At 37.0% G+C, this 1015623-nt stretch overlaps 2 protein-coding genes and 2 pseudogenes across 5 annotated transcripts; 1 reads left to right on the top strand and 3 right to left on the bottom strand.

Annotated features, from left to right (window-relative positions):
* Window positions 1-61522: 61522 nt before the first annotated feature.
* On the top strand, window positions 61523-201278 carry PAWR (pro-apoptotic WT1 regulator). Its single transcript, XM_043561585.1, has 7 exons — window positions 61523-62344; window positions 145728-145859; window positions 160116-160150; window positions 181306-181453; window positions 183750-183854; window positions 185962-186044; window positions 200237-201278. The coding sequence occupies exons 1-7, from the start codon at window positions 61820-61822 to the stop codon at window positions 200250-200252; spliced, it is 1044 nt and encodes a 347-aa protein (XP_043417520.1). The 5' UTR covers window positions 61523-61819; the 3' UTR covers window positions 200253-201278.
* LOC122472246 lies at window positions 150159-151121 on the bottom strand (annotated as a pseudogene).
* A 58182-nt stretch (window positions 201279-259460) lies between the features above and the next one.
* Window positions 259461-816848, bottom strand: SYT1 (synaptotagmin 1). Of its 4 annotated transcripts, XM_043561579.1 has the most exons (12): window positions 816453-816848; window positions 704444-704528; window positions 692166-692286; window positions 621956-622008; window positions 476483-476665; window positions 424212-424396; window positions 418113-418235; window positions 413972-414139; window positions 410616-410783; window positions 365790-365907; window positions 266989-267122; window positions 259461-262546 (listed from the first exon to the last, which is right to left on the bottom strand). In XM_043561579.1, exons 5-12 carry the CDS (start codon window positions 476646-476648, stop codon window positions 262340-262342), a joined length of 1269 nt encoding a protein of 422 aa, XP_043417514.1. In that variant the 5' UTR covers window positions 476649-476665; window positions 621956-622008; window positions 692166-692286; window positions 704444-704528; window positions 816453-816848; the 3' UTR covers window positions 259461-262339. The 4 variants fall into 4 exon arrangements, with proteins under 4 accessions (XP_043417514.1, XP_043417513.1, XP_043417515.1 ...); XM_043561578.1 differs by lacking the exon at window positions 704444-704528; XM_043561580.1 differs by lacking the exons at window positions 621956-622008; window positions 704444-704528.
* Window positions 816849-845493: 28645 nt separating this feature from the next.
* LOC122473267 lies at window positions 845494-846550 on the bottom strand (annotated as a pseudogene).
* Window positions 846551-1015623: the final 169073 nt, after the last annotated feature.

The following is a 1015623-nucleotide window of genomic DNA, read 5'->3' as shown; positions in this document are numbered from 1 at the left end:
AGTGTCTTATTTCTGTTCTTTGCCTACAAAATGACCAGATTACAAAGCAATAAATTTAGGGCTCCTGGGTGGCTCAGTTAAGCATCTGACTTCGGCTCAGGTCATGATCTCACAGTTGGTGAGTTCGAGCCCCGCTTATCTCTCTTTTGTTCCTTGTTCACTTGCACCCTCTCTCTCTCAAAAAAATAAAAAATGAAAATAAATAAAAATAGAAGCATCGAGGAGTCAGGAGTTTAAGATTTTATAATAAGGTAACATAATTTGCTTACTACCATAACTTGAAATTTTATTACAAGATGTTTTTATTTTTGGTTTTGTTTTTTAAGGGACTGAGGAGGAACAGAGAGGGAGAGAGAATCCCAAACAGGCTCCGCATTTATCAGCACTGAGCCCAACACAGGACTTGAACTCATGGACCTTGGGATGACCTAAGCCAGGACCCAAGAGTCAGACAGACACTTACCCAACTGAGCCACCCAGGTGCCCTTATTATAAGTTGTTTAAAGTTTATTATAAGTGAGCTTTTCTGAGCAGGTCTGTCACAACTTGCCACTGCTTGAATTCCAATAAATATATAGGTCACAAAAATTAACTAGGTTTTCATTTTAAAAGGTAAATGAGGGGCGCCTGGGTGGCGCAGTCGGTTAAGCGTCCGACTTCAGCCAGGTCACGATCTCGCGGTCCGTGAGTTCGAGCCCCGCGTCGGGCTCTGGGCTGATGGCTCAGAGCCTGGAGCCTGTTTCCGATTCTGTGTCTCCCTCTCTCTCTGCCCCTCCCCTGTTCATGCTCTGTCTCTCTCTGTCCCAAAAATAAATAAACGTTGAAAAAAAATTTTTTTTAATAAAAAATAAAAAAAATAAAAGGTAAATGAAAGGGATGCCTGAGTGGCTCAGTCAGTCAAGCATCCAACTCTTGGTTTCGGCTCAGGTTCTGATCTCACAGTTCATGAGTTCTAGCCCCAAGTCATGGGGCTCTGTGCTGACAACACAGACCTTGCCTGGGATTCTGTCTGTCCCTCCTCTGCTTGCGTTTCTTTCTCTCTCTCTCTCTCTCAATAAGTAAATAAACTTAAAAAAATAATAAAAGGCTAATGAAAAGGAGGGAGTGTTTAAGAAATTATCACTATTAGTAGATTTTGTTTTGAATAATATACAGCTAATAGGGCCTGTCCTTTGTGCTTCTATTTCTGGGAGACTGAAAGTAGAAAAGAAGAAATTTATCTCCTTTCCCTTTCTCACACAGTATTTTTCACAGGTCTGATTCAATACAAATCTATTTCAATAGGATACCTACAACAGGCTGGGTAAATAAAGTCCATCTCCATCTTAGTGAGAAACCAGAGATAACTGATCTAGCATTCCAAGCTAATACAAAGCAGAGCTCTTACCCAACCTTTGTTGTGGTTGTCCTTGTTCTTCCCAACTCAATGCAGGACTTTATCTGCTATATCAGTCGGTTGGATGGTTTATTTGCATTAAATTGCATAAATTACCTGTGGGTCTATTTTATATGTCTAGGCTTAAAATACTTCAGGGGTAGTGTTTCTTGATTTTTTTTTTTTTTCACATTCTTATTCTAATTCCACATCTTTACCCCGCATTCACTAAATTTCTCTGTCTTGCCTTAGAACTTGTTATTACTAAACCATTTTGTCCTATAGTGGGATTTTTTTAGACTTTTAGGCTTTCATGCTCAAGCAGCTGGTTGATTTCCTGACACGAATTCTGTGTCCAATAGACCATCATAGTTTTAAAAATATTTTCACACACCCACGTGCAAAAGAACTTCTGCATTCTTAAAAAATAGACATTTTTAGACGCACCTGGGTGGTCTAGTCAGTTAAACGTCTGATTTCAGCTCAGGTCAAGATCTTGCAGTTTGTGGGTTCAAACCCCACATTGAGCTCTGTGCTGACAGCTCAGAGCCTGGAGCCTGCTTTGGATTCTGTGACTCCGTGTCTCTCCCTCTCTGCTCATACTTTCTGTCTTTCAAAAATAAACGTTAAAAAAAACTTTTTTTAACGTTTATTTTTGACAGAGCATGAGTGGGGGAGGGGCAGAGAGAGAGGAAGACACACAATCCGAAACAAGCTCCAGGCTCAAAGCTGTCAGCATGGAGCCCGATGCGGGGCTCCAACTCACTGACCGCAAGATCATGACCTGAGCCAAAGTTGGACGCTCAACTGACTGAGCCACCCAGGCGCCCCCCCCCCCCCCAAAAAATTTTTTTTAATACACATTTTTAACTTATGATTAGAGCTTAATTTCCAAGAACCTTTTTATTTCCAAATAAGATAGGTGATATTGATAGTGCTATGGTTTTAGCAGCAAATTTTTCTCTCCCAATGAAAATGTGGACTGTCGATATATAACAGGTAAAAATTGTGTTTATGTTAACTCAATAGATATGACCTCACCCCAAAAGAAGTTACTCAAGACTTAATAATAAGCCTAAGACAGTAGCATGACAGCAGCATGATTTTCTCACTTGCTGCTTATTAATTCTATATTTTTAAACATGATGAGGAAAGAGCTTTGGATTCAGTCAGATCTAGATGTAAATCTCAGCTTTGTGTGTGCCATTAGTCCAACTACTTAACCATTTGGGCTCAATGTTTTCAGGTAAACGACATATTTGTATAAAATGCCTTGAATGCTTAGAGTTCTGTGGATGCTCAAAATTGCAATTACATTATTGCTTTGAAGAAGTTACATTAATTTGTGATTTTTTTTAAGTACTAATTTACTTAGGAATATAATTTATTTTTGTCAATATAATTTCCAAAGAAGCTTGTGGTGTTTATTTTAAAAGTTTGTTTCTTTTTAAAATACATTAAAACAAAATTTTGGAATAATTTATCCAGTTCCCATGAACACCTCATTTTTTACTCTAGGATCAGGAAGGGAGAAAGAGAAATAGGTGGATTTCAGAGGACTTCGCTTCCACCATTGCAAAGAAGGAAAAGGTACACGTGTATAACCATGTCACATCTGTGCCAACAGATTCCAGGGACACTGACTCTGGCGGTGTGACTAATCCACTTTTGGACCCCAGTTGCTGTTACCAGAGGAAAGATGGGGAAAGTGGCAGAGAATTTATATATGTGACATAGAATTTATTTGCCATACAGAAGAGGCAAGTGGTAAGTATGGGCTAGTAAATGTTTTCACACTTATACGTGGTAATTATTACTCAGTATTTCTTGTTTTCATTAAAATTTATGCCTGTTGGAATGTCAGGATTATCACTAGCTTTGGACGCTTTTAAAGGTTACATGATGCTTCTCATAAAATATCCTCAGGTCATCTGGGTTATTTACCAGCCTTCAGTTCGGACTAACCTTGTGACTAATGGTTTTCTGCAGAAGAGCTTTATTATCTTCCCTGTTCTTTTGTCTGAAATTTACAGTCCTGCCTCTCACTCTTGCTCCCTGTCTAGACTGCACCTCTTGTGTCAAGTACCTGCTTTACTGCAATCAGCAGTAGAAAAACCAGACAGAAGGCAGCTAAATTTCACTATTTCCTGTGTACCACATCCTATACATATCTTGGTTTTCTGGTTTAAAAAAAATTTTTTTAAGCTGTTTGTTTTACTGAGCTCCTTGAAAGAACAGGGTCTTTGTCATTTTTGTTCTCAGCACTTAGCACAGTGCCTTGCACATAGTAGATGTTTGCTGAATATTTTAAAAAGGAAAGAATAAACCCAAATAACTACATTGTGATATATTCATTTTGTGGAAGAAGAAATCTCAGCTGGCTTCTAGATTTTTTTAAGTCTGTTAAGCTATTGAACATAAACATTATGATTCCTGCAGACTTGGTCACTCAACAAGTTCCTGTTAGCCCTTACAAGCCAGACACTGCCCTGCCTGGTAGGTATACACTGAGAAGCAAAGCAGGCAGCAATAAAACCCCTGTCTTGGGGCGCCTGGGTGTCTCAGTCGGGCCAACTTGTCTCAGGTCATGATCTCACGGTTCATGGGTTCAAGCCTCACATCAGGCTCTGTGCTGACAGCTCAGAGCCTGGAGCCTGCTTCAGATTCTGTGTCTCCCTCTCTGCTCCTCCCCCACTTGCACTCTGTCTCTCTCAAAAATAAACATGAAAACAGAATTTAAAAATAAAAGCTGTATATTAAAAAAAAAAGCCTGCCTTGTGGAGGTTACATTCAAATAGTGAAAAGATTGAAAGTAGGCAAATACACTATTGTAGAAGATAAAGTTCTCTGGAAAAAAAAGTAGAGTAGGACAAGAGATTTCAGGGATGAGGGCGAGTTAGAGAAGGCCTCACTGAGAAGGTAACATTTGAGGAGTGTCTAGCTGACTCAGAATGTGTGACTTTTGATCTCTGCATTGTAAGTTCGAGCCCCATATTGGGTGTAGAGACTACTTAAAAAATAAAATCTTTAAAAAATAACATTTGAGCCACAACTGGAAGAAGGAGAAGGGAAAAATACTGCAGGTATCTGGAGAAGAGCTTTTTCAGAGGGAGCTAGGAAAGCAAAGGACTTGAGATGCAGGTATTCTCGAGTGTCTGACAAACCAGAAGGTTAATGTTACAGCCATGTGAACAAGAAGATTAGGAGAGATCAGAGAAGCAACAGAGAGCTAAATTAGGGACTTCGTTTAGACACGTCCTGACCACATACCATGCACTAGCCTTCCTCCTGAGTGATAGACTTGCTTCTTCAACAACCTTACTGTTTTTAAGTATGTATGTATGTACGTATGTATTTTGAGATAGAGAGAGAAAGTGCAAGCAGGAAAGGGGCAGAGAGAGGGAGAGAGCGAATCCCAAGCAGGCTGCACACTGTCAGTGAGGAGCCCGATGTGAGGCTCGATCTCACAAATGGTGAGATCATGACCTGAGCCGAAATCAAGAGTCAGATGCTTAACCGACTAAGCCACCCAGGTGCCCCAGCAACCTTACTATTTTTATCTATGCCCTTTCCCAATAATAATTTGTAGCTCTTTATAATAAAAACTACAAATACTATTTATTTAAAAATAAGAATTAGATTGTAAATTTTGAATTGAGAAGAATAGGAAACAAGTCTCCTCAGGGGAAAATTAATTAAATGCAAAACATTTGCTAAGACTCCTGACAGCCAAGTTAGAAATGGAAAAATGGGTTATTATACACATCAATACTACCTAAAAGAAGCACACTGGTTCTTTGGGCAAAATTGATATTTTAGATCAGTTCTCAAAAGAATTTTCCCATTGGTTTTGCAGTTGGTCTGTACACCTAATGCATTGCCTTCATTTATGTCTCTTTTTTGTAGCATTTGTTCAGATGGTCATTTTTTATTTCTGCTTTCAAAAGTAAAATCGAGAATGTAAAATGTGCTTCTATAGTTGCTAAGCTGTAGTTCCAAGAAGGATCAGATTACTTTAATCCCGCTGACTAGTAGTATCCACCATCTTTCTTGTCCTAGGAATGTCCCAGGAATAGTTAACTTAATCATTCCTCTAAAACAGTGGTTCTCAGATATGAGTCACCTGGAGATCTTGGGCTTCACTCCTATTCCTAATTCAGTATTTAGGTCTGGAGTGGGACAGTGAATTTGCATTCCTATCAGGTTAACAGGTGATGCTGATACTGCTGGTTGAGGGATATATGTATTTTGAGACATGCAGCATTATAATATCAGTTGTCCATCTCCTGACTGGAAATAGAGAATTTGAAAATGAAATCTCTTCTGAGAACCCCGAATGTGGGTATCCTGTATTAACAGTTAAAAGAGATAATATAGGGGTGCCTGGGTGGCTCAATCAGTTGGGTGTCTGCTCTTGATTTGAGCTCAGGGGGCTAATTGGGGTCTTTTGTGGTTCCATTAGCCAACGCAAAATTGAGAAAGGAAAACAAAGCCTGAAGCCTCACACTCTCTGATTTCAAACTATATTACAAAGTTATAGTAATCAAAACAGTATGGTACTGGGGCGCCTGGGTGGCTCAGTCGGTTAAGCGTCCGACTTCAGCTCAGGTCATGATCTCGCGGTCCGTGAGTTCAAGCCCCGCGTCAGGCTCTGTGCTGACAGCTCGGAGCCTGGAGCCTGTTTCAGATTCTGTGTCTCCCTCTCTCTCTGGCCCTCCCCCGTTCATGCTCTGTCTCTCTCTGTCTCAAAAATAAAATAAACATTAAAAAAAAAGGAAAAAAAAACAGTATGGTACTGACATAAAACCAGACACATACATCAATAGAACAGAACAGAAATCCCAGAAATAGGGGCACCTGAGTGGCTCAGTCATTTAAGTGTTTGACTCTTGGTTTCAGCTCAGGTCGTGAGATCTGACCCTGTGGTGGGCTCTATGCTAGCAATACAGAGCCTGCTTGGGATTCTGTCTCTTTTTCTGCCCCTCCTCCATTCACACTGTCTCTGTCTCTCTCAAATAAATAAACTTAAAAAAAAAGAAAAGAAAAAAGAAAAGGAATCTCAGAAATAAGCCCACATACATATGGTCAGTCAATTTATGAAAATTATGAAAAAATTTATGAAAAATACAGAAAGAACAGTTTCTTCAATAAATAATGTGGGAAAACTGAACAGCCACACGCAAAAGAATGAAATTAGAACACTCTATTACACCAACTGCAAATAATAACTCGAAATGTATTAAAGGGTTTTTAAAAAAATATGTTAAAGAGTTGAATGCAAGACCTGAAACTGTAAAACCCCCAGAACATAGGCGGGTGCCCGGGTGGCTGAGTAGGTTAGGTGGCAAGTGGCAGCTCCTTGTTTTGGCACAGGTCATGATCTCACAGTTTGTGATTCAAGCCCCTCATCGGGGATTCTCTATGCCCATTCCCCTGCCCCCCCAAAATAAATAAGCCTTTTAAAAAATGTTTTTAAAAGAAGAAAAAAAACGTAGGCAATAAACTCCTTCACACCAGTCTCAGCAATGATTTTTTTTTTTTTTTTGCATCTGACCTCCAAAAGCAAAGGCAACAAAAGCCAAAATAAAATAAGTGGATTATATCAAGCTAAAAAGCTTCTGCACAGCAAAGGAAACCAACAAAATTAAAAGGCAATGTACTGAATGGGAGAAAATATTTGTAAACCACTTATCCAAAATGTATAACATATATATAACTCAGCACCAAAAAAGTCACCAAACTCCAGTTAAAAAATTAGAGAATCTGAATAGACAGTTTCTTTCTTTCTTTTCTTTTTTTAAGCAAGCTCTACACCCAATGTGGGGCTTGGACTCACAACCCTGAGACGAAGAGTCTCATGCTCTACTGACTGAGTCAGCCTGGCACTCCAAATAGACATTTTTCTACCGAAAACTTACAGATGGCCATCAGATGCATGAGAAGATGCTCCACATCACTAATCATCAAGGAAATACAAATCAAAATCACAATGAGATACCACCTCACACCTACCTGTAGAATGGCTAGTGTAAAAAAAAGGAAGAAGTATTAGCAAGGATGTGGAGAAAAGGAGGCCTTCGTGCACTGTTGGTGAGAATGGAAAACAGTATGAAGTTTTCTCAAAAACTTAAGTATAACTGCCATATGATCCAGCAATTCCACTACCAGGTATTTATCCAAAGAAAACAAAAACACGAATTCAAAAAAATACATGCAACCCTATGTTTATTTTAGCATGACAACCAAGCTATGAAAACAACCTAAGTCTCCACTGATGAATAACTGGCTAAAGAACATGTAGTGTAGTGTAGTGTGTGTGTGTGTGTGTGTGTGTGTGTGTGTGTGTTTGTGTGTGTATACACACACACATATGCAATGGAATATACATAAATGTATATACACGTGTGTGTATATATATATGCACAATATATATTCAATGGAATCCTGCTCAGCCATGAAAAAGAGCAAAATCTTGCCATTTGCAACAACACTGATGGATCTTGAGGGAATTTTGCTTGGTGAAATAAGTCAGACAGAAAAATACAAATACCACTTACATGTGGAATCTAAAGAACAAAATAAAACTCAAAGATACAGAGAATAGAACTGTGTTTGCTAGAGGAGAGTTTGGTTTGGAGGTGTGCAAAATGGGTGAAGAGGGTCAAGAGTACAAACTTCCAATTACAAAATAAGTAAGTCAGGAGGGTGTAATGCACAGCATGGTGACTATAGTCAAAAATATCATAGTGCATACTTGAAAGTTGCCAGGAGAATAAATCCTAAGAGTTCTCATCATATGAAAAAAATTATGACTCTGTATCATGATGAATGGTAAGTAAACTTACTGTGGTGATCATTTCAACAGAGTATACAAATGTTGAATCATTATGCTGTATGCTTGGAAATATTATAATGTTATATGTCAACTATACTTCAATTAAAAAAAATAAATTAAAAATGAACACTGGAGGGGCACCTGGGTGGCTCAGTTGGTTAAGCATCCAACTACAGCTCAGGTCATGATCTCATGGTTTGTGAGTTTGAGCCCTGCATCGGGCTCTGTGCTGACAGCTCAGAGCCTGGAGCCTGCTTCGGATTCTGTGACTCCCTCTCTCTGCCCCTCCCTCACTTGTGCTCTGTCTCTATCAAAAATAAATAAACGTATAAAAATTAAAAAAAAAATAAAAAATAAAAAAATAAAAATGAACACTGGGGCACCTGGCTGGCTCAGTCAGCAGAACACGCAACTCCCAATCTTGGCGTCATGAGTTCAAGCCTCATGTTGGGCATAGAGCTTATTTAAAACACAAATAAATGTAGGGCACCTGGTGGCTCAGCCAGTTAAGCATCCAACGCTTGATTTCAGCTCAGGTCATGATCTCATGGTTTGTGAGTTTGAGCCCTGAATGGGGCTCCAAGCTGACAGTGCAGAGCTTGCTTGGGATTCTCTCTCCCTCTGCCCCTCCCCTGCTCACTCTCTCTGTCTCTCTCTCAAAATAAAAAAACTTTAAAAAAACAAACTTTAACCTGAAAAAATAAAAGTTTAAATGGAAATAATAATGAACAATTATGGTAATGGATAGGAAGAATGCCTTCTAAAGTCATATCAGTAGATTTGACATAGTCAAAGAAAGAAAGAGTGAATTGAAGACAGGTCAATAATTACCCACAGTGAAACTCAAAAAAAAAAAAAAAAAAGAGAGAAAGAAAAGAAAGAAAAAGAAAACAGCACAACACACAAGAGCTATGGAACAATATCATATAGTCTCCTATCTGTGTAATTTTAATCCCAGGAGGAAAAGAGAGATAAATGGGACAGAAGAGATAATGGTCAAGAATTTTTCAAAATTAATGAACCACATCAAACCACAGTTGCAAAATGGCAAGGTTTTGTTTGTTTGTTTTTGTTTTTGTTTTTTTTAACCTAGATACACAATCTTTCCAAATTTCAACTCTAGGAGTTTTTGACACAAGAGTCTCTGTAAAGAAAACAGATGCTGTGTCATTAACACCTGGATCTTTTTTTCTTAACAGGAGGGTGCAGCCAGCTGTTGATAGGGCATCATCAGTTCAGATGCCAACACAAGTTCCTTTAAGGTAGACCTTTTGTTGTGGCGCCTGGGTGGCTCAGTTGAGTGTCCAACTTCGGCTCAGGTCATGATCTCACCATCCATGAGTTAGAGCCCCGCGTCAGGCTCTATGCTGACAGCTCAGAGCCTGGAGACTGCTTCAGATTCTGTATCTCCCTCTCTCTCTGCCCCTTCCCCCTCATGCTCTGTCTCTCTCTGTCAAAAATAAATAAACGTTAAAAAAAATTTTTTTAAAGACAGACCTTTTGTTTCCAGATATGAAGACAAACATTTAACACATCTTGGCCTTTGCTTGTTTCAGGCAGTTCATCAAACCATGATCTCCAACAAAACTCTGAGCCACATCTTGTAGAAACCTGGGTTCCACGGAGCCGCAGTGAAGAAACTCTAGGAATTGCAATACGCATCTTTAATTTGTCATAGTCCACTACAAGTTAGTATTATAACACTTTATGTAAAACGGCAGAAACTTGCAACAGTTTATGTCATTTACCACCCTCTATTCCTTGTGCTATTGTTATCATACATTTTATATCTACTTATGTATAAATACCACAGGACTATGTGATAATTTTTACAATAATAATCAGTTGTCCTTTAAATAAGGGGAAAGAGTTGATGTGGTCAGCAGAATGATGGTCTCCAAAATATGTCCATGTCCTAATCCCCAGAATTTGTGAATATGTTAGCTTACATGTCAAAGGGGAATTATGGTAGTAGATGGAATTAATGATGCTAATCAATTGACTTTAAGAAAGGGATATTATCTTTGATTACCCAATTAGGCTCAGAGTAATTACAAGGATCCCTAAAATGGGGAAAGAGAGGCAGAAAAAAAAAATAGAAATGGCAGCATGAGAAGGACTCAGCTTGACATTGATGACTTTGAAAATGGTGAAGTGGGTCACAAGCCAAGGAATGCAGGTGGCCTCTAGAAGGTAGAAAAGCAAGGAAATGGATTCTACTCTAAAGCCTCCTTAGGAGAACTGTTAACCCCTTAATTTTAGCTCGGTGAAGCCCATTTCAGACCTCTGACCTCCCGGTTTAAGACAATCCATTTATCTTATTCAACCCACTTTGTGGTAATTTGTTATAGCAGCAATAGGAAACCAATATAGATAGTATTTTGTATTTACTTTTTCAGGTGCTCTTTATTTCTTCCTGTAGATTGAAATTGTCATATCATGTCATTTACTTTTAAAGAACATCTTTCTGCATTCTTTGCAGTGGGGGCCAGCTAGTGATGAATTCTCTCAATTTTTCTTTTATCTTTATTTCTGTATTTACCTTTCATTTATGGAGATTATTTTCATTAGATATAGAATTCTTGTTCAACTTATATTTCCTTCTCTTCAGCTCTTTAAAGTTGTCATACAATTGTCTTCTGGTCCTCATTGTTTCTCGTGAGAGAAATATTCATTTCATTTTCCCCCTACATAATTTTTTCCCTTTGGTTGTTTTAAGATTTTCTCTCTTTTTTTGTTTTTCAGCAGTTTGGTGGTACATAGGTGTGATTTTCTTTGTGCTTTTGCTGCAAGGGGTTCACTGAAAGTTTTGGAACTGTAAATTGATGTTTTCACCAAATTTGGGAAATTTTCAGCTATTATTTCTTCTTCCTCATTACATATTTTCCCTCTTTTCCTTTTGGTTTACAATTGCATGCATGTTAGGCTGCTTGATATTGTCTAATAACTTACTAAGGCTTTGTTTTATTCATCTTTTTTCTCTTTTTCTTCAGATTGGACACTTTTGTTGATCTTTCTTCAAATTCACTGATACTTTTGCTATCTCCAATCTGATGTTAGACCCATCCAAAGAATCTTCATGTCAAATGTTATACTTTTCAGTGCTAGAATTTCATTTTTTTTGGTAGTTTTCATTTTTTTCCTGAAATTCCTCTATCTGCTCACTCACTATGGTTATATTTTCTATAAGTCTTTGAAAATATTTATAACATTTTTAAAGTCCTTTAAAGTCATATGGATCATCGCAGGGTCTGTTTCTATTGACAACTTTTTCTCTAACCTTAGTCATGTTTTCCTAAGTCTTTACAGGTCTAACTTAAAAAAAAATTTTTTTTTAATGTTTATTTTTGAGACAGAGAGTGTGAGTGGGGAAAGGGAAGAGAAAGAAGAAGACACAGAATCCAAAGCAGGTTCCAGGCTCTGAGCTGTCAGCATAGAGCCCAACACAGGGCTTAAACCCATGGTCTGTGAGATCATGACCTGAGTCAAAGTTGGACATTAACTGGTTAAGCCACCCAGGCACCCCTAATTTTTAAATTTTTTTTAATTTTTAATTTTTTTAGTAAGCTCCACACCCAAAATGGGGCTTGAATTCATGACCCTGAGATCAAGAGTCACATGCTGTACTGACTGAGCCAGCCAGGTGCCCCACATGTTTGATTCTTTTTTTTCTCTTAAAAATTTAATTTTTTAATTTTTTTTATTTTTTGAGAGATGGCACATACACGCACAAGTTGGGAAGGGAAAGAGATAGAATCCCAAGCAGGGCTCAATCTCACGAACCTGTGAGATCATGACCTGAGCCGAAATCAAGAGTCGGACACTTAACCAACTGAGCCACCAGGCACCCCTAATTATTTTTTTAAGATTTTATTTTTAAGTAATCTCTACACCCAACATGGGGCTCGAACTCACAACCCTGAGATCCAGAATCACATGCTCCATGAACTGAGCCAGCCAGGCACTCTACATGTTTAATATTTTTTATCCTAGACATTGTGGATAACACATGAATTTATCTTCCTCTGAAGGGTTCTAATTTCTGTTCTAGCAGGGAGCTAAGTTATTGGTGACTTTAGTGGCTTATGACTTGAACTTGTGTAACCTTACTCTTTATAGTTTTAGAATGGCTCTATTTCAATTTTACTCTTAGTCTTAGAGCAAATCTTTAGTCCCAGGAAATACTTCAAAAAGGTGTAGCCCCTTTTGAGTTTTGATTAAAAGCTTGAAATGTTTACCAAGCCCCACTGACTTGGTAGGTCTGTTGTCTGAATGTCTGTTTCCCCTACATTCACATGTTGTAATCCTAACACCAAATGTAATGGTGTTAGGAGGGGAGGCCTTTCGGAGATGGTGATTAGGTCATGAGGATAGGACACTTATGAATGGATTAGTGCTTTTATAAAAGAGACCCCACAGAGCTCCTTAGCCCTTTCCATCAGATGTGGATACAAGAAGCCTGGAAGAGGGTCCTCACCCACCATGCTGGCCCTTCAATCTTGGACTTCTAGCTTCAGAACTGTGAGAAATAGGGGCACCTGGGTGGCTCCGTCGGTTAAGCATCTGACTGTTGATTTCGGCTCAGGTCATGATCTCAAGGTTCATGAAATTGAGCCTGGCGTCAGACTCCCTATAGACAGCCCGCTTGGGATTCTGTGTCTCCCCCTCTCTCTGGCCCTACCCCCCCAACCTCAAAATAAATAACTAAACATTAAAAAAGAAAGAAAGAAAGAAAGAAAAAGAACTGTGAGAACTGTGATATTTTTGTTACAGTAGGCCAAATTGGACTAACACAGTAGGATTCAATATCCAAACTCTGCCTCTTTTATGTTGACAACAATTGAAATCTCTGCTCCATTTTTTCTAACTGTTCCTTCCTTGGTGGTTTGTTTTGTTTTGTTGTTTTTTTTTTTTTTTTTTTTTTTTTTTTTTTTTTTTTTTTTTAGACCAGGTGTATGCAATTCATCCAAATATTTGAAGGAAATTTGTTCATAGATTTTGGGACTCCCATCTCTATGACTCTCATTTCCGGAATTTCCCCACCTTAATTTCAGATCTTCTGGTAGCCCGAAACTCTGTTCTCTGTTGCCTTAATCCAGTAAGATTAATTCAGTTTAAGTTCTAGCTACCCTCTATTGCACTCACTGGGCAATGCCCTCAGAGGGGTGAAACTGTTTAAACATGGCTCTCACCAAGTGTGGTTTCCTTTTTCCAGGGTTGAGTCCTCTGTAGTTTTGGCCCGCTTTTGGTTGCTTTCCAGCTATTTTTACATTTTGTCCAGAGCCCAGAAATGTTATCTGTGGGAGGCTTAGTCCAATATAAACTACTCTGCCTTTATTGGAAGCAAAACCTCCATATAGCTTTTATAATTTAAAAAGTAACTTTTAAAAAGGCTGGAACCAGGGCACCTGGCTGGCTCAGTCAGTAGAGCATTTGACTCTTGATCTTAGGATTGTGAGTCTGAGCCCCATGGTGGGTGTAGAGATTACTAAAAAATAAAGAAATAGACTTTAAAAATACATAAAAATAATAAAATCTTAAGAAAAATAGATTTTGCCTCGTTCTCTCTGAACCAAACACGTGCACCCACTGGCCCCTGGTGGGTGCACGCTCTCGTACCATACACACGTGGGAGCACACTCACCAGTAGTCCCACACCGAGGGCAGTGGTGGGGGCAGCAGGTACCTGCTCGGATGCCAGTGCAACCCTCCAACCTTGTAATTCATTTGCAGTCCAACCCCCAAACCTACTCCTCTCAGACACCCCCCTCAGAAAACAGTGCCTCCCCCCAAAGCACATCCACAGTGTAAAAGTTAATTAATTAATGGGTAGTATGGAAAAAAAATAAAAATTAAGATGACGCTGATATTATTCTAAATAAATAGTACATTAGTTTTAGGCTCAAAGATAATAAGACCTGATCTGGATTACGTAACATTTGTGTTTGCCTTGTCAGTCAGACCTTGTTGATAACTTCGGAACAGTTGTTGGCTCTTCTGTATACCTATTAACTTGGAAATCAAGTCAGACAGTAACATATGGGTAATATCTCTGATATTAAATACAATTTTCCCAATTAGAAGTCAGAAATACATGTTATAGTGTCAAGTGTTAGAGTGTCTGTAATATCGCTCTGTATGTAGGAAGTCATAGGAAGAGAATGCAGAAATGTCATCAATCACTATTGAATTTTGCCAATTGACTTGTATTCACAACAGGACCTGTGAAGGTGTGGGACCCAAGACACAAAGATGATCCTGTTGCTAATATGGAACCTGTACAAGGTGAAAATAAGAGTGGACTGTGGAATTTGGTAAATTATTGAAGAACACTTGCATTTGATGTATCAGATGGTAAAAAGCACAGTCAGACTGTGCTTCAAGACGTCCCTAATAGTCTCATTAATAATCTGTGGATTATTCTAATAGATTATTGAGGCAAATAGAGATGGTGGTTAATGTCAGCCTCTGGCTCCTAGGTTTGAATCCTCACTTTGTTATTTCTTGGCTGAGTGAGGTGGGCTTCTCTGTTTCTTAGTTTCTTCATTTATAAAATGCAACTGATAATAAAATTTACCTAATAGTATTATGAGGATTCAATGAATTAGTACATGTAAAGTATTAAATTATTAAGTGATCAAAAATATTATATACTACTATTATATACTTGGGTTTAATGAGATAATGTGGACCTAGTTAGAGTCAAGTGCCATTAATGGAGCTAAGCCAGGTCTCAAACCTAACAAATCTGACATTACACTCTACACAGAGGATGTTTATTTTCTACAACATCGTTATGCCATTGCAGAATTATTTGTTGTAATTTGACAACTGTATTCCTCTGTTACTGTACTTAAAATGAATATTGATTTTGTAGGACTAATTAATGTGTACCCTAGTATCTCTTTTTTTTTTTTTAATTTTTTTTTCAACGTTTTTTATTTATTTTTGGGACAGAGAGAGACAGAGCATGAACGGGGGAGGGGCAGAGAGAGAGGGAGACACAGAATTGGAAACAGGCTCCAGGCTCGGAGCCATCAGCCCAGAGCCCGATGCGGGGCTCGAACTCCCGGACCGCGAGATCGTGACCTGGCTGAAGTCGGACGCTCAACCGACTGCGCCACCCAGGCGCCCTCCTAGTATCTCTTACTGAGAGCCAAAATTAAAGTAATTTTTGCTACTAAAAAAATTAATTAAAAAATAAAAAGACTAGAACCAGTGGACCAAACTATAGCATTTTGTACTAGAGATTAGTTTGATAGATAATATTTATCTTCTATTTTCTAAATTTTCTGTAATGTGATTTTTTTTAATTAAAAAAATTTTTTTAATGGATACAACTTGCATGGAGAAGGAGAGGTATTCCAAATAGTAGGAAGTACATAGAGTAAAAGGTGTGTTTATGTGAAGAACATGAGTCATCTTTGGGTCAGCTGTTGAGTGGGAGCAGGATGGTTTTGCAAGGGCGGAGAAGTGTAAAGAAACAAAACTCTGCCATATCAAAGGCAATTCTCTCAACTCATTGCCAAAGAGCCTGAGTTGTAAACCTGCTGGATTACCTTCTGTAGTAGAAGAATAACTGAATCTGCCATAGAGAGCCTTAAACACTTTATTGAAAATTTCCAGAGGGGCCTGAGTGGCTCAGTTGATTAAGCATCCAACTCCTGATTCGGCTCAGGCCAGTATCTCATGGTCATGAGATTGAGCCCTGAGATTCTCTCTCTCCTTCTCCCTCCGCCCCTCCCCTGCTCCCACTCACACCCTCTCTCTCTCTTTCAAAAATAAAATTAAATTAAAATTAAAAAATAAAATTCCCAACTTAATATTACATAAAATAATTAACAGACATATACAACAAATTTGTATGCATCTTCATGCAAATCATAAAGGGTTATTGAAAAAGGAAAACAACTAACTTGTAGAGTAATGAAATTTGGAGGTGATTTTTTAATGCAGCAGATCTCAATTTTTTCCCCGCAGGACACACAAAATGGGTGACTTTCACATTCCCATGGAATTCCTAGATAGTGGCCTCTGGCACAAGTAAGAACACACTAGAGATTATGGGAAACTCTTTTTTGGCCTGCAGTAAGACATTCCCCTCCGCCACTTTTCCTCTTCCACTCAGGAATGCACACACATTAGAATTCAAGTAAGTGAGAATGTTATTATCCAGAAAACCTTGATTCTGTTCTAACTTAAATAATTAGAAAATATTCAGTCATTTAACCGGTATTTACTAAACACCTACCACGTACAATGTACTGGTTCTATTTCAACTATTAATTACTACAACTTACTGATCACACAGTTCATGACTGGTTTAGGTAAGACACCCATGTAAGGCAACAGAGAGATTTCTTGTTTTAAATCACTTAAATTGTCATAAAGTTGTTTGTAAAATAAATTAAGGTATTTTTAAACTTTTTTTTTTTTTTTTTTTTTTAGAGACAGAGAAAGAGCATGAGCAGGGGAGGCGCAGAGTGAGAGAGGGAGTCACAGAATCCGAAGCAGGCTCCAGGCTCTGAGCTGTCAGCACAGAGCCTGACACAGGGCTCAAACTCACAAGCCATGAGATCATGACCTGAGCCAAAGTCAGATGCTTAACAACTGAGCCACCCAGGCACCCCAATAAATTGAGATTTTTTTTAAAATTTTTTTTTTTCAACGTTTATTTATTTTTGGGACAGAGAGAGACAGAGCATGAACGGGGGAGGGGCAGAGAGAGAGGGAGACACAGAATCAGAAACAGGCTCCAGGCTCTGAGCCATCAGCCCAGAGCCCGACGCGGGGCTCGAACTCACGGACCGCGAGATCATGACCTGGCTGAAGTCGGACGCTTAACCGACTGCGCCACCCAGGCGCCCCTTTTTAAATTTTTTTTTTTCAACGTTTTATTTATTTTTGGGACAGAGAGAGACAGAGCATGAACAGGGGAGGGGCAGAGAGAGAGGGAGACACAGAATCGGAAACAGGCTCCAGGCTCTGAGCCATCAGCCCAGAGCCTGACGTGGGGCTCGAACTCACGGACCGCGAGATCGTGACCTGGCTGAAGTCGGACGCTTAACCGACTGCGCCACCCAGGCGCCCCAATTCTCAGTTTTTAAAATATACTCGTATTTAATGAAGAAAAGGACAAGGAGAACGTATTCATCAGAGATAAATAAGTATGGCCTCTGAGAGTGTGCCTGCAGAATAATTAGAAATGCTATTCAAAGCCTTTCACCGATTGGCCCCTTGCTCTCTCCTTTCCTTCCTCAAATAATATTGAGACCTACTATGTAGAGACACTGGAGATATGGTGGTCAACAAAATGAAGTCCCAGTCCTCAGTGACTAAGTTTATAACCTAGTAGGGAAGAAAGAATATTAACAAGTAAGCAAAGGAAGCACTCCCAGGCAGTAGTGTGCACCACATGGAGAAACCACAATAGAGTAAGTAGATAGTAACTGAGCATGGGATGACTATTCCAGGTAAGGTGGCCGAGGAAGGCATCTCTGAGGAAGGACCTGAGGAAAGTGACCGATGAGCCGTGTGCATATGTGGAAGGAGAGTGGTATTTGTAGAGGGAACTGCAGATGTCAATCCTGAGCCAGAAACAGATCTAGCATGCTTGAGGAAGGGAAAAAAGTAAGAGTAGAAGGACGCAGGATAGGTAACAAATAGGGTGGGGGAGTTAAGGAGGCAGGAAACGTAGGGCTTCGTGAACCACAGTAAGGTCCCAGGGTTGTATTACAAGTAAGACGGGAAGATTTGGAGCATGAGAGTGGCATAATCCATCTTCATTCCTTCCATCGTTGACTGAGCGCCTGCTGTATTCCACGCACAGTGCCAGGCCCGCTTCTCTGACCGCACGCTGACTTGCCCCTCGCCATGCTCCACCCGCACTAGGCATATTTGCACTCTTGGAACAGGCCTCAGACTTTCCATGCCTTCGCTCACGACCTATACTGTTTGCTACGCAGCTGTCAAGACTCAGCTAACACAGCCACCCTCTGGTGAAGCCCGATTTTCTTGGGCTCCCACGGCGCTCCTTTCTGCCTCTGCCACAGTAGTTATAATTGGCTGTGAGTACATCAATTCCTCCCACCAGACCAGAAGTCAGCCGCACATCTTATTTTTGTCTAAGGCCCTGATATGAGTCATTTCTTCCCCTTACACTTGTATAAATTGAATCCATTTTCGAGGCTATTTTCAGCATAAAAGAACAATATGTATGCTATGCTAGGAGATAAAACTAGCTCCGTGACGCGGAAGAAAAAAAAAAAAAAAAGATGCTCCTTGAGTCTAATGAAAAAATAGCCCAGCAATATGTAAGTTTAATGAAGCATTGTATCATTCATAAAACTGAATACAAAGATTTCGTGAACATCACAGAATGGCAGACTTAGGATTGATCTTGTAGCCTTGCAGTGGGCTTCTCCTTGTCAGGCCAGAGAATCCTCGGGCGAGTGGGCTAGGGCGCCTCAGAGCAGAAGTAAGGACGAGCAAGAGCGGAGGGTCGTGAGCGAGCTAGGATCACAGGCGTAGCGAGGCCTCTCCATCCGCGCCCCACAGGAGCCTCCTTGTGTACGCTCGTGGCCGTACGTGGGGAGCTCACACGTACACGTCCCCTACACGTGCGCTCCTTCTTTTACGTCTGGATCGCAGGCGTTGGAACGTTTGGCAACTCCTGTCCCCAACTGCCGTGCTTCTTCCCCTGAGACAGGAAGAGAGAGAGAAGTACAAGACGACGCTAAAGGCAAGTTCCGGTGACTGCTGACAGTACACTTGAAAAATGCACTTCTGTGGCGCCTGGGTGGCTCAGTCGGTTAAGTGTCTGACTCTTAGTTTGGGCTCAGGTTATGACCTCGCGGTCGGTGAGTTCGAGCCTGTGCTGATGCTGTGGAGCCTGCTTGGGATTCTCTTTCCCCCCCCTCTCTCTGCCCCTCCCCCACTTGAGCTTTCTCGCACTCTCTCTCAAAATAAATAAACTTTAAAGAAAGAAAGGAAAAGGAAAGAATGAAATGCACTTCTAAGTGCTTCTCCTGCTCCCTTGGCTAGAATATATGCATTAGGAGCAGAGGCAAAGCCAGACACACCCGGAATTGAGGGAACGAATGAATGATCAAAGATCTAGGTAGAATAATAGTAGAGGTAACTGAAGAGACAACAGTATAAATTTGAAAAAGCAAAGAAAAATATTGAGGTGCTTTAAGATTTTAAATTATCTAGTTGGAAAAAAATGAGACAAAATACGTTGAGTGGCTAAGTAAGGGAAATGTTAAGGAATGTTTCAAATGGCAAACGTCTATACCTAGGTGTACTTAAGGATTATTTCTTACATATAACTAATGGTCAAAGTTTTAAAAGTTTATTTTAAATTTTCATTATAATTTCACTTCAAATATTGCCAGGTTTTCTTAAAAGGGTTGAATTTGCCCTTTACCAATATGCCAACCTTTGCTTTTGCTAAGTCCATCTGTAAACCTCTGAGTTAAAAATGTACTTATCTATAAGGACAGTGATTAATGTGAGAGCGTGTTAATATTAAACAGTTGTTAAGGGTCCCTGCATCTCAATCGTGACATTTTATCAATTACAGCATGTTTATGTTCTGGGTATTGGATAGTAATAATATTGGAAGGGGTAGTGAATCTTGAATAACATCCTTAAAATTACAATCTGTTCATTTACACATCTTTGCAAATGTTAATAGAAACAAGAGTATTTTCGCAAACCTTGGTGCAAAAATCTCTTTTGACACCAGCACCATTTCACATTTGGTTGATCCTGATCCTAAATATAGAAGTGTTCTTATTGTAGTCTACATACTTAGTATTCCCTTATTCTTTAAAAAGCTACATGTTGGCTCTAAACTAAGAAATTTGTAATCTCAAGTTAAAATGGAACAAGTGAGTTTCACTATCTTGTAATTATTAGAAAATTAAAAAATATGTATCCCCAGGCACAGAATCTATTTGTTATAATTGTGTGTATTAATAGATTCTTAGGGTATTAAGAATTTTATGTGAAACCTATTAAAAACAGCTCATGACTTCTTTGCCAGTGCAAGTCTGTGCGGCCAGTGAAACCAAAGACCGTGGGAAAAAACTTTGAATTCTTTGCTGATTGCTTTACTAAATATTGTCTAGTTTATTTAGTCTCAAAGAAAAAAGAAATTAACGTTTCTTGATCACCTACTGCGTGCCAAGTGTTCATAAGTACCATATGCACAATATATCTATGATTACGGCAGTTTGATTCCCAGTTTACAAGAAACTGGCCATGAACTCCGGGCATCGACGATGAAGCCAGGATCTGAACAGTATTCCACTTCATGTACCTTTAAGAAGTCAACGTAAAAGGCCCTGGGGGGCACCTGGCTGGCCCAGTCAGAAGAGTGTATGAATCTTGATCTCAGGGTTGTGAGTTTGAGCCCCACATTGGGTGCACAGATTACTTTAAAATCTTTAAAAAAATTTAAAAAAAACCTTAAAGGCCTCCCGGACTTTTCTTCAAAACCTATTTTGTTCCATCAGTCTGAACTGTTTTAACTGCAAAGATCTGAAGGTATCCCGAAAGCGTTCAGATTTTTGGTTTTTTTAAGGAGGAAATAGCTTCAGGACGCCTGAGTGGCTCAGTTGGTTAAACTTCTGACTTTTGATTTTGGCTCAGGTCACGATCTCATGGTTCGTGGATTTGAGCTCCGCATCAGGCTCTGCACTTGGCATAGAGCCTGCTTGGGATTCTCTCTCTTCCTTTGTTTCTGCCCCTCCGTCTGCTCTCTCTCTCTCTCTCAAAAATAAATTAATTAATTAAAAAAAAAAAGGAAATAGCTTCAATTTGTCAGTGGGTGACTTACATGAAAAACTTAATATTGCCTGATATAACTAATGAGAGCTACCCATGAAGTTCATCTGTGATCCTAGCCCTTGGGAATGGGCTACATTAACACCATGTTTTCTTAATCTTTTTTGTATTGTCATATGAAAATATACCTCTAGTCAGTGGTTAAAAAATATTCAGTTATTAAAATAAATCTGGAGGGGCTCCTGGGTGGCTCAGTCTGTTAAGTGTCTGACTTCAGCTCAGGTTATGATCTCACAGTTCATGGGTTTAAGCGGGCGTCGGGCTCTGTGCTGACAGCCCGGAGCCTGGAAGCTGCTTCAGATTCTGTGTTTCCATCTCTCTCTGCCTCTCCCCCACTTGTGCTCTCTCTCGCTCTCTCTCTCTCTCTCTCAAAAATAAATAAAACATGTTTTTAAAAATTAAAAAAAAATTGGGGCTCCTGGGTGGCTCAAGTCAGTTAAGCGTCCAACTTTGGCTCAGGTCATGATCTCACGGTTCATGAGTTCGAGCCCCTCATCGGGCTCTGTGCTGACAGCTCAGAGCCTGGAGCCTGCTTTGGATTCTGTGTCTCCCTCTGTCTCTGCTCCTGCCCTGCTCACACTCTGTCTATGTCTCTCAAAAAGGGAATAAATGTTAAAAAAAAATTTTTTTAAGTTAAAAAAATTAAAATAAAATAAATCTGGAACAATGGAAAGCATAATTTGCGCAGGTTGAAACTTTTAAACTTAAATTTGTTTTTCAAACTTACCCTGTTAGTTAACTTTTCAGTCCCTTCAAGCATTATTGGAGACCTTCTTTGCTTTTGCCATGGTGGAACCTCACCTCTGTTCCTAACACTTTCTTCTCTGTCACTGACCCCATTCCTCCCAATGGCTGCTTTGTGTCCTGCTAGTCTTTATTTATTTAGGTTCCCTCCCTCCGAAGACTTGTTAACAACTTCCCTTATCCTGTCTACCAAATATCTTTCGTGTACTTGAGTTTAGTCATTATTGTCATTGTTGTTCTAAAAACAACTTTGTTAAGTGGACCAACCCAGAAGACCAGCAATTTCTAAAGTTAGTAACACCTTGAGCAAACAAATTATTTTATGATTCATTCCTTTCATGACCCCTTATATATATAAAAGAAGAGAATTGTTTTATGGTGATACTAGAAACAAGTAAGTGTTTTAAACATCCAGTAGTTGTTGATATGGGTTTGGTCTGCTCAAATTATTACTTTGGTGTCAGGACAAGGGTCGTATCTAAGTTTTCACTGAAAGAAATGTATGTTCGTTAGAAAACTTCAAAGAGTTAAATCCCTTCTAATGTTTAAATTGTGCACTTAATTCTAACTGTAGCCCTTATGATATTAATCTTTAACATGGTCACAGACTTTTTTTTTTACACGGAGTAATACTTGATTTCATAAAAAGCCTGAATTGTTAAAAAGAAGATGTTAAATTTTTTAAAAAGAATTTGATTTTTTTAAAAGATTTTTTAAAAAGAAGATGTTAGTACTTTTTCAGCCCCTACTATAACCTGACTATTGACTTTGCAAGAATACTAAGATATGTGCTAAGAATTCACTGTTCTAATTTGAAAATTAGTTGCAGTTAACAAGTAATGTGGGCTTGAAAATAATTCATCTTGGAGCACCTGGCTGGCTGTGTTGGTGGAGCATCTGACTCTTGATCTTGGGGTCATGAGTTCAAGCCGCACACTGAGTGTAGAGATTACATAAAAATAAAACCTTTAAAGAGAGAGACAGAGAGAGAGAGAGAGAGAGAGACAGAGAGAGAGACAGAGAGAGAGACAGAGAGAGAGAAAAGTTCATCTAAGTAATTTTCTCTATGAAGAGGAAAGGTTTTAATTGGCAGAGATAAACTGGATAACTAAACCAAAAATGAGCCTCTTCCTTTGTATTCTGAAAAGCATTTTCACCTAAAACATCAAAGAAATACAGTGGCTGAGGAAGTTGGCAGTGAGTACCAGTATATTCATTGAAATAGCATTAACAAAACGGGGGATCTAAAATGTCTTCTCACTTACTACCACAGTATAATATCTATCCCTCAAACCACCAGGTGGCACCAACAAGCTTTTTCCAAATATGTACAGTAATGGATGTGCGCTGAAGATACTTGAATTCCATCCACCCATGAACAATATCTGATACGATCACTACCAACACGTCTACAAACTCAACCTATCTGTTTAAGGAAGACTGTATAAAGTTATAGCTCTAGACGACCTTAAATGTTATTACTTTAGCAAATTACTAGCTGCTTAAGAGACTGCTCTTTTGACAAAAATATTGAGCAATCAATCAAAATACCATGCTTTAGTAACACAATGGTGGACTGAGGGTCAGTAGCCCTGGTTCCTGTCTCATCTCCACCACCAAGTAACTTAACGTCTTCTGTAAGTCACTAAACCTCTCTGGTTACCAGCTTCCAGTTAGTAAAATGAAAGATTAGGACCAGAGAGTTGATATCAAAATGGCTTAAGTAAAAAATACTTCTGCAGAATCTCTCAGAATTGTTTGGAAACAAATGAAAACAAGGCTGGGGCGGGGGAATGGGTGGAGTGTGAGAAGGAGAAAGATGTTTGGGAAGCACATCCTGCTCTGCTTCTCATCGCTCTGCAGTGTCCAACTCATGGATGCTATGTCCAGAAAAAAAATTACTTGGAAACCAATGAAGCAGGAAATTTACTAAGGTTCCCTCTGTTCCAGAAGTCTGATTCAAGTATATAGCTAGGTGCAATTTCTTAAACATTTATTTTTTAATTATATTTGCTCAATTTCAGGATATAGTGGAGATATTATTAACTCCATTTTACAAATGAATAAACTGAGACTGAGCAATTAATGTGTTTCCAAAATCACCTGGACAACATAGAGTCAGCATCCAGGACTTCTGTTTTTTGGGGTTTTTTAAAGTGTGTGTGTGTGTGTGTGTGTGTGTTTTATTTAAGTACTCTCTGTACCCCATGTGGGACTTGAACTCATGACCCTGAGATCAAGAGCCACATGATCCTCTGACTGAACCAGCCAGCGCCCCTGTTTCTTTTTTTAATTAAACTTTTTTGTTTTGATAAAAGTAAGGATTCACATGCAGTTATAAAAAATACACAGAGAAGTCCCATGTACTGTTTACCCAGTTTTTCCTAATGGTAACATTTTACAAAATTAAAGTACCATATCACAACCAGGATATTGACACTAACACAGTCAAGAAACAGAACAATTACACCACCACAGAAATTCCTGTGCGTGCGTTTATAGCTACACACACTTCCCTCTGTAGTCCCCTGGGAACCACTAATTTGTTGTCCATTTCTTTAATTCTGTCATTTCAAGAATGTTATAGGGGCGCATGGATGGCTCAGTTGGTTGAGCGTCTGACTCTTGACTTCAGCTCAGGTCATGATCTCACAGTCGTGAGATAGATCCCTGTGTTGGGCTCCACGCTGAACATGGAGCCTGCTTGGGATTCTCTCTCTCCCTCTTCCTCTGCCCCTCCCCCCACCTCAAAATACATACATAAACATTAAAAAAAGAAGAATGATTTATAAATGAAATTGTACCGTATATAATCTCTTAGGATTTAGTTTTTCACTCATACTAATTCTCTGTAGATTTATCCGTACTGTTGCATGTATCAAGTGTTCATTCGTTTGTATTTCTGAAGAATATTCCATGTTATGGATGTACCACAGATTTTTAACCATTCACTCATTGAAGAATATCTGGGTTGTTTCAGTTTTTGGCTCTTAGGAGGAAAGCTGCTATAAGCATTTGTGTACAGATTTTATATGAACATAAGTTTTTGTTTCTATGGGATAAATGCCCAGGAGTGCAATTGTTGAGTCACTGTGTAGTTGCATGTTTAGTTTTTTTAAGAATCTGCTAAACTGTTTTCCAGAACAGGTATACCATTGTCCATTCCCAACAGCAATGTATGAGGGATCCAGTTTGTCCCCATCCTCACCAGAATTTAGTGTTTTCATTACTTTTTAAAAAAATTTAGCCATTCTGGTAAGTATGTAGTGATATGTCATTGTGGTTTTAATTTGCATTTTCCTAATGGCTAATAATGTTAAACATCTTCCTATGTGCTTATTTGCCATCTGTGTATTCTTTTTGGTGAAATGTCTCTTCATGCCTTTTGTTCATTTTCCAATAGAATTGTTTTTTAAGTGTTGAGTTTTAGGACATCTTTATATATTCCAAAAATTAGTCTTTGTCTTTTCATCCTCTTAACAGAATCATTCACAGAGCAAAAGTTTTAATTTTAATGAAATCCAGTTTATCCATTTTTGCTTTTATGGATCATGTCTTTGGTGTAAGGTCTAAGAACTCTTATCTCTAGATTTCAAAGATTTTTCACGTATTTTCTTCTAAAATTTTTATAATTTTTTATTTTACATATATGTCCATGATCCATTTTGAGTTAACTTTTGGGTAAGGTCTGAGGGTTAGGTCACTTCAGCACTGTTTTTTTATTTATTATTTATTTTTTTAAATGTTTATTATTTTTGGGGAACAGAGGAGAGAGTGTGAGCAGGGAGAGGCAGAGAGAGAGAGATGGAGACAGAGGATCTGAAGCGGGCTCTGTGCTGATAGCAGGGAGCCTGATATGGGTGTAGAACGCACGAACCATGAGATCATGACCTGAGCCAAAGTCGGACACTCAACCCATTGAGCTACCCAAGTGCCCCAGCACTGGTTTTTGTTTTTGTTTTTGTTTAAAAAAAAAAAAAAACATCTTTCTTCCACTGAATTGCATTGGTAGCTTTGTCAAAAATTAGTTAGGCATATTTATGTGGGTCTATTTCTGGCTCTCTATTCTATTCCATTGATTTGTGTGTCTGTCTCTTCACCCCTACCACACTGTCTTGATTAGTAAAGTATACAAAAAAATATATTGAAATGGAAAAGACTGATTCCTCCTACTTAATTCTTTATCAAGAATTTTTTTTAATTATTCTTTTTTTTTTCCTTTCCATATACAGTTTAGAATGGTCTTGTTTAGGGGCGCCTGGGTGGCGCAGTCGGTTGAGCGTCCAACTTCAGCCAGGTCACGATCTCGCGGTCCATGAGTTTGAGCCCCGCGTCAGGCTCTGGGCTGATGGCTCGGAGCCTGGAGCCTGTTTCCGATTCTGTGTCTCCCTCTCTCTCTGCCCCTCCCCCGTTCATGCTCTGTCTCTCTCTGTCCCAAAAATAAATTAAAAAAAAAAAAAAAAAAAAAGAATGGTCTTGTTTATATCTACAGAAATCTTGCTTGGATTTTGATAGAAATTGCATTAAACTTTCATATAAGATCAGGGGAAATTGCTATCTTTACTATGTTGAGTCTTCTAATCCATGAACACAGTTTGTCTCTCCATTTATTTAGATCTTATATTTCTTTCACCAGTGTTTTGTAGTTTTTAACATGTAAGTCCTGTACCTGTTTTTGTGATGTTTACACCTAAATATTTCAATTTTTTGAGTGATTATAAATGGTAGCTTTTAAAATTTATTTTGAGAGAGAGAGAGCATGTGAATGAGCAGAGAGAGAGGGGAGAGAGAATCCCAATCAGGCTTCCCCAACAAGGGGCTCCACCTCATGACTGTGAGATCATGACCTGAGCTGAAGTCAAGAGTAGACACTTAACCCAGGCATCCCAATGGTATTTTATTTTATTTTACTATTATTATTTTTAAATTTTATTTATTTTTGAGAGAGAGAGGGAACACAAGCAAGGGAAGGGCAGAGAGAGAGGAAGACAGAGGATACAAAGCAGGCTCTGTGCTGACAGCAGACAGACCATTGTGGGGCTTGTACTCAAAAACCTCAAGATCATGACCTGAGCCAAAGTCAGATGCTTAAATGACTGAGCCACCCAGGTGCCCCATGTTGGAATCCACATGTTAATTGATAGTAGATAGAAACAGTTGACTTTAATATGCTGATTTTGTATCCTATGACCTAAAGGAACCCACTTATTAGTTGTAGGAGGTTTTTTGTACATTCCTTAGGATTTTCTATGTAGACAATTATGTCATCTGCAGATAGGGACAGTTTTATTTATTCATTTTTTTTCTTGATCTGTATGCTTTTTTCTTTTCTTGCTTTATTGCTCTGGCTAGAAACTCTAGCACTGTGTTGCATGAGAATGGTGAGAATGGATGTTTTTACCTTGTTCCTGATCTTAGGTGAAAAGCATTATCATTCACCATTAAGTTTAATTTTATCTAGGGGCAGCTGGGGGGCTCAGTCAGGTAAGCATCTGACTCTTGATTTCGCATCAGGTCATGATCTCACAGTTTGTGAGATCGAGGCCTGCATCAGGCTCTGTACTAACAGAGCTTGGGATTCTCTCTCCCTCTCTCTCTGCCAGTCCCTGCTCACGAGCACACATGCATATACTCTCTGTCTCAGAATAAATAAACATAAAAAAAAAGTATAATGTTATCTGTAGGTTTTTTGTAGAGGCTCTTGATCAAATGAAGGAAGTTCCATTCTAGTCATGTTTTTCTGAGCATTTTTATCATAAATGTGTACTAAATTTTGTCAAATGATTTTTCTGCATCAATTGATGCTGTCATGCATTTTTCCTCATTTTTACCCTGTTAATATGGCAAATTACATTGATTTTCAAATATTAAACCAATCATGCATCCTCCCAAGAATAAACCCCACTGGTATGGTCTGTAATTCTCTATGTATGTCTATATGTATGTATGCATATATGTGTGCAGATGTATGCTTACATGTGTATATATGTGGATGTCTGAATTTTGTCAATATTTTGTTCAGGATCTTTATATCTGCATTCATGAAGTATATTGTTCTGTAGTTACCTTTTTATGTAATGTTTTTGTCTGGTCTGGTGTCAGGGTAATAGCTTCATAAAATGACTTAGAAAGCATTCCTTCTTCTATTTTCTGAAAGAAACAAGAATTTATGTCTAATTGGCATTAGTTCTTCTGGTAGTTGGCACCTGTTTTTTAGTTCAGTTTGAGATCTTCCTGGTTCTTGGTATGTTGACTGAATTTCAGTCGAAATGGAGACATTTGAAGTATTATGAGACTGTGAGGGGCACCTGGGTGGCTCAGTCAGTTGAGTGTCCAATTCATGGTTTCAGCCCAGGTCCCAATCTTCTGGTTTGTGAATTTGAGCCCTGTGTCAGGTCCCAAGCTGACAGTGCAGAGCCTGCTTGGGATTCTCTCTCTCACTCTTTCTCTGCCCCTCCCCTGCTCACTTTCTCTGTCTATCTAAATAAGTAAATAAACTTTAAAAAGAAAAAGACTCTGAATCTTATTTAAACCTTCTGATTTAGCTGGCTTCTTCTGATAGCACTCCAGCAAGGAAGAGGTGCAGATGGGAATGCTACCTCATTATTCTCAGGTGGGGGTAGGAGTTCTCTATTTACAGCTCTGTGGCGCTCCTTGTTATTGCTAGGCAGGGGTATGTGTTCTGGCTTCCTGCTAGACCTCCACTGAAATCTCCATGGCTGGGGTGAGGAGCAGTGCCCTATTACTGCTCTCCATGTGACTTCCGTTGACACCAAGGTGGGGTGGAGAAAGTGACCTTGTAGCTATTGTCCCTGTGCAATGGTGAAGTTCTTGTATTTCCACTAGGTCTCCCATGACACCACCGTAACGGAAATGGGAAAAACATCACATTACTGCGGGATGGAAGTCCAGGCTCCCCACATGATTCATACGGTCATTGTGGAGCACGTCATTTCCTAATGTGGGTAAAGTTCCAGCTCCCTCCTTCACTTTCTTTTTTATCACACTGTTGGAGCAGTTGGGGTGTTTTATTTCAGCCTGAAGAGGATGGAAATCTAGACTCCCCATTTTGCTTTTCCTGGTGTAGGTAGAGGTGGAGAGAGATTTTTCTCTGGTGTTTGGCTGGGATAGAGTGGTTTTCTCAAAGTTTTCTTTTTTTTTAATATTTTTTTATTTCTTGAGAGGTGGGGTAGGGGCAGGGGAAGACAGAGAGGGAGAGAGAGAGAGAGAGAGAGAGAGAGAGAGAGAGAGAGAATCCCAAGCAGGCTCCACCCTCAGCACAGAGCCTGACATGGGGCTTGATCTCACGACCTGACCTAAGCTGAAATCAAGAGTTGAATGCTCAAGTGACTGAGCCACCCAGGCGCCCCCTCAAAGTTTTCTATCTTACTGTGTTCCTATTTTCTTGGTTCTTTGGTTAGAGAGAGCAGGTGTTTTTGTTTTCGGTCTGTGCCTATTGATGTATCTAGTTTTGTGGGCTTCTCTAGCACCCAGTCCAGGATAAACGAGACAAAAAAGAAACCCAGGGGATTCACCACCAGGTCATTCCTTGGGCTCCGGGTTCCTAGTTTGTCTGTCTTCTCTCCACCCTTCAGAGTCATTTATATTTGTGCAGTCATAAGTTGTATTTAATGGCAGAAGTAGGGAAAAGTATATTTACTCCCTCTCTCCAGCAGTAGAAGTCTTATTTCTAGTCTTTTTATTTCATACGTGGAGGCAATAATCTCTACCTTACTATAGAAAATAATAATAAAGGTATCTCAAAATGTGCAATTAGTGTCAAACACAGAAGAGATTGTTACAGCTTAAGGACACTTCGTGAAGCAAAAACGACTTGAGTTCCCATCCTAATAAGTAAATGCCATCGCTTAAGTCCTATAATTCTCCAAACATTCTCTAATAAAGAGCTCAAAAATAATTATCATGCCTTTAGCTTTTACCATGCGCCAGGCACTATGTTGGTTGTCTTATATGCAATTAATGCTCTCAACAACCAAATGCTGTAAGCATTATTACAGCCATAAGTTTTACCATTGAGGAAAAGTGAGGTTTAGAGACTTGAATAAGCCACGTCTTGCATCCGAGCTGAGTCTATCCAAAATCAAATACTGTTATTTAACTGCTCTGCCATACAGAAGACTCATTACTCAGAATCAAAATAAATGCATGCAGAAGGGACCTCTGGACACCATCTGCCTAGTTGAAACCAAAATGAAACTATTGTAGACTACTGAAATATTGAAAAAATAAGGGAGCAAACAATGATTGGAATCAGACACTCCAAAGTGAGGTGTGGAGACACCAAACCAGAAATGAATAAAAATATTTAATCTAAAGGTGAACATGGTATGCCTGGCAATTTCACTTGCCTTAGTGATCCTCAGTTTCTCTATGGGAAGATGATGTGGGGAAGGACACACTGTTCTTTAATTTAATGTGATATAAGATGTGCCAGCATTATGAATCACAGGAAAAATGAAATATTTTATGTGGCTTTAAAGCTCTTGAGTCTCAGGGGGAAAATACATTCCTGGTCAATGAAGTTGTGTATCAGTTCTACCTTTTCAAGTTTTATAAAAGTACTTTTCCTTTAACGATTGATGTCATCGTTTTCGTTAATCAGTTGCATTGCAATGATACCATCTTTGAATTCATTTTTTCTCTTTGAACATATGGATCCCTAGGAGTGTCTTTCTAAACAAACACCTCTTGTAATTTTTTGAGTTGATCTTTTCTTGTTCATATTCTGTCTGCTTATCTCCTAAATTGTCTGAGTCCACTTCAGCAAATGATCTTGATCTTTCTTCCTGGCCTTTTAAATGGTTATCACTTCTAAGAGCATCTGGTTGGAAGAATATCTCCATAGAGTTGAAGTCTATGACAACACCACGATGTCAGAGCTGTATAGGGATTTGATAAAGGAAGATAGAACCTGAGCTATCTCTTAAGATATAGGCGCCCCTCTACTAGTCTGTCAGCACTTTCCTTGCCTTCCATTCATTACAGTGATCAATGAAATAGGCCTTTGTTTACCAAAACCCAAACAGCATCTTTCTTTCATTCTATTTTTTTTGTTTTTGTCACATAGAAGTTTACAGCTATGGGGGCGCCTGGGTGGCGCAGTCGGTTAAGCGTCCGACTTCAGCCAGGTCACGATCTCGCAGTCCGGGAGTTCGAGCCCCGCGTCGGGCTCTGGGCTGATGGCTCAGAGCCTGGAGCCTGTTTCCGATTCTGTGTCTCCCTCTCTCTCTGCCCCTCCCCCGTTCATGCTCTGTCTCTCTCTGTCCCAAAAAAAATAAATAAACGTTGAAAAAAAAAATAAAAAAAAAAAAAAAGAAGTTTACAGCTATGATTTTATGCTACATTGAGTAATATTTTTGATGTTATTATGTGGTACGCATTTTGAAATTACAACATTCTACTCCAAAACCCGGTGAAGTGTTACTACTTTTTCCTTTTACAGGTGAAGAAACTGAGGCGGAAGTAATTAAGTGACTTGACCAAGTTCACACAGTAAGTGGTATAAGCAGGATTCAATGAAAGGAAGTCTGACTTTGAAATGCCTATCTTGGGGGTACCTGGGTGGCTGAGTCAGTTGAGCCTTCAACTTTGGCTCAGGTCATGATCTCTCACAGTACGTGAGTTTGAGCCCCACATCCGGCTCGCTGCTGTCAGCGCAGAGCCTGCTTTGGATCCTCTGTCTCTCTGTCTCTGTCCCTCCCTCCCTCATACTCTCTCTCTCAAAAATAAATAAACATAAAAAAAAGAAATTCATATCTTAACCAATATGCTACACAGCTCCCGGCTGATTCTGATACTGAAAAGTCATCTTCATTTTTGTTGAGTTCTTCAAGACATTAACATGGCATCAACATATCTTTTACTTTAAAAAAAAAAAACAAAAAACTTTCCCTCCATTTTCCCTTCCTTTTTGCTATTAGGTAGAACCATATGATATTGATAATATTCAACCATTCACAAAAATGGCAATGTCATATGTACATAATATAATATATATTTTTAATATACTTGTCTTTCTCAATATAGCTCTTTTGTTTCATGTTCCTTGACTTCTTAAATATCCATGTACTCCCTCTTAATGTTCAATCCTTTTACAAGTCTGTAGACCATACAACCAGAATGATACTATATAAGAATAAGAAATTTGGGCCACACCTTCCTTGCAATACAGGCCTATTGCCTTCTGACTTGCTACTTTTGGACATGATTTTGTATATTTACTGTAACATTTATGTTGAGTAACATAGGACAATAGGGATACCAGTCATAATTTTAGTGGTTTACACTAGTGAGTATGTTTTCTCTGTTATTTATCTGGGTTTGAAAAAACAAGAGAAGTCAAAATAAAGTTGCAAAAATTTTCAAAGTCAGTTTCTCTTTTAAACATTTTTCAATCAACATGTATTAAATCCACACAAGGTACTGCCACTCTATATGACATTAAGGTATAGAAAGATATAAAATTAAAAAATATATATATATCATATTGGTCCTTCAAGAATTTATTTTTTTTATTATTATTTTTTTAATGTTTATTTTATTTTTGAGAGAGAGACAGAGACAGAGCATGAGCTGGGGAGGGGTACACAGATAGGGAGACACAAAATCTGAAGCAAGCTCCAGGCTCTGAGCTGTCAGCACAGAGCCCAGCGTGGGGCTCAAACTCATGAACTGTGAGATCATGATCTGAGCTGAAGTCAGACACTTAACCAGACTGAGCCCCCCAGATGCCCCTGGTCCTGCATGAATTTAAAGGAGAGCCTATATACTTAGACATTAAGGTTTTCTTAGACTTTTCTGGTTTCTGACCATATGTCCTTGAGGGAGAGTTCTAGAGAAAAATCTGCCAGGGGCTATTGCTTTCTCACCTTATTGTTGACTAACTTTGCAAATTACCAATTATGATTTTTTTTGAAATATTGGTTGATAGTTCTGCAAAATGTTTTTTTTTTGCAAAATAATTTCTGATGATAAGCCGTATAGATAAACAGACCATCAATCTAGCTTCCTTTTTCTTAAATATGGAGATGGCTAACAAAAAGACATTCCACATTCTTTGGTCACCTGGGTTGCTAGGCCTCACAAACATGGGTTCAAGGAACACTATAGACACAAAGGGTCCCAAGATCAGGGTTCCATCATGCTCCTGGGACTCCATGCAACACCAGTGGACTTTATATTGGGGGCTGAGGAAGGCAAGAGAGTGAAGCCTTTTCTTTGGCCCCCTTTTTCAAAGCTGGAGTGATGGATATTTCATACCTCTGAGATCTCATATTATTTAGTAAGGGTGGTTCTTTTTCAGGTTCACATTTGCTTATTCATTTGGAAAACATTTGCTAAGGGCCTGCTTGTATGCCAGGATTAATGCTAAAGGATATGAAAATGGATAAAATATGGTGGTTGACCTTGAGGGGCTCATAATCCAGAAGTACAAACAATTACAAAATATGATGATAGCTAAAGTAGGGGCCTGTGAGTCATCTATTACAGAGGAATAAGCACTTTAGCTTCCTCAAGAATGGACACAGAGGAAATCCAAGGGAGTTTACTGAGGAGGTGACATTTCAGCTGATTCATGAAGAATAAGCAGGTGTTTCAAGGCAGAAAGGGAGCAAAGGAAGCCACTACAGAAGGAGAGAATAAACTTTGTTTATGCTAGTTTGTTTGTATGTACCTGAACTTACTTGAAAAGGAGTCAGAGACAAGATTCCAAAGTATGTTTAGGCTATGCTAAGATTAGACTTTACCTTGAAGCACAGTAGAGACAAACAAAGGATTTTAATCTAACAGTGTAATCATCAGATTTATGTTTTAAAATGTTATTCTTGGGGGCTCCAGGATGACTTAGTCAGTTGGGTGTCTGACTCTTGATTTTTGCTCAGGTCCTGATCCTAGGGTCTTGGGATCAAGCCCTCCACCCCCCTACACTGGGTGTGAGACCTGCTTAAGCTTCTCTCTCTCTCCCTCTGCCCTCCCTCTGGCCTGCCCCCCTCCTGCCTGCACAGGCTCATGCTTGCTCTTTCTTTCTCTCTCTCTCTCTCTCTCTCAAAAAAAAAAAAAAAAAAAGAATAAAATGTCATTCTGCTTTTATTGTGAAGAATGACTTAGTAGTTAAATAAGTCATCCAGTTTAAAACAGGTAAGAGTTTCCAAAATGGGTGCCAGGGTAGGAATTTAAGAGATTTGGGAGGTAGAATCCAGGGAGTGGTTACTGATAGAATGTGGACGTTGAGAGAGGTGAGCACAATTACCTCCAGGTAACTGACTGGATGGATGATGGTAATAACAACATGTATTTCATTAATTGTAAAAAGCACAATTTTTTTTCACATATAAACATCACTGAAATTCAGACCCATCTTGTATTCGATTATATGTCTACTTAATGTTTTTAGTATTTTTGTTCTTACTCCATGATACAATAAATAATGGTGCATTGGCCACATGATGACATCTTCCGCTTGGTATAATATGGGAAATAAGGTCAGGAATACAGCAGAAAGGTCAGATTTGGGCAGGAGGGCTAAGAGGGAAAAGGTCATCACCTATGAGAGATGAGGGAGATGGTACTTTTAACCATTATACATTTACCTCATTATTTTCAACAAAAGCCACATTCTGGTTCTGCACCTGGGATGCTTGGTTAGTCTAGGCAGGTGAATTGTTCTGGTAGCTGGACATGGAGGGGTTCAGGTGATGGTGTGCAGGGCGGAGCTCACCTGGAAAGCTGGGTTTATGGAAGGATGGAGCAAAAAAGATTGTAATTTTTCACTGACTTATCTTTTGTTGAATTTGGTATCTTGCGTTATTAGGTATCACATATCAACCAAAGCTCATAGTATAAATGCACATCTCTGTATTTTCAGTTGTGTATCACTTCAGCAAACTGCCTGAATCTGTCTCCTGTTCTAAAAAAATAAATGGGTGGGGCACCTGGGCGGCTCAGTCAGTTAAGCATCCGACTTCAGCTCAGGTCGTGATCTCACGGTTTTAGGTTTGAGTCCCGCATCCAGCTCTGCACTGACAGTGTGGAGATGGGGTGTTTAGACAGTGCCTGACCGGGTTGGTGACACTTGACAGAGACATGGAAGAAGGGAGAAAGCTAAGGGGAGATCTAGAGGAAGGACCGCAGGGGCAGAGCAAACGAGGGCACAGATCCTGAGGGGAAAGTAGTTGGTAGTATGTCCGGGGTTGGCATGAAGGCAGCGAGGCACACCCTTCCTAGAGGGGAGTAAGAAAGGAGAGTCAACGATCAAGTCAGTTAGGTAGGTGGCACTGTACGGGATATGGTTGGCTGAGGTAAATTTGGATTTCGTTCTAAGGGTGATGGGCTCCATTGGAGAGTTTTGAGCAGGGAAATGACATGAAATTCCAGTGTGAGAGGACCACACCGCTAGATATGTGGTAATCCACTACAGACGGCAAGAGTAGGGTATGGAGACTGGCCAGGACATGACAGCCATGGCTTGCTGTTTCCACCGATAGGATTGTGCCCATTTATTGTTTTATTTTATTTTATTTTATTTTATTTTATTTTATTTTATTTTATTTTATTGTCCATTTGTTTTTTTGAAGTTTATTTTGAGAAAGAGAGCACGAGTGGGGGAGGGGCAGAGAGAGAGGGAGAGATGCCCCACACCGCCATTATCTTTCCTTCACACGGTTCATTTGTCTTCATGGCATTTATCACAACCTGAAATTAATACATTTACCGCTCACCTAATAAAACGTGAGATACAAAAAGAAGCACTTTAGCTTGTCTTAGAATTGGTCCTGGCACATAGTAAGTATAAAATAAATAAGTGTTCATTAAACACATGCTATAGACTTTAATATCTGAACTGAATATCGCTGTACTAGATAAGAGTCTATGCTGCTGGACCCACCGTGGCCACAGCTCTCTCTCAACTAAGCAGCCAAAGATCCTTGTTGCATAGTTTCTGTGCTTTAGACTAAGAGCCTAAGACCCTTGCCTTGGCCAATTAAACCAGAGGTGGTGGGTCTGTGTGACCCACAGACCAGCAGCAGCAGCAGCACCTGAAAATTTCTTTAAAATGCAGCTTCTCAGGGGCGCCTGGGTGGCTCAGTCGGTTAAGGGGCCGACTTTGGCTCAGGTCCATGAACTCACGGTCCATGAGTTCGAGCCCCATGTCGGGCTCTGTGCTGACAGCTTACAGCCTGGATCCTGTTTCAGATTCTGTGTCTCCCTCTCTCTGACCCTCCCCCGTTCATGCTGTGTCTCTGTCTCAAAAATAAATAAACGTTAAAAAAAAACTTTTTTAAATAAAATAAAATACAGCTTCTCAGACCCTATTGAATCAGAATCTGCATTTTTTTTAAAGACTAACAATTTTGTTATGATTTTATTTTTTATTTCTTATGTATTTTAATTTTATTTTTTAAATTTACACCCAAGTTAGTTAGCATTTAGTGCCACAATGATTTCAGGAATAGATTCCTTAATGCCCCTTACCCTTTTAGCCCATCCCCCCTCCCAGAACGCCTCCAGTAACCCTCTGTTTGTTCTCCATATTTAAGTCTCTTATGTTTTGTCCCCCTCCCTGTTTTTATATTATTTTTGCTTCCCTTCCCTTATGTTCATCTGTTCTGTGTCTTAAAGTCCTCATATGAGTGAAGTCCTATGAGAATCTGCATTTTTAACAAGATCCCTATGTGATTTGGATGAGCATTGCAATTGGAGGAGCCCTGATTTATAGCATTGTTTTTCAAATTGTAGAGTTATGAAATCAATTTAGCAAGTCACAGCTAGCAAACTTTTAAATGAACAGAGCAGAATGGCATAGGAGAAACTAGATTAAAAACTGAAAAGATCAGACCATAAAACATGCAGATGGCTTAAGTGGTATCTTAAGAAGCCATAAGCGTATATGCACGTATGCATAGGATCACGATGCAATACATTTATTACAGTGGATCGTGGTCAAAATGCTTGAGAGCTGCTGACCCACAGGACAGCCAGGAACTTGAGGTAAGAATTAACCCATACAGGACAGTGATCCCGTATTGTGACAACTGAACCAATTAGATGTTCCAAAAAAACTTAGAGACTTAAAACAAAGGGGTTGTTTTGACAAACCTCTTCCAGACTATGAAAATTTTCCTGATTTCAGCTTATCCCATGTAGAGTAGTACATACATTATTCAACTCTTAACTCCTACATTGCCACTTAAAAATAATCAATGTCTGAAAGTTCTAAAAAGACAGCACTTGGGGGCTTTAGAAATGTCCTTACCTTAACATGCATGTTGTTAATTAACATCCGATTTACAGAGTTACAATGGCTTTTGGGTGTTTTAAAGAAAAACAAAATAAAATAGCAAAAGATAGGGTAAATTTTAACCATAATGATTGATAAAGTCTCAGTAAAAATCCAGTTAGCAATCCATAAACATATTTGCATAGCAATATGACATTTTCAAACTATCTACATTCATCATCTTTTAAAAGCTGATGCCGGGGCACCTGGGTGGCTCAGTGGTTGAGCATCTGATTCTTGGTTTTGGCTCAGGTCCTGATCTGACGCTGTGCTGACATTGAGGGGCCTGCTTGGGATTCTCTCTGTCTCTCCCTCTCTCTGCCCTTTCCCTGCTCTCTCTCTCTCTCTCAAAATAAATAAATAAACTTAAAAAAAAAACTTTTGGGGTGCCTCTGGGTGGCGCAGTCGGTTAAGCGTCCAACTTCAGCCAGGTCACGATCTCGCGGTCCGTGAGTTCGAGCCCCGCGTCAGGCTCTGGGGTGATGGCTCAGAGCCTGGAGCCTGTTTCCGATTCTGTGTCTCCCTCTCTCTCTGCCCCTCCCCCGTTCATGCTCTGTCTCTCTCTGTCCCCCCAAAAATAAATAAACGTTGAAAAAAAATTAAAAAAAAAAACTTAAAAAAATTTTTTTTTTCTTCAGCGTTTATTTTTATTTTTGGGACAGAGAGAGACAGAGCATGAACGGGGGAGGGGCAGAGAGAGAGGGAGACACAGAATCGGAAACAGGCTCCAGGCTCTGAGCCATCACCCCAGAGCCTGACGCGGGGCTCGAACTCACGGACCGCGAGATCGTGACCTGGCTGAAGTTGGACGCTTAACCGACTGCGCCACCCAGAGGCACCCCCCAAAAAAATTTTTTAAAAAGCTGATGCCTATGTCAGACTAAAGCCTTTCCTTTGCTTAACAGACATTACATTATATCACTAGTATAAAACCACACAGAGTGTGTTGATTACCTAACATTCACTCATTCAACACATCTTTTTAAACATCTGTTATATTTAAGGCATTGTGGAGGACAAATGAAAGCCTTTGAACAATTTCAAGGCAATTTTTGTAAATGGGAAAATTTGAGTATTGATTAGATAAGCAGAAGCCAAGATTTTTTTTACCTTTGAGGGGAAAAAAAAAAAGAAATAGTCTCTAATTTAAGGCCAAGTTTTGGCTAATTAGAGGCTGATGAGTTAGCATCCTGTTGGGTTATTTGGATCTCATACTCCCTTCCTACTCTTTTTCTTTGGCAATTTTATTCTCCTCCGGTACATCCATTAAAGAATTACCAATTTCAGAGCAAGACACTGAAGCTTGTATCACTCAGGTTTTCTTTTGGGGCATTTTGCCTCTGCACGTAGCCTGTGACCCCTGAGGAGGTTACTTTCAAACAACCTCATGTGTTTAAACATGTTAGCATAGTGTTAGGTTAGCAAAAAAAGAATGAAGCAAAGAGTAATTAGCAATTGTGCTGACATGGTTTCTTATATCCCTTGTTTTCTCAAATATCCTTATGATAAATCCCCATCACTAGAAAGAATGTATACACAAACCTCTTCCCTTTCCAAAAGTTTGATCTCTGGAAATAAACTTAAAAAGTGTGTGTGTGGGGGGGGGACCTGGGTGGCTCAGTAGGTTAAGTGGCTGACTTCGGCTCAGGTCATGATCTCACAATTTGTGAATTCGAGCCCCACGTCGGGCTCTGTGCTGACAGCTTGGAGCCTGGAGCCTGTTTCGGATTCTGTCTCTTCCCATGTCTGTCTCTGCCCCTCCCCCCCTTGTTCTCTCTCTCTCTCTCTCTCTCTCTCTCTCCCTCTGTGTGTGTGTGTGTGTGTGTCTCTCTGTGTCTCTCTCAAGATGAATAAATAAACTTAAAAGTTTGATCTCTGGTAAGCACCCCAGAGTTTTATGATTAAAACCTTCTGAATGGAGACTTCTGCTTCTAGCTATGACAAAGAAGCTTATCTTAGACTAACATTCCCATTAATATCAGGAATAAGTTAAGAGTCTTCTTTTTCACCACTGTTATTTAGCCAACGTAAGCAGATAACAAACAAAAATAAAAATTGGAAAAAGTGAAGTAAAATCATCATTCTTTGCTGATGGTATGATTGCTTACTAGAAAGAGCAAGAGAATCCTATGAAAAACTGTTAGAAACAATAAGAGAGTTCAAAATTCATAAAAGCTTTTATATAGCCAGTTAGAAGGAAAGAAACTGAAAAAAGTTAAAATATACAGAAAGTGTGAACAATTTATATGAAGAAAACTAAAACACTAATGAGGGACACACACAAAAATGTACCAAATGACATGCTATGTTCTTGTTCAGAAAATTTTAGCATGACAAAGATGTCAATTTGCCCTAAATTAATCTGTAAATTCAGTGTAATCCCAATAAAAACATCAAGATAATTTATTTTGGAACTAGACAGACTGATTCTAAAGTTCAAGTGGAAAATAAGCAAATAAAAAGAGCCTGGGAAAGTCTAAAAAGAATAAGAAAAATAAGATAGGTTGTAAAATCTATTTCATAAGCTCTAACATTTAAAAATGTTATTAATGCCTGCATAGAACAGTGCCTGGCATGTAAATAGACCATCGTTGAAAAGATGAACAGTGAAATCAATGGGCTTGTCTGGAAAACCCAAATTGGACCCATATTCTTATTGGAATTTATCACATGCAAAAGTGGGATTTAAAAGTCATGGAGTGGGGCGCCTGGGTGGTTCGGTCATTTGACTCTTGATTTTGGCTCAGGTCATGATCCTAGGGTCATAAGATCAAGCCACACATTGAGCTCTGGGCTGAGACTGGAGCCTGTTTAAGAGCCTTTCTCTCTCTCCCTTTCCCTCTGCGCCTCATCCGCGCTCACTCGCACACTTGTGCTCTCTCTCCCTCTCTCTCAAGAAATAAAAAGAAAAGTCATGAAGGGACGCCTGGCTGGCTCAGTCCGTAGAACATGCGACTCCTGATCTCTGGGTTGGAAATTCGAGCCCCATGTTGGGTGTAAAGATTACTTAAAAAAAATTAAAATCTTAAAAAAAAAAAAGTCATGGAGAAAGGAGGAGTGGGATACCTGGGTGTCTCAGTCGGTTAAGTGTCTGACTTCAGCTCAGGTCATGATCTCACGGTTCGCGGGTTCGAGCCCTGCGTCAGGCTCCATGCTGACAGCTCAGAGCCTGGAGCCTGCTTCAGATTCTGCTTCAGATTCTTCAGATTCCCTCTCTCTCTGCCCCTCCCCTGCTCATGCTCTGTCTCTCTCTCTGTCTCTCTCAGAAATAAACATTAAAAAATTTTAAAAAAAAGAAAGGAGGAGTTATTCTATAAATGGTTTTAGGACAACTTGGTAACCAGTTGGAAAAAAATTAACTGGATCTGTGCCTCACACCTTACGTAGTATGAATTCCAAATGAATCAAATATTTAAAAGTTAAAAAACAAACTGTTAAAATACTAGAAGAAAAACAGGAAATTAAAAAAAATAATTTCTGAAACCATAAAAAGGTAGTTTAATTGGGCTATATAATGGTAAAAGTTTCTGCATTATAAAAGCCATTTACTATAAACACAATCAAAGAGAACTGACAAATCGGATAAAACATTTGCTACCCACATCCCCAAAGGCTGTAAATTCTTTACTAAGAAGAGTTCTACAAATCAGAAATAAGCAAAACAAAGTGACCACTACCCCTACTCCTCACACACATAGAAAATTTGGCAAAGGACATGGATAATTTACAAGAAATACAAAAGGCCTTTAGACACAGGGGACATTTAACTTCAATCGTAAAAAGTAAAATGCAAATTAGACTTCTAAAAATATTTCATGGCTTTCTCCTCAGATAAGCAAACATCACAGATCTTAACAACACAGGATTGGTGAAGGTGTGGGCCTCCCATTCATTGCTGAAAGAACTGTCAATTGGCACTTTCCAGAAAGTAATCTAGCGATATCTGTTGAAATTATAAAACCGCACAGACACTTAAAATGACAACCCCACTTCTAGGAATTTAGCTTACAAATATACTTTTAGGGGCGCCCGGGTGGCTCAGTCGGTGAAGTATCTGACTCTTGGTATCAGCTCAGGTCATGACCTCATGGCTTCATGGGTTTGAACCCCACATCGGGCTCTGCACTGTGGAGCCTGCTTGGGATCCTGTCTCTCCCTCTCTCTGCCCCTCCCCTGCTTGCACTGTCTCTGTCTCTCTCAAAATAAATAAATAAACTTAAAAAAAACAAATATACTGTTAGATGTGTCAAATGGCCTATGTGTAAGATTTGCAGTAGTGTAACAGCAAAATATTAGAAACAAAGTAAATGTCAGTAGGAGACTGATTAAAGGAACTATGGTGTATTCATCTGACAGAATGCTATTGTACCAACAAAAGAACCAGACCTCTCTCTCTCTCTCTTTCTTTCTCTCTCTCTCTCTCTCCTTTAGATGGCTGCAGCCACTCTCCAACTTCTAGCATGCCAGCACTCTGCATCTATGCATTTATTTTTCTGCACAGCACTCATCACCATCTGGCATATTATACATATTTCATTGCTTGTTTGCCATTTGTCTGTCTTTCCTGTTTCCCTCTACTAGAATGTAAGTTCCATGAAGCTAGAGATTTTGCCCACTGCCAAGTCTTTATCATCTAAGAGTGCCTGGCACAAGGTAGACACTGAATAAATACTTGTCAGGTGAATGAATAAAAGAATGAAAAGATATGGAAAGATCTCTAAAATCCATTTTGTTTTATTTTAGAAAGAGAGCACGCACACACGTGAATGGCGGAGAGAGGCAGAGAGAGAGAGAATCTCAAGCAGACTCCATGCTCAGCATGGAGCCCCACACAAGGCTCAGTCCCACAACCCTGGAATCATGACCTGAGCCGAAATCAGAAGTTGGACACTCAACCCACTGAGCCACCCAGGCACCCCTAAAATCCATTTTAAAGTGAAGAAAGCAGGGGGCGCCTAGAGGCTCAGTTGGTTGAGCATCTGGCTTCAGCTCAGGTCATGATGTCACAGTTTGTGAGTTCAAGCCCTGCGTCGGGCTCTCTGCTGATGGCCCAGAGCCTGGAGCCTGCTTTGGATTCTGTGTCTCCCTCTTTCTCTGTCCCTCCCCTGCTCATGCTCTCGCTCTCTCTCAAAAATAAATAAACATTGGGGCGCCTGGGTGGCGCAGTCGGTTAAGCGTCCGACTTCAGCCAGGTCACCATCTCGCGGTCCGTGAGTTCGAGCCCCGCGTCGGGCTCTGGGCTGATGGCTCAGAGCTTGGAGCCTGTTTCCGATTCTGTGTCTCCCTCTCTCTCTGCCCCTCCCCCGTTCATGCTCTGTCTCTCTCTGTCCCAAAAATAAATAAACGTTGAAAAAAAAAATTAAAAAAAAAAAATAAATAAACATTAAAAAAATAAAGTGAAGAAAGCAGAATGCAGTAGTATTCTATTCTTGGTGTAAAAAATTATATACTTACACAAATGTATACACACACACACACACACACACACACACAAATGCTTGCCTATCCAGGGACTTTCTGGAAGGATATGTAGGAATCTGGTGCCAGTGGTTGTCCCTGGGAGCAGAGAGCAGAGTTGTGTGTATGGTCATTGTAGGTGGGAGAGAAACTAGATTTTTCATACTTTGCCCTTACAGTTCTTGGATATTATTCCACAAACATGTATTACATAATTAAAAAACTCATTTTAAAAAAATTACTGGGGTACAGGGGTGCCTGGGTGGCTCGGTTGGGCGTCCGACTTCAGCTCAGGTCATGATCTCACAGTCCATGTGTTTGAGCCCCACATTGGGTTCTGTGCTGACAGCTCAGAGCCTGGAGCCTGCTTCGGATTCTGTGTCTCCCTCTCTCTCTCTGCCCCTCCCCTGCTCATGCTCTATCTCTCTCTGTCTCAAAAATAAATAAAAACATTAAAAAAATTTGTTTTAAATTACTGGGGTGCATAAGTGGCTCAGTGGGGCACTTGGGTAGCTCAGTCTTAAGCGTCCTACTCTCAGTTTCAGCTCAGGTCATGATCTCAGGGTTCGTGAGTTCGACCCCCATGTAAATATTTACCTGCTAATGCAGAGCCTGCTTGGGATCCTCTCTCTCTCCCTCTGTCTCTGCCTCTCCCCTGCTTGCTTGCTCTCTCTTTCAAAATAAATAAACTTAAAAAAATTCTTTTATTTATTTATGTATTTAAAGCAATCTCTACTCCCAACATGGGACTAAAACTCATGACCCTGAGATCCAGAGTCACATGCTCTCCTGACTGAGCCAGCCACGTGCCTCAAGTTTTAAAAATTACTGATTTAAAGAATGAACTGAGAAAACAAAAGCTTCTGAAAGAGACAGACAATAACCAGAGGTGCAAGAGTCAGGGATGAGGGAAGGAGTGTTGGAGAGGGAGGAAATGTCTCCTGCACCTTTGGCCCTGAAGAGCTCAAGCAGCCTCATCCCTACACCTCTGTCCCCTCGATCTCCACTTGTCTCCACTCCCAACCTTCCATTCCCTGTGGGCACCTGACATGTCTGTGCTCTAGCTTAGGTGGTTCCAGCTGTTGGAATGCACTTTTCTCCCTTGTCTACTTAAAAAACCTATTCATTCTTGGTGAAGCCATCTCTTCCCTGTTTGTGTTTCCACAACAATTGGTTCTTGTTTCTATTTAGAACTAAACACCGTTGTTTTGTTTACAAGTTTGTTTGTTTGCTTGTTTTTAAGTAGGGTCCATGCCCAACATGGAGCTTCAACTCACAACCCTGAGATCAAGAGTCGCATGCTCTCTGGATTGAGCCAGCCAGGTGCCCTGTTTACAAGTCTTTTTACTCTTTTATGGTATCTGGTTTTGTTTACATGTATGTTTACACGCCTGCATGCTCCTTGAAGGCAAGAGCTGTCATTCATCGTTGTTCTCCATTGTTTACACAGTAACTTACATGGAACAAGCCTGACACACAGTAGGTACATCCCCAAAATGTTCATGAATGACCACAATCCTTTTCTTCATGTAGCTTGCATATTCACCTTAAAATTAGCAACAGTTTCTATTGGAAGATCTAAGGACTCAGACTTTTATTGAGTGGCCTGAGAGAATGTTAGTCATTAGCCCACTCAGGTTATAGTAGAATGCCCACCAATAACATTCCCCGGGGAGAATTAAACTCTTAAAAAGTTCAATAAATGGATTTTGTGGAGATATGCAAATTCACCTGAAAGAGGTCTCACCAATAAAAGGTGACCATAACCGGATTAAACGTTAGTATATACAAAGAAAGAATGTGTCCATCACCAGCCAATTTAACAACTTCCTTAACCAACAAGAGATGGAATGCAAAGGTCCTGGGGAGAGTCATTCTGTTCTCTTCAGTTTGGCAAGACTCTCCTTGTTTGTGGGGATGAGTGCTCTGGCTCTCCTACCAGAGGCCAATAAACGCTGGATTCCTCTAATTAACCTCCATTGTTCCTTTTCCATATTTACCAAGTAAACCTTCAGTTATGCGCTCACTCCCATGTAGGTCGGCCTTCTTGGAGAACACATGCTGTTGGTGATGACTTTAACATTCCTGTTTCTGACCTTCATAGTTTTCATTATAAATCAATGAGTTACTTGGCGCTTAGACATCAGGCTACGTTAGTGTGAATGTGTTGTTGAAAATTAATATGCTCTTTAATTGCTGATAAAAGCGGAGTTTGGAATCTGCAAAGCTGAGGATCAAAGGCTGGTTATGGTACGTACACCAAGGAATACTTTGCCAACCAGAACTGTCCCCACCTCCCAAGTAAGCCCTGGGACACAGCTTACTTCCAGGGCAACCTCAGGATAGCCAACCTGCCTACATGCCTTTGACAAATATTTATACATAGAACCCCTACTGTATGCCAGACACTATGATGCAAAGACAGAGAGGGAAGGGCCTGTGCAGGCATCCCAAGCTCTGTGGTTTCTCTAGTCCAGTTGTTCTGAGCTCTAAGAATCACTGATCATGAAGTCCTAAAATGTTGATGAAATTGAAACAAATCTTTCATGGAAAAATGCACAGACACTGGGCTGTTTGCATTTAGTTTACTTTATAGCATTGAAAATGAATTCCTTTGCCATGTAATATAAGATGGGCTCTGGAATCACACAGATATGTGCTGAAATATTTGGCTTTATCATGTACCATCTGTGTGACACTGGACAAATTACTTATTCTCTCTAGGCTTCAGTTTTCTGATCTGTGAAAGGGAATATTAGTGCTCCCCTCATAGGACTGTTTAGAATTGTTAGACATTATATATGAAGTCATAGTACAGTCCCTAATGTGTGGAAACCAATGAATTACTGCTATAAATGTAAGTAAGCAAAATATTGTCTTCATTATTTGAATGCCAATAAAATAAACGGCAACCTTAACTTTACCCAATAGTAAACTCCACTGAAAGGATGCTTTTGATATGAATAAGAAGTTGGGTTATGTTAAAAAAAAAATGAGTTGTGTCATACATGTCATCCACTTGATTTCAGTTTTTTTTTAATGGCAATAAATACTGAAAACATTGGCTCGTATAGGTCACAGGACATACCCCGAGACTAAGTTGAATTCATGGTTCATCATCACCACTGTAAAACAATGGAACCATCTTTTGTTAGGTATATCACTGAAGCTTTCTGTGGGCAAAAAAGGATGATAAATTCGTGTCTTAATTTTTTTTTAATGTTTGTTCATTTATTTTTGAAAGAGAGAGATAGAGAAAAATTGCACAAGCAGGGGGGCGGGGCAGACAGAGAGGGAGAGAGAGAATGCTAAGCAGGCTCTGTGCCCTCAGCCCCAGAGCCCCACACAGGCTCAAATTCACTAACCATGAGATCATGACCTGAGCTGAAACCAGGAGTTGGATGCTTAACCGACTGAGCCACCCAGGCATCCCAGTTCATGTTTTAATTTTAAAGTCATCTAAGCAGAAGCAACATTCAAAAGAATTCTCTGGTGTTTTGGGGTCTTGAAAATTCCTGCTTGTAGAGAAATTAATAAGACTTTCTCAATGGGCTTTAGACCACAGAAAGTCCTTATCCTCACTGAAAAGTTTACATCGTTACTTGCATTCTGTCTTCGCTTCATGAAATGGCACAGGGCCTTAAGAGTTGGGGGGTTCCTTTCAGCAGTACCCATAATACCCTAGGTAGAACCATAAATTAAAATATTTGTTTTAGGGGCATCTGGGTGGCTCAGTTAAGTGTCTGACTCTTGATATTGGCTCAGGTCATGATCTCAAAGTCATGGGATCAAGCACCAAGTCAGCTCTGTGCTGACCATGGAGCCTGTTTGGGTTCTCTCCCTCTCTCTCTGCCCTTCTGCTGCTCTTTCTCTGTCCTTCTCTCTCTCTCTCTCTCTCTCTCTCTCTCTCTCTCTCCCAAAAATAAATAAATAAACTTAAAAAAATTTTTGCTTCAGTCTCATGGTCAAAAATACCTATGTAACACAACCAGGAATGAACTCTCAATTAAATTGTTCTGAAAAGTCTTGTCTCTGTCTCCTTTTCTGTCTCTCTCTCTCCCTCTTTCTCTGTCTCTATCTTCTCTCTTTAGAGCACACATACAACTTAAGCTTGAAGTTCAATCACATACTTTTTTTTTTCATTAAAAAAAATTTTTTTTTTAACGTTTTATTTATTTTTGAGACAGAGAGAGACAGAGCATGAACGGGGGAGGGGCAGAGAGAGAGGGAGACACAGAATCGGAAACAGGCTCCAGGCTCTGAGCCATCAGCCTAGAGCCTGACACGGGGCTCGAACTCACGGACCCGCAAGATCATGACCTGAGCTGAAGTTGGACGCTCAACCGACTGAGCCACCCAGGGGCCCCACAATCACAAAGTTAGTGGACTGGGTATAACAGAGATAGCTTCCTACTCTGATCTCTTCTCTAGTCAAAATTTCTTGAAAAGGCCGAGGTCAAGACCAGGCTCTGATGAAGTCGATGACTCTCACAGCAGTAAACAAGACTCCTTTGAGAATTGCTGGCACATATCAATTCCTGTTGATGCTGAGGGCAATGAGTCATGACGACGCATGGTGCACCTTCGGCAGAGCCGCCTGGCCAGGTATGTTACTGAGTCCAGAGAACCAAACGCTCTGTCCTTGGAGACAAAGTTTTCCTTGACGAAGACATTTTTCACCATTTGGCAAATGATGATGGCTTGTCAAGTTGCCAAAAGGGGATCCGAAAAATTGGAATATTTCTTGAGTGGTACCGGTGTGCAAATAAAGAATGACAGAGCTGGTTGAAAGGAGAGGCGTCAGCAGTTTCATCCAGTTGTTTGCCTATTGAAGGAAAGCAGTTGAGGAGCCGGTTTACGGACTTGTTTCCAGATATTAGAAGAAAGATCAGTGATTCTAAAGGGGATCCTGCCTTTTGAAATTGTCATGTCTTCAGTTTTCGTCCTTTGCCCCAAGCAATAAACCATTTCAAATATTTCCAGGGTACATGGCCTCATTCAGTTTTCTACAATTTTGTGTGTTTTTGCTTGGCATAAAAAACCAGGGATGTTTTAAGGTTGCCCCAAGACATGATGTGCAAGTCCAATTTTGTTAAAGTTTTGGCCCTTTAAAATGAAGCATTTTCTTATGAAACAATTTATCCAAGTCCAAGAATTTTCCTTTAAAAATTACTTTATTTTTATTTTATTTATTTATTTTTTTAACGTTTATTTAAAAAAAATTTTTTTTCAACGTTTATTTATTTTTGGGACAGAGAGAGACAGAGCGTGAACGGGGGAGGGGCAGAGAGAGAGAGGGAGACACAGAATCGGAAACAGGCTCCAGGCTCTGAGCCATCAGCCCAGAGCCCGACGCGGGGCTCGAACTCCCGGACCGCGAGATCGTGACCTGGCTGAAGTCGGACACTTAACCGACTGCGCCACCCAGGCGCCCCTAACGTTTATTTTAGAGACAGAGATACACAGAGCGTGAGCAGGGAAGGGGGGGGGCGGGGGGAGACACAGAATCCAAAGCAGGCTCCGGGCTCTGAGCTGTCAGCACAGAGCCCGATATGAGGCTCAAACTCACAACCACGAGATCATGACCCGAGCTGAAGTTGGACGCTTAACCAACTGAGCCACCCAGGCACCCCTATTTATTTATTTTTAATGTCTATTTATGTGAGAGATAGAGAGAGAAGGTGCAGGGGAGTAGTAGAGAGAGAGACAGAGGATCTGAAGCAGACCCTGTACTGACAGCACAGAGCCCAATGTGGGACTTGAACTCAGAAGCCGTCAAATCATGACCTGAGCCAAAGTCAGATGCTTAACCGACTGAGCCTCCCAGGCATCCCCCAAATTACTTTAAATTCTAGCATATTTTAAACATGTGAAAGTACAGAAAATAATAGAACAAAGAGCCTACCACCCCCACTGAGATTTAACAAATGTTAATGATTTGCAAAATTTATCTTAGATTTTCTTTTATTTTTAAAGAAATAAAACATAAAGCAAATTACAGTTCGTCTATGTTTTCCTCCCATCTGTCGTCAGGAGTAACTAATGAACTGAATTTGGTGTGTTTGTGTTTATATTATGAAATTATAGTAAAACCTTGGATTGTGAGTAACTTGTTCTGCGAGTGTTCTGTAAGATGAGCAAACATTTCTAATAAATTTTAACTTGCTAGATGAGTGATGTCTTGCAATATGAGTAGTATGTGATGGCAAATGTCATGTGATCACAACTGAGCCAATGGTTCTTTTCTCTCTCTCTTTCTCTTTCTCTCTCTTTCTCTCGCTGCAGGATTGTGGGGATTGTCTCCCATGCTCAGATGCTCGTTCTCAGGCTGTGGTGTTTGGCAGAAATCAATGATTTTTCAGAACATTGGCAAGTGTCCACAACTGGCACTAGTGTATTTTTTTGTCACTTCAAAGCATGTATGGACAGTTCTTTGCTTTTCCATACAAGGGGAAGCTTAGGAATGCCTTGCTTCATTCTAGGTCAGGCTGCCTGCAGATATAGACCCTTTCCTCTGGTGCCTTATTGCCAGTTACATTAAATACAGTATAGGACAAGAGTTTATTAATACTGTACTGTAGTCAACATCTGTGAAAACATATACAATGGCCCCCATGCTGAAAAAGGTTGAAAAGAAAGGTGGTAAGAAGGAGATGATTATGGCGGACATTAAGAAGGAAATCATTGAAAAATACGAATGAGGTGTGCAAGTGGCCGAAATTGCAAGATTTTATAAGAAGTCTACTTCTGCATCTCATCTGCAGAGGAGGAGGAGACGAAAAAGGCAGAGGAATCCGCCAATTCAAATGAGATTAGGGATATGTGTAAATGTGGGAAACACATTTGGAAATTTGGAGAAAAGCACCACCTGAATAAGGCTGTAGCAGTGCGAGTGATGAATCTGTTTAATGACAACGCATTGTCACATTTCTGCAAAATCCTCAAAAGGAGGCAAAAGCAAGTGTCATTGGATAGGTTCCTTGTTAAATTTGCACGAAAAGAAAAAGATTCCACTGAGCCAATAGATAGCAGTAATTCTGTCAGTGATAGTGGAAGTTGTCCTACACAATAACCCTCCTCTCTCTTGTCTCCCTCACACCAGCCATGAAAGTTTTCCAAGGTAAGTTCAGGTTAATTTGTTTAGTTTTCTTTATATTTTGTATTTTTCATTATTTTGTATTATAGTACAGTATTGTAATCACTTTTATATGAATATTTTTGGATTGTGGAACGAATCATCTGAGCTTCAATTATTTCTTATGGGAAAATTCACTTTGATATACAAGTGCTTTGGATTACAAGCATGTTTCCGGAACGAATTATGCTCACAAACCAAGGCTTTACTGTATGCATTTGTCAAATATATACATACATTTACTTCTTATACATTTTAGAAATGTATATGACTGGTATACTTCACATATTCATTTGAAACTGTTTTTTATTATTTTTTTTTAGCTTTAGAGAGAGAGCAAGCAAGCAGGGGAGAGGGGCAGAGAGAGAGAGAGAGAGAGAGAGAGAGAATCTTAAGCAGGCTCCATGCTCATCATGGATGCCACCACTGTGATATCATGACTGTCAAGAGTCAGACACTTAACCGACTAAGCCACCCAGGCACCCCTGAAACTGGTTTTAATTTTTTTTAAGTTTATTTATTTTGTTTTTGAGAGAGGGGGGCAGAGAGAGTGGGTGAGGGGCAGAGAGAGGGGAGAGAGAGAGAGAATCCCAAGCAGGCTGTGCACTGTCAGCATAGAGCCCAATGTGGGGTTCAAACTCACAAACTGCGAGATCATGACCTGAGCCGAAATCAAGAGTCAGATGCTCAACCAAATGAGCCACCCAGGCACCCCTGAATCTGTTTTTAATGACGTTTCTAGGATGTTATAAATGTTCCATTGCACTAATAAACTGTATATATCCACCATCCTGCTAACTATAGGTACATTTCCACTTTTTCACTATTACAATAAGTGCTGCAGTGAATAAACATTTACGTCCATGTGTCCCTGTGTTCATGTCAGTTTCTCTAGGGTAGGTACCTAAGAGTACAATCACTGGATTGTCAGGAAATCACATCTTCAACTTAACTGGATAAAAGGGGAAATAGTGTATTCCTTTACTCTCAACACTTCTGACACCAAATATGGGGGGGGAAGGGGGTTCTGACACTAACCAGTTCTTCCACTCAGACCCCCACAGGTTAATGACCCAGGCTCACAAGACTGCAACAGTGAGTAAAGGTGACCCTTTCAAGAATTTTGACTAAACACCCAAAAGAGAAATGAGATATTGACCAGATTAGATTCCAGAGTCAAGGGAACTTTTTTTGCTTTAAGAGGGTGTGGTAGTCACAACAATGGTTCCCCTGGGGCGCCTGGGTGGCTCAGTGGGTTCAGGTATAACTCTTGATTTCTGCTCAGGTCATGATCTCACAGTTGGTGAAATCGGGCCCCATGGCAGGCTCTTGTGCTGACAGCCGGGAACCTGCTTGGGGTTCTTGTTGTCTCTCTCTGCCTCCGTCTGCCCTCTCCCCAAGTCTGCTCGTGCCCTCTCTCTCCTCTCTCTCTCAAAATAAATAAATAAACTTAAAGAGAAAAAAAAGAATGATGGTCCCCAAAGAGTTCGTAGGCCCTAATCCCTGGAACCTGTGAAAATACTAAGTTATAGCAAAGGAGAATCAAGGTTGAAGATAGTGTCAAGGTTGCTAATCAGCTGACTTTAAAATAGATTATCCTGGAATATACAAGTGCAATCATAGGATCCTTAAAAGTGGAAAAGGGAGGCAGAAAAGAGAATCCTAAGGATTTGTGATTATGAAAGGCACAGAGAAATACAACATTGCTTATTTTGAAGAGGGGCAAAGAGGACCTGAAGCCAAGGAATGTGGGAGGTTCTAAAGGTTGGAAAGGGCAAGGAAATAGATTGTTCCAGAAATCCTCCTGAAAGGAATGTAGCCCTTCCAGTCCCCTCAATTTTGACCAGTGAGACCCAGGTGGGACATCTGGCACGGAACTATATACAATGATAAAGTTGTGTTGTTTAAGATGCTAAGTCTGTGGCAATTTGCTAGGGTGGTAGAAAAGTCATATAGAAGGGATTATTAGAGTTCATTTATATGTAGAAGGGAATAATCTAATACAGAAGGAAAAATTGATTATGCATGAGGGGAGAGTACAATGGTAGGTACAAAGCCCTTGAAAGGGGAAAGACACAAGCGACAGGACTGCCTTTGGAGGGAGTAGAGAACTTCATCTAAAAGAAGGCAGGGGCGCCTGGCCGGTTCAGTCAGTTGAGCATCTGACTCTGGGTCTCGGCTCAGGTCAAGGTCTCATGGTTGTGAGATTGAGCCCCGCTTCAGGCTCGGTGCTGAGAGTGGAGCCTGCTTAAGACTCTCTCTCTCTCCCCCTCTGCCGCTCCTCTGCTTCTGTGCTTTCTCTCTTTCTAAAATAAAAAATAAAGAAAGAGAAATATAAGTAAGAAGGCACAGGGCCAATCCAGATACAGCAAAGTGGGTAGAGCTGTCTTAGGAGGATGAGGGGCTCCACTCTGATCAGTTTTACTTTAGTCAATGAATATGATGGCAAGTTCATCAACGGAGAGTAAGCGTGGGATGAAGAAGTATTGGAGATTTGAGGGACTGAGGTGAAGAAGTCATTTTGGAGAACAGAAGAGCACATTTGTTAGGACTGCAGGATTGCCAGATTGCCAAACAGTATGGACTGTCCAGTTGAGACTATAGCCATGCATGTATGTATGTAAGTATGTATGTATGTATTTTACATCTGAGTTAGTTAGCATATAGTGCAATATGATTTCAGGAGTAGAATCCAGTGATTCATCCCCTACATATAACACCCAGTGCTCATCCCAACAAGTGCCCTCCTTAATGTCCCTTGCCTATTTAGCCCATTCCCCCCCCAAAGCCCCTCCAGCAACCCTCAGTTTGGTTCTCTGTATTAAAGAGTCTCTAATGTTTGGTCCCCCTCCCTGTTTTTATATTATTTTTGCCTCCCTTCCCTTATGTTCATCTGTTTTGTATCTTAAATTCCACGTATGAATGAAGTCCTATGATATTTGTCTGACTACATAGTCATTCCTTTAAAGTAGAGTTAGAAAGCATGCCCTACAACTTTTTTTTTAATTTATTTTTGAGAGAAAGAGCATGAGCAGGGGAGGGCAGAGAGAAATGGGGACAAAGGATCCGAAGCAGTCTCTGTGCTGACGGCAAAGAGCCCGACGCGGGGTTCTAACTCAGGAACCATGAGATCATGACGTGAACCAAAGTCAGAGGCTCGAGTGACTGAGCCACCTAGGTGCCCCCTTGCTGTTTTTAATTAACCTGATTTAGCTGAGCAGGTGTGGGCACAGAGGAGGCTAATAACAATACATGTTAGAAATGTAAGCTGAGTAAGAAGTTAGGACATGAAAAAACGTGACAATGAAAAATTGGTAAGGTAGGTAGAACAAAAAATGGTTGGAGTGGGGGTACCAGAGTAAGCATGCCAGAGGAGTAGGAGGTAATGGTCAGAAAATGGGATGTTTCAACTGAGACTCTGGAGGTGTACTAGCCGGTGATGACAAAGTCAAGAGACTGACATGGGAGATGTCTGACTAAAGAGGGGTAGAGAGGAAATGATGATTGGAAGTGAAGTCAAGTATCTGAGGTGCCAGGAGACTGGACAGATTATCTTTGCATGTTATCACTAAGAACTGACATAAATAGGAGAAGACGGTCAGCCAGCAGCTAAGATCCTCAGGGAGTCAGAGTGCCTGGGAAGTTGGCCGCTGACCATGACAAGGAAGTTGCTCCTTCTAGGCTCTGGCAAGTCTGGTCAAAACAGAAGCTCTTTCCTATCAGGAGTATAGTCTGTAAGACGAGCTATAAAGATAAAAATTCCTAGTACATTATTTTCCTTTTGATGGGAATAATATGAAATATCAGGGTTCCGGTGTCTGTGGTACACTAGTCTATATATTTGTACTGCAAATAGAAGGTACATCTGTGTGTGAAGTCACCTATTTTAGGCATCAGTAAATAATAATAAAACCAATTATAAAAATGCAGACAAGGGGCACGTGGGTGGTTCAGTTGGCTAAGCATCTGACTCTTGATTTCAGCTCAGGTTCAGGTTCATGATCTCACTGTTCGTGAGATCCAGTCCTGCACTGTCACAGCAAAGAGTCTGCTTAGGATTCTCTCTCTCTCTCTCTCTCTCTCTCTGCCCTTCCCTGGCTCTTCTCTCTCTCAAATAAATAAACATTTAAAAAATGCAGACAAAATAGTATTATAGAAATGTGTCAGAGTAAATTAATGAATAATTTAAGTTGTTTTTCTGGATTTTTGCAATGTTTATGGCATTTTTCAATTTGTTAAAACTTATAATTTTTAAAAATTTCTTGCTTATCCTAAATGTTTTCTCACTCATTCTTTTTTCTTCAGATGAAACACCAGTTTCTTTATTGTACACGTTACATTCAGCCACAAATGAAAACAAAATTAGTCCCAAAAGTCACAAGTCCAGGGCAAAGGACCAAAAGGGAAGGTTTTGGTATGAGCAAGGTGGGTCTCTTACGGGTGGTCTTTCAGTCAGATGGTGATGGATGTAGATCCATTCAACCAAGCTGTAGAGAGTAGGCCTGCAGTCCAACAATTGGTACCAGTCTTCCTGAACTCCGGCTTTCCTCATTTCTGCTGCTGTGGCTCCATGGGTACACAAGCTAGGGGTTTACTTGGACCTCTGCCTCAAGTTTCTTCTTTTTCTTAAATGTTATTCTACATTTTTAAAATGTTTATTTATTTTTGAGAGAGAGAGAGAGCGAGAGAGCAGGGGAGGGGCAGAGAGAGAGACACACACACAGAATCCGAAGCAGGCTCCAGGCTCTGAGCTGTCAGCACAGAACCTGACGTGGGGCTTGAACCCAACAGCCATGAGATCATAAGCTGAGCTGAAGTTCGACGCTTAGCCAACTGAGCCACGCAGGTGTCCCTCCTCTTTCTTCTTTTACCCTTAGGCCTGCACATTCACTTCTTCCTCCACTTGGCTCTCATGGCATGGGGGTTTCCAAGAAGATGGTGCTAAGGCCAAGGACCAGTTCTTTTTCTTAGAGAAGGTTCCCTAAGTTATATAAGCTTCAGGTACCACAAAACCTAGATCTTTCCTGGGGAGGCCACAAGTCTGGCCTAAGATTACCAGCAGTCAATTGAAAAAGGGAAAACTCACTAGCTACATGACACAGTTTTGCGATGGTTAAAAACAAACAAACAAACCCACAAAGCCAGTAACAAAAGGAATATGCAACTATTCCTTTTTTTCTTCCACAGAAAGGAATTATAATGTGCATTTGGTTATGTAAACCTACTCCATATCCTTATTCATTTATTTTTTGCTTATTTATTTTTTCCTACTCTATGTCTTTACATACCTTTTTATAATGTTGGTTTTCATGCTTATTTGACTCAGCCAACCACACGGAATGAACATCACACCCTGACAGTGCCCTCACGTACACAAACCGAATCCAACAGGTCACCAGACAACATGCACCTTTATAAGGAGGGCTTTTCTCTAATATTTTTCTTTTTCTTTCTTTTTTAAAAATTCTAACAGCCCATTAACTCAATCATGGCCCACCAAGGGGTCATGACTGCAGTGTGAAAGGCTCTGTCTGATACCATCATTTTATTTTATTTTATTTTATTTTATGTAAAATTTTAATTTATTTATTGAAGTGTAGTTGATGCATGATGTTACATTAGTTTCAGGTGTACAATGTAATGATTCAACAACTTTATATTTTATGCTGTGCTCACTACAAGTGTAGCTACTGTCTGTCACTGTACAATGCCATTATAAAACCATAAAACTATTTTCATATTGTCAGACATTTTTCCTAGTTTTTTTTAATAATAGGAACACTATGTAATATAATGGGCCACATCTTCATAAACAGTCTACAGAATATACAATACATCTCATAGAATTCTTTCTAATAGTGTCAGTCAATAGGGATTTATGATGTAATTCAATAAGGAAATGTAGAGGTCTCTATCTGGCCTCATCACAGATTAGATTTCAAAGTACCTGGAAATCTGCAAAATGGATAGATTAGGCTTCCTGTTAAACATAACGGGCTGAACACATATGTTTACTTCTATTCCCTCAAGTAATTTCACTAAGACAAAAGTAAAGTAATAAATCAGTCACAAGAAAAAGGATGGGAGATGAGAACAAAATGTGGGAAGATGGAATCTGGAAAACAGACATTAGTAGAGCAGAGCAAGGTGAGACTTTAACCACCCACAAGAGACAAAGCCAACAAGAAGTAATCCTTTTTGTCTGGAAGAAAGCTCAGAAGTTGGAGGCAGATGCGTGTACTTCTGAAAGCAAAAGAAGGTGGTGAAAAGAGAAGAATTAGTTGAAAATCCACATAAGGAACAGTTAGATCCTCAAGTCCCTTCTGTAAGGCCCAGTAGCAAGGAGGCTGTCTGTCTCTGCTGATCCTGGCAGAGGACTGGAAGTTCACGCTTTGCAGTAGTTGAATCACGAAGGTACTGAACTTGAGTCCACCAGGAATACTGAACATAGGTATGGGGCAAAACCTGCATATTGAGTAATGAGACTTCCCAGTCTTCTCTCCCTACTTGGCGCTGGAAATGGCTGACAACTGGTAACACAGGCGGAAAAGCAGTTTCTCTCAGGGAAACTGATCTGGCAGGAGAAAAGCCCCATAGATGCTGACATTTGATACATGTCTCCACAGAATGCCTGGGTCCAAACATCAGCCTTCTAAATGAGGACCGTCAGTCAACAAGCTCTGCCTTGTCACAAAAGAACATCCAGTCAGCTTTTCAGTACTTCTGTCTTCAATATGAATGAACAGTGGACAGATGAGGAAATCCTCTAACACAAAAGATGAAGACTAAAACAATCAAAAAGAAAAAAAAGGAACGTCTAGATAAGAGGCCCATTGCAGGACCAGCAGAAGAAAAGTTAAAGAGATTTCCTTAGGGAGAGAAAAGATGGTGAATCTATGACCCAAGAATAGGCTGATATGGAAAAAGAACATTTAGAGAATAAGAAACATATCTTACAAAAAAAAAAAAAAAAAAAAGGTGGCAGAAACAAAATTCGTAGAAAGGTTGACATACAAGGTGGAGGAAATTTTACGGAAAGTAGAATAACATGCCAAAGAGATGGAAACTGGGAGAGAAAAAGATTAAACACTTATTAGAGAATGTTTAGAAGTCCAACATCTATTTAATAGAAGCTCGAGAGAGAACAGAGAAAACTGAAGAATCACCAAAGGTATAGGACAAAGAAATTTCCCAACTATAGGGCAGATGGCAGACTGAAAGGGCGCACTGAGTCCCTTATATAATAATGAAAAAAGACTAAATCAGGGCAAATCTTCAAGATATTCCAGAAGAACTGGGTAAGAAGTTCCAGAAACTTCCAGAGAGAAAATACAAAGGAATCAGAATGCCATTGGTTTTTTCAACATCAACTCTGGAAACTAGAAGACAATAACAGTGATACCTTTAAAATTATGAAGGAAAGTGATCTCTAACCTAGAATTCCATGTCCCACCAAACAATTGAGTGGAAACATAAAAATGTTTCCAACACACAAGGCCTCCAAGAATGTGTAATCCTGTCTCCAGAATATATTGAAGATGTACTCTACTAAAATGATGGGAAAAAAAGGAGAGAGGACAATATGGGATTCAGGAAACAAAAGATCTGCATAGGAAATGATCCCCAGGATGTTAGGGAAACATAATCCTAGGATGATCACAGAGCCATGAGTCTTAAAATCAGTCCAGACCACAGCAGGGGATGGAGATCTCCAGGAGAGACATCACCAAGAAAAAGAGAAATAGAACTGATAGAGTACCTGATGTGACTAATTGCACCAAGAGGAGGAAAGTCTAGGTTTCAATTTGTGACTGGTATATAGAATATGATGCAATGATTTTTAAAATGCCAAGTTTTAACTGAGAAGGAAAGAGAAACAATTGTGTAACAAGAAAAAAGTTCTTAAAAAATGCAATCTTAGTACACTGCATGCCTTAGTGGTGCATTAACATTTATTTTATTAAATAGACATTTAATGTTTATAACATTAATAAACATTAAAAATAAACATTAAATGTTTAATAAAATTATGATATAAATATATCAGGAGTTTAGGAGTAAGAAAAGTGTATGTGTAGTTAGTATAAGAGGGTTAAATTTTCTTTTTCTGTATTAGAAAGTCAACAAAGTGTGTCTAAAAATGAAGAAATCAAGAAGTAGAATAACTGATAAAGGCATTAAAATAAATATGAAGGGCACCTGGGTTGAGAGTTTGACTCTTAATTTCAGCTCCAGTAATGATCTCATAGTTTGTGGGATCGAGCCCAGCTTTGGGTTCTGTGCTGACGTTGCTGAGCCTGCTTGGGATTCTCTCTCCCTCTCTCTTGCACCACCCCCCCCATACACACACACACACATACACACACACTCTCTCTCTCTCTCTCAAAATAAACACATTAAAAATAAATATGAAGATTCATATTAGCAGAAAGAGATATAAGAATTCAAAATTTTGGGTAGGATTTTGGTAGTGGGAAGGCTAAGTAGGGGATTGCTGCCTTTTGTTATAATTCTTACAGAACTAAAGTATTTACATTTAAAGACTATGTACATGTAATATTTTGATTTTAGAGGATGAATTGCATATGTTCCAGAAATATTTGCTTTGAAGGCATAACGGCTCAATATTCTATTAATTATTTCAACACATATAAAAAGGCTATTTCACACCATAGCTAATCCACTCTTTGAAAAACATTAAGTAAGACTTAACATTTAGAGTAAGTTTCATTCTGACCTATTAATATGAATTTTTTTATTTGTTAGTATCATCATATTTCCCTTTATTATTTAAGGGCAAGTGTATCACCAAAATTAGTTATTTTAGAGCCAGCTCAGAAATTCTCAACTGGGGAAGATTTTTCCCTGCAGGGAACATTTGGCAAAGTCACAACTGGGGGTGAGGGCCAACTATTGGTATCTAGTGGATGCAAGCCAAGAATGCTGCTAAACATCCTACAATGGACAGGACAAACCCTAAAGAATGATCTATTCTTAAATGTCAATAGTGCCATGGTTGAGAAACCAAGCTCTGAGTCTTTGAGGATTATTTCATCAGAATGCTAAACATAAAGATTGATGATATGCAAACATTTTGCAATTTAGGACTGACTCAGCTAAATATCTTGATGCAAGGTTAGAAGCAGTCTGGCTGTAAAATACATCTTTGGAAGTGAGAATGGTAAGGTAAAGACAAAAGGTATAATAAATGATAACAATAATAATACACAGTGCTTTGTACCTCAATAATCTCTTTCATCCATGGTTCCTAGGGCACTTTATAGACTAATAATAACTACTCTGGTACTCATATACTACCTTTTATCCAAGGATCTCAGATACCTTCACAACACTCTCACAATGTAGGAAGTATCATTATCCCCATTTTATATGTAAGTAAACAGAGGCACAAAAGTTAAGCAACTTGCCCAAAGCCACAGGAGTCAGGAGTATCCAATTCCTGACTCAGAGCCTATTAATACTAAGAGAACTAGTCTGAGAGTGCAGTGGTGTTATTCTAGTTCATTCTATGTCTCATTTTCAAATGAATATTGTGTATTCAGTACGTCATCTTTCTGCCTGCCTTCTCCCCTCAACCCCACCCCCCCGCCCCACTTTTAGAGACCAAAGACTAGTTGATATCCGTTTACTAATAAAAGGGATTATATTTACTGAATGCCTTCCTTGAACCAAGTACATAGTGTCAAGTCTTATAACAGCTTAAAAATTTATGCTGTTGTTGCTGATTTTGTAGTAAAGAAAGTGGAGTTTCAGAGAATTCAAACACCACATCCAAGCTCTCTCAGCTACTTATGTATTTATGTTCAGGCACACTGTATCCTCTTTCTGCTATATCCAGCAGCCCTTCCAGGTGAAAATCCTTTGGTAAGTTACAAAGTATATTAATGTGAATCTGCTTAATGCCCAACTCTCCTTCTACCCCCTTAAAACCCAGAAAACAAAATACTGTAGTGACTCTGTAAAGGAGGGATTTCAGGTGGCAAACCCAGGTTGTTAGCAGCTAAGGCTCAGCCTTTTAAACCAATTCCCAAGGAAGGCCTTTGATTTTCTAACAATTTTTTTTTCCAGAGCCCTCTCACTGTTATGCACGTTTCACCCCAAAAGCCAGACCAAAGACCAGAACTCTGTGACTTTCCCTCTGAGAAATAAATAGCATGTGAATCACTGTCTCCCCATCTTATTTTTGTGGCAGGCACGCACTGATTGCCCACCCACCATGTGCCACCTGGGCAAAACAGGAATACTAAGTAGGAATAAAGATTTATGTTAGGTAAGAGTGTGACTCAGGGCTCGCCTACTTTTTTTTTTTTTTTTTTTTTACAAAATGGTGACCTGGCATTTGTAGCCCAGGACAATGATGTGCCCTGACACCACTTGTATGTAGTGAGGTCTGTCCCTTCAGGTGTGGGACAGTGGCAGTCCACGCAGCCCTGATCCAGAAATGTTAAATGACTTGCATCTGAGGATAAGATACACTGCCTGGTATGTTAAGAGAACAGAGAAGTAAGAGTCAATCACGGCACCAGCCCACATGAAATCAGCATCAACGCAGCTTTCATAACTGGGTAGGGAGCTTTGCTGCTAAATTCACGCTCTGTAAAGAGGTGTAGAGACAGGGCTAAAAGGAGAATTCCAAATAGGAATGGGATGCCAATGCAATACACTGGCTAAATGAGTTTTAAGTTTTCTCCGGCAAGCCTAAGATAATTGATAATTCACTGATAATGTAAGCCCCTCTTTCTTTCAGCCGACCCTTTCACCCAGAGACCACAGACTTTTCTCAGAAGGAAGTGTTTGGGTTTGTTTCTTTTTTTTTTTACTGCTCTTCTGCCTGCCACCCTGGTACATCTGAAAAGCGGGCAGCGACCAGGAAAAGTGACGCGCGACTCTTTTCCCATCCTGGCTAGTCAGGCCTGAATCATCACAAGTTGACTGCATTTTCCCCCTCGGCCAGCAGCCTTCGAGATTTTCCCTCGAAGAATATGTCTTGTACTTAAAAGGAAGAGTGGTGGGAGACGGGGAGGCGGAGAAGAGGACCGGGGTGAAGGGCGTGGAGGGCCGTCCCGCCCGGAGTCGGAGCCGCCGCGGGGCCGCGAGCCCAGGAATGTGCGGTCGGACAGGCGGGCGCGGGGCGGGCTGCAGCGGCGGGCTGGACCAGGCGGCGCGCACCTGAGCGACGGGGGCGGGGCGTCGGCGGGCACGACCCCCCCCCCCCCGCCCCTCACTGCGCGCCGCGCCCCTCGCGCGCCGTCTCGGCCCTTTCCGCCCGCGCTTCGGCGCCGCTCGGCTCCCCTCCCGCCCCTCGCTCCCTCCCTCTTTCCCTCCCTCCTGGCCGGGGAGAGTCGCGAGCTCCGGCCGCGAGTTGGCCGCAGCTCCTTCCGCGCCGCCGCGTCGGCTCACCTGGGCGCCGACTCCCAGACCCGCGCCTCGTCCCCCCCAAACTCCCCCCAGGTAAGGGGCTGCCCGCGCTCGACCCGCGCGCCCGTCCTCCCGAAGCGGCTGGACAACTGGTGTGTGTGCGCGTCCAGCCTCCTCTGCGAGCCGCCCAGGGGCTTCGCGCCTCGCCCAGGCTTGAAGGTGTTGGTGGCGGGGACCTTGGGCCGACGGTGGCCGCAGCGAGGGGCAGCAGAGGCGGCGAGCCGACAGGTGGCGGGGTCTGGCCCCGGTCCCCTTACCGCCGCAGGCGCAGACCCCGGTGGGGATGGGGCGGGCGGGCCGGGGGTGGGGACAGTCCCTTTCTCCTCCCCTCGAGGGGCGGCGATCGCCGGGCCCGCCGTGTAGGTGCGTCGGAGAAACTTTGCAGGGTGGGGACTCTGCAGCCACTTGCCGCCGGGGACTGGTCGCCGCGCTGTGCGGGGGCGGGGGGCTCCGAGACGGGTCGCGGGGGCAGCCCCTCAGGCCAGGCGAGGACCTTAACGCTTCCCTTCCCCGCCCCCTTTTGTGTTTCTCCCCAGACCCGCCGGCCGCTGGGGGAGCCGCGGCCGCCCCCGCGCCCGGGGGTCGTTCCCTCGCATCCTCCGGGCCGCGGGAGGGCAGAGGCGGCGGCGGCCGGAGCCGGGCCGGGCGGCCTGAGGTGAGAGCCCGGCCGGCCCCGCTGGGAATATGGCGACCGGTGGCTACCGGACCGGCGGCAGCGGCGGCAGCACCACCGACTTCCTGGAGGAGTGGAAGGCGAAGCGCGAGAAGATGCGCGCCAAGCAGAACCCCCCGGGCCCGGCCGCCCCGGGCGGGGGCAGCAGTGACGCGAGCGGGAAGCCCCCGGCGGGGGCTTTGGGCACCTCGGCCGCCGCCGCGGCCAACGAGCTCAACAACAACCTCCCGGGCGGCGCGGCCGCACCTGCCGCCCCCGGCTCCGGGGGCGTGAACTGCGCCGTGGGCCCCGCGGCGCTGCCCCGCTCCGCCCCCGGCCCCCGGCGGCCCGAGGACGAGCCGCCTCCCACCGCCGCGGCCGCGGTCTCCGCCTCGGGGGCACCGCCGGCCCGGGGCGACGACGAGGAGCGGGACGGCGCCCAGGACAAGGGCAAGAGCTCGGGGCCCAGTGCCAGGAAGGGCAAGGGGCAGATCGAGAAGAGAAAGCTGCGCGAGAAGCGTCGCTCCACCGGAGTGGTCAACATCCCCGCGGCAGAGGTGAGCGGGCGGGGGGCCGCGGAGGGAGTTTCCCGGGGCCCCGGGGCGCAGAGGTTCCCCACTCCAGCTCGTACTTTTATCCTTTCGCTGAGTTATGCAGGCCGAGGGTGATGGAGTTTTACTGTGAGCAAATGCTTCCTGGGAAGTTCCCCAAACGCAAAGTAGGACACGTGCTTTTCAGGCTTCCTGGCTGAGGTCTCCGATTCAGGATCCTTCTTTACATTGGTGGAAAGACTACTCGTGGTTCCAGGACTTGTCCGCTTAGGGTTGTTTGTTTCTGCTTCATCAGTTAGAAAAATTGATTAATGGTGATGACGACATACGCTGTTTAGTTTCCCACGTGCCCCTCGGAAGTTATCAGATTGTTTATCTCTTTTCTCTTGACAGTGTTTAATAGCACCTGTAAAGAAACGTGGCCTTAGCACTATGCGAGACAGCTTTATCTTTCAGTGTATCCAAGATGAGTGTATCTGAATGAGTGTATGCACTGTTTCATATCTAAGCTAGCTTTTGGGAAGAGCGCTCCCCATCACTCACACACACACACGCGCGCGCGCCCGCGCGCGCACAGTTTATTCTGAGTGGTATTTAGGACAATAGGAATGCTGTAGCAACCCACAGTTCTTTTTGCTAAGACGATCTTTCCGTGTATTTAAGTATTTGGCTCTGCGTATTCTGGAAAACATTTGTGGTAGGGTTTTTGTTTTTGTTTTGTATTTTTGAGCAGTCTCAACATTCCTGCAGGCAGCAACGTCTTTCTATTAGAGTGAGTGGTGAAACATTTTTACTTAGTGTGTAACCGCACCTATCTCTACCCTCAAAAATTTTTTTTCTAAGCAAATTTTGGTTACTTGAATAGAAGTGCACGAGTTTTGGGAAGTGATTCCACAACCTTGTTTCACCCAAAGAAGTTGTATCATTTTCCCATTGGCTCATTAGGTTTTACTCTTAAAAAAAAAAATTTTTTTTTTTTTTTTACTCGTGGCCTTGTAATGTATTCAACTTTGATACCTAGTTAATAATTAATAAGAATATGCTAACTTCAGTTGTGGTTCAAATAAAAACATTCAGAGTAAGCTAGGGTATATGTCAAACATACCCAACTTTTTAAGTGTTAATATGATTTCCATACCTGGAAAATCACAGTTTGTCTTTGAAGGGTATATTTTTATATGCATGTTTCAGCGAGATTTTATCAGCCAGCAAAACTGTCCTCTGTGGTTTGCTACTTGCACAAAAGATCTGTTATTCATTAAATTGCTTTAAAAGGAATTCATGAGAGTGGTAATCAAATTTCTAGGGTTTTTTTCTTTTTTGGTTGTTGTTGTTGTTAAAAATATGAAGATTAAGGGGAAACTAAAGACAGGGCTCTGGAAAAGCTACATTCCTCAACTTTATTTTTAAAAGTAGCTGATGGTCCAAATAAAAGAATTAGTCATTTTCAGTCTTTTCCTCATTGTTCATCTGACAGGGGTCTTATTTTGGGAAATATCTTGGCAGATGTTAAATTTTATTTTTTGTCAGGCTGCTTGTACTAGAATTGTTACTTCTCCAGTACCTTTTTTGTTTTGTTTTTAACAAGCATTATGTTTACCGGGGGAAATAAGTGTGGTGTATCATGCGAGATCCTAAGAAACATCCATTGTTAATGCTCCTGCTTTGGGTTAGGGAACATAGTGCTGAGAATGTAGATCACTCCCCACTACAATTGAGTCTAATACTCTGGAATGTTTTTCGTTTGGGTGTTGGCAACTCCTAAATTTAATCTTCCTTAAAAACAAACAACCCAGGGTACCATTTTTTTTTTGTCTGTGGAATTTGAACCTTTTTTATTGAATAGAGAGTTGAGGACTGCTTTCTTTTTGTGGTAACTATGGCTCTGTCTGTTGCTGTAGGACGCAACAAAACATGGTAATGTTTTAACGCAGTACCTAATTAGCAGGCATACTTGTTGAGTGCCTCCTCGTATTTTCGTAAAAACAGCTTAAGTCGTTCAGATTATTTTAATAGTGGTAAATATATGACACAGAACTTTAAAGATGGGCCATCTTTATATTCTTCAGGTTGTATTTTTAGAATTGTGTGCCATTCATTTCTCCTACTAGTTTCAACACTGAGAATGTCAGCTGGTATGGAGTTTCTTGTGTAATGTAGCACTGTTGGTTTAAGAAGTCATATCATATTTTATAAAGTTTTCAGGTGTGTAAATATCAGAAAATCAGAAAATTATTAATCTGTCAACATTCAAAAATAGACTTGTATTATATGTGATGTTGAGAAAGACTCTCTTATTTTCAGACAGTATTCTCAACCAAGTTTCTGTTAGGAAAGTAGCATATAATTCACATGCAAAAGCCGATTTTTGTGGTTGATAAACATTAAGTTCCATCAGGAAGTATTTATTAAACATCTGTTTGACACATTCACTGTGACTTTCATTAACTTATCTTACTAATTACAGAATATTATAAAATTTGTTGTAAAGGCTACCTGACAACAGCTAAAGATATCACAAACAGCAACAAGATAATATTAGCAAGGATGCAGGTCTCAAACTAGATGTGATGGATGGGGATGGGAAGCTGGGTGGGATAGTACTTGTGATGACTGTAATAAAAAGTGCAAATATACAGATGCTTATTAGTGAGACAAACTTTAGTTGTTCTTGATTACTAAGTTAGAGATTAAAAAAATGTTTTTTTTCCCCTAAATTTTTACTTTGTCTACTTTTTTGGGGGAATAGCTCAAATTGGATAATTTGGCTGTTCTTGCCAGTAATTTTGGTATGTTTATTAGATCAGTCAGATCTTTATTACATGTCTGTGTTCAGGCAGTATGGTAAGGGCTGTGGAAAAAAAACAAGAAGAGTAAGGCAGTGTATATTCTCAAGGAGCAGGGCTATAATCCTGGAAGAAGGATAAGGCATAATTATATGAAAAAACTTAAGTACTGAGTTAACAATTGAAAAGCCATCTTAACACAGCAAATTGTTTATTAGAAATATTTTATGTGTAGGGTGCCTGGCTGGCTTAGTCAGTGGAGCATGTGACTCTTGATCTCAGGGCTGTGAGTTAGAGCCCCACATTGGGGTATGGAGATCACTTAAAAATCTGAAAAAAAAAAAAAAAAAGTTTTGTGTTGAGGGGGAAGAGGTGATTGGGGCTGAGAGAAGCTACTGGTAATGAGGCTCTTGGGCTGAGACTTACATTTCTGTACCTATATATTTATACATCCATTCACACATACGTGTATACATACTTACGGTGTTTTAAATCTGAGTGTAGTGGTTCTTAATTGTGGAAGTGCATTAATATCATGTGAGGATCTTAAAAAAATGCTCCTCATGCAGAATACTTGCCCTCTCCCTCCCTGAGCCCCTTTTGATTTAATGGGTCTGGGATGGATCCCAGGCATCAATATTTTGATAAGCTTCTCATGTGATTCTACTGTGAGTCAGGGTTAAGAACTATTGGGCTGCAGTCTGGGGATACAGAAATGAATAGGACACAGGCCTTGCCCACAGGGCCTCTCAAGTAATATAGGGAACTGTGGTAAGTACAGTGTTTAATGCAGGCTGAGCAGGGTACCTAACCTAAGGAAGACGGGGATAGTTGAGGAAGGGTTCCTAGGCAGTACCACCCCTGTTTTCAGAGTGCTTGTGAAGTTATTGCCATTGAATAGGTTTGCATGAGTGGGTTAACGGAGGTGGTTAATAAAATATTTCAATAGGTAAGGTCAAATGATACTGAAATTTTGATTTAAATACAAAGTTAACACGTATTGAAACTTACTATTTTCATAGTGGTTGGCTACAGTACTTTATGTTGTTTTAATTAATACTCACAGCAATCCCATGTGGTAGTTACTGTTTCTCTTTATATCCTCATTTCCAGAGGAGAAAATGGAGGCTTGAAGAACTTAAATGACTCAGGATCACATAGAAAGTGAATAAGTGGTAGAGCAGTATTTTCAGTGTGTGTGTATGCTTGTGTGTGTGTGTGTGCGTGCGCATCTTGGGAGAGCGAGATTTTTAAGAATTCATTTTTAATTAATAAAATATTAAAAGAATTAATTTTTAAGAATTAGCCAATTTTGCAATATGTAGCTTGTTTTCCTATAACTTTTTATTTTTTATATAACTTTTTATTAGAGGTTATCTTAAATAATTTAAACCTCTGAATGGAGAAAAGAGTAAAAGGAACTGATTAGAAATTAAGGTCAAATTTGTAGGCTCAGAGATTGCTTCTGACCCTCTATAGTTTACTTGGCAAAATTTTGAACACCAGGCCATCAGCACAATCTATTTTTGGCTAGATCAGAAAATATGAATCTTTGTTTTTTACATAAGTGATATGTTGTTTTTCTGTCAAGATGGAGTTAAAACACCTACTCCATAGTTTGAAGGAGCATTTAATAAATAGAAAGCATTTTTAAGTGAGCACAATTTTAAGTCATAATTATTCAGCGTATTTGTTGAACATTATATGGGACAAGTTCGACTAAGTAAACCATGTGAATCCAGGTAGATTAAGAAATGCCTTTGGTATGCCCATTATATACCAGACTGTCTACCTTTCTATGTGATGAGTCAGAAGAGGAACTAATAATGACTCAGGGTTGGAGAAAATTGGGCTTGTGAATAGGGTAGATATAGCATAAACACCAAGGCTACTTAGATATTAAGCCCAGTTTTCCTAAATGTGAACTCATTGGTAAGGTAAATTGAAAATGGAATATTATCAGGATTTATAATGAGTTGTCTAAGCTGAGAGGTCTTTTTCCATAAAAATAATTATGTAACTAAGTAGAAGACATTTATGGTGTGCTTATTAAGTGCTAGGCACTGTTCTGAGCACTGTACATGTGTTGGTGCATTTAATTCTCACTACAGCCCTTTGGGAAAATGGGGCAGAGAGAGTAAGTTACTTACTTGCCTGAAGTTACCTACACGGTAAGAAGCAGAGTAGAGATAGTCTGCTTTTAAAGCCTTGTGCTTAATAACTGTTTTATATTTCAGTGTATTATATACTATATACCTAGTTTAAGATTATTTTAGGAGTAAAATGTAAAATTAGTCATTTATATTACTAAGAAATTTGAGAATAGCCCTATAATGAAAGGCAGATAAGGTGGGACCTTATTGGGAAAAATTGGCAGCAAATAAACAGGAACAGTGGCATCAGAATTCTTATTTAAAATCGCTATCAAGTTGGTGGCTTTATTTATGTTCTTTATTATTTCTACATTGGTTTTTACCACCTGTGATATAGGCCAGAAAATAATTATGCTATTTAATAGTAATACTAATACATGTCTTAGAAGTTTGAAATGATTGGCAAATATAGGAGTTTGAAATCTTCTGAGTGCTTTTTTTCTTTTTAAAAAGTAAGATAAAATTCATATACCATAGAATTAATCCTTTAAGATATTCAGTTCAATGGATTTTTGGTATATTCACAAAATTGTGCTCTGAGTGCTTTTATGTTTTCATCTTAATTTTTCATTATGTATTTAGAACCCATGGAACCTAAGTTTTATCTTCCCACCGTATAAAATGCAGCAGAGTCAAATAATTCAGTGTCAGCTTTTCCTGCATTTCACAGAGAACGTGAAATAATTGTAGCATTTTCTCAGTTTTTTGTTTTTTTGTTGTTGTTAAAAGCCTGGGTATTATTTAAATTTATTTTATTAAATTTTTTTTATTGTTTATTTATTTATTTTGGGAGAGAGAGCATGAGCAGGGGAGAGGCAGAGAGAGAGGGAGGGAGAGAATCCCAAGCAGACTCCACTCTGTCAGTGCAGAGCTCCACATGGAGTTTGAAGTCACAAACTGTGAGATCATGACCTAATCTGAAACCAGGAGCTATACACTTAACTGACTGAGCCACCCAGGCACCCCGTATTTTTTTTTTTTTTTTTTTATTTTAGAGAGAGAGAGAGTGAGTGGGGGAGAGGGGCAGAGGAAGAGATTGAGAATCTTTTTTTTTTTTTAATTAAAATTTTTTTTTAATGTTTATTTTTATTTTTGAGAGAGACAGAGTGCGAACCAGGGAGGGGCAGAAAGAGAGAGAGAGAGAGAGAGAGAGAGAGAGAGAGAGAGAGAGAGAGAGAGAGACACAGAATCCTAGGTAGCAGGCTCCAGGCTCCCAGCTGTCAGCACAGATCCCCTTGAGGGGCTCAAACCCATGAACTGTGAGATCATGATCTGAGCTGAAATCGGACCCTTAACTGATTGAGGCACCCAGGTGTGGGGAGAGAGAATCTTAAGCAGGCTCCATGCTCAGCATGGAGCCTGACATGGGGCTCGATCCCACTACCCTGGGATCATGACATGTGCTGAAATTAAGAGTCACATGCTTAACCAATTGAGCCACCCAGGCACCTTGGTTTTATGTTTCTTCAAACTTAGACACCTACTACCACTTGTTTGTGGTATAGGAGTTTAGTATAAGAGGTATTTAATTTAACTTAATGTAAAATTTCTAATTTATTTAAAATTTTACATGTCTTTCATGGAGATCTGCAAAGCTCTGCTATCTAAACATTTGGGAACTTTGATTCAAAGTAAAAATGGAGTATTAAACCACCTAAAACCTTAGTCATGTTACTTAAATCAGTGTCTTAAAAGATGTGGCTGGGGGGGGGTGGGTATGGGGATGGGGACAACCTGTACCAGTATCACCTGCATTGTTTATTTAAAATGCAGATTTCTGGGATCCACTTCAGTCTGGGAACAGGGAGGGGTTACCTGGGACTGCAGAGTTTTAACATTTTCTTGAGTGAGTCTTGTAATTCTGAAGTTTGAGTGTACTTAATGTCCTGTACTGGTTTACTGATCTGTCAAATGAAATTGATACTGATTATCTAACAGGATTGTTACATAAATCAAAATAGTGTTAAAAATGTTCTTAAAATGATAAATTACAGCTACTGTGTAGGTTATAGTGATAACTAATTGTTGATGTCTAATGGAAATTTCTTATTGGGATGTTGAAAATTCATTTTTTTCCTGTTAATTAAAAACTTCATAGACATTTTAACAGAGACAGCTTGAGCTACTTGGAAATTCAAAGCACCCTAAAGATTTAGGTAATATCATATAGTTAGTGCAAAATGTTGTGTTTGCCTTGCTTCTTGTCCTGATTTTGTTAGAAGCCTAGACAACAGAAAAAAAAAAAGAAAAACCTCTAACACTTAATATAGAATTTAAACTTCACTTTCATTCATCTTTCTTTTTTTTTTTTTTAATGTGTATTTGTTTTAGAGAGAGAGAGAGAGAGTGCATGAGCAGAGGAGGGGCAGAGAGAGGGAGACACAGAATCAGAAGCAGGCTCTAGGCTCTGAGCTGTCAGCACAGAGCCCGACATGAGGTTTGAAGCCAGGAACTGTGAGTTCATGACCTGAGCTGAAGTCAGATGCTTAACTGACTGAGCCACCCAGGCACCCCTCATTTTTCATTTTTACATATGTTTAAGAGAAAGTGTATAATTATGTTTTTAAATGTATTTAATAATTAGTTAACACTCTTAAAACAGATTTTTTTCTATCTTATCAAAATATTCCCAAGTGTATGACTTTTTCTCTTTTGTTTACTACTCTCACATATTAAATCCATAGGCATTCTTAGCTAGCTAATTGATTCTTAAAGTATTTGGTTATTGCTGAGGGAGCTTTCAGTTTAAATCTCAGGCATTTGTGTTCATAGCCATACACCTACTGGTATAGAGTCAAGCCTTAGCCATCTATCATGTTCTCCTTGAGTTACTTAAAAATATACTAGGCACCATGTCTGAATGATATTGTAAGAATATTTAATTTCTTAAAGTAACAAAATTGTATACCTCAAAGGTAGAAACTGCTCCAAGTTCAAAACCTCGCATGTGAAAATTGGATAATAAACGTTTATTCTGTGATCATCTTTTTTTAAATAGTTTTTTTTTTTTTAAGTTTATTTATCTAATTTGAGAGAGAGAGAGCACAGCAGTGGAAGGGCAGAGAGAGAGGGAGAGGTTGAGAGAGAGAGAATCCCAAGCAAGCTCTGTTTTGTCAGCTCAGAGCCACACACAGGGCTCAATCCCGGGAACCATGAGATCATGACCTGAGCTGAAACCAAGAGTCAGACACGTCACCGACTGAGCCACCCAGGTGCCCCTGTGTTTCACGTTCTTTTTTTTTTTTTTTTTTTTTAAGAGATCATTTCAATTTGGGGTATTTATTTATTTATTTATTTATTAAAAAAAATTTTTTTTTTCAACGTTTATTTATTTTTGGGACAGAGAGAGACAGAGCATGAACGGGGGAGGGGCAGAGAGAGAGGGAGACACAGAATCGGAAACAGGCTCCAGGCTCTGAGCCATCAGCCCAGAGCCTGACGTGAGGCTCGAACTCACGGACCGCGAGATCGTGACCTGGCTGAAGTTGGATGCTCAACCCACTGCGCCACCCAGGCGCCCCTGTGTTTAACGTTCTTGACAAGACTTCTTGACATCCTATAGTGCAACCAAGCAAAAGTCGATCCACACCAAACTTATATAATCTTTAATTTTTCCTTCTGTTAAAACTAATATGTTTTTCCTTGTGGAAATACAAGAAGAGAAACATCACCTGTTATCTTATTCTTATTTCTGATTTTTTTTTTCTGTATCTACATAAAAATTGGAATCACATCATATAGATTTGTGTATTTAGTATTTAATCATGAGTATTTTTATGGTGTTACTCTTCGAAAATAAGTATGGATTTTTAAATGATTAGTTTCCGGTGTATAATATAGGGATTATTATTATTATTTTTTGTATTGTGGTAAAATGATAAAAATATAAAATCTTAACCATTTTTTTTTTTAAATTTTTTTTTTCAACTTTTTAAATTTATTTTTGGGACAGAGAGAGACAGAGCATGAACGGGGGAGGGGCAGAGAGAGAGGGAGACACAGAATCGGAAACAGGCTCCAGGCTCTGAGCCATCAGCCCAGAGCCTGACGCGGGGCTCGAACCCACGGACCGCGAGATCGTGACCTGGCTGAAGTCGGACGCTTAACCGACTGCGCCACCCAGGCGCCCCAAAAATCTTAACCATTTTTAAGTGTACTTTCATTGGTATTAAATACATTCATATTATTGTGCAACCATCATCACTATCCATTCCATAACTCTGTGTTGTAAAACTGAAACTCTATACCTGTTAAACAGTAACTCCCCATTCAACCCTCCCCCATCCCTTGGCAACTACCGTTATACTTTCTGTCTTTAGGGATGGATATGTTTGTGTTACTTGATATTAAAATACTTAGGCATCACTTCATTGGTAAAGGACTCTACTACTACTTCTTCCTATTATGTACCTGCTGATTGGCAGATAAGTAAGTTGTCTTAAGATAAACAGCAATATAGTTTTTTCTTTTCATGTATTCTGTTTCCTGAAACATTCTTCAAGACAAGCGTTTGGGTCTTTCAAAGTGTCTCATAGGTACTAGGACCTTCAGATAATTGTGAGGGAAGCCCATTTTTCTTTTTTTTTTTTAATCTTCTTTATAGTCTTTGATTTCATTGGGAAATTGGTAATTAGAGCTGCAGTAATTATAAGTGTAAGTTATAACTCAACATAAAAGTTCATAAAACTCATCATATATGCAAAATCACACAAAACTACAGGACATATAGAAAAATGGAGTGTAGGGGCATAACACTCAAAATGTTTTCAGTCACATGTAAAAAGATACAAACTTAAGACTAGCAGCACAATTTTACACATGTTAAATGATTAAGAAATGCATAAATGCTACATTGATTATGACACTTGACCTCAAAACAGACCTGAGTTTGCTTATAGAAGTGGGTGTTAAAAGGGTGGCAATTTGTGAAGTGTTGGAGGAAGGGTTATCTGAAATTGGACTGAAACTGTAACACCACATGTGGATGGGTATGGCTTGTAACACAAGGAGTGAACTGGCAGATGTTTGAGATGTGTGCATTCTGTGTGTTTCTGGGACACTGTTTGTTGCATTATCTGTGCTTAGTGTTTCTTTCAGTTGGACATAATGCAAATGCAACATTAGTATTATGCTCAACTTCCTAATGTATCAGTTGCATTGGAACAAATCCAGTTTTCTCAACAAATATTTTAGTGTATATGTATATACCCACATGGATACATCTATCTGTATGTTTATGTGCACATCCACATTCATCTGTCCAAAATATGTGAAATGGTGGCTTGATAAGATCAAGTAATGAGATGGAAAAGGACTAGGGAGCAGATGTCACTAGAGATGAGAATACTTTCTTAAGAGTGTATTAATACTAAAAAATATACTGATTGCTAGGGCAATGGTAGCAGAAAAGGAAAGGAATGGATGGATTGAGAGGTATTTCACTGATACTAGAAAATTACATAACAATGCTTTGAGCTGGAAAATTTATCCTCAGCCTTCTTCCCTTTAGCTGAGTATAGCACACACCTACCCACTGTCCTCCAGAGCTAACTGTACCCTGCTTACTGTGTAAATCTTGCCTATTTTTTTTTCTTTCTTTCTTAAATACTTGGCCTCTCCCTCTTGGTTCATCTTGCCATGAAGAAATGTTCTCTTAATTCTGGTTTACCTTCCACTTAACTTTTCTTAATTGCTCAATTTAAAGGCCTTGTTTTCATGTGCTCACCCCCATTACCTTGCTCATTTCCTGCTACCTAATTGAAATTGATCTCTTCAAGGTTGCTTGTGACTTCCTAATGGCCAAATGAGATAGCTGCTGCTTTTTTTTCAAATTTTTAAAAATGTTTATTTTTTGAGAGAGTGCAAGTCAGGGAGGTGCAGAGAGAGGGGGACAGAGTATCAGATGTGGGCTTTGTGCTGACAGCAACAAGCCCAATGTGGGGTTCAAACTCACCTCAAGATCACGACCTGAGCTGAACTCTTGATGCTCAACTAACTGAGCCACCTATGTGTCCCTGGCTTTTCTACTTTCAACCTGTTTGACTCCTCTGTAATATTTGCCCCTGTCATTCCTCGCCCTTTGATGCTACAGCAGTTTTGTTAGATTCTCGTTTACTTGGTTTACTCAGAAACATTTGAGTGCCTGCTTTGTGCCCCAGCTTCAGTGCTGGATGATACAAAGATGAATTACATACTCCCCAGTCTTTAATGAACTTTCAGTCTTCTCTAAGAGGAAAAGATAATTTCTTCGCTTAGGCTGCTATAACAGAATACCATAGACTGGGTGGCTTATAAACATCAGAAAGGTATTTTTCACAGTTCTGGAGGTTGAGAAGTCCAGGGCATCAGCAGAATTGATGTCTGGTGAGAGAGCCTGCTTCCTGGTTTACTCTGTCCTCGCATGGTGGAGGGGGTGAGAGAGATATCTGGGATCTCTTTTATCAGGGTACTAATCCCATTTGTGAGGGCCCCATCCTCATGACCTGACTCCACTTTCTAAAGCTGTCACATTGGGGATTAGGATCTCAACATAGGAATTTTGGGGAGACACAAATATTCAGTTCATAACAGATAAATAGAATTTGGTATAATAAGAACTATGATGGATAAAAGAGCAAAGCACTGAACTAGCTAATAAAAGGGAGCCATCAATTACATGAGGGAGTCAAGGAGGGCTTTATATAGGATAAAGCAGTATTAAGCCCTATGACTAGACTGGTATGAAGGATTTCCCAAGGGGAGAGGGAAAACATGGTAACATTCTAGGTAAAGAGAATGGCATGTGTGAGGGCACAAAGCCAGGAAATAATAGCAGTATATATATATATATATATATATATATATATATACACACACACACACACACACACACACACACACACACACACACACCTCCTGTATGCTTAGCACTGAATGGGAAGGTTTCCTTGCATTCTTTTTTTTTATACTTATTTTTTATTTTGGGGGGAGCACAGGTGGGGGAGGGGCAGAGAGAGAGGGACAGAGGATCTGAAGCAGGCTCTGACAAGCTGACAGAGACGAGCCTGATGTGGGGCTCTAACTCATGAACCATGAGATCATGATCTGAGCTGAAGTTGGACGCTCGATCAGCTGAGCCACCCAGGTGCCCCTTCCTTGCATTATTTTTAATCTTCACCTTAACTCACAAGGTAGATTTTAAAAATATATTTCTCGGGGCGCCTGGGTGGCTCAGTCAGTTAAGTGTCCTACTTCGGCTCAGGTCATGATCTCACAGTCTGTGGGTTCGAGCCCTGCATCGGGCTCTGTGCTGACAGCTCAGAGCCCGAAGCCTGCTTCCGATTCTGTGTCTCCCTTCTCTCTGCCCCTCCCCTGCTCATGCTCTGTCTCTCTCTGTAGCAAAAATAAATAAAAACATTAAAAAAATTAAAAAAATATATATATTTCTCATTTTACAAGATGCCTCAAAGAAGTTGTGACTTGCCCAAAGGCCATACTGACAAAACTTGGATTTGACTCCAGATTTGTTTGGGTGCCGATGCACATACATTGGTTATCATTGTTGGAAAGAGGGAGGGATATGTTCTAACAGAGGAAACTTTGATGTGCAGAGAATTCATGGTGGAGAGAGAATGGAGAACAGCTGAAGAAGAATGATATGGACCAATTGGGATGGATTTAAATGCCATGCCAAGGAATTCAGACTTTATTCTGCTGTTCTCTGTTAGTATTGTTGGCTAGGTATTTCCTTCCTCTGTCCATACATGTATACAATAACTCTGACACCTTCTGGAATGAAAAACTTTTGCCTGTCTAGCTTGAAGTCATTAGGAGGATTTTCTTGTTTGAAGGTAGGGATCCAAGGATAGTAAACAATACAAAGTCCTTTAAAAATTATGTGCATATAGTAGAATAAATAAATTCAAGTTTCCATGTGGGTTGAAAAGAGATGAGAGGATAGCCTTTAAACAAAGTTGTACCCAAGTAATTCTCTTTATTATGAAAATAATTCTGTACTGTAGATTTGGGAATGACTTTTTTAGAGGAGCAGGATGGAGTGGAGTTGGGGGCTCTGATGATACTAAATGGCCAGATTCTGTACTGTTACCGTGGAGAAGTTTATAGTTTAATATTGTCCCTGGGTTTAGACTTTGCCCTGTACTTGATTTAAAAGCTGGTGTTTATTCCATTCCCACATTCTTGGAGTTAACCTGCAATATAGATGCTTGGAATACAGGTGCTAAAGGGTGAGCAATGCCTTTGAAACTTTTCTCACATATTATTTGTTCAACTTCCACAGATTTTCCCCTTCCCCTTCATCCCTTCTCTCTGTTATCTTAGAGGAAACCAAGTGCTTCTCTAAACTATGTTTTAGGAATAGTGTTTCTTTATTTTTGATGATATAAATGTAATGCCCACTTATTTTGTAGAAAATTAAAAATAAAATAGCAAAAACAGGACTGTGCAAAGATTAGCTATAGATATATCAATTTGACATGTTTTTCCATTTTTATTTTTAAGCAATAGAATTATATCCTATGTACATTTTTATAAACTTAAATATGACCCTATCATGCATGTTATTTCCTTTTAAACTTTTTGAAAGAGATAAAAAAATTAAACAGCTTTTTGAAAGAGATATTAATTGCTATATATATTTTATTTCATAAACATAATTCCCACTGTCCAGTGGTAACTGTTACTTTATAGTTTTGGTATGCAATTCTTGAGTATATATTTAGGCATACACACACAAAATATATATCCAGAAATTTAATCATTCTACAAATACTGTTAAACCTTTTTGTTTTCAGTATCTTGTGAACATGTTAGTACGCCAGTAGAGATATAGCTGTGTTGTTATTCTTTTTTAAAAAAAGTTTATATTTTTTAGTAATCTCTACACCTATTATGGGACATCCTCTGTGAGCCAACCAGGTGCCCCATTGTGTTTTTATTTTTAATGGCAGCAGAATATTTCACAATTTGGTTTTTTATTAAGTTTATTTATTTATTTATTTATTTTTCAGAGAGAGCATGTGAGCGGGGAAGGGGCAGAGAGAGAGAGAGAGAGAGAGAGAGGGAGAGAGAGAATACCAGGCTGGCTCTGCACTGTCAGCCTAAAGTCCAATGCAGGGCTTGATCCCATGAATGATGAGATCATGACCTGATCCAAAATCAAGAGTTAGAAGCTCAACCTACTGAACCACCCAGGTGCTTCATGATTTGGGTGTTCTGATATAGCTATAATACGTTTACTACAGTCTTAGTACATATTACATGTTAGACACTGAAGTAGGCCTTTGGGGCATTTGAATGGTTACATCTGTTCTGTTTGGAGCACTCTCAGGATTTAGATGAACTCTAGTTCATCGTTTTGTCCTTGAGCAATTTATAATCTGATTTGGAGAAATAAGATTGTGTAAGATAACTTTGAACCATTAAAAAAGAAATGTATAATAAAGTGTTAAATGTTATGCCCCACTGTTAGTAGAGAGAAGTGACTGATCCCTAGAAGACTGGTCTAGGAAGTTTTGTGGAGGGAGTGTAAGATTTGAGCTGATCTTGAAGGACTGTAAGAAACAGACAGATGAAGAGGAGAGTCATGTTTCAGACTAAGAGAGCAGGATGGGTAGAGGTACAATGGTGAGAGTTAGCAAGCTGATTGGAATAAAGGGTTATATTAGGAAGTAATAATAAAGAAATTAGGAAGCAGAATTTTGAAGGGTCTTAAAAACGGGGCTGAAAATTTTAGGCTTGATATGTTAGCCTATAGGAGAACTACCAGGAGGCTGTGTTCATATTTGTGACACCAGGATTTTAACAAGATCAGCTAGCTACTGGGCACTGATGTATAGAATAGGTCACAGGGGAGAACATGGTAAGGGAATGAGTTGGGAGGTTGTCAACCACCAGCTGGGGAGACATTGTATGTGAAACCATTAGAACAGTATGGTAGAATATAGTTCATTAATGTGCTATATGTCTTGTTTAATTTACTGTTACTGTCCTCAGTTGGAATGCTTAGGGGAGGTTATTACCGGTTACATGATAATTTCAATGACAATAACTAAACCAGAAATCACTTACACTGCAAACTGGTTTTTAGAATATCTTACTATTTTGATTGTAGGTAAAGAAAAGAGCATTTGCCTTGCAGGATAAGCAAGCCATGTTAACAAATAGATAACATTTGCATGCTCACTGGACCGGCACTATTCTAAGTCCTTTGTGGGTATTAACTTGGTAAATTTCAGAAAAACTCCGGGGCGGTCAGTGCTATTCCTGTGTTAGATGGGAAAAGTGGAAGTACAGAGATAATATGCCATACTGAATTTCTCATTTGAAGAATTAGTTGCCAACTTTGCCTCTGGATTTTTTTTTTCCTGGGCTTCCAAGTTTATAGTAGGGTTGGTGTCACTTTTTAGTACTAGCCTGAGTACAGTTGACATCCTTATATTTAACTTAACTTTCAGGTTTTTAATTTAAATATTTTGTTTTAAGAGTTTTTTTTTCTCTTTCCTGCTTATTTTGAGCTAAAAGGTACATGCAAGAGTCAGAGGCATAGCAAAAGGTTTGGAAAGATATCCATGCACTGGTTAACAGTGATTATCTCTGGATGGTAGAATTAAGGAGATTTTGTTGTTGGAATGTTCTTTGTGTAGTCTTTCTTGTTGAGATTTTCTCCATGACCTAATGCATAGGAAGTTTCTGTAGATGTCCCAGGAGTATTTGAAAAGATGGTGTATTTTCTGGGTATAGAATTCTAAATATTTTCTATTTAGCCGATCTCCCAAATTGTGTTTCAAATCATTTAACCTTACTTATTTCTGGTTTGTTTGATATGTTGTTTTCTTAGAAGATATACTGATGTTTACTGCTGTTGGCTTGTCAATTTCTCCTTGAACTTTGAAAGAATTACATCTTAATTAATTACGTTAATTAGAAGGTTCATAACTGAAAGTATATACTAGAAAATCTGAATTTTCAAACACTCTGTAGAGGGATACCACCACAATTGGTGGTTTGATTTGATATTACTTTCAAAGTTCTACTCTAGATCATCTGAACGACTCACATTAGTTGCTAGTAACATGTTGGACCAGTTTTACGTTTATAGAGAAATTTGAGTGGAAAGTAGAGAATTCCCATTTCTCTCTCAGTCCCCAGTTTCCCTGTTAACATCTTGCATTGGTGTGGTACATTTGTTACAACTGATGAACCAGTGTTAACTAAAATTCATAGTTGACATTAGAGTTCACTCTTTGTACAGTTTTTTTGGGGGGGTTTGTTGAATGCATAATGTCATGTATCTACCATTAGAGTATCATGGGGAATATTTTCACTGTCCTAAAAATCCTCTGTGCTGCACCTGTTCATATTTCCTTCCTTCCCCTGGCAGCTACTCATGTTTTTACTGTCTCTGTAGTATTGCCTTTTCCAAAATGTCATATAGTTGGAACGCTACAATATAAAGCCTTTTTACACTAGCTACTTTCATTTAATCAACATGCATTTAGGATTCTAACATTTCATTTTTTGATCACATAATAATTATGTTACTTAACCTAATCATCTGAGTTACCCAGATGACCAGGGGTGATTTTTAAAAAAATTATCATCTACCTTCAAGTGACAAACATTTGTTACTATTAAGAAGTTATAACACAAATGAGGTGATGAATAAATGTTTATCAAATGAACCGCTTTTCAGAAGTATGTGCCAAAGCTCTAATGGAAATTCCAAAAGAAAAGCACCAAAAAATACTTTGGTTACTGATGGTATTTTTGCAAAATGGGTACAACTTCATAAGGTGTATGTAAAGCTTTGAGAAGATACTATTGCTTATTTGATGATACCCATTAGAACATGTTTGTGTTAAAATATTAATCATATCACTTTTTTGTCCACGTTTGTGGTTTTTTATGTGGGTTTCCACTATCTGATCAAGTGTTTTCACAAAGAATCAAATCTATCTTTGAGTTTCCAAAGATCCTTAGAAAGGGATGCTCATTTTTTATTGATTCAATGAGATGCCATAGAGTAAACATTAAGTGCTTTCTTTCTGCCTGGCTTCATTGTTTTTAAAAAATTTTTTAAATGTTTTTATTTATTTTTGAAGGAGAGAGAGACAGAGCATGAGCGGGGGAGGAGCAGAGAGAGAGGGAGACATAGAATTTGAAGCAGGCTCCAGGCTCTAAGCTGTCAGCACAGAGCCTGACATGGGGCTCGAACTCACAAACTGTGAGATCATGACCTGAGCCGAAGTCGATGCTTAACTGACTGAACCACCCAGGCGCCCCGGCTTCATTTCTAGATGGCAATAGATTTGAATTCAGAGAAGCCACTTCCACCTTCTAGACACAGAACATAGGTCCTATGTTTCTAGCATATTGATTGCAACCTTTTCTCTGTCAATGAAGTCTATCCACATCATTCTTTCAGAGAAGGGATTCAATTTTGAGATGGGTGAAATATTTTAGATGGTACATTAATTAGAGAAAAGAGACTTCATTTACATTTCTCAGCACTTCATTTTGCTGAATTCAAGTTTAAAAGAGCAAACACAAAACAACTTGAGGCTATAGCTGGTTCTGACATGACTATTTGAATGTAATGTTTTCTTTTTCAACTTAGTTTTCCTTAAGAGTTTACTTATCTTAGTATCATCAACACTTAGCTCATTGCTTGCTGTGTACAATTAAGAATGGTTATTAAGAATGTGGTACATGTCTTGATAAGTGATTTCATATATAAACTGCTTTCTCCTAGATTCTACTCTAACATCACAAAATCTTGAGATAGACTTAAAATTTGGAGTTCAATTTATGATAGCCATTTTTTATTGTGAACTGTAGTTTTTAATATTGTTATTCATTCCAAAGAATATTTGAACATACATGCTAGAAAATAACTGCCAAAAATTTTGTTTAGGTATAAGAGTCAGTCCTAAGTAATTGATGTTATCTTGATGTTTTGTAAATTGCTTCCTTTGCAACATTTGCATCTCAGGAAACTCCCATCTTTTAAAATGTAAAATGGAATTTTTCGGAATGAAATTGAATAAGCTATTTTTTAAACAAAACTTAATTTTGTTTGTTTACTTATTTCTTTAAGTACACTCTACATCCAATGCAGGCCTTGAACTTACGATCCAGAAATCAAGAGTTGTATGCTCTATGGACTGAGCCAGTGAGGTGCTCCTGAATAAGCTGTTTTTGGTATTTTGAAACCCATTGATTTTTTCTATGAAGAATTTTCACTCTTACTAATTGGAATTTTTTTGTTCAAGAAAAAAAATTTGTAATAGTATCACATTAAGATGGACTTTTTTGTTAAAGTTTATTTATTTATTTATTTTGAGAGAGAGAGACAGAGAGACAGAGAACTGGAGAGAGAATCCCAAGCAGGCTCCACAATATCAGTGTGGAGCCCGATGTAGGGCTCAAACCCATGAACAATGAAATTATGACCTGAGCCAAAGTCTAGAGTCTGGCACTTAACTGACTGAGCCACCCAGGCACCCCTCATAAGATAGGCATTTTAGGGGCGCCTGGGTGGCGCAGTCGGTTAAGCGTCCGACTTCAGCCAGGTCACGATCTCGCGGTCCGTGAGTTCGAGCCCCGTGTCAGGCTCTGGGCTGATGGCTAAGAGCCTGGAGCCTGTTTCCGGTTCTGTGTCTCCCTCTCTCTCTGCCCCTCCCCCGTTCATGCTCTGTCTCTCTCTGTCCCAAAAATAAATAAACGTTGAAAAAAAAATTAAAAAAAAAAGATAGGCATTTTAACTTAAAATTAAATACCCATTTAATTATATTTTGGTTTTAGTTTTACAGCAAAATTGAATAGAAGATAAAGAGATACGCAGTATATCTACTTTCTCGACACATGCATAGGCTCTCCCATATTCAGCATCCTCTGCCGGATTGGTATATTTGTTACAATTGATGGACCTACACTGACACATCGATATTACCCCAAGTCTGTATTTTACATTATGGTTCATTCTTGGTGTTGTACTTTCTATGAGTTTGGACAAATGTGTAATGATGTGTATCCATTGTTATAGTATCATACAGAGTAGTTTTACTGCCTTAAGAGTCATCTGTGCCCTATCTATTCAGACCCTCCCCCCCAACACTTGGCAGTCATTAATCTTTTTACTATCCATAGCTTTATCCTTACCAAAATGTCATATAATAGGAATCATACAGTATATAGTCTTTTCACACTGGCTTCTTTCACTTTTAATATGCATTTAAGCATCCTCCATATCTTTTCAGAGCCCTTTTTAGTGTTGAATAATACTTCATTGTCTGGATGTAACACACTTTACCCATTCACTTACTAAAGAGTATCGTGGTTGCTTCCAGGTTGTGGCAATTATAAATAAAGCTGCTATAAATACTCATGTACAGGTTTTTGTGTGGGCATAATTTTTAGTTTCTTTTTTTAATTAATTTTTAAAATTTTTATTATTATTTTTTGAGAGGGAGAGAGACAGTGTATGAGCAGGGGAGGGGCAGCACAGAGCCTGACATGGGGCTAGAATTCACGAACCGTGAGATCATGACCTGAGCCAAAATCGACACTTAACTAACTGACCCACTCAGGTGCCCCAAATTTTCAGTTTCTTTAGGTAAATACCAAGGAGCATGATTGATGGATTGAATGGTAAGAGTATGTATAGTTTTCTTTTTTTTAGTTTATTCATTTATTTTGTATTTTATTCTCTATTTAACTCCACTGTGTGTCACTGGAATATCTTAGGGAAAGACACAGTTTTCCTGGTATTACTTTATTCCCCCCCCACCCCCTTTTAAACGAATTTTTAAAAAATTTACATCCAAGTTAGTTAACATATAGCGTAATAATGATTTCAGGAGTAGAGTTTAGCGATTCACCACTTACATATAACACCCAACAACTGTCCTCCTTAATACCCCTTACCCATTTAGCCCATCCCCCCCCACCCACAACCCCTCCAGCAACTCTCCGTTTGTTCTCTGTATTTAAGAGTCTCTTATGGTTTGTCCCCCTCCCTGTTTTTATATTATTTTTGTTTCCCTTCGCTTATGATCATATGTTTTGCCTGTTAAAGTCCTCATATGAGTGAAGTCATATGATTTTTGTCTTTCTCTGACTAATTTCACTTAGCATAATACCCTCCAGTTCCATCCACGTAGTTGCAAATGGGAAGATTTCATTCTTTTTGATTGCTGAGTAATATACCATTGTATACATATACCACATCTTCTTTATCCATTCATCCATCGATGGACATTTGGGCGCTTTCCATACTTTGACTATTGTTGATAGTGCTGCTATAAACATTGGGGTGCATGTGCCCTTTTGAAATAGCACACCTATATCCTTTGGATAAATAAAATACTAGTGCAATTGCTGGGTCGTAGGGTAGTTCTATTTTTAATTTTTTTGAGGAACCTCCATACTGTTTTCCAGAGTGGCTGCACCAGTATATGTTTAGTTTTCTAAGAAACTGTTAAACTGTCTTCTATTGTGGCTGTACTGTTTTGTGTTTCAACCGGTAATGAATGAGAGTTCCAACTGCTCCGTAACCTTAACACAGTTAGGTATTGTCAGTGTTTCAGATTTTGGCCATTCTGATAGGTGTGTACTGGTATCTTCTTTTTTTTTTTTTTTAATTATTTTGAGAGAGGCAGAGACTGCACAGGTGGGGGCCCAGCAGAGAGAGAGGGAGACAGAGAAGCAGGCTTCTCAATGTCAGCAGAGTCTGATGCCTGATGTGGGGCTCGAGCTCATTAAACCGTGAGATCATTACCTGAGCTGATACCAAGAGTTGGACACTTAATGACTGAGCCACCCAAGCACTCCTCTTTTTTTTTAATGTATTTTTTGTTTTTTAAGTTTATTTATCACGAGAGAGAGAGAGCTGGAGAGCATAGGTACAAGTGGGGAAGTGGAAGAGAGAGAGACTGAGAGGGGAAAGAGAATCCCAAGCAGGCTCCCCACTGTCAGCGCACAGCCCATGCAGAGCTCAAACCAACTAACTGTGAGATTATGACCTGAGCGGAAAGAGTCAGATGCTTAACTGACCGAGTCACCCAAGCACCCCTATAGTGGTGTCTTATTTTCATTGGCTTTTTCCTGATGGCATATGATAAGCATCTTTTCATATGCTTATTTGCTGTCTGTATGTCTTTGGTGAAGTGTCTGTTAAGGTCTTGTTTTTTTGGGTTGTTTTTATATTGCTGCATTTGGAGAGTTTGTATATTTTAGATAAAACAGTCTTTTATATTTTCTTTTGTAAATGTTTTCTCCCAGTCTAGCTTGTCTTTTCTTTCTTTTTTCTTTTTTCTTTTTTTTAACATTTATTTATTTTTGAGACAGAGACAAAGCATGAATGGGGGAGGGGCAGAGAGAGAGGGAGACACAGAATGAGAAGTAGGCTCCAGGCTCTGAGCCATCAGCCCAGAGCCCAACACGGGGCTCGAACTCACAGACCAGGAGATTGTGACCTGAGCTGAAGTCGGACGCTCAACCGAGCCACCCAGGCGCCCCTCTTTTTTCTTTTTTAATTTTTTAAAAAATATTTATTTTTTGAGAGACACAGCATGAGCGGGGGAGGGGCAGAGATAGAGGGAGTTATAGAATCCGAAGCAAGCTCCAGGCTCTGAGCCATCAGCACAGAGCCTGACGTGGAGCTCGAGCCCGTGACTTGTGAGATCATCACAGGATGAACTGTGAGGACGTCCTGAGCCTAAGTGGGATGCTTAACACCTAGGCGCCCTATCTTTACATTTTCTTGACAGTATCTTTCTCAGAGTAGAAATTTTTATTTTAATCTAATTAAAAAATTTTTAAGTTTATTCAGCGAGGGAGAGCATGCATGAGCATGCGTGTGCGGGCGCGCGCGCACACACACACACACACACACATGCATGAACAGGGGATGGACAGAGAGAGAGGGATGGAGAATACTAGGCAGGCTCCATGCTGTCAGTGCAGAGCCCTGTGCAGGGCTCTGTCTCATGAACCCTGAGATATGACCTGAGCAGAAATCAAGAGTCAGATGCTTAACTGACTGAGCCACCCAGGCACCCTGAAATTTTTAATTTAAAAAAAAAATTTTTTTTTTCAACGTTTATTTATTTTTGGGACAGAGAGAGACAGAGCATGAACGGGGGAGGGGCAGAGAGAGAGGGAGACACAGAATCGGAAACAGGCTCCAGGCTCTGAGCCATCAGCCCAGAGCCCGATGCGGGGCTCGAACTCATGGACCGCGAGATCGTGACCTGGCTGAAGTCGGACGCTTAACCGACTGCGCCACCCGGGCGCCCTGAAATTTTTAATTTTAATGAAGTCTTGCTTGTCACTTATTTCTTTCATGAATTGTGGCTTTGGTGTCATATCTAAAAAGTTATTGCAAAATCCAAGGTCATCTAGGTTTTCTCTGTTATTTTCTAGGAGTTTTACAGTTTTATTTCTGTATACTGTGATTCATTTTGAATTAATTTTTTGTGAAAGTTGTAAGGTCTATGTCTAGATTCATTTTATGCATATGGATGTCGAGTAGTTCCAGCACCATTTGTTGAAAAGACTGTCTTTGCTCCATTGTATTGCTTTTGCTCCTTTGCGTGACTGTATTTATGTAGATCTATTTCTGGGCTCACTATTTCATTGCTCCTGTCCATCTGTTCTTTCAACAGTAGCATACTGTCTTGATTACTGTAGCTTTATAGTAAGTCTTGAAGTTGGGTAGTGTCAGTCCTCCAACTTTGTTCTTCTCTTTCAGTATTGTGTTGACTATTTTAGGTCTTTTGTGTCTCCATATAAATTTTATGAAATACTTGCTGGTATGTCATTGAATTTATAGATCATTTGGGAGGAACAGACATCTTGACAGTGATGAGTCTTCCTAACCATGAATGGGGAATATCTCTTCATTATTTAGTTCTTTGACATCTCTCATCAGAGTTTTGTAGTTTTCCTCATATAGATATTATATATATTTTGTTAGATTTGTATTTGGTATCTAGGTTTTTTTTGATGCTAATGTAAATGTATTGTGTGTGTGTTTTTTTTTAATAAAGATGTTCTTTAATTTTTTTTTTTCAACATTTATTTATTTTTGGGACAGAGAGAGACAGAGCATGAACGGGGGAGGGGCAGAGAGAGAGGGAGACACAGAATCGGAAACAGGCTCCAGGCTCTGAGCCATCAGCCCAGAGCCCGACGCAGGGCTTGAACTCACGGACCGCGAGATCGTGACCTGGCTGAAGTTGGACGCTTAACCGACTGCGCCACCCAGGCGCCCCTGTATTGTGTTTTTAATTTCAAATTCCATTTGTTCATTGCTGGCGTATGGGAAATGATGGATTAAAAAAAATTTTTTTAACACTTATTTATTTTTGAGAGATAGAGTGTGAGCGGGGGAGGGGCAGAGAGAGGGAGACAAATTCCAAAGTAAGCTCCAGGCTGTGAGCTGTCAACACACAGCCCAACGTGGAGCTTGAACCCACGAACTGTGAGATCATGACCTGAGCCGAAGTTAGAAGCTTAACTGATTGAGCCACCCAGGCACCCCTGGTTTTTTATATTAATCATGTAGCCTGCAACCTTGCTATATTTTCTGCCATTTTTTGTAGTTTTTGGTTCTTTTCAGGTTTCTACATAGATGATCATGTCCTCTGTGAACAAAGACAGTTTTTCCAATCTGTTACACATTTTCTTTTCTTATTACTTACTACTTTTTAAGTTTAAATTATGTGATTTCATAGTAATCTTTGATGAGAATACAGTCCTAAAAACATACAGAAAAACCCTTTTGTAATTTTCCTTGCGTTTTTCTTTTTTCTTATAGACCTTGGTTACATACTATCAGTTCTTTAAAACTTTTTGCTGTTTTTGTGGCACCTGGGTGGCTCAGTCAGTCAGGCCTCTGATTTTGCCTCAGATCACGGTCTCCTGGTTTGTGAGTTTGAGCCCTGCATCAGGCTCTCTGCTGTCAGTACAGAGACTGCTTCACATCCTCTGTACTCATGTCTTTGCCCCTCCCTTGCTCGCTCGCTCTCTTTCTCTCAAAAATAAATAAACATTAAAAATAGTAAAAAACAAAAACAAACCTTTGTTGTTTTTGTGTAAACTGCTTACACTGCTAAAGTGAGGGAAAAATAATAAAAATTTGCTTTCTTATTTCGAACAAACACCATTCGTTAACTTTTTAATAAACTACATCCATAGTTTAAAAATAGACTTTTTTATTGAAAAGTAATCATTAAAAACAAAGATATATGTATATTTATACCTGTATAGAATAACTTATTTAACAGTTTCAGCTTATTTTTTTCCATTTATTATCTGTTTTTTTTTTTTTTTTTTAAACACTTGAATGACAGTTATTCAACAATCAGGTTAGATTATTAAGGACAGAGTTGCTACTTTCGGAGGTCTTAAAAATTAAACATACTTATGATTATTAGATGATTAGATGGAGAGATGATATTTAAATGTATTTCTTAGTTACTTAAGTAATAAGAGTCTGATGACTGTATTTCCCAAACCAATAATTAGAATGTAAGACCTAATGATAAGATAGGATATTTGAAATGTGGATGATGTTAGAAAAGAGAACATGGCCTTACTCTATGGTTTTCCTTTTCCTTCCATGCAGGGAAAGTTCTGAGGCGTTGGTAATTCATAAATTTGTTATACAAATTACTTTTAAAAACTAGTAATATTGTGTAAGAAACTCTCGATTTAAGATAAGTGATGTTCTATCCTTAATCTTTGCATAGTCTCCTTTGGATGGGTTATCCTATATATAACTAAAGGCAGTAACTTTTAGGGGTCGCTTTTGAACAACTCTAGGACTGAAGCTTTTCAAATCAGAATGTGAAGACTAATCAGTCTTTAATGTGTCTGAAATAGGAAAAAACAGGAGTGAAATTATTTCAAAATGCACTCATTCCTGCCTTTCCCTTGCTCTGTTTTGAACTTTTCCTTCATTTGTTGGCCGTAATGGACAATAAGTGCCTGTGTAAACATGTTGGTATTCTATTGGGAAGAGACTATTTTCTTCTAGTGTGAAGTCCTCAACTTGTCCTGATCTCTTTCTTTATAATTGTTCTCTCTCAGTTGTTTTTTTGTTTTGTTTTAATATTCTTGGAGGTAAAGTGTTCAGAAGTGAGGTGATGGAATAACGAGAGACAGACTGCTCTGGGCTGCCTTGTGAAGCTGAAACGAAACATTACCAAGTAGCTTAATGAGGGGGAAACACTGGTTATAATACTCTTTGGTTTAAGAATAAATGATTGAACTTGTCTATGGAAATAAATTTTCTCCTAACTTGAAACATTAAAAAACAACAACTTTTATTATAGAAAAATCAAAAGAACAAAGGTAAAAAAAATAATATAATGATCCCAATGGACATCCATAGCTATCCATGTTCAGTAATTTTCATTTCCCCTGGTCCTCAGTATCTTGAGACAGTCCTTGAATTCTATCATTTCATTTGTCAATAGTGTAGGTTTATAAAAGATAAAGACCCTAATGATAGCCACAATATTACTATTACATGTAAATAATAATTCTTTAATATCAAATATCAATTGTTTGCATTTCCATGATTACTTATATATGTTTTTAATATTTTGCCTAAATAAGGTTTATACACTGTAGTTGGTTTCTCTGTCTCTCGTGTTTCTTTTAATCTTTATATTCTCTGTCTTTTATTCTTTGGCAGTTTATTCATTGAATAAGTTTATTCATTGAATAAAGTTTGTCCTATAGTGTTTACTGCAGTCTGGATTTTGTTGAATGGCCTGACTTGGGGCTTGAACTCATGAACTGTGAGATCATGACTTGAGCCAAAATCAAGAGTTGGACGCTTAACCCAATGAACCAACCAGGTGCCTCTAGATTTTGATTTAAACTAGAAGCTGATCTGGTTCATGTTCAGGGGAGACCAGGGGCAAGAATACTTCATAGGTGGTATTTGGTGCTTAGGTCAGGAGGAATAAATTGTTTGGTCATCTCTCTTTTTATGATGTTAGCAGTTATTATTGAATTGCTTAGATCAGCTCTCCCAAAACTTTTTAGTTCCAGGACCCCTTTGTATTCCTAAAAGTTATTAAAGACTGTAAAGAGTTTCTGTTGATGTATAAATATCATATCTATTGGTGCTTACTTTATTAGAAATTAAAACTATTTTATTTTTAAAAAAATGTTTATTTTGAGAGAGAGAGCACATGCACATGTGCAGGGGAGGAGCAGAGAGAGGGAGAGAGAACTTTAAGCAGGCTCTGCAGTGCGGACGGAGCCCTACACATGGCTCTGTCTCACAAACTGTGAGATCATGACCCTCTGAGCTGAAATCAAGAATGGACTCGTTTAACCAACTGAGCCACCCAACTGTCCCAAAACTAAGACATTTTAGAAGTATCAGTTATTTATTTTAAAATAACAATTACCCATGTTTACATGAATAACATTTTTGTGAAAACTGTTTTCCAAAACAAACTTAGAAGAGTGGCATTGTTTTACATTTTTGTAAATCTCTTCATTATCTGGCCTAAAAGAAAACTGCTGGATTCTCATATCTACTTTATCATTTACTTTTTGTGATATCTTGTATCAGGTAGCCTCTGGAAACTTCATGTACACCAAAGAGTGTATGAGAGGGGGGAAAAAAGCAGGTAACATTTTAATATTAAAAAAAAATTTAATGTTTATTTATTTTTGAGAGAGAGCACAGGTGGGGGAGGGGCAGAGAGAGAGGGAGACACAGAATCTGAAGCAGGCTCCAGGCTCCGAGCTGTCAGCACTGAGCCAGATGTGGGGCTTGATTGAACTCACGAACTGTTAGATCATGACCTGAGCCGAAGTTGGATGCTTAACCTACTAAGCCACCCGGCACCTTGGTAGCATTTTAGTATTACTGTAAATAGTTTTGACTTTGCAGATTCTCTGAAAAAGTTTTAGGGGGGCGCCTGGGTGGCGCAGTCGGTTAAGCTTCCGACTTCAGCCAGGTCACGATCTCGCAGTCCGTGAGTTCGAGCCCCGCGTCGGGCTCTGGGCTGATGGCTCAGAGCCTGGAGCCTGTTTCCGATTCTGTGACTCCCTCTCTCTCTGCCCCTCCCCTGTTCATGCTCTGTCTCTCTCTGTCCCAAAAATAAATAAACGTTGAAAAAAAAAAAATTTAAAAAAAAAAAAAAATAAAAAAAAAGTTTTAGGGACCCACAGAGGTGCCCAGACCATGCTTTGGGGGACTCTTGGTCAGGATCCATTTTATTAGCGGTTGCAAAATGGTGATATTCAATTTTGTCATTTCCTTATAATTTATTAGCTGGAGTATTTTATAAAGAGAACTTTTCTTTGATCAACTGTTTAGTTATTCTGAGATGTGGTTTGTACCAATAAGGTAGGTTAAATGATTAATTCTTTCTCTTTGGGGAGATGGAAGCTTTATTGCATTTGTTTTAGCACGTGAGAATGAGAAAGGGGATCACAAAACCCCCTCTGTATTAATTAAAACCACTTTTAGTTAGAGTCCTACAAGGGAAAGGAAGCCCTTTGCTAATACATTTGAGGTGCTTTCTTAAATTATTAAGATGCAGTTTGTATCTTACAGGTTGCTTATTTTAGTAGTACATCAAATAACATCTCTAAGAAACTGATTGAGGAGTTTAAAAAGGATTGGAAGCTTCCAAGTTATCTGATGCTTTTACCTATCTGCTCCCTTATAGAAATGTTGTAAAGATTAACAAGATAATGTCTGTGAATAGTTTAAAGCTCTTGGGTATTGTGAGATATATTGCTGTTAGCTCCATAGAAGGAAAAATAGAGGCTCTGTTATGGATGTTAAGTTTTGCTGTGGTTTGATTTTAGAAAACTGAACTGTGTAATCTACTTCCAGAATTGCTTCCAAAATTTGAGCACTCTTGAAGCAAGACTGGGAGTTGTAAACTGTCATAAATGATAAAACCCAGAGACTAAAACTTGGAATGGAATGAAGTCTGGAGAGAGGAGTTGGTGTGTCAGCGCAGTGTGAGCAATAGATTAATTAGGCATAATAAAATTTCAATTCTTGTTCTTAAACACAAATGAAAGAGGGGAGGTCATCTTAATTCCTTACTTGTATATACTTGACGTGAAATATGGAATCAGTTTTCCTGTACTTAACAATTTTTATTTTAATTGACTTTTGGAATTTTTACAATACAATAGAAATATGTTGAGACAAGTTTATTGAGCCAGCTATCTATAGATCTTCAAATATTTGGCAGTTTAAATTGCTATTTAATGTGGGTTAGAAGTGAGAAGGATGTGAGTTGGAGGATGTAAGGAAGCTGAACCACACAGAATAATCTGTCAGCAAAATAAATCTTTTTCAGTTAGACTTATTCTCTTGTTGTTTTTGGACTGATGAAAATTATTTTAGAGATTAGAACTTAATAGCATAGCTGTGATTTAAAGGTATGTATTTTAGTTATGTTTTTGTAGACTATAAGAAGAATTTTAAAAATTAATAATTTTTACATTTATAAAGTTTCTTTGAAAAATACTTTTATTTTGGAGAATCTTAGGAATAGCCACCATCTTTCCATGGAGACCTATCTCGGTTTGGAAAATTAAATCTTTTCTTTCATTGCTTTAATCTGTTTTTTTTTATTTTTTTAAATGTTTATTTTTGAGAGAGAGAGAGAGAGAGAGAGAGAGCGAGCGAGCACAAGCAGGGGCGGGATAGAGAGAGACAGAGACACAGAAACTGAAGCAAGCTCCAGCTGTCAGCACAGAGCCCGACATAGGGCTCGAACTCACGAACTGTGAGATCATGACCTGAGCTGAAGTCGGTTGCTTAACTGACCCAGGTGCCCAGTTTTAACCTGTTTTTTTTTTTTTTTTTTTTTAATTATTTACTGGACGTATATATCAAAGTTGAACCGTCAAATATCAGAATTGAGTTTTGGAAAAGTGTGTGCTGAACTGCCTCTTCTGCCTGGAAATTAAAGAGTTGTTTTCTAGTTGTAAGTGATAAATGCGATGACTGAACGTTCATCACAAAGTTAAAAAATTTTCAATTTACTTAAGTAGTAGATGCATATTGACTACATTTGCACAAATTATTAATATATTTTCTGTTCCCATTCTTCTTTCTAAAGTATAAAATTTGGAGCTTTAAGGAACAAATGTTTTTACTCTGACCTTGAAATAATTTGATGTCCAAATAAATTTGGTATCACATTTAGGACTTTGTCTTTAGTATTACATTTAAACATTGACTTTATGGAATGCTTGGCTGACTCAGTTGGTGGAGCAGATGACTCTTGAATTTGGGGCTTTGAGTTTGGGCTCTCTGTTGAATGTAGAGATTACTTAAAAATAAAATCTTAAAAAAAGATGAAAACATTGACCTAAAAAAAAGCATCATAGGACCCAAAACAGAAACAAAATGAACAAAATATACTTTCAGGCCATGTTCTGGTAAATAGAGATTCAGTGTAAAAACTTGGTAGTGTTTGGTAATTAATAATCTAAAAGCACGACATGATCATATAGTGCCAGAATTTAGACAGGACTCTTAGGACAGAAAGAGACCTCCTTTTTGAGTGTTTAATTTATTGTGTGTGTGTGTGTGTGTATTTAAATTAAATTAAATTATTTTTTATTTATTGAGGGAGGGTTTTGCTGAGGTGTAGTAAAGAAGAGGATCATTTTGATCCTTTTTCTATCTCCAAATCATTTTGAGTAATGAAAACTCACTTAAAAAATTGCTAATTGCTATTCAACCCTTGAAGTGGTACACTCTGGTGACTATTTTAAGGAGATTTGTTTTATACAGCTCTTACGAAAATTATCACTTATGAAAAGTAGGTAAATAGTAAATTTCTCACTAGGTCTGTTTAGTTTCGATGGGCATTTTTTCCAGTTAGAATGTGAAGTGGGCAACTTTATTATAAGCTGCTACAGACTAAATATTTCCCCCCAAATTCATTTGTGATGGTATTTGGAGGTGGTGTCTTTGGGAGGTGATTAGGTCATGAAGGCTCTGCCTTCTTGAATGGGATTAGTGCCTTTATAAAAGAGGTTCCAGGGAGCTACCTTACTTCTTCTGAGGAGAGCAGAAAAGACCTGTCTGTGATGCAAGAAGTGGGCTCTCGCCAGACAGCCAATCTGCCAGCACCTCGATCTTGGATTTCCCAGCCAATAGAACTGTGAGAGAAATAAATTTCTGTTGCTTATAACCCCTTAGTCTATGAGGTTTTCTCATAGCAGCCCAGAGAGACTAAGATGTGAGCTATTACAACAGTTTCATATTTGCCGACACTTAGTACTTTTCTCAGAATGGGTATTTTGTATATGTTTTGCAGTTGGATTTATTTTTGTCAGTGTATCACATTATGAACACATAATCATATTATTCTTAAGTTAATTGGAATGGTAGTAGACCACTACTTGTAGTAAGTATAACTTACTTGCTGTATCAGTTCATTTGAGACTGTTTAAAACAAATGTTACTAAACTTTAGTTGCCATAGAATCACTAAGGGAGATAGTCTAGGATAGGACCTATGAAATCTGTATTTTAAAGATCTTCACCAGATTATTCTGATGAAAGTGGACCATCAGCAATACCTGTGAGAAACATTGATTTACATGATTTATTAATAGCTTCATGTTAACTAAAACATAATTCAATTCAAGTCTGGTTTTTCTTTTTTTTTTCATTTAAAATGTTCTACTTTTTCTTAGATTTCTTGTAGTTAATAAACTTTTGGTGTTTGAAGTATGAAGGTGGAGTAGGGAAGCATTTAGAAAATGATATTTAAAAAATGCTAATCACTGATAAGGAAATAAAAAATGATACTATGTTGTCATTATAAATACAAACAGATACTACTTAACTAGGAGCTGTTACATGGCAGATAGTTTGGATAAGCACTCTTTCTTTCTTTCAATTTAAAAAAATTTAAATCCAAGTTAACATGTAGTGTAATAATGATTTCAGGAACAGAATTTAGTGATTTCATCACTTACGTATGACACCCAGGGCTCATCCCCCACAAGTATCCTCCTTAATGCCCATCGCTGTTTAGCCCTTCCCTCCACCCAACACCCCTCCGGCAACCCTCATTTTGTTCTCTGTATTTAAGAGTCTCTTATGGTTTGTTTCCCTCTGTTTTTATCTCATTTTTGCTTCCCTTATGTTCATCTGTTTTGTATCATAAATTCTATGTGTGAGTGAAATCATAAGATATTGTCTTTCTCTGACTTACTTTGCTTAGCATAATACATTCTAGTTCCATTCATGTTGTTGCAAATGGCAGGAATTCATTCTTTTTGATCACTGAGTAATATTCCATTGTATGTATATATATATATGTGTGTGTGTGTGTGTGTGTGTGTGTGTGTGTGTGTGTGTACATCACACATCTTTATCCATTCATCAGTTGATGGACATTTGGGCTCTTTCCATGTTTTGGCTATTGTTGATAGTGCTGCTATAAATACTGGGGTGCATGTGCCCCTTTGAAACAGCACACCTGTATCGTTTGGATAAATAACCTAGTAGTGCAATTGCTGGGTCATAGGGTAGTTCTATTTTTAATTTTTTGAGGAACCTCCGTACTGTTTTCCAGAATGGCTGTACCAGTTTACATTCCCACCAGCAGTGCAAAAGAGACCCTCTTTCTCCACATCCTTGCCAACATGTTGTTGCCTGAGTTGTTAATTTTAGCCATTCTGACAGGTGTGAGGTGGTGCCTCATTGTGGTTTTGATTTGTATTTCCCTGGCGATGAGTGTGATGTTGAGCATTTTTTCATGTGTTTGTTAGCCATCTCGATGTCTTTGGGAAAATGTCTTCATGTTTTTGCCCATTTCTTCACTGGATTATTTGTTTTTTGTGTGTGTCTGTGTTGAGTTTGCTAAGTTCTTCATAGATTTTGGATACTAACCCTTTACCTGATAATGTCATTTGCAAATATCTTCTCCCATTCCATTGGTTGCCTTTTAGTTTGCTGAGTTTGCTTCATGGTGCAGAAGCTTTTTACCTTAATGAGGTCGTGATAGTTCATTTTTGCTTTCGTTTCCCTTGCCTCCGGAGACATGTCTGGTAAGACGTTGTTGCCACTGAGGTCAAAGAGGTTGTTGCCTGTTTTCTCTTCTATGATTTTGATGGCTTCCTGTCTTACATTGAGGTCTTTCATCCATTTTGAGTTTATTTTTGTGTATGGTGTAAGAAAATGGGGGGCGCCTGGATGGCTCAGTCAGTTAAGCGGCCGACTTCGGCTCAGGTCATGATCTCACGGTCCGTGAGTTCGAGCCCCGCATCGGGCTCTGTGCTGACAGCTCAGAGCCTGGAGCCTGTTTCGGATTCTGTGTCTCCCTCTCTCTGACCCTCCCCTGTTCATGCTCTGTCTCTCCCTGTCTCAAAAATAAATAAAACGTTAAAAAAAAATTAAAAAAAAGAAAAAAGAAAATGGTCCAAGTTCATTCTTCAGCATGTCGCTGTCCAGTTTTCCCAGCACCACTTGCTGAAGAGACAGTCTTTTTTCCATTAGATATTCTTTACTGCTTTGTCAAAGATTACTTGGCCATATGTTTGTGGGTCCATTTCTGGGTTTTTTATTGTGTTCCATTGATCTATGTTTCTGTTTTTGTGCCAGTACCATACTGTCTTGATGATTACAGCTTTGTAATACAGCTTGAAGTCTGAAATTGTGATGCCTCCAGCTTTGGTTTTCTTTTTCAGGATTGCTTTGGCTATTCAGGGTCGTTTCTGGTTCCATACAGATTTTAGGATTGTTTGTTCTAGCTCTGTGAAAAATGCTGGTGTTATTTTGATAGGGATTGCTGGATAAGTAGTTTAAGTTTATTTAATCCTGACACAAAGATGGGTGAATGACTCTCCATTTTTCTAAAGGGCCACCTGTGTCCATGCCCAGTTTTACACAGCTAGTAACTGATGGTGTAAGGATTTAAATTCAGGTTTATCTCACTCCCACGTCCATCTTTCTTAATAATTAACATTGTTAGTAATTAACAATATACAGTAATTATTAAGAATTAATATGAAGGATAAATACTAAGAATAAATCTTAATAGTTAAATTAATGATGAGCGGGTGTTTGATAATGTGAGGATCATTGTTGTCACTTACTCTGTATTTCACATGGTATATGGAGATCTGCTGAGATTCTTGTTGGTATCCTACCCATTTTTCCTATCTTCTGGTTTTAAGTGTTGGCTCACATTTGAGAGCTATTTCTCATATTTATTACTGTCCTCTGTTCTCTAGGAATAGGCCTGATTGGAATGGAATGCCATTTTATTACCATTTGCAGATGCTTAAAAGGACTTTATGTGATTTGGTTTAAGCCTCTGTTGATTTCTTACTCTGGATTCTTAAGAGCTGGGCTCCTACTCTGGCCTTTATGTGTGAATGATGCTTTTTACTTTGTAGAAGCAAGCTGAACTGAATTCTAATTCAACTTGGTAGTGGAGTCCGTTGGTGAATGGGTCAGAAAGAGGATATGAAGGAAGCAAGAGATCAGTAATCCCAGACTATCTATATTTCTCCATATGGAGATACAGTAGAAAGTCACAAGGACTAAAATATTTTTCACTTTTCTGTGGCTGTGTGACTCTGATGTATTTGTTAGAATACATCATAACCTAGTTATTCTAATATCACAGCTTACTTATTAGGGTTTTTGTGAGAGTCAAATGAGAGGTTATCTGTAAAAATTATTTTGTCAAATATGAAGTATTATTCCTACAAATGATTTTTATCACTGTTTCCTATCCCCAATGCCTGGATCTTATAAGCTCTACTATGCTTACTGACTGACATTTTTCTGTAATTCAGGTAACATTTCCTGTATTCCAAATGGGACTTTTTTGAGAAGATTGTTTTCTAACTTGAGAATTCTTTTTCTTTTTCTTTTTCTTTTTCTTTTTCTTTTTCTTTTTCTTTTTCTTTCTCTTTCTCTTTCTCTTTCTCTTTCTCTTTCTCTTTCTCTTTTACAAACACTTGTATACGTAATTAACTTATACAGAGAACTTTTAAAAAATTTAATTATTTTTATAAATTATAGTTGACATACAGTGTTATATTAGTTTCAAGTATACAACTTAGTGATTTCAGTTTGAGAATGTTTCCTAGCATTTTTTTTTGAGTGGTGACATTTGCTCAAGGTACTTTTCTTTTTTACTTTTTCTTTTTCATTTTGCTTTTTGAGTGTGATTATCCAGGCTGTAACCCTCTGATACTATAATTCTCTGAACCCTATGGTCTCTGAGCCCTGCTTACGGTATGACCCTAACTGATTATCTTTTACTGATAACAGATGGGCTTTTCGTAGATTCTTACTGACAGTTTTGGGAGAATAAGGGGAAAGTGGTGGGGGAAGAGGGCTTTGGTTTAATGCATATGATGATGCAAAGGCAGAATCAAACTTTGTAGTTAAATGTTTCTCAGTTTAGTATGTCTTTATTTATTGTTTAATTTTAGAGAGAGATAGTGAGGAAGGAGGCAGAGGGAGAGGGAGGGGATTTTAAGCAGGCTCCATGAGCAGTGCAGAGCCTGACCCAGGGCTCAATCCCATGATTCTGGGTTCATAACCTGAACTGACTGAACCACTCAGGTGCCCCTAATAGGTCTTTAAATTAAAGTGTTACTAATATGAACTTTTAAAAAATGTTTATTTTTGAGAGAGAGGGAGAGAGTGCCAAGTGGGGGAGGGACAGAGAGAAAGGGGAACAGAGGATCTGAGGCAGGCTCCACTCTGACAGCAGAGAGCCCAGTGTGGGGCTCAAAGTCATGAACCGTGAAATCATGATCTGACTGAAGTTGACACTCAGCCAACTGGGTAACCCAGGCACCCCAATATAAAACTTCTTTTTACAAACAAGAAATGTAAGAAAACTATCTTTTTTTTTTTTTTAATTTTTTTTTCAACGTTTATTTATTTTTGGGACAGAGAGAGACAGAGCATGAACGGGGGAGGGGCAGAGAGAGAGGGAGACACAGAATCGGAAACAGGCTCCAGGCTCTGAGCCATCAGCCCAGAGCCTGACGCGGGGCTTGAACTTGCAGACCGCGAGATCGTGACCTGGCTGAAGTCGGACGCTTAACCGACTGCGCCACCCAGGCGCCCCAAGAAAACTATCTTAAAACTAAAATTTTATTGTTGATAACTAATTTTTATAAATAAAATTTTATGAATGAATTTTTAATACTTATAAATATTTAATACTTACAACATACAATCTTATATTATAAAATATATACAATTTTTGTATTGTAAAACATATGCAATAAGTATAAATATTTATAATACAAATTTCATAAAATTTATTTAAAAATTTTAAAGAAAATAAACTGTTTTCTTACAACTAAAAATTTATAACTAATTTTTATAAATATTTTTATAAATGAATTTTAATTATAAATAAAATTTTATTAAAAATTTTAGTAAAGAAAATATAAGAAAACTATCTTCTTATAACTAAAAGTGAAATATTACTTTTAATATAATGTATTAATTTTTATTTTTTATTTTTTTAAAATTCATGTTTATTTTTGAGAGAGAGAGGGAGGGGGAAGAGAGAGAGGGAGACAGTATCTGAAGCAGGCTCCAGGCTCTGAGCTGTCAGCACAGAGCCAGACGTGGGGCTAGAACTCATGAACCATGAGATCATGACCTAACCCGAAGTCGGGTGCTTAACTGACTAAGCCACCCAGATACCCCTATAATGTATTGATTTTTAAAAGTTACATGCCCATGACAAAATTTTAAATGGTATATATAGATAACCACTGTTGTTTTCTTGTGTGCCTTCTAGAGATATTCTTTTACCAACAAATATGTATGGATATCTCCAGAGATTCTTTCTTTCAAGGCTGATAATGAATGAATTTTTTTGTTAGTAAGTTTTCTATCAAGGCTGATAATGGATGAAATTTTTTGTTAGTAAGTTTTCTAGTTAGAAATATTATGGTTAAGAGTTGAAATAGAAGTTCTTAAGGGCAGGTTTTTTTCTTAATTGTAGATATATATTTACTATTTATATTAATTCTCTAGTTTATGTGATTCCATCTTAAAAAAAAACACTGTAAGATGCTTTTTTGGCTGTCCTATTAGATAGGCTGAGTCTGTATTTCAGGGAAGTGGTCTGGCCTAGAGATAAACAATTTGGAGCTAGTAAGTCTGGATGGCAGTGGTTCTCAAACTTTAGCACACTTCAGCATCTCTTAGAGGGCTTGTTCTAAATACACATTGCTGGAGTCCACCCAAACAGTTTCTGATTCAATAGGTCTGGATTGGTGCCCAAGAATTTGCATTTCTGACATGTCCCCATGCTGATTTTACTCTGGGGACCTTTACACCTTGAGAACTAATGATCTGTGTTGTTAAACCATATGAGAGTAGATAGATCATCTAGGGAGGTAGCTTAGATATAAAAGAGCAAAATTCTGAGGGCTGAGCACTGAGCATCTTTAGTTAATGGAGTCAAGGGATGGGGTGAGGTGGGGTGGGATCTTGTCCAGGAGAAGGAGAAAAGTTCTGATATATAAATAAACTTGGAAATTTTTTTGTGTTGCATTGCTCTCTTGGAAGTTTCAGAATACACACAAACATGGTAAAGAATCTAAGAAATTCCTAAGGAAAGAATTATGTGTTTCAAAGAAAAGTTCTGTGTACTTGCCTTGAGGGCAGAAGGAAGGGGCTGCAGTAGAGCCTGTTGCACGTTCAGGCTTCCCCGGGGAAGTGGTTGTGGCATAAAAGTGGGGGGTGTATTGGCAGTTACTGAAAGGAAAGTCATTTGGGTTTATGACAAAAAGAACATGGTACCAGCAAATAACCTGGTGGAGTTTCCTAATTCTGAAGTCAGTTTGCCTGTGTTTGAATTGTAGTCATGTTTGAGAATCACCAACTGATACTCATATTTATGTTTTTATATGTTAGACACGGTAAAGTAATCTTTATACTTTTTGTATTTATTTTGTTGAATTATATCTTTTTGCAGTCAATTTCACAGTTTTACTCTGATATACATTAAAAGAGAGAGTTAAAGGTCTTCTCTTTTAATTCCTTTAGCAGATTAGGTAGGCATGAATGTCAGGAATTTTAGCCTTCAGGTCACTGAAACTTTGTGTCACCATATAGGGTTTCTCTGTCTAGTGTGATAGCCACTGTCGCAGGTGGCTACTGAGCACCTGAAATGTGACTAGTCCGAGTTGAGATGTGCTGGAAGTATAAAATATACACTGGGTTTTGAAGACTGTTTGAAAAACTATTAATATAAAATTATGAAAACTTAACGTTAAAATATTAAACATTTTATATGAATTACATATTAAAATTATACTTTCATCTGTTGGATTAAATAAAATATATTATGAAAATTAATTTTACCTGTTTCTTTTGATTTTTTAAAGTGGCTACTAGAATGTTTAAATATTTTTTTTTAATGTTTATTTTTGAGACAGCGAGAGACAGAGCATGAGCAGGGGAGGGGCAGAGAGAGAGAGACAGACAGAGAGACAGAGACAGACAGACACACAGAATCTGAAGCAGACTCCAGGCTCCAAGCTGTCAGCACAGAGCCTGACGAGGGGCTTGAACTTGTCAGTGGCAAGATCATGACTTGAGCCGGAGTCTGATGCTCAACAGACTGAGCCACCCCAGGCGCCCCTATGGCTACTAGAATGTTTAAAATTACATGCGTGACTTATAGTTTATTTCCATTGGACAATATGGATCTGGGGATGGATAAAATCACAATAGAAACATACAATTTTTAATATTTTTGTATTTGTCCGTGGTTGAAAAAACTTTGTATGGAAGTAAAGACGTGAACCTAGATAATTAATCCTATTATTTTATGAAAAGAACACAGATCTGTTCTCTTTAAATTGCTTGGCAATCACAATTTGCATAGGTATTCTAAAAATATAGTGGTAGAAAATCTTTTATAAATGTTAATTATAAAAATGACTTTGGAGAGGAAAACAACTATTTGTTACATGAACCCTTTCCTCAAGGAGGTGAGTCATAGTTTTTTAAAAATGAAGAGGACATTAATACTGATTTATATAGATAAGTCTTGACAGTTTGAAGAATGATGCACATGCATTATTAGGTTTGATCATATTGACCTTTTTTGGTAATTGTAGAAAAATTGTATTACTGATAGTTTTACTATATAAGTCAGTGCTTCTCAAACTGCCACCAAATGAGTCCTGGGCAGGAGAGAGGATACAGTCCTGTATATCTCAGGTGGCCCAAGTTATTATACTGGTATGAGTCGTCCAGTTCTTTGAAGTGTTTTCTCCTCTACGCACCCCTGCCCCACATCTTTGAATATATTTGGTGCTATAGGAATAGATCATACATGTATTGTTCCTCTGCATGCCAGGGTGTCTTGGTGTATTTCTGGGAAGGGTGTATGTACCCTAAAATGAGAAATACAGCATCTGAGAAAGTAGAAATAGATCAAGTATATCTCAAGAGCCTATTTTATGAGTTCTGGACATAACAAGAGAAGGTGTTGTTGTCTTCTGCTTTCTTTTCTCTTTTTCACTCCCTTTCAGTTCTTACTAAGAGGTTAATTTTGTTACACAGTGTCTTCCCCCCTACCAATCTCATACACAAAATCTTGTCCTATAAATAAGAAGACTCAATTCTCTAAAGTTTATAAACTGTAACTTAAAAAATAATTTAATAGCATTTTGATTATAGATAAAATAACAAAATTTAACAGATACTTAAATTGATACAGTTAATTACAGATTCCAGGCCCTATTCTCTTTTAGCTTCAGTTTTCCCACTTATAAGACTAATTTTCATCTCTGTTGATATGTGAATTAATAGTAATAATGGTAATGATTATAATAATAGATCCTATACACTCTTACTGCTATACACTCTTCTAAGCCCTAGTGGTTGGTGGTATTATTATTATTATTATTACCCCCATTTTATAAGTGATAAAATAGACTTTGTCTGGAATTTAAACCCAGGTAGTATTCAGTTCATTGAGTTTACACCTTGATGCTCCTGACCACCATGTTATTTAGCATGCATTTTAGCATTAAATGGTAAGTTAAAAATAAAACATCTGTAAAAAAAAACAAAACTGACTTAATGGAAAGAATAACAGTTAAGCAAGAGGTTAAAAGGCTAAAATATTTGCCCAAGGCCATTCTGGGGATTCAAGTCTAGGTCCATCTGTCTCTAAAGGCAAATGATTTCATCACTTACAGCTTAGTTCCTTATCTGTAAAATCTAGAGAACAGCTATCTGGAGTGGTTGATTAAATGTAACTGCTTAATGTATTGTCTGACTCCTGGGTACTTAATGAATTTTAGCAATGATGATGATTAGGATCACAGATATAGCAGTATGTCCATAACAAATTCTCTTCTCCACTTGAATTTAATTTACCACTTTTTCTATTTTAAAATATCATCTTTTTTTTTTTCTTTTAATGTTTACTTATGAGACAGAGAGAGAGACAGCATGGAGTTGGGGCAGAAAGAGGTGGGGGTGGGGGGAAAGAGAGGATCTGAAGTGGGCTCTGTGCTGACAACAGAGAGCCCCACGCTGGGTTTGAACTCATGAACCGTGAGATCACGACCTGAGCCGAAGTCGGGTGCTCAACTGACTGAGTCACCAAGGCACCATAAAATATGGTCTTTTCAATGGTATCAAATGCTGTTTGATTTTTCTTCTAACTTTTTTGCTTTTTCTGCCTCATTGTCACATACATTTCTCTGACTTAGGACCTCCCTATGAAATTAGTGTCCAGTTGCCTTGATGCCATTCTCATTAAGACTTGGGCAGTTCTTGTTGTAAATACTTGTAAATTTATATTGTGCTTTTGTGTTTTACATCTTTGTACTTTCATTTCTCTTTTTAGTACATCTACCTCCCTCCACCTGGCTCCCACCCCACATTTATTTCTGTTCTATGTGCATTCCAGGTTTTTCACAGTGGTCTTTATTTGCTGAATAATATTTGGAGACTATGATATGTATACCAATTGTGCTGGGTAATAGGTCTATAGAGATGGATTTAACAGTCTCTCCCTTCCCAGATGACAGATACAAAATAAGTGGTCCTGAGTAGGATGAGTGTTACATACAAAGGTAAGTAAAGAGCAGTGCTTCTTAAAGTGTGATTCTGGGTCTGGCAGCCTCATTAGTTAGGTTCTTCTTAGCAATTAAGATTCTTACACTTCACCCTGGACTTAGGTTTTAACAAGCTCCCTGGATAACTAATACTGATGAGTGCTGGAGCCTGAGAACCTTTGGTGTGGGTTATTACGAAAGTATAGGACAGACAGAAGTATTCTTGTGTTGAGAGGCGATGCTAGTGGTGGTTAGAGTGTGTGTGTATGAAGGTTATTCCCAGGAAGTATTTTTTAAGCTTTGCTTTTTTTTCATTCTCCTCTCCTTCTTTTCTCCTTTTCTCCTTTTCTCAGTGCCTTCCCTTAGCACTTCTGCTGCTTGTTTCAGTCTCTGTCATCTTGAATTGTCTTGTGATACTTAATAACTGTACTTTCATTCTCTGCCTCTTAACATGTTGAGCTAATCAGGAAAGGACCAGATTCCTGTCAATGGCACTTTGAAGTTTACCTTAGGAGAAAGCATTTATCTGTGCTGTTTTCCTGTTTCCCTCACTTCATTTCCCCTGATATTCCTGACCAGGGTAAATTCATCAGAGACTTTGGGCTGCTCACTGTAGGTGATTGTAGGCTCCAGGTACTTGCATTTATAACTCATATGTCTGTGGTAGTTGCTTTTAATGCCTTTTAAAGGGTAGTTATGTCTTCTGAACTGTTAACATGGGCCTAGCACTAAACATAATGAGGAATATATTGTTTTCAGCATTTTCTTTTTACTATTATTTCTTGCAGCTTTGTTTTTGTTTTTTGTTTTTTGTTTTAATTTTTTTTTAACGTTTATTTATTTTTGAGACAGAGAGAGACAGAGCATGAATGGGGGAGGGTCAGAGAGAGAGAGGGAGACACAGAATCTGAAACAGGCTCCAGGCTCTGAGCTGTCAGCACAGAGCCCGACGCGGGGCTCGAACTCACGAACCGCGAGATCATGACCTGAGCCGAAGTCGGCTGCTTAACCGACTGAGTCACCCAGGCGCCCCGCAGCTTTGTTTAATAAAATAGTTGGTTAATAAGAGCTTTTTCTTTCCATGTCTCACCCCTACCTCTCTCTTTAACCTCTCTCCTTTTAAAGTTTACTCATTTGTGTGTGTGTGTGTGTGTGTGTGTGTGTGTGTGTGTGTGTGTGAGAGAGAGAGAGAGAGAGAGAGAGAGAAAGAGAAAGAGAGACAGCATGAGTTGGGGGAGGGGCAGAGAGAGAGGGAGAGAAGAGAATCCTAAGCAGGCTCTGTGCTGACAGAGCTTGAACTCCTCAGGGCTTGAACTCAGGAACCGTGAGATCATGACCCCAGCCAAAGTCAGAGTCGGATGCTCAACTGACTGAGCCACCCGGTTTCCCCTAACCTCTCTACTTTTGAACAGTTCGTAACACTGTGTTTGGGGAGTATGTATGTAGTCTTTTAAACCCAAATATTTTCTTGTGTTAAATATCATAAAAGAAAAAAAAAAAAAGGAAACAGGATGGGCCACAGACAAACCTTTTTAAATATCACAGTAAAAAATTTTTTAAAAACTTTTGATGTTCTTTATCATTGATAAGTTTTTAAATTAATGTGTAATCTCAAGCTACTATAGCTTATTTTTCTCTTCTAGTTACATAGGAATGTGATAAATGTTCTGATTGGCTGCAGCTATAAATGTGCATAGTTGTAAAATGGAATTTACTGTGGAAAAAATTTTTTAACCGTTTAATCTTATTGAGGGATCAGTTGGTCTGGACAATATTTGAACTAGTGGGTTTTCTCCAGTCATGTGTTACTACTGTACAGATGGAGATGACGCTACTAAAATGAGGTAGAGAGGCGGTGTTTTTAAAGACAAGAACAAATAACGCCTGTTTGTGAACGCCTATGGTGTATTTGGCCTTCTGTATTGACTTATTTTATCCAGTATCTAAAATGCTCCTGCTACAAAATCTTACAGATATTAGTAGCTTGAGTTTAGATTAAAAAAAGATATTAATTTATATATGTTAAGAATCAAGAAACTAAAAAAATAGACATTCAAGAGACTGACAACCTTTTTAATAACATTTTCATTTAGTAAGTCGAATCTGTGTAAACATTTAAAAGGAGCAATAAACCATAACTACTTTCTGGTGTTTACTTTGAAGGATGACTAGTTTATTCTCTTGGTATTTTAGTGTTTTATAACATAGATAAATCTGCATTTGTTTTAAAGATTGTTCACTAACTTTAATTTACTGAATTAAATTCTTATGTGTACTGATGATGTGCATTTGTATGTAAACATAAATTTTTATTTTAACAGACAAAAAAATCTTGTTCTGCTTGGCTGGTTGGTTGATAGGAAGAACATAAATAACCCTATTACTCATTAAAAAAGAAAAACTGGAAGAATTTCAAGTATTTAGTTTCCTATTAAATTTAGATGGGAAGATAGACCTCCAAGTTGGATTTTTCCTCACACTTAATGAGAATATGCACTGATAACTCCTAGCTTGATCCTGATTTAATTTCCTTTAAAGGCTCAATTAAGGACAATTAATTAGTGTTGTTTATATTGCATATAACATATCAGTTAGGAGGGTGCTAGTGCCAGATGTTACAGTCTCTTGGCATCTAGGGATCATGATTTTTCTTAACTGTTAACCTGAAATAAAAATTTCACTGTATTTCTTAGTCTTTCTCATTAAAATGATAAATTATTGCATAAAGAATGTGTGTCTTGGTGCTCTTTCTCCTACACCATGTTGCCTACCTCATAATCTTCCTCCCTTTTGCACATTGAACTTTTCTTGGACCTTATCTTACATTTGACGTTATAGACTGCTCTTTCCTTAAGAGCCTCCCTGAGAGAGAACTCTTTTTTCTTTGCTTCAGTGATGCCATACCCTCCATGTTTCTCCTTTATTCTCCGCACACTCCTCCACAATCTCTTTGCTTTATTACTTCTTTAAATGTTGGTATTCTTAATGGTTCTATCCTAGATCTTCTTCTGAATCTATATATGATTGCTCAGTAATCTCAGCCACCCCCGTAGGTTCATTTCTGTGTATATGCTGATAATTTTTAAAAATTTTGAGATACAATAAACATACGTAAACCATATAGATTTGAAGTGTACAGTATGGACAAATTTTTACATTTTTAAAAAAATTATTTATGTTTGAGAGAGAGAGAGAGAGAGTGAGCCCAAGAGAAAGAGCAGGGGAGGGGCTGAGGGAGAGAGACAATTACAAGCAGGCACTGCACTGTGAGTGAGGAACCTGATGTGGGACTTGAACTTACGAACCATGAGATCATGATCTGAGCCAAAGTCGGATGCTTAACTGACTGAGCCACCCAGGCGCCTGACAAATTTTGACATTTGTATACACCCATGAAACCATCACTGCAATTAAGATATTGAACACATCCATCACTCCCAAAAGTTTACCCATTACCCTTTTGTAATTTTTCCCCCCTCCAGGGCAACCACTGATATGTTTTCTGTCACAATAGATTACTTGGCATTTTCTAGGATTTCACATACATGTAATCATACAGTATGTACTCTTTTTTAAATCTGGATTCCTTCAGCACAGTGGTGTTGCCTATTTCAGCTTTGCTGAGATTTGTTCCCTCTAATCCTCACAGATGGTTCTCTCCCCAGCCTTAGGGTGCTTCCTCAGATGCTTGCAATGATCAGTACTTAGCTTAAATCTAGAGAGGGGACAGATCTCTGAAGATCTCTGTGCCTCTCTCTCCTCTTAAGAGTTCACCTTGATCTTCCAGGACTCCCACATCCATTTCTTCAATTCCAGGAGATTGCTGAGCTCTGCCCCGGTTCTTCTTCATTGTGCTGCAGTCTGGAAACTAAGCAGTGCTCGCCTTGTTTGTTTTCTGTCTCAGGGGTCATTATTGTGTGCTTCCTTATGTTCATTGTGTGAAAACCATTATTTCATATGCTTGATCTGTTTTTTGTTGTTGTTTTTTCAGACAGAAAGGTAAATCTGGTTTTTGTTACTCCCAACTTGCTAGAAGTAGATCTCATCGCTGTTAATTTATGACTCTGTATTTCCAGTGTCTATTTTCCTCTTGAGATTGAGACTTGTGTGCCAGTCTGCCTATTAAATATTTCTGCTTTTTTTCCCTAAAAATTTATGATCTTTTCCTGCTGAACTTTATGTTCTTGTGTTCCCTAACTTGTGAGTAGTATGACCATGTACCTAGTTTTTCCAGGTTATTGATGTGAATGCTCTGAATTAACATGAGTATCTTCCTTATTTTCATGCTCTACCTCCATAACACATCCATTCATTTTACCACATGTCGTCAACTTTAGTCCCTGGATATCACTCAGATTCATCTACTTTTTTCCCATCTTCATTATTACTGCAAGCAGTTCAAGCCACCAGTACCATTGAGCTCGGATCAATGTGGTAGCTTCTAATTAGTGTATCTGCCTCCAGTCTGTTCCCCATCTTATAGTCAGAGCTAGATTTCAGAACACAGATTGAACATTCATATGATTTTCCTGTTGGAAAAGGAGTTAGGAAAAGTCTAGACTCTTAGTTTGCAAGATACTTCATGTTTTGGCCTTTGCTCACTTTGCCCCTTCAGTTTCATCTCTCAGATTCTCAGTCCTTCACGTTCTGGACTTTAGACATAGTGAATACTGGATTCCTCAAATGTGATGTGCTCTTCCTCACCTTGAGCCCTTCACATGCACTGTCCTGTGACCCTGAAGGAATTCCATCCTAAATGTGCTCATTTCTGTCATATGGTACTTAAATCTTTTTCCATCATCCCAGGACTAGGTTAGGTATCTCCACCAGCACTATTTTAATTGCTTGTCTCTTTCATGTATTAGATGAAATACTCCATGAGGGTAGGAATTTTATGTATTGTGTTAATTTTTATACTGGTTTTTCTAAAACAGTGTCTAACACAAATGTGAATATTTTGAGTTGGAGATCATTCGTGTTCACACTTGACCATTGAGAAAGAAGAGAGCAAAAACTCGAAATCTGTTTTTGACAACCTGTTCTTGAGTTGTTACACAAAATGGACAGAGGCTGAGCTCTTCCTTCTCAGAATCTTCTTGGAACTGCAGTGTCTCAGGCCTCAATTTGGATTTACTGAATTAAAATCTGCATTTTTACAGATCCACAAATGATAGGTGCATGAAAGTATGAGAAGCCAGGCTCTGGTTTATTGGTTATCCTTTTTTAGCTGTATGTTAAAGCCACCTAGGGGACTGTTGCTCTGTATTTAATCCTGTAGTGTGGGTTCTGGGCATCAGTATTTTTGTGACACTCCCAAAAGGATCCTAAGGAGAGCCAGGAGTAAGAACTTTCATTGAAGTCCTGTCTCATTTTAGTCTGATACTGGAGAAAGTGTCCATTCGTATTCAGATTTTGAGTTGCTTTCACACTTCCATTCTAAAGCTTAAAAATATTAGGAGCGTGGCGGTATGTAATTAGGCCTGGGCTAACTGGGATGTCAGGTTGGCAGGTGTGGCCATTTTAGATCAGTACACATCAGAGTTTAATGTGCAGACAGGTTACCTGTGGCTTTTGTAAAATGCAGATTTTGTTGAAAGAATCTGGGGTGAGGTCTGAGATCTTCATATTTAGCAAGCTTAAATGCATTAGAAAACTAATAGAGATGTTAAGTGACTAATAAAAACAAAGGAACTTCCTTCTGCTTCCTTAGTTTTTTTTCCTCAGTACTGTAGTAATACTTCACAAGTTGAAAGGATTCCTTGATTGTTACAGAAAAGAAAGGGCATTTAAGTGCTGGCACTCCCCATTACCCAAGTGATAATTGCCCTTTCCATGGGGTCATAAAACAGCATTAAAATTAGGCTTTTTAGCAGTTTTCCATGTTAAGAGGGGAAGCAAACTTTTCCGGAGCCTTCCTTGGTCAGTTGATTTATGGGAAGGAGAAGGGCATTGTACAGAGGGATAAGAGGGCTCTCTTTGAGTCATTGTCTTAGAATTGATGCAAAGCTTTGTCTGTTACATGGGAGTGTATTCCCTCTTTTTAATATATCGATCACAGAGACTACCTTGTTATTACTGTTACCATATGTGATCATAGTATAACCAGTGGATTAACTAGTCCATGTCTTTCTGCCCACCCCCCACACTTTGCTGGTGCTTTAGTGAATATTATTTGTGATTAAAATAACTTGTAAATGCAGTCATATTTAAGCAAACATTATTTATGGAAATGATGGGTGCTGCCATTATGGGTAGACTTTCATCCATTTTTCTAATCATTGTTGTGCCAGTAGGATAGTATTTCCCTGAGTCATAGGACTGGAATATTCTTCACAAGGAACGTTTGGTTTTTCCCCTTCGGTTCTTTAAACACTGTCAATTCATTTTTGTTGATCTTTTCATCTTGTTCTCTCAGGTTTACAGCAGCTGTTTGAACATGTTGACTACTTACGTTAATCTGAACTGACAGTTTGGCTCTTTTATAGGAAGATTTCGTATCATTCAGATAGCACCTCCAGTAGTATTTGATGTTCTGCAATTTACCACACTACAAATAAGAATGCTTTAGAGCAATTTCAGTTTTTAGGTGTAAACTAAATGTTGCAGAATTAAATGAGTTTCTGTTGTTTACAATTTATTTGTCAAGTGAACATTAAGAAAAACCCCAAGAATTTGAAATAAAAGATAGGGCGGATTTATTTTTAATAAGCACTGATAATCAAATCACGTGAAGCCTTTGAGGAGATTGAAATTGCACACTTAAGAAAATTATTCCTCTTTCTAGTAGAGAACTTTTGTTCAAAAGTAGGTGAGTTAAGAGTTTTTAAATGATGCAATTGAAGTAGGATTTCCTGTAATTGGAATTTTTAATTTATTCCTTTTTTGCTAAAAATAGGAATGCGATTTCAAACATAGAACTATATTTGGACAGATAAAGTATTGTGTAGTAATGTACAGTAATGTGTAGAAAACTACCAAAAGATAATTTTAATTGAAATTCTGTGTTATTTTCTTTACTAATGATAGAGAACATAAATATGAAAACTCCTGATAGAACATTTTAAGTTCTTCAGAAAAGAAACTCTTTGTCAAATCCTAAATCCCAATTCTTTGCTTTTAAGCCAGGTTTCAGTCTGTCACAAACTAATTTAAATCCTCCCAGGAATTCACAGTGTCCCTGCCAAAGGTTTTCACATGGTGATTGATGAAAAGATTTGCTGCAGAATATGCATTCTTTGCAAATACATTTCAGGAAAATGTTAATATAGAGTTTGGAAATGAAGTAAGTGCATGATGGTCCATATTTTTATCTTATTTTAATTTTGAACTCTTTCCAAAGAGCTTTTGAAATGACATTCTCCATAGAATCACAAATCTGAAGCTTTTTCCATATGAAAGATTTAAGTGACTTGTATTGAAAGCCTTAATCAGCTCAAAACCTCACATTATTTAGGTTGTAGTCTGTATTACGAGGTATATTTAGCCATTGAAGATTCTTGTGTTACTTAGTTAAGAATTTAGATTCCACTAATGCTTTTGAAAGTCTTTCAGGGTCTTTGTAGTTGTGAGCTTAATTGTTTTTATCCTTCCCCACCTTTTTTTTTTCTTATGGTAAAATATACATAAAATTTACCATTCTGTCTTGAAGTGTACAGTTCATTGGCATTAAATACATTGTTGTGCAGCTACTTTATCATCTTCCCAAACTGAAATTCCGTTGGCCAGTAATTCCCCATTTCCCCTTCCTCCCTGCCCCCCACTCCTACTAACCATCATTCTAATTATTATCTATGAGTTTGACTGCTTTGGGTGCCTCATAGAAGTGGAATCATACCGTATTTGCCCTTTTGTTATTACTTATTTCATTTAGCTTAATTTCTTCAAAGGCTTATCCATGTTGTACCGTGTGTCAAAATTTCCCTTTTAAGGCTGTGTGTGTGTGTGTGTGTGTGTGTGTGTGTGTACACATACATATATACACACCACTTTTGTTTATATGTGTGTGTGTGTATGTGTGTATACATACATTTTTTTGTTCACCCATTCATCAGTTCGAATGTGTTAGGTTGCTTTCTTCTCTTTGATAGCATGAATTTTAAATACTGATCATATTAGTCCTTTCTGTTGTTCTAGAACTATGAACAGTGGTTCAGAAATCCACTAGAGAGGGACTAAGGGATTTAAGTCTTGGGACTATTTCTTTCCTCCTTGATTTTCTCATTGTTAACTTGTGTCTTTGTTTTCCTAGTCCAGCCTGGAGGTGAGAATAGTCTGATCCTCTGGCCAGATTCAAGCTGAGATACCAGTTGAGACACCTATATTGAGAGATTGAGCAGGATATGGAAGAGGAAGTTGAGGGATTGAGGATTCAGGCTTGTAAGAGAAAGCTTCAAATGCAAATTGTGTGCAACAGTTTCTTTAACCAGTTCTCTCTCTTTTGGTTGTAATTTGCTTTTCTTTGCCATAGTACATGTTTACTTAATTGGGTGTTGGTATTTTCTAAATTGCTTGTTCATATTTATGGTATATTGCCTATTTAGTCACTTAGAATAAAAATATAAGTCAGAAGAAAGAAAAATACTTTAAGTTTCAGAAGTGTAGTATTTTATTTTTAAAATTTGTATTTATTTCATATGATTATACTTAATGCAACTCCTGGGCACCTAGTTCTTTCTGTTTAAGATCATTTACTCCAGTATCCAGGTAGATTTACTGATTTATTGGATTTATTACTTTAGAATTGTGTAGAATTATTTCTTCCCATCATCATACTGGCCTTATTAGCTGTGTAATACAATGAATGATTGCTATGACATTAAAGCCCTGTTGTGATGCTATGCTGTGACATCTAAGTTCTTCCCTTAGAGCACTTGAATTGTAGCTTGCAAATTGAATGTTTGTACAACGTAAATGGAAAGCATAGACTATAAAAATTAGCTTTCTGTAGTACCCAAAGTAGAGAACTAACATCTAGGCCTGTTGACTAGTTTAGTTAAATCTTTTTTTTAAATTTTTTAATGTTTATCTATTTTTGAGAGAGAGAGAGAGAAAGAGAGTGCGAGTGGGGAGGGGCAGGGAGAGAGGGAGACACAGAATCCAAAGCAGGCTCCAGGCTCTGCGCTGTCAGCACAGAACCCAATGTGGGGCTCAAACACATGGACTGTGAGATCATGACCTGAGCTGAAGTTGGTTGTACAGCTGACTGAGCCACCCAGGTGCCCCTAGTTTAGTTATATCTTGACTCTGGATATGGACTTACTTGGAAACACAGTAAAAAGGAATGAATGTGTTTCTAATGTTTAAAGCATTAATTGAACCCTTGTGTTTTATGTGAAGGGATAATTAAGCTAATATGATCTCTGATTGCTCCATGTAACAAAGATTTTTAAAGTTAAATTGTGATTGGCTTCCAGTTAGGGAAGAATGTTCATCTAGATCCAGTGGTATTTACCAACTGTGCCTGTGAAAACATTCCTTTTTACCCTCAGATGCTCACTCAGCCTTCTGTTTTCCAAGTGACATTATTATAGCCTTTAGTAGTCAGAAAAATTAAAAGCACATTTTTAAAGCATGAATAGCAGAGTCTGCCTTCAATGTCACAAAATTACTACTTTTTATGATAATGCAAATACAGGAGGATTTCTGAAAACTTTGAGAATTTAACTGCTAAACATCCTAAAGACATAGGTCATAGAAATATAAAGCATATGGCCAAGTTTTGTTGTTATTGTTGTTTTGTCGGACTGCTCAATAACTTCTCACTTGTGTAATTTAAAAGTAGATATATGACAATTTAAGTTTTGGACGTTCTTTTTGCTCTGACTCTTAATTGGGTAAACCAGCAATGTAATTAAATCCTCAGCTAGATTAAGATGAACATGATGATCCATTCTATCAAATTGGACGTTTTTCTGGGGATAGTATCTCCTAGGAATGTTGAATGCAGCAAATCTAATTTACTGGCCATTTTGTTTGCCTACTAGTTTTTAGTCATTTACTTTATGGATTTTTATAAGGATTTTTGGATGTTAGGAATGTTACAGGACTATATTGGGAATTTATTTATTTTTTTTCTTTTTCTTTTCTTTTTTTTTTAAACGTTTATTTATTTTTGAGACAGAGAGAAACAGAGCATGAATGGGGGAGGGTCAGAGAGAGAGGGAGACACAGAATCTGAAACAGGCTTCAGGTTTTGAGCTATCAGCACAGAGCCTGACATGGGGCTCGAACTCACAGACCGCGAGATCATGACCTGAGCCGAAGTTGGACGCTTAACCGACTGAGCCACCCAGGCACCCCTGTATTGGGAATTTAATTGTGATACTTGGTTATCCAATAATTTTTCCCTTATGTCTCAATTTTTTCCCCTTTCTCCCCCCCCCCCCCCCTTGGACCATGGTGATATTATTTAGTCTCTGAATCTTAGATTTTTAATCTGTAAAAGGGAGTTTTGTAAAGACTGCCTGTTTTTATTGTCTAACTCAATACATAGTAGAATCTCAATAAATGGTAGTTTCTATTAATATAATTTCTGATTCTCCTCTACCTTTTCTAAGTGCTTCCTTATTCATGAAGGTGTTATTCTGTTTTCAAAACTTTATTTAAAACAATTTTTTTTTAATGTTTATTTTTGAGACAGAGAGAGAGCATGAACTGGGGAGGGTCAGAGAGAGAGGGAGACACAGAATCTAAAGCAGGCTCCAGGCTCTGAGCTGTCAGCACAGAGCCCGACGTGGGGCTCGAACCCACGGACCGTGAGATCATGACCTGAGCCGAAGTCGGACGCTTAACCGACTGAGCCACCCAGGTGCCCCTAAAACTTTAAATTACTGCAGCTCAAAGAATAAATTTTGTCTAATGTTATATCCTATTGTGGGAAAATGTCTGCCAAAGCATCCCTTTGGTCAATATACATTGACCAAATATACATTATGTATATCATACATATGTCAATATACATTATGAGCCAGCCAAGCACCCCTATTAAAAGTGTTTTTAGAATGAGATTGGAAGGAATCCTTGGAGTTTGAAGGTATTTTATCTGGCTTTAACTTTACCACCCACTTAAGTAATTTTCTCTGCAGTAGTGTTGCCTCAAAGTTTAGATGTTTATATATTGCTGCCATTTCTGCAAAGTTAAATTTAGCCTTGGCTAAGCAATGATATCTGTAAGATAATACAGATTCAGTATGCTAGCAATATTTTTTCTAATATATGTTAAAATAGCTACATAACCATTTGTGTATTACTTAAAATTGTATTGATTACCTTTTTACTCACTGCCTAAAGCATCCCTGAAAGGATGGTTATTTAACGTGTAAAAAATAATTCCTTTGGTCCTTTTTCTCTCTTTCTATATAAACTTGAACAAAATAAATATTTTGGTGAATAAGAAGCATTATAAATACTGTATTTAGCAAGTTGAATAAGTCTGAAAATATGGGGAATATTTGTTATACTTTTTTCATTTTAATGTTTTGAGATCCATGTGGTGAAAAGGGGACTGAAAGTGACACTATTTTATTTTTAAATGAAACTATAAAGTGATACTTTTATTTTTATGACACTATTTTATACGTATGTATGTTCACTCCTTATATCAGTGTGATGTGATTCATTCCTCACCTGCACCTTTCACTGTTATTGATGTCTCAGTCAGACACCTCTTTGGTTCAGTTTTTGTGGGGAATAAACCTTGTCTGTGGGGAGAAAATAGTTGCTTCGCTGAGGAAGGTAGGGAGTAGGTTGTCCTAACTTCTTCTTACATAGAATTTTTACCATTCCTCCTTTTTTTTTGCCCAACCCTACCCCTTGCCTTTAGGGGACTTCTGATACTTCTAGTTCCTAAACATTTTCTTCACTTCGTTGGTATACTTTTTCCTTTTTTTGACTGATATGTAGATTTCAGCTTCATCTGCTCTGCCTAATCAGCAATTGTCCATCTGCTTTCCCTAGTCCAAGATTTAGCTGTCATCTCTCTGTTGCCTCATTTTTTTTTTATCATTATGTGCTAATACCTTTTTAACATTTCTTCATTGCCATTTTTAGTGGAAGGAAACAGATTAAATATATTAATTATTTCCCCACCTAGAATCTAAGTTCCATGAGGAGAGGGATTATTTGTTTTGTTTATTTCTCAGTCCCCATTTGCTAACACAGTGCCTTGCATATAAATATTTGCAGGAATGATGTACCCATTAGATTGTGTAACAAGTAACATGAAGTGTATTAATAAATAATTTCATTTGAAAATCACTAGATGTCGTTATATAAAAATGGTCCTTTTATGGTTGAGACTGGGACTCAAGGAGTTAGAGGGACTAGTTTAAAGTTATGTGGTAGCAGAACCTGACTTCAACCCTCTTGTTCCTAATTGGACTTGGTACTGTAAGGGGCTGTCTCTTTGAAATGCTATAAAGCACATCAACATCCAGTGGCTCTATGGGCCTTCAAATTATACAAAGCAATGCTACAGTTGGGATAATGAGGACACTGATATTTCAGGATATGGCTCAGAAAGTATTTTGATAGGCTGACTGGCTGGCTCAGTCAGTTAAGTGCTGACTTCAGCTCAGGTCATGATCTCATGGTTTGCGAGTTCAAGCCCTGCTCAGAGCCTGGAGCTTGCTTCAGATTCTGTGTCTCCCTTCCTCTCTGCCTCTCCCTGTCTTGTGCGTGCATGCAGTCTCTCTCCCTCTCTCTCAAAAATAAACATTAAAAAAAGAAAGTATTTTAATAAAGGGAATAGGAAAACAACTAAGGAGAAATGGAATTTTTATTACCTAGTGACCTGTTTAAATCTTTCACATAAGTGATTTGGTCAATAGGAAATGTGTTCTGAACACTGAAAGAAGGTATGTAAATGAAATACTTCATGTTTGTAATTGTTAGGCATATAATTTGATCTGGACTGTGTAATAGGAAAAGCATATTATTATCATTCTTTGAAAGGCTTTGAGAAGTATGCTACACAGAGCATTTTTCAGTAAATGTCAGAATTAAGACATAGTGAACTTATCATTTTCTGTAGGCATTTTGTTTTCTTCTCATTATAAAAGTCTTGTTCACTTCTGACATGAGATCAAGAACTTTGGATCCTTTTAAAATAAACTAAAACTCAATGATATGGGATTTTGGCAATTTAAACAAATCTTAAATTTCAATTACAAAGACAAGAAACCACATAATAAGCACACTTTTGCTGAAGGAATGTTTTCCTTTCTAAATAACTATTGTGTGTTAATGTTCATTGATTCAAATGTGTCAAATCAAAGTGTTATTACTATTTGCTTTCATATTTAATTGCCTAAATTTATGGAGAAGCATGGACACAAATAGTAAACTAAAAGTGGTCCACCATCGTTCGTGTATTTGTTAATGGTTAAGACGCTAACCAACCAAACATATAGATACTGTTTTATATTTGGTTTGTACATACATTCTGATACTCCTTGACAGTTGAAAAATAGCAGGTAACCAGCACTGAGTATTATATGTAAGTGATGAATCACTAAATTCTACTCATAAAACAAATGCTACATTATATGTTAACTAACTTGAATTTATATTAAAAAAAAAAAGTATGTCTTTTCCCCTATCTCTAGCCTACCTTGTGCTTCCACTTTTCCCCTTGCAGATTCCAGCTTATGGGATAAACTCTGAATGAGCCGATGACTTACTTAATTCAGTGGATGGTTTCTGAATATCTAGGGTTTAGAGTAGGCATTATATATAAATGCTATGTTTTATGAATGCTTTTGGGGGGGGCAAAGCAAATACAATTTTGTAGAAGTTTCCTGTTAAAACAGCAGAATCAGTAGGCTTCAACAACCAGTTTTTAAACTAGTAGACTTATTGGCAATTGAGTAGACCCCATAAGCTTTGAAAAGTCTTTTAAACTATTTCTGTTTTCTGCTTTCAGATAACATTTAAATGCTCATTCAGGGGGAGCTGATGTTTTGTTCATAAGATTTTCTTGCTTTCCACTTTTATGAGTTTTGACATGAAGCTGAGAACCAGCTGAAGTCTATGTTAGACCTTAAATTTGCTGTATGTATTTTTATACCTCCTTTGAGTGTTAAGTATTTTCGTTCAAGTAATCTATGGAGTGCCAAACTAAAAGCTGGCAAGAGTTAAGAGTGCTGTATCCTAAACTGCCAACGTATTTTCTTCCTTCTTCTCTCCCTCCACTATCCCCAACTCTGACATGTATTTATTTATTTATTTACTTACTTATTGAGAGACAGAACAAGCTGGGAAGGGGCAGAGAGAGAGGGAGAGAGAGCTAAGCAGGGTCCTTGCTGTCAGTGCAGAGCCCGATGTGGGGCTTGAACTCACAAACCATGAGATCATGACCTGAGCCCAAATCAAGAGTCAGATGCTTAACTGACTGAGCCACCCAGATGCCTCTATTTATTTGTTTATGAGAACATGTGCAGCGAGAGGGGCAGAGGGAGAGAGAGGGAGAGAGAGGGAGAGAGAGGGAGAGAGAGGGAGAGAGAGGGAGAGGAAGAGAGAGAGAGAGAGGGAGAGGGAGAGAATCTTAAGCAGGCTCTGTGCTCAGCATGGAGCCCAACATGGGGCTCGATCCCGCGAACCCTGAGATCATGACCTGAGCTGAAACCAAGAGTTGGAAGCTCAGCCAACTCAGCCACCCAGGTGCCTCTGCCCTCTGCCTCTGCCCTTAATACTTATTAAGCAGCTACTATATGCCAGACGTTTTGTGAGGTGCTAGTGAATCAAAGGTAAATAGTGATTCTTATTCTTAAGTAATATAGTGTATTCTTAAGTACCTGAAAGCAAGATTTGCCTTTGTAATATATGAAATGTGAATTGATTCTAGTATGAGAATATAGCAAGAGCCAGAGATAAGGAAACTTTCTTGAACCTTAAACAATTTTTAAAAATCCCAGAGTAATTTATTTTAGTCTCAGATGAAGAGCTATTCTGATTTTTTTTCTTTTTTTCTTTTTTGCTGTTGATCCTAATGTAGAAACGACTTTATACTGAATACTATTACCTCAACAGTAGCTTCCTAAAGCAGAAATGATGTTTTGTATTCTAGGAATGGGTTCCACTAAGATCAGCTCTTGTATATTGTTATAGACTGCATTTTATCCTCCCCCCTCTCAAGCCCTAACCCCCAATGTGACTGTATTTGGAGATAGGGCCTTTAAAGAGATAATTAAGGTTAAATGAGATCATAAGAGTGGGACACTAATCCAATATGGTGTCCTTGTAAGAGAGAGAGACACCAGAGAAAAAGGTCCTGTGAAGGTACTGTGAGAAGACAGCTGTCTGCAAGCCAAGGAGAGAGGTTGATAGGAGAAACCAAATCTGTTGGCACCTTGGTCTTGGACTTCCAGCCTTAAGAACTGTGAGTCAATTAAAATTTTCCTCTGTAAGCCACCCAGTATATGGTGTTTTGTTCTGGTAGCCCCAGCTAACTAATACATATGCCCTAATCTAAGCATGTGATTGGTAAACCAATTTCTCATGTAGTCTTGAAGTTCTCTACAACCACAATTTAAACCCCAGTCTTAGGCTGTTTTCAAGTCTTTAATTTCTTCTATATATGTAGATTACCAGAATGACAGCAGATTTCAAGAAAATACTAATTTTCTTTTACATGGTTTCATCTGTTAAGCAACCATATATTGAAGTTTCCTTGATAAATGACTAGTTTACTGACTTAGTTATACCTTTGTTTACTGTTTATTTAAGTTATGTTTTAAAATAACATTGTATTATAGTTTGGCAGGTTTTTTTTTCTTTTGTCAGTGGCATGTAAATAATAAGTTTTCAATCAATGGCATCTTAGATTTAATAAAATATATTTTTCCTGTTATACTCCATCCCCCAACTTCATCTAATAGCATCTCAGATAAATATTTGTGAGTTTTCAAAATGCTCAGGAAAGGAGTTATGTAGTTTCCCTTGGTAAGTCATTAGACTTTCTTTTTTTTCCCTTTTTATTATTTTTTAAATGTGTATTTATTTATTTTGAGAGAGAGAGAGAGAGAGAGAGAGAGAAAGAGTGCGTGCAAGCAGAAGACGGACAGAGAGAGAGAGTGAGACAGAGAATCCCAAGCAGGCTCTGCCCTGTCAGTGTGGAGCCCAGCATGGGGCTTAAACTCATGAACTGTGAGATCATGACCCGAGTCGAAATTAAGAGTCAGATGCTTAACCGACTGAGCCACCCAGGCATCCCATAGACTTTCTTAATCCTGTTAATAAACATTGTATAAAATATTGCTGTATTTGAGACCTGTTTTGTGTTGTTGTTGTTTTTTTTTCTTTGTAAGAATAGAGAATAAGCTAGTCACCACAGAATAGTAAATATGACTTAGTGATTAAGAACATAGGGCTCTGCAGCCAGCCATATTATCTGAATTCAAATCACAATTCCGTCATTTGTTAGCTGTGTGACTTTAGGCAAGTTGCTTAACCGCTTCCAAATTTGTAAAGTGGGGTTAATAGTACTTATTTTATAGGATTGTAAAGGTTAAAAGAGTTATTCTCTGAAAAGCGCTTAGTACAGTGTCTGACACATAAGTGCTATATGATTGTTAACTGTTACTGTTGTTACTATATTTGAGTTAGCATGATCCTGTACTATCTAACAAATTTAAAAAATCAGGTTAACTACTTTGTATAATCAACAAAACCTGAGATTTAAGAGAACAAATAGAGTTTAATGTTATCTAATAAAATTTAAAATAAAACATACACACCATTTAATTATGGGTGTTAAATGGTAACTAGATAGAGAATAAATTTTTAGTTCTCCATTTACTTTCTTTACTATCTAGCCACTGTGAACACAATTTTTGGTTATTCTTCTTGACCTCAGACTCTGAGATGCGCTGATATATATACTCATAAACTCTCTTCCAAGATCCCTACCCATCAAACTATTCTAGGATTGAGTTTCTTTAAGCTGCATCCCTATGCTCCCAAGTAGTCTTTCTACTAGGTCCTTTCTCTTCTTCATACCTTAAGTATGTATATCCAAAGTATTAAAGAGCTTGAGAAGGCAGAATCTCTCTTGGCTATACAGTTTGGATTGCCTTTTTGGGTCACCCTGTGATTGTAGGTCTGCCATAGAAGAATAAGGTACAGCAAGTAAGACTGAACCCTGGAGTCTTGGGGCTGAGTGATGGGAGAGAAATGTCAGATCTAGGAAAGACCCTTGGTGGGTGGGAACGTGCAAGGCTAAAGTAGATTCATCAGTTTGCTTGTTAAGTTGTTCATTCATCTGCTTAATTTTTAAGTACCTGTAGTGTGCCAGCTTCTGTACCAAATGATAGCTTACATTCAAAATCAGTTTGTTTTATATAGACATATACTTTTTATTTTTTTTGTGGGAGAAACCATTCTTAATGAAAGTATACATTAGTATGAATGATTTATATGTTAAGTTTAAATTATTTTCATATGAGGCACCTGGGTGGCTCAGTCGGTTGAGCATCTGACTTTGGCTCAGGTCCTGATCTTGGTTGGTGAGTTTAAGCCCTACCTCAGACTCTCCACTGACAGCTCAGAGCCTGGAGCTTGCTTTGGGTTCTTTGTCTTCCTCTCTCTCTGCCCCTTTCTCGCTTGTGCGCTCTCTCTCTCTCTCTCTCTCCCCCTCTCTCTCTCAAAATAAACAAACTTAAAAAGTTAAAAAAAATAATTTTCAGATGGTCTATATTGGGAATGGGAGAGGATGTATATAGGGGACAAGGAAATTTAAACAGAAGTGGAAAGCTTCCTAAGAGGCGTTATATGAATGTTCCTAAGGGAAAAAAGAAGACTAAAGATGCATTTCTCAAAGAATTGAAAAGGTAGGTTCTCTGTAGAACCTCTACAGAGCTTTGTGCTGTGCAAGTGGAAACCATAGCAAAACTATGACTCTCAACTTACTCTTCTCTAGGATCCCTTTTCCTATAACCTTCCCTTATTCAGTAATTTGTTTTTAGTAGTATTGACCAAATGGTAATGTTCTCTATTGAAAATTCTGGCCAAAGGAGAGAGAGAAGCTATTTGGTTTTGTTTCTCTAAGCATAAAAGAGATTCCAGGATAATTGCTCAGTTCCAAAGGATTCAGTGCTATCATTCCTTTTGTTCAAGTATGTATACAAGTTACTCTGTCATTGTGTTTATCCAAATATTTTTAAATTCTCGGAAAAAATACATTGCATTGGGGAAATCTCAACATGTGGTAGATTGACTTCTGTTCTATAGTCTTTTCCTGCTTCCCCAAATCTCAATAGGTAGTTTATAGGAAATTATGAATGATTTTATAAATAAATATTCCCACAAAAACTAGAAAGATGTAACCTATTTAAAAAATTTCAGAGCTCTGCCTGCAGTCTTTTTATGCTTAATTTTAGATCCTCTGAATTTGTTAATCACTGCTTTTCATTGTTTGGAGGGAGGGGTTTGATGTTGAGAATGACCCATATTAATTGTTTAAGATGTAGGGAAGTTTGGCTTGTTCGGTGCTGAAGAAACAAGGCTTTACTGCATTTGTATAGGGTTTGTTAGAGCATGCTGTGTATGAGAGTTCTTGAAAATCCTGTTTCTCATTAAAATCTGTAATGAAATGGACTGGGATAAAATGGGAAGGGGTTACGAGAAGCTATTTCTGTGTGCATAAGGATTTTTCAAATTGTATTTTTAAGCAGAAGGAATGTCCTTGAATGAGTGCATATTTTTGCTATTAAAAGTATTTTAAAATTTTATAGGAAATTCTTAGTAAATATGCATTTGTATTTATTAAGCTCCCATTATGTAGGTATTACTGACAAGAGACTGAAGGATTCAGAAACAATACTGGATGAGGTCCCTTCCTTTGGGAACCATAAAATCTAATTAAGTAGATAACAGGAAAGAAAGGATCAGTGTAGTGGTATGTAATCAATAAATAGTATGAGGTAAAGATTAAGAATTTCAGAATTTATAGTCTGATTTTTACATTTGAAATAACCAAAGTTTCATTCAGTAAATATATATATATATATACAGTAAATGTATACATACTCATACATATACATATATATATACATATTCTTACTGTGTGAAAGAATTGGATATTTGCAGTTGGAAGCATAGAGAAGTAAGGTGGAGAAGGTGATTCCAGCTGAAGCAGCACTGAGCAAATAAATCTGTAATAGTACCTACCTGTGAGGATTAACAAATAATCCAAGAAAACTATTAAAAAATGCCTAGAACATAGTAACTGTCCAGGAAAAGCTATTATTGTTATCAGCATGTTTAAATGTACATCTGAGTGTTTGATGGGGGTTATAAAAATAATTTACTAAGTGCTGTGTGTGTTATTGTTCTAAGCTTTTTTGCATACATTACTTTCTTTAATCCGTACAGTTCTATGAGGCATAGCCATTGGTGTTTTTCCCATTCTCTGAATGAAAAAAATAAGCATAGAGTAGTTGAGTATATTGCCCAAATATCTTGGAAGTTGAGGAATAACTATCATGGGATTACATAACATCATTGGATGTAACTGAAGAAAGCCTGTGAATACTGGATTGTTTAAATCTGATAATAGTTGAAAACTAAATATAGATAATTTGGATTGTTTTCTTTGATTTTTCATATCATTGCTTCTCTAGGAGTATAATCAATAATGTGTGAACTATTGAGCTGAAGAGTATAATGTTTACTTTTCTGACCTCAGTACTATACTTAAGAGTCATCATTGGTACATTTAAGATAGAATATATTTTGCATATTTGTGTTTTGATAGTTCTTTCTGAAGATGGTTTCTCCCCTTATATTAGTGCCTAGTTTGTTTTCCTAGAATTGTTTGTGTGACTCATGTTGAGGAATTTTTATGTTATAAATACCCAAGCCTATTACTCCCGACTGTTAAGCATTAGAACAAGTCTAATTAGATTGAGACTTGGGTTGTAGATAATAGAAGAAAGTGTATAATATAAAGCTGTGGAAAGAATTTTCACCTAAAACTAGTACAATCCTGGATTTTTTCTTAGCTAAGTTTAATAATTTAAAAAAATTCTGGAATGGAGTCAGATATTGATGGAAGATGATATTAAACAGTTACTATATTCATATATAATTGCATAATTAATATGCTGCTGGCTAAGACTTGCTTCTGAATTACCTGTTTCAAAATTGAGGAATATGGGAAGACCATCCTCCACATTCGTTCCAAAAACTATTTGACAACTTGTTGAAAATACCAATAAATATGTTCATAGTAGAATTGGATTCATAGCACTAAGGAGCTTTAAATTAGTAACAACTGACTGGTACCATTTTGAAGTCTTAGGGTCTTTGTTCTGAGCTGGACCCTCAGCACTTGTCTGAAAATCCTTTACATATTTGTATTTCACTCACTTTTATGTTTCCTAAAATAGCTATTTTAAACTTTTAATCCACTTCACAGCCATTACCTTATTCTAAACTTCTACCCATGATTGTCAGCAGAATAGCACAGTTAACTTTTCAGAGGAACTAGAGAACCCTCAGTCAGAACTCTCTCAATTTTTTTTTTTTTTTGCCTATTTTGTCTAAGCTATCTTTATTTAGATCTATATTGTGAGAGCTGCCTTTGCAGTTTTAGAAGAGGTTTAGCCTTTGATCTGTACCTTGGTCTTTCCTTTCCTCTTATATATCCCACAAATATTTCAGATGCTTAACACCAAACCCCTTCATCATTTCCCTTTAAAATTTTCTGTGTACATGAATGACACTGTGAGCTAAACAACTAAGAGTCATCTTGTTAATGCTGCTTGACTGCTTTTGGCTCTCCCAGTCCAGTCAGAGTCTATTGCCATTGTCCATATCTACTTTCATTTCCTTGGTTTTAACTTACTGCCAGCCTGTATAGCAACAACGCTATAATATGGGCACTGCTCTTGTCCCCATTTTGTAAGGTCATGGAGCTAATAAATGTTGTCAGTAGTTTTCTGCAAATAATTTATACCTAATTCAAATGTGTTGAAATGATTATTCTAGAATACACTGGCTGCGAATGGCCAAGAGAGTTTTAAAAATGAATAATAATAAAGAGATCTGCTATATATTATTAGATGCTATTAACCTATAATGATAAAAGTAATATCGTTTGGATATTAACACAGATCAGTGGAACATAATAGAAAGTTAAAAACATACCCACATATAAAAGTTTGAAACAAAGGTAGCTTTTTGAATCCATGGTGAGGAGATGGGTTGTTTAGAGCCTCTGAGTATAAAATTTGGAGGGCATTGCTAAATTCCTCCAGGAGCCATTACTCATACAACCCATTGCCATTGTTACAGTTCTGGATTATTCCATGTGTATGGCTATAACAGTTGCTTGTTACATTAAAAAAAAAAGTCTCCAGCCTCACTATATGACAAATTAAATGTGAGCTGAGTTCAAAAATTAATACTGAGATTGCAAGAATTAGAAAGTGTATGTGTTTTCAGAATGGGAAAACATTTTCTTAACATAAAAGCACAGGGAGAAAATTTCAAAAGGAAAACTTAAACAGAATTAAAAGGTGAGCTAGAAAAAAACCTGACTATATGATAGACAAAGGTTACCATCTTATTATATTAAGAGTTTTTAGAAATACTAGGGAAATGAATGAACTAATATAGAAATTAGAAGAGGAGGGGTGCCTGGGTGGTTCAGTCGGTTGAGCAGCCCACTTTGGCTCAGGTCACGATGTCATGGTTTGTGAGTTCGAGCCCCATGTTGGGCTCTCTGCTGACAGCTCAGAACCTAGAATCTGCTTTGGATTCTGTGTTTCCCTCTCTCTGCCCCTTCCCCACTCATACTCTGTCTCTCTGTCTCTCTCTTTCTCTCTCAAAAATAAATAAACATTAAAAAAATTTTTTTAATTGAAAGAGGAGATCAGTGAGGAAAATAAAGATACATAAGGAAATATATAAAGTCAATAAAGATAACATGTTCATTCTTCTGACTAGGGTTCAGTCAAACCATTAATTGCCTACGATGCTTGGAAAGAGTTAAAAATATAAGGATAAGACAGCCTTCTTGGCAGAAGACTTGGCAGCGTGTTTAAAAAGCCTTGAAAGTTAGAGATGTACACTAGAATTTATATGAAAGACTATTTAGCTTATATGACCCACAATCATATATGCTTAAACAGATCATGCTGTATTCATGTCATATCATAATGTGCAGCTACTAAAATTTTTGTTGCAAATGAAGAGATGGCACAATTAGGTATCAGCACTATGCCTATAATTACCTGGATTTAAAAAAAAAGTTCTAGTAGAAGAATTTGTATCAAAACGATAACAGTTAAGATTAAGGATGATTTTTTTTATGCTTCCTTCTTTTTTCTATTTTAAAAGTGTATTTTAAAATATACATTTGGTAATGTATATTAAGTAATTTTGTAATTAGGAAAGATGTAATTTTCTGTTTAAATAAAAGTACTCAACTACAGTTTTAAAATTATTAATATTAGTTGAGGGGTGCCTGGGTGGCTCAGTTGGGCATCTGACTTCAGCTCAGGTCATGATCTCACAGTCTGTGAGTTTGAACCTGGTGTTGGGCTCCATGCTGACAGCTCAGAGCCTGGAGCCTGCTTCGGATTCTGTGTCTCCCTGTCTCCCTGCCCTTTCCCCACTTGTGCTCTTTCTATCTCTCAAAAATGAATAAATGTTAAAAAAATTAAAAAAATTAATATTGAAATGGCTGAAAGTGAGATTGCTGCCTCTCTAATCATGAATATTGCTGTTTAGAGAATTTAACACTGCTTAGCCCTGAGGTCTGATGTGATACCAGCACCAGATAGTGTGGTTGGATCAGACTGTGGCTGAGCAATATGTGATAGTATTGGTGTAGATTTTAATGGTGGGGAAGGTGCTTTAAAACTGTGTCGGAATGAAAATCTGATTGCATTTCCTGTTTCTGGAGTGTTACATTCTCAGATTCTTTGCAAATAAGATTTCTTTTTTGTTTAAAATGCCAACTTTTTTGTAAACTGAGCTCTGAAATCCATGAAGTCAGAACACTTCTATTAGATGTTATCAAGTTGTTAGAAAGCATAACTAATTCAGTTATCAAATTATTGTTTAACAATTAGTTTTGGAAATTTCATACATTTTAATTTACTCCATTTATTTCCCATACGTTCTGGCTAGGGCTGTGTAGTAGTAGTAGTAGTAGTAGTAGTAGTAGTAGTAGCAGCAGCAGCAGTTTTTAATCATTGTGTTATAGATCTGTGTCGCTTTTTCAGTCACCTGATGAGAGGAGAGATCATTTGTTCATTTTGCTCAGTTCTTTTCATGTAGAGATGCTTATTAATTTGATCTTATTTCAGTTTTCTTTTTGTCATGTTGGGAAGTTTCTTTTGTTTGACCATTTCAAAATAAACCTCTTGGCTTAGGAGCAGGGAGTGAAGGTAAGGAGTAGCTAGGCAGATGTTGAGTGATGACAAACTGGTATTGGCTAGGTAAAGGACTAATGGAGGATGAAAAGGGGTTTTACCAGAGAGGGAGGCAGATAAAGCAGCAGCAGTACTGATAGGATTGACATGGTCTTATTGAAGAAAATCTCAACTTTCCTAATGCCTTTCATGGATATAGTAACTTTCATCTTGGAACCTACAGCACTTATCCATATTCACGGTTTGTAATTGTGTGATGCTAAGTAGAAACTTTTTTCATTCTCATGGAGTTATATAGCTTTTCTTTCTTTTCCTTAAGAGCTATGCTAGGATTGCTTACCTGATTTTCTTTTATAAGATTTTTTTTAAGTTTATTTATTTTTGAGAGAGAGAGACAGACAGAGACCATGAGCAGGGGAAGGGCAGAGAGAGAGGGAGACAGGATCCCAAGCAGGTGCTGCACTGTCAGCACAGAGCCTGATGTGGGGCTTGAACCCATGGAACTTTGAGATCATGACCTGAGCCAAAATCAGAAGTCCAATGCTTAACCTACTGAGCCACCCAGGTGCCCCTTACTTGATTTTCTTTTAAATGCAAAGGACAATTGGAATGCTTTTAGAGCCACATTTGTATGATTTATTGTAATGCATATAGTTAAATTTACTTGGCTGTTTAAAATTTACATTTCATTTTAGTTCTGTTGTATTTTTTTTCTCATTCTAATTCATATGAAGAGAATGTTGCCCTATTCCCTAGTGTTAGAGCTTTGTAGAGAAGTATTTATACTTAGCAAAAATTCATTGAAAAACCAGAACACCTAAGGAATTTATGTAGATTCTTCATATTAAGATTAGATAAGCACATGTTATATACACTTCAGCATTTGGATAGAAGAGAATAGTAAAATTTGGGGGGAGGGATTCTGAAAATTAAAGGAACTAGCATTTTTTAATGGATTTTTGTGAACTATTCAATATTGTTTGGAGATGAATTGTTTCATTCTTTGTAAGACTCATCGCTTTTGAAAGAGAACAGATGTGAAAAAAAAGAAAGGAATGTGAAGCAGTATGCAGCTGAACTCTTCCAAGAACTAGATAGTATACCACACAATTTATTCTGTCAAAATATCAAAGTCTGAAAATTTGGCTTAAGCATTGATTTTATCAAAAATTAATTTTAACAAATTTTAATATGTTTGAATCAAAAAAAATTTTAATTGTATTTTGCTTTGGTATGCATAGTTCTAGATAAGTAATAGTTGTGAATGATGATTATCTGTTGTGCTTAGGTATACCCTACCAACCGTCCAAGGATTTTTATTAATGTAAGTTAAAAGTTCTTTGGAATATGCTGTTTTCCATATATTGGAAGCATTTAAAAATACATTAATAAAATTTTTATTAATCCATGAAATGGATCCATTTTAGTTATTTCATTCTATCAACTTATTAAATTTTTATTAAAAAATTCTTTTAATGTTTACTTTTGAGAGAGAGAGACACAGAGGGCAAGTGGGGGAGGGGCAGAGAGAGAGGGAGACACAGAATGTGAAGCAGGCTCCAGGCTCCGAACTGTCAGCACAGAGCCTGATGTAGGGCTCGAACCCATGAACCTCAAGATCAAGACCTGAGCCAAAGTCGGATGCTCAACTGACTAGGCCATCCAGGCACCCCTTTATAAATTAAAAAAAAATTTTTTTTACTAAATTTTTGATACATTAAAAACTTTTGGCTTGGACTGTATGCTGTCATCATTAGGGTCGGTGCCCTTCCCAGCCCAGGAGGCCTCCTGTACCCTGCCGTGGGCCCCTGGGCCCCTGGGCCCCCTGGTCCTCTGGCCTTGCTGCCTTAGCTGCTACTCCCGTGGGTCACAGGGGACAGATAAGGAGTTTGATGCTTGCTGGTGACATACTTCATCAAGCCGGATATTGATGCCTGGGAATTTTGTAAAGGGATGAACATGCTTGTTGGCTGTGATCTGGTTCCAGAACCCAAAGTCACTGATACTGCTTTGCTGACGTGCAGGTGGTTAAATTTTTGCTATTGCAGTTTGCATCCTGCAGATTGTTAAGGACAAAGCAGGACCTCGTAAGGAAATCTACCTCTGTGTCATCCAGACACAGTTAGTTAGGCTAACTTTAAATGAACTGGGAATCTCCACTCCAGAGGAATTAGGCAAAGTGTAAACCTCACGGATGGGCTTCTCAGCAATGCTCACGATGCTACTTGAGTGTAAACAATCACCTGGAGATACTGATGATAAAGTTTTACCTTATTTGAACACGTTTTCCTTTATTGAATACCAAACCATGTAGTGGTAACTTGGACTTTAATAAAAGGGAAGACTTTGAACTGAAGGAAAAAAAAAAAAAGGAAAACCAAAAAACCTTTGATCTGTGGTAACAAATTTTAGTAGTGGGAAATTACTGCCTTAAGATTCCCAGCTCAGGTTTATTTGCATATATATCACTCTAAGGTTAGTCTTTCAAAACTAGTATACCTCTCATTTGTTTAAGAAATTAAATGATGATTGGCGGGTCACTTTGTATTTTAGACTTTAAGCCTCAATTTTTTAGTCTCAGTGTCTTTTGTAATTTGGTTCAGTCTAGTCTTGTCTTTCCACTGTGCACCCATTTAGTTCAGCAAACATTGAATACATTCTGTATATGCCATATTTTGTTATAAAAGTGTGATACCCTGTTGTAATGCTGCTATTGTGATAGTGCAGTCTATTGCCTCAAGCAGAGACTTAGAGCTATAAAAACAGTACTGTGGCTTTCAAACTTTCTTTTGGACTGATAAAAGTGTGCTTTATTAATGACTCAAGTAGCATGAATAGTTTTGCTGTTAGTGATATTTTCTGAAATGTCAAGCAATTTTTTCATAAGGTTACTAGCAAAATACCATTTACAAGGTATAGTTGTTTTCCTGGAAAAATCTATGTATATTTTAAAACCTGGCATACCCCCCCCCCATTGTTTTTTAGAGGTAAAATATGTTTAAGCCTAGATCATTATAGATTTTTCACCTTCATGACTGTTCAGTATTACATTCTGTAGTTGAATGGGATGTAGGTCAGTTTTTTCTTGGACTAACTTTTCACATTGCAAGATATTCATTCCATGCTCCTGATCCACAAACCAGTAGCTTCCCTTAGTCATCAATACGACCAAAAATGTCTTCACAAAATTCCAGGCCTTGTAGGGAGTGATATTGACTAAATGAGAATCACTGGGCTAGATAGAGCTTCATGGTCAAAGGAGAGACTTGCTCCAGAATGGTGGTCAGAGAAAGCACTAACCCTACCACCAGGACTGAAGGTATGAGAGAAATTAAAAAACAAATAGCTTTAAGTTGAGACAGCTATAGGGGGAAGGGCTTTTACTGAGAGCCAGCTAGATTTCATTCTGCAGCTGAGGAGAGCAGTTCATGAATCTACAGGAATTCAGAGGATACAGTGTAATGATTAGGAAGGAGAGGAGGAATACATGATTGACTTAGATTATGGAATGTACAAAGCAAGATGGGAATGAGAGTCTGTACAGTGCTGGATGAGACCTGGGGGAAGCTTGGTCTGTTTCAGTGACTGAAGTAGATGTGGGAATGCGACCTGATAGAATTCCTCCAGAAAGTCCCTTTAAAATTAAAAATTAACACACACACACACACACACACACACACACACACACACACACACAACTACAGGGTAGATAAACCCTTCTACAGCTGTCATCCAGCTACGGCTATCGTCAACTCATAGCCGCTCTTTTTTCCCTGCACCTCTAATTCTGTACTATATACTTATACTAAGTGAGCCAGTGTATTCATAGACAGTCTGAAACAAAAGCTTCATTAAAAATGTGTTCTCTGATATTTTCTGTTCTGTTCTTTTTCTTAATGAAAATTCTGGTTGTGAGGTGCTAAGTGAATTTTATGACTGATGAATAGGTTATTCTTGGTCAGAGTTCCAACTGACCCCTCAACAGCTTTGTGTTTTTAAGCCTGTTATGTAATTCTGATCCTCACATTCCTCTTCTGTAAAATAGTACACACCTTCCTAAGGTTTTTGTGAGAATTTATGAAATATTACATGTTAGTGCTTAACAGTGCCCTGCACACCTAGAAAATAGTCAATAGTAGAAACTATTACTATTTTAAGTGACAGACTTGGGATTTGAATCTAGGTCTTTATGATTCCAAATTCTGAGTTCCTATCTTGTAATTTTCTTTAAAAAAAATTTTTTTTTAAATGTTTATTTGTTTTTGAGACAGAGCATGAATGGGGGAGGGTCAGAGAGAGGGAAACACAGAATCCGAAACAGGCTCCAGGCTCTGAGCTGTCAGCCACAGAGCCCGACACGGGGCTCGAACTCACGGACTGTGAGATCATGACCTGAGCCGAAGTCGGCCGCTTAACCGACTGAGCCACTCAGGCGCCCTGTAATTTTCTTTTTAAATTTAAGTTTAATTTGTTTATTTTGAGAGAGAGAGAGAGAGAGGGAGGGAGGAAGGAGCAGAGAGAGAGAGAATCCCAAGCAGGCTTCATGTTGTCAGTGCAGAGCCTGATGGGAGATGAGGGGCCTCGAACTGTGAGATAGATCAGGACCTGAGCCGAAACCAAGAGTCAGATGCTTAACCCACTGAGCCACCCAGGTCCCCTGGAATCTTTTTTTTTTTTTTTAAACAAAAGAAAATATCACTGCACCTGAAAAGGTTAAAAATAGATCCTTAATCTCATGAAACTCCTGAGACTTACTTTTACCATATATGCATTGTTCAAACAGTCTCTTAAATGATAATTTTAAAAAGTTTCCTTTAATAAGGACATAGAGTAGGTCGGTATATTGGTATTAGTTCATATGTCCTTTGAGTTTCAAATTTATTGGTCTTTGTTTTCTCTTTTCCCTTCTCCTGGCAGTTTATTAGTTGTAGAGACTGGCTGTTTGTCTTTTATAGCAGAGATCAGTAGAGGCTTGTTTCTGTATGATGGAGAGCTAAGAATGGTTTTGTGTTTTTAAAGGATTGTTAAAAAAAATAAAGGTAACAGATCTTATGTAGCCCTAGAAGACTAAAATATTGCCTTATTTTTTCACAGTTTTCTGACTTCTGCTTAGAGTTTCCTATAGTTTGGATTTCATGATTGCATCTCCATGGTGGTTATCTGATGAGAGTTTATGTCCCCCCTCTATTTTCTGTAATTAGTAGTTGGATCTAGAAGCTTAATCAGATAAAAGGTTCAGTCTTTGTTTTTTAAACTCATTTCATTTGTTCAATATCTCCACTGTGTTTTTAATGTTATATTTATTTGTCATTTATATATAATAATATGCTACTGTTTTAAGAATACAATTTGATGAATTTTGACAAATGTACAGATCTGAGTAAACCATCATGAGAATCATATAGAACATTTCCATCACTCCTTCTGCCCCTTTCTCATCTGCTCCTTCTTCTCACACCCAGCTCCTGGCAACCACTGATCTGTTTTCTGTCATTATGATTTTGCTTTCTCTGGAATTTTATATACATGGAATCATACAGTATATAGTCTTCATTTTCTGGTATCTTTCACTTAGCATCATGCTTTTGAGATTCCATTCATTTTGTTACTGAGTTAGTTTTCTGCTATATGGCTATACTACTATTTATCTGTTTACTAGTTGGTAGACTTTTGAACTATTTGTAATTTTTGGCTATTATGAAAAAAGTTGATTATTTTTCATACAAGTTTTTGTGCACGTTTTGAGTGAACATGTTTTTATTCCTCTTGGTAAATAACTAGAATTGCTGGGTCATATGGTAAATGTATGTTTAAGTTTATAAGAAATTGTCAAACTGTTTTCTGTGTTTAATTTTTACCAGTGATAGGAGATATTCCTATTCCTATTCCTAGGATGTTTGAAATCCTCAGTAATGCTTGATATTATCAGTCTTTAATTTTAATCATTCTGATTAAAGTACAGAGTCTGCTTAGGATTCTCTGTCTCCCTTTCTTTCTGCCCCTCACCCATGTGCACACTTGCACGTACTCTCTCTCTTTCTTTCTCTCTAAAATATAAACAATAAAAAAAATCCTGATTTCCTTTTTACTTGGTTACTTTTGTCAGATTTGTAGCGATAATCTGAATAATTTTTTAGGACATATATAGAATTTTAAAGTTAGTAATGTGTTGTTAGGAATGAAAATCATATCTTTGTTTTGCTCAGGGGTTTTACTTGCTGAAATATTAGTGCTATAAAATGCAGCTTTGGGAAAAGCAAAGAACTTGATGACAATCAGTGATGCTTATTATTTGTGTTTCAAACTGTCATTTCATAAAATTTGACTTTTTTGGTTTCAATTTAAAATAATTGTTAACCTAGTTCTAATGCATTTCTCTTTTGTAATCTGTGTAAAAGGAGAGAGTAATGTTTACATGATTACATTCATCTAGAAATGAGAGCTGGGAAGAGAGATAAGGAATTCAGTTCCACAGTATTGGTATAAATATAATATAAAATCAGTGTCTTTTTCTTCTTCTCTTTTTCTCTCAGATAAAAAGCTTGTACTTAGTAGAAAGAAACTTTAAAAAATGTTTACGGTTCTTTTTGGTTCTCTTTTGCTAGTACTTATTTAAAAATTACTGTTGGGGGGAGGGGTGCCTGGGCAGCCTATTTGGTTAAGTGTCTGACTGTTGATTTCGGCTCAGGTCCTGATCTTGCAATTTGTGAGCTTGAGCCCTGCATGGGTTCTGCGCTGACAGTGCAGAGCCTCTTTGAGATTCTCTTTCTCCCTTTCTCTGTCCCTCCTCGGCTTGTTCTTTCTCTCTTCCTCCCTCTCTCTCTCTCTCTCTCTCTCTCTCTCTCAAAAATAAGTAAACTTAAACAAAATTTTTTTATGTAACTGTTGGGCTGTTGTGTTTTCATATTCATTGTCTTCCATGTACATTTTAATTTCCTCCTTAATTTATTGGTTAACCCGTTCTTTTAGGATGTTCTTTAATCTCCAAGTATTCATGGTCTTCCTGAATTTTTTCTTGTGGTTAATTTCGAGTTTCATAGTGTTGTGGTCTGAAAATATGCAGGGTATGATCTTGATCTTGTTGAGGTCTGATTTGTGTCGCAGTCTGCGATCTATTCTAGATAATGAATGTTAAATGTGTACTCAAGAAGAATGTGTATTCTGCTGCATTAGGATGAAATGTTCTGAACATACCTGTTAAGTCCATCCGGTCCAGTGTGTCATTCAAAGCCATTGTTTCCTTGTTGGTTTTCTGCTTACATGATCTGTCCATTGTTGTAAGTGGGGTGTTGAAGGTCCCCTACTATTATGGTATTATTATCAATGAGTTTCTTTTATGTTTGTGATTGATTTATATATTTGGGTGCTTTCACATTGGGGGCATAAATATTTACAGTTGTTAGATCTTGGTGGATAAACCCCTTAATTATGATGTAATGCCCTTCTTTATCTCTTGTTACAGTCTTTATTTTAAAATTTAGTTTGTCTGATAGGAGTATGGCTACTACAGCTTTCTTTTGGCAACCACTAGCATGGTAGACAGTTCTTCCTCCCCTTACTTTCAATCTGCAGGTGTCTTTAGGTCTAAAATGGGTCTCTAGTAACCAGCATATAGATGGATCCTGTTTTAGTATACATTCTGATACCCTATGTCTTTTGATTGGAACATTTAATCCATTGACATTTAGAGTGAGTACTGAAAGATATAAACTTAGTGGCATTGTGTTGCCTGTAAAGTTGGTGTTTCTGGTGATATTCTCTGGTCCTTTCTAGTCTTTGTTTCTTTTGGTCTTTTTTGTTTTGTTTTGTGTTTCATCCACTCAAAGGGTCCCTCTTAGAACTTCTTGTGGGGCTGGTTTAATGGTCACGAACTCCTTTAGTTTTTGTTTGGGAACCTCTTTCTCCTTCTATTTTGAATGACAGCCTTGCTGAATGAATAATTCTTGGCTGCATATTTTTCCAGTTCAACACATTGTATATATCCTGCCACTCCTTTCTGGCCTGCCAAATTTCTGTGGATAGGTCTGCTGCAAACCAGATTTGTCTTCCCTTATAGGTTAGGGACTTTTTTTTTCCTTTGCTGCTTTCATAATTCTTTCCTTGTCTGTGTATTTTATGAATTTGATTATGATGTGCCTTGGTGATGGTCAGTTTTTGTTGAATCTAATGGTAGTTCTCTGTGCTTCTTGGATTTTGATGTCTGTGTCCTTCCCCAAATTAGGAAAGTTTTCCACTATAATTTGCTCACATAAACCTTCTGCCCTTCTTCTCTCTCTTCATCTTCTGGGACTGCTATGATTTGGATGTTATTCTTTTTTAATAAGTCATTGATTTCTCTAAGTCTTGTATTGTGATCTTATTGCCTTTGTTTACCTGTTTTTCTGCTTCATTATTATCCAAAATTTTGTCTTCTATATCGCAGATTCACTGCTCTGCTTTGTCCATCCTTGTTGTAGTGGCATTTGAGATGCAGCAAAGGCAGTCATAAGAGGGAAGAAAATAGCAATCCAGGCCTTCCTAAAGAAGGAAGAAAGGTCTCAAATACACAACCCAGCCTTACACCTAAAAGAGCTGGAAAAAGAACAGAAAATAAAGTCCAAAACCAGCAGAAAAAGGGAAATAATAAAGATTAGAGCAGAAATCAGTGATAGTGAAATCAAAAAACCAGTAGAACAGATCAATGACCAGGAGCTGGTTCTTTGAAAAAAATAACAAAATTGATACACCCCCTAGCGAGACTGATCAAAAAGAAAAAGGGAAAGGGCCCAAATAAAATCATGAATTAAAGAGGAGAGAGCACAACCAAACTGCGAAATGCTAACAATAATAAGAGAATATTATGAGCAATTATATGCCAGCAAATTGGGCAATCTGAATGAAATGGACAAATTTCTAGAAACATATAAACTACTAAAACTGAAACAGGAAGAAATAGAAGATTTGAACAGATGCATAACCAATAAAGAAATTGAATCAGTAATCAAAAATCTCCCAACAAACAAGAGTCCAGGGCCAGATGGCTTTCCAGGGGAATTCTACCAAACATTTAAAGAAGAGTTAACTCCTGTTCTTTTGAAGCCATTCCAAAAAATAGAAATGGAGAGAAAACTTCCAAACTCATTCTATGAGGCCAGCATTACTTTGATTCCAAAACCAGACAAAGACCCGACTAAAAAGGAGAACTACACAGCAGTTTCCCTGATGAACATGAATGCAAAAATTCTCAACAAGATACTAGCCAACCAGATTCAACAATACATTAAAAGAATTATTCACCATGATCAAGTGGGATTTATTCTTGGGATACAGGGCTTGTTCAGTATCTACAAATCAATCAATGTGATGCATCACATTATAAAAGAAGGATAAGAACCACATGATCCTCTCAATAGATGCTGAAAAAGCGTTTGACAAAATACAGCATCCTTTCTTGATAAAAACCCTCAAGAAAGTAGATATAGAAACATCATACCTCAAGATCATGAAAGACCTGCCACTAATATCCTCAATGGGGAAAAACTGAGTGCTTTCCCCTAAGGTCAGGAATACAACAAGGATGTCCACTCTCACCACTGTTACCCAACATAGTGTTGGAAGTCCTAGCCTCAGCAATCAGACAACACAAAGAAATAAAAGTCATCCAGATCGGCAAGGAGGAAGTCAAACTTTCACTCTTCACAAATGAAGTGATGCTGTATGTGGAAGATCCAAAAGACTGCTAGAACTGATACATGAATTCAGCAATGTCGCAGGATATAAAATAAATGCACAGAAATTCATTGCATTTCTATACACCAGTTATGAAGCAGCAGAAAGAGAAATCAAGGACTCGATTCCATTTACAATTGCACTCAAAACCATAAAATACCTAGGAATAAACCTAACCAAAGAGGTGAAAAATCTGTACACTGAAAACTGTAGATAAAAAACAGATGAACGTAAGGAAGGGAAGAAAAACAATGTAAAAACAAAGGAGACAAACCATAAGACACTCTTGAATACAGAGAACAAACTGAGGGTTGTTGGAGGGGTGTTGGGTGGGGAAGAGCTAAATGGTTGAGGGGCGTTAAGGAGGACACTTGTTGGGATGAGCACTGGGTGTTATATGTAAGCAGTGAATCACTAAATTCTTTTTTTTTAATTTTTTTTTCAACGTTTATTTATTTTTGGGACAGAGAGAGACAGAGCATGAACGGGGGAGGGGCAGAGAGAGAGGGAGACACAGAATCAGAAACAGGCTCTAGGCTCTGAGCCATCAGCCCAGAGCCTGACGCGGGGCTCGAACTCACGGACCGCGAGATCGTGACCTGGCTGAAGTTGGACGCTTAACCGACTGCGCCACCCAGGCGCCCCGTGAATCACTAAATTCTATTCCTGAAGTCATTATTATAGTATATGTTAACTAACTTGGATTTAGATTTAAGAAAACAATAAAAAAAAGAAGAAAAAAAAAACATTTCAGATAAAAAAAAAAATAACTGTCAGGATACCTGGCTGGCTCAGTAGATGGAGCATATGACTCTTGATCTTGGGGTTGTGAGTTTGAGCCCCATGTTGGATGTAGAGAATACTTAAAAATAAAAAATCTTAAAACATAATTCTGTCTCTCTTAAGGATATCAGTTGGCTGTGCACTTTGAGAAATACTAATGTTTGCAAGAAATAGAAGTAGAAAATGTCTTAACCCACCTTGGTCCATTAACTCAGTTCTTTTTTACTTTCATTCTTATTTCTCACCATTTCTAGCAAAGTGTTCCTCCAGGTGTATTTATCCCAGTTATGTAAGATAGCTTAAAGAATTTTTAGGATGCTTGTTGCCAGAAGAACCTTGGAGGGAAGTTGTGATTCATCAAGTAATCACTTTTCTAGAAGCTGCCTAGAATGTAAGATGCACACACTGTCCACAGAGATAGTATGTGTGATGAGTAGGTTCCCGGGTCAGTAGGTGACAGCATTGCCATGAGAAATGCTGTTTTAAGTTGGGGTACCATTGCCCATCCCCCTAATTTGTCTCATCTTGTTAACTCATTCATTCATTTAACATTTGCTGAATTTTTTTCTTCTTTTTAATTGGCTAGCAAGGGAGTCTACATTTATTGATGTAGTGGAAGGAGGGAAGGTGGTTAGTATCGAGAGACTGGATCTCAGCAAATGAAAACAAGGAGAAATAAAATATTATCCCTGTGCCCAGGGAGTTCATGGCTACTTGCTTCAACTTTTACTTTCTATCTATGCTACTCTAGGATATAAGAGTTCTAGCTTTGTGTGACTGACATTCGATCTTATGGTAAGGCATTTTTGCAGTCCAGGTACTGGAGAATGAGTGATGTTTGCTTTCCTAGAGTAGAAGGCTAGAGATAAGACCACTCTTTATTTTTCCCAGATCTTATTCTTTTGCTTGTCAGCCCGCACTCTGCATTAAATGATTGATCTTTTACTGTATTCTTTTTTCCTAAGGGCCTCAATTGTACAGTTATTATTGTGAATTTATACATTTTAATGTTAACGAGTGAATGTTCTGTCATAACTCTTTTCAGAAAAGTAAGTTTTCTAGATGCATCATGTATTTATACAGATGACCCACTCTACTTTCCAAATAAATTCCCTTAAGATATTGATTGGAATTTTTATTCAACTTACAAATTGATTTTCAGATTATTGATATCTTCACAATATTAGGTTTTTCTCCATTTAAGAATAGGTTTTAGTTTATATTTCTCAGCAAAGTTTTATAGTTCTGTTTCATAAAGGTTATTGTTTTTTATACTTATTATAAAATTATACAATCTGACTATTGATGTTACTTTGGGAAGCTGTTTTTTCATACTTACATAAAAACCATCGTAACAAGCTCTAATAATTCTAAAATATTTTTATGTATTATCTCAATGAAATTATATGATCTGAGGTAAAGGGATTTTGCTTTCTTTCTAAAGTTGAAATTGTTTATTACCTAGTTTAATCAGATAGCACTCCCAGAGTGATGTTAACAGCTATCTTGATAGTGGAATGAATATGAATGTTTTAAGTCTGATTTTGCTTTTAAATTTTGTGGATATTTTGCCATTAAACATGACACTATCTATTGGTCTGAAAAAGTTTTTTAGAGAGTTCTAAGAGAGATTATTTTTCTAATCAGGACTAATTTCTTCAACCTGGGTACCCTTTACAAGATTTCTTTTGTTGTTTCTGTTGCCCTGCTAGGATACATTATTTTTCATAGGATCGAATTGCCTACATTGTTGTCTACTCCACTTTTGACCCCTGTTAATTTCCACTTTGAACAGCTGTATACAGGTTCTGTTCCCAAAATAAGTTTCTTTTATTTGTTTGTTAGAGAATCTTCAAAAAAATTTTTTTTGACATTTATTTATTTTAGAGAGAGAGAAAGAGTGTGAGTGGGGAAGGGGCAGAGAGGGAGACACAGAATGTGAAGCAGGCTTCAGACTCTGAGCTGTCAGCACAGATCCCGATATGGGGCTCCAACTCATGAACCGCGAGATAATGACCTGAGTGGAAGTTGCGAGATAATGACCTGAGTGGAAGTTGGATACTTAAGCGACTGAGCCACCTAGGCATTCCTAGAGAGAGAGAGATTTTTTTTTTAATATAATTTATTGTCAAGTTAGGTAGCATACAGTGTATACACTGTGCTTGTTCTTGGCTTCAGGAGTAGATTCCCATGAATCATCACTTACATATAGCATCCAGTGCTCATCCCAACTCAATGCCCATCACCCATTTTCCTCCCCCCCCCCCCCCATCAACACTCCTCTCTATCTTTAAGAGTCTCTTATGGGTTTGCCTCCCTCTCTGTTTGAAACTGTTTTCTCCCCCTTTCCCTTCTCCCATGGTCTTCTGTTACATTTCTCAAGTTCAACATATGAGTGAAAACATGATAGGTCTTTCTCTGACTGACTTACTTCACTTAGCATAATACCTCCAGTTCTATCCACGTTGTTGCAAATGGCAGGATTTCATTCTTTCTCATTGCCAACTAGTATTCCATTGTATACATAAATCACATCTTTTTTTTTTTAAGTTATTTTTAAGTGTTTCTTTATTTTTGAGAGAGAGGGAGACACAGAATCCAAAGCATGTTCCAGGCTCTGAGCTATCAGCACAGAGCCTGATGCAGGGCTGGAACTCACAGGCTGCAAGTTCATGACCTAAGCCGAAGACAGACACCCAACCGACTGAGCCACCCATGTGCCCCTAAACCACATCTTCTTTATCCATTCATCAGTTGTTGGACATTTGGGCTCTTTTCATAACTTGGCTATTGTTGAAAGCACTGCTGTAAACATTGGGGTACATGTGCCCCTATGAATCAGCACTCCTGTATCCTTTGGATAAATTCTTAGTAGTACTATTGTTGGGTCATAGGGTAATTCTATTTTTAATCTTTTGAAGAACCTTCAAACTGTTTTCCAGATTGGGTACACCATTTTGCATTCCCACCAACAGCGCCGGAGGGTTCCCATTTCTCCACATCCTGACCATTTCTGTTGTTTCCTGAGTTGTTAATTTTAGCCACTCTGACTGGTGTGAGGTGGTATCTCAGTGTGGTTTTGATTTGTGTTTCCCTAATAATGAATGATGTTGAGCATCTTTTCATATGTCTGTTGGCCATCTGGATGTCTTCTTTGGAAAACTGTCAATTTATGTCTTCTGCCCATTTCTTGACTGGATTATTTGTTTTTCGTGTGTTGAGTTAGGCAAGACTCAAGAAGCAAGAAGCTGCTGCAACTGAGGTCAAAGAAATCGTTGCCTGTTTTCTGTAGGGTTTTGGTGGTTTCCTGTGTCACATTTAGGTCTTTCATCCATTTTGAGTTTATTTTTGTGTATGCTGTAAGAAAGTGGTCCAGTTTCATTCTTCTGCATGTTGCTGTGATTCAGTTCTCCCAGCACCATTTACTAAACAGACTGTCTTTTTTCCAGTGGATATTCTTTCCTGCTTTGTTAAAGATTAGTTGGCTATGTATTTGTGAGTCCAGTTCTGGGTTCTCTATTCTATTCCATTGGTCTTTGTATCTGTTTTTGTGCCAATACCATATTGTCTTGATGATTATAGCTTTGTAATACAGCTTGAAGTCCAGGATTGTGATGCCTCCAGCTTTGGTTTTCTTTTTCAATATTACTTTGGCTATTCAGGGTCTTTTGTAGTTCCATACAAATTTTAGGATTGTTTGTTCTAGCTCTGAGAAGAATGCTGGTGCAATTTTGATTGGGATTGCTTTGAATGTCTAGATTGATTCGGGTGGTATTGGCATTTTAACAATATTTGTTCTTCCAATCCATGAGCGTGGAATGTTTTTCCATTTCTTTGTGTCGTCTTCAATTTCTTTCATAATTTTTCTATAGTTTTCAGCATACTTATGTTTTACATCTTTGGTTAGGTATATTCCTAGGTATTTTATGGTTCTTGGTGCAGTTGTAAATGGGATTGATTTCTTAATTTCTCTCTCTGTTGCTTCATTATCAGTGTATAGAAATGCAGCTGATTTCTCTATCAATCTGGTTTTGTATCTGTGACTTTGCTGAATTCATGTATCAGTTCTAGCAGCTTTTTGGTGGCGTCTTTTGGGTTTTCCATGTAGAGTATCATGTTTTCTGCAAAACGTGAAAGTTTGAGTTCTTCTCTGCCAGTTTGGATGCCTTTATTTCATTCTGTTGTCTAATTGTTGAGGCTAGAACTTCTTACCCTGTGTTAAAGAACAGTGGTGAGAGTGGACATCCCTGTTGTGTTCCTGATCTCGGGGGGATCCTCTCAGTTTTTCCCCATTGAGGATGATACTAGCTGTTGACTTTCTATATATGACCTTTTTGATGTTAAGGTATGTTCCTTTTATCCTGACTTTCTTGAGTGTTTTTATTAAGAATGGGTGCTATATTTTGTCCAATGATTTTTTTTCAGCATCTGTTGACAGGATCATATGGTTCTTACCCTTTTTTCTACTAATGTGATGTATGACATTGTTTGATTTACGAATATTGAACCAGCCCTGCAGTCCAGGAATGAACTTCAATTGATCATGGTCAACAATTCTTTTTATGTGCTGTTGAATTTGATTTGTTAATATCTTGTTGAGAATTTTTGCACCCATATTCATCAGAGATATTGGCCTGTAATTCTCCTTTTTAGTGGGGTCTCTGTCTGGTTTGGGAAATCAAGGTAATACTGGCTTCATGGAATGAGTATGGAACCTTTCCTTCTGTTTCTATTTTTGGAACATCTTGAGAAGGATATGTATTAACTCTGCTTTATGTGTCTGGTAGAATTCCCCTGGGAAGCCATGTGGCCCAGGACTTTTATTTGTTGGGACATTTTTGATAACTCATTCAATTTATTTGCTGGTTATGGGTCTGGTCAAATTTTCTATTTCTTCCCCTTTGAGTGTTAGTAGTGTGTGGTCGTCTAGGAATTTGTCCATTTCTTCCAGGTTGTACAGTTCTTTGGCATATAATTTTTTATAGTATTCTCTAATAATTGTGTGTATTTCTGTGGTGGTGTTTGAGATCTCCTCTTTCGTGATTTTATCTATTTGGATTCTCTCTCTTTTCTACATTGTGAGAAGTCTGGCTAGGGGTTTATCAATTTTGTTTATTTTTTCAAAAAACCAGCTGTTAGATTCATTGATCTGTTCTCATGTTGTTGTTTTTGTTTTTGATTCTATATTGTTTATTTCTGCTATAATGTTTATTATTTCTCTTCTGCTGGCTTTGGGTTTGTTTGCTGTTTTGCTTCTAGTTACTTTAGGTGTGAGGTTGGGTTTTGTGTTTGGGATTTTTCTTATTTCTTGAGATAGGCCTGGTTTGCAATGTATTTTCCTCTTATGACTGCCTTTGCTGCATCCCAAAGGGTTTCAACTGTCATGTTTTCACTTTTATTTGTCTCCATGTATTTTTAAATTTCTTCTTTAATTGCCTAGTTGACCCATTCATTCTTTAGTAGGATGTTTTTTAACCTGCATGCATTTGGAGGCTTTCCAATTTTTTTCTCTTTCCAATTTTTTTCAAGTTCATAGCATTGTGATCTGAAAATACACATGGTATGATCTCATTTGTTTCATATTTATTAAGGGCTGTTTTGTGACCCAGTATGTGATCTATCTTGGTGAATGGTCTAGGTGCACTTGTGAAGAATGTGTATTCTGCTGCTTTTGGATGAAAAGTTGTGAATATATCTGTCAAGTCCTTCTGGTCCAGTGTATCATTTAAGGCCATTGTGTCTTTATTGATTTTCTGTTTAGATGATCTGTCCATTGTTGTAAGTGGAGTACTAAAGTCCCCTGCGATTACTGTATTTTTATCAATAAGATTGCTTATGTTTGTGTTAACTGATTTATATACTTGGGTAGCCCCACGTTGGGAGCATAAACATGGTTAGCTCTTCTTGATGGATAGACCACATAATTATGATACAATGACCTTCTTCATCTCTTGTTACAGCCTTTAGTTTAAAATCTAGTTTGTCTGATATAAGTATGGCTACTCCAGCCTTCTTTGACTTCCAGTAGCATGATAGATGGTTCTCCATCTCCCTACTTTCAATCTGAAGGTGTCCTCAGGTCTAAAATGAGGTTCTTGTAGACAGCATATAGATGAATATTGTTTTTTATCCATTCTGACACCCTGTGTCTTTTGATTGGAGGATTTAGCTCATTTACATTCAGAGTTATTATTGAAAGATACGGATTTAGTGTCATTGTGTTACCTGTAGGTTTCATGCTTGTGATGTCTCTGGTCCTTTGTAGTCTTTGTAGCATTCCACTCATAGAGTCCCCCTTAGGATCTCTTGCAGGGCTGGTTTAGTGGTCATGAACTCCTTCAGCTTTTGTTTGGGAAAGTCTCTTCTCTCTCCTTGTGTTCTGAATGACAGCCTTTCTGGATAAAGGATTTTTGCCTGCATATTTTTCCTCTTCAGCACATTGACTATTTCCTGCCACTGTCTTCTGGCCTGCCAATTTTCACTGGACAGGTCTGGAACTACCCTTATGTGTCTACCCTTGTGTGTTAAGGCCCATTTGTCCCTAGCTGCTTTTATAATTCTCTTTATCTTTGTATTTTGCCAGTTTCACTGTCATAGCCATGGTGAAGACCTATTCTTGTCGAATCTGAAGGGAGTGTTCTGTGCCTCCTGGATTTGGATGTCTGCTTCCTTCCCCAGATTATGGAAGTTCTGAGCTATAATTTGTTCAAGTAAACCTTCTGCCCCTTTCTCTCTCTTTTTCTTCTGGAACTCTTATGATACGGATATTATTGTTTCATTGAATCACTTAGCTCTCTAATTCTCCCCGTGGTCTAGTATTTTTTTTTATCTCTCTTTTTCTGGGCTTCATCATTTTCCATAATTTTATCTTCTCTTTCACTTATTCTCCCCTCTGCTTCCTCCATCCTTGCTGTCATTGCATGTAGTTTATTTTGTACCTCATTTACAACATCTCTTAGTTCATTGTGACTATCTCTTAGTTCCTTGATCTCTGCAGCAATAGAGTCTCTACTTTTTAAAGCCTAGCTGTTAATCTTATGACTATTATTCTAAATTATCGATCAGATATATTGTTTATATCTGTTTTGAGCAATTACCTAGCTGTCATTTCTTCCTGGAATTTCTTTTGAGAATTCTGTTTCATCATTTTGGCTAGTTTTCTGTGCCTTATGTGTTTTAATAGCTTATTGTGTGTCCTGCACCTGCAAACACTATTATATTAAAAAAGGGTCATAAACCATCCAGGGCCTGGCCCTTTAGGAGGTGATTTTTGGAGTGTGTTGCATGCTCTTTGTTGTTGTGACTGGTTGCTCTATCTCCCTACTCATGATAGTGGTTTGGACCTGCCACCAGCTGTGATTTGATTTGTTTGTTGAAGTAACAACGAATTTTTTCCTGGAAAAAATTTAAAAAGGGGTGGTGGTGGTGGAAGAAGCCTTATGCCATATAAAGAGAGAAATGATAGGGGTGGGGAAAAAGAAAAGAGAAGAAAAAATTGACTAGGCAGGAATTAGAGAAAGTATACAACTTAATCCAGAGAGAGAGGAAAATGAAGGAGATACAGAAAAGGGGTAAAAAGAATAGATTAAAAACGTCCACTTAAACAAACCAATGACCAGAATATTCAGAATAGGGAAGGGATGAACTAAGAGGAAGAAAGGGGAGGAAAAAAGCCTATCTACATATCTAAAATAAGAATTAACCAAGAATCAATCAGAAAATGCAAAACCGCTGGACTGGTATCTGATTGTGCCTTGGAACCAGTGGTTGCGCTGGTCAAGAGGTGGGGCCCTCTGGTTCAGTCAGTGTGAATCTTGCGTCGATACATATGTAGCTATGAGGCATGGGGAGGCGTGGTTTGGTGTAGGCAGTCCTGCCTCCGCTGGGGGCTGCAGTCCTGTTCCCTGAAGCCCCACTTTGTTGGTGATGGGGAGAAAAATGGCAACACCCCATTCTTTCTTTCCCTGACCAGGTGTCCCAGACCACACTGTTCAGGCCATTTTCACAGTGTTGTGCACGTGCGAGCGGGCTCTTCTGTCCGGCTCCAGTTTGCTGTGCTTTCCAGGTGCTCAGCTGGGATTCAAACCCCAATGTCTTAAAGGATCCTGCTCCGCAGGCCCTGGTTATGGGGTAGTGCCACTCCCCCCAGCCAGCCTACAAAGGGCCTCTGACTGGCTGGTGCCTGCAGGGTCTTTTGTCCTTGGAGCTATCTACCTTCTTCCCACAGCACTCAGGGAGAGGATTTTTCTCTCTGACTGTGCCTCTGACTTAGCTACTGAGCCCAGGGCTAGCTCCTGCCCACCCTCCCATCCCCCGCCAGGTGTATGTACAGGGTGGCCGGCCCCAGTCTGGTAGAAGCCCTGCAACCCTGGATCGAGTTATAAATTGATTACTTCTCCATTTTTTCTATTCCCCGGTCCGTGGTTTTTCTCTTGTCCAAGTACACTTCTACAGCCTCTCTTTCTCTTCCTTTTGTCTCTCCACAGAAGGGGATCCCTCCCCTCCACGCCTACACTGCCCATTTTATCTCCCAATTTGCAATAACGCACCTATGGTCTGTCAGGTTGTCCCTGTGGGCCCCCTGGGGATGTTCCTGTCCTTCTTTCGCCAAGATTCCTAGAATTCCAAGTCTTCTGGCCTCAATAGTGCTGTGTTTGATGGATGAGGGAACTTTGGATCCCTGTATTTCTCCTCTATTTTGATTCCTCTAGAGAGAGAGAATCTTAAGCAGGCTCCGTATTCACCGTAGAGCCTCATGCAGGGCTCAATCCTGTGACCCTGGGATCATGACCTGAGCTGAAATCAAGAGTCGGACACTCAACCGACTTAGCCACCCATGTGCTACCCCCCCAAATCAGTTTTGATCATGTTTTACTTATATTCTGGGGAATTGTGGCAGTGTAACTTCTTTCTGTGTTATGTAGTGGAAAGTCTATACTTCTCAAGCTATTTATGTTCCTTGTGATCAGAGCATATGCCTTTCGAATCCTCACCTCTCTCAAGAACTATGAAGGGTCTGAGGTCTCACCCTGCTTGCAAGTTAACATTTAGCTTCCTGTAGTTTCATGGATCATGGCAGAACATACTAGTCTCCTGTGTCACACACACGCACACATGCACACACGCACAATCTTCCCACTGGTCTAAAAAGTCCACGTCTTGGTTATATCTTTTGTTACTCTCTGAAAAGAGGTAAACATCATTTGTTTACTTGTTGAATGAATGTAAGAAAAGAAGAAATGAATCTTACCTTTAGGCAAACCCTGTAACTGCCATTTGGAGTCTAGAGAAAAGGTGAGTTATCAGGGGTATGAATGTGGAGGTTGGAATTTTAAGCAGATAATTTAGTTTACAGGAATTAAATGTACATATTGCTGTATGCACAGATACTTCTTTAATGTTATCAAATGTGTCTTCACATACTGTCACAACATTCTGTTAATATTATATGGAAATAAAATGGAAACTATTCTTTCTTTCAGTGCTTAGACGAATATGAAGACGATGAAGCAGGGCAGAAAGAGCGGAAACGAGAAGATGCAATTACACAACAGAACACGATGCAGAATGAAGCTGCCAGCTTGTTAGATCCAGGCAGTTCTTATCTGCTACAAGTGAGTATTTATTTAAATTTAATTAAAAAAAATTATCTTGGGGCACCTGGGTGGCTCAGTTGGTTAAGCATCTGACTTTGGCTCAGGTCATGATCTCATGGCTTGTGGGTTCTAGCCCCGTGTTGGGCTCTGTGCTGACAGCATAGAGCCTGGAGCCTGCTTCAGATTCTGTGTCTCTCTGCCCCTTCCCTATTCGTGCTCTGTCTCTCTCTCTTTATAAGATAAGTAAACATTAAAAAAACAATTAAAATTAAAAATTATCTTAAAAATTTATTTTTTAAGTAAATTACTTTTTTAATTAATTTGCTTGTTTTTTTAAAGTAAGCTCTATGCGCAACATGAGGCCTGAACTCACAATTCTGAGATCAGGTTAGGTGTTTACCGACTCAGCCAGGTGTCCCTAAAAATTTCTTGTTTAATTTTTTAATTTTACAAATGAATATTTAAAAATACCAGGATATCAGTTGCTATTTTAACAATAATTTTAAGTAACTCTAATAATTTTTTCCTTCTCCTTTTGGTTGCATCAGCTCCATTTAAGTACTTTCAATGGATTTAACCACTGATTTTCCTTGCATCCAAATACTTTTTGACTGTGTGGTTCTTTGTTCCCAATCAGTGAATATCTGCTGTCTCATTAAGCAGGTTTAAACAGTATCTGTTGTAAAGTAACAGGAAAAATAATTACCTTTTTGCTCTTAATAAAGTTAGAATTAGTAAGTATGAGTGGACACTTCTGCCAGAGGCTGATAATTTCATTAGAATTATGTAGCAAATAAAGAGTTGTATCTAGTTTATACAAAGTCAGATATTTAAAAATTTTTTTTAACGTTTATTTATTTTTGAGACAGAGAGAGACACAGCATGAATGGGGGAGGGGCAGAGAGAGAGGCAGACACAGAATCGGAAGCAGGCTCCAGGCTCTGAGCCATCACCCCAGAGCCCGACGCGGGGCTCAAACTCGCGGACCGCGAGATTGTGACCTGAGCTGAAGTCTGACGCTTAACCGACTGAGCCACCCAGGCGCCCCAAATATTTAAACATAGTAACAAAATACCATATGTAGTGTGAATTGCCAGAAACATCTATACTTCTATGTAATTATACAAATACATTTAAACTCGGTTTCAAATTAGCTGTTATTTTGGGTTTTTGTGGCAAAGAAAATTGGGAGTTGATGGTGTCAGAATGCCTCAGTATAAAGCAGATTACTCTGTTTAAATTGTAATTTGGGATTGGTCTTGATATAATCTAGTATTACATTGATTTGCTGACATTTTGAGATCCTAGGCCACTGTGTCATCTTTTCAGAGTTTAATTTAGACTTTTTATTTAAAAATTTTTTTTTAAGTTTATTTATTTAAGTAGTCTCTACACCTAACTGTGGGGCTTGAACTTACGACCCTGAGATCAAGAGTTGCATGCTCTTCTGACTGAGCTAGTTAGGCACCTCCAGTTTTGACTTTTTTTAAAGTTTTTTATTATGATATCATTTTAATTTACTTTATTTTTTAACGTTTATTTATTTTGAGACAGAGAGAGACAGAGCATGAATGGGGGAGGGTCAGACACAGAATCTGAAACAGGCTCCAGGCTCTGAGCTGTCAGCACAGAGCCCGACGTGGGGCTTGAACTCATGGACCACGAGATCATGACCTGAGCCGAAGTCGTCCGCTTAACTGACTAAGCCACCCAGGTGCTCCTATGGTATCATTTTAAAAGGAGTTTCTGAGCAATACAAACATCTCCCCATTTTACTGATGAACAAAATGAAATATAAACTTCCCTAATCATTGGCAAGGTTATGATAAAAATGCTTTTTTTTTTTTTTTGGCAGAGAGAGGCAAAATATTTTGAAGTAGTTTGGAAACACAGATGCAAAACTGCTCTTTGAGTCAGAGATACTGACAGGAGGGCTGATGAAGTGATCCAGGTTTATCTGCGCCTCCGTATCCAGGTACTAGAAGTACCTACCCTGTTATAACATGGTGTGAGCTGATAAGCAGCACTTCTCTCAGTATCTCTGTAAACAAATTTATCTTTATATGTATGTCTGTATGTCTATACACATATCCCTATATACATACCACTGTTTTGTTCTTTTCCCTTAATATTGTGGTGAGACTTCCACAGTATTACATAAAGAACTTCCCTATTACTTTTTGCAAATGGAGAATGTTCTATGTTATAGATGTACCATAATTTTTCTAATTTCTATTGATGGCTATTTAGGTTATTTATAATCTTTTACTATTACAACCAGTGTGGTGGTGAAAAACTTAAAATACATATTGCTTTGCATATATGTGTATGTAAATCAGTAGGATAAAATCCTAGCAGTGGAATTTCTGGGTGAAAAGGAGTGTGCATTTGTAATTGTGATGCTATTTCCAAAATGTTCTTTGCAGTATGGCCATTTTTTCATGTTATTCAGAGCTCTTCATATATTATTTTCAGTGGCATACAGCTTTCTTTCTTTCTTTCAGAGAGAGAGAGAGGGGGTGGGGGCACAAGTGAGCCAGGGGCAGGCAGAGAGAGGGAGGGGAGGGAAGGGGGAGAGAGAAAGAGAGAGAGAGAGCACACAAGTGAGCAAGGGGCAGAGAGAGAGAGAAAGAAGCAGGGATCACCCAAAGCGGGGCTCCAGCTCACCTGATATGGGATTCCAACTCCTCACAAACCGTGAGATCATGACCTGAGCTGAAGTAAGATGCTTAATGACTGAGCCACCCAGGTGTCCCTAAAGTTTTCTATTTTAATGTATATAGTAGTTAACACAAATTTCTTATTAATGGAAATCCTCAGTGGTTATATATATTTTTTTACTATTGTAAATAATACTGAAGTTTAATCTGTGTAGGTTAAACTTTTGTGTTTTGAATTATTTGTCCAGATTTCCAGAGATGAATTTATTGGGCCAAAAAACAAAGGATTATAAGGACTTAAAAAATTTCTGATACATATTGACTAAATTATTTATGAGAAAAGGTTTATCAGTTTATATAATCAATGGCATTTTGTGGGAGGGCATTTATGAGTTTTATGTTTCTTCTGTGTTTATTTGATTTATTGATTGATTTTCCTTTTAAAACAGTCTCAAGTTTAATGAAAAGTTATAAGGGAGTGGCTGGATGGCTCAGTTGGTTGAGTGTCCGACTCTTGGTTTCAGCTCAGGTCATGATCCCAGGGTCCTGGGATCAAGCCCTGCATTGGGCTCCACGCTGTGTGTGGAGCCTGCTTAAGATTCTCTTTCTCTCCCTCTCCCTCCCTCCCTCCTCCCTCTCCCTCCTTCCCTTCCTCTGCCCTTCTCTCCTGCTCAAGTGCTCTCTCTCTCTCTCTCAAATAAAAAAAAAAAAAAAAGAAAAAATGTTATAAGTACTGTACAGAAACTTTTGCCCCTAAATTGTTTGAGAATAAGTTGCTAATCTCATGTCCTATTACCCTCAATTTTCTTCTCTTTCTTTTCTTTTCTTTTCTTTTCTTTTCTTTTCTTTTCTTTTCTTTTCTTTTTTCTTTCTATGCTGATCAACGCCAACTTTAATTCTTTATCCCCACACTATCTGATAGCCACCAGTTTCCCAATCCTAGCATTGGTTACTAACTTATAAATCTTAAGGTAAATTCTTCTCATTTACCTAATGTTCAGTTTCCATCAGTTTTAATATACCCCAGTATAAATACCATTACTGAGTGCTTTGTATGAAATTCAGTATTCTATGGATGCCATAGAGTTGTGGGATGGAACAGGAGCCTTTGCCTTTTATGTGAACTTCAGCAGTACTGTGGAGACCAAGGCAATTTTGCTTGGGTAAAGCAGGATTTATTTTCATTTGTAAGAGAACCCTCTTGCAGCAGTTTTATTCAGTTCTAAAAATGGTAGCATTCTTTTAAACTATTCTTTCAGAAGCAGCCACTAAGTAAATGGAATATCGGATTAACCCTAAAAATGTGGGCCTTGGTTAACTTCGTTATTCTGCATATAATCATGATAAAAAGATTAGGATATTCTTCATATTTCTAAGCAAAATCTAATTTAAAAAAGCTTGTTCTTACCAAACTCCTAAAAACAGCCATTTGAGAGGAAACCACTAGAGCATTATATCACCTCAATGAAGCTGTTGGTATCGTTACATGCATCAACAAATCTACATAGCTAGCTTCTGCATTCCACTGTTAAACAGAAGTTATTTTACACCTGTTATACCAAACAGCAGTTAAACACTGACCTATAAACTTCCCAATAAGATAAAGCAAAGACAGAAGCGTTTATCTTATTAGATAAAAGATACACCACCACTTACAGTCTTCAAACATTATTGCATTTTAATTTTCATAATTTGACAGTGCATTCATGGAACATTCTGCAGACAATGAATTTTAGCAGACAAATTAAAGGACACTTTTAAGCAGTTATGACTGTCCTAAATTGTGTATCAGCTCAGAATTTTACAAACATCACTTATGTTAGCAGTAATAGTGGAGCTGGAGAGTATTCGTCTTCTCCCTGCTGCATGGCGAGAACCACCAGTAGCATGGTGGACCTTGTTACCCTTTCCAAGGCCACATTCTCATAGCCTGCAGATGTCAGCCCTCACATCTCCCTGTGCTTGTAGACTGGTTTGGTGATTCACTGCGTGTCAGGATTTCTTCTGATAGCTTTATGGAATTGATCAATGAGGATAACTTGACAGAATTTGTATGTGGAATCTTTGCCAACCTAGTAAGAATTCAGGACTCTCAGACCCCCACAGTGGTGTCCAGCTCACTCTTCTGCAAGAGACTGAAGGCTTTGGGAAAGCTTTAGCTGGTTAATGCCATGATGAGCAGGCTTTCTGTAGGCTGCACCCTTAGGCACTTGGTGTTTGTGGCCACCCACACTGCACACAAATCCAATATATGATATAACCTTGCTTGGCCTTGTATCCTTGTGTGTGTGCTTTTTTGGGCCAGTTTGGGCAAGGGCCCTGTCGAGTACAGAGAGCTGCTGGTACTACCAGAAGTGTACCCTGAGAAGAGAGCGTGTTACATTGGACTGCTTCTTCCTCCATAGCTCTTGGATGTACCTGTAAACACCCATCTTGGCTTACCTTTGAGCTGATGGTTGCCACCAGACAGAAAGGAAAGAGCCTTTCTCCTCTTTCCTGTGTATTTTTTACAGAGACTCCTACATAACCACAGGACAGCTTTTAAAAACAGGAAATCAGGGACACCTGGGTGACTCAGTCAGTTGAGTGTCAGACTTCGGCTCAGGTCATTATCTCATAGTTCGTGAACTGAAGCCCCACATTGGACTCTGCTGTCAGCACAGAGGCTGCTTTGGATTTTCTGTCCCCTTCTCTCTCTGCCCCTCATTCTCTCTGTCTCTCTCAAAAAGTAAACATTAAAAAATAAAAATAGAAAATTAAAAATGACACATTCTTGCCATCTGATATTTAGATCTTATTCAGGTTTGACCAGTTGTCCCAATGATGTTCTAAGTATAGCAGAAGGATCTAATTCAGAATCATGTGTTGCATTTAGTTGCTGTTACCTCTTTAGTTTCCTTCACTCTGAAACAGTTCCATAGTGACTCTTTCTTAATCTTAACACTTTAAAAGATTATAGGTCAGTTATTTTATGATATATCCTTCAGTTTGGGTTACCTAATGTTTATGCATAATTAGATTCAAGTTATAGATCTTTGTCAGGAATATCACAGAATTGATGCTATATTCTTCTCATTGTGTATCCTATCAGGTGGCACATAATTGTAATTTGTCCCATTGCTACTGCTGATCATTCTGGTCATGTGATTTTCAGGCTTCACTTTCCCTTTCTTAATAAGTATTTTGTGGATACTTTGAACCATATAGGTACCTTAATTCTTTAAACTTTCTATCACCTTTCTGTATTTATATCTGTATATCTGTATTGACTCACTATTACTTATTTTATCTGATGGGTTATACCCTGTTACTGTCTGTACTAGTTTTCTAGTGCTGTTGTAACAAATTACTACAAACTTATCTTAAAAATAGTACAAATTTATCATCTTACAGCTTTGTAATTGCAAGCCCTACGTGGGTCTCATTGGCCAAAATCAAGGACTAAAATCAGCGACTTCAAGGGCTTAAATTAGGGCTGCATTTCTCTTTGGAGGCTCTAGGGAATCCACTTCCTTGCCTTTTCCAATGTTCTTCCTTCTTCCATCAAAGCCAACAGCGGTGGGTTGAGTACTTCCTACATTTTGTCATTCTGACCTTTCTTCCTTTTTAAAAATATAATATAATCCTGTTTTTATTTAAAAATGTGAATATATACTATGTATGTGTTTACATATATATATATTACACATATATGTGTATGTTAAAAAATCTGCAAGGTATTACAGTAGTTATCTCGGTTGCAAAATTGTAAGTGTAGTTTATTTTATTTTTGCTTATCTTTTTTTTTTTCTTAATTTACATCCAAGTTAGTTAGCAAATATTGCAATAATGATTGCAGGAGTAGAATCCAGTGATTCATCCCCTACATATAACACCTAGTGCTAAAGCACCAAGTGCCCTCCTTAATCCCTCTTTCCCATTCAGCTCATCCTCCCACCCACAACCCCTCCAGCAACCCTCAGTTTGTTCTCCGTATTTAAGAGTCTCTTATGGTTTGGCCCCTTCCCTGTTTTTATATTATTTTTGCTTCCCTTCCTTTCCCTTATGTTCATCTGTTTTATATCTTAAATTCCACATACGAGTGAAGTCATATGATATTTATCTTTCTCTGACTGACTTAGTTTTAATTAGCATAATACTCTCTCATTCTATCCATGTTGTTGCAAATGGCAAGATTTCATTTTCATTGCCGAGTAATGCTCCATTGTATATATATACCACATCTTCTTTTTTTTTTTTTAAATTTTTTTTTCAACGTTTATTTATTTTTGGGACAGAGAGAGACAGAGCATGAACGGGGGAAGGGCGGAGAGAGAGGGAGACACAGAATCGGAAACAGGCTCCAGGCTCTGAGCCATCAGCCCAGAGCCCGACGCGGGTCTCGAACTCACGGACCGCGAGATCGTGACCTGGCTGAAGTCGGACGCTTAACCGACTGCGCCACCCAGGCGCCCCATACCACATCTTCTTTATCCATTCATCCGTCAATGGACGTTTGGGCTCTTTCCATACTTTGGCTATTGTTGATGGTGCTGCTATAAAATACATTGGGGTGCATGTGCCCCTTTGAAACAGCACACCTGTATCCTTTGGATAAATAACCTAGCAGTGCAATTGCTGGGTCATAGGGTAGTTCTATTTTTAGTATATGTGCTGCCGAAGCGAGCACTCTATTTTTAATTCTTTGAGTAACCTCCATACTTTTTTCCAGAGTGGCTGTACCAGTTTGCATTCCCACCAGCAGGGCAAAAGGGTTCCTCTTTCTCCGCATCCTCACCAACATATGTTGTTGCCTGAGTTGTTAACTTTAGCCATTCTGACAGGTGTTAGGTGGTATCTCATTGTGGTTTTTGATTTGTATTTCCCTCATGATGAGTGATGTTGAGCATTTTTTCATGTGTTAGCCATCTGGAGGTCTTCTTTCTGACCATTCTTCTTAGTCGTATCTTCCTCTGACTTTCTTCTGCCTCTGTCTCCCCCTCCCTTTTCTTTTTGAGTGGGGGGGGGCATAAGTGAGCAAGGGGCAGAGAAAAAGAGAATCCCAGGAGAGACAGAGAGAGAGAAAGGGAGAGAAAAAGAGAGAGAGAGAAGCACGGCTCACCCGAAGTGGGACTCGTGTTCATCCAAAGCAGGGCTTGAGCTCACCCGAAGGGGGGCTGTCTTCCACTTTTAATAACCCTTGTGATTACGTTGGGCTATCAGATAATCTAGGATAATCTTCCTATTTAGGGTTGTTGATTAGCAACCTTAATTTCCCTTTGCCATATAACCTAATAGGTTTGAAAGTTACAGGGTTTAAGACATGGTTGGGCCTATCAGATAATCTAGGATAATCTTCCTATTTAGGGTTGTTGATTAGCGGCCTTAATTTCCCTTTGCCATATAACCTAATATGTTTGAAGATTACAAGTTTAAGACCTAGACGTTTTTGAGGGTCGTTATTCTGCCTGTCACACCATCATTTATTTTGATCAAATTATCCCATATTTTGCCACTGGGAGCTCATTTGAACTTTTGTATCCTTTGCCACTTCTCCATTCTTGGAATTGGAATACTTCCTTGGCATAATATGATATTACAGGCTCATCTTTAACTTTCCTACACCAACCTTAGAAGCAGCTATTTCCTTAAGAAGCCAAGGAGCTCTGATTCCTTTTACTGGAAAATATTTTGAAGCCAAGATATGCACTGTAGGTATGTTTATGTTATTGAAGTGTCACCATTCCTGGTCCCTCTCTGAGGATAGACCTACAAAATATGTGTATATCTATATATACATACATATGTGTACATATCTGTTTTGTCTTCTGTCTGCCTACCTACCTACACCTATCTGGGTAGATACTGAAATGAATTTATACTGATAACTTTCAATTCTAATCTCATAGGGTTTTATTCTAGTATTTGTAACTCTCTTTTGTGAGAAACAAACATCGAGAAACTTGCTTCCCATTATCTGTAATGTTTTCTTATTTGTTCAATCCCTTGTATGTAACCTATCTCTCATTGCCACCCTTTGCCTATATTTATGCCCTCCTCACCACAAGTGGGTTCTGCTGATATCCCATGTTGGCTTTCCTTGTGCATGAACACTCTGCTGACACTCTTTAGGCTTGGGCATCCTGGATGCCCTCTCTACCCTGCTTGAGTTGTGACTCGCTGCCCTAGATCACCCCTCCTCTTCCACTCCCCAGGATTCCTTCCTTACCCTGCTTAGCTTCTGTCATCCTGTGATAGGCTGCCCTTCCTAGGGTCTTTCTTTGTTCATGTTCAGACTCTGAGACCTCATGCTGGGTTGCTTCTCCTTGGAGACTGTTCTTCTTCATGTAGGGCTCCAGTCTTCTGATTGCCTGGTTTGGGGCACTGTTTCTTCCCTATCTAGCTCTGCCCTATCTAATGGCTTTAGGACTGAATCATTCAGAAAAAGAAGGGCAGTGATGAGTTTTTCCTGTTTTAATCTTTGTTAATTTGATAAAGTTCTTGTTTTCTCATTTTTCTTACTGTTTTATCAATTATACATTACAGATACTTTGTTCTGCATTCATCCTCAGCAGTGTATCTTGCTACATTACATATACCAGTATAGCTGCTTTAATTTAGTTCTGAGGGCCAGTTAGCATGTTATGCCATAATTTTATTGAGAGCTATGGCTTTGTCATTAATTAGTTTGTTTGAATAACTTTAGTATTATTTTGCTATATTTAGTTGGGCTTGTATTTCTCTGATCATATTTCACACATGCTTTTATATTTGTTTATACTTTACAAGTTCTGATCTGCCAGTGCACCTGTAAAGACAATTCGTGGGATTTCCTTAGTGACCATTCTAAGCTTAACTGAAGCAAGAATGTCTTATTTAAACTTACACAAACAGTTGGTGCCTTGCCAACATTTTCTAAGCTCTATATAGGTCTTTCTCCTTCCCTGTAGTAATATAAACCATCCCATTGCAAGGAAGATTATTTCAGACAAAGTATTATTTTAAATCAGTTGTGTAACAGGCTTTGAGGTTACCGGAAGGTCTAATTACATAGTCTTTGAAACTTTTAAGACCAATGTCAGTCTTAGCAGTTGTTTTTTTACAAGTCATTTCAGTGATACTGGTATTTCTCTTCCACACCCTTCCCCCCATTTAGACTGGAATTGTCAACTTTAATAGGTATAGTAATTATTGAGTTGTTCTTTGTTGCCACAGAAATATAGAGGCTTCTAGTTAACAAATCTGAGGTGAAGTTTACATTTGCGTAGAGTATTAATGTGTAAAAAACATCAAGCATTTTCCTTCTTAAAATTATTATAATTTTAAGGGTGCCTGGGTGGCTCAGTGGTTGAGCATCTGACTTTGGTTCAGGTCATGTTCTCATGGTTCATGAGTTCAAGCCCTGCATTGGGCTCTCTGCTGTCAGTGCAGAGCCCGCTTTGGATCCTCTGTCTCCCTCTCCTTCTCTACCTTTCCCTGGCTTGCACTCTCTCTCTCTCTCTCTGTCTCTCAAAGATAAATAAACATTAAAAAAATTATTGTAATTTTTAAATTATAAAAGAGGATCCCTGCTCTTGATTTTGTTTTTTTCTAATGTTTTCTCTTTTTGGCAAGAGTTTTAGAGATTACTTTAAACTGCATCTGTAATTGTCCGTCTTGAATACACACACGAGAAGCAGGCTACCACTCCTCCCAATTTCTTCTTCTATACCAGTTCTCATACAAATATAGTCTATCCATTTTGAGAAACATTCCATTATGAAGGAATATAATTTGATTGCTAGAATTACTGTGAAGTAACATTTAGCTACAAAATGTGTAATCTAATAAAAGACCCTATTTAAATCTACCAATAAAGAATAAGCTTTGGGTGCTTGGGTGGCTCAGTTGGTTGAGCATCTGATTCTTGATTTTGGCTCAGGTCTTGATCCCAGGGTCGTGGGTTTGAGCCCTGTGTCGGGCTCTGCACTGAGCACGGAGCCTGCCTAAGATTCTCTCTCTCCCTCTGTGTCTCGCTCTCATTCTGTCTCACTGTAACAACATCAACAACAAAAAAGTAATAATGATAAGTTTAAGTGTGTTCTGTCTGTTTCAGAATCTATTGAAAAAATAGATATATAGAAATAAGCTTAAATTCTAATTGTTTACAGATCTTGGACATGAACATGGAACAATTTGATCAGGTTCTGATTTTATCAATTGCACCAAACTAGCTGCATAGAAAATACTGTGTGAGGGGTGCCTGCGTAGCTCAGTCAGTTGAGTGTCCGACTTTGGCTCAGGTTGTCATCCCACGGTTCGTGGGTTCGAAGCCCGCATTGGGCTCTGTGCTGGCAGCTCAGAGCCTGGAGCCTGCTTCGGATTCTGTGTCTCCCTCTCTCTCTGCCCCTCCCCCACTCATGCTCTGTTTCTCTTTGCCTCTCAAAAATAAAGAAACATAAAATAATTTAGAAAATACTGTGTGAAACTTAATTGAGATATGTTTCAAGTGATTAGTTAAAAAAAATGCTGCAAGAAATATAGAAAACCGATATTATACAACTTCTGTTAGTATACTTAACTGGAAACTTGTTTGATCCTGACTTTAAGTCATTTATAATTGGGTCAAAATATAAAATTAGTATAATGCCACCATACTGTTGCTGAAAACAATCTTCATTTCACATTTCTACATTTGTTAAAATTCTACTCTAAATCTGTTATTAGTCAGAGTTTTACCAAAAGTATTAAGGAAAATGATTATGTTAAACTTCAGAAATATTATTTATTGTAATCTTGTTCCTATCATTTCAATCAATCTATCAGTAACCCACAAATCAGTAAATCCAGTAAAGGCTATTCTCATTTAGCAATTCTGCTTACTCCATTTCAGTGAAAGGTAGTCTGGATAATCAAGCTGATGTCATCTTTTAAAATATTTCAATTATAACCAAAATGAGAGAAAGGTGTTGTTTTGGAACCTATGGCATTATTAGCATTTTTTTCCTAATGCATATTTAGACATCATTTAATGTTGTGTGTTAGTTTTAGTTCATGTAGAGTAAGATTAGGGAAATTTATAAATGAAAACCTTTATGAAATGTTAGTTGAGTGAGGTGCCCGAGTGGTATGGTTGGTTAAGCATCTGGCTCTTGATTTTAGCTCAGGTCTCAGTCTTGTGATTCTTGAGTTCGAGCCCTGCATCGGGCTCTGCACTGACAGTGCTGAGCCTGCTTGGGATTCTCTCTCCCTCCCTGTCTGCCCCTCCCCCGCTCATACTTTCTCTCTCCCAAAATAAATAAATAAATAGAAAGATTAATAAAAAATGTTGAATACTGTTTGTGAAACTTTAGGGGTAAAAGTTTCATATGAAATCATTATCATCTACATTCCATAAAAGGTACTTTAAATGGATACACATAAGCTTAGTATTTCTTTTTACTTTATCTAAATAACCAGTGACTAAACATTTTAACCTAGTTATTTTGGTTTCAAAAATAATGTTAAAACTAGGTTTTATAAAGTATATTCTTTGTTGTTATTTGTTAGAGATATTTTCAGAGAAGATTTGTTTTACATGTTTGACGTATAAGGTACAAATACTCTGCCCTGTCTTTAGGAACTGCCACTTTAATGACAAACAGATAAAAGACTCTTTCGAGAAAGTTTACTTGCTAAGCTTTGTTACAGTCCCTTCTTGTAAAAACATCTGATGCCCAAAGGAGAGTTAAAATATCTTTAAACCAACTGTCAAAGCATGGCTTCTCCAGAGGTAATCCTGGTAAGGGGTCAAACTCATGCATATGGACACTTCTAGTATCTGTCTGTCCCCTGGTTATTTTCTGCAACTGGTAAATTCCAAAGAGGTACTTTTCTGTAGTGTCACATTATTAGGGGAGTTATTTCCATACATTGTCCATACATATTGATTGTATATTATTTGAGCTGAGGTTTTGGAGGAAAAAGACTCAAAGGTGGGAATCCCTGTCTTCCAGAAAATAAGACGTATGCCATACATGAAAAGTTGAGGTAAACATATTCAAATAAGCAGTTTAAGCTTTCCTAATGGGAATATACTGACTTGGAATAATTGAGACAGATTTACTGAAATTCCACATAGAAAAGTTAGTAAAGATTTTTTCATATTCCTGCTTAAAAAAAGTCTTAGTTGTGGAATATAAATTGTAAGCTTATTGTAAAGGAGTTGTGCAAATTTTTGTTCATTCATGTCCTTTAATCCCCAATAATCTAATAAAATACACAATGTTATTCCTATTTTAGAGATGAGAAACTGAGACTGATAGAAGTTTAAAAACTTAGCCATAGGGGTGCCTGGATGGCTCAGTCAGTTAAGCCTCTGACTTGAGCTTTGAGCTCCATGTTGGGCTTTGTGCTGACAGCTCAGAGCCTGGAGCCTGCTTCGGATTCTGTGTCTCCCCCTCTCTCTGCCCCTCCCCTGCTCATGCTCTGTCTCTGTCAAAAACGAATAGACATAAAAAAACAAAAAACACACACACACAAAAAAACAACAACACAACTTACCCATAGTCTCATAGCTACTGAAGCCTGTCTGGTTGGAACTTGGATCTAAATCTTACTGTTAACCATATGGTTTGCTGTACTGTATAATGTCCTATTGTACCATGCAATCAGTATTTGCTGTTTTAGTCTGGAATCTAGTCATTTTATAAAGGGAGCTTATTCTCTGATTTTAACATCATTTGTTATTTACTGTAGAGTCTCTCTTGGAGATTTTTAATGATAACTAGAAGAAAAGAATTAACATTTTTTAAAACGACTCATTTCATTTTGACTGGTTTTATTAAAATGAAATTGCAAAAAATATTTGAAGAGCCTGAGTTATTAAAAGATTGAACAGAAAAATGCCTGGTTATTTGCAAGGTAATAATTTCCCCACCTCAATGGTTAATGTTAACTTTCAGCAACCTTTTAGATAGCTTACCATCAGCTTTTATGCTGATTATACTTTCTTACTTTTTATTTTTAGGTGTCTTTGAAAATAGGCATTAATCATTATATGTATGTGGTGAATTTTTTTTTTAATCGAGGGCAAAAAAAAAGTGGAGGGAGATGTATATGATTCTAATTGTGTTCTTTTTTTTTTTAATTTTTTTTTTTGACGTTTATTTATTTTTGAGACAGAGAGAGACAGAGCGTGAACAGGGGAGGGGCAGAGAGAGAGGGAGACACAGAATCCAAAACAGGCTCCAGGCTCTGAGCTGTCAGCACAGAGCCTGACGCGGGGCTCGAACTCACAGACTGTGAGATCCTGACCTGAGCCGAAGTCGGATGCTTAACCGACTGAGTCACCCAGGCGCCCCGCTAATTGTGTTGTTAATGCTTATTGGCTTCCAAAAAAAAGTTGATTGGTTGATGAATGATGCTTACTTTTTCCATTTTCTGAGTTTTAAAAATCTTCTAAATTAAAAGTACACTTAAAAAAGTGAATGGTTTTGTCTGAAAAATCAGATGTAGAGTCTTGTTTAGTCTGACCAGCATTGTGAATTTTTAAAAGTATTGATATTTGTTCCATATTAGTTTCTTTCAAAATTAGACATGATTAACTGATTTATATAATCTGGAATTGTGTTCTTGCACACACACCCAAACTGATGTCATTATTTTTACTTTACAGGAGCCATCCAGAACAGTTTCAGGCAGATATAAAAGGTAAGAATCCTTAAGTTTTAACCTACAACATATAGTTAGACATGGCTTAACTAACTAGAACTGTTTCAAACACCTTGATGAAAAATAAGAAACCTTAATATCATGCTCTTAAGAAATTACATTTGTAGGTGGGAGTATAGTCCTTTCTGTCTGACCATGATTTATTCTGAGATACCCTGCTGTCTTGGAAAACTGTACATACCATGAATTTGTATGGGACTGATGAAATTAGCAAAATGAAAACTTAGAATCAGTTTCCCTTATATATTTGAACATTGAAAATACTTATACTATCTTTATTAGCTTGGACTGCCATAATAAAACACCATAGAAAGGATGGCTTAAACAGAAACTACTTTTCTCATAGTTCCGGAGGCTGGAAGTAAGAGATCAGAGAGCCAGCAAGGCCAGGTTCTGGTGAAGGCCCTCTTCTGGGTTGCAGACTAACAACTACTTGTCTTGTCCTTGGTGTGGTAGAAGGAGCCCAGGAGCTCTCTCAGGTCTCTTTTATCGGAGAACTAATTCCATCCATGGAGTCTCCACCTTTGTGACCTAAGCACTTGCGAAAAGACCCCACTTTCCTAATATTACCATGTGAATGAGAATTTCAACATACGAATTTGGGGGGATCTTAAAACATTCAGACCATACCAAGTCCTCTGCACAATGAGCATTGCTTTTACCAGAAAATGTGTTTGAGTGTATATGTACCTGTATAGGAAGAAAAGCACAATTAGATATGAGAAGTTGTTTAATGGAGATTCTTGGGCTATTAGCTTCCTTTTTCCCTGTTGAAGTCGTAAAGATTACAGAAGATGTGGTCATACGTGTGCAAACAGTCATAGAGTCATGGTAGACCTTATCAAGTGTTTATAATGTCCAAGGTGCTTTACATAGAAATCTCGCGTTCAATTCTGACAATTATCTTAAAAGATAGGTACAGTAGGTACAGTATTTACGTTCGTTTTGTAGATGAGGGAAGTAGGGTTCAAGAGGTAGAATAATTTCACAGGGGTACAAAGCTAGTGAACAGTAGAGTCTAGATTTGAACTCCGACAACCTGACTTCAGAACACACGTGCTTGTACCATCTACTTAAATTCATACATATAAAACCTTTTATTTCCTCTATTTGTATGTTAAAGTTTAAAGTATTTTGTTGAAAGTTTTGGTTATTACATTCCATCTAAAATAAAACATTGATTAAGAGGAACTTTAATTTTAATACATATAAATAAATACACAAATTGAATAAATAAAATTTTTTTTATTTGTTTTGAGAGAGAGAGAGCACGTGAGTGTGATGTGGGGGGTGGCATAGAGAGAGGGAGAGCGAGAGAATCCCAAGCAGGCTTCCGTGTCTGTGCTATCAGCAAGGAGCCTCACACGGGGCTCAAACTCACAAACCGTGAGATCAGGACCAGAGCTGAAATCAAGAGTTCAGTGCTCAACTGACTGAGCCATCTAGGCACCCCTAAAATTTAATTTTTAAGTGTTACTATGGGCCATAATATCTATTAGTGGTAGAAAGGAGTAAGGCCAAGATAATCAGTAATTGAATTAAGTAGGTCTGAAACTGTCTCAGGTGAACTATATTTGTTACTGCTTTTTTAATTTTCATTTCTGAGTAATTTTGATTTAGGTATAATGAAACCTGTGATTCCTTTTAGCTTCTGACATTTAAAAAAAAATATTTATTTTTAGAGAGAGAGCACGCACAAGAGCATGAGCAGGGTAGGGGCAAAAAGAGAGAGGGAGAGAGAGAAAATCCCAAATAGGCTCTGCACTGCTAGCATAGAGCCTGATGCAGGGCCTGAACTCATGAACTGTGAGATCATGACCTGAGCCAAAATCAAGAGTCAGACACTTAACCAACTGAGCCACCCAGGTGCCTCTAAGCTTCTAACATTTATACATGGCTTAATAATTTCTACTTAACATGAATAGCTTAAACTGGAAATCTTTTCTTTTGCCAGAAATTATTGCCAAATAGCTCTGATTTGGTGTATTTTCAGGCTACCTCAAACCAAAAAAAAATTTACCATTAGTTTTTGGTTTGGGGAATAAAGATAAACTTCAGTAACTTAACAAATGTATAAGTATTTATTTATTAAATAATAAACATTGAATTATAATTGATACTTTTCAGATTAGTGTTAAGTAGAATCAACAAGGGAATAATTTTCTTATAAATACTCATCAAAAACTTTATGTATCATTGTGTTAAATCAGGAAGAAAATTGGTTTTCCATCATGTATGTGTTTATTGTAAGCTTTTTAGATCATTTTACTTGGGACCTATTACTGTATTGGTACTTTTGTTATTTTTGTTACCTAGAGCATGTTTTGTTACTTTTCAGCTTTCAAAGGTTTAGCCCTGTTTAATATTGTTATAAAACATACATTCTTAAAAGCTTCTAGTCATTATTCACTGACTTACAGCAACTCGTTGTTTGAATACTGTCTAAAAAGAAAAAAATACTAAAAAAATAAAACTAAACAAAAAACTCAAGATCTGTATCTGAAATTATCAATTCCTTATCTAGAGGAATTTGTTAAATTGTGCATCAATAGTTCGTTACTTTCATTAATTTGTCAGCAAGTTGTAGCAATGACTAGGGAATGGATGTTCCTTGGTGATTTGTGTCTGCCGACTAATGAGGATTTAAAAAAAGGAAGAATGGCTAAAGATTAGAAATTTGACCTCATATGTTAGAAAATATTTTCAGTACATCAAATAACTCATCTGTACACAGCTAGACAAACTCTTAAAAAATCATTACAGGGACGCCTGGGTGGCTCGGTTGTTGGTTAAGCATCCATCTCTTGATTTTAGCTCAGGTCATTATCTCATGGGTTTGTGAGTTCGACCCTCATGTAGGGCTCTGTGATGACAGTGCAGAGCCTGCTTGGGATTCATTCATTCATTCATTCATTCATTCATTCTCTCTCTCTTTTTCAAAATGAATACACTTAGAAAATCATTAGATACAAGAACCCACAAGACTAGTTTGTATGTGTGCTGTTATAAATTATGAATTTAATATGTAACTTTTTCTTACAAATATCAAGAATGTACTTTTTGAGCACTGAGTTTGTTATACACTCAATCTAGTTAGGCTTATTTTACTGAATCAACTTGTTTATCTAGAGCATCTCTTAAAAACTGATACTAATTTCCTTTTTTTTTTTTAAGTGTTTTCCTCACCCCCCCCCTTTTTTTTTGTTCTTAGAGAGAGAGGGAGTGTGACAGAGTACGAGCAGGGGAGGGGGGGGGGAGGGAGAGAGAGAGAGAGAGAGAGAGAGAGAGAGAGAGAGAGAGAGAGAGAGAGAAAGAGAGAAAGAGAAAGAGAAAGATACAGAATCTGAAACAGGCTCCAGACCTTGAGCTGTCAGCACAGAGCCTCAGGAACTGTGAGATCATGACCAGGGCTAAAGTCAGTTGCTTAATCGACCGAGCCACCCAGGTGCCCCCTGACTAATTTCCTTTTTGAAACATGTTTAGAAACTGTTTGGAGATGGAGATAATGAAATTTCTGAAATTCAAGGTTTAGGAAAGATGGATCAGTGTCAGTGCATGTATTTGTAGGCTTTTTTTTTTCTTCAATGTGTGACTTTGTTAATATGCTTACTTGGTTAAGTTCATAGTGCGTTGGTTAAAACAAGGATTTTTTTTCAAAGGCAAGACAGATTATTAGATGTGTGCTTATAGATAGTCTGCTCAATATGATATCTAAATAAAACTGTCATACACTTCAAAAAAAAAGACAGTTCTAAAATGACTTGCAATGTGTAGGATTAATCAGGGTGTATAATTTACCATTTTTATTTAAGTAATTCAACCATCAAGAATGGTTCTGATTAAAAAACATGGGAAACAAGCTAAGACGAATACTAAGTTTTATTCTCACATAGTAATTAACTGGTTGTTTTGTTTTCACAAATATATTTAATTCAGTATTAATTACTTTATTAAGTAATTATGCCAAGTCATAAGTGCTTCTAAGTCATCCTCCTTTCTAGTAACCTTAATTTTAGGTTTCATTTATGTAGCTTTAAAAAAAAATTTTTTTTTAATGTTTATTTTTTACTGAGAGACAGAGACAGAGAATGAGAATGGGAGGGGCAGAGAGAGGGGAGACTCAGAATCCGAAGTAGGTTCCAGGCTCTGAGCTGTCAGCACAGAGCCTGATGTGGGGTTCAAACTCACAAGCTGTGAGATCATGACCTGAGCTGAAGTCGGACGCTTAACCGATTGAGCCACCCAGGTGCCCCTTTAGGCTTTTTATTTGTTTAACTGTAAGCATAATAGACATACAGTTTTGTATTCTGGTGTGCTGCTTAGTTAATATTACTTCAGCTTTTATGTTTTAAAGAGAATGGCTAGTATCAATAGCGTTCTCTGCTTTTCTCCCTTTCAGTGATGTACAGAACTGCTCATTGTAACTGCTTTGGTGACCCATAATTTCTTTATTTTTTATTTTTATTTATTTAAGCACTCTCTGCATCCAACATGGGGCTCAAACTCATAACCCCAGGATCAAGAGTTGCATGTTCCTCTGAGACTACCAGCTGCCCTTATTCTTTATTTGGATTAAATGTGACTATGATTCTTTTCCTTAAGAGCCAACGTTCTCTAACAGTCAGTTCTGCTATAATACTTGTTTTTGAAAACTAAAATTTGTCCCAGTTGATATATTAGGGAATAATTTGACCATAACACAAATTTTATGTTTGCTTATGCACAATTTTGTTCATCAGAAACACTAAGCAAACATAGAAAACTATCCAGCTCAACTGAACCACAGAGGAATACACAAAATATACACGTCACACATCTACCAACTTACCTCCGTATGAGCCACAGCCATTCGTGTGTGGTGTTACAGCTTCCCATCTGATTTCAGATAACTCTCCTTTTTACACTTCACTTACTGTGAAAAAGAGAGGCCTCACTTTTAAAAGATACTATATCTCAAATTCTTATTATCTCAGATCTGTTGTTTTTGAGCTAATATACAGAGAAGTTCAAACCTTTATTTGTCACTTGATTCTTAAACTCTTTCATTGGAAATTGAATAGAACCTATGTAAGTTTAGAAAGTGAATAATTTATTCAGAAACCATTTTCATGCAAGATTTACGATGTCGCAACTTTTTTCTAAATAGAACTTTATAACCATTGTTTTAAAACCAGTAGTTCTTGTTTGATTGCACTTATGTTTTGAGAACCACTGAGTCACCAGAAATTTCTTCGGTTTGTTGGTCAGGGATCAAACCAAAACAATCAGCGAAATTCTTTGTAGGTGAGAATTACAGACTAAAGACGAAAGGTATCTTTTGGTAGTTGAAGAGAAACAAGTCGTCTTGGGACTTGTTTCTAAAGAAATCTATTCCTTCTCAAGATGTCATATTTTTGTATTAGTATATTCTGTATTTTACCAAATGGTGTAAGGCATACAGTATTCTAACTGTGGTTCTTCTGGTTAATGGATCTTGCAAATGACATGAATGTCAAAAAATGATCATTTAAAAGTAATTGAGACACTGGTACATTTTGTGAACTGAATTGTTTCCTTGTGGATTTGTGAACTTTTATCTATGTTGTAAATATTATTAGCTAAAATTTACATAATATTTATTATGTACCATACACTCTTAACAGTACTTTCCTTATATGTTAATTCAGTTAATTTTCCCAACACCCTTATGAGGGAAATGTTTCTTTATACTCATTTTACAAATGAGCAAACTGAGGTACAGTGAAATTTAGTGACTTGTATGAGATAAGACAGATATTAATTGGTTGATTTTATCAACATATGTTGATTTACCTTATGTTAATGTTAATTTGCCTAGTATAGGTAGAATGTAAGATGTTTGATTCAGAGTTTGATTTAGCTTATTTTGACTCCCAAGTAACTGGACAGTACCAGTAACTGGATTTTTTTTGTTTGTTTAACATAGTTCTTTTTGCAAAGTAACTTCCACTTCAGTGGCTTTAGATTTCACAGAATCTCCTCAGCTGTCTTTACTTTGGCTGCAGTATGGGAAAATAACTTTTGTTCTTATAATCTTCAGTTCCAACAAAATCTAAAGTTATCTTTATATTCATGAAAGAGAAATTATGTAACAATATTTTGTGCAGTATCATTTTTAAGTGCATTTTATGTATTATATTTCCTTGCATATTGATCACTAGTCTGAACTTGCTATTCCATATTTAATCTCTTTTTTAGAGAGTTTTGAGATATAGTTCAAATGGTTCATGATGTTTAAAAGTGTACAATTCAGTGGTTCATAGTACTTACTTACACAGTGTTGTATAGCCATGACCACTATCTAGTTCCAGAACTACTCTCCACCAAAAAAAAAAAAAAAAAAAAAAAAAAAGGGAAACCTCATACCCAGGAAACGGCCAGTCCTTATTTTCGCCTTCCCCTTAGCTTTAGCAACCAGTACTCTGCTATGTGTTTTTATAGATTTGCCTATGTTGGGTAATGCATATAAATGAAGTCATACTATATGTGGCCTTTTGGTCTGGCTTCTTTCGTTTAGCATTATGTCTGCAAGATTTATCTGTGTTGTAGCCTGCCTGGATAATATCACAGGATGGACATTTGGGTGTTTCTACTTTTTGGCCTATGTGAACATATTAGGAACATTCATGTGTAAATTTTTTGTGGTTCCTATTTACTCTTAATAAATACATAGACATTTTTCATATTGCTTAGTTGAAGACTTTTCTGAAAAAAATAAAATGGATGTTTTATCAAATACGTTTTGAATAGTTGTGAGATGCAAGGTAGTATGCTTGGCTGTTTGGGTGATACATTTTTTTCTTTTTTTTTTTGAGAGAGAGGGCACAAGTGAGCGAGGGGCAGAGGGAGAATCTAGGATGGGCAGATGGAGAGAGAGAGAGAGAGAGAGAGAGAGAAAGAGAAAGAGAAAGAGAAAGAGAAAGAGAAAGAGAAAAGTGGGGTTCACCCGAAGCGGGGCTCGATCTCATGAATGGTGATATGGAGCCGATATCACAAATGATGACCTGAGCCAAAGTCAGATGCTTAATGACTGAGCCATCCAGGCGCCCACACACATTAAGATAAAAATGAAGCACATATAATTTTAGCTGTTTTTACCAAGTACAGTGACTTACATCTGGAAGAATGTTTTCTGGATTTGTTTTGTCTATCCCTCAGGTAGTAAAATTTGAGCAACTGGGTATATATGGTGAGATAGTTGTCATATTTTATCTCTTTAGGTTAATTCACTCTATTTAATATGCCAAAAATTAATATAGTATAGTTATAATGCAGACATTAAACTGATGATGTAGAAAACTATTAATTATATAGGATAATAATTACCTATTTATGTTAAATGGGGAGAGGGTGAACATATTACAAAGTATGATACAAAACAAAGTCTCATAACATAGATCAGGTGTTTATAACTTGAAATCTATTGATGAACTAATATTTATGTAAAATAATTTATTGTTTATCTGGGACAGATCTTTTCAATAGATTTTCAAAGGGAGCTGAGTATAAAAGGTTAAGAACTACTATGTTGTAAAATGTATTGGCAGTTATCTCTGGGTTGGTGGGATTACTGGAGATAATTGATTTATATTTTTCATTTCCTACAATTAATATATATCATAGTTTGAATAGAGTCTGAGAGCTTTTGATTTTGACCTTTAGTTGTGTGTGTGTGTGTGTGTGTGTGTGTGTGTGTGTGTGTGTATGCACGTGCGCTCGTGTGTAAAGGAAGAGGAAAGAGAAAACCTACACAGAGTAAGGGGCTGTTATGAGGAGTGGGAGTAATGATGGGGGAGAATAAGATAGTGAAACATGGTAAAAATATGGAGGCCAATCATGTACTTGTTGGTTATTTAAGGGTTTCATGGTTTATCCAATACTGCTAAATTCTTGATACCCATTCTAAAAGTGGGATTTTACTCATAAGTCTTGTATTTCTTATAATTGCTAAGCCTTAAAATACCTACTTTAGTGGAAAATTCCTCTAGCTCTAATCTTATAATACTGTGCCAATCTTGTTCTCATGATAGTTTTAGGAAAACAGTGTTTTATTCCCCAACATAACACCTCCCTAGACTTACCACAAAAGATGTGAAAACTCCCAGTGGGGAAAAACTTTCAGAAAATGGAAGTATTTATCTTTGATGATACTTTATTCTTTTCCCTTTTCTGGACATTATAGTTAGTATTTTTTTTATAGCTAAGGACAAAAGAGATTCTTTTTGGAATTATATTAGTTAGAGATTTGTGTTAACATTCCTGAGTAGAGTATTACAGACTTTTTGGAGTTAATGAAACAGTCTTTTATTCTGTGTATTCTGCACTGTACATATATGTCCCTCAAAATAGTTTGAAAGCATTTGTTTTTAAAGTACACAGATCTAAATTTGGCAATAAGATCAAGTAACAATATTCACAGTTTTGACAGTATTTCTTACAGGTCTAGTACATAATGGGGATACAGCACTGATTTTGTTTTCTAATAATTATTCCTTGTTTTGAATTCGTATAATACTATCATTTATGTATTGGCAAGCCTAATATGAAGAATCTTAGAAATTGTTAATTGTTTAAATTTTCTGAAATACTGTTTTAAGCTTGTACCTCAGGCAGATACAGAGTTATTAAGGGATATCCATATTTCTAGGTTTTGATGTTTGTGGTTGTCAGGATTGTAATTTCTACACAAATAATGTTGTTGGTTTAGGTAACTGAATATTTTAAGGGGAAAGTTTTTTAAAAATGATTCTAATGCTCTTCTATAATATGATATGACTTCAGAGATACCTTACTCTCTTGATTTTCTTTCTACCACTTTGCTGCTATTTCCTAGTTTTGTTTGTAGTTCTTCCTTTCCTGTACTTGTTCTTTATGTGGTGGTGTTAGCTCTCTGTATTCAACTTTATTCTCTTTTTGTTCTGTGTATTTGTGCCAGAAATTTCCTTTACTTCAATGACTTCCATTACTACCTGTGCATATACTGATGACTCCCAAGCATTGGCTTTATTACCTGTATAACCAACAACTTTGAATATCTCAGAAGTTTCTCAAAGTCAGCATGTTCAAAAGTAAACTTGTGAAACCTGGTCAATTTCAGTAGTTGGCGTCAGAATCCACTTTCGCTGAAACCAGAAATCTGAGTGTTGCTTATGACCCTTCCTTGTTTTTTTTCCCCCCACTACATCAACTACATCCAGTCATTTATCAAGACTTATTTAGTTTGTATCACTTATATATCTTCAGTGCCAACACACCAATCTAAGACATCAGCATCTCTTAAGTAGTTTATTTTGATGGCCTCCAAACTGACCTCCCTACCTCCAGTTTTTTCTTCAGTGCATTTTATTAAAATGCTTCTTTTCATTTTACCTGGTTTAATGACTTCCTATGATCTTTAAATGAAGTCTAAACTAGACTCCAAGGTGGAGTGATACACAAGATAATGTTGATATGTAGGAAGAAAATATTATAACTTTTATATTTACTTTTTAATCTACAGAACACTATGACATTTCTTCTTCAGAGCTATTACTGTGTACTGTTTGTTTATTATGCCCTTGCTTTATATGTCAGATGGTCATTTGTTACTGGAGATATCCTGAGGGAAGCATGTTTCGTTCACTTTCTGAATACTGCACAATACTGTGATTTGTACGTTAAATGGATACATGAATTATTATCCAGTTTAATGTTTACAAAATAAATCTGGGGGGTAGAATTTTAAAAAAATATCAAACCAAGTATACAAATGCAAAGATGATCACATGATTGTCCAGCTGGCAAAATCTACAAAATCAGATCTTTTCTTACCTGCTTATTTTGGGTTTTAAGTGAAAGGTTTTAAAATTTTTAATTCTTATTTTAAGTTATCTATTTCTGTTATGACAGCTATTAAAGATCAAATATGCAAACTGATCTTAGAGCTAGTGCTTTGAATCTCTGTATCACAAAATGTTAAAATAAGATCCTAAGAAATAATGGAGCATATTCACCTGTACTTTCAGTAAAAATATTATAGTCAGTTTTGGGAAAACAAAAAATTTTGTATCATAAATAATTAAAATGTAAATTTTAAATTCTTTTCATCCCTTTAGGTTCTGTTTTTTGTTGTACAGATGATAATTTAATAGTATGAGTATATTGTAAATCATAATAGTTTACATATATATGTTACAATATTATATATTTGTATAATGATGTATATGTATTATATGATTTTATATAATATGATTATATTAATAGTCAGTATAAAAACAGTAAATAAACACACGTACCAAACATGGTTATGTAATGAATGAAATTTAGAGACCATTAGTTCAAATTCTTCCATAAAACAGCTTTCAGGTTTCCTGCCTGCTTTTCTATCATCATATCTTACCATGCCTATATTTACATTCCATGCCTTAGTCTTAGCCATATGGGACTTTCCTGTTTCTTAAATGGGCCACGTACACTTTGTAGATATTTGCACATTCTTATTCCTCTTTTAAGTCTGAATTTAAATGTTCTCTAGCATACATAGTGCTACTTAAAGTGCTCCTTGAACTGTTTGTCATCAGCCTATGAAAAGATAAGAACAGAACTTGAGAGTAAACACTTAGAAGCTTGAATTGCATTTTGATATTGTCATTATCACATCCAAGTACATAATTAGTGGGCTCCTTTCTGAATAGGATATTGATTAATTAGTTAAAGTGCCATGGTCCTTGTGTGATTTTTTTTTTAACTCAAATTTTTTAGAGCTCTTTTAGATTAACAGCAAAACTGAGGGGAAGGTATAGAGATTTTTAATATATACCTTGCCTCCTCTTATTCATAGCTTCTCCCATTATCAGTATTCCCCAACAGAGAGGCATGGTTGTTAAAGTTGATAAACTTCCATATTACACCATAATCACCCAAAATGCATGGTTTGCGTTATGGCTCACTCTTAGTGTTATACATTCTGTGGGTTTGGACAAATGTATGACATGTATTCATCATTATGGTATAATACAGAGTATTTTCACTGCTCTGAAAGTCCTCTGTACTCCACCTGTTTATCCTTCCCCCTTTTAAATCTCCCCCTAGCCCCTATAAACTACTGATCTTACTCCACAGTTTGACCTTTTCCACAGTGTCATATAATTAAGATCGTACATTATATAGCCTTCTCATATGGCTTCTTTCACTTCTAATATGCACTTAAGGTTCTTTTTAGCACTGAGTAATATTCCAGATCTACCACAGTTTATCTGTCCATTCACCTATGAAAGGATATTGTGTTTGCTTCTAAATTTTGGGAATTATGAATAAAGCTGCTATAAACATCCCTGTGCAGATATTTGTGCAGACCTAAGCTTCCACTTTCTTCAGGTAAATGCCAAGGAGCATGATTGATGGATCATGTGGTTAAGAGTAGATTTAGTTTTATAAGAAGCTGCCAAGTAGCCTCCCAAAGTAGCTGTACAATTTTATATTTCTACCAGCAGTGAATGAGAGTTCCTGTTGCTCTAATCTTCAGTAGTGTTTGGGGTTTTCATTGTTTCTGATTTTAGCCATTCTAATGGGTGTGCATTGTTGTTTTAATTTGGATTTCCCTGATGACATAATATGGAACATCTTTTCATATACTTATTTACCATCTGCATATCTTTGATAAAGTGTCGATTAAGGTCTTTGACTTATTTTTTAATAGCGTTGTTTATTGTTGCGTTTTAAGAGTTCTTTGTAAATTTTGGATAATAGTTCTTTATCAGGTGTGTTTTTTTGTAAGTATTTTCTCTCAGTGTGGCTTGTCTTCCCATTCTCTTAACATTTTCTTTTACAGAGTAGAAAGTTTTAATTTTAATGAAGTCAGGCTATCAACTATTTCTTTAATGGATTATGCCTTTGGTGTTGAATATTAAAAGTCTTTTCCATAACTGAGGTTTTCTAGGTTTTCTCCTATGTTAGTTATCTTCTAGAAGGTTTATATAAGTTTTGCATTTTACATGTATGTCCGTTATCCATTTTGAGTTGATTTTTATAAAAGGCATAAGATCTTTGTCTTAATTTTTCATTTTATGCATGTGGATGTTTAGTTGTTCCAGCAGCATTTGTTGAAAAGACTGTTTTATCTTTGTTCCATTGTACTGCCTTTGATCTTTTGTCAAAGATCAGTCATGGGTTATTTCTATGAGTTTATTTCTAGGCTTTCTATCTGTTCTATTGCTCTATTTATTCTTTCAATAGTACCACACTGCGTTGGTTACTCTAGCTTAATAGTTAAGTATTGAAGTTGGGTATAACCAGTCGTCCAGTTTTGTTTTCTGGTATTGTGTTAGATTCTGGATTTTTGCCTCCCTGTGTAAAATTTAGAATTAGTTTGTCTCTACAAAATAACTTGCTGGGGTTTTGTTTGAGCTTGCATTGACTATAGATCAAGTTGGGAAGAATTGACACTTTGCCAATATTGAATTTTCCTGTTCATTAGCTAAGAATATTTCTCCATTTATTTAGTTTTTCTTTGATCTCTTTCATCAGAGTTTTGTAGTTTCCCTCTTATAGATATAGTACTTTCTTATTAGATTTATGCCTAAGTATTTCATTTTGAGGGGAGCTAATGTAAATATATTGTGTTTTTAATTTCAAATTCCATGTGTTTATTGCTTGTATATAGGAAAGTGATTGATTGACTTTTGTGTATTAAACTTGTATCCTGCAACCCTTCTATAATTGTTTGTTAGGTCCAGGAATTTTTTGTTGATTCTTTTGGGTTTTATATATAAACAGTGATGTCATGTCATCTGTGAACAAATACAGTTTTATTTTTGTGTTCCCAATCTGTATACCTTTTATTTCCTTTTCTTGTTTTGTTGCATTAGCTAGGAGTTCCTCCAAGATGTTGAAAAGGAGTGGTGAAGGGCTCCCAGGTGGCTCAGTCAGTTAAGTGTCCAACTTTGGCCCCACATCTGACTCTTTGCTATCAGCACAGAACCTGCTTTGGATCCTCTGCCCTCCCCTGCCCTACCCCTCTGCTGCTTGTGTTCTCTACCTCTCTCTCAAAAAATAAATAAACATACTTAAAAAAAAAAAAAAGGAGTGGTGAAAGATAGTCTGGCCTTGTTCCTGGTCTTAGCAGGGTAGCTTCAAATGTCTCACCACTTAGTATGATGTAGGTTTTTGTCAGTATCCTTTATCAAGATGAGGAAATTCTCTTCTGTGCTTTATTTGTCTAGAATTTTTTTCATGAATAGATATTGGGTTTTGTCATATACTTTTTCTACATCTATTGGTATGATCATTTGATTTTTCTTTGTCAGCCTTGATGTGATGGGTTACATTTATTGGTTTTTGTTTTTTGTTTTATTTTATCATTTTATTTATTTTTCATCATAAGTGTACTCTTTAATTCCCACCCCCTATTTCTTAAAACACATTTTTAAAAATATTTATTTTTGAAAGAGAGAGAGAGAGAGAGTGCAAGCAGGGGAGAGGCAGAGAGAGTGGGAAACACAGAATCTGAAGCAGACATGTTAGAACAGAGCCTGACACAGGGTTCAAACACACGAACCAAGATCATGACCTAAGCCGAAGTCAGACACTTAACTGACTGAGCCACTCAGGCACGCCCCTCCCCCCCAACCCAGTCTCCTATTTCACCCATCTCCCTACCCACCTCCTTTCTGGTAACCATCAGTTCTCTATATTTAAGAGTCTGTTTCTTGGTTTGTCTCCCCCCTCTCTTTTTTCCTTTGCTTATTTGTTTTGTTTCTTAAATTCCACATGTGAGTGAGATCATATGGTATTTGTCTTTCTCTGACTGACTTACTTTGCCTAACATTATACCCTCCAGCTCTATCCATGTTGTTGCAACTGGCAAGATTTCATTCTTGTTTTGTGGTTGAATAATATTCTATTGTATGTGTCCTCTTTATCCATTCATCTATTGATAGACACCTGATAGGCTTCTGTATCTTGGCTTTTGTAAATAATGCTGCAATAAAAATAGAGGTGCACGTATCCCTTTGAATTAGCGTTTTCATATTTTTTGGGTAAATACCCAGTAGTGTGACTCCTGGGTCATAGGGTAGTTCTAGTTTTAATTCTTTGAGGAACCTCCATTCCATTTTCTACAGTGGCTGCACGAGTTTGCATTCCCACCAATCGTGCAAGAATGTTCCTGTTTATCCACATCCTTGTCAACACTTATAGTTTCTTGCGTTGTTGATTTAAGTCATTCTGACAGGTTTGAGGTGATATTTCATTGTAGTTTTCATTTGCATTTCCCTGATGATGACTGATGTTGAGTATTTTTTATGTGTCTATTGGCCATCTCTATGTCTTCTTTGGAGAAATATCTGTTCATGTCTTCAGCCTATTTTTAATTGGATTGTTTTTGGGGTATTGAGTTGTATCACATCTTTATATATTTATACAAATATTTTATGTATTTTGGTTACTAGCCATTTATCTGATATGCCATTTGCAGATATCTCCTCCCATTCAGTAGACTGTATTTTACTTTTGTTATTTCCTTCACTGTACAGAGGCCTTTTATTTTGATGTAGTCCCAATAGTTTATTTTTGCCTTTATTTCCTTTGCCTTAGGAGACATATCTAGAAAACTATTGCTATGGCTGACGTCTGAGAGACTACTGCCTGTGCTCTCTTCAGGGGTTTTTATGGTTTCAGGTTTCACATTTAGGTGTTTAATCCATTTTGAGTTTATTTTTTGTGTATGGTGAAAGAAAGTGGTCTAGTTTCATTCTTTTGCATGTGGCTGTCCAATTTCCCAACACCATTTGTTGAAGAGATTGTCTTTTTCCCATTGTATGTTCTTTCCTCCTTTGTCAAAGATTAATTGACCATATAATTGTGGGTTTACTTCTGGGTTTTCTATTCTATTCCAATGATCTATGCTTTTTTTTTTTTTTTTTTAATGCTAGTACCATATTGTCTTAATTACCACCGCTTTGTAATATAACTCAAGATTTGGAATTGTGATACCTTCAGTTTAGTTTTTCTTTTTCAAGATTTCTTGGGCTATTTGAGGTCTTTTGTGGTTCCACAAATTTTAGGATTGTTTGTTCTAGTTCTGTGAAAAATGCTGTTGGTATTTTGATAAGGATTGTATTAAGTTTGTAAATTGCTTTGAGCAGTATAGATATTTTAACAATATTTGTTTTTCCAGTTCATGAGCATGGAATGTCTTTCTTTGTGTCACCTTGACTTTCTGTAGTTTTTAGAGTACACATCTTTCACCTCTGGTTAAGTTCATTCCTAGGTGTTTTATTGTTTTTGATGTAGTTGTAAATGGAATTGTCTTAATTTCACTTTCTGCTGCTTCATTACTAGTGTATAGGAATGCAACAGATTTCTGTCCATTTATTTTTGTATCCTGTGACTTTACTCAATTCATTTATCTGTTTGAGTATTTTTTGTGTGTGTGTGGATTCTTAAGGGTTTTCTCTATATAGTATCATATCATCTGCAAATAAGGAGATTTTTACTTCTGATCAATTTGGATGACTTTTATTTATGTTCTCTGATTGCTGTGGCTAAGACCACCAGTACTATGTTGAATAAAAGTGGTGAGAGTAGATATCCTGTTTTGTTCCTGACCTTAGGGGAAAGCTGTCAGTTATATTAATTGATTTTTGAAATGTTGAACCAGCCTTGAATAGCTGGGATAAATTCCACTTAATACAATTTTTTGAGTGTTAAATTTTATTTATAAATATTTTGTTGAGGGTTTTTGCATCTGTATGTTCATAAGAGATATTAATATTAGTCTATAGTTTTTTTGTGATATTTTCATCTGGTTTTGGCATTAGGGTAATGCTGGCCTTACAGAATGAGTTAGGAAGTATTCCTTCTGCGTCTGTCTTCTGGAAGAAATTTGAGAGAATTGGTATAAATCTTCCTTAAATGTTTGGTGTAGGATTCACCAGTGAACCTGCCTGGGCCGGTGCTTTCTGTTTTGGAAAGTTATTAATTATTGATCCAATTTCGTTAAGAGATATAGGCCTATTCACATTGTTTCTTTTTGTGTAAGTTTTAGCAGACTATATCTTTCAAGGAATTGGCTCATTTCACCTAGGTCATCAAATTTGTGGGTAGAGATGTTCACAGTATTCCTTTATTATCCTTTTAATGTCCATGGGCTCTAAAGTGATGTCCCCTTTTTCATTTCTGATATTAATAACCTGTGTCCTCTCTCCTAGCTAGAGACCTATTGAATTTATTGCTCTTTTCAAAGAAATCGTTTTTGGTTTCATTGATTTTCTGTATTGGTTTCCTGTTTTCAATTTCACTGATTTCTGCCTTCATTCTTATTTTATTTCTTCTACCTATTTGGGACTTAATTTGCTCTCCCTTTTCTAGTTATGTAAGGTAGAAACTTAAAGTATTGATTTTAGGTTTTCTTTTCTTTTCTAATATATGCATTCAGTGCTACAAATTTCCGTGTAAGCACTGCTTTCATTGTATCTCACAAATTTTAAGCTGTGGGTTCATTTTTGTTTAGTTTGAAACATTTAAAAATTTCTCTTAAGATTTCTTCTTTGACTCATGTGTTATTTAAAAGTCTGTTAATTAATCTCTACACATTTTACAGTTTTCCAGTGATCTCTCTGCTATTAATTTCATGTTTAATTCTGTTGTGTTCTGAGAGCAGGCATTATATGATTTCTATTCTTTTATTTTTTTAAAAAAATTTTTTTAACGTTTATTTTTGAGACAGAGAGACAGCATGAACGGGGGAGGGTCAGAGAGAGGGAGACACAGAATCCGAAACAGGCTCCAGGCTCTGAGCTGTCAGCACAGAGCCCGACGTGGGGCTCGAACTCATGGACCGCGGGACCTGAGCCGAAGTCGGCCGCTCAACCGACTGAGCCACCCAGGCGCCCCTGATTTCTATTCTTTTAAATTTGTGAAGGTGGGCTTTATAGTCGAGAATATGGTTAGTCTGGGTGAATGTACCATGTGAACTTGAGAAGAATGTATATTTTGCTCCATGTGTGTTATTTTTATGTTAGTCATTTGTAACCCAAAATGTGTAAGAGCTGAAAAAAACAACAAGGATTTATTCACTTTAGAAATCTTTAATTAAAAAAAATCTTTAATTAAATTTAATCAGACTTCTTTCATAAATGAGATAATTAAAAAGTAAATGTATAATAAAACTAAGTTTAAAAATCTTTTTCATTCTTTTCAATTTCTTCTTTTATTTGTATTATCTAAATCTAGGTACTAGACTTTTATAATAAGAAAAGATACACCTTTTCTGAATGTGGCACTAGTAGTAAACCAAATGATGATAATTTTAGAGAGTTACAGACCAAAAGAGTTTGTGCTAGTTTTGTTGGGAAGCATTAGTTCTCTACACAGGCAAACCTTGTTTTATTGCACTTTGCTTATTGTACTTTGTAGTTACTGTGTTGTTTTTTGTTTTTGTTTTTTATAATTTGAAGGTTCAAGACCAGTGGAGGAAGGAAGTAACTGCAGATGTGGTAGAAATAACAAGAGAACTAGAATTAGAAATGAAGCCTGAAGATGTGACTGAGTTGTTGAAATCTCATGATAGAACTTTACTGGATGAGGAGTTGCTTCTTACGGATGAGCAGAGAAAAATGGTTTCTTGAGATGGGTTTTTACGTCTTCACTCCTGGTGAAGATGCTGTGAGGATTGTTGAAAGGACAACAAAGGATTTAGATAGTACATAAACTTAGTTGCTAAAGTGTTGGCCGGGTTTGAGAGCTTAGACTCCCAATTTTGAAAGAAATTCTACTGTGGGTAAAATGCTATTAAACAGCATTGCATGCTACCGAGAAATTGTTCATGAAGGGAAGAGTCCTATCAATGCAGCCGACTTCACTGTTGCCTTATTTTGCTAAATTGCTGCAGCCACCCCAGCCTTTAACAGCCACCACCCTGATCAGTCAGCAGCCATGACACTGAGGTAGGACCCCCCCCCCCCCCACTAGCAAAAAGATTATGACTCCATTAAAAGTTCACATGATGGTTAGCATTTTAAAAATATTTCTAAGTTTAAGTATGAACATTTTTTTTAAACAATGTTATTGTACATTTAATAGGCTACATTATGGTGTAAATACAACTTTATATACACTAGGAAACCAAAAGTTTCATTTGACTCTCTTTATTGTGATACTTGCTTCATTACTGTGGTCTGGAACCAAACCCAAAGTGTCTTTGAGGAATGTCTGTATTGAGTTCAATTTTAGCCATAATTGGTGGGGAAGTGCTAAAACCACAGTGGCCTATTTGTAGCAGTGTACTGGCTTCACAGCCTTAATACCATCAAAACTTAAGTAGCGTTTATATGCATTACATAAATACATTCACAACCACAAATGCATTATTTGAAAGAAATGTTACAGTTAAGAAACTGACACAAGCAGATCTTCGGGTTTTCGTATGGAATCATTGGGCTTTGTTACTTTCTTTTAAAGTCTCATTTCATGTTACTAACATTAAAAAAAAACTACAGACAAATGACAAGACAAAGGTGTTGGCTTGGAGATGTTGGATAAATCTGTAGCAAGGAAGGTAGTTTATGTAATACTTTCTGACAACACCATAGCTTGATATATTTAGGAACAGTTTAGTGATACAGAAGACCAACTCTTGGACAAATAAGGATAGCAAAGTAATTTTTGTTACAATTGGATGACCCATTGATTTTAATATGACAGTGATATGAAGGCAGAATTTACTTTTCAACTTCCTTGCTGACAAACACAACTTACTCTAAACCATGTAAAACTTGGAAGAGTTAACAAATCAACAAATGTGGCTTGGAGTTTTGCTTTGCTTTTGTGGGGAGGGGTATGTTCTGATTAAAGAGAGACAGTGACAAAAAATGTTGGAACTTGTGCCATAATGTAAATCAATGTCCTGCTTCCCTTCATTGAGAAAGCTGTGCTATATCAGCTAAATTAACAGTAGTTCACTTAAAGTATGAATTGTAATTTTTGATATTTAAAAAAACTGATAGTTTGGAAGCTGAACTAGTCAACTGTTACTGTGTGCTAAGGTGTATAATAATTTTCAAAGGGAAATTTTCAGATAAAAGTACTTGAACTTTGGGAAGAATGCTTCATGTTTTTGCAAGATAAGCAACCATTTTGGTCCCCAGCTTTGTAAATATGCAAATTAGACTTATTTGCCTGATAGCTTTTTTAAAAAATGATTCTTTTTTAAAAATGATCTTAGCCTTCCATGCAAGGAAACTTGTCAGATGTTTTTAATGTTATATAATATCATAGGACAAAAATGAAAGTTAGAAATTTTGGGAGAAAGTTTCCACAAATTGTTATGGGTTTTACAGTATAACAATTATCAGTAAAGTAGTGATGAGTTTTGTAGTGCACATTTTATAAAATGTTAAAATCAAATACCTTACAAATTTGGTAAGATGCACTTAAAATTTTTTTATTAAAAGAAAACCCACACATAGGAAATTAATAGATCAGGAATCCATTTTTTTCATCAAAAGCTATTTCAGATTTAACTATAATTTTGATGGATAAATTACTGGTGTTAGCTACCAATGAACGATTAAAGACAGAGTTTAAAAAGCATAATTTTCTGGATTTGGGGTGAAAGTTAAAAATTAGTATCTTGAGCTGAAATCGCTTTAAAGTATCTTCTGTTCCTGTCAACATACATCTATGAAACCAGGTTTCCTGTTATGAGTGCTATTGAAACAAAACACAGAAGTAGTTTAGATATATCCTGTCCCTTGTGGGTAGCATTGTCATCAATTTAACCTAGAACAGGTCAGTTAGCTTCGTGGTAACCAGTTTCTGAGAGAGCTCCCAGGATGCCCTACCTCCTGGTATTTACATCTTTGTAATCCCCTTCCTGCAGTAGAGGGGTGATATGATAGTATGTCACTTCTAAGATTAGGTCATAGCAGATACTGCAGTGTCTGTCTTGCTTGCCATGTTCCTTTCTCTCTGGAAGCCAGCTGCCATGTTGTAAACAGCCCAGTGGAGAGGCCTACCTGCTGAGGAACTGAGGCTTTTGGTCAACAGCCAATAGGAAACTGAGGCCTTTTGCCATCAGCCATGTGAGTGAGCGTAAAGGCAAATTCTCTAGCCCAGTCAGGCCTTCAGATGACTGTAGCCCTGACAGAAACCTCACAAAAGACCTTGAAACATAACCACCCAGCTAAACCGCTTCCAGATTCCTGACCAGCAGATATTAATTGTGAGATTGTTAGTGTGTGTTGTCTTAAGCCATTAGGTTTTGGTATAATTTTTAATGCAGTAATAGATAACTAGTACAAAAAACAAGCAACCTCATATTGCATTAAAAACTTTAAATATTAGCATATATGCTATTAGTTCAGAGACTGTGAATTGGTATTTGATATGAAGAGTTGCAATTTCACGCATCACTTTGGGTTAAATTAGAGTTATGAAATGATGAAAGTTATTAGTGCAATAACTTTTCTACGATTGCCTATGTGCATACTTCAATGAAAATACACGATTTTTTGTGATTCTTTTTTCTGTTCAGTCTAAATATATTATTGAAATTTAATGGGTGTGGCTAATAAAACATTGGACTTGTATTTTATATGGCCTTTTTTTTACTTTTATTTTTCCACTAGTTCATTTTTATTTGATCTTAATGAAAGTATTGGTCCATGATGGTTTGGAATTTAGAAAAAAGAAAGAAAAAAGGAAAAACAAAGTGTTTTTTTTTTTTTTTAACCACAGGTAGTCTTCATTAAGTCTCCTGTCATTGTTCTCCTAGTACCAGACACTTACTGTGTTGGTCATCTTGCTTTATGATAATTGGTTATATTCCCTGCTAAACTGAAAGCTCCCTGAAATTTTGGCAGAGGCCATATCTTTGTTTGCTGTTACATCTTTAGTACCCAGAACAGTGTCTGGTACTTAGCAGCTACTCAGTAGATAGTGGTCAAAAGAATTAACCTTTTTTTTTTTTTCCAATGTGTTGGAATAATGATTAACTTCTTTAGTTATATATGAGTTGGCTACTATGACCACGTATTCTTGGGGAGTGGTAATTATTTATGGTGAATAGAAAATATTCTTGGCATTTTTCTTGCTGAGTGTTAGATTCTTTTATAAAATACAGCTTTTTATTTCCACAGCACAACTACTGCCTCTGAAGAAGATGTCTCAAGTAGATATCCCCGAACAGATAGAAGTGGGTTCAGCAGATATAATAGGGATGCAAATGCTTCAGGTAATTTGGTCTCAAGTAGCATGTTGGAAAAGAAAATTGAAGATCTTGAAAAGGTATGAATTACAAATTATTTAAGATTGATAAAATTAATATGCTATTGAGATTCCTTTTTTTTTTTTTTAACTTTCATAGCATTTGAAAATAATCTGAAATTTGTGTGAGACAGAGTGCCAACAAAGTGAAAAGAATGAGAGGCACTAGTGGAAGATATCATTAGTGTTAATTGGTATTTCCATATATAGTCAAGTAGCAGCATTGAACTACTGTCTTAAATATATATTTTCCAGATGCATTAGTGGTTAGGCATTTTCTGATTCCCTTAATAGTTTCCTATTCAATGCTGTTGATGTTAAAACTTTTAGAAATGGAGCCAATTCTTGTATTCCTTAATATTTAATTGACACTCCCATTCTGCCAAGGGTTACCTCTAATATATTAAAGACAGTCTTTGTCTTTGTCTTCAAAATGTTATGTCTATGCTGACAATATATACTACTGTGTGTATTATATTATCTGTACAGTTTATCATATGTAGACTTTCTTCTGGGTTCTGGTTAAAGCCTAGAACCATTTTTGGTGTTTGAAACAATTGTCAGAATAAACCTGTTCAGAAGTATCTTTGAAAACAAGTCAGATGCACATTGGTATAAATTTATTAACCATATGATCTCAGGTTCTTTCCTGTAGACATGTAGCCCATAAAATTGATAATGGTCCTGAATTACTTTCTGATTGTTGAAAATATGGTTTTTGCTGAGTTGAAATTATTCCCTGTGATATAAAGATTATTTTAAGCAGAAATTTAATGAAGAAAAAATTTTATAGCATTATGATCATTTATAGTTCACATCTTAACTTTGATACCAGTTTCTGTGGGTTTAAGTAAAAAACTTTTAAGGAGTGCCTAGGTGGCTCAGTCAGTTAAACGTCCCACTTCGGCTTGGGTCATGATCTCATGGTTCGTGAGTTTCAGCCCTGCATCGGGTTCTGTGCTGACAGCTCAGAGGCTGGAGCCTGCTTCGATTCTTTGTCTCCCTCACTCTCTTCCCCTCCCCCACTAACACTCTGTCTCTCTCTGTCTCAAAAATACATAAATAAACATTAAAAAAATAACAAATGAAAATTTCAAGGAACACATCTAGTTTCATAGGTTTCAAGGGTTTCTTTAGAAAGGTTTTTAAAGTTCCACAGGAGTTTGGATACAGTTGCTAGTAATTTGGCAGCCTCTGATTAATGAGGCCGGCTGACTGCTTTTTCTAAGGGTTAGTAGGAAAGAAGTTAAATTCTCAGACGTTTTCCAGTTCTGCTTTCCTTTTGCCCCCAAAGTAGTCAACCCAGCCCAAGGACCTGGATTCTAAATTTTTTTTTTTTAATGTTTATTTTTGAGACAGAGAGAGACAGAGCATGAATGGGGGAGGGTCAGAGAGAGAGGGAGACACAGAATCAGAAGCAGGCCCCAGGCTCTGAGCTGTCAGCACAGAGCCCGACGCGGTGCTCCAACCCACAGACCGCGAGATCATGACCTAAGCCGAAGTCGGACGCTTAACTGACTGAGCCACCCAGGTGCCCCCAAGGACCTGGATTCTAAATAGTATTTCTTTGAAAAAGGTGTTACATTTTTTAAAGAAGAAAAATTTAAAAACCAGTCATCTGTTTCAGGTCTTTTATTTTACCCATTAACTGGCAGAGCCACAAGTAAAATTGAAGATGATTATTTTTCTGTTTAGAACTTTCCATGAAACCATCTCCTTTTCCTAAACTTTGTATTTTGGGGGCTCCTGGGTAGCTCATTTGGTTAAGCCTCAGACTTCAGGTCATGATCTCATGGTTCATGAGTTCGAGCCCCGCATCTGCTGGCTCTGTACTGACACCTCAGAGCCTGGAGCCTGCTTTGGAGTCTGTCTCCCTGTCTTTGTGCCCCTCCCCAGCTCACACTCTGTCTGTCTCTCTCTTAAAAATAAAATAAACAATAAAAAAGTTTTGAAATCCCTGTATTTCAAATAAAAAGCTTGAATTTCCTCAAACAGGATGTTATCCATTAAAAAAAAAATAAGGTATTTCATTACTAAGGGTGGTGATAAACTAAAGAGGGTAAGTCATTGGGTTATTAGTATGTGTTAAAGAATTGTGTAAATATAGATTTAATCAGAAATACACAATTCCTGTATTCCTCTCATTCTTTGGGTCTTTCCTGGATGGGTTATTCCCTCCCTTAGCAAGTGACTTAAGAAATGCGTTGGAAATCTTCATATATCTAAGGTACTTCATCAGACATGGCAGATAGGTGTCATTTAAGGTTAAAAGCAACCAGTTACTTCCCAATTAATGCTTTGTAATTATATCTACCAGGAAGTAGTAAGAGAAAGACAAGAAAACTTAAGACTTGTGAGACTAATGCAAGATAAAGAGGAAATGATTGGAAAACTCAAGGAAGAAATTGATTTGTTAAATAGAGTGAGTATTCACATGTTTCACTTGTATGGTTTCTTTTTTATTTTTCCCGGCAATTGGGTGAAAGTACATATATATGAAAAGATTATTTAAATTCATTATTTTGATAATGAAATGGTAATTTGTGGTAATAAGAACCATCATTTCATTCTATAAGTGGATTTCCTCTGGCCAGTTATCAGTTGTATTCAGTTAATACTATTCTTTGGGTGATGGACTGATGAACAGATTTGTTCACTGTTTTGTGGAGGTGAGAGGCTTGGTCACCACCACACATCAAAAAGGGTGTTGGCACATAGTTGCCTCAGTGAAGAATTAAACTTGCTACTTTCTTGACATAGAAACTCCAGATGTCTTTGTGTATATTTTCACCACCTTTTCCCTCCAGTTATATAGAGGTATCTCTTACTTTAGGTTTAGGGTTACCTCAAGGTCTCAATTAGTACTGTTTGTTGCTTTTTCTTGTTTTCAGCCCTAGAATTTACTTTTTGCTTAAGAATCAGGTATTACTGCTAGGCCATACTTAGGTAATGGTGATAAGAAGAGATACCAGTGTTTTGCATTTTGGAAAGCTTTAGGTAAGATGGAGGAAAGAAATAAGTTTGCTTCAGGGAAAAAAGGAATAGATTCCTAATCAGTCTTAACTCTAACAATGAAAGAAGAGAAACTAAAGACGCTTCATTATGTGCAGACCCATTCTAATAAAGCTCTGAGGCATTAACTACAGGTGGTAGATGAGGACACTGAGAAACGTGAGTTTAACTTGCTCAAGGTCATATGTGGTGATCACATAGTAATCAGCTGAGACAGTATTTGACAGCAGGTATCCCATATTCCTAATTCTAAGTAAGCTCTTCCATTCTTGTAGATAGCCTTTCATCTTGGTTTAGAACACAGGCGGTCCTCTGTTGGTTTTGGAATATGACTTAATAAAATGTGAAAATATTTTTGATGTCTGTGTGTATTAGCATTTTCTTAGGCACTATGTACATTAGAAAGAATAATTAAAACACCTGCTCTTCAGAGTTTATAATCTAGTAATAATACAGAAATGTATTTTATTATTTAATTCTAAATTTTAAGCAGGTCTCAGTTGTAGTGATTTTGTGAATCCTGTATATTTATTGTTGTTTTCAACAGTTAAGGTTCCCAATATCATTCATTTAGTTTGTGAGTAAATACAGATTCTGTTTTTGCACATTTTAAAATCATTTACCTAATTGTCCAAAGGCAGTATACTGGATATCAGAGTGCTACTATTCAGTAGCACATTTATAGTTTAAATTGATGGCTCCAAGTTTTAGATTTTTGAATTAGAAGGATAAATCTAAAAATATGTGCCTTTACGACCATCAGTAAACATTCTGCCTTGAAAAAGTTTCTTCTCATTAAAACTTGGAATTATCTTCATATTTACCAAATTTGTTGTATACCTGGGTACTAGGATTAATATAGGGAACATAGACCTGGAATCATATAACTTTAAAACTTGAGAGTGATTAGTTTACTGGCTCTCATTTTTTTTAAGCTCTAAAACCTTTCCTCAAACAAAATATAGAGAAGCCTAAGCTGAATTGAATCAGATCAACTGTATATGCTCCAGAGCTCCTTTTCTGTATGCCTTCCTTCTGTCGCTTCTGTCCCAGATCCCCACCCCACAAGAGACATCCTTGTTAAAGATTGTACAAGATGGTAGGAGTACATTCAGAACTTGTACCTCAATCTTCTTCTACTTCATTTGACACAGGCTGCAGTTTGAAGCCCTGAACCTCATATTGCCCCCACATGTATTTTGTTCAGCCCTCAATTTGGGGGAAGGGGAGATAGGTTAAGATTCACAGCTAAAGAATTCTGATTTTTGGCTTCTCTTGAAAAACTGAAAAATCTGGCAAGAGATGATGCATGTTATCATGATAATAATGAGGAATTGAGTAGTGGGTGCTGCCGTCAGGTGGGGCATATTCCATCTAAAGTGGTTTTCAGAACTTACCCTTCTTTCCAAATTAAATGCTTGTGTGAATTTTCTTTGTATTTGTAAGTGTTTTTATCACTTTAGAATATTTTTAAGTATTTAAAACTCATATTTTATTTTTTTTCTTGTTTCCTTAAGGATCTAGATGACATAGAAGATGAAAATGAACAACTAAAGCAAGAAAATAAAACTCTTTTGAAAGTTGTTGGTCAGCTAACAAGGTAGAAGATTCAAGTCCCAGTGTGGAAAAAATATTTTAGAACTACTGATTGAATGTTATGGTTAATGCTAGGATAATATTCCTATGCTGCAATACATTAAGTATGTATATTTATTTCTAGAAAACAGTGGATGTTTATTTTCAAGATACTTCTTTTTCATTATTTCATAAGAGTATCAACCTTCAATATCACAATTCAGTAACATCTTTCAGTTATTAAAATGGCAGGTTATGCCTCTTTTGGTTTTGTGTGGTATTCAAATAATATATGGTTTAAAGTCACAACCATTTGAAAAATTTTATCTATGGTAGTGTGTTTTCTCCCTGAAGGAATATACATGGTCTTTGTTTACATGAATTCACATACTTTTGGGGAGTTACCTGCAAATGCCTTATTACTGATGTGTGCAAACTTTTATGTGTTGTTGATTCACTCATAAACTCTTTTCTACCGTCATTTGTTCTTTCAACTTATTTTCAGCAATTTAGAGAGTGTCACACCGTTTTGTGTAACCGTCATCTTTAAAAAGGAAAGCTGTTGGGAAAAGTCACTTAATACCATGACTAGTTGGCTAAAGAAAAAATGTTAGAGAATACTTGAATTGTGCTGCAGTACATTAAAATATACAGTTTTGTACCTGAATGTTGAAAACAAATTTAAATCACTTCTGAAAAACATACAATTTTACAATTTCATTATAAAATTTCTTGGGTAGGTCCTACCTTTTTTATTATTTCAAGGTTTATAAGTGAACATGGGATATTAAAAAGTTGTTTATTCATCAGTCCTGGAGAGTGTGTACAATTTCAATGTATAAAAAATAATCCATATTTTTAATTATCATTTGCATTAAATAAAAACCAAAATATTTATCCACAAAAACATTTATACTTATATTTACAAAACAGTACATAAACAAAAATAGTACCAAAATACTTTCCTTATTTCTAACTTGGAGAATAACACTGTGATACAGTGGTCTCATGTGAAAGAATTATTCCCCTACCTCAAATTTAAGGGATTTTCTTCCCAACATTGGATTTTTAAAAACAATTTTTAAAAATTTTGAAGAATTATACAAATTTTCTATTAAATATTATTGTTTAGAGTTGTTTTATATTATATTTTCATGCTGAGTAAGGAAACGCCCTCTTTTAAAATATGTTAACGTTAAGAAATGTCTGTCTGATAGTTGAATTGTAAACCGTATACAGATAATCCTTTTGTCCAGTTAAACATAGTGAAACCCATTTTGGGTACCCTGCTGACTCTTTTTCTTCACTTGCCAATTTCCTTCATTATCGACTATTAGAAAAATAGGGAAGTGAAACAGTTGGACAAAATGTAGAGTAAATTTTGAATTTTAAAACTCCTGTGGTTACTTAGATTGGCTTCTCACTTGAGAAGTTTCAACCTTGGCTAATCATCAGGATCACTTGGGTTGCTTACAAAGAATTCCCTGGCTGTAATTTCTAGCTAGATTTAGGTTGAGAGCCTGGACAGAATTTTTAAAGCTCACCATCTGATGATTCTGATCATAACCTAGGTTTGGAAATAGCTGCTGTCTATATCCTCCTATATCTTCCACTGATACCCTAGAATTAACGTATGTTAGCTACTAGCATTTTGTTTCCTTTTAGTTTATTTAATAATTTATCTGGCCCCTGGGGAAGTTTTCATATATCTATATATATTTACCAAAAAGGTCAATGTTAGATTACCAAACTTGATATAGTTGCAGAATTACTACATAAGGACATCATTTTGGAGAACATTACCCAGCCTGGGAACAGCCACCTGCTGCCCACGTGTCAGAGTGGTACGCCAGGCTCAGTCACTGCCTTGGCTGTGAGGCACGCTCCTCTCCCTTCAGTTACCCTTCGGTATGTGGCGGAAATACTGGTATTACCTAGTTTTGCATCGAAGTTTTGGATGTTGTGAAAATGCTGTCAGTATCACCGTAAAATATATTAGTGTGCTGGTTTTTCAGTAAATTATTTTAAATTTCTATTTAGTCCATATGTAAGTAAAGGAATATTTCATTTTCCTTTTTAAACTTATACCAGTTATTGATGTTTTTAAAGAGTGAGGTATTTTAAAAATTTTCCTTCAGTTTATTAGGAAAAATTTCAACAATGATATTTTACATAATGGTACCTAGTACAGGAGCCTAACAGCTTAGGTGAAGCAATTCACATGCAGTCCTTCCCCCTGTTCTTAAAATGTTTATTTATATCACACATAGATTTTTACACTGAATAGTGAAAAATTAAGTAGGATCTGCTATAATTTCCTTTTAAAATTTATAGAGAGCATTGAGATTAAAAAAAAAAGCTTTGAGATTTTAAAAAGGTTAACTTTAAATACATGTGCACTACTTTAGAAAACTTGGCTGTTGACATAAAGTGCTAGTATTTGTGAAATTATTAGTTCCATTCAGAAATTATATTTCTTCTATTTCCTGGGAATTTATGGCATAATAAAGCATATTCAAAGTTTTAATGTGTTTATGATCTTATTTTCAAAACAGTAAGTTTATTAACTAAAATAAACATGACTTATCTCCCTGATTTCTGACATGTATTAAGGCTTACAAAGTAATCTCCATTTCATTCTTCTAGAATTGTCATTAATTTTATTGCACTACAGTTGCCTTTAGAGGGGAAGAGGGTGGCATTTTGTGTATTTCTAAGGGAATTTACTAAATCTAGAGATTAGCACTGTTACACCAGCTCAAACAGTTTAAAACATAGAAAATTAGGTATGGGGCAGATACATGAATCAATGTATTCTTTTTATTTTAAAGTAACTTTTTAATTGTGGTTATTAAAACAATGTATTCTTAAGGTGAAAAACCTACCTCAATTATAAGTCACTTATAGTTTCACAGTTAATCTGGATTTTTATAATTAGAAATTAAAATGTAACATTTGAGTCCATTAATACTTTGTTGAAAACAATACAAGTCGGTATAATAGACATGCCCATATGTTCAACATTGTAATACGAAACAGGAAAGACTTTGGGTTTGATCATTGATCTGGTGTTCTAGACAATAGTCATATGTACATATGGACTATCTTTTTTATAGTTTTATAATATTGAGTCAGTGCTTAGTAAGTTCCATGCAGTATTGGCCCTTAATAACTGTTCATGGTTTTGTTAATAGCCTGTTACAAGATTCAGGCATATATTTTCATTTTGTAGTAAAAGAAACCAACACACCAGCTTTTCATTGGGAGCAGTAGTAAGTGAGAAAGAACTAGCATTCAGTTACCAGAACTTTAAAATAACATGTCAAAGTCAGTGCTAAACATTCTTCTATTGTATCTGAACCATTCCTAATATGTAACAGTAAGCTTGACTTCCTTTGCTTTGGAACTGTGCTCACTCTCTTAAGGAAAGGGCATCCCATCAACCAGCATTGTAATTTGTGTTACTTGTCTGAGAACTAGTGCCACTTTTGTTGTTCTATTAAACTGAAAGCATAATACCAATAGACAACAAACTTCTTGCTCATCAGGTGCCTTCCCGCCTTTTGTTAAATTTCTCACTGATGTATAGAAGTTAGTTGTTTCATTCTCAGTATTAAGATTTGAAAAACTACCCAAGAAAACCTGAGCCCATATTGGTTTTTTTTTGTTTTTGCTTGTTTTGTTTTTTATTTTACTTAGCTGGACAGTTACAGCATGTTAAAATCATATCCCCATTCTAAAAATAATTATGTGTGAGTATGTGAGAGGACTATGGATGAGGAGTATAAATACATTAAATTTTCATATCTGTTCTTCTGGCAAGTATTTAGTAGTCTACTAGGTATATCATTATAGTTATTATAGAGGTTTTTTAAAAAGGGACATGGACCAGCCTTTCCATTTAGCAGTGTACAATCTATGTAGTATGTGTCAATAGCACAAAATACAATCTTAATTAGCATTAGTTGGTCTAATCTAAATAGTTAATTCAAAAGTGTATTTTTGGTATTAATTATCTAGCCATTGTCTTTTAAGTCTAGTAATAGGTACCATTTACTTTGCTGCAGCATTTACTGAATGGTGGATTGGAAGACCTGATGTATATTGGGAAGTATCTTACCATATGTCATTTAGGTAATTGTGCTTTATGAAAAGAACATTGTTAAGGAATTTATAGCAGTAATAAAGTAGAAACAGTTCAGTGCATTTCAGATACACCAACCTGTTAATGGTATGCTCTCTATACATTATTGATTAGGTTGTTTTAAGACATTTACATCTAACAGTTCACATACAGGCACATACTGCTTCGGTAATAATAGAATGTTAGTGATGATCCCTCGGTGGACACCGATTATGTGCCTGTTTTGTCTTGAATCTCTCTCTGGATGCCTAATAGATGTATATTACCTTTCTTGGTGAAATTTTTTTTGACAGATCTGCCTATTTCATTCAGGGTTTTTATTATGTTTTTCTTCTAAGTTTAAGTATCAGATGGCTGTTATTATCAGCAAAAACCATAAGAAAACTAAAATTTATTGTTTTGTTGAAAAATCAGTTAATTCAGGTAATTAAACATTTGAGGAAAACACCTGGATAATTTATTGACCACATTAATACTGTGTAGGGAGCTTTCATAATTTCCATTGCATAGGTTTTGTTATGGAGTAGTCAACGATATAGATTCATTCTTAATAAATAATGAAAAAATAAATTTTCATTTATTTTTCAACACTAATTATGTTTTTATTCCTGAACTATCAGTAAAACTCTGACCATCAGTTTTATTTTTGAAGTTAAGGGATAATGCAAATATTCTAATTAACTTGTGTACCTCTTACCAAAAGAGTATGCAGTACTTTTAAATCTTTAGTATATATTATTATAGAAAGAATAATGTTTTAAAAAACAAAAATGCAGTGTTGATAAGATCTGTATACATTAATGGTGGGACTTCTTGAATAAGTGAGGAAGTGTACAAATGTTTAATTTGATTGAAAATTTTTAATTGTGTTTTAAAACTACACGAATAATTCCTTAATTCAAAATCGGAGCTGTTCCCAACTAAATCTGATGGTGTTCAAAGAATTTCAGGCCCTTCATAGTTTGAAAAAGATAAGTAGGGGTCTGGGAATGTAAAAATCTGGTCTTTGTTTTTTGAGTAAATGGTTTACATAACCTTTTGCTAATGTGTCATTCTTCATACACCTGCACAAGCTAATCAGTCTTCTTTACTTCTAGAACTCTAAATTAATCTTGTCAGTAATGTCATACATGTCTAACAAGTGAACAAGCATCCTTCAGTCAGACTGTTTAGATAATGTCTCAAGTCCTTATATAAGAACCTACTCCATTAGCAAGCCTATTGAAAAAATTTGCAAGACCTTTTAGTCTTAATTGTATCTGGAAGCCCTTATCTTAGACTTCATCAAATCCCTATTTTTTTTTTCTTCTGGATTCACTCTGTGCATGCACACAATTCTGTCAGTAGCTGTGTACTACCAATATCCTAATCTCATGTGTCTGGTTTTTCTTTTCACCTCTACAATAGGTTAGTTACCTTTTCTTCCTGGCCAACTTCTTGGAAAGAATTTATATGATGTTGGACCTTCATGTTAAAGAGATAGGATTGGTTATAATATCCTTTACAATCCATTTTATTTTGATGTCTAACCAGATAACGTTGAAAAGGAAGCTAGAAGGCAAAACTTCCCTTTTAATACTGGACAAAATGCAAAATGCACAGTTTTATTCTTCACTTTCAAAAAACTTGTGTGGCTGAATAAAGATGCATTTAATAAAGGAAGAAACTACCTACTTGATACCATAGATGAGAAATATGAAAAAATTAATATGAACCAGTTAGTAAAAGTAGATTGGACTTTGACTTTACACATGTGAAAGAAAAGCAAAATAAGAATTTTGTGTTATTCACATTAAAATGTGCAGAATTATTCAGTATAAGTTATAGTCTTAACACATATGTAAGCAGTTGCTTTTCTGTTTAGACATATCATGGGACATGAAATCCACAGCCTTTGTGTTACAGGTTTATATCTAGAGAAATATTTGCGTTCCTTTAAAATGTGAACTATTTACTGTGGTTAAACAAAGGTACATGATGTCATCTGTGGACATCTTAGCTTTATGGAAACAAATTATTAAGAAAAATTAATAGGCATCTGATTTATCATTCTTGTAGTACAGGAGTATAACCAAAGCTATCAGAGCCATAGGAAATTCCATTTTCTTTTAAGAACGTGAAAATCACTTTTGGTAAAAGTGCATTTGTTTGATATGTAGTGTTAAAGAAAGTTGGAAAATTACTAATTTTCCGTAGAAAATTGAAAGACTCATGTGTGGATGATTTGGAACAATGAACAACATCAATAATTTAAAGTAAAATTATGCCAGTAACTGTCACATTAACCTCACTCTTTAAAGTGAATCAGTGAAAATTGTAATGGGATGAGTGAATGGACATTTTGGAAATGCTAAATGATTGTCATAGGGGGCCTAAAAGTGCCTTTTGTTTCTTGCAGCTCCTTTAAGATCAGTGTACGGCTTAAGGCTTAAGAGGTTCTGCTAAGCATAGTGACTCACTTAGTTAACAATTTGAGCACAACTGTAACCCTAATGTAGTATAGCACAAGAACATTAAATAATTAGTAATTCAATAGCTGTGTTTGCCAGGCATTGTGTTAAGTGCTGTGATACTTTTTTATTCACTTCTTTAAAACTTGTGCAAGCTACAGATTGGGAAGAGTAATTTGCTCAAAGCCACAAAGCAGTGCTTTGTGCTTATGCTGTGATATATTCACTTTTATGATGTAATCATTGTCCTATTAAACATTAATAATTCTCAAAGTGTGGTCCCCATACTAGTAGTATTGGCTTCACTTAGAAACCTATTAGAAAGAGAAACTCCCAACACCTGAATGAGGTGAGGCTTGGCAATCTATGTTTTAACAGGCCCTTCAGGTAATTCTGATGCAGGTCAAAGCTTGTAGATTTGCATTGCACATTTCTATTTTTAAATAAAGATCTGGGGGTTTCTTTTTGGACAGTGTATAAATAATATAACATGAACTTGTAAAAAAAAAAAAAGGAATCTTTTCATTGTTGCTTATATTGCAAAAGACTGTATCAGGAAAAGCCCCAGCATGGATACTGGCAGCTTGACATCACTACATTAGTTTAGTGTTATCTCTGGAACTCAAATGGATTCTTAAGTCCAAGAGACTGTGGAATGAAATTTTTGTTTTACTGTGTTAAGCTCGATCTCTGTTATTGTCTAAAGGTTTTTGGTAACAATAATGCATTTTTTTTCAAATTTTAAAACTTTATTGGAATAAATAAATGTATGTCTCATCACTTATAGTTTTGCTTTTGTTGGTTTTGTCTTTTTTTTTTTTTTCCTCCATGTGTGGACCCTATCGAGTGGCATATGGGGAGGTTGAATCTTCAGAGTTTACTCTCTGTGACCTCAGAAAATCAGTAGCATTTCTAGCTAATTGATCAGTGAGGAGAAATCAAGTGTTGCATCCCAACGAGTAAAGAAAAAATTTAAAGTCTATTATGTATTAATTTTGAATCATTTTTTTCTTACATGATGAGATAGTTTATTATTTTTTAATTATTTTCTTCTGCTTTTTAAATACTTTAGAGCAATTTTAGGTTACAGAATTACTATGAAGGTAGTATGGAGAGTACTCAAATATTCCACAGCCAATTTCCCTTGTTACTAATGTTTTACATTAGTATAGTGCATTTGTCACAGTTAATGAACCAATATTGATACATTATTATTAAAATCCATACTTGATTCAGATTTCCTTAGTTTTTCTCTCATATCTTTTCTTTGTTCCAGGATCCAATCGATGATACCCCACTACATTTAGGAGTCATGTCTCTTTATACTCCTCTTAGTTGTGACACTTTCTTAGACTTTTTGTATTTTTGATGACCTTAATAGTTTTGAGGATCACTAGTCAGGTATTTTTCATTTCTTACTATGGACATTTTCAGATATACAAAAAAGTTGAGAAAATGGTTATTCATATCTTACAAATCTTATTTTATCCCCCATTTTTTTCTTTTTTTGCTGGGGTATTTTAAAGTTAAATTTCAGGGGCGCCCGGGTGGCTCAATCGGTTGAGTGTCTTACTTTTGATTTTGGCTCAGGTCATGATCTCAGGGTCTTGGGATCAAGCCCCGCGTTGGGCTCTGCACTTAGCATGGTGCCTGCTTGGGATTCTCTCTCTCCCTTTGCTGCTCTTCCGCTCTGCTTCAACAATAAGTAAAATGAAAAAAAAAATTAAATTTCAATCATCCTATCATTTCACCTATAAATATTTGAGTATCTCTATTAGATAAGGACTTAAAAAACAACCACACTTAAAAAACAACCCACCTAACAATTTCATTGCTATTTGAAAACACGCGTAAGTAAGCAGGAGCTAGGGGAGGTTGGGAAGACGTTGGTACAGGTTTGACTACTACGAAGGAAAACGGGAAGGATGGCTGAGCAGGAAGTCTTAATCCACAGTGCAGTTCAAAAAGAGTTTTAGCAAGGTGTAAAAGTCCTCAAACCAAAGGTGCCTGTTCGTGTTCATAAGAGTAGACCCACATCTTACAGGAGTGGGCTTGACTATATATTCCTGCTCTGCTCCTTTTTTGGCGAGGAGCAGCTGTAGGAAACAGGCCTCTGTTAAACACCATGGTGGATTCAGACCTTAGCAGCCAGGACAGTCAGTTAATTACCCACCCCATATTAAGTGACTAGCAAGGCCCCTTTGCCTGGCTGCCACCATGGGTAGTACTTTGTGTTCACATTTCCCTAGATAGCTCAGAAATGCCTTTTTCCTGTTAGTTCATTCAGATAAAGATCCAGTTGAGAGTCATCCACTGTATTTGATTAGTATGTCTCAAGTCTTTTTTAGCCTATAGATTAGACACACCTCCAATTTTTATGTCGTTTTTCAAATTGAAGAAATTAGATTATTTGCTCTATAGAATTTCCCACATTCTAGATTTGACTAATTGCATCTTTATGATGCTGTTTAACTTGTCCTGTATCCCCTCTTTTTCCTGTAAATTGTTAATTAGGTGCAGAGGCTTTATTAGATTCAATTTATATTCTTTTGGACAATAATTCATAGGTGGTGTGTACTTTCTGTTGAATCACATGAGATACAATGTGTCTTTTCTCACTTTTAATGATGTTAAGATTAACATTCAGATACTATTATTATGTAAAAAAAGTTTTTTTAATGTTTATTTTTGAGAGACAGAGACTGAGTATGAGGTGGGGAGGGGCAGAGAGAGAGGGAGACACAGAATCTGAAGCAGGCTCCAGGGTCTGAGCTGTCAGCACAGAGCCTGACACATAGCTCAAACTCACGTACTGCAAGATCATGAGCTGAGCCGAAGTCAGATGCTGAACCAACTGAGCCACCCAAGTGCCCCTATCATATAGTTTTCTAATTCTATCATTCTATTTACACTAGTAGGAATTCTTAAAAGAGAAACTTTTCATTTATCAATTACTTGATTGCCCTAAAAGATGGGTAAGATCACATTGATTTTTCCCTTCATTTATTTTAATAATGAGCCACAGCTCAGACAATCTCCAAAGGTAAGTCATATGTTTGTTTATATATTTAATGTGTTTTAGTCCACTGCAGTCATTATTTTTGTATCCAGATTATATCATGTGTAGCTGGTAGGAGTTTTCCAGGTTGGCTCTTGTGTCCTTTTGGTCCTTCCTTGTTTTGCAGCATAAAGTGTTCAGTCTCATCTTGTACATTCCCTTTCAGGACCCAGAATCAAGAGCTACCTTTCTTTGTAGAAAACTAAAGCTTTGATAGTCATTGAAATCATCAGATGAGGTTGTGCCTGGGTGGTTCAGTCTGTTGGGCATCTGCCTTCAGCTCAGGTCATGATCTGACGGTTCTTGAATTTGACCCGTATGTCAGGCTTTGTGCTGACAGCCCAGAGCCTGGAGCCTGCTTCGGATTCTGTGTTTCTCTCCCCCCTCCTCTGCTCATGCTCTCTGTTTCTCTGTCAAAATAAATAAACATTGAAAAGATTATCAAATGATACAAAAACCAGAAGGCATTTATAGAGCTCTTCTTAACTGTAAAAGCTATATATGGACATTGAGACATATTCCAACTTCTACTTTTACTGGAAAATTTGAAGGAGGTGACAGAACTATACTTGTTCTTTTGCCATTTTCATTTATTTTTCTTATTTTCTATTCAAATAGGTCTTAAATGTATCTTGATTTTTTTTTTATTTTGGAAATGTAAATCTATTCATGCTTGTTGACAATCTCAGGAGATTGATTATAGAAGTCAAGATTTTCTTTTGAGTAAAGTGTTCATATTAGAATTCAGCCACCAACTGTGTAGAAATGTGTAGATAGATATTCATTAAGTTGGGCTTGAAAAGAGAGCTGATATAATAAGCTAAAATTCATAATAAAAAAAGGTGTGCAAATTGTGGTTTCTGCACCCCACAACATTAAAATTTGACTCAAGCTCATAGTATGGATTTTAGTGGAGACTATACATTTCCATTTCTAGTCATTCTGAATGAGGATCTATGCAGAGGTACTGGCCATTGTCAAGTCTTCACAGCAGGTTGTGAGGCAGTCCTGAGAGGAGGAGTAAGAATGTTGGATGATGGAATGCAAATTGGTACAGCCACTGGAAAATAGTATGGATGTTCTCAAAAAATTAAACATAGAACTACCCCGCAATCCAGTAATCCCACTTGTGAGTATTTACCCAAAGAACACGAAAACACTAATTTGAAAAGATCTATGCAGCCCTATGTTTATTGCAGCATTATTTACAACAGCCAAAATATGGAAGCAGCCCAAGTGTCCATCGATGGATGAATGAATGAAGAAGGTGTGTGTGTGTGTTTGTGTGTGTGTGTGTGTGTGTGTGTGTATGGAAAACACAAGGGAATATTACTCAGCCATAAGAAACTATGAAATCTTGCCATTTTCAGTGACATGGATGGAGATAGGATAATTGAAATAAGAGAAAGACATGCCATATGATTTCAGTCATGGGATTTAAGAAACAAAATGAATGAAGGGGAAAAAAGACAAAAGAAACAGACTCTTTTAACTATAGAGAACAAACTGATGGTTACCAGAGGGGGATGGGTGATATATGTGAAGGGGATTAAGAGTACATTTAATGTTGTTGGGCATTGAGTAACATATGGAATTGTTGAATCACTATTTTATACACTTGAAACTAATATAACACTGTATGTTAACTATACTAGATTTTTTAAAAGGCATCAGGTTGAGTGTTAAGTTACATGTTGCTTAATATAAGCTCCTTTATTTTTTTAAATGAAAAAAAAAAAAGTGTTGGATGATGGCTAGAAGCAGTTGTGAAGTTGCCCCATGACTGACTGAGCTACCAGGAGTCCTTACTAGTGCTTAGAATAAAGCCCAGCTGCTGTCAGCCATCACCTGGGGGACCATGTAATAATACTGGCAAATGATTTTCTCCATTCCTGCCCATGCCTTCATCCAGAAAGAAGGATCCATTCCTTTATTCCAGATTATGGAAACCAACTATAACCTAAATTCTTGCATTTTGTATCTTGCATTGGTTCACAAATACTTAATGCATACTATTTTGTGCTAGTCTTTGTACTAGGTAAAAGGACATTGCAGTGAAAAAAATCGTAGCCTACACCATTCTATTCTTTATTGCCCAATAAAAAAGTTGACACAGGGTTGAAGAGTGCTGCTTTTGGAATGTCCTTTGGACTTTTACAAAAGATGAGAATTGAAATTCACTTATCTTTTGAGCCTCAATACATGTCATGGGGCTATCTAGGTTTATGTTATCAAAATCATGCTTATAAATCTAATTGTTGGGAAAGATTTATTCCCTTAATCTTGAAAAAATTGGGAGTGTGGATATAGAGCATAAATTCATATTTTCATTAATTTGTTAGATGAATTTTAGTTTTGCCCCTAAATCATGTCTTCAGTGGCCGATGATAGTAAGTCTTCAGTGGGAGTCAGGGCCCCACGTTTTCTAGTATCTTCTGGCCATCTGAAGCATTTGTAATTATTCATAGTTTATATGTTAAATCTTATATTGAATTTCAAATATCTGTGTTTTTATAGCTCATAAAATTCCCAAAGTCACCCATGGTTAGATAAAACTTTCTTCCTGGGTTTTACTTTTTTTCTGAGCTTTGTGATTGAGTAAGTACGGTGTACTTTATAGGCTGTTGTTGTCTAGTTACTTGAGAAACACTCCCCCTGTGGTGAAATCATCCATTCACCACCTCCCCCCCCCCCTTTTTTTAATTGGTCAGGACACTTTATCCATTTCCTGTGATTCGTGCCTAAAGATTTATTTCATTTGGAAAGGATATATGTGGGGGGATTAGATCCAGTTTTGAGGATTTACCCCTGGTTGACTTACAGAGTAGCATTAGTCTTTTATAACTGAGATTTTTAAAAAAAACTCTTAAAAATAACATATTGGTAAGAGCTGTTTCTCTTTCCCAGGCTACTTGAGGAGGTTCTCTTACTTGGTCTCAAGTGGGTTTATAACATCTTCCTCACTAACTTTTTGTTTTTTAAAGATTTTAAGTAATCTGTATATCCAGTGTGGGGCTCAAATTTACAACCCCAAGATCAAGAGTCGCATGTTCCACCAACCGAGCCAGCCAGGCGCCCCCTTGCCGAACTTTTAAAAAACGGATTGTCTCTGTGCAGATGAGGAAGTAAGACTGAGAGGAGCATGTTATTTACCCTGATGTGTCATGTGGCAGTAGAAATGGAATCATACTTTGCTAGTACCTGAAAACAGGTGTTTGACTACTGCTAAGATTAGTCTGTGACACAGGTCTGTTTAGGGGGAAGGTTAGAGATTACAAAATACTAATTTCTAAATTAGAAAGTTATAAAACTTATTTTTTGATAGCAGAAATTAACTTTCATTTTATCCTTGCCTCTTTAGAACATGATTTCAAGTCAGTGTTACATTGTTCAGTGAAGCATTGTTTCTTTAAGTGTGATAGTTCCTCTACTCCTACATCAGAGTCACCTGGAGTCTACAGGAATACTCAGATGAATCAGATGTCTCTGTCCTCAAAAAGCTTACGTATGGTTAAAGAATAGAATCTATACAAGCAAAAGAGGAGTGAGAGATTAAATTCTTCAAGGACTAGGATAGACTTCTTTAGGACCTAGCATTTGAAGCAAACTTTGAAGGAGTTGAGGGAGGGTTAGTATTTGTCATAGGAATATTTAGCAATAGTTATTCATCATCTGCTGGATCATGGTACTACAGCCGAGGGCTGCGTCTAATGTTCTTTGTATACACACTAATTTGGAAGTCACAGCTTCCAAATTAGACCCACCTGACCACTAGTTTTCAAGTTCAGATCTACTTGAATTCAGATCCTGGTTGTACCACTATTAGCTGTGTGACCTTGAACGAGTTGCTTTATAATTTCACCATCTGCAACAAGGATAAAATAGTGCCTAACTTAGTTGGGTCATTGTGAAGAATAAATGAGATGATGCATGTAAAATGTGTGATACAACACCCGTTCATAGCTATGATGGGAAAAGAATTAAAATGAAGGTAACTCTTACAGTGTGATTTATACCAGTGAAGAAACACTGTAACAGTTAATCTTTCCTGAAATTGGGGGGGAAAAAAAGGCTATCAGGAAGTTCTGGATAAGCAATAAAACTACCATCTGGTTTTAGATTTCTGCTTTTCTAGGGTGGCTGTCTGTCCTTAGAAGTCCAAATGAGGCAAGTCAGAATTCTGTCCTAAACTAGAATGCAGGATGTGCTGATTCAAATGTAATGTAATCTATATCCCCTGCTAAATGTAACTATTGAAGGAACATTGAACAGTCTTGGGTAAAGAAAAATATCTTTTAGAAATAAAGAGCTTCTTGAGTTAGTTTGTTTGAGAGGCTCTAAGTATTTCTCAGTTAGGTCTCTCTTCTCTTCAAATCCCCAGCCTCAGCTTGGCCTGTTTTCCTACTAAGAATTGTCTCTGCATGGACTCCTGAACAAACATATTCCAGGGCAGTGTCATTAACCAAGCTGATACGGGAACTAAACAAACAGGGTGAATCAGCTTGAATTCATGAAGGTTGGCAACAAGTCAATTTCTTTCTCTACCTCTCCACTTGTTTTTTCAGTGTACCTGATTACTAGTGACCGGTGTGTACTGATAAGAGAGAACAGGAAGCATATCAAAGCAAGAGGTTGTTTATCTACTGACCTGCTCCTGGAGAACAAGAAGCATTTTTTCTTGATTTGGATATGTGTACTATAAGGCAGCAAAACAGAGGATGGCAATTCTAGGTGTTAGCGCTAGGGATGATTTTTTAATCACGGCAGAATGCCACAGAGGTATTTAAAACATTTTTCCTTTTGAATTGCACAAGTTGGAGAGTAATGTTTGTCCTCTGGCCTAAAAAAAGAGTCTTAACTGGAATGTGGATATTTTATTGTCCAATTATATGTATATTAACTTGAAATTGTACACAGTCTAATTCCTTTCGTGTTTTTTAGATATTGGATTTTATACTTGTCTATTCTTAGATCTTACATATCTGATTAATATCTCTCTAGTAAGACAATACCTTGCTCAGCTTAAACATAGGTAATTTACTTGTCATGTGGCATTTGTAGAGTATAAGTAAGTTTAATCTATTTTAATAAAGTTCAGAAGTAGGAACTTTTCTCTCCCATGAGTGAGATTAATGAGAAAAATTAAGGCGGGCAATTACGCTTTTGTCAACTAAAAATATTTGGGACTTCAGTTTAAATTGGTGGGGGTTACCAAAGGTAATATGGTTTTAAGGAGGTGGTTTTGGATTTTCTTAACATCTTAAAAGTGGCCAACTAAGCCATCACACAGAGAAAGATTGAAAGGAATTTCAAAAATATATATTCCCCATTGAAAAAAAGTAAAAAGTCATCCCTAAAATAGTGAAGTGCTGCTATATCTAGAAATAAAACTAGGACGTCCCTTTTCTCTTCTAGATTTGCACCCTTTCCGAGGGCAACTCTGGACTCCACTGGTAGGGGAAGCTTTTCCAGGACTGTCCTCTAACGGTACAGAAATAATTGGCATTTGTTGTCTGTGTGCATTTTCCTTTTGAAAAAGCCCATAGGAGGTTTTCAAATACTTGTTTGAATAAGTAAATAAAAGAAACAACGAAGGAGTGAATGAGAGACCTTGGTTGCTACTTTAGCCTAACCCTGAGTCTTACTTATTACACGTTTTGTGACTGTTAGGAAGTACTTTACCCATGGCTTTGTTTCCTTGTCTACAAAGTGGAGTTAATAACACCTACCACATAAAGTACTTAATAAATGTTTGAGTATCTGAATTAATCACTGGGTCCAGTTCAGATACACTGACTGAGTCCCGTTTTCTGGGGTATGGCGATTTGCCCTTTTAACAAAATCTGTTGGTGATTCTTATGCATCCAAAGTTTGAACACCACTCATTTAAACTGTACTATTTATTGGGTGGGGTACTATGATAGATGCCCAAGGCAGTATTAAAACGAATCAAATGGTCTCTGTCTTCAATAAATTTACATATGGTTAAAGGATAGACATAATGTAAATAAAGCACAGAGGAAGGAGAGATTAATCCTCTTAAAGGATTGGTAAAACTTCTTAAGGATCTAGCATTTGTAAGGATTAAGTAAGAATTTTAAAAATGCCTGGATCAATGTGTGTCACATGGTAAATGCGTAACTATTGGTATTATTATTTCCACATATGCTTTGTCTATATAGTCCATTCCTTTCTTCTAATCTATAAGGACTGTGTCTATATTTTCAATAGATCTCCCCCATTCAATTTATAAATTACTTTGGATGACTATACTGCCTTTTCTGAATGATTTTCATGATTTTTTACTGTTTTTTGACAGGTGTTTTTCTTTCTCTTACTAAAACCACCTTGTGTACTTTCTCATTTCCATTTTATGACCCTATGAAAAAATTTTCACGAAAATGAAATTTAATTGCACTCACATTGTACCTTGCTGTATATCCTGAGACTCATCATATGATTTAAGAAAATTCGAGTTCTAAACTGTAGAAAAGAAATCCATTTAGTTAATTTCATTTAGTCAGGTTTTTCTGGCTTGTGGATTATTCACATTCTTTACCTCTGCACTTACAGGTTTCCTTTTATCTGTTTCTTTGCTTGTTAGGCATGAATAGAGAAAAAGAAAGAAGCAGATCTGGTAAAAAGATTTCGTATGTGAACTGAAAGGAACCAATGGCCAAAATAAGGCTCAGCTTAGAGAATTCTGTTGATATTAGACAGGGTGTCACAGTCTTCCTGTTAGCAGAGGTGTAGCCTAATGGTCCTGGCATGCTTAGGATATTGATCAGAGATTCTGACCTTTGCTCCTGCTACTAACTTACTGTGTAACTTGTGCAAACCAATCAGTCTTTTCATGTAATAGGGAAAATGCCTGCATGATTTTGGATTCACGGTCCAAATGGATGTCAGGAAAAGGAATTTAAAGAATTCACTGAATGTGAACACAGTATTCTAGATATTAAACAAGAAACCTCAAAAATGTACCTTGTCTTTTAAGACATTACAAGAAATGAAACTGGAAATGGACTTTTTTTTCCCTGTACCTTTTCAGAATTCACCTACCAGTAGCACCAGCTACCATATAAACATTTTTGAATGATTTTGTACTGCTTATAAAACTTAAAGGACAATTTTTATACCCATTTAATAGTGTACAAAATTGTGGCATATAACTTGAGAGACCTGCCCAAAGTTAATTAGCTAAATAATGCTGAAATGAGAACTAAAATAGTTTTTCTGATTTCCTGTTTGCCAAAATATTATGCTTCAACCAAGAAGTGAACATTTTTGTTCTATTTATGGAAGTCTAATCTGTCTATAGCCTGCGTTATCACCTATTTAATTTTTGTTTTTAAGCCAAAGGGGGCAGATGCTATGTTGTTAAAGCAAAACAAATATTTAAAACTAAGAAGGAATCTTCTAAATCATAAAGAGGAATTCTCTGGGACGCCTGGGTGGTTCAGTCGGTTAAGTGCCTAACTTCAGCTCAGGTCATGATCTCACAGTCTGTGAGTTCAAGCCCCGCATTGGGCTCTGTGCTGACAGCTCAGAGCCTGGAGCCTGCTTCGGACATGTGTCTCCCTGTCTCTCTGCCTCTCCCCTGCTCATGCTCTGTCTCTCTTTCATGCTCTCAAAAATAAATAAACATTAAAAAAATTAAAAGAAAAAAAGGAATTCTCAGTTAAATATAGAAGTTTGTAACATGAGCTATAACAGTATTAGTGATTTATCACTAGTATAAAACCACCTAAAGTTACTATGTTATTAGCTCTTATATTGTTATCAAACGAAATTGGCTTTATCCTTTAGAGGTCAATCTTGACTTCAAAAGGTTTAAAAAAAAAGTCTAAAATCCTTTGGATTAAAAGAATCCAAAAGCTATTGGCTGCCACAATCAAAAGGGAGGTTTTTAACTCAGCTTCTAAATTATCAAAAGATAAAAGATTAAAAGGAAAGCTTATGGGGTGCCTGGGTGTCTCCATCAGTTAAGCATCTGACTCTTGAGGTCGGTTCAGGTCATGATGTCACAGTTCATGAGACTGAGCCCCATGCTCGGCTCTGTGCTGATAGCACCAAGCCTGCTTGGGATTCTCTCTCTCCCTCTCTCTCTGTCCCTTGCCCGCTTGCATGCGCTCTCTTTCTGTCTCTCAAAATAAAAAAACTATAAAAATTTTTTCTAAAAATAAAAAAGGTAAAGCTTATGTCCACAGATTTCACACATACAGTTCAGGGCAGAAATTGTCACCAAGGGCACCTGGGTGGCTCAGTTAGTTAAGCATCTGACTTTGGCTCAGGTCATGATCTCATGGTCCATGAGTTCAAGCCCCGTGATGGGCTCTGTGCGGACAGCTCAAAGCCTGGAGCCTGCTTAGGATTCTGTGTCTCCCTTTCTCTCTGCCCCTCCCTGACTCGCACTCTTTCTGTCTCTCAAAAATAAATAAACGTTAAGAAAGAAAGAAAGAAAGAAAGAAAGAAAGAAAGAAAGAAAGAAAGAAAGAAAGAAAGAAAGAAAGAAAGAAAAAGAAAACTGGACACCAGAAAAAGCAGATGTTTTCTTGAAGTCTTCTCTACTATTGTAAGGGCCATGAGGATGTGTGGGCTGATTGTATAATAGGTACTCAATAAATATTTGCTGAATGAATGAATGATGTATAAATGCAAATGAATCTATGTTAGCTGCTTTTCCTGTTGGAAGACTTGATCTTTTATCATTTGAATTCCACAAAAAAACATCTTAACCAAGTCATGTCTTTGGGCCAATCTGTTTCCAGGCATGTTTGTGTTTTTCACATTCTTTTTTTGGCCTGCAATAATATTCTGTGACCTCTTTCATGAATTCCAGTAGGTCATTCAGTTGGGACCCAAGGAAGTCAGTAAATTAAACTTGATTTGGAATGGAATACATAGGGTGTGTGGCTTGGATTGGAATCAAATTAGTTCTGGCTAATCTTATTTTGGTTTAATCTATGTGGGAAAGAATAGAAATAGAGGAAAAACAAATAAACAAAAAATAGGGGAAGTTATTCTTGTATCATGGTAAGCAGTTTCTGTAAGAAACAGTTCCAAGGGCAAAAGCCTAAATTATTTTTATTAGAAGTATGGGTATAAGATTGAGCAAAGGAAAGATTAACTTCTCCAGTCATCATAGTTGGTGTTTACTTTTTTAGCTTTCCCAAACCAGAATCTCTAGGCTTTTAAAATGTGGATACTCCATAGACAAGCTTGTTACTCTTGCTTTTTAATCTTCACCAGGGCTCTGGAAATGGATAACCCCAATCGTTGGGAAACCTAACCAATCAGGGAGACAGAAAAAGTTTCTGACACTGAGGTTATATTCAGATCGTCTAGACTCTTGAGTCCCTTATAGAGGCCTAACGAGAAGAAATGTTGAGAAAGTGCAGTAAGTTCCTGCACTAATAATTAATTTCTTTAAGCTGACATTTTCCCCTTTCAACTGTTAACAACTTGCAATTTATTGGATCCTGAAGACTTAACCTTGGTGCTCAGAGGTAAAGAAAACCCTTCTGTGAATGGACTGAGAGTCTTTGAATAAAATGAGAAACTTCTTCAAAGCTACTTGGGAAAGGAGGAGGCTGGGAAGGAGCAAGTGAAGTCATCGAGTGAGAACTTTAGTTTGGAGTTCTGACTGGCGCTGGACGAGTCATGAATGGGATTGATCTTTTCAGAGAATTGCATGTGATTTTCTTGGAAGTTCTTACAAACTAGAAAACCAGGACTCATCGTTCAGGAGTTTCTTGAATGTAATAACATTTGTTCCTGACAACTGAATTTTCCCTCCCTTGGAAGGCAACAATTTGCTCATTTAACAGAGCAAATTATGTTTTCATTTAAAAAGAGGAAATAGTCGGGGCTCCTGGGTGGCTCAGTCAGTTAAGCGTCCAACTCTTGGTTTTGGCTCAGGTCATAATCTCACGGTTTGTGAGATTGAACCCTGCATCGGATTCTGTGCTGACAGTGCAGAGCCTGCTTGGGATTCTCTGTCTCCCTCTTTCTCTGCCCCTCCCCTGCTTGCTCTCTATCTCTCTCTCAAAATAAATAACAAATAAACTTAAAAAAAAATTTTTTTAAGTGGGGGGGGAAGGGGGGAGTCACCACATTATTTCTAATTTCTCAGTTTGACCTGTGTATTAAAGGCATGAATTAAGGTACTGAAACATAAGGAATTTTCCCAGTTGCTACAGAGTTCTAAGTATCTCACCTCCTACTTAGTTGTTTGATGTTGGTGAAGGCTTCACTTGACTGAATAGGGGGGGAGTAATAGTGGGTGACTAGACCAAAGGATTATATATAGTTATTTTCAGAATTCAGATGAATGATTCTAAAGCAGCAATCAATTTTGGCTTTGGTTAATTTTCCAGGAGCAAATCTAATTAGTGTCAATCTTCTAAAGGTATAGATGACTTGGGGCGCCTGGGTGGCTCAGTCAGTTGGATGTCCAACTTTGGCTCAGGTCATGATCTCACGGCTTCATGGGTTTGATCCCTGCATCGAGGTCTGTGCTGACAGCTCAGAGCCTGGAGCCTGCTTTGGATTCTGTGTCTCCCTCTCTCTCTGCCCCTCCCCTGCTCATGCTCTGTCTCTCTCTCTCTCTCTCTCTCAAAAATGAAAAACATTAAAAACATAAATGAGTTTTGGCTACTTCAGCAATAACTTAAGTATTTAAGAAAACACTTTGTTACACAATATTTTATAAATATAAAATACATAAATATACAATTATCCACACACATATAATACGTGTTATATACTGTAGATACAGGTTTGAAAAATAAGAAAAGATCCAATTACATACAGGCCAGTTCAGGAGACAATATATTCTGTGCTTGCTTACTGGAGTTACAAAGGTCTTCAAATAAATGCTGTTTGGACAGAGAGGATACCATCATTTCACTTTCTGTTTTAGAAAAAAAGAAATGGTTACCATTATATTTGTTCAGTTCTGATTCTCTCAGATAACTGGCTTTGTTTTTGGAAATAGCATCTTAAAAATGTAAATTAACTGGCTGAGACATTATTGATAATATTTCACTTAAAGTATTGTTGCTAATAGGAAAATTGCTAGATTAGACAAGCCACCATCTAATAAATTATCTTTTTATTTTTTTATTTTTAATTTATTTTTGAGAGAGAGAACATATGAGTGGGAGAGGGGCAGAGAGAGAGAGGGAGACACAGGATCCAAAGTGGGTTCTGCACTGACAGCAGAGAGCCCGATGTGGGGCTCAAACTCATGAACACGAGATCATGACCTGAGCCGAAGTTGGACACTTAACCAACTGAACCACTCAGGTGCCCCTCTAATAAGTTATCTTTTTAAATGGTTTATAAAAATATGGACACATGAAGATGCCTTAACTCTTTTTTTGAAACAGGGAGATATATGAATAAATAAGGTTTGAAAGTGCTTACCTTGGTAAAGTTTAAAAAGGAAGACATAAAATTGCGTATCTAGTATAATCACAACTATGGAGACAATAGGAAGAAGAATTAAACATCTGTCCGTACCTCTGGGTGATAGAATTCCCTTTCTTCTTTTTACAGTCATATTTCCCAAACTTTATTGAGCATATTTGTTCTTATAATGGAAATCTCTCTTTTATCTTCCTAAAAAATACCTTGATGGTTGCTGCAGTTTCCATGACACCCACACTTATTCCAGTTGCATTTCTAATGTGTTTCTGCCACCTTGTGCTTTCTGAAACCCATTACAGTGGTCAACGGAGAAAGAGACATACTTTGGGAGATTGTTGTTTCTTTGGAGATAAATTTTCATAGTACAGGAAGAGGATGAGAGAGAAACATTTGAAATATATGGAAGATTGTGTGTGTGTGTGTGTGTGTGTGTGTGTGTGTGTGTGTGTGTGAGAGAGAGAGAGAGAGAGAGAGAGAGAGAGAGAGAGAGAGAGAGAAACTTTCCAAAAGTTAAGGGGATTGTTTACTAGTTTACATCAGTATTAAAATTACATTTTATCCCTCGAGCCTGCACCCTGGTAAAGGAGGAGAATAAAGACCTTGGTTTTAGTGCTGATAACAATAAGCTCCTTAAGTAAGGTTTTAAGACATTTTGTGATACTTTCTACTCTTGCCTGTTCTTTAAATGTGTTCCTTTCTGCATAAAAACCTAACCAGACACTTGTGCCTAGAAAGCTCTAGGTGGCTTGTTAAATGTGTTTCTTTAAATTAAATCGCCTGCTGTGTTTACATGAACTGTTTTTCTCTTTCCACATTATCATTCCAGACAGCATTCCATTTGTCCAGTGCCTCAAACTATTTATATGGTCTGCTGCCCTGGAGTTATGTTGAGCGCCAGAAAGGAGAGCCTTTACCTGGAACTTCGGCCTTTCTGTTTGAGCGTAAACAAGCCCTTATTTGATGACTTGTCTGAGGAGCCCTCAGATCTTTCTTTTTAGGAATTAATTTAAATATACTTGATTTTGAAATGGTATTTAAGGAGCCATGGATGCAAATGACTTATGTTTGTCATCTTGGCAAACACCTGTTTCTAGGCCAATAGTGGGACAGTCTTTCCTAGCCTGCTAAAATATTCACAGCACCAGGCCCAAGGCATACTTTTTAGCCTTCAATGTCACGACTGCATCAAAGTAGGACTGTGACTTCAACTACAGAGTTACCATCTGAGAGGGCTTGAATGGTACCGAATCTCATTCATTGAGCATCCACTACAGGACAGGCCTGCTCCAAGACTTTTTTTCTACATATGTAGTCACAAGTAGCCCTCAGTAAAAACTGTGAGATATATATGATCTCATTTCACATTTGAAGAAAATTGAGATCAGAAATTAAATGGCTTACCAAAAGTCACATAGCTTGAAAATGGCAGAGCGGGCATTTGAACCCAAGTGTTTCTGACTCATTTTCATACTCTATGAGCAGACCAGCTTTCCATTGCAAATGGTAAGGATCTTTATGGTCATGGTGGTCTGAAAAGGGAAACCAAGTCTAAAAGGGGTTGAATATAAAGTTTGGAGCAAAAGCAGGTATAGGGCCTGCTCAGTCTCAGCACTACCTCCTTACAAAACCGTCTTCTTGCTTTCCGATGGTGGGAAGGATTGGCAGGGCATTACAGCGAGCTTGGAAAAACTTGCCCAGTACCTTTCCAGTTTTCCCTGTCTGGTCAGTTCTGATTTGTATTAGTGCAGTAACCTCCTAACTAACTAATCTCCCAGCCACTAGCCTTGCTTCCCCTGCAGTCTGTACTTCACGAGGCACTTGGAACCAACCACCTTTCTGAAGAGCAGACCAGATCTCATTGCTCCTGAGCTTTAACTCTTCCAAGGTTTTCTCTTATAATTAGGATAAAGTCCAAATTCTTTAGCAGGGCTTCTTAGCCCCTATATACCTGGCCTCTCCCCTCCCCACTGCCAGCCCTCCTTCAGCCCAGCGGAACCGCATGCCCAGCCCTGGGCATGTTCCACTGTTTGGTATTGATCATTCCTGCTCCTTTGTCCCTCTTACTCCTACTTGTCTTTTTTGGTCTCTGCTTGAGAGCCACTTCTCTCAGAAAGCCTTTCTGAACTCCTTCTCCAGCTCTACTCTAAATATGTCAAACAGCACTCTGTTCTAATGAGGCACTCGTCACATGACATTATAATTAACCTCATTTTATTGAGATATAATTCACATGCCATAAAATTCACCCTTTTATTTTTTTATTTTAAAGTTTATTTAATTTTTTGAGAGAGCGCACAAGCGGGGGAAGAACAGAGAGACTGGGAAACAGAGAATCCCAAGCAGGCTCCACTCTGTCAGCGCAGAGCCGGATGTGGGGCTCAAACTCACACACCGTTCGATCATGACCCGAGCCAAAATCAAGAGTCGGAAGCTTAACCAACTGAGCCACCGAGACACCCCACAATTCACCTTTTTAGAGTATACAATTCAGTGGTTTTTATATTCACAGGGTCATGCAGCCATCCCCACTGTATAAATTCAGAACGTTTTCATCAGCCACAAAAGAAACCACATACCCATTGATAGCCACTCCCCAATCTTCCCTTTCCCCACCCACTGACAACTACTAATTTCTATCCCTGTGTATTTGCCTGTTGTAGGCATATCACATAATTGGAATCATACAGTATTTGTCTTTTTGTGTCTGGTTTCTTTCACTTAGCATAAGGTAAGCTATAACACATGTTACAGCATGTGCCAGTACTCCATTCCTTTTTATGGCTGAATAATATTCCATTGTATGTATATGCCACCTTTTGTTTATGCTTTTATCAGTTTATGGACATTTTGGTTGTTTCCCCTTTGGGGCTATTGAATAATGCTGCTGTGAACATTTATGTACAAGTTTTTGTGTGATCATATGTTTTTAATTGTCTTGGATATACCTAGGAATGGAGGGTCACGTGGTAACTCTTTTCCACAGCAGGTGTACCATTTTATATTCCCATTCTCTAGACTCTACTGTGAAAGCAAAGACTGCTAGATCTTGTTCATTATTGTACTCCAGTACGAACACATTGTGTAGGTGCTCAATTAGTATCTTCAAAATGGGTGCGAAGGCCTAAATCTTTCCTATTTGATTTGATTCTATAAATCCAGGAAATATAGAGGCTGGAATGGGAAAAGATATTCTGGCTGCCAATTCACACACTATTTACCAGAGTGCCATAGGATTTTTAATAACCACACTAAGTGGATGGTTCCATGGCTTTAATAGTCTTACCTGAGAAGTTCCCTGCATGGAGAATGACATGAGTTCTCATTTAACCAGCTCAGAGTAGAGAAGAACATACTCAACTCTGCTGGCATTTTAATCTGTGATTCCAGGGAGTCTCTCTTCCAAACACGTTTTCTGAGGGCATGTGAACACTGCCTAATGAGGAAGCTATTCATTCTGGGTGAAAGTGTAGAAGAAAAAAAAGCAAAACAAAGTTCCTTTCCTGGAAAAAGAGGGGCCACATTGATTATACATTCAGAAAAATACAGACTAAAGCCAAGTTGTTGTGCTTTAAAGCAATTCTATTTAGGCGGTTACAGCTGGGATCTCATCCACTGTTTATCCTTTCCTACCTATCTGTTTTTATTTGTCCCAGCATGCCAAAATCTTGGATTTGTAAAGGGAAGCTGGAAGTAAAGAGGCGCTTGTTCCCTGATTTCCTGGGGCACAGTCCTGTAAAGAAGGTGACTGTGAAAGAAAAGGCTGTGTGATGCCTTCTTGGTAATGTTCTTGGGGTTGTGAGTAGGTGAAGGCCACGGTGCCATCTTCGAGACTCTTGAGTCCACCCCCGCCCTCTGTCAACATTCCACCTGCTCATGTTTTACTCAGGAGTGGTCTTTCATAGCATTTTCTTCTATCTTTGTTTGTTTTTCTGTACTTTTTTCTCTCCTCACCTGCTGTGAAACACGATGTTCGCCCAAATCTGGAAGCCTCTGTTGAAACATAATCTTTAAACCTTGAAACTAATTTTCAGCTCCGTCTTCTCCTCAGTAAATGTGGATTTGCTGAGTTACAGTCCCCACCTGACTAATTTCTATATGCTTTTCCTCTATTTTATTTTTCCCCTCAAAAATACAGCATGTACTCAGGCTCCTTTTGAGAAGAGAGGATAGGAAAGAAAAGAAACCTTTGGGAAAGTCTTAGGTAAATAGTACTGACCTTGTGTAAAGAGTGTTAATGTTATTATATAGCAGGGAAAATACAAAAGATAGAAAAAATAACATAGCAATCTTTGTCCAAATGTGGCCCACTTGAACTCTGGATGGTATTTCAGCACTGTAGGAAAATTCCAGAAATCGCTCTGGCTGTAAATGTTTCCCTCACCTTATCTGCCTCTGCTGATAAACTGAGGACGAGCTTGATGTCAGCAGATATCAGTTGTTTGGAAAAGTATAGCACCAGTGTTGGGGCAGCAATGTCAATGCCCATGTTCTATCCTTTACCTGATGATTTATAATCACACCCAGGTCTTCAGTCAGTAGGTTTGCTTATATGGGTTCTTAAAATACTAGTTTCAGAAAAGTCAGATACTAGGTTGTCCTCATGCAAAGGATGCAAGGTCTATACCTAGGAGCACTAATTGAACTCACAGGAAGGGAATAATGCCAAAAAAAGGGCCCCAAACTTCTAGCAACTTTGCTTTCTTTGGCATACCTAACTAGGACTGAATTTAGTGGGCCCAGTTTATGCTCTCGGTGCCTCTAGTAGAGAGAAACATGTGGCTCTTGGTCCCTGTGTTTGCACACATGACTAACCTCCTAATAGCTTTGGACCAGTTGGGCAACCCTGCTTTTGAGCTAGCCAGACACTTGCAACTGGAATATGGAAACAAAACAGAATCTTGTATAAACAGGTTGTGCCGGATTATTTAACTCTTCGTTTCCTTGAAAAGAAATTTCCTTTTGCTCTTGAGGCTAGCATACGAGAGAAATTCCAAAATTCAGGAAGAGATTTAGAAGGACAAAAAGCAAGGTTAAGCTCTGGATTTGAAGTGTGCCGCAAAATTCGGCAAGACTGTTACAGATATACCAGAAACTTTGGCCTGGGCAATTCATGCTGTGCTGTGATGTGCATCTGGATGTATCCACCCCGGGGTTGTTTATTTACAGTGGGAACTGAAGGAAAAGTTCCGAAACATCCTGTCACAGGATGTGCAGATGGGCCTGCCTGAAATACTGAAGCGGGAGGAAGCCAGGAGAGTTTTCGTGATTAATGATGACACTGCCCTCTAGTGGCCTGTCTGAGGTTTAAATGAATACATTGCAGATGTAGCAACCCAGTTCTCCAAAAAATTTACCCAAGTAAACTCCCAGACTGTGTGTGGGAAAGAGAAAGGGAGGAGGAGGAGGACGATGAGGAGGAGGAGAAGGGGGGGGTGGTGGGGAGAAGGAGGAGGAGAGGGAGGGCAAGAGGAAGAGAAAGGGAGAGGGTTCTTGCCATTGCAGCACGTCTCAGTTTTCAGTGACTGGGCTTTTCTGAACAGGGCTTCTGAGATCCACTTAGGGCCTCAGTGAGAACATTTTTTCCCAGGGTTCCCGCAAGGGATACTAGCTAAAACTCTTTATTAAGGATTTGTACTACAGCCCTGGGTCGCTTTCCAGGTTCCAAAGCATGGTGCCAGCTTCCCCTGGCCCACATTCCATTTCAAGGTAGGTCACTAGCCATGCTTGGGTGATGCAACCATCCGCTGCAGCTGCTCACGTAGACCAAGCTCCTTATCTTGCACCCTCCACTCTTTTCTGTGTTTCCTTTAGGCCTTGCTGTCATTCTCCCAAATACTCTTGCTGTGCTATGCTCTTAACTTCCTGCTGGCTTCCCACGCAAGAACTCGGGGGCCCATTCCTCAGGTGCTTGTGGGCAAGAATGCTTAGAGAGCTGCCTGAGCCTTTAGGGAATGACAGGAATGCTGAGAATTTCAGGCACTACTTTGCAGACCCACAGGAAAGAAAGTTTGGGCCCAGAGGGATGGGAAAGGGCCTTCAAAAACACCTCACATCACAGTTACCTCTGGCTATGGAAATGGCTCCTCTTGGAGTCCCTCCTTGTCTGCTGACCTGGGAACAGAGGCCTCTGGGATAGGTGGTTGTGGTGTAGCAAACTACAAATGTGCAAAATTAATTTGGTTCTAGTCTTGAGATAGGAATTATTTGTTGTAATATTTTAGTTGTATTCAACACAATTGGTAAGCGAAATGAGGCAACTTTGTAGTTCTCGGTCTGGAGTTAACAATCTGTAGTTATCAGGGTGGCGCTGTAAGGCACTGACCCTGGGTTTGCTACATCCTGGAACTTCCCCTGGAGTCTTATTTCATTACAGGAAAGGAGGGGAAAATGGCAAGAGTTTGACTCAGAACTATCATCAGAGTCTCTCTGTCTATCCACGTTAATTTTTTATTTAGCTATTTTTTAAATGTTTTTCACTTCACTCACATCATTATGAGGATGACCATCAAACTCACACACACAGCCAACAACCTTTGTGACAGAAGAATTTCACGTGGGGAGCACCATCTGGTTGGTTGGTTAATAGGAGGCTCCTCTTTTGAACTATTTATTTACCTATTATCTTGAGGCATGTCTGGCTCTTGATGAAGAGTTAATGTCACCCTCAAACACTGCAGCCACCTCATTCCACCACCCTTCTCTCCACCATTGTCTCCATAAGAACCTCTTGGAAACATAAGTGTGTTACTTAAGATAGGCCACACTTCAACTCATATTTAAGGACTATAAACATTGACACATGTCACCAGTTTGTGAGGAGAGCCTTTCCTTGCATTAGGGTTCTTCTCCCATAATTGCTACTAACTCTTCTGTCAAAATCCTTTGCCTGTTAGATAGTGAGCTCCCTTAATGGTGTCTCAGCCCAATTTCGTAACTTGTGTCACTTCCAGTTTATAAAACCGGTGTCCTTGAAATCTCAAGATCCAGGAGTGTTCATTTTAGTTTCAAAGTGAGTTTTTGGGCACCTGGGTGGCTCAGTCAGTTGAGTATCCAACTCTTGGTTTCAGCTCAGGTCAAGATCTCACGGTCACAAGATAGAGTTCCCACATGGGGCTCTACGCTAACAGCGTGGAACCTACTCAGGATTCTCTCCCTCTCTCTCTGCCCCTTCCCTGCTCTCTTGCTCTTGCTCTCTCTCTCAAAAATAAATAAATAAAACTTTAAGCGAAACTGATTTTCTATTCAAAGGACTTCTCTTTCTTTTGCCCACCTCCAGAAAGACCAATAATCTTAAGTGCTGGAGGGTGGGATGGGGGTCTTGGTCTGTTCTTTCCCATCCCAGCTCCCTTTCCTGTGCTTGCCCTCTGATGTAGGAACTGCAGTTGACACTGAGTCCTCTTACCTGCCTACTTCTAGTAAGGGTATCTTGTACTCACCTCTTCTCTCTGGAGGCTGTGGTTGCTTCTCTGGCCAACACTAACTGTCCTTGCTTGACTCTGTGTGGAAGAAGTTTGAATGCCGTTCCTTTCGTGGGGCACATGTGCTGGTTCTTCGTTGGGCTCTACGGGCTACCCTTGGACAAGCTCCAGGTGGAGATCTCTGTCAGGTGCAATATTCTCCTTTACACCATGGGGCCTATAGCTTTGTGCAAAAGCATAATGGCTTAAACCCAGCTCCCTTCCTTAGAGTCTGTCAGAGCCGTGTGAAAGCCTTGTATTCTTGCTACTCCAAAAAGTAGCAGGTAGCCTGCCTTCCAGCATTTCCTGTCAGCTTCAGCATCTCTCTACTGCTCTTCTTTCCACTCTCCTGAGGATCAAATGCTATACCTGACCGGTGATTTGCCAGCTCTTAGACCAGAGCCAACCTCCAATCCTCAACTTAGCCATAGGGGTGGGAAGCAACATTTCTGTCTCAGTCTTGTTGCATGGAGGAGGTTGATTTCTTTCTTTCTTTCTTCCTTCCTTTGTTTCTTTTTTTAGAAATTTCTGTTTTTTTAAAGTGTTTATTTTTCAGAGAGAGAGACAGACAGATAGACAGAGTGTGGGTGGGGGAGGACCAGACAGACAGGGAGACAAAGAATCTGAAGCAGGCTCCAGGCTCTGAGCTGTCAGCACAGAGCCTGATGCAGGGCTCAAACTCATGACCTGTGAGATCATTACCTGAGCTGAAGCTGGACACCAAAGGGACTGAGCCACCCAGGCCAGCCCAGGTTGATTTCAAACCTGAATACAAAAGGGCAATGGGAGGGATAGTTGCCACCCTGCAAGATGCATTCCGCCCCCCTGAGGTAACCCTTGTCTTTCTTCCATTCTTTCTCTTTCATCAAAGAAGTGGGTCTGTTGAAATATTGACTGTCTCCAATTCCTGAGTGAGTCTGACCCCTACATCTGACCCCAGACATGGAATGTGAGATAGAATTTTGTTCTTAGCTCTGAGCCTTCCTCAATAATTCTTTATATTTAGCAACTGACAACAGTTTATTTACAATGGTATTATGGCTCTCAGCCCTGGCTTCATATTAGATTCAATCAGTCTGGAAGTAGAACCTGGGTTTGGTAGTTTTTAAAAAATTCTTCTTGTGATTTTGGTATACAGTGAGGGTAAGAACTTTACATGACCAGTGAAAGGAAGAATGGGACCCTGAAGTGACAGGATTTGGAATTCTTTTTTTTTTCTTCTTTTCTTAAAGTGTTTATTTATTTTGAGAGAGAGAGAAGAGTGAGTGGGAGACGGGAAGAGAGAGAGGGAGAGAGAATCTTAAGCAGGCTCCATGCTTAGCACGGAGCCCAATGAGGGACTTGATCCCACGACTGTGAGACCATGACCTGAGCTGAAATCCAGAATCTGATGCTTAACTGACTGAGCCACTCAGGTGCCCCAGGACTTAGAATTAATTCTGAAGTGAGAAATAGGTTCTTTTAATTTGTTTTTTAAAGCTTATTTATTTTGGGAGAGAGAGAGAGAGAACGAGTGGTGGAGGAGCCGAGAGACAGGGGGACAGAGGATTTGAAGCAAGTGGTCTTCGTGCCAACAGAAGAGAGCCTGATGAGGGGCTTGAAGTCATGAACCACGAGATCATGACCTGAGCTGAAGCCAGATGCCCAACTGACTGAGCCACCCAGGTGCTCCAAGAAATAGGTTCTTGAGATGCAACTGAAGAAAGCAGGCTTCTGTGAATGGCTTAAGGGAGGAAGAATTTGAGGAGGGGATCCTGGAATCGTTTTATTTCCTCCAAAATTCTTTCTGGTGATTTTGTTTTTCGCCCTATCAAATACCCAATCTACCTCCTTGAAAAAGATTTGTTGGAGTTTTTGCTCTTGAACTTTTTCTTACAGCAGCTGATTGGGCAGTACAAGTTTCTGTGTCTGAGGCCTTGTTTCCGACAAGGTCCTTGCCCTATAGGGGGGTAGACAGTAGGGATAAGATGAGACTTCTATAAATCATTATCATACAGAGCAGCTGGTTTCTTAAAAGGCTTACCTCCTGGCTATGAGAAGAGTAACTGTTACTTCTTCCTATGGTACTTAAATCTCTCTACTCAGATACCTTGCTTTTTTGTCTTTCTAAACCTTTTTTCTCACCTGTTGAAATAGTGCCTAGTGCCTTACAGTAAACCCACAGGTGGTTGACCCCTAAATCCAGAGGAAGGGAGGGAGCATCTCTTTTTTTGTCTCTTTTTTTAGGAGTGAGAAAATTTTCCACTTATTTCCATGTCTTGGTGACCAAGATTGGATCCTATGTCTATTTTTAAACCAATGACCAGTAAAGGGAGGGTTCTCATGGGTGGATTAGACTAATCACATGGAATAGAGTTGATATTGGAGGGTCAACCAGCAAGAGCACTCTGCTTATCTCTCTCATAGCACTTTCACACCATCCTATAGTATTGTCTTTGCTTGTCTGTTTTCTGTAGTAGGTCAAGGATCTTGTCTTATTTATCTTTTACTCTCCATGTCCTTCCGGAATTTATAATGTAGTTAGAGATATGGTATCACCCACAAATGAAACATACACATACACATTTTAAGTAGATGCATATCACACTTATTGGTGCAGTTGTGGTCTTGAATTTTGGCACTCTGACTGAATCAGCATTATAAAAGACCCTTATAGCAAAGTCCACTGGAAATGTTCCTGTGAGTAGATATGTCTCAATTATATCTTTCTCTAGCTACTTACTTATGTGATTGTTGATCAATCTTCCCTGGATACAGTAATGTTTATGAGGCTTTTCATAAAGTTAAAGCATGTCTATGAATCTCTTATTGCCTAAGGAACTTCAGTTTCTGTTTCCTTGCAGGTGCTTAGAGCTACAATAAAACAGGCATTCATAGTTTCCTGTGATACTCTTTCTCATTTCTTTTGGCAGGTATAGCATTATCTTTTGAACAGTTTTTGTCAGGCATTATTGATCAGAACTGGTTGACAGAGCATAAAACAAATGGAGAGAGACCGCATTGGAATAAATAAGACACTTAACTCAGGGTAGTACTGTAGAGCTCTTGGGCTGACGGAGTGTTGCATAGTCTACTGCACTGGGGGCATAGGGAAAAATATATCACTTATAGGGAGAATGCATATAAATAATGGCTCTAAAATATTTGTAGAAAATAATTGAGACAAATAGGCTTAAGTTTTTTAAATTTATTTGTGTGTGTGTGTGTGTGTGTGTGTGTGTGTGAGAGAGAGAGAGAGAGAGAGAGAGAGAGAGAGAGAGAGAGACAGAGTTCCAAGCCGGCTCTGCACCATCAGGGTGGAGTCTAACGTGGGGCTCGAACCCACGAACCGTAAGATCATGACCTGAACCGAAATCAAGAATCAGACGCTTAATTGACTAAGCCACCCAGGTGCCCCCAGACAACTAGGCTTAAAGGAAATAGACACTAAATGATATATCTGTGTACTAATATATTAAATGGAAGTATAGTCAACTATACTGTACTATGTATAATATGTATAATATTACTATACTATATATACACTATAGTCAACTATAGTACAGTTTAGGATGACTGCTCCACTCAAATCCTTTTTTTTTTTTTTTTCAAATGTAAACCCACAGCCCCTCCTAAAAGGATGGGTTTAGTTATAGTAGCCAGAGTTTTACCATGGAACCCACACCCTCTTCCCCTTTGTGCCAAGGACCCATAAACTATGATCAGGTTATGTTAAGTTAGGCCCAATGTCTCTAATGGATCTTAGTTAGGATTACATTTGGCTTTGAGGGGTAGAAAGCAAAAGTTATGATACCTGAACAAGATAGAAACCCATTTTGTTTCTCTCACATAAACATAGGCAGTCCAGGGCTTATATGGCAAGCTATTTCATTGCTATCAAGGGCTCAGGATTCTGTCTTATTGCTTTGTCATCTTCAGTGTGTACCTCTATCCAGTGCTATGCTGGTAAATGGACTCTGGCTTGATTTGTAGCATTGCTTGATTTCTGTGGTGGAGATATTCTCACCATACCATGGCCAGTTTCGAGCTATCAATATTTTAATAATCAGTTTTCAAAATTCCACAAAGTTCAGCAATCTGCTGTCCTGAACCTGTATGAACCAGGCCTAGCATAGCACTGCTTCTCCCTCATGGTCCAAAATAGCTGCTCCAGTTCCAGACATTAGAACTGTGTTTCAACTAGCAGGAAGGAAGAAATTGGAAGGGAAGAGCAGTGAGGATACCTCCTCTTTTAAGATATCCTCCAGAAATTGTGCACAGCTCTTTCACTTAAATCCCATTGGACAGAACTTAATCATATGACTCTATCTACTTGCAAAATGTATTCTTTATTCTTAACTTCCATGTGCCCAGCTAAAATGTGGTTATTCTGTTACTAAACAAGAAGAGGGAAATACATTTGGGGGGAAATTAGCAGTCTTTACCACCAATAGTAACACTCAGTTCCACATAAATGCCCAAGTTAATGAAGAGCCAGATACCCAAGTTAGAAAGAAGTTTATTTTCGGAATAAGAGGAATTGGAATAGGTTTAGAGCAGGGTGATAAATAGGCAGCTCCAGAGAAGGAAGGAAGGAAGGAAGGAAGGAAGGAAGGAAGGAAGGAAGAAAGAAAGAAAGAAAGAAAGAAAGAAAGAAAGAAAGAAAGAAAGAAAGAAAGAAAAGCTGCCTATTATTTAAATTTTAGGATGACCAATAGTAATACCCCTTTCTTTTTCTCTTGAGTTAAAACCAATTAAGGGACAAATAAATCAGGCAGATAGAGATAAAAGTGTCACTTTTATTACTGATTAAACTGTTTGGAGAACAACTTTTACCCTGCAGTAACAAGTAACTCACTATCTTCACCTCTAAAATAAACTTACCCACCTAGTCAAAGGCAGAGTTAAAAACTGCAGTGCTGCCCAGTGCCTTGACTCCATTTTTCCCTCCATGAGCTCCTGTCTTGGAATGGTCCCTGTAGAAGTTCCCCAAAAAGAAAAGAGGAAGGAACTACACTCAGCACGTGTTGTTTCTTCTCTCAAATTCACCAATCAGATAATTAATCAGAATTGATTGAAGTAGGGAGAGAGGCCACACGTATTGAAACTTGAGGAATAAATGTTCTTGTCTAATATATGTGACCTTTCAAAACTGTTGAAGTTTAGCTTATTACCCTGTAATTGGGCTACATGAAACCCCTCTGAAAACTTACAACTATGTCCATTTATTTAAATGAGCATGAATGGTTTCTTTACAACAAAAATGGTCCCTGCCTTAAGAAACGTAGTTAAGGGCTGTATGGTATGTGTCAGACATTGAAAGTTGTAGGAATTCACAAAAAAGTTTATAAAACAGGGTTGGAGCAGTCAAAGGATTTTTCAGGGAAGTGGTAAAGCTTGAACTTGCTCTTAAAGCTGGGGCAGGATTTTTGATAGGCTGAGGGTGTGGAAGTGTTTCAGTCCAGGGGAGCTTCGTGGAGGAAATGAGAATGGGGGAATGGGTAAGCTATGGTCAAGGCAGAGGGTTTTGGCCGAGGTGCCTGTTGGAGAGCAGTGGGAAATCAAGCTTGACGGGAAGCTTGGCACTATGGTATGGGCAGCCCTAACTGGGGAATATGTAGTTGATGGAGAAGGACATTTGCAGCCACTGAAGAAAAGCAAAATGTGGTGTTTTTCATAGATTATTCTGAACTTTTTAGTTGCATGGATGAACAGATTCCACTTTTTTGTTTAATCCAGTTAAAATAAATAGACCTGACTAATGCATTCCACTTATAGAGTGTAGGGAAGCGATTCTCAGACTTCTGTGTGCACCAGGATAACTTGGTAGACTTGTTAAGATACACTGATTGCTGGGCTATATCCACCATTTCTGATGCAGTAGATCTTTGATGGGTCTCAACAATTTTCATTGTTAAAACGTCCCAGGTGATGATGCTCTTGAGATCCCCTTGGAGGATCAGTGGGGTGAATGCTGGCCTGGGATGAATCTTGTCCAGTTTAAATGAATGGGTGAATGAATAATAAAATGAATGAGAATGAATGCCCCGAATCATAAAATGAGAGATTAGAGTAGACGGTCTTTGAAGTCTTTTTGAATCTATGCTTCTGTGATTTGAAACTATAGGCTACTCCATTCATATTTTTTTTCTTGTAATAGAAATCTCAGTGTTTACTGAGGTTGCTTTTATCCCATTTGTGCATTCATTTTACATGAGAGTTCATGTCATTACATCGGTGGGAATCTGAAGGCATGTAATTGGACTTGAGATGCTTTCCCAAGACAGAAGGCCATCTTAACATGGGTCTTCCACACTTCTACACTCAAGAAAGCAAACAAGAAAAAAAAAGTAGTTGCTCTTCAGTATTGCCCAAAATGCTTTAAAAGGAAAAAAGAGAAAGGGTAAGTAAGCCTCTTTTCTTTAAAGGAAAATTGCATTTGACCCAACATCTCAGGCTTTGAAGAGCATTCAGTCAGACTGTTAAAAATGTTCAGCCTTAAGAAAATATTTACCTAATTCACATCATCCAAAACAATCAGCTGGACGTCTGGCCAAAGAGATCGGAGGCTTCCTAGTGAGCCCAAACTCAACACAGAGGACCATGATCTCACCACAGGTGGATGGCTATTTGTGGCAGCAACATCTCCCTGCTCTAATTGGCCTACATGCTATTGGCTGAGTGAAGGCTGGCCTCAGCAGGGACAGTTGTGGGCAGCTATATGGACACAACTCTCCCCAGACTGTGAGATTGCCTGATTTTCATTTTGAGTGATCGTTATATGTAGCCCCGCATCGAGGTCAGGCTCAGAGGTGATGTGTCCAAGGCAACCAGATAACAGAGATATGCAGCCCTCAGACACAGAGGCAAGATTTGAGGGATCAGAGAGACATTGAGATTTCATCTTTTTTTCAAGGAAGGTTGGTTTTGTAGTCAGAGCAAACAAGGAAGTGGTCACCCTTTTTGCTGAGAACACTCATGATTTAAGCTGTGGTTGAATTCTCCTGTGATTAGGAATTCTGTGATAAGTTAGTGAATGTGGAAAATGTAAATCCCTTGAGCATCTGTCCTAGGCTGGGATAACCTGATCTTTGTGAGTTGGGTTTATTCAACAAATTGGAAACATTAGGGCGGGACAGAAGGCAGCCACTTCTACCTACACCAGTCTCCTCTACCTCAGGCAGGACTTCGTAACATTGACCTTATTACTCGGTAGGATTTTAAAATAACCTATGCACTATTACTTCCAATTTGGAAGCTAGTGGCAGACTAACTTTATGGCGAGCTGGCTTTTCATCCATTTCATGCTACATTCTCTCTCCCTCCTAGTCAATCTTCACTCTCTTATGTGATATGTGTACATTTCTATCTAAACCCATTATATTGTGAATTGCTTTGTGCTTGAGCTTTGTCTGTCTCATTATTATATCCCACACAGTGAATAGCCATCAATAATATTCTCAGTACATATCTATGTTCTAAAACTGAGCACTGATAGTTATAAGCAGAGTTTGCAATCCTGATGGTCAGGATCTTCTAGAGAGGAGAGACAGGTAAATTAGAAACCATGTTACTAATACAATGCTTTCACTCTACCTTACCTTGTTCATTTTGATCCCATTGCTTAAAAATGTCTTTTAACCTTGACTGCTGAACCAATTCTTTTTCATCCTTGAGAACAAAATTCAGTCACTGGCTCCTGTATGAAACTTTTCCTTTTTGTTCTAATCTATCCTTTATGCTTGTTCTCTTACTCTTGAAAACATAGTGTAATTCAAAGCTTTAATTCCTATTTGTTCCCTTAGCTCCTTGAGAAAAGTCATCCTTGAAGCTTCTAGCAGAGAGTTATTTTAGTGCTAAGGAATTCGGAGCTCTTCATTAGAGGCTGTTTTGATAAGGAAAGAACTTGAGAGGTAAAGAGGGGCAGGAACATGGGGAGGGTAGAGATGAAGGGTTATCTTGGGTCACCAAAGATAAATGTTGCCTAGTTTCTAATTTCACTAAGAGTTGAAGCTTTCGAATGAGTTAGTTCAGTGCAAAGCCCAGTATGAAGGGGAGCTCAAATTCAACTCAATGCAGATGGAGAAGGGAAGATGAATACTGTGTCCATCAATCAGATGTTGAAACTGGGTCCAAGTGGTTTTAAATTCTTAGATGGTCAGGTGGTGGAGAGGGTGTAACTCTTGTGTCGAGTGTTGCTGTGTTACTAGAAACCAGGCTGTGCCTTGATATCTTGGAGACCCCAAACTGCCATGTATTAAATGCGAAGAAAGGTTAAAATATTTCTGGGCTTTTCTGGGAGAGATCATTAACTCCTGTCTGCACCGGATCTCTTAGAAGCTGAACCAGTTGGACATTGATTAGGTCTTGATTCACTGTTAGTCGTAACTATTGGCAGCTTCACGAAGGGTCTTATATTCTGAAGCAAAGTGAAAAATATTCTCTTCCTTTTAAGAAAAGGCAGTGCTGCCTCTGCTAGTCTCCAGGGCTGCACCCCTCTGAAGCGAGACCTAAGAGATCATTTGCTTTTAATTGTCTCATCTCTGGGTCTGACTGAAATGAACTTTGTGTTTGTGATTTTTATCCACGTCGCTGTGTCTACTACCAGAGATGTGCTACTAAAAAGAGAAAGTTGCTGAATAGTTTCAAGCCTGCTATGGAAATAAAGAGAGAGAGAAAAGTGGGAATATGGGAAAGAGAGCAAGTAAATCATCAAACATTTATAGGCCTGGGATTCATATTCAATTTTTAGAGATTACCATATCCAGTACAAATAAGAATAAAAGACTCGTCATCATTTTGATAGTTTGTGCATCTTCTTGCAGACTGTAATCTCTGTACAGCTTCCCAAGTTTTCTTAGTGGTCACATAGGTGACATTACCTGTGTTACATTTGCCTGTTTTCCCTGTTTTTCCACAGAGTGGAGCTGTGACTGCACTAAGATGAGGCAAACACTTCCAAAAACCAAAGATTGAGTAAATGATAGCAAGAATTGACCAGAGGTTTCTGTTTATCAGTTGACAGGAAAGGGGAAATAACTCATCAGGTTTAGTTTGAAGGTCTCGGGATGTTGAAATCAGACTTTTGGATCTTAATCTAAGGAGCATGAAAAATGAACGACTTCTTGTGTCTGCTTATGGCGAGCCATTGCATTTCTTTGGGACACAAATTTTATTCACAGGCGTCTGAAATATTCCTTTCGAAAAGATAAGTTGTAGAATGCTAGCATCTGGTATGTGGGGAAGTAGATCCTTTTGTGTGTGTGTGTGTGTGTGTGTGTGTGTGTGTGTGTGTATGGTACTTAGTTAATTAGCAAATATTTATTATTCATTTGTAGTTTGTGCCAAGAGCTCTTACAATCCATGAGGATAGAGCAGAGAACACACCAGGTAAGTTCCTGCCTTCAAGGAGTTCCCACTTTAGTGAGAGGAAGCAGATAATAAAAGTCGAGCCATGAAAGAAAGAAAATAGGGTAAAGTGCTAGAGATTGACCTATACTGGTCAGGAAAGATTTATCTGAGGAGTGACATCCAAATGGAGGTCTGAATGTTGGGAAGAAAGCAACCATTTGACCATTTTGAGGGTGTAGGGGCTCAGCTCAGAATTTTTGATAGAAACAAGGCCAGGGGATTGGACTGTGGTGGACAGGAGGCAGGGAGGATGAGATGGAAGAGGAAGGCACAGGCTAGGCTACTGAAGTCTGTTATAGGCCACAGTGAGGAGTTTGGAGTTGATTCATGTTGAAATGAGGAGTCATTGAGTGTTTTATGTAGAAAATGGAAGCAGGCTGATATAATTAGAAAGGTTAGGGGTGCCTGTCAGTTAAGCATCTGACTCGATGTTGGCTCAGGTCATGATCTCACGGTTTTTGAGATTATCACCACATCAGGCTCTGTGCTGACAACACGACAGCTTATTGGTTGCAGAGGCTTTTGGACTATTAAGTGAGTGATAGAAATTAACCTTGAGAGTAAGAAAGCAAACACAAGTAAATCCCTCAGTTTCTTCAGTTCAACAACCCCTATTGAAGAGAGCAAACATACCTAAAATGCCTGATTTTGCTGGGCTATCAGATAGAGATGATAGATAGATAGATAGATAGATAGATAGATAGATAGATAGATGATAGATAGATATGTCTTTTTTTTCCCTTGTGAATATGTATTCCCATGGAGGTTCCAGAATGAGAATTTTGTGCCAAATCCTGAAAGGGGATAGACATCATATTAAGGAGGTAAACTTGAGGGCAGTGGGAAGCCATTGGCGAGTTTCACATATGGGAGTGATTTGTTCTAGCTTTCCATAATAGAAAAACCACTACAGCAATAGTATGGAGCTAAAAAGTAAATGAAGAGGAGTACCTCTCACCTGTGCCCAGACCTGTGACCTCCCTCCCAGGTCCTTCCATACACATAGGCTTTGCATAGCCATTGGTGTATTCAGTACCTCTTAGGAAAGACAGATTCATAATATGTGCCTTCTTGAATTCCATAAGCAAATGCTTCCAAATATGAGTAAGGAAGTTGCGAAACCAGGTACTAGTTAATACCAGTGGCTTTTAAGTCTCATTGTAATGTAATTGCTTCATTATATGCTATCACCTGAGTCATTTTTCCAATTCAAGAACATTCAAAGGTGAGATTTCCTCTGATGGTTTAAAGAATCCTTTCCAGTTAACTATAAGTGTACTTTGGTAATGCTTTTTTTGGGGGGGGGATTATTTTGTCTCCTTTCCTTTTACTGGTTCTGAAGGTTTGTTTTCTGAAAATGTCTTAGAAGCAGCCTATTGAATTTTTTCTCTAGTGGGTAGTATCTTTTTATTTGTAGGATATATAGATACTATTATGACTCAGGTAGCAGAGCAGTAAATCCGGGCAGAGAAATTAAAGGTAAGTAAAAAAAGAGAACAGACATAAGTTCCAATTTCGGATCCACGGCACTTGTATAATGTCATCAGGAAAAATAATGAGAATAACTTGCTGTGGTGATTTAGCTTGTCATTCCTCAGCAAATACTTATTGAATGCCTCAATATGCCAGGCAATACCAGATGCTCCTATCCTCATGGTTATTTTGACACAAACTTGGGAAAGGTTTGGTATACTCATTAGGAAAAAGAATTAATTCCGTAGAACTTTAAAGTCATTAGTCATTACTAACACATTCATTTATTAATTCAGTCAGCAAATGTATCTATTTTGATTAATTATTACAGAAAAGACTGTGCTAGGTTTTGAGATTCGTGAAAGAAAGTCAAATAAAGATGCGGCTTTCAAAGAACTATGGAGACCACTGCATTTCAGTGTTTCCTGTGGTTTCAATAAATGCATCAGGCAAGTTAAATCCAATATAATAACCCGCAGTGGTTTGAAACACTCATGTGAAATGTCCTGGGGCTGGAATAAATAATGAATCATTATTATAACGTGCTAGGTCCCTGGGGAATATGATCTTTGCACCAGCCAGAGAGAGGATGAAAGGCATTTCTGGTCACTGAAGCTGTGTGAGAATACAGCATCAGTAATAAATCCAGTCATGTCTCAGGGTACACGAGAGACGACCAAGCTACTGCCTCTCCAGTGTCTATTGTATTTTCCCATTCTTATTTACTATACTTTGCATTGTCTAAATCCTACTGAGTTTTACTCTTTGGCTGTAATGAACATTTCCCTCTCAAAATTGTTGACCATTATCCCTCCCACAGAGTTACTAACAAATATTACAAATTCAAGGCTAAGAATGACAAACTACATGCGAGAAAAGCTAAAAAGGTGTTAATCAAATGACCATGAGTCCATGCTATTTTTGTTAACATACAAAACAACAATGTGCCTGTAGGCTATTGGGATGTATGAGTAAGTTTCTAGCTTTTCGGAGCTGTGAAGTAATCAACATTGAAGGTATCTCTTCAGGTTTCACGTCTGGAGAAATCTAGAGAATTTGGAGAGACTCTATTGGGAGAGTTTTTGAAAAATTGGTTAAAGGTAGCAGATAAGGCTGGAAGAGTATGGCCTGGGATACCAGAGGACATGGTGGTTTGTGAATGACAGTTTCCTTTTTTTTTTTTTTTTAATTTTTTTTTCAATGTTTATTTATTTTTGGGACAGAGAGAGACAGAGCGGGGGAGGGGCAGAGAGAGAGGGAGACACAGAATCCAAAGCAGGCTCCAGGCTCTGAGCCATCAGCCCAGAGCCCGACGCGGGGCTCAAACTCACGGACCGCGAGATCGTGACCTGGCTGAAGTCGGACGCTTAACCGACTGGGCCACCCAGGCGCCCCATGAATGACAGTTTTCTTTAGGAGACTAGCGTAATGAGTAGAAGGGGAGGGAACTGTTGAGATAGATTTCCTTTAACTCTTTTCTAACAATTCTGTGCGCTAAATTTTTGGACTCCCGTAGCATATGCTATTTCCATTTATAAGCGTAATTAAATTTTTAGTAAAGCGAGGATTTAACTTAGAGGCGTGTGTTTAACAGACAGGGTGCAGTCCTATGAAGAACGCAAGCTTTCCAGTTAGATCTGCTTTGGGATCCTGACTAGGCTGCTTGTTGGATTTATGTGATCTTGTTTAAATCATTTCATCTCATCTGTAGAACGGACTTAATAAACCCTGTGCTGTTACTGAAAGATTAAGCTAAGTAACTGTACGAGTAACTGTATAAGTAACATGTACCATTTCAGGTACATGTTAGCCTTTCAATAAATGGAAACTATTATTATGAAAAGTTACAAAAGGTTGCAAAATATTTTCTGAGGATTTTGAAAAATTGGACAGATTTTCATTAAATTGTGATATTAGGTATGGTCCTGAGAGAGATTTGATAACCTTTTCCACACTTCCAACAAATTTTGTTTTGTATTGCATAGTTAATATAATAATGCAAAATATTCACTAGTGTATAAAGTAAAACTCTACTCCCTTCTAATTCTATGACCCCTACTCCCTTCTAATTCTATGACCCCAGGTGATCACCATGAGCAGTTTTATGTATACGTTTTCATATCTTTTTCCAGTTACATGAAAACACAAACACACACACACACACGTGCGTGCACACACATGCACACACACACACACTTACTTTGTAAAAATGGAATTATATTGTGCACATCTTTCTGCAACTTGCTTTTTTCATCTAACAATGTATCATGGACATTTTTTTCTATGAAAATTCATGAAGTTCTGTTTAGTTTTTATCTTATTTTTGTTTAAAAGTATATAATACTATGCAGTGTGGATATGTCATTATTCAATCTCCTGCTGTTTGACACTTAGCGGTTTTTTTAATCTTATTTTATTTTTCCATAACAAATGATGCTGCAATGTACAACCTTGTATGCTTTATTTCTGTAGCATATATTCCTAGAAATACGCATGTCTAGGTCAGTGCATATTTGATGTTTGTAATAGGTTAGTTTTTAGAAACCTTTGCTAGATTCTAAGTTAGGATTTATTTTAGCTGAACTTAAACCTATGTGTATGGCTCGTATTACTAAAAAACAGCTTAAAAGAAATGGGCTATTGACCATGAGTTCAATGGAACATGAAATGAATAGGTTGGAAAACAATGTGTACTTCTCTTGGACTCTGGAAGTTAGAGGATTGTCGCCGTCCTAGAACTTGTTTCAGTAACTCTGATCCCCTGGGAACAAAATTGCAGCTTGGGAAGTTTGGGATTTGTTGGAGAGGAAAGTCCTTAGCTGATATAAAACGATGCTGGTGGCTCAAGTTAGGTCATTAGTACCTTTTAGTCAGCTGTGTCAAAGAGGTGTGGGAGATGCAGTTTGAAATGTGATCTTTGTTCACGTCCCTGAGGAGACTGTCAAGATAACCAAGGCAATTTTCTCGTGAAATCAGCTTGGAGACAATTGGTGCCTTACTTCAGGGGGAGAAATCCAGCATGCTTAGCTGTCCGACTTATATACCTGCTATCTATTTCAACACAATGCAATCTAAGAGTCTGTGTCATTTGCATCATTTGGAGGGAGAGGAAAACTGGTTGCACTGTAGCTGGGGGAGTTTTCTCTCTCTTTGCCCTCCAAGCTCCCTTATCTCCTCCTATTTCAAACACTTGCACTGCCTAAAGCCTAATCCACATCTGCACAAAGGGCACACTCCCACCCTGATCGCAGGAGCAAAGTGCTGGGGCCCCTGGACCTCTTCCTGGTGCTCCTGTAAACTTGCTGATTTGTCTCCGAGAAAGAATCTTACTTTCTCTCTAGAGGCTCCAGAGGATGAAATTAATTTCTAGTCTTGAATTCATTTTCTTCTGTATGTAAATTTTAAAGCTTTTATCAAAAATAACACATGTACGTGGTTTCAAAATAAAATAGTGCAAAAGGACTTATAATGAAAAGAAACATTTACTTAGCCCTCCCCTCCTCAGCTCCAGTCCCGTTTTTAACTTGTGTCTTCTGATGACTACCTCCATCTCTCTAAATAGGATATCCTGCTATTTTTCTTTTTAAAAGATTATATATATATATATATATATATATATATATACACACACACACATATATACACATACATATATATGTATATATATATAAAATACATATATATATGTAATACAATCATATATAAAATATATTGACCTTCTGCTTTTATACATGAGAACTTACTTCACTTACATTCCCTTCTTTCTTCTTTCCTTCTACCCAGTACGGTTAAATTGTCATGTTAAATTCCTCAATGGATTATTGTATGTTAGGTTGCTTTCGCTTCTGGTAAGAAAAAAAAAATCAATTCCAAATATGTGAGTAGTAAGGAAAATGTATTTTCTCACAATAAGACGTTCCAAGACAGGTAGGCTATAAGGTTAATCAGTTCAGATAATGTCACAAAGAATATGAGAGGGTATTTCCTCCTTTATATCTCTCCCGGAAGACCAGTGTAGATTTCTCCTCAGGTCTCTGGCTTGAGCCAGCCACATTCCCACTCCTAAGGACTGATAAGGAGTGTGAGTTACCATGATTTAGATGAATCATGATTTACCCCAGTGGTTCCTCAGCACATGATTCCAAAGATAATGTGGACAAATGAATACAATCCAGCTCTGCAAACAAGCAAAAGGCAGAAGAAAGCAGGAGATAGGAGGGGAGGTGACAATCAGGCTGGCATCAGTTATGTCTACTACAGTTACCCCAGTAGCTTTCATGTGTTTATACCTTTATTTATTCTTCCACAGTCTCTAGAAAGTATCTCTTGATTCCTCAACACTTCCCCTCAGCACTATTCCTTTCCTTCGACTCCCCAGCATTGTCATCTATGTTGTTACATTGTCACTTTGGCCACCATTTACGTTCTGCTCTGTACCTTGAGTAATTCCAAATTTTACGCATAGATCCACTCTAAATGTTGGAAATCAACATTTGAGGTTTGTATCATTGTGATGTATAATTCTCTCTCAAAATCAAAATGCTGTCTTCCTCCAGTGATTTCGATGCCTACCACTATGCCTGGTGCATAACACGCACTTGTGTTTGTTGAACGAGGTATTTATAAGTGGATTCTGCACATAAAGCCAAATCCACTGGGGTGGAGGAAGGCTAAGGAAATGGAAGCAGAAACACGCCTAAATTTAGGAACCTAACCTTCTCATGCTGGGTTCTGATATTTAGGTTGTTGAAGCTACTACAGAAGCAAAGCATTCAGCATAGTGGAAATCTTAGATGGCATATGTAAATTGCAATACTGTATGATTATTCTTCTCCAAGAATTGGAAGAGTCTTTCTCCAAAGACAGTGTTAGGGTATGTAGTGTTGCTGGCTGGTGGGACTTAATCCAGTACTGTACTGGTGTACCTGTATGCAGGGTGCAGAATAACTCCCTTTGCTCAGTGCTGGCATCCAGGTTGAACATACAGGCTTTCAGTTAGGACTTACCTCAACAGGTCACCTCCCTGTGATAAATGACCCATGGGGAAAGACAAATGAAGCCCGGCACTGGGCAAGCTGTTATCTGAGAATAACTCTGCTCTCCAGGTATTGTCATTGAGAATTCCTGGTGAGGTGAAATGGATTTTGTCCCAGGAAGGAAAAAAAAACCCACACAGGAGTGAATATTGTTGGGAGGACTATGGGTAAGGCGACTCCAAGAAGTCCATAACAGATGGATGCAGAGTTAGAAATGTGAAATTTTATATAGGAAATCTTTGTGGCTCTAATTAGAAATAGACTACTGATTCAGCTCAGAAGGCAGATCTGAAAGACTTGCCACTCTTATTTCACTATTCATGCAATTCACATGATTTAGCATATCAGTGGGCAGAAACCCTGGTTACAATGTCGCTAATTAGAGTATCTGTACTCACACCTAGTGGACCATTTCCCTGGCTTTGCATCTCAAGTAGTGAATGGAAGAGGGAATTTTAATGATGCCCTATTAAAGCAACTAAACAGTGCAACAAATAGTTCTCTATTCCTCAGCTGGCATTGTGAAGAACATGATTTGTTCTGGTGGAATCCTAGTTCCTAAACAATTGAAGGTTATTGTCCTCTCAAAAGGCTGCTGATTCAGATACCTTTTTGGATGGATGTAGGGGAAAAGGTGGGTGATATTTCTTTGGCTTGCATGGAGGAGAGGAATTATTCATCTCATTGAAATAATTTTTTTTCTTATGACAATTATTTTGGAATGATTTTCTCCCACCATGGGCCAATTTAAGGAAATTGAGTTACAGAGGAATGGTGAGCCAAAATTCTTGCATCATTAAATTTGATATCGGATAATAACATGGGTTCTGTGAGTGAGTAGCCTTTTAAGCAGCCTGTTGCCATTTTGAACCAAGAATGTTGCCCCAGGTTTGGACTGACCCTTGAGATTCAGGGCCTGTTGAATCTGGGTCTTGGAACTTCTGGGAAATGGTCACAGCTCCCTTCTACACCCTTACCTTTACCTCAGGCTCAGGCCCATAATAACCCTTAGATTGCCAACCTCCACCGGGGCCAGACCTCCTGTCTTTCCTGAATTGGAGACCTGAGACTTGGATAGGCTGTTTCCTGGAATCTAATGGGATTTACTGGTGGAGCAGCAGGGCTGTGGGTGAATAATATGATTGACCCTGATGTCGAATTTTTTTCAGTATCAGATTTTTCACTCTGAAAAGCTGTCTCCCTGTAATTTGTACGTTTCTTCACTCATGTTTTCTTCCTTTTTGTTGGTAGCCTATGCCCTTCACTGTCAGGAATTGTGTCAGAAAGCTCCATGCCAGCCATTAGTGGTGATGGCTGCCGTCTTTCTGAAATGAGTGGGGCAGGGCATGGGCTGGAAGGAGAGGTATAGATTTTGCCCCATCTGACATGAGTTTGAAAGCAGTTTCTTTTGCTTTCTTATTGATGGCTGATTCATCTCTCCTCTTAGGACTCATCCCTGCTATCTGGGATTTTGTTTTTTATTTTTATTTTATTTTATTTTGTTTTGTTTTGTTTTGTTTTGTTTCATTTATTTATTTTTGAGAAAAAGAGAGAGGATGTGTGCACATACGAGCAGGGGAGGGGCAGAGAGAAAGGAGAGAGAGAATCCCAAGCAGGGTCCATGCTGTTAGCGCAAAGCCCAACACAGGGCTCCAGCTCATGAGCCAGGAGATCACTACCTGAGCTGAAATCAAGAGTCAGATGCTTAATCCACTGAGCCACCCAGGTGCCCCAAGGATTTTAATCTACTACCTCTTCTCTTTTACTTTTCAATCTTTCTCCTTCCACTGGCTTTTTCCTTTAGACCTACAAATGTATTTAGATTTCCCTTATAGCCAAACCATGTTTATTTCTGTGTATATCTATGTATCTATCGCTTTAATTAATTAATTAATTAACTTATTTTGAGAAAGAGAGAGAGCATGAATGGGAGAGGGGCAGAGAGAGGGGCAGGGAGAGAAAGAATCCTAAACAGGCTCCACGCTGACAGAGCAGAGCCTGACACAGGGCTTGACCTGAGCTGAAATCAAGAATTGGATACTTAACAGACTGAACCACACAGGCGCCCTGTATTTATCTCTTTCTTATCTTCATTTTCTCAACTTGAACCTCTACTGAGCTTTGGCCAAAATTCTTGAGTCAAGCTATACTCATTGCCTTCATGTCTCATCAGCCATCTGCTCTTTGACCCTTTGCCATCTGTCTTCTCCCTACATTTATCTGAAACAGATTCCTTCAAGGTCACTGGTGACTTTTTTTAATTAGAAATTTTTATTATGGGAAATTCCAAATATATATATAAAAGAAATAAGATTATTCTCATTGAATTCCTGGTAATTTCTTTCTTATGATACTTTCTTTTATAATCATCACCCCCATTCCCATTCCATTTCCCTTGTAGGCCAATCGTGCAAGTTAAGGTAATTTTGCAAATTGAATTTTGCATTTCTAACAGAAAGGCATTAAAAAAATATAACCACCATATCACCTGCAACAAAATGAACAATGCGTTGGTATTATGTGATTCCTGGTATATACTCAAGTTTTTCTGAAACTAGTTCTAATTGCCAAAACCAGTGAACTTTTGCCTTTATCCCTTTGATTTAACAGTCACTGTAGACCATTTTAACATGCAATGTTAATCTCTGAGATAGTAACATCCTTACCTCAACTCCAGTATTATCATTTTTCCTTTCTCAGTGAGGGTTGAGGGCATAGCATGGACATAGACTCCAATTCAACTGTATGTCTCAGAGTATGTGGCATTTCCCCAGGGAAACTTTCTGCCATTGCTTCACTTGGCTAGGCCCAATCCGCGTGTCTCTTCTCCATTCCCATAGCATCATATGTATACATAGCCCTCCATCATTTCTATAGGTTCTTGAATTTGTTTAATTGTCTCTTCCTATTGGACAGTGAGCTCATATTCATTCTTATATGTCTAACACCTAGTTAAGTAGTATCAAACTCAACTATCTAATCCTCAATATTAACATTACTATTACTGATGTATAATAGTTATTGAGTACTTACAACATGCTAGGTTGTATGTAAGTGCTGTATGTACTTTATTTAATCCTGACAACTCTTGGAATAAAACCCCATCATCATCATTATTACTTTAAAGATGAAAATGCTGAGGCTTTGGGAGGTTGTTACCAGACCAAGGTGAGAGAAATGAGTGGCACAGAGAGGATGTATGGTAATGGAGGGTTGAGTCCCAGGTCCAGCATTCATTGACTGTGAGAAACAGGCAAGTTTGTTAGACTGTGTGAGTCTCTGCTTCTCCGTTTGTAATGTGAGGATTGTGAAAATCTTTGTCTCACAGAATGGTGAGGACTAAATGAGATAATGCACTTGAAGTCACTTGGAAAGTGTTGGGTTTTTGAGAAAATCACGTGTAATCTTTCAACCATAATTCACCACTCTCATTTGGGTATAATGGCCTTCCATTCTTTCCCCCCAGTCATGTAATGCACATAGTTGTAATCACAGCATGCATTCAATTTTATGGCCTCCTTTTCCACTTATGAACACTATTATATCACTACATGTTTTCTTTTTATTATGAAGTGCATCACACACATAAAAGTGTATAAAATGCTTATGTATATTTCAAAGAATAATTATAAAATGGAAAGTTGTAAACATACTAACTAGATCAAAACATTGCCAACACTTTAGAAAGAGCTCTCGGTCCCTCCTTTTTACCCTTCTATAGGACCTGTTACTCTAGTTTTGTGTTCATTATGGTGTTTCTCTTTATAGCATTATCACCTATACATGTATCCTTCAATAATACATGGCTTAATTTTGAAACACTGAGTAGCAAGCACAAACCTCACTGTGAAAGGAAAACGCAATATGGCCACTGTTAGATGAAACAGAAAACATAACTTGCAGAGTCACTGGATCATAGCCTGTCCTCAACTTCCCTGAAAGTTTTTAGAAACCCCTTTTGGGCAAGTCAGGAGGCACAGTTAGAAGGTGAATCTTGGCAAGCAAGACTTACCACAGTTGGGGCGTCTGGTGAGAGTATAGATGGACCAGGTAATGGAGGTCCAGTAGGAATAGGATGAAAGGAAGAGACTTCATTGTATTTTCTGTTTTAAGTTTACCATGGCCTACCTCAAACTTTCAGGAATACATCATGCCAAAACATTTTTCTGGAAAGAAATGAGTATTCTCAACTGATTCAAGTCAAGGTGTGGAGTGGAGAAAAAAAGCATCAGCACAAGGTTCATATAAGCCAAGTGCATATGAGAAACTGGGCCAGCCTTTATTTGGGCATTCAGTCCTCAGATTATAAGGTTGGCAAAAGGGCAAGAGGATCTTGCTAATTACAGTCGTCAGTGTGTCAGTCTTTTGAGTAACACTGTTCTGATCGCTCTGAATACTGGTGATATAGCTACCATCTTGGGGTCTTCCTTCACTTTTCTCCTAAAGATTCCATTTGATTCCCTTTTGTGTTGTATGTCCAGTTTCCCTAAATCCCATGTTTTTCTCTTTCTTGGTTTACTTCCTCATTTTGGTGGAACACATTAATCAGTTTCACTTACTAATGGGTTAGTGGGAGATTGATTTTTTATTTCTTTGAGATCGTGAATGTCTGAAAATGCCCATATTCCACTTTCACACTTGTTTGATAGCTTGGTTGAGTGTTGAACTCTAGGTTGGATATCATTTGAAACCCTTTCTCCGTTGTCTTCTAGCTTTAGTGTAGCTCCTGAGATGTCCAGAGTTACATGGACTTCTTCCCCTTCCCTTCTCCCCCTCCTCCTTCTCCCCTTGCCTTCCCTCTCAAAACTGACAGAATCATTTCTTTACTACAGTGTTTTAAAATTTTACAACAACAATTCTAGGCTTATCTTCATCCCCTGTACCAAGGGAGCACTCAGTGGTCCCTTTCAATCCAATGTCTCAGTTTGGGGGAATGTCCCTCAATTATTTTGCTGATAATTTCCTCCTCTTTGTTTCTCTGTTTCTGGAACTCGTACTACTCCGGCACTGGGTTTCCTAGATTGGCTCTTGTATTTTTTATTAATTTTCTCTTATTTCCCAGATCTTTGTCTATATATATATATATATATATATATATACACACACACACACACATATATATATATATATACACACACATATATATATATATATATATATGTGTGTGTGTGTGTGTGTGTGTGTGTGTGAGTATGCTGTTTATGGGAAATTTCCTCAACCCTTCTATTTTTTTTTTAATTTTGTGATCACATTTTTTTTTTTTAATTTTTTTTTTTCAACGTTTATTTATTTTTGGGACAGAGAGAGACAGAGCATGAACAGGGTAGGGGCAGAGAGAGAGGGAGACACAGAATCGGAAACAGGCTCCAGGCTCTGAGCCATCAGCCCAGAGCCTGACGCGGGGCTCGAACTCACGGACCGCGAGATCGTGACCTGGCTGAAGTCGGACGCTTAACCGACTGCGCCACCCAGGCGCCCCCTGTGATCACATTTTTAACTTATGAGAACATTTTTTTGTTCTCTGAAAATCTATTTTATTTTATTTTAAGATTTTATTTTAAGTAGTCTCTACGCCCAGCGTGGGGCTTGAACTTACAACCCCAAGATCAAGAGCACATGCTCTACTGACTGAACCAGCCAGGCGCCCCGAAAAATCTCTTTTAAAAATCAGCATCCTGTTTTTGTTATATGAATGCAATATCTTCTCTGATTAATAACACATTGTTTGATGTTTTCTCTTTTTGCATGGTCTCTATTTCTACTAAATTGGTTTTTTTCCCCAGATTTGTGCTTTGGGTTTCTATATTCTATCCAGGATTAAACATATTTTCATATGTTTAAAGGCATCTGTGTTTCCTATTTTGATTGCTGTCTATCCATATCCAATGTTTTAAGATTGGCCATCATTAGTATTGGTATGAATGCAGGAGAATAGGTATTCTCCCAAACTCTTGGTGGGATATAAATTTTTAACACCTTTTTTGAGAGAGCAAGTAGTATCTCTCATAATTTTGAAATATACATGCTCCTTGATCAAGCACCTAGCATCAGAGAAATGCAAATTAAAGTTACATCAGGAGCTTTCTGTACCAGAAGGAATGAAGGGACAAGATTTACCTTCTCGCTTTAAGTAAAAATCTGGACAAGATATAAAAACAGCAGTTTTCAGACACTGGATAATAAGCAGCAAGAGATACATTGCTAGAGAAGGAAAACAAACAAGATGGGCTCTCTGACTATACCAGCTCACTGCCGAGAGCCAATTTCCAGGCTGCGGCACAAGGAGGGGGAACCCAGATGGAACCCGGCAGTCTCAGTTAATTGTAGAGATTGAGTTTGAGGAGGCCAAGGTGTCAACAGTTTGTAGGTCAGAGAATACACCTGGGGGAGAAGGGCAAGGGAGGGATTTAGGCAGGAGGGCGGGAGAGCAAGCAAGCGAGCTCAGAGCTGTCTTCCTGAGGTTGTGGCTGAGTACTGATCTGTGTGAGAGGTAAAGTCTCTGAGACCAGAAGAGCAACCATCAGAAAGAAGAAGGTAGAACGATTATTGGAATTCAGGTAAGTCTGGGAATAGTTCATGTTTTCATCAGCCATTGTGGAAAGACTTCATTACATACAACACATTGTGTAGACACCTCCAAAGAGTATTGTCTTAGTACTGGAACTAAATTAGCCCTTGACCAATGGCTGCTCTGGACCTACCCTAACAAGGCTTAAAAGTAAGCTTGAAAACATTTATCTGACACCAAATAACTTATCTGTATGCCAGAAAAAAAAATATCCAACCTTATTCAAAGGAATATAACAAATTTGAGAGGATGGAACTAGCAGAAAGTAGCATTGAATCACCTATTATAAATATATTCTATATGTTCAATAAGGTGGAAGAAAATATGAGCATGTGGAAAAGAGAAGTGGAATATATGTATCCAAAAGGAAGTTTTAAAGATGAAAAAATACAGTGTCTGAAATGAAAAACAGACCAGGTGGGATTAACAGCAGATTAAACACCAGAGAAGATCAGTCAGTGTACTTCACGACAATAACAGAAACTATCCAAAAGAAAGCATAGACAGCAAGAAGCCTTAAAAAAATAATAAAAGCTTCACATTCTGTTGGACAATATCAAGCAATCTAAACCATATGTAATTGGGCTCCCAGAGAAAGAGGGGAAAAGGAGAGAAAAATATTCAGGTAGCCCCTGGCATTCTCCCGTCAATGCAGGGAGCTTGGAAAAGGGACTTTTGGTGACCGTGACCCCAATTGGAGCAGGTCCAGACTTGAAGCACGTCTTATGGATGACACAGCTGTCTGCAGGCAGTTCCAGGCACCAGACTTAGAAATTTTCAAGGAAGATGCTCCAAAGCACAGGGACCGACCGTATGCATGACGCAGGACGGGCACCCCACTTGCCTCCAGTCCAAGGGTGTGGCTGCGTCCACCTTCCTTCTTATCCCAGGGAAATACCAAAGCTGTAGTTTGAAGATGGTAGAGCTTCCATCAGTCCAAATGATAGAATGCAGCAACTTCCTTCCCAGAAACTCCCACGCCCATCCCGGCTGCCCGTGGCATGTGATGTGAGCAAAAGAAATCAACTTCTTTTGTGTCAAACCGGTGAGGTTTCAGGGGGTGTCTGTTACAGCAGCTACCCAATAATCCCCCTATTAATCATCCCAGGTCCTTCATGTTTTAATTACCTGTGAACTTGGATAAACTCCAGAATGGCTAGCATCACTGCAGTGATTTTTTTTTTCACACTCTTTTGGGTTTCCTCCATCAATCCTGCGCACTGTGATTTTTATAGTTCAAGAATTTCACAACATTTTTAGTCTGCTGATGGCATTTTGTTCTATTTTCTTTGTATCATTCCTGTCATTTTGGGGATTTGGGGTTAAGAGTAATTAGATTTGTGTGCTTAATCCACCATCTTGTGTCAATTTCCCTTTCATTGTGTTTTAGTTTGCATTTTTTGATTCCTAGTAAGACTGAATATGTTCCTATGTGTTTGCTTACTATTTGCTAACTTTGAATCTCTGCTCATGTCTTTGGCTTTTTGTTAATTTTTAAAAGTGAAGAACCATTGCTCAGCTGCATTCAAATTTATCAAGTTCAAAGCATGTCCTATGCATGCTTGTTTCCCTGTATTTACTCATGTTGGTCCCTGCTTTCATAACATTTTGGACAGACTTCCAGCTCAGCTACAGACTTAGTCTTCAGTTATCATTCTTTCATTAATTAATTATGATGGGTAATATTTATTGGGCACTTACTCTTGCCTGACTATACCAAGGATTTTATATACATATTTAATTCTTAAAACAACTTTGTGCAGTAGTTACAATTATTAACCCTATTTGACAGATGAGGAGACCGAAGCATAGATGGGTTATTTAACATGCCTAGAGTCCCATCAGTGGAGGGTGATGGAAAGGGATGCAAGCCCATTCTGCCTGTTTACAAAGCCCTTACCCATGGCGCTCTGTTTATTTCCCTGCATTTCCGTAGTCCATTTGTCCGTGTCACTTGAATGTAGCATATTTAGTGTATGTATCATTATTTATTTTGCTTTAATAAATGTCCTATATTTACTATTCAATTGTAAACTTTTAAAGGTTACATGGTTTTGCCATGTAAATGCTTTTTGTATTCTCAGTGTGAATCTCAGTGCTAACAACGTTAGTCCCTCACTGAAGTTTGTAAGTGTAACAGTTGTTCAGGATCTCTTTTGGATTCATTAATTCCTTACCTAATGGAGAGTCTTTTTGCATGCAAAAACTGAGAAGCATCTTCTTTGTAGTTTCTCTCTCTCTTTTTTAATGTTCACTTACTTATTTTGAAAGAGAGATCTCAAGCAGGGGAGGGACGGAGAGAGAGAGGGAGAGAGAGAATCCCAAGCAAGCTCCACACTTCCAACACAGAGTCTGACTCAGGGCTTGATCTCACAAACCATGAGGTCATGACCTGAGCCGAAACCCAGTCAGACACTTAACTGACTGAGCCTCCCAGGCACCCCTCTGTACTTTCTCTCAAGTAACTCTTACCACATATTAAATATCATTCCTTTTTGGCATCTTTATTTTTATGGCATGTAATTTAGAAGGTCCTTAAGTGACAGCTTCAGCACTCAATAGAATTCCATTTGTAGTTATGAAGAACTAACATGCATGGAAATTTCCAGAATAGAACTTGATTTCCTTGACTCTTTTTCCATCAGGTGAAACTTCCTAAATGAGCCTGGCTTCTGTGTCATCAGTTTCCCACAGATAAAAATTTCAAATCTTTACAGTTGCCTTTAAAAATTGCAGGGCAATTTGCAATAACGGCCAAGCAGCCCATCTTCAATAGAACCTTAAGAGTGGTTTGGGTTATTACCCTTCCATTCTTGCCTAGACTTACAGAGTTCAATTGTATCTTTCTTCTCAGTCACTAAATCTGTGTCTAAAGAAGAGAAAAAGGCACTGCCATCAAGATGATGATAATACTCAGCAATTTATATCCCCTTCATTTTCTCCCATATTTTAGTGCTGCCCATTTCCCAGCATTCCCAGGACCAGCTGTGATGGGGGAACTGGAGGGGAGTCAGATTTTCTTCATGTGAAGAGAACAAAGTAGAAGTTAAAGATATGTATCTGGATCCTGGCACCCCAACCCAAGACAATAATATGTAAGGGCATGTATAGTTTTACAGAGGCTGAAATAAAATTCTCACCACAGAATTTATTTTCTTTTACTTAAATTATTAATAGAACTATATTGACAAACAGAATTGATAGGAGGCGATTGCTACAAAATTAAGCCAACTAACGGTTTTAGATTCCTTGGTCAATATTCAGGTTTTGGAAAATCTTAACAAAGCACTTGTATATATTTTTTCTTTTTTTCAAGTAGGCTCTATGTCCAAGGTGGGACTTGAACTCAGGACCTTGAGATCAAAAGGTATGTGCTCCACCAACTTAGCCAGACTGGCACCCCAGAAACAACTTGTATTTTTATGTCTCAGTGCTGATCTACAGAGCATTGTAGAGCTTGCAGTAGTTATAAATACATACATTTTTATTGGTTTATATATACTATACCTCCTACCAAGAAGGGTTTGAAGTGAATTACAATGAAAGTCCGAGAATTCTAAGTCTGAAACACAATCAACTCATTGCAAGATAAAAATTATGCAAAATGTGATCATAATTGTGATTCTCAGTGAGGAATGTTAAAAGAAAGGAAATTAATAGAAAACAGACAATGGCTTAAACAAAGAAAGAAGTTAATTTTTCTGAAACAAGCATAGTTCAGGAGCCCATGGCAACCAAATAATGCCATCAGTGACCCAGGCCTCTTCATCTCTCTGTTAGAGCAGAGCTTTAGGTTCCTGGTTACTGTGCTGGCTGCACCTCTGGTGTCTGGGCTGTGTTCCAGCTGGGATAAAGGGACAGAGGCAGAAGGCTTCATGGGAACACCAGCAGTATCCCTCTTAAACGGCTTTCCTAGAAACCAAACCTAGATCTCATTTGCTATAACTTTGTCACAAGGCCACAAAGGGATGCAGATTAGGTATTTTTTAGTTGAGCACATTGCCACATTTAACAAAAATTTGTTCTGTTTTTTAAAGGCAGAGGGGAAAAGGGATATGAGAAATACAACTTGCAATGTTTGCTGCAGTAACTGATTTAAAAATAAGTATGTTTTTCTAACATATGTCCAAGTGCTTTTATTTATTTATTTTTAATTTTTTAAAAGATTTTATTTTTAAATAATCTCTACACCCAATGTGGGGCTTGAACTCACAACCCCGAGATCAAGGGTCTCATGTTGTATGGACTGAGCCAGTCACGTGCCCCTGTTCATGTGTTTTTAGAAAAAAAAATCATTATTTTTTTAACGTTTATTAATTTATTTATTTTGAGAGAGAGCGAGAGCCAGAGCGAGAGCGAGAGCGAGAGAGAGAGAGAGAGAGAGGAGAGTGCAAGTGGGGAAAGGGAAAGAGAGAGAATCACAAACAGGCTCTGCACTTCCAGCACGGAGGCCGATGAGGGGCTCAAACCCATGAAGTCGTGAGGTCACAACTTGAGCCGAAATCAAAGGTTGGATGCCTAACCAACTGAGCCTCCCAGGTGCTCCAAAGAAGATTTTAAATTACACAAGAATGTCATGTGTTACTTTAAAAGAGGCTTTTCTTGTTATTTGTCAATGATATCTCAATTAAAAAAAAAGATTTTCCAATGTGCATTCTAAGAGATATTAATAGGCATTAAAAAAAAAAAGACTTGAGTCAACTTAGTTTGGGAATTCATAGTTAAGCACAACAGCTGATAATATGATAGAAATATGCTTTGTAAATCTCCAAGGGGAGTATAGGTTGAAACAACTTCTAAACTTTCTGGCTGCAGAATTCTTTTGATGGTTTATTTTTAAGACTATTATAAAAGGGATCCCAATTTGAGAAATGTTGAGTAGACTTTTATCTTGTGATTGACCAAAGGAAATTCTTCCTATCTCAGCTGTATCCAAAAGCTTTAGTTAAACCTCTCCCTAGGATATTTTTATGAATACTATTACCAAAAGGAATTCCAAAAATGTTTTGGGCAATAGCAAAATCGGTGGAAATTTCCCCACCTACACACACACACACACACACACACACACATTTGTTTGTTTTTTAAAGAACCAGAATTTCTATCTTCTTGTTCTATATTGTTTTTTAATAGCACATACTCCTTCATTAACTCTTTCATCAAAGATCTCCATGTATTAAGCTCCTACAGGGGTCATAAACAGAGCAGTAACAGCTCTTACTGAAGAGAAGGCAGTGACTTACAGACACATCTAGGATCCCTCCACTCTGCCCCCTCCCACCAACCACCTTCCTATTTTGCAGAGTTGTTAGTGTGGTTTTCATTGTCCTGTCTTACAGAACAGAGTATCTGCAAACGTATAGGTGATATTAAACCACTGAATGGAAGAAGGATGATTGAATAAATAATGCCTTGGGATTTGGGGAGGCTGAAATAAAGGTCCTGGGACCCAAGGCAGTTAGCAGTTAACTAAATCAACATTTATCCAGTGTGCCCTTTATTCCTGGCATTTGTGAGACCCCTGGATATAAAGGAAAAATGCAGAATCTCTTCACCTAAAATTCTTTTTGGAGCAAATTATATTTGCCTAGGTTATAAACTCAGTGTGAAACCTAGTGCCTGGCACTTTGAAGCACTTAATAATTGCTTTTGTTGAATAAAAAAAATGGATAAAAGGAAAAAGTCCCTGCTCTGGAGAAGTTCAGTTTAGAGAATGTGTTTTTTCTGGGCTTGTATTTAGAATGTAGTCCAGTGGACATAAGTATTAAGTCAAGAATAACTTTAATACAGGATAGAAATATAAAAAGAATATTTAAGTAGTAGTGTAAGGATTGCATCTGAGTGATTTTCACTTTTTCTTCCTAATGGGTAGGTTCTTTTTTTACTTTTAAATTTCAAAATGTAGTAATATAAAAAACTAAGAAAAATAATATACCCATTATCCCCTATCTCTAAAAACTAAGAGTAGATTTTTTTTTTTTTTAGTATAGTCAGTAAAAACAATGGAATGTCCTACAGAGGACATTATACAAAAAAATATGGAAAAGGAATTTAGAAACCAAAAGAGAATTGAAACTTTCTAGCAGTTCTGGACTGCACACTAGAAGTATGTTTTTTTGTTTTGTTTTGTTTTTTGTTTTTTTTTATGGGACTAGGCTCAATAGAGGTTATAATAGAGAGGGTAGGTTTTGTTCCTACATCTCACTTCTTGGCGAATGTGAACTAGAAAACTCAAATCCCTTGGGTCTTGCTTCCATCTGCTCTTGCCTCCTTGAACCCCTTGCTAAATGGTTGTCCCACATGAATATTTCTGGGCGGATTTACAAGAGTATTTCACATGACACAAATCGATCTAGGAGCCCAGCTACTGACTTCAGCTGCTCCAAAGCAGGCCTTTCTATCCAGCGTTGTTCTTCATGGTCCTGCACAGAGCTGGCAGGCTCTTTAATGGCTCCCTTCTCGCAGTGTTATGCTCAGTTAAGGCCCAAGGAGCCCTTAACTGTGACAGGGTTTAGTGGGATGGGTCACTTCATTTTCACATACAGACGTTTTGTCTGGTTAGCTTGTATATGCACTGCCAGGGTGGTGGGGTCAGCGAGTGCTCAAATGTCTGCTGCCATTTTGTACTCAGAATCAACTGCTTGCTGTAAATTTCCTGGGCTCTTAAAATGTTATTTTCTTAGACTATAATCCTAGAAGTAGAATTGCAGGGTTGGACATTATAAACAGTTTTTAGCTGTTACCAAACTCCAAATTACCCTTCAGAATGGATCAATACCTCTCTCCTCATTTGTGGTATTTAAAAGTTTCCCTTTACTCTTAACAGCACATTATACTTTGTATTATGTGAAATAAGTTTTTGGTATTTATGTGCATTTATCTTATTATTAATGAAGCTGAACACTTATGTTTATTGACCACCAATATTTTATTGTAGTTTATTTTATTTTACATTATTTTTAATTTTTTCATCATGATAAGTGTACTCTTTAATCTCCAACAGTATTTTTTTTAGTGTTTATTTAACTTTGAGACAGAGAGAGACAGAGTGCGAGCAGCAGAGGGGCAGAGAGAGAGAGAGGGATACAAAGAATCTGAAACAGGATCTAGGCTCTGAGCCGGCAGCACAGAGCCCGATGGCAGGCTTCAACTCACGAACCGTGAGAACCCCCATGAACCGCCACAAACCCCCAATCATCAGTATTTTTTATAGGCATTGCGTTTTTAAACTTTGCATCACTTTTTCTTATAAATCTCAGAAAGGATTTATATATTAGTAACTTTAGCCATTTTCACAGAAACTAAATTCCCTCCAGTTTGCTGATTTTTTTTCTTGACTCATTTCACAAAATGTTCTGTTGTCATTGATTCACAGTTGTTTTAAATTTGTAGGAAGTCAGGGGTGCCTGGGTGGCTCAGTTGGTTAAACGTCTGACTTCAGCCCAGGTCATGACCTTGCAGTCCATGAGTTTGAGCCCCATGTTGGACTCTGTGCTGACAGCTCAGAGCCTGGAGCCTGCTTTGGATTCTGTGCCTCCCTCTCTCTCTGCCCTTCCCCTGATCACACACACTCTCTCTCTCGCTTTCAAAAATTAATTTAATTTAATTAAAAAATTAAATTTGTAGGAAGTCAAATTTAGCATTTTATGGGTACTTTTTAACTTTCAGTGTAAAGCTTAAAATTTTCCACCTATATTTTCTTCTAGCACATTTATATTTTCCGTTTTGCCTTCAAATATTTTAATTAGATAGATTTGTTTTTGTTTTTGTTTTTACTGCCTGATTTTCTCTCGGTTATGGGTCATGTTTTTTCTTCATATATGTTTTAATGATATTTACTTGTATATGAATGTGATGAGTGCTACACAATTGAACATCTGGATTTTTTTTATCCCTTACTTGTGAGTTTTGTTCAGCAGGCAGTTAATGTGCTTGTGAATCTTTTCATGATTCTTTTCAGGTTTGTATTTCAGCTTTGTTGGAGCAGGTCTAGAGTAACATTTACCCTAGGGCTACATTAGCCATACCTTGAGCATAGCCTTTCTGGGAGTCTCCACCAAATTCCCAGGGTGTTGAACAGATCTTTTTACTCTGACAGGCTTTGGTTGTTGTTTGGCTCACAGCATCCTGGTGGTCGTTCTTTCCCTGAGGGTCTTTTTGGCCCAGACTCATGGAGTCTTCATTTTGCACACACACTCTTTACTATGTGGCCAAAGATTCTAGAAGACTCCTAGGCAGAGTTTTGGAGTTCCTTGTCTGCACATCTCCCTTTTTTTGACACCCTGTCCCACATATTCCAGCCATGTTAATAGCTGTGAGCTTCAATCCCTATTTCCTCAATTCAGTAAGACCACCAGACTTTGTGTGGATTCCCCATCCTTCTGCTATGGTCTGAAAGTTTCTCCCGGAAGAAAGCTAGGATGGTCATATGGTCCACCTTATTTGTTTCTCTTTCTCAGTGAGCTCAGTCCTGTTTATTCCGTTATCCAACATCTGAAAACAGTACGGAATTTCACATATTTTTTCTTGTTTTATGGTTGTTTATCTAGGGAGGGCTAGCCCAGTGGCATTTACTTTCATAATTGCCAGAAGCATGTATTTGATATGCATTATTAAGAGTCTGATTGGCTACCCAATAGCCATTTCCAACCCCCACTTCCCTTGCCCACTTCCCAAATGCAGACTAAAAGTCAGATACTGGCTTAACCTGCATCCCCTGCAACAAGGAATGATTCTGGGCCTAGCCTTGCCATGAGACAGAGGAGAAAATCTGGGAGGCTTCTAGAAAGACAATTTAACTCCCTGATAAAAGGAGAGAGACACTAAGGGAGGGCCTGGGCTACTTTTACTTTGGTATATGAGTCCTTGATATCTTGAGTTATGACAGCTATCTTGGATAGTGAGGCAACAAGCCCGAGGACAAAAAGCCAACCCACTAAGGATGGTGAAGAGGAAAGATAAAGCGAGTCCAAGTACTTAAAAACATCCTTAAGTACTGAACCAATCCTGAGACTACCTCCTTTTAGACTTCATGCTCTATGAAACTCAACATCCTTTTATTTTAAGTCTTGTTAGTTTTTGTTATTTTGTTATTTGCAGCTAGAGCTTTCCTACCTGATGTAGGATTGAAATATTGTGTTTTCCATCAAAGAAGACATACAAATGACCAACAGATACATGAAAAGATGATCACCATCACTCATCATCAGAGAAGTGCAAATCAAAACCACTATGCAAGACAAAACCTCACACCTGTCAGAATGGCCAAAATCAAAAACACAAGAAACAAGTATTAGTGAGGCTATAGAGAAAAAGGAACCTTCTTGCAGTGTTGGTGGGAATATGAATTAGTACAGCTACTGTGACAATGGTGTGGAGGTTCCTCAAAAAATTAAAAATAGAACTACCCTACCATCCAGGAATCTTATTACTGGGTATTTACCCAAAGAATACAAAAACACTAACTTAAAGGGACACATGCACCTGTATGTTTATAGCAGCATTATTTACAAAAGCCAAGATATTGGAAGCAGCACAAGTGTCCATGGATAGATAAATGGATACAGAAGAGGTGGTGTATATATACAATGGCGTGTTACTCAGACATAAAAAGGAATGAAATCTGGGGCACCTGGGTGGCTCAGTCAGTTGAACATCTGACTTTGGCTCAGGTCATGATCTCACAGCTCCTGGATTCAAGTCCCACATCGGACTCTGTGCTGACAGTTCAGAGCCTGGAACCCGCTTCAGATTCTGTGTCTCCCTCGATCTCTGCCCCTCCCCCACTCGTACTCTATCCCTCTCTTAAAAATAAATAAAACATTAAAAAAAATTTAAAAAGAATGAAATCTTACCATTTGAAACAACGTGGTTAGATCTAGAGAGTATAATGCTAAATGAAATAAGTCAATCAAAGAAAGACAAATACCATATGATTTCACCCATATGTGAAATTTAAGAAATCAATCAAACAAGCAAACAAAGAAAAAAAGAGACAAACAAACTTATAGAGAACAAACTGATGGTTACCAGAGAAGAGGTAGGTTCAGGAATGAGTGAAATAGATATAGAGGATTAAGAGTATACTTACTATGGGGAACACTGAGTGGTGTATAGAATTGTTGAATCACTATATTGTATACTTGAAACTAATATAACATTGTATGTTAAATGTACTGGAATTAAATTAAAAATTAAAAAATATTTAATGATAAATATATACATCTAATGATAAATATAAAAATATAAAAAATGATAAATATAAATATAAAAAATATTTTGTCCATGATTGGACAATCATGAAACATTCTATTAAAAGTATCTACCAAAGTGGTTTTTCGTATACTAAATTCTTATATATATTTTGGTCTCTACATGGACTTTTCTACTCTCTTCCTTTGGTTTATCTGTATAGTATGGTGACTAAGTATTTAATATGGGGTAGGGTAAAAGTTACCACTACCCTTAACTTATGAATTATGACATTTCTTTTCAACTTTGTGATGCTCTCAGGTCCAATTTTTTGGAAATTTTAAGAACAGTTTAGCAGAACAACTTGTACTTTTTATGTCTTTATGGGTCATGAGACTGGTAAAGACTTGACAAAGTATATAGACATTACCTCAAGGTTTTCTGGAAAGAAGACAAAGACTGTTGGTGGTTTGGAAGTTTCCTTGAAACATAACAGTGTTGCATATAGATAATAACATCAAGGGCAATGTGACGTTAAGAAAAATAAAGCAAAGGAAACATTTACTTCAAAGTCAAACCACTGCTTTCTGTATGGGGTTGAGGGAAAAAAATGCAGCTTGAAAGTTGAGATCAACAGCTTCAAAAATATTAGCCAATAGGGAAATAGAGTTGTATAGTAATGAAAAATAATGCTCCTGTTCCCATTCTGCATGAGTGGTAAGCAATTCGTTTGCTTTCTGAGACTGATGATGTGATAGGGTCCTGAGAGAAGCTGGCCCCTTGGTTTGCTAACTGAAACTGTCAGTCAGGAAGGATGTTTTGTTTGACACTTGATTAGGGGCTAAATGAACTGAAAATATTGGCAGTTTTTGCTGCTTTTCCATTTATTGTAACATCAATTATCTGTATTTTTTCTTCTGCCAGTTCTAAAGGCTAGATTTAAATAATTATCCGTGTAAGAAAAAATGATTTTGAATGGCAAAAGGGCAACTAGGGTTTGAAACCACTAGCTCTTTGAAGGATAAGATTCTTATGTGAAAATTGGCTAGCATGGTTCAGAAGTCTTGAAAGATGCCTTTAAAAATCTGCTAGAACTGAATAATGCAGTTTTGAAAAAATAATATTGAATACATGCTTTTCTAGCTTATTCTTCATTATTCCGCCTAACATTACTAATTCTTTTAGGGTCAATTAGTTTTATATTTACCGACCAGTATTTATGGAGTAAATAATGTGTGCCAGGCACTGTTTTAGATGCTGGAGATACAGGAATGAACGAAGCAGATGACAGGCTTAGTCCTTATGGATACATTTCTTTGAAGAGAAGCACCCAGTATATTTCATATGCCAGATGGTGTATTTTTATGGAGAAAAATAAAGCAGGGAAGGGGAATAGAGGATGATGGCATGGAGATGCTAAAAGTTGATATTTAAGTAAGGACCTAAAGAAAATGAAGCAATAAGATATAGGCTCCCTGGGGAACAACTGTTGAAGTAGAGGGAAGGGACAGCAGGTGCAGCAGGTCCAAAGGCCCTGAGGTGGGAGCATCTTTGACATGTCTGAGGAACAGCAAGGAGGAAGGTATGAATGAATGGCGTAAGTCAAGGAGAGAGTGGTGGATGATGAGGTCAAAGTGATGGCTGGAGGCCAGACCATGGAAGACCTCGTAGAACATGGTAAGGATTCAACTCTTCTTTGAGTGAGATGGAGAACCATTGGAGAATTTTAAGGTGAGGAATGACATGAGCTGCATGTATTAATAGGATCACTTTGGTTTCTCTATTAAAAATAAAGCAAAAGGGAGAAGGATCAAAGCATAAAGACCAGATATGAGGTTGCTATATTAACCATGGTGAAAGATAATGGTGGTTTGGACCAGGTTGGGGAGCTGTTGCGAATAATTAGATACTGGATGTATTTCAAAGGTAGAGCAGGGGAGCCTGGGTTGGCTCAGTTGGTTAAACATCTGACTCCTGATTTTGGCTCAGGTCACGATCTCATGGTTGGTGAGTTCGAGGCCCACATCGGGCTGTGCTGACAGTGTGGAGTCTGCTTGGGATTCTCTCTCTCCCTCTCTCTCTACCCCACCCCTCTAAATAAATAAATAAATAAATAAATAAAATGTAAGTAAGTAAACTTAAAAAAAAGGTAGAGCTGACTGATAAATTGGACTGACATATGTGTATGTATATAATAGAACTTGCTGATATATTGGATGTGGGCCAGGAAGCAAAAAGAGTAGCCAAGACTTTGAGGTCTTGGGTCTTACTGAGATGGGGGAAAACTGTATGGGCAGCAGGTGGTGATGAAGAATGGGATTGGTAAGAGCAAGGGTTCAGTTGGAGACCTATTTCTATTAGACCTACTCCATTAGGCTGGAGATAAAAATTTTGGAGTCATCAGCACATAAATAACATTAAAATCATTAGACAGTATGAGATCACCCAAGATGAGTGTGGAAAAGGAGGAGGTCTGAGGACTGAGGCACTTCAAAATTCTTAGCATCATTATTGACTTGATTAATACCTTCTGATAAGTCTCTTGATCTTTGTATTTCTCAATTTCCAATAAAAATGTAATGTGAGCCATCAAGGAGAGCTACATATATGTAATTAAAAATATTTTAGTAGCCACCTTAAGAAAAGTTTTAAAAAATGAAATTAATAATTTTAATATTTATATGGCACAATGTGAAAGGCAGAATAATGGCCCAAAAGATGTTTGAGGTCCCTAAAATGTGAATGTTCCATACATAGCAAAAGGGGTTTGCAGAAAAGATTAAGGTTCAGGGACCTGATATGAGAAGAGTATTCTGAATTATCCAGGAGTACCCAAGTTAATCATGAGTTCTTGAACATGGAGTTTTCCTGGCTGTGGTCAGAAAGATGGCTCAGAAGGATGAAGGGCAAGAGATGAGATACTCCTGACATTGAGGATGGAGCAAGGGGGCCACCAGCCAGGGAATGTGGGCAACCTCCACCAGCTAGAAGAGGCAAGGATGTGGACTCGCACCTGGAATCTCCAGAAGAAACACAGCTCTGCCGGAATGTCATTTTAGTTTAAAGAGACCTGTGTGAGACTTGGAACTATAGAAAAGTAAGATAATAAATTTGTGTTGCTTTAAGCCAATAAGTTTAATTTGTATGGCAGCCATAGGAAATGAATGTACTCAATATACCCCCTAAATGATCATCTCTTTATATGAAATCAATATAAAAAACTATCGAGACATTCATATTCTTTTTTTATACCTAGTCTTTGAAACCTGATGTGTATTTTACATGTACAGCACATCTCAACTTGGGCTAGACCCATTTCAAATGCAAAATAGCCCCATGTGACTAGTAACTATTATTTTGGACATTGCCCTTCTAACCAGTATGGTGAGGACAGGGCAAAGCAGCCTAGTACAAGCAAGACATGTGCTTAATTGTATGTGTCAAGTTTCTGGGTCATAGAGCTCAGATATTTGGTCAACCATTACTCTGGATATTTCTTTGAAGGTGTTTTTTGGATGAAATTAACAATTAAATCAATGGATTTTGAGTAAAGCAGATGGGCCATAATGTGGATGGTCCTTATCCAATCAGTTGTTAATAAAACAAGGACCGACCTCTACTGAGCAAGAAAGAATTCTGCCAGCAGATTGCCTTTCGACTTGAACTGCAACTCTCTCCTGAGTCTCCACCATCATGTGAGCCATTTCCCTAAAATAAATCTCTCTCTCCCTGTACATACACACACACACACACACACACACACACACACACATCCTATTGGTTCTGTTTCTCTGGAGAGCCCTAATATAGCATGCATCGGAGACAAAGAAAAGACACACACCTTGTCTAAACCTCCTACCCTCCCTGTGTCCAGAATCCAGAGTTTTATAGAATAGCCATCAATCCAGGATTGGGCAAATGGGGCGCTATACTGCCCCAACTGGCAAGAGGAGAGGAATAGGAAGTGTCTGTGTTGGGATAGAGCTTGGAAAGAGAGAGCATATTCTGTTTCAAGTAAGAGAGAGGGCCAGGGACGTTTGATCTATAGCCCTGGGAGGGCTGGTTTCGCTTGAGTTGAAGCATTTTGAATTCTGTCAAGGGCCAAAGGGATGGGCAGCCAGGGCTTCTGTAACACAATGCCACTGATCCGGTGGCTTAAAGAGCACACATTTATTTTCTCACAGTTCTGGGAACTAGTCCAAGATCAAGGTGCCAGCAGAGCTGATCTCCTCTGGGGGCTCTCTCCTTGGCTTGCAGATGGCCGTCCCCTTGCTGTCTCTGCACATTGCCTTCCCTCTGTGTTCACACACCCCTGGTGTGCCCTCATGTATCCTAATCTCCTTTTTAAAATAAGGACACCAGTCAGATTGGATTATGGCCCATCCTAAGGGACTCATTTTAACTTAACCACCACTTTCAAAGCCCTATCTCCAAAAATAGTTACATTCTGAAGTGCTGGACATTATCACTTTAACATGTGACTTTTGGGGAAACAAAGTTCATAATGTGATCCCAGTTCAGTCTCCCTCACAGAGTCCCGATTAATTAGCACTTCCTTCACAGTAAGGATGGAATAAATATGTAGAGAGGATATACCTCTTCCTAAGGAACTCTCGGTGAAGTAGGAGGATGTTTTCAGGATAAAAATGCAGGTCTAGATGAGGCTGAGGTTATGGTGGGTTTTGGGGGTGCCTATGGCTTGATCCTGGCCATGGCATGCATGCGAGCATCTTGGCTGGAGGCAGTGCAAAAGTTAATGAGTCACTCGGCCCATAAATTCCTGTCCTAGGTCTCCCTAATTTGAGTCACCGGGGCTGAGTCCTGGCTGTGAAAAGCCCAGCAGCACATATTTTGGGAATATGTGAGAAAGTGAGGTAACTGTGACACCGACAGGAAATTAGGCACCTATCTTCCAACTCTTTATAATTTATAAATCATCTTAGTATCTCACATTTGCTGGAGGAAGCATTGCTTTAATATTTTGAAATGTGTTCATTTTCTCCTGAATTAAAAAAAAATTCTACCAGATGTTCAAGGAAAGTGGGGAATCTTTCAGGCATTGTTACTTTAAAGAGCACCCTCGTTTGCCTAAGCGTCAGAAGCCTTTGGGGAAAGGAGGAACCATGTGTGGGCTAGAAGGACACAGCAATAATGAACTCAGCCTGACGCCTTAAGTTGTGCTTCACAGAGAGAGCAACGGTGCAGTGCATTTGGAAATAAGTGGCACATCTCTCCTTCCCCAAATTACCTGAGTCTCTTCACACCCTTCCTTCCCAACTTGCTCACCAACCTGTAGGATTTTGTCAGGAAATTTCAGCTGGAGGGGACAGCCTACATGAAGGCATGCATGTATGGAACCCATGGACTGGTTCAGAGAATTGTGTAGCCAGAATCTGGGGCAGGGCTTGAAGGAGAGGGAGGGAGGTTGTTCGTGTCTGGGGGCAGTGTTGATACGACACTGAAGATTTTAAACATTGATCTGTAAAGAAGAGAAAACATGAGAGGTTTTGAAGAACAGTGACATAACTTGAATCCAGTCAGTAGATTACAGCTGTTTATATTTGCATAGACTGTGAGCTACAAATGGCTTTTACATCTTTAAAGGATTGGAAAGAAAGGAAGGAAGCATGGACAAAGAAGATGCAGCAGAGAATGCATTACCCACAAAATCCCAAATAATTGCAATCTGTCTCTTTACAGGTAAAGTTTGCCAAATCCAGGCTAGATTAAAAAAAATAATAACTACCATTTATTAAATGCTCATTTAATGCCAGATTTTAATATCCATTATTTTTAATTTGCAAAATTAAAGGACTTGTCCAGGGTTATGCAGCTAGGGAACAAACCAGGACTGGAGCCCAGGCTGCCTGCTGTCAAGCTGGTGCTCTCAACAGTGAGGGCTCTCCCTCGGTACACCTAGGGAGAGTCGTTGTGGGGGCTCCTTGACCCTGAAAGGGAGATACGATGCAAGTCTGAATGAGACACGTGATGGTGAAAGTAGAGAGCAGGGAGGGAGCTAAGAAATTCCACAGTGCTGACTACTGGATGCAACGTGAAGCTGAGGGAGAGGAAGGAGTCACATCTGAACCCTCCTTTTCCTGAGCCATTCTCTTCCTTAATGTTCTCTCCTGCCACCCTCTCTCCTCAGGCTCTCCACCAATGGTTCGCTCATGCCATTGGTTTTTTAACCAAGCTGCTTGGAGTAGTGAAGAGGACAGTGGTCCCCGAATGGAGAGATTCATATTCCAGCTCTGGACCTGTCATGACCGAGGCGCATGACCCTCCACAGGTGTCAGACATTAAAAGCACAAGGTCCACAGCTGGGGACACTGTGGGAAAACTGGAACACCTAACACCAATGATAGTACATTTTGGTGGAATCTTCCAAGAAACCAAATTGGAAAATTCTGGAAACTTATCCTAAGAAAATAAATAGATAATAAGATCTATTCAATAATAGATATTGATATAGTAATAGAAAAATGAGTAAAATCCCATGAAAGTATCCATTGCAATGTTATTTAGGTAAGAAATAAATTAGTAACAACTTACGTATTTGAAATTAGGGAACTGGTTGAGTTGGTTTTAGTTTATCTACTTGGAAAAAAGTCAAATGGCTATTAAAAATAAAAGTCGTGAAGGGGCACCTGGGTGGCTTAGTTGGTCAAACTTCCAACTTCGGCTCAGGTCATGATCTCTCAGTTTGTGAGTTCAAGCTCTGCATAGGGCTCTGGGCTGTCAGTCCAGAGCCTGGAGCCTGCTTCAGATTCTGTGTCTCCTCCTCTCTCTGCCCCTCCCCTATTCGTGTTCTTTCTCTCTCTCTCTCAAAAATAAATAAACATTAAAAATTAAAAAAAAAAGTTGTAAAGACTATGTGGCAACAAGAGACATGGCTTGTTTTTCACATTTAAGTGAAAGAAATTGATACTAAATTGTTTGTACGCTAATGAGTAAAACTATTTAAAAGATGAATGGATATGGACCAATATGTAAAAACAACAGGGTGTGTAGAGTGATTTTTTTCCTATTTCCCTTCATTCCTGCCAAGTTTCTATAAGATTTTTGTGAATTCAAGAATTTAAAATCATGTTAATATCTCAATGTCTTCAAAAAAAGGCTGCCTAATTCATAGCAGATGATTAGTTTTCTTGACAATAAATTGGAAGGTGAATAGATGTTTTCAGGTGATTGAAAAGTTTGCATACTTTTAAAGTTCTATCCAATAGTATTTTTTTTTTAATTTTTTTTTTCAACGTTTATTTATTTTTGGGACAGAGAGAGACAGAGCATGAACGGGGGAGGGGCAGAGAGAGAGGGAGACACAGAATCGGAAACAGGCTCCAGGCTCTGAGCCATCAGCCCAGAGCCCGACGCGGGGCTCGAACTCACGGACCGCGAGATCGTGACCTGGCTGAAGTCGGACGCTTAACCGACTGCGCCACCCAGGCGCCCCATATCCAGTAGTATTTTTGGTCAAAGGGAAGAATGACCAGGCTGTTGCTGTGGCCTGAGTTTGTGCCTTCAGTGTCCCTCCTCTTCGGGTGGAGGTATACCAGGTGCCAAAGAGTAGACACCTGTTGGTTTTGTCTGCCCAGTGTTCACTTTTCTTTCTAGGTAATAGCATTTTGGTTTGCCTTTGAGGAACTGTCCTTATGCCATCTCTGTGGCTGTAGGGTTGCAGACATAACCTAGGTTTGGCCAAAGCGAACACGGCGTCATCTGGACCCAATGATCATTTTAAGGAGGGCATGTGGTCCATGTATGTCAGGTCTGGGAATTTTGATGATATAACTGTGAAAGTAGCACTCTCTGCGAGCATGCTAAGCTGGAAGAATATAAGCTTGGAGCTGCTAGGGGCCATCTGTGCTGCCACATGGTGACCCTGGAGCTTGATAATGAAGTCAGTACTGAGGACAGTAGAGTTGGGGTAGGGAGGAGACAGAGAGGGACAGGGACAAGGACAGGGAGAATGAATGGGAATGATAACATTGTGTGCGGCCCTTCATCTAGCTGTTCCCTCATGTAATCATACTTTCCTGGTTAGGTGATCTAATAGTTCCTCTCCCTGCCTCTGTCTCTTTCTCTCTTCCTCTCCCCATTTCTTCTTTCCCTCTCTTCTTTACTCCAATTTAAATTGGGTTCCTTCCGCAGACAACTCAAACAATCCTGCCTATATAGGATGTCAATGCTTTGCTGCCTTCCCAGTCCAGAGGCTGTAAGAAAGTGACAGAGGTAAAGTGGGCAGCCAAGAGGGAAGTGGCTTGTTTGGTACGAAATTCTTTTCAACCTGTGTGCACCCAGGCAGCAGCAAGTACATTTTGCACAGAGCAAAAGGCTTTGCTGGAAGGATGGTTATTACTGTCAAAGGAAAGGGATGAGTGTGGGATCTTTAGGAATGTGTATTGGTGGGGGAGGGTAAAATAATCAATATGTCTGAAATGCGGATTTAAAAAATGCAAGTAACTTACAGCCAACCTCGGGACTTAGATCACACAAATCATCAGAAGGTTTGCATGGTGTTTTTATTACTGCTCCCTCTTGATGGTTCCTCCTACATAATTATTACTCTGTATGCTTTGGAAAATCTCTTTGTACATTTAGAATCAGGCTATATCTCATTTTTATTCTCCTGCTCTTTTACCTTCTTATTCCAAAGTCACTGACTGTTTTACAGTAAAAATTTGTGTGCAGCTTAAATCACTTGCTAAACATCAAAGGGTCTTGTGCATTTGTAATAAAGATGTTTTTCAGGGTGGGGATAATGGCAATCATGATTGGAATTTTCAAATCTGTAATAGTAAACTCTCTGCATAAATAGAATAAGAATGTGATTCCTATACTTCTGTTTCATCAAGGGTGGGATGGGTTGTGCGGTTCAGATAGGAACACCTGAATTCTCCAGGGAAGAAACAAGAGTATTTATAAAGTCTATGCAGCTGCTAAAAGGTTTCCTAATGTTATGGACTGAATGTGTGTGTTCCCCTCCCTCAAATTCTTATGTAGAAATCCTAACCACCATTGAGATTGTATTAGGTCATGAGGGTGGAGGCCTCATGAATGGAATTAGTGCCCTGATCAAAGAGACCCCAGAGAGCAACCCCATGGTGAGACACAGCAAGAAGATGGCCTCCCAACAGATGCTGAGTCTGCTGGTGCTTTGGTCTTGGACTTCCCATCCTTCAGAACTGTGAGAGATAAGTATGTGTTGCTTAAACCACCATCTATGGTACTGTTGTTATAGCAGCATGAAGGGATTAAGACTTTTAATGTATTGGTCATTCGCCTCCTTGTTTTCCATCCTAATTTCCACCTCTCTGTGCTCTGCTATGTACTTAGTGAGGGAGAGGGGGTGCTCTAAGACCCAGCAGACTATTCCCTAAACCTTCTTTAGGTTTTCCCAGGGAGAAGCACTGGTTGAACTAGAAGGTAGGAGGAGAAGAGAAAAGATCCTGTTTCTGCTTCTAGCTTCTGTTGGCTTTCCACTAACCACAGTAGGCTGCTACTGGATCAGTTCCAGAACCTCCAGCATGGAGCGTCTTCGTTGGCCCCAGCACCAGCACCTGATACTCTTTGGTGGTCCAGGAGAAAAGGGGCCCCATGGTACCTTCCCTGCATTCTAGCCCCACCTTTAGAGTTCTGGTTCTACGGTAACACTATCTTCTCCATTTTGTTTCCCCTGCCTTTGGTGGTATTTATGGGCTGAATTGTGCCCCACCCTCTGAATTCGTATGTTGAAGTCCTAACCCCCAATACCTCAGAATCTGATTTTATTTGGAGCTAGGGTTCTGAAAGAGGTCATTAAGTTAAAATGAGATGATGAGGGTGGACCCTAATTCAGTATGATTCATGTTCTCGTAGAGAGGGGTGGTTGGATTGCAGACACACGTAGAGGGAAGACCACATGAACACAATGGGACCAGATGGCCATCAACAAGCCAAAGAGAGGCGTCAGAAGAAATCAACTCTGCCAACACCTTTATCTAGGACTTCTGACTTCCAGAACTGTAAGAGAATAAATTTTTGTTGCTTTGGCCACCAGGTCTGTGGTATTCGTTAGGGCAGTCCTAGCATACAAATCACACGTGGCATCTATTAACCTCTGGGTTAACCCACTGTCTGTACTTTGCCTTCTCAGCCCTTTTTATGTGGCCATTTTCTTAAATTCCCTCTTTAAAATACCTGGAATAGTTTAGTTGTCCTGACTAAAACACCTAATAAATATCCTAAGTGTATGTGTCTTTTTAAAAACAATTTTTTAAATGTTCATTTATTTTTGAGAGAGAGAGAGAGAGAGAGACAGAGTGTGTGTGGGGGAGGGGCAGAGAGAGAGAGGGAGACACACAGAATCCGAAGCAGGCTCCAGGCTCTGAGCTGTCAGCATAGAGCCCAACACAGGGCTCCAACTCACGAACCACAAGACCATGACCTGAGACGAAGTCAGATGCTCAACCGAGTCACCCAGTCGCCCCCTAAGTGTATGTGTCTTAAACCTAAAAATCTTTAGGGAAAACAAACATTGACAAAAGGATGAGGTAATGGTTTTTTTTGTTTGTTTGTTTTGTTTTTGTAGTTCATTTAAGAAATATTCTTTACAGGTGCCCCCTGAGTGACTCAGTTGGTTGAACATCTGGCTTTGGCTCAGGTTATGATCTCATGGTTCATGGATTTGAGCCCCACATTGGGCTCTGTGCTGACAGTCCAGAGCCTGGAGCCTGCTTCGGATTCTATGTCTCCGTCTCTCTCTCTCTGCCTCTCCCCCGCCTACGCCCTCTCTCTCTCTTTCTCTCAAAAATGAATAAACATTAAAAGATTTAAAAAAGAAATATTCTTTAAATGGTTTTGTACCTGATTTTGAGGGCTATGTAAGAAGAAGCAAAATGCTCACTCTTGACAACCAAATAATTATATTTATAACGCTGATTTCTTTTTATGTTTTGCTTTGTTTTTGCACCTAATTCTAAGCAGGCCTTAAATTTCCTTTTCTCAACTTACATTTAGAACTCTGTCAACTTCTTCCTTGGAGTGTATATAATTAAATGGTCTTTCCCGTGACTGTGTGGCTCTTTTGCCTCAGTCCCTATCCCTGTTTGCCAGTGGCTAACACAAGCTGGCTGAAGGGAGTATGGTGTAACCAGCTTTGATAATGAGATAAATTTTGCCACAGTCTTGCCTACTCTCTGACTTGGATAACTCCTACCAGTTCCCTTAGGACTTCCCTCTCAAACTTTTCTTGATCTCTCCTCCCCTGAACAATGTGTCCTAGGCTGGGATTCTCAGTGTACACATTCTGTGCCGAAGGGGTTTTATGGTGGAGTGCTCTTGGGAATAACATCTGTAAAGGAGGGAGGAGGGTGGCGTGAGGTGAGGGAGAAAGTGAAGCACACAGCAGTTGCAATAGCCCTTCTCAACAAACCCACGGGGCTGGAAACTGAGATATCGCTTCCAAGAGAGCCTGCATGGGCCCACGGAATGTGGCCAGGGAGGACGCGTGACCTTAGTTAGGCAGCTTCCTCAGTAGAGGGCAGAGGGAATCTCCATGAGCTGCCATCAGGCAAGCTTCTAGCAGCTGCGGGCTGAGTGCCTCAGTGCTGAAGGGGGATCAGGGTGGCACCCCATGGTGTCTACTATGATTGGTCTAGAGAAGGTTCTCAGAGACTCAGACATCATTGTGTACTGTGACAGTGTGTTCACAGGTCTCTGAGACTGTGGAGCGGCTCCCTGGGGCCAGGTGTACCTTATTACATTATTTGTTGCATCTCCGTCATCCAGTAAAAAAATGGTATATGGTAGGCACTAATAAATGTTCAATGTACTGGAGGAAGGATGTTTACTTGTTTTATCTAGTAATTGCAGTAGGCAGGGTATTTCATGTGTCATGCCGTCCTCTGAAAATGGAATTTTAAAAATCTTATTTTCAGTCCCATTTTGGAGAGGCTGTGTGACTTAAGCTGTAGAATGAAAACCCTAGAGGACACATTTTAAGCAAAGCAGAAAGCCTGAAAGTGTGCCGGATGAATCGATCATAAACAGGAAGAGAGAAACACGTGTTGAGAATGAGGAACGCTGGGACGTGATGGCCATGCCATCTGGGCATTGTTGTCCCTTCACCCATGCTATACTCATAGGCATGACTCCGAGACAGGCATTCACTGTAGGCTTTTCTCAGCTGCCTCTGCTTCCAGCAGCCCCCAAAGTCCACAGGCCAGAGTCAAGTAAGGAGAAGAGTTGAAAGGCGGCAACATCAACAGGAAATAAAACATTTTTATTGAGTATCCATGTAATATGTTAAGTCATTTTTAACAACAATCAGAAAACTACTGTGGGGTCACTACACAAAGTGAAACAAAATTTAAACCACCTCATCAAAAATGAAGGTAAATACAGCTAAAGTAGTTGGCTCGCGGGCCACGAGCCATATGGCAGAAGAAAACACCCCAACATTTCTACAAGATACAGAGAAAACCCACACATAGAAACACTCAAGCAGGCAGTAAATATACACAAAGGCAACTAGGATCTTTCTAGAGCATCAGCTTCTAATACTTTACACAGCTTTGTCAGAAAGGTACATGTGGCATATCTGAGGATGAATCTTGGTCTCAAAGCAGGTTCGGTCACTGACTTGTGAAAGATGGCATAGTACCAACTAATTCTATGGTGACAGTCCCATGTCTGGCAGTGTTGCAAGAGAATGCATTAGTAGTAATTTAATGCAAGAAATAATGTATATCCGGCAGCTGAACCTGCTTGCTTTAAAGTGTTGTTTCAGTGTGAACAACTTAAAGCTGAATAGAGTGAAATTAAATGTCAGTTTCTGGTATGGAAGGGATTTTTTGAAGTCCATCAACTCCCTCTCTTTGGCAGGGTTTGGTCTTTTAAATTGGACAGATTCCCATTTGACTCTTCCATTCAAACTGATATTTAATCTCACATCATGACATGTGCATCTTCTATTACCTACGTTTGAAAAAAAGTATGGCCCATCCACAGAAGAGGGAGATGCTATTCTCCTTTGTCCTTTGTGTCTGTCCCAGTTCTAATGAGTTTGCTGTGACTGGGCAGAACGGCCAAGGGCTTGCCTCTTCTTTGATGAGAAAAGAATGACGGGAATTCTAGTTTTATTAGGAAACAACCAGCCCCACGTGTGAAGCCTCCCATGAGCCCTTTTTGAATTCTCTGTAGGTTTTAAAAAACGTGGCATGGTATCCTAACGTCTGAACATGAGGCTCATGCTTGGTTTTCCTCCATCTTGTTTTGGTATTTGCGAAGACAAGCTTCCACTTCCAGGCACCACTGCTGTCTGTGGCCTGGGAGTTACAGTGGGTCACAGGAGCGAGCGGCTGGCAGCGTGAGCTAACGGGCTGCCTCTCCACGAACTGGTTGTCCACCGTAGTGGGGGAAAGTATGGAATATTGCACAGTGCTTGACAAAATGCTGTGTGTTCCACCCCATTCTGTGTGTCTTTCTTGTCCTATGCATAGCTTTTCAGTTCTGAATTGGTCCTTTGTAATGAGAACTGTTTGTGCTACACACACCTTGGGCAGTGCAGTAGGAGGGAATGGCAGTATTGTTACAACATCACTACGGAATAAACTGAGTGCTGTCCACTGAGGAAACTACGTGTCTAAGCACACACGGCAGTCACAGTGCTACACAGAGCAGTCCTTGAAGACTCTTATGGAATGACTAGTAGCTTCGTAATAGTGCCATTTACTACATAATGACATTGGAAACAGTTAAAAACTCCTCCTAAGTCAAGCGTCTAGTATACATAAGAGGTTGCTTCAGTTTGCTGGAACTTGTTCTTGGTATTATTTCACCTTTTTTGTTTTTAAAGGACAAATTAAAACTTATTTAAGTAAAAAGAGCATATAAAAAGATCACTAGCTGTCTGTTTTGGCTTAATTGAAGTGCATTCAGAACTATGGCTAATTGTTTATTTATTTATTTTTTTCATCTTTTGACGGGATCACAATACTGTCTGTTTACCACAAAGTAATTTTGTGTAATAAGCACAGATTGCTGTGTTAAAAATATTCTGCATTCCTTCTAATATGGTTTTGTGTAATAAAATATTTTGTTACAAAGTCTAATGTGCAAACCTTTTGGAATTATTATAGGTATGAAATCTGGAACAGAATTCACCACAGGATGCACATTTTGTATAAAGGTGATAACGGAGAGCTACTTTTTTTTTCTTTTTAAATCATCAGGCAATAATTCAGAAATGCTGACTTCTCCCCTCAGCTTCTTCCCACCCACCCCATCCCCAGACAAATGCACACGCACACACGCATGCACACGCACACACACACACACACCCACGGAACGCCGTCATATTGTTACTCTGTATGCAGTAATATGAAGTCATTGGCTCCTGTTCAGTTGCTTCCTCGAATGTGAGAGTGAAGCCCTTATTTCGGCTTTGTAGCTATGTACAGACAGATGCTATTCTGGTTTGTGGCTATGCTTCCTGGAGGTCAGTCTGGACGCTGCTCAGATCATACTAATTTGCCTGTGAAGAAATTCTACAAAATTGGATTCACCCAGCAAATATGTGGTGTAAGTGTATCTTGGTACTCAAATGATTCAATAGAAAGCTCAGGTTTAAGTTGTCCTTTAAGATGTCAGTTTCACTGTACGAGTGCCTTACAAGTTGATATTTTTGCTGGAATGCAGACAATACTATATTTACCATATAATATATTATCAGCTCTCCTATATCTCAGTCGATTTACATAATTTAAAATAGAACATCTTATTAAAAACATCTAGATATACACAGATTAGGAAACGCTTACAACATACAAATACACAAACTAGAAATAAATCTTTAGCATACTGGTATATACAACGGTGTGATACAATAAATAATTTCAGTCATGCTCTATCTACACATCATATTGCTTAAAAGAAGAGTGGATCTGGAGGGCAGTTGGCATGACGAAGGGCTTAGGGGCTCTCTACGTTTAAATTTGTGCAAATTAAAACAGGATTTGAAGTACCACTGAATTGTCAGGAATGCATGGCTGGAAAAATGAAAGGACCCATATTACTGAGGTATTTACAGATACTGGCTAAAGAGCACTATGTGGGCAGATGCAGAAAGGCTTCTTTCCTTTACTTCTTGACCGCCAGCATGGCGTCAACCTCCTCCTCGACCTGCAGGGTGTGCCACTGGGCGATGGGGCGCCTGGGGTTAGCCAGCATGTCTGACCAGTGTCGCAGCTCCGCCCCGGTGCTATTGTAGCCCACAAAGACTTTGCCGATGGCATCGTTCTTGCCAATCTTGTCATAGTCCAAAACAGTTACCACCACTTGCACTTTCTGAAAGAGGATGCAGAATACACATGAATCATCCAGCCCTGTAGATAAAGCCCTATTGCAAAGCTTCCTTCAGATCTCAGCAATTGGAAGTAAGAACTGATCTCAAAACACCAAACAAGACTGAAAATTACTTGAATACGAAAACCTGCGTCTGATTCGTATCTCGCCATCACTATATCATCATCGTCACCTTCTTCAGTGTCTTCAAAATACTGAAATGAATGCTGATTTTTGTTAGGTATTTGGCACAATTCTGAGTCTTTTACATGAACTACTCACTTACTTCTCACAACAGATCCGATTAATACTGCCGTTATTTAGGTAAGGTGATGTCATGCTCCCTGCCTGGGGTCATACAAGGAATGGGTGGTTTGTTCTCCACAGTCTGCGCTGTGCCCTTGGTGCCATTGTTGTCTTTGTAAACTGTGTCCACCTCTGGGTTCATTCGTTTCAATCGCCTCATCAGCAAGAGTTCTGGCGTTGGTATTCGGTACAATAGTCACATGATTATTGCGAGTATTAAATGTGATAATAGAGCGAAAGGCTTTAAAAAGTCACAACTAAAAATAATTTTTCCATTGAAGCCTTTTCTCAATGAACATTTACGGAGTGACTGTTGTGTATCCAGCACTGATCTCAAATGGAAATAACCTTGCAGGCCACACAAGATTTACTTCAGTGATTCCATTACATCGTGAGAGTTTATTTAATAACTTACGCTTTTGAACTGCCTGAATTGACGAAAGCAAACCCATGCCATTATGATATGAAAGACACACGTTTTCAAAGCACATTTTAGTTCTGCTTCCCAAGTAATGGATTTGCTTAGTCAAAATATGTGATGGCTCGACTCTAGAAACTGAGTGTAGAGATAAAGGGCTTGGAATAAAGTAGAATGCATAGCATTTGATGGCCAGAGTTAAAAGGAACAGAAAATGTAATGATGGAAGCCAGGGCAGGATGGGGCTCCTGCTGAGTTATGGCCCTTTAGTGGACTTTGTGGTCTGAGCACTGCATTATTGTACCAATGTGCTAAGAGGTGGCACCCATGTACAGCTTCACATCAGAGACAACGGCCGCTTTTGAAAATGGAATTTAGAATGTAAAATGCAACACACTGGCAATAAAGGAAACAAACTCCATCTTCCTTTGTGTGGCCTCGGACTGATTACCTTATTAAGGGAATCATCTATCCATTGGATGGTGTTGGGAACAGAATCAGTTTGGTTCTCAGAAAAGTTCTCAGAACTTTGCCCAAGCAAATTCGTCAGGATGAAATCATACTGCAGGGAATGGGGGTGGGGTCAGGCACCAAGGCAATGGGGTTTGTGGAGGTTGGAGTGAATGGCTGGAGTGGGCTTTGACGATTTCACCTAGGAATGCACTCAAGACAAAACATCCTTATGAAAGCCTTGGATTAATTTTTCCAGCTGCATAGATAGTTTATTTATACATTTTTAGGGGAGGGACTATAACATTTACATGGGCTTTTGAAAATCAGCATATTTTGCTCACAGTATATTTCATAGGGATAGAGACAAATAGAAAGCAGATAATCTTGTAACCTGGGAAGAAAGGAAACCTAGACCCTTAGTTTGGTATGGAAAATGCTCAATTGTTTCTCTAGGAAAATGTGAAGACTAGAGCAAACTGCCAAGAAGCAGAGGAGGAGGGATGCAGTCAAAGATGTGCTCATTATTTCCATGCCTAATGTTGTCAGTGATGGGCTCAGGTTCTCTCTGTCCTGACAGAATGTTATCTCCTCTAAAATGCTGCCCCAGAAACCCAGCATATGTCTTGTTTGTAATGTGCTTCATTTTTAATATATTTGCATCTGCTGCAATTTATAGTTGAAGAAAAAACCCATTTATTTTTGTTAAAGGTGTAGAATTGTAGCTCCAAGAAAGTTTACAATAGGATTTTTCATCTCAATACCCTGCTTTATATTGTTTTGTAGAATAAAAAAACCCAAACTCCACGAGGTGTTAGTTTCCATAGGAATGAGTTCTTAGAACTCAAAAAAGGGTTCACTGAACAGATATTGCAAAATAAATTGGAGAAAATTGGATATTTTAGGGATTTGCCAGTGGGCTCAAAGCAGTAGCTTCACTGGTTCAGGCTGGTAAACAAGTGACTGGGGCCAGGGAATCAGTGTCCTCTGGAATGTCATTTACTTATGTAACAACTGTTACAACTGTTGTTATGTAACTGTTTCAACAACTGTTGAAAGTAATTAATTTAAGTATGTGCAATTTGCATATGAGAACAGTTAGAGAAAGACCATGACCTGATGTGAGGATGGTGGGATTCCTGGTGATTTTTAAATAACTGCCCTATACAATACAGTAGTGACTGGCCACATATGGCTATTTAAATTATGAATAAGGTTCCTTTATCACACTGGTGGCTGAGGTGCTCATCACCCACTTGAGGCTGGAGACTACTGTATTGGACCCCACCAGTGATAAAACATGTCTGTCCTCACAGATACTTCTAGTAGAAGGCACTGATTTATATATTGTTTTAATCTTATTGTTAGATCCATTTTCTTTTCTTTTTTAAAATTTTTTTAACATTTATTCATTTTTGAGAGACAGACAGAGTGCCAGTGGGGGAGAAGCAAAGAGAGACAGGGAGACACAGAATCTGAAGCAGGCTCCAGGCTCCGAGCTGTCAGCACAGAGCCTGATGCAGGGCTCGAACTCACAAATTGTGAGATCATGACCTGAGCCGAAGTCCGTTGCCCAACCACTGAGCCACCCAGGTGCCCCTGTTAGATCTATTTTCTAATAAAATGTTAATATGAAAAAAAAGACAAAATTAACATTGTGAATAATAATGATGATGGCAACCATTTTGAATGTTCCTATGTGCTTGGTGCCCTTCCAAGTGCTTTTATATGCATAAGCTCACTTGGATGTGGACTCTATTATTCCTGTTTTACACATGAGGAAATTCTAAGCCTCGGTTTCCTCATATATAAAATTGGGGTAATAACCTCTCTCATAAGGTTATTATAAAGATGCAATAAGGTTATGCATAAAGTGCTTAAATTAGGCACTACAATACATGTAGCTATGATATTAGTTTTCTTCATGGAATAAAGGTGTGATTTATTACATATATATATGTATATATATATATATATATATATATATATATATTCTAAATTATATTTTAGATTGAAAGTAAAAATATACAGGGCACCTGGGTGGCTCAGTCAGTTAAGCCTCCAACTCTTGGTTTCAGCTTAGGTCATGATCTCACAGTTGGTGAGTTCAAACCCCACACAGGGCTTTGCAGTGATGGGGCACAACTTGCTTGGGATTCTCTCTCTCTCCCTCTCTCTCTGCCCCTCCCGTGCTCACAGTCTGTCTGTCTGTCTGTCTCTCTCAAAATAAATAAATAAACTTAAAAAAGGAAAAATATGCAACTAAAGAATATTTGTTGATTTTTTACATTCTGGACTAACTTTAGACATTTCCATGTTGTAGTTTTTTTTTTTTTTTTTTTTTTTTTATGTTGTAGTTTTGATGCCTACTCGTTACTTCTCCTTCATGTTATGGGCAAGTTTTTATATGACTGAAAAGATAGGCCCACATCAATTATTCAATAAAATGTAAAAATAGTGTTGCTTTAAGACATTTGACTCTCTGATATCCATTAAAGATTCCCAAGAAATAGCTGATATTTATTGGATGTGAACTTTGAATTTCAATGGTCTCACTATGGATATGAGGTAAGAAAACCTAAATATACTTAAAAATTGCTAAATAATGAGATCATATACTATTGTGGCTACTTGTAGCATCCTGTTTTGAACATGTTATCCACAGGTTCCTTTAATAGAATACTCCTTATCATAACAATTATTATCTGGCAAGTGAAGGTTTTATCTTTACAAAAATGTCCATCCATTCCAACTCAGAAATAGGAAACTGAATTTAAACAAAATATGACTTAGTTATTTTTTCTATTGTAAATCGCTCTTTAAAAATGAAAGATTAAAGATGCTGCATATTTAGCATCAACCAAAATATTTCTTTTATCTCTATTTTTTTTTTTTTTTTTGCTATAAAGCTGTGATAAGGACAATTACATATTATGGCTTGGGAATAAATAGTGAAAGCTCATTTTTCTCTTGGCCTTTTAACCTTTATGGATGCACTTTTTGAATTAGCAGAGTCATTCTGTTGATTTTCTTTTTCCTACTTTATTTCTGCCCAACAGAATGCCAGCTGTTTTTAGCTGATGAATCAGCACATCCTGTGCTGTATATTTTATCATTTCCTTCTGGATGTAGCTTGATTATCAAATGTGTATGGGAATAAGAATGGCAATTCTAATGAAGGCATGAGCACTGATAATTCAGAAGGTCTGTGTCTTTATGTGATCTGAAGAAATAAAATTGAATGGGAAGACAAAATTATGTTTGACATTACCTGGATTTGTTCAAAGGGTACCTCAAAGCTGAATGACTCATTGTAGTAGGGGTTAAGTGTGTTCTTTTTAATTGTTGTCTTTTTCTTCTTCAGCCTTTTGCCATTCTGCATCAGGTGAATCTTCACATAAGGATCTGAAAAACAGAAACAAAAACTTCAGGAGATCAGAGACACGTTTTTAGATTAAAGTTTAGCTTATTAAAAAACTCAAGTATTCCCAACAAGAAAATCATTGTATAGTAAATATTTGATATTTAAAAAAAAATAAACATTCTCTATTGAAAGATTTTAAGTAATCTATTCTCCAGGTTTATTTCCATGATATCTCAATATTAATAGGTGGATTTAGGGGACAAGAGCCGTAGTATGCCAATAAAGCATCTTTGGGAAAAAAAGAAAGTCTTAACATGTAACATTCGCCACCGTCCGTGGTAGAAATACTCTCAGCATGGCTAATTGCAAGCTACTAAGTAGTTTAACAACTAGCTTACTAAATCCCTGAAATATTAACAATTGGCTCTTTGAGCTGGCAAAGTACTGGTTGCAGCTTACTACTGCTTGGGAATAGAACTCTTGACAGACAAAGGACAAAGGAGCCATTTCATTCATTCATTTATTCATTTACTCAATATTAGTTACGCCCTATGGAGATGGGAGTGAACAAAACGGATCATTGCTGTTTTCATGATGGAACTTCAAACTTGTGGGGGAAACAGGAGGCTTGTAAAGAAGTGAAATACATATGAAAGAGTTAACAAGAGTGCTCTGGAAATAAAGAGCAGAATAGAGATATGATTGAGAATACCAGGGATAGTATGGTGAGTCTAAGGTAGCAACAGAATTCTTATATTTTGATTGCTCAGGTAAGGCCTCTCTGTGGAGGTAACATTTAATTTTTTTTAACGTTTATTTATTTTTGAGAGTGGGAGAGCAAGCGAGCACAAGCAGGGGAGGGGCAGAGAGAGGGAGACACAGAATCCCAAGTAGGCTCCAGCTCTGAGCTGTCAGCACAGAGCCCGACGCGGGGCTCGGACCCATGAACCGGGAGAGAGATCATGACCTGAGCCGAAGTTGGACACTCAACCGACTGAGCCACCCAGGCACCCCCAAATCTCAGTTTAAATGTTAGGGGTGCTCAGAGCCTGGATCCTGCTTGGGATTCTGTGTCTCCCTCTCTCTGCCCCTCCCCCGCTTGTGTTCTGTTTTTCTCTCTCTCAAAAATAAACATTAAAAAATGTTTTAAAAAATAAGCTGAGATTTGAAGGTTAAAGGGAGAGAAGAGGCCACCTCCGTGTGTGTGTGTGTGTGTGTGTGTGTGTGTGTGTGTGTGTGTGTATGATGCCTAAGTGTAGTGATGGGTAGGGTGTGGGTGGAGAGGGAGGGAGAGAAAGAGAGAGAGCCATCTATTGATTCAGGACTTGTGCCCAATCATCCCCAGGTAGAGAATAAGCCAGTACACACAGAAGTAATGAGAAGAGGAGCAGAATTCCCTTATCATTTTCCCCAAAGTCTCATTAGGTAAAGGTAAAGTAATAAGCAAATCACTGGAGGGATAAGACGATTCCCATTTGCAGTTCTCACTACTAATGGATGAAGGACATACATTCAGGTTACTAAGAACCAACATCCAAGTTTGATAGTAAAATCTCTCTACTGTTTTCTTAAACATTTTTCCAGTTCATATGTAATGCATATTCATTACAGAACAAAATTCAGAACACAATGATAAAAAGAAGAAAAAAATTAAAATCATCCACATTTTTACTCCCCTAAAACAATCATGCTAATAAGCCTTCTAAAATACCTCCCCCCACCCCCTTTGCCCCCGCCTTTCAGTATCTGTGGAGATTTGAGTGAAACTTTACAGATTCTCTAGTTTAATGCCCACATATTTTTAGATAACAAGCTTTTCTGGTCTGCAGTTTTTTCAGCACAATAAGATTATGGTTTATTATTGGACAACAGTTTACACATACATCAAACAGGCCCAAACTACAGAAACTTAAGACAAAAAAAAAAAAAAAGACACCTTTTATCTTTGGCCTCTTTAACCGTCTCATACAAACAGCTGTTTAGGAGAGTTGCAGCAAGATGGCGGCTTAGGAGGACGCTGGGCTCACCGCACGTCCTGCTGATCACTTAGATTCCATCTACACCTGCCTAAATAACCCAGAAAACCGCCAGAGGATTAGCAGAACAGAGTCGCCGGAGCCAAACGCAGACGAGAGGCCCACGGAAGAGGGTAGGAAGGGCGGCGAGGCGGTGCGCGCTCCATGGACTGGCGGGAGGGAGCCGGGGCGGAGGGGCGGCTCGCCGGCCAAGCAGAGCCCCCGAGTCTGGCTGGCAAAAGCGGAGGGGCCTGACGGACTGTGTTCCCACAACAAGCGCGACTTAGCGTCTGGGAGGTCATAAATTAACAGCTCTGCTCGGAAAGCGGGAAGGCTAGAGGACAAAGGGAGGGAGAGCTGCTGAGCCCCCTGACAACAGAGCTCAGTTTGGTGGGGAACAAAGGCGCTCGCCAGGGCCATTTCCCCCGCCCATCCCCCAGCCGAAATCCCAAAGGGAACCGGTTCCTGCCAGGGAACTTGCTCGCTCCGCGCAAACACCCAACTCTGCGCTTCTGCGGAGCCAAACCTCCGGCAGCGGATCTGACTCCCTCCCGCTGCCACAGGGCCCCTCCTGAAGTGGATCACCTAAGGAGAAGCGATCTAAGCCTGCCCCTCCTGCCCCCGAGCACCTTGCCTACCCACCCCAGCTAATACGCCAGATCCCCAGCATCACAAGCCTGGCAGTGTGCAAGTAGCCCAGACGAGCCACACCACCCCACAGTGAATCCCGCCCCTAGGAGAGGGGAAGAGAAGGCACACACCAGTCTGACTGTGGCCCCAGCGGTGGGCTGGGGGCAGACATCAGGTCTGACTGCGGCCCCGCCCACCAACTCCAGGTATACACCACAGCACAGGGGAAGTGCCCTGCAGGTCCTCACCACGCCAGGGACTATCCAAAATGACCAAGCGGAAGAACTCCCCTCAGAAGAATCTCCAGGAAATAACAACAGCTAATGAGCTGATCAAAAAGGATTTAAATAATATAACAGAAAGTGAATTTAGAATAATAGTCATAAAATTAATCGCTGGGCTTGAAAACAGTATACAGGACAGCAGAGAATCTCTTGCTACAGAGATCAAGGGACCACCACAGCTCGGCTTGAAGAGGCAGAGGAGAGAATAGGTGAACTAGAAGATAAAGTTATGGAAAAAGAGGAAGCTGAGAAAAAGAGAGATAAAAAAATCCAGGAGTATGAGGGGAAAATTAGAGAACTAAGTGATACACTAAAAAGAAATAATATACGCATAATTGGTATCCCAGAGGAGGAAGAGAGAGGGAAAGGTGCTGAAGGGGTACTTGAAGAAATCATAGCTGAGAACTTCCCTGAACTGGGGAAGGAAAAAGGCATTGAAATCCAAGAGGCACAGAGAACTCCCTTCAGACGTAACTTGAATCGATCTTCTGCACGACATATCATAGTGAAACTGGCAAAATACAAGGATACAGAGAAAATTCTGAAAGCAGCAAGGGGTAAACGTGCCCTCACATATAAAGGGAGACCTATAAGACTCGTGACTGATCTCTCTTTTGAAACTTGGCAGGCCAGAAAGAATTGGCAAGAGATTTTCAGGGTGCTAGACAGAAAAAATATGCAGCCAAGAATCCTTTATCCAGCAAGTCTGTCATTTAGAATAGAAGGAGAGATAAAGGTCTTCCCAAACAAACAAAAACTGAAGGAATTTGTCACCACTAAACCAGCCCTACAAGAGATCTTAAGGGGGACCCTGTGAGACAAAGTCCCAGAGACATCACTATAAGCATAAAACATACAGACATCACAATGACTCTAAACCCGTATCTTTCTATAATAACACTGAATGTAAATGGATTAAATGCGCCAACCAAAAGACATAGGGTATCAGAATGGATAAAAAAACAAGACCCATCTATTTGCTGTCTACAAGAGACTCATTTTAGACCTGAGGACACCTTTAGATTGAGAGTGAGGGGATGGAGAACTATTTATCATGCGACTGGAAGCCAAAAGAAAGCTGGAGTAGCCATACTTATATCAGACAAACTAGACTTTAAATTAAAGGCTGTAACAAGAGATGAAGAAGGACATTATATAATAGTTACAGGGTCTATCCATCAGGAAGAGCTAACAATTATCAATGTCTATGCACCGAATACCGGAGCCCCCAAATATATAAAACAATTACTCATAAACATAAGCAACCTTATTGATAAGAATGTGGTAATTGCAGGGGACTTTAATACACCACTTACAGAAATGGATAGATCATCTAGACACACGGTCAATAAAGAAACAAGGGCCCTGAATGAGACATTGGATCAGATGGACTTGACAGATATATTTAGAACTCTGCATCCCAAAGCAACAGAATATACTTTCTTCTCGAGTGCACATGGAACATTCTCCAAGATAGATCATATACTGGGTCACAAAACAGCCCTTCATAAGTTTACAAGAATTGAAATTATACCATGCTTACTTTCAGACCACAATGCCATGAAGCTTGAAATCAACCACAGAAAAAAGTCTGGAAAACCTCCAAAAGCATGGAGGTTAAAGAACACCCTACTAACGAATGAGTGGGTCAACCAGGCAATTAGAGAAGAAATTAAAAAATATATGGAAACAAACGAAAATGAAAATACAACAATCCAAACGCTTTGGGACGCAGCAAAGGCAGTCCTGAGAGGAAAATACATTGCAATCCAGGCCTATCTCAAGAAACAAGAAAAATCCCAAATACAAAATCTAACAGCACACCTAAAGGAACTAGAAGCAGAACAGCAAAGGCAGCCTAAGCCCAGCAGAAGAAGAGAAATAATAAAGATCAGAGCAGAAATAAACAATATAGAAACTAAAAAAACTGTAGAGCAGATCAACGAAACCAAGAGTTGGTTTTTTGAAAAAATAAACAAAATTGACAAACCTCTAGCCAGGCTTCTCAAAAAGAAAAGGGAGATGACCCAAATAGATAAAATCATGAATGAAAATGGAATTATTACAACCAATCCCTCAGAGATACAAACAATTATCAGGGAATACTATGAAAAATTATATGCCAACAAAGTGGACAACCTGGAAGAAATGGACAAATTCCTGAACACCCACACTCTTCCAAAACTCAATCAGGAGGAAATAGAAAGCTTGAACAGACCCATAACCAGCGAAGAAATTGAATCGGTTATCAAAAATCTCCCAACAAATAAGAGTCCAGGACCAGATGGCTTCCCAGGGGAGTTCTACCAGACGTTTAAAGCAGAGATAATACCTATCCTTCTCAAGCTATTCCAAGAAATAGAAAGGGAAGGAAAACTTCCAGACTCATTCTATGAAGCCAGTATTACTTTGATTCCTAAACCAGACAGAGACCCAGTAAAAAAAGAGAACTACAGGCCAATATCCCTGATGAATATGGATGCAAAAATTCTCAATAAGATACTAGCAAATCGAATTCAACGGCATATAAAAAGAATTATTCACCAGGATCAAGTGGGATTCATTCCTGGGATGCAGGGCTGGTTCAACATTCGCAAATCAATCAACGTGATACATCACATTAACAAAAAAAGAGAGAAGAACCATATGATCCTGTCAATCGATGCAGAAAAGGCCTTCGACAAAATCCAGCACCCTTTCTTAATAAAAACCCTTGAGAAAGTCGGGATAGAAGGAACATACTTAAAGATCATAAAAGCCATTTATGAAAAGCCCACAGCTAACATCATCCTCAATGGGGAAAAACTGAAAGCTTTTTCCCTGAGATCAGGAACACGACAAGGATGCCCACTCTCACCGCTGCTGTTTAACATAGTGCTGGAAGTTCTAGCATCAGCAATCAGACAACAAAAGGAAATCAAAGGCATCAAAATTGGCAAAGATGAAGTCAAGCTTTCGCTTTTTGCAGATGACATGATATTATACATGGAAAATCCGATAGACTCCACCAAAAGTCTGCTAGAACTGATACAGGAATTCAGCAAAGTTGCAGGATACAAAATCAATGTACAGAAATCAGTTGCATTCTTATACACTAACAATGAAGCAACAGAAAGACAAATAAGGAAACTGATCCCATTCACAATTGCACCAAGAAGCATAAAATACCTAGGAATAAATCTAACCAAAGATGTAAAGGATCTGTATGCTGAAAACTATAGAAAGCTTCTGAAGGAAATTGAAGAAGATTTAAAGAAATGGAAAGACATTCCCTGCTCATGGATTGGAAAAATAAATATTGTCAAAATGTCAATACTACCCAAAGCTATCTACACATTCAATGCAATCCCAATCAAAATTGCACCAGCATTCTTCTCGAAACTAGAACAAGCAATCCTAAAATTCATATGGAACCACAAAAGGCCCCGAATCGCCAAAGGAATTTTGAAGAAGAAGACCAAAGCAGGAGGCATCACAATCCCAGACTTTAGCCTCTACTACAAAGCTGTCATCATCAAGACAGCATGGTATTGGCACCAAAACAGACACATAGACCAATGGAATAGAATAGAAACCCCAGAACTAGACCCACAAACGTATGGCCAACTCATCTTTGACAAAGCAGGAAAGAACATCCAATGGAAAAAAGACAGCCTCTTTAACAAATGGTGCTGGGAGAACTGGACAGCAACATGCAGAAGGTTGAAACTAGACCACTTTCTCACACCATTCACAAAAATAAACTCAAAATGGATAAAGGACCTAAATGTGAGACAGGAAACCATCAAAACCTTAGAGGAGAAAGCAGGAAAAGACCTCTCTGACCTCAGCCGTAGCAATCTCTTACTCGACACATCCCCAAAGGCAAGGGAATTAAAAGCAAAATTGAATTACTGGGACCTTATGAAGATAAAAAGCTTCTGCACAGCAAAGGAAACAACCAACAAAACTAAAAGGCAACCAACGGAATGGGAAAAGATATTCGCAAATGACATATCAGACAAAGGGCTAGTATCCAAAATCTATAAAGAGCTCACCAAACTCCACACCCGAAAAACAAATAACCCAGTGAAGAAATGGGCAGAAAACATGAATAGACACTTTTCTAAAGAAGACATCCGGATGGCCAACAGGCACATGAAAAGATGTTCAGCGTCGCTCCTTATCAGGGAAATACAAATCAAAACCACACTCAGGTATCACCTCACGCCAGTCAGAGTGGCCAAAATGAACAAATCAGGAGACTATAGATGCTGGAGAGGATGTGGAGAAACGGGAACCCTCTTGCACTGTTGGTGGGAATGCAAATTGGTGCAGCCGCTCTGGAAAGCAGTGTGGAGGTTCCTCAGAAAATTAAAAATAGACCTACCCTATGACCCAGCAATAGCACTGCTAGGAATTTATCCAAGGGATACAGGAGCACTGATGCATAGGGCCACTTGTACCCCAATGTTCATAGCAGCACTCTCAACAATAGCCAAATTATGGAAAGAGCCTAAATGTCCATCCACTGATGAATGGATAAAGAAATTGTGGTTTATATACACAATGGAATATTACATGGCAATGAGAAAAAATGAAATATGGCCTTTTGTAGCAACGTGGATGGAACTGGAGAGTGTGATGCTAAGTGAAATAAGCCATACAGAGAAAGACAGATACCATATGGTCTCACTCTTATGTGGATCCTGAGAAACTTAACAGGAACCCATGGGGGAGGGGAAGGAAAAAAAAAAAAAAGAGGCTAGAATGGGAGAGAGCCAAAGCATAAGAGACTGTTAAAAACTGAGAACAAACTGAGGGTTGATGGGGGGTGGGAGGGAGGAGAGGGTGGGTGATGGGTATTGAGGAGGGCACCTTTTGGGATGAGCACTGGGTGTTGTATGGAAACCAATTTGTCAATAAATTTCAGAAAAAATAAAAAATAAAAAAAATAAACAACTCACTGATAAAAAAAAAATAAAGTACAGCTAAGTACATACACAAAAAAAATGTTACTGGAGTAAGAGTGTGTGTGTGTGTGTGTGCGCGTGCGCGCATGTTTTACAAGTTGTTTTTTTTTACTCTCCTTTGAGATGTAATGAACATGGTCACACCACAAGTAGGACAGAGACTGCTCCCAAGGCTAGCTTGTTCATCCAAGATTAAAAACGACTGACCCCAACAATATGAGCAAAAATATAAAATGTAAATAAAGATTATAAACACATTTTCCTTTTTAAAGTATGTTTAAGAAAAAAGCAGCGCCTGGGAAATTCTGGCCGTCCTTTCTGCTGCAGATTCAGGTTGTGGTTTGGATTGTGTGGGGGGAGCACGTGTCACTGTGGGGGCGCTGCCAGTGGGTGGGAGGGACTTTCGTTTTGAAGGTGACCACGTTTAGATTCTGAGTCTGGGCGTGGAGGGTGAATGGTCATGGCGGACTTTTTGTTTGTTTTAAAGTTCAGCTTTTCCTTTTATGGTGTCTGGTCATCCTCGTCAGCTTTCTGCTTCTTGGTGTCAACATCATCTCTCTCCCCATCTTCAAATTTTTTTTTTTTTTAATGTTTAAGAGACACAGCGTGAACGGGGGAGGGTCAGAGAGAGAGGGAGACACAGAATCCTAAGCAGGCTCCAGGCTCCGAGCTGTCAGCACAGAGCCCGACGCGGGGCTCGAACTCACGGACTCTGAGATCATGACCTGAGCCAAAGTCAGTCGCTCAATTGACTGAGCCACCCAGGCGCCCCATCTCTCCCCATCTTCAGTTGCCTGTTTGCCTGGAGCCGCCTCCGCCTCCTCATCTTCGTCTCCATCCTCTTCCTTACCATCGTCTTCCTCTTCCTCCTCCTCTTCTTGTCTTCTGCCTTTTCTCCATCTACCTTATTGATGGCGTCCTGCTCCCCATGTTCCTCATTCTCAGCCTTCCCACCGGCAGGCGCATCTCTTCCATCCTCCGCCTTCACCTCCAGGCGGTGATCTGGCAGCAGGTGATCTTGCGCAGCAGGTCCGTGCGGCGGCGCCCCTGGTCCCACGCAGCGGGTCCCAAACAACGCGATAGTTGGAGACGCTGGCACTAGGGCGGCCACAGGCTGTGGCTGCGGTGGTGGCCGCGTGAGCCGGCCAGACCCCTGGGCCGTGTGAAGACGACTTTTCTAGCGGGGCCAGTGGGGCCAGAACAAGTTGCTTTCATCTTCCTCCTCCTGTCCCCCAGTAGAACGGAACTCCCAGAGGACAAAACTTTGCGGTATTCTCTCAGTATTTACTAAACGGTGCCTGGCGCTATTCGATTTTTGCTGAATGAATAAGTGGAATTTACGTAGGCCTTGCGATCTGGATCTTCGTACCCTTAGTGTGGTCACCTCCCATTGTCCTAAATGCCTACATTACTTGGATATGTGTGGCTTGGGGTGTTTGGTTTTGGTTTGAGTGCTACATGCACTCAAGCGGTTTGTAATGAGGATTTTTCATCATAATGAAGAATATATATACATATATATCTATATATATCATATATATATATAAATTTTTATTAAAACATTTTTTAATGTTTATTTTTGAGACACAGAGAGTGGGGGAGGGGCAGAGAGAGGGAGACACAGAATCCCAAGCAGGCTCCAGGCTCTGAGCTGTCAGCACAGAGACAGATGTGGGGCTCAAACCCACGAGCTGTGAGATCATGACCTGAGCTGAAGTCGGCTGCTTAACAAACTGAGCCACCCAGGCACCCCTATTTCATTTTAAGTAGGTTTCACGCAGAGCCCAATGCAGGGCTTGAATTCAGATCAAGAGTTGGGTGCTTAACAGACTGAGCTATCCAGGTGCTCCATAATGAAGAATATCATTAAAAAACACACCTAGAGATGAGGACCCAACTCCCTCAACTAAATAGCTGGTTAATTAAACAGTCTAGTGTAAATACTTGTAAATGAAGGAGGAGGCTTTTTTTCCACTGATAATCCATCTTGCTGTTCACAGCCAATATGGATTTTTGGTTTAGACACCTTGTGTGGTTTTGAAGTTCCCTGGTTCCCCCACCCAAAGCCCCTTTACATTTACAGAGCTGGTCAAGTCTTCAGTTGCTTTTTGGCACTGACTAAATGCCCAAATGCTAAATACCCATAAATCAGTGTTTATGCCTCTTAATGTTCGTGTGTTGAAACTATAAACCCAACTAAAGGTATAGCTTTTCTCAGGAGATGCTCAATGACCATGTATTTATTAATTTAGCACAGTACATGACAAGAAAATTCCTCTGCATCTGCCGTTTGAGTACGCAAATTAAAAACGCAACAAGATAATTTCAGCTTCAGAGACAAGTTCTCGTGTGATGTGATTAGTGCCTTAGGGAGAACAAGGTAATTTGGAAAGGGTGCTCAGCAGAGTCCTCATTGTGGAGGCCAGGTTTGAGCTGAAAATCAAATGACAGGAAGGAACAAGTCACTTGACGGTGTGGTGGAAGCTTGCATCAGTCAGCAGGAGCAGAAACAAAGGCTCCGAGGTGCACATCCTTCTGCATGTTTGTGGAACAAGAAGAAAGCAAGGGGGAGAGAGGTAGCTGGGAGGTCAGAGAGGTCACTGCTGACCTGTCACTTTCCTAAGCAGAAGCTGCCAATTCTGACAGTGATTCAGAGATATTCCATAATGTCATGATACTTACAAGGAAGGGCAGAGGGCTAGAAGCGGAACAGGTTTGGGGCCACCATCAATGGGTAGAGTTAGCCTTTGCCTGTGCAGATCAATCCTGATACAGGTACCAAAGCAACTTACTTTGCGGACAGAATTTCCATCTTAATCAAAATCAAGGCTGGCAGTAACTCAGAGGTCTTATCTCCACCCCTGTACCATCCCGTCCAGCTTTATTGAGATGTAATTGACACATAACACCGTGTAAGTTTAAGATGTGCAATGTGACGATTTCATATACTTACGTATTGTGATCACCACAATAAGGTTAGTTAACGCATCTGTCACCTCACATAATTACGATATATTTATTTTTTTGCAGGGAGAACATTTAAATTCTACTCTAGAATTTTTCAGTTATACAATACAGCATTGCCAGCTGTAGTTACCATGCTGTATACTAGATCTCCAGAACTTACTCATCTTATAAATTTGTAGCCTTTGACCAACATGTCCTCATTTCCCTCACCCCGTAGCTCGGCAACCACCATTCCACTCTCTGTTTCCTATAGGTTTTGATTAAAAAAAAAATAGGTTCCATATATAAGTGAGGTAATGCAGGATTTGTCTTGCTGTCTGACTTTTTTCAGTTAACATAATGCCCTCAAGGTCCGTCAATGTGGTTGCAAATGGCAGGATTTCCTTCTTTTTTTATGGCTAAATAATATTATATATTTATATTTATAATATTTTTATTTTAGGATATTATTTAGAATAATATTAATAATACTTAGAATTAATGGGGTGCCTGGGTGGCTCAGTCGGTTGAGCATCCAATTCTTGGTTTCAGCTCAGGTCATGATCCCAGGGTTGTGGGCTCGAGGCCCGCATTGGGCTCTGTGCTGAGCATGGAGCCTGCTTAAGATTCTGTCTCCCCACGTGCCTTCTCTGCATGTGGGTTCCCTCTCTCTCTCTCTCTCTCTCTCTCTCAAAAAGAAAAAAAATAATTAGAATTGGTAATATTTAAAACATTTTCTTTTTATATAAATGTATACATTGTATATATTCATGCTACATCTTCTTTATCTATTCATCCATCAGTGGGCACTTGGGTTGTTTCCACATCTTGGCTATTGTGAACAATGTTGCGGTGAATGTGGGTATGTAGGTTTCTCTTTGAGACAGTGATATCATTTCCCTTAAGTGTATGTCCAGAAATGGGATTGCTGGATCTTATGGTAGTTCAATTTTTAATTTTTTAAGGAATCTCCATGCTATTTCCATAGTGGCTGTACCAGTTTCCATTCCCACCAACAGGGCACAAAGGTTCCCTTTTCTCCACATCCTAGCGAGCACTTATTATCTTTTATCTTTTTGGTAATAGCGTTTCTAAGAGGTTTGAGGTGATCTCTCAGTATGGCTTTGATTTGCATCTCCCTGATGATTAATAAAGTTGAGCATCTTTTCACGTACCTGTTGGCCATTTGCATGTCTTCTCTTGAAAAACGTTCATTTATGTTCTGTGTCCATTTCTAATCAGATAATTATTATTTTGCTATTAAGATGTATGAGTTCCTTAAATAGTTTGGATATTAGCCCTTATCTAGTGTATAGTTTGCAAATATTTTCTCACATTCCATAGGTTGTTAGAGATCTTCTTTATCACCTTTTGTGCCTGGATAAATCTTGACTAAGTCTGATGCCTTATGTATTCAAGGTGGACACGTTTGATGATCTTCTTGGTTCAGCCTTGTGAAGTCTTCCAGTGCAGCTCCATTTTCTCCAGTCCTCTCCATTGCCATTCACTCCTTGATTGGCTTGATTTCTTAAGTGTCCTCTGATTCTTTCATCGCACGAAAATCCTGTCCTGAATTCTGGTCCCTTTGGAGATGGCCCTAATCTCTTGATTAACTCATTAGTCACTTCTTCTGGGATCTAGACCTTGCTCCTATCTCCCTAACTATGAATGAGTCTTCTAAAGGGAAGGCCATGAGTCACCTAACTATGAGTCACACCCATACTTTAAAGATGCACATATTTTTTTGCAGTAAGGATCACCTGTCCTGCAGAGTAGGACTGTTTATAATTAAATTTGTTCTGTTTTAGGGGCTGTTCCACAAAGCAAATCCTTGTGATTCGGAGTTTCTTGGTGGCTTAGAAGTTCTGGTCATGACACAACAAGACATGGTTTTATGGAAATGATAAAATAGGCTGTAAGGAGATTCACTGATGCTGCTATTGCTTTTTTTGAGTACAACTGCTGGACACCATGTGTGACATCCAAATGTCCATTAGGTTTTTGTAAACATGGAAATGGCATGGAAAAATATGCAAGCTACAAAACTGGGCTACTGTCCTCAGGGACTTCATATCTCTGTGGCTGCACCGCTTTATTCTGTCCCCCAAAACAAGCACTCATGGAACTCAGGACCATCTTTCATCAATAATGCAAACCTTCCTTCAACGCCGTTTAGATAATCCCTGTTACCACTGAAACACGGGCAGGACTTGGGACACTTCACTTGTTTAATTTATCTTTGAAAAACTGGTAGGGCCTCTTTACTTTTCTAACTTTGGTAGAAAGGAAAGTCTCTTTTCTGATGTCGATTTAGTCTCTAATAATATGTGACTGTCAGCTTGCAGTTCTGGAAAATGATAGACTGGGATCAGAAAGAAGGTTTTTCATTCGTAATAATAAACTGCAGGTACAATGAGTGCAGATTCATCACCTCGTTTTGGATAATTTGGAGGTCTGTCATTTGGTTTTGTTATCGGTGTGGCATTGCTATCCTTCACTCGCCACTTGTCAGGCTTTCTTTTCATCGGAAGTCAGCCTAACTGAACTCTATCTCTTTTCTGTCATAATAGCTGTTACAACTTAGAGGTTTTTCAGGACACTGTAATGAAATCACTTTCAAACTTTTACATGTTGACAAGTTTTTTTAATATACGAAACTGGGGTTTTATTTTGTTAAAATTCACCCATTATGATAGGCAGGCCTAATAGCTCCTTCAAAAGATGGCCACATCCTGATCCTCAGAGCCTGGGAACATTTACCTCAGATGGCAAAAGGGACTTGGCAAATGTGGTTAATGCTAAGGATCTTGAGATGAGAAGATTATCCTAGATTATCTAGGAGGGCCCAATCTAATCACACGAGTCCTTAAAAGCAGAGAACCTTTCCTGGTTGTGGTCAGAAAGAAATTCAAGGGTCAGAGGTGTGTGACATAACTCGCTTTGCAGATGGAGGAGGGGTCATAAGCTATGGAATACAGGTGGTCTCTAAAAGCTGGAAAAGGCCAGGAAATGGGTTCTTGCCTGGAGCCTCCAGAAAGGAATGCAACCCTACTGACATTTTGGGTTTATCCCAGTGAGGTCTGTGTCAGGCCTGTAACTTATAGAATTATAAGATAATAATAATATGTCACTTTTTATATATAATAATATATGTATATATATATTATATATATTTGGAATATTTATATATATTAATATATAAAATATATTTTATTTATTATATTAAATTATTAAATAATTATTTTAAATAATTATCAATAATTAATTAAATTATTAAATAATTAGTAATATATTAAATATATTTAATATATATTAAATATATATATTTGGGATATTATATATATTATTATATATAATATATATAATAATATATATAATAATAACCATATGTCACTTTTTAAATGAAGTTTGTTGTGGTTTATCATGGCAGCGGTAGAAGACTAACACAACAACCAAAGTTGTAGAGAGGATTCTATTGTTTATCTAGGAAGGTTTGAGGATAAGACTCAAATTTAAATAGGTCTAAGAAGTGATCTCTTGGGGGAAAATTCATATTTTTTCCAAGCACCTAAAAAGGATTACTCTGTTGTTCAAAGCAAAAGCCTTCAAAAAGTTTAAGTCTTTTTCATTAAAAAAAAAAAAAAGGTTAACCTAGAGCATATAATCAGAAGATTGCTTATTTAGGTATGACTGTTTTAGAATCCATGGTAAATTTGGTTGAAAATGGATGAAATACTAGCTGAGAATGATTTTTAAAGTAAGATACATCACAAAGTTTAATATGATAATGTTCATTTACGTTTGTAAAGCACTTTAAGATTATACATATATATTTAAAAATTATATCATCTCCTTTAAGCCTTACAACAATCCCAGTAAAGAGACTGGGGCTCCTGAAGGCTGATTTGTTTGCCCCCTGAGAACTCAAACCAGGGTCTTCCAACTTAGAATGTGCTGCTTTGTGATATGTTGGAGAGACAATTCAGTGTCATGTTTACAGGTACAAACTCTGGAGCCAGACTGACTTGAATCTTGGCCTTGCTACTGGCTGTATGGTCTTGGACAAGTTATTTAGCCTCTTGGTGTCATATTTTGTTCAATGTAAAGTGGTGGGAATGATGGTACCTGGTTCACAGAGTTGTGAACATTAAATTGAGTCTCTGTGTGGAAAGTGCTTCAACTATGTGCCCAACGCCTCTTAATTCTTATTATAGTTTTGTGGAAGGGCTGACATCTACGTCAGTATTTAGGTGTCAGAGTCCTCACCAGCCTTGCTAACTTGGTGTCGACCATCACCCTACTTGCTGCAGAAGTAAGCCGAGCTGCCCCACGTGCCAGATTTATTTCTCGAAGGAAGCATACCCACTCTGAGCAACTGGTCTATTAGAATTTAATCACATGTGTGGTGAAAGCACAGGGAGAGTTTCTTTTACGACCACCTCTATGAGGTGGTCTTGAGGTGTGAGATGAGGGAACTAATACAACATCCCGTGTGGTTTCCTCCTACTCCTGAAGCCAATAGATCAAATTACACAGAGCTGAAAAGTTAAACTTGAGAGTTGTCAGTGGAAACTATTTATGGAGGCTCTAGGATAGTGTGAGTCAAAACTGTGATTTATGGAGCTTTCTTTCCAGGTAGTGAGGTCAGCTAATGTTGATACACTTGGGCGTATGAAGTATCTTACTTTCCTTATGCTGCTGAAAATGAGGAAATAGGGAAAAGAAAGCCCGCAGCTTTGAGATTCGTTGCTCTTGTTGGGGACGGAGTAATAGTTACAGGTATTACCTGGAGGCGGGGGTGGGGGGTTGGGGGGGGTGGGAGTCTACACCTCCTCCGGTAGTTTTTCTGTTAACTCCTTTCTACCATGAGAGAATTTTATAGTCCTATTTCTTCTTTCTGATTTCCACCGAGACTTAGAACTCCTTCTTTCCTTTTTTCGATCTGTCCTATCCAGAGTGAGGGATAGGAAATCCTTGTGTTAAACCTACAGTGATACAGTCTGCTAAGTTGTTTATTGAACCTCACCACCAAGACAGTGGAGACTTGGAAGCACTGACTCCTATGAAAGGTGGGCAGAGCATCCCAGGATGGTCTCAGTAGCCATTTTCAGGGTATGGATCTTCTTTGATTGGTTTTGTGATCATTTTGTCCTTTCCAGCTCATGAACAACTCTGAATTCGCAACTCTGCCAGTGGGGCAGCCACTTCTGAATATAATTCATGGGGTCAACAGCCTATGGCCTGGTGCCAATCTTTTTCTTCTTTTTGTCCCTATTTGGGCATTAATTTTGAGTGCAAGACTATTTACATTAATTGGTAGGAGTCCTTCAGGCGTTGCATCCCACCCTACTCACCTCCGTCTGCTACACCCTGGATATACTGAATCTCCCATCCTCTCTGGTCAAGGAGTTAAGAAAGATGATGACGACGACACATAAATGCCCCTGTTTTACTGCTGTTCCAACTACTGTCCTTCTCTACCATCCACCATACTGTACCAAGGCTTGGTTGCTTTGATGAATTTATCTATTGAGGGGGTAGAAATGGGCAGGTTGGGTATGGCAATCAAAAGGAAACCCCAGAGGCACCTGGGTGGCTCAGTCGGTTAAGCGTCCAACTTCAGCCCAGGTCATGATCTCACAGTCTGTGAGTTCCAGCCCCATGTCGGGCTCTGTGCTGACAGATCAGAGCCTGGAGCCTGCTTCAGATTCTGTGTCTCCTCTCTCTCTCTCTCTCTCTCTCTCTGCCCCTCCCCTGCTCATGCTCTGTCTCTCAAAAATTAATAAATGTTAAAAAAATTTTTTACAAAGGAAACCCTAGAAGTTCTTTCTCTTCCAGATAATTCTCAATACCATCTTAGTTGACATTGTTAAGGCACTTTTTATGGACTAAGTGCCATATGAGGATACAATGAGAAGAGAGTTGTAAACTCGGAAATGAGCCCCCACCAAGAACTTGGCCATGCTTGACCCTATTCTCAGACTTCCAGCCTCCAAAACTGTGAGAAATAAATGTTTGTTGTTTCAGTGACCCAACCTATGGTATTCTGACTTGGTGCCCTTTCTGTTTCAGCAGTTTGAGCAGACTAAGATAGCATACTTCCCATTAAACTTTCCCCTGTTCCCGCTGTTTTTCCTCTCTGAGCATGAGCTGATCCTTCTTTTTTTCCCCTCTTTTCTTTCCATTTACCCCCAAGACTTTTGAGAACATATTTTATGAGTTTAATCACATTTGATATTATTGTAACACACATTGAATAGGATTTTTCTCTAGACGGCTCATCTCAGACATCCTACAGTGCAATCTTATGCTTCCAGTATTTTTGCTACCTCTTTTTAAGCGAGGTTTCTGGCCACAGATTCTGGCACTGGAATGCAATGTCTTCACCAACACTGGTGTCACTGGCATAGTTTTAGCATGTAGAGGTATGTTCCCCAAAAAGGATATAGAGTAGTCTTGGAGGAAGACTTTGGAAACAAGTATAAAATTCAACAAGTGGCTTTCTTTCAATTATGAGGACATGGTGGACAAGCTTTGCAGAAATGTTAATTGCAGCCTATATGCTGTACTATACGGCCATAACCACCTCAGCTCTTCTCTTATCCTTCAGACAGACACCTGCTGGGCTCATTACCTTCCCTCTAAGCCTGTTCTTGTACTATGATTCCAGACTCGTGGACCAAAAAGTTAGAGAATTTGTGGCTGTCTCTGATTCCTTTTTCTCTACTCCGTATGAACAGTTAGCCACCATATCCTGCCAATTTACCTCACATTGTCTCTCTGTTTGGTTCCCTCTTTCCAATTTGTTGTCACATCTCAAGATCAGAAATCCAATGTCTCTTGTAATCTTGCCCCGATTTTCACAGTATTCATATAATTGTTAAAAGTATATTTGATCACACCATTCCCCTGTTAAAAATCTTTCATGGCTTGGCAACTAAAAAAATCCAAACTCTGTCATGACCTTCACAGCCCCATCCTAACTTATTATTTCCACAAGCTCTATGCTGTACTCATGGTCAATACTCACTATTCCTCACAGAGAATTTAAAATGCCATGTCTTTGAACTGGCTGTCCTTTAGCCTGAAATGCCCTTTCTTTCTCTTCCCATCTTAAGTTTGGTTTAAAAATCACCTCTTCCCTGAAGATTTTACTGATGCTTTTCTTGGTCAGAACCTTCAGACAAACCTTTCTCTGCCCTGCAGCATTTTCTTTTGTAGTTTTGCAAAATACTAATTTCTTTCTTTTCCAGTATCGGAGAACTTCTGTGGTAAGCGAATAACACGAAAACAATATTCTTGTGGGCAAATGTGTTTTGAATTCAGAACTGTTGGCTTCAAGACGCACATTGGGGAGACGTGTAACACAGAAGCTCCTTCCATTACTATTCTGTACTCCACTTCAACACCCTGGTGCATCGTCACCCCCTTCTTCCCTTAGGCAGTCCTAATGTCAAATTATGCCAACTTCATGGAAATATAATTGCAAAACAGCTGGCTGTAAGCAATGATCCTTTTGTGTGAGATATCAAAGAGCCACTGAAGGCTTTTTGTATTTACAATGAGAACTAGAGAGCAGCAGTTCAAAGCCAGATAATGCAAGATGCCTGCAGTTTTCATTTGGAAAATTTTGTGTAATTATACTCTCTTCTTTCCTAACTACCACAGTGACCATGGGCCCTTGTGACTATGGCCTTTCCATTTTAGCCAAAGACTTCTCTTAATAAGAAGTAGCCTCATTTCAGCTGTTTTGTTCAATCCCTCTGAACCAGTACCTGGCTTCTGAGTAACTTGGAGCATTATTCCTTTTATCCTTTTATTCTCTGGATCATCACCAAATTTCAACTTAGATATTGGATGAGGAAAGTAATGCTTGTATCACTTAGGGTTCTGAATTTAAAGTGACTTAAAACCCATTTCAAAATGGTGTAAATTGTAAAGGTAACTTATTGACTTATGTGATGGAAAAGTCCAGAAGTAGGGCTGGGTGGCAAAGATTGTTAATTGTCCCCTAAAATCCATTTCCCCTTACTTGTTAGCAATAGAATTCCTGAAGTTTTACCTGGGCACCAGCTCATCCAGTTGGAAATATTTCTCCCAAACTCTCTTGCAACTCAGTATGACCAAATACCTGACTTCTGGCTATTGGAAGTAAATAGATGTGGTGAGTGTAAACTCCACAGCGTATCCTTAAGATGGTCGTTCTCAATGGGGGGCTGTTTTATCCCTCCGATATTTGGAAATGTCTGAAGACATTTTTGATGGCCATAATTTGGAGGTGAGGTGATACGGGCATTGAGTGGGTAGAGGCCGGGGATTTTATTACACATCCTATAACGTATAGGACAGCCCTCAACAGTAAAGAATTATCAGTTCCCAGATGTCAGTAGAGCTAAAGTTGATAAGCTGTGCCTTAATATAAGCTTCACATCCTCCATTCTTCCATTCTTTTTCTTGCAATTGAAACACGGATGTGATGGGAGGGCAGTGAAGCAGCTTTTACCTTGCAACGTGAAAACAATACTCTAGGGGGACAGAACGACAAGTGAGGAAGATCCTACATTCCTAAAAGAGCCACAGCCCCAGAACTGCCTACCAGTGTTGGCCATTCACCCACATATGCACATGTGGAAGGTAAAGAATTTCAAACAAAAATTCTATGTTTTTGAGCCACTGTATTGTGGAGTCTTTTTGTTACAGCCTGTTCCCTATCTAGCAGATTCAATATCAGCAAGATCCTGGGTTGCCTATATCACTATCCTGTTTTTGGTGAAGTTATCCTCAGATTCCACATGGTGGCCTCCCCAAGACATCCTGGGCTCTTCTCGTAAGGATGTGAATGACTTTACTAGCTATTAAGTCTCACATCATCGCACTATACCATCCGAGGGAAAAGAGAGTCTACATCAGAATTCCCAGGAAAAGTCCAACCTCACTCATCTAACAAAGATGAAATGTCTACTCTGTTAATCCCCGTGGCAAAGAGAATGTGATGGGCTATGTTGGCTTAGTCCTGTGTCACGTATCCATCCCCAAACCAATCAGGAGGGCCAGAAGTCCTTTCCTTGAGTTGGGGGTAGGCTCAACTCTATTCTAAGCACAATGCTAAAAATGGAAGAATATGGTGGTTCCTCAGACAGGAATTAGAAGGCTCTTACCAAAAGAGTGGGAAGTAGAAGTTGGGAGGTGACCAACCAATGATTGTTCAACCTAGGATCTCTAGGATCCCATCTCTGTCTAAATTTGGAAGTGTGCCTACGCTTCTTTGTAGAGAGACATTTCCTTCCCACTTGAGGTCAAATTCCTAGGAATGAGCCATGGAGCACTTGTCCAAGTGGTCCAGCTATAACAGAGACAGCAGAGTTAAACCGTGCAGAATTAAGAGAGTTTCTTTGCCAACTGCAGCTTTTCCTTGTGCGCTTATTGAGTAAGCCTATTTTATCGGTAAGCCAATCATTTAATAGTATACGAATAATTAAATAGTAATAGGGTTCACAGAGCAATTTCCGTCAGTGGCAGTTACTTGAGGGGGTTTTTATAAGTAATTTGCAAGTACTTAGAGAAGACTACACTGAGGAGCTTATGTGCCTTCTAGTTTAAAATGCTCCCTGTAATGTTATGTAAGGATGTAGAATTAAAAATATATTCTGGGAAAATTTTCTATGTGTGCACACAATTTAAAAATGAATTTACATTAGTTAAGTGCAGTGTTTGCTAGACGAAAACAACATTAGATAAGTGACTGCCACAGAGGAAATCAGCTTCATTTTAATGAGACAGACCATAAAATAGCATAGGCTGATTAGTTCATTAATGGTGGCAAAGTGCTTTGAGGAGACAAAAACATAAATGCAAAACTCTATTATATTGTGAATTAAATGGAAAACATTTTTGGTCATGATGGAGGAAGCCACTGAATCCCAGCCATCATTTCTAACATTGCCAAATGGATGTACACGACCGCCAGCCTCTTGATTAAAAATATAGGTGTGTGTGCACCAAAAGTGGGGAATGAGGGTACAATGAAGATAGATTTCACCGATGTGGCATGTATATGGACATGTAAAAGAGCAGAGTGAGGGTTTGAGCTCTGCATTTAGTAGAGGAAGGAGTATATTGTATTTGCAAAATCTGAGTCTTTTCTCTTTGGTTTTTGAGGTGAAGTTCTTCATCTGTAATTCACCCTTCTTTTCCCTGTACTTTCTGGGAAGGGCAAACACATGAGAGCAGGAGCAGTAGTAATTATGTTTGATTCTTTCTGGATGACTACAAAGAGTTTAGTGGAATGACCAAGTATAAACTGTTTGTATGAACTGATGAACAAAAACAGTCAAAGGATGCAGTAAAGCAAACAAAATTGCAAATGGCAAATTCGACCTGACTTTTTTTCTTTTCTGGAGATTTGGACTTTGTCTCTTATTTATGCCGGATGAAAGGTCACACACGACATCTATCGTCCTTCCTTCCTCCCTCCCTCTCTCCCTTCCTTCCTTCCTTCCTTCCTTCCTTCCTTCCTTCCCTCCCTCCCTCCCTCCCCTCTCCTTCCCTCCCTCCTTCATTCCTTCTTACAGTATTAGACATTTGTACTTGACAAGGCAGCATCGATGACATTGTTATTTGGCAACATTGCTAGGACTTTTAAGCACACATAATATGACAAGTGGATGTTACTCCTTCTCCACATAGAGGTAGTTTCCCAGCACTTCAGCATGAGTAGAAAGTGAAAACTATGTGAAAATATCTTATATATAATATGACTAAATAGAGTTAGCGCAATGCAGTGGGGTTACCTCAGGCTCAGTTAGTTCTCAGGTTAGTTTAGCCAGAATCAGTTTTACTCTCATTAACTCCCTATCTCTTGCACATATATGCTTTAAAATGTCTATGTGTCTTATGGGGCACCTGGGTGGCTTAGTCGGTTAAACATCTGACATCAGCTCAGGTCATGATCTCACGGCTTGTGAGTTCGAGCCCTGCGTCGGGCTCTGTGCTGCTGACAGCTCAGAGCCTGGAACCTGCTTCTGATTCTGTGTCTGCCTCTCTCTGTGTCCCTCCCCTGCTCGTGCTCTGTCTCTCTCTCTAAAAAATAAACATAAAAAAATAAAAGATAATGTCTATGTGTCTTCTAGACATTTTGCCATCTGAGCATTAGAAAGTTTATGGACTGAGGCGTCTAGGTGACTCAGTCGGTTAAGTGTCTAATTTTGGCTCAGGTCATGTTTTCATGGTTCATGGGTTTGAGCCCTGAGTTGGGCTCTGTGCTGACAGCTCAGAGCCTGGAGCTTGCTTCGGATTCTGTGTCTCCTTCTCTCTTTGACCCTCCCCCTGGTCACACTCTGTCTCTCTCTCTCTCAAAAATAAATAAACATTAAAAAAAAGAAAGAAAGTTTATGGACCAAGACTGCCTTACAATAATTGAGGGAGAGATTTGGAAATGTTTCCAGATGTAGTAGAAGAATCTCTCTCCATGTCTTCATTTTGAACTGTTTCTAGAACTTGCCAAATGTCTGGGTATATTTCCCAGCGAGTGATGGAACGGCCCTTCTGTGCCTTAGCTGGAAATGTCTCAATGCTTCTTTCTCTGCTTGAAAAAGAAAATACATTAATGTTTCCAGGACGGTTTCTTTCCTCTTGATGTCCTCATTCCTGCCTTTCAGTGACATTGATGAGCTTGTGGTCCTAGAGGAGGGTGAATGATGCTGCTTTGATTCTCCCTTTAGACAAAGAGATGATAATTTTAAGACTCGTAATATTATTGATAACTCATACATCCCACCTTTGGTTTGAGATTTTATGGTATGAATAATGCATGTCCTTTCAAAAAAAACCTTTGAACACCCTGGTTGTCTTGTTATTAAATTTCTCTATTTGAATGTTGGTTTCCCTTTTCCTTCATGAAAGGATTTCATTTTGGTTTATTGATGGCCAAATATGGGTCTCTTTCATAAAGCAGTGAAGCTACTTGAAATCAGCTGGTGCTCTGCACATTAAGAAGGTAGGGAGCTTTACAGGAGAGATCAACTTCTACCTTGGTAATATGTTTTTCATACATTATTGTAAAAAGAAAAGAAAAATAAGCTATGACTTCAATAGTGTATCGCGTATAGCAAAATGTCATGAGGTAATATAATTCTGTGGTGCTTTTACTGCTTTTTATGAAGCAAATTTGTGATTAAAGTCAGTCACCACATGTCAGTATTTCAAATCTCATTAAAAACTCACACTGACATCACCTAAGATACTTCCTTCCTAAATCTGGGAAAAGTGAGAGTTGGGGTATTAGAGTTGGTTAAATTCTTTATATAGAAGATTTGGTTGCAATGAAAGGCTTTAAGTCTCTGCAGGATTTCAGAGACATATACTACATGGCCACAGAGATGGCCCAGAGGGACAAAGAATAGGACTCGTCTTGGTTTTCCCAGTTTTCCATTTCCTTGAACCACAGATATTCCATAGACTGACATCTTTCACCTTGATGACTTTTGGCCTAAGATAAATGGTTATTCCATTTTTCTTGGTATTATTCCTTAGCTCTGGGGTACAGAATGCATTCATTCATTCATTTGTTCATTCATTCCTTCACTCAGTTACTCACGTACTGAGTGCCTATAATGTGCCAGGTATTTTTCTTTCAGTCAGCATCCTGTTCTATCCTGTATCCCATGCTAGACACAGAGCCCAACACACAGTAGGAATCCAGTAAATATTTGCTAAATGACCAAATGAATCAGGAAAGTATAAATATCTATTGAACAGTCCTTAGGGAAGAGAGTGAGGGGATACAGAAAACTATAGAAGCCAGTTTGTTCTTCAGAGAGCTTACAGTTGGGTTGGGAAGAAAAGACATACATTTCTGAGTTAAGTTTAAATAACCCATGTATTTTTGTAGTAGGAAAGATAACATAAAACAGTGTCTGTTTTCTTGCTAAATGATTGGCAGAGCAGTGACAGTAAGAGAACTTCAGAGCAGACAAACACCCTTCACTCAATTGGAAATGCTTAGTTCCTAATTCAAGACTCTACCTTTGAGGAGCCCAAATAAATGTCACACAGAGAGAACTGACCTTTTGTTAATAATAAAAATCATCAGCTCCCATGCCTTCTTCTCCTTCACCTCCATGTATAGATGTACCATTTCATAAAACATAAATCCAATATTTGCATAGCATTAATGCTTACATAGAGAGGGAAAGAGGTCACTAGATGGACTTTCTTTGAACTTGTTTTTCCCTTGGGCCTTTTCCAGTCTTTCTGCAGATAATGGAATTTCATGGTTAACCTAATGTGATTTTCATAAATAGGCAATCCATACATTTTAAGATGGTTTAAATGAAATGGAATTCTGTATGATATTATACAGAATTATATAACTTGTAGGATTAGACCTGCCTGTAACATTTGTAGAGCCCAGGTTCAGACTACAAATGCAAGTCTAAATACTCTATGCCCAAATCGTTAAGAGTTATAATGAAAATACAAACTTAAAAATATGTATTTTCTATTCTGATATTTTAACAAATAGACATTCATAAATGACCAAGAAACCCAGATTTAAATTGAGAATTCTCAGACTCTTGGGGTTCTGCAACAGAAGCTAGGAGGGTGGGAGAGTACGCTCCCGGGCCTGCCCTGTGCCCCTCTTTTGCAGCAACAATGTACATCGTACGATTCACACCCACACATGAGGATGTCCCAGCCTGCATGTCCAGGCTTTATTCACCAGTCCCCCAAACCTGCTCCTTAGCCACTCTTTGGCTATGGGGTATGCACCAGCCTTTAGGTGGTCAGACTTGGGGAAAAAATCTTCAGACATGAATCAACTTGGGGTCATTTTGACAGGGAACCCTGGGTCTCAGGTGCCCAGGGCCTGGTCTAGAATGCACAGTCAGGTGCAGCCTCCAGATGAATATGTTCTCTTGCTCTTGTGGACTCTTCATCCCTTGGAAGTGTAGTTACGTGAGGATCAACCTGGGGCTGTCTACACTCTGGGTTCCAGAAGGGTCTAGAAGAAGGGTCCCTTCTTGCCCACATCAAACGGCTGTGTTGCACATTCTTTTTTTTTTTTTAATTGAAGTGTAGTTGGTACACAATGTTATGTTAGTTTCAGGTGTACAGTATACTGATTTGACAATTCTATGTATTTGCTAATGTTCACCACAGTAAGTGTATTTACCATTTGTTAGCATACAATGTTATTGCAATATTATTGACTACATTCCCTGTGCTATACTTTTCATCCCCATGACTTACTTATTTTATAACTGGAAGTTTGTACCTCTTTTTGTTTAAGTGATCCCTGCACCCATTGTGGCACTTGAACTCCTGATCCTGAGATCAAGAGTCACACGGTCTACTAACTGAGCCGGCCAAGTGCCCCAAGACTTATACCTCTTAATCCCCTTCACCTTTTTCACCCTTCCCCCCGACCCCCTCGTCCCTGGCAACCATCAGTCTGTTCTCTGTATTTATGATTTTGTTTCTGTTTTTTGTTCTTTGTTTGCTTTTTTCTGTACTGCGTATTCCTCCCAATTTTTAAATAGCTCTTAGCAGGCACTGTACCATTTACTGTCTTCAGTTTATTCTTCATGACCACCCTGAGAGGCAAGTCTCTTTTACAGCTGAGGAACCTGAGAGTGATTGACTCATGATCACACAATATTAGGTGTCCTAGAAGTCCTATGACTTCAAACATTCATCTTAATCCAACATTCACAAACGTTACCAATGTGAGACTATGTACAAGACTATATAGAGTGTTAGACTATATTCACTGTACAAGGAGGGCTGATTATATTGTTTTCAGTCCAGGAGTTATATAAAATTTAAATGTTCCTGTTTCTTAACTAGACTGTTAGACCCTGAATGATGTCTCATACCTACCTCTGCAGTTTCATCTCTCAGGATACTCCCCCATGCTGCCTCTGCTCCAGCCACCCTGCCCTTTCGGCACATTGAACATGCTGTGTGCCCTCCTCCCCTTCGGGCTTCATGCCTAGGAAGCCTCCTCTGCATGCCCCTGCTCCACACCTCTTTTGTTTTTATTTTATTAAAAAATCTTTAATGTTTAATTATGTTGAGAGAGAAAGGGGGGTGCAGAGAGAGAGGGGGAAGAGAGAATCCCAAGCACGCTCCTCGCTGTCCACGCAGACCCCAAAGCAGGGCTCATACCCACAAACCATGGGATCATGACCTGAGCCGTAACCAAGAGTCAGATGCTTAACCAACCGAGCCACCCAGGTGCCCCTACTCCACACCTCCTTCATGAAGCTCAGCTCTAACAGCACCTCCTCATGGAAACACTTTGACTCTCCATTTTAAAGCAGCTTCACCTTTTATAATTTTCATAAAGGATGACTATAACCCATAAAAAGAATGGTAAACAGGACTCAGTGAGAACAGCTCACTTACCTCAAACCCTTTCCCCGAGTTTCTCGTCAGAAACACTCTAAGAGGCACTGCTCTAGACTGAATAGACCTTTATAAAAATTACCAGCTGTTATAATTGTAGTCACTTAATAAAATGGTTTGCATTGGATTGCCAGCAGTTAAGGAAATGGGTTTTCTTAGAGCAGAGGGAGTAAAGCCATGGAAACTTTTTGGAGAAAAGCTAGCCCACATCATTCTTCAGAAGATTGTGCCCTATTTGTAAAGCGAGTTTATCTAGGAAAAGGCTATGAGATATGTTTTTTCCCTTGAATAACCGCCTGTGGTATGGATGAGGTTAGAACATTCTGTTCTCATTCTTCCCAGTTTAGCTTCAGGGTGAGAAGGGTTGCTAGTACTAAATTCTAAGTACTGTCATCTCTAGGAGTGAAGATTAGACACAGAGGAATATTCTAAAGCAAGCTCATGATTTGCCTTGAAAAATCCATCCAAGAGAATTCAGAGTGAATTAATTTAGTGGAATTGTTGTACAGAGCCAGAGGTCTGATTTTGAATCTTGTTGGAAATATCCTGGATAATTAAGATTTCAAGTCTAGTTTCAGAAGGGTTAATTCCAAACAGTGTTGGACGTGAATATACTTCAAACAACTCACAACTTATTACTTCATCTGAAGGCTGTTTTAAAAGGACAGTTAAACATCTTATTGACTAAATGAATTAGAGGGCAGACATTAAGGTCTAAGAAAAACTACCATTTATGGGCTCTGAATTAAATGGGGGAAAAAAGCTCTCTGTATTTTCAGTGTCTCTTTCAGGAACCTGTATACGTGAGTTAAAGGCCATATGCCAGTAAGCGACATTAATGCCTTTTAGGTAGATCCTTTTCTGTACACCTCTCTTAGATGGAGAAAAGTCAACATTTGGAAGATCAATTTGGATATATTGTACTAGACTCTTTGGAGTTAAGAGATTGAGCTAGAAATTAATTAAAATATCAGTGCATTTCCCTCCCAAAAATGTTGAAAAATAAATATGTATCATCCAGCATAAATATAAATATAACATATCATTCAGCATAAATACAAATATAACAGATCATCCAGCATAAATATAACATATTTAGTCAAATGACAGAACATTTTCTTACAATGGCTTTTCAGTGTGGCAGTCAGACCAGTGTAAAGAGTTTAGTGAGGTAACTTATATGAATTTGATATTTGCCCTTAGTTTAAAGCAATGTGATTTCATAAGGTTGGGTCTGTGATACTGAAATTGAAAATAGAGCCCAAATGAGTTAACTGATCTTGACTCAAGATGCTCTGTGGACAGCATAGTCACTATATATGGTTTTAAAGAAGGAGATTCCTACATACTTTTTCTGGAAGGCCATTGTGAACATGAACAGATGAACACTGAGTTGGAAAGCATGGCTCAAGAGGTTTTGAAAGTTGTTGGAGGATAAATTATATGACGCGTAAGGTTTGTTAAACTATTATTCTATGTCCAGCATTTTGCTGGATAATATGAGAACATGGTGGAAGATATGGACAATTTCTGTTACCTTGGAGGAAGTTACAATGAGTGAGCAATGAAAGTAGAAAAGGGAGTTCACTTGAAAACCTAACAACAAATGTGAAAATGACATAAAACGTAATTCTGTTGGGTTAGAAGGAGGAAATTAGGTCTGATTGTCCTATTTTGGGTAATGCTTGGCTTTTATTGTTTTGCTGATTCTTCGATCATAATAAGGGTTTAGTATTTATCATTGGAATTTTTACAGGTACATATTAAAGTAGTACCAAAAATTTCTCCACAAAGCCAAGCCAAAACAAAACAAAACAAAAGACAACTGCTGAAACAGCAACGGACAGCATAATAATTAATGAAAAACACTGAAACTTAAAAACTTAAAAATCCGTATTTGCATACAGTCACCAACACAAGTTTCACAGAAAAATGGGAGACCAAATAGAGGTCAGAGTGTAGACTTTGTGGCATAATTCTGAGGAAGTCAAAATATCAAATAGTCACAGTATATTTAGGAACTATTAATGGCCAATCAGTTGTTTTGTAAAAATCAATCTGCACAACCACCTGTCAACTAAACTCCAGCACCCCTAGAAAATCCTCAAAAAGAAGAGGCTGAGCAAGAAAAAGAAACTGTGCAGATGGAAGCTATGTTATCACTGCCGAGAAGTCAACACAACCTTGGGCTTGCACTTGCAATTGTTGGAAGAGGAAAGCTGTCTATATGCTTAAACCTGCTGTTGTCTGTATAACATTTTTACCCTTGGAGTGCTCAAAGACAACTGCTGGTTCACAAAATCCTTTGCAAATGCTAATTATGAGCAAATCTATACCACACAACACACACACACACATACTCACTCTACATCTATGGCATTTGTTTGTAAAGGTACTTTCAGGAAAGAGCATCATTTGTTTGTAAGGCATTCTCAATGGTTGTTTGTTTTCTGGCACTGCAGAAATTCCTCTAAATAGGTCATAATAATACTGATAATCATCTCCACGGTAACCAGCTTTCAAGGCATGAAAGATTACAATTCTGGTTGGGGGAAATCACATTAAAGGCATGGTAGTAACACAAGAAGATGCAATCTGGTGCCATTAAAATTCCCTTATAAGTACAGTATTTATCAAATATCCTTGTCATAATCTAAATTAAGTGTGGTTTGTTTGGGAGACTTTTGTAGGTAATACGTAGTCTTTTACTGTACGTAATAAAAGACCCAAGTTTTTGCTTATTTCTTTTACTCCTTAGGTTAGGCAAATAGATCTAGGAGTTGGCATTTCTTTTTTAAATTTTTTTTTCAACGTTTTATTTATTTTTGAGACAGAGAGAGACAGAGCATGAACGGGGGAGGGGCAGAGAGAGAGGGAGACACAGAATCGGAAACAGGCTCCAGGCTCTGAGCCATCAGCCCAGAGCCCGACGCGGGGCTCGAACTCACGGACCGCGACATCGTGACCTGGCTGAAGTCGGACGCTTAACCGACTGCGCCACCCAGGCGCCCCTAGGAGTTGGCATTTCTAATGCTAACCTGGAAGCCCATAACTTGGTAGAAATCTGGGGATAGGCATTGATTCTCACATTTGTCTCTACCTGCCACTATCTGAATAGGTGTTTGACGTATTCAAGAGAGAGCAAATTCTTATGGGACTGTGCAAAAGCAATTGTGAGTATAAAGTATCATGAAATTGAAGAACTCTTCTGAAAAATTTCTTTCTTTAGATATGAGGGAATCTACTTTTCAGTGTCCAGGGATAAGACTAAATGACTTCTTAGAAGTAGTCCTTGGAATGTTTTTCAGTGAAGAGAACCCAGCACACAAGCCAACAAAACCCTTCAGCTTTCTGCTTTCTTATGTGTGTGTTAAAGTACTTGATTAATTTCCAAAGTCCCTATTTGCAGACCATAGGTAGGATGTTTAGTTAGAGTTAAAAGGACTAATTGAGGCCTTTAGCTAAAGGTGATGGAGTGAAAGCAAATTCATAGGATCTTCTCTGTCTTACAACTAAAAAAGTGAATGCCAGCAAGAAACGCTAGCTTCCTCCCCCCAACCAAATAAGGCAAGGAGTGCAACTTAATATTGTGGACACCCAAACAAAACATGAGCATGTACATACACATACAAAATGTTGACCAAGGAAAGAAAAGAGTCTGGAATGACAGAATACAGCTTCTGACCCTGACTTGCCTCCCTGCCCCTCTGAAGCTTTACTGCTGAATTGATGAATCTTAAGACTTCATTATTGCCCTCAAATCTAGACTGAATTAAACTGAATGATTACCCTTATTTGCCCCCTCCCCTGTCTTTTGACTGAGGAGAAGTTGGAATGGCTATTAGGCAGAAATAGGTGCTTCTTTTGAATGCTACATTGTACCAGTAAAGATACCACAATGAATACAAACTCATGAGAAATGGTATATATATATATATATATATATATATATATATATATATATATAATTTGTTCACACAGCTATATTTCCAGTGTCTTGATTAGAATAGTACCTACTAAAGAATCAGTACTCAGTAAAAATTGGTTGAATGATTGGAACCCCCCTCCCCCCCCCCCAAAAAAACCTTTTGGACTAGATATGAGTCCTGATTAAAGGGAGGGGTTAAAACATAGTTCAAAACACCTATCAAATCCCAGAGGAGAGAGCAGCACCCAGGAGTTCTATGTCAGACACATGTCATATAGATTCCACAGAGCTTTCCCCTTCCCTTTTCTACCCCCCTCCATCAATCTACAGTAAAGTAGATTGTACTCTGTACCATGTTCTCAAACCATAGCACAGGAGGAAAACAAGTTAGAGTCAATGAAAATGGAGTCAAGGAGAATTCATCAACACTAGATCAGAACAAAGAGAAGGTTCAGGTAGAGCTGTTCAGGTATGAACAAGATGGGGTGGGGTGGGGGGCAGTGGCAAATATCCAAATACGCTAAGGCAACGCTCCCTAATAAAAACAAACAAAACCAGTCAACCCTTAAAAGAAAGGAACATAGCATGCAAAAGAATGATAAAACCCCCACTCTTAAGGAAAACATAACCCAAAGAACAAAACAAAATTCCTCAGAAGTGCTTTGTGCTATGAATCAAGTTAATGAGAACATGAACTCAGAAAAATGTGAGCTCAAAGATGAGATGATAGAACAACAAGAAGGTTCCAGAATTAAGGAAGTTGAAGACAAACAGTATTATAGGACAAATAAGTAAGGTGACATAGCAAGGAACAAAATAAACATGGCTGCAAATAAAATTACTGAGCTAGAAGAAAGGCTTGTAAACAGAAGGGCGGCAGAGGAATTAGAAAATAATAGATTTGAGTTCCAAAGCACATGACATCAATAAAATTGATGTCCCTGAAGAAGAGAATCCAATACACGAAACAGGAAAAGTATTCACAAATGTCATATGAGGAAATTTCACTAAAGACAAAGAATAACCACATTTATAGATTGAAAGAGTATACCATGTTCTAGGAGATATTAATAACAGAGTGCTCAACATTACACACATATTCCTGATGGAATAATTGAAATTCAAGAATACCGACATTCTTCAGGCATTGAAGCAGTAGAAAAAGTTACAGACAAGGGAATAAAAATTAGCTTGGCCTCAAATATGTCCACAATAACAGCACAGGAACAATGTGTATACCAACCAGCATGGCACGACAGACATTCTGTCATCAAAGAACTACAGTCAAGGATGCCATATAAATGGGTCTTGTGAATTTCTGGGCTCAATGATCAGGGTGTAGCCAACCTTAGAATACCCATCTTAGCACTTTCAAAGTGTGTCTTTTTAACTCCTATCCTGTCAAGGTGTTCCAGAAAAAGGAGAAGTATGGTCAATTCAGTTAGAAACACAGAATCACTAAAAGTCTCGCCTTATACATTTATAATACACATCAACATATAAATGACTCTAAGACATTTTGTATTAGAGAAACCTGATTTTCTTTTAAAAACATGCTTTAACCCAGCATTTCCACTGAAATGTATTTTGCTCCCCAGAACATCTATTAAAGTCTTGCTGATGGGGTGCCTGGCTGGCTCAGTCAGTAGAGCATGAGACTTTTGATCTTGGGGTCATGAGTTCAAGCCCCACATTGGGTGTAGAACTTACTTAAAAAATAAATAAAAATAAATGTTAAAAAGTCTTGCTGGAAGAGTATTCAACAGATTCTATTTGGAGAATATTTGATCTATGATATTGGAAAGGGAAAAGATTTAATAACTCAACAAAGTAATCAAAAGCAAATTATATTTGTCTACTTTCTGTCTCAAGGGCAGCAGTAAAATTTTACTGTTAATTAATTAATTCATTCATTAAAAAGTATTGAAATCTTAAAACCTTGTTTTGAGAAGGAAAAAGTACTTCTAGCAGAGTGGTGCTTATAGGGCCACTTTGAAAATACTAACAATAAATTTCCTCCTAAAGCATCCATTTTAAATCCTTAAGCACAACTCAATTTCACATCTGCTTTGTTGAAAGGAATTCATCTTTGAAGGCTGCCTTCCCACCATGGAACTCTGGATGGGGCAGGACTTCAACTCAGTGCAAAAAAAGAGAAATTTGAGGAGGTGTCGAGAAACTGAACACTGTTTTTCTTCCTTCGGGAGCCAGGAACAATGTAACTAAGAAGGCAAAGGAGTAAATATCTTCTATTCTAGAAGAAAAACAAAGCCTCCACTGCTTTGCAATACCTTTCCCTACTTCTCAGTATCTGTCCAATTTACATAAGCACTTTCTGACAGTATGCAGTGCCTCCCAATTAGGTTACATACCACGGTTTCAGGATGGTGGAAGACTTTGCTGTCTACTCACATCCTCTCTTATGCTACTTTGAACTGGAAAAAGTATTTTAATTCAAGACTGACTGGCTTGTCTTTCTTTCCCTCCCATCCTGTCAGAGGACAGAAATGTGCCAGCAATGTGGAATCAAAAGCAGGAGGGAGCTTTCAACTTTCAAATAGTGTTATATTTGTCTGTCCTTGTAAAATACTGCCAGGGAGTTGACTGAGGTAAGAGTGGGTTGAGGAGTAGGTCAAGGGATTTCAAGGAGTCAAGAAAGAAGGGACCCATAAACTGGAATGCATCCTAAGAAGTAATACCGGGATATGCTGCCCTCTGCAGGAATTTTAGGGGAAAACGCCCCAATTAAAATGGGCTAACCATTTAAAAGTTAACATCAATGTTGATAACAATGTCAGCAATAGGAACGCTCATCTTCTTCCGGGGCATTTATTAGGGAATGTTCAGAAAAGCTGAAGATGTGCATTCCCTACATCCCAGCAACCCCACGCCCGTGTAAATATCCTGGGGATACTCTTCCACATTTGCATAAGGAGATATGTATAGGAATGCTAATTGTTGCATTGTTTATGACAGCAGGAAATTGGAAACCACCTAAATATCAACAAAAAGCTGTAAACATCAGTTGGGGTATATTCCTACCATGGAATGCCATAGAGCAATTAAAAAGTAACAAGTTTACGTTAATCAGCATGGATACATCTCAAGAATGTAATATGGAGAGACAAGTTGCATAAGGATACACAATATTTACATAAAGTTTGTAAACACATAAAATACATAGAGTGTAATACTATTTACATAACTTAAAACGAAACCAAAACTGTGTATGTACTGAAAACAAACATAGGAATGATGAACATAAAACATGAAAATAGGCTTAGGACTCATATGACATGATAGGGAAGGGCACACAAGGTATTATGATTATATGTTACGCTTGAATTCTTGTGTGTGTTCTGTATATTATACTTAGTATTCTTTATGAATATTCATTATATTACACTTATAAGGCCTGAAATATTTCATTAAAAAAACTTGAGAGGCGCTGATTCAAATTCAACTAAAATTTATAAAGTTCCTGCCATGTATCTAGTGCCGTGCCCTTCCCATCTGGCAGTATGAAAACTAGTACTAGAAGAGTCTGTGCTCCTAAATACAAGTGAATCCCATTATCCTGAAACTTCTGCCTTGTACCTTCAGATCCAGCCAGTGTGACCCTACCTGACCTCCCACCTGATGCTGTGAGCTCAGCAGTCTGACTGATGTACTTGTGGGAGAGGGTATAGGAAGGAGAAGAAGGAAGGCAAGGTACATTATTAAGATTTATTATGAAGAAAAGGTATCAAGTTGATTTGGAATGTTCTTTTCCAAATGAATTCAGCTTCTTTCTATAGGTCACATTCCCTCTGAACATGCCAATTTCTTTTCCTTTTTAAAAAAAAAAATGTTTGTTTTTGAGAGAGAGAAAGTGTGAGCAGGGGAGGGGCAGAGAGAGGGGAACAGAGGATCCGAAGTGGGCTCTGTGCTGACAGCAAAGAGCCCGATGTGGGGTTCGAACTCACAAACTGCGAGATCCTGACTTGAGCTGATGTTGGACGCTTAACTGAATGAGCCACCCAAGTGCCCATCAGTGTACCAATTTATTGATAGAAACTGTGTGATGAGAGATATGGGTGCACATAAAGAAATTCTGTTATAGAATCATTAATGCATGCTGCATGCGGAAAAAGGCAAAATGCCCTGGGCTAGTTTTATGTGACCTAGCATGGATATAAGACTTGGAGGCCACTTGTTGGGTACTTAAGCTGAGGCTAGACATTTACTTTTGAGGCACGCAGAGAGGACTTCAAGCATCCAATGAGGTGATACCCCTATCAGTAGTTGTCAATTCTGGCTTCACATTACAATCACTGGAGAGTTAAAAAAAAACTACTGTCATGCCCCCAGAGATTCTGAATTAGTTGATGTGGGGTGGGGCTGTCCCAGGTGTTCATGTTTTGTAAATATCACTTCCCAGGTGACTCTAATGTACATGCAGCTCGGAGAACCACTGTGCTGCAATTGTTATCTTTGTCCCCCTGATATACCTTCGACCAGGGCCATTGGTTTACTACGGCTGGGATGGTTACTGCTGGCCCATCCTGTCCTGTTTGTGACACGATGGAAGAAACCTCGGGCAGTTGTTGTTTGTTTCTACCAATTCTCTCTACTCAGACCTGCAGATGTCTCTGATGTGCCACTTCTTGCCCAGATGCTCTGGAGACTGTTCATCATGCCTTCACTTTCCTTCATTCTTCTGTGCAAGGCCAAGTGTTTGGAAACAGGTAGGGCTGTGCTATGCAGCAGGAGTAGGGGAGTGGGGGAGTGGTGATGGGGGTGGAGATCTCACCCACAAGGCCAAAAGGATCATCAATTTCTTGTACCGTCCAACAGGTCTGGGCTCTTCAAAGTCTCAGTCAGCCTCTAGACTCACATGCTGGTTAAAAGAATGGAAATCAAGTAGTCCTATGCCTCCCCTTCTCCATCTCACTGGAGACAATGGTAGTAACATAAAAAAAGTGCATGAATTTGAGACCTAAGTAGTTAACCTTCCAATCCAGCAAAGACATCTTTAACAATACCTTGTCGTATGGCCATTCAGGTGCTGCTTGAAAAATCTTTGTTAATTCCTATTCGAAAATACTTTCACAAAATGCCAAAACATTTGGTTCCAATGTTAACGTTGGGAATACAAAGAAGTGAGAGTCACCATTCCAGCCTTTAGATGATCCACAGGAGGTTAGAAGGGCAGACATGTGACTAAAACATTATAGTAGAATGTGAGACATAAAAGACAATGTGGAGGGGCACCTGGGTGGCTTGGTCAGTTAAGTGGCTGACTCTTGATTTCAGCTCAGGTAATGGTCTCGCTATTCATGGGATTGAGCCCTGCGTTGTACTCTGTGCTGACAGCTCAGAGTCTGCCTGGAATTCTCTCTCTCCCTCCCTCTCTGCCCCATCCCTGCTTGTGTGTGCTCTCTTGCTCGCTCAAAATAAATAAATAAACTTTAAAAAAAGAAGATAATCTTCTTTTAAAAAAGAAGACAAGTTATAAAATTAGGAAAGAGTGGGGCGCCTGGATGGTTCAGTTGGTTGAGCTTCCGACATTGGCTCAGGTCATGGTCTCATGGTTTGTGGGTTTGAGCCCTGCATCAGGCTCTCTGCTGTCAGCACGGAGCTTGCTTCAGATCCTCTGTTTCCCTCTCTCTCTGCCCCTTCCCTACTTTTGCTCTCTCTCTCAAAAACAAATAAACATTTAAAAAAATTTTGGAAAGAGGAAGTTTTGTACACATCAGCTTTGTAGGGAAGGGCTTTTTCACAGAGGGAGGGCTGACAGAGTAACATTTTTGAGGCTTGTCAACGTGCATTTAGAACAGCCTCAGCGTTACCTGGGAACTCGTTAGAAGTATGGAACCTCAGGCCCCATCCTAGACCTGTGGAGACAGAATCTCCACTTTAACAAGACCCTCAGGAGAGTCATGTGGACATGAAGCCTTGAGAAGCATCATTTTAGTGGAAGAATTAGAAGTTCTCCAGGTCGGATGCTGAGGGATGATGCTCACAAAAGTGCCCATGTGTGGTGCATAGGGTAAATGAGGAACGGGTAAGTGATGGCATTTGGAGAGGCAGGCCTGGACCTTGTCGTGAAGGGGCTTGTAGAACATCCTAAGGAATTTGGATTTCATCATGAAGTCAGTGAGAAGCTAATTAAAGCCAATTAAAGGTTTACACAGGAGATTCTTGCTTTAGGTGGTTGCCATCAGCAGTAGTGTGTAGAATGGAAGGAAGAAGGTCAAGGCAGGAACCTAGGGGACCCAGTTTCAGGAGGCTGTTGCCATCACTGGAGAAGGTGGAAGGACATAAACCCGGTCCGGCCATGGAAAAGGAGGCAGAGGTGGAGAAAGGGGATTATTTGGGAGATCTGAGCAATAGGACTTACTATGACATGACAGTTCTCATTTCCTTGAAAATCCTTTTAGAAACACTTTGTAGGTCGTTGGAAGAAAGCAGCAACAACAACACATACACAAACAAAACACCCAAATGCTCAAATACTTAATCCTAGATAAAAGGAAAATTTAAGAAAACATGATTAGGGGGAAAACACAGGTAGCCATGACAAACTGTAGAAGAAGGAAAGACTAAATGGAAATGTTTGTTGTTCTATTGTTCTGGTGCTGTCTCAAATTATACTAAACAGAGAATTTGATGATCTATGCTTTGCAGTTTAGATTAAGTTAAAACGTATTACTGTTGTATAATAGCATAGGAAACTTGAAGAACAGAAAGAATACACACACACATATATGTATGTACATTTTAGGATTTTTGTTGTATTTTTGTTATTCATGACTACAGGGGGTCTGTTACTGATAAGCAGAGGAACTATTCTTTTTGTATCTCACTGAAGGTGTAACTCATTCTCTTAGCAAAAAAAATCGTATTCAGTCTTTCATTTCACTTTTAGATTTTAATCAGTAACAAATTATGTCTGAGAAGGCTTAGTATATTAACTGTATTTTAAAAAGATATTTGACAAAAGCTGAAATTGAATTACTAATGCTGTCATTTTTTTAGGTCTTATTTTTTATATTCTTGAAAATATAATGATCATCTGTGTTTTACCACAGATGAATATTAACGTGAATATTAACCCAAACTCTGTTTAGAAGAGGATATACACACGGACACATCAAAATGGCAATGAAGGGGCGCTCAGGTCATGATCTCATGGTTCATGGGTTCGAGCCCTGCGTTGAGCTCTGTGCTGACAGCTCGGAGCCTCAAGCCTGCTTCGGATTCTGTGTCTCCCTCTCTCTCTCTCTGCCCCTCCCCCACTCATGCTCTCTCTCTCTATCTCAAAAATAAACATTAAAAAATTTTTTTTTTGAAAAGGTAATGACAATGAAGTTACATGTTTCTGTGAAGCATTTGAACCTGATGTGAAAACAGCACAGGAGCTGAACTTTCTGTTACAGCCATTCAGCCTTGCTGCCATTGCCTCACTTGGGGAGCAGGGCAGGTTTCAGGCAAATATCTATCGTTATCTTCTCTTTTGTGAGACCAAAATGGTCACGTGACTGTCACACCGTTCCTTATTCAGTTTCCTGAACTTGTCTCTGCCTCGTTTCTTTCTGTCTGCGATCCTGACAGCAGTGGCTCACATTTGGCCTTCATGGCTCCCTCTGTCTTGTTAGTTTGCATTGCTTATAGAATTTTCCCTAGTTCTGCCATGGAAACCCTCTAATCGCTATTTACACTCCAGAAAGCTGAAACAAAAATGCGACTTCATGTGGATGGGCCATGCCACTCCCCAGCTTAGCTGCACTACTAATGCAAACTGTCTGGGGACATCAAAAGCTCAGAGAGCGCTGAACTTGCACGCATGGCTAGAATCCTAGTTACACATAGGTAATTTGATCTGGAGTCTTAAACTTGCAGAACTAGTTCTGTGGCAGCATAGCTCCACAGTTTCTGCAAGGAAATCCTAGATTATACAAGTTGTCTCTCCCATTGACTGTAAATTGGAACAACTTCTTGGGAGAAAAATTTGGCAGCATTTTATCACTCCCTTCCACTCAGGGATTCTACTTGGAGGCATTTTTGTTATAGGTTCCCTTGCCTAAGTATTCAGAGAGGTTCAAAATAGTGTTGTTTATGAAGGCAAAAACCCTATATAGGATCTATATGCTGCTACTGGGGAATGATTAAAAAATTATGATCCAGTCTCACAATGGAATGGTAGGCAACTATTTGTGTGCTCTTATGCAAAGATTCCTAAAGCCAAGGGATTGTTTGGTGGGGCTTTAGTGTTCCCTACTTTCCAGCACTCTCCTTTCTTTAATATAGACAATTCATATTCTAATATTAAGTGTATTACAGTAGAGCTTCAAGAAACTTTTTCGAACAGATTGCCTCTGTCAAGTGCCTCCTATATCAACATTATAGAGCTATCATTATGGTATAGTTACAGAAGAAAGTAAAATAGTATGGTATTTATACATAGTATAGAATCTATGCATATATATGCATGAAATATTTCTGGAAGGGTGTACTTGAAACAGTGGTTATCTCTGGATGGAAGGGTAGGGCACGGGGGTGGAGAAAGAGACTGTATGTATACTTCTGGTCTTTGTTGTGAACAAATATTGCTTTTATAGCTTCAAAAATGAATTTAAACAATTCTACATAAATATGTAAATGAAATGGAGATTAAAGGCCATTGACTTTTTGGGTGCAGGGACCCTAACAAGGCCTGCAAAAAACAGAGGCCCTTCTGTTTTCTATGGTGGACCATGAGACTAGAGACTTGTCTATTTTGCCTCATTTCTCCCCACAGAAGAAATGGTTCTCTGGAGTCCTATTGCTACTCGATCCTGTGGGTTATGGCTCAAGTCTGGCTGGTGTAGCAAACATCACCTCCTCAGAGAAGCTTTCCATGATTCTTGTGGACTTCCCAGGCCTCTGCCTTCTTTCCACTCCTCTTACAAAAAATTCTTTGCTTTAGAGTTGGTGTCTATCTGCCCTTTATTCATACGGATTGTATGCCTTTTATTTCCAGGCCATGGATGGCAGGAAGAGGTCTTCTGTTCAATTACAGTTGCTCCCATCATAATGTTCCCTTTGTTATCATAATGGGGTATGTAACATCATAATGTTCCCTTTGTTACCCTGCAGTTCTGCTGATAAGGAATCAGGTTGTACATCTTTACCAAGATTGCAAGTATAGGACTTCTTTGTATAGTAAAGGGGAGAGGATCACACAGAGTGTGCCAAATTGCATTTAATGGGACCTTCCTGGAGAGTAGCTGCAATTCTTCCGGGAGATTCCCACTTGAGGACAAAGTTCCAACTTCTTAGCATGAAGTGTGAGGTTTTATATGCGACCTCACCCTGCAAACACACACACACACACACACACACACACACACACACACACACTCAGAATCCTCATCCATGGCTACTTCCTGGTATACCACGGTCCTCTAGCCTCACCAAGTTACTTGTCCTCCTGGAATGCACAATGCAATCTTATACCGCAATAATACTTTATACCAACTGTGGCGCGGTGGCATGCAAAATGCAATTAACCCACATTCATTTCTCCCCCCTTTGCATTTTGATTTAATGATGCTTGACTCTAAATAGCTTCTGCCATAGAGGAGAAAAAGAGACTAGCAAGACAGTGGAGTCTTAGCAAACCCCAATGGAGTCTTAAAGTCCTCTGGGTTTGTAGTGTTGCATATTATTGCCCACTGAATTTTCACTGGGGTGTGCTCCATGTGTACAAGGCCAGCCTAAATTCTAAACGAAAATGTGTATTTGCCTTCCCTACATATGTGGAAAAGAATTGTTAGGCTTCTAGAGAAAAATATATAATTGTGGTGCAATGTTTAATTTTTGATTTTGCTGGTAGAAAGATGAAGTTTGTTTTTATTCCTCCTATTTTGAGTTATACCTTAGTATTTAAGCATGAATTTATCTGAAGTTTTGTTCTTAACGGGCTCATTGGGGTTTATCCTACAGTGTTCAAACTTCTCTTACATTAGCTCTTAATTTACGAATTGGCTTTTGGTACAAGGAAAGGATTAAAAAGCTGCAGAGGTAAGCTATTCCAGAGTAATGTATACAATACACAAGCAAGAAAATGTATCAATCCCATTCACAGATAGCATGTGCCTAAGGTATTTGAAGTTCTCTACTCAGCAAACATCAGGAAATGATACAAGCAACTGTTTGACTGGCATGTTGTGATCTGGTACTTTTTGTACATCACCCTGGCTTCACATACACTAAAATGTGACACATCATCAGATATTTAAAGGCACAAAGTTGTTTTCTGCTCACTTACAAATTTAGACTGGAGATTCCTGTTTGAGATGAAAGTGGTTGAGCAGACAGAGCTTGTGGTTCACTGACTACCTGAATTAAAATTGAGTCCCTCTGAATATCTTTACTTGCCACTCTGCTGTGACAAGAGCTTGACAGTCACCTCAAAGGAATAACTGGGATAGGGCAAAACTGATAAATTACACATGAAGCATTGTCCTTCAGACTCAACACAACTCAAACCAAGATCATGGTGGCTTCTTTCTTAAGCAATGGAGGAACAAATTGGGGTACCCTACTTAAAGTGGTCACGTGGCATCTTCATTGAGTGCCACATGGAATGGAAGGATAACCTGTTCTTTTATGTTGCTATTCATGAGTTAGCATACATGACTTCTCTAACAACCGGGGACTTGTTCCATCAAGTCTGAAGTTAGTATTTACAAATTTGAGTCCATCGAACCTTTTTCTCTCTTGCCTTATATTTTCACAATAATAAAGAAGGCTAAATCTAAGGCAGAGGTAAATATTCAACTTTAAAAGTAATCAAAGAAATACAAATAAAAATAGGACTCCATGTTTTGGTCTATCAAATTGGGCAAAGACTTAAAACTATATAATGTTCATTATCGGTCAAAGGATTGTCATGTACTTAGATGAGAGAGTAACAAGGTAAAATGTTAACAGCTTTTCTGGAGGGAAATTTGACATACCAAAGCTTTAAGACTTGTATATTCCTTGATCAGAAAATCTACCTTCTGTGGAGGTAATTGAGGATAAGCGTGAAGATTTAGCAACAGAGATGTTAATTGTGGTGTGTTTCATAGTACAGTAAAACTTGAAATGACCAAAATGCTCATCAATTGGACATTAGTTTAATCAATTATGGTACCGTAATATAATGCAGTCATCTATAGCCTTTTAAAACAACATTGAGGGGCACCTAGGTGGCTCAGTCAGTTGAGTGTCTGACTTTGACTCAGGTCACGATCTTGCATTCACGAGTTTTGAGCCCTGTGTCAGGCTCTGTGCAGACAGCTCAGAGCCTGAAGCCTGCTTTGGATTCTATGTCTCCCTCTCTCTCTGCCCCTCCCCTGCTTGTGCTCTCTCTCTCTCAAAAATAAATTAAAAAAACCATTTAAAACAACATTGAGAATTTATTGATGCAGGAAGATGTTCACAATATTACAAAAGCAGATTAAAAATTAGTATTCTCTGTGTATGCCAACTTTATTATGGAAAGTATATAGGTAACATATGTACATAACGGTAGGCATTATGATTTAATGGAACTATGTACCAAAAAACTAACCCAAGTTATTTCTGGGTGGTGAATTTTAAGGTTGTTTAAATTTATTTTTCTACTTGCAGTTTTACATTTTATATAATTTATAGATAATTACATCAGTGAAACAAAAACACTTCTTCTAATTTAAATAAATAAATATGAATATGCACGGGGAAGCTAAGTCCTTTTATGACCCTGACAATGACAGCAAATCAGGGAACCTGTGAACCTGACTAAGATGGAGATAGTGTATTGCCTAATCCAAATTTCTTTGGTTTTGGCACCGTGATTTGTTTTTTAATGTTTATTTATTTTGAGAGGGAGAGAGAGCATGTTCCCGAGTGGGGGAAGGGCAGAGAGAGATGGGAAGAGAGAATCCTAAGCAGACTCCATGCTGTCAGCACAGAGCCCTACTTGGGGCTTGATACCACAAACTGTAAGATTATGACCAGAGCCCAAATCAAGAGTTGGACGCTTAACCAACTGAGCCACCTCCCTAGGTGCTCCATCATCACAATTTTTAAGTGGGCACATTGTTACCCAGAATAAAAGACTACGTTTCCCAGCAAGTTATTTAGTAAGTAAGGCAGTCAAGACTAGATTCTGGCTATTGAGATATAAGTGGAAATTCTGTGTAGGGCTTAAAGAACTTTTACTAAAGGGCATAGGTTTGCCCTTATTTTCCCTTTTTTCCTTCTCCCTAAACACATTGTGTTTGTGGTTATTGATAACTCATCAGAACCTTTGTTTACAGAAGGGCTTCTTAGAATTTGTTGTCCAGAAAAAGAAAATGTTCGAACATTATAAAAAACATATTTTCAAAGTATCTACACTGGCATATTAAATTTCTTAGATTTCAAGATGAGTCTCTCTTTAGGGCTTTTTAAAAATTTTTTTATTAAAAAAATTTTTTTTAACATTTATTTATTATTGAGAGACAGAGAAACACACAGAGTGAGCAGGGAAGGGGCAGAGAGAGGGGGAGACACTGAATCGGAAGCAGGCTCCAGGCTCTGAGCTGTCAGCACCGAGCCTGACACGGGGCTTGAACTCATGAACTGCAAGATCATGACCTGAGCTGAAGTCTGATGCCTAACGCACGGAAGCACCCAGGTGCCCCAGGGTTTGTTTGTTTGTTTGTTTGTTTGTTTTTTTAATTTTTTTTTCAACGTTTATTTATTTTTGGGACAGAGAGAGACAGAGCATGAACGGGCGAGGGGCAGAGAGAGAGGGAGACACAGAATCGGAAACAGGCTCCAGGCTCCGAGCCATCAGCCCAGAGCCCGACGCGGGGCTCGAACTCCCGGACCGCGAGATCGTGACCTGGCTGAAGTCGGACGCTTAACCGACTGCGCCACCCAGGCGCCCCATGTTTGTTTGTTTTTTAAGAGGTAGCAGATAAGCCTATATAGACACAACCTCAAATGTTGATATAGCCAATTTAGAGGCAATAGCTTCCAAATATAATTCTTAATTATAAAAAAGTTAAACATTAAATGGATGTTAATGATGATGGAAATAATGGCATTTTAACACCAGTGCAAATGTGGCTTATTAAAGTACAGAGCCTTTAATAAATAAATACATTTAGGGAAAATGAGCCCATTATTAAAGGAGAATTCATCATCTGGGATGTATTGTTTAAAGAATTTTTACCAAACGAATATTTCTGTGAATTATGACTTTGAGAGAAAAAACTGTATTAAGTTCTGAGACCAATACACGGATTCTTTAGCATGAGTTCATATTGCTACAAAAATTAAGAGGAATGGTATAATCTGTACCCTGAATAGACAACTTTAGCTGTTACCCTCTGGTGGGGATGTGATACTTTCTCAGATTTCATCATTATGTGGCTAATTTACAGAGTAGTGTAATTGGGTGCTTCAAGGATTTAAACTTTGTTGATGATGGAAAGTTTATTTTAGCGTTGCTTTTGTAAAACCACTCAGACATTTCAAAATGACTTTTGAAATGGTCATGAAAATATAAGCAATTAGAGAGCACAACATCAATTCCTCCAATCTCCCAACTGTAAGACATTATTAGACATGAAAGTGGGCAGAGTAAAAAAAAAAAAAAAGGATTTTTTTTTTTTTAGAGAATCATCCCCTTTTTTCTTTATTTTAGTTTTCTCTTTATCAATGCAAATGTTCATGTTTTCATCTCTGTAGGATTCTTTCCTCACTGCATTCCACAAGCCCAGAGAAACTTGCTGGAACTCATACAAAACCCTCTCCTGCTACCATATTAGGAATCAAAATGTGTAGCAGAACCCACTGCCAAGTAGAGATAATCAACAGGGAATGTCTGTGCCTTCAAGCCAAATGAGTGCAGAAAAATGATCAAGGCAGCAAAATAAATAATAAAACTGAGGACTGGCTTTAGAGTACGGTCTTGTTATATCCCACTTGCTAGTAAAGCGGTGCTGGAAATTTCTATACCTCTTGGCCATTCAGGTACCAGGGCCCAGTTAGGTCTAATTTTACTGTGGCTCTAATTCACTCTGGGGCACAAGTGAAGTAAAGTGAAGTAATATATCTTTGTCTTATTAGCTACATGAAAAATTTCATGTGGTTGCATGCTTCATAAATCTACCATAATACTTAACTAATTCTGTAATACTTTAAGTTTTAGGCTTTTTTTTTTTTTTTAACTTTTGCAAAGTCTGTAAGTGTATGGAAGTTATCAGAAAACTTTCTGGTTATATTGTTTTCACTCTGAGTAAAAGTGCTTAAGATTAGTTATGTTTTTCTTATTTATATACAGCACTTAATCCGTCACATATTTGACTAGAAATAAAATTTTAATTAATACATGTGCCAAATTAATAGATGTTTCAAACCACAACACAGTGGTTCTGAAATCCTAGCGAGGGACAGGATGGGGATTATATAGTGAAGGCTGAGCAATTATCTAGTGGATTAAACAGACTATTGTGGAACTAACTGCCTGCTTTATTAAGACAGTAATGATGATACCTGAGGATGTAATACTGTCATGATGAGAAATTTGACCTTGAAGCCACATTTTATAAGTTTTAAAGGAGGCAGAGGTAAGAAATGAGGAGATCAGAGGACAGAAGCTTTCATAAATCAAGATAACAGATGACAGGAGCCTGGGTGAGAGCATAACTGTAGACTTAGGATGAAGCAAAGCATGTAGAGCTATTACAAAGTAATTTGTGTGCCATAACTCTCTGGGAAATTATAAATATCAGCTAAATAGTAGAACTCAGGGTCAAATTGCTTCTGGACATATTTCCTGGACCAAAAACAAACAAACAAACAAACCCCAACCCCCCCCCCCCCCCAACACACACACAAAAACAGGAACAAACCAACAAAAATGCCTCCCTTGCATGTCATAATTTACAAGGTTTTCCTGGCTATTATCTTATTTGACCCTTAGTAAAATTTATGAGGAAGACTTCTTTACCCTTTCAATCCACATATGGGCGTGAGCTGAGTCACTTCTGTTAAATAACTTGCTCAAAATCTGAGTAAGAATGTACACTAAATCTCAGATCCTTGCTTCCTTTACAAGTATCTCACTAATGCCAATCTAAGTAGGAGTGTCTGTGCTTTCTGGAGGGCTCCTCCTTGCCTTTGAAGTGAGACTTAATAACAGCTTGTTTGGTTGTTTAGTCTTCAATTTGAGCAATATTTAGTTCTTCGATGGTTGTGGGACTCCACAAGGTCTGGGACTTCAGACACATTATTTAGCCACCCTGGCTTTGATGAGACAAAACTATGCCCAGAAGTGACAGTTAACAGACAGGAAATGCCCTTTCTTAGAAGGACTGGGAAAAGGGTGCCCAAATACCTTGGCCGCTACTGCCATCTCCTGTTCAGAGCAGCTTCCCCACAACTGCCCTGACATACATTTGCTTAAAATTCAAATATAATAAATACCCAGGCCAAACTGATTCCAGATGAGTTGGAATATTCCCTAAGCATGTGAGGTTCTCCATTCAACCTGTTCTGGAAGCAACATCTTTTAGTAGTGGCCAGTGTTAGAAGGTGGTATGAACAGGGTTAAAAGAGTGAAGATTATTGTTTGTAGGAGGAGGTATCTGGGAAGAAGAGGTCTCTATGAGGTGGCAATGTGGCCAGAGATGGAGGAAAAGAAGCAGCATTGGACGCTTTCCCTGAGTATACTGGCTGAAAGACAAACACCTCTACTCTGAAACTAAAATCTCTGATGGGCCACGTACAAGAGAAGTGAAGGAAACATAGGAAATCTGATCCTCTTCTGATTTCAGGAAGGGGCATCAAAGGAGTTTTGATGTACCTCAGAGGCACAGCCTGTACTGTAGATAAACCCTGTCCACATGCGAGGCCAAGAACTGAGATGGCAGTGGTACCTAAGAGAACCTCGGATCTTCTCAGAACTTAGTATTGGCATTTCTGCAGTGTGAGAATCAGAGCCATCCCAATGGAGCAGCAAAGGGGCATAGCCATTGCAAGATTCAATCTTTTCTTTCTCTCATGGCTTCTCAGCTACTGGGAGGCAGCCAGGTGACTGTGCTGTGGGAGGGAAAGTAGGACAGAGGTGGTTATACCACCACCTGGTGCTCAAAAGTCATGAGTGGTGAGTGGGCCCTCACATCGTCAGGGCCCTTACCATTCTGGGATGGCCTCTGTTCTTCTCAAAACCATAAGAGCCTACTCTTATGAACCTGTTTTCCTTTCAAGATAGTTCCTGATGCTAAGTTTAGGTTAATTTCACTTCTTATTACCATTAATAAGAGGCCCACACAGTGTGATTAGTCACAGGTAACAAATCACTCCAGGGAAAGTTCTAGTGGTAAACCCAGAGAAGAGTGGGTCTCAGAGGAGTAAAAAAAGAATTCAGATTATAGTACCTGACGATTTGTCTAGAACACTAGCTTCCAGCCATAAGACTGCCCTTTTTCTTGTGGTACCAGATGAACATCAACTTCTCAATGACCTGCTGATGTAATTGCTCAGTGTGAAAATGCTCTCTATTCTGTCTGGACACAGTTAAATACTGCAACTTGCAAGTGGCCCTTAAGCTTACTCATATAGGTCCTGCCCAAATATATTAAGTTCATAGTTGTCATTCTGGGATAGAATGTCATAAAGAGGGTACATGTAGATCTAAGTTCAATCAAAAGGTCTACTTGACAATCATTTCCTTGATAGCCAATATAAAAGTTTAGGCTCCACGAATTATATCTTTTTTTCTGAAGAGCTGGAAAATTCTTGCCACATTAATTACATAAAGAATTATGAGTATTGCAGGGAGCCTGGCTGGTTCAGTCAGTAGAGCATGTGACTCTTAATCTTGGGGTCATGAATTCAAGCCCCATGTTGGCATGGAGAACACTTAAAATGAAAAAAAAAAGAATTATGATTGTTGGATCTAGTTGTATTGTGCGATGTGATTTAGCACCTTATATTCTGAGCACTGTGCTAGGCAGTGAGGAAAGCTTACTGGACATAAGCTCTACCTCTAGTGGCATGTACCCGACCACCACGCAGCAGATATATCTCAGATGAAGCTGACTTCTCCAGATAAACTGGCATGTGTATCCTTGCTTATAGATCTGACCACCACCAAGCCTTGAAAATACCTCACAGGTGAATTCAGTCTTTTTATTCCTAATGCTGTAGTGTAGATTCTCAAAGGGCATGGTGACAATATGGCCAGAAGTTTACCGGCCAGCATATTGGCAAAGGCTAATGGTGTGAGGGTCTAGGACGTGTTTTGGGGCTAGGTGTAGCATAGTATAAATTTGACAATTGCTAAAATATGACCACTTAACAATTCTATTTCTAGTTTTTTTTTTTTTTTTTAAAGAGAGTAGAATGAATTTTACTAAGTCAAATCATTGTAATTTAGTCTGCCATTCATGGGAATTGCATAAAATAATTGAGGCATCCAGGCAGACAGACAGCAATTAGACTGGTCTGTATTTGATAAATAAGCTTTATTGGGTACTCATAGGTTTGCTTTTACCCTGTGAAATCTGTACCCAGAGGCCAAGTTCCTTTGTGGTGTTGTTATCATGCTTATCCTTGGAACTCTGGCTTCACTTCAAATTTATAACAGTAAAATGGATTCCAAGGCCCATTTATAAAATATGACTCAGCCTAATATTTTTAAAGAAACCACACAGATCAAACAATATATAATCCCACCTTTGTTGGAAAATTTCTTAGGTGACATTATTCTTGTAATAAAGCAACTTCTAAGATCTCAACTTTAGACTTCTTTGGAATTGCTGAAGGACTTGTTAAAAACAAATTGCTGGGCAAAAGCTTTTTATTTTGGTGTAGTCCCAATAGTTTATTTTTGCTTTTGTTTCCCTTGCCTCAGGAGACATATTGGGACTACACCAAAATAAATAGCTTTTGCACGGAAAAGGAAACTAACAAAATGGAAAGGCAACCAGTGAATAGGAGAAGATATTTGCAAATGATATATCCACTAAGGGGTTAATATCCAAAATATATAAAGAACTTATAAAACTTAAAAGTCAAAAAACAAATAATCTGATTTAAAATGAACAGAGGGACGCCTGGGTAGCTCAGTCAGTTGAACGCCTGACTCAATTTAGGCTCAGGTCATGATCCCAAGAGTGTGGGATAGAGCGCCGCACTTAGTGTGGAGCCTGCTTAAGATTCTCTTAAGAGAATCTGCTTAAAATTCCTTCTTCCTCTCTCTTTCTGCCCCTCTACCCCACTTGTGTGTGTGCTCTCTCTCTAAAATGAAATTAAAAATATGTGAGCAGAAAACCTGAATTGACATTTTCCTAAAGAAGATGTACAAATGGCCAACAGATACATGAAAAGATGCTGGACATCACTAATCATCAGGGAAATGCAAATCAAAACCACAATGAGATACTCCGAATAGCTAGTATCAAAAAGACAAGAAATAATAAGTGTTAGTGAGGATGTGGAGAAAAGGGAACCCTCACACACTGTTGGTAGGAATGCAAATTGGTGCAACTACTGTGGAAGACAATATGGCGGTTTCTCAAAAAACTACAACGAGAAATACCATATGATCCAGGAATTCCACTACTGAGTATTTACACAAAGAAAACAAAACACTAATTTAAAAAGATATATGCACTACTATGTTTATTATGGCATTATGTACCATAGCCCAGATATGGAAGAAACCCAAGTGTCCATGGATAGATAAATAAAGATGTATGTATATACACAATGGAATACTCAGCTATAAAAAGGAATGAGATCTTGCCATTTGTGACAACATGGATGGACCATTAGATATTATTAGGATATTATGCTAAGTGACAGAGAAAAAAAAGTACCGTATGATTTCACTTGTATGTGGAATCTAGAAAGCAAACAAACAGGACAGAAACAGACCTATCAATACAGAGAAAAAACTGGTGGTTTCTGGGGGAGTGGGGGCGGTGGGAAGATAAGTGAAACAGGTGAAGGGATTAATAGGTACAAAGTTCCAGTAAATAGATCACGGAGATGAAAAGTAAAGCTTAGGGAATATAAATAATATTGTAATCACATTTTATGGTGACAGGTGGTAACTACACTGTCATGGTGAGCATTGAGTAATGTATAGAACTATCAAATCACTATATTGCAGACCAAAACTAATATAACACTATTAACTATTCTTCAATAATAAAAATTTAAAAAGAAATTGCTGTGCCCTGCTCACAGGTGTAGCAGATCTTGGGTGGGGCCTGGGAATTTGGCATTTCTTACAATTACCCAGGTGTTGTTGATGTTGCTGGGCCTGGAACCGCACACTGAGAATCACTGCTCCAAGAAACAGGTTTTTACCAACCTCTGCCCGTGTCTCTTGCTCTTTTTAAGTCTCTAGATCATTAGAGTACCCATTCACGTCTGTAGGGGGCTGAACTGTTGTTTCCCCAGTTCATATGTTGAAATCCTAAGGCCCAGTACCCCAGAATGTGACTGTATTTGGAGGTGGGGTCTTTAAGTAGTTAATTAAGTTAAAATGAGGTGGGGTGAATCCAATTGAAGGCCTTATTAGGAAAAGACTGACCACCACCGAGGAAGAGAAAATGCTGCCAGCAGATTGCCTCTGGATGGTAGTGGCAACGTCAGTGCCTCCTGGGCCTCCAGCCTCTCCACTTAACCCTGCCAACCTCTACAATTTCGTGAGTCAATTGTTGAAAATTCTTCTATTTTTTTTTATACACATATACATCCTGTTGGTTCTGTTTTTCTGGAGGACCCTAATACCGGGTCTGATCCCATTCAGTTTCTGGTTGAAGCCTGAGGATAAACCTTTTCTTATGAATAGTTTCCAATGAGTGAAAGTACTGGGAAAAAGAACCTTACTGGATTTTCTTATATATGTCTATCAATTTAATGTCTTTTATTATTATTTATTCTGATGTCTTGGATATTCGTGGTGTATGGCAACTGCTTTTTGCTCATCAAGAAGGACCTAGCTGGCTTTCTATCCTGGGGACTCTCATGCTTTGAGTTGATTTTTAACTAGTTTTGTTTGTGGTGAGTGTTATAACCAAGGTACCTTCCTCCCAGGTATGTAACTGTTCATCTGGACTTTGGTTTAACTAGAGGAGCTAATTCGGGCCTTTCATATGCAGGGAAGTCACGTGAAATTTCTTTGGTGTATTCTGAATGCTTCACAAATATGTCAGTATGGGTGGATATGGTGTCTTAATATCTTCATTTTGACTTTTCCCTAAGTCCTGCCTCACATACTGAGGACTTAATGAGCTTTCACAGAGATTTCCACATCAAAACAGCTCTTGGGGAGCTATAAGCTTTACTGAGCTTGCTCTCTTTTCATCTTTTGTTGCAGTTTTTTTCTGCCTCTGGCATTGATGTGATTGAACTTAGGGGGCTATTTAGGTTTGCAGCGCAAACACCTGTGAAAACCTGCTTCTCAGGCTGCCCATCTAAAAGGGGTATTTTTCAGACTGCCCTGTTTTAAGTTAGCTTGAAGAACAGAAATTAGAGCCTTCAGAATTGATCAATCCTAGATAACCAGTGTAGAAAAGACTTTATCAAACTTGAAACCCAGCTTTTTTATCTCCCAGAGCTTGAAACCTTGAACCTATGTTCAGACTGCAAAATCACACGTGTTTAGATGGCAGCACCTACTGGCCAAGCGCGGTACTGCAGCGCTAGAAAGGCGCCTACATTTCAGGCAAGAGAGGAGCTAGTCCCACAGGGTTTGTATGTAGCATTATGGTAACTTTTCTCGGGAGAAATTCTTATCTGAGCTTTCGAGGGATGGAGTGTAGATCGACTCAAGCTGGAGGGTCAACTCTAGCGTCAGAAGGTTCTGTGAAGGGCTCTACAGTTCTGAAAAGTGCTAAGGCACTTACTTGGCAAACAGTGTTGTGGGTATATACCAGTGCTATGAGTAAACCCCAGGGACCCTCTAACTTCTTAATATTTTTTCTTGAAAGGTTTGAGATTTAATTGTTACTGTTTTTTCCAAGTGGTTATCTCCTATTGATGAGTGAAACAAATCAAAAAATAAATTTCTTATCATAGAAATCTGCAAGACAACAAAAGCACTCAGAAAGACATTTATTCCAAAGTGGGAAGCCTGGATTTTTGTGAAAGGCTGTATCATGAGGGGCGTTTATATTACTAGCTTCATGAATGCTAAGTGAAAGCATTATGGGAATATTCTGGCACATTCTTGATAATATGGTGTGTGTATATAAGAGCTGATAATTGACTTTACTTAATACAGTTATTTCAACTTAACCACCAGTATTACATTTGCCCTGTTTGACATTTTCACTCTTTGAAGCATTTTGATAAATTGTGCATCATAATGAGAAGTGGATTACCCAGCTGGAGTAATGTCTTACAGATGAGATAATAGACACAAGAAACTGAAGGTTTCTTATTCAAGGTCACATTGCTTATTAAAACTGGCACCCAGGTGACATGTCCCTAACTGCCGCTATAGTGCTTCTCTAACTTGCTGGGCTGATTACTTGAATCCATACGTTATTATTAAATTGTCTAAAACGGTCAATGAAAATATAAGACAGATATTTGTTCCACTTTTGGATTAGAGGGTTGGTTCTGTTAGGTTCATGCATGGACTTCATGGAAACCAAAGGCACTGGTTTGTCCTATGGATTTGGTAATAACACGGAAACAACTGTGAGTTGAAAAAGGTGAACAAAGCCAACGCCTACATCTCAGCAATGTGCCCTTGGTCTGAAGCTTATGCTTAAGCATTGTATGGTTGCATCTGTTGGATTCTGTCAGATGGCCTGGTCACCTGTACCTAAGTCTGTTTAGCCAAAGGTAATCTAAACTGGCCAGAAAATTCTATAGCTCTGATTGCTGGTCCTTGACTTTACTGCCAGTAGCCATCTCTCTGTGTCTCTTGTTTTTCTCTGCCTTCCGAAAAACTGGCGACTCTGCCTGGCTTCTTCTTTCTCTTACCTTCTTCTTGGTACACTCCAGAATATTCAGGAGAGGACAGAGTGTCACAAAGTACAGTGGCAGGGAGATTAATAAAATGACCTGTAGAGGCAGGAAGTTCTAGGAGGATGGAAAGGAAATTGGTTCTGTATGCAGGATAGCAGGCTTCCCATGTGCTGGTCATTATACTCGATTCTGTATGCCTATCCTCTCATTTATTCATCAACGATAGCCAGGAGAAGTAGATATTATTATCTTTGTTTTGATGGAGAAATTGTGGCTCGGCTCTGTAATCTGCCTCCCCTCCCTGTGCCCACTTCTCTCTATTTAGTCACACTATGTAAACCTACAGGGTAAGTTAGACATAGAGGTGTGAGTGGGGAGCTTGGACTCCATGTGGAGGGTACCAATAAGATATTTGGAGGAAAAGCAGAGATCCAAGAATAGGAGAAAGGGTGGGACTGGGTATGTCCTAGTCATCTTGGCTTTAGAGCAAAAGATGCTCAGATAGTCTTTGTTTTTATTTAAGTCCATTTGGTCTGTCCAGCAGAGCTGCAAATGAAAGGCCTATAAACCTTTGTGGTTAAAGATCTATGGAAGCAGTGCTTAAAAGATGTTATTCTTGTGGATAAATGGATTATGTTAAGTTCTATTCCTCAGGAAAAGTAGGAGATAGAAAAGCATCCTTAATTCCAATACCAATGGTATTCCAATTCCAATTCCAGTGGTTCTCAATACCATCCACACCAGCAGCCCCCCCCCCCCCCCCCCCGCCCCCTGCCTCAGGGACTTGGGAGAAATGCAAATTCTTGAGCACCACCCCAGACCTCTGTGAGTGGGATCAGCAATCTCCATTTTCCCAGACCTCCAGATGATTCTGAAGCATGCCCAAGTCTGAGAGCGGCTTCTTTACTCTGTAATAGCTACTATGTGAGGATTTTAGTCTCTTTCCTCATTTATCCATGAAAAAAATGCCTTAAAACCCATCAGCAATCATCATGATAAGACTTAATTTGCCTTCTCCCCTGATATGTTCTGGCAGATGCGATAAATGTAATAATGTCAACTTGTCAACTGTTTCTAGTATAAATAAAGCCAAAGAAGGTTTTGTCCTTCTTGGAAATGTATTGAATAGTTTAATTGACTTCTAGGGGAAATTATATTTAACTTCTAAATACTAGGAACATCACATCTGATTTTTGACCTCATTTTTTGTCACAATATTATTTTCTTTGACATTATCTGCTGAAAACAGTGGTTGAAACTTAAAAGAGGGAAACATTATTCAAGTCACCACTGATGGCTTGTTAGAAGGTCTTTCAACCATCTGCACTTAAATAACAATATCAATAATCCTTTTAAGACTTGGGAAGACCAAAGAAAAGAGTAGTATTCCTTCTCATTCTTTCTCAATCCCGATCCCTTAAGAAAAAAAAAAAAAAAATATCTTGGAACTAATAGGATTCTAAGATTGAAGAATCTCATAGGAGACCAGGCACAATACTGGACTATGTATTAATGTTGCCGACATGTACTAAGTAGGCAGAAATTGAAATTCCATGATTGATTTTCATGGTACTGGTCATGTGTACCATTTTGAGCTGGACAGTGATGTTGAATAGAAGTTTGGGGAGGGAACAGCTAGAAAAGCTGTGGCAAAAATATTGTTAATCACTGTTGAACAGAAAAAAAATTGTTTCTTGCTCCCACTACCAAGTTTTCCTTCTCATATAACTCTTCCATTTCTAAAACATGATGACATTCCATATACCACATCTTTTCTTTTTTTAAATAGTAATGAGTTCTCCCAGAAAACTCGCCTCAAGTCCTGTCTGCAAATGTTTGATATGTATCTATTGTTGACAACATTTTATATATGTTGATTTATATTAGTTAAGATTAATCATGTCTTAAAATCTATTGTATTTTTTGCTTCTGCAGTACAGGGACCATATTCTATAAATGTTTATTTGATCAGCAGACATTTACTGATTTCCTATTACATGTTTTCTACCAAAATGGGCACTGGGACACATGCCAAAAGTAAACACAGGAAAATAAAGTTAGCTGAATGTACAAAGCCAGGATAAGAGAAGAATTCAACATAATAATTCATAAGATTGTTTTTAAGGGGTGCCTGGGTGGCTCAGTCGGTTAAGTATCCAACTTCTGCTCAGGTCATGATCTTACAGTTCGGTTTGTGAGTTCGAGCCACACATCAGACTGTCTGCTGTCAGCACGGAGTTCGCTTCAGATCCTCTGTCCCCCTCTGTTTCTGCCCCTCCCCACCTTGTGCGTGTGTGCTCTTTGTCCCTCTCATAAATAAAAGGATTCTACAAAAAATCTTAAAACACAATACTTGCTTAAAGGCCAAATAAATTATTAAATAAAAGCTAGCAATTGATAGGAATTTAGCATAGTCCTTGGTATTCTATTGACCTAAAGAGTGAAGTTCCCTCAATAGTGTTAGCACAGGTTTCCCTGTAGTTGAGAGGAGCTCAGGCTGTGTGGTAGCAGGGGCCCTCCTACCCCAGTGTTCCCTTGTTCTGTGGGCCAGACTGACCTTGCACACTAATCGTTCTGTTTGAAGTGTTATAAAGGACAAATGGAATATAACTGATAGTAACAAGAAAGATACTTTGTCTTTAGAAATTCACTCAATTAGAAGGTCAACTTTTAGCTTTAAACAGCAATTCAGAATCTAATGTTGGTAACATGAACACAATATAACCTCATTCAGTTACAGGACTGAATTCAAAATGTTCTGAAAAACACAAAACTTCACCAATTTCAATTCTACGTAGTAATACAGAATTTAAAGTTGATTGTAGAAAGCATTATGTAAACTTTTTCCTAGGTTGGAAGTTGTTGGGATTAGAACATCACATATACTTAGAAAAAAATCTATCAGGATTGTTCCTTTTTATGAATCCCATACCCCATGCCCCCTTCTTTAAGGCTTGATGAAGAGAACCCGTTATTTGTGACATTTAGAGGAGCAGTTGGAATCTTCCCTGTATCAAGCCACCGTCGTCTTCTCGCTGAGGTGAGGATCCTGCCTCCATTTTGATTCCCTGCCCATCTTCTACACAACAACCAGAGTAATGTTCCAAAGTGCTGGCAGATCTCCTCATTGTCTTCTTATTTAAAAACCATTTATAGCTCACTTCCCAGTGCAACTGGAATACAAAGTCCTCTATATGCCTTGAAGCCCCTACAAGAGCTGACTTCTGCCTGCCTCTCAGACCTAACTCCCTTCCCTTGCCTACTAGTGTTCCAAGATCTGGCCAGGCCAGCCTGCTAGGCATTCCTCAAAGTACAAGGTTTTGTCTCATTGCAGGCCCTGGCCCTCACTTTTCTTGTTTTTGAAACCGTTTCTCCCAAGTTTTCAAATGTCTTTGTTCTCCAGAGCTAAGTCTACCCTCACATCCACCCTCAACGTGATTGTGTGTGTGTCTTCTTCAGAGCCTTTTTCTCCATTTAGCCTGTGATTGGGCCCCTTAGCCTGATTATCTAATGAAACTTCTATTCTTTGAGCTCAATTTCTTTCTTTCCTTTTTTTTTTAAAATGTTTCTTTATTTTTAAGAGCTGGAGAGACTGAGTGTGAGTGGGGAAGAAGCAGAGGGAGAGAGGGAGATACAGAATCTGAAGCAGGCCCCAGGCTCTGAGCTGTTAGCACAGAGCCCAATTCGGAACTCAAACCCACAAACCATGAGATCATGACCTGAGTCGAAGTCGGACGTTTAACCGACTGAGCCACCCAGGTGCCCCTCTATTTCTTTACTCTTAATCAGAAAAAGAATGACTTAATTTAACCTGGTTTTGTACTAGATTAGTGCCACTTGGGAAACGTTAAAAAATAATTGTTTCCTGTGCCTCGAGATTGAGCCTGGGCATCTGTATTTTAAACATTTCCTGGGGCACCTGGGTGGTGAAGTCAGTTGAGCATCCATCCCACTTCAGCTTAAGTCATGATCTTCTTTATGGTTTGTGAGTTTGAGCCCTGCATTGGGTTCATGCTGTCAGCAGAGCCTGCTTTAGATCCTGTCCCCCCGTCTGCCATTCTCTCTCTCTCTCTCTCCCTCTCTCTCTCTCTCTCTCTCTCTCTCTGCCCCTCACCCACTTGTGTGCATGTGCTCTCTCATGGGCCCCCCTCTCTCTCTCTCTCTCATGCCCTCAAAAATAAATACGAAAAAAATCTAAGGTGACTCTGATGTACTAACAGAGTTGAGAAAGACTGGACTAGGATTAACTATTTCAATATTTTAATATTTAAATATGCTACAAAATTATCAAGTATATTCTCCTAACTTTGTATTTTACTTGAATACACGCATCAATTTAGGGCAGGAACCATACGAACCAGTCATCCTGTGTGGATGATCTCCAATGATAACTAGCCCTCATAAGGATCACTTACTGTTTCCTGGAAATCTGTTCACATACTCTTTGAAACCTATAAAATGGTCAACATAAGAAACACCTCAGTTTCTAAAGTATTAAAACATTTGGTTTAGACATGGTTATAATTTCATATCTGAGGATGAACCAAAAAATTAATGCCTAGGTATAGTAACTAATTTAGTGTGCTAAGTATTACTGAGTATTTGGCAGCCATAATATAATAAAAATAGTCATGACTTTCTCGTGGACTATAAGAATAAGTATCCCTAACTTTATTATAAGGATTAATGTAGGAAAATCTGGATATATTTTTTTTTTCTGTACTGAGTGTGGTATGAAGACATTGTTTACTAGAAATTACTTTTATGTTTATTTTTGAGAGAGAGCGAGGCAGAGCATGAGAGAGGGAGGGGCAGAGAGAGAGAGAGAGAGAGAGAGAGGGAGAGGGGGAGAAACACAAAATCCGAAGCAGGCTCTAGGCTCCGAGCTGTCAGCAAAGAGCCAGATGCAGGGCTCAAACCCACAAACTGCGAGATCATGACCTGAGCCGAAGTCGGACAGTTAATTGAGCCACCCAGGTGCCCCTAGAAATTACTTTTGATATGACATACATCCACTTGTTTTTCTTCCCCTTGATAGTCCTGTACGTTTTGTCCTTTCATTATACTCTTTGTATGGAATAAAGTATATACCATGCATAAACTAGGAGAAGAAATATCTTCATTAATCAAAGATTACTAGTAAGGTCTATAAATGTTGAGCTATTTTGCTAATCTACAACTAAATCATTCAAAATAATTTTTGTAGTGTGGACATGATTGAATGATGTTTTTTCTATAAGCTTCTATAAGCTTTCTATAAGTTTCTTCTTCCTCTACCTGTTTCTTTCCTTTCATTTGACAAATGTGCTTAATGCCTATTATGTATAAGGTCCTTTAAAAATCACTTGTCGGGGTGCCTGGGTGGCTCAGTCGGTTAAGCGTCAGACTTCGGCTCAGGTCATGATCTCGCAGTTCGTGAGTTCAAGCCCCGCGTCGGGCTCTGTACTGATGGCTCAGAGCCTGGAGCCTGTTTCGGATTCTGTGTCTCCCTCTCTCTCTGACCCTCCCCTGTTCATGCTCTGTCTCTCTCTGTCTCAAAAATAAACGTTAAAAAAAAATTAAAAAAAAAATCACTTGTCATTAAAAAATGATATAAAATTTTGTGGTGTATAAAATCTTTTCAGACATGAAATTTCAGATGACTCATTTATTTGATGTTAATTTTGATAGTTGTAGAAGTAATTTTATGTAGATGGGCTAACCCATTTAATGAGTAAATACTAACGACAAGCAAAACAACTGTAGTGTAGATATTCCATTGGTAAGATTAAATTTATGGTCTAGATATTTTAGCATTTGAATGGCAAGAGGGAAAACCTATCATCTGTTTTTTGAAATGATGCCATGGAACTCTTCTTTGATGATTTTAGCTAGGTACTTCCAGTTAGTGGTGTGGGCTGAAACAAGTTTTCCTTAACATAAAATAAGCCAAATAGATCAGTTCCTATCTCCATAGTCAGGCATCCTTAAATGCATGAATTTTGAAATGCGTCAACCTCTAAGATGAGACGTGAGAGTAAAGGGTAGGTTATGTGTCATAAACTTCTGATTGGTATTAATCTTTAGGAGTTTAAGTGGGTTCATATTTGGATACTGAATCATCCTGCGGACTGTTTTATATACTGCTATAGCAATCTGTCTTTATCAGTGTTTATCAATTGCCTGCACAGGTTAAATCTGACACACTGTTTGAGCTTCTTCCTGTAATTTTTTTCTAGCTGCATTTTCACTGTTTTCAATTTTTCCTTTCCAGTAAAAGCAATATTATTTCCATTTTGACAACTGCTTCAGTGAGATCCTAAATTATATTCCTATCTGCCAGTCTACTGCAATTCAAGTTAATACCTAGCTATATACCTCTAGCATTTACCAGGTACTTATCACCCAGCTCTCTGGGCTACGTGAACAGTTTATATATTTGTCTGATTTTAAATAATACATGTGACCAGATGCTAAAGCATTAGAGCAGATTGCAGCCAAATAATGTATTATCTCTTCCATGTGTCTGTGCTGTGGCTTTCAAGTTAGCCAGAGACCAGGTATACATTGAAATGGCAGTCATTTCTTGTTCTCACTTTCCCAGAATGGAACAGCATAGAGATGTTAGGGCTTGGCAGAGGGGTGAATATTGGTGGAGTTGCTCAGTCTTTGTTCTTTTCCAAAGGGCAGGGGAAATCCGAGCGGATGAGGTAGGGAAGATGGAGGGAGGCTGACAGAAGTCTAAAGAAATACTTTCAGGATTGTCTATCCAGACATGGTTGGATGAGATCTCAGATCTCTGTAACTGGACTAGATGAATCTGGATTAAACTGAATCACCTGTGTACATATTATATGTATGTATTTGTCTTTTTAAACTTGGCATCGACTTAATAATTCTGTACTCTTTCTTTGTCCCTTCTACACCAAGTAAATTATATATTACAAGTGGGGAGTAAAGAAGTAACCTTCATTTTCCTGTTATCATTTGCTGTAAGCCAGTATATAGTCTCACTTATGTGTCAATAATCTGTATTTGCTATGTTCTTCATAATCTTTGTACAGCTGATATTATAATTTATAGTAAGTGTCTACACCATTACTTGTTTTTCCTATTACATGCAGGTTTTCACAATGGCAAAACAAATGATGTGGTTTTTGTAGGTACACTAGAAAATGAAAACGTTTCTTAGAAAATCATAGGTAATTATGTTTTAAAAATTGTCCAAAGTATATTCCCGTGGAAACTTGCCTATTTAGGGTATTTCAAACCTATATCTTAAAGATTGAAAACATGGTAGCCACAGATACACTCTCCCAAGACAGTATGTAAACTTCCTCATTTGGAGAAACAAATGATTAATAGGGTGTCATATCTCCTATATCTACTAGTACCCACTCATTCTTCAAAAAACATTGTTTTTGTGGTGATACATGTTCATGTGGTGTGGATATAGCCTATTAGGAATACGAATTTAAAATGTATACAAATTGGAGAGTTCTCAGTAATAAATTGATATTTTCCATGTAGCTTACAAAATTGATGCATTGATGGCCTCATTGTCAGTCGTGACCCCTGGCATTCTGCCCATCGTCTCTCAAACCTCATATGCAGGTTTGCACTCCTTGCTGTTTTAAAATTCCTTGGTTTCTGATCACGACAAATCAGACATCATGAATAAAAGTCACATTTTTCTTTTGATTTCCTAAGGGGTATAATCACGTGTAATTCTGTCTACCATATCTGTTGGGGGATCAACTGAAGATTCTATTACAGTGATTACAAAGGATAGTGTCGTCCAGTCTTTGCTCTTGGCTACATCTTTGCCACATTCAGAAAACAATGAAAACAGGCCACTTTAGCTCTTGGCCATCTTTTTAATACATGTTTTGGAGTTAATGAGCTATGAACTGTGTCATTCTTAGGTTTTTTTCATTCCTGGGGGTTTGTTTCAAAAATCTTAAGCAATACGATTCCAGTATCCCCAGATGTGTGCATTTCAGAACTGGGAAGCAATTTTTGAAAGCTGCTTTAACTGTTGGTTTCAAAAACTCCTGTTGCCTTTTGGTTTTTGTTAAGCTAGTGCTAGTGCTTGCTTTTTATTTTTTATTTTTTTAAGTTTACTTATTTTGAGAGAGAACCAGTAGAGGCAGTGTGGAGAGAGAGGGGGACGGAGGATCCAACGCAGGCTCTGTGCTGACAGCAGTGAGCCTGACGCGGGGCTCAAACCCATGAACCGAACCGTGAGATCACGACCTGAGCTGAAGTTGGACACTTAACCTACTGAGCCATCCAGGTGCCCCTAAGCTAATGTTTCGCAAAGGGTGATTCTTCAGGACTTTGCATCAGAATAACAGAGAGTTATCAATCTGCAGATACTTGAGTCCCTGTCCAAGAAATACTAAGTCAGAATCACTGGGGTGAGTTTGGGTACCTGCATTTTAACCAAGTAATCCAGGAGATTTTAATGCACTCTGCTGATTGAAAACCACTGTTGAACCACTGGGCCCAGTGACTGTGACCGATCTTGAAAGTAACAACTATTGCTGTGCTGCTAATGACATAATTTGCGCAGGGTGGCAAGAGTGAAGCACGTTGAAGAGTTTGAATTCAACTTCAAGAACTTGGACGTGGAGCTAAGTATTTTAGTAACTTAGTAACTGCCAGCATTACTAAGAAGGAGTGGCAGTATTCTATGGTGTGATAGCACAGGAAACCCGCGTGTAAGTAGGGCTGCTAGGGCGCAGTGTAGCTCAGTGATTCAGGAACCAGACAGACCTGAGTCCCAACTCCACCTCTGAATCGTGGACAGTTACCTAAGCCCTTAAAGTTTCAGTTTCCTTCTCTGCAAGATGGTAACAGTACCTATCTCCAGGGTTACTGTGAGGATTAGATGGGCTACCGTGCCTGATTCATATCAAGCACTTAGCAAATGCAGGATCTTAAGTTACTCTAGTTAACTAAACATGTTCTTAGCTTTCATTGGCTGTCTTATAATTGAGGGCTTATGAGGCCTATCAAAGGACACGATAATGGGGAAAAGTATAGACTCCTCATACTGGAGTTTCTACAACGTGATCTAGATTCACTGTCCTGTAAAATCTGTGGTTGACATTTGTGTTACTAAAAGATTTGATTAGTACGATCATCCATCATCTATTAAGAGTGCCTTGAGTCTGAGAACTGCCATTTCCCAGTTTTATTTCTTTTCAGGGCTTGCTAATGTGAAAGAGAATAACATGATTACATACAATTCTGTTGCAAGTAGGTAGGGTACTGGAGAATAATGGCAAGTAGGATAAATCTCCTTATTAAGCATGTTTCTCTAAACATTATGGGATGGCCATTGGCATTGTGGATACACATCCTTAATGGTATTCAAAGATGAGTTCCATTGGGGTTTGGTAAATGGCAGGATTGAAGTGTATCACAGGCTTAGCAAAAGAGGGCTGAAATCATATATGTGTATATCATGTCCTTAAATAATTTTCATAGCACCTCTAGTCCTGGAAATTGGGATTTAACGTACTCGTTTCTTCCATAAAATTTCCTGTGAATAGAACATGGAAACGCTTCTTAGAAATTTCCACCACTGTAAAATTTATACTGTTTCAAGCCTATACTTCCTTCCCTAGAGCCAGTAGTGTTGTGTATTTTGCCTTTTGTATTTCTTTTGTTTTTGAAAGAATACAAAGTGTATGTATATATATTGAAGAGAAAAAGGATACAGTAAAGGCTCTAGTATTAAAAGATGGTACTGAGGAAATGGAAAATTATTACAAGAGCACTGCAGATGTTTTCTGACCCAGTTCTATCTCTAGTCCCCTAGAGCTACATGTATACATGCTTAAATATTTGTATAATATATAGAAGAAAATGCACAGTATGTAGAGGCTCTTTTATTTTAATGTAATAACATGGCTTTGTTTATGAGAACTTAATGATCTTTGTGAGATGTCAAAGATTTTGGATTGACTATATTACCTAATTGATTGATAATATGGTTATATGATATTATCATAAAAAAAGCAACTTTTTAAGGAAAGAGTTAATATATATCTACTTAATATCATGTATCAGTCAAACCATTCTAATTCCCAACAGTTATTTATTTGTGAAGCATAAATAATCTGGATCTATACATAATTAGATATTATAAAAATTTCCAAGACAGGGACCTGTTGGGATGAGCACTAGGTGTTGTATGGAAACCAATTTGATAATAAATTTCATATTAAAAAAATAATAAAAATAAATAATAATAAATGTATTGACATTATAAATAACTTTTAAGATAAACTAAATCTTAATTGGCATCCCCAATAGAATGTATATAAAAAGAATTTTGCACATCATCCTTAACCAAATGCACATAAAAAGAATAGAAATAAGAAAGTTGTGATTATAACTGGCTAGAAATATGTTAAAAATGTCTGCACAGCTGACCTTTAAATAGCTTCATATATGAGCTTATATATGTGAAGCTATTTCACTGCAATTTTTATTCTTTACAGTCATTTCATAGGCCAACTTTCTAAACCTTATTTAATAAAAAAGTAATAGAATCATTGATTGGAAGATAGAAGAGTCCTCAGATGTCAAATAGTTTAATTTTTTCATTTGAGAGATTGCTGTCTGGACAAGCTATGTGACTTGCCCATGGTTATGGTTCTAGTTATGGTGCAATAGTGGCTGTCTCTTCAAGCCAATATGTACGATTATGTCAAAGATATTTCTCTTATGGAGGCTACCAGTTACCTAAAATATTAAAAGATTATAAGGTGGGTAAGAGGGTGGAGGTCACCGAAGTGCTGAAGATGAAGATAAATTGATAGGATAAAGACTGTTTAAGATATTATCTGTGATGGTGATTTGCAGTCATATGCATATCTCTGATCTCAAGCTTATTTCCTTTATCCCCTACAGGCAGGTGACTGGGTGGCCTTCTTGGTGTCAAATGTGTTCAGAATGACTTTGTGAAATGCTGCAATAGTTATTCTTCCCGTAGAATGTCTTTGACACATGTTAAGTTGAAGTTGTGAGAGCAAGCAGGAAGGGTGAAAAGTGTGCAGAACTGTAGAAATGCAGGGTGTGTACCAGACAGCAGGAGAAGGAAGGTAGAAGTGTAGGGAAAGCTGGAGAGTTGGGGGTGGGGGAGGGAGGCTGCAGACCCAGGGAGGCAGGGAGACCCCAGGCAGGGATGCCCAGTAATGATTAACTTCTGGAAAGGGCACTGAGAGTTTTTCTAAATTATGAGGTTAGAGATGATGGTTGTAGAAGATATTTAAAGACCTAAATATCTTTATTTAGCCTGGAGAATCCTAGGCATGTAGGGTAGTTATCAATATTTTAAATAAAACGACAGTGGTCATGGAAGATAGTCTATGCAATAGAAAACAAATAAATACAATGGGAAGAAAAATGTTCCAAAGACTTGTTTGGGGGAAAGTGTGGCTATTGCCAAAGGAATCTTCTGTTTGTGAACTTCTTTGGTTGGAAATTTAACATTTCTAAATAGCTACTCTCTATAAAATAATAGTTTATATGTTAAGAATCACTCTCTTTTCTGGAGAGGGATGTAGTATCTTTATTTGGGAATGGCTTAAAGCAATTTCATCTGATAGGGTGATGGACTGGACAACTCTCACAGGTTAATTCAAGGCGCAGAGATGCCAGTGCTGATTTAAAGTGGCTCTGACAGCACAAGAACAAGATCAGAGACCATGGCAGTGACCTTTGCCGGCACCATCTTTTATCTTGAGCTAGCCTGAGTTTCCATAACAAAGTTTGTTTTCCTTTTGACCGAAGAAGTTTTCCAGCTTGTTCATTTAATGATAGACCACTTTATCCAGCTAAGTGACAAAAAGTGGAAAAGAAGCAATCTTGGGAGAGTTATGAATCACCATGTATTTTCTCACCTAAGCCACTAAAGGCACATTCTATTCATGACTTTATTTCCTTTAGTTACTATATACAACATATTTATGTATTTTGTATGTAACCTAGTTTCCTGAATTAAGAAAAATAGGTAATCAAATGCATACCTACAGTTGATTGCCCCCCTCAAATTGATAACTTTGGCCTAATATACCAATTTATTCTAAAACCCATAATAGCCTGCATATATAGTCTAGCTTTTAATTTTGCTCAGATGCCTTTTTGAATTGTAAATCCTGGCACTCTGACATCTGTAATTTAAGTATCATGACTTTAATTGTGTGGGTGACGTTTCTGGGGGAATGAGCATAAAGATTCAAGTTATGTTTTTTTAAAGTTAATCAGACTTGAAAAAATCAATGAATATACATAAACCTTGATTGAACAGACACAAATAGATAGAAAACATAAAAAACACGAACAATCCTGAGAATTCCTTTCTAATAACTGATTGTATAGTCCTCATCTCTGTAGATTTTGGGGGAAAAGATTCTTGATACCGGCTTATTCCACACTGAAATCCAAGACGTTCCCCCCCCCCACCCCCCCCACCCCGCCCCTGCCTCCATCAGCTGTTCTTATAAATTGGTTGGTGGGAATAACCATTACCAGGAAAGAGCAAACAATCAAACAATAACTCAAAGATCTAGGTATTAAACAGCTATGTATAAACAGATTGGGAATGTAAGGTCTATGTAATTCAGGAGAAGGCCAATTAAACATATCATATAATATGTGATGTTTTCTCACATCTGCCAACAATACTGCATCAACTTTCATTCTTGTTTGCTGATATGTTTCTATCCAAAACTTGAAATGTTGGAATATTAAATCATCATCCTGGCTCTGAGTATACAGTGCTCCAGATATCCCAGGAGAGCGTGTCAAAAATGTTTGCTAAATAGTCCTTCATCTCCATGCCATAGCATTTTTGTCTGTAACCCATGTGGTCCGGCAATGCAAGGCCACTTAGAAAACTGTTCAATTAGTCTTTGCTACCGATGAGTTAAAGAACTGTATATGGAAGAGGCTGTCAGAGAGTTTTGTCAACAAATCTAATCATATAAATTTTGGTTTATACTTTATGAAATACATGCTATAAAGACTTTTACACAAACTTGTATATTAGCAATTGCAATGAGCCTATGTTTAAGAGGTGATTAGGGTAAATAATACTTTAAATCGGCTGGGTATTTTCAAAGCTAGGAACTTTTCTTCTGTTGCTGTGTTGATTTGTACACTTCAGCATTCAATGAAATATAAAAACATGCATATGGAGAATTTGCTTCTAAAACTCAATTTTCCCAAGTTATGAAAAATCTTCTAGATTAAGATGATCACCTCTCAGCCTACCGTTAATATTAAGAACCTTCAGAGGAGAGTAAATACTCTAGTTGAATGACTAGGACACAAATAAGTTCTATATGAGTCTAGTTTCCCCAGAGAATTTCCAAATCACAGGTATCATCCAGAAGAGGTTATATTCCTGGGGCCATTTATCACAATTTCATTTTTAGAGTGTTCTAGAGGTGAATTCATCTCGTGAACTCATCAAAATAATAAAGATAAAGAGGGATTTGTGCCTTTTTAGAAGGGCACAGGTGCTTTACATGATTAAGAAATGAGAAGTACAGTGTAAAAATTCTTCTGTGGTTAAGTTTTATTTTCATGTGTCTGTAATCTAGGGATTCACTCCTTCATAAGAGGAAAGAATTTGAAAGCTGTTGCAATACCAAGTAAACCTAATTAAATTCTGATCATTCCACTGTGTGTTTTGTCTAAATCTTGTCAATTCTGTGAGGAACAACAGCAAAATTTTCATAAAGCATAGTTAGAAAAGCAGAAGGATTTTCTTGTTTTGCTTTTTTAAGAAGCACATTAAAAAAATAAAGGTATCTTGAATAGCCATCTGTCCCATATGAATTTATTTTGCTATTGTACTTAAGTGAACAGGATAAAAGCATGGTTAGAAAATGGGAATATGTATATCTGTACTACAAAGCACATTAAGGCCTCTACAAGGCTAGGAATAAGTGCTCCAACAGATCTATTAAGTATACGTGGATTTCCCTTAGAGGATTCATAGAAAATCCTCTATGTGTATAGTACCTATAGTGTGTATAGTACCAAATACCACAGACTACTTGAGAGAAAATCTTAGTTTTTTCTTTTTTCTTTTTATAATGTTTGTTTTTTGAGAGAGAGAGAGGGAGACAGAATTTCAAGCAGGTTCTGCACTGTCAAGGCAGAGCCTGATGTGGGGCCTGAACTCACGAACCATGAGATCATGACCTGAGCCGAAATCAAGAGTTGGTGCTTAACCGATTGAGCCACGCAGGCACCTTGAGAAAGTCTTAGGTTTTATAAACAGTCTAGAAATGCTTGCATTTCTGCGATATCTGAATTTAAGTAATTCAAAAAGGGGACTGCACTGAGACATTCATACTTGATCAAAACCCAGGAATTTCTATTTGGTGTTGGGAGTACAGGTCATTGCCATAGTCTCAAACCTACTTTTCCCCTCTGAATCCCTATTCTCACAATAGGGCTAAGAGGAAAAGCATTGAAACCATATCATTTTATTAAGCTGGATTATTTCTGGAAGAGTAGCACATGTGTACATCCTCAATTTTGGGGGGTTTATTTTGGAGCCTTCTACTTCTCTGATTTCTCTAATCTTCTGGGTGCTTCTGTAGATTCTTAACTGTCTGAATAAATAACAAGGGGAGAGAATCACCACTGGCAAAGTCCATTAGGGTGTCAGAAAAGGACGAATTTCTCCAGAGATTGTAAGAGGGAGTAAAGCACATGTTTGCGTATTTCTGAAAATTCCGTGAGGTTAGAGTACTTTCTGAACATTATCTACAATTGTAAAGAAACTTGAGCCTGAATTAGCAGGTGGAGGAGAATGTAAGTATAATAAAGAATTTAGCTTGCTCTTTGTACTGGGAGTAACTTTTAGAGCACTCTGGGTAAAGGCATCTTATTTTCAACAAATGCCTTCCACTTCAATCTGCGAACCGACCATCTATTACCACTCAGTCACTTCCCTGAAGTAACAAATTCCCATGACTGAGAGCCACTGATTCATTTCCCTGCAAAACATTTTTCACCAGGGGTGGGTACCTAGACACCTCAACACATCGACTAGAATGGTCTTATAAACCTGCCTCATGACCTTTCTCCCCTGTGGTCTCATCAGCAGGCGATAAAATAGGTTCTTACAGGAGAACTGAGGATAAGGAGGCTATCTGTCAGAGGTAATTACCTAGTCAGATATATGCACCCCTGAGATGAAGCCAGAAATCCTTATACTAATCTGTAATTAGTGTTTATTATTTGATCTGTTCATGTCAGAAGTACAAAAAAAGGCTCCCCTCAGCCGGACAATCCTAGCCTAACAAGACATGGGAAATATTAATGTAAAAGCTTTTCATTGTCTGCGTTTTCTTTGCCATGGCAACTTAAAATCAGCTTGCTTCCAACTAATTTGTAGCTCAGCCACGCTGCCTAACCTGCACACAGCCAACCTGGCATTCCATCCAGAAGCTTCTAAAGCTTTAGCCTGACAACAGGTGTAGGCATTATCTTGACAAAGACCTGCATGATAAGCTCCTCATTTTTCTCTACGGGGACAAGTAGTACATTCAGGACTTATTCTTGGCAGATGTTATTCTAACAGAAATTCAGAATTCAAATCCTTCAAACCCCCTGTCATGCTGTGTGCTAAGATGAGAAATAAGTTTGTAGATATGCTCCTGAATTTCAGTGAAGATCTGTTACCTGGACCTTGGCTTTTGTTGTTCTGTACTTTGTAGCCATGGTGGTCCATTTATGTTCTTCAAGGAGATCTCATTGGAATTATCTGATTTGATGGGAACTCGAGACAGTCTCAACTACAGGGTTTTACAAAGTTGAGGTATACAGTGTTACCTTTGAACAAAGAGATAGGTTCTTTTGGGGAGAGCGAAAGAAATGCATCTCGAATGCTATATAAAAAAATTGACTGTGTTTTAAAGTAGAAATCAGAGAATTCAGAATAACAGTATTGTAACCTAATACGGGCCATTGATCTTCAATTTTTCAAGAACTAGAAAGTATGGTGCAAGAGCTAAGGGCATGGACTTTAGATTCCTTAGGTCTTTAAGCTATAATTATCTTAGCTGTGAAATGTTGATAACGATAGTGTAAATTTCCTAGACTTGTCCTAGGAATAAAACGAGGCAAAGATTGTCCAATGTTGAGAACAGTGCTAGTTCATAGCAAGCTCTGGATAAGGTAGCTGTTATTTCTGTTCTGCCAGACCACAGGGCATAACTACACATTGGTGCAAATATTTTGTGGGTTTGACACTCTGGGACACGTGGTACACTTCTCTAACTTTGGGATTCTACATAGGGGATTGCTCAAGCAGGACCAGGATATCTGGGGTTTCAAGAAGGAAGAAGGCACAAGTTTCTAGGAGATAGTGGGTTTGAGGGGAGAACCTCTTTTTTGCAAAGTTGCATTTGGGGAATTGCAAGGAAAACTTCTTCCATTTCTATAAAACAAGCTGCCTTCACTTTTAGGAGAGCACTTGCTTGGCCCCTGGCACAGACAGAGGGGTGATAGACATTTGCCGGTTGGTGGACTGAATAAGGAATAAATGTGGATAGATAAGCTCTAGGAACACATTTCAAACTTTATCTTTGCCAAAGAGTCTTTCTGAACTCCTAGCTCTGTCTTTCAGGGTATGCTAATTAGTTCCTGCTGTTAATATTTTCTCCAAAGATCTAAATGACAGGTGCTGTTATATCTTCCTTTTTTGAGGGGAGTTGAAGGAATGTTGAGAGACAGGCCAAGATTAGAGTTAAATTTTTAATCTTCCTAGCAAATGGAATTTTTTAGGTAAAATGGGTCAATTCTGAAAGTTTTCCAAAGAAGTCAAATTGTTTCTGGAAAGGCGGTTTAGACTCACACATCAGAAAACGTGATCCAAGGCCACCTGGGTGGCTCAGTAGGTTAGGCGTCTGACTTTGGCTCAGGTCATGATCTTGTGGTTTGTGAGTTTGAGCCCAACATTGGTCTACCTGCTGTCAGTGCAGAGCCTGCTTTGGGTCCTCTGTCTCCCTCTCTCTCTGCCCCTCCCCTACTTGTGCTTTCTCTCCCCAAAATAAATAAACATAGCCCACAAAAAAAACCATGATCCAAGTGGAGGTAGAAGGCATGGTTTAGATTACTGGTTCACTCATTTATTCGCTGGTGTGAACTTGACAAGATATTTAGCTTCCTCAGTCTTATTTTCCTAGCTTTTCAACGGGGTAAATGATACCTATCTCAGCTTTGTTGTGTCTATAAGATGCTATACTTCATGTAAAATGTTAAGCACAGCGAATGGAAGATAGTAAACCCTCAATAGCTACTGTTATGTTTTTTATTGTTTTAGGTAATCTTAGTATTAGTAAACCTGTTTGTCAAGGTTCGAGTTCTATTAGATGATTATTCAGTACACCAACATCTGTGATTACTATATTTAGAGGCAAAAGACACCATAGCAGAGAGGTTTGTTTGAACCCCTGGGTTTCCAGGGGATTGCTACCGAGCTTGGAAATATTTCAACCAATCCAAACACTGGGGCTAACTAAGACTTTCTACAAAACACCAGGAAGCTTTTTGTGGATTTAGTGTATTATTGTGTAGTTTAGACTGCTTTTTGAGATTTTAAGATGATTAACAAAACCCTTAAGTATTTCAGGGTCCTTAGAGGACTCCTTGGAAATGGTACCATAGTTGGCCCCCTTGAGTAGCCTTCAAAAGGCCAGTTTTCTTTATTCCTTGAAAATGTACATGTCATTACCCAGAAATATTTTCAACAGGTTTTACAAAACAACAGAGGTTCCTTTCCTGGTGGTTGTGCTAACCAAATTAAATAAGCGGTTTGTTACTTCAAGCATATCCCATTCTCTTGCCTGAATTTTGATTTACTTGCTAGAAAATTCTCCACTGATATATTTATTGGGTCTGAGGTCCATTTACTAAACCATAGTCTCAGAACTGAAAATGAGGATGTAAGTTGTCAGAGACATAGGACCATTAGAAGTAAATGCATTTGTTTTCTCTGGAGGAAATTCCCATGGAGGGAGTTAGAAGGTAACAGATCCCTGATCTCCCATTTTGAAAAGAAACACTTTGACACAGTCCCTGTCTTCAAACATACTCCTGTTCCCCCTTAACCTTATGCCTTAATAAATCTTCACTAGTTTTGGGATTGGAGTTTGAAGAAGTTACATGTGAAAGTTGGATAGAAAACAGTATTTTGTGTCCAACAATGCAAATTCAGAAATGGAAAGGCAATTCATTTTTATAATATCTTATATAGACATTGTGGTTTTATGCTTCTTGGCAGAGTCATAAAATGGTGCACTCTTGAGTTTCTAAGTTACTATTTTTTAATCCCCAGTCTACTTTTTAAAAGATTTTATTTTATTTTATTTTTATCATGAAAAGTGTACTCCTTAATACTCATCCCTTATTTTCCTCATCTCCCCACTCACCTCTCCTCTGGTAACCATCAGTTTTTTCTCTAAATTAAGAGTCTGTTTCTCTCTTTTCCCTTTGATTGCTTGTTTTGTTTCTTAATTACACATGAGTGACATTATATGGTATTTATCTTTTGGTGACTAACATATCACTTAGCATTATATTGTTTAGCTGTATCCATGTTGTTGCAAATAGCAACATTTCATTCTTTATGGCTGAATAATATTCCCTTGTGTGTGTATGTGTGTACATACATACATACATACATACACACCACTTCTTTATCCATTCATCTATCGATGGACATTGGGGCTGCTTCCATAGTTTGGCTATTGTAAATAATGCTGCAGTAAACATAGTGCATTTATCCCTTTGAATTAGTGTTTGCATACTTTTTGGGTAAATACCCAGTAGTGTGATTTTTGAGTCATAGGATATATCTATTTTTAATTTTTTGAGGAAAGTCCATTCTGTTTTCCATAGTGGCTGCACCAGTTTGCATTCCCACCAAACTGGGATTCCTTTTTCTCCACATCTTTGCCAACACCTCTTGTTTCTTATGCTGATGTTAGCCGTTCTTCCAGATGTGAGCTGGTTTTGATTTGCATTGTTCTGATGAGTGAGGTTGAACATCTTTTCATGTGTCTGTTGGCCATCTGTATGTCTTCTTTGGAGAAATGTCTGTTCATGTCCTCTGCCCATTTTTATTTGGATTATCTGTTTGGGGGTATTGAGTTGTATCAGTTCTTTATATATATATTGGATACTAACCCTTTATTGGATAGGTCATTTGCAAATATCTTCTCCCATTCTGTAGGTTGTCATTTAGCTGATTGTTTCCTTCACTGTGTAGAGGCTTTTTATTTTTATGTGGTCCCTATAGTTTATTTGTGCTTTTATTTCGCTTGCCTCAGGAGACCTATTTAGAAAAATGTTGTTATGGCTGATGTCTGAGAGATTACTGCCTGTGCTGTGTTCAAGGATCTTTATGGTTTCAGGTATCACTTTTAGGTTTAATCCATTTTGAGTTTATTTTGGTGTATGGTGTAAGAAAGTGGTCCAGTTTCATTCTTTTGCATTTTGCTGTCCGGTTTTCCCAGCACCATTTCTTGAAGAGATTGTCTTTTTCCCATTGTATATTCTTTCCTCCTTTGTTAAAGATTAATTGACCATATAATTATGAGTTTATTTCCAGGTTTTCTGTTCTATTCCATGGATCTATGTATCCATTTGTATGCCAGTACCATACTGTCTTAATTACTACTGCTTTGTACTGTAACTTAATCTAGAATTGTGATATCTCCAGTTTAGTTTTTCAAGATTGCTTTGGCTATTTGAAGTCTTTTGTGGTTCCACACAAATTTTAGGATTGTTTGTTCTAGTTCTGTCAAAAATTCTGTAGGTTGGGGCACCTGGGTGGCTCAGTCAGTTAAGCGTCTGACTTTGGCTCAGGTCACAATCTCACAGTTCGTGGGTTCAAGCCCCATGTTGGGCTCTATGCTGACAGCTCAGAGCCTGGAACCTGCTTTGGATTCTGCGTGTCTCTCCCTCTCTGCCCTTCCTCCACTTGTACACTGTCTCTCTGTCTCTCCCTTTCCCTCTCTCTCTCTCTCTCTCTCTCAAATAAACATTAAAAAATGCTGTAGGTGTTTTGTTAGGGATTGCATTAAATCTGTAGGTTGCTTTGCATACTATACACATTCTAACAATATTTGTTCTTCCAATCCATGAGCATGGAATGTCTTTTACTTTCTTTGTGTCATCTTGAGTTTCTTTCATCAATTCAGCGACTTGAGTTTTATAGTTTTTGGAGTAGAGGTCTTTTACCTCTTTGGTTAGGTTTATTCCCTTATATTTTATTGTTTTTGGTGCAGTTATAAGTGGGAATGTTTTCTTAATTTAACTTTCTGCTACTTATTAGTGTATAGGAATGCAACAGATTTACATTGATCTTTGAATCCTGTGACTACTGAATTCACCTACCAATTCTAGTAATTTTTTGGTGGGTTCTTTAGGATTTTCTATATATAATATCATGTCATCTGCATATAGTCAGAGTTTTACTTCTTTCTTACCATTTTGGGGGCCTTTTATTGCTTTGTTGTCTTACTGTTGTGGCTAGGACTTCCAGTACTATGTTGACTAAAAGTGGTGAGCATGGACATCCTTGTCTTGTTCTTGACCTTACAGGAAGTTCTCACTTTTTCACCATTGAGTATGACAAACATACTCATTTTTGTATTAAGTTAGGAAGTCACTCTCATGACTTCCACAAATCTCTTAGGGTCTGTATGCAAGTAATTGATGATGTAAGAGCTTTCCCAATTTGGGCAGTACATTCATCTAATAACCATTTTTAGTTACGATATTTAATAATTTCCCAAGTGAGGCATTTAGTTTGGATCAGCCTGTGGGCAATCCAGCATGTTTCTTGGGTTAGTCACTGTTGATCCAGATTCCAATATTTATGCTTTTGTTCTTGGCATGAGTTCATAATTTAATGCTAGCATCTCATTAAAGGCATTTGCCCAACTCTAAGTCATGTTTTGTTTTTTATACCCACTGGGGTTAGTAAATTGTGCTTTTGACCTTCAAAAGTGGTTCTTTAGAATGGCATGAAAATAACTGACTAATCAGAACTGAGACTTGCCTTTTTTCCCCTCCAGTTTTCTTGAAAAGTAAATGACATAACACTATATAAGTTTAAGGTATGCAGCAGGATGGTTTGATTTACATAAATTGTGAAATGATTAATAGATTCAGCTCACATTTATCTTTTCCTATAGATAAAAAAGAAAGAAGAAAAGAAAGTATTCTTGTTGTGAGAGATCTTAGGATTTACTCTCAACTTTCCTACATATCACATACCAGTATTAGCTACAGTCATCATATTGTATATAATACCACTAGTACTCACCTATTTTATAACTGGAAGTATGTACTGTTTAACAACCCTCCTCCAATTCCCCAGCCCCTATAACAAGTCTGATCTCTTTTTCTAGGAGTTTTGCTGGTGGTGGTGGTGGTGGTGTTTTTGCTGTTGTTATTAAGATTTCATGTACAAGTGAGATAATATCTTTATCTTACTTCACTTAGCATAATGCTTTCAAGCCCCATCTATGTTGTTGCACATGGTGAGATTTCCTCATTTTTATGGCTGTATAATATTCCATTTGTGTGTGTGTTTGTGTGTGTGTGTGTGTGTGTGTGTGTGTGTGTGTCTGTGTGTGTATTCATGCATGTGCACGTATGTGTCTAACAACTTTATCCATTCATCCATACATGGACAGTTAGGTTGTTCTGATGTCTTGGTTATTGTAAATAATGCTGCTATAAGCATGCAGGTGCAAATATCTTTTTGAGTTAATGTTTTCATTTCCTTTGGATATATTTCCAGAAGTGAAATTCCTAGATCATATGGTAGTTATATTTTTTAAGTTTTTGAGGGTCCTCCATACTGTACTCCATAGGGGCTGTGATAATTTACAATTCCACCAATAGCATACAAAGATTCCCTTTTTACCATATGTACACCAACATGTTATCTCTTTTTTATGATGGCTTTTCTAAAAGGCATGAAGTGATACCTCATTGTGGTTTTAATTTGAATTTCCCTAATGACTAGTGATGTTGAGCATCTTTTCATGTACATTTTGGCTTTGTGTATATCTTTGGAGAAATGTCTATTCAGATCCTTTGCCCACTTCTTAAAATTTTGGGTTATGGTTTCTTGATAGTTGTATGAGTTCTTCTTGTGTTTTGGATGTTTTTTTTTATTCTGTAGATTGTCTTTTTACTTCATTCATGGTTTCTTTCACTGTACAGAAGCTTTTTAGTTTGATGTAGATCACTTATTTTTTTATTTATTTTGTTGGTGGTGCTTTAGGTGTCCAATCTAAAAAATTGTTACCAAGACTCAAGGAGCTTTATCCCTATGTTTTGTTCTAGGAGTTTCATGGTTTCAGGTTTATGCTTAAGTCTTTAATCTATTTGGAGTTAATTTTTGCAAATGGTGTGAGACCTCAGTCCAGTTTCATTCTTTTACATGCAAATATCCAATTATCCCAGCACCATTTATTGGAAACCGTCTTTTCTTCATAGAATATTTTTGGCTCCCTTGTCAAATATTAGTTGACCATATATATTTGGGTTTATTTGGGTTAGTCTATTTGTCTGTTTTTAATGCCAGTACCATATTGTTTTGATGATTATAGATTTATAGTGTAGCTTGAAATCAGGTAGAGTGATGCCTCCTCCTTTGTTCTTTCTCTGAATTTCCTTAGCTATTTGGGGTCTTTTGTGGTTCCATATAAATGTTGAGTGTTTTTTTTTCTATTTCTATTTAAAAAATGCCATTGGAATTTTGATACCTATTGCACCAAATCTATGGACGGTTCTTGGTGGTATTGAAATTTTAACAATATTCTTCCAATCCGTGAACATGGGATGACTTTTCATTTATTTGTCCTCTTTGATTTCTTTCATCAGTGTCTTGTAGTTTTCAGAGTAGAGCTCTTTTACTTCCTTAGTTAGGTTTATTCTTAAGTACTTTGTTTTTGATGGTATTATAAGTGGAATTGATTTCTTTTTCAGAAAACTTAGGGTTAGCATATAGAAATGCTACTGATTCTTGTATGTTAATTTTGTATTCTTCAACTTTAATTTATTAATTAGATCTAACAGTTTCTTGATTGTCCTTAGGATTTTCCATATGTGAAATCATGTCCTCTGCAAATAGAATTTTACTTCCTTTCCAATTCTGATACTTTTTACTTCTTGCTTGATTATGCTAGCTAGGACTTCCAATACTAGTTTGAATAGGAATGGTAAGAGTGGGCACTTATTTCTGATCTTAGAGGAAAAGCTTTTATCCTTTTACTACTGAATATGATGTTACCTTTTGGGCTTGAATTTATTATGTTGAGATATGTTCCTTCTGTGCCTAATTTGTGGAGTTTTTACCATGAACAGATGTTGAATTTTGTTAAAAGCTTTTTCTGTGTCTATTGAAATGGTCATACGATTTTCTTTCATTCTATTAATGTGATGTATCATACTGATTTTGTGTATGTTGAACCACCCTTGCATTCCAGGGATAAATCCCACTTGATCATGGTCAATAATCCTTTTAATGTGCTGCTGAATTTGGTTTGCTAGTATTTTATTGAGAACTTCTACATTATATTCATCAGGGCTAATGGCCTGTGGTTTTCTTTTCTACCAGTGTCATTTTCCGGGATGATGCTTATAAAATGAGTCTGGGAGTTTTCTCTCCTCTTGTTTTTGTTTTGTTTTGTTTTTTGGGAAGGATAAAATTTGAGAAGGATTGCTGTTATTCAGACTTGCTTTTAATGTAGAAGTCTATGAGGCCACTAAACTAATAATCATCAATTGATTAAAATTTTTTTTTCTTTACAAATTCATTTCTCTATATTCTGCAAATAGGATATGAAATCCAGCTTGAGTAGGAAGAACCAAAAGAATGATTTTCAATAGACTATTTTTCTTTTGGAGTGTTGAGAGTTTGTAATTTATGTGTCAAATTCTAGAGCAGTAGAAGATTTTACAAACTATGTCATACGTGGGATATTTCTAGACCTGTCCTGGAGAAAGACAGATATCAGTAAATTGGGGTTGGATTAGAAGGATTCTGTAAAGGTATTAAGCCTTGAGTATCTTCTGGTTAGTTGAAGGAAAGGTTTGTAAGAGAGGAAATAGGAGTGTGATAATCTGAGGAGACAAGTATTTTTTGTATGATGTGTAGCATAAAGAAGGAATACAAATCTAAGGTGAGGATTAAAAGTGAGGCTGAGAGTAAATTGCATGGTTTATATCCTGTGTTTTACATAGTTAAGGATTAAATAACATGAAGACTAAATGAGGGAAGGAAAGAAAAAAAGTGAGAAAGGTACCTTAGTCAACAGCTTTCAAATGTACTCGGTATGATGAACACATATACCTCATCATGGCTTAGATGAAGAAAAAAAGGCAATTTTCCATGTTAGGCTAAAAAGTTGAATAAAACAAAGTTTTAAGCTTAGTTAACTAATATACTGGGTATTTCCATTTGTTTTTCTAATTGGTATCATAAATTAAGCATGTTCCAAAGGTAGCCCATACTATCCATTCTCCCCAAACCTGGCATATTGCAGATTTCCCCACCCAGTGTTGAGTGACTCTGTTCTTGCTATTGCTCATGCCAAAACTGATGCACCCATCTTTGGCTCCCTGATCTCTTTCATTGTCAGAGGCAAATCCTGTTGCTTCTCCAAAATATATCCAGAATCTGACCACTCTTCATAAATGTCCTGCTTCATTTTTGTCCTAGACACTTACTATGTAACACACTTTATATTTTACTCACCTTGTTTAGTGTCTTTATGCCCCTCCAGAATATCAGTCCATGTTGGAGGACTGCCTATTTTATTCACTGCTGTATCTTTAGCCTCCAGAACAGCCTAGTACATAGTAGGTGTGCTCTACCTCTTAAATTGATGAACACATAAACATATCAAAGAAAAAAGGGGAAGGGGTAACAAACACTAGATTAGAATTGTTCCTAATGGATTCAACAGCTATCTTTATGTACTATGTGCTTGCTTGAATGTTATGTCTCTAAATCTTGTATGTACTCTGTGGATTTCACTAAAATGCAAAGCCATCCTCAGGTTTTTGGATAAAATCCAGAATACATATCAGAGAATACATATATCATAAACATATTTGAATACGTGTACAATATACATTTATTCATATACTGTATATTTGTGGTCCTAAATAAATATATCCCCTCTTCTTTGAGTGAACAAATTAGTAATTGCAAATTAAAATTTAAAAAATCCCAGAGGATCTCCTCACCTTTGCATAGAGCTTTCCTGGAAAGAACTTTTTCAGAAATATAATTAAACTGTTTTCTCATGTACACTATCTCCTGTTTAATTTTGAGACTGGAGTGGTGACAAAATATGTGTTGGAACGTAATTATAAGCACTCCTTAGAAAATGACAGGGCTTTTCTAAATAACATATTCGGTGTGTTGAGTAAATTGTATATCATTTTAGCATCCTGGATATTCTCAATTTATAATCAGTCTTAAAGGATTGTAGAACCCAAAGGGAGAACAGGAACTAAGTTGTTTATACAACAATGGTAATGTGGCTAACATCTGAACTCTCAAAAGCAATTCTGTCATAAGTGAATGAGGTTAGATTTCAGGAGGCAGATAGGATTTCTTGGAAACTAGAAGGATGACGAAAACTGAAGTTAGTATTTAAAATTCATGATTTAAATATAGTCTTATGAATTGCTCTATTTTTATTCTATCCTTGGCATTGATAGGCTTTCTCCATGGAGGCCATTGTTACCCATACACATCATAAGAAAAATGGGTAAGACTTAAGCTATTTAGATTTAAGTGTGAGGAGAACGTGATAATCACTACACTACGGAAACGAGGCAGGCTAGACTTAAGTGTGTAAAAAAACATGCTACATGAATCTCTCCAAAAGGAAAGATTTAAGAATGCATCACATAGGTGTTCACTAGACATGTATTAAAATGAATGAATGAAATTGAACAATAAGGAGCAATTTGAGCTAAAAATCAACGTGGATTTTGTTGCTTTCTGGTTTGCCCTGGAAAAAGAGTCCTAGAAATCTTGTGATGAGATAATTCATATTTGCACAGTTTATAATGTGATGTGATATTAGATAGTAAAATATGAAGGTCTTTTGGCAATTTACACAGAAAAGAACACAGTCATTTGTGGGCCATTCATGAAATGGCCCATGAAATCCTAGGTCTCGGTTTAAGTTATAAAGTTAGCCTGATGAATTTTTCATTGGAAAGATTTTGCTTCACTTTAAGTTTAGTGCAATATAAACCAGAAATTGCCTATTTTGAGAAAGAAAATTTCTCTTTAGAAAAGTGTTTTATTTATTTTTGAGAGAGAGAGAGAGACAGAGTATGAGCAGGGGAGGGGCAGAGAGAAAGGGAGACATAGAATCCGAAGCAGGCTACAGACTCTGAGCTGTCAGCACAGAGCCTGATGTGGGGCTTGAACTTGTGAACTGCTAGATCATGACCTGAGCTGAAGTGGAATGCCTAATTGACTGAACCACCCAGGCGCCCTAAGAAAAATTTCTTGAGGGGAAATACATCACTGGAAGAAGGGGGAAAAAGCCATGTACCAAAATATAAAGTAATTGTAACGCTTTCAGGAAAATAAAGTTATTATAGATAGTTTCATAGAGATCATTTTTTCTCTTCATGCTTTTGATCCTCGTTTGAAATAATGATGCAGTGTATTTATCTTAGCAAAATAAGCAAGTATGAACACTGATAGAATGATAAAGTGGGAGAATGTTGGCTTTATTTTTTTCATTTCTTCCTTAACTACTTTGGAGTGCCTGCTCCATCAGACTCCATGCTAGGCGCTTGATGTACATAGGTGAGGCTAGGTTCCTGCAAGCTAGAAGGGGCATCAAACGACAAGTCAGTGATGAAACTCATTACTGTTGTGACACTATGTGCAATAAGGGAAGCAAACAGTGCAATAATGAAGAAAAACAAATGCTCAGTAAGGGACTGTCTTTGGTTTCCAGATGAGGGGGACTGAACTCTAGATAGGACAAGACATTGGTTGGAGGTCATATGCTTGATGTGTGGTAGAACTGGGATCCTAACACACGTCAGACTGACTCCACAGCCAGGGCTAGAATTGCCATTCTGGAGACCTCTACCCGTGGACCATTCCAATGAGAACTCCCTGCTTAAACCTCTTAATGGCTACTTCCCGAGTCCAGAGCTTAAAGTTGAGTTTCCTTCATCTGGCCCCACCTGTCTCTGTGACATCCTTGCTCACCCTTTATCACTGTAACTATGTTGCTTGTGGGCCATCTGTACTCCCCAGTCTGCTTCAAAAAGCTGTGCCTTTGTTTATATTGTTCTTCGGCCTGCCCTCTTGAGCTGTATACTCCTTCACTGAGTTATTTCTCCAGCAAGCCTCCATGATCCTCCCCCCACCCCCGCTCCCCGCCCCCCAGCTAGGGTTACCTACCCTGCCTCTGAGTTCCAGCAAATTGCTGTCAGTCTTTATCAGACCTCAGCGGATTACTGACTGCAGACAAAACCTGGCTGCTGCATGTTTATGTGGGCATGGGACAAGGTTTTTAGATTTTAAAAGGTTGAGGGGGGAATCAAAAGAATAATCTATGAGATGTGAAACGATATGAAATTCAAATGTCAGTGTCCATGCATAAAGTTTTATCAGAACAGCCACATTTATTCTTTATGTATTGTCCATGGCTGTTTGCATGTTACAAGGACAGGATTTAATAGTTGTAAGAGACCTTGAGGCCTGCAAAGCCTAAAATATTTACTCTCTGATCCTCTACAGAAAAAAAAGTTGTGAACTCTCAATCTAAATCACATACGGTATTTCTAAGTGGCTCTCCCTGACCTGGCTCTGAGCTTCCTTGAAGGCAGGCATCACATGTTATTCATCTTTCTATCTCCAGCTCCTAGCTGACTAGGATACTTAGCAGGTAGGTGTTTGATACATACTTGGTGAGCACATGACTTCATACTTCTGCCCCTAGGACAGTTCTTGAAATACTTGTAACAGCTTTTTTGCCACCCACAGTCTTCTCTTTTACAGGCTAAACATCCAGCCATTCTTACTCTTTGTGTGACACTGTGAGACCTGGCCAACTGGCTTTACACTCTCTTTACATGTATGATTTTAAATTATGGTGTTATCTCTGGAATTTATGAACAGTTGTAGCATTTATTGGAACATACCATTTTTACATAAAGATCACACACCACATTGGTAAACTACAGTGTGCCATTTTTTTCTGGGTTAATGAAGAATTGACTTTTTTTAAAGGAAGGAAAAGAGAAAATTATATCACGTTTCTTTTTATTTTATTTATTTAAAAATTTTTTTTCAACGTTTATTTATTTTTGAGACATGAACAGGGGAGGGGCAGAGAGAGAGGGAGACACAGAATCTGAAACAGGTTCCAGGCTCTGAGCTGTCAGCACAGAGCCCGACGCAGGGCTCGAACTCACGGACCGTGAGATCATGACCTGAGCCGAAGTCGGACGCTTAACCGACCAAGCCACCCAGGCGCCCCTATGTCATGTTGTTTCAATCTGAGGTAAGACCAAGGAAAATACAGGCTGCCTGGCAGATTTTGATTTACAAACTAGAAAACTTTAGTTCTTTGTGGTCTCCAGTATGGAGTTAGATGCTCCCCATGGAGAAGAAAATATTAGAACTTCTATTTACTTTTAGAAGAACAAAAATAACCAGAGATTTACTAAGATTTGAGGTACAGTGTCAAAGTGCTGTCCTTGTTTGGGCATGATTCATACACTTGGGTTCCGGAGGGAGACATGGGAGCAGCACAGTGGAGGCTGGTGTAGCTGAGGGGCTCTCCCTGCTTTATTTGCTCTGTGTTTTGCTATATACTGCAGTTTATGCGACACAAATTATACGGATGTATGTATTATATTGTTTAATTGTAACCAAACTAATTCCTCATGAAATGAGCATGTTGCTTACTTAGAGTGATTCCTGGAAAACAACAACTGTGGCTTGAAAACTTGATAATGCACATTTATTTCACACAAGTGAAAAATAAGACCATGGCAGAGCTGGCATCTCTCGGACTTCTAGAGTGAGCTCTGGGTCAGTCATGATTTAAGGTAAAATTGATGATCTATTTTAGGCTTCATTTTATTTTATTTTATTTTTTATTTATTTTTACAATGTTTTTTATTTTTGAGAGAGCGAGTGAGCACACCTGAGCAAGTAAGGGAGGGGCAGAGAGAGAGAGGGGGACAGAGGATCCAAAGTGGGCTCTGTGCTGACAGTGCAGAGCCCAATGAAGGGCTTGAGCTCACAAACAATGAGATCATGACCTCAGCTGAAGCTGGATGCTTAACTGACTAAGCTACCCAGGTGCCCCCTTTATTTTTTATTTTTTAAAGATTTTATTTTTAAGTAATCTCTACATACAACATGGGGCTTGAATTTACAACCCCAAGATCAAGAGTCACGTGCTCCACTGACTGAGCCAGCCAGGTGTCCGTAGGCTTCATTTTAAAGATTACTGCCCTTTCTGTGGTAACATAATAAGTAATGCTAGGAGGTATCGATCATTAGACTCACACAACATCATAGCCAGAGTGTGTTAATCAATTTGTCTATAAATATAATCTGGATAATTTTATTGTAACATACTAATGCCTTAATATATTCAGTTCACTTTGTTCTAATTCAATTCAATTTACTTCAGTTCATATGATACGCTCAACATGGGGGATAAATGAAAAGTGTGTTTACATTTAATTTGAACCCCTATGGGGCCTACGGTGTGTTAGGCAATGCTAGGTGATGGCCTTACAAAAATGATCTCTGATATCAGATCTCTGGCAAAAGGAATTCACAGAGAAATGAGCCACAGATACCTACAGTGTGTGATAAATCATGGCAAGGGATAACTTCAGTGTGCCACGGGAACACAGAAAAAGGAGTGCTTGGCAACCCTGATTAAAGAACCCAGTCTTATGAGAAAAGGCATTTATAGGACACAATCAAAGGAAGACAAGTTGGTGAACAAGTGAAATATGTGGACAGTGTAAAGAAACACAGAGTAATGAGGATAGGGCTAGGATATCTGGGGAAGATTCCTGGACAAGCAAATACTTAAATTGCTTCCACACAGGTGTTTGTTTGCTTGCTACTTTCTGCCAAACAGAAAAAGGAAGGGCAAGGAAAAAATGAAAGGCAAGATGCTGTGAAGCTTTTCAGCTCATACCTCTGAGGCACAACTTCTGAAATGATTAAAAGTAAATTAAAACTGCCCAGGAACTCACTGGCTGCATAGGATTGTCTTCCCACTGGGAAGCCACAGCTCACTGTTGCCTGGCCAGTCTTTTTTGTATTATGTAAACATGTAAACACTAACCATTTTTTTTTTTTTTAACTTGTTGAAAAGAACACTGATTCCTTCTGGGCATTATTTTTCAGCAGAAATAAGAAACACTGACAAAAATGAATAAAGAGCAGTTTTTTTTTCTTTTTTTGCTCATTAGGGCATTTGCTGTTTATCTGCGAAGTCACAGGGATTTCATGTGTTGGCATTTGCATGCACAGTTGGATATTGTTACTTTGTCAAAATAATCTATAGAGGGTATTAATTGTGAGTCAACGGACGATCATTCTGCAGCTTAAAAGCATTTATTATCTTCTAGGGTTGAGGTTTCTATGGTTTGGGGATTATGGCCAATTGAAATTACAGTGTGCACAGTCTAGACAGTGGAATGTAGTGGATAAGCAGATAGGCTTAGGTAACAGACACAGCTGGAGTGAGCAGCGGAGACCTGCCATTTATCCACTCTGTGACCTTGATCAAGTCCCTTAACTTTTCCAAGGCTTCGTTTTCTCATTTGCATTTGGGGATAATATTGGCTTCATGGGATTATGATTAGGATTAAATAAGAACTAAAGCATTGACTAGATGAGAGCTATTTATCATCGTGAGTAGTCTTTCACCCTTATTTTTTTTTTAAAGGAATAAGAATAAAATAATGGCTCATAGGGGGATGACTGTGGCTTTGTGCTCTCCCCTGTACTCATATTAGCTTCAAGCTGGGCGTGATCTTTTAGAGTTTCAGTTCTCACCTAGAATGAGACAGTCTTGGGAGATTCCAGGTATTTATCAAGTTGACCGTATAACCTACGGGCTCAGTAGGGCACCATCCCAACCTAGTACATCTGCTAAGCCCGCAGCTAGCCTCTGCTTAGGCACTGAAATTGAAAGAACCCAGTATGGATCTCCATTGCTTATTCCCAATAATCGCAGTTCAGATCTCTGCAGTTAACAAGAGTGAGTTCACTTCTTCCTCCACAAGTTGGCAGGCAGCCATTGTGTCCTCTAAATCTTCTCTTTGGTAGCCTTACCAGCTCCAATTCCTTGAACAGTCCCTCAAGTGACACCATATCTGCCATCTGCATGACCCCGATTTCTCTCAGGATTTGCTTCAGAAAACCAATGTCCTCTTAAGTGTGTTTCCAGAAACGAGTTCGATATTCCAGACTCCTCAGGGTCGGGTATAGAAGCTCTGTTGCCAGAGTGTCATCTTTGAAATGAATAATCTCAGACTTGGTAATAAGATTCCACTGCTGTTTCACATTTCTGATGAAATCATTTTGAAATTTAAATGGGAAGTTGGGCAATGACAAGAACCACCCACACCATAGTAGTGGAACAGAAATACAAAGAAATGTCTTTTTGCTCATTGACCCACGCAAGATATATATATATATATCTAGGATATATATATATATCTAGGATATATATATCTATATATCTAGGATATATATATCTATCTATCTAGGATATATATATCTATCTAGGATATATATATATATCTATCTAGGATATATATATATATCTATCTAGGATATATATATATATCTATCTAGGATATATATATATATCTATCTAGGATATATATATCTATATATCTAGGATATATATATATATCTATCTAGGATATATATATATATCTAGGATATATATATATATCTAGGATATATATATATATCTATCTATCTAGGATATATATATATCTATCTAGGATATATATATATATATATCCTATTCCTGTAGTTTGCTTACAAGTAAATAGTACGTTCTAGTAGTTTGAATTATTAGTTACTCTTACAACATGAAAGATGGCTGAACTAATTTAGATTTTTAAAAAATTCAAGTGGCAGTAATAAGAATCAAAGTCTATGTTATAATTGTGTGTGGGCAAATTGATCTTAAATATACATAGATTGATAGAATTTGGCTTGAGGATAGTATTTTCTTTAGTTTTGAGCTAAACTTCCAATATACTTTAATTTTGTTTTGTTGGATTTTATTGCAGGATAACTGAAGATCCCTTTTATTAAAAAAAAAAAATAGAAGTAGCCCTGGTTGCAATATGTTTATGGAGAGTTTTTTCAACTTGAGAGTCAGGCTGGAATATATGTCCTAGTTTCATACTCATATCTGTCTTAGCATCCTATAAAGCTCTGACATTTTGATCCCTGGTGTCTGGAACGTAGATAGTCTTCAGGTTCATAGCTTCACAGAAAATGTTTCCCAAGCAATTGGTTTAAGTAACCTTGGGTCAGGGTGGCTGGTTGTTTGAGAGAGGCCCAGTTCAACACTACCAGTGTGGACATAGTTAGCACTTACTTAACTAGCAAGCCAGAGTAGCATAGAGGGATCCTCCATGTGTAGGACAATACACAACAGTTTGTTGTTGTTGTTGTTTGTTCATTGTTTTTGTTTTTTGTGTGTGTGTGTTTTTTTTGTTTTTGTTTTTTTGTTTGTTTGTTTTTTTTTTTTTTTTGCATTTCTCACCTAGTTCTGTGAGAGGATTTTAAATGAGCTGTTTTTCATATTGGGTATCGGAGCAACTCACTTGATTTAAGGTGAAGACTGAAGAGTAGATGGATAATCCAACCAGTTTTCCATTTTTTAACATGCCAGGATGGGCATAGTCTGGGGATGTGTTTGAAACAGAAAGGGAAATTTCAGCTGGAGGAAAACAAGCTGAAGAGAGTCCAAGGACTGCAAGGGTTTGGGAGTGCACATGGTTACTTCTCTTGTTTTTGGTGTTGGTATTATTTGTGGAGATTTGAGAATTTATAGAGCAAGAGAAAGTTGGAATCCTCATCATTGAATTAAGCAGCAACAGTGGATGATGAATGCAGACTCCTATTGTATTCAAGTAGGGTATTCATTAGCCAGGTCGCCATTATTTGGAAAGACCAGCGGGGCTGGGGGTGGGGGTTGCTTTGGGGCCAGGCCCTGCCAGTTACAGTCAAATCAGCATAGCAACAGCGGTTTGCATCTTCTGATGTTTCATTTTAGAAAGAAGGAGAGCTTGTCTAGCAACCAGGCATTAACTTGATAATTAGGATGTCTGAGGCCTTGTTCTTCCTCTTTATTCCTATTTGTTGGCCCAATTAGCTGTGTTTGTCTTGGGCCGGGCATGAAGAACCACTTGGAAGACAATTCTGGTATCTTAGAATATTCCAATAAATGACTTAAGGAATTGAAGGTGGTAGCAATATGCTACCTGAGAAATATACTGTTTTATTTCTTATAAAATAAGCTGGGTCTTGTGGCCAAATAACAGAAAGGAGAAGCAGAGTTTTCTGGTTAGCCTTAGGATGTTCTCCTAGGTTAAGTTAGCCTAAGCAGATGACTGCCATCCAAACAATGGGGATGCATTCTTTAAACACATGGAACATTTAGCCATGTAGGAACATATTTTCTAGGAACCAGGATATGGTGAGGAAAATAGTTAACCCAGAACTGTCTTTTGGCTTAGAAATAATCATTGGTACAGTGCTGTCAACTTAGTTTCCATCTGAATATTACTTCATTTGCTTAGGCAACAGCGTTGCTGTCCTTGATACCCCAATTGTGTAGATGAACAGACAAGGATCAGAAAGGTTAGGTTTTCCAACTCTAGTTGCTGTTCCCTGGCTGCTGCATCCTGCTGTTCTCACAGGAGAGGGTCTGTTTATGGCCGAGTTGCAACTCTACTGGAGGCCAAGCAGCCAAGGACAAATACTGGCATTTTCAGATAGGTATTTATTATTAGGCTTTGCCCTGTAATAACGGTTAAATCATGCCTTAGGCATGCCTTTTGGCAAGGTCAGGGCATGTATAAAGCATTTCTATAAAGTTAAATTCCTGTTGGGAGGCTTTTAAGGTTTTTATATTTTAATGAAGTTATTAAAATGAAAGTTCAGACTTGCATAATTCATAAGCATTCGCTGCCTCTTTTAAAATCTCTGCCACTAGACTATTTTTTAAAAAATTTAGTGAAATTCTCCTATAAAACATGAACACATCTTTCAGTTAAGATTAAAATAGATTTCTAATTATAGTAAACTACTGCTTCATTGTAATATAATAAACTCTTTAGGCTAGTTCCATTTATCATGTTTTCACTGCATGCAAAGAAGGTACTACAAAATTCAGGAATATTTTTAAAGATTATTTTCTAAATATACACTTGGAATTGCAACTTTTATATACAGCTCTCAAATTTTAAGTAGTTTTACAAAGTCGAGAAATTCTCTTAAATGTTGGCTTTGACTTTTGTAAAGGTATACATTTTTATTTTCACTTTAGTGACTCTAATACTTTCAACTTAGTATCAAAATAATGCCACTGGATTGAGTATTTTAATGGATTCAAACTCCTGCAAATATAGCTGATGAAAATCTGAAAATCTACAAGCTAATGACCTGATTTACTTTTTGTGCTCTTTGCAATCAATCGAGGTTGTCTTTTTAAGCAACGCATTTTTAGGTTTTGAACTGAGGATAATTGCATCTTACTTTAAAATCCTTTCTTATTTGGAGGCATGATGAGACTGTATAAATGTAATATTTTAGCTTGTGGCAACAGGAGCCAGTAATAGAAGCAGCAACACGAAAATTTCAGGAACATTAAAAAAATGGGAAATTTCCCCCAATTTTCCCCCTCTTTTTGAAGCTCTAGGACTTCTTTGTATTACAGGGATATTAATGCCTTATCTGCTTTCTTCCAAAAAGAAAACAGGTAGTTGTCTTACTTCCATTTATGGCATTTAATAATAACTTGGGAGGAACTGACATCATTATCATATTATATTCCTATCCAGGAATACATCATTCTTCTATTTAGTTCAAGTCCTTTGAAATTTAGTAGCTTTCCTCTTAGAATTGTGTTTATAAGGGGATTATTAAATATATAACAATACATCCAAACCAAGGGGTGCTAAGCACCTAGTAGAAGTAATGGCACATCTCTACGTAGTGTAGTCTCTACGTGGTGTAGTCGTCTGGAAGGATCTGTGTTGTATGTTGTTGGGTGAAAAAATAGTACAGAATATGTTTGATATTATCCCATTTTTTTCAAAATGCACATATTTCTGTGAGTATGATTTATATAAAGCAGAAAAGAAAAATCTATAGATGAAATTTCAAACTGTTTCCTTGAGGCAATTAACTCTTTGTGAATGGGAAGGGATTAGAAGGACTAGTTGGGGGACTTAATTTTACCTTACATATTAAAGGAAGTGGTAGGACTATAGGTTATTTTAACTACTAAAACTTTTCTATAATTTTAAAATGAAAAATACAGGGAAATATTGTAAGAGTACTATTTGTGAAACCATTTGTTTCCTTAATTAGGATACGAAAGTTGTAATATTATGAACAGATGGTAATTGTAGTATTGATAGCTATGAAATCTCACAGTTCCCTGTGTTTAAGTATTCTGCAACTGTACAGTCACTAAATCTGCATTCAGATCTTTTTGGTTCATGGGGGACACTTAATTACACTATCAGATTGTTGGCTGAGGTTAGTTTGAAATCTGTGTGTTTAAGTCCATCAATTGTGTTGCTTTGGTTTTGGGTAAAAGTGGTTACTAAGGATATAAAATAATATTTAATTCATATTTTAAGTTAAAAAGTTAATTTCCTAAGTAAACTCTTAAAATCATTTATTTGTAGAAGAAAAAATTCAAAGCCTCCTAGTTTTCCAGGGATCACTAAGAACGATATATACCAAAGTAAGGTCATTAGCAATTCAAAAAGGCAACCAGCTACTATGGTCTTTGATTTCTTTCATAAAAGTTAGTCTATAAAGCAGTGAACAAGTAAGATGATGAATCATTGCCTTATCTGTTCATGCTGGGCAAAAGATGTGACTAGTGGACCATTTTTGTCTTCACTGCAAAATGTCTTTATGACTGTCATTGAGAAATAACTGTAATAATGTGTACATTGCTGGCATTTCTGGTTCTCCTTTCCTTTCCTTTATCCCCTGGAGATAGTCTGTTTCATTGTGAGTCACCCCCGCCTTTTTTTTTTTTTTTTTTTACTACTGAAGGGGGTGAGGGAAGGACGGAATAAAATTGTGAAAATGACAGTTAAGATAAATTCAATAATTATATTTTATTATTTCTGATTTTGTTTCTTAGTTTGCATACTAGAAATAGCTATGTGATGCCAAGAGGATTTCATTAGTGAAAAAAAAAATAAGTCAGATCAGTTAGAAGATGAAGACATAATAACCAGTTAGACTGGCAGAATTGACAGGTTCATAACGGGTTGTTCAGACAGGGGACAGTGAGGTCTGTTCCCCTAACATAATGTAGGTGGAAACCATCTCTGCTCTCCAAGTAGCTCATGATACAGCAGGTGGAAGGACTGAAGAGGGAGAAAGCAGATTGATAGGTTTATAGTGGAGATCAGGAATACAAGATTATGGGATGACGTACATATGATATATTATAGTCACCTCTACTTTCAAAAAAATCAAGTATAATTTCTTTAATGATTGTTTTCAATGTTAATTTCTCTGAGCATTGTTGCCCCTGTTTAAGACTCAATAGTATTTTCCATTTTTGTCACCTGTTGTAGCCTAAAGGGAATCTTGTAGCCTCATAAAAGAGAAATATGGCAGACGTTTGCTACATGTTTTTAATACCCTTATTAGAAAAACTCTACCAGGTATGGATAATAAAATCTCTTGAAGCTTAGCAAATGTAGTTTTAAAAACCAGGAATACTATGGGACTCTAGTCTTGTCAACACAATCACCTATTAGAAAATCTAACCTTCCCTATTTGTTCCTTGCATAGTGAATGGAGAGCAGAAGCTAGAATGGTCAATTCAAGGACGTGAATATAGTCATTCTGGGTTGGATTATGGGGATATGCAGCTGCAAGACCTGTTTCTGATGGTTACCCATGGAAAGGCATGGGGGTCCTATAACACAACACAAAATAAAGGTTTAGAGATGTCCCCTTTTTAAGCCTATAACTCAAAAACAGGTTTACACATTTATCTCAACCTATTCCATCTTCTAGAGTAACAAGTTTTTACTATCCAACTGCAAAGAAAATTTGACAAAGCATTTTTAGTTGAAAGATGAGATCACTGAGATCATTCTGAATGGCCTTCCTTTTATGTGTTCTCTTTGAAACATCAAGATCCCTTCCTAATTCTAGCATTGTGGGATGGGATAAAAGGTAGGTATTACCCTAGCTCTGTCAGGATATTCAGACTTTAGTCATATGTCTGCTCAGCTTTCCTTTCCTAGACTACAAAGTCCCAATATTCTAAGCCTGTCCTCACAGCCCCTTCATCCCTCTGTTTTAGCCACTTCTTCTGGCAGTTGGTCATCTAACACCATCCATCTTTCTTGAGGTGGGCGGCCATAACTATATGTACTCCACACATGTGTGAGCTTTAGTCTGTGACAAAGGGCATTTCCCCCCTCTTGTATTTATAATAATTCCACGACAGCACCAAGCCTGGTTGGTTGTAGCTGTGTGTTTGGTGAATGTCTTCAGTGGATGGTTCTATGTGACCTTTTTCTTGGTTTATAATTGATCTTACTTTATACTAATTTGATTTTTTTTTTCCTTTCCTTTCACTGCATTATTTCTAAGCTTGCCCACACTGAAGCTCATCTATCCTATTTTGGCTTACTCAGCCTAGCAAGATCTTTTCATTTATCCTCTGAGCTTGGATTTCAATGACTGGAAACATTTCTGTTACTTTCAAAATGGAGAGTTTCAAGGTGATAAGTACAAATGTCTTAGTACAAACCTCTTTGGAACTTACTATTTCCACTTCTCCATCTGTGGATTTCTATTGTTAACATTTTTAAGCCAAGCTCTATTTTCCTGGTAAGTTGTCAGGTGCAGTTCTAATTTCTTCAGTGTTATTTAAATGTGATTTTTGACTCACAGAGCTCCAACGCATTTGACAAAGGGCAATAAGCTTTTGTATTATAAAATCCTGTTGCCCCCTCTTCCCAGTAATAGTACACACTGTCTTCCAGAATCAACCCTTGATAAAATTGAGTAGTAGATAACATTTTTTAGTCTTTCTCTACCACCCGATAGCCATACAAATCCTTAGACTTGGACTTTCTTCCATGATGTTTTAGCAACATCCCTCCACTTCTGCCAGTGATACAGTTGAAACTACAGTTTTGCGCGTCATCCTCTTTAGTGAGCAAAGACTCCATCACTAAAATAACATACCAAAGAAATGGAGACCGTCCTTCAGCCTGGAAATCTATTAATATTTGTTGTCTGATCATAGGGAGTCATTGATCTTGTCTTTGCTGTCTAACCAAAAACTAAACAGTCAACACATTAATTTAGATTAGTGGCTTCCATGATGGAATTTTAGTTTGGGTTTAAAGGAATTATGGAATCAGGTAGAATTTTTGGCCATCTCTGGAACTGTAACATGTACTTAGCCATCTGTTCTCCAGGTTAAGCCTAGTGAGAAAGGATAAGGACTTAGAAGTCCTGTTTTATTCATGGAGTCTGAAGACTGCTTGGGTTGCCATTGTAACTCTGCCAAAAACGAATTCTGTGACCTTGGGAAAGTTATTTACCTCTCCAGTTCCATCTAAAAAAAAATAGCGATAAAAATAGTGTCTACCTCCTAGGGTTGTAATGGGATTAAATCAGTTAACATATACAAAGTGTGGGGAACCGTGTCTGGCTCACATTGTGCTATACAAGTGTCTGCTGTTATTTTTACTTATGTATCCAAGGACTGGCATGCTGCCTGGCGCACAGTGGGTATGCAAATGCTATTTGTTGAATGATTGGATATGTACCTGCTGGCTAAAGGACTTCTTTAGGTGTTTTTGTGCTAAATGTTCTGAACTAATACATTTCAGCCTGTCACTTGCTTCCTGATTTCAAATCTAGCCCACACCCCACGTCTGCTCTTATTTCATTGAAGCCACTATTATTCCTTCAGGCATAGCATCTCTGTCCATCCTGTGGTTACTGTGCGTGGGTCTTAACTTGCATTAAACTTTAACATAGCCCCTTTTAATAACTCAGTTTCTAATATCGAGCTTAAAGATTTGTCATTGTCTTTTTTTTTCAGATCAACTTGTTCACATAATAGAGATTTAGATTATTTTATCAACATTATAACTGAGTGTTTTGAAGTGTCATGGAAATTTATATCACAACATCCAAGCCTAAAATTATGATGAAGACTTCTGACATCACAGCCAGTTTATGCATATTCCTGTCCTGTTAGCTCAAAATGCCAATTTATTTGCATATTGTTTCTTGACCCTGATATCATGGCCAATTAATTTGTATATCCCCATCTAATTGGCTAAAATAAGTTTTTGCCACTTTATTTGTTGGCTTAGCTCCCAGCCTAGTGACTTTTAGCTCAAATAACTTGAAGTTGGAGTGGTTTTCTCTGTCATGCTTTTAGTACGCATGGAAGGACAGATAAGGGTGGTGTCATAAATGTATACAGGAACAATCTACTGCTTTTGTCTTTCAGTAGGAGAGACTGAAAAAGACAATTTAAACATGTGGACAAGGTATTTCTCAAGAAAGAGGATACTAGGCTGATGAAATAAATAGATCTCATTTAAGGAAATTCCATTCTGTGAGGCAAAGGATAGATTCTACATCACTGACAAGAAAAAAATTCCAACTTGGAATTTGGGTGACCTGGACCTCAGCTAAAATTATGATGTAGCATTTAAGCTCCTAAAGTAAAGTTTTCTTTAAAAAAAATTTTATTGTGATACAATTGACATACAACATTTTATAAGTTTAAGTATACAACATGTTGATTTAATACATTTTTATACCGCAATGTTTTCTTCCCTGGCTTCAACTAACACTCTCTTTATACTTTGTATAAAGTATGTCTTCAAATTTAAGAGGCATAAGAATAACATGGGGGGGGGGGACTTGAATACAGCTTCCAGGTTCCCACCCCCTTGATGTTCAGTTATAGTTTGGTCTGAGGTAGTCCCTGAAATCTTAAATTTTAACATGAACAGTGGGGTGATTCTCATATAGGTAGAATATGATGTCTTTACGTGATGTGATACTCTATCTACCTACCTGCCTGTGCCTGAAAGAATGATCTGCCTCTGCTCATGTGCGGTTTCTATGTGGAATCTAGTGGTTCCCAAGGTTGGGTGAGTTGCTTTTTCCTAGGTGACTTCAAATACTTAGATTGGCTCTATTTTCCAAATTATATTTTTAGAACAGTATCTGTAAGAAGACAAATGTATGAACAATTTCAAAATTGTATCTTAAAGGAAGAACAGTGTGTATATAGGTATGAAGGGCTGGGTGGGGCTGGCAGAGTAAATCTTATGGCTTAGGTCTCAGTGGCTCAACCACACACTGGAAGCCTCCCACAAATGGGCAGTGACTCCTCTGCCACCATGAGTCCCCTTTCTTCCTCCTCTCCCGTAAGTAGTTGCTGCAATTTGTGAATTTCCTTGCCCTTTCTCTTGGGGATTTAGATGCTTTGGGGGATCTCTCCTATAGCGCTACCCTTTGCTTTTCACAGTATGAATTCCATAGTAATAGGACAGGACTGAGGATGACCAGGAAGAAGACTGGGGGGGTGGGGTCTGGGTGGAAAGTGAAAGGGAGAAAGATGACCAGGGAGAACACTTTCAACTACATTTCCTCCAGCTATCTGTCAGGATGTCCCTGACTTGATCCCATCTCATGGCCACCTCTCAATTCCTGGACGTTTAGGAGACTGCTGGAATAGGCGCTTATGACTCTGGTCCTTCATCTCTATTTTCCCAGCACCTTCTTGTTGCCATGCTTTATGTGCTTTTGTTGTTCCCCTCACAATTGAGGTGAATACGACCCAATCAAAGAGACAGGAGAGACAAACTTCTGACTTTTAGCTATTTTCCGTGGTTCTCAGCAGTACAAACCATTTGGAAAAATTTCAAAAGGGACTATGTGCTAGCTGCAGGGAAAGAGGGAAATGGAATGGTCTTTGAGACATTTTTGTATTGAGAATCAGAATCTGGGCTTCAGTCCCAGCTATGCCGTCTACAGGTCAGGTGACTTTGAATGTCAGTAACAACAAAAGCAGTTGCCAGTATTGGACACCTCCTATGTGTCAGACGTGGAGCGAGGTGATTTATGGACATTATCTAATGTCTGTAAGCTTCAATTTTCTGAGAATATTACCTTCAGAAACTACCTCACAGGTCCATCTTGAAAACCACATGAGAAAACCAAGTTAGAAAAGGATTTCTAAACTAGACAGTGTTCTGTAACTATGTTATAATGACTTAAGAGTTAAAAAAAATTATCAGATTTAAGATGAAAAATTTCGACCTAATGGAAATTTAAAAGCCATCTTGCTGATTCACAAGTTTGGTGTTTTCTTCAAACAGCTATATCCTTAGGTTAGAAAACCTTCAAAATTCTAACTGGTGCTATAAAGTCCAAATGAACTTAGTCTTGAAATTACTCATTAAAGCTGTACTTAGAAGTCTTAAATTTCTGGTTTGAGAGCTCCCCCCCACAACACTCACTCACTTACACACACACACACACACACACACACACACACACACACACGTGCATGCACTTACATGGATACACACAAACAAAAAACAAGTGAGAAAAGCAGTTGTTGGAATATGAACAGGGACAAGAGATTGTGGTAGGAGAAAGTATTTACTCCTTGAGAGTCTGCACAGGTAAAAATACACAGCTCAGAAATATAAGACATACAACCATATACCTTTGAGAATCTTCAACATTTCTAATGCTTTCAATTTCTTTGACCTCTTTGCAGACTGAATGTTAGTGTCCGCCCTAAAATTCCTATGTTGAAACCGAATCCCTGATGTGATGGTATTTGGAGGTAGGACCTTTGGGAAGTGATTAGGTTGTGAGAGTGGGGCCTTCATGAATGGGATTATTGCCTTATAAAAGAGATCCCAGAAAGCTCCCTTGCTCCTTCTGTCATGTGAAGACCCAAAACTAAGACAGCCACCTATGAACCAGGAAGTAGATTCTCACCACACACTGAATCAGCTGGTGCCTTGATCTTGAACTATGAGAAACAAATTTCCATTGAAGATACCCAGGTTATAGTATTATTATAGCAGCCTAACCGGACTAAGCAGCCTAACCAGACTGTTGAAATTCTTCCTCAGTTTTCACAAAGAGATAACATTTATTTGAAGAGAAATTTACTCCAAGCACACAGATGTATAAAAGACTGTGAAGATATTGAGAAGCAGTTACTAGGCAGAAGGCTAGATTTTTTTTTCTTTCTTTTTTTCCCCCCTCCAAGTACAGGGCAAAAAGCCCAATTCATTTTTTACTTTACCAACTTAATCCTGAAGGATAGTCTTGCAGCTGACAAGATTCAAGATTTCAGTACAAATAGCTAGATTCAGAAACTCTAGGTGTTGCTCACAAATACTCCAGAATTGGAATATTAAATATGCAAGTGTAAAGATCTGCTGTAGACATGTGAATGATCCAGTCAAGTTTGTCACTGTAAGAAGGGTTGGGATTTGCATAAATTGCTATGTGGGTATATGATAGAGGCAAAATCTTTATGCAGTGCATTTTGAGTTTCTACAGTAAGAAAGAAACCATGTAGTAGAATAGGAAGAAAACTTGTTTAAAGTTTTTTTCCTTTTTTCCCCTAATATTTCTTATTTAATTCAATACCTTGTCTTAATTCACTGCTCTGTGCAAAACATGGGTCTACTATCATTTTGCCTTAAATGACCAACCAATCCTATTAAACAAAGAAACCTTTCTTTTTCCCCATTCAATCAAATAATTGGTTAAACTATTAAATGGTTGCTTTCACATTTTGCATATTTAGCCCAGGATTTCATAAAGTTACTAATAGAAATAATTAGAATATTTCGTGAGCACTTGTGTGTGCCAGATACTACGCTTTATTTCTCACAGCACCTTTATAAGAAAGATTTTATTACTCCCACTTTATAGATAATGCAACTGAGGCTCAGAAAGCTAAAGAACTTACCCAGTGTCAAAGTGCCAGTGGTGGTAGAATGGGATTCAAACCCTGGTAAAACAACTCACTTTGGTTCCAATTAACAAGCCATTTCCAGCAAATGTAGTTAAACATTTGAGTTACCTGGAATGATCTTATTATATAATTTTGGTCTCCTCGGACATAGGTCAAATTACTTTGAGACAGACCATCCAAGTGCTTACAGTTATTTTAGTGGTAAGTAGGTTAAACAAATTTGAAATGCAAGACTTGTTTTTTCAGGCCATAGCTCCTTGGTAAATAATTCATGATTCATTCAGCAGCTATGCTCAGTGCTACCAGTCAGTGAGGGCATTGTGGGAGATATAAATACAGAGCACAGTGTAGTGAGAGAGAAGCGTGATGTTTGAAGGGTGTAAACAAACTGCTGTTGGCATTTAAAAAAGGGAAAGATGTGTTCTATTGGAATGGATCAGAAAAGGCATCATGAAGTCCCTGCACCCAAAATGTTCTCTCTCCCAGACACCCCATGGCTCACCTCCTCACCTCTTCCAGGTTGTTGCTGAAATGTTACCTGCTTATCAGGCTTTCTCTGAGCACCCCATTTACAACCACTCCTCATTATTTATTTCCCTGCTTTGCTTTTTCCATAGCACTTAGCACCTATTGGCATACTACATGCTTATTTATTGGTTTCCTGTCTCCCGAAATTAAAATGTAAGCTGTACCAAGGCAGGGTCCTTTGGATGTTTTGTCCACTGATACAAATCTAGTCTAAAAACAATGCCTAACACAAAAGTTAGGGAAACACCATATATTTGTTCAACCGATGAGAACATAAGACTTAAGGTTGGCCTGAGGAATGGATAGCATTTAGGTAGGCATTATTGGGGGGAAGAATTCCAGGTAAAGGAAATGACTTAAGCAAAGAGTGGAAGCAGCAAATTACATGGTCTGTTTGAAGAACGGTGTGCTGGTCAATTTGGATAAGTTATAGAAATACGGTGAGACGTAGTCTGGAAGGACCTATGTTATGTAGATCTGAGTGATTGACTTAATTTCACAGGCAGATGGAGCCCTTGAGATTCAGAGTTTTGAAATATCCTTATTTAATATTTAATAATTAGACAAAACAGTTCCAGGTAATGCAAATGTAGGGGTAGACCCAGGGTGTGTGGGTCCTGAAGCTACTATAATTTTAGACCCTGGCAAAACAGCCTACTTGGATTCAAGTAATTGGCCATTTCTAGCAAATGTAGTTTGGCATTTGAAAAATAAAAAGAACATAAAGAAGTACAGAGAAAATGATGAATGCTAAATTAGATATGAACTCTGGCCTTGCCCCTTTCATGTCACAATGCTGAGTTGGTGCAGTGGTTAGGAGTCCTCCCAGCAGCCCTTTCTTTCCTCAGCAGCTACCAATAACCCAATTACACATGGAAGTGATTACAAGCTACATAAATATATTCTGCCAGACCCAACTTCTGTTCTTCACTAACTCTCAGAAATGCTTGTAGCCACTCAGATGATGCTAAACAAAAAGAGATGGATGGTGGCAGAGAAGTCGGAGACCCAGACTGTGACAAATTGTGGGTGAAATATCAGGGATCATGGGAACTCCTTTTTAGGATCTTGGAAGGAGACAGAACAAATGAGGGACCCTAAAGTTTTATTGGTTTCATGGTTAAGTCGCTTCTGGAACTCTGTGAAAGGGAATGTGATGGATTGGGAGATTGGAGGAGTGCAGGATACAGGCGATGAGGAGATGGTCGGCATGGGAGTTGGAAAAGGAGCACGTGAGGGAGGATACAAGGAAGCCACCTAGCATGGGATTTGGCCATTGACCCAAAGGAAAGAAAGGTCAAAGGTGTTGGAAGTTCTACCTCAGGATAATAAGTAGTTACCTGGGAGTGAACTGTTCTTAAAGCTAAACATTTCTCTGTACATTAAATGCTCTTTTGGTTTAGGTTTGAATACCCTACACTTATTAGATTACTGGTGCCCGAATGACTACATCTTTGGCCAGTGGAAGTGTCTTAGGGGTGGCTTCCAAGTCTTTTGACATGACTCCTGTACTCTCAGACCTTCCTTGATTTCTGGTGAGATGAGATATTCTAGGCTTGTATATTTCCTGCACCATACCTGGAACTACCATTTCCTTAATAAATACCAGGTTCTTTTAATTAGAAACTGTATTTTCATATTTTCAAGCCGTATCTGGTGTGAAGGGTGCTCATTACCAGTGGGTCAGTCTTTGTTTTCTGGGCCATATCAAAGGACAGAGCCAAAGAAAGGTATCTGTGTATAGACATATGCATATATATACATGCATATATTTTTCCATCTTAGGCACATGAGATTTTTTAAACATTTTTAGAGGAAACTGCTTTAAATTTGCTCTATTCTTTAAGCAATGAGAGCAGTAGGTTTTTTTTTTTAATGTTTATTTATTTTTGAGATAGAGACAGAGCATGAATGGGAGAGGGTCAGAGAGAGAAGGAGACACAGAATCTGAAGCAGGCTCCAGGTTCTGAGCTGTCAGCACAGAGCCTGATGCGGGGCTCAAACTCAGGGACTGTGAGATCATGACCTGAGCTGAAGTCAGATGCTTAACTGACTGAGCCACACAGGTGCCCCTGAAAGTAGTAGCTTTTGCAGTGGAGCCTTTGTGGTATGAATTAGTGCAGCTTTCTCAGGCAACTTACTTATAAAGAGAAATAAACTTAAATACCAGGAGAATTTGGTTGACAAATTAGTAGTTCAGTAAGTGGAAACTCAGTGTTAGCATTTTTGAGCTGTTATGCTTTAGAATATAAAATGACCATGCTGCATTGGGATGACCTTTTGAAGTTTGCATTATTTTCATTAGAGATAACACTGGATAACCAGTAATGTTGGTTCTAACCCCACAGTCACAAACAATGACAGCCATAGTCCATTTATGATGACCTTATGGCATATAAAGAAAACTTCTCCTACTTTAATAATTTACTATAAAGTTAAAAATACAATTACACAGAACAGAAAATTAAAAAAAATCCTGTTGTGTAAATCCTTCAGTTGGCTTTGCTTTTGAGGAAGAGTATTCTTAGTTTTTTTTTTTTTTTAAGAAAAAATAAGTTTGGGTTATATAGAACTTCAAATCCAAAGGTCTCTTCCATCCCCAACATTACTGAACATACAAACTGAAACAGCATTAAAAACAAGCAAATCAGTAAACATCACAGCCTTACCAGATAAGCCACCCACATCCATCTTCTTCAGGTTCTTTGCCTCCAGAATGACCACAGTCAGCTTGCCAGCAGTAGGTACATAGCGAAGGGAGAAGCAGATATCACCCAGTTTCTCTTGCTGTGAAAACCAATAAGAGACTATAAGTGACTCTGTGAATGAAGGTGAATATAGTTTGTACACATACATTGCAAATTCCTCAGGAGGAAGATTAGGACAATTAGAATTTGAAAGTGCTCGGGTTCATTGGCATGTACCCAGTGGTCTTTCATTCACTAAGATCTGAAGAGTGATTGTAACCCATTTCAGTTTTAAATAGCTCATCTATACTTTATCATTCATCAAAATATATCCATAATTCAACAGTTCAGGAAATGAGACCGAGATGACATTTTTAGAAATTCCACTCTGAATAGCACCACAATGCTTTTGGCACAATTTCATAACTTTATTAAATGGCTTTGAAAAGAGCCTAGCACTCCTTTAGCAGAATCAATCTGCCTAAATTTTTGTCTTTTTACCTTTCAAATAGGATTATGTCTACTACTTTAGATTTTTGGGAAGAGGACTTGTATTACTGTTAGACTGACTTTTTTAAAGAATTTTTTTAATTTGACATTTTTATTTACAAGTAAGCTCTACACCCAATCTTGAGAGCAAGAGTCACATGATTTACCAAGCGAGCCAGCCAGGAGCCCTTGGACTGAATCGTTAATGAGAAATTCAGAATTCCTAGGAGTGGAAGGGCAACAAGTAGAAGTTTTTGCCCATTCAGTTTTACTCATTTCAAGTGAGATCTGACTATTCCCTTATTCTCCCCTTATTTGTACAAATCTAAGCAGTAGGTTGGAAATTTGAAATGTACAGTCATACAAAGCACCTCCTAGCCCCTCAGGTTATTTCATTGCTTTTCCTACTTTAGGCCTAAGGAACAGTCACCAGTCCTGTACTCTGACATTTCTGAACATTTGATTCAGTTTAAAATGATGGTATATAGAAGTTTTACTTTTTCTCAGAAAGAACTCCTATGGGTTCGCACCCCTTAGTACCTTCTTAGGATAACTAATTCAGAGCCATGATATTGTTCAGCATGAGTAGAATTCTTGCATTCACATGTGTAAGTATGAGAATGGGCAGGAGGCTGAAGGATCTAAACTATATTTTTAAGTTTATTTTGAGAGCAATAAAGTGAGCAGGGAAGGAGCAGGGAGAGAGAGAATCCCAAGCAGGCCCAGCACTATCAGTGCAGAGCCCCATGTGGGGCTTGATCCCGCAAACTGTGAGATCATCACCTGAACCAAAATCAAGAGTCAGACAACTAACTGAGCCACCCAGGTGCCCTAAACTACTGACACAGGAAATTAGGTATTATGGCAAGTCAAGGTTTATTTCTTAGAATACCTTCCTGCCCCCCCTCAAAAAAAAGTGAATTCTGATTCTACAGATGATGGTTGTATCCAACATCTGCAGTTGGACTCAATGTAAGAATAAGGTACAGAAGGCCTTCTCATGTTATGTTCTTATTATGACTGTATTTGGCCTTATTGATAACTTTATGTGCTAAATCAGCCCAAGTCTCCGGTGTAGAAATAACTGCCTAGATGTAATTTAACAACCTCAGGAAATGTAATTCCTTTTACTGGCCATAAAGCCATATTTTAAAAAGGAAAGGGAATCTACCTGTTCTGATTTATCTATAGGTGAAAAATAATGTTCTCTGTGTGTGTATGAGAGAGAGAGAGAGAGAGAGAGAGAGAGAGAGAGAGAGAGGAGTTTGTGCTTAAGTAATGCTTTATTGGAAACATAATATGAGTTTATAATCCCAATTGATTCCTTGAGTCCTCATAGCATCTTATCCATCTCTTATGTCACTAAGGACTCTTTGTTTATTATGCACATGTCTTAATTTTCCTATATGACTGTAAACTCCTTGAAGACTGGTCCTTGTCTGAAATATCACTTTCCATGCATTCTCAAAAAAGTAAATAAATGGAAATTTTAGATAATATCGCTGTTTTGAATTACCTAGGTCATATCTCCCTTCCACTAATGTAGATAATAGTAACTTGTAATGTGCTAAATTCACCCGAGGTGCCTACTTATTCTCTAGGAATTAATTTACACATGAAGAGAATCTGGTAGAATAAATTCCATTTCATAGTCTGAAAATACAGAATGGGAATCAATACCCTAGAAATTAATACAGGGTGTGGACAGATTCATCTGAACCTTATAAGAGAAATATAAATGAACAAAACTGCTGTTCAAAAATACTCATTAGGAGGATTCATTTTGCAGGATTCTATCTTTTTGCCACAGTACCCTTCCTGGGGCACTCACTGTCTTGCAGAACCAGGTGACTCTAACCGTTCTAGTTAGGCGCTTTAGATATGACTGTTCTCTCTTAAACAGCACCTCTTTTATAGTCCAGTCTAAAGATACAATTTATGGCATCTCATTGTTTCAAGAAACATCACAACTTATCTTTGTTCTAATACTTCTTTATTATTCAATCTTATGAAACATAGGGAATTTTTAAGATTTTGCATAATATCTAGTTTGAAAGGGAGTGGTTACAGAGTTTGAACCTCCCATGCCTCAGGTAGGAGAAGTGTGTAGTTACCTGTAATTGTAAAGTTATGGAGTGGAAGAAGAATGAATGTTTGGGGGGGTGGTGGTGAATAAAGATGGATGTTTTGGGAGAAAGGAAATATGGAAAAATGCTTATTTAGCACAAGTTAAGGATTTACATTTAATCCTTAATTTAGGAACTTGAATGTATGAGATTTCACATGCTATAAAACTATAACTGGTATGGCGAATTAGTAACTTAAAAATACATGTTTAATCAATTGAAGTTACTTTTTAGTGAATGAAAATCTTCTTCCTTCTGGATCTGTAGGCCACTTGAAGGCTAATCATTATTTGGGAATTTGTATTCTTTATGGCATCATTTTCTTGAAAAAGGTGAAGGCATCCAATTCATATGAACCTTTATCTTATTAGTTACATTTTTTGAGTTGTAACTATCTGAGTATAAGTATATGCTTTTTCTAATTCCTTAAAAAGCAACTTTAGAGGCACCTGGGTGATTCAGTCGATTGAGCATCCAACTCTTGGTTTCAGCTCAGGTCATGATCTTGAGGTTCATGGGTTTGAGCCCTGCATCAGGCTCTGCACTGATAGGGTAGCCTGCCTGGGATTCTCTCTCTTCCTCTCTTTTTGCCCCTCCCCTGCTCTCTATCCCTCTCCCTCTCCCTCTCTAAGTAAATAAATAAACATTTAAAAAAGTAGCTTTAATAATTCTCTAAAACAAAATTTGAGAATTGGGGTAACTTCTGTTACATGCTGGTTTGACCCTTGGTTTAAGGCATTTCTAAATAGGATCGCAATGTGTTTTTCATATGTTGTGGATGAGGTGGGAACCCTAAGTTCATGTGAAGCAAGAAGAGCCAAGACATGCACCCTAGAGATGCTCTGATGCCACCCCGCTAAGGACATAGCTGTCAGAGCTCTGCATGGAGCTGACCTCTTCCGAAGGTGTGTTCTATTTGGCCATGGCTGAAACAGGCTTATGTCTGAGGCTTACGTTGTAAGCATGTGCTGTTACTTTAGAATCTTAGATTGATGGTCTCGTACCAGTATGACTTGTAGGAAAACAAGTATTTTCTTCTCCTCCATAAAACCTTTCCCTGAACTTCTGTGATTAGATGGAGATGCACTTCTGTTCCTAGAGTCTTGTTCTAGCCTATGAAGGCTTTATCTCTGGTCACTTACACAGAAGAACTGGAATGATCTGATAGTTGTATGTGGACAGTTTTATGTCAACCTCCCTTACTTAATAGTTTTCACATGTCAGTTTGCAAGAAAGATGGTTGGGTAGCAATATGCTCCTTTAAAATTTTTTTTTAAGTTTTATTTATTTATTTTGAGAAGAGAGAGAACAAGCAGGGGAGGAGCAGAGAGAGAGGGAGAGAGAGAATCCCAAGCAAGCTCTGCACTGTCAGTACAGAGACTGATGTGGGTCTTGAAGGCATGAACCATGAGACCATGATCTGAGCTGAAACCAAAAGTTTCAACTGACTGAGTCTCCCAGGTGCCCCAGCAATAGCCTCCTTTGATGGTAAGCCTCATTATGTATCACTTTAAAGTTTGAGAAACCAAGACTTTCTACACTTAAAAAAAAAGTTTTCTTTATTGGGGTTCTGGTGATGAGAAACAAAAGTGGTTCTTGGAAAACTTCCAGAGAAAGATGATCCCCAAACCTACATCTCAGATGCTTATTTGTCCTTGACAATTCTGTGTCTTTTCTCAACAACAGTAGGTACTGTTATGCCTCTTTTATTCATGAAGAGTTTGAGACCCAGAGGTTACATATGGTTACATGGGCATCTCAATGCAGAACTGAACCAAGGTCCTTTGACTCAAAATGATGAGTTTTCTTTATTGTCAGACTGGCATCTGGAATGACAAACTAATGCTCTGACCGACCACCCACTTAGATACTCCACTCTCACTTTAAATTCATTCTAACTAAATGTGTTCATTACCAAATCCTCCCCTTGACTATTATTTCCAATACCCCTTTCTGTTAGGGTCTCTAAGTAATTGGTTTCCAGTGACCAATGTTTCTTCTGTTTTCCTTTAGTCTTTCAGCCCATAAGTCTTGACATTTCTGTCTTTGCCAATGTCTCTCAAATTGGATTAAAAAATGTTTATTTTGAGAGAGAGAGAGAGGGAGGGAGAGAGAGAGAGAGAGAGAGAGAGAGAGCATGCGAGCGCACGTGAGTGCAAGGGAGGGGCAGAGAGAGGGAGAGAGAATCCCAAGCAGGCTCTGCTCTGTCAGCACAGAGCCTGGCATGGGGCTCGAACCCATGAACTGTGAGATCATGACCTGAGCTGGAACCAAGAGTCGGATGTTTAACTGATTGATCCACCCAGGTGCTCCTCAAATTGGATTTTTAAATTTTACTTAATTTTTCCCCATCATGACCCATGCGACCTCTACCCTCATCACCTCTACCTCCAATATGACCTCCGTCTCTGATATTTGTCATTGTCACCATCACTATCACCACCTCCATTACTTCTACCTCTACTGTTTGAGATCAAGTTCTGGACACTTGGGTCATGTTTTTTCTGCAACAGTCTGATGAAAGATCTCATTAGTCAGAGTTTCTCCAAAGACTATTTACCAATGCCATTTTCCTGACTTTCAAGAAACTCTGTACTTTGTCTCTGCACTAACTATCCAAACCTTCTCCTTCTACTTCACTATTTGCTCAACCTTCAGAATCTATTTTGAATCTGACCTCTTCTCCCTACTTAAAGGCCTTCACTCTAGTACAGGTAGGGAGACCACAAGCATTGATTTGCAAAAGACTCTCGGTTTTAGCCTTAAAATTCCTGTATACCCTGGAAAACCTCAGTCCCAGGCAAACTGTTATGATTTATAACCTTAGGCCCAAGTTCTCATTCCTGGCCTACACCTCTCTGATAGCCGCCTAATAGCCTTTCTGCTTCCACTCTTGCTCCTTCCTAGAGTCTTTCTCACCTATGAGGCAAAGGGATCCTTTTAAAATGGAAATCTAATCATGAGACTGTCCCTATTTAGAGCCCTTTCATGTCTTCTCATTTCACCTAGAATCCTCCATATTCCTCAGACAAGAAGGCCCATGTGGTCTGACCCTCTGCTTCCGACAGTGCTCCTGATGTTTCTCTTCTCAACATATGCCAGGCACACTTCTACCTCAGGGCCTTTGGCCTTACTGTTCTTTCTATCTGCAATATTCTTCCCCCAGATACTATCATGGGTTGTTCTATTAGTTTATTCAGCTTTCTGATCCTGTGTCACTTCTTTAGAATTTTTATATGGCCATCCTATATAAGGTCCTATCTGGTCCTAAATATACACACTACTTGTCCTCTTGCCCTGCTTCTTTTTCATCCTACCATATATCCCTTAAAGTTCCTTTATGTTTGTTTAGGTTTTCCCCACTAGAATAGGTTTACAAGAGAATTGTTCTTCTCATGACTATGTTCTAAGCCCTAGAATAGTGGCTGGCACAGAGTCAAGGTCCATATATGCCTCTTGTATGAATAAACTTAGAGTCCCTTCCATCAAATACAGTCAGATTGCTCTCCACATTATCCTTTATTGCTACAGGTCAAGTTATCCAGGGAAACAGACTCAGAGATTTGAAGGCAGGAGATTTATTGTGGTGTGTCCTTTGGGTCAACATGTGTGTGCAAGTGCAGGAAGCAGAATTGCACAGGTGGAAATGTTGGGCTATGATGCAGTCCTATCAAAGGCCTCAGCCAATCCTATGGGGAGCTCTGGAGCTGGGACAGTACTTCAGATACATTATGAATTCTTAAAAGGGGTGAAATTTTTATGCTCCTGAATCCACCAGTCATTCATTGTGGACAGTCCCCACATCTTGGACCAGGGGGTCTTTTCTGCTGAGGGGGATGCTGAGAAGGAGGGACCCAGTTATGAGCCATCGGCCATCAACGCTCTGGGCAGCCAGTGGAGTAAATAACTTGTCCATAAAGATGGTACAAGATTACGGTGTGTGTGGGGGTGGGTGGTGGGTGGGGGGGGCAGCTCACCAAAACAATGACTACATTTCTTCTATTACTTCTTACCACCAAGTTTTTTGCAGTCAGGAAATCCATCTGCAATATCTTTAGGGCTGTTTGCCTAATAAAATTACCCCTGACCTTCAGGCCTTAGTCCAAGTCTGCATCTTTTTAACAAAGTATCTTTTTACTATTCTAGCCTGTATACATTTCTGCTAGTGATCACTTTATGGCCAGCAGCATAGTGCCTAGAGATGATTTCCACCCCCCATTTCATATGTCAGTTTCCCTCATCTTAAACCCCAGAAGGACAGGGATTGTACTTGATAAGCCCTCACGATCTACCTTATTAGGTAGTATAAATAACTGTTGATTGTTTTGAAATGAGAGCCTCATCAAACTTTTTGCTGCATAAACAGCACAGACACTAGTGCTTTATCAACAGTATATCCAGTTTAATCAAAGAGTCAACTAATGACTATATTTGGAGCTCCTTCTTTGTGCCTGCTGCCATAGACATTGCCATGTTAGGCCTTTCATAAAACTAGAAATGAAAACATTTCTGGAAATGTAGTTTTTATAAGATAATTTTGAAATCCTATAGAGTTGCAGCCGACAGATGAGTGCTTTTGCTGGTGTGATTATCTCACGAAGGGGCCTTATTACTATTAGGAATTTCAGCTTTATGTATAATTTATTTTAGTCAATTGCCTTGATCACTAGGTGGAAACTGCCAGTTAGTGTGAGAAAGTTCCAACTGTGAGATTCAGAGAAATTAACCTGCTCTTTTAGAATACGGAGCTGACAATCAGAAAGAACCTTTGTTCTGAGAAGCTTGACAATTCCGTTTTTTTTTTTTTAAAGCAGCCACTGAATAGAGTAGACACAAATTAATGATTTAATAGACAACTACAGCAATGCCTTTACTTTTTGAAAAGCATTACATATAGATATTAGAACAGAGGTCATCTACAATGGATAAATAAAAAGCTTGATTTAAAATGAATATTTATTTGATGGCTTCTGTAGCACCATCCATCATTTTATGTATAAAAAGAAGGGTTCACTTTAGTGACCTTTGCAAGTGGAGCTAAGTTCACAAGCTTGTTGGAAATGCTGTACTTTAGAATGAGTTTTAAAAAGGTACCTGAATTGACTTAATGCTGTGACATTTTACAAGGACATATTCTATTTATGTTAATCTTAAGATTTTTCTGTGTGTCAAGTTGGTGATAGCTTCTCTGAGTTGAGGGTTTTTCTCTGAGGTTGGGAGTCTATTTAAAGGTGACAAATAAAAAATGGCAGCCTAAAATTTTTGAAATGAAAATTCAGATTATTTGCATATTCTTCATTTATGAAAATACTAGGACATTATCCAGTTAAAAAGGGATAATGTCAAGTTTTTCATCTTAATAAGAGTTGCTTTAAATATATCCTTTGGGTGGTGGTAGCTTTCAAATTCATTTTATTCCCACAACTATACTCATATCACTGAAGTATCTGCCAAATCAGTATTTACATCTAATGGTCCAGATGGTCACAGTATGAAATATTGCTATGGATGTATCCAGGCTGAAAAGACTAAATCTGGCCTAGTGTACAAATACACAGTAAATTGCTCAGGTGAATGAGACTGTATGTTGTGTCTTTGAATACTTATTTTATGAAGATAATATATATAACCTATTAATTCTGTACTCATTCAATTACTCCTTCATTCCTTATTTAAAGAAAAATAGGTTGCACTATAGACTCTTCTAGGCTCCATGGATACTTAGATGAGTAGGAGGACTTTATGAACTTGCAAATGTAGTGACCTTCTGTCACTGGAGTGACAGATGTAGATGGAGAATAATAATACAGTTCAACTGCACCAATGCCATGGGAGCAAAGAGGAGAAGGTTGAAACCCTCTAGGATCTAGTAACAGAACTAAGGAGGGGAGGACTTTAATTGGAGATCTTTATCCCTAATAATCACAGTTTCTTGGGCCATGCCAAGTGCATATTCTTTGTAAAACTAATGTGCTTCCCTTGCAAATATAGCTTTAAAACAAATCTCCTAGCTCTCCCCTTTCAATCAGAGCTAGTACATAATGCAGGGCGGGGGGCGGGACTGATAAGTAAATGTCCTACTGAGTGCCTGAGCTGAGATAGAAAGGTCAACAGGAAGATTTGGTGTGAACCATGTGAAGAAGAGGGCAAAAATGTTCTAGACACAAGGATGCACCTACAAAGTCCTGTAACTGCTTAAACCAAATTACTCTAAGTTTAAAATTCATGTAATCAAAGACGGATATCAGCTTTATGATTTAGATCTTCAAAATTTCCTTTTAATTTATTGTGACTAAGAAATACATGGGTAGTCTTATTAGAAATAATGGAAACATAGATATTCTGATGTCAAAACAAGAATGATTAAAGTAGAAAATCAAAATGCCTATTAAAAATAAGTAACAGCACAGTACACTGCAGAGCAGTGAACTGAGGTGGGCATTTACTAGTTGGTCATGCAACGGATATTTATTGGACATCTCCTAGATGTCAGGCACTGTTCCAGACACTGGGACACAATACAGCATGAAAAAATCCAATGGGCAAAATAAACATCGTAAAATATAAGGCAAAGTAGTTACAAGAGTGCCTGACACATACAATAGCAAACACTCATATACTACATTTTAACAAAAATCCTATTTTAACTGCCCTCTTTTCTAGGTAGTACCACATCCCTCTGCTCCTTTTCAGAGCCAAACTTCTTGAATGAATTGGTGATAATCACTGTCCCTATTTATTCATGTTCCACTGATTTTACTCTCCATTTTATTGAAATGGCTTCTGCTAAGGTTTCAAATGATCTTCATTGTAGCCATAAATATTTTTGTAACCCGAGGTCTAGGCAGATTTGTTGACATCCCTCTCTTCCTTGGGTTCTGTAATACAGTGCCTTATTGATTGGTTTATCTGCCCTCTGGCAACTCATATTTGGTCTTGGTCTTTCTCAAGCTTTGGTCTTAGCCCATTTCTTTTCTTCATAAACTAATAGAGGCATACCCTGGAGATCTTGCAAGTTCAGTTCCAGACTGCCACAATAAAGCAGATATCACAAATAAAGTGAATCAAATGAATTTTTTGGTTTCCCAGTGCATCTAAAAGTATATACTATACTGTAGTCGATTCAGTGTGCAGCAACATGCCTAAAAATGTATGTACCTTAATTAAATTCTTTTTTATACCTTAATTAAATTCTTTACTACTAAAAATGCTGACCATCACCTGTGTTCTCTGCAAACTGTAATCACTGACCACAGGGTCACCATAACAAATACAATGAAAAAGTTCAAAATATTACAAGAATTACCAAAATGTGACAGAGATACGAAGTGAGCAAATGCTGTTGGAAAAATGGCATTGATAGACTTGCTTCACAAACCTTCAATTTGTAGGAATCTCGATAAAGTGAAGTGCAGTGAAACGAAATATGCATGTATTACCACAGTCTATGGCTTTAGTAACAATGTAGAAGTGATTGTCAAGTGCCAAGTTTGTATCTTGACTTGAGATATTTTGTCTGAGCTCCAGACTCATATATCCAGCTGCCTACTTGTCATTTCCACATGAGACTATTTCACACACATCTTTGACTCAAGTGCCAAAAATGGAATTCATGATCTTCCTCACAAATCTTTCTCACTCTATTTCAGTAATTGGTACCTGCATGCAGGTAGTTGCTCAGTCCAGAAAAATGGGCATTACCATTGATTTCCTTAGAGTTCAGATTTTTATCTGTTAGAAATCTCTCAGGTGGGTTCACTTGTTTTCATTCCTACCCAATAAATCTCATATTCCAATATGAGAATATTCATCACTCTAATCCAGTAATTGGTCATCTAGATTTTTCCAGTAGTCTTAGTTGGTTTCCTTAAATTTATTCCTGAAATAGAGTGAGCAGAATCACCTTATAAATAACAGATCTCAAAACCCTCAGGTAGGTATCATGTCTCTCCTGAGATAAAGACCCACATCTTTGCCATCAGTTGGAATATTCTCAAAACCATCACATAAACTGTTCCTTTTTCTTGACACACTCTGTCCTCTTGTTATTTTCCCTTTTGCTTAGTTAACTTTTATTCATCTTTCAGACCTCATTTCAAAATTCATTTAGAGAAACCTTGATTCACCAGACTAAATAAGGCTCTTCTTATATATTCTATAGTAGCCTCCCCAATGTTTCCTTTGAAGTACTGACTATAATAATCATATATTATAATCATGTACAATAATTATAATCACATTTTTTGCATTGTATCCCAGTCCCATGAATTTGATCATCTTTGCATAGTGTCCTTTCATCCATATGCATACTGCTTGGCACATAGAAGATGGTTAGTACATATTTATTGAGCCCAAGAATGAATACATGTTTACTGAAGGCTCCACTCTGTCACAGACTACTCACTGCTTGTCAGAATCTATTTAGAAGTAGGATTAGTAATCTATTCCACTTTCTGTGGTTTGTAGAAAATGAGCAACACTTAGTCTTAATCTTAATTCAGTTTACCAAGCCCTTACTTTATATTTTCAGTATGTCAGTCATGGTGCAAGGTGCTGGGGAAAAAAGGGCTGATTAAAACTTGTTCTTGCCCTTAAACTTACTCTGTGCTAGGGAGAATAGGCATAAAACAAAAGTTCAACATAAAATGGTAAATGCCATTACAGAAACATGTTTTAGGAAGAACCACTATGGAGAAGGTAGAGGAACTTGTTGTGGTTAATTTTATATGTGAATTTTGTGTGTAGGGTAAGGGAGTGTGAACAGAACAGAGAATGGAAAGGGAGTACCAGAAATGTCCTTGTCAAAAGATTCTTCATGCTGTCCTATGCTGTGGTGCCTGAAATATCATCATTCGTTCCCTTTTGCTGAAGCTTCAGATCTCTAGAAGCCCTTTAAAGTGATATGAAATGCCGTTTTGCCCCCTAGTGGATGATATAACAATCCATTTTGGTATTAAATTTTGATAGTGTTTTTGGTTATGGAAGATTTATCTAAGTGAGTGGAGATGGGCACAACTGGAGACGATTGTGGTTGTCTATAAGTTGAGATGCTGCTTTAGTTAGAGGAGGGCATAATGGGAATCCAGGTAAATGACCAATTGTAGGAGGACACGTGAAGAAGGGAAATAATGGAAAATAGTTGGGAAGGTATCCAAAGACAAACCTTTACCAAGTTGCCTTGTTTCTTTAATGTTCTCCCTATAGTAACTACATGTCCTTGATTTTTTTTTTTTTTTTTTTTAGGGAGGGCAGGGGTCAGGCCCAATTTTAAATATTCCATTCTTGTCTTAAAGGGACTTTGAGGCTCTTGGGTAAAGTGGACTGTTAACACTAGTTCTGATAATTCAAATAACTATTTTAATCTTCTATAGTAAAATGTAGACACCAAGTAATTATGAAATATGGGCAACATATTTCTAAATAAAAATGCAAATTTTATCTGTGCACTTAATTATTTACAGTGTTTCCTTTTATCTAGAAGGTGGGTCATTGATCTTGGAACATTCATAAAAAACAAAACAAAACAATGCCAGGTAATCCGTGGAAGGCATTGTTTGGCACTTTTGACCCCGAGAAGTGTTACCTCCAGTGGCAGAGATACACATTTGAATGATTTTTACATAGGCTTATGTTAATATTGCAGCATTAAATTTTTACTAGTATACTAAGCAAAACTGCAAAGACTTTGTATCCTGACCTTCTGTCACTTGTAGTTACGTTTACTTGTGTATCCTAACTAACTTGAGAGGATACTATGGGGGAATAGGATCTTGACAGACAAAGCTCAGTAGCGAGGGTGTTGTTTTATCCAAAGAATACTTTCCCCTTTTTAGTTACAGGATGTTGGTGACTAAGAAGAAATCTGGAAGGAAGGGCAGTGCCTCACCAATTCACATCATTGGTGCAGGAAGGTTTTCCTTCTCTTCCTCATAAAGGGGTAAAAGAGGAGAAGGTGAATGAACAGACCCAAGCTGTGCCACTAACCAGCTCAAGGGGGTGCTCTAAGCAAATTCTTCCCTTACCGTTGAATTAGATAAGTAGCGCTTGCCATATCTTTCTGTGAGGATTACATAAGACCTACATGTGAGAGGGGGGCGAACATGAAATCTGGGAGAGAACCAAAGGAAGGTGATAAAAAGAGCGTGGTATAGACAGGCGAGTCAGAGAAACTGGTGAGGGGAGAAAAGCTACTTAAAAGCAAGGTTAGGGAGGTCAGAGGGGGCCAACCCAGCTTCTCCACTCTGGCTTCAGCTGGTTGTGGGTCTGTCCATAGCAAATGGAAGCCTTGGAAAAAAGAGAAGACAGGGAAGAAAAGCTGATGAATTGGGCAGGGGAAAAAACCAGAGAAACGAATAGAATAGAGAGAAAAAAATCCAAGGAAGAGGGTAAAGAAGAAAATGTTCATCTATTTCATTTTCCATTATAAAGAGGGCAGAAGGAAGAGAGAAGATAAGGAAAATAAAACAACTTGGGAACGGTGAGGAAAAGCAGTGGGAGGATTTTGAAAGGTTTTTGTGTGGATTCACTTCATAAGGGATGAGACCTGCCTGGTGAGATGCCATGAGGGTGGGACCTTAATTACTAGTTCAACGGGGAAGAACCCAGGAGACATATTTGCAGTCATTCAAGTTCACAGAAATAAAGAATTGATGTGAACCTCAGATGGCAGAGAAGATGGATATATCTTGTAGACTGTGTCAGAGGGAAAAGCACAAGGCACTGTGGTGATTTCCCTGAGCAAGCTAAAACGCTCTTAGTTCTCTTCAGGATTGAAACGGGAGATACAGGTTACGACAGCCTCATTAGGGGAAAAAAAAATACTGTGATCTATTGAAGCTTCACTAATGGCAGCTGGGAGATTTGACATTAGGATAGGGAAATAGAAAAGTGTAAAGTAGGAAGCCCATTGAGAGGAACGTGGGCACTCTATCTTCCAGTTACTTGTTATCCAGGGCAGAGATGCATTCTGGTGGTGGTGGGAACAGCTAGAGATGTCCTTTACATGTGTGTCAGCAAATCATATGAGAAAAAAATGCCTGAAGATAAAAAGTCTTAGATAAGAACAAGGTAGCACGAGGAGGTTAGCAAGAAGGGAAGGTACGTGTTTTGGGGTAGGTTGCCCCTGAAAGTTGCTTTTGGGGACTTTTGGGGGAGATGTAGGAAACTATTATTGACTGAAAGGGGGAAAATTTATTCTCAATGTCTACAATAAGGCAAGAGGGAAGTTAACGCTCAGAAGGGATTGGTTGTGTGTGTGTGTGTGGGGGGGGGGGGTATTGATACTCATCTATAGGGGGAAGGGTACCACCTAGAGTGGGGGAATGGGTTCTTGGAAAGGGAAAACATGGGTTAGAGGTGGGTGTGAATGTGTAGTGAAAAGGAGAAAAGTTAGAAAAGACCAGCTTTGTGAATGCACCTGGCTCTCGTAATCTTGATGAGCAAAGAGAATTAAGACGGCAGAAATGCAAGAATCCAGGTTAAACACAACCACCCTTTAGATAGACTCTTGGAAATGGTGGTCTCATTTGAAAAGATGTTTGAAAATACAAAGGGCATCCATGAAAATGACGCCAGAATACAAGATAAAGGCCATAGACCTAAAAAGGAAAATTAAAAAAGTACTGTACAAAGTAGTATCAAAGTAGATGTATACAGCAGAGATGTTGCTACATGAAAGCAATTTCATTTGGGGTTGCAAGGAATAGAGCAAGAACTATACTTGCATGTTCTTGACTGCCCTGTTACTGTGCCTTCAGTCTTTGAACATATTGGTTCCTTTGCCCAGTATAACCTTCCTCCCTTTGTTTTTCTACTGCATTCCTACTTACTTTTCAACTGTTATCTCTTTAGGAGTCTTTCCCTGACTACACTCAGAGTTTGGCCCTTCTTCCCTCTTTGTGTTTCCACGATCAACCTTTGCAAACTCAGTATAGACTTGTAATATTATACTCTAGGTGTCTGCTGCTTCTGTCTGCCACTTTCATTAAGTAAGGTCTGGATTTTAATCTGTTTTGACTAACACTGTGTTTGCCATATGGCTAAAGGTCAGTATAAAGTTACAGGTCGAGAAAGACGGTGTCTTACTGTAGAAGGGCACAGGAAAGAGAAAAATGGCAATTCTTAATTTTTGTGCTAGAGTAGAAAAAGTTTGGAATTAGTTGGTCAAGACTGAGGGGGAGTGGAAGTGAAAGGCTATGTTGTAGGCACTAGTGATACAGAAGAAAACCCTACATCTAGCACATAGCTGATAAACTTTCTTTAGAGTTAAGGTATCATTTGGATTTCTGATTAAAAGCAAAAAGTGGAAGTAGGATTTTGGGGATCAAACTTCCTGGGAGAGTAGGCATACTGAAGACAATGGATGAAGATCATTGGGAAAATAACTTGGCAGGGTAAAAATGTAAAAGAGCCAAAGAGAAAACAATTACAAGTTGGGAAGATTGAGTAGGCTTTAAAAATGATACATGAGTAACACTGGAAATTTCTTTAGTTTGATGGTTGGAGAGAAATTGTAACTCGTTTTATATATAATAACTCAGCTACCTTTTATGACATATGGTAAGAATAAAATGAGATCAAGGGTATAAAAGATTTAACTGAAAGGTATTAATATTTTTCTTGCTAGCTTAGTATCATTAGAATAATCATTTTTAAAAAGTTTCCCCTACTTCTTTGCTTCATTATTATCTTTTTTTAGACATCAAATAGCTGGATCTTTTAGAGATGCAAAAGAATCCTCATTACTTGATGACCTAATAGCTGAGGTGGAATATTTGAATTTCTGAATAGGTATAAAAGTCAGTTATGACTCTGGCCATTTTAGTCCTTTTTAGGGGAATAAGGACCCTCTGTAGATGGAACGTTATGGGAGTTGTAAGAATTCTGTACTTGGGATGAAGTTTTTTTTTTTTTTTTTTTTTTGGTGTGTGTGTGTGTGTGTTACAAGCATGTTGCACCTGCTTGGTAGTTTCACTGTGAAATCAGATTGTGGGTAATAGAAACAATCCTTCTCATGCACAGTCCCTATAGATTTTGGGTATAGATGAGATCTGTGGAACAGCATATATCTATCGGCATAGTCTAGGAATTTGAAATTTTTCATCTTGAGTATATATGACTGACTTGAAGCAATGTGAAGTTCACTTAACCTTGGTTACCTCCTTCAGAAAACAGGTCAAAGTGATGAATGCAAAGGTGGTAAGTGAACACCTGACAACGTCCACATTAATCTCCTAGTTTCTTAGTGAAGCTGTCTCACCTGCAGATTACTTGTTTTCAGAGTTTTTGACTTCTATCTCTTCGTTGGTGATATTCTGTTCTCATTCATTTCTGCTTAAAGGTTATGCAGCTAATTAGTGTATTTCTCATGTAGGCCTTAAACACGTTGCATGTTGTGGCAGAGTTACAGAGTAAGTCAAGATCATCTCTAAGCATATTTGGAATTCAATTTGCCAAGATTTCACAAATTGTTCATTTTACAGAAACAATTTAGTTTCCATCTGGTTTGCCTAGGGGAAAGTTCAGTGGTGTTCATTGTTAAGAAAATCAGAACATCATTAGAGAATTCAGTCGTCCCTTGGATGGAAATGTGGATGTCACTAAATCACACAGTGCAAAAATAGTTTATCGGCAAGTGAGCTATGATATAGATTTGAATGGAAGCCACTCTCTGAGACAAAGAAAACACATAGGTACATCTTAGTTGCTGTATTTTGCATGTATTCAGACCAAAAATTGGAGTGACCCTGCTGAGATTTCAGAAATTTTTTAGTTACGTAAAATACATCAGATTTTTATAAGCGATGATTACTAAATGAATGTTTTAAAGCGTGTGTTATGCAATTGTTAAGTCATTTTAAACTATGATAACTTCCCCCTTTATTTGTATTGGCATTCTGGCTTTCACCTTTTGAGCATCATATTTTTATGAAAGACACTTACTACGTTTCTAGGAAATAGAAATGAGAAAACTGACCATACATTTCTGGTCCATTTCACCAGAGGACTTTTATCATTTTATTAAGATTTTTTATCAGTGGTTTTTATCTATTATTATAGTATATCCTGTTAATGGAAATCAGTACTAATTTTTTAAAGGACTTTTTCAAATGTGAAGTCACGTAAAAGCATGTTTACCAACACTGTACCTTAAAAGAGTCTGTAGATTTCCATGAAATCTACGTCAGTAAAGTAGTAACCATTGTTATTCAATAAATTGTGCAAAGGGACAAATTAAGAGCCTGAGGTAATCCTTATTTCCATTGCTTTGAAATGAAAATGGATTCTTGGCAAATAAATGAAGAAAAAATTTTTAAATCACACAAATTTCAGCTGACTTCCCCAAATCATCCAATTAGGAAAAAGAATATGTGAAATCTAACAGATAGCATTTTGAATTTGAGACTGAAAAGAATTGTATGAAATTGTGTTGTCTGAAATAAAAAGTGTTGGTGAAGATGTGGAGAAAAGGAAACCCTTGTACACTGTTCCTGGGAATGCAAATTGATGCAGCCACTGTGGAAACCAATAAACAACAACAACACCAAAAATAGAATTACTGTGTGATCTAGTAATTCCACTATTAGGTATTTACCCAAAGAAAATGAAAACACTAATTTCAAAAGATAAATGTACTCCTATGTATATTGTAGCATTATTTTCAATAGCCAAGACACAGAAGCAATCCAAGTGTCCATCCATAGATAAATGGGTAAGGATGTGGGATAGATGTGTGTATGTGTATGATGGAATAATACTCAGTTATGAACAAGAATGACATCTTGGTATTTGCAGTGTGGATGGACCTAGAGGGTATAATGCTGAGTGAAATCATATGATTTCATTCATATGTGGAATTAATGAAACAAAAAAATGAACAAAGAAAAAGACAAAAATACTCAAATACAGAGAGCAAACTGGAAGTTGCCAGAGGGAAGGTGGGTAGGGGTATGGGTGAAATAAAGGGGATTAAGAGTACACTTCCCATGAGGAGCACTGAGAAATGGATAGAATTGTTTAATCATGCTGTACACCTGAAATTAATATAACATGGTATGTTAATTATACTTAAAGGCTTTTTTTCAGATAACAGAATTTTTTATTTCGGTAGACTTAGTCCTTGAATATTTGAGAACATTTGGCTGGAGAGGGTGAATCCTACATACATATGATTATTTCTATGAGAAGTTACAATAGAGGAATTGTGTTGGGAAAATCACAGGGAAAAAGCAGAGACTGTATATAATATTGTAAAACCATTACTTCAAAATTTATCCAGAATGAATTAAAGGTAGAGAAATGAACTAACAATGTTGCTTATAGGTGAGGATGGTACAGAGTTAGGTAGGGGAATTTTGTGAAGGAAGGTATTTCTATTATAGATTAAGAATACTCTTCCAAGTGTTTATTGACTGAATGGATAAAAAGAGGTGGTACACACACACACACACACACACACACACACACACGTATATATACACACACACAATAGAATACTACTGAGCCATAAAAAAGAATGAAACTTGCCATTTTCAAATATATGGATGGAGCTAGAGAGTATAATGCTAAGCAAAATAAGTCAGAGAAAGACAAACACTGATTTCACTTGTATGTGGACTTTAAGAAACAAACAAGTAAAGGGAATAAACAGGGAGAGACAAACCAAGAAACAGACTCTTAGCTATAGAGAACAAGCTGATGATAACTAGAGGGGAGGTGAGTGAAGGGATGGATAAAATAGGTGATGGGGATTAAAGAGAGAACTTGTGATCAGCACAGGGTGATATGTAAAGTGTTGAATCATTATATTGTACACCTGAGACCAATACAAGACTGTACGTTAACCAGCTGAAATTAAAATAAAAATAACAAGAAGCAAAAAAAAATACTCAATTGTGTGTGAGGGTAAACTTGAACAGCTACAGAAATAAGTTGGGGCAGTTTTTCCTGGGGTCATTGGGAAAATTTCCTATTCTTACAAGTAAGGTATGTCAAGAAAGGAAAATGGACTGCAGTCTAAGTGTGTATCCCTAAAAGATGTTAAGTTCTTAAACTATTATGGAGACAATTGCTGCTGAGTTCAAATCTTGGCTTATCATTTTCCAGCTGTATGATCTGGGAATGTTCTTTTGTGGAATTTTTGTATCCTCATCAGGAAAGTGAGAATGATAATAAATAGTACCCCCTAAATCAAACGACTGTTGTGAGGATTAAAGACTTGGTATGTGTGCAGTATATGCAACAGAACCTGACACTTAGTACTCAACAAATGTTGTTAATTACAAGCCCTCATTTATGGATTTCAGATCTTCACCTGCCATGAAATACAGGTTATCATTCTCTCTGGCAAATGAATAAGTTGAGGCTCAGCCCTGTGGAGTCACTTCTTCAAGGTAACATGGTTCTTAGAACCCAGAATGCAGGTCTCTGAAGCACAAAAGTCCACGTTTGTTCTTCCATGTGGCAAAACTTCTGAAATGTTAATTTTCCTTTTATATTGGATCATTATTCAAAAGTGTTTAACTGTATGCCAGTAAGATAATACTAGCATAAGGTGCTGAACTGGAAAAAAAAAACACATGGCAGGATTTCCCTGGTGTGAGTGTTCACAGCCAGATTCTTCATCCCTAATATTATGCATCGTCTGTTAAGCAATTTGCAATTGCTTTCATGTCTTCCTGAATGTGCAGGAATCGGCAGACTACAATTCCTGAATGACGGTCTCAAGGTCTCGCACAGGTATCTGCAGACTGTTGAGATGAAAGTGTTTCTCAGAGGAGCAGAAGCATGTCCAAACACAAGCTCCCCAATTTCCCTTTACATTTCCGAGGTTGCCTGAGCTAAATACGCTGGACTAAAAGGAGATGTATTACATTGCCTTGATTCAGAAAGGATAATAAAATTTATTCCTCTCTCCTCATAGGAATTTAGGGAGGTCAAATGAGGAAAAAAAAAATGAAAGGATAGGCTCTCTGCAAAAGAGGGGACAAATGCAAGAAAGAGATTATTTTAGGCAGTGAATTAGCAAAATCAAAAAAAGCAATCCACCTTCTCTAAACAAGGGATAAATGCTATCTTCTCGGTTCTCATGCGGCCAAAGGTCAGTGGATACAGTGATGGAGGCACCTGCTGAGCTGCATGTAGGTAGTAGAGGTTAGAGCTGAAGTCTTTAGTCAGATAGACCTAGATTTGAGCCCCTGGTTTGCCACTGACTAGCTGGGTGACCTCAGGCAAACTGTTCGTGTCCCTGAGTTTCTGTTTCCAACTCTATAAAGCGGGGAAAATGATAGTGCCGATCTCAACTAGTTGTGAGAATTCAGTGAGGTGAGCAGTGCCTAGAACATGGTAAATGCATAATGCCTGCTGGTTTAGTATTCTTCTTAGTAATATTTTTATCCATAAGTGATTAAGAATGAGTTTTTAAAATTGATACTTTATCCATCTTTGTGTGCTCACTGCTTTGCTAGTGCCACGTGTAGTGCCTAGCACATAATTAATACGACAAAAATAGGAGTATCTGTTAATGGAAGGATAATGTCATGTGAATGTTCATATAGTCAGCTCTCTCACTCATTTGTTCTTGGATACATTGAAGAGCACACAGCCAGCCAGGAATGGGGCCTGGGAAGATGTCTGTGTGAAGATGTGTATCTCACCAGACTTGGACCCTTCCCTAGGTTCTCCTTCTCCAGGGGGGCACAGGATCTTCTCACAGGGTGGGTCTAACAAAGTTGAAGTCCACTGAATCCCACCCTTGGGTAAAACATAGTTTGGATTTTGCTTCCCCCTTGACTCTTCAGTGGTCCTGAGCTTGGATCAGCACAGTAAAGAGGGAGTGGTTGCAGTGGTTTATTACACCTGGCTGCTTAACTGGGAAGAGTGAAATGGAAATTGGGAAGTTCCTGAGGATGCCTGAAACTGTACCAGCCTAAACTGTAAGAGTGAAGTTCATTTCCTGTTCTTCAGGACATTTTTTCCTTTGGACATTTTTTTTTTTTTGGATGGGGAAGAAAGTATATAGCTTTTGACTTTATGAGCAATAGATTGCTTAATTTCTTATTCCATGGCCTCTTTACCAATGTTAGTTGATTATGGGGTCTGGTACTATTTTGGAGACATTAAATACCATATATAAAGAACTAAGTTATTGGTGGGGGGGAGGAGTAAATATCTTAAGTTGAAATGTACTCTTTTAATCAACATGTCCAAAATAGAACATACTGTTTTTCCTTAAAATTAGTGTGTCTCTTCCTGTAATTTCATTTATTATCCTGTTTGTTCATTTCTCAGTCAGCCAAGTTAGCATTGGAACCATTTTCAATGGTTCTCTGCCCCTTGCCTAATTCAAAACAAAGTTCTGTAAATCTGTTTTTTAAATTTTTTTTTTCAACGTTTATTTATTTTTTTGGGACAGAGAGAGACAGAGCATGAACGGGGGAGGGGCAGAGAGAGAGGGAGACACAGTATCGGAAACAGGTCCAGGCTCTGAGCCATCAGCCCAGAGCCTGATGCGGGGCTCGAACTTCCGGATCGCGAGATCGTGACCTGGCTGAAGTCGGACGCTTAACCGACTGCGCCACCCAGGCGCCCCAGTAAATCTGTTTTTTAAAAACTCTTTGGAGTTTTCTTCACTGCTGTATAGTTTTATACACTTTAGAACAACATCCTGAATGGAGGCCAGAACTCCAATTTATCTTTGCACTGCCAAAGAATTAGCTTTCTAAACCACACAACTGATCCATCCAGTGGCAGCTTTAATATCCTTCTGGTTCCCAACTGTGAAAATAAAATGTTAACTCCCACATTCAAGGCTCTAAAATACTATTATCCTTATTTATTTTTCTGTCTCATTCCCCTTCTCCCCCAACTCCCATTATCTTCCTCTCACATGTACTAGATCCTAGCTGGATCTAGGCATCTTGTTCTTGAAATGTTCCAAATGATCACCCAGCTTCCTCTGTTTGGAAGTCCTTATTCACAACTTATTGAGTTCCTAGTCATCCTTTATAGCCCACTTTTATTTTATTTTATTTAAAAAATTTTTTTTTTTTTACGTTTATTTATTTTTTTTTGAGACAGAGAGAGGCAGAGCATGAACGGGGGAGGGTCAGAGAGAGAGGGAGACACAGAATCGGAAGCAGGCTCCAGGCTCTGGGCCATCATCAGCCCAGAGCCCGACGTGGGGCTCGAACTCACGGACCGTGAGATCGTGACCTGAGCTGAAGTCGGACGCTTAACCGACTGAGCCACCCAGGCGCCCCTATAGCCCACCTTTAATTCACTTACATATCATCCCATGTGAACTCTTCACTGTCAGACAGCAACATCCCTTCCTTGTCACCTATCAACTCCTTAAGGGGAGAAACATGGCTAAATTTCTCTTGATAACACTGGAGTTCAGCATAGAATGATAGGTGTACATTTGCTGAATTGCATCAGATTAATGAAAAAAAAATCTTCCACAAAGGAGCCGTTTCCGTTGCGGATATAATTTCATTTACAGTTAAATGTGAAAGGTACAGAACATGTAGTTATGTAGTTAGGCAGTTGGTAGATATAATGGATTGATGGCTGGGAAGAAACAAGGTAAGGGTCTTTGGGGTTATGTGTCACCTGGAGCATAGGCTTTGGAGTCAGATTGACCTGAGTTAAAATAGAGACTCTGTAGCTTAACAGTCATGATTTGGGGGGAGTCCCTTCACTTTTCCTTTGTATAAAATGATGGGTAACAGTGCTTCCATATCGTATGAGATGGGTGCAGATATCGAACAATAGGTACAGCCAGGAATACAGTGCTCTTAACTCTAATAAAACAGAGGAACTTGTACATACAAATTTAAAAATTGGACGGCATGGCAATAGTACTGCTGAACAGACAGAAAACAAAGTGCTAACAGATACATGAAAGAAATGTAGAGGCTTATTACTACAGGATATACCCTAAATTGTCCACCTTAGGGTCGGTCTGAGCAGGTACGCAGTCTCAAACTATTACATAGTTCTGTCCATACGACATTCTATGTAACACATAATAGTTCTGTGTAATGTACAAATGGTTATATAGCTCCTACCTATAATAACCATCTTGATAGGGAAATCTTCATTTCCCTCATGATTTGATTTCTGGTTGCACTAGCTGAAATATTACAGCTGAAACAGAAAAAAGACAAGCTATTATACCAGCCACTTTGGTCATCTGATCACTGAATCATCTTAAGATATTTTCTTTCTAGTTTCAGCATGTGTCTCTTAACCGTGTACAGATAACATATTTATCGGTGCCATTGGCAGGGTCTGTGTGGGGGAATCTGAAGAAGTCTCTGAAATAAACACAACCATTAGGACTTTAAAAAACCACTTGACGGTCATCCATTTAAAAGCTATTACCAATCAGCTGCCTCTTGCGGGCAGAGAAAAAAAAATCTGTGGGTTGAAGACACTTGAAATCAGAGATTAGCAAAGAGATGCTCTTTCATTTCCAAATAAGAGAGCCAGGATGTCAAACATCTCTAGTTTCTCTAAAGACAAATTCTCTCTTCAGGACTTTTTTTAAAGGGACAAAATGAAATAAAGCAACCCCCACCCCTACATGTGCTGTAAGGATATCCTGGGCTTCTCTTCCTGTGTCCCCAAATGCATGCAGCTGGCTGCTGGGCTCTTGTGAGCGTGTCTCATTCTGCCTTGCCACTTGGCTCTTCCTCGGCTCCTGCCTGATCATATTCCAAAACGTCATTCATGTTTATGCAGGCCAGTGCACAAAACAAAATTAATTTAACTCACAATGGCGTGTTAATATTATTACTTTTGACACCATGGAAAACTTATTAACTATAGCTTGTCACAGGCCTCTCAGACTCAATAGCCCAACCTACACCATGAAGAGGAAACATAATGTGATTGAAAGGGGTCTGGACTGCCAGGCATTGTGAAAAGCCCAAGTAGTTGAGTTTTCCAATAATGATGCTAAAATTGTCTATGAATGGCAAGAAAAGCTTTCTCCTGTTTTGTTGGACTACACTATCAGGAAATGTCTTATGGCACATGATTTTTAAGCTTCGTTTGTTTTTCCTTTATCAATAAATATCCTCTTTTTTTTCTTTAATTTTAGAGAAAGAGAGAATACTAGTCGGGGAGTGGGGTAGAAGGAGAGAGAATCTCAAGCAGGCTCTATGCTCAGTGTAGGGCTCGATCCCATGACTGTGGGATCATGGTCTGAGAAAAAATCAAGAGTCGGACACTCAACTAACTGGGCCACCCAGGTGCCCCTATCATCTTTGTATTTTAAAGTGGTAGTAGGAAATTTAACACACAGTTATTGTGTAAAATATAATTGCCCAAGAGTGTAAAGGAAAAGGAGAAAAGGACGCTGGTATTCATTGCACGGTTACTAGTTCTGGCTGTTCTCACGTTACTGCATCTTATTACAATAGCCTGTGATGAGTTTCTTTTTTAAATTGAGGTGCAGTTGACATTGTGATGAGGTTTTGTATTCTCCATCTGATGCATAAGGAAATTTAAGCAGGAGAGCCTAGATGATTTCTGTTGGCACAGTTCATGAGTGGCAGAGGCACTTTGAACCCAGGTCTACCCAAGTACAAAGACCCTTCTCTGAGTCTTCAGCAGCCACACTAAATCTGAAGGAAATGAGGAAACCGTAAGCTTTACATACAATGGACAATTCTTTCTCTGCTTTTCATAAGCTGTAGGTTTCATGGAAATGATTTTATATAGGCTTTTTAATTACTCAAAGCTGGCATTTACAAATAGACCTGAACTTGAGAGATGATAGTAAGCTCAAAACTAAGTTCTGTTTTTTCTTTTTTTGGTATGAAATTAGGTGCATAACAGTGTTTTTTTTTTTTTTCTGTTCAGTATCTGATGGTCTGTTTTACTGCATCTATCAAGAACACAGCTTTTTCCCACCAAGAGAGTATTCTGTGTCACACCCTGAAGCTGTGATTTAGAAGGTGACATAGTAAGTCCTGGGAAGTCTCACCCCCCGAGCTTCTGGTAGGACAGCAGGAAGTCAAGTCTCCTTAGCTGTCAGAAATAGGCTATAAGTCTTCTGGAAATGAGTGAATAGTTTGGCTTCCCCCAGGTCCCATGCTCCCCTGATATTTAAGCAGGATCCAGATGTTATGGCAGAATATCCAAAGGTTACTGGATTTTATTGCAGTGGAGCAAACCTGCCAACCACCAGAGCAAACCTGCCAACCACCAGAGTTTCCTGTGGTGGCCAGGAGAAGGGAACTTGATGGTGACTTATATTAGTACTTAGCTGGCATTTAAAATGTGTGTTCTGGGATGCCTGGGTGGCACAGTTGGTCGAGCATCCGACTTTGGCTCAGGTCATGATCTCACGGTTTGTGAGTTTGAGCCCCACATAGGGCTCTGTGCTGTCACGACAGAGCCCATTTCAGATCTTTTGTCCCACCCCCCACTCTGCCCCTCTCCTGCTTGCGTGCTGTCTCTCTCTCTCTCTCTCTCTCTCTCTCTCTCTCTCTGTCTTAAAAAAAAATGTGTTTTAACATGCTTCAAAGAAGTATTTTAGTCAATATGATTGTGTGATGGTACCTCAAAGGTGTTGAAAGCCTTTTAACAATATATTTGCTGCTGCTTTAACACAAGATATAAGCCCCATTTTCTTTTTACTTTGCCCCATTCCTTTGTGTGAGGCATTGCAAGATTCACCACAGAAACTTCTCCTTGCCAGTCAAGATTTTATTTCAGCCACACAGCTTTTCTTAGCCTTGCCATATTTCTTCCCTTGTGTGATACAGGACCTGTGCAATGCTGCAATGGGGTCTGAGCTGTATAGTACTGTAGGGGTACTCCAGGTCTCATTTTTAAATGTTGATCTACTTGAGGGGCACCTGGGTGGCTCAGTTGGTTAAGCATTCGACTCTTGGTTTCAGTTCAGGTCGTGATCTCACAGGTCGTGAGTTCAAACCATACCATTGGACTCTGCACTGACAGCACAGAACCTGCTTAGAATTCTCCTCTGAGAATTCACTGTCTTTGTCTCTCTCAAAATAAATAAACTTAAAAAAAATGTTGATCTATTTTGACCTTCCTATTTCCTAATTTCATAAGGGCAAATACGAAATGTTTTTCTGGAATAATTTCTGGGGAAATTTCTGGGGCACACTAACTTGGGGGGGGGGGAAGAAAATCTCATCAGCTGAACAGAAGTTAAAATGGAAACCCATTCACTGTGCATGTATTACAGCTGGCGTCGGAGTATTAGGAGCAGAGAAGGGAATAGAGGAGGCCTTATGTGAGTTTATCCCCATTTTCTTACAACTCATGGTAGAGCACTTAAAAACCTGTTTTGAAATCAGAACATACTAGATTGAATTTTGAAAGAATGGTCATTTGTTATGTCAAATGTGTTGCATGGGTGCATTTATGATATGTATGTTAAAAATGGGAACAAAAATCTCCTTAGCATCCTGATACAAAATTCTCAAATTCTCTCTATCCATATGCAAATATTTTTAAAAATCACAACAAAGGCTTATGTGTATATGTAAAATGTTAGATTTTACATTTTTTCATATAATTATGGCTAATGACCGTCTAATATCCTACTAAGTGGTAGGTATAAATAACCATTTTCTTACTGTTGAACGCTGGGCACATTTTGCTGTGTTGAAATAAGTTAGAGTAGGGTGGCATCAGTGAATATGAGTATCTATGTAGTTTGGATATGATGGCCGGAGTCTGAGCTTGTTAATGCTTCTGTTTGCAAGAACTCTTTACAATGTGAAACCTCCCATCTCAGGACAGAATTCTTTTCATTGCAAGTAACCCTCATTAAGTATAAAGAAGAAAAACATTTTCTTTACCTGGTGGCTTTCTTTACAAGGTACCTGGTAGGAAAGTCACTGTGACATGACTCTTGTTTTTACTGTATTGGTCTGATTTTCCACTGGGGCAGTGGTGCTTATGGGCACTTGCCCAAGAAAGTTAGCCAGGGGCTGATGTATGGAAACCCACTTTGCTAAATCAACTCCCCAAATCTATCACTGCCGTCCAGAGCTTTGGGGATCAGTTTTGGCTATTTTTTATTGTCAAAAATTGATTTACTTTGAAAGAGACTAAAAACCTGAGTACCAATACTGTTGTTTGTCAAAGTAATTGTAGAGGGTATGTCCTACTGTGATAGGTCTTATGAAAATGCAGTGAGAGATTAGAAGTTTGAAAAAAAGAGAAAGTCCATGTAAGCCTTGATTTAGATTGATGCTATAGCTGTTTCTTTTATGGCTTTGCTTTTCAAACACCTTCTTTGATGAATCACCAGGCTGCTAGATCCCATGAGAGATCACCTTGTCTATTCCCTTACCTTGAAGCTGGATTACAAACCTATGTCCCAATTCTTATTTTTCAAAACCCTCCAGAGAGGTAGGCTCTTGTAGATATCTGTTTCAACATTCAGCACTGTCAGGAGGGTCTTTTTTCATTTCCATGCCATGTTTCAACATCTTTCTTTTTATATGGACTTCAGCCGCTTCAGAAGGTCATTCTAAGCTGCCTCAGATGGATATTTTTAAATGGACATGAATTACTCAGTTGTCTCATTCTGAAAGAGATTCTAGTTCTTTTATGAGCGCCCAAATCAGATTGGTGACTACTGCAGGTGCCACAGCCTGAGACTTGAGGGAGTGGGGAATTGGCTTCAGAGACACAGGGCTTGAGTCCCAGTGGCCTCTAGCACACGCGAAAGGGTCATGCAAATGTGAGGCAATAGTAATAATATTCACTGTGACACTCATAAGAACAGAGATCATGTAAATCTTAAACTTATCACTTGTTTAACGATCTTCATTTTGGGGGGTGAATGTGAACTAATACAAGTTGAAGTAAATGCGACATGAAAGATAATCCAAACAGACGCAGGCTTTTAAGTAAGACAGTAATCTCAGAGTTTTTTAACCAGAAGGGTGAGGCATAGACGATGTCAGTAGCAGTTTCTGTTTGGGGATAGATTAGTCTTTAACGGTCACAGTCTCGGAATGTGTTTGAATAACTTAGGTCTTAAACTCTTTGAGAGACTTCAGCTTAACATTTACAGCAGTTTGGTTTAGGTTTGCCAGAGTTTGCATTTAGGATATGGACCATTTCCGTTCTTAGTTCTGAAGTCAAGTGCATACAATTTTCTCCAGAAAGGAGGCAGCCTGAAGCCTTGGAGAATGTTGGCGGGGCTGGGGGTGGGGTGGTGGTGCAAGATGGCGGGTCAGCACGTGGGCTGGAGACAGACAGTGGACTGTATTCTTCTGGTTCTGCTCCCAGCCTCTGCTTCCCACTTTGGGTCCTGGCACTCTAACTAATAGCTGGGCAAGTGGCTCTCTGCTCCACTCAGAGGAGATCACTCTGTGTCTCAAGCATTGTCTTCCTGTAGAAATCATTCATGATGAGCTGTTTTTTGCTTCCAGTTACTTAAATTCTAGCCCAAGGCACTGTATTCATTATGTGTAGAACAGGAAGGTCTGAAAGGAAGTTTGATCCTTGAGATTGTGTACGGGGTTCTGCCATGGAATCTTCCCCTGCTGACTTGTACAACACATCCTGGTAAATACTTCTCTCAGACTCAAACCAAATGCTCCAGACAGCAGCTGTGGCCTAAATCAGCCACGTTAAAATTTTAGCTGTGTCTCAGCTCTTGTCTGTTTTCAGGTTTAGCCCTGTTGTATTTGGAGTAACAGTCACTGAGAGAAACAATTTCCTTTTGTTTACCACAGCAGGAGAGGAAGAACCAGAACTCAAACTTGCATATATGTTACTTAAAATTTTTTCAGTTTATTTTTTGAGAGAGGGAGAGAGCAGGAGAGGGACAGAGAGAGAGGGAGAGAGAGAATCTCAAGCCGGTTCTGGACTGTCAACACAGAGCCCAATGTGGGGCTAAAACTCCAGAAACATGAGCTCGTGACCTGAGTCGAAACCAAGGGTTAGCAGCTTAACCGACTGAGCCACCCAGGAGCCCCTGCATGTTTGTTACGCCCCTGCATGTCCCTCTTGAGGTACCTTTCTGATCCTGATTGCTTCTACAGGAAAAAATTCAGTCCATTTTTTAAAACAGAAAAGGCCAGCAGAGTCACATTCTGCATGTCTTAGGAGTTCATTACCGGGGTCCCTTGTACTTTCCTCTAACTGTTCCTGACTCCCAATGCTAGGAATTTGATGTGGAGTCCTTGGTCTAAGAGAATTTAAAAATAGAATAAACAGTAATTAGTGTGGACTTAGGAACAAGTCAAACCACTGATTTAAATGGTCACTATTTTGTTGTTAGGTGATTTTGGACAATTGTCTTTGCCTCTGTGAGCCTCAGTGTCTTCATTTGCATACCTAGTTAAATATCTATACCATAGTTTGTGAGATTTCACTGAGCTAATGTACTTAATTATTTCACATTTAAGTTGAATTTGTAAGCGATTTTTCCTCCCACAGAAATTGATTAACAATTAGAATCTCCAAATGAGATTTCTAAAGAGGGAACACAGGTGGAAAAGGTTGGGTTTAGGGGTGTGGTGGCAAGAATCCACAATTGGCAGCACCTGATACAGGGCTTTGAAAGTCATGGCTGAGAAGGGCACTACAGCTGCTCTTTAAATTCAGACCTGATGTAAAAAGTACTTACAAATTTGGCTAAGTTGTACATGAGGCTGGTCAAAGGAATTCCTATAAAGATGACATAACAATCCCTAGGTGAGAATGCTACAATGATTTTTTTGAAATAGTCAACATTTGGATTTTAAGAAAGAATGAATCGGATCCTGGATGCCATACGTTTAGTCATGATCTGGTTTTGTGGGAGGTAGCTCAGGCTTTTTCTGTCCTCCTCTCTCTTTTTCTTACAAGACTTGGATTTTGAAAAGGAAATCCAGGAGGATAGTCAGGGCCACATTTCAAATTGCAGTACTTTATAGGGGAATGGTCCATTTTTGGCCAACTGCTCTTTAGAAATGATTTTAGTAATGACAAAAAAAAATTGCATAATTCTGCAGAGCTCTGTATCTGCTCTTCCCCACAGGGTGTTAATAAGGAGCCTCTCCTACTGCTTTATGAAGCACAGGGCCTTAGAGAACTCTAAGCATACAAAGATATCCTGTTTTGAAAAAAAAATCTCATATCCAAGTACATCGAATTAAACATTGTTTGGAGAACATTAAAATGTTTCCTTAACCTTTGGTGTTTTAGACATGAAGGCAAGGTAGGAAGTCCTGCTCCAAGTTCATCATCATACCCACTATAATGAAGGGCAGTGAAAGACTGGGGAGCACTGATTTCCTATTTCCAGGAACTTGTAGTATAATGGAATGGAACAAATTGGAGGAGGGAGGTAGAGAGACTCAGGAACAGAAACATGTGAATCTCCTGTGGGCTCTTTCACAGATCTATGCCACAGAAAAGACTGACCCAGAAAGCTTGGGAGCAGCTCAGAGACTTGGGAATAAGGAGGGTGTCGAATTGAGGCAGGCCATGGTGACCCTCCCTTTGCACAGCATGGGAGTGGCCTGGGAGCTGGGAGAAGAGAGACTGGGAAGCAAAAGTCTAGGGCATGTGTAGTGTGTCTGTGTGTTGGCGGATTAAAATATCCCTAGCACAGGCCCTAGAACCTCTTTCTCCGAGACCTTCTAGCATGATGGAGGAGTTTTTGGAGTCAGACAAAAGTCTGAGTTCCAGCCATCCATTAGTTACCATACTTAGCACAGTGCCTGGCTCATAATCTCAATAGATTTGAATTTCAACACCGTTAAAGAGAAGTTTTACTCTATCTGATTTTTCCAGGTAACAGAGCTTTGACAATATAGTCTACCAAATAGAAACGTGAATAACTTATTCCCCCTAAAATCAGGCAAACCTACGGTGACACTCAGGTTTCACAGCCTTGATGTCATTTTCAAACATGGCCTCACTATAAACAAAATATCAATATGATAGTACTTGGAAAGTGAATGACCTCAAACAGAAGCATCTATCTCTCCTTGGAATCTAAGTTAAACACTGCTGTTGGTTTTATATTAGGCAAGTATTTCAAAGGCTGTCTGGATTTCCTATTGATGACTGAGGCTATTCAAAAATGTGTTCTAAAATCAAAACAGAAAACTCCAGACTCTTGACCTATTTTGAATTCTAATCTCTATTTTTGCTTTTTGACACTGGAATACAATTAAGAACAGACTATTCCTGACATGCTGGTTCCAGAAAGACATTTTTTCCCCTCTGTTTTTAAGACACGAGCAGAAAACAAAACTTCAGGGGAGTACTGTGTCAGAATATTGATGTGCTTCTGTAAAAATAACATCTTAAATCAAAGAGCAGTTGGTTAACTTTTGGTAAACACAACCTCTAGCCACATTCCAGAATGTCTGAAGCTTAGAGAAGGAGAAGGCTTTGCGAGAAGTATTTTCAGAACACATTTCTTCCCTTCTAGCAGCATTGTCTGCAGGGCCTGGTGCTTCACTCCCAGATGCTCATCCCTACCCTCTCGTGCTACCTGAAGTCCGGAAAATTATTCTTGAATATAAACGACGTTCCACATGAAAAGAAATACTGATTTAGAAGTTACTTTTGGAAGGGATGTTGAAAGCAAGGCTCATTCTAGGATGAAAGGCATCACTGCTAAGAACACTGCCCTCGAAGCATTTCAAAGGTATATGTAGGTGGTTTGCCCACAGCTGGATTTGACAGGCCCTAATGCTCCAGGCTTGCCTGTGTTTTCCAAGCTAGAAGTTTGCCAGCTCCTGGAACCCAGGAGAGAGACTCTGACATGCATCCCTGGCCATGTCAGAGAGAAAATAATTTCACCTTATTAGCGACTCGAAGGACATTAAAAGTTGGATAAAAAAGTAAGCTAAATGATTTATGTGTTCCCTGAGTTCTTCTTGTGAAGAGAGAAAGAACAGAGAAGAGAGAAGATAAAGCTGGCAGGAGACAGCAAGTGACAGGAGTTGTTTGGTTTGAAGTAGACCAACAAACAATTCTTCCGTCAGCTTTTCCAAAAGCTTAGGGTGCCATTCCACTTGCCCTCGGGCACTTGAAATCTGGAAAGGGTGGACAGGAGCATCTCTGAGATACTGAGACTATCACTGGCCCTGCAGTGACAGGAAAAATACTCCTGAAACTGCTAAATGGTATTGCAAACAATGGACTTACCCCCAACAAAACAAAGTGATTCATTACTCAGTGTCTATTTATTTTAGGAATTTATTTGGTATTAGACTTTTTAAGGCCACATATTATAGGATTAACACTGATATGCTATGTTTAGAATGGGCAAATCCATAAAGACAGGGAACAGGTTAACAGTGGCCTCAGGATGAGGGGTGAGAATGGGAGTGACTGCAAATGGACGTGAAGTTTCTTCTTGGGGAAATACTCTAAAGTTAGGTTGTTTTAATGGTTGCACGACTATACAGTTATTAAAATCATTGGAAAAAAATTTCAAACATAAAAGTAAATAATTTATTTTACACTTTTCAACAACATTCACATACAAAGAAACGAGGCTCAGAGTTTATGGGATTTGGAATCTGAGTTATGTCCTTATTTGCTCCATGACAAACTTTCTCCGTAGGGCTAACTCCTGTGATCTGCAAAAGTATGAACTACTTTCCTTACTTCCAAGGAGCTCATACTCAACCTATGTGGTCGACAAAGGGTAAACAAGGCATCTTTTCACGTAATAGCATTGTGTGGCCAAGCACGGACACTTGGAGAATAGGGATGTGTGTGATGAGGGTGCCAACTGTGTGGTTCAGCATAGATAATACAATGCTGAGGTCAATGATCGAAGTGAGCTAAGCATCATCAAGGAGGCTCGTGAGGATGAGAAGAAAATATTACTGAATCTCAGATGGGAAATACTATAATGCTTTCCTGTATAGATGATTTAATCTGGCATCCTGGCCACTTTAGTTTAAAAAAGCATGATACATACATTCACATATGAGCAGTGCTTGGGTGAAATGAAAACAGGTGTCCATAGTAAGTTGTACAAGTACCTTTATGACAGCTCTGTTCATAGTAATTCAAAATTGGAAACAACCCCAAGTAAATAACTGGGGACATCTGAGAAGCTATGATATGAAGACAGACTTGAAAAGAATTAGCCTTCATATTGCAGACAGTGTTTTTATGTCAGGAGAATTAAGCCTAATACTTCCTACCCTGAGGGGCATAGACCAGTAGACAACGGCTTTGGAATCAGTGAAACTGGTGTTTTGAAGCCTGAGTTCTCTGGCTAGCCGCATGGCCTAGGTGTAGGCCTGGGTTTTTCACTATCCAAAGGGGTCTTAATATTGACCTTCTTTCAAGAGGCATGTGGTGACAAGCACGATCTGGAAGACAAATGCTGTGGTTTAAAGAGAAACTAGAATATTTTGAGAAAACCTCTGTAAACTTCTCCAACAGTATCAGGAAAGAACTCCCAGCATACCTGAGTGCTGTTTCAAATGAGGCCCTAATCAGCATTAAACATCATGCTTCCATATTGAGGGTTTCAGTACTTAACTCTTTCTAAAGAACCACTTTCCTGAGATATAAATCACATAACATAAAATTCACCCTCTTTTTTAAAAAAATGTTTATTTTTGAGAGAGAGCAAGAGAAAGAGACAGCACAAGCAGGGGAAAGGCAGAGAGAGAGGGAACACAGAATCTGCAGCAGGCTCCAGGCTCTGAGCTGTCAGTACAGAGCCCGACATGGGGCTTGAACTCATGGACTGCAAGATCATGACCTGAGCCAGAGTTGGTTAACCAACAGAGCCACCCAGATGCCCCTAAAATTCACCCTCTTAAAGTGCATGATTCAGTGGACTTTAATATATGCAGAATTGTGTGACCATCACCACTACCTAATTTTAGAATATTTTCATCACCCCACAAAGGAACTCCTAACCATTAGCTGTCATTCTTCCCCCCACCTCACCTTCTCCCCCCCCCCCCCCCCAAGCTTACACAACTGTTAATCTGCTTTCTGTCTGTGGATTTGCCTATTCTGGTTCATCCATGCTATAGCCAAGTATCAGTCCTGTATCCCTTTTTTTATGTGACTGAATAATACTCTGTTATGTGGATATAGCATGTTTTATTTATCAGCTGATGGAATTTTGAGTTCTTCCTACTTTTTGGAAATTTAGAAAAATACTGCTATGAACATTCTTATACAGTTTGTGTGTATATTTACACATGTGTGTATCTGTGTGTGTGTTTGTGTGTGTACATGTGTCTCTATTTTTCTTGAGTATATACCTAGGAGTTGAATTATTAGGTCATATGATAATTATCCATTTAACATTTTGGGAAACTGTTGAACTGTTTTCCAAAGTAGCAACCCCATTTCACTTTGTCACTCTAAATGTTGGAGGGTTTCAATTCTCTACATCCATGCAAGCACTACTTATTGTCAGATTTTTTGGCTTGTAGGATAGCCTGAACTTTGAATTCTTTTTTGTGGTGTCAGAGCATAGAGAAGTACATAGTCACTGGGGCCACATCGTGTTAGTATCACCTTCCCCTCTTTCATGGTGAGCCTCACCCTGTGTTGTCATTTGTGACTTCTTTTCATGCCCCACAGTCTCTCATACATGTGGTTTAAGCTCAGTCCTCCTCCTTTTTATCAAAACCATGCATGACAATGCCTTCTCAACCTGTGGTCTGTCCATGTCTCTTTACAGAATGAAGGATCTAGGTCTACTGGTCAGAGTGATGCTTTTTCTGCTGGTGAGGAGATAAGGGCACCGATCCATGTTCCCAATAATACGAATAACATTTACTGAGGGTTTATTAGGTGCCAAGAATTGTTCTATTTCATGTGAAGTATCTCCTTTAGAATGTATCATAACTCATGCAGGTGGGTAATATCCCATTTTACAGAAGGGTTAAGCAATAAGCCCAAGGACATACCCGTCGTAAGTGGAGTCATGGTTGGGTCCACATAGGTTGAGTCCAGAACCAGAGCTTTAATCTCCCCTGACGGGGCTGTTTCACCACTAAATTATAACTGACTAAGCTGAATGGGCCTGTCTTCTTCACCATTGTATTCGTAAAAACTAGAACAGTCCCTGCTCATAAAAGGGACTTAATAAATACATGTTGAGTAAATAAAAGAATAAATGAATGAAATTAGAATAATTTAAAGACTCTTACTCATAAAATTCATAAAAATCTCTAGGAACAAGTGTGTGTGTGTATGTGCATGCTCCTTCTCTTTCATCTCTTATTTATTTAAGTTTTTGTTTTTCAGCAAGTTCTCATTCTTCTCCTTTATTCCATAGTACACATAGTACTCAATTGCTGACATTTCATCTAATTGCAGAGTAACAGATTGTAATGGATTAAAGCTTTCACAATAAAAACACTTGGCCTGCTCAAAGTGAGGTAGGAGTAAGACAGAAGGTAAAAACATTGAAGAATTCACAAACAAGATAATAAAAAAAAAAAGTGTTCCGAAACATATGATGAACTCCCCAGAAAGGATTACATTGTAAGAGATCCAAATGTGTGGAAGACAGAGGACGCAACAGAACAAGACCTTCCCCTGAATTGATCACATGGCTTCCCACTCAAAACTCTCTTCACTATTTGAATAATAAACTTGATGTAGGCAAGACTGCTCTTATCTATGTCATTTTTCTCATCTTTTTGTTTTCTGTTTATTCCCATTTCAACCCCCACTCCTCATTTGCTGCTCTCCCAATCTATATTCAAAAACCTGTGCTTCCAACCCACTTTGCTCTGTTTTATTCAAAATTCAGCTGGAAACTTATATTCTTTGAGTTAAGAGAAAAACTACCCCCTACATCATTTTCTATTAAAACAGTTAGATTCCTTAGTATTAGATGTGTTAGAACTTTGTTCCCCAATATTTGTTTCCCACAGTGGTCCATTTGAGAGACCATACAATGAGGCTAACACTGATAACATTTCGTTCAGAGTCAGAATATAAATCTTAAAAGAACAGGGGTGCCTGGATGGACTTCAGCTCAGGTCATGATCTCATGGTTGTGGGTTCAAGTCCACATTGGGCTCTCTGCTGTTAGCACAGAGCCTGTTTCAGATCTTCTGCCCCACCCACCTCTCTGTCCCACCTGACTTGCTCTCTGTCTCAAAATAAACATTAAAAAAATAAGTCTTGCAAGAACATAGACCCTATTATATTAATTAGCACAGTAAGTAAAAGTATTTTACTCCATTTGATCATACTCTAAATAGATTATGGCAATTTCAATAAAATTGAACTTGTGAAGACAAGAAGCCACTGTTGAGGAGGAAAGAATGCATTGTACGCTGAAACTTATGGAGAGAGGAAATAGAATTCAAAATATTTTGGGTGTGCCATATAAGCAGTACACAGGGATAATGGAGTACCTTCAAACATGACTTCCTTGAAGGTAGTAAAACTCATAATGTATGTTTGATACAGAAAATTCTCATTTCATTCTAATTTGTTCAATTCACTTGAAAATATTTAATAGTCACTCAAGCACTTTGGAGATTCTAGGCAAAGTGGAAGGCCCTGTAGATGAGAAGGTAAAGGAGATATAGTATCCCTGTGCTCGTGGAGCTTTAGTTAGCTGAGTGGCAATATGGCAGAGTAGACAGAAAATGGGTTTGTGATTCAGGCAGATCTGGGTCTAAATCTTGGCTCTTTTGCTTATTTTCTGGGTGAAACTGGGCCAATCATATTTTATAATATGTGAAATAGGGATATGAAGAGTTATCCCATAGGACTGCCCCAAGAATTACAAGAGCTCATGTGAGAAAAGCAGTTAGTAGAGTATTTGGCACAGATGTGGATCTGGCTTTCATGTTCCAACACTTGTCCTAGGGAAGAACAATTTCTAACAAGCTTCACTTAGTGTCCTGAGTCTCAATTCATCAGTCTGATATTTAAGAGACAAACTGTCACTAAAATACTTCATTCAGTCTTATTTATTCAATATCAGGGTATCTGTTTAAGCCCTCCCTCCACTCTTAGCTAAGCTTGTTATTGGCAGTCTCAGCTCTGCAAACTTGCTCTTGCTTATCTCTTTCACAATTATTTAAAATTTACAGTTTATTTATTTTGAGAGAGCGTGGGTGTGCATATGCATGCATGTGCATGAGAGAGAGAGAGGGAGAGAGAGGATCCGCAGCAAGCTCTGTGCTGTCAACCCAGAGTCCAACATGGGGATCAATCCCAACCATGAACTCATGACCTGAACCGAAATCAAGAGTTGGATGCTTAACTGACTGAGCCATTCAGGTGCCCCTTGCTGATCTTTTAATTTCTTGAAGGCCTTCTGTTTCTTTCTGTCTTTTCAAATTCTCTTGAAAGATGGTTCACTTTTTTCAAGTCTTCAGTGGAGCCTCCCTCTCTATGCCTTTTCTTCTTGCTTTAATAAAACATTTGGTACATTTGAAATTTCTACTTCTTACTTGGTTCTTCCTGAAGCTTTTGTTATTTTGCACTGTAAATTTCTGTTGCTATTATTGCCACTTTCCATGTGTGAGTCTTAATTTTCTGTTTTAAATACTTTATGATATACTTTTATATACTAATTTCACAGATATTCAGTATATTTTAAATGAATGGATGGGAATTTATATTCTATTTAATGAAGAAGTTTTTTTTAATGGAAAGCAAAATCCCTCTGCCTTCATTAAATTCATCAGTACTCATGAGTGAATAACAACATGTTTGTGTTAATGAGTACCTTGGCATTTTAGGGCTTTCTATCTTGGGTAGGAATTCATGCTGACTATTTATGAAATATTAAGAAGAAACAAAATGCCATAGTTGTTTTTTTTGGTATGTTACATATATTTGTAATGTATTATGATATTTGAGAGGGAAAATATATATGCAGACTTTAACCAGTTGCAAGTTGTCAAAGCAAACTGATCAAATGTTAAGATTTTGAAAAAAATAAGCTAAAGTTGAGAAAAACTAGTTTGCATCAATTGGGTTTTTTTTTTTGTTGTTTTTTGATTTTTGCATTTAAATTGTTTTAATCTCCATTTTGAGGCTGAAAAGACTGGGAAAGATTGTTTAACGAAGATGGCATGGTTAAATAGAGTGTGGTTTTCAGACCTGTGTTTGAATTTTAGCTCTGGCCTTCGTTGTATGAACTTTGACAAATTAGACTTTCCTGGCCTTCAGGTTTCTCACTCCTAATAATGCCAATGCTGAGGAGTGTTGTGAAAATTATTTTTGTTGGCACTCAGCAGACACTCAGTAAAAGAAAGCTTTTATTATTTGTGTTTATCGCTTCAGAAGAGAAGTTAAAGTACGTGTTAATGAAGGTGAATTTTGGCTGGGAACACGGGCCTCTGGGTGGTTAGAGCTGTGAAGGAGAGGGGTAACTCAGTAGGTTAAAGTATGTGACAATGGAAGGTCATGAAAGGGTATTGTGAAAATAACCAGAGTCTCTCTCCCCTAATTTAATTCTTTAGACTCTAAATTTAGTTTTCTAGAGAATTTACAATGAAAGTAAAATGATATTAAATTTTCATTTAGGAACTCAGTGAAGTGAGAATTTGGTTTCATCCATTTGCGCATGAAAAGTCTTTTTAACTAGAAAGGCAGCCAAATTATACCCTACACACTAGAGGGATATTTCAAGTTATTTGTTTGCTTTTTTCCTATGATGTTCTTAGAACCCACATCATGAAACAGGCAATACTTACACTGCATAACAATGCAGTTATAATTGGTGATGGGAATTCTGACCAAAGATTGAAAATCAAGTAAACCATAGCTACACCCAAAAACATATCAAAAATCAAAGGCAACTCTATTTCTGTACTAGTTTAGATGGAATTATTATGTTCCAAGTCCCATAAAATGAACATATATATACTAACTGCACTAAATTGTATCATGGTCTTAATGTATTATAAGACAACTAAGTACCACTCTATCATATCTATTACTTATAGACCTGACTAGCAATAAATACTCTATGATAAACATAGGTATTTGTTCATATTCTTGGAATTCTCCTTGAAGCTGATTCTTTTCCACCTCCTTCTGGGTAAATTTCCATGTTGCAAACAGAGACTTACCTTACAGCTTGAACTAAATCCTAACTAGATAAAGTTAGACTAAGCTAAACTGCAAGCTCTCTGTGTGTCATGGAAACCAGGTGAGAAGGTTACAGAGAAAGACACATGAAAAAATGCTAACATTACTCATCAGGAAAAAAGAAATCAAAACTGTGATATCATCTCACACCTGTCAGAATAGCTAAAATTAACAGCACAAGAAACAACAGGTGTTGGCGAAGATGTGGAGAAAGGCGAACCCACTTGCACTGTTGGTGGGAATGCAAACTGGTGCAGCTGTTCTGGAGAGCAGTAAGGAGGTTTCTCAAAAACTAAAAATGGAACTACCCTATGATCCAGCAATTGTGCTGCTAGGTATTTACCCAAAGGATACAAAAATACAGATTCAAAGGGGTACATGCACCCCCATGTTTATAGCAGCATTATCAACAATAGCCAAACTATGGAAAGAGCCCAAATGACTACTGACTGATGAACGGCTAAAGAAGATGTAGTGTATGTACATACATATAATAGAATATTATTCAGCCACCAACAAGAATAAAATCTTGTCATTTGCAACAGTGCGGATAGAGCTAGAAAGTATTATGCTAAGGGAAATAAGTTAATCAGAGAAAGACCAATTCTATTCCTGAAGACAATATTACACTGTATGTTCACTAAGAATTTAAATAAAAAATTGAAAAGCAAAAGTTACAGAGAAGAATGAGATAACTGAATAAGCTTTAACAACAACAAAAACAACTATCACCATTTTCATGTCCATTAACAAACAGTAATAACAGTGGATTTGATAAGCATCTATACTTCCTTTTTTTCAAAGCAACAGACCAAAATACCCCAAAAGATATTAAACCATTTTAATCATTTAATACGAGGATGTTTTGTTGATAGATTTTGAGAATACCTAAGACCTCATTTATAAAATAACACAATTACAATTATTAACATAGACTTTAAAGGGGGAATTTTGAAACCCCCCACAGTTTAATACACACCTTGCCCCATTTCTTCAATCAAAAATATTAAAAAAATTTTTTTTGCACACCTGTGTGCTTGCCTCCTGTGATTAAACTTGGTTTCATGGGGGGGAACAATAAATATGGCTACTGCTGCACTTGAAGCTTACAGTCTAGCCGGGGAAGACAGACAATGAACAAGTAAACAAATAGAAATAAGTGGAACTTCCTGGAATGTGGGGATCGATATAAGTGTCTTTGTTGGATTTCTCTAATGTGAGAGATTGTGAACGACAGGAAGGGTTCTTATTGGCATCTGTTTTTAAAATACCACCAGTTAACCTTTTGTGAGGATTTCCATTTGGGGCATTGATTTGTTGCGCAGAGATTCTCGGAGGGCATGAGTTACCATCTGACTGCTAAGTATACTTAGAAAAAGCATCAGTTCTTTTATGATCTTTGGACATCAAAGATGTCCTAAGGAGTAATGACTTTAACCCATTCCAAAGACGTATCAAGTAATTGACCAGTGGAGGCTGAAAAACTTTTGCCATTTGAATGAATATGTATTCTCCAAATGCTTTTCTGTGAAGTAAATGTTTTCCTAATTAGGCTTAAAAATGTGAAATTTTGTTGCAAAATTGATTTTCTTTTAAGGCACTAAAGTAGTTTCTCTTCCTTTCTGCTTGGGTACTAATTAAATTATGTCCCGACTTGCTTTAATTCAGCAATCAATTTTTTCTCCATTTGCACTGGATTACAGAATCTCATTTAAAAATCACTCGTTAACAAATTCTACACAAAGCAGAAATGATAGACTTATTCTCTAATGGAGACAAAAACAGTACTGGTAAAGTCATAAGACAGACTTACTCAAAAGTCAAAAAAAGATTTAGTTGTTTTCTGGTAGTATATATTTCTTATATAGTATATGCTGTCTTTAGAGATAAAAAGTAGTAGTGGAAGCCATGGGGATTAAAATACATTAAAAAATTAGAACAAAATGCTAAAATAAAAAAGGTCTAAGTGATTTAAAGATGTACCTGATGCTAGGGTGCAGCACTGAGACAATTTATAAAATCATAAAATTTAAAAAAAATGGAATTCTAGCCATTGATTTTAACATTTGAAGTAATTAAGCAGATGTATAAAATTAATGGACTATTCTAAAAGTATGAAGGTTAGTTTCAGGTTTGACTTGTGGCTGGCATAAATATTTTATTGAATAATTAAAAATAAGACAATCTCAGGGCACCTGGGTGGCTCAGTCAGTTAAGTGTCCAACTCTTGATTTTGGTTCAGGTCACGATCTCATGGTTAGTGAAATGGAGCCCTGAGTTGGGCTCTGCACTGACAGCACGAAGCCTGCCCGGGACTTTCTCTCTCCTTCTCTCTCTCTGCCCCTCTCCCGCCTGTGCGCTGTCTCTCCCTCTCTCTCCCTCTTCCCCCCTCCCCTCTCCCCCCCTCCCCCCTCTCTCTCCCCCCTCCTCCTTTGTCTCTCCTCCCCCTCTCCCCCCCCTCTCTCCCCCCTCTCTCTCTCCCCTCCCCCTCAAAATAAGTAAGTTAAAAGAAAAGACTATCTTGAAAACATAGCCTGGGGTTATACATATTAGAAACATTTTGCAAATGGGTAATTGAAAACCTTTTGCCAAAAGCTGATTTTTGAGGCCCTATATCAAAAAGGGAAAATAAGGAAAAGTTTTATATGTTACCATCTCTCAACTCAGAGGATATACATTTCTGATTTAAAGAAACAAAAGGAACACAAAAGTCTAGTAGCCTGTAAAGTCAAATTCCATCTTCCTCTGTTAGGAGGTGGCTATGATTGTGTCAGAGAAAGTTAACAAGTTGGAATGGAAAGTCATCCAGAGATGTTTCTTCAGGGGCTAGAATCTAACAGTGGGAGCTCTGCACTTGTTAGGGCTCTTCCTGCCATAGCTTATCTCTTTCACACACCTTACGTTTTCAACATGCGCTTAGTAACTTTCAGATAAGGCTTCTTCCCTTTCTTCCTTCTAAACTGCTTGCAGATTTAGTTGATCACTAAAATAACATAATTTTTAACTTACATAATTGCTTCATCATCTTATGACTTTTATATTATTCAACTTTTGGGTGACAACGCCCTACCCCATTTGATCGAAATCACAGGGTTGGATCTAAGTGGGTGGGATTTAACCTATTTAAATCCAAGTGTCAACCAAGTGAACAGACGACCATGATTTCAGTTTCTAGATTCCAAAGCTATATCTTGAATTCCTTTTTTCCACTTTCCTTTATGTCTTTCATTCCTTATGACATTAAATATTACACTGTTAGATGAAAAGGAAATAAAAATCATGAACGGAATTGTTCATGTAAAATGGAAAAACAATATCTTTAAAATTGTGAGAAGCAAAGTCAATCTGAGACTTCAATTTATTTACACAACTATAATTTCCTGCAGTTAATGGACAGTAGCATGAAAAACTAGAGCCTATATCAGTGAGAATAAGTAATTCTTCAGATGAAAAATGTAATTGGATCTTCATTTATTATGAGACAGTTTATACCTGGTTCTAGTCATCCAGAGATAGGTTGTAAACTAGACACCTGTTTTATGAGGCTGCTTATATCATGATGAAAGGAAAGAGCCACTCAACTGAAAACTGAAAATTACTATTCCCAAGTAGGTATCCAAGAGGAATGGCTCTAGAGTTTAAGAAGGTAGTTATAGAGTTATTTCCCATTAAAAACTCCAGGGACATTCAGTAAATAGAATGGTGGTGAGGAAAAGAAGAGAGAAGTGGATTTGGATATAGGGAAAAGGCTAGAACAAAGAGGGAGGTAAAAGCATGAAGTGAAAGAGAACCCAAACAAGATTGGCCAAGAAGAGAGAATGGGAGATCTCTTGCTTATTGAACATTTACCACATACCAGGCTCTGTATTAGGTATTTTACACTCTATCCTAGTCAGTCTGTAAGACAAAGGGTAGATAATGTTAAACCACTTTCTAAAGAAGAAAAAAACCCTGAATTTTAGAGAGCTTAAGTGATGTGACCAAGTTCTCTGAGCTAGTGAATGGACTTGTCGGAAATGAAACCCAGGAGTGTTTGATCTTAAAGACGGGACTTTTTCCAGAAACCAGTCTCAGTGACAGTAAGCCAGGCAAAGATTGGTGTGAAGAAGGAGAATTAGACTGCACTGTATGCAATGAAAGCAGAAGCAGTGTCTACCCTTTTTACTTTCTTGAGTACCTACACAGTCCCAGAAATGTAGCAATTTACGGTAAATACTCAAACAGTATTTTTGAATGAGTTGGGCTACAAAGGTTTGAGATAGGGAGAGAAGACCTGGAAGAAGAAGAAAGAAATAGAAGACAGAGATAGGAGAGGGCAAGTAAGGGGGTGAGAAGAAAAAAAATGTGATTCTTTTTGGACAGTCTATCTACTCTTACATTCCAGAGTCAAACCTATCAGCTTACTGTCGACATTCAAACTCTGCCCACATTCAAAGAGTTTTTGAGAAAGGAAAAAGTGCTTGATGGCTTACATTTTCTTAACTCAGGCACAAATACTTGAAAACTTTTCAGAAACCCAGTGAGGTATGAATCCCATACCACTTTATAGTTACCAGATGAAGGTGAGAAGTATGAACCATACACTCTGGGCAGGTAGCCATTGTGAAGCATGAGTGGGTCATATTTTGATACTCAACTAACAAGCTAACGATTAACCAGTCAACTAATAAAAACCTTTCAGTTAATAAATATTTGTCATGGTCCCACTTTGCACCCCAGTTGCAAGGAATTTACAAAGGAAAACATTTCAATAAAACATAAAAATTCAATGAAACAGCTCATTACTTTGTTAAAAATTTAGAAACATGATCATATTATTTTCAGACAGATGTTGGATTTAACATTGATATTCACTCATAAAGAAGAACTACTTACAAAAGTAACAAAATGTAAAAACTCAATATTATCCTCGGATGGGTTTTGAGTATCCACGGTGGGGCTAAATCTGTTTCAGTATCCAAGAGTCTAAGTTTGACTAACGCATTTGGTTAAGTTATGTATATTCTTTCCAAAAGGAAAGGAGAGCTTAACTCGGATAATTTTTATTCCTTTTTTACAGACAAATTTAGAGCACTAGTAAGATTCAATTTCAAAACAGCAATCAACAAATCTGTTCTAAAACCTCACTAAGTTTCACTGGTCAGAGAAAACCATAGGCTGTGAGGATTCCCAGGTGATAGGCTTGATTGAATGTGTTGAAGACTTGGGCCACTCTTTTTGATCTCCTGGGTGGCCCCAAAGTGATCACGCCTTACAGAATCCTAGGGATCCTGAATGATGGAGGCTGTTGGCAATCCCCTGAGTGATTATAAACCCAAGGGATTGTCAGGATCCAAAAAATAGCTAGAAATTGAGCTGCCTTAGGAATTCAGAGAAGCTAGAGTTGTTTGCCTTTGTGATATTGGCCTGTTGAGACATTTGCACAGAAAAACGCCAGTGCCAGGCAGGCATAGCATAATCAAATAGAATTGATTATTATGTAGTTTAAATGCACTAAAGATATTGAACTTTCCTTTTAAATCACAGAAAAGTCCTGTGCTGAACTATTAAAACTGGGGAAAAAACAATGTGAAGAGTACTATAATAATGTGACTTATTTAAAAAATGGATTTAATATCAGCCTTTGTGAATTATATTTGATGTTCCACCCATCATACTCTGATATCTGTAGAAGAAACAATGAACGGTCTGTCATATGCAGAAATAATCAAGGGAAAAGTGCTATTTTATTTCTGTTCAATAGCTACATAACCTATGTAGAAAATGCAAAATTATTGCTGAAAAATACAAAGAATGCGATGATTTTTCACTGTCCTTTTAAAAAAGTAGATATGTACGTGTCTGGCATTTTGTGAGCTTTTCAGAAACAGATAGTGAGTATGTTTGTCTGTCCAGGGAATTATCTATAGACATGGTGCATCAATCTTTCTCGTTTCTTTCAAATGAGACCCAGAAGACCAGTATACTTTGTAATGAGGTTATGCAATCCCTTAAACCTATTTTACCAGCTGTCAGCAGCTGGAGGCCCACGTTATCCTTTGTAGAGAGCATCTCTCAATAGGTTATTATGTGAACAGCAACTGGCGAGCACAGCTTGTCTGATTAGAAATGCTAATGTTTCCCTTACCTCTTCCTTCTCCGCACTTTGCAGGTCACGCCACTCCTCAGTTATGTGACCGAAATCCACTGTGTTCATGGGGACTTTAAATTCCCCAATGATGTCATGCTTGGAGAAACGATCGAAATCATATACAGCCATCACCAAGGTTTTGCCACCCAGTTCTGAGTACGGCACCTTAATAAAAAGAGATGAGGATAAAAATCTGGTCACAAATTTAAAATGTTACTTTTTATAGTGTTTAATTGTAATATATATGTTGGATAAGCAAAACAGGGAGATAATGGTGCCTTTTAAAAATGAATTCATTTGAATCACTGCTTGAGGCTTAAACTGGGAGAAATGAGGGACTTACCATAGTCAGTTATCGCTTTATCCTAAAGTTCTAAAAGCTATTAGTATTATTGATTGACTAATAATTAGTATTATTGATATTGATTGAGACTATTAGTCATGCTATAAACACTTTAAGATTTAGCAGTGTTGGCACATAGTAGGCACTTAAATATGTATCGTTTGAATGATTAGTACCTCCTTCCGGTGGGAATTTGTTTAATACAAGAATAAACTAAGATGTATTGCACTTGACCATGTAGGTTTTACTTGTAGGATATTGTGTTATTGTTATGATCATTTATATTGTAAGAGTATAACTTAGGGTGGAAAACTTGCTTCCAAAGTCCCACTAAGTCTTTCAAGCCATTTGGATGCTACAATTTACTGGAGCAGTGATTTATGTAAAAGATATGCTAGGAGTCAGAAAGGATTTAAATGAAATTCACAAGTTGCCTCGCTCCCTAAAACAATTTACAGATAGACAAGAACTGACTAGAAAATTAATGTTCTGAATATCAGAGATGCATTATAAAGATCTTGAGGTTCATTCTTAGGTATGACACTTGTTAGGATGAATGGTGGCAAAAGGCCAAGAGCTGATGGGTTCTCCAGCTGTTCAGATATATTTGGGACAGATGCTGTGGGCTGGGATTTTTACTGGTGACATTGTTAATATTCAGGGGAAGTAGTGCATTCTAAGGAAGCTACACTTCAGTAACTGGGTAGAAATGCCTAATTAAGAAATTGTTTGGACTTGTATTGAAGGTTTGATCAATTTTTGTCAGTACAAATGGTTGTCTGAGCTCCATCAAACATTTCTCAATGAGCTTTGCATATTAAGGGAAGGAGAAGGAAGTGTATTTGACCATATATGTATAGGAAATTTTAGTTTATCAAAAGTTTGGTTTTTTTTCTCACTTATTTGTCATCTATTTAGCATCTGATTAAAATACTTTGACTAAAATGGAGGAACCATGCCTTTTCCATTTTAGAAGAAAACAAAAAACCCTGCAAAACAGCTGAATTTCAAAGGAAGAAATGAATTTTAGAGTAGGGGTAAATATTTCGTCTTATTTCTGAAATTACTCTGGATTTTTTTGTGATTCTACTGAAATAACATAAAAAAAAAAAACCTAGGCTTGGGGTCAGACAGGCCCAGGCCTGGGTTTTCCCACTTTCCGGCTGAAGGGCCTGGAGCAAGCAAATACACCTCACACATTTCGCCTATCAAATAGTGTTAATACTAAGACCTACTTCACAGAGCAGTGGAAGGCTGAATGAATACATGTTAGGTACAGTCGGCACTTACATACTTATTATTTGAATGATTAGTAACTCCTTCAGGTGGGAGTTTGGACGAAAAGAAGCATTTAGGTCAGGGCATGTCACGTTCATGTGAAGTGGATTTGAACTCAGTTTTAAAGCCTATTCTCTTTAAACTATTATGCTTCGGTTCTTCCATCATCTTGCCTGTTGGCATTTCAAGATGCATAATCTACAATGTCTCCTGGAGAAATTAACCAGTTCTCTGGAAACAACAGCATAGTTCTAAGTGTATCAAAATATATCACACTTTGGATTGATTTATGGCTTTGTCAGCATTCTTGAAATAAAATAGAACCTGATGAAATTTTATAGGCAGTTAAAAAATTTCAGTAATTAAACCTTTTGAAGCCACAGAAATTACTAATAAAATTTTAGAAATACATTTTTTTGAAATAATACACAGATAACTCAGACACCATAGTATTTCAAATAATTTAAGAAATCTTAAATTGTGGTCAGTAACTCCTGACCTAAATGAAAATTAATACATAGCCAAACAGAATGATTGTCATTACCATTTGCAATATTTTATTAGTTTTATCTTCATTCTATGCTTTGTGGTATATTGACCATAGTGATGTTATTCATAGGCTGAGTAGTTCCAGAATCTTTTTATTACTACTCTAAATGAACTATCTGGGTATAAAAAAGTGTAGGTTTTGGATAAGATTACTGACAATACTTTGGAGATTTTTGTCACAAAATCTGAAATTTCAGAGTGAATACAAAGACATTGCTCTCTTACAAAACTGGAAACCAGGCTCGAGAAAATGACTCCTGCCCTTAGTTGCATCCATTTTATTTCGCACCATAGTATTTGCTTGCATGAGGCACATGCTATCGCTAAGGCTGGCTGATAGATGAGTGATGTTGAATCTACCTGCTGGCAAACTCACAGACCTTTCATTTTTCAGAAATGTATTATTTTAAGTAATGCATTTTACAATTTTTTCACATATTAAAGATAGTTACCAAAGAAGTGCTTTTATGCGTGACTTTAAGACATGAGCTACAGAGCTGTATGTGTAGAGATGCCTGAGGCCCGCAGGGTACGTTTTCCTGTCAGTTATTTTATGGCCAGAATCTCTCTTTATTATTGTCAACTGAGGTGTCTCAGCAAGATTCAGAGCGCTAGGGAAGAGCCTAGAGTTAAAGGAAAATGCTAGAAATGCAGAAAAACAATAGGTTTGTATTCTTGTTAGTGATAGGTTCAGAATGGCCTTTAAGTGCTTAGATTGCCCCTGTACACACAGAATTCTGCAATGAGGGTAAAACCTATTTGTATCATTTAAACAGTGGAACACAGCTTACTTTATTCTGTGATTGTAACTTAATTTTGGGAACTTAGAGACTTAGGAAAATAACAATTTCAGTGCTCTTTTGTCTTTATTCAAGAGAGGGGGAAATGTTCAAGTCTATTGGCTCACTTGATGTTGATTTTCCTTTTTTGGATGTGATTGACATCCCCATTATACTCCAGTCTGTATTCTGTTCTGAGATGGCCAAGCTGAATCCTACTTTAACCAAATCTAAACACAGTGCAGAATCCTCACTGGAACGAAGATAAGAATTTTAAATATTCTGAATAGACTCATCCTTGAACCTCTGAATAAGTGGTTATGTGCATTTCTACGTATGTGTCAGGATGAGATGGGTCTTAAAACCACAGAGGAAAAGTTATTAGTAAGTACAAAAAAAAGTACCTTGAAAGTAAATTGCTCGTTGAAGACAGGATTAAGGGTCTTTCGGTGGACTTTTGTCTCAAATTTCTTCTTTTTATCGGGCAGCAGAAACACTTTAACATAGGGGTCAGACGTGCCTCCCATGTCTAAGGCAGGCAGCTCAGCAGCCTGGATAATCCCTACCAGCAGCTGGAAAGAGAGACAGAATAAAGCAAACACAAACATTGGTGGACATTTTAGAAAAGATTGCTCACGATATTGCATATTGTGATCTCTCTCCCTCTTCCTCTTTGCTTTTAATAAACTTTTATTTATTTCTCTTATGAATCTAAACCCAGAAGGCAAATGAAGCAAGCCATATAGACTTCAGAAACCCAATTATGACAGATGCAGGCTCTGGGAAGCCTGGTTTCAAACACAAAAGAGGCTTTTAAAAGGTTGCTGATTACAGTTAAATATGGAATTCATATTTGCAAAAGGGTTGCAATCAAATAACTTTCCAGTTGCTAAAAGCCCTTGTGCATTATTATTTTTTTTTCCAGGGCATGATTTGTAAATGGAAATAAATTGTTAAACAATAACAAGTCTGTAATTATGAAGTAGGAAATTTTTATACTAAACTCAAAGCTTCAGACCAGCGCAGTAGAAATTTCTTAGAAATTGGGTAGCATTTTGAGATAAAAATAAGACGTGCAAGTTTCTATCATATTTGACCTTTATATGTATGCTGCCTACTTTTTATTTTAACTTACAGTAAAATCATTTATTCTGTTTAAATATAGGACATGGAGTCAAAGAATATAATCTCAGCTTCACATAAATGAAAGCAAGATTACAGATATGATTTTTAATGTTTTAAGTGACCAAGTTTCTGATTTTTTTTTCAAATGCAGAGATTTCTCCATGTCTTTTTTTCAGTGATAAATTCTTGTATTACTATGAATGGGAGTGTAGCTGGCATTGTTCATGTTTTTGCAAAGAGAATAAAAGGTGTGAGCGGATGATCCTAGAGGTGTTGTCATCAGACATTTTGTATCAACAGACTGGTTTAGACCCACATGGAAAACAAAAATAGACCCTTGTCCATAAATGCAATTACATTATGGCTTTACACATCAGGCCTGAAAATTTGAGTCTGACTTTTTAGCCAATTCACTTCCTTTAAAAAAAAAAAAAGTCACATTCATTTTCCGTAAAATTGACCCACTGTGTTGGTAAGGACACTTTGGCTAGTTGGCTCAGTTTTTATCTGGGACCCATACTCTGGATGATTGTTGTTTCCGTTTTAGTGCTCAATATATTTGTGACAGCATCATACAACAGTAGCAATAAGAGTGCTGGATTGTACATATGCAAAACATAAACAGATGGTCAAAGAACAGCTAAAATAGACATCAGGTTATAAAGACATGATGAGTAAAGCAAATGGTTTGTCTCTTGGTTTGCCAAGTTGGTATTTGGAATTTGCCTTTAGGTAGCAATGTGAATAAGCAAGATTCTATTTCCTCCTCACTTTGTAAAAAAATTTTGATGTTTATTTATTTAGAGAGCGAGTGAGCCAGGGAGGAACAGAGAAAGAGGGAAATGGAATCTCAAGCAGGCTCTGCATTGGCAGCACAGAGCCCGATGCCGGGCTCGATCCTACGTACCGTGAGATCATGACTTGAGCCAAAATCAGGAGTCAGATGCTTAACTGACTGAGCCACTCAGGTGCCCCTTCTCCTCACTTTTTGAAAGGAATTTTCTTTTGGGAAGGAATGCAGTTGTCCTATAACCTAAACTCTTTAAACCTAGGTGACTTACATTCTAAAGAGTTTTGGAAATTTTTTGACAAGGGGTGGAGTTACTTCTTCCAACTCCCCCCTCTTCTGCTTGGAAGATAAATATCACATTTCTCTCTGCCATGAAAGCCTCTCATTTAGAGTACTTTACAGTTGTGTTTTAGTTTTTGTAAGCAAACATGTATATTTGATTATAGCTTAATATATAAAATTCCTCACACTATATTTCATGACTCATAGATTCATTTTATAAATTAGATTAGCTGAGAACTTTTGGAAAAAAAATCAATGCATACTAATTAAAAAATATTTCATCAGGTGGACTCTCCTAGACCTCAGAATGAAATACCTTTTTAACAATTTGATGTTTGCTAGAAAGGGAACAATAAAAGCACTCATTACATATGAGTAAGAAAAATGCTATTTTCTTAAAAATTCTTTATAAAATGATACTTAAAGAATTTAAGCTGACTTAGAAGTTTCAAAATTATGACTAACCAGGATGAGATACCACTAGATTTCTACTGGGTAATATGAAAGTAGAATAAAGTATTAAAAAATACTGGATACACATATAAAGGAAGGTTAAATTTCTGGAAAAAATGTTACATGTTAAGATAACATGTATTGACCTTCATCTTTGCCAGAATATGTAAATAATAGGAAGTTTTACTCTCAACCAACTCCTGATGACCAAATTTTGGTAGCTGGGATAAAAATGACCACAAATTCCCTATTTTAGTTATAATTAACTATAAATTCCCTATTTTAATTAACTATTAACTATAGTATGCCTATAGATGTGTATAAATCCATACCTATAAACTTGTATCTGTAACCAAAATGCAGCTTTCTAGAATGTATTATGAAATGACTAGCCATGGCTGTAATGAAGCTGATCAAATAAACGTTTTTAGTATGATAGAGCATATCAATACATTCTTCATGAAGAACTCTCTAGAAATTTGGAAAGTGAAGACATTACTTAAACTGTCAATTTCTAAAAATAAATAAATAAATAAATAAATAAATAAATAAATAAATAAATATTCCTAGAATTCTTGCAACTGTGTAGAGCTCTCATAGTGTTACTGACTTTGGACTTCGGTGCTCAAAGTTGAGCATTGGTATTTGTTCTATTTATTCATTCCTCACGAAACTGGAAATAACACAAGCTGTGTTAGTAGTAAATGTATTTATATTATCACTTTTTTTTCCTCTAAAAAGATGAGAGAAGCAAAACAACAGAGACAGTTAAAACTCTGCTTGTCAGATGTGGACACTGTCCTGAAGATTCTTAACAGCCTGATCTCTAATTCCGCTGACTCCACTAATTCTTATCTAGCTTTTGAATTTAACAGTTCAGAAGATAGAGAGACATGGTCAATTTCATGTGTCCTAGAAGGTTTTTTTCTTTTTTTTTAAATGTAGGGATTTTTAACCTTTATCTTTGAGCTACCTCTATAACACGGTTACTAAAAGGTACCTAATACTATCATTTATCTAGGTGTCACTTCGTGGCTTTTTGAGAAATTGAAGCAGGAATGATTGTTATATTACTGTCTTCAGTTCCTTGTCACTTTTTGGGCAGAAGTCACAGGCACTAGAAATGACGTTGCTGGTCTTTCTACTTTTCAAGAACGGTTAGCTTATGCATGCTAGGAATTTTACCTGGTATCATATTATATAAGGCATTTGTGCCTTTGAAATTCATGGAAGGCAATTAATTTTTCATCTTGGATTCCTTATCACACAGTTACATTTTGTTTTACTGTTATTTTTTGAGAGAGGAGAGGGTGGGGTAGAGGGAGAGAGAGAATCGTAAGCAGATTCCACGCCCAGCATGGAGCCCAATATGGGGCTTGATCTCCCAACTGTGAGTGAGATCATGACCTGAGCTGGAATCGAGAGCTGGATGCTTAACTGACTGAGCCACCCAGGTACCCCTACATTTTGTTTGGAAGCTTTGGTTGAATGGTGGTTTACTTCAATGGTTCCTCACCCTGTTTGGATCTAAATTCCATACATTCCAGGAGAGATTGTTCAAGCTCAGGCTGAGGGGCCAGTGGAGGTGACACTGTGGCTGGGAGCTGTCAGAATCAGACTGACTACTCCCAAGTTCATTTGTATTCTGCTTGCCTGCTGTAAGTGCCATAAGCAGATGTAATCGGTTGAATACTGTGAATTCTAATTACCAGAAGTTAAATTAGCAAGTAGGGGACTGCCTGTACTTCGATTTCATCCATAGCTTTGATAATTGCATTTTCCCCTCGCAGCAAACGAAATGTTTTAGGAAGTATCTTGCTTCAATTTCTACTTGGTAATTTCAGAAAATGTAATGGAATTAGAAGTCATTTCCTCCACCCCCCCCCCCCCCATACCTGGTTATTCTGGAAATCGTAATCCAGCGAATATTGAAGTTTCCCCAATTTCTCCTCTTCTTTGGGTTCTTCTTTTTCTTCCCCATCAGTCAGTCCGGTTTCAGCATCATCATCCTTTAGAGCCTATGAGTAGGGAATGGATTATATGTGAGCTCAAGTGAATTCATGGAAACCCATATTCACCTGGGCCTCTGGTTATACTTCCAAGCTGTTAGAAGCAAAAGCACAAAGATGCTGGAAATCCGTTTGTCTGACACACATTCACATTTGCTGCTTAGATAACTTTTAAAATTCCACTTGTGCACGGAATTTTTTTCCCCAACCAGCAAGCAACATGGAAGCAATGGAAGAAGCCCCTCAGAATATTGCAAGCAAAAAATGTAAAGTCGTTGCAAAGAAAATGTCAACTTGGTATCATGTTTGGCTTTGATAAAACTGCTTCTTTCAGAGATATGATAAACATGCTATTAACCAGGCCAGGTTTCACATTCATGTAGTTTAAAGAGATCGAAGCATCATGTAAAACATCATCGTTACATGCAGTGGAGTACTTGTATGAAATGCGTGGCCTTTTCTTGCCTTTTTTCCTATGAGAAAGGTAGCCGAGTAAGTGATTCTCCAAGACTTTTAATTTCCTATGTTTCACATGTACGTTTCTAATGGTTATGGAAAAAGTGGAGATAACATGCCACCAGCAAATGCATGTTTAGAGAAAAATCTATGCCATGTCTAGTTTCAGTTTACCATTTCATTTTTATAACAGCTCCACAGAAAGCTAGGCTGAATTAAATTGATTTATGGGTCTGTTTTATATTAAAAAAAAATAAAAGCAGTTATGTTTGCCATTTTGTCAAACTGAAATCAGTATAAACATTTGTTTTGCATTAGTGAACAAAAATCATGGTACTGAACTCTCAAAACCCAGTTTGGACCAACTGAATATTCTTGATAACCTAAAACTGAAGTGTACTGTAAATTGAAATACTAGAAAGCTCATTATTTGATAAAATACATTCAGATGCTCCTCTCTTTTGAAAGTGTATATTTTCCCATTAAGCACAATAGTTGTGCTGAAATAAAAGAAGTTATAAAGGTAAATATTAGGACTTTTTTTTTTTTTAGGGATATGGATTCTTCTTGCCTTACAGAATTAGAAAAAAAAATTTAAAAAACTTCACATAGTTATTCAGAATTAAAAAGTGATAAAATTACATTTCCCTGACTACTAGTGAGGTTGAAAATTTTTAAAATCTTTAACCGTTTGTATTTTTTCTTCTGGGGACTACTTGTATATATCCTTCGCTAAATTTGCTAGCATTTTGTTCTGCTCTTACTTATTTCTAGAAACTCTGTATTTTACTGGTTTCAACTTTTCTGTGGGTGGGGATATATATATATATATATATATGTATATGTATATATAAATATATATATGTGTGTGTATATATATATATATATACATACATACACACCCACGCACCCACACACACACACATATATTTACTATATATATAGTAAATATTCTTCCCTAGTGTTTGGTTATGGCATTTTCATTGCTGTGTGTGTGTGATAGATTGCTTTATATCTATGACAAGGTAAAGGAATCTTAACTCTTGTCATCGACTTAGATCGGAGAATCCTTGTAGAACTCAAATTCCAGAAGCATACCCAGATTTCAGAAAGGCATGAGTTGTCAAACTACAGCTCCATTACCCAACCTCTCCCCACCTTCCAGATTGTATGATCTTTCTTCTCTGTTAAGAGAAAGCTTTACTATTAACTCATCCACTTATACAAAGGGTCTCTGCTTCAAAAAGGCACTGAATTGACAAGATTGTCCATTTTGGCTCTTTTCACTAACTCCAATTCGATCCTTAAAAAAAAAAAAAAAAGTGGAGATGTGGTGGCATCGTATCACTCATTTGGGTGGGAGGATCATATAGAGTTGAGCTGTAGTTAGAGGTGCCTCCCCTACTCTGTGCTTCTGGAAAATTTTCAGGAGCCTACAATGAGTTTGGAAAATTGAATATTACTGTTATTATGTGTGGGTAGAAACTTTCACAAATCTGGTTAGCCATACACCATTTCATTTGGAAAGTTCATACTTAGATGTTTTCCTGACTGGTAAAATGTTGATGTGCTTACTGATAGTCAAAGGCAGGAAACAATTAATGTAATTACTTAAAAACTTAATCTTTCAACTTGGGTGGGTTGGGGGGGGGGAAGTCATTAAAGGGAACACAGTAGCAAAGTGACCAGAAAAGACTACTGAGTTTAATTAGAGGAACTGAGGCCCTTTCAAAACCTTGGCTGCATGTTAAGTCTTTAACACTCTAATCGATGTGCCTAGGAAACTACAGCTTAGGTAAATTGCCTCCCTGTAAGATTTTTAGTTTTTAAAAAGAATGGCAAACTATTTAATGCATATTTCTGTCTAAAAAATCTACACGTTACTCTATGATTATCAAAAAACTCATGGATTAAAATACTTTCTCAAAAGTCTCTTTCAGAACTGACAATTTACATATCATGTTTCATCCGAGTGCAATTTGAGATAGCGGAGATATTAAATCTCCTTCTTCCTAAGCGGTTTTCGCCCTAATAAAAGGTGCAGGACCATCTCTGCGATTATTCTGCATGAAATAGGGCTAAATTTTTGATAATTTCTCCGTGTCACTGTTCATCACTGAAATGATTAAGTCTATTCTTGTCCTGAGGGCTGAGCTCAAGCAGGACATCTTCTGTACCATCACATTAAACTCAGATTTATTAAATCAGTAGCTATTATAATATCTCAAGAGCAATACCCCTCCACCCCCTACCCCCAACAAAATGCAGAGGAAAAAGCTTGTAAACCCAGCAGTTTTGATGGTTTGCTAAATTGCAGTAGTGAAAGGTATCTTAGGAACATCAGATCTTATTTAAAATTTCAAAGATTTGGTGTACATGCTTCTGGCTTGCTTCGACATTCAAAAAGTGCTTAATTTACAAATCATTAGAAAGAGAAGTTATTCTAAGTTAAATTGTTCAGATTTGGATTTGATAAGGCACACTTAAAAAGTAGCACAAGGGACTGGATTTTCTTTCCATGCCCATCAGTTAAAAACTTGAGCTTTCTAATACTGTTGTATTTAATCAGTTAGGAATGGTTAAAATGAGAATCCTTTATCTTAAGAAAAAGAAATCAATTTAGTTCAGCCTCTTGATGTGTGTCAGAATGGTACACCCTGAGCCGTGGAGCCCCAGCGGCCAGGCCACTAAATGTATCCGAGCGTTGACTAGGGGTTTCTAAAGAGCAGAGGAAACCTACCGCAAGGGACAGTCCAGAACAGTCATGAGACATAACACAGATAAGGAGGACATAGAAGGAAGAAATAAAAATTAAAATATCCACACACATTAGTGAAAACCATGGAGAAATGACCATTCCAGACCTATGACTTTGCAAGTTGGTATTGCCTCTCTGCATTTTCAGTGTTGTCAAGCTTTAAGGAATTAAAAAAAAAAAAAAATAAAAATAAACCCCTTTAATTATAAGTCTCACTCTGTATAAACACATTATTACCAGTTAGTTTGTCATTGCGGGATTTAAAGATTCCTAGTTGGTTGTGAAATTTTAACATAGAGACGGATAGCCATGAGCATGGAAATTTGAATTTCTGTTCATTCCTACACAGATTGAAATGGTAAAAAACTTACTGGTGGCCCTGGAGCCCATGTATCTTAAAAAATCCTATATAAAATGCCTCTTGCATCTGTTCTGTTTGTAAATGAGAGTCATAGACTGTACTTGTTTTTCCCATTTTCACATAAATATTACGTTTAAAATATTCTGAAAATGTAATTATTTAAGAATAATTTTCTTAAGTTTTTTTGTTAAATTTTTCTTTAAGTTTTCTGTTTATACTATTTTGAATTTGGATGACCGACATTTGACATACATCCTAAAACTGTACATTCTATTTTGCTTCATCATCCTTCCTCCTAAAAAATAGAACACATTATTAACTACTGTTGCCTGTCTTAAAAAGAACCTTAAGCTACTGTTACACAACTGGGCCTCTTTTTATTTGTCCAAATTGTATTTCATTCTGTACACTTAGTTATTCATAAAATAAGAGCTCCAAAATCCTGTATGGACAAGTAATATACTTGAAAGGATGAGATCTTTTTGAGTGGTTGAAATCTTGACTACTTTGTTGTAATAGTAGATTATTATAAACTATCACTGACTTCCTACTAGTATTCCTTTTTTACTTTTTTCTCTTCCCCTCCCATCCAAAGGAATAGGTGACCCATGAAAAATGAACCACTATCAATTTTCTGTATTTAGCATTTTGAGATCTTGGTCATTTATCCAGGTCATAACAGGGGTAATAAACACCACTACTATACTATAAATTACAATCTTACATCATACATAACAAATTCCACAAAGAAAAATACAAATTTCTTATGTGAGAAAAGAATGATACAGTTACAATTTAACATTATTTGGTGCTTTTGTTAATTCTAGGATTTGGGAAAATGACATTTGACTTGTAGTTGTGAAAACGATAGGGCTGTATTTTCGTGTTGTTTCATAGATACAGCTGAAATTCATCTACACATTCAGTCCATGTCTGTATAGCACACTGTTTTTATGCTAATCTCACAATACATTGTTCAAAGAAATCTCTATCAAGTTCTGCTTGTTATAGAAAATGTTGAAATAAAGCAAGACATGTTTTCAAATTTCAGTTTCTATGTAGCAAATGAACTACAGAGAAAAATCTTTATTAGACCTCTGTGGTTGAATGTGGGTGCATGGACTTCTGTGGCTGTGATTAGAAACATTCAGAAAAATGTAAATCTTGTTGTTTTGTGCTCAGGACAAAGCTCTCTGAGCAGGAGTACAGGCGCTCCATCGATTCTATAGCTCTGAAACCAAACACAAGTTCAGTGAGTGCAAAAGAGACTTTGCGAAATTGTCAATAGACATTACAGAGTCTTTGAGAAAAAGTGTTTAAAACTCAAGGTGGGGAGTGGGGTTGATGCCCTGAGTGTATGTTTAAGTAGGAAACTGTGCAAATGTACTAGAAATGCCCTCCTTGACTAAATTGTTCTTAATGAGATTCACCTATATAAGAGTTCAATTAATAGTAATTAATACTATGTAAAGAATTTTAAAAACTGTCAATATCTGTTGCTATTTGGGAATAAATAGAACTTTTCAATTTGAAGGGAAACAAAGGTAATTGAGAATGTTATTTCTATGAAAAAGCTCTACATTTACATTTTTAATATGAATTAAGTGTTTGTTTTAGAGATAAACACTATGAATATGATTCCAAAAAATAATGAAGAGGGCTTTAATTTTAATTATTAATAGTAAACTTTATTCTGAACCAAATCATCCAGTTAATTTAGTAAATGTAGACAACACTGTAAAGAACATCCAAAGCCTTGGGAAGATAACCCAGCTGGATGGATTTTATAATCTGTGTTATGGTTTAATTGTCCCTAACTTAATGAAACAAGAATTTTGCCTTAAAATTATACCTTGTTCTTTAGGACTAGCTAATAGTTCTCTCCCTTTACCTGGTTAATTCACTATTCCTGAGCATTAATTATTGAGATATATTTCAATATGATATGTAGAAATGGTAATTTTCATCAAGTATGATCAGTAGCCATAAGTCTCAGTTACTTAACAGAGATTATGAACAGTGATGTTAGAAGGGCGCCTTTCCCAAGAGGGGGAACATTCAGATACCCTTTATTCTGTTTCTCTAACTCTAAATGCAATTAAGACTGGCTGAACAGATGTAGTCAAAATATTCAGGCATCATTCCAGTATGCTGGACCTGTCAAGATGGCCCTGATGGTCATGGATGCCCTTTTCTGGTTCATATGCTTAAGAGACTGGAAAACCCTACCAAATGTTTTCATTGCACTTTGGGATGTTCAGTAGTGACTGAAAGGATTGCAAAGCATTTCTACAGCAGTGACATCTGTCCAGAATTTGTTGATATCTATGCTTATCTGGCATAAAACAATAAACCATTTATTAACTGTCAATGAAGTCATCTAAGAAGTAATGTGGAATGAATACATTACCTGATCTTTCATGGTCTTCCCTAAGTCTTTCACATCTTTCATGTTAATGGCATTCTTGCCTCCCTTTTCTTTTCCCTTCTTCTTGTTTTTCTTTTTGAACAAACATTTCTTACAGATACAAAAGCAGCAGGTCAGGACTAAAAGGACGGCGACTATGGCTATGGCAATTAAGGCCCACGGTGGCACTGAAAGAGGAAAATAGGCAGAGAGCATTAGTAATAAACATTACATATGCAAAGTCTTTTAACTCATGGGCTACAAAGATATTCACTGATTAATTTGCATCTATTGAGTGCTCCAGGCACACTGTTCTGTGCTATGTTACCCGTGTTTCCTCTGGCAGGATGATGGTTTCTATTGTTTCCAATTCACCCTTCCCCACAGGTTCAATATTCTTTCCTCCAAGTTAGAGTTCCATGAATCCATTCCTTCCTTCATTCAGAGCACAGCTTTGGAGTTTGGCCTTTGAGTTTAAATACTGGCTCCACCATTTATTAGCTGTGTGACCTTGAGCAAGTTACCTAACTTCCCTTTGCCCTCCGTCTTCTCACCTCTAAAGTAGAGGTAAATTGGTAGGTATCATAGACTTTTTGAAGATTAAAATAAGATGTATTTCATGGCACATGGTAAATGCTTAATACGTATTAGCTGCTGTTACTCATCTATTACATACTAGAGGTTCTATGAATATGTTTTGGGCATAATGGGAGGGACAGACGTCAATCAAATAACCAGAGAAAATAAATAACATAATGATAATAAAGGTTAGGAAGAAGTACTTGGTGCTCTGCAAGTTACCTACTCTAAAAGTAGGACATTGGCCTGTTCAAGGTCTCCAGAGGCAGGGCAGAGTGTATGTGTTCAACGGCTCTAAAACCAGGCACTGATTCGGGCTTGGCCACTTTCAGGCTGTGTGACTCTGGCTAGATGGCGTAACTGTTCTGAGTTAGTTTCCTTCACGATAAAGTGAAGATAACAGTGGTACCCATTTCATCTCCTTTGAAAATTAAGGGAGTTAATATACTAAAAAATTTAGAGTGGCATCCAGCATATAGCAGAATTCATTGGCTATTTTTAAGGCATGGGGCTAAATATTATGGGTAACACAGAACACTCAGAGTATATGTGGGGACATAAAATACGCACACTAATAAATACACATTGAAAAACGTAGAGTTCAGTGGCTATACCAGGGAGAATCGAGAGGAAGAAGAGGTGATTTTTAGGTAAGAAGAGAGGCTTCAGGTTTGAAGGCTCTTTTTAAAATAATAAAGAATATATAAATAAATATACTCAAACACATAAACATTTTTCTATTACAGTTGTCCATCTACTAAAAGTCAATCCATTTTCTTATTTGGCATATCGTATACCGTGTGCTTATATTAAAAAAAAACAAACTCTTGTGGAAATGTTTAAGATTTCATTTTGCCTGGAAAGGAATTATTCAATTATTGAGATTGATCAGAAGAAATAATTAGATTTGCCTGTTGTAATTAAGAAAAGACACTGGACATTGAAATGGTAAGAAGAGGTACTATTTTCTTCCACCTACATAAACATCATTAGTATCAGTGATTGCTGAATACAAGTCAGGAATGCTTTGATAAAGTAAAAGCACTTAAAAATTAACCTCTTCAAAAAACTGAGAAAACCCACTCTTAGCTGTCCTCCTGTGTTTAGCTTTATAATGTAGAATACTTACCATGCATATTATTATTCTAGCTTACGATTGGCTGATAAATGTTAGACTATATAAAAGCACAACTTCTGAAATTGTGTTTTTAGCCAAAGAAATATTTGAAAGTTATATATAAGCCAACACCAAATGACATGTTTTATGTTCTGTAATCTCATTAAACAATCATATTTTTAAAAATGTAAATGAAACTTATGTAACCAATGAATATCATTCATAACACCTCATTTAAAACCTTCTGCCTCTTTTGATCTAGTTAAAACCCTGCCATGCATGAACGAAAGAGTCTACATATTCATTGCAGGCAGGACAGTATTAATAATGACCCTTCATTTTGAGCCTCGTAAATTATTCTTCTAGTTGGACTTGTATGATAGTCTCTCAGAGAGCTACATAAAAGTCTCTTAAATTACAGAGATCACTTGACAACTTCACAAAAAGAAAATAGACAGTGAAAGCATGGGGACATTATTTAATCAAAAGGAATTAAAGAAATAGGAACATAGGATTATAGGAGGAAATCTTACATACTGCAACCTGAAGGTAAATTATAACCACTGAGAAAATCTTATTTTGTGACTTTTATTTCTTAAAGTGCTACCATACTCTAGGTTGGATCTTCTGAGTAGCTTAATTTTAACTTGGAATATTCTATAATGAATATATGAAATTAACAGGATTTGTCTCACAAGTTACCAGCACCTTGAGATAGAATTTAAAAACCTGAAGGGTATCATTTTGTGTACCCATATGAAAACCTGACTGAATAGATACTTGGAATATAAACCACCATTTATAATTAAATTCAGTTATTTGAATTGAATTACCACCTTAAATGCTCCTGTGGAGAACAGCCAAATATTTGGAATTTGGGAAGTTTAGTAAGAAACACCATCTATAGGATAATTCATTAGTAGTATTTATAGAAATGTTTGAATATTAGTGAAAAAATCTCATGAAATGTATTTTATATTAGGCTAAAAATTGAAAACTAAATAGGGGCTAGCAACTGCTACAACTTTATATGTTATCTCAATATTCATAGCAGGTTTATTCATTATCCCTTTAATTGTATACAGGAAAAACTGTATAAAGAGGAAAAAATATAGATCCAATAGTTTGAGAAATTCAAAATATCTTTACATTAGTAGGTCCAATAGTTTGAAAAGTTCAAAATATCTTTAGTAGGTAAAAAATGTACGTATCTTAAATGTATACAAAGGAAAAATCTTTAGCTTTGAAACCTTTTTAATAAAACATTTTATATTAAAAAAGTGAAAATAAATGACAGCATAAGATGCTGCCAAGTGTGATTTCCATAATAAAGTATAGCTTCAACAAAAAATGGGCTCAGAAAAATACTGCTTTTGGCAGAAAGCTATTAGCTTATTATTATTGCTACCCAACTATCATTAAATGGAATTTCATAACAAGAATTTTAACATTTAACTTAAAGACCTTTCAGCAGAAAATAATAGACTAGTGTAGAAGTTTTCCATTAGAAATGTGATTTTCATTTTCCAGTTAATGAATTAATCGCACATTATTTAACCCAAAGGTAAACTGATGCATAAGAATTAAGTCAAAGTCAATTTTAAACTGCTTCTGGTGTTTTAACTTAGACTTTGTGATAGGAAGAATTATGGTTCTTCTGAAATGTCCACATGATATTCTCTGGGACCTGTGAATATGTTACCTTACAATGGCAAAATGACTTCACATAGATGATTTAGGATCTTGAGATGGGGAGATTACTCTGGGTTACATCCAGATAGAACTGATGTCATTACTAGAGTCCTTATAAGTCAAAGAGGCAGATAGGAATTTCAGAATCAGAAAGTGGAAGATTCTGTGCTTTTGATTTTGACGATGGAGAAAGGGACCATGAACCAAGGAGTGTCCTCTAGAAGCTGGAAAAGACAAGGAAATGCATTCTCCCATACAGTTTTAAGAAGGAATCTATTCATACAACCATTATGGAAAAGAGTATGGAGATTCCTAAAAAAATAAAAAAAATACAACTACCATATGATCTAGCAATCCCATTCTAGGTATATATCTCAAGGAAATAAAAAAAAATTACTATTTTGAAGTGGTATATGCACCTCTATGTTCACTGTAGTATTATTGTTCATAATAGCCAAGATGAAGAAACTGATCCTGGGTGGCTCAGTCGATTAAGAGACCAACTCTTGATGTTGGCTCAGGTCATGTTCTCACTGTTTGTGGGATGGAGCCCCACATTGGGGTCTGTGCTGACATCATGGAGCCTGCTTGGGATTCTCTCTCTTCCTTGTTCTCTGCCCCTCTCCCACTTGTGCTTACTCTCTCTCTCTCACTCTCTCAAAATAAATATATCTTAAAAAACAACAACAACCTAAGGGTCCATTAATGGATGAAGGGATAAAGAAAATGTAATATATATGTATGTTACACACACACACACACACATACACATACACATGTACATATACATACACACATACACAATTGGAGTATTCTTTGGCCATAAAAAAGAAAGAAATCCTGCAACTTGTGGCAACATGGATGGCTCCTCAGGGCATTATGCTGAGTGAGATAAGTCAGTGATAGAAGTTGTACAGACAAGCCCTGTATGATCATGATTAAATGCAAAACCTATAAAAGTGGAGAACTCCAGGAAAGAGAGTAGAATGGTGGTTATCAGGGACTGGGGGTTGGGATAAATGGGAAGATGTAGGTCAAAGGGTACAAACTTTTAATCAGAAGATGAATAAGTTTTGGGGATGTCATGTATAGCACAGTGACTACAGTTAACAATACCGTATTGTGTAGTTGAAATTTGCTGAAAGAGTAAATCTTGTGTTCTTACCACACATGCTTAGTTATGTGAGGTAATAGCTATATTGATGAGCCCTATTGTAATTATTTCAAAATATGTTTATCAAGTCATTCCAATGTACATTTTAAATTTAGACAATGTTATTTGTTAATTCTATCTCAAAGTTGGGGATTAGAAAAGGAATCAGCACTTCTGACAGTTTGATTTTAGCTTGGTGAAACCTATTTTGGACTTCTGATCTCCAGAACTAGAAAATAAGAAATGTGTGTAGTTTTACATCTGTGGAATTCATCATAGCAGGGATAGAAAACTCGAGATACAAAACAGACCTCAAGAGATAGGTGGTATGCGGCACATAGATGATCATACAATTGGAATATTACTGTGGACTATTGCTATATTTTCTGTGATCTTCTGATTTACCCCCTTTGTCTCTTCTGCAACCATTCTCATGACACTAACATTGTACCCAAGATAAGCAATGGCTTTCTTGTGGCCAAACGCAAGCAACACTGTCTGTGGTATGAGATCTTGATCATAAATTCCTTTTTGAAATGTCCTTCTGCTTTTGTTTCTATTGCCCTTACCTTCTTGCATGGGTCTGACATTTTCCCCCTTTCCTTTCCCATTCCCATGTCTTTAAATGGAGTTGTTATTCAAAGTTCTTAGCCCCTTGATCACCTTCACATGGACTCACTGTTGAGCCCATTCTTTCCCATGTCTTAAACTTTTACGTCAGTTATTCCATTCTGTCCCCTCTTGTATATGCTGGGTCTGTGTTTCCCACTGCCTCTAGACTGTTTCCTCTAGATGAATCTGTCGTCTTCTCAAACCAGTTCCCCAAGCTAGCTCTATGGGTCCTCTCAGTGCTTCAATTATTGCTGACCTCTTGACATGGGAACCATGTAGAAAATTTTATCCCAAGTCTGATTGCATGAAAAGTGGTGCCATTTCTTCTTCAATATGTTTTATGTTTCTTTTACATCTATTTCTACTTGTAAAGTAGCGGCCTGATGTTACCCCCATGTGACTGAGTCACCCATTGTTCTTTGTTCAGTTCTACCCCTGTATCTTTCTCAAGTATATTCCTCCTTTCTTGAAATGTTATTCTTCTTCTTCAGTCATTTAAGTGATTTCTGTATCTCAAGGCTCAGCAAAAGTGCCAGTGTTGACAGATTTTTAAATAAAGATATTAAGTATATTTTCTAAAATTTCCCCTCCAACCCAATAAGAAATACTATGTGGTGGAATACATTGGGTGGTTTGTATTAGGCTAGTAAAAAAAAAGGCACATTATTTAAAAATAAAAAAGAATCCAAATCTATACAAAGATATCAAAGGTATTTTAATATGCCCCCTTTCTACACCTGAAATTCACTTCTTAGTAACTCAAAACTCAGATCTTTGTGGATTATTTATGAACTGAAGTCCTGGTATTTAATGAAAACACAATAAAAATAATTTAGAACCACTTAGAAGTAAATTTGCATTAGCAGGTCTTCTTTTGGGGGAGACAAAAACCCAAACAACGATTTCCCCTTATCAGGAGAGGTCTTTCTTTCATGAGGAGTTGGCATAAGTTAAGCAGTCTAAAAAAGTAAGTATTAAAAAAAGTTTGTTTTAATGTTTATTAATTTTTTTGAGAGACAGAGCATGAGTGGGGGAGGGGCAGAGAGAGAGGGAGACACAGAATCCGAAGTAGGCTCCAGGCTCTCAACTGACAGACAATACAGAGCCTGACGCGGGGCTCAAAATCACAAACCACGAGATCATGACCTGAGCCTAGGTCGGACACTTAACTGACTGAGCCACCAGCCACCCCTGAAACAGTTTTGAATCAAACACATATTTATTGAACATCTACTTTCCTGGCATTTTTTACAGGGCTATAATACAGTCCCAAGCATGAAGCTTTCTATTTATTTCCTATGTGATAAAAACTAGGTCTTATTTACTTTTTTAAAAGAAGTAAAATTATATTTGCCAAACTTGGTACTTAGAGCATAATATGGTGTTTTCAGATAGAAGCTACATGCCTTGATGTGCTGTTGTGTACAAATTTAGTGCTCTAGGGGGACATTTATTGATGAAAGCAACTAGGTAAAGAGTCTTTCTACAATAAAAATGTTATTCTCAGATTGAAAAACATCATTTTCCCTGCTAGGGGGTTTTGGCACTAAACAAATATGTAAAAATTATTTACTTAAGGGGCTCTCAACTTTTTTTTTTAAGGTAGACACTCCAGATTTCCTGATCTTTCATAAAACATTGTGAAATAAAAGATGACACTATCACAGAGAACAAGGGTATTGCAGAGGGTACTTTTATGAGAGGAAAAATCTTACTGTTACTGAATAGTAGCCTTGGCTATCTAGTTTATGCCTCCAAATCCAAAGTCTGCTCATCAGACTCATGTTGTACCTCAGTCCTAAGAATTAACAGTTAGGGAGAGAAGCTTTGTAAAATTAACACAAAATGCTCTATGACCAAGAGAAGTCCTACCCTAGATTTCCTGATTCTGAGCTCTCACTTCTAAATAGATGGTTGTTTTGTTTTGTTTTGCATTCTCTACAATGCCAAACTCAGTCCTATCAGCTTAGTGCTCTGTAAATGTTAGGTGGCTTGAAAGAAACCCACAAAGCCATGCTCTTGAGCTCAAGTACAAGTAGAGTGGATGGTCAGTGAGGTACAGCATTCTCTTATATGTGTTTTCCTTAGGTCGGCTCCTCAGTCCTGTTTGCTTAGATCTGATTCTCTCCTCCCACAGTCCCAGTTAGTCAGCTACTGCTGTCTCGTAGGTTGGCAACCTTCTGGTGGATTTACTCACTGGGTTTTTTGATAACATCTAGGGTTTTTGTTTTTGTTTTTGTTTTGTTTGTTTTTTGTATTTCTGCCTTGATTTCACTTTCAATGGCAGCTCTGCATTATCTATTCATTCCATTCCCATTCATCATATTCAAAAACAATCTAAAATCCATATCTCTTTCACAAGATGAGCTGCATTTTCTCCTTGAGAAATGTAAGCTTGTACGTTTACCACAGTGCTAGCTATTTCAGCTGAGAGCTTCAAGATGATATAGGTAATACCGTTGCCATGGCCACTACAAAAATTCAGCAAGAACTTCAGACGTATTCTACCTTTGACGTATCTGTTTTGTCATGAGTGCCTCATCACTGCACTAATGCCTGTATAATTCATCTTATGAATAACTTACATATTTCTTCGTTCTTACATTCACTGAAGCTTTTTGCCAACTTCCAGGTTTACTCCAAACAATCCATCTTTCTAGAGTATCAGACATTGATGCAAGATGCAGGATTGAATATTAAGATAATTTACTGTTGAACAGTAAGAAAAATAATCTATTTCAAAGCTTTGCTTTTAGACTGTTTATGAACAATTTTATTTCTGAGAGAGAGAGAGAGAGAGCAGGAGAGAGAGAGAGGGAGAGAGGAAGACGCAGAATCCAAAGCAGGCTCCAGGCTCTGAGCTGTCAGCACAGAGCCCGATGTGGGGCTCGAACCCACAGACTGTGAGATCATGACCTGGGCCCAATTTAGACACTTAACCAACTGACCCACCCAGGTGCCCCTGTTTGTGAATAATTTTAAACGTACAAGGATAACTTTTCAAAAATCGGCAAAAAGCCGAAATAAGCCTCGGATTTTAAAGCTTTTTCTAAATTACAGAATGCAAATAGAACTTAAAAAAGAAAAAGCACTGGAACTATGTGGATTAATACATTCATTAACCATCTCTGGAGACAGCACATTAAACGTAAGATTTGAAACCCTGTACGAAGTCATCCAGAATATGGCTTAAGAACAAACTGACCATTCAAAGGTCTGAATGAAGAATTCCTCATTATACAGTGAAACAGCCTCAAAGATGATATATTCTTCGCGGCCGGGTATTAAGCAAACCTACTTTTTCCTCAGTCTTGAGGATAGAGTTCGAAGTCTCCATTGAATTATATGCCTCTTTTAAATTTAACCAAATCTATATAGTCTCGATGGGAAAATATATATGTGTGCGTGGTGTGTTTAAATTTGCACACAACTGGGAGTGTGTGGTACCTTTGTGGAGATTATAGTTCCTAGTCTAAATGACCTTTGGATTCCAAATTAAAAGCTCCTTTTTCAGATCATCAGGGTCAAATGCACAAAGATTAAGGAATTTAAAAAACTTATCCCTCCATTTGGTCATTTAACCTTTTTTTTTTCTTTTCTTTTTCTTTTTTGTCTTGGCAGTCCACTGTGTGCGTAGACTGTGCTAGGGATGATGGTAGAACAGAGAACACAGAGAAGGTAGGTCTCTTTCTTTAGGAGCTGGAGAAGACTAACTCCTAGGAAAAAAACTAGAAAGAGACATTACAGGCTTAAATACAGAATTCAGCAGAGTAGATGGGGTCTGTAGGTGGCAGGTTAGGTAAAGATAAGGTAAAGGGTCCTAGAGTTCCGTGAAAGCTCCAAGCATCACTGAGCTTGGAGCTAAGCTCCCAAACCTTGCTGGCTACACAGTGGACATAGCATTTTGGGGACTTTGGTTCTTTTCCTCCCTTCTTTGCTTCCTGACTCCCTCCCATCTTGTCTGTCCATCTGTCTGTCCCCCTCCCTCCTTTTCATCCTTAATCTTTCCTTCTCCTCTTTCCTTTGGTTTATTTATTTATTTATATATATGATTTATTGTCAAGTTAGCTAACATACAGTATATACAGTGTGCTCTTGGTTTCGGGAGTAGATTCCCATGATTCATCACTTACATACAACACCCAGTGCTCATGCCAACAAGTGCCCTCCTCAATGCCCATCACCAATTTTCCCTGTTGCCCCCCCCAACCCCCATTCCCTTCCACCCTCAGTTCATTCTCTGTATTAAGAGTCTATCTTACGGTTTGCCTCCCTCCCTCTCTGAAATTATTTTTTTTTTCTTTCCCTTCCCCGATGGTCTTCAGTTAAGTTTCTCAACATCCACATATGAGTGAAAACATATGGTGTCGGTCTTTCTCTGACTGACTTATTTCACTTAGCATAATACCCCCCAGTTCCACCCACGTTGTTGCAAATGGCAGGATTTCATCCTTTGGTTTTTAAGATTCCTTTTACTCTAACTTCTTACCCAGTGACTTCCTTGTTAAACAAAGCTCTCAATAAGAGAGCTCAGGAAAGAGTCTACATGAGATTTTTTTCTATCATAGTAAATAAAAATACAATTCCTTGTAGTAAACACATGTAGCCTCCCCTAAATAGCCTTCTTAACACATTGCACTTTCTCCTCTTACACGGTTCTGTTTAGCTTTTCAATATGTGCCCCTGACAAAAAGCAAACTGGAAGATAGGTCTGTGTAAATAGGTTGCAAAAATGATCCAAGCCATCGAATTGAGTCAGCTACCTGTGGCTTTTTAAGGCAGATGGATTATTTACATGGTAATGTAAGAGAGAAGCTTGCTCATTCATTCATTCATTCATTCATTGAGTGTCTATTTAACACATTAATGCTCAGGACATTGAAGAGACAATGAACAAGTTTGAAGTAATTTGCTTAAACAGTTTACAGTCCAGCTGGGCAGGTTTGATTAATATACATGAAGCAACTCGTGAACAACACTGGACAGCATGTTAAATGCCAAATTAAATGAGGTCTTTTGCTTGACTCTGATTCCATTACGTAGTCACAGCAATCTTACTCTACTTGTCGAATGAACACTTGTTTAGAATTATTTTTAAAAACATTAGAACTTAGTAAAATGGGAAATGTGCCTCTTTTTGCCCACAAACTCTTAAAAACCTGTTAATACATTAAAAAAAAAAAACAACACCTTCAGTAAAAGATAATGCTTTGGAAAGCACAAAATCACAACCTATACATTGATAAATGTTTACCAGAGCCTCTTTTTATCTGATTTCAGTATGTACTGTGCTACGGAACAGATTCACAGCCCCTGCTGAATAACGCAGTAAGGTTATTGATGTTTCTTGTTGAATGCAATGATTAGTCTTGATAACAAAAGTTAGTTGACTGAAGGCCCTTTTATCTGCACAGGTATTAATCAAATAATTAATTTTAGAAGATGTCTACAATAATAGTCTGCTTTCAACGATAAGGCAAAGTCATCCATATTGTCACAATATTGGAATGTCTGAAATTTGACATGGAAAATGATGTGGAGTCTTCAGGCAGAGATAAGCCCCAGCATGACTTCCAGAGGATTTAGATAAGGCTCCACAGAGAGCCCAGGAGCTTGCTGTCTGCAGGCTCCAGGGAGAAGTGCATTGGTAAACAGGAAGGGGTGCCAGGTAAGTTGGCAGAGGTGTGGGCGATTCATGGGCTAATCAGTTCCGAAGCCTTTGGAAGTTTGTAACAGTTTTCAATCATGCTGTGGACAACACAATTTCGTGGTTAAAGGGAAATCCATTTATCCTATCAAATTTGTAGCATGTCTTTCTTGAGTTCTGATTTCCAAGTTCAAAACTAAAAAAGATGTCTCAGGTTTTTCTTCACGTAGTGGAAGCTTTCTTCTTTTGTATTAAAAGGCTCCAAAGTAAAAATCTTTTGGATTCTGATTCAATTAGTATTTGGTTTTATTTTGAGGCTTTGAATTAACACTGTCCTCCCTTGGTTAACATTGTTAACATTGTCTTTAAACAGTTTTTATCTTTGACAAAGATGCCCAAGAAAAAAAAAATTTATTACAAGAATTGAATATGGTACCTGTCAGTAACTTTTGGATAATTCAATATTTGAGTCTCTACTTGTTTCTTTTCCAAGCAATCTCATATTATCATTAAATCCAATTATGATAAAAGAATATCAGTGAAACCGGCAGATCTATTCCCTGCTTCCTTATGTTATTGTACAACTTCAGGCCAGCACTAAAAGAAACAAAAATACCACTTAGCCTTATTACCTCCTGTTTTGGAAAGATTTTTCTCCCCTGGACTTTGTTTATTATTCTAGGGGCAAGTGACAGGTTTTTAGAATTACCTGTAACTTGGTGCAATTTGATTATACTGACAGGAGAACTGTGTGGTTGCTGTGCATGAACGAGGAAGAGCAGGATGTTTGAGTCTTTCCAGTCATAAAAGGGAAGAGTCAGGCTCATTAATTTCATTACTATACAGAGTGACAGGTAGACAACAGAGCAAACAAAGCCCCTTGCTTGTCTAGCTAGCCACAGGACATTTTGCCTTGATTATCCAATGGATTCCTGCTGCTACAGACCAAACTTATTAATTTTCCTCTCTGATGGTTGTTTTGTCTGTTTCTCTCAGTGTATTTGCCTCTATGGCAATTTGTAGCATCATTTCTTCCTTTTTTATTTCCTGGTTCTTGGATGTGAATTTTTATCTTTATTTTTCTACAATTCCTATGATTGTTGATTTATTTTCTGTTCTTGCTTTTGAAGGGACTTCCCTATGCCTGTCAATCTCCTATATAGTGACTTTTTTTTCCCTTTTAAATTGTATCTCTCTTCTGTTTAGAGTTGGTGCTTCAAGCACTGCACTGTGAACATATGACCTCAAGGCCGTGTGTGAATCTTGCTTGTTTTTGTAAATTCTCCCAGATCTCCACTAAGAATGTATAATTTTCCTTATTCTCTTTTCCCTGTCAAACTTAGTAATTTTTTTCCCTTAAAAGATTCCTTAATAGACTTCCTCCAAATGTCTACCTGAGTAATACCATACACGGGCCCTTAACATTATCTCTCATCCACATTGATTTATGCCTTATGACTTGTATTTTATACGTTGATCCTTGTTTTCTATAGCTTTGTAATTTGCCTCTTCACGATGGAGGAACTACCTGAAGAGGAATACTGTTGTCTTCCTTTCCTTGACCTTCCATGGAGTATCGGTTGGGTTTGGTACATGGGAGGTCATAAACAAGTGCTTCTTGAATAAGTGAAAGAAATAGAGGGAGAGAAAGTCCTCTTCAAATATTACACATAGTGAGGATATGGCTCTATTGGATTCCTTGTTCAAACTAAAGGGTATACTTTTTTTTAAATACCATATCACAGATCAAATCCTGAGAAAACTTTAGAGATAAATCATTTTTTTCCAGATCATTTAGAAAATTTGTGCAGGTATTCCTTATTTTTTCTTCTAGAACATTACGGAAAAAGCAATAAAGTTCATTTTTTTTTTCCTGCCAGTTATTTTTCCTAATTTTTATGTTGTATATCTCCTAGAAAGAGTCTTTTAAAAATTATGTTAGTAATGCTATATTGCTTTTCTTTCTTCTATCTAGCATCTGAAGTATTCACTAATACAATTTCTCATTTATTTAGTTCTTTCACTTTATGAGTCCCTTTCACATTTCCTCAGCCCATTTGACCCTAAAAACCACATTGCGGAGGGGCTAAGGTGGTAGGTGCCAGTATCTACATTTTATAAATTAGAACACTGAGGATCTGAGATGTGCTCCCATAATGTGATTCTCATTAGAGTTGGGATCAGACTTAGGTCTTCAATTTTCATGCTATTTCCATATATCCTGGCATTCTTTTGTATCCACACTGAAAATTGAGCAAATATTCACGAATTACATTATTGCTAAGAAGAGTTTAGTTTGGTGAACATATTTGTATAGGACTATCATGTTTCTTTTAACTGAAATAATTGTTTTAAGCTTATTTATTTTGAGAGAGAGAGAGAGAGAGAGACAGACAGACAGACAGACAGACAGGCAGAGAGAGAAGGAGAGAAACAATCCCAAGCAGGCTCCACACTGGCAGTGCAGAGCTGGATGCGGGGCTCAATCTCACAGACTGTTAGATCATGACCTGAGCCAAAATCATGAGTTGGACACTTAAATGGCCGAGCCACCCAGGTGCCCCTAACTGAAATAATTTTTGATTGTTAACACCAAATCAGTGAAAATCATTTGTCAAACATGATTGATAATAATCATGTCATCAACGGGCAATATTGGGCAATGTCATCAACGGGCAATAAGAAAGATCACGGACTTGACTCCAAGTTCTGCCCCTCAAATTGCTGAATAAATCTGATCCAAGTTATTTAAATTTTCTGAACCTCAGTTTAAATATCTATGATAGGTGAGTGGAGAGATGAGACAACGATATAAACTCTGTAGTGATTTGTGACATGTAAATTTGTAACGTGCAAAGTACTTAGTATGGTGGATAACCTGAAGGAGGGTTTTTAACTGTCAGTTATTCCATAGAGGACAAATTGAGGGGTGTTGGAGGGGAGGTGGACAGGGGATTGGCTAAATGGATGGTGGGCATTAAGGAGGGCACTTGTTATGATGAGCACTGGGTGTTATATGTAAGTGATGAATCACGGAATTCTCCTGAAATCAATATTCCACTGAATGTTAACTAACTAGAATTGAAATAAAAATTTGAAAAAATAAATAAAAGGTAAAAAAAAAATGCCAGGGCACCTGGGTGGCTTAGTCGGTTAGGCGTCGAACTCTTGATTTCGGTTCAGATCATGATCTCAAGGTTCGTGAGTTTGGGCCCTGCATCAGGCTCCATGCTGACAGCATGAAGCCTACTTGGGATTCTCTTTGTCTCTGTTTCTGTGCCTCATCCTTTCTAAAAAATAAACTTAAAAAATAACAAATGCCAGTTATTATTTGCCAGCAAGTCCTATTAAATTTCATAATTTGAAAATGCTTAAAACTTGACTTAAAAAACAAACTCTAAAAGTTATGTAGATGAAAGATGAAATACAAGCAATTTTATATGTATAATATAACTCCCAACATAACATGCTTTGCCCTAATGATATAGCAGAATGTCAGGGTAGCAGTCTCAAATAAAGATTGCTGTCAAAAAACTGAAAGGCAAAGTATTTTGGTAGTGTTCAAGCTATTCATGGATAAATAAAAGAATAAATAAAAGAATCTTTTGGGGGAGAATAAATAATAGTTCTTTAAAATACAGTGGCCAAATAATTGTTTTTTATTAAAAAAAAATGTAAGCAGCATTAGAATATTAAATTGGTCCAAATGGAGATAAACATAACATGCACTGCTTTGTATTTTCAATAATTAGTCAGCCCAGCCTACACTGCTTGAGGTAAATGTTTTAACACAGCAGTAAAGGTATTAGTGGCAAGAATTTTACTTTCCACTGGCAAAATGGTAGGTCTTGCTTGATTGCAGTCAATTCTGTGGGGCTTACACATTAACAAGAATATGCTGGGGGCGCCTGGGTGGCTCAATGGGTTAAGTGGCCGACTTCGGCTCAGGTCATGATCTCCCGGTCCCTAAATTTGAGCCCCGTGTCGGGCTCTGTGCTGATAGCTCAGAGACTGGAGGCTGCTTCTTTTTCTGTCTCTTTCTCTCTGCCCCTCCCCCATTCGCGCGCGCACGCTCTCTCTCTCTGCCTTTCAGAAGCAATAAATGTTAAAAAAAAAAAAGTAAAAAATAAAAAAAGAACATGCTCTTGGATGCTGCTTTTTTCTTCAAAATTGGCCAAATATTTTAAGTGACCGGAAAAACTAACTTGAATTCAGTATTTTTTGTTTTCAATAATTATTTACATTTTAAAGTTAGAATCATTTTTTTTATTAGGAGCCAATTTTGATTTTATGTAATATGTTTCCACTGAATAATTTAAAAAAGAATTTGAGATTATTTCATTTAAGTAATATTATCTTTATTCATAAATGGCAATTTAAGGTACCAGAAATAATATGACTGTCCAAAGATTCTAGGAAAAAAATCATGGCGCAGTCTCAAACTCAGTTCTTTCAACCATCAATTCTTTCTATTTATCCAAGCTCTGATTATTGCTGTTTCAAATCCATCAATGAGAAAATTTAAATTTACCTAGGATCACAATTTTCGTCCTTTACTCTTTAAATCCTTCCAATGCCATATTCATTTGATACATTGATTAATTTTCTGCTGTTTCTGCCCATAATTTTCAAGAAAACAGGGTAGGAGCCTATAGGTCTCTTGTGGTAGTTTTGACTAGAATTGTAACATTGGCTGACATTTACATTTTAATATGATTTAATAAAAAGTAAGAGAATTTTCTTTAAAGATTAAAACTATGAAACTTACAAGAAGCAATAGCTGTGGGTTTTTTTTTGTTTGTTTGTTTTGTTTTTCTTAAGTACTTTACTTTTATGTAACCATCAAAGTTAAGAACCAGGTTACTATACAAATAATATGTTTATATCCTTAGAGAATCACTAGATCCAGATACTGCCTGTAAGAAATATAATTATCTTGCTATACCAGTGGCCTCTTAAGATTCCTTGAAAAATGATAGTGGATTCATTACTTAACATATTCAGGCAAATGCCTTTCAAGCAATGTAAAATCTTCTGTTTGAAGATCATCTTACTGCTTTTAAGTGAAAGGGTAAAAAAAGGAGAATTTAATAAGCTGCTGAGAGTAATCTTTGTGACTGAGGGTCGCACTATTCTCTCTGAAAAAAAATGTTTACTTTATTGATGGACAGAAAGGGAAAAAAAAATAGAAGCACTTAACATAAAATAGATCAGAAGAAGGGTCTTGAGAAAAAAACAACCAAGAAATGGAGAATATTCTCTCCTGTTGAAAAGCTTACAGCAGACCTCAGAAGGACAGCACATTGACATATAAGTGGCAATCGATTGCTCTAAATCATTTCTTTAGTCAGTGTTCTTTGAAGTCCAACCATACATTTGAGACAAATGGCATGAACCTTCAGAAAACATTCTTTGGGCATTGCAAAAGAAGCAGTAAGTAACCCTGTGTTTAAGTTAACCTAGCTCAGCTCCCTCCATCAATACTGTGTTTCAAGCTTCACTTCAGTCCGTGAAGCACAAGGTGCTGGCTCATGCCTTGGTTTTCTTTTTCCCGTTTACTCCACCTCCTCTGTGCCCTGCTTTATGCCTACTTGGTATGTGGGGGAGTAAAGAGAGGGAGAACAGAGAATGGAGTCTGGGGAAGCTGTTTGGGGCTATTTTGTTCTTTGGCATTTTTTCTGATTATCTCTGAGCAGCCATGTAAATAGTGAAATGGGGAGGAGAGGTGGCAAACAGTAGGAGGGGTGCAGCACGTTTCCAGAAGAGCTGAAGCATGCTAGGTGCAGCCGTTCTCAAAGGTGGCAGAGAAAGCAGTTGACGTCTTCATGTTCCTACATTATGAGAAGGGTGTCAGTTGCTCTATTTAAGGGTTATATGAGTGAGAATTTCAGGTACAATGTCAACTATGAAGGTGAAAATAGTTAAGATGAATAATTAAGATGAACATTCTTCCATAAAGTACCAGTGATCTGTGGAGTTGGACATGTGGTAGGATGATAGAATAGTTAAGGTAAAAAACGGTCTTGGTTCTAATCCTAATCCCAGCCCCTACCAATCAAAATCAAAGATTCTACAACAGCAGATGCTAACACCTACGGCTGGAAAAACACCAGAGAAGAGTCATGAGGTTGGAGTTAGATAGGAGAAGCTTCTTTTTCTTCAGAAAGATGGAATAAATAGTTTATTTTGAGTGCTTTTGTATTTTTCTAGGCACAAGTCCAAATATGCTATAAAACAGACTCCTTGGGGGGGAAGCAAAGTATAAAGAGAAGTCTTTTTAATACAACTGATCAGAATCATAATCAATATATAGTAATGGAAAATAAGTTTCTCAAATGGCTGAAACATGATTATTTTGTCATTGTTATAAACCAACACATGAAGGATTAGCCTTTCAAGATCACAGTTGATTTGCATTCATTGACCTCATAGAGCCTTTAAATTAAGTGCTTACGTGTGAACTTTAATAAATGTGAAATTAAATACTGAAAACAATAAAATCCTAGCAAATCAGTTATAATGTGATGTATTAGTTTAATTCATCCTGGTGTACTACAAGGTATGAGAGGTTTGGGATCAACCCAGAGTTTAAAATTCAGTGGGTCTTTGCTTTCTTTGAGCCTTGATGTCTCTACATGAAAAGTGGGAATAACACCAGAATAATAATTGTGAGAATTACATGAGATGATACATCTGAATACCTGGCACATACATGGGGTTAAAAAAGGCTAACTCTTTTCCCATTTTAGATAATAAGAAATAGATATCAAATTCTTTTCTAAAATTTAATATTTTTTTGTTCTAAAAGTATTATTGAAATATAATTGACATACAATATCCCATTCATTCCAGGTGTACAGCAGAGAGATTCAATATTTTTATATATTACAAAATGATCCCCATGATAAGTCTAGTCACCATCTGTTATCATAGAAAGATGTTACAATATTATCGATAATATTACGTATGCTTATGTTACATCTGCATGACTTATTACCTGGAAGTTTGTATCTCTTAATCCTCTTCCCCATCCAACCTGTCTTCTGGTAACCAACAATTGGTTTCCTGTATCTGTGAGTCCATTCGTTTGTCCATTTGTTTTTTTAGATTCCACGTATAAATGAAATCATATGCTATTTGTCTCTCTGTCCCACTTAGTTTGCTCGGCCTCATTACTCTAAGACCATCCATGTCCCAAATGGCAAGATAAAAGTATTTCTTGGTAACATATTTTAAATGATTAGACCCAAAGAATAAAAGTGTGAGAAACCTTCTGGGTTTCCTCTAAAGATTGTGTTCTATTTGCCTCTCTAAAATTTAAAGTAAAAGAAAATTGACCCAATGTAACTTCTACGAGTTGGAAAGAATATAGACAATCTGAAGTTAATCCGGCATAAAATAAAGAAGATACTTAAGTCCTAGACTTAGATGACATTTAAGAACATGTTCTCTATTTTCTGAGAAGGAAGAGTGAGAGGAAATAAACAGAGTGTAGAAAAAGAGATTGAAAATAGTGGAGGCAGAGAGGTAGGTAGAAATCTCTTGAGAACTTAATGCATATTGAAACAGTTTTAAAGAGAGCAGATGTGGCATAAATGGTTAAGTCTTATAGGCAATGAAGATTAGCAGGCAGTTTTGTTTTTCATGCCTGGCCATCACTTACGGTGTCTTTACTGGGTGTTAAGTCTTTGGCTTTAAAGTATACTCATGCTGTTTGAGGAACCTGCATGGTAGTATGAGAATATGGAGCACTCTGGCCTTTGTAACCCCCTAAAACAATGTCAGATCTGGTTGGGGTTAGACTGGAGGAATGCCAGAGGTTGCTCAGGTCCCAGAAGTGAGGTGACCCATGAGCCATGCTTAGCAGTTTTCAATGAGTTCCAGATAAGTCTCCATCCTTTAGTCTCATAATATGGCCAGATATTTTAATAGAATTATCCTTCTCTAACAGAATGGCTTGAGACATAGGTCTGTGGAAAAACAGACTTTTCTATACGAACAGAATATTAAAATTTTCCTTACGACAGTATTCTAACACTCATATAGAAATGGAAGGGTTCTGAATTTCAGCCGTTGAATAGATTCAATCACTGAGTGAGGAGTGCAGGTGCAGAAGAACAAAATGATATTGAGCCGCAAGACCTCAGCCACGAAAGTTCAGAGCTGGGAAAGGTAAGATCCTCACTGCTGGGCATTATCCTAGGCACAAGGCAGAATTTTAGTTGAGAAAGATGGGATTGCCACAAAAGAATGTTATTTTACAGTTCATTTTAACTGGCCCAGAGTTCATGAAGCGTAAGAAGTTGATGTCACTTTGTGGGTATTAGGACAGATTTGAAAATACTGGTTACTATAATAACTTTGATTCCATAGATCTGAATTTCTTATTAGAATGGCACTATATCAAAATGGAATTGTATTTATGGTTCTCTGAGGAAGCATCTTGTTTTTTGGGGTGCATGAATGTGAAGTATGCCACTGATAAAAGTGTCTTTTCAGACAGAATATTTCTGTAATTTTATGACTGCCTGCATTATCATCAAGGGCCAAAGAACAACAGCAAAGTCTTTAAAGTCTTCTTTGAAGTTCAATGAAATAGCCCTTTTCTCTAACTGCTTATTTACTTTAACCAATCATGACAAGATATTCAGAGTACTTTTCAATTTCAAAGCAACCAAGAGAGCTTGACTGAAATTGATCAAAATAAATTCAACAGAACAACAGTAGATAAATTAGAGGTTCTTCTGAGTTTTATCAAAACAGTGCTGTATTTGAAATTTTCCAAGGCCATGGGAAATAAGGAACAGTGAAATTTAAACAAAGGAAAATCTTGCAAATTAGGTTCAGCAAGTTTGGTTCTTTCTGGCTTCAAATGCTGGTAGGAAAAATAGGTATTTCTAAATCCTTCTGAGGTGTCTTTGCCCTTTGTCTTGTGGTGTCTCCACATAATCAAGTCCCTTTAGAAAAAGCTGAGCTTTTTAATGGCATAGCTATGACAGAGGTGAGAAATTTCTTTCATCATTGTCTTATTTTACATGCCTAATTTAAGCTCTAAGCCTATAGATGTTAGGCTGTACCAAATTCAGAATATGCAGTAAACAGGAAATTCAGTATAATGTCAGTTATTGTTTGTAATGTTTAATACTGTGAATGTGTTTTCACCTTATTTTAAATTTAGAGCTCAGAATTATATTTTCTTATATCACTATAAATATAAAGTCTAGATGTGCATACCAAAGGAGTGTTTTTCTTTAATTGGAAAATGTAAAATGATTTGGTGAGTACAGAGAGGAAGAGAAAGCCCAGGTTCAAACTAGTTATAAAGTTGAGCCATGAACAACACAAGTTTGAACTGTGTGGGTTCACTTATATGTGGATTTTTTTTTATAGTACTGTAAATGTGTTTTCTCTTCCTGATGATTTTCTTAGCATTTTTTTCTACTTACTTGATTGTAAGAATATAGTATATTATGCATATACACAGTATGTTAATTGGCTGTTTATGTTATCGGTATGGCTTCCAGCCAACAGAAAGCCATTAGTGGTTATGTTTCTGGTAAGTCAAAAGCTATGGTAGGTTTTCAACTGTGTAGGAGTTGGGGCAGGGTGTTGGTGCCCCTAACTCCCATGTTGTTTAAGGGTAAACTGCATACTGGATATTTAAATTGATTTCTATGGAAATTTCCTTAGTTTCATGTGAAAGAAGCTTCAATTTTCCCCAGGTTATATTTTCCCTTTCTTGATCACCAAACCTTCAAATCACCTCTCATTAATTTCTGCACAAATGTCTCATAATTTTACCACTTTAACAAGTCACTTCATGTTTTTCCCTCTTGTCCCCATCTGTATACACATGTTTGGAGTTGGCTTCACAACTCATACAATTTTGTACTCAGTTTTTTTGTTATTAATTTTCACATTTCACCACATGGACTTGATTAATTCTTTTGAAGATTATTATTAAAACTTAAGCAAAAGGAATACAGTGTGATGTCCATTTACCACCCACTAAACTGAAGAGCTCAAAGATTATAAGTAACTGCCAAGGCCACCTTTGGCCACCTCTGATTGCATTGTGTTCTCTCTTCCCAAGAGGTAACCTCTATATGAAACCAGCTGTTTTTTATTCCTGTTCATTTCTTTATGTTTTTACATAAGCGTCTTCTTGTGAAGTTTTTAGATTTAACTTTTTATTCATAAGAGAATTACAGTACACATCATAGCAAAATCCTACCAGTTCTTTGAATTTCATTGGTTAGAGTCAAAATGACTTGATGTCAAAATCACAGCAGAGTAGTAAGTGTACCATATGTGATTTGTCTTCCAAATTACCCACATGCCCTGACATGGATGCCTGAGACATCCCACATGCCCTGAAATCCATGCTATATGTATTCTATGTAGTATAGCAGTCATACCCTGTATCCTTGGAAGGACCATCACAGTTTACAAAAGTGACACTTTGGGGGTGCCTGGGTAGCTCAGTCCCTTACGCATCTGACTTAGGCTCAGGTCATGATCTCATAGTCCATGAGTTTGAGCCCCACGTTGGGCTCTGTGCTGACAGCTCAGAGCCTGGAGCCTTCTAGAGATTCTGTGTCCCTCTCTTCCTCTGCCCTTCCCCCACTGGCACTCTGTCTCTGTCTAAAGAATAAACAAACATTAAAAAAATTAGTGACACTTTGAGGCAGCCTCCCCCCACTCCATGTCTTGTCGTTGGCATTCTTATTTCATTTGGACTGTTTGAAATTAAAGATGTTAAATCAGAGAAAACAAACATGAAACTCTGCCTTCTAACACCGTCATAATCATTTCGAAACCAAATAAATCAGAATCATTATTCTTTAGTGTTCTTAAATGTGCAATCTGTAGGGATATGTAAAAAAAAAAAACAACTGTGTACTTTAAGTTGCTTGTCTGCTGAGAATGAGATATCTTGTTCATTTTTATAGCAAAACAAAATAATCTCTTTTTACATTAACTGCTTAACTGGCTTCATCAAAGAAGTTGGTCTTTTTTCTCCTTTTAGGAGTTTTGCCCTTAGGGAATTAAAATGGTAAGCATCAGAAGAAAAAATGCAAATACCACTGAGATGCATCTTAAATCATTTGAGTCAGTTTGCTTCCTACCTTTTTGACCCACTATGTACAGCAAAGGATTTTCACTTCCAAGGCCATAACCCAGTGTATGAGAAGGGATATGGCTACAAATATCTATTTCTAAAAGTATTTGAGGTTAAAGCTGAGATGCTTTCCTTTCTTTTTTGGTTCACTTTAATGGTATTGTTCTAGTGGGGTGACAATGATAGATTCCTAGGTTTTGTTTGTTTTGCACCAGAAATGTGATCTCATTATAATAACCACTGGCAAGATGATAAATATATTTAGTTAGTATTAGCCACGAGACAAGCATGTTAGTTAACCTCAATACATGAATGTGAATCATCAACACCAAGCTTCCAGCTATCAAACATGCTAATCTACAGTTTTAGAAGGATAGGGATTGGCTATTTTTCTGCATCCCACTTAATATACCTTTGTCTACAAGGTTGAAAGTGAGTTATTGTCATCTTTGATACATTTTCTTTAGTTTCAGGTAAAATTCAGTGTTGATACATGTGGCTAAATATATGTTGATGTAAAATTTTACAAAATTATCTTCATTGCTCTAAATCTTCAAGGTCATTTATCTTGGCCATGGCCACACAGAAATTCTCCTAGCAAATTACTGGAAACTATTTTTGTTAGTAAAATGGTCTCCACTTAAGAGAGTACTAGTTTATGGTAACAAGCTTTGAGACTTCTTAAGTTAATTTAAATGTGATTCATGGATATATACAGGGAAATATACAATATCCTCATATTGTGTACAAAGTGTTCCAAATATTGCTACTGAGAATACAATTCAAGTGTAGGATAAATGAGAAGGATTGATAAGTTTGAGTGGGCAGCGTTTTGCTTTGGCATCAGGCAGAGTAATTAATTAGCATTAACTTTTTGGAAGGATTCTTACTGTTAATAAACTTTTGAAAAACCACATACTCTTTTTTTAAAAAAAAATTTTTTTTAACATTTATTTATTTTTGAGACAGAGAGAGACAGAGCATGAATGGGGGGAGGGCCAGAGAGAGAGGGAGACACAGAATCTGAAGCAGGCTCCAGGCTCTGAGCTGTCGGCACAGAGCCTGATGCGGGGCTCCAACTCACAGACCGTGAGATCATGACCTGAGCAAGTCGGACGCTCAACCGACTGAGCCACCCAGGCGCCCCAGAAAAACCACATACTCTTAATACTAGTGTTGCTCTGTCAGTATTAAAAAAAAAAAGTTTTGGATTTATTGACTCAACTTGTTTTAAAGATCCTGGAAGCATAGCATGAGAAAAACACATTTCTATCACTATATTTGATCAAAATATTCAGTAGAATTCTTGTAATTTTAGCACAAACAACTTAGAAGTCATTGCGTTTGAGAAGGTGATGGTTTGATTACTTAAATGCCATTCTCAAAGCAAGCAAGCACAATAACAAAGAATTTTTTATTTTTTAAAGATCCTGGATATATTAAAATGAGTCAGTAGTTTTGGCATTCTGCAGACCAACAAAGTCTGAGATTCCTTTTTGGGCTCTATTTTCAATACTGAATGGGTTTGTTTTCTAATATTCAGAGGCAATTAGATACACCTGTGCTAATAAAAATTGGAATTGCAAATAGTACTAAGGGAAATGTGTGCCAGAAGGTGTTTTTTGTTTTGCTGTTTCTCTTGTCTTCTGCATGTTATGCAAAGACATGGTGGTCATTTGCTTTTAGCTTTTAATTGGAAGCCATGCTTTCAAACCACAGATTGTGTCATTTTTCAAAGCCACAAGGGGGTTGCAGAGTAGATCATCCTCAGTCCCTGGTAAACTCTTCTTTTCCTACATCTTTCACTTCAGAACAAAGTAAGCCACTATTCATTTTTTATTCTAGGCATAGGTTTTAATTCAAGAACTGCTTAAAGGTGGGATAATCATAATCTAGCTAATTAATTCATGTAACACATTCTCTCTATTAACATATTTAAGTGTACACTAAATTATTAGGTGTCTAATAACATGGCTGAGCAAATCTATGTAGAAATCCATATTATCCACTGTAATACGCAAGCAGAGCGATTTAGCAGTATACTCCAGGGTCTTCTCAGGAGACTGAAAATCCTCTCCTGGAACAGTTGCACATACAGGGAGAATCTCACTTTAAATTTTTTTTTTCAACGTTTATTTATTTTTTTGGGGGACAGAGAGAGACAGAGCATGAACGGGGGAGGGGCAGAGAGAGAGGGAGACACAGAATCGGAAACAGGCTCCAGGCTCTGAGCCATCAGCCCAGAGCCTGACGCGGGGCTCAAACTCACGGACCGCGAGATCGTGACCTGGCTGAAGTCGGACGCTCAACCGACTGTGCGCCACCCAGGCGCCCCGAGAATCTCACTTTAAAGAAGAAAAGAAGTCTTGTAGAAGGCCATTACTCTTGTGAAAGATACTCTTGGTTGCTTAGACAAACAGCCATTCTTTTTCACTTTTCACTAAGAAAACACTGCTTTTGTTCAGATACCACACAGCCATTAGTACACTCAAGAAGAGTAGGCCCTTTTTCCAGATCTATGGGATGAATGATGATTGGATTAAGTCAGTTTTATAATTTCTTTTCTCATTGTCACTGATTTGTCTGATGTTGGGCATAAAAGGCAGGACTTCTGATACTGTACAAGGGGAATCCATAGGAGATTATTGGGATTTTTTTTTCCTCCCAGATATAGAGATAGTACTGAAAGGAGAAGACTCCTTTTGCCTTTTCTCCCCACCATCCCACTACTTTATTGGATTGTTATGTATGTGATGTTTGGAGCTGTCATAAATATCTTTCAGTTATGCAGTGAAGGACAAGGGAAGCTCAGCTTCTTGCTTCAGAGTTATTTAAAGTTACTGGCTTAAACTGCAAACTAGTTCTGGAACTGCCTATGCCAAGATTTAATTTTATCTGAGACCCTTAAATGCTTCATTGTGTAAGTTGCCTATATCAGTCAGGATAAGTTAGATTATGCAGCAGTAACAAACAATCCAAAGTCTCGAGAATTAAAAACAAAGGCTTATTTCTCATTCATGCTGGAGGTCTTTGTGAGTCAATAGGGCTTCTGTTGTTGTAGTTACTCAAAGATCTGGATTCATGGAGCAGACACAGCTCCAAAAGGGCTGGATTCAGTTCCAGAAGGAAGAGTGAGTTCTGGATGGTCTCTTATCAGCTATTAAATACGCTAGCCCAGAAGTGATGCATACCATTTCTAGTCACAACTAACCTCCCAGAACTGGTCACACAGTAGCACCCACAAGAGGGTAAGGAGGTACAGTTATGACTTATGCACCTAAAGAAGAATGATCAAAAATACTTGGTGAACAGTACTAATGATAATTGGATCAGCTTCAGTTGAGAATCCTATTATATGCAGCAGAAGGCATCCTTAGTATGAGGATGATGATTAAAATTATTGAATATTAGCTACCTATCAGCCATTGTTCTAAGTCTTGACATATATTAATGTATTTAATATGCACAAAAATCTTATGTGAGTATTCTCATTTTCTGATGAAAAATTGTCTCAGACATTTCATGCTCAAAATCTTTTAGTAGGTTAATGTCCGAGTCATGATGTTACCTTAAGCAATTTAGTTACAGAATCTACAGTCTTAACTTCCATGTCCTAGGTCTCTAATAATTTTGCTTCTTAAATATTTATACATACACACCCATATCTATCATCTATCATTTGGCTTTCTACCACATTAAGAAAAAATAAACATCCAAGTACCGTAACACTGTTGGAAAAAAAATAAGGTAAAACTTCATTAGAAAATACACCTCAGTTACTACCTTCTGAGCTGGCATCGTCATTAGACCAACAAATTTTGAATCAATTTTCCCAAAGCAGAGGGGGCAGTTTTTCTTCCATGACAAAAAGGAGCAAAGTAAATTTTATAAATTGTCAAGCCTGAGGCCTCAGTCACTAATAACATGAGCTCTACTCACCTGGGGTAAAACAAGATTGAACATACCTTTCATCATCCATGGAAAGAAAATACCCATAGCCCAGAGCTATTGACTTGGTGGATGTTCAGATTCTGTGCATAAATGAACCTTATATTCAGACAAGGACTGCAGATAGTTATTATTCATAGAAGTGCAACTACATCCAATGTAGTCTTTATTGGAAGACCATTTTCCTACCAGTGCTCATTGACCAAATGAGGGTACATCTACATCTGGTGATTCTTGAAGTTTCTTTGACTATGATTTTAATTTACTCCTGTCTGAGCAAATTCTGTTTGTTTACAGGGGATATTTCCTGAATTTGGATTTTGGAGTTTTAATTTAAAAATTCTTCCCCCAGGTTCACATTTGTTGTTGGGTAAAAGCACCTCATTCCTTTTTAGAAAACAACTGCTTCCTCATTCTTTCTTTTCTTTACTTTTTTTTTCTAATTTTTTTTTAACATTTATTTATTTTTGAGAGAAAGAGAGTGTGAGCAGGAGAGGGACACAGAGAGAGACACAGAATCTGAAGGAGGCTCCAGGCTCTGAGCTGTCAGCACAGAGCCTGACACGGGGCTCAAACTCATGAGCAGTGAGACCGTGACCTGAGCTGAAGTCGGATGTCCAACCGACAGCCACCTGGGCGCCCCTGCTTCCTCAGTCTTAAGGTGATTTGAGCATTACTGATCTTATCTGCCCTTCTTTAAGCATGAATATGAGTCTCAGTCTGGTGAATGAGAGCATTCCATTCCCCCAGGGCATAATGATTGATGCATAGATGGCCATATTATTCAAGCCCCTGTAATAGTACTCAGACTTGTGACTGTTGCAACAAATTCTAGATCTAGAAAAGGCAATATAAGGGCAGAAATTTTCCCATCTTCATGATCTCTCTGCATTTAGAGCAGTGCTGGTACACAGTAGGCACTCAACATACATATGTTGAATGAATGCAAAAGTCTGGTACACAGATACATGTAGTCACATGTATTGAGTGAACGAAGGAGTCAACTTATGCTGATTTTGCTACACTGGTTGAGTGTTAGATTTGAGCTGCCATGAAGCTACCTTATGAAGAATGCCTGCCTAAGAGGAAAGTGAAAATTAAAAAAATTGAAGCTAAAGGTTGAAAAGAGAGAGAAACGGAATACTGACGATAAAACTTGAGCTTTAGGACACAAATATGTGGAAGCCAGAGTGTAGGTGGGTATTTGTTAGTTCTGAGAACCCAGAGGTTCACTTATCACTTAAATAAGGGGAGAGTTAGATTTCACCCAAAGAATATTGATGAATATATCATCATTTTATTGTGTGAAGACTCTTCTAGCTCTGGGCTATTATAATAGAATGACCAGAATTGTATTACCCTAAGTCACTGACTTGAACATTTCACTCCTATTTTATTAGGACTGCCTATATTGCAGCAATAAAAACATCTGCAGAGATACACCACAGTTGTGCATGAGAATTACTCTCAAATTTAATATATTTTAAATGACTCAAGGGAATTGGTATATCTGAGAATGCTTCGACTGAAGTGTATATTCCAGAGAAACCCTTGATGGGAGTAGATGTGGGGATATATTTATATACTGGGGTTTTATTTATTACAAGAAGGTTTTATTTTTCACAAAAAAGGTTTGTGAGAACAGGAGCTAAAAACTCTATTATACTGGGAGTAACTTATCCTGGAAGCCAGACCTACTCAGTAGTGGCCTTTTCTGTCCTGGAAGAATTTGGAGAAGGAGTGTTGTTACAACAAGCTCAGCTCTTGGCCTGAATCATCCTTTGGCCCTTAAGCGTGTGAAAAAAGATACTATTTTAAGAACTTTTTTTTTTTTTCTGGCTACATACTAGCTGTGTAAATTTGAGTGAGTTAGCCTTTCTTATGGAAATAAAGATAATGCCTATCATATAGGTTTATTTGAGGATTAAATAAGATTCAGGTAAAGTACTTAATAATTACTGGTATTACTAACTAATGATAATTATTATTACTGTCAGAAGGTTCAGAGTGTAATCTGTTTCTTGTCTGGTGGCTTGAAGTTGTAGCTTTCTGTCAGCCTTATTGTGATTTAGAGATCTACCTCCAGTGTATGGGCTTCAAAATCTTAATTTTTAACATTCTAGTTCAATTTCTACAATGGAATTTTATTCTTCTAAACTGCTGTTGGGATGAAAAGTCTTTTCCAGGATTGAAGATTTCATCTTTTTGTTGTTGTTGTTGATTTATCCAAAGTGGTGAGATCATCCCTGTGGTTGAACTTCTGCTATTAACTACCACATTACCTGCCTAGGTATCTTCAAATTATCAGATGATAGTTTCTACCTCCTTCCTGGAGGTAATCACCACTTATCAGTGCTCAATGTTGTGCTGGTCATTTCCCTAAAAAAACTACCTTTGGTCTCTCTCCAACTATCTGATTAAGCAACAACTCCCTCATTATATTGTGTATGTCCCCAGGGATCTGTTTCCTTTCGATGGCTTTGTCTTCTCACCATTTACTTGGGACTCTTTGGATGGAAGACTTTGAGGAACATGTGAGGAAAAGCAGGAATAAGTCACATAGTGGTTGCTCTTCAACAGCTAAGCCTAGAAAAGTCATATAGCTCCAGGTCACATGCTTGGGAGGTGGAAAATAACTAAAATAAACACAGAAACATAAAATAAGTTTAGTCTGTCAAGAATCTCATATATCCACAAACAGAAAATGAATTGATTTCATGAATTCTTGCTGAGTTCTTAGATTTTTTTTATATAATAATTTGCATGTTAGAATTGATCCTATCAACAACCTCCTTTGCAGGGCTCACTTTCATTTCCTATCTGTCATAAGTCTCCAGTTGACTTCAACTTTTGACTAAGTGATGTTTGTCTCAGCATCATCTGAGCCTGCATTAACCCTGGGGTTTAATAATTACTGGTATTACTTCTTCCTTTTACAAACTCAATGCTTGTCCATGCTTTGCATATTTGCATACCTAAACAAAGAGGCAGGAGAGGTCTTTGGCTTTCATACTATTATTCAAATAATTTTTCTTAGTGCTTTCTTTCCCTCTTTTAAGAATGTCAGGTGCAATGGAGGTTCTCCATCAACTGCCCAATCCAACTTTCCCCTCGTTGGGCCCTTGTTTCTTTCTCTTTTTTTTTAATGTTTGTTTATTTTTGAGGAAGAGAAAGACAGAGACCGAGTGCAAGTGGGGAAGGGACAGAGAGAGAGGAAGACACAGAATCTGAAGCGCTCCAGGCTCTAGGCTGTCAGCACAGAGCCCAACGTGGGGCTCGAACCCACGAACTGTGAGATCATGACCTGAGCTGAAGTCGGGCACTTAACTGACTGAGCCACCCAAGCGCCCCGGGTCCTTGTTTCTTTATAACACACTTCTCTTAAGTTATCTACTCTTGTGTACTCTCTGTCTCCTCCCAGTTAGAGTTAATCCTACTTTTTGGATATAAAAAAATGTTAACTCTCCCATCCAGTGGAGGATTGAACTTTGAGTATTTTCTCAGAAATGTTATGAGTCTTGGAACAATCTTTATGTGACTAGTGCACTTGCTACAATGTGGGGCCTCCTGGGTGGGATTAAAATGACCTGTGAAACTAACTGGGTCAAATGAGGTTAGTTCTACCACAGTGAACTTTAAAAAGTTGACTTAACCAGTTGGACTAACTTTTGCTAGTTTTTTGAACCAGTGAGAGCTTCACTGACCTTCATTTTCTGAAAGCCTAATTCCAAATGTATTTCTTCATGAGGAATGTTTTCATCCTCCCAGATGGCCCCTACTATTTTTCTGCTGTGTGCTCCTTCAGTGCAAATTCATAGTTTTTACTATAGTTTCCTGTCCTTTTTGTGATTTCCTGCTCTGGAAAATGTTCTCCAACTCTTTGAATTTTTTTTTTCTTGTATAACTGTGAGGCTTTTGAGTATCTATGTCTATGTGCTACAAGAATCTATTGTATTATAACTACCTCCACCCCAACTGTCACTGCTGTGTATTCTAGAAGGTCGTTTAGCACACAACAGGCACTCATTAAATATTGAGTGATCAAATGCCAATGTGTAGGTGGTAGCAAAACAATTTACCATGTGTGAAGGGAGTATATGTTTTCATTTTTTTCCAATTGCTAGTGAGATATTAATAACCTTACTGTCTTTAATAATGCCTCATAAATTGTTTCCCTCACAGCAAAGTGCTGTGAATCATTGATTTTGTTTGTGCTACTTTGCATTATACCCGGTATACCCCAGCAGTATTATGTTAGTTCAATGCAAAAATGTTTAAAAACAATATTGTAAAGTCTATGTGAAAATCATTCCTACCTCATAAATTGTACCTCGTGAGTTGCTGGTGTGCAACTTCAGGTATCTTTTCAATAGCAGTGAACCAAATATGCTGGTAAATGGAAGAAATGAGAATACATTTGGTATGTAGCTACACAAACATACCTGATAGCCCTTGACACTGGAGCACCCTCTCTGATGTCATAATGTCTTCTCTATAAAACTGTCCATTGGAAGGTCACATGTGATAAAATAATCACTAAATTCAATTATTTTCACTTTCCCTTACCTCTTAGAGACGTGGAATCAGATTTCAGATTTTACGTAAAAAAAAATATCCCTCCACCTTTGAAACTCTTGCTTTTTATTCTTTGACTACCCACCAAGTATATACTGCAAGTTCTATCACCTTATACATGAACAAACAAATACTCTGTCACCTTTATACTGAAATCTTGGTCTAGCCAGGAGGCTGTTTGAAGGTGATCTCAGTCTCCTAGGAACTAATAGTAGCCGAAATAAGAGGTGAACAGAGATAATTATGATACAAGATAGAATTAATGATAATTGGCTCTGAGGCAAAGGTAGAAAAAAATGTAGAAACTCAGAGAAAGAATAGAAGAATTGGAATGGCTTCATGAAGGACATACAGAATCCACACTTGTAGAGCTGATGGGGGAACGACAGACAATGTGAACAAAAGAATGGAGGCAAAAATAAGTACCGGGTTGGAAAAGGGAATGATGTCTTATACTTAGGTTTCCATCTTTGAATACCTATTTCCCCTACTCAAGTTAGGCTCTTAATACCTGTTGCCTAGATTATTTGGATCACTTCCTAAGTGATTCCCTTCTACTAGCCTGTCTCTTTCCCAATGCATTCTGAAGTACATGCCCAGAGGAATTGTCTTAAGTTTTGCTCAGGTTATTTCCCTGCTCAAAATACTTCAGAGGTCCCCTGTGAGGCCTGGTGTGCAAGGCCATTGATAATTGGTTTCTACTCACTGGTACAGTTTATCTCCATTTCTCTCTATGAAATACACACTCTGAACTTACTAGTTATCATTGCTCCCCATTCTCTCAGCTTTCCCTAGATTTAGAGTGTTAATCATTTTTTCACATTCATTTCACCACTCATTTTCATGCTCAAAACAATTACCATGTCCTAAAATATCTACTGTACCCAGTACCCTCAAAAGGACCTTCATCCTTTGGAAATTGACCTCGAATATGTCCCCCCAATCTCTAGAATCTATTCTCTGTGAAGTCTTGTACATAATTTATATAAAACCTCATTTTTGGTGCAATTGGATACTAGTTTGAGGTTTTCTCCTGAGTTGTTCCTCATAAAAGCTTGTCCTAATAATGGTAAGAATTAACAATGATTTCAAAAGATTATTTTCCATTTTTTCCCTTCTTTTTACCACAATTCTTTGCAGTTATATTTTTCTTCCCATAAACATCACCTCTCGTGAAATTCTGCACAAAAATGTTCTGCTTAAAAAGTCAAAGCAAGGTTAAAAGTTTTTTATTTATATTTGAGTTTTCAAGCAAAGAGCAAGGTAATATTTTTTAAGCATGGCCTCTATACAAAGACATAGCAACTTGAGAGTCCTTGGTGAAAAAACTCATTGCTCATACTGCATTTTGCAGCCATAATAGCTGCCACTCCATGGAAACAATTTCCAGGAGTTGCATTTACTTGCTAAGACTGGTGCCTACTTCATCAGATTAGGTTTGGGAGTAACTTTTAAAATGCTCTTGCCATTTTTACCACATAAGAAACTAAAGAGGGAGATCAAGGTTCAGAAAAAATGCTGTTCAAAAGTAGAATTAGGTGCCCAGTTTTACTAGCTCAACAAGTACTAAATTGAAATGTGTTAAAACTTGGTGGGGGGGGGGGAGGTCAATGATAGGTTAATATAGTAGAGATCTCTTCAGTTTTATGACCAAATATTGATGTTCCCTGCAGAAGTGCATAGAAAAAGAAAGTCTCTATGAAGAGAGAAAAAAAAATATATGCAAAAGCCCTGAAGGAAATGATGTGGAAAGCTATGGAGGAGCAACAGAAAAAACCACTTTAGCAAACTGAAGATTATGAGGGTGCAGCCTGGGCAGAGCCAGTGGTAGTGATGAAAGTATTCACAAAGACATGTTAATTTTAGGCCCGGAAAGCAGAGCAGAGATCATAGATAGTGATTGGTAGGAAATCCTTCACTACAGTACTTGAAAGTGCCCCGACAGTAATTTAAATGAAGTGATCAATTGTTCCAACACATTTCAAAATGTAGCATGAGTCTGTTTTGAAACCGGGTTAAATGGATGACTAATTATTTTACTTTATGTTAGAGTATATAGCATTATGCTTTTATGTAATAAAACATATTAGGTTTTTAAGCTTTAGTATAATTTTACCGCTCCCCTGCCCCCGTTTTTTTCACCTCCCCTTTCTTCTTCCTTTTCCGTGCTAACTCAGTTTGTAATGTTGGCATTCCCCTATCCTCTCGATGGCTCTGTTGACTTGGCTTTCCATTTCTGAGATCAGGATACTTAACACATTCAGAGAGTAAACTTTTGAGAATTAACATTTCATTTAAAGTCACTCATTAAAAGCAGGGGCACCTGGGTGGCTCAGCCAGTTAAGCCTCTGACTTGACTTTGGCTCAGGTCATGATCTCAAGGTTGTGAGATTTGATCCCCTCAGCCAATGCTTGGGATTCTCTCTCTCCCTCTCTGTCTACTCCTCCCCCACTCACTTGACTATGTGCTCTCTCTCTCAAAAATAATAATAATAAGGTCAATCATTAAAAGCGACAACTTATGCCACTCTGGTACCATTAGCTTGAGACCTCCTGCTTGCCAGTATTAAGGCTTTATGATCCTTGAGTTTGGAAACTGGGAAAAGAGATGAGATTTTCTGCAGTGCATCTCCCAACCTTAGCATCCTTGGTCCTCAGTAAGGTTCTCAAATTCATTCTTGCTGTACTGATTTTGTTTTGAAATATTTTTAGTAAAGACACCAGAAGCATCTAACAAGTATTCTTATCTTAATTTACCAGCAAAGTTGCATCAATATGGAAAAAAAAAGCCCTCTCTCTGATGTTTTGCTTGATACTGAAATGTGAGAAAGCATGTGGTTATACTTGATTAATTTAAGAAATTCTCTTTAACAAACAGTAGAGAAAAACATGTCATGGAAAAATGAACAAATGAGAACATTGTTCTCTACAAATTTTGGAGACAATTTTAGGAGAAAAGTGGCAAAGCCCTGTCTTAGTCCATTCAGGTTGTTATAACAAAAACACTACAGACTGGTGGACTTATAAACAACAGAAATTTGTTTTCATAGTTTTGGAGGCAAAATGAAGACACTGGCAGGTTTGGTGTCCAGTGGGAGCCTGCATCCTGGTTCATAGATAGCTTTCTTTTTGCCATGTCCTAACCTGGCGGAAAAGGGCAAGGGGGCCCTTTGGGGCCTCTTCTATAAGGACACTATCTCATTCATTAGGGCTCTACCCTCATGACCTAATCACCTCCCAAAGGTCCCACCTCCAAATCCCATCCCATTGGGATTAGGTTTTAGCATATGACTTGTGAGGGAACACTAACATTCAGTCTATAGCACCCTCATATACAAGTTAAAAATTAAATCCAACACCCAGTCTTACTAAGGATGTTTTGGGAGGAGAAAGCATCTTGCGGGAATTTAGAGCCTGAATGGATTTGTGACGTCCAGGCTTCCATCTGAATCCTCTGCTGCTACTTAATAGTTGATTGGCCTTGGTAACTAAATCTCCCTGTCAATTCCTCATCTGTAAACTGGGAGTAGTATTAGCATCTACTTCATAGAGTTGTTGGAAGGAATAAGTCAGATCATGCACAGTGCCTGTAGATTCCTGGGAACGTATTCAGTAAGTGGTATCTGTTAAGACAATTAAACTACAGTGCATAAAGTAGCTTCCAATAAGCTCAGCACATGGGGGAGTCCCTCTGGGCAAAAGTGCATCTGGCCAACATCTTACTTCCTCACATGATTGAAAGTACACTTAAATAGCCTGAGGGAGGATGAAGTAGATGAAGTCTCTGGCTTCCTTAACCCCTCAGCACCTTTCTTCTTGTCAAGTGATGCTCTCTCCTGGAAGAGAGGTGATTGGGAATGAACTTGGACAGAGATGGGAAGTGGTCTATCATTCATTCACAAAAACCCAGGTGATTCTCATACAACTTGGCCACTGTATTAACTTCCTAGGGCTGCTGAAACAAATTACCATAGACTGGTTGGCTTAAAACAACATTTATTCTTTTCTCCCTAGAAGTCCCAAAATCAAGGTGTAAGCAGGGCCATGTTCTCCCTAAAGGCTATGGGAAAGAATCTGTTCTATGTCTGTCTTTTAGCTTCTAGTGTTCAGGGTCGTCTTTGTTGTTTCTTGCCTTGAAGATACATCATTCCAATCTCTGCTTTCTTTGCCACGTGGCTTTCTCCCTATGTGTCTGTCTCAGTGTCTCTTAAGGCCATAAGTCATACATGGTTGAGAGCTACCCTACTCCTTTAAATCATCTTAACTTAATTAGATCTGTAAAGATCTTATTTCCAAATAAGGTCACATTCCTGGGTACCTGGAATTAGGATTTTGAACATATCTTTTTCAGTAGTTCAACTCATAACACCTACTATGTACTTCTACGTCTTAAAATATATTTCTAATTTCTTAATGTGAATACATTATTTTTTCTTTCTACCGACACCACTTATTTTCTATGTAGTTATTTTTCCCTGGTTTTTAAAAACACAATTCTTGTTTTGAAAAACATACTCAAAAGTTGCCAGTGTGAAAAAGTCCTCATTCAACAAATAATTTTTTTCTATAGTCTTTCCTCGTAGGATTTTCTTAGCATTCTTTCACAATCAATGCTAGGAAGAAACCAAACTCCTGGTAGAAATGTGATGCATGTAATAGAGATGGCTGTATAAACCTTCATCATTTGGCTGACATGGTTTAGGATTAAACTGGTTTCAAAACCAGTAAACAATGAGTTTCCACTCTTAGAAGTTCATGGCTAAAATAAAATTTTCATTACTAGGATTTTAAAAATAACTTATATTTTTATAATAAGATTCTGAATATTTTTGAAAACTCCTTTTTCCCCAGAAAGATGTCCCTTTCAGGAAGGCTAAGAGGATCCCCTCCTGTGTGTTTGAAACAGTTTTTGGAATGTAAAGTATGTTAAGAATCTAAACCTTAAGTCTTTTGGAAGGCTTTACTGATGATACAGGAGATTCTCTCCCCCCTCCCCCCCCCCCACCTTTTTTTAAAGAATAAAGTATTCTCCACATTTTTGTTCATATGCATATTTCTTATAAAGGAGAGTGTTAAATATGTAACACATAATTATTTTAAAACAAGAATATGTTCAACTTAGAATTTCTAATAATCATATTGAATATAGCTCATAGTAGCTCACAGTAGCTCATAGACTTCTAACTCCTACGTGTGGGCTCATACTAAAAACAGAAACTCTACCTCTTAGTCAATTGCTTAAAGCAGAAGTTTAGAATTGGAACAGCATCTCCAACTCAGGATCCAATGGTGTTTTTATAGATTCTCTGAAACCTGTTGAAATGAACTAATTGCCATTACCAAAACAGAACCTTTGAAGGATTTGCTAGACTGAGAGGTATGAATAGCAAACTGCTTTAGCTTTCACACTCTTTCACATTGCTCAGATCCCAAAGAATCTGCGCTGTAATATCTCACCACTATAACTGGCTGCTGTGAATGCTGCAAAAATATACTATATTAGTGGTTACAATGAAATACCACCAAAATGAAGAACAAAATGAGAGTAAGAGTGATGGTTTTATTAAAAAAATAAATGTACATAGTCCAGATTGACATTAGGGAAAAGAAAATCTCTATTGCTTCTCATTAAGTAAAAATTCTTGTGCTCTTTGCCTTTCCAAATCTGTGGTAAGTAGAACACTAAGATGGTTCCCAAGATTTCTCCCTCCCTTCCCCTCACCACTGCTGGTATACACTCCCCTTTATAATCTTCTCTCCTCGAGTGTGGGTAGGTTACTTTATATGGCAAGAGTGTAGGGATATATTTAAGGTTCCAAATCAGTTAATTTTGAATCAAAAGGGAGATAATTCTGGGTGGGTCTGACTTGATCAGGTGAAAGCCCTTCAGAAGGGACATGAGTCCTTCCTTAGTTGGGAGAGAGACGTTCTTCGATGAAACAAAGAGCCGTGTTGTAAATTGCCTTTGAAAAGGTCACCTCCAGGAAGTGAAAGTCTCAATCCTACAACAAGAAACTGACTTTCTCCCCCAAATCTGAAGGAGTTTGGAAGACGGTTCTGAGTCCTCCTTCCACATTCCAATTGACATGTTGACTACAGTCTTATGAGACCCCGAGCCAGCTAAACTATGCCAGATTCCTGATCCGTGTAAATTGTGAGATTATTGTGTATTGGTCGACATTATTATGTTGTACTGTGTGTAACCTTTTATGCAGCACTAGAAAACTAACCTATCTCTCCACAAGCCATTTTTGTATGTATTTATAATAGTAAAACATTGTCTCAAATTAATTCAGTAAGTAATTATTTACTCTCTACTTTCTAGGAACAATATATATGACAATGTCCATCTCTGCCCCTGAAGAATTTAGACTAATCTGGAAGAATAAGGCAAATTGCTCGAACAAAATAATAAAACTGGCAAGTGCCGTAGGCATGAGACCTATAGAAAGTCCAAGGGAGACTCTGATCAAGGAAGCAGGAAAAAATCATCCAAATATATTGGCATATGGCCTCAGCAGTACTTTACAGTCAAAGCGCATTAGTCATTTGAGTGGATTATAGTTTCTAACATTCTAGCTGTTAGTAGACTATCACCAACTCCAGGCTCCCAAGTAACTTCTGTTGCAAAACACGTGAGGGACTAGTGAGTGATAGGCCTAGTGGTGTAGACATGTGGCGGTGTTAAGAAGCAGCCAGGAAAGAGTTAGCTCTGCCTATGATAACGACAGACAGTCTGTTTCCTTCTCTCTCATTCTATTTGCTGCCTCAACACTTATCCAATTTCTCATCATCCTGATAAGTGCATGGGCTAGAATTCTGTTTGTTCTCTCGGGAGTGAACCGATCACATGCACTGCTTTCACTTTCTCACTTTGCTTTCTCACTTCCTAGCTTGTCACGTCACACCCAGCAAGCTGATTTTGGATTCTAGCTCTCTAATGAAATGAGATTTTCCAAGGTCAACAAAGAGATCTAAATGTGCTGGCCTTTTCTCAGGCATAATCTTCTGCGATCTATCTATAGCATTTGCCATACCTGGATGCTTATATGTCTAATTACTCTTTCTCATGGCCAGAAAAGGAAAAAAAGTCAGATCATACCCTATTCCTTAAATTTTATAAAGCCTTAGGTTTTATAGAGTAAGTAAGGTAGGACCAGTTCAGCAAAGCATGAGGTGTCCTCAAAAATGAGGTCACGTGCTTTTTCTTCGAATCACATCATTCAATGTATCTAAGAATCCAATTACACCAACCAAACTGTCAACCATAAAACTCTGTGATGGTACTCACAACTCATATTGAGCAACTCCTCTCATTCATTATGGATTGGCCTTCTGTCACTTTCTTGGTTATGAAAATCCTCCTCTGGTTCAAGGCCTAGTGGAAGGGCCACCTCTTTCTTTTAACTCCTTCTCTGTTATTCCCATACCATTTCTCCCTCCTTCATGCCTTGCTTACATGTACATGCTTCACTATGCCCTAGTAAAGGATTCTTTACACTCTCATAGAAAAACAACAGGGTTGTTATGAGTAATAATTGGTCAAACCATTATATATTGATGAGGGCCTGTTCTCATTACTCAAATTATTGGCAGTGATGGTGATGATGAGATCTGCTCCTTGTCCTCCACTGGACTGAAAATACCATCAGGGCAGATTAAATGCCCACGGCATTTTTCTCCCAGACTTCACAGGAGTATGTTTAATAAGTTTCTTTCAGATCAGATTGGCTACCGTTTCTCAGAAATTCTTCTTACTTCCCTTATGTGACACTCTGCACTTCCATTTGACCCACTACTCTATGGGCTCATCTATTTGTTCATCAGTGTCTTCATTCATCCATGAGTTTTATATGTTAAGAATTTGTCATTCACTTTCTCTTTTTCTCCTATTTCTCCTGTTTCTCCTATTATACCTTCTTAATAATTACAGTTACCCACTTTCACAACCTAAATTTACATGTGCTCAACTCGCAGACCTCAATTTCCAATGCTGATCCCGCTTTGGCATTTTTATTCCCTACAGGGCATGACCCTGCCACGGTACCCAGCTTCGCTAGAATTAGTCCTTATTTTCTTTTGCCTTGACACCCTCACATCCGCTTGCAGTGCCTGGCAACTGCATGTTCGCAGAGTCTGTCACATCCGTGCCTTTCCTTCCACAGCAGATGAGGCTTTCATTAACTGCAGTGCTCCTTCAATTACCTCTTTTCTGCCTGTGCCTCTTTCCAGGCCCTCCCCTTGCAATCTGTCCTACCCACACACTGCCACCAGATTGATGTTTCTGAAACAAAACTGTAATTGTGTTACTTCCATGTTTAAATATCTTGAATGGTTCCTGGCTCCTCTTTAACTATTAAATAAAGTCTAAGCTCCTTAATTTGATATTGATGGCCCTCTCCAAATGAATTCCTAATTACTTTTGCAGTCTTTTTGATAACTCCCCTACACATCTCTGAGGTTTCAGCATGCTTATGTCTTTTATTGTTACTGTTTCTATGCACATCTTATCTCTCCTCTTAGATTATGAAAATGAAAACTTACTCTACTTGGTACTCCTCTACCAGCCATTCACCCATGCTGTACACATTTATTGACGCCTACTCTCTGTAGGGCATGTAGCATGTGGTCTAGAGAAGGAAAGAAATGAGGCTATCTTTTAAGAACTTAAAGTCCAGCAAGGAAGAAACGATATGAACATAATACTACTACATGGTGGAAGATAAGCATATTAAAGGAATAATATGGGTATTTAGTAAGAGCATTATAGAAAAGCTAACATGTTAATTGAGCCTTAATCCTATAAGATACAGAGGCTTGGATATGCAGAGATGGGAGTACTGGTATTTCAAATGTAGGAATGCCATAGACTAAGGTATAAAGGCAGGAAATGTAAGCATTTATCCGTTGAACAGTGAATAGTTCAGTTGAGAGAAGTTGAAATAAGTTTGGAAAGGTGGTTGGGGCTATTCTACAGAGGGTCTTGGATAACAAATGAGGGAATTAAAAAGTTGGCTAAGGGAGAATTACTAAAGGTATCTGAGCAAGAGACTTGTGTGTTCAGAGTAGGGCTTCAGGAAGAATCATCTGGAAAATGTATGTACAGTGGTTTGGCTAACAGTGGAAAATTGTTGTGGGAAGACCTCTTAGGAGGCTCTAATGACTGTAATATGGATGAGGACCCAAATAGAGCAGTAGCAGTAGGAATGTAAAGGAGAGAGGAGACTGAGAATGAGGTAGTAGGACTTGTTAACAAGTTGGACAATGGGGGGAAAAGTGGCAAGGGTTAAAGGTGATGCTAGGGGTTTAAGTTTCAGATTAGAGGAATATATATGTGTGTGTAAATGTTTTGCAGAGGGAAAAGATGAGTTTAGTTTTGGATATACTTAACTTCAATTGCAAATGCCGTATGTAGATGTATAGTTTTTAAAGAGCCTTCAAAAATGGAATTCATTGTTGCTTTAATTAGCATTTCCCTAACGTCTAAAAATGTTGAACATCTTTATATGAATTTATCGGTCAGGTGTATCTTCTTACATTGTGTGTTAAGAGTTTTTGCTCATTTTTGTATTGGTTTGTAAGAGTTTTTTTTCCAAATATATTTTGGAAGCACCTTATTCATTAAATATATTTTATTTAATATTGTATTATTACTGTACTGTGGATATTCTCTCCCAGTTTGTGACTTGCCTTTTTACTAATGGTGACTTTCAAAAAGCAGAAGTCTTTATTCTTGAAGAAATTGGGTTTATCAACTTTTTATTTTATAGTTAATGCTTGTGGTGTCCTTTTAAGAAAACTTTGCCCAGGTAGTGCAAGTGGGGGCAGTAATTGGCCAAACAGTACAAACTTCCAGGATGCGGAACAATTGGAACTCTCATACATCACTGGTGAGATGTAAATAATACAACCACTTTAGAAAAGGTTTGACAATTTTTAGAATCTAATGTAAATACTATACTACTCAGTAATTCCACACTTAGGTACTCCCCAAGAGAAAAGGAAACATAAACATATATCCCTGCTTATAGGACTTGCATGAGAGTATTCATAGCAGATTTATTCTTAAGAGCTCCACACTGGAAATGGCCTAAATGTCCATTAGCATGTAAATAAATTGTGGGTATCCTTACAATGGAATCCTACTGGAACAATGGAAATGAATGGCTGATATATACAAGAACATTGATGAATCTCAAAAATATTATGTTCAGTGAAAGAAACCAGAACCAGACACAAAGGACTATGCAGTATATGGTTCTGTTTTTAGGAAATGCTAGAACGGTCAAAACTAATTTATAGTGGTAGGAGATCAGTCACTATTTAGAACCAGGGCAGAAATTGCTGGAAAGGGAGTAGAGAAATTTTTTTGAGTGAGGATTACATTGCATATATTGTCAAAGTGTGCAGAACCGTACATCTACTATGGGTTCATCTTATTGTGTGTAAACCATTCCTTAATAAAATTAGTTAAATTCCTTAAAGTTATTAGAGGGGGAGATTAGTAGAAGCATCAAAGGTAGAGGTTGAGTTCTGAGTATGAGTTACATAAAGACAGGATTGGAAGTTCTGAAATTCTGAAGAAATCATAGTGGTAGAAGAATGCCAGAGGCAGATCCTTGGGAAGTACATACTTGTAAGTGCTTGGAGGAGGCAAAGAGAAAGAGAACACTCGGAAAGAAAGGAAGATAATTAGAATGTGAAGTATCAGAAACGAAGGGAGAGGAGAGTATCAGTAAGGGTATTGGGGGTCTTTTATGTATAGGTCCAACTGTCTCTTGCTGGCTGAAAGGCCAAACCATGTAATCCAGCTAGGAGCAAAAGCTGCATCAAACCTCAGTGGAAGATAAAAGCAGAAGAACTGACTTTGGAGAATGGTCTACATGTTTTCTTGCAATGGAAGCACTGGGAAAAATCATGTTCAACTTTTAGAAACATTCTTAACCTTAAACTCTACGGAAGTACCTGGGTTTTCACATCAGTGGCATTGATGTTAGAGCTGAAGACTAGTTAGTGCAAAATAGCAAAAACAGATCTCTGCTGGAAGGCAGCCGGGTAAACTGCATTAGAGCCATAGTAGCAAATATGAAGAAAGGTAGGTGTTTGCCAGCAGCTGTAAAAAGGTGAGGTGACATGGAACAGTGCCAGTTGGTGTGGACAGAAGATGGCTGGGAGGCCTTTGTAAAGCACCACTTCAAATGATATCCACAGTTGTGGCATTACTGGTACCAAGAGTAGCTGAAAAACTAAACTGCAATGTTTTGTGTAGCTGATCGGGTGAAACAGAGAAACTCACCCAAAAAAGCCTTACAGAAGTAACCATTACTGGGAAAGCTGCGGTTAACACAACATGTTCAGTTGTCTTTGAACTCTCAATGAAAGCACAAGAAACTGGGCTGTGTTGTATAACAATGGTCAGAAGAAATGAGTTCATCTTGTTTCTTAGGCATTCCAATACAGCATATTACTTTTTAAAACTAAACGATGAAAGTAAGTCCCTGATCTCCACTGGAATGAAAATGCCTGTGGGGAGAACCATTTACCCTGTGGACCGGTTTGGTGGCTGCTTCTATCTTAGTGGTGAATGAGCCTGGGCTGCCACCAGGCCAAAGAATAAAACAGGGAATGGTTTTACTCAGCACAGGCAAAAGGGATAGAAAACAGAACAGGAAATGACAAAGTTACAGAAAGTTTCAGGAAAGAGAAAAATAAGGAGAGGATGAAAGAGAAAAGATGGTCGTATGATGCTGTGTGGTTGAAGGCAAAGCAAAATGGCTCTTTAGGTAAGCCCGTCTTTAGTCCTGGGTAATGTTAAATTTCACCTCTGAGTATTACTATTACTCCTTTCCAGTAGGACACCTTCCTCCCTCCCTCTCTCCCTCCCTTCCTTCCTTCTCCTCTTCCTTTCTCTGTTTCTCTCCCTCCCTCCCTCCCTCCCACCGTTCCTCCCTCCCTTCATGGAGGTATAATTGACATATAACATTAGTTGCAGGTGTACAAAATAATGACTTGATATTTGTATTGCAAAATGATGACTACAGTGAAATCTGGTTAACATCCATCCCCACACATGTTACACATTTTTTCCTTGTGATGAAAACTTTTAAGATCTACTTTCTTAGCAACTTTCAAATATACAGCACGCTATTGACTGGAGTCACTGTGCTGAATGTTACATCCCTGAGACTGACTTACCCTGTAACTGCAAGTTGGTACTTTTTGGCCTGCTTCCTCCAATTTACCCATCCCCACCAACTCCTTGCCACTGGCAGCCACCAATCTGCTTTCTGGATCTATGAGTGGAAGCCTGTTTCTTGATAGTATGATTATCTAGGATCTTTTGAGCTAGAGGAGAATAATCCTACCTACTGTGAACCAAGTTTCGTGCTGAGGTTGGAGACAGAAAGATGAAAGGACAGTGTTCTGGTCTCAGGTAGACTGGTTGGTGTTAAGAGAGAAAACAAAGATAAGTAAAATACAAAGTGAGAATTCTAAACGCGTATAAAATGAAGACTTATTATAAAAGGCGAATTGCTCACTCATAGATTAGGAGGTGACAGGAAGACCTTTAAAATGGAGTGGAGTTCTGAAGGATAACTGGAAGCAGTCCAGCCAGATAAGCAAGACATTTTAGGAGAGAATTTGTACCAAGACCTGGAAGCTTGGAACACTCTGGATAATAAATTCAGTAACTCTAAGGATTTCTGTGCAGCTGAAGGAAAATGTGTGTGGGTGAAGGGTGGGCCGTGAACTGGGAATGTGTGTACCAGCCATATCAGATCGTCTCATAAAAAGTCATGGATGTCTTGCTAAAGTATTTTAATTTAGAGGTCCTCTGGCAGAATTAGGAATCCATAATGCCACCAAGGCCTAGAAACAAGGCCTTGAAATTATGTGCTTTGATTGAGATTGAGATCCTTAGCCTGTCATATATAGCCTCATACATAGTAGGTGCTATATAAATATATATTGGAAGTTTGAATTTTGAATATTATTTATATATGTAATACTTTATATATTAATACCACTATGCTCGTACCTTCCCAGAGGTTATTATTATTATTCTTATTTTACAGAGAGATTAAATGATGTACCCAAGGTCAGACACTAGTAATGACAGGACCATGATTTCATACCCAGACAGACCAACTCTAGAGCTCACACCTTGGCCTTTAGTCATAGCAAACAATGCTGTCCCTACTCGGGTTAGTAACTAATACTGGGCCAGAATCTGAGTGATTTATATAGCATTCTGGACAAAGTGTTAACATTCAGGGCTGCTAAATTGTACTGAAGAATTTAGAGAGTAATATTTACATGATTATAACAATAATGTTTCTAATTCACTGTAATGGTTTCCTGATTTTTATAGATCTCGATCTTATGAAAAGGAAATTATTACCATAAAATTTACTTTCAGGGTATTGAGCAATACAAGTCAGTCAGTTGAGGTTCACTACACTGAGATCCTGGATCTTTTCTAAGTTTCCGTGGACAGGCACACACTACTTTGGGTAAACGGCATATTTACCAAGGCAAATATGTTTCTGTTATTTGTAGTTTACCATTGCCCCCCCCCCCTTCTTTTGTTTTTAACTCATATGTGTGCAAACAGCTGGAAAGAGAAAAGAAAAAGGGAGAGGGTTTAAATGGATTGAAATTCTGCCAGGACAGCAGTTTCATTCAAAGTGTTTGGTGAGGAAACCTGTAAATGGGCCACTGTCTTTTAAATTGTTTATACTTCTCTAAGTTCACCTAACAGGCAGACTGGGGATGCATGTGAGATCAGAAGATACCACATTTAAATCATTCAGTATAGTATTTTCACACATGAGAATCAGAACAAAAAAATAAAGTCAAGTGGTAAAGATCTATACATAATAGTACATCATAGTTCTCCCCTCTGGTTTCTGCTTTTAAATTCTTTGTCCCATTGAATAGAAACTGGCACAAATCTGTCAGCCCCACAACAAAAGATCTACGTCATCGTTAAGAGTGAGGAGAAAGCCAGGGTCTCTCAGATTCTCTCTTTCTGTTGCTTTCTTTATACATTTCTATTTGGATTCAGGCTTCCTCTCGTGAAAATGTTCCTCTGTTTTGACATGCACCTGGTATAAGTTGAGGAGTGGACGTTTAAAGCTATTTAAAAATATATTTGTATATTTGTAAAGTATTTCAGCAAGGTAGTTTCTGAGTTACTTTTATTGTATGTCCAAAATATCCACTCCCCTTGTCCTCAGGTGTATGTACTTAATGTCTTTGAAATGCTAATAGAATATAGCTAAATAAGGTTTAGAAACTTAGCTGAGATCTTAATACGCCTGGTGGCTTTATGTGTTCACTGTCGCTTTGTATTACCTATGCTTTGGAAGTTTGTAAAATCCCTCAACACTAGTTCATTTGAAAGGCATGAATTTCTTGGGGGAATTTTCTGCATAATCGGCACCCAAGAGGGAAACGAAATTCAAGGACACATTTAAACAACTTTCCTGAAATATCAGTAGCATATGCTTTGTTATGTTTCCACATTGAACACAGGCTGTTGAAGGAATCCTACTGCAGACTTTAAAATCAGTATTATACACAATGTCCCAGTTTATAACAAATATTTTCTAATGTTCCTTTACTCACCAAGAATAAATAATAATACAAATTGTTTACATATATAATTTTTACAAATCAAGAAAATAAGGAAAGTAAAAACGAAAAATGAAAGTTTATAATGGAATTTATTTCACTATGAAGATCTTCAGGTATAACTATACTGGAAGATGCAATGAAATAATCACATGCTTGCAGCTGCTAAAAGGGATTTTGGATTTAGAGAAGTAAGAGAGGAGATTTTGAAAAATCGGGAGAAAATAAAAGATCAGAAGCTGGGTGAATGTTACACTAAAAGCTAGAATATTCTGTTTATATTAAAATCACGCAAAACCACATTGTGCTATGTTTATATGTCAAGTTGTTCTCGGCTTAGATAATTATAAACAGGGTTTCCTTCTATACGTGTGTCCTATGGAGATTTTGAAAATTGTGCAGAATGTGGGAATAGTTTTCATTGTGTGAAACTGTCTCACATTGCAAGATTTGTACGCTCGTAGGCACATGGCCTTTAAATGCCAGTTGCTTTCCTGTATGCCCATTTTTTAGCACTCTAAACGTGGCCCGATGAATATTCAGAATATTCTGCAGGAGGCCATGCCAACTCTACTGAGAACCAAACTGACTCAGTGCTATAGGATTAAGTTTTTAGCAATGGGAGCTTTTAAATATTTTTCTCTCTCTGTCTGTATTCACACACACAGATATTTCCTACATTTTGAACCAGAATTAAACTTAAAAAGATGATGAAATAAACTAAGATTTAATGAAAAACCTTTGAATATAAGCACAGATTACTACATCGTGCTGTGATGAATTGTAACGCTTATACCTCAGTGTTCTTGCCCCAATTGATTCCTTCAGCCATTGCATTGTTGAAGCCCCTCAGTATTAACGAAGGACTTGCTTTGCCCTGCAAATAACACTCATCGTTATTGTAAGGTTTTTTACTTAGAGATATTTCAATTTACTAGAAGTTAACAATGAATAATAACATTTAACATTTTAGCTAGTGCTTTTCCAAAGTGTGAGGAAGAATTGAGTCAACAGATGAGAACTGAAGCTGAGTCATCTACAGAGTTCATCGGTACAACGCAACAAAATCTAACTATTAGTACTTGGGTAGTCATAAGTTATTAACATGACAGTCTGAGTAAGTGGGGCCAGTAAAAGAACTGCAGAAGCATAAGGCGAATGAGTACCTGCTTCAAATCCAGATAATGTAATGAGAAACTCTTAATTAGTATTAAATTTGTGTTCCAAGTATTCAGTCTTTTGAAACCTAGCAAACATTAAAACCTATCAAAAGACAAATATCAAGCAATATATCTGCACAGACACAAAAGACCCTAATAGTTTCATGTCTTAGTTGTGATGAGGAATGATGGAGATGGTTTGCAGTCGGTGATGTTCTGTTAGGGCATAGTCATAAATTGCAAGATTTTTCCTGACATAGTTCTGTACCTACCATGTGTAACTTCCTTAGACAAGCCACTTACCGTACTAAGCCTGAGCTTTCTAATATGTAAAATGAGGATAATTTTTCTCACCTAGTAGAGTTTTCACAAGGCGGAATGCAGGTTGATTTTACAGAATGCACAGCACATATTTCCACATTAAGTCCTCACTAAAGACTGGCAATCATTACAGTAATCGTGTTATTCACATGCCATGGATTCCTGTATGTTCCTAAGGGTTTTCTCTTCATTTAGTCTTGAAATTCTTCTTGCATCAGCATTATGTTCACGACATTAACATAAAGCAGTTACATGATCTACGACAATGATATCATGTTCATCCTGCAGTCGCTTGAGGGAAAACAAAGTTACTGGACTACGTTTTTCATCACTGATTTGTTTGTGCCATACTTAACCACCTACATCACTACTGGTTGTCGGGTGTCATTGGCTGTTGCTATGAGGGATAACATTGCTTTACCTGCTCCTTTTCCAGGCCACTGCTTTCAGAAGGTGTTTCATACATCTAGGTGTCTTTGTTGCTGCCGATGTGAGGGTGAGCGAGGAAGACACTTTTAACTCACCACAGCAGCTTGATTTGCTTAATTCATGTTATAAATATAGGCTTTTATAATATTTCATTTGCTTAAGATGGTTCAAAAACTATTATTTCCTAGATCAGCCTCTCCAAGCATGACACAAAGACCATTGGGCATAATGTTTGATATAGTAATATTTGTAATATGATAATATCTATACAGTTTTTGGCGTGGTGTCAGATATTTTCAAGGTATTGGGAATACAAACCTGTGTGAGAAATGGTTCCTAATCTCTGAGCAATTTACATTTCAGTGAGAAGGACAGGTCCCAAACAAAACCAAATAACCAAGATAAAGATTTTCACGAAGTGCTTTGGAAGGTTGGAGGAAGACTCACATAATTCTGCCTTAGGAAATGAGGAAATTTCTCATCCAAGTGATAACATCTGAACTGGTTCTTGGATGATAAAAGAATGTGTCAGTGTTAATGGGGAAAGGGAGTCCAGGAAGAGAGAAAAACATGAGAGAAGACACTGGACCATGAGAGTGCTGGCAGGTTTTGAGAGGTTTTTCATGAACAGCATTAACAGGACTTAAATGAATTGCAGGTATAGGATTGGAGCTGAAATAGATTAAGGGAGACAAGGGTAATAGTGAGATCTCTTTATTTGAAAGACTAGGTGAGTGATATCACCCAGGGAGAGCATGTTGAAAAAACAAAATAAACAAACAAAAAAAACCAGAACTGGGTTAACATTGTAATCCTCAATCCTGTACCACTTTAGGGAAGGGAAGACCATGAAAAAGGAGGACCAGTCAATGAAAGAATGGAAAGGGTGGGTGGAGAAGGAAGATGTGAAAATGAGAGCAGGGTCCTGGAAATCAAGAATTACAGATGATGCTGGCTGATAGTGCTAGTGATACAAAAATATCTGACTGAACGAAGGTTGATCATAACCTTCATAATTGTGCATCAAGATGTACCTGGTGACTCAAGTGAAAACAATTTTAACGTCACTTGCAGGATGGAAATCAGCATGGAAGGAGGTAAGTCATTGATGGGATGTGAAGAAATAGATGTCAGGATCAAGGTTAGGCTTTTCAATAAATTTTGGTGTAGATACGAAAGAAGAAGACAGCATGGTAGCTTGACAGAGAGGTAAGGTAAGGAGAAGAAAATTTTAGTGCATGAAAGAAGAAAAATGAACATTCCTTGAGCACTTACTGTGTGCCAAATTCTGCTAGGCTCTTTCAGATATGTGAACCTTGAGCATATGCATAGGCTAAAAGGAATGAAGGAGTGAGTGAAATTACAGGAGTTAAAAAAGAAAAAGGGAAAGTTGGAGGTGATAATGGGCAGAGGAAACACCATGAGAGAATTCATCTTCCTAGGTCAGGCATCACTAGAGTGGGTTTAGAGAATGCAAGGTGCACATATTTGGCTGCAAAGTTTTGGAATTTTCATAATTGGGTTTTCTACCTGACATGAACTGAGGGCTTTTCTAACATGGAAATAGATTTGTTAAAATGACAGCTTGGGTTTAATATTAGCTAACATTTACAGAATGTTTACGCCGTGCCACACACTCTGCTAAGCGCTCTGTATGCATTGCTCCCTTTACCCAACAAGCCTGTGGTGGAGATAGTGTTTTCATCCCCATTTTACACAGGAAGAAACTGATTCCCAGAAAGATGAACATTCCAGGTCACAGCACGCGTATGTGGTAGAGCTTAGATTTGAACCCATGCAGTCTGAGTCCAGAGCTTGTGTTTTCCATCCCTCCATTCAACGTTTTATCCAGTAGTGTTTCTGCATAAATTACACAATTACCCTTCGTCCACTCTTACTCTGCACTAAGGGACAGGTTGTGGATATTTGGTTTTCTGCTGTGCTCAAGGAAGGGTGCACTCTACTTCAAGAAGCTCATGAATATCAAAACCTTAATCACAGCTATTTGGATGACACAAAGTTCATGCTTTACAAACCAACCATGACCCCAGTCATATTACAATCAAAGTTGCAAAATAAAGAAACATTCTGAAAAACCTTGTCTGCTTCATTTAGATAACAGTGTGCAGAATGAATTGAAAGATAAAAATGCTCAGCATGTACCATTTCCTTTTCCTTTTTTTTTAAATTTTAAGCCCCATGGTGTTATGGATGATATCATCAGGCAATTTGGTTTGAATATGTTCCATGCTGGACTGTGCAGATTACCCAACTAATGACATGCAAACTCCTTGCCATTGTGACACCTCTCTTCTCACAAGTGGGAATTTCAAGTGACAGACTAAAGCTGTTTGCTATCAATTTTGCAAAAAACACATCTGCCAGATAGCCAAGATTTAGTTCAGAGACTGAAATCAATTAATATTCTAATTTGTTACCTGTCATTAGTGTCACACTAGATTATGCCAAGTCAAAAGTGATAACCTTTACATAACATATGCTCCTAAAGGAATTTGATTTTCAGGATGTTTTATTTTTGCTTAGTGTTGCTCCCTGTGTATACATCCCATTAGAAATTTTTTACACAGGCAGTAAAAACTGTGGTAGATTAAAATAAAGGTGTAAAATATGCAGTTATGAGTTTTTGATAAAACTACATGGCTGTACTTATATAAGTTTTTCTAACTCTAATTTACCGTAATATTTTAAGATTTAGGTAGTTGACTTGTTCTTTTCTATTAAATCAAGTATAGATCTAGCAGCATGATATTTTCATAGGAGTTACCCAGGTCCTTTGAAGTTCTATTAGATTGCTGATCAAAAGTAAACCTCCATGGAGGAACAATGGATCACCTGGGTCTCCTGCCCAGTGTCTAAGAAAGGGACATGGGAGTGGGTCAATAGCTTGGGAAGAAATGAGGTTAGTCAAGGGAAAGAAAGGAAAGAAGGGAGCATTTCATAACTTTTTTCCAGCTGCCTGTTTTCTTATTGCTAAATGGGAGGGAAATATAAAGTACAGAATGGTTGGCTCTAAGTAGGAAAGGCTAAAAGATGGAAGTGTCGCTATAAAGATGAAAACAACTTGCTTTTTTCAGTGTAAATGACACAGTCAAGCACTGGAATAATTCCTAGCATTAAAAATTAAAAATATTTATGATGATTTGATTTTTCAGCATCTTAAGACCTCAAAGCCTACTAGGGTGGTTCAGGACATAAGTTAAACTGACATTCATTCATTTATTCATTCAACAAGTAGATATGGAGTGCCTCCTATGTATCAGGCACCACCTGCGCTCGAACCCCACAAAGAACAGACCCAATTCCTTGCTCTCATAGAGCTTATGCTATTTTGGAGGGAGCCAGAGCAATTTAAAAACAAATAATAAATAGCACCATCTGCAAAGCTGTGCTATGATGAGAAAGCAAGGTTGAGGACAGGAATTGCTGGCAAAGATGAGGTGGGATGAATGGGTTATCATTTTAAGTAGAATGGTTGAGAAAGTCCTTCACTAAGAGGATGACATTTAGGCAAAGCCTAAAAGAGAGGAGAGAATGAGTTTTTTGGCTACATGGGGAACATCCAATCCTATAGTTAATAACATTGCCATACCACTCATATTGTTTACTCTTCTGAAGAAGGAGATGGTGGTGTTCAAGACCAGGCAGAGTATGCATTTTATTTGATGTTATTCATTTCTGCTAACTCATCTCTCTTAAAGCAATCATTTTGGTAAAATATTCAAGTGAGAGTTTGCCCCCATGATACATGCATTTTGGTTTGTGTCTTGTAGTTACGACCTTGAAGTTGTATCAGGATCAGCCATCAGCTTTGTAGCAGAGCAGGAAAGAGAACTTGTGGTTCTCATCCTAGGGCTTCATCTATTGGGCCATCTCCACCTCCACTAGGGTATGGATCTTCCTGTTGAGAATGGTAATTACTGGCAACTATGCCGAGAGCGTCTCTCGGATGAACTTGAATTTGTTAACAGTAGACAGATCAATAAATTATTAGCCACTGATGGATAAGAAGTTGATTCCTTGTAGTTTTTCACTTGGTTTCTCATTGTCCTTATAGAATAATTTTCTTAGGGATTGATAAAATCTCTCACCTGAATTATTGCAACATCCTGTTTATCTTCTGTCCTTGTCTTTCTAGAGCCCATTTTCAACACAGTAGCTAGAATGATCTTTAAAAAACTTGAGTCAGATCCTGGGACACTTCTCCTCAAAACCCTCCAGAGGCATTTTGTTTCACTTATAGGATATTCAAGTTACATAGAATAATTGACAAGGCTCACATGATACGGCCTGTGCTACAATCTGAGTTCCCCTTCTGCCCACCTCCACCTTATTCACTCTACGTAAGGCTCACTAGGCTCCTCCTTGCTGTTTCAGGCAGATTTTTGCCTAAGGGCCTTTGTCCAGAATTCCTACATTTTATAACTCCCCCCCCCCCCGACTTCTTCCAGGGTTCCTTACAAAAGAAACCAGCCCAGCTCATCCTAAAAAATAATGTTTTACCGTCTATGCCCTTCCATATCCCACCTACTCTTCTTCAGTTTCTCTTATTTATGACCACATGACTTTCTATATTTGCATCTAGATGGATTTATTCTTTTCCTCACTAGAATAAGCTTTGTGGGAAAATCTGTTTTCCCAGCATCTGAAAAAAATGTCTAGTTCATGATAAATGTTCACATCTGAAGAAAAAAAAAACCTGTTTCAGATATAAACACCACTGGTTTTGAACTTAGCACTGCACTCATACAAATAAGCTTAACTACAGGTTATTGTTTTTTGTTTAGGTTTTCCTGATGAGAACAAAGAAACATTTAAAAACCATGCAGAAGATTTTGATATATTAGTAAATTAAAGGAAATCAAGCTTGCAATATTGGAAAGTCCATTTTAGCCATTGTTTAGGAATAATCTTTATAATGGAATAATTTCATAAATACAAGTTAAAAATATATACAGTACAACTCATAAACATTAATATTCTAGAGAATAATAGACATTTAAAAAAGACCCCACCTGCATGAAACACAAGGTAGAAATGTTTTATAAACTGGGCTTTCATGTATAAAGTATATTTAAAGACTTAAAAATATTCCATTTCTAATACTCCATTTTATTATTGGAATGCTACCCTGCCAACAATGAACAAAAATCAAATGTAAGTTAAGAGGAGTTCTGTCCCCCGGCACCCCCACCCCCCACCCCGTGCATAAGATCATTTTTTAAGCATTTATTTTTACTCTACCAACCATATATAGTACTTACGTGGAATTTTATGCAACTCATTCATAAACTTCTCCTTCAGCTTTGAAAAGGCATCTTCCTTTCCTTCCCCAGGACTGGCTGGCTCTGTGGCATTATGTGGTAGGACAGTCGCAACAGTGGTGACTGGCGGGGCTGCCAGGGCCTCATGGTGACTCTCGCTCACCATTTTAGGTTCAGGTGAATCTAAGAGGGGAGGGAAGCAAAATAAATAAATAAATAAAACAAAGAACAATTCAAAATGGCTTAACTGATCCCACATCAAAGGTGCACCAGAGATGAAACACATTAGAGAGTGCACCTGCTCCCTGGGTAAATAGTCTATCATTAGCATATTACTTTATGTTGGTTCATAAAGTATTTATGGAACCACAGTGGAGAGTCTTTCCTAGAAGGTAAGACCAGACGTACTTACTGAAAACACTGTCCCAACAATACTATGTGAGCTGTCAAATCTACTAGTTGTTTATACTGCCAGTTATTTATTGTGCGGATTTAACTTCTAACCTGTACATTACAGAACTGTGTATGAAACAGTTGCTGACAACATATATGCTCTATACTCTGAACATTTTGTATTTTCTAAAATGAAAGAAAGATTAAATATTTATATTCAAAATGTTGATAAATGATAGCATGCATTCAAAATATTAGTTACTTTTAAAATGGTTATAGAGAATACTAGTATAACATGGACACTGTAAGATATCAGGAGTGTCCTAGAGAAGTTTTTGAATTTCATTTATTGATGGTACATTTTCCTCCCAGTCATTTATTTTTGACATTTACTGTAGACAATACTGTGATCAATAATTCAGTTGTCTTGCTGGGTAAATGTTTGAAGCCACTGTAAATGTGGCATGATTGACTGTATGTATCAAGGAAATGATGATGAAACATGTCTTGTCTGTCAAACCATTTCTGTTGATTCATCTTGATTAGATTATTGAGTTATTCTATTAAGTTAATGTATTCAATTACTTTAAATGTTTATCTCCAAAATATTAAAAAAAAAAAAAAACAATTAGTCCCGAAGGTAGCCAGTGAAAACCTCTTAGCCTTGAATACAGAAGACCTCAGTTCTGGTTCTATTTCTTGGCTGAATGCATTCTGATTGGACATTTGACCTCTTAATTTATCTGCCTTCTGAAATGTAAAGAAACTGAAACCTGTCTTACCTGGATTTTTTTTAGTACATGTGCAGTGCAGAAGGCGTTCTAAAGAGGCAGGATTGAAGCCCTATTCTCCAACCTAAACATATTCTGGGCTTTAATAATGAATTTTACTGTATGACTTAAGATTTCAGGCAGTGCTGGTAAGAAACGGAACAGGATTTGGGGCAGAAATAGATAAATACAAACATGTCTGGGCAAAGTAACTTCATAGTCTCAGCAGGAAAGTTGATGGACCTGTAAGTCCCTCTTGCAAAGAAATGGAAATAACCAGAAAAGAGATAAAGGATTTTTATAGATTTAGAGTCTTTTGTGAATTAATTATGCATACTTATGTATTTAGTGGAAATAAACAGTAAGTAGAATAATCTCTGATGTATGGATGTATTATTATAATCTTAAAATCCAGAAATTTTTGGATTTCATGGAAGGAGGGGATAGCTGAGGCTCATAAATACACACGGATAATCAGTTTTCATTTTACAAATGTTATTTTTTTTTTAAAGTTTTTAATTTTCCACTAGTAGCTACTAATATAACGTAAAAGGGTAGAGTTAGACAGATAGGGGCTTACATCTTCTCCGTTCCTTAGTTTCTTCATTTGTAAAGTGAGAATAATCCTACCAAAGACAGAAGGTTTTTGAGTATGCAGTGAGGTAATCTATTCAATGAGCTTAGGACTGTATCAATAGATCAGTCAATCGGTCCTTCTGTCCCCCCTCTTACCCTCCCTAGTAATACTTGGCAATCCAGAATTTTCCAGATGGTGGAAAACTGTAGTTTTTTCTCCAACTCAAAGTCACTTTCTAGAAGGTTTTCTTGATTTTCTGATTGTGTTTAGCTTAGGATGTGTCTCCCTGCTAAAATTTGGAGTCTGGTTTGCATAACTTAGGTGAAACTACTGATATTGATAATAACAAAACTTTTATATTTCATGTGAGTCAGCTAAGACTAGAATTATATACACAAACACATACATATGTATGAAATATTAGTATGTATGTATTCAAAAACTAAATTTGGTCCTCTGCTGTGAGAATTACCAGATATGATATGCATTATTTCTTATCTCTATAGGATAGTTGAGGATATTTGAAGAATCATGTTTTACTGTAGAATTTAAAAGAAATTATTGCAGTAAATGCAAATACCTACATACAACAGTGCCATCATTAAGGTATATTGTCTAATTAGGTTTCAGTTCAATTTTTGCATCTTCTAGAAGTGAAGTATTGTTGCTGGTCATCTAGATTGATCAGCTGCCACCCCAAACTCCTTTCTAGCCTTTGTGTGCACAGATGGTTGGGTCCTTTGCCACTCAGGTTGTTGAATATTTTCATGTTGCTCCAGTTTATAATGGAATATAAAACATCTCTACATATGAGTTGAATGATCTAAAAGACTATTTAAAAAATACTTGTTTGATAGAAGTTGGATTTGAAGTATATTCAGTATATTTTTTTAATGAAGCAATGAATATTTTCAATCCTTTTCAGATATGAGGTATGCTTTAGAAGTGTTTTTATCAAAAAAGGTAAAAGCTATAAACTTGCAACTGTTATTTGTCAATGATACTATCTCTATTATTTCTAATTATTTTAAATCAAGAAAAGATTATAGACAATGCTCCTTTTTCTTAACTGTGAAATGAAAGTCTTTCATAAAATACAAAAATATAATGGGCAATTAAGGATCTAATATACTGACAAAGAGACTGTTAATATTCTTACTCCTTCATATTTTGAGAGATAATGCTGTTTGTAAATAGAAAAACTTAGAGCATTTACATGGCTCTTCAATTCATATTTATGGGAATAAAAAGCTTATACTTTACCACTATAACAAAGCACATCTGAAGATACAATAAAACTAATGGGGCTATTGAAAACTAAAGATGCCACTTACTGACCTACTGGGTGCCAAAATACTGTCATTCGTATAATATTCTCAATTCTCATTACACCCTGAAGAGCAATTTGGTCTTACTTTACAGAAAACAGTTGGGATGTGGAGAGGTTAAGTGATTTGTCCTACAAAGATTTAGCCTGATTCAAGGTTCCTTCCACTAGACTACTCTAATAGTAACACTTACATAGTACTAAACAATTAAATTGGTACTGGAAAGATATTTATGATTTTCTTTTGAACTGGTTTACCAGTAAATGGAAAACACAAGTCCTTTTTTTTGCCAATGGGAAACGGGTTACTTAATTTTAGAGTGTAGTCATTTAGTTGGTTAAAGTGGAATTTGGCATCTTGAAATATGCCAAGAGAAATAATATTGGATAGAAAAATAAATTCCCCTCTAGGAGAAAGTTCAGTACGAATGTCACGAGGAAGCAGTTCTCAAAGAAAGGAATACAAATCCTCCTGATAAGCATTTAATTTCACAAATAGTCAAAAACCTAAGACTTAAAATAACAATAAGCTAATATATATTCATTTCTAAATGTGGGTATATGTAGATATGAAGGTGAGGGTTCAGAAAAGTGAGCAATTGGGAAAGCCCATAGAATAGAAAAATACTTTATGGAGGCCAAACTAACAGCATAGAATAAGCTATAAAAGTGTTAAGCGCCTGGGTGGCTCAGTTGGTTAAGGATTAGACTTTGGCTCAGGTCATGACTTCACTGATTGTGATTTCGAGCTTAGTATTGTGCTCTGTGCTGACAGCTTGGAGCCTGCTTTGGGTTCTGTCTCTCTCTCTCTCTCTCTTTCTCTCTCTCTCTCTCTCTCTCTGCCCTTCTCCCACTTGTGTTCTGTCTCAAAAATAAACATTTAGAAAAATACATTTAGAGCTGTAGAAGTACACATTCTTTTTCTAGGATTTCACAGTAAAGAATTAATCTGGGGTGTACAAACAATTTAAAGATGTTTATTTTAACGTATTTGTCACATTACAGAGCAGAAACTATGTAAAGAGAGACTTAAAATTATGGTAATCCATTAAATAAAGTTGTTAAAATTATCTTCACGGTAAATATTTACAAACCTGGAAATACATTGTAAGTGTTAGATGTAAAAAAGCAAATTATTGAACATTGTATGAAATATGTCCAATTTTTCAAAATAAAAAACTCAGTATCAAAGAGGTTGGAAAGATAAATTTAAAATGTTAAATTTGTGGTAGAATCATTTTTTCTCCTGTATGTTTACATTGTCAATATATTAGAAATCTGAATTATTTTAAATTACACAGAGAAAAAAACCTTTAACACTATTTTGCTCTTAAAAACTGCTTCTTGCAGGAAGAGTTTAACTTCCTAGTGCCAGATTTAAAAAAAACTATTTTAAAATGTAATGTAAAAAGCTAAATTGTAGGAAGGGATGATTTAGCTATGTATATAGCAAATACAATATTCAAAGTGACCAGTGGTTAAAATACAATGTAGAAAAAATATTAAGGTATCATAGAGGTTAATACTTTTATGGTACAAAATGAGGAAGATCAGGATTTTTGGTTCCCATGACAACTTCCCTTTGTCCCTTATATTCTTCTTAGTAGGACTTTAATTATGCCTATCTCTAGGTCTATAAATTGATACAGATTTATCAGATTATATAGTGAGATTGTCTACCATACTGCATAAACATAACGATTTTTGGAGGAAGCACTATTTCCATTTAAGTATTGTATTTTATAATAATCACATGCAAAGTTAAAAAGCAAATAGGAGAAAAAGGTAAAAGAGGGGCGCCTGGGTGGCTCAGTTGCTTAAGCTTGCTACTTCAGCTCAGGTCATGATCTCACAGTCCGTGAGTTCAAGCCCCGTGTCAGGACCTGTGCTAACAGCTCAGAGCCTGGAGCCTGCTTTGGATTCTGTGTCTCCCTCTCTCTCTGCCCCTCCCCTGCTCATGCTCTGTCTCTCTCACTCTCAAAAATGGATAAATGTTAAAAAAAAATTTAAAAAGGTAAAAGAGATGCTGAAAATATTACTTTAAAAAAAGCATTCAAAGGCAGAAATGCCCCCAAAATAAAGTAACTATTGAAGTAATTATCATAGAGAATCCAGCAGATACCATGGAATATGTTAGAGTGCATTTTTGAGATGGAGGACAGAATGTAGTGATTTTATTCCATCAGAATTTTCCTTGACCTTCTGTAGGTGTAGGTGGGAACCATAAGAGGATGCCATGTGAATCTTTTCCTTCCTTTCAGAAATGAGGCCCTTAGTTTCAGAGAGTGCTGCCTAAAGACAGCTCAGAGCTGAGTGATCTCTCCTAAATGATTTCCCTTGACTGGAGGGAGCTGCCACGCCCAAGGTTAAACCCACTTCCCCAGGGACAGCCCACATCCAATTGATGAGTGGATGCTGGTATAGAGGCCTGGCCCCTGCCTCAATTTTATCTCTGAAGGGCCCTATAGGATCAGCTAAAGCCTGTGGTGACTGCACCTCAGTTTTTCAGAAACTCGCTTTTCCCAAAACCTGTGTTCCCAGTTTCCCTACCCAGGAAGCATTCCCCAGCAAGCTACATGAGACCCAGAACAGCTCCCTAGGAATCTGACCTATGGACCTATGGCACCCACTCTGCAAGATTTTTTTTTGGGGGGGGGAGAACTAATGTCGAGGTTTCATTTAAATTCTTTCCACACCCAGGGATTTTTAGGCAGTAAGTGAAGTCTAGCAGCATTATACAAATCTTCCACAAGTTTGCAGATGTTTGAATGTCAGGCTTAAAGTATGTCTTCTCTCTAGTTTAAATAGATACTTTCTCTTGAAGGAAGGAAGAGGGAAACTGGAAGTTATATAGTCCCTCTCATGGCGATGACAGCTGACTTCTGGCGATAGTCCCAGTAAAAAGGCGAGAGATGAAAGGTTGTTTTCAGACCTTGGAGCAAATGGAAGCACAGCAGGCCACCTACCTTCATAAACCATAAAAAAGTACAGGCTCCTGGGTCTTTTTCTTCTTTTCTTTCCAAAGTAGATCTAGTTGCCTCCAGATTTTACCTATTTAGCCACAAAAGCCTCCTAAGAGGTACAGGGAGGATTTTGCTTTAGAGTGTGGTTCTCAGGTAGTATTTCTCATAAATAGTTTTGCACATTGAATATAAGTGGCTCTGCCTGCCTTTGAGTATAGAATCGGCATCTCTCCCCGACCCTTAAAATACCACACTACGAACACTGAAAAGGTGTGTAGATTTTTATAATGAAAATGTCTTTGGAAGAGCGCAAGCAGGAAGGAAATACTGAACGCTCACCAGCCGCGTTTCCTAGGAATCTACTTATTTATTGACTTACTGGTTTATTGAGATTGAAGCATGACTGACCTGCAAAGGGCTGTACATATTTAATGTATGAAACTTAATGGACTTGGTAATAAATATATACCCAAGGAACCATCACCACAGTCTCTAGTTCCTGGCTCTGTACAAAGTGCTATATGCCTTCTGTCTCCCTTCTTGTAAACCTGTTTCTCTGCAGCCACTGAGTGCCCTATTGGTTTTCCTTCTTTCTCTATTTCTCTTTCTCTCTCCTTCTCTCTGATCAAAACTCTCTTATTCTCCTTATCTTTTCTCTTCTTCTTAGTTACTTCCCTTCAAAGGGGAGAACAAAAACTTATTGTTAGGTCTCATTTACCATGTACCAGGCACTTGATGTATGTCATGAGTATCTACTGAACCTTATGCTTTATATGAAGGCAGAGAAAAGGAGAATAAGACCCCGATTCTCAACCTCAAGGCAGCCCTTGGGTTTCTTCTAGCTGTCTTTTCCTGCCATTATGGAAACCCAATATGCCCTGCTACGGTATCTCTTGATACCAATAGTGGCAAATTGCAAATCACGGTCATCTTCTTGACATAGTGACACAACTAGAAACATGACATGGATGGCCAAGCGGCAGATGGAAAAGCATGAATAAGAAGTAACAAGTAGGACCAGGAATTAGGAAATTTGGATCCCAAGGAAATAAGCAGAGAAAGGTACAGATGTGAGGCGCTGAAAACAGTAGAATAGCAAACATGTGTATTAAAAACTAGAGATCAAACTTTTTCAATGGCCAGCTACTCTTAGTAGATGTTGGAAAACTTTGATTTATCAAGTTTCTTTTTTCATATTTTTAATGTAAATTCTCTTAAAGTATAATTTGGTTTTCTAGATTTTTTGGTGTTCATCTTCTTCCATTCTTATTGCCCCAGGACAGGCAAAAGCCATTCCTCAAGGTCCATCTTCCTTAAAGGTGGAAGGATACTGGTTGTAATAAGAATTTGATTATTCTCCCATCTCACTCTAGTTTTGATTGTGTGAAAAATAATGTTCTATGTCAAAAAAAAGTCACTACTACTCAGGTATATTTCCAAGTTAGCCCAACTTGTTCAAAATCATTCTTTTCTTTTTTCAACTTTGTTTTCTCTGAGGAGAGACAGATCTAACCCTGGATCCCGCAGAAGTGGGAGGTGGGTAGGAGATGTACTCAAGATATGAACCCCAGTCCTTACCCACTCATAGCTCCTTTTCCGTGAAACTGTCCTGCTCACAGACTCTAATGATGGGCAAGAGTCTAGGTAGAATTCATGGCCACCCCTTCTGCCATATCCACAGTGGATTTATGGAGGGATGAGCACTTGACTCAAGGGCAGCTCACTTAGGTGCTGGCCTAAGGCCAATGACACTATTTGGCATGAAAAAGTGAGTGAGGCACATAAGATTGTCTCCTTTAGGAACTGCAGCTATGAAGTACCTGGAAAAAACTGAGGAATAGAGAAGAAACATGCTTATTGTCACAGAGTTAATAAGTGGTGAAGCGAGGCTTCCAAACACCATGACCACTGTTCAGTGCCATTTGTGCAGTTACCCTGCTTCCTTTGGCCTGGTTTCCAGGTCTGAGTTTATCACATAGTATACTATAAAAACTAATATAATAATCAGAGTAGCTTCACCTTGTGATCAGGAAGGCATCATCAGAAGTAAAACCTACTGTGTAGTTCACTAGGCTTGGTAGTTTGGGGAATATTTAAATTTATAGCCAGAGTCGGTAAGTTCTGTTTCTAAGTCTGCCCTGCAGTCCTAATTAAATGTATGTCGGAGAGTGATAGAACCGATCATACAGAGTGGTCTAAAGCCTAGAAAAATGCCGTGGAGGCCAACTGACAGATGAGTATTTAAAACATTCAATTAAATGTATTTTTTCACATTTTTGCATCTCAGAAATGGGAATTTGCCTTATAATCTATGGCATCTTAATGTCACTATTGGCCAGGCTTGCGCACTCCCAATCTGCTTGTTATCCCCACTGATGTTCCAGTCAACAAATCATTTAAAGGACATTTGAGGAAGGAATCTGAATCCTGGTTGTGGTCTTAAAGCTTTCTACTGTAACCTTTCACAATTAAAACTAGCAGAATGAGAGTCAAGTGTCTTGGAAGATTCTGGAAGCATTAGTGGAACAGCATTTAAAGAAATGCTTTAGCCAACACTACTGGTAGCACAAAGGTAAATGGTGCACAAAAAGAGATGGGCATCATTAACTCTAACCTGAGAACAGGTTTAGAAATTTAGGAACATAATAAGCAATCTATTGTGCTTTTAATTTCCTCATTTGTATGCACAAAAGTGACACAAAATAAAACCTAAGTCTGAATGATTTTTCGATAAGTACAAAATAAAAATTCAAGGGATATGAAACTATTTTCGACATTACTTTGTAGCATTTTTTCTTGGTAGTATATAAAATAACGACGCATCTTGTAATTAATGGTTTCTTAGAATACATAAAATATAAATTTCCTACAGAACAAAGAGAAAGCATTAGCATTATTTACAAATAATGTATTATAAAGCAATAAACTTGATAAAATTTTTAACAAACTGAGTTTCTCATTCCCGGAAGATCAATCAACACAATTATATTTAGCAATTGAAGGCAATACGAATTTCAGAAGAACTAACTAAAATAAAAATAAATCCATGAGCCAAATGGAAATTAAATTTATTGCTGCGATGTTTTCCCCTTCAGACCTATAATACAGACAAGAAAAGAATGGAAACAACTAAATTATATCCAATTCAAAGTCCAAGTACTGAATTACTGTAAAATGATACAGAAAATCAAGGGCTCGTAAACAAAATTGAAAATTTCCCGCCTACAGTAGGGAAATAAATTTTGAAAATTGGGATAGGACAGAATTGTCAAAGCATTTAATGAATTCACAAATTTAATAGTGTTTTTCTAATCTATTTACTGTGTACCCATTTCTCTATTAATAAAATATTGTTGTAGTTTTAAAAGCAGCCATCTATTTAAAAAGCACCCCTCAGTTGAGAACTTGGATGACTGGAAGGGGCCTCCTAAGATTTTGTTAAGCATGTCAGAATCATAATGAAGAAAAGCTATCAAAATTGCCTTTAAAATGCATTATAAGTATGTCAAATGTATTTTGCAATGTTTTAGAAGTTGTACAGTAAGGGTCAAAATCTCTTAAGTTTTTTTTTTGCTACAATGGTAGATGGGAAAACCTACAGAGGAAATTGATCTTTCATGGCTCAATTTAAGATAGTTTTCAGCAACAATGCTCATTGTGTACAATATTAATTGAAGTTATCTCTCTTTAACTTTTGTATAGTAAGATGCTAGATGCTTTTGGCAGTGAATGAAGAGATACAGCTTAGCTGGATCAAGCCAATTGGCTCCCAAAATGTTTTCTATAGAAGCTACAGATAGATAATTTGGAATTCCCATCTTTCATTGCTTTGCTGAAACTCAGCTCTGAACACTTGCTGTTTCTGAGCTGCAGGCGCTTGAGAGAAAATCTAAGCTTGCAACTCAAAGCCCTCTTTTATCAAACTGTGCTCAAACTGTCATTGTTTTGTCACACAGTGAAGCAAAGCTTTAAAATCGATCCATACCACAGTTCAGATTGTGGTAAATATGATGAAAAATTCTGCAGTCTACAGTTAGAAATAGTGTATTAATAAATAAAAAGAATAACCCTTTATAAGCCCATAGTATTAGCCAGACATTTTTATACGAGCTTTAAACATAGAAGCTCATTTAATGCTCACAAAATAAACCCCGTGAGTCAGGCAATATTATTATCTATTATAGATGAGAAAACATGCCAAAGGTTGCACAGCTAGTAAGCGCTGGAGCAAGGATTTAGAGTGAAACAGGCTAGCTCCAGGGTCTATGGAATTCTGCCTGACTAATAAATGAATAGATAGATGTTGAATGAATGAATATATTGGATGACTGCAATGTGTCTGACATGATGATGCTAGGTGCTTTGGATAAATTTCAAGTAGTTCATTCGCCATCTGTATGCTTGGGGATGCATACAGATGGTTAGAATCCAATGTGTTACATGCTGTAGTAGAAATAATTCTAGGAGGCTACACAGAGAAGATACCACCAGATAGAAGATGATTGAGATTTAACTTATCTGATTATAGTGGGGCCCGAAGACTAAGTTTATATGCTAGATATATGTATGTATGTCTATGTGTATATATCAGATATGAAGTATAGAAAGTGATGATTTGGCTTATTCTTCTTCCTAAATTCTGTCTTCTGTTGTGTGCCAACAAATTAACTTGGGCACGTGAAACCTGAATGAACAATACACACATTTTATGAAATAATAAAATCATGTGTCAATTGCTCACCTAATCAGTCTTTCTGATTTAAGACAAGCCCTATTTTTTTCAGCTCCTTATCTCTACTCATGGGTGAACTTTATTAGTCCCCCCCTACTCTCTCTATATATATATACATACATATATAATCATGGTAATCTCATTGTTTTTGCCTGTGGTTGGCTTAGTCAAGGAAGGGCATGTGATCCAGTTAAGGCTATTGTGATAGGAAAGGAAGTCTGTTGGGTGATTTCTGAGGAAAATTTTCTAACTCTTAAACATATATACACAGAAAGCAATCTCTTTTCTGCTGGTGGTGGTTGTGTTTGTGTGTGGTACTTGGAAGTGCTTGCAGTCATGTGTTCATGGGAGAATCCAGCGTGGAAGGCTGGTGCTTTACAGATGATGATACTAAAAGTTGACAGCAGTCAAGACCCTCATGATGCTGTGGGGCTGCTATATTAGCTAAAGCTACCACCACCATGCCTTGGAACTTCTTGCAATGGGAGATAATACCTTTTCCTTATGGTTTAATCCATTTTGTGTTGTGCTTGTTGTTGCTTGCAGCCAAAAGCTACGATATACAAATACTTTATAATCTGATTTCCACAATAACAAAAATAAAATTTACTTTTTCTATTGGTTAGCGTTTTTACTATGCTGTGCAAGCTTGACCCTTAAAACCCTTTACCTGTGTGTGCCTTTGACCCCCTAGTTTATGGTTATCAATAAGTTTAAGAGACACTCATTACATTTTCTCCTATTTAGAATAGGGCTGTATCTTCCCCACATTGTATGAATTGAAATGAAGATGATTGCCCTACATCCTATGGTGCTAGGTACATACAAACAAATGGATTTAAAATAGGAGAAAATTGGTTTTGGTGATTGGTTTGATCTAATTTAGAAGATTTGAAAGGTTAAGGTAGGTTTCTAATTTTGTATATGGTATTCAAATTAAACATTCTATTTTCTCATGTGCCCAGGATTAATCAAAGTTTGCATGAGGGGACAGTGACCAACTACACCTTGATCTGCTTGGGAGCACCTAGTAAGTAAATCCAGGGAGTCAAATGTTTGGAAAGGATATTTGAGAGGCAGATAGCCTATTATGTTCATTATGTAGCATAGTCTCCAAGTGGTTCTTGGTGGGTTCCTTTTCTTTCACTGCTGCTTTCCTCCTTTGCTTTGGTCTCTTCATAAGCAATGGATTGTTTTTGGTTTCTCCATCAAGTCAAGGTGTGATAGAGTTAGCGATACATTGATGAACTTTTTTCATGTCTTCTTTCATCTTGACAAACCCAGATCATACCGCTTTAAGAAAGTGAACTTACGAACAGGTTTCCTATAAAATACCATCAAGTCACCATCCTACATGTAAGTAAACATCATTGTGAAAAATAGGACTTTGATAAAATTCATTACCTGTGGATATTTGTAAACTTTCATTTTGGCCAAGAGTTGGCTTTAATGACATTTCCATCTGAGTGGCTGGCTCAGTAATAAGACTGCTGAATATAGCACAGTGTGCATGTCAGATCTTCAGAGAAGGAGTTCAAGGAGTTCAGTGTGTTAGTTTGCATTGAGAAGCGCGATCTGTAAATACTTGCTTATTTGCATCATGAGCCAGCATGCTGGCTTACTGACAGCAATATATGGAGCTAAATTGCCTTTTTATTTCATATTCAGAATTTCATCAAAATAAAGTCATTCTATAGGCAATTCAAAGATCTTCAGGCCTTTTTTCCCAAACTTATTGATCAAAATTTAATATTTATGACATACTAAAAGAAAACTGAAAAGTGATCTAAACTACTTGGGCTGAATGTACCCAACTTCTTTGAAAGTGTTAAATGACTTCCAGTCTCAAGATACCATATTACCATGACTTTTAAATGTTAAGCAGAAATCATCTCAACCTCACTGTAAAACAACAGATACAGGAAGATTTGCAGTGTTCCCTGTAGTACAAGTCAAGATCATTGATGACTACAATGTCAAGTTTTTTTCATCAGTCTGGTTATAAACTATGATGAATTAGGCAAAAATTTGTATTTAGCTAAATGTTTTTTTCTTCCATGCTGTTAATATACAATTGCTTTTCCATAAGATGGTTAATATCAATATCTAGAATCTCAATTAATATCCAACTGGCTAAGGAGACATTTCAGAGTGAGGGCACACTGTTACAAATTCATAACTAGATATTACGTTACAGATGAACTAACACTTTTCCTAAGATAAAAGTGTACTGATAACATGAATAAAATATGAGTGTTGATTTCAATAATCTAAAAGTCACCCTGTATTACAGAAGGTGAAATATAGAATAAAAATAGGAGTTAGGACTTAATAGAATTCCGCTTGTTTACTGGATATTTTTTCGTAGAAATCACTCAGGGGCTTTTGTGATCAAGGACAAAAATCACTGGGAAAAACTATCCCTGAAAACAAAACAATGTGTGCAAGCTTTATGTTTAAAAAAAAAAAAGGCAGGAATGCTAGCAAAGCATTCTTAAATGGAGTAAAATTAAAAGCCAAACTGAAATACGAGAGAGACTTTTAGAATGCGAGCTTAAAATCAGAATTTTCCAGGCTAGAAGTAGACAGAAGAGGGAAAATGTAGCTTTACTAGAAAGTTTACAGCTGCAAAGATGAAAATAATAACAGCATACCTAAAGGAATGCATTTCCAAGTTTTCCATGTTAGAATAGATTAAGTTCAATTTTGGAGAGAATCGGTAATTGGAGGGTTGATTGAGCATTTCGGTGGTGAAATATGGAGGCCTGCTTCAAATCCAAAGTGAATATAAAACCTACACAATATTGGGCACACATTGTTACTGAATCTCTTCTTTCACAAAATGCTGACAAGGGAAGAGCGAGAAGGCAGCTGGTAGAGACAAGACAGATATAGAGCATTCAGTGTTGAAAAAGGGCAGCATGCAAAATCATGCTGTTATTCATGATAACAAGTAAAGAAGCAAGCCAGCGTTTTGCAGAGCGTGTTGGAGAAAAGAAAAGTCTCTGTAGAAATCAGCCGATGGAGATGGCACTTTATAGAAGTCCATCATCAAAGCCTGAATACAGTTCTGAGTGAGAACACAGCATTCTAGATGAGGTAAGAACGGCGTGGCTTTGAAGAGGGTAAAAGAATGGAGGCAATAAACAACCGTGGGGATCTATCCTGTCCTTGAGACTTCTGTCTTGGCCATGCTGGTTAAAGACTCTAATAAACATTCAGTGCAGGATGCTTGGGACTTGATGTCAGAATGGCAGCTGATAACAGAATGTCAGTGTACAAGGCTTGTAGTTTCAAAATTAATGCAGACTTCCCCTTTCTTACAGTGGCCGGTCTCCATGATATCTGTGCATTTACTGTCTTGCATATATAATTTAGACCCAAGTGTTCTGCTCTTAACAAGCAGATTGAAAGAAAATGACTTCAGTCTTTAAGTATTGTCTTTATGAATAGGCCTAAAACAGAGAAAAGCTTTAACAATTTCTCTGCACGTGACCATTCTGTCATCTCACACTTTCGTCTTCTTTCTCAAAGCTTTTGACTACATCTCTACTCCCTTGACACTTCTCACCATAGACATTTATGCTATTGCAGAAGACAAAAAACTCCTATAAAACTAATGTTCAACTTGATTTAGGCATGAAATTCTAATACTGTCCAGAAAGGAATCATGCTGTTTCAAAATAATTTTTAGTGTAATTCTACAAATAAAGAAACCATTTATATCAATAAAATACTTGTTTTCTGTGTATGGCATAAAATCAATTTATATTCAAATATTTGGCTACTGCCAGATCAATGTCTTTTAGAGAGCTTAGAAACAAAAGTACCGTAGAGATTAACTGTGAAACATTTTGCTCTATGAAGAACAATAAAACAAAATAAAATATTAACAGGATCGCAAAGCAATGCTGACGAGAACGCTTTGGGAGCTGTGGGTCACTTCTGAATTAACAATTTTCTACCTCTGTTCTTGAAATTGATGCTTCCCCCCACCGCCCCTGGTCTTATTCATTAACTAAAGGATTAGTAAAATTAATTAGAGCGCAAAAGTTGATATAAGTACTAAACACCACAGACAAGGAGCTGAGAGTATTAATTTGCTTTCCTCATGGTTAAGTCCTAGAATTAAATTAGAAAATGGAACTTTATCACAAATTTCTACAAGATTTTTACTTAAAGTCTAGGAAAACTTGTGTGAGATACGATGAATTTTTTTCTTGTTTTGGTTTAGAAGTTTAATACTTAAACTTTCTGTTGGTATTGTGTTTTTTGGGGGGGGATGATAGTGATGTTTGTTTGCCTTCGTTATTTCTTAGCAGTCTTATTTGTATCAGAGTTTTTAGCAAGAAATTATTTATTCATCAAAGTAACAGTTCTACTTTTTTTTTTTTTTTGATGTTTGTTTATTTGAAGAGAGCACGAGCAAGCAGGGAAGGGGCAGAGAGAGAGGAAGAGAGAGAATCCCAAGCAGGCCCCATGCTGTCAGCACAGAGGCCAACGTGGGGCTCAAACCCACGAACCATGGGATCGTGACCTGAGCCGAACCAAGAGTCGGACACTTAACTGACTGAGCCACCCAGGCGCCCCAACAGTGCTACCTTTAAAAAAATATAAATTTTCTCTGAGGAATTAAACTTGAGTAATTCTAGGTCATTACTCTCAGAATGTGTTTAGGTCTTAAATATTATGCATACACACTGTTAAATAACATCAGTATTTTATTTGTTCCTTTGCTGAAGTCTGGGCAAACTAGCAGATGTGTGAAACTGATCAGGGATTTATATTCTGGGTTGAGGTAGCTTTGATCATTATTAAGTCAGGATAGGGTAATCTCTGATCTTAACACTTGGTAAAGTTATGGCTTTAAATTTCTTCTTATCACTTGCTTTAAAAGAAATTGAATTCATTATTAATGTTCTTGACCATTTTCCTTACCTTCTTTCTGCTTTCTTATTCCCTGGACCAGAGAACCCTTAGTCTCCTACTAGGTTTAAACTTGCAGATTTGTCTGCATGAGGTAGGACTTTGAGTTCACTTAAAGCCAGGCTACTACCCTTGCTCCACTGTGATTTCTAGCCCTCCCCTGAATTTTACATTATGATATTGCAACAAAAACTAACTCCCATCAAGTTCTCTCTCTTCAAGTTGACTCAGTTGTAGGTTCATCAGTCTCCTAAATCTTAGAATATTCCTGCATATTACATCCTTCTACATATAAATTATCAAGTAAACACAGACCCCAAAGAAGACACCAGGTTGCAAGTGAATGTTTGCTTCCAAAAATTTCCAACCTAAGACCCATGGAAGGGGAGTTACAGAATTGCATCCTCTAATTAACAATTTTGAGCTTTTCAGGAACACTTCAGCCACATCATGTCAAAGCTAAAATCAGCAGCCTTCCAAAACCATGAACACAATTTGACTGGTTTTGACAGTCTATTTATTAATTGCTGCCAAACTATAATTATTACTGCATTAACGTCACCTGTCTGCAGAAGAGCAGTGTCAACCAAGCATCTGCCTCTAGAACTGGAATATAAATTGCTTTCTTTAGGTTTTATCACTGATCTTTAATGTTCTTAATATTTTCAGGCAATTTCATCTACAAACTCAAATGAATTATAGAAACTGGAACTAATTGTTCCCCTAATTGACTGACTGTCTTAGCTCCTGTTGTGTGTACAATGCGTGTTATCCTGGCTGTATGGAGCTACGGGAGGGAAAATAGTAATCACAGAGCAATTAGTTCTGATCTAAATCTCCACCCCCGCCCCCACCTCTGGAAGGGAAAAATAGCCTTCCCAGAGGTTAAAGGGACACAATTCTTTGTAGTTGTTGCTACAGGAAAATAAATATGGGTTAGACTGATCCCCCCCATCCCACCCCCCCACATAGAATTTAAATTCTAAATTAGGGTTCAGTTTGGCAGGAGCACGCAGACATTACAATTAGGACTAGTAGCCCTTGATCCATTCACAGTTCCACGTACCTCTGTGTCTAAGGTCCGCACATGTTAGCACAATGAGTTCTATATTGGTGTGCTCTAACCACCAGGTTGAGCAAAGCATATGTGTTCACAACTGTATTTCCTTTACCCAATACTCGGCACATAGAAGCTGTTTAATAAATATTTGTCAAATGAATGAATGAATAGGATTTACAGCCTCCCAATATAAACAATGCCAGCAGTTCTAAATTATTCATGCCACCGGAGGCACTTCTCTGTAAGAAATCCATAGATAAAGCAGTTAAACTGAGATACATAGTTTTAGCCTTGCCTTCTATAGCCTTCCATAATCAAATAAAAGGAAAAAGTAGGAAATTTGATTTTTGTATTTGTATATTTTCTACCCTAGCTCCTCCCAAGTTGAACTGCACGAGAAGGTTGATCATGTGATGGAATTGTAAATTTGGTCCATTTTGAACTGTCACATCAAAATCTTGCCTATCAGTCTTTCTGTACCCTCCTTTGGGCATCCCTTTTCCTCCCCATAATCAGTTCCAAAGCCTGGTGACTATGTAGTCACCTTCTCGGGTGTCAAATAGTTTATGTATTTCTCTGAATGTCTGTATTCTCACACTGCTCAACCCCAGCTTATTTGTATTGCATTCTCTTTTCCAGGGTTATCTCTTTTTATTTGAGTTACATGATATACAAGGGATAACACTGAATTAAACGTTTGAGAGTCCGCAGTACTTAACACAAGAAAATACAGCATTTCTTTTTAAATAAATATTTAAATAAATACAGCTGTAATTTTCATTTTGGTGGAGTGAAAAATCAAGTGAAAAACCTTGAAAGCAGATTATAGACAAGAGTAGGAAACAATTAGAAAGTTAAGGAAAGGAGGCAGCAAACACTTTTTCAAACATTTTCATATTTTCTACAAATGTAGATAAGGTGCTACGGAAGGTTATATCAGGCGTCTACATCTTAACTCTTTTCCTTTTGGAAAAGGCAAAATCAAAGACCCAACAAGAAATCAAAGACCCAAGACAGATTTCATTGCACAATTTGACATGTCCTTACAAATTAAAAGGGATAGCAATAAATATGCAAAATGGGCTTAGTTAACAATGGGGATTTCCTCACTTATTTGTATTTTAATCAGGGCTCCAAGGTTAACAGAAGTGATGTTATTAAAGTTTAGCAAAGTAGCTTATTGAAATGCCAGTTTTATATCTATCTTCCTGGCATTAAATCCAAGTAGGCAGGGTTCTGTAGGCAAATTTGACCTCAGCATTAAGGCATTCCCAGCAGCTGGGGACTGGTTTTGCCAGCTTTACACATCAAAACAGAAGTTTTGCATGAAAATGATTACATGTATCACCAAATACGTAAATACTGATAGATTAAGGAATGTGGTTTGGTTGAATGTTGTGCACACGCAGAGTTATCTTTTTTTTTTTTTTTATAAAGTCTTCATAAATAAGACTTTAAAGTCTGGTTGTGTGTGTGTGTCTGTACACACAGAGTCATTTTCAAAACGAGGTCCTTGGAACAGTAGCAGCAGCAGCAGCATTACCAGTAACTTGAAAATGAAACTTCTCAGGCCTGTTCCAGATCTACCGAGGGTAGAATTCTGCAGTCTAGTTTAACAAGCCCTCCAGGTAATTGGGATGCATGTTTATCTTTGAGAACTGCTAGATTAGTTTATAATTAAACAGAAGCAACATCAACCATCCCCACTCAGGAGAAAAAAAAACACAAAAAACAACTCAATTTTTTAATACTACATGGCTTCTAACTCAGTGATTATTGCATCTGGATCTCACAATAAGAATAGTGATCTCTTTGAATGTTGTGCTGGATTTACTGAGATGGGAAAAATTAGCCTACTGAATTTTATGGTAGGCTTATTTTCAAGGGTTAGACTATAGATACTTTAGGCTTCAGATGCTCACCCCGCATAAAACACTGCTATTCCAAATGAATTTAAACACGTTTCACTGCTTAGCAGGGACTTGAAATTCAGGGCTCAACAGAAGTTAGATTATTACCATAGTAAGAGTCTGTGAATTTTGTAGCCAATTATACTTTTACTTGAATTCCAGTTTTCAAACTAATCTGAGGCTCTGTAGTTCTAATATGCTCTATGGCAATTATTTATCAGAGCATACCAGGATTTAAAAATACTTAAGAAGCAGGGACAAAGAAAACAAAAGCAAAATATATACGAAAAGCAAAAATGTTCTGAGATTTGAAGCAATGAATAAGAAAGATATTTAAAGTTAGCGTCATCCATTTTTAATGTATTTATACAAAATAAGATATATTTTGGTCATGTTGTTTTGATGGATCTTTAAAAAAATTTTTTTTTCAACGTTTATTTATTTTTGGGACAGAGAGAGACAGAGCATGAACGGGGGAAGGGCAGAGAGAGAGGGAGACACAGAATCGGAAACAGGCTCCAGGCTCTGAGCCATCAGCCCAGAGCCTGACACGGGGCTCAAACTCCCGGACGGCGAGATCGTGACCTGGCTGAAGTCGGACGCTTAACCGACTGCGCCACCCAGGCGCCCCTGATGGATCTTAATAGTAAATGAAAACATGGAAATAAGTAACTTAAATTCTTTAAGGTAAAATATTTTAAAGCGAATTTGAAATAAATTCTTGGTATGAAACACCCCTAAATTTCTACTGTATTAAGTAATTTGCCATATTGATAGAAGCCCGAATTCCCCCAGTTCTGGCAAACTGTCATCTGCAAACTCTGCCTCTACGTAATTCTAGACTTGTCTTTTTAATGTTTCAAGTTCTAAGTCAACCCTTTCCTTCTCCTCTGAGCTAGCCCAGTCAGAATTAATTTATTTTCCTAGTATTGTGTACGTCTAGTGACTACTGCTTCATATGGTATTTATTGTTTACACCTGCTTTTCTCAGATTGTCTATTTCCTGAGAGTCTGGTAGTGCCATTGTTGTAGCCTCTGAGGTATGGAACAATCCTTGATATAACAAGGATGTTTAAAAAATCATTTCTTGGACTTACTTTGTTATGCTCTGTATTTTTCCTGAAGCTCGTTTGAAAGTTACAGGGATTCTGTCAGGCTATTAAGAAGTCATTCGGAATCTTCCGTGTTATGTGGAGCCAGATGTAGGGTCACTTGAGAAGAGCTGACCTTAGTTTAGGTATCATTTGCCAGTTTGAACATCCACAGTTTTGAAAGGAATCACCTGATTCTAGAGAAGCATTTATGAACAGCGTAGACAGTGGTATCAAATTATAAGAAAGGAAGGAAGGAGAGAAAAACCCCACTGACTCTGTATCAGAGATCAATGAGTCTTAATATTTGAATAGATGGTAAATGCACTCAACATTAATCAGTTCTTAGACCCTGGGGTGATGTTTGGGGCAGTCCCTATGTCCTTCCAGGAGTGGTGGAGACACAGTCAACAGGCAGGTCCCCTGAGCAAGCCAGAATGATGTCATGAAATACTTGACCTTCAAGTAAGATCACTCAGCTTGGACTATGGGGAAAAGGTCATATTTGTCACCATCAATACAGGTGTTTTTTCTTCGTTTGCATCCTCTTCTTTACATGCTAGGCCTTCACATTGTAAACTTCTGGACCATTGATGGGTGAAGCACTGATTTCACCCTCCTATGCATTTCTTGAATGAGCATCTGAGCCTTGAATGTTTTATACATGTGATCTGTGGTCAGATTCTCTTCTGACGCTAGTGACATCTGCTCCGGCACCCAATGAACTAGGTGGCCTTGACGGTGGTAGGTGGTGGGTGTATGGAGGAAGCGGCAAAGCAGTGACTTTCCTGTTTCCCCACTCTTTTATTTTAATTCATTGGGATTAAAGATCTTCGTTCTTTTTGTCTTTCGTAGTCTCTTTTTCATGAACACACACACTCTTCTTCCTTCTTCTGCATAGTTCTTGCTAGGTATTTCATATATTTTCAGGCTCTCTATTCCTTCCTTTCTTTCTTGCATGCCCACCTTCATTTCTTATTTTGCCAGAGTTACACCTTTCTCTTGCTCACTTAACATCAGAATAATGCTAGTGATACACATCTAAAAAGAACAAGTGATAGGATTTGGAGTGAAAATACCTTTTCACCCTCAGATCTGACTCTATTGTTGCCTTTTAAGGAATTTGTTTTTTAACTTCTTCAGGTAGAATGAAACTTTTCCTTCTGTATAGTTGTTATTATATATATACAGCTGTTGTTACATATGTGTGTGTGTGTGTGTGTGTGTATATATACACACACACACACACACACATATATATATTACTTTGTACTTAGGGTATTACATCATTTTGCTTATGGAAGTCATCATTTTATCCCTTAACTTGTGGTCATTCAAGTATATGTCCCATCTTCCATACTAAATCACCAAGTACCTCACAGTTTGCTGTGAGGATTAATTGGGGAGATCTTATGTATGTGTGAAGTCCCTGGGTCATCGTAATGCCCAGTACAAATTTGTTGACAGCAAAAAAAGAAATCACTTATCACTCATTTTTGGAGTCTGGAAAATGTTCTAAACGTCTTAAAATCTCAACCGATATCTCTACCTTACCATCGTGGTATAATGAAACCTACACATCCTCGTGTATATGTGTATCGGGAGGTAGAAGAGAAGAAGAAAATGTTAATTGCATAGCAACTAAAATGTCAGATGTCACATTGTAATTGCAAATATTCTATTAGTAGGAATCATCACTGCTAGGAATTGTCTCTTCTTTATTCCACAGGCTCCTCATGTACTAGAATCTACCACTCAGAACACTATTTCACGTGTGAGCCTATGAACAGAAAAATAGATATTTATACATATATGCTTGATGAGTAAAGTTTAACAAGGGAAAAATCTCTTTAGTATGTGTGCCTAGAGATCAGAAGTAGCTTTATCAGATCCATCATCAGGTCATTCCTTATTTTTATCATTGGCTTTTGGTAAGATAGTAGTGACTTATGTGGAGATACCCTGTGATTAATTTGAATTTAGCAATAATAACAGCTGCAAGTGTAAACAATAATAGGATACCTGAGAAACAAAGCAAAGAGTTTGCATATATTCAGTGTAAATTAGGTGCCAATAATATATGTGTTAAATAAGCAACTAAGCTCCTGATCTTCTCTGCTCTGAGACTCAGTCTGTTTCTCATCGGTAAGTGAAAGGTAGAACCTTCTGTGCCTAATTAGCACCAGGAACATGAACGTGTTTGCTCTGGTAAGTACCTGCTGTCATTATTAGGGGCATAGACACATCTCTGTGGATAGAAACATGTAATGGACCACTGCATCAAAAGAATGTTTGTGGGACACGAAGTCCTGGAAAGAAGGAGCAACTGGGAGTAAATGATCAATGGCTGTGAAAATTAGCCTTGCAAACAGAACTAATGAAAAGCTAGGCTTTTAGAATCTATCAATCCATGATGTTCCTGAATGATGGCTGTGAGTGAATGAATATAAATCGCTTTCCAAATGAAGGGCATATTGTCTAAAATAGCTGAAAGTCATTTCTCAGAAAGAAGAGAATTAATCTGGAGAAGGAAACAGAGACTTTTCCCAGTGTGCTGGTATTGCACCCCGAGAGGCTGAGAGCTGAAATGTATCAATTTCACATGTTATGACTTGCACCATCTGTGGGAAACAGTGGGGTGCTAACTCTGGCTTCTTCCATTTGAAATGAAGAGGTGTGTGCGTTTTGATGTAGTTTCTTCTACTGGGGTCTCATGGGCCTTACAACATTAATTTTATCTGGTTTTAGGTGAATTTAAACAAGTCTGAGCTTCCTGAGAAACTTGATCCTTCGTATGTGATATTCAGAGGAAAGGTGGGTGGGTAACACCTTGTGGTTTGAAAACACTCTGACTTTCTGGGTGTGCATGCTGAAAAAATATATACTTAATGTCTCGAAGTTCACTGGCAGGTTTGGTAAAGAATATAAAGCACATACGGATCATAAAAATGATTCAGGAGATGGAAAGGTGGATCTTTATTAGGATCCAGTGCAACATTTATTTGGGTATTAATCATCTAGACCGAGGGCAGAAAACTCTAGAATGGAAAGCAGTATGGCACAGTGGCCTCTTTGGAAAACCCCTCCTAGTACTTTTTTACTTGTGTCTGTGTGCTTAGCGAAGCTTTAGCTTTCTCATCGGTAATCCAAGGATAAGTATACCTTCTACATTATGTTATTGAGGGACTTAAATGAGATTTGCAAATGAAGGACTTAATGTTTGGCCCATAATCACTTGATAAACATCAGCTATTCTACAAATACTTAAAATTATGTTGTTCACATTTTTCAAGTATGCCGTTTAATATATCTGTAATAAAACATAGCCCTTAGAATTAAACAATAGCTAAAAACCAGTAGAAGCTAACTAAGCATTTATTTGCTATAACTTCTTCCAAAGTAGGCACTGCAATGATCTTATAGATGAACAAAGTAAAGTATGATAAATAGCTTGGGTAGGATCACACAGTTAGCAGATGGGTACAGTTCAAATTTAAATGAAGACTGTTGCAGAATCATTTCAGTAATGTCTACATCCAACATGGGGCTCACATTTACAACCTGACATCAAGAGTTGCACCTTCTACTGACTGAGCCAGCCAGGTGCTCCTGTTACAGAACCGTTTAAAAAATATGCTTGAGCTTTCTAATTTTAGAGGTGGAAAATAACATTCAAAAAGGACCAATTGCTCCCAAAAGTTAGAAAGCTACCCATGGCAAATCAGACTAAACTTTGGGTTGAGTTTCAACCCAATTTTATTTCAACCCTAATTTTATTCAATTAGGTGTTTATTTTTTTCTCCATTAGCTGTACTCAGTGGAAGTTGACGCAACCATCACAGAAGAGAGAAAGCTGGGTGAAGAAAAATATTCAGAGTTTGAGGATCAAGATTTTAAAAATAGGGTTAGTGACTTTTGGTTTTTCAGGAGACAAAACAGAATTCTCCCTACTCCTCTATGCATTTTCATAAACTTGGAAAATTTCTAGTTTTCTTTCCTGGACATCTATCTCATACTTACCTGATTTTTACTGGAAGGTCTACCATTACTGATTAATTCATTTGGGTTTATTATTTCCTCCCTTTATTTTTTGTGGTGGGAAAAAAAGCAAATTCTTTGAGTGGCGTTATAAGATAATAAGACCTTTCCAGATAGAAAAAAAAATGTTCGCTAGAAAGCCACATGGGGTCTATAATAGGAAATGTGGAATGAAAAAGGTGAAACAGGACAAAGAAAAGTGAAGCTTTATTTATAGCTTTGCCTAAGGTCAACTCTTGTAAAAGAGTTGTTTTAACACATACTTTCCTCCTCCATAAGGATGCAGTAGGGATGAAGGAAGTCAGCATAAGTGAAAACAATATGAATCCGTAGAAAAGGGTTCAAAATCCAAATTATACCCTTTCTTTCTTCTTAAAAATCAATTCGGTGTGGCCACTTTCAGAGAAGAAGAAATTGCTTTTGAATCATAGATCTGAATTCTAAAATCCAATCAAAAACCTTGCACTCAGATGTTCCAGATACATTTTTTATAAGTTTCAAATCCATTTTTCATAAGGCCTAAAATGGAAAAAAATCTGTCATTTGTAGAATGTCTCTATTCTAAAAATATTTTCTGGTACTTTGGGCTTTTCACTATATTGCATGCTATACATTCTTATAAATCTCTGGATGAGTAAGGGAAATGGAATAGAAAATTGTTTTAAAGAACAGCCCAGTAAATATAAAAGTTACAAGACATCAATATGCCATGAATAAATTATTTGCAATTCAGAAGGAGTAAACTGTGTTGTATGTGTGGGACATTTTTAAAAAAAGATGATTTCTTTCCCATTGGGGTCCTATATCTCACCGAAAGAAATGTGGAACTAATGAAACATGACATTCTTTAAATAATATAAATGAGAAGAATTAGGGAAAAGAATTAGGGGAAAGAGACAAAACGTGAAGATTAGCTGGTGCCTTCCAGTAGCTGAACAGAGGCACAGGGGCAGGCTGTCTTGGGGGTAATCATAATTACATATTCTCACGTATCAAGGAGATTCTTCGTGGACTGGGGAAGTTTCTTTTTTGTTCACTACCAAATATGTCTTCGTTGAAAAGAATTCTGGTCCGCCCTCTTAGGAAATGGAAAAAAAAATCTACTAGAACAGTGAGAAAGCTATTTGTAGGGCTCTTACTAATCTTTCATGAAGCCCCGGCTGCTGTCTCCATTAGACACCAAAAATAACATGAGGCAATACATGAATATGCAATGAAATATTAAAGCTGCTCGCCAAACTGGGTGGGGGGGGGTGTCTCACTACTACAATAGGGAAATTACCAAAATTAATGTGACTTTCTAAAATCCAGCAGGAATTGAATCCCAGGTGCTTGTCAGCTAGTGAGATGCGAGTGATAGGCATAAAAACTAAAGGAGAAGGAGGAGGTGCTGTGAGTATTGCCTTCTTAACCATGCCTACGGCACCATGACGAGAGAGGGAGCTGTTCCAGAGCAGCTGCTGCTATGACCTCCCTATGATTCCCTCTGTTATGCTCAATGACTTTTAACAAGTTATTTTGGGCGCAGTTCCTGGGCTCCATCCACTATATATAATATATACGTATATATAAATATATATTTTATTCTTCGCTGGTATAGTGCCACTTGAATGGGCTTAGAGAGTTATGTAAAACAAACCAGATGGCAGCTGCTTGGGGTTTGAGGCACCTTGTGCTGTAAGGGGGTGTAGAGAAAAAAAGAAACAACAAAAAAGCAAAAACCAAATGCAAACACAATGTTTAGAAGAGATGACTGTATTTTTTTGAATCTATTAGCAAAACACTCCTAAAGCTATAAATTGAGTAGACAAATGTTCAGTAAACTTTTAAGTGAGACCCAGATTCGATGATCTTTTAAGGAGGAAAACAATAATAATATTTATACTCATCTCCAAGAACTGATGTGTCATCACAGCTAAAGGGCCTGTTAAGTGTTTTAACATGACTATTTTTTTGTCTTCTGCATGGACTCAGAAAACATGAAATTGACATTCACTAATTATTCATTTGCAGCGAAAATGAATCTCAGGCCTTAATTGTCTACTACCTAGAAGATGACAAATTACATTTTCAGGAGGAATCTGGCAGGAGGAAGTGTATCCCACAGCTAGTACGTGGTGTGGGAAGTGAGGAGCTGAGGGTCCAATTCCGACTTCACCACTGAATGGACATTTCATTTAATCTTTGGGGGAGTCAGCCTCTCAGAGACATTTTTACTAACCAAAATGGACATCACGAATACAATTATTTCCTTTCTCTCAAAGAATTCTAAAAGTTTCATTTCTTTTCTAGATCTGAAGAGAGTAAGAAATTAAAGGTCACATGAATAAAAACCCTGTCACAGTAGATAAGTTATGGGAAAAGGAACACAATTCCAATGTTCTTGCTCTACATTTGAGGGAAGAAAGTGCCAAACTGTGTAGAACTCAGAACCAAAGTCTCCTACACTCTCTCCACCATTCTGTAGGATGGTTTTTTTTTTCTTTAACAAAGTAATGGCGTATGTGCAACAGATAAAAGTAAAATGCAAACTAACCGTGGGTATCATGTATGTAATGAGGAAGTTTGTGCGCAACTGATAAAATGAGCGTGACTGAATTTTATGCTATGTCAGTTATAAGTATTTTATACTTGTGTAAAATCCAAGGGATTCTAGAAAATTACAGGCAAAGAAAGAGTAAAGTTCTGGGAAATGTGAATATGAGGGGATCCCTGAGCCTCAAAAAAGCCCTGTGGTTTCAGGGAAAAGGATACAGAGGAGTTTGTTGAACAAATAAGGATGATATGTAAAAAACGATAAAATGAACCCTTTTGAGCACTAAAAATGTCAAAAGATTAAACACTTCAACTCCTGACATGCTGAAGGGTTGCACCTAAATTTCTGTCGACCAAAACTTTTGAAGATTTTAAAAAATATTTGTCACGTTATCTAGTGGAAATTAATGGAAATATAGGATATACCTCAAAAAAAAGCATGGATAGTTAACTTGCTGTGCAATATCTAATCATTAAATGATAACTTACTTGGTTAGGTAAAACTGATATGTATTTATTGATATTTTCTAACAAGTTTTTTATTATATACTATTGTTAGACATCTTTTGTCTAACGGTATATAGCTGCTTGTAGTATTTACTTTTTGGATGGGTGATTCTTTCTTTCTTTCTTTCTTTCTTTCTTTCTTTCTTTCTTTCTTTCTTTCTTTCTTTTCTCTCTCTCTCTCTCTCTCGCTCACTCACTCTCTCTTTTACATGCATTTGTCATTTATCTCCAATAAAGATGTAAGCTTCTTGAAGAATGAGATCATTCCTTCTGCAGTGCAAACTTGTTTAAGAAGATGTTGTGTGGCCATTTATTATCTGGGTCCTCTGAAGAAATCTAGCAGAGAAGGGACATTGGAAAAGTGGGATGTTGTTTTGTAAACTATCACACTAGAATCATACCAACATGCACCTACCCTCAAACATGCCCGATTGACTTTACCATATTAAACATGATTGCCTGGAAAAATAGTCTGGTTTGATAAAAATGCAAGTGGATAGGTGAAGAGTAAATAAAGTGGCATTTGATTTTTATTATGATAGTCCCTCAGTATCTAGTTGTCATTCAAATATATGACTCTTCATAAGCAATGGTGATTGACTTACTGGGAACACGGTTAATTAGTCATTCACAAATAATAAGAAATGATGTCTGAGGTCCACTCTTCAGTGTTACTAGTGCTCTTGATGATCAGTAGCTAGTGACCAAAATGGCAGTTCACAGTAGAGGGGACCTGGCTCTCAATATATTTTGATGCTTGGTGACATTTCTGTTTGCTAGTGAAGATGTTCTTTCTCTGTAAGGACAGAGCCCATGTAGTTTTATGTCAGGAAGGAACAGAAATTCTGAGATAGAATCTTCAGAAAAAATGTTCAACCTTTACTAGTCTAAAGAGAAATATTCAGTTTCTAAATTATTAATCTTTCCTAGTGAATCTAAAACAGAGTGTGCATGTTAGAAAAGATAATGTCTGGGGCCAGTGGGGTGCAAAATAAATTTCCATTCCTATGCTTCTGTGCCTGGGTAGAGAGTAAAGTTATTTCATTAGGGAAAAAAAGTTGAAACATAGAGTTTAAAAACCTACTTAATTTTGGTCAATTTAGACATCCTGAATACTGGATATCCTTTCTCCAATTCAGTTTAGGGTGATACTGAGTTGTATCTGCAGAGCTAGAAGACACACTGAAGACAACAATTTGGTGGTGACAGTAGCAATGGAAAAATCTTTAATACTCAAATTAATCTCTAAATGGTGGGCGAGGGAAGGCTTGCCGATGGTCACATGGCCAGAAACTGGCAATACTTACTTAAGACTCATCATTTTCATGTCAGATACTAGCTCAGACTATTTACTCAATACATTACTAAATCCTATCCTTGAAAAGTTAAGTGAGTTGTCTAATGTTACACAGTGGTAAAGGTATAAATTCCATCTGGAGCTCAAATGTTGTTAAGTGACGGTTCATAGCCTGCCGTATAGTTATAGAAATAGAATTATAATCAGAAAAGTTTACACAGCATTTAAATGAAAGGGAAAAATACAAGTGAATTTTGGACTACCAACCAAGGCCCCTGTGAGCTTCCTACCGTATGAAGTAGAGTGTTGATAATGAGTAACAGTCTGACTAACTTCCTCCTTGTACTCATGATTTAAATAAAAAATAATTATTGGCTATTTCATAGCAACATAATCACTGTGTGGGAAAAATACTGATCCATGCAGGCAAAACCGCAGAATGTTGCCTCACCCTGGGAGGTTTGTTGCTTCTGACATTTTAGGAAAGGTGGCTAAAAAATGGTGGCTGGCAGAGGCTGAGATTTTGTCCTGCTGTGAGCTGCTGAGGGCACAAACACACTGGAAAGGAGTTGTAATTTGTGGATTGTGCTGAGCTTCGTGTTATGAGATTTAAAAAAATGAAGTTGTTTCCTATAATTATGCCCAGCAGGCATAGAACTTACTACCTTAGTGCTTGCTCAAAAACTTTAGTAAGCATTGATTGACCCTTGAGAACAGCCCAGAAAACAAATAGAAGGTACGGATGGATCTCAACTGAACATTGTGTGTTTACTCATGGAACAAAGAAGATTAGAGGAATGAGCTTGAAGGGGGATCTCTGTGGTCAGAGGTAGGAGAGGCTGTGGGAGCATGTGGTTCATGTTCCTCTTTTAAGAGAAAACTCAAGCCACATGGGCTCTTTAGTCTACAGCAGGGTTTCTCTGCCTTGGCACTGTCCAGTGTGGACTGGAGAACTCTGTTTGGGAGGCTGTTCCGTGCATTGTAGGATGTTTCGCAGAATTTTAGATGTGAGTAATGGACCAGTTGTGGCAACCAAAAATGCCACATATTGCCCCAAATTCCTTAAGGCAAGATCACCCTTAGTTTTGAACCACCACTGACTAAGATGAACAGTTTCTCCTTATAGCAGACAAATATCGTAGCTGTCCATCTTAGTGTGTTCACTAAACACTGGCACAACCCGTCCAGCACCACTCAGTGCAGGAAGAGACAAGTATGGGCTACATATACCATAACATCTAAGCCAGTCTAATTCAAATGTATATGCTACAGGGGCTGAGATTTTGTCTGGCTTGAATCCCTAACACCCAGATTAGTGGCTTGCATATAATTATCACACAGTAAATACGTGCTATAGCTCAGGCAGTGGATGTATGATAAATATTGCCTAAATTCTTGACTAAAGGACCATAATATGTTTGGTTTTTATTCCGAATGATTACTATGATGATCAGGTTTTAGTTTGAATGATTACTATAAAGAGCAGGTTTTATTCTGAATGATTACTATAAAAAACATGTTACAAAAGCAGGTTACAAATTGACCTACCTAAATAGAAGCCTGAACATTATTATTTTTGTAGAAAATATTTAAATATTCACAATTGTTAGGCCTTTAAAAAAGAGAAATAATGTATGTAATAGACGATTATTAATGCCATCACCAAGGGCAGTAATATGGTGCAGTTCCCTTTGATATTAGATTTAAAAAATGTTTTAGCAGAAATGCTAAGAGTTAAAATACGTATGTTTTTAATTGTAGTTCAGATCTTTGCTTTCAGTCAGTTAAAAACTGTTGCTTTGATATGTATTGGCTGAAGACATACTGACCCATAAATATTCTGATGTGTAATACCCACGAAATAAAGTCCTAGAACTACATGGCATATAATCTGAACCTATCTATATCTGTCATCTAGCTATTATTTGTTAACAAATTAACCTGAACCTATCTATATACCTGTTTGTTCTCAGGCTTTATGCAATGAGCTTCTCAACATGTATTATGCCATTTTCATAATCCAAGAGACACATTCTCATTTAGGGTCCTCTAACTTCTTCATCTGGTGAACTTCTCAACTAGGGTTTATGAAAGAACTTTTAGGGAATACCTAGTTTTAGCAGTTGGGACATACTACAGGTCAAGAGAGAGAAGGAATGTTTGGGAGGAAAACTGATAGCAAAATTTCCTGAAAATCACAGAAAGGGTCACAATAAATAGTGGCAATCCTCACAGTGAGCTTAAGGAGGATGGAGACCAGTAAAGAGACTACTGGAATTTGGTTTAGAGGTCATTAGAAACTTTTAAGAGAACAACTTTTATGAAATGGAAGCCAGATTATGAAGGCTTGACAGGAAAGTAAACAGAGGCTTTGATTTTAATACAGTCACTATCAGAATTTTATAATTGGAAAGTAATAATCCAATTCAAGGTAATAGGGTAAAGGAAGCTGTCTTTATATTTATTTATTTTTTTATTAAAAATATTTTCTTTAATGTTTGTTTAGTTTTGAGAGAGACAGAGTGTGAGTGAGGGAGGGGCAGAGAGAGAGGGAGACACAGAATCTGAAGCAGCCCGAGGTTTTGAGCTGTCGGCACAAAGCCCTACGTGGGGCTTGAACTCATGAACTGTGAGATCATGACTGGAGTCAAAGTCAGACGTTTAACCAACTGAGTCACCCAGGTGCCCCAGAAGTGGTTTTTAGAATGTGAGAGATCTAAGCATGTGTGTAAACAAAGAGAAGTTACTAGAAAAAAAATTCAAACATTTGTAAGCTAAAAAAGAGATGATTTATGGAGCACAACTGCAAAGGAAGAGTGTGTGTGTGTGGGCGGGGGGAGTGGTTTGGACTAACGGGAAGGGGGCTAGCCAGCTTGGAGGAAGAGAAACAAAAAAAAGTGGAAGTAAAGATGTAGGAAAAGGAAGATAGGATTGGCTGGAACTCTAAGTGAAATATTTTTGGTGTTCATATAAAGTAAAGTAAAAACCAAGATCATCAGCTGGGAGAGAAGGTATTGAAGGAGATTTTCAGACACTGGATCTTGGGGAAGGAGGTATGCTGGATGGTGGTAAAAGCCCATTGGTGTTGCATGAGGGGCATCTTAAGTGGCTCCAGTCCCATTAGTTAGTCTTCCATACTCAGTGGTTTAAGAATGGGAACTGAGAAATAAGACTATGGGATCGTAGGACCTGTTTGAATGGAAATAGTAGAAACTTAGAAAGATTTAGGGTTGATATAGAGACTGTTGAGAACCCTAGGGAAATAAATGGAGAGGAAATTGTATTTTGAGGAGAGAGCAGCATATTCTAAGAAATAGCATCGTATTCTAAGAAATAAAATGATAAACATTCAATTTTCTTTATGTTGTCAGTACTTCGCTGGTAAATCTCTGAGATTTCTTCCTACTCTAAATTTCCAATGTATGAATTTGTTTTATTTTGTATTTTTAATTAGTCCAGGAGAAAAACAATCATAAACCACTATAGCTTCAAAATACCACTTAAGCAGGGTTTGTTTAATATTATAGTCTGGCTTTGTTTCTGCAGTGGCATCTACCATCTCTGTAATTTAAATTCTATTTATTGATTAATTGACTAATTGGAGAGAGCATGAGTAGGGGAGAGGGGCAGAGGGAGAGAGAGAGAGAGAGAGTAAGAATCCCAAGAAGTTTTCACGCTCAGTGCAGAGTCCAATGTGGGAGCTGGATCCCATGACCCCAGGATCATGATCTGAGCTGACCCCAAGAGCTGGATGCTCAACTGACTGAGCCATCCAGGAGTGCCATACCACCTATATAATTTGAATTTGAGTTTGGAATCAGGAAGTGGGTATACAAGAAATTCTTACCTTTACATTTGTTCCAAACAACTCTTACTATTTGAAACCGTTAATATTGTTAATATTTTCAGAGAGAAATAATCATTTGGTTATTGTAAGAAGTACAATGGTGGAAAACCAAGATGGCATAATATCTGTGGAGGGGGATTTGGCAATATTTGATAAAATTATACATTTTTTGGTAATCTCCACCACTGCAACGCCACTTCTAGAAATTTGCCCTCAAGAAACACCTTTAAAAATACAAAATGATATATATACAGACTTAATCATTGTGGTATAATATTGAAAAAAAAACCCTAAATGCCAAATTATAGGAGATTAGTTGGACAAATTCTGATATATCCATAAAATGGGGTACTGTAAACCTATAAAAATGAATAAAGCATATATCTCTAAACTGATACGGAGTGAGTTTTCAGGATATATTGTTAAGTGAAACCCCACAGTGGTACATAATCTAAGAACATAAAAGAATATTTAAAAACATTGAACTTGACATAGTAGGTTTGTCGTTAGTACTTTTCTTGGTGCAGAAATCCTAAAACTTTGTTTTGTGTATTGTGTGATAGAGCAAATGGTAAATATATTGATGGTAGGTAGCAGTGTTTTCAAAGTGGAAGATGTGAAGTATGCGTATGGAATGGAGAAAGGTGAGGCAGAAGCCTTTGGTGTTGCATCTGACTTAGAGGCAAGGTTTGAATTCATTATTTAAAAAAAAAATCTAGCCCTGTTCACTGAAAGAGCCTAGAAGAATGATATCCCAGTAAAATAAATATATTTTGGTTTCTAAGTATCATTACCCACAGGAACAGCAACAACAACAACAACAACAAAACAGGACTTCTTGTTTCTAAGTCTGGGATGGGGAAGGCACAAGGCAGACCTCCTTTATTACATAAGAAAGTAAAGACATGCTCCAAATCTGTTGGGACATGTCAAAAAGACACAGGAGTTGGGCTTTCAGGGGCTCCCACTGGCAAAATTTAGGACAATGGGAGCATGAAAAAGAAAAATGATGGCAACGGGTTATAAAATGTTAAATAAAAAAAAGAATCCATGAACCCAGGGTGATATTTTTAAATAAAAGGAGTAAAATCTTCACAGCAGAAGGCTGTCTCAAAATGTAATAATAAAAGTCGAAAACACACCTTTTTGCAATAGCTAATATAATATGTGAGTCAGGCAAGAATCCATAGATGCAAAAACCATTGTATAAAAGGGAACAGGATATTAGTTGTAAAGGTAGAATTGTACCTTTACAATGGAGCCATCCAGGGTGTTTTTGGACAACAGGTGACATTTACACGTAGACATTATATTTGATAATATTACTACACCATGTTCAATTTAGGGGTGCCTGAAAATGATGTTGTGTTTATGTAGAAGAGTAGTCTTATTTTTATTCCTAAGATACATACTGTACTTAGGGCTGAAGTGCCTATATTATTTCCATATGGTTCAGCCAAAAAAATAAATAAAAATAAAAAGCTTATCGTTGCACAGACAAAGCAAATGTCATTAAAAAAAGTTACCATTTGGTAGCAGCAAAGGGTATGTGCATGGTCATCACACTATTCCTTAAACTTGTTTTTGTAAGTTTAACATTTTCCATATGTAAAGTTTGAAAACTATAAACTCAACAGCAAGAGCAAAAGAAGCCAAAATGTATTGTCTTGGTTGCAGATTGTAGACTGGTAGAGGTTAGGTAAAATTTTTAGGGAATATTCATTTAATGCTGATAAATTGTGTGAGGTATTTAACTGCACAAGTTAAGAGCAAATGTAGTAACTCATGAACAAGAAGGCATTTCCGTTTGGATCATCAACACCTGTTTCGCCACACCCTCCAAGTAGCCTTAGATCTCCTGCTCCCACAGACAGTGCCATCATTTACATCAATACCATCTTCTCCAAATCAGTTCTGTGTTTTCTGAACCAAATGGAAGAAATCTGAAGACAAATAGTGTGAAAAGAATCAAATGATAAGTGGCTCCAATCGTTTTCAAATTGAAGTGATTTGAAATACTGTATCAGTTTGACATAGTCCACTGTAGTGAGGCTATCCCTTTAGATGTTTAGAAACAATATTAGATGTTAACTTCCATTTTTCTAGGGTGGTTTGGATGTTTTTATGCCTGCTGATAAAGAGGTAAACCCAAAGGCCTTTACAGGTTTCTCCATGGGCAAAATGTTTAGTACTTTCCCATATAAACAGTGATAAAGATGATGAAGTTGTCTCTACTCTTGCCTTTGATTCATAGGAAAATAATTAAAGTAGCCACCTCATAAAGCTAATTTACCATGGAGATTTAAATAATGAATTTCGGTGGCAATGCAGAATTTCATTGCCAAAGGTTCAAATGTCCCAATGTGATGTTACTAAAATTTACTGTAAAGTATATTTTTTAAAGATGTGTGCAATAAATCTAAAAGCTGTGCTTTCATAAAAATATTTGAGAAGGGTTCCTTCTAATGGCATCTTGATTTATCCTACTTTGTCAGCAGCCAAATTAAAAGTCTTCCAGCTACATTTACCCATGTGACCTTACAAACTGAGACTATGTACAAGTCAAGTCAAAGTATGTATTACATTATTACTATACTGATGAGCATATGATGAAGGATAAAACCCAGAGCACCAATAAAATCACAGCAGAAAATATCCATTACTTTCCTATGAGCAACCAGGCCTATGTCGCAGATGTTGTTTTCCATTGTGTTTCCATTAGGACTAAAATTGAATACAGTGTAAGGCCCATTATTTCATGGTTCCTTATTGCATTAATTTCGATAGAAGACAGGCTAAATCATGTTTTCCAGAGCATAACACATATAGAAAACAAGCTGGCTATAACTCCATTAGTTTAGAAGTGGATAGCAAATCAAATCCCTCCTATGTGATTTTTGAAAAGACAGTAAAATGCTTTTCATAGAACCTTGATGAAACTTAGATGAATATTCACTAGAGAGTAAAATACATTCTTAAAGAGTGATGGGAAGTACCTGTAAAAGTAATCAAACTAACCACTGGATGGCACCGTGACTACATTAGATTGTGTTGGCAAGACCATGTATTTGTCTCTAAAAACTCTCACATCTTTAGCAGCAAGCTCCAATTGGATGACACCAATTCCTGTTCCTAATTATAAAGATGTTGAGGAAATAGAATTTTTGAACATCCAGAGTGACTTGGCAATACCATTCCAAAGGGCTGAAAATGATTAAATGGTGCCAACCTCCTGCCCTGTCCACGGGTCTCTGGAGCTGCTTTCTCAAACCATTGTTTTCTTAATCTCTGCTATTGATGCTTTGCAAATCCCTTTTCTTATTCAGACTGCCCTTCTTTCCCAGGTCACTTACACTGGTCCACTCCCTTATTAGTGTATCATGCATAGCATGTTACCGACTACCTGCATTTTATCGCACCTTGTATCAAATCCTCAAATCTTTCTTCTAAACTCTACCTTTTATTCATTGAAGCCTGATTTTCCCCCCATGTCTCCTAACCTCTTCTTTTAAGGCCAGGAGAGTAGCTGGGCATATAACTGGTTCCTCAGTACTATTTCCAGATGACTAACCATGAGCACTTGACCACTTGCCTTTTCTGTACTTCTGTTATTTAATTCTTCATTAGCATCACAAACGATTTCTAGGATGGGTGTCCATCTTCCTCCACCAGCTTATACTGAATTCTGCTAGCATCCTGGAGTGATTTCAGTCTATTGATGAGCCTCCGAGAAAGTCCTTTTTTTTTTTTTTTTTGGTTAAATTTTAATTTCTAATTATAGTTTGGGTTTCATCTCTGGGCATTGCTCCATTTTCCATATTACACGTTCCAAAATTCTTTCTTTCACTGTGGCCTTCTGTTTTCTTATTTTCCGTATACATTTATTCATTTTCTCATTCTCTACCCCTCTACTCTGTGTCACAGGTACTGAGGTTTTTGTTTTTGTTTTTGTTTTTGTTTTTGTTTTGTCCAGCAGCTAAGCCTGAACCACACCACATCTATTTTAATAATATACTATTTCTGTAGAATATCACATCCACTGAAACATACACCACATGTGCTTGCTAATCTTAAACACCTCATGATGACTGGCTATTCCTTGCCTTCTAAATATTAATAAAGAGAGTCTTCAATCATTCTAAGTTCATTAGAAATTCACTTCAGTGTCACCTGGGGTCCTCTTTAATGCTTGGGAATTCTAGCTATTTCTTCTGGACTTTCTACCAGACTCTCCATGGGAGCCTTGTTCTTTCATCTAGCCTAATTTATATTCCTCTTTTAGCCTATCTCAGCCACCAACTCCTTTCTGAATTATTTCCCCATCATCCAGCCATCTGGACTCTTCATCCTTTGAACTCCATGCATGTTGTCTCCATTAGAACAAGATCACTTACTTTCACTTTGCATATTCCCGATTCGTGAAGGGGGAATTTCCACTGCACTTCTTACAGGAAAAAATAAGGGAGAGAGACTTCCATCTTGTTGGCTCCCTCCCTCCATCCTCCCCTGGGGAGGAATGCCTGCCTTGATTGATGAATTTGGGAGAAGAAATTGAGCAGGCTTGGCCTAGGGCATCTGAGGTTCTTACTATGCATGGGCTTGCCCACAGAGAGATTGCACGCTGTTTGATACGCAGTGAATTCACAGAGGGCTATACTCTGGACTTCCGGGGAGCATTGCAGATTTGAATTGTAAGCTCAACTCAAAGAGCTACATTGAGGTTACACATTTAAGCCTCACAATGCAATTAATATGCTCTCCAAAGCTGTTTTGATCTGTAGTAGCTTAATTCCTCAGTTTACCTCTCATAGGGTCCTGGACATTAGAGGAAAAAGATAGAGATGCAATTAATCAGTCCCCTTAAATCCCAAGCATTTGTATGCCTTTTAGTATACCTCATTTTATTTGTTAAGCATTTCTCTTATTAAATGCAAAACTCTTTTTCTGAGGGCAAAAACTCTTAGTAATCTGCATTACATGTACTAGAATCTTGACACCTATTCATTGACCTATGATGCCAATGTGAAAAAGGCATCTAGAATCTGAGACTGTATTGCTGACAGATGATCACACTATTTTCAAGAGAAGGTATTTCTGCCTTAGGCTTAAAAGAAAATGTCTTACTCTGTACAAATAATAACTGAAAGAAGTGCAGAATACATCATGGAAGTTCTAGAATCAAACCTGATTGAGAATGAAGAACTATAATTAACTAGAAAATTGGTAAATCCTAAATGGTATGAATGATATTTTTAGATCAAATTTAATTGATAGTATTATCAATTTTTCCTAGTAGATTGTCCATGTAACTAATCCTAGTCTCTAGAAAAAAGTCTAAGAAGAAAGCAAAAAACAAAACAAACCAAAACCAAAACAACAATAATAGCAAAAAAGCGCCCCAAAAGATCTAACTTTTCCTATTACCAAGGCCTGCTTTTAAATAAACACCAAAGTTCACCTCATCACAGATATTGTCTTCATAATTTTTCACCATGATTTCATTCTTTTGTTCTCAACAAATGTTTTATCACTTTAAAAGCATTTAAAAATGAAGTCCTAATATACCATAAGGTAGATTACTCAATGTATATACTTTATGTTTGAAAATAATTGAGAATATGTGAAATTTAGACATTTAGTCCAAAGCATTTAGAACCATTGTATAAGCAATTGTAAAACTCCAGTGAATTAAAATGTTGCAAAATTTAAAATGTCTACATCTGTATTTAGAAATTACTGAGTCACGTTTTCAAATTCATTTTGAATTTTTCAGTGTTGAAAGCTTTTTCTCTCTATTGTAGAAGTGAAGAAAAATGGCATAGGTTTGCATGATGATTCAGTAAAAATGCCTCAGAAATAACAGATTTCTTTAAATTCAGAAATATTAATTATCACTTACTGAGTCTTTATACTACTTAATACTATTTAAGTACTTTTTCAACACTCTTATCACTTAATCTTCTCATTAAAACAAGGAGGGAGACATTATATTATCCCAGATGAGGAGACTGAAGTTGGGAGAGACGAAGCAGTTTATCTAAGTCACACAGGTGGCAGAGAATATGGCCAAGATTTAAACCCAGATGGTGTAGGTCCAAAGCCCGTGTGTCTAATCACTCTGCTAACTTACTCCTCTTCTGGAAAATCATGCAATAGTTTTGTCAGATTAACCCTCAACTGAATGAATAACTGAATTCTGGAGGAAATATATGAAAATAGTGGGAATTCGCTTGAAAAACCTAATTTATATTTGGCAACATGACTAATGTGGAGGTCAAATGATGCTTCCTCTTCTATGGTAATTTAGTAACAGCAAGAATCTTCTTCCTTAAACATCAGTCTCCTCATGCCACACTCCTTCTCAGAAGCATATATGGCGAATCCCAAAGGTGGCTGCTTTATTTAGAGATACAAAGACAGAGCGTGAGTGGGGTAGGGCCAGAGAGAGAGGGAGACACAGAATCCAAAGCAGGCTCCAGGTTCTGAGCTGTCAGCACAGAGCCCAGGGCTCAAACTTGTGGACCCTAAGATCATGACCGGAGCCGAAGTTGGATGCTTAACTGAGCCACTCAAGCACCCTTAAGATATTTTTTTCATACCATTTATACTTTAGACCTTCCAGAAGTCAGGGATGTAAATATTTTGTATGAGTCCTCAAGTGACTGGTTGCATATTTACTGTTCTTTATACAATTTGATAAGTACTGTTGGATACTTAACTTTTCGCGTGTGAATTTTTAGAGCCATTAAGAAAATAATAGGAATTATTAAGAGGCAGATGGACAGACTGGCACTAATGGGTTAATGGCTGTAGAGTTCTAAGGATGGCATTTTTTAGAAAGATATTTACGAATGCAGAAAAATCACTGACTTCCTGCTGTCCCTTGATTCATCCATAATTTCATTGGGACTCTCATTTAAAAGTATCGACATTGTTGAAAATCCATTTAATTTGCCATTCACAAAAGCATTCAACTGGTGATTGCTGCAAACAGGGAAAATTGCTGCTCAAGTATTCAAGATGCCTTGAAAAGAATATTGAAAACTTTAAAGATGAAGAAACTAATGACCCAACAGCATGTGAAAAAGCTGTGTAGAAATGTGATTGTTTATTACTGTTGAGGCCTAGCAACATTAGAAACCAGATGTGCTAATTTAGGTAAACCTGCAAATAATCAGCTTCTCATCTTATATACACTCACAAACAATAGTTATGACTTCAAAATCACATCCTTGTTAACCTCAAATAACATACCCAAACTCATATATTTCTGAGGATAAAGCTCTAGTCTGAAACATTGCTTTCATTTAAAGACAGTTTAGAAAATCATGCGTTGTTTTTTTTAACTGTAACAAATACCGTCCCTTGTCTTCCTAGTGACTGTATTGAAAACATTTAAAAGTAAAATTGAAATGTGAAAAAGATGTCTTTATTCCATAAATATTAACGATTCACCAATAAGAACTAGTAGTCTTCTGTGGGAAAGAGAAAGTAATGAAATTTAGTGCAGGATGTCCCATCTTTGCTAAATCGAAATATCACTTGGTGGGTTTATTAAAAAGGAAGATTCTTGACTTACTGAATACTATTGCTTACATTTTGAGTTCCAAACGTTTTCCTAGCACAGTTTTGTTACATTTGTTCATTAAAACAACCTAATGAGTTACAGATGAAAAAACTGAGGCTCGGCGAGGTAATTTGACACCTGTCACTCAAATAAGGCTTTATCCTAGATCTCCTTGCTTCTCCTAAGCTCTCTGCCTTTTCACATGTCTAAATGAATCACTAGAACACTAAGGAGTTCAGTGTGTGTGTGTGTGTGTGTGTGTGTGTGTTTTAGACCTTAGCATAATGTCTTCTTAATTCCTTGTTTTAATTCTCATTTATTGGACTTTAGGGAAGTATGGCTAAATATATATGGTCCCTGACATTTTAGTCCTCTAATATTTATTTTTGTGTAAAAATAAAGACCAGTTTCTAGGTATTAGGCTCAGTAAGTTTCAATAACACATCCTTGAAAAAGTCATTTGATACTCGTTTTATGCTTCTTTATATTACAAAATTTTATAAGTTTCACACTGAGGGTGGAGAAGGAATCATACATATATATACATTTTTATAGTATACATTTCAACTCTGTTCCTCCCTCTGAAACACACACACTCTCTCACTCATAAGTCAGGACATAATACAGTGTTTTGTATACAATATTATGCATACAATTTATATATAATGTACACAATACTTAAGTATTATGAATGCTAGATGACAGATTTAACGAAAGTGGCACATACCATGAATAAATTTTTGGTTTTTGTTGATTTCTTTTATATCTTTAAGAGACTCAAAGTATGCCTTACTTATACTTGAAATGATAAGGTGTTCAAGGCCAGGAAATTGCTCACCATTTCTCTACCCTCTCCACAGAGACACTGAGATGATTATTTGATAAGAACTCAATGAGGAACTAACTTCAATTGCCTAACCTTTCTAAAGAGATGTTTTAATCAAACAATTGTATTTATTTTGTTAAAAATGCTATTCCTTCAAGTCCATTATATTTACTAAACACTCTAATAGCAATATATTAATGTTGCGCTGCATTGTTCACAAAACACTTTCATTAGAGAGCTCATTGTGTTTGAGGTGGTTTACAAAACAGTAGTAGAAATTATACTTGTTTTACATATAAAAAAGTGAAATTCAGAGGAATTAAATTTGTTTTTTTTTTAATATATGAAATTTATTGTCAAATTGGTTTCCATACAACACCCAGTGCTCATCCCAAAAGATGCCCTCAGAGGAATTAAATTTGAATGATTTTCTCAAGAGAACCCAGCTAGTAAATCTAAGATTTTCCACACTGAATCCAGGTGCCTTTCTGCTGTGCCACTGTGGTCTTTGAAAACCCTTCCCCTAGAATCCAGCTAACTTTTGTACAGTATCTGTAGTGCCTTCATGTACATTATCTCATTTGATCCTCACAAGGCCCAGGAAGAGATGTATTTTTATACCTATTTTGATGTCCATTGTGTTTCTAAAACTGGAACAAGAACATGTTATGAGCCAGGATTTAGGGCTCCTTGTAATGCTATTGAAGCATTACTAGAGCATCACAGAAAATAAAATGAAATTTTAGTCTAAAGAGATGACCTAGATGGCTATTCAATACTGTATGTTTTTCTCTCCAAAATATTCTTCTTTAGAATATCATCTTTGTCTTCTATGTAGTCTTTGTAGTGACTGTATCAATATAGAGCTGGTTCTTCCTTGCATAGAATATGATAGAACTTTCTCCCTAAGGTCAGGAACATGACAGGGATGTCCCCTCTACCACTGATGTTCAACATAGTACTGGGAGTCCGAGCCTCAGGAATCAGACAGCACAAAGAAATAAAAGGCATCCAAATCAGCAAGGAAGAAGTCAAACTTTCACTCTTTGCAGATGACATGATACTCCATGTGGAAAACCCAAAAGACTCCACCAAAAAACTCTAGAACTGATCCATGAATTCAGCAAACTCACGGATTATAAAATCAACTTACAGAAATCAGTTGCATTTCTATACAGCAGTAATTAAGCAGCAGAAAGAGAAAGCAAGGAATCAATATCATTCACAATTGCACCAAAAGACTTAAAATAATCTAGGAGTAAACCTAACCTACGAGGTAAAAGATGTGTATGCCGAAAACTATATAGAAAGCTCAGAAAGAAATTGAAGAAGACACAAAGAAATGCAAAAACACTCCATGTTCATGGATTGGAAAAACAAATATTGTGAAAATGTTGATATTACCCAAAGCAATCTACACATTCAGTGCAATCCCTATCCAAATAACACTAGCATTCTTCATAGAGCTGGAACAAACAATTCTAAAATTTGTATGGAACCAGAAAAGACCCCAAATAGCCAAATAAATCCTGAAAAAGAAAACCATAACTGTAGGCAGCACAATTCCAAACTTCAAGCTGTATTACAAAGCTGTAACCGTTAAGACAGTATGGTGCTGGCACAAAAAAAGACACATAGAGCAATGGAACAGAATAGAGAACCCAGAAATGGACCCACAAACATTATGGCCAACTAACCTTTGACAAAGAAGGAAAGAATATCCAATGGAAAAAAGACAGTCTCTTCAGCAAATGGTGTTGGGAAAACCGGACAGCGACATGCAGAAGAATGAACCTGAACCACTTTCTTACACCATACACAAAAATAAACTCAAAATGGATGAAAGGCCTAGACATAAGACTGGAAGCCATGAAAATTCTAGGGGAGAAAACAAGCAACAACCTCTTTGACCTTGGCCTCAGCAACTTGTTACTAGAATGTCTTTGGAGGCAAGGGAAACAAAAGCAAAAATGAACTTTTGGGATCTCATCAAGATGAAAAGCTTCTGTATGGTGAAGGAAACAATCAGCAAAACTAAAAGGCAACCGACAGAGTGGGAGAAGATATTTGCAAATGACATATCAGATAAAGGGCTAGTATCTAAAACCTATAAAGAACTTATCAAACGCAACACCCAAAAAACAAATAATCCACTGAACAAAAGGGTAGAAGGCACGAATAGACACTTTTCCAAAGAAGACGTTCAGATGGCAGTAATACTCAACATTACTTACTCTCAGGGAAATACAAATCAAAACCACAATGAGATAACACCTCACACCTATCAGAATGGCTAAATTTAACAATTCAGGAAACAACAGATGTTGGTGAAAATATGGAGAAAGCGGAACACTTTTGCACTGTTGGTGGGAATGCAAACTGGTGCAGCCACTCTGGAAAAGAGTATGAAGGTTCTTCAAAAAATTAAAAATAGAGCTACCCTACAATCCAGTAATTGTACTACTAGGTATTTATTAGAAGGATACACAAATGCTGATTCAAAGGGGCACATGCACCCCAATGTTTATGGCAGTACTATCAACAATAGCCAACTTATGGAAAGAGCCCAAATGTCCATCAACTGATGAATGGATAAAGATGATGTGGTATATATATACAGTGGAATACTATGTGGTGATCAAAAAGAATGAAATCTTGCCATTTGCAACAATGTGGATGGAACTAGAATGTTAAGCAAAATAAGTCAGTCAGGGAAAGACAAGTACCATATGATTTTACTCATATGTGGAATTTAAGAAGCAACAGGCAAACGTATGGGAAGGGAAGGAAGATAAGATAAAAACAGAGGGAGGCAAACCATAAGAGACTCTCAAATACAGAGAACAAACTGAGGGTTGCTGGAGGGGAGGTGAGTAGGGAGATGGGCTAAATGGGTGATGGGTACTAAGGAGGGCACTTTTGGGGATCAGCACTGGGTGTTTTATGCAAGTGATGAATTACTAAGTTCTACCCCTAAAACTGTTATTACACTGTATGTTAACTAACCTGGATTTAAATAAAATAAAAAAAAAGCATAAGTAGAGAATTATATATTCAACATTTTTAGGTAATGAGGTAATTATAAAATTAAATCCTTCACTTTACCATTGAAAGATCTTTTTATTATATATTATTTTTCATATTTCACTGTTAAATTATTTGGGCATTTAAAGAAAAAAATCAGTTACTGAATTCTATTCTATGCATTGCATTACATGTTCATGTTTATTATGGATGTATTCTATTACAATCATTATGGTAGAATTGAATTTTTTAAAAGCTGCAGGTAGAATTTTTTATAGACTCTGACCACTGGTATATATTTAAAAATTCTAAGTTGCTTTCTGAAAAGTTGTATCAAAATGGTATTTTGCGGGGCACCTGCGTGGCTCAGTCTGTTGAATGTCCTACCCTTGGTTTTGACTCAAGTCATGATCTCATGGTTCATGGATTCGAGCCCCACATTGGACTCTGAGCAGACAGTGCAGACCCTACTTGGGATTCTCTCTCTCTCCTTCTCTCTGACCCTCTCCCAGTCTGTCTCTCTTTCCCCCCCTTCTCTCCCTGTCTCTCAAAATAAATAAATAGATAGATAAATTTTTTTAAAAGTGGTGTTTTGCAAAGGCAGCTCTTAGGGCCCTGAAGTTCCCAATGACATAAAAGTAAATTTTTCTATAGGTCCTGGTCCATGTTTTGTATAATCAATCTTGAAACCTCCAAGTTGATGAATCTAGCATAATATCCAATTTTTAGTTTTGTCTTTGGTTGGAATTTCCATTTGAAAAGAAAGAATAATGATTTCTTGTAAACAGTAATACATTTTTATTTAAGAAGTCAGTCAAAATGAGAAAAGGTAAGGGAGACTTGATTAATTCAGTGGGTGAACTTTTCTTAAGTAATTAGACTTTAGCCTGAAGTACGTAAAGAACGGTTCCTATTAATTGTTTAAAAGAAAATGTGTTTTAGTTCTCCTCCCATTGTATATGTTTAATATATATCTTTATAAACAGTTGAGAAGGTTGATAATTCAGTTTCCATTTAATATGTACTCATTAGCCATAGAATAGGCTAGCAAAAGATTGTTGTGTTAAAAGGATCAAAAACAAGCTGATTAATATTCACTTATTTAGGAATGGGAGTCAGGTCTTCAAATAGCAAGTGCTTGATGATAAAAGCTCTTGAGTTATTATAAGGATAAATAATTGTCCTAAATTGCCATCTTCCACTGCAATCAAGATAAATTTCTTAGCTGTCTGCTCAAAGGATAAATTCTCACTGAAATATATTTTAATAGAAGAATCTTCACAGCACAACTATCCTATTAAATCAATCACATTTTCCTTAAAGAATATCGAACATTAGAAATTTTAGAGTAAGTTTAGTGAACAAAACCTTTCCAACACTGTTATAAATCTGAGTTGGGATGATGCCCAGCCCACCAAGATAAATAAGTTTTTATTTGGGAAGAATCCTCTCAAGCTACAAATAGGCAATAAATGTGCTATTTAAATACCATATAAGCTATATAATTAAGTTTTTTTCTAAGTGTTCAATTACCATTTTCAACCATAAATGACATAAAAAAAGTTAACATTGCTTCCAAAGATAAATACAGAAAATGTATCACCCAGAAAAAAATTCCTTTAAATTAGCTTAGATGATATTCATCTAAGGAAAAGTATTTTTAAACACAAAGGGATGTCCTTAAGCCAAATTTTGAGGATGATGAAGAAAAATCCCCACTGTTACTGTTTTTCTTGTACTTCCACAAAGATCCCAATACAGGATATCTCCTCACCCCCTACCTCTTATCAAAATGTGTGCCCAACTCTGGTACAAAAAACAAATGATGGCCAAAAGCTTCCTTCTGTAGATATTTATTGTTAACTTTATAAAATTGTCAGTGAGTAAAAGGGTATATTTCCATCAACATAAATTTAGGTATCTACCAGTGTTCAATCTATATTGCCATTTTCTTTTGTGCACTTGCCATTTTTCATTTATTAAATGCAAAACTGAGTATTTCTCGATTCATTTAAAATCAAAATTTAAATCTAATCCATGTACTTTCCAAAGCAAATAGTGCCTGTTACCTCATGCCCCATCTCATGAGAAACTAATATTTGGAATTGTTAAAAAATGGCTAAACACTGAATTCCCAAAGACAAAAGAAGGGGCTCAACAGAGATTAAAGCCAATGAGAAATGTAATTACTAAGATTTCTCTTTACACTGTGTTTTACTGGGTGTGCTCCAAAGCAGGTTAACAAACATGGTTCCTTTGTGATTCTCATCTGGTCTAAGACTGCTAACCCTGATATAAGTGACCAATTTGTGAATATTCATACATGTACTTTAATGTTGTAAAGCATTTTATACACGAGTTCTTGTGATGTTTTTGCAAACAAATGGAAAAATGAAGACTAAAAGGACAGTTTAATTTAGATGAATTCATAGTTGGTGGAACAATAGAAGGACAAAACAAAACAAAAACAAAAAAAAAAAGAAAAAGAAAAGAGAAAAGGACACCCTAACTTCTTCCTGAATGCTCCCAAACTAAGAGTTACTTCACAGCGCTCCCTTGTTATACCAGTAATTCATCACTAATGGTAAAGTACCAACACTTCTTATTTATTTATGTTAAAAATTATTATCTCATTTGATGTCCCTGTGATAACATCAGGTTTATTTCCATTTCTCTCTCTCTCTCTCTCTCTCTCTCTCTCTCTCTCTCTCTCTCTCTCTCTGTGTGTGTGTGTGTGTGTGTGTGTATCTATGTATCTATCTCTAGCTATATATGGAAAAGAAGTTCCAGAATTGACTGCCGTGGGGATTTGGAATGTAGTAATGGTGGATATACCATCATAATCTGTGTAATGGTGGAAAAAAGGTAGAAAGTCACACCCCAGTGGTATAGCCCAGCTTTCTCCCTCCTTCAATATTTTACCAGCAACCTGGTTGAAGAAATAAAGGTGAAGAAAGACATCACAAAAGTAATGTATTGTTAAGGACTTAAAAATGTTTGAAAAAGTTCTCCCTTTGACTTAAAACAGTTAATAAGTAGAGACCTAATAGTAGACTACCAGGGCATTCCTACTTTAAGGTTTGATACACACCTGCCAAATAAGCCTTGGTCTTTCACAGAATTTGGGCTTGTTAGTGATTGTGGGTGTTACCACCCAATTGGTAATTTATTTGACTAAATCAAAGGAAAGTCCAGATGACTGCCAAGGAATGAGAACAATGGCTAAGAGCAAGGTTTTTGGTACAGACTGAATTAGCTGGCAAATAGACCCAGACAATTACTGACTGTGTAAGGCTACTCAATTGTTTATGTCTTAGTACTTGGCTGTTAAGTATGTACAATAAGTCCTTCTTTAAGCATTGGTGCTCAGGAATGTGGGGGATGACTTACCTAAAATGCATGGCCCAGTGCTTTTGTATACAGCAAAACCTTAGGAAGCACGAGCTGTCATTGATATTATAGCCTGCAGAGTTTACTGAAAGAAAACCACGTGGCATACAAGGCTCTAATCAGAGAAATTGCTACTCCTGGATTAGTCATCTTTCAAGCAGAGAAATAAGAAGAACATGTTACTTAATTTATGATCAAGTGTATATTTGCAGTTACCAGCAAGGAATTTTTTAATCAACACAAATATAGGAGATAATTTACAAGCTAGAATTCTGGATAATGGCAAAAGAAGCCAATTAGCTGGGGTCACTGAAATCTTACCTTATGTGTAAGCAGGTGTGCCAATGCGTGTGGTATTTCTCAGTGTATAGGGGTAATTCAGGCAAATGTAAATAAAGTTGTGGTGATTTGTAGGAAATTGTGTGTGGGGGGTACTTAAGGAATAATGTAATATTCTAATTAGGGACTAATTCTGCTTTGGATCTTTTGAAATGACGAACGTCTTGGTGGACAAGATTTTCTCATGAATATTCACTGTGTCTGAGAATAGCCCTTGGCGTGAATTGCAGGTTTTTATACTTGGAACAGTGGAAAGAGGTAGATGATTGGAAACTCCACCCCAATTTTAGAATAATGGTCCCAAATACATAAAGTTTAATAAGGAAAATATAAAGTCTTTCATTTAGTTTTAAAACCAAATGGTTGCAACTCCACAAGTATTAGATGTGTAAAGTTTATCTTATGTAAAGTTTATCTTATGTAAAGTTTATCATATGATATGAAAAAACCCACGGTTTTTATTGACTAAAACTCCTTTAGGCAACAATGAAATGATGTAAATGTCCCTCAAAAGCTCATGTAACACTAGATTGCATGAGTCCACACTGTTCAGTACGAAGCCAGTAACAGTCCCAGACAGAAGATGCAAGTTGGTTTAGCTCTACTTGGCATATTTTAAGGGGAACACTGACAGAATGGATTCTGTCCAAAGGAAAGTAAAGTTTTGTAACTCCAGCCACACGAACACTGGAAGGAACTGGGAATATTAAACGTGGAGATTATAAGGCAGGGTGAGGTCTTCAGTACTAACGGTTGCCTTGTGGAAGCATGGTATAGTAGTAAATTGGTACCATTTTGTATTCATTTTACTTATAGGCAGTTTTCCTTTATGCTGCATAATTTAAAATAAGGAATTCTATTAAAATGCTAGATTAAAGCTTCTCCTTTTAAGTTTCTACCTTCCCTTACAAAATCTGAAGATTTGGCAGTGCAAGACTTTGAGGGGTGGTCGCCTTTTGGGATGGGACTTCACATTTTCCCTATTATCCTCAGCACTGAATTCAAGCTTCTTTCACTCTTACCATTACAATTATTGATGTTTTCTTATGGTAGAAAAACATTTCTTTGTTTCCATGTTTCAGTCACAGTGGGAAAAATGAAAATAGAGGATCCCATATTTTAAGAAAACCTTTCTTTTGTAGGAGTCAAGAAAGCATCTTCATAGTCAAAAGAAGGGTGTCAGTGTCGAAAGCATACAATTCCAGATACTACTAGGGACAGATCCAGCCCAGGTCTCCTAAACACATATCTTGGGTGTGTCCTCTGTAAGCACTTGGATTTGTTTCATGGGCTCTATAAAGAAGAGGAGCAATGTATGAAATTATGGGATGGTGGCCTTGTGTAGGCCGGGAGTATGTTATAAAGCACAGGGTTTTCAAGCAAGAGCCTTGCTTTCAAAGACTTTAAATCCCCGCTCAGCCACTTACTAGTTGTGTGATGCTGGGAAAGTTACCAAACCTCAGATTTTCCTCATTTGTAAAATTTGTAAAATGAATATTTGATTATGTCTCATGCAGTTATTTAAAAGTATTACAAATTTCAGATGTAAAATGTCTCACACATTTAAGATTCAATGAATCAGTTGTTTAATCTCCTATTAAATATTATTTAAGTATAAGACAGAACTACTTTTTCCACCTAAATATAACTTAGTTTAAGGGACTGTGGTTGAATTATTTCTGCTCTCCTTTTATATTTTTCTCTTGGCACTCTTTATACCACAGCAGCATCTTTTACTATGAATAGATGACTCTCGAATTTTTATCTCTAGATCTGAGCCATCTCCAGAAATACAGACTAATCAGTTTAAACCACTCTTGGGTCATTTTTACTTGCATATCCTGGAAGCACTTTCAACACAGCACATCGAGAATTGAAATTTTTACTCCTCCCCAACCAAACTGCTGTACTTCATAGCTTCCCATATCACTTAATGGAACCAATTTTGTCCCAACCCTTAAGGATCCTCAATATCAAGACTGAGAAATTTTATCTTCAGAGTATGTCTTGAAAGCATCTCCTTTTATTTGTTCCTAATTCTTTCTCCTGTTCAAGCTCACATTACCTCTTGGCCAGGCTTGTTTTTGGAGGTGGCTCCGTCTGCTTCCATGGTTTCATTGACCACGTCACCTGGATGCTTCCCCAATCCATATTTCTAGCTCTTTTCTCTTCCCTGAGCAGGGGCTGGGCACTTATTCCAACCACCTTTTGGATATCCTTACTTGTTAGTCCTACTTTATTTCAACCTCAGCATGTGCCAAGTCAAACTCATGATGTCATTACCCAACACAATCTTCTTTTTTGTGCTTCTGTGTTACCTTGTCTGCCATCTTAGATATTTAATGGTTATGCTTAAAGCCCTCTCCCTTACCTTCTGCATTTAGTAACATGACAAAGCTAAAAAATTCTATGATCTAAATATCTTACATCCATTAACATTTCTTTTCCTCAGTCATTACTGCCATTTAGTCTCAACATCATTATATTTCTATATACCAATGTTCAATAAGTATTTGATCAATTAATTTGTGTTCTAATTTACTCAGTTATTGGGACCAGTAATGAAATCTACTTTTGCTTGAGGAGTTATACCATAATTTCAAAACTGAAGTAAAGTTGACATATAATATATTATTTTCATGTGTATAACATAATGATTTGACAATTCTATACATTACGAAATGCACACCATGATAAATGGCTACCGTGTTACTGTACAAAGTTACTACAATATTATTGACTGTATTTCCTGTGCTATACTTTTCATCCCTGGGACTTATTTATTTTATAATTGGAAGTTGTACCCCTCAATCCTTTTCACCTACTTTGCCTGTCCTACCATCCTCCTCCCTTCTGGCAACCACCAGTTTGTTTTCTGCATTGGAGTCTGTCTCTGTTTTATTGTCTAAGTTCCACATGTAAGTGAAATCATTTGTCTTTCTCTGTCTGACTTATTGCACTTAGCATGATGTTATTGTGGACATCTTTGTTATTGCAAATGACAAGATTTTATTTTTAGAGCTGAGTAACACTCCAGTGTGTATATAAACCACATCTCCTTTATCTCTTTATCTATTGACAGACATTACAGTTGCTTCCATATCATAGCTACCGTAAATAGTGCAACAATAAACAAAGGGGTGACTGAGACCAGCAATTAAATCTACTGTTGCTTGAGTTATTATACCATATTTCATAGATTCTAGGATGCACTGTGAAACATCTGTGAAATTGGAATGCATCTTATGATAGATGGTGTTTAATTGGAAGCATTTTTGTTTCTTAAATTCTTGTACTTTAAAATGAATGGCGTCTAGGATTTGATGAAACATGCTAATGATTTTCTGAATACTCTCCCAGCCTCTATGACGTCTCTGTTTTCTCTGTCTCATCCATCCCCAGTGACTTTTTTGTTAGCAGACAGAACAAGTCTTAGGAAACAAAATACTGAACATGATATGTTTACATAATCCCTAAACCTATCTAATTTTCACATTTTCTTTTTCCAGTGTTTGGTCAGAATCCACCAGCCCGGATGTACCTCAACTTAATGTTCACCTCTCCTTACCTGTTTTGGAAATCACTAATGTCTATTGTTCATGGGATAAAAATCTAAACTTCCTCAGCATTAACATAAAAGGCCCTTCCCCATCTGATCCTAATGTAATTTCTCTGCCTTTCTTCATTTTTCTCACACATGTTAAGTGCCATCTTCATAGCCTTTATCGATGTTTCTTGAACAAACTGTCATGCCTCAGGACATGCTATATGTTTTGACTTGAAAGACTTTTCTATGAGTAAATTCAACCTATCTTTTAGAGTTTAGTTTTAACATGGTATCTCAGAAGTCTTTCCTGGATCCCCTCAGTCATCTCTGTTTTTTGTGTTTTATAGCAAAGTGGCTTTAAGTGTGGAATCTGGAGCCAGACTGCCAGACTGAGTTTCTGTCCATCTACAGCACTTACCGGCCTAACAAATTAGTAGTCACTTCTTTGTACCTCATTTTCTCCTTCAGTAAAATGGGGATGAAAATAGCAACTACCTAAAAGGTTTTTGAAAGAATTAGGTGAGTTAATATATTCAAATCACTTAGGGGAGTTCTAGGTGCAAAATAAAGGTACAGTTTTCAGTATAATGCCCTATGATTATTTGCCCCTGCAATTAAAGAGCAAATCTTTCCCTGACGGGGACAATATCCTGCTTTTCTTTGCGTCTTCAACTGTCAGTCTATCTCCTGACACGTGTTCACATTCCGCAAGCACTTAATGAATAATGTCATCAGCAAAACATTGAATACAAGTACAAATATATTTGGTCAAATGGATAAGTTATTTTTGTTGGATTCTGTGTACAGAGAGTTAAAAATGTTTAGGGTTTTGTTGAAAGTGGGGGATTTCTTGCCATCTACTACTTCCAACGGGCAGTATTAAAATAGTGGCGGATCGAGCTGGTGTCTGAGGTCGCTATTTCAATTTTCTCACCTCATGTCAGTTTGTCTTTTGCAGTTTTTAATTGCCCAAGGAGCATGACCTGGGTCATAACTCCAACCAGCTGCATCGATGCAAAGGGTGAATGATAGTTATGCCTATAGAATATTGTGCTTTTAAAGGTCACAGCTAAAATGTTCCCTTGCAATAAACTGGAAGCAGTTCACTCTGTCTTGTAGAACAAGCTTGCCTGACAGTAGAAAGGACAGCGTCCTCAGTGCAGTGGGGACAAAGATGACAGAGATGGAATGATGACTGAGCCTCACGATTGGGCCAGTGATCCCATATGAACTCTTCATCTTCCTCTTCTCTCCACCTTTCTCCAACAATACTCCCTTTTCTTCCTCTCCATCCATCTGTCTCTCTTTCCTGCCTGAGCCAGTCCTGGAGGTCTGGACCCTTGGTGCCTGTCTCGGTGAGGGGAAAGGTGACCTGGAAGTGTTTGCTTGTGACAAATGGCACTAATGGTTGCCAAGGAGGACCCTTTTCTGAATGAATCCACTGACTACATCTAACCAGGACTTTAAGTTGTATTCAGTTTTTACTGTTTTTGTATTAAATAAATGAATAAATGAATTAAATAAACCAAACAGCCTATACTTTTCATGCAGCTAGGGGTAAACATAGCCTCTGAAGGCTGTCTACCTCAAAGCATTAAACATACACAGTATTTACCTTGTCAGAGCAAATGGTGTATCAAGTGAGTTTTCAGTGATCTTCCCTGGCAAAAATGAGGCCACATGGCCTCGTGCATTGATTATGGGCTTTATAGTCAGATAGACCTATCTGAATTAGCCTCAAATTCTGCTTTATCATTTTGTAAGACCCTATTGAGTCTCTACTTTGTCGTTTGTAAAAGGAGCAATGATAGTACCCATCATGTCCAAGGTTGTTCTTAGTATGAGGTCATGTATGTAATATATGTGGCATGTAATACTTGATGTAGGTGTATAATGACCAACTGTTAGATTCAAATGAATTTTAATAGGTGGTTCATCTAAAATATTGGTTAGAGACTGAGAATATGATTTAGTAATCTCCATACATATAACAATGGATAATAAGGCAAACAAATCATATACCTAAGTTATGTAACTGTTATCAAATTCCCATAGAATGGAAGTTAAAAATACTAGTTCTACCCCATATGGGGGGGGGGTACTCAAAAGGGTTTTTATTTCTTCCGAAATGGAGTCACCAATAAAACTTTGCCAGAGAAAAGTTTATTCCATTTTAATGCCCATTTTTTATTTTAATTTTTTTTTTCAACGTTTATTTATTTTTGGGACAGAGAGAGACAGAGCATGAACGGGGGAAGGGCAGAGAGAGAGGGAGACACAGAATCGGAAACAGGCTCCAGGCTCTGAGCCATCAGCCCAGAGCCCGACGCGGGGCTCGAACTCCCGGACCGCGAGATCGTGACCTGGCTGAAGTCGGACGCTTAACCGACTGCGCCACCCAGGCGCCCCTTAATGCCCATTTTTTAAAAGCTAAACTAGATGTTTCTAATTTTTCAAAAGAGTGTGTTAATGGAATCATAACTCTGATAGGCTCTTTCCAAATATAAAGTGCATTTAAAACACAATTTATATTATTTAGAGACATCGCCCTGTGAATCTAGGACACTACTAAAGTATTCATAGATTTTAAACAAAAATATGTACAGTTGATTTGGTGCTGGGATGAGAAGAAAAGAATTTTAAAAGAATATAACATCAACAAAGAAATCTGACCATATTTGGTTTGTTAATGCCTCAGAGACAATAGTTATAGCTGAATATGGATTTTTATATTAAATAGTGAATTCCTACATTTAGACCTCTGAATTTTTAATTAATAAAGAATGGCATCATCACTTCTGATATTCAGAAACAGAGGCAATATGATCCCTCGTGGCAGCCCATTCTACTATTTTATTTTTGATAAACTAATACTTTGTCTGAAAATGAGCAATCTAGCTTTATTCCCATCTCTCTTACATTTGTTTGGTTCTCCATGGCGATGGATATAGTGCTTTAGTATGTCCTTTAACAAGGTATCACATATTTCAAGTAGAGCAATCTAATTTTTTCATTAACCTGATAGGAATTTACTTTCAGTTTTTAATCTGAATTTAGTCAAATATTTATCTTTTTCTTGCCTCAGAGGAGTGGAATGGTGGTGCCACGGCCATATGCTGTTTTACATGGGAGCAGAGGAAATTTCCTGGCTCTTTTGGAAGTTTCTTGGTAGATGCATTCAGTAATGGGTACCTCTTACTGTACAATGTAGCTTCAGTAGCACAGAAGTTAACCTTAGCCTGGGTTGTCCTGTTGATTCTAAGGGCTTAGATCCATATGCTTTTCCTTTTGAACTTGTCTTCACAAATTCCCAGGTGAAGCTATGAAGGCATTTGCCTTAGTGTCCCTTCTTTAAGGCATTTGAAATTCCCTCCCCATTGTCACTACATGGTCACTATTTTGGCATCACATGCTCCAACAGCGATATTTTCTCAATGCTTCACTCTACAGAATTTTTCCTGGTTTCTACCAAAATGTTATGATAAAATGTTATGATCTTTTCTCCTCTCGTACATACCTAGAGTGGTGTAGAGCAAGGACTCTGGAGTCTGGCTTAGCTTGCCTAGCTCCAAAACACACTAGCTGTGTGATCTGATATTTCACTTCTCCATCTCTCAGATTTCTCATTTATTAAAAGAAGGAGAAATCATTTTGAGGATTAAATAAAATTTCTCTTGTAAAGTTCTTAGAACAATATGGCATGCATTCAGGAAGTGTTAACTATTATTTCAAGGTAACATTGAAATAATCCAGAATAAATGATTTTTTTTTTCTTTTTTGGCAATTTCTCAAACCTTCATTCCTCTGTGGCTTAGTTATATCCCTTGGAATATTTTAACCCTGACCTAAGGCCATAGACATTTAACCAGGAATCAGGTTTGACCTAACACAATCTTCTAAATCTTGGTCAAGCTTCATACTAATAATTAGTAGAAGGTCATTAGAGACCATATAATAATACAGTGAGGACCTCACTGGGCTTGAGATTTATAAAGTCAAGGGCTCAATTCTCAGATTTGCCAATTAAAATCTGCTTGGTTTTATAACTTCTGTAATCCTTTTGAACATCATTTTCTCATACTGTAAAAGAGAGACAATATTATTGGCATGGTAATTTATAGGTGGTACATCATTTATGTTCAATTGGTAAACATTCAACTGGACCTCATTCCTGAACCTCAGATGTCTAACTGGGTATATAGGTAGACCACAGAGAGAGAAATAACACCACTGTAATGACTCATTTTAAGTAAAGATCTCTCAACTTTCAAATTCCCTAGGAAACTGATGACAACTGAATGATTTTTCGTGTCAGAGAGCTTATCTATGAAGTCCACCCAGTGAGGTAAAAGCATTTGAAAATACCATTACAGTAAAAGAAGGATTACCAATGTTATACAGTTTGAATCAGCCTTCTCTATGGCAGGATAATTTGTATATAAAACATATAATCTCTTCTTTGCTTATGTTTATCCTTCTAGTCATAATTAATGTGTCCCTATTGTTCATAAATTGCGCTTTTAATCATAGCCATTCTAGAACATACATGCATTAGGGTAGCCTATAACCCATTAAAAGTTGTAGCTGCAATTTTCTTACAATTAAACAGAACAGAATTTTCCTGCCTGTTCACTGGATGTTTCCCCTACCCATAATTTCGGGTGGAAACAAGCCAGAGACAAAGGCTTATTGTTAAGTCTGAATCCAGGAGAATTGACATTCTATTAATTGTTGGGTTCATAAGGACTATGTAGTTTATAATTTCCATTTTCCAGATGAGAAGAACTGAGAAACCTGGGAAGTTAAGTAATTTGGCTAATCCTCAGGCTCTGGGCTAGAATCTAGCTCCACCTCCCCCACACTCTCCTGACCCACCCCAGTCAGAGTTCCTTGTGAGTTTGCGGCCCTGTAATTCATGCTTTGTGTTGAGCCCTTGATCCAGACTTGGGAAACAGGTGTTGGTGGTTCACTGTCCAAAAGTCGTTTGCCTTTCAAGTCTTAAACTTTATATAAATGAAGAGAGTTATGAGGCTGGGTGAAGTTATAAGTGCTACTTCAGTCATGAAGAAAAAAACAAACTAGATTTTTCTTTTATAATTAACAATCCCATGATATTGAACCACCAAAATTCTTGTCTCTCCCTTATGTGAAAATTTTTTGTAGGCTCCTCTCTTTTGATCTATTGGAGCTTCCTTACTATTTCTAAAATCCCGAGTTTTTCTTTTGGATTTAAGGGAAGTGCAAACTGGAACTTCCTATTTATAAAATGTGATATTTTAGTCACCTAAAATCAGGAACATTCTTTTTTTGTTTCTCCCTTTAAAACGTTTAATAAATAGGGTGCACTAAGTACTTATAGGAAGGGTAGGGGTGGGGAAAGGCATTTTATAATCACGGGGAAAAACGAAAAACAAAAACACACAACCTGTAACTCAATTTGGGACATCCATTTCATGCCAGAAATTAAATGAATTAAATGAAGTTGTTCAACAGACAATTTCAGGTGAAACAGTTCCTGAGAAAATATGGCCTAAGATCTTGTATTCAAAAAGGCAGGTGATGTCCTATCGTGCAGAAGCTTAAATAAACTGTTCACGAAATTATTCCTATATTTGTTAAACACAAAACAATTATTGGAGTAAAATAGTCCCATCAAGCGTGTATTGAGGTATGTCTTCTTTTAAGAACTCGGGGCGCCTGGGTGGCGCAGTCGGTTAAGCATCCGACTTCAGCCAGGTCACGATCTCACGGTCCGTGAGTTCGAGCCCTGCGTCGGGCTCTGGGCTGATGGCTCAGAGCCTGGAGCCTGTTTCCGATTCTGTGTCTCCCTCTCTCTCTGCCCCTCCCCCGTTCATGCTCTGTCTCTCTCTGTCCCAAAAATAAAAAAAAAAAAAAAGTTGAAAAAAAAAGAACTAAGTCATGAGAGTTCACCAGTGAAATTAAGTGTCTAAATACTTAATAACTAGGGTGCTTGAAGCCACAAACATGTCCAGTTCTGGAGAACTAAATAGACAATAGAGATTCAGAGAAAATGATCAATTTAAAAGCCTGTGCACATGGCTGCCAGGCTCTGTGTGTTCTGCCAATCTTGCAAAATAGGTCCTCTGGTAGATTTTTCTAAGGTGTAGATGAAGGCCTTTGGCAAGAGGCAGCCGCAGAGGTGACACTTCTGGTGTGACAGGGAGAGGCTGGAATGTGGTGCCACCACTGAGCTCTGGGTAACTGCCCTGACCTGTCGGGTCTCCTGTTATCTTGTGTATAAATGAGTAGAGTAGAATGGCTGGATGAAATCTAAGTTTTCTCCTAGGTCTTAATGTGTCTTTCTTCATTTTACATGTTTTTCCTGCTTTTCGTAAACCACCATCAGTAAATTAACTTCCACAGTTTAGCTCCAAAAGGAAAGCTTTTTGCTCTTGGCAAAAATTACTATGTAGTCACTCCACTTATCCCCCATCAGCTCCCCCTCCCACCCTGTTCTTCAAATGTTTATTATGCTCACTTCTAAAATGTCTTCCAAATCGTGTCCTCACCGTCTGCAGATAATTCCTCTCTCATAGAATAGAGATTCCTCTTTATCATTCCTCACAAAATGGATATAATAGATAGATCCTTAGACAATATGAGATTATGTGAAAATAGATCATGCCTCACATAATATTATTCACATAATGGACAAGTACTCTCTCATCTGTTTTCTCTCAGAAAAATAGAGGCAAGTAGGCAGTAATTTCCTTGACATTTTGTATTTTTCAGCCACTTCTTCCTGCTCTACAAGGATAGGAAATTATTCTGATTTCATAAAAATTCTAACTTCCTTCCCATCCATGTCTATCTGCATTTTGCCCCTTTCTGCCTTTTCACTGCTGCAGGACACTATTCCTTTCTCTTCTCCTTATTTTCTCTTCAAACTCTTTTCCTTCGCTTTTCCTCCCTGCCCTCCTCTCTATAAACTGTCCAAACCGCCCCATGAAGCAGAATCAAGACCAAGATCACTCAGCTTCCTTGATCTTAAAACCCATGTAGAGTCCTCGGTGTAGCTCTCTCCTCCTGGTCAGGTTTCCTAATGTATCTATTTCATCACCTAGGTTTCTCGTCTTGACTCATTGAAGTCTGGATCCATGCCCTTTTCCTAGACCATAACATCTTTTCTCATAGATCATCTAAGATGTCATACTCGGTATTTTCAAAAATCTATTTTCTTTGCTAAGTATTTTCTTTTTTTTTCTGGTGCAAATTTTCTGAAGTTTATTTTACTTAGTTTTTCATAGCGTCTGACACAGTGGACATTTTTCTCCTTCCAGGAATTTTTTCCCTCTCATTTCCTCTGTGGTATCATGCTCTGCTGTTCTTCTAGCTTTCTGCTCACTCTTCCTCAGTCACTTCTCTTCCTGAGCACACAGAGTTCCATTCTCAGCCCTTCTACACATTTCCTGGGATATGTCTCCTACATATGCCTCAATCTTCAACTCCACTCATGAGCCCCAAATTCCTCTGTCTTGAGCTCCAGATCATTTTCTTCCTTCTCTTAGCTACTTACCTTCCATATTCTTTTTGATATGATAACATTATGCCTCTCCCAGTGTTCCTGCTCTCTTGCCCCCACTTCTGCTCCCAGGCCAACCAGAAACCCCAGAGACATCAGCGATTCCTTTTTCTTTTAGGATGATTCTTTATCCTAAATACCTCTCAAATTATCAGTTCCTTTCTATTCTTATACTCTTAGGCTCAGCTCATCATCTCTTGACTGCATTATTGCCAATACCTGGTTGATTTCCCATTAGTCTTGTCGCTATCCAGACCAAACTTCTATTGCCATTAGGGTGATATTTATAAAATTTCTAACCAAACCTCTAATACTGCTGATTGAAAACCATAAATGGCTGACTGTCCTCAGAATCAAGTTCAGACTTACTAGCTTGGTATACGATGCCCTTCAACAAAGTGGCTCCAACCCAACTATCTTCTTTGGGTAGCACATATGAATCTAACATTACACATGTGTCAGAAATGGCACTAGGCACTAAAGATACTGTGGTGAACAAGAGAGGAAGATATGGGTCTTTATATAGTTATTGGTCTAATAGGAAGACAGATCTGAAAGGTCATTGCCATACAGGATATAAGGTATTTTAACAAGGGCAGTTCAGTGTGCTTATAGCAGTATATTATAAGGAAATATAACCTAGTTTTGTGGTCCCTGAAGCAATGATGTGTAAATACCTCCCTTATAGCACTCACTATACTATTTTTTATTTGCCACTTGTCTGCCTTTTCCATTAGATTACAGGTTTTTTAAGGGCCAAGGCAAGGATTTTCATCTCTTTCAGATTTAAAAACAACATGCATATTGCAGTGATTTGAGAGTCTATTTAGAAAATTATTTTATGCTACTTCAGAGATAATTTAGAAAAAAATTATCATGAAAGCCTTAAGAGCCATAAAAATGGGTTATTTTGCTTATGTAAATTATACATGACTAACAGGTCTTAGTAAGAAACTGTTGCACCCATAGCTGAATTAAAAAACTTTGACAGAAAAAGAAAACACATTTTAGTCATTTTATTTAAAATTTCTCACCACTATCTTATAAATAATGATTTTAAAATAGCAATAAAACCAATACTCACTTTCAAAGATATAAAACAAATAGATACATTCTTCTTTCATAATAATTTTTTTTTGTTTTTTTGGGTTAAAATGGGTCTATAAGTCTAAAGGTCAAATAGAAAATGTTAATGAAAACAGAATGTAGTCAAGTCACATAAAATAAGAAAATAAACCAACATTTTGCTTCAGGCATTACAAATCTGATTTAAACAGCCTTTTCAGAAGATTAAAGCTGCTATTTACTGAAATGTAAAGTAATGTTCTTATACTTATTTACAAATAATTCTCCTTTTTAACATCAGGATGTAACATTCTCCCTAAGATAATAACCTAAAATGTTTTTATATGTAAGAACTAATTTAAATGATTATTGGGAAGCTAATTTAAAAACCTGGACTTAACAAAATAGGGCAAAAAACCCTTATGAAATTACTAATTACCAGTACTTAATAAAGAAAGCCAATGGGTAATTTCAGTACTGGTGTCTAGGAATCAAATTATAGACATTTTAGTAGCGATTGAACAAGTCTATGATCATTATTGTTTCAAAGCTGTAGGAACTAATTTAAGTTTTTGCAAATAAGGCTCTAGCACTGCATGTCTTTGGAAACTATAATGCATCATTTGTAATAGCCAAAGATCTACTTTCAAAGAATGAGGCCCACTTATGTTCTAAGGTGTGCATTGTTATTCAGATACTGATTCTTAGACCCATGAATATGATACCAGGATCATTAAAATACTTTTTATTTATGTGAAATTGTGTTATCTCTTTATTAATTACCATGAAACATGCGCTTATTAACTGATCTTCTGGTTGGACAGGTCAAGGATGATTCAGGAAGGACTTTCTCCTTAAATTAAAAGTGTCTATTGCAAAATCAGATAGCAATTTAACAGTAAAATTAATTTTTCACAGTTTTATGGAAAAAAGATTATCATTGAAATATATTTCCATTGTCTGTCCTGAATTGATTATTTCTCTCAGGGTCTCCAGCCTTTCATGAAGGTTTTAACAAGAGATTAGAAAGAGTTTGCTGCCCACTCATGATGATGCTTCAAAAAAAAAAGTTCTTCAGAATGGATCAAAGGCTGTAATTTCCATGCCATTTCTGCCCAATTTTCTTTTCTCCTAATGTTTTCATTTTTTTGAAATGGCTATGATTGCAATCCAATTTTGCCCACACAGCACTGCATGCCTAAATGAACCATTTATCACAAACTTTTTGTCTTTTTGATGCTTGAGATTTTATTTGCTTAGAAATCTTTTTTTTTCCCATTAATGTTTACCACTCGAGCTGCATTACAATTACCTTCAGTAATTACTACCTGTAGTGGCTTATATTATTCTACTCTCCAGATGTGGCATCAAAAGTTCCTATTTCAAACCAATTATATGTTAGTATTGGAATTCATTGCTACTTTGCCGAACAAAGATTCCCTTATGTATCCTTGAAATATTTTAAGTTTGACTCTCATCCTCACTTAAAAGTACTAAAACTTTAATATGAAATATTAATCCTGGGAGTTTTAATCTCATAGATTTTCATGACTCATGAGGTGTAACTGTTTCTTTACATCAGTTGACATTAATCATTGTGATGAGACTGTTGAGTTAAATATTACAGCTGTTTGTGAATGACATTGAACCACATATTTTAATAAACAAAGCTATTAGTTGACAAACTTGAATTTAAGGTATTTTAACATGGTTTAACTTTACAAAGCCTACTTAAAATTGTCCAAATTTGTATTATAGTCCTTGCAATGAGCATTACGATAAACAGCATTCACAAAAATATAAGAAAAATTCGTTTAAATTTAGAATAAAACAGGTGTAGACCTTAAAGAATACACACTTCAGCTCCTTTCTTTGTCTTTAATTTTCATGAAACTTGCAATCTGGTAATCCACAAATAGGGGAATACTCAAAGTATATTTGACAAATGCCTGTGTGTTTTCATGTACTGGGGGAATAAAGAGGGTAATTTTTGAGAATAAATATGACACTAGCTATGAGATGAAGGAGGGGAACAAGTAATAGGCAGCTTAAATAGTTATTTTTGGTAATGCTTATAGAGATTCATTTTATTAATGATATTTACATTCTTGAGATGTATGTATTTTTAAGCAGATATATGCTATGTAGTTTTTCTACCACCTTTACCTTATAGACATTTCTCACAATGTCTTCAAAACCCCAGGTCAGTCGAAAACCTTCCAGAAAATAATTCTGTGATGAGTTTCAACAGGCTCTGATTATTCCTCTACCACATCACTCCACAAGGCCAGACCTTAAAGTTTATCATTTCCCAAAACTGCTAAGGTGAAGACTGTTTGTTTGTTTGTTTATTGGTGTTTGCTACTGGGTTCTGTCACAAGTCCCTGTGGTACATTAGCATTTCACAGCAACCAAGGCATCATCTTTTCTGCACTGTGGTGTGGTGTTGCCAAGGGCTTGGACTCAATGTGATTCAAATTCCAACTCTTCCAGAATCATCTTTGTAGTCCTCAGCAAATTACTGAACTTCTTAAGCCTTAGTTGTGTCTTCTATAAAGTGACGAAGATGACATGAGACAATGGAGGGAAAAGGTCTGGTATACAGTTTACAATCTCTAAATGTTGGTTCTGTTCCTTGTAATAAACTGTTTCCTACACAATGGTGACTTTACTTCCTCTTAGCTTGCTTTGTACTTGTATATAGGGATGTATGTGTAAAGTGTGTTGGTTCTGAGTGTGCAAATGTGTGGTCTGTTTGTGGGAATATGTTTGGGACTAGGAGGGTGATGAATGTACTAGGCTGTAAATTCTTTCATTATTAAAAGCTCTTCGAGGTCTGAAGTAGTTTTTGTCATTGTGATTATTTCCTTTTTGGTTTTTTTCTGCATTTTCCTTTTCCCTCTCTTCCATTGGACCTGAACTACTATATGTAAAAAGAGAGGCATTGTAGATAGCATAATTATTTAAAGCTTGGGCTCTGGAATTCAACTGTTTGCTTCATTGGCTATGTGATGGCGGGGAAGTTACTTAAACCTTTGTGCCTCTCTACACTGATCTGCAAAATAGATCTGTTAGTAATGATGCCAATCTCACTGTGTTTTTGCTATGAGGAGTAAATTTAATACACAAAAACCATTAGGAAGGGTGATGGCATCTTTCACATTGTGAACACATGTACCTGGTAGCCATTATTAATTCTTAAATAACTTAGGTTCAGTATGGCTAAATGGTTCTTGTTATGAACACAATTATTTTGTTTAAAAACACTGAATGAATAAAATAAAAATAAACATGTATTTTTGATGAGTTATGTGAGATTATGATCTTTAAAATGTATGTATAACAAAGTAAAATATACTAAATCATGTTTTTAAAAAATTTAACATTCTAAGTAAAGTTAGAAAAACAGATTTTTAATGAAAATAAGTCAGAGCTACATGGATTTAGAAAATTGGGTAACATATTAGGCATGTAGTGCATATTATATAATACTATGTAAATTTGTTATCATCTAAAGCATTTGAGGTAAGAATAGAAATGAGCAGATAAGGTCTTCATATTTTTCAGATTGATCTGTAGAGTATGGAATCAATAATTACTAAATTGATGAAATAATTATTGAGAAAAGAACAGAGTTTATTAAATATAGTGTAGATATTATCATTAAAAACAAATTAAGACATGAACCAAATTACATAGTAAATACATGTTTACTAGATAGTGACTTTGACTGGAATTTTCCTATTTAATACAGAACTCTCCTAAGAAACTTAAAATGTAAGGAATTATATCAGTGTTTCATTCTCTGGACATCACCAGCTATAATGATGTTCAACCCAAATGCCTGATCCTTGAGTTAATTGATCTGTTGTTTAATTATGATTATGGAAAAAAAAAAACTATTATTTTCTCAATGCCAAGCCACTTCTCTTTTTGAGGTACAATTTAACTCACTTCAGCTTCTATTTCCCTGCCCTGTGCACTTCTCCATTAAGAGAATGAAGTTCCAGTCGTGGGAAATGAGTCAGCAAGAAATTCAATAGCTTCTCTCTAACCAATTTCCTTGTTAAGGGCAATATTAGTGGGAAATAGCACTAGCTATCCTTTATACATAGACAGACCTAAGGCAGCTTAGTATTTACACTCCTGGGTAATTCATAACCATACAAGGAGTACTAAAAAATAAACATGTACGTAAATAAGTTCATCATTTGCTTAAGGGAGCTGAAATTTATCAAAATAAAATATCCATCCCTTCGTTCATTTCTTCACTTGTTCAATAAGTATTTGCTATATAACTATTAAATGTAAGGCACTGTGCTAGACATATGGTAGTGAGTTAAGATAAAATACAGTAGTGAACAAAACAGAACAAAAGAGTACACCTTCATGGAGTCTACTATTTATAAAGCTGAAGACTCAGACATTAAACAAACAAATAATTGCATAATTACCTTTGTAATGGACTATATGAAGAAAAAGTGTAAGGTCTTTTCAGAGCATTAAAAAGGATGAAATCCATGCAATGTAATTTATAGGGGGAATCTGTAACTAGGCATAGTTAAAAGTCTAAAATCCTCATCTGGAAGTTGGCATGGGAAGTTTGCTAAAGAAAAATGAACTTGACATTGAAGTACATTATGACAAATGATTACAAGAAGGTAGGAAACAGAGTAATAAAAAGAAAGGGTAATTGAAATGGAGAAATAAACACCAATGAAAGGATAACCTCTGTGGCATGGCTTGTAGAAATCCTTTTTTTTCAGAAGTGATTAAAATAACTTCTGGGGATTCAGTGGGAACACTGGTGATTTTATTGCTTATAATTTTGTGACTAGCTTTTATACAGCAGCCTATAAGTTGAGTTTAATTGAATCTCATTTAATTGTCTGATGATTGTTGAGTTAAGTTTTTCTAAAACAGTCTATATTTTCTTTCTAAATACGTAAAATTTACTATTCTGCTTTCAAGTACCGGGAAAGTTACTGCTTTTAGTTCAGCTTGCTATGTGAGAAGAGAATTCAACATAACATTTATGAAGCAACTACTATGCACAAAATTCTCAGCTATGTGATTTTAGTCACCAAATAGACTTACATCTCATGGTTTCTACTCTAAAGGAGCTTTGACACAGTGTGAGGTGTATGCGTACATTTGTGTTCGGAGTCCTTCTTTTGTATACATCTGTGATGGTCTAAAATGATATAAGATTGAGCTATAAAAAGTGGGTAAAATAAGGAGGCGCCAACACAATGAAAAGGACAAGATGAAGCAAAATTGTCTTTTGAGGCAATCTAATGAAAAGTAGGAATTAGAAAACCATACACTGATAAATAGTAGGGGTTGCAAAAATCCTGTTACAAAAGATGTAAATTAGCATTGGTTCTTTGCTCAGGAAAGTAAGAGAAAATCTTTAGGAAATTATGGGGAAAAGTAGGTTTGCCATCCAGAATATGGGAGTCTGAAGGCAGACTTGCGAAGCTTGGGACTACTATGGGACCTAACTAAAAATCACAGAACAGAATGGGTAAGATTATAAAATTTGGTCTGTCCAGAGAGGTCTTTGACAGTAGTATTTATTGGTGATTGGAGACTTTTTCAAGGGGAATCAATAGAAGGAGTTTCATCGTTTGGGGCATAAGAAACAAAGACTGGATGACACCCTGAAGGGCACAGTGTGGACAAACAGAATTGATAACTTGTTAAGCTTTGACAGTTTTAGATTTCTATGACTTGATGATTCTTCCGCATTGCACTTCTTGAATTACTATGAACAAATGTTCTCATTGCCTCTTATAGCAGTCATGTTTTTAACCAATATATTTGCTATCCTATGAGCGTTTCCTATGAGCATTTCCCATGGGCAAGTTTGAAAAACGCCAATCTGGCATTTGAATTAATTTTATATTTCAAAGTAAAAGATGCATGAGCGAGAGTCACGGAGAGAAATGAATTGCAAAATAAACCCAAATAAAACTGCTTACAATTAGGGATATAAGGCCCATTTTCTTCTCAACAGTTCTGCAGATAATGTAATGGTAGAGGCTATCATCTATTGAAGAGTATATTCCAGAAACTATGCTTTGTACCTTAATATGCATTATTTAGTTTAACCCTCATTAATACTCCAATGCTCTAGAGTAAGGTTATGCTCTTTATTTTCTATATATGGAAATTGAGATCTAGAGAGTTGCTAATAACAACATTGTTGCTTTTTCCACGATGGCTGTAAGAGCAAATTGTCCACGGTTAGGTCAAACTCTGATACTCTAGATTGCTAAGAGTACCAAGTGCTCAATATAATGGAGAACACTGGCAGGATAAAAAATACAGAAAGTGTCTTCCGGCTACAACTAAATGGGACGGAAAGTTTTTTATTTGAGGGGTACAGGTAGATACAGGCCATTTCCATCTTGGAAAGGTAAAGCAGAATCATTGCTAGTTTACAGTGAAAGCTTATTGGAAGCTTACCCCACAGCTAATTCCTTGGGAGGCAATATTCTCAAAGCAAAATGAGCCAGGGTGTGAAGAGGTATTCTGGTGTTCTCAGTTCTGGGTGAGCCGTTGTCATGACTGACCCAGGTACAAGAGTCTGGTTGAAAGGGTCACTTCCTGGTGCTATCTGGCTTAGTCATTTGTTAGTGGGAATTGTGCCATTTGGGCCATGGATGTCTAGGATCTGGGTGCTGTTGGAGAGTATCCTTCCAGAGAAAGTCAGAAGCCCTCTTCCCTCATCCCAAGTGGGCTGAGGAGATCGTTAAGCGATGCCCTCTGGCCAATGGGAAAAAAAGGGTTTCACTAAGGAATGTCAGAATGAGATCTGTGTCCTCAGGAGGCCTGTGTCTCTATTCTCTAAATCATAAAGGCAATATGTTATGTAGATTGTTGGTTACATAATCCTTATTAACCTGTTTTATTGACACTGCTTTCGGCTTTTGGAATTCAGGGGTTATAACTTTGGCGTTCTGACAGTATATTGCATAGCACAGCAATAGCATACTTTATTGATAAAAATTGAAAAGTAATTTGATCTATGGTAAATGAGCTAATTTGGGAGGAAATGTGGGTCAAAGAGGTGATGATGGATGCCACATTAGCAGAAGCCTATTGTGGTCAAGGGTGGTATGCTTTATCTTCGCTAACACCTGTCTAAAACTCCCTACTCACAGTATTTCAGGAAATAGACTAACATTGCACAAATTCACAACCACAATGTGAGAATGCTTCTCCCAGTTTGTTTTCTGGCAATACATTAATATTTTAAGCCCTGAATTCAGACTTCAGGCTTTTGGTTTTAGAGAGATCTATAACCTGAGCTAGCATATTCTTTAAACCATGGGCCTGAACTCAGTACCCGTGTAAATGTAGTCTTACTAAATATTATTTCAAAGGGGGAAGTAAAGGAGTATTTCCTAAAGTAGCTTGAGCTGAGCTCTCTTCCATTTGAACAGAGTTTGTGATTTTTAATGAAATGGCAGGAAAAAAAAAAAGCATGTCTTAAGGAATTTAAGGGTAGCTACTTGTTCTGATTTTGTGTTTTCAAAATAATACTGAAGATAAAATGACTGGGTTGAGGGTGAAACATGACCTAAATCTGCACCAGTGCCAATATTTTTTCATTTGATGATGGCAGTCCATCAGGGCTGAACGTTCACCACTGCTGCAACTCAGTGTCCCCAATGAAAATGACAGTTGAGCTCAGCATAATGAAGCTTTTTTTTTTTTAATCATATCCTGAAGAAAGACAAAACTTCAATGTAACAAAGTGAGGATTTAAATCTGTCAGTGGACAAATTTATACATGCTTGCCTAAAAGAAGGCTTAAATTATACTGTTCACACACAAATACTGCAAAAGACAACAATATAAAATTCTGAAGATATTTTAATTAAAGTACTTTTTAGGTAACATGTCGTATGGTAAGTGATGCTTACTAGTACCATTGTTCCTATGGTAACAATTCCCCTAGCAACATGAAAAGATCTTGACAGGATCTGCTCTTGAGAATCCATTTTTGGAGTATCATCAGAGAAAACAACCCATATATTACTCTCTACACTAATCATCCATCTTTTTTTTATGTAAGATTTTCTCAAAGTCACGAACCCACGGGGTTACATGAAAACAATCTGGGGTTTGGAGTTCTGTTATTTCAGTTTCTTAATTGCCCAAGGACAACCTGAGTTTGACCTCCTGTCTTAAAATGCACTCGAGGCCTAGCAATGTAACCTACAGGCCTATTTTTGTTTTTTGTAAGCAAAAGTGATATTCCTCAGGCATCTTGTGGCTAATGCAAATCAAATAAAGTATTCTGTTTCAGGACCCTGAATCTTGGACTCATATACAGGTCTCTCCCACAATAAGTGATGGAACTCTGAAAAGAATTGGTTCTCAAGTGATTAAAAGCAGTGACAGTCATTTTATCCTGCTGCTCAAAAGACAAATGAAAGTTCCTATGAAATTGTGATATGCTTATAGTGTCTTATTTTTCCTCATTTTACTAATGTTCATATTTGATTGATTAAAATTTTCTTCACCTCCAAGCATTTTGCCAAATGGAAACACTCTATTCTATCTATCTTAGTAAGTGACTGTTTCCTGGCATGTGAGATTAATAAAATGTCTTATTGCTAAGTCTCTCATGGTTAGTCTACATGAAGGTTGATTTGTTTTCCTTTTTTCTGGCCACAGCTTCAGTTTCCTTATCCCAGCCAGCCATGTACTTATTTCCACCTTTCGTACCTTCCAGGAAATGCACATTTTTAAGCCCTCTCATAAAAAGATAAATTAGGTAAATATCAAGTAGCAGAGAAGGGCCTTAACTTCTCAATTATTTTTCAGTAGGAACTTCTGACTATTAGAAGTGAGGGCAAGATGCTTACCTGGCACCACAGGAGCCGCTCTGGAATTGTGCACAGGTGTGCTGCAGCACGAGCGAGCTGCGGGGTCTCCAGGTGCAGCACTGACCTGCACTGTCTCAGTGTCAGTCAGTGGTGATCCTGACATTTCCCGAGGACCTTTTCCCGAAATACCAAACTAGAGCCACACAGGATTACTGCATGGTGCCCGGGCTCTGTCTTCTCTCTGGCTCTCAGCAATTCTGCTCAGGCCTCACACAAGACAGCTGCTCAGGCACGTTCAAGGGCATTCTTGGAGAAACGATATGCTAATTCTGTATCTCCAACTGCTGCTAGCAAAGCTGGATCCTGATGTGCTTCAGGGAGCACCCTGACGAAGGAAACCCAAGTCAATGACATATGCTGTTTAACCTAATGAATTATGCATTCATATGCGATGTGTTCTTACATCCCTGTGATACTCTTCAGAAGATACGGGATCAGTAAACTACTAAAAGTCATGAAAGCAGTAGAGGCAATGAATATCACATCCCAGACCCAACTTAATTATGTCAAGTAAAATATTTCTGCAATGTATATATTTAGATACATATTTACATACATAAGACCGTTATTTTTGAGCAGTTTTAGGTTCACATGTGTTGTTTTTAAATAATACCTGGCCTTCCGTATCCAAATAATTATGACTAATCTAAATATTTGCAGGCTTTATCCCAAGTACTCAATGATCTTTTTTTCACTGACAATACTAGAACATAGGTTTTAGTTGTTTTGTGCCATGAAATGCAAAATAATTAAACTAGCATATGTTCCTCATCTTTTTCAAGTGTGTAAACCTATATAACCACAATAGCATTAATGGAAGCAAACAAAATAGCTTATTTTAGTTAAATTATCCATTCTAGCTTATCTAATATCATATGTAATATCTTGTGTTTAAGTAAGAAATAAACAGTGAAGATACAAATATATGTTATGTGTACATTTTCAAAGGAGTGCATTTTGGAAGAAATAAGGATTCCATAGTGTCACAAAACATTAGAATACAAAATTCCTTGGGCCTAAATTAGGGAAAAAATAAGCATAAAAAATAGATTCATGTCATCAGTATATAGATTGAATCTGATCAGATAAAGCAGGTATAGAAAGTGTGATAAGGAGGGGTGAAATATTTGTTACCCAATGAAAAACATAGAACTTTGATATCTGAAAGGAAACAGATGGCATACATGCTCGTTTCCACAGATATATAAATAGTCTGTGTTTTAACAAGACTCAGGATAGAAGGCAAGGGGAACAGGATGGCCTACTTTCTTTTAAGATGAATCCTTAGGAAGTTTCCTCTCTTGACTGTGTGGCCTTGACAGCCAGTTCATCCTGATGTAGGCAGACTGGGTTCAGGTTGGCGTTGTGACTACAGAGTTCTGACGCGAAGTGGCCAGGCAGTTTTGTTTTTTTGTTTTGTTTTGTTTTTGAGGGAGACAAAGAGCAGTTGTGACTGTGGTGCTGGCAGCATGTTTACTTATGGGCTTCTCCCTCCAAGACAGCACAGAATTTTAAATCCTGAGGGGGCAAATGCAACCAGGATGTAAATTGGTGATGGCCAAACTTTAGCATGCATAAGTCAACTGGGAGTTGGTAAAAATAACAATTCAAGGCCCCTATCCTCAAAGATGATGACTTAGCAGTAAAGCTGGGGAGACATCCAGAAATTCTGCATTTGATAAGCATTCCAGGTGACTCTGATGCTTGGTAATGAAGCGCACGGTCTTTTATAGGTCAGGGAGTCCTGAGTTCAAACTCATAAATGGCTCTAAGAATTCAATAGGATTCAATAGCAACTTAACTTTGCATGTAACTTCTTTGCAAAGAACTAAGTATCTTTCAGAAAAGTTAAATTGCTGTTATCTTCAGACCACCTGGATATTGAAACCAGCTAGTAAAAGTATGCTAAATCTAAAAGGGTGTTCTGTTAGAAAATGGTTTTTGGAGATACCAGAATTCTAGAGGACGGTATGTTATAAAGGGAAATGTGACTCTGCTTTCTATACGAGAAGATGTAGGCTTCCTGGGGACTTTGCAGAAGAACCTGTAGAGTCTACAGTTTGTAGGCTTTCCCTTAATGGAAGCACATAGGTTGTTAGCCCAAGTTCCCCTGGACTGTGCCGTACGTCCCATGTTCTGAAAGACTGTAGCATAGCAAGAACTTGGCTGTTTTTCTAATGCTAGCAGGGCCTTCCCCAGATGAAGTGAGTCTCTGGCAGCTCTGTGCCCCTCAGGGAAGCCAGGGGCAAGAGGAAAGCCATATGCTGCCTCTCTGTTCCTGCTGTGGGGAGCCACTCATTGTATTTCTATTAATTTCAGCACACTTGTTAAATAAATTCAGGACTTTGTGTAGGTTCAGATGGTCTTTTCTTGCCAACCCATGGTCCACCTGAAATGCTGCATACATGGCAACACAAACTGCAGATGGGTTTTGTGCATAATTTAGTAAATGAGGGATAGAACCCACAGTCACCCACTCATTCTGCACAACGGTCTTGTTACTCTACTGACTGGGTTGCCTACTGGTAATACAATTCTTTCTCCTGCGGCAAACCAAAGAGAGAAATGTCTTGTGAGAGAGTCAGTAAAAAGAAAGCAACATCAAACACTGTAACCTGGTCTATAATTTGGTTTTGGTAGAGGTCTATTTAAATACTGTGCAACATGAAATATTGTGCAACATATTGCACAAGTGCAATATGAACAAGTGCAACATGAAATATTAAGAAAACACTATAGAAATAGAACGTAACACTATAATTTCCCAAAAGCACTATTAAAATAAACTCTATAACTTGTATATGCTGAGTACTTAAAGGATTCTTAATCATCAAGTCTTTTTGTTTGTTTGTTTGTTTTTAAAGTCCAATAGAAAGAAAATTAACTATGGAGTACCCTGTTACAGGCCTAAAAGGAACCAGAAATTTATCTGATGCCTCCTCAAAACATTATGGGAACATGGATATGTATTTATTGTCATGGTCAGAAATCATTCATTCTTGGATGAGGAAATTGAAGCAGAATGGCCAATAAGACTATCGTTTGTAGCCTTTGTAGCCTGGCAAGTTCTAGATCTGAAACTCTCTCCTGTCACCAGATCTCTGTGACTCCAAACATTTCCGTTTTTGCTTTCTCAACTGCTCAGCTCTTAAGCCTTTATTCCAATCTCCAAGTTCAAGCCTTAAACATTTCAGCCTCAAAGTGGGTTTTGAGACTGAGAATGAGGCTGTCAGCTACCTCCTGGAATAAGGCCCAGGACTAAGGACACAGGGGTGGAGTATTGTTTCTGTGGAGAGGCTGTGAGATATGAAACAGGTTTGGGTGCTTCTGGTGAAAGCAATGTGTGGCCAAGCCATATCAGAGCCTGTGGTGAAGGAAAAACCAGTAATACTGATCCTGCCTTCATTCATTCATTCATTCATTCATTCATTCATAGTTTTAAATAAAATGTTTGTTTATTGTTTTGAGAGAGAGAACATGAGCAGAAGAGGGGTAGAGAGGGAGAGAGAGAACCCCGATCAGGCTCCGTGCTGTCAGTCCAGAGCCTGATGCAGGGCTCCATTTCACAAACTGTGAGATGATGACCTGAGCCGAAACCAAGAGTTGGATGCTTAAGCAAATGAGCCACCCAGGTGCCCCAATCCTGTCTTTATTTAATATTTTGGTATTTTTCTCATCATGGAATTTTGGATGAATTCTGATTTTAAAAACATTGCATTAGGAGTGCCTGGGTGGCTCAGTCAATTCAGTATCTGACTCTTGGTTTCGGCTCAGGTCATGATCTCATTGTTTGTGAATTTGAGCCCTGCATGGGGCTCAGTGTTGCTGGTATAGAGCCTGCTTGGGATTTCTCTCTCTCTCTCTCTCTCAAAATAAACTTAAAACATTAAAAAAATAAAAACATTGTATTAAAATATTATGTACTTGATTACAGATTTTTTTCACCATCTTAAACTTTGTGCATGAGACATGTGCCTTACTTGCCTCATCCTGGCCCTACCCTGAGTAGAAGTCTTGCAGAATACAATGTATTTAACAGATAAGTACATAGTATGTGATATTGAGGTAAACATATGAAAATGAAAGGGAAGAAATTCACATTTATGAGAATATACTATATATATGCCAGATACTATATTTATATATCTCTCTAAATATAACATATCACATAATATATATTTGCTGATATATATCATATAATATGTATGTATTGATGCATATATTAAGAAATATGCTTTATAACACACACATATTCTCATTTAATCTATGGATTTTATATGTTAAAGGTGAGAATAGAATAGTTTGGAAAGGTTAAATAATTGGCCCAAAGTTGCAGGGCTGGGGTCAAAGGAGAAGGTGAATGGAAGTCAGAGTAATGTGTTTATAAATTGAGAGTAAGTCATAAACACTAATGGATTAATAATTGTTGGTGTTATTGCGTTTGGGAAACACAGCAAAATATCATTCAAGGTGTTATTAAAGAGCAATGTTTATACCTCTTTCCCTGAAATTAAAAATAGAAATTTGATGCTGAGAATATAAGTTTCTAGTGTTATCTTTTCAAAATTTTACACGAAATTTTTTGGTTATGCATCATTTCTCAAGCTTTTAGTTTGAATTACTGCTATTTTAGCAGTTCTTTTTGTGTATCCCAGTAATATTTAGTGAGCTATGAGATGGAGGGAAAATATTTAAATGTCAGAGAGCTTCAGAGGTAAAGTATTTCTCTATCAATCAGTACTGGTGAAAGCTATATGTGTTAGAGTCAAGATCAGGGAAATCAATATTAATTATTTATGTTGCTCTTCTTGTCGTGGTGAAATAAATATCTATGAATGACGTGATGGTTAAATCAGTATGTGTTGGGGCTTGAGAAAGGACATGAATATCTATGATCATATTTTTATGCATTACTGCCTGCAGAGTGGAATAAATATCTGCTAACAACATGACAGCAAAGAGATTTGTGCAGGGGATAAAGGAAGAAATATCCATAGTCAATACAAAAGCAGGATCGTATACATAAATACAATGTGCTGGGAAAGGTCAGCAGTGCTCACAAAAGGTTAATATGATATTGAATGTTTAAAGAAGTAAATTATGGAATTTCAGCTAAATGTGACTTTTATTCAAGATAAAAGAATATGCATTAAAATGTTTATGAAGTACAAATTAAAAAATAGACAAGATTTTATTTTTACACTGATGGTTTAATTTGCAATATTTTCAGAAGTACCTTAGAGACAGGACAGAGATAGAGTAAACTTTTAGTGTTAGGAGTTAAGCAAGCTTGGTTTTGGGAACAGCTTTTGTCACTTATAAATATGACTTAGGAGAGGTGTTTTAACACATTGCTCTTGTATAATTGTGGGTAATGATAGCTACTTTGTGGGTTGATCATGAATATTAATGCTATAAATTGCCAAACACACACAAAAAAACTTCCATGTACAATACCTGAAACGTATCAGTTATTCAATAAATGGTACACCTAACTGTTGTTGTTGCCTTTGGATGCAAAGGACACTACTTGAGAACAAGTGTTTGACATGACCTACAGAAATGACCTTGCATACATGGAATAATGAAAATAATTGATGTTTTTCTTGTTTTCCAGATAAGTAATACCTGCAGAATTAAAAATGGAGAGGAAAATCAATTTTAATATGCAGAGGGAGCCCATATTTAAAATTGATCAGTTGCCTTATAATTAATGAAAAACATGATTTTTCTCCCCTTAATACAAGGGATTTACATTTTACATGATGTAACTTCATTTAATAGATTTTTCTTTTGGTTTAGCAAAAGTAATAAGTTACTGACCAAGAAGAAATATTTGAGCAAAACCTGCATTGGTTAATGTTAAAAAATGAAAATCACAGAGATATACTTGCTGCCTTCACTAATTAAAATGTCATCATTAGGGTATTATATGTTATTAGAAGCTATGGAAAATAGTGTAATAGTAATGTGCAAATACAAAACACACACACACACACACACACACACACACACACAGAACTTGGGAGAATAGAGGTTCGTTTGCAATCAGGAAATGACTCACCCAAGTGCACTAATGTGTAATGCCCAAAGTTTATTGCCGGTCAAGACTGGCAAATAGGGTGCTGGTTGACAAAATGACTTTAGGATCTTCGTGTTTGGATTCTAATCTCAGCCCTCACCTCTTGTGAGTTGATGGATCTCCGTGTCTTTTGTGTGTGCATGTGTGTGTGCGTGTGTGTGTGTGTAAAAGATAAAGTATCAACCTCATAATATTGTGTGAAGTTCAACCAAGATAATGCAGTTAGCAGGTCTGGCTGTTAATAAGAGCTTGATAGCAGTTGAATGAATGTCTACTCTACTAACTGGAATGGCATATTTATTTTTATAATAATGGAAAATTAAGTGATTTTCTGTCTAAATGTTAAATTTAAAAATAAAAAAAATAATTATTCTAAACACAGAACTATTTTCCAGGCTTTGAACTCAACCCAACTCCTTTCAGGCATTTGGGAAATTTCCAGGCAGTGTTGTCTCAGGCTACTGTTCTGGGCTTTGGAGCAATTGACATGGCTTAGAGTGAAAGCTTGCCACTTTGATTTGCTTCCTCCAGTTCAGATAGCAAAAGCTTTTAATTAACAGCTTATTTTAATTACTGTTGCCAGAATCTTATTTTCTCACAAATTCAACCATTCCAAAAAACCTGAATCCCTCAACCGTTCTACTTCTGCAGGAGAATAAGCATACATTCACCACCACCAACTCCTGTCTCTTGAAGCCCCGAAAGTAAAGGCAGGGTGTAGATCAAGCTGATGTCCTTGAAAAAGTACCTTTTTCAATCAAAAGCCAGATGCTCCCAAAAGCAAGATGCTCATGTCAACCAAAGGGCTATTTTTACCACCCAACTTTCTTATTCTTCCTTATCACAGAATGAAATGTTGAATAATTATTTTATGAATGTCCAGTCTTACCTCCCTGGAAGATTGTAATTTCTTTAACTTCCCTAATGCCCAATCTTGTGGTAGGCACATGGTACATACTCAGTGAAACCTTGTTACTTATTTATTAGTATCTGAGAAAAGCTTAGACTAATTTTATACTTAGAAAGAAACAGAAGAACTATCTGTAGATTCAAGGGATGAAATATGATGAGTGAGACATACACAGTACCCAAATAACATACAACTTAAAAATGTATATATTTTGAAAAAACTCGAATGCAAAATAAAGGAACATTCTACCATTCTAGTGTAGCTTATGTCTTTGAAGCTTCGATTGCCTACTTTCGTGAAGCCACAATCAAATCTTGCTAGGTACCAATCATCAGAGTGTGCTAAAGTGCAAAATCTTCATCGTTACCCTGACATTTCATTTAGCTTCTGCTGAACACGCAGTCAATTCTTCCAAACTCAGAAAAATGTTCCTCAGCATTTATCTTGTCATTTTGATGATGCTATACATCCCACAATCAAAGAGAAATTGTCAGGTCTCCTTTTCTTTTATAGTAATTCAAATATGCCTTTGTAAACCTGAATTACTTGCATTGATTGGTGAAAATGATTTATTTTTCACACTTCCATATTGCTCAGGAAGAGGAAGATGTAATTGTTCAGTTTACATATATACAACTTTTTTTTTTAACTTTTAAAGTGGAGGTAGATTTGTTGGTCTTCCATGTGTTCGCATTGGCTTATAATACATTTGAGAGTGTTGTTTTGTTATGGTGGGAAAACTAGTTAAAATATATATGAAAATTAAATTAATCAAGCAATTTGGAGTCCCCAAATCTTTTTTGAAGAATCCTGCCACAAGAAAAGTGTGGTATATGAGATTTGGGGCCAATTTACTGAGTCCCAGTGAAATCAGAATGGGCTTTTTATTGGAATGAGTGGCAGGAAATTGCCAGCATGATCGGCACTTCCAGATTCAAGAATAACAGATAATTTCTGGTATCTGAAGCCTGTAATCTACAGACACGGATGACTACCAAATCCTCAATTTGAGCGAGGCCTCTTTCCTGAATTCTGGTCTGTTCATTGAGTTTTATACCAAATGAGCTGCTGTCTCTTCAACCTCCAACTCTCTCAATTGTGCTTCTAATCTTTCCTTTCAATACTGGCTACCCTGTTCACCTTTCCTGTTTCTATCAAAGTTGCTATTACTTCCCGAGGCACTGAGATGCAGGAATGACATTTAAATTTTCCTGTACATGAAGTAGCCGTTGAATTCTGTGCTTCTTCTTTGGTACTGCCTTTCATCTCTAACTCTTTTCCATTTTGGCTGGTTCCACCCACGTTCAGGTCTGTCATCCCATCCTCATGGGGAGCGATGCCAAGCAGAAACAATGACCAAGCGAAAAATCCTTTTGTGCAAGGAAACCTTTAATTGTCTAGTAGGAACAAAAACCACTGTAGTAAACCCACACTCCAAATTACTGCAAGATTCAACTACATGACTTCTAAGGAAACAAAATAGGATCCTCAACTCAGAAGGAAAAGCAAAAAACTCAACTAAAATACAGTAGCTCCATATGTGTACAGTTAGCTTGCTGCCTCTACTTCTCTTCTTTACCCCAATTCATGAGATTCTCTTTCATTAGACTAATATTCCTGCAACACATCAGTGTTACTTGTCTCTGATGAAATCAGCCTAGAGTCCCCAAGTCTTTCTTGAAGAATGCTGGGATTTATCAGAGCATAGTTACAGCATTACCTAGAGTAGATCATCTCTAAGGAGCTTCTGCACTCCAGTATTCTGTGATTTGTAAGCTCCCATGTGCAACCATACATAAATAAGTCATGTGATAGGAATGAAGGACAGAGTTGTCGGACATACTGAAAGAATCACGAATCCGAAGTGTTTAGACTCAGAAGGACCTTCAAAGGCCACCTTCTACCCTGACCACTTCCTAGATGGGGAAATTGGGGACCAAAGAGAAGTGAAATAATTTGTTCAGAGTCACTCCAAAGGATTGTAGTAGTAACTTATAGCATAGGAGGCAGCATGGGCTTCATATTTGTGCCACTTCCCCCTGACATCCCACGTTTCAGGAGGGTGACATGGCACGGCCTGGGTGGATGATGTGCATTTAGTGGATTTGCATCACAGCTGAGGAATCTTAAGCTTAGAAAACTCAACTCTTTTATAATGGGATCCAGTGAGATCTTTTATAAACCTGCTTTGACTTTTCCTCTGGATGTTTAGCTTCCAGAGCTGTTTGCCATACAGCCACTCTTGAAAAGACTAGGAACCAAGGCAACTGGTTTCTATGCTCTCAAGATGTGTGGACACATGATGCCCATGAACTGTCTCTGAGCAACATGGTAATGTGTCTCTGTTACAGATGGTGGACAATATGCAGGAGATGCCAAATGATAGGTAATGGCTATTATCACTACAGTGACTTTATGTTCTAGTTGGCCCATGGCAAAGCCTGGTGTAGAGCAATTTATACCATATTTGAGTGCCTCCTCTAACTATCAAGTGTCCCACATTAGTAATAAATCATAGAGTCACCTAGTATGCTCACTGTGAAGAAACACTACATTTTTTAAAAAGAATCCTTTCCAAATGATCATAAAAATTCTTCTTTGCTTGCTATGACTATATACCCAAGAATTCCTGGTGAATTTTAGCAAATTTTCCAAGTTTTTATATATAAAGAAGAAAAAAGTTTACTTGTTTGTACAAGGGTTTCTGAGAAAGAGCTGCAAATTTTTTTTAAAAAATATTATTTATTTAATCAAGTACACTTATTTTGTTTATTTTTGAGAGAGAATGTGAGCAGGGGAGGAGCAGAGAGAGAGGAATAGAGAATCCCAAGCAGGCTCTGCGTCATCAGGGCAGAGCCCGACATAGGTCTTGAAACCACAAACTGCGAGGTCATGACCTGAGCTGAAATCAAGAGTCAGATGCTTAACTTACTGAGCCACCAAAGCTTCCCAAAGGTCTGCAAATTTTTAATCTAAAAATGTAGTTGGGGTTTGTTGTGTATGCGTGTGTGTGTAATTCTTTCCATCTGTCCATTTGCAGATGTCTATGCACATTTGCAAAATAATACGTCTCTGAAAATGTTTAGAATATACCCACTTGACTCATCTTTAAAATTTTTTTTTTCAAAGTTTGTTTATTTTTGGGACAGAGAGAGACAGAGCATGAACGGGGGAGGGGCAGAGAGAGAGGGAGACACAGAATCGGAAACAGGCTCCAGGCTCTGAGCCATCAGCCCAGAGCCTGACGCGGGGCTCAAACTCGCGGACCGCGAGATCGTGACCTGGCTGAAGTCGGACGCTTAACCGACTGCGCCACCCAGGCGCCCCTACTTGACTCATCTTTGATATACCTTTACATTCCTTCCAAAGCCCTGTGACTTAAAAGGATTTTTACATTTATATTTAGATTCACTTATTAAAAGCCCCTTTTGGAACACTGCTAACAGGTGTCAGTAAGTCTCTGATCTAAACTGCAAAATTTAACCCAGAGATTCCCAACCATTTTTGCAGTTTTTAACACACTTTCAAATACTATATCTTTGTTGACACTCATGCTCACATATAGTGAATGAGGCAGAATATTTTATAATATAATTTCTCCTAGACTACAATTGTTCCTACATGGCTTAAGAAAAGCCCACCATGGTCAGTGCACTGTTTGATTCCTTCAGCAGTGACTTGTCCTTTGGATGGAACTTTTATCAACCTGACTGTGCTCTTATACGCCCAAGAGGAGAAGTTTTTGGCTTGACATGCATCTGTGTCTTTTATCTCTTACTCACAGCACATTGTATCCTCTTCTCCACTGCATCCTGTAGCCCACTTAATGTTTCATCTGATCAGCATTATCATAACAGCATGCATATTTAAGTCAAGCAAAAATTAATACATACACTGCTAAAATCAAGGCAAAACAAAAACTGTAAAAAAGTTTGTGTTTTGTGCCACACCAATCATTGTGACCCCTCGGTTGACAATGTATTTCTAAGATTTTTCACAAAATATCCATAAAGGCAAAGGAGAAAGAATGGATACCACGGGAGGCGTCTGGGGGACTGTAACCTAAAGCCACTCTTTTCTAACATAAAATCACATTGAAGTTTTGAGGGTTTTTTCTGAAAAACACATACAAGTTTTCCAACTTAGTTCATAATATATTTGTAAATTTTGAAATGCAAACATAAAGAATAACTTTCAAATAGTTGAAGATTTAAGGAATTTCTAGGAAAATACACCAGGTTTATCTTGCAACCCGAGTACACGATGCTGCAGTCTGAAAAGCACAGACTTGAAACATAAGTGTGCTTGGCTTTAATTCAAAAGGGAGACAGGGTTCTAAGAATTTCCTTCCTTATGCTAAATTTCAAATTCTTATTATTTTTATACTTTATTTATCCTGTAATATCTATCAATCTATCATCATCTATCTGGCTCATTTCTATATGGCCGGAATAGTTCATTTCTATATAGCTACCTTTAATATTAAATAATATTACTTCACTGACATGATATAACATTTATTCCTAAGGACAGGCCCCTTTCATTGTTCTTAACAAATAAAAACAAGATAATCATTGTTTTTTAAGTTTTCTATCAACTTTTATTCTTGGATGTGGCAGATTAAAGACAGCTGGAAACAGAAACAGCCACAGCAAGGCAGGATTCTGGTAGCCCGTGGAAGCCCCAGGAAGTGGCTCTGCCCCAGGTGAGGGGGAAGAGAAGAGAATGGGTACGTTTACCTGCTCTGTGGTAGTAATTTTCATGTCCACTGTTCTACTCAGTCTTCATGACATCTTCCTTCATGACTGACTTAGTATCCTCACATCAGTGTCACAGCTAGGCGCTATCATTATTTCCATTTTTTAGTTGAGGAATCTAAGCTTTAGAAATATTAAGTAGCTTACTCATATTCAGGTAGCTGTATTTGGCAAATTCAGATATAGTATAAACCAAACTTGTTTTAAAGGGCTTGCTCTGAAACATTACTAAATTTTTGACCTTTGCTTTATTTCATGATGGAAATTGTACTTCTGGCTTCTCTCTCTTCCACCCCCCCACTCTGTACCTTTCTTGCAACCAGTACTAAATTAAGGCAAAGTAAGATTAAAGTTGTGCCAGTCAGGTAATAGACAGAAAACCAATGTGTGAGTGATGCTAAAATTTATCTTTGATTTGGGGCATCTGGATGGCTAGGTTGGTTGAGCATCTGACTCTTGATCTCAGTTCAGGTCATGATCTCATAGTTATAAGATCGAGCCCCACATCAGGGTCCACTGGAACCTGCTTAAGAGTGTCTCTCTCTCTCTGTCTCTCTCTCTCTGTCTCTCTCTCTGTCTCTCCCCCCCTCATGTTCTCTTTTTCTCTCTCTCCTCTCTCTCTCTCAAATTAAATAGATAATCTTTGAATTGGAGTATTATGGAGAAAATTGTGTTTACCAGAATTTTCTTCTGCCTCTGAGAAGAATATTCTGATGAGCAGCTTAGGTGACAGGGATGAGAGTCTAAGGTATTAAGGAATCATGCTTAAGCAAAAAATGTCTCTTGTCTGCTTTTTTTTTTTTAATTTTTTTAACGTTTTATTTATTTTTGAGACAGACAGAGACAGAGCATGAATGGGGGAGGGGCAGAGAGAGAGGGAGACACAGAATCGGAAGTAGGCTCCAGGCTCTGAGCCATCAGCCCAGAGCCCGACGCGGGGCTTGAACTCACGGACCGCGAGATCATGACCTGAGCTGAAGTCGGACGCTTAACCGACTGAGCCACCCAGGCGCCCCTCTTGTCTGCTTTTAATGGAAGGTAGGTCTAGATCATTCCTGAGCTTTTATTTTATTATAAAGCTTTTACTATTAAAAGATATGGGGCCCCATGTTAATTGTGTGAGGTCATAGACAGAACACTGAGAAATGCTACCAGTAGAGCTCTGCCACCTGCTTCCTCCTGAAATGTGGTCCCAGGTGGGAGTCTCCCAGGAATCTGAACAACACAGAACCATAATCATATAGCAAAGGCACTCTTTCTCAAGCTGAAAGCCTGAGTTTTACTGAATTCATTACTAAAACCACAAGGTTGACAAACCCAGAATTCATGTAATTGATGGGCCCTCCCCTAACGACAGTCTTGGTCACAAAGTCCCCATTCCTGTATTTTCCACTCCACTTCCCCTTTTACCAGCTTATTCAATAATTGAGGACATCTGGAACCCTATCTTATTGTGGGTCTAAAAATACTTTCCAACAACACCATTTTGAGGTGTCCAGATAGACACTCTTAATGAGATCATTTGACACTGCATATGTAAATCCTCCAAAATGGCTATTGCGCTAGAGTTTCTTAAGTGACAATTCCAGCATATTATAAGACATTTAAAATAATGCCTTTCTCTCTCTCTCTCTCTCTCTCTCTCTCTCTCTCTCTGTCACACAGACACACACACACACACATTCACACATTCACACATAATAAACATAAAAGCTATATTTTAAAGGTACTGATGATAATATAGTTTTTGCCAGTCTCTGAAACCTAATAAGGGCTTTGCTTTTCTAAAAGATAATCATTTTTTGTTTGTTTGTTTTTACTAACTCTTTTAATAAGTAATCACTAAACTCCTCCATGCCATAGAATAGTGAAGCAAAAGGAGTCTCTGGTCTGAGGGGAGGTTACATTCCAATGGTGTGAGAAGGACCCTAAACAGACAGACGCCACATGGTGAAAACAAAGGTAGGGTGCACAGGATGGGGAGCAATGAGATGGGGACTCACTGCCTGCTGGGAAATTAGGAAAGGTGTCTTTGGTGAGGTGGATTTTGAATAGGGACCGGAAGGAACCAGGGACTGCCTTTTCCATGAAGAGTGCATGTTCCTGTTTCAGGAACATCACAAACCTATTGGCAAAGTGATATTGATAGTAGAGCAGTTGAGAGATTGATAGGTTGTCCATATTTTAAATTTTGTATAGATAAGCCAAGAGCTATAAACATTGTTATTGCCTTAAAATATCTGTCAAGGAAGAATGGAGTCCTGAATTAGGAAGAGGAAAAAAATAACTAGTATGTTATTTTCCACTTACATAGTTTTTAATACTTCCCATTCATTTTTCTTGAAGGTTTTATGATTTAATTTTCTGAGGTAAAGTGAGCTGCTAAACCCTAAGACACACACCAAAGATGGAATGGATTAGTATTCATCAGAAATAATGAGAATCAGGGTTGTATATGTTTATGCTATATAGTCCTTGTTAAAAATAAAAGTCACACATGGATAGAGATGGAGAAAAGATACCTAATGTATTTCCCTCTCTTTCAATTATCTTTACATACATATATATATATGTATATATATATATATATATATATATATATATATATATATACACTTGTATATTCATTCATATATATTGAATGTATACAACTCCTACATGGAACGGTCTCATTTTCTATTCATTCCCTACTCACTTTATCCCCAAAGAATCAGAGAATATACCGTGTGATAAAGATGATGGTGGTGGTGATGAAAACACTCTTATTGGGCTCTCTCATTTCTAGGATCTATAGTTTGTCTAAGTTTTTCCTCACATCTTTGGGTTTGGTATCATAATCTTCTTTTTGGGTGAGGGAATAAAAGTTCTGAGAGGTTTGGTATTGGGTCCAAGATGATACAACGAAAATGTTGCAGAGAGTATATTGTGACACCGGGTATCTAGACTATTGCCATTACATCCGGCTGGTGCTAGAGAATTTTTCCCTAAAGTAGGCTACATAATTTTGAAACGCAGTATATACTTCTGGCTATGTTTCAGGTAGAGTCAAAATGTGAGTTTTAGAGAGTGAATCCTGGTTTCCTGTCTGTAAGAGTTTCATTTGACACCTTGACCATGGCTTAGTCCATGAAATCCTCATGGAGTGGTCGCAAGCATTTAGTACGTAAATGCAGGTTTTTGTCGTGTGCCTGGAACATCATGTGTGTGTGTGACAAATGTTAGTTGAAAATATGAGAAGAGCAACAGCAAAATAGAAGCCGGGTGGAGAAAGAGATTTCTCCCAGCAGTGTTTAAATTAATGTTTAATTAGTCTCCTCTTCACTTAAGGGGAAGAGTAAAGCTATTCAGTGTTTTTGTTGTTGTTAATTTTCTGATTATGGAAATTGGTACTTTTATTTAGTAACTTTTATAAAGTGTTCTGTATGTCTGTTTCAGGTTTATAAAGAATCACGAGTTTGAGCTCTTTGAGTTCTAACACCAAAAATGGGAAATGAAACCTTTAGACATCTGCTGTCAGTTGTAAAATGCTTCAATTTTATTTTAGGCAGAGGAAAAAATATATAGTAAGATTACATGCACACAGGAACTGGATTTATGCAGTAAATATGTTTCTAAAGTATAAGAGAACAAAATGTTCACTTGGTATGCTGTGGTTAGGAGTGTAGGCATGAACAAATCAATCCATCCCTACAAGCCTTAGTTCCCTTATCTGTAGAAGGGGGATGATGTTAGCATCTAGAAGATCAAATGAAATAAGCATTAGGTGTTATTTTTTTTAATGTTTGTTTATTTTTGAGAGAGAGGCAGAGTGCGAGTGGGGGGAAGGACAGAAAGCGAGGGAGACACAGAATCCAAAGCAGGCTCCAGGCTCTGAGCTGTCAGCACAGAGCCTGACATGGGGCTTGAACTCATGAACCATGAGCTAATGACCTGAGCCAAAGTCAGATGCCCAACTGGCTGAGCCACCCAGGAGTCCCTAGGTGTTATTATTTTTTAACATCATTGCCTATTTTGTTTCTTCTTTGATCCTCTTATGTTCTGATTTCTGAAGTGACAGCCAAGGAGTCTGATAATCAGTTCTACAAATTTACTAATGGGACATTTATCGTTTGCTATTTGCTTTCAGCAGTTACTTCCTACACACACACACACACACACACACACACACACACACACACACCGGGGCTTTGAGATGGGTAACTCTGGAAACAATGGAGTGGCTCAGAGAATCGGGCTCAGTGATGGGCCCTCAGTACGGAGGCAGGTGACACAAGACCCATTTTTAGATAGATGGGAATGTCAGGCAGGTTTTCCCTAGGAATCCACAAGTTTCTGTCTTGCTTAGTGTTAGAACCTGTTAGAAACGTGGAATAGATGGCAAATGAATTTGAATCTTTTGAAAGATAGTTCGTTCTTTTCATCATAACCGAATTAAACATACCCATTTCTGTGGGCGGCTATAGAACTTGTCTCCAAAAGGAAGGGAAAAATACTCCCTCGTAAAACCAGGTTCACATCTCATAATTCGTCATTTTCCATCAAACTACTTTTAAAAATGATGGATGTTAATGATCACCTTAAGAGGTGTCATCATTTACTTAAAAAAAAATTGAGCAAGTTGGATTAATAGAGTTATATCTCGGAGGCTTAGGCAATATGAGGAAGATCAGAATCTTCTTTCTGAAAACAATGAAGGATTTATTATTTACTAAGGACTTGATAGAAACAGAGCATCACCTTAAATATCGTCATGCTTCCAATATTTTATTTCCATATCTCTTGCGCAAACTTACCAGACTGAATTTGCTGGCAATAAAACAAATGGAACTTATATATGACCAGAAAAATTGGCTTTATATATCACATTTGGAATCTGAATCAGATATGCTCAAGTTCAATAACAGCTTAATTGATATGAAACTTTTAATAACCAGTTAAAATTCACACACACTTATTTGGAGTGTAAATCTGTTGACCTTTTGTTGTAGGAATTTCATATCATTTCTACAGTCTTTTACATCTAATTATATGAGTGATGATAAGTTTGAAGAAAGAGGGTATGCTTAGGACACATGCTGTTGTTGTGTAATCTGAAGGATCTTAGAAATCTTGCCAGGAAACATGATACAAAGAAGATACCTACTTCAAAAAGTGCTGAAAAGCAACAACAAGAGGGGAACAGTTTCATTAAAATGTGTGGTTAAATGCAACTTTTCTCAGTTCCCCTTTATCAAAAGGGGGGACAGGGACAGGACTTTTCAATTTTGGGGAAATCTGGCTGTCACGTATTAGGAATAAATGGTAGTTGACTTGAAAGGCATCTACTGATCTATGTTGTTTATTATCCAGTACCTTGACAGATTATTGATCGTTAAGGAAATACAAGGTTTGACTTCTTCTCTATACAGAGTCTGTCCGTGGGGCATTCAAGACCCGGCAGGGCTCCAGATATTTATTTTTTGAAAACAGCTGGTAAGAAAGTTCCCTTCCAGTAGCATCTCAGGTGACTCTATACACAAGTCTAGCAGACTCAGTGACCTGACCTTATGCCTTCCCCAAGGCATATGTAGCTAGGGACGGGCACTGGGATAGCTTGTGGGTGATGGTGGAGGTGGAGGATGGCTGTCTGTGGTCCTGAGTGGGAAGAAGGCAGAAGGATAAAACTGAATACGCCATTACAGAGGCTCTGCTGCTGAAATCAGCAAGAAGCTAGCCATGTCGAATAGCTGTCAAACTTTCTTTCTGGATTTATTTGATATTACTTAAAAGTGCAGTCTCCATTTCATTCTAGGACATTAGAGAAACCCAACAAAGGGAAAATGCTTTCACCTTCAATTAGCTTATGAAGTTGCCCACTTCTATGGACCAATAACATTCACACACTAACTCCAGGAATGCCTGGAAAAGAGGGGGTTTGAAGCATGTCTCTTGGCAGCTAAACCCCGTCCCCACACGCTGGGAGTCAGGTAGAGCAATGAGCAGTGTGGGTGTGAGCAGTGGGGTCCTCAGGATTGGGAAATGGGTTTGCCAGAGGAAAAGGAAGGAAAAGACACACTAGGGGTAATTTCAGGGAAGAGGAACAGACCCCAGCCCTGGACCATGCACGAAGGACAGTGTGACATTACGGACTAAGGCCCCACTATTCTATGAAAGGTATTTTAAGACTACATGTAGATGATTTCTGCAGATTTGAAACAGTATACCTCACTACTCTGAACACTGGCTCACATTCATAGGTAGTTGCTTTTTGAAAAAAGGACAAGTTTACAAGGTCCAGTGGAACTTCCTCCCAGGTCAGGGGACTTGGGAGGCAAGGCTCACATCCGTGGCATAATCATCAGTGAGTCACTGAACTGCTACATGCATTCGATTCTCAGCTGCAAAGTAAGAAATCTGGATCAGATGATGCCTATACCACCTCCGAGCTGTAAAAATAAAACATTCTAGGAAGTTCTCTTAAACCTTAATCACATATTTAACCACATGAAGCATCATATAATGTTTTGATAAACATTCATTTTTCATATGGAGTCCTTTTTTTCAGTGCTTTTCTTTCACTTGGCTAAGGTGTGCGGGGAACGAAAGTGTCTTCGAAGACACTGCATAAGCACATGTCATGCGAGTCCAGCTTTACTGATGACATGTTATTTTGGACAAGTTATACATTGTGACTGTAAAACTCTGCTAAGTCGAAATTCACGAAACATGGGCACCACGAAGCTGTACTAAGCAGCTCTCCCTCTCAGAGTTTGCAGTTTGTATTTAAACAATTATATATACAAATTAATTGCTCTGTTCGCCTGAATTGACTGGATTCACATCCCCACATAAGACATCAGAACATTCTGATTTGGGTAAATGTTTTTGTCCCCTAAACACAGGCCCAACCATTTCTTTGCGTGGTAATATTTCCCAGAAGCAGCAGAATGGGTAGGGATTTGGGAGCTGAATTCATTTGCTTCAGGGGAGGCCTTTGGATGCAAATGTCAAGCTTGGTTGGCTGGCCCAGTCTCTTGGATTCTATTGTTCCACAGCAGGCTTTGGGAGTCAGCTGGGATCTTCACTACATCTGGTTATACTGGGGATTAAAAGAAGAGGAAGGGAGATGATACTTTTCCCATCTGTGCATTGGAGGACGCCTGATTAGTTTCTGCCCTTACTCAAGGGGAGACTAAAGCTACTTAAGTAATTTAGCTTAGGAAAAAAAAAAAAAAACAACAAACTTACAAGTTAATTCAGGAAATAAGGGAATTTTCCAGAATGATTTTAAGTGTTCCTCTCCATTTGTTTCAGCAAGTCTAAGGCTTTTTAGGTTCATTTGCAAGTATACATTTCTGCCCACTAAGCTCAAACACCAATGATGTCAACTCAACTCTCTAGACACTTAGTAAGTTCCAAATATAAACTCACCATTCTAATTTTTGTAAGACTGTGTCAGAGAGGGATTTCTGGTGATAGTGACATTTCCTGAATCTTAAACCGTGAGGAGGAATCAGAAAAAGTGAAGGTGTAGATAAGAAGAAGCTTCGAGGCTTACGGGATATTGGGACCAAAGAAAAATCACTTGAGAAAACATATAAGGAGTTGGTGTTTCTGGAGAACAAAGGGAGGGACAAGGATGAAAAAAGATGAAGCTTCATGGAAGAAAGCATGAACCAGGTCATAGAGAGCCTTGTTAGGGAGTTCAGCCTGTTTTCTGCTGGAAATGGAGACCCCTTAAGGTTTTTGAAAAGGGGAATGGCATATTTGCAATATCTATCTACATATAGATAGATATATGTGTATATATCTATATATCTATATGTAGATAGATATGTATATATAGATAGATATAGATAGATGTGTATATATAGATGTATATAGATAGATGTGTATGTATAGATATGTATATATATAGATAGATAGAGACATATGTATATATATAGATATATGTATAGATAGATATATGTGTATAGATAGATGTGTATATATAGATAGATGTATATATATCTCCCCAGCAGTGTTGTGGAAGACAGAGTTGATGGAGTTAAAACTGAAGGCAAGAGAAACTTAGGAGTTGAGACAAGACATGATGATAGACACAGTAAGGAGAGGGTAGTGAAGATGGAGAGGACAGGCACAGATTCCTTAGTTGCACTCGGATGGCACTAAGGGGGTGAAATTTATAGAAGGATATTAGGGGTAATTGAGAAAAGTAAATGACCCGTCCTCTCCTACCCTGGCTGGATGGTGGTACCCGCAACCACTGGGGAATCTAGGGCACAGAGTAGAGAGAACAGGGAAATCAATAGTGGATGTTTGGACTAGAAAGTGTCTAGGGACAAGGAAGGGGAGCTATCTAGTAGGCAGCTGGGTATATGGATCTGAGGTTTAGAAGAAAGGTTATAGCAGGAAATAATGGATCTGGGGGTAATCAGAGTCCATAATAGCATTTGAAATTATGTAAAGAGACCAGAGCACCCAGGGAAATTATGTACTATCGAAAAGCAGAGTGCTCAGGACAGAAGCCTGTGGAGCTATAGCATCTAAAGAGCCAGCAGGACACATTTGGTAAATTACTTAACACCCCAGAAACTCGGGTAATAACTACTTTGTTTTTGTGTTGTGGAACCAAAGGAGCTAACACACGGACAGTGTTTGACTCAACTTTGATGTTTACCAAATGTTCCTTTTTCTTTCTTCTTCATTTCTGTACCAGTGCTGTTGCTTTATTACATAGTAGAGATGGTAAATTTGATTATTGCTTTAAACAAGAGCAGAAACTGTGCCTTTTGTTTTTGTGCCAGTTCTAGCCTGTGAAAATTGTATGTAGAATTGAATGAACTGGCCTGTCTATTCAAATTGCATGAAATGAAAAAAATTGCTTAATATTACACTTGGAAAATGCTTAACCCTATGATCATATAGAACCCAAATTTGTAAGTGGATTGCTATACATACATTTCTAGAAATGTCTACTTCTATATTAAAAGACATAGTTTTAGCAGGAGTGTGGCAGTACATAACCAGTAATTCACAAGTACACATATTCAACAGTGACCTGGCTCATTCTAATGTACTATTTAAGTGCAAGGTAATGGGGTAAGTGATAATATTGTTCAAGAATAAAGAATCTTGTCAAATAACAATCTAGGTCATTTCTGTAAAGGTCACCTTATTGATGGAATCAGCATATAGATAAAATAAGAGACAAGAGCAGGGATGTCCTCTGGACAAAGGGGAACATTTTTCTGCTCTGTGCTACAGATTTTTTTTAATCCCATGTGTCTAGCTCAGTACCAATTTATTTAGTAAATGAAATTATTTTAAGTTGATGATAGACATTTGTGGAAAATTTCTGAACACTTTGGCTGTAAACCCCTAACCATGATAATTATAAGTTTCAAGCTGTTAAAACCAAGCTGTTAAACCTTAAGAGTTCTTATTTTCCAAAAGTAAACATACGCATTTATGGTATCTGGTCACCACCAACTATGTTGTAAATCTGACCTAGCTGTTAACGTGCGGTAACAACTAGTTTGAAAATCTCTGTGCACACAATTTCTTTTTCCCTTACATTTTCTATGGCTTTTTCTTTCTTTTTTTAAAAAAAATTTTAAATGTTTATTTATATTTGAGAGAGAGAGAGAGACAGACAGACAGACAGACAGTGCGAGGTGGGGAGGTATATAGAGAGAGGGAGACACAGAATCTGAAGCAGGCACCAGGCTCAGAGCTGTCAGCACAAAGCCCAACGTGAGGCTTGAACCCACCTACCGCGGGATCATGACAGGGCTGAAGTCTGACACTTAACAGACTGAGCCCCCCAGGTGCCCCTATAGCTTTTTCTTGGGCTGTGCTGGAGGCAGATGAGCCACCTCATGTGCAGAAATGGGTCTGTCAAGCCCAGAGCTGCTGCTCCTGCCAGGGGACAGAGCACGTTCGTGCTCACATTTGGAAGCTGTTTGCTTGATACGCCTTTACTCCCGAGGAGTGATGGTGTGGAACTGCAGTCAGGAGTCATCCACTGTGGAGTTGGTTGCTCCTTCTGAAATTGAAATAAATTGGCTGAGGGAATGTGCAGAACAGCAGTTGGTGAATTTAACACAGAGCACTGTGGGCCCACACGGCTAATGACTGTATTATATTAAAGCAGAGAAAAGCGAAAGGGAAAACCTACTTAAGAACATTGTATTTCTCAATGCATATCAAGGCATCAAAAATGTAAACAGAGCTTTTATTATTTCAATCATAGCAAAATGGAGTGAAGAGGGAATTCAATTAGCTAGTGAATGATTTCACTAGAACTTCCATCTCTTGCTAATCTGTCTTGTGTGTTGCTGATAGATTAATCTCTCTCCAGTAACAGGACTCTCAAGAAACAACTCCTAAACTCAAGAACTTGTTCTTTGTCCAGATCTGAAAGGCTTTACAGTTTGTACCCCAGCTTCCTCATTAATCTCTATTATCGACCAGTCTCTACATAGATGCTTCTCCGTTGGTAGAGGTGCTTGTGGGTTTCAAGGGAGGACAGTAAAAACCGCAGCTACGCTCCTCTCTGAAGTGGAAGAGAAAAGACTTGCGCATGCAGTCTTTTAGAAGTGGAAATAAGATTTAGGTGTAGGCCTTGAATAAGAGATTCTATTTGACCTCTTGCAGCTCAAATTTAATAGAGATAAAACACAGCAAATAATTTATGCTGTAATTGTCAATGACTAAGAGGTTGATTGGTCGAAGAAGAATATAGAAAGGGCTGATGTCCTAAAAGAGGGGAAAGACTCTGGTACAAGTGGATAAAGCACTGACTTTGGACTCAGAAATCCTGGGTTTGAAGTCTACTTTGATCATGTTGGACATGCTATATTAATACTGTGTTTCTAACCTATAAGGTGACATATAAATAAGATGTTTTGCTTTACCAGAGATTTTGTATGCATTGTGAAATACCTCATAACCCTGTAAAAGAAATACCCTGTCTTCTTACTAGTCAACTTTTACTCCACATTGTACACATTCTTGCCAGCGTAAAATCCCAGCCACCTATCCCAGTGAACACGAATACCAATCCTAAACTTCTCTGCTGGGCCTTTTGGGTCTCTGTGCTCCAGCATTCCCAGTAGACATGGTAATACTAGCAATAAGAACATCAATAATAATGAAACAAGGACTGCAAACACGGACTGAGGGTCAATTTGTTTAACAATCTATTATTTGCTTCCCATAAATTATCTTAACCCTTATTCTATCCCTCGAGGTAGGCATTATTATTTCCATTTAAATGGCAAGGACCCTGAACCCAGACAAGATAAACGACATTTCCAAGGTCAACTAGCAACTTAGTGAGAGAGCTAGCTATCAAACAGATCTTTTCAACTTCAAAGGTTTCAGGCTACCCTGTTCGGGCCACTAGAGTCTACCGTTCTGCCCTTTGAAATTTTCAGAATGTGGGGAAGAGAGAAATTTTGTAGGAACTTAATACATGTTTGGTTGGCAGACTAATGTATGGTATCAGAACGGGTCTAGAAATGCTCAAAGCAGCCCTAAATTGTGGAAGGGGCAGGCTCTAAAAGGGAGCCTAGAGAACGTGCTGGGTAATAAAAGGAACACAGTAGACAGTGACAAAACTTCACAGAGGATCTCTGGCATCTCCCACGTTCCCAGCAAAAATTCATAATTATAAACTTTTGAAAATTAACTGATATTCTATAATGTCAGGAGAGGCTGCTGTGCTCACTTGATGGTTTTTGTGGGAATAACAAAATATTTCTGTGCAGAGACTAGATTACTGCTCTTAAGACACTTCCATGATATTTCATCTAGAGGTTAAAAATTTGTGTAGGCAGTCCTGTCTTTTGGATGAAAACAAATATCAAGGCAGAAAAATGAAAGGGGTTTTCAGAAATTCACGAGGCAAAGTCATCGATAGGTTTACGTTATTATTGCTGTTGCTCATTCCTTTGTGTTGAGGTGATAGAATGTAACTTTTTGAGAATTTAGCTGAATATGAACATGAGGAAACATTTGGAAATGTGCCCATATGGGAGAAAAAAATATTGGTCTCTATGTAAGTGCAATTGAACCCTGTAGCCAACAAGAACAATTGTTAGGTCTTCTTTTTAGATAGCTCTTTGTCTGGAATTATTTGCAACCCAGTCCTGCCCAGAGGCAAGGAAAATGAACTAGACGTGCTTCTGAAACTCTTTTCAGAGTTATAATTTTATGATATTGTAATAAATTCCAAGATGACCATGGGGAGTGTGTTGTTCTACACAAGCATTTTGCTGCTACTGTGCATTTGCAGTAATTGGAGATAATTTACTATTTTATGAAGCATAACAAAATAATTGCCCTATTTTCAACTTTAAAGAGCCAAGACTAGGAGAGGTCTGGTCAGGATGATAAGTGATTCACATCTTCCTGTGAATGTTTCCTTTCAAAAATGTAAAATCATCACATAAAATCATATTCCAGTTTTTCATTTTTAAAACATTTTAACCTTCATTTTATTAGAATGCCAATTTAGTGTTATTGAGGTTGTGTAAATGGTGCTAATGTTTCCAATTTTAGTAACTCTTTACTTTTGCCTATGCGTGACATACATGTTGATTTCACAATCCACAAATTGATTTCAATTTATCCTTAAAGATAAATCAGTATTTTGTCAAGAAATAATCTGATCCATACAGGCCTGGGCAGCATTATCCAAACATATCTCAAGTTTGTGAACATACTTCAAATAGCTATATTCTGCCTGAGTTAAGAAATGTTTCTGGCCTTGATTTAAATACTGCAATCGTGACCTAGAGTTGAAGGCTGTGCGAGGGAATTTTTCCAGGGTTGGCTAAAGCCCCAGAAGAAGAGCACTGTAGACAGAGTTGTTGGTTAGCTGTGTTGCCCCTCTCTAGATCTGGGCTTAAAGCACAGAGGACGAGGGAGATTCTAGCATCTACCCCTTACCTCCAAATAACAGCTACCACCTAATCAGGGAGCAGAGGCTCGAGCTTCTTAAAGGAACAATGCTATCTCCCCTCACCTTTGGATTGTCCTACAGGTACCAGAGTTTGGACAGTATTTCTGAACTTTCCTGAGAAGGGAATCTAACAATAAGGAAAAGATTTTCCTTTGGGCTCTATACTGTATAGACTGGATGAATTACCGTATTTACATTTTTCTTGCAAGTAATGCTTTTCCACATCAAGGCTTTGACTAAAACTCTTTCTTTTCTCTGGCCTACTCATTCTTCAGATTTCAGCTTATTCACATGACTACCTTCATCCACCAAGGCACTATGAATGCTGATAACCTGTGTTCCCACAGTGTGAAGTATCTCCCTTAGCAAAAACCTGTCAGGCTCTTTCCTTGTCTCTTTCTTCAGTTACACTGCTTGTTTAGTGACGGTGAGACCATGGGGGTTTGCTCACCCTTTTATCTTCAAAACATATTATGTTCTCTGTTACACAGTCAGAACACAGAAAGCATTGAACAGAGGCCGCAGAGATGGAGAGACAAAATAATCAGAGATAATTTGCCACTTTTGAGGCAGCACTAAATAGAACTATGGGAATCCCTATGTTAAATTTGAAGCACCCCTTCAGATCAGAACTCTAGTAGCATTTTTTTCTTTTTTTTTGCGGGGGGAGGGAAGTGGGGTTAATGGTGAATAGATCTTTTATTAAAACTTCCCATTTCCCTGGTGGGTAATGCTGTCTTCCTTGTTCTCTGGCAATATTTCCTAAAGGTAGTAAGGAATATGAATAGATGTTAAAGGAAAATAGATTTTATGGTCATCTGAGTTTGGAAAGCACTGGGTTGATAAAGTTAAATAAGTTTCATTTTTTGCATATGAAAGTTTGATCTATGCTGCCTAATGTACAGTATGTGTGTCCAAAGGAAAGAGACGTGCAGATTTCCAAAATTTAATTGACAATAAAATTTTTCCTTACTAGAACATCTAGTAGACCTTATAACCCAGAGAGTTGTTTGGTCACCTAATACCATACTTTGAAGCTATATCTCTTTAGCATAAAATATCTATCATTGAAGAACTGTTGAGTCAATGGCCAGAAGTGCCAGATTCAATGGTTACAGAACTTAAACAAGTATCCTTTTCTATTTTATTTTATAAAAACATCAAGTTAATTCATTGAAGTTGATCCCCTAACGCATGCAGGGATGTAAATTGTTAAAACTATATTTAGCAGTATATGCTTAGTATCAACACAATTAAATTTGACACCTAATACATAAAATATTTCAGTTAACTTATGTGAAATGCAAATACACTAAAAATAACTACTTTTGAAAACAGCAGTCAAAATTGACTTGACATTTTGGCATTGAAAAATATTTGGGCTTACTCATTCAGCAGCAGCTACCCTTAGATGGGTTCATTATCTCTTTATATACTTCTGTTGGCGTTTGTAGATGAGTCTAAAGCAACCCCTTTATTTATCTAATTTATATGCCTTTCCTTTGTCTGCACTCTGCCAGTTTAGATGTCACCTGTAATAACTATGAAAAATTGCTGTGTGCTTCGTGTTCTTCTTCTTCCTTTTTAATCTGCACTAGAAGTTCTCCACAACTACCAAAGGGAGCTTAGTTTCAAAAAGTATCAAATCTAATTTAACTGTACTGAGTTGCAATCTCTCCTTCTAATAGGCATTTTGTTTAGTATGAAAACTCATCAGTAGGGATTCTTTTAAAATTGTTTCATCTATTTTAGGAAGATAAACTAAAAGAATGTGTTTATTTTAGATAAACTAAATATTTTCTGTAATACAATGGTGTAATTAAATGATGATACTTTCTCATCCTTTGCTTTGAGAAATTGAGTTTCTTACTGCATTCTCCATTCACCTGGTAGATAAATCTTTACCAATCTAAGCTCCAAAATGTCATTCCATCTGCTGCTCAAAATTCAATAAATAGCTCCCCATTGCTTATCAACTCATGAATTCCTTAGGCTGGCATTTAAGGTCCTAACATTACATTCTTACTCATTTTTTTCCCCTCCTCACTCCAATTGGTCTGGTTCTTTCCAAAACATGCTCCCATGTTTCTTGCACATTTTGTTTAATGTCTCAGTGTCTTCCAGAATGATGACCCTTATCCTTGTCCTTTGAAACCAACTCTTTAAGCTTCCTCTCAGATTATCCCGCTTCATGAGCCTGTTTTTAATCCAGCCCCATGGATAACATCTCTTGCCTTCGTAAAGTTGCAACTCCCTGTTTTAAAATCCTCATATATCAAAGTGTTTGGGTGGTTCAGTCACTTGGGCAACCAACTCTTGATTTCACCTCAAGTCATAATTTCATGGTAGTGGGATCAAGCCCTGCATGGGGCTCTGTGCTGGGTGTAGAGTTTCTTAAGAGTCTTTCTCTCCCTCTCCCTCTGCTCCACTCTTGCTCATGCTCGCTCGCTCTCTCTCTCTCTCTCTCTCACTCTCTCAAAGGCAATAAAAAAATAAAAATCCACATGTATCTAGCACATTGCACCACATTTGACACATGGAATTAATCATTTAAAAAACATTTGTCCCATGAACTACGGACTCTCATAGCATATTTTTCTTGTCCTGAGTTAAAGTTATTTGTGTGTTTCTCTGATTCTTTCTACTAAACTTTAAGTTCTCTTAAGGACAAAGATTGTGTTTATTATTTACTATCAATATGCTCTTCATTAAGTAGTTACTGAATTAAAGAACATTCATTCTGTCTATTTAACTTGAAAAGCTGAAAAATTTCTGTGGCATGCTACCATTTCAATGTAGTAGAAGTTTTGAGTGTGAAATTTGGTATACCAGATGTACCACTTGCATTTTCCTAGGAGACCACTTTCTTATCTGAGTTGTAAAAGAAACAACACTGGACATAGAATCCAAAGATAGGTGTTTGGGTCTCACTTTTGTTATTGCAGCATTTGTGACCTTGGACAAGTTTCCTAACTTTTCGGTGTCTTGGTTTCTCATTATTTGAAAATAAGAACATTACACCCACCATAGAGGCTTACTTTAAAAATTAACTGATGTAACACATGAAAAAATATATTGCAAACCATGAGGTACTTTGAAAAATATGTGTTCATTCAACAAATACTTTTTGAGTGTTGAGTCTGTGGTAGGCATTATGGTAGTTATTGGAGATAAAAATAAGTCTTTCATTTTTGCAATTTGTTACTAAATTAAGATAAATGAAAAACTCATTGTCTCTGCTTAGAAGGATCTAATAGTCCAGAAGAGAGCAACATATAAATAAAGAATTAGAATACTGTGTGTGGGGAGTGCCTGGGTGTCTCAGTCAGTTGAGGTCTGACTCTTGATTTCGGCTCAGGTCACGATCCTAGGGTCGGTCGTGGGATCTAGTCCCAAGTCCAGCTCTGTGCTGAGAATGGAGACTGCTTACGATTCTCTCCCCCCGCCTCTCCTTCTCTCCCCCTCTCCTTCTCTCCCCTGCTTACATGTGCTCTCTCTCTCTCAAAAAAAAAAAAAAGTGTGTGTGTGTGTGTGTGTGTGTGAGAGAGAGAGAGAGAGAGAGAGAGAGAGAGAGCGAGGTTGGTGGGGGGAGGGAGTGAAAGAGGGAGAGAGGGAGGGAGGATGACTTATGATGTGAAAGGAAGGATGGGACACCAGTGTCATTAGCAAGAAGAGAAAAGAAAGGCACCTAACAAAGAGTGGGGACAAGAAGGCTTCCTGGGGAAGATAACATGTGAGTAGAGACCTGTAGGATAAACTTAGCCCTGAAGTGGGGGTAGAGGCAGAAAGAATGTTCCAGGAAAATAAAGAGTATTTGAAATGATACATAAAGCATGAGAAAGAAAGGAGAAATTCTGGATTTCGGAGGTGGGTGAGTGTAGTATAAGAATACCTTTCTTTGATATATTCCTCTGATGTATTTCCCTTTTTTGCTCCACAGCGTTCTGTCTGAAACTTTGTTAGGAATACTATTCTAGATCATGGAGACACATAAGGATTTTCTTTGCAGTGAGATGAGAATTTTTACTTTCTAAATCAAGATGATTTGGATTTAGAACATTCTTCATATTTCACTGTTATACTATGTATAGTGAATATTTTTGAAAAATTAAATAAAATTAAAGTTACCCACAGTGTGGATGAGAGGTGAGGAGCACTCTGTAGGGTTAGAGCCATGGGTACATAGTCCAACTTCATTACTTTATTGTTGTATGTCCTTAGGCAAATCACTTACTCATTGACTATAAAATAACAACAGTACTTGATTATAAAATTATTGTGAACAGTAAAGGAAGTAATATAGGTAGTGAGTAGGTACATGATCTGATACTTGGTAAGAGTTCAACAACCATTAACCTTTGTTAGTAACCAGTAATAAGCAATTTGTTCTATGCACCTCCATTTATGCTTTAGTTACAAGCTTATACATGATTAATTTTTTTTTGTTTTATTTTTTAGTTTTATTTTTTTTAAAGTGTATCTATGTATGTATTTAGAGACAGAGGGAATACAAGCAGGGGAGGTGCAGAGGGAGGGACAGACAGAATCCCAAGCAGGGCCCACTGTCAGTGCAGATGCAGAGCCTGACATGGGGCTTGAACTCACAAACTGTAAGATCATGACCTGAGCCGACATTGTCAGATGTTTAACCACTGAGCTACCCAGGTGCCCCATAAGCCTATACTTGTTTAATTAAAGCTACACCTAGAAAACGTGATAATTTTGTTTTTTAAAGCAGTGGTTAAATCAGACTGCTAAATGAAGTATTAAAGCTTATAAAATTAAAAATCTATTTTATCAGTGATACAGCTAAGATGCAAACTTCTGATATCAATAATTAGGTTTAGGATGAAAGGGTACATGTACTATATATGAATTCACACTAAAATCTTTTCTAGATTTACATGGATTTCCCACTGTTTAAAGAGATCAGATTCTCCAACATTAACAGGACAATATGATCAAATCCTCATAAAATTTTTATTTTAGAAAAAAATGGATTTTTGAAGTTTTTATTCTTAGGTTGCTATGGGACTGGAGAAAGCTGTCTCCTTTTCTCAAGTTAGTTATTATTCCTTATTGTACCTTATCACAGAGAAACAGAGGAAATATTAGAGGTCAACCCACTTTTTTCCCCCCGTTGGAAAAAACTGACCTAACATCTCTACTATTTCTTGTATTAGGATTCTGTTCATTTTGATCTGTTATAGCTTTCTAGATGTTTCATTGGCATCTGCAAGTTTATTAACATATACTTGGTCTTAAAATTTCAATATTTTATATGAATTATGCTGTTTTTAATCTCATTCATAATTTTACGTATATAAATAAGTCTGCTTGTTGGAAAAAAAAACTTTTCTTTTTTCCTATTAACTGGAATTCTAGTCTGTACACTACAAAGTGAGATATGGGAATGAATAGCTAGGAAAATAAAACAATATATATCATTTTTATCCATACTACCTGATTTTGTTTCTACTTTGATTCTATTACGATTAAAGGTAGAGAGGAAAGTGTAGCAGTTAAAAGACAACCTTTTGTGATGATGCCTCTTTTAATATATACTCCTAAATGCTACCATAGGACTTCAGTCATTTAAAGAGTAAATAATTTTATTACCTTTAGCTACTGTGTCAGAGGAAAAGGTTTTTTATGCTGTTAACAGGACCTATTTTGTAGGAAGCTATTCGTGGTCTGGATATTTCACAACTTTCACAGGAAGTTATTCTATACTTTATAAATAGAACACTTAAATACCTCCTTACAAAGACTTGTAAATAAATTGGATATATACAAGAGAAAAGACACAGATCCAAGAATTTTTACATCCTTTTCATTATGAGTGAAAAGCACGATCAATAATTTTTTAGTTGTTTGGCATCCACTAAATGAAAGTGTTTAAATTCATTATTTAGGTAGCATTTCCATACCGTGATTGACATACGTTGTCTGTTCATCATGCTCTTCTGGCTGCACTGGGAGCATATGGACCACTCCCTACCCTGCTATTCCCACTCTCATTCTTCTAGTCCTGTCAGTCAAATCTATTCAGATGTTGGGACCACACCCTTTTCTCCTATCTTCCTTCTTTTATCTTCATTTTCTCTTGGCAACAATGTACCACCACCAGTCAGGGCTTTAACTGTCATCTGAGTGTTGATGATACTCCAACCTTCACTTCCAACCAGAACTTTTCCCCTTATTTTAGTTTACTGCACTTCCACTGATGGCTGGATATCTGCTGGAATCTCAAACCAGCATGTCTGCAGCTGAATCATTTTCTTCTGACTCTAACTGGATTCTTTGATCACCATCTCTATTTCAGTTACTCTCTCAGGCCCCGGGCTTTGATGCCTGTTCTCATTTACTTAGTCACAAAGTCCTGTCTATCTGACCTCTGTCATGTTGGCAATCCATTCCCTCCCTTTGGTCCCTACTGTAGAAAAATTAAATTGCTTGTTAACTGATTTTTCTACTTCTGTATCTCCAGTATCCAAAATATTCTGTAAACAACTGCTGTATCAATCTTTCTAGAGTCTAGCACTGATACATCACTTCCTTGCTAAAATTTTTTTTAGTGATTCTCTCCTGCTTATGAAATGGTCTGGTGTTCTACGTTCCATTTATTTCGGTTCCAGTTATATTTGTAGACTTATCTTTCATTACTCTTCCCCATACAAAACAGTCAAACTGGATTAAATTGCATTCTCTCAAATGCCCTAAAATAGTCACTTTTGTTAGTGCCAGGCACTTGGCTAACCCCATGCATTATATGAATTAGTACTCAAAAACTGCAAGGTAGGCCTCATGGTTATTTTTGCATAAAGATGTGGAAACTGAGGCCTGATAGCATGCAAATGCTAATCAATTAGGAAGCAGAAGAGCTAGAATGTGAAACCAAGCCCTTTGTTTCCAAACTCAGAGTGTGTTCAACCATTATACCGCTGCATTCTGGATTCTTGCTGGGCTAGGCCTCCTTGTTGATCCTCCATGATCTGGCTGCTGCTTGGCTCTCTGATTTGACTTCCTGTTGAACCACGCCTGTTTACTCTGTGGCAGCCCCACTGGACTTTTTGTTTCTTGAACTCACGATGAACGTTGTTCCAACATGAACACATTGAAACATATTTCCCCTTTCTGGAATGCTCTATTCCTTGGATACGTATTTGAAAGACTGGCTTTTAATTTTGTTTTTAACTTATTTATGTTTATTATATTTTATGTATTTTATATTTAATGCATATTCACATTTAAATATTTATTCAATATCTATTAAATTTATTTTAATTTTATTCAGATTTATTATTTAGCATTTATTCAAATACAGTATTTCCAGTAAGTCCTACACTTACAAAAGGCCCTTTTCTCACCTCTTTTAGCCAACTCACTCACTGGGATATCCGATTATATTGCTATATATCCTTTCTTTTCTTCTCCTCTTCTTCCTTCTACAAAAAAGCAATTTGTTGGGAGCATTTTTTCCCCTTTTTTTATGACTTTTGAAGCAGTTCAGTTTTCAGTGATACACATTTAAGACATAGTGTAATCCGGTAGTTGAGAGGGAGCTTTGGAAGCCACATTGCATGAGGCCAAAATTAGCTCTACAACTTGCTGGTCGTGTGACCTTGGGCAAATCATTCAACCTCTTTGTGCCTCTTTTCCTCATTCTAGAATGGCAACAAACATAATACCTGATACTCAGTACTCATACTGGGAGTACTCAGTAAATTAATGAATTACTACTTAAAAGAGCACTTGACACCAAATATACACTTCAAGTATTGGTTATTAATTAACATGAAATCTCTGTCACATATAGATAATATATTGTTATCTCAAAGTTGGAGAACCAGGAAAAGTATTTAACACTTTGACAAAACTTGGGAAATTTCTGTGGCACAGTAGGAACTATTGTGGTTCTAACATTTCAGCAGGCATAAGAATCACTGAGATGTTAAATGGAAATGAACCCCCTGAGATTTGACTTGGAGGATACAGAGTAAGACCACAGAGGCTTAGTGGTACCTTAAATAAGCCAAACTAAATACACCGCCAACTGAATCCAGTCAGGAAGGCATTGTCTTAATCAAAGACCAGTGTGTACGGCATTTGCATATAAACACGCAGGGCAAAACTGATACATTAAGTGTATGAAGGTTTGTTGTTGACATTGACACATTTATAAAAAACAATTCTCAGTTTTTAAGAGATATGTATCAAAGATATTGATCAATACTTTGCATTATTAGAAATGACAATCTACATAAATTTTGAAACCCCTCCTTTGTGTTTACAGAGGACTGTATTAACTATCCAAGAAGTTGTGATTTCCATATTTCTGATGTTTGAGTAATTTTTCACTCCTGTATCTCAAGAGTACATTTGTATCAAACCAGATGCATAATACTTATATGGCCTTAAATTAGTAATTTTTATTCCTCTCTAAAGGATAACATTACCCAAGCATATGTTTCTTCCAAATTGCTTTGTTTTAAAACAACCAATTGCAGTGAGTAAATAATATTTGGAAAAAATAACCCTCATTATTGTGCTAGAGCTTCTCTTTTGTGGCAAAAATCAGATGGCTTGAATTAATGTATTTCTTTATTGGAAAGAGGGATTAAGTGCCATCACAGAGAAATTATTATTATTTTTTTTCAGGATTAGTAATGGAATGGACTGTGAGACAAAAAGAAATCCACCTTCTGGTGGCATTGCCTTTATTTGGTAAAGTCTGTGGAGTTTTGTCATTGCCAAGATTGGATAAAGCTACTATGGATAACATTTAGGTAGAACATTCATCTTTTATTTCCCTCTTTCCTGTGCTCACACGTAGAAAATTACTGTTGAGTACATTTTTTTGAAATCATTTCCTTATTGGTCCTTGAGTGGCTACAGTAAAGCTCTGAAGGACAAAAAAAATCAATACTCATACATTGAACCAGTTGAAGTTGCTCTTTAACCAATTTATTTAGTGTGCTGTTGGCATGTTCTGAAACAACACGTGGAAAGGCAACGATGTGGGGAGCGTGTTCCACTTAAATCAGATCAGTCTTGGGAGCTTCCCTGTTAGTTCACAGGGAGATCGAGCCCCTCAACAGGCCCTGACAGGTGCCTCCGCTGGCATGTGATTCTCTCCTCCTGTGCCACTGCAGAGTACCACATGGCTGGGATGGCAGTGGGCCAAGAGTGCAAAGATAGGAACATTACTCTGAGTCCCTGCTAGCCAGAACCTCAAAAGTTTTTCACTTGCGATAAATTAGACTCTCCGTAAAATAATTTCTTGCTGAATATATTTTAAAAATAGTTAATTGAAACCACGTCTTCACAACCTGAAGTTCTAGCATACCCTTTGAGATCGGATAACATCAATAATAATGTTTGACCTAGACAAGTTCAGATCCAGTGGATATAAATTGAGTCCCTATTGCTGGGTATTTCATTTTTATTGTGCTCTTCTGGCCAATACTTTGAATTTTTGTGTTCCTTTTTTTTACTGCTGGAATACAAAAAGGTTGCTATTAAATGCTGAATTATGAAATTAACAGACTTAAGATAACTTGGAATTAGTAAGGACCGCCATCTACCCAGTTCATTTGGAGATGACAATGTTTGGAAGAAGTGAGGTCAGAAAGACAGTTTCAGACACTGGCTGTGCATCTTTGTAGATGTACGACCTAGAACAAGTTTTTTAGCCTCTCATAAGTTCAGATTTATGTATTAAACTGGATTTTAACATTTCATTCATTGGAAGAAGAAATGAAATATAAAGCACAAAGCTCCTATGGTGTGACCCAGCATAGAAACTCATTAATATCAGCCCAGAGGAGTTCGGCAAAAACATAACTGAAGAAGCTTTTTGGTGAAACCAAATAAATTTTAAAAGATCATGGGATGTCTATTGGAATTCAGGTAAACGTGTGCGTGTGCACACAAGGACACACACACACATTCACACACACTAAAGTGACTATGCTTCTGGTCTCACTCTAAAGGAGGTGAGGAAAGACAGGGTTTTGTCTAGGAAATAACTAGCAATGTAACTTTGTAAGTCCTGCTTTACTCTAAGCAGGATTGTTAAAAGTTAAAAATTTTTATCATTATTAAATATACATCGATAGTTGTGGTAGTTTTGCTACTATTCCTTAGAGGAGAAGGCAAATAGGTCATTTTTCAGAGGTCAAAAGAACTGCTTTCTTCCTTGATTAGTGCTGGATAAAGCTTTGACAAGATCTTAGCTTTATTTTATGAGCGTTTTGATTTTCTGAAGGGACTTTCAAAGACTGCATAGTATATTCTAGTGATACAAGCTCCTATGGGTATTCATAAGAAAGGGGAGCGATGTGTTTCTATGGCCTCTCTGAAAACAGCTTTCTAAGATCTCTGAGGTTTAAACCTTATGGATAGAGGATGTCAATGGCTAATGGATGATTCTGGTAGTGTCATGTGTCATTAGAGGATGAAAATATTTTAATTTTGCAAACCAGAGAACATATAATTGAGATTTCCCAGAAGTATGGTTGATATCTCTTATATTACTTTAGGGGGAACAGGCTTATTAGGAGCTCTTGGATTTTGACTATAGCAGTAATGAACCTGTGTTCTTGGGATAGCCTCAGATAGGATTTTTGCTGCACCCCATGTCCCTTCTCACTCTACATGTTCTACCTTGAGTAATTGCATCCACACCTATGATTTCAATTTTTCTGCCTACATTAAAAACTCCCACGTGTCTAACTCAACTCATATTCCAGGATCCTTCAACACTTTGAAAATCAGGTATGTCATCCTCTCCACGCCAATTCAAACCCATTCAATAACTCTTTCATTCTCTATTATGGTGAGTGACATCTGGATATTATCCTTAACCTCTTCCCCCTCCTCCTCCCTCATCGTGCCCTCTTGTGGTTTGTCATGAACTGATGGGGATTTTCATTCTTAAGAGTCTTTCAATTCTGTGTCAGCCTCTTAATCCCCTTGACTCCACCCCACATCATTGCAAATATGGCAACAGACTTTTTACTGGAATTTGGTATCCAAATTATTTTATCTTCTACACTGCTTCCAGTGTGATGATGGCAGATCTCTGATCAAAATCCTTTAATATGTAGCCGCTCACCTTCCAGTACCCTTCTTTCCAGTCACTTCTAACTTCTTTTCTCCAGATGGGTCATATCATTGAATTCCTCTGCTCCTTAACATGATGCTTTTTTTTTTCACCTACAATGCCTTTCTTCATTGGCAAATTTCTACTCATCCTGTAGGATTCAGCTAAACATCACATTTTTAGTGCAATGTTCTTGATCACCTCAGAAAGTTAACGCCTTCTCTGGGCAACATCCATTGAAGCATGAATCATACTTAGCTAAGTTTGTTTGTTTATGTGTCTTGTCTCTCCAGACATTGGTAGATCCTTGTGAGGAGGTATACTGTTCCATCTGGCCAACATCTTGTCACCTGGCAAATATGAATTTCATAAGCCCCAATACTGCTTAGGGGTCTCTGGTGGCCTCAAATATCCAATTAAGAAGGAACATTGAGTTGATGGATAAGCCAGGAAAGTGGAGGAACCATTATGGGAGACAAAATAATAGGGAGGAGAGAAGGAGTGAGAAACAAAACGGTGGTTGAGATTCTGGAAGGATGTGTCCTTGGCTGTAAGTGGGGCCAGCAGAAAACAGAGAGGTGCCTTCTACACCTCTAGTCTGATTCATTGTTATCAGATTTTGAACAGTTTGTACCAACTTTAAATATCTATTCTCATATCTTGAAAAACTTTTTTAATGGGATACTTTGACCACAATAAAAAGAAATTGTGTTTTCAAATGGAAAAGACAGAATTTTTCTAGCTTCAAGAAATACATCACTCACTAACAGCAAGCAGGAGGTATAGTAAATAAACACTTATTGAAAAGACAGGTCTCAGAGAGACAGAGAGATGCATCTTAGGTTTTTTGTCCATCTCACTAGGGTGTTAGCCCACACAAGACAAGCTACAGAGATTATTTTCACCTTAATGTTGTTGCACAGTTGTTGTTGGGATAATCCCATGGGGAGCAATCAATGCCATACAAATGTTTCAATACAGATGCATTTTTCTCTGAGTTTTGAGTGAATTAGAGTACAGATAAGTGAATATGTACAGGGAAGGAAAAATTACATCTCTGTATTTTCTTCAAGTAGACCAGGGTTCATTTTGACTTGGAAGAAAAAGAAACACTGAAATGTTGCTCTTGACTCTGGTAGGAAGCCACATGAGGTAGTAACTGGATACTAAGAGTTGTTTCCAGACTGTGGGAAGTGAGTGTTACCATTCTTTGTGGTGCTAAGACAGATACCTGGAGCTTTCTCAGTAACCACGAATGCTCTGCAAGCACGAGTGGTTTGAATTTGGAGTAGACCCAGGGAACCTGTAATTTTAATTAGAGTTCCTATTTAGGCATAAGCCATTTCTTTTCAATTTACTTCTACATACAGACCATGTCCAGGCATTGTGTTAGGCCATGGTGGAATGATGGCGAATAAAATACAGGGCGGGCTTGCAGGTGAGAGGGAGAGCAAAGCAGAGACATAGTTAACTCAATATAATGTGATAAATGCGAACATCCTGAGTTCAAATCAACCTGTTTGGAAAATCTTAACTATTGCAAATCAGCTAGTAAATGTAGCTCAGGTGTGCATCTCAGCATTTCAAGCCCTGGTTATTTATTTCCAGTTTTAATTCTCATTATTATTGCATGTGCTCCTTCCCATTCAGATCCCATTATGAGCCTTATTGTATTCCACTTTTCACTTTGGATCTTTAAACCATAATAATATTTTTCTTCCTTTCATTTCTATCCATTCTGTCCTAACCCAAGCCAATTCCTTAATTTTTTTGTAATACCATATCATATTCATTCACTTAGTAGTATTAACATGTCTATAGTGGAAATTTTTATTTCTACCACCAATTTTCTTCCTTATTAATCTTCTCCTACTTGAAATTCTGAAAGCTCTCTTTCTAGAATAACACCTAACCAATCCATCAGAGAATTCTGCCTGGTAAATTTTCAAAATATATCCAAACTTTGACCATTTCTCCCTGTATCCACCAACCCTTGCCCCGGACACACACACATTCTGGCCGAAAGCAACTATTATCTGAATAATCTTCTAACTGGTCCATTTTCTCCATTCTTGCCCTACTTCAGTCTATTCAGTGTGTAAGTAAATCTTTTAAAGCATAAGTTAGATCATGTTCCCTTTTTTGCTTAAAATTCTAAATTCTTACCATGGCTTATGAATTACTATGTAATCTGTGCCTTTCTCTCTGCTGGCAATTTTTTCAACTTTTTTCCTTTTACTCTCCCCCCTTTATCATTCCACTTCAGTTACACTATAAATGTTGTGAAAGCTAGCTTTCATTTTGCTCAAAATCTGTGCTAAAACGGTACCTGTTATGCTAGTAGCAATAGTAACTGGTTTATCTAACACTGACTTTGAGCCTAACACTATTATCTCATTTTTTCTTCATAGTAATCTTAAGAAAGAGGTATAGTTATTTTGCTAATTTTATAGATAAAAAATGGAGGCCCACGGGAGTAACGTGCACTCAATAAACGTTGAGTTTTTTTTCATTCAAATAACAAGTCACTGAGCATGAACTCTGACTTGAAAGATTCGAGAGGTACTGGTTTATATATATATCAAGGGGGTTTTTTTTAAAGGGAGGAAGGAATGAGGGGCGCCTGGGTGGCTCATTCGGTTGAGCATCCAACTCTTGACTTTGGCTCAGGTCATGATCTCACAGCTTGTGGGTTTGAGCCCTGTATCAGACTTTGCACTGACAGCACTGAGCCTGCTTGGAATTGTCTCTCTCGCTCCCTGTCTGCCCCTGTCTTGCTCATGCTCCCTGTAAAATAAATAAACATTTAAGAAAAAAGGAGGAAGGAATGAGTAAGTGAATACAATATATGAAAGTGCCATTTATTTATTTATTTAAAAAAATTTTTTTTAACGTTTATTTATTTTTGAGACAGAGAGAGACAGAGCATGAACGGGGGAGGGTCAGAGAGAGAGGGAGACACAGAATCTGAAACAGGCTCCAGGCTCTGAGCAGTCGGCACAGAGCCCGACGCGGGGCTCAAACTCACGGACCGCGAGATCATGACCTGAGCCGAAGTCAGCCGCTTAACCGACTGAGCCACCCAGGCGCCCCTGAAAGTGCCATTTAAATACAGAGCTTCATATGAATTGTTCAATTGCCTATTTCAGTTATGTGTTTCTTGGATCCTTTTGGTTAACAAGTGATCCCACTCTGACTTCCTATCGGTGATTGTCATTGTTTTACCCCTTTTATCCAGCTCAGACCTCATCTTCTTCAGGAAGTCTTCCTTGAACTCCTATTCTCTTCTCTTGCCTCTATGGCCACTACCTGTTACTGCCACTGAGATCCACACACCTTACACATCCTTTGTTTGCTTATCCTCCTCTTCCACCAGACTAGGAATCCTTTGAGGACAGGAACTTTGTCCCATTTGCCTGAGTTCCAAAAGCCAGGCACATAGGAAGTTCCACATACATGCTTAGGAAATGGATGGGTCACCAACAACACACAATGTGACTAACGATCTAAAGAAAATATTTGAACCTAATTGGGCATTGAACTGTATGCGCAGGAAGAAAAAGCATCCTTTGATTTGCTTAGATCGGTTAAAAATAAACGTACTATTCAGATTAAATGGGATAATTCTCCTTCTGCTGTTTTAGTAGTAGCTTTGCCGTAAACCAGACCCTGAACTTGCATTTGTGGTGAGAGAGAATGACCAGGAATGTTACAAGTGTTGGAGATAGACTACAACTTAATTAAAAACAAAGACACAATTTAGAGGCAAAAAAAAAAAAAAAAAAAAAAAAAAAAAAAAAAAGAAAGAAAGAAAAGGAAAGAAAAGGCCTGAATTGCTTACTAACACAGCTGTGACGATAACTCTACAGACCTGGTTGTTGGTTTTTTCATTTATTTCTGACCACTGTAACTTGGGATTTTTTATACCTCACTTCAGTCCCATCAGGCTGTTTCAAGCCTGCCAGAACAGAAAGTCAAAAGAGTATTACGATGGTGATGGGAGAGAATATAAAATTAATTTGAAGTAGAAAGAAAGCATTTTATAAATGAACGTGGAGTACCTGGAGGCCACGGAGAAAACCCGGCCGTGCACTAGTGTTTCAGCTTGGATTCCGTTGCACATCGCGTGCCATGGCCTTGGGAGAAAACCCCACGTCAAATGTCAATGGAAGCTGCTCAGCGAGGCACACAGAAAGGCACGTTGCACCGATGATATTTGACAACTCTGGCAGTGATTTTTCTGCTTCAGTGGCCAACTTGTCCAAAGTCAGGGCAAGCCTCCACGCAAATAGTTCATAAAGAACTAAGCTGTCAGAATCATCTTTATAAGGCAGTGACGAGCACACTTCTTTTAATGAACAATTCACATTTCTTTGTGGCCAGGAATGTTTTCACCACTAAAATATCCGGAAGAACAGATACTAAACTATGGAGGATGAAGGAAAGATTCTAACAAAAATACCATCGGCTCAATATTTATTCTAACCTGCTGAAAATAATCATTTCTCAGCACTGTGTTTTGAGAGGGCTACTTCATTCCTCATTACCTTTAATCTAATCAAATAGCATTTTATATTTCTATTGCTTGATATAGAGAAGATGTCTTGGCATAAAAGTCGGAAAACGTTGGGAGGTTTGATGCACACACTCAGGCAAAGATCATGTGACAGGAACTGCTAGGTTTATTCCCACATGTGATGAATTTCATAATAACAATAATGATGAGGGTGGTGGTGATAAGGTGATTGTAGATTACGTTATTGATCTCTTTTTTTTTTATGTTCCAGGCACTTTGCTAAGTACTTAACGTGCATTATTTTATTTAATATTCATAGTAACACTATAAGGTAGTTCATAGGGGACTAGTTTGACATCAGTTAAGTAATTTATCAATGTCAGATAACAAATAAGTGAGGACCTGGGATTCAAATCCAGGTGGTCTTACTTGGGGGCTCACAACTTTCTCCTTAATTAATTTACTCTTAGAGTTTATCTCATTTGCTAATTTTTTCTAAGTAATCTCCTGGGTTGTCCCAGAGCGTTCCTTGAAATCTTACCAAGGATTTGGATAGAGTGCTTAAAGTCCCCTTTCTAGGCTCAAATGTACACATTTGACTTTTACTTAAAATCATAAGTGAACAAAGTAGTCATTTGAGAGCCAGTTTCCAGTGCGGATGAAAACAGTAACATCTGGTCAACTTACTTACCTATACCAAATTCTTACGTACCTATACCAAATTACCTATACAATACACATTGTAAAACAAACCAACAAAACATCATATGTTTAAGGCTAAGCAATTTTGTTCTTCTTACATGTTACTCGCATTGTATTTTATAGTATAACTGAAGTATTATACTGTTATCAAGGTACATAGCAGCTTTCCTTTGAACCTTAGAAAACATCTAGTATTCAGAAAGGCACAATGGTGTAGAATAGTTCTCAAATATTTTAAAGCTGCCATAGCCCTGGGAGCCCAGTCTGAATATCAAGGTAAATAAAAAACTCAGGAGTCAAATAGGAGATTTATTCTGGACCCCACAACTCTAACTCTAACATGCTTAGAGATTTAGACCACACACTGAACCTCTTAGGGCCTGGGTGTCCTTACAGAGGATGGTAAGAGTTGCCATTGCGTGGTTATTCGGAGGATTATAGGTAAATGATGTGAAATGCTGGAGCCCAGTTGATGTTTAATGCATGCTTGGTAATAAATTACCCTATCCTTCCATTTGCCCTCATAATGTCTTTGTGACATTATGTTTTTAGCCTGGAAATTTTAATAATATCTTGATGAATGAATGGACTGTGTGTCCAACATTAATGGAACATTTACTCTGGGCACAGTGCCAATTGTTTTATATATGCTATCTTAGTACATTTTGCTTCACCATAATACTGTGAAGCAGATGCCATTATTATCTCCACTTTATAGAGGAAAAACCTGAAGAAGTTAAAGAACTCTCTCAAAGCTGCAGGTCTGCTAAGTGGTAGCATCTAGATCATTCCACACCTGATCCCAAAGCACACCGGGAAGCCACTTGACTCTTCTGCACCTCTACAATGTGCAGCTTTTCAGTTCTACCTCACTCCTCTTTGTTCTTGCTATGACGTACATCAGTTTGTGAAGTCTCCCACTCTAATTGTGATTTCATTAATATAAAAATATTACAAAGAGCGTCCAATTCCACGAATAAAAAACATGCTGACATGTTAGCATGTCTGCATCAAGGATCTCTCTGTCTCTCAAAATCAAATGGTACATATGCAGCCAAAGCCTTTCATGTCCCTTTCCCCTCTCCTCAGCTGTAATCACTTTCATCAAGTTGGTATACATCTGTACACATAATTTTATATTTTTAAAAATACAGATATCTATATAAGCAATGTATATAATTTTTAATGCTTATTTCTGAGATAGATGTGGGGGGGGTGAAGGGGCAGAGAGAGAGGGAGACACAGAATCTGAAGCATACTCCAGGTTCTGAGTTATCAGCACAGAGCCTGATGTGGGGCTCGAACACATGAACCGCAAGATCATGATCTGAGCTGATCAGACCCTTAACCAACTGAGCCACCCGGGTGCCCCAAAACAATGTATATAATGTTATCTTTTACGTTTAAAGTTTTTATAAAACTTTTAAAATAAATGCATTTTATACATTTAATGCATTTATACAGCTTTAAATCATTTAATACTTGTATTTTTCAACTTGCTTTTGAAAAATCACCATGGATATTGTAATTTATTCAGGTCGATATATGTAAATATAGCTTATTTTAATTTTGGCTCATTATCCTACTGTGTGAACAGAGTTTATCCATTTCCCTGCTGAAGAATAATTAGGTTGTTGCGGTGTTTCACTCTTAATGAGGGAGCAGACCTGAGCGTCCTTGTACGTACTCCTTACAGAAGTGGGCCAGTGTCACAAGGGAATTCATCTAGCAGGAAAACTTCGGAGTCCCAGCTCATGAGCATATTCAGATTTACCAGGTGTTCAAAGGTCTTCTCCTTTGCGGTGGTACTAATTTATCCTTCAGCCACTTAAGTATGTGAGTCTTACCTTTCCACATCTTCATTAACTCCTTGGTATTGTAAAATTAATTTTGGTTAATCTCTCAATATTTCAGAAGTTTTTAGTGAGCTCTAACCTGTATGGATATATTATTGCACTCTTTCTTTTCCTCAAAGAAATGCCTACCTTTCTGCCCATTTTGCTTCTAGACTGTTTGATTTTTTTTTTAAGTTTATTTATTTATTTTGAGAGAGAGAGTGTGAGCAAACAGGGGAAGGGCAGAGAGAGAAGGAGGCAGGGAGAGAATTCCAAGCAGGCTCCACACTGTCAGTGCGGAGCCCAATGTGTGTCTCGAACCCACACACCGTGAGATCATGACCTGAGCCAAAGTCAAGTGCCAGACGCCTAACCGACTGAGTGGCCCAGGCTCCCTGATTTTTTTGTTCAAATATATATTTTTAATCTTGGTTTGCCCTTTCACTTTTTTAAAAATTATCTTCATTCAAGTTTTTAATTTACTAGAATCATTTATAACAATGTTTTCTTTTATGGTTTTCGCTTTTTTTGTTTCTTGAAGAAAAAATCCTTCCTTCCCCTGAAGTTGCTCAAGGACTAGGGAGACTGGTGGACCCAGCAAGGACCACTCTCGTGGGTAGGCTTTGCCCATCCACCCACAAGCCAGACTTTCGCCAGAATCTGCTACATTCAATGGAGACTCCTTTTGGGTCTCTCTCCTACTGGAATATGCTTCTTCCTTGATTCATGGAGCACAAGTTCTTGAATGTGCTTTCTTTCTCTCTCTCTTTCTTTCTTTCTTTCTTTCTTTCTTTCTTTCTTTCTTTCTTTCTTTCTTTCTTTCTTTCAATGCATGTTTATTTTTGAGAGAGAGAGTGAGTGTGAGGGGGCAGAGAGAGGGAGACACAGAATCCGAAGCAGGCTCCAGGCTCTGAGCTGTCAGTACAGAGCCTGACGCGGGGCTCAAACTCACAGACTGCGAGATCATGACCTGAGCCCAAGTTGGACGCTCAACCGACTGAGCCACCCAGGCATCCCTTGAATGTGCTCTTCTTGCCAAGACTCCAGCAGCACATGAAGGGTAGGCAGTGCTTGAGTTAGAGATAGTGGCAGCAAGAGTAGCAGAGATATATTCAAGCCATCGTCATCTCATAATTCCCTACTAGTTATTCCTTACCATTGCTCCATTTGTTTCTTTCAGAGCACTTATTATAAGGTGTGTGTTGATATGTGGATTATTTTTTCCTTGCCTTCCTAGAATTGCCTAGTAGTGATTCTCTGCTACTACAGAAATGGTTTTCTTGTGAGGTGTGTATTTATGTGTTATGGTTTTGGTCATTTATGGTCTGACTTCTCTGTTCTGCCAGTCCCTTGATATAGGGACCATGTCTGTTAGTAGTTATATTCCCGTGCTTAAGATACTGCCTGGGATATAGTAGGTGGACAAAAATGTATATCAAATGAATGATTACATTTTCTTGCAATGCCTGGAGGGCTGCTATCCTGTGATGCTGATTGAGGCTGTTTCTTGCAGACTGCTGAGCTGGAGTTGGGTTTTTAAGAATTGTTGAAAACTAATAAACCAGATATGTGGGTAGCACACATGTGTGGATAAAAGGCCACATGACTTCCTCTCTTAGGTAGGATCTACAGAGGAGTCAACATCTCCTCCCAGGATCTATGTTGAATCTGTACCAACAATCCAATATATGAGCATTTGAGGTCCAACTCTACACTATTAATCTTGGCCACAAGTTTTGGTAAGAAGGTTTTTAATGTCAATATATATACTGCTCTTTTGTAGAAAAAAAATTGAGATACAGAGAAATTAAGGTTTTAAAGTCACATAATTAGTCAGCTATCATGTAAGAAAAAAAGTTGCTTATAATGACAAACACTCCTTTCAAAGGTAAAGCAGTCATTCGTGGTCTTAGAGCCCCCAAGGAAAGCTGGCAGAAGTACTTGAATTGATGAAGAATATGCTGTATCAGAGAAATAAATTCTAGAAGGCAGCTGATAATTTGATAAGGAGAGGAAACTATGGAATAAAGAGGTAAATCAGGATCAATGACCAGATACACATGAGTATGTCTCATGTGTAACTTTCGCAAAAAGTGAATGTGTAAGACATAACAATGTCCATATTGTATTATATAGGTCAAATGAAGTAATAAATTTTTGCTTTTTTTATAGATTAAAAATTTTTTAACGCTTATTATTGAGAGAGAGAGACACAGAGCGTGAGCAGGGGAGGGGTAGAGAGAAGGGGAGACACAGAAACTGAAGTAGGCTCCAGGCTCTGAGCTGTCAGCACTGAGCCCGACGCAGGGCTCACAAACTGCGAGATCATGACCTGAGCTGAAGTCGGTCGCTTAACCAACTGAGCCACCCAGGCGTCCTGTTTTTTTTTTTGTAGATTTTATACACAAGCTCTAAAATATTTGTAAGTATATGGATGTCCCTGGAAAGAGAGAAGAAATGGGGGAGTTGAGGAGAATGTGATTGGTTATGTGTACAGGTTTGCACACACACACATAAATGCACAGACACATGATCATATACGATTGTTTTTGACATAATATCTAATTCTTCCAACCTCTCTCTATTTTTTAAGTCTTTTCAGTCCCAAACTTTGTCAGTTTCATTATAATCCATTCCCACCACACCCAGCTGCCTCACTGCCTGTGTATAAAGCTCTTTACCATCGGAGCCGCAACACCATTCTGCGCCTCTGTCTCCATCTAGTCCCGATAACGCCACCTTCAATCCGTTCTTACCAGTAAGCTACATCTTGGCCACTGGCACTTTATGGTTTTGTGTCTGTTGTCAAGACTCTTAAATTGCCTGACCTATCTGTCATCTTAAGCTATTTTGACAAGGTATTGACGATGGAAGTGACCAACTCGATTAGTCAAACGGCATCTTTGTGGATGCTAGCTTGCCTCTCTGGAGTTGTGGCAACCAAGCAGAAGGCTTGAGTGGCCTTGGTAAGACCCTAGTGCCTTCAAGATAATAGGGCTTAAATATTGGCATTTTAGAGCTTACATATTGCCTGGTATTGTCACTGCTCATTTATATGAGAATCTTTCTCATCTAATTTTCACTTGTGATACTGTGATGTTATCACTTGTGATATTGTGATATTGATATTCAGTTGTGATTTAAAACCTAAATATTAAACCCCATCATCTTTTTGTATTTGTTTTGTCTTAAAGATAGAAGAAAATGTATTTTTATGTATATCCACAAACATTAGTTGTGATTGCTTTTAGATTAAGATTTAGGCAACACAATTTTAGTGTAGTGAATAGCTTCTCTGTATGTTTTACAATACAAAATTTTCAAACTCTCCTTGGACCAGAAGGTTAATTAATAATCATTAAATCTGCTTCTCCTTGGTGCCAAATCATTTAGATAAAAAATGAGATGCTCAGTTAATCATATTGAGGTTGGTGGTTGTCAAACACACAGATGTCCCAAGATATCCAGATGTTTGATACAATGTAAAAATATAGAAGTAATTTGCATAATTTTCCTTTTTTTTTGCTCTATTGAATATAATTATGTTATATAAATGGATAAATGCCTATGTACTAAATCCTCAGGCCATTACCTATAAGACCCAATAATATAACATTAAATTTAAAATGAGTATCATTGAAATTCTTCACTTCTTTGAAAGAGCAGATTTATTTTTGAAGAAGTGAAGGTTTTACTTTTGTACCAATGACTCAAAGTATGAAGGATACAAAATACCATACTGTGAATTTAAGGTTCTCTTCATCCATTACAATCAGTAGCCATCTGAAAGTATTGATCTTGTTTTTAAGACACTCTCACTGAGTCAGCAAAAAGGACAGATGGCCCATTTTTCATGTCTATGGATCTGTTCAATGATAATAGCACCCAGTACAACCTTCAGACCCAAGTCTTTTTTATTACTTTAGTATATTTCATTGTTGTGTATGTCAACTGCAAATAGTTCTTTGCAATTATTGTGACTTTCCAAGTAATATTATTTAGTTGTATGTTTATAATATAACATACGTATTCCACAGTTTTTGTGACTGATAGAGAACATTTCTGTAATTAAGAAAGAAAACAGAGAAATTCAAATATCTGAAAATGTCATTTCTACTGTCATACTCTGTTATATTCATTTCATTTGATACGTGTATATATAAAAACATCTAAGTAGCGAATTCAAATAGCAACATACAGATCATAATTTAAATGAGATGGTAATGTGTATTAATGGGAATTTCAGTTAAGCTAGGTTAAACTTCCTATTCTACTTCCTCCCAAAATAATGCCCCAAATTCATACCAATTGTCTTATAAAATTCTAAGATTTTTATAGCCTGGGCTTTGATATATCTAATGTTCCATACATCACAGGAGCCATTTAAGTCACTCTGTGTCTTTAATAGGGATTATACATCAAAGTAAAAATTACTACTCTATTAATCCCTACTATAGGGAGAGAGTGAAATCAGTTGTAATATCCTTTTCATGTTCTTTACAGCTTATGGCAATGTTTCTATATTAGTCTTATTTTATTTTACTGTCATTGCATGTTGAATGTTTTTTTATTCTTTATTTTTAAATTTTGTAGGGTATTCTTAACATCAGAAGGGCTAAATGTACTGGAGAACCTGGGTTGTAGTCTAAATTTGTCTAAATTCCTGTCAGACAGGAATTTATTAGGTGGATCTTGTGCTTTCTTCTTACTTGAATTGACGTGACTTTTTAATTCTACCCCCTAATATGGCTGGGTTTATTCATCAGTTGCCATTGAGTATAATTGACTCTTCATAAAGTCAGACCACGTGGTTTAAGTATTCCTGAGCATTCAGGGTCAGGCCAATGTATTCAAGTCCTTTTTGAAAATCTAAAGCAGGATGGATATGGAGTAATACATATATTCTGAATAGATATGTTTCTGGGAAATAAATGATCCTGTCATAAAATAGAATCTTACAGAATATTTTCTCACTTCAAAAAGTATCCAAGAGTTCTGGCTTTAAATTTCTTTTTGTTAGTGTTTTTTAATTTATTTTTGAGAGAGAGAGAGAGAGAGAGAGAGAGAGACAGACCAAGCGAGCGGGAGAGGAGCAAAGAGACAGAGGGAGACACAGAATCTAAAGCAGGCTCCAGGCTCTGAGCTGTCAGCACAGAGCCCAACATTGAGCTTGAACTCATGAGCTGTGAGATCATGACCTGAGCTGAAGTCAGATTTTTAACTGACTGAGCCACCCAGGTGCCCCAAGAGTTCTAGCTTTAAAAGGCAAATGATCAGTATTAGAAAAAAAAAATAGTAGAAAATATAAAAGGCTTTTAATGAAAGCATGGGTAGAATTAGAAGAGATTTAAGCATTGTATTATCAATGTCTGCCTCAATTGCTTCAGAGACACATAATTTATGTATTATTTTAAATAATTTTATTATGTTCCTACTATATGTCAGGCACTGAGCTAAGTAACCTACACAGATTGTCTACTTTAGTCCTCACATTGACCCTTGAATAAAGAAGACACAAGTATTCTTACTATTTAGGTGTGAGAGAATTAGATGTGAGAGATCAGAGAACAGAGAGGAGGTAGGTGAAGAAACAGAAGTAGCGCCATGCTCTGCTGACTCTGAGGTTGACATGACGGCCAGGATGTTAAGTTTGAAGTGGACAGTGGCCAGGAGGTACCAGAAAGCGGACTGCCTTAATTTGATGGCTCTACTGATCTTAGAAGAAAATCTTTCATGGGAAACAACAGTTCTCAAAGCCAAGAATACATGCTCAGATTTAGTTCTTAAAAACGTTCCTCTGTTTCTACCAACACATAAACTTGTTCAAAAATGTTTCAGAAAATGACCCAGAGAAACACGTGGATAGTACTTTTTAATGTTTTGAAATTTAGATGCAAAAATTACTAACCCAGGGGAAAAAAGCATACAATTTTTAAAACGAGCTCATTATTTCTAAAAGGGCCAGAAAGATTAATGTGATAATATTGAATGTCCCAATGCTTATTTTTATGTTACATTATTTTCAATTTTCATTCAGCTTTTTATAGTCCCCTTCACCTAACAATGTAGGAAAAACAAAAACAGGAAAACAAAGTACATGCTGCTCTTGCCAAAGTTTATGCCTTTATTTAAATAATTCATATTTATCTTTGCAAAGACTGCACGATCAACCACCTCAGTACTTCACTAATATCATTTAATTTTAAAAGAGGGATATTCATAAATAATCACAAATACTTTCACATTGAATGCCCAAGTCAATGATGAATGACCCAAACAACTACGTAATTTCCCTTCCTCTATGGAAATGTTGGAATGGGTCAGAGTGCCATTTCATCAATAAGAGGCAGTGGAGAGAGAGATCTAGAAAAAACCTGGAAATTGGAAAGCAGACCCAGCTAGCCATGGGGTTGTCCAGTGTAAAATGGCAAATTTCTGTGTGGTTACTGTGGGTGTTGAACCCAGTGGTATGAGTTGGCCGTACTTGTGGAAGGACAAGGAGAAGTTCAAGGTCAAAATTAGTTGCATGGCAGTGCTATGTGTCTGGGCAGAGGAGCTCATTTCTGGAGGGAACATGGCCATATTGTGGGAATAAATAGCTTTACTGTTCTCTAGAATTGGGGCTGATAATAACCAAGTGGGGCCAATGCTTTATCCAAGGAAGTTCAGGTCCAGCAGGAGTTTGAAGCAAAAGCTCCATGGTAGGTCAATAAAGTGGCTGAAATTGAGGAATGAAGGCAGGGCTAAAACTTGCTGGGCATATAATAGAAAGACATTCCAAACCCAGTGCACTGCTGGGCTGAGGCTTGCCTAAAGCATCTACACTTTTTCAGGAATGACTCAAGAATTAACAGCATGGATCTAGCAACAAGGGTATAAAGACAAACTTACTGGTGAAGTATGTACATTTATATAGAAAATTAAGACATCATCCCCATTCATTTTACAAACCAGTAATTTTAATTATTTAGGATCTCCCTCACAACGTAACAGGTTGAAACTTCATTTTCTTTTCTCTTTTTTAAGTTTATTTATTTATTTTGAGAGGGAGAGCAAGCGGGGGAGGGCAGAGAGAGAGGGAGAGACAGAATCCCAAGCAGGCTCCACCCTGTCAGCACAGAGCCTGATGCAGGGCTCGAACTCACAAACTGTGAGATCATGACCTGAGCCCAAGATCAAGAGTCGGACGCTCAACCGATTGAGCCACCCAGGTGCCCCAAATCTTCATTTTTAAATTAGTTCTTTAAGCATTGTTAATTTATAGCCAATCCTGGAGTGTGAGTTTTATGATGCAAATATTCCTAAAACTTAACATTTCTTACGAACAGATTCACACTGAGTAACTGACACGTGCAATTTCCTTTATGAAAAACAAAAACAGATGAGCAGGAATCACAATTCTGTTTCATTTGATATACTTAAATTTTGAAAAATTTGAAACTATGTATGTACTCTCTTCCAAATAGAGTAGTAAAGAATTAACAGACACCTAAAGATAATAATATATAAAAGTCACTGTATTTCTTTTTAGAACATTTTAGTAATATTCTCTCTATTCTTAAAGCTGATAAAATTTACAATTTACAAGTATTTAATATATATTTATATTTAATTTGCATAGTTTCCTCCTCTTCAGGTTTTTTAGAAAATGAGCATATGATTATGATGATAGATATCTGGACAGAGCAAAATCACGCCTGCCATCATTTTCATGCTCTTTGTCTGATTCCATAGACTTGAGTTTTATAAAGAGGAGAGGAATTGCCAGACGTGATGAATAGTTGCATCATAGACTGCAGAGATATAGGTGACCTTGGAGATCAAATAGCCAATATCCTCCTTTTGCAAATGAGAGCACTGAGACTTGGGGTTAGGTTCACAGAACTAATAGTAGAATTTTTTTTTTTATCTAGAATGTAAATATGAAAGCATCAGAAGCACTTCCCCAACAGCAAAAAGAACAATTAGTCAAAGATGGCTGTTTATTTACTTAAAAGGGTCCTTTGGCTAAACTGCATCAGGCTTCCGAGATAGACACCTGCTGGGAAGAAAGACCTAAGTGTCTGCCAGAGCCAGACAGAAAAGCCTGCTTGGATCGGAACAAAAAGGAGGAGACGTTCTAAAGAGTATAAGGGGAAAAGCTCAAAAGAGGTATAACAAAGGTGGAGAGTGGGTCCACAGACCAAAAAGAGGAATTTGCTCTCAAATCAGAAGCATTGATGATTTTGCCTAGGAAGCCAGGGGTTGAGTGAATTGAGAGGGAGGAACTCATGTTATCTCTTCTGCAAGAGTACCTGAAAGTAAAGAGTTTAGAAATGTTTTAGTTGAGTTGCTACAAATAGAGCGCTTTTCTAAGGGCTGTTTTTGGAAGTATGCAACAATAGGTGCATGGTGCCTCTAATTAAAACTCTTTGAGATGTAGGATGCTTCTATGATATTTTTGACTTGAGAATACAGAGTGAAGTATGTGGTAATTCTGGTTTTATTCTCACTCTTTCAAAAAAAAGAAGTAAGAGGAAATACCAGCCAGTCCCATTACGGGGAGAAAGGGTGGAGCTTAGCTAATGCCCAAGTGTCCTGGCCCTGCGAAATCCAATGAGGGCAGATGGGATGACAGGGCCTGGGATCACATTCACGGTTGACTGTTGTGCACACTAAGAGCTGATCCATATGCCCATGCTCAGAGAAAGTTCGTCTGTCAGGCAAACCATGACTTCTATCAGGAAGCATGATGATAGCAGGACACAAATCTACATGAAATCTCAACAATAGGAGTCTGAGAAGTTGATCTTGGGATGCCCCAGCTCATGAGTGAGCAAAACACGGAGATGAAGAATGATTACTAATACATGAACATTTTATTCAGAAATTTTTATCAGCCAATAAAATGATCTCTGGTCTCTGGTCTGTGACCAGGCCAGAGAGCAGGGAATAAATGGGTTTTAAAAAGAGTCAATTACAAGAGAGGGGTAGGGAATCCAGGTTTCTAGGGGCTGTGGTTGTGGGAAGATATCGAACTGGAGATTTAGTCACAAGGACGGAGACAGAACCTGAGCACAGGTGCTGTGCAAGCGTCCCCTGGATCTAGAGCTATTTAAATTCCTCATTTTTAAAACTGGGAGCAGGACTGCATCCACATGCTGGGGCCACATCGACCCCCGCTGCGTGGAGAGAAGGACTGCAGGGGCAAAAGCTGGGGAGTAGACTGTGTGACAGAATGTCAAATGGAAGCTGATGGTGAAAACAAAGAATGAGATCAACAAATTTGGGCAATAGAGTCCTGATATGTGGGGTTATTTTGAAGGTTAACCAATTGCTAGTGAATCCACAGGGTTTGATTAGAGGTTTCATTAAATAAAAATACTCCCTGTGTCTGGTCTGTGCTGCAAAAGGCAAAATGTGGGGAACTCAAGCATACTTATGGAATGTGAACACGTTATAATTTATAGATGGAAGGTAATGACTGTAATGAAAGCAGAACATTTTAGTTAAATAAGAAAATGATCAAGATTGACAATGTAAATAAGGCCCAGATTAAGTTGCTCATTATTTTTTCTTGCAGCAGAGAATGCTTTGTGTTTAGTCTCTAAGATACATACACACACACGTGCATTTGTAGGGCAGCAGAGATAAAGACAAACAGAAAGACAAGAAGGTGCAGAGAGAGATGGACAGGCATACAGATAAAGGTTATATTTTGAGGAATGTCAAAGAGTTAATGCTGGCTCATGACAAATTCTGGAAGGGCAATACAATTTTGCCTTTCCTCTGCTCCCTCCATTTCAGCACACTGGACTCTCTTGGTTCCCTGGGAACCGTGCAATATTCCTGCTTTAGGAATTCTTACTAGCTGTTTCCTTAGCTAGGAAAGCCCTTCCCCCAGTAGGTGGCACGGATCACACCTTCACTTCCTTCAGGTCTCCGCTCAGATGCCTCCTGCCTGGAGACGTCTTCCCTGTCATGTCTCTTGGTGATCGCTACTCTTGTAGTGCCCCCACTTCTGCCAGCCGGACTTCGTTTTCCTGCAGAGCACTTAACACGAATGGCATACTCCTTCAGTGTGTGTTTGTCTTCTGCCCCCCACCTCCATCCTTATCACATTACATTTAGGAAATAAAAATACAAGACACCCAGTTAAGTTTGAATTTTGGATGAACAACAACAACAAAAAATTTGTAGTATAAGTGTGTCCTAAATATTGCATCAGACGTATGCAAACTAAAATCTTACTATTTGTCATTACTTATACTGAAAGCTTATTCACAGTATAAATACCCCAAGTATTCTATTGCACCTATTCATACTAAAAATATTTACCCGGAATGCACATTTTACAGGGCATCGTGTATTTTATCTTGTGGCCCCTCTCCCACCCCACCCCCAAATTTGAGCTCCTTGAGGGCAGGAATTTGGAACTATTCACTGCTGTGTTCCCAGTGCCTTGGCCAGGGCTTGGCATAACAGCAGGCTTTCATATATATTGGTTGAATGAATGCATTAATCACTCCATTTTCTTGAAATATCTACCCTGTCTCACAATTCTGGTCTTGGTAAAATCACTTAAGGTCCATATTTATATAGATATGGCACTTACGGTAATAATATGCTTCTTGAGGTCATGAAGATGTCTCTGTACTGTGTAGTTTAGAATTTGCTGAGTACAATAAGTTTATAACATTCAACTAAATCAAAAAGTTGAAAATATTTTTAGGTACCATGTATGCATTCTTAGAAGCTATAGGAAACTCAACTATTCTAAAACAGTATATTTTCAGGAGGTACATGCATTTTTAAATTTTCTTAAATAAAAAAATTAATATTTATTTATTTTTGAGAGAGAGAGACGGAGTGTGAGCAGAGGAGAGAGGAAGACACAGAATCCGAAGCAGGCTCCAAGCTCTGGGCTCTCAGCAATGAGCCCCATGCAGGGCTTGAACTCATGAACCACGAGATCATGACCTGAGCCGAAGTCAGATCCTTAACAGACTGAGCTGCCCAGGCGCCCCTGTACATGCATTTTATTATTTATTTTATTTATTAAAATTTTTTTTAATGTTTATTTATTTTGGAAAGAGAGAGTGAGACAGAGAGTGAGTGGGGGAGGGTCAGAGAGAGGGAGACACAGAATCAGAAGCAGGCTCAGAGGCTGTCAGCTCAGAGCCCGACGCAGGGCTTGGGCCACGAACCGTGAGAACATGACCTGAGCCAAAGTCAGATGCCCAACCTACTGGGCCACCCAGGCGCCCCATGCATTTTAAACATAATACATTATACATGTATTACAGATAAAAGTTGTCAATCTTAAGTAAACATTCTTGCTTATGTGTCCTATTATTTTTTAAAAATTTCAAATTTTATTACATTTAAATTATTGCCATTTAAATTATTCCAGATCATTTAATATCCTTCTTCAGCTGTGTGCAAGGTTTCATCATCCCATTTCATTAGTTCCTATTTAAATAAATTACCAGAAAAGTGATTTCACAATATCCATGATTAGTGTGTTTTATAGGGCCATTGCTCTTTTTTATTCCTATCTTTAATTGCTGATTAAATCCATCATTTTCTTTGTTCAGAGAAGATAATCCTTTTCATGTTTAAAGACAGAATAATAAATGCTACAGGTAATAATGAAATTCAGAGAACTTATTTATAAAAGCCCATATAGAGAACCGTGAACTGCAAAAAACATCATGAATTATTTTATTGTCTGATTTTTATCTTTATTATTTTTATTAAAATTTTTTTTATGTTTATTTATTTTTGAGAGAGAGAGTGCAAGTGAGGGAGGGGCGAAGAGAGAGGGAGACACAGAAACTGAAGCAGGCTCCAGGCTCTGAGCTGTCGGCACTCAGACCAACGCGGGGCTCAAACCCACAAACTGCGAGATCATGACCTGAGCCAAAGTCGTTTGCTTAACTGACTTAGCCACCCAGGTGCCCCTTATTGTCTGATTAAAAAAAAATTAATATTTTTATTTATTTTTGAGAGTGAGAGTGGGGGAGGGGCAGAGAGAGAGGGAGACACAGAATCTGAAACAGGCTCCAGTCTCTGAGCTGTCAGCACAGAGCCCAACGCTGTGCTCGAACTCACAGACTGTGAGATCATGACCTGAGCTAAAGTCGGACGCTTAACCGACTGAGCCACCCAGGCGTCCGGCCTATTGTCTGATTTTTAAATTAAACCATTATTATTTTTTAAATGAAGGAGGGCAGGAATCTGGTGTTTTAGTGAGCACCTAGCTGATAGTGTTGTGTGTTGAACTGTCTCCTGGTAAAAGATATGTTGTGGTCATAACCCTTGATTCCTGTGAATGTAACCTTATTTGGGAATAGGGTCTTCACAGATGTAATTAAATCAAAGGGAGACTGCTTTGGAGTAGAGTGGACTGTAAACCCAATAGGACTGGTATCCTTAATAGAAGAGGAAAGGAGACATAGAGGGAAAGAAGCCAAGTGCAGGCAGAGGCCAAGATTGAAGTTATGTGGCCACAAAGCAAGGAATGCCTGGGGCTTGGAGAAGCTGAAGAGGCAAGGTAGGGTCCTTCCCTCAGAGGGTTCACAGGGAGGATGACTCAACAGGTCGATTTTGAATTTCTAGCCTCCAGATCTGTGAGAGAACAGAGTTGTTTTAAGCCATTCTAGTTTGTGATAATTTGTCATGGCATCCCAGGAAAGAAATATAGTAGGTATTTAACAGACATTCATTCTTCAGGGTCTAGTTTTCCAATCTAAAATGTGTAGTGTCTATAAAAGTCTTTACTTCTTTCTCTGTACTCTCACAGCACAAATTTATTAGCTTTCCCCCCTTTTTTCTTTTCTCCTCTTCATCTCTCTTAGACTGAACTTCTTAAGGGCAAGGTCCATATCATTTATTATTGTAGCTTCATTGCTCATAATGTTGTCTGGCCTAGAGGATAGTAAATAAAATGTGAATTCATCAATAAACTATTGTTAGAATAAACTGGTATTGATTCACAAAGGTTTCTCATGCTTTAGCAGTGATGCACTCAAGAACAGTCTATTGTTTCAAAACACCAATGTGAAGTCGAATATAGACTGAATTCCATGTATTTTGATGTTGTTTTTGTAGTTAGAGTTCAGATGTAGTTTCTTCAAAAAGGGAGGGTCAGGATTTCAAGCTACTTTGTTCTCTTTTATCTACACGTCCTCACTTTTGAAAGTCAAAGCTTTCTTCTCACTTTCAGACTGTGCTTTGGAGGAAACCTTTTTCTCAGTTAGCTATTCTTATGTACATAGAGCTTGAAAAATTTTCTACCACTTGGAATTGTTATTTATGTCAAGTTTTGCCTTATTTAAATATGACCAAGCAGTTTTTAATACAACTTTCTAGTTTAACTTTTTGGAATAAAAATCACGCTTGGGGGGAAAAAAGGGAGAAAAACGTTCAAAAAGCTGTTAGTGACGGAAATAGGAATTTTAAAATAGAAGTGTAATCTCAAGTACAAGTATAGCACGAGTATAGATTTGCAGAAACAAATGATGGCACCTTCCTAAAAGAGAAAGTGCAATGCCAATAATCAATTTCACTGAAAACTTGAGCAGAAAACCGTCCTCTGACTTTCTTTAGCCTTGGGCACATTAGTTAGCCATCCATTTCTTTCCCATAAATTGTCAATAGCTGCCAATTATCTCTCAGGGGTGTCTTTAGAACTTCTTGGGGCCCATAAAGCATCTTGAAGGCAAAAAATCCTAGAGCTAGATGAATTGCTCTTCTTGCCTATGGATGTCCACTTAAGGTCCCTAAGTCTGTCTTGGTCAGTTTGTATGTCACTCATTCTGTGTGTTGGTAGGTCCATTATATAAAATGGCAGGAATTGGTAACAAACAGTTTTGAAAAGAGAGCCTATCCTTATAATGGAAGCATTGTTATTTATCTCAGACATCTTAAGTTGCTTTTGAAAAATTTAAGAGGATGAAAATGGAAGGCATTTGGAAAATTCTTACAACCTTGCAAAGCATTATGTTCAAGGTTATATATTTCAGCGTCTCTTTGGATTTATCTTATTATTTATTGAAGCTGTTGGACAATGAGACACTTAAGTTAATTCTATTCAATGTTTTTCCATTTTGCATCTCAAAATAGGAGCATATATATTTTTGGAAAGAGATGGAAGCAAAAATTATCCTTTACCCAAGCACTTTTACCCAACTAAAACATGAAGAGTTACGCAATACTTAAGTTTGCCAAGAGATTGGAGGTCCAGAAAGGTATTTGGACATCTTACTTGATCTGGAGTTTGTACTTATCAGGTATTCATTTCCAGACATACTCGTACATTTTTCTGCCAGTCAAATTACACACAAGTAGTATTTAGTGGCTATCATTCTTTATAACAGGAATTTTTAAATTTTTTTATACTTTGATGTTAATTCTCAATTACTACTAAAATTAATGTTACAATTCCATAAATAAAATATTAAAAAGGAAAAAAAATCAGTCTCAACACTCAAACACAATCGTGGAAAAATAGAAAGGTGTATAAATATATAAAAAGAATATGTGGAAAAATGAGAAGTTTCTTAATTTTTTAAGAATACATTTTAAATAAGTATAAGTCAGCATTATGGCTTTAGTTATGTATGTAATATAATTTGTGAAGCCTAATAAAAGAAAAGAAACAGTGCTTGAAAGATGCTCTTGATTATTTTGCCTACTTATGGACCTAAGATTGTTTTTTAGATGTTGTGCTTTAAACTGCTGTGAAGTCCTTAGCTGGTATATTACCTGTGTTCTTGGTTTCATGTTACTCATTGCCTTTTATAGGTGAGCCCCAACCACCCCTGTTCCCTTTCTTCTGAGAAACACATTAATCAACTACAACAATTTACCCATGAAACTATAGTATCAGCTGTCTTTGATTTATTGGACTCTATGCCTTTGGCTTTACAATCCTCTTTGGCGTAAATGGACAGAAAGGTATAGAAAAAAACTCGTATTACCTTATTTCTGGCATGGATAGGTACAGGTAAGCTATACTGATCTCAGGTGTTATTACTATTTTTGATAAGCTGAAGTTTTTTTTTTTTTAATTTGCTATTCCTAAAAGAAACATTAAAAATAAATGATTAGGAACTTAAAACCATAGTAACATTCCCCCCACCCCCACCCCCGCCCCACCCCGCCCTTGGCGTTTTCCTTCATAGCTCATGAAAAAGATGACTGGGAGAAATTAGTCCTTCATGTAACTTAAGAGCCTTTACGTTAAAAATAGTAAAACTTAGGAACACAATACACACCAAAAGCTGTCACTACCAATGAAAAATTTTAGGAAAATTTGCATAGAGGATTTCTATTGTTGAATCTTAATAAAGTTGAGAATTAGTCTCTAAAGGATGATGTATGTTGTCTTCAAGGAAGATTTTTTTCTATTTGCAATCAGTAGTAAGTTATATTATCTTGTGTAAATATTAGGATGTGAGATAATTACCTATATTCTCCCATCTTTTGTATATTATCTCTTTCATATAGCTTTTCTGATGGAAATCTCTTTAGAACCCTACCTCACTGACAAAACAAATAGTATTTAGCATTTCTGCTTGATTTCTTGTGAATGTGGCATTAAAATGTCAGTTGAAAAAAGCTACTTGTCAAATAAAAGCATACTGTGCTAGCACATTAAAGCAACAGAGATATTATCACAGCAGGCTTCATGGAACTCATTAAAATGTATGTAAACCAGGAGCAAATAATATATAAAAGAGAACTTAGCAATCAGGTTAAAATTAAGTAATAATAATATTAAATCCATAAAACAGCAATAATTACTTCCCTAAGAATCATTTAACTTAATAACTGCTCTTGTTTCAGATGCTTATGTTGGCTTCTAATGGTTGGTTGGTCATATAACATTTCCCATAATGTACATTGATACAAACCAAACTTGAGTTCATGACTAAATATTTCTGTACATCTGTTGATGTTATAACATATAGGTCATAAACATCATTAATGCTATGGAAATAAACAAATACAACCTGGAATTTGAAGAATTAATTAAAAATACTCAAGGATCCACAAGGAATAGTCTGTGGCCATGCAGAACACAGTTTCGTAAGCATGAGGCCTATGAGGTGTCTTTCAAAAAAAAAAAAAAAAGAAAAATCTTTGATGATTTCTCCAGTAGAGTTGGGGGCAGTGGCAGTTTGAGAAATCATGACTTAACAACCAAAGTTGTATTCTCTTAAAATGTCTTCCATTAAAAAAAAATTAATGTTTATTTTTGAGAGAGAGAGAGAGAGAGCTTGAGCAGGGGAGGGGCAGAGAGAGAGGGAGACACAGAATGTGAAGCAGGCTCTAGTTTCAAGTGGTGTTTCAAGTGGTGGGGCTGGAACCACAAGCCGTGAGATCATGACCTGAGCTGAAGTTGGACACTTAAGCAACTGAGCCACCCAGGCGCCCCAAAATATCTTCCATTTTAAAATAATCACTTCCAAGTAGCTGTTTTGTATTCATAAATGGTAAGATACATACATTTTCACATTATTACTGAAATGAAATAAGAACATTTTTTAAAATGGTGTCTTGGTACTCATGAACCCTCAGAAACACATGCTACCAGGGACGAACACTGAAATAGTAGGAATCGGGTGAAGTTGAGAATGAAATAGGCCTGAATTCAATTCCTAGATCCTGCCCTTACTAACTCTGCAAAAATCAGTCTCCCTGAACCTCTGCTCCTCAATCTGTAGAAATGATACATTCCTCACATAATTATTATTAGACTAAATAAGATAAAGTGGGAAAACTCCTTAATATAGTGGCTGACAGCATATGCATTTTCTTCATCTTTTATGGTATCAATGTACTGATTACTGAAAATGTTTGGGATAGAGTAGGAGGAAAATCAGTTGTCCAAACATGATAAACACATTTAGACCGAGGGCCCTTTTTTCCTATGAGGCATTTATTTGTTGAGTAATGTCTACAAGGTTTTAAAAAAGGAATAATATTATAAGCAGCAAATAATTCCAGAGCACAACTAGCTCTCGAGCTCTGGAAGAATTTATCTACTTCACATATGTGAACAGTTTATCCCTAGAGTATTTTTTTTTCAACCTCTATCACCGAAGGATTAGGCCCAATTATAATTAATTCTTTAATAATGAAATTGATACCCTTTTCAAGCATTTAGACCAGATACTAGATTAGAGTACACTATAAAATATGCTTCTGAGTAATTATGACCTAATTAATTATTTTAGACAGCTTTTGAAAGTTTGATTTACTAATTGGACTCTCCGAAATTGAAAGCAGGAAATAGAGCTGTCCAGCCCACCAGAGGCTTCATTCCATTTGGCACGAAACCAGAGTGAAAGTTGACTTAATTTGTGCCGTTTTGCATGGTTGGGTTTGACAAGTGTGTTTGGGTTTTATAAAATAATCAAAGGTCATTTCTGGCCTGGCTTTTTACGACTACAACTCAAATGAATAAGAGTGAAGTCCAAAGCATGGCGGGAGTTCTACATATGATCTGTACTTCCTGCCTTCCACTTTTAGGTTTGCTGCATGGGGGTGCACTTGTGTAAATAAAAGTATTGAGTGGATACTGCCAAATGATTACACTCAACCCTGAAATGTGGAGGTACATAACATAGTCTACAGCAGTTCCTGCTTGGCGGGTGTAGTCTTGAACAAATATGTTCTCTGAGTCTCCTTTTGAGGCCAAGGGCAGTTTGATCCTAGGGTGGGTGCACACTAAGATAAAAAATTGGGGAAGCTTAAGTGAATGTTTCAAGTCTGGGACCCGATGCCCACATCCTGATATCCTGCCTTTTTCCACCACTGAACATGAAGTAAAGTTGGTATGGATTTTTTTTTAACCTGGAACCCCCCACAAATCTACGAGATCTCTTTCCAAACTAACTGCTAGAGAGAATCATCTGTGGCCTTGCTTGTGTTCATATATTGTTATGTATTTGCTTCAAAGTTCATATAAAACTGTTTGGAAAGCTATGGTTTTTATATGATCTTAGCTTTATAAGAAATTGTTCTCTTTGGTATTCCAGGTAAACCAGCTTAAAGCTTAATTGACCCTGGAAAAAAACCACCTAGAACCTACTGTTAAAAATAGCTTTATATCAATATAATTTCCTAGTATTTTTAATAACTAGATGGCAATGAAGTACATATCTCTGAATTCCAATCCCAGAGTCCTAGGACTCTATTTTTCTGCTTAATATAGGAAGCAGCATTTAAAGTCAACTTTAAGAATTCAATACATGCAAGGACAGTATATTTGTAGAGGGGACCTCTGAACAAAAAGGATAGGCATGAGCTATAGGATTTTAAATAACATAAAACTACTGTTTTAAAAAATTTTTATTTATTTTTGAAAGAGAGAGAGACAGAACATGAGCAGGGGAAGGGCAGAGAGAGAGGGAGACACAGAATCCCAAGCAGGCTCCAGGCTCTGAGCTGTCAGCACAGAGCCCGATGCGGGGCTCAAACTCACAGACTGCAAGATCATGACCTGAGCCAAAGTCAGACGCTCAACCGACCGAGCCACCCAGGCACCCCTAACATAAAACTACTTTTAACCAACATCTGTAATATATAACATTATGCTCTTAACATCTCAAATATTTTAAAATATGTTCTTTAATGAAATGTTTATTTTTATAAACTGGGGTGAATCTTACAACCAAAGTGGGTTTTCATGGCAGAAAGTTTTCTCTTGCGTATCGATATATGATCAAAAAGCATATGCTATTGACTACATCAAGGAAATAAATAAATGAACTTAGGCAATGTGTACTTCTGATCTATGTTTGAAAGTTTTAAGGTTTTATTCAGATTTCAAAGACCTATTAATATGGACTCAGTAGCCCTTTTTAATGTGAGAACACTAGAAGATAACCAAATTGGAAAATGCAATTTGCTTATTTAGAGTCTAAGCCAGTGGATTTGTCAGGTAAACCAACCAAACCAAGATGAGCTGGAAATCATCAGTTGTAACAAAGAAGTAACAATATGCCTCACTCTTCTCCATTACGATTTTTGAGTGTCTTTTACGTCCCAGATGTTGTTTTATTGGTTAAGAGTTATTATTTCCATTGTATGAAGTCAGTATTCGACTAAGTAGAACCCACAACATTTAATGCAAAGAAATGCAGGATTGCTCTTGGCTCCTGGGCACTGACTCTGTCTGCTCTCTCTAGATGATGACATGGCCTAGATATCACTGAGTTTGGTTTGAGAGCCAAAAGATGCGACACTTACTGTTAAGCCGAAGCACGTAGATTATAAATTCAAGATTTTCTGGAATGATTCTGTACACTGGTATATAAAAATGCAGTGCTGCAAAAAGAGATGAGCTTTACAAGTCTCACCGCATGTCATTAGAGGAGGCAGTTATGAGCCTCCTCTGGGGTGCTGGGAGCAAGGGAAGCTATCACGAGATACACTACTATCCTTTGGGGATACCATGCTTCTCATAAAATGCTGTGTGCCTAACTAATTAAATGGGAGCATAACTTTGCTGTATCCGTGTGTGTTTGTGAGCATATGTACAAGCGCTTTTGTGTGAAGGGTGTGTGTGTGTGGTAGAGTCTGCACACGTGCGCATCTTTGTGCGTGCATGATGTGGTCCGTTTGTTGTGTGTGGATCATACGTGCAGGCACATGGTTGTGTATGTGTGTGGTCTGCTCCTTCCAATCCATAATGTAATTCATTTTTGGGAAATATCTCCTCTTCTATCTCATGAATAATTACTTTGTTCTTTTATAATTTCTTCAACCCTTTATCTAGAGCGCTAACTTTCCCTCTTCCCTTTTTCCATCTTTTTCAATTTTCTGCTCATTAGCAATTAAACCATAAGGTACTTAAAGGAAGGAAAATTCAAACCAATTCACAGAGCATCTTCTATGTGTGTAAATACACAGACTAAAATGTTCCATTGTCGTTGCATAAGTGACTGTCCTGTAGACTTTAACAGATAGCGGGGCATGTGTCAGATCTGATTCAGATACTGGGAAAGGATTTTAACGAATTTTAAGGTGTTATAATAAGTATTCAAAAATCATTCTTGATTCTTTTTCTCAAGATTTATTTTTCTGTTTATCTTCTTGCCTTTAGTGACTGCTAATTATTGTTACTGGGATATGTGTTTAAATAGCAGCAAGATAGGAAGAAAGGTAAAATATCAGCCTTATTTAATACATTATCTGCCCACAATTATGGCAATTGGCATCAAGTTTCTGTCATTAAGCAGAGCAAAAATCCTCCTCTGATCACACTCTACCCCTGAATTTCTAATTAGAATGTTTGAAAAGCAGTAGAATGGAAGCATGTAACCCCTCAAAGTTCTAGAAGCAATAGAAAAATCAGGGGTTTTCTTAGGATTGATGAGGGAAGGGCTGGGGGATAAAAAGGAAGAAACTAGAACTTCAGAGTACATTAGCAGGGGAATGGATAGTAAGTGGTATTTACATGGGGAATCATTAGTTCGTATTAGGAGCACTGGTGTAAATTAGCATTATCAGTCTCACAGAGACCAAAAAGAAAACACACACACACACACACACACACACACACACACACACACGGTAGGTTTTGCATATTTAGAAGTTTTCAATGCAGTAATTTGCAGATTGGGAGATAAATTCTCTTGCCTTCTGACTTCTTTGTTAATGGAACAAAGACATAAAGACATATTAAAAAGTCTGTTTCTAAAATTTGTTAGCTAAGGAGTGAACAAAGATCTTGTCTTTTCATGTATGAAAATGGAAATCTTTTGGTAATAAGAAAAATAAACTTCCAAATTAGTGGAGAAAAAACTATCTAAGATTTAACTTCTAGTCTTATATAAAACTCATTCCCCTCATTTCCACTGTGAGTTCTGAAACACTCTGAAATATTTATTTTTTCAAATAGATTTCCTCACTGAAAGAAAAGTTTATATGAAATACTATGTGAGAGAGTAAATCATTACATTTTTTCCTTCTATCTTTGGCCTGCTTTCCTTCTTTCCTTTCTTCCTGTCCTAAGTCTTTCATTTCTCTCTCCCCTACCTTCTTCATTCCTTTCTTCTTTGCTTCAAACATTCTTTGAGTCTAGCCCTCAGTACTGGCATAGGGTCTGGTATTGTTGAATGACTGACTAGAATCATGTACTCTGTGCTAAGCATTGTGCTCAAAGTGCTGTATTGCTTTCTGGGATGGTGGGATCGAGGAGAGGACTAGGCTCCCATAAGGATGGCTGATTTTGCTCATAACCAGCAGATCAGATGGATGCTGCACTAGAGCCACGTCCTAGATGCTCTGGGAATATAAAAGACAGGGAGAAACTAACTCAGCTTAGGAAGATGTAAGGTCAGAAAAACTAGGGCCAAGCTCTTGAGCTAAACTTCTGGTGTTTGAAAGAACATTGTACTTTCTGGAATGGTGAGTAGGGCGGTTTTGTGTTTCCATGGGGCTGGAGGGTAGTATACGTGTTGCTTAATCTGTTTTCGTTTTTCCTCTGTTTAATCTTCCAACCTTTTTGTTTGTTGTTCCCATTGTCCAGTTGTTATTTCCCATCCCACATTCCTTCAGAGACTCTGATGTCATTGGGTTTTGGAACTACTACATATTAGACAGAAATATACTGACTGCCCATTTTCGTGTTACCTACTTTTTGTGTAATACTGTAAGATATTCTCTCTGTGTCTCTTTGTATTTGCCTGTCCCCCTCCATGTTTATTCAGGTATATTGAATTACTAGGGTGCTCTGGTTTATATGGAGATATGGAAACAGACTGTCTTTAAGGACAAAGTCACCATGAGATGGCATCCTAACAGACAGCAGAAAATAGCTATGTATATATTTCCTACTCAGTTTTCTGGGGCATAGAAGTTTGGTTTCAAAAACATTACTATGGCTTCTTCTTCAGGCAAGTATTGCCTGGGTAAGCATAATCTCAAAAATTCTTCAAGGGCATCAACAGGCAAGTTCTCTAGCCACCTTAATAAAGGGAACTATTTTACACACAAAAATCCATAATCCATTTCTGAATCTCGAGCCTATAAATGGTCTCCCAAGAAGTAAGATGAATTGCAAAGTATCCATACCACTTTTGTGAGGTTGAAGCGGTGCCATATATAAAACTGCTATACAAAGTGTGAAGTGCTCTGCAAACCCAAACAATAGTGCTCTCATTTTAGATAACCAGGAGTCAAGCATGATCAGAAAGATGGAATTATTATTGTCTTGGGCAAGTGACCTAATCTCTCAGAGTCTTAGTTTCTGCATCTGTAAAATGAAGTAATGACATCTACCTTGTAGAGTTGGCAGAATTATAGGTGACATGTAAAACCTGCACAGAGCTTGAGGAAGGTAGGGATTTAATACACTGTAGTTATTTTATTATTATAACATTACTATTTCTAACCATTTGCAATTTTAGGAAAATCAAAAACAGATCTTTTATTTTTTAATTTTTATATATTTTTATCTTTTAGAGAGAGAGAGAGAGCACCAGTGGGGAGAGGGGTAGAGGGAGAGAATCCCAAGTAGTCTCCATGCTCAGCATGGAGCCCCACATGGCACTCAATTCCAACAATCCTGAGATTATGACCGGAGCCAAAATCAAGAGTTAGATGCTCAACTGACTGAGCCACCCAAGTGCCCCAAACGATATCTTTTAAAATTTATAATAAAACAAGTACTTTGAATTCAAGCTATTTTGGATTCCAGGTGTGCAAAAAAATAAGAAAACACCTGTGATTTTATATTTGAAGTTTCAGTGAGTATGGAGGATTTATAAGAACGAAGTTTAAGCCTTTCAAGAATAAGAGGTACACTGGAATGTCTGGGAAAATGAAACAAAGAGGAGAAGAAAAAAGAGTAACAGAGAAAACACAGCTCTTTTATGGCAGCAGCCCTGGACAAGTGGGTGATTTTTAGAATGATAATAAACACTCACCACCCCACGCTCAGGGCTGTTCCGACTTCATGCACAGTGGGGAACCTTCTTTGTCCTTCAGTATCAAATTGTACATGCAAGTTATTTGTAACAGAACATTGAAAAGTCAATGAAGGCAAACCTGGTAGGCAGCTACTGTCAGAAAACATCTGAATCAATAGGACACTATCAGAATAGTCTTTCCCAAGCAAAACACAAAACTGTATTAACCAAAAGCATGACAGCACTGTGAAATTTCCTCACTACAGTAATTTGAAGCAACACAGACCTGGGAAGCAGGTTTTAGTGCCTCACCCAACAGGTCAGAAAATAACAAAATGTTATAGATCGTACTCTTGAGGATCACCTAAGAGATGTGATAGTTCTGGATAAGAGGCAAGGTCGTACACTTACTTCTTTACTCGTTTCTATAATGCTAAAAAAAAACTAACAGAGGCTAAGAAAAGGATTATTTTTCTTAAGCTTATCTTTTTTTATTGCTACTATTATTCTATTATCAAGGCTTCTACAGAATGAGCGATTAAACGCAAAAAACAGCAAGAAAAGCATTAAAACAATGATTTTCCGTGGGCTACAGATAAACTTCAAGCCCTTTACTTTGACCTTCATGATCTCATTACAGCCTCCTCCCTTACATTACCATATACCATGTGCTTAACTAATTCCTTAACAATGAAAGCAGAAAACCAGCATGGAAGTAAGTCATATAAGGTCCGTATGGAATCCACTTTCCTTTTTAAGTTATTCAGGCAGTGTTAAGCCATGTCTACCTGCTGGCTTCCAAGTATTTCTTATCTTCATACTATTGTATTTAGAATGTCCATCCATTCTACTGTAATGTAAATTACTTTGTCGTGGAGATAGTGTTTTGCCCTACATATAGCTCCATGCATGGTATACAGGGGGTAGTGTGAGGTGTCAGCGAGCAAGAGTCCTGCTCCAAGAAGTTCTGATCTCAAAATCCAACTCTGATACTTATTAACTGGGAAAATCATTTAATCTTTCTGATCCTCAGATTCCTTATCTGTAGGATGGTGATAAAGCTTTTCTGAGAGAAGACAGACACGGATAAATACATGTGTATTGTGTGTATCTCACATTCAATAAATGCTAGCTTTAGAATTATTAGTAAGCATCTAAGGAATGCTTATTGAAAATATGAAAGAGCTCGGGGCGCCTGGGTGGCTTGGTCGGTTAAGCGTCCGACTTTGGCTCAGGTCATGATCTCACGGTCCGTGAGTTCGAGCCCCACGTCGGGCTCTGTGCTGACAGCTCAGAGCCTGGAGCCTGTTTCAGATTCTGTGTCTCCCTCTCTGTCTGCTCCTCCCCTGTTCATGCTCTGTCTCTCTCTTTCTCAAAAATAAATGTTAAAAAATATATATATATATAAAAGAAAATATGAAAGAGCTTACTGATTTAAGATTAATCCAGTAAGTGTTGGGCCATAACATTTCATAAGGCAGATGAGAAGTTAAATGGTAGTATTACAAAAGTCGAAGGTTATAAATTTGCATTTCTGTTTTGAATCAATAACCCTCTCCCTATTATTCATTTATTTTTAGAGAAAAGTCAATATAAAGATACCCCTAGTTTTATAAATCTTCTAAGAACTGTTGGTGTATAAAAACATCAGATAATCCAATGAAGACAGGCTAATTCTAGTCTGAGCAGTTAAAACGTGGCATATTTATGACTCAGACACCCTAAATTACCTTAAACTCATTTGTGTCTTTTGCTGATTGCCTATACTGAGCTAGTTTTCTGTGATTAATTTTAGAGTTTATGATATAAAAAAAGAGATGTCCTAGAAGCCACAAACATTACATTCCTGTATTTGCATCTTTAGTTAGGGAATTCACACAAAAAAATTCCACTTAAGACAACTATAGCATACAATAAATTATAGGTAAATGGATAAACAGAATGCAGTATATACCACAAAGGAATTATTGAGCCTTAAAAAGATGGCAATTCCGACAGATGCTACCACATGGGTAAACCTTACAGACATTATGCTGAGTGAAATAAGTCAGACCCAGAAGGATAAATACTCCATGACCCCACTTATATGAGGTATCTAGAATAGTCAAATGCATAGAGACAGAAAGTAAGATAATGGTGGTTTCCAGGGGCTGTGGAGAGAGGGAATGGGGGGTTATTATTTAATGGGTATGGAATTTCAGTTTGGAAATATGTAGAAGTTCTGGGGGTGGATGTTGGTAATGATTATACAACAGTGTGAATGTACTTAATGCCACTGAACTGTACAATTATAAATGGTTAAAACAATAAATTCTATGCGTATTTTCTCACAAAAAGTGAAAAATAAATAATATATTTGTATAAGGCTAAAGATACAGCCCTTGAAAATAACAGCTTATTGTAATGGAGTTTTTCAGGATGTAGATAAATCTAGCTTTAAGTGAGGAAAAGTAAGAGAAAAGAGAACTTTCGATAAAGCCAGCTCTATGATAGATCTGGGTTAAGAAGGTCATCACTTTGGTTCAACTAGCATTGAGCACCTACTCTGTGCCAGGGTCTGGGATAAAGAGATTTGCCTACCATACTGAGGGAGTTCTCCTTCTCATGCAAAGAGAAACTCTTGAAACATCATTCTGGTATAAGTCTAAGAAATTTGTGTGTCTAAGAGTAGAGGTTTCAGCCTTGTGTAGACCCGAGTCTGCATCAGGATCAAAAATTATAAGCTGTGTGACGTTAAGGAAGTTAGTTTGCCTCTCAGAATCTCTGCAGTTTATGAACTATGAATATAAACTTCTCAGAGAAATTACATAAAAAGCACTCGGAGAAAGCAAGTGTTCAGGCAATAGTGGCCACTGCTGTGTGGTAATCTTAGGACAGAGATAGGGGCTGGTTGGGGCTACCTAACCAGCTGTCTGGGAAAATAAGGTGCAAATAGGCTGGCCTGGCCTCACCATGCCATCTCATAATTGTTGATGCCAGCCCAGAAAGAAGACAGCATTTGTCTGATCAACACTAGTGGGGGGATCATTGAAACCATATATTTTCAAACATAATTATAATAGAAATTGACTGTTAAACATTGTGGATGATTTCCTTGATCTAAGCTGTCAAATAGGATGAATGGAATAGATGGTTGTAATGGATTGAATGCTTGCATCCTCTCCCCCGCCCCACCCAACTCACACACTGAAATCCTAACACCCTTGTGATGGTATGAGGAGGTGGAGGGTCTCTGGGAGGTGATTAGGTCATGAGAGTGGACCCTCATGGGGGGAATTAGTGCCCTTATGAAAGGAACCCCGAGAGATATCTCGCCTTCTTTCCGCCACGTGAGGATACGAGGTGAAGTCTGCAACATGGAAGAGGGCTTCTGCCAGCACACAACCAGAATGATACCCCGATCTCAGACTTCCAGCCTCCAGAGCTGTGAGAAGTCAATTTCTGTTGTTTATAAGCCACCCAGCCTACGAAATAGTTCATTACAGCAGCCAGAACTGACTACTGGTATAAACAAAGGAATTTCCTGCATGTGGAAGGGATACTTAAATATTTACTACATGAATTGATGGTTTTATATTTGGGGTATTTGAAACAAATTTTAAAAATTACAAGGTAGGTGAATGATACTTGTGTACATTACATAACGTGAGAAATAGAGCACAGATAATTTCTAGCTTACTATACTTCATTGAGGGAGCTTTAATCACAAACCTCAAAAACCCCCCGGGAGAATTTGAAGGTATTAAAATAAAGGAATTCTGGACTCCTGTGTAGAGGCCCGGAAGGAAACACAACACCTCAAGAGCAGCGCAGTGGTGCTGCATCCGGAGCCTGCGGTGTCTGTCCCCAACTCTCCATCCATATGATTTAAATTCGCTTCAGGATCTCACACTGCCTAAGATCCTTTGTCACTTGTTTGTTTGGTTTAACAATTGTGTGGGTAGGGTGTGGAGGGAGCAGGGAGAATGCACGGCTGGTGTAAATACTTTGATTCACTTCCTTTCTTCTGAGAGGTTTCCTCATACCAGTCACAGTGACACATTTTGATCAAGAGAAAAGTGGGGCCGGGATTTTGGAAACCAACGCCACTTTAAAGAAAAGGCAGCTAGAGAATATCCTATCAGGAGCAGACGCACATCAGGTAACAAGCCAAGGTGAGAAAGAGAGAAGTCGGTGTGGAAAGCCAGTTTAACTCGTTGTCCACATTTTGGGCGGGATCAATCGAGTATCAGCAAAAATGGAGAAACATGGTGCTCCTGTCTTCCTCACACTCGTCTAGTTCCCATCCCCAAGCCTGCAAATACTGTGGTTCAACGTAGACTGTGGGTTTTCATGGGTTTGTGCGACCACTTTAGGTAAATATCCATCTCATGAAATGGAAAGGAAAACAGCTTAAAATGCATTTTGTTATGTAACTCTTTGGTAGGTTGGGGACCACCTGTTTTCTCCATTATTTCCACTGACTCAGTGACAAACTTTGCTCTACCTTTGTAACCCATATTGATAACTGTCCAAATCTTAGCCTCATTGAGAATAATGGATACGTTAATAATTACACAATGAGGCAAACCCATTTTTTTCTGGAATTATGTTAAGAGGCCTAATTCAGATAAATGAAAAGGCGTGTACTCTATAATACAACATTATTATTAGTATTACCACATAGATAAATGCTCCAAGATATAAATCGAGGGCATTAAGAAAATCTCCTTTAAAATTAGAAAAAAAAAGTATTTTAAAGTCCAAAACAGTAGGAAAAGCCAAGGCCAAATCTTTCACACTTCAAACATTACATTCCTAATGAAAAAGAAATAACTTCCCAGGAAATGTTATGGCATATTGTGTGTATGCTAGATGCAAACATAAAATGGATAAGCAGAAAACTCTGACCAACTTGCAAAACTGCTGCTAAGAATTATTTCTTGCAAGACACTTCAGACTACTGAAAATCCCAGATATTATCACGTTGGGGGTCATGCGTGTTGAGCATTTGCTGAGAGACATTATTTCCTCACGAAACATTTCATGCCAATTCATTAACATAGACTTTGCCAGGATTCTTTTGGAAGTGGAAGATGAAAACAATAGCAGGGTTAAGCAATTATATTAACCATAATAACATGAGATAAATTGCTCAGATATACAATGGAACATATGCTGAACCAGATTTTTTGTATTTTGGGAAAGAAAATTGCTCTTTATGTAAGGATTACATTTAAAATTTTTTTTAACGTTTATTTATTTTTGAGACAGAGAGAGATAGAGCATGAATGGGGGAGGGTCAGAGAGAGAGGGAGACACAGAATCTGAAACAGGCTCCAGGCTCTGAGCTGTCAGCACAGAGCCCGACGCGGGGCTCGAACCCACGAACTGTGAGATCGTGACCTGAGCTGAAGTTGGACGCTTAGCCGACTGAGCCACCCAGGTGCCCCAGGATTACATTTTAAAGAGGAGAAAAATGAGAAGATATTTACTGCTAATCGCATTTTGCTGATATAGAAACGATGATTACTAAGATTGGATATACTTATCTTTAGAGGCAGAACAAGATTCGACATTAAGAGGGAGTGGTATTAGTACTGGTGCTCAGTGTCAGTATTATAAAGAGATTTTTATGGCGTTTGCAAAAGAATGACTCAAACAACAAAGCCAAGTACAATGGTAGATGTAAAATTAACAGAAAATAATTGATGTACAAAACTGAAGAGAAAATTCATAAACAATTCTTTATCATAGGGAAACCAGCGGAATGTGAAATTTTGTTTTCTGAGATTTCCTTGGTAAAAAAATTTTGTGATTTTAATTTCCAATATCACACGCATGTTTTTATGTAATTTTTTGGAAGGAGGGTGTATCATTTTACCATGCAATGGCATAAAACTATCCTTAACTTTAAAATGGTTTATGTAATAACATATGTTGGATGTATTTTATTTTTGGAAGCCTGTTCAGCCTACAGTTTGGTGAGGTTTATTTTCTGTGGAGAAAATAACCCCATTTGGTACTCCAAAGGAAGTAATTTCATGGTAGGGTAGAAAGCATTTTTTGGTAACGTTCACCTCATAATGTGTACCGATTCAGCTTTACTTATAATAGGGCCATGAAGACTGTCAAAATGTTTCAAGTCTTTTGACCTCCCTGCAGGGGAGTCATGCTCTTGACCTTGTGTGGTTTCAGTATCTGCTTTACAGAGTAAGAGGTCTTCAAGGAGAGGGCTCATGGTGGACCCCTCCTAGAGCATGTCCACATCCTACTGTATTAAAACCAAATTTTATCCTGTATTCAAACCATCCTCCACATCTCTTCTTTCTTCCTTCACATTTTCTTTGTTCTTTGCAGACTTGTATATTTTTAATAATTTTATTTTTTTTAGGTTTATTTATTTTGAGGGAGACAGAGACAGCACAAGTAGATAGCACAAGTCGAGGAGGGGTAGAGAGAGAGAGGAAGAGAGAGAATCCCAAGCAGGCTCCCCACTGGCAGCAGATGCGGGGCTCGAAATCACAAAACCACCAGATTGTGACCTGAGTCAAAACCAAGAGCTGGACGCTTAACCGACTGAGCCACCCAGGGGGCCCCTATTTTTTTTATATAATTTTAAGAGAGTGTCTCTTTAATATTGCAAAGTAGATATCTTTAATAGCAACATAACAACAAATTACTATTTGTTTATATTATTGTACTAACTTCTGTAATAAACACATAAGATGTATGGAATTCTCAAACCTACAAAATATAATTCATTATCTTCATTTTTATAGATGAGGACATTGAGGAAGAAGTTAAATTGTCTTCTTGAGGTCATATAGCCAGTATGTGGCAGAAAGAGAACTTGAACATAGCTCTTTCATCCACTGCCAACATTCTTAATTACAAAAATAAATAATGCAGTCTAAAATAATGACCTGGTGCAGACAAATAAGTGAATAAATCAGAATGTTAGAACAGATCAAAATTAGCATAAATTATTCAAATGGATGAATCATTCATTTTAACCTTTTATTAACTTAAGGCTTTACATATTGTTGATTTTAAAGCATTTCTACTGTATCTCTTTCATAAGTTGTATTTCAGAGTCATGAAAGATGACGCAGCTTTCAGGAGAAAATAAAGGCAAATATCAATGCGAATATCCAAATTAAAGATTGTTTCTAGAATTATTGGACAGACTCTATCAGTAATTATAACAGCTAGCTGTATATAGTGCCTACTGTCAACAAAATACTGTTATATAACCAAAGTCACTGCACATCTTTAACTCAATTAACTATCTCAATCAGTCATTGAAGGAATTAAAACATCTAGAGGTCTATCTACTAAATAGCCCTATGTCCCAAAGCTAATAAGCAGTGAAGCTGGAATTCAAATACAGAGGGTGAGTTCTCATTCTTTAGTATCCTAGGATATAACTAAGTCATTAAATATGTTTTAGCTTTTTATCATGAGTAATAATGACTGCAGGAAACCTATCTTACCCAATGTCCCAGAGAGAGTGAAAAACTGTCAATCATTTATTAAATAAAAACATACTGATTCTGATTATGGTTAGTCAGATGAATATCTTAAAAAGATAGTCTCTTACTGTAAGTCAAAGTACTATTATTCTCTCCATGTAGTGAACATTCCAGTATTTGTGATTATACTAAATGTAAGCTACTTGATGACAGAGGCTATGCTTTGTTTACTCCTGTAACACCAACACTCGGGAAAATGTATGCAGTAGGTACTCAATGGCAACTATTAAATAAAGAAGAAAGAAGAAATAAAGGAATGAATTTCCAAAGTAGTACCAAAGATTTTAAAGGAGATAAGTCCAGATAATGTAGTAAGCATAAGATATCTGGGAAGCACAAATTGGGAGCATCTATTTTGTGGGAATACTCTTTACAAACAAAATAAACATAGTTCTGTGCCTGTAGGTGACCTTTTATACTTATGGCTATTATCCATTTCAACTTTACTTCTACTCTTCCTATCTAAAGATAGTTGTCTTTAATAATTAAATTCTCCTACCATGGTTTAATTTTGTCATCTGAAGAATCAATGCACATGATTCAATTTAATGTTTATTGATAAGTGATAAGGAAAAGTGATACCATAGGTGCACCCAGTATTTTACACAGACCAATGACATTTGAAAAAGATCTATTCTCTGCTTCCATCTCTTCTCACTATGCCATCATTCATACAGGAAAATGCAATATGCTTTGCCGTCACTTCACTTTGTGATGTGTTTAGGGAAAGGGGGAGTTAGACAGACCTGAGTTCAAATGCTAACTCTGCTGCTTACTAACTAGACTAACATTATAAAGCTTTCATTTTTCATTTTCATGAATCTACAAAACTGTGATAACATAGGAAGTGTTCTTTTGATAACTAAATAAAATGTCATCATCATCTGATTAGATTATAAATTCAAGGAAAAGGGAAATTTTTTCTGGAGGACCATTATTGTCTAGGGCAGACAGTAATGAACGACTTAGGTTTCGTCATCAACACACTGTTTGTAAAATGATATATTGGACTCCCAAAGCAGTAAAGGAAAACTTCATACAAAGGAAGTCTTTTTATAGTAATCTAAGGTTTTCCATAATAACATAACTAAAATTTATAATTAAACATCACTATACTCATATATCTAATGTGATCTCAGGGAATCTTGGGAAGTAGATTGGGCAATTTTCCCCCCATTATTTAGATAGGAAAACAACGAATCACTGAGGTAATTGCTTAACTATTGCTGATGATAGATTGTATGTGTGTATTATTGTTATATATTATTATCATCTGGTAGTTTTTTTGTTTTTGTTTTTGTTTTTGTTTTTGTTTTTTAGTTGAGTGATCTCCCTCTGTGCTCCAGTATTCCTTACTAAGAGACAGGGAGATGGGTGAAGCCAAGACTCAAATTCAGACTCTAACTCTGTGTATAATTCTCTCTTCTATTAACATTCTAACGAGCTTATCAAAATACAGTTTTAGTCAGAGAGACAATATAGAATTTGATTAGCATTTTGGTGGAAAAAAATTAAGTTTTGAGAACAGGTTTCTTGAGTCAATCTAAGACCGTCAGTTTTTATACAAGTACTTTCAGCTAATTTGTCAGGAAAAAAAATGGTGGTTAATTAAGCCAGAATTTTTCTTGATTCTGTCACTAGATATGAGAACTTAGATAAATGAATTGACTTCTCTGGCCCTCTATAAACGAGGATAGTAGAGAAGATAATGCCTGTAAAATGAATATACTGGACTAGAGAGAAATTTCTCTTAACTCCGTGCTGTTACATGCAAACACATACACACACATAGCCCAATACTCTTTGATTATAAGGACGTGTTATTCCACATAGAGAATGGTTTGACTAATTGAAAGTTGTAGGGGCATTTGCAAATAACATTTATTTACTAGTGAATCACAAAACACTTTTCTAGTTAAAATCTATTTTCTCTTAAGACTTGTCTTCTGAAAACCTCTTGTTCTATTTGGTGTACCAGCAAAGAGAGATTGTTAACAATAATCATGCTTTGAGTGAGAGCATCAACTCCCAGTAGTATTTAAAGAGGTTTAGTAGATCTATGATAATGTGAATAGTTTCCAAGAAGAATGCCTGAGCATCTGAGTGCTTTTTTTAAATGTATCCTCTTTGTTGTTGTTGTTATTATTATTATTATTATTATTATTATTATCATTATCATCAATCATCACTATCCAGTATATTCTGTCTGCAGAGAACCAACCCTTAGAGTTTTTGAAAGTACCACCGGACATTTGTTCAGTAATAGTGAAAAGTTATTATTTTAAGATACAATTTCCAAAGGTCCTTTTCTTATTTTTCTTATCTTTAAGCATATTTTTTCTGTGAAATATAAGTGTAATGTGCTCTAAAGATCTTTAGTAATATTCTAATCAATTACCAAATTGTTCTTAAGCTATGAGCTTTGAGGCAAAACTATAGGTTTGTAAGGCTTTCCTATGCTAATTTATAAGGCTTGATTTACAATACAAATTGTAAAAACTAATTTATTATTCATGGACTTGCAACACAGACACATATTCTATAGATTAAAGACAAGAAAAATACTGCATTATCCAATGTCTTCACTTTCTATCATGCTTTATTTTATGTACTGACATCCCTAATTCATGAACTCTTTGGAAAAAGACCTATATTAAGACACCTCTAGTGTTTTGACAATATTGTTTTAATTCAGAGTATTTCTCTTCAAAAATATTTTATAAAATCATTAAGGCATAAACTCTATTTTTAAATTTGGGCTTGAGTCAGTAATTTTTCCTTACAGTTTTTTAGGAGTCATTTAGCATGTAGTTGTTAAAAAAAAGACCATAAAAGCTAAAAGGAAAACTCCCACAAAGCACAAACACACCAAGAAATTGCATGTTTTCTTTCTCAGAAACATGCATATCATTTTCTCTAGGATTGCCCCAAATGAGCAGAAGACCTAAATACTTGCATCAATTCTTTCCAAAGGATGCCATACTAAATCCGAATTTAATATAGTTATGAAAAGTACAATCCAAACGAAACAACTTCTATAAGTAACACCTGAATAATAGACCCAATCACTTAAAGATAGGTCAGAAAAATAGCCATTGATGGCTCTTGACAGTGAAATTATAAGATGACCAAGAAATTGTGAGGGGTATAAATATTAACTGCTTCTTGTATAAAGAATATAAAACTAATATGTATGATTCTGTCATTTAAAAATTCAACCTAGAAGTGAGTTTGCAAACTCATTTGAAAACAACCATGGCATTAAAAGGGAGATAACATGGTTCACCAATGTGGACTTTGCTTTTCCATCTTTATTATTTTTGATATTCACATATTTAAAATTTGTAATTGCTTGCATCTAGGAAATCATTAAAATGTTACAAATTCTACCATAAAGAATGGTATAAAAATTTAATTTTGCTTCACAAAAAGCATATTTAGGAACATATTTAGGCAAACAATTATTACTCTCTAATAGCTGTATAAGGAAATATAAATCATAGTTGTGAGAATATTAGAAATGTACTAATGAGAAACCTTTAGATTTAAAGCCTACGGATGGTTGCCCCCCCTTTTTTTTTATTTTTTTGATAATTCTAATTTAAAGACAACAAACATCTTGATTCTTCTTAAAATTTTGTTCAAAATGAATATATTTTTCTAGCACATACAGAGAATGTGAGGCATGATGATCAAATTTTACTTAATTTTTTTCTTCTTTAGAATTAAAATGATACAGTGCTAGTCAAAAGATAGGATGGAATCAACATAAACACGTCCTGCCATATAGATGTATCACAAGGATTACCTTGGCCTCTTATTTAAGAGGATTATAGGATAACTGATTTTCAGCTTCCTCCAGTAAATTGGGATTGACTTTTAGAAGGTTCCTTCTAAAACTTGCCAGCTGTATTAATCTCTTATCTTACCAAATAGAAAGGCGAATATTTCTATAAAAGAAATTTGTAGAATTTTATAGAGGCTCTAGTCATATTATGGTATCATGAAAGCACTTACTGTTCTGTGAGGAATTCTGGGGTATTTTCTTCTTTCTTTCAGATTCTTTTTTTCTATAAAGGAAAACAACATGCCCACTGGTTAGCTGACTGCATAGTTCAGAATCATTTCAGATTGTCATTAATGTGACTGATTAATTTTATTATGTCATATTTCTACTAAAAAATCTTGACAGATATATATCCAAATACAATATAACGTCACGTATATGTACATTTAGTATATAGAGTAGAAGACAGAGATTGTTAGGGATTTTAAAGTTGGTTTGAAAAACTAGAGATCAAGATTCTATGAGTAATTGATACACTGATTTTTGTGACGATGCTTCTTGCAGTATAGCTTTTCTACTTTAAAAATGAAACAATACTCATTTAGGTAGACATTGTTAGAGAATATTACATTATTTATTTAGAAAGAAACATACAGTTATTAGTCAATTAAATACATGGTGCTATATTTAGTATTGACATGATCATAGTTTACTCTTGAACAGTGTGGGGGTTAGGGGCACTGACCCTCCTTGTAATCAAAAATAAAGTCACTTTTGACTCTCCCCAAATTTGACTACTAACGGCCTACTGTTGTCCAGAACCCTTCCTGATAACATAAAGCCAGTTAATGTATATTTTGTTTATTATGTTTATTTGTTATATAATAAAATAAGCTAGAGAAAAGAAAATGTTAAGGAAATCATAAAGAGGAAAAAATACATCACAGATATGAGTGGACCCATGCAGTTCAAACCGTGTTGTTCAAAAAGATTTGACAAAAATGTATATATATCCTCCAGCAGGGGTAAAGAGAAAAATAATCTCACATCGCTGTGTTAAAAAAAAAAAAAAAAAAAAAAGTACAACTTCTAGTTTAGAGAGTCAGAAAATGAAATCCTTCCCAAGAGTCAATATCAGGAATTGCTTTAATGTAATAAAGATGTCAAGAATTTCTGATTTGATTTGACGTTAGCAACTCACAAATGAAAGATTTCACAGTGCTAGAGACAAGTACCTTTTTATAGAAGTTCTGATCAGTTTTAGTCTTCAAAAATTTAAGTAGAATGAAAACCAAGAAAGAATGAAATATTTAAAAATAGGTTCGTAATAGGCATGTTACTCTGTTTTTATAAGTTCTTACAGAGTCTGTTTTGAACAGAACTGCAGAAATATAATAATGCCAGCAGCTCTGGCAATTGGCTCATATAGGTACTCAGCATAAAAGATCTGAAGTGACAGCTATATTTCCAAAGCTGCATTTACTGCATCTGTTCAATGGTTAAGCCTCCAAGGTCTGTTTTCATTTTATTCCTGCTTGAAATGCAACTGTTTTCTAGTAAGAGCCATTAGAAAGAGCATTGTAAAAATGTGCTTAGATTTGCCTGGCTGACTCTTAAAATATGACTTTGAGCCACAATCAATTTTAGATAAGATTTTTACGTATAGTTTCGGTTACTGACACTTTTCTTATTAAAGCAAAAACTACAACCAAACTCTGTGGGTGTACATATGAAGGCACCGGAGTAACATAGACCTCTTTACAAGAAATACAGGTGGCAGCGGGGGGCTGCGGGGGTGGGTGGCCCTGCTGGAGTCAATGAAGGCTTTCTAAAAATCTAAGAGAATATTTGACGTTATATTTATTACACATTGAGACTTACCCAGGGGCCGGCTTCCCAAAGGGACGCAGTTAAAGGATTAAACAGTTTTTGTGACTTACGAGCCATCTGCAGGGATTTGATTTCATTTTGGTTTTACATGCAGATCTATCACAAGGATGAATGGGAAAGCCTTTTCTACTGTAGGGGACAAACAACTATTTTACTTTTAATCTATGCACTGAATATGGATGTGCACAGTATTTTTCTCGTAGCTAATTTCTCTTGCATGTATAAACCTCTCTCTTTATTTTAGAGGAAAAATGTGAAAATAGCACAAGATGATTTTGCACTTTCTGCCAACTGTCTGGCTTTTCAGTAATGTCATTGGTATCAGTAGGTCTGACTCAGAAAGCCTCCTGGTATTGAGACTTGGTACTTTTATGTGTTTATATGATACATAAAAAAATGTGAATCTTTTTAGGGAGATTTACCTATTTTTCACAAAACAGTATGAGGATTCACAGTCAATAAATCTGATGACTCTTTCATGATTTTTAATCCAGTTTTAGAAGCAGACCTGACATGGAGAAAAAAGAAATTATCTGAAACTTAGGGATTACTTTTGCTTGATAATAGCTAGAAATTAAACTGCTGAACCTTGCAGCGCTAACCATGATTCTATTTATAGAATTAAGCAAAACACTCTATGCTTTAGGCATGAATATTACAAATCCTTGACTTGTTGTTTTGTGGGAGGAGGGAACTATTTGTATTCATTTTAATGCTGAATATTTAAAAATGCATAGCTGAATTTTTTTTAAAGAAGGACTCAGTTTCAAGAATGACAAATGACTAACGTTAATATCCAAACTTTGTTTAAAATATCTCAAATATTTCATTTTGATGAAAATATTGATTTTAATGGAGCTTTTAATATGTTTAATGGAAACATATCACTGAACCAAATATTTATTTAGGGTTGGATTTAAAGTGAGCACTAAAGGGGTGCCTGGGTGGCTCAGTCTGACTTCCGCTCAGGTCATGATCTCACTGTTCGTGGGTTTGAGTCCCGCCTCAGGCTTTATGCTGACAGATCAGAGCCCAGAGCCTGCTTCGAATTCTGTGTCTCCCTCTCTCTTTGCCCCACCTCTGCTCGCGTTCTATCTCTCTCAAAAATAAATAAACATTAAATTTTTTTTAAAGTGTACATCATGAATCTTTGCAACATGGTCATTTGTAAACATCCCCTTCACCCCAGGTAGACTGAGATGGCATCAAAATCTCTGTTTTAAATCTCAAAACTACAAATTATAGATAAACTCAGAGTTCTTTTCCTTGACTCCTTCCTATTGAAATGCCAAAACTTGTGTTTAGAAGACAGTTACAAAGTTGATGTATCATTTCCTAAACACAGATATCACTAACCCTAAGGGATTTTGTTACACATCTTTTGGCTTAAACTCTTATTCTTGGGACAGCAGTCACCAAACAGAGATTACTTTAAAAAGAAACACTATCCAGGTCATTAGTGATTGAGTGTAAAATTTTACACACAAAAATAAAGCATTGCATGACACATAGATGTATCACATAATTTTAGGTTAGATCCTGGACCTATATAGGACAAAAACAGTTAGGTATTAAGAACATTACTGTGACACTAGATGAAATTTGAATATGTACTATGAATTAGACAGTGTTCTTACATCATTGGTATTTTGCCTGTGTTTGATAACTGTTCTGTGTAAGAAAATGTTCTCTTCAGAATTATACTGAAATATACACTAAAATACTTGGAATAAGACATATCATGTCTTCAACTTATTCTGAATGGTTTGGAAAAAGATACGGACGGTGTATATAAACACATAAATATAATATAATATAATATAATATAATATAATATAATATAATATAATATATCATATAAATATATATATACACACACACACACAGAAAATGATACAGAACAAAATTAAACAATTGGTTAATCTAGGTAAAAGTCATATGGGAACTTAAACTATCCTTGCAACTTTTTATGAGAGTTTTTATGAAAGAACAAAATAATCATTACCAAAAAAAAAGAGATTATAAAACTATTAAAAAAATAAAAATAAAGTGCCATTTTTTCAGTATCCTTACAAAATATTTCACTGAACTGTGGCTATGTTATTTTGTCCATTAAGCACAAGATTGTTTCATTGTGTATATAACAATAAAAGAAAAGGACATTTATCTGGAAAATGGAGAGTATTAGGCAATAAAAGTAATCCATCAATAAACAAAAAAATTGTTTTCTTTAAATAAATGCGGCCACTATCAGTACCTATGGTGCTGCTGGAATAGTGGGAAGGCAGTAACACAGAATATGGATTTTTCTTGAAAGGAAAGAGAGAATGAAATATTTTGCTTCGTCTTGAGGACAAAGGAATGTGTCTATTTTTCCTTTTTTTGTGTCTAACCATTGACAGCCATTTAGGAGGCTTAATTTTACAAACCTGTCCTCATTATGATAGAAGCAAATGTTTACCAACAAAGATTGGAAAAGGGATAAAGGCTCTACTCATTTTTCTGTTGTGACACTTTATTAGACAAGTCAGAACCCACTAAAGCACTTGCTGGCAGTCAGTTACAATCATGACATATTGGGTTCAGCCATGTTTAACATTTCCATTATATTCAAAATAATTATTTTAGAATGGGGGGCTGATAATGAGGCAGAATGGCACTAAGTCAGGAGAGCCAGTTTGTATCTTGAAAAGGAGGATGGGAATTAATTAAATGAGAAGCTTGGGGAAGTTAATTGGGAATGAATGAAGATAAGGACACTATCAAAGCATGAAGAAATAAAACTATTACAATAAAAGATCGAGCAGGGGCGCCTGGGTGGCGCAGTCGGTTAAGCGTCCGACTTCAGCCAGGTCACGATCTCGCGGTCCGTGAGTTCGAGCCCCGCGTCAGGCTCTGGGCTGATGGCTCGGAGCCTGGAGCCTGTTTCCGATTCTGTGTCTCCCTCTCTCTCTGCCCCTCCCCCGTTCATGCTCTGTCTCTCTCTGTCCCAAAAATAAATAAACGTTGAAAAAAAATTAAAAAAAAAAAAAAAAAAAAAAAAAAAAAAAAAAAAGATCGAGCAGAAAGTCAGAGCACACCTAAGGGAGGTGAAACCTGCAGAATTACGAGTATACAGGAGCAGAATTATGCCTGTGGGTGCCCCTATTGGCTTCCAATCCCTACAGTAGTGCCTGCCACATGAATAAATGTTTGCTGAATGGATAATTGTATATTGACAAAAGTAAAATTTAGTGTCACATAATCCAAGTCTTCTTCTGTCTCTATCTAATGTGTGACCTTAGACAACTCACTTAATCTAATTTTATCAGCTGTGAAATGAGACTGTGGAAAAAGGTGATTCACCAAGGTGCCTTCCAGATCTAAATATTTCTGGATGTGGTTCTGTTTATCAAAATGGGCAACTGTGAACATTTTCGTAGAAGAGACTAGCCTTATATGAGTTTTAAATGAAGAGAAATGGGGAAAAATGGAAAAGATGAATCAAAGAGCAATGCATCGGCTCAAGTAATGGAAAATAAGTCCCATTGAAAGAGATGTTAATAAGAGAGAATTCAGAAAGTGATTTACGGTTTTGATGTAAGAAGTGACATTTATGTGTACTGTTGATACAGGCATGCAGATGTAGAGATCTTTATCTGTTCTTTTTATTATTACCAGAGTGACTGTACACACCCCCTGCTTGCACCTTTAGAGTCCTCAAATAAACAGAAATGGAGAACATTCAGAAGAAGCTATAAATGGCAGGAGTTATATAAATGTTCTCTTACTACAGGTCATGGAATTAGGACTGCCCATTTTAGAGAAAGGAAAGCTGAAGTAACTCTTAGGATCTATATGTAATTCCACGAAGAGCTATTTAATACAAGACCCCAAAAGGCACAATTGCTTATACCTCCATGAAGCCTTTGGTAATTAACACTGGCTTCCTCATGTGTTTTCTTTTCTGTAAGCTTGTTGAGCATTTACATTCTAGAAGACATACGTTAGCTTTTACTTATATGTGATCTCATTATTTTCCCCGGTTTCATCTATGCTGATTTTGAATTGATGCCGCATACTTTGCTTTTGTGTTTCCCTGGACTACATGGTCCTTAAGATGAGTTAGATGCTCAATAAACATTTGCCAGTGGATGGAGATGGGCACAATACACTTTGAAGTTAAAAAAGGAACTGGGATGCTGATTGGTGGCTGCCAAAAATGACTTCTTGGCCATCAAGCATGGTTGGTGATCTTGGGACTTCTGTGAGTCCCCTACCTTCCTTTCTTCTCATCAGCCTATTCCTCTAGGCATTTTCCGTAAGAGGATCTAAAGACCTATCATGGAGATAAAAGGCATACTATTCTTTAAAAAGAAGGGTCTAGTCAAATAGCCTCAATGGGATGGGAAACTATGACCTGAAATAAGCTTGGCATTTGAGTCTGATCCACAGCAGAGGTGAGCAGGGGCCACTTTCTGAGCTTTGTCAGACCAGAGCAGAATATTTCTTATAACCTATACTGAAATCAAGGCCACTGATTGTATACTGCTACGAAAAAGCTGGGGTGTCAGTGATGGCAGAGGTAGTGTCTCTGTGGGAAGGATGGGGTAGAAAAGAGGAGGAAGGCCCAAGAGAAAGAGAATAGAAGAGAACTAACTATTTTTAATATTTATTTGTTGTTGAGAGAGAGAGAGAGAGAGAGAGTGCAAGTGGGGGAAGGGCAGAGAGAAAGAGGGAGACACCGAGTCTGAAATAGGCTCGAGGCTCTGAGCTGTCAGCACAAAGCCGGACAGAGGGCTCAAACTCTGGAACGATGAGACCATGACCTAGGCCAAAGTCAGAGGCTTAACGGACTGAGCTACCCAGGTGCCCCAGAACTAGATTATTTTCAGAGATTTCTGTACAAATTCTAATACTGCAACAATTGGAGACTGGATACTTAGATTAAAAGATACGTTATTGCTGGTTTCACAAAAAGCAGAAGTCAACTATCTTTACAAAAGACTCTAAGGTAGCTATAAATACTGCACATTTGCTCGTGGAACGGAGGGTGTTGGTAAAGTGACAGGAAATGAAAATAAGTTGACTCACCTTACCCAGTTTTTGAGGTTGGGTGGGGAGAGTGTAGTAGCAATTCTATATACACATTTAAGGTTGAAGGAGAACATTTGATTTATTTAAGCCTTGGCTTGCTGCAAATTCAAACCCAGCAAAGATGTTGGGATATGGCATGAAATTATTACAGGTCTATGCTAATTGTTTCAACTTTAGTGCTGTACTGTGTTCTGGGTTTAGTCCAGCACCGTGGGACAGGACCAAGCTGGAAGTCCAGGGCCAGCCATGAAAAACCACAGCTAAGAAGGGGTCTCTGGTCTCCTCTCTTTACCTAACATCCACGTGGGGAACAAGCATAGAGATAAAAAAGAAAACAAGCAATTTCTTAGGTTAAACTGGTTCTCAAGACATCATCTTTATCTCTGTCTTTCGAGCTGGTAAATATAAAGTGTACAAATAGAAACAACAGTATACACCGGTTCATAAATATCCTGGTCCTTGACATTCACAGAAAAACTGCCCTCTTCCGAGATTCATTGTAGGAGGCTACATGCCTATTTCTGGAGAAGCAGTGTGATTTAAAACAAACAAACAAACAAACAAACAAACGCTGTTTAGTAAGCTGGATTTAGCAGATTGTATACTTTATTACTTTCAGATTTCTAAGGACATGGTGAAGTAGTTGTTAAACCTATTTACATATGAACGAACTTGGTTCACAACTTTTTTGCAGTTAGTAAGTGGTGGACCCAAAGTCTAACTAGATTCAACCCTGTTTGTACCTGAATCCTGTTTTTCCCTAGCAACAAAGCCTCTGTAGTGTTAGAATGGACTTTGAGAACGTAGAAAATCTATTTTCCAGCTATTTCTTTACTACTTATTAGATGTATAGCCTCTGAAGCAATTCAAATAAATGATCTTAATTGCTTCATCTGTAAAATGGGATAACACCATACTTACCCCAAGGAAAAGATTAGATTAGCCAATTTATTGAGGTATATTCTGTTTCTAAAAGTAATCAAATATACCTAGTCTTAGAGAAATAAGAAGCCTTAAAAATAGAAGCTTTTTCAAAAAATTTTCCACATGTAACCTTTTTAAAATTACTACTTCTAGAACTTTTACCTGAATATCATAATTCCTACATTAAACAAAAGATTCTCAAATCTACACAATAATTTCATCTACATATGAAGATTTACTATCGTAAGATTACCTTCAGGATATGTTTATAAGAAGCATAAAACCTTTGTCTTACAATTTTTAATTCTAAACATCTGCATAATTGACCTAAAATTACATTAGGCAGGAAATAAAACTGTGTGGCCATGGAAGTCTAGAGATAGGTCTTTTCTTAAGTAGAGCCTACAAAACTTGAATGTTCAAGTTAAGAGCTAAATACCAGGGAGACGGCTAAAAGATGTGTTGTGCTGATTTGAAACCCCAAAGTCAATGATAGCTCAAATAGCTAAACTCTCAACTCATTAAATGAACAACCCCTGAATCCCAAAAACTCTAGAAGTTAAAAAACAATGGCAACAATAAACTTTGAATAAAACATTTTAAGTTAGTTATTAGATGTGAAGGAGCTGTAAATGGTAAGAAGTTCAAAGAATGGAATGGGATTTCTATTCTGAAAGAGAATATATGAAGTGATAGTCCAGAACAATAGACTCTAGATTCCATTAGATTCTAGATTAAAAACAAATTGATAACTAGAAAAGACCAAAGGGGGTGGATATAAAAAAGATCCTTGCCATAAGTAAGAACCAACCACTTAACCCTGATAAAATTATCGTTTCTTAAGATGACCATGATACAATCTTATAAAATCCTAAATTAATGATTTATTCAGAGAATTCAAAAGATGATTTAAGAAAACATATATTTGAGAAAAAAAAGAATAGCCATCAAATTATAGGAGGAATGTGTAGTTAAATCATACTAAAGTTTTCATTAGAGAAAACAACTAGCATTAGATATTTGGGTGACAGTTCAATAAAATTTTATTAAAAAAAAAACTGATACTGTTTTACCTGGGTTTGAAAAAGACTCTCATGTCATCCATGAAATCATAATAATGGATAGGATAACAGCCAAAAAAGTGAGGCAAAAACATGGGTGAGTTGTTTTCTCAGCTTCTACTCTTTGATCCTTCACTTGTCTAACATGAATAGCAACTAATTTTCACTGTCAAAAAGAATATGATCAAGATTAATTTCTTAGAAGTAATTCCTTAGAATAGGCAAATTTCTTTGGAGGACTCCAGGCAGGGATTGTAACGGTCAGTTTTGGGCTCCCTGATAGGAAACTTAATTGAAGAGCCCCACCTTCAATTTGAAACTAAAATTCATTTGGAATTACGTACAGCAGCAAGTGAACTTTTACTGTGTTCCTCAGTGCTATCGTTGTGTTTCTGCCATAGAGTCCCTAGCGTTGTAATCATCTCTTTAGTTATAGTTTAAAGAAGTGTCATTTTTGAAAAGAAACTGATTTTATTATAATCACTTTCATATCCTTGATACCGAGAGAATCAGAAAATAATCATGTCATAATTCACTTTAACAGACTTTAATGTAGTCTACGTAGTGTCATCTACCACATGTGGATTTCTCATTTTGCTAATAATCCTGACATGAACTAAAATATCAATATAATGAAATCATTTGAATGCTAATTATATTGAGAATGGTAAATTTGGTTGTCAGAGGTTGGTGGGAAGCAGACCTTTTTCTAGTTGACTACAAATCACAGTCTTATTGTCAATACCCTGGAGGCAGCCCCAAGTGAAGCCACAGTTTCATCTCTACAATCCGGCAAATCTCAACAATTGCTGTTGAGTTTCTATAGTACTGTTTTAGGAGGCGTGTGGGATAAAAAGAAGTAGAAGAAGGGTGCCTGTCTGTCAAGCCCCAATTCATAACTCTACCTCAGCACTGTACATGGATTTAAAGTCTGTTTTGTTGTTGTTAACTCCACATCCCTGGAAGCTTTCCAACCTTCAGTTCATAGTACTTAGTGCATCTCCTGGCATATATGGGGTTCTAAGCAAATGTTTGTTGAACTGAACTCTTGAAGAACCCAAGTCAGTCTCCTTTGTCTACACAGCATTCTTTCACTAAAAATCCTCTTTGCCAATTTGGTGGTACAGTTGAATCGTGGAGGTGCACTTACTTGGCGGCCACACTTAATGCCAGGTATGCTTTTTGGTTTTTCTGTATACTTGATTTTGGCAGGGTCTAGCTATTATATAAGGCACAGACACGTTAAATAATCTCCTATGACATCTTTTATTTAGATCTATTTTCATAAAGGCTTACATGAAGCTTACATAATTAGATTTGTGATCCTCATGGAAAGGAAAAGAGGTACAGAAGACATTCTGCCATGTATGGGCAAACATTCTAGACATTTCCCATGTCAGAAATGTCTGACTACATAATATTATATCTTATTCTATACCACCACTTTTTCTCTCTCCCAGGTAGATAATTGCTACCCCTCAAACCTAAGCCTCTTTCCCATTAGGCACCCATTTACTTTTCTTATAGGTTCTATGAAAAAAAGGCAGAGTTAATCGTGTGATGTGTTTAGTATGGAAGTTACATGATAGGTTACTAATAAGGACTGTCACCTTAACAGGAAATTAAAACCCATTTGACTTGGTGAATTGGGGATATTCAAGCCCAAAATTAAAAATTCTCCTGAATTTTCTTAATTTTCTTATGTTAAACTTGTTCTCAAGACATCTTTATCTCTGTTGTTCTAGCTGGTAAATATAGAGTGTACAAATATATACAACAGTACACATTGGTTCATAGATATCCTGGACCTTGACATTCACATGAAAACTGCCCGCAGAGTTTGTTTCTATGTCGTGGTCTTCATGTTCCTTTATTAAAAAGAAGCAAATGCCATGAAAATAAGTTAACATGGAAGACCCAATCAATGCATCAGGCATAATCTATAATCTCAAATTTTACATGATTTAAAATTGATCAATAGTATTTGCAAGAGGTACATAATAACATTTACATACCATTTTAACTAAGGAAATTGTTCTTATAGACTTGTTAAAATACACTTTAATATGGGAAGAATAAAAGAATTGTGTCATTAATAGTTAATTTCATCACAAATGATACTATTTGATGATTATTTCAATCTCAATTTTATTGAGGAAGCTGGTTTTGGTGGATTTTAGGTAAATCTTAAATTTTAGGTGTTTATTCAGTGCCTAACTATGCATGTTTTATTCTTTCTGGTGCGTGTGTTTATGGGTACATAAATATACATACAGAATATGTATACATACACACCCATAAATATACACACAGAATATATACATGTACATGCACACACCATGTAGACTTTCAGAATGAATATATATATTCCATATATTGGATGGATGGATGGATGGATGGGTAGATAAATAGAATAAAGAGAAATGAAGGGAGGGAGGGAAGAAGAGACGGAGAAAGAGAGAGAGAGGAAGAGAGAGCGAGAGGCAGAAAGAAAGAAAGAAAGAAAGAAAGAAAGAAAGAAAGAAAGTCAGTTGTGGAGGTAAGTGTGCATTGGAGGTAATAATTGAGGCAACACCACTGGAGACAACAGGCACCAGAGGAAAATTCAACCTGCATCGTCTGAATCTAGTCATTATTTAAATAAAATGTAGGTACTTCTAAGACAATATAGAGTTGATAGTATCACCTTACTTCACGTAACTTAAACATAAAGCTGTTTAAACAACTAAATTCTTGTTTCTTTTATTTGTGAAAGCCTCACCAAAGCAATTGATGCAGTTCCTTCATAATATATAATCAATCTATTTTCCTGGTGGAATAGTTTGAGAAAAGTACTTGCCAAACACTGTTCCACACACAAAAATGAGAAACTGCAAGGGATTTCTGTTCTCAGTAATTTTTAGTCCAGAAGATATGGTGGAGAAGGGATAGTTGAATCCACTCGTAACTCTTGAATGAGAAAAGCTGATGAGTTCTCTATGTATACAAACTAAAACCCAGTGCAATAGCCAAAGCCCTAATAGCGTGTGGTATTTGTAGGATGACCATTCTTTGCCTGAGTTTTGCTATAAAGAAGTATCTCAGTTGGAGGTACCAGTCACGGAGGAACAAATTTGTGCAAGGGAAAAAAGCACTGGGCATGTTTGGATTCTTGACACTAAGTTAGTATGACAGGAGAATAAGGTTAAGTATGGAAGGAGAGAGAAATGAGGCTGGAAAGGTAGACTGGGACATACTGTAGATAACCTGAGGATGAGATTACGAAGGCGACAAGGAGCAAATGCAGGTTTCTGAAGAGATCAATTGATTTTCTGAGATGATCGATATATCAAAGGAATTTGGTAGTATTCTTTTAAGTCATATTTTATTTAAATTTGTGCGATAAACTTTTTTAATTAAAATAGTACGCAATATTGTATGGCAAATTTTAAAGGGTGTGTTAAGAAGTATATAAAGTATACCATTTTTGTTTCTTTCATGAAAGTGTTAACAGTGAATTGCACTGTTAAGAAAGAAACACACTGAAGAGAAAGACGTTGTCTGATTTGAAGTCGCAGAATTTCCTGTAGTTTATTCTATATGGCATTGATAATCTGCACCCAAGAGAGAAAAAGAAAATGAAGAAGAGACAGTGAAGCAAGTCAGATATATAAACTAAACACCATGGCACTTAAATGTATTGGAATTGATACTGTGCTGTGGTTAGAAAATATTGTAACATTCAGTTAAGGTAACTGTTCTATATACATGGTTGTGTAAAAAGAAGAACATTATCTTGGTAACATAGTTGGCTATAAAATTATCTTTACTTGCAAAATGTTACCATACAATGTCTTAAAGGAACATTTATTAATGCTATAATCAATTAACTTGCAATTACCATGTAACCTCCTATGTTCACACTTAACACATCTGTATAAATAAAACTTCATTTGAGGATCGTTAGCTAGAGAATAACATTACATGCATGGAAAATATTTTAATTTCACTAATTTCACACGTGATGCTAAATTAATCACCAAGTCAGAAGTCACAAATGTTTCTGAATCTGGATGGTTGGAAGAAGGAGGAGTGTATGTTTGGTTTCATATTCTATTGTATTTATCTTTTCTGGTATTTAGTTTTGAGAAGTGTTCAAAAGTGTATTTACTCCTGCCCTACAACTTTCCAGAACCAATGTTAGTCACTTAGCTTTTTTTTCTTTACTGGTTTGTACAATGTAGTGCCATAGTACAGTATATAGATTTAAAAACAATTTGCACTGTTGATGCTGATGTATGGAGTAATTTTCTCAGGCTCTTTCAGTGCAATCTGCAAATGCATTAACAAAGGCTGGAAAACAAAAACAATCTACACTACCCATAACACACATGGGTGAAATATTGAAAAGTTTGAAAGCGTAATTGATACCTGCATTAGTAGAAATTACCTAGGAATGAGAAAGCACTCCTACTACCATGCAGAACTTGAAAAGCCACGTATCCCTTGTACAGCTTCCTGAATAAGAGAGTAATGACCCAACCACTGAATAGAGGAAGAAGAAATATTTGTGACTATTGTTAACTTAAAAGACTTTGCAATAATGCTTTTAGAAAATCTGTAACTGCTATTATTCCCTGCTGAATGGAAGGAACCCCTACATATATTTTCCGTTTCTCATTCCATTTCATCTACCCTGTTGCTCTTGACAGAAGGTCAGTGTTAGAATGTAGTTTTTACATGAGGAAAAGCATAAAATCTTCATCCAGTTACATAATTATCATGCTGAAATACTTCATTGTTTTGCAATACCATGTTCAAAAAACCCGGCAAATTTTAGACCCAAAATAAGGCTGTATAATTAGCCATTTATCATTCATACCTAAATGGTGAACAGTGTGTTATACGTCTTTTGGGGGGAGCAGGGAGGTCACTGATACAAACTCAACTTTTTTTTTTTTTGTTTTTGATCTAACAAAGATATATTGAATGGGTACCGTGTGACAGATGTAGTGTTAACATGCTGTGGACACAGAGGATCACAGGATACACATGGGGTTTACTCCCATAATGCTTATAGTCTCTGCAATGAACATGTATGCTCTAATTTTCTTTATGGGGGAAAAAAAAAACCTGAATAGCATTTTAGCTCTATCCAGGGTCATCTATCTTCATGTTTTTGGATTTGGAACCTCTAAAGCATTAAGCTGGCCAGGAACACGCATTATATTAGCACATTTACACTTAAAATTTCAGAAGAAGAATATGAGAAGATAATGTTTAAAAGTATGTTTTTCTCAGGGCGCCTGGGTGGCTCAGTGGGTTAAGCATCCGACTTTGGCTCAGATCATGATTTCATGGTTTGTGGGCTCAAGCCCTGTGTCTGGCTCTGTGCTGACAGTGCAGAGCCTGGAACTTGCTTGGGATTCTGTGTCTCCCTCTCCTTCTGCCCCTTCCCTGCTCACAGTATGTCCCTCTCTCTCTCAAAAAATAAATAAATATTAATTTTTTTAAAAAAACAGTATGTTTTTCTATTGGAGTAAAGAGACATCTGATAAGTTCTGACAAGGCTAGCAGAAGACAGCTCTACAGAAAGGAAATTTTAAATGGCTTGTCAACAAACAGTGCACAATTTTTCTGACGTTTTCTAACACGTGTTTTTATGGAGATATCTTTGAGATGATAAAAGTGACCATGTATTTCTACAATATTACTTGAATAAGTAAACAATGATCTCATCTTAGAGATTTGGTGATATTCAATATAGCTCTTTTGCTCCTTTATCCTAATGAAATCTTTTATCAATTTATCCTATGCCTACACTAAGAAATGGGCAAGCTCAAATGCTCAGGAATGTATTAGGAGATATATCTACCCATAGGCAGGCGAATAACCATTAACACTTGGCCAGTGGTTGATGCAAATTCATGGTTAAACTGGTTTCTATTTATTTAAAGCAAATTCAAAATAATTAGTGTGATGGTAAACCTTTAACTGTTGCAACAGAAGTTATCTTAATAAAGCTTATTAATGTTTTAAATAACTCATTTCTATCATTCCAAGTTAAAATTATCTATAGCATATTGTGTTTACTACTTCTGACCAAAAAGAATCCATTCTTTCAGACATTTTGGGTGTGATGTTATTTAATGATAAATTGGCTTCAAATGTGTGTGGTTTTTACCTACATCTCTTGGTTTTCAACTTTCCTTCTACATTCATTCAACAGGGGTTTGACACACACACACACACACACACACACACACACACACACACATTTTTTTATTCTTTGAGAACCTGTGATATGATAGGCACTGTTCAGAGAGGTGAATATAGCACACAATTTCCTTATTCTCATGTAATCAGTGAGAAAGTGATTCAGTATAACTCCAGGTTGTAACAATGTCTATAAGGAAAAATACAGACAGGTAAGTCTTAAAAGAATTAGGCAAGAAGCAGACAGAAGATGCTATTTTAGGTAGAGTGTTCAAGAAAGTCAGCTCTGAAAGGAGATTTGAGCAGAGACCAGAGTAAAATGAGAAAAACAGCTATGTAAGGATGCAGATAAGAACTTCAGAGCACAATGGTCTGAAGCAGGGAAAGATTGTTTATGTTTAGGGTAGAGCAGAGTAGCAACGACATAAGCAAAGCATCTTCCAAATATTAAGGTTAGATTGCTGTGTGAATAATTTCAAGGTGTATGTTAAAATCTATTAAAAGAATACATCAATATCTAATGCTGTTTTAAATACAGTCTAATAGCTAAAAACAAACAGGCAAATCAAGTTATTCCAAGTGTGTTATTTAATATGTCTTTTTTTTTCTTATCAGGTTAAAACATGGGTGAGAATGGGCAATTTTGTCTGGTGATCAATAGACAAATGCATTACACATCCACAAAATGCAATTACTTCTTTGAGTCTTCGCTTCCTCATTTCTATAATCAGTACACTAATTCCCTTGATCAGGAAAAGATAATAACTCTGTGTACTTAGAGTATGTTTACACAACAGATAGACTACGTATTCTCAATGGGTTAATAACTTCCTTCTTTCTTAAAACAGAAGCATAAATTGCTTACAGTTAATCTGTTAGAAAAGGAAATGGTTCTAAACACTTTATAAGTAGTATTTTCTTGGGGCACCTGGGTGGCTCAGTTGGTTAGGCATCCAACTTTCAGCTCAGGCCATGATCTCATGGTTTGTGGGTTCACACCTGCATCAGGCTCTGTGCTGACAGCTCGGAGCCTGGAACCCGCTTTGGATTCTGTGTCTCCCTCTCTCTCTCTCTCTCTCTCTCTCAAAAATGAATAAACATTAAAAAATTAAAAAAAATATTTTCCCAACAATCATAAGAAACTAAAATAAACGATGAATAAAGTGAACAAGTCAAGCTTTAAAATATAATTCTTTAATATTATGCCAAATGCATTTATATTTCAAGGCTTCTCTATTTATTAAATTTGTATTTGAGAGAGAGAGAAGGAGAGAGAGATTGATTGAGCAGGGGAGGGGTAGAGAGAGCAGAAAAGAGAGAATCCCAAGCAGGCTGTGTGCTCAGCACAGAGCCTGGTGTGGGGCTCAGTCTCACAACTGTGAGATCATAACCTGAGCCAAAATCAAGGAGGATGCTTTACCGACTTTTACCCAGGTGCCCCTCAAGGGGCTTTTTAAATATTTCAGATATTTTATATCTACACTGAGAAGGAGGACTCATTTTGAAGCAGCCGCACCCTTGTATATAGACATAAGCGACTTCTCTTTAGCAAAATCAAAATAAGATTTCCAACAGTGTATGTGTGCATTAACATTACCAACCTTCTCAAAAAGTCACTTATACGGGTAGTATTTGGTATTAAAAAAAACCCAAACACCTCTAGGTTCAGTTTTTTTTAAATCACTTTTTACCACTTAAAAGCTATCATGCAGACGTGCATGTGCATACGCTGCAGAGTAAAACACAGGATATATGTATTTAGTACATATATGCACACAAACACATGAACTTATCCATGTTATAAGTGTGTTTTGTATATGTGCATAATGTGTGTATATATATATTTATGACTGAGAAATAAAATTACATTTTTATTCTATAATGTAAAATAATAGCCAGAAGTCTGCCACAAAGTGTACCTCTCTGATTCTTCTCTCTAGATTTGTGAACCAAATGACATTCCAAAAGCAAGCTATTAAACTTAGTTTGTAATGATTTTTAAAATGGCTATTAGAAACTCTAAGTTTCAGTAGAATTTCAACTTCATTTCCAGGCTTCCTAGTGCTTCTATAACATTTAACAAGCAAATATCATTATATTTTGGCTTTGAGTTTATGAGTTTTTAAAGTCAACTCAGAGAAAATGGAATCATGATGATTAGACTCATGATTCTCATTGAAGTAAAAGTAATGATGTCTCAGATCACTTTTTTTTTTCGTCTCCAAAGGAAAATTATCCTGAATTGAGACCTGAGTGTTTAATACATGTATCATGTCAAAATACTTCCAGACAAATCAGTACCGTCTAAATGGTAAAACCATGCATAGAAACTTGGATAGAAAAATCAACACTCATACTATGGTGTTCACAAAAATTAGTGTATACACATATGGGCTTTAGCTTTTGAATATGAGTTCTATATGGCTAAGGAAATAGCTTATAAGTGCATTAGAAATAAGTTTATTCTGCCTTGCAACTGACTGTAAAGAGGTCACAATAAATGCAGGATTAAGTACCTATTATCTTGGAGCTATTACTAGAGAAAATATGTAGCTAACAAGCAGGACTTCAAGAAGACAATACATCATTACAAAGGAACAAAGCTGGACTAAATTCTGTTAGCTTCATTCTCTGATCCAAATCCTTCCTTAATCACTACAGCATAAAAACTATAGCATGCGACATAACAACACATCACTGTAACATCTCTTTGCAGAGATGATAGTCAAGATCAACAAGAACAACAGAATGCACCCCAGAAAATAACTTGCAGGAAAGCAGGGATCTTTCCCGTTTTAGTCAAATATTGTTTTCTTAGCACCTAGAAAGTATGGTGCATTACATTTCTCAATAAATATTTGTTGAATGAATACATGAATGCATAAATAACTAAAGGAATGAATATTGAAGACAACGCTGAGGAATTTATTCCTTGTGCAGACTTTACAATGTAGACATGTAGCTAACATTAATTATTAGTGGCGCCTGGGTGGCTCAGTTGGTTAAATGTCCGACTCTTGGTTTTGGCTCAGGTCATGATCTCATGGTTCATGAGTTAGACCCTGCATTGGGCTCTGTGCTGACAGCATGGAGCCTGCTTGGGATTTTCTCTCTTCCTCTCACTCTGCCCCTTCCCTGTGCATCCTCCCATCCTCCCATCCTCTCTCTCTCTCTCTCTCTCTCTCTCTCTGAACAAACAAACAAACTTTAAAAATATATGATCATTAAATGAATAAATGCCTCCAGAGCTCTAGAATGTTAGAGATAGTACAGGTTACATTAACAGACCGTCAAGCAAAATTCTGGTTTTGTATGATAATACAACACCTAATCTTGGCTACTGAGTATGAATTGTCTCCCCTTGCTGAAAGGAATAACCCTCGTTCTGCAGTGGATTCTGACATCAGACAGAAGGCACAAGCAGGAGCCTGGGGCAGGTGCTCTCCCATCCATCCTTGATTTTGCCTTGCTATTTACTAGTCAGTTACCTCTTTGAAGCCCCTGACCCAGAAAATGAGCCTTTGAATTGTTCTTCAGTGAGTAAGTCCTTTCTGTTCCCAACCCCAACTTCCTAGTCTCCTTGCTAATCACTCAAGACTGGGTTGGAGACCTATGAATTTTCATGCATTTGTCCTTCATCCTTCCTGTCTCAATCTCTGGGAAATCATCAGTCCTTAACCTATGTGCGGTCAGGATGCCCTCCCAGGTAATCTTCTTGGGGGAATTTGAAACAACTGTAGCTATAGATTAGGTAATACTCTAGCATCAATAAGAAATTTCCTGATAACTAATACTGTTGTCATATAAGATCATATAAGAAAATATATCTATTCTTAGGAAATACACACTGAAATATTTAGGGGTAAAGAGGCCTGATGTCTCCAACCTATAGGCAAATGGTTAAAAAACAAAAAAACAAAAAACCTCAGGCACCTGGGTGGCTAAGTTTTTAAGCATCTGACTCTTGGTTTTGGTTCAGGTCATGATCTTACCATTCGTGAGCTGGAGCCTCTGACAGCACAGAGCCTGCTTGGGATTCGCTCTCTCCTTCTCTCTGCCCCTCCCCTGCTCGTGCTCTCTCTCTCAAAATAAATAAACTTTAAAAGAACAACAACAACAACAAAATAAACCCAAACCTCTGTGTATGCATGCACATGGAGAGAGACTGATAGGAACAGAGAAAGAGAAAGGGAATAGTAAATCAAATGGCACAACTTAATATAAACTATTGCAGCATTGGGGCACCTGGGTAGCTCAGTTGGTTAAGCATCTGACCTTGGCTCAGGTCATGATCTTGCAGTCTGTGAGTTTGAGCTCCACATCAGGCTCTGTGCTGACAGCTCAGAGCCTGGAGCCTGCTTTGGATTCTGTCTTCCTCTCTCTCTGCCCCTCCGCCATTCATACTTGCTTGCTAGCTCTCTCTCAAAAATAAATAAACATTAAAAGTAAATTAAATTAAACTGTTGCAGAATTTTGGCAGAGCATATGGAAGTTTTTCACACTATTGTTACTTTTCTGTAGGAATGAAATAATATAATTAAGTGATAATTGTTATGAATTATAAAATATACAGTCATAAAAATTTTTAGAAGTTACTAACAACAACTACTGAAAGCTGCTGCATTAATATCTGGTCCCAGAGGACGTGCTCACCATACTTGGTCCTGTCAACTTCTGTTAGTCCAGACTGCTTTCATGAAGTCTCCTTTTCAAGCTCCTCCATTTGAGGGCTGAGCCCATCACAATATCCTGCTTTTTGGCTTTTCCTGCTATAGGTCAGGCATCAGCTGTGGGGCCCCAGAGGCTCCATATGTCACAGATGTGGATCTCCAGATGGCCTCCCTAAGGTGCCATTCTCTGGTTTTCGTGTGAGAGGGAAGCTTTCTTTATCCCTCCCCTATAAAGACTCCGAGCATACTGAGAAGTATGTTCAGGGGCATCTTGGCGGACCAGTTCATTGAGCATCCAGCTCTTGATTTCTGCTCAGGTCATGATCTCATGGTTCATGGATTGAGCCCCACATTGGGCTCTGTGCTACAGTGCAGAGCCTGCTTGGGATTCTCTCCCTCCCTCTCTTTCCACCTCTCCCCAGCTCGTGCTCGCTCTCGCTCTCTCTCTCTCTCTCTCTCTCTCTCTCTCTCCCTCTCAAATAAATAAATAAATAAATAAATAAATATTTTAAGTATGTTTAAAGAAATTCTTCTGTTTCCAAGAACCTTGCTTCTCTTTTACCCTTTTACATCATCCAGGTAGGAGAGAGGTTGTCAAACCAACTTTAAAAACTGCCTTTAAAAGCTCTATGTAGATTGCAGTCTCTCACTCTGGAATGTACAGGTTCTATCACCTATCATTTCCTTCTTGGCCTTTGAGACCTTTGCTGAACCTAAGTCAAAAATTAGATTTAATTTCCTGGTTATAGTGATAATTCATCACTCATGACCTCCAAGAAAAGAACTAATTATGGACTTCTTTCTAGGATAAGTCAAATTTAAAAATGACATGGCAGCAAGGTTTATCTAAAAGTCATTTCTAGTACTAAGATTGATGCCCACATAGATTTTCTATCTTTAGAAAGATAGGTCCTGGGCTGTTTTGCTGTATCTTGTAGCTTCCAACTCTACTCTGTGAAGAAGCTTCATCTGGCATAGTGGTTCTCAAATGTTTTGGTGTTACACCTCCTTTACACTCTTAAAAATTATTGAGGATTCCAACTTGTTCCTATGTTAAGTTCCACTACAGATACATCACCTATTAGAAACTGAAAATAATAAATGTGGAATATTATTAATTGATTAAAACAACAGCAATGAACAATAAATCTATAACATGTTATAAAAAAAAACCTATATTCCAAAACAAAATAGTAAGAAGAAGGTCACTGTTTTACACATGTGTATATCTTTTAAAATATCTAATTAATACAAGATGGCTGGACTCTCATGTCTGCATCTTTAGTCAATTTGTTGTGTTATATCCTGTAACCTGTGGAAAATTCCCTTGTGAAACTGTCAGATGATGAGATTTAATTAAGAAGTTACTCGGAAACTAGTTTTGATCTCACAGACCTCTTGAAATGGTCATTGGGCCTGCAAGGTCCTCAGACCACACTTTGAGAACAACTAATCTACAAAATCAAGCATTTGTTTAGGACTGACAATCCTGAGTTTGAATCCCAGTTTGCTTCCAGATGGTTTTAAGGCCTCCGTTGAATTGAACCCTGTAAGAGACTCAAGAAATCAAGATAATGCTACTTTACTGAGAACTAAATGAAATAACATATAAAGTTCCTCTCAATAGTTGAGCACAAATCACTCATATTTGGTAAAAGTAAGTTTCCTCTTTTCTTCCTTCTGCAAATCCATTGGCTCTCATGATTATACTGTTAATGTTCATTGGTTTTTGAACTTGGTAAGATTGTGTCCCTTGTTTTCCATGTCCTCAGTGGGGGAGAATAAGCAAAACAAAGAACAAAACAGAAATCAGAATAGCTACCTTACAGGACTGCAACAGTGACAAAGGAAAATGAGCTGAAGATGTTTTGAAAAAGTAAAAGGGACATTGAAATATAAGAAATGCACTTATTTTGGCAGCAGAATAAAAATGTTAAATGAATAACTGTGCTACTTAGACAAAATTCAGCTCTTTGAAATATAGAATAAAAACATGAGTTATGTTAAATTATTTCCTTAAGAATCCTAGGTTTGGGCACTATACATGTTCTCGGTCCTGATTCTTGTTGTCAAGTTACACGGCACACCGAAAGGTTAGATGCTTTCCAGGGGTCAGGTGATGGCCTGCTGTGCTTCCATCACTAGCTGACTTCCTGATTTGGAGAAAATCCACCTCTTGGAACAGCAGTTTTCATCTTTAAAATGATTTTTTGGAAGGCTAGGTACTCGTTCTTTCAGTTCCCAAATCTCTAAAATAATCCTCGGAATTTTTACAGAAGGGAAGTGTTTGCAATATGTTAGGCTCGTCTCATCACTACATACATATGCACAGTTTTCATTGAGGGCCACTGCATGGAGGACAAGTGAGAGGTATCTGGATAGTGACCGTTCTCCATATAAGGGAAAATCAGCCAGTTATTTAGAGAAGCTCGCCATAAGAAGAAAAAGTTCCTATTTTACACCTCATCATAGAATCTCCACTCTGGAGCTGCATTTTTGTTTCTCAGTAGCCCAAAACCAATTTTATAACTCAGTTGTCTCCCAGCTAAATGTGCAGCCTGCTGCAGAGATGGGTTTTGAAGCTTAACCAGAGAAAACGGTCTATCTAAAGAGTGCCTGCATACATTTGCAGGGATGTTTTTCGAGTTGAAAGAAGCTTGGCTTCAGTTTGTTTTCTTTTTGAGGTAAGCTTACAAAAATTATTAACAAAAAGAGATATATCAAGATTAGAGCATAGAGAAATTGAGCCGGACTAGCAAAGCTGTGGTTTACATGTGCAATTATATTAAAATTCCAGCATGCACCGATGTTGACTAAGTCTGAGATGATGTCAGAATTTCTAATCTCATTAAAATATTATTGAAAAGCCGCACCAATTCTTCATGAAGCTATTTAGAGTTGTCATCACAGTACATTTTTACTTTCACCACCCATTAAGTAGCCTTGCTCAGCACTGGCCTAAGAATTAAACACCACAAGTTTCTTCAAAGGATTCATATAACGGTGCCCGGGTGGCTCAGTCAGTTAAACATCTGACTCTTGATTTTGGCTCAGGTCATGATCTCAAGGTCTGTGAAATTGAACCTCTGCATCAGGGTCTGTTTTGAGTATGGAGCCTGCTTGGGATTCTCTCCCTCTCCCTCTCCCTCTCCCTCTCCCTGTCTGTCTCTCTCTCTCTGTCTCTCTCCATCTCTGCCCCTCACACACACACACACTCTCTCTTTCAAAATAAATAAACTTTAAAAAACACAAAGGATTCATGTAGCAAACAATATTTAAACATTAGAATGATGCATTTTCTTCGAAGTGTTTCCTTTTCAAAGCACAGAAAACCCAGATCCATTGCTATGGCAAGATCAGCAATATAAATTCATGGTTTTGTCCATCTATTTTTCTACAGGAGTGACAGAGTTAGGAAAGGAATGCCTAGCGCGCACGCTGTAATGTGGAGAAAAAAGAAATCACGCTTCTCTACGTTCCAGCATACTGAATTGTTTTCCTTTATTTATATTCACTTCCTGCTAAGACTTTGTGTTCTGAAAACAGAAAAAGGGAGGTTGACTTCCTATTAACAGTGCACGATATTTTCTTCTCTTTCAAGAGAGGAGGCAAATGAGCACTTTTATTATCCTGACAGGGAAATGTCCTGAGTGTCCTGTTAATTGAAATGGACAACTTCTAGGCTGAAAGATCTGTCAGGTGGTCTCTTCGCAGCAACATAATGCTAACCACAGGCTCAGATGAAATGAGTCACATTCACAACATGCTGCTGGTTAAATTGATTTAGGGAGATAGAAATTACACTTTGGGAAATAAACGGATGATCACAGAAACATACATTAAAAAACTGCTAATTCATACTGATGAAAAACATCCTTGGTGTTTTACTTCATTTGCATACAAGGTCACAAATGCTGTTAATACCAAGGTCAGGGGGAAAAAAGATAGTGGGCCTTCCAAATAATTTATTTTAGATTTGAAGTGTCAGATCCTGTATCAACTTGGAATGTAGTATTCATTCTCTTGCCATATAAATTGACACTGCTTTTGTTTCTCAGAATGAGGTTTTGCATCAACTCTCTGGGTGAGTAGCCTATGGTGCAGTATATTACCCAAAAGCAATTTGTAGCGATGTTGAAAGAAAAATAAATGTATCTTTGCATCACAGGAAACCCCTACTTCTTGAATGGGTTATGAAAATGAAAGCATTTTAATACATATAACAATTGGTTAGTGTTTTGTTTGATTTTACTTGCAAATTTTGCTTCTGGTTTCTCTAGCCAACAATTTTCTCTTTCTCTGGCATGACGGATTTTAATAGGAAAAAATGCTGTAGGTTCTTTCCTCACTTCTCGAAAACAAAAATTAAAAACAAAACAAAATCCCAAATGGCATTTTGCCTAACAAAGTTAAAAGCAGCTAACAGAGTACCAACAGGACAGATGAATCATTGATAAAAAGCTCTCATGATGGCTACTGTTGACCATTACATCTATACAGGTGCAAACTGTGTGTTAGGTAGACACCTGAATTATGTTTGCATATAGCATAATTATGATATTAATCATCACTGTATACATTGATTTATGTAACTTATATTCTCTGTGACTTTTGCAGTATAAATCTGGGATTGCTGATGGTAATTCAAGCTGGTTATCTTTTGGCCAACTCAATTGGGTCTCAAATTTCTGCAACAGTATTCAATAATCACCCTCAAATTAAATTATTTTATGAAGGATATTAACAGAATTCACATTAACGAAATATTATGCCTGTATATTTATGAACCATGAGATCATGCTGTGCTGCCTTTATTTTGACTGCATTTCTCTCCCCATTCAACTGTTAGACCATAGGCAGCAATCTGTATCTCCAGATACAGTTTGATAAAGGACAGGGGCTCAAAAACTACTTGCTGAATGAATAAAGAAGTGGACAAGATACAAAGGAATATAAATTTGGGGTATGGCAACTCAATTTAACTGATACATATCCTCATTTCAATAAAAATTTGCAAATAGTAACCATTTACAAAGTGCTTATATGCTGAGAGGGACACAAAGCACCTTACCTTTGTGGTTTCATTTCATCTCCAAAACAATTCTATAAGGAGGTACTCTCCCGTCTTAAGGATAATAAAACTGAGCCTCAGAGAGTGGAAGGGATTCTCACAAGGTCATAATCCTACTAATTCGTGGAACTGGGATTAACATGCATCGTTTCTAAATTATTCTTAAGAAATGTTTTAACTATTAAAGAACTCAGGCTTGTGTCTTGCTTATTGAAGCTAAATAATGAAAGCTATAAGGAGCATCTTCTTCCAGGAAAGTTCTAGACTCCCCGACCTTCAAATGTCAGGTGTTTTTCTCTAGGTCTTCGTACGATTTACATCGGCCTTATCCAACCAAATGACACCCGTTTCCAGCACTTTTTTCCTCTCCAGCACTTGGCTTTCACTCAAAATCTGTATCACTTGAAATAAAGGATTTAATGGCTATAAAAACTTTGAAAACTGTATCTTTTGTCTAAAACCAAGAGGTCCTCCTACTAATAGAATAAACCTGGTCTCCTCCTCCTCCATTATCCATAGCCATCCATGCTACATTACCCTTCTAATAAGCACTAGCAATTTTCTTTCAAATAGATTCCTTTTTAACCATCACCACTGACCTCTTCCCCTTCTTCCTGGACCATCGCCATGGCTTCCTATAGACTCCCTGCCACGAGTTGCCAATTTCAAATGTGTCTCCTTCTATCCATTTATTACCATGTTGACAGAGTTATTTTATCAAAGTACAGTCTAGTCCTGTCAATTTTCTGGTTAAAAAATTTTCAATAGCTGCTTCCTGAAATTCCTTAGCAGAGTGTGTAGGGTCTTTATCAACCTAACCTCTCTTTACATTTTTGACCTCTTCTTCTGACATTGGCTATAAACTGAATGTGTTCTGACCATGTTGAAGTCTCCTACTCACAGTGTCATGCTCTTTTATATTTCCCAATGTTGTGTCACACCTCCCCATCTATCAGTTCTGTGGTTAACACACACACACTTTGCAAAACCATTAAACCATTATCTTTCCAGTGAGACTTTTACTAGTTTTTCAAACTACCCTATTGGATATTTGCTGGTTTATCTACATGCCTCAGTTAGAGACTACTCCATTGTGATTATTTGCTTACATGCCTGATTATTTTATTAGATTGTGAGATCTTTGAGGATAGAGCTATGCTTAGTTATTTCTGTATTCTTAACATGTAGCATAGTGCCTGGCACAAAACAAGTGACTAATACAAAGAAGCGTGAAATGTGCATACTATTATTTCTAATATTCTTTTCTCCTGATCTGAAATCATACTTTCCTTAAATGTGAATATCTGCATTTGATAAAATAGAGTAGTTCCCAGGTTTCAGTTAGCTGTCCTGAGGTCGTCTTCTTTAACATCACTTTTGGAGGTCTTGTGAAATATTACAGAATCATCCTCTTCCCCTATTCCCATCAGGGATTTTAAACAAGTCAACAAATCCTCACAGCAGGTATCTTCAAAAGTGGGTTATGGAAGTAAGAGAATTAACAGGAACACAATAAGCTCTTTGTCCATATCTGGGAGTAGATAATTGGAGAGATCAGTTTTTTGTCTCTTCAAATGTCCAAAGTGATTTTAGCTAGTGGGTGGTAAAATTTGGGTCAATGGTGGCTTCTATCCAACATACTACCCTCCTTTTAATAAAAGTTAATAATTCTATCAAATTATGACTAATTGGGAGTTATTTATTAAGTTGTTACCAAGTGAATACACCAAATGCAGATACTTAAATCCTAAACATATAGAGGAACTTAACATCATCACTGCCTCCTCCATGACATCATTAAAATCAACTTTTACTCAGTTTACAAATCCATTTCAAATTAAGTTGCAGAAGGCACTGCTCCCCACTTAGTGATCATAGATTTTGTAATTGAGTTTTTCCCCTTTAAAATTATAAATATACCATGGGATAATATTTCTGACACCAGTGCACTTAGCAAATAATTTAATTGTTCTCAGTTCTGAAAAAGTGACCTCTATGTAGTTTAAGTTGCTCTCCTTTGCCAAGTTATAAATAAAAAATGCAACAATGGTTTGCAGTTGAAATATAATTACAACCAATATGACAGCAATAGAACTGAGGACAGCTGTTTAAATAGGAACAATTTGACTCCAACGGAAAACATAATGCTTATGGAAACACTCGAGGCAGCTTTAATTCTGGAAACAACAAGTATGAGATTAGAGCATTGAAGAGCCATGAGCCCGTTCTTTTAAGCTTTTATCTGGACAAAATGTATGAGAAAATTCATTATAATGCCCTACCTCACAGAGATGTCATAGTGAAAGGATATAAAATTTTTGATCTAATTAGAGGAAAACAACTTCTGTCTTTAACTTTGTGGGGTTTTTGTTTTCATTACACACTCTGTTTAGAATGGTAACACACAAATAACAAGTCTCAGCTATATTAGTTGAATGTGCTTTGGTGAAAGAAGAGGTATCATCTGACCCAATTAATCTTGATTTGGGATAGCTGCTTGATAAATGATTTCCTGGGAAGGGAGCATCATGGCTCACTGCACTTTGTTTTCATCTTAGATCTGGTGTGAACTCACTATGTGACCTTGGCAAAGTCATTTAACTTCTCCTTACCTCTTTTCATTTGTAAAGTATAGCTAATCCTGGCCAGCCTCACTTTGGCAGAAATAAAACTAATATTATATATTCAGTAAGTATGAACATGATATTAACTATGTAGTTTGAATTTATTTAAATAGATGCTATGGTATTTATTTTGGTCCATTAGATATAGATCTGCTGGCAGTATGAAACTAGAATGATATTAATATAATCTATATTGCCTAAGTCTCTGTAATACACACAGTTTTATTATTTTGACTATTTGATTATTGATATAAAGAATAAACATGGTGGATAAGAATATAACTATATCACTGATCTAAGCCTCTGAACAAACTGCCTTCATATAGAACTGAGTATTTCTGAAAACTACGTACTTTGAATTTATTTAAATAGATTTATTTTGGTCCATTAGATACAGGTCTGCTGACTGTATAAAACTAGAATAATATAATCTATGTTGCCTAAGTCTCTGTAATACATACAGTTTTATCATTTTAATTTAAATATTCTGAATCATTAGCAAGGTAGTAAGTGATAGAGGTAGAAACAATATTAATCAGATAGAGAAATTCCCAAAGAGACAATATGTGTTGTGAATTGATGTACATAGTTAAATGAAAAAGAGGAAAAGCAAATAAAATGTTGGTTACTTATTCAAAATGAAGGGACAATATTATAAACATTTAAAATGGAGTTAGCTCTATGAAGAATAAGCTTAGAGTACAGCTTTATGTTTAATTTTTTTTAGCTTAAATTTCATATGAAGATTTTGGAAAAAGTTTTCGGAGAGAAGAAATATTTACACCAAATATAGGCATGATATAGAATGGTTAAAGGGAAGAAGAACTCTAAACACTATTCTAAATGGTATCAAATATTTGAAAAGAATTGTAATCACATTTGAATATAGATTTTAGGTTAGACTTAAGAAAAAATGTATTTATTATGAGAGTTGTTTTTGATGAAACTATTTGAATTGCTTTTTCCCTAGAAATTGTCAAAAATATACTGGATTTATTTTTAAACAAAATTGATATAATGATAAAATCTTATTTTTAATTATTTTTTAAAAAATTAATGTTTATTTCTTCTAGAGAGAGACAGAACATGAGCAGAGGAAGGGGAGAAAGAGGGAGACACAGAACCTGAAGCAGGCTCTCTGCTTCAGCACAGAGCTGTCAGCGCAGAGCTTGATGCAGGGCTTGAACTCAAGAACTGTGAGATCATGAGCTGAGCCAAAGTTGGACGCTTAACCAACTGAGCTACCCAGGTGCCCCAAATCTTATTTTTACATAAAGAAAAAAAGATACAGGCTACTTAGCCTCCTATAGCCTACTTAGCCCTTACTACCTAGAAGAAAGTGCTTTTTCACATACTAAATCAAGAATTAATCTGAAGTTTTGGTTTGTTTTCTAGAAGTGGGTTTGATTGGATGCCTTATTCAGGCCCCTTGGGAATGAACTAGATGTTATATGGGAAACACAGAAGGAATATAATGGAATGTGTCTAAATTGATTGCAGATAAGCAGGCGAGAGGACTTAATGAGAGAGGGCTATCACGTTTACAAACCGGTGATACAGCAGCATTCAGTGGCAAAAAAGTTGGCTAAAACCGAAAGTGCATATTGTGGTATAGCTCACAAACAGTGAATTCATCTCGGCCTTCCTGGTGCTTATTACTGGGTCCAGCACATGCCAAATATGAAATATATGGTGGCCCAGTATAGTGAACCGAAATCACAAATCTGACTGTCTTAGAATATTGTAAACTCTTCATTTACTTCCTCAACAAATATTTATTAAACACCTACTATGTGTAGTCCATATGGTGAATAAAAAGGTAAACACCCAGTTTCTACTATCAGTCTAGTTATGGAGACATTAAGCAAATAACCTCATGAAAGAGTATAAAATAACACTTTGGGAAACATTCCATGAGATAGAAATAGTGTTAAAAATAAGTAGATATAAAAGAAAGAAAATAAATAATAAAAATAATGTTAAACAAAAACTAAGCTTGACTGTCTTCTCTAAGTAAGTGACTCCTGAGCTGACAAGTGAAGGACGAGTATTGAGTTGGGCTGACATGAAAGTAAGCAGACGTGGCTATCTCCAGGTAGAGGAGACTGTGGGAAGAAAGGGCCCTATTACATGGAGGTGTGTGGCATATTTAATAAAGCAAAGAAAGATGAGATACTCAGTTGAAGGAGGGTTGGCACACATCCTATAGAGCATGGCGAGCCTCATTTAAAAAATGACTTCATCATAGAGATGAGAAACCACAGGAGGAAAATCACATTCTGGCTGCAGGGCAAGGATAGTCTGGGAAGAGGTATGGGAAGCAGCTACAAAGTACACTGTGCTTTTCTCAGAAGGATTGAATGTGTGTCTATAGAAAGCTGTCAGGAGTTAGTATAATTTTTTTTTTCTCAGCTCTTTTTGAAAGCAAGAGCTATAGAATGGTGACGACCCCATAGATCTCAGAAGTGTTACAAAAACAAATAAGAGAATTGGGAAAGCCCAATTGCCTTCCTTACATATTGACAATTCTGCATACACTTGTATTTTTATGAAAAAAGAGATGTGGCTTGCCATTTGTATATCAAGTATTAAGTGGTCAGTTAGGCTTGAGTGGGAGATGGCTTGAACTAGATAGATATGGCCAGAAAGTAAGACACCATCCATTAGATTAGATCCAAACTTCTAAAACTTAAATCGATATCTAGTCTATAGTCATTTTGCTAACATAAGCTGTTGTTGTAAAACTTTAGAGCTGTTTGTCCATGTGTAGTCTGCCTACTCTTGAACCAGAATCAACTGGACTGATTTTTAAAAATGAAGAGTCTGGGCCTCTTAGCTCTTGACCCTCCAGGCTCTTAGGTACATGGAGGATTTTCAGGAAAACCTGTGTTTCAGTCTTAGGCAATGATTCCCAAGCATTATTATACAAGTACTGGAAAGTTTACAAAATGGAAATTCCCAGGATCCATACCCAGAAATTTTAATTCAAGAGGTTTGGGGTGACTAGGCATAGATTTTTGTTGTTGTTTAAATGAAGCTTAGGTGAACTTTAAGTGCAAAGTTAAGAGCCATTGGTCTAAAAGTTTTTCTTAGTTTATTCGAACTGTTTCTAGTAAGATCTCTCAGAAATCATACATACTGCTGTATGATAAGTTCTTCAAAGTCAGGGGTACTGTCCTTCTCAACTTTCTCTCCTCAGCATTAGGATAGGGTTAAATCTTACCATTCTTTGAATCCCAGATAAAATGTCATTGCCTCTTGACTAAATGGAATGCTTCTCTGCAGATTCAATACCTCTGTGTAATTTCCCAAATCACTCATCATACTTCTTTATAATAAAACAGATTATTTTTCTTCTAAGGTATCTGTAAACTCTGGGAAACTGTCTATTTTGTGCTCAGTAGAATTGGTAATATCTCATGGAGTACCTGGCACTTAAGAGGCACTTAATAAATACTTACTGAATGAAAAAATATGCAGGAAATATTAAATGTTTTGATTACTTGAAGACTGTGATCTCTTTTAACCTCTAGTGAAAAGATATTATTTCATTTAAGGTTCATATTAGACCCTAAAGTAACTTTTTAGGCTACTACTAAGAAATAGCCCCATCAAATTCTGGTAGAACTTCTCAACAGTGATTGGCATAATGGCCCAAATCTGGCCACCTCTCACTATATTTGCAGCCATAATCCTTGTCCAAATGCCTTCATCTTTCCCTTAAAGGAAAGTTGAATAGGCTTGAAAAATGAACACATCCTCATAGGAGCAAGATCGCTCAGGAATTAGATGGGTATTCAATAAAAAGTAGATGTAGAAGGTCTAACTTTAGAAGACAATGGTCTTCAGAGACTGAAATAAATAATTAAAATATAGATAAAAAGATAAAGTGGTTAGAATGGGATCCTGGCGGGGTTCAGTGGGCTTTGATAAGTGGGGGGTTCAAATAATGGTTTCAAATCAAAAGGAACAGCAAAAAGTATGAGCTTGATGAGAGAAAGCATTGGGAAAAGTTATTATGGACCACTTGGTCCCTGTTAAGAACACATGACGAGACACGATTTTGGGAGGAGAACGTGTTCAGAATGAAATGGAGGAGTCTGTGGAAGGGCAGCCACAGTGAAGACAAGACGTGATATGGATACACGTGAGATGCTCCTCACCTTTTATTTTCTGAGATAAGCAAGAGACATCTAGTCTAATCTTGAACTTAGACTGAAAAGAAAAAAAAACATTCAATTTGTTTCTGTCCAATTTTCATCTTGTCACGGTCTCTTTTCAATTTTAATTCTATTGATTTTTCCAACCTCTTTTTCTATTGTACTAGAAAAATATTGAAAGAACAGGATAAAAAAACGTTAACCTACGGTAATAGGAATGCCGTAGTATTCATCTAGCAATAAAAAGAAACCCGTAACACCTCTGGTACCAGACCTTAAAGTCCACGGAGCTCACAGTATTCCATTCAGTGACACTGGAAAGCAAGTTAAGAAAACATGAATATTATCAGAGCTTAGTATTGTGAATCCAAGAGAGCATAATTGTGACAATGAGGGAAGTGTCATGAAATATATAGAGAATGCCTTTTCTGAGCTGAGGCTTAAGTAGCTATGGAGTAAGGCACCAAATCTGGTTTAGGAAGAAATTATGAAAATGAAAGAAAGGTAGAAAAAGGAGTTAATGAAATAGAATTGATATGGGTAGAAAAACAAAGAAGAGATACAGGTTAAAGCACACAGAATTTCAGGGCCCTTGGGTGGCTCAGTCCATTAAGTGTTCGACTTAATTTCAGGTCAAGATTTCATGATTCACAAGTTCAAGCCCTGCATCGGACTCTGTGCTAACAGCTCAGAACCTGGAGCCTGCTTCAGGTTCTGTGTCTCCCTCTCTCTCTGCCCCTCCTTTGCTTGCTCTCTCTCAAAAATAATCATTAAAAAAATAAAAAAATAAACATTAAAAAAAGTATGTGGAATTTCAAAATTTCAGAACATATATTTATAGTTCACAAATTATAAAATAACCAAAATAACAACTGGATTCACTTTTCCTAAATTTTATTATTTATTTATTTATTTATTTATTTATTTATTTATTTATTTATTTAATTTTTGAGAGAGAGAGAGATTGAGAATGAATGAATGAATGAATGAGTGAATGAATCCCAAGAATGCTCCACATTGCCAGCACAGAGTCCGATGTGGGGCTCAAACTCAAGAAATGTGAGGTCATGACCTGAGCTGGAATCAAGAGTCAGATGTTGAACTGACTGAGGCACCCAGGCTCCCCCCTTTCTTATGTCAGTAAGCAGTGTACCATACAGTTAAGAGTTTGAGTTCTACATTTGTATTTATTTTAGTTTTGTTTGACAGCTAGGTGATCTTAGACACAGCCATTAATCTTTCTAAGTCTCAGTTTTTATCAGTAAAACAGGGTTACTTACTTCATAACATATGTACATTCAATAAGTGAAATAAAACACCTAAGTGTTTGTTATGGTGCCAGGAAACAAGTAAGAACGTAAAGCATGAATTTCCTATTAATAGCTATGATTTGCTTTGTTGCCTTTGCTAATGCTCATCAATAATGAAATGTGCAGACGTATTCTGGGTGTCAGGAGAAAACTGAAAGTAGGGTTGCCTCCTGTTTTAGACAATCCAGAGAGTGACTGGCCTCGCATAAGTAATTGGAAGCCCAAAACAAACAGAAGAAAATCAGAGGGATCTTTATCTAAATGGTAAAGATAAAGCCACTAGCGTTTAAAATGTTGATACAGGAATACATGATACACAAATGTTGAATAGAGTTTTGTTTTCTCATAGAAAGTCCTAAAAATCCATAAATCCTTTAAAATACCATCTTATATTTCACAACAGCTGCCACAGAAATTGTTACAAGCAACAAAAAGAGGTATCGTCTTGAAAGTTAAACATTTAATGAAAGTGAACAACTCAGATTTAAAATTTGATGCAAGTCTTCTAAATGGAGTCATAATGTTCTCGGAGCACCTGGGTGGTTCAGTCAGTTAAGCGTCTGACTCCTGATTTCGGCTCAGGTCATGATCTCCCGGTTTGTGAGTTCGAGCCCCAAGTCAAGCTCCATGCTGGGAATGCAGACCCTGCTTGGGATTCCGTCTCTCTCTCTCTCTCTCTCTGCTCTTCCCCACCCTCCTAAAATTAGTAAAGAAACTTAAAAAATAATAATTTAAATGGAGTAATAATGTTCAAAGTAACCTTGGAAGCATGAATATAGAGAGAGCAAAGCTAAAAGTTACTACAAATTTTACAATGTTTTTCCTATTTAAGAGGATTGTTCTTGAATGCTTTCTTGTTCAAGTAGCAGAGAAATTAATGGAGTTTTTATTAAACCCTTTTGGGATAGACACAATGGGCACAGAAGACGTTAGGGCACTTGTCCATGAGGGCATTTGTTAGGGAAGAAAATGAACGAGAAACAGAGTGAATAGTACAGGATGACACAGGAATCGTTTGGAGTACCTAATGCATCCATCCAACCTAGTTCTGAGCCCGGGATCCTGGGAATCATCTGTGACTTTTTTCCTTCCCTTAATGTCTATATTATGAAAACTTACCTGTCACACCTCCACAAAATGGTCCAGATTCGGCCACCTCTTACCATTCCCATAGCCACTATCGTTGTCTGAAATACCTTCATATTTTCCTTCGATAACATGCTTTACTATCTTTACTCTTTTCTACCTATGTTCAGTATTCTACCCATAGCCTGAATTTTCTTGTCAAATATAAATTTGGTCAGATTGTCTCTCTGCTTAAAACATTTCAGTGATTCCCCATCATGGTTGGAATTAAATTTAACCACTTCTCATGGTTTCTAGGATTGCACATGTTTTGCCCCTATTATTTTGCAGTCTCCTTCTCTGTGCACTAAACTCCTCATACTCTCTGCTAGAACAAATCAAGGTCAGTTACATCCCAGCACCCTTGCATAGCCTGAGCCATCTGCTTGGAACCCTCTCTCTCCAGTTATTTCAGGATGGTTGTTACTCTTTAAGTATCAACTCAGAGACTTCCTCTGACCATCCTATATAAACAGCTCTTCTATTCTCAACTCACTACTCATTATTCCTCATATATCTTTGTGGGTTTTTTTCCTCACTACAGTAATAACTCTTTAGATATGTATGGGTTTATTTATTTTTTGGAACTATAAATTCTCTGAGGGTTCATTCGTTTATTTATTTATTTATTTATTTATTTATGTATTGTATTGTATTGTGTAAATTCCCTGAAGGCAGGGATCCTGGTTGACAAATTTATTGCAGTATCCCCAAGTACCTCCTAAAACCTGTGCTTGATGTCTAGTAAGCATTTGTTAGTTGAATGCTGAATGAATGAAGGTGGTCACTACTTAGACCTGTCATCCAGATATAGTCCCTATCTCTGAAGCCATCTACTCCCAGAATTATTTTCTGTCTTTGTTGAGCTTTTGCATGGAAAATCTTTCATTACTTTTCTAACAAGAACGGAACCCTTAAATCTTCTATTCACCTTCTGCTCCTCAAGCCTTTTTGTGACACCTCCTAGGAGAAGAAAGTTGACCTACAGTAACAAAAAGAAGCATAAATATTATCTAATTTCTTCCCTCTATTATCAACTTGAACTTGCACTACCTTCTGAGTTCAGATTATCTGTTAACTTTAGAGAAAGATAACTCTAGATGTTGGGACAGAGTTTCTTATGACCTCAAATTCTCTCAGTACTGTCACAGCTAAAAGGTGGTTAGTGGCTCTGGGGACTGATCCATGCCGTTAATTTCCTGTTAGGGTTAATAAAGCTGTTTTTTTTTTTAAGATTTACTTATTTATTTATTTATTTATTTATTTATTTATTTATTTATTTATTTATTTTTGAGAGAGAGAGAGAGAGAGAACACACATGAGCATGCAGGTGGGGGAAGGTCAGAGAGAGATAAGGAATGAATCCCAAGCACCCACCGTGCAGAGTCCAATGTGGGGCTCAAACTCACGGACAAGGAGATCATGACCTGAGCTGAAGTAGAAAGCTTAACTGACTGAGGAATCCATGTGCCCCAATAAAGATGGTTTAAAAAAAATGCAACAATCGCATAAAACATGCCCCCCAATAGTTTCATGTGTCAAATGACTAACTTACACATAAACTTATAAAGCACATCTTAATTTTAATTTCATAACTACCTGAGTAAATTGTGAGCTGTAGAAATCCAGAGGACAGGGAGGTCATCATGGCCTGAAGTAATTAAAGAAGCATTTGGAGGAGGAGGGACTTGAGATGGGCCTTGAATTACTGTTGGATTTAAATAGCGGCTATACTTAGTCACATAATTTCCCCTCACCTAATTTTGAGGGGAAATTTGCATCTCCTCTCTGCCCAGTTTCTCCTGGCTGGCTGCCACGACTGTCAACAGCAGCAGCCCTTTTGCTGAAAAATGGCCAACAAGGTAACTGTGAATAATTTCAGACTGAACACATTTGAAACTCCACAAACTGAAATGTTAATGGGAAGGAGCACCTTAAGAGTATACTGTATGGATGCAAATCTTTTTGGTTTTTTGAATTTCTCCCAGAGGCTTTAAAAATGTAAAAAGCAACAAAATAGCAGGAGCTGCATAGTGACTGAAGTCAATAAGTACTGCAAAATATCTTAAGCATTTGAAACTAAACTGTGATTCAGAGGCATTAATCACGATGGTAACGTGTTTTGCCATATGCTTTCACGTGGCTCATCATGGAGAAAATGGGAACTTTGTTGAAGGATCCTCCTCTTATTCTGCACTAGGATCAAACTTACGAAGTCAATCTCTTAAGCTTTCTGAGAGTATCTCTTTGTGAATATCCGATGATCCTACGAAGCACATTTTAGAGAAATAACAAAACAAAGGAAAAAATACAACCAAGACAGGTTGGGCAGATGTCATTTCAGGGACTCTCAGAAGATGGCACTAAATATTCATCCCTGCTGACTGCCAAAAGACCAGAAAAGCCAAACATCCTAGCCTGCAATGTCATCATTCTTAGTAACATGACTAGTTTTCCAAAAAGAGCATCTGTTGCCTGGAGCTCATTCATGGTCATTGTCACTTCTGCCTTTCCTGTTTGCCTCATAATACACTCCAATTACAATTTATTATGGAAATCACTCCGTGCATAATAGCCACCCTTTGGCCTTGGCAACTTTGGCCAGCTGTTGGCAAATTACTGCACTGGCCAGACCTAACCAAGTATTCTCTTGATGATACAGAACCTAATACTTTAACTCTCATGCCTTATATAAGTGATCTTCGTACATGGTCACAAGTAGACCTGCCTGAGATAGAAAATCTGAAAGTAATAGATACCATCACTTCTTCTCCAAGCTGACATGGAAATCAGTGTTTCCAGACAATTTCAAAATTTTGGTTTTCCCTAGAAGAGGACCTTGAGTAAAAAACCCTTCTGGTTTTTTATTTGTTTGGTTTCAGTTTTTTTGTTTTGTTTTCACTCAGTCACATCTTTTTGTTAGAAACTAAGATGTATCTTTTGGCATCCCCAAAGGCATACACCATCACCCATCAAAGCAAACCAATTAGAGAGAAGAAAAAGTAGGCAAACTGAACACTCTCCAAATGGCAGTACTCCTGTAGGTACCATGAGTGCTAAGGTATTTCCATGGTGATAAGGACAATTTTAGGATGTGAGAATGGATTGAGAGCCTCATGAAATATACACTGTTAGTGAGACTAGTTCTCAATTTGGGATTTAAAAAAAAAACTTTTTTTCTTTCTTTCTTCCTTCCTTCCTTCCTTCCTTCCTTCCTTCCTTCCTTCCTTCCTTCCTTCCTTCCAGAGGCGGGGCAGAGAGAGGGAGAATCCTAAGGAGGCTCTGAACTGACCTTGCAGATGTGGGATCTGAGCCCTTTAACCCACGAACCGTGAGATCATGACCACAGCTGAAACCAAGAGTCGGACACTTAACTGACTGAGCCATCCAGGCACCCCCTCAATTTGGAATATTTTTTTAAACTAAGCAAAAACATTTGGAACTCTTGAAGATTTTAATCCTCTTTCAGCATAGTAATTATAAACTGCATGGTCGATGCTTATTTAACTATGCATCTTTTTAGTCCATTACTTCTCTGTCAGTGTAGAGCACATGTCTATTTGCTCTTAAGGATCTTATATGCTATCTGGTATATATTAATGATGCTAGTATAGGAACAAAATAATCATCATTTCTGAAGTGCTTCCCATGTGTCAAATACCCTGTACTTTACATATATTATTGGATGCAATATGTATTTTACAACAGCCCAATGAGAGAGACACTATTATGAGCCTTATTTTTTCTATAAAGAAACTGCAGATCATTGGGTTGAAATGATTTGCCTTACATCCAGAGCTAGTAAAAGGGAAACTAAGATGGTAATCTCAGTTTGTGTGATTTTACAGTCAATGTGTTTTATTTCTTTGGGGTATTTTTTCTTATTAATAAATACTTGTCTAATTAATTTCATAATCTGAATATTGTCATATTAAAAGATTATTAAATGGGTTCAGATATACTGTGAGTTGACTCATGCTCCCTTCCTAAAGTCTACAGTTGGCTTCTAACACATGATGTTGGCTGTGACCTTTGACACAGGGTGTTCTGCTAACCTCATCTTGTATTATGGGAGTGAACAAAATTAGCATAGTTATATAGGAGGCTTATTATCTGGAGGATGCAGAGAGCTACTCACTGCAAGGATACCAGACTCTTTGTGAGATGCCGCCTCTCAGGGTTTTCAAGTTATGTTCCAGGGCACCTTTCTTTTCATGGAAGTATTATACATGCAGAGTTAAGCTTCATGTTTTTGTGTAAGTTCTCCTTTGAAAGTCTGACATTATATGAGCATGTTACCTGCCAAACCAGTGTCGTTGTTGAGGGGAAAGAGTTCTAGAGTCTATCACTTTATACCTGTGTGGCTTAGAGTAAGTTACTCAATGCTTTTCTGCTCAATTGTTTTAATTTAAATATGGAAATAATGTTTTCCTCATAATGTTGTAAAATTAAATAAGACAAGGTACTTACAGGAGATGGGGACATATTAGATACTCAAAAAATTCCCATGTCTGTATCTAAATTATGTTCATTTTCACCCTGTAGGTATTAACAATTGCTACTATACTATTGAAATACCCCAAACCAAGAGCAACATAACTTTCTAAATCTTTAGCCCCATATCAACAAAACAAAACAGCTTAAACATAAGATATAACTGGAAGTTTTATGAAATATAATTGGTTATGCTAACCAACGAAAACAATCCTACAATAAAATGACAAAATTTGGGGGCGCCTGGGTGGCTCAGTCGGTTAAGTGTCCGACTTCGGCTCAGGTCATGATCTCACAGGCTGTGAGTTCGAGCCCCGCATCGGGCTCTGTGTTGACTGCTCAGAGCCTGGAGCCTGTTTCAGATTCTGTGTCTCCCTCTCTCTCTGCCCCTCCCCTATTCATGCTCTGTCTCTCTCTGTCTCAAAAATAAATAAACGTTAAAAAAAAATTAAAAAAAAAATGACAAAATTTGTATAGAGCTCAATATTTTCCAATAATGTTCTAAGTGCTTTCTATCCAAATCATGGAATTGATTAAACACAAAGGAAAAGTCAGTAAGAATTAACTGAGTTAATTACATGCTATAATTTTTTAAGACAAATTACAGTTGTCACATTTATAATCTAATTTATTTTCAATAAAAGCTTACTTTTAAATGTTCAAATATATTACCTTAAGAAATTTAGATAACTAGTAACTTTCATCATTAACAACTGTAAATCAAACAAAAATTCAGTGGATGTAAGTATGTTTTCTTCATTATCATTTGGCATATGTATAAAATACATGTGATTACCCTTTCTTGATTAGAATATTAGGTAAAAAAAAAAGAGATAAATGAAAGCATAGAAAATTGAATTCTTGGTGGCATCATCATTACCCTAAAGATGAAGGTTAATTCTTTTATTATGGTTTCTGTTCATGGCAGTTTTTACACACAGTTGATGTTTTCAAGATGCTGGCAATTGTTAATTTAAAATTGGAACAAAAGAAAGTAATTCTTTTAGAGGGAGTGATGATTCACATCCTGCAGATAAAAAAAATTACCTCTACTCTGACTTCCTAATCTGACTTCAAAGCCTACGTTCTTCTTTATAGAAGAGTTTCTATAGCATTACAAAAAATGAAAAGGGATTGCCCAACACACTTACAAATGGAGAAGTTAAGCTACATCACCAAAACTTAAAATATGAGTAGGTCATAGAAATTATGAAAACTAATGTTTCTCCACAGGGGAAAATGAGATACACATACATATTTTTAAAATAAATTGACCTGTAGAACTATCACTATCATTTAGGAGTTTGGGAAGATCTATAATATAATGTAAATTAAAATAGAACTTTCTTGTAATCAGAAACAAGGATGCAACAACCCTTCAATGACACATATTAGATCTATTTTACCAGCATGTTTTATACTTCTCTGAATCTCTCAAAATGTTTCAAATTTTGCAATGATGTCTTGAGCATGACTTTTATTGTTTACATGAAGTTAGAAAAATCTTATAACCTGCAACTTTGCCATCTTGGGTTTTAAATAACATAGCCATTGTAGTATTTTTAACACTGCCTGGGACTGGTGGCATTTGGCAAGGTCACATGAAGGCCGGAACCCAGGTGCATTAGAAGAGTGAAAATTTAAAAGTCATCGATTGGAATTGTTCTTTCAGGGTCAGTTCTGGACCAGTAATTATTAAGGAACTAGATCTCAGGAGACATCATGTGATAGGAACACTAAAATGTCGGGACACCAATCATGGAGTCAAAGGCACTAGAATTTTTAAGGGAAAAATTGCCATGGAGTGGAGTGTTTGGCTTGAATTTCCTGGCCAAATTCCAAGCTGAGAGATTGTAGTCTGCTTTTCTTAAATCCCCCCTGCAGTTTCTTTTGGAGGCTGTCCTCTCATTCAGTTCCTTTCTTAAATGATTTTGCAGTATTGTGTTCAGTTAAACAACCGCTGGGTTCCACTTCAGTGGTGGGTAAAGTGATTTCTGTGCTCTGTCTATAGTTTGTAAGACACTCCTCGGGAGGTAGAAGGTGCAGCAGAAATTTAATATCCTGATACTCATTTTAAAAGAAAGTTACATACTGATCTTCATATTACTGATATATATCTTTCTAAAGCCCCATACTTTAGGTTTCATGAAATCATTTCCCAAACAAAGAAAAAGTTCAATCATTTTGGGGTGGCTATTTTTTTTTCTCATTTTGCCTCACTTTACCCTTCTTGCCTACTTTAACAACAATAGAAGGATCCCCAAAGAGTGACTCAATGAATTTGAGATTTAAAGAATAGACAGTCAGTAAGCAAATGTAATGTGTTTAGTCATGCTAAACTAAATTCACAGTTTGAATAGACATGGAATATAAATGAAATGTGCTCGGGGCAGGAGTCAGGACATCTCACTTGCTACCTGGATACCAAACCTGAGCTTCAAAAGCCAAATGCCATTCATTTGAAAAAAGAAATGCAAAACTCTGAAATGGTGTGACAACATCATCTTAAGCAAGATTTCCCTCATAATAAAAAACACGATAATGATAGTAAAAGCCAAAGGAGGAATGTTTCATCTTGCAGTCACAAATAGTATTGCTATTCCTCCTGCCAGAGAAGTTTTAGCTAAAAGCACATAAGTAGTTCAGAAAGGAAAACGGTAAAAATGAGCAGTAAGCACATGCCATGGTGACCTTTTCTGACAGGGAGGGGGGTACACCACGCTGAGGCGCTTCGTCCTCCCGGAAGTGTACTTTATCCGTGCCATTCTGCCATTCTTCTTAATCAGCAAAAGATTATAGTAAAACTTACTGTACAATTGTTTTAATCTTTTTTAAGATTATAAGGAGAAACAAAAGGTATATTTCTGTCCATTAAAAAACTCTGCAAGGGACACCTGTGTAACTTACTCGGTTAAGTGTCCAACTTCGGCTCAGGTCATGATCTCAGGGTTCCTGAGTTCCAGCCCCTCCTAGGTCTCTCTGCTATCAGTGGGGAGCCTGCTTGGGATCCTCTGTCCCCCTCTCTATCTGCCCCTCCCACGCGTGCTTGTGCGCACTCTCTCTCTCTCCCTCTCTCTCTCTCCCTCTCTCTCTCCCTCTCTCCCTCTCTCCCTCTCTCTCTCCCTCTCTCTCATAAATAAATAAACGTTAAAAATTAAAAAATTCAAACACATCTATGCACTGTACAAGTTTTTCCTTAAATACTTTAGTTATTTTACCATGAAGATGATTGGAGATCACTCTTAAAATAAGATTATAAAACTTGAAATTAACCTAAGCAAAATCTCTCAGTTAATCCAACTCCTAAAATCAATCTGTGTACTCTGTTAACATTTTATTTCATTTTAATACTTTATTTTTTTAACGTTTATTCATTTTGAGAGACAGAGAGGGAGTGGGAGTGGGAAAGAGGCAGAGAGAGAGGGAGACACAGAATCTGAAACAGGATCCAGGCTCTTACGAAGTGGGGCTTGAACCCACAAACCATGAGATCATGACCCGAGCCGAATAGGAGGCTTAACTGAGCCACCCAGGTGCCCCTCTGTTCATCTTTTAAGTCTGAAGTGCCAAAAACAAAAACAAAAGTTGATTTGGATGAAGAAAGTTGAGGTGAAGGTGAAAGTCCATCACGTGAGTGTTCATGAAAAGCAGATGATCACTTGGCACCTTTCAGTAAGAGTATTTTAAAATCTGAATCACTTTGTCAAAAATATTATCATCTGCAAAACAGACTTAACAATGTGCTGCTCTCTTGGGCATCACTGCCACTAAGAATAGACCATAAATTGGTACTATGGAGTGCCTCTCAGTTCCAGCTTTTCTAAAAGCACTTCACAAGGCAATTAGTCAGATAATGGTGCTGTGCTCACTCCTTGCAGCCTCTCTATAGTCACTAATAGCACAGACTCTTTCCAACCAAGCGAATGCCTCGTAGGGGAAGCAGACTCACATTTTGACTCTTCTCCATCCTAGTCACATTCCCTCTTGAAGTAACGTATTTTTCTGTCTTCTTGTTTATAAAATGGCTTAGAGTTAAAATTTGCACTTAAAACATCCCACTCGTTTATTTTGATGTAATTAATCAGGATCTGCAGTAGATGTCTTCTAAATCATGAGTGAATGATGAATTTCCAGAATGTTCTACTGTCACCCTACCAATGGCTTTATTAGTGAGGATTTTTTTTTACTGGAATGAACGTTAGAATGTGTAAAGGATCACTAAAATGTCACCATTTTAGTCTATTATATAACATGTGAAATAAAAGAACTGAGTATCATACTGACAGCTTTTAGCTATTACAAAGGTTAAATGGAAAGTGTTTATCCTAGAGCCTCTTAAACTTGCTGTGATTTTTCACCAGGACAGTACATGAATTAAGGTGTAGACGATGGTGGTACTTTGCCTATAGAAAAAGGATCCCATGAGTAACTACACCAGAGGTCTGACTTTTTGGAATTCTTTGAAAGATACTGTTCAGTTAACTTATTTGAAATAATTTCTGTTGACAATTTAAGGTGATTTTCTATTTATTGACTATTTTCAAGTAAAGATATATTTGGGAATTTAAACTAGCATTTCTTGGAACGTATATGGGCCTTTGACCAACTGACATTGATATAAAGGGTAAATCACTTAGGCCAACAACAATATTGGTTTCATGAAAAGATGATGATAAAATATTTTAAAAATAAAATGCTGATTAGACTCTTTTGACCCCAGAAGAGTTTTGTAACTAAGGAATTATTAGGCAATTCAGCTTTAGCCTTGATAGCTTCAAATGTATGGACAAAGTATGCTTTTCCTTTAAGGAAAGAGAGTTTTATATACTCAAAATGAAGAAGTGGTTAAGGCAGTTCAAAAAAGTGATTTTTTAAAATATCATTTGTGTTCAAAAGCAAGAGAGAGATTTTGTTTCCATGGAGTAAGTTTGCAATTTTTAATCTTCCCACTGCTTACCTGAAAAAGAAAAAATAGCACTCAACTTTCCACTTTGCTTGCATCTGAATCCCAGTTTAGTAATGGTGAATTAGTTTTGAATTGCTTTTGAAATATACCCTGCCCTATATTTTAGCATACCCCAATCCAATTTAATATAATCTGATCTAATATCAGTAATGCTTGTATTTATTTTACATTCCAGTCATCATTTTGTATGCTTCTACTAACCTCAAGGACAACTTTTAAAATAGATCAGCATTTCTCAGTATGAAATACCCAGTTGTATAATCAAAACCCCGGCACCTGTGTAGTGTAAGTGCTTATTTAAAATGTGTGGTGATTAGAACCTTTTCTCTCAAATCACATCTTGTTGAAGTTAATGAATCCTTTGTAGGAATGTTAACCAGATTCTACATTTCTCTGATGATCCCATCCCTCCTTCTCACTAACATATTGAAAACATTAACTACTGACAGTGAACGATTGCTGAAATATCTCTAATATAGTGGACAAAGTGTTGCACTGGACCCTGCACAACATACACCTTTCATCTCTGTAATGCACAATTTCAAAGTTTCAGTATTGGATTTTCTTAAAAAAATTTTTTTTTCAACGTTTATTTATTTTTGGGACAGAGAGAGACAGAGCATGAACGGGGGAGGGGCAGAGAGAGAGGGAGACACAGAATTGGAAACAGGCTCCAGGCTCTGAGCCATCAGCCCAGAGCCTGACGCGGGGCTCGAACTCCCGGACCGCGAGATCGTGACCTGGCTGAAGTCGGACGCTTAACCGACTGCGCCACCCAGGCGCCCCATGGATTTTCTTAAATCCAGTTGCTGTCAAACACATGTGTCCAACAAACACTAATTTAGTCTAAACTATTTTTGCCAGGCTGGAGTGATGAGAAGAAGAATGGCAATACATAAAAGAGCTATACTTGTCACTGGAACGGTTGTCACCAATGGGGTATACCATGGTCATTCTGCTTTTGATCATCCCCATTAATCTCCCATTTTTAGCCCAAACCCCAAAACATGTCAAAGATATAGACTCTTTAAAAATAATTCCTAGAGGGGCTCCTGGGTGGCTCAGTTGGTTAAGTGCCCACTCTAGATTGAGGCTCAGGTCATGATCTCATGGTTTGTGGAATCAAACCCCGTGTCAGGCTCTGTGCTGACAGTGCGGAGGCTGCTTGGAATTCTCTCTCTCTCTCCCTCTCTGTCTCCCCTCCCCTGCTCATACTAACTCTGTCTTTCAAAATAAATAAATAAACTTAAAAAAAAAATTCCCAGGAAGTGAAGCTATACATGCACAAAAGACTCTGCCTTTAGCAATCACACCATTGTGTTGCCTCCAAATTACTTGCTGCCCTTCTAGGGAGGTGTTACAAATGAAGGTTCCAAAACACAGGCAATCACAGCCAAGAGCATGCTAATGCTTTTGAATCATGCTGATGTTGGAAGAAAAACAGCAGGTATGAATTTCCAAAAATACTTGGTGGCTCAGACCTTCCTCTTTGAATATTTTATAGCTTATGTATTGATTAGTTGATAGAATGGAGAACAATAATACCCCATGTTCTGCCGTGTAGTCACCGAGTATTGCCAGCTGTGGAACTTCAATGTTAATAGCCAAAAATAGGACCTTTTAAAAAATCCCCTCTCTTCACTCTATCCATCCCTTGATAAGTAATGAGTGTAACAGAGTAAACATTTCTAGCAATGCTAAAATTCAAGGTATGTACAAAATTTGATTGGATTTTTCATATACCTCTGCATGACAAGTTGCTATACTTCATGTTTCTGAGCAAGCAATGTGGCAGGCAATGTGCTAAATGCTTTCTGTCCAAGAGCTGATTTATATTTATATAACATGAGAAAATTCATGTTATTGCTCCAGTTTTGCAGAGAAGGACATGGAGTTCAGAGAGATTAAACAAATCAGCATAGATCACAAAGCAAGAAAATGGCAGTGAGAGCCATGAGATCATGACCTGAGCCAAAACCAAGAGTTGGATGCTTAACCCACTGACCCACCCAGGCGCCCCTCAACATTTTTGATCAAAGCTTTGATATAAGTCCATTTGTAAGTTGTTTTAAATTTAAATCAACTAGATCCTTTCTTACTAAATGTAGACTGAAGGTTCTGAGCTCTTGTAAAGTCACTTTGGGCAGTAGGGGTACTGGGAATGGGACAGAGGTGGGACAGTAAGGGCCAGCCTCAATTGTCTAAAACTGCCCCTTGAGGCACTTGCTCCCCCTAACTTTCCATTAGGTTACTGAATGAGGAAATACATGTTTTGAACACAGTGTTCTCCGGAAGACTCTCTTCACTATGTGTTTCTTCTTCCTCATTCTCTCTTCTGCCGTCACTGCCTTTCTCTTTTTCTTTGTTCCCACCCATCCACTTACCCTAATTCCACTCTCTTCTCCATCTCTCTTTCCAAAATATGGAAAGAGGGAGAAAAAAGTGGAAAGAGACAGTAGGGTTCAAGTCAGCCTCTGTGAAAGAAGAGGTTTATCTCAGTGCCCCACTCCTCTCTTGGTCTCTCAGACACTCAAGAGAAAAGGAACAGATGTCCATTCTCAATATTATTCATGGTCTGGTTTTTGTTTTTGTTTTTGTTTTTTTCAAGGCTACCACCTTCTCTCAGTGTTCAATTACATAATATTTAGCAGTCAAGACTATGAGGTAATTTAGGCAAAATAGAGAGGCTTGAGACTTTGGGAATAACATAATACATAAATGTCCCTGTATTTTGATTATCTCTCCTTTTTATTTTCCGGCTCTCTGAAAACAGTCATAACAGAATCCTATTGAGTTATCTGTCTGGATGTTTCTGGTTGAGAACTTCCCACACCATCCGTAGGAATGACTCCCAAGGGCCATGTTTTTGTTCCACGAACAGCTTTCCTTGCTGTGGTAATTAATATGGGAATGGCCCTTCACCTCAAGTAGGAAAATCAAATTACTTTCCTGCCAATTTGGAATTTGTACTGAGATATATAAGGATTTAAGCTCTTGGGCCTGTAGGAGACTTCTAGAAGCCTGTAGAGCATATTCCTGCTACAGAAATCTTTGCAGTTGCATTGTGTCCTACTCTCTTTGGGGTGTGAACGTTTAATGCTTCCTTGGATTGTGTGTATACCCCAGTGTCTTTCTGATAAAATCACTGAGATTTATGCAAGCTCAAATGGTTTATAGGACTTGCCATTTGTACTTAATACTGTGACCAGGCCTATATCTATTTTGTGAGTAATCCAATCCTTGTTTCTCTCAGTTTCTTTTAAGCATTGTTATTCCAAGGCCACTTGTATGAGTTTATCTTTGTTTTTTATGTTTCTGATTTAGTTGACCCCTTTTCTGTATTTTGCCTCACTGGACATGGGTGGATGGAGTAAAGCAGGTAGATGGGATTGTTGCGTATGATGTAGCACTCTATAGAATCCTCAGATCATACTGTGCTTTGGGGTCATTTTTACATATGCTGTTTGATGTAGTATTTAGAAACGTATCTCTTGACCAGATAACAGTGTCTTTGCAGTCTTTCTAAATTTTCAGGACCTTTAAGAACACCCTTTACTAATAGCATCAAAAGTAACCATCAAGGGAAGTTTAAACTCTTCCCCACAGCATTAGCAAAGTTCAATAAAACCCCAGACTTTCAGAAACCTAGCAGAGTTCGCATTTCATGCTCAATTCGTCTTAAATTGGTATCGATATAGTATATCTTGTAGACAAAGCGAAAAATTATCTCTGCGAGATTCTCTTATAAAATCTGGGAGCCAACCCTTGCCTGACGCAAAAATTAGTGTTTAGTAACATTTTCCTAATCCAGAATCATAATTGCAGAAATGATCAAGGGGTTTTCTTGAGAGCAGTTGGGCTTTGATATGGAACAGAAATGTTATATTCATTAAAAATTACTATGAATGCTTATTTTTATAGTTTAATTAATTCACTAAAGCACTAAAACATAAAAGTTACAGCAAAATCTGGCAAAGATCTTTCAGTTCTATTAAAATGATATGAATGTGGAAAGAAAGAGGTAAAATTATGTAGACCTTCCCGTAACAATAGTGGATGGGGATAGACCTGGATTATTATGGAAGTGACATATGGGCAATAGTAAATTCCATTTAGAAACTTCAGACAATTTTTTGACCTTAAAAGTGTATAATGTTACACAGTAAATCTCTCTGTCAGAAGGAAAAGATGTCATTGTCAATGTAAATTAAAACTGAATCAAAATAACAAAACAGTTCATTCAAACAGCAATTAATGTAGGGATTAGTTACATGTTTGGAGCTATTTCCTATCTCTTTTTTCTCTTCTGGTGAGCCTCAGCAGCCACTGCAGGAATTGTGCACAGAGGCAAAGGGGATCGGGTAAAATCCTCCATTATTCTTTCCCAGCCTAATCTACTTTGGAGAACCAAAAGATGTAGATATTTAATAGATATTTAATAGAAATTAATCTCTCTCTGTTATTCAGTCTTACAATGCTTCATTCTAATACTGATTACACTGATGTTCTAAGATACGCTGGCAAAATGCTGCTGTAATACAATTTCTTTGCCTCCAGAAACGAAAGCTCTTGAGATTGCTCTGGCTTACATAGCTGCTCCAGGTGATTACATCTTTACACAGATGTTAATTACTCTCGGGAGAAAGCTGCCCAAATCGTCATGTGAGTAGAATAATCTTGCAGTGGATACCAAAGAGTGACTTAAGTGCTATTATGAGTATTGTTTCTCACCTTTCTTGAGATCTAAACTCCACTTTGATGAATTTGATGGCAAAATCTTTATAAACAGTAGCCAGCTCATCACCAAAATGCATTACTTAAAGTGGATACAGACCTTAGCTTTTTCACCTATTCCAGAGTTTGGGCCAAGCTTCAGTGAGACCAAAGACACAGCTATGCCTGGGAATTCTTTTTACAGCTTCAGTCAGTGGTTCTCAGACTTCACTGTGCATTAGACTTCCTCTGGGAGATTTGAAAAATATTGATGCCCTCCTCGTCTCAGTTTGGACCAATTTAATTAGAATCTCAGGAGCAGAACCTGGGGGTCAGTATTTTTTAAACCCCACAGGTGATTCCAGTGTGCAGCCAAGGGTTGAGAATCCCTGGCTTAGCTGTGCTGCCTGATGAACTCAGTCTACCGTCTGGGGTTCCTCGGTGTAGCAGTCACAGAGGGGATGGCCAATACGAAGACAAGATGAGGGTTCTCCGTAGAACACAAAAGCCCTACAGCATTGTATATTGATGGGTGGAAGTGACAGTTTCAAAAATGGTAACACAGAACAAAGGATTCCCTCCACTCAAAACCAAACACACAAAAGGATGCGACTTTGAAAGTAAATGTGGAAGACTAGAAATAACGACAGAACATTCAATGAATACCTTATAAAGGGGCAAACTACACAGCCATCCACTCATTAGTCTCTCCTCAAAAAACAAAGGAACAATAGCATATGAACAACTGTAATATTTTATTGATCATAGCTGGTGCAATTAAACATTAAAGACTTGCTTTGGTGCTTTGTTAATGCTTCAGGACAGAAAGAGACTTCTTTAGGTGGTTGAATTCTTAGAAAAGATAATTAATATTAAAGATTGGGGACCAATACCTGCGAAAGACTACATTACACTGGCAGGTAGATCGTAGAGTAAATCTACTCAGGAGGAAATAAATATAGGGGCAATATAGGAAGCAATTTGATGACAGTAATACTAAACTGAGGCAATATTTAAGAAAATCCACACATTTTGATGGATTATCAAGTTTTGTGTCACTTTACGGGTGAAAAAACCCACTTAACTTCCTTTGTTTTGCCACCAGCCTACTATCAGAAAAACATACTACATGATTCTTAAGAGTCTGTTGGCTTTGTCTTTTGTCTTTACCACATGCCTGGTGCTCTGAATATAGTAGGAATTTGGGAAAATCTTTGCTAAATGCAAGAATAAAGAAAAGCATCAGACTATCTAACCTGGCAGAACTCAGAAAGTCTGGATATTTAAAAAGAATTGTATATTTAAAAGGACACAGGATATTGTCTTCTCCAAAAGCAGTATCAGATTGAAAAAAAAAGGAGTACCAGATTGAACTATTTGAAACTGCCATTTTTACAGGTCAAAATGAGTCAAATAGCAATTTTATATGGTTCAACAAATGTGCTTTTTTCTTGTGTTTGCTTTTTAAGGAATTAGTTTATCATCATAAATGAGCACAGTCCATTTAGTTTGAATGTTTTTCTTTCCAGAAGCTCAATGTTATGGGTGTGCAACTGCTTCTAGAAAAACAAAAATGGGGTCCCAGTGGAATAGCTGAATTTCTGACTGGGCACTCACATCAGCAAGCAATATGCAAATTAGCATTACAGGGCCTAATGTCAAAGGCTTAAAATATTCAAGGATGGCAGACTGGATGCATCAACCCGATTTCACCAAGAATGTGGAAAATGATTACTCTGAAGGGAAAATACCAAACCCACAGAAAATAAAAACACAAGCATTTGAATATTACTGTGCTTCCTTGCAAGATATACTCTGCCCAAGTGATTATGCAGCTCAGTCAATATTTGAGCACAGCTGCTTGTTCTGATAAGGAATATATTTTTTCCTATGATTATGTGTCCTTTCACAGATTGGGGTCTAGGATAATTTAGGTCCGACAGTTTCATATTCTGTTATGGGAAATAGAGAAATCTAAGGCAGGCTCTAAGTCATTAGATATATAGCTATCGAAACGGATGAGTTGGGGTTGATGCATGAGGATTTTATTAGCATAGAGTAGCCATCTTGTTGCTCACAAAAAAATGTCAAAGAACAAACATCACGGTATATAGAGGAAACAGATAATTTTCTCTGCAGTAATATTAGCATGGTGAATCTTGAGGAAAGGCACCTAAAAACAGTTCCTGAATTAAATAAGGATGCACTAATCTATTTGCTGTCTTCCCCAAGTGTCCAACTAGATAGATGAACATAGTGAGTTGCTATATATCCCTTGCACGTAGACATCTACAGCTCAGCTACTTTACTTAATGCAATGACAAGACTCCCTAGAAGACACAATGGAGACAGTGTCCCTCACAGACATTGGAGATATCACTGCACTGCTTCTTTCCGGTATTCCTGAATAGCTGGTCTATGCTCTGTATTTTGAATGATAAGTTTTTAGGTTTTCTTTTTGCATTGTAACGGATGGCCCAGTTCCTTCACCAGTAAGAAACAGATTTATACCACCACTCACTGCAGATATATAAGTAAAATGTTCCTTAAAACAGTATTAACTTTCACTGATTTGATGTAACATATTTTCTATTTATATTCCATTTAAAGAACTGGGTTTGTAACCAGGACCCATGATTCCAGGACCCATGAATATGTCACCACCTACTGTTTAACAAGCATTATTTTAAATAATGGTTTCAGCTCAGGTCATGATCTCATGGTTCATAAGATCGAGCCCTGCATTGGGCTCTCTGCTGACGGTGAGAAGCCTGCTTACGAGTCTCCCTCTCCCTTTCTCTCTCTGCCCACCTCCCTGCCACCACTCATGCTCTCTCTCAAAATAAATAAATAAACTTTAAAAAATAAATTATTGCATATAAAAGACAGTATGAGGGAGAGGTCAGTCACCTTGCCTAACCACACAGTTAGGTGGTAGAGTTAAGATTCAAGTCCATGCAGGGGTGCCTGAGTGGCTCAGTTGGTTGGGCATCCGACTTTGGCTCAGGTCATGATCTTACAGTTCATGAGTTTCAGCCTGCATCAGGCTCTGTGCTGACAGCTCAGAGCCTGGAGCCCGCTTCAGATTCTGTGTCTCCCTCTATCTGCCCCTCCGCTGCTTGCACTCTGTCTCTTGCATTGTCTCAAAAAGAAATAAACATTAAAAAAATTAAAAAAAAAGATTCAAGTCCATGCATAACCACCTCTAAAACCCTTAAATATTCCAACCCTTCACAATGATTTCCATGTGACAGGTGCTGTTTGCGGCTCTTTGGGCATAGGTAAAGAAAGAGTTACCCCTTTCTTTCTTCTGTAAATTAATCTTCCTCCCAGGATGATACTGAGTTGAGAAAAGGAAATAGTATGAGCTGGACAGTGACCTTGGTGAGAAGCCTGGCTCTCAACTTGCCCATGGCCCGCAGTCTACATGCAAGGCCCCAAAATAAATGTTTCAAGAAATAATGGCTCTTCATGTAATAACCCTCACTACAAGAAAATCAGCTTTTTTTCTCAAAGAGTAATCCACACACAACTACATCAACTTGGTACAAACATATTTACCCATTAAACAATTCAGCATGATTTTATAAAATCTATAAATATATTCAGTGCTTACATGGAATTGTTAATTTTATAAACAGCCCCCAAAATGATGAGATCAAGAAAACTTGTTAACCTAGGAAAGAGTTCACAGAAAAGGCAAAACTGAATGTCTGAGTTTTTCTAATAACATTTGGGAATCAAAATTATTTCTCTAGAATTTTCTTGGATGAAAATATCTGATATATGATTTTAGATAAAGGATGAAAAATCTTCTTTTACTTAAAATGATTCCAAAGGATTTATTCCTCTCTTATTTTAATTATAAATCTAAGTTTATTTTCATCTGTGAAATCCAAAGGAAACAGAATTAATTAGCTAGGAATCCACAATTTTTAAATGTCTACATTAATTGTAATGCTTTTGGCATTGGCTATAGGCCAAAGAGACATGATATTCTACAAATTTTCTTTTTTTTTAAGTGTTTATTTATGCATTTTGAGAGAGAGAGCACACATGCAGGTGAGGGGTAAAGAGAGAGGGAGAGAGAGAACCTAAGCAGGCTCTGTGCTATCAGCACAGATTCCAATGTGGGGCTTGAACTCATGAACCATAAGATCATGACCTGAGCCAAAGTCAAGAGTCAAATGCTTAACTGACTGTGCCGCCCAGGCACCCGTTTACTACAAACTTTCTAAGAAAAAAGAACACATATTGTTAATATAGAGTATAAAGGATTTGAGTTAGATATAAGGAAGTTTCTATAATATGTTGTGAGATTCGTCTTTTAGAAAGCCTTTACAAATTACAAGTCTGCCCAGAGTCAGGCAAGGATTATGTAACTTCCTAGGACACCTTTCAAAATTATGTTTTCCCTTAAATTATTTAATTTTGGTAATTATTTGAGATCTACTCAAATGGACCAAATACAGTTAAAATTAAAACAGAGCAAAAAGTAAAATCTCTCCTAATTCTCACATATCTACTCATAGATCATCGAGTAAAAATAAAAGCATCATTGTTCTGAAGTAAAAAAAAGAAGAAGATAGTATGAGAGATCATGTTCATGAAATTAAGATACCTTGAAAGTAAAGAAAGGATTTACATAAGACCATTTTAGCTTGTTTTGTTTCAGTAATTTTTTTCCTTCAAAGGAATTACTTGTCAGAGAAGTGCTGTCCCTTGCCACTAGTGTCTGTCTTTGACAGCAGTGAGACTGTGTTGCAGCATATACACCATATTCTCCCAACGTGGACACAGAAGTCGGAGGGATGCTTGAATAACTAGTACATCTGGCTGTTACTTTGTATTTCCCCCCTTTATTACATTTTCAGAATCAAAAGTAGATAAGCTCTTACACCAGCCACTGTTATCAATATCAAGGAGACACCCACCAAAGATATGTGAACAAAATGAAATGTGACATGTCAATAGGAGACAGATTGTTGTAGGAAAGGACCAGATAATTAAATTTAAGAAGGAACCTGAATTTCAGACTTCTCACAATACAGTGTGATATGGAAGACCCAGATAAGAGTTTGTACTTAAAAACACATATGGGTATCAACTAATAATGTTTTTTTTTTCTATAATAGAACAAACAGAACAAAGTAACTGTATGGAAGGACAGTATCAACCAGAGAGTCGTGATTTAAATGCCAACGGGTTAGTTGGATTCGTTTTTAAAATCAGAAAAAAACTGCGATAATAGGAACATTGTGGCAAATATATTTTATCACATTGCCTATTATCTCTGTGTCAGAGATTATGACCATTTGAGGACAAAGGCCTCCATCTTTGATTTGTTCCTGCCATAGTGCTTGGCATACGGGAGGGTCTCAGTAAACGAATGAACAGGTAATACCTATTAACCCTCCTCAGAGGCAGCAGGTGAATGGCAAAATTCATAGGCCACAACACATTCACATACATAAGCTCATGTTCAAATAGTATCCAGTGACCCCTCTACCGAATGTGCACAAACCCGAAAACTGATTTTCTGGAATTCAGCTTATTCTCCTATGAATTTCCCAAACTTTCCTTCTAATAGTTCTGATTGTCCCATTTCTGATACTTCAATAGGTCTGTCTATTCCCCATTTTTGGATGATTTAATCCTCCCCCCCCCCTTTTTTTTACTTATTTCATTAACTTTCCAGCACAGTCCTTGCATCAAATATGTTTACATCTGAACTCTTCTTTCTCAGAGATCTTTCTTTCTCTGGGTCTCATTTATCCTAGACACGTCCTGTTCCTCTGTTTATTGTACTTAACACACTGTATGCAGTCTCCAGCTAGGCTGTGAAACACTCAAACACATTGATCACATTTTATTCATGAAAAATTCTAATGTCTAATTTAGCTCCTGTCACTTAGCAAATGCATTTCAAATAACTTCATCCAGCGCCTTCCCCAGCTGGGTCACTCGATAGGTCAAATGATGGTTGTGAGCTTTTAAAAAAGAGTATTGGAGTTAGTAAACAAGAAAACTGTGTCTTGTAGACAGGCAAACTAAGGAGCCAGTAGACATAATCCTTGTGATATTATCTAATTTTCCTGTCCATGTTCCAATTTATAACATTTAGAACCCATAAGCCCAGAAATATATGTACATTTTTCACAAGAAAGGTTTTTATTTCTATCTTGGCTGATAGGCAAATGATTAATTTTAACATTGTAAAAACATAGGACAAATTGCAGGCCATTGTTCGCATTCCATTTTTAAATTAAGAGACAGAGGAAAGCCTAGGTTAATAGTCTACAAGTATAAAAATGTATGTGCACATGAAATCATTATACTCATATGAAGGAGTTTCATAATTAACTTGCTTGTATTTAGTGCCCATCCTTAGACCAATTACCATGGCCAGGAAGGCATAGTCATGTACGTTAACTCATTCTATATTTTGAAGTCAAAAATGTGAATCAAAAAGAAAAAAAAATCCTGCATGAACAGTGAGGGCAAAAGCTGTGAGGTATTTCAAAGATGAGAAAATCATGGTTAACGAAGATAAAATGGCTATTAGGCAGATCTGCTGAATTTAAGCCTGCAATAAATATACCTAAGATCATAATACGTAGACCTTTTTCCCCCCTATTATAAAAACTGGAAGTAACTAGGAATCATGCTGTGAGTGTGTGTATGTCTGTGTGTATGTGTGTATGTGTGTTATTCTCATCTATGATAAGAAATAATCCTTATAACTGCCAGCTTAAGTTCTGGGTTTTGATTTTCCTTCACTTCTAAAAGCAATTAATTGGTAGGTGATACTCTAGGTGAATGTATGATTTTGTTATATTACAGAGAGAAGGTAAAGGTACTTTGAACAGTGGATATATTTTTTGGTGTCATCATCCTGTCCTGATTTTGAATACCATCTACAAGCCAGTGCCTCGTGCAGCAGACATGGATGATTAGCTTCCCAATACAGTCTAGCTTTGTCATTAATGATGGAACCTCAGCCAGAGGAAATGACTCATACTTGTCCTATCAAGTTTCCTTTTGCAAGGAATGGTTTAGGGATGGGCATTTGATATTGCTCTGGACAGGAGGACATAGAGGGAAGTCTGTTGGTAATTTTCTAGGAAAGATTTGCTCTCCAATTACAATAGAGAGCTATGTTTTTCAAAAAGTCCTTTTCTGCCAAACTTCTTCTTTCAGCTACTCTGCTCTCTGTGTTGCTGTGTGGGGACATGATACTTGGATCGCTGCACCAGAACTGCCAACCTGGGGCATATGCTAAGAGACTCTCATAGAGGCTGACCCAGGTGTTTTAGCAATTATCTGCAGAATCAACCCTGGTACTCTCTAAAGCTAGAATTAATAAGTTGACATAAAGTGACATAATAAATGCCACTCATAGTTAAGCAACTTTTAGTAAGTTGGTTTTAATTTGCGATTGAGTTTACTTAATATAAATCTCATCTTGGTGTCTTCGTCCCAGCCTTTTCCCCTGGGAAAGGCTTTTCCCCAGCCTTTTCCCCTTTGTCCCTGCCTCCTGTATCTCACTGCCTATTTGACGTCTCTTGGAAGTCCCGTGTGAATGTCAAAACTTCTGTGTAAAGAATAAGATGTGTTTTCTCCTCCCTTACCTGTTCCTGTTTTCCCCTCACAATAAATGGCTTCACCAAGTTGTTCAAAGAAAAATGTAGGCTAATTCTTGATTTATTTTTTTCTCTCTTGTTCCCCATAACTAATCCATCAACATGTCTTACAGCTTCAACTTACAAACTAGGTCTCAAATCTTTTTACTTCTCACCATTATCCTTCCACAAGCCTAATTAAAGCTACTAACCTCTGGTAGTTTCTTTGCCTGGAATACTGTAGTAACTTCCTGCTGCTCTTTGCCTGTCCTCTTGACACCTAAATAGACCTTCTGCACAGAAACTAAGATGAACTACTTACTTATTGATTGATTTTTGAAAGAGAGAGCATGAGTGAGCGAGGGGCAGAGAGAGAGGTGGAGAGAGCGGGTTCCAGGTGGAGCTTCAACTTCATCTGAAGTGGGGCTCAAGCTTACCACAATGCAGAGACTGAACTCCTGAGCCATGAGATTATGACCTGAGCCGAAGTCAGATGCTTAACTGATGCCACCCAGGAGCCCCTAGAATGACCTATTTATTTATTTATTTATTTATTTATTTATTTAACTTTTAAAAAGTTTTTTTATGTTTATTTATTTTTGTGAGGGAGAGAGCACGTTGAGTGGGGAGGGGCAGGGAGAGAGGGAGACACAGAATCTGAAGCAGGCTCCAGTCTCCAATCTGTCAGCCCAGACCCCGATGGGGGGTTCGAATTCATGAACCATGAGATCATGACCTGAGCTTAAGTAGGACACTCAACTGACTGAGCCACCCAGGTGCCCCTAGAAAGGGCTTTTTAAATTGTCATTTTATGGCATTCCCCTGTTGAAGACCCTCTAGAGGCTTCCCATCAGCTAGGGTAGAAGATCCAAGTTCCTTACCACTTCCCACGAGGCCCTGCATGATTTGGTGACCACCCAGATCCTACCTTCATCTCTAAGCACATCCCTTCTCTCATCCTTCACTAGTTACTGTGTCGTGTCTATCCAGCTTCTCTTTTGCAGGAGACAACGTCAAGATTCCTTCCTTCACATCCGTTAGGAATTTACATGAAGTCACCTTCTCAAAGAGGTTCTGAACAACCTGTGTAAATACCACCCTCCTATACATGTTAAATTCTCATCTCCTCTGTGCATATCATTAACATGTTTCACATTTTACATGTATATCTTTACTGTATACGAGTCTACGTTTTACATGTAGATCTTGTTTATTATCTGTGTCCCCAAAAGAATGTAAGTTCTATGAAGGCAGTAATTGGGCCTATTTTGCTCCCTGCTATATTTCCCAATCCCAAGTATACTGCTTGATACATTGAAAAGTATTTGTGGGATGAATGAATTAATAAGTGACTGAATGAGGATGGTAACAAGTTTGATCTCATGGCCATGTCGAATAGTGCTCTGAACAGTTAAGGTTGGTTGAATAAATGAACAGTTTCTAATAGGAGGCAGAACATCCCTCCAAGCTCCATTACTGTTTTCATCTGGCAGGATCGTTTACAGGCTGGCTCTTGTTGAGGATTTTTGCATCTCTGCCAAAGCTTTCTTGTGTGTGCCTAGTTTTGTTATTTGAATACTGGTGGTCTCATAGAATGAGGAAGTATTCCCTCTACTTCTATCTTCTAGAAGAAGTTGTAGAAGATTGGTACAATTTCTTCCTCAAGTATCTGGCAAAGTTCATTAGTGAACCCATCTGGGCCTGGTATAGGCTGGCTTCTTAGGGTCCATTTTATACATCCCTATGGAAACTGAATATCAACTAGGTATGCAGAGTACTAAAGGCTCCAGTAAAGTTTTATAGCCCAATAAAAAGAGGCAGCAGGGGCAGGTTTTATATATCCTTAGGGTTCTAGTAGGGACCTTATACACCTGTCTGGAATAAGTATCTAACTAAACGATATAACAAGGAGTAAAACAATGAGCCCATACTCAAGGGTCCAGGCTGAAACTTTCTGTTTCCTGTGTTTTTGTTTTTAATATCTGGAAAGAGTTTAATACTTTCTTTACCCAACATATGATCTCATGGGCCCATCAGCCTCAGAACCCTTCTCCTATATGACATATATGTCTTTTTGTCTAGGGAAAAAAACAGGACTATTTAGAATAAAAATATACTTGAGGTCAGAAACTCATTGAAAGAAAACAGCTCAGAAAGGCTGCCTCCACATGTGCACTGATGATAATTAACACAATGCCTTCCCAGTGTTTGTTGAGAAATGCTTCCTTGAGCATAACTGGCTCTAAAAAATAGTTCCAGAATATTTTCAACAGTGGAAGCATTTCTAGAATCTAAGATGACTGCAGTGAAGGAAAACACTCATTTGGATATAAATTCCAATACATGAGCTTTCTTTAAGACAGGAGTTTTGTTATTTCATGGTCATGCTTCATAAAACTTCAGTGTTTCTCTATTCTGCATTGTGGCTACTTTCTAATAAGAAATACCAGCCCCATTAAGGCAATTTTCCACCTATATTCAGAGACTGACAATATGGATGGAGTTCTGGGAAAAAAGAAGGATGTGTATTTAATCCCTCATGTGTATATGGAAAGCCACTCACCACAGTCCAGGATCTTATTAGACAAAGACAAACAGAAAATCAAACAAAATTTATAAACTAAATTTCAGCATCTGTATCAAATAAATGTATAATTAATTTCTACAAGGTAACAAATGTGGTTTTAGGACATGAATGGAAAAGCTTAATGTAGAAGAGTTATTTTTCCCCTGTTAGGAGAAATCTGAATTTCATTATATATAAACAAGAAGTTTCACCAAAGGATACAAAAATACAGATTTGGAGAGGCACATGCACCCAGGTGTTTACAGCAGCATGATCAATAATAGCCAAACTATGGAGGGAGCCCAAATGTTCATTAACTGATGAATGGATAAAGACGATATGGTGTGTGTGTGTGTGTGTATGTATGTATGTATATGTGTGTGTGTGTGTATGTGTATATATATATATATATATATATATATATATACTACCCAGCCATCAAAAAGAATGAAATCTTGCCATTTGCAACCATGTGGATGGAGCTGGAGTGTGTTGTGCTAAGTGAAATAAGTCAGAGAAAGACAAATACCATATGATTTCACTCATGTGGAATTTAAGAAACAAAACAGATGAACATATGCTGGGGGCAGGGAAGTGGGAAGGGAAACAAACTAAAAAGAGTCTTAGAGAACAAACTGAGGATAGATGGAGGGAAGTGGGTAGGGGATGGGATAGATGGGTGAGGGGTACTGAGGAGAGCACTTGTGATGAGCACTGGGTGCTGTATGTAAGTGATGAATCACTGAATTCTACTCCTGAAACCAATATTGCACTGTGTGTTAACTTACTACAATTTAAATAAAAATTAAGAAAAAGTTTCAGTATAAGAAACCCAATAACTTTTACTCTACCTTATAGATACATAATAAATATATTTAACATTTACTTTCTACATAATAAGTAAAAGGAAAGGGAATTTTCAGTAACTACAGTGTTTTAGCTAAATCTCTGCAAACAGTTTTTTATGTTTCATTAAAAAAAGAAGAAAAACTATCAACTAAAAAAAAAAATTGGGAGGGGAACACAATAGATTTCCCTAAACTCCCAAGTGTCCTAACATATCAAAGATCTATAAAGTAAATGGTATGTTGGAGATATACAAAAGGAAAGTGGAGCAAATATCTGATAGCAATATAAATTCATCTTTATGATGAACACAAAGATTATTTTTTATAAGGTCAGGTACATGCACATAAATCATCTTCCCTACTCCCCAGAGACATTTCTTTCAGTAGTAAAACACAACCTGTTAGATATTTGTATGAATGCTTTTATCTGTATAGAAGAAACAGGTGGGAAAACACTGCGACTTCTGTCCATACCATAATGGAAGCAGAGAGAACCAGAAAAGTATTGGACACTGGGCTACATGAAAATCAGGCAAAATTACATATAATTTTTCAAGCTGTATAGAAATTTCCCTCCTTTTTGTTTTCTTTTAATTTCTCTTACTCTCCAAAGTGCTTTTGTAAAGAAAAACACAAGGATGTTGGGAAAGAAAACTAGATTAGTGTAAAATTTCCTGACTACATACAATTGTTTTTGGATGAATACTTTTTGAAATGCTTTCCTTTGTTGATTTTGATAGAATCTGTAAGGAGAAACTCGGCATCCAAATAAACTTGAAGCGTGCTGACCATAAATCAGTTTAAAAAAGTATTCAAGCAACCAAATTATAAAACTAACCTATAAAACCAAGTATACTTACATTTATGCTCAAAAGTTAAATAGCAGTAGATTAAAAATCTCCAATATATTTAGAATGGAAAGTTCTAAAGCAATATAAAGAATACATTATCAAGTCCTCTACCTAGAATGTGCCTATTAATATGAAGGAGATGTGAGGAATGTGAACAGATCACTCCATCCCTGGATGAGTGCTTTCTTGGATACCAAGATAGAGTCATCATTTCTCCTTCTATGTAACATCAAAACAACTAGTAAACCAGAAGGATTAATCTAGTCAGTCTCTATACTCAGCCACCACTTTGACAGGGAGCCATTTGGGGAAGATATTATTTTCCTAAAGAATTTTTTTTTCATGTTTTCCATTGCCCATTTGGAGCATAATAACAAAATCATAAAATAACTTATCACTGCAAAAAGTGTCATGTTGTGCCCATATTTCAGAAAACCTTCAGATTTATTACAATAAGCTTTCCAAGTGCAGCTTCAATATTTATCTGTAAATATGTGAGAGTTAGGGAAATACTAAAAAATGTGTCTTTCCAATGTCGGCCAGAATTGTATTAAAAGTTTCATAAAAGATAAATGTCTGTCTTTTTAAAAAAAATTCAAGAGCAGATATTAACATTCTCTTCCATAGAACATTACATCATCTCATCCACTACTCTTTTCTATAATTTAAACATGTTTCTCTTCTTTTGGACCTCAGTGTACAATGTTTCTTGGAATGGCATATATTTACTTTAAATTCTTAATCGATGCTTTTTTTTTTCTTATTTTAACATCTTGAAATTTGTTTATTCTTTATTTACAAGGTTATTTCACAAACTTTAAATGACTAATTTTGTTGCTCCTTCTATATTTTTACTTTTGATATTCTTCTTCAATTATGGACTTAAATTTGAACTCAGGTCTCCAATACAGTGATCATGCCCAGGATTATTCTTGTTATGTTTCCACTTGGATATCTTAGAATAATGCTCATTTTTAACAGCATTTCATTATTGCCTACCAATAAGGTATTGTGAACTAAAAACTTCATCTAATTTTCTACATATTTGATAAAGAATTTTAATTCACGATTATACAGTGTTTTTCTTTCATGAATATGTTTAGTGTTTTTTTTCTACTAAATTCCTTTATTGTTTCCTAATTTATGCTCATCTTAATATTAGCTTCAAGAATTAAATAGAACAGAAATAATATAATAGTCATATATCACTGTCTTGCTAGGAAGCTCTGAATTTTTAATTATCTTGACACATCTGTCCAGGACATAAGAAAACATCACAGGTATATAAAGGACTACAATTGATTTGTAAATTTCTATTCAATTTAAGAGGTAGAAAAATTATGTATGCACATTTGTCTTGATAGTTGCTCTTTTTCTAGGAGCTCGTAAGTTTTTGTGCTGGGTAAAGGCACAGTCTTGCTAAACTACTTATTATTCCATGTCCTTCTGTCTTCTTCACGGAATCACTTGTTTCAATATGGAGATATTGTAAATGATCATAAGTAGTTTGGTAAGAACTTACTTCAATTATCCCAACAATCTTTTCTACTACTTCTATCTCAGGTTTCCTGTATTTATTAAGTGTGCTGGGCACAGAGATGGCATAAAGTCTAGCCACTAATTTATAAAATTTTCACATTATTCTGGAATATTCAAACAAATTTGGCATTTACATATGTATATATCTAAATGGCTGTGCATTTAAAAAAATGTTCATTTATTTTGAGAGTGAGTGTGAGTGGGGGAGGGACAGAGAGTGAGGGATAGAGAGAATCCCAAGCAGTCTCCTTGTTGTCAGCACAGAACCCGATGCACGTCTCGATCTCATGAACCGTGAGATTATGACAAGAGTCGGAGTCCCAACCGACTGAGCCACCCAGGTGGCCCTGGATGTATATTTTGGAATGTACCGGGCTGCATCTAATGACAGTTCAAGAACTAGAAGGATAAACCTAGGAGAACATACAGATTTCACATGTGAAGTTGGTGTTAAGAGAAATGGCAATGCTGTTGCTCACAAAACAAAAAAGGGTAAATGATCAGGACGGTGCCCAGTGTCTACATTTCAGGCCATTTAACTCGCTGTCAAAAGGGCACCTCTCTGGTGCCATTAAATTTTTAATCCTTTGATATAAAAGGATATGCTAGCAATGAATTTGGTCTTTAACAATATTCCATTGATGATGTCTTCTAGTTTAGTGACTTCTAGGATAAATGAGTTTTCATAGCTAAAACATGTACAGCCAGGGTTTCACCAAAATGCAGGGAATATGTACTTTGTTACTCAAAATATTTTATGAGTGCTGACCTTTAGCCATTTCCTGGGAATGCATTTATTTTACTCTTGAAAGAATAGTTTATGTAAGTGTGGAATTTGAGTTTGCCAGTTATTTTCCTTCAACACTTGAAATTATTTTTTCATTGTTTTTGATTTTCATTGCTTTTTTATATGCTGTCTGTTCTTATTGATTTTTAAGGTTTTGCATTATTTTTGGTATTCTGTAGCTTTGTTACAATATCTGTATGAATTTATCTGGTTTGTGGCTGGGGATGATTCTTTATATGGTATTCATATCTTTCCTCAAATACAGAAAATTCTCAGCTATTATCTTACAGTTAACCATCTATAATTCCTAGAACAGTGGTGTACTTCTTCATTTTATTCCTTCATGTCTCTTAACCTTTCCATACCTTAACACTCTGCGCTCATTCACGAAAATTTCTTCACATATGATTTATAGCCATTAATATTCTCTAAGGCCATTTCTCTTTTCTTCCTAAAAGTTTTTGTTAAGTTTTTAAATTTGAAAGCCATATTTTTCTTTTTTAGTTCTTTTTCAAATTTGCTATTTTTATAAAGTCCTCCTGTTGGTTTCTATTTCTTCCTTTTTTTCTTCACAATTATTTTCCAAAATTTTAGGATTCTAGCTTGTGGTGCCTGCTTATTCTTCGTTAGGTTGAACAGTTCTCATGGCGGGGGGCTTATCATTATTTGTTTAATTGTAAATCATTTTCAGAGTTTTTTTTAAATTTGTTTTTAATGTCTGTCTATTTTTGAGAGAGAAAGAGGGAGACACAGAGTGTGAAAGAGGGAGGGGCAGAGAGAGAGGGAGACACAGAATCCAAAGCAGGCTGCAGGCTCCGAGCTGTCATCACAGAGCTGGATGCAGGGCTCGAACTTATGAACTGTGAGACCGAGACCTGAGCCAAAGTTGACCGCTTAACTGACTGAGCCACCGAGGTGCCCTAGGGTTTTGTTTTTTTGTTTTTGTTTTTTTTAATTAAGGCGTCCTGTGTGCTCTGGCTCAGATATGTTTCTATACAAAATTGTTGGTTTCCATTAGTGTATGTACAATTTTGAGGGACTCCTGCACTGTGAATAATATAAATTTAAATCCCAAACTGGTATATGCCACAGCCGGGTGTTTTGATTTGTCACAGCTGAGCTACTTTTTCCCCCTCTGTCATCTAGATTCCTAGGCAGACAAACTCTACTCACTTCCCTGGATCAGTGGCTGCAGTTTTATTGCTGCTTCATCAAAGAGTAGGAAGCTCTTCTTGCGTCTTGAATGTATGTGAGATTTTCAGTTCCAGATCTTTAATCATTAGAGTCTTGATAAGGCACCCACCTCTCCCTGTTCAGTCATGACATCGGCTCTTAGTATTTCTGCTTTGTATTCTGCTTTTGAGTTTCCCTTTTATGACCCTTGAGGATTTTAAAATTTTTATTTGTGCTGATCTATATGTTTAGAAATATTTACAATATGTATATATGAATAGGAGTGGTAAGTGTTTCATCTCAGTTCACCAGAATTGTTGATACAAATTGTGATCAGTGATTAATCTAGATGCATGTAGTAAAATTAGACAATGCTTCAGGTAGTTATGTGTGAATTTTACAGTGTTGGGAAATGGACAGCTTTCCAGAGTTCATTACTATAGCATCCGAAATAATTTTCTAGCCCTCAACATATCCCTGTGTTGTTTCACATTCTTACTGGGTTTTTGAAAATATTCTTCCATATATTTTAGACATTTCTTACTTTGGTTCTGTTTCTCTATAGGATTATATCAAGTTCTGTCCCATGTTCATGTGAACTGGATAGTATTCTTCTGGGTATATGTTCAAAATATGCTTAGCTGCACATAAGTGGTTAAATGTAGGGCAAAATGATTCTTTAAATGCCTAACAATTGGGAAAAATATATTCAAATAAAAATGAATCAACACTAAAGCAATGAATGCCACAAAAATTTTACTTTTATTAAATTATAATACAAAGTATTTAACTTCTCCATGAAATATTTTATTAGGTGGAAATAAGTATCAGCATAAGCAAATGTAAAAATAATTTGTATTATTAAAGTGGCTCTCTAAGTCTATCTAACATCTCTAACATTTATAATTCTTATAATTATAATTATGTTAATAATTCTTATAATAATTAATATTTAATATTTAATTAATAATTCTTATAATTCTTATAAACTTATAATTCTATCTAATATCTCTAACATTTAAAAACAAATGTTACTTATTTTTTTAATGTTAATTTTTTTTGAGAGACAGGGTGTGTGTACAAATGGAGGAGGGACAGAGAGAAAATCCCAAGCAGGCTCCACACTGTCAGTGCAGAGCCCGACATGGGGATTGATCCCATGGATCACAGATCATGACCTGATCAGAAATCAAGAGTCAGACACTGAACCAACTGTGCCACCCAGGTGCCCCAATGTTATTAGTTTATTTTTAAGTGATAGTTAAGGGAAATTATTAATTAATATCCAATTTCTAAAATGTTTTCCGGATATTGGTTTAATTTCTTATATTAAAAATATATACATTCTTAAAGTTACCATGTATTTTCTTATCTATTTTCTGCTTTAGATCCAGTATCTTTGATTAAATCATTTTCTTTTCCATTACCACAGTGAATTCTCTGGAGTCTATTGTTGTTTTTATATGCATATAATCCTTATTGAATTCAAAAGTGGCTAGTCTAACTTAATCCATACTAAAGTCACTTTGCCAGGAAGAACAATGGAGCAAAAAGATTTATTCTGATGTGTCCCAGAATAGGACACTCAGTCACTAGAAAATATAATTAAGAAAAATCTCAGAATCAGAAAAGATGTTTTTTTGTGAATTGAGTTGTAGGGTATTTGATTCCATAGTGGCCACACTGTAGCCATTCTGTCACTATTTGGGCCCAGCTATCTGGATTAGATTTCTCAGGCAATACAGCTTGATCTAATATGTAAATTTAGGCATTCCCTTGTCCTTTCCATTTAAGGAAATGTAAAGCCTTAAAAGAGTTAAAATAAATGGATCGGATTTTTTTTTTTTTTTAGTGCACAATTGAAAACAGTAAGAATCAGTAAGATTAAAATAAAGAGTAGGATCATTGGAAAAAAACTTGGAGGAAAAAATGTACAGAAAAATATTATTTGAGTTACAGGATAACCAATATTTTAGTGGGTCTGAATATTTGTGTATTTATTCTTTGGTAAGGGTCTGCCTCTTCACTAATGTAGAATCACCATGAGAACAGAAACCTGGACCTAGGGCTTAGAAAAGTGACTGGCATAAGAAATGCTTAAAAAAAAATCACTGTTGGATAAATAAGTGGATGAACTCGGGCTCCATGGTAGACAAGGTTTTTTGGGCCAAGGGAGAGTAGAAGACAAAGACATATTAATTGAAAAGTGTAGAGACCCTCAAACAAGTTTATATATGAAGATAATAGATTATGTTATAGCACTGGTCAAGCAGTTTTGAAGTATCACTTCAAGAGGGAAAGGGGGAGAAAAGCACTTGGGAAATACACACAGGGTTGGGTAGTGATATCATTGGCATCTTATTCAGCTCAGGTTTTCATAACAGTTTTTGAAAGATGTAAAATAGAGATTGAGATAACTCAACACAGGCATAGGCGGTCCTAAAACTGGCCTTTGAATGTTGTCAATGCTCCCTCTTATCCTTTGTTCTTGTTTCTTGAGAATGGAATGGAAAGGGGAGGTTACTTTACATTTAAAAACCCCTTTAATAAACTTTCATCAACGGAAAAGAAACTATTTCCTCCCCCTGCCCCACCTCCCCCAGTGGAATATTCAGAGTGAAGAGAGATTTGAGGAACCTACATGATGAATTCTCTTATGCTTCAATGTAAATAGTAATAATAGTAGAGATTCTGGAAACTTTTCTTTTAGACAGTTTCTGAAAATTTGAATGGATTAAGAATTATAGGCCTTTTTTCCAGGATGGCTTTCTAATTTTTTTCTTCTTATACTGCATATTAGCCTAGTAGTGAGGTTTAGATCAAATAATTTTGAAATTATTATTTTTTCTTTAAATGGAGAATTTTAGCCGTGAAAAAATATTCTGCTTTCCACCTCCAACAGTTGTTCTTTTGGTTAAATGGAAGTAAAGGGGATTCTACATTGGGGGCCGCTGAGACGTCCTTGACATACAAAGAATACAGACAAATACACCCTCATTTGGGCCTTCTTCCCTGGATTATTCATACTCCTGGTCCTCCATCCCCAGGTACAGTAGCTGCCTATTCTCTCAAACCATTCAAATTTAGTGAATAAAAAAATAAAGACAAAGAGTAAAATATAAAGTACTAAAATTCAACTAGAACAAAATATTCTTTATAGTCTAATATCTAGGCTAAAGGTAGCTAATACACAGTGAGCATACAATAAATATTTGGTGAATTAAAGAAATAAATGCAGTACAACAATAAATTGGGTCCACTTGGTGCTGAACTTTTTGAAAGACAGAGGGTAGAGCTCCTTAGAAAGCGGAGTTCAGTAAAGCCTTGAGTAGATTAATTCAGAGGAAAAGTCATTGGTAGAAGGCTGTGAGCGTCACCAGTTCTCTCTTCCCACCATTTCTTCCAGCCCTCTGAATTGAGGATTCATGCTTTGTCCTTGCTTAAACACTGCCTCTGTTCATCTGTTTTCTAAATGAATGTATATGTCTGTATTCATTTAAAATAATTGAATACACCTGTTCCCCTGAGTTACAAACATAACCATGAATGACTATCCTTTCTATGCAATAGCTGCTTAGGGACCCATACTTGAGACCATTTTGCCTCTCATGCTCTAGCTCTACCCAGCATTTCTTCCCTCCATCACCTTTTTCCCTGTTTCAGGAGAATGAGGCTCATGTCGTCACCATTTTTTCTGTGTTTTAGAAAAAACCCTACCTTCTCTTTCAACAGTCAAATTTGCTTTCCTTTGGAGCTGTTACTCAAAGTAAACAAGATTTTCAAAACTATGTTATTGAATTGGTTTAATGTTTTGGAATCATAGCGTATTGTTTTGTTTCCTACTATTTTTCACTTCAAAGCTCTATTTTTACAAATCATGATTTGACTATAATTTTGTGGTGTTCAAAAAAAATTAAATCTGAACATCTAACATTTATTGCATTGTTTTTGTGTGAAAATGCTGTTAGAGTCCCAAATATTTAACTCACAAATTAAGGTTTTGAAGCACAATCTTATTGATGTTAGTGTCTGCTTAAGTTGTAAATGTGCTCTTTAAAACTACCTGAAAACCAGGGTGCTAGGTGGCTCAGTGGGTTAAGCATCCAACTCTTGACTTCAGCTCAGGTCATGATCTCATGGTTGGTGGGTTTGAGCCCTGCATCGGGCTCTGCATTGGGCTTGGCACAGATAGTGTGGCACCTGCTTGGGATTCTCTCCCAGCTCTCTCTCAAAATAAATAAATAAATAAATAAACTTAAAATCTAGCTGAAAACCAAGAATTATTTTATTTATAAAAGGATTCTTATGAATTTGGGAAACAAATTATCCAATCATTTTGGACACATTTGTAAACTAAGTATACCTGAAAGATTTTGAGAGAACTGAAAGCTCACCTAATGTTTATGACTTTTTTTTTCTTTAGACCCTTGTCTCAGTGGAATCTATCGTGTAGGAACAAAGAATTAATTTCATTGCTCAAACACTCTCTGTCCTTCTCCTACTGGTTCTACTGTTGCTTTCTGCTCTCATCCAATGGCAAACCTAACCATAAGCTCTCTGTTTTCATGGCTCAGAAGACAATTCTTTGTCCTCAACTCCCACTTAAGTGTATAAAGTTGGCAAACAAGGTATGCTTTGTTTCCACTAAAAAAAAAAAGTATGAGAAAATTCTCTTACTAAAATGAGACATCATAGAAATATTCACTTATGAATAAATGGGAACCCTCAACCCAAAAGGTTTAACTTATTTGCATCAATAAATTGTATTTTCAAACTTCAACACCCATAGTAGTTGGCTCAATGGAAACCATAACAAAAGTACATGTTGGAATTCTTAACAAAGTGGTGCTTATTAAACATATCCAATGGTGAAAGAATAACTTGCTACTCAGAAAGCTTTGTGAGACTGAAGATTCAAATGAGAAAATAATGATTGTACAAATTATGAATTTAATACTTTTTACTATTATACACTTATTAGCAACTTTGGAAAGCTTTTAAATTAATAGACATTCATATCCTTGACATCCCTAACACTGATTTTTAAATTTCAATGTATTTAATATACATATGAAAGAGGAAATAAACAGTCTAAAATTCCTTGTACAGTCTCAGTAAATATAAATATGTAGGAAACAATTTCAGTGTTTTATTTTTGATATCAATTCTATTTTTGACATCAATTTTATAATGGTTTCCTTTTAGCTGTTTCCTTGCTTTCAAATTGTAGAGTAGAGGTTCTTAAACTTTGGAGTTGATTGGAATCATCTGATATATATATATATATATATATATATATATATATATATATATATATTTAAAATGCTGGTTCTAGAGCCTGCTCCCAAAGATTTTTATTTAAGTCTTCCGTGGAACCCAGAAATAAATGTTTCTGTAGGTTGGCTTCAGGTTATATTTTGAGATGTTTCTCAAACTGATTGTTCATAGAAGGCATTAAGGAAAATAAAACAACTGTTTTATGAACTGTATGGTAAGAATCATGCTGCCAGAAAATCAGCAAATGTCCTTCATTATAAAGTTATTGAAATAACCATTATACGTTCACACTGTGGCAATTATTTCCCAGGAAACTGAAGTACTTGTGATTTTGGATATATACCTTTTCAGAGCCACTTTAAGAGTCCATGTAAAGAAATTATGAGAATTAGAAAAAAAGTATGTTTGAACAGTAACAGCTGTAATCCTACCCTGAAGTTTCATACTGTATGAGAGACAGGACAAACTTTTAGTATTGACTCAGTTCATTCTGAAAAGGTGAAGGTCTTATGATTTATTTAATAAGTCCATGAGTTTATAAGAGGTGGTTTGCTCCTATGTAATTTTAGTATGGGTGACCTACTGTAACCAACTTCCTGAGGAAAAATGAGTAGAGAGGCAATATCTTGAGTGAAATAAAGTCCTGAAGACACAGTCTCCTACTCAGACATCCGTTCTCTTGTATTTGATGATAATAATAGGAAAGGCAATTCTTGAGGAATCCAGAACTTCAGTAACACGGGCCTCCAAACAATGACTAGTGAGATAATTTAATCACTCCAATTTACTTCACAGATTTGTGTTTATGCCTAGTGACAGTGTGTTAGAAATGACTTAGACCAAAGAAGCAATGTGATTGGTTAATGAAGAGTCTAAGGATGATAATTGAATTTGATGGAATTCATTAGTTAAGACATTCAAGCATATATTTTACAACCCCGATTATGTACTCTAACATATGTAATAGTCACAATGTGATACATGTACTTCGTTGTTGAACTAGGCACATATGAAAGAGGAAGACATAATATGGCGCAAAGAAATGTCAGCCTGACACAAATCTTGCCTCCACTCTCATCCCCTTCCCCAATACTCTTGCTGAAATATCATCTGTACAGCAAGGCACAAAAGCACAGAGGCAGATGCCACGGCATATTCTTTCAGAATGCAAGGCTGCTCAAGATCATCTACAGATAATGAACCATGACAACTGCAGATTGGATGAGGTACAAAATGAAAGGGAGAGAAAGCACACATGTTATATAAGGGGCCAGTGCCCCCTCAAGTAAACTAGCACTTGAAGGGCATGAGTACTAGTAATAATTCCCACAATGTGAAAAACACTAATATTTCCTTTAATATCCCGGGACACTTTTTAAGGGAAAAACCCCTCAATCCCCTACACAAATGTGTTTTCCCCCCTCACCTGTCACGAGATATGCACAGGAATAGAGGGATACATCAACAAAACCTATCAAAGTTTGTTTTTTCCATATACCTTAATCAGGCAGTTGTAACACAATGTCGAGGAGTGAAGCAAGAGGTAAATGGACAGCCTTCCAATCTCAATCCCGGCGTTTGTCACTCCAGCTCTTGCTGGGTCTCGTTTTTCTGTTTTCCTTTGAGAGAGAAAATAATAGAAATAATCCATGAAAATGCTGGCCTGCAACTCTGCACTTGCCTTTACTCCTGATCGGGGACGTACACTTGTGCTTATGTAGCTCATTCATTATTCACGCTCTGCTCTGGCTTCCTCAGTTCCTGCTTGTGCTAGGTGCTCCAGGCTAAGAACCAATAAGTATGAATCATGCTGACATAAAGAAAAATCTAGAAGAATAAATGTTTCAAGAAAGCAAGGTTTTTTTTTGTTGTTGTTGTTTTGTTTTTTCTTTTGCATTTTTTCTGACACATTCTCTTCAGTGGCACTATTGAGGAGAAATAGCTTGGGCTGCCACTGAGGAGCCCAGTGGAATTACCAACCGCAGGGAATTATCTCTAAGCAATTCGCACTTTGTTTTGCTAACAAGACGCCTTGTTAGGATACTGGAGTGCTATCCTTCTCTGGCAATGTTCCCCCACCTTTCAGAATTATTGAAAAGCTAACTGAATCTATTTTGATTTGTGAATCTCTTTGTAAGCACCAGCAGCTGCAGCAGTGCTAATAAAAAGGGAAAGCATTGCTATTTACCTAGGAAGGACACTGAAATACTGCACATACAAAAGCAACTGGGATGTGGCAGAGCTCTATGCGATATTTTAATAGTTCCCTTCCTTCCTTGCTTTGTTCTTTCCTCCCTCCCTTTCAACCCTCTTTCCCTCCATTCTTTTCTTCCTTTTCCTGTTCTCTTTCATACACTTCTAATGCATTTGTCTATTCTTTGACATAGAGCAACCTATTATATTTCAGGTCATTAAATAATGACTTTAGAATATGAGATCTCAAAATACTTAGTGAAGGAGCCTAATCCTTTCACATCCATAGAGACACAAGTAGGGAGACTTTGTTATCAGCTGGATCTTCTGGTACCAATTAAGAAGGGAGCCTTTGCAGATTCCAGTGGCTGTGATAACCAGTCAGACCATTCTGCTCCCTTTACAGTTTGGGTTTTAATTCTCCAGAGGAAGCTAACATGGCAACACCCTGTTATTTGAGGATTCAAGTTTTCCTACTACAAGAGAAATGAATACACAATCCCCTGCAGCTTTCATTATATTCTGAATAGAATTTTATAGTTCCTCAGCAGTTATTAAGGAGTCCTATTTGCCAACTAATGGACCTGAATGGTTCTGGTGTAAATCCACACAAGAAAATCTTCTGAAGGTTTATTGGGCTTGGGAAAACCTTTAGTCCTTGGTTTGAAGGAATAGATGCTGCATCAGAGAGCATTATTTCCTGAGTGGCTTCTGAGCTCCATTTTGCCTGGCCAGGATAGACAACAGAGTGTGTATTCCAGCTCAGGAGGTTTCCAATATAAGTACTTATTTATTATCTGTGATTTACTTTAATGAATATTAATTGAGCATTTAATATGAACCTTATTTTTTGGTCAGGTCTTAGGATAAAAAAAAAAGATAGTTTCTTGCCTTTGAAAGAGTTAGACAAATTCGGAAATAAAACAATTTATCATTATCTAAATTGATAAGAGCCACAACGGAGATTTAGAATATGCTAGCTAGGTGCTAAAGAAGGATTCTTTCCATTCTCAAGGAGAATTCTAATTTTTCATGTAGGAAATATTCCTAACACTGTGTGTTTATGCTAATATGTGTGTGTGCCCTTTAGAGTGCTAGGCATGAGGTGATCAAACAGTCAAGTCCTGGAATTGTTTAATGATTTACACAACTGTGGCTTTTCATAACTGGATCTTTTTTCAACAATAATTCCAAGAAAAAAAAATTTGCCCACTAGAAAGCATTGAAAACCTTTCTCCCATAGCTACAGATCCCAGAAAGTATCTGATTCCTTAGAGAACATGGCCCCAGAGTCATTTGCTACATGTTGGAGAGCACACATGAGTTAGCAATATACACCCACTCTGGAAGCCAAATAGCAAAGATTAAAAACCATCTGTCATTGAGACTCTGAGCCTGCAAGCAAGCAAGCAAGCAAGCAGTAGACTTCCAGCAGAGTCTGGGGCCAAAACAGTGTGTGACACAGATTTAAAAACACAAGATTTGACCAGAACCATTTTTTCAGTCACAGGGTTTCAAAGGTATTACCAACCCTCACCAGAACCCACTTTGCCACGTGTTGTAAACCAGAGCTATTTCTTACGGCAATTCATTCTTCCTCTCACACTTTTCTAAGTGCTCATTTTGTGGCAAGCAGGGTGCAAAGACACCGAAAGTAAGTTGGCAAAGGAGAGAAGCAGCTGTGCCTAGGGCCCCCGCCCTCACCCTGTGGAGCCCATAGGCTAATCAAGGAGAGAGATGATAAATACACAAGGTGCATATGTCATTGCCTAATTGGAATTGTAGTAAATTCCTAAAAGGACAGGTAAAGTTGCTAGGCAAGTGACAGCCGGGAGTCTCATCCAGAATTGGCTTCCATGCAGAAATCACATTTAAGGATTAGCTGGATTTGGAGGTGGAGTGGGGTAAAGGGGTAGACTCAAGGTGGAACAATATGTGTGTTAAGTCCTGAGGCAGAAAGGAACTTCTCATGTTTGAGAACAGAAAGAGGTCAATGTGGTTGTAATAGAGTGGGCATAGAGAAGCATGGAGGGTGTTAAAGCTGGAGGCAGGTATGGGAACCATAAGAAGCCACTGAAAGATCTAATCCTTTTAGTTCCTGTTCAATAATAGAATAGGGTAGATGGGGATATTTATCATGATTTAAAACAATCTACCTAGCCTCAGAAGTAAAATTTATCATTTTGACTTAGGAATTACTTTTCTGGCTCACTGATGTTAAGTAGGGTGATTTGTTTTCTTTTAAATAATCCTGTATTTTCCTTCCTAGTACTTATTACTATACATATATGCTTGCTTGTTTCCTTCTCTTGCCACCACACCTCGTCAAAAATCTCGGAGAGCTACAGCTTTATTTATTTTTTCACTTTGGTTCACTGATAAGTATCTAAGGCCTGGAATATCATCTGGTATAGAATGTGTAGATGAATGGATAATTCTGAACATTGCCTCCCAGATGCTGGCAATCAGCAATCATTTAGTTACTTTCACGTGAGGTCACCTTTGCATGGTAACACCATGTGCTCTTGGTCATATGTCATTAAAAACAGTCTTTAGAGTTGTTGTAACTTATGGGAAAGGTCTAAATAAAACCCGTTTGGGTAAAGCAAATGTATGAAAAATAAAAGGCGAGGAGGTTAACATGAAAGCATAACACATTGTCCTAACTAATGTACATCTCTTAGACTGTAGTTTGGTCATTATAGACTAAGATCCAATCATTTTTTCAGCAAACTATCTATTTTCATAGAACTATAGATTCTTTGGTTATTATTGGTTTAGAGATGGATACAGACTCTCTTACACTCTATATTTGGCAGAGGAACTTAGTGCACTATACCATAAACCAAATATATGTACTTTAAATTTTGTAATATTAAGAGATTATATATATATTTAATGTTTATTTTTGAGAGAGAGAGACAGGGAGCATGTGAAGGGGAGGGGTGGAGAGACAGAATCCCAAGGAGGTCTGTGCTGTCAGTGCAGAGTCCAACCTGGGGCTTGACCTCACGAGCCGTGATATCATGACCTGAGTTGAAATCAAGAGTTGGGCGTTCAACTGACTGAGACACCTAGATGCCCCAAAGATTATATTCTTATGGCACAGGTATAAATTAATACAAGTTTGTAGACAGGCAAGGTATGAATTTTAATGGACTGTTTCTGCAGAGTGAGAGGTTTCTTAAAGTAGCAATTATTTTCTTCTATTGAACATATGTACTATAAATTTTACTGGGTTAGATATAAATTGCCTTAATATACCAAACATCTTAAATAATCTAGAGGAACATGCTTAAGATATGGTTGTCTAAGAAAACCTGCCAAAGTTATTTGATATGATGACTTTAATTTTGACTTATGTATTTTCATTTTTTTTGTAGTATAATTTTTGAAAGGCTAATTTGAGTCTTGCTTTAATATGGAATATTAACTTTATAATAGTCAATGTAGGTTCAAAGGTTCAGTAAACCTTTGTAAAGAAAATATAAAAGATTTGTTTATGATGCATTCATTACCTTGGGTTTTTGACCTTATGTATATGCAAATCACAGACGATATACCAGTAAGTTACCCAAAACCTAAAAATTTAAAAGATAATGACATTCAAATATCCCTTGTGCCAAGATGCCCGAGAGAATATTTGCTAGAAGAATCCTGTCTGCAATGGACAAAGGCAAAAAGTAGAGGATGAAGTATCACAGATAGGCTTTTACTTGTCACCGTTCAAGTGAAAAAAATTTTTTTCCCAGTGAAAACAATAATTTAGGTGAAAATGTTTGCAAATTGTGTTTGAAATATAGAATTCAAGCATACTTTAGGGATTATGTGGTTCTTGGTTTCATTACCTATTGGTGGAGACTACAGGCCCAAGAAGTCTGCAAACTCCCTAAAATACTAGGTAAAACTATATTTATGTACTTGTTCATTTATGCCAGATTCTCACAAGAAGTCAGTAATTCCCCCCCCTAAAAATATTCGGCACTGGAAATTCACTTGCCCAGGCAAGCTTATTAGTAGCATAGCGGAAGCTGCCACTCATGTCTTGATTCTCAATCCAAGGAGGGAAAAGTGCCTTTTTCGTCATAGACTTCATATTTCCTTGTTATAACACATGATCCAAGTCAAGCCAACATGGCACTTGACTTTTCTCTAGGAATATAGAGTTAAAACAGCTTACAAGACTTAAACAAGTATTTGCTCTATTGTTAAAATTGGTTTGTTTGCTTTTTGGTAAAAATGGCAGGGAGAAGTCCTTGTACCATATTCGTCAATCCGAGATGAAAGCCACAAAAATTTTTATGTAATTTTTTTCTTTTGAATCAATCAGAAAAAGTGAGTTTCAACCCCTGGCTGTCTTGTTCAATTTAATCCGCAAAACAATGCCCTCTACTTTCATCTTTTTTTTTTTTTTTTCTTGAAGTCTCAACATAGAATACACTATGAATTTTAACAACCTGTTTTTGTTCAACTGATTGCCTTCAGTTTCTCTATGCGACAAATGAAGATATATTTGCAAAAAATATATATATATATATATATTCAAGATTTATTTTAAATTATTCAAGAGGTTTGGACTGCTTTATAAGATAAATTTAGTTACGAAAGGAATCTAAAGATCTGCTAAAACTAGCCAACATGAATATGATCCACTGAAAATTGTTAGTGGTATATTAATTTCCAGATACCTAATAAGAGCAAAAATAGTAACAGTTGACCACTGTGGCCATATAGGTGAACTCTGCCCTGAAGTGAAGGTAAAAGTTGGGAGAATAGATTTAGGAAAAAGCACATGGCCTGGAAGGTATATGTTAAAAATGCATTATTAAATACAAATATAGGTGTGTGTGACAGAGAGAGGGAGAGAGGTACATATATGTATAAGGCTGTATGTGTATACACAAAATGCATTTTAGGAGATTAAAGGCAAAGTAATTAATTCTACAGCATTTAGTCACAGTCTCAATTTAGCAATAATTCTTGGATTGAATAAACAGAGATTAAAAATGTACTCTGCACAGCAATCAATTGCTCCAGTTCCAGCAGACTCTCTGATATGTATGAGTGGAGCGGGGAAAGAGAACAAGCCAGAATTTGTATGCAAGGTTGGAAATCTAGAGATACAAAATGTAGAACCAGAAGAACACTGACATATTCTTAAGTTTTCTTTAGTTGTTTGTTTCAAAAGCTACTCTTTTAATAAATTTTTCAATAAGGCATAATCATTAACATTTATGCTGTTTAATAAATTTAAACTTTTAAATAGTTTGAAATAACATTTGCATTGTTATAAATAACTATTACTACTTTACTATGAATTCAGTTTAAGAAAAAATAAATGGAATTTTTTTTAAAAATTTTTTTAATGTTTAGAAAGACAGAGACAGAATGGGAGTGGGTTAGGGGCAGAGAGAGAAGGAGACAGAATCCGAAGGAGGCTCCAGGCTCTGAGCTGTCAGCACAGAGCCCGACACGGGGCTTGAACTCAAGAGCTGTGAGATCATGACCTGAGCAAAGTTGGACGCTCAACTGACTGAGCCATTCAGGCACCCCTTTCTTGTTCTTTAAAAAAAATTTTTTTGAATGGAATCTTGTATAAAAATTTTTGAGTAATATTTACTGTAAAGGAGTGAATTGATCTTTCAGAGACTTATTTTTGGTTGTCATCAGGTCTGTCTTCAGACAGCTTGAATTCAAATCCAAGCTCTAATACTTCCTAGCCATATTTCTCAATTTCCTCATCTAAAAAAAAAAAAAAAGGATGTAGGGACACGTGGGTGGCTTCCTCGGTTGAGCATCAACTCTTGATTTCAGCTCAGGTTATGATACACTGTTGGCCTTGAATTTATTTGGAGGCCCATGTGGGGCTCAGTGCTGACAGCACAGAGCCTGATTGGGATTCTCTGTCTCCCTCTCTCTCTAACCCTCCCCTGCTCACACTCTATTATCTCTTTCTCTCTCAAAATAAATAAATAAACATTTAAAACATTTTAAAAAGGATATAATAATTCTCCAATATTATTGCTGAGAGGATTGGATAAATAATTCAATTAACATATTAGCACATACTAAGTCCTATTGGGTTAGCTATTGTTAGTGTTACTATCATTATTGATAAAATAATAATAATGTTATTTTATTATTTTGGGAGAGAGAGACAGAGACAGAGAATCTCAAACAGGCTCCACTCTGTCAGTACAGAGCCTGATATGGGGCTCAAACTCCTGAACCTCGAGATCATGACCTGAGCTGAAACCAAGAGTTGGATGCTTAACCAAATGAGTCACCAAATGATACAGGTGCCCCTAAAATTATTCTTTTGAATATGAAGTTAACACAAATTCAGATTTGAAAACACAACACCCTACAGGTTCCCATTCTTAAATGCTGAAATATAATTACGGTATATTGAAGTGTACATCATTGTACTAATTTTTATTTCATATTTTTTATGTACCTGCCATATATTCTTATGTTGCATCTAAGTCTCCTGAGGACAAAAATATCATTAACTTTTCCCTATCTCTTGTCTTCTGTCTCTCCTGATTTTTTTTTTTTTAAGATTTTATTTATTTGGGAGAGTGAGTGAGCGAGCGAGGTGCAGGGGAGGGGCAGATAGAAGGAGAAAGAGAGAGAGAATCCCAATCCACACTGCAAGTACAGAGCCTGACATGGGGCTCAAACCCACGAACTGTGAGATCATGAGCTGAAATCCAGAGTCATCCAAGCACCTCTCTTTTATAGCAAGACATATTTATTGAGCACCTAGCTTGTGGCAGGCACTTTTGTAGGTCTGAAGTGGAAAGGGCAAGCAAGACAGATAAAACCTCTGCCTTCATGTTGCTTAAGTTCTTGTAAAATTCAATTAAAACTCTGTTGCTTTTTGCTAAATTCAGTATCGATGCCAATGTTAGGAGCGCCAAATACAAAAATAAAGACATAATATTTTAGAAAATGTATTTCAATGCAAGTGATTGCAAAAGATGTAAACTTTCATAACAAAGCAACAAAATCATGAAAAATTAACTACAGTAATGAAGGTGGGTATACTGTTGGTAGAATGGCTATATATTATCTTCTGGTAAATTTTAGCTTTTTTTCATGTAAGTAAGCACTAAATAAATTAGATTAGAAAAGTTTATAGTGGAGCCACAATAAAAGTTTTTTAAATTTATGGAAAGGGCTGTATACTTTGGATGAAAAAAGATTTTAACAATAAATTAAATTTTAAGAATTTTTAAAGTGTATTCTATAGTATAATAGTTTATTCTGAACAAAATATTTAGCACATCCTCCATTTTTATGTCCTATTATCAGTGTCAGAAGGATCCATATATGAGAAAACCCAGACACAGCAAGTATAATGCAATAGAATAAGGAAGTCTCTATTGAAATAACTTGTTCATGTAATAATAACCACAAACTTTGATTCTAAACTTCGTAAATTGCCTATTTTTAAATGATCTATCTTCTATTTATTCTTTGTATAAAGATTTTTTAAAAGCTCAATTAATGACTGAACCATTTGTTCATAATACAGATAAAATTTTAGAAAGACTAACACTAAAGAGCTACTTTACTTTCATGATTTTAAAAATATATACATATAAATCAGTGAAATAGGTTTATTATGAAACATATTAGAACTTTAGGAAATATAATGTAAGAAGATGTGAATAATTACCTAAACTTACTATAGTAGAACATATCTATTTCAGTCTAAAGCTTTGTAATCAATACAGTGTCATGTACAAGGAGATAATATCTCTTGGTTGAGAATCTTGGATAATTAAATTTATCTAGTGATGTCTTTGATCTTCAAGCCTCCGGTTTCTAACATGTGGTTGAAGGCTAGTGGATTGTTTATGAAGTCCTTACTATCCTACAAGGAAGATAACACTATTGTTCCCATTTTACGGATGAGAAAACTCAGAAATAGCATGATTATATAACTTGATCAAAGTCATACTAGTGAGAAGTGGAGTTGAGATTTAAACTCCATCTATCAGGTTTTTAGGCTAGTGCTCAATGATATGACACTGTGCTGTATTTCTCAATGTATGGCCAAAAGATAGGAGTACCTACCTAAATTGGCTCATTTTTAATGATACAGCTGAAATAGTATGTGGGTGATTTATTTTAATTTAGGCAGAGTTTTATATTTTATTTTCCAACACAATATGCCCCAAACTAAAACCAGCTCCCTCAGTCTTGTTTCCTCCATTTCTCATTTGGCCACGTGTTCATTCATTTATTCACTTAGGTAGAATTTGTTGACATACAATGGGTTAAACACAAATACCCTTCCCTCTTTCTGTAACCAGCCACAAGTCTATCAATTCTTTCTTCTTCATGTTTCTAGTAGCAACTTGCCTTTTTCTCTCCCTTTGACCATTAATAGATTGAAACCAACTCAGGTCTTTATCACTGGATTACACCACCACCTCTGGAATAATCTGCTACCTACAATCTATTCCTACACAGCAATATCAGATTAATTTTCCCAAATACTTGAATATACAACAACCATTATCAGCAGAGAAGGTACCAGTTTAAAGAGCAAAAGACGTGGAGTCGAGGGAAACTTAGAAGTTTTCTCCCTGAAGACAATCTTGATCCCCTGCCCACACATTCTTCATAAAGTATCCAGTGAAAATGCAAAGCTAAAAATGCAAAACTGATGAATTATGTTACTTCCCCATTCAAAATCTTCAAGGCTCACTTTTTCTCTGAGGCTATGTCTTAGTTCCTTATGCTTAAAAGACTATCTCTTGGACCCTGCCAACTTCTCCAACCTCGTTTCCCCATGCTTCCCTCAGTTGTTATGTCCTGGTCAAATTGAACTTCTAGAACAAGTCAACCTGTTTCCTTTAATTTTGGGACAGCTTCCTTTTCCAATTCTTTACTATGGTCTCGATGGACTTCCTGGCCTTATCTACCATTCTGTCGTCCTCGGTCTTCTCTAGACACATGGGCCATTCTCTAAATCTTTCCCTGGATATTTGCATGGCTTATTCCCTCAGTTTAGTCTAAGAGCCCCAAATAGACTACTCTTCTGTGGACCTTGAGTTAAAAATCCTACTCTTTATCTATTTTCTACCAGTTTACAAACCAGTTTAATGTTCTTAATACTACACCAAAATTTTAATTCCACCTTAACTATCCTTTTAATCATGTGCTCAGCTTTCTCCTCTCCACTGTAATGCTTTAATAGTAAACTTTTCTGCATTTACTTCCATATAGCTTTTAAATCTTTAGCAATCTGGCTTCCCCATTCATTCTACTAGTCATGAACCTCATGACTGTCAAATCCAACACCAGTTCTCCATTTTTGACTTCTCCACATCATTGAGATTGGTGAGGACCATTTTCAGGATATTAAAGCTTTGATTCTGAATTAGTGCACACACTGTGTGTGTGTGTGTGTGTGTGTGTGTGTGTATGTAGTTCAGTGTTTTATTTACGTCTGTTTCTGCTTACTCTTCCTTTAGCATATCCATGTTTAATTCCAAGGTTTTCTCTTCAGCTCTCCAGTGCTTCTATATTCTAGCACATACTCCAGTATTTTCAAATATGGCTGCTTTGCAGACTATCCCTAGCATTAAATATTTAGCATTGGCTTCTTTACTATACCCTAGACCCAAATTTCCTCCTGATGGCTATCTACTTATAAATGTCCTCCTGGCATTATGAAACCCCCTAGCTATAAGTGAAATGTTGAGTACTTCCCCACAGCTTTTCTTATTTTGTGTTCCCTAACCCAGTATTTGATAAGAAAATTTAAATTTATATTTGATTCCACCTAATTTCTACTCCTACATCTGATTAAGTGTCACATGTTATGAATTGTTCCCCTGAAACGTCCCTGGTATTCTTTCCCTTCTATTCTATCAGCCCACTAGCTAATACAGGCCCTTATCATGTTATTGCTTATATGTGCTTTAGCTTCATAACTGATGTCTTCCCTTTAATATCCTGCCACTTCAGTACAAGCTCCACATCTCTCTGCCCTCTAGCCTTGCTCTCGCTACACTTATCAGAGCACTTTGTACTGCTATTAAAAGACTTTATTTTTCCAAATACTGCAGTTGATTGCATTCACGTCTGTTTTTGCCATCAGATTATTAATTCCTCAAGGGCAGAAGTGGTATCTTAGCCCCTTTTATATCCTCCATAGTGTCACCTTGCCCACAGTATGCACTTAATAAATGTTTGTTATATTGAGATAAGATATGTGAGAAAAAACAATTCAGTGAATATGTCATCACTATACAAGGCTTGCTGAAATGCTATTCTCTACTGGGACATAAGAAAATAACACCATATCATTGTTCCTAATAGTCTATGCTCAATATTGGCTAATATTTTATTTATTATCTTTGGTATTTAAGTTTTAGAATAATTGTTCAGTAGCATACTGGAAGAATTAAAGAGAGTAGAAGCATATATTGACTTAGTATTCATGAAATACAAAAATCAATGATTATTTCACTTAAATTTATCTCAATACCTCTGTATAAGACAATGCTTTTAAGAACATTAACCTTCTTGAGTTTTTTATTTGTGTAAAAAGAAAACAGAAGGAATTGTCCTTTTCCAGTATCATATCCAAAAGCTATAAAAAGGAATTAACTCATATGCTTGAATTGTGATCATACCTCTGGTTTCTAGCTAAGGCTCTATAAATAGGTAGGTGACTTACCTTGTCAACGTTTTTATTCTGACTTTTCTGAAACAAGTAATATGATGGACGGATTTGCCATATATGTTGTAAAAGCTAAAAATGTGTTGTAAAAGCAAACTATTCTCTATAGATTTCTCAGAAAATAAATCAGCAAGATGATGTAATATAAAGACTGTGGATCCTTAGAATTAGACAGACTTAGAGTTGAATTGTTACTTTAACATGTACTAGCTCAGATGTCTTGAGAACAAATTTAAACTCTTGAGTTTTCTCATTTTTAAAATAGTGATAATGGCACCAGTCTTAGAGTTATAGGAATAGAATAGATAAATATGCCAAATAATTAAGATATATAAATGTTTAGTGCTCAGCACATGCTGGTTCCTTTTCAGTATCTTGTCTTTCAACAGAACAGTAAACAGACAAAGTAAAAAAATATAACCTCTGAATTAATAAAGTGTTCATTATATTCATTTTTTCCAAGAATATTTTTTGATGGTCTACTAGATTCCAGGCAACATGGTGTCTTAAACAATAGAGTATAATGTGGTTAAGACCTAGAGCTGACACTAGAGCCCTTACTATATGTGATCACTGGTTAGTGGCTGATCCCATTTCCCACCTGTGATAATCATTTTAGATGTTAAGTAGCATTAGTACTAGATATAGATTTGAGGGGGAAATGTACTCGATTTCAACTTAAGTAGCCTCTATTTGAAATACCAGCAGGTTAGCCAAGCACAAATATCTAGTAGGAGGCAGGAATAGAGGATTATAGACTATATGCTCTAGGAAAGTAGTGGTCATGTCTGGTTTGCTCACTATTATATTCCCCTGTGCTCAGAGTACTGATCAATCAGTAATAAGAACAATGACCACAAAAGTAACACAACACTTACCATGTGCCAGAATCTGTTCCAAGGATTTTACATATGTAGTTCATTTAGCTCGTGTAATCATACTATGGAGTAGGTGCCATCTTTTCTGACAAGAAAATGAGGCACAAACATATTAAATAACTACTTCAAGGTCACACAACCAATAAATAAAGCTGACATTTGCACTCAAGCATTTTGACTACAAAGCCCATGCTCTCAACTATTCTCCCTAATCTGCAAAACTAAGTAACAAAGAACAGATTGGGGAGCTAAGGGTAGAGATTTGAGATTGTTCATATATAAGTGAAAACAACAGAATCAGAGGGGATAGCTGAAATCTCCGAAGGATGTATAAAGAGAAAGAAGAGAAAATGGCTGAGTATCCTTAAGGAACACTAACGTTTAATCAAAGGAAGATGACTGTGTTGGAGGACAAAGGAGGAGAAACTTCTGGAAGTAGAGTGTGTGTCAGTAAGTTAGAGATTCAAAGTATATCTCTTGGAGAGTTATTTCAGAGGCAGAATGAGAGAGGACACCGAATGGGGAATGGAAGAGAATGTACTGGTATATCATGACACAGAGAATAGGCAGAGCAATACTTTTCTGTGTGTGCTAATTGTTACTCAGAGGACATTAGTAGTGTGGGACATGTAGCATATAGATCAACTAGCATTTTCAGGAACTAAAATAAGACATCTCTTACAGACTTAAAAAAAATCCCTGTGTTTAATTCCTAGTTTCTAAGAAGTAAGTCAGACAATATGCTTTTTTCAAGATGGTGGGTAGCTAAAATATAGAAGGAGGTAAAAGTGAATAGTAAATTCTTGAAGGATTTGAAATTACAAACAATATTTTAAAGTTTAGATACAAGATTAGGAAAAATTTGTCATTTAAGATTGGGTCTCATTTCCCTTTTATCTAGTGCAGGTGAAAGAATTCCCCTCCACAGAATATCAGAATTTATGGGCATTACTAGTAATTAATAATAAAATCTCGTCATTATGTCAGAAGTGTATAGAATTCTAAATTCTTCATATTCATTTGGTAACAACGACCCTGTTACATATAAAGTCCAGTGGCTATATCTTTCTTTCTTCCACCTTAAGAACAGAAGAAAACTCATCAGCTTTGGGGCCCAAACATTTTTTTTCCAAAGATATTTTTTTTTTCTCACAGCTCCTCATTGCAAGCAACTTAAGCTGTTGTGAGAGGGGACTCAGGCAATTGCAGGAGATTAATATTGTAAAGCATACATGTAGGTATGACCATAGTTTCACAATCTTCATAGCACAGTACAGCATGCTTACTGTTGTGAAAATTCATATAGATTTGATAAGTGCACGCCATTCGTTTTTGGATAGCTAAGTTTTGAACCTTATCTCAAAATCTCCCAGAAAGTTTAGAGAGGATATATGAACTTCCTATCCTTTTATTGTAAATTAACTCTAAATCTGAAAAAGAACATAGTAGCAGATAAAGGACCTGTTTTTCCTCTCTATTAACCTGGTAAGAATTTTTAAAAATTCATATACATGAATTTGAATTAAAAAGAAATTGAGTTTGTACTTTATTTTAATGCACAACTAATTCACATAGAGAGGAAACTAATTAAGACAGTTCAAATTATCCTTTAGCACAGAGCTTCTGAGAAAATATACATTTAATTAATGATTCATTTTTTTTCATTCATACTACATATATTTATGGGCACTTACTATACGTTGGGATCTAATTATAATTAAAAATTAGTTAGGCAAGGTTTGGAAGGGAAAGTCTTCCAGGGTGATGGTTCAGCATGTGCAAAGGTCCTGAAGTGACTGCGCTTCTAACCAAGGTAGTTGAACCACAGAGAGCAAAGGGAGAGAGGGGAGCCATAAAGTTGGAAAGGTAATGAGAATACGTATGTCATAGCAATGATTTTAGACTTTTTTCTTGTACTTTATAAAATGATCAAAAAATTTTGGCGGGGGGGAGTAACTTGATCAGAGTTGAATTTTCAAAACACTGCTACGGCATGGTGAATAGATTTCAGAAAAAAAAAACAGTAGAGAAGTTATACATTGCTTACTTCCAAACGAACCATATCCACTGTTCTTATAAGCCAGTTATTATTTTTTAAAGTTTTAAGGACAGCTTGCCTTTAGAATATCCTATATAGATTAGGACTGAGAATATACATAGGCCAGCTTCTCCCCTTCCCCCCCCCCCCCCACTCACATATATCCATTCATTACATTTTTCTAATCTCTTTGCAAAGCTGACCTATTGGCTCGATGTAGTAGTTAGGTCTTAAACTTTAAGCTAGTTTTCTGGTAGTGACGCTCAATTTTTATCAATCATTTATAGGCTACACAGGATAGGCTTGCATGGAGGAAAGTAAACATAATTCACTTCTGGAGTGATTATGATACTAATTATAATACCAAAAAAGAATGCTCTTGAGTCATTACTGTGTGCCAAGCAGTGTTCTCAACACTTTACCTTGTACTGTTATTTAATCTTTGTAAAAATTCTCTGATTCCTATGTATGCATGATCTAGTATATAACTAACCTCCTTGAGACTGCCTAAATTATGTGACTCAAATTTTTGCATGGACAATCCATATCAGCACAGTCCAAAAGTATGAAGTAAGCAAAACTAAATTAATAAATCTCAAAATTCCCTCCCGCAAAGGGAGAGAAATCCTATAAAACAACAAAAAAACCACAATCTGATACTGTGATCTCAATAAACTTTTTAAAAATGTCAATAATTTCCTCTAACAAAACTATAGGAATGTAACAATATTACGTTTCGTCTCTGGTTCTGAGGAATATAAGAGTCAAAAGGTTTTACTATGAAGTTACTCAAGTATGGCATCAGGGACTTGGTTGAGGGGATGTGATAATTTACTAAATATGGTATGCCAAGCAGAAAAGATGCATTCATTGCCTCACTATTATTCTCGTTCAATTATAGAACTTATATCTTCTGGAAAAATGACTGTTTTATCTGGTGCTAGGTGTCCTTCTGCCAAAATAGTTTTCAAGTTACCATTAGTGATACATTAAGAAGTGCTCATTAAAGTAATGCAGCCTTCGCCTACCTTCTCATTTTTCTTACATGACATACTGCCTGTGATCCAGAGAGCAGACTACTTTGGGACACATGGTTGTAAAATTAACATCTCCACTTAGGAAAACAAAGGGGATATAATCAACATCTATAAAGACACAAAGGCAGTCGACTGGGTCAACATGAACTTGATCGCAGCAATCTTGAATCACTAGAATTTAAGGGACTGACAATTGTTTAGAGCTTGAGATAGCAACCTTGAGACAACAGCAAATACTGAAATTCCACACAATGGGCATTTCGAGTATAGAAACGCAGAACTCCAGAGAGGTAGAATGAAAACAGAAGAATCTTGGAAGAGAACTTTAGATAATTAGTAGATGACAGATTTATATGGGGCTACAAAAATTAGAATTCCATTGGTTTGTACCGCTTTCTGCCTCCACTACCTGTTCCTTAGCCAGTATGTGGACACAGACACAGACCACTGGGCTAACAGAAATTTTTGCAAATCAAGTATAAACTAATATGTTTAGTTCTACAGGGAAAGACATAGCAGGTTATTCTTTAAAAATTTTATCTAGCCTACTTTTCCTCATTTGAAATTCTTCAGAAGTGTGCCTCATTCCACATCTCACCGAAACCATCCCTAACCTTACTGATCTAAGTGAGAGTCACTTCTATATACTTCAGAGCATCCCATGACCCTCTCCTAATGTGATACTCACGCCACTGTTCCGCCCTGGCATCTTTACTTGCTGGTCTTTTCCAGTAGAGTGCGATGTCCCAGAGGCAGGGAGCATGTTAATACATCTGTTCGTTACACCTAGCTCACCAAATAGTTTCATTAACTGTTAAATGATCTCACTTCTTTTTTAAGATAAAGAACTAGGTGACAAAAAAATGATTCAGAAAGGTGTTTTTATTCTCTAAACTATTAAACGTATTTATCCATTAAGGGAACAAGCATTAGCTTTGCAGATCACTGAAGTGCCAGATCCTTGTATATATGTGATTTATAGCAGAAAATATTTTTTAAATTCCCTAAAATTTATGCCAGTACTTAAAGTACTTATTAAGAGGAAATCTGGAAAGGCTAAAGGTTAGAAATAAATCTAAAAGATTGGATTAGAACAAGGTTAACACCCAAAATAGTTAAATTTCTTTTGCCGCCTTCTTTTATTTTCTTTTCTGACCAGCAAAACTCCCAACACAGCATACAAGCAGTTAAGGTGCCATTTTTTTTATGTTCCTTTACTAACGTTTTGACTATTAGACTATAAAATAAACATAAGACTTTATGGTTTCTATGGCTTCCTATGGTTTCTCGAAATCACCAGTAGTGTTTGTTCTTTGAGTCTTGTAGCTCACACTTTTTAGAACTACATTCCTCAGAAAGAGAACAACTTCATGTGGTTCCCTGATCATGATAGAACATTCAAATGCACTTACATTTCCAAAGGACATGGAAGCATTTTCAACTGCTACCTCACCTCTCCACCGAGTCCCTCCCAAGCTTAATGCGGTTGCAACACAGCCATCTATTAGTCTGAAACATGGTAGAACCCAGTGGCATTCTGTGAGGGGCACATGCTTTCTAAGGAAGCCCTGACACATGGGCACCTGGGTGGCCCGTGGGTTAAATGTCCAACTCTTGATTTTGACTCAGGTCATGATCTCACGGTTCGTGAGTTCGATCCCCTGCTTGGGATTCTCTCTCCCTCTCTCTCTGCCCCTCCCCCGCTTGCTCTCAAATTAAAAAAATAAAAAAATAAAGCCTTGACATCTGTTGTTCTGTAATAAGAATAGAGCCTGTATGTTTGATTACTTCTTTTTAGGAGCCTCTTGTAACAACTATCCACAGAATTATTGCATCTCTTAACCTCTCTCGTTTGTGTTCATGTAAAATAATCTCTTTAGTGGAGTATAGCCTCATTTACATTTTAAGGTAGCAGCATCAATTCAAAAGCAGCATGTTTGTAATAACAGATGGGTGCAGAAGGATTAAGGGACATTTGAGACACAACAAAATCGATATTTTTATGTAAGGAAGCTTTTTAATTATAGTCACTCTTTTTTAAAACAGAGCGTGAGAGGGGGAGGGGCAGAGAGAGAGGGAGACACAGAATCTGAAGCAGGCTCCCAGCCTTCAGCACAGAGCCCAACGCGGGGCTTGAACTCACAAACCTCAAGATCCAGACCTGAGCCAAAGTCGGTCACTCAACCGACTGAGCCACCCACGCACCCCAAATTATAGTTACTCTTAAGTAAGATTACTATTTCAATAACTCTAAACATTTAAAAATATTTATTTGCAGTTACATATAATTGTACTATAAATACATTTATAATATATATGTTTAATAAGAAAATCTTTCTTCTGGCTGATTCAATACTTCTAGAACATTCCCTAAAAATTCCAAAAAAATGGAGCTTCTATTAGATAACACACACAGCTTTCTATCAGCTTGTAAAAAAACAAATTAACTGAATAATTTGCTGAAAATAAAACCTGAGAGAATAAAGTTTAAAATTAGTATATTATAAAGGATAAATATTTAAATATAAAATAATTTCACATATATTATGTACAATGGACCCTTTGGTCCTAAAAATATTTTCCTCAATTGATAATAAATGGATCTTGAATGTTTTCACACTTGCACAAATGACAGAAAATGAGATTATAGCATAGTGTTCTTTCTTTTGTTTAAATGATAGCTGCGAGTAATAAGACTCAATCACTAGAAACAATAATTCATGCTATCCTGAATGATCTTTGCTGTGTGCCTGAACTTGCCCGGTAGGGACTAGGTAAGAATTGTACCATGAGAATATAGAAACAGAACAAATGTCAAGGAAATGACTGACAAACTTCTGCTGTGTTTAGATTTGTGAAATAAATTAAAGAAGAATTTGAAGTACCTATTGATTCCTTGGTTTCCAAGTGACAGCTCTTGTGTGCAGTGATTTTGTTGTGGTTTGGAGTTACCTGGGCCTCAGAAGCATAATCCATTTATTGAAGGGTACTTGGAGAAGGGAGATAAACCTTTATCTCTAACTGTAACTTTCTTCCCAAGGAAAGATGAAAGGTACACTCAAAAGTGGCTTTTCTTTTCCTTGGAAATTACAATTTGAACAGAATTCGAAGAGGCTGTGATCTCAAATGAAGCTATGTAAGGATTTAGGGGATAAGAGAGGAAATTGAGGGAAAAGAAATGTCGAAGTTGTTTCTTATGATGTTTGAAAATTATCTGAATGCTAGAATATAAATAAAACACAGGTCGAATAAATTAAAGTCTTATATGATTTTGTAACTAAATACAGTACAATGTTACTGCTTTTTCATATTTTGCAGGATCTATGTATTTATATATTTGGGGAATATTTTTTAAAATAACTTATAAGACAAAGATCTTTGTTTTGTTTTGTTTTGAGCATACATACAATCTTGCAAATTCATCTGAGTCAAAGAAAACGTGCAGTACATTCGAGTCAGTTCAGTGTATTTTGACTCCCAAGAAAAGCAAAGAACATAGGCTTTTTATTTAGAAAGATGAGGATCCAATTCTGGCTCTACCCACTTACTGGCTGTGTGACTTAATCATTACATAGTAACAAAATACAATAATAAAATCAACCTCACAACGTTTATATTAACCTCAATGCTTGAAATATAGTAAGTGCTTCAGCAAGTAGTAGTATAAGAAAGTAGGACATTTTTCATTTAAATAGAAAAGAAAACCCCACAAATACCTGTTATTCTTCCCCATAATCAAGGTTTACTGTCATATTCTCCATTAAGTTGACAAGTGATAGGTAAACTATGCAGAATGTTTGTCCATTGGTTTCCCTCAATCACTGGACACCTGGTAGGACTGAGCATCTCTAACCTTTGGCAGTAAATCTTTCAGTGACATTATGTCCCTGGTCCTCTGATACAATGACCTGAGGGTAGAGTTCATGGTCACTCTGTTGGACATTTTCATTGAAAATCACTGATCTGGGATTCCTACTTGATTTTTCTCTTTTTAGTCAGGAAAGGCTCTGGGGTCCAGATGGGTTTTCATGAGTTTTTAAAAACCAGTTAAGCAAATGTTCCAAAGAAAGGAGGCCTGTTAACACATTTAAGCAGAAAACCATCAAAAATGCTGAGAATAGAAGCAGTCCCTACAGATAACCGAAGGAACATAATTATGAAGCGTTAAGAATTGATACGCAGAATGAATTCCAAAATAATTCCAGGATTCCAGGATTCTTATATCTGAATACCACCAAGTCATCAGCAGAAGATTTTTGCCTATCAGTGAAATATAGTAGTATTTCAATAGAAAATTATCTTATACAGAGCCTGCTACAAAAGGTGAGGGGTTTTTCACCACTTGTTCTACTTATACGTTTGGTTTTCTATTTTAATTATTAATGAAGTAGTAGGTCAGCAGTGTTTTAGTAAGGCAAAGCCCTGATCAGTGATACTGAAATCGTATTTAACAGGTGTCAGCCCATGTGGATAATGCATGCAGCTCTATAACAGCTGCCAGTTTCCATAGATCATACGTCCAGGTGATGACTGTCCTCTCGGACCATGTCACTCTTCAACCTCGTCTCAACTCCTGGGTTTCCCACAACTGTACCTTCACTGCAAGAGCCTTATTTTCAATTTTATTAGTCCTTAAAATTAATCACCATAAAACAGAAATAAAATGGAATGACACATTTCATTCAATACCATTCAACCACCACTTGACAGGAGCCAGGCACTGTGCTTGTTATGTGGGTGCAGCTCTGCAGAGAGATGTGCTGCTGGGCTACATACAGTAGGCAGATGACACTCAGCAGAGCAAAGGCAGAGTTTGATTAAGGAAACATAATTGATTACAAAGTACAAAACAGACTTAACTATTAGCACTAGTGCAATGGCTTCTAATGTTGTTTATCTAGCTTATTTAACCGTTATTAGTATTTAGCAAAAAAAAAATATTCAAGAAATTGATTAGCTTTTGACTCTCATGGCCTTTCTGATCCTGAACAACAAAATCTTTGAAGGTATCTGTCACTAAAAAAGAGAACCAAAAAAGCCTCCAACTTTCTTAGTAAACTGTGATGCTGAGATAACGTTCCACCTCCATCTTATAGAATCATTATTTTCTCCATGAAAATCTAAAGGGGAACCCATCATAATAGGAAAATCTGATTAAGATGATAATCTGTATATTCTCAGAGTACCATAATTATTCTTTACTAATTAATCTACCGACTCTACAAGGTCACGTCTCAATAAACATCATAATCTTACAACAAACTGCTCTTAAAATATAGAATCTATGGGCAAATGTCATCGCCAGTCATTCACTTTAATAATAAACTTTACTTTTGATGAGTATTTTAAATTGAAAATGATTGCCACCATTGTGTCAGATATTTGGGATCTGTCCTTTAAAAACATCCAAGTCTCCTAGAGTTTCCCTTCTAGCAAAGGGAGGGAGAGGGACATTAGCTCAGTTAATCCTCAAGGCAATTTGATGAGGTAGATTCTATTATTATCCCAGTTTTACAGATAAGAAAATGGAGGCTCAGAGAGGTTGGATTAATTGCCCATCATAGAAATTACAAGTAGAGGAGCCAGGATTCAAACTCAGTCAGTGTGCCTCCAGTCTCTTTGACTGTATACTTTATATTAATACAGTATGTTGAACTGTTCCAAATATTTCTCAGAATGTTATTTCACTTGTGTGGAAATTTTTATTAACTACACACTACTAGCCACTTCATCAATGTTAGTACTCCATTGTTACTAAGGTACTCCCTCCCAAATATACTCTGTGTTTTCATTCAGTAAAATAAGACCTAAATTGAACATAGAGCAAAGCAACTTCATTTGGTCATAATTGTTCCTAGTATAGAAGTTTCTATGTTTACCCACATGTCCTGGCCTCTTATACTACCCATTCTACATTTACCCCACATTTCAGCCAAAGGAAAGTATTAATCTGAAACTATGAATTAGACCTTAAAATTTCAAAATACACAAAAAAAGCAGTTGATAACCATAAAGCAAAGAGACACTATATTTGAGTGTTTCTCTCATATGTACACATGCACTATCTATCTACTTACATATTATATATGTGTGTGTGTGTGTGTGTGTGTGTGTGTGTCTGTGTAGATGTAATACATATGTGTGTATAGGTAATACCTTGGCAGAAAATAGAATTCATAGTCCCCTAAACCTGTTAGGTTAAGGACAAGAAAGATTGTATTCTTCCTGGTCATTATAAAGGTGCAATTCAGTGACACTAAGGCTACCATGATACCAACTAAACTTCTTCATGACAAATAAGCATGTAATGCTTCTTGAGGTCCAACCATTATGATCCCACTCAAAATACTGACAAACCCCGAATGGTGTGTTTGAAAATTAACCAAGTAACATTTTTTCTCGTCTTCTGGATTTTCATCCTACTGATGAGCTAAACACCATCTCAATATAACATACTGTATAGCATCTGGGCGAGACTAAATGGGACTTGTAAATTGTTAGACCCTTGAATAATTATATTTTCCCCTTTAAGATGTTTCAAAGTATCTCAGAAACTCTGTTTAAATGTCACTTTAAATTGAAACAGCATTTGATGATATCAAAAAATACTGCTTTTATAGGAGAAAGGATGAAAAAACTAGAAATGGAAAATTATAAAATTGAAAAGAAAATCTCAAAGGCATATGAACTCAGCACATGCCTACACACAGTTTTCCCATATTCAAGGCTCAGATAAAGATTTTAATTAGCTCCCTTGAAAACTGATGTTAACACTAAAATAAAAATTCCATCATCACTGCCTTTTCACATAGTACTCAGGATACCATGCCCCAAAATAGAATTTAAATTCCTGATTAACACTGCAAAAAAAGAGTACAGAAGTACAATGCAGGCAGTGCTGCATTAGTTTAAGCACATGTTCGTAAATAGGTTTTTAACATTTAGCATTCATTTTTATACCCACATAGATGAGTTACATCTTTCTTTTGTCCTTTACATGCTAACATTTAACAAAATCCTACATGAAACCTATTTGCTACTCATAGTAACAAACATGCCATTATTTTAAAATGTTCTAGTTTGATTGTCATGTGTATAGCAAACCGATGAAACTGAATTGGGTTCAATATTAAGAAGATATTTACATATATTCTCTCTATATATATTTATCTCTATGGATATGTCTATATATCTTTCCAGGTATGTTCCTACCATAATGAAAGGTATACAGGGCACCTAGAAGAGCATTTTTAATGCTCTCATTAATGCTGTCATTCATTATCTTTTAATTACTTTGATAATTTAATTATGGCTTCAAATGTAAAATTTGTTAATAAGTGAAAAACTTATCAAATGAATGCTCATTTAAGTTGGAGTACACAAATAATGGAAGATAATGTTTGATTGAATTCTGAAACTGTAATTTGCTACAGCCTATTTTCATGGTCAAGGTGACTTCTGGATATACTGAGTGAATCCTTACACAGAACTGAACCAAAGAGAAAACAACATGTGTCAACCCTGTGGGTGGAGGTGACATGCAATTTAAAATGTCTAATTACACGTTTCACCTTAGCTAAACATCCTGAAAGATGGCATGATCTAATTGCAGATTAATGCATTTATTTCTCTAAGGCTACAAATGAAGTAGCTAGAGAAAACATTTCTCTGATTCTGTACGCAGTCCAAGAATTCTATTAAATGTCTTTGTCATGTAAATCTGAATAATTGTCCTGCAGATCACAGACCCTAAAATGTAACTAAAATATTAGTGGACTTTACAACATCACCAAGGATTGTTTTTGAATTTGAATAGCTTTGATAATCAGCCCTGGCTAGGAGCCCAAAGCAAAGTAGGCTAGACCTAATGAAAAATCTGATACCCTGTCTTCTGGTCCCTCCTGTATATCTCTACTTCCTACTCTCCCTCTCCATACCCTAACTTCTTTTCTTCTTGATGTTTTCAATGAAAACTTTCAAAAACCTTTTCACTCTGGCAAAGCATATTTGTGTTTTCTTAACTTCATACTGTGGTATGAATTTTCGAATTTCATTGAAATTTGTGTTTGCTGGATGCCTAAATTCTTTCAGGCATTGGTTCTGGTGGATTATGCAGTTTGTATAATCTCTCAACACAACACCTCAACTCTCTTTAAACAGGGCAAGACTTTAGAATTCAATGATGATGATATTGTGTACGTACCGGTTCAGTCCATCCATAAATGCTACGAGTATTTATTAATGTGCCATATTCTGTGCTGGAAATGAAAAGACAAACGAATGCCATCTAAGTACCTCTAGAGTCAAAACAAATAAATCTACTGGGTGTAATAACAGCACATGAGCAATCTGTGCTTTGAGAAGATGTTCATTCTGAGGTTGCTCTATAGAATCAATGTTTCCCCAAAATTCCTATTTTGAATTCTTAGCCATTAATGTGATAGTAGGATGTAGAGCCTTTGAATAGGTAAGTAGGTCATGGGGGTGGATCCTTCATGAATTGACTTAGTGCCCTTATAAAAGAGACCCCAGAGAGCACTCTGGCCCTATCCACCACGTAGGACACAGCAAGAAGGCTGTCCATCCAGTAATTCGTTGTAGTAGCCCAATGGACTAAGATGGAGGTAGAATCTGAGGCTGATTTTATATCTACCTGTATCTGTCTATATAAAATACATATGTATCTTTTTCAGCTCTTCTCTATAGTGTTCAGCCCCATTTTCATAATTGACTTTTTTCTTTTTAACTTTACTCAGCCTCCCAATGATATAGCCCCATAACCTATCTTTTAGAACCATTCATTCATGTGATTCCTGACATGTATTATTTGTGCCCCTTCACTGTAGTTAAAGGCTGAGGGTACAGGGGGTGAGGACAAGACTGTTCTTTCAGGGATCTTATAGGGGGAATTAAATTAATTAACAATTTAATTGCAGTTAGTGCTAAGCATGTCAAGTAAAAAATCCTGTCCTCATGGTTTTGTCATTTAAGATTAACCTTTCCTTTCCTTTCGTTCTAATTTCCTTTGTTTTTGTTATATTATGAAAAAAAATAGCTCAGAATCTATAATGTGATGTAACAAATCTATGTAGTCTCTACTTAGGGAATACCACAAATGTTGGTCTTTTCTCATGGAGAAGGGTTGTGTCACCCTGAGCAATCTCGTACAGCAATGGCCATGATGGGAGACCAGAATCTACACAGTGTTCCTTAAGCCATTGATTGAATTTTGCCTTCTTAAAAAAAAAGGACCCAAGGAAATGTAGAATGATTTTATGGGGCCAAAACTTGACAAAACTGTAGTCTAGAAATATTTCAGAGTTACCAATAAATTAATAGTGACAACAGTGCTTTTCAGTATAACTACTATACAGTATTCATCTGAACAAAGTATGAGTCATGGCATCCTGACAGTCCATGCCGAATTTGAAACAAATTGGAGCTGTAATTTATAGTACAATAGAACCCAAGACAGAGGCACATGTAGTCCAGGCTCTTTAAATATTCTATAAATAATAGCTCAGAGAGGCACAATTGACAATGAGCAGAGGCTGGATGATGAATCATCAAGTAGTTTAAGTAAAACCCTGCCTGATTAAATGCTTTGTTTTTAAACCACCTGCATCAGTGTCTGCTGTAGCGGGACAGATCAAATTGTTCTCGGGTTTTTTTCCCCCCAAAAAGCAGACAGGCTTACAAATGATAAGTTTTATTATGTTATGAAACTGATGCCAAATTAAAGTGCTGAGCATTGTGTAATTCCAATTATCTACATTTTGGCCCAGGATTTACTGCCAAGCAATGTTAAAGACACGGCTAATGTAAATGATCAAGTTGCTCATGGCTTTGGGTTGTAGGTTCGTAATTTCATTTTGGTCTTCATGGCCTGGAGAATTTATTTTTCCATCCTTCACTTCAGGAGTCTTTTTTGTTTATCCCACCAACCAGTTACCAGATGCTCTATCAACTAAGCTAATTAGTGGAGTCTCCTTTGAAAGCTGGTGCTTGCTGAGTGTGGTCATGAGAACAGGCACAAGTGCACAGGCTAGAGACATTCCGAGTGACACAGAAACTCCAGCAAGTGTTCTTGTAGCCAAATCACTAGGAGCTGGTATTGCCTAGACGAGGGCAAAACGTCCACTCATGTGAACAAAAAATCTGGCCATTTATCTGGCTTTAACATGATGCTGAAGAGCAGGTTGACTAACTTGTTCACTGCGCTAACATAAAGAGAGCCTTATTTTAATGTTGACCAGAAATTTTATTTGTTCATATCGTATAAACTGACATCACATGGTAAATGATACAGCTTAAGCTAGGAATCCACCCCTCCCCCTGCGGCCTTGGAGAATCCTAATTACTTTATAATTTATATATTATTAAATCTCGCATTATTGTTGTCCTGAAAACTTCAATGTGTTGTGTATTAGGGCCCAGAATTATCACTGGGCTTTCATTTTACCTTATATTTGTATCAATGCCTTTCTTACATAATTCTATAACATTGGCAGCTCTTTTTATTTCTAATTTATTTTTGTATCGCTAGACTTCAGTAAAAATCCAGTAAATAATTGTTTAAGAAGTTCTTGATTAACAAGCAAATGAATGAAGCTCCTCGTTCTTCAATAGAATGAAAGATAGATAATGAACGGATGAGAACTTCTATCCAAAAGAAAACAAAATCTTTGTTTTGTAAAAAGTTGTGTGAGGCATTATTATGAAGGAAAAAGGAGGAAGGTTATACTGCCCTAGGGCAAAGAGTTAATCCATATACTGAGAGTCTAGACTTAAATATTATTCTGAAGGGATACATTGCATATTTACATAAAGGATGACCTCATTTCCCATTCAAACTAACCATCTCCAAAATAAGATAAAAATGTATCGGAGGTAGAACTTTATCTTTTGATGTCCATAGATGATATTGCTTTAGAGTTGAAACATTTTTAATGTTAGAAACTCCTCCTTCATCATGAAACTATTTGTAAGTTGGTACTTTGGTGACAGTGTGATGGATCCTCCATTTTGGTTTGAGAAGCCAGCTTTCCCATTATGGATGTTATGAGAAAAACAGAATGGCACACTTTTTGTGCAGTAATTCCTTAAAAATAAAATCAGGGGTGGTATTAAGGCAAATAATTTGAGAGTCAAGTCATTTGGCTAAAAAGACATGATTAAATAATGTAGGCACTTGAAGTAACTCTTTCAGTTTATAGGCATGGCAGGAACAAGAACTATTTCAAACCTAACTGGTTTTGAATATTAACTTTGCCATTTACCAGGTATGTGTCTTTCAATAAACCTTTTATACTCTCTGAAACATATTGCCATGTCCTGTAAAATGATGCTATTGACTTGGACATCCAAGGGTTGTCGTGATTACATGAACCAGGATGTGAAAAAGTGCCTGGCACCTTGTATAAAGTCCATTGAACCTAGTCCCTACTGATCACTGGGGCTTAGTAGAAATTGTGTCAAAATGTTAATTTCACTAGCGATATGTGTATTGCATTATTGCTTATATCATCATAATAAGAATATACTTAGAAAGGAATTGCTTTAATGAGTTATGGTACATCCATTTAATGAAATAAAGTAGGTTCATGTGTATTAAGACATATTACACACGTGTGTGGGTATGTGTGTATAAATTAAAAAATCTGAAAGGATTCACACCAAATTGACGACTACTTTTAGGGGGTATAATTCTAAGGAAGCTTTACTCGTTTTGGTTTTGAAAGTATTTTCAAGAATTACGATTTAACTGAAAAATGCTAAAACATTTGTAACTTTTGAAAAAAAAATCATATTCTGCTGCTCTGTACAAACGTTGCTTATGATATTCATTTACATCTACTCTGTTCCTATTAAATTAGAGGGAAATTCACCTCCCAAAGGTTTTCATAGTTCAGATAGTTCAATGTAATTTACGATGACCTTTGTTCCGTTTCTGCTTTCTGGCTAATGAGAGGGAACCACACTACTGCTCTTTCTAGCTCCTCTGTTTTTTTCCTATGCTTCTTTTTCAATGTGAGGCATGTGCCAAAAAGAGATTTCGAAGTGTGTTGCATTTTCTCACTCAGAAATAAATTTTTCTACTTGGCTCCTTTTAGGGAAACTTATTTCTGCTATTTTCCATCTTCAATATGTTCTCGGAAACACCTGCCATTGTCAGTCAGTCTATAGAATACAGACACTTACAAGTGAATTATAAATGAAATGGTATTGTGACTGAAGTCTCTCAAACCGGGTATCATTTAAGGTTTTTAAAACTAAAACAAACAAACAAAAAACTATACTATTTTGTAACAATTCATGCCTTCTAAACTCACTTGGAACTATCTTGAAACCACTGGACACATTTTACTCATTATCATAGCTCTGTAGATATTGGCTAGTTTATGAAAATAAACATTTCACATTTATTATTAATGTAAATATCCTGACCATCCATAACATAGAGTTTTCAATATTTCTGCAAGTATTCTGTAGCAATTCCTTATTTCCAAAGTAACTTCTAAAGTAAAATGATTAAGACATTCTAATTTTTGTGGGTCTCTGGTTCTAAAAATGACTGTTTTCTGTATTCACTTGTAGTATGTCTTTCCTATTACTGTAAGTCCTTGATTTGGAGAAAGAAACAGGCGGTTCTACTTAAGAACCTGGAATTTTACAGTGGATGTACTATAATGTAAGGGACTCTGCTTTTTACTACAGGAAAAGGGATTTTAACATAAGCTATGTAAGGAATTTACATTTAAGAAACTAGAACTGGAGATATCATGCATTTAATATCAGTGCATGCTATGGAAGCCTCTCTCTGTGGACACTAGCAAGTATTTATCTCTATTTTGACAGAGTGAGCATGAAGGAAATGGATACTACTTAAAATGCTAAAATGTTCAGTCTAATTTAAGATGCTCATATATCTGTGATAAGATGAAAGGAAAATGAATTCTTGACCAGATTGGAATCTTGAGGAAACTGTCAGTCAAATACCACTTGCCGTGCCTTGGGTTGATTAAATTCATATAATCCTATATACACATGAATATAATGCATGCAAATTTTACCCCATGAAGCCTAAATTAGTAAACAGAATAAATATGGCTTCATTTTATAGAATTGCACAGAAGAAACATGAAATGACCAGCAATTGGTATATACTAAATCTGTAGAATGTGTATCGTTAATGACAGTATATTTTCATTAAAATACGGGTTATGAACTATGCTAAATACTGCGAACATCATTAATTTCCTGTCACAGTATATTATAAAAAATTAAAAGGCAGTAATTAACCTGACATAAGTGTTTCTTACAAGCCAGCTGTTAATTTCTAGATGAAATAATACATTTTCTAAATTATATTTTGATTAGGAGTAAAGATAGCAATATGACTAAATAAGAAAATTAAATATGTCATTAATTGTACAAAATGTTATTCCGTGACTAATTCCCTCATTTTGAGAGCCTTTAATATAATGAGTTGTAGTAATAGTGATTTAAAAAAAATCATCTGAGAAATAGTGGTGTCTTTCCTCCTAATTAAATGGTTAAAATAATCTACAGGGCGCTTCATCTATTATATGTCATTCTCTTGGACTACTGTTAATTATTTTTTATATACGGTATTTCTATGCTCCCTTAAAAGCTATGAAAAAAAATGAACTTGGCAATTTATAGCTCGCATTTCAAAAACACTACTTGACTACTTTTGTCAGGCACTGTTTCATTTCATTGAATGTGACAACCTGTATGAAGAGTCCATGACTCTAACTAGCGTTGTTTGGCTTGTCTCACAGAAGAGTCCCAACTCACCAGGCACTGGGTTTCCAATTCCTGGTCATGATGTATAATTTGCCCTAAATATGCATGATGTTTCTTGCAAGAAAAGGGCTTACCAATGATAAATTGCCAGTGCAGAAACACCCTCCTCTTTCCTCTCTATCTTTGCACATTGCCAAGTTGTGCCCAAAAGAGAGACTACAGAATTGGGCAGCACACAAAGATGTCATCACCTAAAGCATTTTCTTGGGGGTTAACTCCTAAATCCATAACATCCCCACTACTTGTCAGGGGAAAATAGAAAGAAGCAAGCTGGGCGGGGGGAGGGAGTAGATGCAAATCTTTTAGGAATAGTTTTAAAAAATGAAACAAAACAACAACAGCAAGTACCAGAAAACATGGTACTCTATCAAGAAACCATTGGTAATTAATGTCATTAAACATTTTGGAAAACAAAACTTGTAAAGCTATTTTTGAGAAGAGTTATAATTATTATATCCTTTATACTAAGAGGCAGACTCATAACAATAGTCAATACTAATTCTGTGCTGCATTTGATCAAAACCAGTGCTTTTGTTTGGTCACTTTGAAGATCAGATATTTTAGCCAAAAATGTATTTCTCACTAGCCTTCCAATTTGATGAGTTAATATATAACCAAACAAGCACTAATACGCATTCAGTGTAAGATGTTATGAGCACTATAAAGTTACTGAGTGAAGTGGTTTTAAGAGTAGCTGTGGTGGCAGAGCCTGGGCGGCTCAGTCAGTTAAGCATCTGACTTTTGATTTTTGCCCAGGTCATGATTTCACGATTCACGGATTTGAGCCCCACGTCAGGCTCGGAGCTGCCAATCCCTGTTTGGGATTCTCAATATTCCTCTCTCAAAATAAATAAATAAGCTTAAAAAAAGAAGAGTAGCTCTGGTTTTATAAATACAAGCTTTTATCCATTAAGTGTTACTAGAAGGTAACTTCCTTGGGGGCACAAACTTTGCTCTTCTTTTGTTCTGCTGTATGTCCAGTTAAGAGATGGCTAGCCTATACCAGATGCCTCCCAAATTCTTATGAAATGGATCAGTTCCCTTCTTGTAAGAGAGACGATCTTTTGGGAAAAATTTTTCAGGTTTTATTCAGATTTTAAGTACTTTTAAAAGAACATTTTACTAAAATAAAGACAAAAGGGCTCTATGTTAAGATGCCTCATACATGAAGTGTTCTCGTATAGGAAGTCTGCTGTAACATTAAGAAAGGTTGAGTCTTTCCTTCAACAATATTAAGCACAGTGGTGACATTAGAGAGGAAACCACATATTTTTAACTGTACCTTTTTTTATTCCTTCCTAAGACTTTTCTCCTAAAAGGATAAGAAACGTTAGAAAAGTAATACAGCCAAGAAGGGCTGCCTTCAGTTTTAGGTAGGACATGGGAAGGATAATGGCTCTGGGGGAGTGGGCAGGAGACTGAATGAGGGTGGACTTAGCACAATTATCTATCCTTTACTCTCTTGATACAAAACAGAAGTGGTTTCTCATTAATATCGTTAGAATTGTGTCTGTGACTAATACAGTCAAAACCCACATTATTAGTGTTGCACAACACTAATATAACCAAATTAACACCAAAGACTGATGATTCCATGAGTGCTTCATAAAAGCACTGCTGATCTCATTTCCTGAACAGAGAACAGAGGTCTGACTTGGTAACATTTTCCCAAGAACATCATTGAATGACCAGAAATTGTGCGATCTTACAACAAATATAAATATAAATATATATATATATATATACACACACATACATGTGAGATATGTATGCATATACACATATGAATGATATATGCATATTTTATAAGATAGTCCTTTCTTCATTCTCAAATCCAACAGCTCAATTGCTGTATTATTTCTAAATTCCTTTCTGGTCCATACATATCAGTGGCTACTCATTTCTTTAAATTGCTTTACTAAGAAGTTGTCAAAAAATGAGAACTAATGTGGTGGTCATATGACTTAAATTGTCATTTTTCATGCATGTGTTTCCAACTTTGGTATATAAAAACAGAAAGTGCTCTTAAATTTTTCCTTTTTAATTTTTTTAATGTTCTTTTTCAAGAGAAAGAGAGAGAGACAGAGCATGAGCTGGGGAGGGGAGACTCAGAATCCAAAGTAGGCTACGGGCTCTGAGCTGTCAGCACAGGGGCCAACCCAGGGCTCGGACTCACAAACTGTGAGATCATGACCTGAGCTGAAGTCAGATGCTCAACCAACAGAGCCACCCAGGTGCCCCTGCTCTGAAAATTTTATTTTGAACTTGAATATAAAGTTTTGAATGCTGAATCATGTTTCAAATCTAAAGGAATAAAACACTTTTGCATATTGATATTAATCATCACAAAGTATTATTATGGAGGATTACACTGTCTACGTGTATGTATTTATTAAACTAAAATTTTAGCCAAAGAAGCACAAGTTTTCCAAAATTACATTTAAAGGAATAATCAAATACAGAGATAAACAAGGTAAGCTAATTTTAAGTAAGGTACAGTTCTGTTTTAAACTTACTAATTTTATTTCTTTTCTGTTAAATTAATCACAAATTAACCTCATTTCACTCACATTTTGTTCACAGTAATCTTTTATTTAATGAAGTAAAGAAAATAACCTATCTTTTGAACAATTCTTTAAAGGGGTTTAGATCAGCTGAAATTTTTTCTGGAATTTTGTTTTTATACTTGCATTCTAAAGTCAAGTCTCCTAACAAATATTAGATGGTACACAAATCAAATTAAAGTCCTGAGGCTGAGCTAGTAGCTTATTTTCATTTTTTAAATCAAAACTGCTGTTTGTGGGTAACTTTTGTTAAAAATATTTCTATCTTGTGCTTACTCTTTATCTGTAGGGCAAAGGCAAATGAAATTAATCTCTGTAATAGCTAACAAAATCATCCCTGTACTACACCTAGAAGGTGGGGGTGAGGGGAAGGATGGCATTTGTTGTGATACTGTTATTTAAATATTGTAAAAAGAGGGGCGCCTGGGTGGCGCAGTCGGTTAAGCGTCCGGCTTCAGCCAGGTCACGATCTCGCGGTCCGTGAGTTCGAGCCCCGCGTCGGGCTCTGGGCTGATGGCTCGGAGCCTGGAGCCTGTTTCTGATTCTGTGTCTCCCTCTCTCTCTGCCCCTCCCCTGTTCATGCTCTGTCTCTCTCTGTCCCAAAAATAAAAAATAAAAAACGTTGAAAAAAAATTTTTTTAAATATTGTAAAAAGAAAAAGTGTCCTCTGGGCATAGGATATATTTGGGCTACAATGAAAATTAAGCATCTGTTGGCATATATCCCTTTTCCAAGATTATTAAAATTCTGAAGGCTTTGTATAAAAACAATCTAAGTTTTTCAATGTTGTTTAGCAATGCATAAATCCAAAAGGACATGAGCTTCTGGAAGATGTATGTTACCATGTTTATAAGATATTATCTTTTGAAAAAATCTATTATGCAAAATTTACAATTATAGGCAACCTATACATGAAGAAGGAGTTATAGCTTAGGATTTATTAGGAGGTTCAAACAAAATAAACCATGTGACGGGCCTTTGTCAATAGTGAACAACAAAGTCAATTTTACACAGTTGTATTAGAGAACTATCCAGGAAAGCATAAGAACCATAACAATGAGGTATAATTGAGAGGTTTTGCAAAGTCTCTTCCCAAAAACTGGTGTCATGGTAGCATTGTCTTTTTCAAAGTCTTTTTTGAAAGTCTTTTTCCAAACCTGGCATGCCATGCATTTATACTAGTTTTAATAGTTGACTGAGAACTATATCCTGAAGTGGATTATTAACGCCTTAACAATGATTGTACTCTGTAAAAAATAATTGAGGAAATACCACCTTCTTATTCAATGAATATCTATTAATTATCAACTATTAACAGGCTACGACACATAGAATGATACAGAGAAACACACACACACACACACACACACAGAAAACCCTGGTCAATTTTTCTGAATTCATAGAATACATGCAAAATTTAAGACACTGTTTTAACTGACATCCTTGTATTACATATTATAAAACTGTACGGAGGAACGAAGTGATGTCAGAAAGAGCTAATTAGAGGCAGACACCGAAGCCTATTTTACCAAACACAGTAAGCTGGTTCTACCTTTTAAGTAGTTAAATAGTCTTAGATAAACACAAAGTTAACCACAAAATGAAGAAATAAATGCTTTCAAATAGTGAGGCACAATTCTGTAGAACTTCTGAGATGGATATAGACACTTTCCTATAGCAAAGACATAGAAAACCTGGTAATTTGGATGCTAAAGTTTTTTTTTTTTTTTTTAATATGTAGGATGGAGAGAGGCCATGAGATTATCTTGGAGTTTAGAAAGTTAGGCACACTTGGAAAACTGTTGGACTAATTATAATCTTGTACAAGTAAAAACGTGTAGAGACGAAGACCAAGGGCCAAATCTGATGGTCTTTAAGTAGCAGAATAAGACAACCGAACAGGTGGCAATGGAAACGGGTAACTGCGTGGATTCATGTGTTTGGGCGAAGGTTAAATTGGTAGTTACAGGGTTGAAGGGCATGGAGCTTAACAGAGTCTAACAAGGACTCAAATGAGAATTATTTTCTTTGGGCCTAAGCTTTGAAGATGTGTGTCGATGGAGTGTTAATTGAGGCCTCATCCCTTTATTCTAACACCTCACTAAGTCACTGAGGTCGTACAAAAGGGTGGTTGGATTTGTGGCCAAAGAAAGGTAGTGAGCTGGATTCCAGCATCCTCAGTGTAGAGGAAGGGTTTTGAATGAGAGCATAGCGGTGATCATCCCACTTGCAGTCCTCACTCCCCCAACTCCAGGTGTAAGGGAATGAACAGCTTCCACCTGGGTTGCCTCTGTTTCTTCCTGAGTGAAGTATCTGTGTGTTTATTATCTCAAGGGGGGAAAATAAGGGAACATTCTGTAAAGAAATGTAGGATATAGGTAATAAAATAAAGAGATTGTGAAGGCAGTTAGTTGCAGACATAACAATCAATGGAAAATATTTAATAAAATCTTGAGTTTTGATCAGTAGTCAAAGATGGCAGGATTAAAGGAGATATTATGGGTCTAAATAGGATGCAGGTCCATATGTGGCTCAAATTCAATATTAACTAAAAATTCTCCATTTTTTTTCAGAACATGTAGTTAAGATATTAAGTTTCTCTAAAACTATCAGCTGTCTTGGACTAACCCACTAATCGAACTTGACACATTACTTTAGGGATTTTGAATTCTAGTGATTTACAAAAAACTTGAAGAACCATTGCCCTTTTCTTTCAGAGAAAGTGTACCTAAAAATAAAACTAAATTCCAAAAGACTATCCAAAATCTTTTGTTGTACTCTAACTTTGTCACATTAAATTTTACTTGAAGAAAGTGGAACATTAGTGGAACTTGGAAATACTTGTTTTACCTTGATCTTATGATATCTTGCCTCCATAAGATAGGATCCTTAAGAATGGCATAAAGAGAAACACAATGTTGGAATAGAGAATTGAAATCAGCCAAGAAACTCAACACTTTTCATGATTGACCTCATCTGCCCTGAGGACAGACCCTAAGGAGAGCTGGCTTCACCCAGATTTCAAAAAAATATTATCAACCAGCATTTGCTGGGGAAGAGATCATTGTAATTGGCTCTGGGAACTAGAGGACTTATGATTAAGGTGGAGAGATGGCAAATGCTACTTTATGTGGTTCTCTATATTTATGTTTTATATCTATATCTTAAATCCTTATTAAAGAGCCACGAATAAAATAACAAATGGTAGAGATTAATAAGGTTGCTTGGAGGAATGTGCACTTAATCTGTACTTGTAAGATATCACACAAGAGACATTGAAAATGGCAAAACCATTTAGCAGATGGGACATAGTCAGAAATCCTAAAATCTCTGTCATTGTCATTATAAAAAAGAGGTATCATTTTGGCCATCACAACCTTCCATGGCTAATTTAGGGACCACAGAAGACTGTGGTATGATACTGACATCACACTTATGAAAACAATCTTTTGCTACTTAGCCATATTTGCATTGTTCTTAGTGCAGAAAGTGACTCGAGGATTCCCATTTCTCTCATACAATCTGAATGCCTATGTGGAGGTTAGTTTAGAGGACAGCTAGTTTCTCCTAGAGGCAAGGGACTGGATTAAGTATCTGGAGATCCTTCTAGCTGTGTAATTATTTTGTATCGATTTTAATTATCCACAAAGCATGAAACTGCTGAGAGCTCTGACTCCAAAGCCATGACCTAAATGTTCCAGGGCCCTACCCTTTCCCCTGTTAATTCAGTTCCCCTGTCTTTATGGGAAAATTAATGCTACAGATAAAGCTTAGGTAGCATTCATCTTTTAATAATGAAAATAAAGGACTTAAATCTAAGCAGTAAGATTTAAGTTTATAAGCTTACTTTGCACGTTCAAAACGTGACTTTGACCCCAAGTGTCTAGAAAAACAAGACTATGAAAGCCACATTCTCTTGACTATCTCATAGTCCACATTTACATTTATATGAAATCCCCTTTGAAATGCTTTATTTTACGTTAAACTATTCAACAGGTCATTTTATGAACCAGATTTTAAAATACTGATTAAAAGTTTTAATCTGTGGCAGGAAATTCAGCAGTGCCACAGATTTAAGGTCTTTCCAGATTCACAAAGTGCCCTATATGTCACCTGGCAACTGCACGAGGGATGCTCTCCTGAAGCAGCAGAGCCTCTTATTCTAAACCCTCTTATTCTAAAAAAAAACCCACACAAAAACCCTCTTATTCTAAAAATCCGTAGAGGAACAAAGAAGAGGAGTAGCAGAGTACTTTTCATTTTTAGTGATTCTTAAGCGAGGTATCTCTGATTTCTGGCAATTTCTAATCTGCTAATTGGTTTTGGCTTCATTAGGGTCTACAAAAGCAACCGATGAATAAGCCACACAAAGACGGCAGCTGTTCTCAGGATGCTACTGCAGACAGTTACACTTCCTGGACAGCTTAGATTTATGCCTCTGGTCAAATCTGTCAACTTCTAAAACAAATTAAAAAGTAATTTGGAAATGAGTAAATCATGAATGAGGAGCCACAGGACTTTATAATATTTACCTTATTAATGAATTATTCTTTTCTATAATCAGGGAGGCTTGGGCCTGGCATGCTTATGTGTGTGCGAGTCCGTGTGCACATTTGAGTCCCCCCCCCCCCCCCGCCTCTGCCTTTTTGCACCTGTGCAAATAGCTGGAGGATCATTATCTTGGGTGATATGTCCACAGAAGTCAAAGGATAAAATAGGTACTATAATAATGATGAAACACTCCAGAAGTAAATCTGGCAAACTGCTGCTAATTCATACTTTATGGTGAGGTTTCCTTATCAGTTGGGCCACATTTCTCAATTTCTATTCCACTACTAGCTTTATCCTATTAAACCCAGAGGAAAGGTTGCATCTTCAGACATGGCTTACTGAGTACTGACATGATTAGGACTTACTCCCTGATAGCTGTGGGAAGTTATATATTCTTTCAGTGTCCTATTTTCCTAGCAAAGATCAGTGTCAAAGGAAAAAGAAATGGAAAAGATTGGAAAGGAAGACAGATGAGAAAGACCCTAAGAATTCAGCTCTTTAGGGATGGCAGAAGGAAACAAGGAAGAGAAAGGAAAGCAAGAATAAGATGAGGTTTAGCTTTTGCTACAATTCTTTAAAATATAATTCAAAGACTCACAGTTCTAAATTTTTACTTCTACTGTTAACTGCCTCACACCTTCACATTCCCTCGTATGGTCAGCATCACATTTAACAGCATAAAAATTATGATCTCAGGAATATCAGTCACACTTAGCTCTTCCCCAAGTAACTGGAAAACCATACCTAATCATCTTAAACAGCATTAAAAAAAAAAACAATATTGGAGCATTCTAGCTTTCAGAGAATTAAGAATTATCTAGGTAGCTTTTCTTATCAACATTTTTATGAACTATTTTTTTCCAAACACTGTTTCAGCTTTCGAGCCTTATAAAGTCTTCCAAACTAAGGCTTTTTGTTTAAAAGATTCTGAAGGAATAAGAGAATTTATAATTATTGCTGTCTTCTTAACAAGATAGCATATAAATGCTCTTTAGTTTCAGTTTTAAAATAAGCTGCTGGTGGTATAGAAATATGGCTATTTTCTTTAAATAATTGTTCAGCATGACTTAACCTTAATTTGTTTTTCTTATATTATAACCGTATCTCTTTTCCTATGCATCATGATGGTTATGTTGAAATACTGAAAATTGTGAAAGCACTAAAAAATACTACTAATTATATTTCTAGAATAATTCTTTCCTGGGAAATTCTAATAATTTAAGATATGATTTTCAGTTTTGTTTGTTACTAATATAAAATCTAATTTCTTCTCAAATTATAACATTTAAAGGTTACAAAGGCAGCCTCTCAAGAAATAAAAAGTGGGTAATAGAGAGTAAAGTACCAAAAGCATCATCACTATTTTTTCCTCCCCTTTTCCATATCCAAAAAAGTCACACCCAGAGGTCTGTAGTCAAAGAACCTTAGAAAGGAAGTCCAAATTGTAACAGAATTACAACATGATATATTGATGCAGATGCCCTCCTTAAGCTTGACTAGACAGTCTTCTTCCTAACTTTAGGCTTTTGAGGTCTCTTTTAGAGCATTTTGGGAAACTTGTAATTGTAAAATCATTCTCTACTCCTTTGAGATGTAAATCTTTTTTAAAGCTTCTTACCAGTTCTACAACCCACAATTTTCTTCCTCAAAAACCTGGAAGCCATCCCTTTGAAATGTACTCATCAAGGAAGATAATGCCCCCATCTTTGGATGCCTTGGTCCAAGCTGTAAAACTGTTTTTACATTGTCTTGAGAAAGTTTCATTTTCCCATAGGTAAAGCCAATTAGCAAACACAACCCTCCACCTAATCACTTAAAATTCTCTTGCCCTTTGTTTCAGTGGAATAGAGCTCAGATTGAGTTCTGACCTCTCCTATTATAATAGCCTTGAATCAAGGCTTCCTTACTTGTTTATGCAAAGTTGCAGCACTGGGTTACATTCAGAGAAAATTATTGTTCACATATACTAATAAATAAAGAATTTAAATTTTTTATTAGTGAACATCAAAGTTTGGCTTCTTTATAGGGAAAAATTGTCATTAAATATATTTCCAAGTGCTACCGTAAATACTCTATTTAAAATTCTTTTGAACATTTATTCATTTTTGAGAGTGAGAGAGATAGAGTATGAGTGGGGGATGGGCAGAGAGAGTGGGAGACACAAAATCAGAAGCAGGCTCCAGGCTCTGAGCTGTCAGTACAGAGCCACGGACCACAAGATCATGACCTGAGTTGAAGTCGGATGCTTAACCGACTAAGCCAACCAGGCAACCCTAAATACTCTATTTAAAGAGAGAGAAAGAAAAAAAACAGGCATATCTGCAAAGCCAATTCATAAGAATTATACTGAAAGCTGTTTTAAATATGTAACATACATGTAATAATTTAAGACACCTTAAAAAGCCAAGGTCTAATTTTCCAATCCTATAATAATGAGCATACAAGTCATCATTTGAACTTGACTCCTTAGGGTTTAAGTTCAAAATCATAGTGTTCAGGTAACTAGCAAACTTAAAGAAGTATGAACAGGATGTTCTCTAAGTAAATATTTCCAAATAGAACATGTTCTATTCATCAACTCACCTTTCTACATTGAAATTTTCCTTTCAAACTATACATGTTTTGAAGACAAAGCTTAAATTTTCTTTACCACTAACTTTACAACTCTACTACTAATTTTGCCATTCTAAAAGAAGTGACTTAAAAATAAGTGACTTAAATGCAGTGGAATTCAATAATTGATTTTTCTTACAACTTTTTCCTATCTTATATTCAAAGCCTTGCTTAGTTACTATTTATGTCAAAGACAATCTGAGTCTTTATACGTTGAATATTTTTTGAGGCTACCAAAATACAGGTTTTTAGATGCCATGATCAGTATAGACCTTACTCCATATAGATAGATAACTAGCAAGCTGACTACACTATGTCCTTTCAAATGACCTTACAGCAAATTTCTTATGTATGCTCTTAGCTCTAACAATTTGTTATACTAGGAAGGATTGCCTTTTTTGTCTTAACTTACACAGATTTCTCTTAACTGGTATCTAAAAAGCTCTTAACGGCAAATGACTAATTGAAACCAATACATAAAAGTATGTTAATCCTAGGAATAACATCATGGGAGATTTCTTCCTCCCAACCACTTTAATGCTCAACATAAGTAAACAGCAATTAATCTCAAATTATTATTTGCCACCCTGAACCCACACTTCAACTTCCATTCTTGTGTCATTTGCCTCCTCTTATGAATGGGTCCTACTTCTGTTCCTTTATATAATATTTAGCCTCCCTTCCCATGAGTGATGTTATTTTTACTAACGTAATAAAGTTGAAGTTGCACAGAACTTGAGCCATAACTATGTTGTAGCTGCCAACTGCCTAATGGAAGGAGCTTAAAAATTTATTAATTGAATAAATGAGTCATAAATCAGTTGAGACCCAAATTTTGCCTCTCAGAATCTTTTCAGCAGAGAATCTGCCTCAGACTTTAGACTAACCTTCTTGGGAGATGCAACCTGTGCCACTAGGGATAAGCTGTCCTTGATGTCATCACTAGAAGCCTAATTGCTCACCATGGTTGTCCCTCTGTTCAAAGACAGAATGCAAATTATGTAGGCTTAGAATGTACTATTCTTAGAACCTAATTTTAACTTTTATTAAGCTCCTATCCATCTTTCACTGGAAATGGACACAACCAAATATAAACTTATGAGGCAAGACATGATTTCTATGGAGTACTAGCTAGAGTATGGTGCTTTGTCCTTTCAAACTTTAGTTAGCAACATGTAATATTTTCATATGATCTGTACTAATCCATCAATTCAAGATACTGTTTACCTTCAGGGAATCTGAGGGTCATGCACCTGCTCCCTGTGCTTAGAGTCTCTAGAGAGAGGGTCGTGTGCTATCTTTGTCAGAAAGAGTGTTGGGTTCTTTCTGTACTAAATTTCAGTATATGTTTCCAAAGAAAAGCTCATATTTATTTTTATCTATATATTTAGATCTTAAGATTGTTCACTTCAACATTTAGTTTGATAGCACATGGGCAATTAATCTGTTTGACTGGTTGACAGGCCTTCTCAATTCTAGATGTGAGATATAACTAATGGTTTTAATATCTCAGTTCATGCTTCTTTAGATGACTCTTAGGTCTTTCACAACTGGAATGGATTGGCACTGACTCTGGGTCAGGAAGGCAAATTAGCAACACCACCAAAAAAGAAACATATTAATGCTGCTTTTACTCACCATAGAGGATTGTGGTGAGGATCAAAGTGTTTTATATATTGTAAATTTTAATATGTCTTTATTGAGTAAAGAGATTTGAACAAACGTTCTTTCATTAGGGAGACCATGACCAATAAGATATATAAACTGCATTTCTTAAATATAGATTATCCTCAAATTCTTCTAATGAATTTCCCATTTCTAAAAAGAACTAAATACATATACCAGGCATTTTTTTAAATATCTAAATCTGGTGGGATTCCATGTCATTTTTCTTCTTTCTCTTAAAAAGGTAAAATGATATACTATAAAAATTTACCCTGTAGATTTCTTGCTAAGATCTGTATAGAAGCTTATGATAAATATTCAGAAAGCATTAAACTATTCCTAAAATGGATAATCTCCAAGGGGTTCCAACATACGAAGTTGAGGATATTTGACTATTCCCACTTCTCTACTCTTTCAAATGGGATGGATTTAAGAGGCTGTATTAGAAAACATACTAATACTCTATCCCATGGTCTGAACTTGACAAGTAATTTAAATGCAATATTTTTGTATCGTTAAATTGAAGGACTCAGAAGCCTCAAGAATGGTGTTCTTGGGCTACTTTTGATAATACTTGATAAAATATGTACTGTAGCCTTTTTTCTTCAAGTTAGTGTATCTTAGCAGACCTATACCTCAGCCAACAACAACATTTTTTTTTTAAACAGGTAGGCTCATAGAAGTTGGTACATTGGCAGGGTCAAGATTTCTCTAATATTAGTTACACAGACTCATCTAAATGTATGCATCCCAACACAGAGAGTATACAAGATGGTGTAAGAGAGATGAGTATATTAGCTATGACCTAGATATTTCTTCCAGAGGCATACCTTAGAGGCTTTCCTTAAAAATAAACAAGTTCCGAGGATACTAAGAATGATGTTTAATAACCTATAGAATTTTAAAGTGTGTGTGTGGGGGGGGGGGGATTACATAAGTCTTTGAGATTTTGTGTTTCAGAAGGCTGTAAAAATTTATTAGCCTATAACTGAAGTGATGAAATAAATACTTGTTTTAATATAAGAACCAGTTTAGCTGAATTGAATGAACTGTCTCTTATCCAAGTGAAATAAAATGTTTGTACACTTTCATATAATATTTTATTTGTGTTTGTAAGAATTGATAGTAGTTAGCTCTAGAAGACGTCTCATATGTTCCCTAAAAGATAGCTGCAAAGAAAGTTATAAGGATCATTAAATAAATGATGGCTATAAAATTGAACAAAATGAGATTTCTATGATGTTTTTGTGATGTTACTATTCATACAAATTTTTAAAATTTCACATGGCAAACTTAACTTGAAGTGGATTTTGCTTTTTAAATAAAATGAAAAGCAAAATATTTTAAACTGACAGTTTATGAATCTCCTTACCACAGGGATCCCTTTGTAATCAGTATTTTTTGCAAGACTGGATAATTTTGGAGGCACCAATACTTTGTAGGTGATTTCAGACAAACAATTGACAATGAACCCTATGAGATAAGTAAAAAAAAATCCTAATCCATACAAGGAAACTGAGGTACAGAAAGCATAAAGGCAGCAAGCATATATTCTCACAGTTGCCACGGTCATGCTAGTGTACAAATTACACTTACTTTCTCATTAGGGAAGCCATTATGGTACTAAATTTAAAAATAAATAAATATAAGATAAAATGAAACCAAAACCTAAATTTGGATCTTCATATTTTGAGGATGTCATAGGTTTAGAGGAAACAAATTTAGCCTCACAATTTCATAGAGAAGAGTAGATTTCATAAACTGAACTACCACTAAGGATAGGACGGAAACAAACCTTGCAGTGAGGGAAAGTGGCTGCCCAAACACATGGAAAGACTCACCCAGGTACATACTCAGACGTGATAGTGTCTGTGAGAGTCCTCTCCAAGTGGTTCTTGTACTAAGATAGGAGAGGTGGGTACAGAAAATAGACTCTGTTTCTACCAACACTGCTTCTCCTCCTGACTGCTTGGTTCTCTAAGTCATTTGATTAGGAAAATCTTCTGCATGATAGCTACACTTTGCCCCCAAAGGACGTCTCTTTCCCACAGAAGCGGCATCAAATAAATTGGCCCATCTCTATTTACAAAAAGTAGTTGCCAGCAAGAGGGACAGAATAAATGCAGCTGGTAGGAAAGCTACCTACAGAAAGTCTATTAAAATTCTCTTGTTCAAATAACTCCTAAGAGAAAAATACATACATCTACATCATCCCCACATACCCATTTCTCAGTAATCAATCTTAATTCTAAAGATGTGTGTGGAATGAGATTCACAGTGCCAAGGGCAGAAGCAAGCTCTCTGCATACCTAATTTCTTGACCATTTAGTGAGCACCTATTCAGTCTCAAGCATTACAACATATTATTTTTACTCCAAACAACATCATGAGATAGTTATTATTTTTACTTTCTCAAAGAAAACAAGTAATATACACAAGATTACACAGCTATGAAAGTGGTAGAAATGGGATATGAGCTTCAATCTGTCTCACTCTAAAACCTATGCCCTGGCTTCATCTGTTGCTAATTTTACCTTCAGTCTTTGAAGAGAAAAAGTGTTTTCAATAAATCAAATTTTAGTGATATCATTCAATTATGTTTAAGCTTTGACCACTGTCAAACCTCTAGCTACATAAAACTAGCCGTACTTTATCAGACAAAATAGACTTTAAAATAAAGACCGTAGCAAGAGCCAAAGGGGCATTACATAATAAGGGGAATGATCCAACATGAGGATATCTGTGTAAATATTATAAATATTTAAAATTATAAATATGTAAAAATTTAGGTATCTATATACACCCAAAGGAGTGCCTACATAGTTAAACAAAACAATTATTAACAGACATAAGGGAGAAATTAACAGTAATGCAATAATAGTAGGGGATTTTAACACTGCATTTACTTCAATGGTTAGGTCATCCAGATAAAAAATATCAAAAAAGAAACAGTGGCTTTGAACAACACATTAGAGCAGATGGATCTAACAGATATATAGGGAACATTACATTCAGAAACAGATAACACATTATTTTCAAGTGTATATGGAACATTTTTCAGGATAGATCAGTGTTAGGCCACAAAACAAGTCTCAATAAATTTAAGATTAAAATCCTATCAAGCATCCTTTCTAACAACAATAGTATGAAACTAAAGATCAGTTACAAGAAAAAAATCTGAAAACAACGCAAATATGTGGAGGCTAAAAACCTACTGCTACACAATGAATGAGTCAACTGAGAAATCAAAGAGGAAATTTAAAAATACATGGAAACAAGTCCAAAATCTTTGGGATGCAGCAAAAATTGTTGTGAGAGGGAAGTTTATAGCACTACAGGCCTGCCTCAAGAAACAAACAAAAGAATCTCAACCTGACCTTACATCTGAAAGAACTAGAAAAATAAAACAAAACCTACAGTTAATATAAGGAAGGAAATAATAGAAACTAAAAAAAAAAAAAATAAGGAAACCAGGAGCTGGGTTTTTGAAAAGACAAAGAAAATTGATAAACCTTTAGTGAGACTGCCAAGAAAAAGGAGAGAACACTCAAATAAAATCAGAAACCAATGAAGAGAAATAATAACTGACACTACAGACTTAGAAAGGATTGTAAGATTATTACGAAAAATTATATGCCAGCAAATTGTACAACCTAGAAGAAATGAATAAATTTGTAAAAACATATAACCTTCCAAAACCAAATCAGGAAAACACAGAAAATTTGAACAGATGAATTGCCAGTAATGAAATTGAATCAGAAACCAACGAACTCCCAACAAACAACAGATCATGACAGATAGCTTCACAGGTGAATTCTAGCAAAGAAGAGTTAGGGATGCCTAGATGGCTCAGTCCGGTAGGCATCCTACTCTTCATTTTGGTTCAGGTCATGATCTTATGGTTTGTGAGATGAGATTGGGCCCTGCATCGGGCTCTATGCTGACATCATGGAGGCTGTTTGGGATTCTTTCTCTCTGCCCCTCCACCCTCAAAATAAATAAATAACCATTTTAAAAAAACAAAGAAGAGTTAATACCTATTTTTCCCAAACAATCACAAAAAGTAGAAAAGGAGAACTTCCAAATTTATTCTATTAGGCCAGCATTACCCTAATACCAAAACCATATAAAGACACTACAAAGAAAACAAAAAGACAAAGATAGTACAAAACTGCATGGAAACATCTCTTATGAACATAGATACAAAAATCCACAACAGAATATTCGCAAATCAAATCCAAGAATACATGAAAAGAATAATTCACTATGATCAAGGAGGATTTACTTCAGAGGTATGAGAGTAGTTCAATAATTGCACATCAATCAATGTGATACATCACATTAACAAGGGAATGGATAAAAACAATATTATCTCATAGATGCAGAAAAGGCATCTGACAAAATACAACATTCATTCATGATAAAAACTCTCAACAAAGTAGGGTTAGAGGGAACATTCCTCAACATAATAAAGGACATATATGAAAAACTCACAGCTAACATCATACTCAGCAGTGAAAAACTGAGACCTTTTCGTCTAAAATCAGGAATAAGATAAGGATGTCCACTGTCACCACTTTTATTCAACGTAGTATTACTTAAAGTCCCACCCATAACAGTCAGACAAGAAAAAAAAAAAAAAACAACACACAACCAAATTAGCAAGAAGGAAGTAAACCTTTTACTATTTGCAGATGCCATGATACTATATATAGAAAATTCTGAAGACTCCACCAAAAAAATACTAGAACTGATAAATGAATTCAGTAATGTTGCAGGATACAAAATTCATATACAGAAATCTGTTGCATTTTTATACACTAATAATGAAGTAGCAGAAAGAGAAATAAAACAATTCCATTTATAATTGTGTGTACACGCGCATGCACACACACACACACACAACACACAAACTAGGAATAAACACAACCAAAGAGGTGAAAGGCATATATTCTGAAAACTATAAAAAATTGATGAAAAATTAAAGATGACACAAGCAAATGGAAAGATATTCCATGCTTGTAGATCAGAAGAATTAACATCATTAAAATGTCTCATGTTACCCAAAGTAATCTACAGATTCAATGCAATCTCTATCAAAATACCAGCAACATTTTCATAGAACTAGAACAAATAACCCTAAAATCTGTATGAAACCACAAAAGACCTAAAAGACAAAGCAATGTTGAGAAAGAAGAACAAAGATAGAGGTATCACAATCTCAGATTTCAACATATACTACAAAGCTATAGTAATAAAAACACTATGGTCCTGGAGCAAAAATAAACACACAGATCAATAGAACAGAAGAGAAAGCCCAGAAATAAACCCAAGCTTATATGGTCAATTAATTTATGATAAAGTAGGCAAGAGTATACAATGGGGAAAAGACAAATTTTAATTAAAAAACTTCTGGGAAAACTGGATGGCTACATGCAAAGAACAAAACTAGACCACTTTCTTATACCATAAATGAAAATAAACTCAAAATGGATTAAGACATGAAAGCATCAAACTAGAAAAAAAAAGGCAGTAATTTCTTTGACATTGGCCTTAGCAACATTTGTCTACATATGTCTCCTCAGACATGGTAAATAAAAGCAAAAATGAAAAAGTTCTGCACATTGAAGGAAGCCATCAGCAAAATGCAAAGGCAACCTACTGAATGGGAGAGTTTATTTGCAAGTGATATATCCAATAAGGGGCTATTATCTGAAATATATAAGGAACTTACAAAACTCGACTCAAAAAACCAAAGAATCTGATTAAAATGGGCAGAACAGACATTTTTCCAAAGAAGACATACGCATGGCCAACAGACCATGAAAAGATGCTCATCACTAATGTCAAGAAGATGCAAATTCAAACTCTAATATGACCCTACACCTTTCAGAATGGCTAGAATCAAAAAAAAAAAACAAGAAATAATAAGGGTTGGTGAGGATGTACGGGGGGAAAAACACCCTTGGACACTATTGGCAGGAATATAAATTGATACAACCACTGTAGGAAACAGTATGGAGGTTCCTGAAAAAACTAAAAATAGAAATAACATACAATCAGTAATTCCACTATTGGGTATTTACCCAAAGAAAACAAACCCACTAAATAAAAAAATATCTATGCACCAGTATATTTGTTGCATCATTATTTACAAGAGCCAAAATATGGAAGCAACCCAAGTGTCCATGGATAAATAAATGGATAAAGACATGGTACATATACATAACATGGAGTATTACTCAGCCATAAAGCATGAGATCTTGCCATTCGCGATCACATGAATGGACTGAGTGCATTATACTAAATGAAATAAGTCAGAGAAATACAAATATTATATAATTTTATGTATATGTGGAATCTAAGAAAGAAAACATATGACGAAACAAAAAAGAAACCTCTTAATTACAGAGAACAAAGGGGATTAAAAGTACACTTATCTTGGTGAGCACTGAGTAATATACAGAATAGTTGAGTCAATATGTTATACACCTGAAACTAATATAACATTGTATGTTAATTCCAATAAAAAAAGTGTACATATATAAATACCAAATGTATCTTGCTATTTGCAGCTTGTAAAGCATTTATTCATACATTGCAACAGTTTAGCTTGGTAATTTTGTTATCGATCATAAATTTACAGACAAGAATACTGAGGCTCAGAAGAAATACATGACATATATAAAGTCAGGTGGCCACACAGTCCCATGTTTTGACTATAAATTCTATGGTTTTATTCCATTACCTTATTTTTGACTATAAATTCTATGGTTTTATTCCATTACCTTATATTTCTATAAAATTTATCTTTTGACAAATTATCTTTCTTTTTTTTTTTTCAACGTTTTTTTATTTATTTTTGGGACAGAGAGAGACAGAGCATGAACGGGGGAGGGGCAGAGAGAGAGGGAGACACAGAATCGGAAACAGGCTCCAGGCTCTGAGCCATCAGCCCAGAGCCCGATGCGGGGCTCGAACTCACGGACCGTGAGATCGTGACCTGGCTGAAGTCGGACGCTTAACCGACTGCGCCACCCAGGCACCCCGACAAATTATCTTTCTTAATCAGATAAGTGATAACTGCTAATTGTTAATAATTCCAACACTACAGAATTATTAAAGAAGAAAGTAAATTACTGAATAAAAATTCTACCTTCCCCAAATAATTGCTATTAGTAACTTTTTGTGTATTCAGTTTTCCCTTATTATTACTTTAGATATGGAACAAAATATATGTAATTTTGTGCAATGCTATGTTTTTGTTTTGTTTTGTTTTTAGTTAACAGCCTTAAGTTCCACCTTAAAACTACCCTGTGATGAGCAGATACTTACTTGAATTATATTTAGAATAGAACTGGATTAGAGACAGGTTGGGATATGGTACCAAATGGTCACTCTCTCATTGGCCCCCTTTGTGGGCATAGAAGGTAGTGTCACATTCAAGCTAAAATGTTCAGATCATGAAATGATCAACTAGAACTATTATGGTAAAATAACACCAGATTTTTTGACAGAATCCAACTGATAACATTTGGTTTGGTTATATTTCCTGAAATACAGGACATAATATCAACTTTCAGCTCTAAGGGTTTCTAATATCTTTAAGTCTTGGTTTTATATTGAGTTCCTCATTATTGCTAGTAGTATCTGACCTTTATTTAGCTTTATCAACATTCTTATACAGGATTTTTATTTTTGAGGGAGAGAGAGAGAACTTGGAAGGAGGAGAGAAAGAGAGAGAGAGAGAGAGAGAGAGAGAGAGAGAGAGAGAGAGAGAGAGAGAGAGAATCCCAAGCAGGATCTGCACCGTCAGCACAGAGCTGACGTGGAGCTCGAACTCACAAATTGTGAGATCATGACCTGAGCTGAAGTTGGAGGCTTAACTGACTGAGCCACGCAGGCGCCCCTCTTCTTATACAGGAAATTTTAGATTAAAACTATTCACCATATTTCCAGATAATCACAAGAAAAATTAGAAGCTTTTATATTCTTTGTTCTCAAAATGGACGCATATGCTAGATTAAGATAATCCTTGTTAGATAACCCAAATAAGAATAGATTCAAGATTCAGAATGTATGAGATTTACTATGTATTGTAGAATCATCAATGACAACATGACCTGACATAGGACACTCTCAGATTTCCTGAGATACCCTGGTTGTTGTAACAGTTCTATCTCCCAAATTCTGATTTTTTTATGTTTCTTGTTTTTTGCTTTTTTTTTTTTTTAAATGAAGTCACAACCTTTCCAAGGTCATCATGTTTCTTTGACCTTTATTTTTTTAAGCTGCATTGAGTAGTGAATTACTATTTAATTCATCCAAGGACAAATAAGCGTAGAAATAAATATAAAAACATCTATATTTTTCAATGGTACCACCTTTTAGAAATGATTAAATGCAGCTGTAATGAATTATGCCCAAAGATAAACCATCGTATGATATAGCCTATGTAATTTATTCCTAGCTGAGCATGAGCCAAATATTTATAATTTAAAATGAAGTGTCAAATGACTCTTACAGTAGTTACTAATGAGATCAGCAGAGAGAAAATGTCCAAAACTCTTTTATTGCTGTTTATAAATTTGGTCTTTTGAAGCTATACGTTAGCCCATCTCATAATAGCAGATTTAAAAAAAAGTGTCAATTAGTATTATTTACTTCAAGCGCACACTTTTAAGTCTCACTACGGAAAAGTGGAGAGAAATACTGAAAAATAAGGTATCAAAGAATTCTATATATTTTTAATAGAAGCATACAAATGAGCATTGGGAGAAATCAATAAAAATGCAGACAGAAGCATCCTGTTAAAGGGGTATGCTGTGCTACAGATGCTTGGCTGGAGGCTATGGGTTCTTTTGCTAATGATAATTACAAAATCAGGTGAGAGAAAAGCAAGGGTTTGTAGCAATAGGGGCCTGATGAGTTTCCCGATATCTATTGGAAATCTTATTGCAATGAAAGTGGAAAAGCTAATAAATGTTTTTCTTTGCCATGCTAACAATTTCATTTGTAGAAGGAAAAGAAAGTTATTAGGATAACTTCTCTTCAATACTTAATTCAGACCATGAAGGAAGGGATAAACGTTAGCTGGTTAGAAACCTCCTCTAGATGTTTGGAAAGGTATTTCAAAAGAACTAAGAAAATTTAGGCATGATCCCATGATCATACTTGAAGAATGGGACATATCCCAATAGATGAGAGATTAAAAAATTTAAAAATTATGATCTGCACTAGTCTTAAACTAAAATTTACAACTACATTTCTTAGAACATTGAACCCAATTTCTCATGGAAATAACCTTACATAAAAATTGGGTTTCCAAAAGCATCTCAATGAAATCCTTGGGTGCAGTAGGCAGCTGGACCCCAAAGACATCCTGGTGATAATAGTTGGAAGTTCCTCTCTAGCAGCAAGGACAGAGGTGGACATAAAAGGTTGCAAGAGCAGTTGGAAAAGAAAGAAATCTTCAGGAGGGGTGTTGGTGCTGGGCCTTGGAAACCGCAGCCATGGCATGGAGAAGACTTGGGTCCTAAAGGGCCGGTGTTTGTACCTCATTTGGAAGATAAGACCTGCAATATGGAAACTGGGTGTGCAAACAGGACACAACTGTGTATTGCTTTAAAAAATTCCTAGTGAAACTGGAGACATGTTGGAAAGTGCTTATTCATATATCTGTGCTACAGGAGAGTATGTTAAATTTTCCCTTCAAATTGAGATATGACATTTACCAAAAATGTATTAGAACTAACATTTTTGGTGCGTGCAGCTTGTAATTTAATTTAACAACGCTAAGTTCCCACTGCTATTAAGATAAGGACAAGAAAATATGTTTTTGTACACTATCAAGAATATAGAAAGTATGTTTGAAAATGACCATCTTAGGGAGACTGTCATGTTGCTGATGCCTACATGGTTATTACATCTTTGGTCTTGATCTAGCATCTCTACTTCCCATAAATGTTTAAGATTCAGAGTTATTTTTGTCATTTGTGAATTCCCTATAAATAAGTTTCCTTGTTTCTTCCATTGCTTAGTTATAAAGCCACAGTAAAATTAACTTTGTTTTAAATTTTTTTACGAAATTTAACTTTTATGTGATCATAAAAAGAAATATATATATTGCTCCCAATGGAAGAAATACCTCAAATTTGATCAAGAATTGTTATTGCAAATGTTTTACCCATGAGAAAAAATCTGTTCTGCATAATATTTATCAAATATTATTAGCAAAGTATACATAACAGCATGACTATTTTAAAATATGCACAGAATTCATGAGGAAAATGCAGCAATATTAGATGCTTCCAGAAACAAAGCTTTTTCTTAAAAGAAATGCATTAAAGTGATTCTAATGACGTAATGCTTCTTCCTCCCATTCTTATGTAGAGCATGACCTCATCTAGGAACCTTATCACTCATAATTAGTTAAGCATGTAATCTGCTCATTTCTTCAGACATGCCTCAGGACTCTTTGTTTCACTCTAACAATTATAACCTTCATACAGCATTACAGCTAGTTTCTTCACATTTAAGGCACCACTGAAATGAGGTCTGACTCTGCAATGTTTTGTACATTACTTCTGCAATAACATTAGGCTTATCCCATATGCAATAACCATGTTCTACTTTCTAAGCAATAAAAACAGGCCAGTACTTCTTAATTAGGAAACTAAAGTTTCCGAATAGTCTTTTGTGATCAATTGTGACAAGGGTACAAATAACTTATTACTAATAAGGTTCCAAATACCCAAGACTGAGAAGCATTTTATTCACATATTTGCATTCCAATTTGGTTTCATAGAGGAGAGGAAATGGTATGAAGCATTAATATAGGTAAATCACTATTATTCAGAGTCCAGAGTGCTAACCATTGGTAAATCACTATTATTAAATGAGTAACTAGATCAGACTTTGGGAGACCTAAAAGTAGTATGCAAAGTCTAAACATTTATAATCTTATTTACTCCTCTGAACAGTTCTATGCAGAAAAGGTGGAAGGAGTAACACTTCTGAGTCAAATGTCTGGTACGGTTTTGACTTTGGGAAATTTGTCATGTTTCATTTACTTAAAACAAAACAAAAAAAATAGACAGGACTGGGGGTTAAAGAAAAGCAAATGTAGAGGGGCGCCTGGGTGGCTCAGTCGGTTAAGCAGCCGACTTCGGCTCAGGTCACGATCTCGCACACTGTGAGTTCGAGCCCCGCGTCGGGCTCTGTGCTGACAGCTCAGAGCCTGGAGCCGGTTTCAGATTCTGTGTCTCCCTCTCTCTCTGACCCTCCCCCGTTCATGCTCTGTCTCTCCCTGTCTCAAAAATAAATAAACGTTAAAAAAATTTTTTTAAAGAAAAGCAAATGTAGAAATTTTTAAAAAAAAACAAAAAGAAATACATTTTTAGTGAATAATAGCCACACTGGGTGTGGGGGCAGATGGGACATTTCAGGTAACTTTTATACTATATGGACTATGTATCCTCAGTCTGAAGACACAAAGAATTCTAAACAGATACTGAACTCGATGTAGTAGGCATCTTTCCTCAGATCCATAGGTTAATAATTTTGAAACTATTTTCTTTGTATTCTAGGCATGAACAAAGAAATATGTTGTGGATAATAGGAGCTAGGTTTTACACTATCAGAGAAGAGCGTTACAAACACGGGAAAGGGGGAAGAGAGCATCAACTCCATGGTATTGGTTGGAATTGGAGATATTGGTTTGAACTTATGGCTTTAAGATACAGAAATATATAGAAACATAATTACAATATATAAAATATACGGAGATATGGGTATATGCACCACATATACATTATGAGGGTATGTGTATTTCCTAGTTCTATCTGCTTAGAAGGCCTAAACACAATGACATCCAGTAGCAACAAGAAGCATACCGGGACCCAAGATACTGATTTCAAAATACATTCCTTTCAAAAAGAAATCTAAAGGAACAAAAAGAAATCTAGGCACTTTGAGGAAATTCCTGATTCCAAGGCTAGTCAGGGAAAGTAAAAAATGAGTCTGAAACTCCTCTCGTGCCAGAAATTAGGAATGTACTCAAATAACCATGGAGTCATTTCAGAAAGATAGAGGGGCCAGCTTGCAAGGCTCTCTCTGTTTAAATCTGGACAATTTGAGCATCAAAATAAATAAAGGATTATTAAGCTTAGCTAGCAAATATCTTTCTAGTAGACAGTATCTTAACAAAGTGACAAAGTTAACATCACCCTAATGGGACAAATGGACATCATGTACCTCTTGATATCATGTACCACAAAGGACACATCATCACTCTGTTGTTACTACCATCACTTTTGTTGTTCCTGCACTTTCCTAATGAAAGTGCACAAAGTAAATCTAATCATAAGGAAACATTGAACAAACCTAAATTGAGAGGAAGCCTGCAAACTGGCCGATGTCATTTAAAAATGTGTATGTCATGAAATGCAAATCAAGACTAAAGAACTGTTTCAGAATAAAGGAGACTAAAGAGACACGAAAATTAAATGCAAAACATAAAGTGGTATTTGCTTGGATATAAAAGACATTATTGGGACAAGTGCTGAAATCTGAATAAGGTCTGTAGATGAGATAATGGTATTATGACTAGTAAATGTTAATTTTCTGATTTATGGAAGATAATATCTTTATTTTTAGGAAATATACACTTACGTATTTTGTAAAGGAAGGGGGAATCATGCCTGCAGTGTAGTCTTAAATGGATCAGGGAAATAATCATACACATAAACATATATAAACACACACACACATGCAAACACACACACAGACACACACACACAAACAGAGGAAATTAACATTTGGAGGTTACAAGTGAAGTGTACACAGGAATTATTTGTACTGTTCTAAATTCTTAGGCACTTTGTTCTATAGGGAGAGTGTCACACATAAGTGCTGTTTTCATATATGCCAAAGAAGAAAAAAACATGAGAAGGAATGATCTAAGACCTAAAACTGCATTGTTCAATAAGTTCTCACTATGTGACTGCCAGCCACATGTAGCTATTTTATTTAAACTCAAAGTGCTAAAATTAAAAATCTGGTTCTTCAATCACACGAGCACTTATCAAGTGCTCAAAGTGAAATGTGCCTACTGGCACTATATTGGATAGTACAGATATAGAACAAGTCCTTTATCTCATAAAGGTCTATTGGACTGTGATGGTCTAGACTCTAGACTATTATGATATTTAAAAGGATGCTTCTTGTATCCATCCACAATTACATGCAGGGAGCAGAGGAGATTCCCACATTCCATTTTACCGGGGGACAGTATGCTGTGCTGGTTATGGCTATTTAAAATTCTGGAGACTGTCTGCACCCTGCCTGTCTGGGATCAAGTCCAGGCTCCACAACTTACTAGCTGTGAATCCTTGGCTAATGACTTTACAATTATTTTTTTTCAGATTTCCTCGTCTAGAAAATAGAGATAGTAATAGCACCTACCTAATGGAGTTGTGTGAAGATTAAAAGAGTTCAGTGAAGAACAGAAAATAACACTCCTCTATAACTCAAAGGAAATGTTTTAAGACATATTGGGGGCAGAGTTAATGATTTCTTCTGTATAAAATAAAATTAGCATCTTATTTAGAAAGATAATCAAGCACGAGAGATATGGTTGAACTTAATGACTTTTAATGTCTCTCTCAATACAGAGACTGATTCCATGAAATTAAGACCATTGTCATTCTGACTTAGAGCTTCAAAGTGATTATTTATCATTTTTAAAGGCTGTTCACATATATCTCTCAGTATGGTCCAAGAAAATTATTTTTTTCAATTTCACAAATAAATATGCTTACATTCCAAAATGTGAATTACTTGCCCAAAGCTAAGGAATCTGCAAGTGGTAAAGCCTTGGGCTGAAGACAGGTCTTGCAATTCCAGGTCCTTTACGCTGTATCATCCCATTAGTTATGCATGAACTGTAAATTTGGATAATGTATGGACATGCTGGTGGATCCTGGAACAATGGTGCTGAATACAGAGAACGGTCTCCTGTGTTCAGTATGAGGGACAGGCTGAGTTCAAGATCTTGAAACTGATCACAGAAGTTCATACATAGTGCAGAGAATCTTATTTGATTTGGAATTGCATAGAGGAAAAAAAGTCAAGTAAACCTGTACCTGGGTTTGTGTAAATATTTAGGTGTGGGGCGCCTGGGTGGCTCAGTTGGCTACGCGTCTGACTCTTGATTTCAGCTCAGGTCAATATCTTACAGTTTGTGAGGTCAAGCTCCGCAGTGGGCTCTCTGTTGTCAGCGTAGAGCCTGCTTTAGATCCTCTGTCCCCCTTTCTCTCTGCCCCACCCCCTGCACTTGTTCTCACTCTCTTAAAAATAAACAAACATTAATTAAAAAAGGAGAAATACTTAGGTGTAACTTTTCGATCAAGATAAGATATACTGAAATTTCTATAGTGGTGGTAAAGGATATTTTGATTTGAAAACATTATCTATTATTTTCTCTTAGACCGAAATAGCTGTTTCATTCAGTACAAAGACATGTAAAAAAAACCCAAAAAGCTTTCGTTTGCTTATTTACAAAATTCATGCATTATTTATTAAATTTTATACCTCATTCTCACCATCTTTTATCTTTCTTGACCTATGTCTCCGCAACATCTTGTTATTCAAGACATACAGTACAAATACCAAATAAGATTTGTAAATGACATTGTTAATAATTTCAGTGGTTCCATGTAAACAAATAGGCTATTAAACTATTTCCATTTTATGGATGAGACAACTGAAGCCACAGATAACCTGTTACAAAGTTAGGGATAGGTAATTTGAAAACAGGTATGTTTGACCAGATTTTCCACTTTTTAACTATCCCCTATGCTGACTTCTATTCATTACAGAATATTAGGAAAATATATTAGTGTTATAAAGGATAAAATTATAATCACACTGTATAATAACTCTATTGGATATTTTGGTTTATTTCCTTTTAATCTTATTTATTTGGTGGTCATCATGGACTTACATATTATGGAAGTTATATTACTAAATAAAATGAATGTCTTAACCTCCCAAAATGGATGAATCACAGGGGAAAAAATAAAACAAACTTGTATTATGTATTCATGGTGCAGGAATTGAAAGTATACAATCTAAAGTCAGACAGAAAATGACAAATGCCATATGATTTCACTTAAATGTGGACTCTAAAAAACAAAACAAAAAATCAACACACACACAAAAGGATAAACAGACCCATAAAAACAGAGAATAAGCTGATGGTTGTCAGAGGGATGAGGGTGGGGGAATGGACAAAAGGGCATGAAGGGAAGTAGGAGATACAGGCTTCCAGTAATAGAACAAATAAGTCATGGGGATGAAAGGTACACCATAGGGAATATAGTCGATGGAATTCTAATAGCATTGTATGGTGATAGCCAATAGCTACACTTATGAGCACAGCATAACATATAGAGTTGTTGAGTCACTGTTGTGCACCTGAAACTAATGTAACATTGTGTGTTAACTATACTTCAATAAAATATATATACAGATATATAGAGAGAGACTCTAGGATCAGATTGCTCAAGATTGGATCTTAACACTTTATAAACTGCATGACATCAAACAAATTAGCTAATCTAAGTTTCAATATTTGAGTCACTAAAGCTTCATTATTAGTATCATCATCATCATATACAAACTTTAATGAGACAATACAGGTAAAACAAAGTTCAGGGAAAACAGGGAGGGAAAGGAAAGGAAAGGAATTAATTTCCACCGAACAGATCACAGAAGGATTTGAAAAGCCAATTGAGACTTAATTTATATACATAATAATAACAACTAGCAAAAGGCTCTTTCCCCTCTCCCTCAATTAAAAATGTTATTCTCGGTATGGTTGTTTACAATAGCCACAAGCCAATAAGATATGAAAGTAACCAAAGTATCCATCGATGGATGAATGAATAAGAAAATGTAGCATACATATACAATGGAATATTACTCAGCCATAAAAAAATGAGGTCTTGCCATTTGCAACAGCATGAATGGAGCTAGAGGGTATAATGCTAAGTAAAATAAGTCAGAATGAGAAAATAAATTATCATATGATTTCATTAACATGTGGAATTTAAGAAATAAAACAAAAGGGGTACCTGGTTGGTTCAGTCTGTTAAGAGTCTGACTCTTGATGTCAGTTCATGTCATGATCTCATGGTTCGTAAGATCAAGCCCTGTATTGGGCTCTGCACTGAAAGTGTGGAGCCTGCTTGGGATTCTCTCTCTTCCTCTCTCTCTGCCCCTCCCCCACTCACATTTTATCTCTCAAAATAAATAAACATTTTTTTTCAACGTTTATTTATTTTTGGGACAGAGAGAGACAGAGCATGAACGGGGGAGGGGCAGAGAGAGAGGGAGACACAGAATCGGAAACAGGCTCCAGGCTCTGAGCCATTAGCCCAGGGCCCGATGCGGGGCTCAAACCCACGGACCGCGAGATCGTGACCTGGCTGAAGTCGGATGCTTAACCGACTGCGCCACCCAGGCGCCCCTAAATAAACATTTTAAAATAAAGAAAAGAAATAAAACAAATGAACAACACACACACACACACACACACACACACACACACACGAGACAAAAAACAGACTCTTGAATACAGAAAACAAACTCATGGTTGCCAGACAGGAGGTTCATGGAAAATGGCTGAAAAAGATAAAAAGGGATTAAGAGTACACTTATCTTGATAAGCACTGAGTAATGTACAGAATTATTGAATCATTATACTGTATACTTGAAACTCATAGAACACTGTATAAGTTAATTATATTTCAATTTAAAAAATATTCTCAATGTGGTTATGGGAGGTTTTTAGGTGAACTGAACACTCAGTTGCTTCTTGAATTTGCATTGGAGTAATCTCAGTGTTTTAAAGCCATCCAATATCTCTTAGCATACATTTATCTATGACACAGTCATGAAGTTATCTATGATATGTACCCTGTCTTTTCATTTCCATTTGTTGAATGTCATCTTTTAGCTCATAAAACTACTCAGTGCCAGGTACTGCTTCTATAACTTTCTCTGCAACCTTGTTGAAACATCTTATACAAGTATAGAGATACTATGGTCTCACTAGTAAGAAGTTATCACTACATTACTAGCCTAAAGGTGGATTTCCATGACTGTAATGTAGCTTACATTTTCAAGTCTATTAATTAAAAAAAAGGGAGACTCCTACATATCATTCAAAAATAAAAACATTTATATGTTTTTTAATTTGAATTTTGTCAGTTTAGTAACTCATTTTCCCTTAGTAGTAAATAAAAGAAACCTAAATGTCATAGCTCTCTTGAGCAGTAACCATCCAGATGATACTCTACGATACATTGATACTAATATCTGGTGTCCAACGTTGGCGGTGTATGCATAAATCAGTGTATGTATTGGTCTTCAGGAGAATGCATTTCTATTATAACTGAAACACATAAATACAAAATACACATTATTGAAATGTTCCAGAGTCATAAGAATTGTGGCAAACACAATTAGAATTTCTCGTACAGTTAAAAATCTATTTTAAAGATCTTATTTAAGGATTTGAAGAATCTCTGGAGAAGTATTAACATAATATTTCACTATCCTATTACAAATTTTGATGTATAAAACATTTGTCATTACTTAGCCTTCAATACTCTTTCTGTGAATGGAGCTAATAAAAATTTCAAAATAGAAGATATGTCTCCACCTGAAGCCAAAAGCAGCAGAGAATAGTCAACGCAGGGCCCTGGAAACTTGGGCATAGATATATGCTTTGTGTTATGGGCCAATAATATACAACATCCCACCTTGGACTTTTGTATCTTAAAGTGGGGTAAAGATGTAAGGGGACTTAACGATTATTCCAGGGAGGGGAGAAGTGTCAAGTGAGTGTACATTGGCAGAGGTACCGGTGAAAGAGTTCTTAGCAGACTAGTCCCTTATTTTGCCTGATTCAGCTCTGTATTTGGGTCTCCTGGCTTCCCTTGGTAACCTGCCTCCCTAAGTAACCTGCCTCCATTGTCATCTTTCCCAATTTTACTTTACACCTGTCATAATCATTTAACTTTTTGATGATATACTTTTATTATAAAGGCTGTAACTTTATTCCTATGTTAACATAACACATATAAACACAAATACAGAAATTAAAGTAGTATGTCACCAGTAACTCCACCATCAAGCAATAAATCCTTTAAAATTATGGTTGATAATCTTTTATTTTTCCTTCTGTCTCTGCATCTCAGTCTCGATTATTATCTCTCTTTCCAAACACATCATTTATGTATTTAAGCACTAAGATGCCACTAATCCTACTACTCTGAAATTTTTGTTTTAGTATCATCAGTATTTTATGGAAATATTGAAGATTTTTCTTTAGTATTCACCATAGATGGATGCATGACATTTCCTTTTATGGAGGTATTATTTATTAATATTGTAATTGTTGGACACTTTTTTTTCCTCCCAATTATAAATTATTCTATGAAGACTATCTTTGGTATAAATTTGGGCCTAGCTGCTCTGTCTCTCTATTGCTTTGTTTGTGTCTAGTTGGTACTCTGATAAATAATACTAAGTGAAGAACGCATCTGCAATGAGGATCATTTGCACCGTTCAGGAGAGCACAGTCAGTCTAGCCAATACAGCCTTTTCTCTACTTACCAAGAGTCATATCTCCCTAGCTTGAAAAAGGACCAACATGTAAGCAGTTCCCGTGTCCTCAGGGCAGCCCTTTCATCTGAGTCTGTAGCTCTCAATTCTCTTAATCAGTCAACCCTGTCCTGCTATAGCTTTCCAGAAAAGCAAATTACACATGCATGCTGCATGGCCTGATGCTGGCATTTGTACGGGTAGGATGAGGACATGTCAGGCAACCTGCCTGACATGGAAACTAGCAAGACATTGACTTTTCTCGCATCAATGCTTTCCTGGTCCTCTTCCCTTGATGAATTAAGCCCACTTAGAGCATGTATGATGCAGTCTTATTTAGGAAAAAAAAATCTACGTTACTATTACCTGAACATTTGAGCTAAATTGTTTTATATAGGATTTGATATGAGTACTTAAAACCTTAATGAAAGACTAAAAGTCTCTTGTCAATGTATGGTTTTAAAACTTTCTAAAAAGTTTGTTCAGTATAATATATGAGTTTTTAAGATCTAACTAAATATTATTGTTCTTATTCTATCCAACAACTAATACTCAAGTTTTATCTCATGCCCAAAATTCTATTTGACTTTAAATTGAATATGAGACAACACTATGAAACTATCTGAAAAGCCTGTCTGATCAGGTGAGTATGCTCATGCATGGGTGGGTGGTGAGGGCTATTAATGGAAATGTGTTCTCAAAAACAGGGTTAATGTGGGTCCTACTTTATTTTGTTATGTTCAGACTAATGCCAGTGTCCTACACTCAATTCTAGGTACATACACCAATTGGGACACATTTGAAGACAAGATGGTAAAGAAACCAAAGACATGAGTCATGAAAAACTGCCTAGAGCAATCATGTAAGAGTATGAATATAACCATCCTCAAATACTTGCAAGGCTGTTGTGTGGAATAAGATTTGTTCTGCATAGCCACAGGGATTGAGCTATAGGTGGAGATATTAAAAAAAATTCAGCTCAATATAGGAAAGATCTTTCTAATAAAGCACAGGGTCAGTTGTAACTGCTGTGAGAATTTATACTGAGCCTGAACAGAAAAGTATTCAAGTGCATATTTCTTGAAAAGAAATGAGCTAGCAAAACAGCACTAAACACTATGCTTTCATAAATATTAAACCCGGAGACTTGGACAGATAATAAAGTTCTAGATGGAATTAAAAACGGGTCTTCATGGTTCCAGTGGTTACAACAAAACAAGGTGCCACTAATAAATAAAAAATACTTTGCTCATTTTCTATATATATCAGTAGAGAAGGAAAACTGTAATTCAAGAGAACAGATCAACAAATAAGCAATACTAAATATATTTAGTATTGAATAAACAAAAAGGGAAATAAATGGATTTAGCTAGATTGCATTTTGGAATTAAAAGGAGAAATGTCAGGGTGCCTGGGTGGCTCAGTCAGTTAAGCATCTGACTTCGGCTCAGGTCATGATCTCACAGTTTGTGGGTTCAAGTCCCGTGTCAGGCTCTGTGATGACAGCTCAGAGCCTGGAGCCTGCTTCAGATTCTGTGTCTCCCTCTCTCTCTGCCCCTCCCCAGCTTGTACTCTGTCTCTCTCGGTCTCTCAATAATAAATAAATGTTAAAAAAAATTAAAAGGAGAAATGTCATCAAGTGAATGTTAGTTTCGATAAACAATCTGGGTATTCCTTACTAAAAATGTTTTAATGACCTTGCGTGCAATAACCTTTATTATCATTTACTTCCCATAACAATGTTGGTTTTGCCAGAATTCTGATTTAACAGAATACAATACATTTTGGCTAGGTTATATATTCAGACATTTCAATGAAATTAAATAAAAGAAAATCCTGCTTAACAGATGGGTCCCGTACATAATTTCAAAACTTGCTGGCTCAGCTGGAAAGCTGATATCTTTACATATACAAAATCAACAACTAAAACCTGAATCTTGCATTAGGGTTTTTTTCTTTTAGTTTTTCCTAATTATTTTTAGCATAGTCCAGCATTTAATTAAAGTAAGACTGTATTTCATTTAGACCTAGAAACATCTGATTAAAATCTAGAATAAAATATCCCTATAAACATACCATAATTAAATATCAATATGATAAATGTACATTTAAAAATAAATCTGTTTCTATTCTTATGCATTTGAGAATCTTAATAAAAAGAGACAATTGAGGATGCAAATTAGGTAACAAAGCCTGGAAAACTGTTGGAAATATAATACATTTTCTTAATCAGCTGATACTTTTCTTTCTAAAAATGCATATGATAGCAAGTAATTTTAAAAATTCAATGTAATTATAAAAAGATTTAAAATCTTTAAATAACTTCAGAATTATAGTCAGCATAAATAGAAGGAAGAAACACTTTTGAAATATATTTTGACAAAATTTGTTGTGATGTCAAGAGAAAAAATGGTAGAAATAGACATTAAGTGCACTTATAAATATAGTAATAAAACAAGAAGAAAACGTTTTGCAAGTGCATTTTGCAAAACACAAATAGTAGAAAATCATCATTTTGAATGTTGGCAATTAATAGCAGTAAAGTAACTTCTATGTCATTCCTATGTTTCTTTCTTTTTTGCTCTCATTATCTTATCCTAATTCCATTCCCTAACAACAAGGCCAGAAACTTTATTATTGCAAGCTGTGGTTCCTAAACTTGCCTGTTTATCCAAGTCACTAGACAGTTTTGCAGTATTGTTTCTGTAGCCCTACCTAAGACTCATTGAATCAAAGTCTCATGAGGGACCTGGAAATTTTCTGTTTAAAAAATGCATCCAGTAAGGCATTAATATCCAAAATATATAAAGACCTCATCTAGATCTACAGAAAAAAAAATCTGATTAAAAAATGGGCAGAAAAACGGAAAAGACATATTCCTAAAGAAGACATACAAACAGCAAACAGGTACATAAAAAGATGCTCAATATCACTAATCATCAGGGAAAGGCAAATAAAAACCACAATGAGGTGTCACCTCACACCTGTTAGAATGGCTATCACCAAAAAGGTAACAAATGACAAATGTTGACAAAGATGTGGAGAAAAGGGAAGCTTTGTTCACTGTTGGTGGGAATGTAAATCAGTCCAGCCACTATGGAGCACAGTATGGAGGTTCCTCAAAAAATTAAACGTAGAGGGGCGCCTGGGTGGCTCAGTCAGTTAAGCGTCTGACTTCAGCTCAGGTCATGATCTCACAGTCCATGAGTTCGAGCCCTGCATCAGGCTCTGTGCTGACAGCTCAGAGCCTGGAGTCTGCTTTGGATTCTGTGTCTCCCTCTCTCTGCCCCTCCCCTGCTCATGGTCTATCTCTCTCTGTCTCAAAAATAAAAAATAAAAATAAAAATAAATTAAAAGTAGAAATGTCACATGATTGAGCAACTCTACTTCTGGGTATACTTCCAAAGGGAAAGAAAATCATTATCTCTAAGAGATATCTGCGCTCAAACATTAATTGCAGCGTCATTTACAACAGCCAAGACATGAAAACAACCTAAGGGGTCCATTGATGGATGAACTGATAAAGGAAAAATGTATATAATGGAAAATTATTCATCCAAAAAAAAAAGAATCTTGACATTTTTGACAAGATGGATGGACTTTGAGGGTTTTATGCTAAGTAAAATAAGTCAGAGAGAGAAAGACAAATACTGTACGACCTCACTTATATATAGAATCTAAAAAACCCAAATTCATGGGTACAGAGACCAGATTGGTGGGTGCCAGAGATGGGGGGTGGGGAGGATTGGTTAAAAGTGGCTAAAAGGTTCAAGCTTCTAGTTATAAGTTCTAAGAATGCAATGCACTTCACAACGACTGTAGGTAACAAATGCTGTACTATGTATTTGAAACTTGCTAAGAGGGTAGATTTTAAACGTTCTCATCTCAAAAAAAAAAATGTGACTATGTGAGGTGATGGATATAAACTAAATTTATTATGGTAATCATTTCATAATAGATACATATTACAAAGTTGTATACCTTAAACTAATGCAATGTTATATGTCAATTACATCTCAGTAAAATGGGGAAAACAGTCTTTGCAGATGCTTCTGTGGCAGGGGGCCAGTGCTTGTGAACTACCGATCTATTATTAAAATATTTCCCTAATTGCATTTGTACTTGCAGAATCATCCCCTATCTCTAATCCATCTGGGTCAAGCCACTACTGCATCTTCCTAAAGTCTCTAATACCATCTTCCTATTCTAAAACTTTCAGTATAACTCATAATGATCTCCAGTCCATCTTTTTTTAGGAAGATGACCAGTCATCTTTCAAGGTACAGATCAAAAGGCACCTTCTCCAAGATGCCTACCCTTTTTACCTATGATAAAAGTCACCACTTCCTATTTAGAACGCCCATAACATTCTGTAATATCCATGTGGTGGTTATAACTTTGAGTTTTGCATTGTAAATATCTGTCCACCTTTGTTTTTTGCATTATATTGCATGTAATTGAGGGGTAGGGACAATGGATTGTCAAGCTGCATACTGCATACATATTTCACAAAATAGATAATGATTTGTGTTAATTAATGCATGAAAAAAGAAAACAAAACAGCATTCTTGACTCAGTTCAATTCAGAGGTTTTGTGAGAAAAATAAGAAATGTTTCTAACACAGCATTTGAGCTGTATGTGTCATTAAGCAGACATCAGAAGGTGTAGGGACCCATAAACTGACGTGCAGCAGCCTCAGGACTGTAATTCATATGCCTAGTTAAACTTATGCAAATGAGGCAGTACAGTGGAAATATATATATATATATATATATATATATATATATATATATATAACATGTACATCAATAAAGGAAAACCAATTACTCTATAATTTGTGGCTGTTAAAATGGGCCTAACTCATTAAACTGCTGGGTGGCTAAATCATATAAAAACTGGTGTAGAAGGGCAGAGGCTATTAACAGAATATATTCCAGAAACAAAACCAGGAAATAAAAATTTCTTTTCACTGTAGTTCTGGTCCCCAGTTACGCATCTTACTCTTCAATATTAGCACAAACTCCCTCTTCCTACCACTCACAGATAGAGTCTCCAGGGTATCATTGCTACAGTCTCCGTTTCTCCAGGGTCAGAGCCCCACAATCATTTCCCAAAACCCTTTTGAGAGCTTACTTACATATATTTCCTTGGAATTTTGCTAAGGGATGCATTTTAATAGGGATCAAAAGAGTAAGTGAAGATTAATGCCACCTTTCTGGTTTGAAAAAGTCACATAGGTTATCTTACTTAAGAGTCAGAACAATCTGTGTGGCAAAAATTATGATCTGTACTTCGCAAATAAAAAAAAAACACTAAAACTAAATAAGACTAACTGATTTTCCCAAGGTATATCCAAATTCAGTTCCCTTTTCAACATACATAATTTTCTTAAAGATATTCAAGTTTTTAGGAGACTCCTAGATACATAATCGAGATTTCAGATAGAAACATATCACTGCGTCTTTTCAATCTCCCCAAGTATGTGAACAGTGATGCCTACGGCTCATTTGTTCATTATCTAGATCACTGGTTAATAATTAGACTCCAATTACTGTGAGTTTAATCATTATCTGTATACATCATTGAGCCAAGTAAATCATATATTTTACTAATCAAGAAAATATTGCAAAATATTTGATTATTGATCAAGCAAAGCAAAATAACAAACACAAAAAAACAAAAAAATAATAAGCCTAGCAACTCGCATTTTGGGAAAATCTACTTAAAGACTTGTTCAGGGAAAGGAATGAAAGAATTCTGCATTTTATAAAAATCATAACTGCCATCATCTGAGAAAATTTGTCACATAAACAACCTGGAAAATGAGAACAAAATGTGTAAATTTCTAAGGATGTATGCATTTTACATCATTAGAAGATCTAGGGAAAAATATGTAAAGTTCCTTAAATATCAGTAGGCTCAGTCAGTTAAGCATCTGGCTCTTGATTTTGGCTCAGGTCATGATCCCATGGTTCATGGGATCAAGCCCCATGTCCCGCTCTGTGCTGACAGCACAGGGTCTGCTTGGGAGTCTCTCTCTCTCTCTTTGCCCTTTCCCTGCTCATGCTCTCTCTCTCAAAATAAACACACAAATATTAAAATATGTGTATACTGTAGAAATATGAGACTGAAGTGCTGCCACTTATATATATTACAGTAAATAAAGCAAACATAAGTTTTTCTTTTTTTAAATTTTTTTAATGTTTACTTATTTTTGAGAGAGAGTGTGAGCAGGGGAGGGGCAGAGAGAGAGGGAGACAAAGAATCTGAAGCAGGCTCCAGGCTCTGAGCTGTCAGCGCAGAGCCCATCACAGGGCTCAATCTCAAGAACCACAAGATCATGACCTGCGCCAAAATCAGGATTTTAACATTTAACCGACTGATCCACCCAGGCACCCCAAAGGAGACATATGTTTAATTTTTTTAAATGCTTATTTATTATTGAGACAGAGAGAGACAGAGCATGAGTGGGGGAAGGGTAGAGAGAAGGGGAGACACAGAATCTGAAGCAGGCTCCAGGCTCTGAGCTGTCAGCACAGAGCCCGACACGGGGCTGGAACTCATGAATGGTGAGATCATGACCTGAGCTGAAGTTGGATGTCTAACCAACTGAGACACCCAGGCACCCCAACATATGTTTAAAGGATAAATAAAATTTAGAATTTGGTTCCTTAAAAAATAAACCTTCTGTAGAAGAACTTTATATGAGAAATCAAGAGTACTGGGTACATTTTCTTAAGACAAAGTTAATGCCATCTAAGAGCAGACTCACAATACGTACTAGAAATTAATACAATTAATGTGATTTTACTTACAATTAAAAGTAAAATTTAACTTCCCAGTCTGATGTAAGCACATATAACTCAATAAATTTTATCATATTTTCTATTAATTGACTTTCTCACTTTTCTTCCTCAATCTAGAGGATATGATAGAAAATGATGGTTACTGAGTGGGCCTTCCCAGGGAGCATTTCAGGAAATGTTTAGATCGCTGTACAGTAGCTCTAAGTGGGTTTATATTTTCTTCTGCACACTTGCATGTCCTACCAACACATGATGGCTAAGAAGCCAAAAATTGCATTTTAATCTGTTAAACATATCTCCCTTTTAAAGTATCTTGCATGTAGTGATGCCTGGGTGGCAGTTGGTTAAGTGACTGACTCTTGGTCTCGGCTCAGGTCATGATTGCCTGAGCCCCAAGTCAGGCTTAGTGCTGACAGTACTGAGCCTGCTTGGGATTCTCTCTCATTCTCATTCTCTCTCTCTCTCTCTCTCTCTCTCTCTCTCTCTCTCTCTGGGATTCTCTCTCATTCTCATTCTCTCTCTCTCTCTCTCTCTCTCTCTCTCCTCCCCCCTTTCTCAAAATAAATGAATATATATAAAAAAAAAATAAAGTATCTTGTATGTGAAGCTCCTTTTGACTCCAGACTGACTGCCTTTCCCTTTGACATGTTCCCAATAATTACTAAGTCTTGAGAATACTTCCATTACATAATGCCTCTTGTTTCTATTTACTCTCCAAAATTGTTATCTAGAGTATTGCAATAACCACCATCTCTTTAGTTTTAGACCTGTGCAGAGCTTCAGGATAATCTCTGTTGAATTAGTTGTTAGGTTTATTTATTTTGAGAGCGAGAGAGACAGACAGACAGACAACACTAGCAGGGAAGGGGTAGGGAGAGAGGAAAAGAGAGCGAATGTCAAGCAGGTTCTGCGCTGTCACTGCAGAGCCCAAGGTGGAGCAAAATCCTATGAACCTTGGGATCATGACCTGCGCCAAAATCAGGAGTCAGATGTTTAACCAACTGAGCCACCCAGGTGCTCCCAAATTTGTTTTCTTAATAGCTCTCTATTCATCTCTGCATCTCCATCTTGCTTTCGAAGTCATCTATCACACTAATTCTCTGAATCCCATTCTCTTCCTTCTTATGTTTATTCTGACATCGCCTTTCTTTTGCAATCTCAGCATATTTATACTTATCTCCATTTACCTTTCCTACTTATAAGCTAACACCTTATATAGTATAATCATGAGGTATTTATTTCCTTATTTTATTTTATTTTTTGGTGCAAAAAGGTAACTTTAGTAAAGCATGGGGATAGGACCCATGGGTAGGAAGAACTACCTGAGTATTTATTTCTTAAAGGGAAGAAGAAGAAGAAGAAGAAGAAGAAGAAGAAGAAGAAGAAAATGGAGTAAAGTAATAATAAGTAAAGTAAAATAAAAAATAAAATAATAATCCATTTTCACTTTCTGAGAAATCACAGTTGACTCATACTTAATATGTCAACCTGATATTACCTTTGTTACGTACCCTAAGTCTAAATTGTATTTCTTGAATGCTACAAAGGAAACTTAAAGATATATCACAGAAACTCACCCAGGAAGTCATGGAAATAGGAATTCAGACACAGATATTATCAATTGTGTTACTTTGAGCCTTAATAAAGAATACTTTATTAATCCATTAATATAATTATGCAGTATAGGAAGCACATATTCATCATGTTTTGAAATTTAACAAAGTGGCTAGTCTCAATTGGGAAGCACCCTAGGACTCTATTGTAGCTCATTTAGAGTAAAGAGAGAGCAAGAAGTAAGGCAATGGCAAAAGAGTTTCCAAGGTATTAAGTCACCTCACTTCCACGGGGTGTCACCAACGTCATAATCACAAAGTCTTAGTAAGGCTAGTGTTGTCTATACTTCTCTCCATTTTGCTTTCACTCAACTCCTCACCCGTCATTCTGGCTTCTAATCTCATGAGTCATTGAAACAGCTCTTGCTGAGAGAGTCCCAGTGATTTCCATGTTACTGAATCTCACAAGCATTTTTCAGATTTTTGATATCATGATCACTTTTGATACAAATGATGTCATCCCACCCTTTCAAAATATATTTTTCCCTGGTGTTCTGTCACACATTTGTCATATTTCACTCCTTCTGGGTCAGTTCTTTCTTTGTTGCCTGCAGGCTCCTCCTTATTTACAAAGATATTAAGTGGTGGAGTACCTCAAAGTTTAGATTTAAGCTTTTTCTCCTTGTATTCTATATTTCTTCCACATCCACAGCTTCAATTACTACCTAAACACAAATGATTTCTTCTGACCTCTAAGTCAATACATTCTATTTCCTATAAGACATCTCTCATAGGACTTATTTCCAAACACACATTCATGTCCAAAATCCAATTCATGATCTTCCCACACACTGAGTTTTCTATCTTGATAAATAACACCCACATCCATCTAGTTGTACAAGTCAGAAAATTCATCTTGATGACAAATTAATCTATCCGTCTCCACCTTAGAGCCCCTTTAGTTCACTCACAACACTGAAACTTGGGTGATCATTTAAAAATGAAAATCTGATCACTTCCCTACCTTGTTCAACTCTTTTCAGTGGTCTCCCATCCCTCTTAGACAAATCCTGACATGACCTAAAACCCTATGTAATCTGATTATATCTACTTTCTTAATTTTTTCCCCTTAGCAGACTTTTCTTCATTCCTTGTACTTTAGCATAGTGGCCCTGTCTCTCCTTTGTCTGTTTTCTCTCTCAAAAATTTTCTTTGATTTTCTCTGCCATACTTATCAACTAGTTAATTTCTAGTTTGTCCTTTAGATAGAAGCTCAAATTTTCCTTATTCAAGTGTAGCTTACCCAATAAGGTGAAATTTCTTTATTATGAGCTCTCAGAATATTGTATATCTTATTTTTTGTAGCATTTTTCACAGTTGTAACTGTATATTTTTACAAGTATCTAATTACTCTTGTTTCCTTTGCTAGACTGTTATTTTCAAGAAGGCAAAGGCTGTATTAGTTTTTGCTCCTCTTTGTATCCAAAATGCCCAGCACATAGTAGGAAATCAATAATCACTAATTAAGTGAATGAATAAATTAATGTTGTAGTCTGAACTGGATAGGAGTTTACTCCAGAGGTTTAAGCTGGGTTGATTAATGAATAAGAAGGGCAGAAAAAAATCCCTAAGAAGTTTTACCATTTGACATCTATAGCTTAAGAAAGTTTATTTAGGCTTAATATAAGACTTTAGATTTTAAATGATTGAGAATTGGGATCCTGAATATGTGGTAAAGAAACTAGCAAGTACTAGGAAGGAAGGTCAAGGTTTAGGCTTAATCCTTTATTTGGTTATTCATTTACTTAAAAAAATGATTAAATGTCTACTATGCATTTTAAGCTATGCTAAGCATTATGGCTACAAAGGTAAGAAGCTTGCCATTAGGAAGCTTTCAATGTAGTAGTTAAATGGCTCTGAGGCCTACCCAGTGGTAAAGAGCTTTTAATCTATTTCTAGGTCTGAACTGCAATGATTCTGGGAGGCACATGGCAAAACAAAAAATGGTAATAGTGAAGGCTCATAATGCTTAGATGGATATGAGAACAGAAGAGGAAGGAGAGGCTCAACCAGACAACATTGGAGATGATCCTAGAGCATCAGTAATACTTAACAGTGTTATAAATGGCTACTGTTTGAAGAGAGAACACATTTATTAAACATTAAAATAACTTGTTTTATGTGGTATTCAACACTTTGAAGACTAAACTAGAATGATGCCCTATCAGATTGCAGAAGAATCAAAAGTATAATGGATTGTATTGCCAGTATGGTGCTGACAGTATTACATAAAACAAATAGATGAGGGCATATGGGTGGCTCATTCAGTTAAGTGTCTGACTCTTGGTTTCAGCTCAGGTCATGATCTCATGGTTTGTAGGTTCGAGCCCTGCATCAGGCTCTGTGCTAAGTGGGGAGCCTGCTTGGGATTCTCTCTTGCCCTCTCTCTCTGCCCATCTCCTGGTCACTTTCTCTTCTCTTTCTCAAAAATAAATTAATAAACTTAAAAATTTTTAAAAAAGAAAACAGATGTTATATTGATTTATAGTCGTATATTTTTTTTCCCCATGGAAGACAATGAAGAACAAACCTATATCTCTACTGGCTTAAATTACACAAACCAAACAAACAATAACAACAACAACAACAACAAGGTTTAACTATAAGAAAAATATGGGAGCAAATAAATGTTATTTTTGTAACAATTCTCTGGGAATACAAAGATGAAGTATATACGTCCTTGGAATTTTTTTTACTTATGTGTGAAGCCTAAGCTTGTATTCATGATTTTTGTTGGAATCTACATGTAGATTTGTTGGAAACATGTAGAAAGCAATTATGTGTCCTGAAAAAACTTAAGGCAAGATCAGAAAGAAATCCATCTTTTCCACTTGAAAAATAAGGAGACAAATTTATGAAGCAAAACAATTTAGATTGCTTGTGATAAGAAATGGCACACTCTAATCCCAGAAAGTCACTTAACCAATCACACATTTATATAAAATAAGCACTCACTTTGGGAATATTTTACATGGGTTAATAAAAATGTGAATGGGAGCATGGGATTTATATGGGGGTTAGAAAAAAAAGGGAGAAATATAATGTATTTATTGAGTGCTATACCCATAAAGTAAACATTTTGGATAATCATTCCATATCATTAGGGAGGAGCAGCAGGGAGTGTGCCATAAAATTCAGCTCCCAAGTCCTCTTTGCCTTGCAGAGATTATGAATCTTTTGGTTGATCAAAATGTCCTTCGGGGTGCACACCTGGGTGGCTCAGTTGGTTGAGCCTCTGACTCTTGATTTCGGCTCAGGTCATGAACTTACAGTCATGAGATGTAGCCCCATGTCAGGCTCTGTGCTCAACATAGATCCTGCTTAAGGTATTTCTCTTTCTCTCTCTCTCTCTCTCTCTCTCTTAAATAAATAAATAAATAAATAAATAAATAAATAAATAAATAAATAAATAAATAAAAATTGGGGCACCTGGGTATCTCAGGTCTGTTAGGAATCTGACTTCAGCTCAGGTCACGATCTCACAGTTGGTGAATTTGAGCCCCACATTGAGCTCTCTGCTGTCAGCACAGAACTGACTTCAGATCCTCTGTTCCTGACTCCCTCCTCTCTGCCCTTCCCGCATTCATGCTCTTCCTCCAAAATAAACGTTAAAAAATAACATAATAAAATAAAACAGCAAAATAAAATCATTAGAAATGTCCTTCATTATACATTAATGAATCATGTTCTGATATTTAGATCAATTCTTTGAGAAAATGTATAATATAAAACAGTGTCACAGAACCTGATCAATCCTAAGTAATATAATAAAATTGATTTCCTGGAATGCCAGGTAGGAGATTCAACATGGACACCTAGATATTCTTCCAAGGGCCAAAAACAAAAACAAAAATCCAAGAGCTCTGCCCTCAACCTATCCATGAGTTTTTCTTTACCCATTTTCTCAAAAATGCTTATTTACAGAAAGAAGGAGTGTTATAACACAGGGTAAACTAGAAACAATATCAAAGAACTAGTAGAACATGAAATGACTATTTTAGTGATTAAGGAAGAAAATGATGACTTTAAATTCTGATCAGTAGAGCAGAATGATTGACACAGATTCTGATCTAACAATTAACTGCTGCTCTCTGAATTTCAGTTTTATATTGTTGAGATATGTAATGATCAAAACTGGAAAAGACTGTGGCCCAAGCTTCTGGTATCTCTGAAGGAGCACCAATTACTTTTAAGATAATGTTACATTTAGAAATAGTGTAACTAGTACACAAAACCCTCATCAATCTTTAGATTCTGTAGTATAAATCCAGTATTTTAACTAAAATAATGCAATAATAAAGATCCCCTGAGTCTGGAAATTATAAACTCTGTATTAATTGGTGAGTAAATAGAATTTGTACAGAATTTGGAGATTGTGGATATGAGGAAACTGAGGCTAAGGAAGGTGAAGTGATTTGCCTCAGGCTGCCAGCTAGTGAAAGTTAGCTGATAAGTCCAGAGATTCTGACAGGTTCTTTTCCTTGAGTCTCTTTAAAACTCTGGCTTTCTATTATTTGCCAGGGGCACAATGACTTCCTATATATATCATATATATGAGAGAGTGATTTATACAAAAGTATGTGTGTCTATGGGTAAACAAGGAGATAAGAAAAAACAAAAAAAATAAGACTGTGGTATAGTCTGAATATCTCTATTTCTAATAAAACCAATTATTTTCACCTTTTGGGCATAAAACGAAATTTGCATGATTTTCTATGCAGCAACATGACTGCTGGATGAGCAATTCCAAATATTGCAGACTCTAGGGAAATGGCTGGAGAAAAGTCTTTTTCCCTTCTATATCTGAGAGGTAATTAAAATTACTTGTTCCCTTCAAAATATAAGGCAGAGAATTGGACCAATGTTCTCTATAAGCAGCCATCTTGATCATTTTGCTTCTGTTAAATCCCAAGAACGTGTGGTTTTGATGGTGTTTTTCTGGTTGTAAAGCATAAGAAAACCCACATTTTTATTTCATTTGACAAAATAAAAAGTGGCTTCGTGACAGTAATAACTGGGAGGCAGATCAGAGGGTTTGACCTAACTGCATAGGGCATTTTTTATTTTGGCTACAGACAGCTTGTCTGTTGAGACTTCCATCAGTACGTAAAAGGAGAATTTAGTAGTTAATGCTCTAATAAGTATGCAACTTCTGGAAAGGACAAATACTTTGAGGAAACAAATCTCTAAGCATCATCACTTAAAGTTGATTATTTTGCTTGGGGGAGTTCGATCTCTTAGTCCTCCATTAGGGAAGTGTGTGTGTGTGTGTGTGTGTGTGTGTGTGTGTGTATATAATATATATATGTGTGTATGTATGTATATTTCTGTATATATGTTATGTATATATGTATGTGTATCTATGTATGTTGTGTATATGTATGTGTAATATGTATATATTTGTACCGAATTCTCTTTTAACTCATTTTCACAAGTTTAATTTGTCCATATTGTATGCAATCATGATGATATCATCAAGTGACAAAATGAATCTCTTTCATGGAGTGGTGGTTTCTGTACACATATTTTTCCAGAAATAAATGAAGACTTTTGGGGCTCTTGGGTGGCTCAGTTGGTTAAGCATCTGACTCTTGGTTTTGGCTAAACTCATGACTTTGAAGTTTGTGAATTTGAGCCCCACATCAGGCTCCTTGCTCTCAGAGAATCTGCTCGGAATTCTCTTTGTCTCCCTCTCTCTCTGCCCCTCCCCTGCTTGTGCTCTCCCTCTCTCACAAGAAATAAACTTTAATTTAAAGAAATGAAGACTGTGAACTCAGTGGTCTGCTCTGCCACTTGCTTACTTCACAAACTTGGACACCTTTATATTTCCTTACCTTAAAGTGAGAGTCATGATATTGGAATATTTTAGTGATTTTTCTGAAGTAATGTACGTGAAATATTCTCCTCAGAACTCGAACAAGAGAACGTCCTCAATAAATGTTAAATTCCCCTTCCAACAACAATTTAACTTAAGTGTATGCTTGGATGAATCAAAACATGAAAATGTGACCTTTAAATAATTTATATCAAAGAGTTATACCAGTAGGTATTATTAAGGTACCAGAATTTAAGCTTTTCATGTACAGTGGTGAAGTATTAATCATCTTTGTATTCACAATAGCAGAATGCCTGGCCTAATAGGCACTAAAATTGATATTTTGAGACGAAATAAAATGACAGAATGATCAATACGACCTACAGGTACTACATGCTCAGGCAGAGAAAAGATGAAGCCCCAGACCCTGTTTTGTCTCCTCAGTTCTGATGGCAGTTTGATCACAACTGCATCCAGACAGGCAGACATCTCGATTCTAATTCCACTTCCAAGTCATTTTTCTAATCACCTGAGTCAGTTAACTGCTAATCACATGAGCAGGGGGCCCAGGGACCACCCACACTCTTAGAGCAGCAGGGGGGCCTTTTCCCATTTTTCTTTCTCCGCAGCACTTGTGTCACGTGACATGCTCAATACTTTACCTTTTGGTGTATCTGTCTGGCTCCCCCCAATGAGGGCAGCCATTTCTGTTCTGTTGACTGCTGTCTCTTCAGTGCTCAGGGTCTGGCACTCTGCAAGTACTCCTAACTATTTGGGGAATGTTTCAAAGTACTTCTACTTATCCTCAGGAAGTGCAGTTTTACATTCCAACGTCTTCCTAGTCTTTTGGTTATGTGCCTAGGTTAAACGCCTAGAATAAAATTAGTCATCAGCAGGTATTAGGAATAATATTTTACTGTAATTTCCTAGGTTTTTAAAGATTTTTCGTACTATTATTGAAAACAATTGAATCTTCCCCTTCTTTTACTGAAAGAAACATCTTTGGGGATGTAAGGTACAGCATAGGGAATGGTATTTTTATACCACTGTATGGTGAAAGACAGCAGCTACATTTCTGAACACCGCCTAATGTATAACGTTGTTGAATCACTATGTGGTACACCTGAAACTCATGTAACTTCGTGCATTAATTATACTTCAAGGAAAAAAGAAAAAAAAAAGAAACATCTATACTTGTACTTTCTAAATACACAAATTTATTTAATTCGTATCTTTATTCACTGGCACTATTTTTAGCATACTCTCCAGTACTGCATACTATGCTAAAAATAGTGCTCGGATTTCTTTGGATTCCTTGAAATACATGACAAGGAGGAGTACTCCTAAATTACAAATATTTTTATCTTTCCTCGGGGAAGGGAAAACTCATCACTGTTTATGAAATATGAGAAACTGCTCTGGAACAAAAAAACCTTCCCTGATGCTCTAGCACATATGATTAGAATTATTTTCTCTTCGTGTTAGAGATTTCAGGTTTTACATTATTTACAACATTTTTAAAAGGACTGTAACGTGCTGTCATTTTTTAATTGTTTAAATAGGCCAAGTAATCGACCTTTCCTTTTCCAAGGTCATTTCTCTTAAAAAGAAGAGTATTCCTCACTTCGTACCTGTTAGAAGGGTTATTATCAAGAAGAGAAGAAAATCAAATGTTGACAAAAATGTGGAGAAAAGGGAACACTTGTGCACTGTTGGCGGGAAATGTCAATTGGTGCAGCCACTATGGAAAACAGCATGGACTTTCCTCAAAAAATTTAAAAATAGAGGTACCTTATGATCTGCCAATTCTACTTCTGGGTATTTAACCAAAGAAAGTGAAAATACTAACTCAAAATGATATATGCACCCCTATGTTCACTGCAGCATTATTCACAGTAGTCAAGATATAAGAGCAACCTAAGTGTCCATCATGAAGGAATGAATTTTAAAATGTAGCATATATACGTTGGGATATTATTCATCCATAAAAAGGAATGAAAGTTTTTGCCATTTGCAACCACATGGATGGACCTTGAGGGCGTTGTGCTAAGGGATATAAAGGAAACAGAGAAAGACAAATACCATACCATCTCACTTATATGTGGCATCTTAAATAAAAACAAGAAAAGAGGGGAGCCTGCGTGGCTCAGTCAGTTCAGCATCTGACTCTTGATTTAGGCTCAGGTCATGGTCTCAGGGTTTGTGAGATCAAGCCCTTCCTCAGGCTCTGTGCTGATAGTGCCAAACCTGCTTGGGATTCTCTCTCTCCCTTTCTCTGTGCCCCTTCCCTGCTCACCCACACTGTCTCTCAAAATAAATAAGCATGTTTAAAAGAAGAAAGGAAAGACACTTATCAAGAGAGCAAAGTGATGGTTGCCAGAGGCAGTGGAGAGTGGGTGAAATACATCAAGAGGGTTAAATGGTATAAACTTTCAATTATAAATAAATAAGTCATAGGATGTAATGTATAGCATGGTGACTATAGCTCTTAATATTGTGTTGCATATTTGAAATTTGCTAAAAGGTCTTAAAAGTCCTCATCACATGAAAAACAAGTTTTTTTTAACTATGTGTGGTGATGAATGTTAACTAGATTTGTGGCCATTTTGCAATCTACACAAATAATGAATCGTTATATTGTACATCTGAAATTAGTGTTATAGGTCAAATATATCTCAAATAGATAGTATTCCTATGTTTAGGTATTTATATTTTACTAAACTGAAATTAAAATAACTAAGAGTAAGCAAAGCAAACTCTAATGTATTATAGATGATATATAATAAAAGGATAGAGGTATAAAAATGAATGGTTTACCCTTTCCCAAATTGTTTGGAATTTTTAATGCACAAATCATTCTAAAAAGAGGTTTCAATAATTGGTAACAATACAATTTACAGTTTGTTTAGAAAATATAAGTAAAGGGTTTGAGGCATTTTATGCTCAAGTTTATCATATGAAGTCTAGGAAATTTTATCATAAATTTTCAAACATTTCTATTTAACAAGTCAACTTAAATCTCTATAAAAATACCTGAGAGCTTTAAACTTCCATGAATGTACTTACCAAATAAAACTTCTATGAATTGTACTTACCAAATAAAACTTCTATGAATATACTTACCAAATAAAACTAATACCAAAAATATTTAGTGCCAAGCATATTAAGACTTATGCTTGGAAAGGACAACTGCAAACTTATTTACAATGTTTTTTAAATTTTTTAATGTTTTATTTTTGAGAGAGAGCACACGCTTGAGTGTGTGCTTGTGCGTGAGCGGGGGAGGGGCAGAGAGAGAGGGAGACACAGAATCTGAAACAGGCTCCAGGCTCCCAGCTGTCAGCACAGAGCCTGACGCTGGGCTTGAAACCACGAACTGCGAGATCATGACCTGAGCCAAAGTCAGATGCTTAACCGACTGAGCCACCCAGGCGCCCCAGACAATTTTTTCTTCTCATGTTTTATCTTTTTTATTCTTTACTTTTCAAGATTTTACTGTAGCAATTGCGCTTCTGCTTTTATTGGACAGGGTCTAAGTTGTGCCAAGAGATTGGACGAAAGCTACTCAGTAGCCATGAAATAAACATCTTGTCTGTTTCACAGGACTTGTACCCAAAACATTTGCCTTCCCATCAAAAAAAAAATGTTTACAACAAAACAATATAAAAATATCCAGGTTCCCTCACATTAAAAAAAATGGAGATAGTAAAATGTTGCTAAAACAATTCTTTGGGTTATATAGAATGTTTGTGAACCAGCAATACTTATTAAAGTTGGCACTCAACAAGCCATAGCTATAGGCTCTTAAGTGGAAGGTGGTTGGTGATCTGTCCTACTGCCTAGAATGGAAGCTCCCTGAGGCCTCTGAGTCCATTTGTTCCCTACTGTGTCCTCAGAAAGCAGTTTCATTGCTAAACTCATTATGGGTTTTGACTGAGTCCAGGAAGAAATTAAATAAAAGAAAAAAATATTTTGACTTGCATATGTTTTAAAGGAAATATACCAATGAAAGTGATAGGAGAGGGTTCAAGTAGAAAAAAGTACAGGAAAAAAAACTTCTAGAAAATATTATGCAGTGGCTTACTTTTGATGTATTTGTCCCAAATTCTATATTTGGCAATATATTAAGTAGAAGAGCATCATAATCATCTAACACAGAAAATAGATATGGATAAGGATATCCTTTTCTCTAATAGACCATTTTATTTATTTTTTAACTTATTCAAATATTTACCAAGTTTACTGACCTATAACACATAATACTATATTATTTAAGGTGTAAAACATAATGATATATGTATACCTGGCAAAATGATTATAATAATATGTTTTCTTAGCATCCATCATCTTGCATAGTTACAAATTGTTTTTCTTGTGACAAAAAACCTTAAAAATCTACTCTCTCTTAGCAACTTTCAAATGTGGAATACAGTACTATGAACTACAGTCACTATATCGCAATTCCTAGAGGAAAACACAGAGAGTAAGCTCCTTGACACTGGTCCTAGCAATGATTTTTCATATTTGAAACCAAAAGCAAAGGCAATAAAAACAAAAACAGACGTAGTGTAGCTACATCAAACAACAAAGCTTCTGCACAGCAAAGGAAACTATCAACAAAATGAACAGGCAACCTACAGAATGGGAGAAAATACTTGCTGATCACATATCTGATTAGGGATTAGCAGCCAAAATATATAAAAAACATACAACTCAATAGCAAGAAAATAATAATTCAAAAAATGCGCAAACTGACATTTTCCCAAAGACCTATTTCACCAATAGGTCCGTGAAAAGATGTGCAATGTTACTAATCCTCAGGGAAATACAAATCAAAAATCACAAAGAAATATCATCTCATACCTGTTAAAACAGCAGTCATCAAAAAGACCAGCGATAACAAGTGTTGTTGCGGATATGGAAAAAGAAACCCATGTACACCGTTGGTGAGAGTGTGAACTGGTTTAGCCACTATGGAAAGCAATATGGAAGTTCTTCAAAAAATTAAAAATAGACTACCATATGATCCAGAAACCCCACTTCTAGGTATTTACCCAAAAGAAATTAAAACATTAACTTGAAAACATATCTTCACCCTCATGTTCATTGCAGCATTATTTACTATAGCCAAGACATGGAAAAACCTTAGTTGAACAAAGAAAATGTGGTGTATATACATATATATGTGGGTATGTATGATTTCACTCATAAAAAGAATGAAATCTTGCCATCTACAACATGGATGGAATCTGAGGGTATTATGTTAAGTGAAGTCAGACAAAGAAAGGCAAACAGTATGACCTTGCCTATGTCTGGAATCCAAAACAAAAAACAAAAAACAAAAAAGAAACAACTTGAACTCTTATAAACATAACAGATTGGTGGTTGCCACAGGTGGGGTGGGAAAGGAGGAATTGGGTTTAGGTCAAAAGGTACAAACTTCCAGGTATAAGATAAATAACCTACAGGGATGTAATATACAACATGATACCTATAGTTTATTTGCCCATTTTAAATACAAAACTGTAGAATCTAAAGCACACTTTTCACCTTTTTGTCTCTTAGCACAGTCTCATAACTTATCCATTTAACTTATGTAATATAGAATTTCATTTACTATCTCAATTTGTGCCAATAGATATTCTTTCAGCCACCTCTCAATATTGGATATGGAAGTAAATAATGTCTCTATCCACTTTCATGGGGTTAATCATTTTCTAAATATTCATTATCTTTTCAGCCTTTATGTCTCCAGGATGGATCCCTCATTGTTGAAGCTTCCCAACTGATAATATTTTATATCAGTCACCATTTTATCTAAACTCTCAGCATTGGAGAAATCGGCTTTCTAAAAAGAAAAAAAAGAAAAGAAAAGAAAAGAAAAGAAAAGAAAAGAAAAGAAAAGAAAAGAAAAGAAAGGAAAAAAGGAAAAAGAAAACTCAACTATTTTTTAGAAGTTCACTTAGTAACACATCTATCTCTCTGTGAGCACAATCATTTCACGCAGGGACCCCACTATAAATAATTTTCCATCTAGAAAATTTCCCCTTCCTAATCCTATTATCATTTTAAGCCATTTCTTCTATAGTGAAGCATCTACTCCAACATGATGGCAACTCAGATTTTGCTTTTTGAATTAAGCAACTTTTGTGTGAAACCGTATTGTAGGTTTTATAAAGCTAATAGGCATGTTAACTTTAGAGTTCAGTCAGGCCCTGCCAGATAAGAATGCTACTTGTGGAAGTAAGCATACGTAAATAAAAACTACATACAAGATTTATCCTTTAAAATCTAAAAAGGCGTATTTTTAAGCAAATATAATAGATCTTGAATTTTCTTTCTTTTTTTAATATTTTTTTTTATTTGAGAGAGAGCACATGAAAGTCGGGGGAGCAGTAGAAAGAGAGGAGGACACAGGATCCAAAATGAGCTCTGTGCGGACAGCAGAGAGCCAATGTGGAGTTTGAACTCAAGAACCGTAAGATCATGACCTGAGCCGAAATTGGATGCTTAACCTTAGACTGAGCCACCCAGGCGTCCCTTGACTTTTCTTTATTAATAAAAATTAACCACAGATAGAATTTACTTTCATGATAATTAGACTTCAAGTAAGTAAGCTTTCAAAGAACTTGATGCTCTGTTGAACAAGCCTGTTCTCAGAGGCCATATGAATGGCAACAGAGTTTATACGCTTCTATGAAAAAGTTGCTGTGTATTTACTTCATATTAAGAAACCGTCAAAGTATCCGGCACTCTTATTTTTACCAGCTAAATTTAGCTTTTTTTTTTTTGTCTGAAGTAGGAGACCTTGAAGGATGATTCTATCTCCCTAAGAGAAGCTGAACAACTATTTGGGGTACCTAAAGAATAACAGTTTTCGAAAAAATGGCTGTACATGTTTTACATGCACTAAGGCTTAAAGCTGTCATGGAATTTATAAGACATAAAGACATTTAATGCCTACCTAATAGATCCAATGTCACACTGAACCTAAGCCACTGTGAGTGATATAAAATTTCTTTGAAAACCCTCATTTTATTATGTTACCTTTAAGAATTAAATATAGTTTTAATTATTTTAGTATTCTTTTTTTTTAATTTTTTTTTCAACGTTTATTTATTTTGGGGACAGAGAGAGACAGAGCATGAACAGCGGAGGGTCAGAGAGAGAGGGAGACACAGAATCGGAAACAGGCTCCAGGCTCTGAGCCATCAGCCCAGAGCCTGACGCGGGGCTCGAACTCCCGGACCGCGAGATCGTGACCTGGCTGAAGTCGGACGCTTCACCGACTGCGCCACCCAGGCGCCCCAATTATTTTAGTATTCTTATAGTTAACAGTGTTTATGTAGTCTGCTTTTACATTGAAAATAGAGAGCAACTGCTTTCTCTATTACAGTTCTTAAAGTGCAGTATTCACTTTTCAGGGAAATAATACAATTGCCATTCTTTTTCTATGATTTTTGACCTTATTTTGCTATATTACTTACTGTATTACATTATGCAATATGCCATTAGGTACAAAGTGTTTTTAGAACGGAAAAATGGCGATCCATTGATTCTCTCATTTAATAATGTAAACAAAATCTGAATAATCTGTAATCTCTTGATATACTCTATTTTTGCAAGATTTCATTAGTATTTAAGGGGCTTCACAGAAAGATGAAAAGTGACTTATTCTTTCGAGTCAAAAAATGTAAATGATTTTCAAATGTTAACAAATTATAAAAAATTAGCCAATTTGGGGAAATAAAATATTTTTCTTTAGATTAACATAAATTGATCTAATTGTAATATATGAACATATGAGCAATTTTGAAAACTGCTTCAACTGTACTTAACGTCTGCATGCTTTATTTGCCTAATGTAAATTCACACACACACACACCTGTCTTTTAAGTGTTCTGAGCAATAATGAGTTTAGAGCAACACCTGGAACACCTGGCTCATACAAAGTGCTCAGTGATCAATAATACATACTAATATCATTATCTTTATTATTTTAAGTGAAAACAAATTTTAAAAATAAATACAGTCTCATTTAAACTAGAACTCTCTTTTTCTTCTGTTAACATCCCCCGGTAATTTGTGGAATTCTGTATGCTTTTAATATGAAGAATTAAAATTGAGAATTTTTATTTGCTTATCATAGTATTGCGCACATCTACTACCTTCTTTTTGTCACCATTTTTGAGAATAATTAACGAAATGGAGCATGCCAACATTTAGATCCACTGATTTTCTTTACCATAGATCCAATATATTAATTTGCTCAGAATAGGTGTGCATTATTTATGTATGAACAATTAAATTTTTATATTTTTATGGGGTAATGGTGGCCATCTACAACACAATCTCAACTTTGCATTAGCTTCCTAATGGATGAATTACATATGCTAACATACAATTATTTTAAGGTCCCAGTCACAAGATGATAACAACTGAATTGAATTTTTACTTTATAGGCCAACTCCTCCATGAAAAGATTAATTAAAATTTAATACACACCAGTGTTTGCAGTTTGCTTTTCAAATTGTAACACTTAATTAAAAAAAAGAGATTGATAAATTTGATTTTTAACTAAATTTTAATTAATTGAGATTGTGAAACTTTTATGCATAACTATTCAAATTATTATTTTTTTACTTATTATTTAGCTCCACTGATCAGACAGATCACGTTCATATATCAGGTGATATATAGGCATATCTCAGAGATACTGTGGGTTTGATTCTGCAGAAAAGCAAATATTACAATGAATCAAATATAGTTTCTGATTATTGAGTGCATATAAAAGTTATGTTTATACTACAATGTAGTCTATTAAACATGAAATAGCATTGCATCTAAAAAACAATGTATATACCATAATTGAAAAAATACTTCATTGCTATAAACTGCTAACCATCATCTGAGCTTTCAGCAAATCATAGTCTTTTTTGCTGGTGAAGCGTCTTGCCTTTATGTTGATGGCCGCTGTATGATCAGCGTAGTGGTTGCTGAAGGTTGGAATGACTGTGGCAACTTCTTAAAATAAGACAGCAGTGAAGTTTGCCACATCAGTTGACTCTTCATGAATTATTTCTGTGTATCAAGCCATGTTGTTTGATAGCATTTTACTCACAGTAGAAAAACTGAAAGTCAATTGAAATTGAAAGTCAACTTAAAAATTGAAGTCAATTTTCTCAAACCACACTGTTGCTTTATCAACTTTTACAGTTTATGTAATATTCTAAATCCTTTGTTGTCATTTCAATGGTCTTCACGGCATCTTCACCAAGAGTAAATTCGGTCTCAAGAAACCACTTTTTTTGTTCATCCATAAGAAGCAACTCCTCATCTTTTGAAGTTTTATCATGAGATTGCAGCAATTTAGTCCCATCTTCAGGCTCTACTTCTGGTTCTTTGCTATTTCCACCACATGTGCAGTTTTTTCCTCCATTGAAGGCTTGAACCTCTCCCAAGTTATCCATGACATTGGTAACCAACTTATTCCAAATTCCTGTTAATGTTGATACTTTGACCTCTCCTCATGAATCATAAATGTTCTTAATGGTATTTAGAACGGTGAATCCTTTTCAGGTTTTCAATTTACCTTGCCCAGATTCATCAGAGGAATCACTCTCGATGACAGCTTCTTTTCTGAGCATTATGTCTCAACAGCGGGCTTCAAATATTCAGTAAATGTTGTAAACAGATGTGCTGTCATCCAGGCTGTGTTGTTCCATTTACAGAACATAGGCAGAGTAGAATTAGCATAATTTTTAAGGGTCCTAAGGTTTTTGGAGTGGTACAAGAATACTGACTTCCACTTAAAGTCACCAGCTGCATTAACCCCTAACATGAGAGTCAGCCTGTCCTTTGAAGCCAGTGACTTCTCCTCTCTGGCTGTTAAAGTTCTAGATAGCATCTTCTTCCAATATAGGGCTGTTTTATCTACATTGAAAACCTGTTGTTTAGCGTAGCCACCTTCATTCTCTTAGTGACATCTTCTGTATAACTTGCTGCATCTTCTACATCAGCATTTGCTGCTTCCCCTTGCTCTTTTATGTTCTAGAGATGGCTTCTTTAAACCTTATGAACCAAGCTCTGCTAGCTTCAAACTTTCCATCTGCAGCTTTCTCACCTCTCTCAGCAATCATAGAACTGAAGAGAGTTAGGACCTTGCTTTGGATTAGGCTTTGGCCTAAGGAAATGTTGTAGAAATGTTGATCTTCTATCCAGAACATTCTAATTTTCTCCATATCCACAATAAAACTATTTGTTTTGTTGTTGTTGTTTTTTACTTTCTTATGTGTTCAATGGAATAGCACTTTTAATTTCCTTTAAGACCTGTTCCTTTGTGTTCACAACATGGCTAACTCCTTGGAGCAAGAGGCCCAGGTTTCCCATGATCTTGGCTTTCAACTTGCTTCCTCACTAAGCTCCATCATTTCTAACTTTCGATTTGAAGTAAGAGACTTGCAACTCTTCCTTTCACTTGAAACACCTAGAGGCCTTTGTAGCATTATTAATTGGCTAAATTTAAACATTTCTGTGTCTCAGCTAATATGGAGGAAAATGAGAGAAAGAGATGGGGAGAACAGCTGGTTGGTGGAGCAGTCAGAACACACACAACGTTTATCAAGAAGATGTGCCATCTTACATGTGTGCCGTGTGTGAGGCCCCAAAATAATCATGGTAGTAACATCAAAGGTCATTGATCACAGATTGCCATAACAAATATAATAATGAAAATATTGCAAAAATTACCAGAATGTGACACAAAGACATACTGTGGGAAAAATGGCACTGATAGACCTGCTTATCACAGGGTTGCCACAAACCTTCAATTTGTAAAAAGAAAACAAAACAAAACAAAAAACACAGTATGTGTGAAGCACAATAAAGTGAAGTGCAATGAAATAAGTATACTTGTAACAGATTTGGTGATTCTTTAACTAGAAAAAGAAAATGAGCGGAGTATCATTATTGCCTCCTAGCTTAAAGGACACAAAGATTTTTAAAAAAAAATATGCTGAGATTATAACAATCTTGTCATATTTATATATACATTTATGTATTACTATTTATGTTAAATATTTTTCAGTTAAATTATAACATGTGAAGCGCTATTTGCCATCCAGGATTATGAGAATTTTTAATATACATGTATACATAAACAGATACCTGTAACTTAAGAATATCCTAAATATCGCTTTCACTCAGCAATTTTTCAAATTGTTATATTTATGTATCACTTTAACCAATAAACAAAAAGATTTAACTAATGCAAAAACAGACGCCTATTATTTTCTATACATAATTTATTGCAAAATAATTAAATTTTTGATTCTTTTTCCTACTTTTTTGATATAAAATGCAAAAGATGTATCCAAATTTACTTTGAAAGACTGACTTGAGATTCAGCAATTTTATCACTTACTTTCAGCTTTGAACTACCATACTACTTTAATACTGAATGCTATTTTCAATTCTCTGAGTTGAGAATTGATTCTGTACAATTGTGGCCAAATCCAGTTGCTTGAATATTTTAACCCCAATTCAGCTCCTAGTATTTATGTTTCTAGGGTTTAGATAGTAAAATCTGAGTTTCAAAGTGTCTGTTTTATGATACAATCCCACAAATTACTTTTAAAAACCTGAATACACCAAATATTGTATACTGGATACATCAGCACTTACTTGAGACTTCAAATTATTGATAATTTCTTAAGATAAGACATGCTCTTTTGGTGCAGGCTACAAATTCCATGACCATCAGAAGATAAAATGTGATTCCCCTGAAGGGGAAAATATATAATTACGCAAAACATGCAATACAATTCACGCAAAACAAATAGTTACCAGTGAAATATTCAACTATTACCTTATGTATCGTTACCAGCGAAATATTCAACTATTACCTTACGTATCATTTTAGGATTAATGTGCCTACATAGATGGAAAATATATTTAAATTTCTTATGTATCTTTACTTGATAGTTAGTGATGTTTATTTTGTTTTTAACCAGCTCTTGCTCTTCAACTTTCTAGAAAAATGGATTATTTCTGAGGGAAAAGTCAATAATGTCAATATTTGTTAATAATTTTTCTAAATTTCAGTGACTGGTATTATAAATGATAAAGTATTGCTTTTACTGTTCAGTAATTTTAGTTAGTCTGTTAGTTTATATTACCTGTGCCATTTCGCTTCATAGTTTATAAATCAATAACACTTTAGGAAGTGGATGTATATAAAGTGTTGCAAACTATTGGCTTCATGTAGTGGCTTCAGGGAGATTCCTAAATTACCCTTTATGTTTTCACTACTGTTGCATGTTGATCTTGCCTTCACTTGGGTCCTGGAAAATATATGTTCTTACACAGATTTTTCTTTTCCAACAATCATTGGGCATAGTTACACACGTAATGTTAAGACTAAATATCATTATATGATCAGAGTTAATAAGGATTGATTAAAGCACACAGCTAGACTAATTTTTAGGATGTAGAGGTAAAGAAGCAGCACCCACATTTCTTTCATTAAGAATATTCTCCATTTTAAAATTCAGTTCCAAGCATGTATGATGGAGTGTGATCACATGAGTATTGTGAAGGCAACATTCAACAACAACCGATTTGTGGCTGTGAAGGAGAATTTGTTTGGCCTGATGATCACCATTTTGTCAACAACTACACAAACAAATATTTGGACATGTTTTCCTAACAGCAAATTATCTCTTCCAATTACCCTCCAATTTACACTTGTGTTACTTTTAACAGCTAGACTGTCCTTTCTCACAAATAATAATCGCCTCACCACTACACTAAAAATAAAAAGTGGGCAAAAGCTTAGTTCCATTAATGCTGAGACATAAATGTTAATTATAGAGGATACTGAAATATAAAAGAACTCCCTTTGCTGTCTCCAATCACTTTTGAACTTCTCAGGGGTTTAAATATAGTGTTTCCTTGGCAGATATTCATGTCTGGAAAATAAAAGGAAAAGACTAGGCCAAAATAATATCTCAAAAACTTGGTAACCAACTTTAATTTTCAACAGTTGAGTAAGAAGTCTATCTGTTTTTAGGAAAAATTATTTGAAGAGATCCAAATCAATTCAAAGTTCCTGGTATTGGAAGATACAAAATTTTATCACCATGAAAAGTGTTGATAGTTAAATAATTGAATTGGAAAACATTGTTCATGACCATTCTTTCTAGTTAGAAGCAAAGGATTAGTATCAAGTCAGTCAGATAGACATACATACACCTTTAAAAATAGTGTGTAAAGTTCTTATATAGGAAGGATATAGTTAAATAAATGCATTCGAGATGTGGACAAACTGGGCAGCTACAGTATAAAAGAATTAAACTGGACCACTTTCTTACACTGTACATAAAAATACACTTAAAATGGATTAAAGATCTAAGAAATCTGAAACCATATATTCCTAGAAGAGAACATAGTTAGTGATTTCTCTGAAATTGGCCAGAGCAACATCTTTCTAGATATGTCTCCCAATTCAAGGGAAACAAAAGCAAAAATAAACTATTGGGACTACATAAAAAAAAAACAAAAAACTTCAGCACAATGAAGGAAACCATCAACAAAACAGAAAGGCAACCTACTAAGTGGAGAAAATATTTCTAAATGATATACCCATTTATAAGGGGTTAACATCCAAATACATGAATTATTTACACAACTCATCACCAAAAAAAAAAAAAAGACCAACGAATTACCCAATTAAAAATGGGCAGAGGACTGAATAGACATTTGTCAAAAAAGACATACAGATAGCCAACAGTCACATGAAGAGACATTCAACATCACAAAATATCAGGGATATGCAAATCAAAATCACAATGAAATATCATCTTACACCTGTCAGAATGGCTAAAATTAAAAAGACAAGAAACAACAAGTGTTAGGATATGGAAGAAAAGGAACCAGCATACACTGTCAGTGGGAATGTAGATTGGTATAGTTGATGTAGAAAATGGTATGGAGGTTCCTCAAAAAATTAAAAATAGAAATACTATATGATTCAATAATTCTACTTCTGACTATTTACCTAAAAAAATACAAAAGCACTGATTTTAGCAAAGATAAAAGCACTGATTTTAGCAAAGATATATTCACCCCTATGTTTATTGCAGCATTGTTTATAATACTCAAGATGCAAAAACAACCTAAGCATCCATCTGTCCATCTGTCCATCAACAGACAAATGCATAAAGAAGATATGATATGTGTGTGATGCTATATATATGTGTGTGTATACATATATATGTACATATGTATAATTGTATATACAATGTATATGTATATGTATATGTATACAATTGTATAATTGTATATACAATTATATATGTATATATGTATAATTGTATATACAATTATAAATGTCTATATGTATACATATATGTATATATGTATACATATATATGTATATATACATGTATATTTGTGTGTGTGTGTATGTATGTATGTATATATATATATATATATATATATATATATATATATATATAGTATCACTCAGCCATAAAAAGGGATGAGATCATGCCCTTTGTGAACATGGATGGACCTAGAAGGTATTATGCTAAGTGAAATAAATCAGACTGAGAAAGACAAATACCATAGGATTTCAGTCATATGTGCAATCTAAAAAATCAACCAACCAACCAGAATCAGAACTACAGAGACAGACAGATGGTTACCAAAAGGGAGTGGAACAGGAGGATGGGCAAACATGGGTGAAGAGGAACAGGAGATACAAGCTTCCAGATACAAGCTACCTTACTCCAGGTATGGAATATATAAATCATGGGAATAAAAGGCACTGCATAGTAAGTCAGTAAATAAACACATAAACAAATAAGTAAATTGCATGTCTAATTAAGTGATTTTACTATAAAAGAACTTAAAAATGTAATCTGTGCAAATGGATGAGAAAGAAAATAGGTGAAGTGATTTTAACTGCCTTCCCATGTTCTGATAAACCACATTAAAAATTATGTGTTTTGACAGTGTTGAGTATTTACATTAAGAATCATGAGGGCCGCCTGGGTGGCGCAGTCGGCTAAGCGTCCGACTTCATCCAGGTCACGATCTCGCGGTCCGTGAGTTCGAGCCCCGCGTCAGGCTCTGGGCTGATGGCTCAGAGCCTGGAGCCTGCTTCCGATTCTGTGTCTCCCTCTCTCTCTGCCCCTCTCCCGTTCATGCTCTGTCTCTCTCTGTCCCAAAAATAAATAAACGTTGAAAAAAAAAATTAAAAAAAAAAAAAAAAAGAATCATGAATGTATCTCAACTCTGCCCATGGCTTTCAAGGTCTCACAAGGTGTTACTTATTATTGCTAACCTCCTCTCCCATCCTTTCCCTAGTTCCACATTCTCCAAACATGCCTTCTTTCCATCCCTCACACACCACACTCAAGCCTCTCCCCGGGACATTAGCTCTTTCTTCTGCCTAGAGCGTCTGACACAGATCTCCCAATGGCTGGCATCTTGTCATTTTGGTCCCAGGTCAAATGAAAGTTTCTTGACCATTCAACCAAAATTGGCCATATCTCTCTACAGTCATTCTGTAGCCCTTGTTACTTTCTTCTCACACTCAAATCCACTTGATTTCACCATGCTTACTTATGTACTTATTAATGTCTGCCGTCTCTTCTTGAATGTAAATTCCATGAGAGTAGTATGTTGTCTAGCTGGCTCACCAATCTAGCCCTAGTTACAGAAGTGTCCAAATTGAGATTTGTTGACTCAAGGAAGAGTAAATAAACATATGTTCAGTATCTTTTCCCCATCAGAACATTTCTTTTGCCAGAAAACTATGGAAATATAGCTATCCTCATCCAATGCTTCTCAATCATAACCAGCGGATCTATTAGCAACTTCCAAAGACCATTTATTCAACTTGTTTTGTCACATTTGTGTTTGGTCTTACTGAACTACAATTACAATTAATAAGATAATGATATTTTTAATTTAGATAGGAGTCTATTCACATGATTTTCTTAATTTGTGTTTCTAAAGGTAACATTGATAAAAAAAAAACTAAGAGCCAAATTCAATTATACAAAATTAATGACTTCCTTCAAAAGGTCTTTATATTGGGAAAATATTCTGTTTTACCTATAAAGTAATCTAGATATAAAATTATTTTGGGAGTTTCATTAAAAAGCATTGATAAAATATAAAGCATATTGAACTGAGAATATTAGAGAAATATTTTTCACACAGTGTTTTAAGAGCCAGGTTCAAAAAAATCCAATTATATTAGGTCTGCAGATTAAACAGAGGACAGAACATTTTTAAGAGCTACATTAAGTTTCAAAGAGAAAAATGTTGGATAGGAAGGAAGCAAAAATGAAAAAAACTTTTTTATAGGAAAAATATTATTTCATAAGTATATTTTTAAGACTTTTAAATGGTATAGGTAGTACACATCTTTACCCACACTTATAGACACACATCTTTTACCATATAATACATTAATATGTTTAATATATAAAATACATTTTTAAATCTGAAGAAAAATTGTATCTGTAGACTACCACCTAGATTATGAAATAAAAACACATTTTCCAGGGTTTATAGCTTTTCATCATTAGATTAGATTGTCATAATTATTCATTCAGTTGTTTTTTGTATTGCGCTTTTAACTTGTGCTGGGCAGTGCTGTAGCTCTAAGAATATACTGGAAGAAAAGGCAAAGTCCTACACTAGAGAGAATCATGAGAAAACCATCAATAACCTCAAATATTAATTGTGAAATGCCAAATTGTAATCTCAAATTTTATTTGAAAATAGTGATATTTAGTGAGCAACATTTTCTAGTGTTAATGTAGTATAAGTAATAGTATCACAGATTCTGTCAACTCAAAGCCGTCAATAATGAAGTAAATGCAGTCTTATGCTAAGTACCGGGCATGGAGTAGGCACTCACAAAATATGTACTGAAGAGATGAGTAAAAGAAGGAATGAATGGAACAATTCCCCATCAATGGTCACATCATTTTGTATCATTACAGGGTCTGCAATTAACTGCTGGAAAACATGCTCTTTTATACATGTCCAGTTTTAGCTGCTAATTTACTGGTATCCATTTTGAAACGATGTATGTAAAGAAAAGGCATTTTTTTAGTGTTAAAGACATAACTTCAGTGCGTGTGAAATTGCTGTTAAAGGTTTTCTTCCCCATTGTAAATTGTGCTTGAATTGGCCTGCAGAATCAAAAATATCTGTGCTCCTGTTCTCCAAAACCCAGAGTGCAGTAGAAAGCCAGCTGGCAGGGCCCGCTGGCAGTCTGCCATTCTCATCTGTGGTTGCAATGCAGTCCTGGGGGAAAAAACAATCATGAATTCTGTTTAACTAGGGCCATAGAATGGCATTTGTTTCTTGATGGACTGTGGGTCTATTACCAAGACAAACTAGATGAAAGCCATTCAGATCCTACTTTGCTGTGACTATGGGAAGATCAGAGGCCTGAGGAAGTTAAGAGAATAGAGATTATGCTGTTTGTTATTCTTTGACACAATGAGAAAATAACCAAACTGGAAGTAAACATTTTGTGCCAACTGGTTGTGTGGACTGATGCTTCCCCCCTCAAGTCGACTGAACTGCCTCGGTACGGTATACAGACAACCTATATCTGAGCAAATAACAAGGAAAACAGTAACAATAATGATAATTAACATGTATTGTTACCTCTTTCCAGGCATTGTTCCAAGAACATTGGCATTTATTAAGACTTCAATCCTCCAAACAAGTTTATGAGGTAGTACTATTCTTATTCCAATTTTATGGGTAAGAAATATGAGACAACAAAGTTAAGTAATTTGCTCAAGTTTGTAGAGTTATCGAGTACAGTGTTAGCTTAGAAATCTTATTGCAGACAACGCGTTTTCAACCATACAAGCAGAACAAAAGATATGATCTATGTTGCTCTACACCAGAATCGCTAATATTCGAGCATTCGTCAATGCTTTAAGAAATTTTTGGTTAGTAAGGTTAGGAGTTTGGGTTAATAGGATAGTTCAGTCTGAGGTATTTCACCCCTTAGGAAGCTGAAGAAAAGGAAGGCTGTCTATGTACAAGGTCTTAATTGGCCTTTATATTTACTTCATTTCCTATCTTGGGAATTTTAGCCCAGAGTGTTGTGTGGACTATCTCCACAAAATAAAAACCAGTGAGAACACCAGACACCAGCATTGCATTCCCTGATCAACACAATATTCCAAAACCATTGGGAAGGGATACCTCCCCTCTACCCAAATTTTAATTTACAGTACACACTTAGTAATAGGTTAGTTACGATCTTTGTGAGAAGATACATGTAAAGCCCTAGCAAAGAGTCTCCCTGTAGCACTTAATAAATTATACAGATCCTTATTCATTGTATGAAGCAAATCAGTTGATGGGATCTAATGTGAACCAGTGTCAAAGCATCATCAGTCCGCTCCTTTTAAAGCATCAGGACAACCTGATGCATTTGCCTCTACACAGCAGTCTTGGACTGTCATTTTTCAAGCTCACAGAGTTTTATGCAATGATGAAGACCCACTTCCAAGGTTTGGACAGCATCCCAAACCTGGTCTGGTTAAAACAACAACAACAACAACAACAACACTTTAACTCCCGGTCACCAAACATTTAATCCTACCCAGAGCACTCTAAGGAGAGTTTATTAAGGAATATTTCTATATTGATATCATTGAGATAGTGAGTGAGATCATTGAGATCATGAGTGAGAAAGGAAAATAGCTTTTCCCTTAAGCTCAGAAATCATTAATAACATCCTGATGTTTAGCATTTGATAAAAATAATTAGACTTAATATTTTTTCAAATGATATTTCAAAGAAAGTACAAAAGCTACTCTACGGCACATTATAGTTCACTCGAATGTGTTACATATTTAAATGCATGATCTGCTACTTCTGTAGTCGGCATGTTAAAAAATAAGTTTAAAATAAAGTTTTAAGCATGCTGTCTTTCACTACTGACAGTCACAAATCTACTTAGATATTGCATATAGGTCAAAAGCACTTAGACACATTACTGTGAGGCTATGAGATTCAAGGAAGGTAAATTTTCTAATTATAGGTTTCCATTAATTGAAACTCATCTCATTTTTTGGTAGAAAATTTTTTAACATTGAAATTAAAAATTTCCATTATCTGTTGTAAAGTACATAAAAGTACTACTTTCTTTTTTTATTTATCAAGGAGATATGAAGCTAATTCAAAGATATCTTCTTTTGGGGCATCTGGGTGACTCAGTCATTTAAGCATCCAACTCTTGATTTCGGCTCAGGTCATGATCTCACGTTTTGTGAGTTGGAGCCCTGCATCAGACTCTGTGCTGACAATGCAGAGCCCGCCGGAGATTCTTGCTCTCCCTCTCTCTCTGCCCCCCTGCACCTCTACACCCCCCGCCCCCCCCCCCCACGCTCACTCTGTCTCTCTTAAAATGAATAAACTTACAAAAAAGATATCTTCTTTTCTCATGTTAAGTATTTTAATATTTTATACTGTTTTAAACAAAACCAATTAAGTGATTCGGTATCTTCATTATAAGCAATTATTAGAAATATCACTGCATCCTAAATACTGCAAAGCCTCCATTTACATGAGGAGATATAATTTGGGGATATTTCTGCCTTGGGGAGGGTTGTTGGTATTCATTTTAAATTAAGCTCACCTTGTGTATCATTCAGAATATGTTCTTTTCTATATTCAGAACAAGTTTCAAATAAAATTTTCAGGGGTCTCAGATAAATTTCTTTTTTTCCAAGAGATTTATATTCATTTCATTCACTACATTTTCTTGTTTGTTCAACAGAAAAGGATAGTTAAAATTTTCTCCTTCATAATTTACCCTAAGGCATTTTCCTAGTTAATTCTTTTCACATATTTTCCTATCTCTTTTCAAGTACATTTGCCAACGTTTTTTTCCTGTAATTCTTGTAAAGACACTACCCATTCACTTTTTCGCACAACTGAAGAAATAGCCAGATCTTTATTCAAACAGAGCAAGTGGCAATTTTAGTAGAAAAGAATAAATGAAGCTCTAACTTTATACTAAATGATTAAGAAATGGAGGGCATTAAAGAGCTTTTGTGATATAAAGAGTTGGATCTCAAGACACAAACTCATTTGCATCGTCACGGACTATATGCTAGAAACTGATCGTGCTGCTTTATGTACGTACAATCTACCTTTAAGGCTGGTATAATCATTCTGGATGAAGTCACTGCCCATTGCACGGCACCTGCATGGCTGAACTTGCCTCCTGTCCTTAGGTTTCCTTTGTCCATTTTGTTTCTCCTACACCATTGACTGTTTTTTTTGGTAAGATCCTCAGTATAGTGGGCGGCCTGATTTCTCTAGGTTGGGATCCCGACTGGTTAAAAAAAACTCTAAACTACAATTTAGTCCATAAATTCAACATAGAATAAACTTAAAGCATTTGACACGGTTACTGTTACTCTTGCATTTTTTATGGTCCTAGGGCGTCTAGAATCAGCTTGTGTTATTAAAACACTGTGCACATATTGCAATCATTCACTATTGTGCCTTATGGCTTCAAATATATGGTCCCAGTAAAATATGCTGGATATAACAAAGCATGTTTCTTATAGAATAACTTCAGAAACAATTGTTTTTATAGAATAACTTTAAAAATATTCTTAAAATGTCAATCACAGAGAAATGAAATTGTTTCTTCAATAAAACGTTTTATTTTTCAAATGACAATGCCATAGTTCAAGCCACCAACTGTGTTTTTAGAGTTTGTTTAGTATGTGGGAAACACGCAAATGCTGAATCTTTAGTAATTGCTAAAATAAATATTGTTTTACATTAAGCATTTAACAGAATATTGTACCAAAGAATTTTTGATTGCCTTATTTACTATGTGATTACTTAAGCCTATAATCCTAAATATCATAAATTAGCTTTATGAGACTAACACTTTGTTTCTTCTCATTTTGTATTTCAAATTGATTTTATGTCTAGAAATAATCAATTCTCTTATGAAAAATTTATTTCAGTGTATATTTATTTGTTTTCAAGGTATTTTACAGGATCCTACAAAACCTAAAGGGAGAGTATGAGTTAACATTATGACTTCAGCAGTCATAATGTTAAGAACTAATTAATAAGTTTTTACTATTATCCAAGCTTTGCAATAAGCACTTGATATGTATCATCTCATTTACTCCTGATCACAAGTCTATGAAGGAAAACTATTATTCTGATCCTCACTTGATGGTCATGAAGTGAATAAGAGAGTAAGTGACTTGCCGGGTCACACAACCATGAATTCATGAGGCTTGGGAGTGAGTCTTTGTAAATCTAACTGGTGGTTTGGAGCCAGGTGTTCTAGATAATGATAGTGACAAAACAAAAAATACCATATGCCATCGATTAAGACTGAGTCAGATTAACACTAAAAACAGATACGATCAAAGTGCTATTAACAAATCAGAACACTTGCACAGAAGAAGTATTTGTAAGAGAAAAGAAAGATCAGGGCGAAGGGAAAGCATATAGGAGTGGTTCCAGATTCTGAGTTTCCTGACACATGTTGAATTTCCTGGCATGTAGAGTTTCCTGACACATGATGAGGGACCATCACCAGAAAAGGCAGTAACAGCAATATGACTGCAAAATTAGGTGGAAAGAACACAGTCGTCCCACTAATTATGGTTAAAATATCTTATTTTTGCAAACTTTACCAAAAATCGTATCCACTGCTTACCTGCCTATTCCCCCGTGACCTGGGAAAGGTCTACGTGCATGAGGAACCCTGAAAATTGAGATCTCAAGGAGAAAGAAGACACTTGACTAGGTTTTTTGTATTATTGGTTATGACAGGAACATAGGTCTAAACACTATGCGCTGAACTCGTTTCTAATGTATTAACTTAATGTACCACGGTTTTTGTTTGTTTGTTTATTTCGGTTGTCTATATAACATGACATAAATCCAGTCTATAACCTACCTTTAGACTTGGGTTTTAGTTTCATGTAAGAGAAGTTTGTTTTTAGTAACATGTTATCCCCTACTGGCCTCATTTTAGCAGAAATCATAGTATATTAAATTTTATTCAGATAGGAAGCTTAATATCTTTGACTCAGCTTTTCTATAAAATCCCCTTCCAGCCTATATTTCATGAGTGTCTAAGTTTCAGGCTTTTTGTTTTTTGCATATTTAGTTAATGTTGGTACTTAAACTTTCCTCCACTTTAACACAGATGGAAAGAAATATATATATACCTAAATAAGCTGGCTTTGGAATCTTGCAAATCTTGCACACTAAAAAAAGTTTAACCGATAAATATGTACATTATTATATTCAGAAATGATATTGCTGGTCTAGACGCTCAATAATTTTACTGTCAGTGTTTATATATTCTGATAAATCAGCCAATGGAAAGACGCCCCCCCCCCAAAATTAAGGCAAGAATTATTATTAGATTTGAAAAGGCAAGCTGTCATTTACTATTAATTACTCTTCCTTTTGATATTGCAATTGCCTAATAATCTGGAATTGTTTTTACTTGTACGCTCATGCTAAGGACATTCATATTGGTTACAATAATGGCAGTCATCCATTTGTCTGCACAATCCTAGTAGATCTTAGTTAACACTGGCTGGCAAATAACAGATCAATGTAGTTGGGCAATTTAGTTTCTAGTGAACACAAATCATAATGAGAATATAATAATACTTACACATGCTACTTTTTAATTTTAGAATTTGACTTATGTTTGTCTTTATTTTCTCTGTCAAAGGGACTCTTTTCAAATTAGAATTCCTATTTAGGGTGCTCCTGGGTGGCTCAGTTGGTTAAGCATCCCACTTTAGCTCATGTCATGATCTCATAGTTCCTGAGTTCGAGCTTCACATCCGGCTCTGTGCTGACTGCGCAGAACCTGCTTGGGATTCTCTTTCTCCCTCTCTCTCTGCCCCTCCCCTAATCACTCATTCTTTCTCTCAAAATAAATAAATAAATTTATAAAATAAACTCATTATAGAATTCATATTTAGTTGTCTCAAAAGGACTGCAGAATTCTGAAAAATAACTTTTCCCCCTAATGTAATTAAAATATGTGTGCAGGGAGGTTGGAACAGGGGATGTAGACTAGTTATTTGGGATTCAATGCTGATGATTTTTTTGTATTGCTAAACTATTTTGTCTATTTTTATATTGAAGCACAGTTGAAAATTTTTGCTTTGATTTTTGGGTTTTTTTTACACTTTTAAATAGTAGTTATTGATCCCTGGTTGCATGTAATTAAGACAATTTCTGAGGACTTTTATGTGCAGAACTCAAAATATATTATAATTTGAGAAATGATAAAATTATTATTTACTAAAGTTAATGATAGGCATTAGGTAGGTTGTTTTCATATTAAAAACAGAAAAAGAGTTTTCCATTTTAGCATGTAAGAAGTTAAGGAATCCATCTGTTTTTCTTCAAATCATTGAAAGTACTATTCCATTTAAACTATGTAGCATAGTTCAAGGCTCAGTGAGGATTCACCAGCCCTAGACCTCAGGGAGATGATGGAAGGTGTGGTAGGAAACCAGACAGACCTCGACTGTTGATTCATAAGCACAAAGACAAAAATAACATTACGTCAAGATGGACAGAATGGAAAATTGCTAATATACAATTATGATAGAGCTATTGACTTATTCAGTTTTCCTAGACTTATTATCTCTTGAATATTTGTCAGATATGAGAGAATTTATTTCAATAATTCTCAGCACTTAAGTTTAACAGTGCTGACTTTGTGGATCTAAGAAGATATGCATGAGATGAGACATATCTCATTGTGAGCTTTATTTTGGTACCTGCTATTTAGCTTTCAAAGACCAGAAAGACTGCTTAACAGATATCACTAAAGCAGTGAGTGATTTATGACCTTCCTCCTGAGCACAATTCAAATTGCGAAAGATTTCTAGGGACATTTCTGACCAAGCTTCCTTTCATCCTACATGGTCTGAGTACCTTTTAGTTTTACACCTTAAAAAGGTGCTATTAATTTATTCTTCCACATATAAATAAATATCACCTAACTGTCATTTGATGGTGGATACTTGAAAATTCAGTAATGTCTAGGATTTCTGCCATCTATCTTGATAAATTTGTTTCAGATATATTTCCCTTTGATCCATGGGTATTAGAAACTAGGCAGTCTTTAACTTTCTTTTATAAAATGCAATCTTAGAAGGCAGCTATGATAACATGGAAAGCTGGGTATGGAGACAGAGTTGAGTTTTATGCCCAGCCCAGCCATTTACTAGTTTCCTATTCTTGACCAAGTCTGTTTCCTTATCTGCAAAATAAAGATAATAATATAGAATAGTATTGTTATGATTAATAAATGAGAAAAAGCATGTGCAAATGCTTTGTACACCGTAAGTTGCAATGTATATTAGTATTGATTATGTGTCATCTGCCTCCTAAAATCTTACCAGTGTTTTAGCCAAAAACTACCCATCAGGAGTCCATTTTGTGCTTAATGATCTGATGGATAAAAACAAACCAAAGGAAACAAAAACAATAAGGAGAGACGTGATCCTGCCAACAAGGAGATAACAGTTCAGACAGAAGAAAAGTAACTTAAGTATTCATGAAAAGTCAATAGGATTAACTTTTAAATAAACCCATAACAAAAAGAGTGTAAAATAGGGTACTACCTACATTTCCAAAGACCATAAGTATTCATGTTAGGAACATGGTTACTTCTGCATAGTTATCATTTAGAAACACTCTAGCTGAGGTTTTTCAACTAAACCTTGAAGGTAGAGCAATATTTAAATCAATGGAAAGAAGAGTTGGACTCAGGATAGGAGATCAGAGGTAATGGAAATGCAAGTAGAGTGAGGGGTGTAGATAAACAATATGCTCTATGGAAGAGATATCCGGAAAGAAGGGGTCAATTTTAGAAAGAGTGAATTGGAGAATGAAAGATTGATTGCAACTGACAGAAACTGTAAAGCTCTGAAGAGAAGATGCAAGATGATGTGAGAAGGCACAAGAGAGGTGTCAACAGTCCAGTTTAAGTCATATCAATTTTGAGGGGCACCTGGGTGGCTCAGTCAGTTAAGTGTCTGACTTTGGCTCAGGTCATGATCTTGCTGTTTGTGGGTTCGAGCCCCACTTTGGGCTCTGTGCTCACAGCTCAGAGCCTGGAGCCTGCTTGGGATTCTGTGTCTCCCTCTCTCTCTGCCCTTCCCCTGCTCATGACCTCTCTCTCTCACTGTCTTTCTCAAAAATTAACATTACATTTTTTTTAAATATTTTGAGATACTACTGTGATTTTCAAGTGAAGATATCTACGCTTTTTTAAATATTTGTTTATTTTTGAGACAGCACTAGCAGCGGAGGGGCAGGGGTGGGGGGGGAGAGAGGATCTGAAGCAGGCTCTGTGCTGACAGCACTGAGCCTGTTGTGGGGCTCGAACTCATGAACCTGTGAGATTGATGAGGGAGCATTAAGGCAGGCTGAGGGCAAAGTACAAGTTGCTAGGAGGGATATGTGTGATATTCTTCAGGCACTCCCAGCTGCCCAAGAACAAAGGAAAGAAAACAAATGGTTAACTGATAGTGATCACAGTCATACAAGAATTGGGTCTCCATCAGTTTACAAATATCTTAGTGAATTACAAGAAAAGGGCAATCTTATGAATAGCCTAATGTCCAGTATCCTGTAGACTCCAGTACCTCTCTAAATCCATGACATTTGAACATTTTCTCCCTTCCAACTATATAAAATACAAGCCCAGAAACAAAGTGCATTGGATATATTTAAGGAAAGTAAAATATAAACAGTCTAGGTCAGTGTAAGCTATTATAATATGCTGTTAAAGAACTGTACTTAGTGCCACAGCACATTTCTTAATGATGTATTATGCTGTTATTAAGAATTATTTTACAAAACAATTTTTCAAGATTATTTACGGGTTTCAGAACCTAAATGTTTTTAAATCTAAGGAAGATTAGCTAAAAGATAATCTGCCATGTATCTTTTTACTATTTAGCATTTTATATCATGGGAATTACTAAGATCTCATGTACTCAATAACTTTTTCTTATAATCCAGTATTATTCAAGACCTAGCCTCTTTATTATCTTCCCAAACACTCTAATCAATACTAATCCCAAGGCCTTGTTCATACTCTTTTCCTCACAGGATGGAAATCCCATGAAACTTTAACAAGTAACTTATTTTTAGGCCAGATAAAGTTCTTCCCTCCAATTTATCACTAAGTGATTTTTCTGTTCGTAAATATTATATACTATACCATTCACCCCTATTTTGATACTTCCATTTACTATGTCAATTTCAATTCTATTGCAAACTCCTCAACCAGAAAAATATGTTTTATCCATTTTTGCCTCTCTAGAGTAAATCTTAAATCTCTTTAGAGTCTTCACCCTTTGACAATCCGATAGAAACTGTGAGTTCATTCCCGGGGACTAGGAAATTGCATATGCAAATATGCACACCACATTTTGCATACAATTCTGAATATTTTGAAACTCTTGAGGCAACATGGATGCCAGGATAAGGTATCCGGAATTAGTGTTGAACAAACATCCCTGGATAAAGTAAGAATTCAATATGTGCTTGTCAATGGATTAACTATAGGTACTCAAATCATTTTTGATCGGTTTAAGTAAATTAACTGGACCAGGAACCCTGGGAGAACTGGGGCAGAAAATTGGTAGTAGTCTACAGAGGGGAACTACTAGAGGATTTAGAAGAAATGAAAAGCTTTGGCCTTAGGTATTAACCTAGCTATAGCTGCCTTTTTCTAGTAAACATTTGTTACCAAATACACATTTCTTATAGAGAAGCAGGTAGAAAATCTGTGTATATAGGAAGCCTTGGAATAAGATGCCTTTAAGAACCCTGTGCTCTAAAGCAAAAATAGAAGTGACAGTGAGCAGGAGGAAGGAGGATATGCTAGGATGCAAATCACACCCTTGGTTTCCTGATGAAGCATGACTCAGAAGCTACCAAAGATATTAACCAATCACCAGGCGGAGGTATGTGGAACCATGTGGAGTTCAGAAGGTAGTTGGTAGAAGTGATCTCTGAAGCATTTCAGAAAGTGAACAACTCCAAGAAGATTAGGAAGAATAATAATAGGCATTGTAGATAAAATGATCATTTATTGAGCATTTGTCTGTGTCAAGCATCATACTAATCACTTTGCATGCATTATTTCTCAGTAGGTTGAATATATTTTATTATGGCAGCAGCTTGAATATATTTCATTAAAGCTTACAAATGAGAATGGGTTTATCCATCTAACTAGGGCATTGTACACAATGATAATAAGAAAGTGGAAGTAAAATGGGAAATGAGTTGAAATACGAGCAATTTGCTTATGCGTACATTACACAGTTGTGTAGTCCTCTACATACAAGGGCAATACAAATCTTCCCAAATCACACACACACACAAAAGTTTATTTTTTTACGTGATTAAAAAACTACTTTTATGTCTAAAAAGCATACAAAATACAATTTTGCTTTTTATTCCTGCTACTACTGTTAGTAATTAACATGTCGCTTTTCTCATATCATAAATTTGACTGAAACTAATAATAGTTTTGAAGTACAAAACTTGAGAAATCCTCTTTAGAGATAAAATTTTGTTAGTTTTAAATATTTTCACCTAGGAACGGTAAAGTTGTTTTCAGTAAGCCAAAAATATCACATTTGAGAAACATAATCCGTGTTGTCAAACAAGCAATAATATCCCATTTCTCCTAATAAAAGATTATGTATTACCATCGTAGAAGAATACACATACCTCATTCAATCAGTAAGTATTTACTCAGTATCAACTATGTATAAGATATTGTTTGGGATACAGAGACAATGTAGACATTCTCCCTATTCTCCAGGAGCTCATGTTATAATAGAAAAAGTAAATAACGTATACTATATTCTAAGGTAGAAAGTTGAAATATCCTAGGAGGTTATTTTCTCAATTTTACCAACTGGAATTCTATCTTCCTGACTTGTGAGGCTCCCAGTTCTCATGACTAAATAGACTTAAGAGGCCATGAAACCTTAGTAAACGCCTTAACCTAAAGTAACTTGTATTTGTTTATTTATCCTTTTTTATTTTTAACTTTACCAATAGATAATAGACTGTCTTATACTTTCAGTGAAAGCATTTTTGGATCTTTCTTTACTCTAACTATCTTATATGCTCCTTGAAAAAAACAAAGCCTTTAGAAAAAAAAAATCTGGAAAATGTGGCTGAATGCTCATCTCATAGTAAACAATGAGAAATTATTTGCCATGTACCTAAAGCACCAGGAGTACATACTGACTGAAATATAGTTCATCACAGTTATAAGGATTATAAATACCTATTAATTGTTAATTTGTTGATATATATTTAACTATAAGCAACATTTAGGTGATGGTTACTTTTAGAGAATAACATCAAATGTCTGACAATTTTCAAAATCAGTCTTCAGCACAGCGGGTATCATTTAAATGTTGACATTGATATATTCTTGTGTAAAATGAAATTAAATGTAAAATATTGAAAAGCAAAAGCATTTTGTCTAAAAACAATTTTCTTGAATATCAATGCCAATCCAGGTATTTTACGGAGGATGGCTTTTAGAACCAATTGCACTCACTTTATATTCATGAACCCTTAATGTTTCTCTTCCTCTGACTTTGAAAGTGCATTAGTAAGTCTTTCAAGCATAGGGAAAAAAATTTTCTCTGCCACTTTCCCAGATGCTTTAACGATAACCCAACTTGTATCTACTTGCCCCAAGACAATGAATTAGATGGCAAGGTGGCTGGGAAATGCATGTATAAAATGCTAAAAAAGAATAAAATAAAATCAGTGTTATGATGGGCTCTGACTCACATGGTGGAAGTTGAACCCATTTTTAAATAAACATTCTATAGTAACATATTTCCGAACTTTCTCTTGGTCTTTTAATGTATTTAAAGGCCACAAAATCTAGGAAAACACACAGAGAGAAGATATAGGGCAATTTTGCCTCAACTATAATAGCCTACAAAAGAGCAAATTTTCTCTGTGCCCTTGCCCTACTCAATCAATCTAGCAAAAACATTTTATTCAAAATGACTCTTAAAAAAATCTCAGTAGGAACATGTTACCCTTCTGTTCAAAACATTTCAATGATTTTGTAATGGGGAGACACACACACACACACACAGAGCTGGGACACTGAGGCTTTTCTTTCCAGCAAGCAACTTTCTTCGTGCTCGCATGGGCTCCGCGGGCTAGGATCCCAAAAGGCTGAGTCCCGAGTGCAGAAGGGGGTTGCCTTTTGTACAATTTTTGCTTCTTTGTCTTCCATACATGGTAACATATGGTCTGAATGGGCGACTCGCACACATGGCCAGGTTGCTTTCCAGTCTTGGGTTTTTCACGACATTCCTTGGGGGAGGATCTCTACCACAGTTTCCCATCTCATTCAGAATAGAAGCCAAGTCAACCCAGTACCCCACGCCATCTGCCCCCATGCTACCTCAACTGAAACTTGGGGTACTTTCTTCACTACTTTACCTAAAGCACAAGGGCCTCTGTTGTCAAGTCACCACGCATGGTCCCACATATTACCAAAGCTCAGTTTCTCACGTCAGATCTATGTGTTCAAATGTGACCTTTCAGCTACCACCCTATTCTGATAAATGATTGGTGATAGAAACTCTGAACAAAATAGGTTTAGAGAGAACGTACTTCAACATAGTAAAGTCCATATATGAAAAACCCATAGCTAACGTCATACTCAATGAAAAACTGAGAGCTTTTCCTCTAAGACCAAGAACAAGGTAAGAATGTCCATTCTCACCCCTTTTATTCAATCTAGTACTGGAAGTCCTAGCCACAGTAATCAGATAAGAAATAAAAGGCATCCAAATTGGTAAGAAAGAAGTAAAACTTTCACTATTTGCAGATGACATAATACTATGTCATGATGACTGAATATATATATATATATAAAGACTATATATATATAGACTCTAAAGTCTATATATAGACTCTATGTAGAGTCTATATATAGACTCTAAAGACTATATATAAAGACTCTAATGACTCCACCAAAAACTACTAAAATTGATAAATGAATTCAGTAAAATTCCAGGATGCAAAATTAATTAACAGAAATGTGTTGTATTTCTATATACTAATAATGAAGTAGCAGAAAGAAATTATGAAAACATTCCAATTTACAATTATACCCCCCAAAATAAAATAGGAATAAACTTAACCAAGGAGGTGAAAGACTTGTACTCTGAAAACTATAAAACATTGATGATGAAAGAAATTGGAGATGACACCAACAAACGGAAAGATATTTCATGCTCATGGATTCAAAGAATGAATACTGTTAAAATGTCCATACTAACCAAAGTAATCCATAGATTTAATGAAATCCCTATCAAAATACCAGAACTAGAAGAAATAATATTAAACTTTGTATGGAACCACAGAAGAACCCCAATTAGCTAAAGCAATTTGAGAAAGAACAAAGCTGGAGGTATCAGAATCCCAGATTTCAAGACATACTACAAAGCTGTAATAATCAAAACCATATGATGATAGTGGCAACAAAACAGACGTAGATGAATGGAACTGAATAGAGACCTTGCAAATAAACCCACACTTAGATGGTAAATCTATGACATAGGCAGCAAGAACATACGGTGGGGGATAAAAGTCTCTTCAACAAATGGTGTTAGACAAATTGGATAGCTACGAGCAAAAGAATAAAACTGGAGCACTTTCTTATACAATATACAAAAATAAACTTGAAATGGATTAAAGACTTAAGTGTGAGATATGAAACCATAATACTCCTAGATGAAAACAGAGGCAGTAATCTCTAACATCAGCTGTAGAAGCATCTTTCTAGATACATCACCTCAGGTAAGGGAAAAAAAAGCAAAACTAGTGGGACTACACCAAATTAAAAAGCCTTTGCAAAGTGAAGTTAACTGTCAACAAAATGACAAAGCAACCTATTCAATGAGAGAAGATATTTGCAAATGATATATCCAATAAGGGTTGATATCTAAAATTTATAAAAATTTATACAACTCAACACCAACAAAACCAAACCAAACACAAATAATCTGATTAAAAATGGACAGAGGGCCTGAATAGACATTTTTCCGGAAAGGATATACAAATGGCCAACAGACACATGAAAAGATGTTCCGCATCACTCATCATCAGGGAAATGCAAATCAAAACCACAATAAGATATCATCTTACACCTGTCAGAATGATTAAATTCAAAATAGACAAGAAATAAGAAGCATTGGCAAGGATGTGGAGAAAAAGGAACCCCTGTGCAGTGTTGGTGGGAATGCAAATTGGGGTAGTCATGGTGGGAAACAGTATGGAGTTTCCTCAAAACATTCAAGATAGAATTACCGTATCATCTAGTAATTCTGCTGGGTATTCACCCAAAGAAAACAAAAATATTAATTCAAAGAGATATATGTGCCCCTATGTTTGTTGCTGCATTGTTTACAAAAGGTGAGATATGGAAGCAACCCAGGGTCCATCAATAGCTGAATGGAGAATGAAGATGTGGCATATATATACAATGGGGTATCATTCATAAAAAAGGAGGATGGGCAACATGGATGCATCTAATGCTAAGGGTATAATGCTAAGTAAAATAAGTCAGAGAATATCCTATGATTTCACTCATATGTGAAATTTAACAAACAAAACAAGTGAACAAACCACACACACACACACACACACACACACACACACAAAGACAGAGACAAATGACTGTTAAATACGGAGAAAAACTGGTGGTTGCTAGAGGGATGTGGGTGGGGGGAAAGGGCGAAATAAAGGGGATTAACAGCATGCTTATCATGATGAGCACTGAGAAATGTATAGGCTTGTGGAATCTTATTGTACATCTGAAACTAATAGGACATTGTATATTAATTATAATTCAATTTTTAAAAAGCTAATTGCATCGTCCAATGTCTTCATACACAATGAATCATTAAGAAGACCTATTCTGTGGGGCGCCTGGGTGGCGCAGTCGGTTAAGCGTCCGACTTCAGCCAGGTCACAATCTCGCGGTCCGGGAGTTCGAGCCCCGCGTCGGGCTCTGGGCTGATGGCTCAGAGCCTGGAGCCTGTTTCCGATTCTGTGTCTCCCTCTCTCTCTGCCCCTCCCGCGTTCATGCTCTGTCTCTCTCTGTCCCAAAAATAAATAAACGTTGAAAAAAAAATTTTTAAAAAAAGAAGACCTATTCTGAAATAATGGTATGCCTCTAAAGGTTAAAACAGCTTTAACGCATAACAAAAGAATTGTAATTGAAATAAATTTCAACTTTAAATTGCAAAAAAAAAAAAAGATACTCAAAAGGTAGTTTCAGCACAAAAAGAAATAATAAAATGCATTCCACCTTCTTCCTGGAAACCTGGCACTCTCTACTTTCTTTCCTTGTTATTTTTTGTTGTTGTTGTTTGTTTTGTTTTGTTTTTGGTTGTTGTTGTTTGTTTTTACTTCTTTGACAGCACTTACCAAAATAAAACATACTACACCCAGAATCATTTCCTTCTTTCCTGCTTCTTCCTCCTTCCCTCCCTCTCCCCTTTTTTCTTTCATTTTTTTCCACTTCTTATCTGTCCCCCCAAAAGGTAAGCTCTTTGTGGACTACAGGTTGTTGACACTGAGTACTTTTAAGCTAATGCTCAGTGACCTAGATCCTATCAACAATAAAGGCAAACCTTCCTCACTGAATCCCAGCTGTAACACTTACCAGCGGAGCGGCTGGAAGCAAACAGCATCATTTCTGTGACCTTTCATTTTCTCATTTCCAAAATGGGCACAATAGTACAAACCTCACAAATGGTTTGAAGTATGATTAAATGAGTAATGCACAAAAATTCTTAGAAAGGCACACGGCATGTAATTAAAGCTCTCTACATGCAAACTATTATTATTAAAGTTAATGAACTTTCTAAGGACTCCTAAAAACTTCCTATTTCTTGAAACAACTTCCATATTCTTTGTTTTTGTTTTAAAATATTTGTCGCATAGCTAAAATGTGCAAGATAATTCTTAAAACATTTTACATTTTGAGATACTTTAAAATCCTTAAGGTTAGCCTACTGCAACCCCCAACCAAATATATATTAGATGTGATTATAAAATTTTTATTTGTAATAGTGTCTGAACATATAAAGGAACTCAAACATTAAAACCACATAAATTATGATCTATAACAACATTATTGATAAAAATATTAATTTAAACAAGACATTCCAATATCTGTTACCCAAGAATACTTTGTAACATGATAAAAGAGGAACTTTAATGTTTATTTATTTTTGAGACAGGGAAAGACAGAGCATGAACAGGAGACGGTCAGACAGAGGGAGACACAGAATCTGAAGCAGGCTCTGGGTTCTGGGCTGTCAGCAGAGCCCGATGTGGGGCTTGAACTCACGGACCGTGAGATCATGACCTGAGCCAAGGTTGGAAGCTCAACCAACTGAGTCACCCAGGCGACTCAATAAAAGAGGAACTTTTAAAAAAATCCTTAAATATGGGACACCTGGATGGCTCAGTCAGTTAAGCTTCTGACTCTTGATTTCAGCACAGGTCAGGGTCTTGTGGTTTGTAGGACCAAACCCTGCATCAGGCCCTGCACTAACAGGGCCTGTCTCCCCCTCCCCCGTTCCTGTGCCTGCACTCTCTCTTTCAAAATAAACAAACATTTTTTTTAATCCTTAAACATAATCAAATCTATAAAATCATTTAATATCTTACATGTATTGACACAATCATCACAAATTATGCCAAAAATAGTTAAAAATATAAAACTGAATTGGCTTAAAGTAACTTGGATCACTTGAATTTAACATTTTTTTTCATTTTTTTTAATGCTTATTTTATTTTTTCAGAGAGAGAGAGAGAGAGCGCGCAGGGAAAGGGCAGAGAGAGGCAGACACAGAATCAGAAGCAGGTTCCAGGCTCTGAGCAGTCAGCACAGAGCCCGATGCAGGGCTTGAACTCAGCAAACCGTGAGATCATGACCTGAGCCGAAGTTGGACACTTAACCGACTGAGCTACCCAGGTGCCCCATATTTAACATATTTTATAGAATTATTTCATGTTACATTAACCAAAATGACTTATATAACTTTCAATATAAAAAATATACATTACATGGGGCACCTGGGTGGCTCAGTCAGTTAAGCAACTGACTTTGGCTCAGGTCATGACCTCCCCAGTCTTGAGTTTGAGCCCCGCCTCAGGCTATGTGCTGACAGCTCGGAGCCTATTCAGATTCTGTGTCTCTCTTTCTCTCTGACCCTTCCCGCTAGTGCTGTCTGTCTGTCTGTCTGTCTGTCTCTCTCTCTCTCTCTCACTCTCTCTCTCTCTCTCAAAAATAAACATTAAAAAAATTAAAAATGTATATACATTACAAAATGATACTTTGTGTAAAATATTACCCAACATAGAATCATCTAATAATTTAAAATGTGTAGTACATTATATTTAATAGAATGATTTTAAATGTAATGTATGTTTGCATATGCACATATTTCTGTTAGTAGATACAAGAGACTTTTTACAGTGATTACATCTGGAAAGTAACAAGGAATCTGAAAGATTATTTTTTCAATTTATACATTTTGTGATTATTTGAATATTTTAAGTATTTTATAGAATACTTCTTCACTTAAAAGCTAAAATATTTCCTTAAAAGCACTGTTCTTTACTGGCAACAAACTAAACTTAAAAAGTTTCCAAAGTAGAGAATTAAACATATTTAGAAAATCTATACAGAATGAGTGTCTTTGTTTTTTAGTAATAGAACTCTTCGTGCTTTGAATGTAATACAGACGTAGGATTTAATTGAGGAAAAGGTTAAAAACAGTACTAAGAAAAGATGAAGAGGAGGGTAAAAGGATTAGGTAAAGCAAAAGAATGATTATGTATTTTAAAATAGTTCACATTGACCCCCAAAATCTAAAATAGTGGTCCCACTAAAGTAGAATTGAAATATATTCTTCATTATGTTTACACTCTTAATTATCACAAAGTAAACACTTAAAACACATTCATTTTGAACTTAATAGTGAGCTCTCTGGCCAATTTATTTGGGGAAGTAAAGACTAATAAAAACAAAGAAGTCATATTTTGCCTGGACTAAAAATGAAAGTCAACTATAATTCCAGCTCATGTAGATTCCTATTACCAAGATCAGACATTAAGCTACTATATTAGTTTGAAGAAAACTAGGAATGAGAGAAATAAATGAAACAAAATCAACAAGGATAATTTAAGCAGTAATATTCATCAAAGATTTTTAAGTGCTTACTTAGTAAGTGCTAAGCACTGCTAGGTAGGTCAACAATGAGGATATAACTGGAAACAACATAAAAATGGGTCCTGCAGTCAGAGAGCACTCAAGTTCAACCTGAGTTTTTGCACTGTGATGATAAACATTAATTCTTCATTGTTATAATATTATAATGCATTGTTTGAAGAAAAGTACAGAAATGAAAACATATCTCAGATTTTTTTAAAGAGTAATCATGAATCAAAGAATTTTAAAGATCATATCAGCCTGTATTTGTTACAGTCTCACTATTTTATATTTAGGAAGATTTATTTTTCACTGCATTTTTTGTCAGATATTTTCTGGAGATGTGTTTTCACACCCAGAGGATGTTAGATCACAGAGTGTTCCCATTAAAAAGAAAAGAAACAAATAAGAAAAAAAATCTGTGATGCCATGATTTTAAGAAAACACATTACAAAAATAATTGGAAAAAAAATCCTAAGGTTAAAATTTCAGTGATGTGTATTTAAAGCACTTCTTTACAACCCACTCAAGATTTCTTTTACTTAGTCTCATGGGTATCCTCACCTGTAACATATTAATTTATAAATACATTTCCTCTTTAAAAGCGGTTAAGTATTTAACATATTCAAACTTAAACTCTAGAGTTTCCTAAAATGTAAAAAAAACAAATTTTTTTTTCAATTATTGTTCAAATCCCTCTCTATCACAGTTTGACAGTTCTGTAGTTAATTTTTAAAAGCGAGACATCCAAACTCTTGTAATCTGTAAAAACTAAACATTTGTTCTCAGACATAATAAACATTTATTTCTAAACAACCAACCATATTATATTTCTGATTTTACAATGTTATTGTCTGCCCATAGCAGATACATTCCACAGTACTTGAAGCAGAGGGAGCAGCATGTGCTAAGGTCCTGAGGCAGGAAGAGACTGGAATACTAAAAATTTGAAAGAAGGACAATGTGCCCAGAGCATGAAGATGAGAGGAGTAATATGAGAAATTAGGTTGGTGAATAGTAGAGTCCAGATAATACATGGACTTGAAAGTCAAGACCAGTAGGATTAAGAAGACCAGGTTGATTTGACTATGCTGTGGCAATAGAGGTAGAGATTAAAGATATTTGTGAGCCAAAAATGATTAAGACTTCATTTATTTTGGATTTTGGGGTAAGGACGAGAGACCTATGACAATAAGTTTCCAAATAACACAACTCGTTAGATGGTGGAATCATTCATTAGGATCAAAGACATTGGAGAAGGACTAGATTTATTAGTAAAAAGATTGAGTTCAGGTTTGGATGTGGTAACTTGGAGGGCTCTTTAAGAGATCCAAACATCTGTTAAAATAGCAGTTGTTCTCATGTCAGGACTCCTACAAAACACACATGATTTAGCTTACCCTCCAAATTTGCCAGGTGTGCTGGCAGTTTTCTTTTTTTTTAAGATTTTAAGTAATCTCTACACCCAACATGGGGCTCGAACTCAAAACCACAAAACTAAGAATCACATGCTCTACCAACTGAGCCAGCCAGGTTTCAGAGATACCATCTAGTAAAATCCCCACATCATGAAGTTAATGGCAGATTGAGGGTTTTCACACTGTTTTTTAAATTTGAACATATAACTCTAAAATATGTTAATAATGAAAGGTATCAGAGAGATCATCTAATAAAATCACAACATCACTAACTTAGTGACAGAATGAGGGGGTTTATAGTATTTGCTTGTTTTCAAATTTGAACACAAAATTCTAAATACCCTATGCGCAGTATTTATTGTGCGTTGGTTCCATAGGCTAGTTCTCTGCTCACTACCTTAAAGGAAGAGAAACAATTTCTAACCACTGTGTATCTGTGTGTCTCTCTCTATGAGAAAATTTATCCATACCAAAAAGGAGTACAACACATTGACCCAGTTTCAGCAAAAAGAGAGTAATAGTTTTTAACTGATAGCTATTATAACCAGTAGCTATTAACTGAATTTCTCAGAACGTAGCAGACTAACATGGATCTGCTCGAGTGAGAATGACCAATAACAATATTAGTGCCAGATTCGTTGTGGGCTTAAAAAAGGTTACTACAGTGCACTCTGGAAAACAGTGTAGGTATTTACCCAAAGAATACAAAAATACTAGTTTTAAGGGATACTTGCACTCTCATGTTTATGTGTATGTATACATATATATTTCACATATATATGTATGTAACTTCATTATATACATGTAATTCCATTATATACATATATAAAATTCCATAGGAATATTACTCGGCCATAAAAAAGAGTGAAATCTTGCCATTTGCAACAATGTGAATGGAGCTAGAAGGTATTATGCTAAGGGAAGTCAGTCAGTCAGAGAAAGACAAATACCGTATGATTTCACTCGTATGTGGAATTTAACCACCAAAACCATCATGGGGGGGGGGGGAAGAGAGAGAGGAAAACCACAAACAGACTATAAAGAACAAACTGATGGTTACCAGAGTGGAGTTGGATGGGGGCAACATATGAAGCAGGTGGTGGGGATTGAGGAGTGCATTTGCCGTGAAGAGAACCAGGTGTTGTATAGCATTGTTGAATCACTAAATTGTACACCTGAAACTAATATGACACTAATGTTAGCTAACTGGAATTTAAGTAAAAACCAAAAAATAAATTAATTAAAAAAATAACCCAGTGCAAATTTACACAAAATTACCCCTATGTGAGTATAGCAAGAACACTATAATTCTGGTATGGGAATTCTATTAAATTTCACACATTTACAGAATGATGATCCCTTATATTCAAAATAAGCCACTGCAAATTTCTGAGTATCAATTGTACTTACATACACTTAATGGGATCTTAAATGTACTCTAATTCTTTGAAAATTGGTAATACTTCTAAAGAAGTATTTTTAAAACTACAGATTGTTACCTATTAGTAGGTTGTTAAATTAACTTACTTGGCCATGACCAGTAGTGTTATTTAATGAATTAGGAAAAAAGAGAACTGAAAAGGAAGTATTAGAACACAACACCATAAAAATATTTTATTGAACTTCTGTTTGAGTTTTTTTATTGAACTTGTGTATTGAGTTTGGCTGTCATTTGAAAACATTAGAAAATATAGATTTAGTGGATTCATTCACTCACACACAATTCTCTAGAACACTCCTTTTCTATTGTCTCTCAAGCATTGGCAAGTCAGAGATGATAAAAAAAAAAATACCACTGCAAAATCCTGAAACACTTGCAGTTAGTGGGGCAATCAGCAATATTTGTAAAATCCAAATATATGCAAGTATACCTGTATATATGTACTAAAACAGAAGATATTTAGGATACTAAAGAGCCTCGTTTCTACAGATAAGGAAAACAGAGCCTATCGCTTATTGACCAGAATAGTTTATTATAACACCCTTGCTGTATTCACACATAGGTGGGTTTGTGCCATTTCAGCAAAGAAAATTCCATTTTCAAAATATACTATTATCAGAGTATAATGTCCAGAGGAATCTTAACGGAAAATAGAAGGCCATTTGAGATTGACGCTTTAATTATTACTTCATCACCACTGCAGCATATTGAGTAGTACTGTAATCTCACAGAAGTTAATATGCCTCTGTAAGCACCCAGTTTACTATCACAAGATGACCTAGGTAGACTTGGGTTATTGAGTTCTCGAAACCAGGATATGAAACTAGATAAAGGAGAAATAATTTCCGGTTAATGCTCTGAGACTTGTGTTGTCTAAATGACAATCGACACAAACTGATTTGTTTCATTATGTTTCCAGTGTTTATTTACTTTTGTTTCAAAAATCTAAATTAGAGTTTTGGAGGATATCATCGAATATATACTCAAAAGGAAATTACATTGAAAAAATCATTGCTGTGATAAAAAGCCAAGGTGTTCACTCAAATTCAGAGAAATAATAAAATTAGGGGGTAGGCCACATGTGCGATTCCCTTAGAAAGGAGGGCAAAACGAGAAAGGTTATTAAGATTCAACAAAAGATATATAGAGAGTGTCTAAGGAATACATGCCACGAAAGAAAAGGAGTTACACTTCTAAAGATGAAAATGGAGAATGAAAATACACACCTGCAAGACACCTAAGAACGCATTTTGAAAGTCAGGGTGGAAAGAGCATGTATTCCATGATACCCTAACCATAAAACAATATAAGCATATGAACACAGACTGAAAATGTATTACCCAGATAGGACATTTCATGTGTGTTTAAACTATGTTGAGGCTATTGTGATCATATCACATTGTTTTGAAATTTTTCCTTAATAGTATTTAAAGATTGTTTTAATTAGAATATGAAAGCAGGGTTCAACTCATGAAACCAGTACCTTTCCACTTCGGCTGCATTTGCCTTCAGTTTCTTCCAGGAGCAGAAACTTATTCCCTCCGTGGAGGGAAGCTGTAATGCTCTTCCTCTAACTTTCACATAGCTGGCTCCCTCTTCTTTTATGCCTCGACTTAAATATATATATATATATTTTTTTTGCTTCACCAGAGTCCCCAGTGCTTCTTTGTTTCATTTACTTGCCTGTTTTATTATTTAACAGCATTTCTCACTTTTTGAAACTATCTTAGTTGTGTTTTGCTGTTGCTGTTGCTTTTCATTGTCTGTATCCTTCCCTAGAATGCAAACTGCCTTAAACGCAGGGAACTTGTCTGCTGATTGCTTCTGCATTCCCAGAATCTAAAACAGTGCTTGGCTTATAATAGCAACATGTTGGTACTTACTGAAGAAATACATTATTCCTAAAAAATTCCTGTTCATTTTGGGCTACAGCAGGGAGGAAAACGTATCGTATTTTTGTTCATTCTGTTGCATCTGTAGCAATATATAGGGAGTTGGGGTAACAGGGTGGTTGTAAATTTGAAATAACCACCCCCCCCCCCCCCCGCACACACAAAACAACAATTTGAAGTATTGACCTATCACAACTGGCCCTGCACATACCTTCGGGCAGCTGCTTTCAGCTCTACTGAATTTAGAGTCTAAGAATCCTCAAGTTCTAGAAGTACCTGACTACTGTATTAAAAAAGAGGAAGTAAGGACCCAAATAGAATTAAATGAAACTCAACTCAGCCCTTAACCTCTGATATTCAGCATTTCCACCCTGAAAAAGTCATACCTGTTGTCAAATTACTGAATGTTTCCATAACGGTAAATGGCCATTGCTTTAAGCCTCTCAGTGTCATTCCTCTCCACATCCTCAACCACAATGGATCTTTCCCTAGAATTCCTTGGATCTTCCCCTGACCCACCAACTAGTGCCTGGAACAGCAGGGGTCCTCCAAGAGCCTGCACCAGCATTAAGGCCAGGTGGCATCTTTTCTGAGGTCTAGGCCTGGACCTTGGGAACTGGATGTTGGCTGCTTTTGCCTGCCCTAAATCTAGTCATTTTCCTTCTTGTAACAGCAAAACTCTCTTTCTATTTAGTTAAGTAATGCTGTGCCCAACTTTTAAATCCAGGGATGACACAAGGCTCAGCCTAGATAAATAACATATTTCATGGGTTCAGGGCAAGTGACCCAAGTTGTTCCAGTCATGCTTATCCTGAAATTTTTTGGCAAAAAAAGATGCTCTCTTTACATGGAGATTTCTTAAATGACCCTATAGTCATTGGGTATATTCCTACCACTGTAAACTAAGAGCCTGACTCTAAATAAAGCAATGGAAGAGGAGAGCAGGACTAAGATGGAAGGCTGGGAGGGAGTAAGGGATAACAGATCTGGTCCTAATCATATGGTTTGATTTTCCATCTCCAGCTGTGACCAAATCCGGAATATCCTGAACATGATGATGTATGGTAATGAGAACTTTAAAATCCCTTTTCTTTCCTAAACCATTTTGAGTTAGGTGGAATTTTTCTAAATAAAAGAGTCCCTGAATCATACAAATGGGTGGCCAGGGTGGTCAGATCTGCCATCCACTGAGTATGAGACAATTTGCAAACGTTATTACAGTTCCTTTCCTGGTGAAATGAAACCTCTATCAGTGAAATAATCGCATTGAAGCTCACCATGACAGAGTAGGTATTTGTACTCAGGTCTATAAGACTTCGATGTTTCATGCTTTTATCACATCACTGTGGTGGTCATATTGGCTCAAACTATGAAGTGGACAAAGTTTGCCTATCTTTGAGACACCCCTACTTCCTGGTCACCATTTGTTCCCCTTCTTCCACTGAGGATCTCAATGACTATATGATTGCTTATGGTTGAGTACAGGTTCCATGAATAGACTGCTTGGGTTTGAATCCATATCCTACTATGTAACAGTTATATGACCCTAACAAGTTACGTTTCCCCCAATTTTCTCATTTAAAATTTATACATTAGTATCAACCTCTTAAGATTGTTGGCAACGTTAAATGGAATGAAGCATGGAAAGTACACAGAAAAGTGCCTGACATGTAGTAAAAACATAAGAATCTGATTACCCTGCATTTGTCCAAAACTCCTCATAAATACCTCTCCTATGCTCTAATTAACTTTGCATTGTTTCCATAGGTCTTTCCCAATTAAAACTCCTTTCTTTGTATCAGATCCGCTAGACAGTCAATTAAGTTAGCCCACATTGCAATGTGTATTAATCACGTCCAAATGTATTTATTTCTTCATACCAAGAATTGCTATTTGACAGACTTCACACTAGGACTAATAATTGGGCCTTGCATAAGTCCCCTGCTTAGCTCTCTCCATCTTGCAATAGAAAAGAATCTACAGATTCAACAACTTCCATCAATATTATGCTCAGGAAGCAGTCACAGGTTGTGTGGGTGAGTGCGAATGAGGGAAGTAATGAGACAGGAGTAAGGAGAACTCATAGGCAGTAAAGCTACAACACTCATTATCTCGGTCACATCTCTGTGCCCCTCCAGGAGGTGGCTTCGGACTACATAGTTTACAAATAAGGAAACAAGTGAAATGACATCTCCTATCGCAGTGATATAGCAATGACTAAGGGCCAACCGAGCCTAGTGACTCAGGCTTAGTGACTTCTCTTACATTTTAGAAAACAGTCCCTTGAATCATTTTCAATTACAAATACAACTTATTTCAGAGTTTTAGTCACACAGCTAATGACTGCATGTTACACTTTCCCTACCTTTTCAATATGAAAAGAGTATATCTAAATTTAGTGATGTTAGATTTGTGTTTTTAATTTTGATAAGGAATGACAAACTACTTCTTATATATTGAGAGAATTTTAAAAATGTACTTTTTTTTTTCTTTATTAAATGCTGAGGCAGCAAGATTCGGTAGGAGTTATAAAGGCTTCCCGAGTGTGTAATTGCAAGCAGGTAACTTAACTTCTGAGTCTGCTTTATTGCATCTGTAAAATGGAGAATCTCTCCATCATCAAAACCAAATAAGGCAATGTAATTTTTTAAGAATTCAGGGCTACATCCCTGTCAGAAAAACATTTATTAATTGTTATCATTAGAAGAACAAAATAGGAAAAAGAAAAAAAAAAAAAAGAAAAAAATGCCTAAGAGGATATGCCATTTGTTTGGACTTTCAAACACTATTGTTCTTTTTGTAATCAAATTTTTTCTAGAAATTACCAATAGGCTAGACTTCACATGTAAGGTCTTAAAAACAAACACACAAATCATGGCATATTTCATAAACAAATGAAGAGTCTGCTCCCTTATTTATCTATACAGCTGTTTTGTAAAGCTAACTTAAAATGTCTATAAATTAAGAATTAAATTTCCTGCTTGTTGACACAAAAGGAAGTCCAGGTGGTAGAGATTATCATGCACTTTAGAGAACAAAGCTCCACTTAGTGATTTTATAGGAAGATAATTCATTAAGATAGAAAGAAGAAAAGGAAGAATAAGGAGAGGGTAGGAAGGTGAGAGGTGGCAAAGGAAGAAAACCAAGGTGAGGCAAGGGAGTTACTACATTACTCTTAGCTGGACAGCAGAGCAAATCTCTTCTACTCTGGCAGTGAGTGGTAATATGCTTCAATGCATACAGGTCTAAAGGTCCAGAAGTCAAGAGATATAAGACTGTCGCTATGTGTTCAATATATAAACCATGAAACAGATTCTCAAAGCCATAACAGAACTTGTCTACTCTACTTTTTCCTGAAGGAGTCGGCTCTCCACTATCATCAATATTCATTTGTGGTGTCAGAAAGTATCTATGATTCCTGATTAAAAAAAAAAAAAAAGGAAACATGCATATAGGGTACTTTTTGTCTTCTTGTGTTGTTTTCACAATTTAAAAGCAGAGCAGTTTTGGTCAATTTATGAGTATGGTGGCTTTCTGTTGAAATGTCACTTTCTTGAATTATTAGATATATCTCAAGGTGATTGCTTGGCTTTTTAAATTTAATAAAAATACTAAAAATAGATACATGTACTATCAAGTTGTTACCTACCCTTGCAGCATGAGAATTTCTGTAGCCAGATAAATAAAAGTATTTTTAGGCATATAGTGGTCTGATTTACATATATTCAAGTATGAAATATATATAAATTTTCGTGTGTGTGTTCTTGGATTTTGGACATTGGTTAAAATAGGATGGTGATGTTATTCTATTTATAGAAGAGATTCTGGTGCTCTAGAAATATGCTCTAATACCCAATGGCTCACTTTATTCAGTCCTCAAATCTGATGAAAATGCTGGGGATTAGGCAGAAAGCCAGCCTTGTAAACCAGGATCTGGCAGACAGTCCAAGTCAGAAAGAGATTCAATGCTTTGCTACCTTGTCTTTATCCTGAGAAATTGTGTCAACTGTTCTTAATAACCCTGCTACCTAAACCCTGATTGGGAGAGAAGCTAAATTAGGCCTTGGTAACCTGTGTTATATCACTTCTCCTTGTTTCAAAGGCCATTAAGTTGTTTGTCTAAGAAAATTTTTTTGATGATTTTTGTCCTCAAAATTACACAGTGTCCCTGTTTTACAGGTGGTGAACAAGGTCCTACCCACTGTTTATATTGCTAGAATACTGGGGTGAAGTACATCACGAGGAAAAAAAATACACTCAATTGGCTTTCTCCTTCTGAAGGAGACAGCACGAGCACACAGTTAGAAATTGACATTTTTGGGAGTCTAGTCTGTTGCCGTGATGCTATACTGTTGTTCATACTTACAGTACCTCTCACATAAAATTAGGTCAGAAAACAGATTATTAATAATCTGTCTTAAAAGCAACCCTTTGTGGTGTTTCACAGTAATATCCAAAGAGTCCATAGAAAAGCAAACCAGTTCTCAATTTTCAGTGACAACAAAGATGAGTTATGTAAATTTTTAAGGGTTCCGTAACAAGACACAGGTGTATTTTGGAAGTACCCAAGCCAACCCAAGGATCTGAAATTCTTTTTACCAATTATTTCAGCTTTATCCACGGGTATTAATAAGTACAAAAAGTTACACTGATTCACTCAATGTCTAACAATCTCATCATCTGTGAGTAATCAGAACAAATTCCATGAAATAAAGCCTTTAAAAAAAAAAACAATTATAAAAACATGGACCAACATCACATTTTAAAAGTGTTAGTGCTAACTTTGGTATGGCTGTGTATGTTTCGTCTGAGTATTCCATGTGTTTTTGCCTTCAGGTTGATGAAAATATGCCCACAAATCTCTAAGTAGCAATTAGTAAATCCAATTACCTGCTTCCCAGCAAGAGTGAGGTCTGGGCGGCAAGGCTGGCCCAGAGAGGAAATGGACCTCCGTAAAAACAAGAGGCTGCCCTCTGGAGGCCACACCCAGGGAATTCTCATCAGAGGTGTGGGTTGGGCTTGTCTAATTCCTAATGTGAAAAGATGCTTGTAGTCAGAGGGGATGTGAGAGGAGGACAAGAGATAGTGTGTCTTATTTAAGCAATTGTAGCATAAGAATGTTCTACATTTAAATAACTCTGTGATTCTATTTGTGTTTAAGTGCCCATGTGCATGTTATCCTTAACTAGTTGAGTTGTTTAGGAAAAAAAAAAGACAACATTTATTAATTGAAGAAAAAACACACAACTCCTTTTACTCAGGATATCCTTTGGCAAAACATCGTAATTATATGAACTCTATGCTGTTTAGGGTGAGAAGCAAAGCTGCATTTCACAATAGGTGCACGGGGATGAGATAAGACCCACATTTCAGTACCAACCCTGGATTTGATTAATTGGATATTTCAACCAAAAATAAATTCCTGACTGAGGCACTTGGCTAGATGTCTTACGCACAGTATTTGGGGATGTTCCGGCAGAGTTCTTGTCTGGTATGTGTGATCAAATGTCGTCTTACAGGCTGTTAGGAAAAGAGTTTTACCAGATTCTTATACTAGCTGAAAAGGGCCATTCTTTGCATGGAAATTTTCTAGCTCCCATTTTGTACAAACAGCTAAGAAATAAAAGGCATTTGTTATCTTCATCTGCCTTACAATGTTCCAGAGCTCCTCTTTAACAAAATTATTCCCTATGTGTATAATTAGTATGCTCAACATACTACATGTGAGACCAGTATAGGAATGACCAGTATTTTTTTCTTTCTATTTCCACAATAGCAATAACCGAAAAAAGATGAACTCTAACCTCCCCTCGTTTATATTACTGGTAAATTATGGGAACCAGCATGCCCCATAGCCTTCTAAGCACTGAGCATTGTAGAGACAAAACAAACACAGAGAACAAAAACTAGTTCCACACAATTAAAATTTACGATAAAACCAAATATAAAAATTAGAGAAATTAGAGAAATAATTTTTAATCTGCTTCTCATTTTTCAAAGATGTGGCAGAAAATTCATCTCTAATACTATCACAAATGTGCTACTTTTTTTTCTAAACTGAGCTTTAATTTGTTTTAGAACTTTCTTAAATATTGCTTTTAAATTAAGGAACATATTTTAAAGGAGGGCTTCTTTGCAACAGGACCTCTACATTTATATTTAAAACTGTACAAAGAGCATCTCCAGTGCTTACTCTTGACAACATAGATTTCTCATTGTACACTTTAAAAATAATAGGTTTTTTTTTTTAAATAAAACAGTTAAAGGCTCACGTTTTATTCATAGGTGCAAGAAAGGACAGCATACTTTCTTACTTGCAATAGATAGCGTTAACATATTTGCAGTATAATTTAAAATAAGTTTATTTTCCTATTACTAACCCATGTGAGTAGAGAGACGTCCATATGCCCTGCTAGCATAGTTTATCTTATAGTCAATATAAAAGCAGCTCTTCAAGAACTCTTAAAGTGACAAGGAAGTTAAAGGAAACATGCTGTTTTCTTCTCATTAGAGAAAATAAATGCCTGCTCTAAAAAAAAATGGCCACACTTAATGGAGATGTTTAAATCAAGTTCAAAAATATTATGAAAAAATATTGATCATTCCTTGAGTGATTATTAAAGACACCAAACCACTCCCCCTTACCTGAAAAAAGCAATAACCATGTCATACAGTTATGTAAAAGATTCAGAACAAGTTTAGCTTTATGCAAATGTTGAAAAAACCACCTGATACAAGCTTTAGAAAAACAGAAAGTTTATCCCTATATTATATGAAAATATGATTTTGGTTTGTCACCTGTATATAGAAGTGCATCTTCCTGTACTGATTTTTTTTTTTAAATCCATGACTCATATGAACAATAACTTCTTCCCAAAGCCATAGAAAAGCTGTCTACAGGGAAAGATCTAGACCCCCATTAATTTTGCCTCTGGGTATAATAGGCTTTCAACCAAAGAACCATTAAAAGCATCCCCAAGTCACTGTTATTTTTCTTTGAAGGGTCCTTTTTACAGTAGTCCCTAGCTTCAGCAGATTATTTGATACTGTCCATTAATCTCTAATCCTTTTAGAAAAAGTTACATAATTTAAAAAGTATACACATGTGTGTGTATACATCTGTGTGTATACACACACATACACACACACACACACATATCCCTAAATGCTAATTACTTATGAATTTAGACTGCCATATACTTTGTTCCAGTTTAAATAGCTTTAGCCAATTTCAATGGAAAACAAATTCAGCTAAAAAGCATCTCTGATCCACTAAACTTTTGATATGGATATATTTGTGACAAGCAAATCATTGAAAAAATTTAAAAATCCACAAGTACAGCAGACATTTAATTTTAGAAAGCATTATTGTTTAGCAAAACACTTGCAGGACCCATACCTACATTATTTTATGGCAGAAAGTCAAACTTTGGTCTTGGCTTTTTGTAATATCAGACTAAATTTACTCCATTATGTAATGAAAATGTTTTATTTCTGCTTTCCCTCCCCTAAATCGTCTAATCACTACCATTAGAAAAAGGAATGTTATGTTCCAATTTGGCATTAATGATATCTCTTCCCGGCTGTTGCACAAACTGGAAATCATAAGAGCTATAAGTATTTCAGGCTCATAAAATTGTCCGTCTTGAGTCGAATTCTTTAGATTAGATGGTTCTAAAAACCTGTTTGGGGAATTTCTTTAAATTGATTTAATAAACTAGCCTCAAAAGATATGAATTGGTATCATGTCCATGGTGTTGTTAGGTTAACGGGAAGTTCAAATTAACTTTCAGCTATCTAACACATTCTGCATTTTATTTATTAAACTTCCATTTCATCTTGCAACTATCATTTAAAACAAGCTACTATATTCTAGTTTTATTTTCAGTTAGCATCAAGCCTAACCTGAAAATCTTACCATGTAAATACCATGTTATCCATTTTCATATTTCTTCATTAGAGCTATCTGATAATTGGACCAAATAGAATAATATTCTCCATTATGAAATGAAGCATAAAAGTACTCTGCAACTACTAAGATTGAATGGTATTTTATGGAATTAGTATTTTAGGATTCCTGTGTATAGTAGCAGTCTTCAGTTCTGATAAGAATACCTTAAAATCTAATTGCCATGTTTGCTCTAAAACATGATGAGGATTTACTAAGATATTCTTTTTAAAGGAGGAAATGTGAAGATTATATGAAATTGTCACATTAGAACATTTTGTGGGAATACTTTCCTAAAATGTATCATTTAAAGTCTCCTCTCAATCCACGCACTATATATTGGAATTAGTTCTGACTTCTAGAACATAAAGGCTTAATTTTTCAGAAGTATGTGAAAAACTACTCATATGCATCTCTCCTACAGGTAATTGCTATAAGTAACATTTGTAAAGATACATGAAAATAAATTTCACAAATCAAGCACAAACTTTTACCTTCCCTAAGACAGTGGAGAAATAAACAAAATCTTAATTTGCTTGCATGGGCAGTAATCGGGCTTCTGTTTTGTACATCTTTTCATATATAAACTTGTTAATTCAGTTGTACACATATAAGACAATTAGGCGACTGTCCTTTTGTCCTTGTACCTAAAAGGTGGCACCTCTAGAAATCAGTTAGCTTTCAACAGAGATACTACATTAAAACAACAACAACAACAACAGCAACAAGGCATTTAAATGCCGAAAGCTCTAGACAGAAGATCTTGTTTTTGTGACTCTAGCTAATTCTACTTAGATAGGAAAGATAAGTGCCTCAAATGGAAAATGGTTTAGAAAATATACATTACATTGATAGTAAATGAAACCAGCTCCTTTCTAAGTCAGTGTATAAACTTATACACTAAAGATATGTGGTTTAAAAAAAATACTTTCTGGGGTCCAGAAATTAGTGTGGAAGACCAGACAGAGTTAGAAAGAAGATTGCCTTTTTTTACCCCAAGTGTGCAAATAGAACAAAACATGAGAGTTGGCATTTCCCCTGATAAATCAAAGGAAAGGAGTCATCTGGACACTAACATCTGCTGGCTTCTCTGCATTCATGTAGGACCCACTTGGAATGCTTTCCCCATTACATTCAGCTAGGCACTTCTCTCTACCTCCTCCCATCTGACAATAATCACTTAGCTGTCTCTGATGAATAAAAGGAAAGGAAAGCTTATATCATTGATGAGGGAATTAGAAATTGCTGAAGCTGCTGTCAAGGCTCTGTCCAACAAGTACCTTTTACTTGACCTATTGTGCAGGCAGCAGGGAACATAGTTGTTTTGCTGTCCTTCTCTTTCTCATAATAGGACATGACAACAAAAACAATTTTCCCCTTAAGGTTTTTAAAATTCCAGCCTATCTCCCTACCATTACTTTCTAAACTTTGTTCCAGTACGAGAGGATTCTTGGCCAGCTGAGCGTCCGTGTGCCTTCCAAATGGGGTACTGAAATTGCATGAACACCAGCCATGTTTACATTCACTAAATATTTTCATTAAAAAAAAATAAGGCAAGGCACGAGTACGATATCTAGGCAATCAAATGCACAGCATAGTGAATGGTAGGATGAACTGGCAATTCATACACAAAATTAGCTTTAACACCAAACTGAAATGGTTGATTTCACCAAAGGGTTAATATTTAATAAAGTGAAAACTAACATGTACACAAAACTAACTAGAAGATTAGCTTTCTCAAAAGAGAAATCCAAACCTCCTGATAACACTGGTGTTACTTACAAAAATGTCTTGAAACTTTACTTTTTTTTTGCCCTCCCCAACATAAAGGCCATACCAGAGAACCTCAGGAAGGTAAGACTCTGTTTAAAAAAAAATTGTTTCTTCATATGAGAAACCCCTCAAAGTTCAGATATTACTGCTGATGGGCAATACGAAATAGCCCCACAGGACAGATGGGAACAGGAAAAGTCAGATGGTTAGCACTTGGTTAGCACATGGTTAAAAGCAACAGCAATTAAGCAGTTGAAAGTGGGTTAAAGCAGTGGTTTATTTTTGTTTCATTTGAAGGAATCAAATAAGAGACACAGCCTCTTGTAAAGAGGAGATCAAGTCAAACTTGAAGCTTCCCTTCTCTGACAGCCCGGGCTGGATGGCTTGTCTCCTCCCTTTATTCAGTTTAATTGCTTTCTGTACTCTAATTTTTGCAGAGATTGTATTCTATCTTGTTTTCCTCCCCCCCCCCCCCCGGGGCAAAATAAATCTTTCTCCTTTCTTCAACCCCCTCTTTCTTCTGAGAAAAGACAATCGTTTCCAGGAAGAGAAAGAAACCCTGTGCGTTCTTAGGATGGGAGGAGGTTGAAGATGAGAGAGAGAGAGAGAGAGAGAGAGAGAGAGAGAGAGGTTGAGCAAGGGGCGGGGGAGGTGAGAGATGGAGATTGGGGGTGGGGGACGGAGAAGAAAGAATGGGAAGGAAAGAGGCAGCAAGAAGATGGGGGATGCCCAACATCAACTCCGGGCTCTGAATCACGGGCGCTGGGCAAAGTGCTTTTCCAGGAGATGTACATGTGGCTCATTATATTTCTCACAATAGGCCACCCGGGGCTCCCTCCCCAGGTCGCAGCCTCCCACGACCAAAACCCAAGTGTACCGAGAGCAAAATCTTGCGGGCGAATTCAAGCCAACGGGCACCTCTGAGGTGGCCACGCTGCCAGTCTCGCTGTCTTACCTGGAGGGAGGACCAGAAGGTGGTGCCGGTCTCCGTCCCCACCGCTCTCCCCGCGTGGACCTGTGCAAGACACACGCGTCCTCTCGCTGCCTCTGCTCTTGGAGGGGCAGCCTGCAACACAAAAGGGGTGTGTGGGTGTGGGTGTGTGGGAGGTTTTTCAGGGCCACCAGCTGGTCCCAGCTGGCCACCCCACCCTACACACACCCCTTCGGGGCGCTGAGCCCCCCTCTCAGTGGAGCACCACCCTGGGGGGCTCGCCCCGGGTGCAGCCTCAAGTTGCCGCCGCTAAGTGCTGGGCTGCCGCCGCTGCAGGAGGAGGAGGTAGAAAGACACGGAGGGCAGTACTTGGTCTAGAGCATCCCCACACTGCAGCTTCTCCAGGAATCCCTCCAGTGAGGAGGCGGCCGCCCATCACCTCCCAGCCCCGACCGCCTGATTGGTTCCACCTCGGTACGCTGCTGCAAGGAGCCAATCCGGGCCCACTAATAATAGGTGGATCCGCTCAGCCAACATTGCCCATCCCAGTTCTGTTAGTGTCTCTCCATCCCCACAGCGGACAGGGACCGGGAGAGGGAGGTTCGGGAGCGCTGGGGGAGGGGGTGAACTAAGAGAGGGATAGATCCCAAGGAGACGCAATCAAGGGCACCCGATAAGCCCCTTGGGGAGGCACAGGGATGCCCTGCAACCTGTTCAGCCAGCCTTATGCACAAGAGAAGGAGACGGCATAATACAAAGCTTTTTCCCTTTCTTTCTTTTTTTTAACTTTCAATCAAAACCTGCCCTGATACTGAGCATGCCCAGATTGCAACAGCACGCTAGGAGTTCCGATGCGTGTGGGTTCGCAGACTGTGGGGTTGTTTTTTTTTTTTCTTTTGTTTTTTGTTTTTTTGTTTTTTAAGGTGGGAGCGGGGAAGGCGAGGCAGAAGTTTGTCTTTGGCCATTTGACCCAGCAGAGTTGTGAAAGCAGAGCAGGGCGGGGATAGGAAAGGATCTGCACGAGTGTCCTCAAACTGAGCCACAGGGAGGCGGTCCTCTGGGCTCTCGGAGGCTAATGAGAGTATCCTGCGGGGGTTTTCTGGGGTGGAAGTGGTGGGTAGAATGAGCCGAGTCTTGCTAGATGCCTGGAGACTTTTCCTGAGGGGTGCGGCGCCCCGCGCTGCTGGGGAAGCTCCGTCCCATAGGTGGGGCCGGGGAGCGCGACTCCACCCGGCAGCTGCCAGGCAGTGGAGAGCGCACCGGGAGTTTCCACTGCAGCCACCTCGAAGTTTGTAGACTGGGCTCAAGTGCGACCCCGCTGTGGAAGCAGTTTCCGTCCGTCCCCTCCCCCATCTCTCTCTCCACCCTTCGCCAGCCCAGTGACGACGAAGGCACCGGTTCCCTCCCTCCTTCCTCTTGTTCCCCTGAACGGTTCTGCTCGGAAGTAAGAAGCTTTTCCCTTGTGAGAGCAGTGCTGACCTGATTGTCTCTAAGCTCTAAGGCAATTTATAGCTTGGTAATACCGAGAGATACCGAACGGGGGACGGGGACGTTCCGCCGGTGGGGGAAGGGACGAGGGAGGGGGAGCTAGGTGAGGGGCGGAGCGGACCCTAGCTTCAGGTAGGAGCCAGTCCATTCTCTGCTCTACAGGTGAAAGGCTTGCAAAATGCAAAGAAGTGTTTCCCTTTCTCACTCACTGACCTTGCTTTATGGCCTTTGAACCTCTGATTCGTTTTGTTTAGAAATCCTAACAGTTTGTGTAAACTTGATCAATAGCTACAAATGAGAACTCTCCTAACTGGGTATTTGGCTGACGAGATTATCATGGCATCTCAGGTAAGGAAATAAAGAGCTATCTGAATTCCCCAAACCCATCCACTTTGAACTGGAGTTTCATTAACATGGGTTTGCAAAGGTAACTGTAGCAAGAATTCAATTAACAGTAACACATTTCTTGAGGTTTTAATTAAATCTCTCCTATTTATGTGATGTTTAAGATTAAGATCCTTATTCTAAGTGTAGGGGAAGAGAAGACAACCCTGTTACGAGTCCTTTTAATGACAGATACTTGTGTATTTGGCAAAGTTGCAACATTATGGAAATATTTGTCTTCCATTTTGCTAAACTATTTCTCAAGTCATATTTTAGAATAGTTTCATAGTTGGAGGATATATGTTAATTTAAAATCAATTTTAAGAGTTTGATGAAAGTGAAAACGGAGAGAAGAGGGGAGGAGGAGAAAGAAAAAAAAGTCAATTATCTCTTTAATATTGTTTCCCAATGAATGTCTTTGTATGAGAGGATCCTAATATCCAGTTAAAAGAAATCTTTATTCTAAAAATACTCCCAGCACAATTTCTAGATCTCAATTATTTAAAATTATATGATTTTAATAGCTGCATGGAGAAACAAGTAAACTAACGTGAGAAGAAATTAGTAAGCAGACTATGAGTCCAGATTACATATTCCTGTTCCAGGCTTTGGCCCTATCAACATTTTAGCCAATTTCTCATCCTGTCTTCCTCTTTACCTCATGTGCTACCCAACAAACTTTCTCTCTCAGTGGTAAATGGCGTTAGATGTTTGTAACCCAAGTTCCTTGAAGGGGACTGTTGGCTAACAAGAAATGGGTTTTACTCATATTTCAAATTTATAATTAATAGCATTTCTATTTGTGAACATAAAGAAGATTCTATTTACATACTGTAGATAGAATTACTGTAAGTAAATCTAGTTTTTGCAAGACTAAGATTTGTATTCTGTCTCCGTATGTTCTCCTAAAAGTCTGGGAATAGGCTGGAGACCTCCACCAGGTGCTACTGGGTTTACCTATCAGTGGATATCACCTCTTTACCCTTTATAGCAAACCTACCTCCATTAAAAGTAAGATCAGGTCATTTGTCTTTCTTCTCTCTTTATTTCATTTCTCAGGTACTTTTTAATCTAGAGTATCTACGCTACTGAAATTTAATTTATCCCCTCTATGTATAGTATTTTTTTTATGTTTTTATTTATTTTTGAGACAGAGAGAGACAGAGCATGAGCAGGGGAGGGGCAGAGAGAGAGGGAGACACAGAATGTAAAGCTCAGGCTTTAGGCTCTGAACTGTCAGCACAGGGCCTGACACAGGGCTCGAACTCACAGACTGCAAGATCATGACCTGAGCTGAACTCGGACCCTTAACCCACTAAGCCACCCAGGCGCCCCGCCTCTATGTATGGTATTAAAAAATAATCGCTATTCTCAGAAGTGTTTCAATCCATTTTGCTTAATGTTTTGCTTCTCCATTCTTTGTTTTAAAAAAATACGTTGCTCATTTTTTCCCTCACATTTTTTGTTCTGATTAAGATCTCATTGTCATCATTTTCTTTATCCTTTTTCAATGGATTCATTTATTTACTACTTTAATGTTCTCTTTGCCATCTATTTGAGGCTACTGGATCAGAATAGAAACTAAATTGGATCAGGGCACTGAGGAGAAAAGTGTGTCTTATGGCAAGAGTGGGAATTAGAGACTTTAGAAACTAGAAATTCATTAAGTGGAAACCTAGCCAAGGCTTTCTGTAGACCACAGAAATGATACATAAGAGAGGTACCAAGAAAATTCTCCAGGTTGGTGGAAAGGCTTACATATACTAGTTGGTCCGTGGTACTACCGGTTCCATCAAATTTTCACATATCATCAAACATTACCTTTAATAACGACATCAGTTGTCTGGTAAAATCTATTCAGAAGTATCATTTTGATTGTGAGAAAATGGAAAAATAAATTTATAAATTTTGCCTATTGTTTTACAGATTTCTAGCTAATTTTTTTATTATGTTATACCTATACATTTTCTGCCATTGCCTTTCAAGATACAGATCTTTTGTTTTCCCTTCTTCCTAAAATAGGGAATTGATTAAATATGTCTTCTGGGGCAAGAATTTGGATGGAGTTCCAGCTTTACCACTAATTGTATGATCTTGAAAATGCACAAAACCCCTCCCAGCCTCCCTTTTCTCATCTATAATTGATACAGAATGATACAACATATATCCTTAAGTTTTTTGTGGGAATAAATTAAAGTGCACATAAAATGCTAGTTCCAAGCAAATATCAAGGACTTAATGATATTAGCCATTATTATTGTTATTATTATCACTGCTGCTACTGTTTTTTTTTTTTTAGATTACTAATTTCTAGATTGGGTTTCCTCCCATCATACAGTTCATTTAAGCCAATAGTGAGGAGTACACTCTTCATCTGTGAACAATTAAGTTAGAGGAAAATTAATCCATGTTATAAGAACCTGTTTATAGTCTAACATATGCCAGATAATTATTGATGTTTTATGTACAATCTTTTAGGAAGTGAATAATTTTTAGAGAATGTGTACCTAAGTACTGTTTTTTTCATTAAAAATTAATTTATCTTTTTAAAATTAAGAAGAATTAATTCTAGTGCTAAAAAACTCGTTGTGTTATTGTTTGTGAGCAACCAAGTGAAGCCATCCACTTCTTTTTATTTTTTAATATTTATTTTGGGGAGACAGAGAGAGACCATGCAAGCAGGAGAGGGGCAGAGAGAGAGAGAGAGAGAGAGAGAAACAGGATCCGAAGCAGGCTTGTGCTGTCAACACAGAGCCAGATGCGGGTCTCAAACCCTCGAACAGTGAGACCATGACCTGAGCCAAAGTTGGACACTTAACCGACTGAGCCACCCTGGCGCCCCCCCCCCCCCATACGCTTGTTTTAGTGGCACTTAAAGATCGAGAGGCTCTCCATCCTGGTTTCCCTTCCGCTCCTTTTTCTCAGTATTATTTGGCCTGGCAGCACTGCTAATAGTTTGATAGCCGACTGGTAAGGAAAAAACCTCAGGGCTCTCTGTACCCGAATTAGATAAAGAGAAATTAACCACATGCATTTTTAAACTGGACACCCGCAATGTTACATAAAGAGGATCTACGATCGAGCAAGGGAAAATGATGAATATAGATGGGAACCAAGTCTCTGGGGCAGAGGGTAAGAGCCCCATAATTGAACTATAATACTTCACAATTTCCAAAGAAAAGAAAATAAAGAGCTAGCAGTATTCAATGTGGCTTTACAAAAGCCTTTTCTTAAAGTTATGGCTAAGAAAATATTGGAAATGAAAAGGAGGACAGTGACTCAAAAAGTAATATACTGTGTCAGGCTATTGAGGTTAGCAAGGAAAATATTATTTACGTGAATCTATCTCAAGGGCAAAATAAAAGCAGTTTGAGCTGATGTTAGCTAAAGGTCTTAGAAAGAAAACAAATGATATATTTTTCAAATAGTCTATTATATAAGGAATATAGTGTGGTGAAAACAAGTTGCTAAAAGAGCAACAATAATTTTATATTAATTCCCTTTGAAATCAGAGGGAGGATTTCTATTTAACTGAACATATAGCAAATCATAGCTCAACTGGTTCACTAAACTTACGTGAAAAAAAGTTTGTCCAAAGAGATTAAATCACCTACCCACAACTATAGAGATAGTTATTTGTGATCAGATTCGTATAGAGGAATAAGAAAGAAAAAGTCTCTTGCCATTTGTACCATTACTCTAGCATAAAATGTTTAACAAGGGAATAAGCAAGAACACTGATATCTCAACAATTTTAACCCTGCTTAAAAAATTCCTTAGATCTTAATTTCATATCAAGGATACCATGAAGAGATATCTTTACTTATAAGCAATCAATGAAAAGTTTGTTTGCAATGCAGTTGTTTAGAATTCAGTATATATCTATAGATACAGATATCTATATATATAGAGATATAGATATATAGATATATGTATAGATATCTATATATGTATAGATACAGATATAGATATAGATAAAATATATATTTTAAATGTAAACACTGTCCAAATATTCCTCTGGGGAATTCACAAGATTCTATATAATCTATTTTACGCTCAAAGTTTAGTAAGAATCATGCCATATTGAGGGTTCCTCATCACCACTTTTAATATTGTTTCTAAAGGAAATCAGCCCTATCTCAGAACATTAGATACTTTCAAAATCAGCCTATTTTATAATGCCAATACTTTTATGTTTCTGTAGTATTTTTACCCATATCATATTACCTAATCTCATAGCCCTCAGAGATCATTCCATTGTTTCCTCTTAACAGACAATAAAATTGAGGGCCAGATTGTTAAAAGGCCTGCTAACCATTACAGGGCAATTAAGGGTAATAGAGAATGTAACCTGTTTCTGTAGATGCTGTGTCTATTTCTTCACCTGTTCTTCCTCCGAATTGTCTGCGTTGGTAATGTGAGAGCATGCACTGATGTCAGGCAAATCTAGAATGGATTATACCCTAGAACTAGGTTCAGGGTATGCCAGTAAGAATGAACTGAATTTGGAGCAACCAGGCAAAGGTAACCATTTTAATTCAATGATCAGAAAAGTTTTTTTCCATGAGATGAAAGACCTATGGTGGAATAGATTGGAATAAGAATTTGACATCTGTGGTATTGAGGAGATGGAGAGCAGATTCTGTGCGTGTCTAACAGATCAGAGGACTTTGGAATTGATTTGGAAGTCAATGAGAAATTCAGAAACCAGGTACCAATACGCCAGTAAATAATGGTAATTCAAGCAAGCTTCAATTGACCTACAGTTTGGGAAATTAACTTTGCTGTGCTGCCTTTTCCTAAGGCTATAGATTAGTTATTTGTTTGTAAGAGAGTGTAGCAAAAACTCAAGTATATACGAGTGACATTTCCATGATTTGATTTCTTAAATGATATGTCTACAAGATGTAACATTCTTAGGCCTTTTATCAAAATAAGGCTGAACATTTTGACAGGTCTAATATAAACATTCATGCTGAAGGAATTAAGAACGTCATACCATCTATTCAATGATTATTGCTTATAATTGTTTTATTCTTTTCAAAATGTCTTGATTTTCCTGCTTAAGTATGGGTTTCTCAACAATTCATGTGTTTATACCTTCAGTTAAACTGATGAGTTTTCAAAACATTGAAAAAATGAACTGGATTTTTTGCTCAATCTCAATTAAAATAGATGTATTTAATCTCAAACTTAACGTGCAAACTTTTGTTTTTTATATTGTACTTTAAAGTTTTGTAGAATTGTATCTGTTTGCAACCCACATAGTGAATAGTGCTAAAATAAAAAAAAAAATGACAAATCAATCCATATTGTTAATATCCCCAGAAGCTGACATTTAATTTTTAAATATGTTTATAGTTTAATTATACTGTTTTTTCCTTCAATAATTACCTAAAACAAATATTTCCTTACATACTACCTCAAGCCTCAATTCTGATATTTTCCAGGGAACCCATCATAATGTACAAATTTATTTCATATCCTTTCACTAAAAGTATCTTTCTTCTGAATGCCTTACAATATTTTGTTGTTGTTTGTTTACTCTTTGCAACGTTGTTAGAGGTTTAAGTTGTTTATCCTTTATAATTACGAGCTTAAGGTTTAACAGGGATTTAACCATTGAAGCTTATGGAATGTTGTTGCCTGTTTACTTATTTCTGTAGGTTCAGTACCAGTGGTCTGGTTATGGGTCTATGAGTGTTATGGGGGGAAAAACCTAGACATGCAAGGACAAACTAAAAACAGGATATTTCTGTTATGCATCTGTCAGATTTTGTCTGATACCATATCTGAGCATATGAACCTTCAGTGAATAATACAGCTTCATGTCTGTCTTTCCTACGTCACACAATACCCCTGTACCAACTCTATTTTGGTATCATACATGCAAGTTTCGGGAAAACAGAGTTTGCACCTTGACACAGTGACACAGGACTGTGTCCAAGTTATACATAAAATACAGAAATTAATGTCATTATTTGCAATTTGTATGTTTCTATATGCCAACAGTCTTAGAATAAAAACTATTATCTAGTTTTCTAGATAAATGGTCAATATAAAAAATTTCTACATATAAGAAACAATTAATTCAAAAAACACAATTAGGGGCACCTGGGTGCAGTTGGTTAAAGCATCCAACTCTTGATATTGGCTCAGGTCATGGCCTCATGATTTGGGGATCAAACCCCACATTGGGCTCTGAGTTGGCCTTGAGGACCCTGCTCAGGATTCTCTCTCTCCCTCTCTCTCTGCTGTCCCCTACTTCTTCTCACTCTCAAAATAAATAAACATTTAAAAATTTTTAAAAAAATAATTAGAAGTTGTATTTAATATGATATCATTTATGATATCATCCAGGGATATTAAACACCTAAAAATAAATCTAATAAAATATGTGTATAATCTCTACATTGATTCTACATTGCTGAGAAAAATTTAATGAAATCTAAATAAATGGAAAAAAGTGTACCATACTCTTGTACTGGAGGAGTAAATATTAAGATTTCGATTTGTCCCATATTGATTTATAGATCCAATTCAATACTAATTCTAATGTAAATTGGCAAGCTAATTAAAAATTTATATGCAACTCTAGTTTCTGTGAAATTCTGCAAGTTCAACAGAGTTGGAAGGCTTATACTACTCAGTATGAAACTTATAAAGCTTCATATTTATAATATTCATAATTTCATTTTTAGTACATTTTTTTAGTTAGAATAGTCTAACAGAACTGAAAGTAGAGTCCAGAAACACTCATATGTATATAGAGAGAATCACCTAATTTGTAACAAAGACACATCATTAATTCAGGGAGGGAAGGATTTATTTTCAACAAATGATGTGAAATCAATTAGACACTTATCTAATTGGATAACTGGAAATAGATGATAGACCTAAATGTGACAGGAAAAAGCAAAACTTCTGGAACGAAGCATAGGAGAATATCTTCATCACCTTGAGGTAGGCAAAGAATTCTCAAATGGAATATAGAAAATGCTAATCAGTAATGGGAAGACTGACAAAGTGGACTTCATTAAATTAAGAACTTCTGATCATCAAAAAACATTATTAAAAGAGGGAAAAGTCAGATCACAAATTAAGAGAAGTCATTTATAATTCATACATCTGTCAAAGGACTTAAAGACAGAACAATAAAGAGTTTCTAGCTTCTTAGAACAAACTAATAACTGTTAAAGGAAAATACTGACAAATTAAAATTCATCAATATTAAAAATCCCTTTCAAGGAAACAATAAATTTAATAGACAAGCCACATACTACGAAAACCTATTCACAAATACATGTCTGATTTGTGTCTATTATATATTAACAATTCCTACAAATGAACAATAAAAAGACAGCTAACAATTTGAAAATGGGGACAGAGTTCAACAGATACTTCACATAAGAAAAATGGCTGTGAAGTACATGAAAAAGTACTCAAATCATTAGTGATAAGAAAATTGCAAATTAAAACCACATGAAATACCCTTATGAGACCTCCTACCAAAGAAAAGTGCAAGAGCCGAGTACTGGTTAATTACACCAAACTTTTCAGAAGAATTAACTCAACTCTTTCTTTACCTCTTTCAAAAGTTAGAAGAATATACTTTCTTCATATATTCTATGAGGCTAGTCTCATAAAAAGCCAAAGACATCACAAGAAAACTACCAACCAGTATCTTTTTTGAGCAAAAATTCAATAATCCTGGAAAATATGCTAGCAAACAATCTGGTAGCCTACTTAAAAGGATCGTACACTATGACCAAGTGGGATTCATTCCAGAAATGCAAGAGTAGTTGAACATACAAAAATTAAGATAACATACCCCATTAATTAAAAAAAAGGCAAAAACAGCAAAAAAACAAAAAAAAAAAAACAAAAAAAAACCCAATAATCATTTCAATTGACACAGAAAAACCACTTCACAAAATCCAACACCATTTCATGATACTAACATTCAACAAATTAGGAATTAAAGGGAATTTGCTCAACAAGATAAAGTTTACTTATAAATAACTCACATCTAACATAATTATCGAAGGTGAAATACTGAAATTTTTTCCTTACAATCAGGAAAAAGGCAAGTATTCCACTTTTGCACTTCTATTCAACATTATTAGAATTTATAGCCTAATCTTTTAGGCAAGAAAGATAAATAAAAGACATCTAAATTAGAAGAAGTAAAACTACCTTTATTTTCAGATGACAGTATCTTATATATGTAAAATCTTAAAGAATCCATAATGCAACTATTAGAAGAATAAACAAATTGGAGGAAAGTTTCAGGATAAAACATCAATGCACAAATACTATTTGGATTTCTATACATTATTGATAAGTAATCCAAAAAAGAAGATTTAGAAAACAATTTCATTTATAATAGCATCAAAAATAATAAAATACTTAGGATTAAGTTTAACAAAGAAAGTATAAAACTTGTACACCAAAACCCACAAAATATTGATGAAAGAAATTTTAAAAGACTTAAATAAATGGAAAGACATCTCATGTGCAGGGACTGGAAGGCTTAATTTTGTTAAAATGGAAGTACTCCCCCAAAACAATCTTACAGAGTTAATGAAATCTCTAGCAAAGTCCAATGACCGTTTCGCAGAAATGAAAATCTGATCCTAAAATTAATATGGGATTTCAAGACCCTCTGAATGGCCCAAACAATATTGAAAAAGGAAAACGAAACTGGAGGACTCACATTTCTGGCTTACAAAACTAACACAAAGCTACAGTAATCAAAATAGTGTGGCACTAGCAGAAGGGTGAGCAAAAAACCAATGAAATAGACTTGAGGGTACAGAAATAAATCAAGCATCTATGACCAATTGATGTTTTTCTTCAAATTTTTATTTAAATTCTAGTTAATAACATGCAGTGCAGTATTTTTTTCAGGAGTAGAATTTAGTGATTCATCACTTACGTATAACACCCAGTGCTCAACATGACAAGAGCCCTCCTTAATCCCCATCACCCATTTAGCCCATCTCTCACCCACTTCCCTCCATCATGCGTCAGTTTGTTCTCTATTGTAAAGAGTTTCTTATGGTTTGTTTACCTCTCTTTTTCCTCCTTCCCATATGTTCATCTGTTTCGTTTCCTAATTTCCACATATGAGTGAAATCATATTGTGTTAGTCTTTCTCTGACTTATTTTGCTTAGCATAATACACTCTAGCTTCATCCACATCACAGCAAATATGTAGCCAGTTGATTTTTGACAAGAGTGCCAGGACCATTTACTGGAGCAAAGAACAGTGTTTTCAATAAATGGTATTGAGACAATTGTGTAGCAGTGTACAAAAGGATAGATTTTTACCCTTGCCTCACACTGTATTTAAAAATTAACTCAAAATTGACCAAAGGTCTAAAGAGCTAAAAATATTATAATAAAACAGGTAAACCATGACCTTGGATTTGACAATGATTTCATAGATACGACCCAAAGAGTATGAGCAACGGAAGATAATAGACAAATGAAACTTTATCAGAATTAAGGCTTTTGTGCAAAGGACACTATCAAGAGAGCTAAAGACCACCCACAAATTTGTAGCAAGTATTTGCATATTACATCTGATTACATATTACATCTGATTTGCATATTACATCTGATATATATTTTGAATATATTAGTATTCAAAATATATAAACATTTCCAACTCACCAACAAAAAGACAACCCTGTTGAAATATAGGCAAGAGAATTCAATGAACATTTTTCCAAAGAAGTTATAAGAATTGCCAAAAACACTTGAAAAGTGCTCAATATCGTTAGTCATTTGGGAAATTAAAATACAAACCACAACAACATACCACTTCACACCCACTAGGATGGCTAGAATTAAAACACGGAAAATAAGTGTTGGTAAGGATATAGAGAAATTTTAACCTTCATACACTGCTGGTGGGAATGTCAAATGGTGCAGCTGCTATGGAAAACAGTCTGGCAGTTTCTCAATAAATAAAATAGAGTTATCATTGATGCAGCAATTCACCTTCTAGGTACACACTCAGAATAGTTGAACACAGATACTCAAACAAAAAAACTGTACACATTCATAGCACTATTCCCAATAGCCAAAGTGTGGATACAACCCAAGTATCTATCAACTGATACGTGCATCCACAAGATAGGTCATACAAACAATGGAATACTGTTATCCATAACAAGTACTAAAGTACTGACACATGGATGCTACAGCATGGATAAACCTTGAAAACATTACGTTAAGTGAAACAAGACAGACACAAAGGCCATGTGTTATATGATTCCATTTATATGAAATAAGCAGAATAGTTAAACCCATAGAGACACAAAGCACATTAGTTGTTACCAGGGGCTGAGGAGACAGATGAACAGAGAGTTACTGCTTAAAGGTATAGGGTTTCTTTTTTGTTATGATGAAATTATTCTGAAACTAGAGTGTGGAGACAATTGAACAGTATAGTGAAGGCACTAAATGGCACTGAATTGTACACTTGAAAATGGTTAAGATGGTGAATTTTATGTTATATATTTTTTACCACAATAAAAAAAATCAAGAAGAAATAAAAGATGATCCCATGTGCCCAGAAGAAGCGAGTGGGACAAGAGAACATTACATGTTTCAAGTGTTAAGAATATCACTTTTGATGGCCCTGTGTAGTATGGTTAAGAGAGATCAAGGGAATAGTTCTAAGACCCTTGGAATATGTATTTTAATTGGATGTTGATCAGATGATGAAGTTTTTCTTTAAGGGAGCTGCATGCAGTTTTATATCTATGTAAGAAATATACTGAAATATTTGTATACTGAATCTAATTACTCTGATGCCCTAGTTAAATCTGACTCATTTTCAGGACATCATAGTACAAATGACCCTACCTGATGAAAGAGGGGTGTATTCCCTCAGTCTCCACAATATTAGACAAATTAAGTCTCAGGAAGAACTACAAGTTCTTCTTTTTTTAACATTATAACCCTGTTCCTTTACCCTCCTCTTATAATCACTTAATCACCCTGAGTACCTTAAACTTTCTATGTGCTTTCAAAATTGCAGCATCCATCACATGTGCAAGCTCTGACTACAGCTAACTCTAATATCCAAGTCAGAATTGAGACCATTCGCTTCTGGGCTATTTAAAAGTTATTTTGGGGGTTCCTGGGTGGCTCAGTCAGTTAAACATCTGCCTCTTGATCTCAGCTCAAGTCTTGATCTCTGGGTCATGAGTTCAAGCACTGCACTGGGCTCTGCACTGGGTGTAAAGCCTACTTAAAATGAAATCAATGTGATTTTTAACTTAAACAATTGCAAATCCTTTGGCTTTACAAGTTTCAGCCTTACAGGACTGTAGAGATGGGGTATTTTGCATTTATTGAGATTCAGGAGAAGATGGAGCCACCAACACACATATGCCAAATTCCCCTTTCATTTTTAATGCATGCCAACAGTGCACTTTTCTATAGTTTTTCAAAATGCCTATTAATGCTTGTACTGAAGAGATTTCATTGCTCTCAGACATAGAACACTGCAGGAGTTCACTTCTTTTGTTTTCATTCCAATGGATTGGGGGAAGTTTTCTGATTAAAAATAATTATGAAAGCATTTTCTACTGTAAGATCTTGCATGCTCTTTAAAGAGTCCTTTTTGGTACATCAGAAAACCTCTTGTTAAAAGCATTAATAAGGGGCGCCTGCGTGCCTTAGTCAGTTAATCATCGACTCTTGATTTTGGCTCAGGTCATGATCTCATAGTTTCATGGGTTCAAGCCCCAGGTCAGGCTCTGTGCTGACAGTGTAGAGCCTGTTTGGGATTCTCCCTTTCTCTCTGCCCCCCCCCCCATGCTTCCCCAGTCTCCTAAAAATAAATAAACTTAAAAAAATTGATAAGACTTTATTTCATTTCTTCACTGAACATTTCACATAAATCCATTTATGTTTCAGGGTTTACGTGATATAAATACAGAGAACAAACTGGTGGTTTGCAAGAGGGTAAGGGCATGGAGAGATAGGCAAAATAGGTGAAGTGGAGTAAGAATCACAAACTTCAATTATAAAGCAAATACATCGCAGGGATGAAAACTACAGCATAGAGGATATAATCAATAATGTTGTAATAACATTGTATGGTGACAGATGGTAACTATTCTTATTGTGCACGCTGTGTCACGTGCAGAACTGTCCAATCACTGTGTTGTACACTGGAAACTAATAGCATTGGCAACTACACTCCAATAATAATTTTTAAACATTTCCATGTTTCCAAAAGTTCTTTCAAATGAATAATTTTTGGCCTCCCATTTAGTGCAAAGCATTCTAAGAAAACAATTTGGCAAATGTCTGAGGATGAATGTATAAGGACTTTCATTACATTCTTTTAATAGTGAATCATTGAAAATGGTATGAAAATCTATCAAAAGAGAATTTGGCTAAGTGGTCTCTGGTATAGCTACTCACTTGATAAATTATTTAGGAAGAGCATAAGTAAGATTTTAAGATTTTATGTTATGTATTATAAAATACTATATACTCTTTGCTTTAGAGTAGCTAGATCAGGGAGGTAGCACTTTTACGTCCCAATATAAAGATGGAGTTCCATAGAGTTATGCAATTTGTCCGGTGTTGCACAAGTGGCAGTCTTAGATCAGAAAAGCAGCTAATCTGACTCTAGAAACTACTCTTTTGATCACTGTGCTACTGATGTCTCTCTACATTTATTGACATGGCATATGTTCTTATTATTTAAATATAGCAATTATTCAGAATACAAACTGGAAAAATGAAATATATAGCTGTATCTTAATATATTTCCAGTCATTATATCTGACAAGGATTTATAGCAATCCCCATTATATTTTCCATCCATTTTTCTAATTTTCTATAGTGTTTTTATTCAATTAGAAAATATAAGATTCATGCATAATGAATATTCTTTTTATTAAGTAAACTCTAGGCCCCAGGTGGAGCTTGAAGTCACAACCCTGAGATCAAGAGTTGCATGCTCTACTGATGAGCTAGCCAGGCACCCCAGGAGATTCTTAATACATTAGTGTTACATGATTCCTTAATACATGACAGTTTGAGGGAAAATAAAGAAAAATGCATATACTTATATAAACATATTGAATGGTTATCAACTAAAATATTAACAGTGCTTATATTTAAATGATAGATTACAGGAAAATTTTTCCTAAATTCCTTTTTGTCTTTATATGTAAGGTCTATCTTTTCTTAGTCACAATATGTCACACAGCAATAAAAGTGTAATAAAAGTTTAAAATAAAAAAAAATGTGGTACAATTTGCTTTGTTTGCATTGAATACTCAGTGTTTATAGGCAGTGATGGCAGAATGGAAACATAACTGAGCCTTCCTATCCCTACAGCAATGTAAACTATTTAAGTAGTACACAGATAATTTAAGGATGATACAGTCAATGTTCCCAGAGTAAGCAATTTTCATTCCATTACCACAGCTGCATAAAGGACAACTCTCAACCACCTGCAGAAATTTCTTTCAAATATGTCCTAGGAGAATTTCAGCTTGCAGCTTAGTAGCCTTCTCTTAAGACACAAACCCAGTTCAGTTACTGAGGTTCTCCTGCTTTCACTAAGTCAAGGAGTCTAGATGTATGTTTTCACAGAGCAAAGAGAAACAGCCACCTACTGAACATAAAAATCTTAAGAATTCATATTCCAGACAATCATATATTGTGCATAAATGTATCAAATTAACCTACTGTATACCTTGAATTTGCACAGTGTTATACGTCCCATATACTTTAATAAAGAGAAATGTATATTATTAAAAAAAGAATTCATATTCCAGAGAAAATATGGGTTATACTTAGGTTAAGTTAAACTCAAGATTTACCTTTGCCAGTGATCTAAACACAAGACCCTTGACATAAAGTGTACAAATGCAATAGATGGTCTATTACTGTTTCAATTCCAAATAAAATATCATCTCTTCTGTTTGTATTTTATTGGGAAAGATCACAGAATTGGAGGAACACAATAACATGAAATGGAAACCTTAGATTAGCTAATTGAATATTAAAAAAAATCTTGTTATATTTGCCCTACTACACGTTCACTTTGTCACTGCTAACGGTAGAGAAATCTATTAGTAATACATTTTGAGTTATTACTCTGAGGACCAAAATCAATGACTGAGGACTGTTACTACAGAAAGTCAAAAATGTCATTGAGAGTGATTCTGATTTCACAATATTGTTGATCATCATAATGTTTATTAAAAGATGCATTAAAAGTCCATCATGCTAATTTAACTAGGAAAATCTAATAGATTGCCAGTGGATAGCTTCCACTAAATTAATGTAGGGGAATTATAACCAAAGCCTTGTCATTAAGAAATAAATAAAAACTGTAATGGTGTATTAATTACTAGCAGAAATCAATTATATCATTAATGAGTGAAATTAAATCTTTAAGACAAAATTTAGTAAAACTTCTCATTTTTAAAAATAACTCACTGATATTTTGGTTTCAGTATTAATGTGTCTCACTCATTGTAATTGAGAGTTGTGTACACCCATTTGGAGTGCCATGGGGGTAAACCATTCCTGTGTTCCTGCCTTCTAGGATTGCTCACAGATAGCACATTTCCTTATCTCTCTCGGGTGGCAGGCTCTCTTGTTAGGGTGACTGACCCAGTGAAAAGCTGCCTAGTTGGTAAATAAGTCTATTTATGTGGATCCAGTAAGCAAAGCAATTTTGATTCTTCCATTATGTCCTTCTTCATAACCTTTATCAACAGTAAAGGACATATGTTGATTCTCCATCTGCTGGCCTTTTATCTTGCCTCTCATTTTGTACAGGATCCAAGCAAAAAACAAGGACACTCTTTATTTGACTTCCTCAAGGAACCTAGCCTAGAGGAATTTGTGCACTAGGTGTATCGAGTTGGCCATTTTATCTGTGTCTTTCCTATGGAGAATCTTTCATATTTAGGAAAAAGTTACTTAGTAAACAAGAAGCTCATTTTTAAAATGAATGTATGATTCAATAAATCAATAGCACAAAAGTCTCAAAAGTATGTTGCTTTCTGTCCTTAATTTATAAGCATTAAGTGCCTGGTATTTTGCAAAATGCTGGCACAAAACAAGTGAGACTCATGTCAGTTGGGTGGCAGAATAGGAAGCCCTGGACTTTTCTTTTTCCAATGGACACGTTGATTCAACAGCAATACACAAATCAACCATTCTGTGAAATACAGAAATTAGTTGAGATGAGAGGCTCTTGCAGTCTGGTCAAGTATGAAGCCAGCCACAAAACAGATAGGAAAATTGGATGCATCCTCTTGCCTTAATCCCCATCCTTAACACATTGCCATATAATTAGGAGGAATCCTCCAGATCCCAGTTTATCCCTGAAGAGAGAATTAGACCGCACAGACAACATTCCAACTTTTTGGAGGGCTGCCCAAGATATGGCTTCTATCTTACGTGTCTCAGAGTGTTGACAAAATCAACAACTGCTAGAACCCTGGAACTATAGAGAAAAAAGACAGTAATTTGACCTGAACACATCCACCCACCACAGATCCTTCTCAAGCTCAACACAAAACAAGTACGTGGGGGGAAACCAACCAACCAACCCACCCCGCAACTCCCAGCTTCTTTCTGGGGAGGATAAGGTTTGAACTATACATCCAAAGTTACAACTTTTTTTGGGTGCCATCTAAGGAATTAGTTTTAATTACCTGTCTTGAAGCACTGACAGGACCTGGCACACACTAGACCCTTATGGATACAGAGAACAAAGGTGGTGATTTGAACTAGTGTGTGAGCACTCACCACAGCTCCTTCTGGCTCAGCACTGAATAAGGAGGTGGAAGCCAAATCAAAAATAGAAATAAAACTAGCCCCTAGTTTTTCCCTGGGGAGGGAAAACGTTGGATCACAAATTCAACATTCCAACTTTTCTGTGTGCTACCTAGGGATTAACTTTTGTCTTGCTTGGATCACAGCACTAATGGGACACAGACTATGTTAGACCTCTGGGGTCATCAGAGAACAAGTCAATCAATTAAACTAGCTTATCGGCATTTACTACAGCTCTTCTTCCAGCTCAACATGGAACAATCAGGTAAAAATAACAACAACCAACCAAACAAACAAACAAGCAAGCCAGCTCCCAGCTTTTCTTTGGGTAGGGATAGAATTGAACTGCATGTCAAAAGTTTCAAATTTCAACATTTCCAGAAGTTGCCCAAGGGATTGACTTCTCTGTTACATAAATCAGAAAATTGATAGAACATGGACTTTTCTAGATTTCAGCACATTATTTGAACTATGACACAAACACTCACCCCATCCCTGCCCCCCTCTTCCCCCCCCCATAAACACTAGTACAACACAGAGTGAGCAGGTTAAAGACTCCAGCTCCCAGCTTTTCCCTGGGGAAAGAAAGAGTTGGAGAGTACATGTGATGTGCTGATTTCTCCAGTTACTACCCCAGGGATTTGTTTGTTTCTTCTAAGGGCTAAGAACAAAAATGGTAGTTTGGACTAACACAAATATTTGAGAGGCCTACAGAAGCTTTGGCTGGCTTGATTGATAAACATCATCTCTTGTATGAGGCCAATCTGTAAAGACTGAGAGAGGTAGCACTTCTGCCTAATATACAGACAATAACACAAAGAGTCAAGAAAAATAAAAAAAATATATAGAAACATGATCCAAAAAAAAGGCACAAGATAAAACTCCAGAAAATATCCCTAATGAAATGGAGATATATCAATTACCTGAAAGAAGATTAAAATTAACCATTATCAAAATGCTCATGAGGCTCAATATGCTACAAATAATGCATGAAAGTAAGAATTTCAACAAAGAGAAAAATGTTTCAAAAGAACTAAATATTAATTTTTGAGTTAAAAAATATATGTGAATTGAAAAACTTAATAGAAGAATTCAATGTCAGACAAGACTGAGCGGAAGAAAGAATTAGCAAATTTAAAGATATTTGACACTATTCAGAAGAGCAAAAAAGAAAAAAAATGAGGAAATTTTAAGCATTTATGGGATGTCAGTAAGAAGACTAACATATGTCCTATGTGAGTCACAGAAGAAGAGTGACAACCAAGCTTATTCCAAGAAATGATGACCGAAAACTTTCCAAATGTGGAAAAGAAAATGGACAACTAGATCCAGGAAACCCAAAGGATCTCAGATAAGTTGAATCCAGAGAAATCTATATGGAGACAAATTATAATTAACTTGTCAAAAGTCAAAAACAATGAGAGAATTTGAAAGCAACAAGGAAACAAGACTTGTTATGAATATGGACTCCCTGTAAGATTGCACACAGATTATAAAATAGAAACGTTTTTGGCCTGAACGGTGTGGGATGATTTATTCAAAGAATTAAAGGGAAAAAAAGATGCCAACCAAAAATACTATGCAGGCCAATTGGTCCATTAAAAATGAAGGAGAGATAAAGACTTCATCAGAGAAACAAAAGCTGAGGGAGTTAGTGTCTACTTGATCTGTCTTATAAGAGTTGCTATAAAGAGTTCTTCAAGTTGAAATACACAAAAAAGCTAAATAGTAACATGATAACTAACTATAAAACTCATACTATATTACTATAACAGAAGTAGGTAAATCACTTAATTCTAGTATAAAATTAGTAAAACTCTAGTATAAAATCACTTAATTCTAGGATCATTAAAATAATGATATCTAAAAAATATGTTAGTGGATACAAACTAAAAACATGTAAACTGCAACATCAATAACAAAGTATATGTGGGCAGAAATAAAGGTGTAGGATTTTTCTATGAGATTTCAATTGTTCTCAGCTTACACTAGACTGTTAAATGTTATGTGAGTTCCATGGGTACCACAAAATATCTATAGAAGTTACACAAGAGAAAAAGAGAAAAGAAACAAAGCATATCAATACAGAAACAAATAAAAAAGAATGAAACACAAAGGAAGACAGCAAGAGAGGAATAGAATGACAAATGAACTACAGGACAAATAGAACAACTAACAAAACTGTGATTTTAAATCAATTTGTTTTCCTATCAATAATTACTCTGAATGTACGTGGATTAAACTGTCCAATCACAGGACACAGAGTGGCTGAATGGATTACAACATGCAACTATGTGCTGGCTACAAGAGTCTCACTTGAGGTGCATGGACACACATAAGCTGAAAATGAAAGGGTGGAAAACAACTTTTTATGAATATAAAAGGAAGCAGAGTTAGCTAGCTACATTTATATCACATACAATAGACTTTCAGTAAAAAAGTGTCTTAAGAGTGGTGCCTGGATGGCTCAGTCGGTTCAGCATTCGACTTTGGCTCGGGTCACGATCTCATGGATTGTGGGTTCGAGCCCCACGTTGGGCTCTGTGCTGACAGCTCAGAGCCTGGAGCCTGCTTTGGATTCTGTGTCCCCTCTCTCTCTGCCCTTCGCTGACTTGCGCTCCGTTTCTCTCTCTGTCTTCAAAATAAATAAACATTAAAAAAATTTTAATTGTCATAAGAGACAAAGGAGCATATTAAATAATGTTAAGAGTCAATTCAACAGGAAGATATAACAATTATACATATGTATGCACCCACTATCAGAACATCTAAATATATAAAGAAACATATAGACTTGAAAACATATTGACTGAATCGAAGGGAGAAATAGACAGCAATAGAGTAATAGTAGGAGAAATCAATTCCACAGTTTCAGTAATGGATCAAAGAACCAGATAAAACATCAATAAAGAAACTACATATTTGAACACTGTGGACCAAATGGCTTCACAGACATACAGAACAAACAGCAGAAAAGTAATCTCAAGCACACATGGAATATTCTCCAGGGTAGATTGCATGTCTACCAAAAAACAAGTCTTATCAATTTTTTAAAAAATTGAAATCATACCAGGTACCTTTTCCAAACGCAATGGAATGAAACCAGAAATCAAAAGCAGAAGGAAAAATGGAAAATTAAAAAATGTGAAAATAAAACATTTTGAACCAATGGATCAAAGGAAAAAATCATAAATAAATTAGAAAATATCTCGAGAAAACGGAAATTAAAACCTAGCACGCCAAAACTTATGGGACACAGCAAAAGTAGTGCTAAAAGGAAAGTTTAGCGATAAACATTAAGAAAAGAAGGAAAAAATGAAACAATAACAAAGATCTTCAATAAACAATCTAAATTTACACCTTAGGGAATTAGGAAAAAAAAAGACCCAACTAAGGCCAAAATTAGCAGAAGGAAGGAATTAATAAAGATTAGAGTATAAATAAACAAAATAGAGAATAGAAACAAAGTAGAAAAAAAATCAATAGAAGAGTTGATTTTTTGAAAAGATAAAATTGACAAACTTTAGTTAGATTACCTAAGGAAAAAAGAGGACTCAAAATAAAAACTATAAATGAGAGAGGAGACATTACAACTGATGTCACAGAAAGAAAAATTATAAGAGACTACTATAAATAATTACACAACAGCAAACTGGATACATCGGAAGAAATGGATAAATACCTAGAAAAATACAACTTACCAAGACTTAATCATGTAGAAATAGAAGCAGATCTATAAACAGTAAAGAGAGTGAATCAGTTATCAGAAATTTCCCAACAAGAAAAGCCCAGGATCAGATGAATTCCATTTAAAGAAGAATTAATGCTAATCTTTCTCAAATGCTTCCAAAAAATTGAAGAGGGGTGAACGCTTCCAAACTCTTACTATGAGGCCAGAATTATCTTGATATCAAAGCCAGATAAAGACACTGCAAGAAATGGAAGCTATAAGCCAATATCTCTGATAGATATAGAGGCAAAAAATCTTCAATAAAATTGCGGCAAACCCAACTCAACAGCACATTAAAAGTTTCATACACCATGCCCAAGTGGGATTTATCCCTGGGATACAAGAATAGTTCAACATATAAATATCAATTTTAATGGCAGAATCAATGTCATATGATATTTTCCATAGATGGAACTATAAAATGAATTATAAAATTCAACACTCTTTCACCATGAACACTCTTGACAGACTGGGAACAGAAGGAAATTACATTGATGTAATAAAGCCCAGAAATGAAAAGGCAACAGTCAATAGCATACTCAATGGTGAAAAAGTTAATTTTTTCACTCTAAGACAAGGGTGGCCACTCTAGCTACTTCTATTCAGCATAGTACCAGAAGTTCTATCCAGAACAGTTAGGTAAAAGGAGGAAATAAGAGGTATCCAAATCAGAAAGAACTAAGTAAAATTGCACCGGTTCGCAAATGACATAATCTTGTACATAGAAAAACCTAAGCACTTTCCAAAACAAACAAACAAACAAAACTGGTTACAACTAATAAATACATTCAGTAGAACTGCAGCATACAAAATCTACACACAAAAATAAGTGGGGTTTCCACAGTAGCTATTCCACTAACAACAATTTAAGCAAGAAATGAGAAAAACAGTATCATTTACAATAGCATCAGAAATTTTAAAAATACTTAGAAATAGACTAAGGAGGTGAAAGACTTGTACACTGAAAACTACAAAACACTGATGAAAGAAATTAAAGAAAATATAAGCAAAAAGAAAGACATGTTCATGGATTGGAAGACTTATTTCTATTAAAATGTCCATACTAATCAAAGTGATCTACAGATGCAATGCAATAACTATAAAAACCCCAATGAGTTTTTTTTACAGAAATAGAAAAGGCAATTTTTTTTAAACTATGAAATTTATTGTCAAATTGGTTTCCATACAACACTCAGTGTTCATCCTAACAATGCTCATCCCAGCACTCACTGCTCATCCCTCCTCAATGCCCATTTCCCACTTTCCCCTCCATCCCACCCCCCATCAACCCTCAGTTTATTGTCAGTTTTTAAGAGTCTCTTACGGTTTTCCTCTTTTCCTCTTTGTAATTTTTTGTTTGTTTTTCCCCTTCCCCTCCCCCAGGGTCTTGTGTTAAGTTTCTCAGGACCCACATAAAAGTGAAAACATATGGTAGCTGTCTTTCTCTGTAGGACTTATTTCACCTAACATAACACTCTCCAGTTCCATCAAAATTGCTACAAAAGGCCATGTTTCATTCTTTCTCATTGCCAAGTAGTATTCCATTGTGTATGTAAACCACAACTTCTTTATCCATTCATCAGTTGATGGACATTTAGGCTCTTTCCATAATTTGGCTATTGTTCAAAGTGCTGCTATAAACATTGGGGTACAAGTGCCCCTATGCATCAGCACTCCTGTATCCCTTTTAAATTCCTAGCAGTACTATTCCTGGGTCATAGGGTAGAACTATTTTTAACTTTTTGAGGAACCTCCACACTGTTTCCAGAGTGGCTGCACCAATTTGCATTCCCACCAACAGTGCAAGAAGGTTCCTGTTTTTCCACATCCTCTCTAGCATCTATAGTCTCCTGATTTATTCATTCCAGCCACTCTGACTGCCGTGAGGTGATATCTCAGTATGGTTTTGATTTGTATTTCCCTGATGAGGAGCGACGTTGAGCATCTTTTCATGTGCTTGTTGGCCATCTGCATTTCTTCTTTAGAGAAGTGTCTATTCATATTTTCTGCCCATTTCTTCACTGGTTAATTTGTTTTTCAGGTGTGGAGTTTGGTGAATTCTTTATAGATTTTGGATACTAGCCCTTTGTCCAACATGTCATTTGGAAATATCTTTTCCCATTCCGTTGGTTGCCTTTTAGTTTTGTTGATTGTTTCCTTTGCAGTGCAGAAGGTTTTTATCTTGATGAGGTCCCAATAGTTAATTTTTGCAATTCTTAAATTCTTAAATTCATGTGAAACCACAAAGGAATCCAAGAGTCCAAAACAAATTTGAGAAAAAAGAACGAAGGTGAAGGTATCTCACTTTCTGATTTTAAATTATATTACAGAGCTACAGTAGTTCAACACTATGGCACTGACGAAAGAACAGATATATAGATCCATGGAACGAAATAGAGATCATAGAAATAAAAGCACACATATACGGTTAACTGATCTTCAAACAAGAGTGACAAAAATACAAAATGAAGAAAAGATTGTCTCTTCAATAAATGGTGTTGGGAAAACTGGACAGCCACATGCACAAGAATAAAATTGGACCCATGTCTTATACCACATACAAAAATCAACTCAAAATTAAAGACTTAAATGTAAGACCTGAAACTGTAGAACTCTTAGAAGAAATAATAGAAAAAAATTATAATGATCTTGGCAATAATTTTTTGATATGACACCAAAAGTATAAACAACAAATACAAAAATAAATGAGGCTAAACCAAACTAGAAGCCTTCTGCAAAGCAGAAAATAATCAACTAAACCAAAAGGCAATCTATGGAATGGGACAAATATTTGCAAATCAGGTATCTAGTAAGGGATTAATTTATAAAATATATAATGAATTCCTACAAATCAAGTGAAACACCCTCCCCCCATAATCCACTTATGTAAAAAGACTAAGGACTTGAATAGACATTTCTCCAAAGAAGATATACAAACAACCAACTTATATATGAAAAGATGTTCAACATCACTATCCACGAACTGCAAATCAAAACCACAATGAAGTCTTACCTCACACCTGTTAGGATGCCTATTATCAGAGAGAGAGAGAGAGAGACCAAAAAGTACTGGTGAGGATGTGAAGAAATTGGAGTCCTTCTACACTGTTGTTGAGAATTCAAAATGGTACAGCTTCTATGGAAAACAGTATGAAAATTCCTAAAATAATTAAAAATGGAACCACCATATGATCCACCAATCCCACTTCTGAGTATTTAACTAAAATAATTGATATCAAGATCTTAAAGATATATTAGTTAGTACTCTCAAGTTCACTGCAGCACTATTTATAGTAGTCAACTACTATTTATAGTAGTCAACATGTGGAAACAACCTAAATGTCCTTCAACAGATAAATGGATAAAGATAATGTGATATATACATTTAATGAATTATCATCCAACCTTAAAAAGAAAGAAATCCCGAAATATACAACAACATGGATGAATGTTGAGGACATTAGGCTAAGTGAAATAAGCCAGTCACAAAAAGACAAACACTATATGATTCCACTCATATCAGATATCTCAAATAGTCAAACTCATAGAAGCAGAGACAAGAATGGTTGCTAGTGGCTGAGGGGTGGAATAATTGGGGGAGGGGTGGTTTGCTAATCAAGACGTGTAAATTCAAAAAATATTAAGTCCTAGAGAACTGCTAAACAACATTTTGCTTATAGTTAATTGTACAGTTTTGTACATGTAAACATCTATTAAGAGGGGAGATCTCTTATTCGTTTTCTTACCACAATCAGAAAAAGAGTCAATCCTTGTGCTTAAAAGATGTCAGTTGTGGAAGATTAAGTTATGTGATTTGTAAGTAGGCATTCCATTCTCCCTAAAAATGTAGAGCTAGGTAACAAGTTTTGTGGCATTAGGGAGTTTTCACAAACATAGATGTCAGTGGGAAGCACTGTGGTTACAGTTGGGCTGATTCCTCTTTAACGGTCTGTCTCTCCCATTCTCTCTTACTGTTTGTTTTTCTCCAAAACTCCTTTTACTTTACTGACTCCAGACATTCTTCTCCCATTACTCCTTTCTTTAATATGCTTTAGTTCTAAGAAGTTGATATCTTCAAGTTTTCCTACATATTCCATGACTTCCTTCCCTGACAACTGTCCCACAGCTGGAAGACTAACTCATCTCAATTTAATTATTACTCCCTCATGAAAGACGATTAAAGCAATATACCAGGGGTGGATCCTTGACCCAACTGTATTGAATGATTTTTCTTTGATAATTTGAGATTAAAAATTCAGAAATCTAAGCAGTTTCTGATGTGGACTATACTAAATAGGAAGAAAGGAAAGAGAAAAGAAAAGAAAAGAATAAAAAAACTAGCAATGAAAGAAAGACATTAGAAAACCCAGACTTCTAACCAGAAGCCAGTCTGCAAAAAAGGGAAGAATGGAGGAAAAAGTGATGAGTGGAAGAAAAAGAATCCTGGACACTACCAGCTGCCAGATTTGACCAGCACACCTTGGGGCTGCAGATGGCAGATTAATCCAGACTCCTCAGTCAGAAAGGAGAGGGTGAGGAGGCCAAGCGCTCTGGTGGCGATGGCCCTGAAGAGAGCTCTTCTCCAGTTTTTATTGAGAATCTTACCAGCACCTTTCAAGGAGTGCAGGGGAAAGGAATGTGTAGTTTCAAAAGCAGGAACAAAGCATACTCAGATTATTGGGGGAACAGTACAATCAGGTTAGTGACATGCAGGCATACATTACAGGGGTAGTGTATACGTCATAGGAAGGGGGTTGTTTTACTACTTTAAATCGTTTACAGAGTGGAAAACGTGTTGATCCACAGGCAAGGACAGACTGTATTGAGCCTTGACATTGCATAGGAGACCCGGTGTTCCTGGTCTGCTTTGGGGCTTCTCCACCAGCCATTTCCCAGGCTGCAAACATTCCTCATTTAAATCTTGGCAAGCCAGGCTCTGTGAGCTTCCACAATCAGCTTTCTCATTCCTGGAGTAGTCCTTGGAAAGACCTGGTTGAACTTTTAGGTCTTATGTTCTCTAAGATACTTATGTATCCTTGAGATATTTTCTTCTTAAGTGCAACACGTTTGTAGTGTGATTGTGTCATTTTCAGTCAAAAGAATCCAGACTTTGGGTCTTCTGCCTCTTCCCTAGATCTTCTTTTACTTTCCCCTCTCTGCCCTCTCTGACATCATTTTTTAAAAATGATTTGAGGTCTGACATAATCCTCTCTACTGACATTTATCTTCTCTTCCTCTCCCTCTTGCCTCTTAATTTCTATCCACAATTGAGGTCTCTCTTTCTACTTCTCTCTCTGCCTTCTCCTGTCGTGGTACTTTTGACCCTTAGCTGCCCGATGTTAACATAATTCTCCTCTATATTTTCTGGGTCCATTCTCATTTCATGGTTTCTCTTTCTTAATCACTTCTTCCTCTTCTTGAATCTAATTTGAGGCTTAGACATGAACGTAAGTCTTTGTTTAGGTTCTTTTAAGCTCTGTAACGTCCCATCTATGTATCTACAGTGTTATATTACAAAAAGAAACTAAAGGAAAAATGCAATTGCTAAATATAGAAGCATACTACAAAAGGATACATAAATATTGTATAATTTTTTCTCAAGACAACTTTACCAAAATCCATTTCATTTTTTCTTTCAGTCAAAGAAAATTAAACAATTCTTGAATGCTCTGAGGTCAACGTGTCATGTCTTTACTATAGCATACAGACCAAAATGATCAGTTTGCACTATGTGAGAATCTGATCAGTAAGGTTTAATCTTGTCCTCAATTAAAAACACCATTACCTAATTGTCATTCGGTGTTCCCCTCTCAGAAGCTGAAAATATGCATATGAGAGAAATTTCCATGAAGGTAATGTTTATAGTCATTTCTGGGTTAAAGAACAAGATTTATTCACTTTACGGGAATGTATTTCCTGACATTTGTCCTATTGCATTATGATCAAAGGGCTGTAGTGCTGAATGTGGGAACTTCTCTAGGAAGGCTGACTGTAAGTGATTATGTAAACTTCTAAGCAAAGGCAATTTCCATTATGCACCCTGACGGTCAGAAATCCTTTGCAGGTTACATATTGCTGAATATAACAGGTTTCCATGTACTGGGATTCCACAGGAAATTTTGGGTTGTTTTGTAAGTATAAAGATAATAGGTATGTTGTTGCCAATAACTTGAATCCAAAGAGATGAACCTGTTCAGATCATATTCGTGGATATTGTTCACATTTTATTTTAGAAACAGATGAGAATTTTGCTGGTAAATAGGAAACCAAAGTCAGTTTTCAGATCTATGAACTCTAACCTATGAGATAAGGAAATTGGCCTGAGTACTCATGGAACTCTGTGAGCTTTATTTTCAACCTCTCCTATGTCAACCAGTGAGTTGAGTGTGTCTCTATTACTATCATTAACAAAGTAGAATATTATTGATTTTTTTTATGCTAAATTCTGCTAGGGAGTAACTTTTGGATAGGACAAGAAATTACGTAGATTTCTTGCATTTATTGATTTGCATCCACATATAAAAATACAAACATTCAAAAATATTTGTAATAAGTTTTATGCACTAAAATTTTTATGACTTAATTATTTTATTCAGGTGTTTATTCAAATATCTTTTCCTCAGAGAGGCTTTCCAAATTCAGCTTTTCTAAAAGAGATCCTACCCATTACTATTTATACCCATATCTTACCTTAATGTTGGTTATAGCACATGCCATTCCTTCATACACATACAGAGGTTATCTGTGTAGTTGTCCTTCCTCAGCTAGAACATTAGCTCTACAAAGATAGGGCTTTTGCCTCCTTTTGTTCTCTACTGTCTTGTTGAGCCAGGAAAGATTCTAACCTGGTGAATGAATGGATCATAGCATTCACTATCATGATTAAAAAAAAAAGAAGAAAGAAAGAATGAAAGAAAAAGAGATAAAAGGAAATTAAATGATTCACAATGGCAAGACTGTTGATTAACTTAGTATAAATTCTTAACTTATATCGTTAACACCTAGTATATTTTTATAACAAAACATTTTTGTTGTGAAGAGATTTTTTGTAACATTATGTAAATAAAGAAAGTCCTAGAATTGTGTATGTAACATAATTACAGTGTAAATAGGTATAACCTATTTACGGGAGGAACTGAGAAAAAAAGTTCCAAAATATTTATAGTATGTGTGCTTAGATGCAGACATCATGGGTTTTATTTTTAAATATTTTGCAATTATTATTTAGAGACTATGGTAAGAAGAAATGAGGCAAAAAGGAAGAAAAGGAGAAAAATATAGTAGTGATTGAGATTTGAGTATTAGAGATAAATAAGCTATCATGCTAAGGTACTATAAGTATGAAGACTTTAACAACAAAGAGTAGTACACGATGTTTTTGGAGTACTCACTAACTGTAAGTATTGTTTGAAGTTTGTTTGTTTTTGGTACAGTATACTTTACTGATGGTACATGACACAGTAGGGTTCCCCAAGTCCCTCCCTTCTTTAGGGGATCTGGGATGGAAACTGTGTAGAGGTCATGAGATTCTCAGTATGTTAGGGGATGAGTTGGGGTAAAGATTCCCCAGCAGCTGAGAATCTTTCTCTTCCTTTCTCTTACTGGGACTGGTGGTCCAGCGGGCTATTACTCCTTAGAGGCTACATGGACCATAATGTCCACCACTTGGTTGCTATAGCCAAATTCACTGTCATACCAGGAAATGAGCTTGGCAAAGAGGTCACTGAGAGCTAGGCTAGCCCCAGTGTCGAAGGTAGAAGAATGAGTGTCACTGTTAAAGTTATAGGAGAAAAACTGATTCTCCATGTAGCCCAGGATGCCCTCGAGGAGGCCTCTGATGCCTGCTTCACCACCTTCTAGATGTCATCATATTTGGCAGCTTTCTCCAGGATGCACATCAGATCTACAACTGATATACTGGGGTTGGGGGCTTGGAAGGTCATGCCAATGAGCTTCCCATTCAACTCAGGAATGACCTTGCCTACAGCCTTGGCAGTGCAAGTAGAATCAGGGATTATGTTCTGAGCAGCAGCTTTGCCATCATGCCACAGCTTTCCAGAGGGGCTGTCCAGTTTTCTGGGTGGCAGGGATGGTCTGGACTGTAGTCATGTATCCCTCCACAACGCCAAATTTGTCACTGATGATCTTAATCAGAGGGGCCAAGCAGTTGTGGTACAAGAGGCATTGTCAACAATCTTGAGGTAGTGGCCATACTTCTCATGATTCACTCCCATCACAAATATGGCACCAGCAGAAGGGGCAGAGATGACGACTCTCTTGGCCCCACCCTTCAAGTGAGACCCAGACTTTTCCATGTGGTGAAGACTCCAGTGGACTCCACAACATACTGAACACCAGCATCATGCCTTTTGATGTTGGTGGGATCACCCTCCTCCAAGATGGAGACGGGTTTTCCATTGATGACAAATTTCCCATTCTCAGCCTTGATTGTGCTGTTCAATTTGTTGTGGGTGGCATCATATTGGAACATGTTGATCATGTAGTTGAGGTCAAGGAAGACGTCACTGATGGTGACAATATCCATTTTGCCAGAGCGAAAAGCAGCCCTGGTGACCAGGTGCCCGATACAGCTGAATCCATTTACTCTGACCTTCACCATCATGTCTTGGGGACATGGCTGGCACTGTACCAGAAGATGCAACTGTCTGTCAAACAGGGAGGAGCAGAGTGCCTGAAGTTCTTTACATAAATAAAATTGTTCTGTTCTCATAATTACTAAATGAGGTCAGTGTTATAGTTGTTATTATCATCATTGTTATTCCCACTGTAGATGCCCAGAGAGCTCATACTACTCCCCAAAGTTGTCCAAATAAGAAGCGGTGATTTGAATGTGGTTCAGGGTCTGTAATCTTAACCTTCGGGCGCCTGGGTGGCGCAGTCGGTTAAGCGTCCGACTTCAGCCAGGTCACGATCTTGCGGTCCGGGAGTTCGAGCCCCGCGTCAGGCTCTGGGCTGATGGCTCAGAGCCTGGAGCCTGTTTCCGATTCTGTGTCTCCCTCTCTCTCTGCCCCCCCCCCCCCGTTCATGCTCTGTCTCTCTCTGTCCCAAAAATAAAATAAAACGTTGAAAAAAAAATTAAAAAAAATAAGAATGGTAGTAATTGTTTCTGAAATAAGAAGAAAATATTTCATTCGTGAATTTATATCTTATTTATCTTCAAAAAAACCAAATCCGTGTAAAATGCTTTGTTTACTATTTAAAAGGACTCATTTGGGTTTAGTCAAACATATAAAACAATCTTGAATACTTGGATATGAATGAGAAAATCTCTGCTAGAATGTAGAATTAGTTATAGGGCACATATTGTGGTATAATTATAGTGTTTTAGTGACATGACAGGCTACTCCGGACAGCAAGTGGCCTTAATAACTCAGCATTCTGTATATACACAGCCTCAGTTGTTGTTTTTTTTTTTAATACATAATGTTATTAGGGCTTTGTGTCTAGATGCCATTTTGAAGTAGTATGAAAAACTCTCTTTTCTACATTAGACTCTGTAATGTTCTCCCTTTTCCTAAGATTCAACAGAACACGTATAACTCTACCATTATGCGGTATAAAGAACATGAGTTTTGAAATTAAACTGGTTTGAGTTTGAATCTCAAATGAACACTTCAGTCTATGATAGCATTCATGAGGCAGGCACAATAGCTAGTATATGACTTAGAATGACAGTTCAGGTGAGAAGTTTTCATATTTCTGTAATGTTCAGAGCATATGCCATTTCAGTTCCATAGAACTAAAGAACCCATTTGTCATTTTCAAAATTAATAATCCTGGGTATTTATTATTTATTAATTATAACAAATGGATTAATTATAAAACTATAAAAGTGACTGAAGTCCCAGCTGACAGTTGAAAATGCCTTTACAAAACATATACCTGATTCTGTTTTCAGTAAAAAAAGCTCAGGAAATTTAATTTAGGATGCCAGGTGGCACAATAGGTTATACATTAACTTGTCCCCTCTGGAAAATTAAATTTGAATTTGGCTCTGGTCACAAATGAAATGAGTCATTTGGTACATGCCACTAAGGATACTCACAAAGCCAAAATGACATTTCATTGAAAAATCACCTGTTAAGAAAAATGTCTGCAGTCACTGGGGAAATTTTCAAGAAAAATAAACAAGTGTATAAGGCAAAAAGAAAGGGTTCTAAGGGGCTACTGTAAATTATAGGCTTGCTGAAAATCTGGAGGAAGGAAAGTGCTATAATACCTACAAGTTTTTATTCAGCCACAAATCGAAATTTTAGCCTGTATTTCCTTTTTCCCCAGTTTCGGGATTCTAGGAGATTATTCACTTATATTCCAAAGAAAATTGGCTTTTTTCCTTGTCACAGTTTTAGCCAAATGTCAGTTTGTATCAAATTATCATGGATTACTGAGCTCACTGCAAGGAACCATCTAATTGTGATTCTAAACCATATGTTTAGCTCTTCCTGTTCCTTTCAGGTAAATAAATAATATAAGGACTATTCTTTCCTCATTTAGAGGACTAAGAAAACGTATAAGTGACAGACTTCAGAGATAACATTAATTTGACACTAATGTTTATTCTTTTCATTGTGACATTCCTGTCCATGTAATAATCACCTAGTAAGTATTTAGACAGATGCTGAGATTAATAATGGTAAAAGTTCCAGCACAAACATAAAACCCAGCTTTTTCATATTCACTGTTGGAGAAAATATAGTACACAAATACTAAATTCATCTTAGATCCTATGTTAGGTGTTTTGTACTGGATTCTAAACGGACACTGTCAATTCATTCTTTTGGGGTCTCCAGACTTGACGGGACTCTGCTCTCTGAGTCAGGCCACGCCCACCTATATTCCAAGAGTATGATCTAGACCATATTGTTTCATGACTACTTCCAGTCCCCTTTCTAATAGCTGATACTTTCAAGTTCTTAGTGGTCCTGGGTAGCCAAGCTGCCAGACCCGTTCGTGCCTGGGAAACCAAGGTCATCTCTAGCCTGCAGTTTGATCTCAGCAGGCAAATTCCAGAACATTCTGCTCAATCACTGGAAAAAGCTTATGATAAAAATTTATACCATGACTAGGCAATGTTAATGACACAAATTTATTCACCACATCCCTGGTTTTTATCCCCAACAGCACTTGCTAGGCAAAGGTCCTTGCTTAGCAATCTTATTAGACCTTAAACAAATGGACAAAGCTCATTTTAAGTAGATTAAGACAATAGGGTCATGCGGCAAGATGTACCAAAAAAAAAAAAAAAATAGCCATAGGATTTGCATATGTTAATTCATTACTCCATTCTCCCTAAATGCAAGCATTCTTCCTAAGTGAAAATGTAGTTTTATGAAACAAATGCATTGACCTCTGGCAAACCTTACTTAGGAACAATGACGTTAAATTTATTAATATTCTCTATTCACATAGAAAGGAGAAGTCATTGCAACTGGAATAATTGTATAAAAAAAAACAATAGCAAATCGAAATAAACATACACACATAGCTATATCCAACTCTTTTATAAAAAAGGGAAAAAAGATAGCTTCTGTCTTTTATCTGGCCTAAATGAAAATTGTGTTCTTTGTACTCTATTGGTCTTAACATCTTAGGAACCCTAAAAACTAAAAATTATTGTTTGTTTTGTGTGGTAACGTTAGACCTACATTCTCTAGGAAGAGCTCAATAGGTACAAATAATAAAAAACTTTCTCTGTAGTTTTCAAGCATAATGGGTGAAATTGTTACTTAGCTTTGATTATTTTCAGATTTTTAAAATCTGACTTAAGGAGTCTGGAAATTATGGAAACAATGAAAGACAAAAGTTGGCAACATGTATTTTCTAACTTCTAGGAGACAGGTATTGAATTTGAGCCAGTAAATAAACATTTCTTAGGCCTCTGCTTGATGACATATTTCTACCTTAGACATTCTGGAGATAAACACCACTTTTCAATGATAGGTATAAAAACTTTCAATTTACTGTCTAAATATTTTCTCAGCTACCAAATTGAAAAGCAATTGGCAGTTTTATTAAATGTTAAATCCAGTCTTAGTTTTTCAGACCTTCTTTTGTTACCTTTAAAATAGAGTTCCAAATGTTTAACAAGAAGTTTTGAAAACACTTTAAAATCAATAGTGAATAGGGAAAGAACTCTGTGGGATTTTCAGAATATATTCCCTTAGTCATACCACTAGAGAAACCATTTCTAAGGATTGGAAAGAGTATACTGTGTCTGAGCTGGGATTTATTTGAAGTTAACATTACAATGAGAACAGAGTATTACTATTTTGTATTTTTCTAATATTTAAAATTCTCTGAGACTTATGACTCAATTTTTTAGAAACTTTGAGATATTCTATCAACATTTTTAATCAATTTGTTGTAATATATTTTTAATGATCTATCTATCTATCTATCTATCTATCTACTATCTATCTTGTATTCCTCTGCTTAAATTCCTTCAGTAAATCCCTGTTGCTTTTAAGATTAAAACAACAACAACAACATCATACAAACAAACACACATACATTTCTTTCAGGGTTCTTGCTTATAAGCACCAAAACAACTCTGGCTATTTTAAGAGAGAAAAGTTAAACTTGTTGGAGGGCCTACATTAATAATGGGTAGCTAATGGAGAATCCTGGAAGACATATGGGAACAAAGCAAATCTAAAAATACAAGTCAGAAAGAACAAAAATTATCCTTTATAAAGGACAGTCTATAGAGGCAGCATAGCCTTTCAGTTAAGAGTATAGATTCTGAAGCTAGCTTAACTGAGCCTGAATTCTGGGTCTGCTGCTTCCTACTGTGTGAGCTTGTTTAAGTGGGTCGCTTTTCTCTGTAAATGGGAATAAACCATACCTATACCTCACAGGGGTTGGTACTAGGTTAGGGAAAGCTACGATCCAGTAATAACTCCTCCAAATCTAACTTAAAACAAAGAATTCATATTATGTTCATGGAACATGTTTATTATGGGTTGGCTAGGTTACAGCTCCATGTTTTTGTCATCCTGACTTCTTTTTTTTTTTTAATTTTTTTTCAACATTTTTTAAAATTTATTTTTGGGACAGAGAGAGACAGAGCATGAACGGGGGAGGGGCAGAGAGAGAGGGAGACACAGAATCAGAAACAGGCTCCAGGCTCCGAGCCATCAGCCCAGAGCCTGACGCGGGGCTCGAACTCGCAGACCGCGAGATCGTGACCTGGCTGAAGTCGGACGCTTAACCGACTGCGCCACCCAGGCACCCCACATCCTGACTTCTATATCCAGACTGAGGGAGGAGATAATCTCTGGAGCATTGTAAATGGCCATTCAAAGAAGGCTGGAGGGTATGATATTGGCAACTAGTGGGTAAGGCCTGAAAGTGACACATATCATTTCTACTTAGAACTCACTAGCCAAAACTGGTTACTTGGTTACCAGAAGATGTCAGGAAGTAAAATCTTACTGAGTCCAGAATATTCAACAAAGAGCACCAATGATTACTAAAAGTTCCTAAATGAGTTAATATTTATAAAACACTGAGAGGTGGACTTGGCCCATAATTAGACCTATATGTGTGTGCTTACTAAATAAAAAAATAGGATATTCCTATGTATGGGCATAGTCAGAGCTAACTTTAACAAATACCAATCATCTTATTATCTTTATAGCATTCATTGCAGATACAACAGTGAAGGCTGAACTTAGGTAACTCCATGTACCTTTCCTTCTGCTAGGTGTCATTTCTCTGTTTCCATAATGAGAAATGGAACAAATATATGTTGTTTCCTCTTTTACCAGTGGAAGGAGGGTTCAGTGCTGATGGTAGCTTAACCTAAGATTGCAAGCACATCCAATTCCCTCCAGAAATGCAAATAATCCAAAATCTCATCAGTTACTGCAGACAGCATCCAGAGTCTAGGTACCTAAGTCTAAGACTTCTAGGTGACACCTTTTATTTCCTTAAGTCTATTACTATCCTATCTCAATAAAAATGATCTACAAACACTAGTGAAAGAAAGGTATAAAAGGGAACATGCAAGCACAGACGATACCCTCTTTTTTTTTTTGTAGGCACAGTCATCTTCTTCCTTGGGGCCACGGTTGATATTTATGGCTTTTTAACCCCATTACCAATTTATTATTACTTTTGCCTTTAGCCAGAACCTGGCCTATGTTTTTTTGTTTCAACTTGTAAGGATGACGCAGAATGTTTTTGTGAGATCTGAGCCTCACAGTGATCCTATTTGTAATGGATTACAATAGTCTTCCATTGCTTAGTATCACTGAACAGGTGACATTAGGGGAGCCTCTGGTTCCACTCATGATTCAATTTACTCAATATACATTTGTTTAACAACTGATATATTTTATGCACTGTTCTACACAGTGCAATACTTTGGATATACAAATATCTCTGTCCCTAAGCACTTACATTCAAGAATGAAGTGATGTATAATAAACACTAAATATTAATAAGTAAATTTTATATAATGTTAAAGTGTAATAAGTATGAAAGAGGATATATAGAGAAGCATATAGAGCCTGAAATTCCTGTAGTGGGGGAATTGTAACCCAGTTTTCCTTAAAGCAGATCCATTGCCCATGGCAACTCCGTAACCTTCAGTTTCAGACAGCTCACCAAGTGACACGCAGAACCTCAAGTGCCCAAACAGCAGTATAAGCTTTTAATATGTAGAGATAATGTTTCAGTCACATAAAACAAACAAACAAACGGATCATTTATCTTCCTAGGGGCAGACACCATTGGCAAACTCCATGAGAGGAGGCCTAACACATGAGTTCTGGCTATGAGAGAAAGACAACATGCGTACAGACCATTTAACACATCCTGTAGGCATAAGATAGAATCCAAACCTAAAAAAGATTTGAATCCCTATGCTGGAGATTTTTTTTAACAGAAATTTCATCATTGTATAATACCAGCTGCTTTGTGATGATTAGTTAACTGATAAGGTCCATGAATCACAATTTTGATTTTCATTTTCCATAACACAGTTTCCTTAAAGCAATGGTATCCTCATACCAGAAGAGTGAATAAGGCTTGTCACAAGTCTGTGAATATTTGTGCTGGTATAAGATGATGAGCAGAGAAAACACATCTAGATCTAGAATATATGTGTCTTCCATGTGCCATTATAAAAGGTGTACAATGCCATAGGCTTCATTTCAGGTATCTAATTGGCTGCACCCTTTGTGGTATGTTACTGAGTTGCAGGTGGTGGTCTTACTGGAAAATTGGGTTCTTGTGTGTGGTATAGCAGTATCAGCAATGACTTAATCAAAGACTGTGATTTTTGAGCTGATGAATATTGTTCCTTGCTATCAAATAACCACTTTGTTTAGTGACCCATTGGACAAACTCTCAAGAGGCTAGACTAAAACTGAATGCTATGGCAACTTTAAGTTTCTCTTCAGTGGAGTGGGGATTTAGTAAGCATTCCCAGAGAACAAAAATATGTCTGCACACTAAAGTCACTCTAAAAGGTCCAGGAACATCCCTCTTCCTCCAGCCTCTCTTTAAAATATTCTAATCTTGTTTTCATTTCCTGAGGAAACTCGCACTGTCCAATTGATCTTTCTGTCATGATGTAAATATTTTGTGTAATTGTTGTCTAATATGGTAGCCTCTAGGCACATGTAACTATGAGCACTCAAAGTACAACTTGTGTGACTAAAGAGCTAAATTTTTAAAATTTAAGTTAAGCTCTATTAGCCACATGTAGCTAGTGGCTCCTGCATTGGGCAGGACAGCAGCCAAACCTCCCCACATACATTGTTTATATTTTTGCCTCAAGTTTTATATTTATTATAACAAGTTTTAACTAGAAAAATTTTCCACCTTACTGAGCTTCAAGTATCCCCTGTTCTATTGCAAGCATATTGCTAGTAAGCAGAGAAGTCACTTGCCCACGTTATGTCAGTTACAAAATGATGAAGGCGGGATTTGAACCCAAGCAGTCTTTCTTCTAGAGACTCTGTTCTTCACTTAGTGCTAGCCTGCCTCTAGCCTCCCCAGGTGATTCAATCAGAATGTTGAGAATCATACTGATCATTCTCTGTCCCTCATATCTCACATCCATGGGGTTATGGATTTCTTTGAATTAACTCCAAAGTTCTCCCAAATCTATTGTTCACACTTCATTCCCTTTGCTTCCACTATGTCAATCCTCATAATTTCTCTTCTGGACTTGAAGGTAGATATTTCTTCATTTGTGTATTAATATCACCTATTGTTGTGCCTGGTACATAGGTGGAATGGATGGATACAGGTCTCCAAATGTTTTCTGCACGACCTTTTTGTTTTAAAAAAATGTTCATTTATTTTGAAGAGAGAGGGAGAGTGCACGCGTGCGTGCAAGTGGGGGAGAGGCTGAGAGAGAGAGGAAGAGAGAATCCCAAGCAGGCTCTGCTCTGTCAGCACAGAGCCTAACGTGGGGCTCGATCCCACAAACAATGAGATCATGACCTGAGCTGATACCAAGAGTTGGACCTTAGCTAACTGAGCCACCCAGGTGGCTCCTGTGTTTTGCACGTGATCTGCCATTTTGCTCCATCTCCAGTTCACACTCAAGTTGCCACCAGAGTTATTTCCTGTAACAAAAAATCTGATTCTGTATCATATCATACTAGTCCTTCATAGACTTTACCTCTCTAGAGTCATTCTCTACTAATCTTTTGTCTATTCATCCCACCTCCTACCATTTTCTCAATTGTTCCCTAGAAGCCTAATACAAAGTCATTCTATTATTAGAGCTTTGCTGTTTGTTTGTTTTTTTTTTTAATCTGGAATATCCTTGACTACTCTTACTTGAGTTTATAAGACTCCACATTTAATCCTAAAACTGGTGACCATTTATAGAAGATCTACCATGCATCAGATCCTTGGCCTATATTTTAAATCCTTGCAACAACTCTTTGCAGTAGGTATAATTCCTTGATACTATGAGGAAATTGAGGCTCAGAAAGTTAATGTCATGTATCCAAGTTTATAGCGAGCTGTGAGATTTGAATCTCTAGTTCAAATATAGCCTCTTTTCTGTACCATATATATTTTATACAGCGATCCTCCTTGGAATTTTTTCTTCTGTGTCCAAGGTTTTTAAAATTAAAACATATGCTTGCTTGTAGTAAGTGGCCTTTCCAGTTCATAACACTGTGTTTCTCTTATTATAATTGTTACATTGTATTCAAATTATGTTTCTGACCTAGAGACTACCATATTAATCTTTGTGTGTGTGGCACATAGTAACAACTCAATATTTTCAGACTGAATAAATGAATGAATAGAATTCACAATACCTATCTTCCAAGTAAGTCTCTATTTTAGATCTGTAATATTTTTCCTAGAAATTCTACACCTTTATGGGTACTGAAAAGCAGAGGAAAAGGGTTTAATCCTCCATTACCTCACTTCTTTAAACCCTTTACATGAAACTAATCTTTTTATTTTAGTTTTCTAATGTTTTGCTTTATTATAATTGACGAATCCTTTTACTCAATCTAATACTATAATGTGGGATTTATCGTTGGAGATTATACATTGCACAAGAGCAGGTATGATTCTTTTTTTTTTCTTTACCACACTTAGAGTGTGGAGGTATGATTCTTTATCTCACTAGTATGTACTCAGAACTAGAGCTGTGCTTTGCTCACAGAAAATGTTTGATAAATAGTCGGTGAAGATGGCCCCATAAAAAAACCCTAAATAACCAAAGCAGTGTTCAAAAAGTATAACAAAGCTGGAGGCATCATATTACAGAGCTCCAGTAATCAAAACAGTATGGTATTGGCATAAAATTAGACACACAAATGGAAGAAAATAAGGAGCCCATAAATAATCCCATGCATATACAGTCAATTAATCCATGAGAAAAAAAGCTAAGAATATACAAGTGGGGTGGCATAACCTAAAAAACTTCTGCACAGCAAAGAAGACATCACCAAAATAAAAAGGCAACCTACCAAAGGGGAGAAAATATTTGCATACCACGTATCTGATAAGAGGTTAATATACAAAAATTATAAGGAACTCATGCAACTCAATAGCAAACAAACAAACAAAAAAACCCATCAAACAATACAATTAAGAAATGAGAAGATCTGGCACAAAAACAGACACTCAGACCAATGGAACAAAATAGAGAACCCAGAAATGGACCCACAAACGTATGGCCAACTAATCTTTGGCAAAGCAGGAAAGAATATCCAATGGAATAAAGACAATCTCTTCAGCAAGTGGTGCTGGGAAAACTGGAGAGTGACATGCAGAAGAATGAACCTGGACCACTTTCTTACACCATATACAAAAATAAACTCAAAATGGATGAAAGACTTAAACATAAGACAGGAAGCCATCAAAATCCTCAAGGAGAAAGCAGGCAAAAACCTCTTTGACCTTGGCAGCAGCAACTTCTTACTCAACATGTCCCCAGAGGCAAGGGAAACAAAAACAAAAATGAACTATTGAGACCTCATCAAAATAAAAAGCTTCTGCACAGTGAAGGAAACAATCAGCAAAACTAAAAAGCAACCGGCAGAATGGGAGAAGATATTTGCAAATGACACACCAGATAAAGGGTTAGTATCCAAAATCTATAAAGAACTTATCAAACTCAACACCCCAAGAAAGTAATCCAGTGAAGAAATGGACAAAAGACATGAAGAGACACTCCTCCAAAGAAGACATCCAGATGGCCAACTGACACATGAAAAAATGCTCCACATCACTCATCATCAAGGATTACAAATCAAAACCACAATGAGATACCACCTCACACCTGTCAGAATGGCTAACTTTAACAACTCAGGCAAAAACAGACATTGGCGAGGATGCAGAGAAAAGGATCTCTTTTGTACTGCTGGTGGGAATGCAAGCTGGTGCAGCCACTCTGGAAAACAGTATTGAGGTCCCTCAAAAAATTAAAAATAGAACTACCCTACGACCCAGCAATTGCACTACTAGGTATTTATGCAAGGGATACAGGTATGCTGTTTTGAAGGGGCACATGCACCTCCATGTTTATAGCAGCATTATCAACAACAGCCAAAGTATGGAAAGAGCCCAAATGTCCATCAATGGATGAATGGATAAAGAGGATGTGGTGTGTGTGTATGTATATATATATATATATATATATATATATATATATATATATATACATACACACACACACACACAATGGAGTATTACTCACCAATCAAAAAGATTGAAATCTTGCCATTTGCAACTACATGGATGGAACTAGAGGATATTATGCTAAGTGAAATTAGTCAGAGAAAGACAAATATTATATGAATTCACTCATATGAGGACTTTAAGACACAGAACAGATGAACATAAGGGAAGGGAAATAAAAATAATATAAAAACAGGGAGGGGGACAAAACATAAGAGACTCTTAAATATGGAGAACGAACAGAGGGTTACTGGAGAGGTTGTGGAAGGAGGGATGGGCTAAATGGGTAAGAGGCATTAAAGATTCTACTCCTGAAATCATTGTTGCACTATATACTAACTACCTTGGATATAAATTTTTAAAAAGTAAAATAAATACTTAAAAAATAAATAAAAAATGGAAAGATCTAAAGAGACATTTTTCCAAAAATGACATACAGATAGCCAACAGGTACATGAAACAGTGCTCAGTATCAGTAATCATTAGGGAAATGCAAATTATAACCACATGAGATATCACTTCACGCCTGTTAAAATGACTTGTCAAAATAACAAGAAATAACAAGTAACAGTGAGGATGTACACTTTTGGTAGGAGTTTAAAATGGTTCAGCCACTATGGAAAACAATATGGAGGTTCCTCAGAAAATTTAAAAAAGAATTGTCCTATGATTCAACACTTCTACTTCTGGGTATTTATCCAAATAAAACAAAAGCACTACCAAAAAAAATATCTGTACCCCTGTTCACTGCAACATTATTTACAATAGCCAAAATATATAACAACCTAAGTGTCCATGAATGAATGGATAAAGAAAATGTGACATGTGCTCGTGCGCGTACACACACACACACACACACACACACACACACACAATGGATGTTATTCAGCCATGAAAAGGAATGAAATCTTACCATCTGTGACAACATAGGTGGAACTTGAGGGCTTTATGCTAACTGAAATAACTCAGAAAGACAAAAAGACAAATACCATATTATCATTTATGTGGATTACAGAAAACAAACACACACAAAATATCTGAGTTTATGAACACAGAGAATAGACTGGTAGCTGCCAGAGGTGGGGGTCATGGGGAGTTGGGAAGAATGGGTAAAGGGGATCAAAAACTACAAACCTCCAGTTATAAAATAAGTCATGAGGATATAATATATAGCATGGCGACTATAGTTCATAATCCTGTTGTGTAATTGAAAGTCACTGAGAGTAGATCTTAAAAGCTTTCATCACAAGAAAAAAATCTGTAACCATGTATAGTGGTGGATGTGAACTTGATTAATCATGGTGGTCATTTCATATATACAACCATCCAGTATACATGAAACTAGTATGTTATATGCCAATTATATCTTTAAAAAAAGAAAACTGTAAGAAAATATATATAATCAAAAATATTTGTTGAAGAAATGGACAAATGCAAGGATTATACAAATGTGGAGGGAATTTGCCTTACATTTACCTGAAAGCAAGTAAAATGTTCTCTCCCATAAGCACTGGAGAAAGGGAAACTCTCCTCTAAGTTGGTAGGGGAATGGATGACAGTTATATTCAAGAATATGAAAGGACTTGGGGCGCCTGGGTGCTCAGTCGGTTGGGCATCCACCTTCGGCTCAGGTCATGGTCTCATGGTTCATGGGTTCGAGCCGCATCAGACACTGTGCTGACAGCTCAGAGCCTGGAGCCTGCTTCAGATTCTGTGTCTCCCTCTCTCTCTGCCCCTCCCCTACTCGAACTCTGTCTCTCTTACTCCCTCTCTCAAAAAAATGAACAAACATTAAAAAAAGCATGAAAGGACCAAATGTGTCTATCCTATAGCCTTTGAAGCTTTCTGCCAGCTTCACTGTCTAAATCCTCTCTACATTTACATATTACATTTCTTCTCTAGTTCCTTCCCCTAGGAAATTCTTCCATAAATATAAATTCTTGTAAGTAATAGGTTATTGAAAATGCAGTCTTTTTCACATGAACTACATTGTGTCTATACACTTACCACTCCCAGTTGTGAAATTACACTTTTTAGATTTTTGCTAGAGTTCATTTGATGATTAGACCAATATAAATTTTGCTTACAACATGCTCCAAAAAAGAGAGAGCACTGTGTTTACAGGAGCTACAGGAATTCTACAGGAGCCATTTTCCTTATGTATATTCTGTTTGTACATTCTTTTTATTAACCATGGAGATAGTTTATAAGGGATATTTTTGACACAAATTTAGGCTGTCAGAGTTAAATTTCATTTTAATTTATTTTATCCATTTAGTCATGCATTCATTTAGCATATGTTTATTCAGTACTCACAATGTGCCAGAAATGATGGTGTCAGCACACAATGGTAAAAAAAAATATATATGTAATTTTTGAAAAACTGTGATTAAAATCAATTGGTATATAATTACTCACTGACTTTTACTTTAATTCTTATAAAAAGAATAGCTTAACTCTGATATGTAATAAAAATCAGCCATATGAACCTTAATATTCATATCAGAAATTATTTTTCACCTTTTTTCAATTTGCTGGAACTTTGTACATTTAAGTCTCACTCAACTGCTCTGAAACTGTCAAAAGTATAATTATAGTATTTTAGAACTGTAGCTAATCTTAGAGATAATCCAGTCACAAAGCTCAAAGTGGAATTTCACAAAATGATTTGCCTATTTACTCAGTTAAAGGTAGAGATAGCATAGCACCCTGGTATAATCATTCTTCATTCATCTTCTTGTTATGACACCATTGTATGTATATTTTCCATCCCTAGAACTTAGCTTTTCCACTTTTCATCATTCAGGTGTTAAAATACAGCATCAAATTAATTTCTTATAGAAATCTATTTGCTTTTCTTCATGGGCACACAAATTGGCTACACGCACTGCCCCGCCACCACCACCCCCACCCCCGGACCCCCTGCCTAGCCTTGCAGTTAGTTGTGAACATACCGTGGGGATGTAGCCAATGGGATGAAGTTTAAGGGCTATGTGCTTTATCTGGGACAAGGCTTTAAAAACGTGTGGGCCAACTCCCCACACTGTTTCCCCCTCCAATACCTGGATACAAATAATAACGAGAATCCACATTACAGTAAGATCATAGATGAATGAATCCATGGTCCCCTAATTACTGCTTAACAGAAAAACTCTCTGAAGGTCAGGACTCACCCCTTGAACTGGTAAGTGAACAAGAATTAAACTTCTCTTGAGCTTTAGTCCCTAAGGTTTTGTATATAGGGTTGTATCTACAGCGTTGCATTACAGCTCATTTAGGATTCTTATTGGCTTCTTAGAATAGCAATATTTAAGCACACAAAGTGACTATTTCCAATGGAAATTCATGCTGGTGCTTTTTGCACGGAGAGGCTATAGAATAGAGGAAACTTATTTTCATATAAAAGGGAGGATAGAAGTATAATTTTAAGTAGGGAGACACAGGGATAGTTCTATTCAGATATATCTATTATTTAATGATTAAATGATAACTAGGAAGTTTTAAAGCCATATTTATATATAAGTGCCAGTGCAGGTCTATAAAACTTTTTTTAATTTGACTCCTGCAAACTCTTATGAAACTGTCGAAGGTGGCCAATACACGAATGGTTAAATTACATTTCTCAAAAATATAAGGGATGCAATCAGATTATGTTTCTGTTATCCCATGAACTGAAAAAGCAAATTGGCTAATACTGATATTCTCCAATGGTTTTTCTTCATAAATAGTTTATCTTTCTTCATAAACCTTTCTTCTCTATATGCCACATTTTTCTGCAGTGGTATAGAGGAGTACTTATATCAGCAATCATTAAAAAAATATTTCCTACTATTATAATGAACAGTTAAGGTGCAAAAATATTTATGTACTTTGTATATGCAATATATTATAAAGTAGCATATACAATACATCGTATGTATATATGTATATGCATATATATGTGTGTGGGTATATAGGTGTATGTATGTGTGTGTATATATATATATATACACATATACATATATAGATATATATATACACATATATATACATATATAGATATATATATGCATGCTACAGCGCACTTTCCCAGGCAGAAATATTTTACAGTACTTATTTGTAATCACATACAAACAGACATCCTGTTTGTCCTATTTCAAAAATTTAATGAAACAGTTAAAAATTAATATGGTTATTAATCTTGATATTCCTTTAAAAATATATTCTCTTGAAATTTGGAAAGTTTAAAAATAGAAAACTCAAATGTAATATCTTAATACACATACGTATCTAAAAAGTAATGCAGTTGAGCCTTGAACAGCACAGGTTTGAACTACCTGGGTCACTTACAGACATTTTTAAAAAATAAATACAGTATAGGGTCACTTTGGTGGCTCAGTCGGTCAAGGGTCTGACTCTGGCTCAGGTCATGATCTCACGGTTTGTGGGGTCAAGCCCTGAGTTGGGCTCTGTGCTCTCAGTTCAGAGCCCGGAGCCTGCTTTGGATTCTGTGCCTCCCTCTCTCTCTGTCTGTCCCCTGCTCGCGTTCTTTCTCTCTCTCAAAAATAAACATTTAAAAGATTTTTAAAAATACAGTATAGTACTGTAAATATATTTTCTCTTTCTTATTATTTTCTTCACATTTTTCTCTAGCTTTATAAGAATTCAGTATTAATACATATAATGTACAAAATATGTGTTCACTGACTTTATGTTATCAGTAAGGCTTCTGGTTAACAGTAGACTCTTAGTAGTCAAGTTTGGGGGGATTCAAAAGTTATACCTGGACTTTCAATTGTTCAAGGGGTTCGTGCCTTGAGCCTCAACATTGTTCCAGAATCAATATATTAGGTTATTTGTATTTGAGTTTGTAAAGAAAAGCATCAAGGTTTTCCAAAACAGTGTTTTTCTCCATTATACTTCAGATGCACAGAATTAGATGAAAAATAACCTCTGGTTCATTGAACATACTCATCATTGTCAGTACTTAGCACACTTTTGTTTGGTCATTAATTTTAACAAATTTAATAATGCAATAAGCCCCAGTAAACTCACCACTGAAAACCTAATTGATCTTGCCAAGTTTGCCTATGCTTTTGTTCTTAGCTGTTGTAATGTCCTCCTCATTACATTTGTTTTTATACATAGCATGATCTAAATTTCTCTTTTGTTATCTTTTGTTTCATTTCTTGCAGGTGTATTTTATAGCAATTAAAAAAAATTTAGACGTTGAGCACACTCATTTTGGTGCTTCCTACCTTCCCAATATATTTAAGCTATAAGATTTCTGAAAAGCAGCAGTTTTGCTGAATTCTATAGGTTTTTATAAGTACTATTTTTACAGTCATTTGTTTCTAGTATTATAATCAGCCTGAAATACACTTTACATAGAATAAATCATTTGTTTCTAGTATTATAATCAGCCTGAAATACACTTTACATAGAATAAAATTTATCAACTTTAAGTGAATTGCATGGTAAGTCTTGAGACAAATGTATGTCCTCAAATAACTGCTATCACAATCAAGATATAGAATATTTCCATCACCCCAAGTTACATCATGCTCTTTTACAGTAAATCCCCTCCACATATCCATCCCAACCTAATAATTGTTATTAAATTTGTCTTTTATGAAATTTTATGCAGTTGAAGTTATATATGATTTTTTGTTTGTTTCAGGCTTCTTTTACTTAGTATATGCTGTTAACATTCATCCTTATTGTTGTGAATAATCAGTTCGCTTCTTTTACATAGATTTGCCACAATGTGTTTATCCATTCACCAGTTGATGGACATTTGGGTTATTTTAGTTTGTGGACATTATGAACAAATCTTTCCCACACTCACAAGTCTTTGAGGGGACATCAATTTTCATTTCTCTTGGTTATGTAGCTAGGAGTAGGATTGCTGGATCATCTGGTAAGGGTGTGTTTACCTTTACATGAAACTGCCAAGGTATGTTCTAATGTGGAATTTATACCAGCAATATGTGAGATTTCCAGTTGTTCTACATTTGCAGAGACACCTGATATTGCCTGCTTCTTCCATGTAAGCTATTCTAGCTATTCTAGTGAGATACCACAGTGGTATCTCATAGTTTATTTTGCATTTCTCAAATGATTAATGGCACTAAACATGTTTTTAAGTACTCGTTAGGCAATCCTCTATCTTGTTTTATCTTTGTATTTAAATTAACTAAATTAAAAAAAATTTAATTTCGTTTCCCTAGTCGTACTGGCCACATTTCAAATGTTTAACAACTACATGTGAAAATGCAAGCTATAAACTAGGAGAAAATATTTGAAAACGTGTATGATAACATTTTTTTAATAATAGACTTTCTAAAAAAATCATAACTCAATAATAAGAGAACTAACCTAGTTTCAACAATAGGAAAGGCTTTGAACGGACATTTCTCAAAACAAGTTTGATTTATACCAATTTCTTTCAGAAGTGACTTTTTTTGGTCTGGAAACACAGTTTTTTTCCTAATAATTTTACTTTGATATACTTTGGCCTTGACGCCACCTGGTTAATTTTTCTAGGTACAAAGAGGGATTATTTTAGTGGAGAGATCAAGTCTACTTTGATTTCAGAAAAATGAAGATACTTAGTTCTATCATTGTTTTGTTTTTAGGTCTTTCAATTCTAATTGTATGTATGTTGGATCTCCTATGCCTGTGTTCTCTATCTTTTTAAAAATATTTTATTTCTTTTGGAATTTCTGTTTCCTTTTTGACTCTACATTCTCTATATCTATCACCGTACTTTCAGTCATATTTACCTTGCTTAGGCACTTTTTATCTTAACATTTATTTGAGTTGACTTTCTGTTTTTCTTTAATTAATTTAATGAATAGTGTTCCACTTCTATTTTCAGTTTTTGAATGCCCAGTTCATTGTGGTGAACCTTATCTGCAATGATTATTCAATTAGGTTTAATTTGTATTGATGTTATGTACCAGTTGTCCTCTGCTTCAAGGTTTGGAGTATTTCTTCAGCCAAAAAATTCTGATTTTTACTTCATCTTTTTTTTCCTCACACTAATTTTTTGTGAACGATGGCTTCTTTTTGCTGTTGTTGATAAGCCCTTTAATATTTTTCTGGACCAGTAATAACAGATTATTTTGTGGATGGGGTATAAATGAGTTTGGGTGATTTCATCTATTAGTTCAAGATTACCTTCAGAGTGAAGGACAGTTCGTTTAATAAATGGTGTGCTGTGAGAGGTTGATTTTTTACTTTATATTACCCAGTGAGCTCATTTGCCCTTAATGTATCAACTATTTGTCAGACAAAGTAGAAAGGCCATGACAGCTCGAAAAAGCTGAAGGAATAAAGAGCAAATGAGTTCTAGGATCAATATCTGGAGTCCAGGAAACCAGGGTCAATTCACTCTTTACTACCTAGAGTCAGAAAAAGCTTTAGTTTTATCCTCTCCCCAAATAAAACATTAGAAGATGACCCTCTTTAGATTTTAATTAATCAGTCCAGTCAAATTAGAAAAGGAGAGGTAGGGAAGCATTGCTTACATTCATTATTTTTATCTGTTTTAATCAAATTTTTTTTTATTTTTTTTTTTTTTCAACGTTTATTTTTGGGACAGAGAGAGACAGAGCATGAACGGGGGAGGGGCAGAGAGAGAGGGAGACACAGAATCGGAAACAGGCTCCAGGCTCTGAGCCATCAGCCCAGAGCCTGACGCGGGGCTCGAACTCATGGCCGCGAGATGGTGACCTGGCTGAAGCCGGACGCTTAACCGACTGCGCCACCCAGGCGCCCCTGTTTTAATCAAATTCTTAAATACATAGGACTTCAAACTGTACTCGTAGCAAATCTCAGACCAGTGTCAGCAGGCACTATTGCCCCAGGATAGAGACAAACAAGAACATGTTCTTTTTCTACTTGATCTTTCTGCAGCATTGCCATGACCAAAGCCCCAAATTTTATTTCTTGTCCTTCCTCCCCACACATCCTGGACACAAGCAAACACTAGTTCAAAACAGAAGCCTAGAAGCTTTGTGTGTTTTTCTTCATCCATGGGTGTGTTCATTTTATCACCTCACATTGGAGGGGATCAAAGTGTAGGTCCTAAAATGGCGCTTTACAAAGTATAGACATCAAGTTTCTGTAACATTTATGAAAGACTTGTGCAACTGCCAAAATTCTGAAATTTTTATTAACCTTTATTATTTATTAAGATTTTAATAAAAGAAATTCATGATAGAGGTTATCCTTGTAAGGTCTGGAATTTTTATCCTTTAGATAATGTTAGATTAAAAAAGATATTTATTTTGCCAAAATATTTGCTGTAGTCGGTAACCTTGGCAAGTAAGTTTTAAATGGATTTTACTTCAAAAGAGAAAATTATGCACTGAATTTTTAAACATACAATTAGAGGTTAAAAAAAATACTTTCTGGAGACTTGGAGGTTAATAAAATTTGTTTTACTAAAGCACTAAATGATGTGCAGAGAAACTATGATTACTCTTTATATAAAATTTTGTGTAATGAGAGATTTTAAATTTGGATTAAAATTTCAAATGATAATATATATCTAGCATAAAAATATATAACCAGTTACTCAATCTCAGATTTGTTTATGGTTTTTTAAGATAAAGTTAGAGTTTTGTCATCCTTGGTCTGTTTCTGTTGCTATTGAAAGGACCCCAATTTTTGTTTTGAGAATCAAATACTTAGAGATGTAAATTTAATAAGGGATGGCAGTAATTTTATATATATGCATATATGTCATTGTCCTCATATCCAGACATGCTGAATGAGAAAGTACTATTAGAATGGTAAATTGGGAGACAGCAATCTGGCAGCGAGCCATACAATGGACTAGAAAATTTACCTAATTATTCAGAATCTTTATGTACAAAACAGAGATAAAACCATCTCTAAACATCCTGGGTAGAATCCTCGTATGGAAGATTTCATTTTAAAAATAATAATCTCTGAGAAAGTTATCCCAGGTCAGTTTAAGAGAACTGTTCTAGGAGTAAAACAGGATCGGTTGAGGCTTTTCAATAAAGTTAAGACTTTTTTTTTTAAATACCTTCTCTTCTGAAATAGAGAACCTGGGTAAGTTAAAAGACTGGATCAAGTATAGAGCTTTTATAGACCAAAGTGCAATGTCGGCTACCTTGCAGAGAGCCATACATCTCTATTTAATAATCCATCCTCTAATGAATGGCCTTGGGATTCCAGATAAATTTAAATAAATCAACCTTGATTTTTCAGACAGAATTAGAGAACCTCTGATTTATGGGCCAAACTTGTACCTGTAATAGTGTAATGACAAAGTAGAAGACCATCTTAGATAAATGTCAGCTAAGATTACAGCTAAAGCTCATGCTCAATTGGGTCTGGTCTGTGGGATATGCTCTTTGTAGCTTTGTTTTATCACCGTATCAAGCAGTACTTATATTTTACAGAAACTTTCAACATTTATTACTTTCAGAAAGGAAAGAATATATAAACATTGAAAAAGTTCTGCACACTGATTTAAAGCTCATATTAAAGTTTAAAAGGTAACATGAAAATATAATTGTATATTGTGCTCTATCAACTCTGTTAAAAAAAAAAAGAAAAAGTTTGGTGTTTTTTGTTTTGCTTTGTTTTGTTTTGTTTTGCTTTGTTTTGTTTTGTTTTGGCGTAAAGCTGGAGACCAGTAACTCTTCCACGAACAAAATTTTATTAATGTTATCTTCATATTGAAATGCTCTGAAGTTGTCAGACTAGATTTCTTTTTACTTTAGTTTCTCCTGCTTAATATATGTAATCTTAAATTGGAGACAATTAGAAGAAGATGGAGTAATTAATTTTCCTTAACTTGTAATAGTAAACAAGTATCATAGCTATACTTTTCCATTCCTGGTAGAGTAATGAAAGGTACATGATTGTCTCTGGGAAGATCAGATAGGATATGAATGAAGTAAGGGCAATGGCTTTTAAAAAGTTTACATTAAATTCTGTTAGTTGAAAAAAATATTCAAAATATATTTTAAAACATGATCTAACACATGTTAATTGTAAAAATAACACATATTCAGTATAGAAAATTTGGGGAAAACTATAAAGAAGAAGGCAATATTATCTCTAATCTCACTTTCTAGCTCTCAAGCCTCGGCATATAGAATACGATTTTGGTGTATTAATCTTCAGTATTTCCATATGTATGTATTCCTATATAAAATGGGAATTCTATTTATGGTTCGATAAATTTTAAATCATGCTTTGGTGCTTTTAGTTTGTTTTAAAAATATTTCCTATGTTACTATTCTTTCAAAGAAGCTTAATATTTACATAATACTTTACATTTGTACCATTATTTATATAACTGTTTGTTATAATAAACATTATTCTTCTGTACTAGTTAAAATATAATATGTGGCTAAATGGGAATACCAGTTGAGGGAGATAGGGTTTTTGCTGGAGAGTCAGATATCTGAACAAGTTACAGAAGAGAATAAATAAAGAAGAAAAATGATATGAAAAAACTGTAAATCAATAAAGATTACAAAGAAAAAAACTTAAAGTCCCAAATTAAAGAAATTAATGTACCCGTATTGCATTATGTTACTTAATTGGGTAAAGTTGATATTTTGTATTTTTTGTTATGAACTGAATAACTTACTAAATTTAAGCCGTATATACACAGCTACATTTCAATTTATTTGTGTATTTTAATAAATGATAAATCCTCTATATGGTTATGCGTTTTGTATTGCACTCCAGATGTGATACACACATTAACATTATTTCCACATTATATGATCTGATAAGACATGAACAGAAAAATAATCACTATGTTCTTTTTCATTTTGTAGCTCTAAGAGGGGTAAACATTTTAGGAAAAAATTTTAATAAATCCTTTTAATAAATAAATTTGTACCAATTAAGATTATTTTTATTTAAATAACATAAGGGGACAGAAACAATAATTGATCATGCAAGTTCACTCATAAAATTGATTTGTAATACTGTTGTATGTGATAAAAAAGAAATTAATCTGGTATTGACTGAGATGAGGAGAGTAGAAAATTTGTTCTTGAGTTTTAATGGAAAGGTCATTGGATGTTGGTTTTTATTTTTTAGCTTTTTGAGGGGCTGTCATGCATTGGACCTCAAAAAGTGAACTATTAGTTATAAAATTTTAAAGGCTTTATATAAATACAGGAGATAAAGGAGATCAATGCATAACTGCCATTAACCAGTGACACAATTTTTCCTTTAGCTTTCTTACCAAAATTATTTTATCTTGTATCCTTTATGGTAGCTGGTTATATGCATCTACTTTGATCGTTATTTAAAGTAAGGATGAGTTTAAGAGGTGATTAGTAAATTTAAACATGTAGCTTAGAAAGATAAATAAACTTACTTATATCAATGAATAGATCATCCAAACAGAGTATTAATAAGAAAACATTGGCTTTAAATCACACAGTACACCAGGTGGATTTAACAGATTCTGAATATAGAACATTCCATCCAAAAGTAAAAGAACATACCTTCTTTTCAAATGCACGGGATAGATCACAGGTTAAGCCACAATAAAGTCTTAATAAATTTAAGATTGAATTTATGGGGAGCACCTTGCTCACCACAATGGTATATAAGAAGAAAACTAGAGAAGTCACAAATACGTGGAAATCAACCACATGGGTTCCTGAACGTCAATGGGTAAATGAAGAAATAAAACAAAACAACAAAATACTTTGAGACAAATGAAAATACAAATTCAACATACCAAAATTTATGAGATACAGTAAAAACAGTTCTAAGAGGGAAACTCATGGTGATAAATGCCTATCTCAAGAAACAAAAAGAATGTCAACAATATACATTTAAACCTCAAAGAACTAAAACAAGTCAAACTCAAAGTTAGGAGAAGGAAATAAATAACAAAGTTCAAAGTAGAAATGAATGAAATAGAGACTAAACACACAAAGAAAGAAAACCCCAAGATTGGTGAAACTAAGAACTGGTTCTTTGAAATGATAAAGTTGACAAACCTTCATCTAGGTTCAAGAAAGAGAGAGAGAGAGCGAGGGAGCACCCAAAGAGAAAAAAATAGATGAAAGAGGAAATGGTACCCCAAATACAAGGGATTATGGGACTAGTATAAACAAATACATGCCACAAATTGAACAATCTAGAAGAAATAGGTAAATTCCTAGAAACATGTAACCCACCAAGACTGAATCATTAAGAAATTCAAAATATGAACAGGTAAATTACTAGTAAGGAGATTGGATCAGTAATCAAATACTTTCCAATAAACAAAGGTCCAGGAGCAGACAACTTCACTGGTGAATTCTATTAAACATTCCTAGAATTAATACCAATCCTTCTCAAACCTTTCCAAAAAAATAAAGGGAATGCTTGCAAACTAACTTTAGGAGGCCAGTATACCCTAATCCTAAAAACAGATGAGGACACCACGAGAGAAAAAGAAAACCAAAACAAAACAAAACAAAAACAATCACAGGTCAATATCCCTGGTGAACATAGATACAAAAATTCTCCACAAAACATCAGCAATCTAAATTCAACAATACATTACAAAGTTCATTCACCATGACCAAGCAGATTTATGTCAAAGATGCAAGGATGATTCAACATCTTCAAATCAAATTTAACAATACATTAAAAAGTTCATACACCACAATCAAGCAGATTTATGCCAGGGATGTAAGGATGATTCAACATCCTCAAATCAATCAATGTGATACATAACATTAACAAAATGAAACACAAAAATCATATGATCATCTCAGTAGATGCAGAAAAAGCATTTGATGAAATTCTGTATGTATTTATGGTAAAAACTCAGCAAAGTGGATAGAGAAGGAATAAACCTCAACATAGCAAAGGTCATATATGACACAATCCTACAACTAACATCACATTCAATGGTGAAAAGCTAAAATCTTTCCTCTGAGAAACATAACAAAAATGCCAACTTCTGTCATTTTTATTAAACAAAGTATCCTAAGTCTTAGCCACAACGATTAGGCAAGAAAAAGAAATAAAACACAATAAAAGACATCGACACTGGAAAGGAAAAAGACTGTTACTATTTTCAGATAGTATGATTTGATATATAGAGAACACTAAAGACTTCACTTAAACTGTTATAACTAATCTACAAATTCAGGAAAGTTTCAGGACACAAAATCAATATACAAAAATTTGTTATTTTCCTATACATTTATTTCTTTAATGTTTGTTTATTTTGAGAGAGAGAGAGAGAGAGCGAGCGAGCGAGCGAGCACGAGTGGGAGAGGAGCAGAGAGGGAGAGAATGTTTTTAATTTTTTTTAACAATTATTCATTTTTGAGAGAGAGACAAAGAGAGGGAGAGAGAGAGCAAGAGTGAGCTTGAGTGAGGGAGGGGCAGAGAGAGAAGGAGAGACAGAATCCGAAACTGGTTCCAGGCTCTGAGCTGTGAGCACAGAGCCTGACACGGGGCTCAAACTCACAAACCACAAGATCATGACCTGAGCCAAAGCCAGAAACTTAATCCCCTGAGCCACCCATGTGCCCCAAAAGAGAATCTTAAGCAGGCTCCACGTGGAGCCTGATGCTGGGCTCGATCTCAACAATTGTGAAATCATGACATGAGCCAAAATCAAGAGTTGGATGCTCTACTGACTGAGCCACCCAGGCACCCTCTATACATTTCTAATAATGAACTGTCCAAAAAATTAAGAACCCAATCTCATTTATAATTTCAATTTAAAAATTAGGAATAAATTTAAATAAAGAGGTGAAAGACTTGTACACTGAAAACTATAAAATTTAGATGAAAGAAATTGAAGATGACACAAATAAAAAGATACGTGGTCACCGACTGAAAGAATTAATGCTGTTAAAATGTCCATACTACCCAAAGCAATCTGCAGATTCAATGCAATCCTTATGAAAATTCCAATGGCATTTTTCACAGAAATATTTTTTAAAAAGCACTCTCTTAAAAATAATAAAGCAGGAAACTTCAAGTCCCCTAATCTTAAACTGTATTACAAATCTAAAGTAATCAAACAGTATGGCAGAAGCATAAAAACAGACACATAGATCAAAGAAACACAACAGAGAATTCAGAAATAAATCTACACATATGTGGGCAACTAATTTTTTTAGAAAAAAAGCCAAAAGTAGATAATGGGGAAGAATAGTTTCTTCAATAAATGGTACTTGGAAAACTTGACAGCCACATGCGAAACAATGATACTGGACCTCTATCTCACACCATACACAAAACTTAACGCAAAATTGATTAAAGACCTAAATGGAAGACCTGAAGCCAGAAAACTCCTAGGAGAAAACATAGATGGTAAACTTCTTGACATTGGTCTTAGTGATCATTGTTTGAATCTGGCACCAAAAGCAATAGAAACAAAAGCAAAAAGAAACAAGAAACTATATAAAATTGAAAACCTTCTGCCCACAAAAGAAACCATCAACAAAATGAAAAAAACATCATACTGAATGGGAGAAAATATTTGATATGGGGTTAGTATTCAAAATTTATAAAGAACTCATACAATACAATAGCAAAAAAACAAACAAACAATTGCATTGATGGGCATAAGTTCTGAATAGACATTTACCCAAAGAAGACATATAAATGGACAAGAGGTACATGAAAAGATGCTCAACATCACTAATCATCAGGGAAATGCAAATCAAACCACAAGGTAAAACCTCAAACCTGTTAGAAAGGCTATTATTAAATAGACAAGTTACAAAACTATCCAGTGAGGATGTAGGAGCCCTTGTACACTGTTGATGGGAATATAAATTGGTGCAGTCACTATGGAAAACAGTAGTGAGGTACTTAAAAAATATATAAAACCGTCATTGATCTAGCAGTTCCCGATCTGAGTATTTATTCAAAGAAAAATGAAAACACTAACTAGAAAAGATATATGCATCCTTATATCCAGTGTAGCATTCTTTGTAACAGCTAAGATACAGAAACAACTTAAGTATACATTAGTGGATGAATGGATAAAGATGATGTCATATGTATAGTGTATGTATATACATACATACATATATACATATAGTGTATGTATATACATACATTCATATATATGTATATAGTGGTGGTGGTATGTGTATTATGTATGTATACATATAATGCAATGGATTATGCAGCCTTTTAAAATTTTATTTAATTTTTATAAGGTTCCTTTTTTTTTTTTTTTTTAATTTAAATCCAAGTTAACGTATAGTGTAGTATTGGTTTCAGGGGTAGAATTTAGTGATTCATCACTTACATATAACACCCAGTGCTCATCCCAACAAGTGCCCTCCTTAATGCCCATTACCCATTTTCCCCTTTCCCCTGCCTGCCCTGTGCCCCCCACCATCAACCCTCTGTTTTTTGTGTATTTAAGAGTCTTTTATGGTTTGCCTCCATCTTTTTATCTTATTTTCCTTCCTTTTCCCTCTGTTCATCTGTTTTGTTTCTTAAATTCCACTTATCAGTGAAATCATGTATTTGACTTTCTTTCACTGATTTTGCTTAGCATAATACACTCTAGTTCTGTTCACAATGCAAATGGAAAGACTTCATTCTGTTTGATTGCTGAGTTGGAACATTATTAAGCCATAAAAAAGAATTAAATCTTGCTATTTGCAACATGGATGGACCTTGAGGACATTATGCTCAGTGAAGTAAGTCAGAGAAAGATATATACCATATGATCTCACTTACATGTGGAATCAAAACAAAACAAAAGCTTATGGATACAGAGAGCAGACTGGTGGTTGCCAGAGGCTCAAAGAATGGGGAGCAAAATGGATGAAAGGGGTCAAAGGTTAAAAATGAATTGTAAAAAAATAAGTACAGCATGGTGACTATAGTTAATAACAGTGTATTTTATATTTGAAAGTTGCTCAGAGAGTAGTTCTTAGAAGTCCTCATCACGGGGTGCCTGGGTGGCGCAGTGGGTTAAGCGTCCGACTTCAGCCAGGTCACGATCTCACGGTCCGGGAGTTTGAGCCCCGCGTTGGGCTCTGGGCTGATGGCTCAGAGCCTGGAGCTTGTTTCCGATTCTGTGTCTCCCTCTCTCTCTGCCCCTCCCCCGTTCATGCTCTGTCTCTCTCTGTCGCAAAAATAAATAAACGTTGAAAAAAAAAAAAGTCCTCATCACAAGAAAATTCTAACTATGTATGGTAACAGATATTAACTGGACTTGCAGTGATCATTTTGCAACATATACAAATATTAAATCACTATGGTGTACACCTGAAACATGTTTTCATGTCAGTTAATCTCAATTGTTCAAAAAAAAAAAAAAGGAGAGAGACCATGTGGTTTTACAAACAGTACTCACCTACTGAGTGTCTAAGACCTTGCTAGGCATAATGAGGGAATTCAGGGAGTACTTCTAATTTCTTTTTAAAATTACCATGTAAACTTATCAGTTTACAAACTATTTGACCCAATTACAAACAAAAACAAAAACAGACAAAAAACAAGGCTGAGAGGAGATGAATATTTGTCCCAAATGAAAGAGCTGGGATGTGAAGTTCAGAGTATGAATCATGATCTGAATTCAACTCTAAGACTTTCATTATTGACTTTACTGTTTAAGGCCTCTTGAATCATAGTTGAAAAATAGCAACTATGAATGTGTGAGAGAGTACAGCCTCAGAATGGGAAATTTTAAGCATGATGAACTATTTTTTTTATCATATTCTTCTTTCCAGCGGAGGAAAAGTATTTCCAGTTACTTATAACTGAAAATGAGATCCAGCTTGTTCAAATACATTTTTTAAGGAACTTATTTACCATGATAATAATATATACTCTGTAAGTTCAGCCCTTTTATCTTTGATGAGAAGCCTCTAGAAGTCCAGAATCAAATCTATACAGGAGTCTCTTCATACATAAATGCATTTTATCCTCATAGCTTCCCTAAATATATTCATTTGGAGCAATGAAGAGTGGCGATGGGTTGAATACAATCCTTCTCACGTATTAAATAGGTAGATGTTTTAAAATTCCTATCACAGCGAATGTGCACATATGTGGGTGTGGAACTAAATTATTCTCCATGCACAGTTGGCTAGGCAAAGCACAAATATCCATGGATAACTTGGATACACGATGCATGAATAATCTATGGATAACCTAGATGTGCAAAACTTAAGCCACGGATCTTAGCAGCAGCAGCATGTTCAACCACTGAAACTAATCAGTATCCGCTATAACCTTCTGGGCCAATTAAAATAGATTATTTAGAGCAGTTTACAAAGGGTCTTTTTGGATCCTTATAATAACGTCTTCTCATGTGACAAAATAAAAGTAGGGTAATGTAGAGCTGGGTGAGGGGTGGGGGCGGGGAGGGGAAGTAATGTTTTACACTCAGTCATATGTTGAGTAAAGAAATGTTTTCACGCCTGTAGTTTATTTGTTGCAGGCCATTTGGAGTGTAGGTTAACTGAAAACTCATTTTATGCAGTCAGTTTGAAAGCACAGTTAATAATTTATATTTGAAAACATTCATCATATATGAGAAACAAATTAGCCCAAGAGCTCCCCAACCCGCACTTCATCTGTTCAGTGAAGAGCCTGTTGGCATCAGTTCCTGTGGATGGTTTGCAGAAGACCATCCTCTTAAATCCCTAGCAATCACTGGATATCCTCCAGAATCAGTCTTAATTTAAGCTTGAAGGAGAATTAAAGCAGAGGTTCCCTGAAGCTCCAAAGCTCTGAGCTATTTAATCACTACTTTGGCTCTGCCCAGAGCAATCAGCCCATCAGAGCAGTGACTCATTCCTGGGTGAGCTGAGTCTGGTGTGGACCTGGGTGGGATGAGAGCTTAATTATATAGCCTTTTCCACAGCAGGAACAACCGGTATATTTAGAATCTTCTGCACTGCCTGAGATCATATTTGATCTACTGACCTGAAGATGAAAACTTTCAATATGAATTGCTGAATTATGTAATGCCTAACCTCTCCTTTTCACTCCGTCTCTTTACATTCTTTATTGGTGGAGGATAAGACCTCATCTTAAATACCTCGGGCATGTTTATTCCATTGAAATGAGATGATTTTCTTTTTGGCGCTGTTTTCCTTACATCTGACATTACCTTAGTTTCTTTTTGAATGTGAACTGGTTAAACCTCCTGATTTTGGGTCAATACCTGTGTTGATACTGGAGGTCAGCTAGTTCAAGTCGTGTATTTGTCAGGTAAATATATTCCTTCAATGTTTAATAATACTGGTACCTGGCCACCCTGAAAATTTTGGCACAGGTTATTAAGAGGCATATGTTAATTTCCCAACATAGTACAATGATATTCTGTACGACAGTCACAATCAATCTGATGTTATCTACTGAGATTGCAATTTAATCCATTGTAATTTGAACTTTATTTTTGATTTATAATAAAAGCAGCATCTCATATAGACCAGGTTCTGTCCTAAACAACTTATTTGTATCATTTAAATCCCCACAAAAAATTCTATGAGATAAATTGCCATCTCTTTTTAATAAATCTGAAAGACAAGACTTTGACTTTATAATTTGTCTAGGCCTAGAAAGTGATAGACCATATAATGAAAACCAGGTCAGCCAGAATTAAAAGTCCAAAGATCTTAATCCATAGTATATACTACTTCACACACACACACACAATCTTACTAAAAGTGGTGAAAGTATTTAGGTAGTCTTTGAAATAGTTGACTTCTCTGAAAATGGAAATGTATTTTCTATGAATCTGAGATAATCCATCCAGAGTTTAACACTTTAACTATAATCCTTTATATGAAGAATCAGATCTTCAATGGAGTTAACTTTTGTCAGAATTTATGATAATCTGACAGTGTCCACTATAGCTAAAGTGATAATGTATATCAAAGAACTTTATTCTGTATTTGTAAAATTCTTTGTCAAAGGTGAAGCTACAATTTTATAACAAATATGATACTGGGATCCATTATCTCACACATTGTTAAATAGAAATCCCAGTGAATATTTTATTCATGAGATTTCTCAATATAAATTTTTAGGTTATTAAGCAGTCTAAGTGTTTTCAGAAGTAGATGCATGCAGAAACAGTAACAGGAATATAATTTTAGATTTAGGCTATTTTCACATTAGCTCTGTAGCACAGACTTTAGAGCATGCTTTAAATGTAGTACTTGTAAAAACACGTATCAAAAATGAAATAAGGTGGTGTCTACACCTACACTTGAATGGAGAACTCCCACAAGCATTCTGAAATGTCCACATAGTTGGACATTTTCTCCCATGCATAATTATTTCTTAATTCCATCAACTTTACACTCTGATGGTCTTTTCTGTAACAAAGGGTCCTAGAAGAATTAGGTGTGTGTGCAACTTGACATCTTTTCTACATTTATATTTACCTGTCCTCTTTTCTGTATATCTATTGCACCTCTTTAAAAAAATTTTTTTTTAATATTTTTCAGAGAGAGAGAGGGGGACAGAGCGTGAGTGGGGTGGGGGGGCAGAGAGAGAGGGAGACACAGAATCCAAGTCAGGCTCCAGGCTCTCAGCTGTCAGCACAGAGCCCATCATGTTGCGGGGCTGGAACCGACCAACGGGGAGATCATGACCTGAGCTGCAGTCAGCTGCTTAACCGACCGAGCCACCCAGGTGCCCTATTGTCTTTCTTTTTGTATGTAAGTGTTCACATACACTAAAGAAAAGTGGGCACATGAAATCACTGGTGCTTCTGATCCCTGGTACAGGCCGTGGGTGTAGACTTGGCCCAATTTCCACTTTGATGACTGTCTTCAGGACCCAAAAGAACTGGAGCTTTTAAAGCGTTCGCATCGTCTCATCTTACTTTGTGTACATACTCCACCAAAATAGTGTCTGATAAAAGGTTATCCTATGAAGTAGCTAGATTCAGAAATTAACACTGCTAGACACATTCCTGTCTGGGAGGACTCTCAGGCCTTGATACAGCAATAACCAATCTGTCTGCCTTTAAGAAACACTAACCGCAGATTTTCCACCCAACCTGAAGCAGTCTATCTTGGGAATTGTGTGTTTACAGCTAATTGCATGCAGCCAGGTACAAGCCGGGTGGTTGGGCTGAATTCACATGATCAGCCAAAGGGGAGTTAAACATTTGTGTTGTTGAAGAAAAGGTCATGCTGATATGTTGATGTAACAAACTTTTCAATATTTATCCAAAAAATATGTTTGTGTGATTGGACTATTCATTTCGGCCCAGTCATGTGACTTCCTGTATCCTTCACCCCTTTGGAAACAGAAAAACTGAAAGCCTAACGTTTAGTTATCATACTCTATTATTTCATTTTAATTATGTAACAATTTAATTATGGCTCGTGTTAGCAATAGGATTCTTAAAAACTGCTACTTTTAGAAAGTAGATTATGATTTTCCCCTAAGCCATTTGCTTATTCCTGTCGTCACTCCTCTATTATTCTAACACTTGAGGCTCTGATAAAAGATGTATTTTTAAGTGTTCTTGTCCTTGGAAAAATATCAGTAGGCTCCCAGTGAATCTCTTAAAGCAGTGAAACTGCATTCATATTTTGCATTAAAATGACAGATGAAAGGAGACAGACACCGACGCGGTCTAGGAGCAAGGCAGCCAGGTGCTTAGTAAGGATTATCTTTGCTAATTTAAAAAGGAGGAGGGGAAAAAAAAGGGGGGGGGGCTTTGCACATCATCGGTCTAAAAACAGGAACAGAAGCACTGTTGAATTCAAGCTGTGTCATTTATTCCATCACAGCCGTGCGTGAGCCACCTTCCCTCCTCCTCTACTTTATTCTTCCATTTCCTCAGTTTCCGCCCACATGGATTGTTGCTACCACCTAGTCTCCTCCAAGGGAGGTAGGAGGGTGGACTGGCAGCTTCAGCTCCCGGGACAGCTGGTGCAGCTACAGTTCTAGAAATCAGCTCACCGAGAGTGCTAGATATCGTGCAAGCGCGCACATTACACACTGTGCTGACATACTTGCAGTTCCATATTTTAAGTTCTGTGATTACAAATATTTCACGGGCTAGTAAGATCACCCACAGGAAAACGTTGGTAGAAACTACATTTGAGAATGGCTTTTAAATGCTTTTTTTTTTTTTCCTTTCTAAAAATTAGGTCAGGATTGAGAGACTGTTCACTTGTAATAGGATAATGGTAGAGAGCTGTTTACTTCTAAGACTTTTGGATCAAGGTTTTAAGGACAGCAATTAAAAATGTATCCGTGGCAGAGTAAGGATGCACACTGATAGTACAAAGGATGTGACTGTATTTTCTTTTCCTACACTTCTGATGTGGACGAGGCTCCCTGCGCCGTCCTTTCCAAGGGCCTTTGAAAGGCATTCTTCCAGGTGCAAAGTGCCTTCCGCCAGCCTAAAAGGTGTGATAGGAAAATAACAAGGACGATTGCTAACAAACACCAGAATGAGTTCTGACCTTCTAAGAAATCGCCCTGGGAGACTGTACATTAATTATAGGGATGCTACCACAGCTTGCAACACTTTTGGAACTCCTCGCCTGAAATTGTTCAGAGAGCCTGTTTTACAAACCAGCCCAGAAAATGAGTTTCATTACCTGGTAGTCACACGTTGTCTATTCTCACTGCCACGAGCCCACTCAAGAGGAGTTTAAAAACTGAGATGTTTCATAACCAGTTTGAATTTGGATTGTTACCAGTGGTCACCAGTGGAACTTACCGGTTTCTGATTTTTTTTTAAATAGAATCTCTCAATTCAAGTATTCATAAACTGCTTATTGAATTTCAACAAGCAGTTCATGAATTGTTCAGCATCTAGCAAGACTGATTTGATAATATCTAGACCATTTCCATAGAAATAGGCTTATTAGTATTACTAAGTTTCACAATTTTCATATGGCAAGTCGAAAGAAAATAGTATTTTAAGAACTCGTGAAGAAGTTCATGAGTTTTCAGAAGTTATAGAAAATGAGACTCACCCTGGGGTGAAAACTGACACAGTGAACTACAGGGTGCCTGGGTGGCTCAGTCAGTTAAGCGGCCGACTTCGGCTCAGGTCATGATCTCGGGGTCCTGTGAGTTTGAGCCCTGTGTCGGGCTCTGTGCTGACAGCTCAGAGCCTGGAGCCTGTTTTGGATTCTGTGTCTCCCTCTCTCTGACCCTTCCCTGTTCATGCTCTGTCTCTCCCTGTCTCAAAAATAAATAAAAAACGTTAAAAAAATTTTTTTTTTAAAAAAAAAGAAAACTGACACAGTGAACTATATACACTTCAAAAGGATGGAAGGCAAAAACCTGAAAAGACCATAATTAAAAATAAAAATAATGGCTTTGTGGATTTGACTATAAAAACCAGTAGAGGAAAATGATTTTTTTCAGTTTTATAACTCAATTATAGCAGCTATAAATAAAATCCTTATTTGGACTTGGATTGTTTAAAAACAATCCAAACACAATTTTGCTATTTGTATGGTTTCTTTTTTTTTCCATTTTTTCCAAAATTTTATATATGCTTCTTTTTAAAAAAAGTTTATTTATTTATTTATTTATTTATTTATTTATTTATTTATTGAGAGAGAGAGAGAGAGAGAGAGAGAGAGAGAAAGAGAGAGAGAGAGAAAGGGAGGGAGGGAGGGAAAGAAATAATCCCAAGTAAACTCTGAACTGTCAGCATGGGGGCTGGATGCGGGGCTTGAACCCACAAACCCACGAGATCATGACCTGAGCCGAAACCAAGAGTCAAACACTTAAGTGAATGAGCCACCCAGGTGCCCCAAATTTATATATGCTTCCTAAAAAGCTTATGCTTATTATTAAGTATTATATTATTATATATATTTATACTTATATATACTTATATAATTATATTATTATTACATATATAAGTATTATTATATATGCTTCTTAAAAATTATGATTATTAAGTAACCATTAAAGGCAACTAAACAGAATTTTTAAAGCCAGGTTCGCTGAAGTACCAATGAATGTAAAATTGCTCATAAAATTAGTAAATTACTCTAAATAATACTCTAAAACACTGTCACTATTATCAAACAGATATCGTTCTAATTAAGAAAGAAAATAACAAAAATTTTTAAAGCATTTACAGTAGGTCATGAATGGGTTATATTCCAAACATTTATATACTAAAGTTGCAAAATTGAACTCACAGTATAGCCCCGGTATAGAGGGGGAAATTATTTGCTTGATCTGTATTTGATCTGATTTGTATTTGATCTGTATTTGATCTCCTGAGCACCTACTTGATATTTCCTAAGGAGTTACCAGGCAGGAGTGTATGTGTGTGGTGGAGGGGATATCTAGCCAAATACATAAAATCGTTCAAACTTTCAACATGATTTAAGCAATCTCACCCAATCATGATTAATTTCTACAAAAAATAAGGAAATTTATATTTCTTTGTATTTTACCTTTCTCCTCAGTAACCACCTTCGTCTAGTGGGGAAAGGCATGGCCAAATCCAATTTTAACTGATACAGAGACCATATGCAAAAACCTACCTAAAACTCAAGGGCTTTCCCACCACGCCCCCTACTGCCCGACTGGAGTATGACATGCTATGATTATTTTCATTATCCCCTTATTTTTGTTCACCTGGTGATGGTTTCTGTTAGTAAAGGTATAATAGAAGTACTTGCTTCGCCCTGGGATTTGACACCTTGTAGTAGAAAAAAATGAGACCTCAGTTACTCTTTCTATAATTATTCCAAATATTTCAACAGTCTAATCTTGCATTTATCACCCTTTCATTATCTCACATTCAATTCTCTTTAGGATATTGCTGCTCAAAACGTGGAACATAAGCAGCAGCATTTGCATCACTTGGAAGTTTGTTAGAAACAAAGAATCCCAGACACATTTAAGACCTCTGGAATAAAAGCTTGAGTTTCAACAATATGACCAAGTGAATCCTATGCACCTTAATGTTTACAATATACTACACGAGAAGACAGAAAAATCTAGATATGAATTTTGGTTCTCCCTTTATGACATTGGCCAACTACAGATTGGCCTATTCCCTATGCAAAAAATTGGAGTAACAATAGGTTTATACGTTTTTAGGCATACATTTTGGCACTTAACAAGGTTTCTTCCACTCCTTTCCCTAGTAACCAAAGTAGTCCTCAATGTCCTATTGGGGATCCACCTAATGTCCTATTGTGGATATGATCTATGTGACAAAACTATCTGTGCTTCATAGTCAAAACCGAGCTGATGTCTAACTTGGTGCTGTCTCTTATAAGATTTCGATGGAGATTAAATGCCATAATTAAAGTGAAAATTTTCAGCAGTTTTTCGGGAAATAGTAAGAATTCAGTGTTTCCCTAATGAAAAAGAATTTGCTCTAAAACAGTAAGTCAAATGAATGCTATATTATGTTGTCTGTCTAAAACAAATAGAATCTGGTTCTAAGATCTAACTCATTGATCAGAGTTTGATGAGATTCTCAACGTCACATTTATTTTCTAGAAGGCAGGGATAGCAGTTAGTCTTCGGCATATATTGGCCGCAAAGACCTTCAGGACTCAAGTATTTGATTTCTTATTAATCCGGACACACTGGCTTTCATTCTCCTTTCTTTCCCTCTTCCAATTATTTTCATTCTCATTTATTAATTGAATCTCTTACCCCTTCAAAGTTTCTGGTTTCAATTAGATAAAAACAAACTCAAGAAATTAACCCATGAGTAAATAAATTCCTGGCACTAAATAATCTTCTCATAAATAATCATATTTGAAAAGAAAATATTTCTTAATCCAAATGAAGTTTTATTTTAATTGTTGTGATATACACACATAAGGTATATTCTTTTGTTTAAAAATTTTTTTGAGGGGCGCCTGGGTGGCACAGTCGGTTAAGCGTCCGACTGCAGCCAGGTCACGATCTCGCGCTCCGTGAGTTCGAGCCCCACCTCAGGCTCTGGGCTGATGGCTCGGAGCCTGGAGCCTGTTTCCGATTCTGTGTCTCCCTCTCTCTCTGCCCCTCCCCCGTTCATGCTCTGTCTCTCTCTCCCAAAAATAAATAAACGTTGAAAAAAAATTTAAAAAAAAATTTTTTTTGAGAGCCTACTATGCACTAAGAACTTTTCTAGGCAATGGGCATTTATCAGCTTAAAAACAGACAAAAAGCCCAGCAGGAATATCTGGACATCTATATTCAAAAAATACAAATGTAAATATAGACCTCAAATCCTTCACAAAAATTAACTCAAAATAGATCACAGACAAAGATGTAAAATAGAAAACTATAAAATCCGTAGAAAATAACACCTAAAAAGTCCAGATGACCTCAGGTTTGGCAATGACTTTTTAAACACAACACCAGAAAGTATGATCCGTGAAAAAAAAACCTGATGAATAAAATGGACTTCATTAAAATTTTAACATTCTACTTTTTGAAAGATACCGTCAAGATAATGAAAAGACAAGCCACAAACTAGAAGAAACTATTTGTAGAAGAAACATCTGATGAAGGACTGTTATCCTAAATATATAAAGAACACTTACAACTCAGTACACAACCCAGTTAAATAATGGGGCCAAAGATCTTAACAAATACCTCACTGAAAAAGATATAGCAACATCGCCAACAAGCATATGCTCCACATCATATATCAAATTAAAATGATGAAATACCACTAGAAACTTATTAGAATGGCCAAAATTCATAACATGGACAATACCAAATACTGGCGAGGATACAGAGCAACAGGAACTCTCACTCATTGCTGGTAAGAATGTAAAATCGTACAGCCACTTTGGAAGGAATTTTGGTAGTTCTTTAAAAACTGACCATATTATTACCATATGATTTAGCAATCACACTTCTTAATATTTACCCAAAGGAGTTTAATATTTATGTTCACAGAAAAAACCTGCACTAAAATGTTTATGGCAGATTTATCATTGCCAAAACTTGGAAACAATGAAGATATCCTTTAGCAGGTGGATGGCTAAATAAACCATGGTACATCTAGACAATGGAATATCGTTCAGTGCTAAGAAAAACAAAAAACTCTCATGGCTTGTTTTTTCAAGCCATGAAAAAACACACAGGAAATTTAAGTACATAGAACTAAGTCAAAGAAACCAATCTGAAAGATTCTGAAGTGTCTAATTCCAATATATGACATTCTGACAAATGTAAAACTATGGACGTAATAAAAAGAACAGTGGTTCCAGAGGTTGGGGTTGGGAGAGATCAATAGGCAGAACACAGAAGACTTTTAGGGCAGTTAAAATACTCTATATGATACCATAATGGATACGTGTTATTCCACCTTTGTTGAAATCCACAGAATGTACACCCCAAGAGTGAACTGTAATGTAAACTATGGACTTGGGTGATTTTGATGTGTGAACTGTAATATAAATTAAGGACTTCGGTGATTTTGATGTGTCAATGTAATTTCATCAATTTTAACAAATGTGCCATTCTGGTGAGGGATGTTGATAATGAAAAAGTCTGGGCATGTGTGGGGATGGAATGTATTTGGGAAATCTCTTACCCTTCTACTAATTTTATTGTGAACCTAAAACTACTCTCTAAAAAAAACAAAAAACAAACTAAAGAAAAAGGCTTGCTCTCATGTTCTAGTGAAACAAAATTTTAAAAAATGAGCAAATATATATTAGATGGTGATAAATTATATGTAATTAACTAAGCCAGGTAGAAGGAGACGGGTTATGTAGAAGTTGAAGTGTTAAATGGGTCAGTCAGTAAGGAGAGGTCTTATTGAGGAGACCGCTTTTGACATAGATGTGGAAGATGTGAGGGATTGATCCACACAGACGTCAGATGGGAGTGAATTTCAACTTTGATATTTCCAATTTAAAGGTCTGAAGTTGGAAATGGACCTGGCTTGTTTCAGAACATCAAGAAGGCTAGCATGTCTGAAGCAGTATACAGGGTGGAGAGTAGAAATATAGTTAGGTCACTTTGGGAAATATAACAATAAGGTCAGGTCTCATGTCAGTAACTCACAGGAACATGACTCAGAGACATAAGACAACAAAGGTTTATTTTTCACTCCTGCTGTATTCACATTTCAGGTCAACTGAGAGCTCCATTTTACCTTCAAAGATACATATGTACATAACTACCATAATTTTCAGTTTATATGAACATAGCTATTTTATGCATTCAGTCCACAAAACAACAGAAAGAAAGAAACTGTTAAAAGAACAAATGATAGTAAAATGCAGGAGTTGGGGATACTAAAAATGTAGAGTTTTAGAATACCTTCAAACCTGTTATTGTCAACTTAAGATATACTGCTACAAATATATGTTGTTATACATAGCCTCATGGCAACCACAAATCAAAAACCTACAGTAGGTACACAAAAGATGAAGAGAAAGGAATCTAAGCATACAACTAAAGAAAATCATCGAACCACTAAAGAAAGCAAGAGAAGGAACAAGGAGGAAGTATAAAACAGTCAGGAAATGATTTTTAAAATGGCAATAAGTGAATACCTATCAATAATTACTTTAAATGTAAATAGACTAAGTTTTCAATCAAAAGATATAGAGTGGGTAACACTCGTACAACAAGTTACTCACAATCCAATGGTTTACTGTATATACAAAATATTCCATCTGAAAGCAATAGAATACACATTATTCTCAAGTGTGCATGGAATATTCTCCAGGTAGATCATGTATTAGGCCATGGATTGAGTATTAATACATTTAAAATTGAACGCATATCAAGATTCTTTTCTGATCACCATGGTATGAAACTAGAAATCTATTACAAGAAGAAAACTGGAAAATTATTATATATGTGGAAATTAAACAACTTGCTACTGAGCAACAATGGGTCAAAGGATAAATCAAAAGAGAAAAAATACCTTGAAACAATGAAAATGGAAATATAACATGTTAAAAACTCCTTGGAGACAGCAAAAGCAGTTCTAAGACAGAAGTTCATTGTGATAAACGCTAACCTTGAGAAAGGACAATAATCTTGAAAACAAAAACAAAAACACCTCTAGGGACTAGGAAAAGAGAAGTACAAGCAAAGCCCAAAAGATAGCACAATAAAGAAAATAACAAGACCACAGCAGAAATAAATGAAATAGAGACTTAAAAGACAATATAATATATACATCCAAGAACTGGTTTTTGAAAGATAAAAACAATTAACAAACCTTTAGACTCGCCAAGAAAAAAAAAGCAAGAGAGCTCAAATAAAATTATAAATTAAAGAGGAAATGTTATAATTGATACTACAGAAAAACAAAGAATCATAAGAGACTATTAAGAAAATTATATGCCAACAAATTGGACAACCAAGAAAAAAATGGATAAGTTCCTAGAAACATACAACCTACCAAGATTGAATCAAGACAAAATAGAAAATACAAATAGATGGATTACTAGTAAGGAGATTCAATCAGAAATCAAAACCCTTTCAACAAACAAAAGCCCAAGACCAGATGGGTTCGCTGGTGAATTCTACTCAACATTCAAAGAAGAATTAATACCAGTCCTTTGCAAACTTCCAAACTGAGAGCAAATCGTTCCAAACTTCTATTATGAGGCCAATATCACCCTGATAACAAAACAAGGCAAGGAATCCACAAGAAAATTACAGGTGAATATTCCTGATGAACATAGATGCAAAAACTGTCAAAAATATTAGCAAAGTGAATTCAATATTACATCAATAATATCATACACCATGCTCAAGTGGAGTTTATTCCAAAGATCCAAGTGTGGTTCTACATTGGCAAATCAGTCATCATGAGATACCACATTAACAAAATGAAGGATAAAAAATTATATGATCCTCTCAATAGATGCAGAAAAAGAATTTGACAAAATTCATCATGATTTATGATTTAAAAACTCTCAACAAAGTGAGTATAGAGGAAACATACCCCAAAATAATAAGATGAGTGTAGAGGGAACATACCTCAACATAACAAAGGCGGTAAGCCCACAGCCAACATCATCTTCAAAGTTGAAAACCTGAAAGCTTTTCCTCTAAAATTAAGAACAAGACAAGGCCTACTCTTGCCACTTTTATTCAACCAACTATTCGAAGTCTTAGCTACAACAGTTGAAAGAAAAACAAAGAGGAGAAGAAATGGTATCCAAATTGTAAAGAAAGAAAACTGTCATTATCTTCAGATGACATAAAAAGAACACCCTAAACACTCCTTCAAAACACTGTTATAACTAATCAACAAATTCAGTAAAGTTGCAAGGTACCAAATCAATATACAAAAAACCTGTTACATTTCTATATGCTAATAATGAAGTGTCAGAAAGAAATGAAGAAAACAATCTCATGTACAATTCCATCAAAAAATAAAATACCTAGAAATAAATTTAACTAAGTCAAAGATCTGTGCACTGAAAACAGCCATTAATGAAAGAAATTGAAAACACAAATGAGATGATATTTCATGTTTATGAATTACAAGAATTAATATTGTTAAAATGTCCCTACTACCCATAGCAGTCTAATGATTCAATGCAATTTCTAACAAAATTCCAGTGGCATGAAGTTCCCATTAAAGACGATGGTGCAGAAATACACTGAACTCATCCACCCCACAAAACACAAAAAATTACACCTATTAACAGAACAAATACTCTTGAAAAAGAACCTAGGGCTAAATAAACAGCTAAATGACTAACGGAAGATAGAATGGCAAGAGAATAGCAAGAAAGAAAGGGACACAGTAAAAAAAAAAGGAATTCTCATCCCCAATATGCAAACAGCAGTGGGGAGGAATAGCACTAAGTGACCAGGACAGATCCGTCTCTGTCTTGGGCAAGGAAAATAAGCCATGGTTTAAAGAGATATAAGCGTAAAAAAGAGACAGCACTACAAGTCTGCCAAGTGGCAGGGGAACTGCAGGAAAGCTCTCCTGGAGAGACTGGAGAACAACATGGTTCATGTTTCCACCTTACCTTAAAAGCCTAGAATGAACAAGGTCTGGACACCAAAACTAGTGAGTCCAGTTGTCTCTGAACTTGCAACATTAGTGATCCCAGTGTCCACATGCCTACACCAGAGCTACTCATGCTAGGGTTAAAAAAAAAAAGCCACAGTTTAAGAGGGCTGAGAACCCTCTTCCTTTCCACCTTAAAAGCCCAAACTGGAGCAGGGTCTGGATGCCATAAGGGATGGGTTTAGATGCCATAACAGGAGGATCCTTACAGTGTAACTGGTGAATCCAGATATAAATGGTGAGTCATCACAGGAAACATACAACCTCAGAAAACCCATGGTCCTCAAGCACACATCAGCCCCGGTAATAATACATGAAACACCCAAAAGTAACATCATCCTCAATAGTGAAAACTGAGGGCTTTCTCTCAAAGGTCAGGAACAAGGTCCAATCTTGCCATTTTTTATTAAACCTCGTACTAGAAGTCCTAGCAACAGTGATCAGACAAGAAAATAAATAAGAGGCATCCATATAGGTAAAAAATAAGTTAAATTGTTACTATTTGCAGACAACATGATACCATACATAGAAATCTTAAAGACTCCACCAAAAAAGCTACTAGAAGTAAAAAAAATGAATTCAGAAAGTAGTATAATACCAAACGAATACCCAGAAATTGGCAGTGTTTCTACATATTAACCACAAAGGTGTAAAAAGAGAAATTAAAAGGAAAAACCCACCATTTAGAACTGCACCAAAAACAATAGAGTCCCCAGGAATAAACTTAACCAAAAAAGGTGATAGACTGGTACTCTGAGAACTATAAAACATTAATAAAAAAATTGAAGATGACACAAATGGAAAGATATGCTATGCACATGGCTTAGAAGAATTAATACTGTCAAAATGTCCTGATTACCCAAAGCAATCTACAGATTCAGTGCAATCCCTATCAAAACGCCAACAGCATTTTTCACAGAACTAGAACAAATAATACTAACATTTGTATGGAAACATAGAAAATCTTGAATAGCCAAATTAATCCTGAGAATGAAGATCAAAGTTAGAAGTACCACAATTCCAGATTTCAAGGTATACTATAAAGCTGTAGCAATTAAAATAGTATGGTACTGGCACAAAAATAGACACAAAGATCAATGGAACAGAATATAGAACCCAGAGCTAAACCCACATGTGTATGATCAATTAATCTATGGCAAAGGAGGCAAGCATATATAATGGGGGGAGGTGCGCCTGTATGGCTCAGTTGGTTAAGTGGCCGACTTCAGCTCACCTAATCATCTCACGGTTTGTGAGTTAGAGCCCCACGTCAGGCTCTGTGCTGACAGCTTGGAGGCTGGAATCTACTTCAGATTCTGTGTCTCCCTCTCTCTCTGCCCCTTCCCATCTTGCACTCTGTGTCTGTCTCTCAAAACTAAAATAAATAAACGTTAAAAAATTTAAAAAATTTGTAATGGGGAAAAGACAGTGTTTTCAACAAATGATGCTGGGAAAACTGGATAGCTACACGCAAAAGAATGAGACTGGACTACCATAACCCTATACAAAAATAAACCAAAATGGATTAAAGAACTAAATGTGAAAACTGAAACCACAAAAATCATAGAAGAGAACATAGACAGTAATTTATTTTATGACATCAGCCATAGCAACATTTTCTAGGTAGGTCTCCTAAGGCAAGGAAAATAAAAGTAAAAATAAACTATTATCTCAAAATAAAAAGCTTTTTGAACAGTGAAGGAAATCATCAAGAAAATAAAAGACAAGCTACTGAATGGGAGAAGATATTGACAAATGACATTTCCTATAAAGGGTTAGTATCCAAACTGTTTAAAGAACTTATACAACTCAACACCAAGAAACCAAGCAATCCTATCAAAAAATGGGCAGCAGGGCTCCCGGGTGGCTCAGTTGGTTAAGCGTCCAACTTTGGCTCAGGTCATGATTTCATGGTTCCGAAGTTTAAGACCTGCATCGGGCTCTGGGCTGACAGCTTGGAGCTCAGAGCCTGGAGCCTGCTTCAGATTCTGTGTCTCCCTCTTTCTCTCTGCCCCTCCCTTGCTCATGCTCTGTCTCTATCAAAAATAAACATTAAAGAATTTTTGTTTTAAATGGATAGAGGACCTAAGTAGACAACTTTCCAAAGAAGACCAAGAGAGATGGCCAAGAAACCATGAAAAGACGATCAACAGAACTCATCATGAAGGAAATTCAGATCAAAACCACAAGAAATATCAACTCACATCTATTAGAATGGCTAAAACCTAAGAAAACAAGAAACAACAAGTGCTGGTGAGGATGTAGCGAAAAGGAACCCTGTGCACTGCTGGTGGAAACATAAACTGGTATAGCCACTGTGGAAAACAGTATGGAGTTTCCTCAAAAAATTAAAAAAAGAAATACTATATGATCCACTAATTCCACTTTTGAGTATTTACCCAGGGAAACCACAAATACTAATTTGAAAATATATATGTCCCCCTATGTTTATCACAGTATTATTTACTATAGCCAAGACATGGAAGCAAGCAACCTAAGTGTCCATCAGTAGATGAATGGATAAGGAAACTGAGGTATATATACACAATGGAATATTACATAGCCATATAAAAGGATGAGACTGTGACTTTGAGGGAATTGAAGGTACCATGCTAAGGGAAATAAGTCAGACTGAGAAGGACAATTACCACATTATTCCACTCATAAATGGAATATAAAAAGAATGAACAAAAAAGCAGAATCAGAAATATAAATACAGAGAACAAACTGATGGTTGCCAGAAGGGAGGTTGGGCAAAATGTGTGAAGAAAGAGGGAGATACAGGCCTCCACTTATGGAGTAAGTCATAGGAATAAAAATCAGACCATAATAAAAGTAGTCAGTGATATTGTAATAGTGATATAATGGGACAGGTGGTAGCTATATTTGTGGTGGACATAGTATAATATATAAAGTGGTCAAATCACTAAGTTGTATATGTGAAACTAATACAACATTGTGTATCAACTATACTCAAAAAATATGCAATGGAATTTTTCAAAGACAAAGTCAATCAAAATTTGGATAGAACCTGAAAAGACTTCAACTAACCAAGTCAATCTTAAGAAGAAGAAGAAGAAGAAGAAGAAGAAGAAGAAGAAGAAGAAGAAGAAGAAGGCTGGAGAAGAAGAAGAAGAAGAAAGATGGAGGAGGAGGAGGAGGAGGAGGAGGAGGAGGAGGAGGGAAAGAAAGAAAAAGAAAGGAGAACAAAGAACAGCAACAACAAAGCTGGAGATCTCATGGTCCTGGATTTCAAACTCTATTACAAAGCTATCATAATCAAAACAGGATGGTACTGGCATAAAAACGGAGACAAAGATCAGTGGAATTGAAAGAATCCAGACATAAACCTATGCCTATATGGTCAATTAATTTACAATAAAGAAGCCAAGAATGTACAATAGGGAAATTACAGGGTATTCTATAAATGGTGCTCAGAAAAATGAACAGCCATATACAACAGAATGAAACTTGAACATACACAAAAGTTAACTCAAAGTAGATTAATGACTGAATGTAAGACCTGAAACCATAAATCTACTAAAATAAAACATATAGGTGGTAAGCTCCTTGATATGTGGCCCTCCAAATACACGTGGTGTGTTTACTGGTGAGTTCTAAACCCTAATCCTGGTATTTTTTTTACATGTTCAGACTACTCAAAATTTTTCTTTGTGCAGTTTTTCCTTGCTTTCTTAATCTTTTGCCTTATGTAGCTTTAAAATTTGTCAAATATCTTCAATGAAAACTGACATAGAATTGATATAGTTCTCTGTGTAATCTATCTTATTGAAATCATGGTCTGTTGTTGTTGTTGTTATTATTATTATTATTATTATTATTATTATTATTATTATTTTCTATCCTCATATAGCTTCCAAAAGCTATGGTCCTTCTCTAAGTATTAGTAGAGGCCTTTTCCCTGGATCCATTCTGTGATCACGAGTCTCCTGTCCTTTGTGTAGAATCTGATGGAAATAAGTAACTGTAAAATATTGGTTTGCTTAATCTAACAACACTGTTTCTCAGAGATTGTGTCCTCTAACTACTCAGTAGTGCTCTAAAGCTTATAATACTTTAAACTTTTTTTTTTAAATCAGGCTTCTCTTTTGGTTCTGATGGATATTCATCTGTTACAAGCTACCGTATCTTAGCAAAATTATTAGTTCATTTACATGGCACATTTTCTAGTTTATAAATTTACATTTTGTCTTCTCTTTCTAGATTGTAAACCTCATGGAAGCAAAGAGCTTATCTGTGTTATCACTGTATCCCAAATGTCTATAATCAGTAATTGTCACCTATTAGGAACTCAATAAATTTGTATAGAACAAATGAATATACAGTGACCACATAAAATACCATGTCACAGATAAACACCATCTCCTTCTTTCTTTCCTTCTATTGTCATAGTAGATAAGGCTCAGAGAATAAAGCTCTTTTATGTGGGAATGAGCAAAACAATGTTGAATTTACTTCCTCTATCAGATTTTATTTCATTTACCAATTTTTTACTTTCTTGTTTCAAAAATGGAATGGCACACTCTTTGTGAAAGAGCTTTTAAGCCTCACAGTAGAGTCAACCATCAGTTGTTCTTCTCCGTATCATTGAATAACAAACACCCTATACATTCATTGAAAAGTCCAAGTTAATCAGGAAAATAAAAATCAAAGCTAATGAGTTAAATATCTCTTTCTGGTTTCTACCAGTGATATCCATTTTTTTCCATCTAATATTTCAACTCACTTTTGCTTAGGCCATAGAAATAGAGGAAGAACTGTTTTGTAATGACTGAATCAGACCAGTGGTCCCCTCGTAAGGGAGAAAAATTGGTTCAGTCATTCTGAGTGGCCCATTGGATTTTATAAAACAAAAGCCCTATCACAGTAGACAGTATTTAGAAATTCAAAACATAATTCTTGATTTATGTGTTTTCGGCCTAGGTCATTGACAATCAGTGAAGAAGGAATAGTTGTCCATCACAGACATAGACTTGAGTAATCTGTATTATACAGGATCAGTGTAAGAATTTATAATCATTTTATGTTTCTACTGATAAAGACAGCCCTTGAAGCAAAATCGATGTATCTAGACAACTATCAAGAGAAAAAGCCATTTTTATTTCCACTGGTTTAAATTGAAAATTAGTCAGATTATATGACCTAGGCATTCATAATTTCTAGCTTTTTACAAATTAATTTTGCAATAAAAAAATTAATATGAAACTAGGACTTTCGTTGACACTTTCAGAATCTTCTGTCATTAAAAATATACTAAGCTGAGGAGTGCCTGGGTGGCTAAGTGGGTTGAGCATGCACTTCAGCTGGGGTCATGATCTCATGGTTTGTGAGTTAGAGCCCCACATGGGGCTTTGCTTCAGATTCTGTCTCCCTATCTCTCTGCCCCTCTCCTACTCATGCGGTCTCTCTCAAATAAATAAACATGAAAAAATATATACTTTAATTAAAAAAAACAAAATTACTTTTCTGTATCAAGTCTTGAGTACTGTTTCTGAAAAACAATGTTCCAAGTATGTGTACAGGAAATATCATTGTAGTCCTCATTTTTAATATCTTTTGGGCTACCCAATCTTTGTCTAGAAAAAATTTTTTAAATAAAAATATCCTTTCCTCTTATCTAAAGTAAAAATGTCAAGCCATGTAAGTTTTGGATGTAAATTGAAAAATATTTCACATATTTAGTATTTTTATTGCCTTACTATGTATTTAACTACTGATATTATGCATTTAACAAAGTCCATTGTATTTCATAAATATTTTACAGTATTCATATTTACTTTTGACTAATCATCTGTCATTAGTTATCTAAACTCATTTAAATATGCAGAGCTGGAAAATAAAACCTCCCCGTGCAGAATGCTTTAAAAAAAATAATTTTGTGTGGCTAAAGTAGTTTTCTAAGTGTATTTGTTTTTCATCAGAAATCTCATTTCCCAAGAATTTTCTTTCACCTAATGATTACTTAAAGTAAAATTAGAGTAATCTTTTTTGGTTAGCATTTTGAATATGATAAAGGTAAAAATTATTACTAAATATTTTAAAGCCTCAGGCCAAAAGACACTTGAAACCTTAGCAGGCATGATATGTGTGGTTTTATAAGGGGATGGGAAGTAATAACAATAATTGAAATTTAGTCCATGATGTATTTATAAAGATGAGTGTAATTTATTGAATAGTTTTAAAGCATATGAGAATGACTTAAAAAGGAGAAATAATGTTCACATGAAGAAAAATGAACACAGAGATATAGCAAAATGTTGATGATGAACTATTTCAATTCACTAGAGACAGTATAGTGTAAGTCGTTGCTTTGAATTGAAACACTAGAAACTTAAGCGAGGTAAAAGACATTTCCTAATAATGAGAGTTATTTATTACTGGAATGTGTTACTAAGAGATCTGTTGCAACTTCTACTTTTTCATGTGGGAACTAAAAATAGGATATCATAGAAAATCCCTGGCAGTAAAGGATATGTTTTCTCTTACTATGAAGAATAATCAGCATATCAGCATATTTAAATGCAACTCTGAAAGAATTCTCACTATAGCATGATTTTTAAACCATAAGCCACAAATCAGCTATGTTGGCTATAACGTTTGGAAACCTGACATCATAGTCAAATAATTACAGCAAACATGTTTTTTCTATCTGTGACAACTAATGAGTAAGCAAAGTGCTTAGGTACAAAATAATCGTACCAAAATAAATAGCTGTCCTATACTACAACTATACAGCCAGTTTGTACAAAATGGTGCAGAAAACATTAAATATTCAGAAAAGTTTTAACAAGAGATATATGAAACTATATTGTAAAAATGATGAAAAATATAAACATTATAAAAGAAATCCAAAATGAATAGGCCTGTCATGAGCCTCTATAGTAATAAACAAATAATATAAATCTCCAAAGTCTTTTCCAATGATTAGGGGCTTAAGCAATTTGAAGCAAAATCTCAAATGAGGAAATTTTATTTTTGCATGTATGACCTGGAATATTAACTAAATTAGATAAATAAGATTAGCTAAGCCATCTTAAAAAGGCACTGAGAGGGGCGCCTGGGTGGCGCAGTCGGTTAAGCGTCCGACTTCAGCCAGGTCACAATCTCGCGGTCCGGGAGTTCCAGCCCCGTGTCGGGCTCTGGGCTGATGGCTCAGAGCCTGGAGCCTGTTTCCGATACTGTGTCTCCCTCTCTCTCTGCCCCTCCCCCGTTCATGCTCTGTCTCTCTCTGTCCCAAAAATAAATAAACGTTGAAAAAAAAAAATTTAAAAAAGGCACTGAGAGTATCATGTCAGATATTAAAATGTACCATAAAAATAAAATAATTAGAATTTCATTTGTGTGTAGTATAATGCAAACTTTCCATTTTTTAAAGATGCCTATGAAAAGATTAAAAAAAATACTATGTGGAAAAAATAGGAAATAGTTAATTCACCGTTAGATCCTGTTAAAAGTTTCCAATAATCACAAAGCCAACAAAATTTCCATTAAAAACAAACTGGCAGGGGTGCCCAGTGGCTTAGTTGGTTAAGCGTCTGACTTTTGGTTTGGACTCAAGTCAAATTCCTGAGTTTCAGTCTTTGCATCCGGCTCTGCATTGACGGAAAGAGCCTGCTTGCGATTCTCTCTCTCCTCCACTCTCTCTGTCCCTCCCCAGGTCCTGTGCTCTATCTCAAAATAAACAAACTTAAAAAGAATGGCACTGGGGCGCCTGGGTGGCGCAGTCGGTTAAGCGTCCGACTTCAGCCAGGTCACAATCTCACGGCCCGTGAGTTCGAGCCCCGCGTCAGGCTCTGGGCTGATGGCTCAGAGCCTGGAGCCTGTTTCCGATTCTGTGTCTCCCTCTCTCTCTGCCCCTCCCCCGTTCATGCTCTGTCTCTCTCTGTCCCAAAAATAAATAAATGTTGAAAAAAAAAACAAAAAAAGAATGGCACTATGACTTAGAAAGGATGCCAACATTTCACTTAAATGAAGGAGACATGCCTTTTATTTTATCCAGTCATCTCATGCTTAGTTCAGAAGTGGAAGATTGTAACAAAAACAGTATCATAACATAATGTAACAAAAATAATATAGCAACTATATTGTGTGGTTTTTTTTCCACAAAAGAGTTTATTCAATCTCCTCAGTTCTTCTACAGGTATCTATTTTTATTGTGTCTTTAGTTTACTGATCTAGTAATTGTTTTCTTGGTAAATATAAGAAAATATGCACACATACATTCATATATTTCTTACACAAAAGAGAGTCTACTATATTGTTTCACATTTTGCTTTTTTCATTTCACATTTTGGAGATTGTTACATTTCAATTTATAGAAATATTCCTCATTCCATTTTGTAGCTGCATTGTATTGATTGTGTAGACAAACCATAATTTATCCAATCAATGCCAGGCTGATAGACATTTGAGTCATTTCCAATAATTTGCCACTACAAATAACACCACAAAGAATAACTTTGTGCATAAGTGATTTCATGATTTTGCTGATCTATATTAGGAATAGACTCCTAGAAGGGGACTATTGAGTGAATTGGTAAATGCCTACAATTTTTCTAGAACTTGACACATTCTTCACTAGAAATGTTGTCATTTTGCATTCTCTTTGGCAAATGTGTAAGTATTATTGTTTTCATATAACAGTTTATTGTCAAATTTATGGATTTTTGCCAAAGAGCTAAGAAATATAATTTTAATATTTATTTTTATTATTATATATAAACTTGACCATCTATTCACATGTTTAGGACCATTTTTATTTCTTCCTTTCTGAACAGTTTGTTCATAAATTAGAAAAATTAGCTTTTTGTGTATAAGTCTCAAGTATTTCCCAGTATGTAATTATAATTTGTATATTTTTAGTATTTCCTAGAATGAAAGTTTTAATGTACTCAAATCTAGTAATGTTTTGAGTCATAATCAAAATTTTTCCTTTTCTCTGGTTATAAAACAACTTACCAATGACTTCTTTGAGCACATGGAAGTTTAAGTTTCCACATTTTTATCCCTGCAACTTATTTTGTGGTATGGTGTGAGATACAGATCTCCTTTTATCTCTTATTAAAGACTGTTCACAACAATACTTAGTAAAAAGTCCCTATTTCCCCATGTATTTGGAAATGTTTTAATTTCTGGTAGGGCTATATACCCTAATATTCCTCTTTTTTTGTGGGGTTTCCTTGTAATTCTTGTGTACTTTATATATGGATTTTACAACATAAAAATATGCTTATAGATATTTTTATAGAAGTCATGCAAATTTATAACTTGGGAAGAAATGGCATTTTTATGACGATGAGTTTTCATATCCAAGAACAATAAAAATAGGTTTTTTTTGTTCTTGTTTTAATCTATTCTGTCTTTTTGGACTTTAACATTTTTCTTCATACAATTTTTGGACAATATTAAAAAGTTTGTACCCAGGTATTTTCTTGCTTTTTGTTGTTGTTCTTATTGTTACAATGGAAAATAGGATTTTCTCTGTCACATATTTTAATTGGTTATTTATTAATTCATTTCTGTATATTCATCTTTTCATTTTATTATATTCTCTTACTATTTGTGGTTTGCCACTAACCCTCTTTAGTTTTTGGGAATATATTCACATTATCCATAAGATTCTTAAATTTTTATTCCTATTCCTCTAAATGCATTCTTTTATCTAAAGTCATTGGCTAACAGCTTAGTACCCCATTAAATGATAATAGTGGCATACTTGTTTCAGACTTTGAAGAAATGCCTTTAACATGTGATCAATATATTAGTCAACATTTTGAAAAAAGAACCTAAAATTAAATGATCTTCCTGGTAAGCACTAATTTCTCCTTCTCGGATTGATGGGCTAACTATGGCTTTGACTGCCTCCTCTGATCACAGGTTGGCTTAGCTCCAGGCTGTAGGTTCAAGTTTACTTTACGTGTTTTCTCATACTAAGAACCATGTGAAAGAAATGGGAATTAAGGAAATGAATGTGCACTACTTTGAAATATACTGTTTTTGTAAGAAGCTCAAAAGTTCAAGAAATGAGTATAAACATGTATTTTTTTCAAGTATCTGCTGATAACGGAAGACCAGTACTTTTACCTTGTTTTATTGGTCAAAGCCAGCTGTATAGTCAAGTCCAAAATCAGCAGAACAGAGAAGCACACTCAACCCACAGGCAAATCTTGCTCAGGGAAGAAAATTATTATTTCAAACAAAAACCAAAAGACAAAAGTGTATGCTATGCTAAAAATATATCTATCATTTCCTATTTTATTGAACCAAAATTTTAATCAAGAATGGAGGTTGAATCTTGTCCAGTTACTTTTTGGGACATATACACAGAAAAAACCAAACACATGCAATTTTGTTACAACTAGTAACACAATATACTAATATAATTAATTATATTAATGGGTCCCTACCAAGGAACAAATTGTGCCTCCTTTAAATGAACCACATTTTATTATTTTATTAATGTGCTATTTCTTAGCACTTTAAGATTTTTCCCATGAGTATTCATAAACAAGATTTTTTAATTTGTGCAGTCAATATCAGGTCAATTTTTCCTGTGACAGTGTGGTGCTTCAATTTGTTGCTCTCTACTGGTGTCATTTTGATAATTATGGTTTTTAAGAAAGTTATGTTTCATCTCTATGCTTTCAGAATTACTTATTAATAGTTAGCTGCTATGAGTATCGCTAAATTTCATGTTGCAGTATTTTTTTTCTTTCTTTCTTTTTTTTTAATAAACCCCACCATGCAGAAGGAGTCAAGTCAATGTGTCTATCTCTGCACTAGGTCAAGGGGAGAATTCTCCCTTCAGAATTTGTAAACCACAAGTTGGTTCTTGTCAGGATTGTGGTCTGAAGTCACACTAACTCTTCCATCTTTTTTTTTTAAATACTGTTAGATGTGTTTTTTTGCCCATTGAAAAATACATATTTGTTTCAATATTCCACCACTTTTTTTTTGTTTTTATTCTTTTATGCTCTTACCTGTATTAATTCCTTTATTTTACTTTTTTCATTTATCGTATTAGCCTACCTTCTGACTTTTTTTAAAGTTTATTTTGAGAAAAAGAGAGAGAGAGAGAGAAAGCAGGGGAGGGGCAGAGAGAGAGAGAGAGAGGGAAAGAGAGAGAATCCCAAGCAGGATCCACATGGTCAGTACAGAGCCCGGCATAGGGCTCGAACTCACAAACCTATGAAATCAAGAGTTGGATGCTAAACCAACTGAGCCACCCAAGCACTCCTATTTTCTTATTTTTTGAATAAAATTTTAATTGATTTTTTTCATCTTTATTGATATAGGCATTCAATGCTATGAATTTTATTCTCAGTACTACTTTAGGAGCATCGCATAGACGCTGATAAATAATTGCTATTGAGAAGTTTTGCAATATAATTTTTATTTCTCCTTGGCATAAGAAGTGATTTTTAAAGACTTTTTATTTTCCAGTGGCAAAGACTTAGTGCTGCTTCTCCTACATTTTCTTTCCTTTTATAATCATAATTATTAATTTAAAATCTAAGAAATGGAAATGATAGAGACAGAACTAATGAATATGAAAGTGGAAAGTAAATGAAAAAGAAGTAATGAAAATGGAAAGTAAACTAAAAATTCTAAACTTGAGTGAGGAATAAATAAGAACAGAAACAATATTAAAAATAGAAATAAGAAAATTTGTTTTAATTAAAATAGGAACTAGGTCTGTGGATAAAAGCAAACCACTATGCTCCCCCATAATGAGTCAAATAAGATCCACATCAGACAGGTCTCTGTAAAAGTTTTGGATTTCAAAAATAGAGGAGGATCAAAGCCTATAAACTTTGGGGGCGCCTGGGTGGCTCGGTCGGTTAAGCGTCCGACTTCGGCTCAAGTCATGATCTCACGGTCTGTGAGTTCAAGCCCTGCATCGGGCTCTGTGCTGACAGCTCAGAGCCTGGAGCCTGTTTCAGATTCTGTGTCTCCCTCTCTCTCTGCCCCTCCCCTGTTCATGCTCTGTCTCTCTCTGTCTCAAAAATAAATAAATGTTAAAAAAAAAATTTAAACTTTGGTCAAACGGATAATAGCTTTCAATTTATACTGTATATAAAAATTGCAAAAAGGCAGTGGAATAACAGGTAAAAGTTTTGAACAAACTAGTTCACAACTCAAGAATTTTATAGAAAATCATCCAGGTGCCACTGTCTCGACCCCTTCAGCTGCTAACCGCCACTCCGAGAGGCTGAGGCCAACACTGAAGGAGAAACCAGCCCATTCCCCGCCACTGCAAGGCATCCGGGGTGAGCAGGTCTGAGACCCTGAGGTTTCTGGCCCAAGGGAGGGACTGGGGAGCCCCACAGCCCTTCCCCACCTGCCCATCTTCACCCACCCTCGCAGATAGAAAGGGAGCCAACCCCCCGGGCTCTTAGGACCTCAGCTCAAGGTCAAAACTCTGCCCCAGTTTGCCCCTGCTGGACTATCTGGCTTGGGCATGGTGTGTGGATCTGGGCAGAGCTCAGGGACTGGGGGCGCCTGAGGTTCTCACCTTCCCTTAGCCTCAGTTCAAGCAAGGACATTATCTTCGAGGAACATTGTGAGGATATGGAATGACAATGAGCTGGGAATTTGGAGTGATTGCAGTCCACTCTTGTTTTCATATAGACCAAAAAAAAAAAATTTTAAGAACATTTAACATCTAGTGTACTTTAAAAACAATTATTAGATTAAGTCGAAGACGGCAGCATAGGAGGACGCTGGGCTCACCTCATCCTGCTGATTGCTTAGATTCCACCCACATCTGCCTAAATAACCCAGAAAACTTCCAGGAGACCAGCAGAACAGACTCTCTGGAGCCAGGCATAGAGAAAAGGCCCACGGAAAACGGTAGAAAGGGCAGAGAGGCAGTGCATGCTACACGGAGTGGTGTGAGAGAGCTGGGGTGGTGGAGGGGCAGCCCCCAGGCAAGACAGAGCCCCCAAAGTCTGGCTTGCAAAAGTGGAGGGGCTGGATCCCATGAGTTCTGACAGCCAGCAGGACTTAACATTCTGGATGTTAAGAATTTAGAATAATAGTCATAAAATTAATCGCTGGGCTTGAAAAAAGCATAGAGGACTATTGCTACAGAAATCAAGGGACTAAGAAATAGTCACAAGGAACTAAAAAATGCTATAAATGAGGTGTAAAATAAAATGGAGGCGGCCATAGCATGGATTGAAGAGGCAGAAGAGAGAATAGGTGAATTAGAAGGTAAAATTATGGAAAAAGAGGAAGCTGAGAACAAGAGAGAAAAAATCCAGGAGTATGAGGGGAATATCAGAGAACTAAGTGATGCAATCAAACGAAAAAATATCTGAATCATAGGAATTCCAGATGAAGAAGAAGAGAGAGAAAGGTACTGAAGGTGTACTTGAATAAATCATAGCTGAGAACTTCCCTGGTCTGGGGAAGGAAAAAGGCATAGAAATCCAAGATTCACAGAGAACTCCCTTCAGATGTAACTTGAATCGATCTTCCGCACGACATATCTTAGTGAAACTGGCAAAATACAAGGATAAAGATGCAATTCTGAAAGCAGCTAGGGATAAACAGGCTCTTACTTACAAAGGTAGACACATGAGAGTAGTGACAGACCTATCTACTGAAACTTGGCAGGCCAGAAAGGAATGGCAGAAAATCTTCAATGTGATGAACAGAAAAAATATACAGTCAAGAATCCTTTATCCAGCAAGTCTATCATTCAGAATAGAAGGAGAGATAAAGGTTTCGCCAAACAAATACTGAAGGAATTCATCACCACTAAACCAGCCCTACCAGAGATCTGAAAGAGGATTCTGTGAGTGAAATGTTTCAAGGACCACAAAGTGCCAGAGACATCACTACAAGCATGAAAACTACAGACATCACAATGACTCTAAACCCATATCTTTCCATAATAATACTGAATGTAAACGGACTAAATGCTCCAACCAAAAGACATAGGGTATCAGAATGGATAAAAAAATAAGACCCATCTATTTGCTGTCTACAAGAGACTCATTTTAGACCTGAGGACACCTTCAGATCGAAAGTGAGGGGATGGAGAACTATCAATCATGCTATTGGAAGTCAAAAGAAAGCTGGAGTAGCCATACTTATATCAGACAAATTAGACTTTAAATTAAAAGTCGTAACAAGAGATGAAGAATAGCATTATATAATAATTACAGGGCCTATCCATCAGGAAGAGCTAACAATTATAAATGTCTGTGCACTGAATACAGAAGCCCCCAAATATATAAAACAATCACAAAAAAAGCAACCTTATAAATAAGTATGTGATAATTTCAGGGAACTTTAATACCCCACTTACAACAATGGATAGATCATCCAGACAAAGGATCAATAAAGAAACAAGGGCCCTGAATGATACATTGGATCAGATGGACTTGACAGATATATTTAGAACTCTGTATGCCAAAGCAACAGAATATACTTTCTTCTTGAGTGCACATGGAACATTCTCCAAGATAGATCACATTCTGGGTCACAAAACAGCACTTCGTAAGTATAAAATAATTGAGATCATACCATGCACACTTTCAGACCACAATGCTATGAAGCATGAACTCAACCACAGGAAAAAGTCTAGAAAACCTCCAAAAGCATGGAGGTTAAAGAACATCCTACTAAAGAATGAATGGGTCAACCAGGCAATTAGAGAAGAAATTAAAAAATATATGGAAACAAATGAAAATGAAAATACAACAATCCAAATGCTTTGGGATGCAGCGAAGGCAGTCCTGAGAGGAAAATACATTGCAATCCAGGTCTATCTCAAGAAACAAGAAAAATCCCAAATACAAAATTTAATAACACACCTAAGGAAATAGAAGCAGAACAGCAAAGGCAGCCTAAACCCAGAAGAAGAAGAGAAATAATAAAGATAAGAGCAGAAATAAACAATGTAGAATCTAAAAAAAAAAAAACTGTAGAGCAGATCAACGAAACCAAGAGTTATTTTTTTTTGAAAAAATAAACAAAATTGATACACCTCTAGCCAGGCTTCTCAAAAAAAAGGGAGATCGGGGTGCCTGGGTGGTGCAGTCGGTTAAGCGTCCGACTTCAGCCAGGTCACGATCTCGCGGTCTGTGAGTTCGAGCCCCGCGTCAGGCTCTGGGCTGATGGCTCAGAGCCTGGAGCCTGTTTCCGATTCGGTGTCTCCCTCTCTCTCTGCCCCTCCCCCGTTCATGCTCTGTCTCTCTCTGTCTCAAAAATAAACGTTAAAAAAAAAAAAGGGAGATGACCCAAATAGATTAAATCATGAATGAAAATGGAATTATTACAACCAATCCCTCAGAGATACAAGCAATTATCAGGGAATACTATAAAAAATCATATGCCAACAAACTGGACAATCTAGAAGAAAGGGACAAATTCCTAAGCACCCACACACTTCCAAACTCAAACAGGAAGAAATAGAAAACTTGAACAGACTCATAACCAGCAAAGAAATTGAATCAGTTATCAAAAATCTCCCAACAAATAAGAGTCCAGGACCAGATGGCTTCCCTGGGAATATTCTACCAGACACTTAAAGCAGAGATAATACCTATCCTTCTCAAGCTGTTCCAAAAAATAGAAAGGTAAGAAAAACTTCCAGACTCATTCTATGAAGCCAGTATTACTTTGATTCCCAAACCAGAGACACAGCAAAAAAAAAAAAAAAAAACAAAACAAAACAAAAAAAAAACCTACAGGCCAATATCCCTGATGAATATGGATGCAAAATTCTAAACAAGATACTAGCAAATCGAATTCAACAGCATATAAAAAGAATTATTCACTATGATCAAGTAGGATTCATTCCTAGGCCACAGGGCTGGTTCAACATTCGCAAATCAATCAATGTGATACATCACATTAATAAAAGAAAAGATTAGAACTATATGAAACTGTCAATCGATGCAGAAAAAGCATTTGACAAAATTCAGCATTCTTTCTTAATAAAAACCCTTGAGAAAGTCAGGATAGAAGAAACATACTTAAACATCATAAAAGCCATTTATGAGAAGCCCACAGCTAATCTCATCCTCAGTGGGGAAAAACTGAGAGCTTTTCCCCCAAGATCAGGAACACGACAGGGATGTCCACTCTCACCGCTGTTGTTTAACATAGTGTTGGAAGTGCCAGCATCAGCAATCAGACAACAAAAGGAAATCAAAGGCATCCAAATTGGCAAAGATCAAGTCAAGCTTTCACCTTTTGCAGATGACATGATATTATACATGGAAAACCTGATAGACTGCACCAAAAGTCTGCTAGAACTAATACATATATTCAGCAAAGTCGCAGGATACATAATTAACATACAGAAATCAGTTGCATTCTTATCCACTAATAATGAAGCAACAGAAAGACAAATAAAGAAACTAATCTCATTCACAACCACACCAAGAATCATTAAATGCCTAGGAATAAACCTAACCAATGATGTAAAAAGATCTGTATGCTGAAAACTTAGAAAGCTTATGAAGGAAATTGAAGAAGATATAAAGAAATGGAAAAACATTCCATGCTCATGGATTAGAAGAATAAATATTGTTAAAGATCTCAGTATTACCCAAAGAAATCTACACATCCAATGCAATCCCAATCAAAATTGCACCAGAATTCTTCTTGAAGCTAGAACAAGCTATCCAAAATTTTTACAGAACCACAAAAGACCCCGAATAGCCAAAGTAATATTGAAGAAGAAGACCAAAGCAGAAGGCATCATAATCCCAGACTTTAGCCTCTACTACAAAGCTGTAATCATCAAGACAGCATGGTATTGGCACAAAAACAGACACATAGACCAATGGAATAGAGTAGAGACTCCAGAATTAGACCCACACAATTATGGCCAACTAATCTTTGACAAAGCAGGAAAGAACATCCAATGGAAAAAAGACAGTCTCTTTAACAAATGGTGCTGGGATAACTGGACAGCAACATGCAGAAGGATGAAACTAGACGTCTTTCTTACACCATTCACAAAAAAAATAAACTCAAAACAGATAAAGGACCTGAATGTCAGACAGGAAACCATCGAAACCCTAGAGGAGAAAGCAGGAAAAATCCTCTCTGACCTCAGTCGCAGCAATTTCTTACCTTACACATCTCCAAAGGCAAGGGAATTAAAAGAAAAAATGAAGTATTGGGACCTCATCAAGATAAAAAGCTTCTTCACTGCAAAGGAAACGATCAACGAAACTAAAAGGCAACCAATGGAATGGGAAAAGATATTTGCAAATGACATATCAGACAAAGAGCTAGTATCCAAAATCTATAAAGAACTCACCAAACTCCACACCCAAGACAAATAATCCAGTGAAGAAATGGGCAGAAAACATGAATAGACACTTCTCTAAAGAAGACATCCGGATGGCCAACAGGCACATGAAAAGATGCTCAACGTCGCTCCTCATCAGGGAAATACAAATCAAAACCACACTCAGATACCACTTCATGCCAATCAGAGTGGCTAAAATGAACAAATCAGGAGACTATAGATGCTGGAGAGGATGTGGAGAAATGGGAACCCTCTTGCACTGTTGGTGGGAATGCAAACTGGTGCAGCTACTCTGGAAAACAGTGTGGAGGTTCCTCAAAAAATTAAAAATAAATCTACCCTATGACCCAGCAATAGCACTGCTAGGAATTTACCCAAGGGATACAGGAGTGCTGATGCCTAGGGGCACTTGTACCCCAATGTTTATAGCAGCACTCTCAACAATAGCCAAATTATGTAAAGAGCCTAAATGTCCATCAATTGATGAATGGATAAAGAAGTTGTGGTTTATATACACAATGGAATACTACTTGGTAACGACAAAGAATGAAATATGGCCTTTTGTAGCAATGTGGTTGGAACTGGAGAGTGTGATGCTAGGTGAAATAAGTCCTACAGAGAAAGACAGATACCATATGTTTTCACTCTTAGGTGGAGCCTGAGAAACTTAACAGAAGACCATGGGGGAGGGGAAGGGGAAAAAAAAGGGAGGGAGGCAAACCATAAGAGACTCTTAAAAACTGAGAATAAACTGAGGGTTGATGGGGGATGGGAGGGAGGGGAAAGTGTATGAGGGGCATTGGGGGGGCACCTGTTGGGATGAGCACTGGGTGTTGTATGGAAACCGATTTGACAATAAATTTCCTATTAAAAAACAATTATTATTCTAAATTAATAAGGAAAAAGTTAAAAAAAAGAATTTCATAGAAAACCAAGGTTTTTTCCATGTTAATACAGTTCTCATGGAACATGTCACCTGTGCACTTTTTGAATGCATTATTAATGCACGCATACATGCGCACACCACACAGATACAACTTTAAGATTTCTTGTTACATTTAACAAATATTTTATTATTTTTAATGTTTATTTTATTTTTGAGAGAGAGAAAGAAAACATGGAGAGGGAAACAATCCGAAGCAGGCTCCAGGCTCTGAGCTGTCAGCACAAAGCCCAAATTGGTGCTCAAATTCACAAACCTTGAGCCAAAGCTGGACGCTTAACTGACTGAGTCACCCAGGCGTCCCAACAAATATTTTAACATGGCAGATACTATGCCAAGATTTAGGATAATTTGGTGATAAAACAGAAGTGGACCCTGTTTTCATGGAGATTTACAGAGAAAACAATCAACTTAAAATAAATAATGTAGTATAAAAGAACTTTTTAAGTTTTATTTGAGTTTGGTTTTTGATTTTGGAAATTCATTTTATTTGTTCAGTTTTTCTTATATGGATCGGGTAAATTTTGGTTCTGAATTTTAGTATAATGGAAAATGTGATTTTTTTTTAGCACATCCTTAATCCTACAATTCACATGAAATTTCTTTTTTTTAAAATGACTTAAAATTCTTTGGTTCAAAGAAAAACTGAACAAAATATTTGCCCTCTCCAAAAAGGGAATTCTTGACAAAGATGGAACATTTAAAGATTTTTATGTGTTGACCACTGTTAAAATCATATGTAGAATAATTGCAACTATGTAAAGTAAAATTTGCATATCAATAAATGATATTATTTTAAGGGTCTATTTGCTGTAGTGGTGAACCTACTGTAAATAATATAATGTGACATTAGTATACTTAATATACAAAGAACTGATTGCACTTTATAAGTGACTTATTGAAACCTTCTTTAAAAAAGATCAAAGACCTGAAGGAACAAAATTTGAATTGGCTGGACTATTGAGATACAATTTTTAGACTATCAAAACAAACACACAAAAACATACTATCTACTAATAGAGGACTTTTAATTTGACATTACATTTCTGAAATATATTTTGATAATATGCATCAAAATATTTCAATGTTAAGGGCACGGGGCGAGGGAGGAGGTCAGGGAGATGGGCGAAAGAGATTAGGAGCACATTTATCAAGATGAGCACTCAGTATAGAATTGTTCATCATTATTGTACACCTGGAACTAATATAACACCTTATGTTAACTAATACTGGAATTAGAAAAAACAAAAGATTTCAATGTTAATAAGTTTGAGCCAATAATTTTACTTACATAAATTTATCTTAGGCATTACATTCCATAAGATGGATAGAGACATTTCTCTAAGAGTAACATATAACATTGTTTCAAATAAGTGCTTTAGGGTTTTCTGTTGTTTTGTTTGTTTGTTTTTGTTTCAAATAAGTGCTTTTCGAGGTCTGGATAATCTTGTTGCTTGTTAGTAGAATACGATAGATACAACTCTCCCAGATTTTCACAGAAACAGCCAAAACGAAGAAACAAAAGAAGAAAATCTGTATCAATGCTGGAAAGAGTCAGTCTTTAGAAGCTTCAGTGATTTTATGTTTGTATGCACACAGAATGAGCTTCTTCTATGAGGATCTAAATGCTGGAGGAGCAAGGTGGAAGATACTCATGACACCCTTTCCACTGCACATTCAAAGCAGGGGATGTGTGTTCTTGAGACCAGCTCATTCAAGAAACGGCCACTTGCCCTAAAGTTGAAGGAGTGATTGGGTATGGCGTTTCCTATGCAGACTGTGTGTAGTTGGTGACTTTTCCTGGGTGGCTGGAGCTATGGCTATGTATGCTAGTTACTCTTCTAAACCATGGCATGTGTCTCTCTTGCTCTTCTCTTGACATTGTCTCTATCTTTGGCTGTTAAGTAGCCAGCCCTCCATTCCTCAGGAGGGATTGTTCTATAGATAGGTGTAATTTGGTGTGTTCATGGAGGTGGTGAATTCAGATTCTTCCTACACTGCGGTCTTGAACTAGAACCATAAATCTGACTTACAGATACTTACTGGAGTATTCTGTTTAGCCTGGTATATAATAAAGTTTGTAAATCAAAGAAGAAACAAATTAATGAAGACATATGAAAATGAAAACACAACATCCAAAAATCTCTGGGATACCATGAAAACAGTTCTAAGAAGAAAGTATATAGCAACACAGGCCTACATCAAGAAAGATGAAAAAAAAAACAGTGCAAACAATCTAACCTTATACCTAAAGAAACTAGAAAAAGAACAAAGCCCAAGACAAGAAGGAAGGATATAATAAAGATCAGAACAAAAATAAGTGATTTAGACTAAAAAAAAAAAATGAAACCAAGAGCTGATTCTTTGAAAAGATACACAAAATTAAAAAACCTTGGATTTATCAAGAAGAAAAGAGAAAGGACACAATAAAATCACAAATGAGAGAGGAGAAATAACAATTGACATCATACAAATACAAAGTATTATATGGGAACACTCTAAAAAATTACATGTGACCAAATTGGATAACCTGGAAGAAATGGATAATTTCCTAAAAATACATAATTTTCCAAAACTGAGCCAGGAAAAACAGAAAATCTGAACAGATAGACCTACAAGTTATAAAATTCAATTGGCAATCCAAAAACACCAAATAATAAAAGTCAAGGACCAGATGGATCCACAAGTCAATTCTACCATACATTTAAAGAAGAGTTAATACCTATTCTCCTCAAATTATTCCAAAAAATCGAAGATGAAGGAAATCTTCTAAATACATTTCTCAAGTCCAGCATTACCCTGACACCACAATCAGACCAAAAAAGAAAACTATAGGCCAATATCCCCAATAAAAATAGATGCAAAAATCATCAACAAAATAGTATCAAATTGCATCCAAGAATACATTTAAAAGGTTATTCACCATGATTAGGCGTGATTTCTTCCTGGAATGCAAAGAGAGTTCAATATTTGCAAATCAATCAATGACTACATCAATAAAAAGATAAAAATCATATGATCATCTCAATAGATGTACGAAAAGCATCTGAGTAGATTCAGCATCCATTCATGGTGAAAAATCTCAACAAAATGGGGCTAGAGAGAACATACCCCAACATAATAAAGGCCATATATAAAACATCTGCAGATGACATCCTCCTCAATGGTGAAAACTGACAGCATTCCCTATAAGGTCAGGAACAAGACCCATTCTAGCCACTTCTATTAAGCTAGTACTAGAAGTCCTAGCAACTTCAAGAAAAGAAGTAAGAGACATTCATATGGGTTAAAAAAAGTTAAATTGTCACTAACAGACAACACAACATACTATACATAGAAATCCTAAAGACACTACCAAAACTACTAGCAGTAAAAAAATGAAGTTATAAAATGGTATGATACCAAATTAATATCCCAAAATTGGTAGTTTTCCATAACTAACCACAAAGTCATAGAAAGAAAAAAAAACACCATTTACAAGTGTACTGAAAAGAATATTCTAGGAATAAACTTAATCAAAGAGGTGGAAGACTGGTCCTCTGAAAACTATAAAACGCTAATAAAAGAGACTCAAGATAAAACAAATGGAAAGATCTTCCATGCTCATGGCTGGGAAGAATTAATATTGTCAACATGTCCTTACTACCCAAAGCAATCTACAGATTCAATGAAATCCCTACCAAAATACCAATAACATTTTTCACAGAACTAGAGCAAATAATACTAACATTTATAAGGAAACACAGAAGATCCTGAATAGCCAAAGTAATCCTGAGAATGAGTATCAAAGCTGGAGGTACCGTAATTCCAGATTTCAAGGTTTACTACAAGCTGTAGTAATTAAAACAGTATGGTACTGGCATAAAGAGACACATAGATCAGCAGAACAGAATAGAAAGTCCAGAAATAAACTCCCATTTGTATCATCAATTAATCTATAGCAAAGAAGGCAAGAATATGTAATGGGGGAAAAGACAGTCTTTTCAACAAATGGTGCTGACAAAACTGGACAGCTAAATACAAAAGAATGGAACTCAACTACTTTCGAACGCCATACACAAAAATAAATGTGATATGGATTAAAGACCTAAATCTGAGACATGAAACCATAAAAATCCCAGAAGAAAACACAGGCAGTAATTTATCTTATGATATCAGCCATACAAACTTTTTTTAGATATGTCTTTTAAAGCAAGGGAAGTAAAAGCAAAAATAAACTATTGGGAACACATCAAAATAAAAAGCTTTACACAGCAAAGGAAATCATGAAGAAAACAAGACAACCTACTGAATGGAAGAAAATATTGGCAAATGGCATATCCTATAAAGAGACAGTACCCAAAATAGATAAAGAACTTCTGTAACTCAACATCAAAACCAAACAGTCCTATTAAAAAAATGGGTAGAGGACTTGAGTAGACATTTTTCCAAAGAAGACCAAGAAAGATGGCCAAGAGACCAAGAAAAGATGTTCAGCATCCACTCATCATCAGGGAAATACATACAAAAACCACAATGAGATATCACTTCACACCCATTAGAACAGCTAAAATCCAAGAAGACAAGAAACAACAAGTGCTGGTAAGGATGTGGAGAAAAAGTAACTTTGTGAACTGTTGATGGAAACATAAACTGGCATAGCCGCTGTGGAAAATACTATGGAGTTTCCTCAAAATTTAAAAGTAGAAATACCATATGATTTGCCAATTCCACTTTTGGGTATTTACCCAGGGAAGCCAAAAACACTAACTTGAAAATATATATGTGTCTCTATGTATATTCCAGTATACTTACTATAGCCAAGACATGGAATCAACATAAGATGTCCATCAGTAGACGGATGGATAAGGAAACTAAAGTATACACGGTGGAATATTACACTGCCATTAAAAAGAATGAGATCATGCTCTGATGGAATTGAAGGTATTATGCTAAGTGAAATAAATCAGTCTTAGAATACAAATAGTATGAGATTCTACTTACAAATGGAATCTTAAAAAGTGAATAATAAAAAAAGAAGAATCAGTACTATAAATACAGAGATTTAATGATTGCCAGAGGGGAGAAGGGTGGGAGGCTGATTAAAAGAGGTGAAGGGGAGAGGGAGATATAGGCCTCCAGTTATGGCAGAAGTCACAGGAATAAAAATAGAACATAAGGAATACAGTCAATGATACTGTAATAGTGATGTAATGGGACACATGTCAGCTATACTTTTGGTGAACATAGCACAATGTAAACTTGTCAAATCACTAAGCTGTACACCTGAAACCAATGTAACTTTGTGTGTTACTGTACTCAATTTTTTTAAGTCACATGTATACAGGTGTAATCTCTAATTATAGTGTAACAAACTGGATATTAATTTTAAAAAGTTTATGTAAGACATATGCATGCACGGCTAAGAAAAGAAACAGTCTCAATTATTATTTCAAATCAGGAACTACAACAGAGAATTTGGAAAAACTGTAAATAAGACAATGTAAATTATATATTAAAATCCACAGCTAGGAATTTATATGTTTAATATATTACTATTTAAGAAAGAAAAGCAAATAATCATTTATTTAGAATTCTGTAAAAACGAAGCATAAATGGAGGGTGAGAAATCAAGATTTTCACTAAATTTATGCACATTTATGTTTGTATACAGTTTGAAATATTTAATGTTTTACAATTATAAAAGCAATGCATAAGAGATAACTATGGGAGATAACTTTTCATATCTGTATGCTAGTGTTTCTAAGCCACTGTGGCACAAAGCTTTGCTTTGTAATATGTGTATAAGAATGCTTTTGTATGGTGGAAGAAGTGTCAATGTTCAAGAATGTTTGGGAAATACAAGATTAAACAAAAGTAAGGAGACACTCTGACTATGGGATTTTTCAGAATAAAATAACGGTTAAGACATATTGCTGATTTCTAATTAGACTAATATACAAATTTATTAAAAATATCTATTTCTTGGTACATCTGGGTTTTTAAAATTTTTTTCATGTTTGTTTATTTTTTAGAGAGAGAGATAGAGACAGCACCAGCGAGGAAGGGCAGAGAGAGGGAGAGAGGGAGAGAGAAAATCTGAAGCAGGCTCCAGGCTCTGTGCTGTCAGCCCAGAGCCTGATGTGGGGCTTGAACTCACAAGTCGTGAGATCATGACCTGAGCCTAAGTCGGATGCTCAACCAACTGAGCCACCCAGGTGCCCTTCCTGGTACATCTGTTAATAATTCCTGAATCCAGTATCTTTGATTTTTTTCTTTTCTTTCTTTTTCTTTTTTTCTTTTTCTTTTTTTTTTTCTTTCTTTCTTTTTCTTTCTTTCTTTTTTTTTTTTTTAGAAATACTATTCTAGGGGCACCTGCATGACTCAGTTGCTTAAGTATCTGACTCTTGGTTTTGGCTCAGGTCATACTCTCACAGGTCTGTGAGTTTGAGCCCTCTGTCAGGGTCTGTGCAGACAGTGCAGAGCCTGCCTAGGATTCTCTCTCTTCCTCTCTCTCTGCCTCCCTATCTCAAAAATAAATAAACATAAAGAAATACTATTCTATGCCGATACACATTTTAAAGGTTTATTAAATTGGTAATTTTCTAGGAAAACATAAATGACCAAAACTGAATATAAAACCCAATTTATGAATTAACGTCCCCCCACCAAGTTCATGTCTAAACAAAGAATTTAGTAAAGAATTATAATCAGGCAAGCAATGTCCATAAATCATTTAACAAATAAATTTTTCAATTATTTTAAATGAAAAGTCCATATAATATTCCAGAAAATGGAACATATGAGTTGTTTCATAATTTTATCAATCTTGCTTACAACCTAGTTAATCAAGGGGGCAAAATATACTTATCACTCTAGAGATATCCAAGTCAAATAAAATATCCACCAATAGAGTTAAAAAAATCCTCAACAGAGTAATTTGCCATACATTCAATTATTGCTTATGTTGTATGAAACGTATTCATAGAATCATTCTATCAGAGTTTGAGAAAAAAATAGTTCAAAAATCACATTTATTTAGTCTAACCAGGAACAGCGTCAACTGCAGTCTTACATCATAACTCCTGTGTCTCTCCCATGTGTCTTGTCTAGTCAGTTTTTCATGACATAAACTGCTTTATAGTTTGCTTTTTCAATTAGTTTCTACAATTATGAGAATGAGGTCATTTGAAGCACATTTTAAAAATAGAAACTTGCACATAAAAAGGTTGGTGAAAACTTGTCTGCGATTAATAATATCTGCCATTTCCTTTTTTACTTAATCTCTTTGTGGTGTTTTGAACTTCAGCTGTCATTTAATTTTCTCCATAAACTGAACTAACTCATCTTCATGTGTGATGGGTAATAAAAGACATATGTGAACAAAATAATTAAAATCAATGTTCATCACTACTTCCCAGTGTAAGATTACTCATTTAGAGATCATGAGCAAGAAATGTGGAAGCTGCAAGTTTTAAAACTTTTTTTAGTTCTACTAAGATGGTGCCTTTTAAGGTTAGAATTAACAAAAATCAAAATTTGTCTTTAATTTTCCATCTCAGTTTCATGTGAGATGGATTTTATTCATTTTTAAATATATCAAAGACATTTATTGAGGAATCATAAGAGTCAATATAAAGTTCATGCTATGCAAATATGTTCTTATATTGGGAAGGCAAAGCTATAAAGTTCCTGTTGAGATTAGCATAGTCCCAACGTTTCAGAGTTTAAAGAAAGCTAGGAAGCAGAAAGACTGAACTATAATAAATATCAAAAAGGTCAATTATAAGCTTTCGTCCAGTATCTTCATGGAAGATTACTGTTCCTAAATCTCCCATTTGGTCAAATGGCATACTGGTAAATGACATTTGTCATTGCAAGAAATACATTTTTTGTTTCGAACACAGAAGTCATTATTTAGGATTTGAATGCTTTTCATCCTCCTAATATATACATCCATCCATCCCTTCATTGACATGATATACAGATTTACAAACAGAAGAGAATGAATACAGCTGAATATGAAAAAAAAAGCTGAAGTATATTTACAAGTAATATTAAGGACCATTATTACAGATCAAGATCAAGGACACCATACTACCCAATATTTTTATAATAAGTCATATATTTACCAATGTATTTTTGATGCAATAGATGAACAATGTAAAGGAAAGAACAGTATCCCTGAGTGTCAGAAGATGTACTTATGTTATCTGAACAAACTGTACCCTTCTCTTTAATATCAATGCTTAAATGTGGTACCTCTATAAGAGCCCATTATAAAACTTGCCTTTTGCTTTAGAACCAAAACACTAGCAGTGTCCTCCTGAACATGTACATTTTCTTTCAGCATTATGGATATTGTGTTCCCTTTTTGTTTCTTTTTTTAGTTTTTTTAGAGTTTATTTATTTTTGAGAGAGAAAGAGACGGACAGTGAGTGGGGAAAGGTCGGAGAGGGGGAGACACAGGATCTGAAACAGGCTCCAGGCCCTGAGCTGTCAGCACAGAGCCTGATGCGGGGCTCAAACTCAGAACAGCAAGATCATGACCTAGGCTGAAGTTGGATGCTTAATCAACTGAGCCACCCAGATGCCCCTCACTTTTCTTCTTTCCTTTGCTTACTAGGAATCTCATAGCCAAATTTATGAATTTTAATGTTTTGACCTAAATTCTTCATTACTCTTGATTTAGTAATGTTTTTATTCCATGATATTATCCGCATCTCTATAACCTTTAGGTAAAACAAGTTTTCAAAATGAAGTGTGGTAAATAAATTCACACATTATACGTGCACGCGTGCACACATGCACACGCGCGCGCACGCACACACACACACACACACACACACACACACACACACTGAGCCACTAGGGCCATCTCATCTATTACCTTCAAATTTTCTCAATTCCCACACCATTATGTTACTTAGAGCTTGCAGTAAACTTCCTCACTGTAAGGTCTCCTTCAGTATTTTTTTTTTATATTGTCTTCTATAACACTACTTCCCCTGTTATCATCCTAATCATTTTAACATACCACTCCAATATTTAATAACTCTTTTTACCATTTTATTGCTGCAGAATATAATTACTGCCCTTCAAGGAGGTTCTAATTACTTTCCTAAATTTATACTTAACCAACAATATCTATCATAGAAATATTATGAAAAAATATACAACAAAGCTTTAAAAATACCTATCACCCTGGAACAAAAATATTGTAAGGGTAGGGAAAATGTTTTTATAAATATCAATTATTATCATATTATAATACAGTGTGGTTGTTAAATAATAAAAGGTCCTTAAGTCAAGACTTCTCTTACCCATTATGTAGTAATGAACACTAGACTTGCTTTTTCTCTAACAAAAACTACAAAACTGGACAGAATTTTAAGACAACTGCTTACACACATCAGACACAGGCTATATGTAGGTCTGACTGTCCAGAGAAAGGAGACGTACCAGGTCTCCTTGCTTTCTGTCTGTGGTACCTTTCTCAACTATGCCACAAGGAGAGGGAGACAAAACAGAGTACAGAAGCCTGGCTAAGCTGAGGGGCAGATATCTGAGAAGCTGCTGATGTCACTGGAATTGTCTCGGCAAGGCACAAAAGAGAAAAAAACTGCACAAAGAAGGGGGCGAAGAACTCTGCTTAGTGATTGTCCATTTGTCCTTGGCTGTGAGCTGTAGAACTTACAAACAAATGAGAAAAAATAAAACAAAACACACACAACATTCTGACAAGTTAAAATGAATTATTTGGTAGTTATTGATCTGCCTGACTAAACTAAATCTGATACTGTTTAAGGAAGACAGCATTCAGATTTTCTATAACATCAACCACAATGTTCAGAACATCATTTAAAAATATTTTTAGGGGGCACCTGCGTGGCTAAGTCGGTTAAGTGTCCGACTTCGTCTCATGTCCTGATCTCGAGGTTCTTGAGTTCAAACCCCGCATCGGGCTGTGTGCTGACAGCTGAGCCTGGAGCCTGCTTCAGATTCTGTGTCTCCCTCTCTCTGACCCCCACCCCCTGCTCCCATTCTATTTCTTTCAAAAATAAAATAGAAACATTAAAAATGTTTTTAGAAGTGTAGGGAAGAATAGATGGCGCAAGATAAAACAAAAGCAGGTAATAGAAACAGATGCTCAAAATGACCCACATGTTCCAATTAGCAGGCAAAGATGTTAATGTAATTATTATAAACATTGAAGGACTTAAATAAAAAATGGATATCATGAGTAAATAGATAAACCTCTCAGCAGAGGAATGAGAAATATAAATAAGAATCAAATAAAAATCCTAGCACTGAATATTATATCTGAAAAATTTAAGTAGTGGACTTAGCAGAATGGAGGCCAAATAATCAAGGGTCTTAAAGACAAATTAATTAAAAAAAAATTCCATCAGAATACCTCCCTGCAAAAAAAGATTAAAAAACAGGAATACAGCCTCAGTAGCTTATCAGGCGCTATTAGGAGTCTTATCTTTACATACTTGGAGTTCAGGAAAGAGAATGGAGGGAGATTGGGACAGAAATTATAAAAGGTTTGGGGGGTAGACAAAGATTGGAAGTAACTGCTTAATGGGACTGGGATTTCAAGTGGTGAAAACATTCTGGAAATAGAGCGGTGGTGGTTGCACAACACTGTGAATGTACTCAAGGTCACTTATGGTAAATTTTATGTTATATGTACTTTACCACAGTTGAAATAAAGACTGCCAATATAAAAAGTTGCCATGGATATGGGGCAAGAGAACACTCATATATTGCAGGTAAAGGGTAAAATGGTATCATCACTTTGGAAAATGCTTGACAGCAATTTTTGCTATTACTTATAATAGCCAAAACTTGGAAACAACTCATATATCCATTATTAGAATGATGGATAAAAATTATTTTATATTCATGAAATAGAATGCTTCTCAACAGTAAGAAAATCTGAGCTACTGATACACACAACAGACATGAATTTCAAAAACATTATTTGAGAGAAAGAAAATAAAATATGCATATTGTTTGCTATCTTTTATATGAATTCAAGAATAGGCAATCTTTTGTATATTAGTAAAAATCAGAATATGGGGACAAAAATTTACTTGGATACTGGTATGATGGAAATATTCTATATATTCTATTTATTGTATGGTTCTATGTACATTAATCAAATAGGATTATGTTTTTAAGACTCCTATTTTGCACATATACAAATTTTCCTACAATGAAGTAAGTATGTAGAGGGTTTTTTTGGATTGTAAAAGTGGGGTCTTTATAACTATTTCTATGTGCATTAAAACACATAGATTGTACACCAATGAGTTAATATTAGTTTTCTCCAGCAGAAGATCTATGTGGGACTTTCATTTTCTATGTTCCAAATTTTGTGATACTTCTATTTTAAAGAATACTGTTTTAAGCAGAAAATAAATCACCAGTTAAAACAAAGCAACATTAAATCTAGCTGTATCAACCCGTGCTAAGTTGTCATAACAGAGGATAAATCATAAAATTTTAGGACAAAATAGGTACAAGAATACATTTGAAATATGAAAGATTAGTTATTTTAGATATTCATTTTCAGCCTATCAGACTGTACCTTGATTGTATCAACTTGATGCAATCAGAAACATCAATTAAATAACAACTTTGTCCAACAGTCACACAGTTGAGAGACTAATTCACTTCCAATTTAAAAAATTAGTATGCATCATACATTAGTATTTCTTTAGGAGAAGGAAACACATAGATGATACCAGAATTCGAAACTCCCAAGGAGTCTTCCTTGGTCCTTGAATTTTTCTTCCATTACCTCTCTTTCTCTTGTATTTGTGTAGAGTGCCATCACTTCTAAGGGCTAAGCCCTGTTCTTGTTTGCTTTCCTAGTGCTCATCTGACTTGAAACGTATGGACAGAGACTAACATAGACACCTGTGCTGAGAGGCCCCAGAAACACAACTAAAATCAGACATGACTAGTCAGTCCATTAGCCAGTATTTTTATTTCACAGAAAGGACTCATGCTAATGTTTCTAGCTTTGAGATGTGAGTCATTGTGGAGAGTTTTTAAATGTTTCCACAATTTCTTTGATAATCTTCCACTAACAGATGGAGTTTAGTCCCTTTTTCCTTGGCTACTGACTAACTTTAGTGACTTGCATATAATAAATAGAAGGCATGACATTACATGCCCTCTAAGGGTAGGCCATTCAAGTTGAGATAGCCTCCATCCGGCTCTCCTTAGCAATCAGCTACTGAGATGTGAGGAAGCCCAGGCCAGTTGGAGAGGTTACATGTATGTGTTCCTGTGACAACCCCTGGCTGAGATCCCAATCCACAAGTATCAACCAGTAGACAATGAAAACAAAACAAAACAAAACGACTTTGACAAGCTATGAATTGAACTTCTTTATATTCCTCACATAAAGAATTGATATAAAAACCCTACAACTAACATCATGATTATTTTTAAGAAACTCAACATTTTTTCCTTAAGATCAGAAAGATGTCCTCTCCCACCCCTGAATTACTAGAATTACTGGGTAATATAGATTGTTAAAACTTCACTTATTCACAACTTGATATGTAGATTCAATGTAATCTCCGTTAAGTTCCCAGAAAGTTATTTCTTAGAAGCAAAATTCTTCTGAAGTTTATACAGAAAGGAAAAGGACATAGAATACCTGAAATAATACTGATGAAGGATAAAGTTGGAGGACTCATACCACTTGATTTCAAGAACTATTATTATAAGGTTAGCATAATCAATATGGTTTGATAATTGAAGACAAAGATATATACATCAATGGAACAGATAGAGAACCTAAAAATAGATACAGATATAGTGAACTGATCTTTGACAACAGGTATTAGTGTCATTCAAAGGACTAATAATGGTCTTTTAAACAAATGGTGCTGAAGCAATTGGAAGTCCATATGCAAAAAACGTTACCTTAAAAAAATTTTTTTTAACATTTATTCATTTTTTGAGAGACAGAGAGCACAGACAGGGGAGGGACAGAGAGAGGGGGAGACACAGAATCCGAAGCAGGCTCCAGGCTCTGAGCTGTCAGCATAGCCCGACATGGGGCTCGAACTCACAGAGTGCGAGATCATGACCTGAGCTGAAGTTGGATGTTTAACCAACTGAGCCACCCAGGCGCCCCAGACGTTACCTTATACCTCATACAAATTTAACTCAAAGTGGATCATAGACCTAGATGTGAATTTGAAAACAATGACATTTCTGATGGAAACCTAGAACAAATCTACATGGCCTTGGGTTGGCAAGGAGTTTTAAAGTATAATACCAATAGCATAATTCATGGGATAAAAATTGCAAAGTAGTACTTCATTAAAATAAAAATAAATTTATTCTCTGCATATGAACACTATTAAGAGAATGAAAAGACAAGCCAAAGACTGGGAGAGAATATTTGCAGAACATATGTCTGAAAAAAAAAAACTCACAAAAAACAAAATGAAACAACTCATTTCCAAAATAACAAAGAATTATTAATACTCAGCAATAAGAAAACAGATGACTCAATAAAAAATGAGCAAGAGGTCTGAAAAGACACCTCATCAAAGAAGATATAAAAATCTCAATGTAAGTATGTAAAGAAAGTCTCAGCATCATTTGCCATTAAGGAACTACAAATTAAAACAACCATGAAAGAATACTACATATCTAATAGACTGGCCCAGATCTAAAAACATTGAGAATACTTATATTTGTAAAGACACAGAACAGCAGGAACTTTCAAAATGGTATCATGAATTGAGAAGATAGTTTGAGAGTTTCTTACAAAGGTGAACATAGCCTTACCATACAATGCTGCAGTTGTGTTCCTATCTATTTACCCAACTGATATGAAAACCTATGCCTACACAAAACCTGCAGATAAATCTTTCTAGTAAATTTATTCATAATCACCAAAACTGGAAGCAGCCAAAATGTCCTACAATAGGTGAATGGATAAATTGTGGTATATCCATATGATGAAATAACACTTAGCAAGAAAAGAAATGAGCCATTGGGCCACTCAGTAATATAAATCTTAAATTCATGTTGCTAGTAATATAAACCAGTCTTAGAAAGTTACATACTATATATTACCAATTAGATAACATTCTGGGAAGGAAAAACCAGAAAGGGTAGACATATCATTCGTTGTGAGGAGTTCAAGGGTTAAGAGTTGAGTGAAAAACAGGTCCGTTTTTAGGGTGGTCAAATTGATGTGATTGATATTCTAATGGTAAATACAGGACACTGAGCATTTGCTGAAACTCACAGAACTTTATAGCACAAACAGTGAACCTCAATGTAGGCAAATGTTTGTAATTCCAGGGTTTAGGGGAATCGCAGGATGAAATGCTTAATGTGACAAAAAAAATCTACCTGTATTACAAATATGACACAACCTCACTGAATGGGGTGAGAGAACAAATTGATAACTTAAGTAACTTTGGAAATTAGTGGAGTATATTAGACTAGAGGCAAAAGGAGCTGTGCTTTAAGAAATGTACTCTAGTTGTTCAAGTTTATTCCCATGGGCTGACAATTCCAACTGCACTTTATATGTATGATGAAATTGAACAATTAAGGAAATAAAAGGGGGTGGTGGAGTAAAGCTTCTCAATATTGAAGTGGGAAGCTACAGATAAGCAAAGGGAGGATGTTAGAAGATCCACGTAACTAGACTTGAAGATGTCAGTATCAACTCATAGCTTAATATACATAAATGTAATTATAAAAATACTTATAAATATCTTCATATGCATAGGCTAGTGCACACATATTGCTCTTCATGCACCATGCTCCAGCTCAGAGGTCCTAGAAGCAATGGCACCCTAATAGCAACAAACACTCCTAGCACCCAGAGTCTGGCCTTCAATAAGAGGAGCGGGAACTCCTTAGAAAAATGACTAATTCTTGGAATGGAGCAGGAAGCATACGAAACAAACCTAGAGCAACTTGTAAGTAAGAATGTGCTCAAAACAGGCAATAACGAAACAAAACCCAACAAATAAAAAACAACAAAACCCCCTCCATAATTATGAGGGTATGCCAAGGGGAAGCAAGTGTCACCCTTCAAGAGCTTCCAAAACCCTAGCTGGAAAACCTTGAGAAACAAAGCAAACTAAATAGAATTGGATGATAATCCAAAGTATAAAATAAATATCCATGATGTCATAATGATGAATAATGTTTAACACTTTAAAGGGAGAAAACAGATAAAAGTTTCCAAATATTTTATGTAGATTCTCTGCCCTTGTGGAGGTAGAGAATCATTTCCCCACTCCTTATACCGAGTGGATTGTGCCTTGTGACTTTCTTTCAGAGAGTAGATTATGGAAAAGGAGAAAAAAAATACCACCTCATTAATCAAGATTAATATGCTAGACAGAATGATCTCAAAAATGTCTGTTCTATACCCCAGAACATGTGAATATGTTATAGTTTATAACAAGGGGACAAATTAAGGTTTGCAGATGAAATTAGAGTTGCTAATCAGTTGACATTAAGATAGGAAGACTATCCTTTATCATTCAGATGAGCCTAATGTAATCACAAGGGTACTTAAATATGAAAGAAAGAGAAGAGGAATGTCTGAGGGACATTCGAGTATGAAACTAAGGTATGGAGAGATACAGTATGCTGCCTGTCGGGTGGATGGAGGGAGCCCAGAGACCAGGAATGCCGGCAGCCTGTAAAACCTTTCCAGAACTTGGAAAGGCAAGACAAGCTGCACTATGCTAGGGACTCTGGAAAAGAATGCAGCTCCTCTAATATTTTGATTTTAGCTTAGTGAGACCCAGGTTGGATTTGTAACTTATAGAAATGTAAAAATAACTTTTGGTTGTTTAAGCTTCTAAGTTTATGGTAACTTATTGTGGCAGTAATAGAAAGGAATACAGGTAACATCAAGAGTAAGAAAGACCTTGGATAAACCCCAACTAAGGACCATTATACAAAATACCTGATCAACAATCCTTAAACTGACACAGTCATCAAAAGCAAAGAATGTCTGAGAAACTTTTGCAGCCAAGAAGAGTTCAAGGAGATGTAACAATTATGCCTAATGTAATGTGGTATCTGGGATGAGATCCTGGAACAAAAGGACCTTAGAGAAAAACAGAATATTTAAATTAATTATGCACTTCAGTTAATAATAATGTACAATTATCAATTCATTAGTTTTGAGAAATGTACCATATTAATGTAAGAGGTTAATAGTAGTGGAAATTGGGTGTGGGGTATATGGGAACTTTCTAAGATCTTTGTGATAATTTTGTATATATAAAACTTAGGAAACGGGGCACCTGGGTGGCGCAGTCGGTTAAGCATCCGACTTCAGCCAGGTCACGATCTCGCGGTCTGTGGGTCAGAGCCTGGAGCCTGTTTCTGATTCTGTGTCTCCCTCTCTCTCTCTGCCCCTCCCCCGTTCATGCTCTGTCTCTCTCTGTCCCAAAAATAAATAAACGTTGAAAAAAAAAAAACTTAGGAAACAAAAAATTAATTTTATAGTCACTACCTGACTTTAGTTACATGAGGTAGTCTAAGAGAGAGAAGCCTCCCTGAGGGCAATAAGCCTTAGAACTAGGAGAGAAAAAAAATTTTTATTGTTTTTATTAATGTCACTAAATTCAGGGTGGTTTGTTTTGTAGCTATAAAGGCAGCAGTCTTGGAAAATAATCTCCTTTGTACCCTTTCCCTCTCTATCACTACCTTGCTTTCCTTTGCAAAGGTGGCCAGTCTACACCACCACATTATTTTACAGACAAAAATAGAGCCATACACATTTAGTTTATTTTGTGCTATGTCTAAATCACAATACTTTATACATTGTGTCTTTCAATCCTACAGCTTTAGGGTGGACCTGTGGACTTGATCATCTTACAGATTATTAAATCAAGACCTAAGAAGATCAAGTAACTTTAATGAAGTTGCATGGCTAGTAGGCACTGGGAGATCTAATATAATACACTGTCTGCAAATAAGCAAGCCACCGGAACCACCCGGACTTCAGAAACTGAAAAAACCAGTATTCTTTTGGGATCCTAGAAATTAAGCCATTCTTCTACATACCACATCTTGAGATACCATCTCAAATGCCTCCTTTCCTGATACCTATATTCTCTTGTAACCTTTTCCTGTACATTCTATAGATCTTCTTTTTTAATCCATTTAAAAAAATTGTTCCTTTCCCTTCTAACTCTTCTCTCTGGCCTATGAAATGGCCCTTTCGTGGTAAACAAACTTTCCTACATGCTCAACTATTTCACCATTTGCTTATTCCACTAGTTTTCCTTGGCTGTTAATTTTCTCCTGTATTATTGGGTCCATTCAGCTCAGTTCGTCCCATCACTGATCAACATGGTGTTGACGGTCATGTTGACAGTGGTGGTGTCAGCATTCACTTAGCTTCTGTTCCTCATTATCAAGTTATACCTTTTCTTTTGAGATTTGCGATACTCATTAGAATATATATAATCTTGCTGTCGCTCCTCAATACTCTTATTTACCAACCTGGTGAAATCTATAGCCATTGAAGGATGCAGTGGACTGACTCAGAGTGTCTATACATCTCTAACCTCAAACTTAAGTGACTTTGACATCTATGTGAATAAACACCTAGTCTTCTTGATTTCCCTTAAAATGTCTTGATCTCCTTAACTCAAGAACCAGCAACTCTTGTTTACTCAAATCATCCATACCCATGGTCAAATACTAGAAACTGCTCATTTTTCTCAACTGTTCTAATTCAACATTTTAAACTCTAATATTCCACTTTCAATATTTCTTTTGTGTGACTTGAATTGCTTTCTTACAACACCATCAACGGCCTCACTTCTTTTTGGATCTTATAACTGCCTGGAAAGGCAAAACAAGAAACAGTACTCTAATTCTGAAAAATTCTAACATTCCCTCTTCTCTACTTTTTTTTCTGTGGGTTTCAGTATAGTTGAAAAGGTGACCTACTTTTGTCATCTTTTGCTACTATAAATTTATTGTCTCCCATAACTTCCTGGAAATCTTTGCATGTGACACAGTTTGACTCCTTTTCCCTTACCCATTCTTTAAAGATTAGTTGCACTTAAATATAAACTATATGATCCTCAGGGCCTTGTAAAGGGATCCTCAAAATTTCACAGGTGCTCAGAAGGAACTCTGATAAGACCTGCCATCCCTAATATACCAAGGAGGTAATTAGTAAATATATCTGGAATAAATGATTCTGGCTACAGATTTTTTACTCACAGGTATTAAATGAATTATAACACTTAATCATCACAAAAATTCATCAAGATACATAAATCAACATTTTTGGATGAGGAAAAAGTCTTAGACACCATAGCTAAGGTTACATGGAGAATGCATATTAGGGTCAGAATTTGAACCCAGTTCTAACATTAAACTGATGCTTTGATCCACTCTGCTTTTTACCTTAGCAGTAGTAAATATAGTGTCCAGTGTATCTTCCTACTGGTTACTCTAGTAGAAACACAGGGCTGGCTGCATTTCACTTCAACACAAAATGATCGACTTTGCTGGCCTGGTGAGGGAAATCATTCTGACAGTCCACGATTTTAGCAAAGTTTTGAACTCCGTATTTTGTTTCTGTGCACTCAAAAAGTTATCCACTGTATTTGAGAGATGAGCCACTGAATCAGAAGAGCAGAGGCAAGAAGTTTGCAATAGCCCCGGGGAAGCATATATCTAAAAAAATCTGTCAGGACACTGACTTTTTGAGCTGAGCGGGAGTTAACTGTGAAAATCTGTGCCTTCTAGTCCCCCTGGTCCCTTTTGCAATGTCCTGATAGCTCATGTAGGGTTATGTAAACCTCATCAGTTTAAGGTGATAGGCTCATGGCATTTATGGGGTCATTAAACAAACCAGATGTCACAGGTTAATGCATACTTTCCTTAAGTTCTCTGAGTTATTTAATGTTATGGACTATTTCTGAGGAGACAGGTGGAAATTTCACAGTGTTACTTAGAAAAGTTTAAATACTGGGAAAGAATGGTTTCCAAAAACACTGAATGACATATATAATCAATGTTAAATGTCTGTACTGCACATAGACAGTCAGCTTTCTTTGAGCCAACAACTAAAACCTTGAACCATGTTTTTGTTTAGAGTATAGCTTTTAAAATTTTTTCCATATTATATAGGTTTAAAGAAAAACAAAAACAAAAAGACTACCAATGGTTGCAGATTATCAAAATCTGGTTTTAGAGGCAATTACTCTTCTGAATTTTTTCCCAATGAACATAAATTTTTGCACCTTTTGAGGACACCTGGGTGGCTCAGTTGGTTAAGCATCCAACTTCAGCACAGGTCATGATCTTGCGGTTCCTAAGTTTGAGCTCCGCATCAGACTCTGTGCTGACAGCTCAGAGCCTGGAGCCTGCTTCATATTTTATATATCCCTGTCTCTGTACTCCTCCCCTGTTCACACTGTCTCTCAAAAGTAAATAAACGTTAAAAAAATAAAAAATAACTTTTTGTATGTTTTCTTTCTACATACTTGGAAAATAGATTACTTCAATATTTAAGTACTTGATTTTTTTTCCCATTTAACTTACTATTTTCAAAGTATTTGCAAAGCCACATCTCATTTCTGTCCCCAAAAGCCTGCCTGATTTGCGTTTGGCATTCTCAGACGAGACTACAGTAATTTTCACTTTTTATTAGCTTCTTTCTTATTGTATTGAGTGTTTTAAACACATTAGTTACTCTCTGTTCATCTTTGTAAATTCTAGGTGAAACACATACTGTAAAGAGAATTTAGCATGCTAGAAATGTATATGTTCAACCATGCACCGAAGAAACATTCTTGTTCACACTCTAAAATTTTAAAATCAGTTTTCCCAATTGATACAGGTAATTTTTTTCATTCTGACTCTCAAACTTTTGGGTGCACCAGAAATGTCTGTTGAGGCCATTAAAAATGTAGATGGTACTTTCCCTCTTGAGACTGACCAAGATGGAGACTGGAGCTTTTGTTAAATCATCTTCATAGTTTATTCTGTGGCACATGAAATCTGAGATCTAGCGAATAGTCAGATTTTTCCAAATTATCTTCTCTATCTTCTCAACAGCTTCCAGTTTATTATGTGTCACTTTCATTATACTTTTTGACAAATGAGTGGGAATGTTAAATTCAATGATAGCTCTCCATAAACTTTTGCCTGAGAACAAAACTTTTAATGTGAGCCCATCTAGACCCTTGGGATGGTTAGTCATCCAGCACAGAAGGAAAGTGACTGACAAAATAGGGAAAGTTTTTATTAAAATTATTACTCTATTGCCTCGATGGATGACAACATGTAATTTTCTTCTTTGTAGCCCTCTCTGTAATTTGCTTCATTTAGTTCACCGCAAGGAGAGTTATATTTTTCTGTGATCACTGTAGCAACATCAAAAGAAGGTGCTTTCATGTGTTAAACATTTTATAATGCCAACCAAAAGGCACATCCTTAAGAAGAAACCAAAAGGTTAATTTCAATTATGATCATCCTTTGCTTGTGACCACTTGAGTGATCCTGCTCAGATTGTTCAGAGTATACAAAATATACTCCTCCTACACATGCCAACCTGTTATAGAGATGTCCTGCTCTTTAAATGTTTCAGTCCTTAAAATAGATATTTCTAAAGATCAGCCTCAGAACTCAAGAATCCACAGTCCCAAGTTTCCTGTTTAAGAGACAGTAAGAGAGCGAAAGAAAGAGAGAAAGAAAGAGAAAGAGAGAGAAAGAGAGAGAGAAAGAATACTAAGATAATTCTCATGCAATTTTTCTTCCTTGAGACTGTGGTATCTCCTTAGCATTGGTATGATGTCAAGCATTTATTTCATTATCCCTATACCCTGGATTTCTTCAAGAACCGAGGGCAATCCTTTAAAGAGAAATCTGATTTCTGAGACCATAAGATTTTCAAGGAGAGGAATACATAATTTACTTCTACATCTGACCAAATCATTTCAGTTTAAAACCCATGTACTATCCCCATAGTATAAAATTAAAGTATCTACAACGTGACTTAAGCATCTCTATGATCTTGCTTCTTCTTTCTCCAGCCTCATCACCAACCATTCCTGCCCTGTTCCTGAAGTAAGGGCCACACTAAAGAGCTTATAGCTCCCTGCATATTCTATTTTGTTTCTTTTCCCATTGTTCGTACTCTTTCTGCAGTATATTCTTATATTCTTACTGTCTGCTTCTGGAGCCTAACTACCTTCTCAAACTTTTAGTTTTGCAGCTCAGAAAAGGCATGTAACAAGAATCCTCCTTGGCGTTCAGGCTAAGTTAAGTGATATGCCCTATAGCTCCATAATGCTTTGTGCACATTCTGCCACAGCGTATTTAAATTGTTTTTTAATTGTACTTCTTTCCCATTATACTCACCTATTTCAAGACAGGAAATAGGTGTAATTCATCTTGGAAATTTCCAAAGATAGTTGTGTAGTTGCCCCTCAATAAATGTTGGAATAAGGGAATGAATGGATATTTCTAAGCCTTGACAGGCTATATATATTTATTGCATATTAGGGGCCAAAAAGTATTTGTTGAATTGAGTATATAATTGGATTAATGAATCACTGCAATGATCGGACTAGATGTTCCCTACTATAGGCAGCTGTCAAACACCAGGTCAGAACTACTATTTTTTGTTGTTCTGCAATTCTGTTGCACGGTAATATAATAATAATGATAATAATAATAATAATAATAATAATAATTCTACTTATTTTAGATGTATATATCATATTGAAGACAAAGCTGTATAGTAAACATATTTATTGAATTTTTCCCTCATTAGTCTATGACGTCAATGACATTATTTTACGTCAAGAATATTCTTGGCTCATTGGATAGGTAGTAAAAACTTGATGAGTAAATGAACAAATGAATGAATAGACTCCACTGTAAGATTTTTCATTGAGTGTGGATATCAGAAAATAATCAGGTACAGATCAAGATGGCAAACAAAGAGGTCTTGAATTTTGAAAGCAAGTTTAGAAATCTTAATTTCTACTATTCGTAGAAAGGCGCTTTTAGCTGAAAGAGCAAGAAAATATGTGTGTATACTCATCTGTGTATTATCACCTATCTATAAGTATGTCTACATGCAAATATCTGTATTGACATTAAGCATGATATGAGTTGATACTGAGGTCTCTGCTCAAATCCATAACCACATGAGTCATTCTACCTTTTCTCGTTTCCAAGTAACCTCCACTGCAACAATGAGAAAACAGACTCCCACCATCTCCTTCCATTTACTTAATTGTTCAATTATAATATATTGTGGGTTCACAACTGTTAACCCATAAGCCTGTGGGAGCCAACTTTATCAACCAGAGTAGAATGTTTAGGCAAAAAGCTGTTTGCTGTTACACAAGCCATACCTTATTTCCCTGCTCCAATCACTGAAGCTGTTTCACATCTTAAAAAAAAAAAAAAATTAAATATTTATTTATTTTTGGGAGACAGAGAGACAGAGTGCAAGCAGGAGAGGGGCAGAGAGACAGACAGAGACAGAGACAGAATCTGAAGCAGGCTCCAAGCTGTCAGCACAGAGCCCGACACAGGGCTCAAACCCACAAAGCGCGAGATCATGACCTGGGCTGTCAGACGCTTAACCTACTGAGACACACAGGGTAATACTCCAAACTGCCAAACTCTCTTTCAAAGTGAGTGTGCCATTTTGCCCCCCTCCCCCCCCCCCCCGGTAATGACTGAGAATTGTTGCTCTACATCCTTACCAGCAATTAGAATTTTTTTTAAAAAAGAATTTTAGCCATTCTAATAGATATATAATATTTTATTATTTTAATTTGCATTTCACCAAAATTGTATAACATTGAACATCTTTTCATCTGCTATTTGCCACACTTATGTTGTCTTTGGTAAGGTATCTGGTTCAAATCTTTTGCTTATTTTTAAAGTGGGCAGTCTGTTTTCCTACTCTTGAGTTCCCTAAGTTTTGGAGTGTTTTTTTGTTTTGTTTTGGTTTTTTTGTTTGTTTTTGCAAATGATATATCTATTTTTTTTTCAACGTTTATTTATTTTTTTGGGACAGAGAGAGACAGAGCATGAACGGGGGAGGGGCAGAGAGAGAGGGAGACACAGAATCAGAAACAGGCTCCAGGCTCTGAGCCATCAGCCCAGAGGCTGACGCGGGGCTCGAACTCACAGACCGCGAGATCGTGACCTGGCTGAAGTCGGACGCTTAACCGACTGCGCCACCCAGGCACCCCGCAAATGATATATCTAATAAAGGTTTAGTACCCAAAAATATATAAAGAACTTATAAAACTCAATGACCAAAGAGCAAATAATCCAGTTTAAAAAAATGGGCAGAGGATGTGAATAGACATTTTTCCAAAGAAGACAAACATCATAGCCATCATGGAAATGCAAATCAAAACCACAATGAGATATCACCTCACACCAGTTAGAATGGCTAAATATTTTTCATATATATTCTGGAGATATACTTTACAAATCTTTGCATTCTCGTAATAGCGTTCATTAGTTTACCGTGGCTGCTATAACAAATGATCACATTCCTCTAGAATGTGTATAGTTTGGCATTTTAGAGCCTAAGAATAATTTTGGGCTATATTGTAAAAGATGTGAGGTTTTTGTCTAGGTTCACCTTACTTATTGCATATGGATACCCAATTGTTCTAACATCATTAGTTACAAATATTCACCTTTTGCTATTATACATACAGATCCTGTATTTTTGTTGATATGGCAAATTATATATACATAGGTACTCCCATTATCATACTTAGCAATTTAGACATGATTTCCTTTAGCTCTTTGAACATATTTAAAATAGCTGAATTCAAATCTTTGGCAATTTCACCGTCTGGGCTTCCTCAGGAGCAGTTCCTGTTGATTTTTTTTTTTTTTTTTTTTTTTTTTAGTATTTAATGAGCCATACTTTCCTGCTGCTATGCATTATCTCATCATTTCATATTGAAACCCTGACATCCAAAAATCATATGGCAAGTCTGGAAATCATTTTCTCTCCTTTCTCCAGGGTTTGCTGTTGTTGCTTCTCAATGTATTTGTTTTGTGATATTTCTAAACTAATTCTATAATGTCTGTATTCTTTATGGTCTGTGGCCACTCTGTCTCTATCTCACTAGTCCTTGGTCAGTTAATATTAAACAGACTTTCTTAAATGTCTAAAACCAGTAAACCTTCCAGCCTTTGCCAAGGTTCTTGGTGCATATTGAGGCATGCCTTCCATAGTCAGTAAAGCAGTAGGCATCTCTTTCTTGGCCTTCTCTTTATGCTTTCCCAGAGATTTAATGTCACCTGGAGTGGAGATCTTATCACCTACACAGGTCTTTCCTGAGCATGTCCACAGCAAGCATGTGACTTTCTAGATTCCTAGGACTATGCTGGAGCTTTTAAAGGCACTTATGTGTATATCATTTTTCCCCACAATTTACTTATCACATTGCCGTTATTCTATTGTTTGCTCTCACTGTTATCTACCCCCCCTCAGACAGCTAGGAAGTTACAATGCTTGATGTAATTATTTTCAACACACTGCTCTGGGGGAAGAAGTTTCTGGTTCTGGGTATGTATCTTGTCAGTCAAATATAAATAGCCTTGCAAGTGGGGTCTTCCCAGGAAACACCAGAGAGGTTAAATAATGACAACTCTTTTGAAATAAGACTTTCAAAGAACTCTAGCTACATTCTTTTTTTTTAATGTTTTTTATTTGGGGGGGGGGGAGGGAGAGACAGAGAATGAATGAATGAATGAATTTGAAACGGGCTCCAGGCTCTAAGCTGTCAACACAGAGTTCGACGCAGGGCTCAGATTCATGAATGATAGGATCATGACCTGAGCCAAAATCAGATGTTTAACCAAAGGAGCAACCCAGATGTCCTGAGTTCTAGCACATCCTGTTCCCACAGGTGGCTTCCAGACTGTACTGGGAATTTGGGTTGTTATGTTTTAAAGACTTCTGTCTAGTTGGAGAGAAAGATGGGATTGGGGCAAGTTAAAGTGACACAAAGCTCAGTTTTTACAAGATTTAACTATTTTTTCCAGAATAAATGCTTCCTGGGTTTCGTCAGGCTTTTAGTTAGTTTCCAAAGTCCTGGAAAAGTTGGTACTGACAAACTTTACAATTTTTAGGAGGTGGTTGTACTTTTATTAAGGTGAGATTTTTCAGAGGTCCCTATTTCACTATTTCCACTGATCTCAAGTTCAATCAGTTTTTGTCTAACAAATTTTGATGCTCTGCTAAGTGAATATACATTTAAGAATTACTATGCCTTCTTGGACAACTGACCTCTTTATCATTATGTAATGCCAATCTTTATCCCTCATAATTCTCTTTGATTTGAAGTCTTCTTAGTGAGATTGTTATATAGCTACTTCAGCTTTCTTTTGCTTAGTGTTGATATGGCATATCTTTCTTCTTTACTTTTAACCTGGGTCTCTATATTTAAAGGTTTCCGATAGACAACATATAATTAGGTCACGCATTTTTATCCATTTGGAAATTCCCTGTCTTTACATTAGTACATTTACATCTTTCATAATTTAAGTGATTATTGCTTTAGTTGGATTAATATCTATTATGTTTGTAACAGCTTTCTTTTGCTCCCTCTTTTTCTGCCTCCTTAATTTAGCACTTTTTTAATCCATTTCCTTTCTTAACATATAATACTTAAAAAATTTTTTAGTAGCTGCCCTAGAAAAATATACTTTTTTAGCTAAACTCTTTTCAAAAAACTCTATACTCTTCACATATAGTACAGGCAACTTAGAATAACATATTCCCAATACTTCTTTCCCATCTCTTGGAGTACTGCTACTTACCCATATATTAAAATCACACAAAACATTGTCACTCTTGTTAATTTAATTCACCTGTTTTATTTTAGATAAGAAAAAAATATTTTTAAACCTTTATACTTTTTGTGCTATTTTTTACATATGCATCCAATATTCTGACCTATATCATTTTCCTTTTGCCTGAACAACAATTTTCAACACTTCTTGCAGGGAAATTTCTGTTAGTGCTGATTTCCCTGTTTTAGTTTGCATGAGAAAGTCTATTTCTCTTTCACCTTTGAAGGATAATTTTGCTGTGTATAAGATTCTAGGTTTGTGGGTTATTTTTTTTTCATCGTTTACATATTTCACTCTATTCTTGCTTGACAAGAAGTCCAAGGTGATTCTCATTTTTATCTATAGGTAAAGTATTTTTTTTCTTCTGTGGCTTTACTGAAGACTTTTTCTTTGTGTTTCTGCAATTTCAAAATTACATGCATTGATGGGTTTTTGTGCTTTTATTTTTGTCCTGCTTGTTTTTCTTTGAGTTTCCTAGATCTGTGGCTTGGAATTGCTCATTAATTTTGAAAAGTTCTTGGCAATATTGAGTCAATTATTTCTTATAACCCTTCTCTTTCTTCTCCTTATATTCCAATAATATGTATATTAGATTTTTTGAAATTGTTCCATAGTCTTTGAATGTTCTGGTCTGTATTTTTATTGTTTGTCTTTATAGATCAGTTTGTTAAGTTTCTACTGACTTCTTTTTCAAGCTCACTGAGTGTTTTCCTTGGCTATTTTTTTTGTTTGTTTATTTTTGAGAGAGAGAGAGAGAGAGAAAGGGAGGGGCAGAGAGAGCAGGAGACAGAATATGAAGCAGACCCAGGTTCTTAGATGTTAGCACAGAGCCCAATATGGGGCTGGAACTCAAAAATTGTGAGATCATGATCTGAGCCAAAGTGAGATGTTTAACCAACTGAGTTACCCAGATGCCCCTCCTTGGCCATTCTAACATACCCATGTGTCTATCAAGGGTATCCTGCATTTCAGTTTCTGTAGTGTTGAAGGTAGCATTTCCTTTTTATTGTATTTTAGAAGCTTTCATCTCTGTTTACATAACCTATCTGTTCTTGCATGTGGAGTACTCTTTCCATTTGCCCTTCTTCCAGAGGAGATAAGGCTTACAAATTATTGTTTCCTGGAGAGCAGACCTTTGCTATGGAGTAGATATTAAGTATATTTCATCATGATGACTCTTCCCCTCCCCCACCAGATCCAGGAAGGGATCTTCCTCAGATTTTCAATATGCCAAACCTACTGGCATTCTTGGTGGTAAATCCCACAAGAGAGTGAAGATCCCCCTAAGGATTGCAGTTCTAGGAGTTTCTTATTCTTATGCTAGTCCACACTCAGCCTCTAGCAATTGCCAAAATTACACTTTAAGTGTTCTACCAGTTAGTTTAGGATTCCTTTCTTCTGCTCCAAATAAGTATAGAAGAGGACCCTCAATATGCAGATGTCTTCCCAGGTTTGAGAGTGTTAGCTTGATCTACAACCTATGTCTCTAATGAATTCAAGGAAAGTCCCTGATTTTCTGTGTGTCAACATTTTTTGTTGTATGGGCAAGAGTGAGAACTTCCAAGCTCTTTACATGTTGGAACTGAAACAATCCCCTCCAGACTATGATATTCTGGTTTTTTTTCTTTGTATTTGTATGATTTCCATTCTGGTACAGCAGAAGCTGATAGCATCTCTTATTAGTTCATTATTTCAGGTTTCCTGGATTTCTGAATAAGGACTCAATTCTCAGGATTGTTTTGATTGAATAATTCTATGTCCTCAATGGTCTATGTGTCATCAGATTGTTCCCCAGTACTTTAAAAAACAACAACAAATAAGCAAAAACACCATTATTTTGGGTTGTTTACTGTGTCTTATTGTAGTATCTTTAAATCTGGGAGGGGGGATTTAAAAGTTGTGTCTGGATATGTAAAGACAAAGATTTATGCCTGTTACAGGTGAATTACAGATGCATACCCCTTTCTTGAATTGATTCATAAGAAGGCTGTGTTCTACTCCAGTGTTTCACAAAATGTGGTCTTGAGACCACAACCTGGGGGTTTATTCAGAATGCAGATTCCTAAGCCCAAATCTTGCCTATTAAAACCAACATCATGGTGTGGACCCTGGGAGCATAAATTTTCTAAGACCCCAGTTGATTTATATACACACTAAACCTTGAGAACTATTTTTAACATTCATTATTAACTTCTGCTCTTAACTATGGTAAGTTAAGAAATATCTAAGCCTTCCTTTCTCTAAGAAAGTGTTCACTCAAGTATCCTTCTGTGTAACCAAAGGACAAATGTAACCTGAATTATTATGGGCTGTATGATTCATCAACACAACACTTATTTTTTAAATCGTCTAATGTTTTAAAGACTCATCCCATGGAGCTGTTTATTTCTTCAATCAGGGCAGAGGTGTGAAAGCTTTCTTCACAGTTCTTCTAATTATACAATCACAGCATCAACCATGTAGAATGAATCAATACTGCAATGTTGTTTTAGTGCATCATTTTTGGAAGAAATGCACTATGAAGCTAGGCCATATTGTCATTCTTAAAACAAAACTCAATCTAGAGTGAAATGAAACAGAGCATCTCAAAATTGAAAATGAGAGATATTGTTTTTTTCCTCCTGTCATCCTCAGAAAGGAGCTTATAAGGGACTACCCAGTGTCACTTTTAACATTCAACTTTACTTTCTTTACATCTTAATGAGAAATTACCATACAATTCCTCTTATCCCATTAAAATCTACTTTAAAAATGAATCGTTGGTACTTTAAATTTTTCATTCCATTTTTGGCACATGAGTATAAGTAAAAATTGGGCCGAAATGTTCTCTTTGTCCTACCTCATCTTTCATTTTTCCATCCCAACCTACTTTTCCCTGTGATCAATCAAGGACTGTGTGGGAATAACGCTAGAGTCAGTGAAGGTCAAAATGGAAATTCTTCAAAAGGATTCAGTATAGATAGAAACTCGCTGAGAAACAACACATATGAATATAATCATTTCACAGAAGGTTGGAGGAGGTAGGTTGCATGGAAAAACTTCCTCTGAATTAGCTGAAAATTCTATCAAACAAAATATGATCTTCTTTGTAATTTATTCACAACTGGTCTTTAAAGAGCAAGAAAGATTCCCACTTTATTGCCTACAATTTCAAGAAAGCAACTTTCATCAAGAAGAGATTCTAGGGAACTGAAATGCTTACTATGTCAGCAAATACAGTTAATACGTTAGCAAAATCTGTTTTCAGTGTGCTATTAGTAAAATTTGGGGAACATGTGAAAAAACTGTTCTGGTGCAGTAATGAAAAAATGCCATCTCTATATGAGGTAAATCATTTTACACACACACACACACACACACACACACACACACACACACACACACAAAGGGTAGGGAGATACTAAGCAGGGAAAGAGAGTATCGGTGTTGGAATTTTCATTTATTAAATACTAACTATGGATCAGACTCAATGTTGGTGCTTTATGTTAATATTTTAAGAGCCATACCATTTTAGTGAAGTATCATCGTGAAAATTTATACATAGTGAATCTAAAGGTCATAAAGTCAGTACTTGGCACAGAAAGGACTGGAATTCAGACCAGTCTAACTCTAAAGCACATCCTTTTTTCTTTTTTTTTTTTTTTTTTTTTAATTTTTTTTTCAACATTTATTTATTTTTGGGACAGAGAGAGACAGAGCATGAACGGGGGAGGGGCAGAGAGAGAGGGAGACACAGAATCGGAAACAGGCTCCAGGCTCTGAGCCATCAGCCCAGAGCCTGACGCGGGGCTCGAACTCCCGGACCGCGAGATCGTGACCTGGCTGAAGTCGGACGCCTAACCGACTGCGCCACCCAGGCGCCCCCACATCCTTTTTTCTTATACTATGGTTTCAGGATCATGGATTTGCATTCACTTTGATCTTCATGGTTTCTAGACCATTTTGTCTACCTGGATTGCCAACCCTCTCAAGTGACTTATTTATTTTGACTGCCATTCTTTTCCCCAATTCATTATTTAGTAACTTTCTTGAATATAAAACTCTTTAAATTCTATCAACAATAATATTCAATATATTATCTTTGCCTTTGATTTGTAAATGAATTGGCTAGAATAACATAAAATTGCATTAATAGCAATAGAAAGTCTTTTTTTTTTAAGTTTATATATTTATTTTGAGAGAGAGAGAGAGAGAGAGAGAGAGAAAGAGAGAGAGAGAATGAACGAATCCCAAGCAGGCTCTGCACTGTCAGCACAGAGCCTGCTGTGGGGCTGGATCCTATGACCCTGGGATCATGACCTGAGCTGAAATCAAGAGCCAAACGCTTAACCAACTGAGACACCCAAGTCTCCCAGCCATAGGAAATCTTGAACTATATTTGCCTTTATAAAAATGTTAAAATATTCTTCAACATCTCCAGCACATCTTATCAAATGTTTGGAGCTATCTTGTGTGAACCTGTTAGAGTCTTATACATAGCTCAGAGGTAAGGAAATCCCCTTTTATCTGTTCTTACATTATTTATCTTATTAATGCAATCACATAATTTACTATCAATGCCATAATCCAACATTGTAAGATTTGATAGAAAAAGTATATACTTGTCCTTCCTCTCTGTCCTTTTTTTTCCCTTCTTTATCTCTTTCTCTCAAAGATTTAATTCCCATAGTCCATTGTAAGCAAGGATATACAGTAGTGAAGAAAAGAAAGTCCCAGACTTCGAGGAGCTTTAACGCTGGTGGAATTATATTTATAAAAAAGTAGAAGTGCATTTCTATTACATTTTTTCCTTAAATTCTGAATAGTTTTTTCAGAATGTCAACATGGCAAAATGAGATCTGTGAGTATTCTTCATGATAATGTTGCTTACATTAAGTAAATTGAATGTTAAGGTCATGATGGAAAGACTGAGGTCTATTCAACCACTCTTCTATCGTTTGAGCATAGTTCAGGGTACTTAGTTGGCACTCCATAAATACATTTCTGGTTTAAGTGGTTTGTGTCTGGGATTGCACTTTTAAATATAGTAACCAGTAGCTACATGTGGTTTTTAAATTTATATTTAAATTGGTTAAAATTAAATACAATTAAAAATTCAACTCTGTAATATCATTAAGTCATATTTCAATTTGTCAATAGCCACATTTGACTAGTGCCTACAATATTGGACAGTACAGAGGACATTGCTACCATTGCTCTAAGTTGTACTGGACAGCACTTCTATAGAATTCCATGGTCAAAACTGATGCCTATTGTTGGCCCAAATGTATAATTTTCACTCATGTTCTGAGAAGTATGTTTTAGGAAACACTCACTTCTAAGTGCTTTTGAGAATAGGAAATAGATGTTAAATTTCATCAAATGAAGTGAGATAATTATAGTTTTTTTTTTTAAAGTGTCTTAAACTGCTTTGTATGATGGATTTAACAAAGATATTTTTTAAAGCCTTGTCATCCTTGCTTTCCTGGACAAATACAACTTGTTTGTGGCATTTCTGCTGTTTTGAAATTCTCTAAGACTTTTTAAAAGGAATTTTTCTTTTATTCATTATATCAAAATATAGTTTCTCCTTTGTATAACATTTTAAGTATATATATATATATATATATATCAAAATAGTTGTAGCTTTCAAAAATAATCCTGGGAGGAGTTAATCTTTGTCAATTCTCTGGAACATATCCAATAACTACCTATGTAAAAAAACGTGGTCTGGTACACATTTTAGGTACTTGTTTTATGGTTAAATGACGTAAACACATTTTCAAATCAATTTTTGTACTTTGAGACAATTGCTACATTTGTTGAGATTTTCCCAGTATGTTAGAAGAGATTCTCCTTTGTTTCCTTTTAAAAGAATTTTTTTTTTCATTTTGGTTACAATGTGTTTTACATTCCTGATGTGTGACACTAGTGGCTTCTCTTGTTTTAAATATACCACCTGAGGGGCACCTGGGTGGCTCAGTTGGTTTAGCATCTGACTTTATCTCAGGTCATGATCTCACACTCCTTGAGTTTGAGCCCCGTGTCGGTCTCTGTGCTGACAGCTCAGAGCCTGGAGCCAGCTCCGGATTCTACACCCCCCCCCCACCCCTCTCCCACTCATATGGTCTCTTTCTCAAAAAAAAAAAAAAAACATTAAAAAAAATATAAATACCCCACCTGAGTTTGGATTTGCTTATAAATTCCAATGCACATCTAATTCAAGTAATCAATTTTAAATTTAATTTTCTTAAAAAAACTTTTGGAGTTCAGTCTTAGCTTGTTTCTATTCATGTTTAATTTCCATAGGCATTTTTTACTGTGAATTTTCCTCATAAAATTCAGTTCTTTAGATACATCAGTCATATTTCAAGCAATAAATGGTGACATCTGGTTAGTGGCCACCATACAGAACAGTGAAGAAAACATTTCCATGACTGCATAAAATTCAATTGAACAGCGTTTTTAACAAATTTCACTATTAACTTGACATTCACTATTGTCCAAATTTTCACATGCAATGTTTTAAAACTAAACTATGAATAATGTGTTGGTGTAATTTGAATTCCTTTTTCTGCTACTGAGAATTAAGACAATTTTTAAGTTTTTGTAATTATTTGCCAGCAAAATTTAGAAATTGTACTTTAGTGTTATGTTACTATGGTCAGAGAATGCAGCTAGTCTAATTTCTACCTTGGGACATTTTCTTAATGGTTTTCTCTACCTTAGTATAAGCTCTTATTTTTTAACTATTGGGTCAATATTTTAAAAATGCTCTATGAACACTTGAAAAGATTACATAAAGTCTCCGTAAGTACAATGTTAAATATTTGCAGATATATTTTCAAAATTGTAAATCAAAGTCCTGCTTATCTCATTTAAAGGCTCTATTATTCTTTCAGATTTTTTCCTAAGGTATCTACAATCGTCTGCTGCTATATGTAAGCAAACACACTTGCTCTTTAAGAATGGATTGTTGTTAGTACTGTGACGTATCTTACAAGGATGGTGGGGCAGGCTATGTATTCTGATCTCCAGCACACTAAATCAGATGTGGCTGAGAATAAGGGCATTTGGAGAACTCATTTAACACAAATATTTTTATTCCCCCGTGCAATCCACAATTTGAGAAGGGTTCCTCAATCTTCTACATTTTTCTTTTAAACTGAAAAGCTCTCTTCAAATTTCTAGGCCAATTTTAAGTCTTAGTCTAGGGAAGCTGTTTGATTTGAAAAGGAGTAACTTCCTAAAAGCCACTTTATATTTTCTGCTTAAAAATACAACCTATCTTCTTGGGCCAAAGCTGTTTAACCATCTCTCTATGATGAGATAGTAGATAGTTCAGCATTAGGGGAAGGAAGGGACTCTAAAATTCACTCTATAGTTACTCTGTTGGTAAATACGAGATAGCCAGTTCATAGAGCAGCATAGAAATGGTCTAGGAGTAGGAGGGAATTCTTCACGTGCAATTTGGCTCGTAGTAGCTACTCATTCCTTTTTGTTAAGTGGATAGATGAATAACATCAAGAAACTGACCAACGAAAGATACACAGATGAATAGGTAATGGGCATGGAAAGTTGAGGAAAAGGAAATAGTAGTAGAAAGATGAATGTCTGAAAAGAATTTTTGGGAAGGAGAGAAGCATATTTTCCATATCCAGTCAGATCCATACGGTAGTAGCTAATAACCTTACTTTTAGTAATAAACAATTCAAACTATATGAAAAGTCAACTTTCTTCAGTTTAGCCAAAATGCTCATCTGTTGTATTTCCACCAATTTCTATAGTGTAAGAAAATACTATACATATGTTTCTAAGTCTAGGGTAGGCTTTATCTTCTTCTCTCTCTTTCCCTATGGGACACAGAAAGGGGAAAGAAAAGACAGGAGGTAAATGGGGGAATGCCTATGAATAAGTTTATTAGCAGTATAGATCATTAGTATGTGACTCTAATAAAACTGATGGCCCACATGGTCCATAGTGTAGGCAAAATTACATTAAAATTAGTAACACCATTCTATCAGAAAAAAAAATTAAATCTTGGCTCAGGCTTTAAATACACTCAATGAATTGTGAAGGTAATTTTTAACATCTTATCATTAGATATTCCCTATCTCTCACCTATGCCACAGAGCAACTCCTAGAAAATGTTTTTCTCTTCCCTCTCCTTTCGGTTCCCTCTTGGCTATCCTTTTCACACTCCCCATTACCCACAGTGTGATGTGTCTCTGTTTCTTTCCCCAGCTGTTCTTATACCCATGATGCCTCCACATCTCTCCCTTCCACACACTTTCTTGCAAAACGCTCTTGATCCCTTAATCTAAAATTTCCTGACTTTTCTTTTCCTGGAAAATTTTAGAAACTATCTATACATCTGCAGACTATGTGGCTCCAAGTAGTAGGGAAAGCTTCAGTTATATGCACATTCCAGGTTCTGGATCCTCCATTTGCTTATAATTGGCTGTGTGTTATATTTTCCCCTCTTTGTGCCTTAGTTTCCTTATTGGTAAAATGAAGAAAACGCATGCATGTCTTAGAGCTGTGGGAAAAAATGAGATAACTTATGTGAAAATACCTAGCACCTAGTTCAACAGTTATTTTTCTCTTTTACCACATCCTTTCTATGGTTCTAACAGAGGTTCAAGGTCTGTAGAGAATATTATGGTGGAAAAATCTCAAGAAACATCAGGGGTTTTTAATTTGGTTCATTCAAAATGTTTTCTTCTATACATACCTGCAGCAATAAAAATGATGTCTAAACCAAAGTCTTTAAAAGAAAAAGTGAAATAGAATGCAAATCAAATAAGTACATTATGATAAGCTTCTAAGCCTTTTTGGCTTTCTTTTCTACTTTACCACTTTTCGACTATGAAAAAGAAGGAAACTAACCAGACTGGAACCTTTGATGAATTAAATTCTTCTACTCTAAAGGCTATTAGGAAGTTCGATGCTGACTTTACACTTGGCTCAATAGTCATAGTAGTAAGAATTCCTCTAAAGAATATCAAAAATGTTAATTTATGAAGAGGTAAGTATGTTAAGTTTAGGAGATTATTGGCTGAGGTTTTGTGGGAGTTTCTGATATTTTAATAATGAAAAATATCCTCGAACATGTTTTAATTATTCACGTTAATGGAATTGAGGACTCATATTTTCACGTTTTATATAAAATAAATTATTAGAAAAGAGGCAGCATTTTCAGGTTTAGTTTTTTCAGGAGCATCTCTAAAAAGGCAGGTGAGTATATTGGTCAACTGTGCTGATGCACGTGTCAGACCTCCTAGGTTGGAATATAGTTTATTGGGGTAAAGTATTAATCTCTTTATGGCTTAGCCCCATCCTTTATAAAAGTGGGATGATTAGAGGAGAATGAACATTGGGGATTCTATCAAGGAATTTATGTAGCATCTAGTGAGTGTTAAATAAAATGGCTTCAGGAGCCATTGTTAGTGGAGAAGCAGGGCATAGTACATAGAACAATCAGTGACCTGATCAGGTCAGGAACTTCCTATGTGGCTGTACAAGGCTTGCTTCATTTCTCTGGGCCTTGATGATCTCATCTGAAATTAGCTCTCATTGTTAAAACACCATGAGCCATTGAGTTTTTTTTTTTTTCAACATTTATTTATTTTTGGGACAGAGAGATACAGAGCATGAACGGGCGAGGGGCAGAGAGAGAGGGAGACACAGAATCGGAAACAGGCTCCAGGCTCTGAGCCATCAGCCCACAGCCTGACGCGGGGCTCGAACTCACGGACCGCGAGATCGTGACCTGGCTGAAGTCAGACGCTTAACTGACTGCGCCACCCAGGCGCCCCTGAGTTTTTAACACTGTAGGAAATAAAGTGATTCAATCAGAATCTTGACGTGTATTCAGAATCTGTTCTTAGAACCCACACTTATAGAACTAAAATAAATTTGCAAAGTCATGGTGCTATAATAGCTGGAATTATATTCAGAACATGTTAACAAATACATTTTCTTTTGACAGAAGCTGAATTCTATTGAATATTAAACAGAAATAAATAATTCTCATGTTTTATATGCCATTAAGCATCAAAAAAGTGAGGCTTGTGTAAAAATGTAGTTTTGTAATATGTAAGGATATTTTTCTTCTCGTGGCTCTCTTTACAAATAAACAACTTTGTAGCCAAGTATGAAAAATAACTAGATTTTGGGTTTTTTTTGTTAAGTGGAAATGTCTTACTCTATTTAAATTATGTTGGGAAAGGAGATCAATAAACTGATTACAGTAAACGGACTACATCTTCCAGGAAGGCTACCTAGGAATAATGTAAAGAAAAACACACTTAGCATAGATTTTTAAAAGGCCAACTTTGTTCTTGCATATATGTTTCCATATTCTGTTTCCATTCTGCTACCAAATTAACAATTATATGAGCCAGAAGAAACCATCCAATTAAAGAACAGAATGTAATCTGTGCTGTTACACTTCCCTTGGTCCTGTTATAGAATTATCTGTGAAGATGATGAAATACACCTTACTACTAAGTGATTTATGCCTATATGGTCATTTATCATTAGAGGTAACCGGCTTAGTGTAGAGCCTTGAGTCCTAGAGTAATGTTGTATTAGCAGTAGATCTTTGGCATAGTCCAGAGTAATCCGCTAAAATAATCTTTCCTTATCTCCACCATCCTTTCACCCTACCTTTCTGGTGTGTTTCCATCTTAGTACGTGAAACATCTAGCCAGAAGCGTGAACTGAAAATCTGAAAGTCATTTCTGACACTGCTCACCTTTTCAACACCTATCGCCTCCAATTTATCCATAATTTTTAAAATATTTCATCTTTTAAATATTTCTTGAATATTTCCATTTCTGTCAATCTCCAACATTACCACCTAATCTAAGCTGCCGCCCTTTCTCTTCTGTCCTACCTCACTTACCACCTGCAGCTAATTTTTCTTTTTCTTTTATTTTTTTTTATTTTAGAGACAGAGCATGAACAGGGGAGGGTCAGAGAGAGGGAGACACAGAATCTGAAACAGGCTCCAGGCTCTGAGCTGTCAGCACAGAGCCCGACGCGGGGCTTGAACTCACGGACTGTGAGATCATGACCTGAGCTGAAGTCGGCCGGTTAACCGACTGAGCCACCCAGGCGCCCTGCAGCTACTTTTTCTTCATCACATCTACTTTTTTTTTTCCTTTTCAATCCATTCTTCACCTTTAAATTACTTTGTTATTAGGCTAAGGCACAATGACCTTAAAGGGATTGGCTCACTCTACTAGAATATTCTCTCTCCATCATTTGCTTTAGATAGACACACCTTACTCGTTCAGTTACTTTCTCTTAGAACATTGATCTCACAATGCAGTCATACATTCATTTCATTTATGTAACTATTTAACGTCTATTACTATGTAAATTCCTTGAGGCCAAAAATTGTGCCTGGTTTTGCTATCCATTGTTTGTGTAGTGCAAGTGGTATTGAATGTTTTTTGAATGAATGAGTGAATAAATGAGAGAAAAATTGCCAATATTACAAACAGCTTTCTGGTTAATGGCTCAGCCTTCAATTAAGGTACCCTGTATCAGCCGATTTAGGATAGAAAAAAAATGGAAATAGTTGACCACTTACTTAACTGATCTATATAAAAGATTTCATGTCATCAGATTTTCTTTGTCTTGGTGGTGCTCTGTGGCCATATAATTACTTGATTAGCGGACCCTTCATTATTTAAATCTATTTCTTACTATCTTAATGTAAAGGTCCCTCAAAAGTTCTGAGCTTTAACTTAAAACTCCAATTAGGCTATGATGATCTTATTCTGTAACATATTATAAAATTTTGAATAACCTTATGTGATTTTTACTTAGACCTGGAACAACTACTCTTTTCATTTCATCTCTCTTGTATTCAAGTTTATTTTATATATATTTTTAACTGTGAAATAACATTAAGAGAGCCAAATATTAAATTTTCACTAGATGCTTCACATATGTTCCTCACACAATATTACTCAAAAACAAACTTGCAAGTAGGCGTCTATTCTTTGGAGGCAGAACCCTAGCAGATTGTTCAGTCAAACCAAAAGCTTTATTTTCTCTCTTTTTCCTTTCATCCTCATCTTGTTCTTATTCCCTCTCTTTGCCTCCCTTTCCTGGCTTTGCTTTGCATCTCCACCTCCTCCTAAAGTGTCCTCAGAGCACGTCCTCGCTCAGTCTGCCAACTTCTGTGGCTCTCTGCTCCCTCTATCAACCTGCTCAGGACGCAAAGACATGACTCTCTGGCCTTGAATTCATATAATTGAATTATTTGTTCTTTTCTTTTTTCCCCCCATTATTGGACATTGGATCTGTGTTCCCTGGGTTCCTTATTCCCAGTTGTTATTCTTATATTTCTCATCACATTTATCCCTTCGTAGCAGTAATCCTGCCTTGTCACTTGCTAACCATGTGACTCTTGGCTCTGTGCCTCAGTTTCCTCTTCTGTAAATCAGCTGTAAAAACAGCATTCAGCAGAGAGGCCCAGGACTAAGACAATTTATTTATTTATTTTTAAGGTTTATTTATTTTTGCGAGAGAGAGAGAGAGAGAGACAGAGTGCAAGTGGGGGAGGGGCAGAGAGAGAGGGAGACACAGAATCCGAAGCAGGCTCCAGGCTCCGAGCTGTCAGCACAGAGCCTGACACAGGGCTTGAACTCACAAGCTGTGAGATCATGACCTGAGCCGAAGTCGGTCGCTCAACCAATTGAGCCACCCAGGCGCCCCGGACTAAGACAATTTGAGGGCCCTTTTATATTTAAAAAATAATACAAAATTGTGAGTAAAAATTGGCACAACACGGTTACTTATTGAGAGAGAGAAAAGGAATTGAAATAAAGTACAACTTGTTAAAAGCTGATTAGGACTGCAAATATCCCCAAAATGAGGACATAAAGCAGTATTTACATTCATTAAATAACACTACCTTTATAATACTGATTCTCTACAAATTTTGGCTGCAAGCTTCTTGATTGCATCTTCTTATGAAAACAATTCTGTAAATCATTTTCTATAGAGAGATTAAAAGAAAACTAAAAAAAAAACTATCAGAGTAGATTGAATTTTTTTATTGATAGTTTAGAAATGTTTTAGATTTGCAACCCATTGTTGTGAATATTACATAGATTTTTAGAATCTTCATCTAACTTGGAAAAGCATTTGTCAGGTTTCTCTCACATATGAGCTCTAAGTTTGGAAGAGCTTTTCACAGACTAGTTTCTGGCTCAGTACTTTTTTTTTTTTTTAAAGTAAACTCTATGCCCAATGTGGGGCTGGAACTCATGACCTCAGCCAAGATCAAGAGCCAAATGCTCTACCAATCGACACAGCCAGGTGACCCTAGCTTAACACCTTTCAAACCATTTTTTTCTTCTCACTCTACCTACTAGGGCTAGAAGTCATAGGAGCGACTTATTTCTGGATGCCATCTTAGCCCCTTCATTCAGGATGTTATAAGTTGGATACAAACCATCTCAGACCACCTTAACTTAACCTTTAAGTAATGTGTTGCAAATAAAATCATTTTATCATATATCCTATAGTAAATTACTATTACTTCTATACTAAGATAACAAGAAATATAATAGAAGTAACAGAACACAAAAAATACTGTCAGTCTCTTTTGTCTCCTTTAAAGAGTCATTCCAAAATATGTGTGAGCATTCCGAATACTGGAACCATGAGGAGGATGTTAATGATAACAAATGATTTTAACTAGAGTTTACTGTGTGGCAGGCACTCTCTTAAGCCCTTTGCTTTGGTAATAATCCTTTCCATAACCTTATGTTATATATGGCTTTGCATTCCTATTTTACAAATGAGGAAATGGAGGCACAGTTGATTTCCATCATATTTAGTCCCTTCAGTGCATATATTTTTCTCCTTTAAATTATAAATTGTGAGAATTTTACATACTGTTTTATGGAGAAGTAAAATGGCATACACCTATTAGAGATAATACTTTTCACTCTATGTCAAGTTATTTACTAATTAAGGCCAAGGGACAGGCTAATCTCTAGTTGGCAGCAGCTTTGCAATCAAATTGTCTTAATGAATTTCCCTGTAAGATTTGGGCCAAATTTTTCTTCTTTACAACCTTTCTCTCCAGTCACTAGAAGGGGGTTGATTATCCAAAGGGGGTTGACTCCTTTAAACCATACCTGTGTCTTGTATAAACAAAACTCTCTATAGTCATTTTCACTTAGCCACAGAATTATTTGTTGATAAGTTTTTCCCCCTGTAAAAGAATATAAACTGCTGTAGATCAGGGATCTTTTCTATTTGTTTTTCTTTAAAAAAAATTTAACATTTATTCATTTTTTGATAGAGAGAGACAGAGCATCAGTGGGGGTGGGGAGCAGAGACAGAGGGAGACACAGAATCCAAAGCAGGCTCCAGGCTCTGAGCCGTCAGCACAGAGCCCGATGCGGGGCTCGAACTCACAACTGTGAGATCATGACCTGAGCTGAAGTTGGACGCTTAACCAACTAAGCCATCAGGCACCCCTCTATTTGTTTTTCTATCAACAACAACAGAGCTTGGTAAAGAATACAAAATCAGAAATTGGATGTTAAAAGAGATGGGTGAACATCGAAGGACAGCTTTGGAATTTGACCTTTGTAACATACATAACATTCCAGATATTAGAAAATTATCTGGTAAAAGAGAATTGATAATTTCACAAGATAATTTGTCTACATTTTCACGATTGATTTATGAATTCTTAAATGACAAATGAATCCAACCTGACAAATGAATTCAACCTAACTCGTAACTTTTGCTACAATGAGCATGTAAATTTGCACATTTGGAAGATAGACTTCCATTTTTTTTCTGCTACCTTTTAAAATCCTGCGCCTTTTGAGCCCTTTTATAAATGAATGACAATTCTCTTCATGAACACTGATATAACAGACACCTATTTGAAAATCACTGTAATATACTTCACATAATTTTAAATCTAATGTTATTTTAGTAGCATCTTTGAAAATTTCTTTGAAGGTTTTTACATATCACAGACTAACAATAATTTGTCTCCTTTAAAATGGTCATTCTGCATGTTTTCACATCATTTATAACTTTTGCATTTTATAGTTTTAGTTATCATGTATATTTATATGCAGATGTTATTTACTTTAGAAGTTTAGAAATAGACATTTGTATTGCCCATTTCAGTTCAACAAAGCCACGGTATTTAGTCAGCTAATGAAAGACTTTAAATAGTACCTAAAATGATCAGGTTTATGTTTGCGAAGGTCATTCTGACAATAATACGAGGATGAAACGGAAGTGGAGAAACCAGTTCTGAGCGTATTTTAAAAGATGAGGCTAAAGGTGTTAAGTCTTAAATAATAGCACTTGTGACCAGGGTAAAAACTAAAGGGGGCGTCCTAGAAATGTTAAAAAGAGAGAGGGGGGAGAGAGAGGGAGAGATTGAGATCTGAGAGCCGATTAAGGAAAAAGATGATGGTGAGATGTAGTAACACGCAACAAGACATGTGGGCGGAGTCACATGAGAGGGGAAATTCTTCCCAGCACAAGACCACCCAGAAGCTCGTAAGACTCAGATGAGATGAGATGAGACTCAGAGCAAGCAACCTCTCAAGTAAGACGGAAATCTGAGAGGGGTCTTATGTGTATGGGTGAGGTCTCTCACCAGCTCAGTCATAGAGTCTGATTTAGAGAATTCTGAAGGACTTTAGCAGCTTGGGGTCTTTGAACTACATCAGAGGCCAGCCGATGTAGGGTGAGGTCTGTGGGGTATGTAGAGCACTAGGCTCTAAATGACTAAAAACTGCTTGGTCGGGCTATTTTAAAAATAATCAGATGTGTGAAAATTTGAGTTTGGTGCTAGCAGGCTTTTGAACTAACAGGTCTCAGCCTGCAGTGAAGAAATAAAGAATCTAGGGGCCAGTGCACAGACAGCATCTTTGGTTCATTTGTTTAACCCTTAGGGACCAGTTAGGTATACAAGGTGAGAACGAAAAAGGCTGCCAGGTTTCCAGTGTGGATTTCTGTTGGATTATGACACAACTTGGTGTGTTCACTAGGAAAATTAAGGACTCTAGTAAGCGCTCAAAAATAATTTTGAGAGTGTATCTGTGAAATAGTTACAGGGTTCAGGGACAGCATTGATAGTAGTCCCCAAGAATGATATCATTTGTCTAAAATATAGCAAAATGAGAATTTTAATTTCCTATTTTTTCTTCTTGGATTTGCACACTATGTCCTATTCTCCAGGGTTTCATTTGAACCTGATATTGCTAAGGTTATGTTTTATCCTTTCACCACACTTTGATAAATGAGTTTTTATTCATAAAAACTGAGAATCTTATTAAGATCAAAAGAATGCTCTCAACAACTAGTTTTCTAGAGTATACCTAACTCAGTAATTGGCTTGTTTATAATCTATACTTTACCTATTACAAGTGTCAGACTTTAGCAGCTCTGAATTAGCTCTAGAACAATAGCTGGTATTGTTTAGTGATTACTAAATATTAGGCAATGCTCTAAAAGCTTTTGATGTAGTAATTTATTTAATCCTCGAAACAACTCTATGGGATTGGAAGTTGTAATAGTACCTTTCACATATGAGAAAGCTGTGGAACTGAGCGGTTAACAGCTAGTAATTTGTGGAAATTGGTTTTGAACACAGGCAGCAAATCTCTTACATACAAGTTTGCCATGTCATACAGAGAGCAGCTAGAGTAATAAAAAAAAAAGGAGATGATTGCACCCAGGATGAAGATGTGGCACTTACTGTGGTTGAGCTCTATTAGCAACAGTCTTCATTCAACTATTCGTAAACACTGATGCTCCCAGGTGCAATGATATGCATGAAAAACACGGTACTGGGGAAAATATGGTCCTGTCCCACATACCTTTTATTCTTTGGGAAATACCTACTCTTAAAAAATATATTAAGATGGTATAGACAAAACTTTTAAAGTATCTACCCTATTCTGGCTAATTGTAACTTTTTTTTAATTACATGCAAATTTCACCCTTTCATTCAGCACAAATTTATCGAATATCAACCATGAGCCAGGTAACCTGTTGGATTTTGGGGATACTAAGGTTTGCAAGAAAAACCCAATCCTTTAAGTCAGTTTTTGAAGTAATCAGGAATTACTAACACAATTTGTATTTTTCTGTTCTTTAGATTATGTAATTGAGGGTCAAAAATGTTAGGAAATTTTCCCAGGATGACAGAACTTATAAGTGGTAAGGCTAGGGATTGAATCAAGGTCACCTGTCTTTAAAAGTCTATCCTTGGGGCGCCTGGGTGGCGCAGTCGGTTAAGCGTCCGACTTCAGCCAGGTCACGATCTCGCGGTCCGTGAGTTCGAGCCCCGCGTCGGGCTCTGGGCTGACGGCTCAGAGCCTGGAGCCTGTTTCCGATTCTGTGTCTCCCTCTCTCTCTGCCCCTCCCCCGTTCGTGCTCTGTCTCTGTCTCAAAAATAAATAAACGTTAAAAAAAAATTAAAAAAAAAAAAAGTCTATCCTTACTCCGAATGTATTGAGAGCTTACTATGTTTCAGACCATGATTGCAGTACTGAATGAGATGAAGATAGACATGTCTCCTGTCCTCTTGATACCTATGGCTATATCCATTGTACCATGCTCTAAGTACCAGTCTAGCTCCAGACAGAACATCAGAAAGCACAATGAGGGATTCAATACAGGGAAAATATACGGCTAAACATAGAGGGCTGCAAAAGAAGGAGTTTTAAAAGAGGTTGGAAATTGGAATCAATGCTAAGGCAAAGTAGGATTGCCAGACCTCGCTCATGAACAAAAACAAACAGAAAAAGCAAGTCCCATATCCTTCCTTCAGCCTCACAGTCTTCCTCCAGTTCCTTCTCTTGAGACAATCTATCAGGAAACCAGATGGGAAAAGAAAAAATGGGTCTTACAGAGCCCTGGCTCTGAGCATCAGAGAGCAAGAGTTTTGAGTGGTGGGGTTGGAGCCAAGAAACAATAGGTAAATGACAGACAAATGCTATCCCCCTATATCAGAGATAATATGAGTAAAAAAAATATGAAGATTTGAAACTAGGAAAAGTAGTAGAAGCTGCCTGGTTTGACTTGCTTCTGTTTCAATTGAGAAAACAGAGGCCAAAAGGGATGAAGTGCCTTGTAAAAAGGGTTATAGTGCTTTTGAGTATCAGAGCCAGAACAGGTATCTAGACTTCTCATTCTGCATTTCACTGAAATTTCTGCTATTCAGTGTTGTCTTTAAGTACTGTTAAAAAAATTTATAGACCATGTTCTAGAAAGAGAGAAAAGGTGATCTGCAAATGATGTAAGAGATGGAAAACTTTTATGATAGGTAATTATTATATTCTCCCTGGAACAAAATAAATTACTACTTGATGACTTTATTTAATAGGAGGTTAAATCTTTTGAGAATTCAGGGAATAGATGATAGCATGTCTTTAGTCCATTTCCCTCAAATCCCATTCTTTGGTTCTGAAATTCAGTGCAAGGTTAAGGCTCGTGTCAAGACTGATTAATGGTTCCAGGATAATTGTACATTTTTTGAGGTGATCTATCTGCTAATTTAGTTCTACTCATTGATTCTCAGATAGGAGATGACAGAGAGAGAGAGAGAGAGAGAGAGAGAGAGAGAGAGAGAGAGAGAGAGAGACTGCATATGGCAAAAACGTTGAAGCTACATAGCCTACTTCTTCATTCCTTTATCTCAAAGGATGCTGTGCTAATTGCATTGCCATGGACACCTGGTTGTGAGTCAGGACAAAGAGGACTGTTTGATCACCAGCTAGGCTATGGCAGCATCTCCTTCGTTCTGCAGAGTCAAGTCAAATCAAGGGTTTCTGTGAACTACAATCTCCTTGAGTAGCCTGGATCTGTACAATCACGAAGGTTTGTGGAAAGGTAAGTTTTACAAAGATGTGTAAGTCTTCTATTGGTTGCTTTCGTAGATAAGCTATTGCATAAAAACTCCTACACTTCCAACCCTTTTCAATCCAGTTTATGTAAATTGAAAAAATCCCACAGTATATTAAAATACTACAATATGTTTTTGTCCTCGGTCGGGGCTTTTCACGGATTTACTGAGTTACATTGAACATACTTTTGGGCATTTTCCTCAGTGATCCTCTGATGTCAAAGTCTTTTGTTTAATTTACTCAGTAAGAGCTGGCTTTTCTTCTCAATTGTTTAAAATGAGAATGGCATTTAATTTAGTACTTTACTGTCTTGGCATAAAGCTGAACTTTGGCGGCTGAGAGAATGTTTTACCTTCAAAAAGCAAAACTCTCCAGAAATTTAAGTGGCTACCACCAGTTAATTTTGTTGGGAAAATTACAGTTACAGATCAGTCAACTTTTTTTTTTTGAGATGAGTTGGTCTGAAGTAACCATTAATAGTACCACTTTGGAAGCTGCTCAGTTTCACCAAGTAGACTTTTTCCATGAGTAATGATCACTTGTAAACTATATACTAAATATTCACATTAAGCTAGAGAAGAAATCATCTAGTTTTATACCCATAGTAAAGATATGTAATGATGATCATTGTAGGGAATATAGAGCATTAGTGGATCAGCTTAAACTTTGCATTCTGGTTTAATTATTTAATGTTTGAAAGTAAAATAAAAATCAACTTAAACGATGGAGTCATTTATATAACAAACTGGATCTCTTCTTGTATTGTCTCCAGATTTCTTTGTCAACCAAACAAACTAAGAGAGCCTCAGAATCAGAAAAAGAAAAAAATCATTTTGACCATGACACTCAAATCTTTTCGCTTTGGACTTATTCTCTTGCTTCTCATTAAATTACATATTTATCACAGAGAGAGGAATTATTTTCAGCATCAACAGAAATCCCCGGTTGTCAAGATTAGTCCAGAGATGGAATAGAGCATCAACTAGAATAGGGCACTATTAGGTGCTCAGAAATGTGGAGGTAAAGGAGAATTATGGAATTAAGACAAGAAAGAGTATGGGAAGTAAAGTATATGAATAACTGTAGATTAGAGACCTTAACATGCCAGGTAAGAATCTGGTATATCATTCCATTGTATATATACACTATATATTTTTTATCCATTTATCTACCAATGAACAATGGGATTCGTTCCATATCTTTACTATTTTAAGTAATGCTGCAGTAAACATAGGGATGTGTATATCTTCTTGAATTAGTGTCCCCCCCCCCCTTTGGGTAAATACACAGTAGTGGAATTACTGAATCGTACAGTAATTTTAATTTTTTGAGGAACCTCAATACTGCTTTCCCAGTGGCTGTACCAATTTCCATTCCCACCAATGTGCAGAGGGGGGGTCCCTTTTTCCTACATCCTTACCAACACTTTTTCATTGAGTTTAGTCATTCTGACAGATGCAATCTGATATCTCATTGTGGTTTCGTTATTACTCATCCATAAAAAAGAATGAGATCATGCCATCTGCAACAACATGGATGGATCTAGAGAATACAATGTTAAGTGAAATAAGTCAGACAGAGAAGGAAAAATATCGTATGTTTTCAGTCATATGTGGAATCTAAAAAAATAAAACAAATGAACAAAGAGACAAAAACCAGACCCTTGAATACAGAAAACAAACTGGTGGTTGCCAGAGAAGAGGTGGGTGGGAGAAGAGGTGAAATAGATAAACGGAATCAAGAGGTACAGACTTCTAGTTATAAAATAAATGAGTCAGAGAGATGAAAAGTACAGCATAGCAAATATAGTCAATAAGTTGGTAATACCATTGGTGACAGATGAGGACTACACTTACCGTGGTGAATACTGTATAGAATTGTTGAATCATTGTGTTGTATACCTGAGACTAATATAATGTATGGTTAAGTATATTCCAATAAAAAATGACATGTAAAAAAAGAATCAGGTGAATAAACACAACTTTAAAAACAGAATTGTTCAATATCAAATATGAAACCTTTACATGATATTAATCTAAGGTAGTTTTGGCAATTTGTGGGTATTTCTTCTCCTACTTTATACCTATCAAAATGGACATGTGAATCTCCATTACATGCAGTTTTTTCACTTGCATGCAAAGGTTTTATTAAATTTTTCTGTATACTTTCTAATTAAAAAATTCTAAAAAAATCAAGGTGTAATGTATATTTAACTTCCTATCAAAATACCTTGATATTTAAAATGTTTAAGAAGGACGGTGATACCTATCAACAGAAGCACATGAAGAATCCAGAAGGTCTATACTGCTCAAATGTTACTTCATCAGATGGACAGAATGCTGGAGCAGGAGCTAATGGCTGTGGTTCTTTTTCTTCTAGTTCAAAAATTGTCATAAATTCTAATATTTGGAACATCTGGCATGATTTAAAACTGTGCATATGGGCTACATAGCAGTCTTGCTTTGAACATCTATCATTTAGTCATAAAATGAGAATAAAAAGCTTATTGTCTATAAACATTACATAATGAAGAATAACCATGACACTTTTTTGTGAACTCAGGTGTTGCTGCCTTTGAAAGATTGGGGAAAGAAAAGTAAACTCTAATCAAAAAAGAATTGCATAGTAAGCCTGCCATAAAGAAAATCTATTTTTTAAAGGCTCCTTGGAGATTACAAAACTGCAATATCTTATGAGACACACACGGCATAGGAAATTTTTTTTACTATAGTACCTACTTTACAACGCTTCCCTGGACCCATAGGAACGATAAGAAGGCTTGTGTAGAATCAATTCCTTGTTTATGACCACATGCAATCTAAATAAAGGAAATTATTGCTGTAGAATACTTGTTATCACTATGATAAACTTCAGTTTCCACTATAGAATATCATGTTTTTTTTCTTTTTAAGTAACAGTCTTCCTGGTGAGAAGTTTAAAATTAGTGTTTCAACTGGGACATAAAGAGGCAGAATATAATAAAGTAACACGATTTTGTCTCCTGATTTAAAAGATTGATAGATGGTGCAAAGGCTATAGGGAGAGCAAAGATAGTCACCGCATCAATTTAAAGGTAGTTAATACTGTTAAGAAATTCAACATTTTCAAAGCCAAAGAGTTACAGGAAAACAAAGCCAGCATTTCCTCTTAGCTTAAATATCACTTTAATAGTAAAGTATGACATACTATTATGCATTAATGTCATATTATAAAACTATATACTGTGCAGAATTACATATGGTTACAGTAACTGCCCCCCAGCTGCCCTATTTCCCACAGAAAATGATATTTCATTTGCTATGTCTTTTATCCAGATGTTTTATTTTATTTGTGTGTGCGTGAATGCTTACATGTGCACGTGCACGCGCGCGCGCGCGCGTGCACACACACACCGAGATTCAACGGAAAAGAAAGGAAACTTAAACCATGGATATTAATATGACAGAAAAAAAAGCCTGGGTGAAATAATGACATATCCCTTTATATTAAAGATAACTTGGATTCTTAAGGGACTGATTACCAAATGTCAAAAGAAAGAATATGCAATATGCAAGGGAATGGGAAAAATCCATTTTCATATCAAATTTCCTTTCTTAAGTATTTACTGAGAGCAAAGAATGTACTTTGTATTGTTTCCCATAATGACACAAATCTCAAAATCTATCCAAACTAGGTATTATTGTCCTAATTTACAGATATTGAAACTGAGGCTTGGAAGACATGACAATTTTCCCAAGTTTGCACACATAATGATGTGAGAATCAAGCTTTGAGTTCAATTTGTCTAATTCCTGAGCCTATGTTTCCATTAAGATACGTTACTCCCTTTTTAATTTTAACAGATGATTAGACAAAAATATTAAAAATTACCAAATTAGGTCAAAGGTAAAAACATGTAAGGAATTTGCATTAGCTGGTCTTAGGTTGCGAACTTATCAAGTGCATAGAGTGCTAATGTTAAAATTACACCTTCAATTTCATCTTAAATAGCCAAGTAATTTTTATCATTGGTAGATTTGTTATTTTCCCTACTTTCCTTGACATCTACAAAAAAGTTGTACAGCAAAATGTTACTTTAATGTACTAACCTAAAAAAATTAGGACCTAAGTACCAAAGATCCTCAAATAATTAAAAACAGTGCTATGAGGGTGAGGAGATAGTGCTAAAACCAGAAGAAATGTAAAATGGAGTGATTCACAGGAAATCACACTTTTGTGCACATAGTAAGAATTTAAGTTGGACCTCCATGAGATAATCCCTCCTTAAAAATGTTCAGAGAAGAGATTAAAAAAAACAAAACAAAACAAAAACACAAACAAAAAAACCTACCCTCCACCTTACCTCTGCCCCTGTGTATTGCAGCTGCATAAATAGGTTACAGATTTAGAGAAAAGGAGGTCTCCTGCAGTGATTTGTTTTTTTAATATAGGGAAAGTATTCCAATAGGAAAAAAAAAAGTTATAGTGTTGTATGGAATGTCCAACAAAACTTTTTATGTGGTGGATGGGGGAAGAGAGATTGGAGCGGACATTTTGAAAATTATATTGAAAAGGGAAAACTAGTTACTTTTGGGGCAATTAAACACACAATTGAAAATAGTTACCCAGAGTTATATAAATTCAGTCTCCAAGGCTTCCCTACTTAAAATAAGATTTTGAATAATTTCAGATCTAGAGACGGAATCCTCTCCAACTAACATTAGGTGTGTTTCTGGAGAAAAGATATTGATGTAGAAGAGCCCTTGAATGCTAGAAGTTTGACATGGACATAATTTACTTCAGCCACAAGTAACATTTCCAATAATTCCTACAAAGGAGGTTTTGGAAATTACAACAGATGTTATGTTATATAGCACATGCAATATTGTATGTACTTATCATTACATTAACCATAAAGTAAACTGTATACATAAGTCATAATAATCCTATGCTTGTGTATCAGGGAAACTCTTTTTCCTTGAGGAGATGATCTACACTCAGTATGTTAGGTAATGAGAGTGTATTCTATTAGGATAGGGAGAAGTGAGCACGTGTGGGAAGCCATCTCAGCAGTGGTCACTGGAGCCTATTCATAGTTTCCATGACTTCAGTGTGCATTAGACTCAAGGAAAATAGAAATAAAAAGTCACAATTTGATTCAGGTTAAAAAATAACTCAAATGACCATATCATGTTCATTACCCTCAGAATCAATCATCTCTTAAGAACAAATCTACAAGCATCACAATCCCAGATTTCACGATATACTCTATAAAACTGTAGTAATCAAAACAGTATGGTACTGGCAGAAAAACAGACATGTAGATGATTAGAACAGAGGCCTGGAAGTAAATCTGCACTTCTATTTTTAATCTATGACAAGGGAGGCAAGAATATACACTGGGGAAAAGAATCAAGAGTTTTCTATTTAAATCTTTGTGCATAGCTCACTGAACATTACAAGAGCGTATCCAACTGAGTTAAGTCCATTAGAAAAAGACTGCACTTATCGGGCAATGACTTTGACCAAGCATCCCATGGTGAGTTGTGGTGAGTTGTTCTCCTTGATATCCAGCACATTCAGCAGTGTGCTTGGCTTGAACACACTCCCTAAAGATGGCTTTCTATCTCAGTGCTGATATTCCTAATGGTTCCTACTGGTGGGTCCCCTATTTTACACACAAGAATAAAGCAGGAGAATACTGAATGTTAGGGCAAAAACTTAGGACAACCACCATGTCTTTAGTTAAGAAAGAGAAGATTCTGGACTGTCTAAAAGAGCTAACTGTCCCATCCATAGCACAATATTAAACCATACTCAAGGAATGTCCCCCAAATACCAAATATTGGTCATTTTCAGGCTCTGATTTTCATTCCATTGTCTACCTGAGCTTTTCCTCACATCTTATTTATATTCACATATGCTTGGTTTTAGTATAATTCCTTTGCAGCTACATTTTTCTTAGTGCATAGTTGCTGCTCAGAATTATTTTAAAGTTAATAAAATGTTCCTCTGAAGATTTGCATTTAAGATACTTTAATCAGCTTAAAGGTTTTTAGCAGACTCTTTAAGAAGAGTTGTTCATTAACAGAGAGACAGATGGTTGTGGATGTTTCAATTGTGTTTTATCCATTGTGTTAAATATAGCTAACCACTTTCAACCCTCAAGTTTCAGTATTAACACAAAAATTTGTGTTAATAACAACTTCAATAAGAAAAATTAACTGGCTTAAAAATATTTTTAATGTTTATTTTTGAAACAGAGAGAGACAGAGTACAAGCAGGGAGGGGTAGAGAAAGAGGGAGACACAGAATCTGAAGCTGGCTCCAAGCTCTGAGCTGTGAGCACAGAGCCCAATGTGGGGCTTGAACCCACAAACCCTGAGAACATGATCTGAGCTGAAGTCAGATTTTTAACTGACTGAGCCATCCAGGCTCCCCGACAAGGAAATATGTGACAGAAACCAGAATTATTAAATTAAGGAACAACTACTAGTCTATGTACTGTTCAGAACAATAAACTTTCCCTTGATATAGAAATATGATGATTTTTACATATAATGCCTAAATTATATTAAGTGAATTGATGAATTAGTTTAATCCCCGAGGTTTCAATATACTAAGCCTTATTTTTTTTTTTTGCATCAGTCACATGATCAATATCCATTAGAGAAGTTTACTACTTAAAGGTACAAACAAAAGAGAATACCATTGGGAGATAATTCTTCACAGGTTTTTGATGTTTTTGCATGTCTTGAGATCAGAGGCACTGTCTTTTTTTCCTGAATATATTTTCCATAGCAGCAAAGAATATTAAAAGATACTGTCTCTTTCCAGAACAAAGGTCAGTACATTTTCTGCCCATTATACAGTATTTGGGTTCCCCAAGCTTAGGGTTCTTATCCTATAATGCAACCTACTGTGTATTCAAGTGTCAACTGGTCCCCTGTATGTTTCCCTGTGAGAATTGAGGCTCAGAAAACCAAAGCAAACTGATACTCTGTCTACTGCTATTGAGAAATAAACTGTTATTAGTCATTGGTCCAGAAGTCTTAGGTCTTATAGTAGCACTTTTAAAACTGTGGCAGGCTAACTTGTTACCTTAATGGAGGGTAAAAACCTAAGATCGTTCACAATTCTTGATAAATTCACCATTTTTATTCAAAATTTCCTAGTAAATATTTTCTGTACACACACAATGGTCCCTGAGATTTATTAACATAGGTTGGTTGATACATATTATCCTAAGTGGTGTAACAGCAGGACAACAATTTTACTACTGCTGATAAATAATGTGTTAACATACCTAGTAGAGATATTAAAGTTTATATAATGTTGACTAATCATTAATCCATTTAGAAATGTGACTTTTAAAGATTAATTTGAATAATCAATAGACATTATAACATTTGTTTTAATGCACTTTTCCACGGGGAAATAAATATCTCTATTAAATTCATCTTTCAAAGTAGACTTTTTGTTTTGTGGAAGATTTTCAAAACAATTCCTCAGTATAATGTACATAGATGACTTGGAAAGACAGACAGAATAACTCATCTAATAAATTCAACTTAACTACTGAAACTTGCCACAGAAACTTCTAAGAACTGATAAGTGCTTTAAATACATTATGATAGTAACATTTCTCAAACTACAGAGTATCACAAATGATTGATAATTCACACATTTACTGTAGCCTGCTGCTTGAAAAAAAATGAAGTTACTTTCAGACTCTTGATAATTAGCTCTTGTTGTCAAAGCTTCAGTTACAATTTGATAAAAAAAAATCTAAATGTCAAGAACCATGCGGTCTGATAAATATGGATGACATTTAAAAAGCAAAGTAGGTAGTACCTACAGAAGAAGAGGGTGTCTTGTGCTCCATTTATTAATAACATACATATACCTCATTCACATAATTTGTTCTTCTATATGAATACCTTCTGCTTATAAAGAGTGGTTATTCCATTTCTAGGTAGGTGGGTGACTTAAATAATAAGAAGTATACAAGTAATATGTTAGAACTATAAAAAGACCATTCAAAGGGAAAATTAGAGTATGTATAAGAAATCATGTTTATTGTTTGAAGTCAGATGCAGATGGATCCCCAAACCATGGGTTTTTTTCCCAAATTAATTTTATTTACTAATTGATTCTTCAGACTACATGAAGGCATATTCATTAGTTATTACACTATACAATTCAGACCTGCCATTTGGCTAAGTAATTACTTCATACCAATTAAAGACTAACAGTTGGGTGGTGTATTGCTATATTAAGTGATAAACAGCAGGTTAAACTCCTATGTAAAACAACTTGGGAGAAACAACCAGTTGCAAGTTTTTAAAATATCAAAATTTAACAACTTAATTCTCAAAGATGTTCACCAAGTCTACCTTGCATTCGTGTTGATCTATGGTGCCAGATGTTAGATTCTCTATCAACCTTGCTACCTTTTGTTAAAAAATTATCATGGAAAACTACCAGTTGTGCAAACTGAATAGAAATAGCTCAGTTAGCCACAGACCTAAAACACAATTTTTCAAAGCTTTAGGTTAACATAGTACAGGAACACACACATTTAATTAAAATAGACCCATAGCGACGAGCCAGTAATATTTTACCTTTTCTTATTTTATTGAATTTTGGATGTTTATCTTAATAAGATCTATCATTTGATAAAAAGTAAATACAAAGTTAGATGCAAACTTACTAACTTTTCTTGTAGAGGTTTTTATTAAACACTTGTTTCTAATTAACTTTGCTTGCCAACAAAGTACTTCATTGATTCCTTCTTAAAAAAAAAATCACCTAATAGGTCTTGATCAATAAACTATGATTTCATACATGCATGTATAATAGTCTTATCATTTGTTTCTAATATTTTAATAGCTTGATTGAAGTATATTTGACATATAAAAACTACAAATATTTCAAGTATACAGTTGGCTAAGTTATAACATTCATATGCACCCTTAAAACTACCACCACAATCAAGAAAATGAACATAATATAACCTTGAGATGGTAATTTTGCACATCAACTTGGAGGGTAGTGTTTTTGAATGAAATTAGCATTTAAATTGGTGAATTTCAGGTAAAGCAGATTTATCTCTATAATGTGGATGGGACTCATCCAATCAGGTGAAGGACCTAATAGAACAAATAAATCAGCCTCCCAAGCAAGAAGAAATTTAATGGACTGCCTTCAGTCTCCATCTGTACCATCGTCCCTTCTGGGTCTTGAGTCTTAGGACCTAAAATACACATTTTGTACTTTCCAGACTCTAGAATCCCATGCAACCATCTTTTTAAAAAAATAATAAATCTGTTTTTATATATACACATCCTATTGGTCCTCTCTGGAGAAACCCTAACATAGATTTTGGTAACAAGAAGTGGGGTACTGCTGTAACAATACCTAAAAATGTCAAAGTGATTTTGGAGGTAATGGGTAGAAGTTGAAGAATTTTTTTAAATATAATTTATTGTCAAATTGGTTTCCATACAACACCCAATGCTCATTCCAACAGGTGCCCTCCTCAATGCCCATCACGCAATTTCCCCTCTCCCCCACCCCCCATCAACCCTCAGTTTGTTCTCAGTATTTAAGAGTCTTTTATGGTTTGCCTCCCTCCAACTCTTTTTTTCCTCTTCCCCTCCCCCATGTCCTCTGTTAAGTTTCTCAGGATTTTGAGGTTTATGTTGAAAAAAGCCAAGATTGACTTTAAGATATTTTTGGTAGGAATATGGATATTAAGGGTGATGCTGGTGAGGTCTCGGGTGGAAATGAGGTACAAGTTATTGGCAACTGGAGGAAAGCCAATCCTGTTATAAAGTGGCAAATTACTTGGCTGGATTGTGCTCTAGTATTCTGTGGAAAGTAGAAGTTAGAAGTGATATACCTTATGGGGCGCCTGGGTGGCGCAGTCGGTTAAGCGTCTGACTTCAGCCAGGTCACGATCTCGCAGTCCGTGAGTTCGAGCCCCGCGTCGGGCTCTGGGCTGATGGCTCAGAGCCTGGAGCCTGTTTCCGATTCTGTGTCTCCCTCTCTCTCTGCCCCTCCCCCGTTCATGCTCTGTCTCTCTCTGTCCCCAAAAAAATAAATAAACGTTGAAAAATAAAATTTTAAGAAGTGATATACCTTATATACTTTTAATTTCTTGGATATTTATTTGAGGATATTTCTTTTTTTTTTAAGTTTATTTTGAGAGAGAGAGAGATTGAGAGAGAGAGAGAGAGAGAGAGAGAGAGAGAGAGAGAGAGAGAGAATGATGAGTAGGGGTGAGTGGAAAGAGAGGGAGAAAGAGAATCCCAAGCAGGCTCTGTGCTATCAGCATGGAGCCTGATGTGGGGCTTGATCCCATGAACCTAACCATGAAATCGTGACCTGAAGCCGAAATCAAGTCTGAGGCTTAACTGACCGAGCCACCAGGTGCCCCAAGTTAAGGATATTTCCAAGCAAAGTGTTGAAGGTGTTGTCTGGTTTCTCCTTAACACATATGGTAAAATGTGAAACCGAAATTTAAGGAACCCTTAAGTAAAAATAAACCAGAACTTGAAGACTGGAAAAATTCCCAGGTCAAAGTAGGTTCTGGAGAGAAAGGCAAGGATACAATGGAAAATCATTTGATGAAGAGATCATGGGTATGGCTTATGGACCATCTCAGCAGAAACCAGGTATAGAGATGTCACTATACCAGTGCAAACACTGACAACGGGACTAAAGTGAACAAAGATGAGCAAAATGGAAAGCTATTGGACATTTTGGATTCTACAGGGTGCGACAGTAAATATTTGGCTGTGAAAGTGCATTCTCCTTCAAGAAAAGGGAAGAATGACCTTGAAGGGGACTCAGAAATCAGCAGGTCTGCCACTCCTACCTGAGATCTAGAATGCACAGGTCTGGGTTGGGAGAGGGACAAGGCTGTTTCCTGCTCTAAGGCTGAAGCTGTCTCCCACTTGCTTTCAGCAGGCCAGGCTGCCACCTCCCAGTGCCCCAGATATAAAGCTGCTGCCCAGAATTGTGGGGGTGGAACTTCAGCCTAGGGCCATGTGGTTGATGCAGCCTCCCCACTGGGCCCAGAAACTTTTCAGTTTCTCTCTTTTGGAATGGAAGGCCTATTCCATCCCAGTCCCACCATTGTATTTTGGAAGCACATACACAGAGAGAAATTTTGCCTCAGTATCAAACAGTCTCACTCATACCTGATTTAGATATTTAGGCTTTAGACTTACAGTTGATGCTGGAATGGAATGGGTTAGTAATTTGGTGACTGTCGGGAGGGGGTGAATATATTTTGCATGAGAGAGGGAAATAAGTTGGGGGATGCAGAGGGTGGAATGTTATGGACTGAATCGTGTCCCCCCAAAATTCATATGTTGACAACCTAACACCCAAGGTGACTGTTTGGAGTTAGAGCCTTTAAGGAGGGAGTTAAAGTTAGATTAGGTCATAAAGTGAGGCTCTAATTCAAAATGACTGAGATCCCTGGAATGTTTGTAGGCACAGAGTAAAGGGCTTACAAGTACAATAAGAAGGCAGCCATCTGAAAGTCACTGATTTGTTCCATTTCACTACAGGTTAGTATTTTACATCATCTTATATAAATGGAATAATGTAGACTTCACTTTTGAGTTCTTCCATTTAACTCTAGATTCATTCATGTTCTAGCTATGCCTCAATAGTTCATTCCTTTTAGTTGTTAAGTACTATTTTATTGTACGTATGTACCGCAGCTTGTTTATTCATTAACCTTATGATTATTATTTGAGTTGTTTCTAGCTTTTGACTCTTACATATAAAGCTGCTGTGAATATTTTTGTCTCATCATTTTAGGATATAGGCTTTCATTTCACTTGAGTAAACACCTAGAAAGGAAAGAGCTAAATAGATCCTATGTCAGAAGTATGTTTAATTTTTTAAGAAACTATATACAACCAGTTTCCAAAAGGTTGAAATTTAAAGATCAATACTGTTTACAATAGCATCAGAACATGAATGCCTAAGAATAAACCTGACAAAAACTGTAAGAGATCTGAAAACTTTAAAGGACTGCTGAGAGAAATTAAAGACCTAGATAGATAGATATGCCTTCTAAGCGGGTTAGAAGATGAAGAATTTTTAAGATGTCAGGTCTCCCCTGACTGACCTATAAATTTACCTCAATTCTAATAAAAATGGAAGAGATGGATTTTGTAGAGATTGGCAAATTAATTCTAAAGATTATACAGAAATGCAAAGAATCTAGGATAGCCAGTAAGTTTGAAAGAATTCAAGGACTCACATTCCCTAAATTGTTTATGAAGCTACAATAAACAAAACCGTGCAACACGGGTATAAAGATAAGCAGAGATCAATGGAACAAAATGGAAAGTCAAATAGTCCCACACATATATGAACTACTAGTTGTCAACAAAGGTGCAAAAGCAATTTAGTGGAGAGAAGATAGTTGTTTCAACTCTCTGAATATCCATACGTAAGAAAATGAACTTCAACAGGCACCTTGCCTCACATAAAAGGCTAACTCAAAATGGAACATAAACTACCATGTAAAACCCACAACTGTAAAATTTCTAGAAAACCCACTGGAACAAAACTTTGTGATAATAGGTTATTCAAACTGTTTTTTTCCTGAAAATTTAAAACATAATGAGGTCTACTGTATTTCCTCTCAATGTGGAGTAAATTTAGTGAAATTGAATTCTTATTGTCCTAAATATCTTTAAAACTAATTGTTGTAAAATTCAGATGTTTCATTTCTGTTTATCAAAAGTTATTTTGCTTACATATCCTGTTACCTTATAATGAATTATAAAAAAAATAGAACATATTTGCTTTATGGTTTACAACTATTATCTACTTACAACTATTACTATCATCTATTTACAACTTTTATATTATGGGCCTCATAGTAATTTTCTATAGAAAGTGCTATTATTTTCAACATATGAAGATATTGATGGACAGTTATAGAGTGATTTGCCCAAGATCACTTAGCTAACACAACAGAAGCTGTGATTCAAACCAAATTTCATTAACTCCATGGACTCCAGGGATTATTCTCCATCACTATACCACATGTATATTTTTATTTTAACCTACAATTCTTTCTAAGCAAGAGTCTAATAAAATGCTATCGTTACCTGTAATTTTTACTTAAAAGTTTACTTGGAAAAAAAAAGAATAGGTAGGCAACTTAAATGCTTGTTATGAATTCATTTTTGCCTACCCAAAAGAAAATGAAGTATATGTATGTTTCCTTTCCATACAAGCTCCAATGCTGAATTGATTTGGCTACGGATTTTTCGTTATCCTGCTTAATATTGAGACATAACAAATTTAATGGCAAGTTCACAAGAATAATTTCCTACTAATATAACTGTGTATATGTTCCCTTTAAAGTTTATATTTAAAAGCTAAAAACTTACCATCCCATGAGAAACTACCCTATTCCATCCCATTTCTCTCCAATGTACACAGATCATTAAAATTCACAGTTTCTGGGGCACCTGTGTGGCTCAGTCGGTTAAGTATCTGAGTTCGGCTCAGGACAGGATCACATGGTTTGTGGGTTCGAGCCCCTGTTGGGCTCCGCGCTGACACCTCTGAGCTTGGAGCCTGCTTCAGATTCTGTGTCCCCCTTTCTTTCTGCCCTTCCCCTCTCAAGCTCTCTCTCAAAAATAACCATTTAAAATTAAAAAAAATATTCACAATTTATTTATCAAACAGAAAATTAAGGAAAGTAGAATATTTAAATATAATCAGTTATTGCTTATCTTGTAACCAACGAAGTAATAGGTCCATAGATGCTGCTGTGAGGAGGGCTACCAATTATCTAAGGAACGATTCCTTCCTTGGACTATAATTGCAATATGTAGGAAGAATATATAAAAGAAAAAAATAGCAAGGCAGAATATATTACAATAATATAGCAAATAAATGCCAAGGTAATTCAGAGATGAGAGAGTTAATATAGGAGAGCAAGGTCTAGGAATTCTTTGTGAAGAAGTGGGGTTTCTCCCAGGTTATAAAACATTAATTTTTAGGGGTGGCATATGGAGGCTGAGCCTACCAACAATGATTCTTAATATTAGGGAGTCTGATGGGGCACCTGGGTGGCTCAGTCGGTGAAGCGTCCAACATTGGCTCAGGTCACGATCTCATGGTTCCCGAGTTCGAGCCCCATGCTGGGCTCTGTGCCAACCGCTCAGAGCCTGGATCCTGCTTTGGGTTCTGTGTCCCTCTGTCTCTGCTCCTCCCCCGCTCACACTCTTGCCTCCCTCTCTCTCTCTCTCTCTCTCTCTCTCTCTCTCTGCCTCTCCTTCACTCATTCTGTCAAAAATAAATAAGCATTAAAAAAATTACAGGGGTGCCTGGGTGGCTCAGTCGGTTAAGCGGCCGACTTCGGCTCAGGTCACGATCTCGCGGTCCATGAGGTCGAGCCCCGCGTCGGGCTCTGGGCTGATGGCTCAGAGCCTGGAGCCTGCTTCCGATTCTGTGTCTCCCTCTCTCTCTGCCCCTCCCCCGTTCATGCTCTGTCTCTCTCTGTCTCAAAAATAAAATAAAATAAACGTAAAAAAAAAAAATTATTATATCCTGGGCACCTGGGTGACTCAGTGGTTAAATGTCTGGCTCTTGATTTCTGCTCAGGTCATGATCTCATGGTTAGTGAGACCAAATCCTGTGTTGGCTTCTGCACTGATAAGATGGAGCCTGCTTGGGATTCTCTCTCTCCCCCTCTCTCTGCCTCTCCCCAACTCCCACCTATATGCGTGTGCATGCTCTCCCTCTCTATATAAACATTTTTTTTAAAGCTTAAAAAATTATTATATCCAGAGGCACCTGGGTGGCTCAGTTAAGTGTCCAACTTCCACTCAGGTCATAGTCTCACAGTTTGTGGGTTCAAGCCCCACATCGAGCACTGCACTGACAATGTGTAGCCTGCTTGGGATTCTCTCTCTCTCTCCCTCCCATTCCCTGCCCCTCCCCCATTAGTGCTTTCTCTCTCTTTCAAGAATAAAGTTAAAAAAATTATTATATCCATTTTAACTAGCCAATCTGTCGGTAACAAGCTGCATGTCAATTCAAATAAAGAAGGTGAAAATATTGCAGAAATAAGGGAAAAACAGTGATTATAATTTGTGAAATAGTCAATACTACCACCCTCTCTTCCTTGTTATAGTTAAAAACAGTTCTTAAGATCCATGTTGGAAAAGGAGAGAACAGGGCATTTCAGGCAAAGGGAAGTAGGAAAGACATTTTATCAATTCTTTATCACTCTCTAGGCTCTCATCTCTTCCTGCCCGGCTTATTGCAATGGCCATCTCAATGGCCTTCTTGTCGTAAACTCACCTGGCTTCCAATCCATTCTGTTCACAGCCACTGTGTTAATCTCCCCTAAACACTCATTTGTTAATGCCAATTTTTTGATGAAATGACCTAAGGCAGACATTTTCGGGAATGTTACTATAGTTTGGACAATATTAAAAGTCGTTCTTCAAAAAGTTTTTGTAGTCAAATATATTTAGAAAATGTAGTTCTAAAAATCTCTCCATGTTTGTGTGGAACTTAAGATCTTAATGTGCTAATGTATGAGATGAATCTTCAAAGTGGGAGTGAGAGAGAATGTAGTATGCTTAATTCTAGAACATCCAGCTAGGGATAGTTGACATAAAATAGAGTGTGGTGACTATTTCACATGTATACATATATCAAATCCTCAGGTTGTACACCTTAAATATATACAACCTTCAATTGTCAACTATAATTAAGCAGAGGAAAAAATGCCTAAGGAATCCACAAAGAAAGCAAAGTTGGAGGATATTAGGTCAATATAAAAAATCTATTTCCGTATACTAGTAACAACTGATGATTAAAATTTCAAAATGAATGGAATTAAAATGTAACTGATATTTTATCAAAATTCCTATTTTAAAGCCATTTCCAATTCTTTCACAGGGAAAATACAAAGCATTGCCAAGAGAAATTTAAAAGGATATACATATTACAAAAAGGAGATATGCCATGATCATAGATGCAAAGACTGATTGGTGTTAAGAGTTGATTTTCCACAATTTGATACATAATTCAACACAATCACAATCAATGTCCCAGAAGACTTCTTTTTTGGGTAGAACTTGCCCAGATGATTCTAAAATTTACGTGAAAATGCTCATGTCCTATAGCATACAAACTATTTGGAAAAGAAGAAAGTTGGGGGGAGTTACAGTACTAGATTTCAGGACTTATTAAACCACAATAACCTGAACAGTGTAATATGGTTGAAAAACAGATGTATAGAATAACGAAATGAGAATGGAGAGTCTAGACAAAGATCCATGTATATATTGCCAAATTGATTTTTAACAAAGGTGCAAAAGCTATTTTCAGTCAGGAAGAATAATCTTTTCAAAAAATTGTGCTGGACCAATTAGGTATCCATATACAATGTAATAAATCTGGGCCCTTACTTTAAGACATATACAATAATGGGGGCGCCTGGGTGGCTCAGTCGGTTAAGCGTCCAGCTTCCGCTCAGGTCATGATCTCATGGTCTGTGAGTTCGAGCCCTGCGTCGGGCTCTGTGCTGACAGCTCAGAGCCTGGAGCCTGTTTCAGATTCTGTGTCTCCCTCTCTCTCTGACCCTTCCCCGTTCATGCTCTGGCTCTCTCTGTCTCAAAATAAATAAACGTTAAAAAAAAAAAGACATATAGAATAATGTACTTGAAAAAGACCATCGATCTAAATATAAGGTCTAAAACTAATACTACAAACATTCTATTAGAAAACAGTGGCAAGAAATTTTGTGATGATGGTAGGAAAGGTTCCTTGGAGAAAAAAACAACTAAAATATGAGCTACAAAAAAACTGATAACTTTAATCAAAATTACACACTTCTACTCTCCAATACCCAGTTAAGGCAGTGAAAAGTCAAGCCCCGGAGGAGGAGACAACAGTGGCAAATACATAACTGATGAAGAACTTAAGTCCAGAATATATAATTTCTACAACTGAATATAAAAACTCACATCCTATTGTAAACGAAAGATTCAGACAAAAGATTTTGACAAACATTCCACCAAAAAAGATTTACTAACGGAAAGTAAACATAAGAAAAGATTTTCAAGATCGTTAGTCATCAGTGAAGTACAAATTGAAACCACAATGTGATATCATAAAACACCCACTTGTATTGCTAAAATTAAAAAGACTGTCCATAACAAGTGTTTGCAAGTATCAAGAGCAACTCGAACTCTCTTAGGCTGCTGGTGGGAACAGATTCTCACAACATTAAACAGACAACTACCTTACGTTAAAGCATTTCCACTCTAAGGAAATTGAAGCCTATTTTCACACAGACTTGTGCACCAATGTTCACAGGAGATTTGTTGGGAATTCTTTATGAAAATCTAGAAGCTTTTAACTAAAAGCTAGAAACAATCCAAGTGACAACCAATAGGTGAATCAAATTGTGGTATAATCACACAATGGAATACTTTTCAGTAATTAAAAAGAACTGAGACTCCTAATGAGTTTCTCCGAACTAATCTGCCAAGTGAAAGAAGCCACATTCCCTTCTCTCAGATGAACATACGTTATACACTCATGCACAGGATGGTATAATGTATGGTTCCGTTTATGTAAGATCCTAGAAAATGCAAAATAACTTAATGACAGAAGGCAGATCAGTGGTTATTTGGAGATGGGGGTAGTGGAAAATCTGGACTACAGAAGAGCACGGGGAAACTTTAGGAGTTTGTGGAATGGTTATTTTAACTGTGGGAATGGTTTCATAGATGTACACGTATGTTAAAATTTATATTTTAGTGTGTACAGTTTATTAAAAATCATTTATACTTCAACGAAGCTATAAAAAAAAACTACATATGGGGAAAAAATGATAGTATGTCTTAACTTGGAATTTGTTGCCCTCTGCAATCTGACCAGTCTCTGAAAATACTTGAATGACATTGAACCATACTTGCTGATATCTGACATCTAAAGGTGGCCTGGCTAAGTATTTCTCCCACTTTGAAACTTTAGTATGCTTTCCCCCCCGTGGAACTTGTGGGATTTTCTTTTCTTGTCCTCAACACTTAGTTATTTTTATCAAGATAAGCTGTGGAGTTAAATTTCCCTAGAACATGAACCACATCTAGTGGTTCACGTGTTCTTCGATTTCAAGAATTATTCTTTTACTAGACTTTGAAAGTATTTTTTGTACTTTTTTATGCATTCAATCTTCTTTGTCTGGCCTTCCATATCAACTATTTTCTCATCTATATTGACCAAGACAACCTTCATGTTTCCCTCACCTTGACTCATCTTCAGACCGGCTTCTTCCTGTCTCTGATCTCGCATCTGCCTTACAGAATCTAAATGGCCTAACCACAAAGGTTTCTCCCCTCTCTTCTTAGAGCATTAATATCAGAAATCTTTTCATTATAAATTTTCCTCATTTTCTTTCAGATTTACCTCTTTTTAGAAGCATCTTGCTGGTTTTATAACCTCCTACTGTTTTTCTTAAAGATCTGACAGTCATCCCTAATTGTCAGGGGAGAGAAGACCCCCATATCTCCCAGCTTCTGTGAAAGGGTAGGAGCCTACCTTGACTTGCTCTAAATTGTAAAACCATCTCTTGTCATAAAGATAAAAAAGATGGCTATGATCCCCACGCTCTGCACTTAAAAATTCTCCTGCCTCTTTTATCAGCAGAGTTGAGTTCAGACTATATTCTGATCTTTCTCCCCTATTGCAATGACTGAGTAAAACCCTCCTTACCTATTTTGTCTAGTACAATTTTTCCACTGATCGTATTTTCAATTTCTTTTCCCTGGCTTGCAGTATCTATCTATACTCAAGTCTGTCAGGCATGCTATAGAATGAACACTAATAATACAGTTTTGTTCTTTTTCAATTTTTTTGGATTATCTAATTCATTAGTTCTGGTAGCTTCTTTTCCAATTGATAAAAAAATATTTTAAGTAAATTCTACCCCAATGTGGGGCTCAGACTCATGACCCTAACATCAAGAGTCACATGCTCTCCCAACTGGGCGGGCCAGGAGCCCTGTCCAATTGATAATTTGAGATTTTATAGCTTACCATTGAACTCTCTAATTTACCTAAAAGGACAAAGCAATTCTTTCCTAAAATTCCAAAATCTGAGTTTACCTATGCTTTGTACATGTTTATTTTTTCATTTGGTTGTGAGAACTTTTGAGTTGATTTAGTGCTTCTTTATTTTTGTTTTTAATATAAAATATTTTTGTTTTTAATATTTTTGTTTTTAGTATAAATAATATAAATAATCTGTAGGGCCAATATTTGCCCCTACATAGTGTGCAGAGATTTTCTTTGACTTTGTAACCACTAATCATGGCATCACTTCGGTATCTTAAATGGGAGGGCTTGATGTTATTTTTTTTCTTCATCCAATAGCTCAGCTTTTTCAGCTATTGGGAGAAAGGGGTATTGAGGGGAAAAGACATTAGGCAGCCAACTTCTTGTCAACTTTTCCTACAAATTTATTGAATTCCATCTCCTATTTGCATATATAGTCAAATGAAATGTGAGGTCAGAATGAGATCTCCATGTCTGGGCTTTCAGGAGTGAATACCACCTTGGAAAAAGTTTCTTCTAATGTGAATCTCAATGTCTCAGAGGGTTTTGCTATTGAATCTATTCACAGAATAGATTTGTAGACCCCAAATGTCCCCGCACTACTGTTTCCTAGTTTTTCCCTTGACCCATTAATAGCTGCAATCTCTTCCCTTTCTTTTTAAATAAGTTACCAAGATTATTTTTGTGTAATCAGTAGATCTCTTTCTCAGCCTTACGACCCTCCCCTTTCTACAGAATAAGAATGAATACACAACTATTAACCCCCAAACTAGAGAATTTAGTAGGACTCTACACCTTCTAAATTCTTCGTCATATTCAAGAGTATGGGTACTCTTTGTTGAATTGTTGAAGACTTCATCTATAGATTGTGTATCAGCTAGCAGAGCCTTTAGAATTTTAAGCATGGCTTTGTTGCCACTGTTTTAGTATCTATATAGTTTACATCCAGCTTAAGGTTGTTTTTCTTCTTTGAAAGAGATCAATGCTTTGCACACTTTGCCAGCTTTCTTGGAAGTCTTCCCAAATTAACATTAAAATAACATTCAAATTTTCTCTGTGCCACAACGAAACATTTGCTCAAGTCAGATGAGACGTGATTAGCACCCATTTGCCTAATCTCTTTTAATAATTTGACAGGTAATAAGCTTCTAACTGGTCTCACTGCCTCAGCTCTGGTTCCCCTCTCCAGTTTATTTTCAGCAGTGCAGCCAGAATGATCGTGTTAAGATGGAAGTTAGATCACGTCCCTCTTCCACTCAAATTCCTACACTTTCCATCTCATTCAGAATAAAATCTGAAGTTTTTGCTATGAATTACAAGGACCTAAATGGTCAGGGCCCCTTTCCATCTCTAACCTAACCTCTTACACTTTCTCCCTGAATCATACCAATCCCAATCGCTGCTTTATCACTTTCTTTTCTTTCTTTTTTTTTTTTTTTATATAACCCAGCTCTGCTTTCCCTCATTGCAAGTTTTTGCATTGGCTCTTCCCCCAGCTTGGCTCATTCAGACTGAGTCACCTTCTCAGAAGACTTTAACCACCGTATCCAAAACTGCAACACCCTTGACATCTTAGCCTTCCTGCCTGCCTTTTATCTTACTTAGCACTTTTGTTAATCTTTTCATTTAAAAAATATTTTTAATGTTTATTTTTGACAGAGACTGAGCGTGAGCAGGGGAGGGGCAGAGAGAGAAGAAGACACAGAATCTGAATCAGGCTTCAGGCTCTGCGCTGTCAGTACAGGGCCCGGCATAGGGCTGCAACTCACAAACTGCAGGATCATGACCTAAGGCCGAAGTTGGACACTTAACTAATTGAGCCAACGAGGCACCCCTTTTTATCTTGATTATTATCCAGCTTCCCCATGGGACTTTAAGTTTCATGTGGACTTTTTTTTTAATGTTTGTTTATTTTTGAGACAGAGAGAGACAGAGCATGAACCAGGAAGGACAGAGAGAGAGAGAGGGAAACCCAGAATCTCAAGCAGGCTCTGGGCTCTGAGCTGTCAGCACAGAGACCAATGTGGGGCTCGAACTCAGAGACCATGAGATCATGACCTGAGCCGAAGTCAGATGCTTAACCGACTGAGTCAACCAGGCGCCCCAATGTGGCCAAGGCTTTTTGTCTGCTTTGTTTACTTCTGTATCCTCAGTGCCTAGAGCAAGGTTTACTTGTAATGGACAGAATGTGTGTCCCCGCAGATTCACAGGTGGAAGCCCACCCCTCTCCCCCCAAATGATTTATTAGAGGGTAGAAACTTTGGGAAGTAATTAGGTTTACATGAGGTCATAAGGGTGAAACCAACTGATGGTATTAATACCCTTTTCAGAAAGGAAGGTATAACCAGAGCTTCCTCCATCTGCCACATGAGGATACACTGAGAAGGCAGCTGTCCCCAGATCAGAAAGAGGGCTCTTACCAGACACAAGCACGCAGGTATCCTGATCTCAGACTTCTAGCCTCTGGAACGGTGAGAAAATGTAGTTTAAGCCACCCTTGTGGCATTTTGTTTTAGTAGCGCAAGCCAACTACATCACTGGTCAATAGTTGAACAAGGACATAAATAAATCAAGGCCAGGAAAGGAAAGACCCTGATAGCTTTGGCGTGGGGATCTTCCCTCTAAGCAGGAAAACTCAGCTGCCACAGACTGCTAACATGATCCATGTTATCCAATTTTGTGATAAAAAAATAAAACCAAAGACCTGGGACTATTGTTGACAATGTTCAATTTTTTTTTTCCATAGATAGACTATACCGTATTGATTTCAAGTGCAGCCTGCAGAGCCAGAACGCCTGGGTTGAATCCTCAACTTGATATACCTTGTGCAAATTACTTAATCTCTGTGAATCATTTGTCAAACAAACATAATACAATAGTGATCTCAAAAAATTGTTGTTGGGATTACAGAAGTTCATATGTTAGAGCATTTATTGCCACGTATTTAATATTCTATAAATATTAGATACTGTTAATCAACTACTGTGAAATTGCTTAGCTTTATTTTAGGATTCACAAATAAGTAAAGATGTGCCTCTAAACCAAATAGCTACCATTTTCAAACCACACCAGTTTGGTGTGTTTTTTTTTTTTTTTTTTTACTTTTCTGCATAACAATTTTTTTAATTTTAATTTATTTTTTTATTTTTTAAATTTACATACAAATTAGTTAGCATATAGTGCAACAATGATTTCAGGAGTAGATTCCTTAGTGCCCCTTACCCGTTTAGCCCATCCCCCCTCTCACATCCCCTCCAGTAACCCTTAGTTCTCCATATTTATGCGTCTCTTCTGTTTTTTCCCCCTCCCTGTTTTTATTTTTGTTTCCCTTGCCTTATGTTCATCTGTTTTGTCTCTTAAAGTCCTCATATGAGTGAAGTCATATGATTTTTGTCTTTCTCTGACTAATTTCACTTAGCATAATACCCTCCAGTTCCATCCACGTAGTTGCAAATGAACCACCCCAGTTTTATATCCCCTTTTCAAATAAACAAAGCTGTACAGAATGTCAAAATCCATTCTTTACAGGGAATGAGCATGCATTTTAACCTTAAAAAATAAAAGATCAATTGTTCCTGATGATTCTAAATCTCTCAAAGGTCACGACTGCCTAGTGACGAAACCAGTAATCTGAGAACTTTTGGATAGCACTTCCTCGGGTAAAGAAAGCATGCCTACTTCTAGCCTTTATAATGAACAATGTCACAGTCACATATTCATAGAATATTAAAACTATTAGAGATATAAAAGTTCGTATAGGTCACACTCATTTTTGTGATAAGCAAACTGAAGTCCTAATTGTGTGTTTTCATAATGGGTATCCGATATGTAATACAACTCTTAGGGTTTGATCTATATCTTATTATATTAAGGAGAAATAACTTGTAGTGGTGGGTACACTTTCTATTTGCTTAGACCAAAACTCCAATTGTTTCATCATAAGACTGTCAAAAATTCGACATACATAACAATACTCCAATGGCAGAGAATACTCAAACATCTGTCAGGATGGCAAGCAAGTATAAGTTGAATGCATATGTTTTATATAAAACCGCACATGCCTGTGCATAAACAGGATTACATGTAACCTATCCTAAGCACAGGCATCACTTTTAGAAGTCAACCTTTAGATGCAGATCATCATCCCAATTAAAACTAAAGGCAGATACTGTGTTTGAAATAATATAAACAGTAGCATACGATTTTTATATTAAGAGCATTTGGTAAATCAAAAATTTTCAACTGCTATATCCTCATGCAATTGCAGGCAATTTAACATGATTTCTTGTGTTTTTCACTTACCAAAATGAACCATTAAAGAAACAGGAATTGAGTGGAGAGAAGGTATTTCATAAAGGGCCTTTTTTTCTTTTTCTTTTCTTTTCTTTTCTTTTTTTTTTTTTTTTTTTGCACTCATCACACATACTCACCCTAGGGGCATACTATTCCCAACCAGTAACAGTTGCTCTTCAACAACTTTAATTGTCTCCAAATTTTGTGCGGCTTATTTCTTCCACTTGCTTTCTTTCCTTTCTATGATTTTCTCTTTGTTTGTAGGACTTGATATGTATAGCATGGCAGTGCTGTTAGCCAATACACTACTCAGGGGAAATTTCACTTACTCTTGGGGATGTTTCACAAAAATACTTTACATGGGAAAGCTTATCAGTATGTCTGAATGCTATACAGTAAACAGCAGTCATTGAGTTGTTTTTCACTGGCATTACTTAAACATTTCTAATCCTTTAAAGGACCTTGGGAAAACAAGGCTGATTTCCAGGCCAGAGATTTACTTATTTATTTTCTAATTAGTAGATATCATACCTTGGTATAATACCTAAGTTGATATTCAGTGGTACTTCATCCGAAAACTATAACATTTCAAATGTCTATTAAATATTGATGAGGCTAAAGCCAATTGGTTAGATTTTTAAAAATTTAGTCCTATTTGATATCAAGTAGATATTAGTGTATTTTTATTTGCAGTAATAGCACTTATGCATGATCCTTGATTGAATCCCAGTTCCCAAGCATCAACTTCTACTGAGATTAGCTGAGTGCATTGGGCCTATTGAGCCATTAGCTTTTATTGAAGGATAGATGAATATCAGCCCCTACAGAATAGTGAATTAGTTCTTGCCTTGTAGCAAAGCTTTTTCCTGGTTTCTCTCCATAATGGGACTCCTTTAACCATGTCTTTTTCTAATGCAGCCAGAGAGTCAAGTAGCAGTCAGAAAAAGAAAATGAGATCTATTGAAATAAAACCATCGAGTGGGCATGGCTTTAGCTTCTCACAGTAGGGTGATCTGACACGATTAATCTCTAATAATAAAAGGTGGCCCTTTGGGGGTCCATGGCAATTTGATATTGAAGTATACATGTTCTAGAATTGAAGTAATAGCTGTCATTCATGAAAAGATTTTTAAAAATTACCTAAAAGGATGTACTCTCTGATAAATGAATCTTATGATGGAATAAAATGTTCCCTCATTCTCCAGCCTTCTTCTTTTAAGGTATTTTACACTTATACTTTTACACAATCACTGTCTAGCACATTTTATTATTATTTCAGACATATTTTTTAAAGCTCAAATAAAAAGATGTCAAAGAAATACCCTGTATCACCCTACCTTGGAATTTAACACATTAGCAACTTTTATAGATAAAATAATTAAAATGGTTAGCTCTTTTTTTTTTCTTTTCTGGAAGAGCTAAATCTCTTTTATTTACCACTTTTAAGGTAATTTTTTTCTGAGATCTTTCAGGATCAGTTTATCAACATTTTACAAAGGGGTAATTTGGGGAAATGGGGAATGATACTAAGAATATGAATGTTTTTAAACTGGATATCAGCAAAACCTCAGTCTATTCTGAGCATCTACTCTGAAACAAAAACAAAAATGACAGTAAATAGACTTCTACCAGGTATGATGTACAGGGTTTGACAGACCTTTTTTCCCCATGGTAAAAATGACAATAATAAAGACAAAATGTAAATCATATTTCTCTGTGGGATTAGAAACAGCACCATTTGCGAAGAAACCTTGATATACCAAATTCAAGGCAGAAATCAGCCTTCATAGTTGAACAAAGCCTAGTGCAGCTTCTATATGGTTCTTAGAGAAAATGTACAGACTTACAAGTTCTAAAATCTTTGACCCAAGTTTCCACCTTGACAATCTTTAGAAAATAATGAAATTAAGCCCAAAGTAAGAAAGAAAGTAAGATTAACAATAGAAAATTATGAAATAGAAAGTAGAGAAAACAATCCATGGAACCAAAACCCCGTGTTTGGAAAAGAGAAACAAAATTGATGACATTGCAACCACAATGAACAAAAAATAAATTATCAATTGTCAATCTTAGGAATAGAGAGGAATAATTACTATAAATTCTACAAGCATTCAAAGAATAAAGGAATATTACGAACGATTATATGCCAATCAATGTGACTGCTCTGATGGAATGGAGAAGTTCCTTAAAAGACACAGGTTACCAAAATGAAGCAAATAGCAAAGATCTTGAACAGTACTACTCTTAATAACTTGAATTCAAAATGTAAAACTTTCCCACAAATAAAACATTAGGCATAAATGACTTCAATGGTAAATTCTAGGAAACATTAAAAAATTATATTGTCACTTCAATAGGTGCAAAAAACAGTATTTGATCAAATTCCATGCCCACTCGTGGTAAAAATTCTCAGCAAAATAGGAACAAAAGGGAAATTCTTCAGTCTGATAAAGATTACTTATGAGAGAAGACTACAGTAAGCATCCTATTAATTAAATACTTTACTTTCTAAAGGTTCCAACAAGCTGGTCTCTCCCTCACCACTTTTAACAATATTACAATGGAATTTCCATCCAGTGTAGTAAGATGGGTAAAAGAAAATTAAGATTGAAAGGAAAAATGTGTTTTTTCATAGACAACATAATTTTGTGTTCGTTATAAGTTCACATAAATCTACCAAAAGAGAAATGCTACATCAAGCAAATTATCCAGGTTGTATTTCACAAGGACAATGTATAAATTTCAATTGTAGTTTTATAAATGAGGAACAGTGGGATTATCAAATTTAGAAACCAAAACCATTCATAATATCATCCAAAAAGGGAATATATTTAGTGAAAAATATTTAAGACCTCTACAAGAGTTAGAAATGTCCATCAATAGGTCAATTATAAGTAAATTTTGGTCTATTTATATGCATGCAATGAGAAGTTATTAATCAACAAATAACTTACTGTTGATTCTTTCAATGTCACGGATGCATCTTTAAGGTGATTTTACTCTTTAAAATGACTAAAGGAAACCAAACACAAAAATGTATACATTGCATTGGTTATACTTCTATGAAACCCAAGAACAAGCAAATTCATTTATGGTGTTCGAAATAAACAAAGTTGGCTTTTGGGTGGGGGGTTGCCTGAAAGGGAGCGTGGGAAAAAACAAAAACAAAAACAAAAACAGAGATGGTAATTTTCTCTATCTCGATTGGAGTGGTATTTATACTGGTGTATACATTTGCCAAAACACATCATATTGTCCATTTAATAACTATTTACTATGTATAAATTCCATCTCAATACAAAATGTTTAAAACTCCTTTCCTCTTCTCATCTACCACACTTAATTCAATCATAAAGCAGGAATGTAGGAAGTCAGTCCAGGGTCAAGCACCTACGCGTCATGTCTTGCCCCATTGCATTTTCTTATTCTCTAAATGATAATTAGTGCCTAATATGGACTGGGCATTGTATTAAGCCCTAGGGATACATAATCTGTAAGATAGGATTCCTATACTCTGAGTGTTTAAGGTCTGAAAAGATTAATTAACTCAGGTACCCTCTACTCCACACAGCTTGAACCAGCTTATAGATTCCAACTAATTGTTTCACTTGTTATTTAAACAGCAAGTCACCAAACCTTCTGGATTCATAGCAAATAGCTCCGAAATAGTAGATAGCTATCTCTGCCTCATTCCTTTGTGTCTGGAAATAATTTGGTGCAATAGAAGGAGCATTTCAAGTGTAATTCTTTGAACAGAAAGAATTCTTGATGGGTAAAAGATCTGTCACAAACTGCCCTCTGACCTCAGAGTGATAAATGTGGATACTGCATGCACACTCCAGTGAAAAAACTAAGAGGCAGAGGCAGAATGTGAAGTGCCCATGGACTAGTCTATATATTTTCAAATGTATTTCTAAAAGTTGTGGGAAGCCATTACAACTCTGTGTGCAGTGAGGGGAGGGTCAAGGCATTACAGTTCTTAAGGAGGAGAAAGCCAAGTTCAATCTTAAAGACTTTTTTTAAAATTTTATTTATTTTTGAGACAGAGAGAGACAGAGCATGAACGGGGGAGGGGCAGAGAGAGAGAGAGAGACACAGAATAGGAAGCAGGCTCCAGGCTCTGAGCCATCAGCCCAGAGCCCAACGCGGGGCTCGAACTCATGGACTGCGAGATCGTGACCTGAGCCGAAATCGGACACCCAACTGACTAAGCCACCCAGGTGCCCCTCTTAAAGACTTTTTAAAGAGAGGACTATGATCACAATGTGAGTAAAGACTAGGGGGTGAGATATTCACCATAGAATACTTTAAGGCTGTTACACTCAATCAAGAAACTCTAAGGGACTAAATTAAAATAGGGGAGGATGTGTGCCTGAGTGGTTCAGTTGGTTAAGCCTCCAACTCTTGGGTTTGACTCAGGTCAGGATCTGAAGGTTCGTGGTTGGAACCTCATGTCAAGCTCTGTGTTGACAGTGTGAAGCCTGCTTGGGATATTCTCTATCTCTCTCAAAATGAATAAATAAACTTAAAAAAATAAAACAACATAACATGGGAATGGGTTTGAGACATACTATTAAAGAAGAAGAATACATTAGAGGTGATAACGGAAGCTACGTACAACACACTTTTCTAAGATGTTTCTTAGGCTTTTGGCTTGAACAACCAGGTAGATAGTAGCGCCATTTTTGAAAACAGAATAGAAAAAAAATCTTTTCTTTGGATATGTTTTAGGTTCAGTACGGGATGATCAAGTTTCAGATGATTGTGAGACATCACATGAAGGTTTACAACAAGTAGCTAGTTGGTTGAAAGAACAGGAGACAAGGCTGAACTTGACAGTTGTGTGTTGGGAGTAACGCCCTTATAAGTGCTGGTTGAAGCTATTAATCTCATCCAAAAGAAATGTAGAGTACAAATAGCATCGGAGCAAGCAAAGAACACTGAATAATTTGGATTTCAAATGGAATTGTTAAAAAGATAGAAGCCTATAATAAGCATTCTAGAAAGAGTGGACAATAAAGTAGGAGGAAAATCAGAAATCTTACAGAAGCCAAGGGAGATATCTGCAGAGAAAGTTAGTCAGTGCCGCACATTGCCTGATTAGCCTTCAAGGGATATTAAATTTTTTAAATGTTTATTTATTTTTGAGAGAGAGAGAGAGAGAGAGAGAGAGAGAGAGAGAGAGAGAGAGAGAATCCCAAGCAAGCTCCGTATGGTCAGTACAGAGCCCAACACGGGAATCAAACTCACAAACTGTGAGATCATGACCCGAGCCAAAATTAAGTTGGATTTTCAGCCAGCTGGGCCACCAAAGTACCCCTTCCAAAGGGATATGAATCCTGCGCCCACCATTTAACTAAGATCAACACTTAATGGATCACTTGGTAGCATCGGATATTTAACAGGAAGTAGAAATGAAGACGAATGTAATTCCTACCAAGGCTAAACCTGGTAGGAAGCCTCCTTTTTCCCCTTTAATATGGCATTTGATTAAGAAGGAGTGTTTTCCTCCATATACTACCATGACCCAACAAAACAGACAACTGGTACCTTCACCTCACAGAGGACTAATAAGAATTTAGCAAACAGCCTAGACTTTAAGTGGCAGAGCCAGTATTTGAAATACCTTTCACAAACTGAAGCCTATTTCTACTATTTCAGGACAACAACGCTCCTGAGGCTTCCCCCACCTTCGTAAGAAGGGTGGCTCGGTAAAAACATTAAGTTTGGTAGAGGGAATTGCAACTACTTGGAGCCACAAATCATAAATCCAAACTTTAACATATATTCTTACTTTGTAATAATGATCCTTAAGAACAAATACCAAAATTGACACCAACCATCTTTTCTTCCTTTAGAAAAACTGAGAAAAACGTGTAGAGGTCCATGAACAATAGTTAACAACTGAGTGCTTGCTATGACCAAATGGTTTTAAGCACTTTACATTTATTAACTCCTTTAATTCTCCATCCATCCTTTAAGGTAAGCATTGTTACTATCATCTCACCTGCAGAGATGAGGAAACTAAAACCACCCATAGGAACTATGGTGCCCAAGCCGGTTTTCATAACTGCGTCTGAGCAAATGCATGCCGGGGACCTGGGATTCAAGTCTAGGCACTTTAGATCCAATGCCTCAGCTCTCAAGATTCAAGTCTTGCTGCAGAATGATCATTCAGGGAGACATGAAAGAACTGCTGAGATTCGTGGACCTTGAAACAGTAACTAAAGTTCATCATTAGAGAACTGTTTTTTGGGAATAAGCTATCATCCTCCAAAATCAACTTACACTTACCTTTATGTGAATTAGATTTAAAAAAAAAAAAAAGCAAAATAGAGGCAGCTGGTGATGAAGTGGGTGATGTGTAGAACAAGGAGATTCAAGAGAGGGACTAAGTGAACAGATAGACATGTTTGCTTAGGACCTTTCTGGTTTAAACAGAGTTTCTTAGAAACAGGTTAAATGGGAGTGGCGGACCTCAGCCCTAGAAATCAACCCTCAATTCTAGCTGTTAATCTACCCAACAGATCAAAGCTTCATCTTTTTGTTTGTTCTGTTTAAGGTTCCTAAGTGTGGGGGCATATTTATTCACCTTAGTATTCTGTTTGTGAGACATTTTGGTAAACCGTGACTAATTACCTTTGGTCCCTAAGAAGCAGAATAGCAGAGTCCATAGCTTTGCAAATTTCAGCTGCAACATAAAGGCAGCTCCAAGTTTGGCTGGTTGTTTATAGTTAACTAAGAAAGGAAATGGTCTAATTTGCCAGTGAGAAAACATGATCTGTCCCTTCAGTGTGTATTTGCTAAAATAGCACATGAACCAGTCCTATTACCAGTGTTCTGAAAATGATTCAGCACTATCCTTTTAGTCCTTTTTTCACAGATTTTCATCATTCTGATTTTCCCTGGCACTCCTACTTAGAAAAAGCAAAAAAAAAAAAAAAAAAAAAAAAAAAAAGAATCAAGGTCCAACCAGGTCTATTTAACAGTTAGTAGCTCTAGGAAAATGTGGGTTGTTTTTTGTTGCTATTGTTTAGTTTTGGGGGTTTTTTGGAGAGAGGTAGGAAAAAATTACAAATATTGATTGAAAATAAAGACCTAGTTCCAAAACACTTGCTCTATATGATATCTAGTATCATGGAAAGCCAAAAGACAGATTCCCAGGAGGATAAGCAGTATTTGGAGGAAGGAGAAGGGCTGTGAAGAGACCCCTTAAATTATATGCTTGATTTCAAATTCTGTTATTGTTTTGGTAAAAATCATTGTTTATTTCTCAAAGAGTGAAGACGAAAGCAAAGAATATGTGTGATGTAGTCATAAAGCAGTAAAAAATGACCATGGCCAAGTAACCAGAAAAGGTATTCACTAATCAGAGCTATTGTCTCCCATAGTAAATTTACATTTCACGTTATTGGCTGTATTCACTTAGACTTCAAATCTCATGTCTTATTGGCCTCCACCTTCTTGGGTTTCTACAGGGTGACCACGGCTACCTGGGCAACACAAGTAACAGGAAGGAGAAGGCTCTGCCAGGTGGGGGCAAAAGCTGTGAAGCCATTTCCATTCAGACAAAGCTGCACCCCACCTGTCTGACAGTTTTCCAACTTTCCCATGAAGTTAGATTCAGACTTTCCTGTTCCATCTAAGCTGCAATTACTGTTCATGTTCCTCTCTAAAAACAAACTAAAAATATAAGGACACGAAGAAAAAAATTAAAAAGCAGTTTCTAACTTTAAAATTGGGGATGCCAATACTACAAACTGGAGGTGCACACAGAAAACCATGTCTTCTTTCTGCTTAAAAATCTTCAATAGCTCCCTATTGTCTGCCTTAATATGGTATTAAGGCTTTTTATAATCTATCTGCAACCCGCACTTGCAGCCTCTCCTCTTCCATTACCCACCCCCCCACTGACCCTCTATTTCTACTAGAGAATACATCTGGCTCTTCCTTAAGTAGATTACGAATTTTTATTGCCTTGCCTTTGTGCACACCTTCTGCTCGATAAAGTCAGGTTGGCGAAAGGGAAAAGTATCACCATGGCGATTTTAAGAACATGGGCCTGCCTCCAGATTGCCAGGATTTAAATCTTGGCCAGATCACACATTAGCTGTGTGACTCCAGAAAAATTAGTAATCATCTGTAGCTCACTTTTCTTACTGATAAAACTAGGGAAATAATGAAGCTTCTTTCATAGGACTGAAAATTCTCATGACCCTCTTCGAAGGGTACTTCCTCTCTGTGTTTTTTTTTCTGAACTAATAATTTATTTTTCCATTATTGTTCATTCCTCTCATTTTATTCAGACCTTATCAATTTGTACATTATAGTTATGTCTTGATAACCTAAAGTGCCTCTAAAATAAGACTTACAATGACTGACTTAATTGTAATATCAAATATAGCTGTAGTAACATGTTGTTTAAAAAAACATAAAATGGACCATATTGCTATGGTCCATTTGAAATATCAGGCATGTGCATGCCAGAAAGCACCATTAGGCTAGGTATCAAGTTATTTGAGATTATTTTAAAGTGAGGAGATAAGTGGGGTTTCTGTGTTCTCTGTAGTTTGCAAATCATCTACAATACTGTTAATATGGAAATGGTATAGTTTTAAATTTTTTTTGTTAGAATCTATTCATGCTAAGAATACTTAAGATACACCCTCTTAAATTTTTAAAAAATAATTATTTTTAATATGAAATTTATTGTCAAATTGGTTTCCGTACACCCAGTGCTCATCCCAACAGGTGCCCTCCTCAATGTTAATTTTTCTTAATGTTTTCTTATTTTTGAGAGAGTGCAAACAGGGGAGGGGCAGAGAGTGGGGAACAGGGGATCTGAAGCAGGCTCTGTGCTGACAGTGGTGAGCCCAATGTGGGGCTCGAACTCACGAGCCAGGAGATCTTGACCTGAAGTCAGATGCTCAACCAACTGAGTCACCCAGGTGCCCCCACGTTCTTAAATTCTTAAGTGCACAATACAATAGTGTTGACTGTAGGCACGATATTGTACAGCAGATATCCAATATTCGACTTTCTGAACTGAATCTTTATGCTGTTTGGTAATTCCCCGATAACCCCAACCTTTAGGCTCCTGGCAATCACCATTCTGCTCTTTGGTTCTATGAATTTGACTGTTTTAGGTACCTCATATAAATGGAATCATCCACTATTTGTCTTTCTGTGACTGGCTTTTTCACTTAGCATAACATCCTTGAGGTTCACTTATATGGTTGCATTTTGAAAATTTCATTCTTTTTAAAGGCTGGTAGTATTCCACTTATCTGTCAATGGGCATTTAGGTTGTTTTCTTATCTTGGCTATTACGAATAGTGCTGCAACGAACATGTGAGTGCTGGTATGTATAGAATGAGAGAAAATATTTGCAAAATGTAAATCTGCTAAAAGATTCATCTTCAGATACATAAGAAAATGGCATGAGCATTGTAAAGGTTTTAAAATTCTGACTCATTGGAGCCGAAGCTAAAGCAGACTCCAGTAAAAGAGATAAAGAATTGGGTTTATAATCTGCTTGGAACAGTCCTGATTGATAATGCTTATTTCATTGCAAAATATATTTTGAAGCAGGTATTTTTACTAGCAGGACACTATAGCTCATGAGCCATGACTAGAGTAAAACTTAGGTTCACAAATGGAACAAAGAAAGGAGAAACCTTCTAGGCAAAGGAGACAGAGTCCAGTATTTTCTGGAGTTAAATGGAGAAGTTAGAAAAGATAACGTAGTGGGAGTTTTAGAAAACAACACTGGGATGAAACAATCTGTTTATGGTGCAACTTGTGACGAAATGGGATATGCATCTGCTTCTACTGACCAGCCTTATTTATTTTAATGATGATTTGTTTTTTTTCCCCCACTCTTAATGATTGCCATTTTTGTTTTGGTTCTGTTTTTTGTTTTCTTCATGGAAGGTCTTTGGTTTTCCTTTTCTTCTGTAGAGTTCTTATTCTCTTTAATGGTTTCTCTCTCTCTCTCTGTCTCTCGTGTGTGTGTGTGTGTGTGTGTGTGTGTGTGTGTATTTACTCACCTCAAATCTCTGAATTCTTCTTTTCATCCTCACTTAGCTACTTCCATTGAATGAGAACTACCTCAACTAATGCTTATTGAACTTTTTACCTATGGCTCCCGTTTTCCCTCTTTCTTTCTAATTACAATGGGAGAAATGAGACAACTCTTTTGTGTTTGGAATCCCATCTGCTTGCTCTTCTCAAAAATGTCACAGTTGCCCTTATCTCTTTCTTTTGGTATTTTCAAACCTGACTTTTCTACCAACTCCTTCCAATTTGCATTTTAACGTGATCACGTTTCACCTCCATTTAAAAGCAAATAGACCAAAAAATTCCCTCATTTATCACTGTGGTCTTTTCCACTCACTACTCTATTTTCTCATTATCAAACTTAACAACAAAAAAAAGAAAAAGAAAATAAAAAGAAAAACAAAGTTGTTTGTGCTCAGTGTCTCAACATCTTCCCTTCTTACTTTTCAGTGGGTTCCAATTCAGCTCCTCCTCTTTCCATTCCATGGGAACTGCTCTTACTGAATTTGCCAGTGAGCTCCATGTCAGTAAATCTAATGGAGGTCTCCAAATCTCATTATCTTCATGACTCAGTGGCATTTGGTACAGCTGATTACTCCCTTCTATCAGAAATACTTTCTACCCTTGACCTTCATGATACCACCTTTCCAAATTTCGTTCCCGTATCTCTGTTATTCATTGGTCTCATTATTGGCCTTTCCTTCTGAACTTTACCGTTAAGTGTTAGCAACTACCAGGGTCTTCTTCTAGACTCTTCTCATTCGGTATCCTTTCATCTATGGAATACTAGGCACTTCTATGACTTCAGTTGTCATCTGAATGCTGTATTTCTAGAGCTTTCACATTGCTTCTGATTTCAAGATTCTCATATTCAACCATCTGTTTGACATTTGGATAGCTCACAGCCATCTCCAATTTAATATGTACAAAACCTCTACTCACTCTGTAAATGACACAGTCTTCTACCGAATTCAAACTAAAAACCTGGTAGACTCTCTGCCCCTTCCACTCACATCCACTTAATCATCTAGTATTTCTACCTTATAAATGTCTCTCAGGTACATCCACATCATTCTATCTTCACTGCTAATAATATGTTTCAAGTTATAAACATTTCTATTCTATTTCTATCATAGCCTTCTAACTGGCCTATAGGATTTTCTTAATGTATTCTTTCTTAAGTATTGCCAAATCCACATGGCTTCCATGAAACATCAAACCATGTTATGTGCTAAATACTGGACCAAACACCAGATACTCCAGTGAATTCAATTGTGAGCATGGGCTCTGCTAGAGATTAATTTATAGCCTTGCTAAAGACCGTGGCAAGTAGAGGGAAAATAGATTATTTGCCTAATGACCAGTTTGACTTGTTCAATGTCTCTCATGGTTTGGGACCAGAATAGTCAATGGCCTAGAGGCAATTGAATTCTATCTAAATGTCAAAAGTCTTATTTGTCCTCTTCTTCAGATATACTAGCACCAGACTAGGTATTATCTTTTGAATCTTTAAAGAACTCTGTGAAAAAAGGAACAATTATCACACCTTTTAAAGGTGCAAAATTAATGTGCATAAAAAGATTAGAAAATTAACCAATGTCTCATTAACACTGAACTACAATGGTCTGCATTCGGAGCAAGAGCCTACATCTTTTTGTGTGGGTGGCATAGTTAGTTCACAGTGGAATTAGAGACTGCTTTATGTAGTGGGTCATTTGTATTGAGGCTAGGTCATAGGTATTGAGGCTACCAATAATTTTGGTAAACAAGCCCAGACAATGCACCTCTCAATCGTGATCATTACATTGTTAATGTTTTTAGAGAATGCAAGAGTCTCATTAGATGATATTTATCCAACCTCTTCTCATCCGCCATCCGTCCATAATTCAGGTGGTACTTTAAGACAGTTTAGTACAATTTTAAAGCTAATGAGATCATCTGATCCAACACCCCATCTGGATAGTACAAGAAATTAAAGTTGAAAGGTTAGATGATTTACTCACCTGTGATTACACAATAAGCCTTTGTGAGAGTTAGGACCTAGATCTGGCTCTCTCAGTCCACTGCCTAATACTTATTCTTTTCTTTTAGCCTTTGTGCTTTGTAAGAGGACTCTCCATATATTTCTTTTACATTGCAAACTTGTGGTGTGAGCTTTAAATATATTTAAATACTATGAATATTCCAACTTGAAGTATCTTGGGATCTAAATGTTTATCTAGGAGGAAGACAGTAATTGACAGTATCTTCCCAGGGTGTCAGGAAGAGTCTAATAATATTAATAAAAACAAAAGAGTCAGGAAGTGATTATGAATGACAAGAATCTGGCTGGGGCTGCTTGTCTAACTAAATCAGGTCCAGGCTTAAGGCAAACAAACAAAAGGCCAGGCCCAGAAAACAGAGTCTTAAGTGGGTTAGAGATTCTGAAGAAAATACAGTGCTCTGGCTAGCTCCCTGAGAGAGAAGTATTACAGCACACTGAAAAACTCCTCAGAGCTCCTGGATGACTTGGTGGGCTTTCTCTTGTCAGACATATTTCATATTTAAAAAACTTTACCCCTTCTGTGCCAAAAGGGGAGATTTTCAGAGTTAGCTCGTTAATAATTTTGGTAAACAAGCCCAGACAATGCACCTCTCAATCGTGATCATTACATTGTTAATGTTTTTAGAGAATGCAAGAGTCTCATTAGATGATATTTATCCAACCTCTTCTCATCCGCCATCGCATCCCCTAGAGTACTTAATGTTTTCATGGATCTGAAGCCAGAGTTTAGCCTAATTTCAGGGCCCTTGACCTTGTGTGCCTAAGATCTCTTTTCAACAGGAAAAGGAATAAAGACATGCAGATGATTAAACTCAACAAACAAAAGACTGATCAAGCTTATCTTTGAGTCTTAAACTCTTTTAGTCCATCAGATATCACAGTTGTCTCCTCTTCTAGGATTCTGCAGTTTGTATATTTTATATGTATAATTTATATGACCTGAGGTTAGGACTATATCGTTTCCATGTGTACAGGTGATTAGTCATGTGTGACAAGCCTGATGAGGAAATAATAGGAATACATTATTGGGTACCACACATTTAAAGCTTAAAGGCCTCAGGATTGATTGTTTTCTCAATGAGAACAGGCATGACAAATTGCTTATGTGATTTTAGTCCCAGTAACACTTTTCAGAGGATCATATAGATAGACATGATCATAGATGCTGGGATTTTCATGAATCTAATATAATGGCCATTTTCCTTGGTATGTGACTTATGTCTGTGTCAATAATGGTTACAGTGGAAGCCATGTTGAGTGGCCAGCATTTTAGTCCTATGCTAATTTACCATTTAGGTGGGTCTTCTCCCTGACTGGGAGAACCCCCAAAAGAGAGGCAGCTGACCTAAGCTGTGGAGTCAGGGAAGACTTCTAGAAGGAGGTAGCCCCTGAGATGTTTGGGTTTGGGGAAAAAAAACAACAACATAAATAAATGTCAATTTTTAGTGGATTGAATTGAACCATTGTATATTAATTGAAGGAAGGATCATAGTTCCACTTTTGGTATATTAAATAATGTTCCATTATTAAAGAGAATTTGGCTTGTTCTTTTTATGGTAGCAGGATTGAAAACAAGTTTGACTAAAGTCAAATGTGAATTAGGAACTTGATCTACAATAATTTAAAGAGATAGTGGAAATGGAAAATATTAGGTCCAAATGGTCAGGATCTCCTAACATACTTTGAAATTAGCTTCTCTTATCAATGCTTTCTCCATGATGGAGGTGGAGTTGATAGTTATAAAGTAACAAAATCAAATGTAAATGCATAGTGGTTCACGGGATAAAGATTCTTAGAATGAGTAATGGTGTTGGAGTACTTCAATTAGGCACATCTTTTCCTATAAAACATGGAATTCTGCCCTCCCTTTAGAATAAATTGGCCAGAAATTATCTGCATCAGAGACTGCTAAATAAAAACTATCTACTATAGGTCATCAAATATGAAACCCTATCAGAAAGAAGTCTTTGGCTTTGTTAGAGGGCTAGGGTGGAACAAAGTATATACATTTCCTGAGTACCCGTGTTAAAAATCTCAAGTGAGAGGATAATAGGGATGAGACAAATAATAATGCCCTACTATCATAATTTAAAAGCTCAGAACTTTAATTTTCTCTGTAGAAAAAGTAACATCACTAGTTTAAAATGAAATATATAGGTCTACATAATTTGATGGGGTTTAAGAAACTACTTAGCATATTATAGACATTTATGATTGTGCATTTATTGAGTAGGTCATGGAAGGTGTGATATCCAGAGTGCTGATTACAGATGATAATTGCATTAATCACTCTTACTTTTATAAATGTAATTCTCTGCTGCACTCGTTGAAATAAAAGGTCAGATATTTTCCATTATAAAAATCATCCATGCAAGAGACTGTGAGGAAAAAAAAAAAAAGAATACCCAAGTAAAGAAATAAAGACAAACACAATTATTTTCCCATCATATAAAAATATCTACAGTTAATTCTTGGTGTTTCTGGTTTTGTATATATTACATAAAGTCAATAAAAGACAAAACAAAGAGTTATGTGCCTATTATATAAACAATTTAGTATACCATTTTTTAATTTGTCATAGCGACAAGTACTTTCTATATTATAGGATTCTCAATGGATATTAACAGCAATTTTTACAGTGTGTAAGACTGCATCCAGAGGAGGTTTATCCATTTGGTATTGTTAAATGTTTACATTGCCTCCTATCTTTAATTTGTATAAATAAAGCTAGAAAAAACCATTTGCTTAATGCCTTTTCTATACTTAATGTTTTTTGGCTTAGAGTAACTGCATAAGAATAAGTTATTGGGTCAAAAGAATTGCTTTCCAAAATATTTTCACTTAAATTCGGATCAGTAAAATAGGAGACTACAATTTTTTCTAACTATATATAAAAGCTGTTGAATTTTGTTGATGTAAAATAGAAAAATAGTATAAGAAAACATTGCATAAAAAGATTTTTCCTTCTTAATTTCTAAGAGTTACACTGATTTCTATTTCCAGTTTTAACCTTCTATTTGCCACGGAACTTGCAAATTATTGTTAGATAAGGTATAGAGAGATATTGAGCTGAAAGAGCACCACTTTGACTTACGAAAATCTGAGTGCAAAATAGGAGTGTGATAGTATCAAAGGAGCTTGGCCAAAATACAAAACACTCTGAGTTTTGAGTCCTTTGTGACAAAATAGGGATATTTGTTATATCCAGATTAGTTTGATGATCAGCACAGATCTTTTTAAGAGCCTGGCATGTAATACATGTTCAATAAGTGATTACTTTTATTATTTTGATTGTTGTGTTTCTTGCTATCATAGACATTTTTTTATGGGGATGGCCACAAAATATGGCAGGGATGACTAGGTACTAACTATGGCATAGCTGGTTTTTGAACAGTAGCTGCACAGCTTGGAAGTAGGTTTCCCAGTCATCTCTTCCACGCAAGTCCCTTGCATCTACGTGGGGCTGCTCATGTGATGCTTTCAGACCTGTGCCATTGAAACATTCTGGATACCTACCACTTACTCTTATGACTCCTGATCTCTGGGTTTCCATATTGATTCCCAGGGTGACCACAGGAGGATAGCAAAACCTCTGTCATCCTGGTTCTCAGAAAGACCATATAAAGTAGTATTCCCTCCTTTCCTGCTATCACTTGATTTCTACCTGGTTGAGAAACCATGTAATTGTGTTCAACCTAAGACTCCAGGATTTCTCTGTTATACTTGTAAGTGTTTTCTTGTACTTAGAGAAATTGCTGTAAGTGGTTTGGTGTCATAAGACTAAACAAAACTATGTAGCATTGACTCAGTAATTGGATAATGGGTAACAAGGAAATGGATATTGGTGTCTGAAAAGCTGATTCATGTTACATAATGACAAAACATTGGGTTACATTGTCACACAATAATTTGGAAGGCAGGGCAGGAGACCCCATGCCTTTGTCTCTTAGGAATGAGGACAGAAATAGAGTGTTACGAGTTGCTATAGGCTGCATTTAGCAAGCATTAGATGAAAGACAGATCAAGAATTGGCCCATTTGCAAATTTCCTAAAATTGTAGGGGGCTGAAGTGGGGGATTTTCTATTCAATCAGAAATCCAGCTGAAAGCAGTTTGCTGTCTTCTATACATAGTTTCCATTTTCCCTGGACAATGACAATTTTGTTGAGGAAGGAAATTAGAGTAAAGATCACATATGTGAGATAGGTTGTTCATCTTCTTTTTAAGGGACAGGACAAGTAGAATATGTCACTACTACCTACATTCCATTGATTGGAGCTCAGTAACATATCCCTCGATCCACAGGGCTGTAAAATAAAACTCTTGCCTGGACAGTTTCTTCCCAGCAATAGCTCAACTCTAAGGAAGTATAGTCAACATTTTTGCTTGACAATAGCTAATTCCAGCACAACTATTAGATCAGGCCTCTAATATTTCACGATTTATCAGTTAGTAGGGGAGTACTTTCTTCTAACAGTATACAGATTATATGGGGATTTTTAATCACCAAGTCAGTAATGGAGGGGAATAATTACAAAGGCAACTGATCTATCCTAGTATTCCATTACTAGGGCTGAAGGGAATGTGATGGATTTCATGGTTGGTGGGGGCTGGTTTCTCTATCTTACAGACAGTTCGGGGACCTGGGTCCTGATTCCCAGTTTTACCAATGGCTATAGTATTTGATTTCCTCACTGACTGTATTAGAGATGTGCTCTCTAGCTATGCTGTCTTTCATCAGCCCTCAGCAACTTAAAGCCTGTTCATAATGGTCTTCTGCCCCTTCTCTAATTGAGCAATCCCTTCTAGAGGATTTTCTTACTGGCTTTGTCTGGGTAGCTATATTCGGATTTGTTGAGGTTTTGCAGTTAGACTTGAAAACAAAGGAAATGTCTAAGGTCTATAAAGGAAACTAGGTTTCAAAGTAGGAGTTTCCCATGAACTCAAGAACTTTCTTTCAACTTTGTCAGAAATGCCCTTCTCCTGGAGGAAAAAAAAAAAAAGCTCTATTAGGCGCTGTTGTCTTGACAAATTTAATAGTAATAGGCCTACAGACAGGAGACAGATGCTCATGTGCTTGAAATACGCAGCTGGTGTGCCAGAACTAACATCTTCCTTCTTTGCTACCCTTGGTTCCATTAACCTTCATAACTCCTTTTATTATTCTGTCTTAAACTAATATCATTCCCTTAAGAGTCTGGCATGAGTAACAGAACATGAGCAATATCAATAATTGTGTTAACCAATTAGGCCGTCATTTAATGGAGGTCTAAAGTTTACCCTAAATTTGAGATATGTGTGGAGGTAAAACTAGAAGATCGCATCTTAGCTCATGTGATACTATTTCCTAATGGATCTTCTTCCTCATACCTAAATTTTGTTCAGTCTGTATGCAACATATTGCTACAGTTCTTAATGATGCTATCCAAACACTCTAGCCCTCCTAAAAGCACATTGGAAAAATGGAATCGGAGCCTCCATTATTTGAATCTCTTCCATGATCTTATCAAGATTTAAAAATGTGACTCATTCTAATATTTTCTATTTGTTAGGAATATGGTAGAAAATTACAAAGCGTGATATCAAAAAAATATAGAAAGACCTCTGAGTACTCCCAACTATTCATTCTGCTCGGCATTTTATTTCTAATCCTTACTTCTAGTGCTTCCTCTAGCTACTGAAAATTCCTCCTTTTCCTCAATTTTACTTAGATACGCAGATCTACCTTTTTGGTGGACAGTAGAAGAGTTTATTATAAAATGGAGTTAATAATCAAGTCAACAATCAAATCGACAGGTTCCTAGGCAAACACTTGACGTGAGTCTGGAGAAATCACTTTGTGGACTCTGCCTCTCTTGTCATTTGGCAGCAGCTTACAAGGTACTTTGGTCAAGAATGTGTTTTTTGGAAAACTCTCATTTTCACAAGGTAAAGTCTGTGTCTCCGTGAGCTTGGGTCAGGAAACCAGCTTAAGTGACAACAATCATAAGCCATTTTTCTCCCCTTTTCTAACAATAGAAACGTGCTACTGCAATAATTGGGGACAGTTTCACCCTTTTTAACTTTGCTTCATTTTATTACATCTTTTAGTTGTATTAATTCCTTTCATTTTAACCCGTTTGCTATTGTCTGTACTTGCTTTCCTCCACATGCCACACTCATAGCACTTGCCAGTGCAGCAATAGCTACTATTCTCCCTTTCCATTCAATACAAATTTTTTTTTTTTGGCTAGGTCATGCATGTCTCTGGAATCCCCTACCATAACCAAGGAATACTTTGCATCTAGAGCCCCAAAGTCCCCTCTAATTCCTAAGACTTATTAGGAATACAGATTCCCAGAGTCTGCCTTTTCTAAAAAGGCCGGTGGGAGGCGGGGGGCAGTCAACCTAAGTGTTTTGCATAACTCAAGGTTATTGAGAATAAAATAATGTAGCAGCAAATACAGTGTTAATAATTTTATTGTTATCACTTTATTATTATTGGCATGAAAGAAGTTATTGCATTCTAGGTGAGCAGATCAATATAGCCCTAATTTGGGGACCAAACTTACATGAAGCTGAGTAAATCATCTGTTCACCTTATATGATTTCTGAGGTGCTGAATAGGGACCAGTGAAATATACTTCCTTCTCCTGCTCACTGGTGCCTGAAGGTAATTCCCTTGAGTGTCATTATTTTGACTTAAGGTATTTTAGTCTCTGTTAACATGCAAACAGCCCTGGGAGCATAGACATATTTATGTCGTGCCTGTATGCATGATATTTTCAGTACCTTTCTTCTGCCTGAGTTTCATTATTCAGGAACTAAGACCTTGAAGGGACTAAGAAGGTTTAGGGCAGTCTTAAGTACCCTAACACTGCTGTATTTCAATGACATTATTTGCGTCTGAAGTTTAGGATCCTTGTTTCCTTGTGACTTGTACTTTTTTATATTCATACCTAGTGATTATAACTTCTAGCCACTAAATAATGTAACAGTTTAATTGAATATAGGGAGAACTCCAGTGCAATGTTGAAGCATTTTACTCTTTTTTTTTTCCTAAGCTGGAAAGCCAGCATTACATTCAGCTGCTAAATTGTGACAGACACATTTCCAGTGGCTTATGGCTCTTTGGAAGTCTTCCCTGGTTGGGAAACCGGCAGTTCTGAAGTCACCCCTGGTTAGTCATATGGGTAGCTTGCTGATAGGCTGTCTGAAGCATCCAGCAGACTTTCAGAATCATCAAAACATATTTGATTCACATTGAGTCTTTGGTGTCACTGTAAGCAATGCAGTTACTTTCTTCTTCCATCAAAAATGCCTCAAATTTTAGGGTGAGACCTAGTTAAATATTTTGCTTTTTCAATATCTGAGCCCTTCTTGCCAACTTCCAAGGAGCAGCAGATATCCAAATCTTCTTCCTTGGATAAAAGGTATCAAGATGGATTTCGCAACTCAGTTGGTGGTAATTGGGCTGAAAACTACTTCCCTCCTGAATCATCTCCAATAAGGGCCTCAATAAACCTTCCTACTTGAGCCCAACTCAATTCAAGAGAGGAGCTTTTCACAGCTGTGTGGCTCTGGAGGCCCCAGGGACTCAAATGCACAATATGTTCATTGTATCTGTGCAAAATGTATCTGAGAGACAGACAACTCTGAAAGCATAACATTGATAACAGCCAAAATCTTAATGATGTAGGATGTTTCTCAAGGTAGTTTGTAAGCAGGTCAAGATCTTTACCTTTGCAAACAATACATCCATTTTCATCTGCACCAAATGTTTATTTTATAATTTGCTTTATGGCTAAATAGTGGGCCAAAGGATGAAACCAATGAGCGAGACAAAGGTCGTAGTGGTCTATATAAAACACGGGAGCAGATTTGATTCTAAATTGCAAACATAACTGGGTTTTTTGTTGTTGTTTTTAAAAGAAAATTTATTTTCTCCTATGCTTATTTCCCCCCATGGAGGTTTAAGTAGCTTTGTAGTCCTGAGATGGATATAGGTCACGAGATAGGGTTTTGTTGGTCAAATTTATACTACGTAAATATTTATGTATGAAGTGGTTCTAGTGCCAAGGATCATTCTGGGGAATCAGAAATATGGAATATTTTTCCAATTTTATCACAACGTTAACTAGCAATTTTAGAGGAGTTCTGCAATTTCACTGGACCTCTGTTTATTCATCTGTCATTTGGGCACTGAAGAATTAACTTACAGATTTCTTGGGAGGCTGAAAGGAGATTAAAGGAGTAAAGGTGCTTTAAAATTTCAGTGTGATATCTAAATGCAGTTAGTCTATTATACATCATTAGCAAATCATTTTTCTTGAGTATTTAATCATAGATATGATTAGTCCTAATCATAATTATGCCTCCCAGACCAAATTCCATCTGGATTTAGTCTATGGATTAAAATACACACACACACACACACACGCACATGCGCGCACACGCGCGCACACACAGACACGCGCACAGACACACGCGCACACAGACACACGCGCACACACAGACACACGCGCACACACAGACACACGCGCACACACAGACACACGCGCACACACAGACACACGCGCACACACAGACACACGCGCACACACAGACACACCTTGAGTTCTACTTTCCAATTGATTTTCTTCTAGGTGTCTTTATTTTTTGAACCTCAGTTTCAGTCTCAGTAGGAGTATTATAGTAGTACCTGTCTCACAGGAGTATTGTAAGGATCGAGTAAGTTTATGAGCTGGTATGCAACATATATACAGTCACTGTATTTTGTAATTTATGAAGTATTCTTTTAATCATAGTAACTATAATACCACCATACTTTTAAGTAACCCACACCTCAATATATTCCATGATACCATGGTGAAGGAAAAATGGATATAAATCAGTAACAGCAGTTGGAACCAATTAGCCACCAGCCAACCCTAAAGTACAGTTTGTTTTCTGGCAGCACTTTTAGCTTTCACCCTATTTTAAGCCTCTGGGTTTGAAAAAAACCGGACTAGTTTACACAAATGTTTCCAAGTTTCCTGGCCTGGTATAGGGTTTTGTTTTGTTTTGTTTTGAATCCCACTGTAAACTGTAACAACAAAAAACCCACTTGAAATTGATTATTTAAAGGGATTCTTCTCATTTGAAGCATACTGCTTAAGTAATAACTTTCTGATTACTAGACAGATTTCAGATTAGAATCTTTAAAGGTACTATGGACAAATGCATACAAGAAAATAGTTTCTAAAAGTTTTCAGATTAACTGAAAATTTCCAGCAGCCCACATATAGCTTTATCCATCCATATCCATAAAATCTCTAATTGTGTCTCTACTAGGTAAAGTTTAGTGCTAGATTTTAATGTACATGTGTTCTTTAACGCTACATGAGAAAAGTGAGAAATTAGACCAGAGATTCCTGTCAGTGGTAACTCTAACAGAAAAATATTTTGGTTGGTTTAATTTGTTCTCTATATTTTCCGCTCTTCTATTGCTAGCCAGTAGTGAGCAAGGCCCACTATTTTCTGGCCTCAGGAATTTTGCTGAGCTGAAGTTGGCATTGTTTCAGAAGACAAAGAATCTTCTGGTGTCTCCTAACATTCACTGAGAGAAGTGAAGGGAGCTTTAGGGGACACAGAAAAGAACTTCCTCATCTTGTGAGCTGCTGCAGAGAACGACACCCACTCTGGCACTGCTCAGGGGCCCCTCCATTTGCAAAGGGGACAAGGTCTTTGCAGCCTGAGAGGCAGAACCCAGGCATGAGGAAGACCATGGGCAGAGAACTCAGTGCTAAGTGTCAAGGTGTACTTATTACTGACAAAGGCACATTTTTTGACAACAGCACATCTTCATGGATACTCTTGCGAGTTTTTTGTTTTCAACATTTATTCTGAGAGAGAGAGAGAGAGAGAGAGAGAGAGAGCGCATGCACTAGTGAGAGTGGGAGAGGGGCAGAGAGAGGTAGAGAAAGAATCCCAAGCAGGCTCTGCACTATCAGCTCAGAGCCCAATGCCAGGCTTGATCACAAGAACCTTGAGATCATGACTGGAGCAGAAATCAAGAGTCTGACACTCAATTAACTGAGCCATCCATGTGCCCCATGCTCTTGTGTTTTTACACATTCCAAACAGATACAGAACACCAAAATAAAAAGGGAAAGAACTCCCCTCAAAACCACCACAAAGAGCAACTATTTTACATTTAAATGGTTCATCAATAGTTACAATGCAAAATACAATATTCTTTCTCTATTAAGAATTCCAGTTAGGGGCAACTGGGTGGCTCAGTTGCTTAAATAACCAACTCTTGATTTCTGCTCCAGTCATGATCTCACAGTTCACTGATACTGTAGGGCCTGCTTTCGATTTTCTCTCTCCCTCTCTCCTGCCCCTCCCCTGTTCTTGCTCAAAAAAATAAAAATTTAAAAAAGAATTCTGGCTATTTTATATATATACGTATATTAATATATTTTATCTATTTGTCTAATGTGTTCAAATAAGTACATCTAAATAAAATCTTTTGGAAGATGTAGGGAAATAACTCCTTGTTCTAAAAATTGGTAAGAAGAATTGAGGATTTTCATCCTATATATCTTGTCTGGAGTACGTATGGCTTAGACATGAAAACTTTGCAAAGGTCCATGGTAATGCCTTGTGTGGCCAAGACTGATGACCATGATTCTAGATGTAACTACCAATTTACAAGATACCACAAAGAACATGGCTAATTAACATGGCAAATTTCCCCATTATCTGCAAATAGCACATGTGTTTTCTAAATAGCTGGTGTGTGCAAACTGGTATCCTAATTTCCACATTGCACATGTTGATACATCTTTTAAATATGTTTTAATAAGTTTGCTTTTTATTTCCTCCCTGATATTTAGCCATTGAAGAAACCAATTTCTTGTTTGCCTGTAGAGCAGTGCTTCCCGAATATTAATGTACCTATGAATCTTAATAAAATGCAGATTCTGAGTCACTAGATGTGGGTTGAAGCCTAAGAGTCTGCGTTTCTTGTTTTTTAATTTTTTTTTGATGTTTATTTTTGAGAGACAGAGACAGAATGAGCAGGGGAGGAACAGAGAGAAAGGGAGACACATGGTCTGAAACAGGTTCCAGTCTCTGAGCTGTCAGCACAGAACCTGACGTGGGGCACACGGGGCACGAACCCATGAACCCCGAGATCATGACCTGAACCGAAGGTCATCTTCATCATGAAGATGAAATTAGCGAAGTCCCCAGTGGGCGATACTCTATGGTCTTGTTTCTCAAGTGTGTCCCACGGGCCAGCAGCTGGCCTTACATTGCGCTTGTTAAAAATGCAGACTCTTAGGGGGTGCCCGGGTGACTCGGTTAAGCAACTGACAGCAGCTCAGGTCATGATCTATCTTGCCTTTCATCGGTTCGGTTCGTGCCCCATGTTGGGCTCTGTGCTGACAGCTCACAGACTGGAGCCTGCTTCAGATTCTGTGTCTCCCTCGCTCTCTGTTCTTCCTCTGCTCATTCTCTATCTCTGTCTCTTAAAAATAAACATTAAAAAAAATTAAAAAAAAACGAAATGCAGACTCTTAGGCTTCAACCCACATCTACTGACTCAGAATCTGCATTTTAGTAAGATTCTCAGGTGATTCATAGGTACATTAATATTCGGGAAGCACTGCTCTACAGGCAAACAAGAAATTGGTTTCTTCAAAGGCTAAATATCAGAAAGGAGATAAAAAGAGCAAACATATTAAAACATATTTAAAAGATATATCAACATGTGCAATGTGGAAATTAGGATACCAGTTTACACACACCAGCTGTTTAGAAAACACATGTGCTATTTCGAGATAATGGGGAAATTTTTGAACTGACTAGATATTTGCTGATCTTAGGAAATTTTTGTCTTTTACTGATACAGGATAAAGTATGGATTAAAGTTGATCAAGTTTGAAATTTGCTTCAAAGTAGTTCAGAAAGAAGGAGGAAGTATGGAGTATGGATAAAATAAGATTTGACGTGTGTTAATAATAACTGACAGTAGGTAAGGAATACAGGAGGAAAATTCATAATACTATTATTCTCTTTGGTTCTGTATATGCTTGAAGTGTTCTATAATAATTTTAAAAAGAAAAAGATTAAATTACTTGCTCAAGTTCTAAAAAAAAGTAATGACTTAAGAATTCAAATTACATATGTTTCCCTACAAACTCTGTGCTTGTTACTTCCACTAACTGTACCCAATCTCCAGAGTGTTCAAATGTTTCCCAGTACTGCTTCCCATTCATTCGGTGTGTATGATATGTCAAGCATTGTATTATACTTTGGTATATACATTTCTATAAGAAGTTGCAAAAAGGGAAAAGAGAGATCAACTATTCACTACTAAAATAGAAAAACAGCAAAGTCCTAGGACAGGTAAGAGAAAATTCCTTGGCCTCGGGCATGCATATTTTACAAAAGGAATAGCATTCGAAAAGTTTTTCATCTGAACTTCAATAGGTAGTATTTCCTAGACAGTGGAATCAGCACATGCAAAGACAGTAAACTATGAAAAGTCTTGAAATACTCTTGGATGGTAATAACATCATGCTTGTAGATGAGCTTGAAGAATTAAGGGGAGCCAGGATAGGAAAGGCAGATCAGAAATGCTTTGTTCATCACTGTACCCCAGGCATCTGGCACAATGCACCCATAGTCAATCAATGGTTTCATTTTGTGGTCAGTTAGGAGCCATCAGATATATTGAATGTTGTTGACTTAGTTGTGGTTTTAGAAAAATAGCAATACCAACAATGTGGAAGATGGTGTAGTTTTATCAAAAGCTGTTAAGTGGAACAAAACAGGTTAGGAGTGTAATGGTAGGTCTCTAAACTAGAAGGGTTGCAGTGTTAGATCTTTGAACAGGATTTGGCAGGATATGGTGAGTAGATGGCGCTCTGTCTGAAAGGGAGGGTGATTGAGGATTCTAAAGGCTTTAACTTGCAAGACTGGGTATATGATGGCATTTACTGTGGCATAGGGAAACAAAAGCTTTTCTTTGAAAAGGATTGATAAATTCTATTTTGAACAAGTTATACCTGAGATACTGGAGGTCAGAATTACAATGATAAATCTGGAGCTATCTAGGAATGTCAGAAAACCTGAGTGGGAGACCTCTGCATATAAACAAATACATAAAAGAAAATAGCTTACTTTCATTGAATTCTTATTTTAGAGCCACTCAATATATTTCATTTAGATGACAATTGAAGTCATAGAAGTGGATAAAAAATAAATTCCTGAAGGAAGGAAGCATGAGCTAAGTCAGGATCTAGAATTTAACATTTCTTATCCTTACCACAATGTCTCCTCTGGCTTCTATATGCCTGCAAATGCTAGTGTATACTTTCTAAGCCTATAATCCCATTCTTGCCTTACTTGCTTCTTTCTTAGTTGGGTTCCTTGATCCATCTCTTCAACAATGTGTCTGATAGCTCCCAGAATTCCTTCGTTTCAAATCCTGAGTGAATCACTTATTTTCTCCATTCCCAAATGCTAAGAAATGGTAAGAAGTGCTAGAAAATGGCCCAGAATTATGTGAATTTATGCCTTCATTTTTTATTCAGCTATTTTAACAAAGAGCTATTAAAATTTTGCCATGTGATGAACACTGTTCAAGGAGGAAATATACAGTGGGAATGAAACAAAGTCTTGCTATCATGAGGGGAGATATCTATTACATACAATAAGGATAAATCAGTGATGGTGAAAAGTCCTAGGAAGAAAAAGCAGAATATGGAGATGAAAAGTGGAGTAGTATGTATGTGCTAGTGAGTGCATGCATGGAGGCGTGTGTGGTGTGTGTGTGTGTGTGTGTGTGTGTGTGTGTGTGCACCTGTGTAGTATTAGAAAGACTCAAAGGAACCTTTCCTGATAAGGAGTCTATTTTTCTGGGAGTCTCTTACACCCACTTACTAATTGTGCACATTATAAAATGTTCAATGCATTTCTAGTTTCTCTTTATTTCTACATAATTTTCTTGTCAATTTTAATAATTTGTGTGGCTTCTACTTTCACCATTATGCCTAAAATTCTCAAAATTGAATTTCTAGCTCTACTTTTACCCCCAGCTGAGTTCTGAGTCCCATCTATCAATTGCATGTGCCAAGTTTTTAACCTGATAGTTTTGCAGGTTTCTAAGTTGAAATGCAAAATGATTATCTCTTTCCTAACTAACCCAGCTGCCTTTCTTCTGGTTTAATTTTATAATGATTATCAACATTTTCTAAGTCATTCAAGATAAAGTAAACTTCAAATTCCCTTCCTTATATTATAATTTATTTAAGCCAGTTTCACATTTTAAAATTCTCTTCAGTTTCTCATCCAAATAGTCATTAACTCTTCATATGCACAATGACAGGATATTACCCTGAAGCAGAAGCAGGCTTCCAGGCATGAAAGGTCTGCAAAGTCATATGAAATCATGTTTCCTTTATCCCATAACCATTAAGGTGCCATTGAAAGGTTTGGACAGGGCAAGGTCCACTTTGTGTTATGCTGAGATCATTCTGGTAGAATTGACAGATTTGAGGCAAATAAAGGGGCTCTTTTAATGGACAGAGGGGATGTAAGTCTGGCTTTGGAAGAAGCAGCAAGCCTATCATTACCAAATAAGACATTCTGTATTATTAATTTGAATCCCTATTCCAAAACCTTAAGTAGACCCTCACTTCCTTCAGATTAAACTGTAAAGAGCTCCGATTAGAATTTAAGCTCTTCACAGTCTGATCCTATTCCAAGTTTTGAGTTCTAATTCTCACCATTTAAGTATTCTCAAACTTAACTATTCTCCCATTCTTGAGAATGGCCAGGATTTCAGCATTTCCTGCTTTTCTTTATCATTCTCATACAAGGAATAACTGTTAGTGTAAGCCACTACTGGCCTTCTACTCATTTATCAAGACTGCTCAAAACCCACCCTTTCTATATAAACTTCTTTAATAACCCTAAGTGGAAAAAATTTCTTACTCAGAGTGACTAAGTTTTTATGTTTTGTTTTCTACTTTCATGCTACTTATTAATACTATTGCTATATATATATTATATATATATATCTGTATGTTCAATCTTCTCAACTAGGTTGCAATTTCATCATAAGTAGGATTATTTTATATTCTCTCAATTCAATTCATTATTTTGGTCATATGAATGAGCCAAATAAGGTTAGTAAATTGGAATAATGTTAATAAACAAAGGCAAATTAGAGATAGCTCAAAACAAGAGTCAGGTACAAATGTCATCAGGTGGAAGCTAAAGTTGAGTTATGCTATTTACGCTTGTTCCAGATCAACCCCACTTCTACATGAGGTTCCCAAGTAAAAAACAATCATGGGTAAAGTATGCACAGAAGGGTTTTTATTCCAAGCTGAGGCTCTATCTTCAAATCTTAAAGCAATTCCTTAGTCAAACAGACTTGCCCGAATGAACTTGTTTGCCTTCCCCTTAAAAAATAAACAGAGGGGGGTGAAAACTAACCAGAGCATTCCTCCCCAAGGCCTAGAGACAAACTTCAAGATCCATTCTATTTTGGAGGCAGTATGGGAATCAAGGAAGAGAAGTTGGGGGGATAGGAAGAAAAGGTACAAGAGGAAAGACAGACAAAAGAGCTTGGCTTCTTAAAGCATAAAACCTTCTCTATCCCTATTGGATTTCTCTCCATCATCTTTTCAGAAATTGCCACCAGAGAAGAGACCAGAGATCTTCCTCATGTATACTGGACTTTTTAAACCCTTTGCTCACAAAGCTCAACTAATAAGCATAGTCTACAATAGAATTTGAAGATCTTGGTTCATTGTAGCTACTATCTTTTTTTTTTATGTTTGTTTATTTTTCCGAGGGGTGGGGAGGGAGGGAGGAGGGGCAGAAAGAGAGGGAGACACAGAATCCAAAACAGGCTCCAGGCTCTGAGCTGTCACCACAGAGCCCTATGCAGGGCTGAAACTCATGAGCCATGAGATCATGACCTTAGCTGAAGTCAGGTCCTTATCTGACTGAGCCACCCAGGTGCCCCATAGTAGCTACTATCTTTCTTCAGGGATAGGATAGGAAGGACTGTCCCTCTCAGCTTGCTTTACCCAAATTAGATTCTCTACTTCCCCTTTACCTTGTGTTTTTTTGGGGGGGTGGGTACTCAAAACTGCTATGATTCTTTGAAATTTTTCTTTTTCTAGTGTGAGACTCTGGATGGGCAATGTAGGGAAGCAGTAAAAGCAGTGTCTTTATAGTCCTTAGTGGGAATGAGTTCAGGTTACAGAGTTACAAGGAGAGTGTGAGGCTAAGCAAGGAGTTACTGCTCTTAAATCTCACTTAAGATTTAGGGGTCGTTAAGGAAGGGAAAACAGTCTTGTCTTTGCATTATTGCTACCTTGTCACTTCAGTCTTATTGGAAATAATTAGAAATTTTCTGGAAAAAAATCAATATGGCTTTTGGGGATGTTAAGACCTTTAGTAAATACTCAACAGTGTTAACTTGAGGATATAGATCAATTATTTCAACCTCGACTCCAGTTTGTGCTCTTACTCTTGCTTCCACATTATGGAATCAAGGCTAGCAGACTCTGACTCTACTGAGATATTTTGTTTATTTTTCCAAGCCTGATTGTCTTCTCTCAGATTTTTCAAATAGGAATTGTACCAGCAAGCCTTTTGCCAAACACTAAATTTACAGAATTGTACAAGTTTTACTATAGACTCTTTCTCCTATTGCTATTTTTTCTCTATTGGAAATTTACGGCATTTGCTAATAAAATCAGCAACGTAAAATAAAGAAGAAGTGTTTCCACACATTCTAATATTTAACTAGTTCAGCCTCAATTCACTTTAGGTTTGCTCAGGGGTCCAGTTTCTTGAGACATAAGCAAAAGACTTAAAAATAATAGACTATATTTTCAAAGACAAAAATTCTAGATTGTTTTTCTTCAAACAAAAAGCAGCCACCCAAGACTGCTTATAGCTGACTTCAAACTTCATTTCTTGGAAAATTAAATGAAAGATGTCTGCTTTGCAAATTTAAGAAAACCATTTGGGGATGTGTGGGAGGCAAGTGACACACCAGGGCTCCTCTTACAGGCCTCAGTGCAGTGGGCTCCAAAAGCCATGAGGAAGCGAGGACAGCTTTCCTCCTCACTCCTTCCATCCTCCATCCAGATGGCTTCTTTCTTAAGAAAGAGGAAATCATTGTTCCTTTTCACTTGGCTAAAAGTAGAACTTACTCTATGACATTACCTTCTCTGGGAAAGGTGTGAGGGAGACAGGTTTTGGATCCCTGTGACAGCACTTTGAAAGTAGGATCCCATTAAACACTGACATTAATTTGGACATATATAAGAGGGCCATGTGTCGTAAGAACTGGAAGGTACCAACACAGAGAGGGTTGATGGGAATCTCTCAGAAATCTCATAGCTATGGAACTTAGAAGAATACTTTGTGATATGTAAAGCACTCATACAACTCAAGAACAAAAATCCCAAACAATCGTAGTCAAAAAATGAGATCTGAGTAAACCTTTTCCCAAAGATGGGATGGCCAACAGACCCACGAAAAGATGTTCAATATCGCACACAGGGAAATGCAAATCAAACCAAAATAAAGTATCATCTCATGCCTGTTAGAATGGTTATTATAGAAAGCAATACATAACAAGTGTTAGTGGGGATGTGGAAAAGAGAACCCTTGTGCACCATTTCTAGAAATGTAAATGGATGCAACAATTCTGATAAACAGTATTGAGATTCCTCAAAAAACTGAAAATAGAATTATCACATGATCTTGTAGTTCTGGGTATTTATCCAAATAAAACAAAAATAATTCATAAAGATATATGCACCCTCATATTCATTGCAGCATTATTTTACAAGAGCCAAGACATGGAAACCACCTAAGTGTCCATCAATGGATGAATTAATACACAAGTTGTAGGATATACATATAATGGAATATTACTCATCCATAAAATAGAATAAAATCTTGCCATACGTAACAACATGGATGGATCTTGAAAGGATTATGCTGAGTGAAATAAGTCCTAGAAAGACATATATCATCTCACTTATATGTACAATCTTTAAAAAGCAGATTGGGGATGATGCAAGAGGCAGGAGATAGAGGGGTGAGCAAAATGGGTGAAGGGGTTCAAGAGGTACAGACTTCCAGTTAAACCATAAGTCATGGGTATGTAATATATATCATGGCAACTACAGTTAATGATAATATATTGCTCATTTGAAAGAGATAGATCTTAAAAGTTCTTATCACAAGAAAAAACTGCAACTATGTACGGTGATGGGTGTTTAGACTAATTGTCCTTTCACAACATATACTATATTGAATCATTATGTTGTATACCTTAAACTAATGTCAATTATACCTCAATTTTTAAAAAAAGGTTACTGCCTGCAGGCATCTATCTGTTCACTTAATGATGAAAATAGAGGTTTAATTAAAATCATTAGGATTTATTTTGCCTTAATTCTCTAACATTTTACAATGGGATCTTGCTACAGGAGTCTTCAGTCTCAAAATTTAGGCAGTTATCTAGTTAACTGATTCACCAGTGACTTGTGTGTATGTTAAAGTCCTAGGATTCCACTTTGATAGTTGAAGGACCAACACTCTCAAGGATCTGGGATTAGGACTGGCAGCATTATCACCTATCAATTGCAAAACAATCTTCCATGTTTTTCTCTGTCTTTTGTTTTGGGGGGAAAAGGTATTTATGAAGCCTATCAGTAAGAAGTCCCCGAGTAAGAGAGCTTTGTTTAACATCTGTCAGCTAACTACATTACTGTAGGGAGACCAGCAGAGTCTTCCGGCATTTAAGCACGAGTCCTTGTGTTTGTCAAAAGTAGCTTCCAGCCCATTTTTCACGCAACGGGGGCTGCACACACTGCACAATTTGAAAAAAAAAAATTATCTTGCTACCTCTAGCTTTTCATTTTCTATTATTTAAGAAATTTTTGGACACAGTCTGAGTTGTGTAATCTGCAGGCTTGGAATTTTCCATTGCCCTTTTTTGTTAGTTTAAAAAACAATGTGTAATATTGGGGTGTTTACAAGGTATTTCATTTTTAAAAGGATACAGCCTTCTAGAAAAAAAAGAAAGGAAACAATAGACTAGAGTATCTCTTCCTCTAGGAAAGGTCTAGGCATTTCATTTTCAGGGTTGGCACGAAAATGTGCACAGAAAAGATTTCTGTTTAAGTTACCATAAAAGTAATTTATCTAGTTGTTTTGTTGGCTTTGAATTTTATTTAAAAAATTCTCTAAGTTTGGTAATCTATGAATTTCTATCACATTCAAATACTAAAAGAAATTTGCTATTTCATGGTTCATGATGAAAATGATCAACATCCATATTTCCAGGAGCAGCTTTTAATTGGACATTAATTTGTAAGGGATAGAATGCCCATCAGTTCATCCAGATCAAAGGCACAGATGGAAGCATGCTGAAAAACGATGCTTTTAAAATCGGCTTACTTTAGATTAAAGCAACACTGCTGCCATTTAATTTCATGTATACAACATGAAATTTACCACATAGTATCTATAAATTATTCGGTAAAACATCTATGTATTTGTAACCTTTTTATCAGAGATAAACTTAAGAAATGTCATTCTTTTACCCATACGAATACACACAATTGGTATGTGGTTTTGGGAAGTGGAACAGAAATAATCTTACAAAGTCTCATGCTCAAGCAGCAAACACACATGATGGGAAACCATTTTAACAAATTATCTTCTAAAATCATTGCCTTAGGTTCTGGTTCAAGATGGCAGTGTATGAAGGTCCTGAATTCATCTCCCACAGACACATACCAACGATTTCCTCTGCACACAGACCAACAAAAACCCCTGAAAACTAGTGGAGCAACTCCTTCCTATTGGGCAACTGAAAATAAAACCACGTCAAGGTGGATAGAAAGGGCTGAGACAGTTTTGCTATAAACTCCCCCCCCCCATTGCTTCCACCCAGCACATTGACCCATAATTAGGAAGGAACTTAAAAGCCGGATCTTCTCTTTGAAGAGCTAAGTTTTCATATCCCACATCAAGCACCCCAACTTTTAAAACCTGCACCTGAGAGCTGAGCGCCCACAATGTATAGTTTGAAATCCAGTGGGGGTTACGGTCATGAGACCCTTGGGGCTGTGGGAAATGGAGGCACACCTCTTAAAGGTAGCGCAGACTCAATGGCACACACTCACTCCAGGGCCCAGGGCAGAAGCAACCATTCGAAAGTGCCCAGGTTTTACATGAAAGGGGTTCATTTGCTATATATGGTGCTGTATGTTAGCTAGACTTATTATGTTAATTATTTCCCAATATATGCAAATATGAAATTATGTTGTACACCTGAAACTATTATGGTGTTATGTCTAAAATACTTCAATAAAAAATGAAAGGCTCTTAGGACTTGGATCTGAGAAGCAAGGCAAATGGGAGTCATTTGTGGAGACAAACAACATTTTCTGTCTGGAAAAGATGAAGTAGGTGGATTTAATTAAGATTTTTTTTTTTTTCAGACCCACTAGGCTTCCAAGTGGTAGTTGGTTAAATACGTGCAAACTTAAAGAAGAATTATAAGTTTTGGATCCATCATCTTATTGATCCTATTTTAGACACATAGAGTTGAGTGCTATTCCCCGGGGAGTGAGCAGGGTAAACCGTGTAGACATTTCTTTTAAGGAGTTTTGCTGTAAGAGAAGCACTCAGAAAAGTAGCTGCCTAACACATTCATTAAACACCTGTTTGGTGTGCTTACCTGGATATACTGAAATAAGCCTCAGGTGATGGGAAAAGTCACTTTTAAAAAATGTGGTGAGGGGCACCCAGGTGGCTCGGTCGGTTAAGGATCCGACTTCGGCTCAGGTCATGATCTCATGGTTCATGAGTTTGAGCCCCACGTTGGGCTCTGTGCTGACAGCTCAAAGCCTGGAGCCTGTTTCAGATTCTGTGTCTCCCTCTCTCTCTGCCCCTTCCCAGCTCATGCTCTGTCTCTGTCTCTCATAAATAAATGAATAAAAAAAATGTTTTTAATGTGGTGAAAGGCTTTCTCTCTTCAGGAAAAGAATATCCAAAACCAGCGTCCCCGACTTCAGTTTTTGGGTTTTTTTTCGTCCCATCAGCTTACACAGTTTTCTAAACAAAATCAATAGTTTCTGGTTCAAAACGGTCTCTGACTAGGAGTTTCTAAGACAACCTCTATCACTAAGATTTCCATAAAGACAATTTTTTTTAAATTATTCACCACCACTTTGGAAACCACAATGTCAGAAAACATAGTAAGAAAATGGTAGAGAAACTGACACCAATTATTAAGTAGACAGAACTAAAGTGGGGGGGGGGGGAATCACGTAGCACAGCTTGACTTTGCTTCAAGTGTTAAGTACAAAATGGAGACCAGACTTGAGAATTCCCTGAGCAGACAAAAATATTTAAGCCACACATATAAGTAAAAACTAAATTGAGCTTATTTCATGAACATAAGCAAAACTCAAGTTATTTCTTATAAATACTTCTAACCATCATTAAAAAAAAAACATTTAAATCATCTTCCTAAAAATGGTAGGAGATAATCACTTTTAACCAATCCCTTGCCATCTAGAAACCCCCACTGATAACCATGTAAAGATTAAAACAACTTCCTCATTTTCACTTTATAATCCATCCTGTAACTTCATGCCCCTAAGCTTTACATCAGTTTTTATTTTTGGAAGCTTCCAGTTCATGAACTGTTCTTATATGCACAATAAACTTACTAAATACTATTGATTTGATGATTTAAATTTGGCTTTTTCTGAGGTTTTGACACAAGAAAGAGACAAATTAATAAAGACACTTCTCCCAGTGAAAGAATGGTATTCCTTGCTTCCAAACAATAAAACAGCATGATTTTTTAAAGTTTAAAAGTAAATAGAAAAGAACCAACTTACTCACCAGTCCTCAGAGCGCTGGATCCCAAAGCAATTACAGAGAAAACTCGAAAACAGCCCAATTTATACTATAGAAGTTAACACCTGAAAATCTTAATGAGTAACACCTCACACCTGGTGCCTGTGAGGCAATGGTGGAAGAGGGGCTACAAAGAGAAGCATTCATTAACAGTTTGCTCAAGTTGGTAGTGCCTCAATTCCACCCCTACTCCCTGCAGCTGGATGTCTTTCCCTCTCCAATCCTGGCCGAAGGGGGAAGATTTGTTCTCCAAAGATTGTAGAACAGATACTTTTCAGATGGGGGAAAGTCAGGCACAGTTAAATGTAGGAGTACCATACTAACAAATGAAGTGAGTGAATATTTACATTCTAAATGCTGCATCCACTTCAGAGGCAAACACATCCCTGGCTACGTGTAGGAATTAAAGCTATAAAGCTCTTGGGTGAAAGCTTGGGTGTAATCCTTCATAAATTTGGACTAGACAAATATTTCTTAGATATGATACCAAATGCATAAGCAATCAATGAAAAAATAAAGTGGACTTAATCAAAATTTAAAGCTTTGGGCTTCAAAGGACACCATCAAGAAAATGAAAACACAACCTACAGAGTGGGAGAAAATATTGGCAAACCATATGTCTGATAAGGGTCTAGTATGAAGAATATATAAAGAACTCTTAGAATTCGACAATAAAGAGACAGCTTGATTTTAAAATGGGCAAAGGATTTGAATAGATACTTCTTCAAAGAAGATATACAAGTGGCCGCTGAGCACATACAAAGGTGCTCAACATCATTAGTAATTAGGGAAATGCTAATAAAATCCACAAGGAGATGTTCACTAGGAGATGGCCACAATCAAAAAGACACAAGTTTTGGTGAGAATGTGAAGAAATTGGAATGCTCCAATATTGCTGGTGGAAATGTAAGACAGTGCAGCTACTTTGAAAACCAGTTTGCGGGTGCCTGAATGGCTCAATTGGTTAAGCGTCCAACTTTGGCTCAGGTCATGATCTCGTGTTCATGAGTTTGAGCCCCACGTCAGGCTCTGTGCTGACAGTTCAGAGCCTGGAGCCTGCTTTGGATTCTGCGTCTCTCTTTCTGCCCCTCCCCCCACTCATGCTCTGTCTCTCTTTCTCTCTCAAAAATGAATGAACATTTTTTAAAAAAGTTTGGCATTTACTCAAAATGTTAAGCATAAAATTACCAAATACTCCAATTATTACACTCCTTGGTATATAACCCAGGTGAATGAATACATACATCCACAGAAAAATTTGTACAGGAATGTTCATAACAGCATTCTTCATAATAACCAAAAAATTGAAATGTCCACAAACTGATGAATGGATAAAGAAAATGTGTGTGTGTATATATGTATATATATATGTATATCAATACAATAGATTATTCAACCATGAAAAAGGAATAATGTTCTGATACATGCTACAACATGGATAAAACTTGGTAACATCATGCTAAGTCAAAGAAGCCACAAAAGACTAAATACTATATGATCCTATTGATATGAAATGTCTAGAATAGGCAAATCTATAGAGACAGAAAGTAGGAGCTGAGGAAAAGGGACATAGGGTATGATTCTATTGTGTATAGAGTTTATTTAGGGGGTGATAAAAATGTTCCAGAATTAGATATCAGTGATTAATATGCAATTTTGTGAATATAATAAAACCACTGAATTGTATACTTTGAAAGAGTGAACTATATGAATTAGGTCTCAATAAAATTATTTTAACAGAAGAAAAAAATAAAATAAAATGATTGCCTTAAATAGATCCAAAGAGGACTTAACTTTTCCTTGAATCTTGTTCCTTGTTAACAAAACAAAGCAAAACATTAAAGTTATACGTAACATACAAGATTGTCTCACATACAAGATTGTATGTTTTTTCTTGGGCTCCTAACACAAGCTTGTTCTGAAGGAGGCAACTTTGGTGTTCTTTTTCTTTGTTCTTTTTCTCCTTGCCTTGCCTTTTCAGTGCCTTTTCATATTTTGAGCCAGAATGTCTTCATCTGCTCTAATCTTGTAACCTATCATGTCTGCAACAATTGTATAATTATGAGTCCATCCGGTCCCACCTCTCCAAATGCCTACTGGGCTTTTATATTTGGACATACCATGCATGACCACCTGTATAATGCTGAATATAAAATTTCTGAATTCTCAGGTTCTCAATTTTTGATTTCATTTTCAATTGTATTGTATTTATTAATATGCATGCTCTTTATGTCTTTCTCTATAATTATCTATTGATTTCTCAAGTAATAATAATTGCATACCACGCTTCATGTTTATTTCTTTTGATGTTACTCTACTTCAGGACTATTTCACATCTGTGATTAGCAATAATAATATTTATTATTTACTAAGCACGAAAGGGTAGGTATTTACCCAAAGGATACAAAAATGCTGATTCAAAGGTGTATTATACATCCCAATGTTTATAGCAGTGCTATCAACAATAGCCAAATTATGAAAAGAGCCCAAATGTCTATCGGCTGATGAATAAAGAAGATGTGACATATATCTACAATAGAATATTACTCAGTGATCAAAAAGAATAAAATCTTGCCATTTGCAACACCATGGATAGAATTGGAGTATGTTATGCTAAGCGAAATAAGTCAGTCAGAGAAAGACCAATATATGATTTCACTCACATATGGAATTTGAGAAACAAAACAGATAAACAAAGGGTAATGGTAGGAAAAGTTAGATAAGAACAGAGAGGGAGGCAAGTCATAAGAGACTCTTAAAGAACAAGTGGAGGGTTGCTGGAATGGTGTTGGGTGGAAGGATGGGCTAAATGGGTGATGGGCATTAAGGAGGGCACTTGTTGGGATGAGCACTGGGTGTTATATGTAAGTGATGAATCACTGGGTTCTATTCCTGAAGCAATACTAGTATAGTAGCTAACTTGAATTTAAAGACATTTAGAAAATAGAAATAAAAAAATAAAATCACAAAATGCTTAAAATCAACTTCTATTCTCAAACAACTTTTCTATTTCACTCTGTTCAAATCTGGGGAACAATTCTGAATCTTGAGCTGAAGAACGTGTCATGCTCTTCTCCAATGCTTCTATGCCTCCCCATTATATAAAATTTCAAAACTGAAGCTCACTTTCTAGTCTCTCTTCTGTTGAATTCCTTACCTGAGACATCTACTTCACCGAGCTGACTTCTAGCACCCCTGCCTTAATAACTTTACTTTCTACTTTGTTAATGCTTCACCTCTTTTATTTTCAGTAGGCTTCTCACCATCTTGCTACATTTTCATATATGCAATATAACCCAGCCTTTAGCTTTATATAATTTCTCCTTTAATTAAAAAACGATCTATTGAGAACATGGTTTGCACTCAGCACTGTTCTATCTATGAAATAGCACCAAAGTCCTCTCTGCTTCCTAGGAGCAAATATCTTCTTGAGAAAGTATCGATTATAATAGTGTAAACAATGAAGGAGAGGGGTAGGAACCAATATTCCTTCACCACTTGTATCTCTCAGGCATATTATGGGCTATAGACAACCCAATGAAACAGAGATGATTTTCCTTACACTTGGAGAAGTGGAGGCTTAGAAAGGTTAGGTGAGTTGTTCACACACACAGCTAGCAAGAGGCACTCTGGTCTGCATGAACCCAAAGCTTCCCATGCACTGTGATGCAGTGAAAAGTTGGTTCAGGAAACTTGCTCTGTTTTGAATCCCTACCATATTTGTTTTGTGCCATATATTTGGCATTTATCATACACCAGATTAGTTATTTCTTATGTTTACATGCAACAACATTGTTTGAATATCTAGAAACTGCCTGACATTGAACTAAGTGCTAAGAATTAAAAAGAGGAACATGATAAAATCCTCACCTTTAAGAAGCTTTCCCTCTAGTGTGAGGAGACAGCCTAAAGGGACATTCACCAAATAGTGTACCAAGGTCTCTATCACGTGATGGTTCTACATTTAAAATGTCAAAATCCTGTCACATTCTATTTCTTTAATGAGTCACCCTGCAGCAGCACCTAATCTCTCCAGGTCTGGCTGTGTTTGGACTTCTTTAAAACAAAGTGGGTAGGGGCATCTAACTGCCTTAGGGTATCAGAGAAGGTTTACTTAGCAAGGGACTGTTTCAATAGAATTTTAAAGAGTGACAAGGGTGACTAGGGGAATTCCACTTCATAAGGAAAGGAAGTTCATTCCAGGTAGAAGGAGAATCATAGATAAACACACAGTTGTGAAATAGTATGTCATATTCAGGAGACAGCCTACAATCCCGAGTCTGCTTAGAGAACGGGTAAGAAATGGAACTAGAAAGATAGCCACAATCATTATATGCCATCATAAGGTACTTAATCTTAGGGAGCTTTAAAAAATGTTGCTGCCTGGGCCCCACTCAAGAATAATTAAATCAGAAACTCAGCATCACAGTGGGGAGGAAAGGCTGGCACCGGACATTTTTTTAAAGCTTACCAGGGTGATTCTAATGCGCAGTCATGGTTGAGAATGAGTGCTTCAGGCAAAGGGGAACCAAATAAGTTTAGGAAGACAAGGGCAGGATGAAATCTGTGTTTCTGACAGAGCATTCTGGCAACAGTGCAGAAGATAAACTGAAGAGCAGTATAGCAGGAGGCAAGAGATGTATGAATCTGTTATAATAGATCAGGCAAGAGATGATAAGCCCTTAAAATTACTTTTGATACCTTTTTGCCTTTATGTTAACTAGATTGCAAGCACGTTGTCTCATGGGTTCTTGTCATATTGATTTTCCTTAACATTTTTTTTTTTGCCAAGTGCAATGTAGGTTTTCTAATACTTGTTGAATCAAACCAGTTTGCAACAAGACAAAGGTTAACAGTAATGAAAAGGAAAAAAATCTTAAAAGTGTGCTTCATGATTGTAATACAATACACGATTTAAAAAAAATTGGGAAATGCATAATGATATCAATAAGAGAATAAAAATGGAGCATTAGTCCACCACTTTAAGATATGCATTCTTCATATGTTGGTATGTGTTCCCCTTCTCTGATTTTTGTTTACATAGTTATTCTCTTTATAAAATTGGGGAAACTGAGTCATGATGTACTGTGAGTTTTCTACCTTATTAAATCTCTTGATCAGGTTTATTTAAAGGATTGAATAACATGTGTGATATAATTTACAAAATCCTCTAGTTGCTGAACATTTAGGTGATTTCTGTTTTTTTACTATTACAAGTGAGCATATTTGATAAAATCCTATGTTTTCTGATTATTTATTATTATTATTATTTTATTTATTCACAAGTTAGTTAACATACAGTGTAGTCTTGGCTTTGGGAATGGAATCCAGTGATTCATCACTTACATATAACACCCAGTGCTCATCCAAACAAATGCCCGCCTTATTAATGCCCATAACCCATTTTCACCACCCCCATCAACTCTCAGTTTGTTCTCTGTATTTATGAGTCTCTTATGGTTTGCTTCCCTCTCTGTTTTTATTTTTCCTACCCTTCCCCTATGAGCATCTGTTAAGTATCTCAAGTTCCACATATAAGTGAAATCATGTGGTATCTGTCTTTCTCTGACTAATTTCGCTTAACATAGTACCTTCCAGTTCCATCCACTTTGTTGCAAATGGTAAGATTTCATTCTTTTTGATCGCCAAGTATTCCATTGCTTCCATATATATATATATATATATATATTTATACACACACACACACACCACCACCACACCTTCTTAATCCACTCATCAGCTGATGACATTTGGACTCTTTCCATAATTTGGCTGTTGTTGATAGTGCTGCCATAAACATTGGGGTGCATGTGCTCCTACGAATCAGCACTCCTGTATCCTTTGGATAAATTCCTAGGAGGGCACTTCCTGGGTCATAGGGTAATTCTATTTTGAAGCTTTTGAGGAAACTCCACACTGTTTTCCAGGGTGGCTGCACCAGTTTGCATTCCCACCAACAATGCAAGAGGGTTTCCTTTTCTCCACATCCTTGCCAACATCTGCTATTTCCTGAGTTGTTAATTTTAACCACTCTGACCAGTGTGAGGTGGTATCTCATTGTGGTATTGATTTGTATTTCCCTGATGACAAGCAGTGTTGAGCATCTTTTCATGTGTCTGTTTGCTATCTGGATGTCTTCTTTGGAAAAGTGTCTGATTATTTCTTTAGACTGGTTTTCAAGAAATGGATTTATTGCAGAAGAGAATGTTTGGAAGGATTTTGATAAATATTGCAAAATTATTTCCTTCCTAACCATGTAATAGACTTAATTTTTACCTATAATATTGCCACCATTATGCATTTCCATATGTATTTTTTCTTTTTTCTTTTTTTAAGTGCTGAAGAATATCAAATCGAAACCAAAATTGTTGCTTTCAAGATGTTCTCAGTCTAGTAGGAGAGAAAGGTAAAGGAGCATATACAGAACAATGTGCTAAGGACTTGCTCAGAGTGATGTTTCTACTTTGGAAATGTCAAAAGCCTCTATCATCTTTCATTTTCTTGCAGTGGTCCATGCAATTACAACACCTGCACTTGCTATGCCTGGATGTTTGGATTTCTTTGAAGTAGAGTGGTACGTGACAATACATTTCATGATTTTAATTTGTATTTATGTGATGTGGAACTTTGATCATTTTTCAAATTGTATACTTCCTCCTTTATGAGTTATATGATATATATTTTCCACATGTGTACATTAGGATTTTAGGATTTTTCTCTTGGATATATATCAGGTGACTTTTAATTTTTAAAAGATTCTCCTTCCAAATATATTTAAATATATTAGTATATGATTTGATAACTATATCATCAATCTTTAAAAAATCATCTCTGTATATTTTGACAGTATCAATGTCTTCTTAACATGTTTTCTGCTTATAAAGCTTTTTATTAATTGGATTTTTCAGAGTTTTGCTTTTTTTTAATGTTTTTTATTTCTTTTTGAGACAAAGAGAGACAGAGCATGAGCAGGGGAGGGGCAGAGAGAGAGGGAGACACAGAATCCGAAGCAGGCTCCAGGCTCTGAGCTGCCAGCACAGAGGCCGACGCGGGGCTCGAACCCACAAACTGTGAGATCATGACCTGAGCTGAAGTCGGATGCCCAACCGACTGAGGCACCCAGGCGCCCCTTCAGAGTTTTGCTTTTTAAAGTTAAAGAATAATTTTCTTAATTGTAATGATTTTTGGTGTACTAATTCCAGTATTTAGTACTGTTTAGGACTTATTTCTTGCTGTCCATAAAACTGATTTCTTAATATTCACGTTATAGCTTCCTTAGTTAAATGCCTTTTTAATAAGTTTATTTATTTATTTGTTTTGAGACAGAGAAAGCACAAGCAGGGAGGGGCAGAAAGAGAGGGACAGAGAGAGAGAGAGAATCCCAGTAGGCTCTGCACAGAGCCCAACTTGGGGCTCAATCTTGCAACCATGAGATCATGAACTGAGCTGAAATGAAGAGTCTGATGCTTAACCGACTGAGCCACCCAGACGCCCCACCTTTTCTATTTTAGTAATTATGTTTTTGAGGATTACAATCTACTTTTATTTATTTATTTTTTTTAAATTTTTTTTTCAACGTTTATTTATTTTGGGGACAGAAAGAGACAGAGCATGAACGGGGGAGGGGCAGAGAGAGGGAGACACAGAATCGGAAACAGGCCCCAGGCTCTGAGCCATCAGCCCAGAGCCTGATGCGGGGCTCGAACTCCCGGACCGCGAGATCGTGACCTGGCTGAAGTCGGATGCTTAACCGACTGCGCCACCCAGGCGCCCCTACTTTTATTTATTAAACTCATGTCATTTTCAAGTTCATAGAAGAGCATAGAGAATAATATGGCATGCCTTTATAATTATCACTTACTTTTATCAATTTTTAAATGTTTGTAGTATGTGCTATAGATAAATTTCAAGAAATAAAAAAAAGTGACTATATTAGTTTGTTAGGGCTGCCTAACAAGGTACCACAAACTGAGTCACTTCAACAACAGAAATTTGTTACCTCACAGTTCCAGAGGCCAGAAATCTGCAATCAAGGTGCTGGAAGGGCCATGCTCCCTGTGAAGTCACTAGGGAAGGATCTGTTCCAGGTCCCTCTTCTAGCTCTGGTAGTTCCTTAGGTAATGGCAACCAGTCTTCACATGGTATTGT

This window comes from Prionailurus bengalensis, chromosome B4, assembly GCF_016509475.1.
Source record: "Prionailurus bengalensis isolate Pbe53 chromosome B4, Fcat_Pben_1.1_paternal_pri, whole genome shotgun sequence".
Lineage (NCBI taxonomy): Eukaryota > Metazoa > Chordata > Mammalia > Carnivora > Felidae > Prionailurus > Prionailurus bengalensis.
Note: the sequence above shows the minus strand (reverse complement) of the source record. Positions and strands in the feature narration are given on the sequence as shown.

Excerpts from the sequence above, each read along its gene's own strand:
- PAWR (XM_043561585.1), top strand. The coding sequence starts at position 61,820 with ATGGCGACCGGTGGCTACCGGACCGGCGGCAGCGGCGGCAGCACCACC. Across the intron at positions 62,345-145,727 it reads TCAACATCCCCGCGGCAGAG|TGCTTAGACGAATATGAAGA; the intron begins GTGAGCGGGCGG and ends TCTTTCTTTCAG. Across the intron at positions 160,151-181,305 it reads GTTTCAGGCAGATATAAAAG|CACAACTACTGCCTCTGAAG; the intron begins GTAAGAATCCTT and ends TTATTTCCACAG.
- SYT1 (XM_043561579.1), bottom strand. The coding sequence starts at position 476,648 with ATGGTGAGCGAGAGTCACCATGAGGCCCTGGCAGCCCCGCCAGTCACC. Across the intron at positions 424,397-476,482 it reads TGAGTTGCATAAAATTCCAC|TGCCACCGTGGGCCTTAATT; the intron begins GTAAGTACTATA and ends TTCCTCTTTCAG. Across the intron at positions 410,784-413,971 it reads ACGAGCAATTTACTTTCAAG|GTGCCGTACTCAGAACTGGG; the intron begins GTACTTTTTTTT and ends CTTTTTATTAAG.